The sequence below is a fragment of the Aspergillus fumigatus genome, chromosome 6 (assembly GCF_000002655.1).
Source record: "Aspergillus fumigatus Af293 chromosome 6, whole genome shotgun sequence".
Lineage (NCBI taxonomy): Eukaryota > Fungi > Ascomycota > Eurotiomycetes > Eurotiales > Aspergillaceae > Aspergillus > Aspergillus fumigatus.
Window position 1 is genome coordinate 1,318,782 of NC_007199.1, and position 935,300 is coordinate 2,254,081.

The 935,300-nt window shown below is 49.7% G+C and overlaps 307 protein-coding genes and 3 non-coding genes across 310 annotated transcripts; 158 read left to right on the forward strand and 152 right to left on the reverse strand.

Annotated features, from left to right (window-relative positions):
• Nucleotides 1-15,259: 15,259 nt before the first annotated feature.
• On the reverse strand, nt 15,260-16,048 carry AFUA_6G06325 (U4/U6-U5 snRNP complex subunit LSM6). Its single transcript, XM_745429.2, has 2 exons — nt 15,772-16,048; nt 15,260-15,714 (listed from the first exon to the last, which is right to left on the reverse strand). The coding sequence occupies exons 1-2, from the start codon at nt 15,875-15,877 to the stop codon at nt 15,524-15,526; spliced, it is 297 nt and encodes a 98-aa protein (XP_750522.1). The 5' UTR covers nt 15,878-16,048; the 3' UTR covers nt 15,260-15,523.
• A 360-nt stretch (nt 16,049-16,408) lies between these two features.
• Nucleotides 16,409-17,623, forward strand: AFUA_6G06328 (small ubiquitin-related modifier domain-containing protein; the record flags this gene model as incomplete). The annotated part of the gene is made up of 1 exon (XM_001481404.1): nt 16,409-17,623. One exon carries the CDS (start codon nt 16,409-16,411, stop codon nt 17,621-17,623), a length of 1,215 nt encoding a protein of 404 aa, XP_001481454.1.
• A 278-nt stretch (nt 17,624-17,901) lies between these two features.
• On the forward strand, nt 17,902-18,371 carry AFUA_6G06330 (RNA methylation protein TRM112; the record flags this gene model as incomplete). Its single annotated transcript, XM_745430.1, has 2 exons — nt 17,902-18,087; nt 18,141-18,371. The coding sequence occupies 2 exons, from the start codon at nt 17,902-17,904 to the stop codon at nt 18,369-18,371; spliced, it is 417 nt and encodes a 138-aa protein (XP_750523.1).
• Nucleotides 18,372-18,902: 531 nt separating this feature from the next.
• On the reverse strand, nt 18,903-23,286 carry set1 (histone methyltransferase SET1). The gene is made up of 2 exons (XM_745431.2): nt 19,083-23,286; nt 18,903-19,022 (listed from the first exon to the last, which is right to left on the reverse strand). Exons 1-2 carry the CDS (start codon nt 22,702-22,704, stop codon nt 18,919-18,921), a joined length of 3,726 nt encoding a protein of 1,241 aa, XP_750524.1. The 5' UTR covers nt 22,705-23,286; the 3' UTR covers nt 18,903-18,918.
• A 1,176-nt stretch (nt 23,287-24,462) lies between these two features.
• Nucleotides 24,463-28,591, forward strand: gfa1 (glutamine--fructose-6-phosphate transaminase (isomerizing) GFA1). The gene is made up of 6 exons (XM_745432.2): nt 24,463-25,842; nt 25,914-25,984; nt 26,038-26,269; nt 26,366-27,759; nt 27,818-27,979; nt 28,034-28,591. Exons 1-6 carry the CDS (start codon nt 25,838-25,840, stop codon nt 28,252-28,254), a joined length of 2,085 nt encoding a protein of 694 aa, XP_750525.1. The 5' UTR covers nt 24,463-25,837; the 3' UTR covers nt 28,255-28,591.
• Nucleotides 28,592-28,638: 47 nt separating this feature from the next.
• Nucleotides 28,639-29,563, forward strand: AFUA_6G06345 (lumazine synthase RIB4; the record flags this gene model as incomplete). The annotated part of the gene is made up of 3 exons (XM_745433.2): nt 28,639-28,836; nt 28,897-29,062; nt 29,155-29,563. Exons 1-3 carry the CDS (start codon nt 28,794-28,796, stop codon nt 29,561-29,563), a joined length of 618 nt encoding a protein of 205 aa, XP_750526.2. The 5' UTR covers nt 28,639-28,793.
• A 212-nt stretch (nt 29,564-29,775) lies between these two features.
• On the reverse strand, nt 29,776-31,217 carry AFUA_6G06350 (proteasome core particle subunit alpha 7; the record flags this gene model as incomplete). The annotated part of the gene is made up of 5 exons (XM_745434.2): nt 30,929-31,217; nt 30,798-30,863; nt 30,585-30,743; nt 30,167-30,493; nt 29,776-30,117 (listed from the first exon to the last, which is right to left on the reverse strand). Exons 1-5 carry the CDS (start codon nt 30,929-30,931, stop codon nt 29,776-29,778), a joined length of 897 nt encoding a protein of 298 aa, XP_750527.2. The 5' UTR covers nt 30,932-31,217.
• A 16,024-nt stretch (nt 31,218-47,241) lies between these two features.
• Nucleotides 47,242-48,500, reverse strand: AFUA_6G06360 (mating alpha-pheromone PpgA; the record flags this gene model as incomplete). Its single annotated transcript, XM_745435.2, has 2 exons — nt 48,040-48,500; nt 47,242-47,948 (listed from the first exon to the last, which is right to left on the reverse strand). The coding sequence occupies exon 2, from the start codon at nt 47,548-47,550 to the stop codon at nt 47,242-47,244; it is 309 nt and encodes a 102-aa protein (XP_750528.1). The 5' UTR covers nt 47,551-47,948; nt 48,040-48,500.
• Nucleotides 48,501-48,514: 14 nt separating this feature from the next.
• Nucleotides 48,515-50,414, forward strand: AFUA_6G06370 (isocitrate dehydrogenase (NAD(+)) IDH1). Its single transcript, XM_077804992.1, has 5 exons — nt 48,515-48,730; nt 48,904-48,964; nt 49,035-49,109; nt 49,194-50,097; nt 50,158-50,414. Exons 1-5 carry the CDS (start codon nt 48,698-48,700, stop codon nt 50,243-50,245), a joined length of 1,161 nt encoding a protein of 386 aa, XP_077661126.1. The 5' UTR covers nt 48,515-48,697; the 3' UTR covers nt 50,246-50,414.
• Nucleotides 50,415-50,935: 521 nt separating this feature from the next.
• On the reverse strand, nt 50,936-52,193 carry AFUA_6G06380 (18S rRNA methyltransferase BUD23; the record flags this gene model as incomplete). Its single annotated transcript, XM_745437.2, has 2 exons — nt 51,844-52,193; nt 50,936-51,752 (listed from the first exon to the last, which is right to left on the reverse strand). Exons 1-2 carry the CDS (start codon nt 51,864-51,866, stop codon nt 50,936-50,938), a joined length of 840 nt encoding a protein of 279 aa, XP_750530.2. The 5' UTR covers nt 51,867-52,193.
• A 934-nt stretch (nt 52,194-53,127) lies between these two features.
• AFUA_6G06390 (uncharacterized protein) lies at nt 53,128-53,316 on the forward strand (the record flags this gene model as incomplete). Its single annotated transcript, XM_745438.1, has 1 exon — nt 53,128-53,316. The coding sequence occupies one exon, from the start codon at nt 53,128-53,130 to the stop codon at nt 53,314-53,316; it is 189 nt and encodes a 62-aa protein (XP_750531.1).
• A 570-nt stretch (nt 53,317-53,886) lies between these two features.
• AFUA_6G06400 (GTPase-activating protein BEM3) lies at nt 53,887-58,413 on the reverse strand (the record flags this gene model as incomplete). The annotated part of the gene is made up of 1 exon (XM_745439.1): nt 53,887-58,413. One exon carries the CDS (start codon nt 58,411-58,413, stop codon nt 53,887-53,889), a length of 4,527 nt encoding a protein of 1,508 aa, XP_750532.1.
• A 2,970-nt stretch (nt 58,414-61,383) lies between these two features.
• AFUA_6G06410 (uncharacterized protein) lies at nt 61,384-62,481 on the forward strand (the record flags this gene model as incomplete). Its single annotated transcript, XM_745440.1, has 2 exons — nt 61,384-61,718; nt 62,298-62,481. 2 exons carry the CDS (start codon nt 61,384-61,386, stop codon nt 62,479-62,481), a joined length of 519 nt encoding a protein of 172 aa, XP_750533.1.
• A 1,294-nt stretch (nt 62,482-63,775) lies between these two features.
• On the reverse strand, nt 63,776-66,407 carry AFUA_6G06420 (mitochondrial distribution and morphology protein). Its single transcript, XM_745441.2, has 4 exons — nt 66,353-66,407; nt 65,436-66,242; nt 64,150-65,375; nt 63,776-64,090 (listed from the first exon to the last, which is right to left on the reverse strand). The coding sequence occupies exons 1-4, from the start codon at nt 66,390-66,392 to the stop codon at nt 63,959-63,961; spliced, it is 2,205 nt and encodes a 734-aa protein (XP_750534.2). The 5' UTR covers nt 66,393-66,407; the 3' UTR covers nt 63,776-63,958.
• Nucleotides 66,408-66,536: 129 nt separating this feature from the next.
• On the forward strand, nt 66,537-67,503 carry AFUA_6G06430 (pre-rRNA-processing protein PNO1; the record flags this gene model as incomplete). Its single annotated transcript, XM_077804993.1, has 3 exons — nt 66,537-66,696; nt 66,746-67,392; nt 67,447-67,503. The coding sequence occupies exons 1-3, from the start codon at nt 66,618-66,620 to the stop codon at nt 67,501-67,503; spliced, it is 783 nt and encodes a 260-aa protein (XP_077661127.1). The 5' UTR covers nt 66,537-66,617.
• Nucleotides 67,504-67,741: 238 nt separating this feature from the next.
• Nucleotides 67,742-68,583, reverse strand: prs3 (proteasome core particle subunit beta 6; the record flags this gene model as incomplete). Its single annotated transcript, XM_745443.1, has 2 exons — nt 67,742-68,429; nt 68,486-68,583. The coding sequence occupies 2 exons, from the start codon at nt 68,581-68,583 to the stop codon at nt 67,742-67,744; spliced, it is 786 nt and encodes a 261-aa protein (XP_750536.1).
• A 253-nt stretch (nt 68,584-68,836) lies between these two features.
• On the forward strand, nt 68,837-69,969 carry AFUA_6G06445 (HCNGP domain-containing protein). Its single transcript, XM_077804994.1, has 3 exons — nt 68,837-69,085; nt 69,139-69,190; nt 69,252-69,969. Exons 1-3 carry the CDS (start codon nt 69,002-69,004, stop codon nt 69,809-69,811), a joined length of 696 nt encoding a protein of 231 aa, XP_077661128.1. The 5' UTR covers nt 68,837-69,001; the 3' UTR covers nt 69,812-69,969.
• Nucleotides 69,970-70,121: 152 nt separating this feature from the next.
• pre4 (proteasome core particle subunit beta 7) lies at nt 70,122-71,213 on the forward strand (the record flags this gene model as incomplete). Its single annotated transcript, XM_745444.2, has 3 exons — nt 70,122-70,337; nt 70,397-70,544; nt 70,609-71,213. Exons 1-3 carry the CDS (start codon nt 70,308-70,310, stop codon nt 71,211-71,213), a joined length of 783 nt encoding a protein of 260 aa, XP_750537.1. The 5' UTR covers nt 70,122-70,307.
• A 411-nt stretch (nt 71,214-71,624) lies between these two features.
• AFUA_6G06460 (fumarylacetoacetate hydrolase family protein) lies at nt 71,625-72,540 on the reverse strand (the record flags this gene model as incomplete). Its single annotated transcript, XM_745445.1, has 2 exons — nt 71,625-72,389; nt 72,526-72,540. 2 exons carry the CDS (start codon nt 72,538-72,540, stop codon nt 71,625-71,627), a joined length of 780 nt encoding a protein of 259 aa, XP_750538.1.
• Nucleotides 72,541-73,139: 599 nt separating this feature from the next.
• Nucleotides 73,140-74,897, forward strand: AFUA_6G06470 (Hsp20/alpha crystallin family protein). Its single transcript, XM_077804995.1, has one exon. The coding sequence runs from the start codon at nt 74,047-74,049 to the stop codon at nt 74,626-74,628; it is 582 nt and encodes a 193-aa protein (XP_077659902.1). The 5' UTR covers nt 73,140-74,046; the 3' UTR covers nt 74,629-74,897.
• Nucleotides 74,898-75,228: 331 nt separating this feature from the next.
• Nucleotides 75,229-79,271, reverse strand: AFUA_6G06480 (uncharacterized protein). The gene has a single exon (XM_745447.2). The coding sequence runs from the start codon at nt 78,299-78,301 to the stop codon at nt 76,538-76,540; it is 1,764 nt and encodes a 587-aa protein (XP_750540.2). The 5' UTR covers nt 78,302-79,271; the 3' UTR covers nt 75,229-76,537.
• A 2,717-nt stretch (nt 79,272-81,988) lies between these two features.
• On the reverse strand, nt 81,989-82,873 carry AFUA_6G06490 (U2 snRNP complex subunit MSL1; the record flags this gene model as incomplete). The annotated part of the gene is made up of 1 exon (XM_745448.1): nt 81,989-82,873. One exon carries the CDS (start codon nt 82,871-82,873, stop codon nt 81,989-81,991), a length of 885 nt encoding a protein of 294 aa, XP_750541.1.
• Nucleotides 82,874-82,902: 29 nt separating this feature from the next.
• AFUA_6G06500 (WD40 repeat domain-containing protein) lies at nt 82,903-84,633 on the forward strand. The gene is made up of 4 exons (XM_745449.2): nt 82,903-83,231; nt 83,302-83,888; nt 83,946-84,186; nt 84,259-84,633. Exons 1-4 carry the CDS (start codon nt 83,009-83,011, stop codon nt 84,297-84,299), a joined length of 1,092 nt encoding a protein of 363 aa, XP_750542.1. The 5' UTR covers nt 82,903-83,008; the 3' UTR covers nt 84,300-84,633.
• A 74-nt stretch (nt 84,634-84,707) lies between these two features.
• AFUA_6G06510 (lipase family protein) lies at nt 84,708-86,451 on the forward strand. The gene is made up of 2 exons (XM_745450.2): nt 84,708-85,140; nt 85,209-86,451. Exons 1-2 carry the CDS (start codon nt 84,856-84,858, stop codon nt 86,151-86,153), a joined length of 1,230 nt encoding a protein of 409 aa, XP_750543.1. The 5' UTR covers nt 84,708-84,855; the 3' UTR covers nt 86,154-86,451.
• A 256-nt stretch (nt 86,452-86,707) lies between these two features.
• On the reverse strand, nt 86,708-90,456 carry AFUA_6G06520 (WW domain protein; the record flags this gene model as incomplete). The annotated part of the gene is made up of 3 exons (XM_745451.1): nt 86,708-87,250; nt 87,311-87,917; nt 87,977-90,456. 3 exons carry the CDS (start codon nt 90,454-90,456, stop codon nt 86,708-86,710), a joined length of 3,630 nt encoding a protein of 1,209 aa, XP_750544.1.
• A 658-nt stretch (nt 90,457-91,114) lies between these two features.
• On the reverse strand, nt 91,115-92,384 carry AFUA_6G06530 (uncharacterized protein; the record flags this gene model as incomplete). The annotated part of the gene is made up of 2 exons (XM_001481405.2): nt 91,115-91,980; nt 92,052-92,384. The coding sequence occupies 2 exons, from the start codon at nt 92,382-92,384 to the stop codon at nt 91,564-91,566; spliced, it is 750 nt and encodes a 249-aa protein (XP_001481455.1). The 3' UTR covers nt 91,115-91,563.
• A 228-nt stretch (nt 92,385-92,612) lies between these two features.
• AFUA_6G06535 (Zn(II)2Cys6 transcription factor domain-containing protein) lies at nt 92,613-93,961 on the reverse strand. Its single transcript, XM_001481406.2, has 3 exons — nt 93,770-93,961; nt 93,586-93,706; nt 92,613-93,517 (listed from the first exon to the last, which is right to left on the reverse strand). Exons 1-3 carry the CDS (start codon nt 93,887-93,889, stop codon nt 92,895-92,897), a joined length of 864 nt encoding a protein of 287 aa, XP_001481456.2. The 5' UTR covers nt 93,890-93,961; the 3' UTR covers nt 92,613-92,894.
• A 3,925-nt stretch (nt 93,962-97,886) lies between these two features.
• Nucleotides 97,887-103,907, reverse strand: AFUA_6G06540 (ECM29 family proteasome component). Its single transcript, XM_077804996.1, has 4 exons — nt 98,838-103,907; nt 98,580-98,782; nt 98,416-98,495; nt 97,887-98,361 (listed from the first exon to the last, which is right to left on the reverse strand). Exons 1-4 carry the CDS (start codon nt 103,761-103,763, stop codon nt 97,952-97,954), a joined length of 5,619 nt encoding a protein of 1,872 aa, XP_077661129.1. The 5' UTR covers nt 103,764-103,907; the 3' UTR covers nt 97,887-97,951.
• A 200-nt stretch (nt 103,908-104,107) lies between these two features.
• Nucleotides 104,108-108,963, reverse strand: AFUA_6G06550 (uncharacterized protein). The gene is made up of 5 exons (XM_077804997.1): nt 108,896-108,963; nt 108,630-108,829; nt 105,343-108,556; nt 104,831-105,285; nt 104,108-104,775 (listed from the first exon to the last, which is right to left on the reverse strand). Exons 1-5 carry the CDS (start codon nt 108,927-108,929, stop codon nt 104,254-104,256), a joined length of 4,425 nt encoding a protein of 1,474 aa, XP_077661130.1. The 5' UTR covers nt 108,930-108,963; the 3' UTR covers nt 104,108-104,253.
• Nucleotides 108,964-109,117: 154 nt separating this feature from the next.
• On the reverse strand, nt 109,118-111,624 carry AFUA_6G06560 (uncharacterized protein). The gene is made up of 2 exons (XM_745455.2): nt 110,859-111,624; nt 109,118-110,805 (listed from the first exon to the last, which is right to left on the reverse strand). Exons 1-2 carry the CDS (start codon nt 111,418-111,420, stop codon nt 109,214-109,216), a joined length of 2,154 nt encoding a protein of 717 aa, XP_750548.2. The 5' UTR covers nt 111,421-111,624; the 3' UTR covers nt 109,118-109,213.
• Nucleotides 111,625-111,788: 164 nt separating this feature from the next.
• On the reverse strand, nt 111,789-113,384 carry AFUA_6G06570 (CCDC90 family protein). Its single transcript, XM_745456.2, has 3 exons — nt 112,691-113,384; nt 112,233-112,566; nt 111,789-112,178 (listed from the first exon to the last, which is right to left on the reverse strand). The coding sequence occupies exons 1-3, from the start codon at nt 113,235-113,237 to the stop codon at nt 112,121-112,123; spliced, it is 939 nt and encodes a 312-aa protein (XP_750549.1). The 5' UTR covers nt 113,238-113,384; the 3' UTR covers nt 111,789-112,120.
• A 114-nt stretch (nt 113,385-113,498) lies between these two features.
• sec53 (phosphomannomutase SEC53) lies at nt 113,499-114,988 on the reverse strand. The gene is made up of 5 exons (XM_077804998.1): nt 114,647-114,988; nt 114,510-114,572; nt 114,143-114,459; nt 113,986-114,060; nt 113,499-113,914 (listed from the first exon to the last, which is right to left on the reverse strand). The coding sequence occupies exons 1-5, from the start codon at nt 114,749-114,751 to the stop codon at nt 113,665-113,667; spliced, it is 810 nt and encodes a 269-aa protein (XP_077661131.1). The 5' UTR covers nt 114,752-114,988; the 3' UTR covers nt 113,499-113,664.
• Nucleotides 114,989-115,033: 45 nt separating this feature from the next.
• On the reverse strand, nt 115,034-116,628 carry AFUA_6G06590 (putative DnaJ chaperone (Caj1)). The gene is made up of 4 exons (XM_745458.2): nt 116,383-116,628; nt 116,305-116,319; nt 116,184-116,244; nt 115,034-116,123 (listed from the first exon to the last, which is right to left on the reverse strand). Exons 1-4 carry the CDS (start codon nt 116,387-116,389, stop codon nt 115,544-115,546), a joined length of 663 nt encoding a protein of 220 aa, XP_750551.1. The 5' UTR covers nt 116,390-116,628; the 3' UTR covers nt 115,034-115,543.
• Nucleotides 116,629-117,180: 552 nt separating this feature from the next.
• Nucleotides 117,181-117,648, forward strand: AFUA_6G06600 (uncharacterized protein; the record flags this gene model as incomplete). The annotated part of the gene is made up of 1 exon (XM_745459.1): nt 117,181-117,648. The coding sequence occupies one exon, from the start codon at nt 117,181-117,183 to the stop codon at nt 117,646-117,648; it is 468 nt and encodes a 155-aa protein (XP_750552.1).
• Nucleotides 117,649-118,329: 681 nt separating this feature from the next.
• Nucleotides 118,330-119,675, reverse strand: AFUA_6G06610 (uncharacterized protein; the record flags this gene model as incomplete). The annotated part of the gene is made up of 3 exons (XM_077804999.1): nt 118,330-119,387; nt 119,452-119,517; nt 119,603-119,675. 3 exons carry the CDS (start codon nt 119,673-119,675, stop codon nt 118,330-118,332), a joined length of 1,197 nt encoding a protein of 398 aa, XP_077661132.1.
• A 1,329-nt stretch (nt 119,676-121,004) lies between these two features.
• AFUA_6G06620 (putative COPII vesicles protein Yip3) lies at nt 121,005-121,529 on the forward strand (the record flags this gene model as incomplete). Its single annotated transcript, XM_745461.1, has 1 exon — nt 121,005-121,529. The coding sequence occupies one exon, from the start codon at nt 121,005-121,007 to the stop codon at nt 121,527-121,529; it is 525 nt and encodes a 174-aa protein (XP_750554.1).
• Nucleotides 121,530-121,624: 95 nt separating this feature from the next.
• Nucleotides 121,625-122,731, forward strand: AFUA_6G06630 (uncharacterized protein; the record flags this gene model as incomplete). The annotated part of the gene is made up of 1 exon (XM_745462.1): nt 121,625-122,731. One exon carries the CDS (start codon nt 121,625-121,627, stop codon nt 122,729-122,731), a length of 1,107 nt encoding a protein of 368 aa, XP_750555.1.
• A 207-nt stretch (nt 122,732-122,938) lies between these two features.
• AFUA_6G06640 (Frag1/DRAM/Sfk1 family protein) lies at nt 122,939-125,134 on the forward strand (the record flags this gene model as incomplete). Its single annotated transcript, XM_745463.2, has 6 exons — nt 122,939-123,861; nt 123,932-124,108; nt 124,168-124,249; nt 124,314-124,583; nt 124,635-124,840; nt 124,890-125,134. The coding sequence occupies exons 2-6, from the start codon at nt 124,054-124,056 to the stop codon at nt 125,132-125,134; spliced, it is 858 nt and encodes a 285-aa protein (XP_750556.1). The 5' UTR covers nt 122,939-123,861; nt 123,932-124,053.
• A 320-nt stretch (nt 125,135-125,454) lies between these two features.
• Nucleotides 125,455-127,059, reverse strand: ptyA (tyrosine-protein phosphatase; the record flags this gene model as incomplete). The annotated part of the gene is made up of 5 exons (XM_077805000.1): nt 126,499-127,059; nt 126,401-126,437; nt 126,268-126,347; nt 126,023-126,214; nt 125,455-125,950 (listed from the first exon to the last, which is right to left on the reverse strand). Exons 1-5 carry the CDS (start codon nt 126,615-126,617, stop codon nt 125,455-125,457), a joined length of 924 nt encoding a protein of 307 aa, XP_077661133.1. The 5' UTR covers nt 126,618-127,059.
• Nucleotides 127,060-127,147: 88 nt separating this feature from the next.
• lacC (glycoside hydrolase family 35 protein) lies at nt 127,148-130,460 on the reverse strand. The gene is made up of 4 exons (XM_745465.2): nt 130,195-130,460; nt 129,051-130,127; nt 128,501-128,999; nt 127,148-128,441 (listed from the first exon to the last, which is right to left on the reverse strand). Exons 1-4 carry the CDS (start codon nt 130,433-130,435, stop codon nt 127,307-127,309), a joined length of 2,952 nt encoding a protein of 983 aa, XP_750558.1. The 5' UTR covers nt 130,436-130,460; the 3' UTR covers nt 127,148-127,306.
• Nucleotides 130,461-131,261: 801 nt separating this feature from the next.
• Nucleotides 131,262-134,085, reverse strand: AFUA_6G06670 (uncharacterized protein; the record flags this gene model as incomplete). The annotated part of the gene is made up of 4 exons (XM_745466.2): nt 131,262-132,325; nt 132,378-133,781; nt 133,852-133,935; nt 134,007-134,085. The coding sequence occupies 4 exons, from the start codon at nt 134,083-134,085 to the stop codon at nt 131,262-131,264; spliced, it is 2,631 nt and encodes an 876-aa protein (XP_750559.2).
• Nucleotides 134,086-134,900: 815 nt separating this feature from the next.
• Nucleotides 134,901-136,994, reverse strand: AFUA_6G06680 (putative MFS transporter; the record flags this gene model as incomplete). The annotated part of the gene is made up of 7 exons (XM_745467.2): nt 134,901-134,971; nt 135,032-135,199; nt 135,267-135,675; nt 135,730-136,242; nt 136,293-136,608; nt 136,717-136,870; nt 136,949-136,994. 7 exons carry the CDS (start codon nt 136,992-136,994, stop codon nt 134,901-134,903), a joined length of 1,677 nt encoding a protein of 558 aa, XP_750560.2.
• Nucleotides 136,995-138,575: 1,581 nt separating this feature from the next.
• On the forward strand, nt 138,576-139,534 carry AFUA_6G06690 (CFEM domain-containing protein; the record flags this gene model as incomplete). Its single annotated transcript, XM_077805001.1, has 3 exons — nt 138,576-138,851; nt 138,946-139,075; nt 139,182-139,534. Exons 1-3 carry the CDS (start codon nt 138,765-138,767, stop codon nt 139,532-139,534), a joined length of 570 nt encoding a protein of 189 aa, XP_077661134.1. The 5' UTR covers nt 138,576-138,764.
• Nucleotides 139,535-139,599: 65 nt separating this feature from the next.
• On the reverse strand, nt 139,600-140,763 carry AFUA_6G06700 (uncharacterized protein). Its single transcript, XM_745470.3, has 3 exons — nt 140,508-140,763; nt 140,020-140,451; nt 139,600-139,950 (listed from the first exon to the last, which is right to left on the reverse strand). Exons 1-3 carry the CDS (start codon nt 140,643-140,645, stop codon nt 139,885-139,887), a joined length of 636 nt encoding a protein of 211 aa, XP_750563.2. The 5' UTR covers nt 140,646-140,763; the 3' UTR covers nt 139,600-139,884.
• A 43-nt stretch (nt 140,764-140,806) lies between these two features.
• On the forward strand, nt 140,807-142,706 carry cdc43 (protein geranylgeranyltransferase type I subunit CDC43). The gene is made up of 5 exons (XM_745471.3): nt 140,807-141,554; nt 141,614-141,659; nt 141,708-142,069; nt 142,118-142,226; nt 142,288-142,706. The coding sequence occupies exons 1-5, from the start codon at nt 140,964-140,966 to the stop codon at nt 142,428-142,430; spliced, it is 1,251 nt and encodes a 416-aa protein (XP_750564.2). The 5' UTR covers nt 140,807-140,963; the 3' UTR covers nt 142,431-142,706.
• A 223-nt stretch (nt 142,707-142,929) lies between these two features.
• On the forward strand, nt 142,930-147,185 carry AFUA_6G06720 (non-specific serine/threonine protein kinase; the record flags this gene model as incomplete). The annotated part of the gene is made up of 5 exons (XM_745472.2): nt 142,930-144,082; nt 144,332-144,360; nt 144,430-144,547; nt 144,611-144,758; nt 144,814-147,185. The coding sequence occupies exons 1-5, from the start codon at nt 144,029-144,031 to the stop codon at nt 147,183-147,185; spliced, it is 2,721 nt and encodes a 906-aa protein (XP_750565.2). The 5' UTR covers nt 142,930-144,028.
• A 688-nt stretch (nt 147,186-147,873) lies between these two features.
• AFUA_6G06730 (putative l-fucose permease) lies at nt 147,874-150,467 on the reverse strand (the record flags this gene model as incomplete). Its single annotated transcript, XM_745473.2, has 6 exons — nt 149,499-150,467; nt 149,326-149,426; nt 149,046-149,263; nt 148,646-148,990; nt 148,344-148,574; nt 147,874-148,265 (listed from the first exon to the last, which is right to left on the reverse strand). Exons 1-6 carry the CDS (start codon nt 149,631-149,633, stop codon nt 147,874-147,876), a joined length of 1,422 nt encoding a protein of 473 aa, XP_750566.1. The 5' UTR covers nt 149,634-150,467.
• Nucleotides 150,468-150,589: 122 nt separating this feature from the next.
• Nucleotides 150,590-154,478, reverse strand: AFUA_6G06740 (calcium-transporting ATPase). The gene is made up of 5 exons (XM_745474.2): nt 153,931-154,478; nt 153,701-153,858; nt 151,310-153,625; nt 150,932-151,254; nt 150,590-150,870 (listed from the first exon to the last, which is right to left on the reverse strand). Exons 1-5 carry the CDS (start codon nt 154,046-154,048, stop codon nt 150,765-150,767), a joined length of 3,021 nt encoding a protein of 1,006 aa, XP_750567.2. The 5' UTR covers nt 154,049-154,478; the 3' UTR covers nt 150,590-150,764.
• A 597-nt stretch (nt 154,479-155,075) lies between these two features.
• Nucleotides 155,076-157,428, forward strand: AFUA_6G06750 (14-3-3 adaptor artA-like protein; the record flags this gene model as incomplete). Its single annotated transcript, XM_077805002.1, has 8 exons — nt 155,076-156,033; nt 156,222-156,229; nt 156,301-156,347; nt 156,409-156,428; nt 156,491-156,502; nt 156,563-156,837; nt 156,903-156,990; nt 157,072-157,428. The coding sequence occupies exons 1-8, from the start codon at nt 156,022-156,024 to the stop codon at nt 157,426-157,428; spliced, it is 819 nt and encodes a 272-aa protein (XP_077661135.1). The 5' UTR covers nt 155,076-156,021.
• A 1,047-nt stretch (nt 157,429-158,475) lies between these two features.
• hcr1 (eukaryotic translation initiation factor 3 subunit J) lies at nt 158,476-159,740 on the reverse strand (the record flags this gene model as incomplete). Its single annotated transcript, XM_745476.2, has 3 exons — nt 159,442-159,740; nt 159,252-159,331; nt 158,476-159,180 (listed from the first exon to the last, which is right to left on the reverse strand). The coding sequence occupies exons 1-3, from the start codon at nt 159,458-159,460 to the stop codon at nt 158,476-158,478; spliced, it is 804 nt and encodes a 267-aa protein (XP_750569.1). The 5' UTR covers nt 159,461-159,740.
• A 95-nt stretch (nt 159,741-159,835) lies between these two features.
• aspf22 (enolase acuN) lies at nt 159,836-162,594 on the reverse strand. Its single transcript, XM_745477.2, has 5 exons — nt 161,826-162,594; nt 161,443-161,575; nt 161,332-161,388; nt 160,920-161,259; nt 159,836-160,861 (listed from the first exon to the last, which is right to left on the reverse strand). Exons 2-5 carry the CDS (start codon nt 161,564-161,566, stop codon nt 160,066-160,068), a joined length of 1,317 nt encoding a protein of 438 aa, XP_750570.1. The 5' UTR covers nt 161,567-161,575; nt 161,826-162,594; the 3' UTR covers nt 159,836-160,065.
• A 425-nt stretch (nt 162,595-163,019) lies between these two features.
• rpt4 (proteasome regulatory particle base subunit RPT4) lies at nt 163,020-164,425 on the forward strand (the record flags this gene model as incomplete). The annotated part of the gene is made up of 4 exons (XM_745478.1): nt 163,020-163,236; nt 163,352-163,738; nt 163,789-164,245; nt 164,305-164,425. The coding sequence occupies 4 exons, from the start codon at nt 163,020-163,022 to the stop codon at nt 164,423-164,425; spliced, it is 1,182 nt and encodes a 393-aa protein (XP_750571.1).
• A 62-nt stretch (nt 164,426-164,487) lies between these two features.
• Nucleotides 164,488-167,487, forward strand: AFUA_6G06790 (glycoside hydrolase family 47 protein; the record flags this gene model as incomplete). The annotated part of the gene is made up of 4 exons (XM_745479.2): nt 164,488-164,929; nt 165,107-165,746; nt 165,803-166,447; nt 166,502-167,487. Exons 2-4 carry the CDS (start codon nt 165,263-165,265, stop codon nt 167,485-167,487), a joined length of 2,115 nt encoding a protein of 704 aa, XP_750572.1. The 5' UTR covers nt 164,488-164,929; nt 165,107-165,262.
• Nucleotides 167,488-167,621: 134 nt separating this feature from the next.
• On the reverse strand, nt 167,622-168,944 carry AFUA_6G06800 (M20 family metallopeptidase; the record flags this gene model as incomplete). Its single annotated transcript, XM_745480.1, has 1 exon — nt 167,622-168,944. The coding sequence occupies one exon, from the start codon at nt 168,942-168,944 to the stop codon at nt 167,622-167,624; it is 1,323 nt and encodes a 440-aa protein (XP_750573.1).
• A 1,313-nt stretch (nt 168,945-170,257) lies between these two features.
• Nucleotides 170,258-172,972, forward strand: AFUA_6G06810 (uncharacterized protein; the record flags this gene model as incomplete). Its single annotated transcript, XM_077805003.1, has 2 exons — nt 170,258-171,713; nt 171,777-172,972. The coding sequence occupies exons 1-2, from the start codon at nt 171,416-171,418 to the stop codon at nt 172,970-172,972; spliced, it is 1,494 nt and encodes a 497-aa protein (XP_077661136.1). The 5' UTR covers nt 170,258-171,415.
• Nucleotides 172,973-173,876: 904 nt separating this feature from the next.
• On the reverse strand, nt 173,877-175,643 carry AFUA_6G06820 (putative DNA 3'-phosphatase Tpp1; the record flags this gene model as incomplete). Its single annotated transcript, XM_745482.1, has 5 exons — nt 173,877-174,041; nt 174,099-174,571; nt 174,629-174,756; nt 174,814-175,163; nt 175,341-175,643. 5 exons carry the CDS (start codon nt 175,641-175,643, stop codon nt 173,877-173,879), a joined length of 1,419 nt encoding a protein of 472 aa, XP_750575.1.
• Nucleotides 175,644-176,157: 514 nt separating this feature from the next.
• Nucleotides 176,158-177,021, reverse strand: srb5 (mediator of RNA polymerase II transcription subunit 18; the record flags this gene model as incomplete). The annotated part of the gene is made up of 2 exons (XM_745483.1): nt 176,158-176,470; nt 176,528-177,021. 2 exons carry the CDS (start codon nt 177,019-177,021, stop codon nt 176,158-176,160), a joined length of 807 nt encoding a protein of 268 aa, XP_750576.1.
• Nucleotides 177,022-178,713: 1,692 nt separating this feature from the next.
• AFUA_6G06840 (alpha-ketoglutarate dehydrogenase subunit KGD4) lies at nt 178,714-179,155 on the forward strand (the record flags this gene model as incomplete). The annotated part of the gene is made up of 2 exons (XM_745484.1): nt 178,714-178,789; nt 178,869-179,155. 2 exons carry the CDS (start codon nt 178,714-178,716, stop codon nt 179,153-179,155), a joined length of 363 nt encoding a protein of 120 aa, XP_750577.1.
• A 6-nt stretch (nt 179,156-179,161) lies between these two features.
• On the forward strand, nt 179,162-182,223 carry AFUA_6G06850 (RUS1 family protein; the record flags this gene model as incomplete). Its single annotated transcript, XM_077805004.1, has 7 exons — nt 179,162-180,232; nt 180,352-180,464; nt 180,515-180,527; nt 180,605-181,009; nt 181,062-181,106; nt 181,169-181,999; nt 182,092-182,223. The coding sequence occupies exons 1-7, from the start codon at nt 180,080-180,082 to the stop codon at nt 182,221-182,223; spliced, it is 1,692 nt and encodes a 563-aa protein (XP_077661137.1). The 5' UTR covers nt 179,162-180,079.
• A 459-nt stretch (nt 182,224-182,682) lies between these two features.
• Nucleotides 182,683-184,326, reverse strand: rgsA (regulator of G-protein signaling domain-containing protein; the record flags this gene model as incomplete). The annotated part of the gene is made up of 2 exons (XM_745486.2): nt 183,848-184,326; nt 182,683-183,794 (listed from the first exon to the last, which is right to left on the reverse strand). The coding sequence occupies exon 2, from the start codon at nt 183,784-183,786 to the stop codon at nt 182,683-182,685; it is 1,104 nt and encodes a 367-aa protein (XP_750579.2). The 5' UTR covers nt 183,787-183,794; nt 183,848-184,326.
• Nucleotides 184,327-192,248: 7,922 nt separating this feature from the next.
• AFUA_6G06870 (casein kinase I) lies at nt 192,249-195,677 on the reverse strand (the record flags this gene model as incomplete). Its single annotated transcript, XM_745487.1, has 6 exons — nt 192,249-192,493; nt 194,133-194,705; nt 194,759-195,164; nt 195,217-195,365; nt 195,419-195,488; nt 195,549-195,677. The coding sequence occupies 6 exons, from the start codon at nt 195,675-195,677 to the stop codon at nt 192,249-192,251; spliced, it is 1,572 nt and encodes a 523-aa protein (XP_750580.1).
• Nucleotides 195,678-197,374: 1,697 nt separating this feature from the next.
• Nucleotides 197,375-200,226, reverse strand: rtt106 (putative negative regulator of DNA transposition (Rtt106)). The gene is made up of 4 exons (XM_745488.2): nt 199,986-200,226; nt 199,549-199,887; nt 199,127-199,483; nt 197,375-199,071 (listed from the first exon to the last, which is right to left on the reverse strand). The coding sequence occupies exons 1-4, from the start codon at nt 200,101-200,103 to the stop codon at nt 198,506-198,508; spliced, it is 1,380 nt and encodes a 459-aa protein (XP_750581.1). The 5' UTR covers nt 200,104-200,226; the 3' UTR covers nt 197,375-198,505.
• A 193-nt stretch (nt 200,227-200,419) lies between these two features.
• On the reverse strand, nt 200,420-201,738 carry AFUA_6G06890 (mitochondrial 54S ribosomal protein uL24m). The gene is made up of 2 exons (XM_745489.2): nt 201,269-201,738; nt 200,420-201,208 (listed from the first exon to the last, which is right to left on the reverse strand). Exons 1-2 carry the CDS (start codon nt 201,683-201,685, stop codon nt 200,561-200,563), a joined length of 1,065 nt encoding a protein of 354 aa, XP_750582.1. The 5' UTR covers nt 201,686-201,738; the 3' UTR covers nt 200,420-200,560.
• A 2,835-nt stretch (nt 201,739-204,573) lies between these two features.
• Nucleotides 204,574-207,176, forward strand: rho1 (Rho family GTPase RHO1). The gene is made up of 7 exons (XM_077805005.1): nt 204,574-204,956; nt 205,161-205,228; nt 205,325-205,352; nt 205,475-205,672; nt 205,766-205,900; nt 205,958-207,011; nt 207,072-207,176. Exons 2-6 carry the CDS (start codon nt 205,161-205,163, stop codon nt 206,108-206,110), a joined length of 582 nt encoding a protein of 193 aa, XP_077661138.1. The 5' UTR covers nt 204,574-204,956; the 3' UTR covers nt 206,111-207,011; nt 207,072-207,176.
• Nucleotides 207,177-207,230: 54 nt separating this feature from the next.
• AFUA_6G06910 (uncharacterized protein) lies at nt 207,231-210,272 on the reverse strand. The gene is made up of 4 exons (XM_077805006.1): nt 209,900-210,272; nt 209,754-209,847; nt 208,358-209,698; nt 207,231-208,298 (listed from the first exon to the last, which is right to left on the reverse strand). The coding sequence occupies exons 1-4, from the start codon at nt 210,142-210,144 to the stop codon at nt 207,567-207,569; spliced, it is 2,412 nt and encodes an 803-aa protein (XP_077661139.1). The 5' UTR covers nt 210,145-210,272; the 3' UTR covers nt 207,231-207,566.
• Nucleotides 210,273-210,314: 42 nt separating this feature from the next.
• Nucleotides 210,315-211,747, forward strand: AFUA_6G06920 (methionyl-tRNA formyltransferase; the record flags this gene model as incomplete). The annotated part of the gene is made up of 4 exons (XM_077805007.1): nt 210,315-210,628; nt 210,696-210,766; nt 210,818-210,945; nt 211,006-211,747. Exons 1-4 carry the CDS (start codon nt 210,370-210,372, stop codon nt 211,745-211,747), a joined length of 1,200 nt encoding a protein of 399 aa, XP_077661140.1. The 5' UTR covers nt 210,315-210,369.
• A 198-nt stretch (nt 211,748-211,945) lies between these two features.
• AFUA_6G06930 (SDR family NAD(P)-dependent oxidoreductase) lies at nt 211,946-213,305 on the reverse strand (the record flags this gene model as incomplete). Its single annotated transcript, XM_745493.3, has 9 exons — nt 213,128-213,305; nt 212,930-213,074; nt 212,753-212,839; nt 212,633-212,695; nt 212,476-212,583; nt 212,353-212,404; nt 212,209-212,297; nt 212,089-212,151; nt 211,946-212,032 (listed from the first exon to the last, which is right to left on the reverse strand). The coding sequence occupies exons 1-9, from the start codon at nt 213,175-213,177 to the stop codon at nt 211,946-211,948; spliced, it is 744 nt and encodes a 247-aa protein (XP_750586.2). The 5' UTR covers nt 213,178-213,305.
• Nucleotides 213,306-213,579: 274 nt separating this feature from the next.
• On the reverse strand, nt 213,580-214,850 carry AFUA_6G06940 (glycosyltransferase family protein). The gene is made up of 2 exons (XM_745494.2): nt 214,524-214,850; nt 213,580-214,467 (listed from the first exon to the last, which is right to left on the reverse strand). The coding sequence occupies exons 1-2, from the start codon at nt 214,596-214,598 to the stop codon at nt 213,667-213,669; spliced, it is 876 nt and encodes a 291-aa protein (XP_750587.2). The 5' UTR covers nt 214,599-214,850; the 3' UTR covers nt 213,580-213,666.
• Nucleotides 214,851-214,945: 95 nt separating this feature from the next.
• On the forward strand, nt 214,946-218,082 carry AFUA_6G06950 (uncharacterized protein). Its single transcript, XM_745495.3, has 3 exons — nt 214,946-215,196; nt 215,264-216,100; nt 216,158-218,082. The coding sequence occupies exons 1-3, from the start codon at nt 215,083-215,085 to the stop codon at nt 217,769-217,771; spliced, it is 2,565 nt and encodes an 854-aa protein (XP_750588.2). The 5' UTR covers nt 214,946-215,082; the 3' UTR covers nt 217,772-218,082.
• Nucleotides 218,083-218,200: 118 nt separating this feature from the next.
• AFUA_6G06960 (sugar porter family MFS transporter) lies at nt 218,201-220,100 on the reverse strand (the record flags this gene model as incomplete). The annotated part of the gene is made up of 6 exons (XM_745496.2): nt 218,201-218,346; nt 218,396-218,469; nt 218,537-219,520; nt 219,598-219,822; nt 219,878-219,954; nt 220,005-220,100. The coding sequence occupies 6 exons, from the start codon at nt 220,098-220,100 to the stop codon at nt 218,201-218,203; spliced, it is 1,602 nt and encodes a 533-aa protein (XP_750589.2).
• Nucleotides 220,101-221,306: 1,206 nt separating this feature from the next.
• Nucleotides 221,307-223,370, reverse strand: AFUA_6G06970 (glycoside hydrolase family 154 protein; the record flags this gene model as incomplete). The annotated part of the gene is made up of 3 exons (XM_745497.1): nt 221,307-222,472; nt 222,528-222,826; nt 222,889-223,370. 3 exons carry the CDS (start codon nt 223,368-223,370, stop codon nt 221,307-221,309), a joined length of 1,947 nt encoding a protein of 648 aa, XP_750590.1.
• Nucleotides 223,371-229,558: 6,188 nt separating this feature from the next.
• AFUA_6G06990 (vWFA and PH domain-containing RING finger protein) lies at nt 229,559-232,830 on the forward strand (the record flags this gene model as incomplete). Its single annotated transcript, XM_745499.1, has 4 exons — nt 229,559-230,580; nt 230,636-230,856; nt 230,907-231,606; nt 231,660-232,830. 4 exons carry the CDS (start codon nt 229,559-229,561, stop codon nt 232,828-232,830), a joined length of 3,114 nt encoding a protein of 1,037 aa, XP_750592.1.
• A 4,314-nt stretch (nt 232,831-237,144) lies between these two features.
• Nucleotides 237,145-237,762, reverse strand: AFUA_6G07000 (uncharacterized protein; the record flags this gene model as incomplete). Its single annotated transcript, XM_745500.1, has 1 exon — nt 237,145-237,762. The coding sequence occupies one exon, from the start codon at nt 237,760-237,762 to the stop codon at nt 237,145-237,147; it is 618 nt and encodes a 205-aa protein (XP_750593.1).
• Nucleotides 237,763-241,846: 4,084 nt separating this feature from the next.
• AFUA_6G07010 (Zn(II)2Cys6 transcription factor) lies at nt 241,847-243,993 on the reverse strand (the record flags this gene model as incomplete). The annotated part of the gene is made up of 3 exons (XM_745501.2): nt 241,847-243,501; nt 243,562-243,762; nt 243,861-243,993. The coding sequence occupies 3 exons, from the start codon at nt 243,991-243,993 to the stop codon at nt 241,847-241,849; spliced, it is 1,989 nt and encodes a 662-aa protein (XP_750594.2).
• A 3,729-nt stretch (nt 243,994-247,722) lies between these two features.
• Nucleotides 247,723-250,249, forward strand: AFUA_6G07020 (SAM and PH domain-containing protein; the record flags this gene model as incomplete). Its single annotated transcript, XM_745502.2, has 3 exons — nt 247,723-247,752; nt 247,786-247,980; nt 248,039-250,249. 3 exons carry the CDS (start codon nt 247,723-247,725, stop codon nt 250,247-250,249), a joined length of 2,436 nt encoding a protein of 811 aa, XP_750595.2.
• A 1,531-nt stretch (nt 250,250-251,780) lies between these two features.
• On the forward strand, nt 251,781-255,624 carry AFUA_6G07030 (NACHT and Ankyrin domain protein; the record flags this gene model as incomplete). The annotated part of the gene is made up of 6 exons (XM_745503.2): nt 251,781-252,199; nt 252,265-252,329; nt 252,384-252,575; nt 252,635-252,659; nt 252,727-253,281; nt 253,353-255,624. The coding sequence occupies 6 exons, from the start codon at nt 251,781-251,783 to the stop codon at nt 255,622-255,624; spliced, it is 3,528 nt and encodes a 1,175-aa protein (XP_750596.2).
• A 370-nt stretch (nt 255,625-255,994) lies between these two features.
• Nucleotides 255,995-256,079, forward strand: tT(CGU)2. The gene is given in 2 exon segments: nt 255,995-256,030; nt 256,044-256,079. It is a non-coding gene (tRNA).
• Nucleotides 256,080-256,127: 48 nt separating this feature from the next.
• On the reverse strand, nt 256,128-257,690 carry atg5 (autophagy protein 5). The gene is made up of 4 exons (XM_745504.2): nt 257,421-257,690; nt 257,225-257,367; nt 256,720-257,161; nt 256,128-256,660 (listed from the first exon to the last, which is right to left on the reverse strand). Exons 2-4 carry the CDS (start codon nt 257,360-257,362, stop codon nt 256,260-256,262), a joined length of 981 nt encoding a protein of 326 aa, XP_750597.1. The 5' UTR covers nt 257,363-257,367; nt 257,421-257,690; the 3' UTR covers nt 256,128-256,259.
• Nucleotides 257,691-257,909: 219 nt separating this feature from the next.
• On the forward strand, nt 257,910-263,166 carry AFUA_6G07050 (cation:proton antiporter). The gene is made up of 3 exons (XM_745505.3): nt 257,910-258,424; nt 258,485-259,329; nt 259,391-263,166. Exons 1-3 carry the CDS (start codon nt 258,175-258,177, stop codon nt 260,117-260,119), a joined length of 1,824 nt encoding a protein of 607 aa, XP_750598.2. The 5' UTR covers nt 257,910-258,174; the 3' UTR covers nt 260,120-263,166.
• A 927-nt stretch (nt 263,167-264,093) lies between these two features.
• On the forward strand, nt 264,094-264,385 carry AFUA_6G07055 (uncharacterized protein; the record flags this gene model as incomplete). The annotated part of the gene is made up of 2 exons (XM_001481407.1): nt 264,094-264,119; nt 264,181-264,385. 2 exons carry the CDS (start codon nt 264,094-264,096, stop codon nt 264,383-264,385), a joined length of 231 nt encoding a protein of 76 aa, XP_001481457.1.
• A 225-nt stretch (nt 264,386-264,610) lies between these two features.
• Nucleotides 264,611-265,900, reverse strand: AFUA_6G07060 (alpha/beta hydrolase; the record flags this gene model as incomplete). Its single annotated transcript, XM_745506.1, has 2 exons — nt 264,611-265,433; nt 265,497-265,900. 2 exons carry the CDS (start codon nt 265,898-265,900, stop codon nt 264,611-264,613), a joined length of 1,227 nt encoding a protein of 408 aa, XP_750599.1.
• Nucleotides 265,901-266,195: 295 nt separating this feature from the next.
• Nucleotides 266,196-270,682, forward strand: cbhA (glycoside hydrolase family 7 protein). The gene is made up of 5 exons (XM_745507.2): nt 266,196-267,802; nt 267,894-268,560; nt 268,632-269,077; nt 269,137-269,520; nt 269,585-270,682. The coding sequence occupies exons 3-5, from the start codon at nt 268,862-268,864 to the stop codon at nt 270,341-270,343; spliced, it is 1,359 nt and encodes a 452-aa protein (XP_750600.1). The 5' UTR covers nt 266,196-267,802; nt 267,894-268,560; nt 268,632-268,861; the 3' UTR covers nt 270,344-270,682.
• A 1,419-nt stretch (nt 270,683-272,101) lies between these two features.
• jip5 (WD40 repeat domain-containing protein) lies at nt 272,102-273,713 on the forward strand. The gene is made up of 2 exons (XM_745508.2): nt 272,102-272,538; nt 272,617-273,713. The coding sequence occupies exons 1-2, from the start codon at nt 272,177-272,179 to the stop codon at nt 273,503-273,505; spliced, it is 1,251 nt and encodes a 416-aa protein (XP_750601.1). The 5' UTR covers nt 272,102-272,176; the 3' UTR covers nt 273,506-273,713.
• A 606-nt stretch (nt 273,714-274,319) lies between these two features.
• Nucleotides 274,320-275,450, forward strand: AFUA_6G07090 (maleylacetate reductase; the record flags this gene model as incomplete). Its single annotated transcript, XM_745509.1, has 2 exons — nt 274,320-274,845; nt 274,903-275,450. 2 exons carry the CDS (start codon nt 274,320-274,322, stop codon nt 275,448-275,450), a joined length of 1,074 nt encoding a protein of 357 aa, XP_750602.1.
• Nucleotides 275,451-275,714: 264 nt separating this feature from the next.
• dph2 (2-(3-amino-3-carboxypropyl)histidine synthase subunit 1/2) lies at nt 275,715-277,412 on the forward strand (the record flags this gene model as incomplete). The annotated part of the gene is made up of 1 exon (XM_745510.1): nt 275,715-277,412. The coding sequence occupies one exon, from the start codon at nt 275,715-275,717 to the stop codon at nt 277,410-277,412; it is 1,698 nt and encodes a 565-aa protein (XP_750603.1).
• A 581-nt stretch (nt 277,413-277,993) lies between these two features.
• Nucleotides 277,994-280,627, forward strand: AFUA_6G07110 (uncharacterized protein; the record flags this gene model as incomplete). The annotated part of the gene is made up of 1 exon (XM_745511.1): nt 277,994-280,627. The coding sequence occupies one exon, from the start codon at nt 277,994-277,996 to the stop codon at nt 280,625-280,627; it is 2,634 nt and encodes an 877-aa protein (XP_750604.1).
• A 719-nt stretch (nt 280,628-281,346) lies between these two features.
• Nucleotides 281,347-282,080, forward strand: nudC (NudC domain-containing protein; the record flags this gene model as incomplete). The annotated part of the gene is made up of 3 exons (XM_745512.1): nt 281,347-281,595; nt 281,678-281,999; nt 282,049-282,080. The coding sequence occupies 3 exons, from the start codon at nt 281,347-281,349 to the stop codon at nt 282,078-282,080; spliced, it is 603 nt and encodes a 200-aa protein (XP_750605.1).
• A 555-nt stretch (nt 282,081-282,635) lies between these two features.
• AFUA_6G07130 (Zn(II)2Cys6 transcription factor domain-containing protein) lies at nt 282,636-284,183 on the forward strand (the record flags this gene model as incomplete). The annotated part of the gene is made up of 3 exons (XM_745513.1): nt 282,636-282,887; nt 282,947-283,282; nt 283,332-284,183. The coding sequence occupies 3 exons, from the start codon at nt 282,636-282,638 to the stop codon at nt 284,181-284,183; spliced, it is 1,440 nt and encodes a 479-aa protein (XP_750606.1).
• Nucleotides 284,184-284,470: 287 nt separating this feature from the next.
• AFUA_6G07140 (uncharacterized protein) lies at nt 284,471-285,049 on the reverse strand (the record flags this gene model as incomplete). The annotated part of the gene is made up of 1 exon (XM_745514.1): nt 284,471-285,049. One exon carries the CDS (start codon nt 285,047-285,049, stop codon nt 284,471-284,473), a length of 579 nt encoding a protein of 192 aa, XP_750607.1.
• A 705-nt stretch (nt 285,050-285,754) lies between these two features.
• AFUA_6G07150 (tRNA(Thr) (cytosine(32)-N(3))-methyltransferase) lies at nt 285,755-286,855 on the forward strand (the record flags this gene model as incomplete). The annotated part of the gene is made up of 1 exon (XM_745515.1): nt 285,755-286,855. The coding sequence occupies one exon, from the start codon at nt 285,755-285,757 to the stop codon at nt 286,853-286,855; it is 1,101 nt and encodes a 366-aa protein (XP_750608.1).
• An 885-nt stretch (nt 286,856-287,740) lies between these two features.
• Nucleotides 287,741-289,621, reverse strand: gprP (hemolysin III family protein; the record flags this gene model as incomplete). Its single annotated transcript, XM_745516.2, has 2 exons — nt 289,120-289,621; nt 287,741-289,066 (listed from the first exon to the last, which is right to left on the reverse strand). The coding sequence occupies exons 1-2, from the start codon at nt 289,294-289,296 to the stop codon at nt 287,741-287,743; spliced, it is 1,503 nt and encodes a 500-aa protein (XP_750609.1). The 5' UTR covers nt 289,297-289,621.
• Nucleotides 289,622-289,671: 50 nt separating this feature from the next.
• AFUA_6G07170 (uncharacterized protein) lies at nt 289,672-291,085 on the forward strand. Its single transcript, XM_745517.2, has 3 exons — nt 289,672-290,409; nt 290,479-290,722; nt 290,793-291,085. Exons 1-3 carry the CDS (start codon nt 290,057-290,059, stop codon nt 290,832-290,834), a joined length of 639 nt encoding a protein of 212 aa, XP_750610.1. The 5' UTR covers nt 289,672-290,056; the 3' UTR covers nt 290,835-291,085.
• An 80-nt stretch (nt 291,086-291,165) lies between these two features.
• On the forward strand, nt 291,166-293,386 carry PIG-S (GPI-anchored transamidase GPI17). The gene is made up of 2 exons (XM_077805008.1): nt 291,166-291,512; nt 291,588-293,386. The coding sequence occupies exons 1-2, from the start codon at nt 291,252-291,254 to the stop codon at nt 293,106-293,108; spliced, it is 1,782 nt and encodes a 593-aa protein (XP_077661141.1). The 5' UTR covers nt 291,166-291,251; the 3' UTR covers nt 293,109-293,386.
• Nucleotides 293,387-295,642: 2,256 nt separating this feature from the next.
• Nucleotides 295,643-296,776, forward strand: AFUA_6G07190 (NmrA-like family protein). The gene has a single exon (XM_745519.2). It carries the CDS (start codon nt 295,731-295,733, stop codon nt 296,700-296,702), a length of 972 nt encoding a protein of 323 aa, XP_750612.1. The 5' UTR covers nt 295,643-295,730; the 3' UTR covers nt 296,703-296,776.
• A 384-nt stretch (nt 296,777-297,160) lies between these two features.
• On the reverse strand, nt 297,161-299,313 carry AFUA_6G07200 (uncharacterized protein). The gene has a single exon (XM_745520.2). It carries the CDS (start codon nt 298,815-298,817, stop codon nt 297,543-297,545), a length of 1,275 nt encoding a protein of 424 aa, XP_750613.1. The 5' UTR covers nt 298,818-299,313; the 3' UTR covers nt 297,161-297,542.
• Nucleotides 299,314-299,418: 105 nt separating this feature from the next.
• sod4 (mitochondrial 37S ribosomal protein mS42) lies at nt 299,419-300,610 on the forward strand (the record flags this gene model as incomplete). The annotated part of the gene is made up of 4 exons (XM_745521.2): nt 299,419-299,560; nt 299,626-299,806; nt 299,889-300,013; nt 300,080-300,610. Exons 1-4 carry the CDS (start codon nt 299,432-299,434, stop codon nt 300,608-300,610), a joined length of 966 nt encoding a protein of 321 aa, XP_750614.1. The 5' UTR covers nt 299,419-299,431.
• Nucleotides 300,611-300,861: 251 nt separating this feature from the next.
• On the reverse strand, nt 300,862-301,602 carry AFUA_6G07220 (ubiquinone-binding COQ10-like protein; the record flags this gene model as incomplete). The annotated part of the gene is made up of 1 exon (XM_745522.1): nt 300,862-301,602. The coding sequence occupies one exon, from the start codon at nt 301,600-301,602 to the stop codon at nt 300,862-300,864; it is 741 nt and encodes a 246-aa protein (XP_750615.1).
• Nucleotides 301,603-302,282: 680 nt separating this feature from the next.
• Nucleotides 302,283-304,587, reverse strand: AFUA_6G07230 (putative C6 transcription factor; the record flags this gene model as incomplete). Its single annotated transcript, XM_745523.2, has 6 exons — nt 302,283-303,098; nt 303,164-303,634; nt 303,683-303,714; nt 303,759-303,972; nt 304,026-304,422; nt 304,472-304,587. 6 exons carry the CDS (start codon nt 304,585-304,587, stop codon nt 302,283-302,285), a joined length of 2,046 nt encoding a protein of 681 aa, XP_750616.2.
• Nucleotides 304,588-305,964: 1,377 nt separating this feature from the next.
• Nucleotides 305,965-307,034, forward strand: AFUA_6G07240 (4-hydroxybenzoate octaprenyltransferase; the record flags this gene model as incomplete). Its single annotated transcript, XM_745524.2, is given in 2 exon segments — nt 305,965-306,569; nt 306,584-307,034. The coding sequence occupies 2 exon segments, from the start codon at nt 305,965-305,967 to the stop codon at nt 306,996-306,998; spliced, it is 1,020 nt and encodes a 339-aa protein (XP_750617.1). The 3' UTR covers nt 306,999-307,034.
• A 2,927-nt stretch (nt 307,035-309,961) lies between these two features.
• On the reverse strand, nt 309,962-311,614 carry AFUA_6G07250 (hydroxyacyl-thioester dehydratase HTD2). The gene is made up of 2 exons (XM_077805009.1): nt 310,858-311,614; nt 309,962-310,793 (listed from the first exon to the last, which is right to left on the reverse strand). Exons 1-2 carry the CDS (start codon nt 311,463-311,465, stop codon nt 310,307-310,309), a joined length of 1,095 nt encoding a protein of 364 aa, XP_077661142.1. The 5' UTR covers nt 311,466-311,614; the 3' UTR covers nt 309,962-310,306.
• A 449-nt stretch (nt 311,615-312,063) lies between these two features.
• AFUA_6G07260 (purine-cytosine permease family protein) lies at nt 312,064-314,512 on the forward strand (the record flags this gene model as incomplete). Its single annotated transcript, XM_077805010.1, has 2 exons — nt 312,064-314,311; nt 314,375-314,512. The coding sequence occupies exons 1-2, from the start codon at nt 312,926-312,928 to the stop codon at nt 314,510-314,512; spliced, it is 1,524 nt and encodes a 507-aa protein (XP_077661143.1). The 5' UTR covers nt 312,064-312,925.
• A 198-nt stretch (nt 314,513-314,710) lies between these two features.
• On the reverse strand, nt 314,711-317,218 carry AFUA_6G07270 (uncharacterized protein; the record flags this gene model as incomplete). Its single annotated transcript, XM_077805011.1, has 3 exons — nt 316,788-317,218; nt 315,925-316,709; nt 314,711-315,871 (listed from the first exon to the last, which is right to left on the reverse strand). Exons 1-3 carry the CDS (start codon nt 316,816-316,818, stop codon nt 314,711-314,713), a joined length of 1,977 nt encoding a protein of 658 aa, XP_077661144.1. The 5' UTR covers nt 316,819-317,218.
• Nucleotides 317,219-317,918: 700 nt separating this feature from the next.
• On the forward strand, nt 317,919-322,067 carry AFUA_6G07280 (putative ATP-dependent permease ADP1). The gene is made up of 4 exons (XM_745528.2): nt 317,919-319,898; nt 319,974-320,004; nt 320,072-321,469; nt 321,526-322,067. Exons 1-4 carry the CDS (start codon nt 318,298-318,300, stop codon nt 321,760-321,762), a joined length of 3,267 nt encoding a protein of 1,088 aa, XP_750621.1. The 5' UTR covers nt 317,919-318,297; the 3' UTR covers nt 321,763-322,067.
• Nucleotides 322,068-322,243: 176 nt separating this feature from the next.
• On the forward strand, nt 322,244-323,853 carry AFUA_6G07290 (cornichon family protein). Its single transcript, XM_745529.2, has 4 exons — nt 322,244-322,789; nt 322,857-323,012; nt 323,106-323,172; nt 323,228-323,853. The coding sequence occupies exons 1-4, from the start codon at nt 322,689-322,691 to the stop codon at nt 323,318-323,320; spliced, it is 417 nt and encodes a 138-aa protein (XP_750622.1). The 5' UTR covers nt 322,244-322,688; the 3' UTR covers nt 323,321-323,853.
• Nucleotides 323,854-323,884: 31 nt separating this feature from the next.
• On the forward strand, nt 323,885-325,936 carry AFUA_6G07300 (WD40 repeat domain-containing protein; the record flags this gene model as incomplete). Its single annotated transcript, XM_745530.2, has 2 exons — nt 323,885-324,219; nt 324,311-325,936. The coding sequence occupies exons 1-2, from the start codon at nt 324,103-324,105 to the stop codon at nt 325,934-325,936; spliced, it is 1,743 nt and encodes a 580-aa protein (XP_750623.1). The 5' UTR covers nt 323,885-324,102.
• Nucleotides 325,937-326,135: 199 nt separating this feature from the next.
• On the reverse strand, nt 326,136-329,435 carry AFUA_6G07310 (EF hand domain protein; the record flags this gene model as incomplete). The annotated part of the gene is made up of 1 exon (XM_745531.1): nt 326,136-329,435. One exon carries the CDS (start codon nt 329,433-329,435, stop codon nt 326,136-326,138), a length of 3,300 nt encoding a protein of 1,099 aa, XP_750624.1.
• Nucleotides 329,436-329,770: 335 nt separating this feature from the next.
• Nucleotides 329,771-331,892, reverse strand: AFUA_6G07320 (putative MFS multidrug transporter; the record flags this gene model as incomplete). The annotated part of the gene is made up of 4 exons (XM_745532.2): nt 329,771-330,326; nt 330,382-331,147; nt 331,399-331,656; nt 331,713-331,892. The coding sequence occupies 4 exons, from the start codon at nt 331,890-331,892 to the stop codon at nt 329,983-329,985; spliced, it is 1,548 nt and encodes a 515-aa protein (XP_750625.1). The 3' UTR covers nt 329,771-329,982.
• A 638-nt stretch (nt 331,893-332,530) lies between these two features.
• AFUA_6G07330 (methionine aminopeptidase MAP1) lies at nt 332,531-334,052 on the reverse strand. The gene is made up of 4 exons (XM_077805012.1): nt 333,821-334,052; nt 333,709-333,739; nt 333,338-333,654; nt 332,531-333,274 (listed from the first exon to the last, which is right to left on the reverse strand). Exons 1-4 carry the CDS (start codon nt 333,956-333,958, stop codon nt 332,609-332,611), a joined length of 1,152 nt encoding a protein of 383 aa, XP_077661145.1. The 5' UTR covers nt 333,959-334,052; the 3' UTR covers nt 332,531-332,608.
• A 207-nt stretch (nt 334,053-334,259) lies between these two features.
• bna4 (kynurenine 3-monooxygenase) lies at nt 334,260-336,435 on the forward strand. Its single transcript, XM_745534.2, has 3 exons — nt 334,260-334,517; nt 334,744-334,958; nt 335,012-336,435. The coding sequence occupies exons 1-3, from the start codon at nt 334,394-334,396 to the stop codon at nt 336,209-336,211; spliced, it is 1,539 nt and encodes a 512-aa protein (XP_750627.1). The 5' UTR covers nt 334,260-334,393; the 3' UTR covers nt 336,212-336,435.
• Nucleotides 336,436-336,441: 6 nt separating this feature from the next.
• Nucleotides 336,442-339,763, reverse strand: AFUA_6G07350 (uncharacterized protein). Its single transcript, XM_077805013.1, has 4 exons — nt 339,208-339,763; nt 338,501-339,147; nt 338,353-338,421; nt 336,442-338,264 (listed from the first exon to the last, which is right to left on the reverse strand). Exons 2-4 carry the CDS (start codon nt 338,632-338,634, stop codon nt 337,346-337,348), a joined length of 1,122 nt encoding a protein of 373 aa, XP_077661146.1. The 5' UTR covers nt 338,635-339,147; nt 339,208-339,763; the 3' UTR covers nt 336,442-337,345.
• A 1,438-nt stretch (nt 339,764-341,201) lies between these two features.
• AFUA_6G07360 (mitochondrial 37S ribosomal protein uS8m) lies at nt 341,202-342,330 on the reverse strand. Its single transcript, XM_745536.2, has 2 exons — nt 342,108-342,330; nt 341,202-342,046 (listed from the first exon to the last, which is right to left on the reverse strand). Exon 2 carries the CDS (start codon nt 341,953-341,955, stop codon nt 341,443-341,445), a length of 513 nt encoding a protein of 170 aa, XP_750629.1. The 5' UTR covers nt 341,956-342,046; nt 342,108-342,330; the 3' UTR covers nt 341,202-341,442.
• Nucleotides 342,331-342,442: 112 nt separating this feature from the next.
• Nucleotides 342,443-344,158, forward strand: AFUA_6G07370 (uncharacterized protein; the record flags this gene model as incomplete). The annotated part of the gene is made up of 3 exons (XM_745537.2): nt 342,443-342,577; nt 342,663-342,829; nt 342,879-344,158. The coding sequence occupies exons 1-3, from the start codon at nt 342,540-342,542 to the stop codon at nt 344,156-344,158; spliced, it is 1,485 nt and encodes a 494-aa protein (XP_750630.1). The 5' UTR covers nt 342,443-342,539.
• Nucleotides 344,159-344,851: 693 nt separating this feature from the next.
• Nucleotides 344,852-348,253, reverse strand: AFUA_6G07380 (uncharacterized protein; the record flags this gene model as incomplete). Its single annotated transcript, XM_745538.2, has 2 exons — nt 347,089-348,253; nt 344,852-347,031 (listed from the first exon to the last, which is right to left on the reverse strand). The coding sequence occupies exon 2, from the start codon at nt 346,751-346,753 to the stop codon at nt 344,852-344,854; it is 1,902 nt and encodes a 633-aa protein (XP_750631.1). The 5' UTR covers nt 346,754-347,031; nt 347,089-348,253.
• Nucleotides 348,254-348,292: 39 nt separating this feature from the next.
• lysB (homoisocitrate dehydrogenase lysB) lies at nt 348,293-349,646 on the forward strand (the record flags this gene model as incomplete). The annotated part of the gene is made up of 4 exons (XM_077805014.1): nt 348,293-348,408; nt 348,475-348,515; nt 348,571-348,737; nt 348,806-349,646. Exons 1-4 carry the CDS (start codon nt 348,381-348,383, stop codon nt 349,644-349,646), a joined length of 1,077 nt encoding a protein of 358 aa, XP_077661147.1. The 5' UTR covers nt 348,293-348,380.
• A 138-nt stretch (nt 349,647-349,784) lies between these two features.
• AFUA_6G07400 (DUF1769 domain-containing protein) lies at nt 349,785-351,050 on the reverse strand (the record flags this gene model as incomplete). Its single annotated transcript, XM_077805015.1, has 3 exons — nt 350,711-351,050; nt 350,121-350,636; nt 349,785-350,062 (listed from the first exon to the last, which is right to left on the reverse strand). Exons 1-3 carry the CDS (start codon nt 350,874-350,876, stop codon nt 349,785-349,787), a joined length of 960 nt encoding a protein of 319 aa, XP_077661148.1. The 5' UTR covers nt 350,877-351,050.
• An 85-nt stretch (nt 351,051-351,135) lies between these two features.
• AFUA_6G07410 (uncharacterized protein) lies at nt 351,136-354,135 on the reverse strand. Its single transcript, XM_745541.2, has one exon. It carries the CDS (start codon nt 353,734-353,736, stop codon nt 351,400-351,402), a length of 2,337 nt encoding a protein of 778 aa, XP_750634.1. The 5' UTR covers nt 353,737-354,135; the 3' UTR covers nt 351,136-351,399.
• Nucleotides 354,136-354,279: 144 nt separating this feature from the next.
• Nucleotides 354,280-357,462, forward strand: AFUA_6G07420 (F-box protein). The gene is made up of 3 exons (XM_745542.2): nt 354,280-355,980; nt 356,040-356,281; nt 356,343-357,462. The coding sequence occupies exons 1-2, from the start codon at nt 354,717-354,719 to the stop codon at nt 356,159-356,161; spliced, it is 1,386 nt and encodes a 461-aa protein (XP_750635.2). The 5' UTR covers nt 354,280-354,716; the 3' UTR covers nt 356,162-356,281; nt 356,343-357,462.
• Nucleotides 357,463-357,786: 324 nt separating this feature from the next.
• On the forward strand, nt 357,787-361,719 carry AFUA_6G07430 (pyruvate kinase CDC19). Its single transcript, XM_745543.2, has 8 exons — nt 357,787-358,807; nt 358,900-358,944; nt 359,014-359,060; nt 359,128-359,208; nt 359,270-359,391; nt 359,492-360,325; nt 360,384-360,465; nt 360,525-361,719. The coding sequence occupies exons 1-8, from the start codon at nt 358,684-358,686 to the stop codon at nt 360,771-360,773; spliced, it is 1,584 nt and encodes a 527-aa protein (XP_750636.1). The 5' UTR covers nt 357,787-358,683; the 3' UTR covers nt 360,774-361,719.
• A 57-nt stretch (nt 361,720-361,776) lies between these two features.
• On the reverse strand, nt 361,777-370,100 carry AFUA_6G07440 (1-phosphatidylinositol-3-phosphate 5-kinase FAB1). Its single transcript, XM_745544.2, has 2 exons — nt 362,350-370,100; nt 361,777-362,297 (listed from the first exon to the last, which is right to left on the reverse strand). Exons 1-2 carry the CDS (start codon nt 369,753-369,755, stop codon nt 362,123-362,125), a joined length of 7,581 nt encoding a protein of 2,526 aa, XP_750637.2. The 5' UTR covers nt 369,756-370,100; the 3' UTR covers nt 361,777-362,122.
• A 98-nt stretch (nt 370,101-370,198) lies between these two features.
• Nucleotides 370,199-374,400, forward strand: AFUA_6G07460 (uncharacterized protein; the record flags this gene model as incomplete). Its single annotated transcript, XM_745545.2, has 2 exons — nt 370,199-370,634; nt 370,699-374,400. Exons 1-2 carry the CDS (start codon nt 370,482-370,484, stop codon nt 374,398-374,400), a joined length of 3,855 nt encoding a protein of 1,284 aa, XP_750638.2. The 5' UTR covers nt 370,199-370,481.
• A 558-nt stretch (nt 374,401-374,958) lies between these two features.
• On the reverse strand, nt 374,959-377,074 carry AFUA_6G07470 (SUR7/PalI family protein; the record flags this gene model as incomplete). The annotated part of the gene is made up of 4 exons (XM_745546.2): nt 376,458-377,074; nt 375,925-376,400; nt 375,419-375,871; nt 374,959-375,363 (listed from the first exon to the last, which is right to left on the reverse strand). Exons 2-4 carry the CDS (start codon nt 376,060-376,062, stop codon nt 374,959-374,961), a joined length of 996 nt encoding a protein of 331 aa, XP_750639.2. The 5' UTR covers nt 376,063-376,400; nt 376,458-377,074.
• Nucleotides 377,075-377,519: 445 nt separating this feature from the next.
• Nucleotides 377,520-378,913, reverse strand: AFUA_6G07480 (glycoside hydrolase family 5 protein; the record flags this gene model as incomplete). The annotated part of the gene is made up of 5 exons (XM_745547.2): nt 377,520-378,210; nt 378,262-378,359; nt 378,406-378,470; nt 378,520-378,672; nt 378,839-378,913. The coding sequence occupies 5 exons, from the start codon at nt 378,911-378,913 to the stop codon at nt 377,681-377,683; spliced, it is 921 nt and encodes a 306-aa protein (XP_750640.1). The 3' UTR covers nt 377,520-377,680.
• Nucleotides 378,914-379,850: 937 nt separating this feature from the next.
• On the reverse strand, nt 379,851-383,639 carry AFUA_6G07490 (tRNA (34-2'-O)-methyltransferase regulator RTT10). The gene is made up of 3 exons (XM_745548.2): nt 383,594-383,639; nt 380,809-383,538; nt 379,851-380,760 (listed from the first exon to the last, which is right to left on the reverse strand). Exons 1-3 carry the CDS (start codon nt 383,609-383,611, stop codon nt 380,026-380,028), a joined length of 3,483 nt encoding a protein of 1,160 aa, XP_750641.1. The 5' UTR covers nt 383,612-383,639; the 3' UTR covers nt 379,851-380,025.
• Nucleotides 383,640-383,741: 102 nt separating this feature from the next.
• AFUA_6G07500 (ssDNA endodeoxyribonuclease RAD2) lies at nt 383,742-387,441 on the forward strand. Its single transcript, XM_745549.2, has one exon. The coding sequence runs from the start codon at nt 384,040-384,042 to the stop codon at nt 387,430-387,432; it is 3,393 nt and encodes a 1,130-aa protein (XP_750642.1). The 5' UTR covers nt 383,742-384,039; the 3' UTR covers nt 387,433-387,441.
• Nucleotides 387,442-387,644: 203 nt separating this feature from the next.
• On the forward strand, nt 387,645-389,858 carry pil1 (Eisosome component PIL1/LSP1 family protein; the record flags this gene model as incomplete). Its single annotated transcript, XM_077805016.1, has 4 exons — nt 387,645-388,769; nt 388,834-388,967; nt 389,023-389,206; nt 389,257-389,858. The coding sequence occupies exons 1-4, from the start codon at nt 388,652-388,654 to the stop codon at nt 389,856-389,858; spliced, it is 1,038 nt and encodes a 345-aa protein (XP_077661149.1). The 5' UTR covers nt 387,645-388,651.
• Nucleotides 389,859-390,956: 1,098 nt separating this feature from the next.
• Nucleotides 390,957-392,721, reverse strand: AFUA_6G07530 (bZIP transcription factor; the record flags this gene model as incomplete). Its single annotated transcript, XM_745551.2, has 2 exons — nt 392,325-392,721; nt 390,957-391,519 (listed from the first exon to the last, which is right to left on the reverse strand). Exons 1-2 carry the CDS (start codon nt 392,602-392,604, stop codon nt 390,957-390,959), a joined length of 843 nt encoding a protein of 280 aa, XP_750644.1. The 5' UTR covers nt 392,605-392,721.
• A 958-nt stretch (nt 392,722-393,679) lies between these two features.
• AFUA_6G07540 (chaperonin-containing T-complex subunit CCT5) lies at nt 393,680-397,225 on the reverse strand. Its single transcript, XM_745552.2, has 11 exons — nt 397,021-397,225; nt 396,937-396,954; nt 396,826-396,874; nt 396,640-396,733; nt 396,503-396,586; nt 396,148-396,437; nt 395,438-396,086; nt 395,241-395,378; nt 395,004-395,184; nt 394,858-394,946; nt 393,680-394,803 (listed from the first exon to the last, which is right to left on the reverse strand). The coding sequence occupies exons 1-11, from the start codon at nt 397,028-397,030 to the stop codon at nt 394,759-394,761; spliced, it is 1,647 nt and encodes a 548-aa protein (XP_750645.2). The 5' UTR covers nt 397,031-397,225; the 3' UTR covers nt 393,680-394,758.
• Nucleotides 397,226-397,311: 86 nt separating this feature from the next.
• AFUA_6G07550 (chromo domain-containing protein) lies at nt 397,312-398,428 on the forward strand. Its single transcript, XM_077805017.1, has 5 exons — nt 397,312-397,475; nt 397,536-397,671; nt 397,725-397,767; nt 397,862-397,941; nt 397,999-398,428. Exons 1-5 carry the CDS (start codon nt 397,469-397,471, stop codon nt 398,372-398,374), a joined length of 642 nt encoding a protein of 213 aa, XP_077661150.1. The 5' UTR covers nt 397,312-397,468; the 3' UTR covers nt 398,375-398,428.
• A 9-nt stretch (nt 398,429-398,437) lies between these two features.
• On the reverse strand, nt 398,438-400,465 carry AFUA_6G07560 (putative transcription factor Rap1; the record flags this gene model as incomplete). Its single annotated transcript, XM_745554.2, has 4 exons — nt 398,438-399,828; nt 399,906-400,146; nt 400,200-400,285; nt 400,337-400,465. The coding sequence occupies 4 exons, from the start codon at nt 400,463-400,465 to the stop codon at nt 398,929-398,931; spliced, it is 1,356 nt and encodes a 451-aa protein (XP_750647.2). The 3' UTR covers nt 398,438-398,928.
• A 278-nt stretch (nt 400,466-400,743) lies between these two features.
• AFUA_6G07570 (DHHC palmitoyltransferase family protein) lies at nt 400,744-402,356 on the forward strand. The gene is made up of 3 exons (XM_077805018.1): nt 400,744-401,056; nt 401,108-401,261; nt 401,318-402,356. The coding sequence occupies exons 1-3, from the start codon at nt 400,968-400,970 to the stop codon at nt 402,308-402,310; spliced, it is 1,236 nt and encodes a 411-aa protein (XP_077661151.1). The 5' UTR covers nt 400,744-400,967; the 3' UTR covers nt 402,311-402,356.
• A 124-nt stretch (nt 402,357-402,480) lies between these two features.
• Nucleotides 402,481-405,398, forward strand: AFUA_6G07580 (Ataxin-10 homo-association domain-containing protein; the record flags this gene model as incomplete). Its single annotated transcript, XM_745556.2, has 2 exons — nt 402,481-402,768; nt 402,830-405,398. The coding sequence occupies exons 1-2, from the start codon at nt 402,581-402,583 to the stop codon at nt 405,396-405,398; spliced, it is 2,757 nt and encodes a 918-aa protein (XP_750649.1). The 5' UTR covers nt 402,481-402,580.
• Nucleotides 405,399-405,507: 109 nt separating this feature from the next.
• AFUA_6G07590 (uncharacterized protein) lies at nt 405,508-406,517 on the reverse strand (the record flags this gene model as incomplete). Its single annotated transcript, XM_745557.2, has 2 exons — nt 406,280-406,517; nt 405,508-406,199 (listed from the first exon to the last, which is right to left on the reverse strand). The coding sequence occupies exons 1-2, from the start codon at nt 406,293-406,295 to the stop codon at nt 405,508-405,510; spliced, it is 708 nt and encodes a 235-aa protein (XP_750650.2). The 5' UTR covers nt 406,296-406,517.
• A 1-nt stretch (nt 406,518) lies between these two features.
• On the reverse strand, nt 406,519-409,218 carry AFUA_6G07600 (putative oxidoreductase, FAD-binding). The gene is made up of 3 exons (XM_745558.2): nt 408,927-409,218; nt 408,118-408,877; nt 406,519-408,061 (listed from the first exon to the last, which is right to left on the reverse strand). Exons 2-3 carry the CDS (start codon nt 408,626-408,628, stop codon nt 406,737-406,739), a joined length of 1,836 nt encoding a protein of 611 aa, XP_750651.1. The 5' UTR covers nt 408,629-408,877; nt 408,927-409,218; the 3' UTR covers nt 406,519-406,736.
• Nucleotides 409,219-409,376: 158 nt separating this feature from the next.
• Nucleotides 409,377-410,613, forward strand: AFUA_6G07610 (uncharacterized protein; the record flags this gene model as incomplete). Its single annotated transcript, XM_745559.2, has 2 exons — nt 409,377-409,826; nt 409,891-410,613. The coding sequence occupies exons 1-2, from the start codon at nt 409,665-409,667 to the stop codon at nt 410,611-410,613; spliced, it is 885 nt and encodes a 294-aa protein (XP_750652.2). The 5' UTR covers nt 409,377-409,664.
• Nucleotides 410,614-410,968: 355 nt separating this feature from the next.
• AFUA_6G07620 (mannose-1-phosphate guanylyltransferase) lies at nt 410,969-412,651 on the reverse strand (the record flags this gene model as incomplete). Its single annotated transcript, XM_077805019.1, has 4 exons — nt 412,423-412,651; nt 412,293-412,349; nt 411,049-412,218; nt 410,969-410,995 (listed from the first exon to the last, which is right to left on the reverse strand). The coding sequence occupies exons 1-4, from the start codon at nt 412,480-412,482 to the stop codon at nt 410,969-410,971; spliced, it is 1,314 nt and encodes a 437-aa protein (XP_077661152.1). The 5' UTR covers nt 412,483-412,651.
• A 191-nt stretch (nt 412,652-412,842) lies between these two features.
• AFUA_6G07630 (putative dynamin GTPase) lies at nt 412,843-416,577 on the forward strand. Its single transcript, XM_745561.2, has 5 exons — nt 412,843-412,907; nt 412,971-413,632; nt 413,679-415,783; nt 415,840-415,981; nt 416,034-416,577. The coding sequence occupies exons 2-5, from the start codon at nt 413,611-413,613 to the stop codon at nt 416,255-416,257; spliced, it is 2,493 nt and encodes an 830-aa protein (XP_750654.2). The 5' UTR covers nt 412,843-412,907; nt 412,971-413,610; the 3' UTR covers nt 416,258-416,577.
• A 137-nt stretch (nt 416,578-416,714) lies between these two features.
• Nucleotides 416,715-419,198, forward strand: AFUA_6G07640 (lysine--tRNA ligase KRS1). The gene is made up of 3 exons (XM_745562.2): nt 416,715-417,026; nt 417,112-418,699; nt 418,766-419,198. The coding sequence occupies exons 1-3, from the start codon at nt 416,811-416,813 to the stop codon at nt 418,774-418,776; spliced, it is 1,815 nt and encodes a 604-aa protein (XP_750655.2). The 5' UTR covers nt 416,715-416,810; the 3' UTR covers nt 418,777-419,198.
• Nucleotides 419,199-419,990: 792 nt separating this feature from the next.
• AFUA_6G07650 (uncharacterized protein) lies at nt 419,991-421,079 on the forward strand (the record flags this gene model as incomplete). Its single annotated transcript, XM_745563.1, has 2 exons — nt 419,991-420,416; nt 420,480-421,079. The coding sequence occupies 2 exons, from the start codon at nt 419,991-419,993 to the stop codon at nt 421,077-421,079; spliced, it is 1,026 nt and encodes a 341-aa protein (XP_750656.1).
• A 256-nt stretch (nt 421,080-421,335) lies between these two features.
• Nucleotides 421,336-422,278, forward strand: AFUA_6G07660 (uncharacterized protein; the record flags this gene model as incomplete). Its single annotated transcript, XM_745564.2, has 1 exon — nt 421,336-422,278. The coding sequence occupies one exon, from the start codon at nt 421,336-421,338 to the stop codon at nt 422,080-422,082; it is 747 nt and encodes a 248-aa protein (XP_750657.1). The 3' UTR covers nt 422,083-422,278.
• Nucleotides 422,279-422,397: 119 nt separating this feature from the next.
• On the reverse strand, nt 422,398-424,209 carry cox15 (cytochrome c oxidase assembly protein cox15). The gene is made up of 2 exons (XM_745565.2): nt 423,720-424,209; nt 422,398-423,661 (listed from the first exon to the last, which is right to left on the reverse strand). Exons 1-2 carry the CDS (start codon nt 424,115-424,117, stop codon nt 422,548-422,550), a joined length of 1,512 nt encoding a protein of 503 aa, XP_750658.1. The 5' UTR covers nt 424,118-424,209; the 3' UTR covers nt 422,398-422,547.
• A 402-nt stretch (nt 424,210-424,611) lies between these two features.
• Nucleotides 424,612-426,111, forward strand: AFUA_6G07680 (uncharacterized protein; the record flags this gene model as incomplete). Its single annotated transcript, XM_745566.1, has 2 exons — nt 424,612-425,122; nt 425,318-426,111. 2 exons carry the CDS (start codon nt 424,612-424,614, stop codon nt 426,109-426,111), a joined length of 1,305 nt encoding a protein of 434 aa, XP_750659.1.
• Nucleotides 426,112-426,566: 455 nt separating this feature from the next.
• Nucleotides 426,567-428,858, forward strand: abd1 (mRNA (guanine-N7)-methyltransferase; the record flags this gene model as incomplete). Its single annotated transcript, XM_745567.1, has 4 exons — nt 426,567-426,722; nt 426,905-428,553; nt 428,603-428,769; nt 428,824-428,858. 4 exons carry the CDS (start codon nt 426,567-426,569, stop codon nt 428,856-428,858), a joined length of 2,007 nt encoding a protein of 668 aa, XP_750660.1.
• Nucleotides 428,859-429,191: 333 nt separating this feature from the next.
• AFUA_6G07700 (SUMO ligase MMS21) lies at nt 429,192-430,749 on the forward strand (the record flags this gene model as incomplete). Its single annotated transcript, XM_745568.1, has 2 exons — nt 429,192-429,973; nt 430,038-430,749. 2 exons carry the CDS (start codon nt 429,192-429,194, stop codon nt 430,747-430,749), a joined length of 1,494 nt encoding a protein of 497 aa, XP_750661.1.
• A 740-nt stretch (nt 430,750-431,489) lies between these two features.
• On the reverse strand, nt 431,490-435,264 carry AFUA_6G07710 (putative mitochondrial dicarboxylate carrier protein; the record flags this gene model as incomplete). Its single annotated transcript, XM_745569.3, has 3 exons — nt 432,776-435,264; nt 431,608-432,669; nt 431,490-431,538 (listed from the first exon to the last, which is right to left on the reverse strand). The coding sequence occupies exons 2-3, from the start codon at nt 432,507-432,509 to the stop codon at nt 431,490-431,492; spliced, it is 951 nt and encodes a 316-aa protein (XP_750662.2). The 5' UTR covers nt 432,510-432,669; nt 432,776-435,264.
• Nucleotides 435,265-435,870: 606 nt separating this feature from the next.
• Nucleotides 435,871-439,691, reverse strand: acuF (phosphoenolpyruvate carboxykinase PCK1). The gene is made up of 5 exons (XM_745570.2): nt 438,775-439,691; nt 438,376-438,653; nt 438,115-438,190; nt 437,857-438,057; nt 435,871-437,454 (listed from the first exon to the last, which is right to left on the reverse strand). Exons 2-5 carry the CDS (start codon nt 438,555-438,557, stop codon nt 436,108-436,110), a joined length of 1,806 nt encoding a protein of 601 aa, XP_750663.1. The 5' UTR covers nt 438,558-438,653; nt 438,775-439,691; the 3' UTR covers nt 435,871-436,107.
• Nucleotides 439,692-442,788: 3,097 nt separating this feature from the next.
• AFUA_6G07730 (putative plasma membrane antiporter) lies at nt 442,789-444,823 on the reverse strand (the record flags this gene model as incomplete). The annotated part of the gene is made up of 8 exons (XM_745571.1): nt 442,789-443,225; nt 443,275-443,641; nt 443,691-443,739; nt 443,789-444,201; nt 444,257-444,430; nt 444,488-444,594; nt 444,641-444,709; nt 444,769-444,823. 8 exons carry the CDS (start codon nt 444,821-444,823, stop codon nt 442,789-442,791), a joined length of 1,671 nt encoding a protein of 556 aa, XP_750664.1.
• A 1,112-nt stretch (nt 444,824-445,935) lies between these two features.
• Nucleotides 445,936-447,492, reverse strand: pex11 (PEX11 family protein). Its single transcript, XM_745572.2, has 3 exons — nt 447,128-447,492; nt 446,515-446,992; nt 445,936-446,457 (listed from the first exon to the last, which is right to left on the reverse strand). Exons 1-3 carry the CDS (start codon nt 447,192-447,194, stop codon nt 446,295-446,297), a joined length of 708 nt encoding a protein of 235 aa, XP_750665.1. The 5' UTR covers nt 447,195-447,492; the 3' UTR covers nt 445,936-446,294.
• A 174-nt stretch (nt 447,493-447,666) lies between these two features.
• Nucleotides 447,667-450,449, reverse strand: AFUA_6G07750 (putative MFS phospholipid transporter (Git1)). The gene is made up of 5 exons (XM_745573.3): nt 449,825-450,449; nt 449,150-449,748; nt 449,067-449,085; nt 448,434-449,015; nt 447,667-448,363 (listed from the first exon to the last, which is right to left on the reverse strand). The coding sequence occupies exons 1-5, from the start codon at nt 450,008-450,010 to the stop codon at nt 448,268-448,270; spliced, it is 1,482 nt and encodes a 493-aa protein (XP_750666.2). The 5' UTR covers nt 450,011-450,449; the 3' UTR covers nt 447,667-448,267.
• Nucleotides 450,450-451,655: 1,206 nt separating this feature from the next.
• AFUA_6G07760 (proteasome regulatory particle lid subunit RPN7) lies at nt 451,656-453,267 on the forward strand (the record flags this gene model as incomplete). Its single annotated transcript, XM_745574.1, has 3 exons — nt 451,656-452,114; nt 452,195-453,021; nt 453,075-453,267. 3 exons carry the CDS (start codon nt 451,656-451,658, stop codon nt 453,265-453,267), a joined length of 1,479 nt encoding a protein of 492 aa, XP_750667.1.
• Nucleotides 453,268-454,891: 1,624 nt separating this feature from the next.
• On the forward strand, nt 454,892-456,443 carry AFUA_6G07770 (putative alanine aminotransferase; the record flags this gene model as incomplete). Its single annotated transcript, XM_745575.1, has 2 exons — nt 454,892-456,142; nt 456,189-456,443. The coding sequence occupies 2 exons, from the start codon at nt 454,892-454,894 to the stop codon at nt 456,441-456,443; spliced, it is 1,506 nt and encodes a 501-aa protein (XP_750668.1).
• Nucleotides 456,444-457,803: 1,360 nt separating this feature from the next.
• On the reverse strand, nt 457,804-460,816 carry AFUA_6G07780 (copper fist DNA-binding domain-containing protein). The gene is made up of 3 exons (XM_745576.2): nt 459,947-460,816; nt 459,703-459,876; nt 457,804-459,647 (listed from the first exon to the last, which is right to left on the reverse strand). Exons 1-3 carry the CDS (start codon nt 460,020-460,022, stop codon nt 458,284-458,286), a joined length of 1,614 nt encoding a protein of 537 aa, XP_750669.2. The 5' UTR covers nt 460,023-460,816; the 3' UTR covers nt 457,804-458,283.
• A 420-nt stretch (nt 460,817-461,236) lies between these two features.
• On the forward strand, nt 461,237-461,733 carry AFUA_6G07790 (uncharacterized protein). The gene has a single exon (XM_745577.2). The coding sequence runs from the start codon at nt 461,318-461,320 to the stop codon at nt 461,621-461,623; it is 306 nt and encodes a 101-aa protein (XP_750670.1). The 5' UTR covers nt 461,237-461,317; the 3' UTR covers nt 461,624-461,733.
• A 3,496-nt stretch (nt 461,734-465,229) lies between these two features.
• AFUA_6G07800 (putative C6 finger domain protein) lies at nt 465,230-468,260 on the forward strand (the record flags this gene model as incomplete). Its single annotated transcript, XM_745578.2, has 6 exons — nt 465,230-465,637; nt 465,759-465,871; nt 465,936-466,093; nt 466,247-466,436; nt 466,493-467,082; nt 467,142-468,260. The coding sequence occupies 6 exons, from the start codon at nt 465,230-465,232 to the stop codon at nt 468,011-468,013; spliced, it is 2,331 nt and encodes a 776-aa protein (XP_750671.1). The 3' UTR covers nt 468,014-468,260.
• A 2,350-nt stretch (nt 468,261-470,610) lies between these two features.
• On the forward strand, nt 470,611-474,492 carry AFUA_6G07810 (putative chromatin remodeling complex subunit (Rsc9)). Its single transcript, XM_745579.2, has 3 exons — nt 470,611-471,226; nt 471,287-471,616; nt 471,690-474,492. The coding sequence occupies exons 1-3, from the start codon at nt 471,193-471,195 to the stop codon at nt 473,543-473,545; spliced, it is 2,220 nt and encodes a 739-aa protein (XP_750672.2). The 5' UTR covers nt 470,611-471,192; the 3' UTR covers nt 473,546-474,492.
• Nucleotides 474,493-477,380: 2,888 nt separating this feature from the next.
• AFUA_6G07820 (putative integral membrane protein) lies at nt 477,381-479,856 on the forward strand. The gene is made up of 7 exons (XM_745580.3): nt 477,381-477,922; nt 477,981-478,017; nt 478,095-478,162; nt 478,218-478,591; nt 478,651-478,718; nt 478,781-479,412; nt 479,466-479,856. The coding sequence occupies exons 1-6, from the start codon at nt 477,770-477,772 to the stop codon at nt 479,146-479,148; spliced, it is 1,068 nt and encodes a 355-aa protein (XP_750673.2). The 5' UTR covers nt 477,381-477,769; the 3' UTR covers nt 479,149-479,412; nt 479,466-479,856.
• A 964-nt stretch (nt 479,857-480,820) lies between these two features.
• AFUA_6G07830 (uncharacterized protein) lies at nt 480,821-483,010 on the reverse strand (the record flags this gene model as incomplete). The annotated part of the gene is made up of 4 exons (XM_077805020.1): nt 482,458-483,010; nt 482,354-482,398; nt 482,196-482,298; nt 480,821-482,140 (listed from the first exon to the last, which is right to left on the reverse strand). Exons 1-4 carry the CDS (start codon nt 482,556-482,558, stop codon nt 480,821-480,823), a joined length of 1,569 nt encoding a protein of 522 aa, XP_077661153.1. The 5' UTR covers nt 482,559-483,010.
• A 51-nt stretch (nt 483,011-483,061) lies between these two features.
• Nucleotides 483,062-484,031, reverse strand: AFUA_6G07840 (peptide-methionine (R)-S-oxide reductase). The gene is made up of 2 exons (XM_745582.3): nt 483,657-484,031; nt 483,062-483,596 (listed from the first exon to the last, which is right to left on the reverse strand). Exons 1-2 carry the CDS (start codon nt 483,898-483,900, stop codon nt 483,226-483,228), a joined length of 615 nt encoding a protein of 204 aa, XP_750675.2. The 5' UTR covers nt 483,901-484,031; the 3' UTR covers nt 483,062-483,225.
• Nucleotides 484,032-484,086: 55 nt separating this feature from the next.
• On the reverse strand, nt 484,087-487,349 carry AFUA_6G07850 (uncharacterized protein). The gene is made up of 2 exons (XM_077805021.1): nt 485,971-487,349; nt 484,087-485,896 (listed from the first exon to the last, which is right to left on the reverse strand). Exons 1-2 carry the CDS (start codon nt 485,998-486,000, stop codon nt 484,262-484,264), a joined length of 1,665 nt encoding a protein of 554 aa, XP_077661154.1. The 5' UTR covers nt 486,001-487,349; the 3' UTR covers nt 484,087-484,261.
• A 1,604-nt stretch (nt 487,350-488,953) lies between these two features.
• AFUA_6G07855 (GPI anchored serine-threonine rich family protein) lies at nt 488,954-489,963 on the forward strand (the record flags this gene model as incomplete). The annotated part of the gene is made up of 5 exons (XM_001481408.2): nt 488,954-488,999; nt 489,054-489,132; nt 489,183-489,317; nt 489,378-489,493; nt 489,552-489,963. The coding sequence occupies 5 exons, from the start codon at nt 488,954-488,956 to the stop codon at nt 489,680-489,682; spliced, it is 507 nt and encodes a 168-aa protein (XP_001481458.1). The 3' UTR covers nt 489,683-489,963.
• Nucleotides 489,964-490,160: 197 nt separating this feature from the next.
• Nucleotides 490,161-493,175, reverse strand: AFUA_6G07860 (WD40 repeat domain-containing protein). Its single transcript, XM_077805022.1, has 8 exons — nt 492,981-493,175; nt 492,595-492,920; nt 492,303-492,445; nt 491,304-492,246; nt 490,953-491,238; nt 490,657-490,854; nt 490,518-490,593; nt 490,161-490,447 (listed from the first exon to the last, which is right to left on the reverse strand). The coding sequence occupies exons 2-8, from the start codon at nt 492,597-492,599 to the stop codon at nt 490,305-490,307; spliced, it is 1,794 nt and encodes a 597-aa protein (XP_077661155.1). The 5' UTR covers nt 492,600-492,920; nt 492,981-493,175; the 3' UTR covers nt 490,161-490,304.
• A 161-nt stretch (nt 493,176-493,336) lies between these two features.
• gem1 (ERMES complex Ca(2+)-binding regulatory GTPase GEM1) lies at nt 493,337-495,708 on the reverse strand. The gene is made up of 2 exons (XM_745585.2): nt 495,489-495,708; nt 493,337-495,428 (listed from the first exon to the last, which is right to left on the reverse strand). The coding sequence occupies exons 1-2, from the start codon at nt 495,496-495,498 to the stop codon at nt 493,540-493,542; spliced, it is 1,899 nt and encodes a 632-aa protein (XP_750678.1). The 5' UTR covers nt 495,499-495,708; the 3' UTR covers nt 493,337-493,539.
• Nucleotides 495,709-495,856: 148 nt separating this feature from the next.
• AFUA_6G07880 (SYLF and SH3 domain-containing protein) lies at nt 495,857-498,868 on the forward strand. Its single transcript, XM_745586.2, has 4 exons — nt 495,857-496,347; nt 496,439-496,542; nt 496,608-497,665; nt 497,722-498,868. Exons 1-4 carry the CDS (start codon nt 496,305-496,307, stop codon nt 497,741-497,743), a joined length of 1,227 nt encoding a protein of 408 aa, XP_750679.2. The 5' UTR covers nt 495,857-496,304; the 3' UTR covers nt 497,744-498,868.
• Nucleotides 498,869-499,793: 925 nt separating this feature from the next.
• Nucleotides 499,794-503,777, forward strand: AFUA_6G07890 (putative telomere silencing protein Zds1). The gene is made up of 3 exons (XM_745587.2): nt 499,794-500,330; nt 500,542-502,902; nt 502,964-503,777. Exons 1-3 carry the CDS (start codon nt 500,325-500,327, stop codon nt 503,168-503,170), a joined length of 2,574 nt encoding a protein of 857 aa, XP_750680.1. The 5' UTR covers nt 499,794-500,324; the 3' UTR covers nt 503,171-503,777.
• Nucleotides 503,778-503,868: 91 nt separating this feature from the next.
• Nucleotides 503,869-512,784, forward strand: creD (arrestin family protein). Its single transcript, XM_077805023.1, has 8 exons — nt 503,869-504,082; nt 504,187-504,295; nt 504,369-508,773; nt 509,003-509,613; nt 509,671-509,814; nt 509,881-510,199; nt 510,253-510,681; nt 510,735-512,784. Exons 4-8 carry the CDS (start codon nt 509,555-509,557, stop codon nt 511,587-511,589), a joined length of 1,806 nt encoding a protein of 601 aa, XP_077661156.1. The 5' UTR covers nt 503,869-504,082; nt 504,187-504,295; nt 504,369-508,773; nt 509,003-509,554; the 3' UTR covers nt 511,590-512,784.
• A 437-nt stretch (nt 512,785-513,221) lies between these two features.
• Nucleotides 513,222-515,008, forward strand: AFUA_6G07910 (PH domain protein; the record flags this gene model as incomplete). Its single annotated transcript, XM_745589.1, has 4 exons — nt 513,222-513,353; nt 513,411-513,536; nt 513,595-513,687; nt 513,743-515,008. 4 exons carry the CDS (start codon nt 513,222-513,224, stop codon nt 515,006-515,008), a joined length of 1,617 nt encoding a protein of 538 aa, XP_750682.1.
• Nucleotides 515,009-515,154: 146 nt separating this feature from the next.
• AFUA_6G07920 (GNAT family N-acetyltransferase) lies at nt 515,155-516,104 on the reverse strand (the record flags this gene model as incomplete). Its single annotated transcript, XM_745590.1, has 2 exons — nt 515,155-515,468; nt 515,591-516,104. 2 exons carry the CDS (start codon nt 516,102-516,104, stop codon nt 515,155-515,157), a joined length of 828 nt encoding a protein of 275 aa, XP_750683.1.
• A 407-nt stretch (nt 516,105-516,511) lies between these two features.
• AFUA_6G07930 (uncharacterized protein) lies at nt 516,512-519,011 on the reverse strand (the record flags this gene model as incomplete). The annotated part of the gene is made up of 3 exons (XM_745591.1): nt 516,512-517,184; nt 517,245-517,620; nt 518,840-519,011. The coding sequence occupies 3 exons, from the start codon at nt 519,009-519,011 to the stop codon at nt 516,512-516,514; spliced, it is 1,221 nt and encodes a 406-aa protein (XP_750684.1).
• A 146-nt stretch (nt 519,012-519,157) lies between these two features.
• On the forward strand, nt 519,158-520,316 carry AFUA_6G07940 (lactoylglutathione lyase GLO1; the record flags this gene model as incomplete). Its single annotated transcript, XM_745592.1, has 4 exons — nt 519,158-519,191; nt 519,267-519,302; nt 519,370-520,080; nt 520,141-520,316. The coding sequence occupies 4 exons, from the start codon at nt 519,158-519,160 to the stop codon at nt 520,314-520,316; spliced, it is 957 nt and encodes a 318-aa protein (XP_750685.1).
• A 359-nt stretch (nt 520,317-520,675) lies between these two features.
• AFUA_6G07950 (transcription factor domain-containing protein) lies at nt 520,676-524,240 on the forward strand (the record flags this gene model as incomplete). The annotated part of the gene is made up of 7 exons (XM_745593.2): nt 520,676-521,047; nt 521,101-522,365; nt 522,414-522,622; nt 522,671-522,803; nt 522,860-523,084; nt 523,135-523,290; nt 523,376-524,240. Exons 2-7 carry the CDS (start codon nt 521,470-521,472, stop codon nt 524,238-524,240), a joined length of 2,484 nt encoding a protein of 827 aa, XP_750686.1. The 5' UTR covers nt 520,676-521,047; nt 521,101-521,469.
• A 432-nt stretch (nt 524,241-524,672) lies between these two features.
• Nucleotides 524,673-526,312, reverse strand: AFUA_6G07960 (uncharacterized protein; the record flags this gene model as incomplete). The annotated part of the gene is made up of 2 exons (XM_745594.2): nt 526,063-526,312; nt 524,673-526,002 (listed from the first exon to the last, which is right to left on the reverse strand). Exons 1-2 carry the CDS (start codon nt 526,248-526,250, stop codon nt 524,673-524,675), a joined length of 1,518 nt encoding a protein of 505 aa, XP_750687.1. The 5' UTR covers nt 526,251-526,312.
• Nucleotides 526,313-526,594: 282 nt separating this feature from the next.
• On the reverse strand, nt 526,595-529,627 carry AFUA_6G07970 (uncharacterized protein; the record flags this gene model as incomplete). The annotated part of the gene is made up of 7 exons (XM_077805024.1): nt 528,955-529,627; nt 528,710-528,896; nt 528,390-528,654; nt 528,080-528,340; nt 527,929-528,034; nt 527,682-527,873; nt 526,595-527,632 (listed from the first exon to the last, which is right to left on the reverse strand). The coding sequence occupies exons 1-7, from the start codon at nt 529,384-529,386 to the stop codon at nt 526,595-526,597; spliced, it is 2,481 nt and encodes an 826-aa protein (XP_077661157.1). The 5' UTR covers nt 529,387-529,627.
• Nucleotides 529,628-530,330: 703 nt separating this feature from the next.
• Nucleotides 530,331-532,457, reverse strand: nimX (cyclin-dependent serine/threonine-protein kinase CDC28). The gene is made up of 4 exons (XM_745596.2): nt 531,913-532,457; nt 531,296-531,804; nt 531,072-531,235; nt 530,331-531,004 (listed from the first exon to the last, which is right to left on the reverse strand). The coding sequence occupies exons 1-4, from the start codon at nt 531,947-531,949 to the stop codon at nt 530,743-530,745; spliced, it is 972 nt and encodes a 323-aa protein (XP_750689.1). The 5' UTR covers nt 531,950-532,457; the 3' UTR covers nt 530,331-530,742.
• Nucleotides 532,458-532,468: 11 nt separating this feature from the next.
• Nucleotides 532,469-534,352, forward strand: alkB (oxidoreductase, 2OG-Fe(II) oxygenase family). Its single transcript, XM_745597.2, has 2 exons — nt 532,469-532,966; nt 533,046-534,352. The coding sequence occupies exons 1-2, from the start codon at nt 532,690-532,692 to the stop codon at nt 533,846-533,848; spliced, it is 1,080 nt and encodes a 359-aa protein (XP_750690.1). The 5' UTR covers nt 532,469-532,689; the 3' UTR covers nt 533,849-534,352.
• A 226-nt stretch (nt 534,353-534,578) lies between these two features.
• Nucleotides 534,579-536,745, forward strand: gmdA (putative general amidase GmdA; the record flags this gene model as incomplete). The annotated part of the gene is made up of 5 exons (XM_745598.2): nt 534,579-535,099; nt 535,149-535,982; nt 536,041-536,088; nt 536,145-536,559; nt 536,621-536,745. Exons 1-5 carry the CDS (start codon nt 534,830-534,832, stop codon nt 536,743-536,745), a joined length of 1,692 nt encoding a protein of 563 aa, XP_750691.1. The 5' UTR covers nt 534,579-534,829.
• A 273-nt stretch (nt 536,746-537,018) lies between these two features.
• On the forward strand, nt 537,019-539,122 carry AFUA_6G08010 (uncharacterized protein; the record flags this gene model as incomplete). Its single annotated transcript, XM_745599.2, has 2 exons — nt 537,019-537,906; nt 537,994-539,122. The coding sequence occupies exons 1-2, from the start codon at nt 537,308-537,310 to the stop codon at nt 539,120-539,122; spliced, it is 1,728 nt and encodes a 575-aa protein (XP_750692.1). The 5' UTR covers nt 537,019-537,307.
• A 235-nt stretch (nt 539,123-539,357) lies between these two features.
• On the reverse strand, nt 539,358-544,873 carry AFUA_6G08020 (putative ABC transporter; the record flags this gene model as incomplete). Its single annotated transcript, XM_745600.2, has 13 exons — nt 544,046-544,873; nt 542,869-543,998; nt 542,694-542,816; nt 542,549-542,647; nt 542,368-542,492; nt 541,551-542,316; nt 541,418-541,495; nt 540,805-541,366; nt 540,504-540,755; nt 540,167-540,456; nt 539,648-540,101; nt 539,539-539,583; nt 539,358-539,486 (listed from the first exon to the last, which is right to left on the reverse strand). Exons 1-13 carry the CDS (start codon nt 544,571-544,573, stop codon nt 539,358-539,360), a joined length of 4,581 nt encoding a protein of 1,526 aa, XP_750693.1. The 5' UTR covers nt 544,574-544,873.
• Nucleotides 544,874-546,069: 1,196 nt separating this feature from the next.
• On the forward strand, nt 546,070-546,222 carry AFUA_6G08030 (uncharacterized protein; the record flags this gene model as incomplete). The annotated part of the gene is made up of 1 exon (XM_745601.1): nt 546,070-546,222. The coding sequence occupies one exon, from the start codon at nt 546,070-546,072 to the stop codon at nt 546,220-546,222; it is 153 nt and encodes a 50-aa protein (XP_750694.1).
• A 533-nt stretch (nt 546,223-546,755) lies between these two features.
• Nucleotides 546,756-547,868, reverse strand: AFUA_6G08040 (RNP domain protein; the record flags this gene model as incomplete). Its single annotated transcript, XM_745602.1, has 1 exon — nt 546,756-547,868. The coding sequence occupies one exon, from the start codon at nt 547,866-547,868 to the stop codon at nt 546,756-546,758; it is 1,113 nt and encodes a 370-aa protein (XP_750695.1).
• Nucleotides 547,869-549,448: 1,580 nt separating this feature from the next.
• On the forward strand, nt 549,449-551,772 carry gnd1 (NADP(+)-dependent, decarboxylating phosphogluconate dehydrogenase). The gene is made up of 5 exons (XM_077805025.1): nt 549,449-549,662; nt 549,935-550,071; nt 550,133-550,584; nt 550,642-551,070; nt 551,128-551,772. The coding sequence occupies exons 1-5, from the start codon at nt 549,646-549,648 to the stop codon at nt 551,566-551,568; spliced, it is 1,476 nt and encodes a 491-aa protein (XP_077661158.1). The 5' UTR covers nt 549,449-549,645; the 3' UTR covers nt 551,569-551,772.
• A 62-nt stretch (nt 551,773-551,834) lies between these two features.
• Nucleotides 551,835-552,065, forward strand: AFUA_6G08060 (uncharacterized protein; the record flags this gene model as incomplete). The annotated part of the gene is made up of 1 exon (XM_745604.1): nt 551,835-552,065. One exon carries the CDS (start codon nt 551,835-551,837, stop codon nt 552,063-552,065), a length of 231 nt encoding a protein of 76 aa, XP_750697.1.
• A 391-nt stretch (nt 552,066-552,456) lies between these two features.
• On the forward strand, nt 552,457-553,409 carry AFUA_6G08070 (anticodon-binding domain-containing protein; the record flags this gene model as incomplete). Its single annotated transcript, XM_745605.1, has 3 exons — nt 552,457-552,590; nt 552,693-553,176; nt 553,248-553,409. The coding sequence occupies 3 exons, from the start codon at nt 552,457-552,459 to the stop codon at nt 553,407-553,409; spliced, it is 780 nt and encodes a 259-aa protein (XP_750698.1).
• Nucleotides 553,410-553,772: 363 nt separating this feature from the next.
• On the reverse strand, nt 553,773-556,101 carry AFUA_6G08080 (glycoside hydrolase family 15 protein; the record flags this gene model as incomplete). The annotated part of the gene is made up of 3 exons (XM_077805026.1): nt 553,773-554,146; nt 554,210-554,274; nt 554,340-556,101. 3 exons carry the CDS (start codon nt 556,099-556,101, stop codon nt 553,919-553,921), a joined length of 2,055 nt encoding a protein of 684 aa, XP_077661159.1. The 3' UTR covers nt 553,773-553,918.
• A 1,837-nt stretch (nt 556,102-557,938) lies between these two features.
• On the forward strand, nt 557,939-560,454 carry AFUA_6G08100 (putative nucleotide-sugar transporter; the record flags this gene model as incomplete). The annotated part of the gene is made up of 2 exons (XM_745607.2): nt 557,939-558,991; nt 559,087-560,454. The coding sequence occupies exons 1-2, from the start codon at nt 558,530-558,532 to the stop codon at nt 560,452-560,454; spliced, it is 1,830 nt and encodes a 609-aa protein (XP_750700.1). The 5' UTR covers nt 557,939-558,529.
• A 598-nt stretch (nt 560,455-561,052) lies between these two features.
• Nucleotides 561,053-563,324, reverse strand: AFUA_6G08110 (DNA-(apurinic or apyrimidinic site) lyase APN1; the record flags this gene model as incomplete). Its single annotated transcript, XM_077805027.1, has 5 exons — nt 562,533-563,324; nt 562,434-562,470; nt 562,259-562,378; nt 562,066-562,200; nt 561,053-562,007 (listed from the first exon to the last, which is right to left on the reverse strand). The coding sequence occupies exons 1-5, from the start codon at nt 563,038-563,040 to the stop codon at nt 561,053-561,055; spliced, it is 1,755 nt and encodes a 584-aa protein (XP_077661160.1). The 5' UTR covers nt 563,041-563,324.
• A 145-nt stretch (nt 563,325-563,469) lies between these two features.
• Nucleotides 563,470-567,977, forward strand: AFUA_6G08120 (putative checkpoint protein kinase (SldA)). The gene is made up of 3 exons (XM_745609.2): nt 563,470-564,653; nt 564,766-565,219; nt 565,294-567,977. The coding sequence occupies exons 1-3, from the start codon at nt 563,658-563,660 to the stop codon at nt 567,525-567,527; spliced, it is 3,684 nt and encodes a 1,227-aa protein (XP_750702.1). The 5' UTR covers nt 563,470-563,657; the 3' UTR covers nt 567,528-567,977.
• Nucleotides 567,978-569,084: 1,107 nt separating this feature from the next.
• Nucleotides 569,085-571,094, reverse strand: AFUA_6G08130 (uncharacterized protein; the record flags this gene model as incomplete). Its single annotated transcript, XM_745610.1, has 1 exon — nt 569,085-571,094. The coding sequence occupies one exon, from the start codon at nt 571,092-571,094 to the stop codon at nt 569,085-569,087; it is 2,010 nt and encodes a 669-aa protein (XP_750703.1).
• A 2,464-nt stretch (nt 571,095-573,558) lies between these two features.
• Nucleotides 573,559-576,535, reverse strand: AFUA_6G08140 (cytochrome P450). Its single transcript, XM_745611.3, has 6 exons — nt 576,217-576,535; nt 576,048-576,164; nt 575,907-576,000; nt 575,780-575,851; nt 575,131-575,733; nt 573,559-575,075 (listed from the first exon to the last, which is right to left on the reverse strand). Exons 1-6 carry the CDS (start codon nt 576,439-576,441, stop codon nt 574,612-574,614), a joined length of 1,575 nt encoding a protein of 524 aa, XP_750704.2. The 5' UTR covers nt 576,442-576,535; the 3' UTR covers nt 573,559-574,611.
• A 2,117-nt stretch (nt 576,536-578,652) lies between these two features.
• Nucleotides 578,653-580,208, forward strand: AFUA_6G08155 (putative pyroglutamyl peptidase type I). Its single transcript, XM_001481409.2, has 2 exons — nt 578,653-579,123; nt 579,206-580,208. Exons 1-2 carry the CDS (start codon nt 579,013-579,015, stop codon nt 579,971-579,973), a joined length of 879 nt encoding a protein of 292 aa, XP_001481459.1. The 5' UTR covers nt 578,653-579,012; the 3' UTR covers nt 579,974-580,208.
• Nucleotides 580,209-580,437: 229 nt separating this feature from the next.
• AFUA_6G08160 (MOSC domain-containing protein) lies at nt 580,438-581,469 on the forward strand (the record flags this gene model as incomplete). Its single annotated transcript, XM_001481410.1, has 1 exon — nt 580,438-581,469. One exon carries the CDS (start codon nt 580,438-580,440, stop codon nt 581,467-581,469), a length of 1,032 nt encoding a protein of 343 aa, XP_001481460.1.
• A 79-nt stretch (nt 581,470-581,548) lies between these two features.
• On the reverse strand, nt 581,549-584,948 carry AFUA_6G08170 (DNA-directed DNA polymerase POL5; the record flags this gene model as incomplete). The annotated part of the gene is made up of 5 exons (XM_745614.2): nt 584,346-584,948; nt 583,714-584,287; nt 582,844-583,646; nt 582,492-582,794; nt 581,549-582,442 (listed from the first exon to the last, which is right to left on the reverse strand). Exons 1-5 carry the CDS (start codon nt 584,715-584,717, stop codon nt 581,549-581,551), a joined length of 2,946 nt encoding a protein of 981 aa, XP_750707.1. The 5' UTR covers nt 584,718-584,948.
• Nucleotides 584,949-591,908: 6,960 nt separating this feature from the next.
• On the forward strand, nt 591,909-595,781 carry nimT (putative tyrosine protein phosphatase MIH1). Its single transcript, XM_745616.2, has 4 exons — nt 591,909-593,090; nt 593,194-593,261; nt 593,331-593,556; nt 593,630-595,781. The coding sequence occupies exons 1-4, from the start codon at nt 592,837-592,839 to the stop codon at nt 594,759-594,761; spliced, it is 1,680 nt and encodes a 559-aa protein (XP_750709.1). The 5' UTR covers nt 591,909-592,836; the 3' UTR covers nt 594,762-595,781.
• Nucleotides 595,782-595,893: 112 nt separating this feature from the next.
• sld5 (putative GINS DNA replication complex subunit Sld5) lies at nt 595,894-596,875 on the forward strand (the record flags this gene model as incomplete). Its single annotated transcript, XM_745617.2, has 2 exons — nt 595,894-596,172; nt 596,249-596,875. The coding sequence occupies exons 1-2, from the start codon at nt 595,999-596,001 to the stop codon at nt 596,873-596,875; spliced, it is 801 nt and encodes a 266-aa protein (XP_750710.1). The 5' UTR covers nt 595,894-595,998.
• Nucleotides 596,876-597,050: 175 nt separating this feature from the next.
• AFUA_6G08220 (cullin family protein) lies at nt 597,051-600,273 on the reverse strand. The gene is made up of 4 exons (XM_745618.2): nt 599,993-600,273; nt 599,471-599,857; nt 597,530-599,409; nt 597,051-597,479 (listed from the first exon to the last, which is right to left on the reverse strand). Exons 1-4 carry the CDS (start codon nt 600,032-600,034, stop codon nt 597,308-597,310), a joined length of 2,481 nt encoding a protein of 826 aa, XP_750711.2. The 5' UTR covers nt 600,035-600,273; the 3' UTR covers nt 597,051-597,307.
• A 195-nt stretch (nt 600,274-600,468) lies between these two features.
• AFUA_6G08230 (DNL-type zinc finger protein) lies at nt 600,469-601,056 on the forward strand (the record flags this gene model as incomplete). The annotated part of the gene is made up of 1 exon (XM_745619.1): nt 600,469-601,056. One exon carries the CDS (start codon nt 600,469-600,471, stop codon nt 601,054-601,056), a length of 588 nt encoding a protein of 195 aa, XP_750712.1.
• Nucleotides 601,057-601,584: 528 nt separating this feature from the next.
• AFUA_6G08240 (uncharacterized protein) lies at nt 601,585-609,510 on the reverse strand (the record flags this gene model as incomplete). Its single annotated transcript, XM_077805028.1, has 2 exons — nt 608,125-609,510; nt 601,585-608,068 (listed from the first exon to the last, which is right to left on the reverse strand). The coding sequence occupies exons 1-2, from the start codon at nt 609,486-609,488 to the stop codon at nt 601,585-601,587; spliced, it is 7,848 nt and encodes a 2,615-aa protein (XP_077661161.1). The 5' UTR covers nt 609,489-609,510.
• Nucleotides 609,511-609,748: 238 nt separating this feature from the next.
• On the forward strand, nt 609,749-611,687 carry AFUA_6G08250 (CwfJ domain protein; the record flags this gene model as incomplete). The annotated part of the gene is made up of 2 exons (XM_745621.1): nt 609,749-609,921; nt 610,031-611,687. 2 exons carry the CDS (start codon nt 609,749-609,751, stop codon nt 611,685-611,687), a joined length of 1,830 nt encoding a protein of 609 aa, XP_750714.1.
• A 624-nt stretch (nt 611,688-612,311) lies between these two features.
• On the reverse strand, nt 612,312-614,330 carry AFUA_6G08260 (uncharacterized protein; the record flags this gene model as incomplete). Its single annotated transcript, XM_745622.1, has 2 exons — nt 612,312-613,248; nt 614,197-614,330. The coding sequence occupies 2 exons, from the start codon at nt 614,328-614,330 to the stop codon at nt 612,312-612,314; spliced, it is 1,071 nt and encodes a 356-aa protein (XP_750715.1).
• Nucleotides 614,331-615,021: 691 nt separating this feature from the next.
• Nucleotides 615,022-615,499, forward strand: AFUA_6G08270 (uncharacterized protein; the record flags this gene model as incomplete). Its single annotated transcript, XM_745623.1, has 2 exons — nt 615,022-615,050; nt 615,148-615,499. The coding sequence occupies 2 exons, from the start codon at nt 615,022-615,024 to the stop codon at nt 615,497-615,499; spliced, it is 381 nt and encodes a 126-aa protein (XP_750716.1).
• Nucleotides 615,500-616,587: 1,088 nt separating this feature from the next.
• AFUA_6G08280 (ankyrin repeat domain-containing protein) lies at nt 616,588-618,920 on the forward strand. The gene is made up of 3 exons (XM_745624.2): nt 616,588-616,668; nt 616,743-617,272; nt 617,330-618,920. Exons 2-3 carry the CDS (start codon nt 616,852-616,854, stop codon nt 617,833-617,835), a joined length of 927 nt encoding a protein of 308 aa, XP_750717.2. The 5' UTR covers nt 616,588-616,668; nt 616,743-616,851; the 3' UTR covers nt 617,836-618,920.
• Nucleotides 618,921-619,469: 549 nt separating this feature from the next.
• Nucleotides 619,470-621,755, reverse strand: AFUA_6G08290 (ADP-ribosylation factor-like protein). Its single transcript, XM_077805029.1, has 6 exons — nt 620,883-621,755; nt 620,687-620,759; nt 620,581-620,600; nt 620,443-620,505; nt 620,316-620,387; nt 619,470-620,257 (listed from the first exon to the last, which is right to left on the reverse strand). The coding sequence occupies exons 1-6, from the start codon at nt 620,930-620,932 to the stop codon at nt 619,984-619,986; spliced, it is 552 nt and encodes a 183-aa protein (XP_077661162.1). The 5' UTR covers nt 620,933-621,755; the 3' UTR covers nt 619,470-619,983.
• Nucleotides 621,756-621,906: 151 nt separating this feature from the next.
• Nucleotides 621,907-626,034, forward strand: AFUA_6G08300 (DNA-directed RNA polymerase I core subunit RPA135; the record flags this gene model as incomplete). The annotated part of the gene is made up of 3 exons (XM_745626.2): nt 621,907-622,699; nt 622,762-625,201; nt 625,268-626,034. Exons 1-3 carry the CDS (start codon nt 622,199-622,201, stop codon nt 626,032-626,034), a joined length of 3,708 nt encoding a protein of 1,235 aa, XP_750719.1. The 5' UTR covers nt 621,907-622,198.
• Nucleotides 626,035-626,404: 370 nt separating this feature from the next.
• Nucleotides 626,405-627,941, reverse strand: pre2 (proteasome core particle subunit beta 5; the record flags this gene model as incomplete). The annotated part of the gene is made up of 6 exons (XM_745627.2): nt 627,549-627,941; nt 627,286-627,393; nt 627,064-627,219; nt 626,959-627,007; nt 626,799-626,908; nt 626,405-626,740 (listed from the first exon to the last, which is right to left on the reverse strand). Exons 1-6 carry the CDS (start codon nt 627,825-627,827, stop codon nt 626,405-626,407), a joined length of 1,038 nt encoding a protein of 345 aa, XP_750720.2. The 5' UTR covers nt 627,828-627,941.
• Nucleotides 627,942-628,127: 186 nt separating this feature from the next.
• Nucleotides 628,128-630,339, reverse strand: pilB (Eisosome component PIL1/LSP1 family protein; the record flags this gene model as incomplete). The annotated part of the gene is made up of 3 exons (XM_745628.1): nt 628,128-628,562; nt 628,623-629,102; nt 629,842-630,339. The coding sequence occupies 3 exons, from the start codon at nt 630,337-630,339 to the stop codon at nt 628,128-628,130; spliced, it is 1,413 nt and encodes a 470-aa protein (XP_750721.1).
• Nucleotides 630,340-630,877: 538 nt separating this feature from the next.
• On the reverse strand, nt 630,878-633,455 carry AFUA_6G08330 (uncharacterized protein). Its single transcript, XM_745629.2, has 3 exons — nt 633,243-633,455; nt 632,888-633,151; nt 630,878-632,821 (listed from the first exon to the last, which is right to left on the reverse strand). The coding sequence occupies exons 1-3, from the start codon at nt 633,276-633,278 to the stop codon at nt 631,127-631,129; spliced, it is 1,995 nt and encodes a 664-aa protein (XP_750722.1). The 5' UTR covers nt 633,279-633,455; the 3' UTR covers nt 630,878-631,126.
• A 375-nt stretch (nt 633,456-633,830) lies between these two features.
• AFUA_6G08340 (putative MFS transporter) lies at nt 633,831-636,243 on the forward strand. Its single transcript, XM_745630.2, has 8 exons — nt 633,831-633,853; nt 633,915-633,967; nt 634,052-634,436; nt 634,499-634,531; nt 634,582-634,747; nt 634,804-635,275; nt 635,331-635,658; nt 635,712-636,243. Exons 3-8 carry the CDS (start codon nt 634,208-634,210, stop codon nt 636,032-636,034), a joined length of 1,551 nt encoding a protein of 516 aa, XP_750723.1. The 5' UTR covers nt 633,831-633,853; nt 633,915-633,967; nt 634,052-634,207; the 3' UTR covers nt 636,035-636,243.
• A 341-nt stretch (nt 636,244-636,584) lies between these two features.
• Nucleotides 636,585-638,422, forward strand: AFUA_6G08350 (retrograde regulation protein 2; the record flags this gene model as incomplete). The annotated part of the gene is made up of 2 exons (XM_745631.2): nt 636,585-636,606; nt 636,684-638,422. The coding sequence occupies 2 exons, from the start codon at nt 636,585-636,587 to the stop codon at nt 638,387-638,389; spliced, it is 1,728 nt and encodes a 575-aa protein (XP_750724.1). The 3' UTR covers nt 638,390-638,422.
• Nucleotides 638,423-638,906: 484 nt separating this feature from the next.
• Nucleotides 638,907-640,433, forward strand: thiA (thiamine thiazole synthase; the record flags this gene model as incomplete). Its single annotated transcript, XM_745632.2, has 4 exons — nt 638,907-638,966; nt 639,019-639,133; nt 639,379-639,725; nt 639,775-640,433. The coding sequence occupies exons 3-4, from the start codon at nt 639,386-639,388 to the stop codon at nt 640,431-640,433; spliced, it is 999 nt and encodes a 332-aa protein (XP_750725.1). The 5' UTR covers nt 638,907-638,966; nt 639,019-639,133; nt 639,379-639,385.
• Nucleotides 640,434-640,650: 217 nt separating this feature from the next.
• AFUA_6G08370 (inositol phosphosphingolipid phospholipase) lies at nt 640,651-642,096 on the reverse strand (the record flags this gene model as incomplete). Its single annotated transcript, XM_745633.1, has 1 exon — nt 640,651-642,096. One exon carries the CDS (start codon nt 642,094-642,096, stop codon nt 640,651-640,653), a length of 1,446 nt encoding a protein of 481 aa, XP_750726.1.
• Nucleotides 642,097-642,322: 226 nt separating this feature from the next.
• Nucleotides 642,323-644,255, forward strand: AFUA_6G08380 (WD40 repeat domain-containing protein). The gene is made up of 3 exons (XM_745634.2): nt 642,323-642,960; nt 643,015-643,178; nt 643,240-644,255. The coding sequence occupies exons 1-3, from the start codon at nt 642,387-642,389 to the stop codon at nt 644,128-644,130; spliced, it is 1,629 nt and encodes a 542-aa protein (XP_750727.1). The 5' UTR covers nt 642,323-642,386; the 3' UTR covers nt 644,131-644,255.
• A 675-nt stretch (nt 644,256-644,930) lies between these two features.
• AFUA_6G08390 (glycoside hydrolase family 128 protein) lies at nt 644,931-646,700 on the reverse strand. Its single transcript, XM_745635.3, has one exon. It carries the CDS (start codon nt 645,761-645,763, stop codon nt 644,954-644,956), a length of 810 nt encoding a protein of 269 aa, XP_750728.2. The 5' UTR covers nt 645,764-646,700; the 3' UTR covers nt 644,931-644,953.
• Nucleotides 646,701-647,981: 1,281 nt separating this feature from the next.
• On the forward strand, nt 647,982-648,110 carry AFUA_6G08400 (uncharacterized protein; the record flags this gene model as incomplete). Its single annotated transcript, XM_745636.1, has 1 exon — nt 647,982-648,110. The coding sequence occupies one exon, from the start codon at nt 647,982-647,984 to the stop codon at nt 648,108-648,110; it is 129 nt and encodes a 42-aa protein (XP_750729.1).
• Nucleotides 648,111-650,470: 2,360 nt separating this feature from the next.
• Nucleotides 650,471-652,201, reverse strand: AFUA_6G08410 (uncharacterized protein; the record flags this gene model as incomplete). Its single annotated transcript, XM_745637.1, has 2 exons — nt 650,471-651,932; nt 652,026-652,201. The coding sequence occupies 2 exons, from the start codon at nt 652,199-652,201 to the stop codon at nt 650,471-650,473; spliced, it is 1,638 nt and encodes a 545-aa protein (XP_750730.1).
• Nucleotides 652,202-652,759: 558 nt separating this feature from the next.
• Nucleotides 652,760-659,276, reverse strand: AFUA_6G08420 (putative ubiquitin-protein ligase E3 component (UBR1); the record flags this gene model as incomplete). Its single annotated transcript, XM_745638.1, has 2 exons — nt 652,760-653,027; nt 653,092-659,276. 2 exons carry the CDS (start codon nt 659,274-659,276, stop codon nt 652,760-652,762), a joined length of 6,453 nt encoding a protein of 2,150 aa, XP_750731.1.
• Nucleotides 659,277-660,962: 1,686 nt separating this feature from the next.
• AFUA_6G08430 (putative RNA binding protein Pym) lies at nt 660,963-661,637 on the forward strand (the record flags this gene model as incomplete). The annotated part of the gene is made up of 1 exon (XM_745639.1): nt 660,963-661,637. The coding sequence occupies one exon, from the start codon at nt 660,963-660,965 to the stop codon at nt 661,635-661,637; it is 675 nt and encodes a 224-aa protein (XP_750732.1).
• Nucleotides 661,638-662,153: 516 nt separating this feature from the next.
• Nucleotides 662,154-664,198, reverse strand: hem14 (oxygen-dependent protoporphyrinogen oxidase; the record flags this gene model as incomplete). Its single annotated transcript, XM_745640.2, has 3 exons — nt 663,764-664,198; nt 663,007-663,696; nt 662,154-662,945 (listed from the first exon to the last, which is right to left on the reverse strand). The coding sequence occupies exons 1-3, from the start codon at nt 664,091-664,093 to the stop codon at nt 662,154-662,156; spliced, it is 1,812 nt and encodes a 603-aa protein (XP_750733.1). The 5' UTR covers nt 664,094-664,198.
• Nucleotides 664,199-664,309: 111 nt separating this feature from the next.
• On the reverse strand, nt 664,310-667,037 carry AFUA_6G08450 (mRNA-binding protein NAB2). Its single transcript, XM_745641.2, has 2 exons — nt 665,704-667,037; nt 664,310-665,644 (listed from the first exon to the last, which is right to left on the reverse strand). The coding sequence occupies exons 1-2, from the start codon at nt 666,126-666,128 to the stop codon at nt 664,591-664,593; spliced, it is 1,479 nt and encodes a 492-aa protein (XP_750734.1). The 5' UTR covers nt 666,129-667,037; the 3' UTR covers nt 664,310-664,590.
• A 356-nt stretch (nt 667,038-667,393) lies between these two features.
• AFUA_6G08460 (cytochrome P450) lies at nt 667,394-669,357 on the forward strand (the record flags this gene model as incomplete). Its single annotated transcript, XM_077805030.1, has 3 exons — nt 667,394-667,616; nt 667,683-668,256; nt 668,321-669,357. 3 exons carry the CDS (start codon nt 667,394-667,396, stop codon nt 669,207-669,209), a joined length of 1,686 nt encoding a protein of 561 aa, XP_077661163.1. The 3' UTR covers nt 669,210-669,357.
• A 135-nt stretch (nt 669,358-669,492) lies between these two features.
• On the reverse strand, nt 669,493-672,604 carry AFUA_6G08470 (glycerol kinase). Its single transcript, XM_745643.2, has 4 exons — nt 671,640-672,604; nt 670,597-671,579; nt 670,376-670,542; nt 669,493-670,322 (listed from the first exon to the last, which is right to left on the reverse strand). Exons 1-4 carry the CDS (start codon nt 671,774-671,776, stop codon nt 669,828-669,830), a joined length of 1,782 nt encoding a protein of 593 aa, XP_750736.1. The 5' UTR covers nt 671,777-672,604; the 3' UTR covers nt 669,493-669,827.
• Nucleotides 672,605-674,144: 1,540 nt separating this feature from the next.
• AFUA_6G08480 (MIP/aquaporin family protein) lies at nt 674,145-675,474 on the forward strand (the record flags this gene model as incomplete). Its single annotated transcript, XM_745644.2, has 3 exons — nt 674,145-674,440; nt 674,505-675,051; nt 675,116-675,474. 3 exons carry the CDS (start codon nt 674,145-674,147, stop codon nt 675,278-675,280), a joined length of 1,008 nt encoding a protein of 335 aa, XP_750737.1. The 3' UTR covers nt 675,281-675,474.
• A 910-nt stretch (nt 675,475-676,384) lies between these two features.
• AFUA_6G08490 (putative inorganic diphosphatase) lies at nt 676,385-677,595 on the forward strand (the record flags this gene model as incomplete). The annotated part of the gene is made up of 5 exons (XM_745645.2): nt 676,385-676,630; nt 676,697-676,816; nt 676,875-677,218; nt 677,292-677,378; nt 677,427-677,595. 5 exons carry the CDS (start codon nt 676,385-676,387, stop codon nt 677,593-677,595), a joined length of 966 nt encoding a protein of 321 aa, XP_750738.2.
• Nucleotides 677,596-677,673: 78 nt separating this feature from the next.
• Nucleotides 677,674-678,814, reverse strand: AFUA_6G08500 (phosphoglycerate mutase family protein). Its single transcript, XM_745646.3, has 4 exons — nt 678,531-678,814; nt 678,161-678,454; nt 677,840-678,082; nt 677,674-677,786 (listed from the first exon to the last, which is right to left on the reverse strand). Exons 1-4 carry the CDS (start codon nt 678,704-678,706, stop codon nt 677,723-677,725), a joined length of 777 nt encoding a protein of 258 aa, XP_750739.2. The 5' UTR covers nt 678,707-678,814; the 3' UTR covers nt 677,674-677,722.
• A 231-nt stretch (nt 678,815-679,045) lies between these two features.
• AFUA_6G08510 (glycoside hydrolase family 16 protein) lies at nt 679,046-681,374 on the reverse strand. The gene is made up of 4 exons (XM_077805031.1): nt 680,922-681,374; nt 680,309-680,863; nt 679,841-680,245; nt 679,046-679,762 (listed from the first exon to the last, which is right to left on the reverse strand). The coding sequence occupies exons 1-4, from the start codon at nt 681,016-681,018 to the stop codon at nt 679,695-679,697; spliced, it is 1,125 nt and encodes a 374-aa protein (XP_077661164.1). The 5' UTR covers nt 681,019-681,374; the 3' UTR covers nt 679,046-679,694.
• Nucleotides 681,375-684,766: 3,392 nt separating this feature from the next.
• On the forward strand, nt 684,767-692,733 carry acyA (adenylate cyclase acyA). The gene is made up of 4 exons (XM_745648.3): nt 684,767-685,572; nt 685,873-686,608; nt 686,711-691,999; nt 692,093-692,733. The coding sequence occupies exons 1-4, from the start codon at nt 685,394-685,396 to the stop codon at nt 692,366-692,368; spliced, it is 6,480 nt and encodes a 2,159-aa protein (XP_750741.2). The 5' UTR covers nt 684,767-685,393; the 3' UTR covers nt 692,369-692,733.
• Nucleotides 692,734-693,284: 551 nt separating this feature from the next.
• On the forward strand, nt 693,285-695,633 carry AFUA_6G08530 (putative sister chromatid separation protein (Src1); the record flags this gene model as incomplete). Its single annotated transcript, XM_745649.1, has 2 exons — nt 693,285-694,846; nt 694,991-695,633. The coding sequence occupies 2 exons, from the start codon at nt 693,285-693,287 to the stop codon at nt 695,631-695,633; spliced, it is 2,205 nt and encodes a 734-aa protein (XP_750742.1).
• Nucleotides 695,634-699,001: 3,368 nt separating this feature from the next.
• Nucleotides 699,002-699,765, forward strand: AFUA_6G08540 (Zn(II)2Cys6 transcription factor domain-containing protein; the record flags this gene model as incomplete). Its single annotated transcript, XM_745650.1, has 2 exons — nt 699,002-699,148; nt 699,295-699,765. 2 exons carry the CDS (start codon nt 699,002-699,004, stop codon nt 699,763-699,765), a joined length of 618 nt encoding a protein of 205 aa, XP_750743.1.
• A 1,606-nt stretch (nt 699,766-701,371) lies between these two features.
• Nucleotides 701,372-703,879, forward strand: AFUA_6G08550 (Zn(II)2Cys6 transcription factor; the record flags this gene model as incomplete). Its single annotated transcript, XM_745651.2, has 3 exons — nt 701,372-702,306; nt 702,359-702,793; nt 702,856-703,879. The coding sequence occupies 3 exons, from the start codon at nt 701,372-701,374 to the stop codon at nt 703,877-703,879; spliced, it is 2,394 nt and encodes a 797-aa protein (XP_750744.2).
• Nucleotides 703,880-704,348: 469 nt separating this feature from the next.
• Nucleotides 704,349-707,726, forward strand: AFUA_6G08560 (putative NRPS-like enzyme; the record flags this gene model as incomplete). The annotated part of the gene is made up of 3 exons (XM_745652.2): nt 704,349-705,516; nt 705,567-706,566; nt 706,617-707,726. Exons 1-3 carry the CDS (start codon nt 704,498-704,500, stop codon nt 707,724-707,726), a joined length of 3,129 nt encoding a protein of 1,042 aa, XP_750745.1. The 5' UTR covers nt 704,349-704,497.
• Nucleotides 707,727-707,893: 167 nt separating this feature from the next.
• On the reverse strand, nt 707,894-711,486 carry AFUA_6G08570 (putative DNA damage repair protein Mus42; the record flags this gene model as incomplete). Its single annotated transcript, XM_745653.2, has 2 exons — nt 711,357-711,486; nt 707,894-711,303 (listed from the first exon to the last, which is right to left on the reverse strand). Exons 1-2 carry the CDS (start codon nt 711,409-711,411, stop codon nt 707,894-707,896), a joined length of 3,465 nt encoding a protein of 1,154 aa, XP_750746.1. The 5' UTR covers nt 711,412-711,486.
• A 138-nt stretch (nt 711,487-711,624) lies between these two features.
• fkbp4 (FKBP-type peptidyl-prolyl cis-trans isomerase) lies at nt 711,625-713,909 on the forward strand. The gene is made up of 4 exons (XM_745654.2): nt 711,625-711,984; nt 712,047-712,463; nt 712,521-713,277; nt 713,341-713,909. Exons 1-4 carry the CDS (start codon nt 711,895-711,897, stop codon nt 713,544-713,546), a joined length of 1,470 nt encoding a protein of 489 aa, XP_750747.2. The 5' UTR covers nt 711,625-711,894; the 3' UTR covers nt 713,547-713,909.
• Nucleotides 713,910-714,107: 198 nt separating this feature from the next.
• Nucleotides 714,108-717,435, forward strand: AFUA_6G08590 (serine/threonine-protein kinase). The gene is made up of 4 exons (XM_745655.2): nt 714,108-714,434; nt 714,485-716,343; nt 716,395-716,457; nt 716,484-717,435. The coding sequence occupies exons 1-4, from the start codon at nt 714,209-714,211 to the stop codon at nt 717,255-717,257; spliced, it is 2,922 nt and encodes a 973-aa protein (XP_750748.1). The 5' UTR covers nt 714,108-714,208; the 3' UTR covers nt 717,258-717,435.
• Nucleotides 717,436-717,459: 24 nt separating this feature from the next.
• Nucleotides 717,460-721,630, reverse strand: AFUA_6G08600 (DUF3591 domain-containing protein). The gene is made up of 4 exons (XM_745656.2): nt 718,316-721,630; nt 718,207-718,263; nt 717,960-718,139; nt 717,460-717,901 (listed from the first exon to the last, which is right to left on the reverse strand). Exons 1-4 carry the CDS (start codon nt 721,315-721,317, stop codon nt 717,814-717,816), a joined length of 3,327 nt encoding a protein of 1,108 aa, XP_750749.2. The 5' UTR covers nt 721,318-721,630; the 3' UTR covers nt 717,460-717,813.
• A 36-nt stretch (nt 721,631-721,666) lies between these two features.
• On the reverse strand, nt 721,667-722,838 carry AFUA_6G08610 (RNA methyltransferase). The gene is made up of 4 exons (XM_745657.2): nt 722,638-722,838; nt 722,489-722,587; nt 722,148-722,440; nt 721,667-722,089 (listed from the first exon to the last, which is right to left on the reverse strand). The coding sequence occupies exons 1-4, from the start codon at nt 722,718-722,720 to the stop codon at nt 721,848-721,850; spliced, it is 717 nt and encodes a 238-aa protein (XP_750750.1). The 5' UTR covers nt 722,721-722,838; the 3' UTR covers nt 721,667-721,847.
• A 39-nt stretch (nt 722,839-722,877) lies between these two features.
• Nucleotides 722,878-724,131, forward strand: AFUA_6G08620 (uncharacterized protein; the record flags this gene model as incomplete). The annotated part of the gene is made up of 3 exons (XM_077805032.1): nt 722,878-723,140; nt 723,192-723,275; nt 723,328-724,131. Exons 1-3 carry the CDS (start codon nt 722,967-722,969, stop codon nt 724,129-724,131), a joined length of 1,062 nt encoding a protein of 353 aa, XP_077661165.1. The 5' UTR covers nt 722,878-722,966.
• Nucleotides 724,132-724,328: 197 nt separating this feature from the next.
• AFUA_6G08630 (MICOS complex subunit MIC26/MIC27) lies at nt 724,329-725,187 on the reverse strand (the record flags this gene model as incomplete). The annotated part of the gene is made up of 3 exons (XM_745659.1): nt 724,329-724,952; nt 725,018-725,110; nt 725,161-725,187. 3 exons carry the CDS (start codon nt 725,185-725,187, stop codon nt 724,329-724,331), a joined length of 744 nt encoding a protein of 247 aa, XP_750752.1.
• A 123-nt stretch (nt 725,188-725,310) lies between these two features.
• On the forward strand, nt 725,311-727,937 carry oct1 (mitochondrial intermediate peptidase). The gene has a single exon (XM_745660.2). The coding sequence runs from the start codon at nt 725,478-725,480 to the stop codon at nt 727,881-727,883; it is 2,406 nt and encodes an 801-aa protein (XP_750753.1). The 5' UTR covers nt 725,311-725,477; the 3' UTR covers nt 727,884-727,937.
• An 805-nt stretch (nt 727,938-728,742) lies between these two features.
• AFUA_6G08650 (uncharacterized protein) lies at nt 728,743-729,453 on the forward strand (the record flags this gene model as incomplete). The annotated part of the gene is made up of 1 exon (XM_745661.1): nt 728,743-729,453. One exon carries the CDS (start codon nt 728,743-728,745, stop codon nt 729,451-729,453), a length of 711 nt encoding a protein of 236 aa, XP_750754.1.
• A 394-nt stretch (nt 729,454-729,847) lies between these two features.
• AFUA_6G08660 (M protein repeat protein) lies at nt 729,848-733,746 on the reverse strand (the record flags this gene model as incomplete). The annotated part of the gene is made up of 1 exon (XM_745662.2): nt 729,848-733,746. Exon 1 carries the CDS (start codon nt 733,565-733,567, stop codon nt 729,848-729,850), a length of 3,720 nt encoding a protein of 1,239 aa, XP_750755.1. The 5' UTR covers nt 733,568-733,746.
• An 869-nt stretch (nt 733,747-734,615) lies between these two features.
• Nucleotides 734,616-736,942, reverse strand: AFUA_6G08670 (uncharacterized protein; the record flags this gene model as incomplete). Its single annotated transcript, XM_745663.1, has 2 exons — nt 734,616-734,821; nt 734,920-736,942. 2 exons carry the CDS (start codon nt 736,940-736,942, stop codon nt 734,616-734,618), a joined length of 2,229 nt encoding a protein of 742 aa, XP_750756.1.
• Nucleotides 736,943-737,249: 307 nt separating this feature from the next.
• On the forward strand, nt 737,250-738,766 carry AFUA_6G08680 (serine/threonine-protein phosphatase 2A activator; the record flags this gene model as incomplete). The annotated part of the gene is made up of 2 exons (XM_745664.1): nt 737,250-737,878; nt 737,926-738,766. The coding sequence occupies 2 exons, from the start codon at nt 737,250-737,252 to the stop codon at nt 738,764-738,766; spliced, it is 1,470 nt and encodes a 489-aa protein (XP_750757.1).
• Nucleotides 738,767-738,944: 178 nt separating this feature from the next.
• On the reverse strand, nt 738,945-740,208 carry AFUA_6G08690 (Saf4/Yju2 family protein; the record flags this gene model as incomplete). Its single annotated transcript, XM_745665.2, has 3 exons — nt 740,073-740,208; nt 740,003-740,012; nt 738,945-739,938 (listed from the first exon to the last, which is right to left on the reverse strand). The coding sequence occupies exons 1-3, from the start codon at nt 740,083-740,085 to the stop codon at nt 738,945-738,947; spliced, it is 1,017 nt and encodes a 338-aa protein (XP_750758.2). The 5' UTR covers nt 740,086-740,208.
• Nucleotides 740,209-740,379: 171 nt separating this feature from the next.
• On the reverse strand, nt 740,380-743,096 carry exg20 (beta-glucosidase; the record flags this gene model as incomplete). The annotated part of the gene is made up of 2 exons (XM_745666.1): nt 740,380-741,960; nt 742,011-743,096. The coding sequence occupies 2 exons, from the start codon at nt 743,094-743,096 to the stop codon at nt 740,380-740,382; spliced, it is 2,667 nt and encodes an 888-aa protein (XP_750759.1).
• A 1,229-nt stretch (nt 743,097-744,325) lies between these two features.
• Nucleotides 744,326-747,164, reverse strand: AFUA_6G08710 (alkaline phosphatase D family protein). Its single transcript, XM_077805033.1, has 8 exons — nt 746,350-747,164; nt 746,136-746,295; nt 746,011-746,080; nt 745,921-745,953; nt 745,711-745,865; nt 745,525-745,663; nt 745,217-745,473; nt 744,326-745,168 (listed from the first exon to the last, which is right to left on the reverse strand). The coding sequence occupies exons 1-8, from the start codon at nt 746,800-746,802 to the stop codon at nt 744,567-744,569; spliced, it is 1,869 nt and encodes a 622-aa protein (XP_077661166.1). The 5' UTR covers nt 746,803-747,164; the 3' UTR covers nt 744,326-744,566.
• Nucleotides 747,165-747,341: 177 nt separating this feature from the next.
• Nucleotides 747,342-748,972, reverse strand: AFUA_6G08720 (S-methyl-5-thioadenosine phosphorylase). Its single transcript, XM_745668.2, has 3 exons — nt 748,743-748,972; nt 748,167-748,676; nt 747,342-748,093 (listed from the first exon to the last, which is right to left on the reverse strand). Exons 1-3 carry the CDS (start codon nt 748,861-748,863, stop codon nt 747,696-747,698), a joined length of 1,029 nt encoding a protein of 342 aa, XP_750761.1. The 5' UTR covers nt 748,864-748,972; the 3' UTR covers nt 747,342-747,695.
• A 282-nt stretch (nt 748,973-749,254) lies between these two features.
• On the reverse strand, nt 749,255-751,257 carry AFUA_6G08730 (6-phosphogluconate dehydrogenase, decarboxylating). The gene has a single exon (XM_745669.2). The coding sequence runs from the start codon at nt 750,932-750,934 to the stop codon at nt 749,378-749,380; it is 1,557 nt and encodes a 518-aa protein (XP_750762.1). The 5' UTR covers nt 750,935-751,257; the 3' UTR covers nt 749,255-749,377.
• Nucleotides 751,258-751,516: 259 nt separating this feature from the next.
• AFUA_6G08740 (sugar phosphate isomerase/epimerase family protein) lies at nt 751,517-752,658 on the forward strand (the record flags this gene model as incomplete). Its single annotated transcript, XM_745670.1, has 2 exons — nt 751,517-751,921; nt 752,002-752,658. The coding sequence occupies 2 exons, from the start codon at nt 751,517-751,519 to the stop codon at nt 752,656-752,658; spliced, it is 1,062 nt and encodes a 353-aa protein (XP_750763.1).
• Nucleotides 752,659-752,892: 234 nt separating this feature from the next.
• On the reverse strand, nt 752,893-754,947 carry prnC (delta-1-pyrroline-5-carboxylate dehydrogenase prnC; the record flags this gene model as incomplete). The annotated part of the gene is made up of 4 exons (XM_745671.2): nt 754,645-754,947; nt 754,486-754,593; nt 754,071-754,432; nt 752,893-754,018 (listed from the first exon to the last, which is right to left on the reverse strand). The coding sequence occupies exons 1-4, from the start codon at nt 754,783-754,785 to the stop codon at nt 752,893-752,895; spliced, it is 1,737 nt and encodes a 578-aa protein (XP_750764.1). The 5' UTR covers nt 754,786-754,947.
• Nucleotides 754,948-757,300: 2,353 nt separating this feature from the next.
• Nucleotides 757,301-758,805, forward strand: AFUA_6G08760 (proline dehydrogenase family protein; the record flags this gene model as incomplete). The annotated part of the gene is made up of 2 exons (XM_745672.1): nt 757,301-757,881; nt 757,947-758,805. The coding sequence occupies 2 exons, from the start codon at nt 757,301-757,303 to the stop codon at nt 758,803-758,805; spliced, it is 1,440 nt and encodes a 479-aa protein (XP_750765.1).
• A 1,631-nt stretch (nt 758,806-760,436) lies between these two features.
• On the forward strand, nt 760,437-762,089 carry AFUA_6G08770 (ankyrin repeat protein; the record flags this gene model as incomplete). Its single annotated transcript, XM_745673.1, has 1 exon — nt 760,437-762,089. One exon carries the CDS (start codon nt 760,437-760,439, stop codon nt 762,087-762,089), a length of 1,653 nt encoding a protein of 550 aa, XP_750766.1.
• A 409-nt stretch (nt 762,090-762,498) lies between these two features.
• Nucleotides 762,499-763,569, forward strand: AFUA_6G08780 (putative proline utilization protein PrnX; the record flags this gene model as incomplete). Its single annotated transcript, XM_745674.1, has 1 exon — nt 762,499-763,569. The coding sequence occupies one exon, from the start codon at nt 762,499-762,501 to the stop codon at nt 763,567-763,569; it is 1,071 nt and encodes a 356-aa protein (XP_750767.1).
• Nucleotides 763,570-763,947: 378 nt separating this feature from the next.
• AFUA_6G08790 (Zn(II)2Cys6 transcription factor) lies at nt 763,948-766,865 on the forward strand (the record flags this gene model as incomplete). The annotated part of the gene is made up of 7 exons (XM_745675.2): nt 763,948-764,180; nt 764,267-764,401; nt 764,471-764,736; nt 764,792-764,877; nt 764,927-765,561; nt 765,612-765,782; nt 765,830-766,865. Exons 1-7 carry the CDS (start codon nt 764,098-764,100, stop codon nt 766,863-766,865), a joined length of 2,412 nt encoding a protein of 803 aa, XP_750768.1. The 5' UTR covers nt 763,948-764,097.
• Nucleotides 766,866-767,093: 228 nt separating this feature from the next.
• AFUA_6G08800 (BUD22 family protein) lies at nt 767,094-768,760 on the reverse strand (the record flags this gene model as incomplete). The annotated part of the gene is made up of 2 exons (XM_745676.2): nt 768,298-768,760; nt 767,094-768,209 (listed from the first exon to the last, which is right to left on the reverse strand). The coding sequence occupies exons 1-2, from the start codon at nt 768,526-768,528 to the stop codon at nt 767,094-767,096; spliced, it is 1,347 nt and encodes a 448-aa protein (XP_750769.1). The 5' UTR covers nt 768,529-768,760.
• A 95-nt stretch (nt 768,761-768,855) lies between these two features.
• On the reverse strand, nt 768,856-770,164 carry AFUA_6G08810 (complex I 30 kDa subunit family protein). Its single transcript, XM_077805034.1, has 3 exons — nt 769,779-770,164; nt 769,073-769,722; nt 768,856-769,016 (listed from the first exon to the last, which is right to left on the reverse strand). Exons 1-3 carry the CDS (start codon nt 769,930-769,932, stop codon nt 768,963-768,965), a joined length of 858 nt encoding a protein of 285 aa, XP_077661167.1. The 5' UTR covers nt 769,933-770,164; the 3' UTR covers nt 768,856-768,962.
• Nucleotides 770,165-770,456: 292 nt separating this feature from the next.
• Nucleotides 770,457-776,472, forward strand: AFUA_6G08820 (CCR4-NOT core ubiquitin-protein ligase subunit MOT2; the record flags this gene model as incomplete). Its single annotated transcript, XM_745678.2, has 6 exons — nt 770,457-770,509; nt 770,575-770,641; nt 770,705-770,824; nt 770,947-771,281; nt 771,346-773,144; nt 774,057-776,472. 6 exons carry the CDS (start codon nt 770,457-770,459, stop codon nt 776,318-776,320), a joined length of 4,638 nt encoding a protein of 1,545 aa, XP_750771.1. The 3' UTR covers nt 776,321-776,472.
• Nucleotides 776,473-776,685: 213 nt separating this feature from the next.
• On the reverse strand, nt 776,686-778,263 carry AFUA_6G08830 (thiamine pyrophosphate-dependent dehydrogenase E1 component subunit alpha; the record flags this gene model as incomplete). Its single annotated transcript, XM_745679.1, has 5 exons — nt 776,686-777,453; nt 777,519-777,728; nt 777,785-777,846; nt 777,897-778,084; nt 778,151-778,263. 5 exons carry the CDS (start codon nt 778,261-778,263, stop codon nt 776,686-776,688), a joined length of 1,341 nt encoding a protein of 446 aa, XP_750772.1.
• A 248-nt stretch (nt 778,264-778,511) lies between these two features.
• Nucleotides 778,512-782,484, forward strand: AFUA_6G08840 (uncharacterized protein; the record flags this gene model as incomplete). Its single annotated transcript, XM_077805035.1, has 5 exons — nt 778,512-779,624; nt 779,681-779,687; nt 779,747-779,827; nt 779,905-780,123; nt 780,188-782,484. The coding sequence occupies exons 2-5, from the start codon at nt 779,681-779,683 to the stop codon at nt 782,482-782,484; spliced, it is 2,604 nt and encodes an 867-aa protein (XP_077661168.1). The 5' UTR covers nt 778,512-779,624.
• Nucleotides 782,485-782,980: 496 nt separating this feature from the next.
• Nucleotides 782,981-784,007, forward strand: AFUA_6G08850 (class I SAM-dependent methyltransferase; the record flags this gene model as incomplete). The annotated part of the gene is made up of 2 exons (XM_745681.1): nt 782,981-783,164; nt 783,250-784,007. The coding sequence occupies 2 exons, from the start codon at nt 782,981-782,983 to the stop codon at nt 784,005-784,007; spliced, it is 942 nt and encodes a 313-aa protein (XP_750774.1).
• Nucleotides 784,008-784,206: 199 nt separating this feature from the next.
• AFUA_6G08860 (SIS domain-containing protein) lies at nt 784,207-786,191 on the forward strand. Its single transcript, XM_745682.2, has 2 exons — nt 784,207-785,116; nt 785,189-786,191. The coding sequence occupies exons 1-2, from the start codon at nt 784,688-784,690 to the stop codon at nt 786,089-786,091; spliced, it is 1,332 nt and encodes a 443-aa protein (XP_750775.2). The 5' UTR covers nt 784,207-784,687; the 3' UTR covers nt 786,092-786,191.
• Nucleotides 786,192-786,261: 70 nt separating this feature from the next.
• On the reverse strand, nt 786,262-790,219 carry AFUA_6G08870 (nicotinamide/nicotinic acid mononucleotide adenylyltransferase). Its single transcript, XM_745683.2, has 3 exons — nt 787,664-790,219; nt 787,320-787,593; nt 786,262-787,263 (listed from the first exon to the last, which is right to left on the reverse strand). The coding sequence occupies exons 1-3, from the start codon at nt 787,969-787,971 to the stop codon at nt 786,979-786,981; spliced, it is 867 nt and encodes a 288-aa protein (XP_750776.1). The 5' UTR covers nt 787,972-790,219; the 3' UTR covers nt 786,262-786,978.
• Nucleotides 790,220-790,644: 425 nt separating this feature from the next.
• Nucleotides 790,645-797,568, forward strand: AFUA_6G08880 (HECT-type E3 ubiquitin transferase UFD4). The gene is made up of 9 exons (XM_745684.3): nt 790,645-790,667; nt 790,725-790,918; nt 791,170-791,442; nt 791,511-791,608; nt 791,671-792,308; nt 792,379-794,005; nt 794,070-796,529; nt 796,588-796,737; nt 796,805-797,568. Exons 2-9 carry the CDS (start codon nt 790,830-790,832, stop codon nt 796,999-797,001), a joined length of 5,532 nt encoding a protein of 1,843 aa, XP_750777.3. The 5' UTR covers nt 790,645-790,667; nt 790,725-790,829; the 3' UTR covers nt 797,002-797,568.
• Nucleotides 797,569-797,591: 23 nt separating this feature from the next.
• AFUA_6G08890 (PaaI family thioesterase) lies at nt 797,592-798,796 on the reverse strand (the record flags this gene model as incomplete). Its single annotated transcript, XM_745685.2, has 2 exons — nt 798,614-798,796; nt 797,592-798,468 (listed from the first exon to the last, which is right to left on the reverse strand). Exon 2 carries the CDS (start codon nt 798,426-798,428, stop codon nt 797,592-797,594), a length of 837 nt encoding a protein of 278 aa, XP_750778.1. The 5' UTR covers nt 798,429-798,468; nt 798,614-798,796.
• A 734-nt stretch (nt 798,797-799,530) lies between these two features.
• Nucleotides 799,531-802,028, reverse strand: mak5 (ATP-dependent RNA helicase MAK5; the record flags this gene model as incomplete). Its single annotated transcript, XM_077805036.1, has 3 exons — nt 801,728-802,028; nt 800,440-801,669; nt 799,531-800,385 (listed from the first exon to the last, which is right to left on the reverse strand). The coding sequence occupies exons 1-3, from the start codon at nt 801,974-801,976 to the stop codon at nt 799,531-799,533; spliced, it is 2,334 nt and encodes a 777-aa protein (XP_077661169.1). The 5' UTR covers nt 801,977-802,028.
• Nucleotides 802,029-802,236: 208 nt separating this feature from the next.
• On the forward strand, nt 802,237-803,517 carry AFUA_6G08910 (tRNA methyltransferase TRM7; the record flags this gene model as incomplete). Its single annotated transcript, XM_745687.1, has 1 exon — nt 802,237-803,517. One exon carries the CDS (start codon nt 802,237-802,239, stop codon nt 803,515-803,517), a length of 1,281 nt encoding a protein of 426 aa, XP_750780.1.
• Nucleotides 803,518-803,902: 385 nt separating this feature from the next.
• On the reverse strand, nt 803,903-807,043 carry AFUA_6G08920 (sulfite reductase subunit alpha; the record flags this gene model as incomplete). Its single annotated transcript, XM_745688.1, has 1 exon — nt 803,903-807,043. The coding sequence occupies one exon, from the start codon at nt 807,041-807,043 to the stop codon at nt 803,903-803,905; it is 3,141 nt and encodes a 1,046-aa protein (XP_750781.1).
• Nucleotides 807,044-807,345: 302 nt separating this feature from the next.
• On the forward strand, nt 807,346-808,286 carry AFUA_6G08930 (uncharacterized protein; the record flags this gene model as incomplete). The annotated part of the gene is made up of 3 exons (XM_745689.1): nt 807,346-807,457; nt 807,548-807,561; nt 807,621-808,286. 3 exons carry the CDS (start codon nt 807,346-807,348, stop codon nt 808,284-808,286), a joined length of 792 nt encoding a protein of 263 aa, XP_750782.1.
• Nucleotides 808,287-808,461: 175 nt separating this feature from the next.
• AFUA_6G08940 (uncharacterized protein) lies at nt 808,462-808,815 on the forward strand (the record flags this gene model as incomplete). The annotated part of the gene is made up of 1 exon (XM_745690.1): nt 808,462-808,815. The coding sequence occupies one exon, from the start codon at nt 808,462-808,464 to the stop codon at nt 808,813-808,815; it is 354 nt and encodes a 117-aa protein (XP_750783.1).
• A 3,878-nt stretch (nt 808,816-812,693) lies between these two features.
• AFUA_6G08950 (uncharacterized protein) lies at nt 812,694-813,029 on the forward strand (the record flags this gene model as incomplete). Its single annotated transcript, XM_745691.1, has 1 exon — nt 812,694-813,029. The coding sequence occupies one exon, from the start codon at nt 812,694-812,696 to the stop codon at nt 813,027-813,029; it is 336 nt and encodes a 111-aa protein (XP_750784.1).
• Nucleotides 813,030-813,666: 637 nt separating this feature from the next.
• pre9 (proteasome core particle subunit alpha 3) lies at nt 813,667-815,462 on the reverse strand. Its single transcript, XM_745692.2, has 4 exons — nt 815,340-815,462; nt 815,088-815,272; nt 814,605-815,023; nt 813,667-814,497 (listed from the first exon to the last, which is right to left on the reverse strand). Exons 1-4 carry the CDS (start codon nt 815,361-815,363, stop codon nt 814,358-814,360), a joined length of 768 nt encoding a protein of 255 aa, XP_750785.1. The 5' UTR covers nt 815,364-815,462; the 3' UTR covers nt 813,667-814,357.
• A 66-nt stretch (nt 815,463-815,528) lies between these two features.
• Nucleotides 815,529-817,503, forward strand: AFUA_6G08980 (uncharacterized protein; the record flags this gene model as incomplete). The annotated part of the gene is made up of 2 exons (XM_077805037.1): nt 815,529-815,796; nt 815,849-817,503. The coding sequence occupies exons 1-2, from the start codon at nt 815,727-815,729 to the stop codon at nt 817,501-817,503; spliced, it is 1,725 nt and encodes a 574-aa protein (XP_077661170.1). The 5' UTR covers nt 815,529-815,726.
• A 388-nt stretch (nt 817,504-817,891) lies between these two features.
• On the reverse strand, nt 817,892-818,695 carry AFUA_6G08990 (uncharacterized protein; the record flags this gene model as incomplete). The annotated part of the gene is made up of 1 exon (XM_745694.1): nt 817,892-818,695. The coding sequence occupies one exon, from the start codon at nt 818,693-818,695 to the stop codon at nt 817,892-817,894; it is 804 nt and encodes a 267-aa protein (XP_750787.1).
• Nucleotides 818,696-818,948: 253 nt separating this feature from the next.
• Nucleotides 818,949-822,232, forward strand: AFUA_6G09000 (uncharacterized protein; the record flags this gene model as incomplete). Its single annotated transcript, XM_077805038.1, has 3 exons — nt 818,949-819,413; nt 819,525-820,201; nt 820,256-822,232. The coding sequence occupies exons 1-3, from the start codon at nt 819,407-819,409 to the stop codon at nt 822,230-822,232; spliced, it is 2,661 nt and encodes an 886-aa protein (XP_077661171.1). The 5' UTR covers nt 818,949-819,406.
• Nucleotides 822,233-822,457: 225 nt separating this feature from the next.
• Nucleotides 822,458-824,059, reverse strand: AFUA_6G09010 (LUC7 domain-containing protein). Its single transcript, XM_745696.2, has 3 exons — nt 823,782-824,059; nt 823,382-823,713; nt 822,458-823,323 (listed from the first exon to the last, which is right to left on the reverse strand). Exons 1-3 carry the CDS (start codon nt 823,822-823,824, stop codon nt 822,859-822,861), a joined length of 840 nt encoding a protein of 279 aa, XP_750789.1. The 5' UTR covers nt 823,825-824,059; the 3' UTR covers nt 822,458-822,858.
• A 126-nt stretch (nt 824,060-824,185) lies between these two features.
• gpi16 (GPI-anchored transamidase subunit GPI16) lies at nt 824,186-826,450 on the forward strand. The gene is made up of 3 exons (XM_745697.2): nt 824,186-824,681; nt 824,748-825,142; nt 825,201-826,450. Exons 1-3 carry the CDS (start codon nt 824,320-824,322, stop codon nt 826,244-826,246), a joined length of 1,803 nt encoding a protein of 600 aa, XP_750790.1. The 5' UTR covers nt 824,186-824,319; the 3' UTR covers nt 826,247-826,450.
• Nucleotides 826,451-826,482: 32 nt separating this feature from the next.
• AFUA_6G09030 (uncharacterized protein) lies at nt 826,483-829,335 on the reverse strand. Its single transcript, XM_745698.2, has 5 exons — nt 829,218-829,335; nt 828,276-828,984; nt 827,050-828,221; nt 826,760-826,966; nt 826,483-826,697 (listed from the first exon to the last, which is right to left on the reverse strand). The coding sequence occupies exons 2-3, from the start codon at nt 828,774-828,776 to the stop codon at nt 827,574-827,576; spliced, it is 1,149 nt and encodes a 382-aa protein (XP_750791.1). The 5' UTR covers nt 828,777-828,984; nt 829,218-829,335; the 3' UTR covers nt 826,483-826,697; nt 826,760-826,966; nt 827,050-827,573.
• A 328-nt stretch (nt 829,336-829,663) lies between these two features.
• On the reverse strand, nt 829,664-831,695 carry faeB-2 (putative feruloyl esterase). Its single transcript, XM_745699.2, has 2 exons — nt 831,078-831,695; nt 829,664-831,017 (listed from the first exon to the last, which is right to left on the reverse strand). The coding sequence occupies exons 1-2, from the start codon at nt 831,412-831,414 to the stop codon at nt 829,774-829,776; spliced, it is 1,581 nt and encodes a 526-aa protein (XP_750792.1). The 5' UTR covers nt 831,415-831,695; the 3' UTR covers nt 829,664-829,773.
• A 669-nt stretch (nt 831,696-832,364) lies between these two features.
• Nucleotides 832,365-834,437, reverse strand: AFUA_6G09050 (uncharacterized protein; the record flags this gene model as incomplete). The annotated part of the gene is made up of 5 exons (XM_077805039.1): nt 832,365-832,785; nt 832,842-833,184; nt 833,234-833,290; nt 833,343-833,564; nt 833,610-834,437. The coding sequence occupies 5 exons, from the start codon at nt 834,435-834,437 to the stop codon at nt 832,742-832,744; spliced, it is 1,494 nt and encodes a 497-aa protein (XP_077661172.1). The 3' UTR covers nt 832,365-832,741.
• A 646-nt stretch (nt 834,438-835,083) lies between these two features.
• Nucleotides 835,084-835,973, forward strand: AFUA_6G09060 (mitochondrial 54S ribosomal protein uL6m; the record flags this gene model as incomplete). The annotated part of the gene is made up of 3 exons (XM_745701.1): nt 835,084-835,357; nt 835,424-835,537; nt 835,600-835,973. 3 exons carry the CDS (start codon nt 835,084-835,086, stop codon nt 835,971-835,973), a joined length of 762 nt encoding a protein of 253 aa, XP_750794.1.
• A 207-nt stretch (nt 835,974-836,180) lies between these two features.
• On the reverse strand, nt 836,181-837,428 carry AFUA_6G09070 (3'(2'),5'-bisphosphate nucleotidase; the record flags this gene model as incomplete). The annotated part of the gene is made up of 1 exon (XM_745702.1): nt 836,181-837,428. One exon carries the CDS (start codon nt 837,426-837,428, stop codon nt 836,181-836,183), a length of 1,248 nt encoding a protein of 415 aa, XP_750795.1.
• Nucleotides 837,429-838,171: 743 nt separating this feature from the next.
• On the forward strand, nt 838,172-839,617 carry AFUA_6G09080 (LSB5 family protein; the record flags this gene model as incomplete). Its single annotated transcript, XM_745703.1, has 3 exons — nt 838,172-838,258; nt 838,337-838,488; nt 838,546-839,617. The coding sequence occupies 3 exons, from the start codon at nt 838,172-838,174 to the stop codon at nt 839,615-839,617; spliced, it is 1,311 nt and encodes a 436-aa protein (XP_750796.1).
• A 688-nt stretch (nt 839,618-840,305) lies between these two features.
• On the forward strand, nt 840,306-840,926 carry AFUA_6G09090 (uncharacterized protein; the record flags this gene model as incomplete). The annotated part of the gene is made up of 1 exon (XM_745704.1): nt 840,306-840,926. The coding sequence occupies one exon, from the start codon at nt 840,306-840,308 to the stop codon at nt 840,924-840,926; it is 621 nt and encodes a 206-aa protein (XP_750797.1).
• Nucleotides 840,927-841,098: 172 nt separating this feature from the next.
• AFUA_6G09100 (uncharacterized protein) lies at nt 841,099-842,982 on the reverse strand (the record flags this gene model as incomplete). The annotated part of the gene is made up of 1 exon (XM_745705.1): nt 841,099-842,982. The coding sequence occupies one exon, from the start codon at nt 842,980-842,982 to the stop codon at nt 841,099-841,101; it is 1,884 nt and encodes a 627-aa protein (XP_750798.1).
• Nucleotides 842,983-843,982: 1,000 nt separating this feature from the next.
• Nucleotides 843,983-845,677, reverse strand: AFUA_6G09110 (MDR family MFS transporter; the record flags this gene model as incomplete). Its single annotated transcript, XM_745706.1, has 2 exons — nt 843,983-845,430; nt 845,494-845,677. The coding sequence occupies 2 exons, from the start codon at nt 845,675-845,677 to the stop codon at nt 843,983-843,985; spliced, it is 1,632 nt and encodes a 543-aa protein (XP_750799.1).
• Nucleotides 845,678-846,086: 409 nt separating this feature from the next.
• Nucleotides 846,087-846,159, reverse strand: tT(AGU)6. Its single transcript has one exon. It is a non-coding gene (tRNA).
• A 115-nt stretch (nt 846,160-846,274) lies between these two features.
• AFUA_6G09120 (uncharacterized protein) lies at nt 846,275-848,567 on the forward strand. Its single transcript, XM_745707.2, has 5 exons — nt 846,275; nt 846,367-847,673; nt 847,732-847,959; nt 848,021-848,287; nt 848,336-848,567. Exons 2-5 carry the CDS (start codon nt 847,661-847,663, stop codon nt 848,350-848,352), a joined length of 525 nt encoding a protein of 174 aa, XP_750800.2. The 5' UTR covers nt 846,275; nt 846,367-847,660; the 3' UTR covers nt 848,353-848,567.
• Nucleotides 846,366-846,438, forward strand: tT(AGU)5. Its single transcript has one exon. It is a non-coding gene (tRNA).
• Nucleotides 848,568-848,719: 152 nt separating the features above from the next.
• On the reverse strand, nt 848,720-849,943 carry AFUA_6G09130 (DUF2011 domain-containing protein; the record flags this gene model as incomplete). Its single annotated transcript, XM_745708.2, has 3 exons — nt 849,745-849,943; nt 849,153-849,684; nt 848,720-849,085 (listed from the first exon to the last, which is right to left on the reverse strand). The coding sequence occupies exons 1-3, from the start codon at nt 849,768-849,770 to the stop codon at nt 848,720-848,722; spliced, it is 924 nt and encodes a 307-aa protein (XP_750801.1). The 5' UTR covers nt 849,771-849,943.
• Nucleotides 849,944-850,700: 757 nt separating this feature from the next.
• Nucleotides 850,701-852,357, reverse strand: AFUA_6G09140 (uncharacterized protein). Its single transcript, XM_077805040.1, has 3 exons — nt 851,132-852,357; nt 850,906-851,065; nt 850,701-850,847 (listed from the first exon to the last, which is right to left on the reverse strand). Exons 1-3 carry the CDS (start codon nt 851,821-851,823, stop codon nt 850,824-850,826), a joined length of 876 nt encoding a protein of 291 aa, XP_077661173.1. The 5' UTR covers nt 851,824-852,357; the 3' UTR covers nt 850,701-850,823.
• Nucleotides 852,358-852,365: 8 nt separating this feature from the next.
• Nucleotides 852,366-853,761, forward strand: AFUA_6G09150 (LAMTOR1/MEH1 family protein). Its single transcript, XM_745710.2, has 3 exons — nt 852,366-852,691; nt 852,821-852,972; nt 853,058-853,761. The coding sequence occupies exons 1-3, from the start codon at nt 852,641-852,643 to the stop codon at nt 853,353-853,355; spliced, it is 501 nt and encodes a 166-aa protein (XP_750803.1). The 5' UTR covers nt 852,366-852,640; the 3' UTR covers nt 853,356-853,761.
• A 366-nt stretch (nt 853,762-854,127) lies between these two features.
• Nucleotides 854,128-855,619, reverse strand: AFUA_6G09160 (E2 ubiquitin-conjugating protein UBC8; the record flags this gene model as incomplete). Its single annotated transcript, XM_077805041.1, has 7 exons — nt 855,196-855,619; nt 855,027-855,112; nt 854,878-854,922; nt 854,720-854,757; nt 854,555-854,669; nt 854,317-854,498; nt 854,128-854,264 (listed from the first exon to the last, which is right to left on the reverse strand). Exons 1-7 carry the CDS (start codon nt 855,226-855,228, stop codon nt 854,128-854,130), a joined length of 636 nt encoding a protein of 211 aa, XP_077661174.1. The 5' UTR covers nt 855,229-855,619.
• Nucleotides 855,620-856,136: 517 nt separating this feature from the next.
• Nucleotides 856,137-856,975, forward strand: atg12 (ubiquitin-like protein ATG12; the record flags this gene model as incomplete). The annotated part of the gene is made up of 3 exons (XM_001481411.2): nt 856,137-856,570; nt 856,657-856,856; nt 856,916-856,975. Exons 1-3 carry the CDS (start codon nt 856,306-856,308, stop codon nt 856,973-856,975), a joined length of 525 nt encoding a protein of 174 aa, XP_001481461.1. The 5' UTR covers nt 856,137-856,305.
• Nucleotides 856,976-857,230: 255 nt separating this feature from the next.
• AFUA_6G09170 (3-methyl-2-oxobutanoate hydroxymethyltransferase ECM31) lies at nt 857,231-858,363 on the reverse strand (the record flags this gene model as incomplete). Its single annotated transcript, XM_745712.1, has 2 exons — nt 857,231-857,851; nt 857,917-858,363. 2 exons carry the CDS (start codon nt 858,361-858,363, stop codon nt 857,231-857,233), a joined length of 1,068 nt encoding a protein of 355 aa, XP_750805.1.
• Nucleotides 858,364-858,944: 581 nt separating this feature from the next.
• On the reverse strand, nt 858,945-862,325 carry AFUA_6G09180 (protein serine/threonine kinase activating protein nimO). Its single transcript, XM_745713.2, has 3 exons — nt 861,394-862,325; nt 859,901-861,259; nt 858,945-859,848 (listed from the first exon to the last, which is right to left on the reverse strand). Exons 1-3 carry the CDS (start codon nt 861,898-861,900, stop codon nt 859,717-859,719), a joined length of 1,998 nt encoding a protein of 665 aa, XP_750806.2. The 5' UTR covers nt 861,901-862,325; the 3' UTR covers nt 858,945-859,716.
• Nucleotides 862,326-862,612: 287 nt separating this feature from the next.
• Nucleotides 862,613-864,954, reverse strand: AFUA_6G09190 (aminopeptidase P family protein). The gene is made up of 11 exons (XM_077805042.1): nt 864,676-864,954; nt 864,442-864,606; nt 864,349-864,381; nt 864,170-864,297; nt 863,724-864,116; nt 863,631-863,674; nt 863,547-863,580; nt 863,274-863,495; nt 863,094-863,212; nt 862,915-863,041; nt 862,613-862,812 (listed from the first exon to the last, which is right to left on the reverse strand). Exons 1-11 carry the CDS (start codon nt 864,893-864,895, stop codon nt 862,783-862,785), a joined length of 1,515 nt encoding a protein of 504 aa, XP_077661175.1. The 5' UTR covers nt 864,896-864,954; the 3' UTR covers nt 862,613-862,782.
• A 504-nt stretch (nt 864,955-865,458) lies between these two features.
• AFUA_6G09200 (pyridoxamine 5'-phosphate oxidase family protein) lies at nt 865,459-866,314 on the forward strand (the record flags this gene model as incomplete). Its single annotated transcript, XM_745715.2, has 2 exons — nt 865,459-865,522; nt 865,578-866,314. The coding sequence occupies 2 exons, from the start codon at nt 865,459-865,461 to the stop codon at nt 866,312-866,314; spliced, it is 801 nt and encodes a 266-aa protein (XP_750808.2).
• A 419-nt stretch (nt 866,315-866,733) lies between these two features.
• Nucleotides 866,734-867,766, forward strand: AFUA_6G09210 (SIR2 family NAD-dependent protein deacylase; the record flags this gene model as incomplete). The annotated part of the gene is made up of 2 exons (XM_745716.1): nt 866,734-867,064; nt 867,141-867,766. The coding sequence occupies 2 exons, from the start codon at nt 866,734-866,736 to the stop codon at nt 867,764-867,766; spliced, it is 957 nt and encodes a 318-aa protein (XP_750809.1).
• Nucleotides 867,767-868,118: 352 nt separating this feature from the next.
• Nucleotides 868,119-874,109, forward strand: AFUA_6G09220 (putative SNF2 family helicase/ATPase). Its single transcript, XM_745717.2, has 2 exons — nt 868,119-871,583; nt 871,634-874,109. The coding sequence occupies exons 1-2, from the start codon at nt 868,578-868,580 to the stop codon at nt 872,051-872,053; spliced, it is 3,426 nt and encodes a 1,141-aa protein (XP_750810.1). The 5' UTR covers nt 868,119-868,577; the 3' UTR covers nt 872,054-874,109.
• A 1,618-nt stretch (nt 874,110-875,727) lies between these two features.
• On the forward strand, nt 875,728-877,839 carry AFUA_6G09240 (serine/threonine-protein kinase; the record flags this gene model as incomplete). Its single annotated transcript, XM_745718.1, has 7 exons — nt 875,728-875,770; nt 875,863-875,985; nt 876,056-876,167; nt 876,228-876,432; nt 876,502-876,657; nt 876,717-877,261; nt 877,320-877,839. 7 exons carry the CDS (start codon nt 875,728-875,730, stop codon nt 877,837-877,839), a joined length of 1,704 nt encoding a protein of 567 aa, XP_750811.1.
• A 1,691-nt stretch (nt 877,840-879,530) lies between these two features.
• On the forward strand, nt 879,531-882,148 carry exg2 (putative exo-beta-1,3-glucanase; the record flags this gene model as incomplete). Its single annotated transcript, XM_745719.1, has 3 exons — nt 879,531-880,604; nt 880,662-881,674; nt 881,734-882,148. 3 exons carry the CDS (start codon nt 879,531-879,533, stop codon nt 882,146-882,148), a joined length of 2,502 nt encoding a protein of 833 aa, XP_750812.1.
• A 350-nt stretch (nt 882,149-882,498) lies between these two features.
• Nucleotides 882,499-887,878, reverse strand: fphB (hybrid sensor histidine kinase/response regulator; the record flags this gene model as incomplete). The annotated part of the gene is made up of 4 exons (XM_745720.2): nt 887,703-887,878; nt 886,760-887,642; nt 882,871-886,690; nt 882,499-882,816 (listed from the first exon to the last, which is right to left on the reverse strand). The coding sequence occupies exons 3-4, from the start codon at nt 886,579-886,581 to the stop codon at nt 882,499-882,501; spliced, it is 4,029 nt and encodes a 1,342-aa protein (XP_750813.1). The 5' UTR covers nt 886,582-886,690; nt 886,760-887,642; nt 887,703-887,878.
• Nucleotides 887,879-888,662: 784 nt separating this feature from the next.
• On the reverse strand, nt 888,663-893,102 carry AFUA_6G09292 (uncharacterized protein; the record flags this gene model as incomplete). Its single annotated transcript, XM_001481412.2, has 5 exons — nt 888,663-889,632; nt 889,682-891,243; nt 891,296-891,346; nt 891,390-892,101; nt 892,156-893,102. The coding sequence occupies 5 exons, from the start codon at nt 893,100-893,102 to the stop codon at nt 889,629-889,631; spliced, it is 3,276 nt and encodes a 1,091-aa protein (XP_001481462.1). The 3' UTR covers nt 888,663-889,628.
• Nucleotides 893,103-895,646: 2,544 nt separating this feature from the next.
• AFUA_6G09300 (DUF3435 domain-containing protein) lies at nt 895,647-898,766 on the forward strand (the record flags this gene model as incomplete). The annotated part of the gene is made up of 5 exons (XM_745724.2): nt 895,647-896,450; nt 896,505-896,766; nt 896,833-897,155; nt 897,292-897,665; nt 897,730-898,766. The coding sequence occupies exons 1-5, from the start codon at nt 896,098-896,100 to the stop codon at nt 898,764-898,766; spliced, it is 2,349 nt and encodes a 782-aa protein (XP_750817.1). The 5' UTR covers nt 895,647-896,097.
• Nucleotides 898,767-899,313: 547 nt separating this feature from the next.
• AFUA_6G09307 (uncharacterized protein) lies at nt 899,314-904,291 on the reverse strand. The gene is made up of 18 exons (XM_077805043.1): nt 903,955-904,291; nt 903,869-903,904; nt 903,688-903,787; nt 903,615-903,635; nt 903,387-903,557; nt 903,211-903,325; nt 902,948-903,095; nt 902,673-902,895; nt 902,209-902,603; nt 901,951-902,148; nt 901,738-901,889; nt 901,324-901,684; nt 901,061-901,276; nt 900,694-901,002; nt 900,586-900,630; nt 900,221-900,532; nt 900,094-900,162; nt 899,314-900,038 (listed from the first exon to the last, which is right to left on the reverse strand). Exons 1-18 carry the CDS (start codon nt 904,205-904,207, stop codon nt 899,647-899,649), a joined length of 3,516 nt encoding a protein of 1,171 aa, XP_077661176.1. The 5' UTR covers nt 904,208-904,291; the 3' UTR covers nt 899,314-899,646.
• Nucleotides 904,292-905,280: 989 nt separating this feature from the next.
• On the forward strand, nt 905,281-908,202 carry AFUA_6G09317 (LysM peptidoglycan-binding domain-containing protein). Its single transcript, XM_001481414.2, has 7 exons — nt 905,281-905,967; nt 906,020-906,282; nt 906,347-906,454; nt 906,521-906,680; nt 906,743-906,847; nt 906,913-907,254; nt 907,323-908,202. Exons 1-7 carry the CDS (start codon nt 905,684-905,686, stop codon nt 907,888-907,890), a joined length of 1,830 nt encoding a protein of 609 aa, XP_001481464.2. The 5' UTR covers nt 905,281-905,683; the 3' UTR covers nt 907,891-908,202.
• Nucleotides 908,203-908,941: 739 nt separating this feature from the next.
• Nucleotides 908,942-910,656, forward strand: AFUA_6G09330 (uncharacterized protein; the record flags this gene model as incomplete). The annotated part of the gene is made up of 3 exons (XM_077805044.1): nt 908,942-909,401; nt 909,629-910,042; nt 910,124-910,656. The coding sequence occupies 3 exons, from the start codon at nt 908,942-908,944 to the stop codon at nt 910,654-910,656; spliced, it is 1,407 nt and encodes a 468-aa protein (XP_077661177.1).
• Nucleotides 910,657-914,712: 4,056 nt separating this feature from the next.
• AFUA_6G09335 (SRF-type transcription factor family protein) lies at nt 914,713-915,155 on the forward strand (the record flags this gene model as incomplete). The annotated part of the gene is made up of 2 exons (XM_745728.1): nt 914,713-914,931; nt 914,982-915,155. 2 exons carry the CDS (start codon nt 914,713-914,715, stop codon nt 915,153-915,155), a joined length of 393 nt encoding a protein of 130 aa, XP_750821.1.
• Nucleotides 915,156-915,556: 401 nt separating this feature from the next.
• On the forward strand, nt 915,557-916,519 carry AFUA_6G09340 (uncharacterized protein; the record flags this gene model as incomplete). The annotated part of the gene is given in 2 exon segments (XM_745729.2): nt 915,557-916,063; nt 916,077-916,519. The coding sequence occupies 2 exon segments, from the start codon at nt 915,557-915,559 to the stop codon at nt 916,242-916,244; spliced, it is 675 nt and encodes a 224-aa protein (XP_750822.1). The 3' UTR covers nt 916,245-916,519.
• A 3-nt stretch (nt 916,520-916,522) lies between these two features.
• On the reverse strand, nt 916,523-917,382 carry AFUA_6G09350 (putative C6 finger domain protein; the record flags this gene model as incomplete). The annotated part of the gene is made up of 4 exons (XM_745730.2): nt 916,523-916,843; nt 916,901-917,001; nt 917,060-917,254; nt 917,334-917,382. 4 exons carry the CDS (start codon nt 917,380-917,382, stop codon nt 916,781-916,783), a joined length of 408 nt encoding a protein of 135 aa, XP_750823.2. The 3' UTR covers nt 916,523-916,780.
• A 1,718-nt stretch (nt 917,383-919,100) lies between these two features.
• AFUA_6G09353 (uncharacterized protein) lies at nt 919,101-919,362 on the forward strand (the record flags this gene model as incomplete). The annotated part of the gene is made up of 2 exons (XM_745731.1): nt 919,101-919,131; nt 919,202-919,362. 2 exons carry the CDS (start codon nt 919,101-919,103, stop codon nt 919,360-919,362), a joined length of 192 nt encoding a protein of 63 aa, XP_750824.1.
• A 1,072-nt stretch (nt 919,363-920,434) lies between these two features.
• Nucleotides 920,435-920,900, reverse strand: AFUA_6G09356 (uncharacterized protein; the record flags this gene model as incomplete). The annotated part of the gene is made up of 2 exons (XM_745732.1): nt 920,435-920,530; nt 920,685-920,900. 2 exons carry the CDS (start codon nt 920,898-920,900, stop codon nt 920,435-920,437), a joined length of 312 nt encoding a protein of 103 aa, XP_750825.1.
• An 851-nt stretch (nt 920,901-921,751) lies between these two features.
• On the reverse strand, nt 921,752-923,492 carry AFUA_6G09360 (putative proline-glycine rich protein; the record flags this gene model as incomplete). Its single annotated transcript, XM_745733.2, has 2 exons — nt 921,752-922,790; nt 923,450-923,492. The coding sequence occupies 2 exons, from the start codon at nt 923,490-923,492 to the stop codon at nt 922,186-922,188; spliced, it is 648 nt and encodes a 215-aa protein (XP_750826.1). The 3' UTR covers nt 921,752-922,185.
• Nucleotides 923,493-926,767: 3,275 nt separating this feature from the next.
• Nucleotides 926,768-928,340, forward strand: AFUA_6G09370 (BRcat and Rcat domain-containing protein; the record flags this gene model as incomplete). The annotated part of the gene is made up of 2 exons (XM_745734.1): nt 926,768-927,768; nt 927,857-928,340. 2 exons carry the CDS (start codon nt 926,768-926,770, stop codon nt 928,338-928,340), a joined length of 1,485 nt encoding a protein of 494 aa, XP_750827.1.
• Between the last annotated feature and the right edge of the window lie 6,960 nt (nt 928,341-935,300).

Consider the following 935,300-nt stretch of genomic DNA (forward strand, 5'->3'; position numbering starts at 1 on the left):
TAATGAACCTAGTGCTTTATATCTCAGCGCAATGATCCATCTTTCCATGATCTTTTATTGTCCTGGCTTACTCTCCATATTTGGTGTCTATGGATGCGCCCAGTGCATTAACTGAACCTTCCTCATTACAAAGTTAGCTGGTAGTGCGACCCTGCTAGGCAGCCAATATGACACCAGGAGCTAGCGCAATGCATGTCCATTTTCCAGATATCTGAACACCATGCGTCTCTCTATATAAAGGGGTTAGCTAAGAAGATACCTCTAATACTAGTTTACCTACAGTATGAGATAGTATGTAGAGATTATATGTGGTTATGAACTTATGGCAGAGGCAGACTATGTGTCACACACTTGGAACAACATAAGCCTAGCAAGCCCCTGGTGGCAAGCCCCCTCTTACCTAGGTAATTATATCCCTGATTATCAAGGTATTGGATCACAGGTAAACAGAAACAGGTTAATGAGGTAGTTGATACTCAGACTGGCTATGGTAATCTATATCTATCTGTTCTAGTTACAGGGCAGACTAGTATAGGCTGGCTCTATAGATAGGATGTAGCTTAAAGACCTTTAAATAGGCTAGGAGAAGGTGTGTCACATGCTCAGAACAACGTAAGCCCAGCGAGCYGCCAGCGGCAAGCCCCCTCTCGCTCAGGTAATTATATACCTGATTCTGAACACACTCAGTAGAAATAGGAGTTCTAAATAGCTTGGGGGAGACTAAGCAGTTTGTTCTGATCATTAACACATATACATTTTTACTAATATATCTATATGTCCCTGAAACCTAGTATTCCTATCCATAGCTACAGCCTAGTCACTGTTACATCACTAGCTAGGACCCCCTAGGTTAATTACCTCTAATCACCTTATAGTTTAAACCACTTCCCCTGCGGCCTACTAGATATAAATACTTAATAATATGCTAACTAGTCTAATAATAAGGACTCTGAGGGCCTACTAAACTAGTATCTAGAATCTAGTTAAGAATCAACCTTTAAGTACAGCTATGAGTCCCCTATAGGAAGCCCACGTAGTGATCCCCCTTCTGTGGATTAGATAGCTAGTAAGTTAAAGACCCTAGAAGTAAATACATCCTAACTACTTTAGACTAGTAGTATAATACCTATATATAATTATAATCCCAGCTCTATGCTGCTAGGTGTTACTAGTAATACTACCCTAATAATTATACTAGACTAGGCTAGCCTTACTTAGCTTATCTAGGGGTTAAAGGCAGCTATAGACTAGCATAATAATAAATTAAGGGGCCTTAAGCTAGCTAACCCAGCTATATAGGATGGCTATAGGGCCTATACTAGTGCTAAGCTAAGAATATTCCTACATAACCTCTCTAAATACTACCTGGCTAAGCCCTAGATATTTAATAATAATATAAATAAGATCCTATATATAACCTCTTAACTTAGTATAGATATTAAGAATACTTAGCAGGAGTAGCACTCTAAGGGATATAAAGCTAGTTATAAGAAATTTAAGAAATTTCTATAGGACTATATTAAACTATAGAGGGACTACTAGAATACTACTATACACTAGCTCCTATAGCTCTAGTATAGGAGATATATCTAATCTTTCTTTATAGAGTTATAAGAGTTATAAAATATAATTAAGCCTAGCCTAGGCCTAGAGTAGTTCTAGATAAGGATAGCTATAAAGAAACTATATCCTAATATAAAGGCAGAAGTCTAGTACATGCCTAGCTATAATTAATTATTAGACTATCTTAAGGCTCTTATAGCCTAGCATAATAAGATCTTATAGTAGGAAGGATAACCTGCTACCTTATAGTTAATTAAAATAGGTAACTATAACTACTATCTATAGAAGATAGATACCCTAAGTAGGTAGAAATAGTAATATAATAGCTTGCTAGGGACACCCCTAAGAGCTACTAGTAATACTAAAAGAAAGGATTCCTCCTTTAATAAGTACCTGCTAGGGAAACCTAATAATAAGTAGGGACTACCTAGTAATAAGGACTAGCTTTAGAAGAAGGGATGCTACTTTTACTATAAGAAAAAAAGGTACCTTCTCCTAACCTACCTAAAGAGAGCCTAATAAAGGGGAGGCACTCTACCCTAAGGGCCTCCTCCCTTATAATAGGAACCCAAGCCCTAGGAGCTTAATATCTTATACTATACTAGAGAACTACTAGTGCCTCCTGTCTTTACTAAGGTTAAAACTATAGTTAATAGGATAGGTATAATAACTAAGGCACTCCTTAACTCTAGGGCTAGGCCTGACTATATATTATATTAATTTATAATATAGAATAGGTACTAATTTAAAAATAGTATAATATTTCCTCCTATAGAACTTACTAATAGTTTAAAGGTAAAAATCTATAGGGAATAGTTACTACTAGTATTAGTAATAAATAGGGAATTAATTAAAAAGATATTCTAGATTCCCTTCCTAATTACTAATATTATAAGATATAATATAGTCTTAGGATAAAATTAGCTCTAGTAAGCTAACCTAGATATTAATTAGAGGGCAAGTAGCTAGTATTATTATGTTAACTTACTAAGGATTAAGAYCCTAGAGCTAAAGAAGTTCCTTAAGAAGTTATAGGGCAAGGATCTTTTTCTCTTTATAATTAATTAGGCTGGGTATATAGCCTCTAATCTAGGAATACTACTATAGTATTAGAAATATACTAGGGTATTTTTAGAAAAGAAAGCTAATACCCTATCCTTAGACAGAGCAGTCTATAAGATATAACTACTTAATAGAAAGTTACTACTATATAGCCCCCTATTTACTATATTATAGCTAGAGCTAGAGGCTCTATATAAATACCTTAATAAAATACTTAAGAAAGGGTAGATTAAGGAATTATCTAGCCTAGTAGTAGTACTAGTACTCTTTATAAAAAAGCTAGATAGAGGCCTATATCTCTATATTAACTACTAGGGGCTAAATACTATTATAATTAAGAATTAATATCCCTTACCCCAGATTAATAAATTAATAGATTATATCTAGGGAGTGAAGCTCTTTACTAAGCTAGATCTATAGGATGCTTACTATTATATCTATATATAGTAGGGTGATAAGTAAAAGATAGTATTCTATACCTACTATAGCTAATTTAAATATTTAGTTATATCTTTTAGGCTAACTAATATGCTAGCTATCTTCTAGGCTTATATTAATAAGATAATGCAGAGAATTTTTAATAAGTTCTATATTATCTACCTAGATAATATTCTTATCTACTTATAGATAGAAGAGGAATATAAGTAGTATATTAAGAAGGTTCTTTAGTGTCTTAATAGCATGAATTTATATACTAAACTATTAAAATATAAGTTTTATAAGACAGAAGTTAAGTTTCTCAGCTTTTTTATAGGCTAGGAAGGGGTCTAGGTAGATCCTATATAACTTAGCACTATTAGTAAGTAGCTAATGCCTTACTTATTCTATAATATTTAGATTTTTCTAGGATTTATAGGATTTTTCTAATACTTTATTAAGGCATACTTATAGATAGTTACTATTCCCCTGATAAACCTGCTAAAGGGGGTAAAGAATAGATATAAGTCTAGGCCTTTTAGATAGAGGAGGCCTAGAAGGCGTTCTAGGACCTAAAGGATATATTTATTAGAACCCTAATCCTTGCTTATTTTAACCCTAAGAAGCTAATCCTCCTTATTACTAATATATTAGATTTTATAATTATAAGTATTCTTCTATAGCCTAATAGTAACTTAATAGAGATATATAGCAGCTGTGGTTAGCGCCTAATTATATTCTACTTAAGAAAGCTTTATAATACTAAATAATAGTATAAGGTATATAACTAGGAGTTGCTTATAATTATTAAGTACTTTAAGTACTAGAGATACTACCTAGAAGGTAGCTATTACCTAATTAGGGTCTAGATAGACTATATAAACCTAACTTACTTCTTTACTACTAAGACTTTAAATATAAAACAGGCCTAGTGGGTAGAGTTACTTATAGCCTATGATTTTATAATTAAATATAAACTAAGATAGCTTAACCCTGTAGACATGCTATTAAGGTACTAGAATTATAAGCTAACTAAGGATAAAGAAATTAGAGCTAGCCTCTTACCTATGCTTTAGAGAAAGCTAATACTAGGCTTATAGTTAAACTAGACTAGCATAAATAACCCTAGTATTTATAGTGTGCTAGTAAAGGTAGGAAGTCTGGTTCCTATTTCTAAGACTACTAGTAATAGAGACTACTAGCCTTAAGGTTACTTAGGACTTACTAATAGCTTATTTAAAGGATATTATCTAGGAACTATAGTATAGGGATGCCTATATATAACTAGTTTTTAAGCAGCTATAGGGGGTCCTTAATAATATCTAGATTAGGAACTAGTAAATTAATAGTAAGGGTCTCCTGTAATTTAAAGATGCTATTTATATATCTACTAATACTATAGTTAGGTAAGAGCTTCTAAAAATATACTATAATAACCCCTATACAGGGTATCTAGAGGTAGAGAAAATAGTAGCCTTACTCTAGTATAAATTCTACTAGGAAGGGATATAATATAATATTAAAAGAATATATCTATATATATATAGTATATTAAAAGACTAAGACTCCCTAGTATCTTACTATAGGAAAGCTTACTATACTGCCTATACTAAAAGAATCTTAAAGTAATTTATTTATAGATTTTATTATCTTACTACCCCCATTAGCACAAGGTTAAAAGATATTTAATATAATTCTAGTAATTATTAATTAATATATAAAAATAGCTAAATATATCTCTATTAGAAAGATAATTATTACAGAGGAACTTACTAATATATTCTTAGAAAAGGTTATTCTATAATATAGTATACTAAGAAGCCTAGTAACTAATAGGGATATACTATTTACTAGCTACTACTAGACTAACTTCTATAGATTCTTAAGAATTAAGAAATAGATAAGTATAGCTTTTTATTTATAAATATATAGCTAGATAGAATACTAAAATTAGATATAATTAAAGGTATACTTAAGGATCTTTATTAATTATTAGTAAGATAATTATACTATATAGTTATAGATAGTAGAGTTTATATATAACTATACCCCATATACCTTAATAAAAATTATACCCTTTAAGACTACCTATAGCTATATCCTAGTATTACCCTAGCTTACTAATATTACTAATAATTTATTAGTAGTAGTAGTAGAGGAATACCTAAAAGTACTTTAGGATCTATAAAACTAGCTAGAGAGTTACCTAGTAGTAGCTTAGGAGATATAAGCTAGGTATTATAACTAGAAGTATCAGGACATCTTATTTTCTATTAAAGAAAAGATACTACTCTTATTAAAAAACTTAAGAATATAGTATCTATATAAGAAACTTAATAATAAATATAATGGGCTGTTTAAAATTATTACTATTATAGGAAAGTAAGTATATATCTTATACTTACTAAAATTATATAGATAAATCTACCCTATCTTTTATATATCCCTCCTTAAGAAGTAGAACCCTTAGGGCAATAGTAAGATATTATTAGAACCTTAGCTCCTTAATATTAATAGAGAAGAGGAATAAAAGGTAGAGGATATACTAGTAGAATAGACTTAATAGAGAGAGATATAATATCTAGTTAAGTAAAAAGGATTCCCTAACTATAAGAACTTATAGGAACTAGAAGATAACCTAGTTAATACTATAGATATACTAAATATATATAAAGAGTAAGCTAGATAGGCTACAGAGCAGCCCTATTAAAAGAGGGAAAGAAGATAGCCTTTTTCCTATAAGATTTTTACTATCTATTAGCTACTACCTATTATTATAATAATATAAACCTTCCTCTATTTTCCTATAGGGTTTGGAGGTTTAATAGGAATAGATCTATAACTATAGTTTATATAAAGCTTATATAAAATAGGGACCTTACTATATCAGTAGTAGTATTATATTATAAAAAGATAACTAAATATAGGAATAATTACTACTCCTTATCCTTATTACTAAATTTACTAGTAACCCTAGTAAAGTTCTAAAATACTATAGTCTTATCCTTAGGGATAGGGATTAGGTATCCTATAATTATATTTATAGTAATATAAAGCTTAAATAAGTTATAATTAATTAACTATAGAGTATAAATAACCCTGCCTATATTATACTTAGATATAAAGCCTATTATTATCTCTATCTTATTATATAACACTATAATGGCCCTAATATTATACTTAATAATTAGAGTCTCTTAAAATATAGTAACTTAATAAATAAGCTATAGGGGGACTRGTTTATATAACTTCTTTAAATACTAGTAGTAATAATACTTATAATTAATATTTGCCTAAATATAGGGATAGGCCACCCCCTATTACTACCTTCACTTAATATAGTACTAACAACCTATAAAGAGGAGGGGTGTGGTGCTATTAGCCTATAAGTTAGGGGAGGAGGCTATAGCAGGGGGGATAGTAGGAGAGGTAGATATAGAGGATAATAGGGAGATGGAATAAGAGATAGACTTAGACTAGGAGTAATTAGCTATTATAATAGCAGGTATAGATAGAGTAATATAATAATACTAGGTAGTAAGGGAAATAATAATTTTATTATTAGACTACCTCCTTATTAGCTTAGAAGGCTTAATATAAGGTAACTAGACTCTACAAAACAGGTACTTATACTAGAACTATTTAAATAAGGTAAGGGAGAAGTATTAGCCTACTAATGCTTCTCCCTATAGGAGTAAGCAGGAGTTTAGGAATACTTAATAGATATATTAAGGAGTATAAATATATTAAATTACTAGTAAATGCTTACCTTAGGAGACATCACAACACAGAAAAAGAAATAGAATGTTATTAAAAGGTTAAAATTAATAAGAGAAAGGGGGGAACTACTAATATTTATACTACTAAGAAAGTAATACTACTAGACCCTTAATACCTATTAATCTTAATTACTAGTAAGACCTTACTACTATACTTATTAATTATTCACTCCTGACTTATTATGAAGGCTAAATATAATAGTATATTAATAAGATAATACTATAATATTATAATAGCTAGTAGAATTTAATTAATTACCAGCATCACACCAGACAAAGCCTATTAAAGAAGATAATAATTCTATTAAGAATTAACTTAGTATATTCTAATACCCTTCTAATACCTTTTAAATACTAATATAAAGCCCTTTATTAACCACAGTTATTAGTAAAGAACTACTAGTATTAATCTTTAATATCTACTTTAGGATTAGCGCAGTTCAGGATAAATCTCTCTAAAGGGGGGGTAGTTATTATATACTTAGAATAATATAAGCCTAGCAAGCCACTAGCAGCAAGCCCCCTCTTACCTAGGTAACTATACCCCTAATTCTGAATGCACCTAGTAGAAATGTAAGGCGATCGGAGGTAATCGACCTAGGGGGTCCTAGCCAGCGATGCGACGGCGACTAGGCTGCGGCTATGGATAGGTATACTAGGTTTTAGGGATGTATAGATGTATTAGTGAAAATGTATGTGTGTCAATAATTAGAATAAACTACTTAGTCTCCCCTAAGCTATTTGGAACTCCTATTTCTACTGAGTGCGTTCGGAATTGGGTATATAATTACCTAAGTAAGAGGGGGCTTGCCACTAGCGGCTTACTAGGCTTACATTATTCTAAGTATATAATAACTACCCCCCTTCCTTAGAGAGGTTCATCCCAAACCACGCTAATCCTGAAGTAGCTGTTAAGGATTAATACTAGTAGTTCTTTACTATTAATCATAGTCAATAAAGGGCTTTATATTAGTATTTAAAAGGTGTTAGAAGGGTGTTAGAATATACTACATTAGTTCTTAATAGAATTATTATCTTTCTTAATAGGCTTTATCTAGTATGATGCTAGTAATTAATTAGATTCCTCTAGCTATTATAATATTACAGTGTTATCTTATTAATATACTATTATATTTAGTCTTTATAATAAGTCAGGAGTAAATAATTAATAAATATAGTAGTAAGGTCTTATTAAGTAATTAAGATTAATAGGTATTAAGGGTCTAGTAGTATTACTTTTTTAGTAGTATAAATACTAGTAGTTCCCCCCCTTTCTCTTATTAATTTTAACCCTTTAATAATATTCTATTTCTTTTTTACTAGTAGTCTGATATATCTATACTACTTAATATACCTATTAAGTATTCCTAAACTCCTACTTACTCTTATAGGGAGAAGTATTAGTAGGCTAATACTTCTCCCTTATCTTATTTAGATAGTTTTAGTATAAGTACTTATTTTATAGAGTCTAGTTACCTTAGATTAAGCCTGCTAAGCTAATAAGAAGGTAGTCTAGTAATAAAATTATTATTTCCTCTACTATTTAGCATTATTATATTACTTTATCTACACCTACTACTATAGTAGCTAATTATTCTTAGTCTAAGTCTATCTCTTATTCTACCTCTCTATTACCCTTTTTATCTATCTCTCCTACTATCCTATAGGCTAATAGCACTATGCCCCTCCTCTTTATAAATTATTAGTACTATATTAAGTAGGAGTAGTAGCAGGAGGTGGCCTATCCTTATATTTAGATAAATATTAATTATAAGTATTATTACTACTAGTATTTAAAGAAGTCATATAAGCTAGTCCTCCTATAGCTTATTTRCTAAGTTACTATATTTTAAGAGACTTTAATTACTAAGTATAATACTAGGGCCATCACAGCATTATATAATAAGATAGAGGTAATAATAGGCTTTATACCTAAGTATAATATAGGTAGGGTTATTTATACTCTGTAGTTAATTAATTATAACTTATTTAAGCTTTATATTACTATAAATATAATTATAGAATATCTAACCTCTACCCCTAAGAATAAGACTATAGTATTTTAGAACTTTACTAGGGTTACTGCTAAATCTAGTAATAAGAATAAGAAATAATAATTATTCCTATATCTATCTTTTTATAATATAATACTACTACTAGCATAGTGAGGTCCCTATTTTATATAAGCTTTATATAGACTGTAGTTATAGACCTATTCCTATTAAACCTCTAAACCCTATAGAAAAATAAAGGAAGATTTATATTATTATAATAATAGGTAGGAGCTGGTAGATAGTAAAAACCTTATAGAAAAAAGACTATCTCCTTCCCCTTCTTTAACAGGGCTGCTCTATAGCCTATCTAGCTTACTCTTTATATATATTTAGTATATCTATAGTATTAACTAGGTTGTCTTCTAGTTCCTATAAGTTCTTATAGTTAGGGAATCCTTTCTACTTAACTAGATATTATATCTCTCTCTATTAAGTCTATTCTGCTAGTATATCCTCTACCTCTTATTCCTCTTCTCTATTAATATTAAGAGGCTAGGGTTCTAATAGTATCTTATTATTACCCTAAGGGTTCTACTTCTTAAGGAGGGTGTCACACCCTGGGATCCGTCTCTGCTGTTCTCTGCTAGTCTACTACTTTGGGAACGGGGTGATATAGTCCCTGGACTATATCCGATACTTGCCTGAGGCCTATCGACCAGATAGCCTGATAACACAGTGATACGATGACCCGACCGAGGGTCAAAGACAACCAAAGGTAACACAAGAACAATAACAGTAGAGATAGAAGCAAGGCCTATTGAGTACGTATACTCAATAGTATAGAGTAGCTGACGAATCGGACTAGTGATCTTGTACTCAAGTGAACAATTGATATTGAACGCGAGGAACTAAACTAAGAGTGCTAGATACAATGGTAATAAGCGTCCTTATATACCCATAGTTCCTCCAGGTAGTAGTGATGATAGATGGTATATTGGTAGGATGGTAGATGATTGCGATACCCTCCTATCATTGATCTCGTATATCCATCTACCACATCACGTGATGATAGTTCGTAGGGAAACACATTCAGTAAGCAACTACTGAACTGTATTTCTGCGGGAACCCGTCCGGATTAAGCATTTCTCCGGATCGTGCCCTGATCACTCCGGGATTGACTGGTGATCATTGATCTTCGGGTTTCTGCCTGCCACATCCGCCTTGTGCTAGCGCGGCTGTGCTGGTGCCGTAACAGAGGGATATATAGAAGATAGGGTAGATTTATCTATATAATTTTAGTAAGTATAGGGTATATATCTACTTCCCTATAATAGTAATAATTTTAAACAGCCTATTATATTTATTATTAAGTTTCTTATATAGACGCCATGTTCTTAAGTTTCTTAATAAAAGTAGTACCTTTTCTTTAATAGAAAATAAGATGTCCTGGTGCTTTTAGTTATAATACCTAGCTTATATCTTCTAAACTACTACTAGGTAACTCTCTAGCTAGTTTTATAGATCTTAAAGTACTTTTAGGTGTTCCTCTACTACTACTACTAATAAATTATTAGTAATATTAATAAGCTAGAGTAATACTAGGATATAGCTATAGGTGGCCTTAAAGAGTATAATTTTTATTAAGGTATATAGGGTATAGTTATATATAAACTCTACTATCTACAGCTATATAACCTAGTTATCTTACTAGTAGTTAATAAAAATCCTTAAGTATACCTCTAGCATCTGATTCTAGTATTCTATCTAGCTATTAGTTTATAGATAAAATACTATACTTATCTGTTTTTTAATCCTTAAAGATCTATAGAAGTTAGTCTAGTAGTAGCTAGTAAATAGTATATCCCTATTAGTTACTAGGCTTCTTAGTATACTATATTATAGAATAACCTTTTCTAAGAATATATTAGCAAGTTCCTCTGTAATAATTATCTTCCTAATAAGGATATATTTAGCTATTTTTATATATTAATTAATAATTACTAAAATTATATTAAACACCTCTTAACCTTATGCTAATAGGGGTAGTGAGGTAATAAAATCTATAGATAAATTACTCTAGGGTTCTTTTAGTATAGGCAGCATAGCAAGCTTTCCTATAGTAAGATACTAGGGAGTCTTAGTCTTTTAATATACTATATATATATAGATATATTCTTTTAATATTATATTATATCCCTTCCTAGTAGAATTTATACTAGAGTAAGGCTACTATTTTCTCTACCTCTAGATACCCTGTATAGGGGTTATTATAGTATATTTTTAGAAGCTCTTACCTAACTATAGTATTAGTAGATATATAAATAGCATCTTTAAATTACAGGAGACCCTTACTATTAATTTACTAGTTCCTAATCTAGATATTATTAAGGACCCCCTATAGCTGCTTAAAAACTAGTTATATATAGGCATCCCTATACTATAGTTCCTAGATAATATCCTTTAAGTAAGCTATTAGTAAGTCCTAAGTAACCTTAAGGCTAGTAGTCTCTATTACTAGTAGTCTTAGAAATAGGAATTCCAGACTTCCTACCTTTACTAGCACACTATAAATACTAGGGTTATTTATACTAGTCTAGTTTAACTATAAGCCTAGTATTAGCTTTCTCTAAAGTATAGATAAGAGACTAGCTCTAGTTTCTTTATCCCTAGTTAGCTTATAATCCTAGCACCTTAATAGCATATCTATAGGGTTAAGCTATCCTAGTTTATATTTAATTATAAAATTATAGGCCATAAGTAACTCTGCCTATTAGGCCTATTTTATATTTAAAGTTTTAGTAGTAAAAAAGTAAGTTAGGTTTATATAATCTATCTAAATCCTAATTAAATAATAGCTATCTTCTAGATAATATCTTTAGTATTTAAAGTACTTAATAATCACAAGCAACTCCTGGTTATATATCTTATACTATTATTTAATATTATAAAGCTTTCTTAAGTAGAATATAATTAGATGCTAACTACAGCTACTATATATCTTTATTAAGTTATTATTAGGCTATAGGAGAATACCTATAATTATAAAACCTAATATATTAGTAATAAGAAGGATTAGCTTCTTAGGATTAAAATAAGTAAGGATTAGGGTTTTAATAAATACATCCTTTAGGTCCTAGAATACCTTCTAGGCCTCCTCTATCTAAGTAAAAGGCCTAGACTTATACCTATTCTTTACCCCCTTTAGTAGGTTTATTAGGGGAATAGTAATCTATAAGTATGCCTTAATAAAGTATTAGAAGAATCCTATAAACCCTAGAAAAATTTAAATATTATAGAATAAGTAAGGTACTAGCTACTTACTAATAGTACTAAGTTATATAGGATCTACCTAGACCCCTTCCTAGCCTATAAGAAAGCTAAGAAACTTAACTTCTATCTTATAAAACTTATATTTTAATAGTTTAGTATATAGGTTCGCGCTATTAAGATACTAGAGAATCTCTTTAATATACTACTTATATTCCTCTTCTATTTATAAGTAGATAAGAATATTATCTAGGTAGATAATATAGAACTTATTAAGAATTCCCTATATTATCTTATTAATATAAGCCTAGAAGATAGCTAGCATATTAGTTAGCCTAAAAGATATAACTAAATATTTAAATTAGCTATAGTAGGTATAGAATACTATCTTTTACTTATCACCCTACTATATATAGATATAATAGTAAGCATCCTATAGATCTAGCTTAGTAAAGAGCTTCACTCCCTAGATATAATCTATTAATTTATTAATCTGGGGTAAGGGATATTAATTCTTAATTATAATAGTATTTAGCCCCTAGTAGTTAATATAGAGATATAGGCCTCTATCTAGCTTTTTTATAAAGAGTACTAGTACTACTACTAGGCTAGATAATTCCTTAATCTACCCTTTCTTAAGTATTTTATTAAGGTTTTATATAGAGCCTCTAGCTCTAGTTATAATATAATAAATAGAGGGCTATATAGTAGTAACTTCCTATTAAATAGCTATATCTTATAGACTACTTTATCTAAGGGTAGGGTACTAGCTTCCTTTTCTAAAAATACCCTAGTATATTTCTAATACTATAGTAGTATTCCTAGATTAAAGGCTTTATATCCAGCCTAATTAATTATAAAGAGGAAAAGGTCCTTGCTCTATAACTTCTTAAGAAACTTCTTTAACTCTAGGATCTTAATCCCCAATAAGTTAATATAATAATACTAGCTACTTACCCTTTAATTAATATCTAGGTTAGCTTACTAGAGCTAATTTTATCCTAAGATTATATTATATCTTATAATATTAGTAATTAAGAAGGGAATCTAGAATATCTTCTTAATTAATTCCCTATCTATTACTAATACTAGTAGTAATTATTCTCTATAGATTTTTACTTTTAAGCTATTAGTAAGTTTTATAAGAGGAAATATTATACTATTTTTAAATTAGTGCCTATTCTATATTATAAATTAGTATAATATATAGTCAGGCCTAGCCCTAGAGTTAAGAAGTGTCTTAATTATTATATCTATCCTATTAACTATAGTTTTAACCTTAGTAAGGATAGGAGGTACTAGTAGTTCCTTAGTATAATATAAGATATTAAGCTCCTAGGGCTTGGGTTCCTATTATAAGGGAGAAGGCCCTTAGGGTAGAGTACCTCCCTTTTATTAGGCTCTTTTTAGGTAGATTAGAAGGAGGTGTCTCTTTTTCTTATAGTAAAAGTAGTATCCCTCCTTCTAAAGCTAGTTCTTATTACTAGATAGTCCCTACCTATTACTAGGTTTCCTCAGTAGGTATTTATTAAAGAAAGAATCCTTTCTTTTAGTATTACTAATAGCTCTTAGAGGTGTCCCTAGTAAGCTATTATATTACTATTTCTACCTACTTAAGATATCTACCTTCTATAGATAGTAGTTATAATTATTTATTTTAGTTAACTATAAGATAGCAGGTCATCCTTCCTACTATAGGATCTTATTATACTAGGCTATAAGGGCCTTAAGGTAGTCTAATAATTAATTATAGCTAGGTATATACTAGACTTCTACCTTTATATTAGGATATAGTTTCTTTATAGCTATCCTTATCTAGAACTACTCTAGGCCTAGGCTAGGCTTAATTATATTTTATAACTCTTATAACTCTATAAAGAAAGATTAGATATATCTCCTATACTAGAGCTATAGGAGCTAGTATATAGTAGTATTCTAGTAGTCCCCCTATAGTTTAATATAGTCCTATAGGAATTCCTTAAATTTCTTATAACTAGTCTTATATCTCTTAAAGTGCTGCTTCTATTAAGCATTCTTAATATCTATACTAAGTTAGGAGGTTATATATAAGATCTTATTTATATTATTATTAAATATCTAGGGCTTAGCTAGGTAGTATTTAGAGAGGTTATATAAGAATATTCTTAGCTTAGTACTAGTATAGGCCCTATAGCTATCCTATATAGCTGGGTTAGCTAGCTTAAGGCCCCTTAATTTATTATTATACTAGTCTATAGCTGCTCTTAACCCCTAGATAAGCTAAGTAAGATTAGCCTAGTCTAGTATAATTATTAAGGTGGTATTACTAGTAATACCTAGTAGTATGGAGCTAGGATTATAGTTATATATAGGTATTATACTACTAGTCTAAAGTAGTTAGAATATATTTACTTCTAGAGTCCTTAACTTATTAGCTGCCTAATCTATAGAAGAGGGATTACTATATAAGCTTTCTATAGGGGACCTATAGCTATACTTAAAGGTTAATTCTTAACTAGATTCTAGATACTAGTTTAGTAGGCCCTTAGAGTCTTTATTATTAGACTAGTTAGTATATTATTAAATATTTATATCTAGTAGGCTGCAGGGGAAGTAGTTTAAACTATAAGATAATTAGAGATAATTAATCTAGGGGGTCCTAGCTAGTAATGCAATAGCAACTAGGCTGTGGCTATAGGTAGGAATACTAGGTTTCAGGGATGTATAGATATATTAGTGAAATATATGTATATTAATGATTAGAATAAACTACTTAGTCTCCCCTAAGCTGTTTAGAACTCCTATTTCTACTAAGTATATTCAGAATTAGGTATATAATTACCTAAGTGAGAGGGGGCTTGCTGCTGGCGGCTCGCTGGGCTTACGTTGTTCTGAGCATGTGACACACCTTCTCCTAGCCTATTTAAAGGTCTTTAAGCTACATCCTATCTATAGAGCCAGCCTATACTAGTCTGCCCTGTAACTAGAACAGATAGATATAGATTACTATAGCCAGTCTGAGTATCAACTACCTCATTAACCTGTTTCTGTTTACCTGTGATCCAATACCTTGATAATCAGGGATATAATTACCTAGGTAAGAGGGGGCTTGCCACCAGGGGCTTGCTAGGCTTATGTTGTTCCAAGTGTGTGACACATAGTCTGCCTCTGCCATAAGTTCATAACCACATATAATCTCTACATACTATCTCATACTGTAGGTAAACTAGTATTAGAGGTATCTTCTTAGCTAACCCCTTTATATAGAGAGACGCATGGTGTTCAGATATCTGGAAAATGGACATGCATTGCGCTAGCTCCTGGTGTCATATTGGCTGCCTAGCAGGGTCGCACTACCAGCTAACTTTGTAATGAGGAAGGTTCAGTTAATGCACTGGGCGCATCCATAGACACCAAATATGGAGAGTAAGCCAGGACAATAAAAGATCATGGAAAGATGGATCATTGCGCTGAGATATAAAGCACTAGGTTCATTAGTATAGACGGAGGGTCGAGAAATGACTGAATGCATGACAGACCATTATTTCCTCGAATGAAAGCATCTCCATAACTTCGCTTTAATTTGCCATCCACAAATTCTTCGGATCTCTCCAGGGCAATATTCATGTAACCATCTACTGATTGGAGTTCGCCTGTGGAGATTATCAGCACGAATATAGATATGCAAAGAATGGAGATTATATAGAAACCTTTGTAGACAACACCTGAGTTTAGCTTTACTGTAACTGGAGCACCAATTATTTCACCAAGGAAGGCTGACGGATCTCTTCCTTCAGATGAGGAACTGTTCTCCATGATTTGGTAAACACCGGTATGCTTATTCTTGAAAGGGTAGAAGGAAGGATAGAGGTAAAAGAAAATTATTTATAGCTAGCTGTTTGACTTGGAGCTTTAGTATAAGACAAATAGGTGGAGTTCTCATATGACAATGAATTGAGCGTCGAAATGTTCCTTGGCCATGCCTACACGCGGTAGGTTTGTTTCCCCACACTACTAAAATTAACTAGTGACCATTGCACAAAACAATTGTGGTTTAATAAGAATAGATAAGATAAAGTAGACAGAACTGAAAACTAACATAAGGACACAAAGACAGAGAACAGAAAAACTCACAGGAGAGAATTACCTCTTATCTCAGGTGCATCATTTCTTTTCACATTGATGCGCCAAAGACTTCCTAGTTGAGGTGGCAATCTGATCCAATGCGTGGCACTATCTGCAAATCAGCTCAGATTTGCACTGTGTAACCTGATCATTCTAACAAACAAACCGATCAACACCTCCATCATTCATGCAATATAGCCGCCCGGCGATCTGACAGGCCTGATGCGTTCATTTTTCAAGAGGCCTTCCTGGGCAAGCAAAGGAGACGAGCCCGTGACGTCTGACTTCTACCGTCGCGCTGGACAAGTATACGACGATATTATCACTACGAACAGAGAGGCTCGGGAGAAATCTGTTTGCGCCAACAAACCTGCAGCTGAAGATGGCAGGGCAAGGAAACGCCGTCATTTGCTGGACGACGGGAGTTTAGAGGGAAGCACGTCCTTAGGTCTTGACAATAGTTTCAAGCACAATAGTTTATCGAAGAGTCGACAAAGGTGTGCACCTTCAATGTTGACGCCTTCTTCCTGCAACACTCTGGCGGACGAAAGCATGGACAGCGGGCTACAGAAACCAGCAACGACATATTCGGGTGGTCTAGCCATCAGCAGGAATGTGCATCAGGATCGTGACTCCGAATTTACCCTACTTACATCAGACCAGCGCTGCAAAATGAATATTGATGATTCTTCCCAGTCTAAAATGGAAAGAAATAGCAAGAGCATCAATGACAACGAGCGTCTGCATCATCAGACGCAAGCCCGATGCCAGAAGAAAGCCACAGACGCTAGCATTCGTCAATGTTCTGGCCCCAGAAGTGAAGATGTCACTGTGCAAATACTTATAACCTCACCAATCGAGGGCACGAAGCCGCTCATAATTCATAGAAAAATGTCACAATCCTTGAGGGACGTCCGTCTAGCTTGGTGCAAGCGCCAAGATCTATCGCCAGCACTGCAGGCGTCTATATATCTGACTTGGAAGGGCAGGAGATTATTTGACGTCACAACGTGCAGAAGTCTCGGACTTAATACCAGCGAAACCCCAACTGGTGATGAGGATATTGACAAGTTTTCACAAATAGATGGGGAACCCTTGCGTATCCACATGGAGGCTGTAACGGACAAGCTTGCTGCCCCGGATACTCATCAACTTTTGCCTGTCCTTGGTTCGCAATCGAACCTGAACGAGGGATCGGATCAAAAACATTTGATGAGGCTTGTATACAAGTGCCCAGGGTTTGATAAGTTCGAAACAAAAGTTGCTTCGAATGCACCTGTTTCTCAGGCTATTGCTGCATTCCGGCTCGCAAAGCGCATACCTTCAGAGCGAAAGATTCACTTGGTGTTTGATGGTGATTGCCTGGACCCTAATGCATGCTTCACAGACTATGACATAACAGATGATGATCTGGTAGATGTTCTGATCAAGTATTAGAACTGGCGATTTCTTGAATATTCCAGAAGGTGTAGACAGTGGGGCTGAACTCTGCTAAAAGCCTCTTTCCATCTTGTATTTTGTAATTAACACGAAACAAGCTAAGGATATATATGTACATAAGAAAAAGAACCTTGAAAGGAATAAAAGATAAGAAAGCGGAGATAAAGTTGGTTACCCACTTTCGTAGGGTGTGAAGATATGCGATTGTATGCCTTATCTTATCGCACTTACTCAAATTTCACTTCAGCATCATATTACTCTGTGATCTAGACACAATGAAGTTAGTGACAGCGAATTTTCTAACTTGCGCCGTCAAGGGGTGTAAGACATCATCAGCGTCATTTCCTCTCCACTTTCAAGACGCTGAGCTTGAACTCGAGGAGCTTGACTTCCAACCGGAATTCATACGCAATATTATTCCTCGCGTTGACTGGGATGGACTGCGGGTGACTGCGAATGAGGTAAGGTCGGACTATCTCCTGGTCTGGCACGTGTAGTTCCTGACTTTCTCAAGCTTGGATTCTCCAATCTTCCTGAGAAGAAGCCCGAAGGGGAAGCCCTCAATGACGAGCAGACATTGAAGGATCTGCATCGGTTGCTACTCGAGACGCATGTTATTGAGGGAAAGTTGGTGTGCGGGAATTGCGGTCATGAATATTTGATCAAAGAGGGAATTGCGAATTTCCTTCTGCCAAGTCACTTGGGTTTGGGATTACCTGACCGCATCTATATAGTCGCTTGCTAACGGCCCATTTAATAGTCTGAAACCATACTGCATGGGGTTTGTCATCTCAAGTTTCCCGCAGTTTGAGCTTAGGAATATTGCTCAGGGGAACTGAGATCATGTTGTTTAGCTCATTCAATGCAGTCCTTTGTTAAAGGAATAGTAGCTGTTTGCCTAACGGGTCCGAAATTCTGGATGTATGACCTACGCCCATAACAACCTGCATTATCAACACTGTGGAATTATTATTTTTCTATTTCTCATACTACCATGATGAGTAACTGGGTGATTTAAAATTTATTGTACAAGGCATGTGTGATTCCTTCTGAGTCGCCATGAGATATTCGTGCCGAATACATGAATACTTGCTCAAAGCTGAACATAACATCGTAATGCTAAAGTTTGGAGCTAACACAATCAGTCTATGAACCGCAACAAAGTGGGAACGAATCAAAGCGAATCTAATGGCGGCGCAATAAATGAAAGAACTTGAAACTCGGAAGGCTTTGTTTTTGCACTAGATAAAGAGTGCAACGTCCAAGTCAACTGCGAGGTATCTCGGGGGACCTTAATTAAGGAACCCTTTGCAACCTGTCGAGCCGCAGAGGCAGGGAATTCTGTCGTCACTGTCCCATTCCCGTTCGAATTTGTAGTCGTAGGTCAGCTCTTCATCTGCATATATGTTAGCTTATGTCCGGATGTAGAGTCAGTTGGCTTGTCTGTCAGAATTACCTCTTCCAATGTCCCTGAGAGCATATATAACAATTCTTTTGCTACCATCAACCTTGATGATCTTTGCAGTGCAATTAGGAGTACAGCTATGGTTGATGAAGCGAGCGATACCTCCTCTCTTGGTGGCATCTATAACAGTGTTCTCGTCGATTCGGAAAAGGTAGCTGCTACCTATCCCGCTCTTCAAGTACTGCCTCTCCCGCATGTCTGCCACTTGCTGTCGCACCTTTTCACCAACGTACTCTATGATCATATCATTCGCTGATATGTTCTCTTCCGCGTACAGACCCCAATTGTGAATGGCTGACCGAGCAAAGCGTACTGGCTTCTTTCGTTTCTTCAACTGGTTGAAACGGAGAACATCACCATCTCCACCTTGCATAGGGAGAGCCTGTTTTTGCGCATTGATGTCTGCAACCAGCCTGCGATTGTTAACCCTTGTCGATCTCGAAGTAGATTTAGATATCGTCTTCGCCGCGGATATCCTAGCGGCTTCTGCAGCAGAAGAAGCATGAGGATCGCTCTTTGCGTTGGCCTCCCGTTCTTCTCGAGCCTTTTGAACTTTGATACGGTGAGGCAGGTATTTCGACTTCTCCGACTCCAAGATTCTCTTTCTCCCTTCGGTCCGAGCAGCTCCAGTGGGGTTGCAAACGTAGTAATCTGGTATTCTAGTTTCTTGATGGACCGGCCCACTCTCACCGGCACGGTTGAGAGCTTTGATCTCTTTCTGTCTCCAAGCCCATGCCGATAGATTTCCAACCTTGGATCTCGACTGCCCGTCCAGAACATGGCGAAGGAAGCAGAGATCCTCCTCATCTTTGACGAGATTCTGCCAGCCGTCCAAATCCAAGATTATGGTTTCATCATCAACAACTGTCGGACGAGGTTCATCATTAGACACCCCCCATTCGATCTCCGTAATCGGGTCTTCATGGCTCTTTGTAGTAGTGGATTCGTCAGGTAATGGCTGCTGAATGCCGAGATTTGCTCCTTGTATGGCAGACTCGATATGCAGCCGTTCCATATTCTCTTTCTCACCATCCTCATTGATTGACCTGTCTTCCACTCGCCCAAGAAATTTACCCCCGATGCCAGCGAGGTTTTCTGGCTTCACAGTGCCAAGCTCAGCAGCTTCTGAGTGCTGAGACTCCTCGTAGAACGTATCTCCAGCCTCCACAGAGCGATTTAATTGTGATCGCTCGCTTTCCTCCTTGGGTCGTTTACGCACGTCAATTCCTTCCGCAACCCTTTTCCTTTTACGAGTAGAGGAGAGACCAGGCGAATCATGCCGGGAATACCCGTCGACTGCTTCGTTAAGGGTGTTACCGCTATCCTCATATTCCAAGCCTAGGAGCCGAGATTCATGCCTTTTGCCTTGGGGAGCTAGGCCATCCAAGGGTTCTGATTCCTCGCCGTCATCGGAAATTGAAGATCTGGAACTCATCCGACTTGGTGGTCGACTATCCTGTTCATCAATATCCCTCGAGAACGGAGTACGTTGGTCCTCATCAGAGTCGTCGACATCATGCAACTGCTGCAGTCTGTGATAGAGAGGACGTACTTCCTTTCTCCGAACAGGCTGCTTCCGCCTCTCATCTAGGAAGGCAGCATTGGCACGGTTCAAACGACGAGCCTTTCGGATACGTGGGAGCGCAAGTATGTTAAGGCCATATGGGCTGAACGAACGGTCGCCTGGTAGGAAAGACCGGGGATTGTTGGATCCAAAATTATCAGCATCGAGTCGAAAAGTATGTCTTCTGATCCCCTCAGGATCAGGAATGCCCAGAGCCCGCCTCCTTGCTGCATGTCTGTCAGGGTCGAGATAGTCATACAATGTTGGGGCGGCGATGCGTGATTTGACATCCTCAAGAAGTTTATCTTTCAAATCGCGGACGATGAGAGCCAGGACTTCTCTGCATGGGTCCAAATCAATCGCTCGCTGTTTCTTCTCTTCCTCGAGATCCAAATCCGCCTCTTTCTTCAGCCTTTCTCTCTCAGCCCGTTCCCGTCGCTCTGCTTGGAGTCGTTCTGGGCTCGGACTTCGCTCATAGTTGGGATTGCCATAGGGCTGGCTTTCCATATTCATGATGTAAGTAAAAAGGGGCTTCATATGGCATACTTTGAAACAACGCTCGGTTTCCTCCTCACCACGCCTAGAATTCTCGAAGATGATATAGTACCCAGTTTTATCGCATCGAATGTCTTTCCAGTCAAATAACTTGAGTCTTTTCTTCAGATGCGGAATCGTTGTGCTCAAAACAGGAACGTAGCAGTGCGCGATGAAGATATATGGATCCCGCTTGATTTGCGCTAATATGGGTGTTTCCTCTATCAGAGAGGGTATGGCGGGCTTGAGAAAGCTCGCCCTTGGACCTTCAGGTACAGCTGCTACCGGACGTGTGGAAGACCTTGAAGGGCCTTTGGGAGCTGTCGGCGGTGGTTCATTCTTTTTTGCTTGAGGCTCAACTTTTGCCTCTTCTCCGACTATGTTCTTCTTATGTCCCATTCGCTGAGACTCGATGGCCCTTGCAACAATTCTGTCTGAGACAGCACCATCTCGATCTAGTTCAACCCGAATCCTTCGTGTCCCAATCCGCTGCTCCTTCTTGCATTCAACATAGGCTCGCCTGGCCGCGGTCGCCGCTGGTACTGGCCCGGCACCTCGAAAAGAGGTGCTGTCTTTGTACTTGACTGAACATACTCCAAGAAATCGACCTGTAATCGGGTCTGTGCGATTATTTATTTCTGAAATCTCACCGAAGCTTGAAAAAAGCGCGTTTATCGGAGCCACTGGGGTCAGAGGATCGAAGCCAGTGACCACTATTTGGACGGGGGGTCCGGGACCGATAGTAGTTGCAGTGTCATAGGGCCACTGTTTCAGTCTATAAGGAGCTGGCCGGTATTTGGTCTTCTGCTTACAGCCAGCACCTCGAGTGTAATTCAGAATACTCAGACGTGGGTCTGGTGAACAGCCATCTTGTTCATTCACCACAAAGTCCACATACTGTGGCTTCCTTCTCTTTTCTTTCGATGATCTTTTCTCAAGATCGGGGTCGTAAACCAACTTGCAACCCTTAATTACACCACTGCGCGATGTTTGCGACCGTGGAGTTGGCGGTGTATGTAGGGGTGTAGCAGCAAGTTTCGATTCATCGGTTGCAAACTTGTTCGATTCGTATTCGGCCACTTCAACGGACTTGGATTGATGAGGGCTCAACTTGCGAGGCGGAGACGACTCTGCATTGGTGACCGGGGTAAGATTATCGAACCGTGCCTCGTTCACCTGCGTTGCACGACACTGAGCAAGCGATGCACTTAAAATAGATGTATCCGTACCCGTTATGTCCGTGTTCGTTTCTCCAACGAGTTTGCATCCGGAGTTCTCTACACCCGTACCGGTTTCCGATACTGATACGCTAGGTGGGCTGCCATTCGTAGAAACGTTGGCTGCGCTTGTTCCAGGAGAGCAGGACGATTGTCCATTGTCATCCTGGACATGAAGTTGATCCTCGGGCCGATCCTTGGGGCAAGGTCGATCTCGCGGCGCTCTGACTCTTTTTTGTTGAAGGACCGACGGGGCAGTGGGAAAGAAGTCCGCAAAGCCTGCCGATGTGCGCGACATAATGGAAGATGGCTCACAAGCCGGAAAAGAACAGGCCGCGATCAGAACGCAGCATCCTTGACCGCGGTCTATCTGCTTATGCGATGACCCACGGCCAGGGATATTTCCTGACAGGATGGCACGAGTATTAACGGTTGCTGGGCAATCGGTGGGGGTAATTCTAATAAGCCGGAAGCAAGAAGCAAAGGGAAGTGAAAGCAGTAAGTGTTGACGTATGAATGAGACGAAGACAAGCAATAAAATTATCAATAGTGGAAGTAGTAACCTTGATAATTCGATAGTGTACTGAGTATTTGGCAGAAAGCGGAGTTGAACCGGAAATGAGCAGGCCTGCCGACGCGGTCAGGCTGGTGGCCCAGGAACGCGAACAAAGCAAGTCACTGAAAGACCTTGTGGACGAGGAACTAATTCCATGAAGACGGCGCGGGTTGTGTCTCAGTTCTGCTAGATAGATGCCCTTGAAAATGGCAGGTCCAGTGCGTCACTACCGAACATCTATAATGTCACTGTGGTGTTGAGAAGAGGCTAGTTATCAAATCTACCACTCCAAATATCGGAATGCATTGCTGACTACTCCATTTCTCAGTCACCAGTTCCATGATACCCACCTGTGAAGTTTTACAGAAACCATGACCACTGAGGCTTTCTGGTGACATGTCGTGCTTTCCAGGCAAATTTCGATATTCTGATGTGTTTATACTCCGTACTGTTCGTCTGACTCATTTACGTTAGTTGTTGTGATGGCATCACAGGGGTATGCAAGATTCTGATTTGTCGTCATGATAGATGTATATCCATGCACTACTGTTGCCCCTCGAAACTATGCACTGAATAAACCTTTGTTCCGCCCTTTTTTGGGAGGATATCACCCCGAATTTCAGCGTCTCTCGAAATTCTAAAATCAAATTTGAACGGTTGAAGTCGAGTTCCTCAGGCTCAAGCTTTGCTATACCCCCGTTACCAGAGATCAGAAAGCAACGCCCGTCTGCCACTAGACTGAGATTCTGTACTTGAGGCGAATCGTAGCAGGCCGTGGTATTCTAGGGGGAGACCGAGACAAATCCAACGTGTGTGTCTTGGTCAGTTCCATCAAGCCGGCCCCCTCGCAGTTTTGTCCGATTTTATGTTGTTATTGTGCTTAAAGCGACAGCTGCCCTTCTCATGTCTCACGCACTTCCAATCGAGCTACGAGCGATTCGGGGACCCTAGAGTTCAGGTAGCACCAGTACCTTTGCGATAGTGAAAGGTGTCAAAAACCAAAACCTTGAATCCGAAAAAGAAAGACGATAAGGATGGAATAAACAAGGATCTAGAAATATGGAAAAAAAGATAAAAAATGAAACTAATGCCCTACCGAGTAGTTGTTAGGTTGTTAGGACACACGACGAACGAACAGCAAGATGCAGAGGGTAAGAGCCAGCTGAGGTACACGGAACATGGTTGATGGATCAGATGCTCCCAGACAACTTAGTCAATTGAAGGATAGATAACGAACGTATGAAGTGCTCCGTCCTTATGGAATGGTAACTGTGTTCCGTAGTGGAACTTGGACGGTGTACTATTATTTACTATTGCCGCCTGAGATAGTCCAACATTCATACCTTAGTTTACTTAGTTGTTTTGCTATGGAAGACTAGATGGTAGTGTAGTTCGTCGGTGGTCATATATTAGCGTACTATTCCACTGTACCGAGATGACTGATTAATGATACCCAAGAGATATGGGAAATTATACTAACCTTAATCCACATGGATACCTTACCTCTTTAGTAGGTACCTTAGAAGAGGCACCTTACCATACAGTGTATAAGTAAGAATGGTAACACCAATATGTGAAACTTATTTCATAAGTTAAAAATAGTAATGTCTGGGAAGATAAAGGTACCTTAGTCTCTCAATCGATAATTGTTATTTTACTATGTATCTACAGAGTACAGAGTTGTGTAAGGAACTCTAGTCATGTGCTTACCTATATTAGATACTAGGTACTTGATTAATATAAGGTATCTATTCTCGGATGTTTTTGTGTGTCCTTAGGAAGTGATTTTAAATCTCTAGTATTTAAGGCAACACAGCAATATCCAAGATATAAGAATCTTGGGATCAGTGAGGAGGATGGGACCAGTGGCTGTGCTTCTTAGACCAAATGTACTAAACAATACTGGAAAATTCCGAATACATCGGATTTTCCTGCAGGTACTGTACTTAGGTAATATATACAGGTATCAAATTCGTGGTCATTCCATCGCAAAACTACCTTAATGCTCTATGGACAGAGCCCTCCTATTATGGGACCACGAAGAACCTAATTAAAGAGATTACCATCCAAAATTAAACATGATGGGGACTACAGAGTAGGAGTACCAAGGATAGTACGTAATTACCTGTTCTGTATATAGCAACATTTTAGCTAACTAACACTATCCATCTGTGTTTATTTTTAACACCCACTACTATCTATTTAGTATGATAGTCAGCATCAGCACTAGCATCTTGTTGAGGGATAGGTAGCTCTCCACACCTATGTGTGCCAACCATCAATGTTTGTTCGAATCGAGCTATGTGAGACATTCCAGAAGACGTGTGTGATGTATGTGTGTGTGGCTATCTGCAGCAACCGATGGTTGTAGGCCACTTCCTGACTTGCTTACTTTAATAAAGGAAGGATGGGAACGCCATTGCTCCAATCTGTAGCAGCTTCCCTGGTCCTGCGGGTGGGTCTGTCCTGTAACACGGCAACATAAAACATAACAGCTCCCCCTCTTCCCAGCTTGTTGATCCTGTGTCAACTCCCCTCTGCCTTTCATTATTGACCCCTCCCTTCGCTCGTTCAGTTGCTCCCCTTACCACCATTCCACCATTTGTTCAAACCTCGCAGAACATCCTCAACAATTCAACAGCGGTCAACAACCAATATCTCCCCCCGCCTCTACCTTCAAGCAATATCATCAACTTAATTTCTCGTTGGTGATTGGTTACTCTCATTGTCCAGTGTTCTTGCCTTCTTTCTTCACAAGCGCCCTCCTTTTCGGTCTTTTCGGTCTCCTCGTCAGGGAAGAAGCTTCCTCTGGGAGCCCTAGTCTCGCCTTACGACTTCTCCGAGCCCATCCAAATCCACTGAATAGTCTTCCACGATGTGGTATGTCATTTTGGATAGACCTCTACTCCCTTTCCAAGATAATCAATATACGGCTTGTTAACGTGATTTAGCGGTATCTTCGGCTACATCAATTACCTTGTCGAGAGAGATCGTAAATACATCATTGATACGTTGCTCAATGGTATGGGTTTCCCTCCATTTGCTCTAATAGCAATCTTACAGTATGAAATGCAGGACTCTCCAGACTTGAATACCGCGGTTACGACTCGGCAGGCTTTGCGGTGGACGGTGACAAAAAGAATGAAGTTTGCGCCTTCAAGGAAGTTGGTAAGGTCGCGAAACTGAAGGAGCTTATTGAGGAATCCAAGCCCGATATGACGAAGACTTTCGAGTCCCATGCTGGTATTGCTCACACGCGCTGGGCTACTCATGGAACACCCTCTCGCCAGAATTGCCACCCTCACCGGTAAGTGCATCAGTGGTCTCAGCAAGTCATTTGGCATTCGACGGGCAACTATAATTCTGATACATTCACTGAACTAACGCACATTTTGTCCGACAGGTCTGATCCAAACTGGGAATTCGCAGTTGTTCACAACGGCATCATTACGAACTACAAGGAACTTAAAGCTCTGCTAGAGAGCAAGGGGTTCCGGTTTGAGACTGAAACTGACACGGAGTGTATTGCGAAGCTTGCGAAATACTTGTACGACCAGCAGCCCGATATTGAGTTCACAGTTCTCGCCAAGGCTGTTGTGAAAGAGCTCGCGGGTGCTTTTGGTCTTCTCATCAAGTCTGTCCATTACCCTCATGAGGTAATTGCGGCTCGCAAGGGTTCTCCGCTCGTCATCGGCGTGAGGACGTCAAAGAAGATGAAGGTGGACTTCGTCGACGTGGAGTATTCGGAAGATGGACCTCTTCCCGCTGAGCAGGCTTCTCAGAACGTAGCTATCAAGAAGTCCGCTACCGGGCTTCTGGCTCCACCTGATAAATCCCTTCTGCACCGGTCGCAGTCGCGTGCGTTTCTTTCAGATGATGGCATCCCCCAGCCAGCAGAGTTTTTCCTTTCTTCTGATCCCTCTGCGATCGTTGAGCACACGAAGAAAGTTCTTTATCTCGAAGACGACGATATCGCCCATGTCCATGAAGGCCAACTGAATATCCACCGTCTCACAAAGGATGATGGTACCTCGAACGTGCGCGCTATCCAAACAATTGAGCTGGAGCTTCAGGAAATCATGAAGGGCAAATTTGATCATTTCATGCAGAAGGAAATCTTCGAACAACCCGAGTCAGTCGTCAATACCATGAGAGGTCGATTGGATGTTGCAAACAAGCAAGTCACACTTGGGGGACTCCGGCAGTATATTTCCACCATTCGTCGCTGCAGGCGGATCATTTTCATTGCTTGTGGAACCAGCTATCATTCATGTATGGCCGTACGTGGTGTCTTTGAAGAGCTCACTGAAATCCCCATATCAGTTGAACTTGCCTCGGACTTCTTGGACAGGCAGGCGCCTGTTTTCCGGGACGATACTTGTGTTTTCGTCTCCCAATCGGGTGAGACTGCTGATTCACTAATGGCTCTTCGCTATTGCCTTGAACGAGGAGCATTGACTGTCGGCATTGTCAACGTCGTGGGATCTTCCATTTCTCTCTTGACCCACTGTGGTGTACATATCAATGCTGGTCCTGAAATTGGCGTTGCTTCCACCAAGGCCTATACCTCACAATTCGTTGCCATGGTCATGTTTGCACTCTCGCTGAGCGAGGATCGCGCTTCGAAGCAAAAGCGGCGGGAGGAAATCATGGACGGTCTTTCGAAAATCTCTGGACAGTTCAGAGAGATACTGAAATTGAATGAACCCATCAAACAGATGTGCGCGAAATTCTTTAAGGATCAAAAGAGTTTACTTCTTTTGGGCAGAGGCAGTCAATTCCCAACGGCTCTCGAAGGTCAGCATTATGGTATCCCCACTTGAGGTACTTGGCAGACACTAATGACTTCTTGCAGGAGCACTCAAAATCAAGGAAATATCCTATCTCCACTGTGAGGCCGTCATGTCTGGTGAACTGAAACATGGCGTCCTTGCTTTGGTCGATGAGAATCTACCCATCATCATGATTCTTACGAGGGACAATATTTTCTCGAAATCTCTGAATGCTTATCAACAGGGTTAGCTATCTCTCCCTCCTGCCTTCATTTTACATACCTCTAACCATTCACCAGTGATTGCTCGCGGTGGTCGTCCCATTGTGATTTGCAACCATGACGACCCAGAGTTCTCTTCCGCCCAGACCGAAAAGATTGAGGTCCCAAAGACCGTTGACTGCCTTCAGGGACTTCTCAACGTTATTCCGCTGCAGCTTATTGCTTATTGGCTTGCTGTTGGAGAGGGACTCAACGTTGATTTCCCACGCAATCTGGCAAAATCGGTCACCGTTGAATAAGTCACCATATCCCCATGGTACTTAGTGATCGTGGATCTGGCACGCCAGCTTTAGAGAAAGAATGGTTTCCAGTATCTTTGTTGCATTGTTCACCTTACACATTCATACCCCGGGAAAATGAGAAGAAGTTGGATGGTCATTGTAGTCTAGATGCTAATCTTATCAACCTCTTCTCGAATTATAATGTTGGCCATTCGACTACAGCCACACCTGGGACTCTCATAGCATTGTTCACATCCGGGAACATTATCTCCCTTTGATATATGTTTAGTCACATAGTGCCAATAACTATTCAGTGGTTCGCAGATCGGTATCCTAAGCCAAAGCGCTGGTGAGTAATGACACTCTGTATATGGGGTTTGCTGGAAACCGCACAGGTTGGCACAGAAAGCTAGTAATTTCCCACCAAGCGGGGAAGTCGGTGTGTGACTTTCAGGTCCCCACAAGACTTTCCTATCCCACAGAACCTCTCGTCCTAACGACCTGTTTCCCCGAGTTATTGACTACGAACTTTCGGAGGAAAACATCGGTACCCAGAAATGACTTCAGTGAAAGGGCCAGGGGATGCTCAGCCTTTTGATGGTGAGGGATCCATCTGTATTCCGTGACGCGTTTGCTTATGCTTCATCTCCCTCTCTAAAGGCTCTGGACTTCGCGTTGCCATAGTTCATGCCAGGTGGAACATGGCAATAATCCAGCCTCTCGTGGAAGGGGCAAAGAAAAGCCTTTTGGCGGCCGGAGTACTTGAAGAGGATATCACCCTTGAGACAGTGCCCGGCAGTTACGAATTACCCTTTGCTGCTCAGCGGTAAGACATGGCGATTCCAAAGGCAATACGGAGACACAGCCGTGTGTTCTGCCTTCCTGTTGTAGGCCTATCTGATCCGAGATCTTTACCAGGATATACACGGCCTCGCAGCTCCAAGCTGCCAAAGGATCATCATCCGCAGGAGGGATCAGTGCGACGGATTTATTATCGTCCTCTACTGCAGACCTGAGTAAGACATCGCCAACTTCGACTGCAGCTAAGCCTTTTGACGCCATCATTGCTATCGGTGTTCTCATCAAGGGAGAGACAATGCATTTTGAGTACATTGCGGATGCGGTGTCTCATGGTTTGATGCGTGTTCAACTTGATACTGGCGTGCCAGTAATTTTCGGAGTGCTCACTGTTCTGACGGAAGAACAAGGCCTGGAAAGAGCTGGTCTTGGCAAGAAGGGAATGCACAATCATGGTGAGGATTGGGGTAAAGCCGCCGTGGAACTTGGTTTGAAGAGAAGAGACTGGGTAGAAGGAAAAATTGTTTAGTCTCACGGCAATTAGCAAAGGCAAATACCTTCATGCAGAACCAGAGGTAGGCGCATTTACAATCCCTGTCGCTCGATAGAGAGGTAATGGCCCCAGAAAAGACCTCTTTGGGCCCAAAATACAAGTTGACGATGATTAAACCCTTGGCCGTCTTGAAGGGATCTGATTGTCCTTGTGTTGTATTGTCCGGTAGTAATCTTTAATTTGCGAATCTATTCCTCCATTCGCTCGCCTCCATTGCCATCATTCTTTGTTGTCTCTTCCTCGTCCTCATCTTCCCCCTCCAAAGCTCTCTTCGCAGCCTTTTCGGCCTCTTCAAGAAGTTCCCTAGGTACCGCTTCATGCTTCCCTTTGGTCGGACCGTCTAATGAGCTAATCCAAGACATCTCCAACTCAAACTCCTTGTCCTTGCTATCTTCGTGGGCCACGTATATGATACGGGCGGCTTCTCTGACGGCCTCGAGCAAAGTCAACTTTTCGGAGGCTAGGTCCAATTTCTCAAGTTCAGCTTTCGCGGCCTGTCTCCCCTTACCAGTGGCCGCGCCATAGTAACCCTTATAGACTTAGCACGAGAAAGGAGGTTGAACGTCCACGATCACTTACCCAGTACAACCCACTGGGCTCGATCATATAAAGACCCGGCCCACCAACCTTCGCATCTGAAGTCTTACCGCCGGAACCCGAAGCCGGTCCGGTTCCTACTTGACCATCAACAGCAAGTTCGGTTTCAGAATCCCAACCTCCGACAATAGCTGTAACCCCAAATGGTCGTACACTGGAATAGAGAGTGTAAGCTTGGACATAACTGCCAAGACGATTGGCCAGGGCGGAGATCGGGATGGGTCCTTTGTATACGCTTCTCCACGAGGAAGCTTCGTCTCTAGCTCGCGACACGAAGTGACGACCGTCTGGGACTAATCCCGCCGAGACCTGGAACACGTCCATATACGAATTAGCATGCACTGGTTCGTAGCAATGAGACGCTGCTCTGTCAATATGAAAAACATTATCGTTGCCTTACAATGCCCACATGGCGATCCACTGTCGCGATCCTCTTATTCGCACCTGGCTTTAAAAGCTTACTCGTGACGATCTTTTCTACCGCCAGCACAACTCCATCCTTGCATCTAATACCGATAGCTGTCCCTCCATTTTCGACCGCCTTGACTGCATATTCCACCTGCAGCATGTATGAGTACCTCCTAGCTCGCTAAATGGAGTATATCAAGAATACCTGAAAATTGCGACCGTCTGGAGAAAAGACGGAGTTCGATAGATCATATCCAGTACCGATAGATGTCTATAATGGAGTTGATGTCAGATTCTTGGATATTTCAAGATCAGCAGAGGAGAGAGGGACTGAACCATAGCTGTTACGTTGGACTGACAACCACGGGGTGAGATGAGAGCAGTGGCAGGAAGGTGAGTATCAACTAACGAGACAAATACTCCGGGGGAAACAATTAAAGTGAAAGAGAGTGCGGTGAAGTTAATGGGTCAGATTTCAGTGGTATATGAGGGGTCAAGATAAGATATAACCACAGTATGTGCAAGCTAAACTTCCTCGCTCCAAAGATGTTGGGTGCTGAGGTAGGTAGCTATGGTCGCGTCACGGGGTTTCTGCCTATCAATACTGTATGTTAGCTGCGAACACTTATTATCACATGATTTATGATGTATGTATGAAAATAATGCATGGATATGACTAAGTCATTATTAAGTTAACGTAACCCACGGCCGAGCCGCGAATACGACCGAACCATGAATTTTTTATTGCCCCTGCTGCTCTCCTAAATCAATATTCTTCAATACATCATTTTTTTATTATCTCCATACAAAATGCCTTTATCTAAGGAAGCCTGTCTATAAATGGCAATTACTGCTTGGAAAGAGAAGAAAGTTAAATCAAAATTAAAAGCTGCCTAGATATATGGTGTACCTAAAACTACCCTTTGTGAATAGCTTGCTAGCATTAAATGTCACATGCTCAGAACAATGTAAGCCCAGCGAGCCGCCAGCGGCAAGCCCCCTCTTACTTGGGTAATTATATACCCAATTCTAAATATACTTAGTAGAAATAGGAGTTCTAAATAGCTTAGGGGAGACTAAGTAGTTTATTCTGATCATTAACATATATATATTTTCACTAATATATCTATATATCCCTAAAACCTAGTATTCCTACCCATAGTTATAGCCTAGTTACTATTACATCACTAGCTAGGACCCCTTAGGTTAATTACCTCTAATTATCTTATAGTTTAAACCACTTCCCCTGCAGCCTATTAGATATAAATATTTAATAATATACTAACTAGTCTAATAATAGGGACTCTAAGGGCCTACTAAACTAGTATCTAGAATTTAATTAAGAATTAACCTTTAAGTATAGCTATAGGTCCCCTATAGGAAGCCTATATAGTAATCCCCCTTCTATAGATTAGGTAGCTAGTAAGTTAAGGACTCTAGAAGTAAATATATCCTAACTACTTTAGACTAGTAGTATAACACCTATATATAACTATAATCCTAGCTCTATACTACTAGGTGTTACTAATAATACTACCCTAATAATTATACTAAACTAGGCTAGCTTTACTTAACTTATCTAGAGGTTAAGGGCAGCTATAGACTAGTATAATAATAAATTAAGGGGCCTTAAGCTAGCTAACCTAGCTATATAGGATAGCTATAGGGCCTATACTAGTACTAAGCTAAGAATATTCTTATATAACCTCTCTAAATACTACCTAGCTAAGCCCTAGATATTTAATAATAATATAAATAAGATCTTATATATAACCTCCTAACTTAATATAGATATTAAGAATGCTTAGTAGGAGTAGTATCTTAAGGGATATAAAACTAGTTATAAGAAATTTAAGGAATTCCTATAGGACTATATTAAACTACAGAGGGACTACTAGAATATTACTATATACTAGCTCCTATAGCTCTAGTATAGGAGATATATCTAATCTTTCTTTATAGAGTTATAAGAGTTATAAAATATAATTAAGCCTAGCCTAGGCCTAGAGTAGTTCTAGATAAGGATGGCTATAGAGAAACTATATCCTAATATAAAAATAGAAGTCTAGTATATACCTAGCTATAATTAATTATTAGACTACCTTAAGGCCCTTATAGCCTAGTATAATAAGATCTTATAGCAGGAAGGATAACTTACTACTTTATAATTAACTAGGATAGATAACTATAACTACTATCTATAGAAGATAGATACCCTTAGTAGATAGAAATAGTAATATAGTAGCTTACTAGAGATACCCCTAAGAGCTACTAGTAATACTAAAAGAATGGATTCCTTCTTTAATAAGTACCTGCTAGGGAAACCTAATAATAAATAAAGACTACCTAGTAATAAGAACTAGCTTTAGAAGGAGGGATATTACTTTTATTATAAAGAAAAAAGGTATCTTTTTCTAACTTATCTAAAGAAAGCCTAATAGAGGGGAGGCACTCCACCCTAAGGGCCTCCTCCCTTATAATAGGAACCTAAGCCCTAGGAGCTTAATATTTTATACTATACTAAGGAACTACTAGTACCTCCTATCCTTACTAAGGTTAAAACTATAGTTAATAGGATAGATATAATAACTAAGGCACTCCTTAACTCTAGGGCTAGGCCTGACTATATATTATACTAATTTATAATATAGAATAGGTACTAATTTAAAAATAGTATAATACTTCCTCTTATAGAACTTACTAATAGCTTAAAAGTAAAAATTTATAGAAAATAGTTATTACTAGTATTAGTAATAAACAGAGAATTAACTAAGAAGATATTCTAGATTCCCTTCTTAATTACTAATATTATAAGATATAATATAATCTTAAGATAAAATTAGCTCTAGCAAGCTAACCTAAATATTAATTAGAGGGTAAGTAGCTAGTATTATTATATTAACTTACTAGGGATTAAGATCCTAGAGCTAAAGAAGTTCTTTAAGAAGTTATAGGGCAAGGACCTTTTCCTCTTTATAATTAATTAGGCTAGATATAAAGCCTCTAATTTAGAAATACTATTATAATATTTAGAATATACTAGAGTATTTTTAGAAAAGAAAGCTAGTACCCTGCCCTTAGATAAAATAGTCTATAAAATATAGCTATTTAATAGGAAGTTACTACTATACAGCCCTTTATTTACTATATTATAGCTAGAGCTAGAGGCTCTGTATAAATACCTTAACTAAATACTTAAGAAAGGGTAGATTAGGGAATTATCTAGCCTAGTAATAGTACTAGTATTCTTTATAAAGAAGCTAGATAGAGGCCTACATCTCTATATTAACTATTAGAGGCTAAATATTATTATAGTTAAGAATTAATATCCCTTATCCTAGATTAATAAATTAATAGATTATATTTAAGAAGTAAAGCTCTTTACTAAGCTAGATCTATAGGATACTTACTATTATATCTATATATAGTAGGGTAATAAGTAGAAGATAGCATTCCACACCTGCTATAGCTAATTTAAATATTTAGTTATATCTTTTAAGCTAACTAATATACTAGCCATCTTCTAGGCTTATATTAATTAGATAATATAAAGAATTCTTAATAAGTTCTGTATTATCTACTTAGATAATATTCTTATTTACTTATAGATAAAAGAGGAATATAAGTAGTATATTAAAAAGGTTCTTTAGCATCTTAATAGTATAAACTTATATACTAAACTATTAAAATATAAGTTTTATAAGATAGAAATTAAGTTTCTTAGCTTTCTTATAGGCTAGGAAGGGGTCTGGGTAGATCTTATATAACTTAGTACTATTAGTAAGTAGCTAGTGCCTTACTTATTCTATAATATTTAGATTTTTCTAGGGTTTATAGGATTCTTCTAATACTTTATTAAGGCATACTTCTAGATTACTATTCTCTTAATAAACCTACTAAAAAGAGTAAAGAATAGGTATAAGTCTAGGCCTTTTACTTAGATAGAGAAGGCCTAGAAGGTATTCTAGGACCTAAAAAATATATTTATTAAAACCCTAATTCTTGCTTATTTTAATCCTAAGAAGCTAATCCTTCTTATTACTAATATATTAGGTTTTATAATTATAGGTATTCTCCTATAGTCTAATAGTAACTTAATAAAGATATATAGCAGCTATAGTTAGCACCTAATTATATTCTACTTAAGAAAGCTTTATAATATTAAATAATAGTATAAGGTACATAACTAGGAGTTGCTTATAATTATTAAGTACTTTAAATACTAGAGATATTATCTAGAAGGTAGCTATTATCTAATTGGGGTCTAGATAGACTATATAAATCTAACTTACTTCTTTACTATTAAGATTTTAAATATAAAATAAGCCTAGTAGGCAGAGTTGCTTATAGCCTATAATTTTATAATTAAATATAAACTAAGATAGCTTAATTTTATAGATATATTATTAAGGTGCTGGGATTATAAACTAACTAAAGATAAAGAAACTAAAGCTAGCCTCTTACCTATACTTTAGAGGAAGCTAATACTAGGCTTATAGTTAAACTAGACTAGTATAAATAACCCTAGTATTTATAGTATACTAGTAAGGGCAGGAAGTCTAGAATTCCTATTCCTAAGACTACTAATAATAGAGGCTACTAGCTCTAAGATTACTTAGGACTTACTAATAACTTATTTAAAGGATATTATCTAGGAACTATAGCATAGGGATGCCTATATATAACTAGTTTCTAAGTAGCTATAGGGGGTCCCTAATAATATCTAGGTTAGGAACTAGTAAATTAATAGTAAGGGTCTCCTGTGATTTAAAGATGCTATTTATATATCTATTAGTACTATAGTTAGGTAAGAGCTTTTAAAAATATACTATAATAACCCCTATGTAAGGTATCTAGGGGTAGAGAAAATAGTAGCCTTACTCTAGTATAAATTCTACTAGGAAGGGATATAATATAATATTAAAGAATATATCTATATATATATAGTATATTAAAAGACTAAGACTCTTTAGTATCTTACTATAGGGAGGCTTACTATACTACCTATACTAAAAGAACCCTAAAGTAATTTATTTATAGATTTTATTACCTTACTACCCCCATTAGCATGAGGTTAAAAGGTATTTAATATAATTCTAATAATTATTAATTAATATATAAAAATAGCTAAATATATCCTTATTAAGAAGATAATTATTATAGAGGAACTTACTAATATATTCTTAGAAAAGGTTATCCTATAATATAGTATACTAAGAAGACTAGTAACTAATAGGGATATACTATTTACTAGCTACTACTAGACTAACTTTTATAGATCTTTAAGAATTAAGAAATAGATAAGTATAGTATTTTATCTATAARCTAATAGCTAGATAGAACACTAGAATTAGATACTAGAGGTATACTTAAGGATCTTTATTAACTACTAGTAAGATAACTAGGTTATATAGCTATAGATAGTAGAGTTTATATATAACTATACCCTATATACCTTAATAAAAATCATACCCTTTAAGACTACCTATAGCTATATCCTAATATTACCCTAGCTTACTAATATTACTAATAATTTATTAGTAGTAGTAGTAGAGGAATACCTAAAAGTACTTTAGGATCTATAAAACTAGCTAGAGAGTTACCTAGTAGTAGCTTAGGAGATATAAGCTAGGTATTATAACTAGAAGCACTAGGATATTTTATTTTCTATTAGAGAAAAGATGCTACTTTTATTAAGAAACTTAAGAATATAGTATCTATATAAGAAACTTAATAATAAATATAATAGGCTATTTAAAATTATTACTATTATAAAGAAGCAGGTATATACCCTATACTTACTAAAATTATATAGATAAATCTACCCTACCTTCTATATATCCCTCCTTAAGAAGTAGAATCCTTAGGGTAATAGTAAGATACTATTAGAACCCTAGCCCCTTAATATTAATAGAGAAGAGGAATAGGAGGTAGAGAATATACTAGTAAAATAGACTTAATAGAGAGAGATATAATATCTACTTAAGTAGAAAGGATTCCCTGACTATAAGAACTTATGGGAACTAGAAGATAACCTAGTTAATACTATAGATATACTAAATATATATAAAGAGCAAGCTAGATAGGCTGCAGAGTAGCCCTATTAAAGAAGAAGAAAAAGATAGTCTTTTTTTTATAAGATTTTTACTATCTACTAGCTTCTACCTATTATTATAATAGTATAAACCTTCCTTTATTTTCCTATAGGGTTTAGAGGTTTAATAGGAATAGGTCTATAACTATAGTCTATATAAAGCTTATATAAAATAGGGACCTTACTATACTAGTAATAATATTATATTATAAAAAGATAGATACAGGAATAATTACTACTCTTTACCTTTATTACTAGATTTAGTAGTAATTCTAGTAAAGTTCTAAAATACCACAGTCTTATCCTTAAGGGTAGGGGTTAGGTATTCTATAATTATATTTATAGTAATATAAAGCTTAAATAAGTTATAATTAATTAATTACAGAGCATAAATAACCCTACCTATATTATGCTTAGGTATAAAGCCTATTATTACCTCTATCTTATTATATAATACTATAATAGCCCTAGTATTATACTTAGTAATTAGAGTCTTCTAAAATATAGTAACTTAGTAAATAAGCTACAGAGGGACTAATTTATATAACTTCTTTAAATACTAGTAGTAATAATACTTATAATTAATATTTATCTAAATATAAGGATAGGCCACCTCCTGCTACTACTCCTACTTAATATAGTACTAATAATTTATAAAGAGGAGGGGCATAGTGCTATTAGCCTATAGGATAGTAGGAGAGATAGATAAAAAGGGTAATAGAGAGGTAGAATAAGAGATAGACTTAGACTAAGAATAATTAGCTACTATAGTAGTAGGTGTAGATAAAGTAATATAATAATGCTAAATAGTAGAGGAAATAATAATTTTATTACTAGACTACCTTCTTATTAGCTTAGCAGGCTTAATCTAAGGTAACTAGACTCTATAAAATAAGTACTTATACTAAAACTATCTAAATAAGATAAGGGAGAAGTATTAGCCTACTAATACTTCTCCCTATAAGAGTAAGTAGGAGTTTAGGAATACTTAATAGGTATATTAAGTAGTATAGATATATCAGACTACTAGTAAAAAAGAAATAGAATATTATTAAAGGGTTAAAATTAATAAGAGAAAGGGGGGGAACTACTAGTATTTATACTACTAAAAAAGTAATACTACTAGACCCTTAATACCTATTAATCTTAATTACTTAATAAGACCTTACTACTATATTTATTAATTATTTACTCCTGACTTATTATAAAGACTAAATATAATAGTATATTAATAAGATAACACTGCAACATTATAATAGCTAAAGGAATCTAACTAATTATTAGCATTATGCTAGACAAAGCCTATTAAGGAAGATAATAATTTTATTAAGAACTAATATAGTATATTCTAACACCCTTCTAACACCTTTTAAATACTAATATAAAGCCCTTTATTAACTGTAATTAATGGTAAAGAACTACTAGTATTAATCTTTAATAGCTACTTTAGGATTAGCACAGTTTAGGATAAACCTCTCTAAAGGGGGGGGTAGTTATTATATACTTAGAATAATATAAGCCTAGTAAGCCACCAGTGGCAAGCCCCCTCTTGCTTAGGTAATTATATACTTAATTCTAAATACACTCAGTAGAAATAGGAGTTCTAAATAGCTTAGGGGAGACTAAGCAGTTTATTCTAATCATTAACATACATATATTTTCACTAATACATCTATACATCCCTGAAACCCAGTATTCCTACCTATAGCCGCAGCCTAGTCGCTGTCGCATCGCTGGCTAGGACCCCCTAGGTCAATTACCTCCGATCGCCTTACATTAAACTATAATTAAAAACACATTCTATCAGCCATAAATTAACTACTATTAAAGAAGAATCCCTTATTAAGATACTGCTAGATGTAGATAAATGAGGCTTTTTAATTCACCCAGAGTTCCTATATAGAATAGTGTAGATTCTACTTTATAAGTGCACATAGGACCCTACTATAGTCCTTAGTATTAACTAGTCTTATTCCTTTACTAGAAGACGCCCTGAACTATATATAAGATATAATTAGAGGATTATATACTAGTATATAAAATAGGAGGATCCTAAGGTCATAAAATAGTAGTTTAAGACTGTCTATAAAGTTATCCAGGAGTATAGTATATATAAAGATAATATCTAGAACTTTAATAAGACTAGCTTTATAATAGGGCTTAGTACTACTTTAAAGGTTATTATATTAGTAGAATACAGTAAGAGACCTCGCAGAGTTATCTAGGGAAACTGTAAATAGGTTATAATTATTAAATATATAGGCTTAAAAGGGATCTCTATCCCACTAGTAGTTATCCTAAAAGGGAAGGAATACCTAGCTACTTAGTATTAAGAACTTAATCTTCCTCCAGACTAGAGGCTTACTAATAGCACTAATAGCTAGATAATAGATAAGATTAGCCTTAAGTGGCTGAAGCATATATTCGACCCCTTTTTAAGATAATATTTAACTAGTATAAAAAGGCTACTTATTCTAGATAGTTATTCAAGCCATCTATCTGCTGAATTTAATAATTTTTATAAAGGGAATGTAATTATCTATCTCTATATACCTGTGCATACATCTTATCTTCTCTAACCCCTAAATATTAGGGTTTTTAGGCCTCTTAAGCGCGTATATAGGAAACTAGTTAAGGAGATGATGATGGCTGGAAATAATTATATTAATAAAGAGGATTTCTTATATCTATACCCTCCTGCATGTAAAGCAGTCTTTACTTAATAGAATATATATAATAGCTTTATAGGAGCTGGTCTTAATCTACTTAATATAGACTAGGTTCTTACTAAGATTACCTTTTAACTCTATATACCAACACTATCTCTTATTAATATTAAAGGGTTAATATCTTCTGCTTTTTAGATACCCTAGAATATTTACTAGCTTAATAAAAAGGTCTGCAGTCTACAGAAAAGTCTTTAGAAGAAAAGGATACTTTCTAGTAGTTTGATATTATATATTTAGCATCTTAAAAAGGCTGTGTAGATAGTAATAAATATAAACCTTCTTCTATAACAAGAAATCAAGGTTCTTTAGGCTGAGAATAAGTGGAAAATGAAGAAGAAGGCAAGGAAGTATATTAATTTAGGGAATAACCTCTTTATATCTGTGTAGGAAGGTTGTGACTATATTTAGTAGGTTAATAAGTAGGTTAATAAGTAGGTTAATAAGCCTATACCTATATCTTATCAGCGCGCTCTGCTAACCTGTAGTGGATATTAGATTATTAGATATACTAGAAGAAGTTGCCCTAATAAATAGCCATATATTTAGCTAGTAGATAGTCTAATTAATGATGTTAGTGGTTGAAAAGCTTCAGAGATAGGATGATTTGCGGCAAAAATTTGCGGTTCAGTTGTATTCGCGGCTCGGCCGTGGGTTATGTTAATGTATTTCACAAGTGAGCGTGACACACAAGCGAGCATGACACTGCCTGCTAATTCCTGCCTATGGGCTAAGTACTAGAGCCTTTATTAACTAAATAATTGCATTTCTATCTAAAAATTAATTAGGAACTTAATTAGGATATTGTAATTATTTATGTCTTATAATATAATAATTACTATAGTATAGTAGCGCTTATACACACAGCCCAACTGTAGAAAGTGTAGGATCTAGAGGAAGCATATCTTAACCTTTATCTACCTTATTCCCCTGCTGGAATTACTCTAAGCCCTTCTAAATAGTTAGGCCCTCTGCAATAGCTAGCTGTCTAGTAGAGTACTTTTACTTTTAACCTTTCTATTTATTCTTAGTATAAGATCTATATATTTCTTCCCGCGTAAGAACAAGCTTATTAAGTGTTAATTTATGACCTTTAATAATCTTATCTAATTATGATTCTAGTAAAGGTAAAGGGCTATAAGCATGTTCTCTAAGTAGTTTCTTTATAGCAGATGCCTGCTTCTCTAGCTGCTTAATAGTATAGGGTATTTTAGGTACTAAATTAGTTAATTAACTACCTAGTAGTGTAGGGGTCTTTAGTTAGATCTCTAACTAACTAAGCACTCTATCTAGATTAAATAGAACTAGGCCAGCGCCTATAAAGCTATTTTAAATAGTTTCTACTCGAAAAGTGCTTTTGCAAGCTTGTAGAAAGGTATTTAGGAAATTAAGTTTATTAATATAATTAATTTCTAAGTATGCTTTCTGCTCTACTAAGCTTCTATATACCTTTTTTAAAGGTATAAAGTAACCTACATCTATAGGTTGAAGCTTGTGGGAAGAATAAGCTAGTATATAGATAGGAATAATATTATTCTCACTATATATTTAATTAAATTAAGGCATAAGATGGCTGCTATAGCTATTAAGAATTAGAAGATAGTATCTCCTAGTTATATAACTAGTAGTTATAGGAATAAAGAGATTTTTAAGCCAGCGAAGGCCTATCTTATTAGTAGTCTATCTATTAGGACTAACTTTAATCCTACTATTATATAGGAGCTTAAAATCTTAATACTAACCCTCTATATAGACCTTTCCTTTAAAGATAATATATAGAGGAAGCGCCTAACTAGTAGAGTTAATATACTTAATTAAAGTAACCTATTCCTAATTACCTAGCTATATAAGAGAGGCCTTCCTATAGTAATTAGCTCTAGTAACTACTTATATAGTAGCTACTAGGCCTATAGCAAAGCTAGTTTTATTAAAATTATAGATATCTTCTTATGTAATCCTATATTATATTATAATAATAAGTATACAGTCAAACCACTCCTTAATTACTTTAGGGTCTTTGTATTTTACTTATTAATAATCATAGCATTAAGTATAGTATATTTTTACTTTATTATATTATTTAATAAAGTTAGTAACCTAATTCTCTCTAACTAATTAAATAGGTATCATACTACACTTAGCAAGAAGAATATTAGCTATTTCTTATATATAGGATAGTCAGGGGCTGCTCCACATTAATCTAGCAAAAGAATCTATTATATAAGTAACTCCTCTTTATTTTAAGTCAGTTTATAACTATTAGTGCGTATTTCTGAGCGTGAAGTTCTTCTATTAAGTTATTAATATAGAGTTTTATAGTAGATATTAAAAACACATGCAGCTTTATAAATACTGTGAATTTCTTGCTTTTAAATAGCTAATATTATAAGTAGGACCCTTCCCTCTTTCTTAATAGAGTTATTTAAATTTTGACGCGCTTTTGGAGGCATGGTTGGTAGTTAAATTAGATGAGATTTTTAGTTGCGTCTAAAATGTGTTAGGTGCCATGCTTACTTGTATGTCACGCTCACTTATGAAATATGTTAATGTATTTGGTAAGCAAGCACCGCACGCAAGCAAGCGCCGCACCTCACGTGTTTTAGCCCTGGTTGAAAACCTCACTTAATTCTACCACCAGCCATGCCTCTAAAAGCACATTAAAATACTAGAAAACTAGCTAAGCAGGAAGGCAGGATCCTATTAGTAATTTCTACTATTTAAAAGCATGAAATCTGCAGTATTTGTGAAGTAGGTTATATTTATAATATCCCTAAGAGAACTCTCTATTAACAGCTTAGTAGTATCCCTATATATCTTAAAACACGCGCTAACTCCTATAAGATGACTTAAAATAAAGAGGAATTACTTATATAATAGCTTCTATTACTTATTTAACATGGAGCAGCTCCCCAGCTATCTTATATATAAGAAATAGCTAATATCCTTCTTACTACGCGTCATACTACACCTATTTAATTAGTTAGAGAGAAATAGGTATATAACTTTATTTAATAATATAATGAATTAAAGACTTGCTTTTCTTGATAATATAACTATTAGTATACTTAATATAAAGACCCTAAGATTATTAGGGAGTGGTTTAACTATATATAAATTATTATAATACAGTATAGGATTATATCTAAAGATATCTATAACTTTAATAAGACTGGCTTTACTATAGGCTTAGTAGCTACTACTAAAGTAGTAACTAGAGCTAATATTTATAAGAAAACACCTCTTATACAGCTAGGTAATTAGGAATAGGTTACTTTTATTAAGTATATTAATACCTCTAGTTAGGTGCTTCCTCCCTATATTATCTTTAAAGGAAAGGTCTATATAGAGGGGTGGTATTAAGATCCAACCCTCCCAAGCAACTAGAGGATTGAAGTTAGTCTAAATAGTTAGACTAGTAATAATATAAGCCTTTATTAGCTTTAAAATCTCTTTATTCCTGCTACTACTAGCTATATAACTAGGAAATATTATCTCTTAGTTCTTAATAGCTATAGTAGTTATCTAATACCTTAATTCAACTAGATATATAGTAAGAATAATATTATTCTTATCTATATACCTACTTATTCTTTATATCTACTATAACCTCTAGATATTAGCTGCTTTTTACTATTAAAGTATATATATAGGTGCTTAGTAGAAATTAAGATGCGCCTTAGGTTTAATTATATTAATAAGCTTGACTTTCTTAAAGCCTTCCCTTAGATATATATAGAGATCTATACTACTAGTAATATCTGCAGTAGTTTCTCTGCTACTAGACTAGTTCTATATAATTTAGAGAGGATGCTTAGCTAGCTTAATATTCAGCTAATTATACCTATACTACTAGCTAGTTAGTTAACTAGTTTAGAGCCTAAAATACCCTATATTACTAGGCAGCTTGAGAAGCAGGTATCTATAGTAAAAAGGAAGCTCTAGAAGTATTTATAGTAAGGCTTATACTTATAGAGTCCTACTTCTTCCTTAGAGGTATAATTAAATAAGATTATTAAATATAGTAAATTAGCCTTAAATAAGGCAGCTCTTATATATTAAGAAAGTTATAATTTATAAGCTATGTATAAGAAACAGCTTAAAAAATATAAGAGATCTACTAGGTAGCTTAATACTACAGAGGGTCTTTCTATCTAGGAAGGCCAGGAGTAATTCTAGCAAGAGAATTAGGTCTTTAAAGCTTAAGATACTATGTCTAGGGATCCAGGGCTTCCTGTAGTTGAACTATGCATATAAGTACTACTACACTGTAGTAAATATTATAATCTAAGGCATAGATAGTTGCAATGTCCTAATCATATTCCTAATTAGTTTTTCTATAGAAATGCAATTGTTTTGTTGATAAAGGTGCTTAAATCTCACCTAGAGGTGGGAATTGGGTGGAGGTGCGGTGCTTGCTTGTGTGCGGCGTTCGCTTACCAAATACATTAACTAGTTAGTTATGTCAACTAGGTAATTCCCAACCAAGTCGGCCACCCTACTGAGCCGGTCGTTTAAGGCCTCGTAAAAGAGTATTTTTATGCTATAGACTATACATACTCTAGATATCTTCCTTATATATTAGCATATGTAAGCATCTTTGATATGTCAGAGGCTTGGCCCATTTTATATGGAATACAGAGGTGACCGACTCGGTTGGAAATTACATTAACTAGTTATACCTTTGCAAGTACTACTCCGTACATATCTTAATAATGCTCGTGGCACTACAAGCCTCATAACAAATGGAGATTTTCCACAGTAAAGAAGTGTTAATTGTTTACCATGACCTATGAGAGGTGAGTGGCCTCTGTTATATATGGCCAAAGTTCACTACAAATCTCCAGCATTAGTTTGTGAGGCTGTTCACTTGCACATGAAGCAGAAGATGCCCTGGTTTTATTGATTGTACACTGTACAAGCCCCCGCTTTAAGTAAACTCATCTTGTTACGTGCCCAACCTGTTGCTTTCAAGTTCCAATTTCTTGGGCATCCAACGAATTATATGGATCTCTTATCGCCTAGGGAAGTCCTTCAATTTTTCTCCTTCTGGATCCCAACCGTTCGCTTTCCAATTCTCTGATCTCTGCTTGGTGGTAGAGCCATCAGCTCGATTCCGGTCTCTGTGTGCCAGGCTCTGTAGACAAATTTCAATATACTACGCATATTCCGCCCTCACCCCTGTTTGACGTCCCATAATCGCTAGACAGAATTGTTTATTAATCTTTTTTCTGTCTACACGTCGGCCAGCACTCCCGAAATGTCCTCCTCCATTCTGCATACGTGTGCCTTTTGCGGAAAAATCACAGACGTGTCTACCGCGCTAGCAGCATTCATCATGGACTCACATTGTGCAGAGGTGGGGAACTTTCCTTGCCCATCCTTAGTCTGTGATCCTGACTAATGACTGATTCAGTGTGGCCTATCGGCATCTGAGAGTAATACTGCAATGCAGAATGAACTTGCGACGCTCTTTGCAACACAGATGAGTGTGGGGTCTGAACCACCGAAGGACAAAAAAGTCCTCCCTCCGATCGTTTATAGTATCACACAACACTACCATCATTCCTCGCATGTGGCGCGCCAGGGTGCAACAGAGCCCATGGACTTAAGCTGATGCATTTGATCGGCAGGAGGGGCTTCATTGCTCATTATAGCTGAATTGTGATGAAGTGACGCTTAAAATATCCGACAACTTACTTTAGAATCCATATCTAGTGTTGACTTTCCGTCTATTTATAGCGAGTGATGTTTCTCAAACTTAGGTATATTAAGCGATGACCTTGGGATGCACCTGGGTGGCGTAACCCTCTCGAAGCGAAATATGATAACAAGAATGGGGACTTACAGTGGCATGTCAGAAGTTTGAATCGGTGTATTTACCACTATGCCAGATTAGGTAAGTCTCTAATATGCTAGGTTATCCATAGATTTGAATCTGTCAGTACCTCCCTCAATAATAATATTATTCTGGCATCTCAAAGAGAATTATCTCCACATATACATGTATGTATCTGTGAGCTCCATAATATTGGATTGAATCATTAGATTCAAATCTGCATATAAAATATTCTTGTTGTCTAATCTTGCCTAGCAGTAAATACACTGGATTCAGATTTTTGACATGCAACTGTATCTAAGTACGGAGTACAATATCATGGCTCCGAACGACCACAAAAGATAGTCCATGTACGTTCCAGTCAAGTCGTAGCAGAGTCATTCCATGAATTCACACATGGTTTAGAGATATGACAGTGAATTATCCTTTAGCGTATCACTCTGCCCTTGTTCATCTGGTATTGTCAGCATAGATTTTGCTCTGTATCAATTGTACTTTGTCCTTTTGAGCCTACTTGGGAGAGCTGAAAATATTAGTATAACTGCAGGACTGGCTATCCTATATCAGGGCCCTGTGGTAGTGGTGGAATGCCCTAAATGATGTAAGCCAGTCCAATACATTCTGAGTGCAGAGTTGCTTACAATCGATATATTAGCACTACAGCTTTTACTTGGTTCTTCTGGCCTAGTCGAATTGACGCTGTTATAGATTTCCAAGCCTATGGTACCTACCTTACGAAGCTGTGCCACACTTGGGAGCCCTGATCTAACACATATTTCCCACATTTTCCCATCTGCGAGACCTTTTCTCTGTCTTGATGATGGTGGGGTTGCTCGGCCACATCAGGGTTATCTGTGGATATACCAAGATTATCCGATCTGATGCTGGCTAAATATCCAAATCAGAGTCATAACGTATCGCCCTAGAGAGCTTGATCACCAAGGTAGTGAGCATCATTCCTGTACCTCTCATGGTGACAGCCTGTCTGGCAGCGTACTATTGGTTTTGAATACCTTTATAGGGTTAGAAATAATTGGTTCAACTGAAGCAATCTGCCTGGTTTATCCTGCTTCTTGTGTTTCTCAGGTAACCCTTGGGAGTCAGAATTCCAGGGGCTTTAATAATGAGACTCGCTTCTGTTTATCTAAAATCTTATGCTACCGTACCTATGCACTGATGAGGATTTATATTGTATCTAGGTATATAGTGATTCATTAAAGTAGCTACGCTCTCTTCCACGTTATACACTAGTGAAAGTCAAAGAAGACCATGATTACTCCAAAGTGGATTAATGTGCACTGTTACTGTGATGCCCCAGCACTCAAGGAGTTAGTTGCTTGACGAAAGACTATGGGAATGTTCTCCAGAACTTTATGACACGGCTTCTTACAAACATCACACCTCATCCGCGTCATCTTACTTCAGGTTAAACAAGTACACATAAGTTAATGTGAGGCAAATCTTGCAGCAGCTTGGAAGTTAATGATCTGTGCCAGCTCAACCATCGTAAGATGAAATAATGACAAGTTAGTTGTCTGGCCAGGGTGCCATGGAAACACAAGGCCGTTCCGCCTTATATATGTCCACCCCCCTATGTCAAAACACAATATCAAAACGAATACTTGGAAGCAAACCCTCTGCTCGTCCGGCAGCGTTGGGACACTGCATATTCCCCTACAAATGAGGCCGCCACGTATCAAGACGATCCTGCCTTGGTCCCACACCCGAAACCTCATCAGCCAAGAGGATAATTGTAGTCATGGTTGAAGAGAATGTCGATAGGACATGGCGCGCCAAAATCAGAACTGTGACATCTCGCCTCAGTAAAGAATCATAACCAGCCTGAGATACTCGGGGTTGTAATGTATCTGAAACGACTGCAACAGAAGTAAAGATCATATAGCTTCAGAGAAGAAAGAAGGGGTTCGGTAAAGGCAAAAGAATAGAAAAAAACTCATTAGCGGAAGACCGCAAGGAGTAACACCAACTTTGCCTATTCCTTCTCAAAAGCAGCCATGGCTTCAGCAAAGGCATCGGCAGAGCGCTTCACCTCTTCAGCGGCCTCGGCGGCTCTCTTCGCCTTGGCGCAACCCTGACCGGGAAGATGGCACCACGGACTCTGCGGGAAGGCTTCCGCAACGGCCTCAGCGACGGCACTGGCTGAACGTCTAACTTCATCCGAGGCGTCAGCAGCGCGCTTAAGCATGTAGCAACCCTGACCAGGAAGATGGCACCACGGCGTAATGTGTGCCTGGACAGCAGCGGCAGCGAAGGAAGCAAGAACAAGTGAGAGGAGTTTCATTTTTGATGGTCAAATGAAGTGGAGATATAGAGAAGAAATGTGTCACTGTAGGTTGCAAAGTAAAACCTGGCTCTGGAATCGAATTGATGACTTTGATAGCTATCAAGGAATCGATTCGAGGCAGGTCTCAAGAGCTTTAAGTAGGCATATGGTACAGAGATCTTGCCAAATGCAATGCATGAGATACATTCCCAAGTCTTGAGTGATTCTATGTAACATGTGATGAGAACGCTGTGAAGCAGAGGAATGAATAAGAAGTGTGCATCCAGTGAATAGATCTCAATCAATGGCAATCGCAAAATCACCTTCTCAATAAGAGGTAGCCTTTGTGTTATTGATCCACATTTTTAAAGTAGTATATTGAAATTGGCCAGGATCCACCCAGGTCAGTTATTCACCTAGAGAAGCTGTTATCATGATGGATCAAAATGCGAATAGCAGGTGATCAAAGCACTCATGTATTCAATAGTATCAAAAGACATTTCTAACCAAAAAGGGGCATCAATAAAGTTAAAGCTCCTCAGTAAGTAAACCTTTTCTCATCTCTTTCTTTCGGCGGTATTCGAGAGAAGTAATGAGGCTGATTGGTAGACTGCCAGAACAGAAAATATAACTCGGAATGGACTGCAACAGATGTGAATAAAGAACAGATGAAAATCCGCATTGGGTACCAAGGAGGTACAATAATCTCTCTCGCCAGCAACAAAAAGAAAAAAAAAGCATGATGTATCTCTGTGCGCAGCAGTCATACTTGTCAGAGTGCCTGGGGATAACTTGCAGACTATAGCAATTATTGTCTCAGCAGTTATTTTTCCCCACTTCTTGAATTCATTCCCGATTAATGTTCAGTGCATAGTTACCTCCTATGTTGAGGACTGATGATATTATGGCGCGGAGAGGGGGAAAGATAAGATCGGGCCGTGTTCTGAGACAGGTTGGTGCGCAAATTATACATGGAAGGACGGCACCTTGGTGGATGCCGAGATGATCCGCCGTTTTTTCCGGCGCCCCCTTCTTGTGGCCCTGCATCTCGTTTTCTAACTCCATCTGTCTTTTTGCCTGCGCGTTTTCTTGCTCACCAGGGAACAATTCTTTTTCATCCCCGCTCCTCCTGTCCAGTTTCTTTTCTTGTCCATTGCCTGCCAAAATGTTCTCCTTGCGGACGGCACAGCCCGCGCAGGTTAGTAAAACCCTACATCAGATAGATTGTGTGACTCGTGGTCGGGCTTTTTCTCATTTCTTGTCCCATTTTTCCCTTCTCCGCCCGGCAGCAGCATCGCAGCAACTTTCTCATTCCCAGTGCCTCGACGTCATGTTCCTGTGTATTAAAGCTAATGTCTTGCTGCTCTGCAGGCTCTCCTACGCCGCGCAGCTGGTGCAGGCTCTCTCGTCCACTCCTCGATCCCAGCAAGATGTATGTACCTTCATGCTTTTGCAGCAGGGCTAGCTGTTTTCCTACAACATTGACTGACTTGGGTCTTCAGCTTTTGCTAGCGTGCAGTCTGACATCTTCAAGCCCACGAAGTATGGCGGAAAGTACACCGTTACTCTCATTCCAGGTACCTATGGCTCACCCCAAGCCTTGCCCCGAATGTGAGTAGTCGGTATCGCTGACATGAGAATTTTTCCTCTGTGATGCAAAGGTGATGGTATCGGTGCGGAAGTTGCCGAGTCAGTCAAGACCATTTTCAAGGCCGACAACGTCCCTATTGAATGGGAGCAGGTAGATGTCAGCGGTGTTGATACAGGCAACAAGCATTCGGAGGAGCTCTTCAAGGAATCAATTGCCTCTCTGAGACGCAACAAGCTCGGTCTTAAGGGTATCCTGTTCACCCCTGTTGAGCGCTCGGGTCACCAATCATTCAACGTTGCTCTCCGTCAGGAACTCGATATCTTCGCTTCTATCGTTCTGATCAAGAATATTCCCGGCTACAAGACACGGCATGAGAACGTTGATCTCTGCATTATCCGTGAGAATACAGAGGGAGAATACTCTGGTCTCGAGCATCAGTCAGTACAGGGTGTGGTTGAGTCGCTGAAGATCATCACCCGTGCAAAGTCAGAGCGCATCGCTAAATTTGCGTTCGGATTTGCTCTCGCCAACAACAGAAAGAAGGTCACCTGCATCCATAAGGCAAACATCATGAAACTCGCCGATGGCTTGTTTCGCAGTACTTTCCACAAGGTCGCCGAGATGTACCCTACTCTGGAAGTTAACGACATGATTGTCGACAATGCATCCATGCAGGCCGTTTCTCGGCCCCAGCAATTCGACGTGATGGTCATGCCCAACTTGTACGGAGGCATTCTATCCAACGTTGGCGCTGCCCTTGTCGGTGGACCTGGTGTGGTTCCTGGCTGTAACATGGGACGTGACGTTGCGGTCTTCGAGCCCGGCTGCCGTCACGTTGGTCTCGATATCAAGGGCAAGGATCAGGCTAATCCCAGTGCTATGATCCTTTCTGGATCTATGCTTCTTCGCCACCTTGGCTTGGACGACCACGCAAACAGAATCTCCAAGGCCGTGTATGATGTGATTGGTGAAGGGTAAGTTCATTGCCATCGTCTTTTCGATGGTCCAGTTTCCGCTAATTCTCACATCTTCAGTAAAACGAGAACTCGCGACATGGGTGGACAAGCCACCACTCACGAGTTCACTAGAGCCGTCTTGGACAAGATGGAGGCTGCCCTGTAATTACTCCCGATACCACTCATATCCTTTCTGCAATTCTCACGATGACGACAAAAACAAAGGGTCTGTTGTCGTGTTTCCTGGAGACCTTGCTAGCTGCTCAGACCTATGCTTATACTTTGTAACACTTGCAACCGCATACAATTCAATAAGACGTCTACTATATATTCAAGGCTTTACACATGACTGTGGGATAGGGAGTAAGTGTTAGGTGCGTCGTTATGAGTTAAGGTGCTTGAAAGTTTGCATTTGTCCAAATTAAGGGTATCATCGATCGGCAGTGATGTTTGAGCCTATCTTTGCTCGACTAGCTTCCACACAGCATGAGACGTCCTATCCCAGGCTTGACATAGCAACGGAATCTCTTAGAGGATGGCCCTCTGCCCATACCGAACCAATAGGTCCCTGTGAGAAGCGGCTCTGATCTGAAAGCATCCCTTCGAGACCGACCCATCTGTTAAATAATCTGTAATCCTCGTGAGTGCAGGAAGGCCTTTCGTCGAGATGTCAAACGAACAATGTATCGGATGACTACGCATTCCAGTTCACTGCACGAACAAGCGCTCCGCCAAGTAGTCTATAGCAAGGGATCTGTTGACCACTGCGTTTCGTCGGTTCAGCAGTACTCCTCGCAATGGAAGAGTGACCAGAGCTGTGTAAATTGTGGCACACGACCGGACAGAGCATCTCAAGTTAAAACGCAGGACGCCTCTTTCTTCCGGTGTATTTGGAATTTGCTTTCACAATTTTCCCTTTCCTCGCCATTTGTTCCTTTTTGCGCAAAATCCATGCTTTATCTCCTTTTCTGGATGGCTGGACCTTGCTGCGCTCCGCGGCTTTTTTCCTGGCATCTAAGATGTCAACATCGTTCATGCCTTGGACAACACCAGTAATATCGCCATGCAGTCCACCACCTCCGACGGTCAGCACAAGATATAATTTGGCATTCTTTGTGCCAGGGTCATCTTCTAAGATACCAGCTCCGAAGCCAGCTCTTACGGCAGCGCCGCTAATCATGGCCCGTTGCGCATCATTCTTTGGATAGAACTGGCAGACAGCACGCCCCCCTCGGCGAAGACTGGAGTATAATCCTTCAAAAAATCTACGAAGACGGCCCTCGGGGCTGACATCGCTTGTCTCCGCATTGCACAACCACTGGATAGCACTGATACTGATAGCCGCGTCGAAGGTGCCAGGCCGAAATGGCACGCCCTGTCCAATATCAGCCAGGAGCAAGTCACCCTCAACATCTCGCTGCAGTGCCACATCAAGCATGCTTGGTGAAATGTCCATTCCGACCCAGGTATGAGGTCCACCCTGCTGAGGAGGAACTTGGGAAAGGATCTCGCCAGAAAGCCCGGAACCGCACCCCACATCGAGGATGAGCGACGGAGAACGAAGGTCAAGGAGCTCCAGCGCTCGATGGGTCATATCTGCTTGAATGTTACGAATACGGGATGAAGTAGTGTATTTCCGGGATTCATTGTCATCGTAGAAAAGATCGGGAGGCCTTTTGCGTAGGGGATTCGAAAACTCATGTCAGCACCAAACTTAAAGGAAACAACAACTAGACTAAATGTTTGCGCATCGAGATAACCCACAGAACATCCTCAGGACGTGACATGGTTGGTAAGGTGAAATGAATCGCAGATCCACCAAAGATATGTATCGGAAAACACCAGAGGGGGAGAAGCTTCACTGCTTCTTGTGACTCGGCAGGGTCTCAGTTCAGCAGGAGTGAATGAGAATTCTTCAATAGTAATTGTGAACAGCACTGTGCTGGGAGGTTTATTTGGTAACCAGGCTGCCTTCGTCTCGTTCACTCTTTAAAAGATATCTCGCTATTGGGGTGAGGAATTTTCTCCTTTTTTTTTTTTTCCCATCTCTGTTTTATCCACCATTTCCCCTATCTGATGACAGCACGGTGGCTGATTTGCCCGCTAGCCCACCCTGGGCCTGAGGCACCAAATCGCAGGCGTCTGGTTATGGATGGAGAACGTCCAGCTGATGAGATAAGGTAGGTGTCCACTGTAGACTACCGAACCTACCAGACATGACTGGCCACCATAACGCCCAGACGCTGTGTTCGATGCCCTCTCACGACATGTTATAGAGGCACTGGCATTCAATACTCTCCTCTTGGGTTTTATTTGTTTCCCGCTCGACTCCCTCCTTGTCGACTCGTTTCCAAAGCTATTCCAGGGACAGCTTGACGTTCTACTTTCGGCTTCACCACCTTATTATCTCGAGATGTGGATCCTACCTCTTGTCGGCTACTTAGGGGTCATTGTAGGATTTACTTTCCTAACGCTAGCTATAGGTAGGCAGCCCGAAAATGAAACCCATGGTGGTGCTTCACTTTATGCACGACTAGCCTAAACTCGCTTTGAGAAGCTTGTAACAGTTTCCAGAACATCTGAACTAATTTCGCATTAGCGTCGGGTCTATATTATCTATCAGAACTTGTGGAAGAACATACAGTCTTCGCACGTCGGGTGTTGACTCGATTGATATACAGTATCATCGTCATCCAGATTCTTCTCTTCCTCTTCGATCGATTTCCCTTCTTCCTCTCCATCTTCAGTATCGGCTCACACATCGTGTACGCGAGCAATTTGCGACGTTTCCCAATCGTCAAACTCTCTGATCCATTATTTATCTTATCATGTGTTCTCGTCGGCTTAAATCACTGGCTCTGGTTCCGCCATTTTTCGAAACCGTTACCCTCATCACGAGTGGGTGCCAACTGGCGTCAGCCGTACCAGGTTGATATCGAAGATATACCGACTTTCACCGAGGTGGCTTCTTACTTTGGACTCTGCGTGTGGCTAGTTCCATTTGCCCTTTTTGTCAGTCTCAGTGCAGGGGAAAATGTCTTGCCAAGTATGGGATCTGAGTATGCGACAGGCGAGCATGTTCCTACCGGTGGACGTACTCGCATTGCTCTGTCATCAGAAGGGAAAATGAAGAATAAGGGGATGGCAAAAGCCGTGGTAGACGGCGTCAGGGATTGGATTAGCGAAAACGGCGCACTGATGGGCTTCTGGAGGAGTGAGAGGACAAGAAGATTCTAGATGTGAACTCTTCCACCACCGTTCGTACATCAGCCATACTAGTCTGCGTTTTTGATTTGCTTGTTCCGATAGAACTTGCAAAGTGAAAAACTGGGCAGAATGTTATAAACAAAGTACACTTTGATACAAAGCTTGGAAGCCTCAAAATATATACTGCTTGATATAAGCGTGCACTCAGTCAGCCAAGGTCACAAAACTGTGTCCAAACACATCTGTATCAGATGATTGAGTCACTGACTTTTAGGCCACGGTTGCCAAGATATATTCATTCAAACAATTAACATTAACATTGAGTGCCTCCAATGCAGCTCCTTCATCATATGTATGGCTTCATGAATATCATTCCACATCCGTCCAAATCGTAATTGACATTAACCTTAGTCATAAAAGAAAAAGACCTAGAAATAAAAATAATGCAAGGTTAAAAGTTGATGAATAAAATGCACATAATATGCAACGAGACGAAGGCAAGATGGTGTGGATATAGATTCAAAGGCAGCGAAGGACGTCAGTGCCTTGGTGGTATTGGTGTGGCCAGGAATTCCACTCGATACAGGATTATCTCATCATTCACCTGGATTCTCTCAGGTCAGTTTGCAAACGATGACTGAGTTCGGGCGTAATCGGCGGACTCTTACTCTGATCATTGCGCATAGCTGGGAGACCTGAGTCTTGGTGGTTGTATTCCATGAACAGCATAGAACTCTCCCTTCTCTTGGCCTTAGCAGATCGGGAACTATCAACGCTAGGCATCAACATTCTATTCATAGCTGCGGAATCCGGCTGCTGGTTGTAATGTTCCACTAGGTTATGAGAGGATTGCTCATAAGTTGGCTGAATTGAAATAAACCCTGTGTCATGGCGTGAATCATCAACCACTTCTGTCGGTCTGCGAAAGGTTGTTTGGCTATAAGCAGGCGTGGGCAAATCTGAGAACATCTGATGGCGCGGAGAGCGAATGTCTTCCGGAAGCGCCGGACGATCAACTTTAAGCTCGACTGGTTCTGAGCAACCTTCTGGCATCTTATCAAATATGCTCTCGAAGTCCGTGAGGAACATGGAGAATACAGGGGCTGGAATGTTAAGCGTTGGTGCGAAGACAATGCCGACATTTCTGATTGTCATTTTGTTCACATCGGAGTTGTTGATAATGATGATCAAAAATTGAACTAGTGCCCGTAATAGGGCCAGATTTGGTCGCGGGAGCCTGTGGACAAGTGAATTAAACGCCAGGATTTTCTTCTGTCGCTCATCCAATTCTAAATAGGATTTAATCAGTATAGTGCCTTGGAACAAGTGGAGAAACGAGGGAAAGCAGCGGCACGCACCGAGAACACGTAAAAAATCCAAATGTAGTTCACGTGTAAGAACAGTTGTTGGGAGCTCCCGTAAATATTGTTTAAAAAGACTGGCCACAGCATGAACATCGTAGTACTCATCACCAGCAAGGAAGTCGACATCTCCTTCAGTATTGAAGCGTTCCTTCAACGCTTTGACGACCACATTGGAACCGCTTAATCGAAATATACCTTCCTCTGTTGCTGCTCCCTTCGCTTTGAGATACTCAATGCAGCGATAGACAACAGCTGGTAAATCGACGTCGATACCATGCGGGGCGCAGTGCTGCACAGCCTCTGCCAGTGGTATTCCGAATACAGGCCTAACGAGGTCTTTTCTTTCTGTAGAAGGATTCACGACAGCTTGAGCTGACGAAGGTTCTTGGCTCGCCTGTAGCTGCGAGGCAAGATCATACGATGACCTTGTGCGGAAACCCCAGATGCTGCGCTTCTTCTCCTTGGTAGTAGTGACGGTTTTATTGCCCCAGGCCCCTGCATCCTGGATCACTGTACCGTTGGTAGGTCCAGATATCACTTTAGATGAGAGCTGAACATGGTCCGAAGCCGGGTTCGTGTCCGAAGGTTCCATTGCTGCCTCTAAAGGGGACATAGGGGACCTCGGTGGTTGTTTTTCGGATGGAGGACCCAGAAGGGGCGGTTCAGCAGGAACAGCATCATCATAACTGAACCCTTGCACAGTATCAGTCAGGTCCGCGTCCGCGTTGTTCATCCCCTTGCCGCTCTTTTTGCTCCCACCCGCAAAAAGTTTAGGTTTTGAGGTTGACTGAGAGAGATGCCTTGCCTGGGTTGAAACTTGACTCTGCGGCGACGCGTTCTCTGTGCCCTCATTATCCGATTGCCCATCAACATAAGCCAGGAGTGCTTCGACCCAAGCATCCCTTTCTTCATCGCTCTCGGCACAGAGCACATGCCTCACGAGCGCTGATGAGTCTTTTCTTTTCGGTTCCAATATGAGAAAAGCGTGTCGGTATTGGTTTTCAGAGTCATCTTCGGGCCCGGACAAAGGGTTGTTTGTGTTATTTGCGGGCTGAGATTGCTTGCCGATCTGAGCATTGAAAATCTTGATTGTTCCGAGGTGAGGACCGCCTGGCGATTCAAAATACTTCAACTCAGGCCCATAAAGTATGAAGTATCGTGTTTTCCAGCCGCCAAAATTCTTGCCCCTTTTTGCCAAATAACCCTCCTTTTGAGGTTTTCTATCTTGACCTGGCAAAACTTCCGATGCCGCTTTACAGTTGCCCTTCAGCAAACTTGACTCGTCATCTCGCGGCTCGATTGCATCCATAGTAAGAAATTGACAGATCGCTAATGCCGCTCTCTCGTCTACGGGTGTATCAAGTAGAGCTTCGAAGTAGGAATTCAAGGCCGCACGTCTCGCATCAATTTTCGCGGGGGAATGGCCGCTGAAGATCGATCTATCTGGCAGTTTCATCCACAAAGCAGACGATTGTCTTATCTGTTGATCCAGCTGCGGGAGGGCCGCGACGACCTTCTCTACGCGCCAAAGTTCCAAGTTTTCTGACCGCGAAAAAACACCCAGGGTGAATACCGGCTCTTCTTCGGAAGGCTTTGGTGCCAGATAGCTGTTTCTAGAAGGCCTAAGTCGCGACGAAGAGACTTTCACTCGTATCAAAGGAAGGGCGTTCGGAGGCAAAAGAAGACCGGGGTAATCCTCCGACATCAAGCCTTGATATATCTCGCGGGCAGGAGACCAATGTGACCGAGGAGTGTCCTTTCTCGAGCCATGGTTGATTGTGGCAATATGCCTGTGAGCATCAATATGCGAAGGACTAGTATCGTTAGGCTTAGAGGCTCCGGTAGCAGAGGGATTCGGATGGTTAGTAGGGCGCGGGGAGAGGGCCAAGCCTGCGAGGCTATTCTCTGAAGACATCGGCAGATGTGCCAGGGAGTTCGGCACTTCCCTGGGCATCCGGGGCAAGGGAGAGCCTATAGGGCGGTCTTCTGGTCTTGGGCTGAGAGGCAGTCCCGGACTTTTGGGGACTGCGAATGCAGATTGATCGTTCAAAGATGGTGCATGAATTTTCTGAGGGTTTTGAGCAGAATTTAGAGAATCCTGACGTTCAATTGGAGAGGACGACGAAATGGGTTGCCACAGGTCCTTAGATACCCCGGCGGTCAGTCCCCCGGTAGGGGTTTTGCCCAAAAGATGACTGGGATCGCATGTTTGTGGTGGTTCTTCTCCAGTAGCCTTAAGAGCGCCCATTTCCTTGTCAAGGGCTGCTTCCCGTTCTCGATCGTCATCATCCCTCGTTTTCCGCCTACCACGCTCAACCGGCAATTCGTCCACCTCAAGAATATCTTCGTAATCGGATTCGGAATCGTAATTGCCTGAGTTTTCCATAGCCACACGCTGTGTTTGTCCGAGCTTCAAGGGGGCAGGGGGAGGCTTGCGGGAAGGATGAGGAAGCCTCTGTTGACTTTCCTCCGATGGGAGGGTCTCGTTCAGAGCTGAGCTAGAACTGGCCAAGGAAGTTGGGCTCGCCGATAACATTTCCTTCCGCGCGTAAGCGAGCGATTGCGAATTAGATTGCTGATCGAGCTCCTCTATTTGTCCGGGTCGCGAAAATTCGTTGTCAAATGTTGTATTCAGGCGCGGAGAGTCTGCTCCGGCAGGAGACCGACGATCTACTTTCGCATTCGGGGAGAGAACGGAACTGTCACAGAGATCCTGCATGCCCGCATTCGTGCTCTTCGCCTCTGATGATTCGCCCTGGGCCTGTTCTTGCTTTGATAAATCGCGGCTGGCAGGGATGGCCGAAGTATCGGCGCTTCGAGACTGAACGATGTGATCGTTAGTGGGTGGCACCGGTGGTATGGAGTTCTGTAGCTCTTTGGCCCTTTTCTTATATCGCTCCTTCTCTTTCAAGGCACGCTCAAGATCCTTATTCAGGCCGAGTATCAAAGTCCGCTGCTTATCCACCAATCGCCAGAGTTGCGCATTTTGAGACGCTGCATGATGCTTCTCCTTCAGAAGGTGTATGATAACAGCTTCGGTTGATCCTGCGGTTGCTATAAGGCGATCGATGTCAGCTTGGCTGACCGCGCTGGCATCAAACGACGACTTGTGGGGTTGAGACGCTGACGATAGAGAGGAGATTGCAGAATCAATTGACGAAGTGCGGGGCATAATACGGTGCCCGGGTGTTCGGTCCCCAGACATTGATTGCAAGGAGTCCAGTAGTGATACTGGTGATGATGTTGGTGACTGCACAGAGTCACCTGTATCCGATAATTTGCGGGCTCCGATGTCGTTTGCGATCGCAATCACACCTCTATCATGCTGTTTCGGGTCACCACACACCCTATCGCCTGCCGACGATGTGGTTGACTCCTGGCCAGAACCGGATGGTTTTGAGGGAGATGGAGCATGGACTATCCGGCTGGTCGAAGAATGGTTGGGCGGCGGAGCTGTTTTAACGGATGATCGAGGAGATACAGGACTCTGTAACACGCTGGAATTGTCTTGACGGTTTTCTCGACAATGGTCACTTGTATTCAAGGGGGAAGGCATTGGTTTGCTAGGGTCAGTAACAGCCACAACCCCAGAACGTAAGGGCTGGGCGTCAGCTCGCGTAACTAAGTAGTCACGAGGAATAAGACTTCCTGTCAATGGGGAACGTGGGAATCCTGCATCCCTCGCTTGTTGTGATACAGGGTACACTGCAGATGGCTGGTTGAGACTGGGATTGTTGTCGCTGCCGTGCCGAAGCTGCGACATGGCGAGCTCGTTAAGGAGTCGAAGCTCAAGTCAGCATGAGGAGGTGAGCAGCCGGGCAGGTAATATGATTCGACACTAAGGGAAACCGGTCGGCACAGACTTAGGGGTTGGCGCCAGGGGTCGCACTTGAGGACAAATAATGAATGGCTATCGATCACAGCTCAGTCAACTAATACCTATTGTGTAAGCTTGTGGTATTTATTTCGTTGCTAGTGTTGAAATATCTCAGGGCGGCATCATTGAGATGAAATGTAGTCCTTGATAAGGACATGGTATTTTCCAAATAAGAAAATAACACAATGTCTATCCTTTGAGAAGTATTTTAGTCGGGCAATTAAAGTCAGCTGTAGAGCAAGGATGATATTACATAAACGCCTGATATAAGTAACTATTGAAGACACCCACGTTTGCTTCCTTATATTGAAATTTCCTTATACCAGATTCTTTTGCAACTAACACTAGAAATATATATTTCTCTAACTAAATCAGTACATATCTGTGACTTAGGCTCACTCACGTCGCTTCCCGGTGCAATATGAGGAAGTGTGCTTGGAGCGTAGTTTCTCACTGCCCCTTGGTTCAAGGCAACGAGCGCATGTTCGGTGACGCCATGGATTTCGGGGCCATATCTGCTGTTAACCATGGAATTTTTAGTGCAGGCCATGTAAATATAGCTCTCAGTATTGCACAGGACATACTATCAAGAGCCTGATAGTGCCTTTCCTCTATGTATTCAAATTTCTTCTGGTAATCTGGTCCAAAATCTCTAACCCTAGATTATCTGTTTTAGGAGAGCAACTTCTATTTATCAGATCACAGCCTATCAGAGTGTATTTCAAAGAAAGTATCACTCCGCATGGGGCTCTGTTGATACAGCTTCCAGAGTTGGGCCATCTGGTCCCAATCCTGCGGTCTTTATCCTCCACCACTTGATTCACACTAACAGCAAAATCATGGCCGATACCTGGTGCTGAGGAACCACCACCTCTGGCATTCCACCTGGAGATTTCACTAATAATGAATCTGGAGCTACACAGCCTAGTATGCCTCCCAGGATCTCTTATAGCATAACTGTTAGGGCTACGGCTTCTAGTATTTCTCCAGACATCCCTGCCAGCAACGACTCCGAAGCTGCACAGGCTGGTGTTCTTCCCAATGTCCCTGGTGCCGTGACTGTTGGAGCTACAGCTTCTGATGTTCCTCCAGTAATGACTCCGAGAGCTGCAGTCTGGTGTACCTCCCAGTGTTTCAGGTGGCATGGCTATTGGAGCACTTGCTGTTGGTCCCATAAACCTTTTTGATGATGATGATCCTAAAGAGAAGGACAGTTTGAAACTTTCCAAAAAAATACTATAAAATGCATAGCAAAATGCAGTGATCTAGATACATTGGTTATGAAAATAGAAGCCTTATTGTCAGAGAGCAAACAGAAGTCCTTCAGCAACTTCAGGATATCTTAATAATAAATAGGGATGGGCCTGAAAACTAGAAGCAGCCCTCTCAGCACAAACATAATATAATCATATCGCCTATCTGAAGGTAAATGCTAATATCGAGCAGAAATATAGAAAGCTATTAGGCTGTGAAGCACCCTAATCCGGAGCACTATAGTGGATTATATGTGCCAGCAACCTCTAGTTCCAAAGTTGCACCCGCTTGATAAGGGAACTGCATAAGGAAGTAGCTTGATATCTGTACATGATTGCGTAGGTTATAATCAAAACCCAGAGTAAGTGGACATGATGATGCAGGCAGAGGCTACTCCTCAGGATATTAATGCAAAAATAGTGCAGTCAAACCAGCATGACGGGCTTGATGCGCACACTTGCATTATTAACTTGATGTTGATTAGATTGCTTTAGAACACTATAAACAGTGTAAATACTAGAAATAAAACAAACCAGCAAGAAGGCACTGAAGAGCTTATGTAATGGATACTATAATTTTATAGATTTATGCAATCACTGCCAGGTCATCATCCCAAGGCCCATGGAAAAGCATGGCCATGACTGGCGTGTAAATAAATGATCTTCAAGCAGCTTTCCTATTTCCACATGAGCTTTCCTCTAACTTCTAATTAGAGATGGGATTTTCCGTCAAGACCTAAGTGTGCATATAATGACCAACGCAGCTTCACAGGTACTAAGTTATACTTAGCTGAGGATAAGAACGTCCTATTAAAGAGTTTTTGGCTCGAGGGAGGGGAGTGTGAAATGTAAGTGGCCATCAACTATCCACCCTATCCCATCATCCTATCTTGCCGACAAGGAAAAGAGAAAAAGGGAACATGGTCTAACAAAGAATACCACATTACTAGATGTCCCACATACACCCTTTCTGGCTGGGTGCGGTCAAGGGAAAGTATTAAGATCATGGCTTTAACCTTTTTGAACCCATCAATATAAGGGTCTGTATATCCCAAAACGCCATAGATTGTACTTTACCTTGAGATTTTAACCTTTTTGGTTCAATGGAAACGAAATTTTAAAATCCGCCTAGATATGCTATGTATACTCCGAGTGTATGGTGCCCTCGCCCGGAACAGTACCTTGTTTTAGCTTATTGTATTATGAAATAGTTCCTTTGTTTCAAGGAACAGGACTCTCATGTTTATAGAACCAGGTCATGAATAGAGTCGTGAATCACGAGCAGCATTCAGTCTAGAGTTTTTGGTGATGTTCAAATTAGACGTCAGGATATGACCCCATTGCTAGGGATATATCAGCAATATAGGGTTTAGGGTTCTTGCGACGCAGTCAGAATGCAGGAACAATGTGCCTGAGACCTAAAGACTGCATTTCTTCTGAGTAAGGCCTAGGGCGCTCACAGCTTGTCTCACTGCTTTCACACACTCACTTTTAATGAATTTCTTCCTTATTGTTCACATGTAACATATCTGGCAGCATGGGGCTTCCCGCTTCCTAACATCAGACCAAGTAGCGTACAGGTAGAGATGCAGTACATGGCACTATGCTTCTGTCCCAATCCTTCCACAGGCTACGCACGCGTAGCAGCTGCATCCACGTGCCTTGCAATCACCGGCACCACACTGATCCCCACAAATACATTCCTCACACTCTTGCACCTGACTCAGTCCCTAAATCCATTGTTATGTGCTGTCCAGCACCAGTGTCCAGAGCCGGGCTGGGCACAGGACTTGTAGCAGTATCCGCCAACACTGCAACCAAGAGAGTTGCCAAACCTGCAGTCGCGCTTGTCGAGGGTCGTCTCGACGACATTGACACCCTCCGTGTGCTCCTTGCAGATCCGGACCGCATCGGCATCAAGATGCCTCAGGGAGGTCGGTGATGTTCATAACGCGAGGTCACCGCAGATTGCCTCTGCAAGGTCGTTGGGGAGCTTGATGGCTGAGACGGCTGATCATGCCGAAGGCAGTGGATGACACTGACCAATGTAGTTGCCTTTATGTTGGTATTCCTTAACCTTGTATACCCGCAGTAAAGGTGGTCAGAAGGCATAACATACCTTGGTAGAGTAGACTCCCCCAGGCCGCTAATTTGGCAGACGTGATATTGCTATTCCTGAAAGCGGATTGGCCCAGCTTCAACAATATAACGGGAAGATAGGTACGAGTACGACCAACAACACAAACTAATCAGCCTAAGTACCACCCACTACTCTGGTTCCCGCTCATGTCAAACAGTAGATTACGCACTCTCTTAAGTCGGCTCTGTCATCCATGCATATGACCTACTGTCCGCTATGTATGCTAGCTGCGTTGCGGCTCAATTTGGTCAACAAAAGGTCGTTATTTTCATCATCATACAGACACGGTGATTCTTTAAGTCAATTTAGCCATGGTGAGCGAAGGCGAAATCTACTTGCAATCTCTCTGGTCGTTAATGAGACGCCGACTGTAGCAGAACTTGCTGCGGGCTCTCCGTCGACCATGAATCATGCCTATCGACAGGATGCATTGACGCCAATATGACTAAAGTACAACGTCTGACCCCAGACAGAGGTATTGCCAGTAGACTTGGCGATATCACTCAGAAGGTCATTGATGAGGGGGTCAAGGAAGCGCAGTTGCCCAGCGGATGGGTCTAGCAGGGTCAACAGGGATATTTCGAATTGACTCGTTGCCGAGGGGTTATTCCATTACGGCATACATTAGTCAATATTGTCCTCTTACGGCGCAGTCATGGTGCATATCTCCTTTTACTAGAGAAGATATAGCGTAGTAAAATTACTAACACGAAGTGAGCATGGGAGGCCCGTTCAGTGCTGTTATTTACTTTTTCAACTAGACTTACGCAAGTGCGCCCTCGTTCAGGCTCTTAAAGTTACAAAGAGGCTAATAGTTTAGGGACTGTCCAATTATAAGGATGCGCTTGGCTTCTGACCAGCACTTTGAATCAGTTACATGACTTACATCTGGAACAGTGATGATGCCTGTCAGTGCTGCTATTCTTGATGTTGCATCTGGTCCCTCGGCGCCAAGCAGGTAAACTATCAACCATGCCCCCGGGAGAAGGCGACCCGATTGATCAACAAGGTTAGAGACCAGTACTTCAGCCATGCGGAGGTTGAATCAATTTCGATCATACAATACTGATGATAATGATGATGCTCACCAGTCACCATCATGAATGGTTCCTTGGCACGTTTCTCAGCCTGTTTAACGTCATTCTAAGATCTAACTGTCTGTAACTGTAGTCTTAATTGTCTTACTATGTCTGGACGGCGGTCGGATGGTGCGGGCAACACCGCTCCAAGTTTCAATATCCTTAACAGGCATATGGAAGGCATGGCACCAATGCTAGTGTCCTTGTGCTATGACTAATATCATCCAAAGTGAACCGGGACAAGAAAGGCGTGTTCGGAATGTTGAAATGTTCAGTTTGAGAATTTAGCGGAGAGGGAGAGTCAAAAATCGTTACATAGTATTTTGAATTACATATATATGAGAGATCGACTTTTGCTTCCTTATATTAGAAATTCCTTATACTAGATTCTTTAGCAACTAAGACTAGAAATATATGTTTCTCTATCAGAGCTGTTTATAGTGGGGGTTTACTGTACTATTGCCTAGACTTTAAGGTTCCCGCAGGTGGGGAAACCAGTGGCATAGCAAAAATCTTAACTTGCGCAGTTGGCCGCTGCGGCGGGGCGACTAGCTCCATCTGGGCTCTGGGAGCCGATCACTTCTTGAGGCGGCAGCCTTACAATCACCAATATTACTGATAATACTGAAACAGCACTGGCATCTGTGTATAGTTTTGACGCTTACACTGTGTCTTCTTTCTAAGGATCTTGGCCACTAAGAGCTGTAGAATCTCAGAGCTCAACACAGAGAGATGGGACACTGGTAACAAGATCGAAATGGAGAAAGCGAGGGTTTGCTCTAAACGGTAATTGTTTTAGCTGGGAAAGAACTAGTACACAGGCCTGGTCTGCCTTCAGAGGGCTTGATATAAAAATGGAGGGGATTGTCTCTATAACGCCTCGTGCCGCAATGATCTGCTTTCCTTCCCAGAAACCCAGTGTAACACCATAGAAATACATAAGATGATACATACATAACTCATGCTATGTTTCCCGCCATTCCCATAAATATTGCTTGAGCGGCCAGCTGAAGAGACCAGAAGCCAACCTTCTTGAATCGCCGTTTGCGCGCTTGCTCATCCACCACGTCCCGCGCAAATGCGTCATATACCTATAGAAAAACAAACCGAATTAGTATGTATGAATACCAATCGCGCGTGGGAAGCTTACCGCGGCCGAAAGGTCATCCATGAGCCCGCTGTCAAAGGTCGTCCAACTACCGTCAAAATCGGCAAGTCGTTTGACAAGACGGCAATGGATGGGAATGAAAGTTCGTCTCGAATTGATGTAGGCCACAATGGGGCGTATCAGCGCGTTGTTTATGTACGAAAGATCTCGGTTAAACAAAGGCACCACTGCCCTAACGTTGTTCAACTGAAGCCGTAGATCAGTGACTAAAAAGCGTTTATCGTCGCTCGAAGCAGTACCATCCATTCCAGGTTGACGGCGTGAGTCTGGTTCCTGATATTGGTTGGATATGACGGTTGCTTCTAACCGGTCGTAGAGGCCGGCCATTACTTGCGCCAGACTTTCATCATTTTCCGCTGGAAACATGATGTCGGCAACGATATCAACGGTTCCCTCATATATCCAAGAAAAGGGGCCTTGTACCCCCCGATTGAGATGATCGATGTTTAGCCCATCGATGCGTATCCTGCTGTGCTTCTTCCATGTGCTGGGTTTGCCATCCGCCTCAATTTTGTTATCCATCTCGGCACTCGCAAAGCTGTGACTTTGTCGCGGGTGAATCGTGAACAAGGAATTGTCGAAAGACCCTGTCATCATGTTCGCCGACATGAAGTCATAGAGAAGCCACTGCTTTCTCAGTTGTGGAAGGTCACATGAGAATATACTCACAGAGAAAGGTCTGAAGTTACCCGGCTGGTAGACCGTAACAAGGACATCACTCATTTTGAATGAGTCAATCTCAAAATCCCCAGGATGATGTTCGTGTCGATAAGATTTTGGATCCAAATGGTCGTCCGACCAGTGAACAGATCTTCGGTCGACAACCCCTCGGATTCCTTTGACTTCGACATCGCGCAGAAGCCCTTTCCCATTGATCCATTTTGTGAAAGACAATGTAACGTTAACTGTCTCAATGGACAGGTCAAACTGAGTGTAATTCGTGTCCTCCTCATCGGGTATCGATTGCTGATCCGAAAATGGCTCAGGGCTAGAACTCCCGCTTAAGGCGGCAGCGGCAGCCACGGCAGCTGCCGTCTTCGACGAACCCTTACTGACGTGTCCTGTTCCCTGTCCCGGGCGTCTTGAGACGAACACGTTTTTGAAGGTTATAACGCCGTCCTTCCATTTAGGTACAATAGCGGACTCAAAGACAACCTTCACACCTGATGATTTGGTGAGATAATTGCCCACCCATCCTGCCAACGTTTCTTATAGACGTTAGTACATATAGTTCGAGTAAGACCGTCGGTCAATGCCTCGAAACATACCTTGAGCCAGCACCGTATTTATTGCGATTATCAACAGCGAGAAGAACGTGGTAGTTCCTAGGACGATCCATACGACATGACCCAGCAGCACCCATGAAAAAAGTGCAGTAATCTCATCAAAATTGAAGGGACGGACGCTACGGATAGAGAACCACTTGAATCGCACTTTCAAGCGAGACCAAAAGCCATTGGCTGCAGCTAGCAATTCTTCTTTCGTAGGTCGATGCAGATGTGACATGTGGGGTAGACGGTTCATGATGTGCCGGCTTGTGAATCCCTCAATATGCTCTTCTTGTGACTTCATGGTCCCAGACCGAGTATCGCTATCCGCAGTTTCCCGAGACGGAGAGGGAGAGGTATTGCTATCATTGGTGAGAAGCTCATTCGATTGTTCTGACTTTAACCCATCATCATCCTTCGTTGTGTGCAAACCCCGTTTCCACGTGTAAAGTGACGCGCAAACAAACTTCCTATCCAGTAAGTGACTTTGCGAGACGAATTTCTCTGGACTGATTGCGCAAGACGTCCCAGCCTCTACTGCACACGGACTTGGGGAAATCCCGAGCATAAAGAAGCTACCAGATGCAAAGCGCTTGGTAATATGTCTCGTCCGTGGCGGCAATGATGATATCTTCCGTGCATGAGTATTGAACAGAAATCTCCGGAACCAATTTCCTGTGCTCGGTGATTCAAAGAAAAAGGTCATGCGGCTGTTCCGGAGCTCACGCACAAGCAGAGGATGTGCTGTATCCCAGATACTGGTGTACAGCCTGCGTCCGAAGTTGAAGGACATGATGCCGTCACATTCTGAACATTTTCCTCACAAACAGAGAGTCAGTCCACAGAAAGAGGACGTGGAAATGACCTTTGTAGTACAAAAAGCTGCAAAGGTTAGGAGCAAATATGGTGGGAAATACCTGGGCTTGAGTTCCACAATGAGAAGTAGAGACTAAACATTACACTTTTGAGAGCTTCTCGCCGCTGCCCAGACATAAATCTTTCCATGAAATCATCCCGCACACCAGATGTTTGTCTTGTTTGCAACTGAAAAATCCACGACCCACATGCACATTTCCCTACCGCTGCCCATAAAATTTGTGATAACAAGCCCCTCAGGTGATCATCAGGGATTCCTATCTACAGAGATTCAATACTGGAGATAGCGATAGATAGACGACGAAAATGCCAGCACCGACAGCGCTTCTTCGAAAGTCTGATGAGCCACTCTCGGCCGAAGAGCCGTCTTTGACTTTTTCTTCAGGTTTGTTCAGTCATTGACTCGATCCGTACAATCGCCTAACAATCTTAAGAGCGAGACGATGAGATTTTGATAGATGCTCAAGCATCCGGCCAGGGAGAAGCACCATCTCCGATTCCCACGGAATCCGCCCAGCACAGCGACATGCGCATTGATGAAGAGAGCCGGCCAGTGTTTACACCAATAACGGATGCCGGGACCGTACTGCGAGTTGAAACGCGAAAGGTGCCAGTTCCTCCTCACCGTATGACACCCTTAAAGGCAAATTGGCCTAAGATCTACCCGCCCCTGGTTGAGCATCTCAAACTACAAGTGCGAATGAACATCAAGAACCGAGCGGTCGAACTGCGTACCTCTAAATTCACCACCGACACAGGAGCGTTACAGAAAGGCGAAGATTTTGTAAAGGCATTCACACTTGGATTCGATGTCGACGATGCCATTGCCTTATTGAGGCTTGATGACCTGTATATTCGCTCATTTGAGATCCGTGATGTCAAGGCTTCGTTGAACGGAGAACATCTTAGTCGCGCTATTGGGCGAATTGCGGGCAAGGATGGAAAGACCAAGTTTGCCATCGAAAACGCAAGCCGAACACGGGTCGTGCTTCAGGGCACAAAGGTTACCATTTTGGGCAGATTCAGAGATTTGGGAATCGCCCAAGAAGCCATTGTTTCTCTGATCTTGGGCAGTCCTCCGGTAAGTTGTTGCGTCGCATTGCCCGTCTGAAGAGCAATTGCTAATACATAGTAGGGTAAGGTGTATGGAAACCTGCGTAAAGTGGCGTCTCGTATGAAGGAGCGATTTTGATACCTATATTCTTTTGTTATTTTCTTCCTCGGTTTGACGACAACCTTACTTGGCATGACATGGGCGTTTAGGGTTATGATAGCCAGTGTTGGAATGCGATACATTTGTGATGTGATGTTTACAATAAAAAGTTGCTCCCAAAAGCAAAGATATTCCCTCTCGTGCCTGTCATTACATATTTGGATGAACTGTTGAGTAAGACAGAACAAACAAGTGAGGATACTCAAGAGTAACCCCTCTAGTCTTTCTTCAAAGGTGTATAAATCTCCTCTATCCCTCTCTGGGTGATCACCATCATCTGTAAACCATCTCCGACTTCGATATGTCTCTCAACAGCACTAGTGAATGCGTCCCGAACTAGTTGTTCGACTGTCGCCCTTGGTAATGGCTCTGCCTTCTTGGGTTCAAGGGCATGTCCTTCCCCGCTGCCTGGGATGTACTGATTCTTGAAATTAACTTGATTGTCCAAAAAAGGCATAATCAAGCTCGCTGCCGACCCTGCTGCTCGGCATTGCTCCCTTTCGTACGAGCCGACTGGATCGTAGCTGTACAACGCCCCTTTGCCTTCTTCATCCAAGCCCGCAAGGATTGCATGGACGTAGTAAGGGAAGAAGCGCTTCTGGTATAGAATAGTCGATAGGCGTTGAGCACAAGCTCGTACAGACATGGGCTTTCCATGCTGGTACTTGTACATCCTTACCACCGCATCTAGCCGCTCCTTGAGTGCTTGACCATCTGCAGCGAAACCCACGACCGAGAGCAGAATGTGGGCACCCTCCCCTGTCTCGGCATCACCTCCAATCTTGAAAACCTTGGGAACGTAGCGAGAATTAATGTTGTAACCGGCAACAGAACGGGTATCACCCGCTAGAATCGCAAAATCGGATCCTGTGATTCCTAGGGTAGAGCCGCCATTGTCGGTATAACTTAGACCAGAAGTCAGTGACGGTTCTTTATTATGTATGAGTGACCTGTTACATACGGGTAGAATGAGTGTTCTCTGACTGCGGTGCTGCTTTGCTGAGCAAAGGAATATCCGATAGCCTCACTTTGAGGGTCGTGAGCGATGACCGAGGCCATCTTCCTTGATGGTTGGCTGGATTAAAGCGAAGCAAAAAGAGGTAAGACCTGTAGTCTTATGGACACGATGGCCGCTGTATCGTCAATTTGTGCGATCTTGATGGTGAGTGTGATTGCTGTGAGGTTGTAGGATGGTTGTGCTGGGTTGGTATCTGACGCGATGCTGCAGCTGCCTTCTGCTTAGCTAATTTAATAGCTTACGCCACAGGTGGCTTGATGTGGCTGGCTTGCTTGAGTTGGTTGAACAGGCACACCATGAATACCGGAAATAAACATAACCATGTGCTAATTCGATTCTCAAGTATCCTCTCTGGATTGATTTATTCGGTGGAGGTTTTAATCTTGTGCACCGGTAAGAACGGCCGGTTGAGGAGCCTCTTGAACAGCATTCCTACGCTTCCTGTACACTTTTTGAAGAATGACGAGCTTGCTGGGTCTCGGCGCATATCACAGCAGTAGCGAGGATGAGGGTGAACCCAAACATTCTTCACAAACGTCGAATGTATACGTTTTGGATCGCTACGTCTGAATCCGTTTGCTAATATTGAATTTCAGATCGAGCAGAGAGACCAGGGAACTGAAGCGTTAGAGACCACTGGTCGTATAAGTAAGCTACCTCTTCTTCCAGTTATTCTCTAGCTAAAGAAAATCATGTTACACCGATATAGCTCAAACGGAAAACACCAACGACCATAATCTTACAGACGAAGCTCGTTCCAAAGCACCTAGCGGGCCCGTTATGGGACCGTTGCACGATGAAGCGCCATCTTCCAACAAACTTCCTACCGAATTGCAATTGTCCCCTGCCTCAGCAGCACGCACATTGATTCACGATCTAACTCTACCTCCTGTGGCCAATCTGGACATTCCCCCGTCGCCTCCTGGCTCACCCGAGCCTATGGCTAATGCGAAGTTTACCCATTTTCTGTCATTGAAAAAGCAAGGTACACATTTTAATGAGAAGTTAGCAAATTCGTCGTCACTCAGAAATCCCAGTCTCCTACCAAAATTGATGGATCATGCAGGGATCGACGAACGAGCGCAATACAATACTTCTCTGCCTTCTGAATTATGGAACCCCTCTGGTTTACCGAGCTGGGGTTACAAGGAGGAACTGTTGAAGTCACAGAAAGAAAGTAACAACAAGTTTGAAGAAAGAGTGCGTACGGGACAGAGGGAAAGCATTGATTTCGTGCCTTCCGTTACCATGGACTCCAACACTACGTGATCTGTCTGTAAATGTACGTGTAAAATCAATTGGGAGAGGCAGGAATCTCTCAGACATCCAGAGTACATTGCAATGAAAGAGTAGCTAGGAGATCAGCGGGTCATTTTTAAGGTTCTTCCAGGAATAGAACCCTCGACATACGAGAATTATTTCATAGATATATATATTCACTATTCTATTGTATTTATCTGAACCTCTTCTGATCTCATGATTTTAATGGTAGTTATGGTGAAGGACAACATGCTTTGAATGGATTGACGCTGTTTTGAGCAACGTCTAAGCCGCGTGATGTAAGGTGCTAACGTGACATAACCAGAGCTCCGTAAGCTCTCCTGCCTAGCTCGACCGAACCCTGCAATCATCGCATTACTGATATAACCGCCTTGCTCCTGCTAATAAGCTGCGCACCTCTTCTCCCTCCAATTTTTCATTCATTTCACCTTAACTAAATTTAGCTCGCAATTCTCTTGACAGAACCTCAAGTGCAGCTTTCAGTATGAATCATTTTCCTGAAGCCTGGGGCCGAGTGAGTACCCCATTTCCCCAGTTCTTTTTTCTAGTACTAATAAGTCTCCTTTTCCAAAGCCAAGGAACGATGTATATGGGCCTTACAATCCGTCGTACCTTCAGACTTCTGGCCCCAAGTCACATACTCAGTCTCCGGCTGTGACGGGCACGTCGGTAGTAGCGGTCAAATTCGGTGGAGGAGTTGCAATCGCCGCTGATAACTTGGGTACGTAAAATGGGGGATCTGCTTTGCAGCACACGCACAACTGACCCGAAGAATCTATCAATAGCATCATATGGCTCTCTTGCTCGATTCTCGGACGTCAAGCGTCTACGTGTATTCGGTGAATCTGCCGTCATTGGATTCAGTGGTGACGTGTCTGATATGCAGCATATCGATCGCCTTCTGGAGTCGATTGATATCCGAGAGAACTACTCAACCCATGGAAACACGCTGAATGCGAAAAATCTCCATACCTATTTGTCCAAGGTTTTTTACAAGCGACGTTCGGAGTTCAATCCACTGTGGAATCAAGTCCTTGTTGCCGGGTTCGACGGTAACAACCAGCCTTTCTTGAGCTCTGCAGATTTGCTCGGAACAACATTTTCAGCGCCACACCTTGCAACTGGATTCGGTGCTCATCTCGCTATTCCGATCCTGCGTCGACTGTTTCCCGAGGAAAAGCCTGTTGAAGAAATTACCAAGGAAGAGGCGGTGAATGCGTTGAAAGAGTGTCTCAAAGTTTTGTGGTACAGAGATGCACGGAGTCTCGACAAGTTCTCGTTGGCAGTGATTACCAAGGAAGGGGTGGAGATGCATGAGGACCAGAAGATTGAGAAGCAGAGCTGGGCATTCGCTGAGTCCATCAGGGGATACGGAGCTCAGGTTAACTGATCTTCGGACGGGGCTCCCTCGCTTGAGCTCACTGGGGTGATAGATTTGTGATAAGAGGATGACGCTACGATGAGGGCCTAGGCGATCTCTGAGAAACACTGATGATATCTGACATTTCATTTATGCTATTCACTCAGCTTTGCAGGTCAATTACAGATCTGTCGTAACCGAAGCCTACGGGGACATGGTTGCTCTTTAAAGCTTAGCAGAGGGCCTGTCAAAGACAACTCGGTTCACGCATGACCCCACTCCTTCAAGGGACACTTCAACCTGATCACCGTCTTTCAGCCACAGGGCGGGCTTTCGGCCCATGCCCACCCCCTGCGGTCTGCAATTAGGCAACAAGTTAGCTTTTCCTCGATTCAAATATTGTATCATTAATGGGAGTAATGATATGGTAAGGCAAAAAACTCACGTTCCAGTAAAGATTAGGTCCCCCGGTAACAGGGTGGTGCCTTGAGACAGAAATGCCACAACCTTTGCAACGCTGAAAATCATGTCCCTAGTAGAGGAAGACTGAACGACTTGGCCATTGAGCCTCGTCGAGATATGGAGTGCGTTGGGATGACGGATCAACCGCGAGGACACGATGCCTGGTCCAAACGGCGCCCAACCATCAAACCCTTTCCCAAGACCCCATTGACCGCCCCCTCGCTTGATCTGCCAATCCCGGTGAGAGACATCGTTACCCACGGCGTAGCCCAGCACGTAGTCTAGAGCCCGGCTCTCAGGGACATCTTTGGCTTCCTTGCCGATGACAATAACGAGTTCGCATTCATAATCGAGACCTTCACCTTCTTGCGCCATGGTGGATATCGGAATGTCATCTCTGGGGCCCGCGATAGACGTGACTGGTTTGTAGAATAGAACGGGATATTTTGGGATTGGGAGGTTGGACTCTCTTGCATGTTGCTCATAGTTCAGACCCAGGCAGCGGACCGTCCTGATGTCTTTCCTGGCCAGAGGCGCAAGAAGCATCTGAACTTCGGAGACCTGGTCTGTGACATAGTGCTGTCCGAAGATGTCACCCTGGATCACCTTTGCCTTGGTCACTTTGGCAAGGTCGCTGACGCCCACCGGGAGAATGGCATCACCGTAGTAAACCTGGCCGTCTTTGGCCAAGAATCGAATGAGTCGCTGTCCGGACAATGATGATATGGATAAGCATTTGAACAGCTATTCAGTACAAATTCGGGATTGGGGTTATTATGAAAGAAGGGAAGACATTGTCCTACTAGTGAAGCGAAGGGAAAATGGCTGGTCTTCGTGTTTAACGATAAGATAGGATAAATGACAAATGCGCCATACTTACAGAGAACGTGGACATGTTGACGACTTCAATTGGTCATCAGAACAGGGTGTATCAACTGGATGTTGTAGATAGTGGGGGTATATACTTGGCATACAAAATATGTGAATGAATAGGTACGAAGTTGGATAGTTGGTCTGGTTCGGATAGAGTCTATCAACAGTCGGTATATTTATACTGTACATGGTTTCTCGGCCGGAACAGGAGCTGCCCTTGTCCCAAACCAGCGGAAATCTAGATTGTTGACTAGATCGTTGTTAAACATTTTGGATTTGCTCTCTGTAATACCATGTGTGGTCGTTGATAATGTTAGTGGTTTAAAATTCATCCACCAATTTCACGTTTCCCTACCTGTCTGGCGCGTCTCTTCGAGTATTGCTCCTGTGAGGACTATTTGTGCCTTGTGTCCCAAGGCTTACGGAGTATTCAAGGGAATCTGGAGATGCTAAGCTTTCATCCGGAACTATCTATGGGGCCAATGGCCGCTTGACCATCAAAACCAGGTTCTCCAACCAACATTCATCACTCAACTTCGTTCAAATATCAGACTAGGACCGACCGTACTGAGAAGTTTCCAGTAAAAATATAACGCCATCGATGGCCCGTCTTTCAGGTCTTCAGAGGGAGGTCCTGTCTCTCTATAGAAAGTGTCTGAGAGAAATCAGGAAAAAGCCTTCAGTGAGTTTCCTCTTTAGTCTACATGATGAACTTGTCAGTAAAGCATTCTTTTGGCTGATTGAATCGATACTGTAGGAAACAAGGGGCAATTTCAAAGCTTACACAAGGTATATCAGAAAGAAGGTCTAGCAGCGTGACTGACAGAGATCTTGAAATGCACGCACTTCTTCAATAAATCCGCTAACTCCCCAATAGAGCAGAGTTTCGAAAGAATATGTCCGTCAGCAAGAAGGATTTTAGTGCGATAGAATATCTACTGCGCAAAGGGAACAGGCAGCTTGAGATGTATTCATCCCCTGGTATCCGAAACATCCGGTAATTGCGGTGTGTGTTCGGATGAAGAGTTTGTGACCAACAACGACAGAGGCATTGATCTCTCCAACTATCCTCAAAGCAACTACCAACGGTCATGACCAAGCAACTGTACGATCGGCGTCATTGGATTAGGACAGTCTGTGCCAATGCATCAGAACCTCATAACGATCACGTGACTTCTCCGAACGTGGAAGGTTCTCGCATGTTCCGAGGATCAAATTCATCCTGAAGCCTCGAGAGCTATCTTGAGAGTTCGAGTCGTCGCGTCGAATAGCTAGGAGATGCCAGTGTCTTCTAGATGCCCACTAATTCTCGACAATATGGAGATACCAGTGCTTTCTAGAATAACATTCGATCACTATAATAATCACTCAAAGCTCGTTGAATGTAGAAGCATCAGATTACAGACAAACATTATCGGACACAAAGCAAGATATTTAATACATTTTTCAAACTACCTTCATTGTCGCTCTCAGCTACAATTTGCATTTCTGCGAAACCACATACATTACGTTTCCTTAAACTACAAACATGGCATTCCCACGCTTTTCGACCGACCTAGCTCCCTTGTTCCAGCTGTTAGATGACTACGATACCCATCGTACCTATCGCCCAAAGAACAAGGTCACACCTGTCCGGACATTCGCACCCAAGTTCGATGTGTGTGAGTTCCCAGATGGATATCGTCTTGACGGAGAACTTCCCGGTGTCAACCAGAGCGACATCGAGATTGAGTTCAGTGACCCTCAGACTATTGTGATCAAGGGTCACGTAGAACGCAACTACAACAACACCGCTACCGAGACCGGGGACGACAGCTCATCCACCAAGTCCCGTCAACCCACAGTTGAAGACGAAACCGAAGAGGGCAACGCCTCGTCTGCTATCGCATCGCCGGCTAAGCCAGCTGAGCAAACTGTTACAAATTCACCGACCCAGACAAACTACAAGCTCTGGGTCTCTGAGCGCTCAATTGGCGAGTTCCAACGAACCTTCGCCTTCCCAACCAGAGTCGACCAAGATGCTGTCAAAGCAAGTCTGAGAAATGGAATCCTCTCGATATTTGTTCCAAAGGAGGCGGCGCCCAAGTTGAAGAAAATCCGCGTCGAGTAAAATAGACGCTTAATCAACGACAGGTTCACGGTTTCCTCATGACATGTTTCCTGCTTCGAATGCGCATGTACTCGTTGACGTCTTTGGCTGGCCTAACGACGATGTGCAATGATTGATGTTTTCTCGATTATGGTTTCTGTACAATGAAGATGCATCAATGTCCGCGTGGGGTTTCATCTTGCAATACTGCTTAAATGTCTTGGATGAATTAATAGCTATGGTCTCTTAATTACACAAATTAATATTCTTGATCAACTATTGTCCAGGAGTCATATACTACAGTAGAGTAACCATGAAATCTAGTAACACTAGTCGGCCATGCAGATTCCAACATTCTCGTTCACAAAGTTACATACTTCAGGCAAATAGTGCAGATCTATGCAGTCATGGCCTTTTTTCCTTCCTTCCTTTCTTTCTTTTCTTTCTTTTCTTTCTTTTTTTTTTTTTTTTTTTTTTTTTTTTTTTTTTTTTTTGGGAAACGCCAGGAAAAATTGCCGAAGGGGTTCTAGAAGCTATGTACTTCATGGGGATACGCAACCACACTCACTAGCCTATCCACGCCTGCAGTACAAGGCATTACCAATTGCTACTGTGGTCATGGTCATGTCCATGCTGCATCATCGTATTCTACATGTCTGCAAGTGTCGGTCAATTGGCGATGTACATGTATCAAGCACGAGTGTCGAGTGCTGGATTCAATGCCCAGGTGTTCCTTCTACCTGCAATGCATGAACACTGTACTAAAGCGTTGCTGCGGGATTCAGAGAGACCTAAAGCGATCCTCCTAATCATCCCTGAATACATCACTGGGACCATCAACAGAATATCCATGTCTTTAAGACCATTTAATTTTGGGCGCTTTTTCGCAAACTTTGACTCTGGATTCGGATTTGCATGTTGCTTTTGTAAATACACCCATACACTAATCATACACACTTATTTTATGTAATGTTGACATTTGGAACAAAACGCTTCACCGCCATATTGTGCGTCAACTGAAGAAGTTCCACATAAATCCGAGTATCTTAGAGATTTTAGGCCATGCATGATTCATCGGCCGTTGTGACGCTTCAGGGTAGTGGTACTTCGCGTCTTGCATCTTTGCGGAGACGAATAATTTTTGGAAGGAAAAAAAAAAGAAAAGTGTGAAGACAGTCGTGAGAGGAAGACAGAAAAAAAAGACTTTCTCCCAACGCCATTAGAACTTGATCCAGTAATGTCAAAAGATCACGCAAATGCAACGCTAGATATGACCGGGAACAAGTGTTCAAAAAGGAGAAAAGACCGGGGGAACACCGTATGCCACCAGGATATCAAACTCGGTGAGGAAATCAATAGACATAAACGTGTAATGCTGACGTGCGACATGAGAGCCGAGGAATGAAGGACGTCCAAATTTAGATTGAATGGGTCAAAAGAAACCCATGAAATGAAAAAACACAAAGAGAAAGATGTATCGAGAAACGAAGGGCACATAGGATAGCCAAGTAAAGTGATAATGAACGGGGATGTTGCCAGATAGATATCCGAACGTTTCTGGGCGTGTGGTTTCGCCATCACCAGTCTCCGGTGCTGAAGCTCGACGCCTCGGCTTTGGCCTGGACCGCCTGCTGATTCTGATGCGAAACTGCGGTCTTGGTGCGCCGACCTTTTGAAAGTGTCTGAAATAGGGGACACAGGCAAAGGCGGGGCCTCGGTGCCCGGTCGTTGCGACCATATCCCGGCCCCTGCATTTCTTTTTGGGCTCAAGATCTGGACCCCTTATCATGGGCAAAATTACTTTCAGATGCTGACCTGAGAAGCCTGTTGCTCTGAAATATAAGGTCATCAACGACCTCCTCTGTGTGGTTTAACTCGAAGTGACCGGATAGATCACGGGGTCAATGGACTGGGTAGTGTGTTCTCTATCTCAGAGACCCCATGCCGTTTCCAGGTCGGAGTGTTCCGCTCGACGTATCAATGAGTGAGGTGTGCGGTTGACAATCGGCTCAATGTTGCGAAACTGCGCACAGTAATGATTTTGAGAGTACGTGCAACTCGGATTCTGTGGAACAGAGTACGACGAGCTTCTGCTGCGGCGATAGGATGATGTTTCTTGAGGTTCATGGCACATTGTACTCGTACTCGCTTCAGCCATCAAACTCGCCCTGTGGCCCTGAAGGCTCACATGGCGGCGCATTACAAGCTGATTGCTCGATTCCTCCCGAGGTTGGAAAGTCCTCGCGGTGTCCCCAAGAGCGAAAGGGTGATAGTCTAGAGAATGTCTTCTTGATGCTTGGGAATCAATAGAAGCCCGAGAACAACCATCCTGCAGAGACCGAACCGAGTTGGCAGAACTGTAGCCGCTATCTGCTTTCCTGTGGAGTCTCCCTGACTTCATTGTGCCGGGTTTCTCTGTGGCAGTTGGCATCGCTCGGTGGTCAAAAATTTCCCCATCGTCCGCGACTGATATGCCCTCATCGTCTATTTCCTTAGAGGACAGATACGGGTCTTGACCTTGAGGATATATATTTATTGGCGACTTCTCAAATGAGAAAGGACTGGCGGGAAAGTCATCAAATTTCTTCGAGTCCGACAGCGATGGGATTCTCAACAATGATGAAAGCGGCTGCTTGACGGGTTGCCCTTCTGATGCATCTTGTAGACACTCTTCCACTAATCGACGGACAGAGCGCGAGGTGGCATTTTCTGACCATTCCGAGGTAGGGCTCGCATCTGCGATGTTTTGACCCATATCTCGGTCACGCCATGATGCTCCTGACTGTCCAGCATTCTCGTCGGGTTCAGCAAATGAGCCTCGTGCCTCATCCAATCGAGATCGCTCACTTGGACTCGGTGAAGCCGAGCCATTCACCACTCGCAGTGACCCGAGCTTGAGGTTGCCCAAATGTGTGTACTCTGAATCACTCGGAGTAGGGGGGCGGACCTGGGTAGACGATTGTGTACAGACGACATCCTGATCTCTAAGTGGATAGTCCACATGACTGAAAGAATGCTCATATCCCTGATCGATCGATGGTGGAAGTCTTCTGACGGTGGACCCTTTCACAGATCGTCTTGTGGCAACTCCAGGTTTTGTGAGGAGGGATCTTCGGCGCATCAACGAAAACCCTTGACTGTCAACCATGAAATGCGTGTTGGACGAGGCTGCCTCTTCAAAGGCTCGATCATGCATGCAGTCTTTGCCTTTGTCAGGAAGTGTGTGCATTGAATAGGACCTAGTTGGGTGCACAGATTGGACGTATGACAAATGGTGGTATCTATGCAGTGTTGCTGGTCGCAAAAGCGGCTGTCGAGAAGGTCGAGTAGAGGTTCGCCTGCTCAAAGAGATCGGCGAACCCAGGTCCATGCATGGGGACTGAGGAGACGACTCGTCTCTTTCCTCAGCGACGTTGACCTCGTTCGCAAGACCCCACGGCGCTTCAAAATGAGGAGGACGAGATGGAAACGACTGCGATCGCCGCGCACGGTGATCATGGACCGATAGACTAACAGGGATCGTGGTGCCGGTCCATGGGTTTTGCCAGGGAAGGGCATCGGTAGTGACCGCTGAAGCTTGACAAGGCGAAATCGGGCTCGTAGGGCTTATGGTTGCATTCTTTGTCGGAGGTTTAGAAAGGCGGTTGGAGCGGCGACGCTCATCTCTACTCTGAACAGAGTGGGAGCTTCCCATGACTTGGTGAATGAGATGAACGCAGTTCTGGCTGGGAAGGACTTCCCAGGCTCAAATATGCCGTATGAAGGACATGAATTGTCCAAGCAAAGGCCTTAAATACCAAGGAAGATCCAGAGGGCTCGGCCCGCAGGTACCTATGGTCCTATACCTGTCTTCGGAGATTATCAAACCGCTTATGTTGTAATTGTGACAGCAAATCCAATATAACTGGAATCTGGCGCCGATCGGCCTTGATCCTCACGAGTCCAGGACCTGGGAATAAAAAAAAAACACCGACAGAACGGCCAACCCAGCTGGGTGCCCTGGATCCAGATTTGAGAGTTTCCTGTCGTGGAGATGGGGCTACTGAAAGAGCGAAACTATGAGGAGGACAAAAGGTCCTCGATCTCTCTCCTTGCAAGCGCGCGACGTCAGGGACTGCCTTGAAACCGGCGTACACCCAGCGAGACAATGCTAGGCCCACTGCGGTCAAAGGATCGCCGTATTAGTTCAGCTGTCAAAGAAACAAACGATAATGGAAGGAAGTGACCAATCAAGGACAAAGTCGAGATGTCTGGAGCTTGCGATATAATAGCAGGTTCATGTCAAGATAGATACAATAGTTGGAAACCAAGGGGTTTGAATAGGCGATAGAAGGTCAAACAACGAAGGTCAGAGAAGGGTATCACTCATAACGATGATAATACGACGAAGGACAATCAATCACAAATTAAGCCTGAAGTTTCTCCTGAAGAAACAAGGAAATAAACAAGAGGGGGCCAGTGGGGGGCTATTAAGATTCATTGTCGAGCTAGAGAGAGAAACGAGACGCGCTGCCATGAGCCAGAAAGCTGCAGAGAATACACAAGCATGACGAATGCGTTTGTACAGCGGCAAGAACAATAGGCAGTGTAGTATCCAACTAGACAGGAAAGGGGCCCTGGTCCATAGCATTGGTAAGGTCAAGTGGTAGCAAGTAATCTTGCAGTTGCAGGCTGTAGAGAGAGGCAGATGGATCGACAGTCAGCGTTGGCTCTTGGCAGCAAACAGACCCACTGGACAAGGACATTGTATGATGGTATCATCCATTTCATTCTACGAATCCGACTCATTTTAGAAATCAAAATGCAAATCTATAGTGCATGGGGAAAGTTAGCTTAGATGGAGACAAAACAACGACATCATCCTCATCATCCTCATCGCCGAACACGGACAAAGAAGGTACCTTCTCATTATTCCGCCTTGTTACTTACCTAGTCATTTAATGTAACCATCCATAAGATGACAGCTAATGGATATCTAGGATAGGGTACATATCAATTTCCCTGAATAGCTCGAAACCAGCGGGAAACATGGCATAATACTGACTACTCACTGGTTGGTTACTAGAGAGTGGGTAAAGGAGTAAAGGTATGGAGCGTTGTGGGTGAGCCTAAGTCACGGATACTCCTCCATACTCCATACCCTCCTCCTATGTCATGTTTTCGCGCCAATCGAACCATGAAATCTATGCAACAATAAGGTTCCTTGGATAGGCTAGCTCAAAGACAACCTTGTAAGTCGGCAATTGGAATAGTAGAAAATTGCGCTGTTATCTATTCTTTCATGGCTTCTATAGACACTTCCTGATTAATAGTTAAGTATAGGTACCTAGTTAAAGTTAGGAATGGACACTGGAAAGCGTGGTGGGCGAGACAACTGGTTATCGGTTGATTCATGTAGACATTGCCTACGCGATCAGACTACCAGATAGTTAGGTGGTGTGGCGGTCGGTGGGTGACTAAAAACCGAAAGAGGATCAAATGTTGTTGCAAACAGCATCTGTAAAGTCAACCACGACTTTCAGAACATAGATGATAGATCAATCGAGCTCTGATCCCAATCTTCACCGTCATTGGATAAGTGCTACATATAATCATGCTTACAGAATCTCATGCAAGGGGGTCTCTAAGTACCTTCTATTGTATGTACCTTCACACTGAGACCTGGTGTGCTGGATGTCTTATATCATAAAGGATGATATAGACGAGATTAGATTTGTGGATAGTTCTAAAGATCTTAATTCCATAATACCATTGTTAGATTCGTAATCCAATTATCATCGTTGATTCAGGTACTCCGTGGTTCAAATTTATGCCCCTCGACCCACTGCTCACTGCGCATCGTCTATTTCCATGGTGTCCGCTTCTTTCCTCTTAAGACAAATGCTCTTCAGGATGACAACATATATTGTTTAACCTAGGTAGACCGCTATATGAATCATCGCCACTATTAATTATCTAGATACTGCATACACAACAGAAGGAGCATCACCACGAAGTTACAGAGCAACTCTGCCTACCGTTCGGGGGCTTTCCGTATCCGGAGGTTCTATTTTGAAATCTTGGGACAGGGACGGCCAAATGCACACCTACCACACAGCTGCCGAGGGACTTCTGCAAACAGCAACCTATCCTTAATCAATGCCAGTCCAGGGTCCTGAACGCGTCGTCAGGAATCTAGCTTGACAGTGGTAACGGAGTCGGTGTACAGTTTGTCTGCATTCTGCACTGCAACGCAAGAGCTTCTGCAATCGGCTTCTTGTCAGCTACCGAGGACTCTGCCTGCCTTAGCTACCTACTTATCCAGCTTCGCCTACACCGCGATCTGCTGATCGTGCAGTCGAATGACGTCTTCGTCCAGCCAGGGGCCCCTTTCGGCCTTTCCCTCGCTAACTCCAGAGGAATTCTCCTGCGCCTGTCGCGCCTTCCTGAGTCGAGTTCAAAATCTTGCCAGCGATCCAATTCATGTACGTTGGTCCTCCATAGAACTTGTGCAAAAGGTAAGGACTTACTCTTGAGGGGCCCCTTCTTCGAGCGGTCAATACCCTCGAGTGTGAGGCTAGACTTTCTGATATGATATTTTTCATCCTTTGCTTTGTTGACCTTCTAGACTACTGGCGCTATTCTCAAAATTTCGCGAAGCATTGAACACCTCACTAGCCAACACATTGAAGGCATACCTCTAGAACTGGGCGAGTCTCAGGAACCAAATTTGTGCGAAGATGATCCTGTGCGTGGAGAACGTGCTCCTATGTACATCTGGACTATGATCTGACAGCCAACACCAGGAAGCTCTGATTCGAACAACCCAGACGAGTCCCGAATTACATGTAGATTATGATATCCTTCTCTCCCCCGTATACCGCGTCCCCGTCCTATATTTCCTGTTACAGCGCGATGGACATCCACAGTCGCTAGAGATAGACGCTGTCTATCACCTTCTGGTACCGGACCAGTACAAAAGGGAACTGCAAAGTGTGGGTGTCATGGGTGGCATTAGTGTCGGCGTAGGTGCATGTGCTTTTATAGTTTTCTTTCGCATATCAGATCGTTGCGGAGCTCACACTGCGCAGTATCATCCCGAATCTGGTGTTCCCGCATTCTTCGTTCACCCTTGCAACACCGCGGATGCGATGATGCGTATCGCAGGGTGGCGAAAGATCACTGCCGAAACGTATCTCCTCATCTGGCTTGGGCTGGTAGGCAATTGCGTTGGTCTTCGACTGCCGTGTGAAATTTTCGCAACAGATACGCAGGAGCCTCTCCCCGAGTTAAATCAGGTGGATTGTGGAGCAAACGATGCTTCGAGAAATTTTTAGTGCTGCCTCCTACTGCTGATCCCTCTCGCTCTGAACTGGGGATAACCGCAAGTGACCATTCGTTCTTAATCTTCATCTGATGAGGCTTCCATTGGCACGTCACTGTCCTCGTCCATGGGTGCCTCTTCCTCGTCACTTTCTTCCTCACGAGGCCGCTTAGTTCCATGAGCTGCCTGGGCCTCGCCGTTGACCTGCCCCGCGGGTTTCGGGGGCAGTGCTGTGGATCCAGGCGGACCACTGAAGATCGATTTCTGGAGATCTGTGGAAGCACCTGTAGCTTGGGTAGCAGTAGTTGTGGGGACGTTGTAGGTCCCTCGTAGCCTGGCGATCACATCCGATGTGCCCTTGGCATAGACAATTTTCTGAAAATTCACCGTGTTAAGAGCAGTGGCGAGGCCGTTGAAGAAAAAATGACTTACCATTTCTTTGCCGAAGAATTCGAAGCCCTGTAACGCACGCATAGCTTGAGTGCTAGCCTGGACATCCTTGAACACAATATGCGCTTGACCGCGCATCTTCTCAGTTTTCATGGCCACGACGTCCAAGACAGTACCGTAGGTGGAGAAAAGAGTATAGAGCGATAACCGTAAGTCATACTTCCGAAGTTTGTCTGGGAGATTGGTACAGTATAGCCTGATTTCTGTCAGACAATTCCGATTAGCGGTAGGACCAAGGCAGGGAGACTGACGTTTGGTTCGGTATGCCAGCAGGCACAGATTTGTTCTGATTGCCACCGCGTACGGAGGCCACTCGTGCAGACATGATTTAGAGAGACAGGATGTGACTGAGATACTGAGATTTAACGAGTATAGACGTGCAGAAAATCCAAGGGGCTTATGTAGTTGCTGTTGAACGCGTTCCAATGCATAAACACTATTCGTGCATCTTTTTGAACGTCCTTTAGCTCTTTGATCACGTGATGCTTTACCTAATCGCTCCGCCTGCTTCATTCGTCATCTCCCCCTGGTTCCACATAGCCATTCAAGGTTGTTGCTCCCTCTACTTTAGATTACCCGTATCCAACACTCCGAATAATCATCGTGATCGCACGACAGTAGAGAGCTCCTCCTGTCGTTCATACTACCATGTCTGCACCTGAGGTCCATCATTTGTTTCACAGTCCGATTGCGGATCATTCCTTCTCAAGCGATAAGAGCACCTTGGCCGTTGCGCGGGAGAACAATGTGGAACTTTATCAGCGAACAGGCAACAAGTTCTCCTTGACCGATGAACTCAAGGGGCATGAAAAGACCGTAACAAGTGTTGATATTGCTCCCAATAGTGGCCGTATCGTCACTTGTTCCCAAGGTACCCTGTCCTTCACAAAGGCGCACCCATTCTGACCTCAAGCACCAGCTAACCTACCCTTTGCGTATAGATCGTAATGCTTATGTTTGGGAACAAACTCCGACTGGTTGGAAGCCGACTCTAGTGCTTCTCCGGATCAACAGAGCTGCAACTTTTGTGCGTTGGTCCCCATCAGAGCAGAAATTCGCTGTTGGCTCGGGAGCCCGCGTCATTGCCGTCTGCTACTTCGAAGAGGAGAACGACTGGTGGATTTCAAAGCACCTGAAGAAGCCCATTCGGAGCACCATCACTACTCTCTCGTGGCACCCAAACTCCGTTCTGCTGGCCGCAGGTTCGACGGACTCTCATGCACGGGTTTTCTCCAGCTTCATCAAAGGTATCGACACTCGCCCCGAGCCAAGCGCTTGGGGAGAACGTCTTCCTTTCAACACAGTCTGCGGGGAGTTCCTTAACGACTCAGCTGGATGGATCCATGCCGTGTGCTTCTCCCCGAGTGGAAACGCTCTAGCTTTCACTGGTCATGACAGCAGTGTCACTGTTGTTTACCCCAGTGCCCCCGAACAACCTCCTAGGGCCATGTTGAACATCACCACACGCCTCTTGCCTTTTACTAGCCTGATTTGGAACGGGGAAAACGAGATTATTGCCGCGGGTCATGTGAGTTTCTAATGAGCATTGTAGTAGTGCGGAGTCTATCGTGCTGACCGTCTCTAGGATTGCGAGCCATTCCGCTTCAGCGGTGATGAGAGCGGGTGGAAGCTGGCAGGTGCTATCGAGAGCAAGACGGGAGCCGGAGCTGGCAGTGTGCGGGACGAGTCGGCCCTCAATATGTTCCGCCAGATGGATCTCAAGGGACAGACTCACGCGGACACACAGCTGAAGACGATCCATCAGAACACCATCAACACAATTAGGGTGTATAAAGAGACGGGCGGTGCGGTCCATCAGTTTAGCAGTGAGTTATACATGCTTCATTATAAGGCACTCGCCTTACCGGAGAGAGATATCACTAACGGCTGTGTGCTAGCGAGCGGAGTTGATGGTCGTGTCGTGGTCTGGACCATCTAGATGTCCGCCCGCACTCACCATACTTCTTCAACAACATAGTTGATGTTGTTCCGTCAAGTGTCCGGCACTCAAATGGTTGCACATGGCTGATATAGATCCAGTTGAGCAAGTTTGATTCATGAGCAACCTCAAATCCATACTGTAATCACAGTAGACAATCGACATGGACACGCTTATCACCCAGCAAAGAACATATGTAAATACTCAAGGAGCATTATACACTGCTGGAAATTGTACTACCAAATGGTCGATTTTGTTCTCCTCATTATTATTGTTGTTTGCTGGCTGTAATAGCCCAGAGAGGCCAACAGCCATCAGTTGAACTGCAACCCGTACGTCATTGGACTGCTCCACCTAGCACAATTCGGGCAGTGGAGCCATGTGGATAGCTGATCTGTGCTGGAGTCACCTGACTACCCCGGATTCTCGAAAAACGTCACAAATCACGATGGCACATCACGAGCCCATTGTCACTATCTTCCTGGGAGGCCAAGGTCTGAGCAAAGTGCCTGTCTCACTGTTATTAGAGAGCACAGACGACGATGTTTACTAGTCCATGAGACTGAGACTCATGGCATGGGGCGTTTCGTCAGTCATGCTTCACAAGTATAGCCTGTTCTGTCTCACTATTTTCTCCTGCCTCTTCGTTGTGAGCGTGGATGGGGCAATACTCGGTAGGGATGATGAAGGCCGACAGCAGATACCTGATGAACTCTTTGAATCACTCGAAGAGCTCTCACGTATCGTTGATGTTTCGTACTGTGTTGGGACCACTGAAATTCGGAAGCCATTCAAGTGTCTCAGTCATTGTAGTGAATTCCAGGGCTTCGAACTGGTCACCGTATGTTGAAAGCCTCTCACTTATATGTTGTCTTTCTGTCCAAGCTTGATGGCTTAGATCGTCTCCAGACATGGAATACCGGTCCTTTCCTTTCCGATTCCTGTGGCTATGTAACCCTCTCCCACGAACCATCTCCGAAGCGGATCATCGTTGCCTTTCGCGGCACTTACTCGATCGCCAACACGATCATCGATCTATCCGCCTATCCTCAGGCCTATGTACCGTATCATCCCGAGGATGGAAAAGTGTCCGACCATTTACAATGTCTGAACTGCACAGTTCATGCGGGGTTTTTGGCCTCGTGGAGCAATGCTCGCGCCATAGTACTCGAGCACGTAGCTGTGGCAAGGGCCCGGTACCCGGATTACAGCTTGGTTTTGACCGGCCACTCGCTTGGCGGCGCCGTCGCCGCTCTTGCCGGGGTCGAAATGCAACTGCGCGGGTGGGAGCCACAAGTGACCACTTTCGGAGAGCCAAGAATCGGAAACAAGGCTTTTGTGGAATTTCTTGATCGGATCTTTGATCTAGATGGCTTGGGAGCTGATGCCCAGGACACCAGATTTCGAAGAGTCACACATATCAACGATCCGGTCCCCCTACTCCCATTGTCAGAATGGGGTTATGAGATGCATGCGGGAGAGATCTTTATCGCTAAGGAGGAGCTCTCGCCTCTACCCCATGATATCAGACTGTGCCAGGGCGACAACGATGCGCGATGCATTGCAGGAACGGATGGAGCTGTAACGCGCATGCTGAACGAGTTGGATGATACCGTTTTGCCCAAGCAGCCTCTAGCGAAACGAGTCCAGTCACCCCATCAGGCCGTTTTGGCAGACGTGGATCCTCATAGTAGTGCAGATGTCGACGAGCAAGTACAGACGCCATTCAGCCTGCCTTGGCATCTTATTCCCTCCAGATACCGACTGTGGGAGCTGTTCTTCGCTCATCGTGATTATTTCTGGCGGCTTGGGCTTTGTGTACCAGGCGGTGATCCGACTGGCAAGATAATCTGATACTGTTTAAGACTAGGATCCGGACTTAGGACTTCATGATCCCAAAGGTCTGGCGGTTCGTGATACAAGATTGAAGCTAGATGTTCGAGAAGTGATACCCTTTTCCTTCCCCGCTTGTGCCTTTCTCTATCAGTGTGACTGTAACTACTTGGATATGCTATCTAGCGAGCTAATACATCTGGCCTACCACTTCCGAATGAGAATCCGTTCTGAAGCTAGCCCGGCCGAATCTTGCGATATCGCTTTGTAGACCTGGAGATACGCCAATTTGGGAATGACGCTAGCTCCTAATGGCTCGCGCAATTGACAAGGCATGCTCAATGTCGGTTATCCGTGTGAAGTAGCTCACCCAACGGAAGAAAGGAACCCAAGGGGAGAAGAAGAATACATGACTAATTCAGAACTTGACTTGAGGCAATCTAAGCTCGACGCTACGAACAGACCAAACGACGATGAGATTCGAATACAGAAAAGTCATGCGTCTCTAACACAGACCACGAAAGAAAAAAAAACTCAAAGAACGCTTGCGATAGGGCACCGTGTGACAACCGAGGTCATTTCCCATGCTCCAGGCTTGGGACAATGACGGGTCCATACTTGATCACATTCCCATAGGTGCCGTCGCCTTGCACCATAAAGTCGACGGCGAGATTAAGCTTGCCGCTGCCATGGGACATGTTCTGGCCGTACATGGTGTTTACGACCTCGGGGTCGTAGGCGACGATGGCCACGTAGTTGCGCCGACCCATAAGTTTACGATATTCGCGTGTTTGGCCCGTGACGTCCGTCTGGAAGATTTCCATCATGTCTTCCTTGGTATCCGTGGGCTGCGACGGGGTCGAGCGGTGGCCGTTCGCGGGAATGTATAGGGGCTTGTGGCTGCTGTGGAGGAGTTTGATGATGTACGAGGGGGGAGGGCTGTTGACAACGGCCGAGGAGATTATCTGGTACATGGTCTTGTGGTCCTTTGGGTGGGCGGGATCATGCACTAGGCCCGCGCCGCAGACGTTCACGGCACCGGAAAGGAAGGTCATTCGCAGAGACTTCTGGTGGGCGATGCCTTGAAGTGTGCGAATGAGATATGTCCGTTCGAGATCCTTTATCATCCCATTAGCATTTCAAGTATTCAGCTTGCCAGTGGAACTCGATTCACAAACCTTGGAATCATGCGTCCATTGATCGCGCAGTTCATCGAGCAGATCCAACTCCCCAAAGGGACTTAGTATCCCACCCATGAGACCAGACTTACCCACGGCTCGCTTGACCGAGTCAAACCCAGAGCCGACCATATCTTTGGCACCAACCACGCCGGCTACAGAGCTCGTGACTTTGCCCAACACGTTGTACGCCCCGGTAACGGCCCTTTTCCCCGTGGCAACCGTATGTGCAATGTGCTCGGCAGTCTCTAACCGGGGGTAGATGATGGGGACCGACAACATCCATATACAGTGCTGCACCGAAGGAGGTAACATGGCGACCTTAGGGAAAATGCCCTGATACGTCGGTCCAGCTATGACTTGGTGCGAGTTTCGTTCCGACCTACAATCAGCGCCAACGACGACAACAGCTGGTCCTAAATACTTGACAAAATGCCAACCCGTCCCCGTGATGGTGAAAAGATCTATGTCGGTGTTGACATTTCGCAAGATGTCCAGCGTCGTATGGTGTTGGAAGAGCAGATACATCTCAATACCAATGCGCCCGATGTTCTTGAACATGTTCGAGGATTGCATATGCTCAGGGTAGGAGCCGAACCCATCAAAGCTGGCAAAAGTCAGTTGCTCCTCCTTTTTACAAGAGGACAAAGGGGGGTCAATACTTACATATCATGGTCATCGATCTGGCAGACGTACGGAACCTGAGCAAACGACTCCCTCAAATAAGGCTGGTCAAAATGACTGGTGTAATAATGGAAATAAGCATGAGAAACGTCCTCCTCATGCGCTGCTGTCCACGGTGCATTTTTGCGAGCCTCTTTCCCACTAATCGCAAGCCACTGCTTCAGTGATGGAATCTCCTTCCACATTCGATCCGCGTAAATCTGGCCGCCACAGCACAGCTGCGCATGAAAGCCCCCAATCTCAATATGTTTCTGCATGATGTCCTTCCACATGAAACCGATTCCTCCCAGACGGGACCTCTCATTTGCATTCACGTTTAACGAGAAGTCGTTGCCGGAAGTGGCGACGAAGCGCCAGTTCGTCTCGTACCGACCAGCCACGAGGAATTCGTATCGAGTGCAGCCAAGGTGCGACGTAATGGCATACGTCCACTTGGCGGGACCAGACTCCTCCATCCGCAAGTCAACCTCGTACTTGTAAAACGTCCAGCGCTGGTGCACGGCAATGCTCATTGGCTTGAGCTGCCGGGGATTGGGCGACAGATCGACGCTTTGATGAATGTGGATGGTTGGCGGCTGGGCAGCGTCGGTGACCAGCAGAATAGAGCCCAGCCAGATACCGCGCTCGAGATCCATGTTCGTGTACCGGAGATAGGGTCCGAAGTAGACACCGTTGGTTGGAGCAACTTTGTACAGATCAACCCCACTGCTTGGAGGGGGCCCGCTGAAACCAGTCACTACGGGTGATTGCAGACTCTCATAGCCGGGAGCTAGACCAGGCGTTAGAGGGATGCCGGGAGACGCCAGTGGCTTCCCAAAAGTTGAGAAACCGGGGGAGGCAAGAGGATGACTACTGTACACGCTGCCGACCGGTGACAACGGAGTTTCGTTCAGGTTCAAAGGAGTCGGTCCCTTGGGAAATTCCCACTGCGTCGACTGAGTTGGGAGGTGGATATAATAGTACTGTCCTGAATTAGGATCCAGATGGGCTATCCACCCTTCTGGGAGCGGCGGCGGAGAGGCTGGAGGAAGCGTCGATGAGCCGGGCACGGAAGTGGCTGGTGCATTCTGCACAGGGGTAGGCTGGCGCCCGGCCGAAGTACCATTCTGTGGTGAAAAACCTGCCGGGGACTGCTGCCGGGGTTCGTTGGCAAACGCCGGATGATCTTGGGGCGAGACCGTCGGAGCAGCAGCAGCAGCAGTGGGAGTAGCCATGGTTGCTGGATGGCTTGCTGCAAGAGCTGGCTGGCCCATGGAAGCCGACAAACGCTGCTTTTCATTGGGATAGCCTTGGGGAGCAGCAGATCCGGATACACTCGAGTACGCAGGAGGAGGCGAGGAACTAATACGCATCCTTTCAAGGTCTTGCTCCAGTGCGTTAGGCGGAATCCTTGGCGGCTGCTGGCCTTGAGCAGCGGCATGAGGCGGCGTTGCGACAGGTTGAGGTGGAGGAGGTTGATAGGAACTGGCCGGTGGATTCGGTGATCGTGATTCAACGGCCTCGGCACCCTGGTAAACTGTGGGTGGACCATGTGGTTGAGACCCCGGCTGCTCTGTTGGAGTCCAAGGTCGCTGAGTGGGAAACTGGTGCTGCTGGGTTCGAGGTAATTGACCGGCGTATGGTTCTGCTCTTCGCTGGGCGGCAGCACTTTGTGCATGCAACCCTGCCAGTGTTGAGGTGCCCGCAATGCCGGAAGCTGCATACCGGGCCTCAATATCAGATCCAGGCTGTTGGCCAGGGCCGACGATGGGAGTTTCCGGGGGTGGAGGCGATCCCCTTTGGGCACGGGTTGTCGAATTGGATGCGGTCGAGCTGATTCGATTGATCGTGCTGCTAGGAGGTTGTAGACTCTGCGACACCCCTACCCGCGTAGAGAGAGCAGATGGAGTCGATGGTTGAGGCGGCGGCCAATACTGCTGCTGATAATCCGGATATGCAATACCTTCCTCCCGCTGCATTCCATCCGACGATAGGGCCGAAGACGCCGGAAGGCGCTGATATTTCCGGCCAAACAAGGCTTCTCTGTCTGGCGCATCTGGACCTGGCGATTCTGGTAATGGTTTGGGAGCGGTATTGCCCCGTCTTTCGGCCAACGTAGCTGGCTTGGGCTCGCGACCGTCCCGCGGTCGGAGAGCTGCCGGGTACTCCGAGGGTCTCGTTGCGCTGGAGCCTGCCGGCATCGAGGACAGGTTATTTACGGATGAAATAGGGGACCCATGTCTGCCAGATTCACCAGCCGTCGGACTTGACCCGGTGGAACCAGACGAGCTGCGCATCTGGCCCAGTCGGGGCCGGTCATCAGGGTATGGAAGCGGCGCAGAGCCCTGGGATGCTGGTGAAGGTGTATCTCGTTTGCTGATGCGTAACGGCCCTACCACAGGAGACTCTGCCGGCGGTCGACTCGCGGAATTGAGAAACAGTTCTCCCTCAGGGTCACCCTGATGGATACTGTTGGGGTTCATGGCAGCGAGAAATCACCAATGCTCAGTTTCGTGCTAGTGACTCGAATTCGACAAGTCAAAAAGGAAGACAACGATGACAGAGCACAGTAAAGGAGAAAAAAGAACGCAGACCCAGAATATCCCTTTTACTTACCGATTGCGACCGTGAAATCACGCTGCCTAGTGGCGTAGGCGCGATAGAAGAGCGAGACCGATGAGGGGTAACAAGAGCGGACAGGGGGATGCGGGGGAAGCAGAGAAGAGGTATTCTTCACGCACCTCGCTCGCTTCGAGTCAAGGGAGAGAGAAATGAAGGGAGACACACCGAACGTCTTGCAGAATTATCATTAACGATGAATGATGAAGCTGCATTGCATTCAGGCTTGTCTGATGCTTTCGGGTCCTCTGGTCCTCTTGTCAAGTCGTACCGATGCTCAGTTGCTAGTCGTGGAGTAGCCGCCGGACAAGACATTTAGAGTGCCAGAACCCGCTTGGGCTCGCTGTTATTGGCCTGCACAACGAATCGTCTGTCTGCGCACCGCCTAATGACTGTGTGGAGATGCCTTGGATATCTGCGATTTGAGCCTGGATGACTGTAGAATACAGGGTATGGCACCGAACTCTTCTGCAAGCGCCACTGTTGGGTAGTGCGTGCAACAATCGACCATTGCTGGAAAACTTTGAATAGGACCGACAAGCGAATCGCAGAAACTATACCATTGGTTATAGATTCTGTGTCATTTGGGCGCCTAGTTATGGTGCTGATGGGGATATTCAGGGTTATCAAGAGTACGGATCTCAGATCCTTTTAGTTGTAGTTGGAGACCTTGGAAGAAGAGAAAGATCAACTCTGGATCGGGCCGCTGCGAGCCTATCCACGGATATTGCGAGTCGCTCTCAATCCTCCCTCACCATTGGCGAGATTGCAGGTCATGACCAACCTATATCCTACAAAAACACACACTGCAGCGCCGAATATATACGTGGTATAATCGAATCACCGTGTGACTATGCCTTTGCCAGCCTGTACATACAAATCATATCCTCATGCTCAGTTGCGTAATAGTCACTCTGACAAATCATAAAGAAAAGGGGTATCATCCAGATAATTTCATCATCACTGTCGTATCACGCGGAAGCCACCAGAGACAGGCCGTGTTCCGCAAGTATCTCCATCCAGTCAGCGCTTCCCGGATGGCCGACGCCCTGGGATTGCTGCATCTGTCGCTCATAGACCACCTGAAACAGGTATCGGATACTTGTTGCATTGCGACCGATCTCTCGCACCTCTAATCTGGAAAGCATGTCCAGGGCTATCACTTTGAGATCGCTGGAAGAGGTGACGGATCCCGCGAGAAAAACAGGAAAGGTCACGGAGCGCCAGCAATTCTCTTTGCTTTGCGCCATTACAGATTCTGCGATGCTGAAGATAGCTGCAGCATGGTGGCGAACTTCTTCTTGAGGCGCAGCTCCGGGTCCGAGACACTGGCCGGGCCACAGACTGGTGTAGGAGAAGATGAGCGAGGTATGGTATAGCAGAGAGGTCTGTCGAACCGATCGGTCAGTATCATGATTCATGAGGGGCTCACAAAGACCAAAATGACAAATCAACCAACCTGCCAGAGGATTTCTTGCAAAAATAGTGGTAAGCTCTCCTGTGCCCGGGCGAGAAACTGGGCTTCTGGCGAGTTCCATAACAGCCACAACGCTTCGCGCCACTCGCAAACTTCCCTTTGACGTTGGTCATGATGAGAACATGGAAAGGGCAGGTTGATTCTACGTGACTCCACTGCAAGGAATCCGAGTCTCGCAGCGAGCTTGAAAGTATTATGGTACAATCGTAATGCAATCAAGGAATCACCGTCTTCAAGAAAGACACTGCGATAGCTTTGAATATGCACAGACTGCTGGAAAGCACCATGCCCAGGGAGCAGATTTGGATTCTCCATCGCCTCCTGGACAAAAGCCCCAGTTCCCGCTCCGCTTAGAAGAGCGTAAAGATCAACGCTGCAAACCCACCAGACTATGTGTGGGTATGGCTCGGTCCCGAACGTTGAGTGCCGCAGAGCCGATATGTGGAGTAATCGGGAAATATGGTGAGACCATAGACTTGAGCCATCAAGCTCAGCTGCCGCAAGCTACGTAGTTGGAGTGTAAGTGGACATCACATAGCACTTTTCAGCCCGCGCGGGCTTGATGGGAAAAGATAGGGTAAAACCAACCTCGTACACCAAAAGCAAGAAATGCGTCAGGAAAAGGCCATCCAATAATAGGTCTTTTTCGCTCCAGATATTGTTTTGGAGTGTTAGAAATGCCTGGTGATAGTAATGCAGGGCGTCTATGCTGTGGCTACCGCTTTTTCGATCGAGACTGAGGGCGGAAATTGCCATCATCGCATGGAACAGCTATGGGTCATGCCGTTAGGAACCAGAGAAGGAAATGTAGTCCGATCATGCCGACTAGGGAATGGCAAATCTTACAGGAGGAAAGTTTGTGGCTTCGCGGTCGAAGACATCGACGTCGAGTGCATTCTCACCCGCAAAGTTGAAGATCCCTCTGGCTGGGACGAGTTGCATCCACACCACATCGCGAAAATGACTGAGAAGAATCGCCTCGAGACTCTCCTGCTCCAACATGTCCAGAATTGGATAATCATCTGCGGCATTTTGAGATGTCGCATCAATTGTGACTGCGGAAAGTGAAGACTCGCGCAAGTCGGATGTGGGTGAATGGCTTGCACTCGGACACTGAGAGGACGATGACCGTTTGGAATCTTTAAATTGTCTCAGGATGACCACGTTGGAATCTCCAAGCCCCAGATTGTTTGTGAGTTGGGCAGTCTCAATGTTCCCGCACAAGGGGCTTGGGATTGTATCTCCGAGTTCTTCCTCAGCTGCATTCTCAATGTACTCCGGAAGATGCGTAAAACTCTCCGGGATGACGATGACGTGATATGTGCCAGGCCGAGATGTTTCTGCCTTCCCCTCCCGTTCTTCGTCCGTAACGAGCAGTGCAAAAGGGGGTAGAGGATCATGCATCGCGGAATCGCTCGAGGCGTTCTTACTTTGTGGACATGCGTTTGCTGCGATTTGGCATGGCCGAGTTAGTGCACCATATCTCGACAAGAAAGGGAAATCGAAGGTGTCTCACGATCCCAAACTATATTGCCTGCGATTTTAACATCAGACATCCGCTCTATGGTTCGGCGTGTATCGTCGCGAAAGGATAGACGAGGTCGATAGTCGCAGATGTGACCCAACCTCGAACATTGCTATGGATGTAGGAGTCAGACTGAATTCCTGCATAGGATGATTTAAGAGGCAAGGTGTATTACATTGCACTGCGGATGACCTTCGTCGCACTTAACTGTAGACCGGTTACTAAAGTTCAATCCAATAAAAAAAGGTCTATCCGTTGCGAATGTACCAAACAAGCGGCGCATACGAGGAGACATAGACTGACCTTTACGACTCTGATCCAATTGAAGACATAGAAGTCAGTAAATTCTAGGTACCCCGCAGGCAAGTTCAGGATGGAAGAGCTGGCTCACTCTACATGTCCTAGAGGGAAGCAAGTATGACATCAGCGCACCACCCCCGACGGCGCAGAGCCCTTGATCGGAGAGACCTACCAGCACCCTGTACGAGATCGCGGAGGAAATCGCGAACGTGGTCTGGGAAGTGGTGCCTGCTCGGTCATGGAGATGTCGATGGGGTTGGATGTTGTATGATCGTTCTTGGGAGCAATGATGGGTAACGCGACAGCGCGCTTGCGTGACGGAGCGCCCTGCTTTGGTGCCATCCCAAACTTGAAGACTGTCATTGGGGCGAGTTTCTTGTGTGCTGGTCTCATCTTATCAGAAACGTGTTCTTAGCGAGGAAGGTAAGGGATAGGCCATCTCACAGGCGACAATTGAAAGTGAGCGAGCTTCAGGTGCCAGTTCTAAGAGATGATGATAAGCGACAGTAGTGCTTGCTAGTCACACTGAAGGTACTAAGAGGTGTTCGAGAAATGAACGAGTCAATCGGAGTCGGAGCAAGAGCATGTAAGGCTCGAGAACGATGATTGTTGTAAAGTAAATAAAGGCATATTTAGTAAAAGTATATACATTTCTCCCCCGGCTTTAAAAAACAGTAGGGGGAATGGAAAGTCGATGATGCGCCTGTCTTTACCGAAGAAGAGTCAGCTCAGACGAAGCATGATACTTGTCATTGAGGCAACTGGGAGTCTCAGACGAACACCCCGGCAAACCTGGTATGATATCTAAGAATTTAGGCACTTAGTCTAGATTCATGCAGGCCAGAACCGGAGGTCCGTTCAGTTTGTGCCTGTGGTGGCGGATCTGAAAAGGTATTCGCCTGTATGGAGTAAACAATATGGCTCTTGAGACGACAGGGTCTTTTCTTTTTTTTTTTTTTTTCTATCTCTCTCCTTTACAATTTTATTCACTTTTTTTAATATTTTCCTTTCTTTCTTTCATTACTTGTCTATTTATTTATTTTCCTTTCACATCCGTGATCAGCGATGATATTTCGTATCTAATAAGGATTCCTGTGATCGAGGAACCCGCAAGTAAATTCGATCGATTAACGGGAACAAGCGTCAAAGGAATAAATAGAGATGGAAGGATACATGGATGGATGATCCGGATTGGAATCGCATGTGCCAACCATGTGGAAAATGGAATTTGAAGGTTTGGTCCAAGTGGTACAGTACCTAGGCACTAAGGCAGTGGGCCCTGCAACAACACCTAAACCCAAATTACTCTGTATTCTCATATCTCTACTCCGTACTTCAGTACGGTACCATTGAACTCTACGAAACTAGGTACCTACCTAGGTTCTAAATTAGCAAGCCTACTCGTAATTAACGTACATAGAAGTGACAGTTTTAGGACAAATTTTCATTCAAAGAATAAGGCCGAGATTGGAAATGCATGCACCTATAAGCTCGGGTCCGGCCCCATAAAATGCATTATTGATTGCCAGCAGAGTAGCGCAGGTTTAGTCCACAATCCACAATCCACAATCCACACTCTATGGAGTTGATACTGGAATGGAAGTTTAGAGATATTTAGACAAATAATATGTACAGCCAACAATACAATACTTCTATATCTTGCGCCTGAATGCTGCACGTGGGTCTGATTTCCAAACAGTTGCCTCTGGTATTTCCTGCATAATACTGAGGTAAGACTCCCTAGTGTGAAACTAATCTTCACGTAATATATGCAGCGTGACTATGCACCGAGTCAGACGCAACCTGAATTATTTCCATCAACTGGTTTTTAAGCGATAAGAAAGCGGTATTAGGCACTATGTAGGAAGTGCTCCGGTGCAATTACCTGAAATGCTGAATCTTATGGTCCCCACCAGTTCCCTAGTTTTCTTTACTTAGAATTCCCAATGATCCTGATTTTAGCCAACATCGAATATGATTCAATTGTCGGATCCGATTGTCAACGGCCCAGCCACTGGCATAGTGATACTGCAGTTTGTCTGCTGGTGGCGATATCCCAGAATCCACTTCTGTGGCTTGTATGGTCACGCAGTCAGTGCGAGCCGGGGCAAATTCATGTTCCAGCCTTGTAGACAACCTTGCGTCACCTTCTCGCTGGATTGCATGCACGCAAGGCACGGTCATGGGGTTCCCGAATAGGTCTCGTTGACAAAAGAACTTCAACATTCGGTGAATCCGAGTTCAAGCTCTGGTTAACAAGTAGCCTGCGAATGAGTCGTAGAGCAGTACTAGGTACCCAAGTCCTTGTCCAGGAATCGGAGGCTCATTTCATGGACAAACTTTTGCCCCTCCAAAGCTGCTTCCAACTGTACCTCCGTTAAGGGTTTGCGCCTTGGCAGTTTTGCATGAAACGGGAGGGAATGACAAGCTTCTATTTTGGCAAGAATTCGCTTGTTGTCACCAGATTCGATCATAGTCTCACCTTATCTCATTCTTAGTCCAAGCACTTTGTCATCGTTATTTCACAAGGCTGGCTGAAATTCGACTGCCAGACGGGTTTTCGGGCGACTGTCTGGTTTCTTGGACTGCGCTCCTTGCGTCCCCAAAAAGCGTTCTGCAGTGTTATAGCTAGTCAGATCGGGCATAGCGTCAGTGCTAGAGTAAAGTTCATCCATGGATTGTAGTACGTTTTGATTGGCGGATAGAGAAGTCTTGGTTTTTGTTTTCCTTCAGCTTGAGTGCATTCTGACCAGGATGTATCTATATGGAGCACCTTAAAGTAGTCTCATGTACTTGTCAGGCTGCCTATGAAGAGAGGGCTGGTTCGTAGACATCGCTATGAATGTCACCCAAGACGCCACTATGGTAGCGTTCTTATTCTTTGATTCTGTCTCCCACTCAACCAGAGCTTAATGTAGGTGTAAGCAGCATGAATCAATTTCTTGCTAGCGCGAACCAGAGAGCGACCATACCTCGCTTAATGCTGAGTAGTACTTGCCTGTAGACCTCACAGACCTCCTGACTCGTCGGATCCGAGAGATATTAATTAATATTTCAACGAACCCAAATACATCATCAATCGGTATTTTCCATCTGTCCGTCGTTCTGTCCAGAGATCAGATCAATTGGACTCCACGTATCACTCCAAAGGCCGACCTTCTCCGGCGATGGGCCATATCCCATGGCCTAGATTCAAATTGCAAAGGGTCCAACCTGCAAAGCATTTAATAAGTCTCACAATGTGGACAGGTTATAGGAAAGAAGACTAAAATAGTCCCTTTCCCTAACGAGACTGGTCTCGGCCGGTCTGGATCATCAAACTTGGGCCCTGTACTATTTCGGCCCGTGCCCAACGGATGGGTAAGACAATCCCCCCCTGTCGTCACCAATCACTGGCCCCAGATGTCATGCTGAACTCTGGACCAAAGTCTACTCCTACTTGTAATGGGTTACGGTAGGTCATGTCCGCAACTCTGCACCGTTACCCTACTTTCCATTTCCTTGGACAGCTGCTCCATACATTTATGCAGTACTCCATACTCAGTAAGGCTAGATTCTAAATGTCCTTCTGGTAAATTTAATGGATGATGGGTGTGGGTGGACATATGCAGAGCCATGCATTTCTTCGGCTCTGCAACGGACAACACTGCGAAGGCCCAACAAGCTGCTTAACAAATGATATATCAGCTCGTCATGTGTCCAAGCCTCGGCGCAATAATGCAATTCTAGGTCATTCAGTCATTTCTTGGTTTTCGACAGTAGGTACAGTTTGCCCTGACCGGTGCTCTGCTCTGAATGCACAGGTCAAGTGATACGCCGGAAGGGCTGGCATTTTCAGATTATCGAACTTTATTGGTTGCCTGCATCCCCCCGTCCCCGGGCCTAGCCGTAACCCGACGGTCTGGATAAGAAGGTAGATCTGCTGAATATCACTGCATGCAACTGGGCCAGACAGCCTTGACAGGTACCGTATTGACTTCCCCCCCCCCCCCCCCCCCCCTTCCTTCCTCAAAAATGGAACAAACAAAATCACGCTTTTCCGTGTTCTCGATTTGTCTCACCACAATACTGCAAGGTCAGTCAATATCTGGTTGAGGACTTGTTGTACCAGTCCCGATCTTTCGCTGTCTTTCCAGGTCTTGACCGAATCCTGTAGTGCCTGAGTGACATCTAGCTCCATCTGTTGGGACAAAGCAACGTAGGCAGCTGCGGCCTGTGCGCGACCCATCCGGATGTTTTCGATGGACATGTCTATCTCCCGACAAAGCATTTTTTGCGCAAGCGCCACCAACGGTCCCTGCAATTCGCCTGCTTCAGGCTTCTGGCCATTGCCTGCGGTTGCCCATTTCCTGAACCTCTCAAATAGCTTGCCTAATTCTTCGTAAAGGCTGATCTGCACTTTTCTCGTCCCGTGCACCACAGCTTTTTCAATCAAAGGCGTCATTTCTTCGAGATAAGACTTGATTGCTGTCCGCTAGGTCAGTAAATCCTGAAAGAAAACGACGAATTGCGGGTACCAACCTCCCGCTGCTGCGGCTGACGGTTCAAAACATTCAAAGAGACACCTTACACAGGCCGCCAGTGTATCTTCTAAAGTTTGTCTTTTTCGAAAGTCAATCACCTGTCCAAAGGGCTAGAAGAGCCTACAAAAGACTGAGAAAGGGGAGCAGATCTTGTAGACGTACTTGGAATTTTGGCCGCTACCCGAATCAATGTCCATGGAGTCTGCGTCAGCCTCGGTGACTTCGTCCAGTACTCGAGACACAATGTTCAGCGCATCTGGCATGAAGTCCACATCGCTGCGCGCCCGAGCGACTCCGCCTAAGGCCACAAGACCATGCGGGCGATATATCGGATTGTTGCGCTTCGCCTCCCTGATCGCAATAACCTGACCCGGCCACTTAGCCTCCTAGGTATACACGGTACGCAAGACTGAGACATACCTTCATTGAGTCACTAAGCTGCTTGTTCTCCTGCCACAACTTTTGAGCTTGGCTTGCGAACTTCATGAACGCCTTGAGCACAGCCTCTTTTCCGTCCCATGTCTTTCCTGCCAGCGCCTTCTCCAGCACAGGCCAGAGCGATTGACTTGTGGCGAGATCGAGATCGGCGTCTAGCAACATGATGGCATTTGCAATACCAAGGGCAGCCGTGTGCTTAATGGCCCACCGGGGGGAATCCAGGTTCTCCGCAGCGAGGCTGGCAATCTCCTTAAGATAAAGTGAAACCGCCCTAGTGCCGCCGACGTTATCTTGCCAGGTATTATCGAAGACCTCCCGCACATGGGTATCCGTGTCATACTTTGAGATAAAGACAAAGGGTAGTGTCGTAGCTGCAAACGCCATAAACCGGTCGTTGGAGAGCTTGGATGTAGAGTGTAAAATTTCTGCTGAGATGACTCGTTCATTGGCGTCCTCCGCGGCCAGATATAGATTCTTGGCATAATTGATGGTTTTCAGGACTTGGTCGTCTGTAGCCAAGCGCATAAGATAGCCAATGGAGGTGCAATAGGATGCGCTGACAGTTTCGTTCCGATCAACGACGTATTTGCTGAGCAGCTGAACGAATCGATCTGCATACGGACGGAAAAGCATCGGCCTCATGCTGAGGAGGACAAGGACACGGCTGCATCCCACTTTCGATGGAAGTCCAACTGCAGAGCGAAGGACACCTTCGAGCCTGGGTGCAAACTCCTTCATACTGGCGTCGTCCAGCATGTCAATCAAGTATCGTTCGATCACTTCCATCATCGGTGAGGTGCGGATACTAGATAATCTCATCTTATCTATCTCCTGGCCCGTTAACCCGTACTTGTCGGCATTGAGATGGACATAATTGACCGCTTGAGGCTCCAAGGAGCTCAGCGAATTGAGAAACTGTTCGATTATGCGAGGTACAAACGCTCGTAATGGACCACTAGGACTCTTCCTGATCATCTGAACCAGAGTCCCGATGGCAAATCCTTGAACCTCTTGCACACTGGACTCCATGCCCTTATCGCTTAGCAGAAAAGGAATGGCGCTTGCTAGCATGGCATTAGCTCGTTTTGTTTCCAAATCACTCGTCTCTAAGGTGCGCACGATTGCATTGGTAAGCGTTTGACAGAGCTTGAGCGCCGACACTCGGACCGATTCCTTGATATCGTCCAGGAGCTTGAATGCTTTAGTAAAAATTTCGTCCAGATACTTTGCGTACTTTTCAGGTTGCCGTCCCTGCATCAAGTCTGCGATTGCAGCACAGCTTGCCTGACGAACGCGCCACTCCCGACCCGCCAGCATGCTGGTCAGCAGATCATCCATGATCTCATCGAAATGGGTATTGATTACCACTGCTGGGTCCTTGACTAGTGCAGTCCAGATGGTGTTCATGGATCTTTGCACGTTCGGGTTGGGATCAAATCGGTAGCGGAATAGCTTCGGATAGATCTGGGTACTCTTCGCCAGATATCCGTTGACACTCGAATCAGAAAAGATAGTGCTGACTCCGAGCTTGCTGAAAGCGGCACGGTTAGTCCAAAGCGCGTTGTTCGAGGCTAGCGACATGAACCGGTACACCATTGTTGGGTCACCAGCCTCAGAAGCGAGATTCATAATATCTTTGTATGTATTAATCGACGACCCTTCGCCAGTAGGGAGAGCACCAGGTTCAAAAAGCTCCGTATCTGCGTGGACTTTGCCTCCTCCGAGATTAGATTTGTTCGCAGTAAAGGACTCGATCAAATCTCGCACAAGGTCGTCTTTGAGGGATTGATCGCCCATCTCGTACACAAGGCCTAACCCTTGTGCTCCAGTCTCCTGCACAACCTCATCACGATCTCCGAGTATGCCTGTGAATGTAGCCTGGCATTTGCGTAAACGGCTTTGTATCTCGGCCAGATGTCCGCAGTTTTTGATCAGACACAGCAGCCATATAGCGGACGACTTCCTTAGCGAGGGCTTCGATGCGGTGCAGTCCGCTATGATCTTGTCTGTCATCTCAGCGAGTACTTTCTCCGAAATTGTCATGTGTGGAACCTCCTCGTCGACGTCAAATTGCCTGAGCAGCGACTTCGAATTCCAACCGACCACGGCACTACTTAATGCGTCACCGACAGTAAAGTGGATCTCAGGGCTTCGGATCTCATGCAGCTCATAAAGTGAAGTGAGAAGCTCCTTAAAGAGCGCATGATCAGGACTTGATCTCGCAAAGGTCAAGGCCAGGAGGCCCAGGGTGGCGATGGCAGTATCACTCTCGGATTTTGCGTCTTGAGTTAGTTTCTCCTTGATTTGCTTCCATCTGGCATCAGAGATCATTGCCGGCGAGAGAATCCCCGAGAGACTAAGTAGTCCGAGTGCTACTTGTGCGGAGCGTCGGAGGAGAGAGTCACGAGAGTTCTCTACCAGGTCGAACACTGTGCTTGTGAATCGTTCCACCTGTTCGTCGGAGGCTCTATGCAGTGCGCTGCGGAATGCAAGCCTGCTCAGTATATAACCTATGGCAAGGATCGCGCCCCGTATCTTCAGCAAGGCTTCTCCGATCGCCGGTTTCCATGAGGATACAGAATCTGAAAGATCTGAAAGCAGGGATCGGATATCGGCATCAGAAAACGCGGGGTGAGATGCTAGGATCCCAAGAGCTTGCGCAGCTTTATTTTGTATTTCCTGATCAGTACTGCTTACAGAGGCTTTCAATGCCAACGTCTGCGGAACCATAGCCCCAACTGTGTCATTTGAAGCCAGTGAGCAGATGCTCACAAAGTGCTCGCCGCACCGCTGTAGACCCAGTCGTTTGTCACTCGTGAGACCGGTCAAGGCGCTTGTGAGGAATAATAAAATAGGTTCCTTGTCCGACGACTGCATGTACTGTTTCAATCCTCGTCGGGCTCCCTCATCAGACGTAAGAAGCACGTCGAGTTTGACATCCCAATCTTGATCAATTTCTATGATGTTTCCGGATGCTGAGAGTGCCTCCCAGAGAAGAATGTTGCGGAGAAACGCGATAGCAACGGGCAGAGCGGTCCTGTATGGCCCCGACAGAGCCTCCGACGCGGACAGAGCTGGTGCCACTGCACTTCTCGCCGATTCTGGGGAACCAAGTAAGAAGCGTGTTGCGTCGGAAAACGTTGGGAAGTTGTACCAAGCCTGTTCGGTTTCATCCGCAGCTGTCGATGCGACCCATTTTCTGTCTTTGCTGGGATTGAGCAGCCGGTACCAATAAGGATGTAATCCCTTCTTGCCTTCCTCCACAACCTCTTGATTCAGTTCTGATCCGCGCGCAACAGCCATGAGGTCAATCCAGCGAGCCACAACATCACTATATGGTAAGAATCGATTAGAGAACCGGACGGCAGCATATTGCGATCTGCGGACGATCTTGAATCCAGTGATGGGGTCTTCGTCACCGGGTAGATTACCCATTTGATGGACGAGGAAAGGACGAATCTGCTCTTGAAATTCCCTATTCCATCGGTCCACTGAGGAGTTCAAAATACTTCCCAGGGCCTGCTCAATGCTCACAAAGATCTGAGGACCCGAGTCATCGGAGCTCAAGGACGTGAACAACCATTTGATCAGATCAAAGTCAGAAAATTGCGCCTGGTCATCCTGAACTTGAAAATCCACTTTGGGAACAAGTATACCAATGCTCTCGTAGGCAAGCCCACGGAGACTCAAGTCTGATGCGGGAAGCCTTTGGCCGCTGGCTGCAGGGCTCGGCCAACCCTGAGATTGGATGAAGTCCCACAACCCTGCTATAAGCTTTGGCGCCATCAGCTTGAGATCAGAAGGAGATCCCATCCGCACCACCCAGGTTGTGAATGTAAAGATCTGGGTCCTCAGTTTCGAGGCCTGTAGGCCCTGGGAAGACCTTGCTTTGTCTGAGAGGAGACCTTCCTCGATTAATCGAATTACTTTTTCCGTATCCTTCGTAGCTACAATCGACTTTCCTAAGAAAACGAGGATCTTCAACTGTATCGGGGGTCGCGCCGGCTGGGCACCATCCACCGTACCGTCTCCAAAGTAGAGGCTATACAGTTTCTGCACCACATCAGGGTGTTCTAGGTCAGGAATGAATCGCTTCAGAATCTCTTCACCAAGGTCAGAAACTCGAGAGTTTACATCCGCAGAGGCGATAAGAGCAGGAATGAATCTCTCCGAGTCCGTGAAAGCTCCGCTAGTGAGGAACCTCAAAGCTGTTACTTTCGTCGCGGTAAGGTTGAGTCCGCCATTCGAAGCAGGGTTCCATGTCTCATCTGCAGGAAGGCCTTTGTTCAAAAAGGTGTACTCCGCAGGTGATAGCCCAGGACATGTGGTTGCACCTTTTTCTGCAGGGTACAGAAGAAGTAACTTCTCGAACCACGAAGACAGAAAACTCCTATCCTGGTCAGAAAGGCAAAGCGTCGACTTCAGCCGTGTATCCTCTTCACTGCCCTTTGGAGGTAGATTGAGCAAAGGCAGAAGCCGCAAGACAAGGTTGAAGATAATGGCACCTTGGTTGGTTGCTCCGATCTCAGAGATTCCCTGGAGCAGAGGGGATAAGATGTCAATTCTTGCGTTGGGACTCAATCGATCAATGCCTTGTTGAAGATAAAGCAAATCAAAATGTCTGATCAGTTGAGACTTCTGGTCTTTGAACTGCTTTAATAGAGCTGCCACGGGCAGCTGGATGGACGGTGCTTGAACTCTCGTATTGATATGTTGGCACACCGCAATGACCTTACTGCGGACTGCGTGGCTCTCGGAACCTAGCTTCAGTAACAACGGAGCCAGATATGTGTTGAGGAGTCCTTCGAGTTTCTCATCTGTATCTGCAAGTGCAATTCGCAACTCAACCTTTGATATTAAGCTCAACTCGCGAGCCTCGGAACTCGCTGACGTGGCGCCGGAAGCCATAACGAATTCAGATAGAGAAAAAAATATGCTTAACCTGGCGCATGGATAATGTGAAAGATGATGATGTACAAGCCACCATACCAGAGGCGATGCTTAAATAAAGAATGACTAGGATACAACTCGCCTTCTGCAGGCAGATACGCCGCACGTCACTGCGGTTGAGAAGCTCTGCCGCTCAGGAACGCACTATGATTAGTCATCGCATTGGAACGATGAGTTGATCAAAATGTCGACAATAGAACTCTTACAGATGGAAGATTAGCGAAGTCAGCAGATGGACGAAGAGGCTCAAGTAGCAGTGGATCAGCTGCGCCCGTTGAGTTGCATCAAATACATCGAGCAGAGTTTCACGGGGCTCGGGTGTCAAGACGGGTGATATATATTCAAAAACCATCTACACTCATGGTATGCCCGGAGAAGAAAATGCACTATGTTTACATCTATCGTAATATAGGATAACTCATCAGTCATTATATAATATATCGTAGGATCATGAAGAAGCAGCGGCCCTTCTTTTCTCTGCTGCATCACCTCGCAAAAACCTCGCCACTTCCCCATCTGCCCTTAAGTCCATCTTTTGGGTGGCATTGCCGAAAAGGCATTGCCATAGATCATCCTTCTTCACGAGTTCCCCCCCTGCTGTTCCTTTTGTCATCAGCTTTGCCAGCGTCGCATCTTGTACTTCCAAGGAGTTTGCCGAATCAATGGCTGTTTCAGTTAGATTTTTGAAAACGGCTCCTGGGTCGTCCAATGCCTCTTTCACTTTCTCCTTCTGGACAATATGAGCCAGGCGACGAGAGACTGATAACTCGTAGATCGATTGCTCAACGGTATCAGATACGAGATACATCCAGACGGTAGTAGGCCGGTGCTGACCGATTCGATGCACCCGGGCGATGGCCTGGAGCTCAATTGCAGTGTTCACAAGTGGTTCGCAGAGAAACACATGAGTAGCGTTGACCAAGTTAAGACCGGATGACTGAGCTTTAGCATGTAGAAAGAAGCATTCGACCTGCAAGGCAATTATCAGTAAAGAAACAGTAACAGTGGGGTTTGGGGAAACATACCGCTGGGTCGCTCTTGAACCTCTCTATACCATCTGCATTGTCAATGCTACTGTAGCCGATTTTAAATCGGGAAAAAGCTGTCCCCAACACTTCAAGGAAGGTCTTATATTGAGAGAATATAATGGATTTCGCACCCGGGTCATGCTCGCGTAGCCAAAGAATATGACGGGCCAGAGTGTCGATCTTGGTGCCAAAGGAGGCCTCAAGATCGATGTTCTTAATCTCTTTGAGCGTACCCGAGCTGATGTCAGTGTAAATGAAGCTGTTCGATGAACGACCCGATTCAAGTTTGGGTGTCTTCTCTTCCTGCACCACAAACTCTTCGGGCTTATAGGTGATTTGGTGAAAGTCGTTGACCTTGAGTCTTCTTTTGCAGGTAGGACAGGTACGATGTTGATTCCACCATATTCGCAGACAATCCTTACAGTATTTATGACCACAAACGGTCAAGACCCCTATAAATGTAAGCAAAACGAAGTCTCAGCGTTTGGGAATAGAGCACATGCACCTACCTATTTCAAAGCTGGACTGACATATAACACATATTCTCGATGCATTATCAGCCCCTGAGTCGTCTCTCAGATGTAGAAGATAACGATGTTTCGACCTTAGGGTGGATATCTTTGCATCTATTTCGTTCTCTTGTTTGAGCTTCGCCCCATATAGTTCTTCATCCAACGGTTTACCGACACTCTCCTCATCATAAGGAGCAACCGTATCGGATATTTGTTGCAACTGACGGTAGTACTCGAGGCGGTTATTCATAGTGTCCCGGAACATCTCCACTTCTCTCTCCAGATTCGATGACACTTTGTTCTGCTCTGCAGCCATCTTGGCAGCGTGTTGGAGGACTGAGTTGACAAGTTCCAACTCGGCAAGAGCGCGAGAGCTTCCCCCACTTCCTTGCCATTCGAGAGAGGTCGCAAGACTGCGAAGCTCGCTGATGATGCCACGAAGAGAACCAAGCGCAGGCGCGGGTTTCAGCGCACTACGGGTGTTCATCACCGAAAGAAATAGCGCCGGAGACGGCCCCTCACCTTGCTGAGCTTGGATAATGCCGCCTTTCACTTCGTGTGCAATGAGGACGTTTTGCTGACCAGTGAGAGCATCGTGACGGTCCGCAAACATGGCGCGCAGAGCTTCCATATAAACATACATCTCATCTTGATGCTTTGTTGACCTTTCGTACTCGTTTCCTTCGAGCTCTGATTCATCCTCCTGGTCAATCAGCGACTGCGAGAGTAACTTGACCATGATATCGCGCCATTCGTTGTACTGAACAGCGTGTTTATTCATCACTTCACAGAACTCCTCGTATCTGTCGAATATGCGGCGGGCCTCCAGTCCTTTGCTGTAAAGCTGTGGCTTCATTTTCGGGATAACCACGAACTGCTTCTTTTCCGATTTCTCTCTAATCACTTTCATATAGCGAGAAACTTTGCGAGAAACATCAGATAGTATCTCCATCCGAATCAGCTTGGCCTCTTCATAAGCCTCAGTTTCGCGTTTCTCAAGGCGCTTGAATTCCTCCGAGTCCGGCTCAGTAAGCTTCGGATCTGTCCTAATCTGGTAGAACGCATTTCCCATGAAGAATATTGAGATGTGCTGAATCTCAAGGGCAGCGCGCAGCCTCTGACGGTACGCACTAACACGAGTATTCTTGTCTGCCTCATCAACTTCATTATCGCTCACTGGATCATCTGTCGCTCCGCCTTGACTTGCGCAGTCGGCCGTGGCTCGACTCTTATCACGCTCTGACTGTAGCCGGATGCGACATTCCTTGACTAGTGCACTGGACCGCTCATATGACTTGGTCCAAAGTTCAAGTGCTTGTTGACGACGCAAGGCATTTTCCAGGAGCTGCCCCCGTCGAAGCTGAGACTGGATGAGAGCGCGCTCTTCTGCATGGACAAGGGCATCATTTTGATCGATCATTATCTCAAGAACCTCGGCAACAGAACGTAGCGGGCCGCCACCGAAACCTAAGACACGACGACCACTTCCAGCCGGATAGAGACATGCTTGACGGAGTCTCATTAGCCAACTCCGCATCTTCTCTACAACGGCTTGGTCCTCTGGATTCCAATCGTCTTTAAGTGGCGCACCGGACATGTCTAGGCCGCAATCTTCGGCCATTTGCTCAAATAATTGTGCATAATGCTGTTCTTCGACCGCCGTGAAAGGAATAGTGATCACAAATCTCTTTTGGGACGGCAAATCAAGCTCACTGCGAACATAGTCCTTGCTGTGCCGAAGGGCGACTCGACTGACAATGCCGGATAGCACAGAGTGAAACGATCGACAGAGCCTATTCCACACGAACCCACAGAACGGTTCATAGTGAAGGAAAAGTAAAAGTCCGAGAAGGTCAGAGATATCTTTTCGAAGAGGTGTACCGGTAACAGCCCACGCATTCTGGCGAGGTATCAGACGTGCGACCTTTGCTGCATTGCTCACGCCACTCTCAATCATTTGAGCTTCGTCAAGACAGACTCGCCACCATGATATTTCAACAAGAGGCGATTTTCGTGGCTGAAATCTTTTCTCATGTCGCAAATTACGTTTTGGAGCAGCACCGGAATAATGGATTTCTCGTGCAAGTACATCATATGTGGTGAGAACGACATCCTGGTCGGCAAGTAGTTCAACAAGTTCGCGGTCTGAAAGCTTCTGATGGCGATTTATACCTGTATAATGAAGAACGTGGAGAGCCGGTGCATGCAGCTGAATTTCCTGCATCCATTGCTGGAGAATAGCAGGAGGTGTGATGATCAATGTTGCACCGGATTGTCTCATCCCACCAATTTCCAAATCCATATCAGGTTGCAAGGGCCGACGATGGAGGCACATCAGACTGATCATTTCCACAGTCTTGCCCAGCCCCATCTCTTCAGCAAGAATACCGCCCTTGAGATAGTCCGCCGGTGCGTACCAATTGGAAAGATCGGATGTGACGGTCACGAACAAGGGGCTAACATAGTACGTTTTCCCCTCAGCGTCTGTACGTTTCTCGAATGACGTAGGCAGTTCACTCGTCGATTTGTCCTCCAGGGGCAAAACGTGTCCATTCTCCTGAAGCTTCACACCTTCCCTTTCGAGTAACCATCGTACTGCCCTCCGTTGGAATGGATAAAGCCGACAATGTATCAGGTCGGACTTGATTTCTGCAGATGACTCAGGTGCGTCTTTGGGAACATGGACATTATCGTAGAAATCTCGGGGCGACCAAATGACTGCTGGCGCGAAACCCCTATCGCGCGCCTTGTTGTCCACCTCGGCATCACGCTGTAGCACATATTTCGCAAACGTATCAAGCGCCCCGGCACTTAGCAACTTTTCATCGATGATATCCAGAGAATCTCTCCATAGAATAAACGTCTCAAGCCGAAATGACTTCCTATCTGTTGAACAATGGAGAGTACATTGATAACATGCGATCGGAGCCTTTTTGTGATATCGATCGGCGCAAACAAGGCGATGAGCAGACTCGAGGTGCTTTCCAAACTCTAGTAATTGAGGACTAGTTGAAGACTCTTTGTACACAGTCTCTCGCTGCGCCAGTGTAGCTATCTCTAGCTTGAAACAGTCATACGAGGCCGACTCGGGAGTCCAACTGGCCAAATGTCGCGAGTTTCCAGCACTCTGAAGGACGACAGGAAGCCAGGGTAATGACGTCAATGGATCATCGATATGTCCCTCCGAAAGAGGGTTTGCGTGGGCGAATTTCTGATAGAGATTGTCAAGTCAGTCTTGCTCTCATGGTACGGTACATGGTCAATCACTGCGGTAGTCTACATACCAGGTTTAGGTCAAAGCGTGCCAAAGCAATATACCCATTGGGGACTCTATTTTCTGATGCGCCGTTCACACATCGAAGACTCTGGGGTGCTGATGTCAGTTTGCGACGCTTGCTGGAAGGACCATCACTCTCGAGTTGCCCACTTTGCGCAAGTCGCCCGCTTTGCGCAAAAGCGGTAGCTAAGCTATCAGGCACTCTACCTGCATGTTGTAAACAATCAGCAATCAATCAGCAAATCTCATTTAGAAATAGAATAGTTGGTGCACCTGAATAGCAAACTTCTTCCGTCACCACAGCCATCCTGCGACTGTTTTCGTCTGTACAAAGCGCCACAATGCATCGAGTATGAAGCAGAAAGATGAATGGCGATAAGGCAATCTTATCGTAAAATCACGTGATGTTGATAAAGAGGTTTCACGATTCTAGAGAGTGGCAAAACTCATTTTCCAGTTTGTAAACAAGTATTGGCTTTAAAACTCAATGGAGTACCAAAGGTACGTGAGAAAGTAATGATGTTTGATTCGGCTCAATCACTTCTTGGAATTGGGGTATTGCATCTAGGTCTACCTGCTCTTCAAGTAGCTTCACATTAAGTAATACTTCTTCCCTCCAGGCCCTCTTCCGATGATGCTTCTCACGTTGTCTCTGCCTGGTGATAACAGAACATCATGAATTGCTTGAAGTGAAGCAGTCTGTGGTCGGGCATCTGTATCTGAGACAACGCTTCCATTGATAGCACGGACGGTTCTGTGATACGGTTTTTCTACGATGCTTTCGAAAACATCAGTTGTATCTCCAGCAGATGTCGACCCGCCACCTGTGACTGAATGGTAGAATGCGCTGCCCCATTGTCTAGTTTGTAATCTCGATGGGCCCGAAGTCAAGGTGTAAGTAGAGATACCAGTGACCCCTGTCGCCGCTATGTCAAGGCCTCTATCCATATGGGCGTTTATGGTGAGCTCAGTGTCAGTGATACCATAAGTTGTGTTGACAAATAGAGGATATTCGAAGGTCAGATCATCAGTAGATCCGTTGACTCCAATTTCTGTAACTGATATCTTCCCGGTTGTGAGTTGGTGATTCGCTTGACTCAATCCTTGCTGGTTTAGCAGACCTGAATTAGAGTACTTCAAGGACTGATGCCAGGTGAATTGGGCTGAAGTGATACTGAGAGTCCTTTCAGCAACAACAGAGTATGAGAGTGTATCGTTAGCGCCTGTCGCATTTTTGGTGAGAAGCCGTGTAATTGTGAACTGTGGTGTCGGCGCGGTTATTTGAGGCACGCTCGATTGATCAGTTCTTGAATGCGATGCATCCTCCTCGAGGTACAAAAAGATATTTCCCGTGACCACCCAGTAAGTGCCGACGGAATCAGAAAGTCTGACAGTTCCGTTCGCTTGAAGTTCCAAGCCCACGATCTTTATTTCAAAAGAATGTTTTTGCCCATCAGTCAGAAGAGGAAGAAATGGTGAGATGTCTATCTCGGGCTGTCGCAGGTCAAAAGCATCAATTCCAACTATTGGGCGCCAGAAGCCGGGCGAAACTCCCCCTGTGAAGATAATTGGAAATGGCCAGATGACCCCGGCAAGCAGACCGTCGATATAGAGCTGAATTTCACGAAAGGGGGAATACCCGTAGAGTTCGCCAACCGTGTTGACAAATGATTCTGTGTCGGGTGAGAACACGTTAGACCACCAGAACTCCTCTGTGGACTGTCCACAAGCAGAAATCGACACAATAGCACGGGAAGTGTTGGAGGGCAATCGGTAGGCTATCTCTACATTGTCTGAAGGCACAATCAGGGCACTCGATGCATTAGCTGCTGATTTGCGCGCTGATATTGGCAAAATCATGTCCGCTGTTCTAATAGTAGTGCCCCGTTGGGAGAAGACGGCAGTAAGTGTTGCATTGAAACTGCCAGTGTAGGCATCGGATATCAGATTACCCAGATCAAAGATTAGCTTTTGCGGTTCTTTCCACAGTGCATTGTAGTGAGACATCTCCTTAATGTATGTCCAGACAATCCCATTCGTGGTTGGTTCAGCTGTCGATGTACGGAATACCTCTGCATCCCCAAGGTACATGATCGCTAATCGATCATATTGTCGACCTCTAGAGGTCACAGTGAGGTTGATTCGAACCGTGTCGAAGTCACATCTGGGTGGAGTGTAATATCCTTGTTACTGGAATCAACATCAGAGCCACCAACCCGCGAGCATATCCACTGACCTACAAAAGGTTGGCCGTAGCTATAGGCAAACACATGATCCATAAGGAGTATCTCATCTTTGCATGCGGAATCTGCGCCTCCGGTGGTCGAAACAGGCTGGTACACTTGAAAGACCTCCAACACACCTGTCGCATTGGAGGTAGAAGTTGACACCTGACGAGTCGCAATACCAGATAAACAATTCAAAGGCAGGTAACCGAACCATATGAGGGCGGCACAAAGCATGAGTGACAGCGCCATGCAAACAATCTTGATATGGCAGGGGCAATTCTGGACGACGTCTTGATTTCTATTGCAATCCAATGACACAAAACGTTTTGATTCTGAACAGGTACCCAATCTTGACTCTTTGTATATTGTAATATCATCCTGCGGAAGTTCTTTCGCCTCGACCTTGGATGTCTTTCGGGATCGCCGAAAGTTGGCAACATTCATTGCAAAGCAACAGCAGAGAAATAGCGCCGAAACAAGCAGCAAAAGCACCTGTGGTTGGGACATGGAATATCCTAGAAGGAAGCTGCAACTAGATGCATATCCCTGCTTCAGTCCGGATTGCGCCATGGCTGGGTCTATTAATGTGACGGAGCTGTACAGGAGCCCGTCGACAGTATGCAGAAGTACTGGTGTCTCCCCTTCCCCGCTCAGTAGTGTTTGTTGTCAGTCCAGAATGAGCGTAGCAGGGGATACGTTATTATCATATCATGATATCACTAGCCAGGTGCGATGAATTTCAATACTAGCGTGCAAGGAGTACGACGATTATCTGATGTACTATTTAGTAGTCAATGTTATTGGAAGAGTTGATAAGCCGTGTGGGATAGAATGGAAGCCAGTCACACACTAGACAATCGACCTGCCATTTTGAGAAAGACCGGCACAACACACCCTCCTGGACAGCATTTCATTCCGGTTCAGATAGAACCTACATCTGTCAACGAATACCGTCGTAATGTGATTGTCTATGCGATTGAAACGTCCTTTCTATATGTAAGGTCCTTACAAGCGGTAGGTTTGTCTTGTGTAGGTCAATTCCACGTCTCGCTCGGAACTTTAAGAATATACAAAGTATCATTTGAGGACCAAATAATGGCAAACACTCTCCGCAAATGCAAATGCAAACGGACCTTCCTTGCTCTCAGTTTATTCTATTTGAGCAAAAGACGAGGCGAGCGGAGTATTATGTACAGGGATTGTTACAACTCGACAGTAAGATAGGAGTGCTGAAGAAGTCGACATCGAGTCGGACTCAAGCGCCGATGATTCACATGAAAAGACGCCAGGCACCGAGAATGAGAGCGGCTGTACCGGTGCAGACACCCCTAGAAGTAAAATATGTTAGTCAGATTTGAGCAAATGTAGCAAAGGAGCCATACATAAGCCATTGCAAGGTCGAGAACTTCACAGCCTCAACGCGCTCTCGCAGCCCTGCAACTTCTTGCTCGATTCGTGTTTCAGTCTCCTTGATGCGCATCTCTTGGCCGTTCGCTTCTTCTCGGATACGTCCTTTTTCAAGGTTCAAATCAAGGCGAACAGAGGCTTGGGTTCGTCCAATCTCGTCCCGCAGTCGCGAGTTGAGTTTCGCAAGATCCGCAGCAATCTTTTCGTGGGATGATCTAGTCAACTGCGCTTCGGTCGAATCTGCGTTTAGCAGCTCTGAGCGGAGTTTAGCAAAATCGACTTTCTGTGTATATGCTGAGCGTTCAGTATCTGAAAATGTGTCATCAGCGCCTGAGAATAGAGGAGCAACAAAAAAAGTATCATGACTGCCAAAGCTTCAAATAAATCTGACCATAAGGCATGGCCACTTGCGGACAACAAGGAGTTGACCAACCTTCCCGAAGAACCATTGTCCGCGTCAAGTGCTGTATTGATTCTTGGATGACATCGTTCAGAACCCTCATCATTGCGACGGCTTGGGCTTCACTGAATCCTTCATCCTTAAGGCGTTGGACGAATCTCAATGTGTCGAAGTGATGCTCCCGCTGCAGAGAAGCCGAAGCGTGAAAGGCGCGCCGCGCTGGCTTGAAAGTGGCTACGTATACCCCATTATACCTGATAGGATTGTTGAGGTCCTCGAGAGCTGGACGATTCTTCGGGGTGCTCGATGATGTAGACGGAGATCTTGCAACCAGTGTTGCCGGGCTAAAATCCCGAGACGCAGCGGAGAAAAAGCGAGCTTTATGCGGATAAAGGGACAAAGAACGTAGCTGTGGACAAACAGGACTCAGATTTTGTATGCGCTGCTGGGGTTGAGATCGCAAAGTCGAGAGAGGGTTGCCTTGGGGTGGAGCGACTGTAATCCGGGCAGAGGAGCCGTTCCAGGTCAGACGAGGGAGGAGTGAGCGCGGGACTTCTGTGACGGATTTCTGCGGCGCCATCCTCAGATTATATCAGCGCAATGACAACTCATCAGGGAGAGATGTAGGAGCAGATGCATAAAACAGCAACTTCTATCCTTGGTCGGATAAGTGACTGGTGGTCGCCTCTGACGGAACACTCAGAAGTCACCGGAATGCGGGCATTGGTGATGACTAACACATAGTATAATTAGTTACTTAACTAAGTTAGTTAACTATCGCAGCACTAGTACATTTTAGGATGCATGTGATTTTCAGCTTTCCTATTGGAGAAGTATGATTGCGCGGAGTATAGAAGGCACCATTGAATTACATCTGCAAGAGTTTGTCTATGTATCATTATTACATCTCTTCAGTTGTGTCACAAACAGTGGGAAGAAAATCGCTGTATGTCGCATTTGAATGTGCCCCATGGCAGTCACGGAAGACGAAAAAGAAATAGCATGCTTCATAGCTGGAACAATTCCTTAAGCTGCTTCATGGTATCCTCGGGACCATGTACGGAATGACCTATCGTCCGCGGGTCTGAGTAGATCTCGTAGTCATTACCTCCAGGAAAACATTTATCTCCGAAGAAGTGGATTGTTGTGTACTCAACCCCAGAAATTTCTTTCTCGGCTTCAACGTGCCGCAGGCAATAGGTCTTGTCCCAACCAGTGGGGAAGACGTCAAAAGAAATCTGGCCGCCGATAGAGTAGCTGCAGATTGATTGTTAGTATCATTGTCCAGGAACACGGCATTTTTACTACTGTCATCATGAATCACCTACGTGAGGCCATAATCAGGGAACTCCTTCTTCAGCGCGTTGACCATATCTGTTCTGATGTGGTGTTCTTTGTCATATCTGCCGTATGGTTAGCTGATGGTATCCACAGATTAATTGGCGTCTTTGCAATGGCTGGCTGAGCCCAAGTTCGTATACATACGCTTCGAACTCGTTCCTCTCTTCAACACTTGCATTTCTGCCTATCGGACTAACATTGATCATTCCGTTTCGGAATTCAATGAAGGTACCACGCTTCTTGGGCAACTGCAAGTCCGCAAAGTATCTGAGGATGAAGTTCACCAGCTTCTGGTATTTCTCCTCGCCGATCCACTCAATGAAGCTGGTGCTGGCAAGAGGCTTGCCCAGACGAAAAGCCATCAAACCATTCTCCGGGAAGCAGAAATCGAAAAGGGAGGTCACGTCCGTCGCCCCCGTTCCAAGTTGCTCTTGTTGCTTGGCAAGGTTGGATCCGCCGACCTGCAGTGGGTGAGATTGGACGTCGAGATCCAGTGAACGGGTTAACTGACGTATCCAATGGCACACTTGTGGCGCAATTGTGAAAGAAGCATGAGCATCTCGGGGGTAACAGCCTGGTAAACAAAGAGACGGAGACCATCAGCTCATGGACTAGGCATTAAGAACTTTTAATGGTAAATAAACGTACCCGTCTCGCAGGTGTCAGCGTCTCATCAACATCGAACAGGCAGATTGTGTTTTTAATAGGGCGGTCCTGGAGAGCCGGGTAGATACTAGCAGCTTCGGTAACCATGATGAGGTATGCTTCTCAAAGTGATATTGTTGAATCTAATCAATAAATCGATGGCACAATATCTGTGCAAAAGAGAGCTGGGGATCAAAGGCAGCCAAAATTCGCAGAGGATAACTAGACTGGGGAACAAAGAACTATTAAATATCAATAATACCTCTCTTGTAAAGATCAGGAAGGTGGTCTATCCGCATGCGGTGAGAAGAGCTAGCGGGGTCTAGACAGACAGGAGAACCTCAGTGCTTATTGGTTCAGGCACCAAGGCAAACAAGCTCGAAGCGGTCAAATTACTCTGTACAGCAGCACTCTTTCATGGCAGGACATCTGTGGGTCTGGGTCTCCTTATCGATAACCAAATTAGTAAGTACAAAAGTAGAAATAGTTTATCCCACCACTTTCTTCGAGGTACATTCCATAGGGCTTGTATTACTGGGCGGTCAATTACAGAAGATCAACAATCTGGAAGTAGACCGCATGTCATTGAATAATACCAAGCTCGAAACCCCAAAAAATAGAGGAAATGAAACTAACACAGCTTGGGGATCACGGCCAAATGCCTTGCTTTTCTGTGGCTGTCCTCGTGACTGATAGTGCAGTAGACTAGGAGTGTCTTCTGTAAACTTATGCAAAATGAGATTTGTCAAGGAACTAATGGTAGCTACTACATATCAGCGTCGATCATAGTGGGCGTTTAAGTCATTCCCAAATCCTCCAAATATCCCAAGAATGAAGCCATATAAACTCCCCAACGAACCAAACACACCAAATAACAGTAGCTAGTATGGCGCAAATCGCCTAGCGACCCAGAGTAGTCTGGAAGACCTTCGCTGCTAACTCGCTAAGTAGTCGGGCTCTTTCAGACTGCGGAAGTTCGAGGAAAACCTCGTAGACACTCTTGCCTTTTGCGTCTCGGACAGCACCAAGGCGGTTCCCTGCAACGGCACCAGCCAAAGCACCGGGAGTATTGGCCACAATAAATCCTAAAGCACCACCGCTGATACCGCCCACAACAGACCAAAAGCGTGATGTAGGCCTGGTGCGACGTTGGCCATCGGCACTGTTATCCTCAGCAAGTCCTTCTTCCCGCAACATCTCCTCGAAGACGGACCCAAATTGCTCAGAGGCTCTTTGCTCGCTATCTGTGGTGGTGCCAAATCCAAAGGCAGACCATGGGAAGCCGCCACCACCACCCCGAGGCACTTCCTCTGCTGGCTCTTCGTATGCTTCTGCGGCTCTCAGGGCGTCATATTCTCGCCGGCGTGTCTGGTCTGAAAGAGTATAATAAGCATCATTGATCTCTTGGAATCTCCGAGTTCGGGCAGGTCGCTCTGGTGAATCAGCAGGTACTCTATCGGGGTGGGATTTCAAAGATTCTCTGCATATTATTGAGTGTTATTGGACGGCTCGATACGATCCAAGCTTGGCTTTTGCGCACCGTTTGTATGCAGTTCGGATCTGTTGTTGAGTGGCATCAGTAGAGACACCCAGAATTTTATCTGTAGCCTTATGAGCGCAGTTCCGATGGATTTAGTCACTTAGAAGAAGGGGAGTATTACAGTAATCTGGTTGCCCTGATTCGTGTTTGTCAGTTTTTGAATATCCCCTCAAGGTTTGACTAGGGTTGATAGTCTTACTAGGCATATTGACCGTTAAACCTTCGTTGAGAAGGTCCTGAAGGGGTGCGAACTAAACGGTGGTGGGGATGTCTCAATTCGTGTTCGAAGTGAACGAACCGTGAGGACAAATTTGAGGATTTCTAAATGCACGGAAACCTAGCAGACTTGAGAAATGCAAGGCTTCCATGTGCTGGCCTCAATCAAGCCGATGACGTCGGTAGTTGATGCCTTGGATGCCTTGAAAATAAGGACACGACGTTCATCTTCGTGCAACTCCCTCCTGAGATTAACCACCAATGAGGATCATCCTGCTCGTTACCAGCCACCCGTCAACTTTCTACTAACGCATGTCAGTCTAGTTGGTGCACGCAGCTCCTTTTGGCTGCCGGTTACTTTGTGCTCAAAAATGGAATTACTTTGCAACTCCCCCGTGTGGTCTCCAGCTTTTGCTTTGCTTGCTTTGATCACTTAATTACATGAAATACTAGGCCGCTGATCATTGTTTACGGTGACTTTGCCAGAATTTCTGATCTAGACAGAGATCTCGGCAGGACATTTCCCTAAATTCCAGTAGTAGAGACATCTTCTGCGCTGGGGCTAGAGCTGGAATTTCATGCATCTGCATCAATTGACTGCGTATCCACTTTCGATCCATCTGAATCGCGCACAGAAAGACGCCTGAGGGACAAATATTGCATTCTCAATCTGGGTCCATACTTCAGCAGCTACCTCTGCCTTGCTCCAGGCAACTTTAGCTTGAAGCTCGATTCTTTACCCTGAGGAATTTCAGGGTCGTCCCAACATCGATTGGCAAAAATGGGCTGGTTTGATGGAAGGTCGTCGACTTCGTCTTCTCGTCATGTTCGCCGACGCTCCCCGTCTCGTCGATCTGTCTATTCGACATCGCACTCTCGCCATTCAGCGCCATCGATTTTCAGCCTAGGTGGCTACAGTCGTGCTGGTCGTTCAAGCCCATCGGTGCTGTCCTCGTCATCTTCGAGACGCGCACGGCCTAGAGCTGGGTTTATCCAGCGTGTAATCCACTATATCAAGCGCCTCTTCCGCGACATCTACAACTATGCGCGCCGTCACCCTGCAAAAGTCTTGTTCATGGTCATCATCCCTCTGCTCACGAGTGGCGTACTGCAGAAACTACTGGCCATGATCGGTATCCGCCTACCGCATAGTCTAGGTGGTCACTCCTCCCGTGCTAGAAGGGTCAGCGAGAGTGGCATGAGTGACAATCTCAATGGACTCATGAACATCGCTAAAATGTTCCTGTAGTATTGAGGGACCCATCAGACCCGGTGAAGCTCAGCCACAATTGACTATAAGCTTTGACGCGGCCATACCTGCCGAATGGCGATATGAAGAATACCTACGAACGATCATGACTACGACTATGACGATGATTACATGTACTCGATTTGCATTATTGATGTTTTGTTTCTTTCCGACAACAGGTTGATGATCTATACCAGCTATTATCGGGAGGCTGCCTGCAATGTTGCCTGCAATGTCATACTTTGAAGCTTACACATGCGTCCTGGTAAACAATGCTTTTCCACTCAAGGTCTTTATGGCTCGGGTTGCGTATCTTCGCAGCTGCGTCGCTGTAGCCACTCTTTTCTGGTTGAAACGTTGCAACGGGATTGGGTCTGGTCGCGACCGGATAAGTGAAGGGCGAAGGTTAGTGAAAAGCAAGCAGCATTCAATGGACACAGCCGCTGCCCAGCGGCATTCTACTAGACAATGAACGTAACTGCAGCAACTATCAAAGTTAACTTCCTGCGAAGATGAAGGTGTCGCGTGGCATAAGATGTGTTGTAGAAGCTATTTTTTTTTTTACGTCTAAAATTGATATACATGTATACAATGATTTCTCGCCGATAATGCTTCAAAAAGAGTAGTATAAGCCAAGGCTTGACCTTGACAATTGCGCGTCCATCCTGAGGACAGACTGACTTAGGACCTTTGTGACCGTTTCCCTCTCCGTCTAGACGCGCCGCCATTGGTCCTGAGAGCAGAACTGCTGCTATCCTGGACCTCCTGCTCCGTGGCCTCTGCAGATTCTTCTTCAGCGTCCACTTCGTGCTCTCCCGTGGTCGAAGCTCCGGTCAGTTTGCCCACGGTCTGCTGGTACAACCAAATCGGGACGCGGAACATCATTGTGTCGCGGATAGTTGGCCGCTGAATCTCATCAACGTCCAGCAGGTATTCCTGGCGATCTCCGTCCTCGGTCTCCTCTTCGAGGAAGACATTTCCAACGGAATCGACGATCAAGACCTTGCCATTTTCAGCGATAACCCGTTTCCTCTCGCCAGTCGGCTGGACGGACTCAGTGGTGGGTGTTGCAGTGCCGGAGCCGCGAGGTGATGCCTTTGAGCCTTTCTTGCTTTCCTTGCGGTTCTCGCGCTCCATCATGCGCTTCTGGCGCCGGTTCATAGGGATTGCAGTTGCCTCTCCTTGTTCGGGAGGTGGAGGAGGGACGGCAGTGCTGGTGGAGTCGACGCCAGGAATACCACGGATGCCAAGTTCATCACCCCAGGCGGCCCTTCTTGCTTGGCGAATATACCGGTCGACGAATTCCCGTTGCCGCTTCCAACTGAGGACGAGCGCGGCGTAATGCGCACCACCACCGAAAACAAGAAAGAGCCCAACAAGCACGCTTCCTAGACCCGGACGGTATCGAGAATAGTAGTAACCGGTGCCCTTCCACTTGGGAAAGCCATTCTTCAAGAAGTGATCGTAACGCTCACGACTGGGTCCGCGGAGGATGTTGGCAACGGTGTTCAAGCGAGCAGCCCGTTCATGGGCCTCCTTGACAGCGGCAGCAATTTCGCGCTGGGAGGGACCCTTGCTGACATGGACGCCCTGCTTGGTAGTTTTGGCCTTGCCCTTGTCCTTGGAACGGTTGGCGATGAAGGATCGCTTGACCTTGTCGGGGTGGAGAAGTCTGGATTTCTTGCGGTAGGCCTTGTTCAATTCGTCCTGGTTGGCATTGGGACTCACACCGAGGAAGTCTATTAGGAAAGGAGGGAATGAGACATGGATGCACAGATGAGAGACAGGGGAAGAAGGGCGTACCGTAAAAGGTCACATTAGCACCTTCAGTGGCTGCGACTTCGTCGTTCAGTCGGAAAATTTCATAATCTTAACAATTTAGCATTGATGCGACAATTTTTTTGTTCCCAAGGAAATCCATGGCGATACAAAGGGGAAGAATAAGAGGACAAACCTTCTTTAGTCCAAGCAGCAGCAAGTACCACTAGAACAGCAAACACAAACAAGCGGAGAGTAAGAGGCTTCATGATGGGCACAGAGGGGAAGCGGTCAATGCCGCAATGGCCCGAACAAAGAATCAAATAGAAGTCTAGACTTGACTCTCCTCAGGATAACAAGTCCTGCACAAAAAGTTTGAGAAATGGTGGAATGAGCGTCACACATGAATTAGAGTTACCGCTTTTGGTAAACTATGATCTGTCCACAATCCACCTATGATACATCGAAAGGCGGTGGGCTGTAATACGGCTGTACAGGGTAAGATACATCTTCCTGACGGGGAGTCCAGCTGCCTTCGTGACTATCTACTCCGTAGATCAATATGAAGGCATCAAGTACTTCATTGACACGATTATCGCTGAAGGCTACGTGTGATCCACTCTACAGAGGGGGCAAAAAAACGTGGACCAATAATGGGAATGGTATTGAAGCCTTAGACATGGGGAGAAAATGAATCCGGTACGAAGATGAGGGGTTCCAACACCCATCCTTATTCTAGTTGTGATGAATTCGATGGGGATGATTTGATCAAGACGAACAATTGGAGGCCAAAGTGTGTGGGTTTAAATGCAAGCATTCCCTGGCACAGAAGTCTCGTAGACTCCCTTCTTTTCTGTCCTTGCCTATAGATAGTCCAGTCTACGGAGTACATATGTACTGGGGCATCTGGAGGCATCTATTCTGGCAGACCGGTCAAGGGGGAAAGGTTTCAATCATGGGGGAGGCTTAATCCGAGCGAGACGTTGCTGTTTCCTTTCATCTGATTTCTGCAATTTCTCGTTCGCAGTTCGGCTTTCGTAACTCGACCCAGAGTCTACCAGCAGCTTGAGACTGTGGACTCTTCCGCTTCCAGGCACCGACCACTTCTATTATTAGGATCGTGGGAAGTGTAAAGCGCAGTCAAAAGTGACCTCACACCGTGACGGCTGCCATTATCATCAAAGTCTAAGGACTGATAGGGAAAACCAAGAGTCCTTGATCCCCTCAGTATCTTGAATCTTCAGGGATTCAGTCTGGTCCATAGCAAGTCTTGGACGGCGGTGACCAAAAGCGCTAAGGTTGTAAAGGCTAAGAGCCCCTTGTGCCTGTTGCAGCGCCGGAACCAAAATTACGACCCAAATGGGGCTAGGCTGAAGGTTCCAATGATTTTTCTCTCTCCAGGCTTCCTCATATCTTCCGGCCAGATAGATCTGTCAACTTTGCCTTCACTTACCACCCCTTTTTACGAAGTACTTCTCTGCTCATTGACTCGATTCACGGCTACTTCTTGTCTCCTAATCCTTTTCAATTTTTCCTGGCCGTCAGTTACTACTTCAGAGTTTATATCCATCCACAAATCCTCCTACAACCAATTCACAATGAGTCCAATTCAGTTCCCCATTGACGCGATTGCCTCGCGATTCGGTGATCGCTTCAATAGCGTCCGCGCGCAATCTCTTACCTCGCGTTTCTCCAACCTCCGACCAATCTCGGAGTTCCTCGATGTCAAGCGCCTCTCGAAGCCTGCCAATTTTGGCGAGGTTCAAAGCCGTGTGAACTACAACCTGGCCTATTTCTCGAGCAACTATGCCGCCGTCTTTGTCATGCTCAGCATATACAGCTTGCTGACCAATCTGTCGTTGCTTCTTGTCATCCTGTTGGTTGCTGGTGGTCTGTATGGAATCGGCAAGCTCCAGGGCCGTGATCTTGACTTGGGCTTTGCACGATTCACCACCTCTCAGCTGTACACCGGTCTGCTGATTGTTGCGGTTCCTCTGGGTCTTTATGCTTCCCCCATCGCCACTGCGCTCTGGCTGATTGGAGCCACTGGCGTGACTGTCTTCGGTCACGCCGCATTTATGGATAAGCCAATCGAGAATGCTTTTTCCGAGGAGGCGGTCTAGGTGGTCGGCCGCGAGCTCCTTACGGTATGCCCCGATGGGGAAGACCACCGGGGGCACGAGTGGGGAGATCCAGCGGGAGACAGGCGGCTCAGTGGATGGATATTAATAATGTGCGGATTCAGGAAATTGATTGCGGGGCCGAAGAGGAATACCTTCTGCGACCTGGTCGCGCTTTGTATGCTGCTGAACAACGGAGGAATGGGTGGCCGAGGCGCAATGAGGACTACGACGCATCTGCTGGTGATGTGCACTCGGTCGACGGCATAGACTTGGATCTGGACGACGATTCGGACAGCACAGTGGCATATGCAGTGCAATTAGCGATGAAAGACGATGAAGAGTGGCTGGTAGACAAGGCCCTGGAACGGATACGGCGTGCGCAGTTACTGGGCCAGAAGAATGTACGACTTTCACAGCGGGAGTTGGACGCCCTCGAACGAAAACGGATGCAAACTAGCGGTATGGAAGACGTCGGACAGAGAAACAAGGTTCCCAAGGCAGCGTCTGTCGCCAGCAGACCCCTGAGGCCCGTAGAGAGCTCCACAAACGGGGGACTGGGAAATCTCTGGACAATGCGGCATGGATCTAGCGCCCCAAACGGTAGCATACCGCGTACCTTTGTGGCGGACAAGAAGGAGATGTATGAATCGAGGGCGCGGGCCTCGGGAGCGTCGGCCAGGGACGATTCTCCTGTACTACTACGCACGTCCACAGTGCCTAACCTGCAACCTCGAATGTCGGGGCCTCCGACTTACTCATCCGTTCCACGCGATTCTCGGTCGGAGGTTCCCCTCACCTACCCCAGCCCTCGTCCACCGGCGACCTTCCAGAACCCTCCATATGCACGCATCCTTCCTCACGGGCCACAATGGGTGCCTTCGTACCAGGCATCGTATGCTTTGGCAACCGTCCCTGCGGGATCTCAAAGCCATCCGGGCCATATGGCATACCCGGCAACTCCCGCGTCTGTTCTTGGCGATCGCCATCCGCTGAGTCGTCAGCATGTGTCCTTGAATTCGACCAGGGGCGATTTGAGCAGCGCAGCTGACGAAGAAGAAGACAGTGAATCCGACAATGACGGTGATAGGATACACATTGTGGATGTGGTGCGACGAAAAGTGCCAATTGGTCTTCAGAGACGGCCTTCTGCAGCCGGCGGGGCCGGTGCCAGAGCAGTTCACCCACGATCTCGACGTTCTTGAAAGTATACAAACATGCCCCCCCCCCCCCCCCCCCCGGCTCTGTGCCCCTTCATTTCCTTTTTCCTTTATCTGGTGGAGACGTCTTCGATGGATTGTGCCTTTCTGTGTCTCTTGTGTGTTTCGGTTGGGGCGGCCCAGTGGGTATTTGGCAAACAAAATCGTATGGAGTTCTGAATTAGAGCGGTGACTGTGTTCAAGGTTACATTAATTTCTCAGTTTCTGATCAATTCTAAGCAATAAACTATGTGATGAAGCGCAGCCGTGGACGACAGCACCTGGTGTCAGTATCAGTATCGTGTAACCGGGATGCGATCCCGATTTAGTTTGTGCACATGGCAGAACTGTGCAGCCAATGTATGAAAAGCGTGCAACTACAGGATAGATGGCTTTCAGAGTGATCGACAAGGATATGCGGACGGTAGAAAATATTTTAAGGGCCAGAAGGATAAGGTGGTTTGTGGCTGAGACTGTGCACCCAAAGGTGACAATTTGCTGCCTATTTTGTGCACTCTTAGGTATAATTGAGTAATCTACGGAGCACAGCCAAGATCTTCAACAAGATGGTCGTCGACACAAAGAAAAAGAAAGATAAAGATGAGCCCGAATAGCCAATGCATCATGATAGACCATAATTGAGAGGTACACAGCACAGTCTTCTGGTCGTTCGGTTGCATTGCGGAAGACGGACAATGGCTCTGCCCGATGACGTAGATGGACTGACCGGGTGGTGAAATCATTCGTGAATCCTTCGGGATATAATTATTTATATGGAGGGAGGCTAAAGGATTCATGATCGGCGTGCAGAGTATCCAAGGCCAGTTCTGTTGGCTTTTTCCCCCTTCTCCTTACCTTTTTAACTTCTCTTTGGCTTCAGGCCGCTAGGCCAACACCATATTTGTTTATCAATACATCCTTGACTAAACCACGCAGGGTCTGCCTTGTTTACGCATCCCTTGATTCTCGATTACAATTGAGCCACAAACAGCCGACAGAACTAGGCCAAACAGCTATAGAGTCAATTGAAGTGATTGTCGTCATCCACACATTACATCTACTGTTGCCTGAAGTATTCGTCAAGCCAAGCTTTCCACATCCCATGAGTTTGACCTAAGCCACATCCGCTGTATCCGGTGCGCCCAATCCCGATTCTCATTTAAAGTGAAGAATAGCTTGAACTGATCATATTGATAAGTGTTGTAGTATTGCCAGAGCAGAGAGCCGGCTCGTTCTTTTGAGGTCGAACTTGTCCCTTTTGTCTTCCAATTGTGTCGCCGACGTCGACATCTTGATCGAAACAACCAATAAAAGATCGGCATAACGACATGTGGATTATATCATTTTGGATCTTTCCGGTGATATCGGCTGGCATGTGGCTTGGTAAGGAAACTTTACCACCGAACCGGTCAAATAGATACTAACTTGACGGTATCGTATAGCCATGCTGCTTGCGATGCTGGGAAACTGGGCTGTAATTGGGACGCCTATCTACCCCAGCATGGAAGCCGGACAAACCATTGCGTATGTCGTCGTTTTGTCCTCGCTTGCGCATGCAGTTCATTTTGACGCTGATCAAGGACGATAGATATATATCTGACATTGGAGCGCAGGGGTTGAAACCTCTGTTCATCACAGGCAGCGTCATCACCGTTGTCTTCTTGGATTTGTCCTTCGTTTCTGAACGCTGGCTGCGACACTCCGGCCAGTTGGTGCCGAACAAGGGCTGGTTTGACAAGTTCTGCGCTGTCGCTTCGATATTCTTCGCGGTCGCCGGCGCACTGGGATTGATCCTGCTCGCGTGCTACGATACGCTGCGTCATCCGCATTTTCACAATGGATTCCTGCTCATGTTCCTGTAAGCGGCATCTCTGCGGGTTTGGAGAAAATAAGGTACTGATTACTTTAGTGTCGGATACCTGATCAGTGCGGTGCTCATCTGCATCGAGTATCTGTGGCTGGGGATCTTCTATCGCTCGCAGCATCGCATCTTATTCGCGAGCTTTGTGATCAAACTTGCGTTTGTGATCATCGAAGTCGCATTAGCCATTGCATTTGGTATCTGCACTCGCCGCAGTTCTGGCAAGAAAAACGTGGCCGCTATCTTGGAATGGGGTATGTTTTGAATTCCTGCCTCGCTTATTCTCGGTGCTAATATCTGCAGTTATTGCTTTCATTTTCACCGGGTATATCCTCTCGTTTGTGGTCGATCTTCTACCCTCTGTGCGAACACGGCACCACATCCCTCAGGGCGAAAAGCGCCTCGAAATGGCCCACGAGGGGCCCAATGCTCCTCATCCTCATCGCAACGGAGCCAGTGGAGGCTACGTGGTTGAGGAGCCCCTGACGAGGGATTCTACCGGCCCCAACGCCAACTTCTACCGCGGGCAGCGTTCCACCGGTTACTGAAACGGGCGTTCTTGACGATAAACACGATACACTTTGATGATAGCCCTGTTCTCATTTTGATTTGATTTGTTATGATATGCTGCTGATTGTACAACACTGCATTGGATATGCTAGATAAAGATACCTTGTCCCTAATGGTTTGCTGATACATGGGTATACAACGCCTTAATCATATTATATTATATAATTGCTCATTTGTCTGAAGTTGCGAAGTCTAGAGTGCATCCATTGTATCCGCCCATAATTACAAATATCGTATCCCAGCTAAATGTACATCTATTATCTATTATCAGATCGACTAATCGAAGAAAAACCGAAAACTACGCGAGCAACTGCTGCCTGATCAACTCCTGCTTCTCACGATCAATCCCAACAGACGTCAGATACCCTCCAACGCCACCGTATTTCGCATCTAGATGCGCCCGGATCTGCTGCGTAAACTCCGGCGGACATTTCGTGTACTCCTCATTCAAGCCCAGCACACGGATCTCCTTCATGCGCTCCTCGAACTCAACGACCAGCTCCGGCTCCGACTTGACGTAGTCCGCGGCGATCGCATCCGCCGACACCTCCGGCAGTAGGAGCAGCAGCAGAAGCACAATCAGACCCGTGCGGTCCTTGCCCTGCGTGCAGTGCACGAGGACCGGGTACGCCGCCGGCGACACGAGTAGCTCGAAGATCTCGCGCACCTCCGCCGTGCTGCTGTCCAGCGTGTCCTGGCCGAGTCCGATCAGGCCCCGCGGCGCCATGACCTGCTGGCCTATGATTGTCACCGCTTCGGTGCGGTAACCCGAGGCTACCAGAGCGAGGACTCGTCTATAGACATCAATAGCTGTACATTGTTCCACCAGGTGGCTAGAGGTGGGGGGGCGGGTGGGGGGAGCATACATGAGGTTATACCAGTCCAAGCGCCATAGTAGGGCGCGTTCGAATGCTCTGCCCGTTAGACTGATCAGGGAGCGCTGCACACCGGGGATCTCCACGAGATGCTCGTTTGCCTCTGAAGGAGGTAGAGATGGTTGTTCTGGGTCGAGAGCATCCTCGCCGCGACATTTGCGAGTGGCCATTTGGTGTTCGGTCCTGTCAACGTCAGTATCGGTATGCATTTACGACATCGCTTTTGCCGTCCATACATCGATCTTAGATCCAGAACAGTCGAAATGTGTAGTTCATCCGCTAGGCGCCGTCTATCTCGTTCAGAGGCATCGTCTAGCTGCTGTTTGTTAGCAATGGTCACTGCCAGTAGATCCTAAGTCTTATGCGCACCCTTGCACTCCGGAAAAGGACACCTTCTTTTAGGATGCTGTACCAAGCCATACACCGTTAGCGAATGTTATTTGAAAACGGTGTAATGTCAGGCATACCGCGATCCCATCAAATGATTGACCGACCGTCCGACATCGCGAAAGTTGATGATATTATCAAAGGGCCGATCCGCTGAGTCTAGATCGACGCTGGATTGGCGGGGGAGATTGGTGGCCATGGCGACTGCTGAGAGGATGGAATAAAGGAAAAGAGGAAGCTCAACTTATTTAAGAAGGGTGGACGAATATGGGTATCATAAAGCAAACGAGAACAAAATCCAAGAAGTGAGCTGATTAACCCATCAATCAGGATCAGCCAGCGGAAGCGAGGTTTAAGACAATAAGTCGGTTTGTTATCTAAAGTGCCAGACGGGTTATGGTCTTTCGCTCTTCATACAATGTCCATAACAAAGATGGACCGATGAAGCGATAAACTGATGGGACTTGGTCGCATCAACGACGGACTGGGGAGATGAAGATGTGAACAAAGATGAAGACGAGGGCGAGACGAGGATGAGGATAAGGATCAGGATGAAGGAGATACCAGATAGCCGGCCAAACAGACAGACAGACAGACAGACGATGGATTATTGGACAGAAAAGTCAGGATTAAGCATACTATGCGGATCCCCTCAAACTGGCGGTGGAGAGGAAAAGCCAGGAAAAATGGCACTAGTCACGGCCCGACGGCTTCTACTCCGGCTGGATCGTCGCTGGAATATAGAGTCGAATTCATTTAGTTCCGCTTCTTTATCTTCATGACTGTCTACTTGCACGAATATGTACAGCTGCTCGCTCTTAGCCGCAGTCTGACTGCGGCAACCCATACCCAGAAGCGACACGACATAACTTGACAGCGGCTCTGCCTTCATGCATACTGGCTTCGGTCTTTCCAGCCCGGCTGCAGATAGCCCCAGTCCTGATTGAAGTCGAACCCACTCCGATACTTTCCATACGCCACCAGCTCCACCTTGTCCAGCTTCGCACCCGCATCCGTCAATGCCCACATGCTGATCGCCAGCGTGTTCTCCCCGCGGTTGTTGATCACACCTGGCGGGAAGGGGAAGAGACTCTGCGGTCCGGTGTGGGGGAGGTAATGACCAAACTGATATCCGTTCATGAAGACCTGCACTACCGCTTTTGTGCCTTCGGGCGCGCCTAACTGGAGTCCGATGGGGACGTCCAGATCTTTATCGAGCTTCAGTTTGAACGTGGTGGTGTAGAAACGACCCTCGGCTCCCGATACCCCGTCTAGAGGGCTGCTCTTCGACGCGGATTTGGGTACCTTGTACCCGGGCAAATGCCAGCCCATGCGCTCACCATACAGTCCGCCCTCATTCATCGGTCCACGGACGGGGTCAATGTTCTTCTCGCCGCCGGCGTTACCTTGAATGCGCCAAGACGTAAAGTTGCCCCCTCCAATCAAGGTGGCACCCAGGATCCCTCGCGGGTTTTGAGTTCCCTTCGGCCTCACGCTGTTCTGATCATGGCCGGTATAATCAGTGACCACCGTTAAGACGTTGTCTTGATCCTTGAGAGATGAGCTGTTGAAAGTGAGGACCGCCGACGTCGCAGCAAGGTTAGGGCTGCCCGCGGATCCGCCAGCATACTGCCCGTTCACCCACGCTGCCCACCCAGCGGCTGCGCCGTTCTGCACAGTCACATTCGCGCCGGTCACGTTGCGTCCGTCGAAACGGCCACGGTAGACCTTGGTGCCCGCATGGTAGCCGTAGTCACCGGAGTAGAGAACGGGGAGAGAAAGCGGAGCGATCGCATTTACTGAGGTGGTCTTGTTGCAAACAGTCCATTTGGAATCGTCGTAATCCGGCTGGATCTCCGGAAGGGTGTCTTGGGCCTTCCAGGAGTCCAACGAAGGAAGTTGAATCTTAACATCTTCCGCTCCAGGCGCTGTTCCGATCAGACTTCCGTACGCAGTCTTTCTGGTCTCGATTGTCTTCCCATTCCACTTGATTTTCTTGACCTGGGAGTTACCAGTGTACACTCTGCCCTTACGGTCAGTGTCTCTCATGACAAAGGAGGCATAACCGTTCAGTTTACTCACTCAATAGATGTGGTGTTTGCGTTGTCACCAGTGATCTCCACAGTACCGTGGTTGACGGAAGCCCCGCGAACCAGGTACGGTCCTTGAACCAGTATATGCTCGTTGGGGGCGACCTGCGGGCTTGATGTGGTCGGAGGCGCAAAGAAATTCCAGGCAGACTCTTTGTCAAGAAAGTAGGCCAGCACACCGTTGGAGAACTTCACGGCAGTGACACCCTTTCCCTGCGTGTAGGAATACTGCGTACCGTAGCTCGATTCCGAGGTAGTGAGGTTGCTATTGCCGTATGTTTGGAAGGCGAGCTTCGGTTCATCCTTGAACACGAAGGTCCCCTTCTGGCCGACATTTAAGTAGAAGACAAGGACATTTACATCGAGGTTGGCGTATGTCAGGACTTCAGCGGATGAAAACAGGAGAGTCGAGTTGGTCCCGAAATTGTAGTCGGTCACTATAATCTTGCTCTGGCGACCATTGAGCTCGATGTCTGGGATGGAGATGGCACCTAGGTCCGGTTAGCAACAAGTCAGGGAGAAACTGCACGCGAGCGCCATACCGGCGGAGGTGGTGACGTTGAGGGTAAAGGTTGTCACATCGCGAGTTGAGCTGGTGCTGTGTGCAAGCACGTAGAATCCGGCGTTTGTGTCGGGATTTCTAAGCGACCAGGTGTAGATGCTACTGTCGCTCGTATAACCAGTACCATTACCTTCCATATAGGTCTTCAAGAGGTCTTTCGACACACGGGTGAAGAGTCCAATAAGCTTGGTTTGTTTCAGCTTGTCGCGAATCTCGCGAGTCTCGCGGAGAGGAGCGGCATAGTCGTAGGAGGTGTACACGACTGGAGCGGCGCTATGGCCCCAGTTGGTCCCGCCGTAAGTCATGTAGATGCTATGCAATGTCACCCGAGAGCCGATGTTGTTCTTGTAGTAGACATCAGGGAACTCCGGCGACAGCTCCGTAGCGCAGGTGTCATAGAAAGATCCGCCCCAAGGCTGGAACCACCCACCCTCGAACTCGGGCAGATAACTCGGTTGCGTGAAGGAGTAGTTCTGGAACCATTGATGGTATGTCCGGACGAGATTGAAACCAGAGTTGGGATTGGTGCACGAGAGACCACCAGGGTACGAGTCCAGCCCATATATATTGACTGCACCTCCTACGTTGTGGTAGTCTGTCGACCAGCTGACGCCTCGCATGCCCTTCTCATTGTGAGAGCTTGGAACAACAATCCCAGCTTCCTCAAACACCTGCGCAATCTGTTTCATGTAGACAACCAGGGTATGGTTCGGATCGTACGTCGTCTCAACGAGCTCATTCTCGTGTTGATTGAGAATCACAGGCCCACCGTTGGTGATCTGGTTCTTCGCAATGATCTTGCCGACCTCCAATATCCACGGCCGCCATTTTTCGTAGTATGCCTCGTCGCTCGTCCGCTCGTTCCCCATCTGGCCGTTGGCTGCCCAAAGGGCAAAACCGCCAGCGGAGGTTTCTGCGTTGCAGTACGGGCCGGCGCGTGCAATCACATACAAACCCGCTTCTTTGGCATAATCGAACAACCGCTGGATGTCATGGGCTCCATTTTCAAAGTCGAACTCGCCCTCCGAGGCGCTGTGGAAGCTCCAAAAGAAGTACACTACCCTCGCCCTTTTAGTTCCCCGTCGGACTCACCCACGCATAATGCAGGATAAGACATATCATACCTGAGATGGCATTGAAGCCATTGGCCCGCAATTTCTGAAAGACATCCAACCACAGCTCCGGCACAGGAAGTCTCTGGTAGTGAAATTCACCTGAGAAGACAAACAATCGCTGTCCCTTGACGGACAGACTGTACTTGTCCCACGTCACATCGGTAGTCTTGCCATTATCCGTCCCTGACACCAAACCCTGGCCAGTCAAGATTCCCAGGAGGAGCAGAAACAGGAAGCTGAAGATTCGCATAGTTGCCTCGCCAATTGCGCCAGGGTGCAGCCGAGACTACTATCCTTGTCCATAGCTGCAGAATGTGCGACAGGATCCGCGACAATAAAAAGCTCGCATTGAATGAATGAGGCAACAACCATGTTCGGGTTTTCGCGACAGTGTTACTCCGGTGCTGTGTAGGGATTGGTGGATGTTCCTAATTGCACAGTTGTCGATCAGATGCAGCTAGGAAGCATGCATGATCCTTTTCCCCGACAAAAGCAGGGGAAGATCGACCGACGAGTGCGATTGGTGGTGATGGTCGTCTTGGGTAGGATTTAATCTATGAAATGCGGGGGAGAGGAAGAAGTCTCGGAGAGAAAATGAGAAATTATGGGGGATTGAGACATTGGGCTATGAAAGACCTCACAAAATGAATTCAACTGCTATTTCCGACTCGGTAGTTTCTCTCATCTATTCGTCTCGATTCATGCCGAAGGTTGAATGAACTAAAGCCGTTTCAATCGAAAGAAAGGCGATAGAATGATTCTGATCTCACCATGAGCTTCGACGGTTGCAATTGCTTCCGACTCTTACTGAAACGACACCCGTGTAACAGAAATATGAGAGAGATTTCATGAAATATGTACCGGTACCAATAACTAAAGTCACTAGAACAGATTGCGCCAGAAACCTTTGACCCCCCAATTAAGCCCCAAATTTCCGCCTCGATAACATTCTTCCCAATAAAACTCCCAAGGAGAAGACACGAGGTATAGAAAGGAAAGACCCAAAGCTCGGCCAATACAGAGACAAGAAGACAAAAAAAAAGGTATTACATATTAGTGCGTAAAGGCAGAGTGTATCACAAGTCCTCGGAGAACCGCGACTCACGACTACCGTTGGTGGCATGCTTACCAATGGCTGGGGGCGCAGGCAGCCCGTGTTCAGCGGCACTCTCTCGCAGTTCTTCTTTTGTGGCAGTGGATGCGTTGGAGCCTTCAGGGTTGCGAACGCCAATCTCTGCAGGTTCTGAAGCGGTCCGGTGATCATCACTCGGCTTCGATACACCGTTAGTCTTGTTATCCTGGGAACCGCCAGAGACAATCTTCATGAAGCTGGATCTCAGGCGTGATGGCTTCCTGTTCTCACCAGTCTGCTCAGCTACGCCGCTTGAGCCTCGCCGCGTGGCGTCGTTTCCTAGACTGCCTTCGTCAACTGACATTCTCTGCTGCACTGTGGCAAGATCATTGCCTGTGACAGGGTGAGATCCGAGTGCCGCACCGCGTGAATCTGTCCCCGCCAGCGCCGCACCTCCGGCGAACCCTGTTCTTGCCCCCTCGCCTTCTCCCTCTCGTAGAGACTCATGTTCCGCGCCATTAGATCGGCGACCCACCCGGCCTTTGAACCAACTCTTGAGTCTAGATTCCCGTCTCTCAAGCCGATGTTCTTCCTCTCCGGCAGTCCCTAGCGCGACAATTTTCGCTTCATCTTCAGCAGGCTGGGGTTGTGCAGTGTCGATAATGACAGGCGCCTCGGCTTGGGTAGCGGCTTCAGTCGTAGCAGGTTCCGCTTGGGGAGCTTCAGCCTTGGGTGCTTCAATTTGGGGAGCTTCGGCCTGGGGAGCTTCGGCCTGGGGAGCTTCGGCCTGGGGAGCTTCGGCCTGGGGAGCTTTGGCTTGGGGGGCTTCGGCCTGGGGAGCTTCGGCCTGAGGGGCTTCGGCCGCAGGCGCAGCTTCCACCTGAGATGCAGCCTCAACCGGAGGAGTGGTGGGCTGAGGTGCAGGTGCAGGTGCCACTACACTGGGGCCACGATAATCAGTCTCAGCCGAAGGTTTTTGTTCAGTGTCTCGCGTTCGCTTCGACTTTCTCCACCAGGACCATGTCTTTTCTTCTGTAGTCTTCTCCTTCATCTGCCGCTTTTGAATCTCTGCGTCTGTGTGAGCTTGTCTGAACTCAAGTAGTCAAGCGGCTGAACATACCTAGCTGGCGTTTCTCTTCAGCCCTCGTTTCACGCTCCCGCTCACGTGTAATGGCCTCATATCGCTCCCTTTCTTCGGCATCCAGGCGAGCTTCCAATTCCCTGGCCCTCTGCTTCTCGGCACGATCCGTAATCTCATCGAAGGTTGGCTGAAGCCTTGAACGGGCGACTGCCTCAACGTCGGCCATATCTATGTATCTTTCAGTGCCGATATTGACTTTGTTGTACGGTCTGTAGGGCTCTTGTTCCTGGACCTCGCGTTGTGCGCGCTCAAGTGCGGCCTCCTCCCATTCTTTCTGCATCGATGGCGGAGGCCGGCCTGTTTCGTGGTAGACACGCATCTCCATATCTTGGATGGTCGCAGTGACGTTTCGCCTTGCGGCCTCCATCAAGTTGGCACGGTCTTTGGTTCTTTGTTCATCCACAGCATCGAGTCGCGATCGAAGGCTGGACATCTGGTGCCTGATCTCCCTTGATCGCTCGGCATCAGCAGCTGATGTCTCCGAGTCGACGGACGCTCTCCTGCGACGGATAGACAGGGTGGGCCGCTGAACATGCGGTTCAACCCCATAATATTCCTGATAAGTTGGTTCATTGATTTTAGCCAATTTCTCCGCAGCCCGCTGTTGAGCCGCTTCTTGCACTTTAACAGCCTGCTTAAGGGCCGCTGGATCGGACTTTGGAACGGCTCGCTGGGAGCGCATGCGGCTGAGGCCACGCTGAGCACCATAGAGGGCTGCGCTGGGCTCTCCAGTAGGTACTTCCTCTCTTTTCTCCGTGATTTCGTACATATCGTGTGCCATCGAGATAACAGCAGCTCGAAGCACGTCCTTTCGGTCTTGCTCCTCGAGACCAATAGGAGGGTGCTCAGTGTAAAGTTGCGCGTTGACATTGGACATGTGATGAATCCTGCTGGCTTCCATTGAGCTGTCAATACGTGCAAGTGGGTCTTCCACTTCTGGCGCAGGCTTCGCACTGCCAGCTGCTGAAGCAGCATAAGGCGCTTCACGAGCCATTGTAGGTTTGCTGGGTGCGGAGTCGGCCCTCTTCCTGCTGAGTCGGTACGCGCCGGTAGCAGCACGAAGTGCCTTGTCCCTGTCTGAGCTCTCCCGCTGGACATCATAGGCCTGGTCGGATGTCGTCGAGATGTCATATTTAAAGCCAGTGGCTACCGGAGGAAGACTCGTGATGGCTCTCCGGTCTCTAACTGCGGTAATGGCGGCTTTGTACCCTTCCGGGCTGGGTCGAGCCACGGGAGACTCAGCAGTTCGTCTGTCCTGGGTCTGATATCCTACTCCGCCGGGCCTGTCGGTTGTTAAGTTTTTGTGATGACTTCTCGCTTGGGCAAGAGCAGCGCTCGCTGATGCATGGCTGAGGTTGAGCGAGCCCGTCGCTTTCGGATCTCCTGTCATATGGAAACTATGGCGTCAGTAACAATCTAGTTTATCCCCGGGGATCCGGCGGTTATTCCTCACTGAATAGTTGCGATTCAAAGGTAGCGGGTTCCCGAACGGACAGTCTACGCTCGGGGTGTGTCACATAGAGTGCAGCTGTCGCAGCTGCCGAACAATCGCGTCAACGAGATAATCTTTTATCAAACGAAAGTGCAAGATATTCATCCATGACTTACCTTGATCAGCTAGCTGGGCAGACCGGGAACGCTGGATGGAGACGCTATGGACTCCAGGATGAGACTCAGTAGTAGCCATGATAAGATAAGGTCTGCGCCGTGATGCGGGGAGTATGAAAGAACGGCGGGTATAGGCATTCCTGATGGAAGAAAGTCAAAGGAAAAGAAAGAAGGTGGGAAAGAAGATGATGGGAGAGAAAAGAGATAATAGTGGTGACGGCCAGTGGGATGAACCAGCCGGAAGCTTAAGGGAAGAGAGTTGAGTACCGAGTGTGTCGTCTGTGACGTCGGTTGCAGAGGGCAAATCCACGGATGTTACCTCTCAACGATCATCGATCAAGCATTGAGCTTCGTCGATATCTCATCTCGCTGATGTCATGATGTCGACGTGATAAATAAATTTGAATTGTGATGAAGTTAGAAAGAGAAGAAGAACTAAGCTCAGAGTATTACACTCTAGTCGACAGTCTCTCACGGTCGAGTCATGATGCTTCCATCCCACGTTCACATTCCTGTCTCGGCCCTCTTCCGTTTTCAACCGTGACGAAAGATCTCACTAGTGTTCTATTATACTATATCTAAGATAACCGTCCCTGCAGATGGATCGTCTCCACTATTTTTCATTTTTGGCGGTTCACCGACTTAAACCAGTCTGATCTACGTCGATGTCACAAGCAAATCCGCTCGATTGAAGCATAGATTTGGATACACGCCGCTTTTAGTTCGAGTGCTTATCTAACACATGACCCAGAGATGCTAATAATACTCATAACAGGGCTTCAGATTGAGATATTAAAATTAGTGTAGGGCGCGCACATGGCGACTTATTAGGGTGTTATAAAACAATATTGCGCAGGCATTACTCCCGTTCTATCGTAAATCATCCGCCAAGGATTACCAGAGATGCAGCTTCTTCAAAATGTTGTAACGCGTGAAGAATGACCGATTTCGTTTCCCGAAAATATCTGAGTGGCCAAGTCAGCTGCCGATGTAAAAGCTTCGAGTAGCTTGAAAGGAATACTCACACATCGGAATGCTCAAGAGACAAACGCCCACCTGGATACTGGAGATAGCTAGGAATGCCGGTCTGATTCCATTTCTTATGAGCCAGTCATATGCGAAAAAAGTCAGAACGAAACTGAATATGTTCTTGAAGATCAATAAGCACGTGAACGCTTCAACGGCGATTTGACCTGTATCAAACGTCATCAGCAACAGTTGCCGCAGGCTTTTGTCGTATGGACGAAGGTTTCAACTCACGGTGTGCATCGACAATGTACAAGGCGCTCGCGACGGCACCCATGACCATTCCTATGATGACAAAAGCAAAGAAGACGTCCGGCACGAGCCACCCATATCGGTCCACGTCCTCCGCCACAATCCCAAACCCGTAGAGGCCAGTGCCGCTGAAGATCAGTTGGAAGATAACTAGCAGAATACGGAACTCGGGTTCGTATTTGCCTTTGTTGAGTTTTATCATGACCTTGTTCAACGAATCTGACAGGATGCCAGACAGTATCAGGCCTAAGATAGAGCCAATGAAGGCACCTGTATAGAGGTATCCTGTCTGCACCTCGTTGAACCATAGAGGAGGTCCCAGGAAGATGGCAGCCAGGACAACACCGATAAAGACAGTCCAACCAATGAGAACGCCTTGTATCAAGCAAGCCTGTGGCAGTCAGACATAGGCCTCATATATGAAATTGTGGGAGGGAGGATTTACCCAGAGGATACCAGGATGGAAGAATAGGGGAAAGGGTCTCAAAAGCAGTGTGAAAAAGTCCTCGTCTGTTTTCCGTCCATTGAATAGCTTGAGAGTTTCCCAGTACGTGGCCTTGCGAGGGAGTGTAGGTTCCTGACTGACACCATCTTCTCGTCGAGAGGGCTCCCCTTGCGGCTTCTCGTTGGTCCCAAGTACGGATTGCTTTTGCTCTCCAGATATCTGGCTCAATTCAGAAGTCGCATATCCAGCGGGCTGCAGTTGTGTATGTGAGTGGCTTCCATCAAGGCGGTCGCCGACATGCTCAAAGTCTGTGTTGAAATGGTCGGCGCGTCTGAAAGCCGTTTCTGGTATCAGGAAGAATGTCAGGGGCAGGCAAGCGGCAGTAAAGATCGCCACTAGGTAAAACGTCCATTGCCAACTAAGCGAGTGTGTGATCTTGCCAGCCAAAACCGGTGTGAGGAAGGCAGCGCCGAACACGGCAACATTCGATAAGGCCATCCGCTTGCCCCGTTCCTGGCGTAATTGTCAGACGAGATCCGTGAGGTAGCGCAGATGGAACCTACATGGACAAAGAATAGATCACCAACACAAGCATTCGTCAAAGCTTCGAATGGAGCCAATGCGACTCCTTGGATGATCCGGGCCCAGAGAAGGCTCTGATAATTCTGGCCGCTGCCCCCAGCCCATGCGCAGCTCACGACCATCAGAATATTTCCCAGGATGAAAAGATGTCGCTTGCCCCACACTCGTGCAGTCGGAACAATTAGCACACCAGCGACACCCACACCACAGAGGTGGTAGCCAGTGAGGAGAGCAACGGACGTGAAACTCTTCCCATAGTGAAGAGCAATGGTCACAGTGTTGGCGGCCATGAGCGAGCTGGTTGTTGCACATAGGACTGAAACGAAGCAAAGCGCGAATAGGATCAGATCACGCCACCATACCGGCCAATTCTAGCGGCGATTTTGTTTCAGTATGGAGCTTTACCAACCATAGCTTCTTCTACCTACCAGAGGATCGTTCGGGTCATCGCTTGGCTGTGGTACTAGAAGAATAGGAACGTCGCCGGAGCGATCGTACTTGAGGCGCGAATCGAGAGCGGTATTATCATCCCTTTCATCTTCGAGGATATAGGAAGTGCCTAGCCAAATGTTCAGAAATGGTGATTTCGATTGTACAAGTCTTCCTGTAAAGATGTAGACCAGACAATGGAACTTACCAGGGACATGGTCGAGTACCTTGTCCTCGAGCACACCTAGACCCATACTGATAGGGAGTGAGGGTCGGAAGGTATGTCAATCAAAGGCAATGCTCACTGGCTTGTGGGGGCAACAAATAGGTAGATACCTAGTATTACGGAGGTAACACGGGCTTGTGCCTGGCTAGAGGCTTGATTAAGCGACCAACATTACAACAATGACTTTGTAGAATAAGGAGTTCGGTGAACAATTGCGAAATTTCTGCCGAGGCGAGAGTGTAAGCCTAAGCTTTCTAACTTAGAACTGCGAGGGTGACGCGTTCTACGTCACAGGAGAAGGCTGCCTTTATGAATTGGGTGATCCTTCAAAGAGGGAATCCTCTACAGTGTCGATCAGTAGGAGTATGAGAGACGGAGTTGGTGGTCGCGGCTGTTAACAGAACTTGCGGAAGGTCACCTGATACAGACTTTCTTTGCCCAGCGATAAGTGACCAATATCCTCAGAATTGCCTGCTCGTTTTTGCTGTAACTATTGTCTGTTTGATATTTGATATCTACCTTAGTGTTTAGGTCTCACGCTGCTGTACTGTAGACCGATGGTCAATGTAAGGTACGCTGGGATACTCCGAGATACTAATATCTACAAGTGTCACACGTTGAGTGAAGACCAAAAATGGACCCCTTGCAGTTACGAGTTCAGCGATGACCATCAGAAAGAGTAGTGTGGACTGTAACGCAAAGCAATGAGCCCAAATACATTTGACGTGAGCCTTGACAAGACGATAATAGCAATTCATTGCCTCCTTTGTCAAGTGTTGCAATCAGAATCTAGTAACTAGTCGATTGACTGTTTTCCTCGTCAGATGGTCGAGGACGGAGGGGAAAGGGTCCGAGACTGGTGACAATTTTGGTGGAGCAACTGGGAAGTTTGGGAGAGGGAGGAACCTCGGGCTTGGTGGATTTAGAAGTCCAGGAGTCCAGGCTAGTGATTTCGCAGCTGTCGTGATAGGCTGATGGCTAAGTAGAATCTGGGGATGGGCCAGATTTTGGAGGAAAGAGGAGGCCGGTGGGGTCAAGCTGAGGGACTAGTTCATGATACATACATACCCATGACAAGCCAGAGGTCCAGTGCAAAGATGGAGTCATAACATTGAAAGACTCGGAGTAGGGAGTACTTTAACAGGGTTCTGAGTGTGGTTTCTCATTATAGGCTGATATTAGCATTTACGGAGTAATCTGTCAATAACTCCTCTCTTAGAGAGCTGGGCCCCTGTGTCTTACACGTAAGGTACGGCAGAAACCATGTTCCAGCGCCATGAATGATCCTTCGGATAAGCAACAGAAAGTATGCGAAAGCTACATATCCACTTCGGCCTGCGAACCCGATTCTTGCAGATTAACAACCATAAAAATAACTCAGGTAGGCATGAATAACAACAAGGAGTCTAGACGCTAGAACAGTAAATACCTAGGAGTAGTTCAATTCGACTGTGAAGGCTTGATCAATCGCACCTGAAGGGGGGGAAAGCAATGGAAAACTGGAAGAAACTAGAAAATGAACTAGCCATCAGAGTACCACACATCCCTTCCCAGGCATGATTATCATTCGCTGCATACAAGATTAGGCTGTACTACAACATCCATCAGCCTACAGAGTACTCCCTCCTGTGAGATCGTCGCGCCAGTTACCACCCACTCCATCTTGTTTCCACTCTTTCTGACCTTGTCCCCTCACCCACGCTTCTACATCTTCATCGATCTTACTCTTAAGTCCTTCCTGAGATACAGATCCTCCGTTCCTAGCACAGTTCCAAAGCATCTTAGCTAAATTCATATAATGAAGTTTTTCTCTGTCTCCCTTGCTCTTGCGGCATGCCTGAGCATGGCAGCTGCCCAGGGCCTTGACGGTCTGCCAGATTGTGCTGTAAGTGTTGCCTCCAGTTCATGTGTTCACAATGCTACAGAACTGTTTCTTCGGTGCAGACTGATTGGTACGCGTTACTGATGTCCTGAGATAGAAATCATGCGCTACGAATTCCATCCCCGCCAGCTGCGGTCTTGACGTGAAGTGCATCTGCACCGATTCGTCCTTCATTTCTGGTATTTCCTGCTGCGTTCTCCAATCATGCGGTCCGGACCAGCAGCAGGGTAAGTTCTCGTTCTTGCTGTTCTCGAAACTCTGCACGCCTACACATGGCCCTTGATTCTCCTCTACGATACCCTACAGAAGATGCTCACCCATTCTTTCCCACAGCCGCCGTCGAGTTTGCGAACCGGATATGTAAAACCGCCGGTGTGACCAACATGCCTCAGTCTCCCAGCTGCGCCAACACAACTCAATCTGCCACTGGCACGGCCTCTAAATCCTCTACAGCCACTTCTGGTTCTTCCACCGAGTCTAATGCCTCCCAGACCGCTGCCACTGCAACCACTTCTACTACTCCTCCCACGTCTCCCACTTCTCCCACTTCTACCACTGGCTCCACGACCTCGTCTGCTGCTTCGACCACCAACACCACTACCGGGGCCGCCGTCACCCAGCACAAGGACATTGGTCTCATTGCGCTTGCCGGTGCGGCGCTTGCGGCTTTCGGCTTGCTCGCCTAGGTGTCGTGGGATTCGCGTCATGGCTGGACTGTTTGTCATTCTTGACGAAATACAAACACAGGCTGAACGGTTTATGGGGAAACAAGTGCGTATGGCAACAAGTGCTCATATTGTGACCCAATGTCCGCAAAGCGTCAGCCTATCTTGTGACTTGAATATGATTTTGAGGGGATCTGTTCTGCTTTTTAACGCATATGGTAGCTTAATAGTCCCGGACAGGAGTTTTCGCCGTAATGTACCATAATTGTCGGGCAATCAAAGAATTCGTCGTCAATCTCCAGTATATGGTGCTATGTAAATTATGTGCAACGCCTGACCCAACGCTCATCAACTAAACAAAAGAATACCGTCTATTCTTCTCGTTCCACAAAACGAGCAGCTATTTCCTGCCTCTCTTCGCGGAGTGTGATGAAAATCTACCAAGGATCAGCACAACTCAATAAAGGCTTCCACGACCAGCTGGCCGGCAGGCGGACAAGACTTACCCAGAGCCAGAACATCATCTCCATAAACCCATACGTGAATACAACCCTATTCTTCAGCTGGTCCAAGCCCGACGTGGCCTCTCCCGACCCGTACCCGCCTGTCGTGCGCGCGGCACCCGCACCCACCCCCCAAGCATCCGGCCTACTCTGATATATGAAGAATGAGACCGCAAAGAACAGACAGAACCGGGCTGCCGAAAGCAAAGTCCAGATATCCGAGTAGAGTGCGGCGAGGCGCGCCGCGAAGGGGTTTTGCAACGCGCTGGACCTGGATGTGGCGGATTGGCTCCTGGCCGCTTGGGCCATGGCAACGAGCTCGTTGACCAGGGGGATTTTGGCGATGACGATCAGGTCGACGAGGGCGTCGGCGATGAGGAGGATGCCGCATAGGGCGAAGGGGGATTGAGGACGGGAGAAGGACGGGGCTGCATCCTGTTGCAACAATTCTGTCAGTTTATTGAGGCATATTGGAGAGACTTTTGACGTACGATCTGTAGAACTTCTCCTATCATGAAAACAACGTCTGAGTTGGTGACTGTGCTTGGAGATCTGGTCAGGTACACGGCCAAAACAAACAGAAACAGGGCGTGTGCCTGGATGAGCGTCTTGGAGGAGAGAAGAGCCATGTTAGATGAAGGTTAGAGATTAAAAAGAATAATATTCTATATACAAATCACACTGGCAGCTGCGAATAAATCTGATCTCAGTCGATGCTGTCATACATGTTCTTGACTTTTGTAGCTGCCACATTTTTCCTCCAATGTCTTAGATCCATCTTGTGGGGTTAACCGCTGTCAAGTCCGGAGGCCGCCCGCAACAGAATAATGACAACAATGAAGCGCAATTCAGAGCGACGGACTCAACGAACTCACGCCTTCGCTTATTCTTAGTTTTACGCTTGATTTGACGTGGCGAGCAGATTCAACATTGTCAAGTCCGGCAACATGACAGAGACAGTCTTCAACAAGGAACGTCACATCAAATACTACCTCCGCTGTCTCAAGACTTTCCTCCCCCACCAGTACACCTCCAATGACTCCAATCGCATGCTCCTCGCTTTCTTTACGATCTCCGGGCTCGACATTCTAGGCGCGCTCGATAGCAAAATCACCGCCGAAGAACGAAAAGGCTTCATAGACTGGCTCTATCACTGCCAGGTTCCATCGGGGGGGTTTCGCGGGTTCACGGGGACAGATTTTGGTATCGACAAGCGCACCCCGGAGAACGAAGCTTGGGACCCGGCGAATGTGCCGGCCACATTCTTTGCGCTGGTAGTGCTACTCATACTGGGCGATGACCTGTCGAGGGTGAAGCGGGTCGAATGTCTCCAATGGTTGCGCAAACTTCAACGTGAGGATGGCAGTTTCGGAGAAGTGCTCGGCCCCGGGGGAGAGATCAAGGGTGGTCGCGACCTCCGGTTCTGCTGCTGCGCAGCTGGGACGCGATATATTCTTCAAGGGAGGAGCGGGAGCGGCCTTGAGGGTGTGAGCGATATCAATGTAGACAGGCTTGTGGAATTCATTCAGGCTTGCCAGGTTCGAAGACTCTTAGGTGTTTGGTCGTGGTTGCGAATGCTGATACCTGGATCTGATAGACATATGATGGGGGAATGTCGGAAGCGCCCTTTCGTGAATCCCACTGTACGTGCAATGGACGCCGCCATAAGCGACTGATCTGACTGGAAACAGCTGGCCTGACCTATTGTGCCATTGGCGCTCTAACCTTCCTTTGCCGTCTTCCGAAAGACCAGAGACACATGGCGCTCCTTTCTCCGGGGAGTCAGGAATTCGAACATTTGCTCAAATGGCTCGTCTCCAGACAGACATCTGAGTTGGGTGAAGAGGAGTCGGACGAGGAAGTTGATGGCTCACCTGACCAGAGTGATAGTTTGCATCGAGACACAAGCAACCTCGCTCTCAATGATAAGATTGCCGTGCTTCCTAATCTAGCCCCGCCAACAGAGGAATCTCTACTTTGGGCAGGGTTCAATGGGCGCTGCAACAAATATGCGGATACATGTTACTCGCTTTGGAACTCCGGTACGCTCGTAGTAAGTATTTACCGGTTTTGCGATGTTGAACACTACTCATAAGACTAGATGATGGACCGACTATCTCTTATCGACCAGCAGCGCAATCGGCGATATCTGCTCGAGAAGACACAGCACATTATCGGCGGGTTTGGGAAAGGCATTGGTGAGCCTCCAGGTGAGATCTCAGGGCTCCTACGACATATCTGAAAGGAGTTTGTTCTAACGGTCAATGCAAGATCTTCTACACTCGTTTGCTGGGCTGGTATCTCTCGCGTTTCAAGGAGAAGAAGGCCTGAGTAGCGTAGATCCTGCATTATGCGCCAGCCACCGGGCAGCTCGGCACATGGAAAGTCTCCCCTGGTGGCAAGAGACGAATTGATGCTCTAAATTATAGTGGACGGGTATTCGGAATAGCACGTCGAATAATCCGCTGTCGTAGGCTGGGCTAGAAGCTCTACTGATTTATACCCCACGTCGTTGATTTTTCATCTAACGAAACTTCCCAGTGATACGTAGCTCCCAGCTATCTTTGAATAGGAATGAGTTTAGATTATTCGAACCATGATAGAATCTAATCTTTGATAGTTCAAGACGCAAGCGACCACTTTCCCGTGTCTAGAGGCTAGGAAGTGTTCTAGAAAACGGAGAGCGGCCCAAGCCATCCACCAGACCACTATTAGGACCGGCCGGGAGCCGTCATCACTAATTTATCTATCCGCCATTCAGGGGTTCGTTTATCGACTACACGAGTAGCACTAAGAGCCACTTACTCGCTGATGATATCAGTACAATCAGGGAATAACATACTATACCACATACGTAGACGTACTCTGTATAGCGAAGATCTGACCGCTCTGGTAAGGAACCCTCGTGAATGAGGCCCTCAAACTCGTCGGCTGATCAATATTGGGTTGTTGATGACGATGATGTCGATGCATGCCAAAAGACTCGAAAAGTCGAAACGGCGCACGTTCCCACCCGCAAATAGCATAATAAGATAAATAAAATTATAAACTGGATTGTCCAACAATTGACTTGTGTGAAATTGTGCGTACAGCCCGAATGCAGTAGACAATCATTTCCATAGGTGCTCCATTAGATTCATTAAAAATCAACTAACTTCCCCTGGTTCATTGTCATCGTCAGAATGGCAAGGTACATACATACCCTCAGATGGGCCCCCTGTTGGCTAGATAATCAGAAGGAGAGGAAAATCTTCATAATAACTATCATAGCCATTGTCCAAGCCGATAGAATAATCAGGTGGTCGGTTGACACTCGAAACAACCCGATTTCTTGTTTCATCATATTATTCTCCGGCAGATCCAACAGATATAGATAGGTATGTATTGCTAGCTTCTTCTCCTTTCTTGACCAATTTCTCCCCTCTTGTCGTCTCTATACGGCATCTCTTCTCTTTCCATCTTGATAATATATTCCGGTCTGTTTAATAATAATAATCTCTTTTGGGCTTCTCATCTTCAAGTCATTTCCGACCTCCTTCCGATCCTTTTTCACAAACAGCTGCTGTTCCGTCCGTCCTCCTCCACCTCCACGCCGTCCTGTTGGGCCCGAAATTTCCGCTTCAGACAAGGGGATTTTTTGCGTCCTTCTTACACCCCTCTGCGAGTTATCTCTACTCATTTGCGGAGACTTGAACGAGTTAGCCGATTTCCCTAACTGCTAAACTATCTCGATTTCCCTTTGCCCGCTCTGTCTATGCGATTCACGATCTGCCAACCATCTTGCGCGCCGCCGTCCATCGCGTTGAACTCCTTTGTCTTGCTACCTTTCTTCGTCCTTCGTATCCACTCGTCCTGTTGATCGCGACACTCCTCTGTTCCGCCTCAGGTTGGATGTCAATCTCAAGCCGTCGTCATCATCGTCATCGTCTTTCGTCACAGCGGCCCATCATCGTGCGCATACAACTTCTCCGCGGAAGAATCTCCAAATTAGGCGGAGACGATCTCATAACACATGCCGCCGGCCAGGACAAGAGCGGAGGTTCAATCCCAGAAACAAAAGGAAAAGGTTCGTCTTGAGGCATTAATACTTGGACGCATCATAAAACGGTCAACCTAAGGCTCGCATCTTCTACGAGACCCCGCATTCAAACTCTATTGGGCCAACTAGAAATTGCCAACCCTTGTCATTACGCGGTCCCTCGTGTGCTCTGATGTTTCCCTCTCAATCCCTGCGTTTGCAATGCTGCTTGTTTCCCCCTATGATACTGTTGAAATTAAAGTTGCTGACTTGAGCGATTGCGTCACGCCCCTATAGCTCGCCAAATCATACCATGAGTTATTGGAGTAAGCTGCCACTTCTATACCACAAGCCCTACCAATGCCCTACGATACTAATCAACCCGGCGTCCCCAGGGAGTTCTCGTCGAAGGACCTTCGAACCGTTGGTAACTACACCCTTGGAAGGCTGATTGGGAAAGGCTCCTTTGGCAAGGTTTATCTTGCTTCCCACAAGCTCACCAATGGTTCCAAGGTATTATTCACCCCGCGGCCGACCCAAGAGGCAGAACCATTCTAATCGGGTTTGCTCCCATAGGTTGTGCTCAAGTCCTCCCCAAGGGAGGATACGAATCTCCCTCGCGAGATTCATCACCATCGCCAGTTCCTCCACCCGCATATCGCCCGTCTCTATGAGGTTATAGTGACAGAAAAGCTGGTCTGGCTTGTACTCGAATACTGTCCAGGTAGGGAACGTTGCAACGTGATGCAGTCGGCTACCGCTGACAAGACGATGCGCAGGTGATGAACTCTACAACTACCTTCTCCGCCATGGTCCCCTCCCAGTCGACAAAGTCAAGAAGATATTCACACAGCTAGTGGGCGCAGTCGCATATGTACATAGCAGGTCATGCGTCCATCGCGATCTCAAGTTGGAGAACATCCTCCTGGATAAGCATGAGAACGTCAAGCTCTGTGATTTCGGCTTTACGCGAGAGTACGAGGGCAAGGCAAGCTACCTACAGACTTTCTGTGGTACAATATGCTATAGTGCACCCGAGATGCTCAAGGGCGAGAAGTATGCCGGAGAGAAGGTGGACGTATGGAGTCTAGGCATCATACTCTATGCACTTCTCGCTGGGGAGCTGCCGTTCGACGAAGACGACGATCAAGTCACCAAGAAGAAAATTCTTACCGAAGAGCCAGTTTTCAATGATAAATTCCCCGACGATGCCAAGGCCCTCATCAACCTACTCCTCTCCAAACGGCCTCTCATCCGACCGAGCTTAGCCGATATACTGGCTCATCCATTTCTCGCAGAGCATGCTCCGGAGCAGCAAGCAATTCTTAAGATTGCTCGTCCAGCGCCTTTCTCAACGCCCTTGGAAAGGACTACCCTCCAGCGGATGAAAAGTGCTGGAGTCAATGTCGACGAGGTCATGGAGAGCGTCCTGGCTCAACGATGCGATCCGCTCGCCGGCTGGTGGGCTCTCCTAATTGAGAAAGAGCAGCGGAAGGAGGTTCGGAGGGAACGCAAGCGACGGGAACGAGAGGCCGAGGCGAAGAACTTGCGACGACTCAGCGCCGCCAGTAGCCGTTTGGAGAAGATCTCCGCCGCACTCCTTGAAGTGGATGAGGAAGGACATGCGTCTCCGAGCACATTGCTTCAGGAACGAGGAAGAAGGGACAGGCGCAGTCTTCCCTCTCAGCTCGCTGTCCCGGAGTTGCCAATGCTACCCGAGCCGGTTCCTGTGCAGCCCCTGGACTTGACCACCCCGGTGCCACCACCGCCTCCTCCACCTACTGACAAGGACTCGGTCCGATCTGGCAGCTCAACAAGACGTCGGCCAGTACCTCCCCCAAAAGACAATACGCGACGGCGAAGCACCCTGCATGCTAGTGCGTCGCAGCCGGAGTTGGCACAGCATAATGGTATCCTCAGGCGTCGAACTGGACGCCGTCAGTACCCCATCATCAGTCAGCTCGCATCGCTGAAACATTGGCTAATGGAATCTGCTAAGAGGGCAAAGTCTCCTCATCCTAAATCGGCGGGGGGAGGGCATCGCAAGTTCTTCTCCGACAGACTGAGCCCAGGGAAAGGACAAGAAGTTGGGAAGAAACCAGCGCCAACCTCACCTAATATCCCCCCTGCAGGCGATCTGGCGACTCCAACGCAAATCAAGCGCGCATCCAACGCCAGTAGCCTTGCGCCAAGCAGCGCCTCCTACTCCAACCATCGTCATTCATATCCGCGACAGCCCCGGCCGCTGAGTACTGGCTATCCGAGCCATCGCAATTCTCTATCTCCGTCTCCAATCACGCCAAGGGGCTCGTACAGACGATCCTCCACGGGGCTACGAGGTCGCAAATCCACCTCGTCCTCTGTATCCTCCATACGAAGCATTCATCATACGCACACTCACTCCAAGGCGTCTTCTGTTTCCTCAAACAGCATTGGATCCGCATCGACCCCGACGGCTCGGCCTTCGAGATCCCCACATTCGTCGATCAAAGTTCTCCCTACGACACCCAGTGCCTCCGCACGCTTTCCGAGTAACATTCGCCTCGTACGGAATGCAGGCAATGGATTCCGTGATACCCACGATGCGAACGGAAGGATGCAATCTGTTTTCAACGAGGCAGCGCCCGCGCCGTTACTATACTCGCCCTCAAGCAGCCTTGTGTTTGCCAGGCGCAAAAAATCTGCCTTCAGAGGTCCTATGTTACACACAGCGCATCTCATGGCCTCTGGTGGCATGGCTGCAACGGAGTTCCCACACGACAATGCTGCGATGGATTCGGCCCACGGTGCAAGCAAGGCTCGGCCTGCAACGCGGAAAAGTCAAATTATCGAAGAAGAGGAGGATATGGCAGAGGAAGATATTGAGGAAGTAGATACTTTTTCCGGTCCAGATGAGGATCCAGGCTCGCCAGTGGACGCTATCATCAAGCCCGAGGAAAAGAGTAAGCCTTTTGACTGTTCAAATGATTCAGCGGCCAAGTGTCAAAAACCATCGCTCGCCCCTGCGCCGGATATCGACACGAGCCCACTTCGGCCCCCTCGCTCTTCCTCTTTGAAAGCATCAAAAGCAGTGATAGCAGATGCGCCAGCTCTGCGCGACGAGGACGGCAAGACCGTTGTTGTCACCTCCACAAACGCTGTGGTTCCCTAGGAGTCCACCTTGAAGACATCGACTTTGACAGACGAACCAGTTCCATGTCAGGTGACCAATGACCTCTCATAGAATCATTTATTTGTTTTGCACTAGCCTTTATACCCCTTTTGCGGCAATGTGGCATCGGCTCTCTTGAATACCTGTATTATTTTTGGATTTGGTGGAGAATACGAACGGTATACGCTTTTCATCGTCTGCCACGAATTCATTCCTTTTTCGTTCTTCTTTCCTTTTTCCTTCGATAACCTTTCCTTCACTTCATCCTGTCTCTCTCCTGGTACAATCTCTTCCCTCTGTACTTTGCTGATGTCGTCTTCTGCCTTTCGTTTTCCTCCGATCATATTCCCTCTATGGAGATACCCTCAGTTTTGATTCATAATTTTTTTTTTCTCTGCCTATGTGGGCTGGTACCCCATTGAGCACGGAGTATGATATTTAGCGCACAGCGCAGTCATCCCGCTGGTGTCTAGACGCCGACAGTTCATTCAAGCTTATTGCTTCTGTTTGTTTGACTTCGTCATATATATGTTTATATAGATAGAGTAGAATTTTCGTTAAAGCCTCGTTTCGCTATAGACATGCACCGGCCGTTAATGTTGATTGGAACAAATCGCACTAGGTATCGATAGATCATAACGCATCGCATTACTCATCGGAAATCCAAACTACCTGTCAATTACAATCGTCAATGCTCGATTTGAACAGACCCCTCCGCCGACTTCTCCATCCCCCGAGCCTCAATGTCCTTCATCACGCCAGCTCCGCCACCCTCGGTCAGCCCGATCTGGCTGTCGCCGACCTTGTCGACCGTATCGCGGTACGCAGGCACAAAATTGACGGCGACAGCATACGTCCACGCAGCAACCATGAACATCGTGGGGACAATCATAGCGAAGCCCGTGCTGTTGTGCATGTCGGCCACATGGCCCAGGAGGGGCGGCACGACGGCACCACCGCAAACACCGCCGACGATGAAGCCAGACCCGCGTTTGTAGTGGCGGCCCAGGCCGCGGATACCCAGGGCGACGATGGTGGGGAAGCAGACAGACTCAAAGAACATGGTGACGAAAAGCATGGCTGGAATCAATTATCAGTAACATATCTTCCTGAGAGCCAGGCGAGTGGGGGTTGGGGGGCGGAGCGGAGAGAGCATACCAATTCCATTCTGCTCCCTTTGGGTGATAGACGCAGCGAGGAACGCCACCACGCCCGAAAGATATGCCAGGAAGACCCAGCGGGCACGCATGTATTTCATGAGCAAGGCGCCGGAGAAGCGGCCGACGGTGAAGGCGCCCTGCGCACCGGCGAGGTACTTTGAGCCCGTGGCGCTCGAGGTGCCGGGCCAGGTTTCGACGGCGTAGTTGATGAAATAGCCTGCGATGCCGACTGTTGTGTGTGTTAGACTGAGCGGTATGCTACACACACAAAAAAAAAAAAAAAAAAAAAAATTGACGCACCTTGGGCACCGGTGTATGTAAATTGAGCCAAGGCAGCATGGAACAGCTTATATTGCTTCCAGAGTGGCTTTTCCTGCTCGTCAACGTGGGTCTCGGCAACTTGGAAGGCCATGTCCTCGTCGGTGACTTCGGGGATGTTGGATAGGTAAAAGACCCCAGCAAGAAGGAAGACGAAGATGCCGATGGCGAGGTAGACCCATTGCACGCTCTTTAGGGCCGATACATCGTCCTGGGTATCAGTGAAGAAGACGTATGAGGCCAAGGTTGGCGCGACACAGGTGCCAATGCCGTTGAAAGCCTGCGCAAGGTTGATTCGCAATTCAGCGTACTTCGGTGGTCCACAGACTATCCAGCGCAGATTAGCACAATTGCCTTCCCCTCTTTCATAATCTCTACTGACCAGCAAGGTACGGATTGGCAGCAGTCTCTAAGGACCCCAGCCCCGACCCGATGACGAATGTGGCCGCGCAGAAACCCCCAAAGGATCGATTGAGGCCGGCCGGCCACATGCAGAGCGCTCCAATACCATACAGGGTCAGTCCAAAGATAAAGACGGCCTTGTATCCGTAGTGACGCAGAATCCAGTTAGCGTAACCCAGCGATGCGAGTGGATATGCCCTGACAACCAGTCAGCTCCACGAAGGGTCCGATCTATTTTATATATACCTGGCAGATCATACCCAAAATATGCAGCCTGAAGACCCGAAGAACGAGTCCGGGTGATGTTAAGTGTATTCTGGAAATGCTTGTTAAGAGTATCTAGCAGCCCATAGGCAAATCCCTACACATGGACCATGATCAGCATATGTTTGTCGACTTCAAGTTCGATCAGTCAATCCAGGTGTCGACTCACCCACATAAAGAAGAGAATCGTGACCAGGGCGAGGGGCCACAGGCTCTGACGCAAGGTGAGCGTAGCTGCAGAGGTGGTACTCTTATTGTTCACCCGGAGCGCCGAGCGGGATCTGAGAACCTGAGCGACCCCCATTTCGGCAATTGCGGAGGTTAATGGCAGGCCTGATGGTGTCTTGTAAAGGAATCCTTCATAAAGAAACGCAAGAAGAAAGACGGGAATGAGGGGGGCGGGGGGAGAAGACAGTGACCAGGGTCCCCTCGACGAACAGGCCCTTTATGTACTCCTACACGACGCCATCAGCCGTGCTACCCCAGAAGCGAAGATAGTTGCTCCTCCTGGCAGTAGCGCATTATCAAGGTCACAATGGCCCGATAGCCACAGACCAGATGGCCCTCGTCAAGGGTATTCTGTCCCGTTCTGCTCATTTTCCGCTATGAGACCTAGAACGGGTCGGCCTATCACGACCTGACAACATGAAGCAATTCGCCGAAAAAACGGCAGAGATTCCACTTCGCCAAGAAGGAAAACCACAGTATATTGCCCCCGAGGTGAACAATGTTCCGATGCTGCATCTGTAGGTAGTAGTACACCTTCACTTCCTCATCCCCCAGACTTCAGTTTCTCCGCACTCTGGGGAAGGATCGGCGGAGGGAATCCACCACTCGGCCACGCAGATTATGTGCCAGATTCTCCAATCCTGAGACTCCTAGAAGGATCGATGATCATTGATTGGGCAGTGCGGTCCAAAATGCCCCAGGTGCTGTCCTAGCTTGGGGTGACATTCCTCGAAAGAGAGTGAGTGTTCCAGCATCCCTTTGCATTCTCGTGGGGGCTCATTTGTCTTTTCCCCCGCATTTGTAGTAGTGGTTGAAATAGTCTTAAGGTTAACCACCGGTGAAGTCGGTAAACTTTCGAGAAGGTAGTTGTGAGCTTGCACGGCTCGTACGCACGTTGGTGGCTGACCTTGCTAAAGGGTAGAGAGTTGGCATGTTTTCTTTTCCTCCCAGAAACGTAACGTTGATTCCTCCATACCTGAGGCATCCGTAGGCACCAAGACGCATCAAAGTGAATCTACTCATCACCACACATCAGGGTCAAGTCGTTTCGTCATTTCTATACGTTAGGGTCATCTATATTTATACATATATACTTTCAGATGCCTCACGAAAGAAGGAAAAGAGAATGACAGGACTAATTCGCACAGGCCATCGTCTATATCTAGTAATCCACAAGCCCGTCGGTCATCACTTCATCAGCCAACGCCTACGCCTTCTTGGGCTTGAATGCCACTCCATTCTGCTGTTCCCCTGCAATTGCAGGGAGAGTGTACAGGCGGCGCTCCGCATATTTAAGTAGCTCATCAATGGCCCTTCATAAACAGTTAGCAACAGGCAAAAATCTTAGTGAGGACGGATGTAAGCAAGACTTACACAACAGGAGCGCTGATAGCCAGAACCGCCTTCCATTCAGTCCAGTTCAACGGCAAAATAGAGAACAATGTCTGCAAGAATGGAATATACAGAATGGCGAAATGGAGGGTCATTGACAGAATGATGGCGTACACCAGCATCATATTGTTCCAAAGAGGGAAGGCGAGGAGTGACTCGCTGGATGAGAGCGCGTTCATGGCGTTCAACATCTCAATAACCACAAGGATTGAGAGCGACACGGTGGATGCAGACCGCGACATCTCGTTGGAGAACATCTCGCAGCCAATCTCGGGGAATTGAGCGGAGCACTTGTGGAAATGGGACTGCAAATACGAGTTAGACAGGCACGAAAAGGTCTCACTGAGACAATTTGCTTACCAGCTGCCAAAAGGAGATCTGAGGTCCCTCTGGATTATAAACAAACCACCATATGTAACCAAAAACAGTAGCAGCACCGACGTACGTGCCGATGGCCAGGTATCTGAAAAGTAGCCAGCCGCCCACAAGAGGCTCATCGCGCTTTCTGGGCGCGCGTCTCATCACATCATGGTCAGGAGGGTTGAACGACAAAGCGGTAGCAGGCAACCCATCAGTGACCAGGTTCACCCAGAGGAGCTGGACCGGGATCAATGCTTCGGGCATACCCAGAGCTGCGGTCAAGAAGATAGATACAACCTCTCCAATGTTTGAGGAGATCAGGTAGCGAATGAATTGCTGGGTATTGCTGTAGATCGATCTGCCCTCTTCGACGGCAACGGTGATTGTCGCAAAGTTGTCGTCAGTCAGAACCATATCAGCGGCGAGCTTAGCAACATCCGTTCCAGTACCCATGGCAACACCAATGTCGGCCTTCTTCAAAGCAGGAGCATCGTTGACACCGTCGCCAGTCATTGCAACCACATGGCCCAGAGATTGAAGAAGATCGACCAGCTTGGACTTGTGGCTCGGCTCAGTACGTGAGAATAGAGACGCCTTCTTGACGGCCTCGAGCTTTTCACTTTCCGAGAGGGCGTCGAATTCCCGGCCAGTGAAGCTTTTGCCCGTAAGGTCCTCATCCTCACCAAAGACACCAATTTGACGGCAAATAGATTCAGCAGTGTTGCGGTTGTCACCGGTGATAACAATCACGCGAATACCAGCGGCACGGCATTTCTTCACGGAGTCAGCAACCTCGGTGCGGGGAGGGTCTAGCATTCCAACAAGGCCAATCAGAGTCATGTTCCTTTCCAGCTGAGCGTACTCCTCGGTGGTTTGAGCATTGTGCAAAAGGGGGTTATCCGCAATATCGTCGACACTAGCCAGAGCAATGACGCGCAAACCACGGTTGCCGTATTCGACAACTTCCCTGGCAAGAAGATCACTGTACACTCTGGTGAGAGGGACACGGGGCCCATCAGGTCCCAAAAGGACATAGGAGCAGCGTTCGAGGATCGATTCAGGGGCACCCTTGACCAGAAGCCTCTGAGCCTTGTCCTTTGTAACTAGAACAGACATACTCTTGCGGTCGCGGGAAAATTCATATGTAGCCAGCAGTGGTAGGCGTGATTCGTAGTGGGCACTCGAAACGTGAAGTCGCTGAGAAGCCGGCAGTCGAAATAACTTTTCATTGGTAGCCATGTCATCAGTGCCGATCTTTTCAACTAATACTCTCAATGCTCCTTCGGTAGGTTCACCGATACAGGAGAAAGTGCCACTCTTCGGATCATGGGCAAGGGTAGCACTGTTGCAAAGCGCCATGACTTCAGCCATCTGGCGAACGGTAGAGGAGGTTACAGCAAGGTTCTGCAACACCTTCCCATTACGGGAGAGCTTGCCCTCGGGAGCAAAAGTTGTGCCCTCGACGTCTATCTCCTCCAGGTCATCACCGGACGCATTGAGGTAAACAAGCTTTTCCACGCTCATCTGATTAGTAGTCAAGGTTCCAGTTTTGTCCGAGCAGATTACACTGCAGCTACCCAAAGTTTCGACAGACGGCAGAGACCGAACGACGGCGTTCTTAGCCGCCATCTTGCGCGTACCCAGAGCAAGACAGGTGGTGATGACTACTGCTAAGCCCTCCGGGATGGCGGCCACGCCCAGAGAGACGGCAATCTTGAGATAGTAAATGGCACCCTTAGCCCAGCCACCATGAGCCGGGTCATTGAAGTGCTCAACATTGATCAGCCAGACGAGAACACAGATCACGGTGATCACCTTAGCTAGCATGTCGCCAAAATCGTTGAGTTTCTGCTTAAGTGGCGTCGGCTCTGAAATCTGAGACGTGATACTTTCGTGGATGCCACCAATAGCAGTCGAAGCACCAGTCAACACAACAATAGCAGTAGCATGGCCATTGACAACCGAAGTGCCCGAGAATAGGATATTTGTCTGGTCTTGCTTGACGGCCTGTTCATCCTTGATCGAGCGGGTATCCTTGGAGACACTCTCACTTTCGCCCGTCAGGACCGCTTGGTCGACGCGGAAACTGTTGCTTTGAATAGCTAGCAGTCTGCAGTCGGCCGGAACGCGGTCACCAACTCCGATGTGAATGATATCTCCAGGGACGAGATCTTCCGCCTTAATACGCTGGGTTTTGCCATCACGAACCACTGTTGCTTCATTTGCAGAGTATTCTTGAAGAGCAGCAATTGCCTTCTCCGCGCTGCTCTCCTGCGTGACACCGACGACAGCATTGAGGATCAGAATGGTCAAAATCTAGGTTGGCAGATTTACAATTAACTCAATCCTTCAAGAAATCACCTTCGTACAACGGGGTTTCGCAGAACGTACCACAACAGGGTCAACAAACGCTGTCCAGTCGTCACCTTCCTCAAAAAGAGCCAGTACAAAAGACACAGCAGCGGAGCCTAAGAGGATGAGGACCAGTTGGTCCTTAAATTGTTCTAGCACAAGTTCCCAGAGAGGGGTCGGTGGATCTTCCGCGAGAGCTTCATTGTTCATCAACACCGGTCAGCTTGGATCACTCTGTGCGCTGAGTGTGGAGGTGGGGGAGTACTGACCATTTGGGCCATACTTCTGCCTAGATCTCACGACCTGATCCTGGGACAGACCAGCACGCTCTGAGACTCCAAAGTGCTCCAGCACTTCTGCTGGAGAATGGAGAAAAGATCGCTCCATTGCCAATCACACCTCGAACAATCGAACAAGCCAAGAGAGAGGGAGACGAAGAGGAGAGAGAGGAAGAAAGAATGAGAAGAAATATAAAGGGAGAACGTGGCTACCGAGTCATGAATGCCAAGTGGCCGGATGAACAAAAGGCTACCGGTAGTAGTAGACCAGGTTAGGTAAGTAGTTCTCGGATAGCAGTATTTCTAGATAGCAATCGGGAAGGGTCTAGAAGGAAGGGGGGAAAATCGATCAATAAATATCCGAAAGAAGGACTCAACAACACAGAGAACGATACGAGAGAGGAGATTTTCCAACAAGTCTATCGAATGAAAAATGGCCTATTCCAACACTCTGGGCCGAAAAGAAGGAAATCCGAAGTCTAGCTAGTCTATCCTGTAGAGGCGTAGTTGGTCTTTGCCCCAGACGCTGAGGGCAGAATGATGCAGTTTGGCTGATAAACGTGTTCTTTTTTTTTTTGGCGGTGACTGTTTTACTCACCATCACTGGCCACTGCTGGTTCATCTGCAGACCCCGGTAATCCACGGTGAACGACAAGCCGGAGGGCCACAGGGCTGAACTGTATGAAACCAGTTTTATAGATCAAGGTGCCATGCATTTTATGTAGTTTAGTCTTGTATGGCGAAGACCGGTCAATATTCTGTCGATCTAAGGTGGTGATTTCCTCTGATTGTCTGAATGGAAGTTGCATAACAGATCTGTTAAGGCACAGAGCTCAATCTTATCTACCTATAATCAAGTCTATCTACATATAGCTCAAGTAAACGAAGACAGATGGTTGAGCATAGTTGCGAGATTCTGCTCCTGCTAGATATTTGCCTTCTGTTCAATGAGGAAATCTCTTCTGTAACCACTTGTAACGTCACCGACATTAATACTATGTAGCATCGCGACCAAGCTCCACTGAGAAATGATGATGCCTTGAGGGACCCATGCGAATAGCCCCCACCTTCCCTGTGTCCACTGTCTCTTTAGACGCTTGTAAGGATCTGATACCCAAGTACATCATGGACGAAATGGAGAAGCGTCTATCAGGATTTAGACAGTAGGATGATGCCTTATTGGCGACTCCGCTTTAGAACTTGCTGTGCTTAAACTACCGGAGACTTTGCACCGGTAGACAAAAGCAGCCAAGATGCTATCATTCTTGAGATGGCTGGCGGAGAGCTTACCATTCATTAGTTTTGCTAGTGACACCCCCCTGGAGCAGGCTGTTACCTTCACCTCTTTGGCTTCGCTGCAGTCTACAACGCTTGTATATTGATCATTGTGCCTACTGTATATCACGTGGACTGCCAAATGAGAGTTTCGGCCCTCGATTTGGATGCGACTCCCAGTGCAAAGCATCCATTTGATTGTATATGAACTCCAATATGAATTCCCGATCTCCAAGGCTTTGTTCGTTCAGCAATAGCCATAGTCGCTGACACTGGCAGCATATGAAGCTGTCGCGATAGCCATTGTATCAGTTTATGGTCATGTTTGTTTATTTTATTCATAGCACATGGACTCAAGAGAAGTCTGATAAGCACCCCTTCAGACTGTGACAGATGTCGGACAGCAACCTTGGCAGAAACTGGACAGTCAAGTAGTCTACAGCACTGGCTCAATCAGGAGAGCCAAGGGTGAATGAATGTCTGCACTACAGGACATGAACCACTATATGATGCCTGAGGCTGGCAGAAAGCAACAAACCAGGCAAACACACCGCCTCACTCTCGCTAAAGCTGGCTGGCCCGTCAGCTCACCGATCCATCCCAATCACTTAACTACTTCCAGTTGCTGGGAAGATCACATCTTCAGGTCGTGATTACTTACCTACTCTACTTACTTCTTCCATCTCCTAACCCAATTTCCCTCTAAGCAAATCTTCCTTGTCTACCTAGTCTCCTTTCTCTCTTCTTCCACATTTACCAACAATCTCCTTCTCTTGTTTCCTCTCCTTTCTCCCGTAACCTTTCACCATGACTTCTGAGGTATGTTATGTTGTTCCAGCCTAACCCCTCCTCTCTCTGTTGTTGTCCACCCTGTCACCGCTGTCATGGTGTCCCATGGCGTATACACGCACACACCCTCCCCCACCACTCCTAACTTCCATTCGTCTTTTGTATTTCCCCTTTTTTTTCTCATTAAGGGTTACTGACGGTCTATATATGATGTTTAGCGTGAGAAGTAAGCATCTTCGGAGACTATCAATCTCCAAACAATTGGAAATATCGCTGACGTCTTTCCCCTCCCTACAGCAAGACTTTCCTCGCAAGGCTCTGCGAGCAGGCCGAGCGCTATGATGGTTAGTTGTCTTTTCCCATCATATTCACTGGCATGGAATAACAGGATTCTCACTTTTACAGAGATGGTTACCTACATGAAGGTTCGTTTGTTGTCTGATTTGTATAACGAATGATTGGACTGACTCAGCTAACCGCCGCACAGGAAGTCGCCAAGGTATGTTCAAACATGGCTCTAATGTTTCAATGTTTCTAGATGACTAACTCCTTGGATCAGATTGGAGGCGAACTTTCCGTCGACGAGCGTAACCTCCTCTCCGTTGCCTACAAAAACGTGGTCGGGACCCGCCGTGCCTCCTGGCGTATCATCTCCTCCATCGAGCAGAAGGAGGAATCCAAGGGCTCCGAGCAGCACGTTGCCATTATCCGTGACTACCGCCAGAAGATCGAGACCGAGCTGGAGAAGGTCTGCCAGGATGTCCTCGACGTTCTGGATGAGTCTCTCATCCCCAAGGCCGAAACTGGCGAGTCCAAGGTCTTCTACTACAAGATGTATGCAAGCGATTTCGTGACCCCTGCATCTAAAGTACGATCCCTAATCACTGATGTGCGTGTAGGAAGGGCGACTACCACCGTTACCTCGCTGAATTTGCTTCTGGTAACAAGCGCAAGGTCGCTGCTACTGCCGCCCATGAGGCTTACAAGGTATGTCGATCAAATGAGACCTGCGTGTGGAATTGACGCAGTGTATGGTTGAGCGCTCGCTTACCGGCTGACCTCCTTCAGAACGCCACCGATGTTGCCCAGACCGACCTCACCCCTACCCACCCCATCCGTCTTGGTCTCGCTCTGAACTTCTCCGTTTTCTACTACGAGATTCTGAACTCGCCCGACCGTGCCTGCCACCTTGCCAAGCAGGCTTTCGACGATGCCATTGCCGAGCTCGACTCTCTTTCCGAGGAGAGCTACCGTGATAGCACCCTGATCATGCAGCTGTTGCGTGATAACCTCACTCTGTGGACCTCTTCTGACGGCAACGAGGCCGAGGGTGCCGCTGCTAAGGAGGACAAGACCGAGGAGGAACCCACCCCCGCTGCTGAAGAGAAGCCTGAGGAGGCCAAGCCTGCTCCTACCGAGTCTTAAGTGGGCGGCTTCCGGGGTTTTCCTTTGTTGTATCAAAAGCCGTGTTGCGTCACTCGGCGTGTCTATTGGTGTCTGCAAGTCCTTTTCTTAGCCGCGTGACTGGTTTGGGCCGGCAGATATCTTCCACTTGTTCGGGATCGTATGGGTCGGGCCGGCGGAGTTTGACGATATCTGGAGAGGGAGGAAAAGGGGCCGAGTGGAATTTATCTCTCTTTTATTTGTCTCTATTCCCAACCCCAGCAAGATACAATTGTCTTTTATTCCCCTTTTTTACCCCTTTGACTAGTTTCCACTTCCCTTTCTCCCCTGTCCTCAGATTTTATTCCCCCAATTAGTACCTGCCAATGGAAGTAGTTCGCTCCTTCACGTCAGATATTGGGAAAGAAAAGACCGGCAGGTTGAGACAGCAAAAGAAATCTAGAGGGGGGTCGGATACTTCATCGATCTCCATACATGGTCTCCCTAGGTCCCTTCTATTGAGTGCTGGGCCGACTTCCCTAGCGAAGGTATGCATGTTTGCCTCTCCAGGCTTGCAGTTGGAGAGGTTACCGCAGTCGTTTCGTAAGGGGCCGGAGAAGTTCAATTCTGAACCTTTTCGTGGCCCGGCCAGGAGTGCGTCCTTCACTCTACCCCTTTTTACATCGCCTGTCGGTGGACATCATGTGATGACTCACGCAAGGACTAGAGAGCGTCAAATCTGGACACTTATATTATCGAGCTATATGGCTTGATATCATATTGTTGATTTTCATCGCTTCGCAAGGAAAATTCTGAGTAGCTTTAAAAAAAAAAAAAGTGTCAAGATATATAATGTAGTCTATCATTGAATCAAATAGAGTGTACTACCCACACAGGAGGCGCAGGATACAAGGTATATAGGTAAGCATATACATTCTCAAAAATGAGAATGGGAGGTAAAGAAAAAGCACTGCCTCAATTAACAGTATGGACAAAAGAGAAGCGTCATTTTGGAGGATGAAAGGGAAACAGGAAGAAAGGCGTCGTTCCTATCCAAACAAGTGTAACCCTACTTTTACTAATCCTCAATCACATGAAGTCGTCATCGTCCAGTCCATCATCATCATAAGGTGTGGCATCAATCTTGTTGTCTCTGCTAGCAACGAGAGAAACCTTGGTCTTGGCAGCCTTGGTCTTCTTGTTGCCTTTGTCGGCGGCACGCTCCTCTCTCATCTTCTCGTTGCTGATAGTGGTGAGGGCACTGGCAATCTTCTTGACATCACCGCTGTTAAGCTCCTTGACAAGCTGCTTGGTGAACTCCTGCGCCCACAGGGCATAGTGAGGTTTCTTCGAGTGCGCCGTCAGCAGGGGGATCAGCGTGCTGGTCAGCCGGGTGAACTGGTCCTTGGTTGTAGGCTTGAACAGTGGCATGGCGGAGAGGTCGACGGCCTGCGTGGGATCGGCCGAGTCGCTGATGACAATCGCCTTGGGGGTGCCACGGTTACGGTTCAGGTCGATGTCCTCGAACAGGTCCTGCGCGTGCTTGAGGTCACCCTCCTTCTCCGTGCGGCGCAGACGGGCCCGCCTCGCCGCCTCGTCCTCTTCGCTGTCCTCGTCGCTCTCGTTCGCCTCGGCCAGTTTCTTTCGCTCCTGCTTGCGCTCCTCTATCCGCTGTGCCTTGCTCTTCTTCTTCGCGGCCGCCTCGGCTTCGGCCTTGGCTGCCGCCGCTGCAGCCTTTGCGGCCTTTTCCCGCTCTACTTCTGAGTCTTCGGCGGCGTCCCACGAGTCAAGGACCTTTGAAATCACAGAGGGTTAGTATATCTTGAGCCAGCAAGCAAGGTGTATAAATCGCAGAGGTAACCTACATCTTCCTCCTCCTCATCGTCGAACTTGCGTCTGGCCACCACCGGCGGGGGCGGGGGCGGGCTGCTGTCTTCCTCATCATCTAATAGATTGATATCAGCACCTTTCTCAAGCTATCAAGGAAGAGACTCCCTATCTGTAAGAATCCGGGATCGTCACTTGCCGGCTGGCAAATTTCAAGATATCACTTACCCCACTTTGAAGGCGCCATGGCGGGCAAAATCGTCAGAAAAGATTTATTGGCTGATAGGACACGTTCCGAGATTCCTGAGCAGGTACCCAGGAGGTGATTCAGCGGGATCTACCGTGTTCGGACGAGATAGACTGTCGTGGCGAAGACCGACGATGGTTTTTTTCTGCTGAATGGCAGAGACAGAATCTCGCTGCTGCCGCAACAACTTCACAATGGAATCTTGTTAGTGGGGCATGTAAATGATCACGTGCCATTCGACCATTGATGCCCGATACAAAAGTTCTGAGTGCCCTGGTACCTTTGCAATTTTTGTGGCCACGGGAGATTGCTAGAGCTCATTTCAACGCTTGCGCTATGTTCTTACGTGGACCGATACTTTACTGAGGACATATTAAGCTGGATGCATTTTTCATTAAGCCACTATATAGTGTAATTGGCTGATCATATCATCATCATAACTCTTTATCGAACAGCATTGGGACGTGCTGGTCTGTTGCTCAGCCTGGCAATGCTGTTATTTTTTCGAAGCCCAAAATGGGTCCGAGTCCAATCGTCATTTTTTGAAGTATGTCTGATTGGGTTGAGAACCTTTTCTCTGTAAATAGTAGGGTCCGCGGCTGCATTTACAGGTTGACGGCAGTGCGGAACTTGGAACCAGCGTAGACGGCATTCTCGCCGAGCTCCTCCTCGATACGGAGGATCTGGTTCAGCTTAGCCAGACGCTCGGAACGGCAAGGAGCACCGGTCTTGATCTGGCCAGAGCGCAGACCGACAGCAATGTCGGCAATGGTGACGTCCTCAGTCTCACCAGAGCGGTGGGAGACCATGACACCCCAGTTGTCGGCGTAGGAGTCCTTGGCGGCCTGGATGGACTCGGTGAGGGTACCGATCTGGTTGACCTTGAGCAGGAGGGCGTTGCAGGACTTGAGCTCGATGGCCTTCTTGATACGCCCAGGGTTGGTAACAGTCAGGTCATCACCAACAATCTGGAAGTCGGAGGTCTTGTAGAAGTAGCTCCAGGCCTCCCAATCATCCTCAGCGAAGGGGTCCTCAATGCTGACAATGGGGTACTTGGCAGCAAGGGACTTGTAGAGGTCGGCAAGCTGCTCGTAGGTGAGCCACTTGGAGGGGTCGCTCTCGGGGTTCTTGAAGTCAAGGTCGTACTTCTTGACGTCGGCCTTGTAGAACTCGCTGGAGGCAACGTCCATAGCGATCTTGATCTTGCCGGTGTAGCCGGCCTGCTCGATGGCCTCGGTGATCAGGTCGAGAGCCTCCTCGGCGGTCTGAATATCGGGAGCAACACCACCCTCGTCACCAACGTTGCCAGCGGACTGGCCGTACTTCTTCTTGGCCAGAGCCTTGAGCTTCTGGTAGACCTCAGCACCCTGGCGGAGGGCCTCGGAGAAAGAGGGAGCGGAGCTATTGATCATAGTCAGAAATCAATGAAAGAAAGCCAATGCACATCAGGCAGACTTACTCAGGGACGATCATGAACTCCTGGAAAGCGAGGCGACCACCGGCGTGAGAGCCGCCGTTCAGGACGTTCTGGAAGGGAACGGGAAGGACATAGGGCTTCTTGGTACCGGCAAGGTCGGAGATGTGAGCGTAGAGAGGGACACCCTTCTCAGCAGCACCAGCCTTGGCAACAGCCAAGCTGACACCGAGGATGGCATTAGCACCGAGGTTGGACTTGTTGGCAGTCCCGTCAAGCTTGTTAAGGAACTCGTCGACCTTAGACTGGTCCTTCACATCGATGTTCTCCTTGATGAGAGCAGGGCCAATGGTCTCGTTGACATTCTTGACAGCCTTGAGGACACCTGTTGATCACATTGCCATCAGCGATGACATTCTCTGAGCACGAAGCTATTGTCAAGTAGATACAAACTTACCCTTGCCGCCCCACTGGGTCTTATCACCGTCACGGAGCTCGTGAGCCTCGTGCTGGCCTGTCTCTTCGTCAGCACTCGAGGGTTTTACCTATTAGTTTCAAGGGAACGGACCGGTGGAAGCTCCAGAAGGAACAATAGCACGGTGCAAACCGGTCTCGGTGACAACGTCCACCTCAACGGTGGGGTTACCGCGAGAGTCGTACACGGAACGAGCGTGGATCTTGGAGATAGGCATTCTGACGAGCTGATTAAAAGGTCAGTTGGATGTAAATCGAGAGGAATGAAAGGACCACAGGAAGTGAGAGGACTGGAGAGCTGATATAGAAGGGAAAAGCCAGTTACGGGTTGTTAGGTGTGTGACTAGCAGCGGGGGGTTGCTCTTCACCGATGACCCAAAATGAGTGAGTGGATGGGAGAATCGGTATGAGAGGCAGGTGATGCTGATCCAATCAATTGCAAACCACTCTCACGGTGAGTCAAAGGGACGAACTAACAGGTGGCAGAAGACTCAAGGGACAAATTGCAATACGAATAGACTTGATATGAAAGGCCCAATTCCTCTTAGTGATGACGAAGAGCGATGGAGGGGTCAACAGTACAGGTGTGGAATGGCGGGGTAGATGTTAATGATCTCAGACTGGGAAAGCCAGGCATGAAATTCACTTACATTTCAGACGGTAGTGAGGATCAGAGGATAACTGGGGTTCAAGTGCAGCAAATGAAAAGGAAGATCAAAGACAATTGATCTTTAAATTGGAATCGTCGTCTTCTTGTATGTTGCCAATGATTGTCCCCGGGTAAAGCTCATGATGGAAGCTCCGAATCTTCCCAACACCACGGTGGGGCAGCGAACCGATCTGCTATTCTCGCTGGCTGAGGCTTCTCCTTTGCACCGTTTCCATTGTAACTCTGCAGCGAGATCTCCCGCTTTCCCTCGGGGCAAGGCGGGTGAGGATCGAGACGGCGATGCTCATGCTTTTTACCTGCGACTGAGAGCAGCAGAACTAGAGTGACTACTGGATAAGGAGAACTTCATCTTCTCATTTGACAAGCTCGGATAACTATGAATAGTGTGTGCTCCTGAAGAGGTAGGCCGGAGATAAAAGCTCTACTCTCTATTAGCTCTCTATATAAATATCTGAATCTGTACATCTCGATGATGGAAGAGAAGATTGTTAGCTACTCAATGCTTATCTACATTACTGCCATTAGCCCGTTGCATCTCAGGAGTCATGGAATAAACAAAGTAGCATGCTCGTGGCCAGAAGCGTACCAAGACTAGTATTATCTGTCATACTACATAACAGCGACCCAGGGAGGGACCTTGCTTAGGTTGTCTGGAAACTTCCATCCATTGTGATTGCGTAATGGCAAAAGGCCATGACATAAACGCCTTGATGCCTGTATGCCTTGTGGCCTTGCGGCCTTGGGGGCCTTATCATCTTGGCAATATCACGTAATCGCCATGTTGGGCTAAGTCATGTGACCAGTAAGTGGTTGCTCTGTGAGCTCTCGACAGCTCGACCAAGTTGGAGTAGCGAGGTCAGATACCCCATAATCATCAGCCTTCTTTTGTACGCATTGTATTGCAACCCTCCCAAATCAACACTTCCTTAAATTCTAGGACATTCTTTGATTTTACGCAACATCCGTTTGAAGCCCTACCCCCCGGCTTCGCTTTTCCAACGATGAACGGCGGAAGCGACCCTGAGAGAGAGCAGGCGCTCGAAGATTACAAGAAGAGCTTACTAGAGCTTCGAGAATGGGAAGCTAAGCTTAAGAACCTGCGTATGGGTATCAAGGACCTGCAGAGAGAGTTCGATATCTCTGAAGAGAACATCAAGGCCTTGCAGAGTGTCGGTCAGATCATTGGCGAAGTGCTGAAACAACTGGATGAGGAGCGATGTATGCCATTTTCATAACTCTTATGTGTCAGAACGTGCATGAACTTGGTCGTCTCTAACACGATAGAAAGTTCGTAATACGATGATACATTAGCTAACTTTGATAACGGAGATAGTCATCGTTAAGGCGTCATCCGGTCCCCGATATGTTGTCGGCTGCCGCTCCAAGGTCGATAAATCGAAACTGAAACAGGGCACTCGTGTTGCCCTTGACATGACAACACTTACCATCATGCGCATGCTTCCGCGTGAAGTTGATCCGCTGGTATACAACATGTCGTTGGAGGACCCTGGTCAGATCAGCTTCGCGGGTATCGGTGGTCTGAACGACCAAATCAGAGAGCTTCGAGAAGTGATCGAGTTGCCATTGAAGAACCCCGAACTATTCCAGAGAGTCGGTATCAAGCCGCCCAAAGGTGTATTACTGTACGGTCCTCCCGGTACCGGAAAGACATTGCTGGCACGAGCCGTGGCGAGCTCGATGGAAACCAATTTTCTGAAGGGTAGGCGCGTTTCTGGCCCCTTTTTGTCACAACTGCTGATCTTGTTATAGTGGTTTCATCCGCGATCGTCGACAAGTACATTGGTGAATCCGCGCGGTTAATAAGAGAGATGTTCGGTTATGCAAAGGAACACGAGCCCTGTATTATCTTCATGGACGAAATTGACGCCATCGGTGGCAGGCGTTTCTCTGAGGGTACCTCGGCTGATAGAGAAATCCAGAGAACACTGATGGAGCTTCTGAACCAGCTGGATGGTTTCGACTACCTCGGAAAGACGAAGATCATCATGGCGACCAACCGACCAGATACCCTTGACCCGGCTTTGCTCCGTGCCGGTCGTCTGGACCGGAAGATTGAGATTCCCCTTCCCAACGAGGTTGGCCGTCTGGAAATCCTGAAGATCCACTCCAGCACCGTTCAGCTGGAGGGCGAGATTGATTTTGAAAGCGTTGTAAAGATGAGCGACGGACTCAACGGTGCCGATCTGCGTAACGTGGTTACGGAAGCGTATGGCTCACATCTTCGAACTCCTTTATTTACAGGAATAAATTGCTGACATTGCATAGTGGACTTTTCGCCATCAAGGACTATCGGGACGCGATCAGCCAGGACGACTTCAACAAGGCGGTTCGCAAGGTCGCTGAGGCCAAGAAGCTGGAAGGCAAGCTTGAATACCAGAAACTGTAGTTCACACCTCGATTACCTCTATGCATGACCTCATTCGTTCATAAATGGCCCCCGCGGAATCAGACAGAATCTACCACAATACCAAGAGCATCAATTCCTGCCTTCATAATGTTTGTATAGTATATCTATCGTGTAGTTTGATAGATGGGTGCTCCCAACTTCCCCGCATGACTAACCCGAAGTTGGACCCTTGATCCTTGCACCCGCGGAGCCCATGTCATAGGATGAACTGTTTCCTCACGGTCTCATGCTGCCTTGGTACAGTGAAGAGGATCTAAACTCTTTGAATGCATAGAGAGTTGCCCAGAGACCGGAAGTTTGGGAGCAGCAAGAGTTGTGCCAAGGCGCTTGCTTCTTCGGAAATTATTCCGCCTGTTAGACTTTGGATCTACGTATCGGCCAAGTCGCAACATGAAGTGGCCACACCTACCATTTCCGCTGTACAACTACCTTGCTGAGAGACACTCCTCAAGAGGCTTGGTAGAAGGGACGCCGGACGACCTGGTACGTACTTCAGCTTCTCTTAAAAGCAGCATTGATTATTCCGTGGGCAATCTTGTCTGGACAACGTACATTGATATGTTTGTTTGTGTCTGCGGGACGGAGAATTTAGCGAGCTCAATCACCAAGCTCAAGACTGGTGTCGAATTCCAAGGTTGCTAACGTTTCGTCTCTCCTTAGGTTGATCACGAGTATTACGGGTTGGGACATCTTGATAATTTTCAAATCGCGCATCTATGCGATCCCATTGATTTCTCTTCGTGTTAGATCTCTCAGAAGCTGGGTCAACCCTGAGAGATTACAGACAAACACAGCGCAGCACTAGTCCGTAGCGCCATGACGAGCTCTCCAGCCCAGCGACTCCATAGCGAAAGCCACTGGCGAGCGAACCGCAATCCCACTGTCAGCCCTCTGGGTGGATATGGGCTATCGCAACAGTCGACCGGGGTAGGGAACAAACTCGGCAACTTCTTCGACGGCGGTCGCTCGCTCCCGATGTACAAAGATAAGCCGTACTTTGCGCCGCGGCGTACGGCGGGGAGGAGTAGGCGGAGAAAGATCCTGTATGGCGGGTTGTGTGTGTTTGTGTTGGTCTGCCTGTGGTATTTTACGACGGGGTCGTCTCAGCGGCATAGGCATGGCTTAGACACGCCTGAAACGCCCAAGGGCGAGGAAATGTGGAAGTGGCTGCAGAGTCTTGGGGATCCGACGACCGAGATTGAAGATGGCCAGCACCAGAATATCGATTGGAATGCGCGAAGGGAAAAGGTCAGGGATGCGTTCATTATTAGCTGGGATGGATATGAGCAGCATGGATGGGGTGTGTTTCCTTTTAATAAATTTTATGGGGGACACGCTGACTGGTTGAATCGCTAGGATATGACGAGTACAAGCCGATCACGAAAGAAGGAAAACAGATGGTCCCAGGAGGGTTGGGCTGGATCATTGTTGACGCCCTCGATACGCTCATGATCATGAATCTGACCTCGCGGGTTCAGCACGCGCGCAACTGGATCCACAATTCGCTACAATACAACCAGGACCACGACGTCAACACATTCGAGACGACCATCCGGATGTTGGGTGGCCTTCTGTCGGCGCATTATCTTTCGACCGCCCATCCCGGACTGGCCCCAATCGCGGACGACGATGCGGGCTCACCAGGAGAGGATTTGTATATTGAGAAGGCGACCGACTTGGCGGACAGACTGCTTGGGGCTTTTGAGTCCAAGTCTGGAGTGCCATATGCCAGCATCAATCTGAATACGTCGACTGGTATTCCATCTCATGCAGACAATGGGGCTTCATCTACGGCGGAGGCTACCACTGTTCAACTTGAGTTCAAGTACTTGGCCAAGTTGACGGGAGAAGCGGAGTACTGGCGGGTGGTGGAGAAGGTGATGCAAGTGGTCGATGACCAGAAGATGGAAGACGGCCTGCTCCCGATCTATATCTATCCAGACTCTGGACATTTCAGAGGAGACAACATCCGTCTGGGAAGTCGGGGGGATTCTTACTACGGTGAGTGAGCCAGGGTGTCTTGGTCATTTGTCTACTAACACAGTGGCTTTCTAGAGTATCTCATCAAGCAGTATTTGCAAACATCTAAACAGGAGCCCATCTATAAAGAGCTCTGGGATGAATCGTTGATGGGCGTCCGCAAGCATCTGATTGCGTACACCAAAAATGCTCAGCTAATGATTTTGGGGGAGAGGCCGTCTGGGCTCCATGGGAAACTGTCGCCGAAGATGGATCATCTGGTGTGCTTCATGCCGGGAACCATTGCTCTTGGAGCCACCGGCGGCGTGCCGTTGAGCGAAGCCCGGAAGTCTCCTGACTGGAATCAACGGCGGGACGAAGAAATTCTGATTGCTCGGGAATTGATGAAAACATGCTGGGCGACATACCTCGCGACGAAGACGGGTCTGGCTCCGGAAATCACCTACTTCACCTTGGACGACCCTCCAAAGATGTTCCACGACATGTACCCGGACTCGACGGCGAGCGCCGGCAACCGCAAGTCCCAGGGGGCTGATTTGCCAATGAAGTCACAGCCTCTTTACCCGCTGGACGACGAAACCCTCAAGTGGCGGGAGGACATCCAGATCCAAAGCCAGGACCGCCACAATCTCCAACGGCCGGAGACGGTCGAGTCATTGTTTTATATGTACCGCATCACCGGGGACGAGATATATCGCCAGTGGGGATGGGAGATGTTCAAGTCCTTTATCCGCCACACGGCAGTGGTTGAACATGACCACTCGCACGAGACCGATTCCCCTGCCGATGCCGCTGCCGGAAGCCAATCCGAGAAAGTCGCGCGTCCCTCGCGGATTACGGGATTCACGTCGCTGAGCAACGCCAACACCGTGCCCCCTGTACCCCGAGACAACATGGAGAGTTTCTGGATGGCAGAGACGCTCAAGTATTTCTACTTGTTGTTTTCCGACCGGGACTTTATCTCCCTGGAGGACCATGTGTTCAACACGGAAGCGCATCCGCTGCCACGGTTTCAGCCTACGGGTGATTTGAAGACGGGGTGGACGCGGAAGCCTCGGTAGCTGTCCTGCAAAGGAATCTAGATGAGATGCTTGTACATATATACATTCGCACGTGTTTTGAAAAAATAGCACAATGCAGTAACGAGGCTGTTTTTTTTTTTTTTTTTCTCTTTAGCATACCACTTCTTTCTAGTCTACGAGGCCGACCGGTCCAGCGCCGCCTGGATCAGTTTCTTATACCCGCGCACGGCCTCCTCGAGCTGCGCGACGGTCAACGCTTCGTTATCGCCATGCGCAACGTGGATAGTCCCCGGCCCATACAGGTACCGCCTGACCTTGCCGTCCGGGCGGGGATGAAGCTGCAGATTCGGCACGTCGGTCCCGTAGTTGACGGTGGTGATGTTGAACCCTGGCACATCGGTATCCAAATCCTGCGGGCCATACCCCTCCAGACTGAAGTTGACAACCACGCGGTCATCGCCGCCCGTCACATCCCGGACAGCCTTGAGCACCACCTCGCGCGCCTCGTCGTGCGTGCCCGCCGCCAGCCGCACGGCGACCCCTGCCCGTGCCTTGCTCGGCACCACGTTCGTCGCGACGCCGCCCTCCATCCGCCCGATGTTGACCGTCGTGCGACCGTACTTATCGCTGGCGGGCAGGCCACCCTCCTCGACGGGGATATCACCCAGTTGATCCACGCGCGCCAGCGCCGGCAGGATGGCGGAGATGGCGCTCTCGCCCAGCCACGGGTATCCGGAGTGGGCGGCGTGGCCATGCGCGGCGACCTCAAAGCCCAGCATGCCCTTGTGGCCGGCGACGAGGGCCAGCTCGGTCGGTTCGCCGAAGATGACGGTGTGGAAGCGGCTTGGGGAGGGGTTGAGGTGGGTGGACTGTGAGAAGGCCTTCATGCCGTCACCGCCGGTTTCCTCACCGACGACGAAGAGGAGACCCAGGGGTGCGGACGGCTGAGCGGCGAGGATGTCGAGCGCGGCGAAGATCTGGGCCGCGACGCTGCCCTTGGCGTCGACGGTGCCACGGCCGGCGATGAGGATATTCCTGTCGTCGGTGTCGTTGGCATCGCGGTGGAGGGAGTACGGGATGAAAGGCGGCACGGTGTCGATGTGGCTGGTGAGGAGGATCTGGGGACTGTGGCTCGAGTGCGACTCATCCAGGGAATGGTATTGGGACTCAGGGATTGCGAAGATGTTGAAGCGTGCATCCGACTCCGTGGTGACGGGTTGCTTGATCACGGTGAAGTTGTGGGATGCCAGGAAATCAGCCACAAAGGCGCCGGCTGCGCCCTCGTTTCCGGAGATGGACTCGATTGAGACGAGATCTCGATGGAACGAGAGTAGAGGAGAGGCATTTACCACGTCGTCCAGAGAGTTTTGGCTGAACTCTGTCCGAGTCTCACCCACAATGCTGGGAATGTCTGCCAGAGGCGCCTGAGGAGATGCGGGGTGCGGAGCTGCCGCCGAGAGCGCGGCGCTGAGCAGGAGAGACGTCAAGGGTTTCATGTCAGGAATAGATGAGAACCAGCGGATTGGGATTCCAAGTGGGATAGAGTTTTAGGCGCCGGCGGATTTACTCGGGACCAAGTTGATGAACTAGCAAGGGTAAACCACGGTATATTCCATGATAGAGAGGGCCGACCGTGATAGGGTGATAGTGTCACGTGACAACAACGGTCAAAGGTTGTTCATCCGCCTCGACAGAGAACGGACGGAGTACGGAGTACTTATGAAAGGGGGTGTGTTCCGTATCCAATGGGGCAATAAACTTACTTGATCCCTTGACTTTGGGTGTACCGTAGACAGATCGAATTGACGCATATACTGGACACATGGTGTGTCCTGTCCTCCGTATGAGTAAACATGATCATATGTCTTCGGGGATCTGATGTCCATTGTACTGTGTAGTGCCTCTCTCGATCGGAGTAATAATAATGCGATTTCACCATGTCCAGAATTCACCCGCCGACTATTATCCGATTGTAATTCCGCCGAGGAAAGGATCCTCAAAGATGTTGGCAGGTACCTTCTTTCTTATTCGTGGATTTGATGGCGACAACCATGGAATCAGACGAGGTCACATTTACGTCAAAAACTGGGTCCTTTTCAGCCATGAGGTCGAACCCAACGGACAGCTATGTGGACCTGACGGCGGCATCAGGGCGTTCTCGTCATAGGTTGTAGATGGTTGGATCCAGTGTCCAGCGTTGGACACAGAAACCAAGTGAACGTGTCAACTGTGCAGTCCTTTTTCCTGTACATATATCTTATTATTTCGCTGCACATGTACTCCGTACATCTTACATATACATATACATAACTGAAAGTATGCGAACTCATCAGTGGCATGACTCCCACAGGTAGAGCTTTCATGCGGTAGATACTGAGACTGTCGCACGACAGCCGAAGCTCAACATTCTCTCAACTTCTCCAGCCACTCCGTGGTATTCTGAAGATAATAGAAATCAGGCTATGACGATAAAGGCTCTCGTCTAGCAAGTCCATCAGAGTCTGGAAGACGGTGGTACTCACTACTCTTTGCTTGTTCGGGGTTCCAGTGGGTATTCCTCAATGGTGGACTCCGATCTCGCACCAGGATGAGCTAGTTGATTGGTCACAAAATTAGGGCATTGGCCAACGGATTCTATCTGGCACCTGCATTAACTGACATCTGAACTCTTGTTTAGACTGGCAACATAAAACATGATGAGACATTGTGAGTCTAATAATACTAATAAGAAGAACTAGAACGTCATCATTGCACTGAACAGACCACTATAGAACTATCCCTTCTAGAAGAACTTCAGTAGACGGGACCAGCCAGAGCAAACCGTGGCAACTGCCGACTAGAGTCCTCAGGCAACCCAAGTTCCCTGGCTCACGCACAGCGGAACGCAACGGAAGTCTTTACTCTTTACAGTATCTGCTGTGTTCTGATTCGTAGTGCCACTCTTTTGCCCTTCTTTTTGGAGGGTCTGGGTCTAAAGAAAACAAAAAGAAAAACGGGAGAAAATTGGACTTGGAGTTGGAGAATTGGAGAGAGTCAACCTACCCTGATTGAGCCTGGGAGAATTGACCCTTGTCGAATAATCATTTTCTACTACTCACATCTGCTAAGAAAAGAATGAAAAACCCTGCTTCATGTTGCCTCTCAGTGCATAATACTTCGTATTTCAGTGCATAATACTTCGTATTAGGAGGAGTATCACAGACATTTTCATTCCATCGCTTTGTCGATATCCTATCCTCGTCTTGTCCTCTCCTTCTCCTCTTCCTTCTGTCGACAGTGACACTTGCACAAGTCACCGCGTTTTCTCCCGATCAGACCCTTGTGGTTGTGAATGATTGATTGTTTGGCAGCTAGCTTACTTGTTGGATTGAGAAACTGCATCCTCGCCCTCATCCTCCACTGAGCTGTCATCCTTTCGTCCTCCTCGGTCTGTCTTCTTCCCACTCAGCTGCTCCACGTCTGCATCTGCTGTCGGCCCTACCGCCTGTTCGTCGCCTTCGGGCCCAAAAGATCTATTCCTCTGCTGTTGTTCTTCAATCAATCACGTCTGTACAGTCAGAAACCAAAAGCAATTATCTCGATCTCTGTCTCTCAGCGAACTGGTTTCCCTTACCCGTTCAACTCTTCCTACTCCTCCTCTTCCTCCTTTGACTCATCCATCGCGACCTCTCCTTTCCTCTCTGGTTGACCGCCACGCCACGTCTACTTCCAACTCATCGGTTCTCTATTTGAAATAAAGGCTCTTGCCTCTTTTCTCTTTCTCTTCTGCTGCCTTCACTTCATTAAATACAGACAGACAGACAGTCAAGCAGCAATCCTCGTCAGATCATGTCTCTGCAACCTACTTCCATCCTCTGCTTCTGAACTGCGCATCCGTATGTGAAAGTTTCACCCACGCGAACCCAGTTGCAGTCAAACAAATCAACCCACCACCACCACACGGACAATTCCCCTGTGCTTGTCCACCATGCTGAAACTCTCACAATTACTAGACGCCAAACGGCGTGACAGCTCCGATACATATGCAGACCTCTCGCCATTGTCCCGTCAGTCCCCTCAGTCCCCCTTGACGACCGATCTCTCCACCCCGGTCTCACCCGTGGTCTCGCTTTTCTCCGCCAAAGGTCATACGCGTGTCTCCAGCTCCGTCTCCTCCCTGGTCTCGTCCACTGGTCAGGGTAATTCCATGGAGAGCTCAAGGAATGCCCTGACAGGACTGAAGGAGGAACCTCGCCAAGCCAGGGATCTGGAGGAGGAGTATTTCCGTACGTCCTTCCCTCCCACCAAACCTTTTGCTCTGCCTTTGCATACTAATTACTTCTCTGCAGAACATTTTGACCAAGGCATGTCTGTTGTGAACGACACGTACTTTCGACCTTCGGCCGATTACCCCGAATCTTACGACCTGAACGACGCCGGCATGGACAACCCCCATTCCACCAAGAAAAGACGCGCCGACAGTCTCTCCGGTAATGGCCTGTCGCGCATTAGTTCGCGCATTTCCACCATTTCCACTCGCTGGAGGTCGAACCGCGTGTCGGGCGGCCCCGATGCCGTGGACGCCATCGGATCCAGTCTAAGGTCCCGAACAAATTCCGTCTCGTCCGTCCGTGCCAGCCCCGCTATAAGTCGAGCCGACTCCTCCACGATTCCGCCTTCGCCTGCAAGGACTATCTTTGAGGAACGCCTGAGCGAGTCGGGGACACAGCCCATCGACATTGCCAAAGCGAATAGCCAATCCCAGGATGACTCGGAAGCTCCACAAGCCACCACTCCTCTGCTTCCTCCCTTCATGGGGGACGAGCCACTGAGTGTTACTGCCTCCCGAGTTCAATCACCTCTGCAGTCACCGTCGGTCGCCGACGTCTCCGAGGAGAGCCTGGACAAGGGCATGATGTCGTCAGACCCTCGCCTGGCAGGAATGCCGTCACCTCCGCTGTCGACCAAGCCGTCGGTCGCGTCTTTCAATCGTCCACGCGCCAGCACTATGCGGACGCTGTCTGGCGAGGGTCCATCCTTCGCGTTGACCGATCCGAACGACGAGTGGGCGACACAACTTGGCCATGCCAATTTCACTATCCAGCCCGAGCCTTACGTGCCGGAAGTCTACGATCTGAGCTCATTCCGGCAATTGCGCGAACACTGGGACCAAGCACAGTGCAACTTTACCAAGCATCTGGTCCGGACCGGTGAACACTACGGTGTGACCTCCACCATCTACAAGCTCACGGAGGCCAAGTGGGACGCGATCAACAGTGAATGGAAGCGCACCTATGACGAGATGTTGTCCCAACTGGATGCGACCGACGGCTCGCTGATGGGCATCATCCAGTCTCAAGGCAACCCCTGTGAGCCAGTCAAAATTCCTCGGTTACACGATGAGAAGTTCCCCGAACTGGGCGATGGCGAGATCGTCGGTCCCATGAAAATCGCTCCGGCGGCGAATATGCCAGCCCGCTGCCGGAGCCGATCCTTGAAACGAAGCTTTTTCAAATTCTTCCAGGATCTCATATCGCGATCCTGATATGCATTGCATTCATTACAGCAATTAATGACGATAGAGCACCCCCGAGAGGTCTTCGATGTACAACAACTTGTAATAACCGAGCCTCTGGGGTTGATTGATTGAAGCATTTGACGACTATAATGTCTCTTTTATCTAACGACTGACGACCACCTCCATGTGCCCGCGACTACTGACTCGCGGAACAATTGCATTCCTTCAACATACTTCTTTTCTTATGTTCAATATTCTATGACATGAGAGGATAGACCGACAAAAGTTTCTTGTGTCAGGATTGGGCTTTCCACGATGAGAAGCAAACCGTGCTGCACATCGTGCAACCATTCCGTTCCCTGTACCACGCAAAGTGGATGTCTAACATGAGTCTTGATGTCGTTGCGTCTGAGAAGACGTGCATCCGTCTCTACCAAAAAGAAAAGAAAAAGAGAGAGAAAAAGAAAAAGAGAAGCATGAATGATACGGTCTGCCGTGTATATGTAGATATGTACCCGATATACCCAGCATTTCAAGAATGAATCATAGAGATTACTTTGACATCTCTCTCCCCCTGTAAGACCATAGTCGAGTTTAGTGGAATCAGTAAGGGTACCACAAAATCAGAGTACCTCTATCGAACCTCCGGCTCCACATCGGCCATTGGTGCTGCACGTTCGCGAGGCTGGTCGACTCTGCTTACGGCAGGACCCTACTGAGGGGCCCTTATCTGTCGGTCCTTACCTCACTCCGCAGCGTGCACCCATGCACATGAGGCAGGTGGGCAGTGCAGCTGACGGAAGATACCTCCTGCTATCTGCGTAGGCGGGCAAACCCATCCCGATCGACAGCGTCATCTCCAAGGTAAAGAAAGCCACGCAAGTAGAACCGACACCACGACGGTGATGAGCTTCTTCGTAACGTCTGACAATCAGACCCAGTACTGCGTCCATATCCGTTTTGCCTCGTCGTCGCCCTGAAACCGAAAATCCACACGGACGATATCACTGAACCCTTCCTCCATGGTGGGCTCTTTGAAGCGCTTCAGAAAATCGCCGAATGCGATGCCTGGAAGTCGTGCGCGGGATTCGGGGTTCTACAGCGCATATACTGTTAGTTTCGTTTCCAGCATTTGAGACGAAAAGAGAGGTACCAAAGATCGATTCGCGGCGCGGACGGCGTTGTTGTGCTTGCATAGTTCCGGCGAACTGGTGAAGTAGACACATCGGATGGGGACGTTGGATTCCTTTGCGACGCGTACCCATTCGGCGCGGGTGTTGGGGTCGGCGTTTGTGTTGTCTGTCATGGCGTCAGCTGCGTGTGTCTGGGTGCTTGCTGAGCCCTGAAAACGGATGCAACCTACCGACGACGACGGAGGCACCGGCGGTGAGAAACTCCTTGGCGACTTTGATGCATTTTTGTCTCTGTTGGTGTCCAGTTTCAGTGTACCGTTTTCATGTTCACCGAGAGTGTACACCAATCGTACCGTCTTGAGATTGTCCTGGTTGACGCGCTCGTAACCCAGCGGCTGGAGGTGATTCCAGTAAAATGTCGATTTGCCCGCTCCTGGGCTGCCGCAGAAGATAACTAGTTCTCGGGGGCTTTGGCGGATGAAAGGGGCAGGCACTGCGGTTGGTCATTGGTATGCATTCAGGTATGAAGGCTAACAACAGTGAGGCTAACCGTTGTCCGCGGGTTCAGACTTGATGTACGAAGAAGGATTGAATGGCTCCTGGACATCTTGGGCCACCTCATTCAGGAAGAACTCTTCGGGTGTCTTGAATGGGATGCCGACGTTCATGGCGAAGCCTCTGTGACGCGATTGATTTAGCGGCAACTTCTTGGCCCATCCCCGGATGAGAACTCACCGGTCTACCATGGAGTGATCCCGGGGGCGACCGGCCGCATCACCAACGTAGAATGATGCACACAGATCGATGCCGAAGACATCGAGGTCGTAGTCTTCCACAAACTCCTTCCACATTCCCGTTCGCGGTTTTCTATTCTCGTCGTCTGCTGTGGCGGCATAGACGCTGATGGGGATGTCTATCTGGCGCATCACGCCTGTCACCCTTTCCTTGAAATTAGTCAAGCTCTTCGAATCGGCTCGGCCGCCCTTCAGATCTTTCTGCAGGCTGATCCTCTTCTGGTTGGACATGATCACGACTTGGTATCTGTGAGTTGCAGTTAGCTGGAGTGCCGCCGTGAAAGAGACATGCTACCCGCCCGTCAGCATTCAGATCCTGGAGTTTGGTCGGTACATTGGGAGAGAACCACTTCCAATCTGAAGAATCCCGGGGAAAGGTGTTGCCGGAAGCTGTCACGACCAAAGTGGAATCCTACGTCGTGTGTCGTCAGTTTATCTTGAAATCACTGGAAAGCCAGAAGAGCTTACCAGATCGAAGGCTGCCACTTTGGCCTTCTCTCTTCGTGCAGGTTGTTCCCCTGGACCGGTTGTGTATTTTCCAATGACGAGGCTATTGTTAACGACCCTCCATGTGATTTTCTCAGGCTTCTTCTGAGACGTAGGTGTGAAAAAGGAGGCGACAGTGCGCTCTGACCCCGTAAGCAGGTGCTGTTGCAGTCCTGTAGATATTTTAGAAGACTTACTTGTGACTCTTGATTCGACTTTTCTTTTGAGCGGGGGCGGAGAGATGGCTCTGGTGGGCGAGGCCGCTCTTTTGGCTGCCCCGGACATTATCCTGAGTGTCGCTAGCGAACTGAGAATCTTGACGGTAGTATGATCTAGTTGACGTGGTTGAATTTACGAGAGTAACTGAATCTGGTCCCGCGGGGTTATGGGCTGGAGAACTGATCGAAACCCGGCATCAGATGGTCAACAGATGGTCGATGAAATCAGGAAATAGTATATGCAGCAAGATCCAGAAGCTAGAGAGGTCAAACAGGTTGTGTTGCGTTACTTGACTGAGATATATCAGAATTGGGTAAATATGTTGAGGTTGACGCGCCCGCACGCGTAATGAGGTTCACGAAGTCACATGCTCCATGTAAGTTCAAAATCACCTTGAGGTAGTGGTAGATGGCCATACTCTATAGGCACGAGCAACAAAATCCAGCCTCAACATTTATTGGATTATCACTGCTATCTTTTGTATACTTGGGAATGGCACAGCCCCGGAAGAGTCTAATCCAAGGCCAAAAGACGACGCCGGGTATCATGCTAGTATAACTCTCGAAGCATAGACATAAAATCACTTTGCTCGAGTATCCAAGGACAGCCGATCTGCTTGTTCCAGGCGAACAGCAGATTTCAATTGCTCCCTTAGCCCAAAGAGATGCTGAGAGGCAATCTTCATAGTCTCTTGATTGCTGCCATCCTGGACTGTGATGGCGGCCTGTAAGACGTAGCCTCCACTCCTGTCAAGCGGTGTCATTTCATTTAGGGCTGGCAATTGGCGCCGAGGCTCTTGCGATTCAGTGGGGTAGTGTAGGACGCGATGTAAAAAGATGACAATGTCGTTATGGATGAAGATATCGCCCTCCACTGCATACTCAGTGACAAAGCTGTATCGGAGTCAACCAAGGGTTTCTAGGATCTAAAACAAGGAGATAACGACTGACTTGTAACCCCAGGCATTCATTGGGACTGTAACATCGCCTTTAGGGAGACTAGCACTGGCCATCAGCCGGGTTGTGACGGCCGACCGGGTCGCTGCCTCGGGTATATCCCTAAATTCCAATTTCCAGGGTTGATTCTCGTAATCATAGTAGTGCGGGCGGACGGACGACTTCTCATCCGTCCCTGACATGTGCGCATCTTGGTCGGCGACCGGTGAAGCAGGTGCGCCAAAATCAGCCTCGGAAACAGGGCCAACGACCTGGGTGTAGAACATGCCACCATTGAGCATCTTGTTCAGTCGCTGCAGTTCTGCGCCCTGCAGATCCTGACTGGCACCTACACGGACATTGACCAGTCCGGGTTTACGGTACGCTTTGAAGACCAGTCGTCTCTCTAGGCGATGTTGAGGTTGCATGGCAGTCAACCCTGCCAGTTGTTGGAGTAACTCATGATGCTGATGCGCCGGTACCGAGGCGAAAAGCAACAGCTCATGCATGATGCGTCATGCGAAGACGAAATTGGGCCGGGTTGATGGTCGAATGATATAAGGCGACGGTCACTGATAGGTATGCTCAGATCACGGGAATCACAAGGGCCAACAATCAGAGTGGCCTTGCTGCCTGAGGCATTCAGTACCGGTGTCTGACAATCCGGATCCGTGGACGTTACTCCGTAAGAACGGGGCGTAAAAGTTCAAAAAGCACGACGGGTAAAGTCGGGCAGCGGGGAGGCGGAATGCACTGAATGGGAAATTCGGCCTGACGGTCGCGAGTCGCGAAATGGTTCATGGGCATTATCCGTCCGTGGGCTGATCGTCCAGTTAGAACTGTGAACATGGTCACCGGGAAGCGGATTAAGTAAGTTTCCGGCTATCAGCGAGATGATTGGTAAAAGAGTTTCATAATCTTAGGCTAAGACTGATACCGTCCTTGGCTATGAGGAGATACTCTTCCGTACAGTGGATGATGATACTCCAACAACCTCTCACATGTTTTCGGTGACAACAGGACGATGACACATGTCTCTCTAAATCTCTAGTCTACCTGCGACGGACTGAGACGGGTGGTGGTATGATTTGAGAAAATGGCCATAGTCCTCACGACAGCTTCGAACTTTTGATGTGATACGTTGCAACCAATAGTAGATCATCCACAGGCTCGGTCTCCGAGATGAGGGGAAAGCGTACTGATGAGGAGCAATGCGTAGGCCCTGAGAATTGAGGAGTTGGGCTCACCGAGAATGCGGGTTGGGTAAGGATCTGGGGAAGATCTCACTACGTGGTTCAAATTTCCCATATCAGTGATAGTACGGAGTATCCGTAGTATTTATATAGATAGCATGCAAGTTTGCAACTCGTATCGGAGCCGAGTTGGACTCTATTGGAGTACGGAGTTAGCATTCTGACGCCGACATGGGGTGATCCCCTCAATCATCTACCTATTCACCTGCAGCCTAAAGGAGCCCTCCCGGCGTTCCTTTCCAATCAGATATCAGCAGGGGGAAAATTACTGAGAAGGGCGTGAGATTCCTCCTCCACAGATTCCGAGCTACCCTTGCATGAGTGCGGAGGAAGTCATTCAAGTGCGGATACTGTGTAGGTAACAGAGATTGAAAACAGGAGACTATACAATAATCAGTTACTGGAATCTGGAGTCTCCATGGAGTTAAGTAGAAAAAAAAGGAAGTCTGAATTCTACTGTCCTTCGTCCCCCGCTGGATGCAAAAGGCCGGTGGGAGAGGGACGCTCCCGCTGTGCTTGTGCTTGAGAGGGGAGAGTTAAGCTAAACCACACCACCGTCACCGTCACCTTATCGGAATAATGTGAAACCCACACCCTCGCTTCTTCTCCCCTCCTCCTCTACTTATTTCAACTTATATTCCCACTCACTGTTCCCTCCCCGATCTTTCCAACCTCTCAGTCTCTTAATATTCTATTTCGCCTACTTTGTATAATTCCCCTACACCTTCGCTCGACACCAGGCTGGGTAGTCGGCCTGCTAGCAATTCTCCCAAAATCTTGCTATACTGAAAAAGGCTACCTCCGGCGGATCGGACAGTACCGGATCTGTTCAATTTCTCACGCAATTCTCCTCGATTGATAATCTGCTCAACCTACGTTCTCTCTTGCACCATTTCTCCTTTCGAATTCTCTCGATTCTTCCCACATAATAGCTCCGTCTCATTCAAAATGCGTGCCACTATTGCTTTGCGAAACGCCGCTCGGACTCCCCTGATCCGCTTTGTCGGTCGGCGTTCTGTGCCTCGTACGTATAATCTGGAGCCAGCTCCTGGCTATCTAATTTCATTCAGTAAACTAACCTTGCTGTTTTCCCTCCTACTCAGAGTCCATCGATCACACTCCTCGCCCTCACCCTGCTTCTCCCTCGGGCATTCTCCCCGACTCTTTCGCTGCCTACCGCTCGAAGGCTCAGCAGCACGGCCCTCTCGGTCGCGCTTCTTTCACTCAGGGATCCATCGGTCGCCTGCCCGGAGCTGCTCTCGGCCCTGTTCAGCCCAAGCAAGGCGAATTCTTTGATCGGGCAGAGCTTCCCGCCAGATTCCACCGTCTCCCATGGACTGAGGCTGAGATTGAGGCCATTGAGACCGGCGGTGCGAGCCTTTATGCTTAAAAAACACGCGTGGATGCGTACATGAGGGATGACACGATTGATGTGGAAGCTCAGGTCGACGATCGCAAAGAGACTCGGTCAATGGCATGTCAGGACGGAGAAAGGTGGTCACCATTGGCTGATCGGAGGTCATGGGGGTGATAGTCATCTTGCTGTTAATAGCGGCTTCAACAAAAGCCGTGGTATTGGTACGTTATGCGTGTCATACTCTGACCAGCAGTACTTCACTCCCATGCTGGTGATAAGCCGTCAGACAAACGACGCCTTTCACCTCCATCAACGGCTGTGGCTGGCCGCTTGTCTCCGTCTATTTCTCTCCTTTACTTTTTTGCTCAATTCTGTTCGTCAATTCCTTTGGAAGGCGCTGGTGGTTTGCAATTCATCGCACTTACGATTACAATTTGGGTCTATTTTCGGGCGTGTTCAGCATCGTGGGGGTTTCTTTTGATGTTTGACTGTGGAATGTCAGGGTCTAGAAACATCTGTACATATAACTATAAAAGTCTGCTGGAATGGTTAGACTGTTTTTCGTCGAGAGATTCGGATTCCTCTCGCTGGTCATTGTTGACAACAGGAGTCTCAATAATGACCCTACGATGCATATTTGAAAACCAACCGCCTCCTGGGCTGTCATTTCTGTTGATCTGTAAATAGATAAGCATACATAGACATGCAAAGTGTCCTGTGGAATGCTTTTGCTTTGTGTCTCGAGTCCAATCTTCAGTGTTCGTCCCACGTGCCCTGATTCGCAGTTATCTATCCGTCGACCTTGGCCTGTCCACACCTATCAGCATTACGTCTTTCAACTACACTCTGCAAGCCAAAACAGTAACCCTCAGGTTTTGCTCAATGCGCAGTACAGCTTGAGCTTTAGACGATGTGCTTTTTGGATGAAACCTTCATCATAGACACAGAGCCCTCACGATGGCCATAAGCAACGCGCGAAACACCCTCGCGTTTACGGAAGTCGACGAGACGAACAATCCCACAGCAACTTATGTCTACTCTGAAACCCAAGAACATCCCAACAATTCACATGAGAAGAGTCTCAGCAAACGGGGAAGGGTCGATGTGATGGTGTGTCAAGCCTTGATCTCTAGACACATACTACTTGTCACTCTCATGCAACTGCGGACTTAGACATTGATCTTTACTGTTGATATGGAGACGCTGGACATTGATTGACAATATGCCAGCATCCTTCTTCTACTCCCCGGTCGCCATGGTCTCTAATGACCTTGTTTAATCTGCTCGTTGATGTCTTTTTGCCTTCGGGGTATCCCAACAGTGTTACCGATGATTATCTGCCGTGAGTATACACTTCGGTTCGTGATAGAACATGATTGCTAATCATCCAAGGTATCAAATTTTCGTAAGGACCCGATTCCATGGACTCTCGACACCGTTCGGCACACAGGACTCGAAAAGAAAGCTGACACCTCGCCTCAGGACTCACTCCAGGCGTTCTGCAGCTCCATTGCCGGTCTCTTGTCCTCCAGAGCCGTACTCCAAGGCGTCGGCGTCGGCAATGCGAACGCCTCCCCAACCTCCGCTCTGCTGCTGCATATCCTGCAAGACTCCTCTGGCCGAATCGCCACGATCCTCTTCGCACATCGCGTCGGGACGGCTCTCGAGCCCGAATGCAAGATGTACCGCCTCGCAGCGGATGTGTTCAACGACCTCGCCATGGTCCTGGACTGCCTGTCGCCCATGATCCCCGCGGGGGTCGGCCGCGTCGGCGTACTGAGTGCGGCGGGCGTGCTGCGTGCTCTGTGCGGTGTTGCCGGGGGCAGTTCCAAGGCGAGTCTCAGTGCCCATTTTGCTCGTGGAGGGAACCTCGCTGAAGTCAACGCTGTAAGTGGCTGCGGGATCCTCAAAAAGTCAGTATATTGAACCATGTCTGTAGAAAGACTCGTCCCAAGAAACAATCATCTCCCTGCTCGGGATGCTGGTAAGCTTCGACGTTGCGGAGTCTTGAGATAACGGGACGGGTGCTCATGCGCAAACACACAGGTCGGCTCCTTCATTGTCTCCCACGTCACAAGCTTCGCAGCCACCTGGACCAGCCTCGTGTTCCTCCTCACCGTCCACCTGGCCATGAACTACGCCGCCGTGCGCTCCGTCCAGATGACCAGTCTCAACAGACAGCGCGCCAACATCGTCTTTTCCACCTTGCTCGAGTCAGACCCAGCTCTGGATCCCCATCGCCTCAGTCGTAGCAGGGTAGACGATCATCCAACGTCGGCGCCCACCCCGCAGTCTCCCTTGACAACGTCAAGGCCACCGCTAACACCCGCCGATGTCTCCAAACAAGAAAGAATCTTCGAGCCAGACGGTATCCTAAAATGGACGTTCGCGCCGAGCGAATGCCACAAACTCGGGTACTGCCAGATCGGCGTCTCGCTCGACCGCTTCCTCCGCCTGTCATCGACAAGTACCAGCAGCAGCAGCACAAGCACAAGCACAGAGATACGAACATCACCGAGCCTCAGGACCACCGTTCCAATGCCCGAACTCGTGTCTCTCTTTGCGAAGGAGGATTATCTCCTCTACCTGGTGCGGCGCGGAACGGGCGGCCCCGCCTGGTACGCCAGTCTCGTCCTCAAGAACATGTGCTCCGCCAGATCGCAGTTGAAGGCCTGGACGCATGCATTGCTTGCCGCGCGGGTCTTGCACCTTTCCTCGTCTGGGGACGGAGACCAGCAGATCTTGGATGTGGTAGCGCGCACTCTGGGTTTCCTCAATCGCGATGCGAGGTTCGAGCGATATCTGCAGAGTCTTGAGGAGGCGGGCTGGGATTTGACTAGAGCAGCTTTGGAGACAAGCTCTAGGCGGAGAATTCTAGTAAATAATCACCAGTAGCGATACGACCTATTTTACAGTCTAAGAAAGGAATTGCAGAGACCTTTACAGGGCAACTACTGGACATTGTACAGCCAAAAAGGCAGGACAGTCGTATTGGGTATCTATATACATGCCAGAGAAGGGTGTTCAGGGATGCGGGCTCCAAGATGCGAGATATGTCAGCATCCAGAGTCGCAAACATGAGTCCATGCATCGTCAAATAATCAATCATCAAAAAATCATCTAGGCACGACGAGAGCGACCTCGTCATTCACCTAGGCGACGAAGGAACGCCAGGAAGAGTCACCTCCCATCCAATTTTTGCAACAACCAAATTCTATATGATTTTGTGAACCAGACCAGAAGAGGAAAATGCTCGCTCGCTTGAACTCTCACGAAAACTCCTGTTATGAAAATGCACCCAAAAGAACAAATGCCATGCGTTGCACCGTTCACTCATATCCAAATAGTCCAAATGCGAAACGATCGCTTAACAACCCAAATATAAATCCGAGTATGCATGCAGCGTGACGGTATGCAAACGAGTCGTGTCTATCAAATGATGCAGCGTAAAACATGAGAAAAAGAAATGCCCAAAACACCTTGGTGGTCCAATCCGCCGGATAGAGAGGGACCTCTAGACCGAAAGAAATAAAAGAGTGGTCGGTCGATAGAGTAGCCGTTCAATCGTCCATGGAGGATCGCAGATTCTGACTGCCCGAGCCCCCGTGGCCCGAACGCTTCTTGAATCCGAGCTTCATCCCCATTTTCTTCCAAGGATTCTCGGTGCGATGCTTCGGGCTGTGACCCAAAGTCAAGGAGGGCTCGCTCGACGGTGGTGTGGTCGGAGGAGTCATGGGTTCTCCAGTGCTGTGATTAGACTGCGTACTTCCTGAGTCGTCGGTCAGAGCACAGTCACCGCTGGTAGCGGACGAAACCTGGCCGGAAGTGCGGTTACTAGTTTTGCCCATGGAGGTGACAGCGCCGAATGAGAAGTTGGAGCGGCTCGAATGACCAGAGGGAGGCCCCGAAGGAACCGGAGCTCCCAGCTCCCGGGAGGATTTGGGCGAAAGCCGTCTCCCCCTCTTGACCGCGTGTTCATCGAAACTGGGGTTCGATACAACGGTGACATCGTCTTCGTTCGAGAACAAGGGCTCCGAGAGCGGCACAACATGTGCAGAGGTAGCATGGGCGTTGAGAAAGGGGAGAAAGATGGACTCTTCCATCAGGTCATGGACCAGTTTCACGGCGGCATCCAGTGTCTCGGGGGGTGGGGGAATGTGCGAATTCGCGTGTTGTACGATCTCCTCCCGAACTTCGCTGCAAACATTGATCTCTCGTGGAGCACCAGGAAGGATGTATGCGGTCAAAAGTCGCTGCCAGAGCATACGCAAATGCTGGCTTTCGGGGCAATCGGTCACAATGGGTGACTCTCGCAGTTGATGGGTTAGCGAGTGATACGTCTCCCGGTACCGCTTGGCCTCCAAAGTGAATTCCAGGGTCTCGAGACAGTGATTTTGAGAAAGATACGCCATAAACGCGCTAAGGGTATATGGAGCAGGTGCCGTATTCGCTAGCACCTCATCGAGTGTTGGTCGCATAGGACAGAAGGAACCCGGCTGAACATTCAGACTCAGCGGACGGGAGCCGGACGAGTCCATATCCTCGTCCGACTCGCTGTCCGAAGACGATGACGTCGGCGAGAGTTCGGGCGTCGTAGTAGGAGAGTTGTTCCAGAAGAATAAAGGAGGGTACAAAGACCTCTTTTTGAGCATCGCGTATAGCATGCGGCACCCTTTTGGACTTGTTGAGCAAGTTGTGTTACTGTACACAAAGTTGTCCCCTTACCAGAGGCGTATGCAAGTCGTGGGGCTTCTCGTTTTCACGTATTTCACCGGTCTTCAGGGAGTCCCCAAATTCCCTGACCCGGATTGCCGAACTGATGACGGACACAGTGGGCGAATGCTTGGTAGTGGAGTGATGTTGAGTCAAATCCGTATATGTAGCCTTCCCACACTGAACCCAAGATGCGAGAGGCCGTAGTGTATATGGTTTGTTGTCCAATCGAAGGCGCAGAACGGTAGCAGAAGGGTGTTGACTTCTGACGTGTTGCCGTATGGCAAGGGAGCGGATGGTTATGATGGTTTAGTAATCTTTGAAAGAGGGGCGAGGTCTGATAAGAGACAAAGAACCTATTAGTCTGCTGCCTGCCGGGAGGTGTGTGGTATAAAGGGTGTGAATCCAATAAGGCAGTAATGAAACAGGAGTTAAGAGTACAACAATGATAATATGACAAGATGTATATCCTAGAAAGTGACAAGTCGACTAAAAAAAAAAAAAAAGAAAAGAAAAGGAAAATTGGAAAATCTCAGAAAGGGCACATGGATTCAGGAAGAGGGGGGGAACGAGTAGATTTGAATGATAGCGAGGCAGAGAGTGAGCCTAAAGAGGGAACTGAAAGTGGAGAGAGGATTCACAATCGATGATCAGACAGACCCTTCAGAGTTCCAAACCCTGCACGGAAGCGTCGAGCAGCCGGGAGGCGGTTGGGTCCACAGGAACGGCACAGCCAAGGAGGAAGGAGCGAAGGAGGAAGGAAGAAGGAAAATGGAAGGGTTACTTTTTCCAAAAGGGAGAAAGTAAAAAAAAAAAAAAAAAAAGAAAAGAAAAGGAAAAAAGAGAAAAATAAAAATAAAAAAAATAAAAAATTTTGAAATAATAGAAGCACACCTTAGGCAGGAGAATTCGATGGATCCTGAGTTCCAGGCTAACCAACAATCGAATCAAATCACAGATTGGGCGATGCGACCCAAGGAAGCGCTTCTTTTGCACCACAATCAATATAGGAAATGACGATACTTCCCGGTCGATCGTAGCAGGGAAGGGTGCCGCCGTGGTCTACGGAGTACAATAAGTATCTACTCCGGAGTCTGTACAGGTTCTTGATCGAGCCGACCTCGGTGGATATGTGGGAGCCACTAGGAACAAAAGGCGATGGAGAGAGTGATGATCGGACAATGATGCGAGAGCGCTCTTCTGTATGAGGAATTTTGGCTGCAGGAGGAACACAGGTCAAGAGGATAAAGAGGGAGGAACGACCGCTTTTTCTATTCTGTACCAAAAATCATCCCATTAAGAATGAATTCACTGCAATAGAAAGCGCAGAGAAAAACAGAGAATAATGTCTGATAATAAGAGGAGAAGAATCACGTCATGTCTCCTCTCTAGGGCTTCAGGTCGGCCAGATAAAGAACCAGAAGGGAAAATGTGCTCGTAACCTGAAAAGAATCTGGAAGCCTCTGGGTGGGGGATTGTGGGCGATTGAATCGTGCTCGCCACTGGTCAGGAGATAGAGGGTGGATCTTTCATCCAACTCACAACACACAGGAAAAAGAAGAAAATTCCAATAGGGCAAAGATACCACGCCAAGTGGGCCCACTACCGCATAGGACCTAAGCGCTGAGTGGCTGAGACTTGGGCACCAGGCGATTTGAAATTCTGGAATAATCAAAAGAGAAAGAGAGTTTTTGGATGGAATATGGTAGGAGTGGAGACCAGCGCCTGTCTGTCTAGTTTCTCTCTGCACTTACATCTCTGCCTGTCTCGTTCCCTCTTGCTGTACTGTACTACTCCGTACTTCGAGCGAGTGCAATTGGATCCCGTAGAAATCGGCCTTTGATCATTCAATGAGTTGATGGGCTTGGAAATTGTAACCGACCGCAACAAGAACAGAAAGGAGCAGGTAGGAAGGAGGAAAGGAGGGCGAGGAAGACAGGGAACGGAACAGTATCTCATCAAATTGAAGCAAGATAATATCTTCAAGAGTCGCGTCTCCTGTAAGCAAATGGGAGATGGTTAGATTCCTCATTCCATTGGTACTGTACGCAGATCCCATGCGACCTTCCGCAATGGCTTATCTATCTGCTACGTTGAATCGGTACCCCGGTCTTCAGCAGCAAGGGAGGGAATCTTGAGGGATTTATCCAGGGATTTACCCCGGTCTGAGTTTCACAGATGACAGAATGTTGCAGGAGTAATTGAAAGTGATGATGTAGGTCTGACTATCTACTCTAACGGCACAGTAGAGAGACCCGAAGCTTAAGGTATCACAATAAATCTAGGGAGATCGGCTGGTGCTGAGAAGTGCCATAGCTCACTGCAGTGCTACTCTCATAGGATCATTATTAATGACGAGATGCTGTAAGATTAAGCTGAATCCGATGATATGGAGCGTTGGATCTGTAGCTCTAATATACTTTTGCGTAAATTCTAGAGGAGAGCACCTGATGCGAAGCTCACCATTAGGTGGCCGCCAAGTTCTCGTATCTTTGACTTATGAACCGCAAGATCCAAGGATACGGAACGCGAATGTTCGTCATTGTTATGGTACTCATATACCTGGATAACGTCGGCGATCTGTTATTTCTTTGTTGACATATTCAATACCATGGCGCACGAGGCCACATTTCAAGAACCTGCGCTGGTCCTGAGTACTGAGATAAGAGACGGCTCAATGTTATATGGAGCACGCACATGTTGGCATATCCACTGAGTAAATAGCTCGACTTTCTCAAGAGGACAATCGCACCCACATTCACTACTAAGGAGCTGCTTACCAACAACGCAACCAACCTAACCGCAAGAAGGCATAAAAAGTTGACAAACAGTTGTGCGCCGCCCATGCAGACATTTGATTGGCAAAAGCAGTCAGATCTACGGATTGCCAAGAAGGCTGTGCTGCCAGAAGCAAGGGATAGTACGAGGGAGGAGACACCACATACTTTGCTAGTGCGTTGCTGGGCTGGCCGATTGAGAACAACCCCACAGTGTTCAGTGCTCAGTGCTCACTGAGCTCACTCTTTGCCAAAGGCCACCATGTGCTGATACGATCATACAGAAACTCACGTAGGGAGTGTGCATAACAAGTGGGTCCTGGACAAGACGAGAGCTTCCCAAGCTCATAATCATCAATGATTGCGCGGGTCATCATAGCCTGCATATAAAAAGAGTTCTATATGAAGCTCTGTATGCGCCCAGTTTCAGATTAGACACTGTCTGACACCCCGATGTACTTCTGCGATTACAAAACCATGTAAGTTTGTGTTCCGCAAGACATGGACAGATGGCTATTGGTAACTTAGAACGCCAACTATAACGCCCAGCGCGAGACCATTTCTCAAGTGGGTGTAGTCGTACTATCACCCCAGACTGCTTAATTCCTTCGTTGAGCTAGTACTCCGTAGATACTCCGTATCTGCAAGGGCCTGCAATCTGCAGCTGCAGCGCAACCAAGTTGTAGTCGCGTGTGTGTCACTGCGTGGTTAAGATCCATATTCGATCGAGGAATGTGACATCCCTTCCTTCCATTCTGACATCTCTTTCAACGGTCGAGGAAAGGGATGAAATGTTTCCAGAACGTTAAGGGAACAGCCAAAGAATGGTCGCCTGAGGAAACAATAATACTGCTAGTGTTGGGACAAGGTTACTCCGGGCATGCCGCAAATCAGAATGTGGGAATGCCACCTTGTGAGCAAATGGGGCTGTCCATAGTTTGTCAAGGTGGCTATCTACCAGCCAAAAGGCTGCTAACAAAAAAGGAGGGGTGGCTTGCGTGTGCCTGTGCATGTGTGCATAGCGATCACCAGCGTGTGGCTAATCAACTCCCTTCTCTCTGGACTTCGCTGGGTCACTCCGTATCGCCCGCCTTATCATGTCCTTGACGGTAGGACCCGCAATGGAAAGCGCCACACCCATTCCTGGCCTCCTGGAGACTACGGAGTAATGACAGGGAACAGCGAAGGTAACCGCAGTCCTCAAAGAGTGCAACAGGCAGCGCGCCAGCCTAACAACAACAACGTGTGTGGGGCCCTTGTGGGCCATTGGCTGGGCTTCATGGGGCCTATGCCCCAGCCAAGGCTCCAAGGTACGAAAGCCCCATAGATGTTGCGGGGCGTTTAAGTCACGAGGCTGATCCTGGACCTTCATTTGGTGGTCTAGAGAACTTTGGACCATTATTAGCATCAGTGGGTTCGAGCTTGGTTCGTCGCTAATTCGTCGATTTATCCTCGGTATGCGCTGATTGGCTCTCAGGAGTCGGACATCTGACCCGGAAATACAGCGCTAAGCAGGTCTTGTCCATGGATTCACTGCTCGGTTGACGCCGACTTTGACGGCTCTTGCCTCATCTGGGTACTTTTTTTGGCAAGTGGTGATTTGTTTCAGGTCGATTGGAGTTGGATGTCCCGAGATCAGTTGTTGGAGCCAGTCGAGCCAAGGCTGCGTATTACCAGCGAGGAAAAGCATGGCGTTTGGCCCTGCACTTCAGACCCGGATGCGCTCTGTAGTCTATATCTAGCCTGGTGTCTAACTTAAGTATTTCCTAAGGCCAGTCTAGATCTAGCGCTTATGATCACAGTTCATCTCTTTGCTGCTAGGTGTGCGAACGCTCAGCCGTTTAATCCATACCTTTCGAATCTGTACTCCGGTCCTCGTTGAAAAAGTATAGTCACGACATCGTCATCCAAGATTTTCATCTATCAAACAAGCATTCTGACATTCCTGTCGTCGTTACACCGCAGGCTCGCCTAAAAATGATGAACGAGATCTACCATCCCTAGCTAGACTCTACTGTATTGATTGAGGGTCGGTAATGCCGTGTACGGCAGGAATGGTATGAATTGCATCATAAATGTGTAGTGCACCGTGTCACTGTACCACAACTCCAAGCCTATGACCAATTGCAGACATGAACATCTCGCAGCCCAAATCTGGATATCGCAAATCAGTTATAGGACGATTCATCATGTAATAGCTTACAAATGATGCAAGATATGGACCTCAGTCTAGTGGACGTCGCTCATATGGTATGAAGTACTGAGCATAGATTGTTGTACTATTCCAGCCAAGAGTTAAGGCATCAATCCGTCCTCCGCTAAAAAATCGGACTGTCAATAATTGATATTTAACTCTCCTCAAGGCTTGAGCGGACAACAGTCGAACAGCCACGTTCAGCCTTAGCTCGCCAAGCCGGCCAAAAAAAAAAAGAAAAAAGGATGCCTTCTAGAACAATTATAGAAGCTGCCAACTGGAGTTACAAGAAGCCACATCACCAATAGTTCGTCAAGAATGCACTGTTACGGAGCACAGCGTTACACTTTCAGTAGCATCCTTCCTCTTACATTTCACCGAAGAGACTACTACCTGTATCCATCAACCGAATCCGTTCGTTCGATTTTTGCCACGTACAAAATTTTCAGGGGAATTAATGTGGCATGGTCATGCTACTGCGCCATCATCACCAGCGTAGCCATTCCTATTCTTCCCGATGGTTATCTTATCCACAGTATACTGCGGAGGTACACTGATAAGATTCGAACGATCGTCGAACTGGTGTTTTAACACTATACTAGCGCTATTGTGATCATTTTCTTAGGAAATTTGTTGATATCGTACCTCTCGTACGGAGTAGATATCAACACCGATCTTCTAGTTTTGACTCATCAGATTCAGATCTTCGACCGGGCGGCTCCACAGCAAGTCTCGGTCATCCGATTCGGACCTTGAACTGCGAAAGATGAAACAGTCACGAACGGAGCAGATACGAGGGTCCTTTGTCTACACAGTATGCCGTTTCCGAAACATATGGGGATGTGAGTTACACTAGACCATCTCCTTAGTGAGACTATCGCCACTGGTCTGAAAAACTCTTCTTCGCCAGCTTCCAAGGCCTTCAGGCACTCTTGGGCTGTTCAATGCACCCGCTGTTTGCCACTTGATATTAACCACTCAACTATAAACAAGTTGACAATAGTGCTACATCAATATCTCAACTAGACAGGAACACGGACGACGGTGGTCTACGCCGATTTCCGAGACAATCCGAGCAATGACTGAAATCGACTGCTTCTAGAATAATGCATTGACCGTAGGCTCTTTGGAACAAACTTTTCGTAAATAGTGGCTAGTCTAGTAACTGCAAGATTTCGAAAGTTCAAAGCTTACCGCAGGCTTCTTAGTAGCATCTTAGTAGCATCTGAGCTATCCAGCAGACAGATCATACGAAGCCAAAGTATCAAGGACTTGCAGGTAGGCGTTGGAGTCGGACACGTCTGATCTCCCGGCATTGGAGTTTTCTTCTCTATCCAATGATAAAAATATAAATTCAGCATCCAAGTCTTTATCACAAGATGCATCTATCCACGTGTCGTAGGGGGCAACGCCACGTTGACACTGTTGATAGCAACATTCGTCCAGCAAAACATTACTGTGCGAGCTGCGAAGACCAAAACAAACACTAAACAGAAAAATGCTCAACAGAACCCAACAAGCGAGCGAGTCAAGCAGGAGGTCGACTCGGACCTGTCCCTGAATCATCAGGCTAAATGCAATCTGCAGTGCTCCGCGACCTAATGTGCACCGGCCCAACTTGGCCTCTGCTTTGACCCTCGGCTCTCGCCTATCAAGTCCTTCAGTGGAGTGCCTTTGCAGCCTGGATGCTTGGATGCCCAGCAAGAGGCTGTCGAGTCAAGTCTGCGCATGACAGTTTGGGGTCAACCGGTCAAGACAAGGACCGTCAGAGCGATATACGGATTCATCTAGAAGATTCACTCTACAGGTTGTCAAACTTGGAGTGGATACTGAAGTCTGAGTTCCAGATCCACAATTCTTCCGTTGTTGGCAATGCAGCGAGAGCAATGCAGTCACTGTGAGCTTTGGAAGAGGAGAAAACCGATAGCGTGCGAATCGGGTGACTCTGAATCATGCGAACCGATTCCGTCTCTGCTGAATTGCTTCATGCTTCTAGCCTGTTCGGGTCATCAAGCTGTGCGGATTTCATAATCCACCGCTGTGATGATGGTCTGATCCTGACAAATGGGGTGCGTCTTAGGTTTGACCTTCGGCTTACCGTGTCTCGACTTCGACAGAGACGTCTGGATCGATCCTGTCATGACAGTTGATCATTGCTAATAGATTGCTTCACGGGGAGGTCTACCCGGGGATCAGCAACTCTCATCCATCTGTTGATCCGTTCTAGAATGTCTCAGTGGGGATCGTCGCACCCTCTGAAACAAGGAAATTAAATCCACACTGAAGACGCAACCATGCCCAGCACTAGGAAAGACGGGACGATCCCCACGGCAATGACTTCATCTGCTCTCCACCGGGGAGATCGAAATATGGTTATATTCTTTGAGATGAGGCGCCAACTTTGAAATTGGGAGTGCAGTACGTACGTACGTACGCCCCTACACCTCATCTGGCCTATGGTGTGGGTAATATCGACTTCGGGTTGGACGACGTCATACTTTTCGAGTCCGATCTTATTTTGCAACTTTACAGCGTTGATTGATTGTACCGTGGGAAATCAAGCCATTCGCTTCGCTGCGTCTCGACGAGCCCATCAATTACCCCGTCCTAATAGTTTTTCTGGCTCTCATCCTGAGCGTCAAGTCGATCACTGGTTGATCGAAGTCGTAGTTCGATCTCAGGGTCAAACCATCAATCGTCACTTATGCCACTATTCACAGACCTTCCTGTATGGGAAGCCTGGCGCCACACCCAGCTTGTGGAGTTTGAATTACTCCAACATGCATACTTACTGTGCAGTAACTTCTCTGAGTATCAGCACCCTCAATTGGACGATGTTCCATCTTACGAGGAGATCTGGCCCGCCTCCCACCTAACTAGCTTGGGTAGTCACTTCAATTGCAACTGAAATGACCTCGGCAACGTCATGGACCCATCTATCTCAGACGCTGGCGGCATGGCATGCACACGGACGGCATCTAGCATAAAGCCAAACACAGCCAGACACCACTCACTGTATGTACATAAGAAGTAAGCAAAGGCCAGGGCAGGGAGTCAACGGGTTCAACATAGCACTCTTTACTCCGTAGACTAGCATTTCTTCCTCTTAACAGGGCAACTACTTCCTGCAAGCCTGCACTCCTACCCTCTCGAAACGAGTACGCCGTAAACAACCCTGTCGACTTACCACTTACCACTTTATCACTAGTAGTCTCCTCGTAGAGACTGGACTAGACACCTGGCGAATCCAACCCCTGCGATTCCAAGGCCCCCAACTCTGCATCTGCATGTGAGCAATCAATCATAGATCCTAGTTCTGCAGAATCCTCCCCCCCTCCCTTCACCCCCACCAGTAACAGGCTAGTCTCTCCGTAGGGAAGTCACAACCGTCATTCGCCATGCCTGAAACGGGGAAAGTCCATCTGTCGATCGTTGGACTCCATCATCTAGTTGCTGGGAGTCTCTCGTTGGTGTTATGGCTGGAGGGTATGGAGTACTGAGTGGCTCGAAGCTGCCGAACGTAGTATAGTGCGCGCTGCTGAAGAGGCACATCAGACCACAGAATCCTTGTCATCTGCCATCGGGATCGTCCGATTCTTGCCTCTGATGTCGGGACAAAGTTTCCCTTAGTCTGTCGAGTTGTTGATGAAGGTGAAAGACCAGCCCGATCATCCCATTGTTGATGATCTGTCTCCTCCAGCGAAGAGATGTGCACGTATGTATGTAATTAGTGTCCTGCTAGGCAAAGGTACATCGAGGAATTCTGTAGAGCATGCATATTCTTCGAAGCTGCGATTCTTGCATTGTCCTTGCGATTGTCTAGAGCTACCTATCTCTTGGTTCATGGACTGGGATCACAGAGTTGACTATCTTCAAAGAGACCGTGATACTTTAATCACCCAGGCTAAAACGTCATGCTCCTTATGGGGATATGGCCTGTCGACCTCCGTATCAAAGCATACTCTGCAAATTCATCATTCTACTGGTTGCTATTTGTAACACTGAGTACACTGCTGGCTGATGACTGATACTCTCTACACCAGCTCTCGGTAGCCAGTTGTTGCATGTGTAAATGTAGGACACGATTTTAAAAAGACTGCCAGGAAGAAACACACATGGACGCTATCTTCACAGAACCAACCCGCTGCTCAAACACGAATACAGGCGCAAAGATTAAATTCAAACGCGGTATTATAGGACAGAAGCATATATCAAACACGTTCCCTCTGTGACAGTTCATTCCTTGAAAGGGGCAAAGAGAAGGCAAGACAAGGAGCACAGAGCACGATTGCGTGAGGGAGCAGGCAGAATAGCGGAGCATGAACCAAGCACAAAATCACCCCCAGGGACTCCCTGCAGACAGACGCTCAGGAGCAAGGACGAACAGGAACACAACAGACAGCCACAGGCCGCTTTTGAGAGGATGAACACCATGACCAATGGTACATCCCACGTTGGACATATTCAAAACATTTATATGCTAAGCTTCGCGTGAAAACAGAGTGACTGCCCGATCCAGGCGGGAGGGACTCTTCCATCAAATGCACAATCGCCGCTTATTCCTCGGTCATTAAACAATTATCATCGAAATGACAGCCACGGCAAGCCACATAGAGACGGAAGAAGGTGGTGTGCGATGAGGCGAGGAGCGACGCGGCGACAATCAGGGTAGTGATCAAATAAACTGCGGCAGCAAACAAGACAGAAATAGAGATCTAATATTAGATGGCTGACGCCAGAAATGCGCAATGGAAAAACTGGACAAAAAACACACATGCAAGGGCAAAGAGAGATTCTCAAAGTTCGCCGTTCCGAGCCGTAGCACCATGAAATGAATGATGACTATGATATTTGTGTGGATGACGGAGTATTCGGTAGGGAGGTTGCGAACAGCGCCCACGTTCAATGGGCGGGTCAAGCTCCAAGCTCGAGTAAAAGATGCCGACAGAAGTTATAGCGAGCGTAGACAGGGCGGTTCTGTGACCCAGGACCAAGACCCATTGATGACAGAAGAGAAAGGCTGAAAAGAAGAGCATGGAACCCCCCGAGCCATCGTGCACTCATCTGGGAGTGATGCCTGTATAGCCGGCTAGATCCGAACCACGGGGGTAGTCACCCCTGGCAGGAAAAAAGGAATCGCAAGAGCATGCTGCCTCTCAAGCCTACCAAAAATTTCGACACAAAGAGAAAAGAGCGTTGAATGATCAACATGACCACAGAGTGATATAAAATTACAGAGACGCCGTCGGTGGACCTTGTGTCAACCTGGAAGCTTGCATAAGCACGGAGGCATGGCCCTTGGAAACTTGGCAGATTCATCACCTACCGCAGCACAGCGCTTTCATCAATTTTTGGACGAAAGTAGGCTGCGGGTCATTGCCCTGGGTGCCCTGGCCTTGTTGGCTGTTCTTCGTGGGATTCGCCGGACTTCCCATGTGACCCGACAAGTTCGCGTTCGAGTTCTGGAACTGCGCCTGGGTCGATGCCGTTGGTGTTGTCGCTTCCAAACCCCCGCTCTGACGTTTCGGTGGCATTCCGCCGGAGGCGCTTGGCCGGTCGCGCGTTTTCCCAGCTCCAGGTTTCGCTGGAGATGGGGGCGGGGGCTGCGCGGCGTTTAAACGGTCTGCAGTAACGCCAGGCCTCTGGCTGCCGCGGAGCTGCTGTGCATGGAGCTCGCGGGCAGACGAATTGGGAAGATTGTGCTGCAGGTGCTGCTGGGACGAATACGCCTTGTATTCCCAGCCCCTGCCGCCGTTCAGTTTCATCCAGTCATACTCTCCATCCTCTACTTCGCCAGCGTTCTTTAGAGCTTGGGTAAGCAAGTCCCTCAGGTAGTCATAATCGGGGGTGTCTTCGAAACCAAGGTTGCGGACGTAGGTGAGGTACTTGTTGAATTCCTCTGCATGATTAAGTCAGTTCCATTGAATGTCTACAACTTGGTGAACAACATACCTGGATATCCTTCGCAGAGATCCTTGATGGCAGTGGTTTGCTTCTTTTCTCCGATCTTCTCGTACTTTTGCTTGTTGGTAGCTGCCTTCAACCCCTGCCAGGGAAGGCCACCTCGTAAGAAGTAAAGGAAGACGTGGCCCAAAGCTTCCAAATCATCCCGTCGTGATTGTTCCCGTCCCAGATGAGTGTTGATACTCATGTAACGTGCTGTACCGGACAGCGATTTCCGTTCACGATAGGGGATGTGCTGCTTGGTCTTGGGATCTCTGTATTGCTTGGCCATACCAAAGTCGACGACATGAATCACATTTGCAGCCTTGGTGCCCGGCCGTCCGATGAGGAAGTTGTCCGGTTTGATATCGCGATAGATCAGATTCTTTTCGTGGATTGTTTGGACGCGCGAAAGCTGGTAATGGTGTTAGTATCGGGCACGCCGGAGGAGTAAACACAACACGCACCATCTGCTTGGCGACCATCACTACGGTTTTAACAGTGAACCGACGATTGCAATGATCGAAGAGGTCTTCAAGACTAGGACCAAGAAGATCAATGACCAAGATGTTGTGCAACCCTTCCTGGCCAAAGTAGTAGACATTAGGAATGCCAGCTGTAGTCGAGTCAGAATCAATGACCAGCCTTTGTATTACTATGTGAACTTACGGCATCCGACCAAGATCTTATATGTCCGGTATTCATCGCGCAGTTGAGGTGCATCGCTCTTGCGTGGTTCCTGTGACAGTTAGATCATCAGGAGTCATTGGATTCAGACTCGCTTTCGAGCGAAACATACAAATTTGATAGCCACCTGTTGGTTGTTCAAGAGGTTTGTACCCTCGAAAATAACACCGAAAGATCCTTCACCAATCTTCTTCCCCACTCTATAATGAACTCCAACAACGTTGGACGACGAAGATGCCATGTTCGCAACCGTGTCTCGATATCAGGTTAGACCGACTTCGAAGTGACGATTCTGGAGAACCCCTTCGATATATTATCACGTGGAAGACGGACTGCACTCAATTGAGCTGTCAGCAACTGAGATGACCATGAAATGGCGAGAAAAAAGTCCGAAAAGAGTAACTTGAAACCCAGATCCTGCAGTCTACTTACAGATGTTCGTCGAGCCACGTAGGAATAAGAACAGGTTTTGTTCCTTCACCAAGCCGGACCATTCATGAACGAGTTCGAGGTGCAGCTAAATCGATCTGGAGAATAAAAGGCGAAGCGGAAAACCGATGACAAGCCTGGGGCTGTTAAAGACGATTGCAACAGTGATATAGATGGCCTAGGAAAAGGCAATAGTTGAATTTGTTCAGGATTTGTGACAGGGAGGCTAGAAGTCGAGTAGGTTGCTCCGCCGACTGGGACTCGGGGCTGTACACTGGCAATGATTGCGGTCGGGCGAACACCGTGGAAAATGGAAGGATGGGGAAAAGGAATTAAGGAAACAAAAAAAAGGCAACTCCCAGGAACCGACAAACCAACTGCGTGGCAGCACAATACGCCGCACTGTGCAGCGGTTGATAGGAAGATTGGAGAGCTGGAGGAGAGGGGAGACTCAACAGGTGAAGGAGAAGGAGAGAGGAAGATGGGGAGTCGGACAAAAAGAGAAGAGGAAACGGAGAAAGATGGAGGACGATGAGTGGTTAGAACCGGGGGCCCACGCAGCGTACACCAGTCAGAACTGCAGGACAGGATTTAGACTAGGTACCTACCTACGGGGGAGGGAAAGGGAAAGGAAATGGAAATAATGAGGCGGAGAGAGAAGGAGCCAGAGTTGGCGCTCACTGCACTAATACCACACTAGATACCTTGCGATCTGAGAGAGAGTTGAGAAAGGACGATACCTTAAGATTTTTAGGCAAGGAAAGGGGATCTGGTTGGATGATTTGCCTGAGCGAAAGAAATCTTGAACGACTGTCACTGGTTGAGTTAGGCTTCTTGAGTGCCTGAGGTACCTACCTGAGTACCTTTACCTTCGGGTACTGCCCCCATGTAACGGCCAGTATTGTACAGTCTCGGAACGGTAATTTTCAATGTGGTCAAGATCTTAGTGGATTTTGTCAAGGTTTGGAAATGGATGAATATGCAGAGTAATTTTTATTGTATCTACCCGCACATTACTCAATGCATCACCTTACGATACCTCCTGGGTGAAGTACTCTAGTATTCAGTCTGAGACCCTCGATCCCCTGTAGTTAAGGGGCCACAAAGTGACCATATTATTATCGCCCAGTTGAGGGAGGGGGCGATGGTCAAAGTTCACCGGGGATAGCTAAGGAAAAAGCGGTAATCCGTAATCATTTTCCGTACGTTCTCTGTACTCAGTGCCAGTTTGGCTCAGGGACTCACCATTTGTCTATCCAGCGCTCGTAATGTTTAAAGATGGAAAACCCTGTGTGGGTTATGTTGGTGTTGGTCTCAAGCCTGCTAGTGATGAGCCAGTAAGATATCAGATTAGCTCAACAGAGGAGGGCTGGAGCTTCGAGCTTGTCGAAGCTAGATATCTAGTCTATCGAATCTAGTGCCTGAAGTAGTAGTGCTCCATTACAACGTATGAGTACTAAAGTTGGATCAAGTACGGAGTACATAAAGGAAGGAAACAAACCATCTTAACTTTGGTAAGTCGCAGAATTGTGTAAGGGGTCGATTTGGAATTTGATCTGATCAAGACCTTTTGTTACTGCGGTTACTATCATGCTTCACCATTGATACTATCAGGTAAATCCCTGCAGACTAGGTACCTACCTACTTTCTTGTACTACGGAATGTCACATTGTATTTAGGTTCGTCAGTCTTTGGTATGTTACATAACGGTTATAACCCGGCTCGACCTGACAATTACATTGAGGTAAACATATGTATTTGAAGCTCTGTTTACAATTTGATTTCTGTCCCCAGGTTCCCTGGAAGTCACCGTTAATAATGTATACCAATTCAAGAACCTTTCATAAGCGCCACGGATTATGTTTTGCGACTCGACAGTTGTTCGTGTGGCGACAACAGTAGCCGGAGTTGGTTGGCATTGCTGCGGCGGAGACGCCCCTGATACCGTTTGTACCTGGCCAGGGGATGTGATGCCGCACATCTGTATTTTTCTACCCAATTTACCTCCCTAATACCGACTGGTACAGAGGACATAAACCCTTCGTTGATCTTGAAGCGTCTCTAGAAATGGCTTCAGCTAGATCTCAAATTCCTTAATGATGGTCGGACGGTAGAGCGCTAAACAAGACCGACCGAGTGGTTCACAGAATCCTGATCTGAGTACAGAATAGACAACGGATTGGCAGAGAAAAGAGGATTGAGTATGGCACTATCAACGGCGCAGCAGGATCTGCCACGTCCCACTGGCCCACTATATGATGCCATAATAACTTCCTTTCTGTCCATCTCTCTTTCCTTGTGGGCCACTCGAGTCTATCAAACCTTGTTGGCATGAAACGCGGAGTTAGATTCATATCGGCATCTTATTGGATGATGGTTACCTGCGCAAGCCAGGGCAGGCACTGGTCATGCATGGTGTCTTTGTGATTGTCAGCGCATCTGTTATTCATGTTCCACAAGAACCAGACTCGATCTATCCAGCGGTTTGTGATTAAGCTTACTGTAGATTTAGAGAAGAACAATTGGAAAGTAATCGGATGCACGTTATGTCAATTACAGTGATGCAAAGCGCCAGTCAAATGACAGGATCTTGTTTACGTCGAGTGCACGAAAGTTAGTGTCACAGATCCGAGACACAAATCACAGTTCGTCCTCAGCTATGTCTTCTGCTTCGCTCCCAAGCTCGGCCGCAACAAGGTCTTGCCCTTCATCATCTTCGTCGCCTTCTTCATTGCCATCGTCCCCCTCTTCGCTGCTCGAGCCACTACCATCGCTCTCGCCATCGCTCCCAGGATTGTAGTCTTCTTCTTCCTCATCCTCCTGATCTTCAAGCTCGCGCTGAGCCTTTTGTAATTCGCTCTCCTCCACAGCATTGTCGTTCGCGGTGCCAGCAGCATTTTCCTCTGCCTTGGCTCCGTTGATATTGTAGCGCTTAGCACGTCGCGCTTCTGCGAGACTCGCGTCTTGTAGACCGTTTTTCTTGATATATGCATCAATACCGGCATAGTCAGCCTGATCAATCATGGACAGCTCGACTTCCTGCGTCGCGTTTTCACCACCATTGTGAGGCCGCACCGCGATGTTGAGGTTGAAGGTGCGCTGGAGGACTGAAGTGTATGAGACCGACTCAATGTTCTCAAAGGCGAAGAAGATTAATGGCTTCTTGAAACCAAAGAAAATGCCCGTAGAGAGGAAGAAAAGATAGCCTGGAAAATATGAATTAGCTCATTGACGAAGGGTCAGAATTGGGAGACCACATACCTTCTTTGCTCCCACGGAAAGCTTTGACATGATAGGCCTTCTCTGACTTTCGATGCGCCTCTGGCATAGCACTCACAAACTGCCTCTCATCCGGCCGGACGACTTTCGTATGCGATAGATTCTCATTCAATACCCGTCGGACCAAGGCCTCAGCTGTCTCTCCATCACCAGCCCCAACCTGCTGCCCATTGCCGGAGAATGCAGCCTTAGCCGGTCCATCGGAGACAGTCCATACCATAGACTCGAACGCTTGTTCGCCTTCCGGAGGCGGGTTGATGCCATCGCTGTATTGCGGGATGATACAGAAGTTGAATTGTCGTTGAGACTTCTCGGGCACAGGAAGGCACAAAACATGTCCTATTAAACGTACGGTCAAATGTCAGCACTCTCCAGCTACCAAGCACAACGCGCTCAAAACTTACGTATTCTATCCATTGGAACACCAAATTCCACTTCCTTTGACGTTTGGTTCCGCGCGCGCAGAGAACCGCGCCCAGCAGTTACCTCGAGGGTGAGCTTCTTGCGTTGCGGTATAGCAAAGGAGACATCCTGCATGGAGAATTGTAACGGCGCTTCCGCCTCAACATTGCCTGGAGACTGTGTATCGCCTGCGGCATTGCCATTCTGGAGCTTCCGTTTCTTCGCGGCAGGGGCTTCGTCGGCCTCTACGGGCTGGGTGGGTGGGATAGCGTGCCTGGCCAGCAGGCTGGAGGTATATTTAGCGATATCCTCGAAGAGAGGGACATGTTGCGGGGTATTCTCTGTTAAAGGGAAAATATTAATGTTAACTTATAATCACAGCAGCATCTCGTAACTGCAGAAGCCTGACAGAAACCAAAGATTGTGGGAGTGTGCGTACCAATCGCATCATAAACTCGTTTCTTCAAAGAAGGTTCAGCAGCGAAGGCATCTTCAATCGCAGGGATACTGGTTGAAAGGGTCTTCGTAGCAGATCGGTTGATTGTAGCAAAAGACATGACGATAAATTACAACATACAGCCCCAAATAACAAAAAGAAATAGCGAAGACGGGGCTGAACTTTTTTATGTGTCAGAAAAAAAAGGAAGAGAGAGAGAGAGAGAGATAGAGAGAGAGAGAGAGAGAGAGAGAGAGAGAGACAAAATCAGAGTGCGGATAGATGGAATGGGAGATAAAGACCACGGGCCCTCCCCGGCGGCAGATCGCTCGAGATGACTCTCCTCTATCTCCATTGTGTTCATGCTATGGTGTTTCATTTGATAAGCCATTAGATAGCCATTGTGTTGCATTGCAACCAAATGATACTATTGCGCATTTGAGCAGACAAAAATACTTGGTATTTTATTGTCGAATTGCTCTAATTCTCTTATGCTACAGTACAATTGTATACACACAGTTGAACCCAAAGAAAGAAAATGTTGAATACAGTATCCCGAGTAGAACGTCATTTGGAATTTAAGCAGAAGACCCAGCTTTCTTCGCCGCATTCTGTTGCATGAAATTCGCGATGAAGCCAGCCGTCTGGTCATCCATAATGTAGTTTCCGTCGGCGTCCCGTCTGGCGCTCATTCTTTCGGCCTTCTTAGCCCGCAACATGGCGAGGAATTCACCCTTGGGCGTCATCAAAGACCTGCTTTGAAGATACTCCTTTCTGAGGTCCTCCATCTTCTTCGATTCAACCCATTCGGGATCGTGCCTCGTCCGGTACTTGGAGAATGGGTTGCGGAGCTCATCGAGGACGCTAGGAGGGAACGGGGGGTTGTGCAGCGAAGGAATCCATGTCGGTGTCTCAACTTCCATACGGAGTGTGTCCCATTCCTCATCTTTCATCGTGGCGGGTTCGCTGCGGGGCCACGGAATCTCTATGTTCTCACCGGCAATATATCTGGTGTGTTTCGGGGTGTCTGTGCCGTATTCTCTCTCGAGTATAGGCTCTCCTCCATAGACGTGCTCAACCAAGACGTCCCGTGTGACGCCCGTCTCCGGGTCATCGAGCGCAACCACGAGTCGGACGTCATCAAGAGAGATCGGCAGGTTTACTGAGTTGAAGGGAGTCTTGTTTCCGTACTGCTCGTTCAACCACTCGGGGAAATGCACATCGGCCTGTAGAAACCGCCGGTCTTAGTAGGTAGACATGGATCGTATGCAACCGTGAAAACGCACCATATTGAGGTCCTTAACCATCACAGTCTCGTTGTTTGGGTCCACCTTGATGACCTCGCCGATCTTGCCCTTGTCTCTGCCCTTCATGATACACACCCGGTCACCCGCAGCAATATTGATGTACTTCCTGCGCAAGTGCTTGGGTATCGTCGGAGGATTCATCGCCTGTGGGCTGAGGGAACCGAAGGTCTTTGCATCGAGACCTGCATCACGCTTTGGAGCGAGAGGCCCTCGCAACCAGTCTTCCCGGCGTCGTATTCTCTCGGCGCGGACATTGTCGAGTTCTATGCGGTTAAAGGCGAAGCGTTGTCTCAATGCATCTTTAAATTCTTCGCGCTCAGCGGCCTTGGCCGCTCGAATAGCCTTTCGCTGAGCCTGATTCCTCGCTAGGGCTGTCCTCCGGATAATTTTCTGCATCTTGAATGATGCTGTCCTAGCAATGGCCAATTGTGGATCACCAACAGTTCCTGAGATATCACTTGGGAAGGGAAAATTGCGGCTTCTGGGTGCACGTGACCGACAATGCGTGGAAGTTAGGGAGAGCCAATGGGAGTCGTCGGACATTGAACTTCCTCACAACGCGTTATCAATAATACCTAGCGAGCAGGGGGGGTTGTTTCAGTGTCTTGAAATCTAGTTCTGCTCTTATCAATCTGAAAGCTTTTGCACCAGTTAGTCAAACCCTTCGTCAGATATGACAAATTCTTGCTAGTATCGAATTTCTTATATTCTGTAACTGGTTACGACAGAGGATACCGATGAAATATATATGATGAATGTGTTCCAGATTTGCATTCAGCTCAGATTCTCCAAATGCGACTGTACGAGTGCTCTGGATGATGTCTTCTACTCCCGCCAAATCAACGTTTAACATCTTGCTCGGAAAGCATGATGATAATAACAGCTGTACGGTTGTCCAGAGTGTATAGGCTCTGCATCGAGCAATATAATGACTGCATTTCCAGTATTATAGTATCTCTTCCCAGCTCTATGGCGCATTCGTCTCGACCAAGAGCATTTTGTCAAGCCAAGCTAGCTCAATAGTAGTCAGACTCTATGCAGGGCCTTACACTCACAATCACACCAGATTGCGCCATCATTGATGGCCATTCGTCTATGACCAGGGACGACTCAAGCGAGTTCAAGTGTGCAAGGACGAGGCTTTCCACTTGGCTCGCACACCCATTGCCACATACGTGGATCGCAAGAGGGGGAGACGACAAGAGAATCCAGCCTCATGGAGACAATGTGGCATGTGAAGAGTCTGAAGAACTGAGTTCGTCTCACAGTCATTGACAATACCGCTTTGCGCAGAACAAGGTTCATGCTGGAGGGTTCACCATGGGCCTATTGCATTGGCCTATCACATGGAGCTGAACTCCTTACATCTCAAGCGGAAATGCGCACCAACCAGATATGTTCCCTTCTCGGAGTGATAAGGCTAGGAACGGTCGCGTGAAGACACGGTTTATCTTAAGCTGAGTGTATACTAATCAGCGTGGACAGCACCTGTTCGATATAAACTGTTTGCAATTAAAAAACCAAGCGCTGTAGACAGTCACGTAGCATTCGGCCTTGATCCATTCCAAGCAGAACGGTCACTCATCTCCATGATCCGAAATACAGCCTGTGGAGGAGCAACCCCATTCCATCACTGGCATAATGAGGCAAAGGCCTGGAGAGGCTTCTGACAAACCAGAGGCCACTGAAGCTCTGACGTGTAATGCGCATGGTTTTAAGCCAAAGCATGACCACATATGTAGCGATAAATGTTACTTAACAGATCGCTAAGCATGAGCGGATCGTCTTTTGGACCAAGCATCTGCTGTTGCTCGGAAACAGCATTGATTCACAAATCCTATCACGGTTCCCCAAAAAAAGGATGTCAGATGCAGCACTTCTGTTCGTCCTTTTGTCTGTGGCTTTGCATTCTATTGAGAGATGATTATTCACTGTACGAAGTATTCCGGGCAGGGGCTGATGAAAGATGATGAAAGTTATTCTTTCATCAGGAGAACGCAAATCCAAAGGGGTAGCCAATTCCAATAGATGACGTTAGTGTGTATGGGATGGATAGGGGCTATGGTCGATGATTATGCACCGCCACGTATTGTTTTGACTAGGTACTGTTATATCGAACGTTGTGAGATACCGGTACCTAATAATCTATTACCTAGTCCAAATGAGACAAAGCATCCATGGCAAACGAGCAGGATGGAAAAGAAACAATAATAACACCCCAAGCTCCAACGCAATGCCCTGCTTATACCTGGAGTTGGCATGGGTATCTCTACCGGACACGACTTAAGGCAAAAGGATTCATGTGTCTGCGCATTTGCAAACCAGCCAATGAAGATCCCGTCCAGTCATTGGTCTCATGTCGATTCAAGGCAACAGCTATAAGGTCTGGAACATCAGGTAAGCCACTATCAAGTGTACCAGCAGAAGCCAAATATTCCCAGTATTGTGGCATTGCACAGGTACAGGCTAACAACATGCATGTTCTTCCCATTCCAGACGGACTTCTGCGCTTGGTTTAGCCTGTTTTTTTATTTTTGGAGAAGCAGAAAGCAACATGCTAAAGTCTCCAATTTTACAATATTCTATTGGCATACCCTACCCAAGCTAACCATCATAGAATTATGTTCGTGCTGACATGTGAGGTATCAGAGAAGCTGATGGCCCAGATGAAGAGCTCCAGATCACGACCCAGAGTGAATGGGCAATACTTGGGGGACAAATTTAAGCTGGATACAGGAGGATATAATTTCGACCACCTATTTCCTGTCCTGGAAGACATCCAAAGTATCCTGTTAAGAAACTCTTACAGTGAGACATAAGGTACAGTACAGTATCCAAGCTTCATGGCCATGTACTAGTGTGTATCATCTAAGTGGAGTAGGAAATTGGGTCTCAGCCACGGTGGCTTCAATAAGGGGACAAGGCAACAGCAGATTGAGGCAGCTGAATGTGGGAAGATAATTCGTATTCTCCACATAATCAAGGAGAAAATCTCTATATCAGAGACAATGAGTGAAAGGACATTAATATAGTGCCCTTTATCATCTTTGATTCTGACTGTATGACAACTGCACAGTAGCCTACTCCTGTGTAAATATTATACACGACAAAAAGTTCCTTGTTGTAAATACAATGCATAATCAGGAAAAGAATACGCCGCTTGGCTCAGCCACATTTTTACCCAAGTAGGTAAGGTTACTGTTGTTCACAGATGGGTCTGGTAAAATTACATCCATTTCACTACCTAGGTACTACCTAACCTCGTCATGGTCCAGTCTGTTGTCCATCAATACGGAGTAGTCAGCAGCATGAGCATGGGACTAATAATACCTAATAATGGAATTGGACCAGCCGGGGAAAAACGAAACATCTCCCAAATGAAATGAGAGCGAGTCCTTAGGCCAACCTAACCTCATTATTAACGCCGTTGAACCTCTCTTTCTCTTTAGCATCGAAACTTGACACCACCACCACCAACTATCTTTCCTCATCGAAGTCCATTCACCATCTATTTTCCGTCCCAGTCCTTTTTGGATTCTCTCCCTCTATAGATTCAAATTAATTCTGAGTTCGCAGTCCCTCTGTCTTTCCTTCCTCTTTTTCTCCTCCTTTCGGTACCTCTATCTTTTAGTGTTCCGCGCCGTTGCGCTTGTTGCTCCCGTGCACTGTATGTGATAACCCTTTTTGCTCTCGGGCGCCTGACTTGTCCCTTTCTCTACTCTCGACCACCCTCCGCCTATTCCATCACTTATCTACCTACAACTGTGCTCCTACCTCCTTTGCTGTCACTCCTCATCAACGCATCCCGTCGTCTCTGCGTTGCCATCATTAAACTTTCTAAATCATTCGCTGATCATTGTCTCCTTCCAAGATGGCTGAAATCCGCCGCAAGCTTGTCATCGTTGGCGATGGTGCCTGTGGTAAGACTTGTCTTCTGATGTAAGTTTCATATACTCTCCCTGCCTATGGCGATCATGATCATCGGCAGCACCGAGCTTTCTGTTCATTGAGCTAATCCCAATTCTCTTTGGATAGTGTCTTCTCCAAGGGAACCTTCCCTGAGGTTAGCTTTCCCCAGCCTTGCCGTCCATCATCCTACTACCGATACTTGCTACTCGATTCGAGTCAATTCTGTCGTCCAGTGTTCGAATGACGCCTATCATCTGACACTCCACAATTTTTCAGGTCTATGTCCCCACTGTTTTTGAGAACTACGTCGCCGATGTCGAGGTCGATGGCAAGCATGTTGAACTTGCTCTTTGGGATACTGCTGGTCAGGAAGATTATGACCGTCTTCGTCCCCTTTCATACCCCGACTCCCACGTCATCCTGATCTGCTTCGCCATCGATTCCCCCGATTCCCTTGACAACGTCCAGGAGAAGGTGAACGATAGCCCAGGCGTCCCTTTCTTCCACCAAGGAAGAAAGGGGGAAGTGATTCATGCACGCATACACAGGGGCTGACAGCGTTCATAGTGGATCTCCGAGGTTCTTCACTTCTGCCAAGGCCTCCCCATCATTCTCGTCGGTTGCAAGAAGGATCTTCGTCATGACCCCAAGACCATTGAGGAGCTGCACAAGACCTCTCAGAAGCCAGTTACTCCTGAACAGGTATGTGACCTGTTTGAACATGAACTTGCTCTATAGATTATTGACATATTCGTTCAGGGTGAGGAAGTTCGCAAGAAGATTGGAGCCTACAAGTATCTCGAATGCTCCGCACGAACCAACGAGGGTGTTCGTGAGGTCTTCGAGGCTGCAACCCGGGCTGCTCTCTTGACCAAGACCCACAAGAAGAAGGGCAAGTGCACTATTTTGTAAACTAGGTTTCGTCTCCTTCGCAAAAGGTCTGTTTCAATTCGGAGATTTTATCAACGGATAAGCGTCTCCAATAACTGGTTGCTTCTTTTCACTGAGAGGGGGTTCTCTCCGTTGGCGTGTGCAGATGTGCCTGTGTGCGAGTGTGGATAATGTTCGACTACGGGCACATGAGCTTCATGGGAATTATCTGGCTATGCAGTTGGTCGACTTTCTTCTTTTGCAGACTTCTATTATTTTCTTAGGGAGGCGTTGTCTTCATAACCTTGTGGGTTTTCCTTATTTTCTCGCTTCAAGTTCTCCTAGCGTCTACTGGGCTGCCCGGCTGCTCGGCTGCTGTAGCAGCGAAATATTGCTTGGTTCCTAAGAAGCAACGGGGAAAACGGAGGGCGGCCCACGACTGAGGGGGCGTATGGTTCGGAAGCGAGCAATTTGAGGACGGCGTTCTGTCGCGTGTGTCCCGTCAACATACTCTCTGAGAAATTGATCGAGAAGGGGAGTCGGAATCTTGTGGTATGATAGACGATTCGTATCGCATCGGGTACTTCCAGCAAGGGTCTCATACTTTCCTTTTTTCGGTTAAAGAGAATGCATGAAACTGTCTTCGATCGTTGACGCTCGCATCCTCCCAGTCAATTTAGGGTTTATCCTATTCTCCACGAGTCCCAGGATGTCCGAGCGACTTCAACACAGAAGGTTGCAATAGTGTTACCTACTCAGGCTCTCAACTAATAATAATGCTGTTACTTTTTTTTGTACTAAATGTTCACTGCCTGTTTCCCGCGCTGATAGTATCTGCTTATATCTTTCAATTGACAAGGTAGAGTATTAGCAACTTAAGTCCAAGGTAGGCTTTGATGAGTGATGGGATCTTACACTGTGGTTGTTTCTCATTGCCACGGGTATGTTTGAGCAATGTCAGCAGAACTAGGTAGACAGTAAGATAACACACCTGTATTCTTACCGCTTTTAGTATTCTGGTAAGTAGGATTACTCCTGAGTCAGACCCATCCCTGCATCCACGGAGTAGATAGTAGCGTTCTTTAGAAAAGTCATGTTGAAGTCGACCTTCTGAAGTCTGCTACGGTCCGGAAACTATGGCTCCAGGAGGGTAACTAGTAGCACTAAGTAGATTATGTGTCATTCCATTCCCAATGGGGCTGGTGCCAGTCTAATGAGTGGAGACCCAATAGTGCTTGATTTAAATAGATAATTGCATGGGCTATGTTCTCCTGCGAGCCCAATGCTCTGCTAAAAGACCAAGGCGTGGCTGATCTAGTCTAACTATCCGTAGATATTTTAGGGAATCATGGTGTCCCTTGTCCGATTGCAATCATGTCGAAACTGTGGCGTATGTTCTAGCGCACTTTCTTTTTTTAATGTTGAGCGCCTCTGTATGAGCCCAGAACGAAGAAATATGGTATCTCATAGGAAAGTTCCTAAATCCGAATATATCACATTATCTGTTGAAGTTTAATAGATTCTCTATATATCGTCTCGCATCAAGGCCCAGCCCCTCGACAAGTTTCCCCGGCCCCGTCTCAGAGCGGGAGGCCTGTAGTCCAGGTGATGATGCACCACCGAGGTCTCTGAAAAATCGTGTTCCACTGCCACCGCGAGCATGCCCCGATGCCGAAACGTGGTCGCTCGCTTTGCGGACTAGGAATGCTTCCCGTGCGGGAGGGGGAGAACAGCCTTCGCCTTTGCTAACACTTGGATTGAGATCATCTTGATGGTCCGGGAGTTGTGCGTCAGTGATTCGCATCCAAACGATCCACCAGCCGCGACTAGTCTTGCATGTTCGCTCGAGTTCGAGGGGACGCAGCCTGGTTTCGGTGTATGTGCTTAGGAGGCGCTGGTGAATGTTGAGACTCTCGACGCGGGACAATGGCGAGGTCTCCAGAGAGTAGTATCCGAGGTCCGGAATGTTCGGAATAGAAGATCGGATGGTCAGATTTGTGGGGTCGTAAACGAGATCGTAGACCGGGAGGTTCTTGGTTGAAAAGCGTTTGTTGAAGTCAATCGCATTTTCCGACATAGAAATGCGTTCTGCAGCATTTGCAGGTGATGTGGAGTTGCTCAATGGCCTCTGGAGCGGAGCGAGTTGGCGATGAATGCTTTTGTAAAAGGAGACATCGTTCAGCGACGGCGCTTGAGGGTCGAAAAGAAAGGTGTATATAAAAGGCTGATTCTGTTTGTTACGTTAGCCGACATCTTAACGAAAAGGCCTCGTACCGGGACTGAACGTACGACATAAACCACTACCCGCAGCTCAGCGGATTCCGTATCACCTGCTGCGCTTTGTCCCGAACGATCAGCTCGTTGGACATACAGAGTCCGTTGGACTATCTTCTGTGCTAAGTTGGCTGTTGAGTCATCCCTGGCGTTATCTTCAGGAGATTGGCAATCCACAATGTCAGAGTCATCACGTAGACCAATAATGAATTTTCCGTTGGCCTGGTCCTTGGGTTTAGCGTCGCTGCTAACCCTCGGTGCTCCTTCTTCAGATGCTTCCTGGGAATAGCCAGAAGACTGGTGCTCTTTCCTTGCGTCAGACTCAGTCTCTTCCCGCTTCAGTGCTTCAATGCGGGGGTGTGTGCTGGTTGTGCCGGACGGAAATCTCCAAGACGAGCCGTATCCGAATGTTAGATACTTGACCAGAGTATCTGATCCAAGACCTATCCAATCGCTGCCCTTGTCGCCCCTGGATGGGGAGTTGTCAGCGCTACTTTGGCGTGTCCCTTGTCCGGCGTCCTGCGCAGCTTTCGATGTTCCTACTACAAGAGGAGGGGGTATCCCTGGGACAAAGCTGCGTTTTGTCTTTGTGAACTGGGATTTGTCGGTACGGCTAGCTGAGCGAGACTTCGCAGCTGATCGACCACGGTGTCCCTTTCGGCGTTTTCGCCGTCGCGGTGACGTCGGGTCCTCACCCACCCCATACGCATCATAGCCATATCTGAAGATCCATTCCATCCACTGAGAGACCTGTACCACAGAAGACCTCGAGATGTTGCCAGCTCCGGAGAATATGACACCATCTGATGGACGAGGGTAGACGTCCGAACCAAGCCAACTTCGCTGATTTTCGCCTGCGTCAGTAGGATCTTCAGATCTCTTTGCCCTTGCCAAAACCTCCGCCGCGGAAGGAGGATCGCCGAATCGGGAGACGACTAGATCAACTAGGCCGTCTGTTCTGAGCACATAGTCCTCAAGAACCTCTCTCTCTCCGCTTCCCCATTCTTCCTCGCCCACTCCTATGCCAAGCTCGCCGCCAGCAGAGAGCTTTATTCCATTATATAATTCAACGATGGGGTTCCCGGTCAGGAGAATGTCCCAGCTCCATGCAAATTTGCTCCAAAAGCGCTCAAGGAAAATGCAAAACGAGGACCTTCCAACGCGGTCGTACAGGCGCTGAAGCGTCAGCTCATGATGAAGGAGGAATATGGAATGAGCCCGGCATAGCTGTTGTTTCAAAAGTTGCGGCGGACAAATCTCTCTGGAGGAGTAATAAAAAGGAGAAGCACCGGATGTATCTTGATGGGAGGAGGCGCCACTTGATGAATCATTGGGAAGCCTAGTGAGATCTATTGACTGTGATCATATCGTCAACAATCATCTCAGAAATGCCCCGCGACGCCTTACTTACTGCTAGTATCCACCAATTTTCTTCCAACTCATGTAGTATGACGGTGGATTTTTCTGTCTCCACATAATCGACCGATTTACCCTTGGAAAAGTTCCTGGAGTACCAACTCAGCTTTATTCAGCCTCTGCAAACGTTGTGATCCGAACCTGGAGAAGCTGACCATTCCCTGCGCCAGTCCTATCTGGCGCAGCCTCTCATTTTGTCCCTCAGTAGAATTTGCATCATCGCTACCGACAACAGATCGTTCATTTCGTCGTGATTGCTCTGTTCTAGAGGTGTAAAAAACAACCTGATCGCCGATACTTTCGTCTGTCGGACCGAGGAGGGGGTTGTAGATCGCAAGAAATGAGAGCTGGGCAGGGATCACTGAAGTCAAGTCGCTATCTGGCATCGCATGTCCAGATCATGCCACTGCTCATCACAGAGATGTGGCACACTTGAGCACGACTATGTCGTCGGAAGACGAGCTGCGCCGGTCAGATCGCCATGTTGACATGGTGAGTGACATCACGTGGCTGAGCATCGGGAAAGCTTCCGGGGAGCTTCACTTCGCGATCATAACAGCCAAATCGCAGATACAGGACCCGTCTCACGAGGACATGGGCAGGTTTAGACCATGGCTCATTTCATGAGAGCTGGAGCTCTCCGCCACCATAGAAGCGCTCTTTCAAAGCCCAGCTTTGGATATCGATTCCTTGCGACGAAAACATACGACCCTCTCCGTATCCTCTTTTGCGGAGCTGATGAGTTCAGCATAGCTTCCTTGAAAGCTCTACATGAAGAACATGTCAGACGACCAGACCGAATATCGTCAATTGACGTTGTTTGCAGACCTGGAAAAAGAGTAGGGAGGGGTTTGAAGAATATACGAGAGGGTACTCTATCCACTTTCAAGGATCAATATGCTTGGAACTATGCTCACTCATTGTATCTGGTCAATAGTCCCTATCAAGGCGGTCGCAACAGAACTTTCACTTCCAATTCATGAGATAGACACATTCAAAGGCTGGGCGGTAGAATACAGTCCTCGCCGCCTTGGTTGACTTGCGTACTGATGCTGTTAGCCCCCAATACTGCCCGGAGGTCCTATCAATCTGATAGTGGCTGTGTCCTTTGGCTTATTCGTGCCTCCCCGAATCCTCAACGCCGCAAAATACGGTGGATTGAATGTTCATCCATCTCTGCTTCCCGAGTACGCTCCCAAGATTCAAGCAGTTCCTCAAGAGGATTTGTCTAACGGACGAATGTCTAGTTTCCGTGGTCCGGCCCCGCTACACCATACTCTTCTAGCAGGGAGAACGAAAACCGGCGTTACGCTTCAAACCCTACATGTCAAGCATTTCGATCACGGCGTCATCCTCCAGCAGACTCCAGCCCCAGGATTTGAGATACCGAATCCTGACACATGCACCGTTCCGGAACTTCTAAACATTGTTGCCCCTAAGGGAGCGGAGATCCTCTTGGATGGCATTCGCAAAGGATTGTTCGTCCCTCCCATAGAAGACGCAGGCTGGCGGGCATCACAGGGCGATGAGCCATTAATTCATGCGGCGAAAATCAAGCCAGAGGATCGACACATAGACTGGGTCAATTGGACATGGAAGGACATCAGCAGGCGGAATCGCGTGCTCGGTCCGCTATGGAACAAAACCCTCGCAGTTAGCGATCCTACTTCGGGAAATCCTTTGTTCCGACAGCGCAGAGTGATCTTGAGCGAGATGGAGGAAGTAGATACGATAAAGGGCTGCGAGGCATTCTCTCTTATTCCCGGGTTGCCTTTTGTGGATAGCGCACATCCCATTGATCGCCAACAAGGGAAGGGGCTGTACGTCTTCACAAGAGATGGCAAACTGATTCAGATTTATCAAATGAAGGTCGAAGGAGAACAGAATGCAGATGGTGTTCGGGCCGCGCTCAAAGCTCGGATGCTTAGCGATCGAACCTTTCACTCTGGCGCTGCCGACTTCACTCCTTTTCATAATCCTTTGCAATGAGAAAAAGAAGGACGAGCATCGTCGTTTTATTTTCATTCTCCTAAAAATACGATACCACTTACGACGTTCTCAAGTTTCAATATTCCTGTTTGGCAGCTATCACCCATGCTCCAGCTGGCCTTCAGGACAACAACGCTTATTTGATCGCAAAACCGGCATCTGTGTTGTCAGCATTGTGATGAAATGACATAGATTGGATCACCTACCAACTTGGATGGACTGCCCAGTCATGGATGAGTTTTGAGCCAGCATAACATATGCGTTAGCAGCGTCCTCCACCTCAGGCTAATGGTCACTCAATTAGCTAACGAGCGGCCAGTATAAAATTCGGCCTATCTTACCAATTTCCCAAGTACGGCTTTGTTCTTGAAAGCTGCGATCTTTCCAGGAGGGAACCGCTGCCCCTGTAATTTGATTTAGCCCGAGTTTTGCGCTGCTCACTCTGTCTCGGCCTGACATACCCATTCAGTGAGCAAGAGAGCTGGAACTACAGCGTTGACACGGACTTTTGAACCTTGACTCTGTGCGAGACACTTCATAAGATGCAAGCCTATGTTGGAACTGTGAGTCATGATTCACTCATTGGCTTTGCCTATAGATCCTACCTGCTGCCTTTGTCACAGCGTATGGTATGCTGCTTCCGCTTGGTGTGACAGCCTAAATGGCTATATAAGCGCCAAACTTCACAAAATGTGTAGACCAAGAGACTGGAATTTGGGGCTACCCACCGCAGTGGACGAAGTAATGATGAAGACACCGCCGTCGGGGTTTGCGTTGAATGTAGGAAGTGCTTCCTTGAAGAGGTACCAACTGCTCTTGACATTCGTTGACCAGCACTGGGAAAAACCGTCAGATATTGTTGTCTATAAGAGCGGTCTTCATTACCCTGTCCCAGTCATCATCGTCCATAGCGTCCAGATCGCCGAACGTAGTCATTTTGGTCCAACCCTTGACGGCAATTAGTCTGAGGCAATATCGCGAGAAGCATGCATTACTAGAACTCACTGCATTTGATACTACAATATCTAGACCTCCAAGCTGTTCAATCGTGGTCTTGATCGCATTGCTGCAGTCTTGACGGCGATTTGCGTCCTAGATTTGCATGCCCTGGTCAATTGCATAGCTCAGCGAATCTTTTTAGCACCCACTGGTGGGCTACCACAGCAGGCGAGCATGACTTACACCTTGAACAGTGACCGCGTTGACGCCGTACTGAGTCCGTAGGCTGGATGCAAGCTCCTCCGCAACGTCTTTACTCGATAGGTAGTTGATCGCAACGTTACACCCTTCAGCAGCGTACTTTTGAGCCACTAGAGCTCCCAATCCTCTAAATACCCGTCAGTGCCATTCAGCAAGAAGAAGCCGGAAAAGCAGATGCACCGAGAGCCACCAGTGATGAGGGCATTGCGGCCTTTTAAGGAGTAGGACATGATTTCCTTAATCAATTTTTTTTGATTTCAAATGTATATTTATGGGGAATGTAGGAAGAGAGTATCTAAACGCTATAAGGAAGAATAATTGTCGAGACTCCAACAGTGTAATGGTCGACTGACGCGGGGTAACTCATTTCAACTACGGGGAAGACATCGGTATAATTCCGATATCTACGTTGAAGCCGTATTATGAGTTCCCTTGTTTGATGGGTTTGGGCTCAATCCTGTCTTTCTCTACCTAAGTACTAGTGTCCTATTCTTGAAAGGCAGTAGGCGATCACAAGACTCGATCCACAATCTCAAGCACTGTGGGGAAGAACTACCGAGTTGACGAGGTGCATTGGGCGCATATAACTGATCTCGGCTCTGTTGTACTGTAAGTGTCGTGGCTGATAGGCACAGCTATCCTGTTTGTCATTATCACGGCATCTGTTATTATATATATACTCTAAGAAATATGGTAGATTGAACGCCATCAGAATGCAATTAGTCTACCAGCGTACCGGCATATTCGGTCTCCCTCATGCCCCTCCAAGCCTGTTTTCCTGCCAGATCAGGCCATTGCACGAGAAATCGATCAGCAAAAGGTAACAACAGTTTCCCGCTTAGACTAAATGTTGTGACCCGTGCCCATGACTCTACGTAAATGGTACGCAGCTGGAAGTGAACTGGTGCCGGGGCATCCTCTGATCTCTTCACTTGAGATGATCTCGAGCTATCCCTGTCTTGGTGGTCCTTGATATAAAAAAGTGACTTCAGATAGTGAAACAGTCGCAAAGATTTGGCAGCCAAAACCATACAGACTGCAGTCGCTGGACCGTTGGTAAGGATAACGTCCGGGTATGGCGAGTTCGTTGTCGGAAGCGGCGACTTTTGCTCGGGATGACGGCCGCAGAGTACAAGAAAGCAAGCATAGAAACATTGAAGGGTTGAAAGAGGAGCAGTCAGGTAAGACTGGTGCACACGGCGCGCGCGAGGAACCGTGACGACTGCGTAGGACTCTGTGGAGTTGCTGCCATTGGCAGGAAATGATAGTTTTGGACTTTGCTTCAGCCATTCTGTCTCAAACTCCACAGCCCTCGCAGCGCTAAAATTGTCTCCCGAGCTGACGACGTAGGTGCGGTACGTATATGTCGAGGGGTCGAGTTTCATACGCCGCAACATGGAGAACATCTCCGCAGTATGTCCGCCGCTGCCTAGAACAACGAGAAGATGAGTTGGGCTATTCTTTCGTCGCCACTTCGGAACTCTGAAGTTTTGCGATATTGATAGAGCACGAATGCAGAGCTGAAAGTAGGGTCATGAGCACGCCGCAAGAAGGAGGGAAAGAGAGGTGTTCTCACAAGTACTGCGATAGTGCCGCATATAGCCGCAAATAAGAGGCCATAGAGGATTAACTTGACCCAGGGCAGAGCCATGGGGAGCTTATTTCGTGATTCCAGACGCAGACTGCCAGTTGAAAGTAATATTAGCCACTGTTGCAGCTAGATTTTATCCCCAATGTAGTGCGCTTGAAGACACGTTAGTCAGAAAACGACACCTGTTTCGCTTGATTTTGTCGGCATTTTGGCCCTGACAGGCTCGCAAATCTTGAAATCCACCTTAGATTAGCATTCAATTGCAACTACCCTAGACCCAATGGGCTATTGTGTCTTGGGATGGCTGGAGTTGTCAACATCCCCATGGTGTTATTTCATTGGATTAGTTGGCAGACGGCACGTGGTCCGTGCGATCTCGGTGATTATTTTCCTGTTGTTGTCTTAACTCCTGCGGTAGACAAAAACACCAAGGATATCTTTTACCATCATTTCATAAATAAATTGTGTTTCAAGTGAACTAGATTCTCTTTTGGAACGAACAATAGTCATCAATGTCATCGGATCTGAGATGAAATACTAAACCATGTTTTCCAAGCGACTAAGCTGCTTCTATTGTGGACATCGCTCTACGCAGGCTGACAGAAACGTTCGCAAATGGCGCTGCAAACACTGCGAAGCGGTCAACTACCTGGATGAGGTATGTGCTTGCTTCTGTATACCTTCGTTCTTAGTCCATTCCTGGTTAACGCAGATGCCGTCACTAGAAAGGAGAGATTACCGACCCTCCCACTGCTGAAACGAATCCTGCTGTTTACGGTCCTGGAGGCACAGACGTTCCTTTTGAGTCGGTTGATTTTACAGGATCCGGCCTCTTCTGTGCTCAGTGTGTTCGCAACCAGCATCTCTTCACAAGTGCGCTTGCCTCTTATTTTCCGTCGCCGGAGGATCCAAATTATAGCGCCTACGAGCGGGAATATCCCAGTTTTCGCAGGAACCTGGAGGAACGATACCCGCAAGTATGCGCAAACTGCGAACCTCGGGTGAAGGAACGGATACGTCAAGCTGGATATGAGGCGAAATCGGACCACCTTCGACGGATGATGGACAGGAGCAAAGCGGGAAGGGCAGCGAGACACGCGCGGCGTTGGAATTGGAGAAATCTACTGGTGTCAGCGGGTGCTATGGGTTACTGGGGCAGCGTTGCTGGTCAACTGTCCTGGGATACTCTGGGCGCTCTGAGTGCCGATCATCATCTCCGCGATATGTACAATGACTTATCACCGCCGTCCATTGCGTCCTGCGCCCGTGCGACATTACAGAAACGCCAACTACCAAGTTTATGCTGGGTTGATCTGTCTCCCTACGCTGGTCTAGCTCTGATTGTGGGAATCCTATCCTTGTGGTGGAACCCGAAACTGCGACTCAAGGTCGAAGGCAGAGGAGGACGCTTCGTCGGGCTGGGCGAATACTATCAGGTGCAGCTCATCGTCATGGTGGCGCGATGCGTCTTCTGGGCCGTACTTAAAGACCCTTCTTCGAGTGGACTACAACCGACATTGCCGCCGGCTCTGCATACATTTATGATCCTCTTCACGATCCTGGTAAGTCTCGTCGTTTTCTGAGGAACGAAATGAATCGCACGCTGACAACATCCTAAGTCTGTCGTTATCTCTCGGCGCGTTGTCAAGTATGACACTCGCCCACTGGTGGCATGGTCGGATAGTACGCCAACGGCAACTCCTAGTAAGAAAGCAGTTGTGTCACCCGTTGCGCAATCGAGCGCTACTACTCAGCGTTTCACCAGCCTTCGCGGAACCGACCAGCAAGATACTTCACGCTTCCCGTTTGAGAAGCTGGCAACTCCCCGACCAGTACCGGAAACAGAGCCCGTTATTCCTCCCACGCCCCCTCCAGAGGTGGACGATATGGATTGGACCCCTTCCGTACAGCACAACATCTCGCCGATGGTTAGTGTCCGCCAGAGAGACACACCGTCTGTCCTCAACGGACCTCTACCGTTCTATGGATCACTACCTGCGGCCCCTAAACCCCCATCATGGGCCCTTCGGACCCAATCTGCGCGGCCGAAGCCTATACAGCAGGTTGTTGAACGTAACCCATTTCACCGTACGCCCACCCAGTCGCCCAGTTCCTGGCAACGTAAACCCGAGGCTCAGGCAGATTCGGTCTTTGCGCCTCCAAAGTTCTTTCCTACCAGTGACCATCTTGCTTCAACTGGGCTGGAGAGTTTGTTCGACCGAGCTTTCACAATCAAATCTCCTGAGGAAGAAGGAAATGAGAACTGGCAGCAGCACCAGCGAGCATCGGGTGCGCATGCTCGCCAGTCTGCGGATATGCAGACAATCTTTATGTTCCAATACTTACGGGTGGGCCTACTACTAGCATCTATTGCTGCCTGGCTTTTGTCACAGTATAACCATCTCTCAATTCCTGGCAATTACGTTGAGGTGGCTTCTCTTGGGAGTGCAAGTCTGATTGCGGGATTTGCATTGTTGGATGCCCTCAAGCAGCCCATCGCGCAATGGAACGGCATGGAGATCCTTGTCTATTTCGCCGAGCTTATGGCGGCCGTCCACCTTGGGGGGCACCTTCCACACGTGTCGTTCGAGAGACATTATTTTGACAGATATGGGAAACTTCTGTTGATCTTCATGACCGTTCAGGAAGCATTGGGGCTATTATCTCTCTACCGTATTACGACAACTAGCGATACTAGCTCTCAAGCGCGGCAGCCCGGCCAGTCTCCGGACGCAAGCGCCCCGGGCAGTCCGTCACTCGGGAGCGTTCGGCCCGAGCAACCATCTTCATCATTCAGTTCTTCCGAGCCCCCTGTTCCCCCTCTTTCATTTTCTTCGACGGCTGCTGGTTCCAGCTTCATGACGCAGCCACCGGAGGCACAGTACCAACTAGCATTCCCGAACCAGAATCAAGGTCTCAAACGTGATCACAGCTTCACGCTGAATAGTCTGAAGGACAATGAATCCGACTTCTCTGATGCCTACGATCGCGATTCAGATACCGAGACGACCGTGACGACGGCGACGACAGCCACGAGCAACACGGTCAGGAATATCCGTTACGGACGGAACCCGACGGATGCATTCTTCTCACCAAGGCGCTCAGAGCTTGGTCCTGGAATCGGGGGGTTAAGCCTTGATGATAAGCCCACCCGGCGAGTAACGCGCAGTCAGTCGCAGAGACTCGCCGGAAATGAGGGAATTCGTAAATACTCGATGCGCGGTCTGAAGTAACCGTCTGGACAGCTTCAATCATTTTCTTCTTTCCTATGCTATAAAGCGCATTAGCGGCGTTGGGGTTTACGTACTTTTGAGATCCAGATATTTGCTTTCATTAACATATCGGGTTGTGTGTCACAAGTTCAACTGTTAGAAGCGTTCAAGGGTTGATTGATTCATTGAATCATTTTGCATCCACTTACTCCAGTCTCTTTTCTTGTTTCACCACGCTGCTATTTGGGAATTTTACCGCGGGTTTGTACATAATGACAGCAATATACGACTTACGACCAATGATGAACAGATATTGAAGTCCTACAAGTTTACCGATGCCGTTTACTAGGGCAAGTTTGAAACAACGCGACCATCTATCAGACAGTATACTCTGAATTCAAAGCATGTTACGAGTAACTCTCCCACCAGGACATTACAAGCCAGAGCTATCTACAGCCTTTCAACCCTTGTCTCCACGGCGGTCTCAGCCTCAGCCTCCTTGTCGGTCGAACTCATGGCCCGCTCAGCATCGGCCACCTTGCTATCCTGGGGCGTTGTGACGCCGAACAACTCATCCATTTTCTCGAGCGAGAGACCTATTCTCATCAGCATGAACTGTTGATTGGCCGGGGAGGGGAGAGTTACCCTTGGTCTCAGGGATGAAGAACCATACGAACACACCCATGGAGAGACAGAAGCAGGAGAAAATGATGTACGTTCTGTGAGCCCGTTAGCACGCGTCTGATATCTCAGGGGATTTCCGGGGAGAGAGAGAGAGAGAGGTACCCATAACCATTCGCACCGACGGTAGCAAGCATATTGGGGACGGCGCGGGCGACAACAAAGTTGAAGAGCCACTGGGTAGCGGCAGCGAAGGAGACGTTCAGGCCTCGCAGGCGGGCGGTGGGGATCTCGGAGACGTAGATCCAGCAGACGGGCCCCCAGCCAAACTGGAAGCAGGCGGCGAAGAGGAAGATGCAGACGAGGGCGACGTAGCCGGCGGGGATGACGGGCTCGCCGGCTACGGGGGGCGCGATGCGGACGTACAGGCCGATGTAGAGCATTGTCAGGCCCTGGGCGACGGAGGTCCACAGGAGGGAGCGGCGGCGGCCGAGGGAGTCGGCGACGAAAACGAGGAAGACGGCGCAGCCGACGACCTTGACGATGCCGTAGACGCCGGTGGCGAAGAGGCCGGTCGCGTTGCCGGTGACGCCCAGGTTCTTGAAGATCTGGGGTGCGTAGTAGTTGATGGCGTTGGTGCCGGTCATCTGCTGGCAGATCATGAGGAAGATGCTGATGAGGGCGCGCTTGCGGTTGCCCGGGATCGTCCACATCTCTCGCATGAGGTCCCAGGGGCCCGAGCCGCCGATGAGCTGGCGCTCGTGCTCGAGCTGCGCGACGATGTCCTGGAATTCGCGCTCGACGTAGGGGTGGGTGGGGGGCAGGTGGCGCACTCGGGCTAGTGTGGCGCGCGCGGCTTCCCAGCGGTCCTGGCGGGCGAGCCAGCGTGGGGACTCGTTGCACAGGAGCATACCGACCAGGAGGAGGATGGCGGGGAGGGCCTGCATGGCCAGCGGCACGAGGTACATGGCCGGGCCGCTGATGTGCAGCAGGGAGCCGTAGTTGATCCAGAACGCCAGCATGATGCCCATGGTGATGAAGAGCTGGTACAGCCCGGTCAGCATGCCACGGATGGCACGAGGAGCGTTCTCCGACACGTAGAGGGGGTTGATCATCGAGGCGAAACCGACACCGAAGCCGGTGATAAGTCTGCAACGACGGAGCGTTTAGCGCATGGTTCCACATGAGTGGAACGCAGGGGGGGAGGGGGGCTCGGGGTCACTCACCGTCCTATGTACATGGCTTCCAGGTGGCCACTGGCGGCAACCTGCATGATCACACCAACGATCGACATAATCGATGCCGATATCAGACCGGGCTTTCTTCCCCAGCGATCAGCCACCTGCGAAGCGATAAGGGCTCCAAAGAAGCAGCCCGCTTGCAGCGTGGACACAATGTTGGCAGACAGATTTGCCTGGGCGACTGAACTCAGATTGGTCAGGCCATATTTCCTGGTGACGGTTAGAACAAACTCGCCATGGTTATATCCTCGGCAAGGATACGCACGCCATGAAAGGTTTCATTGTGAGAACACCTCCAATGATACCTGTTTCCATTCCAAAAAGCATACCGCCAAAGCATGCCTGCAGACTCGTCAGTCTCTGAGCACGAGGGATATTGTGGGACAACTGACCGAGCAGGCAAGCATATACACTCTCCACCCATAGATTTCCTTGGGATCCTCCCGTATCGCCTCATTGTGGACGAGCTTTCTGAGGAGGACAGACATGTTGACGACGACCGTAGGCTCTTTAGCAGAGATAAAGAATTTAACGATGAAAAGTCGATAACTCAGAGGCAGTTGGAACGCGTCTAAAATTCCACGCTCATCCCTCACAAGATGGTGGAAGAAGGGCCCTGAAGCGAAAACACAATCCGAGATCAAAGAGTCCAGGGATAGCAATGATTATCTGTCTCTTTCACTCCAACAGACCTGCCAGATCGACCAACTGACCCGGTAATGTATATATAACCGACGGCGTCTGATATCAGTAACCGTCACCCTGCAAACGTGTGGGTAATTATGACTGGCAGCCACGGAAAAAAAAAGACGACGAGCGCATTGGAAACTTTCCACGAATTACAGCAGATGATGAGCAGTTCAGGTGAAGATACGTCAGACGCCGAGACCGCCTGGAGCTCGTCGTTAGAACGGGTTGGACGGGGAAAAAACGAAGGTTAGAGAACAGGGGGTGTATGTCCGTCTGGGCAACGAGAACCTATCGATCTTGGTAGGATGCTAGAGCCATGCTGTGGTTCACTTTGGCCCAAGCAAACCAGTAGACAGGATCTTTGACCCTGTCCGGTCTGGAATGGCTGATGGTCAACATGAGGGAACATAACCGGGGTAAGGTGGTTTGTTCCACGAGTACGGGGTAGTGTGGGGGCCGACAACGCATGAGATGGGATGATCGAGACTCCAAGCTGTCTGGAGCTTGATTCCCGCTTGGGGATTGCCGGTTGATGACCCGAGTCACGCATGGCACCTGAGTGAAAGCATCACAGATGGCCACGGCTCGATGCGAATGGTGGAACGACGAGGATGTGCCAAGCAGAAATGCGGAGGGGAAAGACGAAAGCAAAAGCAAAATTGCGGGGAAGGTAGGAGCCGATCAGCATCAATTCGACTTGGTCGGGGTCAAAGGTTGCATCTAAACTGCTTTAGTGCGGCATGTCGGCTCACTTGGCTGAAGCTAGTGAGCAGGCGATTTAGCCAGAAACGTTCATTCATCCGGTGCTGGCAATTGGGTGTCATTGATGCGGTCATGCAAAGTAATCTACAGCGTCTTGGTAGCTACCGGTATTATCAGTCGATTGTTGTTGATCAATTTCATTTGCTCATTGTACTTCTGGGATAGACAGATTATTGTAGGGATGCAGATAGATAGTTTATGGAAGGGCGGGAGTAATCCATCGCGGTTTTTCGCTTGGCCTTTCAATCCTGCTGCCCCATGATCTGCTTCAGCTTGTTCGGGATGTCTGGAGCCCGTTCCCATCTCGCGCGCCATTTCTTCTGCCAGTCGTCGCCGTTTCCTTCAGCAGGCAAGGCGAATACCGCCGTCGCGAACCAAGTGTGGCTCCGGGGGCTGAGCTTCGATCCTAGCGAAGGAAGTAGAGTACGACCGTAGATCAGATTCGAGTTGGCATCTGCTAGTACTATCTTGCCGTCTCGATCCACATTGGGCTGAAGCTCCACAATGCCGACGGCACCAACGGAGGAGACCGTGAGCGCCCGCCGCGATTCCGTCAAGGTACCTTCGGCTGAACCTGGAGTGAACGGGCCAAGAATGCGACCGTTGTCGCTGCGACAGCCGTAGATTGCAAATGCCCCTTCGTTAACCAAGAGTTCGCGCTCTGTTCTCACCCGGTGAATGCGAAGGTGCCAATTTTCGGTCTCCTCGGTTGGAGGTATGAGCCACGTATCGACCTCAACGTCCTTCCACGGCTTCCAGCCGGAGACGAGCATGGGAACACCATCAAGCCATTCAAACCGGGCATTGAGTGCCAATCTTCGAGTCTGCCAGATATCGCCCCCATCGTCAGAGAGAGCAAGCATACTGTCTGGCGCGTGCTGTTCTAGCTGATAGGAGCCGGTGGGAACAGAATATCCAAACGAGGCGCTGTAGGCAAACTTGCCATATTTGGCCTGGGTAGCCTTCAGGGGATAATGGCAGGCCTGACCAGACGACAGCAGGAACCAGTGTCCTCCACGATGAACCATAATGTGCTTGGGGTGCTCAAGGGCTGCGACGGCCGGAAGGGAGGCAGCTGGGTAGGGTTCCTCCTGCGCTGCCCAGAAGGGATGCGATTCCGGCAAGACCAGGGGAACAAATGACAGACAGCACCAATAAGGAGATCCAGGGGAGTTGTAGTTTTCCGTCAAGTACATGTTTGCGTAGGAGTATCCCAGGTTCAACGTGCCGTCATTGCTGAAGATGTCTTCCTGGGTAGCCCACCAACGGAAATGGCGCAGCAAGATACCTTTGACCACGCCCCAAGTCAATGGCGCAGGTAGCTCAACGTCCGCAAACGCCAGTGCACCCCAGAATCCGACCATGGCAAATCGGTAGGTCATCGAGCGTCCAAATGGAATAGCACTGCCTGATCCTAGTCAGCTTCACGGGATCTCCCAATCGAAGAGGTGCGGATGACTAACCATTTGGACTGAAATAATGGACAAAGTCTTGAGCATATCGTCTTGCACGCTCCCGGTATCTCTCAGCGCGTGGTTGGTCAAAATCACCCGCCAACTTGGCATACAGCAGTTGCAGAAATTGGATGGCAAAGGAGCCCGAGTAGTAATCCATCTGGTGATGGCTCTTTGGGCCATCATTACTCCAGCCTGCGTCGACATGGAATGTATCCAGATGATCCATATCTGCCTCGATACGAGCAAGCGAGTAAGGGGCGTTATTCCTCCGTAAACCTAGATTGGCAAAAACCCGGAACCATAGCCTGCACGACAAGGTGAGAACAAGCCCCCAAACACGTCTGTGATCCCGGCATTCAAGACCTACCAATTGGTATTCGGCATCTCGCGCGCATTGATCTGCGCCAGCCAATTCGCAATATTCTCCTTCTGTTTATCCGTCAAGGGATCCCAGAAGACGTGAGGAGCAACGGCCAATGCAAACCCGATAGGACACATCTCCACCATGCGCTGGTCCATATCCTCAATGTCGCCCCAGTACTCCGGATGGTCGGGATCAGTCCCGCTGATAAAGCCCTCGCGCCAACGAGCTGCCTCAGCATAGTCATAGCCTCCGCCCAGCAAGGATCCCAGGGCCCACAGGGGGCGCGCGAAACCCTCGATCTGAGCGCCACCTTCATCGAACCGGGTCGCTGACGAGCCGATCTTCACACGACTGCAGCCCGGTGTGAAGCGCGGGACGAGCGGGTCGAGCAGCGCTCGACACGCATCTTGGAAGTTGCTGCGTGTGCGAAAGGGAGACCGACTAAAGGCATGGGTAGGCGTCTTTCCATTGGCGTGGACGGACATTGTGAGCGATTGACCTGTTAATGGGGTTAGGATCGAGATAATGCGAGATAAGACTCGTCAGTGCCGCATGGCATCATTGTCTCAGTCCCTGATGGTGCCCGTTAATGTTTATATATCATCTGCATGGCGCTGCTTCCCTAATGACCTTGAGGAGGGGCAGGTGGGCTGTAGCCTGTGGGCATGGCAATCGGGGTTCGGAATCAAGTCCGAGACCATCACCTCGAGGGGTAAATGGCCTGACAGCTCTGAGTGATGGATAAATCGCTGATGCAGGTCAAGCTTCTTCCATGGATAGGACAGTGTCTCCCCTTTTTTGGGTTGCTATTGGATGGTTAAATGGGAGGTGCAGAGAGATAGTAGACTCGGGGCCGATTTAGCCGAAGTGGAAGAGGATGCGGACATCAGAGTGGCTACCTTGAAGTGTGCATCATCCTGTTGGATATAAACAAAGCCCTTGAGTTATTCTGATATTCTCACTGACAACTCTTCCACAGGCTCTAGCTAAGGACTAGTTCAAGGGAGATAAGCAGTGCGGTGCTCCTAGGTACAGCACTGGAACTGGTATGATGTTCACTCGCGTGCTGCTGAGTTGGAGAAATTTAGCTTATTGCCGAGACCTATGCTCTAGTCTCATTTATCAAAAAGTGAAGAGCAAGCAAAATCAGATGTTGATTTTTGGGCAGAGTATATCCAACTGGTCCTTCTGATGCTTACTTAGGAGGCCTTGCACACTAAGACCGACTAGATCTCGATCGCAGGATGCAACGCGCTATGACATATGAAAACAACATTGACACAGACCAGGAAATAAATGATCGCGGTGGACTTTTAGGGAGTCTTAATGTACGAACGACTTGCTGCTCATCGTCAGCAGATACTGAGCAGAACAAGCTGGATCCAGGAAATGCAGGACGAGGCTTCGAAATCAGTCATGCCAACACAACCCTGTCAACCCTAGGAAATGTGAGTCACATTAGCTAATATCCGTCGAAATACAATGAGAAAGAGAGACGACTGCCCCTTTATTGTCAAGTGTGCCTCTTGACCATGCACTGACAAATATGAATGGGTTTGACCATGCATAATGCACGGCCATCCAGTCCGGTCCACAGAGCTGCACCTGTTGTCTTGAGCTAATGGTCAAGGCGTCGAGGAGGGTGCCTATGTGAATTTGCCTGCATCAACAGCACGGCTAGGTCATTAGCGGATGCATTCTGAATTAAGTATTCATATTTGTGACTGATCTGCTACGAGTTGTAGGAATGGCAAAAGCACGTTAGATATGTCACATCAGCAGGAGATAATGGTAATTCATCTGTTATTGTGAGTTACAGATCAAATGGATGTATCATCACATTGCGACATGAAGTGTACAGGGTAGTTCTGAAGAATTGAACTCCCTCAACCAGATATGTTCCCCCTAGATCATAATCTGCGCTAGTCTCGTCGGCAAGATTAACAATTCGAATAAGCACGGCACGTTGTCAATCTATTAAGTAGAGTCAGATATTTTTTTTAAAAAAAAATCATGGTATTTGAAATTATTGCACTGACTATAAGGAGCCTTCGTAGACCAGAATGTTTCATGATTGTTTCATACGCCTGAATCGGTGTGTCGGGCAACAGATTTAATAGTAGTACATTGAGACCCTGTACTATCAGTATCGGCTTTTAGATTTGATAGGCAAACTGTCTCATGAGTCAGCGGATCTACAAAAGTACACTGCTGTTTGTTATTAAGACTTTCAATGTTTATGGCATAACTGATAAGTGCACTTATGGGATAACAGAGGTATAGAGTGCAACATGAATGATGCTTGCCAGTAATACACTGAACTGTTCAAGTTAATTGATCTATAAGTACTCTCTGCGTCTTTAGATCCAACTATAACTACATATCTTCTATAAGACTTTTTTTTACAATGTAATTTAAGGGTAGTGATTCGTGCTTGACATCAGTGAGGATGGACTCAGTTGACTAAGTTGTGGAAAAGTTCATCCTGGCACGGTGGCAATGCTTCATTTATATGTAATCATCAGTGAGCAGTTAACTATGTAGACCAGGGAAGAATAATTAGCGTAGTCAACTCAGATGTCATGGTCCCCGTCGGTACTGATGACAACAGCCCAATATTGAGACACGACACAGAATATTGCTCAATTTTGAGATGGGGGAGAAGTTCCAGTTACCACGGTCTCTGTTCCAAGGATAACCGAAGGTGCTGTTGACCACAGACCCAACGGCCCAAAGTGACTGGTGGATTTTCCTGGACGGTTTCAAACAACGGATCGGAATTCAACCTGGTCCCGATCGCGGAGAGCTTCTTTCTGCCTTGTCCAGTAGGATGCGACCCGAGTGATCCCAATTTTCAACTGGTTAAACCCCGAGCACAGAAGGAATGGAACTCGAACATTTGGTCTTGGATGATTTTTGGATCCTCTCGCGTGGAAACGGCGACTCTACCATCAGACTTCAACAGTGCGTTAAGGAGAGCCGGGATTTACTCCCTAGTGTTTAGAAGAAACAGCTAATTGTTGTTTAAGCCGAACTTTCAAAATTGTCGGCATTTGATACCACCGTAATATTCTTTATTGTTGATCTGCAATATGAAGTGGGAGTGGGAGAATAGCAGGTGTAATTATGTACAAGGTTGGTGCACATGATTGGATATAAGCTTAGTATTGCATCATTCAGACATTCTCTCGACCAGAATGAGCCATATTGACCTGCCAGACCTCGGGACGGTATAGCCAATGGATCTACAAAGAATCAAAGAAACAATCACCAGGACAAATCAGGCCCAAACGTTAATTAATTCAAGCAAACAAAGGATCTTCGAGGAATAGATCATACTGTGTACAATATCATGGTTAATACCGGATAAGAGGTGGCGTGGTTCGGCTGGTAGGATCTGGCCAACAACGGAACAGCCACAGTTGCATCCTTCTGCACGCTGAGTCTGCATGGGGTTAGATAGAAGATGCTACTTGTCCTTCGCCTGGTAAATATCAAGGTGCTATTATGATAGTCCTTGAATTATGGACAGGCATTCCGAAGTACAGTACAGGTGGTTGACGAAGGATAATAATCAAATGTTGATAGATGTGCATTGCCGGAGCTTGCATTTTGTATTTGTAAATGGGCCAGAAGACCCTGACCAAGTGTTTACTTCTGGAGACAAGAAATTCGAAGTTTAAGGGTAGCAAAGGGGTTTAAATGTGTCCAGATTGCAACAACCTTTAACATGTAGTGTTCAATCTCTATGCGGCAAGACAACCCCGAGGACCACCCTGGAGCTCTTATCAGGGACCCCCACAAATAAGCACTACTGGTACTCCGTAGTAACATTCATCATCAAGTCAACATGTCCTGGTATCAGAGAGCAAGTGAAGGAAATCCTAAATAAAATCACAATCGATGAGTCGACAAACCAGGAATGCCATGCAGATGACAAGCGCCTGACAGAAAACGCTCCGGGATCGACGGTCGGCTCCCGGATGAGTGGCAATCGTTGCTCCATTCTGCAAAAGCTCGCGGGTCACTTTAATGAGGATGGGTCAGTGGGCTCCATCTTTGGGGTGAGCCCAGGGTATTAGTCTAAGTGCAAATCTTAGATTCTATCTTTCGCTGTCGCTCGAATCCGATCTGTGCTTAGTTTCCGAATCAGGGTGTCGTAGGCCCATAGCAGACCATTGAAGCAGATGACATGCAGAATCTAGGAAAATACCCGAATTGGGACTTGACTTGAAGTCCATTTGATTGATACGTCTGACAGGTCAAATATGTGAGTTTCTTAGAAATGCTGGAATCAGTAATGCGACAAGCAAGGGAATCCGGGGTCTGACAAGTTTATGAGAGTATTCGCCTGCAGGTCATCCAGAAAGGTAAAGACCCTAAGGGGTACTCCGTAGTTGAGACCTCACTGATCTACACAGGACGTAGTCATTGGACTAGCCAAAGACTAAATACGGACAGCTTTTGAGAACTGAATGAGATTTCCCGTTGACCAATGCTCCTTAAGCTTAGGAACTGTACTATCTTCACATGGTTACATAGACTGTTGTTACGCGGACTGACTAGGTGCAGCAAATGCGATATCCTGCATTGTATGGACTGTACGGAGTAGTAAGTATTAATCTAAATCTGCAGAATAGACAGCATGGACATTACATCATAGGCCCTTTTCTAATACAAATAGAGTATACTAAATGATACTAAGAGGTACCTGTATAATTTCTTTTTTCTTTGTTCTCACTTCTTCAAGACTAATCAACAAAACAAAGCAGTCGAAGAACCGGAGTGCCATTATTATTATTTGACTAATGTCTTTGCACGGAGTAGTCAGGGGTGCATGAGCACCGCATGGTCTCCTATTATTCATCTTCTCGTACCTAAGTAGTTGACCCACTGTTACCGACCCATTCTCACAGGATCCGTGGCTTTTCCTGTTCCTTTGAGTTTCCATAGAAAATTTCGCGTGCAGATTCCTGCCCCACCAACGTCCTTTCTCTGCCATTTCACTGGCAAATATTGCGAGTTCCCTTCGCTTGGGGATTTTTAACCTTTGTTCCTGTTCCACTGGTGCTAAGAGCTAGAATCTTTTGGGAATCTTGATGATGGTGGAAAGGATCAACTGGGAACTTCCTCCGTCGTTAGTCCATTTTCGCTCCTCTCTCTTCCTGTCTTTGGCTGCTCTGTCTCGTCGGATTATTGTCTAATCAGCCAGCCATCATATCATTTTATTATTATTATTATTTTATTACAGTATTCCCGATTATTGACACTACGGTACTCCATATGCACTAAATTTCCATTCCCTCTGACCATTCCCTCAGCTCCAATCATCATCTTCAGCCCCATCAACTATCAACGGCCTCCTGAATACCGGCCCAGACACCTTCGCAGAAAAGGTCGTTTACCATCCAGCATATCTCCAGGTTCCAGGCTTTTCCTGGTCCTAACCCTTTTACGCCATCGTACATTATTCTTCCAAGGCTAGGTACAGTATCACTCTCTCGGTCTCTCGCCCTTTTCGCACATGTCTCTCTTGATCTCTTCTATGTCCTCAATTCCCTGCCATCTCCCATTTCATCCCTGAAACCTCAATTATAAGCAATTGCCAGTAGTCTTCCGTGGCCCCTCGTCAATTTCTTCCCAAGATCCCATTTGTTCATCGGGACTTTCTTTCCTCTTCTCCCCACTCGTCCTAACTTTCTTCTGATTCTCCTCCCCACTTGATTCACCTAAACAGTAAATCTCTCCTACCTGGCTACGCCCCCTTCCCCTCAATCGCACTACCACCATCATCACCATTACCAGGAACTATTGATACTTGAAACTTGACATTCTTGTTACTCATGATTCTCCTATTTTCCCAGGAATAGCCTCTCTCCTTTCCGTGGTCCATGTGGAAACATCATCGACCGTCTTCCAGATCGGATTCCAAGTCTGGGAACGTCGATTCAGGTCATCTAAATCTGTCTGACTTTGGCTTCTTTGGTCGCTCCAGAAAGAAATCTCCGCTGAGTGAGTACTACCCTACTATCTTCTACCATACTTGGAGACCAGTTGGGTGTTTTTTTGTCTCTGTTTTCTTTTTCTCTCTCTCTTCGTATTTGCAATTCTTTTCTGATCTCTTCAAACTTCTCCTCGCATTGTATTCGTTTCTTGCGTCAATTAAACGACTGCCTAGTATATAATCTTCACTACATCGGAACCTTATTCCCCTTTTTCTTTCCTCGTCTGCTTTACTCCCTCCATCCTTTTGTCCCCTGCGTTGTCAATCCCAACTATATTCGACACGGATAAATCAAGCAGTAAAAAAATAGTGGCATCACCAGACCCTCAATTGTCGTTATTGCCCATTGGTGTCCTTACTGAAAGTCGGACCAGCGGACCGTTTCTACCACTTACTGACGAGCATCTGCAACCTTTTGCGTGACCTGCAGATTTCCCCTCCCGGCCAGAGTCCCCCTCGCGTTCACCTCTCAAGGGCTTCCGTTCCTTTTCCCGTTCTCACGCAGATCGGCCGGGGACCAGTACATCTGGTCAAACGCACACTTCTCGATCTCGTGCTCCTTCCACTATTAGCACTTCGCTTCAATCCGACCATCCTGGCTTGGGCTGGCATTCGACCATCGGCACAAACTCTTCGCGAGCATCGTTCAACTCTAGATCCGGAAGACCAATGGCGGGGCTGATGGACGTTGACCGTAGCCGTGCCCGGAGGGATAGAACGTTTGTCGGTACTGAATGCGCCGTATGCGAGGAGCCGCTAGAGCATACCCTTCGCGGAGAGCGGGTCCTCCAGTTCTCCTGCACACACGTGGCGCACGAAGCCTGTTTCTACGAGTATATCAAGGAGTTTGAGGGCCAATATTGTCCCACCTGTGATGCCCCCTTAGGGCTAGACACCAGCCGCGGGGGTCATGTACTTGACATCGGTAAGCGAAAGATGCACTTCCGGGCAACACAGCGACGTGCCATTGCTGGGATACTAACCATCGTCGTTGTAGAAAAACTAAGCAACATTGTACGTTCTGTGACTAGCGATGCAGCCACGCAGCGCAGTGGGTTAACCACTCCAACTCCGTGGGATCAGCCGTCAGCTCGTGGGCGAGCACCCAGCGAGACGGGAGGCCGGTCTTACAATAATCGCGAGAGTCGGGACATCTGGGCGAGAAGGGATAGCCGCGATACGGGCAATGCGGGCAGCCATCGTGAGCGCGAGCGAGTGGAGCGGATGACTACAGGCTCACGGCAACAGCATTCCAGAAATGGAAGTGCTGCAGGATCGTCTGGCGAGTACGATGCTCAGCAGCAGAGCAACGGCAGGCGGCATGACTATGACGTTCAGGCCATGGAATCCGATCTTAGCCCTCGCGCGGCTCCCATGAAGAACCCCATACCCGCCCCCACGGTGACCATCCGCAGTGAATTCCCAACGCTCAACCGGTCCAGACAACAACAGGCTTTGACTTGCTTGGTCACGGTGGAAGTTCCTGAAGGAGTATGGCGTCCGGATTCAGAGGACTTGCGACAGACTTCGTCGGGTGCGTCGCAGCCGCAGGATGAGCCTTATGGCGGCGTGGTTCGCTTTCCTACTGCGGATGCTCGATCAATCCAATACGAACCCCAGGAGAACCTTGACGAAATCGCCGAGGACTTGCGAACGCGGGTCGACAACTGGCACGGCCTTGAATTTTCGCGGTAGGTTTTCTCCCAGACGAGGTTCTTTCATTGGCGAATACTGATTGATCTCCAGGTTCGGAAAACTCCGCTTGCATGGACACATGCGAGTGGGCAAGGATCGCGAATCATGGCAGGATCTGGAGTGCTATCTTTTCGCAGAAATGCTTATCTGTATCAAGGAAAAGAAGACAAATACTCATCAGTATGATGACCAGATCAAGCGCAAGACTCGGAGCTCGCTGAAAGGCTCGATTCTTATAAAGAAGCATCTCAGGTCTATTGAAGCGTCGCCTGGTAAGCTGCCGTCAAAGTTGAGAGAGGTTATCGGATGCTGACCATCATAGATGAACCTGTCCTCACGCTCAATCTATCAGTCAGCGAGCTTCCTTGCTTCTACCTTCGCTTCCAGAGCCGAAACGAATTGGAGATCTGGCGTCGAGCTCTTCGCGATCTTCATACCTCTGATGCGTTGTCCCGACATACCGACTATGACCTGGATCATTCTGGAGCTGAGGAGGAGGACTACCGGGCCAGCCAGATCAAGCGACAGGCGTCAATCAACTCATCTTACGGTGCCGGACGGTCTAACAATACAGCCATCACGGATTATACCACCGGTGCAGATAATCTGCCCACGTCGAGTGTCCATATACCTCTCGATGTTGTGGTTGTTATTCCTGTTTCTTCGTCCATGCAGGGGTTGAAGATCACCCTCTTGCGCGACGCACTCAAATTCCTCGTGCAAAACCTCGGACCCCGAGATCGCATGGGCTTGGTAACTTTCGGTTCCAGCGGTGGCGGCGTGCCCCTTGTTGGAATGACCACCAAGTCGTGGGGTGGATGGAACAAGATCCTCAGCTCCATTCGACCAGTCGGACAGAAGAGCCTTCGTGCGGATGTTGTCGAGGGCGCCAATGTTGCTATGGACTTGCTGATGCAGCGCAAGTCCAGCAACCCCATTTCTACAATCCTCCTGATCAGCGACTCGTCCACTTCCGACCCCGAAAGTGTTGATTTCGTGGTGTCTAGGGCCGAAGCTGCCAAGTGAGTACCTTCATCAGCAGAGCTCAAGAGCATAGATGACTGACTATTTGCAGAGTGAGTATCCACTCGTTCGGCCTTGGCCTGACTCACAAGCCCGACACAATGATCGAGTTGTCCACTCGGACGAAAGGCTCGTACTTATACGTCAAAGATTGGATGATGCTTCGAGAATGTGTTGCCGGCTGCTTGGGCGCACTGCAAACCACTTCGCACCAGAACGTCAAACTGAAGCTTCGTCTCCCAGAGGGTTCGCCTGCGAAATTTGTTAAGATTAGCGGCGCTCTCCATACAACCAAGCGCGCTACAGGCAGAGATGCCGAGGCCGCTCTCGGAGACCTGCGATTTGGGGACAAGCGCGACGTGCTGGTGCAGTTGGTCATCCAACCAGACAATTCCACACAGGAAAGCATGCCGCAGGACCCCTGGGAAAGCCTGGTGTCTGGATTGGAAGCTCTCGGAGGTGGCTCCGATGCAGATGAGCAACGTGTGCCGAGCGTTGAGGAGGTTCCTTTGATCCAGGCGGATCTCACTTACGGTGATCTCCTCCGTGATGGCCACCTGACGCACTCGCCTCGCCCGTCATTGCTTACTGTGCCCATGCTTCCATCCAACCCGAGGGCCAAGAATGGTAGACCTTCGACACCACCCATTCCTCCTCATCCGTCAATCGTCCAGCGGCGTATGGAGCTGCTCACCTCCGACATGCTGACTCGAGCCTTGACACTTGTGACTCGGGGTCAACATGATCGCGCACAGCATCTCTTGACCGAAACACGAAGCATTCTCAAGGGTCTTGGTAAGGGCAGCCTTCCACCGCTACCTCCAGGTGCCGTAAAGCCGGTCAGTCTCAGCGATGCCGGAAGTCGCGGCGAAACTCCTACATCGACCTCGCCGAGATCCTCCAACTTCACCGAGGGTCAGTCGTCTGTTACATCAGATACTGCCACAATTGCCCCTGTCGCTGCAGTCGACGCGCAAACCATCACAGCGTTGGATGCAGACTTGACGTCAGCAATGGAGTGGATTAATCACCCTGCTGTGTTTGGGCGAGACTCGCGCAAGGCCGTTCTGCAAGCCATTGGCGTCATTTCGTCGCAGCGCGCTTACACTTATCGTACGCCATCCGAGGCTCACTGGGCGCAGCGAGTCGAGGGAATTCGACGATTGACTGAGCGGTCAAAAGAGTGGCGCGAGACTGGAGACGACGCCTTGACCGAGGAGTAGTCAGTTTTTTTGGATAATTGTCTCTTCTTTGTTTACCTTTCCCCTTATTCTACTGTTTGATTATTCACTTACCCCATGTTCAACCCCGTTATACCTTATTTTCGTTCTTCTCTCTGGTTACCCGGCTGAGTTGGCAGGCTTTTCTTGTTATGATACCACTTTGTTCGACAATGACGGCGCAGCATGATACCACGGATTTCCCCAGTTTATATCACCTTGTCTGCATCTGAATATTTCTTTCTATGACGTATATACCTGTTTATAAATTACGTCTACATGCTTTTCAATGTTATCTGGTCAGCGCCCGGTGTGGGATCTTGGATATGGATGACCTGTACATTCTCAGCACCGTGAGGTTAGTTATGCTTGATCATCACTTATATTCAATCCTGCTTTCCTCAACTGCTTTGCATTTCAAATGATTCTCTCGGTTTGCTTCAGCACTAACCGATCAAACGATTAAAACCTCGTGCTGCAAGCCTGTGGGGGGCAATAGCGATATAGATGCTGTTCACATTCCCCAGCTATGGCTCAGTGTGATTGACTAGGAACTACTGTCTTGGTAGTCTTCAAGGGGCCTTTTGACACAAGTCGAGTCTGACATTGGGCCATGAGGTACAGTGTGTTCGCCGAAACATCACCGTGGTGTAGATATGTTGTAGGCGCCAGGAGTGCTCCTTCCATGGAACATATCTAGGACGTATCGCAGGCGCGTAAGGAAGTAAATGAGGTGTTCGGTGTTCAACCATGTCGTGTTAAGGACCCTTGGCTGTTCCAGCCACATCTCTTCAAGGTCAGTCGGATTCAGAACGTCAGTGTCCTGAAGAACGGCACTTGCTCGCAGCAGCCACCCTGTAAACGAACCAGCCCACCTATGCTGACGGAAAAAGGCGCCCATTCACTGAATCAAGTGGCGGTAATTAACACAGCGAAGCGCCCATACTCAAGACTACATTTCGTTTGTATCAGGGAGGCTCGTGTCGATGGCTGTATGAAGATATCGTATGGTACTGTATCATACACTTCCTCACCGAGAACATGGTAGATGTTCTGGTGGACGGAACTCATGCAGAGGGCAGCATGCTCTGCAGCAGCAGGAAGAATCAGGCACACGCTCTGGTATGCTAAATCTATCATCACTAGACAGTGTTTGAAGGTGTGCACTGTGCAGATCGCGTGATGATTCGGGTATCTCCTGGGGTGAGACTGAACCCATGTAAAGGATGGGAATGATAGACGTGCATCAGGATGTGGTAAGAATAGAAATCCCCTCTCATGTTAGAACCGGAGCACTCCGTACACGGCATTGATTGCGCATCTCTGGTTGGAAGTATCATGGTCAGTGGAGTTTCAAGATGAGGCGCCTACAGACCAACATGTTGCAAATAAGCTTTACCTAATCTCGAGTTGCGGACTGCGCAACAGACACAGCGTCAACGTATCTACTATCTGTGCCTGGCGGCAAGGTTGATCTCTGATCTGGATGTTTCCTATGCATTTTCAGCTTAGTAGATGTCTGAGCATTAACCTCGTACAGAGCACGATGATAAATTGGGTAACATGAGTGATAATCTTTTATCAAGTGAGGTTGAAATTGAGGCGATTTCCAAAAATATCTCCTGACAAGCATTATAGTATCCCTGTGGGGATCGGCAACCTGATTGAGCGCCCTACGAAGTGCGTGGTGTGTGTATCAGAGCTAGCCAGGTTTGGGTCGAAGATATCGGCAGACATTGGAGTCTTTTGACAACGGCGCTTGCAGCTTGGGTTTTACTGGATAGCTGACAGACCAGATAGGATGGCTATTGCAATTGTTTCGACGCCATAACTTGAGTGAGCTATCTAGGTGTTCAATGGGAATGAGTGAAGTGACGAGGAGGGAGTGTTCCTTGCATGGTAGGCTAGGTAATTTCACCGTGGTGGAAGACTGCTAAAAATGGAGTCTTCACAATCGGCTAGCGTTTACTGAGATTGAGGGAGATCGGATGGCGGGAAGGGTGGGCACACATGTCATTCGTCACGGATGGATTGTATTGGCAAGGGAAGCGCTGGGAGATCCAAATTTAGTGATGGAAACGAACTGTCGAGTCTATAATTAGGTACATAGAGAGTTGCATTTCAAAAGCGAACCTCTGATTTGTTGATGGAAATGTGAAGTCAGCCGTCGTTGAATTTCTGGAGTTGAGGGGCCCCGAGATCAGCGATGCCTATCTCAATCCTACAGTCAGAGCCTGAAATAGACAAAAATAGAACACTAGGCTTAAGCTGCAAGCTAGAGCCAATAGCTTACCCTGTTGAGCCAACCAGAAGATGAGAGTCATGTTGTTGATGCGGGAATCCCTGTCAAGAGCAAGTGATCTCCGCAGGTGCAATCAATCTGATAATCCAATCACATCTCATGTTGTGGAGCACTAGTTTGGAAAGAGTGATACTATGACCAAAATGAGTAAAGATAATGCGGCTAAACAGGAATACAACATCAAGCCGCTTCTTTTGATTGGCCGAGAATTGCAGCAAGAAAGTGAACATCAATTGTGCTCTCAGACAGCAATGATGCATGGATTTGTTCACCCACTTTCCTTCGGGTCAAATTTGACGATTCTGAATCCGTTTGTCCAAAGTATGCTCTAATTTTGGAATCAGCTTGTCAAGATTACTGATTTCCTTCATTCCAGCGCTTGGTGTTGTCCAATCATAAGACTTGAGTGCGTGCTTCCACAAAACCGTCTCTCGTGATAGTCATAGATCTGCCGTGCTCTTACGAAGGTGACCAATCCCTGCACAGGAGGGCTTCGGGAATCCCCGTCTCATTTTCATCTGCATCGATCGACTCTCAGACCCACCAGACAGGTTGAAGAATGCCGTCGCAGCTTGATCCTTGCACATGCAGGCCGTTCCTCAACCTAATACTCCGGACTTCACAATCCTCCCATATCGCCACGGAGTTCCCATTCTAAACCATAGCAGTAGTTATTTTAGGACCAGGCACAAAAACTGCGGCTAAGGAAGTATTATTCAGGCCGAATCTCTCCTTGTGATTGAAGGACGAAAGATCCTAGCTTCGGCCTGCTAAATGGCTCCTGCACAAATCTTCGCGCTTTACCAGTTCCTGCAACGCAGCAGGCGCTGGACAACCTCAGATTCTAGTTCGAATGCTTAAAATAGAGCTTTGCAATTGTTATACGCTCTTTGAATTAGAATTGAAACCACCGAAAGGTCTCCTGTGAGCCATAGCTTCAACCTATCATTGGTGTATTTCCGATATTCTTGTACTGAAATATGTGAAATACACTGTATTTCAGTGACATGTATGTAACAGCAATACCACATGGTTTGATCTACTATTGCAACGTAGATAGCGATACAACGAATACTCCCTATACTACTTGAGTCTGAGTCATTTTAATTTGGGAAAAGCTTCCTCAATCCCGTTTGCACCTTAACCATGATCCTTCGAGGGTAAATTGGAGGCGGGAGACTGCCCAAAGTCCAAACATCGCTCTGTAATATGTTGGTGGCGGTGAGGCTCAGCTTAGACCTACCGGTCTGTTAAGGATACGATAGGTTCAATAATCCTTGCGTTTTCCCTTTTCGGTGTATAGGGCCTGGAGGTCCATGCGGCCAGCACGTGGGGAATAGCAATAGCAAAAAACAATTACGATTTTGATTGGCAGATTATGGAATCCTTCAACATGCCAAAATATCCAGTAGCCTGGGATCGTTCCGCCAAGCTGTTGCTTTTTCAAGGCTAGAGTGAAAGGATTGATAGCTGCATGAGACTTTTTACTATTGTATATTTCCGCGCTGTTCAAACTTGTCTGAGAGGTTGGTTTCATGGTTTTACAGTGGTACTTTTGGTTGGTAGACGTGAAGACTATGCATACACACACAATTAAGCATTGATACATTCCATTCACAGTGAATTGATTGCATGATACATGCTCCGTACTACCTAGCAGCAATTGAAGAAGATATCCAACACCCCATGTCCCAGCAACAAACCAACCGGCAACCAAGAACACATAGTAGGCCCATTCTCACTTTTCCAGTGACATCAGGTAACCAGCACCAGTTGAACTCCATCTCGACATGTTCAAATCATTAGCATCGTACATCACCAGTATGTAGACGATGCTCAATATTGACATAAGAGATTGTATCATGCTCAAGAACAAGAGTCATATGCAGGGGAACGTTGTTTGCCACAACACAAATACCAACTCCCATCCAGTAATAGAAGATTCAAGCTTAACAACTGTAACGACTCGAATAAAGCACAGCTCTATTCTTCAAAAACCCTAGCCGATAAACTGGTTATTTATCTTCCGACTTGTCGGTTCTTCTCCTCTTTCCTTTCGGCGGAGGATCGAGAGACGGTGCGCGCTTAAGAGTTACTGTATGCGTAACGATGTGCTGTATGCTGAGGGATCCTTCCCGTGCGCTCCTTGGAGGCTCGGTGTATGTAAGTCTCAGTTCGAATGGAGAAAATGGAGATCGAATCGCAGAGTACGGACTGTATGGACAAGCACTTGATGGTGAGTACGGTGGAGGAAGACCCAAATGCCGTAAAGGAGCAAGGCTTCTCGTAGATTGAGGGTCTGATGCAGGTGATCGAGGCCGGATTGACCGAGGAGTCGACGTTTCTGATGTCCCGGTTGACAAAGAAGCACTAGATGCACTTGATGGGACGGATATAGGCGAAGGACGACGCCTGGTGTACGTGCATCTTGGAAAGCCAGCTTCAGCGCCATCTGAATCCATAAAGACGGGATTAAGTGCTCTAAGGAATTCTGTATAAGCTCGTGGTGGTGGAACGGACGGTCCGTTGCTTGTTGCTCGTCTGGTTGACATGGTTCTCTCCCGAAGCTCAGAGGGGAAAGTCATGCTCCTTGCAGTCCTGATGGGAGGGAGCGATGGTCTCGAAGAAGTCATCGTACTGTGGGGGGAGCAGATGAGGAGAAAGTCTCTGGTACTTGCAAGGCACTGACTTGAGAATTATCTCAAGGACTGAAGGTATCCCCAGACAATATTGGGAGGGGTGAGAGGAAGACAGCTTCACTCAATATATGACAACACGAAAGAGATCAAACGGAAGCTTGCACAAGAGAAGGAAAGTAGTGCCAAATATAGAATAAATAACAGTAAATGAGATTATGGTAAAATCCTGGGAGCGCAGGGTCGAATATTTTGATATCTCAGGCCCGAGAGTAGGTGCTATACGGCAGAATAGTTGGGTTTCAGAAATTTATGGTAAGATACCTGTATTACCGTATTAAACAGTATCAAAAGCCCTTGGCATAAGTCGTTGCTTAGCGTAGACTCTTCTCCCAGGATGGGTTTAGTGGCTAATGCATGCAAGCCACTCTTGCGCCCGCCAGCTGGTCTAAAATAGTAACAAACACCAGAAACTTACTTCTGTTACTGCCTTAGACCTTCGCCACAAAGTGTAAAAAAAGAACAGAAGCTTTCTTAACACTTCTCAGGTCAAGATACTGGACTGTGGGTAATCGGACTTCTTTTGTCGATGAGGTGCAGGCGTCTAATTGCAGATTGCTAAGTTGCTGTGAAATGCCGTCTTGAAGGGGTCAAGTGATCACATCCAACATGCGTACAACAATATAGTCTACACTATGTGCCAGAATGCTCACAAAGACGAGCGAGTGTTTTTCAAACGAGCATCATCTACACCATATGGAGGCTGCTTATACAATGCCCCGACATCTTGTTTATTGTAAGAGTCCTTGCCTCAAACCTAAGCTGGCGATAATCCCCTTGTCGCGCGCCACCTGAATCAGTACGTTTGGGGCCATGTTCGCAATTTATGTCAACTTCTCTATGTTTACAACCATTCTGTTCTCAATATCAGAGGATCTCTCCTCCACCGTGTTCATCCTCTGAAGGCGCGCGGCTCCTCCCATCTAGAAGCGCTTCCTACCATTTTGTTGTCGTCTCGAGGACATCGTTGGCTGGTGTTTCATGAGCTTAGTCGCTATCTGTCATGTTTGCTTGCCGAGGAGAGCAATTATTTCGCTCAGGCACTGAGACGCCAGCCTGGTCAGGACGCATCATTGTCCCCCTATCTTCACAAACCGATCTCATTTACGCAAGCGCCAGATTCACTCCTTATTGGTGATATTGACACGAGGGGCTTGTATAGTTTGTCATCTGATGCTTTGCAAATCATATGCGACTAGCGGAACAATGGACCCGAATTGACTGGTTATGACCCGGTTCGATCTTGAGAAGGCTTTGCGACGGGAGTCTTATCGATCGCTTTCCAAACTAGCAATGGATAAGGTCAGCCTGTTTTTGCCCCTTTGCTCCTTCGAGGCTTCCCTGGTACAGCTTTGTTGGTCTTTTCTGTTACTTGTTCACAGCCTCGTTACATCTTACTGGATATCTTAACACTCCTACGTTCTGTCCTTGTTCCTTCGCGTGTTCTAGTTCTGAGATCCGTGGCAACCTTCAAAGAGAATAAAAAAGTGAGAAATGCGATATAACAGAGACCGTCACTCAGCTGACACAAAAGCCCTAGTGACTCAAAGTCGTCCTGTCCCGGCATAGCGACTTAATGCATGTCTTCTTCTTGCATTCGATGTTCATGTCATGACAGGCCTCTGCTAGTCATCCAGGAGCATCTTCATTTGTCCGGACCATCATATTCCCGTTCCATAGAGCTTACCTTCAGAGTCTCTCTAACCTTCCAGTCTTCCGCACAGAAAGGTGACTGAGCGAACATCCCATCGATGACAGTCGATGAAGGTCTTGAACTTGATGCCTTTGAAGGTCAGTTGAAGATTGTATGTTGCAAATGTGCCAGGCGAATACATTGTACCAACCGCTTCTCAAATTGACCCTACGTTCGTTTGCCGCAAGTTTGCAAGAACAGATTCTTCCCTGAGGTCATGGTCATCGACGTTTACTGGCGATACTCCATAGCGAGCTTCCCAGGCGTCCCACTATGGATGAAGATCTTGCTACAATCACAAGCTACGCTAATGGATGCCGTAATGCCACCATCCAGCAAATACTCCATATGTTCATTGGGGTGTTGAATCAAAGAGGCCTCTTTACCTTGGAGAGATCCATGCCTTAATAATTGACGCAATGGACAACGCGACCAAGACGCTTAGATTACCGCAATGCATGAAACGATTTCATGACGCTTCGCTCCAACCCGTATCATTCGCTGCCAGTGAGAATGTCATGCCGTGTTTGCAAAAGGGATATCGAGTACAAGTACAGTCAGTACTTGGACGCAGTGGGACCTACTTCGCCAGACCATTCATGATCACACAAAAATAGGATGATTACCATATCATTTTGATTCTAAAAGACTGGCGCCTACACCCAGTCGTCTCCTTGGTTCACATAGGGAACGATACTTTAAACCCTCTTGCGTTAGACCTCAAGGAGAAGAGCCCAGACCCGTTCTTGCCTAGGACGATACTGAGAGTAAAAGCGAAGGCTACCGACAAGCGTCCACGGCACATTAAGCTAGGGAAAAGGAAAGACATGTGTTGACCGGGTACTTCGTCAAGTGGTTAGGCTACACAGACGTTACACTATGGTGGAATCTTTTGCAACTTGGAAACGCCAAAGAGCTTATCGCAGAATCTAAGCAGCGGCCTAAATAGCAAGCCAGATACTGCCGCATCGGAGAGACAGCTCTTCCCCCTACAACATCCATTGTTTTTTCTAAGTCTCAGCCCAACAGTTGCAGAATGATAATGCTTCCTTAACAGAATAACATTCGTTCAATAATTTGTTCATAACTGAATGCTCCTCTGGGAGCTATCCTTGCTCTGACCCAATCGGTTCGTCGCGGTTGTCAGTGGCTGCGTGCTGCGGCATCGGCAACCCCCATCTTCCTACCCTTTGAAGGCGAGGTCACTTCCATTTCTTTTGCGCCACGTATGCCTTTTTTTCTCCAGCTTCTCTCTTCCTAGCATGTACCCATTGCATGCTGCCTCCGGCCTCTATTGAATTCTAACCCCAGCTGCTCCTTGTGATGGCTTGGTTGGGGCCGGTAAATGGAAATCGCCATAATCATGACTTTGCTGGAGAAGGCTATGCCGCCGTGAAATCGAGGACGGAGTTTATTCTTCCTTCGCCTGCGTTTACTGGTGGGTTACTTCGCCTGAATGAGCATATCATGCTTTAGATACATGAGGCTAATGAAATAGGAATGCTACAAAAGACCGCTGTTTACCAGATAGACCGGACACCTCCTACAGAAGAACGACTAACTGCTACTTCTGCCATGACATTCACCCTATAGTACAGAAGCTGGTGGTGTGCTTGAGGTGATTTTCTAGAGGATGCCACAATCCTTTGAAAAATGTTTCTTCTGATGCCTGGGAAGTCTCACCGCACCAGTCTTCATGTCACACGAAAGTGCATTCTCCCTAATCAGCGCCGGCACAGCAACTATCTTGATGATGCAATCTCCTTCCCTGCTGATGCCTAAGTCCACCCATTAGAAGGCCCATATCACCATTCAATCCTATCTGTCATACTAGCCCTCGCCGTGTCAAGTGAGTAAGGGGTGTTCAACCTCAAGACAGACCCACGCAAGAAAGTCGACTTGAAGGATCCTGTCACGGCGGGTAAAGGTACGGTCAGAGTGTTGGACGATCAGCTAATTGTCTTATTAGCAATCGGCGAAGTTGTTCAGTTTTACATGTCGACGTCGTTTGGAGTCTCAAGGATACAACTGATTCGAACGCCTAGATGTGATTTCCTCTTAACTCTACTGTCTGCTTGACTGGCTGTTGCAGAAATAGAGGACAATATTGAGGTATCAGTTGATTGCTTTGCGAAGAAGAACAGCAAAGGACCACCGAAATCGACGGCAACAACCCTAAGAACGAGCAAATTGAAGCATCCCAATCAGAACCCCGAAACGCCTAGCCACCAATAACGCCGAATAACACCTGTCGAACTTGTGCAACGCTGCGCAACCAGGGTACAATACCGAGATCTTGGCAAAAACCCTTACTGACAACGATGTGGTTTAGATCAGCAGGTACTGCCATCCTTTTCGATTCATGACCTCTCGCCAATGGACCTTTTGCTTTTTGATTGACCTTCCAAAGTCCTCGACGCGAGGTGAATGCGCTGGTAATAATTCGTATTTTTGATCCGGAGAGGTCAGAAGAATGTTGGATTCAGCGAATGTCGGCACGTTCGGGTCATCAGCGATCCTCCAGACCTCCTCCAGCAAGCGATACATCCTACCAAAGTTGCCGAAATCGCCTAATACACCCAGAGCTTCCGCTCTTTGAGCCAGGATGTTACGGAATGAGCTGGATGGGGTGGAGAATGCCCCGGTAATCAACAATGGCCAGACCAAGGAGCGGTCGAACCCATATGGACCGGTAGGAATAAACCGTAGTACTTCTGCGACAGCAGTGACCAAGCTGATTGTGCTGATGTGGCTGCGATCAAACTCCGGCAACAAGCTGTACAGATAGATGCGAGCCGCTAACCGAAACACGGCGCTCATGTTTTTGGTAAGTTGCTCAGGATTAATGATTCCTGACGACGAGTACGGATTCTCCAGGGTCGAGTCCACGGGTTCAGTGAAATCGAGCTGCGCACCAAGGGCGGAGACGTGATTGCGCAGAGCCAAATCGTCGATAAGGCCATCTGCTTTCAACGAGTCTAGGCAAGCAATCTCTGAGATGAGATACATGATGCGGTCATCACATCCCATCAGCTCTCGGAGCCCGGAGGATGTCCCACTCAGGTGTTTTGTGCGATAGGTGTGTGAGAAATACGGGGTTGTCCGCAGCATCGTGGCGCCCAAGATGTCAATCCACGAGGCGAGCGACATGCTGAATGGAGGTTGAGTGTAAGGGCCAGTGTCCGCGAGATCGAGCTTGTTGACGAGATTTGCACCGGCTTGGAAATGCTCGTTCCAAGGAATGTCAGGGAGATAGTCTTCCAGGGAGCCCACAGAGCCGTGGAAAACGATCATCGCAAGTGTCGCATCTAAGATTTGCTCATGTCCATTGTCGCTGTTGAGCGTTCTGCACAGTTGAGACACCGCCTCATACCGGTGACGCATGATGTCATGGTCAATCTTGTCCGAACTCCGGCCATTACTGGCTTTGAGATGGATTGCGGCAACGCTCAGGCAGCAATGATAATAGGACATGTTCGTCTCTAGCGAGTGCAGAATTGCCTTTGACCGCTCTGATCCTTGCTGGTGGATATCAAGAACCGGAAAGATCAATCGCAGAACATTGTCGACGAAATGGACGAGTAGCTTTCTGTCATTCTCGCTGACTTTGTTCGAGGTTCTCAGGTAAGATGACAAAGGTACGTTCTTGAACTCAGCTACTTGGGGCAGGACATTGTGGTAGACATAGTGCTGCGGCCTCTGAAAGCCTTCTTGGGGCCATTCATAGCCAGGAGAATTGAACAGAGCCTCATGAGGCTGCGGCATGCCATAGAATCCCTGAGTAGGCACACCATTCAAAATGGTCTTGTTTTCAGTCGCAAAGGCAGCTTCAGGTCGATCGTTAGCATTAGCCGTCGACATCAAATTGGAAGCGGAAAATTGGCTGGTGTATGAGTCGTATGCCTGATACGGGTCGACAAGCACAGGTTGACTGAAATCATATCCCACAGTGACTCGAGGTGGCAGATGGCGATCGATGAAATCTGGAGTGAGCAGGTTCAGACAAAGTCGATGGACGCTCAAACTGACTGGAGCACACCCACCTTGAAGGTTGTTCTGCTTCTCCAGCACTTTCGTTTGCCTGATCCGGGCCTTGATTCGCTCTTTCTGAACCCGCCGTTGCTCTGCGCTCGCCCACCAATCCGGCCGCTTGTACTCACAACGGACGCAAAGATTGGTACAATTCTTGCAAGCAGGATGAGATTCATCACACTTCTTTCTTCGTAGGCGACAGGTGTAGCAGCCTGCACATGCTTCTCATCAGTGACACTACCCTTCACCACATCTCCGTAGCACTAGCAATCCCACAGGAGACGCGACAGGCTCTGCTTCGGGAACTGACCGGAACGCGAACGTCGAAAGAGTTTGCCACTGGGCTGTTCCTTGGACTCAGTATCTGGAACTTCATTGCTCGAGGTGCTGCTCGACCGCGAAACGAAATTTGACTGCGTACGAGGCTCGCTTGCGCCAGACATTGTTGACCTAAACAGCAACGTATCTAAAGTGATACCGCTTCAGGTGACTGACTAATTGGTATTGAGTGGTTGATTACCGTAGTGACTTCGTGGAGGCGTCGTGTCCTTCAATGCACCACGCAAGGCAATTGCGAAGGAGTCAGGTTCCTTGGAGGCGAGGCGGCTGTCGATGAAGATTGAGCCAGCTGGTGTCTAACATGATGTCTTGATATGTTCTGGAGATGAAGTCTTTATAGATTGAACACACGATAAACTATGATGCTTAGATGCTTCTATTTTTTGACGAGGAAAGCGGTAGCATGAGGGGAGCTGCAGATGGGTCGAACCGCGGGGCCAGATCTGATGCAGGACGAACGATTAGCACGGCGACTAAGGACTAAATTTGGGAACATTTACTACGCTAGTGAGGGAAAAGAGTAAGATTAACCAACATAGGCCTGGGGTTGATGGGTTTCAATTTGGAAACATGGAGACAGGGTCCCCTGTCGCTAGCATGCAGCTAGCGACTAATGCAGCGGCTGTTAAGTTGCTGAGAGTTGATAGAGCATGATACCATGATTTGCAGAGGCTCTGATTGATAGCCATCTAACCAACATATCCAGCATTCCCAGCATCTAACAACCTTTCATCGAAGCATCTCATCTGTATTGTCATCGCAATCATTAGAGTCCCGACTCGACTCCCCTGCGCGCCCTGCTTTACTGGCACATTTGCTGTCGCTGAGTCGGTCCTTGACAAGCCCTTCTCCTCTGATCCCAGTATCGATGGAATGCCATTATATCTACATAATTGGAGCAATTATTTTCCTCGCTCAAAAATGTAAGGTTATTGGTCTTTGGTCCTTTCGAATCAGGCATGATTCTTGCTGGAGGACCAACCAGCAACAGTGTCAGACGTCCTGGTTTGTGAAAAGGCGCCTGCTGCTGCATGCCAAGCTTTGGTTCCTGGAATTTGACTGGCTATGTGAAGGAGCCATCAGCGGTTCGGCAGGGTTAGCGTATACACTCAAAGATAGAAAGTGGCCATTGAGAACATCCAAATATTGAAGAAGTGGATCATGGGTTCCTGGATCAAGTGTGTCTGAATACCTTAATTAGTAACATTTAACCGCCAGTTTTGAAAGCTAATTCTGCATAATTGCTTAATTCGGCGGTAAAGTATGTTAAATCTGAGCTGAAATTTAGGTAAATAGACGCGGAGGTGGAGTTTTGCTCTTTAGTCTCCTTTGGCCATTCGTTTTGTCGAGTACACTGTGTCCAGTGTTTGTCCTAACCGCCATGATTTAGTCGACTTAACAGCAGATTTTACTATTAATAACTCTCTGACTTGATCGATTAGTGACGTCGCCTGCCAAATCTCCCCACGACCCTACAACAATCGAGTATTGCTCAGCACGCACTCAACCCCAGCGCGAATCCATACATAATTAGCAACACTTCTGCAGATAGTTGATGAATTCCCCCTTAGTCAATAGAATCTCAGCATTACGATCTTTCTCGTCAATCATGTTTTAGGTTGGCTGTTGTTGCAAAATCCCAATTCATCTTCTGCCGACAACTGGATAGACGCTGGGGTTTGGAGCCCTTGGATACAGAGACGTTAGCATTCGACACCTCTGATGTATTTGGGGATAGGTAGTGTCAGCAATTTTTAGCGAGGCTTCTTCTGTTTATTCTTTCGGACCACTTATGGTCTCAGGACCCGCTAATGAATCCTGATGAATCTGATAGGCCAACAATAGCGTACTCGATCGTCCCTTCACATGGATAGGCATTCACGGATGCCCGTAAGGACAATTACTATTATCCCGCTCAGGTGGTAGTCTGGTTTCACCTCATACTATGAGGACCTCCTTGCTATGAGCAGCTATTTTCTATGTTAACGACTGTTACACCATGTTCTGCCTTGGGCCAAGAGTATTTACGCATAAATTACAAAAGTAGTATAAGATAAGTATAAAGGAAAGGCTCATGCAGCAGTGTATGTTAATAGTGTCTGATCCAAAATTACTCAACAAGTCAAAAAGAGAGTGTAGGAGAACCATAACCATCACACTATCTTCTTCATGAACCATTTATTCCATGAGAGTATTCCTTGATAAAGGAATGGGTGCCAATTTTACTTAAAAACATGTACACTGCTGAGACCATTGAGTTGATGTAACAAACAGGATCTGTGCGAAAAGGTCATTCATTGATCGACATATTTCATCGGCATTACTATAGTCCTCATGCTCGATCCTTGGGTGAGGTTGTCATGGGGAACTAATGCTTTATATCTAAGGATCCCCTACTTATGGTTGTAAGAATGACAAGACTGCAGTCTGGAGAGCAAAAGAGGGGAAAGGGGAACGGTCAGGTGTTTTATAGATTCTGCATGTGTCAAAACCTAGCACACCGACTCCCTAGGTCAGATCCCTTATCTTCGCTCACAGCATGGTGGGTTGGAAGGTTATGTAGAGCGGCAAGACCTGTCACTTTGACTTCCAGGCTTGCGCATACCGCATCATCTCACGGCCATGTGACCGCTGGCTTTTTCCTGAACTCACTGGATCAGGAAATAGGGAGCAAGTACCATTTTGCCCGTATGGTGTGCTTTATAGCACTTTTCTTGATTATCTTCTGCCACTTGATTTCCTCTTGTTTTCCTCCCTCGGAATTGTAGGTGAGCCATTTTGAAAAACTCGTTAACACGAGACTACCTCAGTACCTCACCGGCGCTTCATTTCTTTCCGAGATGAGGCATATAATGATTGGCATCGAATATTCGACCATTTTCAGGTAGTGGGCATACTAAGACACTTCCGTAGAATGCTACAGCAACGAATGGATGAGAACCGGTTGTGCGCAAAAGTCAGGGTGAGGGGTAGAGACAGAGCCTTCTACGACTGGTGCAATAGGAAGTCTAGCAAAGTAGTAAAAGTACTATTCCAAGAACATTTAATCGTCGATAACGTAGTCTAATCTGACTTAATTGTCTTCAAGTATCTATATTTATCACACTTGAGCGCACTTCATATGATTTAGTGGCAGAAAATGTGACTAAGTCAAGGTTTACTGCCTTAGTGCCGTTTGTTAGCAGCCATCACAGCAGTAGCGTCATCCCTCTGAGCCTGTTATCGTCTGTTTCTTTCTTTCCCCGTGTGCCTTGACCTTGAACCTTCTAACCAACCAGAACGAGCAGTTCATGATGGGCGCTTCCTCAGTCCACTGGTGCACTTCAATTTCCTGTGGAGCAGCGAATGAGAGCCCACAACTCCATCAGTCCCACGTATCCCAGGGCTTCCGTCTTCATGCAGCTGTAGGTCAAAATCGTCACATTCCTTCTGGAAAATACCCATTCAGATGGACTATTCTGTAGTCACGGATAGATTAGATCCCTCTCTTCTCGCTGCTGGTGGCTTGTTCTTTTTTTGTCTCATCGTCAGAAGAGAGATTCCATTGCCGCCCGTATACGTACATATACTCGCCAACCGCCCCTCCCAAGTTTCGAGTTTCACCGTCAGTATACCTACTAATTTTAACATCAGCTAGTAAGGGGTCCAGGGCGCTTATCTTCTAGCCTCCATCATATTCATCCGCCTTCTGTTTCCTACTAATACTCTCGACGTTTCTCAACCCCCATAAAGGTCAGTCCTTCTTGACGGGGCCATAAGCTGCTGAGTTGGATTGAAGACGATCGTTGGCTGGTCCACGGAGCTTTGAGCTCTCAAGTCTTCTGACATCCACAATGGTATGTTCTCTATTTATGTGCTGGATGGTATGAAGGAGCATTGACTAATTGTGCTCAAAGGCCACCAAAACTGCTACCCAGCCGAATCAAGCGACCCTTCAGTTGCTTCAAAGCCATGACAAACCACCTTATCCACAGTCCCACTCTCCACATCCTCCGTCAATTTCAGATACCACGGAGATCCTGGATACGGACTTTGAATCTGATGCCTACGAGGACTTATCCTTTGGTTCAGGGCACAGAAGCTCCGGATCTGTAAGGATCTCACCATGAGCCAGTTGTTAGTGATGAGATTGACTAATGAAATCATCAGCTTGCCGGCAGTGTGACGACTGCCTCCACCCCAGATGAGATTAAGACGCCGGACTCCACGGGACTTACAGGCTTCCACTTCCATATCGATGAGAACCCAGTGGCAGGTCCTGTCGGACCACACCTTTTCCTACTTTCGACCGATGCGTCGGCGTTGAAGGAGCAGTCTGTGGAGGTTGAGTTGGTTACGGAAGATGCTCCGCTCAGTGCCGCAATTCCCATCTACAGTCCCGTCTTGAAGCCGGAACCCGAGAGACGGGATACTCCAGTTCCGCTGAATTCCAAGACGTCCACGCCCACGCCGAATGACCCTACCCCAGAAGAGCCGTCGAACTCCAATGTCGCCAGTTGGTCACCTCAAGATGTGGTCATGTGGATGCTCCAACTCGGGTTCGAGGAGAGCATCGTGGAGAAGTTCTTCATTAATGACATCTCGGGTGCGATCCTTCTTGAGCTCGAGGCCAACGACCTCAAAGAACTCGATATTCAGTCTTTTGGGAAGCGCCACCATTTAATGAACTGCATACGACAGCTGAAAAGTAGTGCGTCGATGCCTGGCGGCGATATACAGGTTACTTGGGATCCTTCATCTCGCGAAGACAACTCGACTCCAAAAACCACAGCTGCTGATGTTGGAACCAATTGCTGTACAAGCCCAGTCACCGACGAAGAAAGGCCGGACTCCGGAAACAAACAGCACAAGCACCGCCGCCGCCGTCGTCACAAGCGCCAACAGGGGTCCGATATTGTACCCGAGGATTCTGTCTCCATTGTTGCTATCGAGCAACTGTTGCCCCGAATGCACATGTGCTCTAAGGGAGAGAATTGTCGCAAATGGCAGAAGCAACAAGCAAAGTTGACTCGCTTGGCCAGGGGTCTTCCGATCGAGTCACTCAGTGGTGGTGTCACTATCACAGGTGACCCAGGGAACGCTGCTACGGCACAAACGCTAGCCAAGACGCCCAAATCTGATGTGACACCATCCCTCATTGCCTCGTCCGACGTTCTGGGGCCCCATCAGGCCCCCGATCTTCAGCTCTCCAAGGAGAAATTGAGCGATGTACAACCCAGAGATCCCCAGGAGAACGTACGCAACTTCTTGAACTTCCAGCGCCTGAGCAGACTTCAACCAGTGAACGATCCTGCCACTCCTCCCAGGGAATTTTTCCCGTCCCCTGAGTCCGACTCACCTGGAAAGGCGAGTCTCGCTGAGAACCTTCGGCATCTCCCTAAGCTTCGAATTCCTAGCACTCATATCTCGTTTGCGAGCTCAAGCCGATCTCCCAACTACTCGGCCCAGCGCACCGTTACTCCATCTATTCTGCGCAAGCAGCAGTCGTTCAGTCAACCAAATCCTCAATCGTCCCCGCACACGTATTCTTCTTCAGCTTCCCCCTCTGACTTCTATCGGCAAGATCCTCATTATGGGCAAGATACACCGTTCTCCGAAATGGACATCCCTATCACGGCCATCCACCTGGGCCCAGTCGAACGCAACTGCTCACAGTCGGTCCCACCGAATATGCGTTTTGGGCATCACATGGGGGATCCAATTCCTCGGCCGGCATCCACAAAGGTTGAAAATCATCGTAGACGGCCTTCTCATAACAACAACCCTGCGCTCTGTCCTCTGGACGAACTCGAGGCTCTCGGACCCATTGATACTCCCGAAGATCTCGATCGGACGCCCCGAGCTGCTCACTGCAAGACCCCCTTCAGCCCCGATGGTCCCCACGCCAATGATATTATTCACAGTGGCTGGATGAAGAAGCGAAAAACGACCCGTCTGCTGCGTCATGAATGGGAGGACCACCACTTCACCCTACGGGGTACTCAGCTTGCCATGTACCCGGATGAAGACGCTTCTCGACGCGACTCGAAGGCCCTTGAATACATCGATGTGGATGACTATGCCGTTGCCTGCTCATCTCTGGCTTCCAGTTCCAAGTTAACCGCCGCTTTCAAGAAGACTGTTCTGAAGCGCAGGGACAACACTCAAGGCGAAGCTGCGTTTGCTTTCTGCTTGATCCCCTCACCAAACGCCGGTAGCGACCGCAAGAGCTTCTTCAATCAGGCTGCTAAGACGCACCGTTTTGCTGTCAAGACCCGGGAAGAGCGCATTGACTGGATGAGAGAGCTGATGCTTGCCAAGGCACTCCGGCGAGGCCGAGAGAGCGGGGCCACTCTAAATCTAAACGGCAACCCTCTCTAACTGTATGACTACAACAGTCTCTACACGTTATTTTCTCTATCTGATTTTGATATACCCCTCTGAGATGCTTTTGTGTTTCTGCCTTCCCACCGTTTCTTTAGCTGAGTTTCCTTTATCTTGTTTCATGCCTTGACTGTTTCCACGCAAAGATCATGACATGACGAATCTCCTTGACAATCCGGTGGCTTTCTGCGTTGTGTATTATGCATTCAAGCATCACTCCTTTTGTCAACCCTCGGGAAGATATATGACTAGAACGGATACATCTCGGTCGGCTGGGCTCACGCCCTAGCCTGCTGTGTCGGTTATGCATAATGTTGGTGGCAGTTTAAGCCGGTTCTTATACTGTTTCACAGGGTCTTTTTTTCGCAACAGGTACGTCTAGGTGTATATGAGACGCAAATATCTATTTTTGGATATGCAACCTCCAACGTGTCCCTAACCAAAGCGCGCCGTAAGATATGACTAAATTAAGTCCTGAAGCGGCATACAGCCTTTACTGAAAAATCAACGAGATACCTAGTGAATGATAGAGAACTTGGCTGGTAACCGGCGCAACAGCCAACATCCGTTATTTTATCGACTAGCAATTGGCTGCTCTTTGAAGTGAGCGTGACCATACTGCAGGTGCCACGCCCTAGTACGATAGAAGCCCTTCTAAACGAGTGGATCTGTCCAGGTGAGCCAATCTCCAACAGGAGGAGATTATGCCAGTTTCTGCTTTTATCACTTACGCTTCCAGGATCTCTGCATTCATTGGTTGCGCATGGGACTGTCAGTCCCAGCGCGGCGCTTAACAGCTGGCGGGGAGTGGAGGGCGCAGAACAATGGGCGTTCATCGTTGCTACGCCGCAGGGGAAGTCTAGCAGTTCCCCCGCTTCTACCTATGGATCCATCGGATGATTCTCGATAACGCCTCAAATCTTGGACAGGGAGCTAGAGTAATGGTTGTTGATTTGGTTACTCGTTAGGACTTCAAGGTTTGCTGTAGGAGTAAGCAGTACTTGGGAAAGACGCTTGTCATACACAAGTAAAACTGGAACGACGAAATTGGGAACTGCGCTGTCCATTACTCCGTGGAGTCATTAGAAGAGACCTTACTATCAGTACGAGGCACAGCATCCAAGAGCAAGGGTTCTGTGCCGGAAATATCAGTGTAGCCAATAGACACAGCTTTGTGTGTGATCGTCCACTGGACAGTACATTTCAGCGGCTGGGGAGCAAGAGGGGAAACATGTGTCAGAAGTTTAGAACCACTGAAAGTGTAGACGGCTGGAAACGCTATCTGATCCTTGTTACAGTTAAGATCTTAAATGTCTTGATATGATCTGAGAGAAATCAAGGCTAATTGGCCATAAGCTCCTTTCGTCTCGTTTCAGTCAGGAGAGTACTCTCGATGTCGGCCACAACCATCAAATAAAGACTACCCACATCAACCTCAAGGTCTGAACCTCCATTAAAACATCCAGTCTTTTCTTCGCATCGATGTCAATATTCCTCAGACTATTGAGCCGATAGAGCAGTTGAGGAAATGGATAAGAGCAGAGTCGAACGGAATGCACGAATGACCGTCCGGACCATCCGAGAAGATCTCGCCCAAGTGGCCCAATCCACACGAATCGTCATCCGCTGTCTGAGTAGCGGTCGCGATGCTCATGATTCGGCGGCAAAGGCTCTTTCAGTGTTAATAGACATCCTAGATTGTCTACACCGGGTCAGAGACCAGATCAGCTGGGGCGAGGAGAAATGGCTCGTGGAACCCGCCCGGCTCAACGCCCTCGCCGAGGTGATCGTATGGTTTGGGACCACGCTCAGGTCTATCGAGTTCTACTTCCAGCCAGGCGGTGTGAGTGTGTACTACTTTAGGAAGCATCTACTCGGCGGCACTTTTCTTCCGCGTCTGGAGCAGTATAAGATCCTACTGTTGCTGGCGATGCAGCCTGATTCGAGGTTGGTTGCGCTCACAGTGCTGATGTTAGGACATCCTGAGCTAACTGCATGGATTTATCCGATAGTGAGCGGGCTTCTCTGGATCGAGAGATCAGAAACAATCTTAGGATGTGTCAGGATGTGGAATCTGGTTCGCTTCTCTGTTGCTCCTTGGTGCTGTTCATTGGTTGCTGACTTCATATAGGACCTAAAGTCGACCTACAATTCGAGGAAGATGCCCTTGGTATCACAAGTCGGTTATCTTCAGAGCACTTCATCACTCTCGCAGATTTATGCAATCGACGACTTCAAGGAACTGGTCGCTGGATCTTAGACAATCCGCAATACAAACAATGGCTCCTGGGCTCTTTCCGGACATTGTACTGTGTTGGTCCTCGTAAGTAGTTTTGCGCTTTTTGCGCTTTTGCTCCAGTGCTGATTGCTTGTTTTGGACAGCCGGCGTGGGAAAGACCTTCATATCGTGAGTTTGGTCCTCCAAGGGATGACCCAAGAAGGAAAGAATGAGAGAAATGCTGATTAATGATTAGTTCTGTTATCATCGACTCCCTACAGAGGACTTTCACTTCTCCCAACGTTGCAACGGTGTTCGTCTTTTGTCAAGACGAGAAGGAGAAGGAACAAACATCCTTGGATCTTCTCCAAAACATCCTCGCGCAACTCGTTTATCGTAAACGCAGTCTTTCCTACGCGACTTCGTCTCTTTATTATTCTGAGTCGCTGACGAAAGGGAGAGCGTCACCCAAAGCCTACCAGAATGCTATTCGCGCTGAGGTGAATCGATTTTCAAAAGTCTTCTTCATCGTTGACGGCCTGGACGGGTTCTCCGACAAAGAGCGTATCCTGACTCGACTTCAGAAGCTTCCCGAGCAAGCACAACTGCTTGTCACCTTGCGAGAGATAAATCAGATTGATAGTGATTCGGGATATGTGAGAGTCGTGCCCTCACCAGAAGATCTCCAACTCTACGCTCTATCTCGGATACAGAACGACCCAGGTCTTAAGAGCCTCTGTAATGACGGGCCTGCCGGCGTTGAAATGTGCCAAGAGGTTGTCCGCTTGGTGATGGAAAAAAGCCATGGTGTGTAAGTAACTCAGATCGGTCCTTGATCTGTTTAGCCGGACATTTCTTGGCTAATCGCGGGTGTCCATACAGATTCCTCTTAGCGAAGATACATCTGGACCTACTGGCGAGATATACAGATAAAAGTCTGCTTGAAAGGGCTGTTATGCATCTACCAGAGAGCTTGAGCGAGGCATATGGTGAGGCAATGAAACAGGTTGTGAGCCAGAATCCAACTGCCACTCGCCATGTATACTGGACATTGTATGCCTATCGGCCACTCACTGTCGCAGAACTCAAGGCTGCTACTCAAAGCAAGATTGCTAGTGAAGACAAAGATGAATTAGTCAGTTTTGAGCAGTCTTTGCAGACCCAGAGCGCAGGCCTTCTGACGGTGGATGCCGTGACGGGCACCGTTCGCTTCGTACATAAGACTGCAAAGGAATACTTAAATGGAACAGCGGCTCGTGTATTCTTCCCCTCTGCTCAAAGAGATATTGCGGAGGTTTGTCTTACGGCAATCATCCCGGATGAGGTTGTCGACGACTGCTACTATATCGGAGGGACCACTCCTCGCAACTCGAGCGGCGGCTTCCTCAGCTACGCCGCCACATACTGGGGCTATCATGCGCGCGAGGTAACAGAAGACGAACAAGCAATCCAGGTGTTGATCAAGACATTTCTCAACAAACTCCTCTGGAGGCGACCCCCTATCAAGGGTTTGATCAGGAACAAGTGTTTGCCAACTGAGCTGGGCCTGGGAAAATATCCCGATGACTGGAGTGCGCTGCATATCCTATCCTTTTTCGGTATTTCTGGTAAGTTCAAGCGCCTGTTGGTGCAAGGCGCTCAAATCGATGCCAACGACAACTCGCTGAAAATCACGCCCTTGCACTGTGCTGCCTATCGAGGCAATGATGAAATGGTAGACTTTCTGCTTGAAAACGGCGCTGATGGCAATGCAACCACCAATAATGGCAGCACGGCATTACACCTCGCCACGGAGCGCGGGAATAGAAAGTCGATGAAGTTGTTGCTTTCACGACATGTCAATGTACAAGTCGCCAATGAAAAGGGCGAAACTGGGCTGCAGGTGGCTGTTGGTACCACAGCCGACGAAGCGACCGTTCCCTTACTCATCAAGAACAAGGTGGACGTGAATATTAGAAACATTCGTACTGGTGACACGGCTCTCCATCTAGCTGTCGAATGGAAAAGGCCTCGAATAATTCTTTTCCTTCTTGATAAGGGCGCAACAATTGATATGACAAACGAGGATGGCTTTACACCCCTGCAACTAGCCGCGAAACTGGACAACTGCGAGGCAGTTGCGTTGCTCCTTCAGCGTGGTGCCCAGGTCGAAGCGCGGTCTCTCTCCGGGCTCACAGCTTTACAACTAGCAGCCCATGAAGGTCACTGGGTTGCATTTGACCTGTTGCTTATCGGTGGTGCCGACATCAACTCTTGGAATAAGGAGGGTGAAACCTTGCTTCACGAAGAAGCGAGGAAGTCTCGCAACGTATCAACTGCCGCAAAGCTACTCGCCCAAGGGGCAAATATCGAAGCTCGTACGTCACAAGGCTATACACCGCTCCAGTGTGCAGCCATTTCAGGAAACCTAAACATGTTCAAGTTCCTGCTCAGCAAGGGAGCCAAAATAGACGTGGAAACGGCAAAAGGCGAGTCCCTGCTTCATATTACTCCACCAATAAACAATGACTGTCTCGAAATCCTCAAGATTGCCCTCGACCATGGTCTCGATGTGAAGGCGATCTCCAGTCAGGGTTGGATGCCGCTACACCAGGCAGTGTATATAGGGACAGGCGTGTCAGACCTTGCCTTCGATAAGACCTCTGACTATATCATTCTTCTCTTGAGTTATGGAGCAGACATCAATTGTCAGACTACTTCGGCTTACGCGGAGACCGCGCTTCATCTGGCAGTCATGGCCATCAACCCGAACACATCTCTGGTATCGCTCCTTCTAAAACTCGGCGCCGACATCAACGCCATGACCAACGAAGGAAAAACTCCCCTTCATCTTGCTGCCGAACGCGGCCGAGAATCAATCTTTCGAGTCCTCATCCAGGCGGGCGCTGACATATCCCTGGAAGTGCCAGACAGTGCGAAAGCGATTGATGGGCGTGGCACGGGCGGCGGAAACACTGCCCTTGACCTAGCACGCAAGAATCCTTTCAATGCTCTGTGGCTGGACGATCATGGTCAGCTCCGCCCAGAGCCAAAAGTCAAGCGACGAGACAGCGTCGAGACTATCATCGAGGAGGAATTCAATGATGATGTTTCGGAGGATGAGACAGGCGAGTCGACGCTCGTTGGGAGCGATCAGCCTTATATTTTGGTTTAGCACATACTCTTTCTCTCTCTCTCTTTTTCCCTTTCTGTCACAATTTTTGGTCCTCTCCATCTAGCGGGCGCGCAAGTACATCTCTACCGTCGGTTCACTGGTGCCGATTATGATACCCATATCACGCATGCACGTACAGCTCATCGAGCCAGTATAAAGGATCGACTGTAGCATATGCAATAAAAATTTTTGTCATAAAGTCGCTTTAAGTATATAAGTCTCATATCGCATAGGTACCTACCTTGTTCATGTCCATTTGTGATGTGATGGTGAATCTACATCTCTAGAGGATAATCATCGTCCAAACCTAGTTTCAGTGAATGAGAATCCATCATAAATTAATGAACTTACCCCCCCCACCTAACGAATTGCACCTATAGCTCAGTGGTAGAGCGTTCCACTCGTATGGTGTACGACCTATGGAAAGGTCCGCGGTTCGATCCCGCGTCGGTGCATTTTTTCTATTTTTCAATTTTATTTTTCATTGATTCAGGATGTTAAATAGTATGTTTCTTTCGATTTAAAGGCAAATTTATCTGTGTATTTGGTGTTCGGTCCGTATGCAAGGTCTATCATTATTAGAGACGGAATCTAGCTAGATCAACCAGTCGCAATAGCAAACACATGATTCCAGATCATCCCATCATTCTAATAACAATATACACCCATCCATCCCCATACGCGCAACTCCTTACTAGCTCCTCGATCGGCGCTGACATTGGCACCGCCGCGCCGTGGAGAACTGGCTTCGCCAGAACAGGAGTTCTCCGACTGGGAAAGAGGTTGGGAAGTAGCGAGTGCAACGCCGAGCCTAGAGTCTGGACTTGCGTGGCGGGGCTATGCCGTAGATTGGTGGATTGACTCGTATTCGTTGTGGCTGGTATATTGGGTGGCAGCGGAGACTGGACGACCTTGAGCGACGGGGAGCCCGAATCTGGGGATAGGGGGAGGAAAAAGCGGATTGGGACGTTGCGGAATGGTTGATTCGGTGGGGGGAGGAGGATATTCGAGATGCGTTGGAAGGAGAGGAGATCCACTACTTATCGTTAACATGCTGAAGCGTAGATCGGGCTATAATGAAAGCTTGTGAAATACCGTCTTGCACGGCCTGCCATAACCCGGCCGAGTCCTCTTTGGAGAGAGTCATGATTCCCTTGGCAGTGCCGTTACGGAGAAAATCCGCCTCTTTGACGCTGTTGATGAACGCGTCGTGCATGACCATGCCGTCTGCGTCGAGTCGTACGAGCTCTTCGTCGGGCCAGTCGCTGAAATGCACCGTCAGCCGCCAGGGGAGCGTATCGTTCAGGCTGCTGGTGGGATGGTCTGTTTCGTCTACTCTTGTCCCCTTGGATGCGGGGTCTGCGCCCGCGTAAAGGTCATACAGCAACCCGACGGGGAGGTGCCATTTCAGCGGGACTCCTTCGAAGGAGAACCAGCCCTCGTGGGGTTGCGAGTTGGGTTCAATTAGTGATGGTGAGAAGAAGGCTCTTAACCTGGGTAATAATGATGGTAGATAAGAGATTCGCGGACAAGCGATCTAATATATGTTAGCTTCGAATACATGGTGGTAATCTAGAGCTTGTCGAGGAGGGATCGTTACAAGATAGGGGTCAGTCTGGTCATATGTTCGACTCTCTGATGAAGCAAGCGTTATCTGCAATGGCAGTTTTCCATCCCATACAGCTCTCTGGATGCTGCTAAGAGAAACTTGATTTTCCATCATTGAGGATGTTCTCATCCGTCCTGCAACAAGTCAGCATGAAGCCTGAAACACTTGAGAGCCATGCGGATGGTACCTAGTCTGTAGCGCCTGGAGATAGCCAAACACCGCTTTATTTAGGACAGTGTAGATCGATTTAGTCTACATATACTTCTAGCATTGAGAGACGAAAGCACAGCCCCGCAGCAAGAACAAAACCATTATTGACAGCGTTCGACGAGCTTGCAGTCTTCATAGCATCTTCACTCAGTCAAAAGCTTGGCCCCAGTTCAAGATAAAGCTGAAAAGCCGAGGACTAGGGGGCATGATATGACTGCAAGGATGATGGAGATGATGTTGTTTGGCAGATAGTGAGGGATTACCAGAACGGGTATATCATGTGACTGTTGCCTAAGGCATGTATATGGTTACTCACACGGCCAAGAGACCGCAAGTTTTGCTGCTTTTGCATCCGTTCAGGCGTCTCAGTGCTGAGCTACACAAATATCTGCATCACTGTGTGTGACAATTGCCAGGGCATACATTGGCCCATACACTTCGTTCGGCGTTCCCTCTTTGTAAAGTCGTTGTCGTCAGATCTCAAACACTTCGTGTCTGGTAGGGTAACTCTATCAGAAGCGGAGTGGTTATGAGGCTGGTTGAATAATCAATTATCTACAATGACTTCAATTGATTAATACAAGGTGAGATTATTATATGCGCTTATAAGCTGGGGTCTCAGTGGCCACATATATCAAGGGCGGCATTGACTGGCGTCTACTCAAACTTATATATCCGCGGCTGTTGAGTTCACTTGCACAAATATCGCCTCAGCCTGAATATAAGCCACCATGGTAGCCTTACAAAATGCATTGGCATATCATGAGCCAGGGATCAAAACTATTCTGATCCAAACTAGCTTTCTGCTTGCCCTCAACTGGGTGAACACCCTACTTGATAAGCTGATCTACTGCGGGCTTATTGGGCAGCTTCTCATTGGGATTGCATGGGGAGTTCCCGGAGCCAACTGGCTAGAACTGGACGTTCAGAAAACCATTCAGCAGTTGGGATATCTCGGGTTGCTTCTCTTGGTGTACGAGGGTAAGTTGATTGCAGAAGCACCAGCCGATACCGTTATTTTTGACGAGATTGTTTCAACAGGTGGCCTTTCAACATCATTCTCCCAATTGAAATCAAACATTGGTCTGTCCTCCATGGTGGCGATCACCGGGATAGCTGTGCCTATGGCATTATCCTTCATCCTGATGAGCTTACTATCAGCGACTCCTCTTCAAGCATTTGCCGCCGGTGCGTCCCTCTGCTCAACCAGTATCGGAACCACATTCACCATCCTGTCCACGACGGGATTGGCAAAGACCAGGTTGGGTATCGTCCTGGGCAGCGCAGCGATGATGGACGATGTCGCAGGCTTGGTGATGGTTCAAATCATCTCGAGTCTGGGTAGTGCGAATCAAGAATCGTCCTTCGACCCGGTGGTCGTGATCAGACCCATCTTTGTTGCCGTTGGGTTTGCTTTGGGGCTTCTTCTCATTTGGCGGTTTGTCGTTGTGGCGGTCGTACGGAAATATCAGGCGCACGCGATTCGAATTCCTGGCTGGATGAGGTCTCTGAATGTCGCATTGGTTATCTACATGCTCTATCTCATTGGACTGGTCACCAGCGCACAGTACGCAGGCACGTCGGGACTCTTCGCTGCATATCTGGCTGGGGCTAGCATTTCCTGGCTTGACGAGATGATGGCCACTGGTGAAAAACAGCCAAAGACCGAGATCCCAGCCAATGACCAGCGTAAACATCGACCGGGGAGCATTGAAATGCAAACTCGCCTCACTCGCGACGCAAATCATACGCAAAGAAGTCACAGAGAAACCGAGTCCACCGCCCATACGGTAACCACTGTGCATTCCAAGCGACCAACTGGAGAACTTACGTTCGAAACTTTCTGCAAAGAGCCCCTCAAGCGGATTTTGAGCCCACTATTTTTTGTAAGTTGCCATTGTCAGTGACACCTCACCTGTCAGAATTCCGCTCTGACTCGCCCTCTAGGCTTCGATAGGGTTCTCCATTCCAATCACGAAAATGTTTGAAGGGAGGGTAGTATGGCGAGGCGTCGTCTACACTCTTCTCATGGCCTTTGGCAAGCTAGTGACCGGATTATTGCTGATGCGGCTGACTTTACGCGGATCAAAGCTGTTGAACAAGGCGAAGAAGGTTTTACTCGGGTTTGCCACTGTGAGAGCGGCCAAGTCATGCAAGACCAAACCTCAGCTGGACAGTGACTGCTCACGCGCCCCAGCGCAAGGAGAGATACAAAGCGATGGACCAAAGAGAGAAGAAAGCCAACTTCCCGAATCAGACTCGCGCACGCAGGACTCTCAATTTCCAGCGGCAACAGCGGTAAATGACTCACCACAAGAAGGCCTTTGTCCTCCTGTAGCACGACTCAGCAGCTCACGGCTTCCTCTCAGGCCCCGCTCGTTGTATCCGGCGTCGATTCTGGGTTTGGCTATGGTGGCGCGAGGCGAGATTGGCTACCTCATCGCATCACTGGCCGAGGCGGATGGGATCTTCTTCCCTCATTCGTCCTCATCTCCCAGAACCGATAGCCAAGAGGTAGCCTCTGAGATCTATCTGGTGGTCATCTGGGCCATCACCCTCTGCACTTTCATTGGGCCCCTTTGTGTCGGGTTTTTAGTGAAGAGGGTAAAAACCCTCCAGAGACTTCGAACCCAATCTGGCGGCGAAGACCCTCTAGGCGCATGGGGCGTCTCTTGAGGATGTCGCGTAGTGCCCTGTACAAGTATTCCCAAATAGGGCGAAGACCCCCCACCACCACCTCCAAAAAAAAAAAAAAAAAAAAAAAAAAAAAAAAAAGGGGAGAAAATGAGTCACTTAGCCAGCAACCCTTCGATATGGACAGAACGGTTCTTTCTGCTCCAAGATTGCCGGCCCTTGGGACCTTGACTTCAGAAGCTTCAGAGTACACTGACAGGATGTATCTCTTCCTACCGATGATTCCTCCAGCCTATACCGAAAAGGCAAGGAGTAACAGAATACGAGCTGAAAAACGAAGTTTGGGAAATGGCGTCAGGGAAGACAAGATCATTCAGCCAATTTCCTTTGTGTAACACCAAGATCATTGTCTTGTCTGCTCAATCCTAGAAATAGCATATGGAACAAGTCCACCCAACTCAAACCGCTTGGGATGAGCCCATGCCAACGGTTTCATTGAACATGACTCGCTAGTCGACACAACGTACTCCCTAGTGTTGGCCATTCTGAGCGACGCGGATCGTTACTGGGATTAGCAGCGACCAAGGCATGCCACAGCCGTTGGCTATCGTGGGGTCGAGGCCTTGAAAGGTTGTACCTGGAGGCTTCGTGGCTTGCCTGAACACTGGGGATAGTCCGCAGACTCCGCAGTTCGTACAGGGTTCATCCGGTGTTGTCGATCTTGGCTCAAGTTTAGACAGCTTGTTTCACGTCTCACATCAGGGTGGAGTTGCTGCTGAAGATGGATGTGGTGCAAGGGGCTTAAACAAAACGAGTTGCGCCGGCAACGAGAAGGAAAAAGCAATTATTTGAGATAGTTTCAGTCCAGAGTGGTGAAACACCCAAAAATGGACCAATCTGAGCAAGATCTGCGTGTCTAGGCGTGGGCTTCGCCAATTCTTCCTGTTTTTAGTCCCGACTGGGTAGTATCACCTGGCAAATGATGATAATAACGGCCTTTGCTTTCATATGATGTCCGAAAGGTGACCTGTCATGCTTTTCAGCAAGGGAGAATGAACAATTCTCCCCTGCAACCATGTGCTCTGCAGTCTGCCGTCAGCACAGGCCTCCAGTGAGGCTCGGCTCTGTCTCATACTATACTTGCGAAATGGAGAATGACATAGTCAAACCCCTAGGACGGTAGGACTCCCTGTCGTCAGTGCACTTCACAGGCCCCACTATTGAATAGCCTTCTGAGCCTGGGTATATGCGCTGCGCTTGACGTAGAAAGTTGTTAAAAATAAGTCAGATTTCTGGCCTTGGCTTGCGCAAAGTCAGTGATCTCCCGACAAGGTTCCTGCGGCGTTGAACTGGGCAACTATGGGCCTTGAGGAGAGTGATCTCACTCCAGCGCGTCTTGATTTCATTCAACGCTACGATACTGTATACATAACGCCTTATGAGCAATTGTGAACTGCTCTCAAGTCGCAAAATCTCCAGGTTTGGACTGGGACGCAATATGGAGCACGGAGTAGTCGCTCGTAGTCGTAGCTGTCGTTAATTTTCTGCCCAATTCGCGAAGGGATAACTTCTCGGCATGCTAATTAAGACCTCACAGTCAACGCAAATCTCCCAATACTGGTGAAGTTAATCCCTGGCGAAGCGAGGCTGGAAAGCTGCCTGAATTGCATCAAGATTGTAGTCAAAAAGCTACCCAACACCACGGATTTCGCTTCATAGGCTCGTCCGTCCACCCCAGGCAACGCCGAAATCCTGTCCTCAAAGCCTCGTACCTCTGCGTAAGACTAAGACTGGACGCACCCGACACTTTGGTAACAACCGGTGCCAAGAGTGCGCTCAGTCCACGGCCAGCGTCCAATCAAGACGTACTGAGATGTGGAGGGCTTCGCATATCCCAACCCTGACAACGGCTAAGATTGGGATTGACGCTGTGAAATCTCAGCTATCTCCTGAGTCCTTGAGACCTGTCGTAAAAAGGTCTTTTTCGTCCCCGATCTTGAACGACCCAGCCCCTAATCAGCAGGAAGTCACGGGGCGTCGATGCATAATTGCTTTTTCCCCCTTTCTGCACCTCGTCTGTTTCCATATGTCATGCGCATCCCGCTCCCTCAACGATAATGCTCCTGGCAGGATGATCAATTAGGCGAGGTTTCGTGTTCTATTTTTCACCTTTTTTTTTTCTCGGCCCAAATCATATTACTCTCAGTCTGAAATTAAAGGAGCATAGCTGAACTCTATTTTGGGCGTCAGTATGTCTGAAGTACGACGACCCAAGCATGTGGATTGTTGTCACACACCCGTAGCAGATTCGCCAATGATTTCCAAGGAAAAGCCCAAATCCATGCCAGATTCGGTAGGTATGAAGAATCAAAGGTGTTTATCCAGCACATGGCATCATGTTACAGAAGACCGGCCAGGAATGTAAACGGCCGATGACTGCACAGGGAATTTGACACTCGCAGCCGTTAGAACAGCACGAGAAGAAGCACAGGCTGCATGCTAACCTGCATATGCACATAGCTTAACACACAAACGATGCACTTCTTACATCGCTCCGTGAATCATCACCTCAGGAACGTTGATTATGGGGGCTGTTCGCTGATCACCACTCAATGAGGAAGTGAGCAAGCAAGGAGGTGACCGAGGAAAAAGGAAATATACAGCCATAAAAGCATGGGAGTTGCTCGGATGGGATGCTGAACGGCCGGTTGTGCCAGTCAAATTCCTGCTTCAGATCTCTTTGAGGCTGTGGGTTGATCGTCCATACCAGCAACCACGTTTGTCCACGCGAACAACGCCTGTCTGGAGCTCAAACCGATCGTTCCTCGCAACGGCTCGCCCTCGATCTCGACTCCCTATCCAAGCTTGCCAATAACGCCACTATATTGGATGTGCTGCACAGATTATGACAGGGTGCATGACTGCATTGGCAGCTGAATGGCTGCCAAGAAAGTTGCATGCCATCGGCCATGTTACTGGTCTAAGGTCTGAACTTGTGACAGAAAACCTGTGTTTCAGCCTACTTTTCGTCCAATCATGAACACTGTCCACCTCCAACATCCGAGGAGAATGGTTCGAGTCAAAAAAAAGAAAAAAGAAAGTAATACCTGTAAGATCCAGTAGCTTACCAGGGGGGCGGGCCCATAGGGCACTGCTCGGCCAATCTTCCCGACGTAAGCCACGTCCGCTTATCAGAATCTCCCTCCCTGGAAGTCGATCCGGTCGTAAATGAACTCCTGTTCGAGAGACACAAACTAGACCATTAGGTGACGAGATCCAACTCCACTTCGAGGCCATCCCTTGGCCCATGCCCAGTCAGTACCTACAGCTGGTGGACGGCTCTTGGCGATCAAGGCATTTGATGATGATCCTTCGTGAACTCTGCGTCGAGACGAGAATAGGGTGTCCAGTAGCCACGGAATTACATCCGCTTTGCTCTTGACTTTACGATTGCTGGGCGGTTTGCTGATGCAGAGCCGTTCTCGGCAGCCCATGCGACGAAACAGACTGGTGAATGTCACTAAGCCCATGCCGATGTCATCGTCCATATTGTCTCTCAGGCTGAGGATCTCGATCATTCCGGTCCCTACCTCGATGCCATTCCTTTTTCTGGCCCCGTTCAAACTTACCCTTGTGATTCACTGGCACCCTTGAGACTGTAAAGCGGGTCATCTATTTTTGTATTCCATCATCAAAATTCCCTGACTGTTCCATCTGCTCCGGTGATCATCCTTGGGTATTTAGAGGAGGGATATGCCTGTCTCGCTGTTACTCACCAGTCTTCATATCCAAGAAACATAGAAGTAGAACAAGAAGCGACTTCACCGGTTATCATTGCAGTGACCATCGCACAATCCACATCTTGAAAACACCATATCCCGAGTGTATATCGTCAGCCTGTCCTCCTGCCCACACTTCCACAACTTGATAAATTATCTCACCTCACCCTCTTGTCCGAAACCACTTCAACTTCCCAGCATTTCTACTTAAAGGCGAACAAAAACCTCATATTGACAATGCCTTCTCCAGCAAAGTCCACAAAGTAAGCCCCAATCATGTGCACCCATCTTCGCCACAGAGAGCTGATGCGTGTCTTCATTCAGGATGACCAACGGCGAGAGCAGCGGCCTCAGTGCCGGGAAGTTGAGCCATGTTCCAGACGCGAGCAACGGTGTTGTCGACCGATTCTCACAGTCAGCTTTTGCTGATGAGCCTTACTTCGCTCGTGCACGCATGCAAGATCGGTCAGCTCACGTATCACGCTTGAGCAGTCAACTGGACGCAACCGAAGAAATATTGCGGAAATGAAGATGGAAACTTCACGTGCATACCTTCTCACTCCAGGATTGGGGGAATGGCGGGACCGAGAAAAATAATTCATCCAAAATTGACAGAATGATGTTCTATATACAGAGTCTATGATTGTCTTATTAGCGTACATTTCATCAAGCCTGGGCTCCGAGCTCAAAGGTGTTTTTCTTTTCTTGTCTTTTCCCTGATGTTTTATCGTCGACCAAGTTGAATAGACCTCTGTCATTGCAAGAGCTCCAGTATCCGTTGTGCTACCTTGTCGTATAATGTGCTGGGAAACTCATGGCCTGCGTTGTAGAACTCAAAATCAACATTTCCCTGGAGGGCCAACGTGGCATCGGGTACAATCTCATCCTTCACGATAATGGCATCATGGATGCCGCACATGATGAGGACTTTGTCACTTGGAAGACCATTTGTCAGTTGTTCTTCCGTTGAAAGTTGCTTCTGTGCTGCCAGGTGCTTGCCAAGGCGCGTCCAGGTGTCCCACTGTCGCTGCTTCAGGATCGGGCCAAAGCGCATACTAGACATAAAAGCATGAACAAATCCGGCATGGTTGTTCACCTGCCAAGAAACGGCATTGGGAACCGAGACATGCGGATAGGCCCGAGACAATACCTGCATATTGCCCACGGTTTGTGAGGGAAGCTCCTCAGTGAGGGCATCCGCAGCGTTCAGTTTTTCATTCTTTGGTTTTGGGGTAGTCAAGGGCCCAGCGCGGAGGCGGCGACCAACAAGGAAACCGAGTACGCGCTCTGGAACCAGACCACGCGAATAGAGAAGTCGGGACTGAAGGCTGATTTGGGAGTCGCGGATCAACCCTGCTGGGGCCAATAACACCAATCCGGAGAGTAGATTAGGGAAGTACGATGCGAATGCCGCTGCAATACCACCGCCCAAGGAGTAACCGACCAGACAGAATTTCCCAGAGCCAGCTCCCGTCCAGGAGACAGGAGAGGAGCTTAGAGCGAGGAAAATCTGAGTAGCAAAAAGTCGATCATCTTGAGGAGCGTCAGATGGACAGTCCGAGTAACCTCTTCCGAAACTGGAAGGCAACCTCTCAGCAAAGACTCCCAAAATTTATTCGATGAATAGAAAAACAACATACAGATCAAAAAGCATCACTCGGCAGCCCTGATCGGCTAAAGCATGTGCCAATCCGCCCAGAGCAATGCAAGGTGTGGTGATTCCATGGACAAATAATACTTTAGGCCCGTCCTCTGGACCCCATTCATACACTCTCATGGAGCCATACGGCGAGGCTACATCCCGCGCACCAGGGAGCACATCATTTGGCAGAGGGAGTTGGCGCTTCTCCGCATCGGACAGAGTTGAAATCGCTGTACGGGGCGAAGGGAGAATGGTACCTTCAGGATGCTGTTCGGAGAGAAACGAACGGAAAAGAAAAGCGAGAGTCACCGAAGCCCCAGTCAGAGCTAGTAGGTGAAGATGAATCTGTGGGCCGTTGAAAGAATTAGAGGCTCTTTCAACTGCGTGGGCGTACCAAGCCATGGCCGATTGGTTCAAACTCTTGGTCCCCTCGAAATCTGGGTCTGCTCTCTTAGACTGTTCGAGGGCCTCTATAGCTTGATCTTGGTTGCCGGACTGTTTCTAGCCAAATACTAATGAAGCAATGACCTAAAAGTGACGCGACGACAAGCAGTGTAATCCATTAAAGACGCTTGAACAGGGAAAGAAGAGAAACCGAGGTCCTTCGGAGATGTTGGGAGTAGAGATGGATGCCTGGATGCCTTATCTTATCAGTTAATGGGAAAGAGCCAACTGATAAGGCATCAAATCATCAGGGTGATCAGGCATCAAGTGACTTAAGCGTTCTTTGGCCTAGGAAGCAAATCATCTCGAGCTCATATCTATATCACCATTTTGATTCATGATGCGACTGTACAGCGATAGATCTTGGCTGAATAATTCTCAAGCTTATACTGTTCACCAATATTCCTAATCAAAGAGTTATAGCAGTGAGCTGAACAATCCGAGGCACTACTATATGACTGAGATTCGAATTCATAGAAAAGCTGAGAATTCAGCTGCTAGACCTAAACTTGGACAGCTCTTTCTAGGATTGACTAAATACTTTGAAGCGTACAGTTGCAATTGATCCACGCTAATGAGCATATGCACCCCTCAAGTGGATTGATTGCCAGAAATATGTCGGCATATCTTCGAACTGAACACGCATGAACTCAATCAACTACTTGTTATCAAGAGTCGGACTTGCGCAGTCCCCGATGACAATAACCACGCAGAGATGCCATACAAACAGACAGCACAGGCGATGAGCACAACAGGCTCATTCATGCTCTCATTTTTCATGCGGTCAACAGTGGGGAGTCGAGAATCTGTCACTTGGCCTAGCGAGCTTTAGAGTCAGCTTTGGACTAAACTTGGATGTCTAGAGTCTGGCGGTGTTCAAGACAAGAGAGAATTTCCTCATCCGAAAACGACCCTATAGAGAGCTCAGGCGATAATTCCAGATCCAGCTGCTGGCTCTCGCTCTTGCTTAAACCCATATCCTCCTAGCAATATTTTGTGGAGAAATTTCGGCGGTTTGACTTGTCGATTCACAGGACGAGAGACGTTCCCGGCTAAATCGCGATTCGAGCCCTTGTACATATGTGCAGGCTCCACCAGGTGCGGCGCCGAGAATTGGTTTGCAGGGGTACACACCTCGTTTTCTGAGTTCCTCTGATAGCAATCTCACTGTTCCACCCGATGTTTGCATTGCCAGATCTCTATTAATGACCACAACAAGTTTGATCAGGCTTCTGTGGGTTGCGGATGGTGAACCCTGACTCAGGATGTCCTTACATCACCCGTAGCGATAAGGTGAATTCGAATAGTCTCTGCGATTGCGTGTGCACTGAAAGGACAGCTTTCGACGCTCTGTCGATTCCTCTCAGTAGCCGGCCTTAGTCTGTATGGATCTCGCAGTTGGATTCCCGGACGCCCGAGGTAACAGCCATTGACCATGGCTTTTCTTCATTTGGTCTATGTGCTAAAACAGGAATATATCCTCGACAATTTTTCTCTTGGCAAGTAGATGGGCTTTTCTTTGGCAGTCGATGCAGAATTCTGCCTGAAGGCGCACCCCACACCATCCAAAGGCGAACATCCGAAACCAAGTGTGCCGGCACTATCATCAAAAGCGAATTGCTATTGATGGGATTCGATCCCCGCATTCCGGTGATCGACATGGCTTCAGGACCCTCCGATAATTAATCAATGCTTCATATCAGGCCACAGATGATTTGAATGGAGCCGACGCCCAATAACGCCACAGTCTGCCAGATCCTGCCACCGCGTCATCTCTCGTAGCGCTTAAAATCGACGTCGCAGCATCCGAATCTTCAAATCAAGTCTCTGGGAGCCGTTTCAGAAATCAGCCTTCGTGCAGTATGTACCTTTAGCCCTTTACCGGCCCAAATTCTCACTCCAAGGCAACCGGAAAAATCTGGTTTGCACATCGTGCCTAAACGGTAAACAGAGTATTTCCTTGCAATCCTTCGGTTGAGAAGCCCCTCGTGCATGTCTCAGTACACGCTGGGATGTTGACGTATCCCCTTTTAGATGAGGCGCTGTCAACCGAATTGACCCGTGGTTTCGAGTTGAATGATAATATACCAGTCTGGCTCCGGGGATCGACATCCTCGCTGAGTAGCATCACGAAAACACCCGGCCAGGGCTTGAATTGGCTCTACACTTGTTCGTCTAATCTTCCACTCGGCTGCGGGGGGACTTACAACCTAGTGCGGAAAGACTGCATGAAAACCCATCCCTTGCCATCTTGAGAGCATACCCCCAGGGGGAGTCGTTTCGGCCGCCTCCCTAAGATGTTGCCTCGCCGACATACATTTCCTTATCAGACAAAATGGTCCTGTAAGCTGAAAATAGTTGCGTAACTGCATGTGGTCCTCTCGCCCGTCATCTTTCTGGGGACCCTTGTCGACGGGATTGTCGTGAACATGCAGAAACCTGCTATGGCCCAAGGTAGCAGTGATATTACTCCTAGCAAAAGTAGCTCGGAGCTTTCTCCGCTACTGGACAAATGAAACGCAAATTTCACTCGTGTCTCTGTGATGGACACGGAACTTTCGGGATTCTGTTAGTCGAACGACTTACTGTGCGGAGCACTAAGTCCATGAGATCTCAAGGTCCACCCCCGGACATAGCTTGCTGTCCTTGTGACATTCATTGCCTGCATGGCTAACCCCTATAATCTTAGACAAACATCGCTCTCCTATCTTGAAACAGGTAAATGCGACGGACTGACGGACCGTTGGACCGGACGTGTTGAGATGAAAATATGCAGCACTCCCAGCTAGCTAGCTTCCGGGGTAGACGATCTCACTCTAAGGAAAGGTATATAAAGGCCAGGTCCGTCCTCAAGTCGTCAATCATCTCTACTGGACAGACACCAAGGACAAAACTTTATTCATTCACTTCTGCATCAGAATGCATCAACGCGCGCTCCTTTTTTCTGCTCTTGCTGTAGCCGCCAATGCTCAGCAGGTCGGCACTCAGACACCGGAAACCCACCCTCCTCTGACCTGGCAAAAGTGTACTGCTGCTGGCAGCTGCAGTCAGCAGAGCGGCTCCGTTGTAATTGATGCCAACTGGCGCTGGCTGCATTCGACCAAAGATACCACCAACTGCTATACTGGCAACACAGTAGGCATTTCTACCAGCAGCCATATTTAAGGACACGGCTTTGCTAACAATGCCAACAGTGGAACACGGAGCTCTGCCCTGACAACGAATCCTGCGCTCAAAACTGTGCTTTAGATGGTGCCGATTACGCGGGTACATACGGTGTCACTACTTCTGGATCCGAGCTTAAGCTCAGCTTCGTCACCGGTGCCAACGTTGGCTCGCGTTTGTACCTTATGCAGGATGACGAGACGTATCAGCATTTCAACCTGCTGAACCACGAGTTCACCTTCGATGTGGATGTCTCGAACCTTCCTTGCGGTCTGAACGGTGCTCTGTACTTTGTGGCTATGGATGCCGATGGTGGCATGTCTAAATACCCTAGCAACAAGGCCGGTGCCAAGTACGGAACCGGATACTGTGATTCCCAGTGCCCTCGGGATCTCAAGTTCATCAATGGCATGGTAAGATAAACCCTCACAATGGGAGATCTGATCGACGGGTTCATAGGCGCTGACGATAACACAGGCCAACGTGGAAGGCTGGGAGCCCTCCAGCAGCGACAAGAACGCAGGCGTCGGTGGCCACGGATCCTGCTGCCCTGAGATGGACATCTGGGAGGCTAACAGCATTTCCACTGCCGTGACTCCTCATCCCTGTGACGATGTCTCACAGACCATGTGCAGCGGTGATGCCTGCGGTGGCACTTACTCGGAAAGCCGCTATGCAGGCACTTGCGATCCTGATGGCTGTGACTTCAATCCTTTCCGCATGGGCAATGAGTCCTTCTATGGCCCTGGAAAGATCGTTGATACGAAATCCAAGATGACCGTAGTGACCCAGTTCATTACCGCTGACGGCACTGACAGTGGTGCTCTTTCCGAAATCAAGCGTCTCTACGTCCAGAACGGTAAGGTGATTGCCAACTCTGTCTCCAACGTTGCCGGCGTGTCTGGTAACTCGATCACCTCGGACTTCTGCACGGCCCAGAAGAAGGCCTTTGGCGATGAGGATATTTTCGCGAAGCACGGCGGCCTCAGCGGCATGGGCAAAGCCCTGTCGGAGATGGTTCTCATAATGAGCATCTGGGACGACCACCATTCTAGCATGATGTGGCTCGACAGCACCTACCCCACTGATGCTGATCCCTCGAAGCCTGGCGTTGCCCGTGGCACCTGCGAGCACGGCGCCGGCGACCCGGAGAACGTCGAGTCCCAGCACCCTGATGCCTCTGTGACTTTCTCCAACATCAAGTTTGGTCCCATTGGTTCGACCTACGAAGGTTAAGTGATTTGACAGAAAAGTGAAGCTCGGGCGGGAGACACAGATTGTGTCTGCAGTGGTTGAGGGCAGGCTCCCTAGAGACATAGCAGGACGAGGAGTGTCTCCCTTTGGACTTGTATGTAGTCAGATAGGCGCTTGACATAGACTTTGCAGAGCTTCAGGGCCGGGTTTCACTTACTGTTTTCTTATCTGTCACTCTCTTCTTCAATTTCTCTTTTGATTTCTGTCTCCAATCGAAGTGTTTTACTTTCTGCTTTGGAAGGAGCTCAAAGTTGACTTCTCCTGTACATATGAAGTTGATTGAACAATTTTGTTGCTTTTCTGCGAGATCTTGTCCTCCCGATAACCACAGATGACGCCTAGTATTCGTTTTTTGAAGCAAACGTAGGAAGATCTTTTTGATCACACTTGCATTGCATTTGCTCAATCCAAGTCTCCTTCCCTTTGGAAATTATTTTCGGACTTGGAAGACAATAGAGAATCATCGGCATCATAACCCTCTTTCTTCGGATCCAAGAAGTGTCTACTGTGTAGGTAGAGCAAGTGCAGAACTGTATTGGTACAGGCAATTGGAGTCTTCGAAATACGGACACAAAGTCATCCACCTAGCAGGAGCTGATTCGGATGATAGATGCTAGGACTGAAGTTGAGAAACTTTGGCACCAGGGCAGATTAGGGCTTATTTGATGTCTGCATCTTCCCATCTGTTCGCCAGCTCTGAGTAGATAACATGGAAGTACATCAGATTCTTACATCGGTGTGAGCCATTGCTTGCATCGATCCTAGGTTCTATTCAAGCTGTGATGACTGGCTCAGGAGTCAGTTGTATCATGACGTCTAATGCTGCCAGCTGTGCTCATTCCTCAGATGAAAAAACTTCCACCCCCACTAAACCAACAATCAAGCCTATGCTCGTCGCCAACAAACTGTGTTCTTCAGCGTATAACAGAATCTTAATATTCAGGACTTCATGAGAAAATCCTCCTCCTAGTTGACCTTCCCATGTTGCTCACTTCAGCCGAGAGGGTCTGCCGTATGTGGATAGGGTCATCCAAGATCTTAGTGCTCTCCAGAAAGCCCTCTTCTTCAACGCTTCCGAAGAGCGTGTTGAAGCAGATCAAAGAGGTATAAACCCCTTTAAGTCAGTCACATGTCTGACGTGGTCTATTCTGCAAGGTCCATAAACCTTCGCGCAATCATTTGAGTCGTGAATGATTTATCTTCGAAGAAAAGCCAGTTGAAGATGCATGCTCCTCAAGTAACCGCCTCCAACGAGGTCACTATCCTTGGATCTACGTTCCTAAATACACGAAGCCTTACTATCCCCTCGCAATTCGCGCTCAAACCTCACAGAGACTGGTGTCGACTTTGGGATCTGTACTCCTGCGCTGAGAACGAGGTTAATTCCCCAGCACGTAGTCTTTTCATTACTCTCGACGGCGATTCTGATGACAACTGGTACTTTGGCTTCCCAGGCTACGAGGATCAGTCTCCGAGTACATTGACAATGGCGCCGCCGCGTCTTGTGGCTCTTTTTCTGTTGATTTAGCTTTTCGCCGCTGCAGACGGGTAAAAAGTGTCACAGTCCCAGTCTGAGATTCCTCCCCATAATTAGTTAGTGAACTCATAATATCCAGAGATGTCTCTGAGCTTGAGGACGGAGTTTAAATCATGGTTGAGAGTAGGAAGGCCAGTGCGCTTTTGGCATATGATAGTGAAAGGAACCCACAAGCGGAACATTCATCGGCCCGCAACGTACCCATTTTAAATGCCATCTATTCTAGAGCTCCTTCGAGGAGAAGTAAAGAAAGACCTTGAATTACCTCTTCTCCCGCCATGTTTGACACGGTCTGCACTCTCCCGCTCTCAGCGGACCTGTTCTCCCAGGCCCTTCATCCTAAGGAGCCAATTGTCTCCGTTGGTCTGTCTACCGGCCACGTCCAAACTTTCCGGCTTCCATCGGAGGAGAGCGACACCGACAATGACGGGGCGGAGTCGACTTCCTCATCACGCAATGGCAAGGGACACATTGATACGATGTGGAGGACCCGCCGCCACAAGGGGAGCTGTCGGTGTTTAGGGTTCGGCGTGGATGGGGAGATGCTGTATTCTGCGGGGACGGATGGGTTGGTCAAAGCCGCAAAGGCGGAGACCGGCGTGGTGGAAAACAAAATTGCGATTCCTCCTGCGAAGGATGGGTGAGTCAATTGGTTTTGCGTTGCAATTACCCTATTTCTTTGTGGATAGTTTTAAAACTCACGGTGATTTTGTGGCAGATCGGTCGACGCTCCGACAATCGTTCATGCGCTCTCCCCTCAGACTCTCCTCCTCGCTACCGACTCTAGCGCACTTCATCTCTACGACCTTCGAATTCCCTTCTCTCCTGTGTCTGCTCGGCCACAGCAGACCCATCATCCACATGACGACTACATTTCGTCTCTTACACCGCTCCCTCCCTCGGATACCAGCACGTCCGGCTTCAGCAAACAATGGGTGACCACCGGTGGCACTACGTTAGCTGTTACCGACCTCCGCCGCGGGGTCCTAGTGCGCAGCGAAGATCAGGAAGAGGAATTGGTGAGCTCCGTTTACATCGGCGGTTTACGCGCGGGTGGAACAAGCCGGGGTGAAAAAGTGATTGTGGGAGGCTCCAGCGGCGTCTTGACACTCTGGGAGAAAGGCGCCTGGGATGACCAAGACGAGCGGATCTACGTTCAGCGGGAAGCCGGTGGCGGAGAGTCGCTGGAGACCCTGGCGGTTGTTCCTGACGAGCTCGGAAAGGGCAAGATGATTGCCGTTGGCCTGGGAAGTGGTGGAGTGAAATTTGTCCGGATGGGTGTGAACAAGGTGGTTTCGGAAGTCATGCATGACGAGACTGAAGGCGTCATCGGGTTGGGATTCGACGTTGAAGGACGCATGGTCAGTGGCGGTGGTCAGATTGTCAAGGTCTGGCACGAGGCCGTTGACTCGGATGAAATGGACGGCGACACAATTGGCGGGAAACGCATGTTTGGCAGTGGCAGTGACAGTGACGACAGCGACGATGGTGACGACTCGGATGATAGCGATCGTGGGAGTCGCAAGGCAGCTCAGCCTCAGCGAAAGAAGAGGAAGAACAAGGGCAAGGGAGGCCAAGATATCATGGGATTTGCCGACATTGATTGATTTTGGCTCGACTCGTCCTGATTTCCGGATACCCCAAACGGTTTTGAACAATCAAAAGTGACATGTAGTATGCATATATCGGTGTTTATGCGAAAGAAGGCTGCAATCGCGTGGTTGATGCAACTTCGGCGCAACTTGTAACTATATCAAGGTATCATAGTATTTTATCAATAATCATACCTAATACCCTCTGTTTTCAACAAAAAACGAAGACACATACTCTATCTATGTTAGGAGACATCTGCATCCACTTCTGCTCCAACCTCCAATAGGAGTAGAGGCATACTGAACGTACCTGGATGGAGTTCTATGGGGCGGATGGTAGAAGGGGGATTTCCGACTTGGTGATTTTCTTATCAGTGTGACAATTGAGGGCTCCAACATCAGAGTGCCAGAATTGCAGTCGAAATCTATTCGGTTCTTTGCCTTCATTCTGCATTCTGCAGGACTGGCTGTCAATAGTGCTTCAGCATCATCGGGATCATCAACTTGTTAACTGCCGAAACTCAATGGCTCGGAAAGAGACCCACGGTAAAAAGCTCCCTTTGCTCCAATCGCTCCATGACGTTGAATGGGATTCGTACCCCCTCTTACTGGTGGGGTGTGGGGAGAAGAGGTTATTCACTTATTATTCATGGCTGATCAAGCCCCATTACCGAACGGCTGATGGACTAGAGGACCTATACTTATAGCCATGTTGCCCTGGTCTCATCCAATGTTTCATTGATCTAAGAGTCCCAACCCCCCCCCGCACCAGTCCATTGTCGTTCTACAACTCTGATCACAGCACGAGCCGGCCATACACATTGTCAAGATGGACGCCTTCGAGTATAATGCAAATCCGGGCCGTGTCATCTTCGGCAGCGGTACTATTCAAAAGCTCCCTGATGAAATTGCGCGACTCAACCTAAAGGCCCCGCTGGTCCTGTCAACACCGCAGCAGGTCAAGCAAGCGGAGACTGTCAAGTCAGTTCTCAAGGGCCAAGTAGCTGGCATCTTCTCTGAAGCTACGATGCATACCCCTACCCATATCACAGATAAGGCAGTCGACTATGCAAGGGCCCACGGAGCGGATTTGGTCGTCTCCATCGGTGGTGGAAGTACCATTGGTCTGGGCAAGGCGATCAGCATCCGGACCGGCCTTCCTCATATCTGTATCCCGACTACATATGCTGGTAGTGAGATGACTCCTATCTTGGGAGAGACGGCAGACGGACTGAAGAAGACTCGCTCGGACCCCAAGATTCTCCCCGGGACGGTCATCTATGACGTCGATCTCACCATGACTCTACCTGCGGCGATGAGTGCCACCAGCGGTGTCAATGCTATTGCCCATGCTGGTCAGTAAAATCGTACTTCTGTGTCTATGACATTCGAAAGGCTAATGGTCATGATAGTCGAGGCGCTGTATGCCCGCAACACAAACCCCGTCATCAATCTGATGGCTGTCGAAGGTACCCGGGCACTGGCATCTGCCCTTCCAGAGATCATCGAGAACCCCTCCTCAAAAACTGCTCGCTCGCTGGCTCTGTACGGCGCTTGGCTCTGTGGTACTTGCCTGGGTAGTGTGGGCATGTCTATCCATCATAAACTCTGTCACACGCTCGGTGGCAGCTTCAATCTACCTCACGCCGAGACGCACACGGCTGTCCTGCCACACGCTATCTCTTACAACGCTCCCAATATCCCTGAGGCTATGAAAAAGCTCGCAGAGGCGCTTCCGGACAGCAACGGCGATGCTATCCAAGGCCTTAACGTCTTGCTCGACAAGCTCAAGGTCAAGCGGGGCCTCAAGGAGTTTGGCATGAAGGAGGAGGATATTGACAAGGCTGCAGACATTGCTGTAAGCAATCCGTACTGGAACCCTCGAGGCATTGAGCGTATTCCTATCCGGGAGTTGATCCGGAGGGTATGGGCCGGCGAGCCAGCGAGAGCAGATCTCTAGCTAGCAGTCATATATCCTGTCAAATTATGAGAATTTCAAATTGTCAAAAATTGTCACGAATAATAAAAATGATCTAATCACGTCTGTTATCGTACGATGAAACCCTCCAAATACCATTACGTCCATTGGCCGTGGGTGGATGGCGGGGTGAAGTGGGGGATTTTCTCTCGCCATCACCAAAAAATAAAAATTTCCGCTATCACAATATCCCGCGTTTGAGAACGATTTCCTCCACCTGCCCTTGCCTGTGACCTGTAATCAAAAATGGCTACCGAAATGCAGGCGGCACCTGTTCTCTCAACGCCAGATTCTCTCATACTCGAGGCCACCGAACCAGTCGCCCGCCAGAATGCGACTCGCACGCTGTCGGACGAAGAGCTCTCCATCACCTACGACATCGAGCGCACATTGCAGGAAATCCGCCAGGCACGGTACAAGCGCATTGCCCTGCAGTTCCCGGATGATATGCTTCCGGATGCACCTCGTGTTTTCCAGCTTCTCAGCCGAGGTCTTGCGTGCCGCGACGTCGACAAGATCACCGTCGAAAAGAACGGTAACGGAACGGGCGGTGTGGAATCGGAGAAGCTAGCTCAGGATGTCTCTCAACTGAGTGTTGATGATAAGCCGGAGCCGGAGCCCAAATTGTACATTTTGGCGGATACATCTTACGGGACCTGCTGTGTCGATGAGGTTGCGGCAGAACATGTCAATGCGGACGTTGTCGTGCATTACGGGCGCTCGTGTTTGTCGCCTACGGCCAGACTACCAGTTATCTATGTCTTCACTCATAAGGAATTGCCTATCGAGCCGGTCATCCAGGCGTTCAAAGCGACTTACCCGGATCAGGCCACCAAGATCATACTCGCGGCCGACGTGACCTACTGCGACCATATTCCTGCCGTGTATGCGCGCTTAATGGAGGAAGGATACACCAACCTCTATGCCACGGAGTTGATCCATTGTCCATCCTCTGCCATCCCCAATCGGACGGTGCCGGACTCGGTGCGTGAAAACCCCGACACGCTGTCGGAATGGCAGCTCTTCCACATCTCCGATCCGCCGACTGCGCTCCTCCTGACGCTCGCATCCCGCGTGGCTGCGATCCACATCTATCCAACCACCGACGCGCCGAGTGACAATGTTAAGCCGCTGCCTGTGTCGACGTCGGCGGCCTTGGGCCGTCGCTACGCTATTCTGACAAGGCTCAGCACCGTCCCTATTTTCGGGATCTTGATCAATACGCTCAGTGTGAAAAATTACCTTCATATCGTTGAGCATGTGAAGCAAAAGATCGCAGATGCAGGAAAGAAGAGCTACATGTTTGTTGTAGGCAAACTGAATGCCGCCAAGGTGGCTAACTTCAGTGAAATCGGTGGCTGGGTAGTGATTGGGTGCTGGGAGAGTTCCCTCGTCGACAGCAAGGATTTTTGGAAACCAGTGATCACCCCGTTTGAGTTGGAGCTTGCTCTCAAGGGTGACCACGAGAGGGTCTGGACTGGAGCTTGGCAGAGTGACTTTCAGAGCATCCTTGACCAACCTGCCGAAGAAGCACAAACAGCTGACCACGAAGAATCACCAAACGATGACGATGACATGTCGGAACCCGAGTCTGCACCTCCCGAGTTTGATCTGCGAACCGGCCGGTATGTCTCTCACACACGTCCGATGCGGAATCCTGCACCCCGCGTTTCCGCTCAGAGTGATGATGCAGTCTCTGCTGCCAGTGGACCGGCCGCTGCCCGGGCCCTAGCCAGACGAGCTAAAGGTGAGTTAGCCATGATCGGCGGGACTGTCTCTCCAGGGGCAGAATATCTACGGTCGCAACGGACTTGGAAGGGGCTGGGAAGCGACTTCGATATTCAGTACGACGACGAGGATCCTAGCGATAGCACTTTGGTTGTCGAAGGGCGCAAGGGCATTGCAAGGGGATATACGGTGGGCGATTCGATAGAAAAACACTAGTTTAGGACGCAAATCAAGCCCTATAGATACCCTGGATGGAGGCTGAACGAAGTTCCATTACCAAAAACTTGTTTTGACACATCAAGTAGATCCAACTCCTAGGATTTAGCTAGAGTATAATCGGCCAATAATTGTGAAAAGAGTTGATAATTGATTGCAAAGTATTTTATCCCTCAGAAGCAAAGAAAAGTGCCTCGCGCGACACAACAGGGCGACCTATCACATGATGGACATGGGCAGATCCCAGGCGTTGTTGGGTTTGATCCCAACACGATCTATCGACCTTACTGAGTTGGCAAAGCAACAACACCCAGCCAACTGGTGGTGTTCTCATTATCATCATCTTCATCATCCCCTTTATTAGATACCTCTTTTCCTTTCAGTCCTTGCCCTTAGATGGCTTCCGCATGGTGTTCGTATTTGGAGTGCACTCCTTGCCTTGTGCATCTTAGCCCAACTTCTCTTCCCTTATGATGTGCGACACCCGCATTCTCTGCTTCGATTCCGGCCTCGCGTCACTTTGATCCTCAGCAGCAGCGTGCCAGAGGGGGGTGAAAAGGCAGAGAAAAGATTCCGCTGCCATGTCTCTCCTATGTGAATCTCCGGGCTGTGGACCGGAGGTGAAAAGTCGCGATTTAGATGAGATGGAGGAGGATACAGGTTCGGTCTTCTCAGAGTCCGCATCGGAGCAGTCTATCCCCCCGACTCAGCGGTCTCTATCGACGTTTGAACGAGTCATCACCACACACGCGCCTATCCTTGAATCTCTTCTACTCCAGACTCCCACCGATGCCATCCTCAAGCTCTTTCATACCTCCCGCTACCTTCGATCCTTCCTCCAAAATTACCCAACGGCATGGAAGTACCTCTCGTTCCGCTTGTTCTACCCTTCCGGCAGTCAGTTCCCGCTCCGGATTGTATTCCCTGGAGGAACCGAGTCGGCGATGCCACGCCAATCGCGGTCATATTCTCTCGATCAACTGTTGATGAACGTGGTGGTTCCGTTCAGTCCTTGTCTGAAGAGTCTGGAGCTGGATAATACCGCGGTCTCAGGGCAGATCTTAATATCTACTGTTTTGCATTCGCGACGAGAAACCCTGGAGCACCTTTCTGTTCGGGGCTGCAAGAATGTCTCGCTCAAGTACCACATTATCCCCTATCTGACCATGTTCGGGCTCCAGTACGACGTGGACATGGAAAGGAATATCGGCAGCTCCTCGTCGACGAAACGTCTTGCGCTCAAAAGTCTCTACACATACCGATGTCGGCATCATAGACGCAGGCCTTATCTCTCATCTTCTCTCTCGCGAAAGGATTCTGACTCCGAGCCTACGCATGAATTGGTCAGCCTCTGTCACAAACTAGGGATCTGGACTGACACTGCGTGGTGTTCTACTCCTGCTGGAAGATGCTTCCGGAGAAGAAGTTACGTTTCGATGAGGGTTCCTCAGGGCTCCGCCGAAGTATGGGTGGTTTTTGACCGACTGTGGAGGTCAAAGAATTGGATTGGCCCAGTGGAACAGGGAGGTCGGCCAAGTCAGAGAGATGGGAAGTTGTGGGAACACGACGAAACGGGCTGCAATGGCGAGCCACTCGGCACCGGGGAAGGACAGGGACTGGGCGAAGGCAAGATGATGCCTGCCCATTTGCGTTCGAGTCATACTCGTTTCGTCGACAACATCCGCTGCGATAATTGTTTCGAGGAGATTTCTGAGCGATGTGAGCAATGTAGTATCTTGATGCACTGCGTCGGGTGTCGAAAGACCCTGTGTGCGAGCTGCGCGTTTGACCGACCCTATCTCCACAACCGCAGGAGTGCGTCAAATCCAGAGGATGCCGCGAAAAGCTTCTGGTGGGCACCTGGTGCTGTTGTGTCCCCGTGCCTCATGCAGGATCCTCTCCGAAACTCGACGGACAACGTCTTTGTCAATCCCAATGACCCAGTACCTTATCCGAACCTAAAATTTCATTGGTGTTGTACCGAGCCCATATTTTCCGGAGGCGGCGGCATCAGCATCGGCACCCCAAACCGGGACGTGGACCAGGTGCGAGCAGCTCCTTTACCCCGTGGTCAAGGCTGGGAGGACTTGGAATACTCAGCCAACGAGTGGAGCAAGACTTTTCCAAAGTATGCTTACGGTGACCCCCGTAAACCGGACTACTCCCTTGAGACGGGGCATATCGCCATGATGAAATGGCTACTGGGACCGCCTGACCGCCAGCCTACAGCATGTCCTCGGAATCTGTGCCAGGAATGTTACGACGCTCCTCAGTGGAAGGTTCATTGTAAGAGTTGTTCGAAACCACTATGCATTGAACACGACCTGCGGGGTCTCCGTCTTCGCATCTGCGGTTATCGGGATTTGGCTTTAGAGAAGATGGCTATTCAGAACCCATCCGGACTGAGGTCTGATCAGGTCAACAGCGAATTCATGCGAGACCTCAGCATTCCACAACCTGGGCTTGCAGGTTCCACACCCGAAATCGAGTTGCCTTACCGGACACTGCGCATCTTCGATTCCACGACTAGTAGTTTCACCGAAGACAACGGGGATGGGGTTGCCATTGCCGATATGGGGCATCCCGGCCTGCTGAGTTCTGGAATATCCTCCAGGCCTGTAGCGCCTGTCCACCGTCGCTCAAGGAGTTTCTCGGTCAGTAATTCAAACCGCTCACGTTCCTCGTCGCCCTCGTCCTTCTGCTGTGAGTCGCCGTTCGATCCCCCCAAATGGCAAGGCTGCCAGTCGTTCTTTTGTCCGCAAATTCGCGCGGTCGGTGATCAGCGCCAGAGATGCTCTAGTATCCTTCGGGAGTGCACGGCCTGCTCGGTCCACGTCTGCCAGGATTGCATCAATGTGAATCCACCTTGCAACTGTTCCTTTTGCCAAGTGCACTACCACTGTCCGAATTGCATGAAGCTCCGTGAGCGAGACGGGACGTGTCGCCGGACGGCAGAAGAAAAGGCGCGACGGGAACAGAAGTGGAAGCAGGACATGCAGGCCCTGGAGGCGATCCTAGAGTTTAAGCTGGCCGACGAGGTTGTGGAATTTGCGGGACAATTCTTCGACCTGATTGAGGCCAGGTCGGATGTAGAAGTCCATGAGGTGGAGGATGTTCAGCAGAATGATGCATCAGATTCGATCTTCGCATTAGATCAGAGTCCTACCGGAGCGCAATTCCTGGTGGAGGATGCGTTGACTGACAGTTCCGAGTGAGATTCTCGAACGCATTGCATCCGGTATCAGTAATATTTGTTTAGCGATTTGTTCAACAGCGTCGAACTTTGCGCGGGAAGCAAAGCACTCATGTGATGGGAGTTAGGCGTGACAACTGCTCTATTCGAATTATTGTCGTGGAGCCAGCGTATGTTATGGCATATTGGTCATCGTTCCGGGTCGTTTACTGGAAGAGCATATTTGTGAATCCTTGTATGCGCCTTGTTAGGAGTCCGGTTGCTAGCTACAGGGAATCATCAGAACCAGCAATGAATGTCAAACTAGATAGCACATCTCGCAATCGCCGCTAATTGTCAGATCTACGGTCGAAGATTAGGAGTAGATTGCTGATACTACATAGTCTCGACTCATAGGCTTTCAAGCTCTCAAGTACCTATGAGAGGTCTCCACAAGGATAGAGCTGCGGAACGGCCCCGCCAACCGCCGGGACCGACAGAAGGTACTCGAACTGTTTCTAAAATTGCAGCTCGGTCTTCTCACTTTCACCAGCCGACAATCTATCTTGCCTACCTAATCTATATTTTCTTAGGACCAGGTCGATTGCCAGTCACTGTCAGAGGTAAGCCTCCAAGCTAAATGCGACTATGGAGTACCCCGGCGCAAACAACGGCTAACCCCACACCTTGCATTCTTCAGCTCCAAGCCTCATCGATCAACATTCAACAGTTTCATCCACCTAAACCCACAAAACCATAACAATGTCATCGACAGATCTCGAGCAAGACCCCACGCCCAAGGACATCGCCCAACGCGAACTCGAAGAAAAAGAGCGCAAGGCCAAGGAAGACGCAGAGCAGGCGCAGCTGCCCTACAAATGGACACAGACGATCCGCGACGTGGACGTGACGATCCCCGTACCTGCGAACATCAAGGGTCGGGATCTGGACGTTGTGTTGACAAAGACGAAGATCAAGGTCGCAATCAAGGGGCAGGAGGCGTTGATTGAGGTGAGCACGGCACTAGTCCTTCTGGGTCCTGATGGACGTAAGATAAAGTGTGAGGGAAAGAGGACTAACATGACGGGAGCAGGGCGACTTTCCGCATCCTATTATCGTGGATGAATCGTCCTGGACGCTGGAGACGACGTCCCAGCCTCCCGGAAAGGAGGTCTCGGTTCATCTGGACAAGGTCAATAAGATGGAATGGTGGGCTCACGTTGTGACGACGGCGCCGAAGATTGATGTGAGCAAAATCACGCCGGAGAACTCGAGTTTGAGTGATTTGGATGGCGAGACGAGGGCCATGGTCGAGAAAATGATGTACGATCAGCGGCAGAAGGAGATGGGCGGGTTGACTAGCGACGAGCAGCGGAAGATGGACATTCTGAAGAAGTTCCAGGCTGAACATCCAGGTATGTTGCCGTCGAGACTCGGTGTGGTCTACGGGCTAATGTCTTGCAGAGATGGACTTCTCGAATGCAAAGATTGGTTAAGGTGGTGCGGGTCTACTGCTTGTTGACTGTATGAATTAACGATATCCGTGTACATGAGGTACTTGAGATCAACAGGAACCCTTATGGAGCCTCTATATGATGATTGTCTTATTATCCTTACCCATCTCTTTGAATGGGGGACTCGATCCAAGACTCATTCTATAAAGAACTGCTTTTACCACTTCGGGTAAGGCCGCCACAAGCGAATGCGAGAGTTGCCTTTCTGGGACTAGTGCTCCATCTATGTGACGATCTCCTCGTATTGCCATCAGCCTCGCATCATCTTTCAGTGACCTCCGACCGAATGGTCCATCAGAAAATAGGCTGAGTACGATGTAGACCAGCTCAGAGGTCCAGCCTGACTCGCGAGCTGGACCAATCCCACCGCGTGAAAACAAGACGACCAGGCTTGCAAGGCGCAGCCTATCGAGCCTGATAGGCATCTGCTCTTGAGAGTCGCTATTTCTATCCATCTAAACAGCCCGTCAAAGGTATATTTGAAGCGCATTTGGAGGCTCTGTCCAGAGAATACAGCAGATATCTTTCGAAGATACAATGCTACCTTCCCCAGAAACATCTGTCTCTTCCGAGGCCGCCGAGAGAACTCGGTCAAAGGCCAATCCCGAACGTTCCGGGCCGTCGGGACCTCTGCAAGGCCAGAAGAGTCTATTTCGAGTCCCCATGTACCGGGCGTCCGGTGTTGGACAATCAAATAGAGAACGATCCACGGAGCGCGTGTACCATGCGCGGCGGCCGCACCGCAAGTCCCGCTCTGGCTGTCTAACTTGCAAGAGAAGACGAGTCAAAGTAGATTGCCTTCCCCTCTCGTTTTGGCCTGGTACTATGGAGTATGCTGATGGTTCCAGTGTGATGAGACCCAACCTCACTGCCTGCGATGCAAGAAGCATGGCGTTACATGTGCATACACAGGCCCGGAATGCTCAACCAACGAAAAGGGCGTTGTTTCTGTTTTCATTCAGAAAAACCCTGAGTTGGTATCGCCAAGCTCTAGCCAGTATTCAATGTATCTCCGTGAAGTGGCAGAGAAAATGGACGAGTTGCTGCAGCTAGGCTCAAAGAAGGGACATTTGTCCGATGCCGTTCGCGCTCTGCATCATTTCCATTACGCCACCACTCCTACCATTGCCAATCAGCGCACACAGATACTTTTGAGAAATCAAATCATGCAATTAGCCTTCAACGTTAGTCGCCCTGCATCTGAGCAAGGGTGAGTACAGCTAACAGACTCAGACACCCCTTCTCATGCACACCATCATAGCGGTGGCAACCTCCCATCTTCGTTATGTTGTGCCTGACAACACCGCTTACAAAATGGCCGAAGCGTACCACTGGCAGCAGGCTATCAGCCAGTATTCCAAGGAGCTCGGTTGCGCTGTCGGTCCCCACAACATGGACGCACTCTTCTCCACATGTCTCCTCATGACGGTCCACGTGTTCCAACTGGAGGAATACAACCCCCGCAAGTCCTTTGTCTTCTCCAACGATCCACAAGCCCTGAGCTGGCTCACTTTACAGGGCGGTCTGCGCCACCTCCTGGGGCTTACCAAACCCTGGCTGTGCATCAGCATGTGGTGGGACGTCTTCATGGCGACTCGACAGGAGAGTCGAACTTTCGAGGATCCCCCACCCGGGCGGGAGGGTCTCCACCCGGAGCTGGCTGATATCTGCGGTATCGATGACACAACCACAGAAGAGAGTAACCCGTACCTGGCGCCGCTGCGGATGCTCTCGCTGCTACTGCCGGCCGAACGGTCCATCAAGAGTTTCTCCAAGTATACGACCTTCATGGGCCGGTTGTTGCCGAGCTTCTGGGCGCAGCTAGCGGAGAAAGACCCGCCGGCGTTGATCATTCTCAGCTGGTGGTTGGCAATGCTGGACTCCTGTCGGTGCTGGTGGGCGGAGACCCGGGTGCATTCCGAGTGCGCGGCTATCTGCATGTATCTCGAGGACAGCGAGGATCCGCGCATCTTGCGGCTGTTGGAGTTTCCGGCGAAGGTTTGCGGGTATCTGCTCAGGCATGTTCAGCAACGTGCTGAGAAGGAGGCACCCTTAATTGAACCATATGAACCTGTCGGCTGCTAGGATGACATCTAAGCTAATGTTCGTTCATGTATGACTCATCATTATTATATATGTATGTGCAATATTCAAGTCAATATCAATACTCCGTCCAATTGCGCCAGCCACCTGATCCCGCAAGCACAGCATGAGGGCGGCTTATTCATGTTTCCAAAGAGCAAACGAACGCAATGCTTCCGTCCGACCATCGAGGCCAACCATTAATTACCGTAAAGTCCCGAAGAAACGACTATAAGCCACCGGCAAAGAAACAAACGCCGCATCATTAACGCAACATCATTACTCATTACTCACCTACTCTCCCACGAGAAGCGCCGCTGGCTCTCAAAACTCACCCGGCTATGGCCCGCAAGATCCCGCGGCAAACACTCCCGCCGCAACACCGGCCGAGGCTGCGCAATATGCGCCATAGGCGGCGGCGGAGGGGGCGGCGGAGGGAGCGGCGGGGGATTCAAGGAGGAAATAGACATGGACCTCGACGGGGCAGGAGACATGCGCGGCGAATACGGCGGCGGGGGCGTCTCCCTTGTGGCCGTCGAGGTGTTGCCGTAGCTGCTTGGGAAGGAAATCGCCGAGGAGACGTCCGAGGTGAGCTCGTCGCCGTCCGCGCTGGCAAAGTCGCGCGGGTTCTTTTCGTCATGCAGCGAGATGATGGAGCGTGACGAGGAGACGGGAGGATCGCGCATGTGCGCTTCCAGCGTCTTTTCTTGGATACTGCTCATCGGCCGAGGGGTGTACCGTGGCAGCGGGACGGGCGGGGTGTACCCATCCTCATCGAAGGCCATGTAGACCGGCCCTTCATCAGGACGATGGTGAGAGGTAAAGTTGCTGTCATTGTGATAGTGATGATGCTGATGGGTTTCGGCCATTGCTCGGCTTAGAGCCCGGGCTGATGGTGCACGTGGGGGACTCTTCGGGGCGAAGCAGCCGCACAGCCCGCTGAGAAATGACATGACAGAACTTTTTGTACGACGAGGGCTTATGGAAGCCCCTGATGATATGGAACAATATTAAAACAAAGAAATCTACTTTGTTATACGTGTATATGCAAAGATAATAAGTAGTAGTGGATTTGGCTCATCAATGGAGACCAAATAGTAGTGTCGAAGACGCTCGGATCAATGGATCGTCAGATGTCACCAAGGCTGATCTGAGGGGACGTCTGGATATCAGAGCAACATGTTGTTCAACGAGCTCAAGAGTGATAGCTGGACAGATGGATGGTCAATGAGCAGAGGAGGGAGTACAGAGAAGGAAATAAAGGAAAGAGAGAAGCAAAGATGACAGAAGTTGGCTTCATATCTGCCCTGGCTGTGCCTCCTCACTGCCTCAGGCCAGTGACATACCATGGACTCAGGCACCCATATTGGCTCGTGCTGTGATTGGCTGCAGCATTACCGATAAGATACGCTGCCCCGCTGATTGCTTGCCTGAGGCATTCAGAAATCTAGGTTTTCCCCAATTAAATTGTTGTTATCGGTATTTTTCTTATGTACCTGAACACCCTCCATCCCAGCGCCATAGACACTCTTCACCAGTCTTGAAGAAAAAGTAAACAAAGAAAATCGCATACGATGTTGCCGGACGCAGATTCTAAAGATCAGCTTGTAACTATCATACAATCAGTCAAGCCTCCCACCGTCCCCCCGCATCGCTCGCACGACCCCGCCAACAACCTCAAGCGCACCGATCCCTACCAGTTCGGCTCCCGCTACCTCGAGGAAGGCGACGATGTCTTCGAGTTCAACGCCTGGGATCATGTCGAACCGGACGACGAGTTCAAAGCCTTCGCCGAAGTCCAATACGCCAAGCAACGTGAATCCCCCGTCTCAGACTTCGACAAGCAGCGCTTCAACAAGGACCCCGCGAAATGGTGGAATCTGTTCTACAAGAACAACACGTCCAACTTCTTCAAGGATCGCAAGTGGTTGCGCCAGGAGTTTCCCGTGCTCGCCGAGGTAACGCAGAAGGGAGCGGGCAGGAAGGTCGTGCTGGAGGTTGGTGCCGGGGCGGGCAACACGGCGTTTCCGCTCATTACACATAATAAGAACGAGGAGTTGATGGTGCATGCATGCGATTTTTCCAAGACGGCGGTGCAGGTGATGCGTGAGAGCGAGCACTACAATCCCAAGTTTATTTCGGCGGATGTGTGGGACGTGACAGCCGTGCCGGACGAGGAGAACAATGGGCTTCCTCCGGGGTTGACGGAGGGGTCAGTAGATGTGGTTATTCTCATCTTCATTTTTTCCGCTTTGGCACCCAGTCAATGGGACCAGGCTATTCGGAATGTCTATCGGGTATTGAAACCAGGCGGGCTCGTTCTGTTCCGTGACTATGGGCGCGGCGATTTGGCTCAGGTGCGATTCAAAAAAGGCCGGTACATGGACGAGAATTTTTATGTCCGCGGCGACGGCACCAGGGTCTACTTTTTCGAGAAAGAACAGCTGGAGAAGATGTGGGGGACATGGACGCCAGAGAAAGGTCTGCAGATGGCTGAGGACAACTCCATCGTGGCGGAGTCCGAGGGCGCATTCGACGTGGAGAAGATAGGCGTTGATCGACGCTTGATTGTCAATCGCCAGCGGAAACTCAAGATGTACCGCTGCTGGATCCAGGCTCATTACAGAAAACGCGAGACACCTGCCGCAGTGGAGGCTGAGAAGGCGGATTCGTGATTCCCAGTGCCATCTTAAACCGATGGGAAAGAATCAATCCTTCATGTTAGACGCAACCTTTGACCCCTTGCTCTTGAAAATGGGGCTGCAGGTCACCGCGTATCCAACCGTCGTCATCCCAGCAAGTGCAGCTTAGCCACACTGGTGTCTCTGTCTTCAATGAAGATAGAAACAACCACTACAGTCCCTGTCGCTGTGGACCTTGAACAACTTCGCTTAGAGACAGGTCTTCGAGCGATGACCCTGCAACATTATTGTCCGGCAGTGAGGGCGGTCTCGGCAGAGAGATAATGATGTTACGATATGAAGCATATAGACAGGATAGGGCACCTGCATTCTTTTAGTGTCTTATCAAGTTACTTGGCGCAAATAGATCTGTTCCGGCATTTACTTATTCTGTTCTCTTTGGATTGCATTCCCCGGGGAGGTGCATCATGTGCACCAAGGATTGATGTATGTACTCAACCAACAGCAAGTTGCAAAGAACCTAGGTTCGACAGAAAACCAACAAAACAGCTAGAGCTTAATAACAGTATCTGGTCTTTGGGATATGCACAAGCGGCTATATAAGGCGCAAAGATTCCAGCAAGAGTATTTACAAGAAGAAATCTCGAGAGAACCGGCAAGTGTAAGCACAACATCAGCAAAACGAGCAACGCTTCCTATGCAATCGCAATAACTCAACAGCAAGAGCTCAAAATCAGTGCTTGAAGAAGTCTATAACAAGGACTTGCAGGGGACTGAGTCAACCGCTGATCGGTACGTAGCCGTAAGTCCTTGGGGTCCATGTCTAAATGCTTTTGTGTATGGCAATCAGAAAATGTCGTAGAATCTTATTCGTAGCCGATCGTGCGCTGAGCGCTGAGCCATCTGTTCAGAAGCTCTTCATGCCGTCAAGCTGGGGCATTCTCCCTTAGCTCGAACGAACGCATTGGCGAACAAGTCCTGCATGGCGCAGTAGTGGAACAGAATACCACCGAGCACAGCTATATGCCAGATGTTGTGGCTGCCACCGAAGTAGTCGAAAAGTCCTGGGCGCCATCGCTCAGGAATCTGAGAGGCATAGATGCAAGCTCCGGCAAAGTAGACCAGAATACTCTTCACAACGGGAGCATAGAAGTAAAGACACCAGACGAATCCGCGCGTATAAGTGAGCTGGAACAAGGGCGCAAATCCTGTAAGCGCAAGGGTCACATAAAATGCCACACGAGCCCAAGCCAAGTCATTACGATTAAAAGTGGGATGCCAGGGCAGAATGACACCGCCGATTCCGAGCGACATGGTCAGTAAAATATACGTCCAGCGAGAAACGGGCTCGCAGTAGAAAGCCGTGTACTCGGTCGTCACAATGGAGGCGGCCACCAGAAGCGAGATCCCCGTGTAATCGACACAGGCAAATCTCTCCATAAGCGGCTGATTGGCAATGCTGTTCATGGTGTGCCACAGAGTACTGCAGACCAGACACTTGCACGCAGCAAAGAAAAATACAGCAGCGATCGCCACATCGGTCTTGGTGCTCAGATGAAAATTAGGATTGAGAGGGTAAAAGTAGAAGGCGACCGAGAGGACGATGAAGAGACCGATCAGGTGCGACCAGATATTGACGGTTTCGTTGCAGACGCTGAAGACTGACATGAGACATTCCACCTTCGATGAGGAAAAGCGATATCCCTGCAAGATGTGGGGATTGATTCGCCACGGGTGAGGAAGGTCAGCGTAAGTGATCAATCGCTGCTCTTGAGCTAGTAAGATGGCACGGTTAATGCTCTCCCGTAGCGAATCCTTGGCTCGACGAGCCTGTTCTATTCCCTCGTCGACCACTTCACGAGCGTGCACCAACTTCGAGTCGACGGCCTTCCATCCATCGTCCAGAGCGCCATAAATGCCCCGGTCGCGAACCGCATGGGCTCGAGACTCCAGCTCGACCAGGAAGGACTCCATCAGGCGTACTCCGGCTTGAGCCTTTTGCTCCAGCGTCTCCTTTGTAGCCAGCGCATCGTTGTAGCGGTCCTCGAGGGTCTCGACCAGGATCTTGGCTCTCTTCTTTCCACCTCCCATAAGCTCCCCGGAGGCGTAGGAGCATGAGTCTCTCACGGCTTCTAGGGTCGCATACGCTCTGCGAAGACTCGAGTCGATGTGAACCATGTGCGACTTTCGATACTGTTCGATCCAATGCATGCGTCTTTCCAGTTCCGCTAGGAAGAGCTCAACCTGAGGAACGTCAGAACGGAGGATTACTTTTCACAGATGGGTTTTGATCCTACCCTCAGAAAGATAGCATCGCCATCATAGTCACAAGACAACTTCCGAGCCGTGTGGAACGAGTGCCTACGCCTTCGATCGCGCAAAAGACCGGTTCCCTCGCTGGGAGTCGTCGCAAAAGACGTTGAGGTAGCATCTGGATACGACTCGAGGGTCATAGATTGCGTGGTGCAGGCCATTGTTAATCAATGAATAACTCAAGCCCAGATTCTTCCACCACCTCTAAAATTTGGATATCAAACCCGCATAGTCTTCTGGGTTGTTGGTGTCTGACTGAGGAATTGCCTGGCTGTTGTTATTGTTGGGAACTTGGGCGCCGAAAAGCGGAATCCCGAAACGATATCCAAGATCGACAAAAAAAGTACGAAGTAAGGGGGAAGAGGCCGAGATTTGAGTGGAGAGGCTCAGAATAATTGCTTTTATATGAGTTAAGAACTACTTAAAATAATTTGAGCAGACCTGGAAGAGTGGAGAGAAAGGATGATCAGAGACAGAGTGTGGGAGAAAGTAAGACAGCCAGAAAAGAGCAGGTGGGGGGAGGCGATAATCTTTTAAGACGAAGACGCGGGCAGATTGGAGGAGAAATGAGGCCAAGAGGGGCAGCAGATGGGATCATGGGTGATAGTAATCATCAATCAGAAAACCCAGCCTCTTCATGTGAAGATTAACAGGTGGATAGCTTCAAGCAAGGTAGTGAATATTCATCAAGCCTTATCGTTCACTAGTCCTATGTAATTGCTGCATTCCCCTTCTCCCCTCATGATCCAGATAATAACCTCCCTCTCCTCCGTCTCCAGCCCATGAGCATTCGCCGTGTCTCCACGTTCTTCAATACTTCTCTCTCCTGCTATCTATTCTTCTTCGGTCAGATCTTCGCTGCAGTTTTTGCCCCAGCGCTATCAGTCGCTCCCCTCCATTTCAATTCTTTGCAAATTCGCCATGACTATCGGTGACATTGTCTCCGATCCCTCATTGCTACCCGTGTTGCGTACTTGCGCCGAGACGCGGGAACAATGCGAGAAGCTTTTATCCTTGTTAGATCCCACGACACAGTCTACTTCATCCGACCCCGAACAGGCGCTTCTAGCTGCCTCTAAACAGCAGAGGCAGCTTTTTGCCCTTCTAGCCCAGCTCCGCGGTCAAAGTCGGGATGCTATTCTTCGGGTTCGCCAGACAAAACAACTTACAGCAGAAGCTCGGCAAGAGATCGATCGATTGCATCTGCAACTGCAGAATCTGTATTATGAACAGCGGCATCTGACCGGAGAAATCGCTGCTTGTGAATCATATGAGTATGTGGACCGTTGTTTGACGTTCATTCAGCCCCCTTGCAATTAGACTAACAAGTTGCTGTCTCTCAGTCACAAATACCTGTCCCTGCCATTGATCCCTGTGGAGGAGTTTTTGGCCCTTCATCCGGAGCATGCCAACCTTGATGCACATGAACTTATGATTGCACGCATTAATCACGAACATGCCGAGCGGGAGAAGCTGGAACAGGCTCGACAGGAGCTTCTGAAGCGCAAGCAAGCTTTGATCGCAGAGAACAAGAAGCGGAAAGATGACCTGGCTAGCCTGGACCAAGATCTTGAACGGTTCATTGATGTATGTCTTTCCACTTTCTCGACATCGAGCATCGATCCCTGTAAGATCACTTGCTGACAATGGATTCCAGGCAGCAAAACCGATCCAGAAAATCTTCGAGAAGGAATACTAGACGTGGGACTCTCTCCATTCGCCATTCTACTTTTTTGTTGTCGTTTCTCATTAATAGGCGCATACTCTATGAGATACCCGGGAGTCTGTACTTATGAACCCCTAGGAAATGGGACTTTGCTGCATGTAATCTACATCATTGTATTTAGTGACAGCATTATTACGAGGACAGGGCCCGTTTAAATTCTGAATTTTAGATGACAACCGCATATACTTAATCTCAAACAGTGTTAGGAAAAGCGTGCAAGTTGTCCGATCTCTGTTGCTGTAGCGGCCTCTGTCGCATCTCAGCGGAGTTGATAGATGCTGCCACTCTGTTCTCCGCCTTCACTCCGCCTCCTGTTGGGCACTCTCCCTGAACAACGGGTGCTCCCAAAGCCATCGCTCAAGGACTACGAGAACAGAGAATGTCCTGGTCATGACTAGCCAGCATGCAGACCTGCGGTCTTTCATAGAACACACTGCACAACCACCCAACCACCCCACCATGAGTTCTAAAGCAAGCGCGCAACAACTTCCTCCGCCCGAGAAGCCAGAGGCTATTCGGACTCGATTCGGAGTCATTGCTGCATTCTGGGCCGTCGTCATCTTTCTAGGATTTCCGATATGGTGGAAGACTACATCTATCTATCGGGCTCATTTGCCTGCTCAGGAGATGGTCGATTGGGCCAATGGAAAGGTACGTCGTGTTATACACCCACAGTCCGTGATCGGAGAGCTCTTGGTTCAGTCACTCATGTGGTACATTATACAGACCTGCCGTCCTGTATTTCCTCTTGAACTCCGTTTTGAGACACCATCTATGCCCATCCCAGAGGCTCAGAGTCTTCTCCGGACTACGCAGCATACTCTTGACGACCTCAACGAATTCTCCGCCCATCACCTCCGCCTGAAGCTGTCCGAAGACACAATCGCTGCAGAAAGCCATGTGAGCGCGCAAGGACCGTCGGCGCTTGCTGGTTCAGGCAGACCTGATACCGCATTGACAGTTCGACTGTTACCTCAGGAGGATTTGGTCACTCCCAAGGCAGAGCTCCATTCCGAAACCACCCAGCTGGATATCATGTATCCCCCCAGCCAGATTCCCGCTCCCACAGCTTCCAACTCGCCCTTGTCGGCCTTCATCGCGAGCGAAATACAGAGTCTGTTTACGGAGGAAAAGGCAATCGTTGCCCAAATCCTGTCCGACAGCAACCTCGGCAGTGCCAACATCAACACTCCTCCATCTTCGAACAATCAGCAGCCCTTGGCAGTTCTTAACTCCATCTCTCCGCAATTAGCAGAAAATATCAGCAAACGGTTGAGACGGTCCATGAAGTATGCCGAAACCTATCACCTGGCCTTTTCTCTATTCACGCCCGGCGCAGAGCCTTCCTCCTGGGACATTCAAGCAGCTGTGGAGGAATATATTTCCCCTTTGCTGCAAGCGCTGGAACCCATTAGCAATTTCACTGTCGACACGCAAGTACAGCTATACGCGACCTTCTCTCCAACCGCGCCCAAACCCGAATATGACGAGGCGCTAGCAGCTTGGACCTTGAAGAAGGAAGATCTGAGTGCCTTCATCAATGCCGCCGAATGGCCCTTGAGCCCTAGTATCGGAAACGGCCCAACAATTAACTTCATTCTCTATGTGCCTGCGCCTTCACAGTCGCCAATGGTCGTCAAGGAGAGCGGTGCGACCAGCTGGATCATCCCTCAATGGGGCGGCGTCTTCCTCCTCAACCCCCCTCTATCCACCACCCAAGAGAACCACTCCAGCCCGACCCATTTGTCCAAGGATGCACTACGCGCCGGCTTCTTAACATTCTCCCACCAGCTCCTCACCTTACTTGGCGTCCCTACTACGCCTACCTCCCTGCCATTCCGTTTACAAACGCTGATCCGCGTCCGCGCGGCCACGCTCCTCCTCTCCGCATCCTCCACCATGGGCTCGCTCGCCCGTCTCACCGAGTCCATCCCCTCAATCCCCATCCCAGCTAATGTCGCCGCATCTGTATCCTCCACTCTCGCTCATTTGGCCTCGGCATGCACTCATCTCAGCGAGGGCCGCTTCGAAGCAGCTCTTGCCAGCGCCCGCGTGGCGGAAACGGAGGCCGAGCGCAGTTTCTTCGACAAGAGCATGGTGGGGCAAATGTATTTTTCGGATGAACATAAAGTGGCCGTATACCTACCCTTACTGGGGCCCATTGGCGTCCCTCTTGTCGTGGGACTCCTAAAAGAGGCCAAGAGGATTATTTCGGATCGGAAGGCTAAGCGGGCATTATCCTCATGAATGATCCTCTTCACCTATTTGATGTAGTATATAGTGTTCATTATCGGTATGATAATCAATCGACGCATTCGTCTGACCCATTCAAATGGTCATTGGCGTGGCGCGAGAAACTAAGGTAGACTAATTGAACTGTTGTCCTCCAGGAAACTGTAACCTGGGCTTCGATTTCCTTTTAGATGTGGAAGACCTCAGGCTAGGTTTCTGGCAGCCACGTAAAGCATCCAACTGTCATATTTACCACATGTTGCAGCTTCGTTATAAAATTGACATCAGTTGGTAGAATTCAGTAGCTAAGATACGAAGTCTCACGACACAGGATGCAAATTGTGGGTCGCGAACATAAGAAGCAGGCTACCACGGCTAATGTCTTGTTATACTGTGGTACGATTGCTATTAGTGATGGTCAGTCAGATGTGTCCAGATTAAGGTAATCTTAATTACGGCTACAATGAAACGGTTCCAAGGTAAATCACAATCTCTGGTGCATATATGATATAGCATAGCCAGCATGCTCTGTCGGTAAGGTGTGAATAAATCACTCAAAACGCTTCGATACTTTCGCCAGTATCGTTGAGCCATCACGGCTTATTGTACCTGGGAAGGAAGCATGCGTTTCAACTCTCGGAGCAAGAGACTAATTTTGCGTTGCTTGTATTGTCCTTCAAAGCCTCAGAACTTGAAGAAATTATCAAGATCTTCACCTCCCTCCTGATCTCGTCGTTTGAAAGTAGCTGCCGCTGGTGATTCGACGAGTCAGTGGTCTCCCTTTCACCGGCCTACTATCATCGGTTATCAGTGATCGTGAGATTGATGGCTATAAACCAATGCATTCTAATACATCTGCGTATCTGGAAATCCACTTTGCCTGAAGATCATCTTTCAAGGAAACCATATTCTCCCCTTTGGCATTAGCCTCCCATCCTGCTCTCCCAACAGCGTTCCACAAAGGATCATTGCTTGGCAGAGGGAATTGGAGTTCACTTGCGTGTAGCAGGGGCCTGTCCTCGGTAGTGGAGCTGCTCAATGTTGTACAGAGCTTATAGAGTGCCATATTAAATCGTTTGACTTCCTCAATACTCACCCAGACCAATGCGGGTAGGTCAGCTTCCTTAAACCTGGCGAGCATGTTCGGATAAAAGAACATGCCCAGTCTTCTACAGCTTCCAACCAGCGATTTGAGTAATGCTAAACCAGCAGCGGAGATGGATGGTTTGAGGTCGAGGTTGACAACACCATTATCCTTCATGATCACAGAGAAAATAAGATGCAGAAGGATAGCCTGGTATGTGGCAATTGGCCAGACGCAGGCGCTACAGGCCGTCTCTACTTCTGAGGCATCCCATCTCTCCTATGATTCACTACATGAGTAAATCAGAAACATCATGGATTGGTGTTCAAAACATACCCTTTGATCTTGAATAGCGGAGTCAAGTTGATCATAAAGCTCGACTGCCGCAGACTGCGCAGACTGTTCCCCTGAGGTCCACATGCCTATAACTATCATTGACTGGAGAAGCAACGGGGTCTCCCTGCGCACATTGAATGATCCTCGATGGATGAACGGCCACCGCCGATGGAAGATGTCGAAATATCGATCAACCCACTTCTTCGTCTTATCCCAATATAACTGTGAATGTTCACGGTGTAGAGATGACGAAGGTGGGGTCGACGATCGGGTTTGTTGATCTTCTGCAATACTAGGACGGTCTTGGAGAGAACAGTGGATGTTGCGACGAACACACTCTTCGCATGGCACGCCCCCTTCACACCGAGACTTGCCTGCCTGGCAACCCGCACATGCTCGGCGCGCGCGATTTAGAGGCTCTGTTATTTTGTGCTGCTTCTGTACATGACGTCGTAGGGTATCACTGATTTTGACGTCTAGCGTTAGGGGGTTGGTTGTAATAAGAGGGTGAGCGTAAGCATGTAGATACCTTCGTTGAAACTTACGACCGCATCTGGAACAGACAAAAGCCTGCTGATTGATGTGTTTCGATCGTTCATGGCGATTCAGATGCTCCTTGCGCCGGTATCTAGCATTGCAGCGAGGAAATGGACACCGAAAAACGTCGTACGCGGAAGGGTCCGGGGCCGTCTGAAGGAAGTCGATCTCACTGCCAAACCCTTCCATCGGGAATCAAAAATTGGGCTTCGCTGTGCTTTGCGGGGGTAGTTTGGGCAAGCAACAATGAGTTACAAGGGTCCAAGACTTCTCCTCCCACCGGCCGCCCACCGGTATCCCGCCGGTATCCCACGTTTCTAGGCTGATAGGGAAATCTGGCTTACATCCGAGATTGAGATAATGGCACATAGGGTTTGAAGAGCAACACAGTGGTTTATCAAGGCAGGACTTTTCTCGCAGTAACGGCTAGCAAAGGTTACCGGGAACGGTGCATTCATGTACAGATTATAGATGTCGTAGTTTGTTTGGTGGGATGCCGGTGGGCGGCCAGCAGCAGTCTTCACCTCAGTCAGCATTCTAGGAATCATGAGTCTTGTACTCCTATGTGCCATTATTACTAATTATAATCAAGGTAAGTTGCTTGGTATAAGATCGAGCATAGTACCTACATTTGGCCGAGTAGCTCCTCGTCAACTGCACATCTCATACCTCGAAAAGCCATGACTCCTTCCATCCTGATCGCCGGCGCCACTGGCAACACCGGCCGAGCTGTCGCTCAGACGCTGCCAAGGTTGCTTCAGTCTAGCAGCACTTTGTCTGGGGCACGCATCATTGCCCTCACTCGCTCTTCCAGCAGTCCAGTGGCACAAGAACTTGCTAAACTACCTGGAGTCGAAGTGATCCAGCAGAACTGGGTTGAGATCACTGCCGACTGGCTGCGTGAACATCAAGTGGTTAGAGCCTTCATTGCATCCCACAATGAGCCTACCCAATTTGCCGAGGAGTCGACCTTCCATCTTAATGCTCTCAACGCCGGCGTCAAGTATGTCGTGCGGATCTCAACTACAGCCGCGAATGTGCGTCCGGATTGCCCTGCCTACTATGCACGACAGCACTGGGCCATTGAGGCTCTCCTCGGCTCCCCCGAGTTCAACGACTTGCAGTGGACGTCTCTTCAGCCAAATGTCTTCTCGCCTTTTGTTTTGTCCCCTGCTGCGGAGCTGATTAAACAGTACCGCAGAACCGGCGAGCAGGGTACCCTTCGTCTGATCCTGTCAGAGGATGCACCCGTCGGGATCATCGACCCTGACGAGGCTGGTGTCATTGCAGCTCATCTTTTGTCCCAAGATGATCCTTCCGTGCACAACAGGGCCAAATACATTCTGAACGGGCCCCAGGACATAACTGGAAAGCAGATTGTTGACATGGTTAAGCAACACATCGGTGTACCTGTCAAAGACGTCAGTTACCGAGACGTCTCTTTCATCGACCAGCTGTATGAGTACCAATATGCGGCAGCCAAGCCATCGAAGAACGTCATCTACTCGATCAAGCGGGCCCCCGAGACAGCTTGGGAAGGGAAATGCTCGACTTCTACAACCAGCAACGTGATTCTGGAGCTTGCTGCTCCGAAACGGACACCTGCTGATACCTTAAAAACCTTACTAGAGGAGTACGGAAATCATAAGTAGAGAAAACAGTGGTTTCAGGGGGGTTTAGCAACCACTTCATGCTGAAATTTTAGCAAATACATCAAATTGAGTTTAATTGACCCATGGCCAAAGGAATCAGTTCTTAGCATAATAATGACCGTTTGAAATAGTAGCAGAAGAAAAGTTGAAAGTTGAAACTTTCTTCCATGAGGGAGCAGACAAAGCCACAAGTTTCCGCGTCTAGACAGATGGCTAAAAACCAGGGAGTTAATGGCTCGAACTTGCCAGATAATATCGCCTCGAAAACACTTGATATTTCACCACTGAATGCCATTGGCTCGTCAGGACTGATAGTCTCTTCACGTTAATATCGAACGTCGTGACTCGGTCATTCTAGATGGAGCTATACTTCTTTATCAGATGACTGGTCAACTTCAAGACATTACCTGCATTGTTCAATCATTCTTTACTATTTGCTAACCGCGTGCGTCGGCTAGGTAGGCATATGTGTGCGATGCCTCATCATATATAGGACTCGCAAATGCAGTCTCCGATCATCGACAATCCAGCACATGGTTACATGGTTAGGCTGTGTGAATCATGGTTCTCTAGATTCAAAATCCCTGCTTGTAGCTTAGTATCAGAGAGGACAATTCTCTTCCTTTGATAATTCAAACATTAATAGTGATACTAGGTAAAAGTCATTAGACGGTTAGACAGATGAGAAGGGAACCATTACTTCAAATCACGATACAAAGAACATCAAAATACGTGCACAGCACACTAAATAGTATATACGCAAATGCTGATAAAGAGTAACACCTTTTCCTCTATGCAAACGACTGAATACAGACACATAAGAGATAAGCATGTTCGCCATCAACAAAGGCGACGGAGAGGACTTTTGCTCCGTGACCTAGGGGCCTCATCGACGCTGTAGCTCGGATCACCCTTGCTATTGTTAGATCCTGCCTGATCAATCATCTCAGTGAAGGTGGAACCATTTCCCACGACGATAGTCGGGTACGGCTCTGGCCTGAGAACACCTGTCGAGGCGAACGTCCCTGGCGGCGTATAGACCTTGATGCTCTCCGTACTGGGCATGCGAGCCTGCTGCGGAGGGGTCAGCGGCAACGGGGGCTGCTTTGACACCATCTGGCTCGGTTTTGGTGTGGAGCCGAACAGGCTCTTGACGCGGGTCCCTGTGCGTTGGAGCATTGAGCGTGCGCCTTCCGAGTTACGTTTCAGAGATCTTCGTAGAAGGAAGTCGGTTCGGTAGGCGTTCTCTTCGGAGGGAATGGGGTCGGAGATGCCAATGAGTGTTCCGCTTGATGTTCTCTGAGTGTGCTGTGCGATCTTCACAGAAGGGGGTAGGTTATTCTTCCGTCGCCTCATGAGGTACATTGCTAACAATGCGAGGATGGCCCCGAAGGCGGCGCCCGGGAAGAAGCCGGCAATTATTGCTTTGGTTGGGAAAGAAGGGCATGCGTCCGTCATAGTAGCTGTAGTCCCATGGCAGCTAGAAGCAGCACCGAAGGCTGATGGATCTGCTGGATCAGATGCAGTTATGATAGTCGGGTGGACACCATCGGTTGAGGATGCACTGTCTGTGACTTTCGAGGAACTAGTAGCAGCTGTTGGAACTGTAGATGTCATAGATGTCATAGACTCTGTTGAGGGAGCGGAAGGAATGCTGGAGGCTGTTGTGGTAAGGGAAGAGACTGAGTTCGTGGCTATCGAAGTAGTCGATGTGCTCATGGCGCAAATGCTATTGCTTTGGCAGCTGTATCCGAAAGGACAGCATGAATCCCCGCACTTTGGCAGGGTATCACCAAGCCGTATTGTCTTGACCACGGCTTTTGGGTGGAGAGTGGCATTTTGCTGTGACACATCGCAAGTGATTGGCTCAATAAATGCGCAACTTTGCCCGCTGGGGCAGCATATGGCGGAACTGTCGTTATCCAGACTCACGCAGGTAGATGTCGACGGACAGCAAAAAGAGGATGGCAGATTGGAGTTGTTGCATTGCTCATATGATGCTGGACAGGAGTCAGAGGCTCGGTGCAACAGGCTGTTGAATGCATAGCTCGGTGAGATGGTATTCACAACAGTGGTGAAGGCCACCAAGAACGCGGTGAAACTTGACCTCGCCATTTGGCACTATCAAGGGTTCTTCAGGAAACAGGGTTGCAGTATGTGCTATTAATCACAGGAAAGATGAGTTCAAGAAGAGATTAGTCGATTAAAAATGAATATTCGCAGCAACAAAGGAACCTAATCGCAAGAGAGCCAGACTTGGAAGCTGAAAGGACTGTAGACAAAGACAAAGAACAACCTGCAGACCACACAAAAGATCAACAACAAAGAAATCGAGATCGGAGTGAGAGAAAGAAGCTTGATTCAATGCCCAAAATAGGCATCAGGCCATCATTTAAGGAACATCCAGGGCCATGGCAGCTACAAGCGCCGTCATCTCAAAATAGAGACGGCAAATGGGGACTATGGTAGGTCGCATAGTGACCTAACGATCTAGGTGCTCAGAAGAATAGCAGCTATTATTCGTTCAATCCAGCTGGAAGCATCCAATTTGACAACGCAATATGGGCCTGACATGAGGGCGCGTAGAGTATTGACTGAGGGAAGATGCAGAAGATCGTCGATGGGCGGTTAACAAACACAGGAAGTAAATCTCCGGCCCCTGATTGGCCAGCTGGAAAACTGGCTTACCTCAGCAACGCTAGTCCCAATACAGCAATTTCGCATCCGCGATGGAAATTCTGCGGCCGTTAAGCTGCTCTCCAGTTAATGTTCAGAACCCTCAATCCCACACCCTCGTCATGTTGAACCGACTCCTCCGGCCGCAGACTCCTCTGCGTGCATTGTCCGCTCTCTCTCAAGTGAGCTTTCCTGGGCTTTCCCGACAGTCCTTGGCTTGCAGTGTAGAACTGATTGTTCGTGATAGAAACCCGTCGCCGCCCTCCCACGCTTCCAGACACGACAGTTGCACCGAGTCCCCCAGTTGACGCACGATGCGTACTTCAAGGCCAATGGTATTCCGGAGCTATTGTCGCCAGAGGCATTTGACTTTGCTTGGACGCAGTATCAAACTCTCCTCATTGATAAACTGAATCTCTTGACACAGGGTGAGACCTTCCGCAAGACGTTTATCTTCATCGCTCTGGGATGATAATACCATGAGGTCAATATCTGATGCCTGATACATAGACACCGTCGACGCTGATACGAAACCTGGAGACCTGTTGATCAAGTACTCCCGGCGCCCGGAGATGGCCTCCGTTTTCAACTACGCCTCAATGGCTCACAACAACCACTTTTTCTTTAACTGCTTGGTGAGTACTTCACAGAGAAGAGGACCGCTATCTGACCGGCCACGTCTAATTTGTTTGTTGCAATAGTCACCCACCCCCACTCAGATTCCCGACAAGTTCGCCAAGGACATTATCGACACCTGCTCCTCTGTCGAATCGCTGAAGCTCGACTTCCTTGCAACCGCCAACGCCATGTTCGGGCCCGGTTTTGTATGGCTGGCTAAGAACCTTGAGCGGGAAGGATTGATGCACATTTTCTGCACCTACAACGCAGGCTCGCCCTACCCAGCTGCTCACTCCCGGCGCCAACCGGTAGATATGGCCACCCACAGTCCCGATGCCCCTCTTGGCAACATGTACGCCGGCTCAATGGGTGCCCACTCCTTGAACCAGAAGAACATGGCTCCTGGCGCCGTAGACGTGCAGCCCATTCTGTGTGTCAACACCTGGGAGCATGTCTGGATGATGGACTACGGAATCGGCGGCAAGGCCGAGTACCTGGAGCGGTGGTGGGACCGGATCAACTGGGAGACTGTGTATGATAACTACAACGCGGTCAGCTCGCTGAAGGGAGGGCGTCACGCGGCCAACCGGAATCGCAGCCTAAGCATGCTATGAAAATCGCGTACCGGATGTTTCAATAATTGAATTGTACTATACTATACTAGCTTTTGACAGCATTGGCCAGGCTTTGTTCAAGGGTTTTGTTTTCTCATATTTTGTCTAAATGTACAGCGATTTGTCTCGAGATAGAGATACAAAAATGGAAAGAATGCGACTGATCCTCTATACTATACAATCCATGTGCCCTCGGCTCATCTATAGTTCTCTACAACCCATCCCATCCGTATAGCCCGAAGCTATGATCATTACCTCCCTTCCACCTCCCTAATCCTCTTCTCAAATGCCTCAATCATAACGCCCGCCATCTGCCCCTCAACAGCGCTCATCATCGCCGCATGAAACTGGTTCCGAAACTCAAACTGAATCTCCAGCTGCACCCGTGTCTGCACACTTCCCCCAGGGACCGGCACCAACTCCCACTTTGTACTCAAATACTCAAAAATCCCCTCGTTCGCGCCGGGAAAGATCCCCCCCCCCTGCCCATCCTTCGAGTCCACCCCGAACTTGGCCCCGCTGCGCGCCTCGACAGTCCACTTGTCCCGGTTGCAGTCCACGCGCGACGTGAAGGTCTCGCTGAGAGGCCCGTAGCCGACTGTTAGGAAGGCGCGAGTCGGGTACCCCGTTTCCGGGTCGCGGTGGGTGACGGTCGAGGCTGTGAGGAATGGGAGAAATTGCGAGTAGGATTCGACCGAGGAAATGACCTTGAAGAGCGCGCTAGGTTGGTAGGGGAGGGTGCGGGTGGCGGTTAGGACGCGGCTTTTATTGTTGTCGTTGCCATTGCCGTTGCTGGGGGGGAAGAAGGAGGAAAGCGACGAGAGGTTGAAGGATCGGCGGGTTGTGGCTGTGAGAGGTGTTGAGCGAGTGCTTGGAGCAGGTGGTGTTCGTTGCTCATGTAAAATGCGTGGGACGAGTGCTGGCGAGGTTGGCGGGCGGATTGTGATGTTTGTCCCGCGACAAATGCGTCGCAGCGGTAAGGATGGTTTCATTTTGTGTTTGAGGACCTGAATAGATGTGGTATGCCTCTGCAGTTTTGAGATACGGTAGTTTACTTTGGCGATTCCGTACTTTTTCTTTCCTGCAGGATCCACGCGGGACGTGCCGAATGGCGTAGTTTACTTGTATAGCGACAGCGACGTCATGCTATTGAGCAAACGTGACAAGAGTCGTTTCTTAACAATTTAAGTATCATTGATTATTGTTAAATATCGTGTTTAATGGAATGAATCACATCTAAACAGGAACCTATGTCGTATCCGATATATATACATTGGCATTACATTATATACAAGGGTACCCAACCCGCAAATGCGCCAGTTTAACGCATATATGCAGTCAGTACTGACTTGAAAATCTATAAACAAATCAACCAGAAGTAGCTATCGTTAACTTCTATACCGAGGTCAACAGGCAGCTTCTATGACTCCAAGTTAGGATACCGGAGAGTGTGTGCGTTTTCATCTTCAAAGCCCTGGATTTGCTGGTCCCAAAGACGCTGCGAAAGGTCAGCAAACCTGGAACAAGCGGCCTCAATGTCCTTACCCAGTCAAGGTTGGTCGGCGCTTCAAGCATCTCTTCAATAACATCTAGCGAGGCGAAAGGTGATTGCATTGCATTGAGCTGGTCGTGGGCAAGCACGGACGAGGGACCTTGCCGATTCTGCCATCCGTCATACGGGGGTGGTGAAACTACAGCCCGCTGATTTAGTAGCTTGCACAAGCCATAGGCTGGTCATCTTACCATCACTGGTTGTATTAAATTCTTGGCCACCTGAACCGTTGAGGTCTGCTGCATGTTGCATACTTTTCTTGACACAACGAAGCATGATTGACATCGCAGCATATGCTTTTTGTGCATCCGCCGATCGCCGACGCATGTCCTTGAAAATCTGATGGGATGTCTCCAGGGTTAATAGAAGATCTTCGCGGCCTTTGATGATCACTGTCACATCATTGCTTTGGCTGTTCGTTCCTGGCTCCCTGGGATGACCAGGGGAGAGTCCGAGGCAGATAATCATGGCTGCTAGCAGGTAGTCTGTGTTTTGTATAGAATTCGGGAATCGCTTTTCGCGGTACAGCTGGCCTCCAGGCTGACTTTCGTGGTGCAGAACTGCTTGGTGTCGAAGGATCTGTTTCGCTGCGGTTATACAAACCCACCGAGAATATGTGTATCGCATATCGTCAGGGAACTCCGCCAGGTACCTCCGGTGTAAAACGCAGCGGCACTTCTGATACAGAATCTCCAGCGTGAAACGCCTGAGAATTAGGTCTGGTGGGTCGGTAATTGACTGCTCCATTGACCTAGTTCGTAAGATCAACGGAATCTGATTGTGCGCTTCTTCAAGGTGCCGATCGATTTCGAGCGTTTGCTCGTATGTCACCGGTTCCCGCGAGTATGCAAGGTCTGATATTCGTCCAAAAATCGACATGATTCTTCCCTTGGCTATGGTATAGCACAGCGGAGTGAGCTCAGTTTCTGGCCGAGACTGTGGGAGTTTTTTCGTATTCTCATCGTAATCTTCATCAAACGAAAATTTCGCGGCAGCTCCACGTCGTGCTGCCAGGCCTGGATTGTCCGAGGAAGTCCGACTTGGAATGAAATCAGGGTATCGAGTTGGCTCACAACAGCCCATAGACGCCGTCTCATCTCCCCTTCAAACGCGGACATTTTAGGGAAATTTCGGGGATCGCGATGGTACCCCATCCGCATGGCGAGCCTTATAGTGAGCCCGAGCATGAACGAGACTCCGGCTTGGGCATCACAACTTGTGAGGAACTCTCCCATTGTATATAAAAACAGGGCCTCAACTTTGTATCTACCAGGAGTTATATAGTTCGCTTGGACCAAACATTGTACAGTACGTTCGCGGAACCGGGTCGTGGCGGCCTGGTGATCTCCCAGTGAATGGGGCACTGGTTCCTCTATCGTATTCAAAATCGAAACTGCCAATGCAAAAATAGCATACAGCAGACCGAGCCACTGGAGAGACGCTCCCCGTGGGTTTAGCCAGAATTGGTTATACTATGTTCTGTCAGTCATCTGTGAGCAGTTCATCTTTGTTCAGCTTACCTCCTTCTGGAATGTTGGGAAATGGAGAACGACTTGTAATGTCAGCGTAGAGTTTCGTACGAGAGCGGACGCGTACCTAATATTGGCTCTTTACAATGGAGAAACTGTGAGACAAGTCTATCTGCTGCTGGTCGTGGAGGAATATCAGCGAGCAGTTCGTCCTTGCTCGCGGGCTTGTTCAAGCCGAGTAAGAGAACCGGCGATGAAGAGTCAAAAAATGCTTCATCCATGAATTCTTCCTCAGATTCTTCATCTGTTTCTTGTTGAAGATATCCCTTGACCTCGTTCACCTTGCAGCGTGCTCGTTAATGCACGGGCATGAGATAGAGGCAGGTAGCCTTACCTCCTCGAGTATAGCACGCCAGTGAGCGCCATCGAAATAGCTCGACCCTGCTTTATTTTCCAGGAGTCTACCAGTGCTTTCAGGCGCAGAGCTTCTCGGTTCCGGTTCCATGCTTGAAGAAGGATTTACCAGCACTGCTGGAACAACACTCTCTGCTGTTGTAGACGGAGTATTCTGTTGCTCTGATGCACTAAGGGTTTGGCTCTGTTCGCATGACTTCTTCTGAGTAAATGACAAGATCAGGTTTTCAAGGTGCTGCAGACGATCTTGCAAAAGGGTCGGGCTTTTTCGACCCTGCGATGACCTTCCTCGAGGGCCACGGCCAACAAAGGTGCAGAATGCGGCCTCCCCTCTTTTCTTGCAGTTGGTGCATGGAAACGTCCGACAACACTTGAGTCTGACATGCATTAGCATAAGGTCCTATGACTGTAGAGCAGAAGACGTACTTTCGACTTCTACAGGCAGTGCAAGAGAATTGAACTCGGCTCCTCTTCTTTTCCTTGGTCACCATGCTTGGATTCGGAACGTCCTGGATCTGGGGTTCTTTCGTCGAGTCCGTCATCCTGAACGGGGGACTATGTCAAATATAGATATGTGATAAAAATGATTCTGTCATTGACCGGAGATGGAATACATTGACTGGTTGAACATGAGGGAAGATGGAAGATGGTCGTGTGGCTTCCCGGTCTCCGGGCTTACCTCCGCGCCAACTGGGAACATTCACCAAAGCACTGATTTCAATCTCAACTCATTTGCTCACTGTCAGCACTTTTCTCCAGTGAACGTTCTTACAGGCCTACCACTACCATAAGGTGCGCTTGACAGCTAAAGCAATCTTCACAGTTTCGGTCCGCGACTCTGGTCCCTCTTCCCCTGTCTTTGAGCTGTCTAAGACGAATCAATATATCTGGCAGTTTGACCAATTAAGTGCCGTTGATCTGCGCTGCATCAAACCTTACTATTCCAACACAATCGCGTTCTGAAGGAGAAGACCTGGGTTTCTCGCTCTGACACCACTCATTATGACGGGACTCAGACTTAAATGCAACGCCGGAGGTGCGTACTATGGTACAACCTCCTGAAATAGGCTGGGTGGGAGATTGCTACATAGCGCGATCAGGCATCCAAAGCTGCAGTCTTCGAAGTCTCAATCATATTCTCCAACCGTATTTGTGAGATACCCTTGTTAACGTTCTTCATCTGCATCTGCAGCCAAATGTCATTATCACGAAAGACTGGCAAGCAACAAAACGTGCGTCTTCCAAGAACTCGACTTAACAACGCACGGCCCAAGGCTCGAAAGCAAAAAATAAAGGTCTACCTCACGAGGCGCTAAGGTTCCGGGAATACGAGTCTAGGAATGGAATCCCGTGCGAGGTGGTCCAGCTGTTGGTCAGCAGACAGACGTCTGAGTGGCATCTCATCTATATACGGTGCTCTTGTCTGAGATATGCGGGGTTGGTTCTCCCTTCCTCGAACGCTTGAAAGCTCAGAGATGCCCTCAAGATGCACACAGACCAGCCAAGTGAGACACACGAAAGGCTCTTGTCGAATTGAGACTGCCGAATTTGGAGTATCAAACGGCAAACGCGGATAGTATGTCACGGAGCAGTGGTCTTGTCCAGGAACGCAACCTTTCTTCTGCACGGACATAAGTACAAGCTCGCAGACTTCCGAGACCAATGCCTTTTGGCTCAATAGTGGCCATGGGGCTGACGGGGATGCTTTCAATACACGGTCCGAAAACCAGGTTGCCAGGACGGACCACCAGGTAGGTAGGATTAGATATAAGAAGAAGTCCAGAGCAACGAGATATTTCCGTTTCATTCATTTCATCGACCTAGGCTCTCAAGGAAAGTCAATCATCCATCTCAGATCACAGCCGCCAACCGTTTTGACGCACCCTACAATGAAAGAAAATACTTGCATTCAAGACGCGATGGGTCCTAAACTGGTCCTAACCAACGCAATCTCTGAATATAACCCCTTGCCATGCTCAAAGTACAGCACGCCCAAAACTGGGGTCTTTTCTATTATGCCACGGAGATGGATCCCTTATGCCGAACTCATGCGACTCGATCGTCCGGCAGGCTACTGGGCCTTTTACTGGCACTTTGTCATTGGCCTCACCTTGGCAGCCAACATGTCTTCTCCAATTCCATCGCCGCTGACCCTCGTCTCTCTGTTTCTCTTCTTCGCAGTCTGGGTAATCATACTGCGTGGAGCAGTGTGTACCTGGAACGACACTCTGGACCAGGATTTCGACCGCAAGGTGTCTAGAACCCGAAATCGTCCCATTCCACGAGGCGCAGTCACCACAATCCAAGGCCATCTCTTCACACTCGCTCAGATTGCCCTGGGGACAGCGATGCTCCTTCCTTTGCCCCTGGGGTGCATGTATCGTGCTGCACTCATGACAGCTATCCTGCTGGTGTATCCTCTAGGGAAACGAGTCACGGATTTCCCACAGGTCATATTGGGGATTGCATTCGGGATGTCTATCTTCGTTTGCAGTGCGGCTCTAGATGCCGATCCCCATCCACTGTGGGCTTATATAGTCTTGGAACGGAAACCGATGACCTGCGCCTGGTTACTGCGCTTTGTTTCTACATAGCAAGTATCCTGTGGACAGCCATTTTCGACACTATCTACGCGCACCAGGATGCAAAAGACGATGCCAAGGTGGGTGTACGGTCGTTAGCGGTTCGCCTTGGCGACCGCACGAAGCACACATTGTCTGTTCTCGCGGCGACACAGGTAATGCTGCTGTTCGCTGCGGGTATAGCATGCAATTTCTCGGCAATCTACTTTGCAGGCAGCTGCATTGGAACAGCAATCTCTTTGGCTGCTTTGTTATGGTTTGTTGATCTGCGGCACTCGGCGAGCTGCGCGTGGTGGTTTTGCCGGGGGTCTCACCTTGTGGGTGCGAGTATGGTTGCCTGGCTGCTGGGGGAGTATTGCGTCAAACCTTAGACTTGCTCCTTTCAGTTCTTGTTGACTAATCCTGGGGAATGGCCGTTATCGATTGGTATATTCATTATACTAAACGGTGACATATTTTGCAAAGTTACACTCGATGGAATACAAGGAGATGCTCGCCAGTCAACTAAAAGTCTACCAAGGACGTTATGCCACGGTGGAATCCTTCACCAACACTGCCTGCCATTTCTACTTCTTAGAAGGCTATACAGCACTCTGAGGCTCTTGTATAGTCTCAATATCTCTTTCCCCTGCAGTGTTGATGTTGAAATGCTTTGTCGTTGATGTTGTGGTCTGAACTCCTGGGTCGGAAGACCATAACGATCTACTCGTGCTCTCGCTCTTTGGCGTGTGCCTGGCTTGAGCTGAGCCAGATTGAAGTCTCGCGTGATAGACATGTCGCATCCGGTAGTTTTCGAACCAATTTCCGTGGCACTCCGAGTTATTTTCGCTGAATCGCCTTACGATGTACCGGTCCCAGAGCGGTTTCAGAGCCGGCACGCTGCCACAGGTGATGATAACAAAAATTTCAGACAAGGCCCAGACAGTGACGGCATATAATCCCCCTGTTACTTCAATGTTAGCGCTGCGAGGTGTTAGCTAAAAAGACGGGTACTTCGCACATGTGAAGTCTGGGTCATCCCGGATGGAGTTCAGCTCGATGGTCTTGATAATGCCACATATTGTAGCCCTATGATGCGTACTAATCAGCCTCTACCTGAAACGGACGTAAATAAATCAGGTACAATTCTCACATTGAGCCAAGTCCCAAGAGGATCGTCATGTTGATTCTTTTTTTGAGACTAAGGTTCATATTGAACAGAAATGTGGCCGGTATGATGGCCAGAACCGCGTCGGCCGCGATATTTTCGCCTATGCTTCAAATCAGCGCACCATTCTCGTCTTGCAAAATAGCTTTTTTATGACCGTACTGCACATGAAATAAGCAAACTTGAGCTGCGCCCTTTTTTCCCAGCACTTGGCTGAAACCCTTGGGTCCCAGTTGCCTTGCACGGGGCTGCACTGGACAAAGTTGAATATACAATTCAACACATTGACGAGAGTCGTGAATATGATGAGGACCCAGACCACCCATTTCTGCCACATGTTCTGCCGTCCGATCAAACGCAGAATAAATGCGCCGATGGACGCTTTACCTGTAGCATACCCTATAATGTGAACACCGCGCAGGATGAAGTTCAACTCCAGTGCTCGCACGGCGGCATCCTTGTCCAGATAGTACAGATGGCGGTAGCCCCCGACACTATCCTGGAGGGTAACTATGATGATTGACCCGATGAATATCGCCTATTGCCCCTATCAGCTTTCGTCGTCGTGCAATAGGATCTAGTCGGGAGTGCTGTACCAGCGTCAGAAACATCAGCCAGTCATCCCAGCCGGTAGTGTGTATCATAAAGCGAGCATATAGTCTCAGAAATATAATGACTGTCGCTATCCCTGCCTGCGCCCACAAGACACCCAGAAGCAAGGCCCCGCGGTCACGATCTCCACCTCTGGGAGGTGGCCCGCCTTGTCCTGTCTCTACCATGAGGACAGCTGAACTTTCCGCGCCACATTCATGGATATCCTGTAATTGTGCGACGATCAAATATGTGATCAGCTGGTGTGATAACGTTGTACCTAGAATATATGTATTGTGTACAGTGCGCGAGGAGTAGGAAGCAACATCTTTCTCCCATACAGATGGCCAACTTCTATACTACCTTGAGCAACCAAGTCAGCCGTTGCCATCCTATAAGTTTCTTATTGACAAAGGTCGGCCAACCTGGACTCTTGTGTGCTTCGTGCTGAAATAGCACATATGAATGATTCTGATTGACCCAAGACGCACTGATCCCTGGTCGAAGGCTGATCTCCCGATAGGCCATAACGAGGAAAGATTGCCAAGGCGTCAATTAACTGGCAGACGAACAAAGGCAGTGAGAATTGCTATCCCAGCTTCCATCGTAGTATCCATGTCATCGACACAGTGGAGGGGTGGGTTCGCGGATGCTCGTTGCCTGTTTCCATAGGGGAAAAGCATGGAGGAGCGAACAAAAGAGGTCAAAATGGAAGAACAGCGACAAAGAAATGGCTGATGTTAAGCTGAGCTTGCGCCTATTTGCTCGAGCGACTTCCATTTTCGGTCCCAGCAACTTTCTCGGCTCGCAATGTCTCATTGCTCTTTCTCTCATATAAGCTTTCTTTGTCCCTTCTTCCTCCCGATTTCCTTCGTCGTCAAATCATCTCCTCGCGCTGGGTCATTGCTGTCACCCAATACGAATCCTGAAGGAGCTCGTTCATCATCCTTTTACTCGAATATATTCTTGGATATCGAAACCTAGGACACTGTCACTGAAAGAGACTGTTCTCAGGTCTCATGGACCATCTAGACCAGCGCTATCCCTTCGCTGCTTGCGATGACGTATATCGATTCTTCAAGACTGTCATTACCACGGCACGCCATGTACTGCTCGATAAAGAGCCTACAGGCGCCAAATATCCGAGGAGAAACGACCTCATTATTGTGAAGCGGGCTTAGAAGTATTCCCAAGGTCCAACAACTCAAAACTCCCATCGATCACACTATTCTGTTCCTGGATCGAGACTAGCATTGACCTTTTCAGGGATTTGAAATGTTCAACCTTGGTTACGATAATCCCCTCCCGGCTTGAGCTTGGGCCATCCTCCATGGTGCGATTATCGAAGTTGCACCTCCAAATGGCAGAAGAATGTCCCTTCAAGGCCATCACATGATGGGAATATTTCAGTCTCACGTGTGGGTAAGACAGCAAGTCTTTCATCTATACTGGACTCTGTGTGGTATTTTGAAGCCTTAGGGGCACATTACAGGGCGTGTCCCAGATATGGTGCTCCTCTTGGATGGGCGTCGTAGGTTCTTTGACTGCTATCAATGATGTCAGTACAGTGCCGCCAAGCCGGCAATGTGTATTTTGGCCATATTGGATCGAGGTTTGCTAATGGGCTTGAAAGAAGCAGATCATTCCACCTCAATACATTTTTACAGAGAGTGGCTACAGTAATGACCACTCAAAGTGAGATCTAGTGCCTGATATTTCAAAAGCCCCAATTCGTAGGGTACCTGGAGTGCTCAGTACGCTAATCTATAAGGCCTCGAGAGATCCTCAGTACAATACCTCCATCTGCTAAGCTCGCGCCAAGCACAGCCTTTGCATGGGTTAAGTCTACTTTAGTACCGCCTAACGCAGTATGAGCGATCCTTGGCCAGTACTAGCCTCTGTATCGCAGATATTTACAATGCAATAGTTAGTACTGATGCTCTAGCTCTTTATATCTGCTTTCATGGCCACTGTCTTTCCGTCAGGACCAATGACTTGTACCTTGGCAATACTATCCTCACCCTCTAGGATAATCCGATATTCCTCTTCAGCATACAAGGGGCTCGTCGCCCGATAGGAGATACTCTGAGGAAGTATGAGCTCGGGAGCTTCGCTGGCGAGCGTTGCCGTCCTCGTGTCGCGCCACAGATCCAGAATGTTGATGAGGTTCAGCGGGCCATGGACAACAATGTCCCTGTGGCCCTCTACGTCGCGAGCCCAAGGAAGTGAATAATGAATTTTATGTGGGTTGAACGTCAGCGCTGAAAACCGGAACAGGGTGACTGCCGTTTGCTTCATTGTCCGTGTGTGGACGTTGCCTATTGTCGAAGTCTTCGAGAATGCTGGGCCAGAGGGTGTGATCGGGTCTGGCAGATTCGTTGATGCTGCTGCTGATGACGGTGAGAGGGCTTTGCGAAAGACCCAGTTCCTGGTACCGTTAGTCATACCTCCAGGTATGGTTCCCATTCACTGCGTCCTGGATTCATCCTCACCTTCTGTCCAACACAGCTACGCCATGCTCATTTCGAAACTCCTTCTCCACCCCTACAACTATCATCTCCTCCCCAGTTCTGCGGACAATTTTAGGTTCCGCACTCAGGACCCTCGTCGTTTCCTGGATCTCTTGGCCTACCCTCAACGGATTAGGCATTCCGTCTGGGCCGCGTGGCCATTGTACTTCGCCGCCAGCCCACATACGCCGAGTAAACGGTGTATCGGGGTTGTACGAGACATCTGTGCCATCGGCTCCTAATTCAGTCTCCAAGAAAGTTGGAGTGAAATAAACCAAATGGTATCCCGCAGGCAGGGGAGTCCCTTGCTGCAATGACCCCGAAGCAGTGGTGAGCACTGGTGAGTTTGGGTGTAGAGTCGGCCGGTTAAGAGTGAGAGATAAGAGCAGGAGCTGGTTCGAATCAAGGACCTGAGTGCGAGTCTGAGGACCCAAGGAATTAAACCGAGAAAGAAATGAAGCTGCAATGGATGAGGCAGAATCTGATTGCGAGCACCGCTGACCATGCGCTGAGAACTGGCGCGCAGAGCGAGTATATCCTTTTGAGACGAAACGGCGAGACTGGCAGGCCAAACGAGTCCTTACTGACATCTCTGCACTATCTCTGTCTCTATAGGGTTATGAAAGGATATACCCGGTTCATGAGGTCATTGACAAGGAAGCAACATAAATGTCAGTGGCGAGCATATAGCCGAGAAGCCGTCTCCAAATGTGGGGAGAACACGGGGAAACCTCGGGGGTGTCCCCGAGATCAGTCTCGGTCTCGGAACTGCCGGTCGACCAATTTCCGAGACAACACGACCACTGCTTCTCAATCCAAGGTACACCACCAACTGGTTTCCCCCACCCAATGAAAATGTCTCTCAGCACTATGGCACCAATAACTGGCCCAGGTCTCATAGATTGATTTAGATTGGATGCAGGTACCTGATTTCCTAGTCAGTTCGTTTCATTGGCAGCGACCTTGTGGTGATCATGATGATCAGTTACTGGGTTGGGAGGACGTGACGCGTAACGCGGAATGGCACATACGAATACAATGGGCAGGGTGCCTACTTAAAAGCTCTCGCCCTGCCCATTGATCTGTTCTCTACATCTGAGGTCTAGGCCATGGTCTGCATCACAGTCAGTGTCTCTCTTTATGGCTCGAGCGATGCACCGTTGCATCTTTAGAGTCAGCAGTCTCCTGCCTGCCACAAACCGGGTCGAGGGCCACGAATCTCGACGTCGAATTGCTTTCGCAGTATGTGACATTACTCGACATAGAGTCTAGATGTGGCGGAAAGACTTTTTGCAATCAGACGCCTGATCTGGAAAACAAGTATCAAGTGAGGAGTCGAAAGTCGGCACTCGATTGTTTATCGGAGTACCATCATGACATTCCTTAACGCAGTTCCATGATATGGTAAATGCCACCTTTCTATGTCATACTGACCAGAATGAACAGAAGATGATCGAAGTTTGATTCTTGTGACCCAAGAATGCAATCTCGAATTCATCCCTGCGTGTATCATCCGAACACTCCAAGTGGCAAGTGTACAAGGAACCGGGATCTGCACTATCGGAAGAAGCAAGGAACCGAGCAGTCTCTGGATAATTGCGTCTCCCTTGCTTCTGAGCAGGTGGCTGAATGGTGCCGTTATCATTTGCGTCCTATCCTGTCATTCCCCTGCTCTCTGCAGCCGATTTGTGTAACCTATTCAAGGGGTCACAGGAGGCCGCAATCTAGGCCCTTTGAGCCTTCATTCTTGTCTTTTCTTGGGACATTAGGACATTCGGACATGAGCGTCTGCTGAAGCTGTTCGGCGACTCCATTTTAGGCATCAATGAAATAATTGCAGTGTCACATTTGCTATCTGCGAGTCTGCACTGCAACTGTTGAGGGTCATGATGCAATTTCCCTTCTCGCGCTTCCCTTCTCGCGCGAGTATTTACCTATATATTGGTCGACGAAACAGTTGGCAATCCCCTGACCTAATACTATATCCATCCCAATGACTAAATCCCAATTTTGCCATAAACTCTCATTCTCTCCTTGACCAGTCTTCCCAATGGCGGACCTCGAGCAGGGTTATGTTCGTGCAAAAGTCGATATCAAGACGGAGATCGTCGAGATTTCGGATCCCGCTAAGTTTACTTCTTCCTTTCAAAGATGGACCCTGAGGCTTTGTCGACTAGCAGGGGTAGAGACCCAAGGTATACAGCGAGTCACAGTTGATTCGCGTCAACCTGCTGGTCCAGATGATTACACACGGATCTTCCTGCTCTGGCTGAACTCGTCTCTCACAGCCAACAACATCATTGTTGGCTTGTATGGACCTTCATACTACGGCCTAGACCTAGCCACCGCATCCGTTTGTGGTGTCTTTGGGAGTATATTGGGGAGTATCGCGGTGGCCTACATGAGTACCTGGGGACCACGCAGCGGTCATCGCACATTGGTGATAACGCGATACTTTCTCGGTTACTACCCAAGCAAGATCTGCTGCTTTCTCAACATTCTGACGATGCTTGGCTACGGCATGGTCAATTGCATTTTGGGTGGTCAGATCATCTTCACTATTTCCAATGGCCGGACGCCCGTCACCGTCGGCATTGTTGTCGTCGCCATCCTGACCTGGTGCATCGCTACCTTCGGCATGAACCTCTTCCATCTCTGGTCCCGTTACGCCTGGATTCTCTCGCTCTCCGTGCTCTGCATCATGATCGGCTGCGCCGGTCCGGCATTCGATTCCACGCATCGCCTCTCCCCCGACCTGCCCCAGGACACATCCGCGCACCGCCTCTCCTTCTTCTCCCTCTGTTTCGCCTCTGCCATCACCTGGACCCCCTCAAGCGCAGACTACTTTGTCTACTTCCCCACTAGCACCCGTCCCATCCGCATGTTCCTTTCCGCCGTAGCAGGAATGGGCCTCGCCATGATCCTCACCACCATCCTAGGCATCGGCCTAGCCACAGCTCTCTATTCTAACCCCGACTGGATGGCCGTCTTCGCTGATTCCCCTGGCGGCCTTCTAGCGCTCTCCTTCTCGGGCCTCTGCGGCTTCGGCAGCCTCTGTGCTGCCATCCTTGTCCTCACCGCAGTCTCCAACAATATCCCCGCCACGTACTCGGCCGGCCTGAACCTCCAGATGCTGGGTAAGTGGGGCCCGCGCATCCCGCGGCCCCTCTTCACAACCCTCGAGGTGGTCGCCTATACCGTCTGTGCCGTGATGGCCCGCGCCTACCTGCGCGACATCATGGAGGATTTCCTCCCGCTGATGAGCTACTGGATCGTTGCGTGGCTGGGGGTCGTACTAGAGGAGATTGTCCTGCGAGCGTACCGCGACAAGGGGGCGTATGATTGGGAGGCATGGGATGATGTGACCAGGTTACCCAGTGGCTGGGCGGCGGGTGGAAGCTTGGTGGCGGGTTGTCTGGGGGCCTTCCTAGGGATGGTACGTTCCGTCTTCGTTCCTTGTCCCTATGGGGATTTTTTTTTTTTACTGATGTCTTCACAGGATCAATCATTCTTTAGGGGCCCTATCGCTCAGACTCTTCCTGACGGCTGTGATTTGGGGATGTGGTTAGCGTTCATATTCGCTGTTAGCGTGTACCTTCCTCTACGGATGGTTGAATTACGGTTCCTGGGACGGTGATCTATTACTCTTCTTCGCATATGAGCATACTAGACATAGATGAATCTGGCAACATAAACGCCCATCGTCAACTATAACAATGTCGTAGTCGACAAACATATCGAGGGCGATCTCGAGGGCGAGAAGCAGGGCCGCGCAGGGTATCAAGGCAGGAAAGTAATGGCCATTAAGTAGGGGTACAATGGAAGAATCATAAAATCACAGCTTGACTTGTCCGGAATGCAACCGGTTCCAGTCCTTCTGCTCGAATGGAACATAGGTGTTCCCCTGCAGCCAGTACAGCTTATCCTTGCCGCTGACGAGCGCAGGGTCCACGCCCTCGGTGCGCAGGACGTGTTTCTGCTGCTTGTTGTTGCCTGTCGCTTGCATCTCGGGCGTGACGCGGAGGAACAGGGGAGCCGCGAACCGGGGCAGGTTTTTGAGGACGTGGGCTGCGAGACTGTCGAGGACGTTCTGGGACGGCGCAGCGAGTTCGGAGGGGTTGGCGGCTTGTAACTGCTGCTGGAAGACGATGGCGGCGCAGCCAGCACGGCCGTCGTGGTTCGGCAATGCGACGCCGTAGACATTGGCCTCGTGCACGTCCGGATGCGCGCCCAGGACTTCGGCGACCTCGCTCGTGGAGACGTTCTCCGACTTCCAGCGGAAGGTGTCGCCGAGCCGGTCGGAGAAGTACCACCGTCCTTCCAGATCCCAGCGAACCATGTCGCCCGTGCGGAAAAACGCGTCGCCCTTGCGGAGGACGTCGCGAATGATTTTACTTTCCGTGGCCTTGGAGTTCTGGAAGTAGCCCTGGAATTTATCCGAAGGGTCGTTGGGGTCGATTGCGTAAAGTAATTCGCCGGGCTGGCCGTGCGGAACTTTGCGGCAGAGGCCTGTTTTCGGATCGCGCCAGGGCTCCTGAGACTCGTGGTCTACCTCGACGACGGCGAGACTGGCGCCCAAGATTAGCTTGGTCAGGGCGCCGTTTCGACCGATTGCCCCTGCGGTAAAGTCGTTGGAGGAAAGGTTCCATGATCCGGAGGTGCCTTCGGTTGCGGCGTAGAACTCGGCAATCGTGGGAACGTTGAACCGCTCCTTGACCCGATTCCAGATGTCGGGTCGCAGGCCGTTACCGAAGATGGCCCGGACACTGTGTTTCTTGTCTAGGTCTTCGCCTGTGACCGGGTCGATTTGAGGCGGCACGGCCAGGAGGTATCGTAGCGTTTCGCCCACATACTGGACAATCGTGGCGTTATTCTCACGGGCTTCTTTCCAAAAGCTTCTAGCCGAGAATTTGTGGCCGATGACAAATGTGGATGCACTCATCAGACAGGACATGAAACCAAGGATGGTCGCGGAAGAGTGATAGAGAGGCATGCACTGGCTGTGTCAGGGTTGGTCACAGATGATATGTGTAAGAGAGGTCAACATACTGTGAAGAAGCGGTCCGCTGGCTTTAAACCCAACCAATTGGACACAAAAGTGCTGCCCGTCCAGCATTTCCTCCAGCTGACAATGGCGGGTTTGGGAAGTCCGGTAGTACCGCTGGTGTAGATCAACATGGCCATATCACGCAAGACTGGGCCGCTGCGCGCTTTGTCGTCCTCACGCACAGCCTCGGTCTGCATGACCTGAGCTTCCACATCGGGCGTGAAGAAAACCACCTCCACAGCACCCTTGTCCTCGCGGAAGTCGCTGGAAGCGAAGATCTCCAACTGCTCCGGCGGGAAACAGTTGCGCACTTCGTCATCGACTATCAAGAGCCTAGCAGTCGACGTGCGGACTGAATGTGTCAAGGGTTTTCCGGTCAGATTGTAGTTGATGAATGCTGGCACAGCGCCGATGCTCCATAGACCCAGCAGAAGGAAGATGAACGTGGATGAATTCATAAAGTCCACAGCAACGATCTCCTTGGGCTTGACGTTGTGCACAGTCTTGAACCAGTTCCCATAACGCAGAGCAAGCTCGTATGTTTCATGGAAGGACCAGGTACGGCCATCGTAGACAATGAACGTTTGGTCTTTCGTTGCCGGGGAGAGAGCATGGCTCTCGAGGACGTAGAATAAGTTGAGGCGATCGCGGCGCTGTGCCAGGCTATTTTTTACAGCGATCTTCAACAGAGCCTTGATCAACGTCACGTCATAGAAGATTGAGTACTTGGCGTTCAGGTAGGCCAGCGCCGTGGCGATGGCTGGCCCGGAGAGCGAGAGAGGGATATCTTGAAGACGTAGAATCAGTATTACTTGTATGCCAGAGTCTCCTGAATTTCAGTACAATCGCTTCAACGAAGACATACCTGGAAGAGAAGGGATCGGAATAGGTAGCATCGTGAGGGCGAGGAGCACGAACGACTGGATAGAACAACTGGTAGTACAACCGACAGAGTCTAAATACAATACAAGACAATCACCATATAGAAGAAGAAACAGTCTAATGGCTAATGAGAATAGAAAAGAGGGGAAATATAAGAACAAGGGACGAAGATGTGCTGATGCCAAGTGCACGAGCTGGAGGCAACATGTTGATGCCTCGGTTTGGCGCTTTGGCTGGATCCGGCCACCCCAGGTTCAGAGTTATGATCACAGCTATACTGCATTCATTAGTTAGTGAGCACTGGATAATAATCATCAACGATCTCCTTTTAAGCAGATGTGGATTCTGTCTAAATAGCTTAAGGGCTAAGTATGACCTGACCTCTTGCTTTCTCATGCAAGACCGAAGACAATGGCATTCCTGGAATGGAGGAGTGGTTGCTTTTCTTCTTTTCCCCTTTTTATGTAGAATCACATGTGCATAACTCTGTATAACCGACCACTTCATCGGAGTACGGAGTAATGCGCAGATACACAGACCTCTCATCTACAGTCACACCAGAGACCAGAGACTCCCAAATGTTTACCAGAATGAGAACTACTTCTCAACGGATGACATCTCTCAATCATCAATGCTGGTTATTGTTTTCCATGGACTTAGTGGCAGCTGCCATTCAAGCTGAAGAATCTGGGAAGATTGAACTTCCTTGCCTGATGACATGGCCTCGGCTTATAATGAGTTACATCTGATTCCGTACAACCACCAATATCTAGACAATGACCTCCCTAGTATGCCTCCTGTTTAACTTCTTCGGCTTCTTTTCTATGCAATCGCTGCTTTTGACTTTGAGCCAGGCACAGGTCACGTGGACGTGGACGTGGACGGACCCGTCTCCGCATGAGGAGTTGGAGTTGATAGAAGAGCAACCATCTGAGGAAGTATTGTTAAGTCTCATAAAAGAACAGATATAATCATAGAAAATAACTCAATCCATGAGAGTACTCCAATTAATGACCGTAACTAGACAGCTGTTGTATTCATGCATTGGTGGTTCCCCGTCCCCTCTCTGTCGCTTCTCCGCCTTTTTACCCACCTAAGCCAAGGCTCCAAGGCACCGCCTGTCGTCATCCGATACTGTTACTAAGGTACTAGTTACCGCACCTGTTACCAAGGCGAGTCTTCCTCTCTATGGAATGGGACCAGACAGATTGGCGTGTTCCAGGTTGCACTCCAACCTCCCCATCTCTCCTTACTCCATCTCCACGCCTCTCCATCTCTCCTCTATATTCATCGTTGATACACTCATTGACTCTGGGTTATTAAATCGACCTTGTCCTGGTCGTTCTCGTTTTGTGTTGACTCACCAAATGCCGGTTCTTCTTGTTTGATATTACCCGGCGGTCAGCGATAACTGTTGGAGGTCCGGCTGGTACTCAGCCGCTCTCAGAGCGAAAGGAAAACATTGTTGATCGATCTTCGCGTACAAATAAGTCATGATGCGTTTGAGATCTACAGTTCGGCTCTCCCTAGCTGCTCTCCTCTCATTAAGCGCATCAACTATATCGGCGCGCAGCAACTACTCTCAGTCCGAGCTACTCCCCCCGCTCTTCTCCGTGCTCGATGACCGACCTCCGGAATGTCCTCCGTGCTTCAACTGCCAGCTCGATGCTTTTCAATGCGCCCAATTTGCGCCCTGCAACAAATTCAACGGCAAGTGTGTATGTCCGCCTGGTTTCGGTGGTGATGACTGCTCGGAGCCGGTCTGTGGCTCTCTAGCCGACGGGGTGAATCGAGCACCTCGAAAGGGCGGGTCCTGCGACTGCAAAGAGGGCTGGAGCGGTATTAATTGCAACGTGTGCCAGACGAACCATGCCTGTAATGCGATGATGCCGGAAGGTGAAGGAGGCGTCTGCTACAAGCAAGGCGTCACGGTCAAGGAGAATTACCAGATGTGCGATGTGACCAATCGCAAGATCTTGGACCAGCTCCAAGGCAGAAAGCCCCAGGTGACGTTTTCGTGTGAGGCCGACGACCACACCTGCAACTTTCAGTTTTGGGTGGACCAAAAAGAATCCTTCTACTGCGCCTTGGATACCTGCGACTGGAATCTGGAGACAGGCTACAACCAGAATAAGACGACGTACAACTGCAAAAATATCAACTGCAAATGCATTCCAGGACGCATGTTGTGTGGCGAGGAGGGTTCGATTGATATCGGAGAGTTTCTTGCGCAGGAGATCAAGGGCCCCGCCTCTTTCCGAACCGTAACCACTGAAGGTGGCAGTCCCGAGGATGGAAGCAAGTTCCAGGAGCCGGCGATGGATGACTTGATCAAGAGCGTCTTCGGGGACCCTAGTATCTTCTTGAACTGTGATGCTGGCGAGTGCTTGTATCATACAGATGTCCCAGGATATGTGCGCCCGATCAAGCAAATCAACACCCCTCTGATTGCTGGTGTGATCGCAGGCTGCGCTCTCTTTGTTGTCGCCGTCATTCTGGGTGTTTGGTACCTCTCCCGCCGATCCTACCATGGACGAATCTATCTTCCTCTATCCGATGACTCGGACGATGAGGCCGCCAGACTTCTTGCAGACCACAAGCCGGCGGCATTGTACTGGGATAATGTGTCTTACTACCTTAACGGAAAGGAAATTCTATCTGGCATCCAAGGCGCTGCGCACCCTGGCGAGATTACAGCTATCATGGGAGCATCCGGTGCAGGAAAGACAACCTTCCTGGACATCCTGGCCCGCAAGAACAAGCGGGGTACGGTGCAGGGTGACTTCTACATAAATGGAGAAAAGCTCAGTGATCACGACTTCAAGAGCATGGTCGGCTTTGTTGACCAAGAGGACACTATGCTGCCTACACTAACGGTGCATGAAACTATCCTGACCAGCGCATTGCTGAGACTGCCTCGGGACATGAGCCGAGCCGCTAAAGAACAGCGTGTATTTGAAGTGGAAAAGCAGCTTGGAATCCACCACATTAAAGACCAGTTGATTGGATCCGAGGAAGGCAAAGGCCGGGGCATTTCTGGTGGAGAGAAACGCCGAGTCGGCATTGCCTGCGAACTCGTCACCAGCCCGAGCATGTGAGTATTACAATCATGCGACAGTTATCTACAGTTGTGGCCCCAGACAAATTACTGACCAGCGTTGCGTGGCAGCCTCTTCTTGGACGAACCTACCAGTGGATTGGTACGAGTTTCCCAAATCAGGTGTGACCGCACTTGTTAGTTGTTCATTCGCTAATGGCTCTAAATAGGACGCTTTCAACGCTTTCAACGTTGTCGAATGCCTGGTTACTTTGGCCAAAACCTACAATCGCACAGTTATTTTCACCATTCACCAACCGAGATCGAACATCGTGGCGCTCTTCGATCGTCTTATTCTCCTAGCTCATGGAAAGACCGTATATTCGGGCCCATTCTCCACGTGTCAGCAGTATTTCGACGATTCAGGCTACTCCTGCCCTCCGGGGTTCAATATTGCGGACTACCTTGTGGATCTCACCATGCATGCTAGCGTTACCCGGTCACATGAAAATGGACATGAGAGGCCCTTCTTGGACATGCAGCCCCCGCGGACTGCATCGAGTAGTTTGAGAGCGGTGAAGTCGGTTGCGAGCGCCTCCAACGCGAGCATCGAGGACAGCGTCGAGTCCAGTCGACGTCCCAAGAGTAAACGACGGATCTCTCTCAAGCAGCGACAGGATAAACAGCTATACTCGCGTAAAAAGGACCACCAGACGCCGCCAACACCGAAGACCGATGAAGAAGACGGCGGTGAAATATCTGACAGCACTCAGCAGTGGCTTCGCCTCTCCCGCCAACAAGGCCATGTACCACCCCAGGTTCTGGATGACCCTGATCACTTGCCACCCGCTGCCCCTGGCCCAACCGATCTTGACATCCTGATCGCCAACTACGCCTCCTCCGATGTTGCTCGCTCGGTTCATGATGAGATCGTTGCGGCCGTCCAGAAAGCTCACGTCGCGAACGGCTCTACCAATGCGGAGATCATGTCAGGAGCTGCTACCGGTCATGCAAAGAGTTATCCAAGAGTTAGCCTTTTGCGCCAGTTTGTGATCCTCTCTCAGCGGACATGGCGCAACTTGTATCGGAATCCGATGCTGATGCTTACACATTACGCGATCTCAATTCTCCTGGCAGTGCTATGTGGATACCTCTTCTATGGGCTGACGGACGACATCAAGGGCTTCCAGAACCGCTTGGGTCTGTTCTTCTTCATCTTGGCTCTGTTCGGATTCAGCACGCTTACCAGTCTGACTGTCTTCTCCACCGAAAGGCTTCTGTTCGTCAGAGAGCGGGCCAATGGCTACTACCATCCAATCACCTACTTTGCTGCCAAGGTGGTCTTCGACGTCGTGCCCCTAAGATTGATACCTCCGATCATCATGGGAATCATTGTGTACCCTATGACCGGACTGATTCCTGCTTGGGGAGAATTCTTCCGCTTCATTCTGGTGCTTGTGCTCTTCAATTTGGCTGCGGCTAACATCTGCTTGTTCATCGGTATTGTCTTCCGCGACGGAGGCGTGGCCAACTTGATCGGCAGTCTCGTCATGCTCTTCAGTTTGTTGTTTGCGGGTCTCTTGCTTAACCATGATGCGATTCCAAAGTCCGCATTGTGGCTTCAGACTGTGAGTTTTCAGCCTATATCCCCCTGAAGATTTTAAGAAAGCTAACGTCAGACTAGCTGTCCATCTTCCACTACGGTTTCGAGGCCTTGATTGTGAATGAAGTGACCTTCTTGACGTTGATTGACCACAAATATGGACTAGACATCGAAGTTCCTGGAGCCTCCATATTAAGCGCCTTTGGGTTTGATACCCTGGCGTTCTGGCCGGATGTCATCGGACTGGCGATCATCTCCGGAGCATTCATCGTGATTGCCTATGCGGCGATGCATTTCTTGCTCGTAGAGAAGCGGTAGATGTTTCGGGTACTTTACCCCTGTTGCGCGGACGATAACTGGGGCAATGCGGATTTGCCTAGGATTGCTGTTTCTTCTTGCGATGCATAACCACACATCTGTTCTGTTAGTTATTGCTTGTGATGTTTAGACGAACATATGGGTCTCTTCCTTCTGTTTCAGGGGTTGGCTTTACGTCGGAATGATACACTGGATGTATATATATGACTGCTGAACGATGCTCTTGCTTGACATGGACAATCGAAGACGCCCGATGCGGATAGAAGCATGTGCTCCAAACGTCAGTGTGTGACCGAGAATCAGGCTCGGCTATGCTATCCTGCTTGTAGCGTCACAAAAAACAGTCGTAGTCTAGTAGTTCAGCTGAATGCATGGATGGATGATTAGATCAGCATTTGGTTTATATCCTACATGATTATCGTTAACCCATCTAATAATGTGTGGGCGTCGTTCCTCCCTGCTCTTTTACTCCAACTGGTTAGATCATCACTCCGCACAAACCACCAGCACAGCTCCAACCTCCTGCGTCAGATTCTTCTCTCCATTTCCTGAAGTCATTGTCAAGCTGTGAGATTTCATCGACTGAACCGTTGGATTTACTACCCACTCCGATCATCCCTTCTTCAGTTCTTCTATCTTGACAGCTCATCATCGGTGTTATCATAGCTCCCAGTCTAGGCTTCTTTCGGCCTCACCGCCCGCTCGCTTCTCCATTCCGGCTTTTCTGAGCGGAAGAATCCATCCACCCCCAATTCTGCTCTCTCTAGACCCCTCCACAGTCCACAATCCAGTCCACAGTCCACAGTCCACAGCTCCAGACCTTATTTCCACCGGCCTCCACATTCTGCCTGTGAGCTTCAAGCAGCGGCTCATCCTCATCTTCATCTTCTCCATCACCCTCTCCTGAAAGCAGTGCAATCAGCAACATGTCCGGTGAAGCGTGGCTCTACCTGTTGGCGGTGCTCATCAACGCCGTCAACCTGTTCCTACAGGTCTTCTTTACTATCATGTACAGCGATTTGGAATGGTCAGTCTCCGTACTTGCGATCTTGAGTCAATTACGACACCCAAACTAATCTGGTGACTTGCTGCAGTGACTACATCAACCCCATTGACCTCTGCAACCGTCTTAACGCCTACATCATCCCCGAAGCCGCTGTTCATGCCTTCCTCACTATCTTATTCCTGATTAACGGCTACTGGCTCGCGCTCATTCTCAACCTGCCTCTGTTGGCATTCAATGCTAAGAAGTATGTTTCGTCCGGAATAGGAGTTCCATAGGAGTTTTTGAGTTGGCGCCGCCGGAATCAGGAAACCAGGCTGACCCGTCGTTCTGCTTCTAGGATCCTTGACAACCAGCACCTTCTGGATGCGACTGAGATCTTCCGCAAGCTGAACGTCCACAAGAAGGTACAAATTCACATGCATCTCGATACAGGGGGAGACGGCTAACGAAAGATAACAGGAATCCTTCATCAAGCTCGGCTTCCACCTCTTGATGTTCTTCTTCTACCTCTACAGCATGATTGTTGCTCTGATCCGCGACGAATCCCACTGACTTCGGGACAAGACGGAGTATGCGATGCGTTACGGCCGTTCCCCTTGAGGAGTCACTGATGCGCTCGCTGTCTTTTCTAGTACCGGGGACGAAGTTAGACCCCTATACCTCAGTGCCTGTCTGATGAGTGTTGATGCGTTTGCCTCGTCAAAACACTTGTCCATGATCAGTAATGAAACTCTGACGGGCAGTGTTGGAACGACTGGGCGACTGCTTTGATTCAAGCAGCGGGTATAAGACGTAATGCTGGGTGATGTCAATGATTGTACGAGGTGTGGTGAAATAGATGGTTCTTGATCCTGACTGACTGCTTCGGGTCGTTGTCAGAAAGAGTACGTATGGGGGAAGGTTTGCAAGACGCCATGATGCTGTAATTGCTGCTTGCCATGTTCCTTTGCTATTTTCATGCGGTTGATGTCTGTAATGCTGTATATACCTCTTGAGCGGTTTGACAATAAAGAGCGTACGATACCCTTCGGGTGATGTAACTATTAATGGAATAATAAAAAGACCAAGGATATGCACGCCACTTGTTTGATACCCAATACGAAGAATGGATGTGGTTTTTTGTCTATGGTTGCGTGGTTGATTTCATCCTGCGTTCTCCATCGATCTTCACTCTTCGCTGGTGGGTGTCACCGTCGCCCGTAAAATCCCAGAAACTCGCCGACTTCCTGTAGCGGCTCACTTTTTCCCAGAACCACCAACATCCATCAACCGTCCGACGTAGTTTGAGACGTTTATTTACTCTCATTCCATCGCCGGCAGGACATATCTTCAACATGGCATCATTATTAGGTGCCGACTACTACTCCAGCGACGACGACGCCACAACGCCCCAGGTCGCAACGGCGACCTCAGCGACCAAGGTTGTTGCTGCGCCCGAAGTGAACACAGAGGTTTGGTCCCTAAAGCAGCCAGCTTTTATCTTCTTTGCAAAAAATTTTGGTATCCTCTTACATCAAGGCTATGGAACTAACAGGCCCATAGGATCCAGTGCACATGCAGATGATGCTGGCCAACACCACATCCAACGCCCTCACTTACAACGCAACATATGACGATCTCTCGCGACCGGCGCAAGGGCCGGTGAATCCCTTCAAGCCAGCCGGCTCCACCAGCGGCCTGAAACGCAAGAATATTCCGACCGGATTCGCCGAAGAGGCCGCCATCAGCGAGGCCACGTTCGCCGCGCAACACCGCACATTCCAGAGTCTGGGATACACGCGAAACCCCTCGGCGCCGGACCAGTTCGTGGGGAATCTGAATAGTGCAGCGGAACATGCAGGCCGAGATGTGATCCAGATGAAGCCGTCGAAGGAGGTGTCTGCGGCGCTGCGCGCCAAGCGGCAGAAGAAAGGCGACCCCAGCATTGTCGAGGGCGAGGGCGCGTATCTGGGGCCCTGGGCAAAGTACCAGGACGACGACCGTGTCTATGAGGAGGGAGCTGCCTTAGCAGATCAGGAGCTGGGGACGGATGAGGAGTTTGTGGAGGAGGACGAGGAGCTGGCGCCGGCACACATGCCCGCCATGAGCAAGGCGGCGACCGAATACCAGGACGACGCGTCCAAGGTGGAAACGACCGAATTCCACGGCAGCGAGCAATTCGATTATTTGGGCCGGACGTACATGCACGTTCCACGGGACCTGGACGTCGACCTGGAAAAGGAGGTCGGCAGCATCAAGAACTACGTGCCCAAGAAGCTCATCCACACCTGGAAGTCGCACACCAAGGCCATCACCTCGCTACGCTTCTTCCCCAACTCCGGCCACCTTCTTCTGTCGTCCGCTGCCGACGGCAAAGCCAAGATCTGGGATGTGTATCACTCCCGGGAGCTCCTGCGGACCTTTTCGGGCCACTCCAAGGCTATAACCGATACGGACTTCCACCCGTCGGGCAAGACCTTCCTGACAGCCTCATACGACCGCCAAATGAAGCTCTGGGACACCGAATACGGCAAGTGCATCGCGCGCTTCTCCACAGGCAAGACACCGCACGTCCTGCGCTTCAACCCGGGCGCCGACCACTCACACGAGTTCCTGGCCGGCATGTCCGACAAGAAGATCGTGCAGTTCGACACGCGCTCCGGCGAGCTGGTCCAGGAATACGACCACCACCTGGCGGCCATCAACACCATCACCTTCGTCGACGAAAACCGCCGCTTCATCTCCACCTCGGACGACAAGTCCCTGCGCGCCTGGGAGTACGGCATCCCCGTGCCCATCAAGTTCATCGCCGAGCCCTACATGTTCGCCCTGACGCGCGCCGCGCCCCATCCAAACGGTAAGTACGTCGCCTTCCAGTCCGGCGACAACCAGATCGTCGTGTACGGCGCCACGGACAAATTCCGGCAGAACCGCAAGAAGAGTTTCAGGGGCCACAATAACGCTGGGTACGCTATTGATGTGAAGATCTCGCCCGACGGCCAGTTCATCGCGTCCGGTGACAGCGGCGGCTATGTCTGTTTCTGGGACTGGAAGACGGGCAAGATGTACCATAAGATCATGGCCGGGGGGAAAGAGGGCGGTGCCACCACCTGTCTGGACTGGCATCCCCAGGAGACGAGTAAAGTGGTTACGGGTGGATTGGAGGGTGTCATCAAATACTGGGATTAATTTTGCTTCTTTCGCTAGTTGGTTGCTTCGCATGGCATGTATCTATATATCTCACGGGTTTACTCTTCACTAGAACACGGTTGCGTGGCAACCCAACAGGGTACGACTTTATTCACCTAATTCCATCTACCACTATCCGTAAGATGCAGACCACGTGTAGAACATATCTTTTGTACCTTATATTGTACAGTAGGCAAGGCTAAAAACTAGCCATCTCAATCCAGCTAGCCACAAAAGCCAACCTGCGTCCCCGGTCTGCCGCCATCCGGCGGGAAAACTCCTCAAAGTTGAGCTTAGCGCCTGTACCGCCGCGTTCCTTCGCCTCTCGCTCTATCTGGTTCAGGTATGCCCAGCGAGTAAGCGTCAGCGTGGAGGGAGGGAGTGTGGGACCATGGCGTCGCGGGATGGAGGATGATGACGATGCTGCCGGGGGAAGAGGGTGAATCGATGAAGGGGGCATCTTGGGTGCGGTGGCTTCAGCATCAGGTGAGGATGGTGCAGGGAAGGCGGTGGTGCCCGGTTGAAGACGGAGCTCCGCTGGGAGATCCTGCTGCTGTTGCTGCAGGTCGGTGTGCGAGACAGAAGTCCTGGGGACGAAGAGTGAGTTGTCACGGTCGTGAGGATGTTCTGGTTCTTCGTTCGGTCGAAACTGCGGTAGAGTCGGATCCGGCATCTCACGGAGTGAGCTGGCTTCTGCTGACGCGGCCCGAAACTCGGGCGTCAAGGAGCGTGTGGGCTCCTCTTCGAGCCTCTCCTCGACTGGAGCAGAATCAACCAAATTGTCGTCTTCTTCAAAATCGGTGACGTGCACATGTTGTGCACTGTCAGGGCTCCCCAGTGTGGGGCGCACAGATAAATCGGGGCTATGATGAAGAGGCTCCAATTGTGGACTTCGCAAAGAATAACCAGACCGATTCAGGAGTTCCTGCAGTTCTTCGTCGGTTGCAGTCCCACCCTCCTGGGCCATCCGTTTCTTAGGATCCATCATCTCCACAAGTTCGATCTCACGAGCCCAGATTTTGCGCTCTGTGCGGGTCCGATACGCTTCCATGAGCAGATCTTCCTTCGGCTTGAATAGGATGTCAAGAAGTTCGTTGAATCCTTGCTGCGTTACTTGATACAAGATCTCCTTGCCGACGTCTTTCTCGACCTCGGGGATCTCAAACCCACCCCACCGCTCGCCTACAGGGATACTGCGAGACGAAGTAGAGGGATTCGATCTGACGTCATAGTCATCGGTGAGATCGTCCTGGAAGCGCACCTTGGACGATGACCGAGAACGAGGCGATGGAGGGTGGGAATCGAGAGCTGAAGGGTGACCGGGGGCATCCTCATCCTCAGACAGATGGTCAACATCAGGATCGCTCACATAGCCTTCGGGAGCAGTGGCGCCATCTTCTACATCCGTGTAGAAGGCCCTCCGTCTCCAGCGCTCATCAATACCGTCCCTGCGGACGTCGGTCAAAAGTCTTTGGTGGTCATCACGCATTCTGCGGAAGACCACATCAGCAATGCGCTCTCTGTCCTCAGGGTCAGTGACCTCCTGAAGCGGGACAGGGGTTCCGAGAGCGTTGACAATATCTTGTTCGAGAATGTTCTCCGTGCCGGGCCAGTCACTAGCCACTGAGGAGCTGGACCCGTCCTCATCGGAGCCAGCATCTTCGTCGTTCCCTTGTTGTGCATCGCTTGAACGAGGAACATTCGAATCTCCGCGCCTCGAATCTGTGGCAGTCGAGTTTGCCTGTGCTGTCAGCTGTGCGGGAAACAGAGGCCCTCTGGATCCCCATCTCGCCCGGACAGCTGCCTCCCCTACAACAGCGTGTCGGTCGCCGGTGTCGGTGCCATCTTGACGTAATATACCCTGGTTATCCACAATTTCAAGATCTCCCTCGGAATTCAAGCGTTTCCCTTCCCCAGTCCTTGATGGCTCTCCAGAAGGAATACTGCCAGGGAATGCCGAGCTGACGGGCTGACTTCCAAGCACGACATCTCTTGCGCCTCCCTCGAGAAAGTCATCTTCCATGCCAGCAATCATATCGCGAGTTAGCTCCCTGCTGAGAGCGTAGTATGCACGGAAAACCCGCAAGAAATCCTTGCGCTCCACGTAGCCATCTCCATCAAGGTCGTAGCCACGGAACACTCGCCGCAACCTTTCGTCATTGCTCTTGTTGTTTAAGCTGGCCAAACCCTTCAGGAATTCTTCAAACCCAATTAATCCATCATTGTTTGTGTCATAGAACGCAAACATGCGGTCGTAGATGAGGCATGGGGGCGGAGGGCGGATGGAAGTATGCGGCACAAAACATCGATCAAACGTTTTGCGATCGATAGCCATGCACAACTTGTTCGGGTCGTCTGGCCACTCATAGCTCGCTAAGCACCGGAACTGGTCCCAGAGAGCGTCCAATTCGGTGTTCTCGAAATTGGTCTCCTTCATCAAACGCTTCGCCAGCGCACGTGGCAGACTACGAGGCATCATGGCTGGCTTTCCCGGGTACCACACTGGCTGCGACTGTCTGGGATTTCCTAGGAAGGGCGCCGGGATCCGAACCTTGTAGAAGAGATGGGTTTTGATGTGCACTTGCATCGCCTCACATGTCTCGCACAGGTCATAGTCAATGCAATTTGCGCACCGATACCGTATGCCTTGAATGGGCATAGCACCACAGCTATTACATGTCACCTGTCGGTGGATATAGCCATCTCGTCTAGACTGGTCCTCCGCAATGTGATATAGCAGGTTCAGGAGATTTTGGCCTTCCGGCGCCGGAGACGACTCATTATTGCCTTCCCTCCAGGAGAAGACGCTCTGATCGTCGACCACTGTCTCCCCACCATCCAAGTTCTGCAAGGGCACCGACTCCTCTGGAAATGTAGATGTAGACAGCGTAACCCTCTCTCCATTCTGGCGCCGCCGTCGCAACTCCTCGCCGTAGTTGTCGTCCTCATTGAACCGTGCCAGCGCCCTCTCGATTCCTGTACGCGAAATCCCCCGCCGCTGCAGCTGCTCAATGAGGTAGTTCCTCTCCGCACTCCCTTCCTCGATTGTATGTGCCGACGGGAAATCCAGAGCAAGGAATGACTCCAGGAATGTCTCCTCCATCATCTCGCGCATCCGCTCGGCATGAGCCTGCGGGACGCCGACTTCCTCCATCAGCTGATCGCGCGTAGCCAAGAGGGATGGGAGGAGGCCGCTCTCCACGCGGCGTCCGTCCTCAGTCTCAATGCGAAAGGTACCGTACACGCCATTCTGCCGTTCTAGTTGCTCGAGATGAGCAATCGCGCGGTACGATGGTGTATTGCTGACATCGCTTTCGTCGGGTCCCGTTCGTCTTCGGCGGACAGCTCTTCGGCGACGGAGAGGTGTTTGGGGCGATGAGGGGAAAAGGATATTATTGTGGATGTATACCAGAGCGTAGGCTGCGGCAACACCCGTCAGCAAGTAAAGAGCAGGACGATACCGTGTCAGGGAAACTGGTCGTGATTGAGACTCCGACATGACGGAGCAGGATGGTTTGCAACTGCTGCAGAGATTAGGTGGTTGATATCATTATCATCACTAGTCATCAAAAAAAGAACAGGGGAGCATGAAACCGCGTGGAATCAGTGCGTAAGGAGTGGATATTGAAAGGTCTCACATGAATATAACTGAAGAGCTGTGTTAGTAGGGAAATAAGAAGCGGCAACTTTGATCGGTCACGGCCTCGACCGCCTACACAAATTAAGGATTGTACCCGATTCTGGTCACTCCGCGTGAGGTAATCGACGGGAATGTTGCATAGTCTTTTCCCATCAAAAGCTTCTACGTTGGATACCATGCTAAAGTGAATTGTATAGGGCTGAAAATGAACAATATGCAAATTTTGCCCTGGGTTCGTCACAGGGTTGGTGAGATACGATCTATCTATATATCGTCATCGCATCTATTGACATCTACCAAAATCCCCATATGCACCAATTCCACATTGCCATCGTGCGGGATAGGTGTCTCTCGATTGTTCCATACCGCCAATTGACCCGCTCAAGGAACCACGATTGAATTTCTATTACCGACTCAACTTGCTCTCTCGAATGAAAAAGCTGCTCAGGAGAGCGAAGAAGACGATGGCAACCATAAAGGCAAACCCCTTATTGGTAGCCCACCCATAGCAGCCTCGCACGATCCTGGCGACTGTAGGGTCGAGAGTTTTGATGTAGTCCAGACTCTGTCTCACCCCTTCGACAATACGATCAATGTCCTTGCTATCGCGCAAAGCGAATCTGAGCTGACTGCGTAGGAGTTGTTGAACCACGGTGGAGGATAACGACACACCAATAACCGAACCTAGGGAGCGGAAAAGGTACGAGCAGGCAGTAACAACTGCCTGGTCCTCGGGGGTCACGTTTGAAACTACACATCAGTTTAACAGGGTTTCGAGGTAGCAAACAAGGTAAGAAACACTCACTCAAGGCGATTAATGTGGTCGTGACACCGATCCCGTTCCCAAAACCACAGAGCACCATTCCCAGGATCATAGGGATAAGACTCTGAGTAACCCCGCCGGTGAAAAGGTAGATGGTGGTCAGACCCACTGTCAGGAGGCCGTAAGCAACGATGGTCAGCCAGTAGTACTTCCCTGTCCATTTCATGACATAGCCAGCGAACAGAGAGCCCGAAACACCGGCTATAATACTCGGCAGGAGGCGCAGGCCAGAGACCGTAGCAGACACGCCATCGACAGCTTGAAAGTACAAAGGAATAAAGAAAAGACCCGCAAGCCAGCCGCCAAAGCTGAAAAAGTTGCAGCAGTAGCTGGCAAAGAAGGTTCGGTTGAAGATGATATGACCAGGGGCAAACGGCTCAGCGGCGAAGTAGATTTCGATCAACACAAAGAGCACGAACATGGTGAGAGAGACACAAAGCGACACAATGGTTAGAGGAATCGTCCAGGAGACGTTACTGCCTCGATCCAGTCCAAGGAGGAGGCCGACTACTGCTCCAACAAGCGCAAACGCTCCTGGAAAATCGATCCGGCGCAGCTTGGTCTTCCAATGGCTATCCCCCTGAACAGGCAGATCTAGCATGACCGACACAGCTAGGAATGCAAGAACACACAGAGGAACCTGAGCGAGAAAGGCCCTGGGAACATTGTTAGCACAACACGCAATCCGGAAGATGGGTCTTATCATTAACATGCCACCGCCAGCCAATATAGTCAGACAGTATTCCTCCTAGTCGAACGTCAGCAAAAGGAGCTTCAAGTCAAATCGAAGCAACTCGAACCTAGTGGAGCGCCCGTTCCCGAACCGGTAGCATAGATAATGTTGATGATCCCTTGCCAGACCCCTCGCTCTCGAAGGGGAACGATATCACTCATCAGGATGCTGACCACGGTGGTCATGCCACCCCCTCCAATGCCTTGGAAAACCTTGATATCTCATCAGCATCATTCCAGATCTGACAAGCATTCTATGGGCCTTACACGAGCAGCGATCAACTCATGAATGTTTCGCGCTAGGCCGCAAAATAGACAGCCAAGACCGAACACAAAATACGAGAATAAGAGACATGCTCGTCTGCCAAAGATATCGGACAACTTGCCATACAATGGCTGAAAGCTTGCCAACGTGATGAAATAAGAGGTAGCCACCCAACTGGTCAGATTGAGGGCTTTCAAGTCGGAACCGATCTGCCCATAACTGGCCACAATGATCGTCTGATCGGCTGCAGACAGGAAGATCTGTTTTCAGCAGCGTCAGCAATAATAATAATGTTGTTATAGCTCATAAGACCTACACCGATGGAAACGGCAGGTAGAATGTATCGAAGGTTGTGCCTCGGCGCCAGGTCATCCTTCAAAGAATCCGCCTCGGGATCCCGAAGGATATTGTTGGATACTGTACCATTGGTAGGAGCATTCCCACTTTGCGGGCCCAGCAAAGGGGAGGTCTCTGTCGGAGTCCTCTCTGGAGACATCTCCTGAGGGCTGGTATGTACCACAACAAAGAGAAACGAGACACGACGCAGGTCAAAAAGGGCGAGTACATGATGAGCGAGTTGAACACGAAAAGTAAATCACGTGATGATAAGACATCCCCACTGACCCGCGATGACAAATTAAGCGTCAAAATGGAGCAATCGCATTCAACATGATTGGTTTTTTCGGCAATCTCAGTCCGGCCGCTCTCCGCTCTCCGCAGGCTATCCACCTTCCTGATTAGGTAGTACTTCAGACTTCAGTTTCCATTATTTGGTTGTTCCATTTTCCACAATAACAGTTCCACTTTCCACAATAACAGTGCCTTATCTGTTTCATCAGACTTCCGCGTTACAGGTATCAGGTATATTATTCAAGAAAGTTGCAGTCTATCAGAGGAATTCATTATTGTCAGAAATTGGTGATAGTGAATATTGCTCTTCAGCACGAGCGGTCCGTGCGTCGACGAAGACAGTGCACGCGAACTCCTACTGTGCCAATGACATCTTTTGGCCCAGCAGTCATACCTTCAGTGAGATGACTCTCTCGCTCATTGATTCGTCTATTTAAGATTAAGATGGAAGGACTACATGTCGTACAGCGGCTTCTTAGAGCGTATCACCCCTTACACAATCTATCAGGATTGAGTTGGAATGATAACCTCAAGTCGTCAATGTCTTAGTCTTGTAGGGTCTATGGGTCTATATAATGCACATCAATTCTCAGCCGTCTTCGCATCCTCGGTGACGGGCATCGGAATGGGTCCACCGGGTGAATCAGGTAGACGAGCAGTCAAAACTTCCACACCATCCTCAGTGACGAGAAGCGTGTGCTCAAATTGCGCAGACAAGGAACCGTCTGCTGTAGTGCTGGTCCAGTCGTCAGGCCATGTCCGGTCACGGTGAGTACCGATGTTGATCATGGGTTCGATGGTGAAGCACATGCCAGGCTTGGCCGTTCCGACAGCCTTGTTCTTTGCGTAGTGGGGAACGTTGGGAGCACAGTGGAACAGCTGGTTGATGCCATGGCCACAGTAGGATTTGACCACACTGCAATTCCGGCTCTTTGCAAGCTTTTCAATGACGTTGCCTGGCTCTCTGAAGAGCATGCCGGGCTTGACCAATTCAATCGCTTTCTCTAAGCATTCTCGAGACGTTTCTACAACGCGTACAGCGTCTGGGTTCGCACGAGCCTTATCACCAACGTAGTACGTCTCATTGAGATCGCCGTGGAAGCCGTTGTGATACAGGGTAACATCAATGTTGATGATGTCTCCATCCTCAAGAGGGCGCTGATCGGGGATGCCGTGACAGATTGTCTCGTTGACGGATGTACATACGGATTTAGGAAAATGCATGTAGTTGAGAGGCGAAGGATAGGACTGAGACATATTAGACTGGGACCGTTTCCTTTGCTCTTTCCGAACGAAAAGACAGCCACTTACATTACGCTCCAAGCATGCCTTGTGCACAACTTCATCGATGTAGTCGGTCGTAACACCTGGTCTGACCTCCCTCGCGGCAATGTCCAGCACCTCTCGAGCCAGACGGCAGACCTTCCTCATCCCTTCTTGCTGTTCCTTATTCAAGATGGTGATGTTGTGACGGCCTACAAACTTCTGCTCTGAGCGAGGGATACCATCCTTGGCGTAATCGGGGTGAGGGATAGACTTGGGAACCGTTCGCATGGGAGACAGAGGATAGACGGGTCTCAGAGAGCCGGTAAATTGGAACGAAGGAAATGGATTGAAATGTCCCGTGGCTGGATCAGGTTCAGAAACTACCTTCGGAGGGAAGAGGTTGGACAGGATATTACTCTTCGATTTATGGATAGCCTTGTGTTCACTCTGATCGGACGAGTCAGCGCATAACAGAAATAAGAATCGAGCAGCACGTGTGGACCTTATGGGTCACACAAGGCAGCGTACCCAGCTCCGCTTGAAACAATCTTGCGAGCAGAAGAAGCTATCAGTGCCCATCTTCAAGCACGTTGGACATTGCAAACTTCCGGCATTGTTCGCACACTCCACACCCATACATTTCCGGGTCGCAACTTCAACTCCCATATTGGCACAAGAGCGAAAAGCCTATTGATAAGTAAGAAATATGTACTAAAGAAGTAGAAGAGGAGAAAAGTAAACGGACTGGGGTATATTGCCCTCAAAAAGGCGATGATCTGATAGTGGCAACAGAAAAATTACCGTTATCAAGACCACTAATCCATATTTGACTTAGCGCAACACCGGGCGCTAGGGTATCCGAAAGGGGACTAGTGTTCTTGATGGACTGAGCATTCACAACGCCAAGCCTTCATACTCCGAACAGTGAGTTTAAGTTCCAGATCGGGTAAAGCTCAACCGACCCTCCCGACATCGCATGCGACATATCATTCCACACGTGAGAAGACATAAGGCGTCGGTCGTGTGAGCTTGCAGAGACGCAGCAATACCTTCATAAAAAGTGCCAAGTTTGTATAGATCTTGAGCTGCGGTCTCGTCCATATGGCGGATACTGTACGGAAGAAGCAAAAGCTTGTTGTCGTCGGAGCTGGTCCGGTTGGGTCGCTGGCGGCTCTGTATGCTGCAGCCAGAGGAGATGAGGTCGAAATCTATGAACTGCGTGGAGGTAGGTCTATCTTTTCATTGAAATCGATAATGATTTGTACAATGGCAACCCAAGTCTGAATTCAAACTGTGCACAATGTGCAACGTACTATAATCCACTTTGATGCTTGTGCTACATTCCTACTCATGGCCCCACCTTGTGCCTGGCCATCTGATGCACAACCGATGATATTGCAGCTGGCTTTGATATCCATCAATCTATGCGGCAGCTGCTGATTAAGTGATAGATCTTCGTGATCCCTCGACAGTTCCACTGAATTTCACGAAGTCCATCAATTTGGCGTTGTCTGAGCGTGGAATTACCGCCATGAAGCACTCTAACCGGGAGGACCTCGTCAACAACGTCCTCCGAGACACGATTCCAATGCATGGACGGATGATCCACGGCAGAGACCGTGGGAAACTATGGGAAGCTGCGCAAGCTTACGATGTCCATGGACGAGTAAGTAGTTTCCATGCCCAGATCATGTGAGTCATTACCAACGCAGCCAATAGGCCATCAATGCTGTCGACCGGAGTACCTTGAACAACGCTCTACTCGATGAGCTGGAATGCACGCCTAATGTGAAGCTCTTCTTTAATCATAAACTGACCGGGGCCGATTTCAATGCCCGCAAAGCGTGGTTCGAACGTCGTGTCCCGGGCGAGGCTCCGCTTCCAAATTCTGCGAACCGCGTGCCAGAGATCGAAGTTGACTTTGACTTCATGATCGGCGCGGATGGAGCCCATTCTGCAGCAAGATACCACATGATGAAATTTGCCCGGGTGGATTATCAACAGGAGTACATCGATACATTGTGGTGCGAGTTCCGCATTCCTCCAACTGAGGATGGCGATTTCCGCATCTCCCCTAACCACCTGCATATCTGGCCTGGAAGGGAATTCATGTTCATCGCCCTCCCTTCCGCAGACAAGTCTTTCACATGCACGTTATTCGCGCCCGCCGCGCATTACAAACATCTGGGAAGCTCGCCACAGAACCTGGTCGAGTCTTTCAAGGATCACTTCCCGGGGGTTTGCCCAGAACTCATCTCTCCGGAAGATCTGCAGGAGCAGTTCACAACTAACCCCCACCTTCCTTTGATCAGCCTCAAATGCAAGCCTCATCATTACAACTCGAGTATCGTCATCGTGGGTGACGCCGCCCACGCTGTGCTACCCTTCTACGGCCAAGGCCTCAACGCCGGACTTGAGGACATTCGTGTATTGTTCGAATGCCTGGATAAGCATGGCAGTTACAACCTAGATGCGAGCCCGGACGCCCGTAGGGAGGCGCGCGCTAAAGCCTTCCAAGCATACACCGACCAGCGCTGTGCGGACACGCACGCCATCAATGACCTGTCCAAGCAAAACTACCTCGAGATGCGGTGGGGAGTCAAGACTCCTCTCTACAAACTTCGCAAGTCGGTCGAAGAGGCACTCGACCGCTACGTGCCCAGCCTAGGCTGGCAAACACAGTATTCGCGAGTGAGTTTCAGCAACCAACGGTACTCCGATGTAATCCGATCTGCTCGTTGGCAGGGCAGGATCCTCGCTTTGGGACTTGCAACTACCCTCATTTCCACGGTGGGAGTGATCGCGTACGTGTTCTGGAAGAAACCGAGGCAGTATTCGCCGCTTAGTCTCTTGCGCTACTCCTGGCGGCGCCTGAGTAGCATCTGGGTGACTATGTTTCGCACAATTGCCTATGCTTGATGACGATATATCTCACGTCTTTCCCCTCTTCGCCTGTTCTGAGTAGCATTTGTGATGTAAGCGGGTACATCTATGTCTTTTTGCAAACCTGACGTTACAATTTCATCTGCTGTAAGCTAAGCTATTCGACGTCCAAAATCTCCAATACCAGACAAATAACGGAAAGAGCCCTGCTATCTGCTAATACGGAAAATCGACATCTCAATGATTCCCTAGCCGCCAAATGTGTCATACCTGGGTAGCTACTCCTGGAAAACTTCAAAATATGCTGGTCTGTCGATATAGCGTATCACATCTCGTTTACAGTCAACGGCTGCACCGAAAGGCACTGGGCGGGATCCAGACTGTAAGTGCCATGATTTCTACATTCTTCTTCGACCTTTTCGTCCTTTGCAATTCCTCTCCAAGAGATGGAGGCGGAAAATGGCGTGTGTGACAGACCTCTGAAGACCTTAAACCGGGCCATGGTCGAGAAGATAAATTCGGTCAGACCTAGTCAACCAAAAAACACCACATAGATTCAGTCAATGGCAGTCATCCCTCAACGACAAGGGTACATGGACAAAACAATAACAACCACTCAAAAAGGCAAAACAAAAGTTCTCGCCAGTCAATAGACTCACATGGCAACAACAAACCGCTGCCGGTTATCTGGTTCCGTAGTGTACAGGGAACACGGGCCATGGTTGAGGGAAGGACACATGATTTCAGTAGAGTTCCCCGGCCATTACACAGGTAGAGTGCAAACCCCTAATGAAAAGAGAATGGGCCACCCAGGAGAACGGTACAAACAGATTGTATAATCATTAGACCCTCTCATCAGTCCATCGTGATTGAGAGGAGAAGGGAAAGTTGGAACACAACCAAACCTGAAGCGCTGAGCTTCATCTTGTCCATCGGCATCAAGCGAATAATCCTTTAGGCCGTCCACGCGGTAAATAAGGTACGAATAGAGTCCATCCATGGAAATTGAAGGGAGGGCATCTCCAAGGGCGCCGGTGATTAAATAGGGATGATTCCACAGGACCGGAGGGACATCATGGCTTCCAACGGATATTCCTTTGGGATGAAGAAAAATAGGCCATATTGTGGAGACATCCTTAAAAAATGACAATAGCAAAATCCAGGACTAACTCAAGGACTGGCGAATTTCATGCGCCGGCTGCGCCGCTCATGGATGCGTTTCTCGGTATCAACATAAAGTTTGTCCAGATATTCCATGGCACTGGCATCTTTAAGCATCTTGGCAACCTGAGTGCCGGCCGAGATGAGCTGGAGCACATTGCGATCATCTTTGATGGGTCTGGACTGATGTTTGGCAGCATGTCTCATTTCCAAGGAATTTTCCAATACTGTCACTAGTTGTTTAATTTGGCCATTGTAAAGAACCCGGGCAGGTATGCGGCGCTTGGTGGCCAGCCTTTTCAGGAGATATACCCACTCGGTCCATTCGCGGTCCGAGGGAATTCTCACCTCTCTTTTGTCCGCTTCCAAGGGGATGGGGAACTGGTACTTGGCAACAAAGTCAAATGCACACTGGGACAAGCGGTCATTAACTGCGTTTAAGATGCGATCCTGCTCTGAGACATCAAGATTAGTAGGAAGACGAGGAAGCTCTCTGGCCTGCTCCTCAATGACGCGCAGGGAGGGCGGCTTCAGTAGCTGATGGGGTCCATCAAACTCGTCACGGTTCGAGGGACGTCTCTGAGAATGATACCGTGCAGTGGCCTTCACCCCTTCGGCATTACGCCGGCTACTTCTCTCGAAGAGGCATTCTGGTGTCTCCATAGGCTTGACTAATTCATAATCGTGCCTCAGTGATTCCGTGTGGAGACGAGCAGGATGGTCCCAATCATGATACAGCGTACCTGGGCGCTGTAGCGAGGCAACTGGCGAAAAATGCATACCCCCTTGGCTGTGCGGGATTCCTGGTGGCCCACCGTACGCCATACGAAAGTCATGGTCCGGCGACGGTTGCTGCGGACAGCTCGAGATGCCACTCTGAGTATCAACCGGGGCATATTCACGAGGAGGCGGGAAGCATCTTTTGGCACTAAGCCGAGAAAACAAAACAGTCTCAGCGCAACCGGAACATCAGTGAAGTATGATGTGTGGATAATCATTTCGAGAGATTTGGTTACCTTTGCTGATATATTATTGGTGCTTCAGACGAAGTCCCGTAAATGTGTGGCCTCGGAGGCACCATACCACTAGAGAGTGTGAGCTACCTTTTGCTGGCAAAGTGGGAAATAGATAGATAGTTGGTTGACGATGTATATTGGAAATTACCTATGACGAGGCCAGGATTCGGAGTCGCTGCCGATAGAGAACGATTGAGAACCGTTGCTCGACGTTGGTCCAGAAAAGGAGCTGAGACCCGAAGAAGACATGGGCATCAGAAGAGGGGGGAGTACCGGCGACATGAGCCCGATTATGGAAGAGTCACGGAGCTGAGATCAAGGATTGACTATGAAGAATACTGAAGAGCCGTCACTCAATTGACAAAACTGCCCATCAACGTGTCCGAGGAGAGGGAGAAAAGTCGCAGTTTAAGAGGACGAAGAAGACAGTAACGAGCTGGCCGAGAAGCCAATCGACAGGATGACAAATAAGCTCCGAGATCTCTTTGATGTCTCCAGTCACTGAAGACAGGAAGGACGAGAAGGACCCCACAACTGTGGCAACTGACGAACGGAAGAGTCGAGGATGGTAACGGTCCCTGTCTCGAGGAAAGAAAGGAGACTATACCTGATTACCTGGGCTCGATAAGCGCGGAGAAGTACTAGGATCGAGGTCCAGAAGATAGCCCCCTTGAGCTAGCCCACGGATCAGGAGCTGAGGAGTGCTCCGCAGTGTGCCTACTCTACAAGGATCAATCGGATAGCGAGCGCCACTGCCAGCAATTGGCAGTCAATTATCGCCAGCCAAAGAGACAGCTAAAGTGCATCACTATTGGATCCGTCACAGATTGTCTCACAGATGGATCAGGTGCATACGGTGCCATAAGCCGGAGAGTATGGCTCTGAGTAGGCCTTTTTGGAGATATCTGGCCAAGTCCAAAGCCCGTCACCTCCGGGTGATGATCCATGCTCATTCGAGGTTGATTCTGAGGAAAAAGGAAGTGGGGAGAAGAGCAAAAGGATCCGTGCCGCATAGAGTTTTGGCCATTTGGGCAGCAATCTCAGGGCATTTGTCCTCTTGGAAGCGGGAGGCTTGAGCCTATGGGGGCTAGTTCAACAATTAAAGCACTGGATCCCGCGAATGCGAATGAGTTGTGCTGAGTTGGCCCTATCGAACAGCTCTGATGAACCCGATGGCTTGATGGATGGAGAATGTGGGTTAGGTTGATGGAGGACCGATGGACGGGGATGGAAGTTGTGGTTTGTCCCGATTTGGTAACGCTGCCCTTTGTGCCCTCTACCTCAATCCCAGTTGGCCGTGTCTTCCCTCTTGGTCATGCTTCAGTGCCGTCCTTAACCCAGTAAACCTTGCTTTTCCACAAAACGTTTGCCTCTGCTATACATTCTGGCATGTTAATCAAAGTACCACCCGTTGCTTGTTTCACTGAGGCCCAATGGATACCTTGGGCTTCACTTGTGTTGGTCGAATACTAATGGGAACTATTTAGACATTTGTCCTTGGTCAAGCGCAATAAGCGGTACCTATGATAGATAGTCCACTCTTAGCTGACTGTCGGCCTGAAGTTGGAATTGGGCTTGAATAAACCATGGATCTTCAATACTTGCCTTACAGTGATTGATTGATTCATGGGGACATTGGGCATATACTTTGCTGCATGCCTGAACGCCCAAGTCCCAGGCCAACGCATCGGCAGTTCTCATTCGTGCTACTGACTGTATATCTACATCTAGAATCTGAGGTCGCTAGCCGGCCGGAGCGTGTGGGAGGACGTGATAATCCTGTTGAGAATAAATGCGAGATATTCGGCGTTTGACATAAGGCAGGGGACGATTCTGACACGCCTTTGCCGTTGCACCAACAACTTGATCAGTTGCCAATATTGGATATGGAGAGAAGTCCTGAAATCGGTTCGCTAATAACGACGGAAATATACCTGGCGGAGGGACGATTGCAAGAGTGCTAACAACCGTACCATCTGTGGTCCAACAGTACCCAGGTGAACAGCAACGAAATGTAGCCCACGATCCTCATAACTTAAGTCAGAACTTGAAATTTTTGCCCGAATGATATGAGCGCCAGCACTACGCCTGTAAACAATATTATGTGAACTGCATTCTATCTTAATTTTACGCAGAGGCGAGGTCGGTTGCAAGTTTGCATGCGTTGTGTAGTCCAATTCTAAGAGAATGCGCGTAACCCTAGTAGACTGGGCAATCAGAATCTGTGAGCTGGAGAGAGCAAAGAGAGTACCGCTGCAGGATGCGAAGAACATTGTGAAATTACCTCGCAGCTCATTGAGCCTCATACCCTAAAATCAGTCTTGCTTTCTCTCGCTGGTATTTCGGGTTGAGCATGCAGTTTCACGTTCTCACGGCATCGTATGGATCGACTCGAAGCACGGGGCTAATGTGGCCCAACATGACAAACAGACCATGCTCCATGCTATAGACAGGCGTCTATGTGTTTTGAGGCAGAAAAACCGGTAAGTGGTGCTCTGTAGACAGCTTTGAAACTGTTATGTCTGAACGCGTTGAGATACACTCGGTGCTCTTCCCATGAGCTCAATTCGAACCTAGAGCTTGCTCATTACTGAAAATAACAGGCAATGAGGCCAAGTGGTCTAAGGCGGTTGAATCGAAAATCTTACACATCTTAATCCCAATTCCGACCCTGGTCCCAGTCTTGTGAACTTTCTTTTGTCTTTTTATCTCTGTAATGACCTTCGGCCTGACTTTGCATACTCTCTCGGTCTACAATAACCATGATGCGAGTATATACGACTGCTCATACAATGCATTCAGTCAGGGGAATCCAAGTCCATCGAGGAAAAAAAAATGCTGGAAAAGAACCGAGGACACAATGTTGGCTGGATTTAGATTCTGGTAGATCATGGATGGGAATAGGTAGTACATGAAGAGTATAAGAAAGTTACTATACAAAGCCCTGCAAGGCATCCATCCCAACAATCGCGGTATAATCAAGGGATGGGATGAATCGTTGCGACCAACCAAACTCCGGATTCAATGCAAATCACACAACGTACAGAAAATGCACGTGAAGGCGAGAGAGCGCTTCCTTCGCTTGTCCTTCTAGCGGACCCTGCAGAGAACCAATCCCCCAATCTTCTTTTCGACACACTCCCTCGACTCCAGGATGCCTCGATCAGTCGAAAGGTACAAGCTTTCGCCGGGTGTCCGTAACCCTTCCACATAATCGCTTTTCTCGCCGCGGATCACACGTCGGAGTCCAGCAACATCGATTGTGATTCTTCTCGTAGGCTTGCTGACCATGCTCATTTTTCCCAGCACCGGTTCACTCTGCCAGTACTTCAATCCCAGCCACAGTCGTCTCGAGGCAATGTTGGCCTGCGTCAATGGCTCGATGCCTTCAACTTCATCGTTCGGCGCAGGATGGCCAAGAAGGATATGAGGCGGAGGAGGGGTCGGCCCTCCGCGGACGACGGAGGACAGGTAACCGGAGTTCTGAAGAGCGAGACATAATTTCAGGTGTAGGTTGCTATGAGGAATTGATGTGAGACCAAGACGGGCCTTGGATGCATTGTTCAGATGCGAGCAGACGTGAGCGAGATTGACGAGAGACATATTGAGGTCTTGAAATTAAAGAAACTGGCCCAGCAGGGGCCGTGTGTACCGTCACAGAGAGCGCAAAGTACTAGTAATTGGGTGGCTCTGGCTGCCGGTGATGATTGTCAACACATGCGCGGTTCTAGACAAACTCTGGAATAAGAAATTACCTGAAACGGTCGGCTCCGAGTTTTGATATCAAAACACAACGCAGGTCTGTCAATGACAATGTCGCTTAAAGATTAAAGACTGCACTGGCGTGGAGTATCTCCAAAAGATGCGGAAGCTCAGATGAAATTTTCGGAGAAACCCTGTAGCCGACTCCGTTCCGAGCAAATGACATATTCATGCCTGAGGCAAGTAAAGGATGCATACTACTATAACACTCCCGGCTAATCATCTTCCTCCATTCGCCGTGTCGAAGCGCCGTCATGCTGCCCGGCGCCAAAACGATGCATCTTAGAGGTCAAGTAAGTCATCCCCTCCTTTGCGTAGAGAGCTATATAGTCAGTGTCGCTCGGTTATAGCTTTTTGTCCCTCATGTGTTTCTCGTCTTCTATCCCATTCCCCGTCCCCCGTGGTTCTCCTATACCTGGAACATAATGCCTCCTTTAGCAGGTGAAGAGCGAGTGCTGACTGTGTAAGTAATAGTCAACTATTTTACCCCGCAGAAGATGATATTCAGCTGCGGGAATATACAAATATCTGATTCGAGGAATTGGCAGCTTCGCCGATATCCACTCTTACTTCACAGCTCCTACTCCCAAGCCTCAATATCATCGGTTCGATAAGGGCTCATATCTCTACCTCTATAAGAATGCGTCTCAGCAGAAGCTAAGGATCGAAGTTGCCAACAATCCTGGGACTTCGGATCAGGATGCATTCAACGGATGTCAGTTCTCTGATTGTATTCTCCAGTCAAAGCGCTAACCTTTGCCCAGCGTTGGATCATGTTCATCTGCGCCATACCTCCAGATTTCCAACGCTATGCACCCTGACTGTAGATGGGTACAAGCAGCAGACCTCGGAGGACTTTCCACCTCCGCCAGTGAACAACCCTTACGAATGGCAATTACCTCTAAGTGGACCACAAGTAGGAAGCACTGACCTGCACCGGCTTCATACGATAGACATCTACTTCTGGACTCTGGGCGACGCAAATGAATTCTTAGACTTGGTAGAGCGATATTTGTCACAGTCACAGGTTGAGTCAGATCGGCATCCCTATCCAGCTCCAGCAGGCTCTACAGTCAGTTCTGTGGTTGAACAGCTAGAGAATGTGGCGATCACGGATCCTGCATATCAGAATGGGCAGACTCGCAACTCTCGATCAGAGGCGGGCTCTACGCCTGCGGTACAACCTGTCGCCGCGCCGGCAGCTCTTCCTCGTTCTCCACCGGCCGGTGCACAACCAACCCCTCCGATGACCCAGCCCGCGCCCGGAAAGCAGCCAGACACCACTCAATTTGCCCCCTTGCCATACAATCCGGCCGCTCCCGCCGCACCAGAACCCATCCAGCACCGCGAGAAGACACCACCACCGGTAGACGCCGCGGACGGCACAGGACTCGCAGCGGCGGCGGCGGCGGATCACGGCGCTCCAGTGACGCCTCCTTCCCAGATCTCAGGAGGCGGAGGAGGCTATGGACCTCCGCCGAGTCACGCTCTGCCCTACTCTCCCCCCGGAAGCTACGCATCGCCTCCCCCAAGCGCTGGACTCACGCACTCGGGTTCCTTTTCCTCCCAATCGTCCGTGCACAGCCCTCCAGGAGTCCCGTCATACACCCCCTCCTTCCTCGCAGGAGGCGGTCCAGTGCCACCGGGAATCCAGCCAGGAGTAATGTCCTTCGCCCCGCCCCCCGTGGATCCAAACGCACATCTGCACGCGCACGGGCAGAGTCTCTACGGCTCCAATCCCCAGGTCCAGCCCCAAGTTCAATCTCAACCTCAGATCCAGCCTACGTCGCCCCCGCCCCCGATTGGCGGCTATTCCAACTACTCCTACGAACCAACCCCGCAGCCCACAGCACCGAACTATGACTATGCCGTGCATAAGCAGCTGTACCGACCCACTGAGGCGGAGGCCAATTCCCATGCTCAGAAGTATGCGCAGAAAGCCATGCAGAACCCGGGACAGCGGTCGCGAAAGTTTGAGGATGGTGCGTCTCGGGTGGAGAGTAGTGTGAATAGGTTTCTGAAGAAACTTGAGAAGAGACTCTAGGTGATTCTATGGTCGAGTATTGGGAGCGTTTTGGGTAGCAGTTGCCCTGCAAACGTAAGAATATCTAATGACCTCAATGAATATATCTACATTGCGAGAGTATACAAGACTGGTCATCCAGCAATCTGTAGCATATTCATGACCATTGAGTAGCGAAGGTCCCGAGAATTACCTGCATAGTAAATCATTTGGACTAAAAAAATCGAAAGTTTGGATTTGGCAAACATCTCCAGCGCGTGAGGCGTCTGCCAACCAGAAGACCGTGTGAAGTGACAATGATCAGTAGCATAGGAGAAGAAAGCCGAGCACTTGTGGATAGAAGGTATAAAAATCAAGGGGTAGAGTTGAAATGCAGAAGATATGAACCTAGAAATACTCCTACTCAGTACAAATGCCAGTATGGGATGCAGTGACGCTAGCCTGAACAGAAACCTGAAAGCAACTCCACCAACTGTATGCTCCAACAAGCACCGTCGATCCTGATCAAGCAGAAATAGAAACAGAATGATGCCTTCCCCGTAACTAATGACAGGCACAAGGCAAGGCCAGAAAGTGAAACACACCGCGAGCTAACCGCAAGAAGGGAATATGTTGCAACGCAATCACGCACGGGGGAGCAAGTAAGCTAGAAAAAGATTAGAAGGCAGAGAATGACAAGATTAGGCTGAGATAGCCCAAGTTCCCATGCAAGGCTCAAGTCTCGTTTGCCCTCGCCTTGCTTAAGTGAGAGTCAGATTCTCCAACCTCAGCGACAACGTCATCCGTCTTTAATTTCGTCTCAGCTGGGATGATTTCGGTGGGCTGGATCAGCTTTTCCACTTCTGGCTCCGTTGGAAGCTCGCCGGCAGAGTTTTCCTTCGCCTCAACGGGGGTAGTTTTACTGATATCCTCTGCCGAAGTTTCGACTGTCTCCGACACGTCTGTAACAGAAACGAGAGCAGCCCCTTCCTCAGTCTTCGATTGATCCACATCTGCGGATTGCTCGGCAATTGTTTCCAAGGGCTGTTCAGCTGGTTCGTCAACCTTAGCCGACGCGGTCTCTTCAAGCGGCGCATCCGAGGTAGAAGCATTGACAGGCTCAATGGAGGCATCCGTGGATTCCTTCCCAATATCAGCGGTCGCTGCGGGGGGCTCCTCGACAGGCTTCTCAACATCTTCCGAGACTTGCTTGGGCGCTTCGTCGTAGATATTAGCCACAGCCTTTACTTCTTGCTCTTCCGAGGCCCCTCCCAATGCCTGAGCAGCTTGTAACTCCTTTTTGGAACCTGGCGCGACGGAAGAAGCAAGTAGCGCCTTGTCCCCCTTATTCTTCTCTGACTCGGTCTTCTCTGTTGGCGGCCGAGCTGTTCGGAGATCGGTTTTGGAGGCGACTGTTCTCGGGGCTCTGGCAGGCTTGGCAGTTCGAGGAGGGCTTTTGATTTCGACTTTGTCATGTACCTTGCTGGCAGAGCTTGCGGTAGGACGCATCATTCTTGCGAGGAAGCTATCATCGACAGGCTTGGTGCTTGCGTTGCTAACCCGAGAATGTGGTCGGTCAGTACTTGAATGGGCAGGGAGAGGCGGGCGAGATCCTTGCTTGCGAACACTGGCAGCAGAGGGTGTCGTTGCCCGTGATTGATTCGTATTGACTGCGCTCTTCAGGGTGGATGGCTTCCGGGTCAGGCCGGGGCCGGCTGCTCCTTTGGCGATAGAGGACAGAGAAGAGGTCGTCTTCGATGGTGGTAGGCGAGATGACCTGGCCGGTGATTTGGGGCGGCTATTGCTGTCATCGGTCGTAGCTGGCTTGGTGGAGTCACGAGCGGGAATAGAAGCACGGACCGGGCGGGTGGCAGTCTTGGCTGTAGTATTCAAAGACGCCCGGCTCGGCTTGTGGGTTGCAGTACGAGTAGCTGCAGTGTGGTCATCCTTCGTCGCGGTTGCCTTGGTGGAGTGGGCCGGTTTAAAAGTCCTTTCGGTGCTCGGTTTAGCGGGAGAGGTGGGTGTGCGCGGATTGGCTGTCGATCTGGAGGCAGTGGTAGAGGGTGATTTGGTAGCAGAGCTGGTCTTGCCAACACTGACATTCGAAGGTCGCTTGGTAACTGCTTTCGTCGGCTTCTGCGCTGACTTAGCTGGGGGTGTTGTCGTTGCAGTATGTGGTGCCGACGCTGTCTTCTCTGTCTGGGAGATATCACCAGCGCTGGGTTCAGTTCCTGTCTGCGCCTTAATCAGCGGTTCGGACGAGGAATTCTTTGGAGGCTGATCGATAGGAGGCTTTTCGGCTGCATTGGAAGCGTTACTCGGAGAAGACGAGGAGGCCGAGCTCTTTAAGACCGCTTCGAGGTCTTCCGAGTTGAGACTTCTCTCCCTAGATGGAGGCGCCGCACCGTCGATAGGACTATTTGGGCTCCTGAGCCCCGGAACTGGACTTCCTTGAGACATCCTATCCACAGATATGAAACTTGCGCGGACCTTTGAAAGCGGTCGTGAGGTTCCTGTGGCATCTGACCCTATCGGCGATCGACCACGCGGAGGCGGAGAGGCGGTGCTGTTTTGATGATTATTCTCGAATTTGGCCAGCAAGCTTCGCACACCAGGGTGCGCCCCTTTGTCCGACATAGTGTTGTAGAGCGACGAGAAGTCGAAGCGCGGAGACCCGATATCAGAGAGACATAGACCAGCCCAACGCGACGGTAGGAATTGACACTCGATGGCTTGAGCTCGGTGGCGTCAATGGTGGGATCCCGACAAGAGGGTTCGATGCGTTATGGATTTCAACCTTGTAGGGCTTTGCGAAAAGGCCAGATGGCAACGAATCCTGAAACGGAGGTTGGAGGAGGGGGCGGGTGGACGTGATATAAACAGACTTCACGGGCGCTGGCTTTGAGGGGAGAGGACTGTGAGAAACAGGTTGTCAGTGGCTTAGAGACAGACCCAAAAGTTTAAGCTCTAACATGTTAATGATAGTTGATAGATGATGCGAGCTAAGAATGAGATCAATCATGAATGGTAATAAAAGAAAAGGAGAGTCAGAGTCTAGAGGTCTTCGGGGGAAGAGGATGCGGCCATGGGAAGCCTGAGGCAGCAGTTTCAGGGGGCGGATCCGCGGCTTCAATTAAGTAATTACGGTCCTTTCCTGTGACATTTAATTATTAATTCAAGATTAAGGACAGATTGAGCACTACTTGTTAGTGTCAAAGAAAAAAAAATAAGTCAATGGTCATGACCATGACTCCATGAAGGCATCAACAAGGGACGATAGTTCCAGCCACTATTGAATCGGCCGCTATGTTGTTTACTCCCTGCCTTAAAGAGCAACCCGATCTATGGTTGAACGCGGCCAAATGGCGTCATTATCCGTTCTGTGCCAGGTCTTATTTCTTGAGACATTAGAGAGGTAGATACCTTTCCAGGTATTGCGACACGCGTGTGTCCGATCGGATTCAACTGCTCTACGAACGACGAAGCTGAAACTGGCATTTTAATGTCGTTTGGTATCTACAGACGGCTGTTGCAATTGACTTAAGTGTCAATGGCAAACAGCACTTCAGTGGCATGTCGCAAGTGTCAGATGATCTAGCCAGTAAGGGCACTCCAAGTATATCTCCCTGAACATTATCTAGCCTCTCTCTACTCCAGCCTTGCCATATCTTCTCGTCTGAAAATTCCACCTGGGAAAGAACAATCATCGCGTTGAGTGTTAGGACAATGGCGGCAAGATGGCAAATTACTGAAATCAATGATGGTATCACTGTATTCAGAAACACGGGGATCACACGGATTGTCTACACCACAGTAGTTGCCATTAGCTCAGTTTGCACATGAGAAGCATACGGTACCTAAGGGGGATTCTCCGCACTGTTAGTTTATTTCCGGTAAGCATCATACTGGTATACACAACGTAGACAAGAAAAGGTCGACTTGGATCCTTGGGTGCCCTGAAGGTGTATATCGCCTGCCAGCTTCTAAGAGCCGCATCGGGGGTCAGAATCTTCAGCAGTTCTGTCACAAAAAGCCTCAGCTACTGTTCTACGTCTTCTCTTAGAATTGATGTCTTAGCTCCGCAGAAGAAAACGATGCTCTGCTTGCACAGCTGTCATAGTATCCATTTCCCCGGCTATAGACCGCGGGTCAACATTCTTCCCGTGGTCGCATACTAGTCATACTAATCCCAGCATTCCGCTCCGACTACGGAACTCTTTTTCTACTGGGAAAAAGAGCAGTCACACAACACCCGAAGCTCACAATGGCAGCTGCTAGGACTCTTCGCATAGGTCAATTGAATCCTCCTTGAGCTTCAAAATGTCCTTTCTGCAACAACTGACACCTCGCTTCATTAGGTCTCATTCCCGGAGACGGTATCGGACGGGAGGTCATTCCGGTATGTCACTTCTGGTGTACAGCAGGGGACATCCTGACTCACTCAATTTGAATAGGCCGGTCGACGGGTGTTGGAGTCGCTTCCAGCTTCTCTGAACCTCAAGTTTAGTTTCGTCGACCTCGATGCTGGTTTCGACACCTTCAAGCGCACAGGTACCGCTCTGCCCGACAAGACCGTTGAGACGCTGAAGGAGTGTGACGGTGCTTTGTTCGGAGCTGTCAGGTCGGTTGTCCCTATGGCAGGAAACTTTAGGTCTTCAGCCTGATAAATTTTTTTTTTTTTTTGAATAGCTCCCCTACCACCAAGGTCGCCGGCTACTCCTCCCCCATTGTCGCTCTCCGCAAGAAGCTGGACCTCTACGCCAATGTGCGTCCTGTCAAGACTACCGCCGGCAGCGGCGGCAAGCCCATTGACCTGGTCATTGTGCGCGAAAATACCGAGGATCTCTACGTGAAGGAAGAGACAACTAAGGATACCCCCAACGGCAAGGTTGCCGAGGCGATCAAGCGGATCTCCGAGCGTGCCTCGTCCCGGATCTCCACCATAGCGGGAGAAATCGCGCTCCGCCGTCAGAAGATCCGTGATGCCGCTGGCAGCTCTGCTCTCCGCGCCAAGCCCATGGTGACCATCACCCACAAGTCGAACGTCCTGTCGCAGACAGACGGTCTCTTCCGGGAAACCGCCCGCAAGGCTCTCGCCGCGGAGCGCTTTTCCTCTGTTGAGGTGGAGGAGCAGATTGTCGACTCCATGGTCTACAAGCTCTTCCGTCAGCCCGAGTACTACGATGTGATTGTTGCCCCTAACCTGTACGGCGACATTCTGTCCGACGGTGCTGCTGCTCTGGTTGGCAGCTTGGGTCTCGTGCCCAGCGCCAACGTCGGTGATGGTTTCGCTATTGGCGAGCCCTGCCACGGCAGTGCCCCCGACATCGAGGGCAAGGGCATCGCCAACCCCATCGCTACTCTGCGCAGCGTCGCTCTGATGCTCGAGTTTCTGGGTGAGGAGCAGGCCGCTGCCAAGATTTATGGTGCCGTTGACGCCAATCTCGACGAGGGCAAGTTCCTTTCTCCTGACATGGGTGGCAAGGCCACTACGCAGGAGGTTCTGGACGATGTGCTCAAGAGACTGTAAATGATGGAGGCTGCGATGGGAACAATGTATTTGTAAAATTTATAGTCGATAACCACCAAAAGTCTATTTTCTAGCGGTTTAGTATATATGACTTTTGGCCCAACACAAGAGCAGACGGTATGATACTAGTACAGATCATCACTCAACATCCCCCGCTGACGGTTCCGGCTCCCATTCAAACTTGCCTAGTTTTCCCTCATTCTCCCCATGCTTCCCCGTGCCCTCCTGGATCTCCTGCTTAGAGCGCTCCTTGACCTCCGGCTCTTTTTCCATATCCAGCAAGATGAGCGTGAACAGCACAACAAAATAAACCTCCCCTGTCTCCCTATTCTTCAAAACATACCGCAGATCATGGTTCTTCTCGTCAATAAACTTGGTCGCATGGACCGTCAACCCAGGAAGCCGCAACGAGAAATCTAAGTCACCGTCAGCCAGCGCCCATCGGCAAACCAAGGTGAACGAGGGTAGACCAACCATTGAAAACCAGATACGGATTCCCAAAATCCGCCGAATACACCCTTCCTGGCTCAAACACAAACTTCTGCCTCTCCTCCTCATTCTGGAACATCTTGCGCCGCTCCGCTACACCCTCGGGAATGCCCCTCTGCGCGCGTTCCTCCACGCCCGACCCATCAGCCCCCTCCTCAACAACCACATCATGCACAGTCGGCACCTCATCATTCTTAGCAATCGTCTCCCCAATCCGGAACTGGTTCAGCGCGGCCACGGCGGGACTATACAAGTGTGGTTTATCCGCGTACGCGTCGCCGTCCATGGCCGGGTCGATGGTCCATTTGACGAGTTTCAGCGCGGCGTTGAAGCCCGGTGGAAGGCGGTCGCGGATGGGTCTGTCGAAGTCATTGCCGAAGATCAGGTCGTTGCTGTTGACGGGTTTCTTGAAGACAATGGCAAAGGAAATGGAGTATTGGTCGTTTCGGTGGAGGGGGTGCGAGAAGTAGGGGTGTGTTTTGGGAGAGTCGTCGGGGTAGCCTTGTTTCCTGATCGTGAGCCTCTTTTCCCCAAGGCGCCGCGGAGAGATGGAGGGGGGGATTGTTCGTGCTCACCGGTGAAGTTCTGGATCCGAACGCAGAGACTCACTGTCGCAAGGCCACTCTCGATTCGTAGTGTCTGGTCCCTGTTGACAGGTACGATCTTGTGGCTCTCTGGGTTGTACTCCGCTCCTGCTGTGACCTTGAGTCGGTACTTGTGAGCTTGGGTCCCACTAAACATCTTGAATGTTCAATTGCTTCTTCCATATGAATCCTGGTATAATCCTGGTATTACACATATATCAATCGCTGCATAAGTATACGTAAAAGAACAGATACACTAGTGTTAGAGCTCGAAGCGCTTTATACGGCTCTACAAAACCCAGGTGCATGATCGTCCTTGATATTCTTGGTTCTATCCCAGCTGGTGGCTCTTGATGAACGCCTACCGACGTCATCTGCTGAACGGAATTTCCGCGATAAGCTGGACCTCCAGACCTTATCTATTTTTACCCGCATGCTACCACCACATCTACTACCACTACCGGATGCGCAGTCGGATATGGGCAGCATCGACCAAGATGGTTTATACTTGCAAAGATATATCTAAGTTCCCAATCGAACCAACAATTTGATGATGAGGTCAACTATTTGGCGTACACAAAGCCATTCTAATCAATCCAGAGCGGTGAGTGGAATCATGATAGCAAGACTCAGCAAGCGAACATAGGATGATATAAAAGGAACGACGAGCATCTCAGCGCTCATAGTTCGGCTGGATCGGACGGCAGAAGATTAACGTCCATGGGGAGATCAGCGCCGTCCTCGACTTCGTTTATAATGTCTTCTTCGGTCAAAATGCCAATCCCACTATCAAGCCGCCTTCTATTCTTACCCCTTCCAACCTCCACATCAACGAACCTGGTCATACTGACTGGAGTAATCGGCTCGCTTGGAAGAGGAACGCCGTCCGAGTGAAGATCATCTGACTTCATTTCCCAATTTGCGGCACGGATCTTCGCCTTTCGTCGCTCTGAATTGACGGTTTCCTTCACGAAAGCAAATGACCGGGCTTGATGCGCAGCCCATCTATCCAACAGGTTGTCCCTGGCCTCCATTTCTTGCTGCAGCTGCTCCCGCAGCCCTATGTTGCTTCGGTGCAGCTTTTCTGCTTCTGACTTGGCAGCCTCAAGCGCGGTGGTGAGCTCCGAGACCCGGGCGTTCAAAAGACCTACCTCATTTTCATGATGCTCGACCTGGTCGGCTATCTTTTGTTCTAAGCTTTCAATTGCTTCCCGTCGCTCTTTTTCAATCGACTCCACCTTCGCAGTAAGGTCACACACGCGGATCTGATTTGTCTCCACTGCCCCTTCGAGTTGACGAATACGTTCTTCCCGCTCAGCAACAGCAGACTCGGCCGCAGAACGTGACGTTTTCTCCTGAGCTAATCTCTCCTCAAGTTGAGACACTTGCTGGCTGTGCTGCTCTTGGGAGGCGGTCTTATCAGCTTCCAGTTGATTCACCAGGATCTCGAGCCCTTTGACCTCTTCAGAATATTTGCTAAGTGCTGCATTCAACCTGTCAATGCTAACGACCTGTTCTTCTCCTTCGCGTTCGAGTTCCTGCATTCGCATTCTGGTGTGAAGCATATCACTGGCGGAAGCTGCCCTTGACTCTTCCAGATCCCGAATCTTCTGCGTCGCTGCCTCGTACCTAGTTAAGAGGGTATCGAATTGGCCACGCAGCGCCTTTTCACGACCTAACAAGCCATGGTGAGAATCACGCTCCACTTCTAGGTCTTTTACCAACAGCTCTACCCGATTGACCAGCGCGGCCAATGTGGCACTTCCATCTTCGAGGCCCACATTGGCTGTTTCTCCAGGCAGTGCGCGCTCTAGACCGAGACGCGCCGAACGGAAGCGATGGCGCATCTCGGAAATGATGTCGTTCACGGTAGTTCCGGAAAACCCCATGCTTGAAAGTTCTTCCGCGGCTGAATTCAGAGCGCCGACAGCGTCTGAGGCACGATTAACGACCTCGGCGAGCGCAGGCATAAATTGAGCTAGAAAATCCGGAGGCGGAGAGGATCGGCGCAGGTGCTGGCCAAGAGGTGTGCCATCGAATGCGGAAGAGTGAGCACGAACTGCGTTGAATAGGTCCCTTTTCTCTTTTCTGGCAGTTTCCAGATCGAGTGAGAGAGTGCGTATCTCGACTTCTTGTTCCTCATCAGGCAAATGAGCTTGAGTACCAACGTCGGTCGCTGTATTATGATTGTGCAGGCTTGAAAAATTGTCTGAGGATGGGCAATGACTCCCATCTAAGCCGCGGATGACAGGCGAGTTGGACATAAGAATAGTATCCCCCTCGAATGCACTATCATTAATAATGACTGTGTCAGTCGTGCTAAAAGAATCCTGATCATCTCCATTTTGGATCGAGGAGAACGAGACCTCCTCCCTAAGACGACCGTTTTCGGCCTCTAGATGTTCGATTCTGCTCCGTGGCGACATGGCCGTGGGAACATCATCCATGTGCCTGAATTGACTCTCATTTTGGGTAGACCTCGCCGACTCTAGCTGCTGCTTCAACGCATCTCTTTCGCGCAGCAAGGACTGGATGGTCTTTTCGTAGTAAGCGGTCTCACGTTTCTCGCGCTCTATGTGGTTGACCTCATCACTTAGGCCAGTACGGCAAAGCCGTCGCTTCGTGCGAGGATCTAGGATCTGCCGCAAGGGCGTAAACTGCACCACTTGCTCCGAAGGTGACGGGTCCTGCGGATAGAGGGACCGTGGTAGAGGAGCAGAGCGCCGCCGCATCCGTCGGCTCGGGCTGCGGGTAATACGGCCTGCATCCCCTTGATCCTCAAATGAGGTACGAAGCAGCGCGGGTGTCAAACCCGTGGAATAGTCGTGTTCCTGGACCCGAAGGCCGGGGTCCGAGAAGCGGACCCTCTTGTTTGGTCTTTGGGGTGTCTTGCACGTCGCTGAAGGTATCCCCTCAGCGACCTTTTTAGAGGATACAGAATCCTCGGGCTCGCTTTTCCTTTTGCACGAGGTGGTGGAGGTCTTCCGACTCTGGCTTCGAGTCACTCTGGCGGCCATTCTGAACGTGCAGGTTCAACAATAGAATTATGTGAGGTAGCCGGGACGTGTATCCAAAATATTGGCGGATCTCTTCAAAATAAATGGAAGGGATGATAAAATTGATCAAAATGATGCTACAGCTCACTTCGATTGCAGAAGGATGATTCCGGGGTATCTTATCTCCCAATAGATAAACAAACAAACAACGCCTTCGTCTGAGACAGCACTTGGAGCGAAGTATGAGACAAGTCAGCGAGGGGTTATATGTACCTCATCCAAAGACGGAAGGCACAGGCAGCAACCCTCCCTGGTGCCTTCCCTACGCGTCGGTTATGGATCCATACTTCCCGATCTAGAAGATGTAAACAACCCGTCAGGTGACTCGGAGCCTAGAATTTGCCTCCATATACTCCGTATACAATCCGAGTCATGTCTTAGCCGATCACGATGAGAACCGCCTGACCTTTGCGTGGAGTGATCGTGTCATGATTACCTACCTCTAGGACTGTAGATTCGAGGCAACCATGGGTTATGTGTCAGAGCTAATTAGAACTCAGGAGAGTCCACGGTCCTGCATTGCTTATCGGCTTATCGAGACCTGGTTATCTTATCGGCAACACCAACTGGCCAAGAGCACAGCGATCAACACCAGCGTCTCCCCGCACCAGTCCCGGTACAGGGAAAGTCGGAGAGCAGTGATATCGCATGCCTCACGGTGTTCCGAGAAGAAGAGCTATCCCTTGCTGATCTACTCCGGTAACGGCAGCTCTAGATTGAAGTTATTTGACTTGAACCCATTAATTGCTCTCCCATCTCCTACACGAATGATGTCATTTGTCGATTTCCTGGAAGCTGAAATGCCATGCCTGCAGTGTTGCTAGTTTATTACTCCTTATCTACCTTTATCCCAGGACCATAGTTGCTCTTATCATTTGTCTATACTTACGTACGATTACACAAATACATCCGACACAGAGCAGCCGGAAAGCATCGCAGCTATGGATGGCGATATGAATACTTCCCCGGACCCGTTCCAGCTGGCGGGCGAGCTGCATGAACCGGAGCAGCAACATCACGATTTAGAAAGCTTAGCTACGGATTCTAAACTTGATGAATGTCCGAAGTCACCTCTAGTGCAGCTTCCGGCGGAACTGCTTCACCAAATTCTGTCGTACTTGTCGGCGACGGATCTGGCTCAAGTGTCACAAACCTGCCATTCCCTAGCCGAACATGCAACCAACGAACTCCTGTGGGCGGATTTGGTCAATGCCTATCTGCCATTCAAGGTCCATGACCCGAGCCCTTTCAAGTCGTTTCGCGACCTCTACGCGGCTTACCACCCGTGCTGGTTCATCCCACAGCATAAAATCTGGTTTTCGGATACGGAGCATACAGGCAACCTAATTCTGGCGCGATATGATCCAAGGAGAGGAGTCATTGAGGCATACCGGGTTATTGCCGAGAGACGTAGCCGTCCATTTCAAGTATGGGAGTCGAATCCGGATGTCATGGTCCAACCCTTCGATCCCAAGGTCAGTCTTTGGTTGGATGACCCAGTTCTTCTCTTGAAGAACAATCATGGCCGTCTGCCGCGCTATTTGCACGGTGAGACTCGCATGCCAATGGCGATAGAAACACAACATGTCTTCAATGCTTTCTCTTTGTGTTCTTCAGAATCACCGCCGAACCTGCCAGTAGACCCTGACAAGCAGTGGCCCCCACCAATCATTCCTAGTGAACATCGTGTCTACCGGGATATGGAAGCACAGTGGTCGAATTGGGATCAGCATCCACGAAGTCTAGCGAATATGTCCGAACACGCGTTTCGGATTCGACGCTGGGCACATTTTCGGCTCGGGATGCCTATGTTTACCGCCGGCCGAAGCGAGACGCTGTCGACCTATGCTACACTGGACCCCCACCTATATACGCCGACGAAAGATAAACCGTATCAGGGAATCTGGGTTGGTGATTACTCTGCTCATGGGTGCGAGTTCCTGCTTTTCCTACAACGGGACCGGGACGACGAAGCGACCGGCTCTTCTGGCGAACCAGAAACTGGTCCCGACGAAATCGTTCAAAAGGGCAGTCTCGAGGCAATTAAGCTCACAGGAGACCCGAATGTCCCTCGAGGCCAGATATCTTTTATTGCGCCTGACATTGGCCCAGGAGGTATGGTCCGTGTCGCAGAAGAAGCCTTGTTCCGAGGATGCAGGATTGTTCGTAGTAAGGGGCATGTGGCAGGTCTCGGGTTCAGAGACGGTAAGCTATCAATCAATATGCTTTCTTAGGAACATGCGTTGACCCTTCAACTTCTATAGACACTTTTATTCCATCGCAGCTGATTTTAATATCACCCGACTGCGTCGCTCTCTATTGGGAAGCTATGGGCCACATGTCATATTTCCACAGACTTGACATTGGTGCGCTTATTCAGACATGATTCGCACTCTTGATTTGGCAACGGTACTGCCGGGTCGGAGTACAACAGAGGCAGCGCAATGAACGAGGGATCAATCAACATACATGCACGAATTGACGGACCTGAAAACCTGAAAACGTTGTATGTATTGCCTATCTTCTTCTACTTCGTATCATGACTCGCTAACAGACATGGTGCACAGCTGAGGTGGGCATCAGTCTGAATCACACATTTGAACAGACTATACTATTCATCGCCCGGTGCGCGAGTAGTTACAAACGCCTATTACTTGTTGAAGCCATGATCAACCAGCAGAGCTATAAATGACTATACCATCGGAATTGATCTGTTGTGCGATTCGAAGTCCTCGAGGGATATGGGTTATGTCACTAGTGCCGAGCATCTGTTCATGGTTCGAAGTCCAAGTGAGTACAGTTATTTAGAGTCTGAAATGCGGAAGAAAAGATTCGACGATGTGGAGATATGTATGCAGGAGTCAAGAGACACGAAAAAGAAGGCATCCCTAACGCCATAGTCTGATTCAATCAAATGGAAATGCAAACCAGAAATCGTCAATCATGAATCAACTGCCACGCAGCGGGCTAACTGGGATACAACCCGCGCCCGATTGTCCCCTCTTTCTACATGTAATCCAGCATAACAGATCTGAGTTGGGTATGGTATGTCCGACGCATCAACTCCAACAACAAGCATGCAAACAGGCCGCAGTGAAAACCATTCAAAGTTGTGGACTGCCAGTCGTCCCTCCCATCGTACACCGGCGATTCTAAGCCCTCCACATCAATCACACATCGGACCAGCGTCACCGCTTGCGTTCGAAATAACTCGTGGACGACAGCACAGCCACCGACTGGTCCATGACCCACTCGCCAACGCCGAGATAGTTATTGATCCATTTCTTGAAGTCTTTGTTATCGGTGATCTTGTCAGTGTCGAGACTAGGGCTGTGAGAACCCCACGCGGCCCGGACCAGGACGCGGGGAAACAGATTAGCTTCAGTCCATCAACACCTTCTCCACCAACCGGTCCATTCGCATTCAAATCGTCAAGAGTGCAGGGAATATTTACGTTAAACCAGTCGAGCGCTTGATGCCCGCCAGAAAGGCAGAGACTATCAAAAGCATCCATCAGCTGTCCGTCATTCCCCTCCGCATCACCACCAAGCCGGCAGATAAGTACTTACAGAGCACAGCGTCAAAAGCGTAATGAGTCAGTCGTCCCAGCTGCACCGATCGCACATCAGCATATCGTCCACAGAGTGGTGGTTAGGGTAGCTACCCATCTACATAGATAGTAGGCACCCAACGCCGACAAACAAAAACCTACCATAATGACGATAGCTCCTCAAAGTTCCCCAGAGATTATCTGCAAGATTAATAGTGAGGAGAAAGGCGGTACAGCCACTCAGCGACGTTTATACCAGTAGTCAAAAAGCAGAGTAGGACTTTATATGGAAGACCCGTGGAAGTCAGGGAAGGTGGTGAATGTACGGAGGTACGGAGTACACGTGAGGGGTCCAATAGGTCTGTCTTAGTGGCCTTTGCCGCTCCACTTCCAACGACAAGAGCTGTTTTGCTGGCAATATCCGGAGGCAGCCAGGAGGCGGTGAGGGAGGTGGCTGGGGGCTGGGGCTGGGGGCTGGGGCTGGGGCATTATGGATGCTTACTCATTATGCCAACAGCTGCGCTCTCAAACTGAAAGAGGACTAGTGATCTGGCCGGTGTACACATTGGTCAAGTTGCTGCTGGTGCTCGCTCGCCTACAAAGGACGGAGTACAGAGTACCATAGCTTCGCTTGGGGATTTTGGCTGCCGATATTTGAACAGCAAGATGCTGGGGCTCTTTAGAAGCAAACCTATCAAAGTCTGAATCTGCTCGGTCAATTCGGTACTTGACTCTGTCCAGCAACCACCAGAGGCACCAATCCCTATCAATACCTTTTTTAATATACTGGTATCAACAAAAGCTGATGCCAATATCCTCTATGCTAGGAGCCCACTCAACCTTTTCCTTTTTCCTTTTTTTTTCTTGGTCCAAATGGTCATTGCTCATCCAGGTAGTAGATCATGCACAGAGTTTACAGGTTGCAGGGCTTTTTCTTTTTATGCCGCGACCTGATAACGGCATTCTGCAGTTGAGATAAGACTAGTAACCAAAATTCAAAGATGTGATTAATATTAACTCACAGGGAACTAATGATCCATCTAGTACTAGTAGACACTACTCAGACCACAGTTAATAGACTGTAAACTACCGCGTAGATAATTTCCCTTGCTCGCGGGGGCATCGGACGGCCAACAGTATTTTCCCTCCCGCGCACGACGGAGCCTGACTGGAGCCGCCCCTCCCTCCCTCACCGGAGCAACTCTGGTCCTGGTCCCTCTTTTTTTATCGACACTGCTGCTCTGCTTTCACCTCAATCCAACTTTCTACTATCTTCCCCTCTCTCCCCTCACAACACTATCTGAAGCAATTCTTTCTTTTCATCCTTTCTTTCAAATCCATCAGAGGAGTCGTTCAAAATGGCCGCCAGCAATTCTCTTGACCACCTGAGCAACCGTATGAAGCTGGAATGGCACGCCAAGCTGAACACGGAGATGGTTCCTGCGAAGAACTTCCGTCGCACCTCCATCATTTGCACCATCGGTATGTCGGAGCTTCTCAATCTTATTCTGGAATATCCACACCCCTACGAATTGTTTGGTCTCACAAGATACTGACGTTGACCGCCTCCGCAGGCCCCAAGACAAACTCCGTCGAGAAGATCAATGCTCTCCGCAAAGGTACGAGCGGGAAATATTTCCTCAATGACTCCCCTGCCCTCGACTGTATGAACTGATAATTTTAAATAGCTGGTCTCAACGTGGTTCGCATGAACTTCTCTCATGGCTCGTATGAGGTTAGCCTGGATCCAGCGTCCCAATAGCTTGATAGGAAGGCTGCGAGCAGAATTCTGACGTTTCTAGTACCACCAATCCGTCATCGACAACGCCCGGGAGGCCGAGAGAGTTCAGCCCGGACGTCCTGTTGCCATTGCTCTTGACACTGTGAGTTTCATGAAATCCGGTGCTTCCCACCACCATTCATCAGCTCTGACTCCCACTTTAGAAAGGACCTGAAATCCGTACCGGAAACACCGTCGGCGACAAGGATATTCCTATCCAAGCTGGTCACGAACTCAACATCACCACTGATGAGAAGTATGCTACCGCCAGCGACGACAAGAACATGTAAGTATACAAAATATCCGAGCGTTGTTGGGTCTCATTGTCCCTGGGAAACGCAAGCTTTCCATTTTGAGAATAGGTGAGCTGACGATAAACCTGGCAGGTACCTCGACTACAAGAACATCACCAAGGTCATCCAACCCGGCAAGCTGATCTATGTGGACGACGGTATTCTCTCATTTGAGGTGCTCGAGATTGTTGACGATCAGACCCTTCGTGTCAGGTGCCTGAACAATGGCAACATCTCGTCTAGAAAGGGTGTCAACCTGCCCGGCACTGACGTTGATCTTCCCGCTCTTTCTGAAAAGGATATCAACGATCTCAAGTTCGGTGTTAAGAATAGGGTTGACATGATCTTCGCCTCGTTTATCCGTCGCGGAAGCGACATTCGTCACATTCGTGAAGTCCTTGGCGAGGAGGGCAAGGAGATTCAAATTATTGCCAAGATCGAGAACCAGCAAGGTGTTAACAACTTCGATGAGATTCTCGAGGAGACTGACGGTGTCATGGTCGCCCGTGGTGACTTGGGTATCGAGATCCCTGCGCCCAAGGTCTTCTTGGCCCAGAAGATGATGATTGCCAAGTGTAACATGAAGGGCAAGCCCGTCATCTGTGCCACTCAGATGCTCGAGTCCATGACATACAACCCCCGCCCCACCCGTGCGGAGGTATCGGACGTTGCCAACGCTGTTCTCGACGGCGCTGACTGTGTCATGTTGTCCGGAGAGACTGCCAAGGGCAATTACCCCACCGAGGCTGTCAAGATGATGTCGGAGACCTGCTTGCTTGCAGAGGTCGCTATTCCTCACTTCCAGGTCTTTGACGAATTGCGTAACCTTGCTCCCCGCCCCACTGACACCGTTGAGTCTATCGCCATGGCTGCCGTCAGCGCCAGTCTTGAGCTCAACGCTGGAGCCATTGTTGTCTTGACCACTAGGTATGTAATATCGCTGTCATCTGCGGTCGACCGAATTCCGCTAACAGTAGATCCTTAGCGGTAAAACTGCTCGTCTTCTTTCCAAGTATCGCCCTGTCTGCCCAATCATCATGGTCACTCGCAACCCCATGGCCGCCCGGGTAAGTTTGATCTCGTCGTCATCGTTGGACAAATGAGCGTCGCTAACCGTGCAATCAAGTACTCCCATCTGTATCGTGGTGTTTGGCCCTTCACCTTCCCTGAGAAGAAGCCCGACTTCAATGTCAAGATCTGGCAGGAGGATGTTGACCGCCGCCTCAAGTGGGGTATTTCTCATGCTCTCAAGCTCGGCCTCATCAACAAGGGCGACAACATCGTCTGTGTCCAGGGCTGGCGCGGTGGCATGGGACACACCAACACTGTCCGTGTGGTCCCTGCTGAGGAGAACCTTGGCCTTGCTGAAGAGTAAATCTGATCCTGACTGCCATTTCCGGTGGATAAAAACAGTAATGACCGCGGTCGGATCATGTGCGATAAGGGGTTGTCTTGTCTTGGACTTTGTAGATATGTCTCGACGACCGATGAAATCGCGCGCACTCCAGACAGTCGCCCATCTTTCTCACTGCGAGGTTTCGCCAGTGGATATGATCAGACATGGAGTAGTGATGAAAACATAGCAGCCCGGAGGAGCCTGCTATTTCTTTTCACCATTGAAGTTGGTTGGGATAAAGTGGACGCTTAACCTGGGGAACATAAATTCGCTGTGGATCTTGTTTTGAAGCGTTAATCAGCCATCATTCAGAGGAAGTCTCCTAATGCTGGATTAATGAATTGCTCATGTATATGATGAGAACGAAATCAATAACTGTTCAGTGTAAGCTGTTAGTCGGCCCTTTCTGTGTTAGTTGCGTGGCAGCGCTTGTCCGTGTTTATGTTAACTGGTCACGCCTTGCTGAAGAATCACATAGACCAACCAACTTGACGTAGCGAGATTTGAAATGCCGCATCAAATGCCCGGAATACTCATCACTAAGGGCAAACGAAGAGATACTCTTTCGCAGCATGAGAGAAAGGACAAAGAAAGAGAATCAAGGGAGCGAGAGCAATGCGGGGGAAAGGCTCTCGCACGCGGGTCAGAAACAGGACGGAAGAGCAGCTGGAGCCGAGGCTCGGCCACCGTCCTGAGGCATACATGTTTTCTCTCCATCAGATTCGCAACCACAGAAGACCATCTCACAATAAGAATCAAAAGGTGTACAGTGAAAAAAGAGAGAAATTCTGTAGGACTAAAAATCCGGAGAAAATAAGATACTCTGACTGACTGTAATTGAAAATCCGAGCTGCTGAACAGCAAGGGCAAATCATATGCCTCGAGTCTCCCCACGGTCGTCCCGGAACCTGCCGAAAGTTCGTTCACTTTTCGCCCGGTGAAACGGAAGCCGAAGAAGCTAGGACTACATTACTACATTTGATCGCCAGTCTCAAGCTTTGGTTTAATATGTCTGTCTCTGGGACGTTTGATTGTTTCTATAAAACATTCTCGGGAGCGGTAAAAAGGAAAGTCATGCCACAGTTTAGTCACCCGTCGCTGAGTACTCCACGGGTTATGTGCTCGTGTCGTATGCCATATCTCAACAAAAACATATCAGAAAAGAGTGTACAATGCTCTGAGCATGCTAAATGTAAACAGATCAAATGCCCTCTGTGTTGTGCACGGCCGCCAACGCCTCCATTGAATGCAAGTCATAAGTCCTGGTAGCGTGCCAGTTATACATGAAGTGTCGTAAGCTCGTAAAGTTGCCGTGGTCACGACAGCCGTCAAGTTTGGCTCTGAGAACCACCGGAGTCGGCACTAGCATCTGCGTCGTCACCATCGGTGCTCTGAGGAGGCTGAGAAGACTGAGGAGCCTGAGGAGCCTGAGGTAGGTGATGGACATGTGCTTCCGCAGGCTGATTTCGATATGATTGGGTTGGTTGGAGTTGATGCCAGCAACTGGGAATAACATTAGCGATTGCTGCCAATTTAAATCGCTGGAACTACATACCTTGGTGCTTGAAGCACATATCGAGCCATTGCCTCTCTGAATCGACTCTTATACTCCTTGGGACTCGTGACAGTAGGCCGATTCTTGCCTCCGCCAGCAAATCCCCGGTCCTTGATCCATGATTCCAATTTTTTGTCCCAGGTGTACGTGCGAATGCAATCAATCACACCTACCACCAGCTCCGACCGACTCTCGTCAATGGCAATCATCAACGAATAGTCCATAACATTTTGGCGACCCAAGAAGAGGGTATCATTCCAAACGCTCTGGCTCAGCAGTTTCTTTGAGTGTTCCCTGGCAAACAGTGGTGTCTCATAGATGAAGTCCACCATGTTCTCATCCAAAAGCACTTCATTGCGCTCCCCCGTGCTCTGGACTTTACGATTTCTCATCGAGCCCTTGAGATCGAAGATCCGTGTCGGCACTCGATCGTAGAAGAGATTTTCCATCAAGAGCAAAAACCAGTTGAACTCTGTTCCCGTGGCGGGATTCTTGATAATAACCTGGTAAAACCCAAACATCTTCGCAATGGCAGAAGGCAGCTCGTGGAACAGCGCCTCAGACATGATCTGGAAATACGCCGGAGCAAATTTGAGAAACGCCTGTGTCTCGATAGGCGAAAGCGATTTCAGAATGAACCGATCATCCAGTGTCTTCAGAAACAGAGAGTTTGTCTTGCCCCCTTTGGAATCCCATTTAGCGCAACGAGACAGTGATTCCACAATTCGCTCTGCCACGCCACACTTTTTCCGCAGGGCGTCAAACTGCTCCGCATAGAATATCTTGCATAACATCTTAGCCTGCCCTTCCTGAAACTGGTACTTGAGATGAGTGCCAGTAGACCTCAGCAGTGCATGTTCAACCTGTGCCTCGTTCATGGCGTCCGAGCCCTCTTTCGAGATCGACTTTTTTTCGTCAAGTTGCTCATATCGTTTCTGGATATTGGCTAGCTTTTCTTTATAATCGCTCGAGGCAAGCGCGAACGCAACAAGGGAGCTAGGCTCGTCTTCTCGCACAATGATATCGCAATCTGCGAACACATGATCGGACATGCTAAGGGGATAATCGAGGGATGCCCAACCGCTCGCAGAGCGCTCTGACCAGAAATTCGTTAGCATTTTCAGGAGGTTGCTTCGCTCATGTTTCGGGAGCTCCTTGAGATCGAGCTGTTCGTCCTCCGGAGACAGCTTAGCCAGTTCATCGTTCGAGTCAGTCGTGTGGAGGTCCTCGGCTAAGGCTCGATCTTCATCGCTATGCATCTCCTCCTCACCCTCTGATCCAGTTGGGCGATCGCCTTGTGCTTTATCTTCAGTCGTGGACGGATGAGTGCTGGAACGCTGCAAGACGGGTTCACCCCTAGGTTCTTCTTCCGAAGTTCTCTCCAGCGATTCACCGCTCTCTATGCTCGACTCATTGAGCGGAAGGCGTGGTGTCGTCGAAGGCATGAAGTCCTCTCCTTCGCCAGAAGGCTCTCGCTCCTCCACTGCGTCTCTAACATTCTTGTAGACTTCCACAATCGGCTTTGATGATGCTAATGGGTACGCCCGAGAATGGGTGCCCTTCGCAGCTCGTTGCTGTCTTTCTCTCTGGCGCTCCTTCTCAAATTCGCGACTCAACTGCTCGAAATGTTTGGCCAAGTTCGAGACACGGGTGTTATTCTTCCTACTTGGGACAGACCGAGGTATGAGCGATGGACCGGGCGTTAAACGAGAATTTCTAAGAGCAGTGAGGCCGAACCGATCCGAAAACTTCCTGTCTGAGGGCCTAAATTTGGATTCCGGGGTTGGGCTCGAGATGTTGTCTAAGCCGCCGGCGCCTGCTGCTCCTACCCTGAAACCACGGAGCGGTACACTCATCTTTACTCTGTCCCTCTGGCCTTGCAATGGTTGGGACTGGGCGCGGAGAAGCGGGGGAGAGGTCGCTTTTCCAGTTCGTCGGACAACACCTTCAGCAAGCCGAGGAATACCCGAAGGAGTGGGTTGTTTCAACATACTTGAAGGTGTTTGAGACTCTGTATCCAAATTTTGACCTTGGCTGTCCCCTTGCTCAGTAGGAGGATGCTCTGGTGAAACTTTACCTGACTCAGCGGCATCCGACGTGGCACCAGAGGTGCCTAAGCTGCTTGCAGATGGCGTGGTTGAAGGAGGTACTTGCTCCGGCATAGCGGATTGAGCAGTGGATTCAGGGCTCTGTGAGCCCTCCGGCTCATCAGGCTCGGCTGCAGGAGGAATAGAAGGTTCTGTCTCCTCCGGGCTCGGTGACGACGGTAGTGGGACTTCATCCTTATACAAGGTAGCTTCGTGGGCATTCTTTTCGCTTGAATCTTCTTCCACCACGGATACGAGGACATCCTGAGCTTTTTCGGGTGACAATGTCATACGACGCATTGGGCGCGGGTGTTCAGTCATTTGGTCATGACCACTTTCGGCCTCGGTCGGCGTTGTCGGAGGCTCTTCAGATGACGTGAGAGATGTCACGGAGGAGTCCTTATCAAGGAAAATCTTCTTCAATTGCAGAGTCGCCAGCCGCCTAATGTCCTTTTCTGACGGAAAGAAGTTTTTCTCAAAATCAGCGAAGGCAGTATCCCATTCCACGACCTTTTCTTGGACTGAACGAAGTACTTCGTTCAATGGAGTCACTTCCCAGTATCGCGAACTAATATACTTGTCTTGTAGCTGCTTGATCAATGCGGCGTGGTCCTCGTTGGCTTTCCTAGTGAGTACCTCAATCTCGGCCTTGCACGCTTCTGCCAACTTTGGGACGACACTGTCAACGTTGATGCCCTTCAATCGGGCTTTGACAGAGCCCATGAATCGGTTCAGACGCTGTTCTATCTTAAGATATACCTCGTTTCTCAGTTTCAAGTCGTTGTCCACTTTCCAGGTGACCCTGGTTCTCGGAACGATGATTTCAAGCAAATTGATGGTGTCGTAGTGGATCCGCAGGGCAATGTCTTTGTAGCCGAAGAAACGGAGATGGTCGCGTTGCAGGTCGTGGGGACAGACACCAGCGCGAGCGTGCAAGTTCTTGCTGTAGAAAGAGAGCTCCAAATACTTCCCAAAAGAATACTTCCAGGTGCTATCTGACATGGGGAAGACTTGTGTTTCGTTGCCGCAAACTTTGCAGCAACTCCACATGAGAATCGTGTCCTGAAGACCTCGTAATTTTGATGGATAGGGCTGAACAAATACGCTTATCTGAGCCTCTCCATGTACGTATTGACGGTGATGTTCAAACATCCGCTTCTCGCAGCCATTTGCTGTGCAAATGGCGTTTGCATTTTGGCAAATGTCCTCGACATATTGTCCAATGGTACAGTCCGGCTCGAATATCGTGTCGTCACCGTGCTCGTTATAGTACTCCAGAGCGAACAAATCAGGACCGGAGCAGGGAATAGATGTGGTAGTGCAGACAAGGCTAAAAAGCACGACTATATTCTGGTGGGCGTATGGGTCGAAGAGACTGGAGGCGCCCGAGATGTATGCTTCCCATTGGCGCTTTTGGGTCTGATAGTGATGCAGGGCGTTGTCGTATTCGGCATCATGAGCCGCACGCAGAACTTCCTTGACTTTAGGAGAAGCATTCTGAGGAGATTGATGAACCATTTCAGGTGTAATGAGAATGAACTTTTGCGACTTGGCCTTCTCGTCCGAAGCTTGTTCAGAGCTGATGTCCTGATCACGAAGACGCTTCAGATATGCGAGCCTTCGTTCCATTTCTCTAGCACGTTTAAGAAGATAAGGAGGCTCAAACTTCACGAAAGGGGAAGCGGATAGAATCTTCGTCTCAGTGTTTCGCACAATATCTTCATAATAAGTCGGCATGGGAACGTCATCGGGCACTTCTGTGCTATCTGTTGTAATAGTGGCCTTGCCGATAGAAGCAGGATCGATTTTCTTCTCGTCCAATCCTCCTTGAGAGCAGGGCTGTACGGTAGCAGACTTGTCATCCGATTTGATCATCGTAGAGGATGTCCCGACATTGGCGGCTTCGTCGCCAGCATTTGATGCGTTTTCTTCAACTGAAGTGGGAATCTGGGCGAATTCGTCTCTCATCAAGCAAGTTTCCAGCCTCAAATTATACACAACGTAGACCATAAACTCCGTTATTCTTTTCACCTTCGCGAGCACATTATGGTCCCCTCCCCGAAGAACAATCGTGCAACCAAGCTCTTTGCGACAACCAGAGATGTACATATAGGTCTTCTTATGACCGTTGTACACGTATGTCTTGACATCAAAGCTGCCACAATCACTGTGCACCGGAGTCGTCACGAGTTTATCCATAGAGGTTATTATCCTAGTTTGAGTACACCGAGAGACGGCTTCAAGTACGGACGATTTGACATTGTAAGCCGTCGCAATGTTGGCTTTTTCTAGCAGTTCTAGTGCCAAGCCAGATACGTTCTTCTCAACCAGAAGTAAGTTAGGCCGCAAAGCAGCTATTCGGCTGACGAGATTTTCCAGGAACTCTCGCTCTTGGCGAATAACGGGTTCTAGGCTCATGAAGTGCTGCTGGTGACGAGCGTATTCAAGAGGGAATGTTATAATTAAGATCCGCGGATGGGGAATGCTTCGAGGCATGCTTTTGAGAGCGAGGTTCTTGGTAAACACCAAGCCTGATACGTAGGACGTGTCACCCGGCCGGCCGCCCAAGATCTTTTTGAGCTTAACATAGTGCCGAATGTCCATGTCGTCGCCGTTCTGGACGTCTGGATCGACTTCATCGGCTGCTTTGAGCAGTATAGGCAGAAGTGCAGTCTCCCAACTGTTAGAGTGAGGCACGGAAGCATCCTTCAGCAGCTGGCGAAGGAGTTTGCGAACATGTTGCAGGCTAGCTTTATTCAACTCTACCGGGGGAGCTCCCGCTCCTCTCATAGATGAACTCCTGGTCATCTTGAATCCGCTCGGTGTAACTCCAGTCGGAAAGACATGACCAGGAGCATCATGTGGGTTTGACACACTGTCCTTCGAGGCTCTGGGAGAATGGCGATGGATACTGCTTGCAACGCTAAGATTACGCCGACGGGAGGGGCGTGGCAAATTGACAGCTCTCGAGCTGCCGACTTCATCTCCATCGCGTGCAGAAGCAATGAAGCTGGCAGCGCTTCGCTCTCCAAAAGCAGACCGACCCTTTTTCACGGCAGCCAAGAGGCCACCAAAAGTCGTCCTTTCGCTGTCGCCTCCGCTCTTCGACAGAGAACCCTCCGAGACTGCAGATAGCAAACTTGGTTGCTCATCCCCGCTTGATGCATCGTCAGAGAGATACTGCGCTAGGTCTGGGTCGATAATATTATCTTTGTGAAACGCAGGCAACCGAGCTCTCATGGGGTTGTCTTCTACAGTCCGCCGTTGAAAAGGCGCCCGATCATCGTGAAAAGATTTGAAGTTGCGAATGTATTGCTGGCGAGAGTGATGACGCTTGTGGCCCATTGCATGCGGGCGTCCATTCAGGGTTGATTTGAGGGATCTTGACGAGGTAGGTCTCACCAGAGGTCGCTCCGGACTGATTTCAAGCACGGCTGAACGGCGGTTATGGCCTTCCCCGGCGCGTCGTGTTGCTGGTATCGCCATCGTAGGCGTCTTCATAACATGCTCGATAGATTGAGATATTATAGACGACGAGTCATCGTCATCGGCGGACGTTCGTGAATAATTACCTAAGCCTAGCTCGGAGAGCCTGGGATTTAACACCATGGGGCTCTGTTCGCTATCTGAGAACTCGGAAGAATCGTCATCATGTCCGTTGATCATAGCTTCACAAGGTTTGCAAACTCGGATCGATCCAGGTTGACCGAATCTTTCGCCTGGTATCAATAGGGTACACTTGGAGTCAAAAATCTGGCCGCACGTCCGACAGTGGTGCTTTCGTCGAAACGTGGAGAAGGTTTCGCCGCAATGAAAACAATCTTTTGCATTCTCATCGCGCATCCAAAACTCTTTGCTGAGTAGCTTACTCCTGAGTTGCGATACAACCCCATCACCTCCTGCATTTGGACGTTTACTTCTTCCATTATGACCGGGCAAAGAGTCCACAGCGGTATTTATAGGCGTCAAAGAGGGAGGGTCGGCCGCTGCTTCGGTTGATTGATTTTTGGACGAACCATAGGCCGAGAAGCGGCTTAGGCTGGTCATACCTGGCCTGTACTTGGATTTATCCTTGGAAGGGGCCTTTGGTGATGCGTCTAATTTCGGGTTTCCATCCATCAGCGACAAGGAGGTTGCGCTTGTAGAGGGACCCTGAGAATCATGCAAGGTACCAGCCTTGTTACTAGGCAGCTGAGAAACACTGGTTGCTCCAGAGCTCGCAGTTACTGAAGCGCGATCGAGGCCAAAAGAGGTGGCGGAGTTCGACCTGATTCTATCTTGAGCAGGTGACGTCCCCTCGCTTTCTCCCTGAGTTGTATTTTTTGTCATTTGCAGCGGCGCAGTCAATGAAGGCTCGAGATCATGTGAGGTACGCCTCTCTAGTCTCTTTGTACTGTCGGATGGTTGACTTGTCAGCTTCGATTTGTTGCTGGAGTCTAATGCGGCATGCCCTTCGTTGGGCGGATTGTGGGCCTTTGCCGACAGTGCTGGTGAGTGCGTTAGTCGCTCACTGAAACCGGACGAACTCATCGAAGGAACATAATGGTTCTCCTCTCTCTCAGCACCCGTAGAACCCACGGTCTGGAGGCTGCTGGAAGATACATTGACGGAGGTGTTGCTCGAGTAATGTGTGGGTTCCTTGACAGCGCTAACATGAAGTTCGGTAACTGTCGGATCTACGGTTGCTGCATTGCTGGTAGACTTTGGTAAGGGCACGGTAGGAGATTTAAGTGTAGGCGAAGGAGAGACAGAGGCCTTGGAGGATATGCTTGCGGCTTTCGATGAGAGCTTCGAAGCTTTCCCTGTAGGCAGTTCGTGAGTGTTTTGAGAGCTGCCAGGCGTTGGAGATTGCAGCCTGAAGCCCTGAGAAGAGCTTGGGTTGGATTGCTGAGCCTCGGCCAAGGGACCTGTTGAATCAGCAGCGAACTTGGAAACTGAGCGCTCTGAGGGTGGACTCTTCATTGCTGGTCCGTCAGGAGCGCTTTTGTCAGAAGCCTTCCCAACACCGCTGACAATGTCTCTCATTCCTCCTACAGAAGTTCGAAAACGGCTGTACAACCCACTCAGACCACCTTGCAGCTCTGCTGAAAGATTCTTTTCTTCTGTAGCGGAAGCCGGAACCGGAGGGGTAGTGAAATCATTGAATACGGTGAGAGAATCCGACTGGTAGGCAGCCGTATGTATCTGGTCAAGGGCTGCATTCAGACTTTCCCGTTCGGCCTGGCTTGAGACGGAGGCTCGTGAACCTCGTCGCCCAAGGGGGAGGAAGATGGAGGACGCGGATGGACTTGACGTCCCTTGAGACTGTTGATACGCCATTTAAGTTCCTTTTGTCCAAGCAGCGACGGTACTCTTGTTATACGCTGAAAGGTATCAGGCAGCGGTCGCTTAGTATGCGTCAGACTTCGGAAGTTCATGCATGTGAGTTGTTGCAGAACAGCTCATTGTGGTCTTGAGGCGGACCTGTGAGTGAAGCCTGTAAGGTAAGCACGGAGCCTGGGCCGGTAGAGTGAGCATCATCTCAAAAGGTGTTTACATCATGGACAGATATGCGACCAAAGGCAAGGATGACTATTCATCGGAAACGTCAAGTGAAGGGAAGTTGATTGTTGACTGGTTCCGATGTTTCTGTTACTTTCCAACGATGCGGGCGGACATGTGCGGTGCTGCCCAATGACGTGGATGTGGCTGAGGCACTTTGTGGCGGTTTAGATTGCCACTAAAGGTAGGCGGTCCTACGCGTGGAACCGCGTCAAGCATGAAAGGAATCATAGAGAGATACGAGGGGTATTGTCCTGAATCAATAATAGTGGACTGACTCCAAAAGACTATGGCTAGACCATTTCTATGCCATTAGAGTACCTGTTTTAATATGGAACGCATTGCATTATTGCCCACCGTCCGTTCCATCCCAGCGACCACTACTCCATGCAACCATAAGATCTTTCAGCGACCTTGCAATAATACCTCGGCTTAGCCTTCATTTCTCACGGCCTATGATGTTACCTATGATATTTTACATCCTAAGCCAATTGCCTAGTCCGCATGATGGCTTCTTCAGGGATCTGGATCGCTCCTCTCATTGAACGATTGCTAAGCCGTTACCTCGACGGGCCAAAGAGCGAAACCCACTTAGAAGATGATGGGAGTAACCTACGTTTCGCAGACAATAGTCCACATTCGGCTCTGATAATGGAAGTAAGTAAGCCAAAATGGATACCTATTGGGCGGGATTTACTAAAGAGTTCATCTTTACTATTAGTGGCTGGAAGACGAAAGATCGCCGGTGACTAACTTGACGGACACGAATACTCAGATTCAAGCGATCCTTACTCGAGAGTCGTTAGAAGAGTATAGTAGGGACTACCCTGACCAAAAGTTGAAAAAGGGCGGTATGCCAGGATATACTATAAATTTGTTGGATTTCGAGCTTGTCTTCGAATACACCACCGCAGAGCCCAAGATTCATCTGTACGTCAAGCGTTTCAGCATCGCATGGGATAAAAGCAGGCTTAGGAGGCCGCCACAGGGCAAGAAAATCAGAAACAAACGTGAGGTGTATGCTTTGATGCGATCTGCCCTTCAGATGGCCAAATCTCGAGAGACTGCCACCACAGATAGTTCGGGAAATGGGAGCCACTCCGATGAGTCGATCAAGTCTCAGGACGGCGAAACAGATGAAATCAACGACTCTCAAAACCAGTTAATGTCCCAGATGCCCCCAAAGCAGCCGGTAGAACTCTTTGCTAGTGCTTTTGCCTCTGCAAAGACGCTGTTGGGTTCCTTGAAACCCTCTGCCAGGCCGTCGCAAGACTCACAACAAAAGAAAGACAATGATACGGATATTGTCGCCTCAGGAAGGGATCATCATGCTCTTGACGAAGCAACCAAAGAGCCTAATATCAATCGTTGCGCCGCGCATATCGATGAGTTGTCCGCAGGTCCCTCGGTTGTTGGCCCTCGTCAGAACGGCAATGCAACCGTCAGGGAATCTGATCAAACTGATACCGACACGGCTGGTGAAGTACCAGCCAAGACCAGAAGCGGCAAAGGGCCTTCCGATACTAAGACCCAGGAGAGAACCTTGACAGATTATAACAAAGAGCCAGACCACGCAGTGAATATTGGGACAGTCTCAAAAGAGATTGTCCAGAAAAATCATTTGGAACAAGTTGATCCAGCTGTGGAGACTATTCTAACAGAAGTTGATAACAGCAACGCAGACCCTTGGGATGGTATGACAGAGATTCGAACAGAAGACATTGCTATACCCAAGGATCAGGCAAACCTGTTAGACGAGCAGGCCAAGCTTTGCTGGTTACCGCCAGCCCCTGGCCAGGGTTATCCACAGCCCAATGTGCCCCCTTTGCTCCTACAGCAATGGAATGAAATCGCGTTGCAAAGAAGTATTCGGGCGGAAGAACGTAAGATCAAGGAGTTGGAGACCTTGGAACTCCAGGGATCCCGTCCGAGCTCTTCGGATGCTAGCAGCTCCACTGACTCCGCCTATGAGACCCCGAGCGGCGATCGGATCGAATGGTCTCAGTCTCCTCCCCGAGGTCGGGACCTACCTGTGGACAGTAGCCCGCCCGAGGCAAGACCGGTAGAACGGCCTATTGTGTATAAAGGCAACGGAGGAAATGGTCCGTCGAATCAGCCATTCCGTGATGCGGAAGAGGAACAGCGGGCAAGTGTTCATCACGAAATATCGCATGAACAGGAGGAGCTTGAAATTTCGCCAGAAGGTGCAGGAGAGTCCCACAATTCTGTTGCACTCCCAACCGAATTACGTGTACAAACAAGCGGGGAGCCTTTTCCTCAACTGGACGACGGTGATGATCGAAATCACCTGCAAGAACCCCAGGTTGAGCTTGACCGGATGAGTGAGGACTCGGTAATGGATACGTCTGTCCCTCGTCCGCTGGGGATAGACCCAAGTCAATCAGAGCAACAACTTGGCAGCTCAGATCCATCGCTTCCAGCTCTGTCCACTCAGGCGCAAGTGCAGGTCATGGAAACTCCTGCTGCACATCTTGTTCGATTCCACCAGCTTACTCAAAGCACAGGCGATGCAAGCCAGGAGTCGCAACAGTCAGGACAGTCATCGTCCCCGGCCGCAAAATCGTCTTCTCAATCACGAATTTGCAACACCTATCGTAGCAATTATGAGGCGAAGGATCACACTTCTCAGGAGATGTCCAATTCAACGCAAGCGCATGGGACTGCGGAATCCAGTGAAGTCAATATAATGGAAACTCAGCTCAGCGGTGGGGAGTGGTCATTTCCAGGCACGACTTCCCCGAATTCTGCTCAACTGTCGAACTCCTGTGGCCCAAAGGACCGTGAGCCGAGCGTATTCATCACTGCATCCCCGGGTCACGTAGAAGACTCATCGAATCCGTTTTCGTCATATCGAGAGGCTCACTCTTCTATGCAGACTGACGATGGAAATGCAACATCAACCGGCTATCCCAGCCTCACTCAAGTCACGCCTACTGATTATCGAGTGCCTGAGTTGAAACGACGCGTGTCTGAAATTGACATGGAGCAGACTTCTCCTGCGAAAAGACCAAAGGTGGCGTGCAGCGAAGACGGTGACTCTGTCCAAGAGCTTGCGTTCAGCGTGATTTCTCGCCGAGAAACCTACATCAACCGCTCCGCGGAGCACGCCGAGGCACAGAAAGTCTACGAGAAGTTCCGGAGTGACTACCTCGACTACGATGGCGACTTCAACCATTTCGCGATGTTGTGTTCCAAACTACAGGCACTGCGAGCCAAAGGACAATTTCAAAGGTCGTTCCTCTGGGATGACTTTGTTATCATGCACCTGAAGGAATATAAACGTTACATCAATGAAATCGCGGCAGCCGACCTCAAGACAATGGAGTACGAAAATTTCTTCGCCTCCTATATATTGAAGCCGTCGTACAAAAAACGCAGTCTCACAGCGAAGGGGATTGAAATATCTGCTGCGCAGCATGAACCTTCGAGGGCCGCCGGCGTCCCAGTGATCCCGCAGCGTGAAACAAACACTTCATTCACCGGCAGTCTTGTAGACAGACTTTCCAATTTCCACACGCGCTCGTTAGGACCTGAGTCTCCAGCCTCACAGTCTGCAACCACGGTTGACCAACTATCTTGGAGCACGTCGCCAGCTTCTCTTAGAGAGCCAATTCGCGACTCATTCGCAAACAGCCGGCGCATGGCTAAGGAAACCCTTGAGATGGAACTGTCACCTACCAAAGTCACCCGTTCACACGATCCTGTCCCTAACTCACCGTCCGAAGCGGTGGCTTATCGGCTGGAGCGACCCACGTCTCGGCATCGTGACACAATACAAAAAGGTAACCGCATGGTCGACAAGGAGGAAGCACATGATACGGAGGTGACGCCTAAAGTCACCCGTTCAGATCACGTCCATGATATTTCGAACCAAACAGACCTTTCATCAGCTAGAGAATCTCTGGAACCGCAGGTAACTACTGGGGTTCCTTCGTTTAGTGTCAACCGCGCAGATGACGACGCGCGTAGCATTCCCGAAACTATCGCCAGCAATGACGAAGGCGAGCAGGGCTCAGCGGACGAAACTCCCAAGATTGCTAGCGTCGAACTCGGCGAAGACAGATGTTCTACCGCTCCAGCGGCAGATGAGTCCGACGCTGAGTCCGACGCAGTAAGCGAGGCCGACAGTTTTGACGAAGACTGGGTCGGGTGGCACTGCCGCCGACTTCAAAGCACAGGGCCATTTTGGTCCGACGATCCCAACACGCCATTCAAGGTGTTGGCCCGAGCGGATGCGAATGTGAGGTCCGAGCTACTGCGCCGTGGGATGGCCCGTTTCCCTGTCGACGAGAGAGGAGTCATCCAACCACTAGTTGACTATCCGCCAATGGTTTCTTTGCGCGATTTGCTGGACCGACATCCTCCAAGTCCCGCGCGTCCCTCAGATGAACCGGAAGGCTGATCCATCAGAATTGCTTCAGCTCAGTACATCTATATCAGCTTCCGCTCTTTCTACAGGTTTTCTAAACCACCTTTCCCAGTCCACACCATTTATGAAAGTATCTTGCATTCATTCATGTATTTTCTTGCTTCTCATGTTTCGAAAAGGAACAGTCTCCGTACAGGTTTTATACCCATGGATACAGTGTGGCGTTGAGCGGAAATAGAAAGATGATACCCATCTACACGGAACGGAAAAGGATAGTCATAATCCATGAATTGAACTATAGGGAGGGTATCTATGTCGAAGATAGCAATCTATCTCCAGCCTGAAACCATAACCAGGCTCTGTGGCAGCAGCAAGCAAATCAAGTGAAATCAAGCCACCCGATGCAATATACAGATGAATCCAGAATCCGGCAGTATCCATATTCGTAATACATTTCTCCGACTCTAGCAGAGAAATGTGTCATCGAGCCGTCCGTTTTGCTAATAACAAAAACGCCAGGAGGTCGGTGTAGTCTTTTCTGTGGTATATCCGTATCAACCTAGGAGGTGTCAATTGAGGATCATGATCAAGTTAGACATGGCGGAAGGGCTCGTAGGCGTTGTTCCTCATATTCTGCATGGGAACATGGGTACCATGAGCCGGAGGCGGGTACGAAGTGTTGCCAAAGGCAGCAGGGGTCTGGTTGGCCTGAGGACCAAGAGGCTCATAGGTATAAGGTGCCTTTTCGGCGGTGACGCCGCGGGTCTTGCTGGAGCCGTGGTAGGGGGAACGGCCGGAGCAGCAGCATGAGGAAATGATCCAGAAGAGGCTGCCGGCCAGGGAGAAGGCGACCGCTAGCCAGGTGGCAATGTAGATGTTCTTTCCCATGTAGCCCTTGATACCGTAGTCCTTGAGGGCCGAGTTGAAGGTGCCTTTCAGAACGGTGAAGAGGGCGGTGGATGTGACGGAGGCGGCGGTGATGAAGAGGAAGGAGACCTATGTCTTGATGTCAGTGACGGGAATATACCGAGACGAAGAAAGAGGAACGTACAGCTGAGACAAGGCTGGTCACGCAGCTACCCCAGCGACTGCAGATGGCAAAGAGACCGACGACAAGCTCGACTATGGTCGCGATAAAGGCAACGATGTAGGCGATGAACATCCACTTGGAGACATTCTTGTAGACATCCAAAGCCTTGGACAGATCTTTCGGCAGGACGTCCTCCACACCGGTATCGTTGAGTTGCCAGATTGTGATAGGGTTGAAGTAAAACTCGGCCTTGGGCTTGGAACAATTCTGGGTCTTGTAGTTGCCATTGGTGACATCTCCGTCGCAGTAGCCCCAGAGACCGATATCGTAGAAATCCTTGATCTTGAGTTGCTTTTGTGCCTCGTCGAGGGCCTTGGCCAGGTCGGTACTCGAGATATCGACGCCAGCTGACTCGAGAGCGGAGTTTACCGCTGATGTTACTGATGACGAAGTGGTTAGGTTTTGGAGATTGGCCTGTCGGGAGTTAGTCTTGTGTGGCATTCGGTTCTTCTGCTGGATAAACATACTCTGAAGAAGTAGAGGTTATTGAGTGTGGATGAACTAGACTTTGTGCAGCCCAAGCCGACCATAATAATGCATACTAATGAGGCGATAGTGAGTGCATATGGTGTGAATATGCACGCAATGCGACCGGCTTTGCCCATATTGTGTATTGGTGATGTGGAGACTGCTGAGGATTGTTGGAAAGTGGATAGTGGATAGTAGTCTCTTGCTTGTCCGCTTCTTTGTTCTTGCGACTCTCAACTCCTTTGACAGAGACTGCAATGAAAGAAATCTAGGCTAGAAAGTACAATGGAGTTGAAAATGATGAGCCAAGTGAGATGGAAGCATAGATGGTTTTATTATCTGCTCTGGTGACGATCTGGAAGGCCTCAGGCAACAATATCGCAAATTGCTTGGGAGGCGCAGCCAGTGACAGGATGTACCAGGATCAGCGAACCAATCAGACGCATGGAAAACACGGCTACGCCACGATGCGTTTCTATAAATTGATCAGCATCAGATTACGTACTCCTCCAAGTCCTGTAACCAGCGAAACCTTGTAGTCCTCGAGCCCGAGAAGTTTCCACCGCAACGTTGTGGGACCGGCAAATTAGCTGTACCAAAATGCCCAGATGGGGTAAGGGACACGAAAGCCTCGTGGCGGGTGCCAGACCGCCACGTCATAAACGGTGGCTGGGCTACTGGCGGAGGATTTTTTTATTGTTCCATTCCACACTTTCATACGATATCGAAAAGTGAAATGCAGACTGATTGTGGACTCTTTACTCGAAAGAGTAACAAGATGTTTTAGCAAGGTGCTGATGGCCATCAATTAAACTACATGACCCCTGGGAACCATTCATCTAGAACCTCAAAGTACCTTGACCAGCCTGAATCAGGTGATCCACAAGCTATCCCACCGTCATTACCTGACTGCTTTCACAAAGTGTACCTAGTACTACCTAGTAACTCAGTAGATGTGACAACCTCATAGACGATGTAGATGCAGCAGCACGGAGTAGCTATTGCTCTCGGTAGTCAACAACTACTAGTTTCTGGATCGGTGGTCTACGATTGGGTCCTGAGCTGAAGATTGAAAACTCTCCTGTAAGTATTCTCAGAGTGTGGGATTTAAGCTCAACCGGTCGCGAGCTGGTATTTGGTATGTTCCACCCAGTATGAGGCTATGAGCTGCGTGGGGTGACAGAAAAGCAACACAAGGGATCTCAAAGGAGGAGCCTCGACTAGGCTCCTCCATTTCAGTCTTGGCACTCATGCATACTCCATACAGTAGATAGTGGATGAGGTTGATGAAACTTAACGGACTACGCCTCGATTTAGGCATCTCAATTTTCGTGCAGACCAGATCCTGGGACTAGCGGCATCGAGTTCGACAGCTTCTGAAGATTAAACTCAGACAGTGTCTTGATTTAGCCTAGAGCTATTCCATCACAGGAAAAATCGATGCATTTAAGGTAGTGGCTGTGAAGACGGCTAGTGTAGTACTGTGGGCCTAGATACATAGTGGACATAGGGCATGCCACAAAGTTGGTTTCTATCTTCGATAACGATAATATACGAGTGATATCAGGCAATCAGTAACTATCCGAGGGATATTAGCGAACGGGCGACTAACAAATCTAGATTTGTAATCATTGGTATCGAAGCGATCCATGTGCCATTGGATCTCTCTTTCAGTACTACGTATGTACAATGCTCGATTGCTCAACTCACGCCCAGCAACCATCCTGACTGAATGCACGTCCCTATTCAATTCTCTCAACCCAGGTAGGGCTCCAAGATGTCCAACATGCCCACATAAGCTGCACCGCTCGGAGGCTCCATGTTGAACATATAGTTTCCCCACCAGGGGCCAGCCGCCCACCAGAGAGCTCCCTTCCACACGTCTGTGTTCTGAGCCAAGTACTCCAGCATTCCTGAAATAGCGGTCCGGCACTGATCATTGACGCCACCAGCGAACTCACCAATGATGCCAACCTTGCCGTTATCCTTGAGCCACTTTGTTGCGGCAGAAACCCGCTCCTTACCAATCGTGGTAGACACGCAGCTCTCCGCGGTGCCGGATCCATCCGAGTCGAGATACTGGTGCATCTCGTAGACGATCTTATCATGGGGGTCGGTCAGAGCCTTCAGGTTGTCATTGACGTCGGCCCAGGTCCAGGCGCCGGTCCAGGAGTTGCCCTCCACAAAGATGTATTGCGAGGTGGCTCCTGCAGCGCGGATACCGTTGATAGCGGCCTGGTTGAGGTTCAGTACCAGTGTCTGGTCCATGTCGTGATACTCATTGTCTAACATCCGGGGTCAGTGAAGCTCATCAGAACCAAATGAGTTAGCCATACTAGTATCAAAGATGACGAGATTGTTGGACTTGAACTTTCCAGCCAGATTCTGCCAGAAGGTCTTGAAGTCGTCGGTGCTGGAGATAATCTGACCATTGCTGAGTGGCGTTAGAACAAGTCCACAGTATGCCGGGCATTACTCACTATCTGCCAAAGTTGTGTGGGTCCAAAATAGCATAAGATCCTGCCTTGGTGACAGCGTCCACAACCTGGTCGAGTCAGCCTCATACAGTCCAACATGCTGCTGCTCAAACCCACCGATGTCAGATTGGCAAGGTACTCCTCATTATAGGAGCCTGTCATAGAGCTTGGCACCAGTCTCTCCATGAGGAATTGAATCCGGAAGATGTTCATGCCCTTCCCGATCAATGTGCTGATTGTAGAAGGGTCCGGGAAGATGAATTCTTTCCCCTTGATGTTGTCAGCAGCAGTATACTTCTCTCAGATGCACAACATACATAAGAGCCAGGAATGGTATTTTCGCCAAACTCTGCTCCAGACTCATTGCTTCCGAACCCTGCAGTATGTTAGTGTCCTTTTAATCCAACTTTACCACAGGGAACCAACATTAAAATACCGAAGCTCTCTTTGCAGGAGCAGCCACCGCGAAGCCTGCCGCAGCAGCAATGAGCACAATGCTACCGAATTTCATGGTGACCAGAAGGGAATGTTCTTTAGAGACCAAAGATAAGGAACGACTCAAGCGTAACTTGGTTGCCGACATTCGAACAAGGGGAACAAGACTTGCTATATATTGTCTGGCAGACCAAGCCAGGATAGCCGGACTAAGCTCTGACACATCTCTGCACGACCTGTCTGTTTGGATCGCGGGCCATACCCCCGAGGATTCTCCACGGTGTCAGGATGAGACTAATGGTCCTTCATCAGTCGATTATCGGGTTGTCGGACCGATACATAAACTGCAAAGCTTCAAATCACAACTCCTGCTAGCAGCATATTGAAGCGTTGCAGACTGCGAATTGAGTATTGATCGGCCGGAACCTGACAAGCGAGGGCAGAAATCGAAGTTAGAGATGGGAGAATGATGCCGAAAGCCTGGAACTAAAGAGTAGAGCGTACATGGCTGCTGCAGCGTAGTGGATCCAGCAACCCCATACGGAACCTTGTCTAAGATAATCCCACGATTCAAGTACCGTCTTGGCGACTTTGAAACGAGGCGGAGATTGATTCCTTTGAGGAGAAGGAGACATTCGGAAGTGATCGTCGTGTCGATTGTTCCGGGCAGATGGAGGGCAAACGGGACATCATCTCAATCATGCCCGTGGCATTTTGGGAAAGGGATTGACTTTCTGATGTACAGAAGCTGATGACCGGCAGCCTTGAATAAATGTGTAAACTTGTAGGTTCTTGGTGTGACCCGAATCGTGCGTGCGATGGGCCCCATTCCACCATTGGTCCGGATTTAGCAATATAAATAACGCTCAAACCAACAAGACAGTGGAGTAACTGCGGACAATTTATTATGCTCCGAGCGCAAGCGGAGAAGAAACAGAATCTCAGAAATTAGAGAGGATATTTTTGTTGAACAGGATCTCTGTTGTATCAATGAGGACAGTTTGATTCTATGCGGAGGAGGTGTATGGACATCGGCACAGTGAGAACTGGCCCGCTCTCAGGTATATGTACAAGCAGCAGTAATTTCCGCTATACTTCTAAACAATACAAACGTCAAAAGCTGGGTTCCATACAAATCAGCCATTACGTTGTAACCTTATGGAACGCCGAGGCGGTGCTGAGGTGTTGCTAGTACAGCTGCACGCTCAACAGCTCCATCCCGACGCCACACACCAGCAACTTCGTCCCTGACTCGTCATGCATCAAGTCCAGAGACGATATATCAGCCACCGCGCTGTACTGATCAACTAGATTCTTGACTCGAATGGAATCTGGTCCTCTCTGCGTGGCATCCACCTCCGCACCCCAGACCTTGACCCGGTGGTCGTTGCCCGAGGAGGCCAAAACAATTTGCGCTTTCCCCTGGCTGTCTGACTGCCGTTGTTCAAGTATCTTGACAGTGGTGACGGAGGCGGCATGTGCGTCTGGAATCGTGATCGTGCACACATGACTGCCTGCATCTGCGTCAGCGAAGTCTACGGAGAGTAGAGAAAGCGTGAGCGCATTGTCATCCCCTCCAGCGACAATCAGCAACGTTTTCGCAGATACACGGGCCATTTCCATGGATTTGATGCTGTTCGAGTGAATTTGGTACCGATTCTCGCATGCAATGTTTGGTGGAGAAATAGATAGCGTCTCCAATGGCTGCTTCAAGCGCAAAGTCGACGCCGATATCGAGTAGTAAGGCTCTAGAACAGGGTCCAAGTGCCACAATGTAAAGTGTCCGTCCGTGGACGCAGTAATGAGCCCAAGTGAAGAACCCTCTACGAGAAACTGTACCTGCGTGAGGCAATTGCTTGTATAGGCGCCTCGTGCCAGGAGGGTAAAGCGACCCCCATCAATCAACGAGGAATAATGGAAAATCTATAATGTTAGCAGAAATTGGGTAAGGGCACCAGAGAAGAAGCTTACCTTGATCGTGGAGTTTGACAATGTCAGGCAAATAAGAAAACCACCATTAGCGTCTTCCTCCACATCCAGCACATCGAAGCTCGTCACTCGCAGCTCAGACGTCGGGTCATCCTTGGGACTAGAGGCTGCAAGAACTGTTGCCAGACCAAAGGAGGGAATCTGCCGGACCTTCCAGACAAACAGCTCCTCGAACCCGGCGCTAGAGAAAAGAGTTTTTCCGTCTGTTGACCAGGTAACTTGCTGCACTCCAGCGGTATGGTCTCTAAGAACACGCAGGCATCTGAATGAGCCCCATGGAGTCTCGTTGCGCTGTTCAACAGGCGCAAAAATGCGTACATGAGTATCTTCTGCTCCAGTTGCGATGAGAGTCTCCCGCTCGAGCGCCGAACGAGATACCTCCATCGACTTGATTTCTCTGCCGTGGCCGCCGGCACGTAAGGTACGGTTGATTCCGGCCTGTATCCGAAGAGCATTGAACCCCGATTGACTCCAAAGGAGTATCCCTGCCCCAGGAGTCTCATGGCTCGGGTAGAATGCCCAAATCCGACGTGCTCCGCCGCAGTCGACTCGGGCTACCGCAGTGTGAGTCGTTTCATTCCAAAGGATGAATTCAGTGCTCTGGAATCCATAAAGCATAAAGTCTCGTGATTTTCGGTCGACGTAGATTCCCTCAACGTTCAAGTGAACGGCAGGAGAGGAACGATGGATTGTACGGAGGCGAACGTCCGCCCCTCCCATCGCCTCCAGCTGATGGATGCAGTAATCGCCATCTCGACCACAGGTCATGAAGTAGTCTGATGAGATTTCCGCCTCTTCAAACAAAGATGAGAACTGGGTGATCTGATTAACGCCCTCTCGACCATGGACTCTCAGAGCGCAAATGATCGGCTGTAGAGACGCACCAGTTTCTGCAAGTCTGTAAACTATGAGTGCGCCACTTTTAATTCCCAAGGCCAGATACTGGCTAGAGATGTAGGAAGCGCAGGATACTTCCATACCATGAGGTAAGGACAATTCTGTTTTGACAACTTTAGGCTCGGTATTGGCTTGCATGGTGACCTGAAAGAGATCTGCTTTCCTAAGTGTTGCGTAGGATATGGCGAACGTGAGAGTCGCCGGAGCTTCTGACGTGTTAGTATCGTACCCAAGGAAGTACAATTGAAGCGGCCTGCCATCCGCTTGTACAATCTGGTTCAACAACCCAGTACCGTGAGTATAGAGCCGAATCAAACCGCGTGCATTGCCAAGTAGCGCCACTCCCTTCTGTGGTAGACTGGAAACTACTGAAAAAGACTGGAGATCGTCCTCAACATGCAGAGTCTCCTTGAAGATGAATTGCCCTTTACCACTGTCTGTTCGTATCGAACAAAGCTGGATCTCACCTTGGAAAGTAGTTGCAACGAACAACTCCGGTGAGATAAATGCGAAAGCTTTGAACGACCTTTCTCTTGCAAGAACTGTGTTTTGAGGATCGCTTGAAAACATAATGCGATTATCCCTATTTGGTAAAGAGATCGACGCCGTATCATCTACGTCTATTTTGAAGCTCCTGACAGAGCTGTCTGCACCTCCAGTGTAAATCGTGGTTTGTGTCCCGGAGCTGCACAAGTCGAGTGACCATATGTGTTTGCCGTTGTGGAGATGAGGAGACGATGACTGAGTCAATTTGAACTCGGTCTTATGTGTTGGCGACAGATTCCAACTCAGGTCCCACAGAATACACTTAGCATCCTCACCACGAGACACAATGGTCAGTTGGCTCTGATTCTCCACCGCGGTGGGCACGAAATGAACACCCCAAATCCGTGCTGAATGCCCGAATGCCTTTGCAACACATGATTCCGAACCAGATTTATCATCAGTTGTTGCAACGGCACCAAACCCCGTGGTCCGTAGCTCGAAGCCATCTGTCGAGTAGGCAGAAGGGTCTTGACGGGATGCATGTTCACAGTCCGTGATATCCCATACCCTGACAGTTCTATCATCACTACAGCTAGCCAAAAGCCTTCCTGGTTGGCCTCCCGGTAAGGAGCTGATAGGAGGTGACATCCGAACCCCAAAAATAGAACCTTCGTGGCCAGTGAAAAAGTGATGGATGGAGTCAACTGCATTGAGCGTCAAGGGTTGACTCTCATCGTCGTCTACAAAACAAGACCAGACTATGATCTCCCCAAAGACGGTTCCCGCAGCAATTAGAATGTGAGAAGACGACAGCGCTATAGTGTCAGCGGAGAAAAGAATGGACTTAACCCCCGTAACCAGTTGCTGTAGGTAAATCGTGTTGACAGAATGAGAATTCTCTACCACATGTAGACTGAGTATGGCGTTATGAGCCGTGACCACATAAGCTCGGTCTGTTCTGCTGCTCTGGTCGGGTGAACATCCCGCAAGAATCCAGTCTGGGGCCAAGTATTCCGCAGTTACGGCTTGCAGAGAAACTTCCACATCTCCAGAAGCATCACTTCTAGCCAGGGACAAGTCAATGACTCTTAAGGAGCTTCCGCCCCAGACCACGAGTCGAGTGTATGGTTTCTCAGCTTCGTACCGACGTTGAGTCAGGAGAATGTATCCATGGACATTATTTCTCCTGAAGATTTTAAGCTTTGCCAGTAGCTGCCCACTCTGCTCTTTGACCACTTGACAATAAGGCCCTTGGCCTTGAACAATGAGCCTCGCGTCTCCCAAAACCAGCGCTTTTAGCGCAGTTACGGGGAGGCAGGCATCAGTGTGCTGTGTTGCTGGTCAGTACTACGATGTCAACGGCAAAACCTGATATTCCACTAACCTCGAGCGAGGAATGCATTGATGCCACAGAAAGACATCAGTCTTATCTGCCACAAAATCTAATTCAGGAATCACGCATTGATCAATTCTTTCACTTGGCGACTTTCCCCGCGCGGAGACCATTTCCAATTCAAAATTCTAGAATTTCTTATCGCAAGTGAGGTGATTATGTAAGGCTTGCTTATCGGTATCCTATTCCTGAAGCGGGTTAACTATTCACGTGACACCGCGATCCTCGAAGCTTCATCAGGTGGCGACGTGTAAGCTGTCGATACGGACTGCAGTATCTTTAGCTGTTGCGACGTTGTCGGGTTTTCGACTTGCTGAGTGCGCTTGTTTAACTGGCTGCTTATAATGTAACCGTTCTCTGCAACTTCTACATCAGCTATGTTGCCTTTTATGCCAGATATTTCTTGGCAATAGTATCGCTTCAGCTGTCTTGTCAGCATGGGTGTTACGGGCTTGTGGACAGTTGTCCAGCCATGCGCTCGACCTATCAAGCTCGAGACGCTTAATAAAAAACGTCTCGCGGTCGACGCGTCAATCTGGATATATCAGTTCCTCAAAGCCGTACGAGACAAGGAGGGTAATGCTCTACGTAATTCCCATATTGTTGGTTTCTTCCGTCGAATATGCAAGCTTCTGTATTTCGGAATAAAACCGGTGTTTGTTTTTGATGGTGGAGCTCCTGTCCTGAAACGGCAGACGATTGCCGGTCGAAAGAAGCGCCGTGAAGGCCGCAGAGAAGATGCAGTGAGAACGGCTGGGAAGCTGCTTGCAGTGCAGATGCAGCGATCCGCAGAAGAGGAAGCAGCCAGGCAGAAAAAGGGAGCTTCGAGACAGGATGAAGAGGAGGTGCCGGACAACCCGGTTTATGTTGAGGAGACCTACCTGACAGAGAAAGAGAAGCGGCAGGGCCGAGCGTTCAGGAAGACGGATGCGTACCATCTTCCAGACTTGCACGTTTCGTTGGAGGACATGGGAGCTCCAAACGACCCTCGCATTATGTCTCGCGCTGAGCTGGAAGAATATGCGAGACAGTTCCACCAGGGGGAGGATATCAACCTCTACGACTTTTCCAAGATCGACTTTGACAGCCCCTTCTTCCTCAGTTTACCTGCTACTGATCGGTACAATATCTTGAATGCTGCCAGACTTAGAAGTCGCCTACGTATGGGCTACTCCAAGGAACAATTAGACAACATGTTCCCAGACCGCATGGCGTTCTCGAAATTTCAGATTGAGCGTGTCAAGGAAAGGAACGATCTCACGCAGCGGTTGATGAATTTGAACGGGATGAACGGTGAAGAAGCCTTCTATAACTCAGGGCAGCGAATCGCCGGCGAACGAGGAAGAGAATACGTGCTGGTCAAAGACAACGCAGTTGAGGGCGGCTGGGTGCTCGGTGTTGTAGGCAACAAAGGTGAAGGTCATGCCGATAGACCTATTGATGTGGACCGATACGGCCAGAAAGATGTGACTTATGACCACGAAGAAGCTTCAGATGGGGATGATGGTGCATTTGAGGACGTTCCTATTGAAGGTCTCAACCGACTTCCCAAGCTTAATTTCCCTCAAAAAGACGCATTCAACGAACCGATTGAGAAGCCGGTGACCAGTGTTTCCAGAAGGCGCGATTCGTTGTTCCAGGAGACTGAGGATAACTCCCTCTTTGTTCAAGACGGTGACCTAGCAGGTGCACTGCCTCATCAGCGCCTCCACATTGATGACTTTCCTGGCGGCACTGTCGACAGCGAAGATGAAGATCTCCAAAGAGCAATCGCAATGTCTCTGGAGCCCTCCGCTTCTCGTATTGAAGACATGCCAGATATCCCACTTAACCGCAACGACGTGCCCGCTGCGCCGCCAAAGGAGACTTCGCCTGGTCTTGCAGAGAGTGACGATGACGAGATGGACTTTGCCGCTGCATTGGCACGGTCTCGCAGGAAGGAAAGGAAGCCATACAATTCAGTTCCCCGCCCGGTCATGGACCATCCGTTCGAGGGACCACTTCCTTTTGAATCTATCAGATTGAACCCTTCCAAGGCGGAAAATCCTCCACATGAGGAGCTTGATGAGGAAGGGGTTGGGTTTGAAAAAGAGTCCGCGAAGAAGGAGGAAAGCTTGCCGCTGCCCCCTTGGTTCTCGGGGGAGCAGCTGAATGAAGAATTTGTCGCCGATAAGATTGACAATACCTCATTGGAAGCTTATCGGGATAGAGCGATGAACCCAGACCATCTGTTCCTGAAAGAACATCGATCTCCGGATGTGATAGATGTCGATAAGATACCAGGACCAGAGGAGGTTATCGACCTAGAAGCAGAACCGAAGGCGGAGAAACCAGATGCTGCAGTACTTTCACGTCCAGAAAACGCGCAAGTACACTTGGACGATATTGCAGTACCAAAGGTCTCCGGTAAAGACAAGGCAGTAGAGGAAGTGACATGTGAACAGAGAGCTACAGGCGGCAAAACCCCATTGACCGAGACCAAGAAAAATGTTGCACATGCCTCTCCATCCCCTGAGCCCGAGTTCGAAGATGTTACCATACAGACAGAAACAAAACCGACAGAGGTCACGGTGACCAGAAACCAGCCTCAAATCTTTGACGAGAGTGATCAAGCACATGTGGTTGTCGAGGATGACGATGACTTTTCCGACCCAGAAGACGAAGAGTTGATGCGACAACTTGCGGCTGAAGGCGAAGAGCACGTTCGATTCGCTGCCACTCTGAACAACAATGTGCAACAAAGCAGCACATTTGACTACGAGCAGGAGCTCAGGCAGTTGCGATCCCAGCAGAAAAAGGACCGTAGAGATGCGGATGAGGTGACGCAGGTGATGATCACCGAGTGTCAGCAGCTCTTGAGCCTTTTTGGCTTGCCTTATATAATAGCGCCTATGGAAGCTGAAGCTCAATGCGCCGAACTGGTCTCATTAGGTCTGGTCGACGGGATCATCACCGACGACAGCGACATTTTCCTCTTTGGCGGCACTCGCGTTTACAAGAATATGTTCAACCAAGGCAAGTTCGTCGAGTGCTATCTCACCTCAGACATGGAAAAGGAATATGCGCTTCATCGACGAAAGCTCATAAGTCTCGCGCACCTCCTCGGTAGCGATTACACAGAAGGGATCAGTGGCATCGGGCCGGTGACCGCGTTGGAAATTCTCACGGAATTTTCCAGCCTAGAAGAGTTTCGTGACTGGTGGACACAAATTCAGACGGGGATGTACGTCCCTGAGACGCACGCAGCTTTCTACAAAAAGTTCAGAAAGACAGCGACCAAGATCTTTATCCCTCCTACTTTTCCCAATCCGCAAGTAGATAAGGCGTACCTCGAGCCCGAGGTCGATTCCGATCCATCTCCGTTTCAATGGGGCGTTCCCGACCTACATGGGCTGCGAAATTTCCTCATGACCACGATTGGGTGGAGCCAGGAACGCACGGACGAGGTTCTTCTACCGGTTATCCGCGACATGAATCGCAGAGAACAGGAGGGCACTCAATCCAACATCACTAACTTTTTCAGTGGCCCTCAAGGAGCCGGTGCATTCGCGCCTCGCGTGCGTTCGGGGGGCCAAAGCAGAATGGAGAAAGCATTCAGCCGTCTACGGCAGCAAGCCGGAGCGAAAACCCATCAGTCTACGTCTACGGGAGAGACGGATGCTGGTGCAGATGGTTCTACAGATGACCAAACAGCCTCCAGGCACAGCCAAAAGAAAGCCAAGGGAAGGAAGAGAGCACAGGCTACAGATACCATCACATCTTCTGCTGATGCTGACGGTGTGAGTATGGCGTCGAAGAAACAAAAGACGCGACGGTCAACGAACAACTAGATATGGCTGCCTGCTGCCCCGGTGGTCCAGCAGACCCACTGTTCGTCATGAAGTTGCAGAGCGGTGGATCAACGCCGCCAAGGATCCTGAGGGATTTGAGCGATCCAAATGCGGCGGGTCGATCACCCGAGGCATCAGTCTGTATCATTGGATTTGTCTCAAAAATCAAATGAATGTAACGTAATAGTATATGTAAATATCTGATCTACTGTGCCTGATAGATCTCGTAGTTATCGTTTACTACTAAGGCATGCATAAACCTCTTCTACAAAATGTCCCTGAACCAGATGAAAAGATGAGGAACAATATCATCATCGTCATCATTTGACTATAGTTACTAGATGGTCATGACATGGTTGCGCTGGGACGATCTCCGTTTGTACTGCCACTTGCCCTTTTTTTGGCCCTGTCGATGACATCAGCAATTACTGGCTTCTCTTATCGATGACGTCGCTGATTTTCTGCAGTTGTCAATCGCTCCCCAAGGCACACTTCACAAGTATGTATGACTGCGTGAGCGGCGGTGTTCAATGTATCTACAAATTAGCATATGAGATAGGTAGTTACAATGCCCTTAACATGCTGATTCGTCACTTTAGGTAGTGAAAAATCTGTCCAGTAAGGCTCGTCATGGTGATCCCTTCACCCTTGGACCGAGCACTAGCTAGCCTCTCAGGTTACTTGGGGCAGCTCTCATATGAGTGCCGAATTGGGTTTAGCGGCCTTCGATTGCGACGTCACTTCTCGTCCTTCACAGCCAAAGCTCCTAAGCTCCTCCTGCAGCACACAAGCTGCTCATCGCCTCCCCATGATCAAATCTCGATTTACCTTATCGAACTTGGAGGGATCCATCTCGCTGGAGACAAGAGGATAAAAAGACGAAGACATTTCAGTCCCCACAATCTAATAGAGAATCATCCGACCACTACTACCTCTCCCTGTCCCTCTTAAACTTACTCTCTTCACTTTCGTCACCTACGCTCTTCTTGATCCGGTTGTCATCCCCCTTTCCATTGAAATTGTCCTCCTTTCCGTGGCATCCCGCTGTGCCTTTACATATCACGTCATTCGTGCGCAAAAGGAAACCTTTTTGAAGTGAATCGCTCCGCTCGGTTTTGAACTCACCTCTACTTCATTACCCCTCCTCGCTGTATATCCTCATTTTGTTCCACTCCTTCTACCTTGTCAATCTCTCGTTATCAAAAAAGTATCATCCACCATGCATCGCACGTACTCTATGCGCCAGTCGCGCGTTCCCACGGCGTCGCAGATTGAGAACCCACCTCCGCCATTGTCTTCTACCAAGACCAACAGATGGCTTGGGAAAGGTGGACTGGGTGCGTTGATTCATACAGTCAGAATTCCTGGAAGTAATAGTTTCACTAACAGTTGTGGTGATAGGCCATGCCTTTCGCAAGAATGCCGCCGGTGCCTTTGGACCTGATCTCGCCAGGAAGCTGTCTCAGCTAGTTAAGATGGAGAAGAACGTCATGCGTAGCATGGAAATGGTTGCTCGAGAGCGTATGGAAGCTGCTGTATGTTGCTGGTCCTTAACACATGCCTTCACAATTGCTGACTCTGGCACCCTAGCAACAACTCTCCATCTGGGGTGAAAACTGCGATGAAGATGTCTCTGATGTGACAGACAAGCTTGGTGTCCTCCTCTACGAGATTGGAGAGCTGGAAGATCTCTTTGTCGATCGTTATGATCAGTACCGTGTCACCATCAAGAGCATTCGAAACATTGAAGCTTCCGTTCAGCCCAGCCGGGATCGTAAGTCGGGTCTTTAGATCCCAAAGAATCCTATATTAACGTTTCAATAGGCAAGCAGAAGATCACCGATGAGATCGCCAAGCTCAAGTACAAGGACCCTAACTCTCCTCGCATCGTCGTCCTCGAGCAGGAGCTGGTTCGCGCGGAGGCCGAATCCCTAGTTGCTGAGGCGCAACTCTCCAACATCACCCGAGAGAAGCTCAAGGCAGCCTTCCAGTACCAGTTCGATGCGCTTCGCGAACACTGCGAAAAGGTCGCTATCATCGCCGGATACGGCAAGCATCTCTTGGACCTCGTTGACGACACCCCCGTAACTCCGGGCGAGACTCGCCAGGCTTATGACGGCTATGAGGCTAGCAAAGCCATCATCCAGGACTGCGAAGAGGCCCTCACCAACTGGGTCCAGTCCAAGGCGGCCGTTAAGCCCAGCCTGTCGACGCGATCCCGCTCGCTGTCCCAGCGAGCCCGCGAGAAGAACCGCGAGGGTCTCGACCTGTCCGAGCAGGACCAGCCCATGAGAGGTGATCGGGACTCCTGGGTCCCCGCCGGTCAGCACCCAAGCTACGGGGAAGACGGCGAGGAGGCCGCCAGCACCGTGGACGGCGAGACCCGGGGTCGAGAAGAGACGAGAGAGGCGGTCGCTGCGGCCTAAAGAGGCGGAGATGAGACTGTGTATCAAAAAGTAAAGCAGAAGCTAACGGCGCTTCTAGTGGCGAAACCAAACCTGGTTGTCTATCACCTCTGCTCTTGGTCTCTGTAGTATAATCCCCTTGCTTTCGTCCTTGAATTTGTTTTTCTTTCTTCTCCATATACTCCAGTTCGCAGCTCGCTTGGGGACGATTTGTCTCGCTGGGATTTCTGTCCTCGGTTGTTAATGTCTTATTTTCACATTTTTTTATCTACTACCTACGAGGTTCCCTCCTACTCCTTAATATTTAACTCTGGAAGGCGCTCATCTTTTATCCCATCGCTTGTTGGTGTTCAGATGCTGTGCTTTCCACTCCGACCCGATCGCGATGGCATGGTTGGGCTCTAATACAACTTCACTGAACAGGACCGACTTTTCAGGTCGGTGGTGAAAAGCAGCAGCATTTGTAAGTCTGATGCGGATACGCGTGGTACAGTCTGGCAGTTGATCCCAGGTTCTAATTTACCATGTAATATTACAATAATTATTTCCACCTTATGAATGATTTTCGAGATAGCAACGTAAGAAATGGCATCAAGAGTAATTGAGTGGTTATATATCTCTGTCGGTAGCTGACCTGGCCAATACATGCATATGGTTTCAGTTAGCCATAAGTATGTCTGCCTTGTAAGTTCAAGTGAAGATCAATTCACAACGATCCTTTACAAAATGTGCACACTCAACTCTCCTTTGAATTTGCCAGTGATGGCGGATACGTGACTGAGAGTCATGTACCTGCTCTCTCCCTACAGCCTAATCCGCCCAAGAATCCATAACTCCGACAATAAATCTAGTTAGATCCTAGATTGTAAAAGGAAAAGAAACCAATGAGACACAAAGTAGATGGTGAAGGATGAGAGACACAGGGGGAAAAAAAATTGAGGTCGTTACATCGTCATGCGACACCCTGTGGTTGGACAGAGAGGAACAGTCTGAGGACAGGAAATGCAGCGAGCCGAACCAAGAGGAGAGATACAATGAAATGGAGTCCCATGGATGCTTCCGTTCGAGAAAAAGAGATGAGTGAACGATAAGGAAGGAAAGGACATTTTTCTTTGGTGCTTAATTATCGGTTCCCACGCCCTTCTTTTTTGGCTGGATATGTTTTTGCCCGCTTCCAGCCAGCCCGTTAGTCTTGCTGTTCAGGGCCGTGCTATCTGTCGGAGGCGGAGCCATGCGGCTAGCGGAGGCCTCGTGTTTCTCGGTCAGGAGGTTCTTCAACCATCTGTTCTCCATCTCCAGCTGCGCTACGCGGGCCTCGAGCGAGGCATTTTTTTCGGTCGTCTCCCGGACAGTGCGTTCAAGGGTCTGCTCGCGCTGCTTTTTCTTCATGCGGAACCGGGCGCTGGCGGCGGTGTTTCGACGCCGGCGGTCCTCTTCGGCGGCGCGGCGCAGTTCTTCTTCTTGGCTTAATGCGGAAGCGATGGATTCGCCGGCGACGGGTGTGCTGTATTTGATGTTGCCGAGCTGCCCATTGGGCGGCGAAATCGACGAGGAGACGTCTGACGGCGTCATGGCCCCCGGGGGGTGGCTGAGTTCATCGCCGCTATAGATGGGCGGATAGATAGGATGAGCTGGATACGACAGCATCTGGTCTGGCAGCGAGTAGTTGACGGATTTGTCCCCTAGTTGTATGCAGTATGAGTACAAAAGCTTGACCAGACCAAAAAGCAGAGGAGGTTAACTGCGTGAGGGTTGGTCACGACGAGAGGAGGAACCGAACATGACGATGGCAAGCAATATCAGACGGGAAGACATCAACATTAAGGCATCAGAACCCTGAGATCGACGTGGGATCACAAGGGAGGAAGACAGTAAAGCGCGGATAAGCGTCCATCAGGGATTGGGGTGCAGACGGTGTCATTGGTGCAACGGATTGCGTGATCATCGCCGAGTAGGATGCGACCCCGCGGCCCTCTCGACAGAAAGGCTGGACAATTGGGGTCGAGGAACAAAGAGCAGGGAAACAAGCTGGTCAATCCACGAAGAGGAAAAAGAAAAGAGAGGGATACAGCGGTGTCATTATCAACTGCCCACTAGGTCTGTGGCTCCGGGTTGGTGGCACGCATTCAACGTGGGTACGTTCCATGAGAAGCACCCAAGCGGCACACACAGCTATCCACTCCAGCCCGATTGAGCAAACGCAACTCCAAAGTCAAATTGATGATCAAGTAGGCAGGGGGTTAAGGCAAAATCCAGTCAGGGTACGAAGGATTGTTTACCCCCGGAAAACAATCAATGGCACAAGCAAGGTTGAGAAACGGCTCTGTGCAAACCCGCATGACCAGCAAATCACACAGGGAAACGAACCAAAAGACAAGAAGATGGCGCAACCGATGCAACTTTCAGGCTCATCTGCCGAGACAGGGCTGCGGAAGATAGACAGGAGATGGGTAGGTACAATAGAGATACAAAAAGCTCAGGACTTACCACGATATGGGTAACCTCTGACATCGATGGGACTGCGCTCGTCCTCAATGCTGTCGTATGAACTCACGGAGATTCCTCCCATTCCTTCAGTCTGGTCGTACTCCATATTCAGGTTCTGGAGCGATGCCAGAGTTGCGGAATCGGCATCAAAGGAATAATGTCGAGACTTCGCCACAGCTGGATCGTGTCGAGAGAGCAAGAAGTTGAAGTTCTCCAGTCTCTCGTAGTTCGAAGCAGCCAGTTGACGAGCAAGAGATTGCTGACGCTGCTCGTCAGACATCTTTTGGGAAGATATTTGTTCTTAACTCTGGTCCTCTTTTTTTGGGTATTTTTTTTAGACGCTCTTTCTTTTCTTTGGTCCTTTGGAGATTCCTTCTTTTTCTTTTTCTTTTTCTTTTTTTTTTTTTCTTACCTCCAATTCTTGCCAAATTGGGTGAAGTAAAGAACAAGGGAGCAGATTAGATTATGACAGATATAGTCTACCCATAAGATTGTCATGCGCCTCCCCAGAGATCAGCTGAAGAGGGGAAAGCTCGGAAGATGAGGGAGGATACTTTGACAAAGGAGTTCACGAATGATGGATGTCGAAGATTGGACGATCGGTGGTGAGTGAACGATTCTAGGTATGCAGCAATCACACGGCTTTTTGTAAGGATAAAAATAATGCTTCCCAATTGATCATTGCGTGCGCATAACGCGGAAGATGCAGCCACGTACTTCGTACACAACGGCAAATGGATTGAGCAACGAGAAGAAAAGAAGGCTGGATGATGGGTGACGATGACGATGATGCATGCGACTGGGATGGGGATGGGAAAGTAACCAAGGTAAGACACCGGATGAAGAGAAAGGTGGTCCTTCGTTGGATTGTGCTGGATCTGTCTGTCTATCTCCAAGACTGGCCTGTCCCTAGACAGGTAACTAACTAGTTAACTAAGTCGGTAATCTGAGTAATCATCCACAATGGCGCATCTTCATGAATGAGATGTCGTTGTTTGGGGATCGTCTCAGCCTGCTTGGGGCTAGCCGATGATCTGATAGAATGGAGAAATGTCGTGATCGCCAACGCTGATTCGTCCGTGAACTGGTCCCATCGGAAATCGGGAAAGTCGCGCTGGCGAGATGATTTGACCGGGGGAAAAAAATAGATCAGGAGAGGAGGATAAATAACTAGAAATATGATGGGGAAGATTCTTAGAAGCTAGATGTCAATGGGATGTTGAGAACGAATATAAAGCAGAAGGGTGGTGTTCTTCCACTTCCATGTGTAACCGAGATAGCGAGATGGAACACTTGGCTAGATAGCTCCCTAGCACGGAGCACGGAGTAACTAACTACTAGTACTCAAGAGCTGACGGAGCCTGGTTGGAGCTCCCAAACTGTCGTCCAATAGGGAAGAATCAGGAGACCAACCGGAAATGCCAGCATATCGCTACTATGAAAAACTGAAGGTACGTACCTTTCTCTTGTGTTTCCATTTATTATTATTCAATTACTGTTCGGATTGGGTCTGAGATACAGTCGTTCTCCACTTGACAGACCGTCCCATCATCCAGCGGGATACAAAAGGAGATAATCAACCTGAGAAACGCGCTGCCCAATGACGTGGTTGGAAGGTCTGTAAAGTTGAACGTGAGAATCGCAAATACGACCAGGTAAAATGTGGAGAAATGGAGAGCCACTTCTTGCCAATTGCTATCTACTGTGCAGTCTACTATTCTACTAGTGTTAGCAGCTTGCTTTAGGAACGCGGAGGCTAGGTCTCACCTGAGTCCTGAATTCTATCTATCATTGACTGTATCCCTGTTATTTCTTCCCCCATCTTCCCCGGCACTAATCCACCACAGCGGGACAGGGAGGAACCAGTCAGCCACGATTCTGCTTTCCTCCAAGCCAGTCAATTCAGACTTTCATCCTTTCTAGACCGCATCTTTGACGAAAGTCCCCCGAGCTCTTAACTCCGAGGCTTGATATGCGAAGCTTGTTCGATCCATGGACTGGGTATAATGTCTCGACGCACGTGTTCTGGAACCACAACTGACAACGTGACATGTCCTATCTGGAGAAATTACGAAAAGGCTGTGATTGCCACCGCCGTCTCGGACAAGAGTTGAGATGCAGAGCGAGCTCCTCAGAGAGTGAAGGGATCTCGCGATGCTACAGCCGCCGATCTTTTCTTGGCTGTCAGGCTGTATAATTCATGCTGCGCTTGGCCTCTAGTCAACGGCTATAACAAGAATGAGGGCACCAGATGCGATCGACGCATACCACAATACAAATTGCTAGGTATAAGTGTCATCAGTTTCGTTTCGTTTAGACATTTTTCTCTATGCATCCGCCATGTTCTACACTAGACATAGAATCACATAGGTACACTACCCCCCCGGGGCGGCATGACCAGCCGGGACAATTATACTACTTGATATCAAGACATCTAAAACTCCTGGTTTTCATCACCGGCAATGATGACGTTGTTGATCTGTTCTCGTCAGTTTGAGCACATGAAGCAATCACACACGGACCCAATTCGTACCTTAAGAACCATGCGGCAGAGCTGAGTAGCAAGCAAAAGTTGCTGGCGCTTGCCAATCAGAGGATCAATGACAAAGTGCTCTTTCATATCTATTATGCGAATGTAAGCATAGACCTTTCTTGCCAATCAAAGTATCAAATACATACCGTTGTTGCCGGTCAACATGCAGTCGACACCCAACCGGGAGTTCTTCTCCTTAACCTGGCGCGACTTGATCGCCGCAAGTGTCTCGATCGGGCTCAGACCCGAATTCTCGGCCAATGCCAAGGGCACGGCATCCAACGCATCCGCAAAGGCACGCATAGCGTATTGTTCGATGCCGGGGCTCTAAAATTCCATGAGTCAGTTTGCTGTAATAAAACATGGATTCCAAGACTACTTACCTTCACAGCAGCTTCCTCCACGGCCAGGGAGCAAGCAATTTCAGCAGCACCACCACCGTACACGACCCGGTTATCTCTGACAAGGTTTCGGACGACACAGAGAGCATCGTGTAGCGAGCGCTTGGCTTCATCAATGATCTAAGAGAAAAGGGTCAGCCATGTCTCTCTGTCTTCCACACTGCACAAGTCCTACGAACCATCTTGTTGCTTCCCCGTACGAAAATTGTAACGGCGCGGCTGTTGGCACACTCTTCGATGACAAGCATCTTCTCTCGGGTGGTACCGAATGTCATCTCACGCACGCGACCTGCGGTTCCCAGTTTCTCCGGGCTCAGGTCCTCAAAACGCGGGACAATCCGTCCATTTGTCGCAATGGCAATGAGTTCAATTTCGGGACCACCGACCCACCGGACGGCAGGAAGCTTGTTCTGGAGTAGAAGATGGTTTGCCTCGTCGTCGAAACCCCACTGGCAGATCACCAGATTGGCGCCTGAGTCTTTCAAGTGCTGGATCATCTCTGTGAACTTCTCGCGTTCGTAGTCTTGCAGCTTCTTAAACTCGTCAACGGATGTGATGTCGAGCTTATGCTTCGTCTTCGGCTTGGGAGGCTCGAACGGGCAGGTCAAGATCGCCAGCTTGGCATCTGTAACCTCGTCGGGCATCTGGGGGTGAGAGAAATCCTTATCCACAATAACACCTTTGACGAGGAGCGAGTCTTCCAGAGCACCGCCAACCTTTCCGTCTACCTTAATCAGTTCGAAATCGACGTCCTTGCGCTCGAGGTCCGCAACTGAAAGCACCGCATCAACAGCGATCTTGGCGAATTGGTCGTGGGATTTCGAGACACTAGAGTAGAGTCAGCTATCAATCATCTATTTGTAATTAGGTGGTGCCAATCGGATTCTACATTTTGCTACCAAGACTGGTCTTCGCAACCTTGAGTAGGTTCTCTGTATCGTCCTTGGTGAAGGGGATCTCGTCGCTGATCTTGTCGAGCTGAGCAACGGCAATCTCACAAGCCTGATCATATCCGTCTGCAATACGGATGGGGTGGATTCCCTTGTCAATCAGCTCGGCCGCCTGCTCGAGCATAGCCGCCGCCAGGACAACAACACCGGTTGTACCGTCGCCGATCTCCTCATCCTGAGACTTTGAGAGCTCTACCAAGAGCTTGGCAACATTGTTTGTGATTTCCATCTGCGGACAGTCGCAAGTCAGTGACACGCCGAATCGATGGTCGCCGAAGCGGTTGAAGAACGGACCTGGGAGAGGATAGTCGCGCCATCGTTGGTAACGGTGATATCACCATCTGGGGAGATCAGAATCTTGTCCAAACCGCGAGGACCCTATAATACTTCTTAGATGCCGTTCCGATTTTCTTAGAACCTCCGGACCATACCAAAGAAGTCTTCACAATGTTGGCGACGGTCTTGGCAGCGACAATGTGTGATTTCACGGCCTCGGTGCCGTGCTGTCTCTTCTTCTTTCCTTGACTATGCAAGTAGATTTGGATCAGTGTCTGGGCGCCATCATTCATACTCCACAAAAGACAAGATAGCCATGGTAGGGGGCTCCCGCAACATACTCTCGGACAACGATGAACGGCCGACCTTGTTCATCTTTCATAACAGAAGCTATTGCACTTGTTAGTCAGAGTTCAGATTGTATGGAAGCCGAAAGTAGAGGTGAAATCAACCTTGAGATAAATCGAGTTCTATAAAAAAAGGCAGCCAGAGTCAGTACTTGGGGCGATTCTCAGTGAGGGGTATCAGAAACATACGCATCGCCATTTTGACGGTCTGCCAGTCGGCAGGATTTTGCAGCTTATAGTTTCAACAAGAACACCCTAAGACCAAGGTGAGATGATTTCAAAAGATGTCCCTGGAACAAGCAACGATGAGGCACGGGGAGGTTCAAAGATCTGGACACAACCGGGACCACTGATATTGAAGGCACTTTTAGAATTTCTGGAGATGTCCCAGTCGGGCTAAGTGAGCTGATTTCTATATCCGGTATAGCGTGTTTAATCCAGGCCACGCGCCTTTCTGCGCGACTCGTCATTTCGCAAAGAGCACGAACGGCATCTTGGACCCTAACTCACCTCCATTAAGCTAAATCTGGTCGCATCCTGTCATTGTCGCCTATTAATCCTACCCTTGGGGTCAAGGTTGCCCACCGTCGCCAAAACGTTTTCCAAACTTTTCAACCTAGCGAATCCTTTTAGGACAATGCCTCGTGAGTGATAGGTTGACTTGTGCGCTGGAACCCGTCAGGTCCGGCTGACTTTGCCTGTAGCCCCTGTTGAGGATCTCTCGGACGACGAGTCGACTGGCGGATCTATCCCTTACAACAACGCTGAACATGACAAGGACATCGCTGGCGACGTGAAGGAGGAAGAGGAGGACGATGACGAGAATGAGGAAGAGGGGATGTGAGTGCCACGACCGACTTGCCGAGCTGGAACGTGATGCTCATACATGACAGCTACACTGTTGAAAAGATCCTGGGTCATGAGTTCACAAAGGATGTATGTAATTGGTCATCGCAATCACTTCCCCGTCCACTGCTTCCTTGCGTCCTCAATCAGCGCAATTGGCGGCTCTGCGCTAACCCGCAGGTAGGGCAAACTTATGCTTCAAGTGAAGTGGCATGGCTACGACGACCCAGCAGATCAGACATTAGAGCCAGAAGAGAACCTCCTGTAAGATATTGCTCCCTACGTCCACTGGAATTCGAATCTGTTGCTCACAGCCGCCAGGGTGGGCGCAAAGGAGATCTTAGATGAATACTTCAGAGCTCAAGGTGGTCGGCCACAGAAACCAGTTGCTGTCCGAAAGCGAAAGTCAATGGGAAACGTTAAGGCGGAGTCTGAAACCCCAGCAGAGCCTAAGCGACGCAGAAAGTCTAGGGCCAATGCAGAGACCAACACAGAGATGCCAGAGGCAAGCGATGTACCCGATTGGGTGCCCCGATCAAAGAACTGGGAGAAAGACGTAGAGAAAGTTGATACCATCATTCGCGACCCCAAGACGAACTCATTGATCGCATTTCTGAAATGGACCAATGGCAAAACAGCCAAGGTCTCCATCGAAACCTGCTACGAAAAATGCCCAAGACAGGCAAGTTTTGCTTGACGGCTGATAACTTGAGCGTACGCTAATTATGAGACAGATGCTAAAGTTTTACGAGCAACACCTGTGCGTCATTTCTCCTTAGCTCCCCCATAAGTATAGCTTCTGACATTGCTTTAGGGTCTTCAAAGATGCTTGAAATTTCGGCTCCATGATTTACAAGGCGCAGGCTGGGTTTGCTTTTTCTCGTTTTAGGGCCCATCGACGTTTCGTTGAGAACCGTTCTTTTGAAACATAATGTAAACGATCACATCGCATCACGGTTGATTATGGAGTTACTGGTCTTCAGCTATGGTTTTTGATTTGTAAGATATATTCCCCTTGGATGTGATCGCGCAATTTAGCAATACTTTCGTCATGAAAAGGATAATGTAAAGCTAGGAGACTATAGTGGAAGCGAGGGGCCTATAGCTTCCCACTCATGCTACTTTTTCTGTCCATTATTTGTTAAACAAGTTTGTAGTTCGTGCGACAATTTCATCGTCACTCGCCTGCACAATTGGAGCCTTTTTATCGTACACCGCTTGTCGGCTGAAAACATTTCACACGGGTGACTATCAGTCGCCCATACCTCCTCCAGAAAGGCCTGCGGCCCTGGCCATGCTAAGATAATTCCACCGTGCTTCGAACGCTTCTGATCCATGCTTCTTCAAGACTCGTTCAATGGCTCGGCTGTCGCCCACTTCCACACATTCATCATCTTCGGGTGTCCAAACTCCAGGCATGTCCTCAGGAATGCCTTTTCCTGCAGCAAGATATTCTAGGACCTTGTCGGCTAAGCGTGGGTCCATGCTGGTGCACTGTAGAGCCTCAATCACTTGCTCTTCGTTATCTGCCCTGCCTGTTCGCAGACGGTCGTCGATCCATGTGTCGATGTCTTGCTCTTGAGGGGGCTCTTCTTGAGACTCCGGACTTGAGGGGAAGAACGGTAGCTCAAACAGGAAATTGTCAGGGATGCTATCTGGGGCTTCACTTGGCTGTTGAGTTTTGTGGACTTGTACCACAGTGGTACCTCCCTTATCTTTTGGCTTCGGTTCTTCCTTTCTTTGTTGATCTGTACGTTTCGAAGCTGTAGCTACCTCTGGCTCGGTATGGGTGGGATGCTCCTCATGTACCCTATGACGGGCAGCAGTGGTGCTTTTCTCAGGTAGAGTTGCTGGTGCTGGCCTTTTCTTTGGTCGATCATCTGTTCGTTGACCTTCGGTCCGGTCTGGTTCGTCGCCATCAGGACTTCTTTTTCTTTTCCTGGCGTCTATCTTCTTCGTAGTCGCAGGTGCATTCTCACATCTCTCATGCGACTTTGCCGGGGCAGGGCCAGGGACTTGGAACTGTCTCGTAGTGCTCCCCGGCTCAGCGGGAGCCTGACCTGTGGACGCTGACTCGCCCCCTGGACGTGACTTTCCACGAAGTCTTTTCAAATACCGATCCCGGTAAGATTGCCAAGTATGTCGTGGATGCTGAGAGTGGCAAGAAACCGTAAGCAAATAACGAAGCAATATTCGCATAGGGCAAGTCGAGGGAGGTATGGACCTACTTTCTCCGCTAATTGTTTATAAATCAGGTTTCCGCTGATCGGGACTCTTGGGTCTTTCTCATACGCTTGCACCCAGTCCCATAGTAGTTGGTCGTCTTGTATTGAGTAGGCGATCTTGTGAGCTCTAGTTGAGATGTGTGTTGCTCCCACAGGTCGGGGTGCGGAAGGTCCAGCTCTGTAAGCTTCCAGGTCTGCCGGTTCTCCTCTTCGGACAGAGTCTTCCACAAATTTAAAGGAGTATCTTGAGTTTTCAGCTTACTTTCCCAAGACCAACGGACAAACGGTAAAACATACGTGTCAGATGGAAGATTCTTCCTTGTATGATCTACCAATTTGATATCTGCATCTTTCTCTTGAAGCCTTACAATACCGCCATTTGCCTGAAGTACTGTCAGCTTAGAGTAGAAGAGCACAAACGTATAGAAACATACCTCAATCAACTCTTTGAATCTGCTTCTTTGGGGAACGTTCTGTGACAACCAGAACTGTTTTCCCTCGAAGAGAAGGCTGCCATTACTGTTCCCGCTGCCATCGTCGTCCTCCTCATTACCTCCTGCCATGGTCAATCTAGTCCATCTGCAGTCGAATGATTGTTAAACGGATATCTTCCCTCTTCCTCCCTCAGCTGTTGTCGCGGGCCACTCTACACAACACGTAATCACGTGTTCGCGCGTCGAAAGTTTAATCCTGGGTGCTGTAAGGACACTGCGTCCATGCACCTCGACTTTGGTTTCAGGGACTGGTTTCGAAGGAAGAAATCAAAGACCGGCTTCCATCAGATTGTATCATTAACGGCAGCCCACGATTATGACAACACTTCTTCATTGCTCTTTGGGTAATGGAAGTCACGTGCATTGAGTGGTAACAGTGACTTGGCGAAGTCAGTAAAGTGCTTTTTCCAGGCAATCAAAAGCCGACCACCAGGTCTTTAAAACAGGAGTGAAAGAGCAATATAAACTATACCTCTGATAGTCATCCAAGCTGCAGGCAGTTCAGTCGGGCATGCTGCTAGACTGACACAGGTGGAGATCACTACCAAGACCCGTGACGATCTCGGTCATCATGGGGCTCCTGAGGACGGTGGCTATCGCCATCCTTGGAGTCTCTGCATTTACTTTTGTGGCTCTGTTTGGGAGGATTCCTGCTCTTAGGTGAGAGGAAAATCATTTGTACTGGCCACCGCTGACGAGTAGTGCCGGTAGGAAAACCCCCATTGGATTACTCCATAGGATCATTTGTATACACATTCCTAATGTGCTATTATATTTCGATTCTCATCTACTGGGGAGCAGACTGTCGTACTGTTGGAACCGGACCGGTACTTATGTATTGCACGAAAACCATCCGCTCGTACTTGTAAGTTTTTTAGCCGTTGCAGACACCCCTTCTTCTCATCGATTAACTCATCTCAGATCTTCTTCCTTTCCCTCCTCATAGCGGGAGAATGCATGTTTATTCCGAGCGCGTGGCCAAGAGTCTCAACTTTTCATCGGCTCTTCATACCAGCCCTCGCGCTTCTTCCATACGTCTTTCTGTACGCTAGCGTTGTCACCAAGTCGTACATCACTCACGAAAACCACGAGGATGAGATGGCACGGTATCCATATGATCGAGTGATTTTCAATCCAGGTCATCGTTGCCGTACGTGTGATTTTCTGAAGCCGGCGCGAAGTAAGCACTGCAGTTTCTGTAAAGCCTGTGTTTCGCGGCACGATCATCACTGTGTATGGCTGACCAACTGCGTTGGTCGGAACAACTACCATTACTTCTTATCTTTGTTACTATCCTTATCGCTGATGTTGGCATACGGGTCATGGCTTGGTTTCTCTCTTGTGTCGCAAACACTAGAGGGACTCATACCATCGAGCTCACCGTTGCGATCGAAATCACAAGATTGGACAACCTGGCTCAATGTCTGGGCAATAGCTATTGCTTCTGATATTCGTGTTGGTGCCGTCGCCATGCTAACAGCAATGACAGCGCCATTGGCCATGGCCTTTCTACTGTATCACACCTACCTCATCTGGGCTGGCATGACAACAAACGAGAGCGCAAAATGGTCAGACTGGAAAGAAGATGTTGCAGATGGCCTGGTATTCAAGTCCACCAGAAGCGAGATTTATGGGAATCAATCCCACTCTGATGAGGACACTCCGGCTCAAAGAACCTGGCCAGTGAGCAGTAATCAGATCCTAGTAATCACGGACGGCGAGCCCCCCAAGGAGGGCTTCCAGCTCTGCTCACGGTCGAATGAAATTCTTCAGAAGGATGATCCGCAGGCGCCAGTTGACACAAGATGGACTGAAGTGAACAGTATGCGGGAGATTGACAATATATATGACTTGGGATTTTGGGACAATCTACGGGAAGTTTTCCATATGCCTATTAGACGCTGCGTACGATGATCACTTTAGATCTTGTACTTACTCATAAAATGATCATTTATCACGCTATCGGCCCATTCTTGTATAGAAATATGCTCTCATGTGGGCTTACCAAAAAGGGTAGGCGGGACACTTGATCGGCGGAACCGGAAAAAATTGCCTTCTGTCACTGTTTCTTCTTCCTCATTATCGTCGCCAACACTTTGCTACATTGATTTGGCAGTATTTTCTGGCATTAATCCCACGTCAGTCCAGTCTATTCTCGCCTGAGACCTGCGGGCAACCGTCCAGATGGCAGACCGACCAGCGTCAGAAACTAAGCCGAAATGCACCCCTGCTGAGCTTATGTTGAAGGTCATCCTGACTGGAACTTTGAGCCACTATGAGACTCGTGGGATGATTGATGATAAACGCTTGGAGCATATGCTATCTGCTGGGAAACAGATCCTTTACAAAACACATCAGGAGAGCGACGTCAGGTATGCTTTATTTGGTAATCTCGGACTGCGAAACGTTGTCTGACTGCTTCACTTACAACAGACACAATCTGGGCTTATCGCCAGACATTTGGCAAGGCTTTACGGATGTACTGACGAAAGCGATACCGGTTCTGGAATCACAATCATTTGCTTGGAAGAGCCCTCCGTCCGCTAACTACGAACACTCTTCCTCAAATTTGATTGCATACAACTACTTCTCCCTCGTCAAAGACATCGAGCGCTTAAACGACCTGTGCACTATAGCTCGGAACCTTCTCGCCACAACGAAGAAAGCGCAGAATATTGCGGCGGAGAAAGGTTTTGATCAAAGGATTTTGGCACTGGTAGATACTTGCGTGAGAGTCACAGCGCGGGGGTTTGACGGAGAGACAAATGCGAGAAACGAGGAGCGCTGGCAGAAAGTGGTCAATCTATATAAGCGATTATTGATCACATGTCTTCAATTCCTGCACAATTTTATTATGCATAATGAGCAGCGGAAAATGGTCTTGTGGTTAGATCTGTTCGGCTACCATTCGACTGGCGACTCTAATATCATTCAACCTAGAGAGCCGCTTGATCAGGCTAACGCTCAGGCTGAGGGGGTGGCACCAGTCGTCAAGATTGGTGAGAGGATTGTCAATCCCCCGATCAGGGCTCTATACGATCAGACCGCAGAAGATTTGTTACTGGAAACCATCTCGAATTTCCCACGGGAGCCAGCGACAATCAAAGAAGAAGCAGCCATGCTACTCCTTGCCAACATTAAAGACCACATGGAGAAACTTCTTGGACGAGATCTCACGGCCATTCAAGAAATGGGCAAGGACCCGGAGCAGGTGAAGGAGATTCGAGCCGCCTTGACAGCTATTCTTGGAGCCAAGGTGGATGGATGGTCAGATCTCCAGGATAGAGCCAGAGATCTTCCACCTGCACTCCCCGAAGACGAACCGCCGAGGAAAAAGGCAATCCTGACAATAGACCGCAGCCAAACCGCCGGTTTTCCTCGTATATGTTGGGCTGACTTACCCGACCTCAACGAATACGGCGCACTGGCAGCAGGGGATGCACCAATAACGGAGGAAGACACAAGCATGCCCCGATCTGCTCAATCTGCGGCTGAGACCTTGCAAGAAGCCAAGGATGAGTTGATGGCTCGACTGCAGGAATCCTCCCAGATTGCTGATCATGGCGACCAAGATTATGATGCTGGCGACGCTGGGACAATTGGCGACGACGATTCGCACAGCCTGGAAGCCGTTGCTGACGGAAGCATGGAAGAAGAGGAGGAAGAGGACGACGAGGACGATGAAGACTACCGAGGTCGACCTGGCGATCAGCAGCGTGGCCTGCTGACCGACATCCCTCTTGTTCTAGGGCCCGCGGAAATTGAAGCTCTTCCCATGATCATTCAGGCCGGTATTGTGGACAGCTTCGGACTCAAGGGTGGCGAGCGCACAGGTTCGAGAAACATGCAAGCTCTCAGATGCCACATCCTTCTCACCCAGGAAACTGGTCGAAATCTGTTACGGGAATTATTGATCTTCATCGCCGCCTGGGATCTCCCTGATGATGAGCTATATTTCAAGATGATGGTACAGATTATGGATGCAGTTCTGAAGAACGGGCTGATGTCTCACGCCTACTCTGACTTCGGGCAGCCAAAGGACATCATCTCTCCCGCTCAGGCCGTCGTGGTCAAGATCTTGACGCACATTTTCAGAGCAAAATACTCACCTGCCTCGGTTACAGGCGCAGCCCAGCAGAGCGCCACGAAGAACCCGGCGCCTCTTTCCAGGGTTGATATCCTCACGGTCCGCTACATATTTACTATCTTCCGTGGAAACATCATCCCCGAAACCTGCGCCTTAATCTACCTTCAAGGACAGATCAGGGCCGGACGTGCGCTACCTGAAGATTTCCCACTGAATCTGTGGGACATGGAACGAGTCTACGAAGGTGTTTACCAGTTTTTGGAGTTCTTTGCTGTGCTTACAGAAAATAATGACTGGAAGAACCTGCTTGTCAAGTGGGAGATTGTTTATGATCTGGTGACACTGATCAAGGAACTCGAGGCCAGTATCCCCAAGGGCCAGCTGAGTTCGCTGTCTCTTGGCCGTAACAGTCCTTCCAAAGAAGCCCATCAGCAAGGCGCAGCTGCAGGACCTGTGGCTGTTGAGAGACCATATGACCCTGGTGACCCTGACCCGGCAGAAAACGGCGGTGGCAGCACCGGATCCAGGGCCGAATCCCCCCCTATCACTGAGGATCCCTCTGAATTTGAGTGGAGAAATCTTAAGAAGCTCGTCGTGCTCGTTCTGTCGTCTCTGGTTTGGAAGTGTCCCGAGGTCCAGGATCAGATTCGCCGACACGGCGGTGTCGAGACTATCTTGTCTTGTACCAATTTTGATGCTCACAACCCTTACATCAAGGAACACGCTGTTATGTGTCTTAAGTTCCTGCTCGAAGGGAATCGGGAGAACCAGAAGCTGGTCGAAGCACTCGAAGCTCGGGAGGTCGTCAGGGATGAGAATGGGCTGTTGGAGAGAAGTGGCTTTGAGGCCGTGATTGATAAGACGGGCAAGTTGGCCATTCGACCCAAGGAGGGCCAGCCTTCAGAGAAGAAGTAGGATGGAATAGATACATTGTTATGAGTGATAGACAATATACTAGAGAAGATACTCCCCACGCAGGAATGACATAGCATACAAACACAATAATGAACAGTATGAATCATGACTAGCCATACATACCATCCCACTCCTCCTCGTCATCCTCGACAGGTTTCTTCCTACGCGCCTCTGCCTTCTCGCGCTCTTGTTTGGCAAAATCCGTCCGATCAAGCGGACACGTCCCTCGCAGCCGCAACCAGGGCCTAATGCACTCCAAATCAAACAAATGCGTAGAATGACACGGTAGCCGCACAACGAGCGGATACTCATCCTCCAGGAATGGGTTATTGCAGATCGGGCAAGTCTGCGTCTCCTTCAACGACGTACGTGGTACCCGGTCGAGCACTACACCGCTAGTCAGTTCGCGCTCCAAGCTCGCCCTCATGACACATCTCAAAGACCTACTGTCGCAAAACTCCTCACTCACACCCTCCACCTCCTTAGGCGGCGTATCCGCCTCCCGCAACAACGTCTGAATCATCTGCGACAAGAGATCGTCGCCATCCCCGTCGCCATTGCCGCCTTCGCGAGAACCTGCACTCGCACCCCCGCCCTCCGACTCCCGGCGCATAACCTCCAACGCCTCGGCGAGAGTATAGAACGCGGCGCTTACGTCGCGCGGGACCGGGACGGCATGCGGTCTGGAGCGGTGCTCATCGGGGCTGATTTGGGAGAGGGTCGAAAAGAAGGTTGAGAGGTCGGGGCGGCGGCGGCGGGTGGGCTGTTGGGGGATGGAGGGGTCTGTTGTGTTGTGTTCAACTGTTGAAAAAAAAAACGTGTCTTTTAGCATGTTTCCTGTGTGGATTTGTGCGGATTTCCGTGCGGAAAGTGGTATGTACCTTCGTAAGTGGACATTTTTGGGTGGTTTCAGTCACTCGCGGGGAGTGAGGGGTTGAGATAGGTGACCCGATTGACTTGACTGTGGGGGTGCGTATGTGGCTTCCTCCTGTGTCACTCGACTTCTTTTTATAGTGATAATAGATAATCGGGAGTAAGTATTGTTCTTGATTGTGGACAGTGCAAGGAAGATGAGGGAGAAGCTGGCGGAGTTCGGAGGGGGAGCTCTTGTTATCTATATCTTGGCCGATGCGGAGACAACAAATCGATACGCGTTCTTCTGATAGTTTGTGCCTCAGGCGCTATATACCTCTGAAATAGGATCCTGAGGCAGAAGCTCTACACAGTATGTATGTGACACCGTGTTGTGATTTATTTGACCAATATACACGAAACACATTGGTGATATGAGAGTTTCATGTCCTAATCACCAGAGGAACGCTGTGAATCACAGAATACCTAGTACGTGAAATCCTCATAGATAACTCGCTTCCCTGCCAGCCATGTCATGGCAGACCCCTTGAGTGAAGGACCTCCACAGAAATACCAGGTATCCCCCAAGGACGTATCCAGGTCTCGCGCCTCCATCCGGCGGTACTCAATCCTAGCCCCGGATAATATAACGGCATCGAGTTGCCGCGATCCCTGCTCGTCCTTTGGCTTAGGTCCTGTGAGAAACAGGGTGGTTGAGCCTGGCAGTTGAGGGAAGCGCTGGAATGTGTCGAAGACAAGGCCCACATCAGCCATGGAAATGGTCCACAGGAGGTGTAAGCGAGAAACACTTATGCCTGGCAGCTGTGCAATGACCGGGGTGATACCAATTCCGCCTATTATAACTGGAATTGTGCAGTCACCTTCTTGATCGTCCAGCCTAAACCCGCCACCGAAGCCTTTGAGAGGGACTTCTAAACCGGCGCGTTCGTTGGTCCTGAAGAGGTGGCTGGTCACGTTGCCGTGCTTGCGAACAGTGATTTCAAATTCATCCGCTGGCAGTCCATGCCCTGGATACGATGAAATAGTGAATGTCCTGACATAGTCATCATTCAGACTCAACGGATCGTCATCGAGCATATGACAATAGCCCAGGTCCAACTCCTCCTGAAACGAGAAGGTGGCGTACTGGCCGGGAGCCCAGGCCCCGATTTTGGATGGATCTGATATTCGAAAGCGAAAACGAGCGATGCTTGGAGTAAGGATCGTTTTTGCAACCATGGTAGCCGTAACAGAGACATCGTCACTAAACTGAGCGACCTGATTGACCCTTTCGGTGGCCAGGTAACGTACAGTCGGGGTATATGGAGAGGGCGGGCCTGCAATTCCTCTGAATGCGAGTGACTTCTCGACGAAGCGAGCGGACGTGACTGTCAATTTGACAGCGAGATTTGATCGTGGAAGCAGATCAGCCGCATCTTTGCCAATCAAGATCTCAGGGGTCCCTGTGACATAGAGCGCGTTTCCTGTGTCAAAGTCTGGGAAAAAGTACCCTGCGAGAGGAGTCATCTGAAAGTTACCCAGAGTCTGGTATAATCTATTGCCAGAATATTCGGGATATACCAAAACAGAACCACTAGGTCCATTGCTCATTAGCCGTACAAAGCCTGGAGGCCCGCCGCGGAAATTGGTGTCCATGTCTTCGGCACCATGGGTCGAGGCGACGAACATGCAGTCCGCGCGGTTGAGTAATTCAACTGCAGCTGGTGGTAGATGGGGAGTGTCAGAGATCAGTTTCGGATCAGGTAGAGCTGGGATTATCTTCTTCATATTCAGGTATTTGGGACAGTTGCCTGTCGGTATTTAGCAAAGGCGTCTCATAGAGCCATAGATATGATCGAAATCCTACCAAGACATCCCTGGATGAACAGAGACAGGTGCGCCATTCCTCTCTCGCTTTGGCCCTGGCAATCTTGACCCAACTCATGGCTATCAGCGTCCAGTGATCCAGCAATCTTCCTTCCATGAAGTTTCACCCTTTTACGAGCCTCCAGATCGATCGCCAACCCGGCGACAAGCTGGCCAGCACTCTCTGCGGAAACACTGTCCTCATTCGCGGAGCCTCTTAGTAGTGACTCTGCGACAGGATCATATCGGCTATCCACCAGAGTTTTAATATCGACAGTAGACTGCGAAGCAGGGGCGGCAAAGCCAGGCTCGCCTCCCCACACCGTCGCCCATGGCCGGCCTTCCTCATCTTTGGTGCCCAAGGCCATTAAAGGAGACCTCTGTACAAGGAATGCGGCTCCAGGATAGAGATAAGGCACAGTCGGATTAGATTGAAATGGAACTTTAAGCAAAGTCTGCATCTTCCTCTCGCCATCATGCCAGGGAAGTGACCCAGCAAGGATGGTAGCCATCTTCGGTGCAATGGGTAGAAAAGAAATCAGAATCTTAAGCGATGTGCCATCGAGGCATCCCCGAAGAGAGGGCAGCTAGAGTGTTCGCATATTATACCTCAAAAAGCAAGCCGACTAGTGTCAGTCAAAAGAAGATATTACACCATGCTGATTAATTTCTAATCTGTAAGCTTTTCTTGGTACACGCTCTGTTAGTCACCAGGCGGGGTAAACTTTCGGGATAATCTGCCACAACGATTGATGACTTTCCTAGCGAATTTAAGCCAAAGCTGAGAAGAATGTGAAAAAGAAGAAATACCGAAGTCGAGATTCCCGATACTATCCGCACAAGGTGATTGATGCTTGACGGGGATTGTTTGATAGAATGGAGCTGTGCCGCGTCCTCGTGGAGTGTCCACGCAGATCATTTGGCTTGAAACACGCCATAAGAAGCGGAGGAAACTAACGTAACGATCAACCGTTCTCGGCGCTCAGGTTCATCAGATCCAGAGAGAGAAAAAATCATCTAAAACTGGCTTTCTCAGAATGTTGGCCCAAGTAAGAACCGGCGCCCAGGTGGCAGTTGCGTGATACAAAAGAATGTTGTGTCCAGTGTCCAGTCTAGGCTACGTCGACTGCCCTGACGACGCGTGTTTATCGATAACGTTTCGTTTAGCGGGTTTTCTTTCTTTAGCAACACCCGCAGTGGATCATCGCCAAGGGAGGCTTTGCATTGGGTTGAGCTTGGGGGAGACGTACTCTGTACACAGTAGCTTTCTCGTTCGACTGGAATTCTGCTTTATAGACCATATTTCACCTCTCTGGCTGGTCCACAAAATTTGTACGAAACCTGCATTGTGGTCGGTCGATGTCTGTTACCGCAACCTCATATTTCTTTATCTCGGGGTAGCCTCGAATAACAGTGGACCACGCTTGGTATAGGTTACATACTTCTCCACAGGCATCCTCTACAGAGACTATCTCAGATTTGACATTTAATGCTAAAGTGACTGGGCTTTGTCGAAGACCCCAGCGCTTCCATCCACGACCTCAAGAGATGCGCTCCAAATCTGTAAAGCCGTCTCTCTACCCTCCTGTACCATTTCATACCATCCGTGCGATTTCCCTCCTCTCCTCAGTAATCGTCGGCATCATCCTCGCCGTGTTCATCTATCATCTCAAAAGCGGCGGATACAAACTCCCTTGGGCCTTCTTATTGGTAAGTACCTTTGCTCTGTGCCTTGCAAACCACCTCAGGACCAACTAACCTCATTGTCATCTAGCTCCTCGTCTCCGCATTCCTTTCTATCCTCAATTACGTCTTCACCAGCCTCACCCATTGCTTCTATGGCCTTTCGCCACGCCTCTCTCTCCTCTCCAATACCATCCTCCTCATCCTCTGGCTCATCTCCCTTGGCCTCTTGAGCTGGAGCATGTCCCACACCATCCTCACCACCTGCAACGCAACCTACTGGGCCACCTCCACCGGCATCGCCGTCTGCCGCACCTACAAGGCTCTTTTCACCTTCACCTGCACCAGCACATTTGCCGCCATTGCCGCCGTCGCGCTCGACATCATCATCCACAAGCGCCAGACCCGACTAGGCCAATACGACCCCATGACCAGCAACCCAGACATCAAGCTGCACGAGCGCAACAATAGCGCCGTGACAAACACCAACGCCAGTGTCCCACTCGACGACGAGCGGCACCCGCTCCAGGCTCAGCATCAATTCCACGACAGCCCCTACACAGATCGTCACGGAATCTCCGACATCCCAGGCTCCGGTTATGCGGATCACCCCGCGTACAGGGTACCGCCGCCTGTGTACGGGCTGAGTGCGTCAGCAGAGCATTACCATGCGGGTGAGGCGCACGAGTTCTCGGAGACTGCGCCGGCGAGAAGTCAGCAGGGTGGGCCGCGGGTTCGGTTCAGTGGTGTTGGGCGTCCGGAGTATGGCTATCCTGCGGAGCAGACGGCTTATGATTCCGGGACTTATCGGTGAGTTGGTGGGAGCTGACTGTCGGGTCGATGATTTCTACCATTCTTTGATGTGTTATGACTGGATATATACAATGGGTCATTCTGCGATGGAACATATATCACTGAACGGCCGGCTTTCATTTAAGACAGGCCCAAACATCGCTTACTGAGCGTTTTATCATTCATGATCTGTCTAGTATCGAATTATACCAAAATTATCGCTGTCCTCGCGCCCAGATGGTCAACGTTGTCTAAGGTCCAAGAAAATGGCTTAGAGTAAAGCGTATTGATAGAAGAGTCGAACGGATTAGTGGTAACGAGACATGTATAATCCATCGAATAGATCCAACTTTGAGCAGTCCTTTTTGAATGTCTCACTACATAATAACCTCGTTGGCAACATCCTGTTCACCAACGTTAGTGTCGTCAAGAAATGCAGAAGAGCCAAATAACATACCCTCTTGAGTTCCTTGTATGGCAGACACACACAGTTCTGCACCCGCACCTCGTCGCCGACAGCACACTCCTTACCCAAGATGGTGATGCTCTGCACCTTGATGCCATGCTTGATAATGCTGGTGGAGTGGCTTGTCATGGGGATGGGGGTTCCCTCGACACGAGCCCAGGCGCCCACCCGGCTGCTCCAGCCGATAATTGAGTGCATCACGCACGCATCGTGTTTGATCTCTGCATCCTCCAGCACGATAGAGTCCTTGATACGAGCTCCGGCGCCGACGACGACACGGGCACCAATGGAAACGTTGGGTCCCAACTTGGCGGTCGGGTCTACGGTTGCGGTGGGGTGGATATAGACGGGGGGCACGATCGTGGCGGAGGGAGGGGTGAGTTCGTCGGATTGCGCCTGGAAGGCCTTTTGCAGGTACAGCGCATTGGCGGGGACGGCCGAGCCAGCGGTCTTAATCTGTCGCCAGAAATCCTTGGTCTCATGGACGAAGAACCGGTTGCTGTCCGCCAAGTCGGAGAGGATGTCCTGTTCCAGGCGGAGGACCTCGCTCTTCTCCGTCTCCTCGTCGGCGGCAACGAAGGAGGCCTCCAGGTTTTCCGAGGAAGGGTATGAGAGGAGACGAGGCCGAGTAGTACGGCGCTTGATGGCACTGCGGATGGCGGGGAAGATACACTCGGTAGCAAAGAGGTAGACACCGCAATTGATGAGGTTGGAGATGTGTGATTCCGGCTTTTCGACGTAGTGCAGCACGCGCTTGGTGTGAGAATCGGAGACAATACATCCAAAGTTGGTCGCGGCATCGTTGCTGACCCTGGTTCCCAGAATCACCGCCTCGGCGTCCTTCTCCTCGAACAGCTTCAGCATCTCACCAAGAGGGAAGGAGCAGCAGACATCGGCGTTCAGGACGAAGATGCGCTCGGGCTTGCCCTTGAGGATGGCATCACGGAAATGATAGAGACCTCCTGCTGTACCAAGTGCCGTGTATTCACGCAAGTATTGAATTCGGAACTGGGGGAACTCCTTGCTGGAGTCTTTGATGAAATCACGGAAGACGGATTCATCGTAGTAGCCGACTAGGATGACTTCTCGGATATCAGAGATTTTGGCAAGTGCCTTGAGGCAGTGATTGATAATGGGATGACCGGCAACTTCGAAAAGGGGCTGATCGAGTTCAATGACCCTTGAGTCAGCTACACTCTCTGAGTGAGGGGGAAAAGTAAGGAGGGGTAACCCACCTTGGGAACATCAAGAGACAAAGGTCTGAACCGAGTACCTCTGGAAGGGCCTCCGACCTGATCGTGAGCATTGTTAGCCGCATACCAGACATTTGGGACATCGTGGTGGTGTTCTCCCTGCTTCACTCACCAAGATCACAGCCTTGGTGGAGGCCAGGGTTGAATGTTCCCGCACTGGAACTTGAAGCATTGAGAATAGCAGAAATGACAGATTAGACTGTGGTGATCAGAGTCTGAGGGAGAATTGGCAATAATGATGCTTGGCAGTATGGATAAGTAGATCTGATAGTTAATAAAGTAGTAATAGGAGAACAGACAATAATAATTATTCTGTGTATTATGCTTGGACTGCAGTGATGCCCCCAGATGACCACGCACTCTGTTCCAGGCCCACCACAGGTACCTCGTTTGGTTCCTTAGGCACTAACTTTAGGTTGACTAGAACAAGTCGGGAGTAGCAAGGATCCGCTTTGGTGAACCACGGGTCACGGGGAGCTTCGACATCCACAGAAAATACTCCGTAGACAGCCATCTGACCGCTTTCGTCCATCTGAGATTCAAGGTCTTTCGCAGCCAGGTATTAGCACCTGTACCCCTGATAATATGGATGTTCCTGTGAGAAGCTCCGAGTAATATTCTGTATGCTAATTTGATACGCTAATGTGACAAGATATCTAGCATTTGCCGAGTCAAATACGTGCTTCAAATGATTGCCTAACAGAAGCTCAGCAACATCAATCTCAGCCCTCGAAAAACTGCTTTACTTAAACTGATGGGCAAAGTATAGATTATACCAAGTTTCACTCTATCACTTTAGCTTTTTCTGCCGTAACTTGACATGTGAGATTTTTGCAGTTGGGCAAGGCTGTTGATCCATCCGCCTTGGCAACAGAATGTTGTATATGGCGCACCAAATTTGGCAGGGCAGTATACATCCATTTGGATGATGAGATCCCTACGCCTACGACAACAACCAAACCTTTTTTCTGTACAGACAGCATGGCTATCAAGTCTTTCAATAACTTTGCTCCTTACTGTACTATAAATCCAAACACCTGTGCTGGTGATACAGTACTAAACTTTTCATCTTCCATTCACTTCATACATCATTCGCTAGGCCCAACAGCTGTCATTTCAAGTGTTACCCCCTTGAAGTCATCTTAATATTTCTTTCATATTCCGCAGACTGCATGTGCATCTGCTTATCAAAGTGAACACAATACCACCTCTCTTTTTTTCAACTACCTCCTCCACACACTTCCTCACGCACTACAGCTTCATTCGAGACGAGCAATTCTCCCCAGTCGTTAGTATCGTCATGTCAGATAGCACAGGAACAGGTGAGTAAGGGAGCTCAAGCACGTCTTCATCTCTGACCTGTTGCAGCTACAAGAAACAACACGCCAGTCGTCATGTCCGGACTACCGTCGTCCGAAACAGAGGCAATAAATCTTATTGCGCGGGACATGAAGTGTCTGGTCAAGAAGATACAGGACCTCCGGCACATAGGGGTCGAAGACAGCAGAATCGCTCTCCCGAAAATATGCGTCATAGGCGATCAGAGTACCGGCAAAAGCTCCCTAATCGAAGGAATGAGCCAGATAAAGGTGCCTCGCAGTGCTGGAACATGCACTCGCTGCCCCATGGAAATAAACCTCTCAGAAGGCGAGCCAGGTCAGGATTGGAATTGCCGCATCTTTCTGTCACGAAAATACATCTTCGACGGCTCCCGGAAGGTCACTAAACTCCCCAAGAAGTCGCAGCCTCTGGGACCATGGATTGAACAAGACCAGGAAGATGAGCACTTTACCGATGTGAGAGATAAAGATGGTGTACAAGCGGCCATTAAGTGGGCCCAGCTCGCCATTTTGAACCCAGGAAGGCCTTCTACTGACTACCAACCCGGACATAATGGCGATACGGACGAGTCTTATTGTCAAGTGAAGTTTTCTCCGAATGTCGTTCGGCTGGACATCTCGGCGCCTAACTTTCCTAATCTCTCCTTCTACGATCTACCTGGTGTCATCAGCCAGGCGGAACACGATCATGAGCGTTACCTTGTTTCGCTGGTGGAGAACCTCGTGAGAGAGTACATCTCGCAGGAAAATTGCATTGTGTTATTGGCACTGCCAATGACCGACGACGCCACGAATTCAAGCGCTGCAAAAATTATGAGGGATGTCCCTGGCGCCAAAGAAAGAACTCTTGGTGTTCTCACAAAACCTGATCGTATCCAGACGGGCGAATCGTATGATCAGTGGGTCGAAATTCTGGAAGGAGACAAATTTGCGCTTGGTCATGGATATTATATCGTCCGCAACAATCCCAATCCGGCCATCGAGCACTCTCGCGCGAGAGAAGAGGAGGCTGTCTTCTTTGCAAAGAGTCCTTGGGCAACAGACCTATCCGCCTATCAGAACAGATTCGGAACCAGGAACCTACAATCGGCGCTTTCAAGTCTCCTTCTGGAGCAGATACAGGGGTGTCTGCCTAGGATTGTCGAGCAAATCAATGAGAAAGCCGCGCGCATCGAAGCAGAGTTACAGACTTTGCCAGATCCCCCGTCAGCAAATGTTCCATACATCCTTTGTGGCAAATTGAACCATCTCAAGGATCAGATCCGTGCCCATATTGACGGCGGCTCAGCTCAGTATCCCCTCCAGAAGATATGGGGCAACATTGCCAGGGATTTTAAAAGAGCTCTGCTGAAGACCCGGCCGACTGTTCAGCTTCTTGCCCATTCGGACAAAATGGCCATTCCCATTGCGCGCGAGGACGCCGACTCTGACTGCGAGATGACCTCAATACAGCGATCAGTGAGCGTGAATCTGAAACGCAAGACCCCATGCGACAGGCCTACTCCAATACCCGCGGATCCCAAGCCAGAACAGCCCTCGACTCCGAGGCCTTCAGGTTACTATACAGAGCACTTTAATCGATTTGAACGTCCCGCACGAATGTTCACTTGGGAAGAAATCAGAGAAATTAATGAGGATTCTTACCGTGCTGGTATTCCCGACCAGACGGACCCCAAAGCCGTGGAAGTCATGAACCAGCTCAGTGTTGAGCACTGGGACAAGCCAATGGAAGTGTTCTTGGGGGCCACTCACCAGTTGGTGAGGGACATGATGATGAGACAGCTCAAAGACGTTTTTAGGCCATACTATCAAACCAGTCTGTACCGGGAACTGAAACGAATCATAGACAACTACCTTCAAACGCTTCGCAAAGAGCACTTCAGACACGCGCAAGAGAACTACAATATTGAGCATAACAAGCCTTTTACCATGGCAATTTCCGCGCTCGAGCAAGCCACAGAAAATGCGTACAAGTATCTGAAAGCTCGCCGACATGAAGCAAGGTCGCACTGCTTTCTCGATCTTCAAGGCAAAATCCCTCGGGGAGACCCGCGCCGCGATGCTGAAATTAAGAAACTCACTGCTGCGGAGCTCGGCCCTGACGGATTCGTTCAAGAGCTCAAAATGATGGCGGTGAGTTCTATCTTGCTGGTGAGGTTGAGTTCAAGTGACTTGCTAATAGTCCTCAGACGACTCGTGGCTACTATGAAATAGCGAGTTCCCGGTTCATCGACTCGATCTGTCAGAGTGTACATACGAAACTTTTCTCCAAATGCCGTGAAGAACTGATTACAGTCATTGAGAATGAACTACGCATCTTCGATGAAAATGGTCTGTTCCCCATCCAAGAGATTTTTAGTGGCGAACAACTGACAGAACCCAGCTGTCGAACGCTGCATGGAGTTGATGGCAGAAGATCCCGAACGCCAGCGACGCCGACAGTACTTGTTGAAGGAGAAAGAGAAGGTCCTCAAGGCTCAGGAATGGCTCGCAACTGCTAAGAAGGAAGACGATGCTATGGACTCTGCAGACTCTGACTCGACCATTAAGTCTCAACCACCCGAAGACTGGTCCAGTTTTCCCGGATTTGGGCCCGTAGCTGGCTGACGATCCTGTTCGTTGGTTGTTGAGCTTGAACTGGATTCGATGTATTGTGTTGGCTTGATTCTAAGCTATGCATGTCTTTGATGATGCCCACATCCCAGATTAGGCAGTATCGTGTTGAGCTTGAGTTGAAGTTTGATGTTGGCTTCGTACTGAAGATAAGGCGGGATGGTTGGAAGTATCGAAGGCGGGGTAACCCATCCCCACATCAAAGCCCTAAGCCCTAAGCCCCATTCGAGGCAAACATCACATTTTCAGAAATTACTTGACGGCATGCAATAAAGAAAGTGATTCAAAAAGCAGTGAGCTTCTCCAGGATGTTTATGTGTTGTATAATGTAGAAAGACGTAGTATCCATATGACCGTTATCGGTGGTAGAGGCTCCAAGCAATAGCCAATGACAGTCGCCGATCCATGAGTCAGGCCCGAAATTCCCTGGCATTTCTCCCCTACCTAACCCACCAAACCCGCCTCTCCTCCTCGATTTCTTGCCATCGGGCTTCTCCTGGCTGTGTTTTTTCTCGAACTAGAGAGATAAAAGCTCTATTGATTCAACATGGCGGATTCCAACGCAGTCAACGAGGTTGAGGCCTCCGTGGCCAACCTTTTGCTCGATGAGGTCACGGGCGAGAGAGTCTCTAAAACCGAATTGAAGAAGCGCCAGAAGATGCGCGAGAGGGAGGCGAAGAAGAAGGAGAAGGAGGCCAATGCCCCTCCTAAGCCTGAGAAGAAGGTCTCCGCTGAGGAGGAAGAGGCTAACTTAACCCCTAACGTATGTTCGATTTGCACTCGTCGAAATCTAAGTGGATATTCGAGGCTGTCGGGATTCGTTGCTAAAATATTTTTCTTGGATATAGCAATACTTCGAGATCCGTAGCAAGCGAATCAACAAGCTGCGCGAGACCAAGCAGCCCGACCCCTACCCTCACAAGTTCCAGGTCACCGATGACCTGCGTGAATACCTCAAGACCTACGATGGTCTCGCCAAGGGCGAGCAGAAGCCCGATGTCACCGTCCGTATCGCCGGTAGAATCTACACCAAGCGGTCTTCAGGCTCCAAGCTCTTCTTCTACGATATCCGTGCCGAAGGTGTCAAGGTGCAGGTTGTGTGCCAGGCCCAGAACGCCAGCGGGGATGTCTCCTTCGAGGCTCAGCACGAGCACCTGCGCAGAGGAGATATCGTTGGTGTTGTCGGTTTCCCTGGCCGTACCAGCCCCAAGAACCGCGCCGACGGTGAACTTTCTATCTTCGCCACTGAGGTTGTTCTCCTGGCGCCCTGCTTGCACGCCATTCCTTCGGAGCACTACGGTTTCCAGGACAAGGAGCAGCGCTTCCGCCAACGTTACCTGGATCTGATCATGAACGAGAGATCTCGTAATGTCTTCGTCACTCGCTCCAAGATCGTTAGATACGTGCGCAACTTCTTTGATAGCCGGGACTTCATCGAAGTCGAGACCCCCATGATGAACGCCATCGCCGGCGGTGCTACCGCTAAACCCTTCATTACCCACCATAACGATCTTGACATGAACCTGTTCATGCGTGTCGCCCCCGAGCTGTACCTGAAGATGCTGATTGTCGGCGGTCTGGAGCGTGTATATGAGCTTGGTCGTCAGTTCCGTAACGAGGGCATTGATCTGACCCACAACCCGGAGTTCACCACTTGCGAGTTCTACTGGGCTTACGCTGATGTCTACGATGTTATGAACCTGACCGAGGAGCTGATCTCCGGCCTAGTTAAGCACGTTACCGGTGGCTATGAGACCACCTTCCACACTCAGTCTGGTGAGGTCTACAACGTCAACTGGAAGGCACCCTGGAGGCGGGTGGAGATGATTCCCGCATTGGAGGAGGCCACAGGCGAGAAGTTCCCTCCTGGAGACCAGCTGCACACCGCCGAAACTGGCGAGTTCCTCAAGCGCGTGCTTAAGAAGACTGGTGTTGAATGCTCGCCTCCTCTGACCAACGCCCGTATGCTCGACAAGCTGGTCGGCGAGTTCATCGAGGAGACCTGCGTCAACCCTACCTTCATCACCGGCCACCCCCAGATGATGTCTCCCCTTGCCAAGTACCACCGTCAGCACGCCGGTCTCTGCGAGCGTTTCGAGGCTTTTGTTTGCAAAAAGGAGATTGTCAACGCATACACCGAGTTGAACGACCCCTTCGACCAGCGTCTCCGTTTCGAGGAGCAGGCCAGACAGAAGGACCAGGGTGATGACGAGGCCCAACTCATCGACGAGAACTTCTGCACAAGTTTGGAGTATGGTCTGCCTCCTACCGGTGGTTGGGGTATGGGTATTGACCGTCTGGTCATGTTCCTCACGGACAACTACAGCATCAAGGAGGTTCTTGCTTTCCCCTTCATGAAGGAAGACAAGACAGCGGCAGAGACCAAGACTGCTGCCGAGGTTGCTGGCATTGAGCCCAAGCCCGAGGAGGGAATTCGTAAGTTGCGGTAATCATCCATTCTTGAACTCCGAACCGAGATGGCTAATTGGTTCTTTCTCACAGCTCATAAATAATCGCATGATACTGGAACTGAATGATGGATCTATCGTTGATGACTACGGTTGCATGCTTGATATGAATGTCTATGAGGATACACTAAGAGTGAAATAAAATTCAAACAGTAGATCCTATCTCGCACTGTTGACTGGTAGTGAGTGTCTCCAACATCATGTAGGACGAGCACCCCATGCTATGATTTATTAAACAGTGATGCTCCAAGTATGACTTGTAGGTGTCTCTCCATTTCACGAGTGCGTTCTTCTCATTGCGTTCAAAGCATGTTGTGTCCATACTTATGGGTATGAGACACCAAGAAGCGAATATCGAGGTCAATGTCGATAATACTGTCAAAAAATGCCAAATCCCAGGCTACGGATCTTTGGATTTGTACTCCGTCCCCACGATATCGCTATAGATACTCAATGGAGGAGTAGACCTATCGCCACAACGATGATTGATTGAGCGTCTGGTGCCATCCTCGTACGCTCATTCCCTACATGTTCTTTGCAGCTCTTGCTGCCCTTAATGTCTCGTCCTGCAGATCGATCCTCAAGTTAGATTACTCAGGACTAAAGTCAAGCAGTACCATGCAAAGCTTCCCAGGTATCGTTCAGCGTCTGGGCTACTATATATCATAGCACTCAGAATGGGATTCGAAGTAGGGGGTTTGTCAAGAGTCCTAGCAAAAATTCAGTCATAGTTGGATGCTCTTGATGAAGCCTCCCATTCTCTGTTTACAAGGTGGCTTCACAGGAATGGATTTCACGTCCTGTTCCAGCGACATTGGATGGCTATATGACTTCTTTTCTCCACAACTTGCTTTCTTTAATGTATGGCGTAGAGCAGACATGTCTCTTCCTTAGCAAACATTGCATCGTCTCTCCTTTGCTCCTGCAGACGTCATTGACAACACATTGCTCCAAGCAAATGTGAAGGTGTAGGGACTAGTCGCTATGCTCGCTTAAGGACCTGCAACAGCTCACAGCCCACGCACAGTGAAGAAAGGAGCGAGATAAATTCCTCGCGATTCAGTGTTCTTCTTGTCACCTCGCGTTCTCCTCCTCCCGCGTCGCTATTATCCTCTTATCCCAGGTGCACATAGCCTTCTGATACCTCAGGCCTCTTCTTTGCTCTTTGCAATCTTCCTCTAAGAAAGAACAAGTGAAAGGAATGTTTCTCTTTCAGGCTCAGTCCTAAACTTCATCTCATCCGAGAGACATCACATATAATGGCGGTCGTCAACATGCCAGAGGGAGGCAACGAACCCCAGGAAGACCCCATCAGTGGGGAACTTTACCAGCTTGAGATAGAACGCCAGGAGGCGGAGCGTGACCACGACATCAGGGAGACTCGTTCCAATCGCACTCGGCCTCAGGAAGAGGACGTCCCTTGGCTGATGCTTTCTGTCGACGAACATCCGAATCCTTATTCTAGTGAGCAGAGCTCTGATTTCGGCCTGTACTCAGCCACGGAACCGATCAGTTCAGCCAGGCAACAGATCCCACCTCCTCCGATTGGACCCCCTCCGCCCTATCCTTACGAGGAAGTTGAGCGTAATAGAGGTCCCTCGCGTGGTTCGAACTCGAACAGAGAATCTCGCTCTAGGCGTTTTTGGAATCGTCTTCGTCGATCTGAGCGCAGGGCTCCTCCTGTGGTATCTATATGCTTTCCATCCGCGACTTGACATTGCGTTACTGATATGGCTCAAATTCAACAGCGCAGCATTCTACGCCGGATCCCACGTCAGACTGGACATCAGGCTCGTGCCGCGAGTAACGCCCGTGAGCCTCCGCCATACTCTCGTTTTGAGCCCTCTGGACAGAATCACGAAGACGACGATAGTGACTTTGAGGAATTCAATCGACTTCTGAACGCTAGAGTTGTGAGAGTACTCGCCCCCGGCCACGATCGTGCCTTCGACGAATTCAGTCAAGTTCTGAACGCTGGAAGAGCTGAACTGCGTGCACAGAGAAATCAGCTAGCATCAACGCAGAATCCTGCAGACAACGACATCTACAGCGACGTCAGCCAGTACTTTCAGCTTCTGAGCACTGGACAGCTTCCAGAGAGCGATCACGACGAGCCAGGTGAAAGTGCAATAGACGATCTCGAAGGAGACCCTGAGCTCCCCCCATACTCTCCTAACGAAGAATACACAGGACAGCTGGAAGTCGACCCGTGGGATAGACAAGACCCGTGGGACTTCTATCTGGCTGCTATCGAGGCTGGACAAGATCCGCTGGAGGGACAGCTAAGAATATTCCCTGACCTGCTCGAAGTGCACGACGAGTGGCTCCGCACTATTGAGCGCAATTAGTGCCCCCGTCAACAGAGCGGCACCCTGATTGTGTGTAGTTCATAGTCTTTCTGAGCACTTTTCCGAGTTCTGCTGGTGCTTGCTAACGGACCCCAATTTTTGTCATCTGTCATAGCCCTCTGCTGTTGTATCATAGGGAAGAATAAAGCCGGTCTGATTTTTTTTTTCGAAGTCCTCTTCACACAGGCTAACAGCCATCCTGATATACTTTTCAAATTCCGCACAGTTTGGCACCGTCCTGCGCGGCGTAGAAGCAATGGGGAGAACTTCGTCTGTCAGACGCAGGAGGGATCCGCCACCCCTTCACTCCAGAGCTCCTCCCTCTTCCCCTCCACCATCCACTGCATCTGAACAATCGGTCGAGACAGAATGGAAAGAGATAGCCTGCCACACGGCAAAATGCGACATGTGCAACACACGCAATGGAACGGGCATGTCCCGCTGCGAGGGATGCGGCTGGCAGGCATGCTACAAATGTATCCTTGCCAACGGGCCCAGTCGCACACATCGGGGAAACGGGCGCGTCCATACAGGGGCTATCGACCAGGTTCTCGTTGCCCGTATGAGACGCGGCAGGGTGACGGTCAAGAGGGAGGAGGATGACGCAGGCCAGTTGAAGAGGAGAAAGTCAAGCAATCTCAAGAGGATGAAGAAAGAGGAGTCTTCTTCAAAGATACCAAGCGCTGCTGATGATGAAGTCTTGATAGCGGCTCGGAACGTTTTCGCGTTCAGTATTGAAGCCATCGGCTTGGCAATCCAGGAGGATGGCCTTGTCCGAGAACATTCGCCAGGGGGGGCTACGCATCGAGACCAGGACGTTGCGAATTTCACGAGTATGACCAGTCGAGAATTGCATGACTATGCCCAACAACAAGCCAGTCATGCTCTTCAAACCTACCTTGAACGCAGGGCCAGAAAGACGGATGCTCCCGAGATTGGCACCTTCTCTGTGACTCAGGCAAATGTTGACGAAACCATCTTAGCGGAAAACTCGAAGGGTTGAGCCTAAGCCGACTGGTCGATACAACTTCCGATTACTTTTAGGTACTAGGTGATTGTCAGTGGGCTATTCGATATTTCAGCTAGATAGCATTTATCATCTCGTCCCCCGAGATCACCGTTCGCGGTCAACGAGTGTGTGTAGAGGGTCTCACATAGACCTTGAGTAGGACGCTAAGAGTAAGCGGGATACCCTATGGATTGTGACGATCTCTTAGAACAAGAATTGTAAAGTAGTTGAGAGATGGGGAGTACCTCTTGCAGCCTGTATGGTTTCGTCTACAGGACCCGCCTGTCATAGATATCGTAAAGAATGAATCCAGACTTCAAATGGCTTTATTTCCAATCGGTCGACTAATAATATTGTACATTTTTGAAAGGGGAGGTATCCATAGTATACAGGGAAATCTAAAGTCCGAAAGCTACAGGAGCAGATCGTTTGCCTTCAGAACATGTGATCAGAGCAGTTTCATAGCTTGTGGGCGGCTTGTGCAGTAGCATTGCGTACCGCTTGGCCACGAGCCTTTGCGGCCATCTGAAGCAACTTAGCCGTCCTAGACGGGTGCCAGATACGGCTGCCCAAGACCAGCACCCAGGTCAAAAGGAAGAGACTGCCTGCTTGATGAGCAGAGGCAAGAGGAGTAGGGACAAGGTAGAGGAGGGTGGAAATGCCTAGACCGACTTGGACCCAGGCAAATGCAACCACACCGTGAAGGCCCTTCCTGGCGGCAGGTGGAAGCAACCGCTTCATGGTTGGAGAGCGGCGAGAATAAGCCCATAGAGCCATAATACTGGTAAACGTGGTCATAGCCATGATACGATGGTCCAGTTGCACAAGAGAAGGGTTCTCCAGCATGTTGCGCCACCAGAGGTCAGACCGGTCTTCGTGCCGTGAATAACGCTCATCAAGCAACTCGGATTTGGGAGGAGCCAGACCATTGCCCATCAACGGGAACTCATTGTAGATCAGACCAGCATCCAGGCCGGCAACTAGGGCACCGGACATGGCAGTGGCAAAGACCAGCAGGGCCAGACCGGCAACAGATCGGCGGAAGATCTTCAGTTTGGGGTCACGCAGCGAGTCCAGGAGCTTTATTCCAGCTTCTGGGTCAGCCAGGAGCCGATGAGACCGCAGGATAGCAAGACCGTTCCAGAGCATGGCCGTGTAGCAGATGAACGCAGCCCCAAGATGAGCAGTCAACCGATACTGACTCACGCGGGGGTGGCTGCCTTGCGCAAAAAGGTCTTCCTTGAGTCCGGACTTAACCATCCACCAACCGATGAAGCCTTGGAAGCCGATAAGACCCGCGATGCCTGCTAAGCGTAGCGACATGGGCTTGCTGACCTTCTTCTTTGCGACGAAATAGATAGCCGGAAGCACAAATGACAGGCCAACAAAACGACCCCAGAGCCGGTGAATCCATTCCATATAGTAGATTGACTTGAACTCGGAGAGATTCATATTCGGGTTCAACTGCTGATATTCGGGGGAGGCACGGTACTTTGCAAACTCAGACTCCCAGTCTTCTGCATTCATGGGAGGGAGGGATCCCGTGACGGGACGCCATTCTGTAATACTCAAACTATTCAGATAAGGTCAGCAAGTGTCGCTCAAATTGGGATGCATAAGGCAGAACGTACCCTGATTCTGTTAACCTTGTGAGTCCACCAAAGACAACAATACCGAATACGCTGGCCGCACTCCCCAGCAGCCAGTAAGCCACAATCTTGTCAGACACTTTGGGAAAGCTGGACTTGGCTTGAGAAGCTCCGTCCTCCAGCGCACCGGCCACGGCTGATCCGGCGACGGACCTCCGTAAGATAGGTGAGAAAAACTTTGTGGCTGTCACGCTGAATGCCTTCGGAGTTGCATTAGAGGACTTTTGGCCGAAGGAAAGTCCAGCAAACTGCTTGCGAAATAGGGATTTGGTTGCATATGTCTGGGTCCGTCCGAGGCATTGTCGGCAAGTGAAGAAATCCTTGGAGAACCGGGGCGCGAGGCTCCGGAACATAGGCACCGAGCCTCCTAAAGAAGCCATGGTGATGCCAATAGCAGGGGGAGTCAGTGCTGAACTCCCTGTATGTACAAAGCCGAGAAGAAGAATGGAAGATGAGCTTTCGAGACCCTCGAATGATCGTTGTGGACGGAGATCGGAATGGCCGAAATGCCGAAGGACCAATCAGTATTACATGATTCGATATCTTGAATGAGGACTACTTCAATATAGCAATAACAGGGATCGTCCAATTGTCTGCTTACATCGGAATCTTGTGAAAGTGATCCCATATGATTAGCACTTAGATTAGGTCAATTAACTCTCATTTACTTTATCAATTGCCCATCCAGTAGGAAAACGACGCGCACTGGATTCTCCAGGAACCCATTGTTGACGAGCAACAAGACAATCGCCGCCTTGGGTTTAGCGCCCTTTCAGATAATATCATCATCGCAGGTCAGGCTGATCTCCATAGATCAAGACCTAGACTTTCAAGTTCGTTCTGAAGCTGAATCAGCTCATTCCCACCTCCGGAGATGTCCTACGCGGTTGAGACCAAAAAGCGAAAGTTTCATCGAATGCTGGAATCTTTGACCAAGCCATCGACCGTTGAACCCGCTGCCAAAAAGATCCCCGCATCTCCGTCACCAGCTCGCGAGCGTCTTCCCGCAGATCTATCCATCAAGAAGGTCCGACTGAGCGATAAAGATGAAAGCAACTTCGCGGCTGTCGGAAGGTCGATATTAAAAGCTCGAGCTAGCTCCAAAGGCTCTACCATTTCGTCAGCAACACGCCCTAGCTTCGTCCCATGGGACCGCGAACGCTTTTTGGAGAGATTAGAGACCTTTCGCCGTGTCGATCGATGGTCTCCGAAACCGGCTGTAATAAGTGAGGTTGAATGGGCTAAACGAGGATGGATCTGTACAGATGTTTCGCGAGTGTCGTGTGTGGGTGGCTGTGGCGGCTCAGTGGTTGTCAAATTACCAGACGAACTTGACGAGTTGGATGGATATGCTCTCGACAAGGTCCAGGAGAGGAAGGAAGTCCGTAAGTGCATGGTACATCTTTAGCTTCAAATAACCGTCCAACTGACTATCCGAAGGTGACAAGCTGGTAGAAGAATATGCGAGTCTGCTGGTCAAAGGGCATGGCGAACATTGTCCTTGGAGAAACAAAGGCTGTGATGGTTGGTCAAGCACATAGTTTCCGCGATTTTTTAGATTTGCTCACTGATCAATTAAGCTACGATTCATCGACTACCACTCACCAACACCGATACGGCAATCGCTAGTCTTCAGAAACGGTATTCAAATATTTCAAAAATTGCCGATAAGCTACCGGCTGAGGATATTATTCGAACACCCGAGTCATTTAATTTAGATGATGTCCTCAAGATATGGCCCCGAGAAAGTTTCAAAACCGGCGATGGGTTGCGCTCCACAGAGTCTCAACGTGAGCAGCAGGATCAATCGCAGGATCAAGAGTCAAGCGAAGAAATTCGTGGAGAGAGCTCTCAGGTGGCACCTGCACCATCGAAACCTATCGACAGAGCTGCCTTTGCGCTAGCATTCTTCGGCTGGGATGCAGTTTCAAACGAAACGGCCGGCTTGGTAGGCTGCAGTGCATGTTTTCGACGATTGGGCCTGTGGATGTACAAGCCGAAGGATAATGGGGATGCCACGGTCTACGACGCACTGGACGTTGCCAATGAGCATATGGAGTATTGCCCTTGGATCAGCGGGAAGGCTCAAAGCGGGACTGGCAGGGCAACAGAGAAGCAGGCAGAGCTAAGAAGCGGATGGGAACTACTTGTTCAAGCACTCAAAGTCAAACACCGCCGGCAGGTCAGATCATCGACTTCCATGGATACCCTGCGTGCTGTCTCGGAGACACCCTCTGGTGACTTCCCGGTAGTGGATGAGGTGAGCGAGGAACAAAAGAAGGCCAGTGATCGAGAGTGGTGGGCGAAACTTCGGCGAATGAGACAGGTGCTGAATGTCAAGTCTCCTCATGCAAAAAAGTCGGTTGTTCCGTGATAGTCGGATTCATCTTCAGCTTGAGTGTCCAATCTGCTGGCGTTTGCGCATTTCGTGTGCCTTTCTTTCGGCCCAACATTAGCAATGCAGGCATGGTGCCATTGGTTCGTCTTTTGATTTATCCATGTATATACCCAGTTCATCTTTACCTGTACATATTCAATCCAATGAAGGTCTTCGCATCTAACTCAATAGCATCTGGCGACGAATTATTCGCTGAGAGTATTCTTTGCTGTCTGCTGCTAGACGATGGCGCCGGATGCGGTAAGGGGAACACGGCAGGCACTAGGCTTAACCAGGGATACCAGAAGCATGAACAGGACCATCATCGCACGCAGAAAAAGCGTTCTTTCTCGTCCTTTATCTCTTCATAATGTTCTTAATCATTGCTGTAAACTCTCCAGAATCCTATGTACGACGCAAATCAATAACCCTGGCGCATCTCCAGTGGCAGCATGTATGATCCAGCCCGGGATAGTTGGGAGGAGCGTGATGGAGACGAAGCTCGGTCTTGCCGGGGTCGCCTCGCCTCCGACCAGCCCCATGCCGTCTTTTCACCTCCGGAGCAGATTCACGGTGCATCTGGGGAAAATAACAATACTACTGATCTGGTAAGTAAATTTTTCTGGTTCATACTGGCTGTGGATGCTTTACTCGTCGAATCTGCGGACTGTTTTCCTAGCGTCCAATTTGGTCAGATTCTGCGCGAGCCATTATTCATCCAATTCCTGATGTCAAATATCAGCTCACTCTAGCTTTAACATTCTGTCGCTGACTTTACTTGAAATGGCAGCAACAACATCCTGACCCTAGTTCAAAGACTACAGCATCCGCGGAAGTACTATATGCGGAGTCACAGCCAGCACAACCGACTACGCAAACTCCTCCCTCTGTCTCAACTCGCATACAATCCCCTGTAGATCCCGCAGCGCAGAAGGCTTCGAATCCACAATCTTTGACATCTACGGCGCAAAATCAATTGAATAAATCAAATACAACCATGGAGAACACCTCCGGTTCGGCGACACCCAAGCCCAGAGCGGATCCGTCAGACAAGCCAAATCGGCCAGTCCAGGTGGCTTCGCCTACCGATCAGAATGGATCTCAGGGTGATAAAAAGAGGAAGTTGCCCGCGGAGGAGAATGCGTCCGAAAAATCGCAGCCTGCTCCAGACCGCCCCGTGTCCAAGCGGAAGCGCATGGAAGAACGACACCAAAAGCTGCGGAAGCGCGGTAGAACACCTCCTTCGGCGTACTCTCGCCGTGACGCAGAAGAGACATCATCAGCTGCCGATCGCAATGGTCCAACTTACCGATCTACCTCACCCCTTCCGCCTCCACGGTCTCCTACACCAGAGGACCAACCTCGGCAGCGCAAGCGGCCCGGTGGTGGGGCTCGGATGGGACTGGTAGATCGGGAGACTTTGCGCCGGAGACAAGAAGAAAGAGAGCGTGCGCAGGTTGAAGAGGCGATGCGGGCGTCCCAGAGCCGCGGGGTGGCAGATGTTGTTCGTCAACACTACAACGCAGTGCCACAGCGCGGAAGGGAGTGGCGGAAGACGGAAAGTAAGATCAAGGGCCTGCGGAGCTTCAACAACTGGGTCAAGAGTACCCTTATCCAAAAGTTTTCTCCGGACGAGGAATTTCTTGCGCGGTTCAACGGCACCAAGGAATGGGCTGAAGACGGCGGCGTGCCTCCGGTAGAGGAAAAGCGACTTCTTGTGGTCGACTTGGGCTGTGGCAAGGGTGGTGACCTCGGGAAGTGGCAGCTGGCTCCTCAGCCGGTTGATTTGTATGTCGGTCTTGACCCGGCAGAGGTATCAATCGTTCAAGCTCGCGAACGCTACAATGGGATGAAATCCGGACGTGGTAATCGCGGCCGGCGTAATCCCATCTTTCATGCCGAATTTCGACCCAAGGACTGCTTCGGGGAATGGCTGGGGGATGTCGACATTGTCCAGCAGGTTGGCATTGATCCCAATGTGGGCCCAGGAGGGTCTGTCATGAGCTCACGGTGGGGCGGAGGCGGCTTTGACGTGGTAGCATCCATGTTCACTATCCATTACGCCTTTGAAAGTGAAGAAAAAGCGAGGCAGATGCTGCGCAATGTTGCAGGCTGTCTGAAGAAGGGAGGCCGATTCCTCGGCGTTTGCCCGAACTCGGACGTGATCAGCGCGCGAGTATCAGAAATCAATGCGAAGAAGAAGGCGCGGCAGGCACAAGCCAAGAAGGAGAAGTCTGACGAGGCTCCTGAGGACGGGGAGGTGGAAGAGGATGACGGCAAGGTGGAATGGGGGAACCAGATCTACCGGGTCCGATTTCCTATCACGCCTCCTGAGGATGGTGTTTTCCGTCCTCCTTTTGGGTGGAAGTACAGCTACTTCATGGAAGAGGCCGTTGAAGAGGTCCCGGAATACGTTGTTCCCTGGGAGGCGTTTCGAGCGTGAGTCTTGGATGACTGCTTTCGATGTGCGAGGCTAAATTTTCCACAGTCTTACGGAGGATTACAACCTCGAGTTACAATACCGCAAGCCGTTCCTGGATATTTGGCGTGATGAAAAGGATGATCCGGAGCTGGGTCCCTTGAGCGAGCGCATGGGTGTCCGTGACCGAGTCACTGGCAAACTACTCATGACGGAGGAGGAAAAGGAAGCGGCCAGTGAGTCTCTCTATTGTGGCCAGGTCGTTCTGTGGCATGACTGACTTGTTCTAGGTTTCTATCATGCATTCTGTTTCTACAAGGTCTAATAGGCTGCATACTTATCTGGCAAGCCTTTAGAAGGCTATTAAATACTCTATTCGCAAACTGTAAAATATACTACTTCATGCATATGCAGCAAGAAGACTAGGTATCGACGTATTTGCTCAGAATTTCGAGCACCGATATGTATATCCTAAATTGGACTAGCGCCGGCGCGTCGCGTCCGTCGCAAATAGTATGACTTCGATCTTATCAGTAGAGATTAATCGCATAGACAGAACTAAGCCACGACCATACCTGAGGAGCTCTGAACCATACACCATCATGCCATAGTAGCTCAGTCTCTCTACGACCGACCACCTGCCAAAAGACTAGCTAAAATGTCAGCAACCCCGGACACAAGACGCCACCGACACACATCACGCAATGACCGCACAAGCACAACCGCAAACAGACACACACAAGTGTCCTCCCGAGCCTCAACCCCTCCCCTCCCCGCATACGAACCGCCCATCGCGCCCCTAAACGCTGCAGGGCACAATGCGATTGTCGGGCTCCTGAACGCGCCGTCCCTGCGGCAGCTGAAGACACACATCCAGCGCGCGGAGGAGAAACTGACTGATTCGGCGGGGGAGGTCAACGAGCGGCTTACGGATGCGCGGGTGCGGTATCAGAAGGAGAGGGCGCGGAAGCGGCGGAAAGCGAATGGGGAGATGCCTCTTGCTGAGGGGGTCGGTGCAAAGCAGGAGAGGGAGGATGGCAGCGAGGATGACGATGATGATGACGGGGAGGAGAGACACCGGCTTGCGCGGTTGGAGGAGCAGGTTCAGAGTGTTACGGAGGAACTGGAGGCTCGGATGCGGCAGACGATTGATGCGGAGGTGAAGCTGGAGGGTTTGAAGGGGGTGCTGGCGGATATGGCCAAGGAGGCGGAGGAGGCTACTGTTGCGGGTGCCGGGGCTAGGACTGCTCAACTGCGGAGTCGGCGGACGAGACGGAGACAAGGCGATGACGAAGGGGATCAGGACCCCGAAGAAGAGGGCGATGAGGACTACGAAGCGACGCCCGAGCCGCAGATGCCTGGTATCCCGCCTAGCCGGCGGCTAGAACAGAAGCTGGATGAGGAGTCGGCGCGGTGGGCAGGTCAATCCTTGACTCAGAGGTACGTACTTGCATAGCCCCATGGCTGGACGAAAGGAAGAATGGCCGAAATTAAAAACATACAGATACTCCACGAACAATGCCTACATCGGCTTCTACCGCATCGTCCACGACGCCAAACACCCCGGCGACGACATCCCACCCCTCCCGCACTCCTCCACTTGGTTCGCGCACATGGAAGATCCCCACGCAACCACAACCTCCACCACCGAGCAGACATCGGCCCGACGCACCCGCCAACGCCGGAGTCCTTCGCCCGCTGACTCGGACGAGATCGCCATCGAGCGCGAGCGCATCTCTCTCAGATGCCCCCTCACCCTCCTCCCCTTCCGGGACCCCGTCACCAGCACCAAATGTCCGCACAGTTTCGAGCGCGAGGCCATCACCGATATGATAGCACACAGTCCCACAACTGTCCCTGGGCCGTCGTCACGCGGCGGCCGGAGAAATCGGATTCGCTCCGTCAAGTGTCCTGTCTGCTCGGTTGTATTGACCGCCGAAGACCTGCGCAGTGATCCTGTCCTGCTGCGCAGAGTGCGTCGCGCCGAAGCAGCATCGCAGCGGGAAGCGGAGGATGACGAGCTGGATGCCGGTGGGAACCCCCGGAGGCGACCTCTGGAAGGGCGCAAGAGTGGTATCACGGTTGCAAGCGATGATGACTCGGAAGAGGGGGGTACCACGTATCAGGAGCCAACCGATGCTGTTATTCGGATCAAGCAGGAGAGGCTGTCGCAGGCTCAAAGTGCGCTATCAGATGATGTGGATGATGACGAGTAGCTCCACGGCTTACTCTTAACGTGGAGTAGTCATCAGTATGATCTAAGACATCTATATTTCCTCGCCGGTCTACGATAGTGCGCGTAACCCTTTTTGGAATGTTATTGAGACTTGGGAGCCATAACGCATAAGCATGAGGACACCTTTGCAATTTCAATGCGCCGAGACAACAGTCCTGCGACCTGCCATGGGGTATATAAATAAGGTACATGCAGAACAAAGCAAAGAAGACTAGAGAGCGCGCGCAATTACAACTCTCCCCATTGCATCTCATAAGATAGCCGAAGAGCCTGTCATGCAAACGATTAGACATAAGACGCGAGAGATTGAACCAAACAGAGACCAGTTGATCGACACGTATAGTCCCGCAAGGTATACAACGACGATGAGTAAAAACACCACTATGGCAAAGATCTGCCTATGTTGTCAAAGTAAGAGAACTGACTTTTGGCGACCATGCTCTCCCAATTTACATCAAGAAATGGTGTTGTCTGTACCTGACTGCGAACACCACCCTCGGCGTATTTTCCGGTCAAGCATCTCTGACGAATAATCGCAGAAAGATTAGGATAAGAACTTGCTAGATGACGATATGTCGTCTGCCTGGACGCCGCAATTTCACCATAATTTCACCGATTGAGTCGGATCTCAAATATCAGATCTGGCGACTTGGCGAAAACAACGAGGCCTAAGACCTCAGTAGCACAGCCACTGACCTGGTCGAAAAAGAGCCGATTGCTTTATTTGGTGATGAGGTTGAGATAATCGGCCACGATAAGAGTCACCATACTAGAGTCGATCAGTGGGGTTAGCGAGAAATGATGGCTGATATTAGCGAGGCGGAGTGGGGAAACTAACGCATGGGGCGCGATCCGCACATAGTAAGTGCCGAATCCGCGATAGAACCTCAACCAACCCTCCTCACGAGCAACCTTACGCGCACAGTCGAACAGACCCTTGTACGGAAGCTGGCCTGTTTTGGGGTCCTTTTGTTGCTTCTGCAGTCGAGTCTTGACGAAGTCGAAGGGTAGCGAAAGGAAACTGGCAAAGAAACCGGCGATCGCTGAGGCGGCAAAGGTTTGGGTGTTGGTGGAAAGCTGTGTATGCGCTTTCAACTGCGCCTTCGATTCGGCGAAGAAGGCCAATTGACCCAGGTTGAGGGCCATGGCACGCACCACGGTCGGGAAAGCACCTGCCCACAGAGCGGTGACACCCTCGTGCTTCGAGATACGGAACAACGCGTCAACGACGGAACGGTAGTTGGCACGGGCCTCTGGTGGTTTCAGACCATCGGACTGCATACGGACGAGGGCCAGGTCTGCAGGGTTTCCAATCATGGCGGCAATACCACCAGCGGCCAAGCCGGCTCCTGCGCGCTCGGCGAATCCGACCTTCGTACCAGCAGCTTCAGCACGCTTGTTAAGGGCCTTGCTGAAAGTGTCAAAGAAACCCAGACGGGCAGTAGTGTAGACTGCCTGCCGCAGCAAACCAGCTGACAGACCGGTGTAAAGGTCGAGCACTTTTCCGGAGGCGATGATGTCGCGCGCAACGCCAAACGCAGAGGGACGAGGACCAGTGCGAACACCCTCACCAGCCAGTTGCAAGCGGACCTTGATCATGTCGATGGGCTGAATGACGGCCGTGGCAGTCATGCCGGCGAGACCACCATTGATGAAGGGCAGAGCGGCGCGTGTGTACGGACGGTGCAAGAAATCCACAGAGGGTTGCGGAGCGGGCTCCTTGACAGTACTGGTGGCCATGCTGGTGGTAAAGCGAGGTTTGCACCAAAGCTGTGGATAGAAATCAGTTTGATTCGTTTGGTCTGGCAGCCGATGCGATGGTTTTCGGTAAGATCGCCAGACAGAGGGTATTGCTGCAAAGTAGTCCACTGATCAGGAATCTAGCGAACGAGTATATAATCTAGGCAGATTTTGACGTTAGACGGTGAACTTAACCCCAGCAGGATACCAAAGACACAGCTGACCGACAGTGCACCAGCGACTGCAAGGAGAGGGGTTCGTCTCACAGATGACGTATACTCCACCACAGGAACAAGTCGACGATACACTCACCAGAAGCAAAAAGCTACAGCTGTTGTACGTATATAGAACACACGAACCAGCAAGCGGAGTTGGAGATCGGGAGGTCGACGAGAATAAACAGGGGGACCAAAAGAGGGGAAGCAATAGTGGATGAAATGTCAAAGCAGCTTGTTGGGCAAGACCCAGTGGAGAGTTCGGGGTGACTGAGGGGAAGGAGAAGAGCTTGAAGAAGCTTCCCGGGAGTCACGAGTCAGATGATAGCGAGGGTACCCGACTAACTGCGAGACTGTCTTGTTGCTGATGATAGAGGAGGTCAAGAGGATACTGAATTTATTCAAGTAGTCAGGAGGTTCGAGAGCAAAAGCATGTATTATATCGATTCAGATCATAGAACCGAGAAAAGATTCCGAGCAGCCGATGTATGTCCGCAGAGACAGATCGTGACAAGGGGAGGTCTGAGAGCTTCGATGAGGCACGGAAGATAGACACGGCTTAAGAGGTATAGAAATATATATGGCTATGGGATGGCTATGGATATGGCTATGGCTATGATACTATCTCTGCAAATAGTCCATATGATTTCTGGAGAAATCGCTGCGATCTTCGCTAGCAAGGCATCTCCACTGATCATGGATACCAAGGATGCTATCCTGTATTGCCATGGAGAGTGTAGAATCAGCCGGTTTCTGATTCGATCATTACAGCGCATGTCACACCACTAAGGCCTCGGGTAGTCTACGACCACTCTAGCCAAGTATCTAGTTGGTACCCTTTGTCTATGATTGTCTTGGACATCTTGTAGACTGTAACTAAAGCTGCAAAGCATGACGCTGCAGCGAAGTTGTAAAATGCGGGGTAAGGTATAGCTAGCAGTTCTGGGATCACACTATCAGCGCATCCTCATCGCTTTCTACATGATGATGATGATGAGGTTTGGATCACAGCCTGTATGGAATTAATGAGAAACTGTTCTCATTCAGACCAAACAAGCAATTTCCCAATCCATCCACGTTGCAGTCTACAGAGTCTGCTGAAACTCAGTATGCCGCCGACGGCCTACGGAGTCCATTCCACGTCATGGACCTGAGCGGGGCGCAGGTAATCTTACAGTAGTACGGAGTACTTAGTACTCTGAGTAAGGGTATACTTATGACGGTCAGACCAGTGCGACCCACCCAGCTGCCTGGGGGAAGTACACTATTCCGCTTTCGGCTCACGAGAACCTCCCGGGAACCCGTGTTGTTACCCGACGCATCCCGATAGCCGGTTGCTGCATGTACTACTCCGTAAAGTCTCCTCTGATACACTCGTTCAGGACAGTTTTGTGCTTGGAAACAGGGGCAGGGTAGCTAGCACAGCTGAGACAACGACAACTTAAAACAAAAGGGTCAGAGGAACCGCGCAATATCATCGAGAAGATTCCTGATTCCTGAATCCTGAGCGAGTGAACCTCCAAACGGCCCAAACAAACGGTATACACCTCCCTCTATCCGATATCCCGAGGATAACAGGGTCAACACTTCGGCTATCTCATTGCAAGGATGAATATTTTTGCTGCCGCTGATCTTGTCAGGTCAAGGAGCTTGACGGAGGGGTCCGCTCCCCACGGCCCACGGCCCACGGGTAACTCATACTGTGTGTTACCGTTGGCCGTAGCCAGGCTCCGTTGACGCGATCCAGATCGGCTATCCCACTGCCTGGCCTTCGGCTAGCGAGGATGTGGTCTAGCGGTCTATCCAGCAGTCCAACTTCTGGAGCATGAATGAAGCGTACTTGTAGTTGAGGATCTGGAGTACATTTTTTCCGTCAGGTTCGGATGGATCCCGGGCCCCAGTTGCGGGTTGGGCATAACTATCCGTACAGTTTGAGATCAACAACAGCAGCCGAGCTAAATGCATGCAACGTTATTAATACTTTAACCTAGCTATCCATATGACTCCAATCATTATATCTTCCTCCGAAGGCATATTGTTATTCCATCCATACGAAGCATCAGGAGTGCTGTGCTCCGGTGTTTCCTCCGAATTCCGGCACTTTCGAATTGAAGATAGACCCATCAGGAGTTCAGGCACATCGCCAGTCGGTTGCACTGGCCAAATGAATGCCATGAGATACAGCCACTGATCTGTTGGTCAAAACAGACGGTTAGGCAAATACGAAACCACCAGATCCGGAGTCAATGTCGTTCTCCGAGTACATAGCAACATACAGCATCACTGCGCAGCATCTATTCGAGTATATACTTCTATCCATCGTACCGTAGCCTCCACCCAACTCAACACCAACCAACCAGCCATATTGCATCACCTTAGCTTTGTCAGCAGCATATCATCTAGGAATACCACCGACCAGAATCCCCCTTTTGCCAACCCACTCAACCCACCGGCTATCGTACCCAGCGGAAACACACCCGGCAAGTTTCACTGCCAGCACAACCCAGAGCCCACCGCAGGGAGCAACACACCAAGCCAGACTATCTCGTAAGCGCTATTATCATGGGCAGCGGGGACAGGATGCAAACGACCCGGGAAAGGAATACGGGAAAATAAGCGAAATTCAATCCGGTAGTTAACCAACTTACAACTGAAAGCGGGCAGCTAGATAGATGTTCACCTCCACGCGACTAATCTAGTCCAGACGCGGGAAGAACGAGTCAACGAATGGCCGACAGCGCTGGAAGGGTTGTCATCTATGTGGATGTATTGTAAGACCGCATGGACTCATTAATCGTATACGTGCTGGGTAGCTAAGTAGCATGAGTTTACTTATGACTGGTAAGGAGTTGCTCCAGGGTAAGTTAGGTTACTGTGGGTTCTTTGCTTTAGGTAAGAAAACTGAACAGCCTGGTCCTCCGTTCTATATTGCTGAATACTCTCCCAGCATGCATGGGATGCTCATTTGGTACACCACTCCGTCAGGTAGACCAGACCGTCATATCATAGTGGGGACGATTCGCCAATGTTTTGCTGGAAGCCGGACTACAGTGCTCCTGCGCATTATTTATCAGAGCGCTTTTCCACTGACTGGACCTCCTTTTTCACCAACAGCTACAAGACACCAGTTACAATGCCAATTCGTTGAACTCAACTTTTTGCATTCTAGATAGTACGATGAGGTATAATCTCCCCAAGGAGGAAAGCCAATGATAGCAATCAGGGCGAAAAGGAAATAGCAAAAAAGTTCGAGTACCCGGCTTGCGTCCTGCAAGCACACACATGATCAGAGCCAATTAATGTCCCCAGAAAAAAAAAAAAGAAACACAGCACGCCATGCAATGTATTGACAAAGCAAAACAAAGGAAATGAGGTCCAACAATCTACTGGGAGGGAACGGGGCCAGCCGCAATAACCTCCTTGGTGGCTTCGTCTGCGTACTTGGCGAAGTTCTCGTTGAACAGCTTGGCCAGCTTGTTGACCTCGTCGGTGAAGCTTGTTGAGGCGGTCCAGCTGTTCTTGGGGTTTAGCAGCTCAGAGGGCACACCAGGGCAGGTCTTGGGCACGTGGAGGTTGAACACATCGTAGGTCTCGTACTCCACGTTGGCGAGCTCACCGCTGTGGATGGCGTCCAGGATGGCACGGGTGTACTTGAGAGGGCAACGCTTTCCACCAGTAGTGGCGCCGGCACCAACCCAACCGGTGTTCAGCAGCCAGGCGTTGGTCTTGTGCTCAGAGATCTTGTCAGCGAGCATGCGGGCGTAGCGCATGGGGTGCAGAGCGAGGAAGGGCTGGGCGAAGCAAGACGAGAAGGTGGCCTGGGGCTCGGTCACACCGTCTTCAGTACCGGCCATCTTGGAGGTGTAACCCGAGATGAAGTGGAACATGGTCTGCTCGGTGGTGAGCTTGGAAATGGGAGGCAGGACACCGCGGGCATCGCAGGTGAGGAGGATGATGTTGGAGGGGTGCTTGTCCGCAATGCAAGGGATCTTGGCGTTCTCGATGTACTCAATGGGGTAGGCGCAGCGGGTGTTCTCAGTGAGGGTGGAATCATCGTAGTTGACCACACGGCTGATAGGGTCGAAGACGACGTTCTCGAGCACGGATCCGAAGCGGATGGCGTTGAAAATATCGGGCTCCTTCTCGGCGGAAAGGCCAATGCACTTCGCGTAGCAACCACCCTCGATGTTGAAGACTCCGCGGTCAGTCCAGCAGTGCTCATCATCACCAATCAGTGCACGCTTGGGGTCAGCAGACAGAGTTGTCTTGCCAGTGCCGGACAGACCGAAGAACACAGTCACATCGCCGTTCTCACCCTCGTTAGCCGAGGAGTGCAGGGTCAGGACATTGTGCTTCACAGGCATTTCGTAAAAGAGAATGGTGAAAACACCCTTCTTCATCTCACCGGCGTACTCGGTACCCAGGATAACCATCTCCTTCTCGGCGAAGTTGATAGCTACCGACGTAGCTGAGGTCATGCCCTCGGTGAAACGGTTGGCAGGGAAAGAACCGGCGTTGTAGATAACATAGTCAGGGTGGAAGTGCTCCAACTCCTCGGGCGAGGGGCGGATCAGCATGTTGCGCATGAAGAGAGCATGGTAGGCGCGTGCGCAGACGACACGGACACTGATGCGGTATCTTTCATCCCAGCCGGCATAACCATCAATAACATAGATGCGGTTACGAGTGTTGAGGTAGTCAACAGCACGCTCACGGTTGATGCGCCAGACCTAATGATAGTCGATTAGTCATCAGCCCTATCAATATGAGATGTTGGTGATGTAATGCACGTGATCGAAGGTTGAGCCGAGGGCGGGGGGGAATGCGGAGAAAGCTGAAGAATCGACCAGGAGCATGGGACCACAGAAATGCAGGCAAAGCTACAGGTTTCACAAATGCATTTGGAATAAATGCCTCATATACATCTTCAAAGGAGATACGAGGCATTTGAGGCATTTCTCAGAGAACGAGTTGATGTCACCAGTGTGCTGCCAAAAGGCTTGACCTCTTTGGTATGCATGTGCAGGGGACCCCGGGAGTGCTGCGAGAAATCCACTGCAAGGGGCAACAACCGAGAAGAATGCGCGATATAGTGGACTATGCGCGATTTGAAATGGAGATGGATCACTTACTTCAGGTGTCATAGGCTTGTTAACAGGTCCCCACCAGATGTCCTTTTCTGACGACTCCTCCTTAACGATACGCTTATCTGAAGGAGAACGGCCAGTCTTGGCCCCAGAGTATGCAGTCAAGGCACCACTCGATGTGATAGCAGTACCTGTTTCGTAGACAAGGGCATCTTCGTAGAGGGCAGCGACGGAAGGATTGGCAATCTAGGATGATTAGTACGTCGCAAAGAGGGATGCAATTAGGCCGGAGGGGAGACTTACGATTGCGACACGCTCATAGTCAATGTGGGCGTGCTCGTGGAGCTCCTCCTCAAGTTCAGTGTGGCTCTTGCCCGGTCTGGAAGAGATCTATGTCAGTAAAAGAGTGGTCACTTTGTTTGCGTGAAAGTGTGGTGCGATGAGGATAGGCAAGAGGACGAGATGGACACTGAAGCAGGGTGGCAAAGGCACTGGAGGGGATTCACAAGGCAGCAAGGTAGATAGGGGAAGACATAGCAGCAAGGTAGATAGGGGAAGACATACTGAACACCACCGGGGTGCAGAGCAGTGCGATTAACTGATGTGGCAACCATGTTTCTTAGAGAAGTCGAATGATAATTATTATTGCGCTGCTTTGCGACTTGTTGTTGGAAGAAATCAGAGTAGAGAGGACCTGGTTCGGGGCGGGAACCACGGGGTATATGAATGTTCTCAGCAGGAGCCATGCTCACGATGATACAGGTCTCAAGGGCAGTTTCAAGGATCCTCTCCGATCTACTTCTCCACAGTTCCGCGGGTGATGTCGGGGTTGAGGAATGAGTCTGCAGCGATGATGGTTAGCCGTGGAGTGAACAAAAATGCCTCTCATAGACTGTCCGAGTTGACCCGAACCCCAGGTGTGGGCACGAAATGGTTACGGAATAACTGGTCGGGGCCACCAACCAACAAGAGTAAAAGAAAATCAAAGACGACGTACTTAGTGCTGCAGGGAGGACTGATCGGGAAGGGATAAATTATTCTTGATGACTCGTGGATAATGGATGATAACGCACGGGTACATGCATCGGGCTGAGATTCAGCGAGGAGTGGGTGAGAAGGGGGAAAAGTGACGAGGCGAGAGTGATGCAGGTACTCAGTACTCTGTAGTAGTTGGTTCTACCAGAAGTTTAGTCAGTACTGTATGGTGAAGGTTTCTCGGGCTCCCAATACTGAGTAATGCAGAGGACGGCTTTGGACTTCATTCCAGCAGCCGAACGCAGCGAATTTATCTGGAGTCTGCACATCCAGAACCAGTCATACAGCTATTACGGTACCTCACCCTATCCCATCCAGCTTGCTGGCAGAGTATATTTCCTTGCTATTTTCTGTCTCTACGCAGTACTGAACTTGAGTCCGTTGACGGTCAAATGGAATTATGACGTTTTGGATGATCAAATAACGGGACAGCCAGGCCTGCTGAGTTCAAGAGGCAAAAGGTCAGGGCTAGTATGGCCCAGATTGCGGGAGTGCAGAGTTATCGGCTAATACCGTATCTTGACGAAATAGCTCTAATCTTGGATAGGGTAGTTGGGTTGATTGCATACATTTGATTATTGTGTAGAGATTTGAGTGGTCCAGAACAACGAAAGCGACAAAGCCATTTCCGAAACCAACTTGAAAAATCCCCTTGTCCTCGTTCAGTTCAACACAACTAGTTCCCTTACCAGCGTGGAAGTAGTTTCATCCTAGAAACCGCAGCAATTGCTTGAGGCTAAATCGACCCGACGCCAAAATGAAAATCATGACGAAATCCCCGAGGAGAGTTTGGGGTCATGATGCCAATCTAGAAGCGAGGCGAACCTCTTAGTCATCGCGAGCCGAGGGAAACCGGTTGCAGAAACCAATCACAAGCTTCGTTTTGACATCCTAACGTCATGGGCAGAAGATATTGCCGCTTGCTCATTTTTGGGTTTTCGCTTCAAAGGATCTGAATTTCAAAAGGGAACCATCCTTGATTATTATTGGTTTTCTGGGTATGCAGAGTACAGCGTAATTGCATCTCACAAGGCTTGCCAACAAACAACTTCCTTGATCTGACGTATCCAAAGACTGTAGCTATTTACTGACGATTTCCTCCGATCATTCTGCTTGCTTCAGTCTCGATGCTAGGGCGAAATACTTGGAACCGAAAATATAGGGGGAAACAATATTATCTCAGTTGTACTCCGTAGACACAGTCCAGATGAATGTGGAGCAGAAAATCTATAGCACCACGTGAGAAACAAATGCTTCTCTACAAGGATCAACCAAGCCTTCCGAGGACCCCATGATGTTTTCCTCCCCTTCGGGTTAGACTATGAAGCTGAAAATGACCATGACCTCCTATTAACCCCTAAAGTAAATGTATTTCTAGTTACAGTAGGACTCAGCTCTCTCTCAGCTGGTCACAGCCAAGAGCTACAGATGTGGAAACTCTCAGAGACTGAGTCAGTGATACGAAAGATAGGTAAGCTCCAATGACTAGGCTTGATGCATTGCTACAGTAGCTCTGGCACGTAAGGCAGGAAACTCTGCTGTACCCCGCATCCGCAGGGCGCCTGGGCCACGCGGGCCTTCCCCGGACCTCTTAAACAAGTTTTAGGCTCTTGGGCTGTTATCTGGTGATCTAGTCAGAAAGGGTAAGATAGCTCTTTGCGCCATGACTGAAAGGGATATCTGCCCCTGAATTTGAGGCTGTGCTACGACCACGGTAAATAGTCGACCTCTGGTCATTTAGGAGTAGTTCTGTTTGACTGCGAGAAATTGAGCAGCTGGTCCGTCAATACAATGCCTAGAGAGGTAGGGTCTGTACTCATCGGAGAATATAGGAATAGTCGAGATCAAAAGAATCAAAGCAAGAGTCTAGAAGTGCTCAAAGCCCCTAACTTCAAACAATCGAGGTATCTATCAATTTCAAACAAGCGGGCTGTGCAATGGGCAGGCATGCCAAGTGGAGACAGTTCAGTTCCAAATGCGGAAGATTTAGGAAGCGATTTGATAACAAGAATGTTCCCATCGAAAAATGCCTCACGTTGCACAAAAATAGTGCACAATTGGCTTTCTCTGATTTTTCGGGTCTCTGGTAACTCGTCAGGGATTTTCACAAGCTTACAACACAGCTGCGAGACTCCCAAGCTCCGACGCAATCCGATATTTCGGGATCTAAGAATAGCCTTGACTATCTATTGACTATGAAGACGGAGTATGCTTCTTTTTATCACGGGATCGAACAAATAGACCCAACTGCCTATCCGAGTATTGATGCTTGGATATCCCCTTTCTTTGCTCATATTAGGCTTTTTCGCAAAAAAATGGCTTGCAGCTCGTGACTGCAGTTCTCTGGAGTCACCAGACCAGTCTGGAACAGCACTATCCAGCTCCCTTGCTCCTAGCTCAACCCCGAACAACTCAACTCCTACAACCGAGTACTATTGATATTTGTGACAGTGCTATCCTTTCTTAAAGGAGACCCGATCTCGTCGAAAGGGTGATCCATAGCTCAAATGGAGAACGCCAAGCTCTAGCAACTCTGCAGAGTGAGAAAAAAACCCACCCGTATTCACGGTAGCTCGATCCAATAGTAGCAATGGCATCCTCCCGATCCCGAATTCCAACCGGGTTGAAGTATCCACTGAATGAATGAAGACTGTTTGACACGTTGGCTTTGTCTTCGGGTGACCGAGTCGTTCTTCTAGTTCATCAATAATAGAGCAGCGCCTGGTCGGAGGACACTGACTGCCCGAATAGGGGATCGGGTCGTAGGATCGGATGCATAGGTTGCTAAGGTAATGTTGTTGCCTTCGAAAGTCCAGAGATTCTTTTCACCTGCATCTGAGCCTTGAAATTATGTATAATTGTTACTCGCAAAAGGGGTATGTTGCGTTCATGAAGGGATAGTGATACCGAACAGATTTCCTAAACAGGCAATTGACGGAGCTTGATTAACTTGCATTGGCATCGCAGTGATCAACCCTGTGGGCAAAGAAGACACTGACTCGATCAAGACAAGTCCAATTTCTATACCTTATCTGCCCACATACTACTCGTGATCCATACAAACCCTCATTACCTTGAGGATACATATTTATCCAAAACCTATGCAACTGAAGTAGACAACGAAGCTCACTTTTTGTACATAGGACCAGGCCCATTCACTCCTAATTACCTCGGTCGCCTGTTATCCTCTACCCTCACCTATGAGGTATCTTTTCGACACCTGTACTCTGTAAGATAGTTAGAAACAATCAGCTGCCCATTGGACAACTCCTACAGACCAATCACCACAAGCACCCAAGGCGGGGCAACTCACTGACAGCTGGCGGGGTACCAGCAAAACAAACCCCCTGCATTTATTCTTCAACATCTCTGATTCTTCACTCCTTTCCTTTCCTGACTCATCTCGCCTACAAAGGTACTCAAACTATTCTTGAATTCATCGACAAGGGTATGTTTGCATTGCTGTATTGACGGTCCAAGCAAGCTTGTCTCACCCGTGGTTCTAACATCTTCAGATCTATATCCCCGCAACTCAAAATGGCCGGTCACAACGCTTGTCCTTCCTGCGGTGCTTCCATCTCAGGCGAGAATAAGACTTGCTCTTCTTGTGGAAAGGTATACCCTGCGATCTGCATGCCTGGTGTATGATGTATGGCTGACTGCGATAGACTTGCCCCGTTTGAGTTCCTGAGAGCGAACTGACTTGGGTGATGGACTGTGGAGTTTTTATCTTCAAACGAGAAGAGGTGGCACCGTGCATCATGTTATGATGAATGATGGGGACGAAGTTTTCTGATTTCTCGTTATGATATCATGGTTCTAAATAAACTGTCTGTCGTAAGACCACATGATAATTAATCCATATTCGTTCTAACAACCACTCGGTCGACCTTTTGCATGGACTGGTTCGACTCCTGCGTGCAGGGTCGGTCCTCACTTTCTTCACTCGGTCTTAGTATTGCCTCTGTATCGTCGCGGGAGAATCGTCGCGTTTGCGCTTCCTCGTCCGGTGAGCGGGAAAAGCGGTTGTTCACGATTATTGAGTGTCGCCCTGGTTCGATTGTACTGTTGTTCGGGAGTGGCTCGTTCTCCGACAGGAGGACGACTTCCACCGGGTGGTCGCAGATACACGGTACCTTGAACAGCTTGTATAAAGCGTTGAGCGCGGGGACGGACAGGCCGTGGACGATGATCGAAAATAGAACCAACCAGTAAACAACTAGGGAACATCAGAACATCCATTTGCTCTCTGTGAAAGACAAAGACGAGTATCATACCGGGAGAGATGGCAGCGGTCAAGTCGTTGATTTCCCTGTCACTCTTCCCAGGGGCCGGGAACAGTCGACGAGCGTATTCTGCATATGCGATCGCCCCCACACCTGCTCACACTTGTTAGTTCAGGTCTTATGCCACGGCGTTAAGACTCACCGATTGGTCCGAAGTATCCCATAAACAAGGCTTCCCTCCAGTTACGGCACACCTTCGGCATAAACCGGTACCCGAGCAAGATCGCTGGCATACGGCGAAAAAGCAGGATGAGGAATCCCAATACGATCAGCCGCCAGACGGTGATTCCAGTTGTGTCCGGCATATGAAATTGATCCCATGGCATCACCGCGCCCAGGTACATGCAGATCCCGAAATTCAACAGTGTTTCCAGGGTCGAGTTGAAGGCGTCATGCCGGGCCTGCAACTCGGCGTGATACAGCCCGTCCCAGTTCAGTGCGTTCCCGGCCACGAAACAAGCCAACGTCTCATCGGAGCCGAAGCAGCCGCATGTGCCGACGATGAATAACTAAGGGACATTATTAGCGCTGTTCTACCGCTAAGTGGAATAAACTTACCCCGACAGCCACAGGCATGAGGGCGAAACATTCGTTATCGATCCATCTCCTGTTCAGTGGTAAGCGGAGGTCTCGAAAGCACGCCATCCGTCACGTACCTCTTGGAAGCGAGGTTAAGAAGCTTGCGACTTATGAAGCCTATAAGAGCACCATATCCCGATCCCAATACCATCATATAGAGCACACCTTCGATTGCCCAGTGCCTCAAAGCGCGGGTAACTCCACCGCCAAAACGTCCGATATCAGCCGTGCCCAGCGAGTCCGGGATCCCCCTTGCCAAATCAAAGTCTTCCAGACTGGCTGTATTGTCAGGTGCCTCAGCGTACCGCAAAAGGGCGACAGCCAGTAGTAGGAAGGGGAAGCCAAAGCCGTCGTTACCCCCTGCCTCAGACGAGATGAATTCACGGAGAGGGCGACGAACATAATTGTCGGCAAAAGGGCCCTTGGCAATTGCTTGGGATAGAATTGGGTCTGTACATGCTACACAGGAGCCGATTATAAGGGCAGATAACTGTTCGCGAACATCAGTACTAGTTTGCAACAGCGGATGACAGAGGCCGACGCACGAAGGAAATACGCGGAATCATGAGCATGATGCATCCAGATGTCGCAAGCCAGCCGATGGCAGTGAGTGGAAGTAAGCAAATGGTCATTTCCTTGAACCGTTCCTTCAGATATTTCCGAGGCAACTGATATCCAACTTTGACTAATTGGATGCCAATGACCAGACGAGCCAAGTCCTACGCAAGTCAGCATACAATTATCCAGATATAACCACCCAGTCAGACAGAGCTTACGTAGGTAATATCGTGGTCTCCATCGCTATCGTCACCAGCCCATTGGGAGACCTTGAGAAATCTCGCCGCAGCCGGTCCAAACGCGACGCCAGCCAGGAAAGCAGGCACTAAAACTAATTAGCAACGGTAATACCTTCGAGGACAAAATCATACAAGCTTCACCCAGGTACCATCTCTGTTTGATTTTCAGCGATATAAATCCGAATAGGAGGACGTATGTGCCTATGATTGATTGTGAGTCAGCGACGATCACCCATTCAATTGCCCTGAAAAGGCCATACTTATCACCGCCAGTACAACGTTGAAGTTATTAATATCGAGAATAGGGTGTAACATTCTTTCTCAAATTCGATCATGAAGGACAGTTCAGGGTGGTTTGACGGTAGAGTGACCGGATGTCCTCAACTCTCTGGACAAGTCTCGCAAGGCTTGCGCAGAGAAGCCAAGTCTGCTGACGGCTTCATTGACCTGGTAAGTCCCCAACACTGTCAAGACTCGCTAGAATGGCTTTCGGGGCAGATGTAGAAGTTTCGGCAGGATGGAAACCCCCGGAACAGGTGGCAAGGGATAGGCATAGATAAGGATTCCAGCTTGAACCCATCACTGTTATGCATCCCTTTGTATTGCTGCCTGCCTTCAGACAAGGCCCGCTGGGTAATTGCATGCTTGAGTGGGTCATATATTGGCCCTTGCAGGACGAACTATTTGGCCATGTAAAGCTTGGCTGCACAGAATGAGACTGATCGACGGACTAGGGGGGTCAATGGCAGATTCTTGCAGGATATCATTGTTCCAGTAAGGATGAAGGAGAAATGTCGCGGAGAATGGCTGATATCCCCAGTTTATAAGCTAGTAAGTCTGGTTTGCTTCATCGTTGTTTATGGTCCGTTCTGTGGTGAACCGACATACTCGACATAACTAAGGTAGTTGCGGCATGCCGAGAGTGAAACTCGAGCTTGAGTCAATCGGCCTCGCTCTAACCGTTATCAGCAGAAGACATGACACTACGCCTTCAATCGGCTAGTCACTAGTCACCGAAGAAAGAAACTATCTACAATGGAGTGGATGGATTACCAATAACCTGCAATGGCAATCAGCCAATGTGACCTCTCCCTGAGTGGTTCTTCTCGCGTCCCACCCAATAACCCGATGAGGGAAGAGAACTAAAAACCACATGTGGTATTACAACGTGGGGTTATTATTATTGAGTCAGTGCTCAAATTGAATCCAAATTGACAGCGACAGAGGTGAAAATAAAGTAGTGACGAAAGTGTAATTCCATACGCACAAACAATGTTGGCATCCGCCGCCAGTACCCCTTGACACCTCAGGTCAAACGCAAGTATCCGCATGTGAACATCCGTGTATCACATGATGCGTGCAAAACATAAGCAAAAATTGCGTCTGTCTACGGAGTAGCATCTGATAGATCTCTGCAAGGGCGAGATATATCATTCGAGGTCGGCAGGGTAAGGACTTAAAGGCATATCATTGATAACTATGTAACGTGAAAGAAAAGGTGTACTCAATAGAAGTTACATACGTTCATCAAAGACAACGGGTGGCGGGACGTGGCTTCAACCGTCAAATTGAGCTCGAGAAGCCCAAAAATGTAAATAAGAAATCTCGTCTAAGGCAGAGAATATTCTCGCCTTCGAACACTCATCGCACTGCTCGGACACGAAGGACCTGAATCCATAAGTGTATGAATCGCACAACGTTTGGCTGAACAAGCCAAAACTACTCTGTGCCTCACTCAAGAGCCGACTTCATCCGCTCAATGAGAACGGCAATCGGTCGCGTTCATCTATGCGGTTTTACGCCACTGCGCCCACACTCCGATCAAACTGCTGATAGTACCGGCAATGCCCACAATACCATCATCGAGGGAGGCGAGGCCAAGCGCGGAGATGGGAACGGTCAAGTCGCACAAGTCGGAGATCAGCTGGATACGGGCGGCAGCACGTTCCCTGGCAGCGGTCAGTATACCATGGTTATCAAATAAAGATTGAGGTCCGATAACATACTTTTCGAGCTTCTTGGCTTCTACGACACCCTCTCCCTCCTTACGGTCGAGTGTCTTCTCCTTCTCCTGCAGCCTCCACAAAGTGTAGACTCCAGCGATGGCGCTGCAGGCCAATCCCGCCATCCAAGAACGGTAGGCAGACTCTTGCAACCGCTTGGCGGTAGCGAGCTTCTTAACGCCGATCACGTCCACGACAGTGATGGTATCGAGAGTCAGGTAACCGGCATAACCGAGCTGGCGGCCGATGGCGAGGTACCGAAGCACAGGATCGATGGGACTCTTGTTGTCAGCGGCAAGCGCGGCAGCCTTGAGGTGCTCCACAAATTTTCCAATTCTGAGGATCTTTCGTGTTGTGCCGAACTGCTTCTTGATGGCATTGTAGGGATCGATGGCGGACTGGGGGCGGTTGGTGCGGTAAAGGTACCAGGCATAGAAGCGGGAGAAGTACTGTAGAGTACGCAAGATCTTGTCACGACCGACTGTAGACCATTAGCAACCATCTCGTCCTTGAGAGTCATCGAACCGGGTTGCGAGAGAAGACAACGGCATCTCGAACTAGTTCCGCGTTTACTCCCGATACCCTCCGATGATCAGGGTGAAGGACAACGACGTACCAGTTGTCGCGACAAAGCGCAAGTAGTGCGCCAAAGCAGGGTGATAAACCAGAGCGTCGGCAACCATTTTCGAATATGAAGACTTGAACGTTCTGAACGTTTTACTCCTAGGCGATACTCCGATTATCGGTCTCTGAGAGGGCAAGGTGCCACTAAGGAGATGACAGGCCAGCTGATAGGGTCCCGAAGAACAAGATCTGTGAAGAAAGATAGCAAGACGGAGACGAAAACCCCCCAAACAAAGGAAGAATAAAGGAAAGACGGGGAGAAATTAGTAGGAAGGATACGGAATGGCGTCTGGGGGAGGATGGGTTCATGGTCGGCAAATGAACCCCCAGGGATTCACCCGCCGTCTGTCCCCATCAACCTCGGTTCATCCATTGGGCTATCTTGTGGAGGAACGGAGTATGGAAATCACACTCCGAGCTGTGAACCGAAACAATCAAACAATCAATCTATGTATCACGGTACTCCCTTTGTCAGACAGTGTACAGCACGCGTGAGCATATTCGCGTCATATACCAGAAAAATTTAGAACAATGCTAGGTATTATGGCAGAAGACATCGGCGTGTAGTTCTACTGCGGCTCACTTGTGCTGTCCATATTTGGCACGTGACACGTTTGTTATCAACTTGGACGAGTTCAGGTCAGAGCATGCAAGTGATGTTAGCTGACCGAACCCAGACCAACGGCATACGGACTACTGCAAAGTGGTTGATATTAACTGAGTCATCAAGTACCATATTTTCTGGAGCCAAAGCTTTATGGTTTGAGGTATAGTGCATCGTGCAGGGGACAATCACAAGTCTCTGGCTATGGAGCCGAGTCAACCCATGGAATGTCAGCAAGGGACTGCGCTTTCTACCGATAGACTTTCTTGGGGTATTGGGCTGTTATGCTGCTCGGGGCTCGAAGTAACTGGCTGGCAGGTCGCTTGGGGGAGACTGTGGTCTTTCCAGTCTTATCGAACAGGTGGCTAGCTCTATTTCCTTGAGTGTTGCGGGCGAATCATTCGGTTATTGGCTGCAGTAGAGGGCTGGCAAAGGGAAATGGGCCTCAGTCAATGGGCAGATTGGTGGGCGATGACGGTATGTCCAAGGTACGATGCTGAAGGGTTAGTAAAGCACACAGGAGATGGATCAATGTTGTGGACGGTGATTCCCCAGAGTTGAGGTATCATAACCTTGAGCTTCGAGGTAAGCACGGAACTTGGCGTCCTCTTCGGTAATTGTATCCTATGAAGCGGTATCAGTGACTTATCCTGGGATGACAGCGGCAAAGCCCATGGTCGAGTCAAGAACATACCTGCCCAATAGGTGGCAGCAAGAAGTAGGCCAGAAATGCGCTGAAGATGCATAGGGAGCTGCTAACAAAGTAAGGATCTTGTCCTTGGCGCACGTCATTGGGAGCGTTGTTTTGGATTATCGGAAACACATAAGTGCCAACAAAAGCGCCTATCTTGCCAAATGCGGCTGCAATAGCGTAGTATTGGCCACGGATGGAAGTTGCACTGGTCTTTGCAGCACATAAACCGATGTTGTCCCCAGGTCCGAATTCACCAAGAGATGAAAAGATGCCATAGACAACGACAAACGCAGCAACATTTTTTGCCTCCCGGAGATATACGTAGCAACCAGCCATGATAAAGCCGACGATACCCTGCAGGGCAACTCCGAGAGCTAAAGTGTTGCGCGGACCGATCCAGTCGCTCGTCAGTGCACCCAAAAAAGAACCTGGAATGTAGAAAAGATTGGTGACTGTGCTCCACCCAAAGGTCTTCCAGAGAGGAGCGCTGTCGCCCAGGATAATTGAAAGCCATTCGGAAGAGTAGATGCCGAACGAATAGGCCGAAAAATCATAGATGAACCAAATCAGGGAGACCACAAGCTGCTATAGTTAGCTAAAAGGCCACGCGAAGGGCAGGAGAAGGGGCCGAACCAGGCGCTTCCAGTAGTACCTGGGTAGAGACAAAGGTCAGCGACTGTGAAGAAACGGACAGGGAGAGACGTCAGTGGCCTTACTTTATAATTAACCAAATAGGAAACTTGTGCATGCGTTGCCTGTTGAATTCCTCCGGCTCGTCCAACTTCAATCGCAAGTAGAACAGGCTGAGAGGCGGAATGACGCCTAGTCCTAGAGCCACACGCCAAGCAGCACGCATGTGGTTCTCCGTAAATATCAACATCAAAATCATGGCAACAAAAGAAGAGACGACGAATCCAAAGTCAATCTGGAAGTTCGTGAACATGATGAACCAGCGATTGCGATGGCCGCTCTTCAGCTCGCCCGTGCTTTCCGCTGCTGCTACACTGCCTGCAGGATACTCCCCACCTATTCCGATTCCTAGGAAGAACCGATACGCGGTCAGAGCGGCGAACAAACCAGCTTGGCTACCATGAGCTCCGTAGGAGCCGGCAGAGAGCGCGCTGAAAATGATCAAAATCACCGTGGAGACCATCAAAGCCCATTTCCTCGACCAATGATCACTGACATAGCCGAAAATAAGTTGACCAAGCACGGTTCCTGCAAAGACGATGGAAGAGACATTCCTACTGGCAGGAGAGTTTTTGTACGTGTCAGGGTAAATCTTGCTTAGCATAGTATTGACCGGCCCAATGACCTAAGTGACAAAGTCAGTAAACAGTCTCATTGGTGGTCAATTGAACATGATATTGAGAACCGAGCGTATCACATACTCCATTGAGATACCCGTCAGAAAAGAGACCGGCGCCGCAAGCAATGGTTGGCCAACTACGCTCCCAGCGGCTTTTCTGAGTATTCTCCAGCGGTATCTCTTCGATGGGTATTGGATCAAGAGACTTCGAGGTCTTCTCAGGAGTCATCGCAGGAGAAGGCTGGGTGTCTTCCTTGGAAGCCATCATCTCTCAGCGCGTGATGTAGCAGTCTGGCCTTTAGACGTGTTTACAACAGCGCAAGAATGGTTATTTAGAAGTGGGTGCCAGAACGGAACAAGGAGTTAGGTAGATTGTCCTTGCTGACACGAGAATTGCGCCAACAGATCTCAGTCACTTGCCAAACCTCTCCCAAGAAAAGAAAAGGATTGAAATGGAAGACAGAGGAAAAGGCCACAGAAGGGAAACGTGAGGGAAGAGGAAAAGTCCAAGGCTGGAAAGAGGAGGCAGAATCGCCCTAAAGGGGCACATGGTGAGAAAAGCATCTTGAAAGACCGATTCTAACCACTAATGATGCGCCATTCTGAATCAGTTTACCCGTTTCCCAGTCTTGTGCATCTTAGTTGGAAGCAAAGGCTTTCATCGTCCAACAGCATTTAATCTTTTAAGATACCGTAGTATCGGGGTGGATATAGTGGGGCCAATTTCCTAACAGACAGGCTAAGCTTTGCCTTAAGAGTGAGTTGGTTTATCCTTAATTTGTATTGTTATTGGACACCCACAAAATCAATCTGAAGTCGGTCGAACCTGGTCGAACAAGAAGCTGAGTACCGTGCGCCATGTGCTGCGCTTTCCATGGGATGCTGTAGAGCTACAGTATACTCTGTGTTTGCGTTATGTACTTGGAGTATCAGCAACGCAGGTGGCTACTTAAAGATGAGTACAGACCGCAGATGCATTGGATATTGTCGTACTGATCTACTAGTCCGACTGTAAGCGCATTCTTCTAGGAACTAACTGCGTACTCTCGCTGTGCCATTGACATAATAGATTATCTCGAAGTCCCTGTCCTCAGAGAAGTTGATTCTTCTAGTGGGACACTAGGAGTCAGTCGTATCAACTAAGGGAAAGATAAGACCGGAGCCAGACAGTCTACATAGTACCTCGGTGTTTAATCCCTATCATAATCCAACAATACCTTGCTTCTGCCCAAGATTCGAGGAAATTTTCAGTGAGTTATGTACAGTGTTGGTTTTGACGCTTAAAATGTCGACAACAGATAACGCTTGTATCCTGTATCGGTCTTGCAAGTTTCTATCAGGACATTCTGGAGGTCTACAATGCTCATTTTGATCATAAGGGTCGAGTCTGTGAAGCTGGAGCCTGTAACCTCATTACTTGCAACTTGTGTCAGAGACCAGGAGCTTATAAGAATTAATTTGACCAGCTCCATCTGCGCCTATGAATGATCAGAGTACTTATCACTAGAGACTGTGATCCTTTGGTAGCTTTGAAAATATATTGCGGAGAGAACAGATGAGGAACACTGTACTCAAACCTGAAGTCCGGGATCCATTCTCAAAAAACAAGAGAGACACGTCGGATCATCAATTAGAAGCGAATTGTTTTATCCAATTTTTTTTTAATAGTATAGTAACTGCCGCATATTCAGTACACATTGGACCAACGATGGAGGACAACAGTTGCCTCGGAGCGGAACTTCTTTGATCCAGATGAGCTCAGCTATGTTAGGTGATGTATCTGGTGCGACCAGATTCCCGTCAACAGACCTACCTACACAAGCATCGTTACTACTCACTAAGACCTATTTCCGCCATTCTCTTCCTCGGTCTCATCCATCTCTTATCATAGTTTCCTTCATCCCATCGCCATTATGGGGTCTGATCCGCAGTATATCAAGTTCCCTGATCTCACCCTCGCCCAGCATGTCTTCAACCTTTCCAACCCATCATGCTCCCCGACAATACGACAGACGTCACTGAAGAGAATTCAGGATGCAATCTCAGAGCATAAGATGGCTCCTTTTTACCGACACCTTGCACATCCCGTTGAAGGCATTCTGAACCATTCTGGCGAAGGTGTACCTCAGCACAGCACCCACGGGTCGAACAAGCCTTTGATTACCTCCAACTTGCTGGCGTCTCGGAAGCCATCACAGAAGATCGATTTCCCATGGGATGAAGCGCTGTACCAGTCTCTGGTTGAGGATAACAAGAAAGAGTTAGAAGCCTTCCAGAAGGAAGAAGACGAGGCCGAAGAAGCAGCTGGTGAGACTGAGGTCTTGGCCGCGCGGGGAAAGCGTGCCGAATTCTGGGCACGGGTAGGAGATAAGGTGCGTTGACAATCTTATAAAGCAGTTTATCAATGAGGCTTGTCAGTGGTTGAATACTGATATACAATTGTATCCTCTAGGACAAAGCTATCGAGTCACACGAAGCGCTCCTTGAGAAGACAACGTTTCTCGGAACCAAAATTGATCTCGTTCTTGCCATGGTTCGAATTGGCCTCTTCTTTGGCGATGCCGTGTCCGTCAAGAAGAATATCGAGAAGGCGGATACTCTGATCGAGAGTGGTGGTGACTGGGATCGGAGGAATCGTCTTAAGGCCTACAAGGGCCTCCATCTGCTCACTGTTCGCTCCTACAACCTCGCGGCTCCTCTTCTCCTCGATAGTCTATCTACATTTACAAGCTACGAGCTGTGCAGTTATTCTGCCCTGGTCATCTATTCGGTCCTCGCGGGCTCGTTGTCGCTCAAGCGAGTAGACTTCAAAGCAAAGGTCGTGGACGCCCCTGAAATCAAGGCAATCCTCGGAGCTGGGGAGGACAGGTTGGCTGCTCTGACTGGCGAGATCTCCGCTGGAGAAGGTGCTCGGGATGAGGAGATGAAGGATGCATCGGTATCTACGGCTACTCCAGGCACCGCCACCACCGCAATCAACTTGACCACCTTGGGAACAGGTTCTGGCCTTCAGGCCGAGACAGAAGCCCCCATTGACTTTTCGCCTCTCGCCAACTTGGTTGATAGCCTTTACAGCGGCAACTACCGGACATTTTTCCGGGCATTGGCGGCCGTGGAAGATAATTTTCTCACGCAGGATCGGTACCTGTATGAGCACCGGGCTTGGTTCGTTCGCGAGATGAGACTCCGGGCCTACCAGCAGCTGCTTCAAAGCTACCGGGTGGTTGGGTTGAACAGCATGGCAAATGCCTTTGGCGTCACTGTCGACTTCCTGGATCGGTAAGATGCCACCAGTTGTGTTTAATCATACAATGACTGATTTGGGAATGCAGGGATTTGGCCAAGTTTATCGCCAGCAACCGTATCGCGTGCACCATCGACCGAGTGAATGGAATCATTGAGACGAACCGGCCTGACGACAAGAACAAGCAGTATGCTGATTTGGTCAAGCATGGTGATGCCCTCATCACGAAGCTTCAGAAGTACGGCCAGGCTGTGCGGCTACGGGGGAGCGAACGAAGCTAGAGAAATGATCTGTTGGCACGTTTAGTCATTGACGCGGCGAACTTGATCATTTGGGGGATGCAGCAATTGATGTCTGTCTACTTTTGAATTTGATAGAGCAAAAGCCTGCGAGGCTGCCGTCTCATACAGCTAATGACCAAAGACAACATGATCCAATCGCATGATATGGTCTGATCTGGTACACGATTAACCAGCTTAGTGATTTGTAATTGCATTGACCGCAGATAGTTATCTTGGGGTCGTCAAGTCAACGCGGCGTCAGCTCAGCGCCAGTCATGTACACACAGGACTCCCATACATCGTTGAATGAATCTGGTTCATCGAGGCGTCTTGCCACATTATAGGCTGACAGGTAGAGTAAGTTGAACGTTTATCATTGCATCTCGCGCCATCAGGTGGCACCAGTCTAATAAGGAATTATTGTATCATTATTGTCCGGCAGCAGGGGACATGCCGAGTCAACTCTCGTCGGACTTAGACCAAACTCGCTCTACAGGGGCACCTTCTAGAAGCTCTTCAAAGAGGATATATGCATAGGCTGACGATGTTTGAATCTATAGTTTAATACTGTCAACAAGGGTGGTGAGCAGTATGCACTACGATAACTACGGTCCAACCAGGTTTCAGACGCAGATATGGACCACTTTCCTTTTGTTTTCCTAATTAGGTATTTATGAGGCTAGGGAAGATCGAGGTGCAAGATGCGAGAACGTAACCTTGGATGAACCCCGGGCTGCTCCAACTCTGATTCTAGCACGGGGACGGAAACCCGGCAGATGAACTTCTAACCCAAAAGCAATGGCACGTTGGTGACTCGATGATATACCCCATAATTTGGCAAACTATTACCCAATCTCTCAATCTGTCGGTCCCTAACAGTCCGACGATTTCCGCGAAAGGCAGTGCTGAGTCAGCGAGCCAACAAGGGCCAGACCGTTTTAACTCACCGCCTGCAGAAATTCGCTCACCGTGTGTTTTTCCCGCAGATTGGGGGTCATTTGTCCAGACGGACTTTTTTTTTTTTTGCTTCTTCCTTTGCTCTCTACTGTGTATACTTGTGTGCAGAGGAAGAGCGCAAAGCGCTACTGTCAGGTCTTTCTTCGCATCCCACGTGCGGAGACGAAACGAAAAGAAGAGGAAGCCATTCCATTGACCCGTTAAGACCAGAAGCGCAGTATGACCTGGCAGCTTAGGCTCGCATCTCGCATGCGGCCATCTCCGTTGGTGTTGGGACGTTCAGTTTCCCGGCCGACTATTCGGTCACCGCGCCATCAGGCTTTCTGCTGGGCGGTAGGGCTACCCGCGGGGGTCTCTAGCCCCAGGACCTCTCCAGGTATGTTCCGGTTTGCTTTCGGGAGACTCTCCCTAGCTCCGTTTGGCCCCGAAAATCGTCCGATCAGCCAACCATGAACCATCATTGGATGCTGTTCTTTATGAGGCAATAAATGTATGGTCTGGCACTTGGCATACGGCCACGTCCTTTCCCCTCATCTCGTGACAAATGCGTCTCTTTTACTCCGTACCCACCCCACCTTTGAGTCAATCGTTCGGTTCTCAGGTACATAATGCATGACTTGATCTCGAGGGGCCGCCATTACCACAGAAAACTGACCCGTAGTCGCGAATGATCACAGAACCCACCATGACCGTGCCATATACCACCAAGCGGACCGCTTCTGATCTCGGCCCTCGTCGTCTCCGTGCCGATAATATCAATCCCAACGTCAAGGCGGCCAAGTATGCTGTCCGTGGTGAGCTTGCCGTCAAGGCGGAGGAATACCGTGTGAGATTGGCCAAGGGAGACAAGTCTTTGCCCTTTGACAGTGTCATTTTCGCCAATATTGGCAACCCCCAGCAGCTGGATCAAAAACCCATCACCTTCTTCCGTCAAGTACTCAGTCTTCTCGAGAACACCGCATTGCTTGAAAAACCGGAGGTCCTGCGGTCGTCTTTCGGCTACAACCAGGACGTCATTGACCGGGCTAAGAAGCTTCTTGCGGACATTCAGAGCGTCGGTGCCTACAGTCACAGCCAGGGAGCACCAGTAATTCGGGAGAGCGTGGCCAAATTCATCGAGGAGCGTGATGGCTTCCCCGCCAACCCGCAAGACCTGTACCTCTGCGCTGGTGCGTCGTCCGGTGTTAGCACGCTGCTGAATGTCATCTGCAACGGTCCCACCGCCGGTGTCCTTGTGCCGATTCCCCAATATCCTCTGTACACCGCCACCCTGTCCCTTCTCAATGCACAGTGCGTCCCATACCATTTAGAGGAGGACAAGGCCTGGGGTACCGACGTGGAGGCCATCCGGCAATCTCTGGTGCGCGCCAAGGCCGAGGGCACTGAGGTTCGTGCTATCGTCGTCATCAACCCCGGTAACCCGACGGGTGCCTCGCTCAGCCCCGAGGACATCAAGAGCGTGCTTGACATCGCCGCCGAGGAGAAGCTGGTCGTCATCGCCGACGAGGTGTACCAGACCAACGTCTTCGTGGGCGAGTTCACATCCTTCAAGAAGAGACTGCGCCAACTCCAGCAGGAGGTGCCTGGCAAGTACGACAATGTCGAACTTGCTTCTCTGCACAGTGTGTCCAAGGGTATGGTGGGCGAATGCGGTCACCGAGGCGGTTACTTTGAACTCGTCGGATTCGACCCCTTGGTCGCGGCCGAGATTTACAAGTTTGTTAGCATTATGCTGTGCCCGCCGGTGATCGGTCAGTGCCTGGTCGAACTTATGGTGAACCCACCCAAGAAGGGCGAGCCCAGTTACGAGTTGTATCAGAAGGAGTACAACAGCATTAGCGATGGCCTACACAAGCGTGCCCTCGCCCTGTACGAAGCCTTCAAGCAGATGGAGGGCGTTGAATGCCAGGAGCCTCAGGTATGTTATCCCCTATTCTGGTCCAACTGTCTCTAACATGACGTAGGGCGCCATGTACCTCTTCCCCAGCATCACCCTGCCCCCCAAGGCCGTCGAAGCCGCCGCTGCCGAAGGTCGGAACGCCGACGAATTCTACTGTCTGCGCCTCCTCGACGCAACGGGTGTTTGCGTGGTCCCCGGTTCCGGCTTTGGACAGAAGGAGAACACGCTCCACTTCCGCACAACCTTCCTTGCCCCCGGCACTGACTGGGTCGAGCGGATCGTCAAGTTCCACGCCGAGTTCATGGCCAAGTATAAATAGCCATCCCATTGGATTGTTACGAATCTCTTTCTTTTTCGATTGATAATATAGGAACACATGCAGCGAGGCATGTGGTGGATACCCTGGAAGTCAAAATGATATAGAAGGCAGATTATATAGCTGTCGGGCATTATTTCCTGTATGTAGACATGGAAGTCGTATAACTCGTCTCGGCCGAACCTCGCCTTATCTTACGTTGTATGTGGATCCCAAACAACCAAGCGACCCACGACAAGGAGGTAGGCATGCAGCACAACACACCGAAAATGCCCGAGCGACCGGACCAACCACGCAGTCTCTAGAATTCCCCAATGCTAGTACCCTCGAAATCAGGCCTGAAACTAGGTAAGAACTGCTGACGCGACAGTTTTAGTACAACGCAACACATAACCACGGCTGTACGGCACCAGAGCCGGGACAGAGAGAGACAGCCAAAGGCAACAAGGGATGCAGTGTGCGGTGCTACCTGGCATGCGTCGCATTGCCCTGCGTCATCGTCCTTGGGAGGTACGTTACGTATCCATGCGATGCAGACAACACCAGAACCAAGCCAATGCCAAACGCCAAGCTATAACAAGCCTTGACGCAAAGCTTGTCGGCCTCCCTTACAGGGAAAAGAGGAGGGTAACGCCTGACCGCTCAGCAAAGCGCCCCTCCTCAGAGTCAATCAAGGCAACAAGGCTCAAGGCAAAGTCACCCTACGAATAAATAGTTCATAGCAGATAAGTAATCCCGACGCAAGGCTCCTGCGTCTGCATTCTGCATCCCACCCACATGCGAACCGGCGCCGTGTCGCGTCTGCCATGGGAAATGCAAAAGCAAAAAGCACAGACAGTGCAGTTAGCGGAGCAGGCTAGCTGAGCTGAAGCTGAAGCTGAAACTGGACTGGAACTGGAACTGGAACTGGAACTGGAATTGGATGCGAGCACCCCAGCCTTGCAGCGCATTCCATTCGTACCTGTGTTGGTGCGTTACTGCGCTGCGTATCCCTGTAATATGTACGGAGAAAGGCCACCGTGGGTCATCCCTGCGGCGGTAGCTTTCGAGACCCTCCACTGGTAGGAGTGTTCGTACGCTTCCCTTTTCATCACGCGGAGTATTCAGAAGCTGCATAATCATTTGCGAATTGCATCATTACTAGTCTCACATTGACAATAAACTTCTCGATTCCATCGGTCGCTGGGTTGGTAGGTGGATAATACTCCGGAATACACACCGCTACTTGATGTGGCAGGATACCGGCGGGCACTGTGCTCCTGTACGTCGAGGTGGCTACCTTGGTCCATGCAGAAGACGCATACAGAACAATACGTGACATGCAACTAGGTACTGTACCTTTACCTTTGTGGATCGTACTAAACGCAGATCAAATCACGATCAAATCTATTGTGCATAACCAGAATCTTTTGGACTGCATGAAACCACCAAACACTGGTGGAGCAGGATATCTATAGATGCAATGACACGGAATAGCAAGCCACCATGACAGGGGGCATCACGACTGCCTGGTCTGTAGATGAGTACAAAGTCAAACCATTGCCGATGCAGTGGTCTTGGGATATACAGAGCCAGCGACTGCACAGTAAAAGGCAAAATGAAAATTGAACGGGAATCTTGATATAGATCTGAAATGCTGGGGTAGCGTCAGACGATTCGGAGCTGCGCTAATCGAACAAAATGAATGTCAAAAATAGTTAGGAAATAAACATCATCTCTCATCAAGGTCATGAGGGCGGAGGTCGTCACTCAGACGGTGTGGAGGTGGTGGAGGAGAAGGTAGCCGCAACTAGATCGAGGGAAGCTGGAAAGACAATACCGAGCAGACGATGCACTAGTAATTTTATACCCAGGGCGGGGTATAGAAGTTGCCATTACTGTCATCCATGGACGGAGCACTGGAATCAAACATCGCAGTAGGCCACATGGTCTCCGCAGGAGACGTCGTCATCGGCAGGCTCGTCGTCGAATCAGGCATAGGCTTGAAGGTGTCTGCATCAGTCAAAGGGACAAAGGTGTTTTGCGCAGGGACGGGCTTAGGTTCTACCCCCATGCTGGCCTGTAGCTGATGTTCCAAGGCGGCAGTCGACTCGTTGGCGGACTTGAGGAACTCGTCGATGTCGATCGCCTCAAGGTTGTTTGAAGACAACAGCTGAGCTTGCGGCAGGCCAATGAACGAGGAGGCGGAGCTGATACGGAAATGATCGAAATCCGAACCATCGCTGGCACTGTGCATATCATGCAGATCGCCACTAGTATTTCCCAGACCCGACAGCGGCCCAAAATCCTCAGCTTCGGAGATGTCACCAGACGAGGACGGGGCGGTGAATCCGGGCGCCATCGAATTGTAGTCGAAGCTCGCGTAGGAAGGAGCCTGTGTGCTGGTCGCAGTGGGAATATCTGAGGAATACAGAGGGAAATTGGACCAATCGACCGGAGGCGCGCTAAAGGCAGCGGAGTTCAGCGGCAGGTCGCTGTCGGGCGATGCGAAGAAAGGCTCCTTGTAGGGATCTTGGAGCGCCAGGGAGGTCACTGGGGATGTCGACGTTGTCGCAGTCGTTGTCGGAAATGAGGGGAACGAGACATCGAGAGGCGGCATGCTGGTCATGACAGGATCAAGCGGATTCAAGGGGATCTGACCCAGGGGCGTTGATATTGACTCCGCTGCGCCGCCAGAAGACTGGCCCATAGACGGCTGAGCTTGAGGGAAGAAGGAAGACATGTCGAGCGGAGGTACCGTCGTGGTAATATCTTCCGTAGCGGCAGCTGGACCATGATCGGGCGATCCATGTTCAGAATTGACAAGTCGCTGTTGCGAACCGTTCGACTGCGTTTCCGACTGCACTTGGCTGGTAAAGGCCTTCTCCAGAAACGTGGGCTCAGTCAAAGGCAGAAATTCAACCGATCGGCGCGGAACATCGGACGTAGTGTGGATGGTATGTGAGCGCGGGATTGTGTAGGGCAGACCACACTTGTGTGCCATGTCATTATGCTTGTGAGCCGGCTTGTGGTGACCATCGCGGAAGATAGTGAGCGTGCTTTCCGACTTGGCTGAAGTCAACTGCGGCTTCTTTGGCTGCTCCGACGGTGCTGCAGGCGGATGCGGAGGCAGGCCAGTTTCCGGAACAGTATCTAGATGGGGTTCCTTCTTCAGCGCGCAGATACAGCGCTGACCATGAGTGCAGCCACATTTTGGACGGGAGTCCTCTGTAAAATCTTAATCAGAAATACTGAACCAATGTGCCATCGCCAACATGCTCACGCTTGAGATCCCGTTTGTCAACAGCGTTGGGATCTAAATCATTTTTGTGGCTATTCTTCTTCTTATCACCACACTCGCACCTGGTGTGGGTTGTCCGTGACTTGCGTAAGCCGCGACAGTGGGCGCATTGAGAGACTGGACGGCCTTTTTTGTTGATGTGGGTCAAGGGGCGGTCTATATTTGGCAAGGTATGTCAGCCACCCTGATCGGTGATGTCCTTTGCTGCGAGGAATGTGTCACTTACCACTATGGTGACAGCTGCTGACTCGGTGACCCCGGACGCAAGCTTCACAAGCCCACTTCTCGCCATCGATGAGCATCGCGGTTTACTGGGTCGAAAACATGCGACGACTCGCGACGAGTGACAATTTGAATCTCAAGGGGGATTTGAGTGCAGATGGGAGGAAAAGAGAGAGCACGGTCTCTCGAGTCCTACTAGACGGGTCCTTTTTTTTTGGCAAATTTAGAGCGATGAGGTAAAAGCCGAACAGGAGGCCCTGTCGGGACGAATCGAAAGGGCCGTCAAGGCGAGATTCGAGTATTGTGTGTGCGGTCCGACAAGGCGATCGGACCGACAGAGAACCAAGGGAAACTCCAACAAAGCAGGGGTATCTCCAAACTGAATTTTCCCAATGCACCTGAACTAATGTCACAGAAACGCCGTTCCACCTGAATAAGGGTTGAGTCACAGCTGAGGGTATAATTCTTGTCGCAGTCGAATTGAAAAGAGGGAGACCGGGAGTTAGGTAGATGAGCGGAATCGGGGTTATTCTTGGAGGTTGTAGTGTCGTTCAAACTGTAGTATCCAGGAACCAGGAACCGGAAGAAACCACCGAGAGGAACGCAAAAATCAATTTGAGGAGAGAGGGGAGGAGAGGAGAAAGGGGGGCCAAAGCCTACGCACCGTTTGGCGCCGGCCGTGAGACAGGACACCAAATACCGGCTGTGGCGGCCAAATTAAAAGGGAAAAGACGATCGATGACGGGTAGGATTGTGATATAACCCTGTGAGAGAGGAAGAGAGAGGAGAAGAAGAGGTAGGAAGAGGAGGGGAGGACCGGGGCTGAAGTACTTAGGTAGTTTTAGTGTTAGGGGGGGGGGGAACATTGGGGAGGCGCACACACAGAGAGACAGGTACAGCAACAGTACCTTAGTGGATTTTTTGCTGCACTTTGGAACAAAGTTTCCCATACTATATCTTACAGTTACGACACAATACGTAATGTCGGAAGGTAACAGGATGTTAGAAACACCCAGGTACCGCCCTGGTCGAGTAAAATTAAGCAAGGCTGCAGCGAAGGTAATGGAAGACTCCCACTGACATAGGCAGAAAGTTGCGTGGGTGGCTGCTGTGGCCATCCGTATGTACGGTAATACTTGAAATCTCCAATCTACCTTACTGTATATTACATAATGAAACAGGCTAGACCCCAATGAACGGCTGGTCCCGAGGAAATACCACGCTAAGCTCATTTGGTACAGACTAACAAGTTCAGTGACTAACACAAAAATGCTAATAACCAACATAACTAACTTTTTGAAACACGTTGTCAAGCCTTGTTGATTCTACATTCCGTTGACCGGCAAGACCACGATGTTGACGATGAGAAGGAACGATGAAGAGTACTCCTTACGATCTGAGGAATGTATTGGTTCTTTTTGACTGTTCTCCCTTGTGTGGACATGGTGCAAGCAAGCAAAATTGGAATACTTCGTGCTCTGGTCCACCCACCACAGTCCTCGAAGCGGATCCATGGACAACACACAGTTCGTGGACTTGTGTGGCCCGCTGCCATTATTGGTCTCATCCATCACTTTTCTGGAAGAAAATTCTTGCCTTCACGATTGATATTGTTATGGACCTCAAATCCTTCCCTGACCAGCCTTGTCTGGTCCGCTTCTGGTGCTATTCTCTAGATTGAAGATGGACGAGTATTAACGGCGCATCGTGTAGTATGGGACATGTCACTGCTGTCAATTGTTCTACGTGTAAAATCTAGCCAGGTACAATGGCACGCTCTCGATTGGTAAAGCCCCATGTAACACTTGACTGAGAATCCCAGTTGACATAAGAGACGACTTCAATGTGTAGCGACATCTTTGACATGAAAATCCTGTGCACTATCTACCAGACACTTTTGGAGGCGACAGCCTCCCCAGCGTCTCCAGTCCTCCGCGTTCTTGGCCTTTTGAGGGTCAGACCTGATAGCCTAGTTTACGTGATACACATACTATCCAGGTCTTAGGGCTCAGCATGGGTGGAGAATCCCAAGAAATATGAAAGTCTTGGAGTCCATCCAAAATTGTGCTGGTCGATGGATCCCATTAATAATATTACGAAATCCTGGGGCAGCAACCCGCAAGATCTCCAGATTGACCAGGCGCCAGTGCAAAAGAGTTGTGGACTAAGGTTCTGTGGATGAGATCCAGCTGCAAACTTCGAAAACTTCAGTATGAAAAGAGCGCCATGATCGAGCACAGGAAATCTGTTTAATCCTTCATTGTCTTTTTGGTTACGGAGTGCGTAGATGATCATTTGCCCAATAACAACCGGAAGATTCAACCGCTGATTGCCACCCATTTTCTAGAAAACCTATGGTCATCTTCCATGCAGAAGAAGCCAACAACCACAGCCAACCAATTCCTACGAGTCCATGGGTGGAGAAACGTGCGCCTGGACAAGAAGTCGCATTGAGCCATGGTTGACTAAATCTATTGTGCCAGCCTTTTGTCCATTCCTCGTCTCCTGTCACTCCATCAAAGTCTCTTTAGAAGACCTACAGCCGAAGTACACATTGCTGCCTCATGATGACTGTCCGGATGGCATCAGATGCAGGCCTACCACTACCTACCGTCGATTATGCAGCCATCTGTAGTACCTTACTTACAGGGCTGTACTCCGTACCGTACATTTAAACACAGCCTGTTTTGCTCACCTTCCAGCTGACTGTCCAGTCTTACCTTCCTAGGGACACCAACGCTAAGACGTCCAACCGTTCCTATTACATATAGGATTCATGATCCGATCAATAACAACGCTGACAAGAATCGCCGGTAATTCTCCTGGTTGGCGCACGACAAACTGCAGGATGGCGTCACAGCTTCTCCTTTGGGGCATTTGCAGCTTTCTTTGGATGGGTCCTTTACTTCGTAGTAACTGGTTACCTGGAGGTATCAAGGCCGTACGGAGTACTCCGTCGTTTCTACGCGCACTGGGGGCAGACGGTCATGTGGCGGGGCCCTGATCTGCGTCGTTCGATTTCTCCCTCTGCCAATCATAGTCACCCGGTGACCCGGCAAGGGTAAAACCGGGGCTTTCGGTGCCCCATCCTGGTTTCTACCCGGCGAACAATCAGCGGACAGTCGTTAGCGACTCCTCGTCCCTATTTTGGTCTTTACAAGGCCTCTGTTGGCCACTGAACGATGTTGGCACCTTGGAAATATGGCACTTAGAACAAATCAGGGACAGTGGTATCTACTACTATTCTGTAAGTCTGTAGGGACCTAGGTACATCCGAAGGAGTAACATCAGACCCAAGGTCTGAGCATCCAAGCAGTTCTATCTGATGATCAATGTACGGGAAATAAATACCTGCCCATTGGGAAGATACGATCCTTCGTTTCAACGTCATACGAAAATGGGAAATAACTGTCGAGACCTGTACTTGTGAGTACACGGGGCCAAGGAATCACGAATGTCTCTTGACAACTTTGAATGATCCAGAGAAGGCATGGCCAACTCATCCACGACAGCGAACGATGGCATTATGTAACCCAAGTGTTGGCCAGTTGATCCGTTCATAGACGATAGGCAAAAATATCTTCCCACTCAACCTGATACGTCACAAGCGCCCTTGGCTGACAGGAATCTTGACACTGTAGCAAACCTGGGATAGAATACTTTGCTTCGTTTGGATCAGGCTGTATTTTGTCGACCTCAACATTTCTTCAATCTAAGTCCTTAGGTTCTGAAACGGCCAGTGTGTCCTCGTCAACGTTGATGTGCTTGGAACGATAGCAGTGCTTCCTTGCAGCGCGCTAAGCGCGGCCTATTCAGCGCCGGTTTCGCTCCATGGACGAACCAGCTCGCCCTGGAGGACAGACGCGGAGCAGAGCGTGAAGCGGTGTCTTATTAGTTCTACTAGCTCATAAGTGCCATACTAGTTGTGTTTGATCGCCAAATTCCTGAACTAGACAGATACCTTGATGCCAGAACGGGGGATGAGAACATACTTGGTTGTAGCATATGGTGAATGGATAGCTACACCTCAGATGCATAAATATGACTGTAGAAGTCTCATATCGGACTATGCACCTTTCTCCGTACAGACCGCAATGAGCCTATAGAGATATTCACAAGTATTTTGCAACAACGCAGCAATGTTACCTTTGCCCCTCTGCTTATCTACCGAGTCCACAGAGAGGCAAGACAGCTCCGTCGTAGACGTGCTCAAGCCAGGCATCAGCTAGGCCTGAAAGGGCTGAATTGCACATTCAAAACCATAGCACTATCAGTGAAGCTTCTGGCACAGGTTTCCATGCTGTTTGATAGGCTACCTGCTAAGCAAGGTTTGAGCGATTTGCACCATACCCATAAGGCGCTATTCGCTGGCACGAATCGCTCTGCGTCTTCTAATTGAGGTCCTCTATATCCAGCTCATAGAGTCAACCCACGTCGTACCTCGATCTTCATGAATCAGAGGCGTGGGGAGAGGCCTTGGAGGGTCGACCCATCGGAAGACATATTGGCCAGCCCCAACTTGGTGTCAGCGAAGACGATAATCTGAGACAGCTATTTCTCAGCACAGAGAACCATAACATCATATGTTTCAATTGTAAGAAGAAGAAGAAGAAGAAGAAGAAGAAGAAGAAGAAGAAGAAGAAGAAGAAGAAGAAGGTAACAGAATAAGCTGCGAGCATATATTTTCATATTGTGCTGTGTTGTGGTACCTCAATCGTCTGCACATGGGCGAGAGTTGAGTTTGCACAATCGCCTCACATATCACGATGGACGCGATTAGTATTGACCAGCGCTGGAGGGACTCCTAAGGCTTGGGAGCCACCTCTTTCCCACAAAGATGCCATCTCCCAATTGTAGAATCATCTTTAATTCATCTCGGTCCCCTCGAGATGTTGTTAATGTAGTAGAGTCTGGGCCGGTGGGAAATAGTATTAATCCGCTCGCTGGACGCAGAAACAAAAAGCCGGACCCCCGCGTTGGCGCGATCATCCCGAAGGTGTGAAACTATATCATCAATCCCACATGCGATCGCAAGCTCGAATTGTTCCTGACTCTATCAAATTTGTCGCGCGATCATGCTTGCTGCGTCAAGTTCACAGCGCCGAGGACACACGGCGCTAGCCCCTTCAACATGCCTCTCCGCCCAGGCAATTTTAGCCTGTAAAACCTTGCGTGCTGTCACTCGCGTCCTTCCGTCCTCCAACTACCTCCTTCCGTCATCACTCCGGAGCCTCGCTCCACCATCAACACCCACCTTCTAGGCGTGATTATCTACTTTAGAGACGCAATGAACTCCCGCGAGCATTCTGATATGCCTCCGGCTACATCTTACCCGTCTCCCAACGCGGCGCAAATGGCTCAGGGCTCCATGCCGTACTATGGAAATCGCCAGTTGACCGCCGACGAACTTTTGTCCGCCGAGCTCTCGCGCGAGACTTCCGGACCAGGCCTGAACGACGGTTCGAGTAACGGCGTGCATCACGGCCAATCGATGGTTATGGGCTCGTCCAACCCCGGTGCCACTGATATGGGTCGCCCTTCATCGCCGGACCAACACCAACAACATATGCTGCAGTTCACTCCCGGTCAGCAGGTGGGCGTCGATCCGAATCATGATCTGAGTTATGGAGACCAGAGCGCTAGAAGGAAGAGGTCGAAGATTTCTCGGGCCTGCGATGAGTGTAGACGCAAGAAGGTAGGAGTTCTATACCTCATTTAGTATTTTTTGGCTTTCGCGTTTTGTTTTGTTTTGTTTTGTTTTTTTTTTTTCGCGACGCCTCACTATCGTTCGGAGGGCTTACATGATGCTTCGCTAGGTCCGCTGCGATGCAAGCTCTGAATCTGGGGTCGAGACGTGCTCGAATTGTCGTCGACTCGGCGTTGCTTGCCAATTTAGTCGTGTGCCCATGAAACGTGGTCCTAGCAAAGGGTGAGAAGGCAGCGCCATCTGCTACTCGGCATGTAGGAACGAAGTTGCTGACATGGGTTATCAGCTATATCAAGGAACTTGCGGAGCGTCTACACACTCTCGAAAGTCAGATGCAGCCTGCTATGGTGCACCCGGACATGCAGTACCAGGCCATGAATGAGGTGTCGCCTCCCCGACCCTACCAGGAATTCTCCCCACCAATGGATGCCGGCTCTATTGGACGTAAGAGGACGTATTCTGTTTTTGAGGGACTGCCGGCTGGACTACCCAATACATCTTATTCTCAGCCTCAGTTCAACCCCAGAGGTTCGCAGAATGCATTCGGTTTGTCTGCCTTACCTGCACAAGGTGATGTTACTAGACTGACTTTGATAGATGCTGGCGAGACCTCGACAGATCCAATGAACTCTTCGGTTATGGGAAACACTGCACCCAAACCTGGAAACCTGTTCTGGTCAACAAATGAGCATGAGATTCCACATGGCCTTGACATCCCGGACGTGTCCAAACACGGTATCGAAGAGGACATGACGCCTTTGGACGTCGATGGAGGTGCTCTCAATGCGTATGTTTCTTCATAGCGGTCTATCCTTTTGCAGTATGATAGCTGACTATAGGCAGTTACTATGCCAAGATTCACACCATCTTCCCAATCCTGCCGCATTCGAAGGACCGGCTGCTAGAGATTCTCCATCAATGCAGTCGCGAGGTCCAGGAAGTGTTTTTGTACGCTCTGTACACTGTGACGCGCACGAACTTGGACCGGGTGCTGAGCACCTTCGAGAGAGTGACTTCGTTTGATAATGCGCAGGATCTTCTGTTATATTACACTCGGCAGCCGGCTCTGGTTCGTCCAACTGCCGTCAACCTGGTATGGCTTCAGGCTACGCTGCTCATGATCCTGGACTGTGACTCGCGTGGTCCCGAGAACATTGTCCTCAAAGATGGGGTGCCTAAACATTCTTTGATTCAGTCCGCCACGAAACTCGGTTCTGATATGGCGAAGAGTCTTGATCAATTGAAGGCTAAACGGTCCTCAGACGCCGACGTGGACTCAGATGCAAATCTTGTGAGGCGCAGTTGGGTATCCCTAGCTATACTGGCGCGGTGGTATGCCATCAGTGTAGCCGATCTGAGCGTCTTGGTGAACCAGGAGATAGGTGGTCGGGAAGATGAACGCGTTCTTGGATCTGTCACCGCAGGGATTGGTGGTACGTCTTACCACATTATCTAATAACTGTTATTGGTTGCTAACACCAATTGTTCTTAGCTTACTCTTCGTTCCTGGTCGAAATGGTCACTCTTGCCGCCATGGAGCACAATGTGTGCCAATCGAATACTGGACTGGGTCGCATGATCGGTGCGAATTTGGTTGCTTCTCTCGAACGTCTGGGACAGATTGAGGACCTCCGGAAGCCCTATGATGCAGCCGAAGAAACACCATCGCACGGGTTCTTCGAAAGCCTGCAAAACCAACTCTACTGGACAGTCCGGCTGCTCATCAAACGGCATATCTTTGTCTACAGCCCTTATGAGATTATTTACTGCGCGGTGGAGGTTATCAATGAGCTGCATAAAGCGACTATGGAGTCCCGCCCTGCGACGCCTTTTGATCTCCACAGCTTAGCGTTAGCTTCCATGACCTTGCTCGAAGCTACTGTTCTACCGGAACACACAAATGAGTGCTGGGACACGCTGAGGAAGGTTGAAGAGATCCTGGACCGCCGCGCGAAGGTGTCTGCCGAAGCTACTGAGTTCGAAAATATCTACGCCACACCTGGCTGGGACTCGAAGATCCGCATCTTCATAGACTGGAGGCGTTCGCGAGCCCAGGAGCCTCAGCATCAGGAATCCAGCGTGAACAAAACCAGCTCTACAGCCCCCCCGGTCATGGGTCCAAACGAGCAGCGCTCCCTTCAACATCTGGCGGATCTCGCCGTCGGCGCCGAGGGATCCGTGGCTGCCAGCTCGTCTTCGCCACCACCGCTTGCCTCGACCGAGAATAACGTCAACACGACATCGCCCCATCTGGCGTCGTCGTCTGCGCACCAGGCAAGCCGTGTAGTCGTCGACTTCACTCTTCTTACCAAAGAGGGTTATTTAAATGTCTTTTCGGGGTTGATTTACCGTCGAACTCGCTAAGGTCGGGGCCATCCTCGGCAATGCCATATGCTTTGACTGATCGATAGGTTCGGCTCCGTTCTCCTAATCTCATCTCATATGCTGTATCTGCTTCCTCTTAGCCTGATCTATACCTTGTCTGTGTGAAAAAGGCTTTCAACGCTGTTTCTGTTTGCTATTGATGTAATTCATTTGACTCATGATACTTTGTACTTTTATTATCACTTAGGTTGGATAACTTCTCCCAGAACTAAAGTTGTTTTTTTCTACGTGTGCCCATCACCATGACAAAAGTAATAACGAATGCTTGTTCGATACACGCCTGATCATTCTGTCACATAACAGGATAGTCTCAACACCCTTGTCCTCAGTCTGTGACCTCGCGTTCAAGAATTGGTATGTAACGCGGACTGGATGGAATCAATTACGAAGAGAAATGAAATGAAGAGAACAAGCCATCAGCTCCCAAATGCAATCCGCCTCCATATACCCTCTACATCCTGACAAAGTTTGATAAACCCATCGTTCTCGAGATTCTGACAGATCCAGTTCTCCAACCGTGCTGTACGCTCTTGTGTAGGCGCAGAAAGGTACGAGGAGAGGTCTGATGGGGTAGGCTCTTGCTGTTCGCACCGGTGACCTATATTATTCCTGCTTTCAGAAATGGGGTTCTGCCCGTGTATGTTCACTTGCGGAGTACCAGGTATGGGTATGGTGGCAGGCTGCGCGAGGAAGCTTAGAGACTGGATGGGTTGAGTAGACGGCTCCCCCGCCAGTGTCAGTGGTGGGACTGAGGTGATTGAACGTTTCAGTGCACCAGGTGTTGCTGTTTGTCTCTTGGTGGGCCTTTTCGTCCCCGGGGCCTGACTCGAGGATGGTTCTGCTGTTGCTGCATCGTTTTCCGTGGTTGCAGGGATTTGATCACCTGCGCTGAGTGTCTCAGACCGGGTTGAGGTGAAGGGTTCCTTCGCTGTTCTACGCGATCTCTTCGCTAGCGGATTTGAGAATGGCAACTCCCTTTTTGGAGGGAGGAGCTGGTTCAGTATTGTGATATCATGGCAGGCTGCTGTGGTGGTCGGCTTGGGGGGAGCACTTGGAGCGTTGGGTCTAAGCTGTTCTTCGGTGTGTGATTCTATGGTTCGTTGAGGTTGTTTTGCTTCTAGTTCGGTATAGCTGCTGGTTAATCCTGTTCCACTTGCGTCTGGAGCCGTTGCTTGAGCTGTTCCAGATGAAGATGGAGGTAGCGAAGACGCTGTCGGAAGACTTGTGTTAGCAAGAGTTTGTTGACGTGTGGACTGGGTGCAGCGCTACCGGCAATGATGTTCGATGCACTTCCTAGTGCAGAAGCGGATGGTAGGACTGGGAACAAGGTTGCGCTCGCGCCGGGGGGGAAGGGTTCTCTAATGCCTCGGCTAGACGGTCCTGAATGTGAATGCCATTGCGAGGATGTTGGTCTTCGAGAGAGGTGTGATGAGCCAGCATTTGACTCCGAGAATGGACACCTGATCTCGCTCAGGACTGCCAGAGCTGTGTAGAAGTCGCGGTCCGAAGAGAACTTTAGCTGGAATCGGCGGATCTTGACTGCGTGAGAGGAAGGCTCAACATGAGGTGCGTGTTACTCACGAATCCGTTGCCTGTTGGATATTTCACTGCGAGACAAGGCGACTTGACGACGACCGCGAAGATGGGCCGGGGGTGGGCGCCTTGTCCCAACATGTGATGCGTAGAGGTTTCTTGGATGAAGTGCCCAAGATCGACTTCTTCCTTCAATTGTTAAGTCATCGAACGGGTTAACTAGTGCTAACATCGGAAGGGACTCCAAGATTGTGAGAAAATACCACGATATTCTGGTCCTGAAACACTCTCAGAAAGATTGGGCTTTGAGCTGAAGATATCCCACCTGAAGCCTTGTGAAAGCAACATATAATGTCTCCATTGCTGAAAACATGGCTCCAGTTCAATGGGCCGTTATGATGAACGCTGGTTGTGGTATGAGAGAACTTTGCGAGAGACAACCGAGCGAGTGCAGTAGAATCATGAACTCTTTGAGAAAAATGATACATTAGGATGTTCCTTCGTTCCTACTGATAGGTATAGAAGGATAAGGAATCCGGTCTAATTACACCGGGTAGCAGGCGGATCTCATAAGAAGCCCTATGATAAACGAATAGCAGATGCACAATGGTTGGGATGCATGGCCAACTTGAGAGGCTCAGCAACAAGATGGCCTCAGGCAGTCATACCCAAGTCCTTCTCATAAGTGTTCGTTCTTCTATTCTAGAATAAGTGCTCCAATCCTCCTACCCATTTTTGACTGGTTCATATACCTTGGTCTCGATGGGAAAGAAAATAATGATTGTCAATATTACAAAACAATGGACGCCATTGTGCTCAAGTGCAGGCATCCAAGCAGTAGCAGGATACCTGCTGACAGTCGTAGTAGAAGTTCCTATCTCGATATTGACGTCGAGGTCGAAAGGCTGTATAGAAGGAGGCTTCTGCCTGAGGCATAAACACTCTTCCAATCCAAACATAACAAACATGACGTGACATGCGGGACCGGAACAAGAGATACTCCGGACACGCGCCTGAGGCCAAAGCAGATGGATGGACTTTTTGCCTGGGATGCCAGGAACGAGGATCGCAGGGTCAGCTTCCCCTACACAGCCTGTAGAGCACAACCGGGTCATTGACGCTTGATCTAGGCCTGCCATCGTCGCGACTTAATTTCTCTACTGGAGAAAGAAAATCGCATTCTTTCCTTCAGATTTGACCTCTCGAAAGATTCGTTGCTTGCACAGTTGTAGTCGCATTCATCGGTTGGCTTCCGATAGCTCTTAATCGCGGCTGATTTCCCTTCGCGGGGCGACAATCAATCAAGCTTCGCAAACATTCACCTTGCCTGTGAATGCCAACAGGTTGTATTCTATCTCTCGTTCAACCTGTCTCATCTCATCCTATCCTTCTTAAAATCCTCCTGGACGAGTAACTCGACACCATCAGCAAAATTCTACGCCGGCGCGTCTCAAACAGGACCTCTCTTCCAACGAGGCGAAACCGGTCTTAGCACCTTATAGTGGACATATTCTGGAGATACATCGGCGTGGTCAAGTCTAGCCAACGCGGTTCAGTTCGTCCCAGTAGCGAAGAGAGCGTCCCCAAGAAGCATTGGGATCAGGGTGGTCACTGGGTTACTCACAATGTCGAACAATACACCGCGCTCGTCCTTACGAGGCAAGTAACTCAGCCCTATTAAAGATTGTTTCCGACCTAGATCCGCTGACTGGACTATAGAAGGCTTGCGGCAAGCTCCAAAAGCCAACCAACCCTTCATCCCAGACACAGCACCTGTTCGACGCTCACACTCAAATGCGCACCAGTCGCCGCAGCCAACCGGAGCACATACACATTCCACCGGCTCAATGGGGTCGAATGGTCCACAAGGAATGTCCGAAAATTGGGAAGGAAGAGATCAAAGACAAGTTCCAATGTCCACGCGTGAGGTAGCAACGCCCGGGAACAGACCTGGCCTTTTTGCGACCCTGCACGATCGAGGGAAGGTGGCTAAGCAACCCGATTTCTATGATCCTTACTTTCCGCTCAAATATCTGGAGGTACCGAAATGTACGTGAGCCCTGCCGTCAAATTACTACCGCCTGCTTACTTGTCATGGCCTATAACTGACCCTGCCCTGCAGCCGATCATATTTATAAAAGAGCCCACTACGGTTTACAATCGGGAATTCCCGATGAGGTGGACTTTGCATTGTATCACCTTGTTCAGATTTCGAATCAACGATGGGATAAATTCAAGTTTGAGGGTTTCCCCTTGCTTGCGGAGAACCTCATGGCAAAGGCCCTGGATATCTCCCTTGTCACAACCGGGGTGAAGTGGGAGCTTCAGTATGATGTTCTTCAACTCAGTGATCGCGTCAATGAGCTGAACTCGCTACATGGCACACGAGATCTGTTGGAGAAGATCAAACAAATGCCAGTTACATTGCCGGAAGACACCCTCGAGACGTACGAATTCAACCACCTTCTGCGCAACGTTAAAGAAGCGACCCTGGTACTACGCAATATGGTCCTTCTGAAAGAGAATGCCTACTATGTGTCACGGTACGCGAAAGGCCTGCTCCGAGACTTCCTCGTCATTATGATCAACTTGCCCAATCAGCCTCGTCTCAACGAGATCAAGAACGACGCTTTGGACATTGCAGAGGAGGTCACCAAGTTTATGAAGACCGATCCGGAAGATCCACTTTGGATCTCACTTCTCAATTGTCTCGGGTCGTCAGATCGTGCTCACGTGGTCCGCGCACTCTGGGCTCTCACCCATTTCTCCACTGAATTAGACGAGCCAGAGGCGAACCGGGCAATGGAACGGATACCAAAAGAGACTTTGCAGCAGCTCTACTTTCACACTCTTCTCGACTTGGACAAAGATATTCTCAGTGGTGCATTGGACTTCTGGTACCAGTATACACTTTCGTCCGAGAACATTGAGACTTTGATTGAGGTCTTCAACTTGCCTACCGTCTTCGTCCCCCGGATGGTCGCACTGTTAACGCACGAAGGCCGACCGAACAAGAAGGAAACTGTGTTGCAAGAAGAAAAGGTGGCCCCCCCACCGTCGGATATCCCTCGTGTACCGCCCGAGCTCATGAAAGAGCTGATGGAGCTTTCGGAGCCTGAACGGAGCTCGCGTTGGCTCCGGTGCTGCTTTGTGGAGGACCTCGAGTGCGAGATCACCCAAATTGCCTTGTGGCAGGCGTATCAGAGCAGATTTGCAGACCCTCGCCTTCCTGGTGGCGGTGTTCTCCCTGCGGCTGAATTTATCAAAAATGTCAGTACGACTTTCACGAACGCGCAAGCACAGGTGATCAATGGCCCTGGTGCAGCCACGAAATTCATCATCAAAGGCATTCGGCCCCTGGAGACCGCCTATACCTTCGAGGGCTTTCCCTACATTTACTGCAAGTGGGCGGACAACTCGAAGCCAAGCAAGACGTGTCAGCGTGCTTTCAAGTCGCCGGCAGAACTTCGCCATCACGTCTTCACGGAACACATGAACCTCAAGCCTACTGAAACGCCGGGACACTATAACCTGGAGAAGGCGGAGTCGCCCGTTCATACCTGCCTTTGGGACAACTGCACGAAATTCCGGTCGTCTGGTCCGAGTGCCAATACTGCAATGGTCGCTGGGCACGTCTCCGCACATCTGCCCGAGGAACGTGCGCCAGATGCGGAGCCGCCGACATCCAAACGTGCGGTTCTCCAAGAGCGCATCGTCCGCAAATGGTACTACCTGGACACTCCAGTCAATGAGCGAGGCGAGCCGTTTGGAGTGGCCTACAAGGCGGCGTTAGTATTGCGTAACCTTGCCCGAAACCTGCCTACGGGTATTGCACCGCAGTACAACGGGCTTTCATGGAAGAAAGCCGTCTTCCTTAGTCATCGTCCAAAGATCATCGAAGCATGGGACCGCAACCGCTCATTGCGCAAGGAACTTACCGAGTTGATCATGGTAATAGAAAAAGAGGATTATTACTGAACTTGGGGCGCGAGAGAGACGAGATGAACAGTAAATGATCCTCTTCAATGACGGCTGTTCGTTCTTCTTTCAAACTCACGGTCCTCGTCCTTATTCTTCTGCATGGCCATTGATGTACAATAATACCCTTTTTCTTCCACATGATATCTTTCGATAATCTTTTCTTGCTTTTTCTTCTTTCATTTCTCATGAGGAACTCCTCACCTGAATGAAAAGGTGGTTGTTTTGCTCCTACCGTTCGCCCTTCAAGCTAGGTGAGGGTTCACTCGCAATCTAAAACACACGGCGTCTGGGTTTGGGGGGGTAGGAATCTGCTGGGTGATGCACGGTTTCCTTTAACGATGTACTATAGGTAGATCGCAGCCAGGAGAAAAGAAAAGATACTAATACGCTAGGTGCTCAATGATTCCAGGTCACTTGGAAAATTGATCGGAGCGTGAGAGCTCCTATCAATTTTATCCCTTAAGCCGCTTCAAAGAAATCAATGGTGTCATAGGCCCCCGATGAAGTCTTCGTAGGTACACTCATCACAGCGATCTACTGCGCACACATTAGGCCACAGGCTGACACCGGCAACTGTCTCGGGGAAGGAGGAATCGGTATTGATTATTGAGACAAATGGTGTGGCCTAAGACCGGGACAGGGGATTCATCTGGCCGGGAGTAACGGAGTTTCATCAATGCTTGTTGCAAGTTGAGGATGAGCTGTTCGCGAAGTGTCCATCGACTTGACTTTGGTTCGGTAAAGCCTTCGGACTCTGTGGTCCGATAGTCCATGCTAAGATCGATGTCGCTGTCGTTGGTGTGGAACTTGGATGCGAATCAAACCAGTTCCACTCAGAGGCACAGTCCATGGCGGTTTCTACGTTGAGAAAGCCAATGCCATGTCGCAAATGACTTTGTATTTCTCTCTCAAATGTTAAATATGAAACGGTGGTCAAAGGCAAATGGAGCGACAGTGCTTGCGCAGTGCGAACGGCCTGACTTGAAAGGGTATGCCTGGCCAGGCAAGAACAACACGGAGTAATCTCATGAGAACCGAGCGCAGCAACGAGCTGGCGACTACCGAGGCCTCGATGGCACTACATATTTGATATCCTCGACAAAGGTATTGATCCTCACTCTACAGAAGAAACCTAAACGCGCGGAGGTTTTACCCTATGGAGTGCTACAGAGTCTGAGGAGACGGCAACGGACAAGAACAGTCCTGCAATGACCACGATCATGTCTCCAGTTGAAATACTCGAAATACTTGCCTCGTCAGGCTATGCTCAGCGTCAATTTCAGGCAAATGCTCATATGCTCGCTTTCAGACCGACCTCGTGGTAAACATCCCCTTTCCTTTGGGACGCTGTAGAAGTTGGAGCAGGGACATGCGTATGATACTCTTTTTTGGGGGTGGGGATGGGAGTCGCACCCTAACGGATCTTGTATTTGGACGAATTGAATCAACCTTGAGATGTACCTGCATGGGAATGATTCCGTCTATGATGATCCTTATAATCAGGCCGATTTCTTTACTATGCTTACCAATTGCCATCATCACTTCTGCACGGAAAAGAACCCCGCGCCATACTATTGAAAGGATGCTCATCCTAGTAAAAGCCACAAGGTCTCTGCTCTGTGGATTATCTCCGTTTCTATCTCAAGCACCAGGTGCTTGGTGAGAACCCAGGTATCATCCTGCCTAAGGCACTCACTGCTTGATATGTTTCGTGCCTGATTCCTTGGGTTCCTTCCGCATACTCCGTACTTTTGACATGCTGCTGAGGCGCAAGTCGTGTCGTATTCCGAGTGCATTAGGAGACATGTCAATCACGATAGGGGGTTACATGGCACTTCGTTTGAACCCATGAGGGCCGGCTAAATTCGAGGATGTAGCCTAAACTGCCGTCATGTAGTTTGACCCCTTTTTCACTATGCGAAGCCCATTCAAGATCAATGAAAATGAGACAGACAAGAAAATGAATTATCCATTAGTCCTTGAAGTAGATAGTGCTACCTTACGGACGGCTCAGGTATTCTTGTCGGCAGTGTAAAAGAGTCCTACCCTGTTTCCTGAATGGGTAGGCAGGTCGTGACTCCACCTGTTGAGACTGGTGTTGCCCCTTACAGAGTAAATCTTCATTCACTCAATCAGAGCTCTGTAGGTTCTCTCTTGTCCGCACTGCTTATGTTCTCTTCATTGTCAACACCAGTCATCTGATAGGTTCCATTTTTCAGGCTTACTACGAGATCGACGCCATTCTTTTACATAGGGTCTCTGGTCAACAGTGCGTCTTCAATGCAATCAAAACGTGCATAGAGTATGGGCCCGTCATTAAGGCGTCAAGGAGTCAAAGCTGAGCCTTTTCCTTTTTGCGTTACTTTCGTCCGAGTTAAAGCCTAAAAGGTTGAAAAATCAAGACTAACAAACGCCCAGACTCGATGGTGGGTGGATCCAGGCTAGTACACAGTTTGTCGTTCTCACGCCACAGGTGACTGCATTGACTGCAGTTGGCGGCAGAAAATGTGCCATCCGGAAAGTTCAGGTCGATGATCATCATCGCAACTGTCGACAGTTCAGATACACTGCAATTTGGCTATACGGACTACGGAGTAGCATGATGAAGATGGAAGTCCACTCCGTTTAGCGCGAACCTGGAAGTGGAGACACTAAAAAGTCGTGCATATGATCGACATGATCGCGCACAGGTCCATGCCATTGCGCTGGAACGCAGATTACCCCCTCGTGCGCCCTATGTCCCAGACGAACGTAAGTATTGCACCGAGCTTTTATCCTGGGAATGAACTAGCAGTTGGACTAGATCTTGAAGAGGCAAAAGAGATAAAGAGTGTTTGTGCCGCTCATTCCACCTGTTCTGTTGCAGACGTCCGGTTTTTGACAGGCGGGTCGAAAGTGGTGAGGAATACTATCCAGAAACTCAGCCAGTTATTGGCTCGCTAGACTGACTGTCATGCCGACTGAGCCGTGGTTCACCACTGCGTCAACCTAGCAGTCGCCAATTTGTCACTGAAATATTGGTATTCTGAGTACGTTCGACGCCGTCTTTTCTTCGAATGGGAGGTGTCTCCTGGGCTCTTTTTGAGGCAAGCCATGGAAGCATCGGGCTTCACTCATAAACTTTTGAGAGTCCCGGTGTTACAACAATGCCTTTATTCGGAAATGATTACCACACCGTGAGGGTTAAAGAGTGGTCCCTGAGAAATACAGAGATATCCTGCGTGTCATCCATGGGCGTACTTCCCGTCCTGAACCATGTTTCTAACCTCCTGAGAGTCCTTGCACCTCCAGTCAAAAGAGAAGCATTGCATTCCACCAGCATCCATTCTGACCTGGCGGCATTGCCCCTCATTTGGCCTACGTAATCCCCAATGCGGAAAGACGAGTCTGGGCTGTTTTCTCGGTGTCACTCCGTCAATCGCCTGGAAAGCCGAGTCTGACTCGAAGGAACATGCCCTAAAGCGCCGAGTGCAACTATCGAGTCTTTCAACAACCAGTAGCTGATGGACGATTTGCCGATCCTTATCCCTTTCCACGTGGTTTAAGGCTCTAGCCTGATTCAATTCCTGGGGCGTCTGGTCACTCGCACAAACTCTCGACCAACATGGCAACATCAGCTCCAGTTCCCACATTAACTCCGGGTGCTATTACTCTATTACTCTATTAGGCATTGACTACTTTAGACTATCGTTTAACTACTTAAAGTGCCCATGAACCTAAAGACGTCAGCCAACGGATCTAGTAGGATATTCCTGCAGCATCAGGCACTGCATCTTGAGGCCTGAGCGTCCGTAGTGTAGCCCGAACTTGGCTCTCATTATGATAAGATTCTGGTTGGAGACTCAACCCTCTCTCCGCTTTTTTTTGGAGTCTAGTGATATAGGTTTCAGATGATATAAGATTCTGGTCTCTGATGGGGCCTGGCATTTTCGATAATATGGAGCTTGCATCCTCTGAAGTACTCTCCTCTCCTACATTGGCTCTCGATCCTTCTGACCTGTTTCCTCCTTCTCAATATGCACCCCATGGAGAATAACTGATATTGGAGCCTCTCCCAACTATTGGGGACCACTACTAGGCTGTTCTGAAAGTCACTCATTACTATTTATACCTCATGATCCTTACTCCTGCTAACTGCATTACAATCTCTATCAACTCGATCTTCCATTCATTTGCATATTGTTCTTCCTAGGGCCCCATTGTGAAGAAAAGAAAAAGAAAATGACATTCGGAACCCCCCGCGGCCGGGAGGCCCTCTCTCTCAGCATTGCATTTACCACATTGGCCACTGTTTTCACAATTATTCGAATTTACACCCGAATATTCCTGGTGAAGCAGATGGGCGCCGATGATTGGGCTATCATTGTGGCTCTGGTAAGGCTTTCGCAGGAGTTCCATAGCCGAGGACGGATTTGCCGACTAACCCTCGCAGGCCTTTAGTTGGGCCTTTTTCGGTCTGTTTATAGGAGGTATGCAGATGCCATTTCTGAAACCATGGATGGCTGAACTTGTGTGTTTGTGTTTGGTGCTGACGGTGGACAATCAGAGGTCAAGTATCTCATGGGAGAGCACTACAAGGAAATCCCGCCAGACATCCTTGTCAAACAAATGAAGGTAGGAAATACATGTTGTCTTATCGGTTTGACGTCCGGCTAATGTGTGCCTTCAGTGTTTCTGGGCAACGATACCCTTGTATCAAGCGAGTCTGCTTACTACCAAAGCCTCGATTCTTCTACAATACAAACGAGTTTTCTCGACACCGCGCATGCGTTTCGCCTGTTGGTGCTTGATTGGATTTTTGGCCGCGTACGGATCGTGGACATTCATCAGTGCCTGGGTTACTTGCGTACCTGTGTCCAAGTTTTGGCATGAAGAGCAGCATGGGTATTGTCTTGACAAAAAAGCCCTTTGGTTCTCCAACTCGGCAATCCACATTTTCACGGATATCCTGATTTTGGTATTCCCCATGCCATCGCTCAAGAACCTGCAACTCCCCCGACGCCAAAGGTACGCCCTTATGGCCGTCTTTGCCCTGGGTTCATTGTGAGTTTTGTTTCCTTCTCTATTCCCGCTTGCACTTGGGTTGCTAACAGTCCGCGCAGTGTCTTGATAACGAGCATTCTCAGACTGAAAAGTCTCATGGTCATCTCCAACTCGTCTGATCCAACTTGTGCGTTTTTCCCACATCGACATCAATCTACCGAAAGAACCAAACTAACTCTCAGCTCCTAGATGATAACCCAGGCGCTGCCAAGTGGTCCGCCATTGAATGCAACGTCGCCATTATCTGCGCCTGCCTCCCTGGCATCCGTGCCTTTATCTCCAAGCTCCTCCCTCGCTTCCTCTCCAGCTACAAGAGCAAGAGCAACACCCGCACCAGGACCCAACGCAGCCATGTTACCCACTTCTCCAACTTCCATTCTTCCATCGCTGACCGCCAGTCCAAATTCCACATGCAGTCTGTCAGCCACGGCCCGGAGGGCGGCGACTACAAGGCTAGCGGTTTCGAGGAAGGCACTTCGAATAAGATCAAAGTCACCACCATTGTGTCACAGGAATCCGTGTCGAATGATGCTTCGAGTGTGCGGCAGTTATTATAAGGGTTGTTATCCCTGGACGGGTTCTTTCTGCCGTGCATGATTTCTGGATCTCGTCTTGAGATCTGGACGACGTGATGTGATGACGCTTACGATCTGTTGATACCAATTTAATATTCATGCGGCTTAGCTAACCGCCTTGCAGTCACTTATATGTTATCCTTCTCCTAGCCAATATCCTAAAGTAGGGCAATAAGCCAGCTGACCTTACTGCTTATGCTAACTGTCCTGAAAGCAGAGCAACAACCTAGAGGGAGACTTAACATGGTAAGGAGAAGTTAAATTGCGAGTTAGTTTTAGACGAAGTTGACCTATAACAGCACTCCTTATCACAGGTATATTTACAGAGACACATACCAAATTATGCAGGTTTCTCCCCTCGACACTCTTCTGTGACTAATCCAACGCCCACCGGACGAGCTCCGTCATGCGACTCATGGGCTACAAGGACTTGGTTGATCGCTCAATGGAACAGATTAGGGAGGTCAGAATGCGACCTGATATGCAACTTATGGGGTATATGTTGAGCTGCTGCGAAACCTCAGGTGAACGTGATTGTCGGCAAACGGGCTGAAGCATGCCGTGATCATAGGTAGTTCATCATGTATGCGAAGGCCGAGACGGTACTGGCTCGGACACCGGCCTCGATATGCGCTGTCAGTTTGGCCGAGAGCTCCTTCATCGGCTCTGGAGGCCTCCAGTCGGGTTTAAGTCCTTCTGCGTAAGCACGTCGTTGGGGCAATCTACTACATGATTTCAAGCGCTCTTCATCCAGGCTCTCTGCCCTCTGTTCTTGCAGTTGCGCTCTGCGTCATGTTGCAGTCGATTTCCAAGGGAAAACGCTCGTGTGGCTCGCGGACGGAAGGATGGCACCTGTTGGAATGGTCTTTGCAGGAACTAGTTCGCCCCAGACAGGTAATCTGATGACTGTCACGTCCATTCCGAGTGGGCATGAGTTGATATGTGAGTGACCTCGTTAACGTCCCTTGGTGTTGAAACGCCAGTGACAGAACGAGACTCTGATGATAAATGGTGCTTATGATTTCGAGCCGACGCTTCCATCGAGTGCAGTTCTCCCAGACATACCTTTCCCAGAAAATATCTGTCATTCAATCTACTTCACTCTGTCTATCTCACCACATCCCTTTAGGACCACCCATCTTCTGCACTGCCTCAACGAAAAACTCCTTTCTCGCCGCAAGTTTTGCTCTTTGCCCGTTTTCTCTACTTATGACTAGCCCCAGCATTTTACAAGTACACATCTTCGCTGGAATTCGGCTAGAAAGGGATCCGCGGGAGAAAAATCCTCTTTAAGATCGCACAAGGCGAAGTTGGGCAAGTCTGGTGCTAGCAGCCACGGTAACCCCAGCTCCAATAGCGTATATTCAAGTTGTGGCAGTTGAAAAGCTCGTAGTTCAACCTTGGGTCTGGCTGGCCGGTCCGCCTCACCGCGAGTACTGGGTTGACTTCAGATCCTCACTTTCCATATGTAACTCGGTCAGAGCATCGTGTCAAAGACAGAGGAGTACTTCCATTAACACCAATACGAACCAGCCAGTCCGGTCGAGGAGGTGAGAGAACAGAAAAAATTCACATTGATCTGGCGCCTAAGTCTAAATTGACACCATGAGCACTATATGCAATCGAAGAATTAACAACACAAGAAGAGATAAGACTACTGCCAAACATTAGAGAATAGATCATCAGCTCCGCCAAACCCGCCAGCCGGTTTAGGGGGAGCGCTCGAGGTCGTCGTGGTCGTGGTTGTCGTTGTGGTCGTAGTCGAGATGGGTGCGGCACTGGCCCAACCGCCAAAGTCTTCGTCGGCGGCTACGGTGGGTGCGGGTTTTGAGGTTGCGCTGGGGGAGGACGGGGCTCCCCAACCGGCGCCGATGTCGTTGGCTGTCAGTGTGTCGGGAATCTTCATCATGCTTGAGGTGGATGAGGCAGCGGCAGCGGGCTCGGGAGTACTCCATTCGTTACCGCCCCAAGGGTCCACGTTGGGGATCATGCTCGCAACAGAGACTGTGGATGTTGAGGTTACCGGTTTCGGAGCTGGGGTCGGAGCTGGGGCAGGAGCCGGACTGCTCAGGTTGAAAGCGGATTTGAGCTCCTGCTGAGGCGACGCCATCGTAGGCGGTGCAGCTGCAGGAGCTGCAGGAGCCGGGGTCGAAGAGAGTCCGAAGAGATCATTGGAAAAAGATGACCGTGGAGGATTCGGCTTGGGCGAGGGAGCAGTGGCAAAGCTGGTAAAGCCCAAATAATGGCTATTGGGCGGGATGGAATCGGTACGCGACTGGGGCTGAGGCTTCGCAGGTGGGATAGTCGGAGAGGTAAGACTGTCAAAGAGACCGCCACCGAGGCCACTGCTGGCTGAGGCGGTGGGTGACGTGATCTTGGGAGCCGCCGGACTGGATTTTGCACTGGCAAAGGTCGTCAAGTTGGCAAAAGGCGAGGGCTTTTCGGCTGGCTTGGAAGGCGGGGAAGTGGTCGAGGGGAAGCTCAGTCCGCTGAACGCGTCGGTCAATCCGCCCAAGTTGGAAGACGACGATTGCGGGGCCGGAGATGCTAAATCTCCAAACGAAGACTCGCGCTCATGTTGTACGGGAGGCTGGGGCTTGGAATAAAGAGACAGGATGGATTGTTTCAAATCAGGTCGAGACATCCCGGCCGAGCCACCAGGGGTAGAAGCGGTACTGGCTGGACGGCTGGTGGACGCCGGCTGAGCGCTCCCGAAGAAATCGAGTCCCAGCAACGAATCACCCGGTCGAGCCGGCTTTGTGGCAGGCTGTGATTGCGACTGTTGCCTGGGCGCAGCGATCCGCGGCGTGGGATCTGTGGTGCTAGGGCGAACCGGGGGAGTAATTGGCTCGTTATCACCGAAGAAGTCAATAGATGCTTGGGGGCGATGCGTGATCGGAGGTTGGCTTGTATTCGCTACTCGCTGAGACGAGGAACGCTCGATCTTTGCCTTTTCCTGGACGACTGCAAGAGGCTGAAAGGGATGTCAATTCAATCGCAGATTCAACAGATGCGCCGGTAGAGCTTACCACGTTGTCGTCACCCACGTCCAACGTTGCCGGGTCGGGCATTGGCCCATCCATAACCCACCGCTTTGATTCATATTTGGTGCGAATAAAGTTCTCGATCTTACTATCCATGTTTCCATTAGCGTTGGTATACTGCTGTGACGGCGAGGCCGACTCACGCTTCCGAGGGGACGTGACCAGGTGCCAGTTTGGCTTCCCAGTATCTGCGAATCCATGATCAGAATGATATCCAACCTGCAAGAATTAACGGCTCGACACATACTTGTTCGCTCTGGCATTGCCCCATTTGATAACACTCTGGAGTTGTTCATCGGTCCACGAATCGAGATCGACAGACTTCACTCGGCTGATATGGGTACCCATCCCCCTGTGGATGCCCGAGCAACGGATACATATGAAGATTCCCAAATTCCATGAGGCCCATCGCGGGTCTAGCAGAATATATCGTCAGCGAAACTGAGCAAGAAGAAGAGCTCAAAGGCGCAGAGTGGCAGTTGGATGTAGGCAGATACGACAAGACCAGGATATTTGGGGGCGGGCACAACTCACGCTTGTTGCGCTTGCAATCAGCACATATCTTATTGCATTCGATTTTCAGCAGGTTCTTGATGACCTGCTGGTTCTGCGCAGCCTGGGAAGGAGTCGCACGTCGAGACATGACAGCTGGTAGCGCGGTCCTCTCGATGGCTGTAAGAGATGGAAGTAATGGTTGTTGTTGTATTTGGGGAATTCAATAGTGGATGACAATCACCAAGTGGCGGATGCGGTGCGGCCTGAGGCAGCCAATTGTGGATGCCCGATGACGGCCGCACGTGCCAGACATGCAAGACGGAGTCAACAAAAGACTAGAAATTCGGATATAAAGCAAATTATCGAGTCCATGAGTCTATTATGTGAAATAAAGCTTTGAGAATTTTTATAAAAGCATGTTATGGTCTGCGTACGCCCTCATCTCATACTATGACTCCTTGCCGTCAGAATGTCATCATCAAACTACTACTATATAATTGGGTTTTCGCATCTCAGATCCTCATGCCTTCGACTTCGCTGCCTCTTCATCCTCGGTAAACTTCAAACTAATACTGTTCACGCAATGCCTTTCATCTGTCGGCGTAGGATACCCCTCACCCTTAAAGACATGGCCCAAATGACCCCCGCAGTTACTACACACAATCTCCGTCCGCTCCATCCCAAACGAGCGATCCGTATGTCTGGTCACCGCACCGGGGATGGAGTCAAAGTATGCAGGCCAGCCGCACCCGGACTTGAATTTATGCGTGGCCTTGTAGAGCGGGGCGTTGCAGCCGGCGCAGGTGTAGACACCCTTGGACGAGAAATGGGAGTCATATTCGCCCGTGTAAGGGGGCTCTGTGCCTTTTTCGCGCAGGACGCGAAACTGTTCTGTTCAAGAGATTAGAACGCTGTTCTTTTGTCTATAGTGTATTGTAGAAGGATGCTCGCCTGGTGACAGGACTGCCCGCCATTCCGCCTCACTTCGTTGCTCGGGGTAGGACATGTTGGACTCCTCGGCTTTGGCACTTGAGCTGAAGAATGAGCTTAGAAATGGAATGGTGGGCGCAGCTTTGAGGGCTGTCGCTCTTGAGACTGGAAAAGGTATCCTGGTAATGGATCGTGGAGAAAGGGATGTGATGGAAGGTGCAGTGGTGAGGATGCGGAGAAAACGAGTGAAGTGTTGGAAACGCATCGGGGTGGACCGTAAATTATGTGCTCTGGGTTAGCGAGAGAAGATCAGGCCGAGATTCTGCTTAGGTTTACCCGTAGAAACCACAGCCACATATACGCCAAAGCGAGGCTTGTGTCAGATTTATCGATGCATTACTGAATCTTCGATTGTCTCTACGTTTTACGTCATCATGCGGAGAATCACCGCCGGAAGACGGCATGTGGAAGAAATGAGAATAATTCATAAACAGGTAAACAACTATATCCGCTAGATGCAGTATTTATTCACCGACATTAAGGCCTTGGACATGAGCTAGATCGACCAGGTGCAATAACTGTAGGGTATCTTAAACACAATCATGAACTGAGAATGGCGTAACATGTCAACGACGTCGAACAACACCGGTCACCGTCAAAACACCCTCACCCACCTCTACTCTCCAGCCTTCCCTGGCCAGCATCTTGCCAACAGCTGGCCCCAGGCGAGATGTGCCATCATGGCTGTGGCGTCCGACACCAGTGATGATGCGAAAGCCTGATCGCGCCAAATCGCCGCCGCGCATGTACTTGGCGTCGCCAAGAGAGTCCCACCATGCGGCGACACGCGAACTGGCGATGCGAACGGCATCCTGGACCGAGACACCGTGCAGATCCAATGAATTTGAGGTTGACTGCGAATCGACTAGAGCATCGGCCGCAGCGGCAGCCTCCCGCTTTGCCCGCTCGAGATGATCTCGGCCCACCGAGGAGTAGTAAGCAGCTGCTCCTCCCATTAATTTGTCTGATTTTCCACGACGGTAAGCTGCTGAAGCTTTGTGGAAAGCCTCTGCACTGGCCACAAAGTGGTCGCCAGCGGTAACTCGAGCAGTACCGTAATCGCGAAGGACTCGCGACTCCACAGGAGGTCTCTTGGGCTCATCGTCATCGAGATCCAAGGCGGGAGGCGCAGTGGTGATTTTGATCAGGTTAGACACAGAAGGAGCCGCTGGACGGGTGAGCATGGCGACTGCCAGTTCACCGGCAGCAGACGTCGAATTGCGAGTGATGTTCAGTAGGCCACCCAGTAGTGTTGGCGCAACAGACGGAAATTCTTGCGTCAATTCTGCAACTTGTGCAAGCATTACGGGGTGTCCATTGATATGTTTTTCCTCCGGCGCATGTGCCATCGCAAGAGATCGAATCGTCAGTGGCAGTGAGGCTCCGTTAGCATGATAAGCAGAAGTTACAGCCTCCTTCTTTAGGACAGGCAAAGTCCTAGAACAGATAAACTCGATATCTTTCTGACCAGCGTCCCATTTGTTCAGGGGGAGATTCTCATCCTGCAAATAACCTGAAGCTGCCGGAGAAGAGAGTCCCCGAACCGGATCGTTCTTATTCTTCCCCTTGCGCTTGCGGTTCTTCTTCCGCCCAGTGCCTCCAGTAGAACACTCCTCGAACCCATCGATGCCCTTTGGGATGGCAAGCTTAGTTCCATCTTCGTCTTCTTGCTGCTCATCAAAGAACGCAATGTTCAATAGCACGTCCATGGCGCGATCAATATCACCGTCAGACTTCCTAAGCGAATGCTGCACAGTAAACCGATCCAAAGAAGGAAACATATCTGTCAGATAACAGACTTTGTCGTTCTCGGAAGCGCCCGATAGCGACAGCGATCCATCAGGGTTGATCGTGTAACGCAAAGAATTGCCCTGACTCCTTGTGCGCCTGTCGTCCAGACCCACGGAGGAGAAGTCGGACGCCAGACTGGTGATATCTGTTTCTCGCGACGGAGCAGTGCCGTTTTGCGAGCCGCTGGGCTCTGACAGGATGCCATCTGCGTCACCACTAGCGCCAGGACTCAGTCCGCTGGTTCCAGACGGATCGAAGGGTAGATCCTCCTGCTCCCATGCTGATAACTTCAGAGTGTCCAGGGTGTCGCGGAGTTGCTGGACCTGCGCGGGGTTTTCTAGGTCATAGTCGCAGACGATAGCCGTAAACAAAGCTGAATCCAGAGGAGGACAGTATTCCTTTTCGAGCTCCTAGACGTTCGAAACAGCACAAATCCAACAATTAGCTTCCTGTCCACGCAGGCTCCGGACGTGGAGAAACTGACTTTCAACAGGCTATTGTCTATGTCATCCATCTTCAAAATCGCTGATTATATGTCGACAGTGTATTCCATGCTTCTTTATCATTACTTGGAAAGTGAGAATCTTAGAATTTCCCTTGATCATCAAGCGGGGAGATCGAGGCTTTTTTGTGCTGTGAAACAACAAATTCATGGCGGGGAAGAGTCAACGATACACCAATCACAGATGACATAATAGGCTGTCTGTGATCCCATCCACCAGCCGGCTTTCGTGACCTCATTGATAAACTACTTACCTTAGGATTGTACAAACGTTTAAAGATAATCTAAGATCTAGAGAGCCCTTTAGATCATGAGCAGCATCTGATGGTACTTTGGTGCGGCATAACAGACATCTCTACATTCTCCTTTTAGCCACAGCACTCAGAATTCTGAAATCCTGTCATCGGCACTATATAAGCCAAAAGATGACCGGAAAGAAGCAAACACAGGTGCCCGGCCACCGATCAGTCAATGCCCGAAACTCAACCCTGTCCTTTGCCTACATTGACAAACAACTGGAATCCTTGCTCTTCCGATGACGTGTTTGGCTTCGCTGTCATGAACATCCAGGCTGTGAAGGATATTCAAGCAACGGTCTCATCTTCTAGGCCGTCACCCTCATTGCCGTCTTGAACCGCCACCGCGGCGGCCTCCTCACCATCCTCTCCGCCCTGGGAAAAGTCGCCAGAACCAGACTGTCCTTGGTTTGTTTCGTCGTTACCGATTTGAGATCCAGAGGTCAAAGCTCCAGCTGGGAGAATCATATTCCCCGTGCCGGCTGAGGAGCCTGAGCTGCTCGTGGACGGAATGATGCCAGAGAACAACGACCCAAATGGATTGGTGTTTGAGCCTGCGCTGGTGCCAGAGGTACCCGTGCTCGCCAGATCACCAAAATTAAAGCCTCCGAGACCCTGGCGTTTATCTTTTTGGGAGCCTTGAATGGGGACGGCGAAGAGTGTCTCGCATAGGCTGAGGAGGATGGTAATAGTCTTGAGATTCATGATGAAGTTGCGAGAGAGATTTGATGGGCTCCTAGAGAAAGGCAGTATAAGAAAGTCTGGATGATTGTTGATACTCTCAATTGAGCTGGAAGGAGGCCTTCCAGCTTCATTTATACTATGATATTTTAAAATTACCCGGCAGCCTGCTCGACGCAAGAAACCTCAACAACACATACCCCTGTCGGTACTGATCAAAGTACTCTAGAAGCGATGAGCTTCAGCCTAGTAACAGCGCGAAACAAGCAATCATGGCATAATACCAAGGTCATTACTCTCGATTCCCTTGTGTTTGAGCGAAAGCATTTGGTAGTGCAGGGGTTGTGTGATCCTTCTTGCATGTTTGCCGCAGAGGCTCAAGCCAAAAAAAGAAAAAAAAAAAAATAACAAATCGCTGTGTTGCATGAAGTTCAGGCAGCAGGAAATCCAACCAAGCCAGAGTTATCGTGATTGTGACACCGATGATGTAGATCAGTATTTTACTTCCGATTAGCTGGTCATGGTCAGAATCCCTATATGCAGTATTCCGGGGCCCGATCCTTTGGTCATTTCATTGACCTTGTCTGTAAGTGTCCTGAAGATGGAGATTTCTGTATAGATCTGCGGTGTTCAGGATATCACCATAGTCTGTCAAACTTGATTGCTACCCATTCCGTTAGTAAAGGGGTATGCAATTGCAAGAGCATGTTGGATACGTCATGGATGACCATCGACAAGCTCTGATGCAATAAGTAACCCAGACAAACAAACTTCCTTCTTGCAAAGAAGAGAAAGATGAGCGTTGTTAGATGGCTGGCCCTTAAGGCTACCGGAGAGCATCCATGTCATTGCGCCGCTTTCGGCACGAGGCTTTCCATACAGGTGTTCGTCTTGTCGTCGGTTGACTAACCACAGATGATTGCATCTAAAGACGGATGGGATGTGCGTCTAGTCCACACCTTGATATCAACAGGTGGTTGATAGCTCATATGCACTGCACATCGGTGGATCCGTCATCACCAAGACTGCAGCCCATAGACTCAGAGTTTGAATAACTTGAATTGGCATTGGCTGACAATACGCGGATCAACTCAAGGCTGGCAAGAGTAGGGACTATGTAGTTGCCTTAAACTCAAGCCTTGTTGTTCTTTGTTTGTGCAAAGGGAAGACTGAGAACAGATTATCCTGTGTGACCAGGAAACTCACCCTCGCCTATTTCATCAGTCTCAGAACAGAAATGAGATTTGTGCACTCGTTAGTTTGAACTTACGCCCAGCTGTGAGACTATTTGTACTATGGTCTGCTTTTACGCAGTAACATCCCTCATTCGCGAGAAAGAGATCAACAGCCTCGAGAACTTATCTAGAATATCCATTTATCACATAGAAAAGCATGAGACTCTTGCTCTCCGCAATTGAAGGCCAGCAATGTAGCCCCAGCAACATGTCATAGACCAGCAGCTATCCTTACAATGAAGCAGCAGATGCTGAAGATATGTCATGTCATGAGGATGTATACGGAAACTCTTATGCTCTATATCTTCAGGGCACGAGGGCTCAATCACCGACTCAATGGTGCTTCATGGATACACAGCCAATATGAGCACAGCATCGACTCAGCAAAGCTTACATCTTCAGTACTGCCAATCAAAGAGGAGATACAGGAATCTATGAGCTTCGTCGCTAGAGCCATGAACGAGAAAAGACACATCAGATAGAATCCCTCGCGTCAAGCACGACCTGACTCTGGCCAGGCGCAGATGTATCCAACAAAAAACTCCAGAATATGCTAACATCGCCTCAGTTCAAGGAGAGATAGCCAAGGAAGGTCTTAAACCTTGGATTTATAAAGCCTGTAGTCGTCCTCTTGCATTGAGTCGATATCAGTCACTATTAACAGTTTTCAATCTCAAAAGATTCTGCCTTCCACCAGTCTATTACCTATTCGTTTGAACTATACCACCTCAAATCAATAGAACTTCAATCACAATGCGCTTCTTCACCTCAATCATTGCTCTCGCAGCTACCGCTACAGGTACGTCTCCTCTATTCCTCTTCAAAGGCGATAGTCTTACTAACAAGACCTAAGCCCTCACCATCACATCCCCCAAGAGCCTGGACCAGGTGGATATGAGCAAGTCCGTCAATATTGAATGGCAATATGTCCAGTAAGTCCTGCATAGACATCTATAGGACGAGAACTAAGGCTTAGCAACAGATCCGACTCCCAGAACTTCTCCATCGTGCTAGTCAACATGATCACCCAGCCCCCCATCAACAAAGTCATCGCCAAGGAAGTCAAAGCCTCCGATGAGAAATACACCGTGGATGGTATCTCCGGCATTCCCAAGGCGTATGTCTAACTCTCGATATCCATTTCAAGCTACAGGCTAGGCTGACTCCGAATCAAAAGAAACGGCTATCAGGTCAACTTCGTCAGCACGGGACCCACGAACACGGGGATCCTGGCCCAATCTCCCCAGTTCAACGTCACAGACGTCAAGACTGTGCCAAAGACTACTTCCACCGGTGAGATTCTACATCAAAAATTCTGCATCATGCGTTCTAACAAATTTTCCCTCTGCAGAGAGCCAAACCGCCACCGCGACTGCTTCCGCTACCGCCACCGCTACCGCGACGACTAACGCTGCTGCATCTCTCATGGCCCCAGCTGCTGTGGGCTCCTTTATTTGGGGTCTTTTGGTTATGGTCGTGTAAAAAGGACTCTCATTGTGGAAGGGTCTGAGAGAGAGACGTCACGATATGGTATTTGGGTTCGTATATACATATCTTTGCAAGGCATGATGTACGAGGGACATGAGCAGTGATACTGATATGATGGATGAGAACATGCTTTCTAATGCATTTAATTGTCCAAGCAAAATAATTGATAATCCATAATGGACATCCTTTTCTGGTCTTGCGCTCACCGCTGGAATTTGTTTGGAGTACGTTGGTTATGAAAACTTTGATCCTCCTGCAAGGAGGGCAGGCTAGTGATGTATGCATGTACATCTTCGCTTGGTAGTGGATTTCTCATGTACTCATTACATTGTCAGCTCAAGTTTGTTTTCAGTCTCTTGGAAAGTGTCCTGCTTGTTTTGTCCGCGATTCCGATAGCATACATCGATACTTAGGCGGAAGACTTCGTGGCCTTTTTTTTTTTTTTTTTTTTTTTTTTTTTTTTTTTTTGGTTCCAATTAGGAGCGTGAACACGCCAATTACAAAGTTGGTTTGTATCCATACAGGGAAGAATCGTCATGAGTAAAAGCAAAGGGGTATACTAGTGGAATGTACATATATACAGAAGTAGTCAAGCGTGCGCCTTTAGTCCAAGTCTTCAGAGCGAGCCCATGGTGGATTCAGCAAGCCCAGAGATAGACCCTGAGCCAGCAGCGCTGGCGCTGACCGCAGTTGACGATGACTGGTCGTTGTACTTGTCATTTATGCCTTCTCGAGGACGATCCCAGGTGCGAATGTGGCCTGTTAGCCTCCTATATTAGCGGCTGTCTCCTGAGACGACAAGCGAAGTATATAAAAATGGGCAAATTACCTTCAAGGGAAGAGGTCATAATACAATCTTCTTGGAATCCCAGCCAGCAGATAGGGTCCGTGCCAACGACCTTGGACTTTGAAGCTGTCAGCTCAAGATGTAATGGTCCAGAAACTTATGGGCATTGCTCAAAACTCACCATGATAGGCGGCAGCAAGGCCGTGCGTGCTCTGGGTTCTACAGGGTGACGGACAGCTTGGTCGCAACTCTCATAGGTGTTTGCTGTCCTCTGAGAATCTGACCTCATCCTGTTGCCCACACTGTCAGCTCGGTGACGATTGCCATATTGTGAACTGCCAGCGACCATGCTTGTTCGCTGACGGGCGCTGGTTTGATGCTGTTAAAATTTGTTAGCGCATTGGATTCAACCTCGCATGCTGAAGTAATTGAACAATTCGAGCGTGTAGGCTGGTCTCGTTATAAAGGGATACGTACCACCTTCGGTCGGTGCAGCATGCCAACGCTGAAGTCCCACAGAAGAAGCCTGCAGTCGTCACCGACACTACCAAATCTGTAGGTCCGTTCGTCGCATTGCCACGGATCGAAGGCGACCGCGGAAACCCAAGAGTTGTGACCCTGACAACGAGCTACGATTTTGCGCTCCGGGAAGGACCAAATAGTCACTAAATCATCCTGTCCGCCGGTGACAATGTATTTGCCATCAGGCGACCAGCAGACGCAGATGAGTCCACCATAGTAACTGCGAAAAATGTCCAAGACCCTAGCGGCTCGTTAGATGCCTGCCAAACCCTGAATGCACGGAGAGTAAGATCAGAGGAGACCTACTCTTCTTTCAAGTAGTCCATCACTCGTAGAGAGCCATCCTCCAAGACAACTGCCAAATGCCTTTGGTCTGGGGAGAATGCAAAGTGGGATATTCTTTGGTTTGCAAGTTTCCAAAGAGCGACAGGGTTAGTCTTTTGGTTCCTGGAGTTGACGGACTTTAACACCTGCAGCGGCTGTGTACTTGATGCCTTGACTGCCTCCGCTGACTGATCCTGGATTTCAGGGGTGAAAAGAGCATCTTCCTTCTCTTTATCATAGACTACTAATTGTCCGTTTGCATGAGAAGCCATAAACAGATTTTCCGACCCAGGAATCCATTTAATATGAGTGACCGGAGAATTGCAGACGACTCCATTCTTATTTATTCGGGCGTACTTTTGAGAAATAGGCTCGTACCAGATGATGTCACCAGCAGAGGAACCCATAACCACGTCGATATGAGAAGGGCTTTTGGTGACCTCATTGATATCGTGACACAACATGTGCGCCTTTGTGAAGAGAATCTTTGCAAGCGGGTCTTCCTTCTGCTTCGAACTGAGATCAAGCCATTGGAAGGCGCGGTTGATATTGGCGAAAGCAAAGAGGCCTTCCGGACTCCGCTCACTCAACCGCTTTGTGGCCACTTCATGAGTGATGACCCGTGATACGAAGGACGAACTGCTCTTGATAATGTTGTTCTTGGGCTTCCGCCTTTTCAACCCGTCCTTGACAGGAGCAGGTACCAGTGCCGGGTTTCCATCTCCAAAAGGGGGCGCTGTTACGATCTGCTTTGAGATGAAAGAGGGAGTCCTGCTTCGAGGACTGACACAAACTAGTGAAACCTTGACGCCGGATGTCGGAGGTGTTGGAACAGTCGCAAGAGGATTTGGATTTATGATTGGAGCTTCAGATGGGTGTGGAGGAGGGGTTGCTAGGTGCAGGTCGTCCTTGAGTTCGTAGGTGCCTAATGGAAAGTCCTTGTTAGTCCCAGTTGTCGAGACTCCTCGGATACAAATGCACCTTCTCCAACTTGCAGCGGGCAGCCGCCTTCTGGATGACTGAGTATGTTATTGGTCTCTACGACCGGCACTGCCATGCCATTTGCCGCGCCAGCAGCATAAGCGACTGGCACGGTGTAGCGAGGAGGTGGAGGCGGAAGAACACTAGCGCGATCTAGTCAGTAAAAGTGCAATTCGCAGTTGTTATCCAGCTGTTCCTTGCTCGTCCCTAGGAGCGCAACAGGCGACAATGAACAGTAAGAGATAACAAGGAAGACTTCTGGTGACCATCAGGCGCAGCAAGGGAGGCTTACAACATGATTGCGGTTGCGACGGAGTGGCGCTAATTCATGTAAACTAGGATATTTCTGTATACGCCGCAGTGGTAGTACTGAATAGTAGATGAAAGGCAAACAACGTTGACTAGGACAATAGGTGAACGCTGCTGAATTCACAGTCGCAGTGAAATGCTCGTAAGAACGACACCCTAAGCAAAGCTGCCCAGGGTAGTGTGTGATGCTGAGATCTGGAATGAATGCGACGTATCGAGGCACGATATTAGGAGTAGAGGAATCGGGAAGTATGGATCTCTTCAAGCCAGTGTTTCGACGTTGAGATCGGCGCTCAGGTATATCTACTTCTGACATTGGTTAGTCGATCACGCATACACGTGGAGGGGGAAAATAAATGTCAGTCTGACCTTGGGGTATAAGATAAGCCAATCTTGACAAAATGATGGTCTTCCGCAGAAGTAGACGAAGAAACAATATATACAATAAAGGATTCACAACAGTGGGGTAGGACAACAGATTCGAAGCGCGCAGGTTCGACTGACAAGGTGAGTGAGGAGAGGAGCGGAGAGCTAGACGGGGAAGTTTGGGAGGCCCGTGAGTCGGTTTCTGGGGTTAGTGTGCTCAGTGGTTGGTTTAATAGCCTATAGTTGTTCTTTCCGTGCTACTGAAGCGGTTCCTGACCATTGGGGGGGTTTGGTTTCTCACCGGCCTGATATCGACCATTTATTGGCAGTCTGGAATTATCGATCTTACTCTAGGGGCTCTCTACGTTCAACCATCAAATGAAAGAATTAGTGGGTATATCTAATTTCAATATTGTATGAGGTGATATTTTGGTCTCTTCTGCTGACGCAAGCCCCGCTGCAACTCAAAGCCCATGAACGAAGCACATGGATGAACGCATCAAAGCTTCTCGGGTATCAATCTAATTTATTCATCCAGGTAGGGATTAATAAGCTCAAAGTCCTATCCACTGCCGCTTACTCTTCGCCAAATCATCACGGCAGCAGCCCCGGCGCAAACCACTGCTCCAAGTGCTATACCCCAGGCCATCCATTTCCCCTCCACGTCCTCCTCACTCCGGGGAAAAGCAGTGCTGGGCTCCATTGCAGCCTCTGCAATGTGTACAAACACCTCTTGGATGGAACTCCAAGTAGCGCTGACATGGAGCGGTGGACTCGGCATATTCAACATGGCCGTGTACTCGTGGGGCTGATGCTCAGCCCGTTGTGTGGTACGATCCAGATCGGCCTTAAGCGCAATAAAAACACTCGGGAGCTCTTCAAGGTGCGGATACTTGGACCGGAGCTGGGGAATATAGGCAAAGGAGTCCGGGTCTGAGGAATCATACGTGTATACAATGACGTCGCACTGATCCAGAAGCTTTGCCTGGTTTTCAAGAATGGCGGGCTCCAGTTCTCCTAGCTCATCCAAAATCAAGTAGCATTGTTTCCCCCCGGGGAGCTCGACCGTGTTCACAGCAGTCCGGGGCTGGATAGTCGGTCGATAAGTGTGGCTGAAGCCGCGCGCGAGGAAGGCGTCGAGAAGCGCTGATTTGCCCGATCCTGGAGCCCCAAGCACGTGTCCCAAGACGACGTTACGACCCACACGTCCAGGGCGCTTTCGTTTCTTTCGTGGCCGCGTGACTTTCAAGGCAGCCGTTGTAGAGGGATTACTCCTATCGGACGACTCAAAGCCGAGATAAGCCAGATACTCCAGAGTCGTCTTAGGTGATTGGAACGTTGTCATACTCCATTGAGCAAGCCAGCCTTGAAGAGTGACGTGACCGGCCTCATTCCGGACTGTGGAGGAAGGAAATGAGCCGTCCGCCCAAGAAGCTGGGAGACCGGGAGTAGGGGCGAACAAGGACGCCAATTCGGCGTCATTCAAGCCACCATCATTGTCTTTGTCTGACAGCAGGAAGAGATTGACAAAAAACCGATATCCTTCCGGGGACAGCTCAGCAGATGCAAAGGGTGGTACTTCGAATCGGGGATGAAGGAAGCTCTCTTGCAGTGAAAGATTGTCGGTGTATTGGAATGCTCGTAGAATAATCCAGACGGTCTCGTGGCGTCCCTTTTCTGCGTACATCTTGTTCAAATGGATGAATCCTCGGCAGTCAATGCCAAACGGGGTCACAGAGTCCGGGTGTGTTTTCTGGATTGTCTCCTTGATGTGGACAAGGTCCTCCTTGCTTAAAGGCTTATCAAAGCATCTCATCTGAAAGTCTTCGATTTCTTTATCCGAAAGATACCCATCTCGATCCTTGTCGCTCAGGTAGAAAATGCGTTGTAAGGCCGCGACCGCTGCTGGCTTCAGAGCGGACTCCTTCGAATCGAACAGCGGGGCGATCGGGTGGGTGACGGCTTTTTGACAAAGGAAGAAAGCCTCGTTCACATTGCGATGTTCGCGTGCGCTGGTACGTATGCAGGAATCGATTTCCTTGAACTCCGCCATCACCGGTAGCATTTCCTCCTCGATGACTTGGGCTTCGGTATGATCGGCAGCTAAGTCCGACTTGTTGGCGCATAATACAACCGGCACGTTAACCCCCAGAGATCGAAAGTACGGCAACCAGAATAGAGCAACTCTTTCATAGCTGTAATGATCAGAATAGACCAACAAAATTACGTTCGACTTTCTGATTTCCCGGGCCAGGTTGCTCCGCTCCTGCGGTAAAGCGGATGTGTCCACCACCGTGGTGGTCGTGACATTCTCAGGCGTTCCGATCGTGGGAGGAATGGTGATTTGAGGTAGGACGGGTTGGATCTTGTTCGTCACGAAGACACCCTTCACGAGAGAGGTAATGAGACTGGACTTGCCAGTGCCCTCATCCCCGCAGACGCAGATGCGCACTAGGTTATGTCATGTCAATCTCATATCCATTAACAAAAACAATCAAGGACTGGTCGAACCTGTAGCCATTGGTACTGGTTACGTTCTTCTATCTCAAACCATTGTCGGAATGTTCCATCAGTCCACCAAGATGGTTGCTGGGACACTGGCGCAGGTTCAACAGACACGGAATCATGGTTGGAACCTTAAAAGTTTACTTCAGAACTATTGCTGATCCCCGGAGTTTCGGGCGGTGGCAGTGCCGTCTTTGCAGCCTCAGGTTTCCACATATGCGCCATGTGACACTGAGAAGAGTGCGATATCCCGTACTAGAAGTGAGTTTGGACGGCGAAGGTTGGATCAAAATCTTCGATCAAGGTTCACAAAACAGTAAACCATCCTTCGGTACTGATACTCACCTATGGTTGTATTGAGCTTGTATGGTAGACCATCACAAAACGGACTCAGCCACTCGTGCCAGAAGAGCTATAATGCCGGGGCCGCCGCTGGCGGAACTGACTAGATAGTGCGGAGTACCTCTAGAAGTGTCCTGACCTGCTTTGCTGTCCATCGCCTGAAAGACTCTGTGCCTTGTTCGAGTGCAAAGCAGAAACTGTAATATCAAAACCTGAGACTGCTTTTATTTATTTGACTGCCGAAGTTAACCCACCAACTTGTTGATCAATATTTGGGTATCTGAAGGTTGTGCTGGCTATCCTAGGTAGTATTAGACTGGATCAGCCGTCTTCTGTTGCACCTCCGGGCGACCCATCTGGGCGAACGAACTCCACGTTGTGCAGCATCCTACGATCACAACTTTATATGTTTTTCGTATCACTCCCTGACTTTCACTCCCCTCAACTCACTGATTTTACGATCCGACGAGCATAGCCAAAATGCCTCTTGGAATTCACAACCCACTGCCATCATCGTTATCAAGTACGTATCAAAATTGCTTACGTCTCAATCCCCCGCAGTTGGGTTTCCGCAGTCGGTGAGTGCCTGGCTGATCATTGTTCATTCTCAACAGGCGAATGTAAGAAAGCGGGCAAGATACTTGCATCTTTTATCGATCCTAGACAAGCCTTTGGTCCTGATAAGATTATTCCTCCAGAGATCCTCGCCGGTGCGAAGGTAAGTTAGAGAACAAAAGTCTCATCTGAACTGCGCTTTCGCCCAGCTAATTGCTCGGTCGATAGGGTCTCGCTATTCTTACTGTCCTGAAAGCTGGCTTTCTCGGTTCTGCTCGGTTTGGCTCAGGGATTGTCGTCGCTCGTTTGGCCGATGGCACATGGTCCGCACCTTCGGCTATTGCGACCGCCGGTGCCGGGTTTGGAGGACAAATTGGATTTGAATTGACGGATTTTGTGTTCATTTTGAATGATGCAGCAGCAGTGAGGACATTTTCACAGGTTGGAACTTTGACCCTGGGTGGAAACGTGTCAATTGCCGCAGGGCCGGTGGGAAGAAATGCCGAAGCTGCGGGCGCAGCAAGTACCAAGGGCGTGGCAGCGGTGTTCTCGTACTCGAAAACAAAAGGTCTATTTGCCGGAGTCAGCTTGGAAGGAAGCATGCTGGTCGAACGGAAGGACGCCAACGAGAAGATGTATAACAGTCGAGTCTCAGCACGTCAACTCCTTAGCGGTACTATCAGACCTCCGCCCGCTGCCGACCCTCTTCTCCGGGTGCTGAACTCCCGCGCATTCTACGGCAATGGCAGATACGGAGACACCATGTACAATGATATTCCCATCTATGATGACAGACATGACGATGTTGTCTGGGAGGGCCGAAGGGGCGAGGCATACGGTGAGGGGCAACGGCGTGACCGCGGCGGTTTTAACGGCACCGATGACTACGAGTATCGCGACAGACCTCGCGCGAGTACTTGGGCAGACGACGTTTACGATCGGCCCCCCGCAGGTTTGGGCCGTTCCTCTACTATGGGTCACGCCGATGCTTTCGACAGATACGGCGGCCGCAGTCGGAGCAACACCGCTCCATTTGACGAAGATTACGTCTATTCCGACCGCAAGCCCAGCCGGCCAACGGCACCCAAGCCTGTTTTCGGGCAGCGCACAGGACAGAGTGCTCCTCTGCGGGCAGATCAGGCCGTCGCATTATACACATTTGATGCAGATCAGGAAGGAGACTTGGGCTTTAAGAAGGGAGACATTATCACGATCTTGAAGCGCACGGACAAGGCCGAAGATTGGTGGACAGGGCGCATTGGCGACAGGGTCGGCATCTTTCCGAGGTGAGAACATCCTTGTCGGTGACCCACCAAGGCATCCATACTGACGCAAAGATTAGCAATTACGTCGATGCAGCTTGATTCCAGTCACGGCCCCTTTGCTGCTTGGCGCAGAATGACATTAATGAACCGATCATCAACTCTCAGAACAGACCATTTCAAGATGCCACGCACACATCTTGAACTATATCACGATTTCGTCTTGAAGGACTTTTAAGCTCCTTCCATGATATAAACGCTGGGGTTCTTGTCTTGTCCGGTAGATGTATCCAAATGATGACTGAACGCGTTGCAAATGGAAAGAAGCAGTATTTTTGTATCCGGCTTCAATAAGGGCTTCTTTCTCTATATCCTTATCTTTCACTCAAGAGTCTTGCGTCTTGCGATTGATACTGCTTTTAGGACTACTTAGGATTGTTCTTTTGCCGCCGGTTTTGATCTTAGAGATTGTTTGCATGCTTGTGCTTTTCACTCGTTTTTATTAAATCGTTATATGGCGTCACCGGCCTGCATAGTATCCAATGGCATCCAGGGAGGTGCCTGAATGCTGTACTCCCGCCACTTTAAGGTATCTGTTTAGCTCCACAGACATCTTTTATGGAATATCGCAAGTAATCAGCAGATCCAGTAGATCCCCTATGTTAAGCAATGTAATCATGGCTAGTACTCGAGGAATGACATAATCTGCATACTGATTGATGCATGCACATTCCACTAGCGTTTGATGAGCGGTATGTTTCAAGTCAAGCTTCTAATGACCCTAGTCAGTAGACGTTTGTCAATCTAACGATTTCGATAATAGAGCCGATCGTGATGTGGTACCAAGATTACTGGTAGTTGATGTTGAGATGTGGTATGGTGTCAGACGATGGGCACGAGACCTATGATGGTGATGATGACCCTTAGCCACCCAAGGAAGAGGACTATGAGGAAAAAAAAAACCACTTAACATCGACAGTAGTCCCGATAGAAGGAGCTCTCGAAAGGAAAGCTCAGATACGCCATTTGAGTCACAATATTGTCTCCGTGCAAGAAAGTCCCTGAATTGAAATGACTAATCAGCTGGAGTAAATTTCTGTATGGCCAGATACTAAGGGAGACAAGGTAGACATGGGGGACGCCAATGGCTAGGCTAGGCCAGCACGAGGAGGAAAGCCGTCCATCTAAAGCTACACATGAGCACCAAAGTCATACATAGGCAGAGTCACGTCTACGGCCGGTGAGGTCACCTATAATGACAGTAGTCAATTCCAATCTCACTTGATGTATTTCTGCTTCCAGTCCTACTTGGTCCGAGGGATGGATGACTCTACCTAGCTTTGCTTAGTGACTGGTTAGTACCCACTGGTATGCACTCCATAACCCAGAGAGCTGTTAAATGACAGCCACTGGCAGTAAGGAGCTCTGAAAACCGCTATCGAAGGATTGTGATTTGAAGTTGATCGAGTCCAGTAGTCAATCCACTCATAGTCCAGTAGCCAATCCACTCATAGTCCAGTAGCCAATCCACTCATAGTCCAGTAGTCAATCCACTCGTTGATTATTCTCCCATAGTAACGACATGGATCGATGATCGTCATTTGTTCATAGTTCCTACAGGGTCAGTATGTAGTCGCGACCAGATCGATCGTCCAAAGAGTGGCGGCCCGGATTTGAGTCGGGCCTAAGTGGAGCCAAACAATGGCCGAGGCAGAGTGGATCGATCCGTGAATCCAGCGTACTCTTGAGTACATTATTAGCAACAGGGTTGACGGGGCGAATTTGAATTGAGATTGGCAAATTCTGCTGTATGGAGATCGAGTGAGGAGGAACTACTTATAGCCAGCTGGTGATTGAGGCTGAAACATAACCTGAGGCACACGAGTACCTTCAATACGAGAGGTGTGTGGATGCACTCCACGTCTTAAACTAGTCTAAATATTCTGGAATTTGTTAGAAATAGATTGTCATTTGCTCAGTATGTGATTACTTTTTTGTTAAGGACACTCATTATTCGAGAAATCATGTACCCTATGAACTGGATCAAAGCGGAAATAGCAGAACCTCCAACCTTGTCCAGGGTACCTTACTTTGTGGTACCTGTTTCTATCGCCTGATAAGAATAATAATACCCAAGAACCGAAAAAGCCCCCCTAAGGCCAAGGTAGCCTAAACTGTTATGGAGCAGTAGGGATGCCTTCAGACGACACTACTACCAAGGAAGTTTAGCTGGTTCTTTCTTACTTTACTTACCTTAGTCTTACTTGCACTACTCTACACAGTACTACTCTACTTCCTCATCCTGCTGATATTCCTTCCTAATAATTATCCTGGTGATTATTATGCTCTCCACATTCAGCTAGCTCTCCTCACTCTTCCTCCTTACTGAAAAAGTCCCTCCTCCTACTTGTTGTCACCGGATGTCTAGCCGTCAGCCTTTCCCTTGTTGTCTTCTTTCCCTGCTCCCTGGTGGATGGTTTTCCCCGTCAAACACTACTGCTGTCGGTGCCAGTGTTTCTTCCCCGCTTCCATGATCATCCTTCGCTATCTCCCGGCCTAGGTGCTATATACATTCATTCCTATTTGACCTCCCTCTCCACAATCGACTTTCCCGTCGACCCTTCTGTCCTCAGCAAAATCCGGGAAGACGATTTCACGACAGCTCCCGAATTATTCGGCTCTCATGCAGGTGTGTTGGTTCTAAAAATCGTCCCATTAAGCCCTCTTGAATGTTCGAACTTGCTTTTCTGCTTTCCCCTTTTCCTTGGTCGGGACCCGGCCTTTCCCCAGCCTAAAACCGTGGAGCCCTCTTCCAGAAGTCTCGTGAACTGTCCGCATGCGATTTGATGGGAAGTCCATTGGAAAAAATATCTGACCGGTCTGTTTGTTTGATCACCTAGGCTTCACCGAGCCCCTCTGAGGCTGGCGGAGGATACGGGACGCGGAGAGGCCATGTGCCTCAATTATCTATTAGTGACCCAAGCCACCATGTCACGGAAGCCATTGGGCATATGTACGAAGACGATTACGACAGGCGGGAGTCCAAACGTCTCAGCTTCCTTTCTTCCCCGCTCAGCGAATCCATCTCGATAATCCCTCCCAGCCTCGCCGGATCCGAAGACTCCGCCTCACCGCAGTCGCTGCACGTACAATGTCGCTCGAACGCCGTGGATAGTCCTCAGACGAATGGACGCTCACGGCCATCACTGGTTTCCTCCAAGTCCGTTGACCGGGACACCAGCAACCCGACGTCTCCCCCTTCGACGGACACAGCTACCACCTCATTCCCTTTAAACGACGTCGACTACGAATCTGATCCCGCTGCGGTGGCCCAGGAGCTCAGTAACCTAGCTGCTATCCGGCGGATGTCTTTGGACGTCACAGCAACAGGAGATCCCGACCTTCCCAGTTTCTCCGTACCGTCGATAGCTCCGTCTCCTTCCGCAGACGAAAATGACGCATCTCGTTTATTCTGGGTTCCAGCTCGGTTGCATCCAGAGCTGGCTCCCAAGGAATTCAGATCCTTCCTCGAAACTAAGGCGGAACAGATCAGACGAAAATCGGGCGAATTCTCGGGCTTCGAACACGGTGGGGCAGGGGGGTCGCTTCGCCGAAAAAAGTCTATGTTGTCCCGACAGATTGACACCTCCCAGGGTTACACGGATGGCGCGGAGCGTCTCGAGCGGAAACGATCGCAGTCGAGGAACAAGTCTCTGAGCCCGAATTTGCTTCAGCTTGAATCGTTAGTTGATGACTCCAAGCTCCAAACCCCGAGCGCGGCGTCCTTTTTGGACGGAGTCCAGAAGCTCACCATAGAGGAGGATGTCCCGATCTTGCCTCCCGCACCCCCCGGGCACAGTCTCCGCCGTTCTACCCGAACACAATACAGAAAAGCCGGTAGTTTGAGGAAAGGTGAAAAGGTTCCCTTCTCAAAGCGAGCTGGTAGGGCATCGGACACGAACGACCGAGCCTCTTCAATCACTAGTTCATCTGCGGACGAGCCCCCCTCAGGTCTCACGCGAGTGGCTACCGATCCAACGCCTAGCACAAGACGCGCACAGGCCGAGCCGCATCACCCCATCCAGGCCGCTGTCAGCTCTTCTACACAGTTTGACAATAGCAGGGCGAATGGCTGGCCGGAAACGAATCTTGGAGACAGGACAAATGCTTCTCCTCAGGCCCGCCATCAGTGGCACTCTCGCATCAGCTCCAATGGCCGCTCAACCTTGAATATCCCCCCCACCGAACAAAGAGTGCCGGAAATTATCGAGACACCCCCAGCCGAATCTCCGGCAACTCCCACAACATCCACGACACCCACGACACCCACATACCACCACAGTTACAGTTCGGGCCGGGAGGCATCGCAAGATGCGCCACCGACACTGCCTTCAAAGGATTCCTCTCTTCGAGATCCGAGTACAACCAAACGATCGGGAGCCGCACGGCTGCCGGGGAAGGAGAGCTCGAAAACTCTCAATGACATTGCGAATAACCCACAACCACTCCCGGGAAACACAACACGGACGGACAACCTCTCATTCATTCCTACAATATCGGAAGATCGCAAGCCCGAGCCCAAAAAGTCCAAAGATAAGAAAGATTCGGAGGGTAGTCGCAAGTCGAGTTGGCACTGGTTGCTCGGCTCTGAGGAGAAAGACAAGGATAAGGACAAGGAAAAGAAAAAGGACAAGGATAGTGATTCGAAGAAAAGCAAATCGAAGTCAGCGGAGAAGGTCCATGAACCTGCGCACCCTGCCTCATCCAATGATATTGGTCCGCGCGGGCGCGAAAGTATCACCGTCGATCGGCTCGACCCTAAACTGGAGGAGGAGCGTCGGAAAGACCACGTCCGGCGCACATCGGGGGAGTCCAAGAAGGACAAGGAATCTGGCCTGTTTTCATCGATTTTCGGCGGTGGGAGGAAGAAGAACAGTGGAGATGGTCATCACAAAAAGAACTCGTCGCGGACATTGTCCCCTGACCCACCCGTCCGCGAGCTACGGCCAGATGTCGATTATCCGTGGACAAGATTCTCGATCCTCGAAGAGCGAGCCATCTACCGCATGGCTCACATCAAATTGGCCAATCCCCGCCGAGCACTCTATTCTCAGGTCCTGCTCAGCAACTTTATGTACTCTTATTTGGCCAAGGTTCAGCAGATGCATCCTCACATGTTGATGGCGTCGTCGGCATCGCAAAAACAGCAAACTTCAAGGGATCAGAACGATGAGTATTCACAATACCAGAAATACCAAGAGGTAAGCAGACTTTCGGTTTTGCAGGTGGTGTTGGGCGCAGTTATTCTAACCCAGAATACAGTCTCAGCAGGAGCAGTACAGCGATAGTTCCTACGACGATCCTCAGATGTACGAGTACGGCGACGACCAGCGCGATAATTACCGGCCACATTCAAGGGGTAGTAAGTACGAAAACGGGAATGTATATGGTCCTGGACATCGTCAATATGGGCATTCAACGTTTGGCGATGACGTCCAGCTGGACGACGATGATGACGATATGTGGTGAACAAGGAACAGAAGTATTGCAACTTTTACTACTGTTTGTTCTTCTGCAGCGCACAAATACCCCTCTGCTTTTGTCGACTTTGATCGTTCTTAGACATGTACACTGAAGCCTTCACCTTTTCCCTATGTTCTGGTCTCCTTCCGTCAATTTGTCCCTGCCTATCTATCTTGTCTGCTGCGCGAAGAGCGCAGGATCCCTCTATCTGACTCGGGAAAGTGGCAGTATGTTACCTGCTGGCCTGTCCTCAGGGATTCCATTGCCCGTCCTCGGATTTTCTTCTTATGGCGCATTTCGTCTTTGACACCCTGGCGGCATGGCACTTGAAGTGCCTTATTGTCATGTTCCTTGTGCTCTGGTATCTAAGTGCCTGGCACTCTTGCACACATTGATTTGATATATTAGCATAGCGATTGGGGTTTCCGTGTCTCGATCTGGGTTCACTTTCAACTTCTTACCTGTCTTGTTATACACTTTTTGTACGTTGAATTGCAACGGATGGACTCTGGCCAACTTTCTTGCAACCTGTGCCAGCAGAGCTGAAGGATGACTTCATTTCTAGATCAGTCTGCACCGTAGCACATTTTACCAAGGCAATGTAGGACAGACTGTGCGACTTTTGGATGTAGATTACCAGGTGAATTCTAAGACTGGTAGGTAGAATGCTGACTATCACGTGACCATGACCTCCGGATCTCCACGTCATTGCCATGGGGTTGCCGCTGGCGAAATTCTGCTACTCATACCAACTTCTCTTGCTATATCATTTCTCAAACGCATCATACGCCGGCCTGGTTACACTGAACTCAGCACCCCCGCTTAGTAGACCGGCAGCCATTCAATTTTCTACGTCAGAGGAACAACAAGCGTCCATCACCCCACCGACAAAATGGGAGACGCCTACGAACGTGAACAGTACGTGCCGTTTTCCCTATGCTTGCTCATCGCCCTTTATCAAGTTGCAGAGCGTCTTACTTGCATGTGAAAGTGCGAATCAGCTAACAAATTGGCTCCTGTAGACAAAACAATGCCCTCCTCAACTCGCTATCCAGCAAAGTCTCGGCCCTGAAGTCCGTCACCATCGATATCTACGATAATGCCCGGGACCACGAAACGCTGGATCACTCTGTTCGTTTTGACCTGCTCTAACTCCGTGTAATTGATATTTGGATGAATGAATGGTTACTGACGGCGCCAACAGAGCCAGGTCTTCTCCTCCCTATCGACGAACCTCAAAGGCAGCGCGAGTCGCTTGACCCGCATGGCGAAACAGGGGGATACGGTTGCGATTATGAAAGTCGCAGGGATTGTGATTGGCGCGGGGATTGTGCTGTGGTTATTGCTGGGGTGGATTTTTTGATCGGTGTCACGACGAGTACAGTGTCAGGGGTGCCTTGGTCTTGCGGGTTCAAGATTGATTGGCATTAATGGCGTGGTATTTTTACATGCTGCTTGGTGGATTGTTGCATTTTAGCGTATTTCTGGGAAGGGTTGTGTATATGGGCTGTGTTTGTGTATGACTCTGTGTATATGGGTTGCTGTGCTTGATGTTTCAGCGTTCATCACTGTACCTGTTGATTAGGGGCTGTTTATATCTGCAGACCTTATAATTTTTACACCGTGGCTTGCTGGTCAAGCAATTGTCAATAATGACTTTGACATGCTGTATCTTCGTGCCAGATAGAAGAGCTCTCGTGAGTCGGTGCACATCTGGACCATAGAGATGTGTTATCATGCGGATCATATCCTTTGTTTGATAACCTTTGCTAGCCGACCCTACCAGAGACTCAAAGGCTCTCAGTTGATAACGGCACTCATCTATGCGAATGAACTATTCCCGACTTGGTTCATTGCATATGCGTACGCAAGAGAGATACATATCTACCATGTGCCGTTGGTAGCAAGCCTGCAACAAGTCTGACGTCGCGCACGGATATCTCAACCAGACTGGTATCTTTATACCAATTTCCACCTCGGGATTGTAGAGACCGAAGTATCAGAGTGGTCGCAAAAGTTAAGATGAGATCGACAGAAACCAAATCTCGCACGGTAAGCAACGCATGCCTATGGCCCAGTCATCTACGGATATGGAATCAGCCTTGCGCTGGGTTCTGCAGTTTGTACTCGCTCCTGGCTGCTGATAGGTAATCATCTCAGTTCCTCTTGTATCATGTAGACATGCACATGCAGGGGTTCGGGCATACCCCTTGAGGAAGGGGCACTATGTACGGAGTCAGATAAGATGATTTTGCGTGATTACTTTTTGCATAGTCAGGGCGCAAGTCGCCCACGAAGTACCCTGAGAGTAGCCAATTTTGACTGGCGAGAAAAATTTTCCGATAAAGAAAGTTGAAACTGGCAGAGTGCAGATACGGTCTGGCCATGTGCATCTTGAAAACCATGCCATTGGTTCGCACGTCAAATTTTGTTGTCTGATACCTATTGATAGGCGAGAAGAGAAAAAAAGGCCGCAAAAATCATTATCCCTCTTTAGCCGCCGGTGTATTCTAGATGGATTTGGTGGGTACCTGTTGATATCAGGCAGGAATGCTGGCACGGGCAGGCTGGATACCCGTCCTTAGTCTCCCGTTGGATCAAGTTCCCATTCCCTGTGGATCCGACGGCAAAGTCCGCTGTTTCGAAAGGTTGATGGATGATAGGCGAAATATGGCGAGCTACAGAGTACTAGATAGCAAACTCTCTTAGTGCAGTATGACTTACAAGGGTAATGCGGGAAGGATGAGCTCTGCCTTAGCCTCCTAGGTATTCTAGTTGAGTCAGAAGAGTGAATGTCGATCGAGTCCGTGCTCTCGTTCTGGATCCAAAAGACTGTGCCAGGAGGGGCATTCTTGGGCAACGATAAGTGTCCTGAGGAAGACCCGCTACTACTAGAAACGGGTTTTACTTTTTCTCGGGAAAATAACAGGGATGCGTTGTCAGTGGAGTGTGATGATTCTGGTCTCGGAGTCTCGAACTTATCATGAAAATCTTATACTCTATTGGCGAACAACATGATATCGAGTCGAGTTCCTTGATTTTCGTTTTAGCCGGGTTGGATTCGGCATGCCGAGTGCCATGGGCTTGACCCATGATGCCTATCTCTCGGTGTACCGTGCTCCGTAGCTTGTAATATGATCATCATCCAGCCAGAGGGAAAATTTTAGATGATCTCGTCTTTGATACACCAATGAGGATACACTGTATCCTTTGAGGTCCCTCGCATCCATCCTGCATCGCTTGACGTGATAGCACGTACAGAGTAGAGATGTCATGGAGGGTGGACGGTTCTACTGATACAAAGCTATCGAAAAGCTCTGGCGGCTTGAAAACCAAGGAAGGGCATTGCTACCCGACTACATTCGTCTGTCCATAGGTTTGAGGTTTGGTGGCCTGAATTAGTCGAGGACCCTCCCGGTAGATCTCTGTACAGGCTCACCGAATGGTGCCCTGAAAAGGAGCTCGTCCTGAGGTAGGAGATTTACTCCGAGTAGACTCAACTCTTAGGTCTCGAACATGAAAGCTTTTCCTGGCAGCTAGACTAGAGTACTAGACTATTCTAGATAGCGTGATAGATACGGAGTAGACAGACACCAAATTTCTTTTGTGAAAAGGTTGAGGACCCGCGGATAGGTGGGTCTGGACATTTAGCATGCAAGAAGGACAAAGAAAATAAACCGGCTGATAACGTCAAACCATGGGATAACTAATTGAGGTCATTGCTTACGTCAAGGCTCAAGACTGATATTTTCGGCACATCGAAGAAGTTCTAGGTGCTGACTGGGTTTTTCTTTGTTACTGGCCAGCGTCATTGTTACGGAGTGCAGTTTTATCACCGACGGGGGTCCCTGTATTTCGAGAGGTAAGACTAAAAGATATCGAATTTGGACGGAAACTCCGACTGTGGGTTTGCCTATTTGGGTCAATGGCGATCATGACGGGCTGTCCTGGCCCGAGTCAGGGATGGATCCCGACCTTTGATTGCCGTGGATACTGGATGGGAAGAGCTACTAATGATAGATGGATACAATCGGAGAATGTGTGATTTTCCCCGATCACATGTCATTGTGTCAAATTGTCATGAACTGGTCCATGTTTACGCAAAGCTGAATTAAAGGAGCTTACTGGCAGCCTGGCACTCTTTTGATGTCACTATAATTTCATGTGATAGCGACGAGCCAGGAACGCTGTAGCTGGCTTCGTGGCTGTTGCAGACGAGAGAGTGTTGGTCCAGATGTATGCAGCATTTATGCAGGTGCCTGGGGGCTCAAGCACATGCAGGCCATAGTCCACATCCAACATCATATGGCTGAAGTCATGCCATCGATGACGATCTATTACTAGGTTTCTACCGAACGCAAGGAAACTACCTAATTTACGATATCCCTGAAGAAAGCTTAATAGCTTGGCAATATTCGATACGAAGGACCATACGGAGTAGAAAATGACATCATTGTAGAGCGACTACTATCGTACTGTTGTCTCGCCATTTGTATATTCGGAATTCCAAATATCGTTCGATGCCGGTGTTTTTGATGCTGATATGAGAATTTAAAACTGCAGTAGGGGAACCTTTGTTAGCCTACTGACTCACAAAGTGGAAGATGATCCTTGGTGGAGCCTACCTCGGAAGCTAATGGCAAATGTGTGATATACGCAGTCTCGCTCCACTTGCTCTGATTTGGGCTGGCTTGCGAAGCTCATAGTTTGAGCTGTTGCTCTGGGTTGGTATTGCCATCTTACTTATAAACATATATCGTGCTGTTGAGTCTATACTTGACAGCTGCAGAATGCTACAAGGCAATAGACCTGTGATACCCCGCTCCGAACTGCGTGGAAGATCATTTACCCTACATTCGACATGAGCAGCACATAGGACAGTACAAATAAAACGTCATATCATCGGGATACGAAATATAAGAGTTGAAATCATGAAACTTAGGACAGTTGCAGAAATAGAGATGCGGTGTAACCTGCAGCCTGTGGGTGCTGGGAGGGATCATGCCAGCCCATTAGCACATGTTGACAGACAAGACAGGATGAGCAATAGCAGTGATCATTGCTCGAATCACAGGTAGTCGTATAAAATCTTGAGGCTATCATGCGCAAGGTCGATCCCGAGGTTATATATCTCGACATTTGTATTTCAATTGTGTGCCTGGAGAGGACGAGGATAATAACCACCAGAAGGGAATTCTAGAAAAACATCAGACGCCAATCAATCACTGCATATGCCACCTATCAAGCTCCATCTTGTGATTATGCCACCCGATAACCGGACCACCCGAGTAGCCTAAGCCCTTTGGAGGTAAACCCGGCGATCCCTGGCGTTATTCTTCACTATCATCAGGACCAGGGCCTCTGGCACTAAGTACACTAGATAATTGAAAGTATTATCATTTTTTAAATAAAATTAAGAATTAAAATGATAATAGTATATTATTCTTGCGCAATCATCTGTCTTCCGGCTCATCCATTCGATATAATAAATACAAATAGATTCCCATCTTCTCTCTCCTGCCTTCCTATTACTCTACTTTTTCCTTCTTGATTCCAGCAACTTTACCGAGCACCATCACCCTTTGATTCTTGATTCTGTGATGAATCTGGTATGTTTCTGACGTAATATATCCCATCTTACAGGGTTTCCTTACTACCTTCTCATCAACATTGAATGTCTCAGTAGCTTCATTGTTTTCTTCTGATTCTATTGTTATTGTCAGCTGATCCTACAATTCTCTCGCACTTTTCAACCTGTCTGGATGAATTCTCATCCTCCTTCGTCTCCTTTAAACATTTAACCCTGTCACTTAAGGATTCATTCATTAACCATTGCAGCTCTTATCGCATCTAGGTCTCATTTCATCTCTCTTGACGCATCGATCAATAGCTCTAGTGTTCGTCATCAGATTAGTCAGACCAGCCGCGTTGAACCATCGCATCATCTCAGGTTCCCCTACAAATAGATACTTTACAAAGGGTAAAGGGCCCGCTTCGCCACTCTTCCCATTCGATTTTCCCGGTCCCAAAGGAGAAACTCCTAAAAGTTCTCTATCGCCCAGACGGTGACGGAAACGGCTGTTCACTGCCCCCACTTCGCCCACCAAGCAATATTCCCTAGGTGGAACCCGTTTGTCGCCCGGCAAAATCATCTGGTCAGTGACAAGTCGATCATTGGCAGATTCTATCTCTTGCACAATATTTCGGGCTTATCTCCGTGTCATATTTCTTTCCCCTCTATATTTTCCCTTTTACCTCCCTTCTTTGGACTACGGTTCTACAGTAACTGCGAGTGTTTTTTTTCAACGCCGCATATCGCGCCTAGCGATTTACTACATTTTCGTCCGATCTTCTGGCAGCTGCATATTCGCAGCCGTTAGTTGCATCGTTATGGCTCTCAGCTTCTTCGGTGGAGGAGGTGCAAGTCATTTAAAATACTTTGATATCCGGTAAGTCTTCGCAGGTCTCATACCTCATTAGCACAGTTGGCTCACTTTTTGCAATAGTCTAGATGAGGATTATATTGTATTTAGGGGAGGAGAGCAAGAGGCAGCCAGTGCGCAATTGAGTGGAAAGCTTCTCCTCTGTTTGTCGGAGCCGCTGTCCGTTAAGCATGTCAGACTGAACCTCACTGGTATCTCTAGAGTATGGTATGTTGCCACTTGCTGTGCTTTCCTTCCACGCGACAAGCAAATGCTGACGAACATGCTTTGCAGTTGGCACCTCCCATCAAGCTCGGCCACCGGTGGCAGGAAATCGTGGAGGGAAAAAGTGTTCTATGAAAAGTCCTGGACATTCAGAGACGCGGGCAAAAGCAAGACGGAGATACTCGCTGCGGGCAACTATGAGTTCCCATTCCATGTGATTCTCGAAGGCTCCATGCCAGAGAGTGTTGAGGGTCTCAGCGACACCTACGTGACCTACAGATTCAAAGCGGAAATCGGACGCAAGTATGCCAAGGACATCGTTGTCAGGAAACCACTGCGTATTATCCGTACACTGGACTCCAGTGCACTTGAACTCTCTCATGCTATGGTAGGTGGACACTTGTATTGAATCGCAGGTTACAACTGCTAATGCTCGTGCAGTCTGTGGAGAACATTTGGCCCAACAAAATCGAGTATTCGATCAGCACTCCAACCAAGGCCGTGATTTTCGGGACCAGCATCCGAGTGGACTTCAAACTGATTCCCCTCCTCAAAGGACTCAAGATCGGACAAATCGTCTCGCAGCTAATCGAAAGTCATGACCTTACCCTTAATCCTGAAGACCCCGACTCTGTCCGCAACACATACAAAAACACCAGGACAATTGTCAATGATGAACATGAGTTGGATGAGGAAGGCAATCTCGAGATCATCGACGAAGCAGCCGAGGGATACCAATTTTCTCGCTTCCTTGACCTACCAAAGACGTTAACACGCTGTCTGCAAGATACCGACACACGAGGTATCAAAATCAGACACAAATTGAAGTTCCGTGTTCAATTACTGAATCCAGACGGTCACATTAGCGAGGTATGTACTCCACCTCTCAGGAATGTGTAATCAAGGGATGCTGACATTCACAGCTACGGGCTACCCTCCCCGTTTCCATCTTCATCTCGCCAAACCTGGCAATTGACGACAACAACAACCTTGTCGACCAGACACCACAGTCCGCTCAACGGGCAGTCAACGACCTCGCACAACAGGCGCCCCCCTTGTACGGCGAGCATCAGTTCGATCAATTATATAGCGAGGTGGACCCTAGTGGCTACCGCACACCGGGCCCGGGCAGCGGACCGGGGACTCCGTTTGGTACTCTCAGCCGGAATTTGTCTGCTGAGAATCTTGCATCGATGAACGCCTTGACCAACACCGATATCTCTGCTTCTGCCTTGCATAGTCGACTGTCCAACTTGCATGCTAGCAGGTTCAGCAACCCATCGCCATCTGATGCTGACGGCCATACCGACGCCGAATACCGTCGTCTGGGAGTCTCCACCGACTCCTTTGGCCCCTCTTCTGGTTCCAATTCGCAAAGTCCGGCGAGTCCCGAACTTTCCCGCAGACCTTCGGATGAGGGCTACCATGACCATGATTACATTCCGTCTGGAATGGCCACACCGTTCCACCCACAGTTCGCTGAAGTTGAAAGCCTCAGTCGCGTCCCAAGCTATTCGACTGCGGTCAGATCTAGTGTGGGACCATGCGACAGTGAACTGCCAGATTATCAGGCTGTTGTTGCCGAGGATACCGCCATGCCTACACTCCAGTCCCCTCAACAAGCCCACATTCGGAGCGTTGGCCGTGGAGTCTCGACGGGACACACCGGCATCGATGTACATCACTTGCGTTCCGGCTTCTTCAACTCTCGGACGTCAGCTCATCATGACGACGACGATCGCAGACTGCGTCTTGTACAAGCCCGCGCTCGGGTGTAAACCACAACTCATGCCAGCTCAACCTCCTTCATCCATGGAGATAATCTCCCATCACGACACAAAAATTCACGACACATAAAAAAACGAAACGGCTCACTCTATATGGCTCATCATCTCTATGGGATATGAGAATAACGTTGGCGCTGGACGCCGAAAAAGCATGGCATATGACATACTTGAAGCTACTTAATTGAGGACAGGCGCCTCAATGATTTTTCTCGTGCATCATCATGTACGCATTTCACACCATGTCACCTCTTTTTTCTTATCACAAATTCTAGACCTGGTGGGAGTTTTCTCTTTCAATTTACACGAGGCGTTCTTTGGTCAAAGGTATCATAGAAGGATCGGGTATCAACCAAGGACTGGACCTATGGTTTATTTCAGTATTGAGATATTATGAAGGAGCTGGTCGCACATAGTCAGCATGAATCATGTACATCACTTATATTATGTACATCTGTTAATACAACTGGCATTTACATGTGAAGGATCTTAGCATTTCTTGATCTCCAATATAAGAATTGGACATTTCTGAGCAACAGGTAATCTCCAAAATATGCACTACCGAAACGTGAGAGTTACAAGCCACAGACTCATGCTCATCTGGTTCCTTGGAGATCAGTTGAAGAAACAGTTGATAGGGTCGATGACTTAAGTGGCTCAGGTAATTCCCGAATTGAATACAAATTGTGGCAGTGCTGTACGTGATAAGTGTCTGAGCTTTACCACTTTCGGGTTGCACCAAGGGATCGATGGAGGATTCGGGGGTTTGTGTGAGCCAATACCACGGGCGATGTGAGCGTTGGTGTTACTTTACTATTTATGCCAATTTCGAGGACCATCCAATTGCGGCATGCGCTTGAGTTGTGCGCAGATCGGGGGTGTTCTACTACTTCAGTCGTGTTCTCAAGTATAACGACTCCGTAATTGTTTAGTGCTTGGTAGGCAAGGAGAGCTTCAAGATGCGGCGAAGGGCTCGGTTCCCAGATAGAAAAAGTTTAATGAACCCGTGTGAACGAGTTCTGCAGTCAGACAGACTAAAACTAGTGTCTTGTCTGAGATCTCAAATGTTCGGCTTGAATTGAGATTTGAGGTTAGCAAATGACCAACTGAGGGGTTCCACAACGCAAATCAAGGAGCTTGTGACCTCATCGCTCTCAATCCGGTACATAGCTCCCTTTTAAATACTGACATTCCCAACTGCTTATTTTCAATCCATCAACCAAGAGAATACTTATAGCGTTCTTTCGCTTATGCTCTCCAGCAGACGAGAATTTTCGATCTTTCCTTTTTGTACTTGGTAAGTGTCCATCTAGCAATTTGGTCTACGGAGTACGTAGCTGTCTAGCATCTGGCTATTGACCGCTCTGACCCACCCCCTCCGCTTTGATGATTGACCCCTCCAACTAACGACCTATCTATACTTACGTATTCGCAATCACAGTAGACTACGGGGCAGTAGCGTACTCCAGCAATAGCTGAGCCTAGTGCAAGCCAGCGCTTCCGGCTCCCACAATCTTCCACAGTTGCATCCGTCCTCCCTTCCTTCTCTTGTATTGAGGAATCAAGTCATTCGACTTCTGTTTGTTTTTTTCTACTTCATATTTAGCGCTTTTTAATTCAGTTAGGATGTCGGCCGCCACCAGTCCTGTGGAGCAGAAACTCCCTCACCGTTCGTCGACGATGCGGAGCTCCATCGGTCCGGACCGTCGGGCGTCACTGAGCGACGACGAGGCCGTCCCGGGTTCAGATACCAACGAGGTATGTCTCCAGTCGGCCGCTGCCGGGGAAAAAAACTGACTATGCTGTACTGAGCAGACTACGGGCCTTCTCCTTGAGCGTCTCCGTGCTTGGAAACACATGTGCGGCTATTTGGAGGATTATGTGGAAGTCACAGCCAAAGTGCAGAAGTCGCAAGCGAAGGACTATGAGAAAGTTTTGAAGGTATGGAGGCTCTTTTGTCTGAGATGGTTTCGAAAGGGTGCTGATACTGCCAGGGTAGACTGTCAGCGATCCCCTTCGGGAGGGGCACCATTTCTCTCAGAGTGCAGGTGGAGTTTCGGCATGGTTTGAAAATATTCGGAGCAATACTCAGGTATTGTTTCCTGGCATGCGTTCCTGGGGTTCGCAGCTACTGATGGATTACGTAGGGCATCGTGAATGGGTACCTTGACACGGAAAAGAACTTGAAAGGATCCGTGCTGCCGACTCTTGAGCGTCTCCACAAGGAGATCAAGAACAAGTCCAAGGAACTGCAGAGCGGCGCAAGTAAGAGCGCCAAGGCCGTTGAAAAAGCACGAGGCGTGACGCAGAAACATATCGAGCTTCTGGCTCAACAGGTTGCGGCGTTTGACTCAACTGCGGGCAACAAATTCGATCACGCCCACGACCCATACATCTTGCGCCGCGGAGTCAATCACCGCCTGAACAAGCAAGTCATTGAGGAGAACAACAACCGTCAGGACATCATTGCCGTGCAGAACAACTTTCAGCAGTTCGAGGCGCATGTTCTGCAAACCATCCAGGCCGCCATGGAGCAGTTCAACGTCTTCATAGGCGGCCAACTCGACCGGCAGCGGGGCATGTACAGCGACATGTTGGCCGCTGCTCAGCGCATTCCTCCAGACTATGAATGGGTTAATTTCATTACACGCAACGCCAACGTTTTGGTGGACCCCGACTCACCGCCGCGATCGCTGTCCAACATCTCCTTCCCGAACCAGGATCACCGCGCCACCGTCCCGCTCATCGAGGGCAGTCTGGAGCGCAAGTCCCGGGCCATGCTGAAAGGATACAGTACAAGCTACTACGTGGTCACGCCCGCGCGGTACCTGCATGAGTTCAAGGACAATGACGACTTCCGCCAGGATCCGTCTCCCGAGCTGTCCCTTTACCTACCCGACTGTGTGGTTGGCGGCGTCGACGGCAACAAGTTCACCATCAAAGGCAAGGATGTTTCCGGCGGCAAGGTCGGCAACGCCTTCCACACTACCAGCGAGTTCAACTTCAAAGCGCATACCCCGAGTGACGCGGAGAAATGGTGGAACGTCATCCGCGACACAGCCAAGAGCGCCCCCGCCCACTCGCCAGTGTCTCCCACCAGCCCTGTAGCAACTGGGGGTGCTGTCGCTGCTACCACTGAGAGTGGTGGTGCTGCTTTGGCTCCGCCACCTACTACTGCTACTGCCGATGTTGCCGCAGTCGAGGCAAAGCCTCCGGCCTACAAAGAGCAGGAAGGCGTTGCGCCAGTCGCGCAGGAGAAGACCACTGCCGGTGAAGCAGCCACTCCCACCACTCCAGCAGCCGAGACTGGGCTCAACCGCTCGACCAGCGCGGCGACGGGCCACTACCACATGGGACCTGGTGGGTCAGCCGTTGCGCCTGACGCACCTGCTTCCGGTGTCGAGAAGTCGTGAACATGCCATGCTGAGGCTTCTGGTTTGCTTTTCTTCGTCTATCGTATAGTATAACATCGATCATGCCTATTGGATGACAATATGTACTTAATCAGTATACCTCGAGATGCCGTACCATGTATGCAGTGTATCCAGTGCGATCACCGTCATGAATCCGTAGCCCGGCTATCAAGCAATTCCTCCTCACTCGCAGACTCCGACTTATTTCCTGCCTCCCAAACCAACACAACAATCGACTTCACCCCTCCGCCCCGATTCAGCGGCACAACCGCCCAATCCTCCAACTCAAACTCCAACCGGAACCCATTCTTCTCAAACACCCGCATACTAGCCCTATTATCCGCATACGCCGACGCCTTGATCACCCGCGCATTCATCCGCGGCACCGCCCATTCCTCAATCACAGCTTTGATCACAGCTGTCATGATGCCTTTGCCGTGGTATGTCGGCGAGAGATAATCTAGGTCAGTCAGTACCCACCTTCGTCGCCCTCATCTTCATCTAAAACATACACACACACGTACACACACAGATAAATGTATATGGCCAAGGCGGAAGGAAAGAACGGGAAGGGACTCTTACCACCAAACCCCCAAACAATCTCCGGACTACCAACCCCCAATGCTTCATTTCTGCGCACGGCCTCCTCGCGCTCTGCCGTGCCCTTTTTGAATTCGTAGAAGGCGTACCGGACTAGTCCTACGTTGCCGATGTAGATGTCGCTGCTACCGTCGTTGGTGACCTCGCGGATGCAGGTGAATGGCAGCCCGTCGACGAAGCGGTTGTTTTGCGCTGCCTGTAGGAGGGCGGTGGCTTGTTCGTGCGAGGCCTGTAACCATTCGGTGGCGTGTTCGGGGAGGTATGGGACCGGGGTGGATTCGAGGTACGGGAAGATCTGGGGGTTGTTGAGGAGGGAGAGGAGGGCGGAGGAGTCGTGGGTGTTCGGGGCCCGCGCCGGGGTGATGATGATGGATGAATGGGGGGCGGGGAGGGGAATGTAGGGTTCGTTTGTTATGGGGTTGATTAGGATGGGCATGATGACTGGAGAATTAGGGCTCTGATTGATGTGAGTGTACTTTGGGTATACGCAGGACATGTGGCTATATATGTTCTGGTGTGAGTCATGATATAGGATACTACATAGCGGCTTGGCTGTGGATATTGACTCAGACAGAGAAACAATGATACTATACACAAATCCAAGGACGAAGTCTTCCATCTCGTATTGGCCCTGGAGTTGAGGTTAGCCTCCCCGGCGGACCCATCCATATTTCTTGGCTGTGGATATTTCGACTCCAAGGTCTGCACAAGAGGACAAAGCGCAAGATGGAAAACTGATGCGTTATGTGTACACAGTGCTGCGGCTCCAGGAAAAAACAAAAACGGAATCGGGTTCTCAAATGCGACCAAGATGGATATCTCTCACAAATGACCGGAACGCTCAGAAATGAATATAGAACAGACGAAATCGTACAGACTCATGATAGGAATAAAAAGAGAAAACTAAAAATCGTCGGGGCTCTCAAGGTCGGCCAACTTCTGACTGAGAAACCTTCCCAGAGCGGCAGCCTTTGACTCGAGCGCTAAGAGCGTCGACGGCGATGCAGACAGATTCAAGCTGGCTAGGCGAGCGAGGTTGCTGTTCCGGTCAATCTCGTACTGCGTCTCTAGATCAGCGTCTGCCTGTACGTCAGCTTTGCTCTCGTTGCGAGAGATGCTTGTTGGGGTCGAGGTCGTGGTGGATGGCGCTTGGTTGGTGTGTGTACTGTTGGTGGTGGGCCGGTGTGCATTCGACTCCGTTGCCGACGTCGCCTCTGTCCCCGATTTCGCGAAGCCGTTTTGATGAACTGGCGTTCCGTCAGCAGAATCGGCCTCGTCGGTGTCAGATTTCGACGGCCCCACAGCGGCCAGCAGGACTTTGTCCGCTATCCTGGTCACGACGGCCACCGAGTCGTCAAGCTCAAAGACAATCGAGCCTACGTCACCTAGCGACACCGATTGTGCCGTGACATATGACGACGGGTGACTGGCTGGGTTCACGCCTGTAAGATTCCCGCTCGAGGCGTTCTTTGCGTAGCACGTATAGGCAGCTCCGTACGTCGCACTCAAGTTGCGCAACTGCCGAGACGAAAGTGACGAAGCATAGGCGAAGATGGCGCCGTTTGTGGCAAACACCCTATGAGTCGGAAAATGTCAGCATTATTGCGCCGGTAATCAAGGAATGACATCAGCATACATGATCGTAGTGATCTCCGGAGGTGAGAGGTTGTCCTCTAGCAAATCGCTGAGGGCCTCTGCATCGAGCATTCGAATGTCCGGAAGTCCCGGAATCATTGTGTTGTCGTAGTCGTGCTCAGAGTCAGTTCCGTCCGCAATGTCGTCTTCGGACCTGTCGTTTTCAATAACCCAATTCGGAGGCGGAGACCAGGAACAGTCCTCGGGGGAAAAGAAGCAGTTGTCCGAGTAGTCTTCGTCGTCGTGATCGTACTCGATAGGTTCATCTGAGCACTCAAGGAGATTCTGTGCGTGCTGAACGTGGCTTTGTGCCCAAGGTGGCAGATGTGGAACCTCGAAGACTCCGGCAGCTTTCCGATTCAAATGAGCAGAGCGAACTGGATATTTAAATTCAGCCATCTTTCCTCTAACAGAGATGGGTTCGAGATAGAGTGTGCGAATGAGCAGGCCAGGGAACAGAAAAGTACAAGAATGAATGACACAAGTGGTGACAGTCACACAAGGCAGCAATACAGCACAACGTCAGCAGAGAAGTACTGAGTCAAGGCGTTTCCTGGTTCAAGAAGAGCAGTAGACGATCTTCAGAAGCACAGGTAAAATCCAAACAAGAGGGGAAACGGTCCTTTTTGTATTCAACTTTCAAGGGAAAAGGAACCACGAAGTTCTGATCTGGTGGTCCCATTCAAAATCCAGAACAAACAGCCCAGAGCCATCAGGGAGATAGTGCTCTCACGGGTCACAACGTCGCTGGAGGAAGGTGGGGATTGATGGCCTGTGGGGGAAATAAGAACGTAGGCAAGAATGTGAGATGCCATGTTTATTTTTTCTTTTTTTTTTTTTTAAATAGCCGCAGTAAGGCGCCAGAAATGAAGAGAGGCTCCGAAAAGGGGAAAGGGAAGATACCAACAGAAAAAAGCAAAAAAGGCGGAAATAATTTGGGGAATGGTTGGCTGAGCTGTTGGTGATGCTGAGCCTGAGCAGGAGAGAGGCACAGAGGAGAGTGAGACAGGGTGAATGGTATGGGAATTCCACGGACCTTAGTAGATCTATGCAACGACCAGCGTTGACAAGTCAATGAAGGGAGATTCTGATGATACGAGGCTGCAGGATTGCAGATTATTATTAGTTATCAAACAACAGTAAACAGAAGAAGCAGAGCGGATGAACGATGAGAGAGGGCCGAGACGCTGGGGGAATTGATTTGGTGGAGGACAGCGGAGAGCGGAGAAGATCAGCCGATCTGGATGCCTGGTTTATCAGGCAGTAACTTCCTTGTTGACTGAACCGAACAGACCATATCCTCTAAAGATAGACATTCGGCATTAAAAGAGTTTACAGGCGGATATATACTTACTTGATGATAATAGGGCGAGTATCTTGTATGATTACCCAATGCTAAACGCTTGTTACCATTCTAGACCGTTGTGTTCTGTGACGTATGCAGCAAAGAAGATGGGCATATTGCCACGGAATCTACACAAGAGCTTCAATGCCTCACTTGCATACCTTTTAGTCCCAGAAGAAGAAGAAGACGTCGTATCTATTGATTGAAGAGCCCCGATTGAAGCCGATTAGATGAGCTGGGAGAATGATTACCGATCTGATTCCAATCTTGGGAGTATCCCACCATAGCGTCATAGGTGACCCCACCTTTTATTTGCTCTTTTTTCTCCTCACGCCGCTCACTAGTTGATAATAAGACGCTCACCACTTTACCCCTCCGCTGCTTTCTTTTGTTCCATGTTCGCTTGCCGCTTTCTTCCTGCATCTCGTCCTTCTGTCAAGGTCCCCAATCTACGAAACTTCATCCTATCAGGTATGCGTCTCTCATAATCAAGCCGTTCTCTACCCCACCTAACAGCAATCATTTGCTAATGAGCCGTTGCAGGAACCTCTACTAGATTGTTGGCAACCATGGCGACAGACACCATCAAGTATAAGCTTAATCGTTAGTACCTTCCCCTGTGATTGGACCTGGAGTGACAGGATATACCTAATATTCGGAATCTAACGTAGCTTGCAGACACTATGATCCGGGTCAAAGACCCTAAGAGATCAGGTGGGTAACCCGAATAACTATGCAGTCATTGGCTTGGGCGCTGATTGCCTGCTTTATCTTTTCTCAGTGGAGTTCTACAAGTTCCTTGGGCTCAATCAGATCCAGCAGCTCGACTTTCCTGAGAACAAGTTCTCCCTCTACTTCCTCGCCTACAATGGCCCCCAGTCGCTGCAGGGCGACCGTCACTGGACGGACCGCAATGCAGTGCTGGAACTCACGCACAACTATGGCACGGAGAATGACCCCAATTACACTGTTGCCAATGGGAATACGGAGCCCCATCGCGGTTTCGGGCACATTGCCATCTCGGTCGACAACATCGAAGCGGCCTGCAAGAGACTCGAAGACGCTGGGTATCAATTCCAGAAAAAGCTCACCGAGGGTCGCATGAAGCACATTGCGTTTGTAAAGGATCCCGATGGATACTGGGTTGAGATCATCCGCCGCCACGACCAGGATGTGGGGACTGCGACGGATCCAGGCACCTACCGACTGAACCACACCATGTTACGGGTCAAGTCCGCTGAGACCAGTCTCAAGTTCTACCAGGAGGTTATGGGCATGACCCTTGTTCGCACTATCGAGAACAAGGATGCTGCCTTCAACCTCTACTTCCTGGGATACCCTGCGTCTAACCCCACTGCCCAGGAAGGTGCGAAGAATCCTGTGGCTGAATGGGAGGGGCTGCTCGAGCTTACCTGGAACTACGGTACGGAGAAGCAAGAAGGCAAGGTGTACCATGATGGTAATTCGGAGCCTCAAGGGTTCGGTCATATTTGTAAGCCACCCCGTCATCTTTTGCACCGGTCGAACTGCGCTGACATTGATGTGCCTGCAGGTGTCTCTGTTGACGATCTCAATGCTGCCTGCGATCGGTTCGAGTCGCTCAACGTGAACTGGAAGAAGCGTCTGACAGACGGGCGGATGAAGAATGTGGCTTTCATTCTTGACCCGGATGGCTATTGGATCGAGGTGATCCAGAACGAGGCGTTGAAACGTACCAGCAATTGGTAAATATTGCCCTGTCAGTATCATTTGTATGTCAGTCAGGCCAGTGGGGAGGGTGTAAATAGTTCAGTCATTCCAGCATTATTAGTCAAGCATTCGCGTAATAGTTTACTGCTTCGTCCATTATTGTGGTCCTGTGGTCCTTCCCTTGCGTGGTCAAGTGACTCGATCCCCTCTCTAGTCAGTATTCAGTAGTTGTAGAATCAGCCCCATAGGTGTACAGAAGCCTTCCGCCTTCGCCTTGCCTCTTGCCAGTTGCATCACTACCGAAAAATCTAAAAGCCTCATACAACTGTGTTACAACAGTTACTGCGTCTATCGCGGCGAGTCTCATAGGCTGGGCTCTCCTCACGCCTGGTGGATCCTCCCATCCCCGCTCCACTGAAAATTGTTGCGATTCTGGACGTTCCCCAGAACGGAGTCACTCTTAGTTCTTTCGCCCAACCACATCCAAGTTCCCCTCTCAGAAAAGCATGTTCTGCAACCATTCCTTCCCGATAACTCTTGATCTGAGCATGTCGTTAGTCCATCAAGCTACTGTGGAGGTCGAATCCATGACTGGGAGTTGAGAGTCCATTCCTTGTTGTTATTGGTGTTCCGACTGCCTTTTCCCCTGTGACTGAGCGCACAGTGTTGCCGCAATGGTGACCATGCAGTCTCAGTCCGAGAAGCCTAAGAAGGCTCCGCGTAAGCATGTCACCACGGCTTGCGTCCCGTGTAGAGAAAGTAAAATCAGGGTCAGTTTGTTGCTTTTTCCTTCTCGGCCCTTAGTCGTACTGACTACTTCCAGTGTGACGGTACTACTCCCCATTGTCACAATTGCGAGAGAAAAGGGAAGGATTGCAGGTACCAGCATGGCGATGACAAACGGAAGTAGGTGTCGTCTCGCTCCATCTTTCCAAGCATTTTGGCTGGTTTTCGTGATATGCACCTTGTGCTTCTCGTCACGGGCACCCCTTGATAGAGACGAGCGACAAGCGAATTCTCGATTTTGGCCCCGGCTGCGAAAGGCTCACTGCAGAGTTTTTTTTGAAGAAGACCCAATGGAAACTGACCGTCCTGAACCAGAGTCTCGCTTCGTGCTGCTACGGAGCTCTTTTCCGCCAGAATTGACCAGCTTTGTCAGTTCATCTATGACCATGGGCTAGAGCCACCCCCTATGAAACCAGAAGACGAGGCGGGTATGAACCGGGTTCTGGATACACTTCAGATTCCTCGCGCAGTTTTGAAGAAGAGCAGTCCTGAGAAGGTTGATGCACCAAATGAGCAGACCAGACCGGTGGCTCGGCAATCTCCCGAGCGAAACTCGCCTGATGTTCCATCTCTAGAAGGGCGTGAGGGGCGGTCCGTAAAGGACAGTGCCCTTGGAGCGGCTCACAGTCTCATTCCTTCGCCCCAACAGATTTCATCGGCTGAGAGAAGCCAAGATCCAGTCAACTTCTTCGGCGTAAATCCGGGCCCGTCCACCAACTATCCTTCCACGCACTGGGGCTTTACCCTTCCAACAGCAGAGAGCCTAGGGTCCATCTACGCTAACCTGGACGGTGCGTCCAATTACCAGAACGAGGGCAGCATCAGCAGTCCCGACAGCTTGCACTTACCTCCAGACTTTACTCAACAGCCGGGTGCCATGTTGGGCCAGGCCCAGAATGACACTGATGATGATTCGGCAAGTGGCGAAGAGGACGAGGCTGAAAACGATGTCATTGAACAGCTATCCCATCGCATTGGGACCTTGAAGATTGCCGGAGATGGCCACCTGCGGTTTTACGGAGCCACGTCGAATCTCAACCTGGTTGACGTCTCGGCGGCCCAGCAACGCCAGCGACCTGATGCTCGTACTGTCCGCCATGATGGACAGGACATCCTGAATCATCTGCGAGTCGGACAGCCTGTGGATCAGGCTCTCGAGGATCATCTTATCGAGCTTTATTTTACCTGGCAGAATCCTAGCACCTATGTTGTGGACAAAGACATGTTTATGACGGCGAGGTCGAGGTGGAGGAATGACCTTGAGGACACGCCGTTTTATTCAGAAGTTTTAACGAATGCCATGTATGTTCTTGCCATCATGGCCGTTACATCTCACTAACAAAATCATAGGTGTGCCGTTGGCAGTGCGTTCGAAGCACGGTACCACCCTACTTTTATCACGTTTCCCAAGTCGCTTTCCGAATTTTTCGCGGATCGAGCCAAGGCTCTTCTGGAAATCGAACTAGATACTCCATGTGTTGCCACAGTGCAGGCGCTGGTCATTTTGAGCTGTCATGAGGGGGCATCAAATCGTGATGCACGTGGTTGGCTTTATAGTGGTATGTGGGGAACCAAGCAAATGGACGGCCGGAGCTGATTATCTCCAGGAATGTCAATGCGACTTGCATTTGATCTTGGGTTACATCTTGACATGACTCCGTACGTGGAAAAAGGCGACATTAGCGCGTTCGAAGCCGATGTGCGTCGCATAGCGTTCTGGGGAAGCTATACCGCGGACCAGTAAGTTGCAAGCTGGTTGCTCTGCCGCCGCCATCCATGACTGACCATGATCCCAGTTTCTGGGGCTTTTACCTAGGGCGGCCTTTCCGCACTAATGCCGGAGACATTACTGTCCCCAAGCCCGCGTCGGACCTGGGAACAGCAAAGGAGAGCATATGGTATCCGTACGGCCTAGATACGAAATCGGTGGTGCTGCAGCATGGGTTGAGGAATCCAAATGAGCTGATCAGCAGACAATTCGCGGTGCTGTGGGAGATCATTCTACCCATCGGCCATATTCTGTAAGTTTTCCAGCAATGGTGATAAACTTCCGCCACTGACATCTCTCTAGGTACGGTTGCTCCGATATTTCTCGACATGATCTCCAGAGGCTGTGCTATAACGTTACTGAAGATCTTTTCGCGTGGAAGGAAAACCTGCCTTCCAATCTGAAGATTGACCTTGACGATGAGACTACGCCGAGATTGCCCCATCTCTTGATGTTGCAGTACGTTTCCCTTTTTGGACAACCACGGAATGAAGCTTATCGTCCGCAGCATGCAATACCATCAGATAGTCATCTTCACTCACAGACCATGGGTCTCGAAAAACTATATCCAACCACGCAGCCCGCGCCAGGGTCCTGGCTACCACCATGCGCGCCGAATGTGCATCGAGTCATCGACAGCCATCGCGCGAATCCTCCACATATACGAAAAGCATTATACCTTCCGCCGGATGAACAATCAGGTTGTCGCGATCATCTTCAGCGCCGCTCTGATGCTTCTCTACATGACCATCTCGAACACATTCTCATCCAGCAAGAATAGCAGCGAAAATACCAACAGCAACGCGGAGATGGTGGCGTTCCTGAACCTCTGCTTCCGCGCTCTGGACGAACTGGGACAGTCCTTCGAGAACGCTAAACGAACCCGCGACTTTCTCGTCAGCCTACAACGCAGGTGGCAGGCCCACCTGCGTCGGTCTGGGTCCGGCAAAAAGCGCCAAGTCAGCAAATTACTCCCGCAGCAATCTGCCGGATCGGGACCCCGACCCTCCACCGAGTCCGATCCCTCGAGAAAAAAATCCCGGATATCCGCGCCGCGGAACCATAAGCAATCCTCCTATCCCTTCCCGCCAGCACCTTCATCAAGCATGCCTTCTACCCACAATCTCTCTCAGCTGCGGCCCCACTCCAACTCACAGTCTCAACACCCCCCACACCAGTCCCTAAGCCAATCCCAATCCCAGCGTTTCGGCGCCTGCCAACCGGGCGACCCAGACTGGATCCGGGACTCGGACTTCCAACTCCTCGCCGAGAACCTAGGGGATGGCCGACTGGCGCAGATGGGGACGGGCAATCAGTTCGAAGGGGAGAATGTCTTGCCCAGTCTATCTGATATCGAGCCGTGGTGGGACTCGCCCAATGGACATACTTTCGGGGGTTCTTCATTATAGACATATAACTTGGAATTTTGCATAATGGAATCTAATGGGTATACTCTTTATTCAGGTGCTGCTGTTGTTTTAGTACGTGGTCTCAAGGAGACAATCATAGATATTTACACAAGATCGGTCTGTATGTATCCTCACTATAGAGAAACATCCGGCAAAAATTGCTCTCTCTCTCTCTCTCTATATATATATGATGCAGTTGCGCGGAGCTTGAACCGCGGATCCGGTGATACCAATTAAGCGATTTACCAATTGAAAGCAGGCTTGTTCGACTTCTCAATCAGCCACCGCATCTACTTCCTGCTGACGGGCGAGAACGAATGGTTCAGCCTTCGATGGATATACTCAGAATATTCATCACTCATTCAGGACCCAGCATAGTATGCCCATCACACAGTCATAATCTTCACTGGACAGGAATATGCATATGATAGCTCAACTATTTGTATCCGAATCTTTTGAAAGCAACGTCTCACCCAGCCATCTTCCCGCGGCTTCCTCGCCAGTGCCAGGAGGCACCTGCGCAAGCGTGGCCCTGGCCTCTCCGTAACCCTTTTCCCGACCCCAGAAACACGCCCTGCGCATGACATCGACCATCTCATCCGCCTGTTGCGCGAGGACTGAGCGCCGCGGAGTCTTTCTCGAGTGTCGGGTGGGCTGCCGTTTCCCATCTCCGTCTGACGCAGGGACAGGGTCAGGCTGTTCGTTTTCGCTCTCGTGGGTGTGGACAAAGAGACAGACATTCGGGAGGGCCATTTCGAGCCGTTTGATCCCTTGATTGTAAATGTGGTAGCGAGGGGAGACGCTGGAACCATAGTCTAGACCGTACGGGGGCCAGCGCGAGAGGGCTTTGCGGCGGCGGATGGCGCGGCCCTGGATGCCGAAGCTGGCATCGACGGGGATAACCCTGTGCTTTGTGTCTGAGTCTTGATCGGAGGGTGAATCTGTCTCCGAGTCGTAGATGTCACCCTGCTGGTGGATTGCTTGGTATTGTGTATCGGGATGCCAGACACCAATCGGTCGTCTGTCTGGCTTACTGGGCACAAGCACAGGAACGGGATAGTCTGGTCCAGTCCGGTACTTCGGAAACGTCCTCGGGGCATCCTTTCCCGCCGACCGCAGAAACAAAACAGGCGAGGCAAAAGCATCAAAGTAGCGCTCCGGCGAGGCAAAGAATTTCTCCCGCGCTTCAAGAAGCGGGACAAGATCCGGCGCAGCGGGAACTCGACTTCCTGTACCCCGCGTTCTCTTGCTGGCGGTGTGTCCCTCGTGAGCTGGTTGCTCTTCCAAAAGACAGTGTTCGTCGAGCCCGGCCCAATCGCAGATAGGTTCTAGGGCCGCAACTGCGTGAATAAATTGCGCTTCGGTGAGAGCTAGCATGAGCGCTAACGAGCCCCCAATGTGTGTGCCGATCACGCCTAGGCGCGTGGGTTGGATGTTCTGCCGGACCCAATCGAACCCGGCCAGGGTATCGTGAACGGGTGTAGGGTACCGATAGAAGACTTGCTTCTTGGCCGTAGAGAGACGCCTTTCCTCTTGATCTTCCGATAGGGCCGACTCCGATGCGAGGTCTGTCCATGGGGTTTTCCCTAGACGGTAATTGATAGTTACGACTGTCGAGGAGGTGACAGACGCCAGCATTTCTGAATAAGGACCACTTGGGCTTCCGCCATGTTCTGCCTCTCGCTGAAACAACGGGCCCGGAGGTAGTTGGATGATCACCTTTTGTTTGCCATGGGCAGGCGCTATAGAGGAATAGGTTACACTGTCATAAACATTCATGTCAATATAATTTTTATGAAGCTTTCTAGAGAGGTCCGCTTACCTCAAAGATACATATCCATTGTTTCCAACTGGAACTTGGAACGACTGATTGAGGTAAGTCGGTTGTGCAGACCGCGAAGTTGAGTGGTAGCGGAGGTTCGCTCGAACATATAAGCGGGACGCCGAATGGAGACGGAAGAATCTGACTGCTATGAACCTGTCGAGAAAGTCAATTGCAAGCCGGCGCATTGCGCCATGTTGTTTCTGCGAGGATAGACAGATGCGGGGGGATGGGAAATTGGGCAGTGTCGATTGTTGACATGTGAGAAGTCTTGGCACGTTTGTCCTATATCAGATCGGCTATAATTATAGATTTATAGAATATTCGCATAGTTTTAGCAAGTTTTCATTTCCAGGCTTCGATCTATTCATCCGCTAAAGAGTTTGGCGTTATGATTCACCTGCTATGCATTATCAAAAAGACGCTTGTACAGGGATGAGTGAGGCAGGATATGAGGGTTATACAATCTAATAACAGCTGCTTTCAGAATGAACGGAGCGATACCGCAACTTTTGAATTCTGGTCTTCAATTTCAATGATTGTGGAGCATCCGACTGAACTTGCCCTTTGGTAGAGTCGCGCTGGCGGCCGGATCGTCCATGTCAAGAGCTGCTTCGACGTCGTCCTCGGGCACCGGGCGAACAACCGCGAGAGATAGCTGCTGATCTTTCGAATACACCCGCAATCCCACCACGCAGACTGCATTCCATGGATCGATGCTAGCTCCAGGGCAGCAAGTAGATGCGGCAGGCGGGGCCTTTGTCTCCTCATGCTCTTCAGGGGGCATGTCGAGGTCCGAGTCAAACTCGAAACCCTCCAACAGCTCTTGTTCGCTGTAGTATACCGATTGGGTCATAGAGACGGCGGTATCCAGACTTGAACGGAGAGTCTCTCTACTTCGTTGCTTCACGTGGTTCGAATGGTGCTCCCCGGGGAGATTGATCGTGGGGACGCTGCTGTTGGGCACAGGCATCGTATCGAAACCATTGGTAGAGGCGCCTGCCAAATCTGCGGGAGATTGCACAGGACCATCGGGAAAGATCTGCTCAGCGGCCTGCTTGTCAGGCTGCTTGTGGTTGAGGCTGCCGTTGCTCATTGCGACACGTCTCGCTGCGGCCCGCTCTTTCCGTGCAGCCATCTTGCGTTCGCGAATCCACTCCTTTTGAAGCCTCCTCTTGGTTTCTTCGCGCAGCTTTCGTCTCTCAAGTTTTCTGCGACGCAGCTCACGTTCCTCCCGTGCTTGCTTCTCCTGCTCGGTCTCTACGACCAGACCCTTGGCGTGCGCGAGATCATACGAGAGGCCAATCTGAACGAGCTTCTCCCGCTTAATTGGTGCCAGGCGGCTCACGACCTCTTCTGTGGACTCCACGTTGTCTCTTCTGTAGGCAGTGACTTTCACGAGTACATGATATCGACCAGGGTCGAGATTGACTTCGGCGCTCACTGATCGGTTGATAAGGTAGTTGCTATGGCTGCGGACGATGTATTCTTCCTCTCCATCCTTCTGCACTCTGAATTTCAGCTCAAAGTCATATTCACCGTCCAGGCCCCTGAAATACCGCGTGTCCAACTGTTCACTGTCAGCAGGTGTAAGCTTCTCTAAACAAAAGGAGAGTCACCTGAGAGAGGACGATGACGACAGGGCCAGCAGCTGTCACGTCCATCCTAAATTTCGTGCTGTGATAGTCCGCTGACCATGGCACATTGAGAGTGGTCCATTGCTGGGTGACTGTCCACTCAGGGCCGAAGAGACGGGTGCGATCAAGATGCTGATACTTTTTGAGGAGATCCTCGTAGGAAATCCAAAAGAACTAGTCCCCTTGTCAGCTGACAGTTCTAACAACCCAGGGTCGGAGATGCACGTACACCATCATTTCCAAACTTGTGATCCAATTTCTGCATCCACTCTGGTGTCCATTGCTCTGACCCGTCACTCCATGCACCATTCCATTCCTTCTTACCCCACGGGTTCCTATCCGGGTAAGCATATGCGTAAGGATGTTGAGATTTGTCTCACCTCAATCGCAGCAGTCGGCGACCATCAATCTCCTTCGCATCCATGATCGAGTATGAATGATTTTCGGAAATTCCCCTTCTATCTCTTGGCGGCCCTTGGTATTTGGGATCCAACCAGTTGGAGAACAGTCCAGTGCCGCAGCCGAACAGGAATTCATCATTCACTTTCATAAGCTCTTCCTTCCAGAATCGATCCTTGTCCAGGATGTTGCTGGTCAGGATATCCGACGTGACACCTCCTGTCAGGTCCTCGAGAGCCTCCCTAAAGCATGTCAGTGAGGGCACCAAAGTGCGAGCGCAGTGTATCCCACCCTACAAACCCACCCTCGATTGCGGAAAAATCACCATGTGCCTTGGCATATGCTTTCTCCAGCAAAGGCAGCCATGTCTCGTTTGGGTCCACACACTGGGCAAAGTAGAGTGCCCGTGAGCCTGTCTGCCAGACTTTGCGATACTCCTCTTCGGTGTCATTGCGGTTGATGTCGTCCCAAATGGGTCTCTCGTCAACGGACTCGTCGTAGTCGGCTGCCCGGAGATACAGCTTGTCGTCCACAATACACTTTTGCCATTCGCCATCTGTCGAACCATGTCAGAGTTTGCTCACTGTTCGAATGATGGCGTGGCTACCCACCTCTGTAGAAGACGAAGCCGTAAACTCCGACATTCTCATCACGCGCAACACAGATCTTTTCTATCAGGCCCTGTTTGTTGCCCATCGTGCAGAGAGCAGCCATAAACCAACAATCGCCATCGCGGCCTTGGCGCACATCCGACGCAGTTGGTCCATTGACGAAGAACTGTGGTTTCTCGAAAATTTCCTGACCAAGTAGATTAGCGCTGTCTGCAACAGGCCAACTGCTAACCAGAGAAACACACTGTGACTCTTTTCACCCCCTTCGGGCGCATTTCATGATTCTTCTGATCGAGCGAATCCAAGCAATCCCTCCGTCCAGATTTGAGGTCCACCTCGATATCAAAGTGTGGATCGGTGTATTTTTGATTCACCCGCCGACACTCTTTCACGATGCGCTCGACAGCTCGTTCGCACTCCTGTTTGGCTTGCTCGTAGGACTTCCCCGCATTCTGACCTTTGATCGTGCCCCTCCGTATACTCGCCGCTTTGGAGCGCGCATACGGATTGTCAGGCAGAACAGTGTAGACCTTACCGGGGCACTTGGTACTGAACTGATTCCAGAATTCCCTCATGATCTCCTGGGGGTTCTGCTGCACTCTTCGCGCTCGACTATCCGAGCGCGTTGAGAGAGGCGGGGTGTAATCCATGTCGATATAGTCTTCACCAGTTTCCATGATGCTTGAATCGGCTTTGAAGGTCCAGGCAATCCGGCAGACTTGTCAGTGATAGAAGGTGAGCACTGTATTCCTAGTAAAATCTTGAGAAGGGCAGAATAGGGCCTTGATATAGATTTCCAGAACCAACCTCTGGCTGTAAGCAGTCTAGTAGTGCTCAGCCGTGCTGAACCGCAACACCGTCACCACACTTCAAAAAACAAAATCAGTGAGTCCTTTGAAGCGTTACACCCATCTCGTGTCCAGCCTGAGGCTGAGCCAAAGTGACGAGCCATAACGGAGTCAACTGTTTGGCCCCATGCATCAACGACGCTGGGATAAGGGAAAGGGACCAATCAACGAATAAGAACTCTCAAGATAGAGAGCGGGGGTTTGCAGGAAATGCAGCCCTGGGGCGCCAGTGTCAGCATTCCGGCCATTCTGGATTGCGCGTTTCACGCCATTGACACATGGCTGCCAGGTTGTCGCACGCCTATGCAGATTCGAATGCGCTTGGGCTGAGTCGGGCCAATCATGGGAAAAGGGGGGCCTTTTTGTCTATTGATGGCCCCTGAGCTGAAAACATGCTTACAGATAGCAGCTGAAGCAACGGGAAATATAGCTTTAAATAGTTATGCGTACACCCGTTGCAGACTTGTAAGAATGTATTTGGTATAACCATCAGATTGTGACCAGGGGATGTTGCTCCACCGCATGCAGTCAGCGTTTAGAAGAAGTACGGTGTGCCTGAGGCTGTGCCTCTAGCTGCGTCGTCCAGAAACCTGTAGTTGACAAGGCTGATCGAAGTGAATGGTCTCAGTTGCGACGCCCGCGGCTTCGTTTCGTGGATTGGGAATCGACATGGGCGAGATTCCCTGTCTTCTGCTGCATTCTTAGCTTCCTTCTTTAGACATCTGCGTAACGATGTTGGCTCCTGTCATCTTGGTAAGCACTACCAGTTGACTTAAGTGACGGATGCCAGATGTGCAGTTGGTGACCCGAGTCTGGAGAAATATTACACACAATAAATGTAGCACTAGGAGATACAGAATATTGAAACAGGTATGTGGTATGTACGCTTCTGCGAAATGGAAAATGGTCCATGAAATATCCAGTAACCTAACCTCATTTCCTGCCTTATCACACCATACTAACGCCGTGGAACAACAATTGCAGCCAATGAAAGAAAAAGATAAGACGAAAAGAAAGAAGAGGCAGCGCCCCGGCACATTGGTAACGAGTCACAGGCCGACAGGGCGAGCAAGTCAGCGAAGGTCAGCTGCGTTGCCAACGGCTTCCAGAGTTTTCGGCATCTGTCAGCCTCTCATGCATACATACATTACAGACGAACAAGTAAAAGTCGTGACAAGTTTTCAGTTAGTGGTATCCATTTCTCCGACCGCGACCCGAGTAGTAAGCGGTACCGTGGGCAAAGTATGGGTGCATGCAGGCCTGTTTGGCGGAAATTCGACGGGCGGGATCGTACTCTAGTAGAGCCTCCAAAAGGTCAAGGCCATCCTCCTCCAGGCCAGGGACCAGTGTATGGGGATCTTGACGCTTCCACTTGGGGAAGGTTGGTTTGTAGTCAGGGAATGAGGTGACGCCAGGCCAGGTGGTTTCGTCAGGAGTGCCGAGAAGCCTGTGATGCGAGACATGAATCAATGAATGACACTCAGCACACCAATTGCTACAATGAGCACACATACCTGAAGATCTTGAAAATCTCGTCAATCTCCGAATCGCCGGGGAACAATGGCTTGCGTGTGCACATTTCGGCGAAAATAGCGCCACAGGACCACATATCGACGCCAGTAGAGTACTGACGACCACCAAGCAGGATTTCCGGGGATCGGTACCAGAGGGTCACGACCTGGAGCACCATATAAGTATTCTACGTTGAATGACAGTCAATATGGCCCAATGGTCTCACCTCGTGTGTGTATGTTCTCAGAGGGACACCGAATGCTCTTGCCAGACCAAAGTCGGCCAATTTCAGATTGCCATCACGGTCAATGAGCAGATTTTGAGGCTTGAGATCACGATGCAGAATACGATGGCTGTGACAATAACGAATTCCCTCCACCAACTGGGCCATGAATTTCTTGACCATAGCATCTCCAAGTCCCATGTTCTTGCTCAACGCAGAACCTTCAGGCAACGCCTTTCCACGCCCACCCTCGCTGACAGGAAGAGCTTCCATGTACTTCTTAAGATCGAGGTCAAGAAATTCAAAAACAAGATAGAGTTTGTGGCCATCGGCGTGGACAATGTTCAGGAGTCGTACAATATTCGGATCGCTCATCTCTTTGAGTAGGGAGATCTCACGGATGGCAGTGCTCGGAACACCTTCATCTTCCGCTTCAAGTCGGATCTTTTTCAGGGCAACAATACGGTTGGGATGGGTGAGTTCACGGGCCTTGTAGACGACACCGTAGGTTCCTAGCCACGGGATAAACGGGTCAGCTCAGTTATTTCCCTGGTGGTGATTGGAGAAAATGAACTAGCAATAGCATAGTCAACATGCAGGACCCAAGTCATAGAACATACCCTCTCCAATTTTCTCAATTTTCTGGTAATTCTCCATGGTGGCGGTCTCCTTGCCAAGAATGCTCGATAATCAACTTTTGCTCGAAGGACGGTGGAATCACGAGCAAACCACTGCCAGGTGGGGTCCAACAGTGTTAAATGGAGTGTCCACTAGGTCGCTCGGACAAGGAGGAATAAATGGGTTCCAATGATGTTTAGCAGCTGCGAGGAGGGGCGGATAGGGATAAATGGAAACTCCAAGCTAGGGGGAGAGCTGGCCGATTCCGCGTCAGACACCGCACAATATCATCCAAGGGTCAAGGTCAAAATTGACCGAAATCGATGATTGACGTGCGTCCGAAGGGTTGTCGATCTGATCGTCGAGTCGAGTAATCTTGAATCGAACGAGGCTTGTTGTTATTTTCGTCCCTGCTTTTGATGGTGGGGAGACAAAGGCGGTCAGAGCAGAATAATGAATCGATGTACACAAACAAAACGATTCCCACGCGACAAAGGCGGTGAGCGCGTTCCATGAATGTTCTTTTTTCTTCGTTTCTCTCTGTCTCTTGGATTAGTTAGAACAGCGACACTGACTGGATGAAGGGGCATACCAGAGCTTAAACGATCAGTCGTCCAAGTTGCGGACTGACCAACATAACTATTGTGGGACGAATCTGCTTTCGAAGTGATAAACATCGCGAGATAGCCTTCATCCTTGGCGATCACTGAATTGACTCAGCTTCTATATGGAATAATCTAGTTACTTCTAAAGCTTATCCCCGCAGTTTGCACAATACCATGCCTCATATCAAAGGGCTCAATGCTCATGAACGGCCTCCTGAGGCCATTCGGCAACGCTACAAGTCTTATCAAAAGGCCACGCCTTCTGAGATCATTACTGATGGGACAATAATTGACCTAAAGGCTCTGAATCCTGACAATCTTCCGGACAATATATATCTGTCGCATTGGGTATCGAGTCATGACCTTCGCCCGGTTTTCCAACAGTTTGCCGGAGAACATGAGGACTTTCTCCCTGAAACTATACCCGTCTATACACATAAATCCGTCTCTGGTTAGCATATCACCGCCCTGGTCTCCTCGAAAGCGAGCGCAACCAAGAAGCAGAGCAATCGACTCCTAACATGTGGTAGGTTTGCAAATGGTTCCTTCCATATTCCCTTCTGCCGTTCAAATAGAATTACTCTCTCGATTGTTCCATCGAGATCTGTCAAACCCGGAGCATCGGACCAACCTTCACCTGCACTACCACCTCACCTACCCTGGTCAAGCTGCAAGTCAAACCGACACGGCCGTTTCCGCACCTGAAGATGGCTCCACAGTACCACAGACTGTATCTTTCTTTGAAGAGGACTCGTCCAACGTCTTATTTCCCAAAGATCCGCAGGTCCATAAGCCGATTACGGTTGAGCAAATGCTCACCAAGAAGCTGCGCTGGGTGACCCTTGGCGGTCAATATGACTGGACTGCTAAAGAATATCCTTCGGGGCCCCCGCCTGCATTCCCTGCTGATATTGCCAAGCTGCTGCGCACAGCTTTCCCTCAAACAAAAGCAGAGGCAGCCATCTTGAATGTTTATTCTCCTGGCGACACACTGAGCCCTCATCGGGATGTCAGTGAGGAGTGTGATGTAGGCTTGATCAGTATCAGTTTTGGCTGCGATGGCCTCTTTCTGATCAGCCATGATGATGGGACTGATTGTGAGATCATCCGTCTTCGCTCGGGGGACGCAGTGTACATGGATGGCACCTCTCGCTTTGCATGGCACGCAGTCCCGAAAATTGTCCCTGGCACTTGCCCGGATTGGTTGGCTGATTGGCCAAGTAAATCCGAGACACCTGATAAGACAGCATTTGGCAAGTGGAGGGGCTGGATGGCCGGCAAGCGGGTAAATCTGAACGTCCGACAAATGTCTGCAACTGACTCTCATGGGTGACGGCCAGGGGTATCGGATTCTATGATATCCCTCTCAGTTCTATGCATATAGGCTATATGCCAGTCAGAGACGAGCGTCATGTACTCCAGCGAGGGCCAGGCTGGTCGTCTGTCGCAACGGGAAAGACAATCCTGATAGCCAGGAGAATCTACCGTCTAGTTTGGCGTATACAAGGCTGTCATATATCGACACCAACATCCCTTCCGGCTGGCACCAATGATGATCTATGAGCTATTCCAGCTCAATGTCTCGTGTGCACTGTTAATGGATCATGGGATTTTATATATATGCCTCCGTCTGAGCTTACCAGCCTAGTGAGACCTGGTACTGAAACCAGTGATTGGGAGATTATTGTAGCAGGCCCCTATGAAACAGGCAATGCAGAAGCTGAAGAAAATGAAAATATAGAGTAGATTGGCCTGTTAATACTACGCTGAGGGTCAAAACTTTGTTCTTTGAACAGTACCTTCTAAATGTTCATAGTGCCGATATCCATTGCGGGAAAAAGCAAGAGATTCGCCAGGCCTAGGTACTAGCCAACCTACTTATCAACATTACTGAGCTTCCCCAATGCCGAATATGTACCATAGGACTCCAACTACTCCATAGGCTCACATCCAATGGTTCTCCAACTTTATATTTCTGTTGGAGAATAGGTAGAATACGAGGTGCATCTCAGATGTTAGTGGACAGATAACGCTGCCCCACGTTCCCCGCTGCGACTGACTATCGTCTCGCACAAGATTCCGCATAATCATCGACGGCCTCGGTTATCCCCACGGTATCTCAGTCCAGGGCATGTCTCTCGACCTGCCTAATCGGAAAAGATATGAGGTTCCTGACACCTAAGATAAGGAGATGACCCCATTCTCCAACTGCCTGCACCCGATTTAAGGCAGCCGTTTCTACCGGACGAGTTATCCCTCACACTACTCCATTACTCTATCCCATACATTCTAGCAAAACAGCTGTTAAGTCACAATGACTGTAGACTGGAGGACCTTGGCAGATGCCAAACGTCAGTCCATCCTCAATGCGATTCCTGCAAAATGGAGGATTCAGAATCCGATCCCATCACCATCCGAGCTACGGGATGTTACTGGTTACATTGAGCAGTTCTTGACCGCTCGGGAGCTAGAGATCACAGGAAACGATGCTGTGGACATCGTGAAGCAGACGACGTCTGGTAACTGGACTGCTGTGGAGGTAACAGAGGCATTTTGCCATAGAGCTGCTCTAGCACACCAGCTTGTACGTCTGCTGGCAACTATACCGTATGCCGATTGTTGACAGTGTCCAGGTGAACTGTCTGCATGAAGTATTCTTCGAGGCAGCGATTGAAGATGCCAGAAGACTCGATGCCTACTTTGCAGAGCATAAGAAGCCTGTTGGGCCTCTTCACGGTCTTCCGGTCAGTCTGAAGGACCAGTTTCATGTGCGAGGCGTGGAGACGACGATGGGATACGTGGGCTGGATCGGTACATTCCAGGGCAAGAAGGGAGATCCGAGAAGAGGCGTATTTGAAAGCGAGCTTGTCAGGGAGCTTCGCAACCTCGGGGCTGTGCCATACTGCAAGACAAGTGTGCCTGCGACTCTGATGACAGGAGAAACTGTCAACCATATCATCAAGTATACAACTAACCCGCAGAACCGACTCCTCTCGTGTGGAGGAAGCTCGGGCGGAGAAGGCGCGCTTATCGCTCTGAGAGGCTCTCCTGGAGGTTTCGGCACTGATATTGGCGGCAGTGTCCGTATACCGGCTGTATTTAACGGCCTCTATGGGCTCCGTCCCTCGTCCGGCAGGATGCCTTACGAGGGTGCTGCAAACTCCATAGACGGCCAAAATACCATCCTATCTGTCATCGGCCCGCTTGCAACAACAGTGCGCTCTCTGAGACTCCTTTTCAAGGCTGTACTCAGCCAAGAGCCTTGGTTTCATGATCCCCTGGTGCTCGAGGTGCCCTGGCGTGAAGATATTGAACGAGAGGTGGGGGCTCTGGTGAAGCAGTCAGCAACTGATCCTTCCAAGCTTGCCTTTGCTGTGATGCACAATGACGGGATAGTCATGCCTCACCCTCCGATTGCACGGGCTATGAAGACCGTTGAGGAGGTGCTGAAAAAGCTCGGACATAGGGTACGAGGATTATAGCACTGGTGTATGACCCATGTCAAGCTGACAAAGTTGGATTCAGGTCATTGAGTGGAAGCCTCCTTCTCACAGTATCGCAGTCGACTTGGCCGTATGTTTCGTCCCCTGTCCTCTTTTTCTGGGCTCTAAGTATACTAACTCCGACAGAATCAAGCTTTCACCTCCGACGGTGGAGCAGATATCGAGTATCACTTTGGCCTATCTGGAGAAGAGCCTGCTCCACAGATCATAGTCGACACTAAACTCCCCCACAAGACAGCTCAGGAAGTTGCAGCCTTGAATGTCAAGAAGCGAGAATACCAGAAGCTCTATATGGAATACTGGAATAGTACCGCGGAACTGACAGGCACGGGACGGCCGGTGGACGGACTCATCTGTCCATGTGCACCGCACGCGGCCGTGATCCCTCAGAAATATCGTCACGTTGGCTATACATCATTCGTGAATCTGCTGGACTACACGAGTGTCGTGTTCCCGGTGACTCGTGCAGACAAAACGATTGATGTCTCTCAACCACGAACTGACTTCTTCAGCGAGGTGGATAGGCTAAGCTATGAAGATTGTGAGCCCATCATCTTGGTTCACCAGATTCTTTTTGTGAGATGATTGCTAATCCGTCTTAGATGATGCCGACATCTACCACGGGGCGCCGGCGGGGCTTCAGATCGTCGGACGACGATTCCAGGAGGAGAAAATGCTGACATTAGCTGAGTATATTGGTGAAAAGGTCAAGGAGACATCACAATAGGTCTAGTTCCTAGCCTAGTTGTTATTCTGACTGATGTGTGGGCAGTTGGTGGTTCTGATTGATATGAGACGCGGTAGTAGCATCATAAATCGCAGCCATAACATCACGCATCCATTCGCTCTTGAGCCATTGTAGCAGCAGACTGAAAAAGTAGTTTAATGTAAGCGATCATTCTCATGTTTTATCATCTACTTGTCTCTGTGTATGTCAGCCTCACGAGCAAAAGACGCGGACTCGACGTTCCCCACCGCAAAGCTTGGCGCTTGTCGATCGTCACGCTCACAATCTCGTTCACGTCTTCTCTTCCTTGCTGCTTCTTTGTCTTCCTCCTCCTCGGTCCAGTTCAGCCATTTTTTCTTTTTCTTCCATCACTTGCAGCTCTATTACGTCCCTCACTTGCAATCTCAGGCCCCACTCTTCATCGTTCCAGCTGTGACGCACAAGCGCGGGCCTTCTCTTTCATGCATTGAGCTGCAGAGCTTCCCTCGGGTGCGAGCTGGTCAACGCGTTTCTGGTGTCACCGCGACTCCACGTTCTCCAGCAACTTGAATCTTGTGGAACAATGGCAGAAACCACACCCTCTCGTCCGAATGACACCCCAGAAAACTCTCCTGGTGGAGGCGATGACAACCAGTCCCAATCGGCAGGCCAGTCCAAGAATCCTGCTTCCGTCAAGGATCGAAAATGCCAATACTGTCATCAGGCTTTCACGTCCTCGTCACTCGGCCGACATTTGGACCAATATCTTTTTAAGAAAAAGCCCGACGGGGTCCACGATGTTGAGGAGATTCGGCGCATTCGAAGCGGCATAACCAGACGGCAGGCCCGCACATCCTCCGGCAAACGGGATACTCCTGAACGGGCCATGGGCAAGGGCCCATCGGAGCATTTTGCAGGCGGGGAATATGGTGCGAAGCCGCGCGAGGGGGCGATTAGGATGATGTTTAACACACCTACGTGGCATGCGACCGGTGTCATCAATGATATTCCGAATCCGGGTCAGACGCCGGAGGGTTCGCGGTTCGCGACCTCGCAGTCTCGAACGGGGGTGATACATCTTCCAGACTATGCGAGTAGGGGTGCCAGCGCCAAGGATCCAGATACAATGAGGGCGTTGGAGTTGGCTCTGCGAGAGGTTCTGGATAATATTAAAGCTGCAACGTGCGTGCCCGTCATTGCTCGGTCCTTGCAACTGAAGAATGTACCGGAAATCGAATAAGACCTTACTAACAATAATGCGCCCAGTAGTTCCCGGATGCGACCTCGGCTTTCGCCATTCGATTTCGATATTCAGTCGGAGACATTCCCCTCGCTCTGCCTTCGCCTACTACCCCCGCCTCCCAGTCTCTTCTCTACCAATCCGTTCCCATCACCGTCATCTTTCCCACTGAAGCCCCCTGGGGTAGAACACCTTGATATTGTGCGACAGGCGATTCGAGCGAAGATCGACCAGTGGCAATCCGATCAGCTGTCCACGCAATCTGCGAACAACTCCCCCGGTCGGCCCCCGCTCGGCCTGGACGCTAACATGATCAGCCGCAGCGCACAGCAACATGAAGATATGAGCCTGAGGCATCTCGAGCTGGCATTCAAACATTGGGCCTCGCTGCCACCGGAGACGCGCTTAGAGGCGTGGCATCTTGAGATCACCCGCGCGTTCGCCCGTGAGGTGGAGAAACGGAAAACATTAGACGAGCAGCTCGCTCGCGTCCAGCAGGAAGCCAACCAGCTGCGCGCACAGGTCGAGAAGCTGGGTTCCTGCCAATGGCCCCGCGAGTTCGCCCTCTTCCCGCCGGACACCCTACCCCTCCCGCCCGCTGTTGCGCGGGAGCTAGACGCCAAGGAAAGCCAGATCAGCCCCGGTTCGCCTCGGTGGGACTACGATAGCGTTGTCGCGAAGTGGAAGCGGGTCGTCATGCACGACAAATCCATGGGTCGCGTCGGCGTCGGGTATGGCAATCCTCCTCTCGACGATCGCAGTAGCGCGGACACCAAGGCCCGCGCGACAGAGGAGCCGCCTGCCTCTGCTGCTCTTGCATCTACATCTACATCTGCACCTCCGTCCGCACACCCCCCGCCGCGAGCCCTCCAGCCCGCTCCTGGCCCCGCGCTCGCCGCAAGTCCAGACCAGTCGTCCTCGCATACGGGGGGCGCCTCGGCTCCATCTAGCCAGAACACCTCGCCTTATCTCCGGAGCCCCCAGGCAGGTCCGCAAGCCAAGCGTCCTCGATTAATGAACGGTGCAGATGGCGGCCACACTTCGGCAGCGAATCCATCGGCCACGGCGCCGAATACGTGGAATCCGCACAGCCACCAGTCCCTTCCGGGTTCAAACTTGGCTAGTGCGTCTGGACCACCGCCTAGCTCTGGGGCGTAGTTTGATCTTACCAAACCGGATAGCCGCCGCCATCAGCCTACATATGTAGGCCTCAGGAGATATATACAATGGGGAATGCATGTTGGAACCCCCTTTCTAACTGTACAAATACTGGGAATTGATATATACTCCATTTTTCAATTCTCGCAAGGAAGTCTGCAATTATTGGATATGTAAATCATAATACATTGAAGACAGAGAAAAGAGACGAGATGTTATGGTTCCGGTAGCACTATCACTTTACAATCTTCCTCGTCTTCCGTGCACTAATCCACCGCTTTAAATCCCCCACGCCGTGAAGATAAAGCCAGGAGAAGAAGTAGACCGCCGCGAAGTTGAACACAGTGAATGCCCAGAAAATTCCCTGCTTTTGTCAACTCGTCATTCGCCGTGCAACAATAGTCGGAGACACTTACGTAGGCACGCCACTTATGCGAGTAGAAGACGTTGAAACTTGCCGCCTGAATGGAAATATTAGTTCTGCTCTAAGACAAGGATGAAAAGGGGTTAGAGGGAGAAACGTACAAATGCATCACCGATGGAATACGGACAATACGAGCATAGGCCGCCTGCAGCGTCTTCGACGTACCCGCCAGCTTGTCTCGCAAAGGCGCCGGCGTAGGTCTGGCAGGTCTGACCCGATGGGGGAGAGACCTGGGTCACCTCCCTGCTGACGCAGCGGACGGGGATGTTATGGGTGAGGACGCCGAGGAAGCCCTCGAGGAGGTAGTGGAAGGGGGTGAGCCAGTACATCCAGGACTGCCAGAAGTGGGGGAGTGCGACGTAGGGGACGACGACGCCGCAGAAGGCGACGACGAAGGTGAAGAAGCAGGGGACGAGGAGGGAGGCGAAGAGCTCGTTGGGGGAGAAGGCGGCGATGAACTGGCCGAAGCTGACGTAGTAAAGCTCGAAGACCATGAGCAGCATCCAGGTGTAGCCGGAGCTGAAGGAGTCGCGGGGGAACCATACGCCCCAGTACCTAGTTGTGTTAGTGGTGGGAGACAGCTAGACCTTGGCTGAAGGGGGCGACTCAGGTGAGCTTACCAGCAGTTGAAGTAAATGGATCCTGCGACGACGGAGTAGGGCAGCTCGGGGAGGATGGCGCTGGTGACCATCGCGGTCCATGAATAGATCTTCGAGTTGGCCTCTCGTGATTCGTAGAGGTTCCGGAAGTGCAGGAACCTGGGCTGGAGCTGCTGGATCAAGGGCGGCGAAATGGTGAGAGTCATGAAGATCGAGAAGAGCCGCGATTGCATATCGATGTAGCTATTTCCCAGATGCCAGAATGTAAACGTGTTAAAGAGTCCAGTGAAGATATGAAGGAGGAATTTGCCCTGTTGCTATTAGCTTCAACTCCCCGATGACGAAACTGCACACTCACGAGAGTATACTGTGGGGATCTCCAGTATGCAACAAACGCCCGCTTGGTGACAGTCACGATCTGGGTCCAGATTGGCATCGCGTATTCCCGGTGTTCGTCTTTGTTCTTCCTGATTTCGCGATTGCGGCGGGAGCTGATGATTTTGTCAATCTCTTCGGCCAGTTGTTTGCATTGAGGAGACTGGGCCCAGACATCTCCCCAGTCCTTTCCCTTATAGTCCGGGTTTCCGGCGCCGATGACCTCGAGCATATACTGGGAACTTTGTTAGTTTAGGCTTAAACAGATGAGGCACAAGACGTACTTCGGCAGGATTCGCATGAGGCGGACACTTCTTAGCACCGTTCGACTCGAAATACTCGATGAGAGCATTCGAGTCATGTCCCAGCTCTCCATTGTACACAACCCTACCTCCACTTTGCAACAGCAGGAGGTCATCAAACTCTTCGAAGAGAACCGCGGATGGCTGGTGAATCGTGCACAGAATCGCTTGTCCAGCGTCCGCAAGCCGTCGAAGGAACCGGACAATGTTGAACGCGGCAAGCGAGTCGAGGCCACTTGTAGGTTCATCCAGAAAGAGTAGAAGCTCAGGCTTACTTGCCAGCTCTACTGCAATGGTAAGCCGCTTGCGTTGTTCTGGGTTCAGGCCAACCCCTCCTGAGCCCACCGTTGCACCGGCAATTGGGCGCATCTCAAGTAGGTCGATGATCTTCTCACAATAGTCATATTTCTCCTGAATGGGGACTTCTTTGGGCTGCCGCAGAAGCGCAGAGAAACGGAGAGACTCCCGAACAGTTGCGGTAGGCTCATGGATATCCATTTGTTCAGCAAAGCCAGTTGCTCTTTGGAAACTCTTAGGAAGTGGCCTAAAGTTGTAAGCGGCGTTCACGGATGCGAAGCGTGGCAGTAAGACCTACTTTCCATCTACTAAGAAGGTACCAGTGACAACACCAAAGTTGATCCGCTGTGCCAAAGTATTCAGTAGAGTTGTTTTCCTGTAATGCCCTGTGTTAGCTACTTGGTTTCAAAATGATGGTGGGCATGACTGACCCTGCTCCAGAAGCTCCCATCAAGGCAGTAAGGCGGCGGGGTTTGACGTATCCGTGGACGTCCTGAAGAAGCTTCCTTTGCCCGCCCTCATACGGGATGGTGTAGTTGACATCTTGCCAAGTGAAGATAGACGTGCTCTGAGCGATGTCTTTGACTTCATCACCAGTCTCTCCGGGTTGGGTCTTCTCGGAATCAGCATTGACGGCATTCTCTTTCTGTCCTGATTCTACATCCTCAGGAAGTTCTTTATTTTTCACGGCCTCCTCAACATTCTTTGGCGCTTCGTTCCTCTTAAATGTTGTAACTGAGCTGCCGCCTTTGTTGGGTTGCTGCAACTCCGTACCGAGCATCGTCAAGGCAACGAAAAAAATGAACCACGCGATGATGATGCCAAAGTTTCGCCATAGATGAGAACGACTGTATGTGAAAGCAGTCTTGATGTAACTCGACCCTTGGACAACCAGCTGATTCGGAGTGCTGCCCTGGACCGCACAGCTTTGGTGACCGGGCTGTGCATTGGGACCGTCCGGTACAATATTTGGCCTTACGCACTGAATGTCGAGGTTGTAGAACTCATTGGCCATGATAGCTTCAAATGCATATTGAACGGGATTTATCCAGATCAGCCATTTGAACCACGGGTGCATCTTCCATGGCGGGATGAGATAACCTAGAGCGCCGTGAGAAAGGGTGCCATTTGGGAAGAATTTCATCCTACCTGTATAGACGACGAGTGCTTGTATGGCAACTCCAGTAAGACGAGTAGCTGCTTAATTAGCGAGAAGGTTTTGTTGAGAAAAGCACAGCAGACACGTACCGACGTCAAGAGAAGCAGACACCGCCCCGAGAGCTCGAAAGAATGAATACATTGTCATGGTGAGAATGAAGATGAACAGAAACTGAATAAAGAATTGGGACGGAGTCCGGGAGAGATTTGACATGCTTGGACAAACAGTTAGCGTCAACGTGCATGACTCGAAGCCAGACAAGATGCATACAAGTATACAATCAGCTCGAAAAGTGTGACCTGGACGAAGACCAATGGAACGTCAACAACGACCTGGGCTAGAGCATAGGCGGATGGGCGGTAGAAGGAGCTGAAAAAGTCAGTATTTTACCGTGTTCTGCAGGAGATACACATACAAGCTTTTGTGTTTCAGCATGATCGGTCGACTTTCGAAAGACGCTGTAAGTTCTGCCATCGCGAGCAAAGCATTGAAGAGGAGAATGAAGAACATGACGCCTCCTCGGGTGAATACACCACCGCTAGGACATAGATCAGTTTGAAGAGCATCCATCAGTGAACATATCGACGAACCTGGTTGGCGGAAGATTGTAGAATAAACTTCCTATGATCAGAGCTTGGAAGACCAAAATGCACCATTTTCCCACCAAGGTCTGTTTGTCGCCGTACATGATCAGAAATTGTCGACGAGTTAGAACAATGACCTGATCATAGAAGGGAATGGTGTAATTCTTCTTCGGCATTTCCTGCCTCGCCTGTGCACGTTCGTGCTCCTGTGTCTCTAGCTCTTTCTCGAACTGGCTAATCTCTTGAAGGGCAGCCCTGTAGGTATCACTGTTGCGGTACACTCTTCGAAAGTCCTCGCCAGATCTCGGAACTCGGTCATCCCATCCACGTTGGATACGCCGCGCGTGTGGATCACTGACCGAGGTCAAAAAGTCTGGGGTGGTCCACCGCGGGGGACATTCAAACCCTAGGCGTTCGAAGTATGCCTTTGCCTCTTTGGCGCTTCCATAGTATGCGCATTTGCCCTCTTCGATCAACATAACCTTGTCAAACAAGTTATAAAGATTCTCAGAAGCTTGGTAGAGGGCTACAAGCGTGGATACGTTCGCCATGTCGGTAAGAGTTCTCAGACTCTGTACATATTCCAGGGCAGTACTGGCGTCAAGGCCTTTGGTCGAATTGTCCCAACATTGTGTACTGGCCTTGGTAATCATGGCCTCGGCGATGGATACACGTTTTTTCTCTCCTCCTGAGATGCCGCGGATGAGCTCGTTGCCGACTTTGGTGCCCAGCGCATGTTCAATCCAGAACAGCTTGGCAATTGCAGAGAGAAATGTGTGCTGATAGTCCTTTCGGCTTTCCCCCGGAATGCGTGAGTCTTTGCCTGGTGTGCGGGTTTTAAGAGCGAACAGAAGGGTATCCCGGACGGTCAAAGTCGCATAATGAAGATCATCTTCGGGGTTATAGGACACTGCAGATTCAATCAGCGACAGTATGCTTGCAGTGTGAATAATAGCAACTGTACCTTCGGAGCGGTATTTGTCGGCCATGAGGTCAGCATCTGCACCTCCATAGCGTACATCTCCTTTGATGCTTTTGTATCCTGCCCTCTGGTTGCCAATCACCTTCAGAAAAGTCGAGCATCCAGAACCTGGCCGTCCAAGGACCAGGAGCATCTCACCTGGTTTCACGCAGCCCTGGACACAGTCAGACAGTGAATTGATAAAGAATAAGGAACACGGACGGTGAAGTCATCAAGTATTGTCCGCAATGGGTGATGGCCAGCACCGATTCCTTTCCTGCCTCTTGTCAAAAGGTCTTTGATGCGTCTAGGCACGGCAAGAAAGATATCAGAGTTGGTAGGCTGCAACGCAGCTCCCAGGCCAACCCCTTTCACAGTCAAGTCTCTCCAAATAACACCGGCATGTCGAGTTTTCTCCTCGTCAGAAACGGATTTCCTTTCCTTGCCGAACATGTGAGACATCAGCTTCGCAATCTGGGCCATATCCTCAACGCCTTCTTCACTACGGCTGGTGTGTCGGCGGGAGAGGATACGGTTGATGTGTTCGTCGCCGTACTGTCCATCACGAGTGGACTTGGAACTGACATCCTCGAATGCAGTCGATGGTTCATCGTCGATTGAGGAAGACTCTTCCGTGTCGGGACCGGAAGCTTCTGGGGAAGCTGCAGAATTCGCAATGTCATGAGAAGATCGCCCTTGCGGGGAAGCATCCAGCTCCTTTCGATGCTCTACGGCGCGCTCAGCGTCCATTGGTGCAGGCTGCAGATCAGGTCACATGTAGGATGTAAGATAAACTGTTCGCACTTTGGAGACATAGAGGAAGCGTCGAAAAGGTCTGTAGATAACGATTACAGGCGACAAGACAGCAGTAAGGATGAGACGAAAACAAATTACGTCAGGAACTTTTCAAGGAAATGTCTTCCCCGGATGTCTGGCCTAGATTGACCGAGCATATTTGTGAATACAGGAAGATCGATAAGCTCAGGGTCACATCACTATTGGCGAGATGCGCGAGCTCGGCATGATCCAGACGTTCCGTCAACTGGATTCATGCCGATGCGAGCATAATATCGGAAACCACAATAGCCGACTGTCCGATTGCATTGTGTTTCCATCGATGCAAGTGTTCTGATCCAGGGATTTGTCCAGTCAGGTGCGCTTGTTGATCGATGGAACTGGCCAGAGGATCACAATGAGATCATCACTCGCGATCTGGATACCCCCGATCACCGCCGATAAGTATTAGCTAAGACTTGTGAACAATTCAGAATAACTATGCAATTCAAGCTGAATCGGACCGTTGTCGAGAAATTGAGTCATCGTACAGAAGTAAGTGCACCAGATTGAATGATCGAGCTGAATTGATAGTAGTCAAGGTAGAAGTGACGTAGGGGATGTTCCCTGAAAGGGAAAAGCCTATACACCAAGTCTGCTCTGTGTTTTGAAGTAGCACGAGAAGTAGTCGGTACGAAGCAAATAACATAGCATCCCCTTTTCTTCTGTAAGACATCGGATCATTTTGCAGGTCAAGATCTTCATCAGCTTTCAAACACGTCATGAAAGCAAGTGGATTCCTACACTGAGCCTGCAGTTAGCGCAGCATTTTTGGCACTCTGTCAACACTGTGTGAATTCAAGCCAAGCATTAGGCCCTTAAATGGACATTATACTCGTATCTTCCTACGAGCGAGAAGACCTTTCAGCAACATCAATCTTCCTGGATAGAAATACCCTGGTCCTTCATATGAGTTACGTGCCTCTGCCAATTGTCGATCCTGCACTTACGGGATAAGGCAGTCCCCTGGCCCTCAATAAATGCGGAGGCTGGGCCCAAAGTACTTGGTACCTGGGCAGCCTAACAACTAGCCCGACAGCTTAAGTACCCTCAACCCAATCAGGATCGACTTATCCAACGAATAGCACCCAACTATCTATACATCTCTTCCCGCGCAGAGGAACACGATGCTGTTTGTTCAACAGCCCAGCCACCGACAGTCAATACTTCACAAGGAAATCAACATGGCTGGGCCTGCCACATCCCTTAAAACTACCCGGCTATGCGCGTGGTCCCTCGAAGAATTTTCCATCCCTCTCCCTCCTTTCTTTCTTGTATCTTCTTCTCCTTCACCCCTTACGGAGGATTTCCGTTTCTGAAGGTCTCGTTGACCTTCGTCTGCAGATCTACAATTCCATCTTAGATCTATCTATATATATATATACCACTCCTCCAGGGAGTAAACGAACGAAATGGTCAAAAAAAACATCACCATCGCGATTATCATCATCATCCTCTTCATCATCCTCGCTCTGGCCGGCTTCGGCATCTACGCCATGCAAAACCACGTCCTCTTCTTTAAGAAACGGGCTGTTGATGAGGAGACTGCTGAAGAGGGGGGGTAACCTCTCCTTTCCCTTTGATCATGTTTACCGATTATGTCGACACGATCACGATCACGATCTTCCTCCTATGCTGTGCATGACTTTATGCATTACGATTTGAATACCAATATACTACGCCATGTCTTTATGAATCACGCCGTCTCGCTCGATAACAATGAGAGTCCCCATGTGGACGACTATCAGGCTTGTCACGTCTTTCGCTCGAACACTCTCTATTTTTTGGAAGTGATGGGGCTATGGCGAAGCGAGAAACGAACAAACAACATATTTATACCTTGATCTATGTCGCTGATAGACGTTTGCATCCATCCCCCGCGGATATGGTTTATGCCTGGGTTTTGGGGGTTTGATTGATGCCCAAGTATGGGCAATGGTGCTTGGAGTTGGATATATCATGGAAACCGATTGATTGAAAATACTTGCAACGGTATTACTTGTACTATACTACCTGCGATCAGTACAGATACACAAAATGACATGTCTTACGAATCATTAATAGATAGTATTGATAGACGCAACAGAAAAGATGCTGATCAACCTATGATCTTCAGTCCGCCCCTTGTCTTGCTCGGCTTCTTGACGCCGTCGTGCTTGACCTTTCCCCCGGCTTGTCCTCCGCTGTGACCGCCAGCGTTCTTCTTCCCGGCCTTGGGGTTAGTCGTCGGACGGATCTCCGTGGTGGCCCGTCGCAGCAGAATGGGGTGTGAGCCAATGTACTTGCCCTGCATCTCCCTAGCAGCCGCGAAGTAGTCATCCCCGTTGCTGAAACTGACAAATCCATAACCCTTGCTCTTCTGCGTGCGTTTATCCCGAATGACTCGCGCTTTCTGAACAGATGAATACCTCGAAAACGCTTTCAGCAACGAGTCGTCGGTCACCTCGCCCGCGAGGTTCCCCACGAAGAGTCGGAAATGCGCCGGATCCCATTCTAGCAGAGTCGGATCGGTCCACGTCTGGCCACCGCCGGATCGCACAACGGTCTTGGCATTTTGCTCTGGGTGGCTTGCAGGTGTGGGGGTGCTCGTCGCTGTCGCACTGGTCGGTGTGTTGGTTCCCACGGTAGCACCTGGCATGCCCGTAGCTCCGTCGCGACGGCCTGCTACCTTGCCTCCCGGAGCTTCCTCCTTGTTGGCATAAGCGCTCTGCCACTGCGCAATTTGAGCTTCTGTCTCGGGATCTAGACCCGAGTCATTGCGACCGTAATTCTTCCCCGTCCCTGTAGCGGTGAACGGATTCTGAATGTGAGGCACAGACGGGCCATAGGTGGCGTCACTGTACTGTGAGGAACCGTAATAGGTGGGTCCACCCTGGTAGGTTTGCAGTGTCTGCGAGTAGTAACTACCGTAATTTGCAGCGGCCGGCGCCGAGTAACCTGTTGCAGCAGCTGGCGGCGTCGAGACGGCCGGGCTGCTGGTACGGTAAGGTTGACTGGAAGCTACGGCACGAGGCTGGAACGCTGTGAAGGCATTATAGCCTGTCCCAGAGCCAGCTCCGCCATATCCGCTGCTGGCGGCTGGAGCCGTATATGAGGGCGCCGCCGAATATGCAGGTTGGTAAGACGCGGCGGCTGTACTGGCGGACGGTGGTGGCCGCGCGGGGAGCGAAGATGACGTTTGTTTGAGACCTGGAGGTGGCGGAAAGGACATGATGAACGGAGCGTTCGAAACAAGAGATAACGGTATGGATGGTTTGATTGCGCCGCGTGCAAGAGTAGCAGCAGACACGTACCTTCAGGGCCTGACTGACGAGCAGTCACACGTCAGACGTCACGCCTGAAAAAGGTCCCGAATCGTCAATCTATATTGATTTGATTGAGGCAAGTGGATGATGCACAACCGCAAGCTAGATTCTCGAATTGTATCCTTCAAATTCGCCGTTCACCTGCGTAGAAAGTGATGGAAGATTGGTGGCAGAATCAAAAGGCAAGAGGCAGTCAATGCTTTTGAGCCGAGAGAAAAAAGGATTTAAGGTGTCTTAACGGCCGTACGGATTCAAGGAGAGATTGTCGCGGAAGGCGTCGACAGAAGTGTATGAATCTTGTCCAAGAGGCGATGATTGAATCGCAAGTTCAATCCAGCTTACTGTTCCGTGCTGCGCCAAGAGAAAGAAAACACTGCTGGTTCCTCTGGTCTGCCGTAGGGTCTCCGGACTGCGGCAATTCATTGTTCCCGACGAGCGGCTCAGCCACTGCCTCGATGACTAAGCAGCCCAACGGATTTACCACAGAATGATGCAACCCCCACCCTAAGCTGCTTTGGGCAACGCAATAGCCGACAACGGCGTCATGGGGGACGAGACCGTCTGCATCAGTAATCCATCAGATGTGGTACTGTTGAAATCCCGGTGAGTAAGGAAATTCAATCTTTAAGGCGGTAGTTGGCAATCCTAGCTACTGACAGCTTATCAGATGGGTTCAGGAGTCATGCAACTGCTACTAAAGTGCTAGACCAAATGCGACAAAAGCCCGGAGGAGGATGGTCTAAGGTACTAAATGCAGAGTATAGAGTACAGACGAGAATACCAACGAACGTTCCCTCGGAGATAGTATTAAATGTACAGAGTAGCCATGCTTTAGCAATCACGGCTAGTAATACCTTAATCTTGATAGACGGAGTAATTATTCAACAGGTCATGATCGGAAGTACATGGGCTCCTCCTTTGCTTCACCGAGCATACCTGACTTGGAGGCACTAGCACCACTACCAGGCTAGTCCAGCACATTTTTGGGCTGTCTGCCCCTCCAATGCCCAGCTCCTCTGTGTGCCCCGCCATCAACTACCGTCCTCTCCGAAGTTCCTTGCTCTCTGTTCCTACAATGAGGGGTATTCCTTCAGTATTAAGGAACCTTGTGAGAGGTGTGTAGAGAGTACAGAGTATGCAGTAGCATATCCAGTGTTCTTTAGAATGAAGAATTGCAATTTACCCTGTACTCCGTACAGTTGTCGACAATCCCACCATGCGTGGGATTGATTTATGATCAACTAATCCTGAAGTAATCATCATCCGTAGTTCTCCCTCCCCATGGGTGCTTTCCAGCGTTACTCTATCTCCGTAACTGCAGCTCACCGGACGACTCTGCTCCTCTGTTTCTTCTGGTGCCCCGCCCGTTGTCCACTTCTTGTCCTGTGCAAAGTGTCCCACCATGACGGAAGGTTGCTCCGTCAGCATCCAAGGTCCGTAATTAATTGACTACCGTATGTAGGTACACTTAATCCTTAGTGATAAAATAATAATAATAATAATAATAATCCGGCTCTGACATCTTCTTCTCTCTTCCCTTCTTCTCCTTTTCTTCTCCGTCATCCATTCTATACCCTCATCTTCTCATCATCTTCTATTGGAGCTGTTTCTGTAGATTCCTCATCTACGGTCTATCTCCGTTGAACTTCATCCCACATTAACCCCTCTCTTCAGTCTTACATCATGTCTACCCAAGCTGTGTAAGTACTCTTGAGTTTATCCGCTTCCATCCACTACATCATGACTTCTATCCCCACGGTCTTCAATCCGCTACACGACTTATGCGGCGTTGCTATATCTTGCGCTGGACAAAGCTGGTTTTTCAACCTCCCTATCGTTATACCATGCATTTGCAGCTTTCCCCAAATCATCCCAGTTCTATCGCGACTCTTAACCTGAGAATCTACCAACTGACTTAAAGCGCCCGTTTGGCCGGCATCAATGTCGGCGCACCGGCGCGTCCTTTACCTAGTGCTGATTTCGGTCTCATCGGTCTGGCCGTTATGGGCCAGAACCTGATCCTTAACGTTGCTGATCACGGTTTCACGGTCTGCGCTTACAACCGTACGACCTCCAAGGTCGACCGCTTCCTAGCAAATGAGGCCAAGGGTGAGGCTCTCACTACTAAGTCTGCAATGGAGGGAACACCAAATTAACCGATTTAAACCAGGCAAGTCCATTGTCGGTGCTCACTCCGTCGAGGAATTCTGCGCCAAGCTGAAGCGCCCTCGCCGTATCATGCTGCTGGTTATGGCTGGCAAGCCTGTCGACGACTTCATTGAGTCTCTCCTCCCCCACCTTGAGGAGGGTGACATCATCATCGATGGTGGTAATTCCCACTTCCCCGACAGCAACCGCCGCACCAAGTACCTGAAGGAGAAGGGCATCCGCTTCGTCGGCAGCGGTGTTTCCGGTGGTGAGGAGGGTGCCCGCTACGGTCCCTCTCTGATGCCCGGTGGCAACGAGGAGGCCTGGCCCTTCATCAAGGACATCTTCCAGAGCATTGCCGCCAAGAGCGACGGCGAGGCTTGCTGTGACTGGGTGGGTGACGAGGGCGCTGGTCACTTCGTCAAGATGGTCCACAACGGTATCGAGTACGGTGACATGCAGCTGATCTGCGAGGTAAGACGCGTTCTTGCTCCGATAATCTGCCGCAACAGCCCACTAACATGACAACAGGCTTATGACATCATGAAGCGTGGTCTGGGCATGCCCGTCAACGAGATCGCCGATGTCTTCGCTAAGTGGAACAAGGGTGTGCTGGACTCGTTCCTGATTGAGATCACTCGTGACGTTCTCTACTTCAACGACAACGATGGCACTCCCCTCGTCGAGAAGATCCTTGACAAGGCGGGCCAGAAGGGTACCGGCAAGTGGACCGCCATCAACGCTCTCGACCTTGGCATGCCCGTTACCCTGATCGGTGAGGCCGTCTTCGCCCGTTGCCTGAGCGCCATCAAGGACGAGCGTATCCGTGCCAGCAGCCTCCTCGATGGCCCTACTCCCCAGTTCACCGGGGACAAGCAGGCTTTCATCGACGACCTCGAGCAGGCTCTGTATGCCTCCAAGATCATCTCCTACGCTCAGGGCTTCATGCTCATCCAGGAGGTAAGATGCTGCTCATCTCACTCGGCTGCATGCAATGGCTGACAAATCATGTCTTAGGCTGCTCGCGAGTACGGCTGGAAGCTGAACAAGCCGTCCATTGCCCTCATGTGGCGTGGTGGCTGCATTATCCGTTCCGTCTTCCTCAAGGACATCACCAACGCTTACCGCAACAACCCGGACCTGGAGAACCTCCTGTTCGACGACTTCTTCAAGGCCGCCATCCAGAAGGCTCAGCAGGGCTGGAGAAACGTGGTCAGCAAGGGCGCCCTCTGGGGTATCCCCACTCCCGCCTTCAGCACTGCTCTGAGCTTCTACGACGGATACCGCACCCGAGACCTCCCTGCCAACCTGCTGCAGGCTCAGCGTGACTACTTCGGTGCTCACACCTTCCGCGTCAAGCCCGAGTGCGCCAACGAGAACTACCCCGAGGGCAAGGATATCCACGTCAACTGGACCGGTCGTGGTGGTGACGTGTCCGCCTCCACCTACGTTGTTTAAATTCTGACGGAGACACGACGCACTGCGCTGGACGTAAGACCTCGTTTGCCCTAAGAGGAAAGTGTGACTCGAAAATGCGGTATGGCTTGTCTTATGGCTTTGGGGGCACATAGATGATGATGGTAAAAAATGACTTATATCAATGTACTTAGATGCATGTTTCTTTAATGGTCCTCACGGAAATGGATGAATGTTTTTCCCTGGTCTAGTACAAGGCTCTAGCAGGAGTCAAAAAGTGAACCGAAAGACTCTCAGATGATGTAAAAATGCTTTTGACATCATATTGCTACTGTAGAGAGAAGAAGTTGGTTGGACAGAGGATGCATGACTCGCTCCTCATTGATGCCGCTAGACTCGATTGGGCGGTGATGAGCTGCGCGGCCAGTGCAACGTTGTTCCATCTCCAAAACACCGTGACCTCTCCGTCGACGACATCCTCCGTCTTCCCTCTTCTGAGCCAGCAGCCACGGCCAATCATCCTGTCTGCTTGGCAGTGACTTTTTTTTTTCTTCCTTTCCCATATTGTTGACTTGCTTTATTGCTGTATTGGTTGCATCGATTCGTTTTTGTCGTCGTTGTTCCTTTCTGCCGTCGCTCCTTTGTCAACCTATTTCCACTTCCCGCAACATCCCACTTTGTTGGACCGGGTCGACTTCATCACTTGCGACGAAGGGCTGATTGCGGCGGAGATCCTGAACTTCAAGGGACGACATCCATTGAGTGAGAATTGGGAGCAACTCTCTTTGATCGGCTTTCCGTTTTGTATCGCTGCGGCTCGGTCGGCGCATATCGTCGATACAGCAGCTACCTTGGCTCCAGTTTCCGGAAGACCTAGGGGTATCTGTGGTAGCCTCCTTTCGACTTGCTCTTGTCGAGGGCGGCATTCATATGGCAGAGAACAAGCGCCACGGTGTCGGAGTGAAAGCACCAGCGCAGGGTCCCTCGGGTGCAGCTACGAGTGCGGGAATGGCAGCTGCCATGGTGCCGTTGGAAGTGGCATTGAGCGGCGCAATTGGCGCACGGTGAGTACGATTTTCCTGTGGATGCTCTGGCGCAACTGGAGGCTACACAGCCCTGTTATGGTTCTATAGCTGAGTGTTTCCCGGTGATAGCATTCGCATTAGTACTGCATCCCCCACATCTTCTACGATCGAGGGCACGCTATTCACCGCCTGTCCCATCACAAATCTCGTTGCTATCAATACAGCCGACGGCAAACAGACACAAGCGGGCGATTACCGCATTATCCCCGTATCGCGGATCCAGTCATTCCAGCTCCTGTCTCTTGCTCCAAATGCCAACTCCCCCGAAGGGCCCTCCTTCTCCGATGCCGTACCTCCGGTGCATGCGCTGGACATCCGAGCCTTGAGGGCTCGAGAGGCCAGTGCTATTGCTAAATTGCACGAGAGCGAGGCGCGGCGTGGAAAAGGTGTCACGAAGGAGGCACAGGAGATCTTCGATGCCTTTAGTCGCACAATGCCGGCACGATGGGACGGTCCCAACATTGTCGTGGCGGACGCCGTCACTATTGCGCCTCCTTACCATGTGGACGATTGTCGATCAATCGTGGCCGGTGATACGGCTGCTCTGACCAGAGTGCGCAAAGTGGTACGTACATCGAACCCTTCTGGTCTCGGTTCAGCCCTGGATGCCCAAAGCTAACAGTTGCGGGGTTACAGCTTGAAATGGAGCGCAAGAAGATTGAGCTTCGCAGTGCCAGTACGACGATCGGCACGGCAGGGGCCTTTTCACGCTCTGCATCGGTCAAGGATACCCGGAACTCAGCTACCGCAAGTCCTTCACCGGGGCCTGGTGCTGCTGGACAGAGGAAAGGGGGTTAATGTGGATCTGAAGTTCAGAGGTTCACTCCCTAGGCTTAATCAAAGGCGAAGGTATGTGGGGTGAAACCACCTGTCGCGCCAAAATAGAGCAAGCATGTTGCGGGATGTATAGGGCCTTGACGACAGAATGCGTTCAACCGGACAGATAGAAGGCAGGGATGTGGGGGGAAAAAACGAAATAAGCAACGGACGACAATATACAGTGAAGAAAATCGAATTCGCTGAATGCTGAGCTGTCTCAGTTCCTATGAAGGCAGGGTGGTCGGGGAGGGAATAGGAAGGAAGATGCAAGTGTTCCCGGCTGGTAGACCTGCCCAAAACAAAGTGACTTTATGAAACGAACAATTCAATTGCTCTTAGAGTAAAGAGAAGAGAGAACAATCCTATTTTGCTTCTAGCCTGTGAAAACTAACGAACCTCAAATCAACCTGCGGAGCGTCTAATAATGATGAATGCTCGTCCAAATCGTACGCAACCAACACCAGCCTCTGGCAACCACAAATTAAAAACTATGAAGAATTCGGCTCATCTTGATCCCGACCCAGCCTCTCGAGATTGAGCGCCGCACTGACACACGCCAAATGGCTGAACGCCTGCGGGGTATTCCCCATCTGCTCGCCGGAGATGGCGACCTCCTCGGAGAACATGCCCAGGTGGTTCGAGTAGGAGAGGATATTGTCGAAGTGCGCGAGGGCGAGTTTCCAGAGGTTGGGGATGGGCACGTTGTATTTGGCGGCCTGGTTTGGTCCCCTCTTCTTAGTAGCTGATCAGGGGGGGAATGATAAGACAGTAAAACCTACGCGGGCCATGGCTTCAACGAGCCAGAATGTGACCATGATGAAGGCGCCTTCGCGGCCGCCAACGCCTTGTTATGTTTTTGTTAGTTGAGGGGTTAAGGATGAGAGAGGGCGGAGGAATTGGAAGGGTTACCGTCGCGAGCTTTCTCGTGGTCGTAGCGAAAGACCATCTTTGCGCTGGAGAGGCCCTGCTCGTTGGGATTCTGGAGGATTTTCTGCAGGGTGCTGATGAAGCGAGGGTCGTTGGGCGCGCAGAAGAAGACGAGCGGGGCGATCATGACGGCGGCGTCGAGGACGTCGCGGCTCTCGTAGCTCTGGGTGAAGTGGCCGCGGTCAAAGTTGTAGCCGCGCTCCATGATCTCGTCGTAGAGCTCGTCGCGGACGTGGATCCATCTGAGGCGGTCCGGGCAGGGGAGGCTGGAGCGCTTCTCGCAGAGGCGCACGCCGCGGTCCAGCGCCACCCAGAGCATGATCTTGGAGTAGAGGAAGTTCTGGATCTGGCCGCGGGACTCCCAGATTGACATGTCCTTTTCGTGGCGCACCTCGGCCACGTAGTTGACCATGCGCCGGATCGCGAGCCACTGGTCGTAGGTGATTGGGTTGCCGTGCTTGTCGTACAGGTAGATGCTGTCCAGCAGTTCGCCGTAGATGTCCAGCTGTGTGTGGAAGACGGCCGCGTTGCCGATGCGCACGGGCTTGCTGCACTTGTACCCTTCCAGATGGCTCAGCTCCACCTCGGGGATCTCGTACTCGCCGCGGATGGTGAACATGAGCGGCAGGAAGGGACGTTTCGAGCCCGGCCCGGCCTCCTGCTGCGCGTGCGGGAAGATCCGGTCGAAGATGAAGTTCACGTACGCCTCCGCCTCCTCGCTGTAGCCCATCTTGAGGAAGACGTAGAGGGTGAACGCCGTGTCCCGGACCCAGGAGTACCGGTAGTCCCAGTTGCGGCTGCCGCCCACGTTCTCCGGCAAGGAAAATGTGGGCGCCGCCACGATGGCGCCCGTAGGCTTGTACGTCAATAACTTCAGAATGAGCAGGCTCCTCTCCACGATTTCCCGGTAGTGCCCGCGGAAGGTGCACTGGCGGGTCCACCCGGTCCAGTAGTCGAACGTCTCCTCTTCCATTTTGTCCAGGTAGGATTCCATCATGGCGTCGCTGGGCAGGATCTTCTCGGGGCTGTGGATGATGAAGGTCATGCTCTGGCCCTGTGACAGTCTGATCCGAGCAATCACGCCGCGGCCCTGCATGCCTGGCCTGTCCTCGACGCTGAACTTCACCTGGGGAAATCCCACCTTCTCGAGCTGCTTGGAATGGGCGAAGATCTCCAGTTGGAGCTTCTCTGTGTCACTCTCGAAGTGGACCGTCTGGAGTTGATGCTTGCTCAGATCGTTGCTGAGCTTGCACCGGGTGGCGTGGGGATCCCGGGCGTAGTTGAACGCAGGGAAGATCTCCACTTGCAAGTCCATATCTCCCCGGCTGCAGTCCAGCTTCCTGACCACGCCGGAGTGCCGCAACCCGGACTTGAACCGGTTGACCCCGTGCTCGTTGCAGGGACAATACCCGGACAAGATCCTGGCTGACTGGGCGGTCTTCTTGGGGGACACGGGGAAGTAGTCCAGCAAAGTCACCACGCCATCCTCGTTGGTCCATCGGGTCTCAAGCATATTGGAGTACGGCAGGTACCGCTGCTTACTGAGGACATTGGGGGCAGACGCATGCGGGCAGGCGCTGAAGTAGCCCCCTTTCTTGGTGTCTAGCAAGCGGCAGAAGATGCTCGGAGAGTCAAAGACAGGCCAGCACATGTAATCAAGGCTGCCCTGTTTGCTCACAAGGGCACAGGTGTGCATGTCCCCGATGAGCCCATAGTCTTCTATGGCATTGTAGGTAGTGGCCATGACGATGATCAGAGAGGCGGGTGTGTCCTCAGAGATCACGGACGTGGTGGATGATAATGGTGTGTCTCTTGAGGATCAAATTCAGCTACTGCGTGTCTGCAATGACTGGAGCTGCTAGACATCACAGAGGATGGAAGAAGCTGATGAGGGGCCCGTATAGGGCTAACCCGTCTCGTAATATCCATCTCAGGATTATTTCATCCCTTGCTCTTCTGGACAAAGTAACGACATGATGATGATTATGATGATGACGACGGCGGTCATGATCGTGATAGCTTCTGCTTTCTGCTATTGGAGACTGTACTATTGAAGGAGAGATCCTGGCCATGGGAAGCTCCAGGGAAGCTGCCGCGACAGAGATGATGGAATTGAACCATCACAGTGAACGATTCGAAAGCATCGAATAATATGCACATCCGAAGCTCATTGAGTTTCATCCAGTATTTGATGGACCATACATCCCCAGTTGGAGGTTGTTTATTTGGGCTGGAAGAGTCCAGCCTGGGAGATAGATATCGGGGGTTTCTATGGAGGATACCTAGAGTACGAGTACATACACTTTCGACTTGCCAAGAATAATGATTTCCTGCTGCTCCCGTGACTTCTCACCGTCTCTTCTCTTCCATTTCTGTGTGCATGCAAGTCCCTCTTAGTCCATCTCATCCTGGTAATTAAAGATGAGTTCTATCTTCAATCAGGGTGCAATGTCATCAAGGTTGTCAAAGACCTGTATAATCCCTGCCTCTAGCGCAGCCGGTGATATCATGCCCTTCATCATCATTGCTCAAGTTGTAGGGCTTCTTCGGTTTACGGGAGTACCTAGGTATGGAGCATCGGCCTCGGACATGGCATCCACCAATTGTGGCTGAGAAGAAGTCCAATGAACGCACCGGAATCAATATCAATCTTGACCGCAAGTTTATTATTAATAATCAGTTGAGACATTCTTATGGTGAGGTAAATAGATGAAAAATTCGCTGGGTTCTATTCAATTAACGAGATCCTAGATATCCAAAGCCTGGTCTGGAAGACTGGATTGTCTTTCAGCTTTTCAGATCCTTTCTTCCTATATGCATCAAGGACGCACCGTCAGGGTAGTAAGGCTCGTGAAGAATGACAAGGATACTTAACCCCGGATCGTCCGGAAGGGACCAACAGTGAAGGATGACCCTACGAGATTTCCATCCACAAGGCACAGCTTCATGCATTACCAGAGATTTCGGGGGGCCCTCCAGGGAGGTTAAAGGAAATCTAGGGTCAGCCGGACCCAACTACTAGACTCTTCCTAGGCAAGACTAACAGGACTAACAGGACTAGCAGGGGGGCTAAAGCAGCCAAGAGTCAGTTCTTCATTAACGAGGTATCACAAGCAGAGGAGAGTCAAGGCCCACTACAGAGTATTATTCTTATGACTGTCTTTCCTCCAGTCAGTATCAAAATATACCTGTTTTGTGAAGAGTTCTTGCTATAGTCATACTCTGTAGATCATGCCAGATTAGTTAACTTTAGCTCAGACAATCAATGATGGCTATGGATCATGGATGTCATCATCGTTATGGTTACCTAGTTATGGTCTGTGGAGGATGTCCGGGCCCAGGTACCATTAATATGCGATCATCAGCCAAAAGTTACCTGACCCCTCACTCCTCCTTCAACTTTGGGTCTGAGGCCTGTTGTCTGTTGATCAACGCACACGACTTCGTTGATATTGCAGAGTGATATCAATAATCAATCTGTGCCGAAGTTTGAGTAAACTAGACTGGATTAACTAACAAGTAATTGGGCAGATGACTGTAAACTAAAGAACCAAGTTAACTAGCAAACATAGATCTAACTATCGATCTCGACTTGGGTACCTGAGCATCTCACTCTTCCTCCTCTTTTGATCCTCGTAAGTTTCCTTATTTCCCTCATCCCAATCTATCGCGCCCTTGCATCAAGTCGGGGCGGTGTCTTTCTTCCCTTCCTCATTTCTCGTATCTACGACAAGAAGTTTGCCTACCTGCAATCTCTCTCATTTTTACCCCTTTCGTCTTTCCTTTCCTTTTTGTTTTCTTTCTTCCCTTGCCTCCGTCTTGCTCCTCCTGTGAGCAATCCTACTGTCTGTATTATCATTCATTCTGCCATACGGAAAACGGTCGATATCCCTGCAAACTCCCACGAGACCTGTCAGATCAATTGATCTTCGGCTCTGCATTCCTTTAGTATCCTTATCAATTCCCCTCGAGCTCTCCAGCTGTGATCTCATTCAATCCGACTGTCATCCACTGGGGCAAATCTTTGCGTTTGTCGATTTCTCAATCGCTGATGGATTCCACTGCGCCCTAGCAGATCCGTCTTTTCCCTCCCTCGCTGTGTCTCTCTTTTCCCCCCTTTCCCTTGTTTATCCTCCTGTCTCCCGTTTTACCTCTACATATACCCTTACAAAATGGGGCTATCGCCGGCTGGAAGTCACCATCGACGTCGAAGCTCCGTCCTCACCGGCGCAGGTCCCTCATCGCTGGCCGCCCCGACCGAACAGAGGGAAGATCATTCGAGAGCCATTGGCGAGGTGGTCAACTACAAGCGCGACGAACAGAAACCCTTGACGGCCGATGACGCAGACGTCTCCGATCTATCCTCAATCGCAGAAAGTGTGGAGATGGATTATGTGAGCTCTGACGATGATCTCCACGATGATGAAGAAACCGGTCTCACCGCGAAACAACGACGTCAGAGACGCCGACGGAGGAAACAACGGAGGCAATTGGATGCTCGCATAGCTGATGTCAAGTCCTCCCGATACGATGTCCTCTCGATGGGTTTGGCAGATCGGAACGTCGTCAAGAGACTGCTCGTCAATGCGTGTCTCATCCTCTTGTGGTACTTCTTTTCCTTGTCGATCTCCGTTGTAAGTGATTCATCATCCCGGACCCCGGTCGTGCGCGGGGAGAAGCCGACTCGAGACTGTGCATACTGACTCTTTTTTTCCTCGGGTCAAACTAGTACAACAAATGGATGTTCTCAGAAGACCGCGTTGTGTTTCCTTTTCCTCTCTTTACGACGAGCTTGCATATGCTCGTGCAGTTCAGTCTCGCGTCCGTCATTCTTTGGTTGATTCCAGCCCTGCGCCCGCGACACCGTTCATCCGCCTCGTCCGGTTCACCGTTCAGAAACAGTCATGATGCCTCCGAATCGACTCCCATTCTCACCAAACTCTTCTACCTCACCCGACTCGTTCCCTGCGGTGCAGCGACGTCCCTCGACATCGGGCTGGGCAATATGTCCCTCAAGTTTATTTCCCTCACCTTCCTCACTATGTGCAAATCCTCCGCTCTTGCCTTCGTCCTTCTCTTCGCTTTCATTTTCCGATTGGAGACGCCCTCCGTCAAATTGATCTTTATCATAGCCACCATGACCGTCGGCGTGGTCATGATGGTCGCCGGAGAAACAGCCTTCAATGCTGTCGGCTTCGCTCTAGTCATCGCCTCCGCCTTCTTTTCGGGTTTCCGCTGGGGACTGACTCAGATTCTACTCCTGAGGCATCCGGCAACATCCAACCCCTTCTCCACCCTCTTCTTCCTCACTCCTGTCATGTTTGTCTCGCTGATTATCATCTCTCTGACTGTTGAAGGCCCTGTCAAGATCGCCGACGGCTTTGCTGCTCTGTCAGGCACTCATGGCGGCGTCTTTGCCGTCTTCCTGCTAATCTTCCCCGGTGTGCTGGCCTTTTGCATGATCTCCGCTGAGTTCGCTCTGCTTAAACGCTCCTCCGTCGTCACACTAAGTATCTGCGGCATATTCAAGGAAGTCATTACGATCAGTGCCGCAGGCGTCGTGTTCCATGACCAATTGACCGCGATCAATATCGCGGGCTTGCTTATTACCATTGCCAGTATTGGTTGCTACAACTACATGAAGATTTCCAAGATGCGTTCCGAGGCACGACGAGGCACCTGGGAGCGCAGCCCGAACCTGGACTCGGAAAGTGACGACTCCGGTCGTGCTCGGTCCCGTTCGCGTGGAACGTATCACAGAATTAACGATCCGGAGACCAGCATGGTCACTCCAGTGTCGCACGTGCCGACAAGTGACATTCCCGCTCCTGTCGATGGGTTGATTGGCGACCGGCGCTCGTTCCAAGTGAGGGCCAGCGGGGCCAGTAGCAACATCCATGGACTCACAATTTCCACGGGGAATCTCAGCGATAGCGACACGCGTCCGTTCTCCCCACGCCTGGCCGGTCCCTCTCCGCTCAAGTCCGCACCGCCAGTAGTCCTGACCGCTGACTCTCAATTTTCGCCCCGGGTGGGACGAGGCCCCAGCGCTGGAGGTCATCTGCAGCCGTCCGCCGACCGGGCAGTGTCAGGATAAAGACCTTGACCAGGAGCGACTTGGATAGTACCACGCTTCCATCGAAGCCACTGGTTTGGTTTCATGTCCGTGTTCTCGGCTTCTGCCTGTGTCCAAGGCGGATCCTGCAAATCTTCCTATCCCCTCAGTCTGGAACTACCGGGACAGGAAAAAGGCGGTGCTCGGATGGTCGTCCTGGGTATCGTTCATTGATAGACACAGTGGGCATCACTAGATTTCTGTCTTCGAACTCATGGGGAGGTATAGATGATCGGAGCTGCGATTAGCTCGTGCACATATTTGCAATTGACGTCCTATGTTGAGGGGATGTTTCTGTTTTCGTTTCCGAGTGATACCAATGATTGCCTTGACAATGCTGTCTATATATCCTCCGAGTTGGCCTATGTGTCTTGATATCCTTAGTTTGAAATCTCGCATGACAATACCCATATCGCAACGTGATATTGTTGATACCTCGCTCTATCAGGACCCAAGTAATGGCAGCGTAATATTTCCAGCCATCCATTTTCTTACATAGCATCATGCGTAAGCCCATTCGTCGCTCAGATTCAGTAGTAGTACGTAGTACAGATAAGAGCCACTGGTCAAACCGCGGGAATCAATGGCTCTGACATCCTTCATCGTCACTCTCTAGTTCATTCTCGCTTTCGCTCTCAGTCCGCTTTTTAGCCCCCTTCCTCTTCTTCCCCGCGGTCTGCACCATCTCCATCAACGTCTTCTGGCCCTTGCCGCCCCCCGCAGCTTTATTCTTCTTCTGCTCTTCCGCCGCCAGCTTCCGCTCATACTGCTCCTGGTGTTTCGCGCGGACTTCGCGGCCCTCCTCGGCGAGTTGGGTCTCGAGGGCCCTAAACTCGGGGCTTTCGGGGTCCATCCCGATGAGGGACTCGAGGAGGGCGATTTCGCGGGCCCAGACAGACGGGTCCGGGACGAGAGCTTTCGCGCCTCCGGCTTTAGACTTGCTCCGCTTGGAGGTCTTTTTCTTGCTGGTCTGTTCGGTCTCGGGTGCCGAGTCGGCGTCGATGTCGGCCTCAACGTCACTTGGTTCGTCCTTGATGTTGGCGGGGGTTGGGTTGGCGGGGCGGTCGATGGGCGTCTCGAGGATCATGGGGAGGCCTTCGAGGCGCGGGTCGTTCATGATGTTGTGGAAGGCGCGGAGACCCAAGAAGCCTGTGCCGATGTTGGCGTGGAGGTCGCGTTTGCTGCCGCGTGGGGCCTTGGAGTCGTTGAGGTGCAGGGCGCGGAGGTACTGCAGACCGATTTGGTCTTCGAACTCCTTCATGAAGGACTGGTAGCCTGCTGGCGAGGAGAGGTCGTATCCTGCTGCGAAGCTGTGGCAGGTATCTATGCAGATGCCGATGCGGGGGTGATGCTCGCGCGGGATCAAGGCGAGGAGGTCCCGGAACTCGGAAAGGTAGCCGCCAATTGTGGTGCCATGGCCGCACATCGTCTCAAGGACGGGAACGACGGTTGAGGTGGCTTCGAGGGCGTTGGTCAGGGCCTTGGCGAGCCTTGAGAGGGCGTCTGGGAGGCTGCTTTGGTTGGCGCTTCCGGGACTATGGGATGGTAAGTGAACGGCCGGGTTGGTTTTGGTGGTGGTGATCTGAGCCTAACTGGAAGTTGTAGAGGGTGATTCCAAGCGCTTCGCAGCGTCGGAGATCGTCTAGGAATGAATCGTATGCCTGCTTGGCCTTGACCTTGTCCTCTTGTGCTAGGTTTACGAGATATGAGCCGTGGGGAAGTATGTGCCTGCACCTTGGTCAGTATTGTCAGGTCAATATAATGTACGATGGCCCTGTGTACTTACTTTGCGCCGTCATACTTGTGTTCCAGACACAACTGACGGAACTGATCTCGATGATCATCTTGCAGGGGAGGGTTCTCCCATTTCCTCTGCGACTTCAGGAAGAGAGCAAATGCATTACCACTAGAGGGCACATCAGCCAAAATCCACTCAATCGGCCACAATCTTCTTATAGTACCCAATGTGCATGCTGTTATGCACGGCATTAAAAACTCCTAACGTCATGAATATGATTAGCTCTGCCGGGCAATGCGTGTTGTGCGACAGAGGAATTAACCTTTTGCGGCACTGACATGGGCCCCTACGCACATGCGTACACCTGGTGTTCTAGCTCGCAGAGGGAGCATCTCGATCTCCTTTTCCCCTTTGGTCTTCCTCTTTCTCGAGATCTTTCCCGTCACGGTAGTGGTCTCGTCTGCGTTGTCTGGCTTTGCCTGACTTCCTTTTTCCACCTTCGCATCAACGGTTGTCTCAATTTCCTCCTCGACTTCTTCCTTTACCGAAATTCTAGGCTGCGATTTCCTTGTTTTTGGAGACAGTACCGGCTTCTTTTGCCTCAAATTGACAGCAGATGGACCGTCGATGATATCCGATTGGCCGGGGGCTGGCGAAGCTACCAATGCCTCGGTCGACTTGAAGCGCTTTGATCGTCTCAGCGGAGAGCTCTGATCTCGCAGCTCGTCGATGTCTCTCTTTTTGTTCTTCGTTGGGTCGCGGCTTCTTGGGCTTTGAGGGGAGGATTCGGAGACGGCGTTGGACGTCACATTGCGGGATCGTGGTGGCATCGAGTCTGCTAGACCATATAATATGTTACAGAAACAAAGAAGGTGCAACAATTGTCTCGCGGCGAGAACTCCCCAGTTGAAGGTGTCGAGTTCAGTTGGCTCAAGTTTGATGCTTCAATGTTCGCGGAGGCGGAGAATCCTAGTTTGACGTGTGCTACGAAGTACTGCGACGTGACATTCGAGTGCCATTGCGTACTCAATTTATCAATATTCCGTCAATATGTTATAGGCTATCAAATGTCTCCAGAGGCACGAACATCTATACGCCCTTCATTATTTCATTGGAGACTTCGTCTAGTAAATTTGTAGTCTCCCACAGGCGAAGGCCGTCCTCCAAAATTACCAAGAGGAGGATAGCGGCCACGTGATCTGTAGCCAGGGCAACCGAAAGGGGCTGTTTATCGATAAACGGAAACTTGCGGTGTTCTCCACCTCAACTTTCAATGAATTTGTTCAATGATCCATCCACTGACGACTTCTCGACTTCCTCAATCCCAATCCTCAATCTGACGCATCCGAACTGCGATTGACGATACCGTGTTGCCCTCGACAAATCATTTCACGACTCACCAACAGACTATCCCTTTGGACCGCACGCTTGTTTATCTGTCGCCGCCATGGCGGCCTCCGAGGATCTCATCAATTTTGATATCATCGAGAATCAAAAGGAGAACATTCAATCATTACCAGGAGGACGCTCAGCCAAGGAGCTTGCTCGCATCTTCTCACCCAGGGACTCTAGTGACAAACTCGCGGCTCCATCACCAAACGAAACCAGGACCTTGAATGATGCCATTCGACAGGAGTATGAGGCAGAACTGCAGGCTATTGACGACTCCGATGACCCGCTTGATATATATGACCGCTACGTGAAATGGACACTGAACGCTTACCCCTCTGCACAAGCCACCGCCGAGTCCGGTCTTCTTCCTCTACTAGAACGCGCCGTCAGGGCATTCCTCTCCTCGGCCCACTACAAGAATGATCCCCGCTATCTGCGGCTATGGCTTCACTACATTAGGCTCTTTTCAGACTCTCCACGCGAGACTTTTGCGTTTCTGGCGCGCCACCATATTGGTGAAGGGCTAGCGCTTTTTTATGAAGAGTTCGCCGCTTGGCTTGAAGGCGCTGGACGCTGGACGCAAGCTGAGGAAGTGTATAGACTCGGTATTGACCGTGAAGCTCGACCAACTGAACGATTGATCCGCAAATACACCGAGTTCCAGAAGCGCTACGAGCAGCGCACACAGGACCATGGACCATCATCACCCGCTTTGCCCGCGGTGCGACCAGCACTGGCTGCCAAGGTCGATCCGTTTTCTTTGTCTGCAGCAGCCCCGGTTGCCGATCCGCAAGCTCAACGACCCGCTCCTGCCGCTGCGGCTGCCCCGCGGACGAAGTCTGGGAAGCCCAAGATGACTATTTTCTCGGACGCTGACTCGGCAGCAAGCCAGCCCGCTATATCAGGACAGACCAAGGGATGGGATAGCATTGGCTCAATGCGCGAGAGACGTAAGGAGAACAGTGTGGAGGCGAAGCCGTGGGTCGGGGAGACCTTGAAGGCGGGAAAGAAGGCTGCTCCGAAGGAGAAGATGCCAATCTTTAGGGATGAGGTGAGTCCATGTTCACTGTGCTGTCACCCTTTCTTGAAATTTCATATATTTACGATCACAGGACTAATTGGTGGCATGTACCGAATCTCGGTTTACGTTTTCATGTATTCAGTCAAATCCAAATCTATCTGTCTCAGAAACGATGCAAGCAAAACAACTTCCAGATCATCATGTAAGGGAAGCGGTAAATCCACGAACCGGACGGCGAGAGCGTGTTTTCGTCAATCTTGAGGCCGTATATCCTGATTATAAGGATCCAACCAAAGAGGTCAGCTTTGAAGAACTCCGTGCCATGCACCGTGGATGGATGGATAACGACTGGCGCCCGCAAAAGGCACCTTTTAAGAAGATACCTGGCAATATCGCTGGTTCAGAGAGACCGGCGGGAAATGTGATCGAGCAAAGTCTGGACCAGGGATTATCAGAGCAGTTTAGTCAAAAATTGAAAGTGAAAGATGCAGGCTCACAAAGGACGCAGCGGGCGATTGAAGATGGATTGAACGAGAGCAAAGCTAACAAAGCACGGAAAATAAAACTGCGCGAAGTCAAAGGCGAGACACAAACAAGTAAGCAATATCTTGTGATTGCAGTCTCATTTCCCAATTCTGAATTCCTCACTAACCGTTGACAAACTGTCCAGTCAAAATGAAGTTCGACTCTCCGACAGGAGGCAAGATTCGGCGCAAGAGCACGGCTGAGCCGACAATGACAATCCATACTCGCGCTGCTACCGACGAGATCTACAGCATCTTCAACCAGCCACTCAAAGCAGAGACAGAAAATGTAGCAGATAGTAGTGACTTTGAGGATGACGACTACACAAGTGCTGGTGAGAGCACATGCACTGGTCGCATCTCCATCACCTCCAGTGACTTTTGTGACGATGAGACCACTACCTTCCACAGATCTGATGATGAGGCTGAGGAGGAGGACTTTGAAGACCACACGCACGCCGAGAGCGTTGTTGACGGTGAATGGACTCAGTTCTCCTCTAAAGAGGACCCAACGCATTCACTGGGAGTGGATCCCATCTCACCCCATGGGAACACATTGGACGCTGCAGAGACAAGCAGGAGAGAAAGGTTTGTGCCTGAGATGCCAGAGGACTATAATCCACCTTATGGTCCATATCGAGATCCTGCAGTAGTCGCGCAAAATCGTCTTCCTTTTATGACACCGATCGTGGAGCAAACCGAGCACTCTCTCCCTTCGATGACGGCAGCTCGAAACGCCCTGTACAACACCAAAACCCCATCCAAACCGCAGATGGGAAACTTCTTTACCACTCCGCTGATTGGTGCAACACCGCAGCAAACTGAGAATCTCACTGTGTTCACTGAGGATGTCGCGATGAGTCCAACAGTGAAGAAAGCCCGGTCCGGTCTTAAGATACTGTCGCCCTTGAAGGAACAACAACAACAACACCGGGTTATTATCAATGATTCACAGTGTAATCCCACAGACAGGAGCATTCGCGAGAGCATTCTTCAAGCCGTGGATCCGCCGCTTGCATCCTACCCTGGGTACCATTGTCACCCTGAAGTGGAAAGCCACTATGCGCCTGCGATCCAGAAGTTTGTCAAAAGGCATGTCAAGCGTCCTCGAAGCGGTGACGAAGCGTCCTTCGATGTACCAATTCTCGAACTACCCGGCGCACAGAGATGTTACATCATCAGGCGAGAACTTGGAGCCGGAGCCTATGCGCCAGTGTACCTTGCAGAAAGTGTCGATAGCCTCGAGAACTACCCGTCCTCCGATTCGGAAGCCGAACCCGCAGATGATGACAGTCCAGATTCCCAATTCACGAATGGAAAGAAAGCGGTAACCCGCAGTAGCTCCCGTTATGGCTTCGAGGCGATCAAACTGGAAGTTGGCCCTCCGAACGCATGGGAATTTTACATGATTCGGATCGCTCACGAACGCATAAGTCAACTACCAGAGCTATCCCGTGCGACAGACAGTATCATCCGCGCCCACGAGCTTCACGTGTACAAAAGGGAAACCATTCTAGTAGAAGATTACCACGGGCAGGGAACGCTCTTGGATCTGGTTAATCATATGCGCAACGAGTCAATCAAGGCCAATGGCACCGGAGAGGGTGGTTTGGACGAGGCGCTCGCCATGTTCTTCACTGTGGAACTATTCCGGACCGTTGAGGCCCTTCATTCGTGCGGCATCTTGCACGGCGATATCAAAGCCGACAACTGTCTAATTCGCTTCGACGATAAGCCTACTGCACCCTCTTTGGTCGACTTGGAAGAAGAGATCACCGACCCACGCGAGATCTACTACTCCCCCCGTGGACTGTGCGGCTGGCGCAACAAGGGCCTGTCGCTCATCGATTTCGGCCGCGGTATTGACATGCGAGCGTTCCAGCCTTCCGTCCAATTTATTGCCGACTGGGAGACCGGCGAACATGAATGTAACGAGATCCGCGAGATGCGGCCCTGGACGCACCAGATCGATCTGTACGGCATCGCGGGAACCGTGCACGTCATGCTTTTCGGCAAATACATCGAGTCGACGCCGGTCCGGAAGAGTGAAGGCGGCACGGTGTCCGTGCGGACGTACCGCATCCGCGAGTCGCTGAAACGGTACTGGGACCGCGAGATCTGGACCGACGTTTTCGACCTGTTACTCAACCCGTGCACCGAGCGCTGGGCGCGCATGGAGCTCGACGCCGCGGGCCCGGATCAGGATCTCCGCGGCGCTGGGAACCAAATAATCCTCCCTGTCACTCATTCCATGCGGTATGTGCGAGAGAAGATGGAAGCTTGGCTGCTTGCGAATGCAGAGAAGAAAGGCCTTGGTCTGCAAATTCGGAAGCTGGAGGCTGTTTTTGCCGAGAAGAAGAAGAAACTGGAACGGAGCTGAGCTGCCTTTGTTGTTCTTCTTGAGTGATCAATGCATCCTATCCCTCCTGTTTGTCATGATGGTTATGATCCCGCATCTTATACCCTATTGCTTTTCTTTGCCATTGTTTCTCCTCTCCGGCAGCGTTGGCGTTTGGATCTCAGTTTTCGGTTAATGCGTTAATTCCTGATCATACTTTTTATTTTTTTCATACCTATTTCTCGCAAATGAATTGTTCATAGTGACGCTTACTTTACTCAAATCTTCCGAAAAGAGAGTAAACCGATGGCTTGACTAAATTTTGCAGACATTGCGCTCGTGTCGGAGTCTGATATCTCAATCTAATGCAAGAAGATAAGCCTAGGCTACGATTGAGCACTACCAGCCAATTGAAAAGTATCGAATTCATAATCCGATGAAAGATCGAAGTAAGAAGAGAAGTTGAAAAGAGCATGGAATAAAAACGCATAGATGCATATGCATAAATAGTCAGGTAGCAACGAAGCCACGAAGCTAAGTGAACCAATTGGATGAATCAAACGAGATCAAATGCGTTGAAACGCTGCAACGGCAGAACAGGAACGAACACGCTTGCTTGCTTGCTGTGCTTGCTTGAATTGAATCGTGTTATCTATAAGGTGTGGTGGGTCGTTTCAGTCAATAAGTCCATTGCGGGTCGTCCGTATCATTTTCATCAAGCATGTCTGAGATGAGAGGGTAGATATGTGAAGAAGAAAGGTCGGGTCATATGGCCCATAGAATTGAAGATTGGTGGCATGATCGAGACGAGTGTCTTTGCGTGTTTTATAATGTTAAATTGGTGAAACTAGAGAGCAGTGAAGAAAGGAAAGGTAAAGATCGTGAGGTGTCTATTTCCCGGCTGTTCTTTTTTTGGTGAGATTTTGTGGTTTTCTTGATCGAGTTCAAAGAGCGTCGAAAAGTTGGTAGAGAGTAGGAAATGAAATTTGTGCAATGAAGGTCGTGCCTGACGTAAAGAGGATGCCATCAGAGTTGTCGGTGGATAGGTAGCATAGTGGCTACGCTCGATCTGATCCAAAGCGGCTCCCTCGGTCATGCAGAGAGTAACGAAGATAATCAACGAATCAGAGATATTGAAAAATGGAAAAGACAATCCTGCTGTGTTCGGACTGTCGGTAGTGGAAAGTCAAGGCAATATCACTCTGGCTTCAAAATCGTCGTACAGAGGTTCGCAATATGACATGTTGTCCGACCTGCGTAAATCCAATGCGGATGCCATATTTGTTTGGTTTGGTGTGTGCGGTCTTCTTTTTCTTTTTTTTTTTTTTTTTTTTTTTTTTTTTTTTTTTTTTTTTCTTCGTCAAAAGGATTTTCGATTTTATCATCTCGTTTCTATCGCAAAGGAAAAACCAGACTCGAATTGGTTCATAGGTCATTTTGTCATCAAGATCGTCAGTACCGTTTCTGTCGTTATACTCCTGATCACTGTTTTGTCGGGGCCAAAGTCGTCCAGGTCATTAGTACATTGGGATCGAATTCCAGGTCGATACCAAGAGGATCGCGGGGCCGACACTGCCATCAGTGACTGGTCAAAGATGGTCAGCATTGTCGCCTTGAATAGGACATATTCAAGATCTGTCTGCGGATTCTTTCCGCATCGGATATGCCCTTCTCAGTTGGGTCATACGGCAGTGCACCGGTCATGTTCTGTTGGTCCTTAAGCGTAGCACTTTGATTGACGGGTCTGACTTGGGGCAAGAGTCCGCTTGCAAAAGGGTCAGACAAAGAGGGTTTGTGTCGGATTCTGCGTCCCTCGTGGCGTTTCGATGCATCCACCTTGAAAGGAGAGCCAAGGCGCTTGAGGTTCTCCCCGCTCAGGTTCAATAGCGGGTTGGGCAGGGCTTTCTCAACAAACGTGGTTGATGCCTCGTTTCGGGACGCAGAAGAGGGTGGAGAGAAGAGCTGGTCCAGGTTTTGAGGAGCGATGGAGCTTGTTGTTGCTCCACGACTTCGGATCCGCAGGCGACGATTACCAATGTCACTCAACTTGCCATCCCGGATCAGAGTCTCCAGATGGTCCTGGTTCTCGTGACCTGGCGACGCTTCAGTGGGCCTTGGCACAGAATAGACAATGTTGCTGTCATCGGTAGCTGGTAAGACTTCTGTGCGTGGAGGAGAGCACAACCGGGACCCGGTCACGTGTATTGTCTCTCGCCTGGTCCTGGGTGTATGCCTGGAATTTTTCTTTCTTGAACTGGTCGGGCCCCAGGTGTGGTATGTGAATGGAGACCCAAGGCGCGGGATGAACCCCGGATGTTCCGCCTGAAGCTGTGTTGTTCTCGCAAGTGGTTCTTCCCAGCTGGCCTGCGGCACTGTCTGATTCCGCGGCCAGTCGTACGCTGGATTTTGCGGAGAACGGTCCTCGACTGCAAGCTGCGAAAGAGGTCCAGGCACTGAGCTGGAGACCAGGGAAACACCTAGATCACGAGTAGCATAAGTAGTTGAGCTGTTGCCAGGGCTGTCTAGAGGGTGCTCCTCGTGCGAAGGCTGCGAGAACAGATCTAGGAACGGAGACGGGCTGCGGGATTGCATGAGCCTCTGGTAATGAGGCGCAATGGAGAATTTGCGCTTGCAAAGAAGCTTCAGACGACGCCTAGTCGAGGCCTCAGTTTTGGGCCAGGCATTCTTTGGAGATTCTGTCCGTGGTGTGGGTGTTGTTTCGCCGCTCTGTGGTTGTTGCGGTTGGTGCACGGAAAATGTGAAAGGCCGTGCAAGCCTGTATCGCTTCCTTTCCCAAGATCTCTTGGCCTCTCTAGCAACCCGGTGTGTAACACCGAGCGGGGGGATACTACCAGGCGTCATTTTGAAAGGGGTGATGGTCGGATCTTGTATGTATAGCTGATAAGTATTCCAGAGGTGGTTGTCCATATCCAAAGTCCACCGTTCTCTCTTGGGAAAGCCGCGATTCGTTTTCTTGTGGTTGGCCGTAGCCACGGATGGCTTTTCCGCCAGCTGCTTCGGCGGAATCTCGAGATAGAAAAAGGGGTCATAACTGTCACTTTCTGCGCTGGTGCAACTTCCACCAACGGAACGGCGCGAGGCGAACGTTTCACATGAAGAAATTGAGGAGTCAGATGCCTGGGAACAGGCAGACCCAGGGCGCTGCAGCGACTGTCCGATAGCTTGAGAGTCCCACGAAGGCCATCCGTCGGTAAGTTCAGACGGGCTGCCACGGATCTGGGCCGGGGGTGTCTTCAGAGCCATTCGATCACGCGGAGGCGCCAGGAAGCGATCATCTTTGGCAATGGATCCAGGGTATGACTGAGCTATAGAAGCGTCATACGACGGAGGTAACTCGATCGAAGGCAGCGGGATGTCCGATGGGTTGGCGGTAAGCGTGGTGCGATCGTACTCTACCTGCGCGACGAGGTCGGTCCCCGAGCGAATGCGCGATCTTCGTAAGCGGCAACTCGAATGGCGAGGAGGTGGAGGTGGTTCGTCCACATGGATGGATGCATGTTCAGGCGTCCGAGGCTCTTCGGTGCCTGTGGAATTGAAGGTGAAGTTCTTCGGCAAGGTGCGCGACAGTCCTTGTTGTCGATGAGCCATGGCGTGGGCGTCCAGGTCGCTTCGCAGTACGACCAATAGGAGAGGGCAGCGATTGCCGTTTGTATTCTCTTTTATTTGTGATCGGTACCCCTAAGCGAATATCATTGCGCTTGCGCGAATGTGTTAATCAAGTTACGTCTTTTCGAGTGCGTAGACCGCAGGCGCGGGCTGCGGATTCGCCGCAGACTGCTTCTCACTCTCAATTGCTGCGCGATACTATTCCGAGAAACAGTAAATTTAGCAGAGGCGCAAATACAATCGCGATCAAACGTGGAATCCGTTCCGATCAAATGTTGAACGTCTGCAGTCAACAGTGGGCGGTACAGGAGGGTTTCGTAAGTCGTTAGGCAAAGCAACAGAACAAAAAAAGAGATGAAGCTCGTCAAGGTGTGAGTGGTCGGAGTAAGGAAAAGCGATCGAATTTGTGTGCAAGGGTTAAACTGATACGATAATGCGCACGAGAAATTGGTTGCGACTCAAGCTCGTTGGAGTAGCAGCTGTGGTAGCAGTCGCAATAGTAGTCAGTATCGCATCGAACGGTTCCCGCGGTCCATTGGGCATTTGGCAGGTAATGGAGAGCGACGTCGTCATTTACACCCGAAAGGGGACACACAAAAAACGCCAGACCAACACAAAAGAAAAGCAAGGAAAAGGAAAAGTACGAAGAGACAGAAATTATGCGAGCAATGTGCTCGCAGGTAGAAACAACTGTAGGGGGGTGCAGGAAGGAAAAGTGAGGGAGAGAATCGGAGAGAGAAGAGTAGTAGTAAGTAGGAGCAGGAGTAGGAACTGTAGGTGGTAGGAGAGGGCTGGTAAGCGGTAATAATACCAAACGGTGCAGTACCTGAGGTACTCCCAAGGCACCGCAGAACTAAGGAAAGTAGCGAGTACTAACACCAGTACCTAGGGCCTGTACCTGAGCTAGCTTAGGGAAACGAACACGACGCCTCAGACTCACAGTGGTTAGGAGCAGTCCAGGGCCTCAGGGATAGTGGTTCCACTCCTGCAAATCAATCAATCAATCACTCACTCGGAATAGGGTTGAGAGACAATGAACACGTCAAGGATAATACTTTTAAAAGTCGGATTGATGATCTTGAAGATCAGAGAAAAAGATGCTCTCGCTGTTGTTGTGTTGTTCTGTTGTTCTATCTACTTCGTGTCAGGTATGCGGCACCATAACATCATATCAACAGCATCATGCTGACTTCTCTGGAATGCGGAGAATTGTCTCGTGATTCATGTTTTGCAATATGTCTCGATTTCAGGTTCATATGATTTCTACCTATCGTATCTCCTTGGTTCTGTCTTGCAAACGTGGTATGTTCTGACTCTTCTTACTCCAGACGACTGACCTGTACTATCCATACTTCTACCGGAATGGAGACATGTAGAATCAGTCATTGGACTGTCTTATATCTAAAAGATCAGTCGGTCAGCAATTCACAATCGCCTCACCGCACCCAACGATGCTCTATGGACAGTCAGTGGCCCGAAAATCTGAGAATTTCCCTCAGCTCGACAAATGGCAGTCGTCCTGATGGAGTAGTTTCTCCCTCTAAGCCAGTCGAATTGCTCCTAAGTTTGCTAAATGCTAATTCTAGTGTGATGGCTTGGTCCTCCTGTGGACTTCTGGACCCCGCGAAGACTGCAATCACTATTAGCTGATTCACTTACTGCTTTAACTGCAAGGGTGCGACTATTAATATGAGGATGCATGCGGGATGCGGGTGAATCATCAACGTTTTTCCACCTTTTTGACCTTGAGAGCCGACTAGAAACATGGATCGGTACACCAACTCAATTGATGACATTAAGTCTTGTACAGAACGGTATCCAATTGAGCGGTCTAGAGAGGTATCCTCGCCCAGATCACTAAAGAGGTGGAAATTCGGTGGCTGGGAGGAACTCCCGGCTCATGCCGCCAGGCCCAAATCCCAAGGAAAAAGACAGTCTCAACCTTCCCGATTCAAGCCCTTCTAGCGCTGGGTTCGTTTCAAACTTTCAGAAAAATCCAAAAGTCAGACTCCATTCTCCTGCAGAAGCGGTTTCTCCACCACCGGACGGACGAACCACGACGTGAACATGGCCTGAACGTGCATTAGTCGCTGTCTCGCAGACTCCCACGTACCTACTTTCAGCGGCAGAGACAGAAACGTGACTAACCGCCTCACAAGCTGGGTAGCAATCACTACGGAGGAGTCCAGACTCCCTTTCCACCTTCAGTCATCACTATGTTTGTTAAGAAGTATACGACGGTCAACTGAAGTCAAAATAAACTACCACAATGAGCAGAAGCTTCATTGAATACGGACAATCGACAAAGAATTGCAGTACTCCGTAGTCTTTGTTCATTTGCACCTGTGGCCCATAGACTTGGCAATGACTATCGCTATCGCTCGCTTATCGGACTGGCTCAGACCAACGCGTCAAAGAGGGGTAACCACGCGTCTGGACGCGTCTACTACACGTATCCGCGCGCATGGTAAATTACCGTATCATGCACGGTGACAGCATACGTAGTACTCTGTTCAAAAAGAGAAGAGCAAGCTTGCTACTGGTGGCATCTGGAGACTGGAGCCATTTGCTCCTCCTAATAGTCAAATACCGCGAAGGGGTCTGTCTGTCTTTGTGTTTTCGTTCCTGGTTCTGCTTGTGGAGCTACAGACAGACTCCAAGTACTCCGTACTCCGTCTTCCATTCTATATCTGGAAACAAAGAACCCCATACGAAGTACTATACCTTACCTTACCTAGCCTCAATCATCAGCTAGAGCCGAAGCTAGAGCTAAGCTAGATCCTGAATCTGATTTCTTTGTTCCCTCCTTGGTTTATATTAAGAATCTCGGGATTCGGAAAGACCCATCTCTGATCTGCTGAGCCTTAGATCTGTGCTCTATGTTTCCATGGAACGAACGAACTACTCGGGATAAACCTAGACCTCGCTGCGTCTTGTATCGGGAACTTGTTGCAGTTGCTTGCATGATCCTGTTATTCCCTTGCGTCCACCACTGGCGACTCATATCTCGGCATTAAGTCATGCTGATTGCTGACGTGCTGTAGCACGACGCTGGAGTGATTCAGGTCGCATATGAATGTCATGGGTATGGGCTGAATTGAGTTTGTATTTTACTTTTATCCGGTCGATGGGGATATTCTAGCTGGGTAGGGACAGTTGTTGGTTGGATTGATCAAAGGTTATGTTGATTTGGAGTTGGACATATTGAACATGCTACTGCTTAGGTAGCAAAGAATGTTTTTTCCTTGCAGCCTTGCTACGTGCGTCTGCTGGAAAACCGAATCCTTACATGAGCTGGTGTGTTGTGGTCTCTGCCGAGTCATGAAAACAGGGTCAGCTGCGCTTTTTCAAGACCACCGCACGAGTAGTGAGAATAGCATGTCATCGTACGTAGCTTGTGTGCAGCTAGTAGGTAGGACATGATATGGGACAAAGATATGTGCGTGTTGCCATTCCCCCGTACGAAGTACCATACACATGGTTTCTGCCATGCTCTTCACTAGACTGACGGGCTATCCGTTGACAACTCCCCCAGCTTCGATGGATCGATCTCCGGTGTTCGTGCCTTGTAAAGCAGCTTTACAGTTGGGTCGCAGATGATCTCGGTGCCGTACATGATCGACTGGGGACGGCCGCGGTCCTCTGCAAACTTCCAGTCGTATTTCAGCAGCAGATGGATCAGGAGGATTTTGACCTCGTTGGCGGCGAAGAAGCGCCCTGGGCATGCGTGCAGGCCGTGTCCAAAGCCAAGATGCTCGTTGCTCGTCGTGACAAGCTGGTACCGGTGCTCATTGCCGGGCTCCTTGCGTTTGTTGTAGAAGCGGTAGCCGTCGAAGGTGTCCGCGTGGGGGTAGATGGATTCATCTTTCATGGTGTGGGCGGACATGATAAGCATTGCTCCCTTGGGAATAAACGTGCCATCGGACAGAGTGATGTCTGCCAGCGCGTAGCGCTGAAGGGAGGCTGGAAAGAGTCAGCGCTATGGGGTCCAGGAGCCTTCAGGTAGCAAATCTCTTACTAATGCTGACAGGGTTCAGCCGCTGGGTTTCCTTTATAAAGCTATCCATCAGCTTCAGCTTGGTAAGGCTGGTCTTCTTCAGACACCCTTCCTCCTTCACGACGGCAACAATCTCGTCCCGGAGAGGCTGGATGTATTCTTGGTAGGCTATCAAGTCGTACATGATGTTCGTCAACAGGTTGGAAGTAGTGTGGATCGCTGCCAGAGAAAGAGTGATCTGGCTTTTCGTTATGTCATACGGGCGACCGGCAGCAACTTCTCTGAACCAGTCGAGGGCATCGTTGGGCTTCGGAGGACTGTATTCCAGGAGCTTGCCTTGTCGGATCAATTCTCGCTTTTCGATCTCCTTCTGCACGATCTTCTTCGCAACGCTAATGTGCTTCCGCACTCGTCGTGTTGACGGCAGGAACCAGTGCACCAGAGGTTGCGTAACCGAGGGCCAGAGTCTGAGTTCGCGCGCAGCGCCGAATGCGTCGATCGTGTAGTTGACAGACACATGCAGCCATTCCTTGTCACGGCAGACCTTCTCTCCCATAAACACAAGGGACGACAATCGGGCAACTATGTATGGAATCTCTTGAGCGAAGACCAGGGATTGCCACTCTGCTGTCATGTCAGAGGGGCAAATGTGCCTACTGGAAGGACATACCATCAGATTTCGGAGGCAATGACTCCTTGACCACAGCTGCGGACTCTCTGGAAAGAGAGGTAGTAAGGCTACCTGCACAGTTGAGTTAGCAAGAGGCACCTCTGCAGCACACCCCAACGTCACATACCAAGCGCGTGAGTTAGCTTGTTGTTGATGACGTCCACGGTGATCTTGTCCAGTCCGAAAGGCTCGAACCCGGGAAGCTTGGCGCCAAAAAACGCCTGCATTGTCAACACAACTTCGCTATTGGTAGTCTTTAAGCCCTCACCTTCCGATTAGCTTCATCGAAGGTCAGATGCGGATGGCTCTTGACCTCATCCATGTACCGCGGGTGCAAGACGATCATGGGAGCGTGCGAGAACATTACTTGAAAGGCAGTCCTGCCCTAACCCAATGTCAGCGCCTCGAGCATATTGAGCATGATCACATGCTGATACCTGACTGAAGCCTTGTGCAATGAGGGCTTTCGCGGACGCCACGAAGCGCTCCTTGGCTTTACTGTTAGTGAACCCCCATCTGCTCATCCCAACAAGGGGTATGTTCCGGTAGGGAAAGCCATCCACAAGCTCTTGATAAAAGTTCGACACGATCACCAAAAGCAAGGACACAGCAATGCCTTGGAGAAAGTATGGGCTTTGGAGCAACTCGAAGATCAACGCCATGTATGTTGTTGATTTCTCGGGGATCCGTGGTGCAGCAGGAATGGAAGACAGAAAATGACCGCATCACTGCAGTGGCGAGGTATATATAAAGCCCCGCTGCCTTCACTGAGCTCTATAGGCCCTATACAAAGCAGGGTTGTCTCTATATGGATGCACGGGTATCTGTAGCTCCGTGCGGGGGGCTCATTCACAGAATCTGTCGGATACGGCATCAGCACATAACCGCTGCACTGGTCTAACTGTGGCGAGCTCATTGCATCGCTCAACTCCTGTCTCATCGTTACTATCCGGCAGCGAAATTACATGCAAGCATGCCACTAGCTGGGCCGCTGAATCATTGCTGGACGGAAAACCCCGTGGTGTCCGCGCACGAGTTCAATCAGGACGTCTACGGACTACCCCAATAGGGAAATTCGCTGCTTTAGCTGCAGATGAGTTTCTTCATCGCGACGTTTAAGGTGGACCACGACCTTTAGTCCAAAAGCCGGTCTGCCCAATCGCCAACCACATGTGGTGCATGGAGACGGGTACAACAAGATCCTTCCTCGTTAGCTCGAGGAGGAGAGATCTACAACCCATAATTGGCTGATTTTATCCTCTGGTTGTCGATCAGATGTCAATTTTTAGGTGAAACAACAGCTGTCCGATACGCAATACGACGACAGGCCTTAGTATTGTAAGTCCAGGTTTTAGATATGTGGAATCGAGTGTAGACAAATGTACTCCGTAAGGTAGCTTTTGACGAGCGTTAACCCTTTGGAGACTGTCCACGAGCTGGCAACTGGCAAGCTAACTAGGGTTATTCCAACTTCTGAGCAGGATCGGACGGTCGGACCTATGTCCCAGCAGATAGATATCTCATAATCTCACCTGGCCTTTGGTGTAGGTCGAGGTTAGGCCTGTGGCCTCGCCTCTTATGAGACAACAATTTTGGAGGGTATGTCTATAGCATATATTATCGTTATTCCCAAACCCTGATGAACAAACACAGTCCCCTTCGTCTCATTTCTCTCTCTTCCGTTCTTCTCACGAATCTCCTCCTTACAAGCTATGTATATTGTCTCACACGGCTCTACGTTGTAGTCGTTGTAGTACTGCGGGTCCTTATCCGCAGCCATCCACAGCCGATCTCTGGTAGGACTTTCCATACCTTCATCCCCAGAGGCTGGGAAGGAGTCTTAGACTCAATGAGGACTCATTCACTCCACTGACTGATACATAACCTATCATACTACGGCGAATACATGTTGCATTGGTCTTGCTGAAACTTGCATCCTAACGGCACCAATTTGTAGGACGCTAATGGGAGCCTGCTAGGGTCTAGATGCAGATAAGCCCTGGTGCACTATTGTGTCCTCCCGATCCTGCCGAAGAAAGTATCATGCGACCAAAAATTATCTATCTACATGTTTGCGAACATGCAGTATCGTGGATCCAGGAGACTATGCTGTTGTCATTCGAGGTTAAAAAGTCGCAACCCTATGTATATACTTGTTGTCCCTGAACCAGCCCGAAAATATATTACTTGCGTCCTGGCATTCGTCTCCTCGAATTGTTACCTGAAATGAACTGATGACCGGCTGCTAGATAGTGTGTCTGCGTACAGTAAAGTCAACTATCGAGTCTTAAAGATATCCCTAAACAAAATGGGATTTCCATGTTTAGGTCTGTTATCGTCTATCTGAAAGAGAAGAACGACGAAGCGGACTTGGTCAAACGCACTCAACCCACTGGTTTGAACAGGTGTCAAGACAACAATTCCTAGCTAGTAGAAATGATAGCGCAGCAGCATGTTCAACAGACTATTGTCTTGCATCTATGCTGGCAGTAGTTCACTCGTCGGCGAGACAGCGCCTTAAAGAACGCATCCTTGTTGTTACCAGGTGCTTTGTCTGACGTGGCTTGCAATGCATATGCCAGTCGACAACACCTAGAGATATTTCGTCATGACTTTATCTCCGATAATTTCCCCTCTTTCAAGCTGCAGGTAGATGGGTCCTGGTGGGGGATACTTGAACTGGATCACTTATGAACGGCGCCTGGAGCACAACTAAGACCTCAGCGGGAGGGTCCCTATGGATGCAGACTAGACGGTTCAAGGAACTACTATTGGAAGCTAGGGCTGTTTGTTGATTTTCCGCATGATGGAACATTCATGGCAGCATCAGCACACTCGTTACACCATAAATCGAGATACTACGGTAAGTATAACCCGAGAGTTCAAGAATACACAGTCAGAGGACCCGATTCAGGCCTCAGGCAGAACATGGTATCTAAAAAGGCTAGTGGGGATCCTGTGATGCCAAGACCCACCCAAGCAGCTTAGTAAGTATGCGGGGTCCCCAGAGACGAGATAAGGACAAGGTCCAGCTGCAGGTGGTGCATATGACCTCCGAGAACATGAACATGTCCCCTCTTGAGAGCCGATTCCTATGTCCATGCTGCTCTAAGGGGGTTTGGTCTGAGCTCTGGATGCTACTTTGCGCCAGAAGAATAATAGTTTTCGAGTGTCTTGGTTAACACATCCTGACCTCCCTCCATCGTTAGCAGTGAGTACTATCTGTTATCATCATGGGTGACTGCGGACCAGCTGTCCCATCCATCCACACTCAACTTGCGGGGCATCCTTCACTATCTTCTGTAGACTCGGATGATATCAACATTCTTGTCACTGGGTTTGGTGTATGTTCGTCCGGCAGCTTCAGTTTTCCCCTCACTTCCCCCCCTTTGCCGCAAGTACAGGCTCATACTGACTAGCTACTAGCCGTTCAAGACTAACCTCGTCAATGCCTCGTTCTTGATCGCCTCATCCCTGCCTCCTTCGTTCACCTTTACTGTTCCACAAAGTTCATCCGCATCCCCGGAGGGACCCACTACGACTCATCGAGTATTCATCCATGTCCATCCGCACCCTATCCCCGTCGCTTATTCAACAGTCCAATCAACTGTCCCTTCCATAGTGGATGATTATGCCAAAACACACGGCGGTCGACGACCAGATATTATCATCCACATGGGCATAGCAGCAACAAGACAATACTATTCCGTCGAGACAAGGGCACACCGAGACTCGTATCTCATGTCCGATATCGAAGGGCAGTCGGGTTACGAAGCTGGAGAGAAACGATGGAGAGAGCTTGACCTGCCTCCTGTGTTGCAGGCGGGCAGATCCGCCGATCCCCCGTCGATCTCGGACATTGCAGAAAAGACGCATGATCCAGGGGTGACTCCACCGTCGCAAGCTGTACAATCTTCCTGGAATCCACATCCGCCGAACGACAAACTCCTCAATGTCTGGAAGTCGTTTGCTCCGGGGCCCGACATCCGGCTCTCAGAAGATGCGGGACGTTATCTCTGCGAATTCATCTTCTACACCAGTCTGGCGCATGCCTTTAAACAGGGCCGGGACCGGAATGTGGTTTTCTTGCATGTCCCTGGTGGCTATAATGATCAAGCTGTCCAGACAGGGAGAGAGGTTACCATTGCATTAATCAAGGCTCTGATTACATGCTGGGCGGACAAGAAGATGTAATTGCATGGTGATAGGGGATTAGCACATTCATGATTCGCATGACTTATACGCATAGCTTGGACAATCCGATGATGACACATCGGGTTAATCGATCTAGTCAGTTAATCATTGATATGTTAGTTTCTCATGTTTCTTTGGTAATCAGCCGAGGTTCACGATTGCATTTATCCCAATGGTTCAGCTCACCCAACGAATGCTTAAACATTATTAACTAGTTCCTGCGACGACAGGGTTGTAGATGCACTAGGACGAACGATGGAGCTTCGATATGATTATCAGCAATGTAAATGGTCCAGCAAGCATGACCTGACATATTGAGACAATGATATTCAAGGCGGCAGATTCCGGCAGAATTTCTGTATATTTTCTTATCAATCGATAGAAATCTAGATATCCATGCACAACATAGCAACGGAGGAGGAAGATTCAAGTATTTGAGTGGCTGGCAACAAGACAGGCGAAAGATGGACTTCTCCTCCAAAGTCCTCCCCGTAGCCGCCCTCGGGGTGGTCCTTGTGGTCCTCACTCCAAGAGTCATCAAATGGGCAAGCACCTACAAATCCAGTCTACTCCAAGCCCTCAGGCTCCAAAAAGAGACCAGCAGCGAGATCGTCTCGCTACGCATCTACCCCATCAAGTCCTGCCGCGGGATTGAACTCCCCAGAACCACTCTCCGCCTGCATGGCCTAGACCTCGACCGGCAGTGGATGTTCGTAGACGCAAAAACCCACGAGTTCCTCACCATCCGCCAACTCACCCAAATGACACTCATCAACACCGCCCTCAGCGACGACGGCACCTCCCTCCTGCTGAGCATCACCGGATCCGACGAGAAGGTTCAGATCCCCGCCCGCCCAGACGCCGCCTGGCTAGCGGCCCACACCACCCTCGCCCAGGTCAAGGTCTGGGACACGCTGACCGACGGGTACCTCTACGGCGACGCCGTCAATGCCCCGTTCACCAGGTTCCTGCAGCGCGATGTCTGTCTGGTCTACAAGGGCCCCACGCCGCGCATCCTGCAGGGTAACGGAGACCCGCGCCTCCTGGGACGGCAGCAGAGCACAAACTTCCCCGACGTGCATCCCGTGCAGATTGCCTCCGAGGCGTCCCTGGCGGAGCTGAACCAGAGGTTGCGGCGCAAGGGCGCGCAACCGATTACCGTTGAGCGGTTCCGGCCGAATATCATCGTCCGGGGGACGGTGCCTTGGGCGGAGGACTCGTGGAAAACGGTCCGAATTGGGTCCGAGCTGGACTTGGATGTTGTGGCGCGCTGTGCGCGGTGCCAGGTGCCGAATGTTGATCCGGAGACGGCGGAGAAGCATAAGCGGGAGCCGTGGGATACACTGATGACGTACCGCCGGGTGGATGAGGGGATCAAGTATAAGCCTTGCTTTGGGATGCTGAGTGCGCCGCGGAATGAGGGCGTTGTTGAGGTGGGGATGACGCTTGAGGTGTTGGAGGAGACGACGCAGCATCGGTATATTAAAGGATTCTGAACAGTGTCATTTACAATCCAGTAGTTTGCATTCATGTATACTGTACACTATGTTCGATGAGACTGATCTACGTAGCTCACTAATTCTTCATCTGCTTGCTGGCAGAAACACACCAGTTGTTCCAGTCCGAGAAGAACTGCGGCTGGACATGACATTTCTTGCTGAGAAGCTGCTCCTTGCGTGTAGCCGCATACACACCCACCACATCCGCAAGGGCGTTCTTGTCATGCGCCACCAGCACCTTGACCACCAGCAGACTCGCCTGGCTGCAGGCCGACGCATGCGCCGGCGGGCCACTATGCATCGCCTCGGCGTGGATGGACTTCAACAGCTCCCACACCGGCTCAGCCGAGTCCAGCGAAGGAAGTGCATTGCCCTTGCACAACTTGGTATACTCGCGGAGCACGCCGCTCGCCTTGTTGGCTAGCTGCTTGACGGTCGACTTGCGGGTGAGACGCAGCAGGGGGAGAAGGAGGTCGAGGGCCAGAACCTTCGAGTGGCATTTCTTGACGTAGATCTCCAGCAGGTCGAGGACGCGGTTCTTGAAGTTGACCATGTTCTCCTTGGCGTCCTTCTTGTCTTTCTTCTGGCCCAGGGCGTCCCGGCGCGCGCGGAACACTTTGACTAGCTGCTCGTCGATCTGCTCCATCTCGTCGTCGTTCATGTCTGCGTCGGAGCCCTCGGACTGTTCGTTGAGGTCTTGGTCGGCGCGGTGCGTGCCCAGTGCTTCGGCGAGCTTGGCTTCGAAGGCGGCCATTTCTTCTTCGTTTTCGCCTTCGTCGGATGCGGCTTCGTCGTCGTCGTTGTCATCGTCGTCGTCATCGTCCTCTTCGTCCTCGTCCGAGTTCTCTGCGTCGATGACTTCGACGTCGCTGTCGTCTTCGTCGACGTCCATCATCTCTTCGTCCTCTTCGTCATCCTGCTGCTCGAATATTTCTTGCTGACCAGCAAGGCTTTCCTTGGCCTCCAGAATCTGATATGTGGTTAGCATGAGACTAAATCTCAGGAGGGAGTGGACATACAGATACAAGGGACTCCAGGCCATTCTCGGTGACCTTGTCAGCAAAAGCGCCGAATACCTGCTCACTCATACGGCGGAAGAGTTGTGACTGCTTCGACGCGAAACTCAGAAGAATTTCCACCAGCGCGTCAGAAGCATCGGAGGCTTCCTCGTCTTTTGATTTCTTGTCGCCCAGAAACTTGGTATAGCAGAAATCAAGCTCGTCAAGCATGGACACTGCATCGGCATCACCATTGTACACTTGCAGGATTGTCATCGAATACAGAAGCTTGAACGCCTCGACGCCTGAGACCTCATTCTTTTCCTGTTTCAGTCAGTACAAAGGGAACTGTCGGAAATGTCGCGATACTTACCATGCTGGACAGCTTCTTCAAAGACTTGAAAGCAGTCTTGACCGAGTCACGCAGAGTCTCGTCCATGTTGATAATGAACTTTCCATACTCTTCCGACTTGGCGGCGTCGCGGATCTTCTTTACAACAGCGTACGGAAGGGTAGTGGCATACTTTGGGTTGGCAATAAGACTGTTCAGACACGAGCTGATTCTGTTCCGGAAAAGCTCCTGGCTCTGTTGAGTCAAGGCCGGCTGAACAGCCGCCTCGTCCTTGGGCAAGAAATAGCCGAACCGCACAAACGTGAACAGAATCTGCTCCAGAACTGCTTGCAGGCCATCCTGAGACTCGTCGTTCGCCGAAGCTCGGGATCTCACAATGGACAAGAGCAGACCGGCAAGAGACTGTCGGCTTGCTGCTGCTGCTTTGGCATCGTCCGCCCCCCGGCTCGCGATGAGCTTCTCAAAGAAAGGCACGATCTGCTTCAGTGCGTCGAGGTTTGCCTCGACAACGATCTTTTCGATCGTCTTCGTCTTGGTGGCTTGGTCGAAGGTGACGGAACCGGCTGAGCCCATGAGCCCGATGACAGACGCCGCGGCGAATTCGGGATCCTTTGCAACGCGGGCCTGGATCGATTTGGCGGCCTTGACGGCCATCCGGTGCAGGTATCGGTCCTCGACGGCGAGCTGGTTCGTCAGGCACCTAACGAGGTTCTTGGTGAATACAACAGAAGCCAGCTGCAGGGGGCATTCACCGAGGACCTTGATGAAGACGAGGAAGCCCCAGTACTTGCGTTCCTCGGACGAGGATGAGGCGAACAGGCCGTCTAATGACTTGTTAGATGCAAGCTCTCGGAAGACGACAAAACAAAAAAAAGAAAACCCCGAACTTACTGTCAACGACCTCCGTCCAGAACTCAGCAAAGGTCAAACGAGACGACTGCTTGGCTGGCAGGTCAGCAAGCTGCCTGATAACAGCATCCCAAGCAAAGTGCAACTTGGAGCTCCACACTCCAGATGACTTGGGATTATTCCCCTGGGTTCCCGCCTCGGAGTCACCAGCCGAGGAATCCTTCATGACCTTGGCCAGCTGGGTCCTCTCCCGTGAATCCAACGGGTCATCATGTTTCCAGACTTTGCCAGGGAACTCAGCTTTGGGGTAAGCTTCCTTGGCCGCCAGCCAGATCGAGACTCCCTCCGGCGTACGAGCGAGATCGTTCGCACAGAGCCGCTCCAGTGCGATCTCCACATACTTCGCACCCGCCTTTTGCGAAGCAAGATCAAAAACGCAGCGGTAGATAATCCATCCGCACTCCTCTCTAATCCACGGCTTCTTCTTCGCGAGATCAAACACCAAATCCAAAAGCTTGGTCCACTCTGCCGGGGGCACCGCGCCCTTGAACAGAATAGACGACTTGACAAGAGCTTCCGCTCCAAACAGCCGGCCAAAGTGGTGATCTCTTTGTTCCTGAGACAACTGTCAGCAAAGCAGTTTTCAAACACGCAGAATTCAAACCCAGCTTTACCTGTCCCGTCTCGCTCCCCGACGCATTAGACTGCGCCTCCCAGATACCCACAACCGCTGGGATCGTGATCTCCGACTCTTCTCGCTGTGCCGCAAAAATCTGCGCCAGAATCTCAGTCAACGCAATCGAGAAGCCAATCCTCGCGGCCTTGCGGCTACTGCAAAGCCCGCGGAAAAGTCTCTGCAGCGCCTTTCGCATCTGCTCATCCGTAGGCTTCTTGTCCGGCGTAAACTGCGACACAAGAGCCTGCGCTGCCTTTAGCCGGATCTCGTCCTTCTCATTCGCGAGGTCCTCGTAGATCTCGACGAGTTTGGTGTCGATGGTGACTGGCTCGCGCCGCCGCTTCTTGGAGCTGGCGTGGGTGTGCGCCATGGTGTATTGGCTTTATTTGCTCTTACGCCTGAATATGTATCTGATGTGTATTACTGAGAACCCAAGCAGACGGTTTTCAGGGCGGTAGCTGCTTGTTTTGAATGCAGCGATTGGGTGGTGGTGATATGCTGCGACAACAGAAAATTTATGAAGTTGTATACCAAATCGGGTTAGCGCCATTTGCTGAAGGCAACGGATTGCCGCTTTGGGAGTTTCTTGCAGACGGACGAGAAGCTACGGAGTATACTCTAGATAACTTCTATTGAATAAATGTATTGAATAAATGTCGCTAGAAAAGGTGATCTTGCTATGGGCGTTGTATGCTACTTTGGCTCATGGTAGCGTGGGGCACAATGCCGATGCGCACCAGAGTAGCTCCAGCTGAATATATATTTCCATGTCAACGCACAGCACAACGCGATATCCGAAGTGCGCGATACCAGTCATGAACGACAGCCTTGTTACTGGAGAAAACACAACCAGGGTAGAGACGCATCCAAAGAGCAAACCATCGACGACAGGAATTAAGGAGGGACACCGGCTGAGGTTGACTGAGTGCTTTTGACTGCGAATGATCCGCCTACTTCTCTGAAGAGACCGTGGTAGAGCAAGCAACAAGAGGAATGTCAAGCTCTCATACAACAGCACAATACTTGAAGTGATATGATTGCGTCAACCAGGCAGCTTGTGCCAAATGGACATCCGTGGTCTCAATTCAGCCTGCAATTATACTAGACACTGGCCCACAGCATCAGCCATCACTGCCCTCACAATCAAGTCGCACTGTGATTGAGAACTAGCATTACCAGGACTCATGAACTGACAGAAGTATAGCAGACGCATGTCTATAACATTATCTCAACAGTATATGCTGCCGATAATCTTCCTGAATGGCCGATTCCTAATTACGCAGACTACCTCCAGAGCCAAAACAACGGTGACCACTCCAACTATTGTGGCCATCAACCCTACTTCATGCACTCTCGTTCATCCATCTGCACCTGAAGTATGAATCAACCTCACCGCCAGTTCGTACATCTCTATGGCATACTCATCAGTACCTGGTATCGCACGCTCGACGCCCCTTGCTATGCACAGATACTGCGTATACAGTACTATTATCCTACGTAGATGCATGCGGCAGGCCTGTCTCCGTCGTTATTGTAGTGCACCCTCCTAGATGAGGATGATGCAAGACATGCCCCTTGCACGGAATCACTAGTGCGATTGAAGACGAACTACTTGGTGAATGCTGATGTTCAGTGCTGGTGCCTGTCTTCTGTCTGTCAACTTTGCTTTGCAATATTGCGTTAGCCGTCGCCGGCGTACTACCAACGGGTACAGCTATAGAGCACATATTTGAGATGTGCGCTCCCTTCATGCCGCATTGGTAATCCAGGGCGAATACCGTCCACTTGCACCGTGACCGAGACCTACAGTACGGCTGGTACAGGGATCTGGTTGGGACAAGGATATCCCGAAAGAAACTACAGACGAGAAATACGGCAGGAACCGAAGTGATAAGGCATGCCGGAAATCTTGGGTCTGACGTGGCAACGGGTAGGTCGAGGAATGCGCATAGTCCGGCCTGAAGCTAGGCATGGTATATTCAAGTAGGTTGTTCCGGCTGTTGAATAGGGCATAAGAGCAGCGATTGACAACGCGATCCCTGTACTCAATTATCGAGGTTATGCATGTTGTTGCGAAGACATAATGCATCACCTGGATATGGCCTGAATCAATATGTAAGATAAGAACAGCTAATTTTTGCAGGCTATAGGGTCCGCAGCTGAGTGTACCAATGGGTTACCAAATGCTTGTCACTGCTTGACGACTTCGTCGATTGTCAAATGACAAGAATGGAATCATCGCTAGATGTAGAAATTCATACTTCACTTTTCCGATTTCGCAGGCGTTCCTGCAAGGTACGCAACTTTATTCTTGCGGTGAGAGATTGAGAATTTGGCAGAGGGTATAATATCAAGGTTCTATCTACATCCCTGTCTTTCAACGGCAGGACTAAAAGACTAGTCTTTCCGATATCGTGACTCGGAAGACGCAAGGGGATGGTTGTCCAGTCTTGCTATCAGCGTGCGCTGATTGTCGATCAGCCAGGGACAAACATTGATTCTCATGACGACAACCGAGATGATTATTTTCCCATCAAGGTTGAGGGGTCAAAAGGCATTGGCTGTAGGAAGATGTTGATGATGGTCGATTGGAACCCTACATAGCAGCATTGGATTGTTCAGGATGGTAAATGTACACGTGCCTAGTTGAATCCGTGTTCACGAGGCCATCATCTTTGCCAGACCCTTGACCAGAATACTTTCGTCGTCCTGAGCTCACCGTTTGATGAGTGTAAAGTCGGTAAAGTGTGCTTTGCACAATCTGCATCTGTCAGTCAGTCGCAGCACCTAGTTTACCGACCTGCATGCATCGCAGAATCAGTGAACATGCCAAAGATCTTGGAGTGCTCAGTGGTAACTGTCCAAGGTAGGGTTCTGCAAGAGTGCCCCGTATCTTCCCCGAGCGTATCTGCCTTATCCGTGACGATCTGCGTCCCGCAATGAGGATTGTGCATGAAGATCTCGCATTCTTGAACTCTGCAGTAGACCCACCGGCACGACCCCTGGAATGCAATATCTGAGCAGCCCAAGCGCCCAGAACGGCCGTCAAGATACCGGACTTTTCAAGGGGTGCAGTCCATATCCTGAAATAGGGATGGCCCGCAGCGAAGACGAGTGGAGATCCGAGGTACTCTTGGACGTGTGTCCTTGATGCACGAAATACCCCATCATGGGGATGGACAGTGCATGTCGAGTAATTGGCTATTGATCTAACCACCCTAGAAAGGTCAATAGTATGTGGTAAGGAGATTTTGGATTAAGTACGTGCTAATGCACTCCACAGTTAAGCATCAGCTAGATTGCTCGAGGGGTTGAGCAACGACCATGGGCATTGGGCGCTGGGCGCGCACTGAATGTCAAAAGACAAAGACGGGGCTGAATAATGCGGGTCTTGGTCAATAGTTCTGCCGATCTCTTATGAGGACATCACAGCAACCACGGGATGGCGTATAGCTAGTGACTGGATAATCTATTGACGGTGATAGACTACCTAGGCATGCGAATTATTTGATGTCAACGAATCATAGCTAATTCGATATTTTAAGCACGGAGGAGGAATAATTGATCAGAAGAGCACGTGTAAAAGGGAGAATGGGGAGCAAGGTACGGACTAGGCAAGTGAGATCCAGTCATCGGGAGGGACAGGAAGGAAGGAGTGACTGATGTCATAGAACTTTGGGCGTCCGTCTCATTCAGAATACTCCGTATTGAGGGAGAGTCGCAGCAGGACTTCTTGGCAAGACAGTCGCTGGCCGCTCTCTCCAAAAGAGCAGACAACCAGTTCTCGCACAATTGATGGTAAGAATAGTGAGGGATCCGATCTGTTTCTTTGTTTACATGACGCGAGGACGTGTACGGAGTAGAGGAAAACAAACAATGACGGTCATCCGAGCAGAAGATGTGCCAGCGCATACGTACATGAGCACAAGAGCTCCCCCAGTGTGACATCACATCACATCTCACATGGAGGGGTCTGCAGACCAAGTTCATCACTATGATAACACTGACTGATACATAGAGGGGCCCATAGGATCACTTGAAAGTGGAAATTGAGCAACTGGCTACGCCTTGAAATAGAGTAAGGCTGCAGAGACGGGAATAGAGAGTCCACAGACAGCCTGTGAGTGGATAATTGCAACGAGTAGTTTTGTTTAGCGCGACTGCTCTTGCCCAATCAGCAGAGGAGCAAGTCAATTAACCCCGCACCACTATCTGAGGCAGCGATAAACAATCCCCTCAGCGCGCGCCTAGCACCCTACCAAGTCCCAGTCCTTACTGGCCTAGAATGCTACCATTGAGCCCCGAGAACCTCGTGAGTCTTCTAGATCTTCGCTCTCTTCACACATGGTCATGTCATGACGGTGCAGCTGATGGTTTCTAATCTGGTCATTTTTTTTTTTTTTCGGTAGCATTTGTCCACTAAGACACTGTACATAAACCACTAAGATATTAGAACTCCACTGCTGAATATTGGAGTCTTCGGGGGGCCCGAGATACGATGATACCATCATAGTAAGCTAGTCAGCTTAGTTAGTATCCTGCTCAGACCATCTTACGCAAATTACTGTCATCATCCTGATCACAGTCCAGCCGAGACCGGCGCTCATGAACCGAAAACAGACGGTTAAGGAGACCTAAGTGGGCTTTTGCTGAGCGTGTCAGAGCTCCAGTTGAAAAGAAACGGAATTGACTATATCTGTCGGCTGGGATGAATCATTGGTGTTTTCCCTCGAGTCAGTAGATAATTATTCTCAATGTTCGTGCACCTCTTCGGATGATACAGACAGCCCAGGATCCCGTCATGACGCAGAACATCAGCCGCATTTGTACCATGGCCATTAATCAGACTTTCAGCATAGATCCTCCAAGCCACCATCTGACTAGTGCGATGACGATTATCGCTGAAACAGAAAGTACAAGCCGTGTCTCAAGATTGAGGAGTTTGATAGCGGCCGACATCAATAGCGATACCACTTGCCTGGTTCACAGGCAACAGGCGCATTCGAATCGAAAGCTGGGGAGGTGTCATTCAATCCGTGGGGATTGTTGGAGCCAGCCGACGCTTTTGTCCGAAGAAGTATCGCGGACGGTTAAAACAGGACTGACTTCGTCCCTGGGCACGACAGTTCGGTCGGATCCCTCTTGCTAAGGTTCAGGTGCCAAGCTAGACATCAACTAGACATTATTCTGGGCACAATGAGTAAAGTACTCATAGTCCTTGACAGCCTTGTTATTGCCGTCTAAACGCCGAAACAGTACTGATCATCGAGCCCATAGTCCATAGCTTTATTAGCCTTCGTCATGGTCACGTAAAGGCCCGAGAAGGAAACTTAGTAGATACAGTAGATAGACAGAGGCTTAGCGTCAGTGTAGTATTATTAGTGTCTCAGACTCTCAGTGAGGCTGTCTGTGTTCAATGATCATCACCGTGGGGAGCACCTGGCAGGCGGATAACCCCCGCAGCACATCGATGAATCCCGGAGAAATTCTCTCAATCCCTGTAAATTCCAGATAATTGATCAAAATTGACTTGATTGAATAAACGGAGGACCAGGTTCATAAAAGCACTGTAGCCTGCAGCACGGGGGTCGACCAATAACAGAATGCCCTTGAAACCATCGGAAGGGATGGTATGCGGAAGAAACCCCTAGTCAAGGATCGAGGAATGTCTGCACACAAGTAAGGGCATACAAAGGATATCCAAAGCGGGGGAGAGCTGCGAGCGCGACAAGGACAACACTCAGCAGAGGAGAGACTATGGCGTAAGTTGTCTGCTGCTAGCTTGCGGAGGGTCGCTCACTCGCACTAGGAGAATTGCGGGACTTTAATCAGAGGGGGCAATATCAAAACAAGAATATTGATCTTAGTCAAGGAGCAAGTGTAAGACTGTAATCAAGGATGGACGATGGACAGGTTACAGAAAACTGACCATCAGACCTCATAGTGGCTCAACAAAGATGCCGGAGAAGTAGCTAGAAAGTTGGTGGCAGATCCAGAATCCAGACGATGTCATACCTCACCTGAGATGCCTCAGGCACAAGGCAGAGAACCTGTTTTACAAATAGGTTTGAAGTTATGTCTTGTGTCACTTTCCCTGCATCTCTGAAATGTACTTAACCCTTCTGGATCGACTTTCGGGATATTCGTCCTGAAGGAGTCCCATTCTTTCATTGCCTTTGCTACCATATTTCTCCGCAGTACATTACCTTCATCCTTTATTTAGACGAACAAACAGAACAAACTCAGCTGATTCCGCATAAGCTCTTTTTCCGACTGAGTGGAGCAGGTGGAGATTTAATTAGTTTCGATCTTACCTTTTATTTTTTCCTTTTTTTCGAGGGGGGAAAGGTATGAAACTCGACTTTGAGGGAAAAGAGACTAAAAGAGGGCGAAAGATCGGCCGAGTCAATCAATCATGCGTTGCTTTTTCATAGTCTGTTCCCGATTGTGCCGTGTTCTTTTTCCCACACCTCCGTATCGACTTTTTAGGGTTTCTTTCAAGGGTCATTGAAACAATGCAAAGAAGGTAAAAAAAGTATGCTGCTTGGCTTTATCCTAGCATACATACAGCAAGGTAATGAAAAAAACCCCCAAAGTAGGTAGTTACTGTAGTATTAATCGTCGTCAAAGTCAATCTACAATTCCACAGCCACAACTCATCAGCGCGGCTGAACCTCTACTCCGAAAAGTTGAGCCTCCTACGATAGGGTCTAGCGTCTCACTTATTACTTTGCTTATTGAATTGTAATACTGCCCAGTCCGACTTCTTACCGACTATCGATTTTATTCAAGACTCGCTGACACACACCTATCGGCCTTTTGCTCCAAAATCACAGCTGCCAACGTAAATAAGAAATGGAGACCCAAGGCTTTTCTCAGGCTCCATTCTGGCTCCGTACCAGTACGCCGACCCAAAGAAATCTTCGTCACGCCCCGTCCAAGGAAACCACAAGGAATGGACAAGGAAAACGTAGAGAAAAACTAATTCCTTCTGTAACCCGTGAGACACTGCATGACCCATACTTGATACTTGGTCCAGCCAGCCCAGATTGGTAGAGAGAAAGCGGGCGGTGCAGCAACGACGCTGATAGGCGAAGGGTTGCTGAGCAGCCGGTAGCGCTGATAATGGCGGCAAGGGAGTCCCGGCAACGAGGCCCCAGACGCAGGCTACTGGCTGGGTACAGATGCACTAACTATCTAGGTACTAGGAACTTGGTACCTAGACTAATCACCTACAGCTACAGTGGGGGATGAAGTACAGACAGGTACAGGAACCTCGCTGTCCCATACTGTACTGTGTACGGGTACCTACTTACTTACGTATGGACTATGGAGTCGTCCGTACAGGCTGTAACCTGTATGGTACCTCCCCAGCTAAGGTAAACTCCCTCTCGTCATAGGTACTCTCTAAGTACCTCTCTGCCTTGCGCCCTACCTACGTAACAAGGTGCAAGTTGGTTGCAGCCAAGGGTTATCCTCCGAGAAGGGCTATATGGAGATTAACCTCACCGTTGGTATACTAGTTTCCTGGACCTCGATTTTTATAAGATCCTGCGTGGTCAATTATTTTGAAAAAGTAGACCTTGCAGACTCTCTCTTCCTCCGTTCTCTGTACAGACCGAAGACATACCTAGATACGGTTCGGAGGTGGTAATTCATCTATCTAGTGTTGCGTCGTCGCTTAAGCTCTTTCTTGAGCATCTGGAGATCCCTCCCCACTTTTTCGTTGCCATTGCAACAGGACATCCCTTCAGCTTCACCTTTTTCCAGGTCACACTTCCTTTTTCTTCTCCTTCTTCTTCTTCTCCTCCTTTTCTACAAGTCGTCGTCTTTCTCTTCGACTGTAAGACCTCGTCGTCTTCTCTTTTCCCATGGTCACTACGCCTGTGATCCTCTCTCGGCCTCCATCCCGCTTACGGTTCTCGTTTCCTAACGGTAAGTTTACTCCCCCCGGCCTACTTAGCGTACCAGAACTACCCTCGCTTTCAGCTTGCGGGTTTGCTCCTTATAGGGAATGGGACTTGCTAACCAATGCCGTGTTGAATCGTCATAGTCCTTCTTCGCGTCCTCGAGTCCTCCATTATCCCATACCGTCTTCCAAGATACCCGCCTGATTGGTCCTACTGCCCTAACCTATCTACGCAACCATGTCCCTCTGAACACTCGGCCTTCGCAGCGCAGGGAAAAAGTTCCGGTTCAGGCCGGTGGATTCGTGGGATTTAGAAAGGCGTTTCCCACGATTTGTGAGGTCTGGAATTCGAGCAGGACACGCAATTGAGGAAAAAGAACAGAGAGTCGAAGACCGAGTTACAAGGCGTTTGAGGCGTTTGACCATACTTCATCTTGCCGTTGTAGTATATGCCAGGTAGAATAGTCTGCAGCAGCAGCTGTCCTTTACCGAGGAAATCCCCTTGCGTCCGCTTTTCCTACTTCGGTCGATACTACCTTGCAGATCTAGGAGGGAAGGCAACATTTGTTCCTAGCGAACAATGGAACATTCATCTCCGCTGGCTGCCATGCAGCCCCCGTCCGTGATGTTCGGTCACTGCTTTCGTTCGGATGCTCCCACATCGTACCCAACCTTTGGTCCAAGGTCCGGGCTTGGTCCGAACAGTTTCAACTTCAAGGAATTGTCCATGAAGAAAGCCTCCGGCGATTACTTTGGCATGAACTTGGTTCGAGGATCGTCTCCAACGGCTAGTCTGGCAGCGGACCTGTCCCAGAATTTTCACATTGACCAGAGGTTGGCAGATGCCCTTCGCTGTTTATCCTGTTTTCTTTGTCATGCTTTATGACTTCTTTGACTCGTGCAAGACAAAGGGTGTCTGTGTGCTGACCAAAAATAGTCCACAGTTGGCTACGCCCCGACGGTCTTTGTTCTCCTCCAATCTATTCGGACATGGCAGCGGACGTGGTAAGAGATGATATTACTACCGAGGACACACTCGTTCGAGTCCCAGTCTTTGCTCATGCTGTCATATAGAAGACGCGATGACCACTCCTCCTCTTCCATCTTCCTCACCGGCTCCCATCATGGACACCATGGAGATGTCTCCCTTGCCTCACAAGCCGCCGTTCATTGCCGCAAAGGAAATCGAATTGAACCCACCTACACCAGGAGGTTCCCCAATCGATTCGCCCATGATGTCGGCTGCTCCCAGTCCGCTTCAAGAGTCCCCGTTGATGGGGCCCAAGGAGGACAAACAAGAGTAAGAGAATGAGTCTATACGCTAGAGCTTGGTGTCAACCATGTGCATGCCTAATTACTTTTCATACGTGTAGGAGAAAGCGTCCGGGTTTCTTGAGGCCCAGTCTCGCGAGGACCAAGGCCCAGTCCTTCCAGCTCGGCATGGCCAAACCAGCACCGGAAAGTCAAGCACCGCCGTTCAAGTTCCAGACCCGAGGGACCAAGACGTCGTTGAGCGCTTCAACTTCTTTGGAGGATATGTTCGGGGAATCGCCGCAGAGAGAAAGGCCGATTGCACGGAACAATTCTAGCACTCTTTTGAACAACCCTCGTCTTAGACCACCGCTCGGTAGTGGCAGCAATGGAAGCCATGCCCGTGGAAACGGATCCCCCTCCGCTGCATCGATTCGCAAGAGCTCTCACCCCCTGATGCGCCCTCGGAAACAATGCAGACGGTCACTGAGCATGTTTGAGCACCCCGAGGAGGTGATTGCCGAAAAGGAGGCCAATTATACTACAAATGCACCACTTCAATCGATCACAGATGTCGATACCACACCCAGCCTGCAGCTCCCTCACTTCATCCCTGAGGACTCGGCTGATACATTGCCTCGCATCGACAAGACAATCCTTGTGGATCTCATGGATGGGAAGTACAACGATCGATTCGACCACATTATGGTCGTCGATTGCCGATTTGAATATGAATACGAGGGCGGCCACATCAACGGAGCGGTCAACTACAACGACAAAGAGTACCTGGCCGCTCAGCTTTTCGCGGACCCAAAGCCTCGGACTGCATTGGTTTTACACTGCGAGTACTCGGCACATCGGGCACCCATCATGGCCAAATACATCCGTCACCGGGATCGCGCTTTTAATGTGGATCACTATCCACACCTGACTTACCCTGATATGTACATTTTGGACGGGGGTTACAGCGCCTTCTTTGCTGAGCATCGATCGCTATGCTTCCCCCAGAACTACGTGGAGATGAATGCCAAGGAGCATGAATTTGCATGCGAACGCGGCCTCGGGAAGGTCAAACAGAGATCGAAATTGAATCGCGCACAGACGTTCGCTTTTGGCCAACATTCGCCTCAAATGGAAGACAGCCCTACTGGAAGGTGCCGTAATAATCCAGGCGAACGTACTCGTTTCTTGGACTCTCCTTTTGAGGGGACGCCCTCCTCTCGCGGTCCAGGCCGCCGTATGCTGTCGTACTGATTACCACGACCAGCCGGTTGACTTTCCTTTTCTCTTTTTTTTTCTCTCTTGCTGCCCTTGGCGCCATGGATTGATGATTTGATGTTATTCAAGCGCGGCGCAAAGTTCATTTGCCAGCTTGTTTTTCTTGAGCATGATCTCTTTTGGCTTTCTCCATCTCCCTCCGGCTTCCAATTCTATCCAGACCCCTTCAGGCCGCCGTTATCGGCGTTGGACCACCAGACCCAGCTGGACATTAGGGGAAATGACACTTGACAGCTCCTTGCGGCAGAGGACACCCTCTCACCGTCTACTACAAGCTCCTTCCACTCGCTTGATATTTCTTTTTCCGTTTCTTCTGAACTTCTGACTCACACCGGGAGTGTGACCGCGGCGTCGATATCGAACCCTGGCGGCTTCGACATACCGACCCACACGACCTTTGATGACCCGATCAACATTGACCTCGCATTTTCTACCCATTTCCCCGAACTCGAGATTGTATCTTCGACAGATTCATCTACGGCCGATTTTGGTCATCTTTACTCCTTAGCACCCGCTCTCTTGCAAGATTTCCTATGTCTCCTATTCCTTCTCATTGAAACCAACATCTGCGCGATAACCACTTGCATCCACTAGATACCTCGCCATCGTGGCATTTCCTTACTCGGAGCTTGAGTTTTCCTTATTCACATCCTTTACAAGTGTTTTAATCCCTCCTCCGCCGTTCCTGTACAATTTCTGAGGAATGAGTCCAATATCTCGCCGTCCGAAGTACATACTACTACACGGCTCGGCTCGCCAAATCAGAAGGGCGATAATCTTCCACGCATGACAACCTAATGAGGAAGCTATTTGCTTGGAGTGTTAATCAGCAAATTTCTTTGTGGAGTGTCACTGCAACTGTACATACTAGACGCCTCGTGGTCGGTTGGACCATCCAACGTCTATTTGGCGAGAAAATTGGGAGAAAATCCAGAGGCTGAAGATTACGATTTCCTTTGTTGGAGAACATCAATAAAAAATGTTACAATATATCCATCCTTTTAACAATTGTAGAATGTATCTAGCATCTGTAATGTCCTATCCCATGGATATATTGATATACCCAGGCCGGACAAAGGAAGAAAACCTGAGGCATCGATCTCCGCTCCGTTTTGTCTTCAATCTCCAAATCCATCTCCGCGCTCTCTCATCCCGGTGCCATCCACCAGGCATTGTGCTCCCTCTCAAGGCTCAATGCTGTACGACATCTGTCATGGACATCGATGACATTCTCGCGTCTGTCGACCGCCATGACACCTCACCCGAATCCGCGGCCCTAGACCACCAGCTCCTGACGCGTCTCTGGGTCGCAGAGCGAGCCGTCTCCGAGCTCCTCCCATGGCCTGCACCATTAATGGAACGAATGATGGAGCGAGTCAGGAAGCAGGTGAGCATTCCCATCTCTCCTCCAAACAGACATGAGCCATGAGTCACGAGTCCTGACCTTTGTGACCAACGCACAGATCGAAAGAATCGAGGACCTCGCCGCCTCCTCCTCAGACCCTTACACCACAACAGCAACCAGCACCAACAACCCCACGCTGAACCTCAAACTCTCAATCCTGCAGACCGACCTCTCCCGCACTCAGTTCCTCATCCGCTCGTTTCTCCGTCAGCGCCTCGCAAAACTCACAAAGCACAGCATGCACTACCTCCTCCTCGTCGCGCCGCCCCGCGCCTCCCAAACCCCCTCCTCGCAGCAATCCCCCACGCAGACACCAGAGGACTCCGTGCCTGATCCAACAGACAACCCGGACCCGGCCCCGCTCTCCGCGCAGGAGGCTGCCTTCCTGCATGCGCATCAGACGCTGCTGGCGGGGCATTACGGGGCGTCGTTTCTCAACTCGTTCCCGCCGCAGCTGAGGCGGTTAGATGATAATGCGGGCGGGACGAGTATGGTCCAGGGGCCGGAGATGCGGGAGGCGGTTGTGGTGAGGTGTCTTGTGGAGGAGGTGAGGGTTGTCATTCCGCCTGGGGATGGGATCGAGGAGGAACAGTTTGGGACGACGATGCGGATGGGGGATGTGTGGGTTGTAAGGTGGGAGGGGATCAAGGGGGCGTGGGAGAGGGGGGAGGTTGAGATTCTTTGATTTGATTTCTGCTTTGGGGGGGGGGAAAGACTACACTACATAGCATTCTGCCGGCGTTTTGAGGAGTTGATTTGCAGATGGTACATACATACCCAGACAGGCTGTATATGGAAGTCAAATCGACGCATTTCTGCTAGTGAATAGTAGCGACTCTTGTAGATAAATTGATATCAAACATCGCAATCATCCCTCGTAGTGGGCCAAATGCATTCATTCGTGAGCTAAGACGCGAGCAAAAGCAGAACAAGCGAAGAATATCTATATCAATGAACCCATGACCCCCTTTCGCCAGTCACCGCTAAGTTCAAAACTATAACATGCAAACGTACTATGAGGGGATTGTCCGCCAAAGAGACCAGTACGTACGAGTCTGGCCACATGTGCTCGTAGATCAAAGCCGAATGGTTCAAGTGAAGACGGATACAAATGCAATCAAGCAATGTACCCGTAAGTCGGAGGATCCTCAGCCACACGCTCGAGATATTCACGGTCAATCAAACTTTCAATGCGTTTCTTGACCATATTCACATCTGGAACGAATCGCGCAGACAACTGGCCTAACACCTCGCTCATTAGACTCGAGTGGACCAGCGTTTTGCGTTGCCTAAAAAGCTAATTAGTCCCATTCTCACTGACAGTCTTGACGAAACTTACTTCATGATACGGACGATTGCCGCCTCAATACTGGCCCCTCGCTCCTCATTCATCTTGTTCTCTGTTTCCTTTCGCTGGTCCTGATTCTCGACCTTGTTGGCACCACCACTGACGACACCAATGCGAACTTTCATAAACTGGCTCTGGAATTCGTTGTTGAAGAAGAACTTGTCTGTCGGTTTCACATCTTTGCTCATGGGCTCCTTCTTCAAAACCCGCGTTTTCGGTGCGACAGCCAGTGATTGCAAGTTTCGAATCAGGTCGTGCTGCGGAATGCGCGTCCGCTCCTGAATCTCTTCGAACGTGAGTGACTCGCCTGTAGGTACGTCGTTGAAAAGGAGGAGTATGATCATGGCGTATGTGGATACATTGAGTTCATGCCGTTGGACCTTTCCACTCGATCGTTGAAACGTCGCTCGGATGTCAGCGGTTCCCATGCTCGGTTGCCATGATAGCTTCCTGCCGTTGTGTTTGTTGAGGTAGAATTGTTCAAAGCTCTGTTTAACGCTCTCAACCTCTTTTGGAAGGATACATGGGAGCTGGACTTCTCCATCTTTGGGGTTCGACATTATCTCCATCGGCCACATGGTGCTGGTGAGGACGTTGATTTCCAAGTCAACCCGTTTCTGGTCCGGGTCCCCTGACTTCCGTATATGCTCTTTGTAGCTGGCAGATAAATCTTCTGAGATGGTCATGTCCTTGAACATGGCCTCTAAGCGTTGTGTGAACTGGTTTCCAACCTCCATCTTCATCTTCGAGATCATCTGCCGTTCAGCATCCATGCTGGCGGACCGCTTCATGAGGAGTCGTCGAGAAAGATGTTTCTTGTAATAAGTTTCGAATAAGTCCTTATCCTTGATGTACCGCAGCAGAGTGATGCCGTTGTCAAGAAGGGAGTCCACCTCACTTTCTGTCTTGCCTTTGATGCCTTTTTTCAAATTCTCGTCGAAGAAGAGAGAAAGGAACTCAGAACTGCGTGCATTTGAGTTGATGAAGTCCGAAAAGCTAGTAGTGATTGCACTTTGCATGCCCTGGTCTGACAAGAAGGCCTTCTCCCAGATACTGTCGAATTTCCCCTTGAGAGCTAGGATATCATCAACCCACTTAATAGCAGCTACTGTTTGCTGGTTCACAGGCTTTTCCTTTTCTGCGGACTTCTTCTCGCCACTGGAACTCTTTTCCGTTGCTTTCGAACCAGCAGATATTGACGACTTCTCATATGCTATGGACGAGGCATTGATTTCTCGACCCATTTGACTGATCCGTTTCTGGACTGCCGTGGTGAGAGGTGTCTTTTTGTTGTCAACTCGTGCGCTAAGTTCATAAATGTCTCGCAAAATATCCACCCGATCGTTGTCAAGCAGATTCTTGACACCCGTGCCTTCAAGGTTGATGACCTCTTCGATGTTCCTGGCAATTAGCTCTTGATCCAGGACGTTCTTAATTTTTGGCTCAGTAAGGGGCGAGAGGGTATAATGACATCGTTCTTTCTCTTCAGCAATCCGGCTCAAGGCGATCCGACAAAAGGAAGCTGCATCGGCCATTTCCAACAGACGTTGCCCTTCAGCTCGATAGAAAGCCTTGCTTGTTTCGAGGAAAGCGGGTTCAAACATGGTTAGATAGAGTTTTGATGACTCCTCCTCCGTGATAGTTTCATAGAGGCCCTCTAGCATGTAGATACAATGCCGGATGAGGGGACGGTCAATGACGTGACCCGATCGTTCCAATTGAATCATGAACAGCACAGTGGTCTCAAGCACATCGGCAATTGTGGTTTCCTTGTCGGATTGAATGGGAGACCGCAGGACTTGGTCGCGGAATAAGGCCATGGAGGCAACATATATTGAAGGCTTTCGAAAATCTGCCATGATGATTCGATCCTGTATGGTAAGATGATGTTAGGTACCTGATCCAGCGAACACAGAGAAGCGATGGACAAACCATGTACATGAGAACGTCTGTAATCATTCCCATGCATAGTTGATGGTCCTCCCATGCACCCTTGAGCACAGTCAAGAACTTCTCTCCTGCTTCCCTTCGCTCGCTGGCTTGGTCTTGCATATCTGCAGGCTCCTGCGCGAGTAGTAATGTCGGCGAAATTGCTGCAGTCACTGTTTTCTTTACCTCGCTTCCCAGCCATTCTTCCTCCAGCTTCTTTACTCGTTCGTAGAGGTCATCACCGCGGGTCATCAAGACGATTCTGTAGGCGTTCCGGTACAGCTCTTCGAAGGAAAGAGCGGAGGCATTCTTTGTGTGTATCTCATTCAAAGAAGATGACAGCACCCCCCAAATTGTGTCAAAATCGTCAGTCTTCGCCGCGCTCAGACCCTTTCTAGAATTAGCTGGATGTTCGTCTCAGATAAAGCTCATGAGGTTCCATGTCCCAGCTGCGGTCGTCGCTTTGAAAGACGAACAGTAGCATAGAGACGTGCAAATCGAATATGAGAAGAACAAAGAACATACCCTCCGTGGGGCACGAATCTTGTGCCTAGCCCGCATAGCCATCTTCAAGATATTGGCAATCTGCCATCCACCAGATTATAGACTTGGAGCACTTCAGCGGGGCAGAATAGTAGAATTGCCGAGGTGTGAGGTCGTAGCAGAAGGGCGGGCAGAATGAGCAGGGGCGAGGAACTCCTGACGATGAATACTAGCAATATCAAGTCTTTTTCTTCATCATCAAGATAATCATTAATGAATTGTGTTGACGGTATAAGATCAGACTTGAAAGTTGCTGCGGAGTGAAAAGAGCTGGAAGAACCTATGTCCGGCGCAATTGGAGAAACCATCGTCATCGCCGCTGGAGAGATCGTACTTTTAGTCCTCAGTTTGCATATAATCTGACGATCTGGCCATTCAATATCTGAGCCAATTCTCAAATATTACTCTACCTCTCCTCTCTATTCTTCCATATATATCCTCGGATCAAATACCTCATAATGCGCTCAACCAGGATGCTATCGTCCAGCCTCCGTGCCTTCAACTGCGCGCTTCCGCGGACAATGCTCTCACAACCCAAATCGCGACATTTCTCTCAGCTTCTCATACACTCTCTTCAACCTTCACCAGCCCCATCCTTGAGGCTCCTCCGGACTGGGCTCCCCCAACTCGCCGTCCGAAACAACTCCAGCTCATCATCATCCTCGTCCCCAAACCTCACCGATCAAATCCCAGACGCCGCTCAGGACGCAGCCAACGAAGAACAGAACAGGTTACGCCGCGAGCAAGAACCCGCATATCAGATTACATTCACCTGCAAACCATGTGGTCATCGATCTTCACACCGTATGTCTAAGCATGGCTATCACCGCGGGACGGTCCTCATCCGCTGCCCTTCTTGTCTCAACCGCCACGTTATCGCCGATCATCTCAATATCTTCATGGATGAGAAGAGTACCCTCGAGGATATCCTACAGCGGGAGGGGAAACGATTGACTCGTGGTTATGTTGACGGAGACATGGAGTTCTGGGAGGATGGGACGGTAAAGAAGCGCGAGGAAGCGGGTGAGGGCTCGGAGGCGAAGTAAGATCAGGGGTCGACACCTTGATTCATCGGTCGAGCTTTTCCAGGTTTCAGTCTTTTACAGAAGAAATGTCTACGCGGCTTAGCACAGGCTGATGCCGCTTGCGTTGCTGCGTTGATACGCGAAAGTGCTCAGAGCATGCTCAACGCGAAAATAGAGGCGTTATATGGTGTTGACATTGTCTGAGATCCATTGAACACTGTTTGTATATACCAACTCCACTTCCTGCTAATGCACATCAAATTCAATTAATGTTCTTCAATGACTTGTTCTGGTATCTTAGCCGGGCAAAGGCGAATGTGCGATCAACATGAATAGATCAATGGGCATAGGATGTGGGGATGAGTCTAGAACACATTGCAATAGGATATCACTCATTTATATACACTCCTCCCAGTCCTTGCAAGAGACAACATTATACCTCCAAGTGCACTCTATCTTGTAATCCAATCATACTTTTTGTATACCCCAACGCCCAGCCAGTGCAACAATATCCCAGTGGACAAACAAAACTAAACCAGACAACGGCATCTACCAGCCGCGTCTCTTTCCTCGTTGTTCCATTCCCTTTTCCTTGCGCTTCTCGCGCTTGCGGTCGTTTCGCCTCTTCTTGTCCCGTTCGTATTTCTCGGGTTCTGCTACCGCCTCAATGCGTCTCTTCATTCGACGACCCTCACGTCGCTCCTTGATGGAGTCCTGGACAGACGCCATCTGGGTGATGTACTCCGATGTGCCCAATTTCTTCTGAAGCAGGTCGAGGACTTCATGACAGTTTGAGACCAGTGCCTTGTATGATTCCCGGAAGCGTTCATCGGACGAGCGAGGAGCCGGAATTGACGGATCGGTCAAGTGTTGAAGAGGAAGAAGGATGGTGGGCAGCGAGGGCCGGATCTGATCAGTTTCAAGATGTCGGCAAAGGGCTGCAAGAAGACCAATGGACGCGCTCTTGGGAATCAGGGAATGTGCCTTAGTCGTGAGGAGTTCTCTGCGAAGAATTGAGGAGACCTGCTGGAAAATGTACTGGATAGCAGACCTGTCAGAGCGCTCCGTGCGTCCGTTAGCGGTTTCTTCGTCGTCATCCTCGTCTTCACTCTCGCTTTGGCTCAATTCGGCATCCTTAGACCCACTGGAGGGGAACACAAGACCGTTCTGTGCGCAACACCGGCCCAGGAAGATAATGTTGCGGACGGTTTGCATAGCAAGTTCTTCACTTATACCAGGAGTGCGGAGACAGCGCAGACTAGCGCGGATCAGCTGTAGCATGGCATCCTTGTCAAGTGCCAGCCCTGTAGAACCAACCAATGGAATGGACCCATAGCCATTCGCAGCATTGGTCCTGGCCAGATCTGCGAACCATGTGCCCACAAGGTTAGAGGCGCAAGTCTTGACCCAAGCATGAGGGTAAAACAGGCACTCTCGAACAGCAGCCCAGATCGGACCGCGCTCTTTGGCTAGAGCCACAGCAGGGACGGCCTTGCAAAGCTTAGTAAGAAGCTGCAAGGCGAAGTAAAGCACTTCCCAATGTTCAGTCTCATCACTCTGGAGAATTGGCTGCATGATCTCAGGGAGGATCTCCATGACAAAACGGGCCTCTTTGTCCTTTATTGTTTCCTCAACCTCGAAGAAGACCCTCATTGCTTGTAACCCAGTACTGGTCAGAAGAGTGTTCTCGGTTTGCTCGAGCCAGGACCTTATGGGTGTGAGCATGGACTTCATCTGTTCCCTGTCCGCTCTACTAAAGAGCTCGCCAAGTAGCGCACCTGCCATTTCTCTGCACTCAGGAGCATCGTCATTTGCCATGACCATGACCACCGGCAAGAAAAATGTGCCCACGATGTCTTGAGCCAATTCGGTTCCTGTCTTAGCCAAGAGCATGTGTATAGCTTCCATCACAGATTGACGACCTTCTTGGTGCTTATAATCCAAGTTCTTAGCCAGGAAACTCAGTTGCTTCGCCCATCGATTCTTGGCTTGAGGATACTCAATCAAGAAGTGAATATAGGTGCCGCGTGCTAGATCACGAGCCGAACGGGTTTGGTTCGTGACCATCATGGCTCCAATGTGGTCCATCAACTCATAGATTTCGGGAACCACAAATTTCCTGGCCATGACCGCACGAATGAAGTTGAATGTCACGCCTTGGCGGTCTGGCTCTTCAATGTCGGAGACCAAACGTTGGAGGAGGTACGCCAGGTGCCCATCTCTGAGTTTAGCGCTCTTCCTCTCTCGCAACATAGCCGACACTAACTTCAAGGACGCCTGTGCAGCCTCGGTGTTGGTACTTGGTGCCTCCTTGATGATCTTGACTGCTTCGGTGAAGTAGACGTGAGCGTTGTTATCAATATCTGCGAGAGGAAGCTTGATGATAGTCGACAACAGACGAACAGCCGCGATCTTCACCTCCTCGTGGGCCTGTATTAACGAATCGCCGATGATTGGGATGAAGCCGGCCAGGTTGGTAGGCGTGAGCAGGGAGTCATATTTGTTGAGAATTGAGCGCAGCACATCAAGCGAGAATCGGGCCAGCTTATAGATATGAGACGAGGTCGTTCCACGTTTGTCGCCTCTGTTTGCGCCTTTGAGGTTCACCAAATAACGCTGTTCGCGTAATGAAACGGAGGGCTCTTTCTCCACTCCCGCCGGATCGCGATATGTCTCCTTGATGACTTCATAGCAGAATACAAGGATGTCACGGCTTTCGGCGCCTGGGTTCCTTAGCAGACCCACTCCAATTCTCCGCAAGAGTTCGTCGAGTTTTTTGACCATGCTAGAGTTCAGCTTCTCACGCAACAGGGACTCCAAAGGCCGCAGCAGATTCGCAAGATTTCGAACAGTCGCATTCTTCGCCAGCAGTTCCATCGAATCATAACTCTTACTGCTCTTGACTTCCTTCATCTTGCTCACATAATCCTCCGCGTCTTTCTCCTGACCAACTACGCCAAAGGTGTCATCCATCACTATGGCACTGAGATCCGCTAGGCAGTAATCCAGGTCTCCTTGCTGGAAATCATCAGTTGTCGCCACGAGCATCGAGTGAACTGTAAAGGAAAGAACGTGAAGTTGATAACCCTTCGTGAGCGTGCTGCGGAGTTCCCTAAGAATATACCCGAAATAGTTAGGACCCAAGAGAAGGGCTATCTCGTTAAGAGTCTTTCTAGCGGTATCTCGCGCGTCTTGAGATCGACTTTTGAGAATGCTGCAGACATCCAAAAGAACAGGAGGCAAGCGGATTGCCATATCCTCCGCGGGCAACAGCTTCAGAAGCTTGATTGTGGTGACTGCAGCTGGCAGACGCAAGCTCATCTGAGCCTCATCTTTGTGGTGGATGAAGTCAGTCAAGAAAGGAATGAAATTTGTGGTCAGCTCTGTCGCGACCTTAGCAGGTGACGGCATAGTTCGAGCAAGGTTGCACTTGGAGGGCGCGGAAATCTCAATTTCTTCCATGCTGTCGTCGCCGGTCTTCTGAACCACCGTCTTTTGGCGCATTGCGTTGCTCAAGGCATCCGCCATTCTGCCCAGAAGCCTCAAAATGTTCTTTTCCATCTCAGACTTGCTCTGCATGTACCCACGGTATCTCCGGAAAATGGCTCTGAATTGATTCCAGTCCAGCCATTCTGCAAGAGCTCCGATAGTGGCAACGGCTTCCGCAATCAAATTGTGGCCACCTTCGTCGACCTCCTGGTCAAAAACAAAGTGTTCATTCAGTGGAATGAAGATTGTACTGATATTGGAAGCCTGAAGACTGCCCTTCGCTGCTTCGCTAGCAAGACGACGGAGAGCTCGAAGACGGCGATGCTGTTGTATGTGGAGAATGTTCGTAAAAAACGACGCCTCTTCATCATCACCAACGAGAAGCCCATGCATATCTTGTACATTGGGCCGCGTGGGATTCATCTTAACAAAGTAGCCAAGAGTGGAGACAAATTCGGTCCGAACCAGCTCTGATTTCTGTCGGATTCCACTCTGTAAAGCTGGGAACAGGATTTCTTTGACCAGGGGTTCAAACTCGTCAGCGTCGGCGCTGTCTTCCTTGGTCGCTCTCTCAATAAACCGGTTCAGTCCAAAAGAAGCACTTGACCTGATAGCAAGTTCATCTTCATCCTTCACATGAAATAGCATGTTGTAGAGGAGGGGACGCCACTGTTTCGCATCCAGGGTCTCCCAAAGACTATCATTGATTTGTGCGAAGGCTTGGAGACGACGCTCATAGTCAACTTCGAGTTTCTTTCTAGAGATCGAGTTAAGGTCCGCACAAAGCTCGGCCACTTTATCCAATGCAGGATCATGTTTCACGAAAGCTGCGAAAACCCCGGACAACACCTCTCGGTTCGCATCATCTCTGAAATAATCAAACATGGACGAAACTGCTTCAAACACCTCTTGAAATAGTGTTGGATCTTCTTCAGGGTTGAACAGAGGCAAGAAGTGTTCGAGGATGCGCAGGAGACCTGACTTTGTTTTGGGAGACACTCTATCAGCTGGCTGACGCAGGAGGTATGTCGTGATACCAACCAGCTCAGTGGTCTCTTGGAACGATTCGACACATGGTGCTAAGAGGGAGATGGTTTGTACTCCAGATACCAAAACCGTACGGGAAGGTCCGCGCTTCAGCAGACGACCAAGGTGAGAGAGAGTATGCTCGATGTAAGGGGACAAGACTTCTGATCGAATCTCGTCTGCCGAGAAATCGCTCATCTCTTCTTTCTCTTCCAGTTCTTTCCCACTAGCAAGTCTGATAAGAGGGACCAGAATCTCGTCCATCACGTACACCTTGACCTCGTCGCGAGCAGATTCCACGCTGAGACAGTCGACGACCTTAGTCAGGACGGTATTGTTGTGGCGCACAAGATAGAAAGAGGACCGGGGGGCGGTGGCCCAGGTATGGAACAGCCGCAGTAGACCTGAGACTCCTTGAGCCGTCTCAATCGCGAAATTCTGAAGGCGAGGGTTGATCACTTCGTCGAATATGAGATGAATGTAAGCAGACCAGTCTTTGTCCAGAGAGACGGCGAAGATCAGCTCAAGGCAACGAATACAAGTATGCCGGATGTTGCGGAACACGGTCAATAGTCTCCCTTCGGGAGAATCCGCAGCAACGTTGGAGCTGTCTTTCTCTAGCTCTCGACAGGCTCTGACCAAACAGTATAGAACCGTGTCCATGGATCGCTGGGCATATAGAGCCATTCGGCTTTGCAGCGTATCGAACACTGTTTCGATCATCCTTAGCAGACCCATCTGTCTCCTGGGACTAACTAGGTCTCGAGCAAATGCTTCTTGGTTGACTTGCCCCTCCTGTAACAATGAGACATCTCCAAGAGGACCGAACGACACGCGCATGAAAATTTCGAATTCATTATCGGGGAGCTGTGACAATGTCCGCAGTATTGCCTTTCTGCGTCCAACTTGGCCAGCTTGGCCACTTGCGCTAGCTTTCGATATCATCCGTCCATAGAGGAGGCGTAAGAGCACCGGAAGAAGTTCACCTCTATGGGCTTCTTCAATCAAGCTGTCCTCACCACCGACATGCACGAAGACAGAAAGTTCGTCTTTGAAACGTGACTCGTCCAGAATATTCAACAGATTTTCTTGGTACGGCATAATGTTCGGTGATTTCCAGGTAAACAACGCTTTGAGCGCGGACTTCTGAATCTCTGAGTTACCGTGGCAGAGCAGTCCAAGAAGGGCGTCATGGACCTCTGATGCCTTGAACAGCACCCGAGGATTGGCGAACTTTCCGAGCAACCCAAGGAACGACAACCGGTCATGGAATCCCCAAGGAATGTACAAATCGTTGGCGCTTTCGACATCCTCGTCATCGCGTAATGCCCACGCAAGGAACAGGGGGACAATCAGTCGCGACTTCTTCTCGGCTAGAGCAGGTGCTGCATTAAGAACACGCAGAGCATGGGTTCGAGGAGCCACAGGAACAACGTCAGAGACCTCATGGTCCCTCTCGAACCCTTCCATTAGCTTTGAACTGGGCGGAACCGTAGCATTGAAATGAGAAGCAAGACGATCTTCAATATTAGCCGCATTGAAGCATTTAAAATCCCCAGATGTATGGTATTCCGCCTCGTCATCCGCTTTATCCGCGGTATCAGTCGAGCCGCGCTCCTGAAGCCACTGAAAGGCTAGGTCCGAAACGATTTTTTCCCCTGCCGAGTGCTCGCTAATCGACTTTAGTGCAGTGGCCGAATCCTCCCACAGCGGTGCCAATTTCTTTGAAAATAAACCAAAGCAAAAATTAGGAATCAAACTGGCCATCCATCGCTGAGAAGCCACTTGCGGGTAGAGGATGGCAAGCTTGCGGACATGCATCGACAGAACTCGTGCAGTTTGCAGATTGAGCGGGCTCTCTTCGACTTCAATGGCCAAAGAAATGGGAGCAGGATCTTCTCCTGAAGCTTGTATCAACTCTCGCAAAATTTTTAACGATAATAATCTGACTTGTTGAGAAGGGCCCGCGAGGTTGGTGATTAGAACGTTTGCGAAATCTTCCAGGGCGGGTTGTCCGAAGTCCAGCTTCGTAGAGCAACTCGACACGTAAGTCAAGATCGCTCCCAGGAACGGCTGAATCCTTGAGTATTTTGCAGCAGCAGAGCCGATTGCACCCCAAAGGCCCGAATCGACACCTTCATTAGAAGCAGCCAAATCCACATAGGACTTAAAACCTTGGCCAAGGAAGAATTTTGTGGAGGTGGACAAATCAAGTTCACTCTCCTTCAAGACGCGGGATAAATGATCATAAAGACTGCGAGTCATATCGGGTAGAAGAGAGGGTTCCGTGGTCAGAGATATGGCGCTGGGAAGCTTCGAATAAGCATTGAGAAGAGCCACTTCAGTGGCACTGGGCCCACGACTGCCCAGTATATCCTTGATGCGGGTCTTCCAGGGAGTTGGGCAGGTGACATAGCCAGGCTTAGAGAGTTCCGAAGTGATACAACCTGCCTGGTTCAACCGGAGCAAAGTCAAACATAACTCGTATTCATGCTCTTGCCATGAGGAATTGACAAACCTAAAGGCTTGGATGTTAGTAGGTAGAGACATCAGCACATATGCAGTTTGACTTACTTCTGAAAGTAAGGAAGGACAACACTATGGAACCTCTCCGCGCCCCATTCCGAAAATGTAGCACAGAACGAAAGAAAATAAGCCGAAAGCTGTTCCTTTGCGACTGCATCCATGAGTGGGCGCATGAACGGTAACATCTCATCCATAGGAGACACCTGGAGTGCGTATGCCACGGTTGTCAGAAGTTGAGGGATCGAATCGGCATACGCGCTAGGCGCAGCCGAGGCATTCTGAAGCAAGAGCAACAGAGTCTGATGAATAGGCTTCCAGTTCTTTATACGCGACCCTTTGCGGGTACAGACACAGATGAACATCAAACGACAGTACAAGTTTGCGTGTTGTTTGTCGGACTTCTTGCGATTGGCTTCGATGTAGGAATTAATCGTCTCGACAACTGGTTCGTATGTTTCGGCAGTCGTATTATGATTGACATTGATAAGTATCCCACTTACAACCTCAACTGCTAACCTGCTGCGCAATTCATTGCCGGTCGGAGCATTATCAAGTAGACAGTTGAGAATATCTGTTGCGTTCGAGTGTAGCCCGCCTTTGACGCCTTTGACGGCATCCGAAAACATAGCCATCAGCCCTTCCTTGTACGTCTCCACATTCTTTGAATCCGCAGCCGCCTGGTGCAAGTCGTCAAGCAAGAACGAAACTGCATGCTGCAATGGAGCCTTATTCTTGTAGTATACGAGTCCAGCCTTTCGAATGAGGAATGACATTGACTCGGCGGCAAATCTAGCAACGAATGGCTTCTGGCGTTCTTTTCCGAGGTAGGGTGTCATGATACCCAGAAGCTGTCTCAAATCTGGGACAAGGAGACGAGAAAGAAATTTAAAGATCCATGCCAGGCATGTAAAGCTCCACTCGACAACTTCGACATCAGGATGAGTGGCCGCGACCGACGCCACGAGGGTCACGGCGGTAGCAAAGTGTTTCTCAAAGCGGACCCCAAGATCCCTCGCAAATTGAGCAAGTAGTGTTAGCAGCGGTTCAATAGAAAGCTGGTCTCTCTTCTCGATATATTCCACCAGTAGTCCCATAATCTTGTCCTCGTGGTATAGAATCTGGGCAAGACTTTCACATAGCGGGTTGACTTTTCGTGCGAATTGCGAAAAATTGTCTGAGAGGTTCAGCTCAATCCAGTGGTCAAACGCCGATCGAAAATACGAAAACGTCTCATCTCCATCCCCTTCTCCTTCTTCGCCAAAGCTCGGACGACGCACTCGATGGATCGGGTCGATTTTCAATTTTGCGACACGCTGAGAGAACGGTTCGAACCGATGCGACTTTGTTGTCTCTGTTCCTTTCTTCACACGCTTCACGGACGCTGTCCGCGAAGCCGATGATGTTGCCACCATCTCAAGGATCGACGGCGACAGGGAGAGCAACGCCGATAAAATTGTTGCAATGTTTCTCGACAAGAAACACTTTGGTAGTGCTTGTCAATACAAGGGAAAAAAAGTTCATCGGCGGCCGCTGCAGAATTGTTCCGGTGCGGAGATTAGCGTCGGCCTTAGGCAGGCTTGACGCTAACCTAGTCTGGCATAATACTATTAAGCACGTGAGCCCAGCGGGTCTAAAGCTCTAAGCTTCTTTTGGATCCGCCTCCAAGCCAAAAATGGTGATGTCTTCATCTTCACTGTTGTTGATCTCAAGTATTCAATTAGAACAAGAGTTTTCTCTTTCGGAGCAGCATAATCAGATCGATGGTTCTACGGCTACTTCATCAGTGTCAAAGGAGATAAAGGTTTTGCTCAGTTCTCAGAAAATCTATGTTCCAACTATGTTGATGTTAGCTGTTGCATCATAGGGTTCAGAATATAAATTAATTGACGAATGGCTTCGAGAATGTAAGCTATTCTTTCTGCAATTGATACTCGACTGGCTAACAGAGATCTAGTGTTGTGGTTGGGAGTGTGAACTGTGAGCTGCGTGAAGTGTTCACCAAGCTCGCCAAGTTACACGTCAAGCAGAACTTCTCAATTGCGATCATTGTTGGGGACCTGTTCGGAGATTGCTCATCGGAGCATGAGCTGGACGAGATCAGTGCCCTGTTACAGGGGAACATCAACGTACCCCTGCCAACTTACTTTGGGTTAGGCAACAGGCCCCTTCCCACCAGGATAGTGGAAAGAATCGAGGCGAACGACGAAGTTTGTCCAAATCTGTACTTCCTGGGCAAACGCGGTACTCTTAAGACCGCGGAAGGCATCCGTCTTGTTGCTCTTGGTGGTAATCTCGAGGCAGACAGCAAAGCAACCAATAAGTTCCATCCTGGCTATACAGAGTCGGACGCCAGGGCACTCTACGGAGCCCACAGTGCGGACATCCTGATCACTCACCAATGGCCCAAGGGCATCCGAACCGGGTCCAGTGCACCGTTACCGGAGGATGCCAAGGTGCCCCAGGAGGTGCAATGCATCGCGGACCTCTGCTCTACCTTGAAGCCTCGATACCATCTTTCCTCGTCTGATGGATTCTTCTACGAGCGCGAACCATTCTTCCACATGCCATCAGAGGATAACCCAGACGCCAAACCGCTCACCCGCTTCATCAGTCTGGCATCCTACAGCAAAACATCCAAGCAAAAATGGATGTACGCCTTCACACTAGATCCCAAGGCCCCTCCACCCCTTACCATCCCCGTTGGCGCTACTGCAACCCCTCTGGCCCCCATCCAAGTCAAACGGAAAGTCCTTCCCTCTCAGCGTGAGTCCTACCACCGCTTCGCCGGCATTGAAGAAGATCACAGCCGGCCGCGCAAGCGCGCCCGAGCCCCTCCCCCAGGGCCGGAGCAATGCTTCTTCTGCCTCTCCAACCCCAACATTGCAACCCATCTCATCACGTCCATTGGCAACGAAAGCTACCTCACAACCGCCAAGGGACCCCTCTCCACCGCTAAAACGTTCCCCTCCCTCAACTTCCCCGGCCACATCCTGATCATCCCCTTCACCCACACACCCACCCTCTCCAGCATCACAGACCAGACAGCCCGCCAATCGACCTACGCCGAAATGCAGCGCTACCGCTCTGCCCTGCACGCCATGCTCCAGCAGCGCAGCAACGGCGCTCTCGGCGCCGTCACCTGGGAAGTCAGCCGCGGAACCGGCATCCACATCCATTGGCAATTCCTGCCCGTCCCCGCCGACCTAATCAAACGCGGTCTCGTCGATGCCGCCTTCAAAGTCGAGGCCGAGAACCTCAGCTATCCCAGATTTGAGCGTCCCTCCGCAACCGCCGACCCCAGCAGCGAACCGGGCGATTTCTTCCGCCTGTGGATCTGGGAGCCCCCATCCGCCCCTGAGGCGGAATCCGAGACCGCCGAAAGCTCGGACGGTGCCACAGCCGCCAAAGGAACGGAGAACACGCTCCTCCTCCCCCTCGGACCGGAATTCCGTTTCGATATTCAGTTCGGGCGGCGGGTGATGGCGAAACTGATGGAGTTGGAGAACCGGATGAATTGGAAGGATGGGGTGCAGCCGCAGGAAGAGGAAGAGGCAGATGCTGCTGCGTTCAAGGAGGCATTCAAGGAATTTGATTTCTCGTTGCAGGAGTGAGGTCACCGAGAGGCGTTGGTCTTTGGCTGGGTTTGTGGTTGTCGTTTGCGCCCTAAGACTTTACTAGCGGGTTTTGTGAGTAGAGGATACCACATGGAGAAAAGTAATTACTGATAGTGACATCCCTCAATTCGAGGTTACATTAACTGGTACATACTTATTTTGGGATTTGCATACCTCGAAAGACCTGTATTCATACACTCTTAAGGTCATACTCGGCGCTAGGTTAGGTGAGATAATGTTCCATGAACTAGTCTTAAAGCGACCCGTATCGACTGGTTATCAACCAGGAACAGAATGGTATATATCCAAAGATAAGACATCAAACCGCAGACCCAAGACAGTCATTCACATGTGGTCCAGGAATAAATCATGAGAAGCAGAGGGGATAATCCGAGGCGAACGCTCCGTCCGGTAGAAGGCGGCCGTGATTACCATAACACCGAAAAGTAAAAAGAGATACTCATCCTCGAGATTAAGAGATGACAAGCATAAAAAAGGAGGCGCAAACTTTCAGCCCAGAACGATCATACACATGACATATATCCGAAATGGGGCCGCAAGCTTTTGGAGAAATCATAGAAGGAGACAGGACTTATCCAAGTGTCACTGCGTAGCTCAATGCTAAACATTTCGGTATGAATTAGGTGCGGGCTTTCGCCCGCTTTGTAGGATACTGGGGGGCCTGCCCGGGTCGCTCACTTCAAGAGGAACGGGATTAGTCGCCGAGAATGGGGGAGGTGGAGATGTAGGAGGGTTCGGGGACATTCCTCTGTATGATGGCGGCGGCATGCTTGACATGCCTGGAGAGGGTTGGCGGTACGGCAGATGGCGGGGTACCTCAGCGGAAGGTGACAGTGCTGTAGGCATGTTTGAGTACTGTGTTTGCGAGCTGTAAGGGGCCGCGTTTCTGGTCATAGGTTGCGAGAAGTTCTGTGGAGAATAGTCATGATATGCGCGATCATAGGGGGAGGTTGTGCTCTGATTATATGTTCCGGAGGAATCATGGCCATACAGGCGCTCGTCATCGTAGGGTGAAGACGCGTGGAAATAGCCGGGAGAAGAAGTTTGTGTCCTGACGGGAGGGACATCCATTTGACCAGGGCTATTGAACCTTCTAGGTGACTGCACTCGCTGATAGTCCTGTTGTGCAGGATTCAGCGGCTCCATTTCCATCGTATCCTGGTGGCTGTTATCCTCCACTCTCCTGGTGACAGCATCATTCCAAGTTGGCATCGCAGGCAGCGCATCCTCATTCACCTTGGCAGGTGCAGGACTGGTTGTCGATTCGAACCGCGCAACCTGGGCTCCACGGTAAACCGGAGGACCTGGAGGAGCACGATAGCCATCGTTTGCCGGCATCGGAGGCGGCTGATGATAACCCGGGTCATCGAGGTACTTCGGTCTTGGAGCTTTGTTACGAGGGGACGGGCAGCAACACGAACAGCACCGACAACAGCCTGTGCAACACTGGATGCCGCAGCACAAACAATTAATCACGCACGCAATCACAGAGATGAGGATGACTGCGCCGATAATGATACCAACGATGACGGGCCATCTAATCTCAGTCAGCACATCGATTCTGATGAGACCAGAAAAAGCGCAGCGTACTTGCAATAAGATTTTGCCATGCACTTGTCCCAACTCGAGAATGTATCCGGCGCAGACTTGAGGTCGCCGACTACGTCCCGCGCCCATAGTGAGAGCGAGGAATGATCGACTGGACTCATGACGCAGGTTTGAAGAGGATTATTTATCCTCCGTTGCCCCTGGCAGATAGGTTCTTCCACAGATTAGAAAAATTCAAGAGTTCCCTTCCGGCGCAGTACTACTGGTTGCCTGGCGATCTACTGCGATCTAATGCGACAATGTCAAGGCGAGATAAGTGGGCGGGAAAAGAGATGATATCGGTCGTACGAGACGGTCATAGATCGCTGGAAACTCGATATTGGCAGCAAAAGTCCGGTGATAGAATAGTTTTCAGTCAAGCAAGATCTCAGAGGATCGCATGTCATCCGGTGTGAGTGCAATTCGCCGTCTGTGGCGGTTAAGATATGTAGGCTGCAGGCAATCTCGACTGCCAAAAGAGCATTGAAATTGGATCTGATAAAGGTTGATACTCGAACAAGAGTATATACACAGGCCTTTTGAAACGTAGATAATGAATGAATAGGATAGAAGGATCGAAGATAGAAGTAAGACGAGTCGAGTTGCCGACGAGATGCGTCTCAGACTTGATGCACACCCGCCTCTAGGTATCTATCTTATCTGACAGCCCAGTGCAAGCAACTTGTTCATCCAAGCGGTCGAATTTTTGAAAGAAAGTAGGACGATGAAGAGGCGAATGAAAGAAAACAGCAGAACTGAAGAAAATAAAGTTTTTAAAAAAAATTCGAGGGAAGAGGAAGAAAAAAGCATTGACTGGGAAAAAGGAAGGTTGGAAAAGAGGAGGCAGAGGGATAACGATAGGCATGATTATCACGCGGGGATCAGCAATAAATCATACCTGCAGTACGGAGTAGAGAGGTAGGTACCTGAACTCCATACGCGAACCGCCTGTCGCAACAGACGGGAAAAATGCTGACAGGTGCCGTGAATGGTTGGTTCAGTGGGTTGGAATGGGCTAAATGATTCAACCATAGGAGGGCCAATCTCCCATCGCACAGTTCGCACCAGCCAAGAACTTCTACTAAATGAGGGTCGGCAAACTTTTGCAGACAGACACATGGTTGATCGATGACTGATGAAAGTAATGACCCTCTCCACCACGGTGTTTGCCCTTGCAAATTTGTCGATCGCTCATTTCATTTGAATGTGGATTCCAATATAATTGGTAGCTGTGATCCACTGAGGCTTCGGAATGGAGGAGCTCCTATACGAAGTCAAGTCTACGAAAAGCATGCTTTGCGTTGTTCGGAGTATTTTCGATGGAGAATAGAGGGACTGGCATCCTACTTGTGCACATCACAATGGAAGGTCAAGTACGGTGGTAGATAGCACGATCAGGATGAAATGCTGCACTCCTGGCCAAAGCTGGACGCGGCAACAGAATATATAACGTAAGCACTGGGCTTCATGGGAATGGAGAAGAAGCCTTTTTATATCGCTAGTATTACAATTAGTTATCTCTTGAATATATTAAGTATAGCACATGAATGTCCCAGGACGGGTATGGTTAACACTGAAAGCTTCCATGCAGTAATAGGCCATGAGAGTCAAGAGCGCGAATATTTCCCTTTTAGGTCATGAGATTAAGAATCGATGTAGAGACGAAATATAGAGACTCGTGGTAACATCATAAAATCATTCACAACTGCAGACCTCACCAATTATGAAGGAAGGAGCGGAACGAGAGATAAGGTATCCCAACACTGCCGGAAACGCCTAAAACAACAACAGTGCTCCCTGACTAATGAAGCACTCGAGATCTAACAGGCAATATTGTTCCTAGTACCAGTGCATGCATTCTGCAGCAACCTATACCTTGGGGCCGTTCGGAGGTGGCGGCCCTGGCGGAGGCTGGTATACTCGATCGCCTCCTGCGTTATAAGCGTGCGGTGGCGACTGCAGCTCGATGCCCGTTTGTTGTCCGCCAAAGTAACCATGGGTCTGTGGTTGAGGTGTATATTGCGGTGGCGGCTGATGTTGATAGTATGGATCTCCGTAATATGGCTGGTTTGGCGGAGGAGGGCCTGGAGGAGGAGCAAGCCAAGCGGTCCCGGGATGAGGCCGGAGGCCGCGACTGCGACGACGACGAGCGTTATAACACCTATCAAGAGCAATTAGTTGAGATTCATGACCCTAGGTGAAAGGAGACGGCGACATACGCAAGAAGGAAGAAGATTATAAAGGCTGCGCCGACGATCACAGCAAAGGCTACCCAGCGGCCCCAGCTATACCAGGCGCTGTTGTTGCATCTACCAGTCCAAGCATCGTAATAACTCAACGGGAGTTAGTCCACTCGATCTACCTGAATGTCACAGGAGAGATGAAATAAATACTCACCATACTTCTCGCTGATAGAGGAACCCCATGGTGGTTGGAGAACCTCTTCGATTCACGGCCTGGTGTGGATGACGTAGATTAGGCGGTAGACGAAAGAACTCCTGCAACCGACAGACAGGGGTGGTAGACGGTCGTACAAGGAAGAATGCAAGTCAAATATGCTTGAGGCACCGGGATGCTTGATGAAGTGACAAGAAGGTATGTAAGGGAGTAAAATATGAGAAATTGAAGGCGACAGTCTCGTAGAAAGGTACCTGCGTGAAGTTTTTAGAGAGCTGAAGGCAGCAACAAAAAGAGTGGGCGATGGGAATGGGCGAATGGTCCGGGTAATTATGGGGACGCTCCGCCGATCGGATTGGGTGGTAAGGCTGTGGCTGTGCCCTGGCTGAGAGCCTGATAGCCTGAGAGCCTGAGATAAATGGAGAGGTACCTTGGCGCGTGCAGTATCAAGTGACTCCTCGATGGCTGGGGTTACTTGGCGTTGATTTTTATTACTACTCTAAGCTAGAGGCAACCCAGCCATCCGAGTTAGTTAAAAGTCATTTAGAGGATGAACATTCACGAGATCCTAGTTTTCGACGACTTGGCGTAGACAAAGAGCCCATATTGACTTTCGTAAATTACCGGCTACTTGTCAAGCTACCTACTAACAATCACTGAATTTGTGGAGAGGTGCAGATAACAGAGGATAAGGTACTGTAGGTAGCTCCATATGAGTACCGCCATAATGAGCACTGAGCGCTGAGCTGTAAGAGATAAAGATAATGATAATAAGCATCAAAGTCTTCCAGTAGTTGTCCCTCGGAGCTTCTAGAATATATTGCCCATGCCAGTGGCTACATCAACACAGTCCACAACTTGGAAAATAAGCCTTGCGCAATTTAAGGGCTATGGCTCAGTTAGACCAATTGCCAATCGAAGTCCTTTTCATCGCAGAGTATTTGCCCGGCCAAAGGGACATCAACGCTTTAACGCAAGTCTACCGAAATCTTTACCACCATTTGCATTTCTTTCTATGTTGATTTAATTAATATCAAGCATCATCAGGGCTCAGCCTTGATATGGGCCGCCAAGAAAGGACATATCTGTTTGGGAACGAAGCTACTCAATACTGGCGTAAACATTGCATACTTCGAGAGCCCAGCAGAAACATATCATGACAGAAATACTCGTCTTTCGGAAATTGGGAGCCTGCTCTTACTTGCTGCCCAGGGCGGGCATATTGCAATCCCCAAATCCATGCTTTCAGAGACACGGCCGGGCCAAGCATGTTCACCAGCTCAGCTGCGCACTGGTCCTCCACTGGGCCATCCGCGCTCGCGACAGTGAGCTTGTGGAACTAATGATCCATCAAAAGGCCCCCTTGAACCCAGCAGGGGAGGAGCGGGAAGCGCTCTCCGCCCTGGGGGTTGCTGTAGTCTCAAGAGACGAAACCATCATTCCCCGTCTGCTCAACGCGGGGGCACGGCCGGGTCAGAACGAAGAACCGTGCCCCATCGCAAGGGCAATAGAAACTGATCAACCACGAGTCGTCAAACTTCCTCTTGAGCATGGAATCAGACTTAACAGCGATACAGGTCTGTGCGTTATAGCACGCCGAAACGACAAGATCCTACTCTAATGTTTTATTGTAGATGAACTGGATTTGAGCATGGACGGTCATGCAGCGTTGTTCACCGCTATCATGGATAGCCAATACGAGATGGTCGAGTTTCTCATTGAAGAGGGCGCAAACCCGCATCTGGAGTGCAAATTATGGACACACGATTACAATGGCTGTTCTGAGACACTCTTTTATAGATCCATAGGGTTTGCTATTCACTTTCGGCGCCTGCGAATTCTGAGGCTCCTGCTAGCAAAGGGTGTCCTCCCAGGGCAGGGTGATTTGTGCTTAGCAGTGAAGAAGGAATTTGAGGCAGTGGCACTGCTATCCAAATTCTCCAACCAAAACTTACCCCAAAAGGAAAGTATAGAGAGTTATCTCCTTTGGCAACAGATAAACAGACAAGATAACGGTCTTGACTTCGAGATCCCTCATAAGTCGTGGTTCGTTTTCGATTCTACTTTGCCTCAAGAGCCCGAGAAGACGGCGGGTCCTTCAGGGTGTGGATGTGATAAACTTGTACAATACGGATACTAAAACATTCAGACAGGCTTGCGTACCAATTCTCCGCTTCATGCGGCGAACTGTAGTATCCGAATAATTCTCCCTTGCCATATACCAGGTCAAGAGCTCTGCCGACGAGCCACCAAACTTGATTCCCCAGGCTATCCTCTTCCGTTTCACCCTGCCGCCAATGGATGTTCCAGAACCAGGGCTCATATGCAGGGGATCTCGTTGGTGATGGACACCGTAATCTCATGGCGAATCCAGATCCAAAAATTTTGCACGGTCAATGCCGACTGATTGCGCGCTGATACCGTACATCTGAACAAGTCTCGTAGCTTCTTCGCAGTGTTGGCGATACTCTTGGGCTTGGGTCGCCAGGACCTCGTAGCTGCTCAGGATAATTGAAGCACTTAGAGTATCATCCTTAGGGGCAGGGCTGTGAAGTTGCTGAATCAAGAGATTCAAGGTTTGGGTATAGTATTTTGTGGCGACTGGCACCCAGATTTCCCCGGAGGCCACAAGGCCCAGGGCCCCAGCTGTCTTGCCGTGAAGGCACAGACGCATGTAAGAAGCAACTCTGATTATCTCAAGGCTTCTTGATACGCCCACTGGCAAAAGCGTTGTCAAGAAAAGCATATTCCAGCATGTCTTGGATAACGCAAAGGCCAGGGTTATCATTCCGCTCGGTGTATGTGTACACTGGTCTTTGAAAGGTTAGGTAGCTGATTTCAAGCTGGGTAAAAGACTAGGCTTATGGGACACCCCGATTTCTCCTGCCCTTGTTTAACCTATGCTTGTCTTGCATGAGCAGCATCTGACAATTCGGATCTTCCGGGTGTTTTTCACCATATAGAGTTTGACATCCTTCCATTTCAGCAAGTCAATGCTTCTCCTGTATCCAGAGGACTCAATAAGCATTCCAGGGCGCGCAGATGCTAGAGTCATCGTCTTTCGCAATGTACTATGCTAGTGACAACACCTATACGATGGCGGATTACACTTTGCTGAAAGCCATGAGATAATAGGTAATAAAAAGAAGATTTCTCTACTCCTTGTTCTTACGGTGCAGGCGCCAGGCTCATCTCAAGATGTTCACAGCGCTAGGACAGACAGAGTAAGGTTGACTATTACTCATAAAAGCAGCGATTCAAAGCGTGGAAAGGCCACGCACAACCATGCCATGGCCTTTCCATCGTCCCCCAGACTTACTCCGTAGTTACTGTAAACGGATACTGTCAGCATCGGCGAGTTGAGCACTCAAGAGTGGTCAACTCAGTGAACTACTAGAATAGTTTCTTCCTCTTTTCAACCGAGGACGCAACAAAAACCTTGAAGCACGCGGTTTACAGCTAGACTGCTAGAGACCCTCGTCAAAAACCTTCATCTAATTCACGATTTGATCCCTTGACTTCGGGGAACCATAATCCCACATCAACCTATGACAGGGAAGGACCAGGATACGATGGCAACGCCTGTCTCACGGGCTTGTGGTTGGCGGGGCAGGATTCGCTGGAAGCCCAGGGCAGGGCTTGTTTAGTTCCCGTCTTCCATCTGCAATGCCAACGCATCAGTTGGCCTGTGTGTGGTCCGTGGCCACTGTTGGACCTCGTCAGTGACAGCCATAAATAAGTTGGCTAGGTATCGTTATCTCGACGCGTTCTCATATCTTCTCCTAGCAAAGTCACCCACGCTCACGGAAAAACTGCCGAATAGCGCTGGCTGTTGGGGGATAATCGATTTTGCGCTGTCGCAGTGCAGCTATATCCTCTCTTTTGGACCACGTCTGGACTTTTACTGCTTTGATTAGGTTCGGCCTGATGTCTCATGGAATCAATCAAGATTGCAGCAGTGGGCTAGCTGATTATCAGCTGATCCGATGGCCCCCTCCCAGCTAAACAAAACAGATATCCTTGGTGATGATACAGAAAATGGCTTGATACTATCTGACAATAGGCGTGAACATAATTGTCGCAAAGGACTCCAAAACCGCGCAAAGGAAAAGTTCAATCGCTCCATTCAAGTGCCTGGATCACATCATCAAAGTCATTACAGCTGAGGCAGCGAGTCAAGATCAATAGAGTCTACAATTGTTTGGGATGAAGACGAGGATAAGGCGAAATATGATAGTGAGAGTCGGTGTTGGTAGGCCGTCGCTGCAGGCTTTATCCCGCATATACATCACCTGCTTGCTCTGGCGATCAACCAGTGCAAGACAGCGTCAAGGTTTGTCTCCTCCTTGGCACTGATTCCATAGCAGCTCACCTCACGGCGCGTTATGGACTTGAGATCCATTGCGTCTATGAGTTCGTCAACCGATAATTTGTCCGGAAGGTCGGACTTGTTTCCCAGAACCAACAGAGGAATGCCGTCAAGCGAAGGTTTTTCCATCAGCTCGTGAAGCTCCTCTGTGGCGACCGGCAGGGCAGCACGATCGGCCGCATCCACTATGTACCTGCATCAAAAGTTATTCATGACTAGCCTGGAGTCAATGAATGGAACGTTACACATACACAATCGCATTAACCCCTCGGCAGTATCGCTCCCACATTGGACGAAACCGCGGCTGGCCTCCAAGATCCCAACTGTGTCAATATTAGCTGGATGAATGCGACACCTGGAACACTCTCGGATACTGACCACTTTAGAGTCACATGGCCTTTCTGGACCCGTTTCGTGTTGAATCCGATCGTTGGAATCGAGCTGTAAATGCAAGGTTTAGCAAACCAAGACAAAGACAGCCCAGTTGTGGCCAGGCCCTACACGCTCCAGACTTACTCTACAGTGAACTCTCCTCCCTACCCAACTCGAACAATCCGCATTAGCAATGAGAAATAGAAGAGAAGGAAACTGTCTGGTCGCTTGAAAGCGAAATAAAGCATACCGCGAGCACCCGCAACAGCGACGATTTCCCCGCATTCTGCAGTCCGATCATCGTGACATCCATCTCCGTCGCCCTATATTCGCAACATACATTTACCCCTCTTAGCAAGCCGGAGCATTCAATGTCTTTGCGGGGGGCCGAGCCGGGAGAGCTATGGCCGACAGGGCGAATACGTTTGAAACCGCGGCCCACTTACCAAAACATCCTCAGGAGCCAGTCATAGATCGTCCGAAAGATACCCGCCATATTGCGGATACTTCAAATCACTTCTTCTACTCCCGGTAGATGTCAGGAACAAAGAAGCCGGATCAGTTGCGGTTAATACCACGATGAAAACAGGGTGTTTGCTGGATTGGTGGCAAATGACGAATGGACGTGGATATAAGTCGAGATCCAAGGTCCTGGAGACTTGGATCGAAGTGCGGGAAGTGGGGGTAGGCTGAAAGTCAGCCTCTTGGTGGTTTGGTATATTTGGTAGCCAGCTACCGCAGGGAAGAGATGGGCTAAACCGCTGTCGAAGGAGTTAAGGCAGAAGTAAATCAAATAGTAAATGCCCCAGAGCAATAGAGAAAGCGGCTTATGGAGAGACGCCCAGAAGGTTCGGGAGGATGAGGACACAAAGGTTGAGCAAGTGGCTGAAGGGACAAGATTTTACTAGAGAATAGAGCGCCAAAAGGAGCGGTAAGCCTTCCAGTAAATTTTGTATTTACAAGCCTCAAGGAGATGGAGGTTAAAAAAAGGGGAGACCCTTCTTTACTTTGCGTTGTGGTGAAAGTGAATAGCTTGGAATCTATGTGCACGCATGACTGATTCCCTCTGCGGTGCGGTGGAGGGGAGCGCTTAGCTTAGTAGGTCAGTCAGGTCAATGAGACCATAATTAGGGATGGACAGGAGTAGCAACGTTGACAGGTTGAAATCCAATATTGAACGCGCATTTACCCCTGATACCTAGTCATTTAGACAGGTGACTTTCGTACCAAAGTGATTCATTGCGTTGTACTTGAGCCATCAATCAAGCCTTGTTATTATTGTGTCATTGATGTCTTTCATGATGTCTCCAGGAAAAGTCTGCCTGATTGCCTAAGGCGGACAGCATCAGCGCTGTAGGGTGACGCTTGTCGTATCGTAGCATTTATGCCTGAGGCTGAAAGGCACTAGGGCACTAAGGCACTGTCAACGAAACACTATCAGTATCAGCACGTGATGATATGTGTCCGTTGGTCCACCCTCGAAAAATTTCCAGCTTGAACAAGGTCTCCGACAGATTGTTCCGATCGACCTCTGCGACGCTCTGTCCTATACATTGCCTCGAGTCCAGTCTACCTCAGACTGAAGACGCTTCTCTGGGCGAGGAATGGGACATTGAGTGTTTAAATTGCACCAATTCTTTTTCCATCGGCGCACACGTCCGGACGAGCGCCGTGCAGTTGAAAATCTTGTGTCAATTCCTCCGCACGGGTATAGTCAAGACAAACAGAGAAGGAGGCACGGAGTGCCCAAATTCTCTCAAAAATGGCTCCTTCAGCGACTGATACCAATTGGTCCGTCGATTTTGACACCATTCGGCGGCACCAGCTATTCAAGAACCCCCCGAAGGACCACACCGCATTTCCCTCGTTGGCGGCTGCTATTCGGCCCCATCTCGACTCTTTCAACGCGCTTTTCGAGGGCAGCAAAGTCATCGAAGCAGGTTTGAAAGATATCGGCATCAAGACGTTTTTGGATGGTGATGCTGAGACCCCCGAGGAGAGGAGAGCACGGAAAGCGGAGGGACGACGACCCCCGAAACGCAACAGGCTTAATGTTCGAATCAGGGAAATCTTTCTAGAGAAACCGGCCATTCCCGCAACAAATAAATTTGCTACTCGTAACCGGAATATCTACCCTTCAGAAGCCAGAGAGAGACATGCTACGTACCGTGGGAAGCTGCGCGCGAGGCTCGAGTATCAGGTTAATAATGGAGACTGGATGGAGTCTATCAGAGAACTTGGGCAGGTGCCCATCATGCTGAGGGTAAGTGGTTGAAATAATAGATGTCTATCTGCTTCTTGCACACTAATAGCATCGAAATCTAGACCAATCGATGCCACCTGGAGAAGGCAACTCCCCAGGAGCTTGTTCAGCACAAAGAAGAGTCGGAGGAGCTGGGAGGCTACTTTATCGTCAATGGCAACGAGAAACTCATCCGTATGTTGGTTGTCGGCAAGAGAAATTTCCCCATGGCGATTGTCCGTAGTTCCTTCGTTCGTCGTGGCCATACCTACACCAAATTCGGTATCCAAATACGATCAGTGCGCCCTGATCAGACATCGCAGACGAATGTCCTCCACTACCTCAGCGATGGAAACGTGACCTTCCGATTCTCTTGGCGGAAAAACGAGTACCTCATCCCCGTTATGATGATCATGAAGGCTTTGGTGGAAACGAACGATCGCGAAATATTCGAAGGCATTGTCGGCAGCGCTACATCCAAGGGTGTCAACAATACATTTGTGACGGACCGTGTGGAACTGCTGCTCAGAACATACAAAGCTTACAACCTACATACCCGTTCCTCCTGCCGAGCTTATCTGGGCGAGAAGTTCAAGCCCGTTCTGGGTGTTCCGGCAGATATGTCCAACGAGGATGCTGGTACAGAGTTCCTCCGCAAAATTGTCTTGCCTCATCTCGGTAACCAGAATGTCACCGAGATCCAAGACTATGACAAATTCAAGTTGATCATGTTCATGATCCGGAAGCTGTACGCGCTTGTTGCTGGAGATTGTGCCCCCGACAACCCGGATGCCGTTTCCAATCAAGAAATCCTGCTCGGCGGTTTCCTCTATGGCATGATACTCAAGGAACAACTTGAGGAATGGATGAGATCCTTTGGCCCCATCCTGAGAGATTGGTCCAATCGCAACGGTGGTGCAAAATTCACTGATCCAGCTTTCGAAAGAGACTTCTTGAGCAAGATTGTCAAGAGGACTAATGAGAACATCGGTGGTAAGCTGGAGTATTTCCTGTCGACTGGTAACCTCGTCAGTCCCACGGGTCTCGATTTACAACAGGTGTCTGGTTACACAGTCATGGCGGAAAAGATCAACTTTTACCGATTCATCAGTCACTTCCGAATGATTCACAGAGGTAGTTTCTTCGCACAGCTGAAAACAACTACTGTTCGTAAGCTGCTTCCCGAGAGCTGGGGCTTCCTTTGTCCCGTTCACACTCCTGATGGAGCACCCTGTGGGTTGCTAAACCATCTTGCTCACAAGTGCTTGATCGCCACAAGCGATGTCAACGTCTCTCATCTACCAAAGCTGTTGGTGCAGCTCGGTGTACGATCTGAGTCGTCCGTTGCCTTGGAAGACAGCGTGACGGTACAGCTGGATGGCAGGATCGTAGGATACTGCTCACCCAAGCAGGCCCGTATGATTGCGGATACCGTTCGGCACTGGAAGGTCTCAGGTACACACAACATCCCACGAGAATTGGAGATTGGGTATGTTCCCAACTCAAATGGTGGCCAATACCCTGGTATCTACATGTTCTCTCAAGCCGCCAGAATGTACAGACCTGTCAAGTACCTACCTCTCGACAAGCTTGACTACGTCGGTCCCTTCGAACAGCCATTTATGGAGATTGCATGCTTACCCGACGATCTTGTGGCGGGCGTGTCCACACACATTGAGTACACACCAACGAACATCCTGTCCATCGTCGCCAATATGACACCTTTCTCAGACTATAACCAGTCGCCCCGTAACATGTACCAGTGCCAGATGAGCAAGCAGACGATGGGTACACCCAGCACAGCGATCGAATACCGTACGGACAACAAGCTGTACAGATTGCAGACCGGTCAGACGCCTATTGTACGACCTCCGCTGTACAACGCTTATGGATTAGACAACTTCCCGAACGGCACGAACGCAGTCGTGGCAATTATCTCGTATACAGGTTACGACATGGATGACGCCATGATTATCAACAAGTCGTCGCACGAGCGTGGCTTCGGCTACGGTACTATTTACAAGACCAAGATTCACTCTCTTGACGATAAGGACTCGCGGCGCAGCAAGTCCAGACGCGAGATTACCAAGCTCTTTGGTTTCGCTCCCGGCGGAGAGATTCGGGCAGAGTGGCGTACTACTCTCGACGAGGACGGTCTCCCTCATGTGGGTGCCAGAGTCAAGGAGGGAAGTCTAATTGCTGCATGGCATACTGTGCGCTATGATGCTGCTTCTGACTCTTACGTGAACGTTGACGGCATCACGCACTTCGTAAAGTACAAAGACGCAGAAGAAGGATACATTGACAGCATCCGGATCATGGGTGCCGAGACTGGTTTGGAGCCGTGCCAGGCATTGAGCGTCAAGTACCGTATCCCCAGAAAACCTGTTATCGGTGACAAATTCTCTTCTCGTCACGGACAGAAAGGTGTCTGCTCCCAGCTCTGGCCTGCGGTTGACATGCCGTTCTCCGAGAGCGGTATCCAGCCAGATTTGATCATCAACCCTCACGCTTTCCCTTCCCGTAAGTTCACGTTTGCGGGCTTTTCCCAATTGCATTTCAAGCGACATGAGACTAATTTCATTGCAGGTATGACCATCGCCCAAATGATCGAATCCATGGCTGGCAAGGCCGGAGCTCTGCACGGCCATCCTCAAGACTCCACCCCCTTCCAATTCTCGGAAGAAAACACCGCGGCAGACTATTTCGGCCAGCAGCTGCGCAAGGCTGGCTACAACTACTACGGCAACGAGCCCCTCTACAGCGGTATCACAGGCAAGGAATTCGCCGCCGACATCTTCATCGGCGTGGTTCACTACCAGCGTCTCCGACACATGGTCAACGACAAGTTCCAGGTCCGAACAACTGGCCCCGTCAACCAGCTGACCGGCCAGCCCGTCAAGGGTCGTGCAAAGGGAGGTGGTATCCGTGTCGGAGAGATGGAGCGCGACTCGCTCATCGCTCACGGTGCTGCCTTCATCCTTCAGGACCGTCTGATGAACTGCTCCGACTCCCAGCGCGCCTGGATCTGCCGCGACTGCGGCTCCTTCCTCTCCACCCAGGTCGCCGTCTCATCCGCCGGCTCCAGTAAGGCCCGCCTGGCCGCTTCCGCCGCGGCTGCCGCCAAGAACGCCTTCGCCCAGCAGAGCGGTGCGCCGGGCATTGTGCGCTGCCGACGCTGTGCCCGCGAGGCTGTCTTCGAGGACTCCCGTGCCGTGGTGTGGGAGGACGGAGACGGCCGTCGCTACGTGGGCGGTGACAATGTCACCATCGTCGCTGTTCCGGGTGTCCTGCGCTACCTTGATGTCGAACTCGCCGCGATGGGTATCAGAATGAAGTTCTGGGTTGATAATTAAGTCGGAAGTATAAAGTATGCATATACTCCATGAGATACGCCGATCTCATAAAAAAAGCATGTGTATAGAGCGCTTGAGCATTGTTTGTCTTTTTGTCGCCTTAGGGTGTTTGTATATTATGTGGGATGCAATCCAGAGTCTTTCCATTTTTTCTCCTCTTGTCTCGATCTTCACATCAAGATGTTTAAGATTACGAGGTGCAGCTTCTCGTCTATTGTATTCTAGATTTCGTTCCATCGACTGTTGCCTATTTCGTACTACCAGGTAGATTCAACGACGGCAATCGCAGGTCGAAAAGTTTTCAATGCGTAGAGAAAAGGAATTATGAGATAATCATCATATCGATCACAGGAATTATCAGAATGTGCCCTTAAAGGGCCGACGTAACGTTCGAGAACTCGCCCTTTTCCAGCTTTGTTTTCCAGAAAATGGGGTTCATATCGTCGAAACCGTGGTGGACCCAGCCTTCCTCTTTGACATGGTACAAGTTGATGAAACCACCTGAGTAAGCATCACGGTGCATTGCGGCAAGAATGCTCCGACAACCAAGCTCGAGGGCCTCCTCTTCAGTTAAGTCGTAGCGGTACTCTGCGTCAAGCACACCGTAAGCGAAGGTCTGACCGGACCCAACGCAGAACAGGTTTCCTGAGAGTCTTGTGCCGTCCGAGTCGATGTAGTAGAGGGCCGGTCCTTCTTGAGGGGTCATCTGCGGTGTTATCAGTTTCACACTCATCCGATCTGCAAAAGAGGGGATCAAAACGTACGCCTGCCAACATCGTACCCATGCTGAGACCCATTCCCTTGTAGGCGTATGTCAGATTGGCGAGAATCTTTGATGCCGCAGCAACGGTGATACGACGCTTGTGCCGGATCTCTGCCACGATGTTAGTTCACCAGTCCTGCTAGAGATACATCCAGACTCACCGTGAAGTGTGCATTGCTGGCTCAGATATCTCAGCCAGTATTGGCAATCCTGGAGGGCAATTCTGTCAGTGTCGCCATGCCACCAGTACGCAGAAGAATGCATACCGCAGCACCACCAGCCATGGTACCCAATAGACCAGGAACCGGAGTATCCTGCTTCTTGTCCTCACCCCGACTCAACCGCGACACGGGAATGACCTTCTTCACTGTCTGACTGGCGATCCAGTTTCCAGCGGTAGCTCTCGAATCCGTCGCGACGATCTAAGAGATAAAGAGTCAGTCGGACTGCTACAATTGGGTCAGCCGGACGGGGAGTTGACGGCATACAATTCCGCCCTGAAATCGGAAGGCGAGTGTTGTTGTTCCGTGAGCGAGCTTGATGGGACAGCTAGGATTCGAGTGGTCATCGGTCATGGCACGAAGGAATGCAGAGGACTAAATACGAGGAAGAGCAAGATACACGTATTAGCTGATAGCTTCTTCGAAGTGCGCCTGAGTGTAGGATCCGCTCAGTGAAACCGCTCCGCCGTAGAGCATTCTCACCGGCCCGAAAGTCCAGACAGGTGGAGTGTTCGTAAATTGTAGCTCACATTTGCAACTGGAGGAAGAGCGAACTTCAGAGACAAAGGAGGGAGGCTCTCCGTCAGGTCTTGCTGTTCTTGCTCTGAGTAGAACTCATTCTGGTGAGGTGGACGCGAGTACTGGGCGACTAATTTATCCATGATTGAAACTGACTCTTCTAGGTTCCGGTAGCAAAAAGACAAGTAGGAAGTTAATCGAAGTGATAATATACAGCGACGATGACGGAAGTGGAGGGATGAAATGGGAAGCAATTGCAGCTCTCGCTGAGAGCTCCATTGAAGCTCCATCCGCGTCACTTGCTGCCGCCTGCGTCACGTGACAGTACTACAATCAACCCTCAGAATAGGAGTCTTCCACAACTTTTGATAGTGCATATACACAGAGTATATTGAACTTTCATTGAATGGCATAAAACATTTCTTTTTTCACAAATCATTTACCGCGGCCGCAGACCCGAAAGTTCCTATAGACTCCGATTAAATCCATATACCCATGACCATCCCATCCAATATCAATCACGCTACAGAGTAAAACTGACGACTAGGACATTACCCTGTAAGAGTACCTATCTGCTTTCCCCTGGTTTCTCAGTATGGTACAGCAACGGGCTGCGTTCCGGTGGCGCCTGAGACCTGTTGGTCATCCAACTTTTCGTGTGGGACGCCGTCGGTGCCCGTCTCGTTGACATTACCATTGGCTCCAGTTAACCCATCTCCTTGAGCTTCCTGGCCTCTACCTGCTCCAGTGGGCAGTAAAGTCGTGCCAGAGGTCTCTCCCGCAGAGGTATGGATGGGTTCGACGGTGCTCTCCCAAGACTTTAGGTCATTCTCGGCAGCCTCAAGGATCTGCCTTGCTTCATCGGCATGCTCATAGGGCTGTCGTGCGTCACCAGGGACGACTGGAGTGTCGTCGAGATAGTTGAGGAGACGGCGAGCATGACGCGCGAGCAGAATCTGCTTCTCTCCGCGCTCAATGATTGCAGCCAAATGGATATCAAAAGCCTCCTTGAGCTTCTGTCTGGTCTATCGGACAAATCTCAGCCCCGCGCTCGCGATCAGGTACACTCGTGAGGCCATACGTACCACATTGGTCAATTGAGCCTCTGCAACCAGATTATTTGCCTCAGCCCGCACCAACTCCTGCTCGAGAACTTCCACCTTGGCATTGCTCTGCTCCCCCTTCAGCTTAAGCCGCTGAATATCATCCGCGATCTTCGCCCTGTGATCGCGCGATGGTTGCACTGAAGTTTCCGTGTCCCGAATCGATTTCAAGATACTCCGGTAGTCCTCCAAGCTCTGCGCAAAGTTGTCCTCCTGCTCGCCGATCTCTGCCATCAGCACACCGAGCTTGTCGGAAATGTCGGAGACGGCGTCGTCCTCGGTGCCTTCGCCCCATTCTGATAGCTGGGCGGCGATGTTGACGCGCTCGCGGCCGGCTGCCTCGTGGGCGGAGATGACCGAGTTCTCTTGTTTGACGATGCGGCTCATCTTCCTGCTCAGCTCGGGCGCCGCCTGCAGACCGCGGAAGGTCGACATCCTGAAGCGGTGGCGGGCCGGTTCCTTCTTTCGGATGGAAAGGGTTCGGTTCCTAGTGCGCTTAGCCACGTAGAGGATAGAATATTTTCATACGGCTCATACATCATGGCGAGGTCTGTTCAAACTTGTTTATTCACCAAAGCTGTACAATCGGATAATCAGGCGAGGCAAACGTAGCTGTTAATGGATAGAATCAAGCAGAAATGCGCCTTCCTTTCAAATGCAGTTATGACACAGTACTGCTATACAACAGAGAGAAGCAGGCTGTTCACTTATCGATTCAGCCACTGCAGATCAGGTGTATGATGACACAAGACAGATAGATGGATGATATTCCTTGGAGGTGACGAACGGGTATTCATTCGAACTGGTGGTGCAGTTGCTCGTACATGACGTCATGCGGGATAAACGGAAGCTGAAGTCATGATCCGAATGCGGTCGATGTCGAGATGTTTCATGATGCGTTGATATGTGTGATTGATTCTAATGGATGATTTAGAGTTGAGTTCAAGCATTGAACCGTGGGAAGCGTGCTGTGGTGTTGGGTGATGCGTTTCGAGCCCAGAGCCCTAGTCTCTCAGTTGACGGAGCGGGTTCTTGACGATCATGTCGGGAGCAATAATCCTCGATCTTGGAATAATGCAGCAATCGTCTCTACCAATCAAAGGCAAGTACGGCAATTAAACTCCATAGCATGTATAGCGAAGTATGATACTCCCAGCTTACGCAACTCAATTCATCCTCCCCTCCCAGAGACAAATCTCACCTCCTCCTCCCAGACTCTCCCCGGATGGTGCAAACGCGATCGTCCCCAGCCCCCGGGCTCAACATATCTCACACACCTATACACCGGAGACGGCGAACGAGGCGGACTGTCAAAGAATCTTCTCCTGAAAGGAATGATCGACTCAGACCGCGTGCGCACTCTCGTTCTTTGCACGGTTGTATATGATGACTCTGGTTCTGGTGACTTTGAGCGCGCATACCAGGAGTAGCGCTGGTATCGATGATGATGGTGATGCAAAGGACTTGGCGCAATGACAACGGTGGTATCATCGCTACTGCTGCTGTTGCTGCTACTATGACAGCTCGAGCTGCTGCTGCTTGGGCTGGAACTGGAGCTGCCACTGTCACTGCTACTACCGCTACTGCAGCTGCTTCTGCGCCGACGAGGACCTGGCATGGAGACTCGAAGGGTCCCCGGGCGATATTCGACGACTCGCACGCCGGGCCCCGGTCTGTCGTCAATGTCGAGGAAGCACATGTTGATTCTGTCAGTTAAATAATGAAGACGACCCGTAGATGAGGGAGAGCCGTGTGAACGCCTGTTATGGGGGATCCTGAACCGATATGCGAGCGCCACCGAGTACCGCAAGCGATGGGCTGTCGTACGGCAAGCAAAACACACAGTAGTAAGTCTGGAGCAACGCGATTAAAGTACTGCGATGGACTTTGACCGAAGAGCAGCTGTACTGATTCAAAAGACGATGGAATTAGGAAGATTACGGTATAGTCAAAGGATCACAATGTCTGTATGCAACAATTGCATAGCAGAATATTCTACCCCAAACTTTACCGGGGCAATAATCTCATTAAATGAATACTCCACTACCATCCTGTCATGCGGATCTTCCCGCCTTGTGATTCATCCTCATACCTCAAAGTCAGTGTTGCAATCGATGTTCATCCAGTGACGCCGTCATGTGCACGGGACGGCTGATAGAGGCCGGCACACCACAACATCAGACTCTTAGCACATTGTAGACCTTGTTATAAACCAAACCATGAGGTAAAAAAACATAGAGCGTAATATAAGATGACCGATGCCAGAGTGCAGAACAGCGGCCTTGATACAGGCCGTCACGAATCGATTATAGCAAGGTGTGACTCCTATCTAAATCGTACAACACAAGTTCTTTTCCTTGGAAGAAATGGGCAGCAGGCAACAAAAAAAATTTCATCCAGCACCCAGCATTTGACAGAACCATCCAACACCCGTGGAGAAAGCCTACATCCAAACAAGAAGAATATGCGACCACCTCCGGGCCAGTTTATGACATGTCATCTGCATCATGGTGGTGGGTATGCTCATTATCTGATGCGTGAAAGGCATCCCCAAACGCCGAGTTATCTAGATCAGGGAGATCTAGACCCTCGTTCTGTTCCGTGTATGCTGCCAGCGCGTCTCCAGCACTGTCCATGTTGGTGAAGTCGAAATTTGCGCTGTCAAGACCGGTGTCGCCCGCGCTTCCAGGGCCAGGAGTTAGTCCCTGTAATCCGCTTCCCGGCGTTTCACCCGCTTGCATGTCGCCAGGAGGTCTATTGATATTGTCATCCTTCTTGTCCTCGTTTACCATTACCCAGTCGCCAGTTTCTCCAACAGCGGTATTCGTGGGTTGGCCGTCGCCCATGTCCATTTCGGCATCCAGAGACACGGTAGGTTGAGCAGGTGCCGGTCCGGTGGCTGTTGGCACCGCTTGTCCCTGAGCTGCAGGAGCTACCCCTTGCGAAGGCGCGCCAAACTGACCAAGAAGATGGCTGTCCGTATGGCCCATGTCGATATCGACATCAGCTGCAGTCGAAACAGGTTCGGGTTCGATTTTTTCCAGCAAGCCACCCTTTTGTACGCAGGAAACCCTGGGTTCCGGTACAATTTTTCTGCGCCATGAGGCTTCAACTTCTCGGACAATGTCATCAACCTTGTACTTGGCCTTGTGTTCAACGGGAACGACCTCGGCCTCATCCCCTTCGGTTGACATCTCAGTCCGACCTTCCATTCGCCAAATCTCTGTTCCGGTATCTTCAGGATTCGCTGCTGCATCCCGAAGTCGGAGTTCAGCATCCTTGAGTAAAGAGGTGCGATTGAACTTTTCCATCCTTCGGGCATGGCGCTTTTTGAGTTTCTCAATTTCTGCAGTCATGTCGGCCACCTTTTTGGCAACCCGGTCGGCAAACTCCTTTGCCCTTTCAGGCTCCATTTTCGTCGCTTGAGCAGACTCAGTGCCTTCTTTCGAATCACCACCTGCAGGCCCAACCGGTGCATCGAAAAAACCTGCGGTCAAAGTCTCCAACTCGCCTTTGCGACCGAGCCCCAAAGAAACAGGCGTGATCTGACTGATTGCATACGGCGAGGCGAAGATCTCTTCCATCCACTCGTGGTGTTGCTGATATCTCATTTTGCTTACTTCCCGAGGAGTCAGCAAATCCATCAAGTCGCCCGTGGAAACGTCTTCATCCTCAAGTGCAAAATCTGCTGCAGCTGCAGTCATCGCCGCGGTTGAGGCGCGATGTCCACGGGGTGCCTTGGCCGGAGCTGCAGCGGCGGGAGGAGGCGCAGGTTGCCCAGGCTGGGGATAGAACGGCTGACGGCCAACCATGGCATTGGGGTATGGCCCAGCCGGTTGGGCAAGTGCTTGCGGCGCTATCTGTGGAGGAAAGTTGATTGTGGGCCAATTGTTCCGATCATGAAGCATAAAATCTTTGCGCGCCAGTTGACCCTGGTTTTGGAGGAAACGACGTTGAGCCAGCATGTTTTGCACTTGCGGGGAGACTGGAATCCGGTTCGCTGGAATATGTTCCGTAGGAGGCGCCCTTGAATAATGCACAATCCATAGTGACGGGTCCGGCGGGGGAAGGCTGGGGTTGGGAACTTTCGTGGGCAACAGCCGGTAGCGTCTACGACAGTGGATGGCCACAGACTCATTAGGAGGGTGGTAACCGCTGCGATGGAGCCACATCTCCACCATCTGTCACAGACAGGTCTCAGCATACAGAATCAGAAAATTAGGGGATGCATAGGACAAGCGCCATACATATCCACGAGCTTCAAAGGTAAAGGCCTGTTCTACGTCGGCCCAGACGTAACCATCACTAGCGAAGTTTGTCCCCAAGTGGTTAAGAGGTTGCCATGTGAGCATCACCGTTCCATCCTGAGGTCCATCTAAAAACGTCCAGTGCATCGGTTGAGCTTCGCGAACGATTTTGGGCGCGGACAGGAGGTATTCAACCACGGTGTCTGTCGGCATCATGTGCATCAAAGGGTACCGATGGCGCGACACCAGATGCATGTGCGGCAGCTATGACAATCAAATGCACTAAGTTAGCATACTGTCCTCGAATGACTATGCCCTGAATCTCGTCCCCAGAACTCCAAGAAGAACGACTCACCAACTGCGCCGGGACGCGGCTCGCTGGGTCGTCCATTGTGACCAAATATCGATGGTTAATAGTAAATCAGGTGTTCAACGCGGTCGCAGAAATGTTAATATCCACTCTATCTAGAGAAACACAATATAGAAGGTGGACTAGGGCACCTCCAAGGCGTAGTATATGGAGGCGAGGACAATTAGTTGAATGCTAGTTAACTATCAACGCGACACGGGAAAATTGAAGTTCCAGAAAGACACCGGGTGCGGTTGGCGGGAGAAACCCATAGCGCAGTTTTGACACCTTACCGATCAGACATTAAAACAGGCACGCCAAGTGTCGGGGATGATCCGAACGCTTGGACTATGTCGAAGGTGAACAGAGGCTGGGCACATGGGGAAGCCGTAAGGAATCAAGGACATTACGGAGTGAAGACACCAGAATGTAATCTAGTCATCCCTATAACTATAAATGTCTAACATCCTCTCCAGCCTTCTCGACATGAGATATTGACTTGTCCAATTTGCCAGTTCATCAGGGACGGCTGGGGAGCTTAATAGAGCTTAGGGACAAGCTTTCCTCGACCCGCCACTTCTCCGCACTTTATGCCTGGAGATGGATTACGACAAATGGTAGGTAGTGTAAAGCTCCCTTCCATGGCTGGGTCCAAGTGAGTTCTGATATGGAGCACAGATGCTACTCTCGGATAATTAGGATATCTCAATTATGGTTGAATCCACTTTTCGGTAAGTGTTGCCCACTGCATGTCTTCAGCCATTCTGGTCCGGTTGTGAGACAGGTTAATCGCGTTCCTCGTCCTAATGTTGCAGATCACTTAATAGAGCGGGACATTCTCACACCTCGGCCATTAAAAGGGCGTCATGTCCTCGTTCTTCGACAGAGCTCCCACAATGTCTTTCGATTATTGTCGCCGACTCTTTTGCACTCATAGCGGATACCATTCATTTTAAGCAACACTTTTGGCCATGACACTCCCCAAGGATAATGATACTCCTAAGGATGAATTGAAAGACGCTATTGAACAAGCCCCCGGCGTTGACACGGAGAAACAGAACGCAGTCCATCACGATGAAGACGACAACAACACAGCACTGCCCTCGATGCCTGCATCGGCCATCACTATTGACCCGGTCATCGAGCGCCGGGTCCTGAGAAAATTGGATCTAAGGGTTCCGACCCTTCTGGGGTTCTTGTGTGAGTCCTCCTGCCGCCTTGTTGAGTCTAAATGTTGTTTCTAACAAAAATATCGAGCCTAGATCTTTTGGGGTTACTCGATCGCTCTAACATTGGTTTGTTTTATGACTGAAGTGGAACAAGATCTCCATCTGACTGTAGACAGGTAATGCATACATAGCTGGAATGAAGCAAGATTTGGATTTGAGTGGACAGCGCTATTCTTGGCTTTTGACGATTTTCTACATCGCGTACACGGTGTTCGAGTTTCTAGCGTTGATGTGGAGGATTCTACCACCTCACCGCTGGGCAGCGATCACTGTGATGAGCTGGTAAGTGCCCCGTGACGACCCGGCTTCGTGTGCGATCATCCTCCTGAATGTTTCAGGGGCATTGTTGCGACTTGTCAAGCTGCTGCACAGAATTGGGAGGGAATGATGGCCCTCCGTTTCCTTCTTGGGTTGTCTGAATCCGCGTTTGGACCTGGCACACCGTACCTGTTGTCTTTCTTCTATCGCCGTCATGAACTCGGTCTGCGTATCGGGCTGTTTTTCTCTGCTGCGCCTTTGGCCAACACATTTGCAGGCGCCCTGGCATATGGGATCACGTCTGGCCATTCCAAGTTGGCCAATTGGCGATTGCTGTTCCTAGTAGAAGGGGCGCCCTCTATACTTGCAGCTTTTCTTGCCTGGTTTTACTTGCCAGATCACCCAGCGTCTGCCCGTTTCCTGACTGATGAAGAAAAAGAGGTTGCACGAGCGAGAGGGCTCCGGAAGAGCGGAGAGGGCGAGCGGGTAGCAGGCATTGACTGGACGGATATTGGCCGTACCCTGTTGGATGTTAAAGCCTGGATCGCAGCGGTATGTTGTGCTTCCCCTTGAGCCTCGATCAAGCTGTCCTGATACGGAATTACAGTTGATGTACTTCAGCTGCAACGTGAGCTTTTCTTCGCTCCCTGTGTTCCTTCCCAAGATCATTAAAGACATGGGCTTCACGTCGATCAACGCCCAGGGTCTCACAGCACCGCCATACTTCGCTTCGTTTCTTGTTACAATTGCCACAACCTGGTTAGCCGATCGACTGCAACAGCGAGGGCTGATGATTATTTTGTTGTCGCTCACTGGGGCCATTGGATATGTGCTGCTTGCTACATGCACCTCAGTTGGTGTCCGTTATCTCGGCGTGTTTCTGGCCGCCGTGGGAGTCTTCCCCTCTATTGCTAATATACTTCCTTGGGTACTCAGTGCGTCATCACCAATTCCCTATCGTCTGACCAGATGCTAATCAATCATCTAGATAATCAAGGATCCGACACCCGACGAGGTATGGGGATTGTAATTCTCAATCTGGTCGGACAATGTGGCCCTTTTTTGGGCACCAACATCTTCCCCGAAAACGACGCGCCTCGATACGTTCGAGGACAATCCGTTTGCGCCGCTTTCATGATATTTGTGACTACCCTAGCACTCACTTTGCGGTGTCTTTTGGTCTGGGAGAACAAACGCTTGGATCAGAAATATGGTACCAAGAACGAGGAATCTACCAAAGGAGGGCCTAATGGCAACGATGATGGCGTGGCAGAGGAGAATTATGGGTCTACGTTCCGCTATGTCCTATGATATATTATGATGACGGCTTCCATGATTAGGAATGATGTCTGATATATAATGCGGGAGGGCAATGATACGCAGCCTAAGCTGGATGATTGGCACGATATAAGAATACTATTGGAAACAGAGTTGGGCAGTCTCGACTTGATGACAGATCTTTAAATCTATTTATCTGGTCCTAGAGGTTGTAATGTTATAGGTTGCTCAGAATATGGCTGTATCGCTGCCAGTGATAAATGACAGCTCCTGGCGTGTGTTTTAGTGGGGCAGACAATCCTCGATTGACTTTCGTATCCTCCTGTCTTCTATCACATCGTCAAAGTCATTTGACAACTCTTCTAGAGTGAGAGCCATAGCTTGCATCGTATCTAGCCCCTCTTTCGTGAGTTTCATCTCAAACGGAAGGTCGCTCTGGTCGCTCCTTTATCGCCATAAAAGCGCTTGACCGTACCGACTTCTGGATACCAACATCACTGTGGTGCATTTATTTCATATTCGGTCTCTGCGTTTAGAGAAGTCAACATGAGTATAGAGTCAAAAAAAGATACGGCCAACCTGTATGGCCTGGTGGACATGGGAAGGTAAGTAAAAGCAACCGAAACCCCGCTGCTCCTGTTTCCAGAGCATCAAGTATATTCACTTTCGTCAATCTGACCAGAAAGTAGCAACGGAATTCGCTTCTCCATCACCGACCTTTCCCCACCCACAGCCCGGCTCCTGCCAACAATCTACCAAGACCGGGTGGGGATCTCCCTCTACGATGCCCAATTCTCGCAGACGGAGAATGGGCAGAGGGTGCGGGGGCCTGTCTCGCAAGAGATCATTGAGCAAGTTGTGGACCGCCTCGTCCGGTTCAAAATCACCTGCGATGACTTTTGCGTACCCCCGGGCAACATCCACGTCCTCGCTACAGAGGCCACACGCACGGCACCAAACTCTGACGAGTTCCGGGCGCGGATCAAGGCCCGCACGGGCTGGGAGGTGCGCATGCTCTCTAAAGAGGAGGAGGGGCGCATCGGGGCGTTGGGAATCGCTAGCAGCTCGCATTCTGTTGCGGGACTTGCGATGGATCTTGGTGGGGGGAGTACGCAGATTACCTGGGTGATGGAGGAGGATGGGGTGGTGAGCACAAGTCCCCTGGGTTCGTTTAGTTTCCCGTACGGGGCGGCAGCGTTGAAGCTGCGCTGGGAAGAGGCGAAGAGGCAAGGCGGGGACGCCGAGGCAAAGTTGAAGGAGGAGATGACGAAGAATTTTCAGGATGCGTACGCGCGTATACAGCTTCCTGAACGTCTCGTTGAGGCTGCTAAGCGCAGTGGAACATTTGACTTGTATCTCTGTGGTGGAGGGTTTAGGGGCTGGGGTTACATGCTCATGAACCAGTCTAAGGTCAATCCGTACCCGATCCCGATTATCAATGGCTACCGAGCGCGCAGGGAGGATTTCCACGATACGGTATCTGTTCTAGAGACGGTCTCGGATTCTGAAGTCAGCGTGTTTGGAGTGTCGAAGCGGCGGGCATCACAGATCCCCGCGGTGGCTGTTCTAGTCAATGTGATCATGGACGCTCTACCTCCCATTACGCATATACAGTTCTGTCAGGGAGGAGTACGTGAGGGCTTTTTATTTGATCGGCTTCCACAAGAGGTTCGGGCAGAACACCCGCTTCTATCTGCGACATCGCCATACGCGCCTCCATCTGCAGAGGCAATCAAGGACCTTCTTCTACAGGCCTTGCCAACTTCCTCATCACCAAAAGCATCTTTGCAAGCACCAGAATCCTTCGATGCTTGTTTAATAAGTGCTCTCGCCAACATGCTGTACGCACATGCTCAAGTGCACCGGGCTAGCCGATCCGCTGCTGCGCTTCATAGCACAACCACTGGGATTCTGGCGTCAATCAATAATCTTACACATATTGATCGCGCTCTGCTTGCTCTGATCCTCTGCGAGCGATGGGAGGGCGACCTCCCTCCAGCAGACCAGACGTTCCACTACCAGCTTAGCAGATGTGTGTCGGCGCAAGAGGCATGGTGGTGTCAGTACCTTGGCCGAGTTGCCGCTCTCATTGGAGACGTGTATCCGGCAGGCCGGGTCCCGGAGACGGGCGATAGAATCCAATTAGAGACAACTTGGACGTCTACAGTGAAGAAGAAGGAATCGTGCGATATGTTGTGCCTTCGGATAATTTTCGGCGACGATGCTGCTGCTGCTGCTACTGGGCGGCATATGCTGCAGGAACGGGCGGAGGAGATTGAGAAGGCCGGGAAGAAAAAAAACTGGATCAACGAGTATGGCGTGCGAGTGGGCACTCACATCTTCTACCAATCTCCCGGTACAGCCAGGATATCGCAAAGGAATTTTTGAATGGTACTTCTTAAAGTAGATATTCGGATTGTTGTACTCCGTTAGTCCTGTATCCTCATTATCTGGTGGAGAGTGGGCCAAAGGACGCACATCCACAGAACCATCTTACGTCTGAGTCTCTTTGAGGGTCTCAACGATCAAGTGAGTCATCGAATCAAAGTAAGTTACACGATTGTTGACATTATGATGTTCATCCCGTCAATATGACGCCGATCTCGGTTACTTGAGACGCACACCGGGTAACTGACCCATATCGATGGCGGGGATTTCCGGGAGTCGTTGGAGGGGATAGCGCATAGATTTACCAATTGAATTCTATCGAACCAAATTTGAGTTGTCTCTGATCCATTGATACGTCAATCGCAAATGACACTATCCAATTGAGGGAAACGATAGAACTTTACCCAAGGAACGATGCAGGATGTAGGTTGTCTGTCAACATGGGTGCTCAATTACTCACACTATTTAAACTGCCCCTCCTGCCACCCCCCACATTTTCACCTTCTCTTTTTTCTTCTCTTCATCAGACTTCCTACCATCGTCCAGCGCAGAAGACTTCTCTCAGCAGATATTACAAGTTCTCCTCTCTTCTCTTGGATTTCTCTCGTAGTGTGCTAACCACTTTATAGGCCAATACTATCCACGTGCAATGTAATACACACCTGTGACTCGACCCTCTGGGTCGTTTTCTATCGATGGAAGCCATGGAATCACTTTGGCTGGGCTGTTCATTCAATGATCAAGGTATCTCAGGTAAATCTTGGGCGTGGGCCGGTGTTCGTTCTCATTCATTGGCACAACAACGTTTATCTCTTTTTCGGAGCTCGTAACTCTTGACTGGAGTGCATCCGAGAGAGCCACGGTGCCAATGGATGGGTTCGTTCTGAGATTATACGGTCAAAACTTGATCTGGATAATACCAGCGAAAGGATCATGCCTTCCCTCCGTTCTGTGTTGTCCACGTTCGTGGAATAGCTAACCAGTTACAGACTCGAAATGTCTCCCCCAGCTGCCATCTTTGAGCCCGCAGTGGCCCCATCTCCCAGCCTGAAGGCCAAGGTTTTGGTCCCAGAGACTGTTCCTGCCTCTGGAACCTCCCAGACTCACCTCCTTGACCACTTCGGCGGCAAGTGGGATGACTTCAAGTTTGCTCCGATCAGGGAGAGCCAGGTCTCTCGTGCTATGACCAGACGTTACTTTCAGGATCTGGACAAGTATGCCGAGAGCGACATTGTCATCGTCGGTGCTGGCTCCTGTGGTCTGAGCACTGCGTACGTGCTTGCCAAGGCTCGTCCGGACTTGAAGATTGCCATCATCGAGGCCTCGGTCTCTCCCGGTCAGTTTTCACTCCATAAACCATCCGCTTCGAAGCTAACATCTCCTAGGTGGTGGTGCCTGGCTCGGAGGCCAGCTTTTCTCTGCCATGGTCCTCCGTCGCCCTGCCGAGGTTTTCCTCAACGAGATCGGCGTGCCCTTCGAAGAGGACCCTGCAAACCCCAACTTCGTCGTCGTCAAGCACGCCTCCCTCTTCACCTCTACCTTGATGTCCAAGGTCCTCTCCTTCCCCAACGTCAAGCTCTTCAACGCCACTGCCGTCGAGGACCTGGTCACCCGTCCCTCCGCTAGCGGTGATGCCAAGGACACCCAGATTGCCGGTGTGGTTGTCAACTGGACCCTCGTTACTCTTCACCACGACGACCACTCTTGCATGGACCCCAACACCATCAATGCGCCCGTGGTCATCAGCACGACCGGCCACGATGGCCCCTTTGGTGCTTTCTGCGCAAAGAGACTCGTGTCGATGAACACCGTTGACAAGCTCGGTGGCATGCGCGGTCTTGACATGAACTCCGCCGAGGACGCTATTGTCAAGAATACCCGTGAGGTCGCCAAGGGTCTGATCATCGGTGGAATGGAGCTGTCTGAGATCGACGGCTTCAACCGTATGGGGCCCACCTTTGGCGCCATGGTGCTCAGCGGTGTCAAGGCTGCCGAAGAGGCCCTTAAGGTCTTTGACCAGCGCCAGCGCGAATGTGCGGAGTAAGTGGCTGCTGTGAAAGCTGGATGCAAGGCAATTCGGTGATGGATGGATTCCATTTCACTCTTTCATGACATGGATTGATGACGAATAGTCCCGAAATGACACTCATTGAAATCTGTTTCACGTCCTCTCGTAAAGTAATATATTAGTACACTTATAGGTAGCAACTTTTACAGATGGTAAATATACAGTCGTAATATTATAAGCCTAACAACCCAAATCATTGGCTCTCCTCGATTTTGATCGTTCCCTGGGCGCCCGCCCGCTCAACGATGCGCTTCGCATTGCGCACCTCCCACTCAAACTCCTTCAGCGCCCGCAGCTCACTCGAAACGAATAACCCGCCAATCAGCCCATCCAAGATTCCCGCCCCGAAGCTCAGCGTGCTCACCAAGCACAAGATGAAGGCCACATATGGGAGATGGTCGCCGGTCCACCAGACTCCAACAAAGCAACCGATTGAGACAACAACCGACGCCACGAAATGGGCCAGACGCCAGCGGCGCTGGGAGCGTTCGCGGCGGACGTACTTGTCAATCATTCCTAGTATGTGGTCGTAGGTTTCCGGCGTACAGCTAGCATTCGGCGCACTGGATACAGGATGCACAGCTTCCTTTGGCTCTGTTGCTTGAGAGGCTGTCCGGCTAATAACAGCTTCAACAGCAAAGTGGTCACTCAGCGAGCAGCGCAGTGTCGGATGCCGCTGTGTCATGCCAACCCCGACGGACTGGACGGACCATCGCGGCGCGGGATAGGCAGGAGGGTACCCGCCGTCCCCGACAAAGATGTAATCCAATCTCTTCCCCCGGGGGCAGGGCGAGTCCTTATCGACGACCACATCCTCTCCTTTCTCGAGGCGCTTGCGATCCTCTTTACTCCACCGCCAGGTATTAAACCTGCCGTCGCAGGTAGCGCCGTTCTCGAGCAGGTTGAACTCCGCCGTGGGCACGGGCCTGTTCCGCTTCTGCTCGGGCAAGTCGATGGTAGCGCCAACAGACGAGTCCGGATGCAGGACCTGCCAGACATCGCGGACGGGCGCATGCGCGTGGATGAGCTGGTGCGCGAAACTCGAGGGGATCATGTTGAAATCACCGAGTCCGATGACGAGGTGTCCGCGCTCGGCCGCGCCACGCATCAGCTTGGCGATTTCCCACGCCTGTGCTGTGCGGTGACAGATATACGAGTCGTTGGGTTCTCGTTCATATGGGGCGTGCAGGTGTGTGCAGAATACCTCTGCGACGTCGCCGACTTCTGGTCCGAACCGGATGCGCGCGCAGGCGACGCCCTTGCCGACGAACCAGTCGCCGCGGAAGAATGCCGTGGGTCGGCCGTTGAGTGGGTAGGCGTACATGGTGCTTTCTTCAATGGGCCATTTGGAGAGGATGGCTAGTCCTGCGCCGAAAATGCCGCCAAAGTAGAACTTGCCGTAGGGGAGGATGTGGTTAGTTTGCTGGCGGATGCTCTCGTAGTCTTGCTGCGTCCAGCATTCTTGCAGACCGACGATTTGGGGAGGAGGGTCAGCGAGAGCGAGTTGACGACCGATCTCTGATAGTCGTTCATGGCGGTATTTGGCGAGATATTTGAGGCCCCAGCAGTTAAGAGTGAGGATGCGGATCTCGGAGGGCGGGGAGGAGAAAGACGGAGAGGGAGATCGAGAGGGGTCCATGGTGCTTGTCAGTATATCAAATGATCGACGAGAGCCGTAAGAAACGCATTCTCAGATTGATCTATTGGAGAAATTCTGAACGCAGTAGATAGATGCAGAGCGCCGTCCTTCTTGCCAACGTCGACATTATTTGTATGCCTGGAAATTGAGGACAACAATGAAGTCACGTCTTCACCGCCTCAGGCCGCAAGGCGTCATTGGCCCGCGTGATTTTCATTATCGCGGCGTTGTTATCACAAGTCTCTGCCATTGAAGATTCACATCCCTGGCTTTCTTACCAGTCAATTGACATGGCCCAAATGGACAATTCGGATCATCGTTCCAAACGTCGCCGACTAGAGAGTCTGTCTACGCAGAACATCAGCACTCCCGAGACTAAACATGCTTATTCGCCCATCGACTCCTCGTCGGATGAGCTAGCGGCTCTCTCCGACCATGACGAGCAACGTCGTCGCGTGAGCTGGACAGCACAAAAGGTGTACCCGCCTAAACGACCGTACCGTCGAACGCGGAGCTTCAGCGGCTCAGAATCTCCGGATGAACTGGCCGTCGATGCCGACGTCTACTGGCGGTCGCGCAACCGCGGACGCAGCCCGTCGCACTCCGAAACCAGCGCCCAGGAGCAGCTGTCGGAGCGCTATCAGGATGACGAGCATGAGGCAGATGAGGAGGAGAGTACGCAGGACGTAGAGGTTGATCAGGAATATTCGGACCGGTCGCCTACGCCAGTGCCTCCGCCGGCCCCTCCTCCGCCGCCCAAGCCGGAGAAACTGACTTATCAGCAAAAGTTCTTGCTAAGAGGGCATCTGCGGGGGGTATCGGCGGTGAAGTTTTCTCCTGATTCTACCATGATTGCCAGTGGAGGTATGTTCATCCTCCAGAACGATCCTGCAATGGGGGTGTAACTGATGTATCTAGGGGCCGACGGCGCCGTCAAGGTTTGGAATACGCGCAGCGGGAAGCTCATCCATACGTTCGAGGGACACTTGGCGGGCATTTCCACAATATCCTGGAGTCCGGACGGGGCTACGATCGCGTCGGGGTCGGATGACAAGACCATCCGGCTGTGGAACGTGTTGACGGTAGTGCCATGTGTCTACCTTTGTCTTTTTGACCAAACTAATGTCTTTTTTCCATTGACAGGGCAAAGCTCACCCTATTCCCTTTGTTGGCCACCACAACTACGTCTACCAAATTGCCTTTTCCCCAAAGGGCAACATGTTAGTCAGCGGTTCCTACGATGAAGCGGTCTTTCTATGGGATGTTCGGTCGGCCAGCGTGATGCGGTCGCTGCCAGCGCATTCCGACCCGGTTAGCGGGGTCGATGTCGTGTGGGACGGGACGCTCATCGTCTCCTGCGCCACGGACGGGCTGATTCGGATCTGGGACACGGCGACGGGCCAGTGCCTGCGGACGCTCGTGCACGAGGACAACCCGCCCGTGACGGCAGTCAAATTTTCACCCAACGGCAAGTTCGTGCTCGCCTGGACGCTGGACGACTGCGTGCGGCTGTGGAACTACGTCGAGGGCCGTTGCATCAAGACGTACCAGGGCCACGTGAACCGGAAATACAGCTTGCTGGGCGGCTTCGGGATCTACGGTCTGCCGGGGGCGCCGCCGGAAGCGTTTGTCGTCAGCGGAAGCGAGGACGGCTCGATCCTCTGCTGGGATGTGGTGAGCAAGAAGATCCTGCAGCGGCTTGAAGGGCATAATGGGGTGGTGCTGGGCGTGGATACGTGCAGTCTGGGAGGGCAGCGGCTCATGGTGAGCTGCGGACTGGACGGGACGGTACGGGTCTGGGAGGAGGTAGAGGAGGAGAAGAAAGAGGCAGCCGAAAGCGACGGGGTCGCCGTGAAAACTGAAGAGAACGGAGACGGTGCTGACGATCGTCGCACCGGCAATGTCGCAAATGGAGTCATCGCAGACGAAGCGCCAGTCAACGGTCTCAAATCCGAACCACCTACTCCGCAACCCCAGGAGGGGGACGGCCCTGGCGAACGCAAAGACCAAGACGGTGACACACCGATGGAATGAACTGATGGGGCGGTTTGCATTTGCAGATGTTATGTATATTAGGATACCCCGGCGTCTGGAGTTATACAATCGTGTCTATATTCTCATGCACTGGTCTACATCTACATCTATTTTTCCATATCTAGCATGTGGTGAACGGCTTTTTCTCAATTACAGCATCCCGTGGTACGCCGACAGAAAACATAACGAGGGTACCGATTTCACATGGCGACCGAAAAGACGCAACTGCTAATTTTCTACCCTCATTAACCGAACTCCAACTAATATTCTTCTATATGCCTCTGTGCCTGAACATCATTATTAGGGTTGGCCAGCTCAACAGTGGCTCTCCCAATCAGCATAGAGCTTGGAGCATTTCAGGTGTTGACATTATCAAAAATCCACCTATCAAACTGCTTTCCAAGCTATTCAATCGCACAAATCCATGGTACAAAAGATAAACACATAAATAATGCTTCTGAAGTAACAGACAATGGCAATGGCCCCCTCCTTCCGATGGTGATCAACGTCTTTCACAGTTTTACCTTCCCTTTGTAGATAAGCTACACGACTAACAATGAATCTGTTACGAATTATGGATCTATTCTTTTTATTGTAATTGGTTTTGAACCAGAATAATAGAGTTCTGTAAGCAAATTACAGAACGAAAACACAGGGTCTAGACTTGGCACTTATGTGTGAAAGTGCGCTTTGTTTTCTAACTTTTTAGGGTACAAAATGCCCATTCATTTTCCAGAGACTGTCTGTAGTAAGGGTATACCTATTCGTCGACTGTCTCTGAGAAGAACTAGGGCCACAGTAAATAACAAAAAAAAAAAAAAATCTAAGAAACATAGACATGTCCAGTGGACGTAAGACCACTTCCGCTGAGGAGGTAGTTGTTCGCACACATGAAGTAGGCATAGCGGGCGACCATGGGCTGCGAGTCCAACCAGGGGAGAACCTCGGTGAGGAACTGCTCGGACTCGCTGGACGACGCGCCGGTGTTGATGTCGTTGCTGAGGGCAAACTCGGTGATCCAGACACTCTCGAGGCCCTTCTCGGAAGCGAACGAGATGGCCTTGTTGACGAAGGTCTTGAACTCCTCGGCGGAGTTACCGTACCAGTGCACGGCGAGGGCGCTGATGCCGCAGTCGGTGCAGGACTGCAGGAAAGTGTTCATCCAGTCCAAGCCTTCGCCGGGAGAACCGCTGTTGGTGACACCGGGGGAAACCAGCTTGGCCTTGCCGCTGTAGGGGGTGATGTACTGCTGGTAGGCCTGCGCGGCCTCGGAGGGGGACATGGCGGACTGGGCGCTGTTGTCGGGCTCGTTGAAGCCCAGAATGTACTGGCTGCCGCTGGCAAGCGCCGCCTCGATGGCTGAAGCCCAGCCGCCGAACATCTTGCTGCCCCAGAGCATGGGCACGAACTCGACGCCGGAGGGCAGAGTACCCGAGGCCAGCATATTCCAGTCGTACGCCCAGGAAATCGAGCCATTGCTACCGAGGGCTTGCACGGCCGAGGCATCGTTGTAGGCGGCTCCGCGCTTGGTGCTGGAGCGCTTCTCGATGTGGCGGTGCTGGTGGCCATGGGGGGCGGCCACGGCGGAAGAGGCCAGAAGGCCGGCAGTGAGCATGTTCTTGAAGGAGACCATTTTGAGTCTTCTCCTCTTTTGTCTTCAAGTAGGTTGAGTAAGGAGCGAGGCGAGAAGCAAGAGTTCTGCAAAGATTTGGAAAAGGGAGCGACGGTGTGCTTGAGCGAGCAAGCAGCAGATAAAGTCACAAGAAAGGAATGACTATTGACCGTGCACTGCACAGGACAATAACAGCAAAAGAGATTCTAAAGGAGAGTGATAAGAGGAGGACGAGAGGAGTAGAAGAAGATGATGATGATGAACAGATGGTGAAGAGGTCGAGGAGGAGGGGGGGAAGAGGGACAGTTTAAAGATTGTGTCTCTTAGGGTAGACGCCACAAAGAGAGTCACCCAACGAGAGTCTGGGCGCCAATGCTCCTGAAAGACATCATTATTGCAGTTGTTCCTGCTTTGTTTTCTCCTTCTGAATAAACAGGAAATCCAGCGAATGCAGCAATCTGATTTGTAGGGACGGGGTTCTGTTCCTGAGGCGTACACACGCACACCCACGGAACTCCACCAGGAGCCATCCACGGTGTGGAGGATGGCACAACCATTGGGCCTATGAAAAGAGACCTGTCTGTCAGGTACAGGTACAGGTACAGCTAGAGACAGCTCACATGCTGCGAAGATGATTTGGCACCACCGACAGACAGAATGGATAAAGATGTGGGCCAAAAAGATCCGTGAGGATAAAATGAAAATGAAAATGAAAATGAAAATGATGGATGATGGGTCAGATGGGAGAAGAAGAAGACCTGATTGGGTCTGGACTGGACTGCCTCGGCGCCTAAGGCTGCTGGCACTACTTACTGGTGGTTAGCACATGTGTTTATTCTGCAAAGTCTGTTCACAACTACTCAATAATCATAATCGAGACTGTTTGTTTAAGACAAAAATAACAGTGACCACTATTTCAAGAGCGTCCAGGTCTGGAGCCTAGACTATTGATTGTTACTGCGACAGGAAGTGCGTTCGTTGACCACATCCTGGCGTCGTTAGCGGTCTTTTGTCCTCTTAGTCGTGCTCCACCAGGATCCACGACAGTCCAGACCAGAAACTCCGATTTCCCTTTCCATTTGACTGCAAGATAGTATTACCGACTACGTATCCTCAGGTTCCTTGGAATGTTTGATTACTTTCTGGGCAAATTCGCCCAAGAAACCCTGTATCTAGATAGCTAATCGACAAACAAGCCGAGACTCATCGAGTCAAACACCGCAGGAAAACAAAGAACTCGAGCGTGAAACCACTGACATCAAGTTTGCGAGGTGGCTGTCCTGCATACGTATGCTTCCTAGTTTTCCGGATGGACTCACTATCTGCACACTAAGAAGTCATGAAACACGCCGATCGCTGAGGACCGCCACTACCAAGCATCGCCGGTCTGCCCACTAGCTTCCTAGTGTGCGCTTTATTCGAACACGGCCTTAAGAGCAAATGGCAAAGCAGATTGTCCTGCTACTGGTAGGCCAGACGACGTGGACGTGGAGATGTGGCTGTCGCCATATCAAATGTCTCATCCACCAGAATTCCCTTCGTCCACACTACTGAAGAAAGGGGATTTCTTCTGGAACCATGTCTCGCCTTCGACTATCTCCTAGGCCTGACAACCCCCCGCTCTTCCTGACCGATTGCCCATGGTTGAGGCTGGATGGTGTCCTTCGTTCGTCCTTTCCTCGGGGCCAGTATTGGCCGTGAATGGGTCACCATCAGGGCTGACGGATGCCACCGGGTTGTCATTGGAACGCCCATCGGATGACACTCGCTGACAGTCAGGCTCCACGTCTGACAGCAGCCACTGAGGTAATAGAGAGTGGCGCGGCGTGGCAAGCATGATATCTGCCTGGCGGTCCTCCCAGCGAAGCGCCGACCACGGGGAATGCACCATGATGGTTGGTACACTCTACCAGATTCGTGGATCCATCTATCGAACGCAAACTGTGTGAGAGATTCATCTATAAGGAGCCTACTGTAGCGCTCCAGGAACACCCCGGATTCCCCGAACAACATGATATCTGTATCAAACAAGGCTTTCACTTTGCTCTACAGCGCGGCAGAACTTTCCTTCAGGATCGCGCTGGCCTGCTAGTAGGGAAGGGGATTTGCCTAGGCTGCGAAGGACATCCTTCGCCGACTCATCATGAAGTCATTACCCGATTCGGTAATCGTCCATGTCATTTAGGAAAACACAAGATTCGTAGGCCATTTGCCACAAGTCTCCGAGTCCACAACTATAATGATTGATCAGGTTGAACAGAGTACTTACTCTATTCATCCCCTAACCAGCGCAAATGTCGACAAGGCGTCTGAACACGGTCGTTCCCAGCCAATCCTCGTTGGGAAGACAATGCTCTGCCTGGCCTGAGGAGGCTTGAAGACTGAGATTGTCACGATTGCATCCTGATTCTAGAAGGATCAAAGGTCGACACCGATATTTGAATAAATAGTAGACCAACCTTGGAAATCCGTGTTATACATCGTATTCACCTTGTCTTGGGGATCTTGTTTTCTCTTCATGCACAACAGAGCCATCCTGGACCGCATCATCTGTTTCATGTCTCTGCATTTGTGCCATCCTAATTGACGGATATAACAAAAGGTTGATAGGTAATCCGGTGGTTTGCATTAATGGCTTTGTATAACTTACTATACCATGAATGCCAGTGCTGATAGAAAATCTCTAGGCAGATCATGCATCTGCTGCACTGAGGTTCAATCAGCTACTATAAGCCACAGTGGTCCAATGCGGAATGGAATTTCATAGTGCTTAACCTTCCGTGTGCTAGAACAGGCGTCTTTAAGTGCGCTTTTTCATGAGCATCTATCAGATACTCAGTGAAAACCACATGGATTCAACACCAAACTATCAGCAGATTTGCCATGTTTCTGCTTCCGTCATTGCCATGGCTTGAGTATCGGATGGACGATAGTGATTTGTAAAAGCAAGGAGCAGCTGACCTAAAGAGCCAGGAGGAACGAATGCCCCTCCGTCAGCATCACTGCTAGCAAGACCTTCTCAAAAACTTTCCACCAGCCCACCCTGCCTATAGAGAAGTCACATACCTGACATATGATGACCGAAGTTGACAAGGGTGGAATGTGTAAAGTCCTACACCAAACGACCCACCCCCCCCCCCCCCCCCTGGTCCACCGTCAGCAAATTGCTGGTAAGTTCCTTGCCATAGCTTCCCGCCAGCCAGCCCTGCGAATGGATCAAGTCACTTACCTCCTATATCTTCTCAAAGGACCAAGAGACAAATACCTGCATATACAGGGGCGGACAATCTGGATAAAAGTCAGCACAAGCTCGCACAATTCCTTCGCTGGTATCATTTTTCAGTTGAAGGGAAATTGACATCCCGGATTGCATCTCAGAGCAAGGAGCGAGTTGTGTCATCACGACAGAGCGAGATTTAATCCATAAACCTAATCAACAGAAGGGGCACAATGGCCCCTTCGTCAGCACAATGACTGGTAAGGTCTTCCACCGTCTCCGCTGATCAACTAATCAACCCAGGGAGGTACTATGGCATGGCACGAAACGACATCAGACCTAGTACTGCTCAATTCCGACCATTCTCTCGACTCTTAGACTGTTGTGACAGCAGGCTGGTGGCAAGAGGAGGAAGGCGGCAAGAAGCCGGCAGTGTGAACTGCATGGAAGAGCTTTGGTACAATCTGCAGATTTCGTGGATAGCAAGTACTGCAGACAAGAAAAGAACCATACAGCACTATGTATAACAAACAAAGAGCGCAAACTTGCAAGACACAGGTCAGATTCTCACGATTATCCGTCTTTCCCCAAGCATATCCACCAGCAGAAGCGAAGGACTATGAAGGACCTCTGGGACATCTGCACGAGCTGTGAAGCTTGCAGCCTTGACATAGGCAAGAACTTACTAGTAAGCTTCCTACTGAGCTGTGAAGTGTGACAAGCTTAAAGTTAAGACTGGTCAGCAGGTTCCACGGGGCCCGATGGGCTCTCAGTTAAGGCACGTTATGACGGTCAGAACTGAAAGAAGGAGCAGCCTCGAACGGATAACTCGGTGAACTCATGCCACCTCAATCCCTAGATTATCAAGAAGAAAAAAGCTCAGGTTCTTATAAATGAAGCTTATGAATGCAATCAAGCAGCTCTAACTTTGAGCCCAACTGATCAACTCTCAAGTGAGTCCAAATGGGAACAGGAGAAATGAAAAAGAAAGAGGAAGAGATGGACAAAGAAAAGGAATAGGTAGTGAGCTAAGAGATAAAATGAAGGAATAGTTCTAAGTTGCTCATCTACAAGGTAAAGTAACTCAGAGTGAGGTGAAGAGTTGGAGGAAAGAAGGAGGAACATAAGGGGGCTGAGGGGAATTTATACTAGAGAGAAAACAAGTAAGAAGATCTTCGCGGCAGCAGACATTCACAGGACCTTTAACGAAGGCTGAGGTAATTGAGGTACACAGAGACGATGAGTGAAAGAAAAGTGACAGGCAGAGACCCAGCAAGGTGAATGTGTTGGTACTCAGGTACTCGGTGCTCAGTCAAATCCCATACTCGAGGACGGCAACAACAAAGTGGAAAAACATGGGAAGATAAGGTCTTCTGGGGCCCAGTGAGGGGAATCCTAAACAACGCTTGTTGACATGCCTATAATAAAAACACATAAGTGGTGGAAATGAGTCAAATCCGAAAGGATAGCCATGGTATCATCCATATGTGAATGCTACTGGTACAACAGAATCAGTCTTTCTTCCTCCCTTCCAGAACACGTAACACATCGGCTGCACTATTCTTGTCGCCTTTCTTCTTCTTAGGACCCCTCTTCCTCTTCTTGCCCCCTTCATTTTCAAACACAATCGCCTCGTCATCTTCCTCGTCTTCAATGCGACTCCCTCCAAATCCAAAGTCCAAATCTGCAGCGTCCAGTTCTTCGCGGCGTCGAGCTTCCTCGAGAAACTTCTTTCGACGTAAGAGAGTCTCGTTATCCACATCTTCCTCTCCTTCCCCAGCAACCGCCCCCGCAGAGGGTGACGACTGCCGCAAGGCAGCAGCCCGCTTCAACGCTGCCAGCAAAGTTGGATCCGTGGTTAGGGGGTTAGCACGACGGTCAGACTCTGGGGATTCATCTTTTGCGGAGGTCGAGAAGTAATTGCGAGGTTTGTGCGGCTTGACAGCGGGTTCCTCTTCTTTTGTGCTAATGACTGTATTTTCTGTAGTTTGAGTCTGTCCTTCGTCCTGATCCGAAGAACTATCATCCTCATCCTCGTCCCCTAACGGATTGTAATCGGCTCCTACTCCCTCAAAGATATCGTCATCCTGATCCGTAGGAGGGGCTGCCACCTTAGCAGCAATTTCGGCCGGAACCTCCATACCCAGTGGTTTCGTGTCTTTTTCAGGTACGAGCAAGCCATTGCCCTCACCAGGCTTGTCAAGCCATCTCACTTTTCTCTTGGTCTTGCCCTCTGCATCCGTAATCACAAGCACCTCCTTCCTTCTCCCGTTCTCATCTTGCTCAATGAACCTTTTTTTTTCAACCTTGGATTCACCGATTCTCTTGAATTTGCCACCCAACACTGGCTCAGGAGAATGCGACGTAGTAGTAGCAGCTGCCGCTGCCGCACGGCTAGCTTTTAACTCTCGTAGTATTTCATCCCGCGTTTTCTTCGCAGGCAGTGGCGGCGGTGCCATGGTGCCTTTCTTCTCCTTCTTTTCCTTCGGTGCAGACGGTAGCACTGTCTGCTCCTTCTCCTCTAAAACACGGTCGAATTCCTCATCCATATCCTCAGCCTGATCAAGCCCTTCAATATTCTGTGGTCCGGCCGAATCCGGCCCTTCCTCGGACGCTTTCGTTACATCCTCCCCTGCCTTGACACGTCTCAGAAGCTCCCAGTCTAAACCTTTTACCATGTGCGTGCTCTTAAGGTCACCGCCCACCCCAAGCTCAGACCGTATCTTGTCAAACGTCGCCTGGTCGATCTGCCCGAGCGTAACCATCTCCTCCAGCGCCTGAACGCGCTTCTCGATATCTGAGCGACTTTCATCTTGTTCTTGCCGCAGCAGCGCAGCTCGATCCTGATACCCGGTAGGCAGTTTCGTGCCTTTGGGAGCGGCGGCCGACTTGAACCGTTTCGTGGGTGGCTGCTGGGACTCGCGGCGTTGTTCGGCCAATTGCCGGGCGAAATCGACTTTCGTTACTGAGCGCCTAATCATAGAAACAAAACCCAGTTAGCTTGAGATTCATTCGCTGTATTCTTCTCTCGTATGGGGATTCAGTGGACATGAGGGAGTTACATACGGTGTCATTGGGATGCTGGAGCGCATTCTTGATCCGAGGGCGAGAGCGCGCGGCGTTGCACCGGCCAGGCCTGTACCTTGCTTTGGAGATGTTTCATTGCCGGGACTTGTCTTGTTGGCCCTAGTGCTGGCAGAGGGTGTGTCTAGTACCAGTCGTCGGAATTGCTGGTTGTTCATGGTGGCGGAGGTGAAGGAGATGAATGATAGATGTAGAGGTAGAGACGGCCGTAGAGGTAGAATGTCTACATCAATAGTGTGATGTGCACGCCGAAACCTATTATACTTGCCGGAAGAATAAGGACTTTGGTTCTTCAGATTGCTTCCTCGTTCATTTCCTCTGTATCGCGTCCGACGCCCGACCGCGATAATCGTTGGGCGGAGTGGAAAAAAGCGGCGGAGCTGTGGCTTTGCACTCCGCACGGGTACGTCAGGGTTCTTGGCGGCATTTGAAGCTAGTTCTACATCTGTGCTTATGGGGCAAGCCCACCAAGCCTCTTCACAGAAGAGAGAAGGGAAGCATTCCTACAAAAGCGGGCGTTGAAAGGTAATTCTGGACAGCGTATTTGCATTTGAATATTATTGCCAACTGTATCATGGCGCAGGAAACCTAGCGAAAGTCGTAAAGCTTTTATTCAGCGAGTTCAAGGCTATGTAACACTAATTCCACAAAGGAAGCTGTAAAAGGTATGAGAAGATTAGAGTATACCTACCGCTATTTCACCCGCGGGAAAACCTTCAAAGGGTTTCCCATCCCCCGTTATTGATGTCTGCCTCCAGCTTGCGACTGATCGTGGCAGGAATGTTGTGATTCAGCCACACATCACGGAGGAGGCGATCGTATCGTTTTTGATTCAGAATCAGTTGCCGATTTCGTCGGAGCCCGGGATCAACCTCGCCATGGCGGTCAAGGTATGGAGCAAAGTGCCAGGAGCCGTTCTTGTTATGGAGGTAGAGGATCGCGCATTTGCGTATGTTGATGAAGAGGCCCACGTTTTTGCCACATCTAGTGGTGTGCGGAGTCAGCACTTCTCAAAAGAGGGACACGAAGGGGATATTTGATCACTTACTTCTGCAGATGCTGGTTACAGCCGCCTATTCTATTGTCCACCGAGCAGCACACAGCTTGCGAGCAGAAGATATCTCCACAGAAAAGGCAAATACTGGGGTCTGTCAATTCCTTCTTCGTCTTCGGACACCGTCTCCGGTTGACTTCTTCGATCAAGATGTCGTAGTATTTCGGGAGCCCGATCAGCTCGAAGATAGCCGGATGAGGAAGACTTGGCCACAATTGGTGGTCCGTAATGCGGGTGCCCACGCGAGAACTGTTCCAGTGAGAGATCCAGCCGGCAACCACGGCATCAAGCTCGTTGGCTTTCTTCGCAGGGTTGACAGACGAGAATATGTCGTCGAGAGAGGGAAGTTGCAGCAGTTTTGTCAGGCGGTCTAGCTCTGAAGCTCCCATATCGTTGAATCCAGCGGTCAGGAACTCGACGCCATGCTGCACGTGAAGCAGGATGACAACCTTTCGGAGGAAGGCTAGGGCGTAGCTCGATACTAGCCGCCTCAGCGCGATGATTATACCTGGTGTTGCTGAATCCTCGCCATCCTTAACGTAGCCACTGTCTGCAGCAAACGAGGATCCTTCATCATGACGGAACGAGTTCTCCCTCAACTCACCGACGATGGCGTTGAAGAAATGGCGAGTATACTCATACCGCTCATCCGATAGCTCAACGTCCAAGAGATAATGCGCGTCTCCGTGTTCGGCAAGTTCCTTCTTCAGTCCTTGAGGATGCAAGATGTAGGTCATGGCCACTTTGACGATCTCGGCCACATAGCACAGCTGGACGAGGTGGTGTACATCAATCTTCAGCACGGGCAACAGAGACAGGGAGCATTCTGCCAGGAAGACAAATGTATCCTTGGCCAGCATGGGCTCAATATCACGCGCTCCATCGAGCAGTGCTGTGCCGACCAAAAAAGGATAGCCAACAAATAACTGGCAAATCTTCTGACGATGTATTTCCTGAAATTCATCGGCAGCACGGCTGTGATTACCGCCGCTCTTGTACAAACACCCGACTGCAGCATATGATAAGGCAGTTTCGGCCAGCACCCGGAGATGCGTGAGGGTCAACTGGGGAATCTTATCGAGCAGAGTTGACCCTGCTTCCGATTCGACACCGCGCTGGGCGATTTCGACAGCGGCGATGCTGTAACCGAAGCTTGAGAACAAAGAGTCCGTGTGAACGAGATCGTCGTTAACGTTGTGGATAGTTTCAGGGGGGTGATTGAAAGTCGAATGGATATGGTTCGTTCGGAGAGTCTTCTTTAGACGCTTGTAGATTTGCAAAAGCTCAAACATGGGGCTTTCATCCGGAGTCGACGAGACCGGTTGTAGTGGGCTGGATGCGCTGGCGTCTTCGTGGGATGGGAACAAACCTGGCATCGGCATTCTTACTTGAGGGGGGTGCTCAGTCGTCGGTGGCGGAGAACCGGACACCAATTGCTCAATCCGATTGGCAACGGGAGGAACAAACGCCCTTTGAAGGTAGTCAAGGAACATATCCTGATATAACTGCAGTTGCAACGAGTCCTCCCCTACAAGGATAGCATGATTCTGCGGCTGAGACAGCGCAGTTCTGAGTTCCGTGCTTAGAAAGCTGTTAAATGGAACGGTGGTGCTAAGAGGGCCGGGATATGACTCCTCCTTGCCTTTCCAAACGATCGGAAGAAACGCGTTCCCGAGGGCCTTGCAAAGTGGACAGACGAATTCCTTAAGGAACAAGCGCTCAGGATGGTTTCGCGCGATTTGGTGAGTATGACGACGCTGGGTGGCTGCATAATAGACTTCGAAACATGAAAAGTGCATGATGTGCCCACAGCCAGTCGTCACAGGCCCACGAACCGTGTTCTTCGCATCGAACCCTTTGCTAAGACCGATCTTCTCACTGATGACCTCACCGCCAGTAGAGTCCAATCGTTTCACGGTGATCTGGTTCTCACCTGCTACGCCAAATGGCCGAATGTCCTCAGCAGACTTGTCAAGACTTAACGGTGTCTTGAGCACTTCTCTGATCCAGTCGGGATCCTGAACGTCAGTCTGTCGCAGAATATTGCTGTCCTGAACCAGGGCAAATGTGCCGTATAGTCTCGAATCATTCGTTTCTTCTTGACAGAGAATACAGGTTCCACTGGGGTACTTCCAGAGCTTGGCCTCGGGAGCGGCCTCGGGCTCCGACTCAAGATCGCTGAAATCCTCCTCTCCCCAGTCAATGGCGCCTTGACTATTTAGGAAATTCTGCTGCTGTTGTTGAAATTGAGCCATCACCCTTGCCTGTCGCTCAAGTGCTTGTTTCTTCTTCAACTCCTTTTCACTATCGACGTCAATGGCAGGAGAATTCGTGTCCACTCTGTCGAATGGGAACGTCAAGGACGCCGTAGCAGAAGCGTACGCCCGGGGGCGCTTCTGCCATAGACGCTTGAGAATGTGACGGATCTTCGGCCCGCAGGCGGAGAATTCGGGCATGACGGATATTTTCTCTAGCAAGCCGATGATGGTCAGATTGCCCGCCTGAGTCCCTCTGGCTCTGGACAATGCATTGGAAATGAATGATTCCCTCGCCTCATCCGCCATCTCGTCTTCCTGACTATTGTCCTCAAGAGTGGCGGCCAGGATGAGATGTAATACCACTTGAAGGAAGGTTTCGACGCGGGTAGATGGGATGTTCGGTGAACAATCCTTTGACGACATGACATAATCAAGGCAATGATGGATAAGCTGAGCGAACAGTGGAGTCTTCGTGAAGTGGGAAAGATCAGAGAAAGCGCCGGAAGTGATAGGTCGCAGATGGGGCTCAAAAACGATATCTGACGCTTTCTTTCCCGTCTTTTTAGCTACCCATTCCCTGTAGATGCTTTCTGCCTCATCTCGTTGATTTTTGGTATAATGAGCGCTATAAGGGTCAATGAGATCAATATATTTCGGCTTGAGCTCGAAAGTGCCAGTGTCGTTCAGCCCTTCAGGCGGACGGAATACTGCAACCTCTTCCAATGTCTCCTGAAACATGCTCGAATCAAGTAGCTTATCGCTCAAGCGCGTTGACAGGTCGGAGAACGAAAGAGGCTTGAAGCATAAGACATGGGCAATGTCTCTTCGGATATTGTCACGAGTCACAGTTTCGTTATCGTCGATGGCCTCGAGTGAATTTCGGTCAGTCAGAAGGATGATCAACAAGTGAACAAACTCCTCGGCCACATCAATGATCTGCGCATCCTCGTATCCAGCGCGTGGAGTATAGTTTCTGGTCATCCAGTCTACCATGCCGAAACGATCTGCTATGGATGCTAGAACCCTGCTTGGATCACAAGTCACTAAGGCGGTCTGCAGCAGAAAGATATCGCGGTAATATGCAAAGTCACGCGATGACACGCCTCGGTACTGAGACATCTGATGCCGAAGACTGAGGCCGTTGCGAACCCACATTCCGGCCTTCATCTGTGCCAGCCACGCGCATACTCTCAATGGATAGTCAAACATGGTAAGCAAGAAGTCATCGGGTGTGAGGGAGCTGTCGCGAATGATATTGTCGTTGGCCATGCGAGCGGCATCTAAGAGAACATCGCGCATTTGACCACCGCTCACATTACGCGCACATTCGAGCAACCACGAGAGTGTGTAATGCAGTGCATGGTGAAAGCTGATGGACCCCTTTTCGACGACAAAGTCTACCACGCGATGACGCGGAATTTGACCAGTCTGGTCGACCTCGAAATCAAAGCACGGCAGCAGCTTGAAACGGACGTACTCTTTGACCTCTGCCTGCTCGAATCGCTGGCGCTCCAACCCGGCGGAGTGAACAATTGCAGAAACAGTAGCCATTCGGATTGCCCTGAACAGATTCTTTCCACCATCGACTTCAGGATTGCGGAAGGCTTCACAAAACTGGCGGCAGAGGCGATTGATTTCTCGCATCAGAATCGAAGCGCTTATCCAGGCGTCTGGCTCGTACTCTACATGTTCCCCAACTGCGCGGATATTCGGACAAATACCCTGGGAAAGCTTGACAAGATCTAGGAATTGCGAAAGATATTGCTCCTCGGTACGAACGTGATGCTGTACATACTCGGATTGCAAAAGGTAACGCAGATCCAGAAAGAAGTGGTAAAGGCGGCGGTTGGTGACTGTGCCTGCGTCAAACGCCAATGTTGCGTTCGGATTGACCTCATATGCCTCGCCAACCTGTCTTGTGGTTAAGAACGTGTACAGGATAGCCATCACTTTGGTCAAAAAGTTTCCACGCCGCACAATCTCTTCAGTTATTGACGGCGTTGTCAGTATTTGCAAGGAAAGGTTCACAATAGAGTGATCTGGTTCTCTATCGGCAATGAGGTATAATTGCGCCAATGCGGTATAGAGGGCTGACATGCGCAAGCCCAAAATCCGTTTAAACTGCGGAACACTGACTACGGTGCCGATGTAAAGATCGCGAAGATCAGTGCGCGTTTTCTTCCACAATCTCAGATCGAAGAGAATCATCCAGTCCAGTCGCGTACGCTGATAAAAGTCCTCGTAGGCAGGTACGTTCTCCCTGAACGAAAAGCCAGCAGGCCGAGCCAGCCAATACCCTGGCGCCCTGGCTGGAGGGGGCTTGACCACCCCGGAGGGAGTTTTAGGAATGGCAACGGTAGAGATGTCAGCGCAGTGCTCCTCACCGGCCGGGAGAGTGTTGTGCTGAGCCTGTTGTGCGTCCTGCGCTCGAGACTGCTCTTGCTGCGCTTGCAATTCCTCCCGTTCCCGTCGTTCCTGTTCATCCATCAATGCCATCCGCCTCTGACGCATGTCCTCGAGCATATTCGCCATTTCCAAGGTTACGCTGTCATCAATAGTGCCCATGACCATATCTTCATCTTCTTCTACCTCTTCTCGCAATCTGTTCAAGTCGATCTCCATCTCCTCGTCCTCGTCGTCCGCATCTTCATGCGTATCGGCGTGATCCTCGTCATCGTCGCCCTCTGCTTCATTACCATTACCATTATCTTCCTCATCACCTTCAATGTCCGCTTCAGGCGCGAATATCACTTGAGCTTGAGGGGCAACCGCAGCCAGCATTAGCGTATGGTATGGCGAATGATCCTGCCTTGCGTGGTCATCGATGCCTTTCAATCCAATACTGGCGTTATAGGCACCACTGCCTTGTCGCCAAGGACTGAGAAGCTCTTCGCAGATTACGTGCCGCAAAATCTGATCGTCCTCCAGTACGGTGCACCCAGCAATATCAGAAAGCCATTCGACAATAGTTCCGCACATTTGCTCACGAAATGTATCACGAGCCGATCGCACTGTAGTGGTAACCTTGATCTGCTCGAGGACTTGGGATACCTTCAGCAGTTGGGCCAAGTCCTTGGATTGTCTGACCACGGTCCTCCCAATATCATTGGTTTCGTAGGCTTTTTTCTCACCAAAGCGGATTCGTTCCCGGCAAGCCCGAGCGACCTGATTAGCTACGTCCCGAATAGTATGTTTTTCGTCATTCCAGAGGGCACAAGCCCATTCCGGTTCTTCCTCCTCCTGATCTCCGCCACCGTACCAGTCGCCGGTGAGCCGGGATGCCACTTCATCCTGTCTTATGCCATCCTCTGTTTTAGGTAATCTCAGCTGTTCTGGAGAGCACGAAATGACATCGCAAAAATAGTCCATCACTCGGGAGATCGTAAGCCTGATATTTTCGGCCCAATCCGGCGGCAGGAAAGTCTGAGCGCGCTGCTTGCCCTTGGTATCGCCGCGATCGGTATGGATCGCGCAGAACAAAGGATACCGCCAGGCTTCATCGTCGCCGCAGTCACAGCAACCACAGTTACCCGACGACAGCGAAATCTGGTACTGATGACCCGAGTGGTCGGAGGCGTCAAAGCATTTACTACACAAGACGCACGTATCATCGACAGCACAGGTAACGCATCGATATGTTGCCTCCCCGGCCCGGAAGATATGGCCGCAACGCTTCCCCCGCGCAGCTTCGGTGTACTCTGCTCCTTCCTGAGCACCTTGCGCTTCGGCTAACTTCCATGGTCCTTCCGGAAACCCGTTCGGGAAGAGCTGACGTAAACGGTCTTCATCGAAGCCTACTAGTGAACGAAAGAGAAGCTCGAGCAAATCTCGCTCGGCCTCGGGTCCATAGCGACAACCGTGTTCGAAGGGAAGCCGAAGGAGGCCTTCACCAAGTTTCCTCTCACATTCCGTGAGCATCATTCAGCTTGGTATGAATACAGATCCAACTCTCATTCAGCTCCCCAAAAGTGGGAGTCAGTACTGCGTAGAGTCGGTTTGATGAGACGGAGCTCTGTGCGGCGGGACAAATGAGGGTGATTCCGAATGTTCCACTTCGTATGGGTAGATAATTGGCAGGAAAGCGTTGACGTCGTGAAGATCGTTAATGTAGACAGACAGCAGACGATATATGAAACAAGAGGATCTGGAGATAGCGTAAACCTAAACTCAAAACAAAAACATAACTGTATGTTAGTTGGCGGCTGGATTAGAATATTGGAGGAGAGAAGATATGATCCCCGGCGGGGCGAAGGAGCTCTGGTAAGCCTGACTGAGCACAGCTGTACAGATCCAACTCACCAGAAAAACAGCTTCAGATCATGACAATATTCCAAACTCTCTTCCTCTGCAAGTCCGTTAGATCAAAGCTATAAGTCAATAAAGATACTACAATGGCAAGAAGCAAAGCCCAGTGTGTTGATGAGTAACCGCAGCGTTGATTGCGTTAGAGCACGCAGCACGCAAACAGCGGGTGACCGCTGAATGTCTTTTGCCGCCACTGACTCCCCACTCGCGCATCATTCTCCCCGCTAGAAAAGGGACTTGACAGACAGCTTTCTACTTTCTAGAAAACAAGGACCAAACCAATTGATGATGAAGGGTTGGTTAAAGCTTTTCCAAATTCTATTGCATACAATCGGGCTGGAAATAATAACAACAGTTCCCCCTCTGTACTCAGCAGTAATATAACATAGGCGTCAGGCAACATCCCTCCGAGGATGCATCTGACGGGAATTGGTGCTGCATCTCTATTCCTCTAGCGAGCATCCACATTTCTAGTCTTCTTCTTCCTCCTCCTTGTTCATGTAACGGTGCTTGATGTCCTTCCATTGCCGCTGTAAGGTGTATATTCATTAGTCAAACGTTTCCCCCCTCTCTCAGAGGGACAGGTATCGACGAGAGCAACGTACACCGCGGTTCATGGCATCCCAGATCTTGTTGGAAGCAGTGTCAAAGGCCCTATTCGGATATCATTGTCAACGATTGCGTCTCTTCGGGTCCAGTCGGGTTTCAGACGTACAACTCGAAAGCGAAGGCACCGGCGAAGATGGTGGTCAGGTATACCGCGTTTCTGCGGATCAGGCCCCTGTCAATCGCAAAAAATAGGCTAAGTTAGCGATGCTCGAAAGTCGTCATCAAGTGTCAGGTATAGGCAGGGAGACATGCTGGTAGATAGCGGAAGCGATCTGGGATGGAGGGACCGGAGTTAGCCAATTGCACATTCACCATTCACGATTCAACTTTAGCAGTACTTACAGCACCGGCCATTGTGAATTTAGATGACTTAAATGGGAGGAAGGCGAGGGAACAGAAAGACAAGCAAAGCCAGTTGCAGACGAGCGAGGTACTGCCAAACGGAGAGGTTGAATTGAAGTTTCGAGCCGGCGCGAAAAGCAGCAGCGGGAATCACCGGGTCGTTGATTGGTCGACCGGAACCAGTCTCACGCAGAGCCTCCGGGTGTCCGCCTTGAGCATTTTCTCGCCCAACAGTCAATACTAGCATTTCAGTTGGCAGTCTTCCTTCTAATCTCACAGTCACTACTAAGCAAAATTATCTCAGCCATCGAATTGCTAGCGATTACTACAATTCTGCTAGATTTAGCCTAAATGGCGTCCACAAATTCCGGCATCACCACTGACGCCCTAACTGGGGAACGCTACATCCCCTCTTCAGTCCGCCCAGACGGTTCCAAGCGTCGCGAGATCAAAGTTCGACCTGGTTACCGCCCACCAGAAGATGTAGAGCTGTACAAGAACCGTGCCGCAGCGGCTTGGCGTAATCGGGGTTCTGGCGGGGTTCCAGGCGCTGAGGGATTGAGCGAAGCGAGTGAGAACAAAGCAAACACAGCAGCCAGCAACAAGAACGCGAAGCGACGAGAGGCGAAGAAAAGGGCCAAGGCTGCGCAGGAGTCTGAGCCGACATTGACATCGACACAGGCCAATGGACAGAGTGTGCGGGATTTGGAGAACTGGCGTTCCGGTGCCTCCGCTGCTGAGAAGAAAGTTTCGACCGCTGAAGCGCAGCCCAAAGTCGATCCTGAGGCGGAGAAGGAGAAGAAAGCACGGAACCTGAAGAAGAAGCTCAGACAGGCGCGCGATCTGCGGGACAAGAAGAACCAGGGCGAGGCGCTGCTGCCGGAGCAATTGGAGAAAGTGATCAAGATCCAGGAGTTGATTCGGCAGCTTGATGCACTGGGTTTTGATGCTAATGGCGACAAGAAGGACTCTTCTGAAGAGAAAGAGAAAGAGAAGGAGAAGGAGAAGGAGAAGGAGGGTGCCTGAACGAAATTGTGAGCTACATGCTTCTGAACCACAGAACGGACTGCCCACTACTGTTCGGGTCTTTCAGCGGTATTCGACATCTTAACTTTCGAATCGCTGCACAGTCCTCTCTCAATACGCTATCACAAATGCCTGCCGAACATATGTATATGGCCGTGACTACAGGTGCCTTATCTCCGGCAGCAACGACAGGCTCGTCTCCAAGGCACCTTGTCCATCGCCCGTTCGAGGAGGGATTATGGGCAGAAGACAACACGTCCTCGTCCGAGCCAGTCTCAATTGAATGAACTCGCAGTACGCTGGGCCGGTATGGTCAAAGATGAAGAGCAATTTATCTCAGATTGACTCGTCCGCAGATCACCCACTCATCCGTACCATTGTGTTCAAGTGCCCGGTAGTCATCAAATTACAGGCTAGGAGCGATTTTAGTGCATTAAATGGTCATTCCATTATTCTTTCTATTGCATGATAGCGCATATTGTACAGCTGTGCAAGGGCAAGGGTGCCCGTCGCTAATTAGAAGAAATAATTGCGTTCCGACCTGTAAGTCTCTGTTATTCGCACAGGAGAGGTTGGTATACCCCCCTCTAATTCCCATCCCTGCCAGTTGTACCTAATCCAGGGAACATTAACGCTCGGTGCATCGAGCTTAAGTGCACCAACGCCGTACGAGGCAGCCATGTACGCCTGCTGAACGCAATCCGTCACCCCGACGCCATTGTACCAATTTCCAGCCAGAGTCAGCCGGTTATTGAAATCCTGGCGCACTGTTTGTGAAAGGTCCCGCATGCGCGAGAGATGGCCGACCGTGTACTGGGGAATAGCTTGACGTTGCAGTTTGACAGCAGCCTGAAGAGGCTTCTCGGTGATGCCAAGATGTCTATGGAGCAGGGTTTGGCACATCCCAATGGCGGTATCCGGGTCTGGGTAGTCTGATGTCTTCCAGCCATCCCAATAGTGCCCGCCCAGCATGACGGTGAGCTTGGTGCAGGGCACAGTGTCCTGACCTACACTAGACTCGGAACCGAAGATCACCCCTAGAGCCATCTCGGGATTGTGTTCGAACGGAACAGACTGTGGGATCAAGTAGCCGAATCCCTTGACGGGGAGGAGATTGGGATTCTCATACAGGATGTTGACAACCATCACAGTCACGGCGTAGTTGTGTTCTTGCAGTTGGCGAATCGAGTTTTGAGGCAGCCTCTGTCCCGACCTTGTAGGCTTGGCCAACTGCTGTGCCAGGTTGGGCGGCGGGTTCGTTGCAATTACGCGGTTATGGGTATTCGACTTCCCCTCTCCGAAGTGGATCTGTGACAAGCATATCAGCGACGAACTTTAGTCACCTCTCCCTCAGAAAAGTTACACTTACGGTCAGATCGGAATTGGCAGGATTTGTACTGATAGCCATCACCTCTGTACCAGTCAGCAAGTCCACTTTCCTGGATTTGCGCAATGCCGCAGCCAAGGCATCAGTAAGCTGCTGCACGCCGTTTTTGAAGGTGATAACACTGGCGTCTCTGACCAGCGTCTTCAGACTACTCCAATAGCTCTTCTGCTTTGTCGCAGCCAGCGAATGCAGCGCCAGCCAATCATCCATCAGATTGTACGTGATATCTGAGGTGGCTGCATGTACAAGGCCCCCAATTACGCGGCGGTCATCATGCTCAAGGTCCCGGTAGGTTCCCAGCAGGGTCTGCGCACTCAGGCGGTCAATGTCGCCGGCGTAGATACCATGATACACGGCCGAGACTATGTTATCTGCGATCTCGGGGGCAAGTCGCCGAGAAATAAAGTCCCTCACAGACTCGTCGGAGTCAACTGACTTGGGCCCCGGGGGCAACCTCGCTGGCTCCGTCACAACACTTCGCACGAGTTTGTCAAAGACGGGTTCCGTAAGCAATGTCCGAAAGTTCGAGTAAAGCTCTGAGAACAGGCTACGGCCGGGATCGCGACCAGGCATGCGAACAAGGTGATCGGGGTAGTAGATGTAGCGATTTTGGGCTGCGGGGGACGACTTGGTCGTGATCAACACATCCTCGAGTAATTCGAGCTCGACCAGCTGTAAGATAAAATCAACAAGGGGTTAATTATCCAGATACTACCAGAGGAGTATGCATGTCCCGTACCAAGTCAAGAAGTGGGAGACAAGTGGGAGCCGCAGCCCGCAGGGTCCTTGGCCCATATTCGAATACAACTTTCCCATCATCGTCGCCGAGAGGAATGGTTTCCGACATCATCCAGCCCCCGACTCGCTGTTGTTTCTCGTACAGGGTGATATGGGTGCATTTTGGGTCCTGCGACAAGCGGAAGGCCGTCGCAAGACCTGTGATGCCACCTCCTATAACAGCGGCGTTGTAGGTGCCGGTATGCAGTGAGTGCTTCTGGCCATTGCGGGCGAACGCCAATGGCGTCCGCGCTGCCCTCAGTGCAAGGCTAGGGGCACATGGCAGTCGCATCTCAGTGATGGTGTATAGAAAAGACTATCGAAGAGAGGATGAAGAGACAACATGACTGAGCGAGGCACGATCATGCAAGAGGATATGTCCAACTTCCGATCCCCGACGGTAAATTACCAGTAAGTATGGTAATCCTCAGTACAACCGATCTTGATCAATCTAGTTGAACATTTCTGAGAGAGCTGATGGCTACAGTTGCTCATTGATAGACGAGAATTTACGTGTGACACATTTCGAAACCGTTCATGACTACCTAACCAGAGTCTACCTTATTTACAAGACAACCAACATGATGATGTTCTGTCATTACACTGCTCCCATGGATGAATTGGTGAGAAATCAACAAACGCCCTTCCAGCCAGCCATCGTCCACAAATGAGAAAGAATACAAGAGAATCAAGCTCGGACAACATGTTTTGAAGTAAAGGTAAAGATTCATGCGAGGCCCGGTGTATGACCGTTCGAGATTAGAAGATATCGTAGCGTTCGCGGGGGTATCACGTTATAATTTCCTGGTTCTGATTACCATCTCCGCTTGCAGCACCCGGCTTGATCAGCTCTTCAGCAGCATTTTCATCTGAGACAAATTTCCTCTCGCTGACGCGGGGCTTGTTCTGATCCGCAGTCCAAACTTTGTCCGGAAAGGCACCTTTCTGGCCTTCCGCATGCTTGTAAGGACAGTTTGGGTTGAGGCATGGGTTGAATTTACAAGGTGTTTGAAGATGGGTGAATTTGCACCCTTCCACAGTGCAGTCGGCACCGTTGCGGCACAAAGGCATCGAGGGGTGTTTGAAGGAGCAGTGAGGGTTGGTACAATGGGGGAAGAACTTGCAGAGCTCCTCGGCCTGGTGTGCGGACTTGACAGCGGGAGAAGGATGGCGCCCTGTACATTTCCGGTTTTTGCACGCGGCGCCGTATGGGCATATATCGGCCACGTCCACAGGAGTGCCTTCCGGCGCAGCCGGTGACTGGTGCGCAAAGGGGCAGTCTTTTCTGGTACAGCGAAGATTAAAGCGGCAGACACTGTCGGTATTGCTCTCATCCTGTGCGCCATCAGGCTTGGTATCCATGTCGCCGTCGGTGGGTGATTTTGCGGAGACGCCATGGTGCTGGGCACGGTTAGTGAAGTTACCATGCGGACGTCCCTTACGTTCAACACGCTCGAACAAGGAGCGCCCTTGTTGCTGTTGGTTGTTTGGCTGAAAGGCCGGATTGATCGCAGGTGAGACAAATCCCGGCATGAGCTGCGCCATCATCCGAGCTTGCTCCTCTAGCAGCGACATCAGGTGCATTTGATCTTGTGGGCTCATGTTCATCATTGATTGGGAGGCACCCATGGGCAGTCCGTTATTCATTTGACGCCTACCCCCGCCGTTCTGATGAGGCCGTCCTCTGGTGTGGTCCCGACCATGGGAATTGATCCGGCCATGTTGGCCGCGAACGCGGTGTAAAGCTGAGTCACTGTTGCGATCTAAAGCTCTGTTGATCTGGTTCAACATCCGACCCCTCCCAGCTTGGCGATCGCCACGCATCGCCTTCGGTCCTGTGGGTCTGAGTCCATGATTGTTAGCTGAAGTCCGTGACATGTGCCTTAAAGAGCAGGAACCCACATCGAATCATCCATGTGCGAACCATCAGCCATGTTCATAGTGGCATCCTGATCTCCTCCATCATTACCCTCTTGCGAAGTCGCTGTTTGGTCGTTGGACGACGGTATAGTGTGTGCCGTCTCGTTTGCGACAGGGGCGCCACCGCCGTTGATCTGTCGATTGAGGACTTCGACCTGTTCGAAGAGCCACCTTGAGAAATCCAAAGCTTGTGTATCTCCTTCACTGCCAAGGCCGAGCAAATCATTGGAAAGTTCGTCAGCAATTTGTTCTTGACTTTTGCCGTTGACAAGCATCAGGATAATGTATTCGATCAAAGCTGAATCGTCGCCGCCATCGGAGGTCCAACCCATTTCTACGAGTTTAGGCTGGATAGCATTGCTCAAGGCCTCCGCCAGAGGAGTACCAGCCGCAATTTCTGTGGTCATGGTGACGAGCGTATGGTGTTGATTGCGATCGATGCGAAGGATAGACGGCCGTACGATAATAGGTCCCGCGGCACCCGTTCAAAGGGGGGTGCTATCGCAACAAAATCTGCGTCTCCTATAGCAAAATGAACCAAGTACAAATCGCAGCCTATGCAAAACCGTGAACTTTAGGTAGAGAAGGGTCAACGAGGGAGGAGCACGAGTCACTTGTTTTAGGAATATCCTACAAGACTTTTGGGTGATGAGGCAAGACGCCAAGCTGATTTCATCAGCCACACTGTCACGTGCACCCAGGGGCTTGGAAATGTGACAAGCCATGCTTACATAACTACTCCTTGGTGCCTTGTTGCCTTGCTGTCTTGCTGCTTTATAGGCTGCTATCTCCCATACCTCTGTCTCTATATGCTCCACTACATAGGTACAACAGGGTATTCTGGCTCGTATATGGTCGAGACATTGTCTTCGAAATAAAATTGAACTTTTTGTCGAATCTCCATGACTTTCAGGACCGTTACTATCATCTATCAGGCCTCTCGACACAGGATCCGGTAGACCGGTATGCCTCGATGAAGCAACAAGAGATCTTTTCAACCAGCGCATACTGAAGGGATCCAAGGCTATCTCATTTGAAGCGTGATTTATACATTTCAAAAATGCCTTGCGGCCCATTATGATCCAGCAGTCCAGCTAGGGGTGATTCCATTATGGCAGTGACACACAAGCGAGATTCCGAGTTATGATCACCAGTATTAGCATGCATTTCAAAAACCGCTACCAAGGCCTGAACACTACTTAGGCAATAGTCATTTCTTAAGCAAGGGGGTGTTTTGCAAGCATGCTGAGGTGTACCTGAAAGTGGATAGACGTCAACTTAGGCTCGACTGGCCGTTTGCGGGCTGGTGGGGAGGCAGCAAAGACTAGCAGGTCGTTGACTCATTCGTCTGGTATAACTATCCACATATGGGTCGCCTTCAATCAACGCGCTCTCCAGATCCAATGAGCTTACTTTCCCAAAATCACATCGCTTGTCTGGTTCTAGATCGTGTTACGATTTGTATACAGGTAGTGAACTGGTGGTCCATCTCCGAGGGACTGTGTCTCAAGCTACCTCTGGCTCAGGTGCATCTAGTTTGGTGTATGAATATTCCGTGCATGATTCAGTTGCATATATATAGCCTTTCTCCCCTATTTCTCTCAGCGGCTGACTTGTCTGCATGAAACGGTTGCATACTTCAATATAAGCACTGTGTTCCCTGTTTTCATCAATGGATGACTTGTGTGATTGTCATATGCGATATTTGAGAGCCTGCGACTCAGTGACTTGCAAGATGATCGAGGAACTCCTTGCTCAGATACATTCGGGGTGGGCAGCCCTCTATGTCTTGGGGGCTTTGTTCTTTGCTTGCTTAATTCGTAAGGCACAGGTGTCGATGGAAATTTCGAAGCTGGGTTACAGGGCCCCAAGAATCCGTTTCTACCTCCCATGGGGTAGGTCGTCACCAACAGTCAAGAAGCTTACCGGGTGACGCGAGCATGGCTGACAGTTGGGAACAGCAATTGATTTCCTTTACGAAGCGTCCAAGGCCAACGAGGACGGTACAGACCATGTATTTCTGCATCAAGCGATTCTGAACGCGAAAGGAGCAACCCAGCTTGACTGCGTCAAAACCGCCGAGCTTAATGGAGGTATCACGCGTCGAGTCATTCTGACCAAAGACCCTGAGAACATCAAAGCTATCCTTACTGGACAATTTGCCGATTATGGGAAAGGTGAGGAATTCCATGAACAATGGAAAGACTTTCTAGGTGACAGTATCTTCGCCACGGATGGTGAGCTCTGGTCCCGTTCACGCCATCTCATCCGACCTATGTTTGTCCGGGATCGCATCGTTGACACTGAAATCTTTGAGAAACACGTCCAAAACTTGATTCCTCTGTTGGAAGGGAGCAACTCGCCCAGTGGGAGCAAGGCCGTCGATGTCGGTTCTCTGTTTTTCCGCTTCACCCTGGACGCAGCCACAGATTATCTCCTCGGCCAAGGCACCAACAGTCTGCACAATCCGGAGACTAGATTTGCAGAGGCCTTTGGATATGTGAAGCATCGCCAATCCGAGATCTTTCGTTTAGGGTAAGCTTTTTTGTCCTTCGCGAACGAGTGAAGTGTGGTGACTTAACACAAGTGATGGAATTAGCATGTTCAGCTTCATCGTGGCGAAGAGGAAATTCCGCCGGGAACTCAAAGTGATGGATGACTTCTTCCAACCATACATCAAACGAGCCCTCTCTCTGACACCTTCGGAACTCGACCAGAAGATCTCCAAGAGAGAAACCTTCCTGGACGCCCTAGCCCGCTTCACTCGCGACCCGCGCGTCCTCCGTGACCAGATCGTCGCCGTTCTCCTAGCGGGCCGCGACACCACAGCCGCTGTCCTGACCTTCTGTATCTTTGAACTAGCCCGCAACCCTGATGTCGTCGCCAAACTGCGCGAGGAGATCAGTGCCCGACTGGGTCTCGGCCCCTCGGCCCAGAAATCCAGCTACAACGACCTCAAGGAGATGAAGTACCTGAACGCCGTCCTCAACGAGACCATGCGCCTCTACCCACCCGTTCCCTTCAATGTCCGCTATTCCCTCCGTGACACGACTTTGCCGCGCGGCGGCGGGCCCGACGGCCTCTCGCCAGTCGGTGTCCGCGCCAACACACGCGTCATCTACTCGACGATGATCATGCAGCGAAGCGCAGAAAACTACGACCCCCCGGGCTCGCCTAACTACTTCGATCCAGAGAAATGGTTACCTGACCGGTGGCTGTCTGGGTGGCAGCCCAAACCCTGGCAGTATATCCCCTTCAATGGGGGCCCGAGGATCTGCCTCGGTCAGCAGTTTGCTACCATCGAGATGGGTTACACCGTTGTGCGTATCCTGCAGGCCTTTGAGAGGATCCATGCCATGCCGGCCAATGGGAAGGAGCGGGTTGAGGACCCAGTGCTGAAGTTTGAGGTTACGCTTAGCCCTGGTTCGGAATTGAATTGTGTTTTCGTGCGAGAGGGCGAGGATACTTTACCATTGAAGGATGGTTGAGTTCACTCTCGCCTTTTTTTTTCTTGGATTTATAATAAGACATTTGCATGAATTTTTTGGACATGGACATAGCACACTATATCCAACGAATACGAATCCCATACATACAAAGTACATACAAAGCACAGAAATTGAGCACGAGCTCTGATGCTTCTTGTATTCACAACCAGAGAGGTTTTGCTATGCAGCATTAGATTGTATCGTGCATCTAACTGCAGTTGATACCTCACGAACGCCAAGGGCGCAAACCATCAGCAGCACAAGATAGCCGTATCTATCCCCCCCCCCCCCCCAAAAAGAGGCAAGAGGCCATTCGAAATCTGAGATCTCACATCAGCAGGGGCGGTAGTTGTGCGACACAGAGACCATTTTAGGTAAATGTACATGGATGAGTTCGATATATACTGCACCAAACTTTCTACTAGTCAGACAGGTAGACTTGACACTTGTTTAGCTGTGATTTGAGGGCAAACAATAGGAGGCGCATAGCAATAATGGTCCAGTAAGCGTCGCTTCTTCCATAAACAAATATTTCGTTATTTCGCCACGACTGTAACATGAACATGTACAGGTACAGATCCCAAAAGAAAAACGCTAGAACATGGGCGCATGAGACGCTCAGTAAAAAGAAAGCTTGAGTTTCCGGAGTTTCTTGAGTCGCTGCAGGATCTCAATCTTTCGCAGCTCCAGATAAAGCTCTTCCTCGTCAGCATTATCCAAGTCTCCAGAAATACTTATCAAAGGGAATTTGGGTGTGGTAAGCTCTCCGTTGAACTTTGGAGGCGTAGCATTGATAGCGTTGTGATTCGTTATAACCTCAGGAGCATTTTTCTTCGCCTCCTTTTGAGCAGGTTGCACTGGAGGTGGCGGCGCATCTCCAGACCAGCCTTTGCACATTGCGACAGCCTTTTCCCATCTTGCGAATGACTTAGCGCTTTCTTCGCGACTGATCTTGGGCTCAAAGACGGCTCCTCCGGCACGGTTGATGTCTCGCAGTTCAGCAAAATTTCTCCACACCCCTACCGCCAGACCAGCGGCTATAGCCGCACCAAGTGCCGTGGTTTCCCGCATCTTGGGACGGTACACCGGGATCGAGATGAGATCTGCTTGGATCTGTGGGATATTTAGTTCCGGTAACTGAATGTGAGAGGGCTCATGTTCTGCACCTGCATCGCCAGGTCTGAGTTGCTCATGCCTCCATCAACCGCCAATTCGGACAGCGCATGTCCACTGTCTTTCTCCATTGCGTCCAAGATGGCCTTGGTCTGAAAGCAGGTGGCTTCTAGCGTCGCCCGAGCAATGTGACCCTTTTGGGTGTACTGTGTGATCCCAACTGTCCGGGAAGTCAGCGCCGATCAAAAAGGAGCATTAGACCTTGTTGCCTTACACATTGTCCCCTTTGCATCGTCAATCCAGTAAGGCGCATAAAGACCACTGAACGCAGTGACAAACACACAACCTCCACTGTCTTCTACCGTCTGAGCCAAATCGTTCACTTCCTTGGACTCTTGGAAAAAGCTCAAGTTCTTTTGTAGGAATTTGATACCAGATCCGGCGACTGCAATGCTGCCCTCAAGGGCGTACACCGGCTTGCCATCGAAGTGGTATGCTACAGTAGCAAGAAGTCCATGCTTGGAGATGACTGGCTTTTCTCCAACATTATACAGGAGGAAGCAGCCCGTTCCATAAGTGTTCTTCGCCATTCCTGGCGAAAAGCCCTTTTGCCCTACAAGCGCCGAGGACTGATCACCAAGACAGCCCATAATCGGAACGCCAGCAAGTATTCCAGATGCCATTGCTCCGTAAGCTTTGGCGTCTGAAGACGGCACAATCTTGGGTAGGTGGACTTTTCTGATGCCAAAGAAGTCTAGGAGAAAATTGTCGTATTGGAGGGTCTCAAGGTTCATAAACATCGTCCGAGATGCGTTTGTAGGGTCAGATACAAACACGTTCGCCGATGCGCCGCCATTCAAACGATACACAAGCCACGCATCTACCGTACCGAACGCCAATGTGCCTCGCTCGTACGCATCTTTGACTTTGGGCACATGTTCTATCATCCAGAGGAGCTTCGTGGCGGAAGAATATGTTGTCAGCGGAAGACCGCAAATCGCTTGCAGTTGCGATGACTCGCGCTTTTGCTTCAGCTCGTGAACGATAGCCTGCGGGCGCGTATCTGTCCAGACGATGGCGTTGTAGAGTGGCTCGCCAGTATCATGGTCCCAAACGACAGTAGTCTCCCGTTGGTTTGTGATCCCGATAGCCTTGATACCGTATCGGGAGTAGCCCTCCGATTCAAACTGTTTGACCGCCTCTTCGATGCACTTCTCAACGGAAGACACCAGCTCAAATGGGTCGTGCTCGTGCCATCTGTTGGACAGTTGATCAGCATCAATGCCGCTAAGCTAGTTCAGTTTAGAGTGGACATACCCGGGATTGGGGTAGATCTGTGTAAACTCGACCTGATGTGAGGCCACAGGCTCACCCTCTTTGTTGAAAATCAGGAATCTGGAGCTGGTTGTACCCTGATCAATGGATCCTACGAAGATCTCCTCTGAGGGCTGCATGATTGCGTGGTCTTATGTTCAGGACTCTGGAACAACAGTGAACTCCGTGGGAAGGCTTTGGGATAGACAGCAAAGTGGATGGTGAACCCCACAGAGACACTGGGGAGACATTCGAAAAAGAAAGAGTGGAAAAACCACATTTTGGAGATAGCACCCATTCTATCTTAAATAATCCTCGAGCAAGCTATCCCACGCCATTTCTCTGGTCACACAATTTTTCCGTCTGGCATTTGATCTGCGGGGAATCTCCCTGAGACGGGGGTCGCATTGGACTGGATGGTCAAAGTTAGGGGAGGGGGGCTGAGATCGAATAACGGAAAAGCATAATAACTTTCATGAGAACTGGGGACAGGATTCCTCCGTAAGCTGAGAGGCACGAGCCAGCCCAGAGCCCAGATACCGGGGAATCAATAACACGACCGAACCCGAACATTGCTTTAGTGTAGCGGCTGGCCAAGCCCATGCCTAGGAACAAGCGTAGAAGGACATGTCGGTCTCATGTTGTTCTCCAATGAGAAGAAGAGCTGGGAAACGCGCTCGAGAGCCGGCCATCCTGATGGCCATGGGTTTCATCAATTCTGAATGGGCGAAAATGAACGGCTTGCAGCAGTTTGTCCTGTTAGGCCGTCCACTTCCGACCTCTCAGACTCTCTCTCGGGTGGTTGCGTATTGACAAACCTGGATATCCCCAGGAGGAGTCTATCAGATCCATCAATATCGTATCAATAGCATTTAGATGCAAAGTCACATTCTGCTGATTCTCCTCTATCTGAGAAGCGTAGTCTCATTAAACTGGGGAGAACGAGAGAAGGCAAGGTGGAGCACGAGACACTACGGAGAACCCCCGAGCGAGGATAATTCCACCCGCGCACCTGGGACTTTCTCATCGACACCTCCTCAGTCTTCCTCCGATTTCATCCACATTTACCGTCATTTCGTTTGCTGAACGTCTGATTCATGCAATGCTACCTACCTGCAGTCATACTATCCTCGACTTGCATGAGAAGCATGTGTCATTCGAACCCAAACAGGCCTAACTTGGATCGTTGCCATTTCCCGGTCATCTACGGAGTTCAGTGGAAGTGATCGGCCCCCACAGTAACAGCAACTAGCAACCATGCCGGAGGAATTGCGGGGACTGTCAACAGTGGGATAATCGATTAGTCGAATGATGGCCGTCCCATCCAAAAGTTCCAGAACTTTGTGGAGCAAAACTGGAGACATCTCGCAGCATAGAATAGTCGATCTTGATCGAACCGCTGGACAGTTTATCAGAACACGGAGGACCGTCTTGGGGCAGGAGAGTTGCACCGACAACAAGCTTTTCTGTGCTCATGAAATCACGGAGGCTACGGGAAGAAAAATTGAGCAGGCTGGCACTTCAATCATTGCCCCTTACCGAGGACATGGGTAATCGTCCCGCCAAGTTCACCAATCTCCCAGGCAGCCGATAGTCTCAGCCAAAACCCCTCAATCCCTGCCGTCTCGTTGCGACTTGGCCATGTCAGGAGGTAACACAAGGACAAATTTGGAGTCATTCCTCAAACGTTATGCAGGCGTGGGCCGAAGCCCCTCTTCGATGTCTCAAACTGACCAGTGTCTGGCCATTTGGTCTGCCTGAAGACGGAATGGTTCGAGACGTCGAAAAAGGTTGAACAGGCTCATGCCGTGTTCGAGGATGTGACTGAAAAGTAGGTCACTCCGACTGGAGCGCACGAATGGCAGTTTTTCGCCTCGGTGGTTCATGCCTGGTCTTCCATCAGCCCTCACAACCCCGGCCGAAAGTGAGCAATCAAAACGAGGACCCCATAGTCCTCGAAGGACGACAGCCCTTGCCATGACGTGGCTGTATGATGCCGCTTTGCGCAGCAACGAATCTCTTGAACATTCTATTTCCAAATCTAATCTTACTCTGCCTCTGGGCGCATGGCTGATGGGCTTCTATGGCACAATGCACGAATATTCCAGCAAAGGGCATAACCTTACTGGGGGTGTCACCATGCGTGTCTGGAAAGAACGAGAGGGTTTGAAGGTGGCACTCAGGCAAAGTGACACTGGGGACTGCATATTTCAGTGCCTTTATGTCTGGGTATATGGGCTATAATCCGAATGTATACCAATGCCTATTACATACGGCAAGTTCCGCTTGTGAACGGTATTTTCCATCTAGTATCAGGTCTTGGTACACTGCCATTCACTTCCGTGCTCACCAGTCCCGGCCCTCCCCTCAGACCATTCCCTTGTGGTGATATTTATACCTTCCTACTTCAAATCTTGCCTCGATAGCTTCAGCATTCACGTCTCTACAGCTTTCCCATCCTCTACAAGCTCGTGCTAGAGTCCCCAAAGGCTGTCTTATCTATTCACTATGACTATCCTCAAACAAACCCTCGATAATGCAGAGATACAGGAGAGTGCTATTGTCACTATGACTGCTGGTAATAAAAGCGGGGCTTCTATGCTGGAGAATGCTTTTGGGTCCCAAGGGGCTCAGGTCATGCTCCCAGAACCAGCTTGGAGCAAGGTCCGGACTTACTGCCGTGATGCATTTTCTGAATTCTTCGGAACTATGATCCTCATCCTCTTTGGAGATGGCGTGGTTGCCCAGGTCACACTTAGCAAAGGAGAAAAGGGTGACTATCAATCAATCTCCTGGGGCTGGGGGTGAGTATATCTCTTGGTTTTGCTGCTCATTTCTCTGGCACTTACTGACGGGGTTGCTCTTTAGGATCGGAGTCATGTTGGGTGTCTACGCGAGTGGCATCTCCGGAGCACACATCAACCCGGCAGTGACCTTTGCAAACTGCGTCTTCCGAAAATTCCCATGGCGAAAATTCCCCGTCTATGCCATTGCCCAGATACTGGGAGCGATGTGTGGAGCAGCTATTGTCTATGGAAATTACAGGTCGGCCATCGATCAGTTTGAAGGGGGGGCACACATTCGAACGGTGCCTGGATATTCTCCTACAGCCACCGCGGGTATCTTCTGTACCTACCCGGCGGAATTCATGACCAGGACGGGACAATTCTTCTCGGAGTTCATCGCCAGCTCCATCCTGATGTTCTTGATATTTGCTCTGAAAGACGACGGAAATATCGGGGCTGGTCCCCTTACCCCCCTTGCGCTCTTCTTTGTGATCTTTGGCATTGGCGCTTGTTTTGGGTGGGAAACTGGGTATGCCATCAACCTTGCTCGAGATTTCGGGCCTAGATTGGTTTCCTATATGATCGGATACGGGCCCGAGGTCTGGAAGGCAGGAAACTATTACTTTTGGGTATGCCTGGCTCTATTTGAATATGATGACTGATGATACGAAGGACTAACAACCCTATTCGCAGATCCCCATGGTAGCGCCATTCATAGGGTGTACTTTCGGCGGATGGATATACGATATGTTCCTGTACACGGGGACAGATAGTCCCGTGAACACGCCATACGCCGGACTACGGCGGCTGTTCCAGCCAGGGGAGAAAAAGTCGATCGACTCGCAGAGCCAAGTATGAACGGGAAGTAGCATGATGATTAACGAGCTTAAGTGACACGTTTTGAGGGAGAAACACGATTGGATGATTGTTGAGACTACCTAGCATATATGCTGAAACGATAATTTACGGCGGCCTGTGTGATACAAAAACGCTTGCATGTACTCCACACTGTCAGTAGAATGGAAATGTCAAATGTCATATCGCCTTCTAGCCTCTGGCTCCGTTACATAGAGCGTGGCCAGAAGCCCTGTAAGACATCGCACAGGAGAGGGCCCGGCGTGTAACGGACTCTTCTCGCTGATGCATGTGAACATACTAGGATCTATCAGCAATAAATAATACCACTATTATCAAGATTTTGGAGAAGTCAACCGCGTCGCGTGATATATGCATAGTATAGATTCTATTTCGCAGTCAATCCAATCAACCCATGTCAAACTCCCTCCCAATACCACCGTGCCATCCACACCACGTTAGAAAATAGTAGTGCCCGCGCCACACCAACGGGGAATCAATCCCAAGCTGGCAACTGTCTACCGCTGCAGGTGTATTTTGTAATTTCCCCAGAAGTACTTCGTAGGTATATTTTCCCTTGACGTGCAGCATCCCCAATCCGTCGTCCTGCATGGGGGTCTTAGTCTTATAGTCTGGGGTGTAGGGGCTAGAAGGACTGGGCATTGGGGTAACTGTGAAGTGGTGATGGAGCCGAGGATATCCGTTTTGAGAATCGGGGATATAGAACCGCGGTATCTACCGAGGGTCTCTGGGTAGTAAAGGTAGGTAGGGCAGAGCCAGAGATTAGTGGACCTTGGGGGTTGTCGTCTTGCGAGGAGGTTCATTCGGCCGGAGATGAGGTCCGATGGGTATCGGATCATCATGAAGCCATATCTACACAAGTCGACATCGTCATCACGGTTCATCAGTACAAGCTATTCAATAATAGACGTCACTCTCACAATGACTCACCTCCGTAGAATCCATCACCAGCAAGGTAGTCATACTTTTCATGATCATCAAGCAGTGTATATGGACGAAATATCTAGAAATACCACATTAACCCTAACCCGTAACCACCATCTAGATATTATCTTACAGACGAACATCCAACAAATTCCTTCCAAAATGGCACCGTATAAAACTGAAGAGGAATCAATTCGACCATTCTCCGAAACCAAATCCGACTTCGTGGAAAAATACGTCCTTCGCCCTGTCGGCAAACCCCTAACGAAGGAGTACCGCGTCTACTTCAACCTCAATGACAAGCTCCTCTCCCCTTGGCATGATCTGGCGCTGTACCCAGGCAGCAACCGCGAGCCGGTGGTGCATATGGTTGTCGAGGTGCCGAGGTGGTGGAGTGCAAAGATGGAGGTGAGTCCTCTCTGTGTTCTCATCGACACGCAGTGAACGATCGATTGATGAAAATAACGACACCAGATCGCAAAAGACGAGTACCTCCATCCCCTGAAGCAGAATATTCAGGACGGTCGGTTAAAGTACGTTCCCAACATCTTTCCGCATAAAGGATACCCATTCAACTATGGCATGTTACCTCAGGTAAGCTCATTTATATGCCTTCAACTAAGAGATCTACAGACTGATAGAAATCAAATAGACATACCAAGATCCCGAGATCCAAGACCCCCTCACTAATCTCCCAGCGAACGGGAACCCGCTTGCTGTCTGTGAAATGGGCGGCGCAACTCCGCGTCCTGCACAGGTCAAAAGGGTCAAAGTTCTCGGCTCGCTGGCCGTCATCAATGAAAATAAGACAGACTGGAAGATCTTAGTTGTTGACTTGGAGAACCCGGAGGCGGACAAGCTGAATGATATCGGGGACGTCGAGCCGCTGATGCCGGGGTATCTGGATACAATCAAGGAATGGTTCCGGGTGTACAAGTTGGCCGAGGGAAAGAAGGAGAACGTTCTTGGTGCGGATGGGGAGCTGCAGAATCAGGAGTATGACATCTCGCTACGCTATGATTTGTTGAATGCGCATAGGGAGAGCGTTAGCTGATCACGAACGATGCAGGTATACCCTCTCGCTCATTGAGCGGTGTCATAATTCCTGGAAAGGTGTCAAAGAGTCTGAGCCAGGCATGCAAACAAAGATTTCCATGTGAGTGAGCCCCTTCAGTCAAGGAGACCTCTTTCTGAACATAGTCAGGGCGGACATTGCGCCTCAGAAGCATGATGCGGTTAATGTCCTTCCACGAACATCAGAAGATCGAGATGTCTGCGAGGATATCGACCCCATAGCAGCCGAGAAGAGCCATTTCCTGTCTCCGAATTGGCCTTCCATGGTTGCTTGCCCTGGTGGTGCTCTGAATGTGTAATATATTTGTAGAATAGAAATTCGACGATCGCTTTTATAGACCAGAACCCAGAATACTCCAAAGGAACTAGACGGTCAAGTTGATAATATCTAAGAAACCAAGACTGTCATCTTATCTAGCTTACAAACTAAGGAGCCACCGGCCTCCGTCCTAGGATGATAGCCGGCTGATTCAAGTCATCATCCTCGAAACTATTGTTATCGTTAGCCCTTGATCCCGCTTGCAGATGGAGGCAAAGAAATACCCCAGTATGGCCACGCCCGCTGTCTCAATCAGAAGCCTCACCCCACACCTCAAAGGCAGCCCGGTCCATCGCATAGCCAACGCAGCTAGCGACTGACCAGATCCAATACAAACGATATCCCGAGGCTCCGAACTGACATTAGGGACCAACCTGCCTCCTGGCCAGGAGGCAGAGGTACTCTTGAGGACTTCTATCATCTCCCCGATCAGCTCGTCAACGCGATCGGAGACCTGTTGAGGGTTTCTAAGAGACAAGTCAGCCTTCAGCCAATTTCTTTGCCAATATATGCAAATGTCTCAATCGGAAAGAAAGAAGACATACTCGCCTCCAGGACAACCAGCCTCCCAGATTGACCAAGGACCTTCCTTGTCCAGCCCCTCTTGTTGGCGTTTCTCACGAATTTGGTTTGTGGTCAGCCCTTCATATTCGCCGTAGTCCCACTCAGCAAGGCTGGGAGTGATCTGGATCGTCGCCTCGGCTATGTCGCCCGTAGCAGGAGGGATCGCAGTTGTTGTGGTTTGCTTGGTGTTTCGATCATAAAAGTGTTGATGTTGGTGCACTCCCAGACGGAGGATTTCGCACGTCTGATGATCTCGTCTCCTGGGAGTGATGTATCTGATGTTGACACTCTCCTTCAGCTTCCTGGTCTCACGTGTATGATGGCAGTAAATGTGAGCAGCAGTGGCCTTACATGCGTGTAACCCTTTTGGGATCGATCAACTTGCCCCCACCCACATACTGCTCCCTGGTCAGTTCGACTTGTCTCTCCCCTGCTGTGGATAGATTCTGGTCGGTGGTGCTGATATGCTGCATCCCGCTGGTCCCTTCGGTTTCACCATGACGAATCAAGAATATCCGGGAACCCATTGTGAATGAAATGCAAGCAGGTAACCTATCAGCACGTTATTGTGTAGTTGTGGAGAGAACAGCTCCGAGGTATTGTTCGTATGCTGTCCGACACAACACCCATCTAAGGTCGTAATATCGGGGAAGCGACCCTTTTGATGTGATGTCATTCCCAATAAAGCAACAAGCTCATGCCTACTTCATACCGGAGATTGCGGTCCGTCCATTGTCGGGATATATTCCCATAGGATGAGCCGGCCTGACCCTGACCTCAACACTTGACAGGTACGGTGAATATATCTCCTCTTAATTGTAGCAGCGAAGCCTGAGATGAGCCTTATCAACTGATTCAGTTGAATTGTCCGTTCTGGAGAAGTGGTTATTGTATCACCAATTAGTATTGTATGCTGTCTAGTCTATAAACACTTTTTGCCGGAGAATAAACAATACAAGAAGTAACAAGCCAGGTGGTGAACTCGATCAGCCTTCCAATCTGGATAGGGAATCGATACGAACACTATCACCTAGTGCGCCATGGCAAACAATGTGACCCATGTTGAACAACAATCGGAGACAAGAAAGAATCGCTCCCATCCCAAAATGATAGAGGAAAAAGACCACATTGCAATAAGAGAAAAACAAAGCCACCGAGTCCGTGTCTATACAACATACAATTCGTCGTCGTGTGTAAGTCATGCATTCATCAATCGATTGTCTCGTGTCCGGAGTCGTCAATCATGAGCGTAATGGAGTGCATCGCTTCTTCGTAAGCTCAGCTCAAAAGATTGCGATGAGGCCGCCAAGGAGCGCACAGAAGACACCCATTCCGAGGGGCGCCTCCAGCAGGTCATTGGCAGCTGCAACGGTAGGGGCCACATGTGCAATGGAAGCGGAAAACGAGGGAAGAGTCGAGTCATAAGTGCTAATCTGATAAGTAGCCGTTGAAGCAAGATGTCCGGTCGACTTTGTCGCACTTGAACTATTCGGGACTGAAGAGATGGAACTGGTTTTAAGCCCCGAGTGGGAAGGAGAAGCCAGCGACGAAACCAAGGAAGATGACGTACAGGGGGGCGTAGACTATATTTGTAACGAAAGGAAGGCATCAGCATGTCTCGATCGAAAATGAGGCAGAGGCAAATGAAGGGCAATGCTCACTCACAGAAGCCGCACTGGGCGGCTGGACTTGTCGAGATCCGGAAAAGGTCCAGCCACTGGGCAGAGTCGTATCCTTCGCGACGGAAGACGACAAAGTGGTAGGTTTGGGAACCCAGGGCCAGATACTTGGAGTTACAAAGCTCGACGTCTCACGGTGCGTGCCACTGAAAGGAATAGGAGCACTGTCAATTGTCGCGGTCACAGGAGGGGCAGACTCGACAGTTGAAATGGACTCAGCGTCACTATTACCATTGATCTGACCTCCATCAGAGGTGATGGACCGCCACGAGCCACTCTTGTCGCTATAAGTATACGATTTACCCGTTGAATAGTCGGTCGCTACGAGCGACTTGAGGTACATGGTATAAGGGCCCGCGCTGTAATCGGTTTCGCCACCAGCCCATTCTAAGAGGTGGTTAGTATATATCGCCAGTCGATATCATCACCGCAGTCAGGATAGTCACTCACGAATTGTGCCTGGCGCATTGTTGGGGTCACCACCAGCCCAAACACCAACCTTGACCATCATTGGGCTTTGCGGAAAATGATCCCCAGCACTCTCAGCAGTGAGGACCCGGACAGTCTTGCCATCAATTTGCCAAACAATCTGCGTGCTAGTCCAGTCGATTGTGTATGTGTGAAAACCATCCTGATTCCCAGCATTGTCATGGGCAGCGCCGCGATTGTAGCTCCCAGTGTCACCTTTTCCGAAGTAGTTGGTCTGAACATACAGATTGTTTGCACCGAGCCATTCCCAATCAATCTCATCTAGGTCATCAGACTGCAGAACTGCACTACTAACAATGCCCTTGCCTGGAGCGGTCTTAATCACGAACTCGACGTGGCCAAACATCATATACCAGTTCGACTGGATCAGCGGGGCATCACCCTGTTTGGCCACCGAGAAAGCAGCACCGTTGTTGCTGTCGTAGGTGGGGCTCCCAACTGGTTTGAAGTCGGGGGACGAGCCTTTGGTGAAGTCGTAGGTGACTGACCTTCCCAGAGCGGGATCCGGAGGGCAAGCTTTTTGACAAGTCAGAATTATTCGGTAGGACCATAGTTTCGGGATGTTACAACTCACTCTTCTGCAATGGGTTGCAATCAGTGTATGTCTGAGCTGTCACAATGGCAGAGGAAGAAAGCAGGCCAATGGCCACACCAACGAGAGACAATCTCATGGTGAGAGGCTTCGGAGGTAATGTGAGAACTGAAGGGATCTTCCAAGAAAAGATTGAGGGTGATCTGATAATACAGCAGAGATGATGAGAATTCAAAAGCTACTAGATAGTAAGTATGTGAAATAAGGTAGTACGAGCAGGAGGATGTATGCAGAAGAGAGAGAAGGAAAAAAAGTAGGAGGACGAAGCAAAATCGTCTTCTTATTGACCAAGGTGATACATTGAGATTGGAGAGGAAAGAACAATTCACTGCCACAACAGCTATGACAACCAAGGGCTAGGCAACAGGCTTCTCTTATCACCTTCCCAGGTGTCCTTGAACTGGAAGAAGGAAGCTTCTGACCGACAGAAATTGGACCACTTTGGAGGAAAGTGAGTAGTCCAGCCTCCTCACTTCCTTTCTTCTGCCGTCATCATCATATTACTCCTTTGGGGCAAGTGAGCGGGCGGCTCAGTGGAGACCTGACAACCTAAGGCAAGCAGATTAGCACACATCTGCTGCAGATCCACACAAGGTTCCTGCCCTTTCCATACCTTCTCGAAGCTGTCATTGGCTCGAGAGTTTAGTTGTGGCGCTGTGGCTGGACTTTGGCCATTGACCATTGGTGGCCGCTCCCACACGTGACGGGAACTTTTATGCGGCCAGACTTCAAGGTTGAAGAGTTGAAACTTGAAGGGTCAAGATTGGCTGAGACATGCCTGTATCCACCACCAAAAAAGGTAGTTTTTTTGTGCTACATTGTGTCTACCGCTGTATGGGTAGAGAAGTATCCGTACTCCATACACAAATATAAATAGTCCTTTTTCAGTCGACGAAGAACACTGGTCTTTGTATCTGTTGCATCCATATCGTTTCGTGTGCCAGAGTTGCGAGTGCATAACGCTCTATATGTAAGCCTGTGATGTCCATACCGATCATCTCCGCCGGTCCACAGCTCCATTTCTTTTGCAAAGAAGTTGTGTCGTCAAGACCATATACACAAGAGAGAAAGTATCCATATATTGTCAATCTAAAACCGTGAAGCGTCGTGGCGATGGTCAACAGACTTCAACACCGCCTGATCGTCCCACTCCACCCCCCAGCCCCCTCATTTTCGAGACATCTGGATTGGATTTGACGCTCTGACCATAACATCACATTACATTATAGGAGCTGAAACCCCCGCGTGCCGGCTCCGTCTACGGAGTGCTCCATACTCTGTACTCCATAGTAAATCAATTATATTGTCACAACGATGCATTCTCTGCCTTGTTGTTCAGCGACCTTTCAGATGTTCTTTCAGTATTTGCTAATCCTACCATGACTGTCATACATATCACCAAAAGCAGCTGGCACTCGGTTACAGAAGGCGAGTCATTCGACGAATTCTATTAAGAGACCTGTCACAATCTGATCTAGTGACTACCATCCAATTTTGGAGTCCTCCCGAAGGTACGGAGAAGGGATATCTGATGACCCAGTGCTGCGCTTGGTTCCTATAAGGGAAACTCGCCATGCTTCCACCATGCTTGGCGAGCATGTCTGACCCGAGGACCTCAATTGTTCATCCGGGCACCTCTTTTGGGTACACCGGGTAACATCAGGTTGCTTTGAGCGCCGGTTGAATGTTACTCGGCAACCACACCATCTACTATCCTCCGGTACATATTGCAGCAAGCACTCTGAATCAGCCAAGGAGATTAGCAGCGTCGAGAACTGGCAACCGCTTCCGATGATCAGATTATAGCTATGAAGCTACCGTCGTCTTCAAGATTTACAGAACGACCCGTCATAGTATTGATAATGAAGCACAATATCCTACGTGGGATATATATATCAAGTTGAGGACCGCGGGATCCTATGATTTGTACAAATATCCCGCTGACATCTGCTCATCCACAGAGTTTGACACTCTGAAGTTGTCTTGATCAAGTACTGGGATGTTGTGTAGTTGATGGCTTATGAGGAGATATCCGAGTTATGCGATCATATGAAGAATGAGCAGAAACATCAACGGAATACTTGTATACAAGCCGTAATCCCTCGTTTCTCTCTATATATTCAATTTAATTTACACGATATAAACCGTCTGGATCCCCGCAGTTTTATACAGCATTTAGAAGACAGGTCAGTTATTCCACAACTGGTAATACATGTATATCTCGGCGTCACCGACTCACCAAAACCTTCACTTGCTGTCTCCAATGATGGCCATAGGCGTAAACCCCTTATGGTGGCAAATCTACATTACCCGGCAGACAGCAGCTGTTCAAAAAGTAATTGAAGTGGTGGAAGAACGGAGATACAGAAGCGAGCTCGGTTGCAGTCATAGTCACTGAGGTAGCATGGCCTAGAGTAGGTTACAAGCATCTAGGCAGAGGTCATACTTCAAGAACACTAGCAAGCTCGGCCAATAAGACCTTGTTCAAACCTTATCCACCCGAGGACGAGCTATCTGACGCTGATGCTAGTAATGTCCTATTGCTTGCTCTGGAACACAGCCACTGGTTGGATCTGTTCATCTATCAATCTTTTGCCTACTGCTTGCTCGCTTAAACATTATTGTAGCGTCGGAGATAGATGGCTTGTCGCCCAGGGACAGGAAAACACAGACCAAGTAAAGAATGGTCATAGAAGGAATGGAAGGACAAGTATTCCATGATCGAGTCGGCTTCAGGAAGTTTGGGCAGGGGCAAAGAGGCATGGGAATAATTTTTCAGAGTAATCCAGCTATAGGATGGCCTTGCACATGCAACGCCTATTATTCCTCCCAGCCGAAGCACATTGCCTGTCACGGTGAGCTAAAGGACTGGTGACACTCCCAAGAAAGGTTCGGAGAGTAGGGGGTGGGCATTGATAGGTGAGCGAATCAGCTGACTTACCCCGTGTCCCTTAAAGTGGCATCGCCAGACTGAGAGACAACACTGCCTGTTGTGATTTAAGTTATCCCGTGCCTAAACTGTAGATAATTGCCAAAAGCTCTGTAGCACGGAGGTCTCCGGAAGAGGGAGCTTTGACTTCCTGGATCTTCATCAGTAAGCTTCCCAGTTGTGAACAGAATATGCGAACTTGGAAGTTGGCGAGTGACGAGTGTAAATCTATCGATGATTTATAACAATATAAAAACTGTCACTTCATCAGAGCCAACTACTCCGTAGATAGATCAGAAAAGAGACTAAACTGTATCAAAAAGTCCATCGCGACTGGCCAAAAGAAGCACAGACATCATTCACGGACCACCCAGCCCCGGAATCGCCCAAGGATGACAGCTCCCGTTAAAGCATTAGTGAACTAAGGGCACAGTGTACAAACAATGAAATGAGCAATACATTGATCCTTAAGGTATTTATCTGAGCAATGAGTAGATACCATATGGTGTTGAAGTTCTACACTATATGTAGCAATCCTTATCCCTTCACCGTCGAGAGCCAACTTGTACGAATAATAAGTAGGCAAAGGGACAAAAAGGAGCTACCTTGCTCTATAAGTTAACGCATGGTAGGTTGACTCTGTAAGTATCCAAGGTACCTTTCGTACATACCGTACAAGTAGTGGCTGAAATGTTACAGTCATGTCTTCCCTTTCCCCCTCAAATTATATTGTGATCTTCCCACAGTAGCTCTCTGTTGAAGCGTGTACCTTAGGTAATGCACGGTATTATGTATTTACCGTACGGAGTCTGTTTCGATTTCCAACCAAGCCTCAGGCTAACAGGAAGGCAATAATATTAGCCTCTTCGGAGCCGCAGCGAATCTCAAACAGTCAAAACTCCTTCTGCTCCGCTGTTGGCGCAGGTTTAACACACCCTGGCCATCAACGAATAACACCTACACGACAATTCTTCCTGGCTCATGTTTGGTCCCCATCTATGCCTAATGTTGTTTGAGCTTCTTGACTTAAATTCCAGCATTTCATTCGGTCTATTTTGACTACTCAGCTTTTCATAGCGGAACGTGTGATGACGTTCCTCCACCACTACCGCTCGCCCTCTAGAACATGAAGGACCTTCCGTCTTGACACCGTCGCGCCCGACGAAATATACCCTGTGCCACGTTCAGTCGCCTTTGCGATATTTCTGTCTTCGCAATAACAGCCAAGCCTATTCTTCATTTTTTTTCAACCACTGTTCGAATCGATGGTTTATTTTGCTCTGTGTATTCCCTACCTTCAACGAAACGAACCTTGCTATCGCATCCGACCATCTTGGTCTTAATCGCACACGCCTCCGTACAACGCCCTCGTCGAGCTTTGATTTCCTTCCTCAACCTCCTCCTTCATCGCTTCCTCCGAGGCCGTTTGCTACATTCATGGTGGATTCTTCCTTGGCTTCCGCCACTGCTGTGACAACGGGCTGATTCCTCACTCCTGGCTGCCAAGATTGGGTAATATAACAGCATGTCACTGCGCGGAAGTGAGAATTCGCACAGAAGGCGCAGTTCTGAGAGCTCCGGGGCCCACAGCTTGTTGTCGCAAGAAACCGTCAGAGAGATTCAAAATCCTCGTCCGCTATACAACACAGTCATGCCGAATGGTCGTAGCAATTCTCCTTTCCCTAGGTCTGCGGGCTTAGAGAGGTAAGAAACAGTGCGAAATTGATTTCTCTCCCGTTTCTTTTTCACCCATGTTGAATCGCTGGTATGCTTTTTGGAAATTTGGGGTATGTAGACAGTCGGTTGCGCGGCGAGGTTGACGAACATTGATTACCGGCTGTCACAACTCCAAATCCGTCTTCAAAATTGGGGCTGTGGACTTTACCATTCATGCTGGGCTTGATGTTGTGATGTCGGATGAAGTTCCGTGCCAGCATTTGTTCCTGTTATCTGCCAATACGGCGGGGTTTTTGTGGAAGTAACATGAGTGCTAACTACCTTTAGATCTGCATCTCAGGGTCACAACCAGCCAAGACAAGGCTCTTCGAATAACTTATATTCTTCTACTTTCTCGTGGAACTCGCCCGATATCTCACCCACAGATCAGCGGAGAGGCGTTGGCAGGAAGGCTATGGCGACCTCCGGGGCTGACGATCCTGGGCCCCCACCCACGTCTAGCTCAAGCTCGAAACAGTTGCAGCTAAATCCCAACCAAATCGACTACTTTCATCAGAACCCCAATGCCTCCTGGTCATCCTCCCCTAAGATAGCCCCCATGGATAGCTCGGGAACGTTCTCCCATGACTTCTCCGAACAAGAGGCATCACCGGCATCTGCCACTTTCCGTCCTAGCACCGGCCGGACCTTCGCCAGTGAACCCGTGGATTTTGACTACAACAGAGACGACCGTAGACCATCGGTAGCCAGCGCCACGACAATCAGCAGCCAGGGCTCGAAGTCCAGTACAGGCGGCCGATTCCGGAAGAAGTTGCAGGGTTTCTTTGGCGATGAATACCTCCCGCCAGGCGAATCGAAACAGGAGCAGGAACAAGATACCCGATCGTTGAGCAGCAGGCCAGCCTCTATTGATCACTTCAAAGCCCGCGAAAGAGCCAATTCTGATGGCGCTCGAAACTTCCCAGAAAGATCCCAGGATGATACTTCCTCACTACATCCTTCAAGACCGCGAACCCCGCTACCATCCAGTGAGATTACTCCATGGTTGTATCAAAGCTTCAATGTAAGTTCATGACCCAATTGCCCACATTCGAAGTCGCCTTCACATGTCGTCCCTGTCTGTTTTTGGAAATTTTGGGGTTTCTTATTTTGTGACTATCATTAGGACATTCCGCAATTTGGAGAAGCTCCTATTCGAGAAGTCCCCATCGCCCCTGAAGGAAGTCGCCTTGCTGGTCAGACTGCTACGAACTCAGGTGCGCCAAGAGAAGCTCGGAGGCACCATGGCAGCCACCGTCATTCACGAAGCAAGGAAGAAAAGCCGACTGTCGCGGGTGATCTTGCTGGTTATCCAGCTCGTCCAGCTACAGGACGTGATGATTCTTATCTCGGATTACGCCCCTTCCGAGACCATAGCCTAAATGCCTCGACAGCGATGAGCTCAACTACCACTCTCGGCGGTCGCTCTACTAGCCCCACGCCGAGTATACAGAGCGCCTATTCTCGAGAACAAAGCCAGAACTCCCCCGGAGCGCCGTCCAACAAGCGATCGATACTGGATAAAATCCGTCGTACCAAAGCACATGGCCCCTTGAAGCATTTTCCCGGATCAAAATCCGCGCAAGAAGCATCAAAGTCTTCATCGAAGCTCGCGCGGAGGGAGGCTTCTCCTCGACGGGGCCGGCAAGGCAGTCTGGAAGGTGGCACATCTCTCAGAAACCTGGATCTAGGCGATTACGAGCGTCGAAAGGACGGGAAAGGCATTGTGATGGGCTCCACAAAGTTACGAAACCGGCGGGGCCTTGGCAATGAAGCGCCTCCTGGGAAGGACGTCAAACTTTCTGAGGAGCCTGGTGTTTGGAGGCTTGATACAGACCTTTCACACATGGAGGGAATCGTTAGCCAGCAACCCCCTCCTTCTCCAGGCGACAAAAGCAAAGCTCAGGATGGGGTCACACCAAAGCATGAGGAAGGGAAGAAGTCGGAGGGCTTGCCTCCGGGTCACTGGGATGCTCCGGAGAGCTGGCAAGTGAAGAAGCATGGGGAGGATCTCGCTGCGCGGCTTCCAAATGTGGCAAGTGATGCGACAGGTATTGCACGTGAGCCAGATGGGACTTCATACTTCATCCGGGTCTTTCGTATTGATTCCACGTTTGCTACGCTTTCAGCTGGTCTGAATGCCACCGTTGCAGATATCCTCCTTATGCTTGGCCGAAAGTCTTTTCTTCAAGACCACTTAAACAACTATGAAATCGTCATGAAGAGGAATGATCTCTCTAGACAGCTTGATCACTCGGAGAGACCCATTCTTATGCAGAAGCGATTGCTGGAGCAAGTCGGATACACTGCCAAGGATAGAATTGAAGAGATCGGTCGGGAAGATCACAGTTACATCTGCCGCTTCATATTCCTTCCAACCAAGCTCAGTGGCTACAGCAGTCTTGACGGCGATCCAGGATTCAGCAGAATGCAGAAGTTCAGTCATGTGGATCTTCAGGGTCGGAGTCTCGTCACCATTCCGATCACACTCTACAAGAAGGCGTCCGAGATTATCTCACTGAACCTGTCTAGGAATTTGTCCCTGGATGTCCCCAAAGATTTTATCCAGGGTTGTATCAATCTACGAGAGATCAAGTTTATTGGCAACGAAGCTCGGCGTTTGCCAGCGAGTTTTAGCCTTGCAAGTCGGTTGACTTACTTGGACGTGTCCAATAATCTCTTGGAGGAGCTTGGACATGCCAATCTCGACAGATTGCATGGCCTCGTCAGTATCAAAATGGCCAACAACAAGCTATCAGAGCTACCGAGTTACTTTGGGAACTTTCAGTATCTCAGAAGTCTCAACATCTCCTCCAACAACTTCCAAGTCTTTCCTTCATTCCTCTGCAATTTGAAGAGTCTTGTGGATCTTGATATCAGTTTCAACAATATCGCTGAGCTGCCAAATATCGGAAAACTGGTGACACTGGAACGGCTCTGGATGACGAATAATATGCTGAGCGGGCCATTGGATGAGACATTCAAGGACCTCGTTAACTTGAGGGAGATTGATGCGCGCTTTAATGCCATTACCAACATAGACATTCTGGCTCAACTCCCTCGACTGGAGCAACTGCTGATTGGGCATAATGCAGTCTCGAAATTTAAAGGGTCATTCCCGAAACTGCGGACTTTGCTCCTCGATCATTGCCCAATGACGCAGTTTGACATTGATGCACCAGTGCCAACCCTGACCTCGCTCAACATTGCCTCCGCCAAGCTTGTACAATTCCGGGATTCATTGTTCGAGAACCTGCCCAACCTGACCAAACTGATTCTTGATAAGAATCATTTTGTTTCCATGTCACCGCATATTGGAAAACTTCGTCGGCTGGAGCACTTCAGCATGATCAAAAACCCCTTGGCTGCGCTCCCTGCCACCATTGGATGCCTGACGGAACTTAAATATCTCAACCTCAGGGAATGCAATTTGAGAAGGCTGCCCGCCGAAATTTGGCACTGTGCGAGACTGGAGACCCTCAACGTCTCGTCAAACGTGCTGGACAGCTTTCCCAAACACGGCAGTTCTCCGCCTCAGCCACCTACCGACACGGGAATTACGCCTGCAGCGACTCCAGGGGGAGCTACAACACCAAGTTATGAAGAACTCGGTCCTCTTCAGGAGCAAGATGGGCTAGAAACACGTCGACCCAGCCAAACGTCGGGAGGCTTTATCAGCTCCGGAGGCTCACCAAATGATGGGACCTATCGCAAACCGTCCGTTGCTTCGTCTCTGGGCCAAAGCGGGAGAAAAGTGTCGGCAGCTTCTCGATCGGGTACCGAGGGCAGCCCTTCTTCCAGGAAAGATTCAAACTTCTCCCAGCACGTGGCGTCAACGTTTGCCGGCTCGCTACGAAATTTATATCTTGCCGACAATCGTCTAGAAGACGATATTTTCCGAGAGCTTTCCTTGATTCCAGAGTTGCGCGTTGTTAACCTGTCGTACAATGAATTGACCGAACTTCCGCAGGGCTTGCTCAAGCGCTGGCCGTTCCTGACCGAGTTGTACCTTTCGGGCAATGAGCTGACTTCGCTTCCTTCTGATGATCTCGAGGAAGGCAGTAACCTCAAAGTTCTCAACCTGAATGCGAACCGGTTCCAGGTACTGCCAGCAGAACTCTGCAAGGTCAGCAAACTTGCAATCTTAGATGTTGGCAGCAACGCCTTGAAGTATAATGTGTCCAACTGGCCGTACGATTGGAACTGGAACTGGAATCGGAATTTGAAATACCTCAATTTCTCTGGGAACAAGCGCTTGGAGATTAAACCAAACATCACCTCGGCGGGAACGACCACCGCCAATGGAACCGACTTAACTGATTTCAACTCTCTTACCCATCTCCGTGTTCTCGGTTTGATGGATGTCACACTGACAACACCCACCATTCCTGAGGAGAACGAAGATCGACGTGTCAGAACGTCTGCTTCACTTGCTGGGTCTCTGGCTTATGGCATGGCCGACTTTTTGGGTAAAAGCGAGCATTTGTCCATCATCGATATGATCGTTCCACGTCTGAAGCCGGACAATGTGGAAACGCTTGTAGGGTTGTTTGATGGCCAAGCCCAGTCAACTGGGGGTTCTAGGATTGCCAAGTTTCTGCATGAGAATTTCACCTCAACCTTCTCTTCCGAGCTTAAAAGGCTACGAGTGGAAGAAGAAGAAACACCGCTTGATGCACTGCGGCGGACATTCTTGGCGCTGAACAAGAATATGGCTGCTGCTGCCTACAAATCTATCGACGACCGTAGTGTTCGGCAATTTCACAGAGGATCCCCAGCTACGAAACTTCTCAATCAAGACGATATACGGTCTGGTGGGGTTGCAACGGTGTTGTATCTGAATAACATGGATCTATATGTCGCCAACGTTGGTGATGCACAGGCAATTCTTGTGAAGTCAGACGGGACGCTGAAGTACCTAACCAAGAATCATGATCCTGCAGAGCCCCATGAGCGGGCGAGAATCCGGGCTGCTGGAGGATTTGTCTCTCGCAACGGAAGACTAAACGACATTCTTCATGTGTCAAGAGCCTTTGGACACTTTCAGCTGATGCCCGCAGTCGTTGCAGCGCCCCACACCATGCATGTGCAGTTGACTGAACAGGATGAGATGATCATACTGGCATCGAAGGAATTGTGGGACTACGTGACGCCAGACGTGGTGGTCGATGTCACCAGAGCGGAGCGTAGAGACCTCATGATTGCCGCTCAGAAAATCCGGGACCTGGCGATATCCTTTGGTGCTAACAATAAACTCATGGTGATGATTCTCGGCGTGAGTGACCTAAAGAAGCGGGAGAAGTTCAAGTTTCGTGGAACAAGCCTCTCGATGGGGCCTCCTGCTTTTCCCGAGGAACAAATCATCCCTAGCACGAAGCGTACCAAGAAACCGCGTGACATGCCTGGCGATTCGAGACTCGCCCGCTTCGATTACGTGGATGCCCCTATTGGGGAGTTGGCCATCATCTTCACAGATATTAAGAAGTCCACAAGTCTGTGGGAGACATGTCCCGACGCGATGCGCTCTGCAATTCAGATACATAACGACATCCTTCGTCGACAACTTGGAATCATTGGTGGCTACGAAGTCAAGACTGAAGGTGACGCTTTTATGGTCGCTTTTTCCACCACCACAGCAGCCCTACTCTGGTGTTTCAACTGCCAAACCCAGCTTTTGGAGGCCGAATGGCCTACCGAAATCCTTGAACAGCCTCAGTGCCAGGTCCAGTACGATATGGAGAACAACATCATCTTCCGGGGTTTGTCTGTCCGCATGGGTATACACTGGGGAGAGCCTGTCTGTGAGAAAGATCCTGTCACTAATCGCATGGATTATTTCGGACCCATGGTCAACCGCGCATCGCGTATTTCGGCAGTAGCCGATGGTGGCCAGATTTTCGTCTCGTCCGACTTCATGAGTGATATTCAGCGCAACCTTGAAGTGTACGCTGATAGCGAACGAGCTGCTTCTACTGGCTCGGAGGAAAGCTACGCGGTAGATAGTCTGGGATATAATATTCGACGTGAACTTCAGCAACTCAACAGCCAAGGATTCGTCATCAAAGATCAAGGTGAACGAAAGCTGAAGGGCCTGGAGAATCCGGAGCCACTCTATCTCATCTACCCTCACTCGCTTTCCGGGCGATTGACCACGTTGGAACAAGCGGAAGCAAGAGAGAACGGCCCCACGACCATAAGTAAACACTCCGAGCTCGAAATTCAGGCGGATCTCATATGGCGCCTATGGGAGCTCACTCTTCGCTTGGAAAGACTATGCGGTGCGCTGGAGAATCCAGGTGAAGCGCGACTGAAGGAGCCGAACGTCGCTTTGTTCAATCTGGTCAAGAATCATGGTGGCGAGCTGGCTGATTCGACGGTGGTGAGTCTAGTCGAGCAGCAGGTCACTCGCATCGAGGTTAGTCCACAACTTTGATCCCTCTAGCTTCTTTTTTTCTTTACTTCTCCTTCTTGATTTCTCTCAAAACTGACATTTGATGCCTCATTACAGATGAACGTTACGACCCTCTCGGTGCGATACATGCTGAAGCCCTTCAAACCTGGTGACAAACTAAGTGACCACGCCGTCCCTATTGGTGTGGTGATGCAACAACTACAAACCCAACTTGCCGAATACAGAGCGCTCAAGGAACAACTGGCTGTCGGTGGTGCGGGCATCACTGGTGTGTCATCCAGCTCTCCAGGAGCTGAAGGTCAGGATACTGGCGAGAGCGATCCCAGCTCCGCGTCTTCGTCCTTCCTCCAACTTGCTACATCCTCAGAGTAGCGGTATCTTACATGACCTCGATGTGGAACGTACTTCTGGACATTTGTCGCATAACTGTTTATATAACGGAACTAATTTCCTTGTCCCTATATCCAAACTTTGTTTTACATTCATTCATTTACATATTAGGGGCGTCTACTGGGTGGTCGTTTCTCAATGGCTTCGAAGCATTGGTGGGGTGCTAGAGGTGGCATGGGTTTTGGGCCGTTCTTGGTTGACTATTGTTGTATTGGCCATACTAGCCTGCTTGACTGAATCTACTGCTATATCTAATCATCTGAAAATACCCTGCCAACAATTGCTTTTAGTATCTATAATCTGGTCTGTCCACCACGGGCCCAAATTAGGTGACTGTTGTGGTTGTTATGGCTCTATGAGGGGGTGGCCAATAAAAGCACGTGATTTCCCTGGTTGTTTACCGTCATTGATTTGACTGGGTTGAGACCAGTCATAACAGGTCATCGGCCAAACGCGTTTTCCTTTCGTCATCATACCAGGCTGCTAGGCTCTTCATCCTTGATTTAGCACACATCCATCCACCACAGAGGAATTTGGACACATGGATAATTGTTAAACTTTTGATCTGCGAGACGATCGTGTATCTCTCTCAAGAGGAGGGTCTGAGCACGATCCCTTTTGAATGATCAATATTCATCCTTTAGGCCCCGCTTGGTTGCCCTGGATACCGATTCCCACGGTATTGCATCTTCATTCAGTGTTTTGAGCTACTTTTTGACAAGTAAAAAACAAAGTGCAGAGATAATCTCGACTTAAGGGTACGAGACGCATTCTTAGAGCCCTTATCAGGCGCGTCTGATCCCGATCGGAGTCTTCAGCCGTGCACCCGCATTTTGTGATTGCCCATTCACTCACCTCTTGCTCTGCTGGCAGCCCATCGCCAGCGTTGCACTACACCATGGCGGACGGACTGGACTATCTGTCCCCAGACTTCGACCTTAACACACTCACCGTACCCCGCCTCCGCTCCATCCTTGTCAGTCATGATGTCTCGTATCCTGCTTCTGCGAAAAAGGCGCAGCTCATCCGCATCCTAGAGGAAGAAGTTCTGCCTCAAGCGAAAAAACTCCTGAGGGAGCGCGAGAGGGTGAAGAGAACGAGCGCAGGTATCACAGATATGCCTAGTCGCGCGACATCTGTGGCGAGTGATTATGACGGACAACGCGAATACGTCGATAGGGAGTCTATGCCTCCACCGCCGACACCGTCTACTGTCTCTACCGCGACCGGGACAAGAAGAGGCCGGTCGAGGATGAGCACGAGGGCATCAACGGCAGATATTGAGGAGAATAACGTACCGAGCACACCGTCAATCGTCACGAAGAAGAAGGTACCGAAATCGGAGAACAAGCACGCACGCGCTTTTGACAGAGAATTGCACGATGATGGCCCGGTGACGCCTGTTGCTCGGGATATGGTCACTCCGCGCAAATCCACGACTAGGAAATTGCGAAATAGTGAAATTGCTCCTTCAATTGAGCCCGAGCCACATACTGTCTACGTTAAATCGGAACCAAAGGAGGACAGTGTTTTCACCGATGACAATCCATTTCAGAGTGGCAGCTCTCCTGCTTCAAGGAGCATCAGTCGTGATGTCAAACGAAAGACAAGTTCACGGCTTTCCACCGCCAGCCCTGCTTTCAGCCACGGACTGAGACCACGAAAGTCTGAGACCCCTTATGATCTTGATGGTGATATTTCTAGAACGCCTACAAGATCACCCGTTGGATCTCCTGTCTTCCCGAGGGAGGAAGTTGAGATGGACGGTAAAGAGGATGAAAGTGAGCTCAGTGCCGGCGAGGAATTTACGCCCGAGGAGCAATTAGCCTTGGAGAAACAACAAGCGGAGTTAATGTATCCGACGGCTCCACGGATCCGACGACGAGCTGCCAAGCAGAGTACGGCAAACAAAGCTGCTCCCTGGATCCTCATTTTCTCTTTGCTTTGCGGTTTTGGCGGTTGGTGGCGCAAGGAGAAGATCGAGATCGGGTACTGTGGTATTGGCAAGCCTACTTGGTCACTGGCAGAAACCAGAGTGCCCGAATGGGCCCGTGTACTGGAGCCGCAGTGTGAACCTTGCCCTCCACATGCGTTCTGCTACCCGAACTTCGAGGCGAGCTGTGAGAATGACTTCATTCTGAAACCGCATCCTCTATCGCTTGGAGGTCTAATCCCTCTGCCTCCCACATGCGAACCAGACAGTGAGAAAGCTCGTCGCGTGAAAGCCGTTACTGACAAAGCGATCGAAGAGCTCCGGGATCGTCGAGCTAAATTTGAATGTGGAGAGCGTCTAGAGGATGGTAAAGAAGTGACGTCTCCGGAAATGAGCGAAGCGGATCTGAAACAGGCGATTGCACAGAAACGGCGTAGAGGCATGAGTGATACAGAATTCGACGAGCTTTGGAAAGGAGCACTCGGCGAGATTGTTGCGAAGGATGAAGTTGTGACCAAAACAAAACAGTAAGTTGGGTCTATGGGATTTTTCTCTTGGTATATCATGCTTTTTATCTTTCTCTGGATATCTCGTTCATGCCCAGCTTAGTATGTATGCTAGAGCTCTTTTATATGACCACGGTTCTGACATGTATACCGGAACTAACAGAGACCACAACGCAATCACAGACCCTCCGATGTCCTTGTTCTCTCATCTACCTCAATCGCACGGCTCCCCCTCACATGCGCCTTCCGCCGCCACATCCGACTCTCTCTCCTTGCATATCGACTCCCTCTTTCAATTTTGATTATTATGGTTCTGGGTCTGGTTTACACTCGAGCAAAAATCCTTGCTCGGCGATCCGACCTAGCTCGCGTCCCAGAGCTGGTAGCGACCACGCTAGATCGCCTAGCGACACAAGCAGCGCTTCATGCTCGCGGTGAGGCGAGGGAACCGTATATCCCCATTGGTCAGTTGCGTGACGACGTCCTCCGTTCTGAGCTTCATGGCAAGCGACGTGAAGAGCTCTGGAGGCGTGTTCGCAATGTAGTTGAGGGCAATGCCAACATTCGCGCTGCGGTCCGCGAGGGCCGGGGTGGAGATGTTGCGCGGGTTTGGGAATGGATTGGGGGTATCGGCGGTGTTCACGGCAATGCTCTCGAGAGCAGCGCTATCCGACGAGAGAGTAACCGCCAATTGTCCTACTCATCTCCGTCGAGCGAGGGAAACCGCCCTCCGGGCGATCAACAACAATTGACGCCCAGAAGTCCGGGTGAACTTCGCCGTTGGGACGAAGGTAGACCCGTCTATTAAGGACTGCAGTGTATATGGGTCTTTGAGTTGAACTACCAGCATTTTGGTTCATTTTTGGGTATTCTTTATCGCGCTCCACATGTACAGTATCGAAATTTCATGATTCCCCTGCCAGTAAATCTACCGATACGTCCGCCTGGGCATAACTTGCCCAGTTTTTTTTGGTTTCCCGCAATTTCTCGTGTCTTTCTCGAAGTACTTGGCCTGATGTAGTACACACAAGCTACCTGTGTACAGGAGCTCAGATGTATCAACTCCTTTGGTAGCTTCGCAGCTATGATCTGACTTGTCCACTAATCCGAATCTTGGGTTGTTAAACCACGGCAACAGTACAGTGATTGTCCAAGCGCCACGCCCCATCCAAGGAGGACAGCCCATATTCTACCCATGTAGGTTGTCAATCCAATCGATCTAGACTGCTTGCTAGACTGTCATTTGTCAAATCTGAATTCCAGCTGCAGCCACAATTTTCGTGGCTGCAGAGCTCCTCGGTTATTCGACTGATTTCTCCGGGCTATTGCTAGGCCTGGTGTTGCAGCCAGCAAGTCTCTTTTGACACATCGAGGTCGAGCCCAGAGTTCAAATACCCCAGTGAGCTGGCGTGGTCGTCGCCTCCGTTCTCGCTTGGTTTAGCTTGAATGCGGCGTGGTCACACGAAATCTGCCACTTATGATTAACCAGACTTAGCAGTGCGGAGTGCACCGATGATTCACTCCCTCGCCTCTACCGGCAGCTGTCGCCGCGAGCGAACAAAACCACGTTGTCAATTCCATCATTGGACGGTAGTGCCTATCATTCGGCATCCGTTGGAAAGAAGGGGTTTTTGCCACAGCCGCAGGTCCTCAGGGACGGTCGCTTCGATCGCGGGATACCTTCTGTATTCCACACAGTACTTTAATTGAGCGATACGGCCTCCCTAGTCTTGTAAATAATTAATGTACACCGATTAGCCATGGGCCGGCAAGCCGCCAACCAGATATGGAAAAAGCCTCCTATGAGGTTGGCTTACCACCGTTCCACACATCGGCGAACTCAACTCGGTCGTTGAAACTCCATGTCGCTTAGAGGTCACACAATTCAACACTGTACGGAGAAGACACCTCTTTAAGGTTGTTGGCGGTTGTTGATCACTCTTTCCGGCACCAGCCTAAGAGGAGATGGAAATGCCAGAATTACAGTGAGGTTAACAACACTTTCTCACGACCACAGCCTATTTTTCTGACATGGAGATTTATCGGTCCACGTGTCCAGGGAACGTAAGTGATTGGATTTGGAATTTCTGCGTGCCTGGCTGGTACAGACTTTCTGAGTGGAATGCTGTAGAATTGCTGAATTGCTGATGAGACAGGCTGGCAACGTAGGTGGCTCTTTCTTTACTCTGTAAACCCCCAATCTCGGCAGCCAAAGGCTAGAAGGCGGGGGAAAGGTAGAAGAAGCGGTACGTCGTCCGTATGGCCAGCGCCCACATTTCACGTGAACAACATGCAGTTACCTTTCAGAAAGACAAAGAAAACGCAAAAGGTGAACGACGTCAACGGTCAGCATCAACCAGCCATAACCTCAGCATTGCGCATTCGACTGATCTAGTCTCAGTACAGAGATGCCTTGATCCTTGGTTGCCTACCATGGTTGGTTATTGTGATATGCGTTGGGGATTTGCGGTGCGTCTTCAAATCCCGAAGGGGATTGGATAAGTTTGTGTAAGGGATTGCGTACAGGAGCACTGCATATCTAGGTAATCGTGGATCCATCATGCAACCGAAGCAGAACCCCCTTTTCTGATCAAGATACGTATACTAGCCCTCGCGTATGGCGCGGCTCGCAATAATTGTTGTTATTGTTTCTTTTCGACCCAAGGAAGACGACGCCCCAGTCAACTGAAACCATCCGCCTTGCGATCCTACAGAATGTCCCTTTGGCACCCTATCATATCGAACGGATTTTTTTTCCGAGAAGGGGAAAGTGATCAAACTATTGCAGAAAATTGACTCCCACAAGGTGTCTCAACATCAATAGTGCGATATTTGGTGCTCCAACCAGAGTAGACGACCCGAAGTGGAATGCAGAAAGTGACCCCTTGGACATCATCTAGCTTCGACATTCCTCAAAGACACGTAGCCGAAGAGAGATTCCTGGCTTTCGAACATTGCACGCAGCTGATTCAAGCAAAATAGCCGCGCATGAGTCATGACTAGGATGAGGCAAGGAGGAGGAGAGGAAGAGGGAGAGAATGGATGTGCAAATATACGGAGTCTTCAACTCTGCGTTCAGGGCCCTGGCGCTCGGGTTGATTTTATGACGATTGCTCAATAGCCCTAACTCGAGGGTACCTGTCTGCCTATCAGAGTCTGACACCCGACCTGATCCTCGATGCTCCGCTTTAGAGCAATTTCTGGGGACACTGATCATTGGCTCAGCCACGCTGCAGGCTCCATCGGCGCTTTTCAAGCATTCTCATTGATGGATCAGCTTCCTTAGATCTGGGGCTAATCCTTTAAACCCGCATCGCTCTAAGAGCAGCACTACATCGACCTTGACAACTGTCTCCAGATTCACTTGCCTTTCTCTCCAGCCTGAAATTTATGGGTCTACCCAGAAGGCGCTTAGGCACGCTTGCTTATAGGGCCCTTCCGCTTATCGGTTGGCATCGTCCAATCCTTGTTTCCTCTGGGTCTTGGGGTTTACACTATCTCTCTGCCAATTTTTTTGCCATTTCTAAGCTCTAAAACTCCAGAATAAAGGTTGACCAACCCTCCTGAAAGAGTTGGAAAACCGGGAGGACCCTCGGAAGTGGGAACGGCCCGTGGAAGAGGCAAAAGTATCGAAGCTCACAAATTCCGTTCGAAAAGCTTCATCTTTCTTTCTGTATTCTTCTTTTCCACCTTCCTTCAGTCTTCCTCGTTTTCGACCGTTTTCAATTCTAATTTCCTTGTGAAACATTGCTGATGATCCTCAGTTCCGGAAACTGATCAGTGTTGACGGCGCACTCCATTCTCACATTTGGGACCAGATTATCCTGCACTTCTGCCCACTTACCCACTTACCAACTCATCTGGATGCGTATCCGCACCACTGGACTAACCGAGTTAATTATTTGGGTGTCGATCTCTACCTGCTGAGACCGAGAACCACTGGCCCAGTTTGCCTCAGGCACGCTCCAGGTAACTTCCCTTTCTTCAAATGCTCGTCCGATAAAGAGAGCATGTATGTCCGTTTCGGCCCTTGAGTTTTGGTTCACCCCTCAGAGAAGGAGTATGTTTAGAAGAAAACTCATCGTCCGGAGTCCAGTCTGGTCTTTCCTCCCTTAGCTCGCCTCATCCGGTTCCTTGGTTTTTTGTTCATATTCTTGTTCCTCGTCTCATCAGACCATGTCTCATCAAGCGCCTCCTAGGCCTTTTCGCCCTATCGCCCCAAGGACTGCGTTAGATACGCCACCAGCGGGACCTGTCGCTGAGGAGTGTAAGGTACGGAGAGCATCAACAGCTTGCAGAGAGTGCCAACGACGTCGGACCAAGGTACCTTTCCCTTTCGAAGCACGTGGCTCTCTTTCGCAAATATCCTGGTGTGAATGAATGCGCAGCATCTTGCCTCTGCCTGTCTTTTATGCCATTTTTTCTAAATACACCATTCTGACATGCTGCTTTCTCTACTCGTTTTAAAGTGCAGTGCAAACTCGACCGGTGCCCCATGTTCCGAATGCGCCCTCCACGGCCGAGATTGCATCGTCGACGAGTATGCCGACAAACGTCGTAAGGTTGCGCGAGATCGCATCCAGGAGGAGTTGGCGTACTATCGCGAATTTGTGCAGCAGCTGCTGGCAGCCATTCGGCACGGCAATCGTACAGACGTCGACGTCATTATCAATGTCATCCGGTCGGGAGCCTCTCTCGAGAAGATACACTTGATCGTCGCCCAATCACTGAGTCATACCAACGAGGCCGATGGCCTTGAGATCAGGGTCTGCGATCCGAACAAGGAGCCGGATGGCATATCTGGGAACTCGTCTCCCGATGCGAAAGAGCCGGATGGCGTATCTGCGGAAGCGTCTCCCGTTGTCAACGAGCCAAATGGTGGGCCTCTGGAATCGTCCCCCGATGCTGGGCTGAGTGCGATCCTGAATAATGATTCATGATCTGGAACTCAGTTCTGTAGGCCGTTCGCAACGATGGTCTCAGTGTCTGCACGTGCCATCGCTTGTAGCATTGTTCTCACTGCCGTGCCAATGCTTTGCAAATTAGTGTTCTTTCTTGGAGCTAATCCTAGGCCATGATCTTGTTCAGCACAAGGAGAGGGTGACTCCATGGCAATTAGCCTTTGAACCATCACTTGACATGCCTCTCGCCTCAAGTCGGAACAGAATTAGGTACCGTACGGGTTCAAACTGCGAACACCTGGCTTCCTCGGCTGTCTTCGTTCTTGTCTTTACTTTCTTTTGCTACCTTTCCTGCCCCTCAATCCAATCATCATTTATCATATTACCTGGTCGATTCAGTACTTCGTCTCTTTCCCACCGGCGTCTGTTCCCCAGCGACTGGGAGCAGTGAGAACGTGTCTGTCCTTTCACAGACGCCATCGGCTGTGGTGTTACAGCCGCAAGGAATGCATGCTGATCAACCCTTAAATTTGATCCAACACCGAAAGTCAGCATCTACTGCCGCGATAGGAGTGTTTCGGTTTATCGAAGGTCGACAGCGCACAGGTGCCTGCTGGTTTTGCCTCAATGAGCCGAGCATGTTCGAACGGTCCTGCCATGTTGTCCGCGTGCTCCAAACACCATTCTAGCATCTGATCGATCGCCGTCATCAACGATTTGGCATCGTCGGGACGCGGCAGCTGCATTCATCGCCTAGCAGTCTCTCAGGTCCTATCAGGGGCCTCTCACCCATCCCGGAGAACGTTGATTCACGGTCTTTCTTTTTCATTTCTGGCGTACAACAGTTGTTTGGCGCCATTCTGATGACCGATATATACAAACCGGATTGGCATTGCTCGCTCCAGAACAGCCCAGGAATCTTTTCTCTGGTTCTCATCTACGTGGTCGAACATTTTAGCATGGTCGAGCCCGCTTCGCTGTCGTAGTTTCCATTGTGCTTGACTCATTGTCGTTTAGTCAGTGCAGTTCTATATCTAATTAGCCTAATTCACAGACTGGAACTTTGCTGTGGACTTGATTTTCCACCATCGATCTGTAAACTCTTCCTTCGCGACTTTGAAGCTGTAGTTGCAGGAGACTTCGGCGTCGACCGAGGAGCACGTGACGGGGTGGTCGACTAGGAGACCTGATCTTGAGCAGCCGGCATTGAGGTATTCAGCGCAACTCGATATCCCGCATTTAATTACAACCCAATGTCACCAGCTCCCGTTTTTTCTTTTTTTAACTGGCATGGGGGATTTTTCACGGCCCTCGCCACTGGCAGCGGTGGAGTACCGTCATCCTCTCAAGTCACCAACCCCGCACGTCTCCAAACTTTGACCAAGGCACTAAGACTAAGAAAGAGACGATGACTGGGACTTCTGTTGCTGAGCCCGGATGAGCCCGGCACTCCTCCGAGCTCGCTCGGAAATTTCTCCATATCAGCATCATTCATCCCCGTTTCACGTCGGTCTGCCTTCTGATGCTTGTACGAGGGCAGCGGAAAAAAGGAAAAGAAAAGACAGTAGGACAGGAAATCTCCGCTGCCTTGTTTCGTGCCTAGAAAACCGACTTGTGCCGAGTCCCTGTCTCACTTTCCGGACCAATGAGGGCTTCTCTAATGGACGGGGTACATACGCACCTCTCACCCGGAAACGGCACCGTCGTCGGAATGAGCACAGATGGGGCGTACCTTGCTGGCCGGAAGCGAAAGGCATCTGACTCGTCGTCGCCAGCAACCAAGGGCCCTGTGCAACGCCAGAAGATTACACGAGCATGCGATTACTGCAAGGAGAAGAAGACGCGGTGTACGGGGACACTGCCGTGTATGAGATGCACCCGCCTTGCGCTACGCTGCGAATACAATGCTGCGTACTCGCGAGGCTTACCCCCGGCTCCGTTACCGGCGCCGCCGTCGTCGTCATTGCTGGTGAACTATGCGGATGAGGACCATGCGCGGGGAGATACTCGTACTGCGCGGAGGTCCGTCTCTCAGCGATCGTCGAGAGAGTCGCCCAGGACTGGCGTGGGTTTGCGATCGCAGCATGGCAGAGCTGGTTCGGAGGCGTCACTGCGTGATTCGCCGGAGCCGGTTGTCACGGACTTTGAGGGTAACTATCTCGGGCCGGCGTCTGGAGTGTCGTTCTTGAAACGCGTCTGGAGTCGCCTTCATCAGGATGAGTCGTCGGCTATCCCTGGCGAACTGCAAGATGAAAATGTCTCCAGGAATACGTCCGTTTTCAAGTTCGGGGATAAGCCTTATTCGAACTACCAGGAGGCTGGCTTTACGTTACCATCTTTCGAGAAAGCTCGGGAGCTGGTGGGCATTTACTTTGACTTTTCGATAGTGACTTACCGTTTCTTGCATAGAGGAAGCGTGGAGGAATGGCTCAAGCAGGTTTATGCAGACAATATCTGTTTTGCGAATCCGCCTACCGGCGTTATGGTAGCCCGGACTGCCATCATCCTTATGATCTTCGCAGTAAGTACTCTATATGAGGAACAGAGGCCTGGCGACCCAGGAGAATTTCGCAATGAAAGGTGAGCCTCTACGGACTCACTTCCTTGTCTACAAATACTCAGAAACTACCAGCGAACGATGGTATGCAGCGTCCAGATGGGTCTCTTCTATGGAATCCGGACCCCCGCGGTTGGAGAGTGTCCAAGCACGATTAGGTCAATGTCTCTACTTACTCTCATCATCGCGGGCCAATGAATGCTGGTATACCTTCGGCACGGCTCTCCAGCTGGTGACGGCTCTCGGATTGCATCGAAAATGGCCGGCGAAAATGTCCAAGCATGGCAACTCGTACTTGGAGCAACAACTCCGCAAACGGATTTTTTGGAGCGCCTATACGCTGGACAAATACCTCAGCGTCATGTTTGGGAGACCACGGTTGCTGCATGATGAGGATACCGACCAAGAACTTCCGGACGAAATCAATGACGAGGATATATCAGAGGAAGATCCGCGGCGCCGGACCGGTTCACCAGATTCCATGATGATTGCGTCCGTGCTTCATTACAGGTTTGTCAATCGATTTTACGCTATCTCTTCATGCAACTGAAGCTAAGCCTTCAACTTGGCAGGCTTGGCCGTATACTCGGTGAAATCTCTCGGCAGCTTTACACTATCAACCCTCATACTCGAAATTCTCCTCTTGAGACCGCTGCTCGCCTCGCCTCGGACCTCGAGAAATGGAAACAGACTGCACCACCATTGTTCAACAGTGTCCGAGCGACGAGCCTGATCCCGCCCCTTTGCAGGCAGAGTCAGGTTTTGCAGCTTGCATATTCGCACGCTATGATCCATGCGACCCGATCGTTTCTGTTGAATGATTTCACGGACCTCAGTCGTCGACCATCGGTTCCACATCCGATGGTTTCGAGCCACGTGCGCAAATGCATAGACGCCGCGGGAGACGTGATGAAATTGGTGGATGGCCTGGCCAAGCAAGGAGTCTTGATCCAGTCATTCTGGTTTACGCACTACGTGTGCTTTTGCGCCATAATTGTCGTCTACATCCACACCATTCAACAACATCGACTCGCTTCGAATCCGGACACCGCCTCCCCTAGGAGTGTAGAAGACAGCGGCTACCTCCATTCACTCTTCAGTCTTGCAGAGACTTGCCAGCAACATCTGGCGGAGGCTACCCGTAAGAATTGCCCTAGTCGTCGCTATAGTATTATCCTGGAGGAGTTGAGAAGGGAAGTACATCGGCAGATTGGAACACCTATTCAACCCGACAGTCCGGAAAACTCCCATGAAAATCTACGCAGCAATCACGCAGGAGGCAAAGAGACTCTCATGGTGGGCCAAGGGCAAGCAAATCCGGTGCATGTTGAGCAAACGGCCCCTATGTTCACCAACGCAACGGTCCATCAGCCCGCACCTAACGGTATCCAATCGCCGAATTTCCTGGAAGGGCCCGTTGGAAATGCTGAGGACTTTGGTATTCTTGATAATCTTGAGGGCTCGATCTGGTGGGCTCAGCTCGATTCCTGGGTAAGTAGATCTGATGTGCTCCAGCTGCTGCAGTTTCCAGGGAAATGCTTACTGGTCTCTATCCAGGCGTTCTCAATCAGTGATCCTTCTACGACACTTTTCTAAGCTCCTTGTTCTGAACCATCCTGTGATCGTCCACTTGTTACGCGATTCCTTGCCTGCTGGTTATGTAAAGCGACGATACATGACATTGGTTAATGAGATTATGGTACTAATGATGAACCTTTGTGTGCTTCCTATTTCATGGGAATACTTCTTAATGCATTCGTCTCCTTATCTGTGGATTAGTAGACCGAAAGAGACCTATTCCCGAGGCAATAGTAGTCGAGGTTGCTGGTCTACTGATGATAGTGAGCGGGCAGTAACTACGTATGTACCCTCTAGTCCTGTATCAAACAAACTACTCGGTCGAATAAAGCAAGTGATAGACAGGCAAGTCTTTTCCAATCAATGATGCATGGATTTACTGAGAACTGGCAATGCCTCGCTCATCTCCGCTCGGATATATATCCGAGCGGGGCGCCAGCATTTCCGCGCTGCCACAACAAACAGATCTGAATGCAGGCCTGTAACTGTCGGATTCTGAGGATCATCGGCAAATACCGTAAGTGACTATCAAGTCAAGATGGGTTTAAATATGCTTTCTTCCCTTGTCTTATTCCGAGTTGTTCGAAAAGGCAAACTGCACATTCTGTTGGGCCTCTCGTTCAACATCTATCAACCATGCTGTCCTCACCAATTGTTCCAACAGCGCTTCCTGAAGGGCATGCTTCAGGAAACAGAGTTCGACCTGAAGTATCCAACAGAGAGCCCTTGACAGTCGACGAGCTTGTCCGGCATCGCGCATCCTTACCTACCTCGCAGCAACCACTGATATCATACCCGCGGACTGGCCTCGACTATGTGGACTACCCGTTGCGACAACTCGATGTCTTCGCTTTTCGAGTCGCCAAAGCAATTGCTGCTCTGGCACCCCCGCGGGTGACTTCATCAGAAAAGCCAGCCGTCGTTGCGCTGCTGGGACCGTCGGACCTCAACTACCTGGTCATGCTTCTGGCCTTGACGAAGCTCGGCCATGCAGGTTTGCTTCTCTCGACGAGGATATCCGTCGAGGCGTCTGTCTCTCTGCTGGAGAAGACACATGCGAAGCATATTTTCATCCACAGCTCTTTCAGGGAGACCGCCGCGGAGATCAAGCGGCGGATTCCGAATCTACTGGTGGATGAGATACCGACGCAGGAACACTATGATTATCCGATCACAGAAGATGTCGATACGAACCTCGTGCCGCACTTGGATTCTGAGGCCGAGTCGAAGCATGTCGCGTGGATCATCCACTCGAGCGGCTCGACGGGGCTCCCCAAGCCGATTTTCCAGACCCAGAGCGCGGTCATCAAGAACTACGCGGGCAACATGAACATGACCGGGTTCATCACGCTGCCTTTGTACCATAATCATGGACTAAGCTGTCTATTCCGCGCAGTGCACTCATGCAAGTCGTTGCGTCTGTACAATGCGGAGTTGCCGCTCACAAAGCAGTACCTGTTGGACATCATGCGGTCCCACGAGTTTGAGATCTTCTATGGAGTTCCGTATGCCCTGAAACTGCTCGCCGAGTCGAGCGAAGGTATTGCTGTTCTGGCCAAGTTGAAAGCAGTCATGTTTGGGGGTTCTGCTTGTCCCGATTCGCTGGGAGATCTCCTTGTTGAGAATGGAGTCAACCTGATCAGTCACTATGGAACGTAGGTATTTTTCCTAGGCGCACCTTGAGGCGGCTCTGACGGATGTACAGAACGGAAACGGGCCAGTTGATGACCTCTTTTCGACCACCAGAAGACAAAGGATGGGACTGGGTGCGGCCCTCGGAGCAGGTCAAGAAGTATCTGGTGTTCGAGGAGCGTTCTCCGGGGATTTATGAGCTGATCGTCCTCGACGGCTGGCCTTCAAAGGTTCTGTCTAACCGACCAGATGGTTCTTATGCTACAAAGGATCTCTTCCTCAAGCATCCCACTATGGAAGCATACAAGTACTACGCTCGACTGGACGACACGATTGTCCTCGTCAATGGCGAAAAAGTCAATCCGCTGGACATGGAGGGTCGAGTCAGGCAGCATGATGCCGTCTCCGAAGCCGTTGTCTTTGGAGCTGGAAAGGCTTGTATCGGACTGTTGGTTATTCGTGCGCCTGGCACCGAGGTTATATCGGACGAGGAACTCAATGAAGCCATCTGGCCCGCCGTTACACGGGCGAACCAGACAATGCCTGCATTTGGCCAGCTTTCAAAGAGCATGGTTCGAATACTCCCGGCCGACACGCAATACCCTCGGACGGACAAGGGAACGGTCATCAGGCAGGCTTTCTATCGGACCTTTAGCAAGTTGATTGAGGAGGCCTACGAGGCAGAGAATGCGTCGACGGGGGCATTGACCCTTTCAGAAGCCGAGCTGAAAGACTTTCTCAGAGAGCAACTCCATCGCTTGTTACCACTGAAGAATGGCCATGTAGTGACTGACGACGCAGACTTCTTTACCCTCGGGATGGACTCCCTGCAGGCTACACAGTTGCGATCTGTTCTTCTGAAGACTCTAGACACTAAAGGGCAGAAGTTGGGATTGAACGTCGCGTTTGAGCACCCTACAATCAATGCATTGGCGCGCTATCTGAATGGCCTTGGTTCTGGGGTCTCGGACGGCCCCGTGCCTGTCGAGGAGCAGATGAGCGCCCTCATCTCAAAATACAGTCAGTTCGAACCGCACAGGCCTATCCCTAATGGGCTGAAGGGCAGATATGTTGTAAGTTTGTCATTCTCGTCCATATCTGTCATATAATTGACACTTTCCAGGTTGTCACGGGCGCCACTGGATCCCTTGGAAGCCATGTCGCCGCGAAAGTCTCCACCCTCGACGACGTCCAAAAGGTGTACTGCCTTGTGCGCGCCAGTTCAACAATCGAGGCATACGACCGCCTGCTCAAATCGCTGCGAGCCCGAAATGTCTACGCCACCATGTCCGACACTGCCCGCAGCAAGCTCGTCGCTCTCCCCTCCGATCTCTCGCAACCTACTCTAGGGCTCGACTCACCAACATACTACACCCTGACCTCAGAACTCACTGACATCATCCACTGCGCCTGGTCTGTCAACTTCAACATGCAGCTAAGCAGCTTCGAAAAAGACAGCATTGCCGGTCTCAAGCACCTCATCGACTTCTGCCTCAAAGCCCAGCGCCCCACCCCCGCAACCTTCAACTTCTGCTCCTCCGCCAGCACCGTCTTCAACACAGCCGGTCCTGACATCCCCGAAGCCCTCCCCAAGGACGTCAAATTCGCCCAGGACATGGGCTACGCACAGTCCAAGCTAGTCGGCGAACACATCTGCATCCACGCCGCGCAGCAGACCGGTATCCGTGCCCGCGTCCTGCGCATCGGCCAGGTCATCGGCGACCAGGCCCACGGCATCTGGAACTCCACAGAGGCCATCCCCCTCATGCTGCAGTGCGCAAAGACCATCGGCGCCCTCCCCGCCCTCGATGAGTCCCCGCTCTGGCTCCCTGTCGATACAGTGGCAGGTACCGTCGTCGACATCTCCCTCTGCGACTTTCCGGCCGTACCGCCCGAACACGAACAGGTCTTCAACGTCGTCAGCCCGCATCCCTTCCACTGGACCCGGGATCTGCTGCCGTATCTGCGCGCCGCGGGCCTCGAGTTCGACGTGCTGGAGCAGCGTGCCTGGGTGGCGCGGCTGAGGCAGTCGAACCCTGACCCTGCCGTTAACCCTCCTATCAAGCTGGTAGAGTTCTTTGCAAGCAAGTATGATACGGACGCGCCGCGGCGGGGGAAGAATTGGCATACGGGGAAGACGAGGGAGGTATCGCGCACGTTGGCGGAGTCGAAGCCGTTGAGTCAGGAGCTCGTGAGCAAGATTGTGGAGTATTTCTGCAAGGAGTGTTGGTGAGGAGCTAGTTTTCGTTTCCATAGATATATCTAGTTTGATCCAGCGTCGCGTATCTCTTGAAATTGACCGGTCGTCTTATTCGATTGAAGTATATCCCACTAGAATAGATACTCTCTATACTGACTGGATCGTAAAACTGATATATACACATGCGGAAGCATGCACAGTTAAGAAAACTCAACGGGTGGTAAGCCTCTCTCCTCAACACCGTCGCTAACCCCCTTCTGCAGAGATCGAATGGCCGCCTCCCAAGTAATCGTACCATGAGAACTGCCCGACTGACACTCACCTCCTCGTGTCGCATTTGCATCCTCGACAAGCCACATCAGCCAGGTAACAACCGACACGGCTTTGTCGATATCCTTTTCGTCGACGACGACACTTTTCAGGTACCGAGCGAGCGTCTCAACGTCTTCGTTGAATGGGCCTTCGTCTGCAAAGGTTGCATGCCATGCGCCGACCTCGTCTCGGAGATCGGTTAGGGCTGTCAGTTTCTTGGAGGTGAATGTCGGTCGTTCCGGGAGTGGCGGAAGACGGAGGCGCTTCTCCTGTGCTGCGGGCGTAGAGGTGGATGGAGCGACCTTTCGAGGAGCAGGCAGTTGCAAGCCTGAGCGTTGGAGCTTACGTGCTCGTTTCTGCTCTTCGAGGACTTCGCGGCGGATGTCTTCCGGTAAGGCTGCGAGGAAGTCGGCGGAGATTTCCGGGTCCGGGGAGGGAGAGGGCTGCCGTGATGATGCTTGCTCCTCCGTATTGACGGGGGTTAGCGTCGATCTTGCGATAATAAAATTGGACTGCGTAAGGGTCATATTGCCCGTGCCTTTGGTGCTGGGTCTGCCCCGTCGTTTTTTTGTGGGGGTTGATGACTTCTTTATTCCGAGACTGCCAGACGACGCTGGACGAGAGCTGGGAACAGTGGAAACAGCCGGTTGAGGTTCTGGAGTGCTTGACGTTCGGCCATAGTAGCCCAAAATCTCGGCACGAACATCTTCCGGCAAAGCGGCCAGAGTGTCGGGGTCCAGCTGCGACTGAGGAGGGAGTGCCGTGGCTGTGGACGTTTGTGTCCTACGTGCGGCCGGGCAAGGCGAGGTCGAGCGAGACGCTTGTCGCCCTTTGCCCTGCGACATCAACTTCGACCGGATATCACTAGGGAGTTCAGCAATAACCTTGGGGTCGGCCTGCGACGGCATGATGAATTGAGTTCCAGAGATGTTCAGAGGTTTGTACGAATCGTCATTCAAAGTCGGGCCATGGCTGACGGCTGCAGCGTCGGCTTTGCGTGGGCTGTCCAAGTCATCAGGATCCCGGACCTGTTCATGACTTTTCCTCGCTGGGGACGCCTTGAATTTGAGCTGCTGCTGGCTACCTTCAGGCTTGTTGGTAGCCCCTAACTTGAGAGGCTCAAGCTTCGTCATTTGGACGCCCAACCCTCTTAAATCACCAGGTGTTATTCCGAAGCTGCGAAGCATGGAGATTGCCTCTTTTGCAAGGACCTCCGGCGCGTTGGTCGCTATGCCCAGTACGACGCTCCTGTTGAAAACATCGCATTTCCCATGCCCCAGGTGCTTGACAGGCTCCAATGGCGCATCTGCAGCTCTTCGCATCACCTTCAAGGTCAACTGTTTGCCTTTGACCAGGTTATCCGAAAGTCTGCGGTGTAACTCCTCGCACAAAGATTTCACAAAGTCCTCCGCCTGGGTCTGGTTCACAAAGCGAATCCCCCAGTTGACTTCAGCTGAGACCGACTTCCTGAGAACTTCATTGCCGACTTCCGTTCGATCGATACCACGAGCATATTCCCAGATTTTGAGACCGGTCTTGGGTCCAAGGTGGTTAATCAGTTTCTCACGAGAGACGCCTCTGACATCCTTCACGAGTTTGACACCAAGCTCCTCCAGCTTCGCGCCAAGACTATATCCGACACCGGGTAGATCCTGCACCGTGAGGTCTCCAATCAAGTCCAATACGCTGTCCGGCTTTAGTTGGAACTGGCCAGCGGGTTTTGCCTTTCGTAGCGCAACTTTAGCTTGCAGAATATTTCCGCCAATGCCAACAGACACATCACAGCCAGTCGCCGCTTTCACGGACTCTCGCAGATTCTGGGCGATCTCGTCTGCTTTGGCCTGTTCGCGGTAGATAGACCCTTCTGATATCCCTCGCCCGTCCGAACCTCCGGCCTCGAGACATTGCAGTGTGATATCAACAAGGGCTTCGTCAATGCTTACGCTCTGGACAACACCATCGACCGCGAGGACAGCACTGTAAAATTTCTTGCTCGCTTCTTCGTACGCAGGAAAATCGTACGGTAAGACCTTCAGCTCCGGACAGGCTTGTAGAGCACCTTTCATCCACATCCCGTTCCTGATGCCCCGGGCGCGCGCAGGATAGTTGCAGCTGGCAATTTCAGAGCCAGAACCAGTACCGTGTGCAATGGCGACTGGTTGGCCTTTGAGCTCTGGGTGCTTCAGCATCGATACAGCCGCGAAGAAGGAATCGAAGTCCACATGTAAAACATAGCGTCTTGCTCCTGGAGCAGGCTTTTTGCGACCTGCTTGAGAGTGGGATTTTTCCTTTGCAGCAGCTTGAAGCTGAGCCTTGAGCTCTGCTTTCCACGTTGATAGGTGATGCAAGCGAGATTCCCGGTAGAACTGCTGAAGGAATTCCGGGTTCACCACACTTGAATTGCGCATCCTGGGATCCGCCAAGAGCTGCGCATTATACTCCTCTGGAGTCATTTCCGTTTTAATAGGTACGGATTCTCCAGCGAGCGGCGGATGTTGGTCTGTTACGATGACTGGAGATTGTGTTGGCATTCTACGACCTACGTCAGCTGCTGCGGTATCTTCAGCATCTAAATGTTTGGGTGAGTCGCTTTGTTCAGACTTTGGTACGCCAGGTATGTTCCCAGCCGGGTCAGAAGAGGCAAAGCTAGGGAAATCCCCATAGTCGGATTCCGTGGCCGTTTTCGTAGCTTCGTCGGCCGCAGAAGCCTGTGCAATCTGTTCAGGAACCTCAGGAGGTTCTGTCACGGAAGGGGCCTCTTCGGCGAGCATTCCCAAGCCTTTTAGTCGAGATGTGTACCAACTGAAATCTGACTGGTCTCTGTAGCCGGACTGCTGTACATTCGCCTGGCTTAGAAGTCGGCCGTTGTCAAAATTGAGAACCTTCTGAGCATGGCCCTCATCTACCACCCTGAATGCGTCCCACGGGAGCAAGCGTCCGGCCTTGATGCTTTCGACCACCCATGCCGGCTTGACGATACGATATCTCTTGAATTCTTCACGCTTCTTGAGGGTGAGAGAGCTGGCAATGATATGGGTTGCGGCGGTCTTGCCGTCCAAATATTGAAGGAAACCACCGCCATGGCTTACTATAAGACGATGGAGGTCCTGTAAAGATGGCTGAGTGTAGCCATTGACGTGCGCAACAACGCCGCGGAATATGGGCGGCCGATCCGGAGAGGAGGAGCGTATTTCAGCGTCCAGATTCTGCAGCTTGATCTTCTTGCGGCGCATATAGTCGCCGAAGCCGCCGAAGTTCGAGGCTTCATATTCTTCGCCTTCTTCATTGTCAAACTGATCTAGATATCGGAAGTTAGTAGAGAAAGTAATGCTTCAAAGCAGTAGTACGCACGATTTTCAATGCTCTTACGCACAGCACTAGAGTTCGCATCAAGAATAGAGCCCATGATGGGCTAGGAGGAGGAGCATCGTCAGATACCACTTCCTCAAAGGTATCAGCTAGTGGCACAAGAAAGACAACGTCTACTCGTGTTGAGTGGCGGAGGACGCGAACGGCTGACACGACGTCATGTGACAAGAGCGGGAAGCTCTAGGGCGGCAAATGGCGGCAGAAAATAGCGCAGCCTGAGGCGGTGAACGATGTGATTGGCCGAAGGTATGTTTCCATGGAAAAGATGAAAAAAATAAGGGAAAAACGGAGACCTCAGGCTCCACCGCTGGTCCATTACAGAAAAAAAAAGTCAGTCCCAAAAGCTTGGAGACTCTCTATATATCACCTCAAAAGTTTTCCTTTTTCTTCTTATTCCATATCTTAATCTACGGAGTACTTTCGTGGATTCCCTTTCTTTTCATAAACTCCTAAGTTTGACCTCAGTCGTTATCTTCTGCTTTGCATTTGCCTTTTCTTTCGCTACCTGCATTCAATCAAAATGTCCGGTCTTCTGCCTGTCGCAGTCTATGCCCTCAAGGTTCCTGCAGGAGGACTACTGATTCCTGCGGTTCCTGATGCCGCAGCTACGGTTCGTATCTTATTGCACATTATCGATTGATGCGATGCAAATGATCTAATTGCCAATGACAGTTCCGCGTGAGCATGGCTGCCATTGATCCTGATGAGACTCCCGAGTTCGAGGATGGACAGACCCGCCCCAGAGCTACTCTCAAGCTCATTCGCCCTCCCGCGGACATGGACATTGATGAATCGGACGATGACTACGAGGAAGACTCTGAGGAGGATTCTGATGATGAGGAAATCAACGGCGGCCCCAGCGACAAGGAGAAGGCCCGCAAACTCAAGGAGGCTGCCGCTCTCAAGGAGCTCGAGGATGAGGACGAGGACGATGATAGCGAGGGTGATGATGAAAACTTTGATTTGAAGGCTGCCATCTCCAAGCTCGTCAAGGGCAAGGCCCCTGCTACGGATGACGACGAAGATGATGAGTCGGATGAGGGACTGGAGCTTGACGAGATGGTCGTCTGTACCTTGGATCCCGAGAGAGTATGTTATTGACCCGCTTTCAGTCCAATGATTGCATATGCTAATGTTCCGCAACAGCACTGCCAGCAACCTTTGGACATCACTGTTGCCGAGGGCGAGCGCGTCTTCTTCAAGGTCACTGGAACACACACCGTCTACCTGACCGGAAACTACGTTATTCCTGCTGAGGAGGGCCCGTCCGAGTATGATGAGGATGAGGACGATGAGGATGACGAGGACGACTATGACCTTTCCCCCGATGAAGATGAGCTGGTCGACATGGGTGACCTTTTGGACGACGAGGAGGAGGATGAGCTCGATGGCTTGGCTCACCCCAGAGTCACCGAGATTGAGAGTGACGAAGAAGAGGCCCCCAAGCTGGTTGAGTCTAAGGGCAAGAACAAGCGCACCGCCGACTCTGACGAGGAGATGGCCCTTGATGACATGATGGCCAAGGACGGCAAGGCCAAGGGCGCCGACAACGGCGAGCCTGCTCCGAGCAAGAAGCAGCAGAAGAAGCTCAAGAAGAACAATGGTGAGGCAGCTGCTGTTGAGCAGAAGAAGGAGGCCAAGGTCGCTAAGGAGGGCAAGGAAGGCAAGGAGGGCAAGGAGGCCAAGGAAGCCAAGAAGGTGCAGTTCGCGAAGAACCTTGAGCAGGGCCCTACTCCTTCCGGTCAGAAGCCAGGGGAGACCACTACCGGCACTCTTGGTGTCAAGGAGGTCAAAGGCGTCAAGATCGATGACAAGAAGCTCGGAAAGGGTCCCGCTGCCAAGGCGGGCAACACTGTTGCCATGAGATACATCGGCAAGCTTGAGGACGGCAAGGTCTTTGATGGTACGCTACCCTTATGCAAATAGACAATATTGATAGAACACTAACAGATCTCCGTCTTGACAGCCAACAAGAAGGGCAAGCCTTTCACATTCAAGCTTGGCAAGGGTGAGGTCATCAAGGGCTGGGATATTGGTATTGCTGGCATGGCTGTCGGTGGTGAGCGTCGTATCACGATTCCTCCTCACCTGGCGTACGGCAAGAAGGCTCTTCCCGGCATTCCTGCCAACTCGAAGTTGATCTTCGACGTTAAACTCCTTGAGATCAAATAAGCAGCTCTGTAGCCTGCTTGTGTCTTGAGACGTTCTTTTGTTCATGTTCGGTGTCACCATCGGCCCGCTTTGGCATCTTACTGTTATATATATTGCCTTTTCGTTTTTTCATTGTCCAAAAAGGTGTTCAGGGGTTTTGTCTGAATTCTGAATTCCTGTGATATCCGACTTGTTTTTTCTACTGCACAGCTACGCCATGCATCTAGCAGGGATGAGGATATTGCATGGAATCCAAATCTTTTACTCATCTATACAGATTTGCCTCGATCTGTTGTATAAGTCAATGATAGATTTGGATCTTATGTCCCTTGAGTCCCTCTACTAACCCCATGTAGTTACTCAACGTTAGATTATCGGCCAAAGATGCTGTTTCCCTTGGCTCCTTGCGCTTCCCTTTCGTAGGTTTGCCTACCACAGTCGTCCTTTCCACTTATTATACTTCCACAAGCCCGCCATCTCTTATTCATCATCTGTCTCTCCTTCAACTTCTCCACACCACAGTATACCCATTTGGAAACCTGTATGGTTTATCAGGTCTTTATACAGTCCTTCACTCATCGTACCGGCCGTACTATCGTTATTCGTCCGACGCTGGTAGTCCATAGCACCGTATACATGTCTCTCGCTCTCAACTAAAGTGCCAGAGGTTGGATGTGGAGAAGATGGCCTACCAGTCCAGTTCAGAGGGAGCTGATGGCTGTCAAGCGATTAACGACGCCGTCGAAGTTGGTGTCAGTCCTTGTCTGTCTTCGCATGATCAGAGAGTCTCCGAAGAGGCATCCCCTCCTTCAACAGCTGAGCAAATCAGCAGAGGTAGCATCAGCGCGCGTCTCAAGCGCAACAGTTCCAAGCTCCTATCGTTATTAGGTCTTCGCAATCCATCCAACGGTACGTTGCTTCTGCATCAACGATTAGGGACTGGCTGATAGAGAAATCAGCTGGAAAAACTCAGCTCAGGGAAGAGGATATTTCCATCCCTCAAACGAATCCTGCTGTATCTTCTCAATCTTCTGGTTCATACGCAACGAAAGACCTTTATAGTTGCCGCAGCACACAATCTAGGGAGTGTCCTTGCGTTGGTCCTGCGGAAATTTTAGCCCAAAGTAGCTCCAGCACTTTGCTCGACTCATCCAAAGGCCGGGTCCATACATGCGAGAAATTTGCAGAAGGCATAGACTGTCAACCGCGCCTTCTGCGGACTGATGTTGTCGAGTCGACCCATCTTTCCACCTTTGATACTCGTCGCACCAGCTCAACTTCGGCCCTCTTGACTGATATCGTCGCATACAAGCTCTCAACCGCATTTGGATATTCGACTGTCATCCGCCGCTCACATCTGCGATCACGACCGAATATTTCAGCTGTTCACTTCGTGTCTCCGCAACAGCCTCTCAACAAGCAAGGTGATGGCGCCGACGATGCCCGGCATAGCGACGATCCGTCAACTTCTCCCAGTGACAGCGGCTCACCCATGAGCACAAACTCGACTCCTCCAACTTCCGAAGAACCGTCTTCATTTGCAGAGGGTTGGAAACAACCGTCGCCGACCGCAGCTCAGCAACATCAGCGCCTATCCCTTCCTGACCAGGGACCTCCCGGAACCCTGACTCCGATTCAGGAGTCGCCGAACGTTACACCATCTATTTACACGGTGGAGACGGCTGCAAACGCAAAGATATTGTTCGAAACATACTTCAATACCGTCTTTCACACCGGGGATCCGCGCTTGGAACGTCGAATCGAGCTCGAAAGATGCATGCATAAATCCCCACTCGCTCCAGAGGAGAAGGCTAGAGCAAGAAAAAATTGGCTTGATCAGGAAACAGAACATCTACGTCAATACCGTCTACTGAAGTCTCGCCCTCACCGCGCCCGCCGCAATGAGACAGTTGCTCTGGCTGGCTACGAAGTGGTGAAAGTTCTTGGTCGAGGAAGCTTTGGCGTGGTCCGTCTGGTAAAGGAGAAAAGACTCAAAGATGGTTCGGGTTATCGCATTAGCGAAGGTTCATCATCTTCCTTCAGAAATGATCGGTTTACTTCCCTGCGGTCAGCTATTAGTGGAGCGGAGCGTGATCATCGACGTCCCCTGACCAGCGAAACGAAAGGCGTATTTGCCATGAAAGTAATACGGAAGTCAGTGATGATACGCAACTGTCAAGAGGGTCATTTGCGTGCGGAGAGAGATTTCCTCGTTGCTTCTGCGAAATCTCGCTGGGTAGTTCCCTTGATCGCAAGCTTCCAGGACCACAATTACCTGTACCTGATAATGGACTACATGGTGGGCGGGGATTTCCTTGGCCTCTTGATGCGAAGAAACATTCTGCCAGAGCACTTCACGAGGTGGTATGCTGCCGAAATGATACTCTGTATCGAGGAGGCTCACAAACTTCGATGGATTCACCGGGATGTCAAGCCAGACAACTTCTTGATCTCAGCCTCTGGTCATATGAAAATCTCTGACTTTGGCCTGGCTTTCGACGGTCACTGGGCGCATGATCAAGCCTACTACAACCACCACCGGTACTCCTTACTTGAAAAGCTCGGCATTCAGATTGACGGTGACGGAGAAGACAGGGAGGAACGCAAGTCACAAGGTGCTTCAAAGAATCACAATGAGCTCAAACCCGACCGGAATCCACCATCTGTCAATGTATTAGACTGGCGTGACAATAACCAGAGGCGCAGATTTGCCCGTAGCATCGTTGGCACCAGCCAGTATATGGCCCCAGAAATCATCCGAGGAGAAGCGTACGACGGGCGATGTGACTGGTGGAGTGTAGGCATCATAATATACGAGGTACATCCATCTAAGATAGGACTAAAATTGCTTCTAATGCATGCTAAACAGTGCCTCTATGGATTCACCCCGTTCGCCTCCATGGACCGGCAAGAGACCAAGTGGAAGATCCATGTAAGCTATTCGGACACATCAGATAGCTAAGGGAGAGCGTCCATGGGCTGACAGTTAGCAAGCACCATGTGCAAACCTTGTTTTTCCCTGCTGAGAGGCCTGCCGATCTGATGGTGTCCACGGAGGCAATCGACCTCATCAATCGGCTACTCCAGGATAAGGAGTACCGCTTATCCTCAAGCAAGTATAAAGTCAATGAATCATTGGCCTTGCCGACCAACCAGCGGCGTTCCAACCGTTTTGATGACAGCAGCATCCAGAACTACCAAGGCTTCTACGTATACGCGGATGATGCCGGGGACATTAAGGCACATCCCTTTTTCCATGGTATCAACTGGCGTACACATCATCTGACCGAACCGCCGTTCACTCCCAAAGTAGATGGCTGGGAAGATACTCGCTATTTCGATGACAATGAAGACTCCTTGGACAACGATGATGTTTCACTTACGTCGGAGGACAATCAAGGGCAAGGTGAGGTCGATGGAGGTCATGCACACGAACCAGGTCTCGAAAGGGTGCAATCGCAACAGAAAGGCTGTCAGCCAGACCAGAAGGACAGTCCTGATCTTGCAAAGAAGAACAAACACCGTAAGAAGGACAAACACAAGCGGAGACGACCACGAGACAAGTTATTGCGTGACCCAAGAGTGGGTAAGACAGTCCTCGACATTCGCAAGCGAGGTGCATTTCTAGGCTACACATACCGGCGGCCAAATGCAGTTGCATTGGCACTGGTGCCTGAACGGGGGCGATCGATGTTTAGGCGGGGACAATTGCCAGAATTATATGGATATTGACATCGCAGCCCTTGAGAGGCGTGGTATCAGTTTATTCGAGCGTCGAAGAACAGTTTTCAGCTGCAGTCAAGTCACGTTGAAGTCAAGGACTCGTGTATCCTTACCTACATTTATATATAGTGACAAATCGAGTGCTAGAAATCGTATGGGCTTGCGGCCGCCTTGTCATTATCTACTGACTGGGCTCTACCAAAGTGAGACAGACCTTTTCAAAGACGAGACACGACGTAGTTGTCATTCGAGCACACACGATCAGAACATACGGCAGCGAGATAGGTGTACAATATTGAACCACGTTACCATAAGGGACCATACATACCAGCCACCCAAATGCTCCCAAACCCAAGGTAATTAGGAAAGTTTTTATGCACAAATAGAAGTGGAGGGCCACCATCATGCATAAACTCTCTGAGTAAAGTGGAAAAACGATGTTGTTTGATGCAAAGTAAAGAAAAATGACAGATACAATGCAACCGATCCTTAGGGGTATCATGAGACAATTTGTTCACCGAAAGTAAAGGAAATAGAGTGAGTTCGATATCAGTGCGACATCAGATCAGATAGCAGGTGGAGCACCCATGGCGAAGGCAGAGTCACTGACGCGATCTTCGGGTTTCATAGTCCCGTTCAGCAAGGGACAGAGCCTATAGTCTTGTCAGTTAACCCACTAGGTAAAAGGTAAAATGGAAACAATCGACGCACTTCTTGTTGGTCTTGATATGACCGACTTGGCCGCAGTTGGCGCATTTGCGCTGGGTTCCTGCTGCCTTGACGCCATCGGCCGGGGAATCGCCTGTTGAGGACTTGAGGGCGCCCTTTTGCTTCTCGCGCGCGAAACGGCGTTCCTTGTTGCGGTTGAGACGGCTGAGTTCGTTTTCGAGGCTGTAAGGAAGACGATGGGTTAGATTTCTTAGTGGATGAAAGGCGGGTAGAAGGGAAGGGAACGTACAGCTTCTTGTTGCGAGCATCGATCTCGGGGTCACCAGTTGGTTGGAGGGATTCGAGTCTATTTCTATTAGTGTATGAAGAGAGTAGGAAGATAATGGGGGCAAGCGTACTTGGTGGTCAGAGCTTCCATCTTATGACGATGCTGAATGTAGTGTCGAATGACACGCGGATCCCACACTGTCGTCTCCTTCTGGACGATTTCGCCCCTTTCATCCTTGAACTGCCGAACGATACGCAGGACCTTGCCCTTTTGGTCTGCCATGCTCATCTTGCTAAACTGACTGGTTGTTTCGTCATCGCGACGATTGGGCGCTGGGGTCGGAGCTTCCGAGTGAGGTGTGGGTTTGCTGAAATCCTCTTCCATTTCGCGATCCATGTCGCTTTCGTCGTCGGAGTGCTCCACAGTTGAGGACAGACTGGCTTTTTGCGCGTCCCAGATTCGGCGGATGGATGTCTCATACGACTTTTGCTGTCTTGCGACATTGTAGCTGTGACCGCCCAGCTCCTTCAATCGCTGGGCATCCAACTTGTCTTCAACGCTCTCCCCAATGGCCTTGAACCCTCCCTTCATGGAGGTCTTAATGAAACTGAAACCTTCGCCACGGCCGGTAGGATCACCTTCTCCATGGAGTTTCAGCATTGCCTTGCCCTGAGACGCCAAGAGAAAGTTGCGAGTTGCTTTCCAGGGCGCCATCTGCTGCTCAAAGCTTTCGCCTTCGCCGTCCTCATCCTCGTCACCTCCAGTCTCCGCGTCAATTCCGTAGCCCGTATCATGGAGGTGCTGCTGGCCGACCTGCATGGCTTCAAGGAGACACACATCCTCCGGTTGGACCCATGAGCGGATTGTATCAGACTCGGGGACTGGCTCCAAGGGCACCCAGTACTTTGAGTCCTTGTCGTGCTGAAGAAAGTCCTTCACTTTCTGACGGTTCTGCATGTCGCTTGTGCCTGGTATATGGGCAGTGACATCGCTTATGGATAGCCTCATGTCCGGACTCTTTTTGAGCAGTCGATACACGAGCATCTTCATGCGATTCTTTGCAACAGTGGTGACCTTTCGCGAGTGAGGGCCAGGGACATCAACGGAGGGGAACTGCTGTCCCGCGACGTAGAGATGCTCAATGTTCCGCAGATAGTAGTCACTACCACCGGCGCCGGTGCTGCTGCGTACAACAAGGAAATCTGTAGATCTTGGCTGGTGCTGGAAAAGAGGTGCACGATACATGGAGTTGGAGATAGTCGGTGTGATCTCTCCGGGATCAACGTGACCAAAGATGGAGAAGGGACTCTTGTCCTGAGGGAGGAGAACGACCGTCTCGCCTATCTCGGCTTTTGGACGGGTTGAGTCCTCCATGTTCTTTCTGCGATAGTAGTTGATGAATCGATTGGACATGCCAAAATTGGAGAGCATCAGGGGACTCTCTTCGGAGTACTCTACCAGCAGCACGTTGGAGTTGTCGGCCATAGACAAAGCCTTGGTCGAGTCGTACAGAGTCTTGGCGTCCTTGCCCTTTTGATGCTTGCGCTTGATGTACGCGGGATTTTTGAACCAACAGGTCTGACCAGGCCGGAAGGACAAGGCCGGACGGTGGAAAGATCTGGCTTCAGCTTTGGCCAGCTCGGTCTTGTAGTAGGGCCACTGCAAACGAAGGGCGGGCATACTGTGCTCGAGAGTGACATTGCCAAGCGTGCTGCGAATTTTGTTCTGATGATTCTGCTTGAGCATATCATATGCCTGATCGTTGGAAATGTTGTAGCGTGATGTTAGACGGCGGGTGACATTGACATCCATTTCTTCCCGATTGAGATGGCCCAGAGCCTTCGGTTTCGGGGCAACGGCCTCGGGGCCGCGCTCATCGAGGAGGATGAATGGGTCGTTCATGTCGATTGTCACCTTCTTAGCGATCCGCATGGTAGCTTGCTCAGGGTCGTCGAGCAGAGGCAGGTCGATGTGGGAGAGCGCAATAACGTCCATGGGATCTCTTCCGAGCTTGCGCTTCTTTGCTGGACGGGTGGTCTCCGCAAGCCAGTCCTCCTCATCAGCAGACTCCACAGCGTCCTTGGCAGGCTCTTCGTCAATGTCCATGACGGAGATATCATCCTTGATATCCCAGTTAGAGCATACGACACGGAGATCCTGCAGTGTGACGCCACCAGGCAGGACTTCGTCAGTATCGGTGTCGTGGTCAGCCTCGTCGCTGGGTTCAATCGGCTCCTCCTGCGTAGCCTCGGTGATGGTGACTATTCCTAGATGCTCCGAATCCAGTGATCGCTTATGCGACTGACCTCCCGCCTTAAAGATTCTCTCCTGATCTTGTGACAGTTCGATATGAAGTTTGCTCGGTAGAACGGGCTTCGGGGGTTTCGGCGGCTGCTTGCCGAGGAAGAAAGCCTTCTTGTGCGGGATGAGTTCGAGAAAGCGAGGGAGAGCTTTGCGATCGAACTTGGGGAACAATGAGTGTAATAGTTCCTCCACGTTCTCCGGAGGTGCCGGTGGGTTATCTGGGCCATATGCCGACATAGCAAACAGGGCTTGCTGGAGTTTCCACGCTCGAAGAGCCGCAGGATCCATGTCATCCGCAGTAGGAGTTACCGTCCCGTCGTCCTCAAAGGGTTCGTCTTCATCCTCGTCTATCGTCATCGGCTCTGGTTCCGGCGCGAGCGTTTCAGCAGGCTTGACTGGGACCGGTGGCTTGGTCTCCTCTTCCTCGAAGAACAAATCTCGAGTGGTATCCATCTGCGCTGGTCCAGGCGAGGACGGTCCCTCGCCAAAGAGGTCGTCAAGCTCATCGCCCCCCGGCGCCTGTTGGTCCTCGCGATCCCCGAAGAGGTCATCCTCTGCTTCGAACAACCCCTTCTGCTCATCGTCCGCAACTGCCGCCACGTCCTCTGTGGCAAGTCCGCCTGTTCGTTCTTCTTCTTCGGGAAGGTCATCGTCGTCGATGTCTTCGTAATCGATGGCGTCGTCTGCCTTTTCGCCAGGCTCCAACTCTCTCGTCAAGAAATCGAATGACATGCCACCTTCGCCGAAAGGCCCGTTCATCTGGCGCATCACATTGTCAAAGTCCGCATCTTCGGGCTCGACGGGGCCCGGCCCCGTTGCATGAGGCATTTTTGAAGGTGGTGGGAAGTGAGGTATATCCTGAGTTTGGTTTGCGTAGGTGTGGTGTACGTGAATGACGGTAAGACACAGGCCGATAGAAACAACGAGCACTCGAGAAAGTGAGAGTAGCGTCTCGTAGGTACCGAGACCTACTCTACCAGCGGAAGGAGTCGCAGTCGACCTGTGTCAGTGAAGTGAGGTGTAAACGATGGAACAGTGTTGGCTGGGAAAGATATGAAATGGACTGCGGCGGGATTCACCATTCACCAGAGGCGCGAGGGCAGGTGGCGCTAGTACGTATTGGGTAATGAGCTCTCATTTACGTCGACAACGACTCTCAATTCCAGAAGACTGGAAATAGGCAATAAAGAGAGGTTCATTTGGATCCAGGATCAAACAGGAAGCTAGTATTGTGTACAGCAGTCACAGCGACGATAGCGTTGTGGGGTTGATTCGGTTTTTCCCCTTCCCGCATCCATTTGGCAGCATGAGCATTCAGCTAAAAATACAAAACAAGAGTCTCGAGGAATTGAAGAATGTTAAAGATCAAAGCCACCATAGTATATACACAACGCTTTACTGGCTCCTTCCATGCAATAATGCACCACAGGGGCTTTTTCGCCGTCCCTGACAAGTTTCGCCAGCTGCCTCACGTCAGACGTTCGAGGAAGGTAGAGGACGATGTATTTTGTGAATAGGGAGTACTCGGTGTACAGCGTTTTGAGGGAGTAAGGTTCCATGGTCCGTAGATTGAAGACTTCGTCCGAACGATACCCAGGGCCTACAGGACGGGTTAGACAGCTGCACGGCCAGAACGAAGGAAAAAGCAAAGAACATACCACCCCATGGCGGACTTGCAAAGATGACGCTATAAGGAGCGAGTTCCTTGAGTTGATTCTTGAGAATAGAGAAACAATCACCCTCGAACCATGTGATCTTGTCCGCTACGCCGTAGACCTGGGCATTATGTTTGGCGCACTGCAAGACGGCGGGGTTCTTCTCGATAGCGTAGACTCGCTTCCATTTGCCTGTCCGGGCGAACGCGATGGTATTCCCACCTGCGCCGGCAAAAGCATCTACTAGAATACTGCGTCCTGAGGGTGCTGCTCGGGCGATATCCTCTGCGATCTTGCTGATGGGGTTTAGTACGAGCGTGGGCAAGCTTCAACGGGGGACGAACTTGGCGACGGGTTCTGGTGTCACACCAAACCAGGCGTCGTCGGTGAGCCAGATGCCTTCATCGTATCTCGAAAATATCTTGTATCGTTGCGCCCAGTAACTAGAAAGTCAGCAGAGGACCCTAGCCGAGGATCAGTCGGTAGTACATACTTCTGAATATCCCACGGCACTTCGCCGATGTAATTGTAGTGATGAACCTCGGGCGGAGCTTCATCCGTAGAATTGCTCGCCATGTTAGGTAGACCAAATGAGCGACAGTGCGTCAAGTCCCATGTTCCAATGCTCGTCCATCATGAAACGGTGATAACTTGTCGATCTATCGATAACCGATTAAGGCGTGCCTGATTGGACCGTGTTTGCTTTGTTTGCAGACCGCCAGACAAGACAGCTCTCCACACCAGCATCATCTTGGGCAAGCTGGTTGTCAGACCGTCAATCCTCCTCCTTCTCTGCAGACCAGCAAATACAGAAGTTGAGTCATGTTTGGAGCGCTGAACAGATTTATCGGGCGACTGGACGCGGAGCCCGTCCAGCACCCGCGGACTCCCAGCGGAGACAACGCATTTGGCTTCCAGGTCCTCCGTAACAAAGACCCCGAGCTACCTCTAGAACCCTGGTTTGATTTTATTGTTGGAATCAACGGGCATTCTATCGTACGTGCATTGACATTTGCCATTGTAACCGAACTAACCGGACGGCTGCAGGAGGACCCCGACCCAAACCTCTTCGCAACCGAAGTGCGCAACTGCGCAGGGACAAGCGTCACATTCGAGATTTGGAGTGCAAAGGTTCGCATGGATTGGACTTGTCACCATAAGGGGCTTGTACTAACGGACACAGGGCCAAAAAACACACAGCGTCTCTATACCAGTACCCGCCTCGAATCCCACACTCGGTCTCGCCTTACAACTAGCCCCCCTTTCCTCGACACAACATATCTGGCATGTGCTGTCCATTCCATCCCCGCTGAGCCCGGCCTATCGCGCCGGGCTCCTCCCGCACTCAGACTACATTATCGGGACGCCTAGCGGGACGTTACGAGGCGATGCGGCGCTAGGAGAGTTGGTGGAAGACCATCTGAACCGGACCTTGGTACTCTGGGTATACAACAGCGAATTCGACGTGGTAAGGGAGGTGGAGCTGGTCCCGACCCGGGGCTGGGGCGGTGAAGGCGCACTCGGCGCAGAACTAGGTTATGGGGCGCTGCACCGCTTACCTGTCGGGCTAGGCGAGGAGGTCGAGGGTCCCGGCGAGGTCGTTTTCGAGACGAGAGAGGACGGCACCTCTGCGCCGATGGCACATGCGACGGATGCTGGCCAGACAGCGGACACCGGTGCGGGAAGCTTCTTAGTTCCAGCAAACATGGTCTCGCCTCCGCCATTATCTGCTCCGAACAGGGCCTTGTCGTCGGCGTCGCCGTCGAATAACCGGTTCCCTGCAACGCGGCGAGGTGGCCGAACCCGTCATATGGGCGTCTCGCCCAGCCTGGCGTTCGATGAGTACTTTGCCGAGGGGGAGCAGAAGAGCAAGGAGCAGGATTATATCCCGTCCCGGAAAGGGACTCCCTTGCCTCCGCCGCCCAAGGCCGCAGTCGCGTCGCCTCCTGTTGGTAGTCCGGCGCCGGCCGAGAGTCAAAAGGGTTAGCGGGTCAATTATACCATATCTAGAATAATGCAGTAGTACAAGATTTCTGGAATGATAGAAAACAGAACCGCAAAATCTTTCAGATCTAGAGACGGCTAAGAGTTACAATGCAAATGCGGGGGTTGTAAGCGCCCTCGGCCCGTAGACAGCACAGGCGAGCTGATCGTTGCCCAGGAGAAACAATAGAATACAGAGGTTTAATGTCCCTTGCTCACCAACTCCTCCAACTTCTTCCTCGTCTCGCCGATCTTTTCCTCCATCATCTGCCGGGCCATGCCGCTGTGCGCCACACCTGTGTACCACAGGTACTCCGCCCTCTCACGGAGAGCCAGGTGCTTCTCCGCCACGACAGGTACCTTCTTCTCATACTCCCACACCAGGTCGGAGACATTGCGCATCGTCACCGGAAGCAAGGTCCAAGCGGCGACGGTACCAAAGGCCAGCGGCGAGAGCGAGCGGAGGAAGATGCCACGGTTCCGGGAGACGATGGAGCCGGCCATGGCGGCGACGATGACGTAGACGCCGCCGGGGAGGAGGCGCTCGCCGGATTCGGGCGAGGGGGCCAGCGAGGCGACGGTGTTGGTGAAGGCGTTCTCGATGTGCAGGGCGCGGGAGAGGAAGTCGTTGAAGCTGTTCTCAACGGCGAGGGAGTGGTTGTAGAGGAAGAGACGGGCCTGGCGGACCTGGGCCGTCAGGATGTCAGTTGGGGTAGGCGAGGAGGAGGAGGAAGAGGAAGTTTGTCTGCGGGTGGGAGGGAGCTCGACGGGGGCCCTGGTAGGTTCGGGGATGTCGGTTGGGAGGTCATCATAGATGGGTTTTTTCTGAAGACGTTAGTCAAGTCGAAGATCTGCAGGCGTCTCTGGTATCGGAACAGCCTGGAACATACGTCGCCCAGAGGCTCTTCGGCGTATGCAGTCCGCCTGGGATACAGGGCTACACCTCCAGCCAGAAGAGTGGCTGCGATTGGAGCAACAGCTCGCTGGACGAGTCAGCAAAGCAGCAAGAGAGAAACGGAAAAAGGGCACTCACCTGCTGGAACATTGGCCGGAATGACATCCTGACGGAGAGAGGTCAATCAATGCCAATGGTGGGGGGGAGGACAAGGAGAGAAAGCGAGTGGTGGTGCTGATGAACAGGAAGAAGTATCGAGGTTGGTTGACGTTGGAGCTGCCAAGCCTTTTTCTTTTCGCGGCTGTTCGGCTGGCCCGATCCTCTCCGTCATCGTCCGCTGCTTATCCACCTCTTTCTCCTCAGGGATGTCTACTTGACAGGTTTGTCGTCTGTGAATAATTTGATCATAGTCTATCGATGATAGTTTACAGGTTTTTCTGCCTGGTCGACTCGCCATGAAAGACCAACTCCTGGTGCCTCTACGGCGTAGGCCATGGACCTGCCAAAAGTGCCTACAACGCCTCCAGCTACCCCGGCACCAGACTCGTCGCTCCTTTGAGACGGCAGCATCCCCGTTTCCTCGACCGCTAGATTCTCTTCCAGCGGATTACGCACGGACAAAGACCGTCGACGATGATACGCTTCGCCGAGTGTTCGACTCCCAGCAGTTCTGGCGCGAGTTCTCGCAGCAGCGGGCGGCCCAGCCCAAACCGACGGGATTGGTCCAGAACCAATACCTGACGAGTCCGGATGGCTTCCGGACGTTCGCCAACGTATCGCTGCAGAAATGCCAGGCGATTGTGTCCAAGGTCCTGGCGGCCTCGACCCTCGAAGAATACCGGACGATGGCGCGGGACCTGGACCGGCTGAGCGACCTGCTGTGTCGCGTCATCGACCTATCTGACTTCATCCGGGTGATCCATCCCGACCCACAGGTGCAGGAGGCGGCGACGCAGGCATACGCGCTCATGTTCGAGTACATGAATGTGCTCAACACGACGACGGGGCTCAACGACCAGCTGAAAAAGGCGGCGGCGAACCCCGAGGTGACATCGCAATGGTCAGACGAGGAGAAGATCGTGGCGCAGATTCTGATCAAGGATTTTTCCAATTCGGCGATCCATATGCCGCCGCATGAACGGCAGCGGTTCGTGAACCTGTCCAACGATATCAGCCAGCTGGGCTCGAGTTTTGTCAATGGTGCCGAGCCGGCCAAGTCGCACGTCAGTGTTGCGACCAACAATCTGCGGGGATTAGATCCGATCCTAGTGCAGCAGATCAAGCGATGGAATCGGACGGCGGCGGTCCCGACCACGGGAATGATCCCGCGGCTGGCGTTGCGGTCGGTGCATGACGAGAACGTGCGTCGGGAGGTTTATCTCGCCAGCCGAACGTCGAGCAAGCGACAGCTCCATCGGCTGGAGGAGTTGCTCCTCAAACGAGCGGAGCTGGCGAAGCTGTCCGGCTATGAGAGTTTCGCGCACATGACGCTCAGCGACAAAATGGCCAAGAGTCCCGAGGCGGTCTCGAATTTTCTGACGGCCCTGGTGGAGAGCAATCGGAAGCTGGTCCGGGAGGAACTGTCGCAGCTGCAGGTCATGAAGGGCGCCCCGCTCCAGCCCTGGGATCACGCGTACTATGTTCACCAACGAGTGCTGCAGTATTCGCAGGCGCGGCGGTCCCGCGAACTGAGTGCGGTTCCCGAGTTTTTCTCGCTGGGGACCGTCATGCAGGGTCTGTCGCGACTGTTTGACCGGCTGTACGGCGTGCGGCTGGTGCCCCAGGAGCCCGCTCCGGGGGAGACGTGGAACCCGGACGTCCGACGGCTGGATGTGGTGGACGAGGCGGGCCGACACATTGCGGTCATCTACTGCGATCTGTTCTCGCGACCCAACAAGCACCCGAACCCGGCCCACTTTACCTTGCGTTGCTCGCGCGAGATCTCTGCGGAGGAAGTCGCCGAATGCGCCTCGTTGGACCAGTCGTCGCACCCGAACGACGGGATGGCGACGGCGGTGGACCCGGTGACCCAGACGCTGCGGCAGCTGCCGACGATCGCGCTGGTGTGCGATTTCCCGGAGCCCGGGACGAACGGCGGGGGCCGGCCGTCGCTGCTGAGCGAGCACAGCGTGCGCACGCTGTTCCACGAGATGGGCCACGCGGTGCACTCGATCCTGGGCCAGACCCGACTGCAATCGATCTCGGGGACGCGGTGCGCCACGGACTTTGCGGAGCTGCCGTCGGTGCTGATGGAGCACTTCGCGACGGTGCCGTCGGTGCTGGCGCTGTACGCACGGCACTGGCGGACAGACGAGCCGCTGTCGGAAGGGATGATTCGGAGCATGGAGCGCGACCGCACGGCCCACGGGTCGATCTACGGCGCGGTCGAGAACGAGGCGCAGATCCTGATGGCGCTGGTCGACCAGGCGTACCACTCGCGGCCGGCGGACGGCGGCCGCATCGACAGCACCGCCCTCTACCAGCAGGTCTCGCAGCAGCACTCGAGCCTGCCGGAGCCCGCGGATGCGACGACGCCGCCGACGTCCTGGCAAGGGTTTTTCGGGCATCTCTACGGCTACGGGGCCACGTACTACAGCTACATCTTCGACCGGGCGATCGCCAACAAACTCTGGGTCGATGTGTTTGGGGCGGGCCGCCACGCGGTCGACCGCGCGGCGGGCGAGCGGTACAAGAACGAGGTGCTGCGGTGGGGGGGCGGACGCAGCGGATGGGAGTGCGTCGCCGGAGCGCTTGGCAGTGCGAATGAATCCAATGCAGACGGCCGGCTGGTCGAGGGAGGAGATCAGGCGATGCGGGAGGTGGGTCGATGGGGATTGGGAAGAGACGGGGTATCTGGATAGATAGACAAAAGAGTTTTCCTATGTACCTACCTACACACAGTACACACACAGTACACACACAGTACACACACAGTACACACACAGTGACCTAAGTTCGACCATTGAACGATAGTTAACAGTCAAGTACTACCAAGGCAAAAGTGAGGACGCAGCTCCTGCAGTGGAACGGTGATCCACCACGAAGTGACCACAGAACAGATCCGGTGACTGGCCAAAATAGCGAGATAGCGAGATAGAGCGAGTCGTCCGCAGCAGCGACTGGACAGGTTTTCTCACTCCGTCTCCATCTCCGGTCTCACACGACGGGGGATCCACCATCGTCCTCGGACAGGATCCCACTCGCTGGATTCCTAACGGTCCGTTGGTTCGTGCCTCCAAGACGCTACACAAGCCACCGTCCTCACTCGGCTGCAGGATGACGGTTAGGAGTTCATGCAGCTCGATCCATCCCCTGTCCCCTGTCCTCACTCCTCCGTCCTCCGTCCTTCGTGCAGTACTTACTTCCTCCGTACCACTCCACTATATAGATAAGCATGTGCTCCCGTCTACTCCCTGCACCGCTCGGTTCCCTTCCTTCCAATTAATATAAGATATGATATTATATTGTATTCTAATATAAAATATTCTCGACTGTCCTAGACATGGAATGAGTTACTACCAGCATACATTCCTATGATCCTGTCGACCTGACTCGCCTTGACTCGCTCGTCCTCATCTCATTGCTATCCTACAGTCCCACCAGGCGACGATATAGATGCCCAGGCTGTAGTTCCATTCCTCTATACTCCGTACTCTACACTTTACACGATACCGCCACGCCCTCACCAGGTCTAGAAAAGGAGAAAGAAAGGGGAAAAAAATGCCTGAAATCCTCCTCCCAGACACCTCGTCCATCACCTCCTCAACCGCCTCGTCTCTCCTCCTCTACACCGACCACCAACACCAAACAGCCCTCGCCCGACGCAAATCCCTCCCTCTCCGTCGCTTATCAGTCTGGCTCTCCCGCCGCACCTCCAAGCAGGGATTAAACGCCACGGACGATAATGGCTACAGCCACCACCACCACCACCATCACCCTCACACTCTGACTCAAGGCGAAAACTACCCCGACTATGACGCCCAACGTATCACATCCGACTTTAACCTCCACCGTCAACGTGAACATGAACATGAACAGGGCCGCCGCAACCGCAAATTCACCGACTCCGAGGCCGAGCGCCATCTCGCCGAGTCCTATGCGGCGTATTGTCGCGCCTTCACGTCCGCGGGCGAGCATCTCTATCACCAGAAGCGCAGGACGTGGATGATGCACGGGGAGGTGGATCTTCCGGTGATGACCGAGGATTCTGCCCATGTACATGCACATCCCGAGGAGGATGACGCTGATGGGAAACGGGAGGGACTGAACCCCCCCGACACCGAGCCATCGCCGCCGCCTCATATTCTCACGCCCTCGCTGTACGCTGAAATGCGTCGCGTGGCCAGCGATCAGAAACGAGCCAGGAAACGGCTCCGGGAACGCCGGTTGTGGTCGTGGTTCGCCTGGATTCGTCCACGCGAGTCTCATTGATCCAATTCGTTTTCTTTTTTTGAGTTTGGTGGTGGCTCAGGCATCAGTCAGTTCAGCAGTAAACTCTGGACATTGGCTTGGCTTACATGGGCTTATCATGATACCCAATCCGCCGAATCATCTCGCGTATTAGAACTCCATGATAATAATCATAATAATAATAATAAGAATGATAATAACAAGGATAATTTCAGACACGAGACTTCTCTTCATCTGGACGCATCAAGTATGAACAGGGTATCCTGAGCATCGTATTACATACATACAACCAACCAATCAGTACAAAGGAAAATAGTCCCTTCCGAAAACTCGTCCGTCCTCGCGCCCATTCAGGACGATCGCTCCCCACTGCGGCTCTCAAAGCTGCTCAGTCGTTCCAGCTGAGGCGTCGACGCTAGGCTCCGACGGTCCGGCGTTGTGCGTCGCGATAGCTGAGTGAGCTCGCCAATGAGCCTAGACAACATTCGATCAATGTCTTCCTAGCGAAAGTGAGAGAGGGCGCCATACCTGCGGTGTTCGTCGTACCAGTCATCGTTCGCCATCCGGATATGTTTAAGCTGTTCCTGAATGCTTGCCATCTAGTCCACCGCATTAGTATCACGTCAAACACGGGGAACGGACACCCCGGGTGGATGCCCCGAGTAAACAACGGGTCTCCCACCGTTCCCTCTATGGATGATCCAAGGTCCTCACCTTCCGCAGCGGCTGTCGGACCACTCTCTTCACTTTTGTTGTTTGGGTTCGCCCCATCTTCCCCCGCCCATCGGCTTCCTTCCAGGCCAACGCTGCCTTTGCCGCTGTCCTTGTCCGCCTTGAGCGCTGCCAGTTCGGCCTCCAGTTCACGCACGCGCTTACGGTTGGCCGAAATGGTCGAGTCCACGTCGCCCAGCTGGTTCAGCAGCGATAAGTTGCGCTCGATCTGGTCGTTCAGGTCCTTCTCGCCCTGCGCCAGTTTTTCCTCCATCGCCCGCGTCTGTGACTTGAACTGCTCCAGCTCGCCATTGACCGCTTCGTGGCTGGCCTGCAGCTGCGACACTTCCTCTCGCGATGCAGACAGCTGGTTCAGGACCCGCTCCAGCTCCGTCTTGATGCTCTCGGACGCAGCAGCCGACTTGGTCAACTCGTCCACTTGGCTGCTCACCGCCGCATAGCGGGCCTCCAACTCCTTCTTCTCCGCCTCCAGCTGGGTCAGCGCGGTGCTGTGCTGGTGCGCCAGCGCTTCCTTGGCAGCCACGGCCATGTCCGCGTCCATCAGCTTCTGCTCGAGATCGGCCACCGTCGCCCTCAGACCATCGATCAAAGAGGTGTCCTGCATCGCAGCACGGGCATGCGCAAGCTGCTCCTGGACCTCCGCGAGGGTGGTGTCATGCAACTTCTGCAGCTCATCCAACTTGGCCTTGTGGGAGGATTCGAGTTCGGACCGGAGGCTGGACAGCTTCTCTTCCTGGAGAGTGAGCAGCTGTTCAATCGCCTTGCTGTGCTCGGCATCAGCTTCGGCAGCCTTGGATGCCTGCGATGCTTCGAGCTCCGCAAGGAGCTTGGCCTTGGTCTCTTCAAAGTCCTTCCGGAGATCCGCAATTTCCTTCTCGCGCAGCTCCGTCTGTGAGCTGATCTCGCCAGCATGGCGTTCCAACGTGCTCTGCAGTTCCGCCTCTAGCTTTGCAACCTTTTGAGCGTGAGCCGTTTCCAGATCCCGGTTAGCTGCGAGCAGCTCATCATGCTTGGCCTGGAGCGCGCTCAGCGCACTCTCATGAGACCCAGCCGCCTCGCTCTTGGCCTTTTCGAGCGCCGCAGCATGCTCCGCCTTCAGCGCCTCCAAGGCTTGTGCGTGTCTCTCGGCCACGGCAACCGCCTCCTGGAGTTGCTCCTCAAGAGCCTTTTCCGAAGCAGCCGCCTTCTCTTTCAGATCCCTCAGCTGCTCATCCTTCTCGGCGTCCTTAGCCTTGAGCTGGGTTTCAAAGTCAGTGAGGTTCTGGTGCAAGGCTTCCGCTTCTGCCTGTTTGCTCTGGACCTCCTCAACCAGAGACTGGATCTCGCCCTGTCCGGTCGACAGCTGCGCCTCCAAGGCGCCGACCTTCTCCTTGAGCGACTCGATCTCTTGGACGGCAACGGCCTGGGCTGAGCTGACGCTAGCTTCCAGCGCTTGCCGAGCTTCACCCAGCGCCTGCTCCGATGCGTTCAGCTTGTCTTGAAGGGCTTTCAATTCGGCTTGATGTGCCGCGTTGAGCTCACTGATGGCCTCTTCCCTGCCTTTTTCCGCTGCGGCTTCGGCAGCATCCAATTCCTCGCGCAGCTTCTGAAGCTCCTCAGAGTGCATGGAACCGGCAGATTCAGCCGCCTGCTTCGCAACACTCAATTCCTGGGCGTGGGCAGCGGCGGCCGAGGCCAGAGCCCCCTCGTGTTCAGCCTTGAGCTTGGCGACCGCGGCCTCGTGAGCAGCCTCTAACTCAGCAATCTTCTCACTCAATTCCTTGGCAGCAGCCTCCCGGGCCGCCTGAAGCTCCTCCTGTGACTTTGCAACAGCTTGCTTGAGCTCAGCAACTTCCTTGTCCTTCTCGGCAAGCCGAAGACTAGTCTCCTCACTGCTTTGGCTCCTGGCGGATTCAGCTTGGGCAAGTTTGGCCGCTAGATCGGCGACCTTCTCTTCCAGTGCGGAGATGGATTGCTTGGCCGTCTCTTCAGCCGCACGAACCTCCTGTTCTTTGGCGCTGTTCAATTTCTCCATCTCCATGTTGAGGTTCTCAATCACCTGGTCGCGCCCCTTGAGCTCCCGGTCCAAGCTGTCGAGGGCTAATGCCTTCTCCTCTAGTAACTTCTGCGTGGCTTCTTCAAGCCCATTCTTTTGCGATTCGAGTTGGGTCTGGAGGGCGGCAATCTGGTCAGCGTAACCGGCCGCAATGGCTTTTTGTTCAGCAAGTTCCTTCTCCAGCGTCTCAAGCTGAGACTGGTGGGACTGCTTCAACTCCTCAAGTGCCGCAGTAGTCTTGTCGTCCCCGTCCTGAGCGGCTGCTTTGGCGGCATTTTCCAGGTCCTGCAGGGACTTTTCTTCCAGCTCCTTGCGCTTTGTCTCTGCCTCGTCCAATTGGGCCTGCAGAGCTTGAAGTTGCTCGGCATGTTCAGCAGCCAGCTTTGCCGTCTCGGCAGCGTGTTCCTTCCGCAGGGCGCTGGCGACTTCGTCGTCATTTTCTTTGGACGCTCCCCCCTGAGACACCGACAGCTGAGAAAGCTTCTCGTTCACAGTCTCCAGCTCTGCCTTGAGACTGGCGACAGTCGCCTCACTTTCGGACAGCTTGTTCTGCAGTGACTGCAGTTTCTCCGCCTCATCGTCGGACACCTTGATGGCAGTGCTCAGTCGTTTCGAGGCCGTCGTAGTAGGGCGTGTAGCCGTGGCCATGGGTCGGGCTGCAGGTCGGGCCACAGTCGTGCTCGTGCTATTCGACGTACGAGAGGTGCTGGACACGCCAGTTGGTTTTGTGGCAGGTTTAGTGGAGGGAGCGGTACTAGGACGCGTAGCGGGGCTCCGTGATGTGGTGGTGCCGGCAATGCTTGAGCGACGGTCCAGAGTGGACGTAGTAGTCTTCGGTGGAGCCCTCGAGGAAGTAGTGCCGACCAAGGACATGCGCTTGGCCGAGCCCGAGATTCCTCTCCTTTCGTCACCAGAGCTCGCGACAGACCTCGTCTTCTCATCCGCGGAGCTGCTCACCGAGGGGCGAGACCGGTGGGAGGCGGTTGTCGAAGTGCTCAGCGGTTTACGGACAGTACCAGAAGTGGTAGGACGAGTTGGGGGCTTGCTGAGTGTACTGCCGTTGGCCGCAGCTCGCGCGGTGGACGCTGCGGTCTTGGTAGCCCCGGAAACAGAGCTTGGACGTTTGGCAGCGGCCGTTCCAGACAACGGACGGTTTGTCGTCGTAGTGGTCTTCTCGGGCGAAGACTTGATATTCTCCTTGTCTCTGATCGAAGCATCGGGGCTTGTAACGGGTCCCTCGCTGCCGGACAGGATGGTAGAGTCGACGGGAGTAGCAGGGGGTGCCATTTCAGCGTCAACTTCGGCCGAAGCGGGCGCATCAGCGGGCACAGGGGCAGGAGGAGGGACAGGTTCTTCTGTGGAAGCCATTATGGACGTTGGTAGGCCTGGGACCGTACCTAGAGGGAAGTCTGTTAGCTCTGAGAGATGCTAGAATAGCCACCGATTTATGGCAATCTATGCAAGATCATCAGTGCAGAAGTGATTGATGCTTTGCAGACAGACACCAGAGACAGACAACGCAGCAAATCAGCTAACGACACCTCACCACAGCAAGTGAATTGCTTCCCGAAGGGATCTGCAGGTTGAGGCAGCTGCGATGCGAGGTGGACGTGTGGCCCCCTATCCGGGGGGAGGTCCTATAGGGCGGCCATAAAGGATAAAGAGATGACAACTCACTGATTGAGGATTCTCCGGACCAATGCGGGATGAAAACGGGATCAAGTGCCCAACCAGAGGGATGAAGCCGTTTAGATACCTTAGCTTCTACTTAGTAGGTAGAGAATTGGAGGTGAACGGTGTTCGTAGTAGGGGGTATGATTGGCCAACACAACCCAGCCAAAACAAAAAAAACAAACAGACAGAAAACAACTAACGAAGAAGAATTGCAAGATTAAAGAGGATATAGAGAATTTTTTTTATGGCAGGAAAAGAGAAGCAGACAGGAGAGACATGCGACAATTAATGGATGAAAGAGAGAGCCAGACGACAGATGCAGGAGAGAGAGTGAGGACAGTCGAAAGTTCCCTTTCTTTTGCCGACTATTGATTTTAGCAGGAGGAGTGGGGGGGGGGGGGGGGGGGGAAGGCGGAGACTCACGAACGGCGATCAGCAGATAGATGGACCTTTGTCTAATTAGATCAGGAGATGGGAAGATAAGATGATTGCTTTAGGGCGATGAAACTACATAATTCGTAGTATTTGTTCCTATATGATTAAGTCTCGTATAGATAGCATCATCGTCGTGTCGAAACATCTGCCCAGAGTGTTGCTACGCGCCCGACCGCACCAAAACAAAACAATCTGTGGATCGGTCGACTGGATGATCCATGGGTCCGAGAGAGTTGAAACTAAGTATATCTACATAACAAATGGGGTATCGAAAGGCAAAGCGACAAGACAAGAGAATAATCATGGATCAATCCACAGACACCGGATACTGACGGCCGTTCACACTCAACAACCATTGCCACTGTCGACGTCCTTCTACTGTCCTAAGCTCCTCCTGAATTCGAGGGATATACCGGTCATGAATCTCTCGAGCTTTTGTCTGAAGCTCCTGTAGACTTCGGTGTCGCAGTCTCCGTCCAAAATGGCAGACCATGCGAATGTAGCGGTCCTGACCTAAGACACCGCCGCTTGGATTAGCATCGATGATGATGATGATGATGATGATGATGATGATGATGCTGACTCTGAAAATACCAGGGACTACAACTCACCCACAAACAGCTTCAATCCATCAAGCAGAGCAATCTTCTCATCCTCAGTCCATTCCCTCTTCTCACCCCTGGTAGCCCCGTGAGTCTCATTCAGGTGTCGTTGTAGCAAGTTATCTTCCACCGCCTTGATCAACTCTCGAAGCGGCTTGCGGATGGTTCGACTGTGTATCTTGCACCGTATATATCGCTCGGTGCGCAGACTGGCGATCCGGTCGCAGAACCGTAGAAGGAGCTTCATTGCTCCGGCAAAATGTCTATAAGCCGACGGAAAGAGTTTCCGGTTGGTGTAGTACCCTTCAAAGCAAAGAAGGATCACTTTGATCATCGTGGGAAAGACCCGAGCTTCAAACTGCTTAACAAGTCGGTGTGCCTGTTTCAGCATTTCATGCGACTCTGCCTGTCGGAGAGACAGCCAGTAGACACTATCAAGGATCCTGGTCCCCTCGTCCGAGATGGCCTCGCGGAGGTCGTCGCACTCACGCAGATTCTCTCGGAGAGGCCCCTGTTGAGATTTGAGTTTCTTGTTGATCTTTGCATATCGCGTACGTAGCTGAGATACTTGTTTGTCGATTGTACCGAAGGACTCGGCTCGAGAGGGGTCTATATTTTCTTTCAATTCTGATGCTGCCGTCACTATAATATCCCAGTTCTCTCTTTGTTGCCCAAGGTTGCAAGCCTCCGCAAACCACGCTTTATCCCCCGCATAGTCTCTGTCGCTTCTCACCAGAGCTTCGTTTTGTGCATCATCTGAGATCACAGTGATGAGGCTTGCGGCAACAGCAGAATTTTGCGAAGGTTGACGCGAGCTTCTGTGGCTTTCATTGTCATCAGGAGTCGATCGATATGAATGCACTGGCGGCGGTGTTGACCGTGTGCGTAAAATCTCGACTTGAGGGTTGCGCTGATACCCATCAGTTCGGCGTCTCTTGCTTGGTCTCGCGGTGATAGACGATTCCTCCGGCTGCGTGTAGGGCGAATGTCGACTCGCCCCTGCTTCTTCTTCTTCTTCCTCTTCCTCTGCTTCTGCCTCTGCCTCTGCCTCTGGTTCATAAGAGCTTTCTGATTCAGACTCCTCTTGCTCAGATTCAGATATCTCTGATAGCTCTGCCGTTCGGTCCCTGTGCCTGTCTCGAGTACTCGTGTCGTCTCTTAAACCATTTCGCACTGGCAGTGACCTTCTGTTCGGCTTTTTTGAAAATGCGTCAACTTCTTTCTGGGCTACTGGAGCAGCAAGGGTATGTCTCCGTGTCGTTCGCGGCGTGGCCAGCTCCTGAGTCAATCTTCGAGTCTGGATGATATGTGTAGACTCTAGCGGCCGGGTAATGTCCCATCCTCTCTCGTCGTCTTCTTCTCCCAACTCTTCACTTGCTGCTGTATCAGGCGCCCATTCCGGGTCGTCCTCTTGGTCTTCATGCGCGTCCGTCGTCTTAAAATTCTGAAATCCGAGCTTTTTCGAAGGTGAGGTCGATTCCACAGGTACCTCAGAAGCCCGATCGTCTTCACCTTCTTGTGGCCCCCTTTCTTCACCGATAGAACCATGACTCACGTCTGTGCTTCTGGTCTCATTTATCGACTGGATGAGCCTCGCGCCACCTAGCTGCTTATCAATGATTTTATCCAATTCCTCCATTTCAGAATCATCTTCCTCGCTACTGCGCTCATGCCTATCCTCAATGACACGCGCCAACCTCCGCGATGTCCGGGTCGGGGTATCCTCCACCTGAACCGACTTTCGAGCTCGTTGGGAGCGTCTCAGAGAACGGGGCTCAGTCCGTGCATTGCGTCTTGGTCGTGTCTCCTCCCCCGACCAGTCCGACGGAATATCCCAGAGAGCATCGCCCTGTGGGACTTGCGGCGTCCTGCTACGAAATCGGTTGATAGGCTGCGATGCTAAACGCCGAACGCGCGGTTTGCTTCTGGATTGGGCGTCCCCGTTGGTGTTGTCCTTGACGCTGTTGACGCGGTTGAGGAAATCAACGGTTCGCGAGGTCAAATCACGTTTGTTCTTTCGCGAGGAACTCATAGAGGACGGCCATTAACTGATTGCACTGTTATGAGAGTGGTATTTAAAAAATACTTCGGGTAGTCAGCGTAGAGATGCTTGTTAGTGGTGGATGTCAGCCGTGTTGACAGTTGATCCGTCTGTTTTTGCGGAGGTCTAGTGTCATCCGGCGGATCAGCGTCATCGCCATATGATCGACCTACATACAAGGACTCCGTACTGCCCTCCTCAACACCACCTTCAACCCATCCAAACTCCTCTTTTTATCCATACTTCATACCGGCCTCCTAAAACTATCCCGGCATAATTCCATAGCTCAAAAAATCTCATGGCGAACAGCTTCCCCCTCCGGGTTCTACCAACCATCGACCCCTCTGCGGGGCACACCTTCATCACTCCCAGCAAGAGAATCCACGAATCTGAAGATGTATCAGAGTTCCTCATCTCCAAAGCCTACGTCGATATCATGACCTTCCTCCTGCAGCTCAACCGGGCCATGATCCCCGTCAAACTTGCCGACGGCACTGTACAATCCTGGCCGATCAATACAGACGCCGTCGAGTTCTCTGCGCCGGTACGGCAGCTCCAGCAGCTCCTGACAAAACTGGAGGAGCTGCTCGCAGAGGCGCCTCCTGATACCGGTCCTCGGAGGTTTGGGAATATCAGTTTCCGCAGGTGGTACGAGCTCGTGGAGAGCCGAGCCTCGGAGCTACTGGGCGAGTGTTTGCCGTCCGAGCTGCTGCAGGCTAAATCGTCGGATCCCAACAGTGTGACCGCGGAGGCGGAACTCAAAGCGTACTTCTTAGGCAGCTGGGGGAGCCCACAGAGGCTGGATTATGGGACTGGACATGAGCTGAGCTTTCTGGCGTTCCTGGCTGGAATATGGAAGCTGAATGGGTTTCCGAAGACAACGCCGGGAGTGGAGGAGAGGGCTATCGTCTTGGGGGTCATACAGCCGTAGGTATGGCCCGGGTGTGATAACTGCAAGTCCTGACTTGTCGCAGGTATCTAGAGCTAGTCCGAACCATTATCAAGCGGTACACGCTCGAACCGGCAGGGTCTCATGGCGTTTGGGGACTGGACGACCATTCCTTCATCCCGTACATCCTGGGATCTGCGCAACTGGCACCAGCTATTTCAGAAACAGATCCAACTCCTGAAGAGGGCTCGCTTCCAGGTGCTCCATCGCCCAATGGCGTTACCAAAGCACATATTGTCGAACGAGAAAGGTTGACGAATATGTATTTCTCCGCGATTGGCTTCATTTACGACGTCAAGAAAGGGCCATTTTGGGAACACAGCCCTATGCTCTACGACATTTCTGGCATTCAGGCTGGATGGGGGAAAATCAATAAGGTTAGTCTTGTTGCGCTTGCCGGAAATGACCAATTGCTTATTATCCAGGGTATGATCAAAATGTACAACGCGGAAGTACTGTCCAAGTTCCCCGTAGTGCAGCACTTCCCGTTTGGCTCCCTCTTCAGCTGGGACCGTGATCCCAACGCCGTCCCGCCGCCGACGTCCGCTCATATGTCTACCACCCAGTCTCAGTCTAGGGGCCCGGCGGTCCCATCTGCTGGACAGACGCCGCCGTCCGGGACCAGGGCTCCCTGGGCAACTGCTACTCAGGCAGCCCCACCGGCTGGAGCAGGGACCGCCGCGCCATGGGCAGCAAAGAGAGACGGATGCACGCCCGGAAAACCACCCACTTCCCTTCCCGACACGTCACGACTGCCTCCTGGGCCTATGGCCCCTACCAGGGCTCCGTGGGCAGCATCATCAACCGGGCAGGCACCCGGCGGTGATCCCACCCATGTGCCCACCAAAGCTCCCTGGGCGAAGTAATTACTACCGCAAGTCAAAATACGTAATCTTCTCTCTTGTTCTATACCCTATACGTTTATCAGGAATGAAATCCGTCAATTCTGAAGAAAGTCCCAAACCATGTATCTGAGGCGAACTTCGCCGGGTATCATGAAGCAAACGCCGTAGAAATACAGAAAGAATCATCATCAGTCGTCACTTAGTCACTGTCAGAAGCATAGTTGACCAGCGCGGGCGGTGCAACCGGTCTGTCAGGCTCGACAGCGGCTTTAATGGCGGGTGGTCCATCATCAGCGGCATCCACGCCCTTGGTCGATGCCGTCTTTCTCCTCTTGACCTCTGGCCGCCATGCACTCCCATCCTGGTTGAGAAATGGGTCGACCGCAGCCCGCGTATTCCCCGTCAGCTCACTGCGAAACAGCGCCTTACGATCAGCCAACGTGTTTGCGACATCTCGCTTCCCATTCCGCGAGTCGAACAACGGCCGGCGACGCGTGATTTGCGTTGTATCATCTCCTCGGCCAAAATCCACCATGCCCGCCCGCAGGCTATCCTCCTCGGTCTCCTCCACCAGCTCAATCCCCAAGCTCATCTTATCCCTCAGCGCCTCGGCCTTCGCCTCGGCCCCTTCGCGCGCCTTCCGCTCCACCCGGAACGTCCTCCGCAGCCGTCTGGACCTCTCATACGGATCCTCCCAGTCTCTATTCTGTCGCCTCTGCAAATCCTCAATCCGCGTCCTCTCCGTCTCCGCCCGCCGCTTATCCTCCACCTTTCCCTCCAACCTCGCAAACGCATCCTCCTTCGCCTTCCGATCCTCCCCCACCGCGATCTCCCCTATCCCGCCTGCATCCCCGGTATCCCGCTTCCTCCCGCCCTCAACAACAACATACGCCGTATTCGCCGGATCCGTCCGAATCTCAATCCATCCCCCGCACGCCCCATGCTTCATCCGGAAACTATACACCGGCGTCGAATAGTAGTTCCCGACCTTCCTTTTCTCGGCGTTGAACCGCACCCCTTGCCCGATGAGCGTCTCGTGCGGCTTGCACGTCGTGCACCACACCGCGAAGGGCATCTCGAAGCGTACGATCAAAGCGCCGCTTGTGCGGAGATGGCGCGCTCGCGCCCCTAGTGGGTGCTTGCCGGCTAGTTTGTTGCCTGTTGTTATGCCCTCTTGGTCCGGGGGGACATAGCTGTTGTCAGTCGTTAGTTTTGGGTTTCGGTGGGAACTTGAGTAGCTAAGGGGAGGTAACGGACCGTCCCATATCTGTGTGGCTGTTAGTTATGTCCCCGCGTGATAACCAGGAAAGTAGGTGCGAGTACTCACTGAAGCCCTGCATTTTGGGTTGTATCCGTTGTGACGAGACGTATATCACATTTCAGGATCAGTTGCCAGCCAGGACAGGCTCGGTTGAGGAGCTGAGGATCGATCGAGCGGTGGTTGTCCTTGATGGATAATACCGCAGCGGGGAGAAGGCAACTAGAAGCTGGGGACGGAAGATGCGGCGAGGAAAGTATAGTTGTGCATTAGTCAGCAACTACATTACATCCCCTTGTGCAGATTATGTAGAGCATACTATGAAAAACAAGAGGTCCAGGACTCAAGAACCAGGTATTCAAACGGAAAACTAAGATTATATAACCCTGCAAGCACCTCCAACCTCACACACAGCCCGCATATCCAGCACACTCTCCCCAAGCCAGATTTTCACTCCCTCTCCCCGAACAGGCGCCTTCCAGTCCTGCACCACCACATCCCAAACACTGATATCCTTGCGAGTGATCTCCATGGTCAGCGTCTCGCTAGTCCCGGGGGCTAGAGTCTTCGTCTTCGCAAACTGTCGCAGCTGGCGAGATGGCGTCTCGCCCAGACTATCTGGTAGTTCGACGTAGAGTTGAGCGACGGCGCGGCCGGGTCGGCTGCCCGTGTTTGTGACGGTGACGCTGACAGCGAAGGCCACGTCGAAGAGGGCCGGGTTGCCTCCCTCTGCGCCACCGGCGCGCGGGGCAGGCTTGGGGACGGTCGTGTACCCGGCCGGGTATGGGTAGGTCTTGCTGGAGTTCTTCGCAGCGCTGGCGGGGTCGTCGAGGTATGGATAGAGGTAGCGCCAAATGCGGCCGAAGTTTTTGGGCCAGGCTACCTCGGAGGGGTCGGGGATGGCGGTGGGGTAGGTTGGGGTTGGGCCTTTGGGGGGCCGAGTCGGTGGGTAAGTGCTGTCGAGTGCGGTGCGGACGGACAGCGTGGGCTGGGAGAAGCTGAAGGTGGTGTAGGAGAGTCCGTGGCCGAAGGGATAGCGTGGGGTGATGTTGGCTTTGAGGAAGAGGCGGTAGTCGATGTACAGGCCCTCGGTGTAGGTGTCTTGGATCTGGACAATAGGCTGCGAGAGGAGACCGACGCTAGAAGGATAGTCTGATTCGGCGCGTGGGATCGTGTATGGGAGATGGCCGCTGGGGCTGTAGTCGCCGAAGAGAACGTCCGTCAGGGACCAGCCGGCTTCCTGCCCGGGGAGGTGCGCGACTAGGACGGCTTTTACCGACGGCAGGTCGATCCATTCCTCCATGAGGATAGGGCCCACGGTGTGGACGACCACAACGACTTTGGAGAACTTGGCCGCTGCGTCTTTGACAAGCTTGTCGCCGTTGTGCCATGCGTTTAGCCCTGCCGAGGTCCGATCCCCTGGATTGCCTTCGACGGTGATATAGTTCTCTCCAGAGTCGGCGCTGATGAACACCACGGCGACATCGCCTGAGCTTACCGCAACGTTAGAGGGAAAGTTATCGGTAATAAAGAAGGCAGCATTGGACGAGATGTTGGCAATGGCTTCCTGCGGTGTGACCAAGTACGGAAGCCTGGACGTGCCACTGCCCCAGCCCATGGTCAACACTCCTTTGTTGCATCCCATATCAGCGCAGGAGTTGAGACCGTCCGGGTTAGGCCCGGCGTCTGTTCCAAAAACCTTTAGAGCGTCGTCTTTCTTCAAAGGGAGGATATTGTCATCATTCTTTAGCAAAGTGATGGCATCTCTCGCGATTGCTCTGGCAGTAATGTTGTGATCGGCCTGCACGTTGACATACTGGTTGACAACACCAGACGGAGAGAAAAGAGCACCCGGGTACAAAGGGCCCGTCGCATCTTGTGTGTTGCTCGAGAAGTTGGGCAGCGGGAATTCTCCATCCTGGCCCATCTTGTACCATGCCGCCACGATTCTGGTGACCTGCTCATGATCAGCATCTGCGAAGAACAGCCACGATATGAGATTTTTACCATGTCGTTCAGACGTGAAACCGGGACGGAGCCATTCAGGATAGAGCGCGAGAGCTCAGAGCCCCAATAAGCAGTCCCTAAAAGCGGGATAGCACCATCGCCTGGCATGGCCATATCCAGACCAGCCAGGGCCGAGGAGACTCCGCCATATTGCCCAAGCCAGTCGGTCATGACGAACCCCTGGAATCCTAGCTCATCCTTCAGGATTTCATTGAGCAGCTTGCTGTTCTGACTGCACGCCGAACTATTCACCTGGCGGGCCAACTCATCAGATGGCTTGACGCTCGGACACAAAGTGGAGGCACTTACCTCATTGTACGCAGTCATAACGGCGCCAACCCCGGCTCTAATTCCCTCTGCAAATGGCCACAGGTAGACTTCGTGGAGCGTCCGATCGTCGATATTGGACGAGTATGCCCTTTGCCCGACATTACTCATTCGGTACATCTCTTGCTCGTTGCCGATATAGTGTTTGATCGTGGCGATGACCCCCTGGCTCTGGATCCCCTTGATCGTCTGCGCACCGCCAATCGCCTGCAGACTGGGATCCGCGCCGAAGCCTTCCCAATTGCGGCCACCTCTCGGCTTGCGCCCTATCGGGCCGACTGACGGGCCCAGAAGTACGTTGATTCCCTTTCCGCGGAACTCCTTTCCCAGTTCCACACCGCGAGCGTACATAAGGTCTTTGTCAAAGGTCGCGCCGACCGTGATGCCCGCGGGAAACGCGGTGTTGTGATCCGAGTTGCGCACCCCTAAAGGAGAATCTTGAAGGCAGAGGTTGGGGATGCCGAACCGCAGCGCACTCCCCGTCTGGCCGACACAGGGACCCATGAAGATGCCCGTCCCGGTCGTCAGATTCACCTTTTCGGCCAAGGTCATGTCTCTCACGACCCTCTGGGCCTTTTCGTAAGCGTCTGCCCAGCTGGATAGCCATCCTCCGTTCGGGGCAGGGTAGTACGGCGGCGAGGAGTAACCTTCGGCGTCTCGTGATCGTAGCTGGGTGGAAACCCGAGACTCAGAGGCAGGAGCCGAAAGTGCCGATGACGCCAGTGAAGCCACAAGGGCTATAGCTGAAAGCACGCGCATGGCTGTGCAGATGGGATACCTCCCGGGCTCAGCAGATAAAGCTTCAGGAAGTACTCAAACTCAATCGCAGTCGCTATTCACACACATAGCCGTAGCCGATCAGTGGTTTCAAAACCGGACGCAGATTGCGGTCGGGAGCTGCAGATAGATATCGGGCCATGCCGCGCACCTGAGCAGCAGGCACTAGATATATTACACCATCCAGTGCGTCCATATCAAAGAGGGGAAGGGATATGCAGGCAGCAGAGCAACCCAGCCCGCCAAGAGCCTCTCGCTCATCATTGTCATCAGTATAGAAAAGATCAACCGGACCAAGCCCTCGACTCGGAGCGTTTGCCTATTTCTGACTCTCCACCCCTTGAAGAATGTGGCATGTGCTCTTCTCCCACGGGGATCCGGATAAAAAGCAAGCAGGTCTTGCAATCAACTGCCGCATCTCACTGGACAACCGGGCAAGCTGGCGTCAGTGGCCGAGACGGCGCGGTTCGTCCTTGTCCAAACGAGGCCGGTTATAGTCTAGTGGTTGATGATCTTGCACTGCACAAGCAAGCCTGACTCGCGGCCATGATTATGATTCATCATGAGACCCTCTCATCTTGCATCCCTGTTCTGCAGTTAGTGGATGGGGCTGCAGGAAAATGAGTCCATCTGCTGACCCCACATGCCAGACTTGATCCTCGGCAATGTCTACTTCTCGACGAGGACAACCTTGCAGACCTCGAGTGAGTTTGTCCATCACTCCAGGGAGCTCAGCTTTAACAAGTGGACGGAGTAGTAGATGTTACGTAGTACAAATCTTTGATAAGGAGTGCTGATCCCTCACGTAGAAAAGAGCAAGAAGAACCGGACGATGATTACCCCGCGTTGAAGCCGTCTGACGCGGAGATGGGGGAATTAGCGTAAAGATATTCAGGGGCTCCATGTTGATCACACCTGCTCGTAAAGAAAACGGGAGCATCATCTGTGATTCTTGGAATATGCATCAACAGGATCTTTCTTCCTGGTCACATATGACGTTTGTCCTATCATAAATGATACTTTAGGAACAAGACCTAAAAGTCCGCCAATCGGCTGATATATATATTCTGACAATGAGACGTATTTTGGGGTCCCACTCCATCCTGATTTTCAGCCTATTTCCTAGCCAAAATGGATTGATTCTATTTGGGGAATCTTGGGTTCTATGCAATTTTTCCTCTAAAAATAGTCTGGTCTACGGGTTTAGCACGTTTGTGGGTACCATGTTGACGTTGAAAGCTCCCACTCAACCAACAGTAGCATACTGACTCGACAATTGCAGAAATCTTTCAACGTGATTTTGCTTATAATATTCACGGTTTTAAGTATAGAACACCTGAGTGACAAAGAATTCACAGGAACAGCTTGAATCGCCCCACAGACATAGCGCAAAATCCGCAGTGCTTTCAGATAGGTCATTTTGCACCAGCAGCCTGATCATACGCTCTCCATTTACTGCCCATAAGTGTTATTCGTCTGGTTGGTAGGCACCACCTGCCCGTTCTTGAGCCATCCGTTGGCCACAGCGCCTCCACCCACAACGCCATGGGAGTTGCGTTCCAGATGATTGGCACCGCTCTTGACGGTGAAGTTGGCAAGGGAAATTTCCTCGCCATTACGCTCCTTGATGTTGGGTAGACCGAAGAAGCGGGCCTCGACTTCCTGAGGTGTGATATGAAGCTCAAAGTATCCGCGGTAGTAGAGCTCCGACCATTGAAGCTCTTCATTGTCAGTGACGAGAGCCTTCGAGGCCTTGTTGGCATCGGCAATCGTAATGTTCTGTCCATAGGGCGAGGGGGAAGTGAGTGCAGTCCCGGCAAATTCAACACCAATGGCACCAGCGCCGGTCTTGGGATCGTACGGCTTGTTGTCGATCCAAGCCACATCGCTCACCCAGTTGGCATGAGAATCACCCGCAATCATGATGTTGTTGTCGATCTGGTTGTCGTAGAGGGTTTGGAGTGTGCGGTTCTTGTTGGCCAGATATCCATCCCAGGCGTCGACGTTCAGCGGGTGCTCGCTGTTGGCAATGGATTGATTGAGGCGAGAGAAGACTAGTTGTATTAGTTTTCACTATTCAGTGAACGGTCAAGAGGACATACTGATTTGGCTACCAATAATGCGCCAGTGGGCACCTCGGCGAGCCGAGTCGATCAAAGTACGGTAGAACCAGTTCTCCTGGCGGCTACCCATCAGGGTCCGACTGGCATCGTTGGCAATGTCATAGATATAGTCGGTATTATCGTAGGTATCGGTGATAGAGCGATCATACTGCCTGGTATCCAACATGATAAGGTCAACGAGAGAGCCGAGCTGGAAGTTTCTCCAAATACGAAGGTTGTCATCCATTTCAACTTGTCTGCGCAGGTTAGTTACTATCGGACAAAGGGAATGGGTGTCAGAAGCTGACCTGATTGGCATCCACTCAAAATAAGCACGGACGGCGTTCATCTTGCGTTGGTCAACCGACACTCCGCCATGCGTGAGGAAGGACTCTTCATCGTTGTGGAGCTTGGAGGATCCGTCGCGATAAGTGTTGTCAGACACCTCTGGCTTAGTTAGATCTCTGGCCAATCTACGTTGCAGGAGTGCCTACCGTGGTCGTCCCAAACTGGAATCCAAGCATAGTTCTGGTGACTCAACTGAAGATCCAAATCGGTCCTGTAAGTGGCCAGGCGCTTGCGATAATCGTAGAGAGTGAAAATGGTTCGGTCTGGTTGAGGAATGCGTCCCAGACTGTTGCCCCAGCCACTGCATAACAGGTCAGTTGCCAGCTTTATGGACTGGGTAAGTAGGAGGTCCATACTATTCGCCGTTTCCATATTCATAAATGTAGTCACTATTCCAAGTCAGCCTGGTATTGTCCCACGATCATCTTGAATCTTCTGGTCTTTACCCTAGATGCACAACGTAGTCTACAGAGTCCTTCCTCACAGTATTTCCATAGCCGTTGAAGAAACCAAAAGCTAGAGTCCATTAGTCAAGCGGTACGCAGTCAAAGAAGTAGCAACGAGGACGTACGATAGTTGCTGCAGGAGTACACCGCCAAATTGATGTTCTTAACATCATCCTCCGGTGCAGGAGCGGTCTTGGTCCGCCCAATGGGACTCTTGTTGTCCGAATTGCACACGTTGAACTGGTAGTAGTATGTGGTAAACGGCTTCAACTTGGTTGCCTCGACCTATCGGAAAGTAAGCATGACTTCTCGCTCTAAGAATGACATGCTTGTGCTAACCTTGACAGTGTAGTCAATATCAGAGCTGGTGAAGGCGGTTCCCTCTGAGACAACTTTCTTCATGCCAGCATCACGAGAAACCTTATAGTTCAGGCAGACAGGTGCCTTGGAGACCGGCTTGCCCCTGTGCTTGCCCGAGTAGATAGGCACTGGGTTGTACAGAGGAACCAGTCCAGATGTAGTACTGTTGTCATTGACATCATCAAAGCTGGGAGCACATCGTGTCCACAAGATGACGGACTCAGCATAGGGATCACCTGAAGCCACGCCGTGGGTAAAGTTCAACTTGGCAGGATCAAAGGCCGATGTCGGCTCACCCCGCTTGGCTACCTTGCGGATTGAAACCCCCAGTTCAGGATGGTTGTAGGAGGGACTGCGGTAGTTGAGATTGCCTGCATAGCTAGCGGTGGCAGTCGAGGCCGTCAACAGCAGAAGTGACAACGAGTACCACATGGTGACTTCGCCAGTTCTGAGAGATTCTCTGCTCCGAAGAGACCAGAGAAGACAGCCTGAACGAAGACCAATTTATAGTACCCATACTGAGATAAGATGGCAAGGAATGCTCGGGATCGTTTGCATTGCCTCTCTTGGGAAACCGACGATCGCACGGGGAGGAAGCAGCGGCCAAGGGCGTAATGTCAAGTACCGACGGCATCGTAATCAAAGAAGACCTCGTCATTCAAGAGTACAACTGCGTAAACGTCATTCTGGACTCGGAATGCTCTTTGCACCGTCGACAAATAGCAGACAGAAACCAAGGCATGCAGGACCACGAAGCTTCACCTCTGGCTGAAACTCAAGTGCTTGGCTGCCTTGGCGTTCAGGAACTAAGACCCACGTGCTGGGCCCTCCGCTGCTGGGGATTGGAATGCCAAGTCTTGCCGCTATTAGCATGGATATTGATGAACAGTATCTAGAAAAATCAGGTGGTAGTCGGAAAGGCCCATCAGTTGAATTTAAAATACGAGGTCGAGGTATGGATTAAAGTAGGCTACACGGTACCGGTTAAGTGGTTGAACTGTTAGTTGAGGGGTCTATCAGAGCCGTTATCATGATTGCATAGAATATGCGTGGTAGCTAATACAGAGAGACGAAGAGTAAAGCTGAGCCTATGAACAGGTGTACATACATTGCTTCTCATTCTACAATGCAGTGGAAGCTGGACTGTTTCCAGTAAATACATTTTCCTCTTTCTAACGCGAAAGATATGCACCACAATATAAAAGTTCAATCCTCATAAGTTCGTAACCAAGTATAAACGGTCCATGCTAGAGAGCAGTAGATCTATGTAATATGAATGTGTTGAAGCATCGTATCTATCGTTTCGGAAAAGGACACTTGAAAGCTTAGTTCCAGTAGCCAGGGAAAAGCCATTCCAGCTTCGCCCGAGCCTCAGGGCTCCAGTTGGCCTGGGCGGTGCTGAGACCAAACTTGATGGAGCCCTCAACGTGCTTAGCCTGCACGAGGTCAGCGTGCTCATCGCTGGCCAGAGCGTCGAGGACGGCTGTGACAAAACGTCTGGCATTCTGAGCATTGGCCTTCATGTGGCCCATGACCATCTCCACAGTGACATCGGCCGTCGACTCATGCCAGCAGTCATAGTCGGTAGACATGCAAATCATCTGGTAGGCGATCTCGGCCTCACGAGCCAGCTTAGCTTCTGGCAGACACGACATGTTGATGACGCTGCCACCCCAGGAGCGGTAAAGGTTGCTCTCCGCGCGAGTAGAGAATTGAGGTCCCTCTGTCATGGAAAGACGGTCAGCCATAACCATCGGAGACGTAAATCAAGAAACATCAGAGCACAAATGACGTACCCATGCAAATCAGAGTACCCCGGTCGTGAAGAACGACACCCTCGCCCTCCAGGCTGTGACCGCAGGCTCGCACAACCTTCGCGACACCCTCGTCGAAAGGGTCGCCAAACGGAACGTGCGCGACCACACCTCCTTCGAAGAAAGTCCATGGGCGCACACCCTTGGTGCGATCAATGACCTGGTCGGGAATGACGAAATCGCGGGGCTTGATTTCCTCCTGCAGGCTACCGACGGCGGAGAAGGCGATGATGGTGCGGACACCAATCGAGCGCAGAGCAGCAATGTTGGCGCGCGCTGGGACCTCATGAGGTGCAATCTGGTGGTGAGTACCGTGCCGGCTGAGGAAAGCGACGGCAACGGTCTTGTTGTTGTGAGAGCACTGGTGGTGCAGGATCGTAATCGGCGAGGAGGGGCTGCCCCAGGGCGTGGTGATCGACAACGACGCAACCTGAGTGAAGCCGGGGAGCTCGCGCAGACCAGTACCACCAATAACGGCGATACGGACAGGCTCTAAATTTATTAAAGATTAGATTAGTCTTTGCAACCTGCGGGTTTATGATAGCATGATGCACTCACCGTCGTAGGTATTGGGGAGAACAGTCATTGTCTTTGCTAGCTGCTTTGCAGACTCGATTCTTCGGAGAGGTCTTGTGGTGAAGCTTGACAGGTATCGGCGAAGAGACGAGAATCCAAGCATAAAACGCAGCCAGAAAGAACGGATAAAGACGCAGCTTATCACTGTTCAGAGAGATGTTCGGACTTGAAAACTTCTGCCCCTTGGCGGGGTCATCATCCCGATTGGGCAATCCGCTTATCGCGACCCCACGTGGGGCCAATTTTAGGCACCAAGGCACCAAGGCACCAGTAGACATCAACGGGCATCATCAGGCATCAATCAGGACAATCTGCCATTTCCCTTTTAAAGCTTCCCCCAGCCGAGCTTGGTTCAGATGAGCAGTGCTAGCAATCAATCTCTAAGGCAAGGCCTGTATGAGCTTATGGTTGACGAGGCATTTTAATTCAAAATGATGAGTTACAGCTAGCTCTCCATGGTTGACGGTCGATATACAGGCCTTACAGAGCTCGGTCTAATGCAAATCCACGAGGAAACTAACGAGGAAAGGCATCAACAGATTTCCATTCATCCTGCATATGCAAAGATGCAATTTATAACAACGCAATTGAATCAAAGCTGGCGCCAACTGGGAACTTTATGCTGGCTTCCACTCATAATGATGGGGCCCCTTTCTGACTGGACCTGGATCTTCACCTGGCACACTGGGCTTGTTGTACGCATGAGCGCCAAAGTAGTCCATCTGTGCCTCCATAAATTTGGTTGGCAGCATCGTTCCTCCTTCATACTTCAAGTACTCTAACGTGGCAGACAAAGCCGGCATGTACTGATCAGACAGGACTCCTTCTATCACAATCTCTTTGAGGGCGTCAAAATTCTTGTGCAGCTCTCGGGCAACCTCGTCCACGAATTTCATATTATTGAGTCGCTTGTTGGATGTCAGGGCGGGCTGCAGAAGGTCTGCAATGGCTTCGGACTGGATAATGCAACCGGCTCGCCAGATCTGAAGGCACTTGCCGAGATCAATGTCCCACTTTTCGTCCTCGGAAGCGCGCGAGATCAATTCGAGACCCTGGCAAAATGACGCCAAGAAGGAGCAGTACACTGCTCGGCGCAGGTTCTCAATGAACGCACCGCGATCTTTAATCGTCTCAATTGGCTTGGGGATGGGCATATGAAGCTTCTTCGCAACTCGGAGTCTCTCTTCCCGATTCCCGCTGGCCACACGCAGGTAGTGCGCTGTGGCAAGAGTGGGCGCCGAGACGTGACGCTCAGCCGACTCCATAATCGACCAGTACGGAGTTCCCTCGGTGTTGTCATCGTCTTGGACCACTTTGTCAAGCACATCGTCAAGTACATAGCCGTCATCTTTGCTAGCACCTTCGCCGTGGTAGTCCCCCTGAGGTGTCCTCCTCCTGTGCAACATATCTGCGCCGATCTGAAGGAGATAATTGTTCTTGAGCTCGCCGTCTGAGTTCCACTTGGAGAAGATATCGCCAATCTCGTCATAGTTGAGACCTAACCCGTTGTGGAGGATTGACCATGCCTCAGCGAGGGTCGAGAGCATGCCTCCTTCAATACCGTTGTGAACCATCTTGACGTAGTGTCCCGAGCCTCCGGGGCCAATTCGTGTGACACATGGCTGGCCTGTCTTGCGATCTTTGGCGGAGTAGAGCTCCAGAAGCGGCATGACGAGCTCGAGTGCTTTGGCATCTCCACCGGGCGACAAGCTGGGCCCGTGTCGAGCGGACTGGTAACCTCCAGAGACACCCATTCCGATCCAGTGAACCCCGATTCCAGCGCATTCCCTCTGTCTTCTCTCTGTCCGTCGGTAGTTTTCATTTCCTCCGTCGAGGATGATGTCGCCGGCCTTCAGGTCATGCTTGATCATCCCCAGTACGGAGTCTGCCGGATGTCCATGTGTGATGGAAAAGAGGAATAATTTCCGCTCCGCCTTGCCCTCCAGGCTCTTAGTAAACTCGTCGATGTTGTAGTACCCGTAGATCTTGCCCTTCAGATGCTGTGCGTCTTTGGCAAACTTCATCACCGAATCGACATTCTTCGGATCCACGTCCCATACCGAGACATCGCAACCCAGCTCGGAGAAGGCAAAGGTCATCATCGAGCCCATATTCCCCGCTCCGACAATGCCGATGCGCTTGAATCTCTGAATTGGGTCTTGTGATGATGGCATGATGGGCGTTCGCAGTAAACTCCTAACTTGGTCAATCTGGGTTCCTTACAAGGCTAGTTTGAGGAAAACTGCGGTCAGAGCACAGAGATAATGAAGATAGATAAATTGACTACTTTACATGGACCAGGATCTCTTATTGAACGAACATCCAGTGGCAATCGGACAGCGCATCCGGCTTGAAGAATCGTACGCTGGAATTACATCACGGCGGAGGAGACGTCATCGGTGCCTTTCCGGGGAGGACGCTAGTCTATTATGTGGTCTGATTCGATATCAGAAAGTCCATAATGTACAATGTCATTTTCCCTGTACGTGGATTGTTTCGATGCGACGGGAACCGACTCCGTGAAGAGAGTTCTTTTGCCCTAATTCGGCCGATCTCATGGTTACATCATCGCCTCGGACAGCTTCAATTCCAGGAACACTTGATATCAACTTATCAATGCTGTCCTGTTGGCACTATTCTACATATGTTTCTGTATTGACTTCTTCCCAGTGATTTGCATCTGGCCGGTCCTATTGCTGTTCTGCATCTCTAATCTCATCCGACAAGATACACAACGCTGATCGCAAGAAAACACCATGATCGCACCAGCTCCCACTATCACATACGAATCCCTTCGCAACATCCCTTTGTCATATGCCACATGCTCAATCGGCAGCAGCAACGCCGATACCCTCCCCCGGAAGCTCGAAGCGATCAGCAAAGCCGGCTTCACAGGCATCGAGCTATCATTCCCCGACATCATCGACTATGGCTCACGGATCCTCGACCACCAAGTCGCCTCGGAGAACTTCGCCGAAATCATCTCTGTAGCCGGAGAGATCCGAAAGCTCTGTGACGCCAACAATCTCAAAGTGATGATGCTACAGCCGTTTGCGAACTTCGAGGGCTGGCCACGCGGGTCACTGGAGCGCCAGGATGCTTTCACTCGAGTCAACGGATGGATCGAGATTATGAAAGTTGTCGGAACGGATTTGCTGCAGGTACGCCACTCCGAGTCCGTCCTCAGAGTAGCTCTACTTGCAACCGTGTAACCCAAGTTAATGACATTAATGACAAAAAGGTCGGCTCTTCAGACACCCCCGCCGAGAAAATCACCACGGACCGCAACCAGATTGTCTCCGACCTCCGCGAACTGGCCGACCTGCTCGCAAAATGCAACATGCGCCTAGCCTACGAGAACTGGTGCTGGTCTACCCACGCCCCCACCTGGAAAGACGTCTGGGAAATCGTCAAGGCGGTCGACCGCCCCAATATCGGCCTGTGCCTGGATACCTTCCAGACCGCAGGGTCCGAGTGGGGCGATCCCCGGACCATCTCCGGCCGGATAGACGACATGGACATTGACGAGCTGAACCGGCGCTTCGCAGCGAGTATGGACGAGCTGGCGCGGTCTATCCCGCCGGAGAAGATCTATCTGCTGCAGATTTCAGACGCGTATAAGCCCACCCGGCCGATCGAGGATAAGGTGATCAATGGGCTTCGGCCGCGGGGGCGCTGGAGCCATGATTTCCGGCCGATGCCGTACGACGGTGGGTACCTGCCCATCGAGGAGGTGGCGCGGGCGGTGCTCAAGACCGGGTTCCGGGGGTGGTTTTCTATGGAGATCTTTGATGGGGGGAATCAGGGGAAGGGGAAGAAGTACGATATGATCCCGTACGCGAAGAATGCGATGGAGAGTATGCAAAGGCTCCTGAAGAATTGCTCAGATGATAGATAGTTGAGGATATTTGTCATTGAGTGCATTCATAGACTCATTCAGGTATAAATTTATGAATATATTTCATTCGGGTGTCAAGAAACTTTCAAATTTTAGGTCATGCAACCGTAATGCGAAACGCCAGTCAATGCAAACAAACCAAAGGGGAAAACAAAGCATCAATCCATCAACATATGGGGGAATAATAATCACCGAACCAAATCCGATCAATGACAAGCACATGTCATGCCTAGCTTACGCATTGCTAGGGTACTCAACCTTGTAAGAAGGGACGAATTCCTCCTTGATCGAGCGCAAGCTGACGAACCGCGAGAGCAAGTTTCCACTGCCGGCCTTATCGTTGGTGCCGCTTGCACGGGCACCGCCGAAGGGCTGCTGGCCGACCACGGCACCGGTGCTCTTGCAGTTGATGTAGAAGTTACCCGCGGTGTTGCGGAGAGCATCCTCCGCAACCCGGATGGCCTCGCGGTCCTGCGCGAAGACGGAGCCTGTGAGACCGTACTCACCGGTCTGGTCAATCTTCTCGCAGACCTTGGAGAAGTCGGCCTCTGTGGCGTCGTTGTAGGTGTGCACAACCAGGATGGGGCCAAAGAGCTCGCGGGAGAGGAGAGGGTGATCGGGGTTCGAGGTGCGGTAAACGGTGGGTTGAATGTACCAGCCCTTGGAGGAGTCATAGGTACCGCCGACGAGGAGCTCGAGTTCCGAGTCGCTCTTGGCCTCCTCGATGACCTGAGCGAGCTTGTTGAAGGAGGCTTCGTGGATGACGGGGCCGCAGAAGTTGGTGAAGTCGGATGGCTCGCCGATCTTGAGCTGCTTTGTTTCGGACACAACCTGCTCGAGGAACTGATCGGCGATGGAGGATGCGACGTACGCGCGGGAGGTGGCGCTGCACTTCTGTCCCTGGAACTCAAACGCTCCGCGGACGGTCTGCACGGCAGCGTTGCGGATGTCCGCAGACTTGTGGACGAGGTGGAAGTTCTTGCCACCAGTTTCGCCGACGATGCGAGGGTAGCTGCGGTATTTGCCCTCGGCGACCCCCTGAGCGATTTTTCCGTACAGGGAACGGAACACGGCGGTGCTTCCGGTGAAATGCAGGGCAGCGAATTCGCGGTGGTTGAGTACGGTGTTGGTGACTTCTTCGGCATCGCCGGGGACGAACTGTATGACGTTCTTGGGCAGTCCGGCTTCCAAGAGGATCTGGTGAACCAGCCAGTTGGACGCGATGGCGGCGGGAGACGGCTTCCAGACGACAACATTACCCATCAGAGCAGGGGCGCCGGCCAGATTACCACCGATGGCAGTGAAGTTGAAGGGGCTGATGGCATAGACGAAACCTTCGAGGGGACGGTATTCAACGCGGCTGCGCTGGTTAGCCATTGTCATCCTTGATCGCAAATGCAAAGTAAACTTACTTCCAGACTCCAGGAGCATGATGAACAGGCTGCTGGGCGTACATTTCCTCAGCGTATTTCACGCCAAACCGGAAGAAATCGCACAGCTCGGCGGCAGCATCAATCTCCGCCTGCCAGGCGTTCTTGCCCTGTCCGTGCATGGTCAAGGCCATAATGTCATAGCGGTACTTGGTCGAAATAAGATCGGCAGCCTTGAGGAAGACACTTGCACGGTCTGCGAACGATGTAGCGGCCCAAGACTTGCGAGCCTCCAGCGCTGCGTCAATAGCCGCCTGAACATCGGAGGCGGTGGCGTTGGAGTAGGTGGCCACTGGGGCACGAGAGGCAGGGTTGGACTGTGTGAAGGTTTGCGAGCTCTTGATCTGGGAATTGTCAGTCTCTTGATTTAGTAGATTGTTCACTTGATAAAACGAACCTCCTTGCCTGCAATCACAAGCGGTATGTTAAGAGGAGCAGACTGTTTGGCCTTGGCCAGGGCATCTTCCAGAGCTTTGCGATCAGGCGAACCGGGGGCATAGTGTTTCTATTAACGTCAGAATCCATTTCTCGAGGGCACAAGAGTCGAAAAACTCACGTTAGGTTCATTGTCGATGCGAGGCACCTTGAAAGTAGCATACGTGCCCATCGCCCTATTAGGACGAACGAAGCTGCTAGTAAGAGGACGGCATTTGGCGAATTGCTGCGCGCGCATGCGGGGGAGCAACGAGGAATGCATCTTTGTGAAGTTTCTGATACCGCCAGCAATGACTTCAAGAAAATTCACAAAGCAGAGAAAGGGAAAGGAAAGATGAAAAATGAAGCAACAGAAGCAAATCGAAAGGCCGCGCGGGGAAAGCTCCTGTTACCTTTAAGGCGACGGACCGGTTAAGGTCGGTGGAATGAGCCAGTCAGAGATGAAGAAGAAAATCAGTCAGCATTTATTACCATACATTCCTGTGACATGGATCCGTTCTCCAAATTCTTTACTTTGTTCCCCTCATGAAGTGCTGCATAATCACTGGTGGCACTGGTGGCGTCACTGAATGCTGATCGATGGTAATGGTAATACCATCGTTTCTGCCCGAGGAATCGCTGCCGGCTCGCTGTAATGTGTAACAGTAGGTATTGGCCCGGTACATATTCCGGGCGGGACAACGTCTAAACCGGGCCGGATAATGCTGTCAAATATGCCCGGTACGGGCAGCCGAGAGGATTTCCATTACCCTATAGATAGATATCTTCTTGAAAAATATCAGATAGATCACAACTTTGGTGTCTGGTCTGCAGAGATTTGATATCTCTAGATCATCTAGATCTCTTATTGACTAATGAAAATATCGATACAGTGACACCTCCGGCAACTCCTCTGCATTGCGGCGGTGGGCATCTATATTCTGTCGACCACTGTTGGAGTGCTAACACGAACTGTGTCGGCACTGTACATTCACACCAACAACATTGGCTGAATGAATCATGCTAGCTATCACCAGACTCTCACAGGACCAACAATTAATGATTTGATCCCGAGTCAACGGAGAGGCCTGTGCCATTGCAATGACCTATACAATGGGTCGGAGCTGTCTTGATGACAAGCATCGTTGCGTATCCCTGTTTAATCCGCATAGTCATATTTACTCGAGGGAGACCTTTCAATTCTAGCCACTAGAGGCCCCTGGGCGAAGGAGCACTCTTCTGAAGTCACGCAAGCAGAGTCTGCAGAGATAACTACGGGGGCTACCTGCAGAGAGACAAAAGTCCGTTCACAGGGAAAGCCAAAGCCCCAGGTTTTACATTTGACATTCATGAATGCAGCCTTTATCCTTATTTTGCAGGAGATAACATTACAATTGACTTTAAGAGCATTCGGATGAGGCTTCCAGAACCCAGAATTATTGACCTGGAAAGATATCGAGCGAGAATTGTGGAGTTGAAGGCTCAAGGTTCGTGGAAGTGTGGCTGCCCCACTAAAGAAGCCGAGGTGATCATCAACGCTAAACGTTGGTGCACAAAGAATGAAGAGGTCTTTTGAGTTGACATCTCAGAATGGTTAGTATTTCTCCGGGGGGGCAAAATGGAGATGCTGGAAGCCTCAGACGACCAGAAACCGGCCGATATCCACAATGGTAAAGATGTTATTAAATAACGAGAACTGACGGTCATTTCTCGGCCTCCAAAGGGTCTGCACAACTGGCCCAGTCAAGAATTTCGTCCTCGAAAAGCTTGACCTATCAGGATCTATATCCCAGTATGCTTATTGGTTGATCAGAGGCACGTGATTTGATCTACTCGAGTTGCGCTAGGCCATATTCGATTGGTTTCCACACCCGCCGGCTGTCTCTGCCTTAGGCCAGGCATTCGAGGCACAGGAACCGGCTAGCATCGGGCTTCTATTCTCGGCATATTCCAGTTTGATCCTCAAGTCACGCGAGGTCGCAGGATGAGGTGGACGGGTACTCAGTAGTCGATTATTGTGCAAAATGGGTTGCACAAAGTGATCATGATCTTAAATTACCTGACCTTAGTCAAGCCAGATTATGCAACTAATGGAAGCCGAGGTCACCTGCTCACGGTCACGGGTTCGTTTGCATTCCAGCAAAAGTGACCGGCCCGGTCAAGCGGCCTGTATAATGTGGAGACATATTGGCCGGCCCGCGAACCGGTTGTCCTAAGACTCGACTACCATTCCCAGATTAGTCTTTGGTTGCTTGATGTCAGCTTGTCAACATTGGCCACTGACACACACTGAGGCTTGCTGCTTGTCCCAAATACAGATTCACACATGCTTAATTCGTCATTCTTTATGGCTATCATATCCTATATTAGAACAGTCACTATCAAACAGGAATCAAGCTTAACTGTCATTCCATCATAGTGGTAACTCAATATTGAGCCCTGAGCCTACTACAGGACTAGTGGTCGATCCTGTTCGATGGGTGGATCCAGATATTATCAAGTATCACTGCGGCTGGCAGGCGGCGCCACTCTGCATGTCGTCTTATCTAAGGAATGATATTGCTGACCGTCCCGGCTTTCAGGCGGTTTCCACCGGCTGCACTATCACTTTCTTCAGCACCAAGTAGAGTCAGGGATAATAACTTGTCTATTCTTTCCTCAGTATCACGACTACTAAACTCATCGACATCCTCCTCCTTAATTTAGCTACTTGATTCTCATCCATCAATACCTCAGCATCCTTATCGCTCATCGTAGGGTTTATTGCTCAAGTCCCGCCACCTGTATCAACCACAACAATGAAGGCATCCCGCCGTCCTTTGCGGGCTCTGTCTTGCATGCCCACGACTTATCCTACTCCCCGATATGTCAGCGGCACGAGCAACGCGAAATCATCCATCGCAGCGACACCGGCTACTAGCCTGTTGCATCAAGTTCCTCCATCCCCCAAGAAGGAGGCAACCTCGCCGCTCGCAAAACTGCCTCTCTCCTCTGTCCTGCGGTCCTTGATGATCCTCTCTGTTTCTTCATCCTCGCTTTTACTGAAGCCATGCATCTATACCCTTTCCGTGTTGGCGCATCCCAAAACGCCTCTTCTCGATGTTGCCAAAAACCCCCTGCTGAACATGCTTGTCAAGCACACCATCTACAAGCAGTTTAACGCGGGAGAAAACAAGCTGGAAGTTCAACAGTCCATTCGCGATATCAAGAATCTCGGCTACCGAGGCGTCCTTCTGGGTTACGCCAAGGAGGTCTTGGTTGGAGAGAGCAACGTCAGCCCTCGCGATGAAAAGGCCGCTCGCGAAGAGGTTCAGGCGTGGTTGGACGGAACTCTGCAGACCGTGGATATGGCGCAGGAAGGCGATTTCGTCGCTCTGAAGTATGTTTCCCTTTTAAGTCTTTTCTAAAAAATTTAAATTTGAGCTGGCCAACTGACTGTCATAGATTCACTGGTATGGGTGTCCAGGCATTGGACCTCTTGCAGAAGAAGGCCGCTCCCTCTCCATTTATGGACGAGGCAATTCAGCGGGTTTGTGACTTGGCTATTTCCCGTAACGTTCGTTTGCTCGTCGATGCCGAGGAGCAGGCAGTGCAGCCCGGAATCGAGAACTGGACCATGAAGTACCAGAAGTACTGCAATTCGCAGACACCTGGCCGTGCCATCTTCTACAACACCTACCAGGCCTATTTGTGTTCGACCCCCGCCACTCTCGCCAGGCACCTGGAGATCGCCCGTCAGGAAGGCTACACGCTGGGTGTGAAGCTGGTCCGTGGCGCCTATCTCAAGACCGAGCCTCGCCATTTGATCTGGTCGACCAAGGAGGAAACCGACGCTTGCTACGATGGCATTGTTGAAGCCCTTCTCACCAGACAGTACAACTCCATGCTCAAGCCCGCGTCCGTGGAACACACGACCGAACTCCCCCCCGTTAACGTTATCATCGCCACACACAACCGTGATTCCGTCCGCAAGGCACACGCGCTGCGTCTCCAGCAAGCAAGCAAGGGTGAGGACAAAGGCGTGGATCTCTCGTACGCTCAGCTCCAGGGTATGGCGGACGAGGTCAGCTGCGAGCTGTTGGAAGGCTTCCAGAGCCCCGAGCCCACTGGCAAGAACTCGTTCGTGGAGTCGCCTAACGTGTACAAGCTTCTCACATGGGGATCCGTCAAGGAATGCATGGGATTCCTGCTCAGACGGGCCGTCGAGAACACCGAGGCCGTCGGGCGCACCAAGCAGTCGCAGGAGGCCATGTTTGCTGAACTCAAGCGCAGAGCCCGCCAGGCCTTCCGTCTAAGCAACTGATCGTCATCCTGTTGAGTTTTCTTCCGTACTTCTGATACCATACTACGGCTGGCTGGATTTCTCTTGCATGCTGTTATGCATATTTATTCTTTTGCGTGATCATGTGATGTCGTGCTGGCGAAAATGCATTTAGATGGCGTTGGTGGTTTATCTTTAGCTTGTTTCAGTTTCATCGGTCAATGATAACGACTTATTAGAAAATAAACAAAAAAAAGAGATCACTTTCTGCACTCTAGCTCAAACGAATCAGTCGACGATGGTACCTTTCACCTCTCCGTAACTAGGGCAACTCAACCCATAACGGGAAAAGCCCCCAGCAATACGTCAAGCGCCTATGTATGCATGATGGCCAGGGAAGAATCAGGGAATCAAAACTGGAAAAATAAAATGAGGACCAGGAACGATATGCAACTGACAAAGTACGGACCTGGAGGGCAAGGTATTTTGCCTGGTGGGAATTGCCCTTCCGAACTCTCTCAGAGACCCATGTACATCATCGTCGCAACCACCGTCAGCATTTGCCAACGCATCCTGGCCATCCGAGATTTGCCCTTTTCCACGTCTTCTGTCATACCCTTGTCAGCACGAACCACTCTTCTACGTACTTTCTGTCACAGCCTCACTGGTTACCCACTGACATATTCCGTAGAGTACAGTACTTTTGTCATCTTGCCTAGCCTTGGCTTCTGGATTCTCTCCCGTTCTCCCGGTGATTACAGAAGGTTTTTTTTTATTCAAGAGGATCACAGCTGACAACTGCAAGGTACTTCTGTTCCCCTCCCGGAAAGAACTAGTCATCTGCCGCCATCGACAGTCGACGCCTTATTTCATCGTTATGGAAGCCTGCCGTTTTTCGATTACGGCACAGTACTTCTGCACCGCGGGGAACACTATCTAGCAGCCGAACATTGATTGATTTGATGAATTAAAAGACAAAGCTCGAAAGTTACTGCCAATTGGTGATTTTCATCACGAAGATGAGAACAAAATTTGGGGGTACAGGGGAGGATAATGCAGGCATCAGGCTGTGCTGCCCTTGAACGAAGCGCCCTTCAATTGTTGACGAGGTGGATGTGTCGTCGGACGAGGGCCCGAATGAACAGAATGAGGCCATGGAATTTCTCATTTATTGCAGCTGCTCCCTCCCTGAAGTTATCAGTTATACTACTTATTCTTTCCAGCCATGTTTGTCCTCTCCTCCTGTTTCGTGTTTCGATTCGTCTTTTGAGAAGGCACACGCCGCACGGCGTTTGGCAGTTTAGCTACGAGCTTTGAGTCCTTGTCTGATCGTTGTCCTTTTCTTTTCCTTTCTTTTTTATTGGAGTCTGGTCTGTCGACACTTGCCAGCATGACTAGAGATTGGGAGGAGGTCAAGGACGATATCAGACAGCTCTACCTGGAGCAAGATCTGACCTGTACCGAGGTGATATTGGAGATGCAGAGACGGGGGTTCCATAAGTCGTAAGTACAGTGGATACCCCTCAGGACAATATTCCGCGGCTGACTGGAAAGCAGAAGACGGTCGTACAAGAACTGTTTCAAGCGTTGGGGCTTTAGAAAGACCAGGAGACGGGCTGGAAACATTGGTACATTGCCACGGGGATCGTCAATCGACCAAGGAATGCCGGTCGATGACGATGATACTACAGCATCACCCCTCAGCGATCACGCAAATCCGAGGTGAGAATCCAGTAGACATCCTCGACTTAGGGCAACATGCTCATAAATGCTCCACTTCCAGGCACTCACAGACTACCCACCTCGTCTCCTTCGCACCGAGCACCACCGTGGCATACCCTACTAGTCTTCTTGGGCCCCATGCCTCTGGCCATCCTGAGATCGGAGAGCCCCTATCTGTGATTGACCAGACTTTCGCGAACTTCTTCTCAAATTTGGAAGAGGAATTGGCCTACACGAAGCTCCATCAAGCTGTCTTGAACGAACAAGTAGATGAGGTGAAAGCCTTGCTAAGCCGAGGGACACCAATTGATGTCCCAGATCGGAAGGGGAACTTACCAGTGCATTACACTGCTGGACACCAGGACGAGAAGATTGCCAAATTTCTACTCGGCTATCGTGTGGGAAAAATCGAGCCCTTGGTAAAGCAAGATCTTGCTCGACTCACGCTTGACCATCGTAATACGGACGGGAATACCCCTATGCATCTGGCCATTTCAGCAAGAAGCTTAAACTATGACCATCAAAGGAGCATTGTGACCCATCTTCTGGGGGCCGGGGCCAACCCTTATATCCCCAACAACCTTGGAGTGACTCCGATACAAAAGGCTGTGGAACTCGTGTCACCGACCATGAGCTGGGATCATGGACATCATATTGACAAGATGCTGACAGCCAAGGCCGCCGGTCTCACATCGGAGAAGCGAACATCTCTGTTCAAGCTCTGCCTCACAAATTCAAGCAACGCTTGGGCTGACGTTAACAGTCACCTCAACGCACTGTTCAGGAGTTTTCTAGGCAATGATGCTGATCCGGATGTGACGGTCGGACCGAACTCTCAGCGTCTACTGACGTACTTCTTGCACTATTGCTATAAGACTCGCTCTACTTCCCAGAAATGTGACACCCGGCTTGCCACCTTGATATGTAAGAAATTAGATGTCGCGAGAGTCAACAGCAGAGGCGAGACATGTGTCCATCAGCTTATCAGATTCGTGGGTGCTTGGTACTATGATCCTTCAATTTACGAATTACTCCAGATCGTGGTGGAAAGGGGAGCGGATGTCAATCACCTCAACACGGCTCAACAATCACCTCTGATGCTGCTCTTGGAGAAAAGGCAGCTTGTAGACGATGTCTACACGGTGCTGGCATTCCTTCTCAGCCGCGGAGCAAATCCATTGATCCCCGATGCGGCCGGGAATTTTCCCATATATGTGGCCATTCGAAACAATCCCTGGCTGGGATCCAAGCTTGCGAAAATGATCCTTCACGTTGACAATGGATTAGACACGACTTTCCCCTGGCGGTTTACCTGGTGGCAATCGTGGATGCAGGCTATCACCTCGGAGGATTGGGGCACGTCGGTAACGATGCTTCAGCAGACCGGCCACTCACCACCCCGAGACATCCAGGCCCTACTGTACCGACTGGCGTTGGCAGTTCTCGCCGAAAAACACCTGCGTCGAGCAAAAGACTGGTATGAGAACAGTGAGAAAAGTCCTGAGCAACAAGACCAACACCGGACCACTGTGCGAAATATACTCCTGAAGAGCCCGTGGCTGGATATTGATACAGATTGGTTCCTATACCTGCTGAAATTGTGAGGTTGCAAGATACTCATTGCTGTTGATATAAACGACCTTGGTCTTTTTCATGTTCTATTAGACTCGGTCTGCAATCTTACGTCTATAAAATGCTTCGTGATCGTTTGAGGAAGACCCCGGGGTAGGATGGACTCGTACTGTAAAGTAGACCACGTTGAGCATTTATATCCCGTTTACAGGGGATGTGGTTAGATACTCGGTTAGGACCGGGCCACTATCTGGACTTCTTTCCGACCTGCAACTAAACAATGCCAGCGCAGCTTAACTCCACCTCCGACATCGCGGTATGATATCAGTGGTGATGACTCGATAAACTGAGAGTTCACTAAACCAAGTAACTTAAAATATCAACAAGAAAACACAGCATCCTGCTGTTGCAGAATACATTATTTTCATCCCAAGGCCCAAAATGCATCTTCTCTCCGAACCAGACGTCTCTCGTATTCTGAGAAACCTAACTCCAGAACAATGCCACATCTTACTCGACGCTCTGAGCGAAGCGCTGGTAACCGTCTCATCAGAGACCACAAAACCAGAAGGGGAGCGTCTCATCCACCAGCCCCTCCGCACCACCATCGCCACCAAAGACCAGAACCTATCGCTCTTCATGCCTGTCTCCAACACAGCCAACACGAGCATCAAGATCGTCACGGCCTCCCAGCGCGAAGGCATCATCGGCGTGATCAACGTCTTCTCGCCGGAGGGCCGGCTCCTCGGCCTGCTCAGCGCCGCAGAAGTCACAGCCTTTCGCACCGCCCTCGCAACCATGACGCTGTTTACGCGCTGCACTACCATCCCGAAGAAACACATCTTGATCTTCGGCTCGGGACGCCAAGCAGAGTGGCACGCTCGGCTGGCGCTGCTGCCTGCTCCAAGCCTGGTGCAGCGGATCACCTTCATCAACCGGGGTCGCCGGCGGCTGGAGGAGTTGGAGAGGGAGGTTATCGCGGAGCTGCGAGCTTCTCATCCGAAGATCGTATTCGAAACGCTGGCTAAGGAGGGGACCGATGATGCGGAGTATGAGGCGCGGCTGCGCGCGGAGGTCGCCTCGTGCGACGTCATTTTTAGCTGTACGCCGTCTACGGAGCCGAATTTTCCCTACAAGTATCTTCTTTCGTCTACGTCGGCGGCTGCGTCTAAGCAGCGGTTTATTTCGCTGATTGGGTCGTATAAGCCGCATATGTGTGAGGTTGACTCCGAGACCGTCCTCTCGGGTGGTGGGCAGATCTATGTTGATTCGCGGGAGGCTTGTCTTGAGGAATCTGGGGAGCTGATCAAGGCGCACGTAGGAGGGGAGCAGTTGGTTGAGATTGGCGAGTTATTTGGGAGATTGGGCAAGTCGGAGCCGGTTGTAGTGCCAGAGGGGTGTAATGTGGTTTTCAAGTGTGTGGGTATGGGGATTATGGATTTGGTGATTGGGAAGAAGCTGTTGGATATTGGTGTTGAGCAGGGTTTGGGGATGAATGTGGACGGTTTCTGATGTTCTTTGACATGCATTTTCTTCTGCCTGAACTTGGACGAGCAGCAGCATCAGATAGTAGGGTCCAGTATATATAGTTGTCGTGCCTGAGGCACTCATCGGGCGACAATCCCGTCTGCCTCGAGCAATCATTGATGTATTAAAACATAACGATACCTTCTTTTTACTCAGGTACGACCACGACCATATTAATGAGGCTGTACAGTGTCACCTTGTGCTCTTGCATCATGGCAATGGAGTCTGGAGAATCGTCCATTTGCTTATCAGGTTTATCTACGTCTCCTATCAGCCGGGAGCACAAGACCTTAACAATTTCCCCACTGCCGGAGAGAACTAGCAGACAGACAGTAAGACACCGCCCCGGCGGATCGGCTTTTCCCCCCCCCAACTACGGAGTAAAGCACTCGATTTGACCTCAACTTGAGGTGGTGGGAGTAAAACTTCAATCTGCCTTTCATACATATTGCTCCTAAGGGGAAGACAATGCTTATCCATCACCCTCCTTGATCTTATAATTTCACGACTGTCATGGATGTTCCTACCCCGGCATCGCTGGGGAATCCGAAGCGTCCCCGCGTTTCGGAGGAAAACCGCAAAAGAGCTGTGAGAGCGTAAGATCCATCCTTCATGCCCCTCATAATGCTGCATTTTGTTTGTTACTGTATTTTGAGAGATTCCGGATAATTGACTTTCGCAGATGCGATGGTTGTCGTCGAGTCAAGGAGAAGTGCGAGGGAGGCGTGCCCTGTCGGCGGTGTCTGCGTTATCGGCGACAGTGTGTCTTTACTCACCCCGATCATGCAGAGAAACTTGCTCGCTCATCGTCAGTCTCGTAAGTTTGAATATCCTTAGACACTACGATATTTTTTGTGGTTATCCGCAAACTCATCATGTACGTCAGCCTTCTGGAGCGCACCGCTGGCCTCAGCCGTCACGATATTGCTGAAGGGGAGCGGACCCGACTCATGGAGCGCATTCTAGAGTACTATGTGCCCAACATCTCCTTTGACATTCCGTCGCTGCGAAAGACTGTTGAGGAGCTGAAGAGTAAGCATCGAGGCTCCGAGTCCGATGTTCCCTCGACTCGTGTTGAGGGTGAGGACCTCGAGGATCTTGCCATTGAAGATGAGGATTTTATGATCAAGGCTTTACCTGATAATACGACACGTATGTATAGGGCTTCCTCGTGGTCTATTTAGAGTGTTGACTAATCGTTACATAGAATACTCGGGAGAGTTTTCATATTTGAACTTTTCGATGAAGATTCGGAAAAAGATTGATGAATGGATGAAAGCCGCAGCACCAGAGGTATGTATGTATTGGCACTGTCTACGGGCTCACTTTGCTAATCGTTCAGGCGTCTACCGAAGCGGAACCATTTGAGGAGAGATGGCGGGCGACTCAGCTACAGTCAGGCTCTTCCATGGTTTCGGCAGCCATCACCTGCCTGCCGCCTCGTTATGTGGCAGATTTCCTGGTCCAGATCTTCTTCAAGTACGCCCAGACAAATAATTTCTACGTGGAAGAGGACTGGCTGCTGGAAAAAATGCACACATGTTATACAAACCCATCCAGCCTTTCGTCCGACGATGCTGGCTCCGTTTGCTCTATTCTCATGGTCCTGGCTGTCGGGACACAATTTGCTCACATGGAGTCCGCCACTCCTGTCAATCGATTATCGGCCGACTCCTCCATTAACTATGACCACAACTTCTCGGAAGACGAGGTTGGGCTCACCTTTTACCAGTTTGCGTCGAAATTGCTTCCCGATATCATCGCCACTGCTTCGGTTCGAAGTGTGCAGGCCTGTCTGCTGATAGGGACATATCTGCTCCCGCTCGACACATCTGGACTTTGCTATACATACTTTGGTTTAGCACTGAAGATGGCTATTCAGAACGGCATGCATCGGAAGTATCAGGGTGAGGGGCTCGGTCCGCGGATGATCGAGGTACGCAATCGTGTCTTTTGGACGGCATACACCATAGAGAAGTAAGCCATTTCCCTCTGTCAGGTTAGCCGCTATATGCTCATCAAAACAGGCGCGTGAGCATCCTTCATGGAAGACCGGTTTCTTTATCTGATGCGGATGTGGACGCTGCGATGCCGGTCGACTTTCCCGGTCTGATGCCCACCGGGCACGTGTCCAACCACACTAACATGGTAACATTGATTAAATTGACTCTGAAACTGGGTGAAGTCTCAAACGAGATGTACGTATACCTGAATTTGGTCATTCATATGGCGCTAACATTACCAGATCCGTGTTGCGGAAATCTCGGAAAGGCCAGCAGCAGGATTGTCTGGAGCGGCTACTCAGTCTGAGAAAAAGTCTGCTGGACTGGTGGGCTACTTTACCAGAGGAGACCGATTGTCGAGACTTGAACCCCTCCGGACCCCTATTTCGTTCGAATGTACACTTGAAACTTGACTACTGCTTAACGAGAATCTTCATTGGGCGACCCTTCCTATTCAGCAACATGAAGTCCACCAACCCAGCTGGATTCCAAGGTCCACCATTCAAGGCAACCCCTGGACTTTCGAAAAACTGGTCAACGTTGGTCACTGACTGCGTCGAGGCGGCACTCGAGATCATCGATCTCTGCCGGCTCCTCCGTGATGAAACCGGCCTTGCCCGAGCATCCTTCACCGAATTCAGCTCCTGTCGCGCCGCGCTGCTGGTCATTCTAGCCCAGAGCTTAACCAAGCGGACAGAGAGGCTGCGCGAAGCGCTAGAAAAAGGCATGGCCCTGATCAAAATCATGTCGATGGGAGTGGGCTCGGCGAGGTCCGCCGTCAGCGTTATCGAAGCACTCGAGCGGGCCATTCGCCGTCTCGAAGAGTGGAGCGAATCTCAGGCTCAAAGAAACGCCGGTGTCGTCGAGTCCGCCTACGACCGCTTCAAAAACTGGGAGATGCTATGGAAGACCGGACCGATCTCGCCAGGGACAACGGTCACGTTCCCTGAACAGTATACTCCGGCACGCCCTGGCACAGGGATCCCCGCTGTACCTGTCACACCCATGACTGGCACGGAGGCAGGCAACGACGCCATAGAAGGCGATGTCGCCAGCACAGATCTTGCCAGCTCTTCGGACTTTTCCGCGCCCCATGCGTTCTCTCAAATGCCGCCCTTGGGCTTCGACCACTTTGTCTCTAACTTTCCGCAGGAACTGGGCGAGTTTACTGCCATTCCTTGCTTTGAGACCGACCCTCAACAGGGCCTTGGGAGTGACATGAAGGCGTCCCAAGGATGTCCACCGGATACGAGGTGGATGCAGTTTATGAGCGAATAATGGTTATTAGCTACTGAAGACGGGCGTAGATGTCTGTGATTACAGGCAAGGCACTTTTTTCCAATGGCGAGATGGTAATACGACAGCTTTGAGCGGGCTATTTGCCTCGCACTTAACGCATGATACCAATTTTGGACATATCAACAATGCTATATGTACATCAACAATTCCACAAAGATTCCTTTCGCAGGGTATTCTCGACCGTAAAAGACAATATGCATATGCAAGCTAATCGAACGTGACCTTCTTTCCCTGGAACGCCGCCATCGACTTCTGCTCCTTGGCCTTCCTGGCCGCCTCCCAAGAAGGATGCAGCGGCTTATCATCCTTGACATTCTTCTTGTTGGAGCCGCCTGGAGGACCACGCTGCGGCCGGTCACCACCAGTGGAATTGTTATTTCTTTGCCAGGGTCGTCCCTGGCCCAGCCCACGCTTCCCTCTCGGCCCTTCAGTGCCATCCGTAGCGCCCCGGCGCGCATCCCAGCCACTATCCCTGTTCTTCCATTCATTCTCCTTTTGCTTCTTGATGTGGTTCGCTCCACTCCCGTACTTCTTCTCCCAGAGGGCACGGCGCGCTTGCTGGCCCATTCTGTTTTTCCGGCGCGGCGGGCCCGCTGTACCTTCGAGGTCTTCGGGCTCGGACTCGGAGCCGGAGAAGTACCCTCCCATTGTCAGAGAGGGGAGGAAGGTTGTGCTTGTTGCTGGGGTGGAGGTGGCTTTTTTGGACTTTTTCGTGGGTTTTTCGGGGGAGGGAGATCGGGAGATAGAGCGGGAGATGTTGGAGTTGTCGGAGTCTGAGGCTTCTTCGGCGTCGCTTTCGCCATCGCTGTGGGAACCGGAGTCTGAGGCCAGCCGTGCGTCAAAGTGCGAGTAGTCTACGCTCTCGGCGTCGTCCATGTCGACATCGCTTCCTTCTTCCCTGTCTGCTTCCTCGGAAGCTACCTTCGCGGACCTCGCAGCGGCCTTGGACGCAGTCTTTCGGCTGTCTGCGTCAGATTCCTCCTCCAGCTCTGATCCTCCATCTAACGATGGCTCTTTGCTTTCACTCTTCCGTTGGTCTGTGGACCCCTTCTTCTGTTCTGACACATTCTTCTTCCCTGCAGCCGCAGCCTCCAACCCAAGTAATTGCCGGATCCCATCCATAATTCCCGGAAAGACATTCTTCACCGGATTCGATTTGTAAAGCCTCGCCGTGACATTCGCCTCAGCCGTGCTGCGCGGCCCCTCCGTAGAGATATTCTTCCGCTCCTTGAACTTCAGAAAGACAGGCGACTCGGCAATCCGCTTCGTCTTGACAAGCTGCTTGAAGAGGTATTTCTCCGCCGTCGCCTGGAAATTAAGACTCTGTCGTATCCGTCAGCATCAATGTCAGTGTCAATCTTTCGCACTTGCGCCTCTGTTGCTGACCGCAATCACATTCGCATTTACCTACCTTAATCACCCTAATCTCCTCTTCGATCCTCGCCAGCGCCTCAGGCTTGTTCTCGCTCTTGGCGGTCTTCTCTCGCCGGCCAAGTTTCTGGCGCTCAAACGCCCGGGCGGTCTTGAGGGCTCGCGATAAGGCGGTCACGCCGTTTTCGAATTTGGCGGTTAGGCGCGCGAGTTTGATGTCGACGGCCCCGGAGGGTCGGTCGTTGAGGTCGGAGAATTTGCGCTTTGGCATTTCTGTTTCGTCTGTGGTGATTATATCGTGCGTGGTGTTGTGTTGGAGTTGTGGTAGAAAGTTGGCTGGATGCGGAGATTCTTTTTTTCTGCGGCGGATGAATGCCAAGAAGTGGATTCGATGCTTTTCGATTGCGCCTGGGTTTCATCATCATCATACTGCGATTTTGACGCAGTTATGTTATATAGATAGAATAACCATTATATATCGCTGAAGGTTTTAATTGATACTGTCGTTATTTGTGATTGTGGTTCACCTGGTTTGCTGCGCAATGTCTGCGTCCAATGGCGGGGATTGTAATCAAGATTATCTCCTACAGAGTACTACGTGTGCTAAGATGCATTCAACGAGTTTGAATCGAAAGATTCGTCGACGTATACGCGGTATGTACATACAAACAACGTGAAAGGGAAATACGGATACATTCTGGAGCTCTATTTCTTTTCATCCTCCTTCTTCTCCTCCGGCTTAGGGGTGGGGAGCTTGAACTATATTGAACCATATTAGTTTCCATCGCTTCACAGGAGTTAGTTACCAGACATACCGAGTCAGGTTTCCGGTCAACGCCAGAGCCAACAGGCTCCCAAGCAGTGGTGCCTCCTTCGAAGTTCCGGAAAGCCTGTGTCAGCTCAAGGGGCTCAATGACGATGCGCTTCTTCTCTTCATCGTAGCGCAGCTCAGTGTAGCCGGTCAAAGGGAAATCCTTGCGGAGAGGGTGTCCATCGAAACCGTAGTCCGTCATAATACGACGCAGATCCGGGTGGCCGCTGAAGAAGACACCAAACAGGTCGTAGACCTCACGCTCGTACCACAGAGCTCCTTCGTACAGACCCGTCACACTGGGCACGGGGCTGGCCTCGTCCGCATAGGTCTTAACACGGATACGGGAGTTATAGCGGATGCTCAGCAGGTTGTAGACGACCTCGAAGCGCTGGTCACGAGTGGGGAAATCAACCGCGGTAATATCGGAGATCTGGGTGAATTCGGCTGCCGTGTGGTATTTCAGGAAGCTCATGACAGGGATGATGCCGGTGGGAGGAACGTAGATCGTGAGCTCGTCCTTCCACACAGAGAACTGCTGAACGTATTTGGGCAGGCAGGACATGACATATTGGCCGTACTTGTGCAGGCTCTCGGTCTTGTCCTGGTACTTGTCGGCGGGGTTGACGACAGGCGCGCGAAGAGCTCCTTGGGCTATACTCAAAGTCAGTCATTGAAGGCTCAGCCTCATTTTTTGATCCATTGCATACGGGGACGGTGCGCTTGGCGCATATTCTCAGGCTCAGGAACTTTGGAGGCGAGCTGCACGGTCGACGAGAAGGCACGGCATGTCTGGGACGACCTCACGGCCGATGCCAGCGAGCGGCCAGTGCTCAATCGCATCAAGGAGCGAGCAGAGGCCATGATGGAAGGACAATGGCGGATCCTGAGAAGGAGATTGAGGCGTTGGAGGGGCGGTTCAAGCAACCGGAGACATCCACAGGGAGCTGGCCGGCGAGGACTTCGAGGTTGCCGGGAACCAGGCAGTCACGTGCAGGCTGACATAAACCACTGAAAAATGCAAACAGACCAAACAAGGCAAACACCATGTGGCAGCTCCGCGTCCAACTTCGTTCTCTCTTTCTTCGCCTCAAACTCTCTTCCTCTGCTGTTGCTGCTGCAAGTCCTGCTAGTCCTGCTCCTCACTAACCAACGTTTCCCTTTCCTCTCCCTTTCCTCTTTTTCAACATCTTCGCTTTCTTGTCTAGAGTCCTCTGGATTTTTCTTACCGCTTTACTGTCTTTCCAGCGACCGATCCATTTTTTTCTTGGTTTCTTCGCCTCTTTCACCTTCCCCCTTCTCTCGGGGTCTCGGCTTACAGGTATCGGCGTTTCGCATCCATCTGCACATACGTACTCGATTAGTACACTCTCACAAGGACGGTCACTATGTCGAGTCGCCCGCAAATAGACTCCGTCATCGATGATGACGACGAGTTCTGGTATGTTTGAAGTGCTTTCCCATCGCTGGTGTTATACGGCAGTTGGCTGACAACTTCGACCTTAGCCCTCTGTGCATTGAAGAATTTGATCTTTCCGACAAGAACTTCAAGCCATGCCCTTGCGGTTATCAGGTGTGTTGCTCCTTGCTGCCTTCTGGTGTGCATTGGTGCAAATTCTAACCGTTGGCCAAACAGATCTGCCAGTTTTGCTACAATAACATCAAGACCCATAGCGAAGAGGGCCGATGCCCTAACTGCAGGCGCGTTTATGATGAAAGCACTATACAATACAAGGTTCCTGATGCAGACGAGTGCGTATCATATTTTCGCATTTTGGCAACACTTGTTTCCGCTTTGCCCAAATATCGGTTTCTTGGCGCTAACGGATCCGTTTTCACACTAGGTTCAAAGCAGACTTGGCGTTGAAACATCGAAAGGCGGCCGCCGCAAAAAAGAAGGAAGCTGAAAAGCGCGAAATCGAGGCTTCCAGCCGGAAGAATTTGGCGGGGGTTAGGGTCGTACAGAAAAACCTGGTTTATGTGATCGGCCTCAACCCCACAATACGCGACGAGAGTCAACTACTTCAAACTTTGCGCGGGAAGGATTATTTCGGCCAATATGGCGAGATCGAAAAAATCGTTGTCAGCAAGGCCAAGCCAGGTGGCAATCCCAACCAGGGTATCGGTGTCTATGTGACATATGCCACCAAGGCGGATGCTGCAACCTGTATTGCTGCTGTCGACGGATCTACCAACGGCGACCGTGTACTCAGGTAGGCAAACCTATCGTTCTTTATCGTGTCATTCGCAACTCTCAGCTAACTGATTCTATTGTAGGGCGCAATATGGGACCACCAAATATTGCTCATCGTTTCTCCGCAATGAGCAGTGCAATAATCGAAATTGTACTTTCCTGCACGAGACGGGCGAAGATAGTGATAGTTATAGCCGACAGGATCTTTCTTCGATGAACACACTCTCTAGTCAGCGCCCCAACGGAATTCCCAGCGGACCCAGTCACGCCATTCCTGCACATGTCGCTCGATCCTCCGCTCTGCCTACTTCTCAACCAATGCGCCGACAGGCCAGTAAGGATGATACTACTGGCATGCGACAACCAGACGGTTCTGCTCTCCCCTCGTCGGCCAGTTGGGCAAACAAAGATAGTGCCATCAATCGCACCCGGCGAGCCAGTCTAGCGGGCAGCCAAGCTTCCCAGAGCCCTCGTCCAGTGCATGCCACGGTCGCACAGGGGGTCGAGGAAGTCAAGAAGGCCGAGAAGCAGTCGCAGGAGCGACGCCAGACGCCGGCGCCTTCGGAAGCACGCCCTGCCACTCCTCAAACGTCGGTCCAGACGCCGCCTGACCCCATCGCACCCCTACTCGAAAATATACTCAAGGCGGTCAAGTCCCCAGATTTCAAGTTCATTTTCTCCGCAGCCGGTCTTTCTACTGAAGAGGTTGCTCTTATTGAGAACCATCCTTCGTTCATCGACCCATACGGTGGCGTCAAACGTCGAGCAATGCGGGAGAAGGCGGAGCAGGAGCGCGCGAAGAGAGAACAGGAGCTTCTTCAGAATGCGGCGGCCGAGGAGGAAAGCCGAGAAAGTGGAAGTTTGCAACTTGGTGGTGAACCAGATGACGCTCACCCTCCAAGAGGTCGTGGAGGTCGTGACTCCCATGGTGCTATTCAGCCGCCGTCTCAGCAGGGTACCACGACGAATTCTGCGATTGGGTCACCCGTGTCGGCCGCTAGTCACCAGTTCCAGGGACTCAACCTCGGCGGCCGTAGCTTAACCCCACTTCAGCAACAGCAACTGATGCTGCTCAAGTCCGCTGGCAGCCAGCAGGCTGGCCTAGTCGATCCCTTACAAAGTGGATTGGGTTCGTCCGTTCTAGATCAGGCGTCTCAAGTTCGGCAAGGTCTTCTCCAGTCGCAAATGGCGCAGTTCAACGCTCTACAGGCCCAGAACCGTCAGTCTTCGCGTTTCTCTTTCACCAATGATGCCAATGCAAAGAACCTTCCCAACGTCAGGATGCTCAGCCAGCAGGCTGGTTTGATGCAGTCTGGGACGCCGAACCCTTTGGCAGCACCTAGCCCTCAGCACGGACTTGCCAACAACTTCTACACTAGCGGGGTTCAGGGTCCACCACCCGGTCTGAAGACAGCTGGTACTCCTCCCATCAGTGGAGGCGGCATGTTTGCTCAAGGTCACGGATTTACCACAAATGCCAATCTCGGTTTGGGCGGCAATGTCGGCAAGCAGGAAGCCAACCCAGAATTGATGCGCGAGTTGTTGCGAGGTCGAAGTGGCACAAATACTGGTGGATTGCAAGGGCAAGAGGCCGCAAAGCGTGAGTTCATGTTTCCTTTTCTCCAACAGCACCAAACCCCCCCTCCCCTGACTCCTGCCAATGGCCTTCTCAGCTCTTTCTATGGTTCCCAAGCGGGGACTTTCTCCGAAGCTGGGCCACAGAAGCAGAAGAAGAAGGGGAAGAAGCACAGACATGCTAACACTTCCTCCGGTGGAGGCGGTGTAGTTGATCTTGCGGACCCGAGTATTTTGCAGGCGAGGATGCACCAGGTCGGCGCAAATACCACTGCTGGGCAAGCGCTATATGGGAGTCAGGGTCAAGGTGGGTACAATCACTCCATGATGTATGGAGGCGGTTTCAACCGCTGGTGATTACCGTTCTCCCTTTTGTCGCTCTCCAGTCTTCTTCCCCTCGCATATTCGTGTCTCTCTTGTTATGATGACCATATTTGCTTCTTCTTCCCCCTCCACGTCGTTTTCTCCTTGTGATGCCTGAGCTTTGATTTCACTTTCTTATTCCCTTACATGACATGATATCATATTTTTCCTCTTCGTTTTTCACGTGGTGCAGGATATGAATTTGCCTTTTCTTGATTCCCGAGTCTGACCTCTGGCTTTGCGATCTGATACACACCCTGCAACGAAGCATTGGGCAATCGGCTCTAAAAATTGCAAGCAGTTATGGCGGAATGCCTTTGGCGTTATATTTGAGGCGGAGTTCTTTATGTGTCATTTTCGTCCCTTTATTCTTTACTGTTTTTCCTCGTATTACCAGCATCCTCTCGGATGAGTGACGTCGCATTATTCATGAAGATCTCATTTTCTTCTGGCCGACATTGACTTGGTGGCTGTCGTACTTTGTCTTTTTCTTTCTTTTGCATCCAAGCTGGGTTGATCTATCAGCGTCGTGAGGTCCTCTCGGTCTGGCCATGGTTCCATGTACGTTAACCTCCCTGCCCTGACTTTGGTAAACTGAAGCAAGGCCGTCTATCTGAAGTCAAATTCTCACAATCACTGTTCATATAGACACCGTTGCCCTGCTCCTGACTGGTCAACCTAGCCAGGGAAATTTTGTGTAATCGTCATGCCCACAGTTCTTCGTATATTTTGTCTGATCTGCTTCTGCCCTTGCTCTGGAGAGTCGACTGCCTGCATCATGTCGTGTTCTTTTATTTTTGATACCCATCTTTTCACCCATGTGGCTGTATTTCAACGAACTGACTGGAGCAAGTAGTGGACGAAGATTTCCCGCCTCTGGGGACTCCGCTCAAGGACAAGCGCCCCGTCGACAGCTTTGGCTTTCTCCTTCGATCTCATCTTCCAAATGACACTCAAGGGACCACTCGCGCCGGAACCCCGACACTTCCCCCCGGTCTCCCTTTGCCGCACGCTCATCCGGCATCGTCGTTGTTCCAGAGTCCTTTGAATCCGTCGAGCCCGTCTCTATCGATATCTATGCCACCGCCTGGCCTCAACATCACACGTTCTAAGCCTGGAACACCGTCTCAGAACTTCTCCGAGATTGAATCTCAGCGGCCGTCTCCAGAGCCTCGAGAAACTCCCGAAAGCGTTCCTCCTAGCAAGTTCAAGAACATTTCGGAGATTTCCCTGGGTTCCCCTTTGCCAAAGTCCGCACAGATAGCTCGGACACAGGCTAAACCCGAGCTCTCAGCAAGTTTAGATGATAGGAGACCGAGTGCGAAAGACGGAGATACCAACAATAGTCATCCTAATAAGAAACCATCGACAAAAGCCAAGCCTATGAAACTTGATCTGCACTTCACACCAGCTCATCCCCAAGAAACTACGACTTCGAAAGCAGAATCTCCCGCCCAGACTGCTCCTACGCGCTATGTTGCAGCTCCCGTTTCTGCCGTCGGGTCAAGGCCAAATACTCCTATGACGGGTGTCTCCCGGGCTTCGGACTCCTCGGCTCCTCGACAGCCGCGGGTTCTTCGCGTGGTTGACACCCCAAAGACCGAGACACCACCTCCCGCTTCCACCTCTCAGTCTAGCGCTTCTCTCCCGACAACTCTGAAGACACGTTCAAGACGGCCAAGTATTTCTTCGCTCAGTCGACCCGATACTCCCGGTGATTTGGGCTCTGAAGCGGATCTGTACACGTCTGCGTCTGCTTCTCGTGCCAATTCGCCTCCCGCTTCCTCTAGGATTGGCTCTGCACCTGTGCGCTCTATCACTAAGAGTCAAGCCAAGAAAGAACGCCGGCAAAAGGCAAAGGAAGCTGAAGCTAAGAAACAGGAGGTGATAGCCGTTCCGGAGGAGCCAGTTCAAGCCCCCATCATCGGCAGGAAACGCAAGACCAAGAAGGCCCCGACAAGCAATGCTGATGCATCCAACACGAGCGCCGACAATGCGCCTGAGCCCACAAAAGTCAGTCAGCCTGGCCCACAAGAGGCGGCTGAGAGGGTTGAACCGAAGACCGAGGAGACGAAGAAGAATAAGCAGGAGAAGCCTCCGAAGCCCCATATCGAAGAGAAGCAACCCGTATCCGAGAACAAGCCAGCAGAGCCATGGCGCTCGAAGAACACGCTGGAACAGCTGATAAAGGATTCCGAACAAAGCGGCGTCTCGATTAAAGATCTGTTTCTGGAACGGACTTCGCCATTGCAGGTCTTGCTTGCTCAGCTGCACAAGGCTGGCCAGTTGGATCTAAACAATCACCCTCTCTTCAATCCTTCGAATCTCAGTCAGCGCTTTGACATGAAATGTACATCCGACGATTACGAACTTTTGAAGCAGCCTATCGAGTTGACCGAGGAGCACCGCAAAGCCTTGCTTCGCGGGGAACCTGTCCGTCTCCATTCCTCTTCTAGCCAACTGAAGGATCGCTGCCTCATCACGCCTCGCGGTTGTGTCCTCCATCACCTGACGCCGGAGGAAGAAGACAGGTATCTCGCTTTGGAAAAGAGCATGGAATGGACAACCGAATCTTTCCAGGAATATCCAGCAGCCCTTATTACGGAACCCGACGTGACCAATCGTGGTGGAGGGTTGGATGCGCTCTTCGCCACGCCCGAGAACTTCAACATTTGCTGGGTAGATGAGACTACAACCAATCTTTCATCTGCAGCACATGCTGGATCACCGCCGGCTGCCGATGCATCTGTCTCGTCAACTGCCTCTGCTCCGCCAAACGTCCTGTCGACTATGGAGGCGGACAGTACTCGTAGCCATAACTGGGCCATTGCGAGCACTGCCGAGTTGGCCAACGCAACGGCGGCTTCCGTCCGGTCTTTTGCGGCTGCTACTGCGAAACATATGCTTGGAGCCGCTGGTGTGGTTATGGGGACTATTCCGGACCTCGACGATGTTGTTGGCATGACCGATGAGGAGCTGCGTTCGTTTGCGCTCAAGTCCCAGAAGGATCTTGAAGGCTCGCGAAAGGAACTAGATGCTATTGATAAAAAGCTCGCTGCATTGTTCAAACGCAATAAGAAACTTGCACAGCAGGCTCTCGCTACGACTGTGGAGGTTTAGCAGGTCTGTGGAATAGATTGCCACTGACATAACGAGACATCCATGGTAGTCCAGTAGTGCTCCGTTGATGTCGTTATTAACTTCTTGGCTCTTGTTGAATGGCGATTGTACAGAATAACAAGCTATGCGGCGGATTGATTTCTTTTCTTCTTGTACGTTTGACTGAGTTGCCCTTGTCTCATCCTTATGATACCTTAATATGATCACTCTTCTGAAATTCTAGGACCAGTTTGAGGACGCATTCTCTGTTAGGATCTTCAGAATTTGTACTAAGGCACTTGTATCATGTTCATCAGTCATATTACCCAATGCGGGTATCTCAGATCTATATGTGAAGGGAACAATATGCCACCAGTCCAAAGTTTCTACAACCCTTTAATGCCATCTTCGTATTGACGGAGATCGTACTCCTCGGGATACGTCTCGAGAATGCGCTTGAGCTCCTTCATCTGTTCCTGCGCTTCCTCCGTCAACTCATCATACACATCCTCGAATGCCGCCCGAATGGGAGGCTTCTTCTCACGCTCCGCGTCCCCAAATTCTTTCAGCACGGCCTTGCGCAGCTGATCGCGCGTCTCCTGCTCCATATCCTCATTCCACAGGCCCTCATTCTCCAACCACTTCCGCAAGCGAATGATCGGGTTGTCCCGGCGTTTCCAGTCCTCGACCTCTACCCGCGCCCGGTACGCGAAACTATCATCGCTGGTACTGTGGTGCGAGACACGGTAGCTCATCGCTTCGATGAGGACTGGCCGGCCGCCGTCCGTGAGCGCAATGCGGCGCGCTTCCCGCATCGCCTCGTACACGGCAAAGATGTCATTGCCGTCAACGCGGATCGTGTCGATGCCGTAGCCCACGCCGCGGCTGGCGATACCGTCGCCGCGGTACTGCTCGAGCGTCGGGGTGGAGATGGCGTAGCCGTTGTTGCGGCAGATGAAGACGACGGGGCAGGACCGCGTGGCGGCGATGTTCAGGCCGGCGTGGAAGTCGCCTTCGCTGGCGGCGCCCTCGCCGAAGTAGCAGGCTACGATGCGGGGCGGGGTATCGGGGTTTTGGAGGGCTTGGAGCTTCAGGGCGTAGGCGGCGCCGGAGGCTTGGGGAATCTGGGTTGCGAGTGGGGAGGAGATGGTGTGCTTGCATGTTGTGTCAGATATGATCCCAGGTTGACCACCAGTTCGAGGGGCGGGCGGGTACTTACTGTGCGGGGGTAGTTGGAGCCGTAGTGAACCGGCATGTTACGGCCTCTCCCGTTGTCGTTGCGGTTGGCGAAGAGTTGGCTCATGAAGTCCCTGAGGGTGAAGCCGCGTTGTTGAAAGACGCCTGCTTCGCGGTATTGGGCGAAGACCACGTCATCGGGGGTCAGGGCAGCTGCGGAGCCGACGCTGATGCCCTCTTCTCCTGCAGAAACCTGCACCTCGTTAGAATTGTTGGCGAATTGTTGGCTTTGCGGCTGAGTGCTCGTACCATATAGAAACTGAGACGCCCTTGCCTCTGGGCCTCGAACATGATCACGTCCATCACGCTCACTACTTTTCATCAGTGATTGTCCAACCAGTACATGAGCATAGGGTCTCACCAGTGAGCATGTTCTTGTACCAGGTCAATATCTCCTCGTTTGACACATCAAGCGATTTCCGGTCTTTCTCCAACATCACTCCGTCAGAGTTCATCACTCGGTAGGTAGGGATACTCGACGTCTCGGCAGGGTTAATAAAGGACATCTCCGTGGTGAATTTGCTGTTGACGGCACCAGGGAAGCGGACCCTATTGCCATATTTCCGTTAGACATCTTCGTCTCTATCCCACTGAATGTGAGAGTGTGCCAAATACCTATCCGATCCTGGCCGCTGAGAGATGGAGCTGCCCCATCGCTTGACGGAAGGGAGGAGAGTCCGCTGGCTGCGCGCCGGCCGCGGTAAGCGGGCCATAAATTTTAACGACATGACTGAAATTTTTGCAATCTAGCAGAATCTCATTGATTGAGATCGAGGGAAGAATCACAGTACCCTTTTTAGGTGCAGGGGCCGACAGGTGTTGATTTCTTATGATTCTGGGGGAAATGCGGAGGACTCGGTTGGCGTCGGGCCCAACGTCATGTTATCCCCGCTCTTAGCCGTGGCTTTGGCGATCGTACAGCAATTATCAACAACAATGAGTAGTAAAAGATGAGTGGGAATACTTTATCCATGTAGGCAATGAGACCAGTTCTTAAGGAATTCTTCTATGTATATCTTCAGGCATTTTCAATGTTCTGGTTTGATCTCAACCGGCATCCGTTGCCTTGACAAAGTGGAACCGGGGGAACGCTTACACATGGCTAGGCTCCAGGAGCAAGGTTTTGGGGGTAGAATCACCTGTGTATAGTAGGCAGAGAAGAGGAGATCTATCGCTATCGGTATGTTGTGTTGATTACAGGGACTTATGAGCATCCTGGATGCTGCCAGATCCGTTTATGTATATAGAGTCGTTGACGCGTCCACTAAGCCATCCTGCACTATAATCCTTCCATACATAGGCGCAAGACAATCGGTGACAGCAATCCCTCGACTCAGTCCATCCTCTTCGACCAGAGCCGTCATTGCACTTAAAGATTAGTCTCAGAGGCTTCGGAGTACTTTCGAGTATGCTAACGGTCTATCCATACGATGTCCGTCTCGCAGTCTCCTAGTTAAACTCCTTGCCTCCTTCATCCCACAGCGCCGATCTTCTCTCTTCCCCGCTTGCTGAGATCCTCCAAGCTTGGTCCATCTATCGGTTACATCGCAGACCAGGGTTGTATCATTGCATCAAATACTGTTGCATCGATGGTTGATCAGACTGTTAAATCAAGCATCATTTCTGGATCGTCCAATCCAGCCTCACTACCTGATTCAACACGGCCCTAGCACCGTCTTCCCCTTCTGGTATTGATCAACCTTTCGTGACTTGCAAGAGGCTAAGAGCAGGAAGTTCCCAGTGGCTGAATGCTTGTTTACTACACTTGACATCGGATTAAACCCCGAGAGAGGATCTGCGCTGCGTCCTATAAGAGCTGCCCTTAGTCGAGCCCAAGATTAGAAGCTCTTTCATGAAGTCGCTTCATTTTTCAACGGCTGAGCACCTGACCACTGCTTAGTCGCCATGCATGTGAAAGCCGAGACAGTCTTAGCACTGCTTACACCCGCTCCACCTTCGGTTGTCGGCCAGCATGTTGTGGACTTGAGTGGAGATGGCTGGACTCTCAGCAGCACAGCCTTAAATAGGACCGTGCCAGGCCATCTTCCTTCTCAAGTGCACCTGGACCTGTTTGAGGCAGGTGTTATTGGTATGCGGACTCCGGCTACTACTATCATTGAATGCATGACCTAACGATATGTGTAGATGACCCGTGCGTGGTTGACTTGTGCTAGATGGCAAGCAGAATGCTGATCTAGTACAACTTCACAGATATCATGGCCTCAATGATTTTAACCTTCGTTGGATTGCGGATGCCAATTGGACGTATACCAGCAACCCGATTAAAGGCCTGTGAGTACCCACAGCGAAAACTCTACAAAAAAACTCATCGGGTCATTTTGACTGCTGATGCTTTGACAGCCTTGAAGATTTCGAGTCCACATGGCTTGTCTTTGATGGACTGGACACTTTCGCAACAATCACCTTCTGTGACCAGCATGTTGGTTCTACTGATAACCAATTCCGTCAACACCATTTCGACGTATCTCAGATCCTGAAAGAATGTAAACAAGATCCGGTGCTGAGGATCAATTTCGGGAGCGCCCCAAATATTGCAAATACGATTGCAAAGAGCCCCGATGCGGAAGGTCAGGGGACCCGGCACCACTCCTGTCATCCCGAACTGGTGCATTGAAACTCATGCTTTTACAGAATGGCCTCCCGGTGTACAAATCACCAACGAGTACCCAAACCGTTGGTATATTCGCAAAGAGCAATCAGACTTCGGATGGGACTGGGGCCCTGCCTTTGCGCCAGTTGGACCATGGAAGCCCTCATACATTGTTCAAAACGGCCATGCTGAACTCTACGTTCTCAACACTGACATAGACATCTACCGACAAGGCCAGATCAATTATCTGCCTCCTGACCAGAGCCAACCTTGGATTGTCAATGCGAGTATCGACTTCTTAGGTCCTGTGCCATGTAAACCTTCTATGTCGATCGAGATCAAAGACGCTGCGACGGGATCAGTCCTCTCTTCAGGACTCCTCCAAAACGTTACGGTCTCAGGAAAATCGATTACAGGGACCACGACCATTGATGGCGATGCTCCAAAGCTATGGTGGCCCAGTGGCATGGGCAAACAGAACTTGTACAACGTGACCATCACTGTGCAGAATGATATGAAAAAGAGCCTGGCCAAGGTCACCAAAAGAACTGGATTCCGTACCATCTTCCTTAACCAAAGGAATATCACTGATGACCAGCTGGCCCAGGGAATTGCACCTGGCGCCAATTGGCACTTTGAGATCAATGGATACGAGTTCTATACCAAAGGGTCGAACATTATACCTCCGGACGCCTTCTGGCCGCGGGTGACGCAAGCTAGAATGGCACGATTGTTTGACGCAGTAACGGCGGGAAACCAGAACATGCTTCGCGTTTGGGCCTCTGGTGCATATCTCCATGACTTTATTTATGACCTCGCCGATGAAAAGGGTATCTTACTCTGGAGCGAGTTTCAGTTCAGCGACGCACTTTACCCCGTTAATGATGCATTTTTGGAAAATGTCGCAGCCGAGGTGGTCTACAATGTCCGTCGAGTAAACCACCACCCATCCCTAGCTCTGTGGGCCGGCGGTAATGAGATCGAGAGCTTGATGCTTCCAATGGCCAGGAGAGCGGATCCCACGGGATATTCCAAGTACATTGGGGAGTACGAAAAGTTATACATCAGCCTGATCTTGCCCCTCGTGTACGAGAACACACGGTCGATCACATACAGCCCCAGCAGCACAACTGAAGGGTACTTGTATGTCAATCTCTCTGCGCCTGTGCCGATGGCAGAAAGGTACTCGAATACTACCCCGGGCTCATACTATGGCGACACGGACTATTACAACTACGACACGAGCGTCTCCTTCGACTATAATCACTATCCCGTCGGCCGGTTTGCGAATGAATTCGGTTTCCACAGTATGCCTAGTTTGCAGACCTGGCAGCAAGCTGTTGACCCCGAAGACCTTCAATTCAACAGCAGCGTGGTGGTGCTCCGCAATCATCACTACACTGCAGGAGGCTTGTTCACTGACAACTTCAAGAATTCGTCCAAAGGAATGGGTGAAATGACGATGGGCGTGGAAGCATACTATCCAATACCCAGCAAATCCGACTCTGTTGCCAACTTCAGCGCCTGGTGCCACGCAACGCAACTCTTCCAAGCCGATCTGTACAAGTCCCAGATTCAGTTCTACCGCCGAGGCAGCGGAATGCCAGAGCGTCAGCTAGGGTCGCTGTACTGGCAGTTAGAGGACATCTGGCAAGCCCCGACTTGGGCGGGAATCGAGTACGATGGCCGGTGGAAGGTTCTTCACTATGTGGCCAGAGACATCTACCAACCTATAATTGTGTCGCCCTTTTGGAACTACACTACCGGTCGCTTGGAAGTGTATGTGACATCCGACTTGTGGGAGCCCGCGCAGGGCACGGTGAACCTGACCTGGGTTGATCTCTCAGGCAAGTCTATTGCTAACAATGCCGGCACCCCCGAAACTGTCAGCTTCACTGTTGGTGCCCTCAACACGACCAACATTTACACTACCAATATCTCTGAGCTTTCGCTGCCTGATTTGAAAGACTCCATTCTCATCCTTTCTCTTTCTGGGGAGGGACGTCTTCCGAACGCCAGTAGTAAAAAGGCATTTGTCCACCAGAACCATTTCACGCCGGTCTTTCCCAAAGACCTCTCCTTGAAGGATCCAAAGCTCGAAGTCTCGTACAGCCCGGAAAGTAGGAAATTTACGGTCCAGGCTACCGGAGGGGTTTCCCTTTACACTTGGCTCGACTACCCGGCAGGTGCAGTAGGATACTTTGAGGCGAATGCGTTTGTACTGCTTCCGGGGGTTCCAAAGGAGGTTTCCTTTGTAGCCCAGGAAGGGAATGTCACAGATGACTGGCTGCAGAGGGTGACAGTGCAGAGTCTCTGGGATCAGAAGGTGAGGGACTAGCAGCTTCTAGCAGCTTACAGAGTATAGTTAGACTTAGCCTCGTGCACCCCACCCGACCGACTGATTTTCAGATCCGCTCAGTACATAACTCAGATAGCCGTAGCAGTTCATAGTCAGTTCGAAAAGGCTGGTTGTAGCAGCTGTATTGGCACCTTTCTTCCGGCGGCGTCCGTTCATCCCAATTTGGTGAGCTGCTTTTGACAGGAAACCCTTGTGATTTGAGCGACCTATCTCCTATGACTAGAGCCCAATGTCGAAGTCGTTATACTAGCCCAGAGTTTCCCGGTAGTTCTACCTTACCAGCTCTATTTTTGTAATGGAGAGAGATGATGGCTGATAAGAGCGGCGTGAGAAGCCGGTCGGCAGAAAAAAGTGGTCCGACATTGTTCGGAGCTCTACTGCTCTGGCCGGGTGATACCGTCCACATCTTTTGCGGCTTCAGAATTTCACTTCAACCTCACGTCTGGGGTCCAATTCGCCGCAAAAGCATCACATCATGTCCTCTCGATCATTATGGAAGAGTCTGCACTACAGTGCAAAGCGAAGGGTGACAATCCCCCAGAGCCAGTACCGGTGCTTCTCCTGTTCACTGCGAGTACAAGATAGCAAGTCGAATCACGAGGACCAGATGACCCATTTCGGCTTCAAGAATGTCCCTGAATCCCAAAAAGAGTCTATGGGTACGTCACGCATTGCGTTTGCTTTCTCTGTGTTTTGCGGAAAAGAGCCCCAAGGCAGGAGAAGCATGCTAACAAGGCGCCTCAGTACGGACGGTATTCAGCTCCGTTGCGGCTTCCTACGACACCATGAACGATTTCATGTCCCTTGGAATCCATCGTCTGTGGAAAGACCACTTTGTACGATCTCTGAACCCGGGCTCCGCGCTACCATCTCGCGACAACGACACCACCGGCAAAGGCTGGAATATCCTCGATATCGCTGGCGGGACCGGCGACATCGCATTCCGCATGCTTGACCACGCGACCAACATCAACAACGACCATCAGACGCGGGTGACTATCGCCGACATCAACCCCGACATGCTGGCGGAGGGCAAGAAGCGCAGCATCAGCACGCCCTACTACAATACTCCCCGGCTGTCCTTCATGGAAGCCAACGCGCAACACATGCCGAATATCCCGGACAACTCGGTGGACCTGTATACAGTTGTCTTCGGCATCCGCAATTTCACGGATAAGCAGGCTGCGCTGGAGGAGGCGTTCCGAGTACTGAAGCCTGGCGGTGTCTTTGCTTGCATGGAGTTTAGCAAGGTGGACAACAGTCTGTTCAATGCTATCTACAAACAGTGGAGCTTCAGCGCTATCCCGCTGATCGGTCAGATTGTCGCCGGTGATCGGGATAGCTACCAGTATCTTGTCGAGAGTATCGAGAAGTTCCCTAGCCAGGAAGAGTTCCGGGCGATGATTCAGAAGGCTGGGTTTATGATTCCCGGCCGAGGATACGAGAATCTCACTGGCGGGATTGCAGCGATTCACAAGGGTATCAAGCCCTTGACGAAGTGAACCGTGCCTGTATTATAGTCTTTGCGATATAGAAGGTTAATTCTAGGGGAATGTATTATCTACTCCGGCACAACTCTTATCTGTGGTTATCTGTGGATGTACTCTGTATGATCTACACAGTATTTCACAACAGAGTTATCAAGGTACCCTTTGGCCACGGAAATCGACTCCTCAGCGACTCTTACAAATCAGGATTGATCGACGGAGCAGTCATAGTCATATATGGCGATGGCGGTGGAGGCGATTGCGCCTTAGTCTCGTCTTGCTGTTCCGCTTCCGAAGATAATTCGTTCTCCGCCAATCCCGCGCTGCTACAACGGAAAACACGGGCAGTCTGAGGGATGGCTTAGATGACTAGCATTGTTATTATTATTATATCATTATTATTATTATTGATTCAAAGTCATCAATGTTGCTCGTTTCGTTCCTTCGGCCACATTCATCTCCGAGATGACCAGATCCTGATATCGCAACCCCTTGCGGCCAAGGCCTCTTCCTCCACTTTCCTCCCCTCCCCCGCTTGTTACTAGAGAATTTTCGCCCCCTCGGCTACTTATTTGTTCTCTCTTGCAATCCCCTCGTCGTTTGGGAATGGCGATCTAGGGGGTATCTATTTTTTTTTTGTCTGAATAGATCCTCGCCCGTCAGTCTTCTCCTTCGATAATGGACCATTGAACAGCATGGGGCACCCCGAGCTGCGACAGCCCCGAATGCCATTATCGCCTTCCACGATGTCCACCACCTCCGTCCTCGATGGCTTCTCCCTCCTGCCCATGACTCCTCCAGATCTGGTGGATGGAGTGCCCTCCATGCACCAGGATACCGCTGCGGTAACAACAGCCATTCATGTCATATCCACAGAGCGTGCGGCCCTCGCCAACCTGGAGCAGATCTACCAGACCGACCGGCTAGCGCAGGAGAACCTTGCGCGGGCCGTAAGTCGGATCGTCCGCACCGTCCGAAATGGCGGGAAACTGGTCGTCTGCGGCGTGGGCAAGAGTGGCAAGATCGGACAGAAACTGGAGGCGACGATGAACAGCATGGGTATCTACAGCGCATTTTTGCATCCGACGGAAGCATTGCATGGCGATTTGGGGATGATTCGGCCGGTACGGATATTCGCGGCTTTCTTGCAGAGCTTAGTTGGGGAAAGTGGTATAGTCTACTAACATCCCTTGCAGCATGATACCCTCTTGGTGATTTCGTTTTCCGGCCGCACGCCGGAGCTTCTGCTTCTGCTGCCGCATATTCCCTCGACTACACCCGTCATTGCCATCACGTCGCATATGCATCCGGATACCTGTCCGATTCTGTCCTTTCATTCATCCGACATGGGTATCCTCCTCCCTGCTCCGATCCACGAGGATGAGGAGTCCTCGCTCGGTGTCCGCGCTCCGACTTCGTCGACAACAGTAGCGCTGGCGTTGGGAGACGCATTGGCGATCGCCACAGCCCGACGACTACATAACACACCCGGTAGAGGTCCCGCCGAGGTCTTCAAGGGATTTCATCCCGGCGGCGCCATCGGAGCTGCCTCCGCCGCGGCCGTCCTGACACCCTCCAGCATGTCGACGACGTCTATCTCATCAGACTACATTCAAAGTGGATCGACCGCTTCCTCGGAGATCGTCTCATTTCCGAGGCCAGGCAGCCGTCAGCAGCCCCTTATCACAGACCTACTCGTACCCCTAGACCAGATCCCCACCGTCTCCGCAGCAGCAGACGAGGTCCGTCTTCTCGATGTCTTGCTCACAGCAATCCAGCACCCCAACGCCAAGTCGTGGGTCGCTCTCTCACCATCGGAGCTAATCCCACCAAGCCATATCCGCTCCCTCTCCCAGAGTAGTAATATTGACATGAGCGCGTCCGCCCTGGCTGCCCTGGGTCTCCCCTTCTCCGTAACCCGGAGTGACTGGCTCCGTGTCTCGAGCGCCAGCACCCTCGAGGAAGTCCGCCGCCGCGTTGCGAAAGCTAATTCTGCATGTGGTTCCCGCGTGGAGGTAGTTGCCGTCATGCACGACGCGAACCGCGAGGAGTGCATTGGCGTTGTAGAGGCGGGGGAAGTCTGGGGTGACTGTGGTTGAAATGTTTCTCATTCCACTTACCCTCCTAGAATGGGGACTTTGTATGCGTGCATATAGACGATCTTAATGACTGAAATGCCAGCTGATGTATTTGCTTGCTAACGCCTATGCAATATTGAATTATTTGGTAGAATGGTCCTTTTTTCTTTATTTGTTTATTTATTTTTTTTCTCTTCAAACATATCACCGCATCTTATGCTCGATTTTGCTGAATCCTAATTCAGGACCCCGCATGCAAGCCATGCATGCGCCACTATGTCTTGCACCTTGGGTGACTTGTGATTGGTATTTTCATCAATGGACGCATGGAGGCCAAGGACTTTTTGCATCAAAACCGACAGCTGTGGAAATAGATTTTGGTAATGAGTTTGCGCTTTGATTAATTCTACATTCGTCTATGAGCATTCAAACGGGGTATAAGACAAGCAACTAAAATCTATATCATGCCCTTTGCGTAGAGTAAAGCGGGGAAACCCGCGTCTCGGAACAACTGGTCGAGCGAGTGTCGTTTGTGAGTCATCGGCCATCAATGGATCGGGTGGAGACCTGCACACTGCCGGATCTGCCATCGATGCTCGTGAACAAAGCTCATGCATTCTAGATTGGTACCGGGGTTCCCGAGTGGTTGGCTTCTGGAAACTCATGACGCCTAGTCCATGCGCCGCAGACGGAGGACTACAATGCAAGCGACCATTGCAATAGAGGTGACGGATACCAAAACACAGATGCGGAGGAACCCCCTGTACCGGCGTCCAAAGTAACTAGGTCAAGTCACCAAGTAAAGCCGTCCCTTTGCTTCACGTGGTCGCTGGCATAATAGTGTAGATCAAGGTCTGGAGGGTCGATAAAAGTACAAAGGCGGCAACAACTTGTGGCAACCTAGGAGTTCAGCCTGACTTCCCTGGCTGTGAAGGTTCCTTGCCTTTATCGGCTGACGAGGAGGCGGTCGTCGTGCTGTCATCTTCGTATAGATGGTGCTGTTCAATGTAGTGGATGACTGGAACGGGAATGAGATAGCGCACGCTCATCTCGCGTCGCAAGAAAAGCCGGATCTTGGTGCTGCTGACATCGTTTTGGATGAGTTGTTGGATCACGTAGATGTTGTCCTTCCATGGTTGCAACGCAGCTAAAGCCTCGTCGATATCGGTGCCGCTGCGTTCCACGATGAAAGACTAAAAGACTGTGAGCTGAAACAATCCGAGTAAATGTCCATCACGTTTGAACATACGCCGTATTTCCCCAAAATATGGTCCAGATCCTTCTCACTCCATACTCCGGGAGTTGACATGGTGTGGATCAGATCTGCGCCTGCAAGCAAGGCCACCCGGACGGGCTTCCGGGTACCATTTCCAGCATCAATACCCTCTCGTACAACATTGATCTCATAGTCAAAATGATCAAGCACAACGGCAGTTGGCTGATACTCTTTCTGCATCGGCTCCCATGTATCGACCATCAGCCAATTCGATGTCTGATCAACCGCAAGTTGGCACATAGCAACCCTGATGAGTCATAAGACACATTGCGTCAGCAGTCTGAACGAGCGGATAGAATAGCCGCGAGATTTCATACCTATGTTCCGCACTGGCTAGACCAGCCTTCCGATACGCGTCTGAAACGGGTGAGAGATATCCACCGATGAGCTCAAAGTCCGTGCTGAATTTAACGTAATCGGCCGCCATTTCAAACATGCGAAGATGCAGGTAGGTGATGGGGGAGAAGGAACCGCAAGCCACGAGGAGCAGAGGGGTCTTCTCCGGGTCGTCCATCTTGCGCTTCAAACGATGTTCAGGAAAGGTGTAGTTCTCCATAGGGGCCGGTGGAAGAGGAGGCGGCACCTGGTGGACATCGTCGCTCTGTCCTCCGACCATGTCTGTCATGATTGCAATCCGAGAAATCAATATGCGGTGGTCAATGACCGCGCGGGAGGAGAGTAGGCTATAAGTTGCGGAGGAGGCAAATCGATGGGAGTAAATCGGAAGAGGATGGTTTTGAGTTGCGCACTAGAGAATGCAGCGAGGATGGATGAATGCGGGCGGACTGGATGCTTTAGTCAGGCCGCGTGGGGGAGGCGGGGAAGAAGAAATTTTATTGAACAGGAAGAGGAGAAGAGACTGATAGCCACACAGGATGGAAGAATGTTATTTATCTCCTCCTAAAACCCCTCTCTTTAGTGTGGTTTCTCTTTGATGAACTGTAATAGTTCCAGTATGAAGGAGATTGATTGTTGATGGGGTAGGCAAAACTTTGCAGAGAAAGCAAGGATTAAGACAGATGAGAGAAAGAGGGGAAGAAAAGACAAAGATGGCGATCGGTGTGAATCGGAGAATCACCTCATTGATCTTAGAGCAGTTGGCTGGCGGAAAAGGGCACAGAGAAACCATCCAGTCACTCCCTTTTCCTCTGTAATCGCATCCGCATACAAAGTTTAGGAATATGGGGGAATGTCAGTGCAACTGTCCTTCTTTTAATTCCTCTCGATTTGATAATCATGATCCGCCTCTTTTTAGGCAGCACGGCCTTCTCTCTGATAAGCATCCTACGTCACCGTCTCTAGGCACACACAGATCGATGCCTACAATTTACTCTGTTTCAGCGCTGGCTCTTTCGACCTGAACTATTCTCGTAATGATGATTACCTCGGCAAATCTATCATCCCTTTTTATTTGAACTGTAGGTGCAAGTGGAATTAAAGGAATCTGAGTTCCCTGCGCTCGAATATTCAGCTTCTCTCCTAGCAATCACAAAGAGTCTAATGCAGCACCATCAGACGCTGTTCAGATTTCAAGAAGATGACTTCGAATTGGTTTCCACTTCGAGTGAACAGCATACCCGCGATTTACAGTCCTGCTAAGAATGCTCAATCTGGTTACCAACTGGTTACAAAGCCCTCGTAAGGTAATCGTGATCATTTGGTGATGCCTCCGACCGAGGTACGATACGGAGTCAGCGATAAGCCATCGCACCGATAACGGAGTGGCCTTCCAAGGCTTCAACGTCGATTACATATGGACTCACACCATAAGCTACGCGAATTAATAGTGACGTTGTCATTGGGGGCTAACCTTGCACCATATCGAGGCTCCAGCAAGGATAAGGGGCATTATCTGGGTTACCTACGGCTTTCAAGCACCTTTTATTCCCCTCGTCAACAAGGTGCTCTACATGCCACCATCAGCCATCGACGACATGCAAACTACTCTCAGTTTCAAAAGTGTTCCCTCATAGGAACAGATCGCGACTACTATCAGCCGTTACCCCCTAGCAAAGTGACCAATTCCGGCACCTCTGAGGTCACGTCAGAGGAAAGAAGCCCTGAACGCAGCCCCTCACCAACATCCATGGGTTCGGCATTTTGTTTGCTCCTTACCAACATCTCCACAGAAAGCATGGCATAAGGATAATTGCCTTTCTGGCATGGACTAACCTGGGTTATCACGATTTAACTGTTCGCCAACCAAGCAAACCTTGTGCCCAGCCTTCCTGCGAATCTCCGAAAACAACTATTCCAACTGCCTCACAGCAGTGCAAGTTATTACTGATAATCTGAGAAGATAAGCAGTGAGGAAAGGGCTCAATCTTCCTCACTCCACTTCAGGTCGGGCTCGCGTACGCCTGACGCTCTGGCTGCGTGGAAGGCCTGGTTGCAGCTTTCGTGCTTATCCTACTGTAGCAGACTCTTACTGACAGTTGATGGGAATGATCCACTCTGACAGCACAATATTGGACCTGTCGACGTATCTGAACCTGGAGGGACGAAACCCTCCCCCCCAAAAGGCATGTGGCAGGTATCCTCGCAGGTAACTCAGCCGTTGGTTGGAAGGTACACGATTGACTCTATTTTACTGGTGATTAGGATGCGTCGCCTAGGAGAACCATTTCCTCGGTGTTAATTTTACAGCTACTTTGGTTTCTGACAGCACTATTGCCATCTAAGAAGCCCATAATTTCAGTTGTAGTGATAGGCTTGTCTCTCATTGTCCATTCCAAGCTAGCAGTACGAGTCACTGCAGTGGTATGAGAACCTCAACGAAGTTGTCCAAATCTGGGTATCATTTTATTCCCTGTACATTTCGATTCATAGGTATATTCAGAAGGTCAGGCCATACAAAATCCCCTGAAAATCACAATGAGATGGTAGTCTCGTGACAGACCCTTAGTATCGAATAGAGTTCATTGCTAGTCGGATGATTTCTTGTATGGAATTGCTGGTAGGGGTAAGTCTCTAAATACAAATACATTACCCTAAAATAATCACGGCGTACAACGTGCTCAGATTAAAATCCTGAGAATGCCCCTTTTCACCTAGATAGGCTCTCTCTGTCTGTGTGTGCAATCCCAGTTGCGCTTCTGCTGTCTGGCGCTCCCCGGACTTGCTTCCTCAGGCCAGCGTCACCAACCGCAACCACGTCAACTCCCATCCTCAACTCATCATCCAGCATCACCTTCTCCTTACACCTACAACTGTTTCCATCTTCCCCAATCCCTTCAGATTCTAGGTTCTTGTTCCCTCGAGAGTTTCTGGACCTATCTTTTGAAACACACCCGCATTCGATTTTCTGGGTCTTGCTTCTTGGTCAGCCTTTGGTTGCCTCTTAGTACATCCATCCCACCGCACCAACAATCGGAACAGTCTCGCCTTTCCCACCTTGCTTTGGCATTCCTTTCGAATGGCGTATTAAACGGCGTCGACTGACAAGCGAGCCCTCCACGATAAGCTCTCGTTGTCATTCAACTTATGGCCAGACAAAGGCCCCGCCTACACCACCAGGACCCTGAGGACTCATCCGCTGGAGCTCCCGCAATTGCCACCTCTTCTTCCCTGAGGTACATATCATAGCCTACCTTTTCCCCCTCTCATCAACTGTTTGCTCGCCGCTACCTTCGCATGATACCCGTTGCTCCCACTCATCTCTGCTCCGTCTTCTAAGTCAGGACTTGGCGACAAAGCCTCGGACGCCCGATGGACGAGCTCTGCTTTCCACCCCGTTGAACCCACTTTTATCACCCATATCCTCTCTTCCATCTCTGCCCGAACACCCACTTCCAGAAAAAGCTCAGTTTCTCATGTCCCCCAGAATCACTCGCTCAGCTGCGAGACTTGCTGCAGACTCCCCCTCGTCCGCTGGCTCCGGCCCCTCCTCGATTCCAGCCGCTGGTTCGGCCCCAACTCGAAAACGCAAGGCCCACGCACGCCGTGATCCCCCCCTGGACGTTCCCGAAGAGACGAATCCCCAATCTCCAACCCGGAGGACCAAAAGACAGAGGCTCGCATCTCCTCCTCATCCAGCTAGCACTGTCTCCACCAGCCGACGTGGTACTCGAAATCGGCCAGCAATGTCGCAACAAGGGTACGTCATGGGTGTTCCGCGAGTTGTTATCGGTAGCGACATCAAGCTAATATTTTGTCTGGCCTTAGTCCGTCAGCAAGCTCCCCGGAGGAAACCACGAAGAAGCAGTCCTCACCTCCGCCATCGAGGCGAAAGTCCAGCAGACATCGAGGAAAAGTATCACAAGGTAAGGCATTTCATAGATAATTAGAGTACTGAACGCCTGAAAGCTTATGCATCTCGGAGCAGATCGTCCCTCAGCCACGCAATCCCCTCTTCCACGCCGACAGAAGAAGCGCTCGTCGAGAACGAATTCGGATGTGATGATGAAAGAGGCAGAGGAAGAGCTGGACAGTCATGAGCGCACTGCAAGCCGGGAATCTTCGCCGTCGAATGATAGTAATGATGGGACAACTCCCTCCGGTATAGACGATGATGATGATGCAGATCTGTTTCATAACAGCCTCTTCGGTTCGCGAAGTCCGCTAGGGCTCCAGAGCACCCTTCGCGCACTCAGTGGCATGATGTCGGGCATGTCCTCTCGACTGCGAGAGATCCTATGCAATCTCAGAATGAAAGAAGACCCTTCGATTCAGTTGATCGCATTGCAAGAGCTGTCTGACCTTCTACTCGTATCAAATGAGGACAACCTTTCTGGCCAATTTTCTCCAGATCCCTACGTCAAGGAGTTGGTCACTTTGATGCAACCTGACCAGGTCGGCGAAGAGAACCCCGAAATCATGCTGTTAGCCTGCCGCTGTTTGGCCAACCTGATGGAAGCTTTACGAGGCTCAGTCGCCAATGTAGTTTACGGGGGAGCAGTCCCCATCTTATGCCAGAAATTGCTGGACATCCAGTTTATTGATTTGGCTGAGCAAGCCCTTAGCGTGAGTATTCCCCCCCCCCCCCCAATACTTGTGGACCGTTATCATTGGGTATATGTTGATTTTTATATAGACTTTGGCCAAAATCTCGATTGACTTCCCCGCTTCTATCGTACGAGAGGGCGGCCTGACAGCATGCTTAACTTATCTAGATTTCTTTCCCACAAGTACGCAACGTACGGCGGTGACAACTGCAGCCAATTGTTGCCGAAACCTCCCTCATGATGCGTTTCCGGTTGTCCGAGATGTTATGCCCACGCTGCTAAATGTTCTCTCGAGCAGCGACCAGAAAGTCGTGGAGCAGGGATGTCTTTGTGTGTCACGAATTGTTGAAAGTTTCAAGTACAAGCCAGAGAAGTTGGAGGAACTGATTGAACCCGAAATGCTGAGGGCTGTGCTCCGTCTGTTGTTGCCGGGAACGACAAATCTTATTGGACCTCATATTCATACCCAGTTCCTTCGCGTCCTGGCGATCACATCTAAAGCGAGTCCTCGGCTGTCCGTGGAGCTCCTCAAAATGCACGTGGTTGACACCATCTATCAAATTTTAACCGGTGTTTCGCCGCCTGAGAACATTGAAGCCACGGGGGTTAGGATGGATAGCGTTTTGGTCATGCAAGCTCTTATTCACCGTCCAAGAGAACAGGTCTTCGAAACTCTCAATGTCATTTGCGAATTACTTCCTGAGGTTCCTTCGGGACGACATGGCTATTCAGCAGATCGCGTGCTGACTTCCTCCATCGAAGATAGTGCAACCTTCGACGACAAGCACATTCAAGGACAGGAATCCGCAGAGAAAAGACGTTCCCTGTTGATGGAATGCAAGGCTGAGCTTAAACGTTTTGCCATGATCTTACTGCCCACTCTCACAGACGCTTATTCTAGTACAGTCAATCTTGGAGTTCGGCAAAAGGTCCTCATCGCCCAGCTGAAAATGTTGCACAACCTGGATGCTGCATTGATAGAGGAAGCCCTACACTCGGTTCCATATGCGTCATACCTGGCTGCTATTCTTTCACAAAAAGACCATCCGTCATTGGTCTCATTGGCTCTGCGATGCGCAGAACTCCTCTTCAAGCGCCTCGAGCACGTGTATCGGTACCAGTTCCATCGGGAAGGCGTCATCTCTGAGATCTTCAAGCTGGCTGAAGCTCCTCTTTCCACTGATAAACACTCGAGGGACTCCCGTGATACGCCCGCCACTGTTCCTATGGATCTCTCAAGCGATTCACCCCGTGAGCCGAAATCGGTTGCATCAGAAGATGATGGTTATGATGTCAGCGGTCGCCATCAAGCCGACGACGAAGACAATGACCAAGATGATGATCGGGATGAGGAGAACGATGACATTTCTGACTCGGAAAGCTCGTCCTCCTTCTCCGGTCACTACAATACGACAAGGATGGAAGATGCTACCCAAGATCTTGTCATTCGCGATGCGCGCGCATTTGTCGAGCTCTATGAAGCCAGTGAAGGAAAAGCCATGCGAGAGCGTGCTCAACAGATTCTAGATGAATTGCAAGGCCTCGCAGCAGATATAAGAAATTGCTATCTTGGCGACGGGGACGGCGAGGGACTCCCGCTTTTTAAGAAGTTAGCCTCATACTTTGACGGAGATGCGCTTGAAAGTATCACCAGTGCTGAGTTGCTCAATTCCGGAATCACCAAGGTGCTCTTGGATGTGTTTGGTGATCTACAATGTAAGCTTCTTCTTAACATTTCCTGCGGCTATTGACATGGTGACTGATGTTTTTCATGGAATAGCTTCCTCCATGCGCGACGCCCGTGCCGCGTTCCTACAAGCCTTTATGGGTTCAACGATCTCAGAGAAAGCCCAAAGCCAAAGTACCGCCACAACCCCATTCAGCGTTTTGATCCAGAAGCTACAAGATTTGCTTAGTCGAACTGAGCATTTCGAAGTTATCACCGTCAGCCACAATTCACTGGAAAATACGCGTATCAACGCCACCCACATGCTAGGTAAACAACTCAGACTCAAATTAGTGGCCGATGAAGATTCGGATATTCCTCGCCCCTACAGAAACATTATGGTCTCGATTCACGCTATCGCAACGTTCAAATCCTTGGATGATTTTCTCCATCCCAGGATAAGCCTTTCGGATCGCCCCAAGGCCTCACGCAGCCGTGATACGATTCTTTCGCAGATCGCGAGTGCGGCACGACTCCGTGAACAGCTCGCTGGTGGGGGCGACTTTTCTAGCAGTGACCTGCCAAACCAAACGAGACCGTCAGGGAGTAATAACCTGATGTCTCGTCGCGATGGATCGAAATCACGCGACAAAAAGTCCCCTGTTGGACACCGTGATCTTGCATCAAAATCCAGGCAAGGCGGGCGGCAGTCGAGTGCTCCGGAAGACGAATCAGAGCACGACGATGAGCCATTAGAATGTGCCGATGAGAGGCATTTGAGCGCGGATGAAGAAGAAGAGGACGAGGACGGTGATGAGGAGCTCAATGCCATTGTCGACGATTTGGAAGATGACCTATCAGACGACAACCATCATGACCCCACTGCCGTGAACATGGAAGTGGCTTCTACAGGCAAGGTAACAGCTCGGAAGGAGGACGGAACTCGGGTGGCGACGCCGTCTCAGTCGACTCCCGCATCCAAGTCGTCTTCGTCCGCCGCAAATACGGGCGCCAATACGACAGGAAACAACTCGCTGGCCACTGCTGGTCGGCCCTTCGCTTCCTACGCAGCCGCTATGACCTCTATCCCTCAAGATTGGCACATCGAGTTTAGCGTAGACGACAAGCCTGTCTCAAGTGACACCACAATCTACCGTGCTGTCCACCACAATCGTGAACACGCGGATGCAGGGTCAAGGAATGTGTGGTCTGCCATTCACACCGTCAAATTCAGACGGGTTCCAGGACCGCCGCCCCCGGAGCCTTCTACCGTTGCGCCCCACCTCGAAGAAGAATTATCCGGCAACGGTGCTGAGATGCCATCCTCTCTGAGCAAAGATTCTATCACAGCGCCGATTCTACGGCTCCTTCGGTCTCTGCACGAGATGAATGTCACTCTAGATGACATACTTGCTGATACCAAGGAGCTTGTAGCACTAAAACCGGAGCCGCTGGCGCAATTTATCAACACCAAGCTCACTGCCAAGCTGAACCGTCAGCTGGAGGAGCCACTCATCGTGGCTAGCAGCTGCCTGCCTAGCTGGAGCGAAGATCTAGCACGGCTTTTCCCCTTTCTATTCCCGTTTGAAACCCGGCATCTATTTCTCCAGTCGACTGCTTTTGGCTACGCCCGAGCTATGATGAGATGGCAAAATTCCCAGAATGCGGATGACAGCCGGAGCGACCACCGACGTGATGACAGACCATTCCTGGGACGTCTCCAGCGACAAAAGGTACGGATCTCCAGAAGTCGCATCCTGGAGTCGGCCATGAAGGTCATGGAGCTCTATGGTTCTTCCCCTAGCGTTCTCGAGGTGGAATACTTCGAGGAAGTCGGAACGGGATTGGGCCCGACTCTTGAGTTTTATTCCACGGTCTCGAAGGAATTTTCCAAGAAGAAGCTCAAGATCTGGAGAGAAAACGACTGCCACAACGACGAAGAATTTGCCTTTGGCAAGCGTGGCTTGTTCCCAGCCCCCATGAGTGAGGAACAGGCCAACTCGGAGTCTGGAAAGAAACAACTGAGCTTGTTCAAAACGCTTGGAAAGTTCGTTGCTCGCTCGATGCTAGACTCTAGAATCATCGATATCTCTTTCAACCCGGCCTTCTTCCGTATTGCCGACAGCTCTTCCTCGGTGGCTCCGTCTCTGGGAACGGTTAAAGCCGTCGACCAAGACCTTGCAAACTCCCTTATGCTGCTGAAGCGCTTCGCGAACGCGAAGAGGGCAATCGATCGCGATCGGACTCTCTCGGCCGCAGCGAAGTCGCAAGCTTTGCAGAATGTCGAAATTGACGGCGTCAGAGTAGAGGACCTAAGTCTTGACTTCACTCTGCCTGGTTATCCTTCAATTGAACTAATCGATAACGGTTCTAACGTCCCTGTGACGATTGAAAATGTCGATACGTACGTTGACCGAGTGGTCGACATGACACTGGGTAGCGGCGTGCAACGTCAAGTGGAAGCGTTCCGGACTGGGTTCTCGCAGGTCTTCCCGTACTCTGCGCTTCGGACTTTCACCCCCAACGAGCTCGTCATGCTTTTCGGAAGAGCTGAAGAAGATTGGACTATTGAGAGTCAGTTACCTTCCATATTTGATAACCGAGAAGCTGTTCACTAACATCATGGCTTTAGCTCTCATGGACTCAATCAAAGCCGATCATGGATTTAATATGGACAGCAAGAGCGTTCGAAACTTACTGCAGACAATGAGCGAGTTAGATACCCAGCAACGGCGCGATTTCCTCCAATTTGTCACCGGCAGCCCGAAACTTCCTATTGGAGGTAAACATCACCTTCTCTCTTTGTTTTGAGCTGAAAATTAATGACTAACTTTCGATTCTTCTTCTAGGTTTCAAGAGTCTCACCCCTACCTTCACCGTTGTCTGTCGTCCCAGTGAACCTCCTTACACTCCCGATGACTACCTTCCCAGCGTCATGACGTGTGTGAACTACCTCAAATTGCCAGACTACAGCAGCCTGGAGGTTCTTCGAGAGCGGCTGTCCGTTGCTATTCGAGAGGGTCAGGGTGCCTTCCACCTGTCCTAAATTCGGTCACTGTCGATCATCCTCCTTTAGCCTCATAAAATCCGTTCGCCTCCGTGGCTCCTCCCGTGACACAGGGACATCACACACTTAGCGTCATCTACAATCGAAAATGAAGGAAAAACTTATGAAGCAACTGGCGGATCATAAAAAGAAAAAGGAAGAAAGAAGAAAGAACAGCGTTTTCGGTCTGCATATTGGTACGGTATCTAGTAACAGCATCATACCCCTTGGCGATGTATTCTCGTGACGACCAACGGGAATAATTATTTCTATTACTTCGCCTCTGTCGTCTTTGAGATTATCAAGTTTGCACTGGTTGTTTCTGCTTGTTAATATTCCTGTTTGGTAAGGAGTCCAAAGGGTTCTCGGTTTCAGAAATATCAGCTAGATAGAAATGAAATTATCTGGTCCTGTGTTGATTACTGCGGTCATTAAATTCCGTTATGCTAATGCCAAGTCTATCTACTCTATCCTGATCTATAACTTTATTATACGGAGCCTTCTATCATTGACGGTGGGAAAACAGGGGTGCGTGTAGGCTTTTTCAACCAGCGATGTGCCGTTCAGCCTCTGTACAAGGGGACCATGGACTAATTGGCTGAATCAGTATGGCAATCATCCTGCGGAAACTTATGGTTGCAACATACCTCTGCGAATTTCGGTTCTACGAACAAAGCCTTTCCCTCGGCAACCATAACAGGCTCACTCGTGTCACCCACGGGCGGCAGCGAGGTTAACGTCCCCTCGACCCACGCCTTCCGGCCTTCGACCTTGACCGTCTCGGCCCGAAGCACATAGAGTCGGTCCGGCAGCGCGGGTTTCCGGAAATCCACATTCAGGTTGGCCGTCATGCCCAGCCCACTGCGAAACGAAGTCGAAACGCAGCGCGCAAACGCCTCGTCGAACATCACCGTCAGCAGACCGCCGTGCACAAACCCGGGATGACCGCAGAGCTGCACCCCGATATGGAACACCGACACCATGCGGCTGGTCGTCGTTCCGGTGGCGGTGTGCGGCTTCTTCGCCATCCAGACATAGGGCGGGACGGAGATCTTGCCTGGGCCAGAGTTGGGTCCTGCGACAAAGTGATTCGGGCGAAGGCTGGGGTTCATTGCGAGATGAGGACGGGATTCGGTGTAGGCGGGATCGCGACGGAGGGCTTGGACGATGGGTGTTTGGGAGATTAAGTCGTCGATGGGATTGGTCTGAGGGCGGGGACGTTGTGCCGCTGACGCTGTCTGATTGAGGAGAATTGAGGAGCCATCATCAACGGTGGAAGACGTGTGACTCGAGTGGTGATCTTGAGCAACGGCTGATGCTCCCTGGATGCATCGTTGAGAGGAGCGGCATGTAGATACGGGAGCGACAAGTCTGGTCGCTGGGTTGACCCTGCTCAGGCAGCGGAAGGGCCTTGCTAACCACGACATGGCGGTCTTAAGTCAATTGAATTTCCTCGGTGATATGAACCTGGGTGAGTCGCAAGTAGGATGACAAGTCAGCAACTAGCTCGCGTACTTCGTCGCCGCTTTCTTCAACGGCTTCACCTCGGCCATCCGCAATAGGAGCAGGGATCATATCAACAAATGCAAGACAGATAAAGACTCAGACTCACCACGAATCAGAAAATAGGATTCTAGTACAGTCTGGAGTCCTTTGCTCCAGTTTTAAACACCAGCAAAATGCAACGCGCAGGATCACAAAAGGAAACACAACAGAAAACTAGCTGCAAGACTCGGGGTTCTGGCCGAAAAGATGTGCCGTCATCGGGATCAAATTTGCAGCTCTTCACGGCAGGGATTGGCGGTTGATCCCGAAAGTGGGTAAACTAACGGTTAGATCGAAAGAACGAGAACGCCATTCTGGTACATTGGAAGATCACTTAGATAAGAAGATCGGCATGCCGAGAGTCTGGTTCTTGGTATCGGTTTGCCGAGACAGTAATGGCGAGAATATATGCTCCGTACGTCTTGTGTATAAACTAGGAACATGAAGGTTTGGTGAGACATTATGATGATGGGCTCCGATCAATTTTTGTAACGGACTGCAGACTGATACTGTACGTTGTTTATGAGAAAGTGAGCTCGGAGTCATACTAATTAGTTGTACTTGTAGGGCATTCTTGAAGTATGGACTGAAAACTAAAGAATATATGATAGAGTCATGCATGACCGATATAGACTCATATATGGTTCATATATCATATATATTTTACATGCTGTAAGTTATAGGCGAAATATATATGGTTGCGTCAACTCGGAATGCGGGCAAATCCCTGAACCGGTTGTAGGGATTCGCGTTAGCATCAAGAGGAGTCCTGTCAGAATGGCTGATTGCGATAGTACTTTGTCTGCTTAATATCTGGTGGGAAAATTGTGATATTGTTAAGGTAGAGAGCTTTAAGATGATGCGGTACTGTTTCTCAATGTATGATACCGCAGCGGTTCTTCAACAACAACGCAAACTATCGAGACTGAAATCGGATGTGAAGATTCAAAACAATTAATCTTTGGTATGGTATATACATACAACTTAAAAGTTCAGTGGATCAACCGGCCCCAGGAACGAAGTATTGCCTTCTCCACGGAGCAATGCATCGATATCCACACGCCCAGCAGTTAGATACCTCTCGCTAACGCCCACATTCACCCGCTGGGAAAGCAACTGCTTCAGCTCCGCTCGCAACCCTGCCAGCTCGGCCTTACTGACGCTCCCTACCTCCTTTTGCTTCTGATGACGACCACGGCCGCGACCACGCCCTTTGCCGTTGGATTCATCGAATTCCTCACTGTCGTACTCAACGCCCAGATCCTCCGCGGCGTTGCGCAGCCAATTGTCCTCTGCTGAAATCTTCTCCTTGGCTATATTAGCATCAGTGATGCGGCTGGCGAGGCTAACCCGGGGCTTGACGCGCGACACGACGCGACGGTCCAGCTCCAATGATTCCAGCGGCAGCTTTTTTCCATTTGCCATGTTCGCATGCACCTTGGCAGCGAGACGGACAACACCGACCATCTCGTCGGGTCCGCAGATAATCACGCTCTTACCGGATGCGCCTGCACGAGCTGTACGGCCGGATCGATGAACGTAGGTATCTGCCGTTCGGGGTGCATGGTAATGGATGACGAGGTCTATCCCTTTGATGTCGAGACCGCGGGCCGCTACATCAGTGGCTATTAGGATGGTACTGGGATCGGATGAGGGTGAAGAGAAACGCTCGACCGAGCGGAGTCGTGCCTTTTGGGCCATGGACGAATGAAGGGCAAGGGCTGGTAGTTGGAGAGTCTGAAGGAGTTTGGTGAGACGACGGACGGCGGAGATCGAGTTGGTGAAGACGAGTGTCCGGTGTTTGGGATGGTATAGAAGTAGTGTATAGAGGAAGAGATCCTGAAACGTCATTAGTCGTAGACTCGAAATTACCGAACCCATATGAAAACTCACCTTTTCCATGGCGCCACATTCGACAATTCCCTCTTTGAGGTTGTCGGCCATCTGCGAGATGGGGTTCATGTCGATGAACTTGGGCTTCTCTTCCCGGAAGTTCAGCTTCTGTAGGAGGTAGTCCATGGATTCTTTCTTATCCATGATATCTCCTCTGGTCCACTTCCTTTTGCCCGCTAACTTCTGTTGCAGATCACGGTGAAAGGTGGCGGAGAAAACCAATGTCTGTCTTTCAGAGCTAGGATCAGATTCCTCTTCCGATGCTTGATCCTCACCATCAGGAACCTCGCCATCCTCGACACGGTCCAGAGAGTTTAAAATCTCTTCAACCTCTTTGAAGTGACCTTCACTCAGGAGGCGATCGGCCTCGTCCACTACAAGGAATTTGATCTGCTGCATCTTCCGAATCAACCCTTGCCCAGTGCTCAAAATTTCCCACACTCGACCCGGGGTTCCGATCACGATATCAGCTCCGGACAGCAGACGTTGCTGTTTTTGCACCGAGAGCCCACCGGTCAAAAGCGCAATGCGTGCATTAACACCCGGAGCTTGCGCGATCAGCTCCCCGATATGCTTCGACAACTGATGAGCAAGCTCTCTGGTGGGTGACAGAATCAGAGCGATCGGAGTCGAGTCTTTTTCGGACATCTGTTCCTTCTGTGCACTAATATCATCGCGTTTCTTCTCCAGGTAATGTTCAAGGATGGGAATACCGAATGCCAGCGTCTTTCCGGAACCCGTAGAAGCCTTCCCAATAACGTCATGTCCCTCCAATATCTGAGGTATGCAAGCCTCCTGCACTGATGTTGGAGAGCCAAATTTCATCTTGGACAGGCCAGTGAGTATCTCGGGGGAGAGACCCAGCGAGTCCCAAGCAGAGACATCGGCTCCATCATCTTCTTCCGTATCTTGAAGAGCGGCAAACGAAAGGCCGGCATTAATGCTCATATCGCGCTGAATTGCCGAACCTTTCTCCTTCTGTTCCTTCTTCGCAGCTTTAGCTTCTTTCTTCTTTGCATCCTTGGCTTCCTTCTTATCGGCATTCTTCTCGCTCTTCTTGTCCGCCTTCCTGTCCGACTTTTCAGGTTTCTCTACGACAGTTGAAGAAGCGTTTTCTGGCCGGTCCGCGTCATCGTCGCTGAAGCCTGACCACTCCTCTTCGTATTCGGGGTTCTCATCCTCTAGCGCCTTCTTTTTCAGAATAGACTTCTTCGGTTTCCCAGCAACGGCCTGGGGTAATTGTGTCAATGGATCATTCTTCACCCAGTCAGCAAGCGCCTCAGCGTACCTTAAATTTAACCTCCCCATTGCCCGAACCTCGCACTATATCAACACCTTCAATTTCTTCCAGACCATAAAAGCCTCCAGCATCCTCGAGACGATCAGGTAGAGCTACTTCCTTCCAGTTCAGCTCATCCGCGCCGACGATACCATCCCAGCCGTCGTCCGAATCAGTTGCTGTCGCGTTCTCGGCCTTCTTCCGCTTTTTAGAGTGTAAGGTCAAGTTCTTCGAGTCGCGTTGCCTCTTTTGGCCCATAATTTTTAGCGTTGACCTGAAGGGTGCTAAGTGGAAGAATCGTGGCTTGCGACGCAAATCAATGGAAGCGGTGATGATCTTTTTTACTTGAGATGAAAAAAAGCGGCAGAAAAGAGGCCCGCCTTTTTACGCATTTTAATCTTATCGCTTCATCTCCCCACATTGAATTTCTACCAGAGATCCAACTGGACGGCAATTTATACATCTACACTGCCTTACAATCCCAGTACTTGCGAGGGATTGTTATCAGTTCCTGAAAAATGGGGAAATCTTCCAAAGATAAGCGTGACGCCTACTATCGCCTGGCGAAAGAACAAAACTGGCGTGCCCGTTCTGCTTTCAAACTGATTCAGATCGATGAACAATTTGATTTGTTCGAACATGAGAACCCCGACAAGGTGACGCGAGTAGTTGACCTTTGCGCCGCTCCAGGAAGTTGGAGTCAAGTCCTCAGTCGAGTCCTGATCAAGGGAGAGAGCTTTGGCCGGCGGGCGTGGATAGAGAAAAAGCGAAAGGAGAGCGAGGCTCTGAAGAGAATCGACCATGGATCGGAAAGTGAGAGTCCAGCTGAAGAAGAGAGGAAGGACGACATTGCGCAGTTGAAGCCCAGAAGGAACGTGAAGATCGTCTCAATTGACCTTCAACCCATGGCGCCGTTGGAAGGTATCACAACGCTCCAAGCCGACATCACACATCCATCTACGATCCCTCTGCTCCTTCGTGCCCTCGATCCTGAAGCTTATGATTCAGCATCTTCCCCCACCCCTTCGGCCATCCAACAACCTCACCCTGTTGATCTCGTCATCTCTGATGGTGCACCAGACGTCACCGGCTTGCACGATCTGGACATTTACGTTCAGTCACAGCTTCTCTACTCCGCATTGAATCTGGCAGTAGGCGTCTTAAGGCCAGGAGGCAAGTTCGTCGCCAAGATCTTCAGAGGCCGCGACGTAGACCTCATCTACGCACAACTCCGCACGGTATTTGAGAAAGTGAGTGTTGCAAAGCCGAGAAGCAGTCGCGCGAGCAGCTTAGAGGCCTTCGTGGTCTGCGAAGGCTTTATTCCTCCAGCCATCCATGACGGCTCAGTCGGAATGGACGCTTTGAAGAACCCTCTCTTTGGAGGCGCCACAATACCACCGCCCGTATCCCCAGATGGCAACATCGGGATCGAAGTACCCGACGAGGATACTGCATCACCTAGAGAGCCACTCACAGTTTCAGAAGCAGCGACGGTGTCTGCATCTGATATAAACCAACAAACTCAAATCCGCATGCTTCATTCGCAATCTTCAATCCCGTCTCTGGCAAACAAGCCCCAGCGTTTCGCTGTCGAGAACCGATGGATCCCTCCATTCATTGCCTGTGGCGATCTCTCGTCCTGGGATTCCGATGCTTCATACTCCTTGCCCCCGGACTATGTCAACTTGGATCCTGTTCAGCCACCTACAGCACCGCCTTATCGGCGAGCGTTGGAGCTACGGAAGGAAAAGGGTGGAGCTTATGGTAAGACGAAGTTGGGAGCTGTGGGACGGGCGTAGTGTCTTTGGAAGAACTATATCCATTTCCTTTTTCATTGTTTATAACTCTTTTCACTTTTCTTGTCCCCATATGCATACACGGTTTTCTTAGGGATAGAAGGTGCTGGCGTGAGCCTTGTGCTATTAGTTGAGTCTACATTGCAGGTATAGAATAGAACAGATACCCATCAGAATCCGAATGAATGAGTCAAGATTGAAACGCATTTAAAGTCTATGGACGTGACATGAGTTGAATTGTCATAGTAGAAATCGAGATCTATCGTTGAGTGTCATGATGGAATGCGCTAAGCTGACTTGGGGCAAATGGAGGTCATCACATCATGCAATTGCAGCGGTGAAGGAAACGTAGCGTGTATCTCAACAGCTTCCTCAAAACGAAATCTATCTAGTAGACTTCAAGAACATATCTCTCCTCATCCTTGAGTTTCTCGATCTCCTTGCGAGTGTCGACTTTCTTGCCTGTGTTCTTGGCCTCGGTGGCAATGGCCTCCTCCAGCACAGCAGTCACATCAGGAACAGGCCAGGTGGGACCACAAAGGTAGAAGGCACCCTCTTCCCGGATGTAGGCCTGGATGATTTCAGGCAAAGTCTCGCGCATGCGGTCCTGGATATAAATCTTCTCAGGCTGATCACGAGAGAAGGCACGGCCAAGAAGAGTGATGACACCGGCTTCCTGATAAGCCTCCCATTCCTCACCGTAGCAGTACTCCTCACGCTGGTGGCGGGATCCCATGTACAAGAGCACAGCACCGATCTCCTTGCCCTGCGCCTTCTCGAGGGCACGGTGCTGCACAAAGGCACGGAAGGGAGCAAGACCCGTTCCGAGACCGGCCATGATGAGAGGCTGAGTGGACTTGGGTGGCAGCTTCATCACGCTGGACTTGACGCTGACAGTGACCGGAGTGCCGGGTTGGAGGCGGCTAAGGTACCGAGTGGCGAGACCAAAGCGGTCGCGGCCACGGGGATCAACCCAGTTGACAGCAACGATCATGAGAGCAACCGAGTTGGGCGTCACCTTCTGGCAGGAAGCGATGGAGTATTCGCGGCGCTTCAGGGGGCCGACGATGCGGATCAGGTCTTGGAAGTCAGGATGAGCTGAGGGGAACTCCAGCAGGACATCAGCGAAAGTGATGGTATCAACTTCGGCGCGGCGCTTGAACTCCACAGCACCTTCAGGGCCACCCAGTGTGAGAAGGTCTTTCTTCTCCTTCTCGTCGGTGGCGAATTCTGCGAGGGCCTCATAAAAGCGCTTAGGCGGCCGGCCGAAAATGTCGACGTTTTGGACAAGAGCCTGGTAGACGGTGCGGTTCTCAAGGACCGCTGGGTCCTCGCGGCTGGGAACACCGACAACATCGTCGGGGTTGAGACCGTAGAATGTAATGAACTCCGAAACTTCTTGGGGGTCATTCTCAGCGTGCACACCTAGGGCTTCGCCAATATCATACTTGAGCCCAGAGTCACCAAGATCGAACTCAATATGGAAGATGTTTCTATCATAAGTGACAGGGGTCAAGCGTCTGTTCTCCTTGACGTGAACAGTGAAGGTCTTGGTGGCCGTTTCGGGACGAAGAGCCTTCTTGGTGCCATAAGCCTCCTTAAATGCGAGACCCTTGGCCGCTGCCTGCCAGTCATTGAGGAGAGGAGCTGGCTCCGCTTCGTCCTTATCGAAGGGAACGAAGCTGTTGATGGAGATATCCTTAGAAAGCTGAGTAACCTCAGTTCCCTCTTCGGAGATTCTCCAAGACTCAGGGATCTCGACCTGGCGGAGAAGCTTGTCAAGATCTTTAGCGACGGTCTCAAGAGTCTCGGAGTCTCCAGTGATAGAAGAAAGCTTCTTAAGGCCAACCCCTTCCTGAGAGGGAAGTGCCACTCTAAGGAAGGCTGACTGGAGGACAGAGGATTCAGGAGCAGAGGCACCGGCCGCCGATGGATCGACGATGTAGAGAGAAATTTCACGCTGAGCAACAGCCTGTCTGAAGCCCAATGGTAGTTTCTTTTCCAACTCATCGTCTTTGACGCCAGGGGCGTTGATGATGACTTTGCCCTTGTTCTTGATGGAGGCGGCAACATCGATATCTCCAAGAAGTTTGATATCTCCAACGTATGTCGTGTCTGCAGCAGTAATAGCATAGGGGGTATCGAGAATCTTGGAGCTCTTGCGGATGTCGATACGGAGGGCTCCTCCCTGAATAAGGTTGTCATAAGACTTGGATGTTGTTACATTGCTCGCGGAATCAGCAGCAAGGGCCTCGGAAAGGACAGCAGCAGCGGATTCGCAAACAGAGCTGTCAACATCCCAGAAAGTGTACTCCTGCACGGTAGCAGGGTCGATAAGCTGAAGAGGCGCGCTTTCCCCGCTGGCCGGAATAATGGGCTTTTCGAAGATGAGTTGGAAGGCAGCGGCAGTGTTTATCAGGTCCCAACGCTGAGAGCGGGGGTATTTGATATCGACGCAGGTAGGCGCATGTTCTCGACCAGAGGCAAAGGTTAAAGCCGCAAGCACGTCTTCGTAAAGGGCAGAGCGAACACCTTGCTCTTGCACATCTTGCTCATCGGTGACCTGGCCAAGGACACCCACAGTCTTGGTTGATTGAGGGAGAACACGCAGGAATTCCTCCTCGACGAAAGGACGGTAGACACGGACATTGACAACACCAACGCGGACACCATCCTTTGCCAACGAGCGAGCAACCTGCGCAGTAAGAGACGCCTCAACGGTACCGAAAGCAACCAGAACGGAAACAGGTTCGGCGTGACCGTGGTATTCGAAAAGACCATAGTCTGTGCCAAGTTCGCCGTTCAGAGAAGCGAAAAGCTCCAAAACCTTCCCTTGGGTGTCTAGGTGACGGTTACGGGACTCATCCAAGGTCTTGCGAATGGCCTCGTAGGTACGAGCAACACCAGCCTGATCCAGAACATCAATGACACGGGTAGTCTCACGGCCAACACGGACACCGTCATAGATGTGAACCGAGGGCAAAACGGAAGCGAGGAGGGTCGTGAGCAGCGCCATATGCTGGGCCTCATGCACTGAGGCACTTGAAACAAGACCCAGGCCAAGCTCTTCAGCGAGAGAGAGCGCGGAAGCATAATCCGAGACCAGTCCGTTCTCACCAGCGTAATCTACGGCGGCAACGTGCGCAGCAACAGGGCTAGCGACTGAATACAAGAGAGATAGCTGCTCCAGAGCCGAGCGCATGTAGGGGAGAGTTGCCGAAGAAGCAACGATACCCTGAGGGACATGGCGCTTCTTCAAATCAAAATCTTGAGAGAAGAGGTAGCCGAGGGCGATGTTACCGGCACCCTGGCGGGTCTCCATAGCCTTGACGACGGTAGATTCGCCAATAGCATTGGTTTCCTGACGCGATGCCCATTCGCGCAGAGCATTGTCCAGATCGAAACTTTCAGGGGAATAGGAGAAGATCTTGTCGCTGAGGATATAGGCAACTTGTTGGATCAACGTCTGGGCAGTGACATACGTAGGGCCACCGAGGGCAGACAAAGATGGTGAAGAAGAGCCCATCATGAGGTTTTGTTGTCTGGGTATCAAACACACTCAGCCGACACCTCGCAGATGAAAAGAGAAAAGCAAAAACGAAGGAATTATGACAGCAAGCTGAGGAGGGGGGCAATGGCAATAAGAAGACGGATTCGGAGTATAGAAAATGTCCCAGGGCCTTGCCAAAAGCGGCTAGCGGCAATCACGCAATTTCTTATCGGCGTTATCGATAGAGCGGCAAACTGGGGGAGAATCCTCCGTCTTCGGACCCTCCCCGCATTAGTCAGACATCAATGCACGTGCAATAACCATCTAATGGTGTCTGAGACATGAGGACCCCATCTGAGTCTAGCCGTCATCCGACGTCATTCCATCGCGCTTTGGGGAATGTGATCTCTGCAAGCCATAGCCCTTGCGTTTTGACACATTGTACATACAGAGGTATTTTTATACTATATTGTACAGTACACCTACGCTTCTGCTTCCAACGATAGCATTCAGACACCATGGCGAATGTGGCATTGATAGGAGCTACTGGGATGGTGGTAAGCTCGCTCCGCGCCACATGCGTATCTCCTTAAAACTCAACGTTCAAACTTCCTAGGGCAGTCACATCCTCACTAGCCTTCTCGAAAATCCTGCTATAGCTCGTGTGGATACAATCTCCCGTCGCACTCCATCTGCTGCTGCTGCGGCACCACAGACAAAACTTACCACTTTCGTATCTGATGATACATCCCGTTGGGCTGCTCAACTCTCTTCTCTCACCCCAACTCCATCCATCTTCATATCCGCCTTTGGCACTACTCGGGCGGCGGCTGGTGGATTCGAGAATCAATACAAGGTAGAGCATGGCCTGAATGTAGAAATGGCTCGCGCAGCGCGCGACGCCGGCACGAAAGTCTATGTCCTGATTTCATCAGGCGGGGCTAATAAGGCGTCGTCTTTCGCGTATCCTCGTATGAAAGGGGAGATTGAAGAAGACGTGAAGGCCCTGGGGTTTGAAAGAACGGTGATTTTGCGCCCTGGTCTGATATCCGGCCAACGGCAGGAGAGTCGACCAGCGGAAGCAGCACTCCGGTTCATTGCTGGCATTGCCGGGAAAGTTCACTCGGGATTGAAAGATGGGTGGGCTCAAGATGCAGACGTTATTGCTCGAGCAGCGGTCAATGCAGGTCTCAAAGCTCTGGACGGTGATGTTCCTCCTGGTAGCGAGAAACTATGGATTTTGGGCGGCAGTGACATCATCAAATACGGGGGAAAGAAATAGCTTCGGTCTGCACCAACCTCAAAAGGCACAACTTGGTTATTTATCCTCCTTATTTATCTGTTGTATCAAATTGATGACCGGACAATTGCAAAGAGGTATCTGCACTTTAGATGTTCTCTGCAGTTCAGGAAGAGTATTGCTCTCGAACTATGTGACAAGATCATAGTGTATATTCATGCCAAGTCTGGCAGCGATGCCGTGCGCCTTGAGTTACCTCGACATACGACTGCACTTAATTTTTACCTCCGACGTGCACCTCTCTTCCCTTCCTCGGCGATCCTCTCCCACTCGGTTCCTTCTCTGCATTGTGGTCCGGCCCTCCTTCTTCCGGATCACGTGCTCCACTGACATCTTTGTTCGCAGCACTTACGTCCAAGGGATTGCTGACTTTGCCTCCCTGTTCGCTTTCCTTCTCAGCTTGATTGATTTCGCTTTCGGGGGAAGTGGTGTTTGGATCGTAGGCCGTCTGATGTGTTGCGACCTCGTTGTCGGTACCGGTATTGGTGCCCTCCGATCGCTGCGGATCTAATTCGTTTCTGTTATGCATTCTAGGCCGCTCTTCGGATCTCAGAAAGCATGGAAATGAGCGGAAAGCCCTCCTTTGTGGCACAGCAGTGACGGGTGCTTGAAAGCCTGGCCGGAATTGAACTCGGCGGGCGTTTCTGGCGGCGTTGTGGCCCGATTGACCAATTGATATGAAGCTTTTGAGCATTCTCATAATAAAAAGATTCAAGGTATTTATGCGGCGGTCTAAGGCGATAGAGTGTAGGAATAAGGCTGGTCTCTTAAAGCGGGAAGACTAGTAATGCCAATTGTAGAAGAAGACGTGTAGGCTCGTCACTAGAACAGAAGTTAGTCGAAAGCAACTCATTCCCAAACATCTCTTCTGAAGACTTGCCTTTTTAGAAATATTGGGTGTATAATGATTTGAGATGTTAGAAAGAGTTGGAAGAGACCATGTCTGAGTTGATGCTTTTTGTCCATCAATCATATTGACGTCATCCTTCTAAAGGGTATCTTTGAAACCTGCTCTGCCACGTGATGACGGTAGGGCAACGACATAGGGAGACCCTTCTTGATCAAGGGTTTTTCTGTTCCAAGTATGTAATTTGCAAGCAAAAGGGTTGTCCTATTCTTTGGAGAGCTACATCTCTCTTTTCGTCAATGGTCATATTCATGCAAGCTACCTGGACTAGCGCAGCAATTGATTCCTTGACAGGTGATATGATCTACAAAGCAGAAGGATAGATTGGTCAAAGTAGAAGTACAACCGTTCTATCAGTCTTCGTAATTCTAGTCCTCGGGTAGCTAAGTAGGGAGATTAATGATCCCTTTGCGCAACGAGACTACGACGCACAGACGATTGGCGAGACGATGGCCCGATAAAAGTCCAACATGTTCAGCCACGTCAAAATCTCATCTGAGCAATAGCAGATGCGAGGATCACAATTATCGTAACTTTCTGGGGGTTTGGTACGCTCATGCGCCTCCACAGACACCTCCCAGGCTTCGGTATTGATTACTTCAAGTCCACCTTCGGAAAATGAAGAACCGCCGAAGACCCATTTGGGATTGCTTGGATATCAACATCACTAGGCGTTAATTGCAATCACTCCCCCTCTCGAGCATAAGATGATAAGCTGTGGGGTGTCGGCTAGGCCTCTTGACTGGAGTAGACAACAGCTCCTCTTCTCACGGGCCGAAGGGGAGAACAGTACTGATATGTTCAGTTCAAGGCTGTCTGGATTTGTCTGGATTTGAACAGAAGTACCTAAGTGGACACTTGCACGAGGCAACTTGCATATGCGACCTAGCATCTGGGTATTAATGTTCAATTGGACCTGTCCTGCTTATAGGCCAATCATGTTTCGACTCAGACTCTCTCGGCTCTAATTGTGCAGCCGGCAACTTCCTAGGGTGTTCTTTAGCTGCATTGGCTGCCAGCAAGTGCAGAGCACTTATTGGACACAGTCAAATGATGGCTTTTCGCATGCATTTCACTATTAGCCAATACATTCGCGTAGGTATAACACGGCAGAAATGCACCCTTACCTTAAAATTTCCTGCTGAGAGTAACGGTTTCCATTTGCTACCTGCAAAAGCCCGCTCCCTGAATGTGCAGGAGCCTCCGTCGGCTTTATGGTCACGGGACTGGAGAAACCCGGGATGATGAGAAGTACATGTGTGTCGTAAAAGTCAATTTTAACATTGACGGGATGTAATCACTGGGCATCCGTAGGCTCGTACTGACGATTTTTATCAATCCCAACTGTGTAGCCGGGTCAGAATCCCGCATGAGGGAGGAACTTTGGCTGGCTGGCAAGGTCCGATGGTAGCCTGATCCTTGCTTCTGAAAACATAGCATGCTACAGTAAAAGATGCGTAAACCGGCCTTAGAATGGTGGCAAATCGCGTCTTGGAGGTAGGCTTGGTCGGTCCTCCAACAGTAGCATACTGGGCTTTCCCTGCAGTCATTGCGGCTACCAAGGCAGCACTTGACGACCGCTGAGTTGGCAACCGACATCCCAGCCTGGACCCATTGCTCGAGCCCTCAACTCATGGATCATCAGATGAAACTGTCCGACGATCCCGCGCCAGACCGAAAGAAAAACAGGCTGAGATCGATTGCATTAGAAGGCGGCCTTGGATGTTCGGGTAAGTACAGTTCCTAAGGTGGTACCCAGGCTTTTCCAAATGGAGGCAGACGAGACCAATTCCCCGAGCTGTGATCCAGAGTTGCGAGTTGATGGCCTCGAAATCGGAGCACTCACAGTGGTCTCAACGTACATGAATTCATATCTCTGGGCCAGACGAAGGATGCCACGTCAGAGAGACTCTGAGCTCTAGCGCAGATGCATGGGTATTGACAGTGTGTGCACCGTGCTAAGGTCGATTTCTGCCATGCTCAACGGATCAAGCAAAGCCCTATCACCTGGGACGAGGAAGGCAAGAAGATGAAGCCACAGCCTGCAGACGGGCGGGGGCAAATGCAGGATTACTCGTCTGCAGATGTAAGAGATCAGCTGAAAAAAATGCATCCCTGCAAGAGACTCAAGTTTCTCATACCACTTCGATCACCATCAGCCTCAAGGACTAATGGCAATGGTGCAATGAATGCCAACCGATATCCTTTAGCGGCACGTCTTTTGCCACAGGGAAAGTGACAGCCCTAAGCTGCAACAATAGATCGGGAGGACGCGGAATGCAGAAGACATCTGTAGACTCGACGCATGATACCCCTGCAGCGGATAGATGGAAGAACCATTGTATGGACAGTGTAGCCGGAGAAAGACAGGCTACGGGTACTGGAGGCGCTGGTTGACAAGAAAAAGGCGAGAAAAAGAAAGAGAGACGGAAATAGTACTTCATGGGCGTGATTACTTTGCAAGCCCCAAGTTTGACTTTTGTCCCAAATCCATAGCAAAGCTTTTGAGAAGGCCTAAAATCGATTGGTTGTGAATGAGTTTTCCTGATAAAATCTTGTGCTTAGATCGGATAGACCGGGCTAGTATACCTAGAAATGGAAGCTCGCATCACGCCCATTGAATGCGAGGTGCGTCCTGGACGTAGCCAAAGTTTGATGGCAAGACTGCACTATAGTTGGCACGAGACAGCTCATGCATGCAGGAGGTCTGATTCAAGAAGACACAACAAGAAGTGCTTGGTTCGCAAGGACGGCTTGACATGGAATGTATTCACCTGGATGAAGCGGGGATAATCAACCTAGTAGCCAAGGCAGTAACGGTGACCCAATCTGGATGACGGAGTGATGTTCAATGAGGCATTTTCGAACTTTCAGTTCAAACCCAAAGAAGAAAATAGACGGCCACGACAACAAGATGCATGTATCATGAAGCAATCACTCATTGCCATTGCCCCATGGAAGGGTCCATTTGAGCAGTTGATTGCAACCCCACTGCTTTGGCGAAGTCATCACAGCCAACCGCAAGAGTGATTCGATGTGAGTAATGCGGATGTGATGATAGTTCGCCGGATTTGATAAGCCATTGTCTGCTGAGCGAGTTCCCTTAATGACGATGGACTGGACGGACACGTACAATAGGGAATTAGCTGAACTGTAACATGGTAGATCTCACGAAACATAAATAGGGTCCTTCAGTCCCTCATCTATATGGAGTTTCAATCACTGTTAGTTTCAGATCTGTCAACATCAGAGAATCTCATAAGTGATAAAGCTTTCTTTTTGATATCAAGCGCTTCAGCTTCTTATATTGTTTTCGTTCCTCAAGTGGCCATTTTGATTTGTGGCCTATCATATAGTGCATAGTGGTAGGGCCTTGAATTGGACCAATTATATATATCGAAAAAGCTGAAACAACGATCCCGGTGGAACAAGTGAGTTTGATCAGTACCCCAAACCGGACTCCGTTGACGGGTCTGATAGGCATGTGCTTCTACAACCAAAAGAGATTTGCATGCGGAGACTGGAGCTGGACCAGCTTTGCTCACCGTTGCAACTATGAGTACCGAACGGGCGAAACATGTGGCATGAGGCTCGTCAATATGACTGAATATGAGACGGCAAAATGTCGGCTCTGCGACAAGATCGAAACCAAATACCGGCGGCGAAACGCCGAGTTGGAACGTCTGACCAGGTGGAAACGCGAAGGAGGAACACTCGTGGCCTCCATTGACCGATCGCAAAAGCTCATAATGGAACTGGAGAAAGAAATTTGCCAGTTGCAAAGAGAACGAGAAGACCGAAGAAAAGCACTCTCGTGAAAGTAAGATGTCCGAGGCTCCGAGCTCAGTGGAGTCTAGGGAGAGGCATTCTTGGCCTTTTTGGTGGTTCCGTTTCTTGTTTCAAGATTCCCTCTGTTGCAAAGTCTTTATTTTGTCGCTTATGCTTTGGTCCATCAACTGCTCTCTCAAGCAGGTGCCACTCTGACTGTGGTTTGATAGCATCATCGTTTCGAACCGATTCAGAAGTCGGGGAGATCCACACGATGGTTGGAGGAAAAGTCTTGACGACTGCAGACTTAATGTATCTAAGTCATAGTCTTCCAATGATAAGATGCATTCCCTTGAGATATTGCAGGAACTGGAATGTAACCTGAAGAACTCCCAACTTTTAAGCGCCTGCGTTCCTGATGAGTGGTTCACCAAGCTCCACCATTAGGAACTAGGACGGTTGTAATATCTACTGTGGTCATTTTACCTTGACTCACCGTATTAAATGTACGTCTGTCTGCCACAGATGTTCCCTTGAATATGACTTTGTTTCCGAAGCTTAGTTCCAAAGAGCTAGCTGCCAGGGAATGAGAATCGATACCCCGCGGCTTTGTCCATTGTTATATATATGACTCACGTGAGTTACCTATATCTGGTTAGCCCTCTTTCCTTTTGAACGAGTCCTGCTCTCTCACTTAACTTGAAGCAATGACTGACTCCATTGAACCAAGTGTCAGACAGGGTCTTCAAACTCCATGGTCTTCTCCTTGTGTTTGTACATACATAGCTTCGTCTAGTGTATCGAGTTCTCGTGGTTGCTCATTTTCCTCTCTGAGATGGTAGAGACCAGGACGAGATATGGAGTACACTTTGCTCCGTGAAAATTTGAGGCGACATCTGTTGAAGTCGCGCTTCTTTTGCACGGCTTTGTCTTTATTTGAACGATTGATGCATTTTAGGGGCGCGCTGTCATATTGAGGGCTCTGTTGAGCAGAGGCTATTGAGAGCGGATTAATCGAGCGCTCGGATCAGTCAAGTTGAAGGGAGACTACGTGGACCATTCCATCAGGTCATCGTCCATAACGGGCTGCATCAGATTGCGAGAATTCGTGCGAGGAGAAGCGTTGGAGTTATCATAATGGTTTATTGAACCCCAGGGGGTTGCTTGCCACGTCACCACCAAACAATGTCAGTGCAACTTCATTGCAACCATGGGCCTGAGACAACACCTATGTGTTCTCAGAGTCTTTCACCGGCACTTGCAACACCCCATGTAAATGTTACGGCTACCAGGCTCAAAATATCCATTTTTGGGAATTTGAAGTATTAGAACCTAATTTCTGTGCCGAAATCACCGAAACGGAGCATTATCTCGTAAGTTATTTGATATCACCAGCCTCGGGCTCATCGTCGACCTTGGCCAAGCCATGTTCCTTCAATAAAGCATTGATCTCGTCCGCATTCCACAGATGGTGGTAGATCTTCCCTTCCTTGGTCTTTCCCACCGTTGCGAATTCGACTGGATAGGTAAGCACATCAGTCAGCCAACGATGTGGGAATGGATAGAGCATATTGAATGCGACACGCCATGAACTGAACAAGATAAAATCATTGCAAGTCACTTACTCTTTTCACTGCTCAGCTTTGTCGAATCCATTGTCTTGCTTAAGACCTTGACGGCCATGGCACACGCTTCCTTCAGATCGCAGTCTTCCTTGTAATCTTGCTTGAGCAGACTTTGGGCGCTCGCGTTATTTGCTCCTACACTAGTGGCCTTCCAGCCGCCATAGTTTCCGCTGGGGTTGCTCTGGTACAGTTGGAATTCTCTCAGAGGATCGTAACCTGCGTAGATGAACGAGACACCGAAGGGACGGAGACCACCGTGCTGGGTGTATCCTTGTTTCAGGTCACACAATCGACGAACAAGTTGCTCGCATGGAATTTCTTCGCCATAAGTGAGGAGGTAGCGTTGAGCGGCTTGTCGGGCATAGTTGATGAGAATATTGGCGTCTGCAGTCATACCGGCAACTGCGCAGATCATGTTACTAGTGATGAATCAGTAACGGAGTAAAGGATATGAGAAGCTTCTCTCCGTTGGGAAAAGCGTACTCGTTCAGTGTGTAGAGCTTCTCTGCAGATGTGTCCTGCTCTAGCAGCTTGCTGGTCACCTTTTTCTCCGCAGCAAGGACGATTCCATCCTTCGCCAAGATCCCTAGAGCTGTACCAGCATGTGAAATAGCTTCGAGCGCATACTCAACTTGATAAAGTCGACCTTCGGGGGAGAAGATGGTTGTCTACATGGGGCATAAATGGGTTAGCTGGAGCAAGTGACGAAATGACGAAATGGGGAAATGGTCCTACCCTGGAATCATATCTCCGTGACATTTTGCAGTAAGTTCAGAGACTATGACACGAGAGAAAATCAGAAGGTAAATGAAGTAGATAGGTCGAGAGAATGCTGTAGGAAGGGTATGGGCCTGTGATGTGCCTAAGCTATGGGAGCAGGCAAGGTGAGCTCCAAGTGACCAGGCAACTCGCCCTGGCGCGTCCTGCCGGTCCGCTGCCAAGCTCGGACCACTTCTAGATCTCCCAGCGCAGACGAAGCTCTATCAACTGGCAAAACCATTTCAAAATTCTCACGAAGTTTTGCAATTAGGACATTCCACGCCTTACAACTATGTCTTTCTGATACCATCAATTGACGACCTCCTACATATATTCATCGTACCCCAGACAGTAGTGGTCAGAATGCTCAAATCTACCTACACTCCCCCTCCTCCATTACCACCGGGGTGGACAGAACATAGAGCTCCTTCAGGTTAGTTTCCTTACTGCAATCTTTAGAGCTCAAGTCACTGACTATGAGACAGGACATCTCTATTATTACAACGCAGAGACGAAGCAGTCTACATACACAAGACCGCAGCCGCTTCCTGTTCAATCGCAACCCGCCGCGCCCACCCAAATTCCTTTTGTCACTCCAGACACTCTTCCCCCTTTCTCTTCCACACCGTATGCGCCTGAAGGATTTTCCTTCAGCGACCAGGCCCGTGGGCTTCCTCATCATGGTCATTCTAGGGGTGGATTTCGAGGTGGAAAAGGGTTCCGCGACCGTAACAATCGAGGGCCCGAGGATAGGCCGAAGTCGAAACACGCGATACCCGGGTGCGAGCCGTGGGTGCTTGTGAAGACAAGACTGGGGAGAAGATTTGTCCACAACCCTGAAACGAACGAAAGTTTCTGGAAATTTCCTCCCGCAGTAATGAAAGGAGTGGTGGAGTATGATCGTTTGGAAAGAGAGAAGAGGGAACAGAAGGCTCGCTCCGAAGAAGCTGAGAAATCCGGAGAAAACAGGAGGGAAATATTGGACGAAGTTCGCCCTTCCGAGGAGCCTGGTAGCGTACAGGATCCTGGTACAGCCGCACATGCGATGGAAGACAGCGATGAGTATGAAGAAGTTGAAGTGACTGACAGCGAGGACGAGGATGATCAACCCTCGAAACGGCCGAAGACCGAAGACACCAACGACCAACAGCAACCCTTAGAATTCACAGAGGAAGATATCGAGTATCAGCTTGCAGCAATGGGAGAAGAATACGGTTTGGATCCGGGAGAATACGGTGAACCTGGTCAGGAAGGCTGGGAGGAGGGCGCAGAAGGGTTGCCACTTACTGAGGAAGATGCTACAGCGCTTTTCCGTGACCTCCTCGATGACTATCACATAAATCCCTATTCTACGTGGGAGAAAATCATCGAAGAAGGCCGCATAATAGAGGACAGCCGCTATACTGTTTTGCCGAACATGAAGGCACGCCGAGAGGCCTGGTCTAGTTGGAGCCGTGATCGCATACAGCAGCTAAAAGAACAGAAAGAGAAGCAGGAAAAGAAGGATCCTCGTATCCGCTATCTCGCTTTCCTCCAGGAGCACGCGACTCCCAAGCTATACTGGCCTGAATTCAAACGCAAGTACAGGAAAGAGCCCGAGATGAAGGATTCGCAACTATCAGACAAAGACCGTGAGAAACTCTATCGAGACCTGGTCTCGCGATTAAAGCTACCTGAAAGTACCCGAAAGTCTGATTTCTCGGCTTTGCTGAAATCAGTACCATTACAAGAGCTAAACCGATCATCCAATCTAGAAGCTCTTCCTTCATCAATTATCACCGACCTGAGATATATCTCATTGCCTCCAAAAGTGCGCGACCCATTACTTGAGGCCTATATCTCTACCTTGCCACCGGCGCCAGAGCAAGATATGACTGCAGATCAGCTTGAGGCACTAAACAGGAATAGACTGGAGCGTGAGAAGCGCGAAAGGGCTCTAGCTGAACGCGAGAAACGAGTTCAGGAGGAAAAAAGAAAACAACAAAGCGATCTTGTCCGCGGGAGGCACCTCCTCAGAGAAGGTGAGGCGGAGATCCAGGAAGCCATGAGAGTTAGAAAGGAAGGTATCAGGAGCTACTTGGAAGCCGAAAACCAAGACTCAGTGAAAGTATCTCAGGAGAAGAGCCCTGAAGCTTCTTGACATGAGATTGCTTCGGAGATGATCTACTCGGTCTTTAACTATAATCATAAAATTTCATGAAGACTCAAGGCAGATAGATGCTAGTTTCAAATCTGGCCGATTTCTTCATTCTTGGCGCAGCCATGGGGACGCGGCTGAAGCCTCAACAAGTGACAGGAATATCTCCTGTTTTAGTTGCCTTCATTATTACCTGTAGAGCCGGTAAAAACAACATTTTTAAGCCACCCATCGACAGAGATGGCACCGAGGAAAGGATCATAAGTCATTGTAGAGTATCCATATAGCTCACGGCTCGATGTATGGGGTATCAATGTAAATTTGAAGAGTTCAGACCTCCCTTTATGAAATGGCGCCGTTCCCAAAACCATTGCTGATCTCAATTGCATCATTACCTAAATCGCCAGTTGTCCCAATCATCGTCATCCGCATCATCGTCGTCATCATCATCGTTCTCTTCTTCGTCGCTCTGTCTAGTCTCATCAATCTGCTGTTCCCCCTGTGTTTTCCCGGACGATCCTTCTGCCTGAGGGATCTCTGAAGCTTCCTTGGCTCGTTTCCGTCTCAATTCCTCTCTCTTATGCTTCAATCGCCTAATTCGTTCTTCAAGCTGCTCCATTTCATCAAATTCATCCTCCAAGAACCGAGCGGCGTCCTCTCGTTCCCCTTCGATCTCAGCTTCACGTGCTTGTATCGATGTTCCCTTCTCTGCCTCTTGCTGGGCAGCCAATTGCTCGGCCGACATGGGTGCAGCCGATATCGTCGCTGCAGCGGCAACTGCAGCAGGCGCCTGGGGTACACGAGTTGGCGCCACCACATCGCGCTCAAAAGCTGCCCATTCGTCCTCATCAATTGCTTGAGGAGTATTCGATTCAAGCAACGGCTCAGATTGTGCCTGGGTCTGCTTTTGCGAAGCTTTCGAGTCCGGTGGAAGTTCCAGGCTAGCAGTTTCTCGTGCTCTTTGTTCAACATCATCCACTCCATCGATCGCCTGGGCGCTTGGTGGCTGCACAGTATGTACTGTCGGTGATAGGGGATCTGCGCTTTTTTCGCCAGGCTTAATCTTTTTCCGCGTCAAGTCATCCGTGATATCGACCTTCCGCTTCTTGGTAACTCGATTACCGGTAGTTCCTGCTTGCGGTGCGCCCTTCCGAGCAGCAAGCTCACTTCGAAGTAACGAGCGAACATCTGCCATTCCAATGGATAGACTAACAAGAGGAAAGTGAGTACAATAAAATCCTGGGAGTGCTTCAGTAAGATCAACAAATTTTTGTTAGAAAGCGTGGTTGTTAGGTTGTGGGGATCTTGGAGAAGCTTTCACGACATTGAAAACTACTTTACGCGACGGAAAGCGACTGGCGTCTGCCAAGACCTTCCCCCACCGAGCCTCAGTCACGTGCCTGATTACTCACTACAAGTAGCACGACACCACCTCTCCTTCATTCCTTCTCCCAACCCACTCTCTCATCGCATTTTCATCCTTGCCGTTTATTCAACGCCGAATTTAATACAAACTACTGTCGCGGCCAGCAGTATTTCTGGCTGCCATCATCAGATCCACTAGTTCCAAGACAACGCTCCGTTCAGGACGATAATCACGCGACTCCTGACGCTAGAACTCGGCGCGACAGAAGCCTCCTAAGGCCCACACCCAGCTTGCTGCTACAATTGGGCTCGCATCGTTTTTCGGTAAAATAAAGCAGGGACAGTCTTTTGGAGGATCAAGTAATACCTGTGTGGGCCAGGCAACAGTGCCACTGTCCAGTCTTTTCCCCTGCGTATTTAGCCCCTCGGATGCCGTAGAAAGCCAGCTGTGGGTGGCCTGCACAACTTGTCATTGGAATAAGACCTATCCCACCACGTGCTGTAGATATTCAGAGACCCTTTACCATATCACACGCCCATCATGACTGGTAAGCTTATAGTACTTCTTTTGTGAGCGTGGCGTCACCTCAACTGAGGTTGTGGCGACTGGATGCGACCCCCGAAACGTGACTGAATAGCTCGCTAACTACTGAGATCAGAAGAACCGCGACGCTCTGGACGCTCTACGAAAGGTCAACACAAAAACCTAGATATGGTAACCGAGACACCTGCGAAGAAATCGAAAGCGAAAGCTCAATCGAAGGATAAATCTGAGAAGCCCCCGAAACCCTCCGTCGAGCCGACACCTGCCGTCAGTGAAGAAGAAGAAATTATTCGATGTATTTGCGGAGAATATGAAGAGGAGGAAGACATTGAACGAGATATGATCTGCTGTGACCAGTGCTCCGCCTGGCAACACAATGACTGCATGGGCCTCACATTTGCGAAAGGCGAGGAGCCCGATGAATACTTCTGTGAACTATGCCGACCTGAGAATCATAAAGTTCTCTTGGACAAGATTGCGCGCGGTGAGAAGCCTTGGGAGGAAGCAGCCGAGAAGCGACGCCAGCAGGCAGAAGAAAAGAAGGCCGCACGTCGCAGGAAAGGCAGGAAAGGTGGTAGAAAGGGCCGGCCAAGCGAGCCCAAACCGGATACAGGCACCCCAGCCCGCAATAAAGCGGCTTCTGCCACGCCCGCTCAGACTCCTGTTCCACTGGCCCCTCCGCCCGTTGTGACCCCGGTCCCGGAGAAGAACGGTGACGTTTCAGACGCCCACCCATCGAGCACTCAGAAGAGGAAATTCGAGGTACATCAAGAGGCTCCGGCCTCCGATACGGTAAGACTTGACTATTACTGTTTGAAAATAGGGACAGCTGCTCATGTCTACCAGCAGGGACCAAAACCGAAGCAAATAAAGATGACCTCACCAGCTGATTCAGTGACTCCTCTCAACGACAAGCCTGCTCAGGCGAAGGAAGATTCGAATGCTCCTCCTTCGCGCCAAAGCTCCGTTTCTCAAAAGACTACGACGCAGGAATCGGGCACTTTGGACGAGATCTCAAACCCAGCAAGAAGAAGTGCTGCCAGTGCTCTAGTCAAGTTATTTGTAGATCAAATTTCTGATGCACAGAAGCAAGGGTCTTTCAAATTACCTGAGGGAAGGTCGGCGAAAGAGATAGCGCAGCAGCTCGGTTTTTCAATCGAGAAGGCTATGTATCAGAATATTTGCGGAGGATCTGGGGAACCCACTGAACCATATAAATTACAACTGCGGACGATCTTGTTCAACGTAAAGAAGAATCCTTCTCTACGGGATCGCCTGCTCGTAGGTAGTTTGCTTCCAGATGCGCTCTCTAAGATGAGCAGTCAGGATATGGCAAGTGAGGAGCTTCTGCAGAAGGATGCCGAAATCAGGCGCGAGGCCGAGAGGCAGCATATTATTGTGGAGGAGCAAGGTCCGCGAATAAGGCGAACTCATAAAGGCGAAGAGTTCATTGAAGATGAGAATCAAACCGTCGCCAGCGAGCCAGTGTTTTCGGTAGTGCCGACACGCCGAAGTTTGGCTGATGTTGACGCAAGCCCTTCAAATCAAAGTCCAGCGAGTCCCCAGGCTCATCAGCAGCCGGATGACAGTGCGCCAAGGGCTGCCAAACCGCTGCCTATCGACACCAAAGCGAAGGATACCAAGGCCCGAAATGGGCCTACGGTGCATTCTCCCGGCGCCGCTGATCATGACCAAGTCTTTCCAGAGGTCTCAACTCACATACATGAAATGTTGCCGACTGGGAAGGCCCAGGCTGATGCAGAGATTGACAAGCTATTGAAAGACGTCGAACCCGAATCGCCTCCATATTCCCCAAAAGACTTCAACGACGAGGCGATTATCTGGCGCGGGAAGGTTGTCATGAACCCGGTGGCTGAATTCTCGTCTTTAGCAAAGCATGTTGGAGGAGCTGAACTAAGTGACAAGATACCGTGGAGTCAGCTTGCACCGTCGACCTTGGTGGTCGACGGGCGAATCGACATTCAGCTAGCGAGCAATTATCTCTGTGGTTTGCGTTTCAGTTCCTCGACGGACGTTTCAGTCATCTCCATTAGTCGCCCAGAATCCCCCAAAGATCAAAAAGGGTTCGACAAGCTCTTCAACTATTTCCAAGACCGAAAGCGATATGGTGTTGTTGGAAAACATCCGTTGCCGGCCGTCAAGGATACCTACGTTATTCCCATCGAAGCTGGATCCACAAAGAAGCCCGAATTTATTGAGCTTTTGGAAAACAATACACTTGAAGACCCTACTCCAGAGCGAGTACTATTGGTGGTCTTTGCAGTCAAAACCGGCGAATCGAATCCTCCTTCAGTACAGCTATCATCACATCATCCAAGTCAAGAGCCTGCGTCTTTTGCAAGCCCTGTCACCGTCGCAGCGACTCCCCAGCAACAGCAGTTTCTGACACCTGGACCGAGGCAGATGTCGCAGATGTCTCCCACTCCGCCATCTGCTATCTCGGGCATAATTCCGACCCTCAATTCCTTTGCTTCCCAGCCTCCACAATCCCTGCAACCGCAGCAGCCGCAGTTACCAACCCAACCGGCCTCTCAGTCCCAAGGGTATCAACCTCCACAGCCACATAGTCAGATGGCTGTCACTGGTATGGCCGCCGCAGTGAAGGTACTTGGTGCTCAGGCAAATGCTCCAGCAATCCAGCAACTCCTCCAGCAGGCTCCGAATGCTGATGTCTCCCAACTGGGTGTTGTCCATGGCATCATCTCACGACAGCCAGAGGCGGCTTCAAATTACGAGATGTTAATGCAGGCGTTGTATCAAGCTACAACGAATGGACATGGTCCACAGCAAAACGCCAGCTAGATCCAGGCCATTATATAACTGATGTTAGTCTTTCATATTAATATCTTCGTGTGAATATGCTGCTCTTCTTGGCGGGTTGAGGGTAAAAGTTACTGGATGGTAAAGGATATCCTAGGGTTGCATTCAAATTTCCCTTTGTTCTCTTGTGGATGGATTATGCAATTTGATATCCTCAGATCTCTTTTTTTTACATGGAGTTTATTGCAGTTCTGTGTTTCAGCTCGAGTCTCAAACAAACATTAATCTTCTTTCGGTATTACCAAATTCAAATATCTTTCAGACCTGATTCTTGGGGCTTGATATCTTCTCACACGCAGTGGATAAAGACCTGGGTTAGCGTTCAAGTAGTATTTATGTCAATATAAACCAGTTACTACATTCACAATGGCATTATGTTATTCGTCTTCTGCAAACGATACCCTGCTATGTGTGCCAGATTAGTATAAAAATAGGATGATGGCCATACTATGCTGCGTTCATTATATATTGACATGTAAACAAGCCTATCACATCCACATATTGCAATTCATCAAATCCTAGGTATGAAGAAAAGAAAATCAACGCCTACGCTATGCAAATTCCGGCCTGAATACTTGGAAAGAAACCACAATCAGTAGGCATCTCAATCACCACCGTCCGCCTCGTTTCCTGTATCCGCCACCACCACCACCGTAACGTGGGCCTCGTCCACCACCTGAGCGGCCACCCCAACCGCCTTCGTCGTCATCATGGTGGCGGACAGGAGGTGGGCGCCCCTTGAGCTCTTCGCTGAGCTTTTTGTACGTCTTGCGCATGTCTGAATAACCCATGTGCATCTTGCCGAAGAAGTGATCGGCCAAGCGGCGATCGTTATCAAGACGACTCAGATAGGCTCCGCAGACGTCGCAAACCTGCAGCTTTTGATGACCGGATGGACCGGAGGTATCTTGGAGATTCTTGAGTTCGCGCTCACAGGTCTCTTTTTGGTGTTTGGCGGTACGAATCTTGTGTAGTTCGTTAAGCGCTTGGGCCACGGCACCAGTTTCACCGAGGACGGAAACTTCAAGGAGACCAGTATTGATAGTCTTTGTGAGGTCGGAGATTTGTTTCAGCTGTGTGAGAGTCAGCGAATATTCTACCGATAGCTCGATGGAAGTGCTTCGCCCTTACAAGGTTATTTGTCTGTCTGATCTCATCGGGAGTTTTCTCTAATCGTCGCTGGGCGGAGTCAATCCTGCGATCACAATCGTCGATATATTTCTGCATATCGCGCATGTAGTCGAACTCAAAGCCCCATTTCGCCTTCTCGGCCGCTGAGGCGGTCTCGTACTCCGTCTTCAGTCCTTCACTATGCACTTTGGGACAAGGACCCAGATCTTGCTTGGTATTGGTGAAGAGATCGTGCGGGCAAGTTCCAACCAGGTACGAGCGACAGACCTTAGGATCTGTAATCTGAAGCTGCGCATTGCGAGAGCCGCCGCCGGTACCTATGAGTTGGTCCGCTGTAAGCAGATTTCCGTCAGCTTGCTTCAGAGAAAATCTGAGATTTGTAGATTGTCCAATGATTTACCTCCCATAAGCTGCTCAAGCAGCTTTCTTTGTTCGGCTGCCATAATGACGGAAACCTGGCGACAGCTATTGAGCGCGAAATAAAGGAATATCGGCTTGACTGGCGATGGTTTGTGATGCTGAATGAAGATCCAGGATTATGAGGTGTGGCGCTAAACGCGGCTGCGCTTATGTGAGCTTAAGGCACATCTACTCCGTTGAAAATACAATAGAAGGATGCTTAGATGAACAAAAATAAATTGATAGAGAGACTTAATTATTGCAAAAATATTATGATGCTCATGATAATATTATATATATAATTATCCTCAGAAATAGTAATACGCAAGACATCATTCATGTATGAATAGGTTGTGCTCACCTTGTCATATAGAATCCAGAGACTAAACTCAATTGGTTCAAAGGGCCAGCTCTCAGGAACATCTCGAGCATCTTTGATGCACCACAATCCCCACTTAATGGTTTCCCTGAAAAGTTAGGAAAGGTCAAGTTCATACCGCAATAGAAACTCGAAGCTTTTAGATTGCAAGAATGACGTGATGGTTGTCCGCTCCTTTTTCCCCCTACTGTCCCTCCTGATCGCGTTGGCGACCTTCACATCCGCCTCATCGGACTACCATGAAGCTCTCGTCCTGCAGCCGCTTCCTCAATCCTCCCTGCTAGCGTCATTCAATTTCAGGGGCAACACTTCTCAAGAAGCCTTTAATCAGCGGCATTTTCGCTACTTCCCTCGTGCTCTTGGCCAAATCCTACAACACACCCACACCAAGGAGCTACATATTCGGTTCACAACAGGGAGATGGGATGCTGAAAGCTGGGGTACACGTCCCTGGAACGGGACGAAGGAAGGAAATACAGGTGTAGAGCTATGGGCATGGATTGATGCGCCGGACAGTGAAAGGTGGGTTTAGAGGCTGTGGACCAGACACAAGGCCTCGCGATGTATACTGAGCTGATTTTCGTCCAGCGCATTTGCCCGATGGATATCCTTGACCCAGTCACTGTCTGGTCTGTTCTGCGCATCGCTGAATTTCATTGATTCGACTCGAACGACTCGACCGGTTGTATCATTTGAGCCTACCGGGAATCATTACCCTTCCAGTGACCTGCATCTGCTGCATGGAACGCTTCCTGGAGAAGTTGTCTGTACGGAGAACCTGACGCCCTTTCTGAAATTACTTCCCTGCAAGGGCAACGCTGGTGTTTCTAGTCTGCTGGATGGACACAAACTATTTGATGCTTCCTGGCAGAGCATGTCTGTTGATGTGCGTCCCGTCTGCCCTCAAGGCGGGAAGTGTCTTATGCAAATCGAACAAACAGTAGACATTGTGTTAGACATTGAGCGCTCCAAACGGCCTCGAGGTGAGTTGTCAAAGTAATTTTTCCCACTTTAACATACATTAATTAGTGATCCTCCTAGACGACCCGATTCCACGTCCTGTTCCTAATGATCAGTTGAGCTGTGACATTTCGAAGCCTTATCATTCAGACGATACCTGTTATCCTCTGGAAAGGGGCTCGGGCAAAGGCTGGAGCTTGAACGAGGTTTTTGGTCGTACTTTAAATGGCATTTGTTCCCTTGATGATGGCGAACGTCCTGGTGAAGAAGCAATCTGCTTGCGGATGCCGCATGAGCAAGTGGTATATACCACATCTGGAGTGGAAGAGACGAAAAGGCCCGACGGCTACACCCGTTGTTTTACCTTGCAACCATCCGGCACATTTGACTTGGTGATCCCGGAGCAATCTCACACGAGCTTGGCCCCTCGGGATGAACCGGTCTTGAGTGCGGAACGCACGATTGTTGGCCATGGCCAAGAAAGAGGCGGCATGCGTATTATTTTTGGCAACCCATCGGATGCGCATCCTGTCGACTTCATCTATTTTGAGACTCTGCCCTGGTTCTTGCGGCCCTATGTCCACACATTACGCGCGACGATCACAGGGCGCAACGGAACCACTAGATCGGTTCCCGTCTCGCACATTGTGAAAGAGACATTTTACAGACCGGCCATCGATAGAGAAAGAGGAACACAGTTGGAACTTGCACTCTCTGTGCCTGCTGCTTCCATCGTCACTCTCACCTATGACTTCGAGAAGGCAATTCTACGCTATACCGAGTATCCACCGGACGCCAACCGTGGCTTCAACGTCGCTCCTGCAGTTATCAAACTGTCTAGCGCGAGCGGCAACACCATTGCCCACGATACTCCGATCTATATGCGCACCACCAGCCTCCTCCTCCCGCTACCAACTCCCGACTTCAGCATGCCGTACAACGTGATCATCTTGACCAGTACAGTGATTGCGCTTGCGTTCGGAAGCATCTTCAATCTCCTGGTCCGCCGTTTTGTCACAGCTGATCAGGCTGCTGCGCTTACCGCGCAAACCCTGAAAGGCAGACTGCTAGGGAAGATTGTAGCTCTAAGAGATCGTATCAGCGGAAAGAGGTCAAAGGTAGAATAGTGTACAGTACAGCATACTCGGATTCAAGTATCCGCATTAATCCTTTCACATTTTGTTAAATATGCTTATTCATGACGAGAAAGAAAGCACGTAATACATGTGTAGAACTCCCTCAACTTCCAACTCGAATCCTGTATACCATTATCTACCTTGACCATGCAACCTAAAGGCTCAACGTCAGTACCAACCCATCTTTCCTCTGATACAACAGCAGGTGAGCTCCTGGCAAGACTCACATATCCATAGCCCCCTTCGTCTTCGACCACCCAGGCAACGTCTCAGGACATCCAGGCCGATGTTCCATGAAACTATGATCCTCGGTATCGCACGACGTATCTTTGGCACTCATTTCAGACGCTCCCTGAGCCAGCTGCTCAAAGTTCGAGCTCGCGGCACCCTTCTGCGAACTCAGGCCCAGGAACTCTCCCATCGATGACTTGGGGTTGGTAGCCTAGACCGCCAATCGTCAGTTCAGTGCTCCACGCTTGTGAGGTGCGCCGCGAGTCAACTTACGGCCTGATGGCCCGGCCCCTCTGTGCCTGTGCCTCCCTTGAAGAAGCCCTTGTCGCCCCATCCCGATCCACCGCCTGCATTGTTGGCGGGTGTGGGTTTGGAGCTGGCACCGCCCTGAGTTGAGGTTCTTTCGTGGTTGACGGCGTTGTCGGCTGTTCTGTCTCCCATTGTGGTTGGTGGTTATAATTTCAATCGCTCTGCTTGTGTCTTCTACAGGAGTCAGTATACAATGTGGAATGATATATATTGTTTTGATGGTCCGTTGTATATATAGTCAATGGTGAACGTACCTGAAAATTGAATGATGCGACAATGTTAAATATCGCAGATAATATCTTGACTACACCGTCTTTATATAATAATTCAAGCTATACCTCATCGACCATCTGCTTGTCGACCGGGTCCTGTTCTAGTTGCATAGTAACTATGATTTCATAGTGAGCGCATCCCGCCTTGGTCATTGGCAGGTACACGCCACCTGCGCTGAATCATCAAATAATCCATATACGACTAGCCGGTATATTGACTTGGAAGATTCAGGAGGTTGGTAGCGAGATCTTGGCTATGAGATAGTACGTGTCAGGCAGTGTGCATGGATAGCATGGACTGCCAGAGTTGTAACATCTAGCATGTATGTACATACAGGTTCCATTCCGATTCAGTGGTATAAGACAATCATAACTCGAGTCAAAAGAGAAGAAACATCAGAAAACCTCTCCGGAGGTTTACCCATCATAGAGACATGAGAAACAAGATAAAAAGGGAAACGTACATGCATGGACAGAAGTTCCTGGGAGGCATTTATTAAAGCAGATTAATCCCGTTGCGACTCAACTTGCTCTGCCCACGTGGCGCCTGACACTGGGGACAGTGAGGTCTCAAGCTTATCTGCGAGATCAGAGACCGTCTTGTCCGTTGGTTTATGACCTCCAGGAAGGGCTGGGAACTCTTGTTCATTATTCAAAACCGGAGGGGCTGGAGAGGCTGCAGCAGCAGCTTCATCTGACGCGCCATCAAAAGGCGCAGCCCGAGAAGCTCCTCGTCCACGCCCACCTCTTCCACCACGTCCTCGACCGCGGTGGTTGAGGTGATGGCGTCCCTCTTGGTCCTCCTCCGTGCGGGCGTCATCGAAATCTCGTCGGACGTAACCAGAGACTCCTCCGTGCATGCCACGCCGGAATTGACCTCTACCACCACGGGGGTTGTAGTCTTCTTCACGCTTGGTCGCGTCCCACTCCCTTCCGCCCAAAGCTTCGAGTTTCCTCAAGCGGTTGCGCTCGCGTTCGGAGTCCATTGCACGGCGATTCTGGCGTTCCTGGCGGCGCTTCTCTTCTGCAATCTTCTCGCGTTCGAGAAATGACGCCTGATCAGCCTCAGCGCGAGCATATGCGGCAGCTTTCTTAGCGGCGTTCTCCTTGGCGGCAGCGATGCGTCGGGTAAGCTCTTCCTCTGTGAGCTTGGGCTGATAGAGTAGATTAGTACATGTCTCTCTACGCTACATAGGCTCGTGCCGTACCTTCTTCACTCCACCAGTTGCGCTCCTATCTCCACGAACGGCTGGAACTCGTTGAGCTTCGGTTCCATTCGCCGCAGCGGCTGGTTTAGCATCTGCCTTAGTTTCATCCTCTTTTGCAGATTGTTCAGATCCTTCTGCCGGTGTGTCGCGGGCTGCATTCTCCACTTTGTTGTCCTCTCGTTCGGCAGCATTGTCAGTAGACCTGCCCCTCGGCCCTCCCTCTGCACGCCCGCGACCTGAATGGTGCGACCCGCGTCCTCCGCGTCCTCTTCCTCTCCCTCTCCCTCCTCGTCTATCCGCTCCACGTGAGCGCGGCGGGGTATCTATCCGTGGTGGCTCCTGGCTCTTGGTGTCTGCAACATTTTCCTCCGGTGTCTGAACCTCAGCTTGTACTTGTTCGTCTGCGGATACTGGGATGATTTCGTCATCGAACAGATCGTCCCCGCCTCGAGTTTGCGCGAACTCGTCTATGACAGGCGCGTCGGCGATGGGATCGGCCATTTTTCTGTAATCCACTGGTAAAACGTCCGTGTCTTGCGAATTCTCGACGAAAAGCTGACGCGATCACGCAGTTCTTCGCGATGGATCAATTTCGATTAGGACGCCTAAGCAATTGCGGGGTTGGGGTAGCCTGCAAAATCAAGGATCAACCTTATCTAGCGGAATGTAGGCTTAAGAACACTTTTCGAAGCGTCGGAAACTATGTTTGCTAGAAACTCTGTCGGTCAGCAAGAGGCATATATGCGCCAGGTGTAGATCAGTTCCGCTCCCGAAAGTAATTTATTATCGAGTGTCTTTTGTAATTAACTCTCTTGACTGCGACCACCTCAAGCAGGACTAAGTTGCCAAGGCGGTCTGTATGTGGAGTTGTGTCTTTGCGGAGATCAAGGGAGATATTTCCAATCGCGTAGTTCGCATGGTCAGGAGAAAGGTATTACCTACTTATTTCCTATTATTGGCCAGGCGCGCAGAATATCGCAGTCCAAGACGGAGTATATAAGTGAAGAAAGCATTGCTCCATCTGTCGATCGAGTCCTACAATGAAGATGAGAGATGTATTTCTGCCTCTCATTACCGCCGCCTTCTGCCGCTTCAATGACATGTATTATATATTAGATTTTGATTTTTTTCTGAGCTTTGAGATAATGCATCTTATAATCTGAAAGTTGCTTATGGGAGGAACTCCTTCAGTCTAAAATTCTTAATGGTTATATGGTCTTATGCTCTGTGAGGTTGATTATCTAAACTCAACATATCTCACACTCACAAACAAGGCCATCAGCACGATTCCTTACAAAGAAGTATGGCAAGGACCCTGTCTTGACTGTTGGCTAACACGGTTGGATGGTTACTCCCATTTCCTTGGTGGCTTAACATCCGATAACAGGCGACCAAATAGGGGATTGGACACTGAAAAACATCTGCACTCAATTGTTCAACTTATTTGCATTCTATCAAGCAGGATGGACACGTTTAGTACAACATCAGACACCGTCAACTAAACACATTCCCATGCGTTCTCGTCGGAATAATTTCCTGGTCCCTTATATACATTTCTGCGAGGATATCTGCAGTGCTTGCGGGTGTATTCAACAGACGAACCGACCCCGTTCGAGAACTTGGCACCACGGATGAATTCCGGAGCAATCCCCTTCTCAACCCACTGGACCATTGCCATAAGGACATTGTTCTCTGGCTCAGCACCGTTGTATGTTCTCAGCCCGTTGCCAATGCCGTACGCGCCGTCTCCGCCGGTGCAGTGTGCCATACCGCTAACGGGGAAGAAGCGGTAGAAGTCATCCAGTTCTTCAGGGCCCAAGCCCATTTCCTCTGCGACACGCGCATAATACAGCTTCGAGTTATCCGAGCTGATCAGTTGGTCCTGCATACCGTGGTAGGTCAGGACCTTTCCACCCGCCTTCTGGAAGGAGGATATATCCGCGTCCCAGGTCTGGATGTTGTAGGGGTTCTGCGCCAGAGCGACCGCGGCGTCCTCGACCGTCCACTTGGTGGCATCCCAATCGGGGTTGTTGTAGACGACGTAGCGGTACCAATCGGTGCTGTAACGGAAGGGCTGACCGTTGTACACGACCGACGAAGCGAACAGTTCGGAGCCGGGTTGCATGCGAGGGTACAGTAGATTTCCGTTCACGCCATAAAATGGGGAGAGAACATTGCGAACAGTCTTCGCTTGGGCACCGGTGATACAATTGGTCTTGTCAGAGGCACCTGGCTTGCAAATGATTGTCTCGATAACAGGCTGGCAGAGATCGGTATCCTCGATGATGCCATCCTTAGCCCCGTCGATTTCATCGCACTGCCGCACGATCTCATCATGAACGACCTTCCACGACTCCGGCGAGAGGTATGTGTCTGATGTATTCGATCCGGTGATCGAGTAGAAGTGGATACTCCACGAGATCAGGTTGACGAAGTTGAAGGCAGGAGCACCTGCCACAACCCCGTCGAAGTCATTGGGGTATTTCTGGATTGACTTGAAGCCTTGTCTACCACCAGTGGAGCACCCCAGGTAGTAGGACTTGTCAAAGCCTTCTTTATAAAACATCTTGGTGAGCTGTTTACCGACTACGACGCCGGTATGAATTGAACGATACGCGAAATCTTCGATGACTTCAGGATGCTGGTAGAAAGGCTTGCCAGACGTTCCGTTATGGCCGTTGTTGGCGCCGACTGTTGCGAAGCCTAAGCCGGCAGTATAGGCAAGATCATAGTATTGGATGCCTATAATAATATTAGCCATAACGGAACTCTATTTTTGCAACGGTTTGGAAGAAGCCATACAGCCAGAAAGGCCTCCATTGCCAGTGCTCAGGAAGCGGCCAGTGTACTCCCGCGGAAACCATGCTTCCAGGGTGATCTGGCTACTCTTCGAGGTATCAACAGCCATAGCAACCCGGCACATATCCGCTGACACAACCTGGGAGGATGCGCCGCAGGTGACATCGTTGTCGGGCAGTGTGAGGTTGGTCCCTCCAGGAACATATTCAACAAAGTTCACATGGACGTTAGGAAGCTTGATTTTGCGTCCAAAGCTAGCACATTTGGCTTGGAAAGCATCCTGCTTTGCCAGAACTGCAGAGGCCAATGTGAGAAGAGGCAGTAGAGAGAGCTTGGTCATGTTGACTGTTTGAGTCAGCTCCACAGGTGTCTGGCTCTATGATATTGCGTCTCAGCAGAAAATCCAGGTTTGCTTCGAGTCGCGCTGGGAAGCAGCTTCTTTTTGTACTAATCTTCCCCACAAATCTACCCCGTGGGGTAATTCACTGGTAGGAGCATCTCCCCCAAGTTGCAGGACCAACCCCTGAGCAAGTGCCGAAGTTGTGCCAATGAGAGAAGGACTCGACACCGAGTATTTCCCGATCATCAATGCCGTTCCAAAGCATACAGGCAGAAACCTAAGACATTGGGTTATGCGGCGGTTCAGAGCAAGCGGGACTCTCCCACGAAGACCGGAAATCCAGTCTGTTGAGTTCGGTCTTCGACCAGCTGTGGATCTTCGGGTATTTTCCGTCATGCGCCAAATCCGGGGAGCTCCAAATCCTTTCCTGTACATGTAGAGTAATTGGCGGAAATCAACATCGCTCGGCAAGTGCCGGTGCCGATAATTACAGCTCAGAAGCAGGGGCCGCCGAAGCTTTAGTACCTTGACGTATTGCAGATATATGAACTCCGTAGACGTCCAGTTTGGGGCTGTTGAGAGCAGTCATGGGAAGTCCGAATTTTCGGCTTCACATCCTTAGAAAGGAACTATAAGAAGTCCTCGGGCTCTCTGCTGAGGACAGTAGCCAGTTTATGAAATTGTTCTGCTGAGGAATCTGATTGTCTTTACGGAGGACGTGGTGTGGGTTCCGGATTACAGCACAGATACGCGCTATTTCCGTTTGTTACCAGGCTAGGGTTACGGGTAGATTGCCGCGGTACATCTTCTTCGTCGTTTTTCTCTGTAAGAGAAAGTGGAGCATTGACTCTTCTGGTTCCTTCGTGTCTAGACTGAGAAAGGACAGGCTTGTTGCCCATATCATCTACATCCAGTATTTGTTTGTGAAAGTTCTCGAGTGACCTGACTGACTCTGAGGTTTCGACTTTGCAAGTAGCAGTTTCAGGGGTCAGGCGGAATTGGAAGCTTTAGGGAAATTAGGATAGTCAGTACATCCAGCACTGAGGCTAATAGTTATGGTTATACATTGATACTTGAGGATTCGATGTGGCTTCTACTAGAATCTCATTCCTTCATCCTTCAGTCACCTAATTATCACTTAACTATCAACGCCCATTCCCTCCAGCCTCGGGATAATTGGGTATTATGACGGGAATAATAAACCCATGGAACACCCATTTTCATATGCTGACGCCTTCTACCCAGTGAGAAAATTGAAATGACATAGATATATGGACTAAATAATGCAGGTGGCGAAGAATACGGCAAAGGTCGTTGAGAACAAAAGCTAGAACAAAACGCCATGGTAGAATGTCGTCATTGCGATGTGAACTGGAAATATGTTATTCGGGCATGATCAGCCGCAAGCCTATGGGGCTTATACTCACCGGCACCGATCGCAAGAGCTGCCAGAGTCAATCTTGGACTGTGCGCGCCTATAACACTGAGAAGTATACCACACACTGTCCACGCAGAGTATGGTCCGATAAATTTCCCTAATATTGGGGAGTCTCGATACCTGGTCGTCGTCTCTTCAATCATCGCTTGCAAGTTCGCAGTGGTCGTAATTGCCTTGTCAAGAAGCGCCTGTGAAATTTGCAAGTTGGTCTCCATATATTGCTGTAATCTGTATTGTGCGTCAAGTGCATCGAACTGTTGCAGCTGAGCTATACGTAACGCTTCAGCCTTCGATTGTGATGTTTCAAGAGATGTCTCGAAATTTCGTAGTCGCTTCAGGGATTAGCTCAGTCAAGATACCGGTTAAGGGCAGACTACTAACCTCAGACAAGCTCAGCTCCTGTTGTAGAATGAGTCCTAGCCTCTCTGAGAGCCATGACTAGTGTTGTGAGCCTTGTCAGATCTGTCACATTTGGCAAAGGTTCACTTACGAGCGACGCGCCAAAGGTTTCGACATTCTGTGAGAGTCTGGCTACATCACCATGCACAAGGGACTCGAGCCTGGACTGAAGTGAGAGCGCAAGTTCATTCTGTTTCTCGACTTTCTGCTCGAGAGCATGTGAACTTTGTGCTTCTCTGGTTAGAGCTTCATCATAAACAACTTGCAGCATTTGTCGCAGGTAGCTGACTTCATTGGTAGCATTTCGAATGTCCTGAACAATGTCAGTTGCATTGGTATAAAGTTGCTAGACACGTACTGTCTCGAGGCTTGCTGCATCGTTATGTACCCTTGCAAGGGTTGAAGTGACAGTTGTAACTCCCGAATCGACGGCGGATTTGATACCCTCCATTAAGTTACCCAGTAGAGCCTTAAAACCAGTTTCGGTTGCTTCCAGGTCCTGTCTCAGCTTCGCCTGCAAAGCTGCGGTCGCCTCTATGAAGGCTTGATGCTGGGAAGATTCAGCATAGGCCATTTCAAGCGCCTCCTCGAGCCCATGGCTAAGCTTGATGGAACTTTCGACTATTGAGCGATGAAGCTCGAGAAGCTCCTCCTTCTCGGTCTCAAGCCGCGTTGCTTGGCATATCACCATGGCATTCTGTCTACTATTACTATACGATGTCCACCACTGCGGACGAGATTCCAGTGACCGTAAGCATGATTCTAGGATCTCAGTAGGCATAGAATCGGCAGTGATGGTCGTGGATTTATGATTGGAGGAAAACCCAAAGAATCCTTTCTTTCGTGGAGCCCCAAGAGTAACTGGAAGACATGGAGGAGGAATTGACGCTCCCGCTCCGTCGAGTTCACATACTGCAAGTCGTGCCGCGTACAGAGAGCGAACATGTTCCAATGTAAGATATGTTCTTTGTTCTGTATGATCAGTCGTTCCCCCTATTGATTGACAAGATGCGACGAGCCGTGAAGCTGCAACCCGGTTGCAGGAAGGCGACGACTTCATAGATTCAAGTAGCTGCACTGCTTCGGTAAAGATAGCATCATGCTGCTGTGTCTTCGACTGTAGGAAGAATACTAGATCAATTTCTGCAGGTGCATCATGAGAAGGTACCAACGTCCCTAACTTCATTATCAATGATGCATCGATAATTCCTTGTCTGGAACATACCGGTCGGCAGCTTCCCTGCAAAGGCAGGACTCAACATCAGCAAGAGAATGAGCAGGATGCTGGCAAGTAAGAACGTAGGCTGATGAGTCCTTGACATCTGGCTGGAGAATATGAGTGTCACGCCGTGAGTAGAATTGAGTCGACGGAGACACTTGGTGGCAATGATATTTAGATTAGACACTAGAAAGATAAGAGCAATGGATGTTGTAACTTATAATTTAGCGCAGGCAACAGAATAGAAAGATGAATACGTCAAGTCTCCCGAAAGACTGAAGCTGGAAATGAAGCAGTATGAGATGAAGCTGAAGGAAACAACAGCGAAAGGAGCAAAGCAAAAGAGGTACACACTACACTATCAAGCGCAAATACAAGGATACCTTACAAGATTCTGTCAAGCCATGTCGCCAGCGAGCTCTGGCAAATGCAGAAAATCAATTATAAACAACATACAAACACCTTGGGATGTTTGGACCTTGATCTATGTGGATGGTGATGTAATCACGTGATATCAGCCTAACCCAGTTTGAACATATGCCTTCGGACAAAATCAGTTGAGATCCGGACTTTCAACCGCTCACTCAAACAGTTGAACACAATTATCGTCGCCATGTCGAATCTTCTCCCCCAGAGCTGCTTGAGGCAGCTTACACGGAGCCCTCTACGGCAGACCAGTCTCCCTCTTTTCCTCGCTCCAGCGTACACCCACCCGCTGCGGACACAATGTTTTTCAACCACTTCTCCGACGCAATCGCGAGTAGGCGGCGCTCCGATCTCGATACCACCAGAGGTTTCCTTGAAGTTTGTCGACCTGCCTCAGACTCAGGTACGAGGCCGATCAAAGGAAGTTCCTAAGACTGCAATTGAGGTCAAGGGTCCTCTGGGTAAGCGATGGTGTTTCATCCTTGAGCGTCTCGGAAGCGGAATCTAACATACTGTTTCGGTCATAGGCGAATTAACCCTGAACATCCCTCCATTCGTTGAGGTTACACACGATGAAACACTCCGTAAAGCCAGTTTGACTGTTCAAGACCCCTCGATTGCCCATCAACGTGCTATGTGGGGTATGTAAACGACTCTTGAAGGTTCCATGCGACGGCCCATGGCTGACTTGTGCGGCTTCTAGGAACTATGCGGGCCCATCTGCAGAACTACGTACTTGGAGTATCGGAAGGGCATATTTGCATTTTGAGTCTGGTCGGTGTCGGTTACAGAGCGAGCATCGAGTCTACAGCAACTACAGTGGAACCTGAATATCCAGGCCAACAATTCGTCTCTCTCAAGGTTGGATATTCCCATCCTATTGAGCTCGGTGTTCCGAAGGGAGTCAAGGCCAGCACACCGCAGCCTACTCGTATTCTGCTTGAGGGAGTCGACAAAAACGTTGTGACACAATTCGCGGCGGAAATCAGAGAATGGCGGAAGCCAGAGCCTTACAAGGGCAAGGGTATTTTTGTGAACGGAGAGACAATCAGACTGAAGGCCAAGAAGATTCGGTGATCTGGGGTGGTTTCTATTTTACTTTGGCATTTTCTTGGAACAGGGTCTGGGGCTGTTTCTGTACATGTATATTCCAGCAGAGTCTCCTGTTTTCCCAATTGGTATCTATCTCATGTACTTTTAGGCGCATCAAGCGTGCAGGATCTAACAAAGGTTTAGAACGGGTTTAGTGATTCGATACAACAGTTGGTCCGTTCGCGTCATCCTTCATAGCTTCAGGACCGTCTTGACGGCACTAATAACCTGGTCCTGGATGGCCTCTGGAGCGGCGACGACTCCCTTGTTGGCAGCCAAAGTGCGTCCCTTGCTGAAATCCAAGCGCTGGCCATAGATATCGGTCACTTGTCCACCAGCCTCGCGGACAATGAGATCGCCAGCCGCATGATCCCAGATCTTCTCCTGGTAGTCCTTTCTGACAGGTAGCCGTAGGTAGATATCGCCTGCGCCTCTAGCAATTGAGCAGTACTTGGCCTGCGAGTCGAGTCGCACGCTGGGGGAGGTGATACCCAGGAGCTGAGCGACGGCAGCGTTGTCGCCTTGAGCAGAGTGGGCAGCCTCAACTCCTTCACAGAAGACAGCCTGTTTTATATCCGGAACGGGACGCATCGAGATGGGCTTGCTCTCGGCAAGAGCACCATTCGAGAGGGGTCGGCTAATGGATCCCTGGCCCTTGATGGCCGAGAAAAGTACTCCCATGCCGGCACCATCAGTCTGGTCAACGCCGATACTGGCGGTCATGGCAACCGAATCGTCCACGGGTAAGTTGGGGCAACCAATGGCGCCGACCTTCACATCTCCGTCCTCGATCAAGCCGAGACAGACAGCATACTGGCCGCCCCGGAGAAATCCCTTGGTGCCATCGATGGGATCCAGAGCCCAGATACGACCCTTGGGACCGCCTGCACTCTTGCCTTGGTCGATGATGTCCAGCATCGCATCTTCACTTGGCAAGAGACCACCCAGGAGCTCATTGCTCTCGTTATCTCCCAATCTGATGTCCTTGACCAGTCTCCAGATCTCTGCGCTCAGCGCCTTGTCCTCCCGAAGAGAGTTAGCCTCCTCTTCGGCGACAATCTCATCGTTGGGGAAATTCTTGCGGAGGGCCTGGATGATTAGAGCTTGAGCGCCGAAGTCGCCGATGGTGACGGGCGATTTGTCGTCCTTTGAAACTGTGCCCTTGGCCTTCTCGTGGAAAACTTTCTGTGTCAGAAGTGTTGCTCGCTGAACAGCGAGTTCGGCAATGTAGCGCTCTTGTTGGTAGGACATGTTGGCAGTGTGGGTATAGTTGGGTGAAGAAGACGCAGCGGGGAGGGAGGCAAATATGCGCGGGGGGGTTTTAAAGATGATACTGACTCCGAGCAGAAGAGTGGAGCAGAGGACAAGACAGGAGAAGATTGAGAAGGACGACCGGCGAACCGAGCAGCAATCATCCGTATTTATAGACCGAGGACCCATTAAGAAGATGCAGAATGCATACGTAAGATGCTGCTCAGCAGCAATTGTTAATAGATATTTGGTAATACTCCCACTTCCGATCGCCCTCAGTCATCAATCTCCTGCAGGAATAGTCATCATCCATAGGAATATTTGCCCCTGGCTGTTGCTATCATCGTGAAACCCCAGGCATCCAGGCATGCAATTCCCACCTCTCTCCCCGCCCTAAACTCCTTTGGGGATGCGGAGAGGGGCAATCACGAGATTGGCCATCATCGGGGAAGGAAGAGGAAGGGTATCGTTATCGAGACAGAAGGACAACGGCGATGTCTACTTAATAGTAGATAGTCATATATGCGGCCCTTTCAAAACTCTATTGCGCCCTTCATCAGTGGCGCGAAAGACTAGCATAGCGGGTGTTGCGCGAATCAGCCTCGATTTTCCTTCGGAGTCAACCGTGCTCGTGTGTTGGGCTGTCAAGCACTGCCGCCAGGGCAGCACACGACGGCCTCGGTCGGACTAACAGGCCTAACACGTCACCGTCTGGGGATTGTTGTGCCTAATTCGATAAATCTCGTGCCGAGACTCTGGATTTAGGAGCTATACACGCCGTTGGAATCGAGGTCTAGTTCCTGACTACTCATCTCTGGGTCTCGCGAGGGGCCGAGCTTGTCAAGGAGTTGCACTGACTTCGCCTTGGGAATTCATTGCGCTTTGACGGGGTTGATACTTATTTGCCCAATAAGACTTTGGATGACAACACCATGTTCCACTCAGCAGTAAGTGCGCTTCTGTCATTGATTAGAGCTTTTGCAGGCAGCTTGATCGTTCAACGCAAGTCCTCAGAATCTGTGTGGCCATTTGCATATCAAGTTCTTTGTAATTGATTCTATGAAAAAGGCGTGAGGGACTGACGACACTTGGTGCAGAAACCATACTCGGCTGTGACCGTTCAGATTGAGGTGCTCACCAGCGAGCAATACGAAATTGAAGATTCAAGTGGAATTGTCGATCTCATCGAAGCGATTCGCATTCAGAGCAGCGGCCCGACTGAAGCAAGTCGTGCGTTGCGCAAGAAACTGTCAGTCCACCTATCTATTCTTTGTCTCTCCATCCTACTTGTCTAATGTTCCTCCAGTAAATATGGCAATCTGCACCGCCAGCTGAGAGCTCTTACCATTCTTGATTTTTTGATACAGAATGCTGGAGATCGATTCCTGAGAGAGTTTGCAGATGAACCGCTCTTAGAGCGCCTACGAATCGCAGCAACCGATCCTGTATCTGATCCCTTGGTGAAACAGAAGTGCAAGCAACTTTTCGGGCAATGGGCAGTATCCTACAAGGACACACCGGGGATGGAAGGGGTGACAGCGCTTTACCGTCAGCTTCCAAAGCGCAAACAGCCCGCCACTCAGGCCAAAGCGAAGGTTCTCCGGGATACTGGTGATTCGACTAATGAGCCGCAACTGGGCCATACAGTCTCCATTTCGGTAGGGAACGGGCCGACTACTGTCTTGAGCAGTCCCAAGCACAAACATACATCGAGCAAATCTTCTTTCAAGAGAGACAAGAAAGAAAAGGAGAAGAAAATACACAATAGGTCGTTCAGTTTGGAGAGGGAGAAGCCGGAGATGCTGCAGACTCTCGCCTCTTCCTCGGTCGCCAGCACCAACCTTCTGAATGCGCTGAAGCGGGTAAACCGCGAAACTCACCGGGTGAGTGAAGATGCAGAGTGTCTCAACCGGTTTGAGACCTGCAAGCTCCTTAGGCGGCAAATTCTCCGGTACATTCAGCATGTGGAGAGTGAGGAGTATCTGGGAAGTCTTATCCACGCCAATGAGGAGTTGGTTACTGCACTTATGGCGTTCGAAGTCCTGGACAAGAGTATAGACTATGACAGCGACAGTGACCAGGATGTGCTTGAAAGTGGCTGGACTCCTGATCGAGACGATATCAATGAATCGTTTGCCGGGCTGGTCATCAACCCTCCCAAACCTCCTCGGCCTCCTCGACCTTTGAGCATATCCGTACCATCATCCTCCCAGCAAAAGTACGTTAGCGCCAGTGAGTCGGAGACGGATGAGGACGATGACGACGAGAACAACCCATTTGGCGACAGAAATGCTATCCGCACTCCTGGTCTTGAGAAGGCTGAACCTACATGGTATGTATTATTTGCAGATCTTCCTGGCGCGCATAGTTCCGGCTAATCCATGTATAGGAGAGAAGTTTGACCTTGCCTTCTCTATTCCACTCGTGATGTCATGCTCCCGCTGAACTTTTATGTGTCTGATGATTCTCTATATCTACCATTTCGACGTTAATGAGGGAGAGGAAAAGGGAAATGAAGGGGAGGACGACTGAGATCCACGGCTTAGAAAATCGCTCAGGCGGATTATACCCGAGTTACTTATAGTCAGCAGCCTGCTCTTAGCCATTGTATGGGCCCAAGGGAATGAGTTCCTTGAAACTGAAGGCGATCTTTGCAAGTCTGCTCTTTATGTATACTTTTTTGGGGCGTTTGCAAAGCGCAAATGGAATGTTCCAACCATCCGATCCTCAGTATCGAGGAGCTGGCCCGTAGGATGTAGTCGCAAGAATGATATCTCATCTGCTCAAACCTGAACCAATCAAAGCTTATGTGGTTCGTTCAATCTTGCCTCTTAGGTTACGAGAGCAGTCGAGCGCCGCCGCACTATCAGTCTATTTAGGCACCATTGCAACGTCAGCATATCCCAATCGGGAAACTTAGCAACTATTTCTGCGCACGACTCAATTCAAGTACGGAGTAGATATAAATGGCTCAGTGCGTCCGACAACGAAAACATCTTACTCCTGAAACTCCAAACTCTGATCAGCAATTTACTCCAACTACCACAACGTATCCGAAGAGCATAAATGACGCCCCCAGTCACCGAAATCGCGCTCCTACGCTTGAAATCTAATCCTGCCTCCGCATCATTCAAGGCACTCCTCCTCGACGGCATCAAAGCGCAAGCCGAGTTCTCCTCATACCCGGTTTATCTCTTCTCCCAGGTCGAGGATCCCTCAGTCATCTACCTCGTCGGGGGATGGGACTCGGCGCAACAGCACTACGAGGATTGGATTCCCTCGGCGACAAATCAGGGGATCATGGAACGGCTCTCGGGTGAGATGGAGGTGATGGGGTTGTTACATGTAGATGGTGACACGGTGCGGCAGCGGGAGTTACTGGCCGAAGCACCTGTTGTTGCTGTGGGGCGGTATGTTGTGAGCGCTGAGAAGAGAGAAGGGTTTGACCGGGTATTTGAGGGGATGCAGCATCGTCTAGAGAACGCTACGATGCCGTTGCCTATCTTCAAGGGTTGGCGAGTTGAGAAGGAGGAGGGAAAGGAGGAGTTTGTGCTATTCAGTGGGTGGATGGAAATGCAGCAGCATCTCGACTTTGCCCAGTCAGAGGGGTTCCAGGAGTATTCGAAGATCAAAGAGTATACGGACTCCTCGGAGGTCAAGCATATTGTTCGCTGGAAGGTTGAGTGAATGTGAAAGATTTCCGTGGCATCATTAGTTCATTTCTCATGAAGCTATGTATGTATGTGTGTATGCAGAACGCCATAATTTACAGCAAACCAGTTGGGTATATTTCTAAAATGATTGAGTCATGAATATAGGAAGCAGCAGAATCAAGACGGGCGACGACCGAATGGCGAATTCAGAGCACTTTTGTTTTCATCCATTCGCTTGTTCCAACGCCCAGATTGAGCCCGTTGCGAGCCCACCACCGGCGAACGCGGCCCTCCGCGCCAGAGACAGGGTCCGCATCCTCGAGAGCTTCTTCGATATCGCATGTTTTGAACTCCACTCGCAGACCACTGCGGCGCCACCATTCTAGCACGTTGTCATGTCCGTTCTTGGTCGGCCCGACCAACAGCTGGCTGTCGAAGATCATCTTGGGTCCCTTTAGTCGGTACCAGAAGTCGAGGACATGGACATGGCCATGAGTGCTGGCAATGCGGGCAACGGACTCTGCATGACTATAAGGGATGCCCGAAGCATCCCACCAAGCTAGAGACTCCACTCGACCAGACTGTGCAGCGAGTAAAACGGATTTCCCTACTTTAAGCGGAATAGGGTTCGATGGTGGAGCATTAGCAGAGGCATTCTTCCACCATTCGAGCACCGCTACCCGACCCTCGGCACTGGCCGACTCGAGTGCTCTCTCCGTATACCGTAATTCGAGTCCCGATGTTCGCCACCATTCGAGCACCTCGACGAAGCCGGCGCGAGAGGCGCCATCCATCGCATCGGCGCTGTAATCCTTATTCGGCAGCGCAGGTGTTTCCTGCCACCATGTCAAGACCTTCGGGTTTCCGTATATTGCCGACGCGCGGTACGGCAGTTTTGTTAGGCGGGATGTAGTCCATAGCATATCAAGATGGTTCTCTGTCAAATATGACAGTATGTCGGTTCGCGAGAACTTGAAGATGAGGTGACAGGCTAGGTCTGACAGAGGTTTCCACCGGGGTAAGCTGTCTATGCGCTTTTTGATAGCAGCAAAGGACCCTCTTAGGATTGTGTATTCCAGAGAAGCGGGAGTAGACATCTTGAGTAGGTGAGATTGCCACTCCTTAGGTACAGGAAGGTTTGTAGGAATGCCAACTGCTTTGGCGATTTCCCAATCTTGCAACTGTTCTTCGAATATGTTGAGCCATAACTCGAGAGGTAGTGATCGCGCGCCCTTCCGCAGATGCTGTGCCGCTGACATTGCACTCGCGGACTGTTTTGTCACTGCCGGGACTACTTGCTGTGTGCTATCGAGAGCCTGCCCAGAAATTGTCGAGGACTCAGAGAAAGACAGCCCTAGGGTCCGCTCCATAGTGTTGTGTAACTCTCCTAGACCATCCCAAGGTAACTGAACAAGTTCCTCGGGACCGTTCGACCGCCAGAGGGCTGGTTTGACTATGTTGATCCAAGGCCAATATCGATCGACTTCTGCCAGCTGTCTCCTGCTAAGAGGATGTTCCCACTCCGAAACAGTCATTCCCGGCACAAGGATGACAGGTTTTGTTGAAATCCAGCCACGAAGAAGCGCCAGCGTCAACGTGTTGGTGAGGCCGAATAGCATCGACCCCAATGTTCCAGCATCGATAGGAGCAACAAGAAGCATATCAGCCCACTGGCTGAGCTCCGCTGCCTTGGCTTTAAGCCACCGTCGGGCACCGGTTTTCTTCTCAAATGTTTGACTGTCGACAGTATCCATGTAGTGAGGAATCTTGTTTGCACCTGCCAAGAGGGCCGAAGGCTCGTCCGTAATCAGCCGTATTTCGACATCGGGGTTCTGGAGAAGGGAGGGTAGTATGTTATCAACAAAGACGCTCTCTGTCGACAGTAATATGCGCCTTCGGCGGCGTTGCGACGAAATCGCGACATTTTCCACGACTTTGTTCGAACTGGTGTTGGTAAATGCAGAATGCTGAGTTGATCTCCCCTCAGTCTCCCCATCAACCTCCATTTCAGTCGGCACAAGGCTTTTCGAGGCAGCACCAGCGGGAACACCCAATTCTGTAGGACTATCCGGCCGTAACCCCACTGCCATGCCAGAAATATGGCCAACACCCGTTGAAATCGGCTAGAGAAAGGTTGTGGCGATGATAAATCAACAGAGCAGAGTTTGTGGTCCGGAGAGCAAATCGAAAAGTCCAAGTGACTACCCGGACGACAAAGAAGGCTTCAAAGACGGTAATGCAACGAGCCGAGCTTTCTCCGTAGACCTCTACGCCACAGGGCGAATCTGCTGGTATATAGCGACCAAGGAAGCCAAAAGGTAGCAAGTGTCGACACCGGAGCCGAATGAGATTGGGTTACTTCAATTGCAGCCCAAACAGCTCTCCTTCAACAAACAACGATCTTGAATCCATGTAAAAAAAAAGGAGGCAATGCCCAATGGCTGCTTTTTAATGCAGCTTGACAACAAGGGCTCGAACGTGTCAAGAGGTGAGTGAGCTAATCGACTAAATTGTTGTATGAGCGGGTGGACCAAGAAAGCGGTCAAGAACAACGCAAGAAAGTGGACCGAAAGTTAATTTGATAGTTCCCAGGATAGAAGCTCGGTTCCAGGCCAATTTGGTATTGAAAACTTGTTATGGGTCACTTCGTCCCCCGTTTGGCTGACTCGGTGTCGCCACGTCTTCGCGCCACGCCACTCCTACCGCAACCGGTCGAAGGTCAGTTGCTCAAGGGGTTGGAGAAATCACTCGAAACACCTGGAGCGCGATGGGCTAAAGCGAAGATTCCCTGATACAATGCGGAATCTCAGGGCAGAGACTCTGATTCAAGGCAAATAATCATAAGACCTCCACAGGCTCATGGATCCCGCCTTTTTTTACCTACTCTGCACTACGAAAGGTAGTGCACGGCTATCGGCGGGAAGAGAGATCATGTGGAATCTCAGGGCTCTGATTGGTCGATATAATCACACCATGAGACTCAATGCCAGGAGTAGCAGAACTAGCTGCATTAAAAGTCAATAGGCAGCGGATCTAGCGCCTACCTAAGTAGATACACCAGTCTATGTTGAATATGGATAGATAGCCTAACTATTCGGCACCCCTTCGGGCCAGATTGTTGTGCAACTTGTGCTCCCGCATGGCCATGCTGACCAAGGCCCCCAAGACGCTGAGTCCAAGTAGAGTCAGGAAAACCGCCCGCAAAGAATCCATATATGCATCGAGAACTCCCGCCTTCCAATCCTCAGGAACCTTATTGATCTCGTCCAAACTGTCCCTGATGCGTGAGATGATCTCTCGGGCATGCTCACGATCACCGAAGCGTGACCACAGCCCTGACTTCAGGATATTTTGGAAAACTGCAGATGCAATGGTGATACCGATCGTACTGCCTGTGCTGCGGAATGCATAGGATGCGGATGTAATGACAGCATGGTGTTCGTGGTCTACAGCAGAAATAAGTGCCACAAGCGTGATAGTGAGCATGCCGCCGTAGGCCGTGCCAAGGCAGAAGAAGTAGACGAAAGGGATCCAAGCAGGTGTTGCCAGGTTCAGTGTGCAGATCAAGGCACCTGCAGCGACGAGGAGAATCATGGAAAGGTTGCTAAATATCTTGTACCGTCCGGTGGCACGCATGAGAAACCCCGAAGCAAGAGAGCCAAGGGATGTCCCAAGTGCCTGAGGTACCAGCCTGACGCCAGCGGCCGTGGCCGATAGGCCCTCAACCTGAAAGTATAAGGGGAGGTAGAACAGGAGTCCGAAGATCGCCATGGTACTGAACCAGTTGGTAAGACAGGCCGAGGATACGGTCCGGTCGAGCAGCAGACGCACAGGGATGACTGGTTCGGACGCAATGTTTGCCTCAATATGAATGAAGATGAAGAGAAACACAGCGGAAAGCGGCAATGTCGTGAGGATAATTGGATGAGTCCATGGCACCTGATTCCCCCCAGTATTCAGTCCGAGTAGCAGTAAGACAAGTGTAATGACCAGGGTGATAGCTCCCAGGAAGTCCACCCGCTTTAACTTGGCCGTGTCGGTTTCCTTGGCTGGTATCTTCACCGTCACGGCAACAAGGATGCATGATACGACAACGAAGGGCACCTGGATCAAGAAAGCCCATCTCCATCCCAGAGTGTCGTTGATCCATCCTCCGAAAACACCGCCGAGTCCACTTCCCGCCCCATAACAGATGTTACCAATGCCTTGCCAGACACCTCGTTTGCGAAGAGGAACCAGATCCGATGTGACAAATGTCGAGATAGCCGTCAGACCACCGCCTCCAATTCCTGCCACAACACGGCCTAGTACAATGGTACCTTCGCTCTTGGCCAAACCACATATCAAGTTCCCGGCAGCGAAGAACACGTTCGAAAAAATTAGACCAGCGCGTCGCGAGTAGATGTCGGTCAATCGACCGCTCAGCGGTTGAAAGGCTGCATTGGAGATCAGGTATGAAGTGGCTAGCCAGGAAAGTAGAGAGAAGGAATTGAACGATGACGAAATGGGCGCAGTGAGAGTTGCAACGATTGTTGTATCTGTAGCAGTTAGTCATGGACTCAAAAACTCCCGGTTCACCGAGCCAGGTGAGAGTATGGTACCTAATGCAGCCAGGAAGACACCTAACCATATACACCCAAGGATCAGAATTATTTCCTTGAACTGGGGCTCCTGCCCTGGATCGACCGCGCTGTCATCATGTTCATGGGCGTTACTGCCTAGGGGTTGAGTCTGCTCCCTCAGGAGCGGTGTCTGCTCTGAGACCGTGCACTGGTCGGAGCGCATTTCTTTGTCCGAAGTTGAGCCCAATGCCGATGTCGTATTCAGTACTCAGGTCTGAGCTTGCTTGAGCCAGTAACAGTTATCTACACCCTTTATTGAGAAGAGCCCACTATGGCATGGAGGTACTGATAAGCTAAGGGTATGGAGACTAGACGACGGGGTAACCCTTTGGCATATCTAGTCATCAAACCCCCATTAAATCCTTCGGTTAATCCGCCTTCTCTGATATAAGCAGATCGTACCTGAAAGGGAAATGATTTTGGAAAGATGTTTAACTAACTCCATTTAATGTTTTCATAATGATAGTTTGTGTCCAAAGGTAGGCCCTCTTCACACAATTCCACCAAACTCTCAATTACTCACTCTGCAGACTCCCGCACACTGGGGAAAAAGAGTAAAGCTAGAAAAAAAATGCTCACAAGCGGATTTGAACCGCTGACCTCATGATTACTAGTCATGCGCTCTACCAACTGAGCTATGCGAGCTCTCGCTGCTATGAGCTTTTTTTAATTGCATTCAGAGACGAATTCAAAGTGAGATTACATTACATATACACCTTGTTCTCCTTAATATTTTTTTTTTTTTTTTTGGGATGGATTCGGCTTTCAAGGTTCAACTCGGAAGTAAGAAATATGCTTCCTCATTGATGGCTTATATAAAGCAAATATGACAAACATTCTTTATCCAATCAGCTCGCATAGCTCAGTTGGTAGAGCGCATGACTAGTAATCATGAGGTCAGCGGTTCAAATCCGCTTGTGAGCATTACTTTTTGATTCCTCTTTGCCTTATTCTTCTGCCTTTTGGTTTATTGTATATTTATTGTATATCTCGATTTTCTTATTTTGAATTCTCGATCAAGCAAATTCTTCCTCCTGTTTCTCGGTCCCACAAACCGAGTCTCATCACCTCGAGATGCCATCTGCGCTCACCCCTAAGTGCTCAGAGGTCGCGATTTACACAGCAAGCGTATCAGAGATTCAAGATTACGACTGTCATTGTGTCCCTGCTTAATTAGGATAACACCAGTAGCTGTAGGATAGGTTGCAGACTCAGATGCCATTGCCGAGTGCCCAGTGTCGCTGTTGGCGTTTCATTTTAAATTGATGCATCTACTCGCTCCCTATGTGAGACAATGTAATAAGAAGAGTCATTGTTTCGCTAAGCGTTCCATAGTCTGAGATAGTGAGCGACGAATGATTTGTGTGACAGAGGGGACTCAGTTGTGCTTCCTTCATTGGAATGGAGAACAGGGGCGACCAATGTCGAGCTTCGGGACTGCCATGTTAAACGCTTTTGTCCATGGAGGAGGAACGGATCGATCTGGACTGGTACTCTCATTCTGGACCCCTAGACTCGAAGGGGGCGTGTCATCAAGCACCTAGGATGGATAGTTCTCCATAGCCTTCATTTCCCCTGTTGTTTCGTCAACTGTAAGTGACTTGCCGTTATCCCCACATTTAAGAGCTTATGCCGATCTCCTCCGTAATGGTCTTAAATATCGGAGACTTGAAGCCGGTACTCAACTCCAAGACGAATGAATGAATCCCCTGGACGGGACAGTTTGAGTAGCGCCCGTCCGTGCGCATAGGAATAGCAATTCGCCGGCTGATCTTGGCTTTTCGTACAGAAGCACACGCGTGGCTGTGCTGGAAATTTAGCCAAGGAGTATTTCATCAATCAAAACAAAGCAGTATTCAGCCGTCAAATCTAACCAGCTCTGGCCAAGGGACGAAACAAAAAGGAGTACGCAGTAGGAGACTGGTCGATCGGACCTCCCAACCATCACGTGGGGAACAAGCCATCAAAACAGTCATAAGATAACCTTTTCGTCTTCGTTTGCTGGGAAGTTCTTCACTTCCTTTCCTCCCTCTGTGTTTCAGATCTGCGCGCAAAATCGTCTTAGGCAAGGCTTTTGTCTTTCTTTCCTTCTTTCCCTACTCTAATCACCTCCTGCTCTTGCTACAATCTCTCCTCTAACTTCAAGATGCCCGGTGTCCGTGCGTGAACCAAGCTCCATTAGCTCTCTCCTAAGCTGCTGTCTGACCTGATTATCAGCTCCTGATGCTCTTCAGCAATTGAAGAAGGGTTTAAAAGCCATTTTCTCCCGCAAAAAGAAGAAGGCTCAGAACAATCAAAATGAGCCTGCCCCGGCTGCGGACAAGCCTGTAGAACAGGCAGCAACCGCCCCCGCCGCTGGCGCTGGCGCTGCTGCTGCGGCGGCCGCTGTACCTGCCACAGAAGCTAAGCCAGCAGAACCAGCACCTGCTACCGAACCTAAGCCTGGTACGTTGTTCCTTTATATTTTGCTTGATCCAGTCAAGTTGTCCAAATTAATTCTCTGCAGAACAAACAGCCGTAGCAGATAAGTCAGCAGAGGCGGCAACACAATCCACTGAGACGCAGCCTGGGTCCTCCACTACAACAGCTCCCGAAGCGAAGACAGAGGCTCCTGCTCCCGAGCCCACGGCTGCTGCTCCCGCTGTTCCGGAGACAACTACTTCCGCGACTGCCCCCGCGGAAACTGCCCCTGCTGCTCCAGCCCCGGCTGCTGAGCCGACACCTGCTCAACCAACTGCTGAAAAGCCCGCTGAGACCGCGGAGCCGCCTAAGAGTGGGTAACTGAATGTCGGGAAATTCAGAAATATGCTGACCAAAATAGCCGAGGAAGCCAAGTAATCGTTCCCTTGCTCCAGAAATCGTTGTGGACGAAATTTCCTAACAGTCCCTCCTAATTCGATCATTACTCTGCTCCTTCACGTTTCCACAGTAGCGAGCAGTTGCCGCATAATACCCAAATGTTCCTTCTGTTGAGTTGATCGTCTTTTTATCGTCGTCGTTGTCGTTGCCGTGTTTGCGTCGCATAATATACCCCTCGTTTTTTTTATATCTTTCCCAGTCAGGAATTAGAGCAATATAGCTTGCTTGATGATCAGTGTCGTCTGAGTGCTCTCATTAATGTAATGATGGTAGACCATCACAGTTCGGTGAATTGAAGGTTAATCATAGGGTATCACAAATGTGCGGCAGTCCGTTAACAGTATTTTCAATTGCTCACATCAGAAGAATTTTTCATCTCCACTTCGGCGACATCTTGACTTGGTCCCGATGCAGCTGCAGCTGCAGCTGCAGCTTTCAATTCTCGTGCCTTTTGTCTCCGTTTGATTTTCCTCTCCCGGTTCTTGCGATTTCGCTTCTCGGCCTCCCTCTGCTTCTCTTCCTCTGCCGCCTTTTTTCGCTTCCGCAACTGGATACGTCGCTTCTTGCCGGGCTTCTTTCGAGACTTTGGGTCTCTTGTCGGAGGGTTCGTAATGCAAATAGTCGCGACCGCAGTTGGATCGGCAGATGCAGGAGGTAGCTTGGTATGTTGCCGCTTGAGGTGTATAACCCGCCATGGTAGATAGCACCCGGGCTGCGAGAAACAAAAATAAGCAAACAATATCAAACCCAAGTGAGACGAGGGAAAGGCCAACACATACCCAGGACACTTCCGACCACCTCAGCATCTGCTGCCCGGTCACAGCGACTTCCTCGAATTGTTTCCTTCTGTTGGTCGAAGCCGAAGCTGGATCCTGCTTCGCGCCGGAATCAGAAAGCAACTCCGGGGTCGTAAAGTAATACTGCCACCCTCGGAAGGGATTGAGAAATCGCCCCTCCCCATCCACTGCTCCAGGTGTCGGCGAGCGTAACCGAATTCTCAATTTTTGAGTACCCCTGCTTACTGCTGTCTCTCCGCCTTCCGTTGCAGGCGCCTTCTCATCCTTGGTTGTAGATTTTGGGGCAGCAGGTGCACTAAATAAACGGAACTCGAATTCCTGCTCCTCATCTTCTTGTTGGTGGCCGTCTTCCTTCAATGCGGGTGTCGGGGCGGTGGATTCTGCAGGCGCTATTAATGCATCAAGGTTGAGGAGCGCCCCCAACCGTTGATGGGCGTCTTGGAACGAGGAGTCCGGCTGTGGTGATGGCGATCGTGAAGTCGAATCTCGCGAGAGAATTTCATCGCGACGAACGCTGTTGAGCGGACTCAAAATCAGTCAAAGTACGGACAATTGGATTTGGAGGTCACGGTACCGTTTTGCGTCCGGGAGGTCGAGCATGTTGTTAGATTTTGCGAGTAACTAGATGAAGATCTAGGTCATTGAAAGATGTGTCTGGATCTGCCCAGCGATTGTGTTGGTCAAGAATGGTCTGTGGTGCGGAGCGAAATGCTGATTCCGAAAATTGTGGACTGGACATTTTCCACGCACTGGCGTTCCTACAACCACGTTCCGGGTGATCTACAAGTGCATCAAACCCAACCTACATCTTCCTTTCGTTCCTCGCAGCTATATAGGGCTTCACATTACTCTGTATTTATGGAGAGTTTGACAGCTCTCATAAAGCCTGGACGCTTCTTCAGCCTAGGCTTTGTGTCAATTACTTACCTCCTTCTGTCAGCACTAGGCAACATCTACTTTATTCAACGAAGTATAAAACATATGGCTGTTCACGGAAGTGCAAAACTGTTTAGAGGGAATTACCCAGCTAAGCGATGGTTGAAAGTCGTAATATCATTCACTCTTTGATAGAATTTCAGCAGTGAATGAAGCATAACTGCCTACTCCTGGTAAGAAACATAGTTTCATCTTGAATGTACCATTCATTACTCTACATGATCCCGAGAAATATATATATATAATATATCTCCCTCATCATGGTTCTATACTTCACTCGCTCCAATGCTACCTTTACTTTCTCCTTTCTCTGACCACCAACGCCCTGGGTGATACTACGCTGAGGTTGACCCTCGACTTCAAAGCTTATATGTGCAATTCAATATGAAAACACAACCTAAAAATGATTGAAAACTCCACGATGCCGTCAGAGAAAATGCATTGTAGAGTCCGGGACAGGGCCTATCCCAGCCACCAGCCCGTTGAGAGACCTTCGTCACTGCGATGAAAGGGAAACTATAGCGATGGCTTTTGCTACCTGCTGGGCCAAAATGCTATGAGAACGGTTACGATTGGTGAAATGATATATTTTGCTTTTTTTTTTTTTTTTTTTTTTTTTTTTTTTACTGAGATATATACACTAGATCGCGAGCTGCCCAGTTGAACATTCTATGCCTTCCACGTAGGCGCGATAGATTGCCACATCATAGATATTGTCTAAACACAACGTCCACCGTCCACCTGAATCCCAATAGCCATTAGTTAGTGCTGATATAGAACAAATGAGGTCGGTACCTACCTCCAAATTCACGCCCGTGATGAATTCCGCTTCATCGCTTGCCAGGAAGCAACATGTATTCGCAACATCCCGAGGAGTGCTGGGCCGACCCAGCGGCACAGTTGAAACGAAAGCAGCGCGATTTTCTTCTGTATCCGGCTTACCAAGAAATAAATGTGTCCTAAAAACATAGCAAGGTGAGTCACTTTCAAGTCTGCGCATCAACGGTGTGCAGCTTTAAACTTACATCCCTGTACTACCAACGACGGGACATACACAATTGAAACGAATCTGCTTGGGTCCATATTCGACGGCCATCGTCTTGGTCGCATTGCTTACAGCTGCCTTTGAAGCATTATACCACGTCAAGCCAGGGCGAGGACGCAGTGCAGCCGTCGATGAGATCTGGATAAACGATCCGGGCCGGTTATTCTGAAGGAAGTACGGCACTATGACACTTGTGGACAGATAGATTGATTTGATATTGACATTCATGCACAGATCAAAATCTGCATCGGTGACTTCGACGGTGGGCTTATTGCTATAGGTCGCACCAGCATTATTGACGACAATGTCGAGCTTCCCGTATGCATCCAGTGTTGCCTGCAGCAGTGCCTGCCAGGACTCCCGCCTCGTCACATCGGTGAGGACGAACTTGCAGTTCAGCTCGGCTGCCGCTTTCTCTCCGCTTTGCTGCGACAGCTCTGCAATGATGACATTGGCGCCTTCCTCGACAAACTTCTTGGCGATGCCGTAGCCAAAACCTGACCCGGCGCCTGTCACAATGGCAACCTTTTCTTCAAGCCGTCCAGGCATGATTGATAGATGAGTGGGTGGTGTGGTGACTATATATGAACACGCTTGAAGGAGACTAGGATAATTATATGTGAACGAATCTGAGCCGTTTGTGGAGGGGCAATATGATGCGGGGTCCGCCATAACAAGAGGAGACACAACAACAGAGGGGACGGGGTTGTAGCGCCTTTCCGTACAGAGTCTAGATCATTTTTGCTGTCAGAGTATGATGATGAGTGGCCCCAATTCGTGGATTAGTTCACAAAAAGGAGTGATCGTCTGCTTCCTGTCAAATAGACCCATTTCATGGCCAGTGTAACTGGGCAGCAAGATGCCCGAGAGAACACGGCAACAGGAAGGACCTTTTCGGCGACCAAGGATCTACATTGAGTGAATAATTGGTAGAAAAGGAAAGACAAGCTTGCTATCATTGTGTGATCAACTCAAGTAGAAACTAATGGTATTTCAGGGCTCCAGTAGTGACGCTTGGTAGAGCCTGAAAAGCATGAACATTGAGCCGGAGCATGGATAAATAGTCGATCCATTAGGAAAGCCATGTTTAATCGATGAATTAGCTTTCTCATCAGGTCATTTGTCTGATGAAGGAATGCGACGGTATATCACATATCAAGGATTGTAGCCAGTCGAAGAATGAGCCCGATCTAGAGTTGAATGTCAGAGGCGCACGGACCAATCGACAACACCGGATTCCTTCACGGATCCAGTCGACGATGGGTGGTCGTGCGACTTCGGGCAGTTCTCTATATCAAACCTTCTCAGCATCACCCGTCGGTTTCCTGCCGCGGCTGATATTTGTACTTTGTTATTCTTGCATTGCTTGCATTATCTTTCCCATCATTCGATATTACTACAACTCGATCGTTCCGTTGCGAAGCCCGTACGACTATCCTATTACCCAACACTCGAGACTCGATTACCGCTCTACAATACACCAGGATCAATGGGTGTCTGTGCTTCTTGCCTTGGGCTAAATCGCCGGGAAAGCCATGATGTATGTATTTGTGGATCAGAACCAAACAGCGACAAGGACCATGTTGCAGCAGTTTCGCATGATGCGGCTGATCAAAGCCATCATCATTTCCCAAGTCTCGAAGAGGATACTAACAGTCCGGATCTTTAGGCCGAGTCCTCGCGTCTGCTAGACGACGATATCTACCAGTCCGGCTATGGCTATGGAGCTCTCAATCACTCGAATCAGATCAACAACCCCGACCCAGAGAACATAAAGCGCGAACGAGAAGCCCTCGAAGCAATCTGCCAGCGAACCTCAGAGTGAGTAGTTATCTGCTGCTCCCTCGTCTCCAAGTCGGCCACCTACCACCAACATCCGAATAAGATGCTAAATCCATGCACCTAGGTCCGTTATCGATATCTGGTCCCTCCAACCGCAACCCCATCTCCAACCACGCGCGACGTTACACGGCTCCGTGGCGTCAAAAGCAAGTTCGAGCAGCGACGTCCCCGTCAGAATAATCACGGCCGACCCATCAAAGTCACCGATATCGTCCAAGTCTGGCGCCTCACATGATGGCGCCTCCTGCAAGCATTGGGGAGAGGTGGTAATCAACCCAAGGAAAGGGAAGAAGGCCCGGCCAGGCCTGAACACAGATGAGACGAATGGCCGAGATGTCTTTGGTGTTTTGAAGGTGACGTGAAACTTGCGGATGACAGGAAGACGATCTGACGTTGATGGACTGCATTCTTTTTCTTCGTACTGGGTCGCCGGCCGACGGTTTTCTACTTCTTCGCTTCGGGACTCCAACTCTTTCGCTTCTTTGTCAGGGGTTTTCGGCCAATCCTTCTTTTCCTTCAGTTTTTGTCGCTTGACGACGTTTAATACCCTCTTGCGCCTTTCAGTCCTCTCTTATTACTGCACTTGTCAGATATACATTTCCTTTGTGTTACACTTCCATTATGTTTGGGTAGGTTTCTTGTTTTTGACACTTCTCACATCAAGAGGCAGTATCGCGTTAATTAGATAGTAGAAAGAGCTATCGGGCATGTCTATGCACGCACAACACTCTGAGCGGATCCCTAGTCTCGAATAATATCTCCATCTTCAGAATTAATCTTATTGCAGTTTTCGCAGAGGCGGAGACTGTAAATCATCTTGGCTTATCAACATGCATATACTACTAGATGCTGAAAGGACAGTGAGTACAGAAACGCAGAGTAATCCAGATGCACACGACGTGGAAGAGCAAACAGTTCGCCAACACCAGTCGATTGCTAATTAGCAAATCATGACCTGGACCTTGGCTCGGGAGCTGAAAACCTCAGTAGCGTCTTGAAAATCAGTAGTAACTCCTCCAGTAACGCCCGCCAGCCCTTGTTTCAATAAAATAACAGGTGAAAATAGGAAATAGATGGCATAATGCAACAGAATGCGCAACTGATTCGAGCAACCGAGCAAGATTCCGACGATATCTACACGTCGTCCATCGTACCGGCCGGCTCCTCACCACCAGATTCGTAACTTCCCGCCGAGCTCAGTTCATCTTCCGACTCTGTATCCTCTCCCGCTTCATCAACTGCCTCTTTGCTAGCATACTTAGCCACGTATTCTGTCGATCCAATCAGTAAGTGCTGTCCTGAACCGATCGCTGTATCACTCACCTTTTACTTTGGCCTCGTAGCTCTTGGGTTCCCTCATTAACATCGCAGCAGCCTCGCCGTTGAGCGGGTCTGAAGGGTTTGGGTACCGCAGCAGCTGAGGGAGGAAAACCTCGAAAATATTAATCATATCGTACATTGGCGACCAGGTTTGGTTGATGACATCAAGACACACTGAGCCAGATCTGCGAAAAACGAGAGGGTTAACGTCGAACTTTGAGTGATGGCCGGGATGCCTCACAATTCATCGATATTGGGGTGGAAGATACGGTTCACGAAACCAATGCTCGGACTCTTGTAGGGATATTGATCGGGCAGCTCGACGTGAATCTTCCAGTGACCGCCAGCGAACGGTGCTATTATTGGTCAGTAGATGCGGAGTCTTGAGGGAAGTTGCAAGACGCACTCTCTTCGGGGCCCTTGAAGCGCACGTAAAATTCTTGCCTGTCCGAAAAGAATAATTGTCAATAGTCTGGGTTGATGGTTGGTTGGTGGCGGATGTCTAGGAATCGCAGCATACACTATCAGAAGTTAGTAGTGAATACATAGATAAGGCCATATTACGCACTGTTGTCATTAACCAGAGTTACCTCGTAGTCACTCATCAACCTGGAAACATATCAGCAAGGCCCAGAAGCCGACAGGGAGTCCGAAAATCGTTCGCTCGAATCTTCAAGCATAGGTGACCTCCAGAATGCAGGGTCAATGAACACTCATGAGGGGTGTGGCATACATCCTGCCATTCGGTTAGCTTTGTCCGCTGGTTGTCTTCAAAAGGAATCTTAGCATACTTCATAACCTACACAAAGAAATCAAGGTGACGTGTCAGCGTTTGCTCATTTGTGAACCGTGTCCTCTGAGAAAACCTTTGATTGAACTCACATCGGTCTCGATTCTTCGCTTTGGGCTGCTCATTTTGGAGACTTGCAGACTGCTATAATCTTATATCCTTTAATATCCAAATATGAATTGTATGAAAGCGGTAGATCGTTCGAAGGCGATTGAGTGCTTTGTGAGAGTCGTACCCGGAAGGGTTCTCCAAGACCGGAGCGGGGAAGTAATGAGCGGGGGCAAGATAACGAGCAACGGCGCACGATCAAAGAAAGTCTTGAGGCAAAGTAGCACAAAGACGGGAAGGACGAGGATTCTTGAGAAAAGATAGTAGTACTAGAAACTCAAGACAGTACAACTGAACCACGAGGTGTTTGGTCAAGGAGGTATAGTTAACCAGGATGGAACGGAGAAATGGCGAACCAGTCACTACAGAGGAGTCTAGTACTAGTAACTTATAGCCGTCAGGCGAACTCAGAAATGATTATCGAGTGATGGCACCATTTGGTTGGGCAGTCATGTGGCCCGGGATGACTCAGCGAGGGCTCCGTATTTTCTCCTGTGCTTTACCAGATCTTTCCTTTCTCTCCCTATTCTCTCTCTGGATAGATATTACTGCTTTTTAGATTCTTCCACAAGAATGATTTACTTCTGTTGGGACCGAGATGATGCCTATTCGGTCTGCAGAGTGATAGATCTGTAGGTGGGCCAGCGTCATCAACCGGTCTCTCAGTGGAGCATCGACTAGCTTTCAGGTTTATCAGCCATCGATAACAAGGGTCACTACGTCAGTAGTTGGTGCTTGTGATCCGCCCCGAATCGGGCGGCATCCATTCTAACTGTTAATATTGTACACTACTACTCCACTGCACATCAGAAATATAGTCGAAGGAATGAGATGTTATTGCTTAGTTGAAATCCATCGTTTTTGTCATGGTATTTCATGCTACACTGTGGTAGTGTGCCTGAACCATGTCGATCGGACCGAACCCAACTAGTGCTGGAACGGATTTCCTAGAGCTACCTAAGGTACAAATTAGCTCGTAGATCCACCGACCAACTGTCCACAACCTCCTGTAAACCCTTCATCGCCTCAAGAGTCATCGACGGGCTGCAAGTGATAGCCTCATCCCCAGCGTATGCCCCAGCATATTTCACAAAATGGACTCTCCATCACCAGAAAACCCCTCAGGGACAGAATCTCCAAATCCAAAATCCCCACAAACAACGGGCACCAGACTCAGCCATCGACCTGCTAGTAGACAAAAACCAGCTTTGGATTCAAATACCAGAAGTGCCCCTATCCCGGACGACGAGCATGGAGCAGATTTACCAATCACCATGTCCGCCTCGGTGGTGCTTAGCAGCCTACCGCGCGATGCCCACCGAGCTTTAGCGGATGCGGAGGCTGTCGATACAGGAAAAGGTGAATAATATGCGTGTGGTCATATTGTGGATCATCAATAGGCTAGCTCCAACCTGGAATTTGCGTCCTCGTCTAACTGTGAATAGTGACAGTTCGCTTTCAGCCTCTTCCTTCAGCACCTATTCTGAAGAATCGCGTTTTCAAGATCAGTGCGTCCCAGAAATTCGAAACTGTCGTCAAATTCCTCAGGAAGAAGCTTGACTGCAAAGACACAGATTCTGTCTTTTGCTACGTCAACAGCGTCTTTGCTCCGGGCCTAGACGAAGGCGTTGGGGGTTTATGGAGAGTGAGTATTCTTGCTACTGGCACTTTTGCACTGAAAGTATTAATTGAAGGGTTTTACAGTGTTTCAAGACGGATGATCAATTGATTGTCTCGTACTCTATGACGCCAGCATTCGGTTAATAAAACTGATGCACTTATTACAACGAAACATGCAGGCATGGGGAAAACACATAGGGTCACTCCTCGATAAATTTTCGAGATGCAAAGATAAAGCCGCCACCGCAGAAGATTCCATTAACGGTCATAATCATCAAAAAACATGGTATCACTCAAGCACACAATGCCATAAATTGAGACGTGGTAAGGGCGAGGAACAAAGCGCCGGAAACTGAAGAAACATCAATGATGGTTGAGTACATGTCTGGAGCTCGAAATTCAGGAGCGCTTAATCACGTCAGCAGCCTTTTTAAATTCCGCGAGTTCCTCTTCGGCTATCGGATAAGTGTATTCTTGTGAAGGGTACGCGCGACTCTTGACTTCTTCTCTGTACTGTTCGATTCCTTTGATGCTCTCGCCCCAAACATCGGCGTACCTCTTGACAAATTTTGGGAGGAAACGACCGGGAGGATAGTTGCCAGTCATATCAATTTGCACCAGGACCTGTCCGGAACAGCCGTTGCCTGCGCCGATACCAATAGTGGGCACAGAGAGCTTCTTAGTAATGATCGCAGCAATCTCAGCCGGTACTGCTTCGACCACCATCATGAATGCGCCAGCCTCTTGCACGGCCAAAGCGTCTTTGAGCAACCGTAACGCACCGGCTGTCGACTTTCCCTGCACTCTGAAGCCTCCCAAAGCATTCTGGCGTTGAGGAGTGAGTCCGATGTGTCCGACGACAGGAATTCCAGCCTCAACAATCCGCTTAATCGTCGGCGCCATCTCCTCGCCTCCCTCCAGTTTCACGGCCTGTACGCGACCTTCCTTCACCATGCGAATAGCCGATTGCACAGCCTGTTCCGGCGACACTTCATACGAGCCCATGGGGAGGTCTGCGACCTATAGATATCCACGTGTCAGCCAAGCCTCGAATACAAACCACACCGCCGACAAGGTTTACGAACCGTGAAAGCGCTTTTAGCTGCGCGCGCTACACTCCGACAATGCAGCAACATCTCTTCCATTAACACCTCGCTTGTATCCTCCATCCCAAGGGCGACCATGGCCAGGCTGTCGCCGACCAAGATCATCTCCATCCCAGCTGCGTCGGCAACATGGCCGCTGGGAAAGTCATGCGCGGTGAGCATTGTGATGGGTTCTCCCTTCTTGTAGAGACTCCGTAAGGTCTGCATCGTCACCTTTTTCCGAGGGTTCACCGGCGCCGCCCCCAGCGGCGAGTGAGAACTATGTCGAACCTGAGGCGTGCATGGCGGGGGAACATGACGGGCTGGGAGGTAGCTACCACGAAGGGCAAAACGGACGATAGGAGATAGACCAGGCCGCACCCCAGCCGCCCTGGCAAGCGACCGTAAGGGTAGCGCCAGCTGTATGGCTGTTCGGGACGAAATCATAACTGCGATATAATGAATGTATGTCGAGTCTCCGAAAGATAAAGATCATGAAAGATTGAAGTGTGGTGAAGGGGCAAAGAACTGCCGTGCCGTTGGTATAAACTCGACACAATAACGTCACTACCCGAGAAGGAAAGTGTAAAGTACTCTGTTTAAGACTCGATCTTCTCTCAAATGCAAACTACCTTGGTTAAAGAAATAGTAACTTTGTAATGCATTTGAGAGCGACTGATGAGCAAAGTGACAGCAAATCCTCATCCCATGATTCTACGTTGAGAGTTATATACTCCCGGAACGTGCTGGTTTATGCGGCGTAGCCTGTAGCATCCGAAGAGTTCAATCGCGTGTGCTACACTTTTTTTACCTTAAATGGTTCCATTCTGCCGGACGTTTACCTACAGGGCATTTCTTGGTGCTTCAGTGGGTGTATTTCTGCACTGTTATTGGTCGATCGATTGTAAAGTGGATTGACCTTCTCCGCCGGCGCTGTAGTTTATTCCGGTCCGAGATGCCATGCAGCCGAGGCTCGGATATAGCCGTTTAATGCAGGAGTACTGAGGTGTACGATGTAGAAAGCAGGACGAGTGTAGAAATAAATTATTTGATTATTTTGGTGGTTAGAATCAATGGCATATCAACTGAGAATGAGCCACATGGGAAAACAACCAGACATGCCACGGAACGGAAAAAAAAGACGAAGCCACCTAGATATGCATTCAGCTTTATGCAACCCACCTCTTAACATCCGCTGATGAAAATGCTCGAGGACAAAAGAAGAGATGAAGAATAAAATGATGAAGACAAGGCCCTTGATGAATTAAACTCAACCTCGAGCATCTTCAGCATACGTGGTAGGGGACATAGTACACGCATGCCGCATGCAGGACGGTCCGCGTCGCCAACCTCCAAAGATCTAATTCGTTCGCTTTTCGTCTCTTTTTCGTTATTCCGGATATAGTATGCAAAAGTTGTCGCTTAAAGACCGTGACGTGCTTTTGGCTCGTGAAGTCCTTGCTGCGACATCGAATCCTCACGAGAAAATCCAACGAACGCCGGCCGTATGGTAACCTGGTAGATATGAAATACAATGTACCGCCGAGCGGTATAAGGAGTAAACATGAGTTAGAGGGAAAATGAAAAGTGAGATCGACGTAAGTCAGGGACGGGAATGAACGAATGATGCGATGCATGCGCATATCGCTGCATTTGTACTCATAATTCGGCACTGAGAGAGGGCTAATGTAGTCATGCCGAGTTCACAATAACCGAGTCCTTCTTGACGAGCTTGCTTGCTTGGAGGTGGGATTATTAGTGAGCAGCAGGGAAGAAATACATGCTCACGCATCCGCTAGATCAGGGAGTGACTGAGTCTTCGTAGTCATACTCGTCCTTTAGAGGCCTCTGCAGCTCCTCAAGCAGTGCATCTAGGTCAGCCCAGTTCGCCTTATTGGTTGCGAATTTGCGATGCTTTCTTGTCATGATGTGCTAGACGAAAGATTAGCCGCTGTCAATTCCTTCCTACATGATCGATTCTTACTTCCTCAAAGTCGTCAAACTTGTCTCTGCAATTCTCGCAGTACCCAGGCTTAGGGTCTCTCCTTCGTTCTTTTTTCTTTGAGACTGGGACTTTCCGAAGACCAGCCCGCTGCTTAGCCACACAGTTCCCTTCGGACTGAGTAGTGTCCTCTTCTTGCACGCGTCCGAGCTTCTCCTGCGTGTTCGCCTGGCAGAGTTTGTTCGATTGGCAGTTTGACGTCTTTAGGGGGGCGGAGGTCGACGTGGTAGGATGAGGGGACAGTACGGTGCCGGTTGACAAACCGCCGTTGCTCTTTTCGAGTACCTTCCTCTTCAATTCATGGACTTCTTTGCTCAACCCAGCTTTGGCACCAGGTGCAGCGGCGGTGGAGGAAACCATCTGCGACCGGATGGCAGACGTGATATTTGATGGTTGCATACCGGACGCGGCAGGTTCACGACCAGCATAAAATGGTCCTGTCCTATGGAGCGGAGGGGGCACGAAGCTCTCGGAGCTTTTCCTTGGTGATTCTGGTTTGGTCTGCAATGGCATCTGCACGTCTTCTGGCGTCATCCGCTGCGGTGGTTCGAAACCATTACCGCCAGGTTTGGTCTCTTTCGACGGCTCCAGATTGTCCAAGTTCACGGGGCCTACATCTGGTGCGTCAAATTTAGGTACTTCTTTAACGGCAGGAGCTTTCGGAGCAAGTTTCTTCTCCTTCTCTTGTTGGCGTGCCCGTTGCCTTTCAATCTCTTTCTTGCTGGGAGGTTCGTCAATGAAAGGGCATTTCCCCAGCGGGGCGCTTCTGAATTGTGGCCAGATACCATCCTGTCTCCTTGCAACTTTAGGATATTCTCGCACCATGACAGGCTTGGTCTTTTCATCCATATCGTGGATATAGATGAACGGCCCTTTGAACAACACCAGCTCCTTCAAGGACGACAGAGGGTCCCTGTCCGAAGGACCGCTGACGAGCTCCTTCCGTAAGACCTGAGATAGGTCTGACTCGCCGCGGGCCTTAGTGTTTCCACCAACAGCATTATGGATGCGCGAATGACTGCTGTGACCACCGGGATCCCCGTCATTTATAGCAGCAATCATACGTTGCAACTTCTCAAGAGCCCATATCTTCATTTTCATCCGGCGAGCCCGGTATAAAACATCCATATTGCTTGGCTCACGTCGCTGGTCAGTCTTCAAGGACATATGGAGATGTGTGTCTGCGGTTTTCTCAAGCAAGGACGGGTTGACGGTATCAACCGGTGTCTGATCAGCAGATGTAGCGTTCAATTCTGCAGGAGGTACTGTGTCGATTTCAGGCGGGATGGGACGAGAGGTGACGACGTGGGTGACATCACGCGAGAAGAATTTTTCCTCACTCTAAACACTTCAGTCAACGACTTTTATATTCCTCCATTGCATATGAGGAGTAGACGAGTAATCCCAGGAAAGGGACAAGCGTGTTGAAAAAGAACGAATCATTATTGGAACAAAAGGTTGAAAGGGACACTTACAGCTCCGAGGGCAATGACCTGCCTCGAGCACTTGGCACGAACATCCTCTGAAATAGCATCGAAGTAGAAGACGAAGTGTGGAAACGCCTTTCGGTAATGTCTCTGCCATTGCCGAATGGAATCCACCGATTCTGCGGATGGCCTCTCCTGTTTCGTTCCTTTGAGCTGAGCTTGCCGTTCCTTATCCCTTGCAGCCACTAATTTTCTTTCGAAGGCACTCGGCTGTGCATTGGTCGAACGCCGTGTGAAGAGTTTGGAATCGGTGGTGCTCGATTTAACCCGGGCTGGGGAACGCGACTCCTGGTCCACTCCATCGATCACCTGCTTCTTGGGAGGAGGCTGGCCGTAGGGTATATCGATCGGAGGATTCGTTGTCCGAGGACGCTTTGCAGGGACAAGACCCGCCCTGTGAGGGGAATTGGTAGCATTCGGCACGTTGGCGAGAGGTCGGCGAGTTGACATATTAAGGGAGTTCTGAGGCGATGGTGGTATGAATACTGTTGCCATATGGTAACAATACCTACACGAGCGCTTTTTGTTGTAGCTGAACGCGGTAAGTCGAGGTGCCAGCACAAGAGGGGCACTCTAGGCTGAGCACACGGCTAGCTACACGTCTCGAAAGGCAGGATCTTCAATTAGAGAGAAGTCATTGTACGTGTGCCAGAGAGCAATGGGCAAGGAACGTGCAATAGAAGGAGGATACGAGGCGAATACCTCGAGTGTGTATAGGAGGATAATAGAGTCCGGAGACTTCTGACGAGGTTGGACGTCCGATGACAAGGAGAGCAGTAGTTGGAGTTAAAGTAGGTAGTATGTAAGGTGAAGCAGAGTAGTAGGTAAGGCAGGCCAGTACGTAGATAGGTTGACCGAGAAGAGAAGCGAAGCAAAGTAGGACTAAGCGTGTGAGGAAGCCCGGTGGAGACGGGTTTGTTTTGGCCGATGGGGATGTGTGCTAAACAGCCAAAAGACCGTCGCGCGATGCTATCAGGCCTTTTCACAGGACTGGTACCTAGGTAGGGGCGTACTCCGTACTACGAATGTGCATAGAACATTCTTTACATTATAAATTCTAGCATTTTGATTCTAGCCACCGCGCCTCCAAGTGAATTGACACAATCAGTCCGTTCTTGTTAATATTAATCTGGTTTTCTCCCAAGTTGTATTCTGTCCGAATTACTGTACGCGTCGACTCGATCGTACCAAATGGTACATTGAATTTTACCGATCAAGGACTGCCCTTAACTGTTCATTGTTTGTTTGTTTTCACGGTTGACCCTACTACAGTATTCACATCAACGTCTTTCGTCCGTGGATGCAGCATCTCAAGTCAATCTGTACTGTACAATCACGTATGAATGGGTATCTATGTGCTACAGCAGGTTCTTTTATCTAGTCCCGAAGCGCCTCGATATCATCAACCTATTCAACATCCTATATTAGTGGTCGTGCTTGGAGAAAAGAGTACAACGTGGAAGAATTGTTTTTTTGAGTTTGTCAAAAGTGAATTGAATTAGAACTCACCTCTTTCACTGCCTCTGTGGTTAAGACAATCGGGTTATCATCCCCAACGCAAACACTGTCTTCGATACGGATCCCGATGCCTCGGAACTGCTCTGGCCATCTTTCACTGTCCGGAACATATATTCCACTGGGAAGGCGAATTAGAAATGTGCCGAAAGTGAGACTGGAAGAATACTTGCGGTTCGATGGTGATGCACTGGCCTGCTTTGAGATTCTGACTTCGACTATATCCGGAACAATCATGAACATCTAACCCAATGTAGTGTCCCAGATGATGAGGGAAAAGGATGCCCATTGCCTGTTCGAGGCAAACATGGATCAGCTTGACGAATGGGCACCTTGACATCAAGTCGACTTACGCTGCCTGAAACATCAAATCCGAGTTGTTGCAACTGGTCCTTTAGACCATTCTCAGCAATACTGTGCAATTTGTCCAATGAAAGTCCGGCGCTCTCTCTGCAGAGTGAGACGCAACTGCGGTGCACATTCAACACTGCATTGTATAGGTCGCGCTGAGGGTCGGAGAACTTGCCATTAACTGGCCAAGTTCGAGTGATATCGGATATGTACGTGCCCCATTCCTGCAGCCTGTTAGTGTCACAGTCAGTTCCCAGGATAGAGAAAGTACGGACCCCGCCCCCGTCAACAAGAACCATGTCACCATTCCTTTATCTCATATTAGCTCAGACCCTCCGACATTGCCTAAACGGGTTTACCTCAAAACATCATCATTTCTGGTATAGTGAATACTCAGAGCGTTCTGAATCTGTCAGCCTGAATAGGAAGGGGAGAGTTTACGAGGTACTCACGGAGCCGCCTGCAACTACCGGGACAAAAGCACTTCCATCACACCCGTTCACTTTGAAATTGTACTCCAGGAAGGAATTCAGGTCCTTCTCTTTTGTAAAGGTCTGCCTCATGGTTTCTGTAAAGGCTCGCCCCGACGCCTGCCCAACTCTGCGTAATTGGACGACCTCATCCTCACTTTTGAACACTCGCATCTCGTTTAAGATGTTACGCAAGGGCTTGACTTTGTGATAGTCGACCATCTTCTTCAGCTTCTCGGATGCATTGGTGGGGCCGTATAGGAAATGATGCAAGGAGGATCTCCCGGGGTTAAAGGCAGGGATATCTGTGTAGATCTCTGTGGCCCCCGAAAGGATCGTTGGGAGAATATCCCCGATGCGACCAATGTCACCCGTCTGCTCCAATAGTTAGCTTACTTCTCCGTTACACCCAAAGCCAGTCTTTCAACCTCATCCGCGTTAAAGACGTCAATCGCCGCCTGTGTGCCGGAACGCGCTCCTTCCCAGAGCTCAGCCCTCGGATCCTTTTCACGCACATAGAGGTGGAATATGTGATTGTCCCCAGATCCATCATTCGCTAGGCATGGTAAGCACTATCTTAGTCGCTTAACTGGTAGACCGGTCTTACCGATGATAGCTAGCGCATTGGGTTCATTGAAGCCTATTGACAAAATATCGAGTAAGCTGCTTGCTTTATTTTCGACTTGTAATGAAAGCATACCGGTAAGGTAAAAGAAGTTGGAATCCTGGCGATAGTTGTTGAAGATGCCAGTAGCGCGGTAAGTAACCTCCGAGGCAGCTAACACTGCAATTGCATTCTTAGGAAGCTTGTTCGCAAGCCGGGAGCGACGTTGAGCGTATTCGAGAGCCGTGATACCAGGAGTCACTAGTTTCAGGTTAATCCTCTCATTCTTTGTTGTGTCACATTCACATGCAATGGGGAGCATATACACACATTCTCCAGGATTCAATAAATGAGGATGCGTCTCGTGAAGAGGTTGCCCGAATTTAAGATCCGCAGCGGAGATCGAGGCGTACGAACGGAGGAGGGACGGCTGCTTGCTCATGCGACAGCGTCGAAGCGCTGGCCGGATTGAAGGACTAGGTGCGACGAATGGGATGTGGCGGTGGAGATATCGGGGCCATCTTTGGGCAACGGCTTTGCATGTCGACATGCTTATCGAATGCCCTCAGAAGGTGAGGCGCCAAATTGTTGGATTAGTTTCGATATGTCTCCAGCAAGCGCAAAAGGTATCGGAGCTCCCGAGGCATGCCTTAGTGCCTAAGGCTTTGATATACTATCGGCGACATCAACCAATAGCAGTGCAGATGTTTGTTATTGGGGCCCGCAAGGACTTTCCTTTACCGGCGATGTCTTGCGATCTGGCCCCGTCTGTTTCTCGTGTTTGTTAAGTCCATGTTCAACATCCCAGGATCGTCGTCACGATCCGATTTGTAAAAAGCCATCGGAATCTTGATATGACATTTATGGGTGCAGCAAGTAGCTCATTGCTTCATTGGTGCGCGAGCGCCACATGATAGTGACCATCATTCTCGGGATCCCCAGCGAATCCATCCAACTTCTTGATATATAACTACAAAATGCAAGGTCTAAAACGTATCGCATGACTCACACTTCTGTTTACGGCTCCTCTTACATTGAGCCGCAATCGCTGATACTAAAGGAGCCGTCCGTCTCTGAGTTACTTTAGCATAGAACCTGTCTCGACAATACACGATGGGAAGAACACTCACATATCCGAAGCGAGATGCGAACACGGTGAACAGGTACAAACATCGAGGTGAGTGATTGAAATGATATTTTGATGGAGTATACTGAGTTTTGGAACGAACCAGCGACGTATGACCTCGGTGCTATCCATTCAATCATCAACTCAAGTCAAGTGCTCCATGTGTCGTTTAGTCCTGGGCCCCCAGATCCTTTTCCCGCCATACTGCCCATGATTGGTACGATGGGGTCATTTGACTATCCATCAGCTGGACTCGATGAGCCTCTAGACTGCTATCTACATGGATACGTCAGTTCACGAATCATGAATCTAGCGAGAAAAGCGGAAGGAGACGGATTGCCTGTCTGCATCGCTGCGAGTAGGGTAGACGGATTAATCCTGTCTCTTACACCCAACTCCCATAGCTACAACTACCGCTCCGCTATCCTTCATGGCTATGCTAGACCAGTCACGGACGAAGCAGAAAAACTCTGGGCGATGAAACTCATTACTAATTCAGTGCTGCCGGATCGCTGGGACCATACCCGTGTACCCCCAGACAATGCCGAAATGTCTTCTACTGTTATTCTTAAAGTCAAGGTTGTCGACGGCAGTGGCAAGATTAGAGATGGTGGTGTCTCCGACGAGAGAAAGGACAAGAACAACAACGATGTGACCAATAGGGTCTGGACGGGTGTTGTGCCTGTCCATGAGTTATTTGGAGACCCTGTTCCTAGCCCGGAGAACAAGGTCTCTGGAGTACCAGAGTACATCACCTCATTCATTGCCGATATGAACAAGCACAATCGGGATTATGCTGTGACAGCAGTCAATGTTGGGCTTCCGGTGGAGGAACAATATTGAATTTTGTCAAATGACTCATCATCTCTCAGACAGCGAGCGTACGACTTTTCAAGTAACTGAATGTCGCACCTACCTTGGCTACTTGAAGATTTACTGTTCTGATTGTATGTTATCATGAGTATCTATCTGCAAGTTGAGTCCCGTGATCGGGCTCGCAGGCTTTTGCCAGTTGACGGCGAATTCCGCCCAATGGACTACCCTACCCCACTTGGAGTCAATCTTTTTGCTACCCCACGTCATTGGTGCTCCGCATTAGGACAAGCAATGGAAAAACTGACAGCTCAACCGTCAGTTAATAGTATAGATATGAGTTTCACATTTGAATTTAAATCAAACTGGCTTGCTGAAGATATTCTTCTCTGATTCTGTTTTTGCGTCTTCATGAAACATAGCAGTTCGAGAGCAGTGACGTGAACATTATGGCCTCATCGGCAATATCAGGAGCTGATCTGCGATCGTTTACTGAATACTTGAAAGGGTGTAAACGGATACTGGCACTCTTAGGGGCTGGTATATCCGCATCTTCTGGACTTCCCACATTTCGAGGAGCCGGCGGTCTTTGGCGATCTTATGATGCCACCGATTTGGCGACTCCTGAGGCATTCGAGGCCAATCCGGACCTAGTATGGCAGTTTTACAGCTACCGGAGACACATGGCACTCAAAGCGAACCCTAACCGCGCGCACCATGCCCTTGCAGAGCTTGCAAGGAAGAATAGGGATTTTATCACACTCACACAGAATGTTGATGGTACTGTCTAAACTGCATATCCTAGTGCTGGTGTAGTCTAGTTGAACAAGGCTGACGAGTGGACGCTTCGATGTAGGTCTTTCACAACGTGCAAATCATCCCTCGGAACAGCTCCACCTCCTCCACGGGTCACTTTTCACGGTCAAATGTACCTCATTCTACTGCAACTATGTGCGCGAAAATGACTTTACCGATCCGATAGTCCCCGAGCTTGCCATTCCGAAAGGTGTTCCGGACTTGAGTCCATCTGCTGAAGATAAGACTGGCGAGGAGGCCTCAAAGGCGCTATCCAACGCATTAAGAATGGAGGAAACGGAACTGGACATATCAGACGAGAACGTCCCGCTCCCTGCCTTGAGTCAGGATGTCCTGCCACATTGTCCAGAATGTAAAGAAGGGCTTTTGCGGCCAGGCGTGGTCTGGTTTGGAGAAAGTTTACCCTTACATACGCTAGAAACGGTGGACAAGTGGTTAAATTCTGGTCCCGTGGATTTGATCTTGGTGATTGGAACAAGTTCGAGAGTCTACCCAGCTGCAGGCTACGTTGATAAGGCGCGTGCGAGAGGGGCCCGAGTCGCTGTGGTCAATATGGATCGCAATGATGTTGGGTATTCTGGCTTGAAAAAAGGTGATTGGTTTTTCCAAGGAGACGCGGGTGTTATAGTCCCGGAGATATTGCAGGGTGTCATTGGAGACATTTAGGGATTCTGGGCTTCATATTCTGTTTTCTTGGCGTTTAGCGAAGAGTGTGCAGAGGCAAAGCTACATGTTTTAACCTTTGAATTCCTGAAGAAATCTCGCAGAGCGAATTTATGTTTATATTTAGGAATGAGTAAGGTAAAGAAACGGTGGGCTAAAAGGAAGTCCGTTCGTGTACTCCATAGCTCTGAAGCCATTATTGGTTTGAGAGATATCAGGAGCACTATCGTTGGAATCTGGTTGTTATCGCGTTATTTCGCCTTTATCGATATTAATAGCCTCAGGCCCTAAGGCAGATAACATGGTTGCTGGGGCAAAACCCCAAACAAAACGCTATCGATAATAATGTGGCATGTCGGCACTAACGATGCAGATTTTCACCACAAACAGCTCCACAAGAGGATCTAGCTTGTCAAAGTCAAGCACAGGGAATGCTAGTTTCCTCTAAAGTTTTGATTATTCGATATCAACACCAGGATCTGGGTATCCTACGAGGCTATCGTGGCTTGCCGATTACAACCCGCAGCGGCACCGAACATGAGCACCTAGCCTGCTATTACTCTCAAGTTGCTGGGTACTCAAAGCAAGATTGAAGAATACACTATACGGACATATGACAGAATACTGACTTTACTTCCATCTGCAATATCATTCCCTTCCTTCACCTCTCTTTCTCTTATTTCTTAGCACGCTACCTGCCACGGTGCCATCGCAATAACCAACCATCCGAGACAGACTTTTACAAGACATAACCGGATGACAACTGCTATTTACATCTGACGGAGTTCAGAGAGACATTCATAGATACCACTCGATGGCTAAAGAAAGCGACGCGCCGCCGTCGTATCCAATGACGCCTCGTCGGCCAAACGAGCACACCCAGCGTCCTCTTTCACAACAACTTGAGTTTGGGAAACCTTCTCCTCTCGGCCCATATCAACGTCCAAACCCGCCCCACCAGCAACAGCCGAACCATCCTTTCAATATCCCAAAACCGAACCGGGCTCGACCTGAACATCACAGACCTGCACCGCAGTCAAGGTCATACAATGCTCCTCACCCTGGTATAAGCCATCAGGGTCACAGACCAACTGGTGGCTCGAGTAGCCTTGTAGCATCCACACCGAAGCGCAGCGAGCCGTTCGATCCTTTCAAGCCTGTTCGACCTTCGGCGTATAACAACTACCGAAACTCCCGTCCGGTCAACAACGATGTTGTGGAGATTCGCCGTCCGGAGAATGTCACCTTCACCACGCCGCGAGCTCCGAAGACTTTCTATGCATCTTCAGCCATAAAAATGGACAAAGCATCCAAAAATCTCAGCAACTTCGTTGATCTTACCCGCGAAGGAGGGTTCACACCCAGCACTAGGCCTCGCAATGCCGGGTTCGGGTCAATGGACGCCAACGGCTATGTTGATCCTGTCAAAGCCAACGAAAACATAAAAGCTCTGCTTGAAGGGGCTTTTACAAGTGACGATGACAAACAAGGATCAAGGGCAAAGAACCGGAAGAAGAGTAAGAACCGGAGGAAGAAGAAGAAGGAGGCCAAGGAAAAAAAGAAGCAGGGCACTTCTGAAATTGACGACCTAGCCTCTCAGCTTGAAGAAGTCACAGTCAACGAGTCAAGCGCTGCTACTGAGAAAAGTGAACTGGACGAGCTGAAGGCAGAAGGCAATGTTGGGGAAACCAAGGATGACAAGAAGTCATCTGAAGATGAAGTCGAAGACGATGAGAATGACTATGAAGAAGATGATGAGGAAGTAGAAGAGGGGGAAGACGAGGAAGAAGATGATGGGACAGTCGAAGGCTTGAAAGTCAAGCTACTCCCTCACCAAAGGGAAGGAGTGAATTGGATGTGTGACAAAGAGAGAGGCTCAGGTAACGCCAAAGGAGTGCTTCCTAAGGGTGGCATTCTCGCAGACGATATGGGTCTGGGAAAGACTGTTCAAACCATCGCCCTGTTACTTACCAATCAGAAATCTTCGGACAAGTTCATTGCTGGCGCCGCCAAAACGGATGACAACAACAGTGACGACCAAGACAATGAGAAGGTGCGCAAGGTACCTTCTGGGCTAAGCAAGTCGACTCTTGTTGTTGCCCCACTGGCATTGATCAAACAGTGGGAGTCAGAAATAGCAACCAAGATCGAGGACTCTCATAAGCTACGTGTTTGTGTCTACCACGGAAATACTCGTGCGAAAGCAACGGACAGCCTGGACACCTACGATGTGGTGATTACGACATATGGTACCTTAACCTCCGAATATGGAGCTGTCGATAAGAACAAGAAGAAAGCGGGACTTTTCTCTGTTTATTGGTACCGGATAGTCCTAGACGAAGCGCATACCATCAAGAATCGAAATGCCAAGGCAACGCAGTCTGCCTGTGCGCTTGATGCAGAATATAGATGGTGTCTTTCGGGAACGCCAATGCAGAACAACTTGGACGAGCTCCAGAGTTTGATCAAGTTTCTGCGGATCAAACCCTACAACGACCTTGCGGCTTGGAAGGATCAGATCACAAGACCGTTGGCTAACGGCCATGGGGCCCTTGCGATTGAGCGTCTACAGGTCTATTTGAAAGCATTCATGAAGCGGCGCACTAAGGATGTTTTGAAGCTGAATCCCAACCTGAAGCCCAGCGGGTCAGGTGCCGATGAGGAGCAGAAGAAGTCCACCGGCTTCCAGATCACCAAACGGGAAGTCATTAAGGTAGCTGCAGAGTTCATGCCCGGCGAGATGAACTTTTATAAACGTCTCGAACAGCGAACAGAAAACAGCCTTGAGAAGATGATGGGTGGCTCCAAAGTCGACTACGCTGGTGCTTTGGTCTTACTGTTACGTCTACGGCAAGCATGCAACCACCCAGATCTGGTCAAGAGCGACCTTGCCAAAGACAAAGACATCCTCTTGCAGAATGGGACTTCTAGTAGCCAATCTAGCTCTGGAAAGCAGGACGATCTCGACAGTATGGCTGATCTCTTTGGAGCTCTGAGCGTCGTTTCGAAGAAGTGTGATGTCTGCCAGACTGAGCTGAGCAAAGAAGAAGTAAAGAACAGTTCCAGCAGGTGTGGAGAGTGCGAGGCCGATCTAAAGGCTACGCTTGGTGGTTTCGATTCAGGAAAGAAAAAGAGCTCTCACAAACCGAGAGTAGAGATGAATCTCACCGACTCACCATCGAATAAATTCTCCGAAATGCAGAAGGCTCGAGCTCGGAGAAACAGGAAGATTGTTATTGACAGCGACGACGAGGACGAGGACGATGGGGAGTGGATAGTCCCGGAGGGCCAACGCGGTTTGCCTAATCTTGGAAAAGCTGGTGGAACTGATGACGAAAATGCTGAAGGAGGAGGCGAATGGCTGAGTTCCGAGGACTCTGAGACCGATGAGGATGGCCCTGAATCTCCAACACGGAAGCCTGCCATTGTTTCCAATTTGAGAAGAAGCCAGGGTTCGGAGTCGGACACCGATGAGGATATCTATCTGAATCCTGGTGACAATGAGACTCAAGTCCTGCCATCTACCAAGATCCGACATTTGATGAAGATCCTCAGACGTGAAGCTGCCGACTACAAGTTCATTGTTTTTTCGGTCTTCACTTCGATGCTTGACAAGATCGAACCGTTCTTGAAGCGTGCTGGCATTGGCTTTGCAAGATACGATGGGAGTATGCGAAACGACCTTCGAGAAGCTAGTCTAGATAAATTGAGGCACAACAGTGCGACTCGGGTGCTACTCTGCAGTCTGCGCGCCGGCGCCCTGGGACTCAACCTTACGGCTGCAAGTCGGGTCGTGATTTTGGAACCATTTTGGAATCCTGTAAGTGACCATGGTGAACTGGTGATTACAGTTGACTAATGAAACTCGAGTTCGTTGAGGAACAAGCTATTGATCGAGTCCATCGGCTTAACCAGACGGTCGACGTCAAGATTTACAAGATGATTATCAAGGAAACCGTTGAAGAGCGGATCTTGGAATTGCAAGACCGCAAGCGCGAGTTGGCCAATCTCACAATTGAAGGCAAGAGCGCAGCTGGCAAGCTTACTATGAACGATATGATGGCTCTCTTTGGTCGCGATGCCGAAGCTCGCTTCTCTGGCGACCGGGGAAACATTGACGTTATCAAATCCGGAGCATCATTGACAGAAGCCAGCGCCTCTAGTTCCAAGAATAACGGAAACGAAGGAAGCACTCGGCCGTGGGGCCGGCCCAGTTCGCAAGGCCGGAATCGCCAGGCGGAGAAGCGGGCTCCTAGGGCTGAGGATTCTGTATATGGACGACGCTGGTGAGTGATGGCGTTACATGCACGTCACAATGGAAAACCTTATGAATTAGCATTTGGGAGTTTCATATTTGGATATCTGGGGTCATTCGATGGCGAGGCAAGGCTATGTGGTGATGGGATTTGTACATGGCGTTCTTGATAAAAGGTCATCATTTCGGGTATTGTATTGTTTGTTTGACGGGTGCACATATCATTAAGGAATGAAACCTTCCCGACATGTCGACATCAGATATGGAATGGATCCATCACATCACCCCGTCAGAGGCGACAATCGATGGTCTCAAACTAATCTACCCACGGCAGAAAGCAGCTGGGGCTGTCAGATCACATGTAGACAATTATGGGATGTGGAGATCGGCAGAGGCAAAACCTTGGTTACAATAGGGGACTACGAGTAGGGTAATTGCTCCGTCCGTAGTAAGGCACCTGAGAACTAAGGAAGATAGTCCTCGGAAATATGAAATGGTGGACCCCGATTAGGTTTTCCGGCTGGGATATGCTTCTTATAGAGGCGATAGATGAACATAAGAAATCACTGATCCGTCATGTTCAGGCCCTTTTTTTTGGGGAATTGCGGATGGTGAGTGCTAGGGTCCTCCGTGAGGATGATGTATCTACTCCGCAAGAAGGGTATTTGCAACTGACATTGCTTCTGACCCTATAAGGGGGTGCACACCGTCAAAATCAATTCACAGGATAATAAACTCCACAAAGGAATCAAGCCACCCAATGGTAAGAACATGTGGAAAGTACGGATTAGGAAGTTAGGAAACATTTACCGGTATGTAAGCCAGCCAAGTCCTTTATCGGAATAGCAACCCTATCCGGAGTAGATTGAAGTATAATATATTTTGAGCTCTAAAGTCTACATTCATGGTACCTTGGTCGTCCAAAAAATGTCTCGGAAGACTGTCGCCAGCTCATCATTAGACATGTCATAATCTGCTCCCGAGAAAATTCAGTGGTCAGTGGTCTTTGAGTACGGAGCAACTTGCGTATTAGCAATTAGCACTGTCCTCTGTGGACCTTTCTTTGGCCCCTCAAAAACGATCGGCACTGGTTCGATGGTCGACGACAAATCCTTGGACAGCAATGGCTCCCGTCTCCACTTTGAATCTTGACTAAATTGACTTGGTCCGATTAAGAGTGTCATCCAAGTGGAGGAGACTACCGCTGACGAGTGACGATCTTTTGACGGCTTCATCACTGATTCCTGCTGTAGTCGGGAGGAGAAGCCTTGCCGGGTTATTTGATGTCACATGTGAGGAGGACTATTGGGAGGCGGCGATGTGGCCTTCATAGTCCATATGACATTATTATCATGTCAAATTATTCGTATTCATTGAGGACACTAACATGATATGATGTCTGAAACTGCACTCCGTACAGCCCAGAGTAACTTGGGTACGGTGACCCTGTACTGCGGTCAGACTGAACGATCATGTCAGGATCTGAAGCGGCAAAAGCTTTCGCATGATTCAGTCATTCTGATGCCTGAAACATGAGACAGCTATCTCCCTTCCCATGGGAGCAGGGATCTGTTGTTGCCTTTGCTGTTTGATATGCAGCTAGAGTAGTCTGGCTTGAATGATATGCAAGCTCCTTTGACGAGTGGTGCTGTTGTGATACGAAGGGCCGCCCTAGACTGACCCCTTCAAACAGCCACTGATAAGAAATATTCCGCTTGTTCAGTTGCGCTTTAAATAGTATGACAGCTGAAAAGTCGATTTTCAGACATAGCAGTACTCCGGAGTAAACACCAAAAATCAAGAGAAGCCTTCTGAAAGTAAACCGACCATGGACAGCATGTCTGGTCTGTCGGTTATTGGTAGACTAGGCGTTACCTTTGGGTGGCCATGCTGGTCGGCCCAGAAACGTGGCGGCCACGAGATGCTGCTTACAGCCAGCTTGCATGGACACCACCTCAGGAACAATGAATGAAAGAATTTGGGAAAGTTGACTGGTCGGGACCGAAGCCTTGGAAGATATTCCAGAAGGAGAAGGCTTATACTGTTGTCGAATGATGGGTTGACAGGTCAGCGGTGGCTTGTCGGCTCGGTCGTACTTTGAGATCAATCTTATGTACTCCGTTTGAGACTTGAAATTTTAATACCCATTAAGCATTACAGAGTAGTAGCAAATACGATCGTAAGTTCATCAAAGACACTCAAAAGCTCCTTGCGACATTTCTACGTCCTGTTATGAATAGCTAAGGGTATTATTAGTTGGCAAGATCCTCTATTGTTCCATATTTCAAGGACCCGCCCGAGACCACCATCGGGTCTAGTTTGTTGACTCCAAGGCTCCAAGACATGCTTAGTCTTCCATTCTACTGCTCTCTCTTCCAGTAAGCTCCTCCATTTGATTTGTTTTCCTCCTTCACCCCAGAGCTTGTCAAGGATCTTGTACTCTGTGGACCACACCTCTTACCATTCGCTCTCGGGCCCAAGCGGCATCTCTTCTGTCTCCTGGACGAGGACGTTACTTTGGGTACCTTCATTCTTCTCATTGCTTTTGACCAAATATAATATTACTACGGCGCAGCTCCGACTATTCCGCAGCAGCTTCCGAACCCCTAATCCCTACTTTGTAGTCACTATTCGGTGGACTGCTCTAGTTCTCCACGTTGGTTAAAACCTGCACTTTTCCCCTCTGGGTTGTAAAGACAACAGAGCTAGAGTTCAAGCCTCAACGATAGCTTAACTTCAGTTAGAAAGCTGGCTTGCCCGCTCGTATTGCTGGTGTTCCTCTTATTTTATGCTTGTAAAGCAGGGCAAATTACCTTTCGCCTATCATCAAACTGTTCTCGAGGATCCAACAAAGAGAGTTTCGCGTTTCTCTCCCTATTGAGAGCACTGTCCACCTACAGAAGTACCATTCTTTATTATAACACCAGCAAATATCACTGGGGTAATCGAATCTCTTGATCATAAATCTTCAAAAATCATAATCCTTCGGAAATGTGCTCTTGATCAGGTGAGTGAGTACAATCTTCTATGCTGGTGGACTAGAAAGTTTGTTGTTCTCTCCTTCTGTTAGTGACCCGGGCCGTCTTCTGACTACGCCGTATAGGGGCTAAGGCAATAATACTAACAAGTGCCACTCCTAATACGGGATACGCTCAGCCAGTCCGGAAATCGTCCAAGACTCAAACGCCATTCATCCCTTCTCGCTGTTCTGGTCTTCAAGCCAGATTGGCTCACTTTTTCCATCACACAAACCTCTCCAGATTGTGTGAGACTCGTCTTGTTGCTTCATCATTTGATCCCATTTCATTCCCTTCATTGAAAGGGTAAGTTTGAACTCCTGCAAAAGATCTTTTGCGGCCTATCGGGGGAAGACCCCTCCGCCCGCGTTATTCTTTTGCACCACTGCCGTTGCCTTTTCAGGTGCTGCGATCCTTTGTACCGATGCTGATACTTTTGTCTTTCTTCTAGCAATCTAAGGAGCATTAATGTGCCCGGCTTGCGACCGCTCGGAGTCCCCTATACCTTGAATTTCTGGCAATTGCACATCTACTTCTCCTTTCCATACGCCAATCGTTCTTTTCCGCTTGCCGTCTGTGAATTATCATATATCGTCCGGGCCCGACCCCTGCAGCACAACGATTGGGATGCGTCCGCGGTGATTTAACCAAACCGAACGCCATACTTGAGTTTTCTCAGATAGAGTTTCTTAATGGGTAACTCGCAAGGGAAACCGGTGTGCTCCACCGATGAGGGTGCGTAGCGGATTTTTTATCTTGGGTGTGCTGAACGCACCTGTTGTTTGCGATTATGTGGAGCGCGGTCACTGACTCTTCTTGACTTGAAGTGAACTTGAACCAATTTCGCCTCCTTCGAGTGGTAGGCAAAGGTGCTTTTGGAAAGGTCCGCATTGTGGAGAAGAAGGATACCGGCCTGACATTTGCTCTGAAGTACATTCGGAAAGAAGAAGGTGGGGCCATTGATGTCTTCTGATTATTCTGCTGGTGCAGCATACTAACGATTTGCTTCGTGTCGTTCAGTTGTGCGATCGGAGAGCGTAAGAAACATTATTCGAGAACGACGAATGCTCGAACATTTAAACCATCCCTTTCTTTGCAACTTAAGATACAGTTTCCAAGACATTGAGTACATGTGCGTTCTGCAGCAGGCTTCCTGGATGGCCCTGAGATTGGTTGCTAATATCTCGTGAAGTTATATTGTGGTTGATTTGATGAACGGCGGTGATTTGCGATTCCATATCTCAAGAAAGTGCTTTACGGAAGAGGCAGTACGATTTTGGATGGCAGAACTCGGTTGTGCTTTGAGATACATCCACTCACAAGGAATCATACATCGAGATGTGAAGCCGGACAATGTGCTGCTAGATTCGGAAGGGCATGTGCATTTGGCGGATTTCGTATGTGGCGCCCTCTTTGAGCAGTGCGACCCCATTCATTTTATCCGCTGACTTTTCTTCCTATTGCAGAATGTGGCATCCGATTTTCGACCGGGCAAGCCCCTCACAAGCAAGTCAGGAACCTTGGCTTATCTGGCTCCGGAGGTGTACGAAGGCGGAGGTTATTACTGTGAAGTGGATTGGTGGTCTCTTGGTGTTACATTTTACGAATGCATTTACAACAAGGTATGGACTTGCTTAGGCCGCAATTCCGGTTTCTCGCACTACTCTAACTAGTAATATAGCGACCTTTTGAAGGTCGAAGCCAGGACGTCCTTAGCGAGAACATCAAAAAGGCTCAACCGAAATACTACGTCACCAACCCTGCTGTTTCAGTTCCGTGCCTGCGGGCAATGGCTGCGCTGTTGGAAAAGGACCGAAGCAAACGAATAGGGGCCACTGGATTTGACACTTTCACTTCGCATATGTTCTTCGCAGAAATCGACTTTGTTGCTCTGGAACGCAAGGAAGTTCCGCCTGTTTTCCGACCTTCTAGCGATAAGACCAACTTTGACGCCACGTATGATTTGGAAGAGCTTCTCCTCGAAGAGGCGCCTCTGGAGGCTCGGGCGCGGAGACAAAAGCCAAGGGCGGAATTGAGAGAGGATGCAACGGCGAAGGAAATTAGAGAGGATGAGCTTCATCGTCTGATCGAGACGATGTTCGAACCTTTCGACTACACCACAGTTACATATCAAGGGTATGTCCGGGAGTTGCCGCAGCAGGATGTATCTGGGTTCCGTGCTAACGGAGTTTTCAGCAATGCTGCTGAGGCAATAGCAGCTTCAAAGTATGTGCCACCCCATCGACTTCAGTCACCCGCATTTGATACTCACATCTACCGGCAGGAATCCTGAGGATTGTCTCCCACCTACCACGTCTTCCGCCCACGCTCGCCATTATTCACAGCCTGACACGTCGAGGAACTCACCGACCTCACGCACTGAGGGTTGCGCCGGTCACTTGACCCAACCGGACAATACCAGTCATGGTGAGGCGCACGACTCGCCAGACAATACGGCAAACGCGCAGCCTCCGTCGGCTCCTCCCCCGCCTCCCCCACCCGCCCCCTCGTTCTCTCGGCCCCTTCCTCCCCCTGGCCCCAATCGTCCACGAGGAGCCACTCGCAAGACAAGTAAGGGCGGAGGTGTTCAGATGGTCTTGGAAGAAGCGGGTAGTTGGAGTGAGCTCGCCGACCACAGCTCTACCCTTCCGGCCGAGGGCTACGATAATGCCTCAGTCAAGGGAAAGTCCTCCAATAGTGGTATGCTCGCTTTTTTGAGCCGCAAGAAGGGGCGTGACAGAAGCCCGAAACCTCAGGAACCAGGCGTCTTGGGCAAGGAAGGAGCGAGGCAAATTATCAGTTGATAATAGCTTCACAACAGGGCTGGATAGGCTTCAGGCTTAGGACAGGAAGCCATGGTTAATCCTCCCATGTTGACAAATCATGCTCTCAGAGGTGGCGGATAGAACATCATAATCGCCAATCACTGAACAAGTGGAAAAAAGGAAAAAATGGAAAAAAAGAGAAAAAAACTACATTGCACCAATGGGCTGGCCCTTTATGCATTCTGCCTCCTGCCTTGGAGGGCGCGCGCGGGAAATCGGCGAGAGCTGCGGTGCAACCTACGAGTCGATTCGAGGATGTGACAAAGTGAGCGACGGGCAGTGCATTGTCCTGCCAGGTTATCAGTACGGACGTTCGAGGTCTACCCTTTACTGTTCATTTTTCACTTTGCGTATGCGACACCTCAGTTGTGAAGGCCGCCCAGTGAATGGCCACTCTTCCGAAAACTGATGCAGCCTCCGATCGCGCGACAGGCACATCTGAAACGCAATATCTTATTACAGGCAGTTTTGCACCGCGGAAACTTCCCTCTTATAGTCTTGTCTCTTTTTTTTGATTCCCCTGAAGTCAGCGAAAGCATAATAACATCGCATTCTTTCGTGTCGTTCTAATCCTTAAGTTGGGTCCTTAAGTTGGGTGAACCCGGAGTTGTACAGATGGAGGTGGCAGATATGACATGTCTTTCACATTTCCTGGATCTTCATTTGGTATTCCAATATTCATTGTCCATGTACAGTCGACTGGATCTCTTTCTACTCTTTTTTCTCATGATCTTCTACGTTGGTCTCGTTTCCATCCCAATATTCGGCGTTCACACACCTCGTTTGACAATTGTCAGAAACTGGCCGCGCGAGGCATTCTGTTCAGTATCAAACTGATGAAGCTAGATAGATACTTATACCACTGCATCTTCTCTTTTCAATTGTTTGTCTTTACCATTGCTTATCAATGGATTTCCGACCGGACTTCCCACAGACCATCCGTATCACCCAGTCAATCTCCGAGAACCACGTGTGGCGTGTTATGCTTACCATCTATTTCGAGCCGAAAACAACCAATGTAGCTCTCTACCATCAAGCTACCTTTGCTCTCCCCAATTGAGACACATTCGATGCTCCACTAAAGGCTATGATGTCGAGAGTGACTATTCTCCTCGTTCCTATCCTGGTTGTTACCGGCCCCGTTGCTCCGCAACTGGCGTTCTTGTCAAGCACAGCCGTCCCACCACCTGGTTCAGCAGCCAGGGGCTTGGCCCCATAGACGACTGTACGGAGTACCTTACATTCATTTTTGATAACGATAATGGAGAATTAAGACTTTGGCTTTTCGATACAAGGGTTACATGTCTGTCTGGTATTAAGAAGCCCAAAGAATCGCCGCATTGCAAACTTGACCCAGATCGCGTGGGGTGGTTGGCAACGCGTGTGCGCTTGTTGTCTTGGTTTCGATACTAGGCTATGCTTGCTCCTTCGACCGGATCGATTGTGCTCATGTCACACTCTGATGATGAATGATTTCTGCATACTCCTGAATGATATTAAAAATTTAATTTTTAATTACAGCTACGAACTATAACTGCGCCGTCACGCCTCACAAGGGTCCATCCGAGTCCGACGGCTGTGATAAAAACAAACCAAAGCCGCTGCAGTTCCCAAATACTGATTCTTGACATCCACCCCACTAACATTCCAATCCACGGATTTAAGCTTGCATGCCAACTCACTCCCGAAGTCGGGACCGCTATGGCGGTCGCGACAGCGACCGGGAAGCACGGTATGACTACGACTATGCGCGACGGCGCTACGCAACTGATGACGACGACGATTATGACGATGACGAACTCGAGCACGACCTCACCGAGCGCCGATACAGACGGGACGGGTACCGTCCCCCGCGTGAGTCGCGGGCACGCGGGTACTACGAACGCGATGCGGAGGGGGCGGCCGATGAGGAATTGCTAGGTAATGAGCGAGACCCGGGGCCGCGAGCGAGCAGATCTTACGGTGATGACTATGATGCGCGACGAAGGGAACACTCGCGGGCGAGGGAGGCTCCAAGGAGAAGCGAGCGGCATCGCGACAGGGATCGAGAGGGCCGGAGCAGGCGCAGGGCGTATGAAGATGATGGGCGACATCGGACGAGAGACGGCCGCCGGGACAGAGGTCGCGAGTCGGATGGTGAGGCGCGGAGATCTAGACGAAGGGAAGCGGGGCGCGAGACAGCCGCGAGGAAGCATCGGAGCAGTGACTCGACCAATAGTGCGTCGCATTTGCTGAGCGCAGATGCGTTGGCTAAGCTTGGGGCTCAATATGAGAAGGAGGAGCGTCGGAAACGCGAGATCGCCAAGGACGCCGCCAAAGCGGAGAGAAAACGTCAGAAGAAGCTAGCAGTCGTGGGAGAAGAAACCCGCGCCTTACGTGATCCGCCTGGCGAGTCACACAGAGATCGGACGAAGGCGAGGGTCGCATCTGGGGCGTACCTTGAAGAAGGCCGCAGCCCCGAGATGCGAGTCCGCCATCGTGGAGGTGGTGGCCCAGCAATGGAAGCTAGATGGCGGAAAGAAGGTAGCTGGGGAGGCACTATGGACGATTCAGGCGGCGGAAGGCCATTTTGGAAACGAAAGAGATGGATTGGCCTGGGCGCTTTGATCATCATACTGGTCATTGTGATTCCCGTCGCCGTCGTCGTGTCTAAGAAACATGACAACAAGTCTGACCCGGCAGATTCACAAGGAACCTCTCCTGGTAAATCGAATCTGGACGGGTTGAGTCATGACAGCATTCCAGTACGTCTGATCAGTAAGCGGATTTACACACTGGGTCTTATACTGATGTTATTCTAGGCTTACGCTCAGGGAACATATCTGGACCCTTGGACATGGTATGATACGACTGACTTCAATGTCACTTTCACTAATGAAACGGTTGGTGGTTTGTCTATCATGGGCTTGAACTCGACCTGGGACGACTCGGCTAGACCGAACGACAATGTTCCTCCTTTGAACGAACCGTTCCCGTATGGATCACAGCCAATCCGCGGCGTTAACCTAGGAGGCTGGCTGTCAATCGAGCCGTTCATTGTTCCTTCATTGTTCGACTCTTACTCCTCGGTCTCAGGGATCATTGATGAATGGACACTGTCCAAGAGACTCGGCAGCTCCGCAGCCAGCACGCTTGAGAAACACTATGCTACATTCATCACTGAACAAGATTTTGCAGACATCCGAGACGCAGGTCTCGACCACGTCCGCATTCAATATTCCTACTGGGCGGTAGCAACGTACGACGACGACCCTTATGTGGCGAAGATTTCGTGGCGATATCTCCTCCGAGCAATCGAGTACTGCAGAAAATACGGGCTCAGAGTCAATCTCGACCCGCATGGGATTCCTGGAAGTCAGAATGGCTGGAATCACAGCGGTCGTGAGGGTGTCATTGGCTGGCTCAATGGGACAGATGGCGAGCTCAACCGCAATCGGTCTCTGGCTGTTCACGACAGCGTGTCCAAGTTCTTCGCGCAGGACCGATACAAGAACATCGTCACGATCTACGGGCTCGTGAATGAGCCACTGATGCTCTCGCTCTCAATCGAGGATGTCCTTGATTGGACAACCGAGGCTACGAAGCTCGTGCAGAAGAACGGCATCACTGCGTACGTTGCTTTGCACGATGGCTTCCTGAACCTGAGTAAATGGAAGAGCATGCTCAAGAACCGTCCCGACAAGATGTTACTGGATACGCACCAATACACCATTTTCAATACAGGGCAAATAGGCCTCAACCATACCGCGAAAGTCAACCTAATCTGCAACGACTGGTACAACATGATCAAAGAGATCAACTCTACAAGCACAGGGTTTGTCTTCATCGTTCTTCCTCATCTCTTTATCTCACCATACTGACCCTTCTCTATAGCTGGGGCCCAACGATCTGCGGCGAATGGTCCCAAGCCGATACAGACTGCGCCAAATACCTCAACAACGTCGGTCGCGGCACCCGTTGGGAAGGAACCTTCTCCCTCACAGACTCAACCCAATACTGTCCAACCGCCGACACTGGGCCTCCTTGCAGCTGCGCCAACGCCAACGCAGATGTCAGCAAGTACTCAGCCGACTACAAGAAGTTCCTGCAGACATACGCAGAGGCGCAGATGTCTGCGTTCGAGACCGGACAGGGTTGGTTCTACTGGACCTGGCGCACAGAGTCTGCGGCACAGTGGAGCTACAGGACCGCTTGGAAGAATGGCTTCATGCCAGCCAAGGCATATGCGCCATCATTCAGGTGCGGAGATGCAGTGCCTGATTTCGGAGACTTGCCGGAGTACTATTGATCTGCCTATGAGTGAAAGATTGGTTTTGCGGTTGTGGTTTGCGTTTTCTCTTCCTTGGGTCAAATCACCTGCATCTTGTCGGCGTTGTACATCATATTCATAGAGCATACACATATACATACATGCATAGATGGCGCATATAGTTGTCGTTGTTATGTGATGGCCTACAACTCTCCTTACTGGACGATCTCATCCTCACTGGTTAATTCCATTGGATAGCATCTGATGTCTATCTTGATAGTGGCCATCGTCTGAGTTTCCTACTCGAGATCTATGCTTCTTCGATACTTTAAGGGTATAAAACTCCCGCCTATGTCTCATACCGAGAAAACTCTCAGTTCCACAAGTTCTTAGCTCTCACCTCCCTTATCGAACCAGCCTCCCTTCTCCCACATGCCAGGCTTGTAGAGACTGTCCTCGCGCACATCTTCCTTGTACACTCCGTCCAGAAGATGAGCAACACGTTTGAAATCAATCGGTTTCATGATCCACCCATCGAACCCCGCGTCGATATACGTCTGACGGTCCTTCTCGACCAGAGATGCGGAGACAGCGAATATCGGAATCCGCTGACGCCGACAAGTCGCTGAAACAGAAGTCGGAGAGGCTGTCAGCGCTTCATATTCTCGTATCATCTTGGTTGATCCCATCCCATCGACGATCGGCATCTGCTGAAGGTCAGTTCACGATTGATCGCTACCTACAGGAGTTCTGTGACTGACCTGTATATCCATCAGCACGGCGTCAAATGAGTGCGCATTGTCGCGAAATACAGAAGCACATTCCTTTCCATTCTCAGTTATATGAACGGTATGTGCCGACTTTTCCAGTCTTTTGCGTAAGATTGCGCTGTTCGTCGGATCGTCCTCGGCTACTAAGATGTGGAGATTCTTTTTGGAAGAGCCCTCAGACGCAGTAGTTGCACCCTCTTTGGGTGGAATATCTGACTGGGTTTTTGCTTTAATTTGACTCTGTTCTGCCGTCCTCTCTGAGGACTCCGACGTTGCTTCCCCGATTGGCTTTGTCGGTTGATCGGATAGAACTCTGGTAGATTGCTCCGCGGGCCTAGAATGCGCTTGATGAGCTTGCCTGACCTCCTCGGTAGACGGGGGTTTGTTCCTTATGTCAGGACGTAAGGTTGACTCTTCTTGCTTCGAGGCAGAGTCATGTTGAGCAACATCCGCGGTGACTGTGTCGTCTGATGTATGACTATCATTTTTTGTGGAACCTGCCGAATCTGAAAAGGCAGGATTTTTCCCTGCCCAAGCTCCGTCGTCTTCGCTGCACTGAGTTTCATCTGGCTTGGGAGGCACGTTTCGGTCGTCTTCAGGTTCACTTTCCCTTCCTTTTCCTTTGCCAACCGGCAATGCTCTGTTAGAATCAAGGTTCTCGTCGTTGGCCTCGTCGAAAGGTAAAGGGAACTGCATCTTGATCCTGAAGCAACTCCCATGGCCTTCCTCTGATTTCACGCTTAGTTGACCATTCATATTGCGAACTATGCGAGCAACTAGGGCTAAGCCTAACCCGAGTATGTTCCCCGAGCCGCTACCGTCGCTCGTTATCACATTGTCGCAGCGTTGAGGGCCTCGACTTCGTATATAATCTTTGTTCGAAACTTGTTCCAATTCACAGAAAAGTGCTTCAATATCATTCTGAGACATGCCAGTTCCAGTGTCATGGATAGCTACCTCAATTCCAACTTTCCCAGTCTCGGTATAGTCGGGCAACAAGCAAGATTCGACAGTCACCGTTCCGGACGAAGTTGTATGCTGGACAGCATTGCTGATGAGGTTCGTAATGACTTGTCGTACTCGCCGTTGGTCTCCCAGCACAGGAGGAATGCCGGTGTATCGTACAACATGGAGCTCAACACCCTTTTGCCTCGCTTCTTCATTGAAAATGCGTGAGGCTTCATGAATGGTCTCCACGAGATCAAAATTCTCGTCTTTGATCAAGCTGATGCCGTTCTCCGCGTTTGTGAGGTCCAAGAGGTCGTTGATTATGTAAATGAGGGATTTTGAAGCGGAATGCGATCTGGAAAGACTCTCTCGAGTCTCTTGAGTGAGATCTCCATCCAATGCAATTTCAAGATAGTTGATAATCGCGTTCAGCGGTGTCCGAAACTCGTGAGCGCAGTTTGCCAGAAGTAGTCGCATGAGCTGGGTGCTTTGCATTGTTGTTTCCTTTTGCTGCCACACCTCTTTCAGCATGGCCCTGTATATCAAGGATAGAAAGGGGCCCTTCTGTAAGTCTCCAGCATTCCATATAGCAGTCTCACGATCGACCAGCTTCGCCTCTGAACCAAGCTCTGTTGGCCGTCCTTGATTCAAGCATCGAGCATTGTCATCAGTCCCAGCATGAAACGTGTCTCCGCGTTGTGACTCCTTGAAGAAAACAATGAACTCTCGACCCTCCGTCGACAAGGGCACATACAGAAGGTTGGATAGATACTTGAATCCAGGGGTATAGTTGAGGTCTGGAAAATCTCGAGTAATGTCCGTTGAACACAAAACAGCACTGAGTTCCTTCAGTTTCAAGTATTCCACTAAAGCGAGCACTTCCTGCGCATCGTGGGGCTTTCCAAGGATCCTGGTTTCGCCTAACATTAAGGATGCAGCATAATCCGCCTTGAACAAGGTCAGTAAGTCTTTTACCTGAAAGCTATCGCCTTTCTCATCTCCGTCATGTGAAGAAGTAAAAGGGCCCTGCATCTGAGCAGTCATCGTGTTCGAAAGACGTTCAATATTGCTTGAAAGTGTGTCGCTAACTAGCCAGAAGAACTTCTGCACTGGAGGGGGTAATCGCATCTCTTCCTCGTATGACTGGCACATTATAAGCCCCCATGCACGTCCGAGGGCATTTATATTGATAGACATGCAAGCAAAGACGGGCATTCCAGTGACAGGATCTAAAATGTACGGTGACCTCGCCAACATGTAAGAGTGGTCTAGGTCAAACTCGCTGGGCAAATTCTCAGAATCACGATAAACCAGCTCAGTATGAAACTGCCTATGACTGTATTCGAGACAGACTTTGCTGCCCAAATGAAATCTTTCCAAGTCTCTTGGAGAAAGCGGTTTCGGGTAATGAAGGTCTTCCGGGAAATTAGCAATAATATGCGAGTCAACGGCATCGTTCATAGGAATCGCATTCCCGTCACGATCAAAATAAAAGACCGTCACTCGGCTGAAACCGGTCAATTCCCTAATGATGCCAGTAAAATAGTTGAAAAGCATGCTCAGGGAGGAGGCGCTCGCAGCCAGTTGGATAATGAGTGACAAGGCACACAACATATCCGAGGACCGGATCTTTCCTCTGATTCCTCTCAGCATGTTTTGCATCTCAGGAGGCATGCTCGGAGTGCTGTTCTTCTCATCAGATCTCCCATCCGAGCTTGTGTTGTCATAGACCGCGTAGACCGATTTCGATGGCCGTGAGTTCCTCCAGGATTCAAGAACGGCTCCCTTCAGCTCGAATTCACATACAATATGATCAGTGTTTGCCTTTGTAGCATGTATCGTACACCAGAGTCTCCTTGTTGCCCCGTAACTTTGGCGGACATCGACTTCGTGGATATCAGGACCGTGCTGCTCGACATCATACCATTTGCCTCGGACAAGGTTAAAACGGCCAAGAAAATTTTCTTTTTGATCATTCTGCACGATATCGCAAAAGGTCGGTAGTGCGAAAAGCTGTTCTGGCTTGTAGCCAAGGACTTCTTCGGTGTTCTTGCTCGCAATCTGGACGATGAGATTCCCTTTGGATTCTTGCAGCACTATGAGTGCACCAAGCCCATGAATGTGCCTGAAGTTTGGTTCATTCTTCATGTTTTGTACCCAGGCTGCTGTTTCAGCTTGGTCGATCCAGGACCCTGCTCCGGCGAAGTATGAGTCCGGGGCCTCAGCAGAGGATGGGAGGCCAGAGGTCCCCTGGGAAGACGCATTCGCATCCCCGAATGATATGTCGGAAATTCCTCTGGCCAAACCAATTTTTAAAGGGTTTCGTTTCCTGCTTGCAGTAATCACGTTCAAAGAACTGCCATAGGCTTCTACTGTGCTCTGGATCGAGGGTGCGTCCTTGCGGTCATCGGGCGATGGCGTAGCTGACTGGCCTGGTGATTGCTTGCCACCAGTAATTTCTGAACGGAGACTTTCAGCCCAAGGGGAGTTTTGCTCCTCAGGGTTCTCCACTGCCGGTGTTGGCGGAGTGGAGGAATCGACCGACACGACTGAGCTGATGGGAAAAATTCGCTCGGTTGATTCGGGACTAAGGTTTGGCAGTTTCAGGACAAATATTCCCGGCGCTGATGGAGAAGGTTCATCGTCGTTTGCAAAATTGAGAACTCGCAGTGGTTCCGGATTAGAGCCGTGCTCGTCTGGGGTATTTCTGGGGGCTCGCGGTTTTCGAGATCTCAATATTCTGTTGCTTCTCATCTTGTCGCTGTGCAGACGCAGAGGCTGGTTCCATTTCAATGTTCAAAGTCGTGTTCCGATGCTGTCAGAAGGACAACAGTACTATGTTCGGCATGTGGGAGCTGGTAGTCTTGAAGATGTCTCATCAGAATCGATGATAACAGGAAGGATCGGCAGAAGTATGGACATTTTCACTTACAGTTACAGTTGACTGCGTTGAGAAAATCAGAATTCAACCGCGATTCTCCTCATGCAACCTGCTAACTTTCCACGCAGAACAGCAATCACCACAGTATCAGGAGAGACAGAGAGGAGGTGCTGGGGAAAGCTTCATGGCCAAATAAATAGAGCCTTGGAGTTCACAAAGAGGAAATCGACGTCTGTACCTCAACAGTCGACTATCTATTGCCCCTGGAATCGCAAACCAATCGTTTCGCGGTCCCACTGTGAGTACTTGGTAAGTCAGGACAGCCAGACAGAGGAGCGCCCTTGGAAGGTCCATCTTCCGTCGGGTTCTCCCCCGGTTTGTCAGGGCTAGCGCCAACAAATCAACAAACAAACCACGGTCACAGCAAACCAGCTTTTCACTCATGGCGACATTCATCGGTTAGGTCTGGGCTCTGAAACCCGTTGCATCCTTTTCGAAGTGATATCACAGACGTAGACTGGGCATACATCGCTCTCAATCTGACCATCATCTCTGCTCCACGATATAAGCTCTCTCCTGCAGACCTGAAAAAAGCGCCTTCAGTTATAAGAATGGGAGTCTGCTCGAGCCACATGAGGGCTGGTACGATGGAGACGTCTTCGTGAAGGAAACCATGGGGCGAGGGTTTCAAACGCTGGATAGAGTCACACTACAGAGCACAGGTGACTTGGTTACAATGTAGCAAGCGGCCGTTCTAGACTCTCATTATGTTCTGTCTTGAATCATCCCTATGCACAACACTGGTCCTGCCTGCAACTCCCATTTCGCGTAGCAGAGACCAGATCCAGATCCATGTTGGTCCTCGCCCAGATGAAAGCTGCTTCGGCCCCATCGATATACTCGTCAAGCACTGTACGGATTGGAGCTGAGTGATCTGCATAAAGTACATGCATTAGTAAGACTACCATCTTCGGGGCTCATTTCCGTGACTGACCTTCACCTTCGTCAAGACGAGACAGCCACACAACTGGAGCCATGGCTTGATATTTGTGGATAAGCTTCCCGCTGCAATTGTCTAGAACGTTCAGAAGGGAAGAACCAATCCTCGACCGCAAGCCCTGATAATATCACTCAAACCGGAAGCTTAGCATCTGCGAGTGGAGACATGTCCTCAATCTAAGCCAGGTTCCCTGCTTCAATTAAGTTATTGAAAAAGATGCCAGAATTGACATACTTGAGTCTCCTCGGTACTAATTGGCATTCATGAGAAGTGGAGCATAATCGAGGCTTCTTGCAGTGTTCCTCGCGGGTATTCCGCTCTCAAAGAACACTTGTAACCTTCTCACTGCTGATGTCGAGTACTCAAGGATGAGACTGTTCAACGAATGCAACAGCCAACTTTACCTCTCCCCAAATGGCGCACGGCACATCTCCGTCGACTGATTATCAAAATCCCTTCTCATGTATATAGGAACATCACTGCTTTGGGCCAATGATTCATTTGCAATGTCATTGCTGGCATGCAGCCGTAATGTGCAAGACGGAATCATTAAGTGAAGATCATTGTCATGATGGAATCCAGGCCGAAGACTCATACTATCTCATAAATATACAAGTAATTGTATATAGCATCAGTAGAGAAAGTTTGACACTGCTAAACAGACAGAAGCATGGGAACTCTTCTCTTATCATAGGCTAAAAAGGCATGATGAGAGGCTTTCCGTCCACGTTAGAACAAAGATAGACACAATCACTCAGGATATATCAAATAGCTGCAGAAGGAAAAGAGTCCTCTAATTGAATTCAATGATGACAAGCAGGCATCTCATGAAGCCGACAGACATCATTGTAACCTTTGTCAATATTCACAGAGGTACCTCCGCACCTTGCCTATGTACCTGCGCTGACGGCACTCCGTAGTCTTGGCATTATCCGTATTCCGCACTATTCCATTCAGGGATAACAAGTAGCACGTGATATTATCCCGATCCTAAAGTTCTCACCACAAAACTCCGAAGAACTTGGAATTGGTCACGACAAGGCTCCATCCCCCTCTTGCTGTCCCTCCGTTGCAAGTCGCCAAAATGGCCAAGAAAGGTATGCGCAGATTTCGACTCCAGCACTGTTTCCATGCGAACTCGGAGCCTCTAATCCCTAGTGCAATGCTGCTCCGCGGAGAACGGATGACTGATTTGCGATCCTCTTCATAGCGAAATCTCGCACGATTGCCGTTCGCCTGATCTCCATGGCTATGACCGGATACTATCGCACGATGGTCCGTCCTCGTACGCACCGCCCTCTGAGTATGCTCAAATACGACCCCGTGGTGAAGAAGAAGGTCTTATTTCTGGAAGCGACAAAGGGTGGAAGGGCGAAATGATTTACGATATCTCTTATCCAAGTATCTGCAACGTCCAGCTCGGTAGCTTCAAATCAAAGGTTTGACCCTGTGGATTGGCTCAGTCTTTCTCGGCATCAATGAATCCACTCCGTTCCGAAACCACCCAACATCTCAAAGGCAGCGACAAATCGAACCGGTTACTTCCGTCAACCATCATGTACATTAGGGAAAACAGCGGCAAATGCGATACTCTGGGCTTCTGAGCGGACTCGTATCTTGCTAAGCTGTTTCTATTCTGGTTCTGCATTTCGGCGTTTATAACAGCGCATTTTGGGTCAATTCAAACATGTTCGATATCTCCACCTCTCTCCATCTTCTCGACTACATAAGTGGTATCTCCCTTTCATGACTTGTTCAATCTCATGATAAATACGCTGTGTATCTCATTTACCTCCCTCGTCCATAATGTACTTGTCGCTAACCTTTAGGCACATCGTTGTCGGGCTAAATTCGGGCTCTACTATCTATATACCATTAATTTGTCCAATATATCTCTGACTGAAACGGGCATTGTAGCGGTCACCTGTGTCCATTAGCAGCTATAGCTTCTTTGCAAGGAGGATCGCGCTTACTGCGTAATCTGCGACCTCCGCGTAGCACCTCGTGCCGTCCACCTGTTGTTTTTCGGATTATTTTCGATCGCTGATGATTGCCTACTGTTTCCGGACGCTAAGCTAGCAGGGCTTGTTCTGCGTTCCAAGTAGTTTCCAGCCCCTTGCCCTTGCCCTCTAGGCTTGGAATTCGACGGCGCCACAGACACTCGTGCTCTCTTATCATTGCTCGTGTATTGATTCTCCGTATGCGTATCACGATTCGACCGTTCGCTAGCCGGAGAAGCATTGGACTCGTTTGGAAATTTGGGGACCCCATTCGACGAAGGAGAACGCTGAATTTTACTGTAAGTGCATTTCATGGTGCGTCCTGGTTTCTTGATAAGACGATCCTCGGAGGCGCTCTCTTCGGCAGTGCTGTCCACGGTCGCTGAGAACTTCCGCTTCTCAATCCTGTTTCCCTCTTTTTCTGCCCTGAAAGTGACTGTTTTCTGCTTGTCCTGATCCTCCCTTGCATTCTTATGACCACCAGCCGTTTCCGTCGCCAAGCAGTTCAGCTTCACCAGCTGATGCTGTGAGCTCCGCGACTGTTCATCTATCGTTCCGAGTTCAAAACCGTCGGCTTTGTCCGATGTAGCTACGGTACCCTTCTCGTTCGTTTGTGTCGGCAATTCCACAACCGTATCACCGTGAACTGAATGTGGCTTGTTGTTTGGGGTGAGGTCTAGCATCTCTGCAAGATCGCTAGGTTCAGGACTCAGAGACGAGCAAGATGCGGCTGATAGCTGCTGTCGAATACTCGAGAATGGTACAATTTCAGTCAATAATTCCGGCCTTTCACAGTGATTAAGGGAGTCGGTGTTTCCAGCTCTCGCATTAGTTAGAACTGGGGATGACAGCTCGCCGCCTTGGAAGCTCTGTGGCCGATATATCACCTCCGTCGTCTGAACAAAGCCCTGAATAGGACTCTCGCAGATCCTGTTCGGTGTCAAGGCCACAGAAGGACTTCTACTCACGCTCACGACATTAAGACCTGTAGGGACAGTAGTTTTCTGTGAATCGGGACCCGGGTTGTCGTTATCTGCCGAGTTTAGATAGTCCTTCAGTTTGTCCCAAGTGCCTGCGACTGGTCCATCAAACGGTGGATCACCTGGTCGAGTGATCGCCGCTTTGATATTTCTTTTCCAGCGCTCTGAGTCCTGAAGCCTTTTGAGAAGAGCGTGTATTTCGGATTTCGCCTTCCTTTTACCTGTTTCCATCTTTGACCTGGCCGATTCGGCATTGCAAAGCTTTTTCTTGACCTGTGTGAGTTCTTCTTCTCTCTTCAGTAGATTACTTTGGCATGTGTCTAACTTCTTCTGCACATATTTGAATTCGACGTCTTTCGAGGACAGCCTATCACTGAGTTCGACGATTGTTCCTTGGACTTCGTCGAGCTGGTGGGATATTTTCTTCTGTTGAGCCAGAGCAGCAACCTTTGCCTCTCGCAGTAGCTCGAGTTCCGCTTCCTGTTCACTCATCCGAGTTGCTATCTGGGTACGGGAGGCCTCTAATTCTCGTAATTGCTGTTCTCTTTCCAGAATCTACAGGAATCAGCAATTTTGATTGGTTTATCTTCAAACTTCATTTACTCACCGTCGACTCTAATTCATGTCTTTGCGTCTTCGCTTCATTTTCCTTTTCAGCCTGCAAACTATTAGGACCTTCCCTTGTAAGAGTCTATGTTGACTACCATTGACGCTTGAACCTCAGCCAGCGACTCCCTGATCGCGGCCATATCCTTTTCCGCTTCTGCTTTCTCTCGCAGCATTTTATGGATTTGTTGCTCAAACCTTGCCTTGGCCTGATCTCTGGCAATGACGCTCGCTCTGTTCAATTCCTCCCGAATTTTCGCCTCGATAGATATGATCGTCTGTCGCTGATTGACGACTTCAGCCTCGAAATCCTGTGCTCGTTTCATCTCTTCCTGCATCTTTGTTGTAACGTCCAGAAGGGCACAATTTGCTTTTTCAGTCTCGAGCTCCTTCGCCTTAGCATTCTCTTCAGCAGATCTCACTCTGATTGAAAGCTGCTCCTTTTGATCTTTGAGTGCGGCATTCTCCGTGAACAGAGCGCAAACGTCTATTGTTGGAGCTGGGTTCTGCGCCTCAAAGATACACTTTTCTAGATGCGTAATATGCTGGGTAAGATCAATCCCCTTCTCATTGAGCGTCGTGAGAGAGGAGCTGATGGTCTGCATGCTTGGCTTCAGAGCTTCCAACATTTCCCGCACGGTATTGTACTGTTCTTCGTTGATCCCGAGCTGCTTGAGAAGTGCCATATGACAGCCGTTAGTATTTTCGAAGAGCTTCAGTTGCTCCAAAACTTTATGTGCCACATTCTCGTTGAGCGCGAAATTTCGCTCGAGTCCCTCATTTAGCTTGAAATCGAACATATTCGCACTGACCGCAACAAGTCAGCATTCCATTCCTCAGTACCTTTGACTCTGATCACACCTTGAAAAGATCTTGTGGACAGTGTCCTTGTATTGCTGGATATCCGCTCTGCAACTCAAAAGCTGCTCGCTCAATTCTTTGAGCAGTGGAAAAGTCTTCTCGAGTGTCAATTCCAATGTGGTTTGATTTGCTGCTTGGGAAGCATTCACACTCTGATCCAGTCTGTCAAACGCAGAGTTGAGCTTGTTCAGCATCTCCTGCTGTTCTGTCCGGATTATCGCAAGCTGCTTAGTTTGAACCCTCGAATTATTGTGGATGTACGACTCAAGAATTGATGATCTTCTCCTTTCTTCCACCAACTGGGTTTGAACAAATGCTGTCTTCTCTTCCTCGTTTTTCAAGGCCAGCGTCATCGATTCGACTTTTCTTTCCGACTCTGCGAGCTGAGTTCTTTTTTCCTTGACGAGAACCGCGGCCTGAGAAATCTGGCGCTTAGCATCTTTAATTCCAGACTCGATTTCGTTTCTTTCATTCTCTAGAGTTGCCTTTGAGTCTTTGAGTCGGAGGTTCTCATTGCGAAGGTTTCGATACTCAGCCCCAAGCTCGTTGAGAATACCCTTGAACTTCGCTAGCTTTGTTTTCCAATTCTCTATTTGGGCTCCGTATATCTTTGATTGACACCTGCTACGCTGTAATTGATTGTCAAGGGTCTCGAGGTGATTCTTCAGACTCTTGTTTTCCTCTGTCAGTGCAAACATGTCTGCTTCCATGCGCTCCTGTAAATTCGAAGCAGAGATTTCATTTTCTTCTCGAACTCTCATCCAATTGATTAGAAGCTGGAACAGATCTTCCTCTGACAATTGCGAGCTTCCGTTGTTTGACGCCAGTGTCATATTTCGTAACGCGCTGGGCACCTTTTTCCCGTTTGTGGGACGTCGTTTCAAGATCGTGAACTGATCAGTCGCGGGTCTCAAAGAGTGCGTATTAGGCGTCCTCTCTACGCTCATAACCTCATCCTGGCGGTTTGTGTTTTTCTGTATAGCAGCAGCCCATTCCTGCTTTTCAATGTACTGCTTTAGCAAACGATTACCATGATGTTCAACCTTAGAGCCTGTCCGTAAATCTGGGGAAACGTTGGAGGGGACTTACACTCGGTTGGGGAGCCACGGATTTGTTGTTATTGTCTATGAAGTTAGACCTCTTATATAGGACTTCTTTCAGGCTTTACCCACTTGGATTTCCTGCAGTCGTGGCGATGCGTCGCATGTCGCCTGCTGTTTGCGAAGCACCATCTTGCGCTCTCTGGCTGTGTAGTGGATCCATTGGAGTGTTTCTGCAAGCATCGCTTTCGGCGCTGTTACAACAACTCTCTGCAGTTTCCGACTCCCGGGGTTTGTGCGTTGCTGGAGAGACAGAGCTTAAAGGACAATCAGTATATGCGAAAAGTGAAAGCATTGGAGGAACGAACTTTACTTGGTCTTGGTGCCTGGCTTGATCTGTCATGCCACGCCTACTAGTTTGTTCCAAGGGAGGATTCCTGGGTGCTGAGCAAGGCCTCTTTCTCAACGATTGTAGAAGAAGTGGCCTTCCACATGGACCAGGTTTTCCGAAGGAGAATCCCGCGACATCGAGTCCAGAGCTTTGGGGCCGTTCAAGAAGCAGTGGAGCAGGACGAGCTTCTTGCGGTCGATCTGACTTTTTATCTTTCTCCATAACGGCCTTAAGATTTGGTGAGATTGGTTCATTGTCATTTTGTCCCATGTGGAGAAGCTCTAGATCTTCATCGCCCTCACACTGAGTTGCAAGGCCGTCATGCTCAAATTCAGATATGGCTAGAGAGTTACCAGGTGGAGAGGGGCCAATGTTTTGACTTTCCATGTCGTTGTCGTCTTGGATGCTCAACTCAGCAATAAACGATGACTTCACTTGAAATGTATGGCACGCACATTAGCCTCCGACTAAGGGAAGAACCGTCGTGGATGCCCCAGGTTTAGGATATTTCTTGTGCCAGCCTGTAAGGATGATGGACAAGCGAAACTTTGAAAGATCAAGGGACTGAAGGGAAGGAATTCTTTTGAATATGGAAAGGTAGAGTCAAGATCGCCAGCTCCCTCAGCAGAAGAACTATCTTCGTCAGGTGGTAGTTTCCGTTTTGGGATGCACCACATCTTTGCCTCATAAGGCATTAAAATTCCAGTACTATACACAGGGACTCTGGATTAGACTGAGTTATTTTAATGGAGGATGCTCTTCTACGGACTGTACAAGACCAACTGTACTGATGTTTATACTGATGGATTTAATGGAAACGCCCGAAACACTGTATTGTTGATTATAGATAGATAATAGGTAGGATATATGTACTAGCTATGGAACCACTACTAAGAACTTCTCCCTATGCCTTAGTAAGCTATATTTATAGTATTTACACCCTATTCTATGATAGTTGCCCCTCTATCTCTAATTTTTAAGTATATTATTAGATAAGAAAATTTATTTAATTAAATTAGATGTCTGTGATTAATTAGATCCCTTTAATATAGGTATATAGAATAGTATAGTGTCTCTAAGGTCAGGGATAGGGGTGGTAGTGGTAGTAACCTATATCATAGTATTAATAATATACTCTTGCCTAGTTATCATCTGCTATAATACCTCTAACTTTATCTTAAGTTCCCTAATCTATTACTTTAATATGATAACTTCCTTATCTTTTACCTATATAGCCTATTTATATTTCTGCTTAATATTCATCACCTCTTCTCTATATAAGGAGTTACTATTATATATCATCTCTTAGAGATAAAGCACCTCTAATTTAGTATACTCTAGCTAATTAGAAGGTATTAGGGGTAGTTAGGTTTAGGATCCTAATAAGGATTCTCCTTAAATAGATGCTAATAAGACTTAAGTTTATATACTCCTATTAAGTTTATCTACTTTAGATTTAATATACTTCCTATCTTCTCTCTATTAATCCTTCTGTACTTTAACTACTCTTTTCTAGAGATATCTATATATATTATAGAATTTAGGGTAATTAAATTACTATAGCCTAACCCTCTAGTTCTTAATATTAGATGCTAATAACTTTTCTAGTAAGGTAAGTTTCTCTTTTACAGTATATTTAAAGATAATAGTAAAGTAAGGCTTATATATCTTTTTATTCTAGTTCTAGTAGCATAAGTAATATTTTCTTACCTTTAATAGTTATTAGGTAAGTAGAAGAATGTTATTATTAGAAAGAATCTTTAGATCTAGTTTATTATCTATAGGCTCTATTATCTTTATTAGACTTTGCTATCTTTCTTCTACTTTAATAATTATCTTAGTATAGATAAGATTAATACTAGATTCTTAGCCCGCAGTGCTAGAGAGAAGTATTCCTAGGTTATTAGATTAAATATCTATCTCTGTAGCTAAAGGAGGAATATAAAGCTAATTATACTAGTAGACAATTTGGACTTACCAAACGGATGCCATTTTCGGCCGCATTCGACGCCTTTTTCGGCAGCCATTTGGTAACACGTGACTTCACCCTTCCAACACGGCCCCGTCCTCGCTACCACCACGCACCAGTCACACTCGCCCACAGCGCCCCACCATCGTGGGCGTTTCACCAAGTTCAACCGTCAGTCTTTCAGCACCGTCCCTCCAACCAGAAGCTGTATGAGGGAGCCGAAAATGGCTTCACTTCTTCCTTTCATAGGAGCCTGGGCTCCGGCCAGGCCACGAGGACGCCAACTCGTTTACCGTGGCCCATTTCTTCCAGGTTCGTTCGTCTTTTATTTCTCCCCTGATCCCTCTGCCTCTGCCAAATCACCCTACTCAAGAAAGGTCATCTTCTAGCCTCAAGGTCTTTCTTGCACCTACAATAAAACTCACTTCACTCTCTAGTAATCACTTCGCTGGAATTTGCGGTGTCGTTTCCCGCTCCCCAATCCTTACGACCCTCGTGCCTTCCCTCTCAGTATTCGTTCTTCATTGCCTACAAACCCACCGATGAAGCGTACCCGTGCGCGACAGAATCGATCCCCCCTGACGGGGAGTGACGGCAGTGAGAGCGATTTCGTCGGTAGCAGCCCTGACTGGGATGAGCAGCGGGATGCCACTTATGAGACGGATGTGACTGAGCCAGATGTCACCGAGCCGGATGATCGCCCGAGCCCACGAAAACGCCTCCGGTCGGATCAGAAGGACCCTGCTTTGGAGCCAAGTCTGTCCAATGAGGCAGACGAATTCTACGACGACCCCCTCGATGACACGGGAATCGACCTTTGTGAGATCGACGAGGATTTTGACAAAGCAGAGGGCACCATCGAACGACGGGAGCGGATCGAAACCCGATGGAAGCGGTCAGTGACACAGGCCGAATGCCGCCTTTGTGTTCTCTGCTAATGCAGGCATAGGTATTGTAACAGCAAAAAAAAAACAGAGCCCAATGTGCAAAAATGGGGGGATCCTGAAGAGGCCCTACGCCAGGCGTCGAACAACGACCTGTATCGGTTCTTGGGCTGGTCCCTCAAACTCAAGCGAGGAAAGAACGGTCGACGTAACAAGGGCATTCACAAGTCTAGCTCGTTGAATACGGACTGGAAGAACCTTCGTGGTTACTACCAAAAACTGACCAAGAGCAAAATCGACGATATAGATGGGTCGGAGGTCCGGAGGGTCAGTAGCATGAATCATTATTCTTTCGATTTGTTTGACCGTCTTGTCTAACCGTCCAATCTATAGGGTATCAAGTACTTGGTGGTAGAGCATGGGTTAGATACGCAACCGAAAAAGAAGACGCCAGTCTACATTGAAGATATCGGCCCGTTGAACGAAACGATTCTCTCGACTCAGCTAAAGAAGTTCTACCTTGGCTTGCAGCGTATCCAAGTGTGCCTGTTCAACTCGCTGGCTCTGTTCACTGTACACCGCAGGAGCGCCCTATTGAGTCTCCAGTTCAAAGACCTACAAATCTCGCTGCAGAAGGATCCTCGCGGCGGACCTCCTATCCCTTTGGTTGAACTGACGGCCGATGGATGTAAAAAGTTCCTCGGGCAGACTAAATTGTAAGGACACTGCCTTCCTTTCTCCTTCTTATTTCATGATCTCCAAGCCCTACTGGATCCGTCAACACGGGCTTTTTGGAAAGCATCGCCCTTTTGAGACTGTCTAAACCGGGCAATGTTGGCTAACAGACGACAGGACTACATTTGCACTCCCTGAAGTGGTCTATGGACCATCTTTGGTGATATGTCCGCATACGTTCCTATTCGGACTCTTATTCCATGCCAAAGCATTCCGGAATAACTTGACATCAAAGGCCCAGCTGCGGAAGCTCTTTGTTAGCAAAGGTTGCCAACAGCTCCTGGTGCCCCTGGACCGGGAGAAAGCGGATTGGTATGTCTTTTGCAAAACAGAATTGGTCAAGGGGGTTCCAACCATTCAGCGGACCCAACCCATGTCCAAGTCCTCCATGTCCAGCCTACTGGTCACGTTTGGGGAGATCCGCGGATGGCCCGGGGCATTCCATGCCCATCAGTTCCGGTACGGGAGTGGCAAAGTGATCAACGAGAGTGGTGAGCAATTCTTTCCATCCCGCCACTTTCTGGGGTCCTTTTAGCTGCTGACATTCAACTTCAGGATGGGTCAGTAAAGAGCAACATATGTTGATCATGAAGCACGCTAGCCCCCGGACCTTTCTCGACCATTACCATCCTTTGCAGATCGACACAGATATGATTCGGGTTATCTGTGGCCTTGACCCGGACGTGGAACTAATGCGGGCTGTCACGCGCCAGAACCGTTGGGAAGATCCACGACGTCCGAGATATCTAACTGAGCAACAGAGGGCACAGGTAGAGGACCATCCTGAGTTGCAAGAAGCCCGCCGGAAGCTGAGCGAGCTTGGTGCCCAGTATGATAAGACCCAGCAACCGGGCCTGCTCACTCGGATCGAGAGGCAAAAGAAGGAGGTGACAAATACGCGAAAACGATTACTGAGGGCTTTAAGGCACCAGATCCGAGAGAACTTTGATGAAGAGCAGGCATTCCTGGATATTGAGGCGCAGCTCTCTGGCACTGCACTTAAGGAGGAGGAAGAGGATGAACCTTTCGAGGATGCTGTGCCTCCAACGCAGCTACATCTTTTGCAATGTCTTATGTCCTACCCGATCTCCAACTCGCTGGAGGATGAATGGAATCGGCGCGATGCAGGTGCGAATGCGGTACTGCAGTATTGTGACGTCCTTGAAGGAGGCCCTCTGCGAGGCCGGCCCAGGCGAGAAACTACGACCTCCGCTGCATCGGATGAACCCACGGCTCAACCCCAGGATGATGCACCACAAGTTCAAGACGGCGTCAGCACATGCGAAGTGGAACCCCCTACCGTACGCGGTAAACCGTCGCGTGCTACCAAGGAATATTTGGAGAAGTCGGAACTGCCAGAGGCCTGCTTTCAATGCTTCGCGAATGAGAAGCTACCTGATAAGGTTCGCTGCCGGATGTTTCATGATGCTGGCTGTGTCACGCGCCACTTTGATGCCAAACATCTGAAGGAAGAGCCGCTCAAGTGCAACTGGTGCGAAGTGACCTTGTTGCATAAAATGGCATTCCAGCGCCACGCGTTTGATGTGCATCGGGTGCGCAGTCGCTGGCGTTGCCCGGATCCGGCGTTTTGAACGGGGAAATAATGAGCCAACACCATGCGCGGCTTGTCTATAATAGATATTAAACCATGCAATTATCCCAGAGTATTTCCTTTCTAGTTTTTTGGTCGAGCACTCTCTACTGTATCGACCGCCTGCCATAGACGAAATGCACCGATTGCCTAGGACTCTAGAACTACAATGTAGAAAGTTGAGATTTTGTAAAATATCTAAAAATTAAAAAATATTTTGGCGTGTGTTATTGTCCCACCCCTACTGCTGTTGCTAGCCGATGGACGTTCATCTGACCCCATATACCGCTTGAGTGGCATTCTGGGGCTTCAAGAAAAGGCCATGCTTTTATTGCCCTTTCTTTTTCTCTCAAAGGCTGGATACATTTGAAATGAACCCCCAATGCATCCCATGGTCGTAATCGGATCGTACCTATGAGGGTATCCTATTATTCCGAAATCGGTCATGAGCAAGATCCATGAGCTTGAAGGCTGATTCATCTCACCACCGCCCATAGTTAATACCATAACTTAATGCATAAGTAGCAGCCAGCCTTTTAGCGTCAGGAGACAGTGGGAAGTGGAAATAAATTACTTTGATGACCGATTATGAATAAACTGCTGGGGTATTTGTTTTACTCCCTCTGCTGTATCCAGCTTTCACCTAAATTTTCATTTCTCAAATCAATCAGTTAGAATCAGTGCCATGGCCATACTCCTGGGTCGCTGCCAATCCTAACGTTTCAATTGCTACACAAAATCGAGAGATACGAAACATGTAAGCTAGGCCAAAAAACATTAATTTCCGGCCTCGATTGGCCAATGGGTTGGCAGAATTCGTGTATGGCTGCTGCATTTCCCATCGACACGACTGTGCAAATTCGGGGAAGTTTGGGGCCGGACTAAGCCAGACACCGTTGCGTCTCCTGTGGGACTGGTGTCTGTATAGATATCCCAGGTCTCATTGGTATTGATGTAGCAATGGAGGGACTTATCCTTGTCGTGGCGGGTAACGTCGGTTCTGAATGATGTGTCAACACCTCCGAAATGGGGCCGCCTGCTGTCTTGAAATCCATCGGAGAATCGATGCCTGCTACAATCATGGACTGCACTTCATCCCGATTCTCTCGAATGTAGTTGAGCCTGCGGCGATGCTTCGCTGCATGGCGTCGTAAATGTTCTTTCTCCTTAGTGCATTCGGGATCTTCGCATTCTTCGATTCCAAGATGTTCAGCGAGCTCGGACGAATTCGCGGGGCGAGTGCTGTTGCCATCATCTATCACATATCGGGCAGCTACATGCAGTGAGTTTGGCTGATATCCCTGACAAAGGGGGCATGATAAGCATACTATCGTCATCGAACATCAAGACTTCCAAAGCTCGCTCCACAGATCGCTTGACAGGCTTGCTCTTGCCGGCTGGATGATGTACTGGTCAGTTGAAAAGGTTAGATTCAAGGATGGAGAGCTACCATACCCGTTACAGAAGCCGCAGGAGCCGTTGTGTAGCGATATGCAAAAAAGGGTATGCCTTCCCGAAAATAATAGCCGTCGTCTGCCAGCAGAGCAAACCCAGGCTCGGCGTCCGGATACAGTGTTCGAGGCCAGCAATCGTTGGCTGTCAGAAGATCAGGATCGCCTGCAACGACGGGTATGCTCTTCCAATCCATGACAATTGACGTGACAGTAGAGGTGAGATGCTCTTGGACCCAAACAGTATCTGTGAATAGTCCGACGTATGTTCTAATGGTGGATGTGCTAGTTGTTACAGGAGGCGGGATTGCCCCACCTGGAACCATGTAAGTTTTTGAAGCTGAAAATTCATTAGAAGAGGGAGCTTACAATCTAGCTCGACTCTAATCTTCGATCCGGGATCGTTTGCAACACCTAGTGGTTGATTAGCGCAGCTTTTGGAATAATCGTCAAGTGAGGGCTGTGGTATGTTCAGACCTCCGTTCTCTCCTCCCGGGAGGTATCGAATTATGATACCAGCATTGCCCTTGTTTCGCGATCCCCAAATGTTGAAGGGTGGCCACTCATCTGCCTGACATCTGCTATCCTTCATCATTCCAGCATAGGGAGCCCAGACACTTGAGGTAATCCATGATTTCCACTCCTTATGGTGCGAGCTAGACCATTCTTCCGGTCCCTCTCGATCTCGGTTGTACGGAACGACCTGATCGGGACATGCAAGGGTTCGCAACCCGTACCAAGTTGCTGCCGATCGAATATTTGCACAGGCCTGTGGATAGCGTTGACCTGGTAGCAATGCTAGGTCAGGCACATATTGGATTGCGGCTGTTAGACGTCCTCTTACCGTCGCAGGTTTTGGTTACATGAACACTATCTCTTGTCCTCGATGCAGGGGTCACTGTACTCGTGACAGTGCCTTTTGGAGGATTTGCAGGCCAAGGACCTAGTCCGTAGCTCCCAGAACCACCGTACAGCATGTAGAATCCATAAGCAGGGATATATCCATCCGCTCTTGGAGGCTGAGGAAAATCATAATCAAAATCCATGTCGCATGGATTGCCTGCCACTCGGTTAGGTTTACGAAACAAACTCAGCGGGGATTCTCACTTGGGTCATAACCGTCGTAGGCACGTCGATCAAATGATTGAAAACTATATCTGGAGTCTGACACTGATGATAATGTCTGATCAATCTCACTACTAACGTCGCTAGCCTCGGGATTGTCTCTTTTGCTGGTGGCGCTCTTCAGGGAGAACGAGGAGTCCACTGCTCCCATATTCGAAAAACTACCCGAGAAGATGATGTCGCTGGAGTACTGATTGGGGCATACCTGCGCAATGGTCTCGATATCTTCGCAACAAACTGAAATGTAAGTACCATGGGCACAGTCCTTCTTGTCCCCGGCTGGGTGCGTATTCTGAGTGAGATAGATGGTACCCTTAGGGCAGCGCTGATCACATATCTTGCTCTAAACACCGATATTAGCCATGTACATATGATGCACTTAGAATTGTCGCGAACCCCATCCGGCCGTCTATTCCAGGCGCAGTTGCGCCCGACGGCCTCGTTGCTTAGACACAACAACCTGTTGAGTGACCCATGGCAACCCTCAACAGCCCTGAAGTCGTCCGCGTCATACACCTTTCCATGCCCTACTAGCAGCTCGTGGTACCCTACGAGGACATGAGAATTTAGCGCTGTCGGTAAATCCGCAGGGTGAGGATAGACACCTACCACCAGGGCAGCCCAAGACCTTTCGCTCCTTTTCTGTCATGCAGGGAGTCCAGAACGCCAATTTTGCAGCCACTGCCTGCTGAGTATCGGCTGCCTTCTTTGCAATACTAAAACCATTCGTGTTGGTCATATTCCCCCCTGAGTTGAGATACTGTGCAGATTGGGAGTCTGCGTTGTCCAGATCTAAAGCCCAGACCACTACATGGGAGTCAGAAACAGTTCTGTCTTCAGCAGTGAAAATTGAACGGGGCAGCCTACTAGTTCCGCCCAGCCCGAGCTTGTTTGCGAAATCCATCTTTATCTTGAGGGTGTCGGCGTCGTCATATGAGACCCATTGGTTATTGTCCCAGGTGATGTACTTTACACCAGCAGCCTTATCCATGACTGGTGTAAGGTCGTGTGTCCGTATGACTCTGTTGATCTCTGCATTAGAGAGAATGCCGGCCTGACCTGTGCATTCGCCAGGATTCGCTCCAGAAGCAAAGGGACAACCGGGAGTATTGCATGATGGATCTGACAGAGTAAAGGACCGGCCATAGAAGCCAAGACCAAGCACAACTTTCTTCGAGGGAATGTTATTCCTCCATAAAAGATCAAGGCCTTGTGATATCTCGGTCAGGTTTGTGTGAGGATTTACAACCTGCTTGGTGTATCTGCTTGACCGTCAGATCATCCATTTCTCATGGTGGACGGGGAGTCCTCCAGTCCACAGGGTGACTTACGCATTGTTGCCATCCCAGGTCCCATGTATATCATAGCTCATGAAGTTGAACCAATCGACGTACGGTTCAAGGTTGACCACGTCAAACCCTTTGAGATACCAGTAGCTGCTAGGCAGAGTCAATGAGATCCCAAGCCGTCCAGCCGCGGACCTGAGCTCTTTGACAAAGGTGACGTAGTTGGCAAAATCTTCCGCTCGCCCACCACGATCGTCGGCAACAGGGTCTATGAGAGCTGTGGTGAGACCAATCCGGTAACGAGCAGTAAGGGCACATACATTCCCAGTCGATATCAATCCCGTCGAATGCCTGAGTCTGGCAAAACTGGACCACGGACTTAATGAATGTAGCCCGATTTTCCGCGGTCGACACCATGTCGGAGAAGACCTTGCCTCCGGCATCCCAACCTCCAATTGCTATGAAAACCTGAATGAGAGTCTATCAGCAAAATGAAAAAAAAAAAAAAAAGAATTCTGACCGACAGTGGCAAAAAAAAAGAGGACAGAAAAAGAAGAGGAAGAATGAGACGTGCAAGCTTCACCTTGAGACTGGGGTTTTGCAGCTTGAGGTTGGCGACTCGAGGATACAGTTGATCATCGTACGAATTCATTTTGGAGAGTTGAAATGTCTCAGGATGGATCAATCCAAAAGCAAAGCTGGTAAACGACAGCAATTAGTAAACTCTGAGTAGTACATGGAGAAAGTTTCTCTACTTACTTTATATGAGTCCAGAGATTGGCATCGATATCTTCCGGGGCGACCGAATCGCATTGACGCGCATATGACCATGCTTCATAGTAGCCGATTGTCCTAGAACGAGCACTGGTTCCTGTGCTGGATGGCCTTTTTATCTCACCACAGCCATTTTGACAGCCGTCGCCGCAAAACCTAGAAAGGAGTCCTGTTGAGAGTGCCAGACCACTGGATGGATACGTGAAGTCTCACTCTGGTGTTGTCCCACAAAACCTAAAACCCAAAGTCAGCAAGCCAGGAAGGTTAGTCAGACACCAACACCAACCCAAATGACGAACAGCAAACATTGAGGGGGCATTTTTCGTCCCCTGCTGGTGCATATTGTCCGCACTCTGCTTTTGCATCGCAGGTGCTTGTGCAGTTCCCTAAGGCATCCAATTAATAACTTTCCCTCATCCCATCTACCGTTATTGCCCAGAGCCATATGGGAATTGGAACATTCGCACCGATGCCACAAAATTCAGGGCCAAAACCACAGCTTCCTGCTTCACAGTCAGCTTGTGTGCGCCTGGTAGTCAGGGTACTATCGGACCATATTTTGAACAGCATCCAATTTTGCAAGGGCTCTTTTCTGAGCAGATAGCATCCTGCTGGCACTGGACCAGCGTCGGATGTATCAACAACAGTACAGAAACCACCACAAGCAATCGAATAATACTCAACGTACGAAACTTATCGAGGCCCATCATTTTCGCCAATTGCTTAGAGAACAATAATGGGAAATATTGTGCTTCGTGGGTTCCGCACAGGCATGAAGTATTTCTTCTGAGCCATGAATCGGCCATGCATGGAACCGTGAAAGAAGTTTCCAGTCTGCAGTGGAGAACCTGCGTGACAAGTATTCTGTGCAGCACCACAGAAAGTACATCGATACCGCCACACTCGAGTAAAGATAATCATTGATAGTAATACAAAGTAATGCTAAAGACCACTTAGGTAACATCATACGATAATACGGGCCCAGACCGAGGCTAGACTGTTGTTAGTGAGTGACCCAGTGACCCTTTAAAAGGAATCATCTTGACCTCCTTCATTTTGCCATGTTCTGGAAATGATCGTCAAGGATAAAGATCTGAGTGGGGGTACGACACGAGCATCCGCCGGACATGGTGCCTCGGTGGAGCGGAAGGAGGAGGAAGAAGGCCTAGAGAATAGCAGGCCCACACGGAGCAAATAGAATGACGTACGTACCTGGAGCAGGGACGGCGTGATTCATGGGGCACAAGAGGTCGAAAATGCAGCTGGGATGACCTGCTAACAAATTTCATCTACGAATGGCGTAACGACCGGCCCGCGTATACCTAAAAGGGTAAACGTACCCCAACGAGGCCGCGTTGTGGAGCTGTACTCATAGTATACTAACAGGTTGGTGAGACCGGCACGCCAGGCCGTGTTGGTATGAGTTCTCCTTCCAGTTTAAGTAAAAGATCAAGTGTAGTCCCTAGGGTCGTGGCAGTCTTAGCGGTTTCACGGCAGAAAATACCGATTTTTAACCACTAAAATTAGTATACCACCAATGTAGCAAATTAGGAAGCTTCAGGACCTAGGTACCTACCTCGGCAGTCTACCAGATCACCTGCAGATTGCAAGCTAATCATCACAAAGCCTTTAAGAAAAAGTTATGATGGGGCCTCGGATTAAGGCCACTACAATTCCCTAAGTCCTACGGACTTCTCCGTAGAACTACTAAAAGTAGTACATAGTAGACTTTCCGGCAGGATCCACAATCCGAATTCCGACATGAATACCTTGTCACTTCGGTAAAATAGATGATCCCCTGTTGGTAGATTGTAGAGCAATGAAGTAACCGTTTGCTAGGTAAAGCATTCTGTAGACGAAAACGTAATTCATGTGAGTGCTTGAGGATTCAAGGACAGATTTAGACATTTTCATATTGTTTCTTTGCGCCGAATCCCATCATGTGATCGATGTACCGGCTTGACGAAGTGCCGACGCTGCCGAGTAATACCCTAGTTAAAGGCTTAAGATTTCAACAAATACGACCCACTATGCACATGATAAATACATTATCCGGCATTACTTCAAAATTCGACGATGTATTTTGAGAGCCATGTTAAAAGACAAAAGCGGAGGAGATTGATTGGCTGTCCAGTCTTCTGACTCCCGATGCCATGCATCAATCGGTGGTATTGGTTAACTGTCGATTTCGCCAGCACTAGTAAAGTTCCTGAATCGCTAGTAATTTGTACGGCCAATTAAAAGTCAACGCAGCTCCGATTCTGCTGCTTTATTCTCTGTTTATGAGGCTTATCCGCCTCCTATTGTCTGTCGAACTGGAAGAGAGCCGTTTTCATACCCTCATGATGCCCACCACTAAGTCAATATTGGGTTTATCTCTCGCCGTCGCAAGTAAAGCCTATGCGGCAACTACCCTGTTCAACGGCCTTCAGTCTGCCATCTTCCCGACCACGACCTCAGCGGAATGTCTTGCAAGCTTTAACACCTCCCTTCAATGCGATCCTCTGGTTTCCCGTCTGTACATGCAAACAGATTGGGTAGGGTGGAATGCAACAAACCTGACAGCGTTTGTCTCACCAGATAATTGAAGATTGAGTGCAGCTGCTGATACTATGCAGTCTTTGCACGCCGGAATGCCATCAATCCTTGACCAGTCTGAAAGAAATCGTGACATCCAACTGCGCGGACTTATCAATTCCCCTGGGCGGCTCCAGAATGGATGCGGAAAAAATAGTTGACTTCTACGAGTACAAATACAATCTTACATGCTTGGCCGACGGCTCCTCCTGGTGTTTGCTTGAGCAGGATAAATGGTTCGTCGAATATCTCCCGACGGTCACTTGGCCACAATACACGGACAAGTGGTATCCAGATTGGATAAGTCAGTTCCTTTTCTAGAACTCCAGCTTGGCGGAGAATACGATTACACTGACAACGGCACACAGATGATCCTCTTAATGGGACCAACGCTGTAGATGAAAATGGAACTGTGCTTCTCCCTTATGACACTGTTCCGCCGCCTCAACCAACGTTCAATTCCGGGAGGAAGGCTGGTGAGCTATTTGGCCTTTTCCGTTACATTTGATCTGGATGATAAATAACTGAGTGCGCTTTCCCAGCCCTTGACTACCGATATATTGGCAAACCGCCCGCTGAGGGCACGTTGAATTCTAGCTTGGGATTAGAGTACGACGAATATCCTCTTGAAATCCAGTGCTCGCCTTGTTTCCTGCAGCGATTCAAACTAGGGTTCATGTCCAGATGGGGCGAGACATATAAGTAACGTACTCTTCCATCATTCAACTGCAAGTATCAGAGGATTGACTGTCTCTGCAAAATAGCGAAGTGAAAGCCCAGGCATGGGCAAATATCCAAAAGAACTGTGGCTTCCAAGAAGATCTCTACGTTTTCCCTGTCCTCGATCAATCAGGACCTCCCCGAGCAAAGTAAGAGATCCCCTAGAGTGCTTACATTTGATGAAGTGGTATCTAACCTGAACATGTGCATCAAGTCGCGCTGAGCTACAATGGACTGGTCCTAGTAAATGTGCCCGTACAGTGACTCTAGATGCACTATGGGTGAACTGTAGTACATTCTCTGTGGAACATCAGGTAGCCACGGCTTCCCTGCGCGACCTCAACCGAGGCATCAATTGCAGGCGCATGGATAATGGAACATATTGTCTTCCTGAACCCTGCGACGTTGCGAAAATCTGGGTTGATGGTGGAATTTGGGGGACAGAGCTCATCAAGCCCGATGGCCCCTATTCCAATATATCATATATACAGTTCATGAGATGGAATGCAGCAGCGTTACATGAACCAGTGTTCCCAGGAGATACTATTTGCATCGGGTATGCTCATAAGATCCTCTGTCCCTCTCTTACCTGGCCTAGTGACATGCTGACAGAATGACCCGTAGCCCCCCTGGAGGTGCATATGCTCCTCCTGCTGCACCTATACCAGTTTCGCCCAATGCTACCTTCACCACCACAGCAGTTCCAGCAATGGGGACGCCTCCCGGAACCGTCTCTAACTGTGGCCTGTACTATGATACAGTGACCGGCGACGACTGTAATATGATTGCGATGAAATACTCCATCACATTCAGCCAACTCCGCCTGATGAATCCCCAGATCAATGCGGACTGTACTAATCTATGGGCAAACACGTCCTACTGCGTAGCATTAGTCAGTGGCACCACTGTGACAACTACCGCCTCTTCCTCGGCCACTCCAACCCGCTCGTCAAGCAGCGGCTCGACGAGCCCCTCGCCCACCAGCTCGACAGTGGCGCCACCAGCGCCAACACAGCCTGGGGCCACTTCCTCCTGCTATGAGTGGTATGTTGCAGTGCCTGGAGATGATTGCTCTAAGATTGATACCCAATATGGTATCACGTTCGCACAGCTGAGAGCGTGGAACCCATACTTGGACAGTACCTGCAGCAACCTCTGGTCGGACTACGCTTATTGCGTGAAGGGAGCGTAAGCAAAGACATGGTCGAGTTCGTTGAGATGGCCCGATTAAGATCTCTGAAAGAAAAGGAAGGCATAACGTAGTTTTGACTCATAGACGAAATGCATTTGGTCAGCTTTTCCCTATCAGCTGTGTTGGGCAACACAGGAACCCTTGTAATATGAATATCCTATCCGTTCCATTACGCCTTCCAAGCTAGCCAGGCACTTCCTATGCTTGCTACCAGCTTTACTCTGGATAAATTACATAAAAATATGTGCATAAAACATGCCAAGGCCTGACAGTTCATGGAATAGTAGAATGGTATGATACATTACGTAACCGACCCCTAGTTACATTGCGGCTTAGTCGATTAGTATTTATTGTTATATACAGTGGGGTGCAAAAAGTATTCGACCACCCCTACCTTACCGCCTAGTATTCTGCCAGCAGAATACTACCAAACGCGTAGATATCCATTATCCATTACCTAGATATCAACAACGGTACAACCAAAATGGGCCGTAAAGGCAAAGAATTGAGCCCTCAATTACACTCATAAATCTGCGAGTTAAAGAGCATTGGATGGAGCTATTCTAAGATTAGAGCTAAGCATCCTGAGGTGCCTCTTTCAACTATTAAATCAACTGTTTTGAATGAACGAAAACGCGTTGATAATCAATCAAAACCACGTTCTGGACGACCTCGCCAGGTTACTGAGGTGCAGAGGGATCATCTCTATGATCTAAGTCAGTCTTCTCCTCATCTAAAGATGCAAGATCTTCTTACTGAGGTAGATGGTGCTGTGAAAAAGAGGGCATTACAATATCTTCTTCGTGAACTTGGTCTTCGCAAATGGAGACAGCTTCATCGACCAGCTCTTACTGGAGAGCAAGCCTTAGCTCGTCTTAACTGGGCAAATCAATATCAACATTTTACACTGGAAGATTGGGCACGTGTTAAATGGAGCGACGAGTGCTTAGTTGAGAGAGGTGTTGGTATCCGATGGACATTCTGTTGACCAAGAGATCAACTCCGTGAGCATGATGTCTGCACTCGACGAACAGGGAAAGGTGTTAGACAGATGTTTTGGGCAGGCTTTGGTGAAGAGATACGTACAGGCCTAGTCCCTCTATATGGTGATCCAGAAGCTCCACGAGGGGGGGTATCAGGCCGGGTTATAAGAGATCTCTATCAAGCACAGCTTCCTGAGCTTACTGAGCCTGGTGATATCTTCATGCAGGATAATGCTAGAGTCCATACTGCAAGGATTGTGAGAGAGGTGCTTAATTCCCTACAGATTGAAGTTATGATTTGGCCTCCATACTCCCCTGATCTCAATCCAGTTGAGAACCTCTGGTCGCTTATGAAGGAGAAGATCTATATGCTATATCCAGAACTGGAAGATGCACCTGATACTGAGGAAACACGTCAATTACTTATCCTTGCAGCTAAGGAGGCATGGCAAGCTATAGATACTAGTATTCTTCAAAAGCTATCAAGGACCATGCCTAACCGGGTGAAGGCAGTTATCGAGGCAAATGGTTGGTATACAAAATATTAGAATGGAATCAATCTCCTTCCTAATTAGGTTTAGCTCGAGGTAGGCGGTAAGGTAAGGTGGTCGAATACTTTTTGCACCCCACTGTACAAGTTTTAAATACACCAGCGCAGAACTCCTAGGCAATATCTTCCCGGCCTGTTTTTGCTCCTGCTATCTCCAACTTCCACCACAATACCACTTTACTCACTCTAATGATTATGGGTACAGTTCGCGAAAAACACAAGTGTATCATCAATGGATTCAGCCATCTTTTTACTCTATTTATCAAAGCCCATTATATCGCCCCTACTGATGTCCTGTATCCCCCCCATGACGCTGATGTTGGACGCCTTCAGAGACTTGGGTTCGAACCTGAAGTGATTGATCTCGTCCAACTCCTGCCAGCGATTAGAAACGAAGCAGTCTGGAGTTACAACGACGAAGGAATAGAAATGATCCCTCGTGCCAAGCTCGTTAATTATCTGAAACAGTCAGAAACATCTAATGCTAATGACATGTTGGAGACCCTGCGCTGGGTCGACCATACGGATAAGGATGCACAAGGTCTCTTTCCGCCATCCATCCTTCGATTGACATTCCCTGCCTTTTATGGAGTAAATGTGTTGTATGATGTCCACGACCGTAAGTTATTTCTCTGCCTCAATGTTTACTTTATTTTCCATCAGCCGAAGAAGCCGAAGCTCTAGCTGACGTCTGCACCAGAGGCTATAATGGAATGGTGCGACCTGAACCAAAAGCAATGGCAAGACTGCCCCCGCCAGACATGTGAAGACTTCTTCTCAAAGGTCCTCAAGAAATTCCAGGATCTTGAGTATGTCCCTTATTTTGATCCGGATGACGGAGCGGAAGTTCCCAAACGTAAAATTGAGGAAAATCCCATTCTGTTCCAGAATATCTTCCCTGGCGGAATTCGCCTTCCGACTGATCCCCAGGCTGCTGTTCAATGCGAGGAAAGGGAAGTCGGCCAGGATAGCATACGTGGTGACCTTAATCAATGGAGGGCTTTACAGAAGCTTTATCGCGATGCGGGCTGGGCGGACGAATTCGACGGAGAGCTTTTCGACAATAGACGCAGGGATTTGTTGCGTGTGATGAAGGATCTCCAGGGCCAATCCAGGAGATGGAACAGGATTCCAGAGGATAGTAAAACGGAGGAGATGCGAATCGCTGAGCGGGCGTTTCGTCAGCGTCGGGAGGAATTTTGGGCTGAAAGTGCCGGGGAGTACTATCTTTGAATTTCCAGCGTGTAGTGTGATTTCATATCCCAATTGCTTACAAACCATGGCCATCAAGATATCTCCGTTTGTCTGCCATAATGCTCCGTGATATACACATGATAAAAATTCCAAGCCCATCCATCCAGCTATATCCACTTATTCCAGCCGATCATATTCGTCTATTTCAGTAATATTTACCTCGGAGCCAGTCAAACGCTTGCCTTCCCCGTCCGATGGAATAGCTCACTGGAGTACCATCAATATCTCTAAAGCAGCTGGGAATTAATAATTCTAATTGTGCTGAGATCACTCACTCTTCGCACTAGAAGGATCCTAGATCCAACTTATGATCGCACTATCGTAATGTCATATGTCTGTAGCATTTCGTACAAGGGCTCGAGAAGATGCAATGGAGAGGGTGGTAATGACAGCTCCGTGAGATAAGCCGCCCGTGTGATTCAGTCTCAGATGGGAATGGATTGAGAGAATAGCATTGGTTTGGTAACTTTCGGGAATGGTATGATGGGTATGAGTCTCATCTGCGAGAGGGGACAAGAGAAAGGCCAAATACCTAGGTAGATATACGCAGGAAATCCAGCGCTATTGTGTCAGCTTGTTAAAGATTCCCAGCAAGAAGCGTTTCTATTCCTCGCAGGTCGTTCACTTCGGAGACATCGGAAGAACCTAGTACTAATCCGCTCAACACACGAGCATATCAGGTAAGATTTGGACTGACACAGACCATGAGCTCCTCGGCCAATGTAACAGCGCAAAGTATGGAAACCAACTCGTTGTCGGTCGAAGGGAGAACCTGCTGCTTTGGTTTCCCAGTTACGACCACGCTGAGGATGTAGCTCATCCTGGCCTTTCGTCCCTTGAATATTCGCGCTTCGATATATAGCACTGTACCAGCAGCGATGTCCCGGCCCTGCCCCAGAGCACCTTGGCCGCCTCAGGTGAAGCTTTTCATCGGCCAGTGTGAGCCCAAGAAGCTAAGGATTTAGTACCGTAATGGGCACCAGGCGCCTATTGTCGAGGAAATCCGATCTTCTGTTGGAAACATAGTGCAGTGTCTTGAATCAGAGTGTCTTGAAATGAACAACTTGAGAATTCAGTTTCTCTACAACATTCATATGACTAGCCTCCAGCTCTAACTGTACATGTTCCATCGCGTGTTACCTGATAGCAAGCCGCAATTGGAGTTCACATCTTTCTCAATATCCAAGCCCAAAGAAAGCAAATTAAAATCTTATGGGTGCGCGAGGGGAGATGGGCCGATTCAAGACTTGTGGGCCCAGTCCAACTGCTGTTGGAAACAATTGGATTCGTTCAAATCACAGGCCAGAGCTGGGAAGGGGAGATCTTGATGCCCCTCAACAAAAAGACCCGAAATAAAATATTGGTTGAACACACTCGAACCGCAACGACCCACATGGCTTCACAGTGAGTGACTCATTGGTCCCACTCCTTCAGGGTCAAAGCCATCGCCCACTTTCGGGGAGAACTTTTCCTTTCTCCGTAAAATTATTTCTCTTTTAAAGAAACAAAAGGACAAGGTCCAGGCGATCCGACATGATTGCCACGCCACTTTCGGCGCGCCTTCCACAACTGAACTCAACTGTGTTGACGGTAGCATACATTGCCTCGTCCGGTTTACAATAAGGCCATCTTGGACTTGTAGATTGTAAATGCTTCTAATTAATCGCACGACCAAGTGGAGGTTCAGCGGTTACTCTGGGATTTGAGCAGTACCCAGTTGAAGATTGTTGGCTAGCAATCCATGGGTGACATAAAGACCAAGGCAATAAGCCCACTAGGTAAATGATCCAATATAGACCACGATTGAGAGACCGAAATCCGGAAAAGACAACAAGCCGACGGTTCCAAGCCGTATCGGCCCATGGGACATTACCGCAGAAAAGCCAGCGCCCACAAGCAGGAGCATTCATGCCAAAGCTCCCTGCCCATAGACGGAAATCTAGTGACTTTGATCCCTGTCCTTAGAGCAGTCGTCCGCAATCCTGGCCGGACCATGGGCCGCGGACCGTGAGCCAGCTAGGCCTACAGACAGCCAACTGGCGTCCCAAACGGTTTGCTGCCTACGTGGGCTTCTGATCTGAAGCTTATGGACCACTATGGACACAGGACCCACGACAATGGTCTAAAACACTCTGATTGCTCTACACTTAAGGTTCAATATCCCGTGCAATAGACGCCATTGTTTCTTCATTCATCGCGAGCTCCCCATCGATTTCATGAAAATCGTATTGGTCTCGTTACCGCATCAGGACTGGTCATGGCCACTCACTATTGGGTGAGGATGTGTCTGGGGAAGGCGAAGAACGCTTAGCGCAGTACTACCGTCCACAAAACAGGCATGGTGCCTGCCAAGCATCTGCGCAACAATAATTAACCGTAGAGCACCCAGCAAAAGGGCGATTTACGGAGTAGAAATTCTGGGCCGATATGCACACCTCTCATTTCCAAATTCGGTACGAGGCAGATGTTCTAGAACGTGCTCATCCCGATGAGTTGTTTCACGTTATTGGATACCTCTTATCTGGCATTCTCTCTCGATAGGATCCTCACGTGCCTGATTTTATCTTAAGAGGATTCTCTTAAGAAGGTATTCCTCTTGTTGGATGCCTTCTGAGCCAAGCTTCCCATGTCAAATCCCTTCATATTAAACCATAGCCATGAATATTTTTTCATGAATAACTTTATGTGGCATAGCACATAGCAAGGCCCAGATATTCCATAAATCAACATAAGAAATGCTTCTCCGGTGGTCGACTGCTCTGAGAGGTTTCGCTCATGGTGCCATAACTCACATTTGTACAAGCCTCTTAAGTTGAGCCATATATTCGTATATCATACCTAGAAAAGACATCATGTTCTCTTGAATGACATAGAACGGTGGCGCTTGGTAGGGACCTGGCTCGGATCTGCCTGGTCTAATACGAACAGGGCAGCCATTAATTTCCAACAGCTAGTTCATAAAATGTTTAGCTCAAGCCAAGGGGAGAGGATGCTTTTTTGGGGAGCGGGCAGGGGAAAGCTCCCTGGGAAATACCAAGGTGATCAACCGGTTTCAAAGATTGCGCAAAGTGTTGGTGAGCGCTCAAGTTTGAGCTGCTAGACACGTACTCGCCCCGCTCAATACGCTGTACCGCCAGTAACATTCCTCGTCATAGACCACTCAATTCTCCAGGCCCACCCAATTGCAAGTTGATCACTTCGTTGCATCTTTTTGAATACTCGGTATGATCACAGTGCCCTTAGCCTCTAAAACCAGGTCTTTCGGATCTTGCTGAAAGTGATGAATATATTGTGCCTCAACACCTATCCACCCCTCAAAAGTGTGCTCAACCATTAAGTATGGATCGGTCTTCCCGTTCGAATGTATTATTTTTGGAGAGCAGAAATAGTGGAACCAAGGTTTTCTATCCCTCATGTGACTCAGCCACAGCCGAGGCAGTTCCCTGGAATTATTTATACAGCCGCTCCTATTGGCTCAAGTTTACTGCCAATGAGAACGCAAGAATCGCAATCATTTCAAGTTTTGTGAATTATGACTATTGGCTTTTTTGGGAAACCGGTACGGGCCGAAGGAAGGCATAACCTCCATGGTTGGGATAACCCCTGAGAGTAAAACCTTTTTCAATAATCCAATCAAACCTGAAACAATGAAGGAGTTGAATGACAATGGACCATCGTTTCACATCTGGCCAGTCATATTTGTCCACGTATCATACCATCACCAGTCGTGAACCCTCATCACCAGTCGTGCATCCTCATCACCGCTTTGCTGACAAAAATGGTGATGCCAAGTCCACACAACCAGAGCAAACATGAACAAAACCTGAAAGAGGAATAGCGGCAATCCGAGCTTGGAGATTAATCCTGAATAGCTCAACTATTGTACTGACTTTTTCCAGAAGGGTGAACCCTCATCACCACCTGTCAGCACAGGTGGTGATGAGCAACTTGGTTAAAGAGCACAAGGGCAGCCATACTCAGCATGGCCATTTTCTCTCGTGATATGTTGCTGCTCTCAGGAGAAAAGTATAGATAATGGCGGCAAAGAAAGGGACGCTCGGGAAGAGGAAGAAAAATACATCGCGAGCAAAAAGCCAACAGCGAACCCGACGAAGAGACTGTCTGTTTCGGAAGGCATTTGAGTACTGCTGTGAGTGCGATGCGGACATCTCTTTGATGATCCGACTGAAGCATAACGGTCAAACATTTGTGTTCAACTCGGATAGCCGCTGGCCTGTTGCGCAAGGAGACATCGTAGGTGTCTACCATTAAATTAAAGAAGACAGCTCTTAACCATATATCAGTTCTTGCAGTATCCAAAACCGAAGACTATAACCTGGCAAGATCTCGCAGCAAGATATACAACGGAACGAACGAACTCAAGCAGCGCAAATGATCAAGCCAAGAGTGGGACCAGACCTTCTATTTCGCCGAAAGGGGACCAACCTTCTATTTCGCCGAAAGGGGACCAAACTTGAATGCGATGATAGATTGTTCATATAAGGACGGAAGGCCCTCAATCGGCATGCAGACGTTCATAAAATTTTCGTGTTTCTTTGATCGCTGGGCAGCTGGGTTGGAGGGTCACGATGTTTATACATATCACTGCAGGTTGCCTTGATGCTTTGCCTGACAACTAGGCCTGTGAAATCCATTGATGAAATTGCTATGGGGGTCATTTCGAGGAGAACCTGTTTGGGGATGGTGAGAAAGTCCTGTGTTGGCTGACAAAGGGATAATGGTACTGATTGAGGTCATTAAAGGACTTACGACAGGACTTTGTATCATTAGTCATATCCTGAGTAGAATATCTTGGACAAATCAAAAAGCTGGCCCAGGTCCCGGTACCACCTTTTCTCCGGTAGGGTATAGCAAGATAATGCGGACTCCAGATATCAGAAATGATACTATTTTGAGTGCAAGTGCACTAGGGAGTGTAAATGCACTAGGGAGTGTAAGTGCACCAGGAAGTGCAAGTGCACCAGGGAGTGTAAATGCACTAGAGAGTGCAAGTGCACTAGGGAGTGCAAGTGCACTAGAGAGTGTAAGTGCACCAGGGAGTGTAAATGCACTAGGGAGTGTAAGTGCACTAGGGAGTGTAAATGCACTAGGGAGTGCAAGTGCACTAGGGAGTGTAAGTGCACCAGGAAGTGCAAGTGCACTAGGGAGTGCAAGTGCACCAGGGAGTGTAAATGCACTAGGGAGTGTAAATGCACTAGGGAGTGTAAGTGCACTAGGGAGTGTAAATGCACTAGAGAGTGTAAATGCACTAGGGAGTGTAAATGCACTAGGGAGTGCAAGTGCACTAGAGAGTGTAAGTGCACTAGGGAGTGTAAGTGCACCAGGGAGTGTAAATGCACTAGGGAGTGTAAGTGCACTAGAGAGTGTAAGTGCACCAGGGTCCTGGTGTGGTCGCACTTCTTGGTGTGGTCGCACTTCTTGGTTTGTCCACACTTCTTGGTGTGGTCGCACTTCTTGGTGTGTTTGCACTCCCTGGTGTGTTCGCACTTCCTGGTGTTGAATATCCCGGTCGTTACAACAGCATGACATGGATTGGATTTCCATAGATATACGAGACTACCAACCTGTCTGTGCCAAAAAATATTAATCACCAATCTCTACTCTTTCAATTTTTCCCTTTAACATGGGAAGTGTGGCCGCACAGGGGAGCAACTGGAATGTGTCTGCACTAACGGTTGCGACTGCAATGTATTATGCAAGTACACAATTCCTACGCCTTATAGAAAGTTCTGGAACATAGCTATTCCAGGCCTCCATAAAACTATTGGCGCCTTTGGGAAATCATCTAACTGCAGTTGTACTGTTCTAATATAGGCGGGGCGGCGACGGAGTGAATTAAAGGCGCTCATCCTGGGCGCTCCGATTGATTTGTAAAGGGCTATACTGGATGGCTCCCTATGTAATAGAAAATTTGAAGTCATATATTGGTATCTGAAATATAGCAGTTATCGCGTGGTGCCGTCTGGACAATGTGCACGAGAGCCACATTATACGTGAGCCTATGCCGCCTATGCTAAACGGACTTATACCTGTTTTTTTGTTACCGCTTGGGCGTTCCATATTAATGTTGATTCACCCGCTCTCAGGCCATCGCTTTTCCCCGCTCCAAGTTACCTCGCGTGTCCAGAAACGAGGATGGGTTGAACTATGGATAGTATTAGCCAGGGATTATTGCATACGATGATTGCAGGGATATGCCTACCCGATTGAGAACCCTATCGGTCACCTCTCGGTCATGAACATCTACGTTAAATCGTAACCGCCGCAGCAACTGGTCGTACACATCAATCTGTTCTTCAAGTTCTACAACGCGTCTGCATATTGTTACTCAAGGGGCCTACAGCCGGGTTGAAGAACCTACCTTTTGATTCTGTCTTCCTTCCCCTCGGCATACTCGCAAGCGGCTTCGAAAAGGACACATTGATGACATGGTTGGTGGCCGTCACATTTGGCCTTTTTTTGTCTGCATCCCAGGCATGCTCTCTTAGCACGGCGGACTGCGTTCCGTGACTGGGAGCGCGCAATCCGAGGAATAGCAACCTTGGAATTTGTAGGACTAACAAGCGAGTCAAATTGCATGTCTGTTCGAGTGGATGATGATGCATTCCTAAATTGTTCCTCTAGCTTGAGCATACCTCTGTAGGATACTGAAGGGAAAGTCGATTTCAAAGGCTCTTTCTCCATTGTCAGGGCAGGCTGGAAGTAAAATTAGTGGAACGGTAAACGGTTATGCTACTATGTCGAGTTTGAGTAAATATTGACGACTTGTTTCGTGTTTCTGTTTTCCAGTACAACCACTGGTTCCCCACAGCGTTCACGTGGATACGCTGCGGTGACAGTGAGCCAGTAAGATGGTATAGTCACGTGATGCTTGGCGAACTGTCCCGTGAGCACTGGACTTCGGTGTTGGTGAGGATGAGAGCGCAAACTTGTCTAAGCAAAGGACCTACTCAAGATGGTATGCAGATCAGCATGGCTCCGCAAATTCAATCACCAGACGATAGTTCATTACCGGCTAATCGCGATGAATGGAAAGCTCTTGCAACATCAGCGGCACTTTCAGAGAAGATTTTCATCCTTACACCAGTACCTACCATTATCCTTGATTCGTCTCTCCGCATATGCGAGGTGTCCGATAGTCACCTTTCTCTTACAAATTCAACCAGGGAAGATTTTGTTGGTTGCAGTATATTCGACGTTCCACTGTCCACAATACCCATCTCCAGTCTTCCCGTTCTCCTGGGAGCCATACGGATCGCCGTCTCTACGAAGGCTGTGCAAATAATCGGTCAACCGTTAGGAAGCCCGTCCCTGACAATGACACCCATTTTTGCTGCATCCAGTTTTACGTACCTCGTCATCGAAGTCATTCGGCAGTAAGCAGAGAACGCCCCCGAGCGTGGGCAGGCTTCTTAACAGATAAAGCTTTGTTTGCTTGGTAGCTATACTTTCGGGATACACATTGGAGGGCGGTGATGAAGCGCATGAGTACAGGAGGTGGACAAAAATGGTTGGCCAGATGTGAAACGATGGCTTATTGCCGACAGTTAGCCGTCTTCCGTCCCCGATAGGCACAACCACGATGTTTGGATCATATCTGTCAGGAGCGCCGGATCTGGCATAAATAGTCCCACATCACAAGGTCAACCGCCCTATTCCCTCCGACCCTCCACATGTTAAGAACCCAAGCCTATGCCCCTCCTCAACCTAGAAACTTAGGCAAATCTCCAGACAAGGCTTCAGACTTTCCTGAGTGTGTGCCTGGCCACGTCCGTCCTAGCAGTTACCAATCACGCTGAGAATCTAGCGCATCAGGCCTCTCTGCCTCATCATAGATTCACCCTCGACTGTCTCTCGTCTTCAAAGCGACTTTTCATTGGCCAATGTACCCGTGGAGATAGCCTGAGACGACCCGCTGACCAACAGATGCAGCGGTCTTATGCTCATCGAGAGTACCCTCAAGATCGACACCTGGTGAACCTGTGCCCTCGGAAAGGTTGGTGTAATGGGACGATTGGGGTGGAGCGTCTGTCTTTGTTCGATGCTGGATTATGACGAGGTATTTAGTAGTAATCGGCCTTTGCTGCGTGAACCACGTCGGCAAACGGCTTGATCTGCATGGTCTGGCACTGCCCAGCGGCAAATCGAAAGACATGATTTGGCAAAAAGCCTTTCGCCCCGCATTCAGTTGCATCCTCGTTTCTGATCTATAATATCGGGGCGGCCTACTTTGGCTCGCGCCTTATCCATCAAAGATCCGAGGCGACTATCACTATCTACTCTCTTCGCATCAACCTCAACACATCCACCAAACTCTCCATCTCCCCATAGTCATTCAACAGTCTGGATCCTCCACTTCTTCTCTTCTGTGGCTATCTGCAGCTTGATTCAACTGATTCAATATGGATTTGGGCCCGTATCTCGCGTGTGATGGTGTGAACTACGAATGTACTATTTGTGATCGATATTTCTGCTCTGAATTTGCACTTTACACCCATTGCAGGCAGACATCACGACATCAATGGTGTGAAAGGTGTCTCCGGGCCTTCGTTTCGGCTCAAGCGAAGAACACGCATCTTCGAAAGTCCAGCAGACATAATGTCTGTTCGACCTGTCCTCAACTACAAGACTTTGCTACCGGCGAAGAGCTTCAAGACCACTTAGTGAAGTCTCATCACTTTTGCCCACAGTGCAATGTCTATTATAATTCTGTTGAGCAACTGCAAGAACACGACATTACCCAGCACCACCTGTGCGTCAAATGTGGTGACTACTTTGCGAACAAGAACAATTTGCAAATGGTAGTACGCCAGCTAGTGTTGAAAATTTTAATATGTCCATTGCTAACAGTACCGTTTCTTCAGCATCAACAGAAACATCAACCTCGAAACCTGGAATGCTACGGTTGTTACCAAAACTTTAAATCATTTTCCGGAATGTTAATCCATCTGGAGTCTGGAAGTTGCGCGTCGGATACTACCGAGGAGGACATTAATGATATAGCCCATGATTGTTACCAGAGCCGGAAGTATATAAATGATGATCTTAAGCATGGAGGGTGGCTCTACAGATGCCCCAGCTGCGAAATGAAGTTCCCAAAGCTTTCTGCACTTTACCAACATGCAGAGGATGTCCCACCATGCTCCTCTCCTCTAAATGGACACGGTTGTCTGGCTAAGCTGGAACGATTTGTTGCTCGCAGGTTACAGTAGCTTTACGGCTTCCTCTTGATTTATTTTCTTTATAATGTTAGACAAGAAGGTCTTTCGGTTGCTATCTTCAATATTCTGAACGATATAATATCATTTCCAAGTCACGGGAGTCCGACCAAGAAGATCACGTGGGCTAATGGCTCTGATTTGACAGCGGGACTGCTGTCAAACCAGGACTGCTGTCAAATCAGGACTGCTGTCAAAGCGGGACTGCTGTCAAAGCGGGACTGCTGTCAAATCCGGACTGAGGTCAAATCAGGACTGCTGTCAAATCAGGACTGCTGTCAAATCCGGACTGCTGTCAAATCAGGACTGCTGTCAAATCAGGACTGCTGTCAAAGCGGGACTGCTGTCAAAGCGGGACTGCTGTCCGATTTAACGGCTACCTAATAGATCCCAAAATGTTTTTAGAAGACACTATAATCTTCATCTTAGTTGGCGATATCTTGGCAATCTCGACAAAGCCACTAAAACCATATATACATCATGTAGTGAGCGCCTCCATTACGCTCGATACGTTGTGTTCAAGCTTCGTAGGCAGCAGCCAACTCTTGCCACGTTATCCTTAAAGGTACAGGATAGTGTAAAGTCTTGTGACGGTTAGTGTAGTCCAAAATTTCCTAAAAGAAAAAGGATAAATAAAAAAAAATAATAATAATAAATAAATAAAGGTAAAAAAAAAAAAAAAAATTAAAAAAATAAACAAAAAGTAAAAATAAAAATAAAAAATAATATAAAAATGAAGTTGAAAAAAAGAAAGGGAAAAAGCCATACCAAGCCTTCCTCCGAAGGGAACCATCTGTTATCCGAGTTGAATATGTATATCTGACCGTTGTCTTTCAACCGAACCACGAGCGAGACGTCCGCATTGCACTCCTGGCAGTATTCAAACGCCTTGCGGAACAAGGTATCTCCTCGTCGTTTGTGTTGTTGATGTTTTGCCTTTGGCTTATTGGACTGTCGATGACGGATCTTTCTAGGCTTGGCCATCCCCAGAAGTTTTCAGCGACAATAACAGGTAACAGGATAGAATGAGAGCGAATACTCCGGGCACAAAGCTTTGGAAGTTCAGGCCTTTATATATTCCTATGCTCACCCTCCCCGCGCGATCGAAGTCTAAGAAAGGAAATGCAAGACTCGTCTGAAACACAAAATGCATTCGAAAATAATCCCTATACCTTGTTTAGGTTAGGCGGCGATTGCCCACAGGAAATCTGGGGTGAGCGGGTGATCAGCGGGTGATCAGGGATGATCGGGATGAGCTTAATTCTATCTCTCTACCATTGACTGAACCATCGTTTTTGACAACTCCGGACATCATCAACTTACGTCAGAGGCTAGAGAAATCAACAGTCACGTGCACGGGGATATCGGGAATTGGTAGGTAGATGATGTCCTAGGACAGCGAGGGAACTAGGATTTTAAACAGAAACTAATAATCATTAGAAATGGATAATAAAATCTATTATAATAATTGCGAACAATAACCCTATGCTAAGATTTGATTTAGAATTATTAAAATCTTAAACAGGAACCGGCTTAATTATATCTTTCTTGAGTATTAAATTAAATTAAAAAATTGTGTATCAACGAGGAGCACTTCTATTGGAAATGATGTTTCTTCAGTGTTTGGCCAGCTGATGGGTAATCATTGGTTACGATCTCCGATTTTTCTTGAGCCTTCGCCTCACCATTAGCAATTTCTGTTTCAGGTTAGATCTTCGGTGTGCTGCGACAACCAGGGGCCTGGGCACAATGGCAGCAAATTAGACATAAACCCAGGCAGCAGCCTTCAACTCGCTTGCTTTTGCTCAATTGTTTTGCTGAACCTCCCATATTCACCAGGCTCCAAGTCCTCGCACGTGCCTCGCCTCGGTGGCAAGAGTGTTTGCTTTAGTCTGAGTCTATTAACCGACTTTTTTCCGGCTCTGTTTGTTTCCCAACAACTCTTAGTTTGTCGTCTCCTTTACCATGAGAGAGCCAGAGTTAGGATTCGGAGGGTGCTCTGAGTTAAGTAGGATATTTCTGTTTAAAATGATGCAAGAAGCACCTGAGGCACCCAGCGCGTTATTAAGGGAGTATACTATCCCTTTTGGGATGATGGACCTGCCAAGCCTCCTCCAATATCGTTGGGTTACAAAAGTAGAAGGGATCTTCAAAGTCTGGGTGATCAAAGCGAGCCTTGTGGGTGACCACTTTGCTTCACCTGCTCTTTTGTTCTGTGTTGTAGTTTGGCAAGAGGCTCATTCAGACGGCTGCCGCTGCTTTCTCAAACTTACTTAGCCAAGCCTCTAAAAAATTTTGTGGGAGTCTCTTCGGAAAATGAAGTGGAAAGAATTTGCAAATGCAGGGCGATAACGGTGGGGCTGAAGGTCCACCGACGCCGATAAAGTCGGCTGCGAAAGGCGCGCCGAAAATGGCGTGGCACCCATATCAAACGGGCCCGGACCATCTGGAGGCGAGCACCTATGAGCCTCTCCTCCCAATAACAAGTATCTTCCCAGGGATGATTGACTCCAGCTGGACACCCCGGTCCGCACGTAGCTTCAGTTCCACGTGGGGTCTTCACTCCGTAGGGAGCATCGACTCCAGCTGGATACACCGGTCCGCACGTAGCATCTGTTCCACGCGGGGTCCTCACTCCGTAGGGAGCATCGAATCCAGCTGGATGCCTAGGTCCGCACGTAGCTTCTCTTCCACGCGGGGTCCTCACTCCGTAGGGAGCATCGAATCCAGCTGGATGCCTAGGTCCGCACGTAGCTTCTGTTCCACGTGGGGTCCTCACTCCGTAGGGAGCATCGAGTCCAGCTGGATGCCTAGGTCCGCACGTTACTTCTTTTCCACGCGGGATCCTCACTCCGAAGCAAGCATCAATTCCAGCTGGATACACAGGTTCGCACGGCATTGCTATTGCAAGAGGAAGTCTCTCCCTGTAAGTCTCTCTCACCTTCCAGACAAACAATTTATCCCGTGCTACTTCAGCGAAGAATATGTGCATTCAAATATACCATTCGACAGTGAGGATTCAATGGTGAGCGAGCCCTGATGGATTCAGATAGTAGAGACCTACTCCCTAGTAGGAACCGACTGCAGAGTAGGAATCAACTACGGAGTGGGAGCCCACTTGAGTGTAATGGCTAGGACTATGAGTAGGGATCGTCTGGAGGGCCGAATATAGTAAGGATCGACTATTAGTTGATGTGGCACCAAACTGTATCGCAATGATGAATGCCACAGGTACTGAGTCAGCCTCATGATATTAACCAAGTAGCTATTGCTTTGCTAATCTGTTCGCTAGCCAAGAACTCAACTGCAGTACACTTAGGGGTGGCATACGCGGCAACGGCTCTACCTTTGCTCTTAGAGTGCCAAGCCCTATGGATATATAAAAGAGACTACTGTGCTACCTCTCATGGTCAAGAAGATCTAGGAGTGGTTAAAAGGATGGAACCCGATTCTGACGAACTACTCGATCTGTTTACTCCTCGGTAAATGGATCCTTATCTAGTGGCGCAGGTTTGATTTGGCGATGCTGAAACATCGACTTGGAAAAGCCGGCTGCGATTCCCAACAATGCAGCATCTGTGATTTGCTAAACCAGTCGTGTTCACTATATGCAGCCCAGCTAATCTCCCATAGTGATCGCCCCAGGAGCTGAGTGCTCAAGGCAGGTCTCCTAAACTGTTGCCTGCGCCGAGTTGCCTGTATCCATATCCGTTTGTTGGAACCATGGGCATAATTGAGCGATAATATTCCGCTGTCAGCGTAGGCAAGCAGTGGTCAGCAAACTTCCATCCTGGCTAACAGACATATCTAATCTGGATACTCAAACCAACACATTGAATTGAAAAACAGTGAGCCTCAGTGGAGTTCTGCGGGATCGTTCCAGCGTAAGGGATAGTTGACCAGGTTCTGGAGGCCGGGTCGTCGGGCGTAGGCAGTAAATGCAGATACAAGATGAACCTGTATTTCCTTTCGTATATGCCCCAATGCTTGCGACTGTTGAAAGAAAGTTGCAGCACCCCCATCGACATCATCGAATTGAATCGCTTCTACTAGCGGATGGCTAGCTAAATAGAGCAGCACATCTGCAGATTTATATGAGCTGCAGTGCCGGATTGCTATCGAACGTAGGTTAGGTGGCAAAGAAGCTTGCATAGTTATGGTGTTACAGTCCACGCCCAGCCTTTGAAGTGAATAAAAGTCTGCGAAGGATCCAAACTTGGGAGTCTCATCGTATCGCATGCGGTAGTCATGATCTTGCATGACGAGTTCTCCAAGGTGATCTTTGTGAAGAAGCAGAGCTTCATATATATCTTGAGCATTGAGGGGTGCGCGGCCTAAAAAAGCCTCTTGGCCAAAAAGAGGACGAAGATAATGGAAGCGCAATAGACGCTTGCAGCTCCTGATCACCGCACACATAGCTTGTGAACCAAGGTCACATCCCTCAAGCAAGATATGCTCAATAGGGAGGCTGGATACTGGTAGCTGTAGTGTCGATGGGCCGCATGAATGATACCTTAGTGTTAGCCGAGATAACTGTGGAAAATGATGGATGATTTCCCATATCTCAGGCCCATAATTCACACAGCGAAAGTCTCGCAGCTGTTGGAGAGGAAGACCACCCAGAGCGAGCTGTCTCTTCAGCAGGGGCAACAAATCCGGGCGTCCGGGTATTGCGAATTGTTGTATGTTTGGAGCCTGAGAGAGCAGTAGGCCAATCGATCCTTGTACGGCTGCATTGTCATTGTGGTTATCAGTCTCATTGATAAGGACTGATTTGACATGGCGACCAAGGGCATCATCTCTTGTGATTATCTCCAAGAACAGTTGAAATCTTCTCCAAGTTTGCTTCGGGTTGCTGCTCCCTTTGAACGAAGCATAGAATAGAGGAAGGCATGCTTTATAGACCTGCTTAGAGACAAGACAGGTAGATATAAGTTCTGAGGGAGGCAGGTCCTGAAAGATAATCGTCAGGATTTCAGGTGGTAGGTCACTTAAAACTGCCATTGGAAAACGTAAGTCGACTTGTTTCAACTCATAGCTGTAGGGAGTTGTACAGTCTTGCCAGCCGTGGGGGTTCGTCCATTTATTATTCAAAGGCAAGGCTGATGGCAAGGACGCCGTGGTCCCCGCATGTTGCAGCACAGCCACACTACTGGCATCCGCCAATCGGGATAGGTCCATGTGGCTTAACTGTTCTCGTTTTTGATTCTCTGACGACTATTTTAGCATAGGTCGTTCCTTTTCTTTCCCTCCCTTCCCTGTGCAGCTTCATACATGTCCGCACCAGTGCATTAGAACTTGAGTTAGGCACGACGCGTTCTTAGATACACCACTATACACATGCGCCTAGAGCCAGATGGAATATGTATTTACAACATGCACTTGTCCACTGTTAGACTCTTTCGTGAGTATTTTAGTTTGGTCCAAATTTTTGTAGGCTGCGCTTTGCCCTTGTACCAGCCATTGTAGATTTGTTTGCTTTCACAAGACTTTCCAGGTCACGTGCATCCGGCGCATACTGTGTTGATATTATACTGCTAACCAACTTCGGGTGGATTCGGTTTGGTTACCCTTTTTTGGTAATCGGCATACCTCTGTATCCACCTGATCAAGCAGAGTGGCCTCCCGTCTGTGATACCAACTAGCGTACTAATCTACTCTGCGACGACCCGGAAAACGAATACTAATTGACAAAATAACCCTTCCGGAAAAGGGAGCGAAGGGTTCTGGATACCCAAGTACAGGTGTTAGCGCCCCAGGGCTGGTCAAGTTCACTATTGATTGGGTGAGAAAGTGGCTGTGGAAGCCGACGAGAGACCAGCGCCAGAACCTCCCGTCCCTGCTAGTACGGACGTCCTCAGGCTCACGACCAGTAAGGTCTGCCGACTTCTCCTGATCTCCGCCTCAGGTGCGAGGTCAGAAACGGACAAATGCTCAGGGTCTGAACACCTGGAGGGTCGGAGCGACTAGGGCGGACGGCTACGGACTTAGGGTCAGATGCTGATGACCCGGGCAGCAAGACGGGGTACGTAGGCGCTGTGATATACGACCAGAAACACGCGGCCTAGCGCTTCCGACCTATACGATCGAAAGATCGCGGTCGTACGACCGGCACAGACAGAGGACCGCCAACTGGCGTCCGTATGAGGTGCAAGACCATTGTGGACGCCGGACTACATTGTTAGGACCCCCCTGGCCTACAGACCCCCCATTATTTTGCTGGGCCATTTACAAGATTTCATCTTCGATGATTTGCCCATCATTGCCAATGTTCTCGAGCAGACTCGCCACTGAAGCGACAAGATGCCGCGCCACGCTTAGGTCCCTCCCGAAAACCATGAAGATTGTGAAGCACCATCGGTGATCGCCGCGCGAACGCACTCGGCGACGGCTACCTTCCGTAGCGCCCTATCATTGAAGCGCGCATTCTTGCGCTGGATTCGGTCTTGCGCATAGTGGTCCGCGGTGATTCGTGTACAGTCACTGTTTGGATAACATAGAGTCTGGAGTTTTCTTTCAAGCGCCAGTTATCAAAGTACTTTTAGGTTTGTTTATTGATTGACCACCAATAGCATCCGATTTCACAGAAGCGACACGATGGCGGTCTGACTGACAGATTCGCATGCAACTACAAATTTACTCCCCGCTTGAGCAAGGGATCCCATAATTGCTGCTTTTCGGTGCCAGGTCGTACAAGATACAGAGAGGCATGTGTACCATACACGCACCAAGATTTCAACCTGGGTTGTAGTTGTGGCCCCCTTCTTTGACAACACATCCCTAGATTAGTTCTCAACGCTTTCTCTTAGCTTACCAGACATAATACCTTGTATCTTATTCAGTCAGCTACGATGGCCTTTGTACTAGCACCAGAAATAGACCAGCCTACAGCTGACCTGCTAATTCAACTACAGCTGCAAGATGCCAGCCTTTATTTTAAATCCTCCAAAGGAAAATCACGCGATCCCACTGACGAAGAGCTGGCGTTTCAGCTACAAAATGAGGAGTTAGAAATTATTTCTCAGTTGCTCGCGGATAGACGAATGGCTACAAGTTTCGCAGCTGCAGTACAAGCTGACGGATGCATCGTGGCTGTGAACCAGGTGGAAGAAGAGAACGCATGTAAAGACCGCGATATCGCTCGTCAGTGGACGGAGGATGGTCGTCTTGAGTCTTCAGCTGATTTCGAATCAACACCAGCGACTTTGGATGATGAAACTCTGGCTAAACTCCAAATCTTATATGTGTCAGGCATGGAGGGATACCACATCATGGGGGTCATGGGCACAGGCGATTCCGAAACTGAGCAAGCCGAGTCGTCTGCTTGGGCAGCTCGACAAACCAGTCAATCACTATCGCCAATGCGTCGATGTGTAGCCTGTCGAGAGCAAACAGAGTTTGTCAACGTGGCGCGTGCTCCTTGTCAGCATGAGTATTGTCGTCCCTGTTTGGAGGACCTTTTCAAAGCTTCATTAACAGATGAATCCCTGTTCCCTCCGCGATGCTGCCGACAACCCATAAATATGAACATAGCTCGTATATTTCTCAAGTCCGATCTAATAGAGCAGTACGAGAAAAAGAAGATTAAGTTCAAAACTCCAAACAGAACGTACTGCTACTATTCTGAATGTGGTGCGTTCATCAACACATCCCACATTAATGGTGAAGTAGCCACATGCCCCAGTTGCGGGCACACGACTTATACGAACTGCAAAGGGCGGGCACATATAGGAGACTGTCCAAACGACACAGCCATGCAACAGCTGTTAGCAACCGCAGAAGAAAACGGATGGCAACGCTGCTATTCATGCTGGAGAATAGTGGAACTGGATCATGGTTGTAATCATATGACGTTCGTGACCTCTCCAACCTCCCCCTTGCCCTCTAAGCTGCCCTTTCTGTACCTCTCATGGGCCTAATACTAACAAAAAACATAATAGCTGTCACTGTGGTGCTCAATTTTGTTACAACTGCAGAGCGCAGTGGAAGAATTACAGGTGTGAGCAATGGGATGAGCGTCGTCTTCTTGCGCGTGCCTTTCAATTAATTGATCGAGAAGAAGACCAGCCTCTCGCTGCCAACCCTCCACCAGATATCGATGAGCCTCAGCTGGAGGGTCACCTTGCTCCAGATGATAAGTCTCATTTAGGAAGTCAGGAAGCGCAACCAGAGCAGGCAGACAAAGAGTCGAACGGCGCTCCAGAAGCTTCAGCATCCCCTTGTTTTCAGACACCACGAGATATTTTGGTTGCGAGAACCATTCAGGAGCTCAGAGAGAATCATGAGTGCGTGCATGATAGATGGAAGTATATTCCAGGGGCCCATCAATGCGAGGAGTGTTCCTATTATCTGCGGGAATATATATTCGAATGTCGTCAATGCAGGATTCAAGCTTGCAACCGGTGCAGAAGGAATAGGCTTTAGTCAAAGTGAATGCAGATTTTTTAGTAACTCATTCTTCGATATGTGTGGGATCATAGGACAATTCGCTCTCTTGGCTTTTCGTGGTTTGATTTTGTCCGCGTGGAAGCTTCGACAATTTGACTGCTCCGCCAGGGGTTGTTGTATGACCAGCATAGTAGCTATCAAATCGGTTCAGTTCTATATACAACAGAAAAATACCCTTTCGTGTTATTCCTTGTCGGCAAGGCTAGAAAAAGAATGGGATTTCGCATTGTGAATGGGTAGATGAGCCACTCTGTATTATGAGTGGGCGCCTAAAGGTAAATAACACTTGCGACTTACGGCTCGTGCTAACCACCTGCCCGCCAAGCGGATATTTCTCGTTAGCAATATTTTTCCTAGCAAAGCTAGGGATGGGACGGCGAATGAATACAACTGAACTGAACTGAATTTAGGCGGTCAGGCGTGCATCCTGCGGCTTAACCCGCTAGTCCTAAAATATGCATTGGAAGGAGATTCAATAAGCTGATGAAAATCTCCTGACCATGAGATCCCTCAGGGCCAAACTATCGTGAAATCTCAAATGGCGCAATTACCGGACCCCATGAGCGGCCGTGGAGTACAGGTCCGGGTCAGCAAATGCTTTCAAAGGCATCACAGGCCAGCCAATCGTCTTAATTTCCAGATCGGTCTGCCACATATTTTGGATCCTGTCATGAATGAATTGGTCTTTCGGATAGCCGAGACATCTCCAGAGTTTCGTCCGTAAAATGAACCAGACAGAATCGTAGTCGTTAAAGCCAAGTTCGGGCACCTCTTCATCAGAACTCACATTTACCTCGTCTCCCGATCCCTCACTTGAATAGTCATCTGACATATACCGGGAATAAACGTCCGCTGTACATGGCATGCCTCTGATCTTAGGGAATATCCTGCGCCACTCCCTTGCAATGCTACGGATTTTGTCACATTGCATCATGCGCCGTGGGTTTCGGAAATATATCCCTGCCAAATGCATGCTCTCAAGGTGCCTGAGTGTAGATGTTTTGGTCATCAGAGAGAGAGAGAGGAGTAACTGAGTCTGAGGGAGCTCAAGCACTGTCAGTTGCGGGCAGTGACGTGCGAGATCTTGAAGTATTGCGCCGTCCATCTGGCACTCTAGGGCAAGGGCGAGGAATTCTAGGCGAGGCAGAGCACGCAACAGTCTTGAAAGGAGGGAGTTCGCTGCCCCAGGGTCCACCCTTAAACCTAGGGGCCACACACTGAACTTTTGTAGAAGTGGGCATCCGTCCGCGATATTGAGCAGCAGTTCTACGTCGTCCAGCTCATTCAAAACGAGGTCGACGACTCGTAGATTTCGGCATTTCGCAACATTCTCAATCGCACTTTGGTTGATAGTGGGGCTCCCGGATGCAAGCTTTCGCAGGCTGAGGATCTGAAGCTCCGTGAGCTTTGGCAATTGCTCCAGCCAATGCTGGTCTCCCTCTTGAAGGTATAACGCCTTCACTCTCGGCCATATATCTCCCTGTTCCTCTCTTGCTGGCGTTTTGGATCCTAAATTGAGACCACAACAGGGAATATTCAGCGCCAATGCCCTAAGGCTTAGTTGTCGCCGAAGGTACGGCAGGAGCTGTGTAGCAACGGGTTCAGCATTGTCGGACTCAATGTGGAAAAATTCTAAATCACAACTTTTAAGCAATTCGCAAAGCTCATCAATTCCGAGGTAACTGTCTGATTTGTAAATGGTGAGAGCTTTGAGGTTTGAGAACTTGTCCTATTTAGGTCAGCATTGCTTGAAAGCAAAGGGAAACAACAATTTGAGGACTCACGGTAGGGGTGGTCAGTTCCCGGGAATAGCTATAGCTAGCCATCAGGAGCTTACAGTAGTAGTTATCAATAGCCAAAAATTCAACCGTTGGAGTGAGTAGGAGATCGGAAAGCTGTGACCAATCTTGATCCATGATCTGAAAAGGAATTGAAAGACTTGCTAGACCACTTCCTCGCGGTCGCAGGAGGTGCTCAGCATATTCGCGATGGCGCATCGCGCGACATTTCTCGACACATGCAAGCCGAGTATCCGGCTGTGCAGCCTCATCAATTGCCGGTGACTCTGGACAGAGGAGAAGATGTCTCACAAAGCTCATATTTCGGACAAAGCGCTTCCTTGACGCCACAAAGAGGCAATTAAGTGATCCAATGTCAGGTGTGCGGAATTGCATGTCGTTCAGGGAGCCCCTGTAGAGCTTCTTCAAGGCGGCCAGGTTCCATATAATATTCACACAAGCGCAATTTAAAAGATCGGGGACCGTGTGAATATTGTCGACAACGAGCCCAACAATTTCTGGGATCAAAAGTGGATTTGGAGTGTTTCGAAAGACTCTGGCAGCCATAATGAATGCGAAAAGAGGAAACGCCAAAGTATATCGCCAAATAATGGATACCGACCGAGAAGATCTCGCGATTATGCTGATAATTAGTTGACACTGTAGGAGCACGCTGAATTCCTAGGTTTAATTGATGAAAGGACGTGGAAGAGATGGAGACCCAACATGCCTACTTTGACGGCCGCTTGGAAAAGCGAGACGTGCGATTGTTTTTGAGATCGGGACCATCCGAGGAATCGCTCAATTATCTCTGGATTGGCCCAAAGAGTAAACCAGTCAGAGTAATTTGAAACCAAAGCACACTGTGCCCTGAAGGCGATAGTGTTTCGGGAAGTGCAAACTTAGCGTCAACTAGCAGACCCACCCTTCACAGCATTTTAGCTAGGTCAAGCTACTGCTCTTGAGCGCTTAACTCTTTCTCACCAAATGTGTGCAACCCTTTAATCAACAGAATGTTGTGGAGCGAGGCCCTTTGTGCGTATGATCAACTTTTGTCGAACCAATACTTTTAGCGTGCGTGCAATGCTACGCTTTAGAGAGTGACCATGGCACGACACGCTGTCCATTTCGGTACATGACGAGTGACAGCATAACCGCCTTCCTATAGTTCTTTAGTCCAGGCCTTTTACGACTACTAATTTGAGAGCTATCGCTTGGAACGGCTCACGACGGATGTAGTTGGTCACCCTGTAAAAGATATACACGTGACTACACAGAAATGAACCTCTAGTGTGGTCGCCTGCGGTGGCCTCATTTTCTTAACGCAATACTGGGGGAGTCATAATCTGCCGAAGATGATAAAGTCATGAGTGTTCAACCTTATTCAGCCGCCATACCTATCAATGTACACTCTTAATTGCCATCAATGATCGACGATCACCGTGATGAGGGCCTTACGAGATGAGTAAGTTCAGCTGTTCGGCCGCTACAGTTCCTTGCCCCATTCGATGATACAATTCAAGGCTGGCTGTCGTCCAACGACGTGCAACTACCAATATGTCCACGCTTTGGTAGGCCTCCAAATCCTACAACTCCTGTTACTGCACACAAGGAGCTGACAACAACGTCAGCAATTTCCCAGCGTCCCACAACCTTAAATAGTGAAGCCATCTTTAAGTCTCCCATGAATACCAGCAGTGGGAAACAGGTTCCTCTGGCGCCTACCTGAACTTTATCTGTCATGTCTACAGAGCCCTCCAATACTGTGCGACCAAGTCGGGCTACACTATCCCCAAGAAAATCTGCCCAGCAAAAAAGGAATCGGCGCAAGATGGGCCTCATTAAGAAAGCATACGAGTATAGTGAGCTGTGTGATGCTGATGTTTGTCTTGGAATACGACTGAGAGGATCCGGTCATGTCTTCACATTTCTGTCCGATCCAGCCGGATTCTGGTCGAAGTTTGACTCCCTGCTTGTACGTAACATGAGAGCCCGGCTGTGTCACTCCATACTAACAAAGAGGCAAGGCAACGTACTACCCACCGCCAGTTCGCAAAACAGGGGAAGATTTCAAGACCAAGGTCGGGTGATCTAGGCCCCAAGGATCAGGTCCCAGTGGCTGTTCGTAGGCCTACCGTTTCTTGGAATAGGCCGAGCCTCGGATTATAGTTCCAAGGATTGTATAATCCCAGGGTCGTTTTGTTCCGGGTCTGTCATTTCCAGGAATCAGCCAAAGCTGGGAGTGCAATGCCCGGGTTTAGGTGATTCCAGGATAAGGAGATTTCCGGATAAGGTCCTTCTTGGAGTCTACTCTGTCCTGGGTATACTTGTCCTGGGAATTTTTATCCTGCGAATCGGTGTCCTGGATCGAAGATGACGTAGGATACACGGAGTGAGTTTGTTTATAAGAGAGCTACTGTACTTTTGTCGAATCTTTCTGTGCTGTTCTCTGCCGATCGTTCCTTCAGGAGATAAGCGTAGACCAAGGGAAAGAAACCCACGACCATCTGGCCTCGATCAGGTGTGGGGATTAGTTCAGATCATTTGCTCCCTCGTCCTTAGTAGCCCAAACATTTGGAAGCGTAGCCCGAATCCCAGAGGGACCAGTTGGCCGCCAGGAAGCTCTGCTGGCCCAGAGCTACAACTGCGCCTGGTGTTGTCAAGACAGTGATCCCGTACATACCTCTGGAGATGTGAAACTCTCCGTCTAGAAAAACCGCCTGGGAGAACTTGAAAATTTTGGCAATTAATACCATACTATGAGACCTCCCAATTTGGATATTTCGCATGCTTTCCCCCACATCGTGAGCCCTTGGTCTTTCTAAAAATATTTTCATTCCAAGCTACCTTGTACTAGTCCAGACTGGGTAGTTCTTTTGAAAGAATAAAACTTCTATTGGCAAAATGATCTCGGACTAGTCTACCAAGGAATGGTGAATTGGTGATATTCCCAGGCTGGATTTTATCACGTGACTTATCTCCAATCTCTGGTTGCTGGCCTTGCAAGTGGTTGGCAGCTTACAGGATTTCATCAGTTAAGAGCTTAACCCATCGCTAGCTGATCAAAATGGAAATTCCAACGAAGAGTGGATAAGCCCACGCGACCTTTCGATCCTATCCGTAACTCATCCGATTCCTCTTGGGCACACGAAGAAAAGATCTCTATCAGCTGCCTTTAGCTGGAGGATCTCCATGGCAGTGGGTCCTAGATACACAGAGTGACGGTATCTTTAGGATGCTCCATTATCAGACGAAGTTGAGGATGCTGCGAACAGGGCAGCTGTTAATTTCCAACAGCTAGTTCGTAAAATGTTTAACTCAACTCAAGGGGAAAGAGAGGGGTGCTTTTTTTGGGGGGCTGGGGAAAGCTCCCTGTTGTTGGAAATACCAAGGTGATCAACCGGTTTCCACAACTTGCGTAGAGTGATGATGAGCGCTCAAGTTTTGGGCTGCTAGACACGTACTCGCCTCGCTCATTGCGCTGTATCGCCAGTAACATGCCTCGTAAGAGACCATTCAATTTCTCCAGCCCCACCCAAATGCAAGTTGAACGCTCAATAACCCCAAAGTGTACCCACTCTGTTGATCACTTCGTTACATCTTTTTAAATACTCTGTATGATCACAGTGCCCTTAGTCTCTATAACCCGGTCTTTCGGATGGTTCTGAAAAGTGACGAATACCTTGCCTCAAAACTCGTCAACCCTCAAAAGAGTGTTCAAACATTTTATGTACCTTCCCGTTCGAATGTATTACTTTTGGAGAACTGAAATGGTGGAATCAAAGCTTTTCTGTCCCTCATGTGACTCGGCCACAGCCGAGGCAATTCCCCTGGAATTCATAACGCCGCTCCTATTGGCTCCCTTCAACTAATCATGCACCAAGCTTACTGCCAATGAGAACGCAAAATCGCACTCGTTTCCAACACTTGTGTAGTATGACTATTGGCCGATTTGGGAAACCGGTACGGGCCGAAGGAAGACATAATTGCCATGGTTGGGATAAACCTTGAGAGGAAAAACTTTTGCGAAGGTTTCTCCATATTTCGAGCTAACATAATCCTTGATTTATTTTTTCTGTGCACATGATCTACTAGTTTCAAATGAGACGAGAGGGGAGCATAAGAAAAAAAAAATTTTTAACCCTTAAATCATCGAGTTCCCAACTTCTCACCAAATCAGTAGGTTGTTGTCCAAGAAAAAGATCTATGCTGCCGATTATATATCTTACGGCCAGTCCCACAAACGTCCAGGATCTTGTCGTGACACAATGATCTTAGAGCATCTCCAGTCACCTTACCATTTGCGGTATCCCACATCAGGACCGCAAGCTGATTAGTCACCATATGGGTATGCTTGCGAGGCCAAAGATGGAGATTTCTGCATTTGTAAGTCACCGCGTCCTCAAACGTAGCATACCAGAGAACGCAAATCATTGCTCGGCCGTCGCCAAGATCTCGAATTTCGCGGATAAGAGCAATGCCGTCACTGTCACTGTTGCCGAGATAAATATAGACAATATCTCCAATCTCATATTGCACTTTGTGCACTATCGATTTAAGTTGTTGAAGCTCTTCCCAAGGAGGGAGGCCAAACACGACTGGGCGGATCACATAACCTTTTCGGCCATTGTTGTGGATATCATAGTATTCAAAAGCTTGGGGTACTTCAGCTGGGTTCGTGTTATCATCGTCGCTGATGGGTTGCTTCAAACAAGGCGCTTGAGCCACCACTTCGGTACTTAGGGAATGCGCACAGGATGGGCGACGTCCGCAAGCGTTCTGCGAGAGCTTTGTTTCAGAATCAAGATTGACCAATTTATCTGCCCTATCCCCAGGTAAGTTGCTATAAACACTTCGACTCGGGATGCTGGGGTCCCCGTATCTATCGCTTTGATTTATCAGATCCATGGCTGTTATAGAGGGACTGTGATCTTGTCCAGGAATGTCAGACGTGCTACGACTGGTCCATATACTTGGCAGAAATGAACCCGTAGATCTGCATCTTACCAGCATTTGTTGTATACAGAGGCTGAATATGCACATCGTGCATTGATACATACTGGCTTCCAGGGGAAGATCCTGTGAAGGTTTAAGCATTCGTTAGTTGCCAACCGAGCTGGGTTTAATTAGTACCTTCGAATCCGATGACATCTGCGCA

Bases quoted from the DNA above. Each gene is read 5' to 3' on its own strand.
- AFUA_6G08610 (XM_745657.2), bottom strand. From the start codon at position 722,720: ATGGCGAGCAATTCTACGGATGAAGCTCCGCCCGAGGTTCATCACTAC. The intron at 722,588-722,637 runs GTATGTACTACC...CTGACTTTCTAG, and splicing joins GTGCCGTGGGATATTCAGAA to TTACTGGGCGCAACGATACA. The intron at 722,090-722,147 runs GTATGTTCTTTG...CCCGTCCTGTAG, and splicing joins TGCAAGTCCGCCATGGGGTG to GCCCTGGGTATCGTTCGGAC.
- AFUA_6G08280 (XM_745624.2), top strand. From the start codon at position 616,852: ATGACAGAAATACTCGTCTTTCGGAAATTGGGAGCCTGCTCTTACTTG. The intron at 617,273-617,329 runs GTCTGTGCGTTA...GTTTTATTGTAG, and splicing joins CAGACTTAACAGCGATACAG to ATGAACTGGATTTGAGCATG.
- AFUA_6G08390 (XM_745635.3), bottom strand. From the start codon at position 645,763: ATGGTCTCCTTCAAGAACATGCTCACTGCCGGCCTTCTGGCCTCTTCC.
- AFUA_6G08730 (XM_745669.2), bottom strand. From the start codon at position 750,934: ATGCCATCATCACAAGACCCAATTCAGAGATTCAAGCGCATCGGCATT.
- AFUA_6G08330 (XM_745629.2), bottom strand. From the start codon at position 633,278: ATGGACGACCCAGCGAGCCGCGTCCCGGCGCAGTTG. The intron at 633,152-633,242 runs GTGAGTCGTTCT...TGATTGTCATAG, and splicing joins GCCGCGTCCCGGCGCAGTTG to CTGCCGCACATGCATCTGGT. The intron at 632,822-632,887 runs GTATGGCGCTTG...TGTCTGTGACAG, and splicing joins CCTTTGAAGCTCGTGGATAT to ATGGTGGAGATGTGGCTCCA.
- AFUA_6G06590 (XM_745458.2), bottom strand. The intron at 116,124-116,183 runs GTGCGCAAAAGC...AATAATATGCAG, and splicing joins ATCCGAACTGCATACAAACG to AGAATCTTTGAAATCCCACC.
- AFUA_6G06560 (XM_745455.2), bottom strand. From the start codon at position 111,420: ATGGCGCAATCCGGACTGAAGCAGGGATATGCATCTAGTTGCAGCTTC. The intron at 110,806-110,858 runs GTCAGTGGATAT...TCCAGTAACAAG, and splicing joins CTACGGCCAACCTTTTGTAG to GATATTACACTCCACCCAGA.
- AFUA_6G07880 (XM_745586.2), top strand. From the start codon at position 496,305: ATGCCTCTTGGAATTCACAACCCACTGCCATCATCGTTATCAA. The intron at 496,348-496,438 runs GTACGTATCAAA...CATTCTCAACAG, and splicing joins ACTGCCATCATCGTTATCAA to GCGAATGTAAGAAAGCGGGC. The intron at 497,666-497,721 runs GTGAGAACATCC...CGCAAAGATTAG, and splicing joins AGGGTCGGCATCTTTCCGAG to CAATTACGTCGATGCAGCTT.
- AFUA_6G06325 (XM_745429.2), bottom strand. From the start codon at position 15,877: ATGGAGAACAGTTCCTCATCTGAAGGAAGAGATCCGTCAGCCTTCCTT. The intron at 15,715-15,771 runs GTTTCTATATAA...TAATCTCCACAG, and splicing joins CTCAGGTGTTGTCTACAAAG to GCGAACTCCAATCAGTAGAT.
- AFUA_6G08600 (XM_745656.2), bottom strand. From the start codon at position 721,317: ATGCCTCATGCAACGGGGCCGGGCCCCGTCGAGCCCGAAGATGCGGAC. The intron at 718,264-718,315 runs GTACGCTTGCCC...TAATAGAAATAG, and splicing joins ATGGAAGCTCTGACCACCAA to ACTCGAATCCCTCCAACCAA. The intron at 718,140-718,206 runs GTACGTTCCCTT...TCTTCCTTACAG, and splicing joins GATGCTCGCAACAAGAAGCT to CCTCGAAAACGAACTCAGCC.
- AFUA_6G07840 (XM_745582.3), bottom strand. From the start codon at position 483,900: ATGCGTTTCCAACACTTCACTCGTTTTCTCCGCATCCTCACCACTGCA. The intron at 483,597-483,656 runs GCGAGCATCCTT...TCTCTTGAACAG, and splicing joins GCGGGCAGTCCTGTCACCAG to AACAGTTTCGCGTCCTGCGC.
- AFUA_6G06570 (XM_745456.2), bottom strand. From the start codon at position 113,237: ATGGCGCCGCAGAAATCCGTCACAGAAGTCCCGCGCTCACTCCTCCCT. The intron at 112,567-112,690 runs GTTGGTCAACTC...ACACATTTTCAG, and splicing joins GACAATGGTTCTTCGGGAAG to ATACTGAACGCTCAGCATAT. The intron at 112,179-112,232 runs GTATGGCTCCTT...TTTTACTTCTAG, and splicing joins TCGACCTTGCAATGGCTTAT to GGGTGTCTGCACCGGTACAG.
- AFUA_6G09307 (XM_077805043.1), bottom strand. From the start codon at position 904,207: ATGGCCGATTCATGGCTCAGAAGAAATACTTCATGCCTGTGCGGAACC. The intron at 903,636-903,687 runs GTTGGTGTTGGT...TTTGGGTTTTAG, and splicing joins GTTTGCTGTTCGTCATTTGG to GTTTTGTGGGACAACACCAG. The intron at 902,604-902,672 runs GTAAGTCACCCT...ACGGTCAAGCAG, and splicing joins ACCTGGGATGGCAACAATGC to ATACACCAAGCAGGTTGTAA.
- fkbp4 (XM_745654.2), top strand. From the start codon at position 711,895: ATGTCCGGTCTTCTGCCTGTCGCAGTCTATGCCCTCAAGGTTCCTGCA. The intron at 711,985-712,046 runs GTTCGTATCTTA...TGCCAATGACAG, and splicing joins TTCCTGATGCCGCAGCTACG to TTCCGCGTGAGCATGGCTGC. The intron at 713,278-713,340 runs GTACGCTACCCT...CCGTCTTGACAG, and splicing joins GGACGGCAAGGTCTTTGATG to CCAACAAGAAGGGCAAGCCT.
- gfa1 (XM_745432.2), top strand. The intron at 27,760-27,817 runs GTCAGCATTATG...GACTTCTTGCAG, and splicing joins ATTCCCAACGGCTCTCGAAG to GAGCACTCAAAATCAAGGAA. The intron at 27,980-28,033 runs GTTAGCTATCTC...ACCATTCACCAG, and splicing joins TCTGAATGCTTATCAACAGG to TGATTGCTCGCGGTGGTCGT.
- AFUA_6G07570 (XM_077805018.1), top strand. From the start codon at position 400,968: ATGGGGCTCCTGAGGACGGTGGCTATCGCCATCCTTGGAGTCTCTGCA. The intron at 401,057-401,107 runs GTGAGAGGAAAA...TAGTGCCGGTAG, and splicing joins GGGAGGATTCCTGCTCTTAG to GAAAACCCCCATTGGATTAC. The intron at 401,262-401,317 runs GTAAGTTTTTTA...AACTCATCTCAG, and splicing joins AAAACCATCCGCTCGTACTT to ATCTTCTTCCTTTCCCTCCT.
- AFUA_6G07290 (XM_745529.2), top strand. From the start codon at position 322,689: ATGTCCGGTGAAGCGTGGCTCTACCTGTTGGCGGTGCTCATCAACGCC. The intron at 322,790-322,856 runs GTCAGTCTCCGT...GACTTGCTGCAG, and splicing joins ATGTACAGCGATTTGGAATG to TGACTACATCAACCCCATTG. The intron at 323,013-323,105 runs GTATGTTTCGTC...TTCTGCTTCTAG, and splicing joins TTGGCATTCAATGCTAAGAA to GATCCTTGACAACCAGCACC.
- aspf22 (XM_745477.2), bottom strand. From the start codon at position 161,566: ATGCCTATCTCCAAGATCCACGCTCGTTCCGTGTACGACTCTCGCGGT. The intron at 161,389-161,442 runs GTCCGTTCCCTT...ACGAAGAGACAG, and splicing joins TCCTTCTGGAGCTTCCACCG to GCCAGCACGAGGCTCACGAG. The intron at 161,260-161,331 runs GTAAGTTTGTAT...TGTGATCAACAG, and splicing joins GACCCAGTGGGGCGGCAAGG to GTGTCCTCAAGGCTGTCAAG.
- AFUA_6G06420 (XM_745441.2), bottom strand. From the start codon at position 66,392: ATGTTTAGTCTCTACTTCTCATTGTGGAACTCAAGCCCAG. The intron at 65,376-65,435 runs GTATGTTTCGAG...AACGTCTATAAG, and splicing joins AAATACGGTGCTGGCTCAAG to AAACGTTGGCAGGATGGGTG. The intron at 64,091-64,149 runs GTAAGCTTCCCA...GTTTTTCTATAG, and splicing joins TGGATGACCTTTCGGCCGCG to GTATATGACGCATTTGCGCG.
- AFUA_6G07820 (XM_745580.3), top strand. From the start codon at position 477,770: ATGACATTCGGAACCCCCCGCGGCCGGGAGGCCCTCTCTCTCAGCATT. The intron at 477,923-477,980 runs GTAAGGCTTTCG...TAACCCTCGCAG, and splicing joins GGGCTATCATTGTGGCTCTG to GCCTTTAGTTGGGCCTTTTT. The intron at 478,018-478,094 runs GTATGCAGATGC...GTGGACAATCAG, and splicing joins TTTCGGTCTGTTTATAGGAG to AGGTCAAGTATCTCATGGGA.
- AFUA_6G06700 (XM_745470.3), bottom strand. From the start codon at position 140,645: ATGGCTCTTCTCTCCTCCAAGACGCTCATCCAGGCACACGCCCTGTTT. The intron at 140,452-140,507 runs GTACGTCAAAAG...TTGTTGCAACAG, and splicing joins TAGGAGAAGTTCTACAGATC to GATGCAGCCCCGTCCTTCTC. The intron at 139,951-140,019 runs GTAAGTCTTGTC...GATCCTTGGTAG, and splicing joins AGATGATGTTCTGGCTCTGG to ATTTTCATCACACTCCGCGA.
- AFUA_6G08340 (XM_745630.2), top strand. From the start codon at position 634,208: ATGACACTCCCCAAGGATAATGATACTCCTAAGGATGAATTGAAAGAC. The intron at 634,437-634,498 runs GTGAGTCCTCCT...TATCGAGCCTAG, and splicing joins GACCCTTCTGGGGTTCTTGT to ATCTTTTGGGGTTACTCGAT. The intron at 634,748-634,803 runs GTAAGTGCCCCG...TGAATGTTTCAG, and splicing joins GCGATCACTGTGATGAGCTG to GGGCATTGTTGCGACTTGTC.
- AFUA_6G07360 (XM_745536.2), bottom strand. From the start codon at position 341,955: ATGTCTCTCGTCAATCTCGCTCACGTCTGCTCGCATCTGAACAATGCA.
- AFUA_6G07170 (XM_745517.2), top strand. From the start codon at position 290,057: ATGACTATCGGTGACATTGTCTCCGATCCCTCATTGCTACCCGTGTTG. The intron at 290,410-290,478 runs GTATGTGGACCG...GCTGTCTCTCAG, and splicing joins GCTGCTTGTGAATCATATGA to TCACAAATACCTGTCCCTGC. The intron at 290,723-290,792 runs GTATGTCTTTCC...AATGGATTCCAG, and splicing joins ATCTTGAACGGTTCATTGAT to GCAGCAAAACCGATCCAGAA.
- AFUA_6G07790 (XM_745577.2), top strand. From the start codon at position 461,318: ATGAAGAGTACTCCTTACGATCTGAGGAATGTATTGGTTCTTTTTGAC.
- AFUA_6G08710 (XM_077805033.1), bottom strand. From the start codon at position 746,802: ATGTGGTACTCGTTGTCACTTCTGCTGTTGACGGCCTCGACTGCCACC. The intron at 745,664-745,710 runs GTAGGCACTCCT...TAACTAAGCCAG, and splicing joins TCCAGTTTGGGACGACCACG to AGGTGTCTGACAACACTTAT. The intron at 745,474-745,524 runs GTCAGCTTCTGA...TAACCTGCGCAG, and splicing joins TTTGAGTGGATGCCAATCAG to ACAAGTTGAAATGGATGACA.
- AFUA_6G08860 (XM_745682.2), top strand. From the start codon at position 784,688: ATGGGGCACCCCGAGCTGCGACAGCCCCGAATGCCATTATCGCCTTCC. The intron at 785,117-785,188 runs GTACGGATATTC...CATCCCTTGCAG, and splicing joins ATTTGGGGATGATTCGGCCG to CATGATACCCTCTTGGTGAT.
- AFUA_6G08155 (XM_001481409.2), top strand. From the start codon at position 579,013: ATGGGTGACTGCGGACCAGCTGTCCCATCCATCCACACTCAACTTGCG. The intron at 579,124-579,205 runs GTATGTTCGTCC...ACTAGCTACTAG, and splicing joins TTCTTGTCACTGGGTTTGGT to CCGTTCAAGACTAACCTCGT.
- AFUA_6G07280 (XM_745528.2), top strand. From the start codon at position 318,298: ATGATGCGTTTGAGATCTACAGTTCGGCTCTCCCTAGCTGCTCTCCTC. The intron at 319,899-319,973 runs GTGAGTATTACA...GTTGCGTGGCAG, and splicing joins CTCGTCACCAGCCCGAGCAT to CCTCTTCTTGGACGAACCTA. The intron at 321,470-321,525 runs GTGAGTTTTCAG...ACGTCAGACTAG, and splicing joins CCGCATTGTGGCTTCAGACT to CTGTCCATCTTCCACTACGG.
- AFUA_6G06950 (XM_745495.3), top strand. From the start codon at position 215,083: ATGTTTTCCAAGCGACTAAGCTGCTTCTATTGTGGACATCGCTCTACG. The intron at 215,197-215,263 runs GTATGTGCTTGC...TGCCGTCACTAG, and splicing joins CGGTCAACTACCTGGATGAG to AAAGGAGAGATTACCGACCC. The intron at 216,101-216,157 runs GTAAGTCTCGTC...CAACATCCTAAG, and splicing joins TGATCCTCTTCACGATCCTG to TCTGTCGTTATCTCTCGGCG.
- AFUA_6G09180 (XM_745713.2), bottom strand. From the start codon at position 861,900: ATGGCAACAGTATTCATACCACCATCGCCTCAGAACTCCCTTAATATG. The intron at 861,260-861,393 runs GTAAGTGTCCCT...TGAAGTGTTTAG, and splicing joins AGGTCATTGCCCTCGGAGCT to AGTGAGGAAAAATTCTTCTC. The intron at 859,849-859,900 runs GTAAGAATCGAT...TCTTTCGTCTAG, and splicing joins AGTTTGACGACTTTGAGGAA to CACATCATGACAAGAAAGCA.
- AFUA_6G06500 (XM_745449.2), top strand. From the start codon at position 83,009: ATGTCTGCACCTGAGGTCCATCATTTGTTTCACAGTCCGATTGCGGAT. The intron at 83,889-83,945 runs GTGAGTTTCTAA...GACCGTCTCTAG, and splicing joins AGATTATTGCCGCGGGTCAT to GATTGCGAGCCATTCCGCTT. The intron at 84,187-84,258 runs GTGAGTTATACA...GCTGTGTGCTAG, and splicing joins TGCGGTCCATCAGTTTAGCA to CGAGCGGAGTTGATGGTCGT.
- nimX (XM_745596.2), bottom strand. From the start codon at position 531,949: ATGGAGAATTACCAGAAAATTGAGAAAATTGGAGAGG. The intron at 531,805-531,912 runs GTATGTTCTATG...TCCCGTGGCTAG, and splicing joins AATTGAGAAAATTGGAGAGG to GAACCTACGGTGTCGTCTAC. The intron at 531,236-531,295 runs GTGAGACCATTG...ATGGTGCTCCAG, and splicing joins TGAGAACATACACACACGAG to GTCGTGACCCTCTGGTACCG.
- AFUA_6G07410 (XM_745541.2), bottom strand. From the start codon at position 353,736: ATGGCCGCCAGAGTGACTCGAAGCCAGAGTCGGAAGACCTCCACCACC.
- AFUA_6G08720 (XM_745668.2), bottom strand. From the start codon at position 748,863: ATGCTTGGATTCTCGTCTCTTCGCCGATACCTGTCAAGCTTCACCACA. The intron at 748,677-748,742 runs GTGAGTGCATCA...TAATAAATTTAG, and splicing joins TCTCCCCAATACCTACGACG to AGCCTGTCCGTATCGCCGTT. The intron at 748,094-748,166 runs GTACGTCATTTG...TTTCCATGACAG, and splicing joins GGGTACTCTGATTTGCATGG to AGGGACCTCAATTCTCTACT.
- AFUA_6G06445 (XM_077804994.1), top strand. From the start codon at position 69,002: ATGACGAGCTTGCTGGGTCTCGGCGCATATCACAGCAGTAGCGAGGAT. The intron at 69,086-69,138 runs GTATACGTTTTG...ATTGAATTTCAG, and splicing joins ATTCTTCACAAACGTCGAAT to ATCGAGCAGAGAGACCAGGG. The intron at 69,191-69,251 runs GTAAGCTACCTC...ACACCGATATAG, and splicing joins AGAGACCACTGGTCGTATAA to CTCAAACGGAAAACACCAAC.
- AFUA_6G07780 (XM_745576.2), bottom strand. From the start codon at position 460,022: ATGCTCATCGATGGCGAGAAGTGGGCTTGTGAAGCTTGCGTCCGGGGT. The intron at 459,877-459,946 runs GTAAGTGACACA...TGCCAAATATAG, and splicing joins CAGCAGCTGTCACCATAGTG to ACCGCCCCTTGACCCACATC. The intron at 459,648-459,702 runs GTGAGCATGTTG...AAGATTTTACAG, and splicing joins TGACAAACGGGATCTCAAGC to AGGACTCCCGTCCAAAATGT.
- AFUA_6G07050 (XM_745505.3), top strand. From the start codon at position 258,175: ATGGTAGCCTTACAAAATGCATTGGCATATCATGAGCCAGGGATCAAA. The intron at 258,425-258,484 runs GTAAGTTGATTG...TTGTTTCAACAG, and splicing joins GCTTCTCTTGGTGTACGAGG to GTGGCCTTTCAACATCATTC. The intron at 259,330-259,390 runs GTAAGTTGCCAT...CTCGCCCTCTAG, and splicing joins TTTTGAGCCCACTATTTTTT to GCTTCGATAGGGTTCTCCAT.
- AFUA_6G08290 (XM_077805029.1), bottom strand. From the start codon at position 620,932: ATGGCGGGTATCTTTCGGACGATCTATGACTGGCTCCTGAGGATGTTT. The intron at 620,601-620,686 runs GTATGCTTTATT...CGAGTTGGGTAG, and splicing joins CGCTGTTGCGGGTGCTCGCG to GGAGGAGAGTTCACTGTAGA. The intron at 620,506-620,580 runs GTAAGTCTGGAG...TTGCATTTACAG, and splicing joins GGAGGAGAGTTCACTGTAGA to CTCGATTCCAACGATCGGAT.
- AFUA_6G06535 (XM_001481406.2), bottom strand. From the start codon at position 93,889: ATGTCTCCTCGTATGCGCCGCTTGTTTGGTACATTCGCAACGGATAGA. The intron at 93,707-93,769 runs GTAATACACCTT...CTACATCCATAG, and splicing joins AAGGTCATCCGCAGTGCAAT to CAATGTTCGAGGTTGGGTCA. The intron at 93,518-93,585 runs GTGAGACACCTT...GCCAAATCGCAG, and splicing joins AGGCAATATAGTTTGGGATC to CAAACGCATGTCCACAAAGT.
- AFUA_6G09120 (XM_745707.2), top strand. The intron at 847,960-848,020 runs GTACGTTGTTCC...AATTCTCTGCAG, and splicing joins TGCTACCGAACCTAAGCCTG to AACAAACAGCCGTAGCAGAT.
- AFUA_6G07200 (XM_745520.2), bottom strand. From the start codon at position 298,817: ATGGCGAGGTCAAGTTTCACCGCGTTCTTGGTGGCCTTCACCACTGTT.
- AFUA_6G07430 (XM_745543.2), top strand. From the start codon at position 358,684: ATGGCCGCCAGCAATTCTCTTGACCACCTGAGCAACCGTATGAAGCTG. The intron at 359,061-359,127 runs GTTAGCCTGGAT...TGACGTTTCTAG, and splicing joins TCTCTCATGGCTCGTATGAG to TACCACCAATCCGTCATCGA. The intron at 360,326-360,383 runs GTATGTAATATC...GTAGATCCTTAG, and splicing joins ATTGTTGTCTTGACCACTAG to CGGTAAAACTGCTCGTCTTC.
- AFUA_6G07640 (XM_745562.2), top strand. From the start codon at position 416,811: ATGGCGGATTCCAACGCAGTCAACGAGGTTGAGGCCTCCGTGGCCAAC. The intron at 417,027-417,111 runs GTATGTTCGATT...TCTTGGATATAG, and splicing joins AGGCTAACTTAACCCCTAAC to CAATACTTCGAGATCCGTAG.
- AFUA_6G06550 (XM_077804997.1), bottom strand. From the start codon at position 108,929: ATGGCTGTGGTGACGGAAGAAGTTTGCTATTCAG. The intron at 108,830-108,895 runs GTGCACCAACTA...TACAACATGCAG, and splicing joins GGAAGAAGTTTGCTATTCAG to GTAGAGTGCCTGATAGCTTA. The intron at 105,286-105,342 runs GTAGGTGCATGT...TTACATTTATAG, and splicing joins TCAGTCCAGCTTTGAAATAG to GGGTCTTGACCGTTTGTGGT.
- AFUA_6G07190 (XM_745519.2), top strand. From the start codon at position 295,731: ATGACTCCTTCCATCCTGATCGCCGGCGCCACTGGCAACACCGGCCGA.
- oct1 (XM_745660.2), top strand. From the start codon at position 725,478: ATGAAAGACCAACTCCTGGTGCCTCTACGGCGTAGGCCATGGACCTGC.
- pre9 (XM_745692.2), bottom strand. From the start codon at position 815,363: ATGTCACGGAGATATGATTCCAGG. The intron at 815,024-815,087 runs GTACGCTTTTCC...ATTCATCACTAG, and splicing joins AAGCTCTACACACTGAACGA to TAACATGATCTGCGCAGTTG. The intron at 814,498-814,604 runs GTAAGTGACTTG...TTACCTATCCAG, and splicing joins AAAGCTGAGCAGTGAAAAGA to TCGAATTCGCAACGGTGGGA.
- AFUA_6G06540 (XM_077804996.1), bottom strand. From the start codon at position 103,763: ATGGCTTCCGGCGCCACGTCAGCGAGTTCCGAGGCTCGCGAGTTGAGC. The intron at 98,783-98,837 runs GTATGTCTCAGT...TGGCCGGGTCAG, and splicing joins AGCTTAGTGACTCAATGAAG to GTTATTGCGATCAGGGAGGC. The intron at 98,496-98,579 runs GTACGTCTACAA...CTTTCGAAAAAG, and splicing joins GGTAGCGGCCAAAATTCCAA to ACAAACTTTAGAAGATACAC.
- AFUA_6G08470 (XM_745643.2), bottom strand. From the start codon at position 671,776: ATGCAGCCCTCAGAGGAGATCTTCGTAGGATCCATTGATCAGGGTACA. The intron at 671,580-671,639 runs GTATGTCCACTC...ACTGTCCAACAG, and splicing joins CAGATCTACCCCAATCCCGG to ATGGCACGAGCACGACCCAT. The intron at 670,323-670,375 runs GTGCAGAACATG...AATATCCCACAG, and splicing joins ACTCAGACCTGGCGATGCAG to ATCCAAGCAGATCTCATCTC.
- pex11 (XM_745572.2), bottom strand. From the start codon at position 447,194: ATGGTTGCCGACGCTCTGGTTTATCACCCTGCTTTGGCGCACTACTTG. The intron at 446,993-447,127 runs GTACGTCGTTGT...AATGGTCTACAG, and splicing joins GCGCTTTGTCGCGACAACTG to TCGGTCGTGACAAGATCTTG. The intron at 446,458-446,514 runs GTATGTTATCGG...GACCGCTGCCAG, and splicing joins GAAGCCAAGAAGCTCGAAAA to GGAACGTGCTGCCGCCCGTA.
- AFUA_6G07860 (XM_077805022.1), bottom strand. The intron at 492,247-492,302 runs GTGCATTTGTAT...ACTTTCCATTAG, and splicing joins CCCGCTGCAAGTTGGAGAAG to GCACCTACGAACTCAAGGAC. The intron at 490,855-490,952 runs GTACGTATCCCT...AAATTTTAACAG, and splicing joins TGCTGCACCGACCGAAGGTG to CATCAAACCAGCGCCCGTCA.
- AFUA_6G08500 (XM_745646.3), bottom strand. From the start codon at position 678,706: ATGGGTTCCCGGATATTCTTGATTCGTCATGGTGAAACCGAAGGGACC. The intron at 678,455-678,530 runs GTAAGGCCACTG...TGTCAACATCAG, and splicing joins CCCAAAAGGGTTACACGCAT to ATACATCACTCCCAGGAGAC. The intron at 678,083-678,160 runs GTATGTCTTCTT...CTTGTCTCTTAG, and splicing joins GCTGGTTGTCCTGGAGGCGA to AAACCCTCAACAGGTCTCCG.
- AFUA_6G09317 (XM_001481414.2), top strand. From the start codon at position 905,684: ATGAGGCTTATCCGCCTCCTATTGTCTGTCGAACTGGAAGAGAGCCGT. The intron at 906,848-906,912 runs GTAAGAGATCCC...ATGTGCATCAAG, and splicing joins TCAGGACCTCCCCGAGCAAA to TCGCGCTGAGCTACAATGGA. The intron at 907,255-907,322 runs GTATGCTCATAA...AATGACCCGTAG, and splicing joins GGAGATACTATTTGCATCGG to CCCCCCTGGAGGTGCATATG.
- alkB (XM_745597.2), top strand. From the start codon at position 532,690: ATGCCTCATATCAAAGGGCTCAATGCTCATGAACGGCCTCCTGAGGCC. The intron at 532,967-533,045 runs GTTAGCATATCA...AACATGTGGTAG, and splicing joins TACACATAAATCCGTCTCTG to GTTTGCAAATGGTTCCTTCC.
- AFUA_6G07540 (XM_745552.2), bottom strand. The intron at 396,587-396,639 runs GTATGGTCCGGA...GAAGTATTATAG, and splicing joins ACATTGTGAAGACTTCTTTG to GGTCCTCGCGGTTTGGACAA. The intron at 396,438-396,502 runs GTCCGTTCTTCA...GACTGTCCGCAG, and splicing joins GCGCGACTATCCTCTCCCAG to ATGGAAATCACAAACAATGT.
- creD (XM_077805023.1), top strand. From the start codon at position 509,555: ATGGCTCTCAGCTTCTTCGGTGGAGGAGGTGCAAGTCATTTAAAATAC. The intron at 509,614-509,670 runs GTAAGTCTTCGC...TTTTTGCAATAG, and splicing joins TTAAAATACTTTGATATCCG to TCTAGATGAGGATTATATTG. The intron at 509,815-509,880 runs GTATGTTGCCAC...CATGCTTTGCAG, and splicing joins ACTGGTATCTCTAGAGTATG to TTGGCACCTCCCATCAAGCT.
- AFUA_6G08140 (XM_745611.3), bottom strand. From the start codon at position 576,441: ATGGCGTTGATCTTCGAGTTGCTCCAAAGCCCATACTTTCTCCAAGGC. The intron at 576,001-576,047 runs GTGAGGGCTTAA...TTGACAATGCAG, and splicing joins TCGATGAAGCTAATCGGAAG to GCGTTTTTTGGCGCCAAGCT. The intron at 575,734-575,779 runs GTATGTCCTTCC...ACATGACAGCAG, and splicing joins ATTGCCTCCGAAATCTGATG to AGTGGCAATCCCTGGTCTTC.
- AFUA_6G07810 (XM_745579.2), top strand. From the start codon at position 471,193: ATGTCGAACAATACACCGCGCTCGTCCTTACGAG. The intron at 471,227-471,286 runs GCAAGTAACTCA...ACTGGACTATAG, and splicing joins ACCGCGCTCGTCCTTACGAG to AAGGCTTGCGGCAAGCTCCA. The intron at 471,617-471,689 runs GTACGTGAGCCC...CCTGCCCTGCAG, and splicing joins ATATCTGGAGGTACCGAAAT to CCGATCATATTTATAAAAGA.
- AFUA_6G07420 (XM_745542.2), top strand. From the start codon at position 354,717: ATGGATGGCGATATGAATACTTCCCCGGACCCGTTCCAGCTGGCGGGC. The intron at 355,981-356,039 runs GTAAGCTATCAA...CAACTTCTATAG, and splicing joins AGGTCTCGGGTTCAGAGACG to ACACTTTTATTCCATCGCAG.
- AFUA_6G09140 (XM_077805040.1), bottom strand. From the start codon at position 851,823: ATGGCGGACCCCGCATCATATTGCCCCTCCACAAACGGCTCAGATTCG. The intron at 851,066-851,131 runs GTAAGTTTAAAG...CTATGTTTTTAG, and splicing joins GTCGTTGGTAGTACAGGGAT to GACACATTTATTTCTTGGTA. The intron at 850,848-850,905 runs GTAGGTACCGAC...ATTGGGATTCAG, and splicing joins TCACGGGCGTGAATTTGGAG to GTGGACGGTGGACGTTGTGT.
- AFUA_6G08220 (XM_745618.2), bottom strand. From the start codon at position 600,034: ATGGCTATGCGGGCTAGGCACAAGATTCGTGCCCCACGGAGG. The intron at 599,858-599,992 runs GTATGTTCTTTG...AATTCTAGAAAG, and splicing joins AGATTCGTGCCCCACGGAGG to GGTCTGAGCGCGGCGAAGAC. The intron at 597,480-597,529 runs GTAAGTTTCGTC...TTAGCTTTTTAG, and splicing joins GCAATCGTCCGTATCATGAA to GCAACGCAAAACGCTGGTCC.
- AFUA_6G07250 (XM_077805009.1), bottom strand. From the start codon at position 311,465: ATGTCAGTAAGGACTCGTTTGGCCTGCCAGTCTCGCCGTTTCGTCTCA. The intron at 310,794-310,857 runs GTGAGGATGAAT...TAACGGTACCAG, and splicing joins GTAGCTGTGTTGGACAGAAG to GAACTGGGTCTTTCGCAAAG.
- AFUA_6G07630 (XM_745561.2), top strand. From the start codon at position 413,611: ATGTCAGATAGCACAGGAACAG. The intron at 413,633-413,678 runs GTGAGTAAGGGA...GACCTGTTGCAG, and splicing joins GTCAGATAGCACAGGAACAG to CTACAAGAAACAACACGCCA. The intron at 415,982-416,033 runs GTCTGTTCCCCA...GACAGAACCCAG, and splicing joins ACGCATCTTCGATGAAAATG to CTGTCGAACGCTGCATGGAG.
- nimT (XM_745616.2), top strand. From the start codon at position 592,837: ATGGAACATTCATCTCCGCTGGCTGCCATGCAGCCCCCGTCCGTGATG. The intron at 593,262-593,330 runs GTAAGAGATGAT...GCTGTCATATAG, and splicing joins CGGACATGGCAGCGGACGTG to AAGACGCGATGACCACTCCT. The intron at 593,557-593,629 runs GTAAGAGAATGA...TCATACGTGTAG, and splicing joins CCCAAGGAGGACAAACAAGA to GAGAAAGCGTCCGGGTTTCT.
- AFUA_6G06910 (XM_077805006.1), bottom strand. From the start codon at position 210,144: ATGCCAGATAGCGACTTGACTTCAGTGATCCCTGCCCAGCTCTCATTT. The intron at 209,848-209,899 runs GTTCGGATCACA...TTGGTACTCCAG, and splicing joins GGAATGGTCAGCTTCTCCAG to GAACTTTTCCAAGGGTAAAT. The intron at 208,299-208,357 runs GTACGTTCAGTC...CGTAACAAACAG, and splicing joins TGCGGGTAGTGGTTTATGTC to AATCAGCCTTTTATATACAC.
- AFUA_6G07440 (XM_745544.2), bottom strand. From the start codon at position 369,755: ATGGCGTATCAACAGTCTCAAGGGACGTCAAGTCCATCCGCGTCCTCC. The intron at 362,298-362,349 runs GTATGTAGTTCC...TGTTATTCCCAG, and splicing joins TATGTGCTTCAAGCACCAAG to TTGCTGGCATCAACTCCAAC.
- gnd1 (XM_077805025.1), top strand. The intron at 550,072-550,132 runs GTGAGGCTCTCA...GATTTAAACCAG, and splicing joins CCTAGCAAATGAGGCCAAGG to GCAAGTCCATTGTCGGTGCT. The intron at 551,071-551,127 runs GTAAGATGCTGC...ATCATGTCTTAG, and splicing joins GCTTCATGCTCATCCAGGAG to GCTGCTCGCGAGTACGGCTG.
- lacC (XM_745465.2), bottom strand. From the start codon at position 130,435: ATGCGAATCTTCAGCTTCCTGTTTCTGCTCCTCCTGGGAATCTTGACT. The intron at 129,000-129,050 runs GTATGGCGCTCG...AACCGGACCTAG, and splicing joins CAACGTCACCACCTCCGCCG to GTGCCATCTCCATCCCAGAC. The intron at 128,442-128,500 runs GTGAGTAAACTG...CCGTAAGGGCAG, and splicing joins GCAAACACCACATCTATTGA to AGTGTACACTGGTAACTCCC.
- acuF (XM_745570.2), bottom strand. From the start codon at position 438,557: ATGGCTCCTGCTGAGAACATTCATATACCCCGTGGTTCCCGCCCCGAA. The intron at 438,191-438,375 runs GTATGTCTTCCC...GATCTCTTCCAG, and splicing joins CTGCACCCCGGTGGTGTTCA to ACCGGGCAAGAGCCACACTG. The intron at 437,455-437,856 runs GTAAGTGATCCA...GACTATCATTAG, and splicing joins ACAAGCCTATGACACCTGAA to GTCTGGCGCATCAACCGTGA.
- AFUA_6G08120 (XM_745609.2), top strand. From the start codon at position 563,658: ATGGCGGCCTCCGAGGATCTCATCAATTTTGATATCATCGAGAATCAA. The intron at 564,654-564,765 runs GTGAGTCCATGT...TCATGTATTCAG, and splicing joins TGCCAATCTTTAGGGATGAG to TCAAATCCAAATCTATCTGT. The intron at 565,220-565,293 runs GTAAGCAATATC...CAAACTGTCCAG, and splicing joins CAAAGGCGAGACACAAACAA to TCAAAATGAAGTTCGACTCT.
- AFUA_6G07550 (XM_077805017.1), top strand. The intron at 397,768-397,861 runs GTATGTAATTGG...ACCCGCAGGTAG, and splicing joins GTCATGAGTTCACAAAGGAT to GGCAAACTTATGCTTCAAGT. The intron at 397,942-397,998 runs GTAAGATATTGC...CACAGCCGCCAG, and splicing joins GAGCCAGAAGAGAACCTCCT to GGTGGGCGCAAAGGAGATCT.
- jip5 (XM_745508.2), top strand. From the start codon at position 272,177: ATGTTTGACACGGTCTGCACTCTCCCGCTCTCAGCGGACCTGTTCTCC. The intron at 272,539-272,616 runs GTGAGTCAATTG...ATTTTGTGGCAG, and splicing joins ATTCCTCCTGCGAAGGATGG to ATCGGTCGACGCTCCGACAA.
- AFUA_6G09150 (XM_745710.2), top strand. From the start codon at position 852,641: ATGGGTGTCTGTGCTTCTTGCCTTGGGCTAAATCGCCGGGAAAGCCAT. The intron at 852,692-852,820 runs GTATGTATTTGT...CCGGATCTTTAG, and splicing joins ATCGCCGGGAAAGCCATGAT to GCCGAGTCCTCGCGTCTGCT. The intron at 852,973-853,057 runs GTGAGTAGTTAT...CCATGCACCTAG, and splicing joins ATCTGCCAGCGAACCTCAGA to GTCCGTTATCGATATCTGGT.
- AFUA_6G06370 (XM_077804992.1), top strand. From the start codon at position 48,698: ATGTTCTCCTTGCGGACGGCACAGCCCGCGCAG. The intron at 48,731-48,903 runs GTTAGTAAAACC...GCTGCTCTGCAG, and splicing joins GGACGGCACAGCCCGCGCAG to GCTCTCCTACGCCGCGCAGC. The intron at 49,110-49,193 runs GTACCTATGGCT...TGTGATGCAAAG, and splicing joins CACCGTTACTCTCATTCCAG to GTGATGGTATCGGTGCGGAA.
- AFUA_6G07750 (XM_745573.3), bottom strand. From the start codon at position 450,010: ATGATGGCTTCCAAGGAAGACACCCAGCCTTCTCCTGCGATGACTCCT. The intron at 449,749-449,824 runs GTATGTGATACG...TTTGTCACTTAG, and splicing joins CTGACGGGTATCTCAATGGA to GTCATTGGGCCGGTCAATAC. The intron at 448,364-448,433 runs GTATGTTCTTGA...ACCGCTTCATAG, and splicing joins TGCTGCCACCTATTGGGCAG to GATACAATTACCGAAGAGGA.
- AFUA_6G07890 (XM_745587.2), top strand. The intron at 502,903-502,963 runs GTAAGCAGACTT...CCCAGAATACAG, and splicing joins AATACCAGAAATACCAAGAG to TCTCAGCAGGAGCAGTACAG.
- cbhA (XM_745507.2), top strand. From the start codon at position 268,862: ATGCATCAACGCGCGCTCCTTTTTTCTGCTCTTGCTGTAGCCGCCAAT. The intron at 269,078-269,136 runs GTAGGCATTTCT...CAATGCCAACAG, and splicing joins ACTGCTATACTGGCAACACA to TGGAACACGGAGCTCTGCCC. The intron at 269,521-269,584 runs GTAAGATAAACC...ACGATAACACAG, and splicing joins TCAAGTTCATCAATGGCATG to GCCAACGTGGAAGGCTGGGA.
- AFUA_6G08450 (XM_745641.2), bottom strand. From the start codon at position 666,128: ATGACCACAGAAATTGCGGCTGGTACTCCTCTGGCGGAGGCCTTGAGC. The intron at 665,645-665,703 runs GTGGGTTCCTGC...TCATGGACTCAG, and splicing joins TCGCACATGGATGATTCGAT to ACCCACAGGACCGAAGGCGA.
- AFUA_6G06470 (XM_077804995.1), top strand. From the start codon at position 74,047: ATGGCATTCCCACGCTTTTCGACCGACCTAGCTCCCTTGTTCCAGCTG.
- AFUA_6G07600 (XM_745558.2), bottom strand. From the start codon at position 408,628: ATGGCTACCATCCTTGCTGGGTCACTTCCCTGGCATGATGGCGAGAGG. The intron at 408,062-408,117 runs GTAGGATTTCGA...AAATACCGACAG, and splicing joins GTTCATCCAGGGATGTCTTG to GCAACTGTCCCAAATACCTG.
- AFUA_6G06940 (XM_745494.2), bottom strand. From the start codon at position 214,598: ATGGCTCTGCCCTGGGTCAAGTTAATCCTCTATGGCCTCTTATTTGCG. The intron at 214,468-214,523 runs GTGAGAACACCT...CCCTACTTTCAG, and splicing joins GCGGCACTATCGCAGTACTT to CTCTGCATTCGTGCTCTATC.
- AFUA_6G09030 (XM_745698.2), bottom strand. From the start codon at position 828,776: ATGGCCGATCCCATCGCCGACGCGCCTGTCATAGACGAGTTCGCGCAA. The intron at 828,222-828,275 runs GTACGGCACGAG...CTACTCTATCAG, and splicing joins CAACTGGTGGAGTGAAGAAG to CCCAAGCTCACAGAGGAAGA.
- AFUA_6G06740 (XM_745474.2), bottom strand. From the start codon at position 154,048: ATGGAGCGATCTTTTCTCCATTCTCCAGCAGAAGTGCTGGAGCACTTT. The intron at 153,859-153,930 runs GTCAGTACTCCC...TGAACAATGAAG, and splicing joins GCAGAAGTATGGCCCAAATG to CTCTCGCGGAAGATCCACCG. The intron at 153,626-153,700 runs GTACGTTCTGCG...CTGCCAACCTAG, and splicing joins CGTTTGTTGACCCTGTTGTG to ATTTTGACCATTCTGATCCT.
- AFUA_6G08510 (XM_077805031.1), bottom strand. From the start codon at position 681,018: ATGAGATTGTCTCTCGTTGGTGTGGCCATTGGCCTGCTTTCTTCCTCT. The intron at 680,864-680,921 runs GTGAGTTGTAAC...CTTGTCAAAAAG, and splicing joins TTGCAACCCATTGCAGAAGA to CTTGCCCTCCGGATCCCGCT. The intron at 680,246-680,308 runs GTGAGTGACTAT...ACCACCTCTTAG, and splicing joins CAATGCGCCAGGCACAATTC to AATGGGCTGGTGGCGAAACC.
- faeB-2 (XM_745699.2), bottom strand. From the start codon at position 831,414: ATGACCAAGCTCTCTCTACTGCCTCTTCTCACATTGGCCTCTGCAGTT. The intron at 831,018-831,077 runs GTATGGCTTCTT...ATATTATTATAG, and splicing joins CAATGGAGGCCTTTCTGGCT to GCATCCAATACTATGATCTT.
- set1 (XM_745431.2), bottom strand. From the start codon at position 22,704: ATGTCGCGCACATCGGCAGGCTTTGCGGACTTCTTTCCCACTGCCCCG. The intron at 19,023-19,082 runs GTAATTCTGACA...ACATATATGCAG, and splicing joins TCTCAGGGACATTGGAAGAG to ATGAAGAGCTGACCTACGAC.
- AFUA_6G07330 (XM_077805012.1), bottom strand. From the start codon at position 333,958: ATGGGAGTTGAAGTTGCGACCCGGAAATGTATGGGTGTGGAGTGTGCG. The intron at 333,655-333,708 runs GTAATATCCTGT...AACCTGATCCAG, and splicing joins GGCTATCCATAAATCGAAGA to CCACGGGACATTTCAATCCA. The intron at 333,275-333,337 runs GTAAGTGGCTGT...AATATGTCTCAG, and splicing joins AGGCATGCTTGGAGCGTAAT to TCCTATCCTTCGCCTCTCAA.
- gpi16 (XM_745697.2), top strand. From the start codon at position 824,320: ATGGTTGTCCGCTCCTTTTTCCCCCTACTGTCCCTCCTGATCGCGTTG. The intron at 824,682-824,747 runs GTGGGTTTAGAG...ATTTTCGTCCAG, and splicing joins GATGCGCCGGACAGTGAAAG to CGCATTTGCCCGATGGATAT. The intron at 825,143-825,200 runs GTGAGTTGTCAA...TGATCCTCCTAG, and splicing joins GCGCTCCAAACGGCCTCGAG to ACGACCCGATTCCACGTCCT.
- AFUA_6G09010 (XM_745696.2), bottom strand. From the start codon at position 823,824: ATGGCAGCCGAACAAAGAAAGCTGCTTGAGCAGCTTATGGGAG. The intron at 823,714-823,781 runs GTAAATCATTGG...ATCTGCTTACAG, and splicing joins GCTTGAGCAGCTTATGGGAG to CGGACCAACTCATAGGTACC. The intron at 823,324-823,381 runs GTAAGGGCGAAG...ACTCTCACACAG, and splicing joins TCAGACAGACAAATAACCTT to CTGAAACAAATCTCCGACCT.
- atg5 (XM_745504.2), bottom strand. From the start codon at position 257,362: ATGAGAACATCCTCAATGATGGAAAATCAAGTTTCTCTTAGCAGCATC. The intron at 257,162-257,224 runs GTAACGATCCCT...AACATATATTAG, and splicing joins ACCAGACTGACCCCTATCTT to ATCGCTTGTCCGCGAATCTC. The intron at 256,661-256,719 runs GTATTTCACAAG...AACGATAAGTAG, and splicing joins ATGGCAGGCCGTGCAAGACG to TGGATCTCCTCTCCTTCCAA.
- AFUA_6G08880 (XM_745684.3), top strand. From the start codon at position 790,830: ATGGCCAGACAAAGGCCCCGCCTACACCACCAGGACCCTGAGGACTCA. The intron at 792,309-792,378 runs GTGAGTATTCCC...ATTTTTATATAG, and splicing joins TGGCTGAGCAAGCCCTTAGC to ACTTTGGCCAAAATCTCGAT. The intron at 794,006-794,069 runs GTAAGCTTCTTC...TTCATGGAATAG, and splicing joins TGTGTTTGGTGATCTACAAT to CTTCCTCCATGCGCGACGCC.
- sec53 (XM_077804998.1), bottom strand. From the start codon at position 114,751: ATGGTTACCGAAGCTGCTAGTATCTACCCGGCTCTCCAGGACCGCCCT. The intron at 114,460-114,509 runs GTCAGTTAACCC...CACCCACTGCAG, and splicing joins ACAAGTGTGCCATTGGATAC to GTCGGCGGATCCAACCTTGC. The intron at 114,061-114,142 runs GTATGTATACGA...ACCATACGGCAG, and splicing joins GAGAGGAACGAGTTCGAAGC to ATATGACAAAGAACACCACA.
- AFUA_6G08590 (XM_745655.2), top strand. From the start codon at position 714,209: ATGGCCTACCAGTCCAGTTCAGAGGGAGCTGATGGCTGTCAAGCGATT. The intron at 716,344-716,394 runs GTACATCCATCT...CATGCTAAACAG, and splicing joins TAGGCATCATAATATACGAG to TGCCTCTATGGATTCACCCC. The intron at 716,458-716,483 runs GTAAGCTATTCG...CACATCAGATAG, and splicing joins AGACCAAGTGGAAGATCCAT to CTAAGGGAGAGCGTCCATGG.
- rho1 (XM_077805005.1), top strand. From the start codon at position 205,161: ATGGCTGAAATCCGCCGCAAGCTTGTCATCGTTGGCGATGGTGCCTGT. The intron at 205,229-205,324 runs GTAAGTTTCATA...CTCTTTGGATAG, and splicing joins GGTAAGACTTGTCTTCTGAT to TGTCTTCTCCAAGGGAACCT. The intron at 205,901-205,957 runs GTATGTGACCTG...ATATTCGTTCAG, and splicing joins AGCCAGTTACTCCTGAACAG to GGTGAGGAAGTTCGCAAGAA.
- AFUA_6G09190 (XM_077805042.1), bottom strand. From the start codon at position 864,895: ATGTCGACATGCAAAGCCGTTGCCCAAAGATGGCCCCGATATCTCCAC. The intron at 863,675-863,723 runs GTGAGTACCTCG...TGACAGATTCAG, and splicing joins CGGTAGTTGCAGGCGGCTCC to AACGCTCTGAGTATTCACTA. The intron at 863,496-863,546 runs GTCCGTACTTTC...AACAGGCTGCAG, and splicing joins TTCTTGTTGACGGGGGCGGG to GAATGGGGCACGTACATATC.
- AFUA_6G06890 (XM_745489.2), bottom strand. From the start codon at position 201,685: ATGCAGAAAATTATCCGGAGGACAGCCCTAGCGAGGAATCAGGCTCAG. The intron at 201,209-201,268 runs GTGCGTTTTCAC...CGGTTTCTACAG, and splicing joins TGGTTAAGGACCTCAATATG to GCCGATGTGCATTTCCCCGA.
- AFUA_6G06480 (XM_745447.2), bottom strand. From the start codon at position 78,301: ATGGGAAGCTCCCACTCTGTTCAGAGTAGAGATGAGCGTCGCCGCTCC.
- AFUA_6G08870 (XM_745683.2), bottom strand. From the start codon at position 787,971: ATGACAGACATGGTCGGAGGACAGAGCGACGATGTCCACCAGGTGCCG. The intron at 787,594-787,663 runs GTATGAAATCTC...ATGACTCATCAG, and splicing joins CTAGCCAGTGCGGAACATAG to GGTTGCTATGTGCCAACTTG. The intron at 787,264-787,319 runs GTATGTTCAAAC...ACAGTCTTTTAG, and splicing joins ATATTTTGGGGAAATACGGC to TCTTTCATCGTGGAACGCAG.
- AFUA_6G07850 (XM_077805021.1), bottom strand. From the start codon at position 486,000: ATGGATGACATAGACAATAGCCTGTTGAAA. The intron at 485,897-485,970 runs GTCAGTTTCTCC...TCGAACGTCTAG, and splicing joins TAGACAATAGCCTGTTGAAA to GAGCTCGAAAAGGAATACTG.
- acyA (XM_745648.3), top strand. From the start codon at position 685,394: ATGTCACTGCGCGGAAGTGAGAATTCGCACAGAAGGCGCAGTTCTGAG. The intron at 685,573-685,872 runs GTAAGAAACAGT...AACTACCTTTAG, and splicing joins AGGTCTGCGGGCTTAGAGAG to ATCTGCATCTCAGGGTCACA. The intron at 692,000-692,092 runs GTTAGTCCACAA...GCCTCATTACAG, and splicing joins AGCAGGTCACTCGCATCGAG to ATGAACGTTACGACCCTCTC.
- AFUA_6G08380 (XM_745634.2), top strand. From the start codon at position 642,387: ATGGCCCAAATGGACAATTCGGATCATCGTTCCAAACGTCGCCGACTA. The intron at 642,961-643,014 runs GTATGTTCATCC...TGATGTATCTAG, and splicing joins TACCATGATTGCCAGTGGAG to GGGCCGACGGCGCCGTCAAG. The intron at 643,179-643,239 runs GTAGTGCCATGT...TTCCATTGACAG, and splicing joins GGCTGTGGAACGTGTTGACG to GGCAAAGCTCACCCTATTCC.
- cdc43 (XM_745471.3), top strand. From the start codon at position 140,964: ATGACAGAGACAGTCTTCAACAAGGAACGTCACATCAAATACTACCTC. The intron at 142,070-142,117 runs GTAAGTATTTAC...TCATAAGACTAG, and splicing joins GGAACTCCGGTACGCTCGTA to ATGATGGACCGACTATCTCT. The intron at 142,227-142,287 runs GTGAGATCTCAG...GGTCAATGCAAG, and splicing joins AGGCATTGGTGAGCCTCCAG to ATCTTCTACACTCGTTTGCT.
- AFUA_6G09220 (XM_745717.2), top strand. From the start codon at position 868,578: ATGGCTAAAGAAAGCGACGCGCCGCCGTCGTATCCAATGACGCCTCGT. The intron at 871,584-871,633 runs GTAAGTGACCAT...ATGAAACTCGAG, and splicing joins TGGAACCATTTTGGAATCCT to TTCGTTGAGGAACAAGCTAT.
- AFUA_6G07350 (XM_077805013.1), bottom strand. From the start codon at position 338,634: ATGTCGCCGGTACTCCCCCCTCTTCTGATGCCCATGTCTTCTTCGGGT. The intron at 338,422-338,500 runs GTAATTTCCAAT...CACACTCTCTAG, and splicing joins GAATCCTGGCCTCGTCATAG to TGGTATGGTGCCTCCGAGGC. The intron at 338,265-338,352 runs GTAACCAAATCT...TTCTCGGCTTAG, and splicing joins CCAATAATATATCAGCAAAG to TGCCAAAAGATGCTTCCCGC.
- bna4 (XM_745534.2), top strand. From the start codon at position 334,394: ATGGCGGATACTGTACGGAAGAAGCAAAAGCTTGTTGTCGTCGGAGCT. The intron at 334,518-334,743 runs GTAGGTCTATCT...ATTAAGTGATAG, and splicing joins AATCTATGAACTGCGTGGAG to ATCTTCGTGATCCCTCGACA. The intron at 334,959-335,011 runs GTAAGTAGTTTC...CGCAGCCAATAG, and splicing joins CTTACGATGTCCATGGACGA to GCCATCAATGCTGTCGACCG.
- rtt106 (XM_745488.2), bottom strand. From the start codon at position 200,103: ATGTCTTTTGCTACAATCAACCGATCTGCTACGAAGACCCTTTCAACC. The intron at 199,888-199,985 runs GTACGCACACTC...TCCCTTTAACAG, and splicing joins ACGAGTTTATGATGCGATTG to AGAATACCCCGCAACATGTC. The intron at 199,072-199,126 runs GTATGTGGTCTC...CATATTTTCCAG, and splicing joins TTTCCGTGGGAGCAAAGAAG to GCTATCTTTTCTTCCTCTCT.
- AFUA_6G06510 (XM_745450.2), top strand. From the start codon at position 84,856: ATGAGACTGAGACTCATGGCATGGGGCGTTTCGTCAGTCATGCTTCAC. The intron at 85,141-85,208 runs GTATGTTGAAAG...GATCGTCTCCAG, and splicing joins AGGGCTTCGAACTGGTCACC to ACATGGAATACCGGTCCTTT.
- AFUA_6G07500 (XM_745549.2), top strand. From the start codon at position 384,040: ATGGGTGTTACGGGCTTGTGGACAGTTGTCCAGCCATGCGCTCGACCT.
- PIG-S (XM_077805008.1), top strand. From the start codon at position 291,252: ATGACTAGCCAGCATGCAGACCTGCGGTCTTTCATAGAACACACTGCA. The intron at 291,513-291,587 runs GTACGTCGTGTT...TACATTATACAG, and splicing joins TCGATTGGGCCAATGGAAAG to ACCTGCCGTCCTGTATTTCC.
- cox15 (XM_745565.2), bottom strand. From the start codon at position 424,117: ATGGCTTCTTTAGGAGGCTCGGTGCCTATGTTCCGGAGCCTCGCGCCC. The intron at 423,662-423,719 runs GTACGTTCTGCC...TTATCTGAATAG, and splicing joins ACAAGGTTAACAGAATCAGG to TTTGAGTATTACAGAATGGC.
- AFUA_6G07490 (XM_745548.2), bottom strand. The intron at 380,761-380,808 runs GTAAGCTTCTTC...CTAACATTATAG, and splicing joins TGTCAAACTCCACGATCAAG to ATTTTCCATTATTCCTCGTT.
- AFUA_6G08810 (XM_077805034.1), bottom strand. From the start codon at position 769,932: ATGGCCTCTGCTCGCTCCTTGATGCGATTGAGCACTGGCCGCTCGCTG. The intron at 769,723-769,778 runs GTATGCAATGGA...CTTTGAGTATAG, and splicing joins GCGCCAAGCGCACCGTCCCC to CCCAAGGAGCTCTTCGCGCG. The intron at 769,017-769,072 runs GTATGTCTGGTA...GGTTCAATATAG, and splicing joins TTGACCGGAAACCTGACTCG to TTCAAGCTCCCCACCCCTAA.